At 36.5% G+C, this 1,095,578-nt stretch overlaps 5 protein-coding genes, 1 non-coding gene and 3 pseudogenes across 6 annotated transcripts; 3 read left to right on the top strand and 6 right to left on the bottom strand.

Annotated features, from left to right (window-relative positions):
* Positions 1–8,915: 8,915 nt before the first annotated feature.
* On the bottom strand, positions 8,916–34,890 carry RMDN1 (regulator of microtubule dynamics 1). Its single transcript, XM_043975395.1, has 10 exons — positions 34,589–34,890; positions 26,755–26,872; positions 20,714–20,801; positions 19,081–19,240; positions 18,442–18,531; positions 14,586–14,641; positions 12,985–13,072; positions 11,760–11,790; positions 10,247–10,380; positions 8,916–9,502 (listed from the first exon to the last, which is right to left on the bottom strand). The coding sequence occupies exons 1-10, from the start codon at positions 34,715–34,717 to the stop codon at positions 9,452–9,454; spliced, it is 945 nt and encodes a 314-aa protein (XP_043831330.1). The 5' UTR covers positions 34,718–34,890; the 3' UTR covers positions 8,916–9,451.
* A 15,244-nt stretch (positions 34,891–50,134) lies between these two features.
* CPNE3 (copine 3) lies at positions 50,135–120,167 on the top strand. The gene is made up of 16 exons (XM_043974791.1): positions 50,135–50,268; positions 76,868–77,007; positions 77,448–77,627; positions 83,079–83,153; positions 86,240–86,311; positions 88,896–88,979; positions 90,554–90,643; positions 95,810–95,908; positions 104,639–104,725; positions 105,894–105,953; positions 106,736–106,869; positions 107,966–108,020; positions 108,117–108,168; positions 110,754–110,887; positions 115,087–115,323; positions 116,745–120,167. Exons 2-16 carry the CDS (start codon positions 76,876–76,878, stop codon positions 116,853–116,855), a joined length of 1,602 nt encoding a protein of 533 aa, XP_043830726.1. The 5' UTR covers positions 50,135–50,268; positions 76,868–76,875; the 3' UTR covers positions 116,856–120,167.
* On the bottom strand, positions 108,379–108,856 carry LOC122734107 (60S ribosomal protein L35-like). Its single transcript, XM_043974804.1, has one exon. It carries the CDS (start codon positions 108,816–108,818, stop codon positions 108,447–108,449), a length of 372 nt encoding a protein of 123 aa, XP_043830739.1. The 5' UTR covers positions 108,819–108,856; the 3' UTR covers positions 108,379–108,446.
* Positions 120,168–139,923: 19,756 nt separating the features above from the next.
* CNGB3 (cyclic nucleotide gated channel subunit beta 3) lies at positions 139,924–320,950 on the bottom strand. Its single transcript, XM_043976245.1, has 18 exons — positions 320,843–320,950; positions 307,906–307,987; positions 270,836–270,971; positions 222,958–223,112; positions 221,164–221,319; positions 218,079–218,287; positions 213,996–214,046; positions 210,111–210,197; positions 200,887–200,951; positions 200,023–200,145; positions 194,244–194,385; positions 190,934–191,093; positions 185,829–185,926; positions 176,793–176,876; positions 166,962–167,080; positions 143,776–143,922; positions 143,035–143,209; positions 139,924–140,202 (listed from the first exon to the last, which is right to left on the bottom strand). The coding sequence occupies exons 1-18, from the start codon at positions 320,948–320,950 to the stop codon at positions 139,924–139,926; spliced, it is 2,376 nt and encodes a 791-aa protein (XP_043832180.1).
* LOC122735010 lies at positions 181,107–181,496 on the bottom strand (annotated as a pseudogene).
* A 12,032-nt stretch (positions 320,951–332,982) lies between the features above and the next one.
* On the bottom strand, positions 332,983–333,592 carry LOC122735978 (annotated as a pseudogene).
* A 105,823-nt stretch (positions 333,593–439,415) lies between these two features.
* Positions 439,416–1,037,120, top strand: CNBD1 (cyclic nucleotide binding domain containing 1). The gene is given in 17 exon segments (XM_043992600.1): positions 439,416–439,494; positions 465,491–465,563; positions 491,569–491,682; positions 535,957–536,109; positions 770,874–771,019; positions 786,035–786,231; positions 856,953–857,090; positions 864,430–864,562; positions 924,988–925,097; positions 929,005–929,155; positions 995,390–995,475; positions 997,068–997,171; positions 997,474–997,522; positions 997,524–997,613; positions 1,026,329–1,026,388; positions 1,035,394–1,035,543; positions 1,037,007–1,037,120. Coding segments are annotated over 17 exon segments (1,947 nt in total).
* On the bottom strand, positions 739,347–739,453 carry LOC122737478. The gene has a single exon (XR_006354311.1). It is a non-coding gene; the product is annotated as a U6 spliceosomal RNA (small nuclear RNA).
* LOC122736858 lies at positions 864,959–865,649 on the top strand (annotated as a pseudogene).
* Positions 1,037,121–1,095,578: the final 58,458 nt, after the last annotated feature.

Genomic DNA, 1,095,578 nt, shown 5'->3' with positions numbered 1-1,095,578 from the left:
TATAATCTCAAGATATCTTATGCACTATGGTTGCTGCCCCTTTTGATGGCTTCTAAAGCATGTCTGAGTTTCCAGCCAGCCACTTTGGGCCTTTTTTTTTTTTTTTTTTCACTTTGGGCCTTTCTAATGGTAGCTTCCAACTCTTGATACCTTCTGAAATGGAGAGCTGTGAGCTACACATGTCGCTGACCTATCTCAGGGTGTGCAGGGAGGATGCTAGATTATTTGCCTGTGCTGGCCCTAGCTTTGTCATCGGCCCCCTTTCATATTGCTCAGGAACTTTAGACTTACTTTTGTGGAGTTCTATAGTAGAAAAAATTATTTTAATGTTTCATTGAATTTCTTTAACATTATTTGTCCTGGGGCAATTTTTAGCTTTTTATGAAGTAGGTATGGGGGCTATGACCCACCTGTTTAGGCAACTATCTTGGCTAGGATTCTTCTACTCAGTAAACTGCAATAGCACCTTTTGTCTAGGATCAGATAGAAGCTCTTTTATTCCCAGTATACCTTTCCAACCTCATCACACATTTCTATGCTTCTCAAATGCTATGGTTCAGCCAAACTGGTTTCCTTGATGTTCCTCACAGAAGACACTACATCTCCTATTTCCACACATTTTTACTAGCTGTCTCCCATGCCTGGATTGCAATATCACTTCAACTCCAATGCTTAGAATGCTTTCAAAACTCTGTTCAAGCAATACTTTCTTTCTTTCTTTTTTTTTTTTAGTGAGGCAATTGGGGTTAAGTGACTTGCCCAGGCTCACACAGCTAGTAAGTGTGTAAAGTGTCTGAGGCCAGATTTGAACTCAAGTACTCCTGACTCTAGGGCTGGTGCTCTATCCACTGCGCCACCTAGCTGCCCCCAAGCAATACTTTCTAAATAAAGCCTTTTCTGATGTCTCTAGCTTTTAATGTCCTACCCTTACCCCCCAAAAATTACTTTTTATTTATTTTACATAAATTTTGCATAGGTTCAATAGTTGTCATGGTAGATAGTGTTAGACTTGGATTTAAGAAGACCTGAGTGCAAATCTTGTGTTAGACATTTAATGACTGTGTTGCGACACGGGGCAAGTCATTTAACCTTAGTCTACCTCAGTTTCCCCATCAGTAAAGTGGGGATAATAATAATGCCTACCTTGCACAGCCATTATGAAGATCAAATAAGAACATGAAAAGCACTTTGCAAACCTTATGTAGTATGTAAATACTATTATTATTTATGTAACTATTGTCTCCCAATAGTGTAAATTCCTTGATGACAGGGACAATTTCATTTTTTACTTTGAATCCCCAAAGCTGTCATGGCATTTAGCATATGGTAAGCACTTAATAAGTGCTTGTTGATTGATTTAAAAGCCACCAAAGTAGAGGGGGTAACTCTTTAGAAAGTATCTTATCTTATTGGGATTGGTTGTTGTTTTTCCTTCTCAAAGAGGACCAAAATGACATCACTAATTTAGGGACAAGGTGCAGTGTGGCCAACTGGCTGATCAGACCAGTATGAGCTTGGAAGGCTATATACCATAGGGCAGACACAAAGAGTCCATATGAACATTTGGAGTGGTGATGGCTCTAAATTTCTGCATCTCGTTCTTTTTGAGCTACTGCAATCTTGTTTTGCTTATAGAGCACAGCACCTTCTTTGATGTGGGCACACCATGATAGGCAGTCCTGTGCCAGTGACTCCCATGCCTCAAAATTGATTCCAAAGTTCTTCTGAGAGACCTTGAGAGTCTGCTTGTATTGTTTCTTCTGACTTTCATGTGAGCACTTGCCTTGTGTGAGTTCTCAGTATGATTTCATCGATAGTGGTACTCCCTCCACTAGTGCAGCTCAAAAATCTTTCTATAACAAGAGTTCTTAGTCTTTTTTTTTTCATGATAATAACTAGATTTCAATATGATAGGATTCCTTGGTAATCCTATATTTTTTTTTAATTTTAGGCAGTTAAAGTCATCTTTCTAAGAAGGGGTCTGTGGTCTTCACTAGACTGTCAAAGAAGTCCATGACACAAATGGAGGTTAATCTTTCTTAAATTTGGTGGTCTTCAAGAATTGCCATGGCAGAAAAACTGGTACTCAGCAGCCTACTAGGTAATATAGGACTCTTCAAGTTCTTGCTGAATTAAATTACATTGAATGTAGCTAAGCAGGTCCTTCAATATGAAAACATACAACTTCATCATCACTGGGCCCCCACTTTTCCCGCCTTGAACAAAACCTGCTGTTCTATGCATTCCACTGGCATGATAGCCTTTGAGGGCAATAAATTGTGCATACCCTTTGACCCAGAAATACCACCACTAGGATTGTATCCAAAGGAGATCATTAAAAAAAGGAAAAGGACCCACATATACAAAAATTTCTAGCAACTTTGTGGTGGCAAGGAATTGGAAATTGAGGGGATGCCTATCAGTTGGGGAATGGCTGAACAAGTTGGGGTATATGAATGTGATGGAATACTGTTGTGCTATGAGAAAGCATGAGACAGAAGAGTTCAGAAAAATCTGGAAAGACTTACATGAAGTGAGCAGAACCAGGAGAACATTGTACACAGTAACAGCAACATTGTGTGATGATCAAGTGTGAAAGATTTAGCTCTTCTCAACAATACAGTGATCCAAGACAATATCCAAGACAATTCCAAAAGATTCATCTCATTCATCTTCATATCAGTGCTAAACCCCTATCATGGTGTTCTGCAATCAGTCAGTTCTTTAGTAAGCATTTGTTAAATGCATGGTCTGATTATCTATGTGCTTTGCCTTGAAAGATGAGGTGGCATTATTATTTGTGTGTGCATGTGAGTGTTCTTCTGAAAGGGGAGAACAGTATAGAAAATTAATATATCACCACCTCTCCAATAATTAGTCCAGTTGCCCTGTTTTCAAGGTACCTTTTCATTTAAAAAAAAAAGTCCTTTACAATAAATGAAGGAATGGAGGAAAATCATATTTATCTCTTACTTTGTGTGAATACTTGCTCTGTAGTCAAAGATCCTCTGATACTTGCTTTCTATGTAATTTTAGGTAGATAATTTATATTTTCCTTTGACTCATTTTCCTCATACGTTTAATGCTGGTGTTGTACTAAGTAACTTCTGATCTATGATCCTTGAGTATGGCTTATTCCTTTGTATTGTCCTTGTCTGTCTTAATGCAGCATAAAACCCCTTTTCCTCAAAAACCATAATACACATTTAAATTAATGAAATATAATTATAATGGCCAAGCTTGGCCTTGAAGAGAAGAGAAAATGAACCTTCCTTTCCTTTGCAAAGAGTACAGATATGGAACATTGCATATATTGTCAGATTATGTTGTATTGGTATGGTTTTGCTGAACTGCTTTTTTCCTTTTTTTTTTTCAAGTTAGGAGATGACTGATTAGGAAAGGAGAGGGATACATTTAGAAATGATGGTGATATAAAAAACAAAAGATATCAAAAAAAATTTAAGAAAATAATATAAACAAATTAAAAAAAAAAAACTGGAGATGATCCTAACAGGTTGGGGGATTAGGAAAGGCCTTACTTAGAAGGTGGCATTTGAGCTGAACTTTAAAGGAAGTTAAAGGTTCCAAGAGGCAAAGGTGGTGAATAGGGAAAATATTCCAGACAGTCTGTACAAAGATTTGGAGACGGGGCATGGTTCACCAAGTACCAGAAGGTCAGTTTTGCTGGAACATGGAATGTGTTGAAGGAAAATAATGTAAAATAAGCCTGAAAAGATATGAAGACAGATAGTGAAGGACATTAAATAGCAAACAGAAACATTTGTATTTTATCCTAAAGGCAAGGGGGCCACTGTGGAGTGACATGGTTAGAATTATGTTTTAGGAATGTCACTTTGGTAGATGGGAAGAATATTTTGGATTGAACCCAAGTATACCCTGTGGAAATTCATGCTGGAGACAACACAACTATGAAGATATTTGGGGATCAATTCTCAAGGTATCTGAAAGTAGATGACAGCAGTAGCTTAGAAATAAACCCCTTGCATCTTATCCCTCACCAAAGGGAGATGCTGCTGCCAAAGATGATAGCTAGCAGTGACACAGAATCTTAAGGTTTGCAAAGTGCTTTACCTGCATTAGCTCATTATATCCTCACAACTCTGGGAGGAAGGTACCATTGTGTTCATTTTATGGAGAGGCTGTTACTTGTCCAGGGTGATGCAGCTAGTGACATAGGAAGGATCTGAATTCATCTTCCTGACTCCAAGTTCAGCACTCTATCTACTGTAGCACCCAAGATGGCATAAAACAAGGAGAGAGATGCTCATTATAATGGAGCATTCCTGGTAAAGAGTTCAAGTCGGAGAATTCTTTTGAAATTATGAGTTCCTCCAAACATTCCTGTTTGGGTATGACATTGTATTCATTTCATCAAGCCCCAGAACTTTGTAGAGCCTCCTAAATGAGATTTAAAAAAAAAAAAAAACAAGCTGTTAAAGAATGCTGTCATCTCGGGGGCAGCTAGGTAGCACAGTGGCCCTGGTTTCAGAAGACTTGAGTTCAAATCCAACCTTAGATACTTGACATTTACTAGCTGTGTGACCCTGGATTGCCTTTGGGAAGCTTCAACTACTCACTGAAACAAAGGTCTGACTTTTAAATACCAATATTCTTCCTGTGACACTGTAAGACTAGGAGTCATGAAATATGGTAATCTTCAAGGAATTCAAATTGCAGTTAACCCAAAAGAAGCATGTGATGGATGGGCTTGAGTAGGCTGGAACATATTAACAAAGAATTGAACAGGAGAAATGCTTTGGTGTAGAAATCAGAGAGAAATGGATTACTGTTCTTGCATACTGCTTAGAAAACCACAAATTACCATTATTTATGTTGCATTTTTATTTATCAAATATTTCCAAATTACACTCTTGGTGTAAATAATGCCAGCAATGCTGTGTGATCAGAAAAGGGGGCCACTGGGGAAGCTAGGTGGTGACATGGATACAGCACTGGCTCTGGAGTCAGGTGGACCTTAGTTTAAATCTGGCTTTATATATTTACTACCTGTGTGACTCTGGGTAAGTCACTTTTACCAGATTGCCTCAAAAAGAAAGGGGAGGGGGGCAGGAAAGAAAAAGAGGGAGAAAGAGAAAAAGGGGCTATTCATGGGACAAAAACAAAGGAAAAGCAATGGAAAGCCTATGTGTTTCACTAGTATCTGTGCAATGGCAGAGGGTGTCAAGGAGGGGCTCCCATGGATCAGGCGGTCCCCTTTGGAAAATTTAAGAGAAGTCATCAACAAGAATAACAGGATGAGAAGGTATGGATGGGCTGTGCTCTTCTCTGATACAGGGAGTGCCTATATCTATATCACAGATCCACTGAAAGAACTCAGCCTTTCTAGTTACCATCAGTCAAGCAATGGAAGTTAATCCTACTAGATATGGTCAACAGCCAAGTAGGGAAAATCAGAAACAAAGGCTTTCAGTGTAAAACATTTTCTATACAAAATCTCATTGCCCTTATTTTCTCATAGATTTAACATGTGACTCTCAAGGTAAGTTGTAGCCAAAAGAAATACAATGCTTACAGCATTGTCCAGGGGCGTGTTATTAGATCTTAATGTGACCAACAGAGATTGTAGGGATTGTCTGCATAGGTAGCCACTCTTATGCAATTAGGATTTTTTAGGATACCTGCCTGACTTTTTCTGTAACTGTGTAAATTGCAGGCTTGGTAGTGGTATCTTCACATCTCTTCCAGAGGACCATGGTTACCCTCTCTTCAGTAATTCCCTAGGGCTTCTTGTGGTAGTTGAAGTGAGGAAAGATGAAAAATCTCTAGATAAAAGGAATCCTGCAATGTTCACAATTTTGGATAGGACTTGGGAATTTTTCAAGAGCTCCAACATGTATTCTATCATGAGCCAATGTGATGACTGAGAGGAAAGGAAACGAATTGATTTGGTGTTTAATTACTATGATTTTGGACAAGTCTCAACCTCTCTGGGTCTGTTCTCGTATGTAAATGAGAGGAGTGAACTGGATGATACAATCATAGAACTAGAAGGAACCTCAGAATTAATGCAGACACCCCCTTGTTTTATATGTAGACAGAATTAATAAATTTGCTGAAGTTCACACAAGTAGTAAATGGCAGATCTGGGATTTGAACCTCTATCCTCTCACTCCAAATCTAGTGCTTCTGCTAGACTATATCCCTTTAAGCTCTAAAACTGAATGTAAACCAACATTTCAGACCTCTTCCCAGGTTCCTCAAAAACAGCAATTTTGGAAAAGTAAAAATAGGAAGCAAAGACATGATGAAGACAATATAACTTTATTAGCAAAATGTACTTTAAGGACCACATGTGGTTTAAAATATTTTACAATATTTATCAAAATAAATCATAATGTTGTATAAAATGGCTACTTGATAAAATTTTTTTTTTGCAAGGCAATGAGGGTTAAGTGACTTGCCCAGGGTCACAAAGCTAGTAAGTGTCAAATGTCTGAGGCCGGATTTGAACTCAGGTCCTCCTGAATCCAGGGCCAGTGCTTTATCCACTGTGCCACCTAGCTGCCACCTACCTGCCCCCTGGAAATACTTTTAAGTAAGAACCTTCCACATATCTTCCCAGCAGGGATTAATAGAACATATAACTACCCTAGTCTTGGTCTTACCTTCTGACTCTTCTCTTTCCATTACCTCCCAGACTCAGTCTTGTTAAGGGCTAAAATTCTAGCTATTCTAAAATCTCTAATGAGTGGTCACCAATAAATTATAAGCTTTAGCAAGAGTTAGACTTTTAAGCATTTATTAAGGAGAATAAGAATTTGGTAAAGAGAGAGAAAGGCCTACATTCATCTATCTATTAAAGGGAGAGCACATTTCTAGCTCCACTCTCCACCAGAATCCCCAGGAAAGAGAGGGAGACGGAGCGCCAGCCTCTTCCTTCTTCCTCCCACTACAACGTCTACAGTAAGTCTCCAGCAGGTGGCGTCATTCCAATCATTACAGTTTGCATATCCAGTTGTTTCCCTATCTACAATTTCTCTCTCTCTCTCACACACACACACACACACACACACACACACACACACACACACACACACACACACACACACCCCTCTCTTAATTCTCTTAATTCCTCCATCCACTGCAGACCATTGTCATAACTGGTCTGGGCTACTGTGGTAGTTTCAAGTCTTCCTGACTCCACACTCTTGCCCCTTCAAATCTTTCCTTTTTATAGCTGTCAAAACAATATTTTGTCACAGAGCTGGTCAGATCTATTTGAGTCTTTCATGGCTCTTTACTGCCTCAAGTTAAGACAGGGGTAGCAAGGTGACACAATAGAGTGCTGGCCCTGGAGTCAGGAGGACCAAAGTTCAAGTCCAGTCCCAGGCATTTACTAGCTATGTGATCCTAGGCAAGGCATTTAACCCTCATTGCCCCACAAAACAAAAAAAATAGAAGAAAGCCCCAAATGGGTCACAAACAGTGGTACACTACAAATTTATCCAAAAACGTTATGACTCTTCACATTCAAATGCCTTCATAATCTGTTGTCACCCCAAATTTCCAGTCTTCTTTTTTTATCCTCCTCCACTTAGTGCTCTAGCCAAACTATAATATTTCCCCATTATTTCCTGGGCCTGTTGTTTTGCATAAGCACCAATCCATGCCTAGAATGTTTTGTCTTCTGTATTCTTGCCTATCCTTTGGCAGGTGGGGCAGGGAAACACCCACCTTCCCATACCCTTCTCTGATCCTCCATTTAATAACTATCCCTCTAGGCCCTCACATATCACTGTTCTGTAGTTCTCGAATGCACTTATCTAATAAGTATTCTACCTGTGCGTGGTGCTCGTCACACTACTCAAGTGTTAGCTCTACGAGGGGAGCCTCTGTGTTTCTCCTAGTTCCTACACAATCTTTTGCACATAGTAGTACTTGTTGAATAAACCTATTTCCATCCCCATGCCTTTGCTTATGCTCCTTCCACTATGAGAAAGCCCTATTTTTGCTTCCTTTGTCTCCACTTCTAATCTTTTCCCCTCTTGATCTCATTTAACATTGTTTTCTGCTTCTCCAAGGCATGCATGTGGGCAGCTAGGTGGCACAGTGAATAAAATGCTGGACCTGGAGTGAGGAAGACTCATCTTCCTGAGCTCAAATCTGACCTCATATGTTCAAATCTGGTTTCAAATGCTGTGTAACCCTGGGCAAGTAACTTAACCATGTTTGCCTCAGTTTCTTCAGCTGTAAAATGACCTGGAGAAGGAAATGGCAAACAGCTCCAGTATTTTTGCCAGTAAGAGCCCAAATGGGGTCACAAAGAGGTGGACACGACTGAAAATGACTACAACAAAGGCATGTATGTAGTCATGTGTATTACAATTAGCAAAGGATGAAGGTATATGTGTACCCAACAACCTACAGTTATCCCTTCCCCATTTAATCTCTTATGCTGACCCGTGATATATCAGAACTGAGATAGGGACAGTCTCAACGTGGAAGGGATAACTGTATATGAGGACAGTACCACTGCTTACCTTTTTATTTATCCTAGTACTAACTAGAGTAGTGTGCACATAGTAGGTTCCTAATAACTGTTGAAGTGGTTAAAAGATCACTAAGCTACTGGAGAATTAAGAGCTCTGGTTTCTAGTCATGATTACCAGTGATCCATATTTCATAAAAAGAAGGGGCAGCTATGTTGTGAAGCTTCAAAATATCAAAAGATAATTGGCCAAGATGCCTGTCTGGAATTTGACAAAGCAGTTCAGGTTTATACCAAGTTTAATTATCTTTCCCCTTCCTCCACCTAGGGCAGTAACTAAAGTCTTTTAATCTCTCCTGTAGTTTGCACAGGAAAAGAACAGCAACTGAATTAAAATATAATTCTAGTCAATGCTTAACAAGAATTCAATCTTAGCCAATGAAACTTGATTTATTAATGAACAATATTTAATAGTTACACAATTAAGATTATATACTTAAAATGGAAGACAACTAGAATTGTCAGCACTAGTTAGTATTTGTTGACAAAAGTCTTGTGAATCAAAAGCACCACTTTAGCTGCAATCAGTGCTTAGCACAGTGCCTGGCATGCAGTAGGCATTTAATAAATGATTATTGATGATTATTTTCCAGATCTTTTTTGGTTAACTGATTGTATCTCAAGTTGTTTCTTATATAGCACTTCTCACACGTGCCCCTAAATGATTATGGATGGAATTTCCACTGAAAAACCATTACTTGGACAGTAAGCACTTCTATTCTGTCTCAGTACCATTCCATACAGGTTACCTTTCCCGTTATCAAGGGTTGATTTTCTTGTCAAGACTGAAGCTGAAATGCCTAACACCTGCCTTGCTCATCAGTTACTGATAGTTAGCTGGGCTGGATGTGAGACAATTAATTCAATTAAAAGACATTTATTAGAAATCTTCCATGTGCTGCTTTATTCAGAGTCAAGTTCTCAATTCTTCTCACCAACAGATTTAAGCAGCTGGGCAGCTTCTTTTTGTACCTAAAACGAGGAACAGCAATACAACTCAATGTTCTGAGCCCAACACTGTTCTTTCACAAATATATCAAGTACCTATGATTCCTTCGTAGGGGAGCTCCTTATACCAAAACAGATTACAACTGGTTTGTGCTGGATTTTCTTGGACTCAGAAAGACTGTCTACAGTCCCACAACTAATGTGTGAACCTCAATCTTCACTTTAAATTCAAATCCATCCACTCTATTATGCCCTGCCTCTTTTAACTCTTTCACAAATAACTGGTAAAAAATAATTAAATTTACAACAATGGTCAGTATATTCCAAAAGTTTCCATGCTAACAGAATCTATTTTTTAAATTCTGTTTCCTGGCAATGATTAAATACAACTTCTTCAAAAAACTTTAAATTTTATATGGTAGTACATGACTACAACACCTCATTTACACTATTAGCTATTCCCTTAGTTTAGTACAGTAGCATGCTAAATAGTAAAATTATCCTATACTATATTAAGTAATGCTTTTTTTGTTAAGATATGTTCAATCATAACAACTAAGGATTTTTCAGACAGAAACCAGTGTAAAAGGCCATTAAATATAATTTGTGAAATGACTACTGCTGGCACTTAACCAGATTTATGATTTTAAGAAAGGACAAGACTCTGTTCTAATTAAGTTTCTTAATACCCGATGTGTAATTAGGGCTAACCTATTATTCATGTTCTACATTTTTCCTTCTTCCAAAATCAGCTCTTTAGCTTTTTACCTGCTTGTCCTCCTCTGTGTGAGCTGGGTAGTCCTTGGCTTTCAATAACCAGAAGGCAGCAAGCTTTTTGTTTTTTAACTTCAGATAAGTCTTTCCCAAGAAAAGCAAATTTTTGCTGTAAAAGTTTGGATGCACTGAACACAGAAGAAAGAAGACAGTCATCTCAGTTTGGTAGCAGTTACACTGTTTTGATTTGTAAAGGCTGTGATTTTCTGTCTAAATTTCATGAACAGGTTAATGACTTTCGTGTGCAAGGAGCATACTACTGTAGTTTTTTTTTTAATTGTTCACATCAAATGCATTTCTGGGAAAATTCCGAAACATCCACATCAGTTGTGTTAGAAATGTTGTGACCAAATGAGACAATACAATATGAAACACACCAAACTAACTCTAAGCTCCTCCTAGTCCTCCGATGACCACTACTGAAACCCAAGTGGTTCTGAGTGTGACCAGAGAGGAATTTTATTACTTCACGCTCTCTCATTTTTCTGTTGTGAACTGAATGTCTTTTCAGGGTAAATGTTACAGACATCATTTTAGTTGCTGAAGTGGTCAGAAAGGAAAGATTATATAAGTTCAAAGAAGCAGAAACTAGGCAACAAAAGCGTTAGGAGGTTAAGTGATGGGTTTAAGGATGCAGACGGCCAGTTTGTGACAAAGCTGAAGCTAGAACAAGGTTTACTGGTTCTCAGGCCATTGTCCTTCCCAGTAGCTAACACTAGCTGTGATGTACATCAGCTGCCTACTCTTGTTAACTTTATTATTTCTTGACTTGGAACTCATGCTGAAGGTCCTAAGGCTACTCACTGGAACCCTGAGTTCTTTTTCACATATACAATTTACTAATTTCAACCTCTGTGCTGCCATATAATCCTCTTAACAATGAGTCCCTCCTTTAAACTAGACTCATGAGGATAATGCCTAGGTTGAAGTCTGTCATAATTTTACAGCTAATTCTCTTCATTCTTTTTACAGTATAACATAATCTCCTTGAGGGTAGAGACTGTTTAATAACTAACATAATGTCTTGATGACAGTAGGCTTTTAATAAATACTTAGGTTTTTTAAAATAAAGTTTTTTAATACTTGTCTTTCAAAAAGAAATTAGCATTGTTTGAGTGGGAAAAGCAACAGCCAGGATGCCAGAAGACCTGGTTCTGGTATCAACTCAGTATCTGACTTACATAAGGAAGGACATTTGCACCTTTGTTTCCTCATTTGTAAAATGAAAAATTAGAAGTGATGATGTTTAAAGTACCTTCCAGCTTCAAAATTCTTGGCTGTTAATTCAACAGAAGCATGTTTTCTGTTCAGGCTATTCTCTAAGTTTAACTTTGAAACCATAAAACATTTTGAATGAAAAAAAAATTAGTGAAATGAATCAAATATGGTGAATGAATTTTTAAGGAAATCACCACATATAATTTTGCATATTTTCATAATTTTAAAAATGTATTAAGTACTAACATATGTACATGTGTGTATACATATATTTGACCAAAAATGTTACCTTGTTCTGCCATTTGAAAGTATTTTAGAGCCTGTTAGAGGAAAAAAATATGTTTAAGGAGAAAAATATTTTAAATAAAGTTTTTTTTTAAGTAACTCTTCATTAAAAATCTGTCTCTATTCTTACAGCAGTCTTATAGTCCAACTTTTCTTTTTAGAATGGACTTCTCCATATTTTTATTTTCAGTTCCAAATTCTCTTTTCTTCCTCTCTCCTGTCCCTCTTTCACCCATTGAGAAGACAAGAAATATGACACCATTATAATATGAAGTCATACAAAATATATTTCTGCAATAACCATGTTTGGAAGTGGGGAGATATGAAAAATAAAGAAAGGGAAAATTGCTTCAATTTGCAGTCTGAGAACATCAGTTCTTTGTCTGGAAGTGATAACATTTTATATCATATAATACTGTTGCTGTGGTAGATCTGGTTTATTCTCTCTTCATAATTTTCTTGCATTGCTCTCATTTCTTTTGCCATTTTCCCTCTAGCACTCTTTTACTTGATTTAAAAAGATTTTTTTTTCTTTTAAAAAAAAAATCTTGCCTAAACATAACTAGGAATTCTTGTTGGGCTTATGTCCAGTCTGCATTTTTCTTGGAGTTGCTTGTAAATGTTTGCAAGTCATTGTCTTCTTCCAAGTTTGCATTTTGAGCCTCCCTGTTGCTACAGTAGTTTTTTATGATCATGTTATTTTTTTAGTTATTTGCTCATTTTTCTAGCCTATTTCTTAATTTTGGACTTTATGTTAGAGTTGGGCTCTGCTCATCTCAGGAGTGGGAGGATGTCTGGCCTGATCTTCTAATTTTTATGTCCAGCTACTTTCACAATTAAGTCTGAGGGTCTGTAAGTTTTCAGTGCTTCCAAGGTAGTGTCATCTAGGGAGAGTTCTTGTCACTGCCCTCCTACTCTATGCTCTTGGCCCTTAACCAGGTAGGGCCTCTGCTCCCTTAAAAATGCAACCATTCCTCTCCACCCTGGAACAACAACCTAGAACTATGTAATGAGCAATGGAGCTGCCAAATGGTGCCTGATCCTGTAGCTACCTCTACCTGTATCTGAGTATGGTGTAGTGAGAATCCTTTTTCAGGTATGACTAACTAGGTGGTCTCTGATGCCCCTTCCAATGAGACTTTATGATTCTGTGATCTGTGTTTACTTTAGAATAACGATACAGCTAAGAATTCCATAATAAATCAACTGAACAAAAGACATTACATCACCTCTTCATATGTGGAAGTGGGAGGAGTTGCAAACAATACTTTAGCAATATTTCTTTGATACCAAGGCAATTCAGCAAACGAGTAACACCTAGAGGGGAAAAAATAACATCAAAAAGTAACCAAACTGGGGCAGCTAGGTGGAACAATGGATAAAGCACCCACCCTGGATTCAGGAGGGCCTGAGTTCAAATCCGGCCTCAGACACTTGACACTTACTAACTGTGTGATTCCAGGCAAGTCACTTAACCCCAACTGCCTCACCAAAAAAAAAAAAAAAAGTAACCAAACTACTCTGACCCAAAATCGAATGTATCTTAAAGGTTGTATGGTATAAACTCACATTTTTTCCCCCTCAATCATTAAGTGATTTGTAAGCATCTTTTATTATTTTTCACACACACCTGCTAAGTTAACACTGATGCTGATGGCAAAAGTTATCAAGCAAATTCAGCAATGGACCAAAATACACCTATGTGGTCCTTCTGCTCTTTCATCATAAGAAATAAAGGATGGTGTCCAGTCTTTACCCTTTTTGTGAATTGTGGGAGAAGGATATGAAATCTTTAGAAGAAAATACTAAAAATTAACCAAGTGGTGAAGTTGGAAACAACTTTGTAGAGATGATGATGATCATCCCTGTTTTTGCAAGGAAATAGATAAGATAAACAATAATGTTGTCGACAAAAGATTGACATATAGAAAATCATTAGATATGTTGTGTGAGTGAGAGTAAGGGGTCGAAGATAACATGGAGGTGATGAGTATGAGGGACTGGAAAGATGATGGTATACCCTTAACATAAATGTTCAGATGGCAGTGTGGGGCTAAGTTCAGGATGGATATGGAAGTTGGGTGTATAAATCTGAGAATAATTTGCACAGAGCTAAGTAAACCCATGCAAACCGATGAGGTTACCAGGTGAGAGTGTAGAGAGAAAAGGGAGCTCAGAACTGTGCTTTGGGAAAACATTCACAGTAAAGGAGCATGAAATAGATGATGAAGCAGCAAAAGAGACTGAGAAATTGGTGGTCAACCAGGTAGTAGAACCAAAGAGATCAATGTCACAAAAATCCAGAGGAGATGGTATCCAGGAAGAGAGGTCAAGAAGTATGAGAAGTGAGAAAAATGTCATCAGATTTGGCAATTCAGAGATGAACAAGGTCAGAAAACAGACTGCCAAGGGCTGAGAAGTGAGTAAGAAACCAAATGAAGGCAACAAATGAAGACAAATATTTTTGGAGTTTGGCTGTGAAAAAGATGAGAATGCTTAAAGAGAATGGGAGGCTATATTGAGGATTTCTTAAGGTTAGGGAGAATCAAGCCTTGCTTATAGGGAAGGAACCAGTGGAAAGGAAGAAACCCAAGATTAGAGAAGAGGAAGAATGACTGTGGAGCCAATTTGCTGGAGAAGACAGGAAGAAACCACATGATTTTTTAACCAAGCTTAGTATTTCTTAATGATATTTCTCTAGGAAGTAACCTGAATATACTGTATCATTTTTATAAAAAGCATTTTCAAATTATGCTCGATGTGCTTCAGAATAGGGAATCTGCTTACAAAATATACACAAAAAAAAGTTTCTTTAAATAAAAAAACTTACCAAACACCAATAAGGTGAATTGAAGTGGCATCTTTAGGATTCAGTTCAATTGCTCTCTAGGAAGAAACAAGAATAATATCAATCAAAATTTATTTCCAAATACCTGTTATTTTTATTTATAAATTTTGTCTAGTAAGCCAGAAAAAGTACATAATTAAAAACTATCAAAAAAAGAACTTATAATTCAGTTCCTTTTTGAGAAGTGAAACTTTCCCTCATTGATAATTCAAATTGAATTGACAATATCCATTTAAATGTATACCTGAAATAGTGACTACAACTACCATTCGAGGATGCCTTCATACTTGAAGCTCAGAAACTGATGGCTGAGGCTAGCCAGGTAAAATAATAAACACAAGCAGTCTAGTAGATGAAGCTTCTATGTCTTTAGCTGTCACTCTTTGCCTGTAATCACCTTTTCTGCTGTTAGAATGTAAGAACACAAGAAAACCTTTTGAAGTGCAAAGTAATTTTTTTAACTCATAGATTAATTTATAGAGATATCAGGCAGCATGCTATAGGTGAAAGAGCACACTGGAAAGAGTCAGAATTCTGCTTGAATACCATTTCTGTAACTTAGCTGTGTGACAATTCAAGCTGAATCAACAAACAATTATTAAGCACCTGTTTATGTGCAAGGTACTGTGCTAGGTGCCAGAGATAAAGAAGAAAAGATGAAACAATAAACGAGTATTTATCTGTGCCAGGCACTGTACTAGTTGATGGGGTTACAAAGAGAAAGATGACATAATTCCTACTTGAAAAGAGCTTACAGTTTTTTTTTTATGGGGCAATGGGGGTTAAGTGACTTGTCCAAGGTCACACAGCTAGTAAGTGTCAAGTGTCTGAGGGTGGATTTGAACTCAGGTACTCCTGAATCCAGGGCCGGTGCTTTATCCACTGCGCCACCTACCTGCCCCAAGAGCTTACATTTAATAAAGGAAACAAGCACGCTCACACATATTTCATTTTATATTATATCACACATTCTATAATATATAATGTATATATTATGCTGCTATTCAGTTACTTCTCAGTTGTGTCCAACTCTTTGTGACTCCATTTGGGGTTTTCTTGGCAAAGATTTGGCAGTGGTTTGCCATTTCCTTCTCCAGCTCATTTTATAGATAAGGAAACTGAGGCAAATGGGGTTAAGTGACTTGCTAGTGTCTGAGGCCAGATTTGACCTCATGAAGATGAGTCTTCCTCATTCCAAGCCCAGTGCTCTATCTACTACACTACCAAACAGCTCCAATGTATATTATATATACACACATCTACTATGTAGTATATATTATACTATACATTTGTGTGTGCATATGTAGTAATATATACATAACATTCATAATATGATAAATGTAAAGTGAATAAAGAAACATATCTATATATGTTTTATCAGCACACTAGCTTACCTCAAAAACTAAGCTAAATTAGAAGACCTGTTTTAATAAATGGTTAAGAAAAATTAATATATTGAAAACTTAGGCAAAGTAACTGGCAATTAAACTATTTACAATAACTATTTTTAAAACACTTATAGTATGTCTGTTCTATTAAGAAGGTAAATATTCTCTTCATAATCTTGTTTATATAATTCATTTGCTCAAGACCACTTTTAAAAGGACAAATTTAGCCATAGCCCTAGATCAGGGCCTTATCACCTTTCTTTAACTTCAACAGGCTCCCGATTGGTTTCTTTGTCTCATACCTCTTCCTACTCTAATCCATTTTATGAATTAGAAAACTGGGTCTTAGAGAAAACATATTCTAATAATATTTAGATATACAGGGCCCAAGAGAATAGTAGAGAATACTTTTTGAAGTGGGAAATATATGTATAAATATGCACATGTGTACATCTATTTATATGCACTCATATATGTATATATGCAAACATGTTTGTGTGTACACACACATATATAGGCATGTATTTATTATCTGAGTCCATTCCTTTTCCACATACATGCATATAGGCATATACATACAAATGTGCATATGTATATAATGTGAGTATGAGTTCCTCATCTCCCAAAGTAAGACTTATATGTGTATACATACTCTAATGGTACTTTAATAGAGCCAGACTTTTGTTTGGCACTCCCTCTTCTAGTTATACTGAAACCCATTGATACTTCCTTCTCATTTTTATGAATTTAATTTTTTACCCATTATAGGTAAAGTTTTGTTCAAGGTCCTATGGAGGGATATAAGATGAATAAAACATGGACCTTTTCCCCAAGGTCCTTGGCTCCAGTAAAGAAAACGAGATGTGCAAAATAATACAACAATAGAAGTCAATTTAAGATTAAGAGGTAAATCACTGGTACTTTCATGCCTTCTTGTTCCAATTGATCTATGATGTTCCTAATGTAATTATTCCCCCCAATGATGTAGACTGTAATCCTTTCACACCTTACCATCCTGTGTGGCTGTTGAACTCATTCACCCATAAATTCACTAAAGGGAGTCCAGTCCATTCAATGCACCAGGGTCAGGGTAGGGGGTGAGGTTTTCTTCTCTCTACTCTGACATTTTGGGGAACACAAGCTATCCATGGTTGTCCTACACTCTTGCAATGTAGTCTTTTTTTGTCCATTTCTCAGATAAAATCTTTCTAATTACTTCTGTATAATTTTTCATTTGCTGTGTTTTACACCCTGCCCGTACCCTTATCACTGCCCCTCTGGATGAGCCACAAGATCAGGGTTTTTTGTGGACTGTAGTGTTCCATGACTTGCAGTCATACAGTAACACAAAGAAGAAAACTGGAGTTAATAAGATTGACATGGGGCAGCTAGGTGGTGCAGTGGATAGAGCACTGGCCCTGGTGTCAGGAGGACCTGAGTTCAAATCTGGCCTCAGACACTTAACACTCACTAGCTGTGTGACCCTAGGCAAGTCACTTAACCCCAATTGCCTCACCAAAAAAAAAAAAAAAAAAGATTGACCAGTGTTTAAAGGAGAAGTATGGGATCATTAAAAGCACTGAGCAATTTCACAAAAGTAATCCAGCCTGCTCTCTTTCTCCTATTTAATTATGAGTGTAGCTTACTATCCATTTTTAAAGTCTGTCTAAGATGTGTGTGTATGTGTGTGTACACTGATGAATGAGCTCTACAAGCTGTCCATCGAATTGCATCTCAAAGTCTAGAAAAGAAGCATGCTATGTCCATTAGTTTTTCCTGTGGAAATAGTTATCCCAAACTGTTTTTAGACATTATGATTATTACTTAGGAAGCTCTGAAATGTTCCAAGGCTTAATGCAATGAATACAATGTCATCCACCAGCAGGAGTGTCTGGAGGAACTCATTTAACTATAGGAATGTCTCTTTGACTTGTACTGTGTTAGACCTCATCCAGAAAGGTCAAACATCAAAGACCTCCTTATTTCACGCTTTGCTTGATATTAATGACTGGAGAATAACAATAGATTTCTATGTCTGTTGTTACATCTTTCAGGGTGTCTTGGATGATTCTGCCATATAGACCTTGTTAGAGAAGAGCCTCTAAAATAGCATTTTTGTTTCAATACAACAAATGCTTTTTAAAAAAATCAACTAACAAGCACTGTGTGAGGCTTTGTGAGGGTGTACGAACAACCTGGGGGTGTAGTCAGGAAATATGTGCGTATATGTTATATTACCCAGACAGAGGTAAATTGGGTTTTGTGGCTTCATATTCCAAAGCTGGCAGTTCACGAGTACTTAACAAGAACATCACACTGGACTCCAGCCCAGTCTACAGTCATATGGCTCATGACATTATATGGACCAGAGGTAGCAATGCAATTATTAAATGAAGAAAAGAAATCCAATGAATTTTTTATATTAACAAACAATTAAAATTCACCAATACCTCAAAATGTTCCTTGATAAGGAAGGCATTTCCAATTTTAACCTTGATGCCCTCATAATCCCCAACATCGCTGATACAGATGGCATACCACTACAAAGAAAAAGAGAAAAAAACAAGTGTTAAGTATAGCTTTAGAAATATTATGTTTGACAGAATGGCTCAAATTTAGTCCTCAAAAAACACTGAGCTTCAAGGACAGAGTCCTTCCCAGATTGAATCCTTTCTTCTCTGGTCATTTCTAGAACTACGTGCTTTGATAACATCACAGCAGCCCATCCCCGGCTGTGGTTAGTTAGGAGTTACTTTCTTAGATTTTGCTCTGAATAAAAGGACTTTGGATGAAGTTATCTTTTGGTTTCATAGAATTTAGCCCCTCATTAGACTATGTCCACCTCTCATGATAATATTCATTCTTTCATTGTTAACCCTTCAGACTTGATTTCCTCCTGTCAGGAACTCGCACTCTTGTAAGAGGCATATAAGAACTGAGAGGCCTCCATGATTCCTCTGGTTTATGACAGAAAACCAAATGACCATCCTTTTTATTAATTATTCACTAGTCATGATTAATAAAATTGTTAATTACCCAGAAACTTTCTCTCAAATTTTTCACACATTATAATATTCTAAGTATCTTACCTTGTGAGCTGCAAAACTTGATTCATTTTTTTCAAGTGCTTTTTTTGCATAGGCAAAAGCTTCATATACCAGCCGTTTCTTATCTTCCGCAGAGGTAGTGCTAAGTTGAGATATATCTCGGGATGCCCGTGCCAGACGCCATAGCAACTCTGCATCCTCACTGGGTTTGAAATATATTATGGAACCTCACTTATATTCATTTATCTTCTATGATTAGAGTTCATTATCATAAATCAATTCTTTGTCTCTCTGCTCAGTGACTGAAGCAGTATAATAACATGCAACAACTGTTATAAAACTGTTTTGAAGAATGTTGTAAGAGCTGCATTCACAAAGCACTTCCTTAAGTAATTTGTCCTTTAAATTTACATCTTTGGAAAACATTTCATTAAACTTGTGATTCCAATCAATAGTCTACAAAAAGTTAACCCAATAAAATCTACCATAAACCTAATCACGAAATAGTCTATATTTGACTTAACCTAGTGCTTAATTTCTAGGGGCAATATATTAGGTAAAATATTACTTTTTATTATGGAATGACTATAAATTCATAAACTGAAAACTGTAAGTGAAAGAACTTGAGAAAATGAAGGATAATTTTAGATTCTTGAAAAGAATCTTATTAGTTCAATACTTTATAAGATTAATATTTATTTAAAAATATTTTACATTAGTTGTAGTATTTGTATAATTCAAGAACTCTGGCATAAACTTCTTATACCAGTATTGGTCAGACATTATTATTATTGAGGAAAATAATCTAATTAATCAGGATACTACTATTTGTTGATGATGACGAAACCTTCCAGAAGGAACAATAACTTTATTTAAAGTAAATATTAATTACTTTTAAGGGAATAATAGCTTCATGTCAAGCAAATGCAAATTAGACTTACTTTTAAAGAAAAGGAACCAGAAACATATTCTTCTATTTGTTTTCCTAAATATACTGTACAACACTGTACTCCTTACACTTGTGAAATTAATTTGTATGATGAATAAGAAAAATGATATTTCACCTTACAAGCAGAGATAACAGAATACTAACCTTCTGAAAACTAGAGATAACTGTTTCAAAGATAACCTCTATTTGAGAACATGCCTATACCATCCATGCTCACTTTAAACTTGAACTAGCCTATTACTTCCTAAATGACCTCTCTACCTCTGTCCAGTATGGCAACACCCTCACCTCAGTGGTCTCTTCCTCTGGTGATTAGCTTGCCAACCTCCACATGAGTAAGCACTCTCACCATCCATGCTCACTTCAAACCCGAAGCAGTTCAAGACTCCCTTGATGATTTCCTCATACAAACTCTCCTTTTCAGACCCTTTTTAGGTATATTCCCTTATTAGAATAAAGTAAACTCCCTGCAGGCAAGGACTTGTTTTCTTTTTTGCTTTTATTTGTATTCCCATCACTTAGCATGCTTTTTCTACCTACGTAAGATAGAGATACTACACTGTGAATTAAGCTTCCAAACACATTTTTTAAAACGCTGATTTGAAATACAAGATACAATAGTCATTAAGAAACTCTCCAAAAGACAAGGTATTACGTTTTAAAAGGCAAGCAGTGGAAAAAGATACAAATCAGTCAAAAAAACTTGGGCTAGTATATATTGCATACCTTTGTTTATATTGAGCTAACAAGTGATAAAGCTTTTCTATTTCTCCACTGCCATATAGGTAGTCTGCTTTTTCAAGGATTTCTTGAACTTCAGAGCATGTGAGGGAAGAGAGAGAAACAATAGAATTTTAGTCAAATTAAAGACACCAACAATCCTATCTAATTAGAATGCAAACATACACATACATATATGTATATATCCATATATCTGTATCTATATATAGATCTCCACATATATATCCACACAGAGATATCCATATCCATATCTGTATAGATAGGCATATGCAGATATAGAGATACAGAGGTATATAAAACAACCCCAAAACTTAATAAACTTGATTATTATATATGGTTGTAATCTAAAAATAATCACAATGAGTATCAGTAACAATAATGAAAACTAACCCACACTACCTTCGAACTTTCCTATTTCTTATAATTACCATGTTGTTGATGACTCACTGTTATAAAATGCAGAATGATACCAGAATAATAGTGATTTCCAACATCATGTTAACATGACTAATATCCAAAAAAAGAAAACGACTGAGAAATGAAAACAGTCCTGACCTATGACATAAAATGACCTATGTAATAAAAAAAGTTAGTATGTAATGAAAAATTCAGCTGGTATGTGAGAGAGAAAACCAAGGCAGGGAATTTTAGAAAAGGGCAAAAGCAGACACACATAAAGAATTGACAAAATAAACTGAATATAAAAACCATGGGAATGTAAAGAATTTGGAATTATATATATATTTTTAAATATTTTATTTAAGCCACATTAGGTCCTTGAGTCTTTTTTTTTTTCTTTTTTTGGCAGAGCAATGAAGATTAAATGACTTGCCCAGGGTCACACAGCTAGTGTCAAGTGTCTGAGGCAGGATTTGAACTCAGGTCCTCCTGAATCCAGGGCCAGTGCTTAATCCTATAAAAATACAGCATGGGCTCAGGCTACTTGTCTTACATATCTAGTGTTGAGCTATATTTTAATGGTCTAATATTACATAGAAACAGTGTTTATATAGAAACTTTACCATTTTCATTTAAGCTAAATGAAGCTAAAAATAAGCCATATGCACAAGAAAAATGAAAGTTCACCTATAAAGATTTTGAGATGGTTTTTTAAAACAGTATTATCATCCTTTACAGGCTAAGATGACACTGATCTACAATTACTAAGATATATGTTTGAAGTTGTTTTTCTAGCAGTCAAGATGGTAAATTTCTAAACCATTCAAACCATACTATATCATCCAATTCCATTATGATCAAAAGAAACACTTTAAAAAGCTGTTAAAGCCAAGTAACTGAACGAAGCTAATTAAACCTATTAAATTAAAAAAACAGGTATTAAGTGTCTACTGTATGCAAAGAGAACAGTTGCCTTCAGATATTTCAAAAATTGTCTGGTAGATGATTAATTAGGTACATTCTATAATGGAAGCAGGTGTCCATTTAAAGAACTGCATAATAATTAAATCTATTTAATAAATGGAAAGCAAAGTACTAAGTTTCCTATCACTATAAATGTTCAAGCGGAGGCTACATAACTTGTTAGAGCTGCTGTGCAGATTCGGGCACAGGGTGGGAAGTTGTGAGAATCACTGTTAATTTTTGGCACCACCTAGTGGCAAAAATCACCCAGTGACTAATTTAAATTGAGCTTTATTCCTAAACAACTGGATTCACATTTAATCTTTTTTTTTTTTTTTTTGCTGGGCAATGGGGGTTAAGTGACTTGCCCAGGGTCACAGGGCTAGTAAGTCAAGTGTCTAAGGCCGGATTTGAACTCAGGTACTCCTGAATCCAAGGCCGGTGCTTTATCCACTGAGCCACCTAGCCACCCCCACATTTAATCTTAAATGTTAAACACTTTAAATTGATGTAAGCAAGCATAAAAAAGAGATAGTGAAAGAAATTGCCTTTTATAAGGAATTGCTTGCAGATTATTATGAAGTAAGATGCTAATTACCAAAAGATATTAAGATTAGGAATTATAAAGTGAACGTGTTAGAGTAAATTACTTTAGAATGACTATAGGGAGCAATGTAAAATTAGTAAATATTAACAATGTGAAATTTCATAGAATTATTTTGTTTTGAAAAATAATTAAGATAATCCACAATTACCAATTTTAGCTTCTATCTTTAACAATCAAAATTGATGGTTAGTATTATCTCATAGAAAGTTAGATGTGGATGATTAAACTTTTTGTTAAAGAAAATTAAGATAATTAAATAATAATTAGTATCCTAAACTCTCAGAATCATTTCCAAAACATTCAAGATATGCTTAAGGAGACTGGAGTAAAATATCAAGTGATTTTCAAAATGCTGTAGAATATATAAAATTAAAATCTATAAATAAATGATACTGCAACTCACTTTATGAAATAACAAAGTATTTAGAAATATTACAATAAAATATTTCAAAATCTCTTAAAGATATAAAAATCTTTATGCTTGTCATTAGGGAAGCTTCTTTTTAAAAATATCATATTCATTAAAAAATATATTAACCTTCCATTTAAATTTTTTTGGAGGGGGTGGTGAGGCAATTGGAGTTAAGTGACTTGCCCAGGGTCACACAGGTTGTAAGTATTAAGTGTCTGAGGCCAAATTTGAACTCAGGTCCTCCTGAATCCAGGGCCAGTGCTCTATCCACTACGCTATCTAGCTGCCCCCCATTTAATTTTCAATATGGTTTATTTGGTTATCTAGCCATTCATTTTGTCAATACAATTATTTCCAGTCTGAGAAGGATAGAGTCACAAAGACAAAAAATTAATGTAGTAATTGTAAAAATAAAACTAGTTTTTCTATTAACCATATAAAGAACTAGTTGAACCTTTTAACCTCCTTAGGTTTCAATTTCCTCTTCTGTAAAAATGAACATAAAATTCTTATCTCAGCTACTTCCCAGGATTGCTATGAAATTTAAAGAAGATAGTATGATAGAGTGGAAAAGGCACAGCTTTTAGAGTCCAAGGACCTGAGTTCAAATACAAAACTCTGATATTAATTTACATATGTGCCCAAAGGCAAGTCATTTAACTTCTGGGGCCCTAGTTTCCTAATTTATGAAAAGGAAGGGATTTGAGTTAATGATCTCTAAATGATGATATTTTTGATGCAGCTTCTCTTTCAGTTTATTATATTTTCTGTCTCCCAGGAAAACTGGCATTCCTGATCTTTCTCCACTCATGACATAACAACTATCCCCATGTACTGCTCCCCCTCCTCATGTCCACCTTAGAATCTCTGGCTTCTTTTAAAGCTCAACTAGTGTCCCTTTCTACGTCAGGGTGGTCAAACTCAAACAGAAACAGGCCATTAATTCATACATAAGGATCCCTAGGAACAACATAATGACTTAGTTTTAAAGTATAACATTACTTATGTTTTGTTGTATTTTTATTTATTTTGTTAAATATTTCCCAATTTCATTTTAATCTGGTGTTGGCCTCACTCAGGTATGCTGTAGGCCACATGTGGCCCATGGGTCGTGTCTGACATGTCTTTCCTATATGAAACTTTTATTTATACCCTCAGATGTTACCACTTTCCCTCCCAAGTTATTCTGTATCTGTTATGTGCATGTGAGTGTCTACATTCTCCTTAAAAGAATTTAAGTTCCTTGAGGTCAGGGACTTTCATTTCGGTCTATCCCTAGCACCGAGCACAATCCCTGCCACAAAACACATATCTGATTGCCTGATTGGTCTCTAAGGACCCTTACAACTCTAATGCCTATATCTTATGACAGTGTCGTATACTTTTTTCTTTTCTTTTTTTGGCTGGGCAATGAGGGTTAAGTGACTTGCCTAGGAAGTGTTAAGTGTCTGAGGCCGGATTTGAGCTCAGGTCCTCCTGAATCCAGGGCCAGTGCTTTATCCACTGCGCCACCTGGCTGCCCATCATATACTTTTTTTTTTTTTAGTGAGGCAATTGGGGTTAAGTGACTTGCCCAGGGTTGCACAGCTAGTAAGTGTTAAGTGTCTGAGGCCGGATTTGAACTCAGGTCCTTCTGAATCCAGGCCACCTAGCTGCCCCCGTCATATACTTTTTAAACAGCATCAAGTACTATAGAAATGTATTATAATTATTTTTAAATATTTGCCAAAGATTCCAGATTGATTTGATGGTGTAGCCAAGACTGTTCTGGTACTTCAGTGGATCTTTATGCAAGCAGCAACAAAGAACCCCAATCAGATCTGTGCTTTAGGAATATCAACTAATCAACAAGCATTTAAGCACCTACTTCACACTAGACACTGCAAAATATCACTTTGTCAGTTGTGTGGAAGACAAACTAAAGGGGAGAAACTGAAAAGAGGAAGACCAATGGGGAGGTAGGGGTCTTATGCAATAGTCTAGCCAAGAGCTAAGACATGCCTCATTTGGGGTAGTGTAAGTAGAAAGGGGGATGGATGGGAGAAGGAGGCAGTACAGAGAAAGAAGCATGGCTTTTTAAATTTTTTCTTTATTTCTTTTTTTTGGCAGGACAATGAGGGTTAAGTGACTTGCCCAAGGTCAGACAGCTAAGTGTCAAGTGTCTGAGGCCAAATTTGAACTCAGATCCCCCTGAATCCAGTGCTGGTGCTTTATCCACTGTGCCACCTAGCTGCCCCTTGAATCTGAGGATCCAAGTTTAAATCCCTGTGATGCTTACTCTACTTGTATAGTCTTGGCCCAATCTCTTCACTTTTCTGGGCCTCAGTTTTCTTACTTGTAAAATGAAGTTCAGTTATATGGTCTGTCTTACATCTCAATATCTATGACTCTATTACCCCTTTTTTCCCACTGACAAGTCTTAGCAACTGAGTGTTTGAGTGGCATGGCAGAAGCAGAAGGAAGAGTTGAGGATGACTAAGGTTAAAAACCTAGGTGACTAAAAGGGTGGTGGTAGCCTAAAAAGAAAGAAGCAGGTCAGCAGAAGTGAGTTTAGGTGGAGAACTGTGAGTTCTGTTTTGGACACACTGAATTTGAGGTCTGTGGGACAACCAGCTGGAAATGAACAACAGCTTCTTGGTAATATAAGAGTTGGCCTCAGGAGAAAGATAAATGTTGTCTATGTATACATGGGAGTTATATGCATGGAGATAATAGCTGAACCCATGGGAGCTGAGAGATCTTCAAGGGAGAGGATACACAGAAGAGGGCTCAAGGTTACAGTCACACAAGGGGATGGGTCAAAGATGGTAATCCAGCAAGAGACTCTGAATTCAAAGATAATCATTTTGGCTAGCATCCTCAAATTCCTTAACTACCACAACTTTTAACAGGATTACGTTGCAAAACTAATAGATTAGCGGAAAATTCATTCTTCCTTTCTCTACCCTGTGGTAGTGGGTTTCATGAATGACAAAAAGTAAGGGGAATGAATAATAAATCATAAGATACATTAATATATGAAATTTGATTATGGCTATGTCTAAATATATATTGGCTCTGATTTGTTTGTACATTGGTTATTTTGCATCAAAACATGAAAACCTATTTGATTTTTTTAAACTTTTTAATTACTTTTGTTTGTTATAATTCAATAAACATTTATATAGGTTGCCTATAATTGTTACCCTCTGTTCAAAGCCCACGTTATCATACTTCTTTTTCTTCCTTCTTGAGTAGATCAAAAAGACAAAAATATGGGGCAACTAGGTGGCACAGTGGATAGAGCACAGGCCCTGGAGTCAGGAGTACCTGAGTTCAAATCCAGCCTCAGACACTTAACACTTACTAGCTGTGTGACCCTGGGCAAGTCACTTAACCCCAATTGCCTCACCAAAAAAAAAAAAAAAAAAGAAAAGAAAAAAATATATAAAGTTGGTAATATGGACTCTATATCACCGTAGGCATAGGCATGTAACTGCCTGAAATGCCTAACTTATTATTAAAGGCAGCTCAAATTTTGACAGAAATGTTTGTTCAGTGTCTATTATACTTGTTCTACTACATATTATTTGGCAAAATATATATATGTGCATATATTTTTAAAAACACAATAATACACTTTTAAGATATTGAACTAACACTTACCATTGACTTCAGCATGAACCACAGCAGATTGAGAAATTAGTTGATAAGTTTCAAAGCCCACATAAGATAATGCTGAGATTATAAGGCCCCTGTGGAAAACTACAGCATTTCCAAGAATCTAAGGAAACAAATGTTGTCAGTTATCAAACTGCTACAAAATGTGACTTGATATCCTTGACAAAAATGACATCATTTTTCTCCTGTCTCCTTCCATCCCCCCTAAATAACACATCTTAAGGATAATGGGTGGGGCAATGAGGGTTAAGTGACTTGCCCAGGGTCACACAGCTAGGAAGTGTCAAGTGTCTGAGGCCGGATTTGAACTCAGGTCCTCCTGAATCCAGGGCTGGTGCTTTATCCACTGTGCCACCTAGCTGCCCCAGTAATTACTTATTTTGACAAATTCTTTAGTAAGTCAAATTTCATAGCAATGTAACATTTATAATCAAGATGTTCTTCACTTCTTGGAGACAGCAAGATTTAATGTACTCTAGTGAATATGTCTACCTGCTGTGGGTAATCTTGTATGAGATCAATTCATAAAGTTATTTTCTAAGATAAACAGAAATTGTGATCTGTGGAAATAGTATTCACAAGTAAAAAAAATAGCATGATCACAGAATTATAAATTTGGAACTGAAAGACAACTCAGATACTAAGTCTATTTTATGGATGGACTATAGGGCATCATATAGAGGAGGAAATTGAAATCTAGGGAGGATAAGTGACTTGCCCAAGGTCATACAGTATAAGTGAATAAACATCAGAAGTGGAATTTGAACCCAAGTTCTCTGACTCTAGAGCCACTACCCTTTCTGCCACTCCGTGCTGCAAATATTTATAGAATAATAAAGAAACAAACAAACAAATAATTATGTGGTTATACACTTAGGGGTAGCCAGATATCTAAAAATTTTTTGTTTAAAAAAAAAAATCCAATATTTAGTTAACTGGTTTAAACAAGTTTACCATATCTCTGATGGGAAGAGGAAGGGTACTACATACTTTGCTTTACTATAGTATTAACTGCCATGATTCAAAATAAATGATAAGGCAAAGGCATTTGAATAACTTATATCAGAAAAACCCAACTAATCCAGAATTTTTCAAATTGGTGCCTCTTCCATAAGCAAGATGGTATTCAGATTAATGTTTATATTTTGTCTTCTACTGTATATAGGGTTCAAGTCCACACTTTTCCATGTTGTAGCTATGAGTTATAGCAGTACTTCCCCAACCCCAATTACACAAACAAACACACACACACACACACACACACATACACACACACACACACACAGACTTGAAATAACTTCCTCATAATACAAAGCTATTAAATGTCAGAGTAAGGATTAAAATTCATGTTCTTAGCTCCCAAGTCCATTATTCTTTCCATTATGATGAACATGTGCACATGTGTGTGTGTGCGTGTGTAGGTGTATATGTATGTGGGTATAGGTATGTATATATGTATATACATGGTTGCTGGGTGGTGTAGTAGATAGAGCGCTGGGCTGTAAGTTAGGAAGACTCATCTTCAGTTTAAAATCTGGCCTCGGACATTAGCTGTGTGCCTCGTGACAAGTCACTTAACCCTGTTTGCTTCAGTTTCCTCAGGCATAAAATGAGCTGGAGAAGGAAATGGCTAAAACACAAAACAAACAAAAAAACACCCAAATCGGGTCACAAAGAATTAGGCATGACTGAAACAAGTGAACAGCAACATATAAAACATATTTATCCTTTCCACATCGCAGGGGTTAGTGGTACAGCACTCCCTTGTTTTGTCTTTCTTTTTTTGGGTGTTTACAGTACCTTACTGTAAAATTTGGGTTGATATTATATAATACTATACATATATTTTATGCATTTCTGAGTTTCTAAACGTTCTGTGTTATCTGTTGGCCTTTGTGTATCATGTGTGGCCTCCACAAAATGCCCCCAAAATTCCCATTCCTTATGCTGACACCATGATCAAAACCTATATCAAAACACAACAAGGAAAGTTGTGATGTGGAAGGGATAACTGCATACTAATTGTACTCATATAATAAAAACATATTTATCATAATTATGTAATAATAATGATATAAACACACATTATTTAAACAACACATTATATATCTATGTTATATAATTGAGCTGTAGTGGAAAGAATACTGGACTTAGGAGCTAGGAAAATTAATTTTAATCCTTACTCTGACACTTAATAGGTTTGTTCCACGGGCAAGTCATTTACATTCTCTTAAGTCTCAGTTTTCTCATCTGTAAAAAGGAGAGATTAACACTGGCACTCCTTACCTTATATCGGATTGAGCCTTTAAGTCATAGAAAATATGAGGACACCACTGGGTAAACCTTAAGGTGCTATATAAATGTAAGTTAGTAAAAATAGCAGTTGTATATGTTCTCCACTTAAGATTTAATCAATGGGCATTTACCAAGCACCTACTATGTGCCAGACACTGTGCTGAGCACTGGGAACAGAGATATAACAGATAATCCCTTTCCTTAAGGAGCTGACATTCTGCTGAATGTGACCCTGGTTTCAATAAGCTACGCTAGCAGAGAACAAGGTGTGGAAGGTCCTAACACTTTACAAGGTGTTAGCATACAGGCCTCAAACAGGCCTCAATCAATTTAGACTAATCATGAAGAAGTTGATCAACAGGTGATGAGTTTTTCTTCATGACAAGAATTCATGAAGACCATCTACTAAAGTATAAAGGAGTTGTGATTTATATTAAGAAAAAATAACTACACCTATCAAAACCATAGATCTGAAAATATCCTAATAAACATAAATAATCATGTATGAATATACATTCACATAAAACTTGGTATTTCATTTTTTTTTTTGGTTTGGCAATTGCGGTTAAGTGACTTGCCCAGGGTCACACAGCTAATGTGTCAAGTGTCTGAGGCCAGATTTGAACTCAGGTCCTTCCGAATCTAGGGCCAGTGCTCTATCCACTGCACCACCTAGCTGTCCCTATTTCATTTATTTTCATAATGGTTTACCAGTAATAAATAAATACTTGGTGCTTGGAGTACAAACATGAGAAAATTTCACTGGTATCAATCATGCAAAATGGTAGCTATATTACAAGAAGAAGTATACCACTGGGCAGTCACTTAACTTCCTTAGACTTCAGTAAAAAGTATAAAGAATTGTTCACAATTGTAATGTTTAGTAGCAGTATGAAAAACATCTTGGAATTGAATAATGAAAATAATTCATTGTTTTGTAAGCATTAAATTTTGCATGTTGGCAAATATAGAGGTTTTCAATTAACACAGTGAATTGTCATTTGATCACTATTGTGGTTATCAAAAATTGAGTGACAGTGTCAAGTTAGTAAAGAAACTATTATTCCAAAGGAGATATACACATATTTCTAGTAAGAGTATGAAAATGCAAGTAATTGGACTCAGAAAGCTCAAGATATCATTGAGATTATCATGGATGATCCAATTTAGAACAGAAGATATAAACAAATAACTATGTTACAGGTCCAGGAAAAAGGTATATATAAGAAATTTGAGGATGGAGAGCATGCTTTGAACTATTCATGGAGACACCAAACGCCTTGGTAAACTTCAAACACTCCAGACATTGGGTGGAAGGAGAGATGATATGGCTTAAACAAAGGCACAGAGACAGAATAGGACAAGATGAAAACAGGTGACAATGAGTAATTGGTAGAAGGGGAATAATATGAAATATGATGGAAAAGGCCTGAGCTAGGTAGGAAGATTACTTGGGCAGCACTGTGAAGACTGGATTAGAGGGATAGACGGGAGATAGGAAGACCAGTTAGGAAACTACTATAGTAGTTTGCAGAAGACAAAAGGTGGCTGTTAGAATAAATTGTAAGGAATCATTACAAAATCAATAGGACTGGCAACTATTTGGACAAGTGGTAGAGGTGGGTGGTGTTTGCAAACATTTAACAGTACATATAACTAGACACTTTAATAAATATCTGCTGAGGAGGCAGCTAGGTGGTGCAGTGGATAAAGCACCAGCCCTGGATTGAAGAGGACCTGAATTCAAATGTGGCCTCAGACACTTGACACTTACTAGCTATGTGACCCTGGGCAAGTCACTTAACCCTCATTGCCCCACCATCCATGAATGAATGAATGAATGAATGGATGGATAGATGAATAGATAAGTAAACAAACAAATAAACAACAAATAAATATCTACTGAACTGAATAGAGTGGGACTGGGACTGTGTTGTGTTACCTAGCACAAAAAGGAGTTTCAAAGGGAAATAGATGAAACAGATGACTATATACTGATTGCTGAGAACTGCATGCTTTTGATAAGTTTGATTACAAGGGCACTATAGAGAAGAAATGAACCTGGACCAAAACCAACTGGGAATATGAAATAAGATGAAAGATGGAAAAGCAACTGTACAAGAACAACAGAAGAGGAATGGGGGGGGGGGGGTGTTGGGTGCAGAAAACCCAAGATGAACCTTCTACCCATGAAATTTCTATGTCAAAGGTGAACAAATACATGAATAGGCAATTACACAAGCAGAGAGGGAGAAATGTTATGTAATATTAACATGAGGGTAATAACTAATGACATAAATGTCCCTTCTAGTCAGTCAGAAAACAAGACTTTATTAGAACCTATTATGTGCTGGGCACTGTACTAACCAGTAAGTATAACAAGAAAGGTAAAAGAGTCCCTACTTTCCCCTCAGTCTAATGAGGGAGACAACATACATACAACCATGTACAAACAAGACAGGTTCGGAGCAGCTAGGTGGCACAGTGGATAGAGCACCGGCCCTGGAGTCAGGAGTATCTGAGTTCAAATCACTTACTAGCTGTGTGACCCTGGGCAAGTCACTTAACCCCAATTGCCTCACTAAAAAAAAAAAAAAGACAGGTTCATGATAAATTTCGTGCTACAATTAGAGGGACTCAGAAAAGGCTTCCTGTAGAAGGTGGGATTTTAGCTGGGACTTGAAGAAAGCCAGGGAGGCCAAGAGGCAGAGAGGGAGAGAATTCCAGGCAAGGATGTCAGGAAATGGCATATCTTGGGGAGGAACAGCTAAGAGGCCAGTGTCACTTGATCAAGTGTGAAGGGGAGTAAGGTGTAAGAAGACTGTAAAGGTAGAAGGGGACTGGATTATCCATGATTCTGAATGCCAAAAGAGTCTATATTTGATCTTGGAGATGTCAGGGAGTTTACTAAGTAGATGAGGTGACATGGTCAAACAGGCACTTATGAACACTTTGTTTTGTTTTGGTTTTGTGTGGCAATGGGGGATAAGTGACTTGCCCAGGGTCACACAATTAGTGCTTATGATCACTTTGACCACTGAACAGAGGATGAACTGAAGTGGAGAGGGATCTGTGGCAGGCTGACACACCAGCAACGGTTCAGGTTAAAGGTCATAAGGGCCTAGGCCCAGGTGGTAGCACTATCAAAGGAAAGATAGAGGTGTATACAAGAGACTTCATGAAGGCCATGGCAATGAACTGGATATGAGGAGGTGAGAGCATGAAGAGTCCAGAATGACTCTAGGTTGTAAGCCTCAGTGACTGGGAGGATGGTGGTACCCTTAATAGTGAAAGTCAGGAAGAGGGGAAGATAACATAGGAAAGATAGTGAATTCCATTTTGGACATGTTGAATTTAAGATGTCAATGGGACATCCAGTTTAAGATTAAGAGATTGGAAGTAAGCAGGAAGGGTAGGGCTGGATGAATCAATTTGAGAATCATCAGCACAACTGAACCATGATAACTTGGTGATCTCATTAGTGAAATCACCAAGTGAACTAGCAGAGTGGGAGAAGAGTCCTGAGCTCAAGAGAGAAGCTACAGGGCTTGACACCTGACTGGATATGGGGCTTGTGAGAGTTAGGAGTTGAGAATGACCAGCAAAACTGAACTAGGTTTGCAGGACACAGTGGGACATTCTCTCCTTAGTTGTACTGAGTAATGAATAAAAATGGAATTAAATACTAAAGACTATATAATAAGACTAAAACCTCATATGTATAGAACACAGAACATTCCAGGAGGCAGCTGGAAGTACAGTTATTAGCACTCTTGGGAGATTTGAGGTTGGAAACTGATGCGAGAGTCACAGGAATAGAGATGATAACTGAAGCCAGACGTAGGAATAGATGAGATTGTCAAGGGCAGAACTGTGGAGAAAGAAATGAACTGTCCAAGGACAGAAGCTTGCTGGATGTCCATGTCTAAGAGGTCAAAAGATGAGAAGCCAGCCAGTAAAATATAAAAATAAACGATCCAAGTTAAAAGGGAAATAAGAAGGGGGAGCTAGATGGTGCAGTGGATAGAGCACCGGCCCTGGAGTCAGGAGTACCTGAGTTCAAATCCAGCCTCAGACACTTAACACTTACTAGCTGTGTGACCCTGGGCAAGTCACTTAACCCCAATTGCCTTACAAAAAGAAAAAGGGGGAAATAAGAGCATGAAGAAGCCACGGTAGGAGAAATTTTAAAATAATAATTAAAAAAAGAGGTTGGCCAATAGTGTCAAAGTCTGCCAAGGGAACACTGGATTTGGTGATAAGGTCATTAGTGACTTTAGAAAGAACAGCTGCATGATAGTAGTGGGCAATGGAAGCCAGGTTACAAGGGGTCAGAAAGTGAATAGCCAGTAAGAAAAGTAATATATAATAAATATATTACACATAAATCATAATGTATATAATTTATAATATATAAAAAAGAGAGGGGTATATAACATATAACTGAGGATCACAGAATGGTAGCATTGTGAGGAAGAGACCTTAAAGAATAAAGACCTGAGAGTCCTCATTTCCAACACAAAGGCTGTAACAACTTGAAAGTTATTAGTGCCCAAGACACGGAAATGTGATATGATAGGAAAAGAAATGGACATGAGACAGAGGACCCAGGTTTGAATCCTAGTTCCAATACTGTGACCTTGGGCAAATCAGGTAAACTCAGTTTCCTCATTTGTAAAATAAGAGGTTTGGACTAAGTGAATACTATTTTTTTAAAGTATGGCAATTAAAGAGAAGAGACAAGCTAATGGTTTTTTGTTTAAGAAAATGGGAGACTGAGACTTTATTTTACAGGTGAAGAAACCTCAGCCCAAGGTGGTTAAGTGACTTGCCTAAAGTCACAGAGGCAGTAAGGAAGAGCCAGGGTCAGATTTCAAGCTCAGGGCCTCTAATTCCCATTCCAGGGCAGCATATCCTGCTATCCTACCTGAGCTAACTGAGTCACCTGGGCAAGTTTAGTGGCAGAGCTGGGCCAGGAAACCTCATGGTGACCCAAAGCTGATGATGCAAGCAGAGTCAACAAGACCTGTTTTCTGTTCTTTGGCTTCATCTCTCAAACAAACCGACAAACCCTACTCAAAACTCTGGGAAAACGAGTTGGGGCCCCAAAGACTGAGAGTGCATCGGGCAGCTCTGAAAGTGAAAATAGCCCAGCATTTAATGACAGTCGGAAAGCACTCGAGCTCTTCGGGTTTGGAAAGCGGAGGACGCCCACGAGCTCCCTGGGCTCTCTGGGGCCCGAAACCGAACCCTCTGATATCGAGCTTTGAGGTTTGCAAAGTTATCTCATGTGATCCTCACAACAGCCTTTGGTGCTGTTACTATGAGGCCGACAGAGGCTAAGTGACTTGTCCCCCTGGGTCACACGGCTCGTCGGAGTCCGGGGCGGAACTTGAACCCGGGTCCTCCAGACCGCCCCCGCCCCCCACCCGCACCCCGTCCCTGCCTGTTACCCAGCACCCGATACACCGAGCCACCCCCGCCGGCACCTCGGACACCCACCCCGGGGAGGCGGCGGAAATACCTCGCTGCCACCTAGCCAAAAGCGGGGACTGCCCCGCCGCCCGCAGCCCGCGGCCTCGGCTCTCGCCGTGGCCGGGAGCCCCATGCGAATGGAGGGGAGAAGTCCGCGCAGTCGCACCGCTAACGCCATCGCTGTGACCGAGCCGAGAGAGCGAGCAGAGAACTAATCAGTCCAGGCCTTGGCCCCGCCCCTCAGTGGGACGAAGGAAAGTGAACTGGGGGAAGGCTCCCGCCTCGGAAGTGCCGGGAGAGGAAACAGCGATCGGGCTCTGGACGTTCCGCCCAAACCACCGAGAGAAGTCGGCCAGACCTTCCCGGGAAGACCCCGACCCCTCCCCCCCTGCCCCCCCCCCCCCCGCTCGTTAGCGCTCGGCGCATGCGCTTTGGGCGGCACGTGGTCTTTTGGGGGTGGTTGCTTGCCTTGCGAACAGGGACTATTTTATTATTATGATTATTATGTTGGGTGGTTTTTAGTTTTAGTTTTAGTTTTTGGGGATTTTTTTTGCTTTTCTTTGCATTCCCGGCGCTTAGAAGACTTCATGGAACATAGCAGGCGTTTAATAAATGCCGATTGACTCCCTAACTGATTCCGTTCCAGGTCGTGCAAGAATTTCCTCTTGCCACATAACCAGTCTTTTAGGGGAAGCATAACAGGTGTACAAAATTCTACAATGCGGTACCTTTAGAATCAAGCGCTCTGATAATGACCATAGATATAGCGCTTTAAAGGTTGCAAAGTGCAGTACCTCCCCTGGGGCAAGAGTATTTAGCCTTTTTTGTTTTTGTCGTGGATACTTCTGATAGCTTAGTGGTACCTGTATAAGGACCCTTTCACAATCAATCAATAAACATTGATTAAGTGCCAACTGGGAAGCTAGGTGGTGAAGTGAATAGAACGTTGGACTTGGAGTCAAGAAGACATGAATTCAAATTCTGCCTCAGAGACTTAATAGCTGTGTGACCCTGGACAAATCACTTAACCATGTTTGCCTCCGTTTCTTCATCAGTAAAATGAGATGGAGAAGGAAATGGTAAATCACTACAGTATCTTTGCCCAGAAAATTCCAAATAGGCTCATAAAGAGTCAGACGGAACTCAACAAGTGTCTACCAGTGCCAGTCCCTGACCTCAAGAAGCTTATAATATAATTGGGGAGACAACATGCAAACATATACAAAGCAAGCTCAAGATAAATAATTAACTGAGGGAAGGCACTTCACAAAATAGTGTTTTAAGTACATAAAATTCAATTCAGAGGATTATACAGGAAACCAGTTGTATTGAAATAAAGTAGTTTTTTTTCTCATAAGAGGTACCCAAAATATATCCAGGGACCCCTATATCCTAGGTTAAGATCTCCAGTCTTAGAGGATAAGAGCTGGACCTGTGATTGGTATAGGGAGGGAACTCTTGGTGAGAAAACACCTTCTGTTAATACAGGTTAGCACCTTGCAATTTATAACTTAAGTATTTCCTAAGGTGTTGGGAGGCTAAGATACTATGTGTCAGAGAAGGGACTTGAACCCAAGTCTTTCTGACTCTGAGGCCTGCTCTCCACATTCTGACTAGATGACTGGAATATATTATCTCCTTTAAATTTCGCAAAAATACTGAGTTGGTACCAGGAGGATTGTTATCTTCATTTTACAAATGAGGAGATTGAGATAGAGTTTACAGGGTTCCATAGCTAGTATTAGAAGAGAATTTGAACCCAGATTATTTGTGCTACATAAATTAGTTATTATTTTTACTATTATCCTTTATCCATGATAATAATGTTGCAAATTATAAAACTGAAAGTTGATTTTAATTCTATTTTTAAGACTTAGTCAAGTCTTGAACCTGGCATAGGTTAATACTCTCCCATGCCCTGTGAGTCTAAACTCCTTACCCTTGTAACTTCACCCTTCACCTACATTCTAGAGAAGCTTTCCTGAAGGCCAAGTTTTTGTCTAGTAACTATCTCCAGCCTTCACTCAGGAAGCTTCTGGTCATTTGAATCTTGGTTCTGTTATTTTAGCTTGTATCTCTACCTTGGTATTGTCCACCTTTGTATGGACATTCAGCAAAGACTAGCACCTCTGGTTTGAGGACTTGCCAAATCCTTTTCAGGGCTGCTCATCCACCTTTGGTGTCCACTTTTCACCCAATTCTCACCTGTGGGTCCAAAAAGCTGTAGCATGTGCAGTGGCCACACCCAGGTAAAACCACTTCTGCAGAAGGTCTGGATCAGGTTAAGGGTAACCAACAGGCCTCAAACCCATCCATGAGTTAGGGGAGTGTCTCCCCCAAGCACGGGAAGACTTCCCTGGGCAGAATGGGCAGATGAGAACAATTTGTTCCAACAGCCATGAGAGCACTGCAGCGGGTGCTGTGGAGTGCTTAGAACTTGGTTAGACACCCAATACTGGAATCTGGTTCAAAGTATGTGAACGTTTTAGTCACTTTATTTGTATAATTCCAAATTGCTTTGAAAAGAAATCTCAGCACTGTTTTGATTTGCATTTTTCTTAATATTAGTGATTTGAAGCATTCTTTCATGTGGTTGTAAATACTTTGCAATTCTTCTTTTGAGAACTATTTGTTTATATTGTTGAAAATTAAATATAGGGCAGCTAGGTGGCTCAGTGGATAAAGCATCAGCCCTTGATTCAGGAGTACCTGAGTTCAAATCCGGCCTCAGACACTTGACACTGACTAGCTGTGTGACCCTGGGCAAGCCACTTAATCCTCATTGCCCCACCAAAAAAAAAAAAAAGAAAGAAAAGAAAATTAAATATAGTTTAATTCTGCCTGTCTCCTACAAAAAAAGCTCCATTAGGACAATTTAATTTGTCATTCTCTTTAATCAGTTCTAATCATTTTTTAAAACAATATTTGTTCACATCAAAAATGTTTCTTAACCATTTTCAATGCAACAGATCTATAAGGGGACTTGGCCAGATTAGATAATTTGAAATTTATATGTCCCACCTGAGGAATTCCTACCTTTTGGAAATAGCTTGTGATGGCTATCCTCTATTGAGTGCTTCAGAGTCTCTTCATGGGACAAGAACTCAAACTAATAGTGAGAGTTCGAGGTTTGAGTTGGAAACTGGAAAGGAATGTTCACCTTACAAGTCAGAGTCAGAAGCTTATTCAGGAGAAAACCTCCTGGAGGATGCCTTGCCACAACCTGTGTTGGAGGGTGAATTCCATTTCCAATTTTCGATCAAATCCAAGTCACAAGGCACCATTTTACTGTTGAAAATTAAATATAGTTTAATCTGCCTGTCTCCTACAGAAACATATTAATAATAATCAGAGACATGTCTTCCACAGAACAAAACCAGATCAGAGAACATAATGTCTCCTACGGGATAAACCAGATCAGAGACAGACAGAAAAAACATCATACCAATTTATTTTGTACCAAGAAGAAAGAACCATGATTAGGTGGAGACACCCTCCTAAAAGGAAACTCAGAGACTCCCTCTTTCTGAGGGTATATAAGGTGTTTTTGTTTTGGGTTTTTTTTTGTCCACTGATTACAGGGTGTTGTCAGTTACAGATCAACCCAAATGCAAATACTGTAACAAGAATGAATGTAACAAGTATGGAGGAAATACAGAAGCATCATGATACTATTACAAGTCCAAAAAAGGGTTTGGCAAGGATGAAGACACCCTGATGTCCCCATAAGATAGGGGCTTAATATCCTGAGGGAAAAGAAGTCACCAGGTAGGGACTAATCTGCTATCCATCTGGGTTCAGTTTGGAGTTCAATTGAAGGGCATTTTCCAGGGTCTCATAAAATCCATTTAGATAATAAGGCAGCTTCATCAAATCCAGGTGATTCATACATTCATATTAACAATATCTACTGACCACTTATCTATTGGAGAATGGCCATTACTCTTACATATATCTATTAATTGTTTATATATAGGATAACAAACCCTTATCAGAGAAATTTAAAACAAAGACTTTTCCCCATTTGGCCCCTTTCCTTCATATCCTAGAATCATTAATTTTGTCTGTGCAGAAGTTTTTCAGTTAAATGTAATCAGTTATTTATTTGAGCTTTTATAATTGCCTCTAATCCTTGTTTGGTTAAGAATACATCTCTTGGGGCGGCTAGGTGGCGCAGTGGATAGAGCACCGGCCCTGGATTCAGGAGTACCTGAGTTCAGGTCCGGCCTCAGACACTTGACACTTACCAGCCGTGTGACCCTGGGCAAGTCATGTAACCCCCATTGCCCCGCAAAAAAAAAAAAAAAAAAAAAATACATCTCTTACTAATAGATGTGAGAGGTATATGATCTATTTCTCTTCTAATTTTTTCATAGTCTGATCATTAATGTTAAGGTTCAGTATCCATTTAGAATATATGAAGGAATACATTCCTTATGTTGGTGTTGGTCTGAGCCCAATTTCTGCTAGACTGCTTTCTAGCTTCCCCAGCAGTTTTTACCAAATGAGATTTTTCCTAGGTAATTTAAATCTTTGACTTTATCAAACACTGGGTTATTGAGATGCATTGTTTCTCAATCTCTTTTGTCTAGACTTTTGTCATCTTGACTCGACTTGTCACTGAACTCCTGTGACTCTGGAGGAGAGAGTGAGGCTCATGATGTCATTGGTCCTCTTCAAGACTGAAGGAGGAACAACAACAACCAACCATCCATTGATCTACCTTTCTATTTTTTAACCAATACCAGGTACTTTTTATGACTCATGCTATAGTTTGACATCCATTTTTCTTTTCATCATTTCCCTTGTTCTTCCAAAGGAATTTTATTATTATTCTACCAAGTTCTATAATGTATCCTTCTTATTGGCATAGTTTTATTATTTTTTTTTAATTTTTGGAGGCAATCAGGGTTGTCACTTGCCTAGGGTCACACAGCTAGTGTCTGAGGTTGGATTTGAATTCAAGTCCTCTTGACTCCAAGGCTCTATCCATTTTGTCACCTAGCAGCCCCCATTGGCATAATTTTAAAAGTGTAAGTTAACTTTGGAAGTATTATCATTTTTATTATATTGGCATTGTCACTAAATAGGCTCATTGGCATGAGCACTAAATATTCATCCAGATGTTTAAATTGCTTTTCCTTTTTAAGGCCATTTAAAATTTTAAGTAAGGGGCAGCTAGGTGGTACAGTGGATAAAGCACCAGCCCTGGATTCAGGAGTACCTGAATTCAAATCCGGCCTCAGACACTTGACACTTACTAGCTGTGTGACCCTGGGCAAGTCACTTAACCCCTATTGTCCCACGCCAAAAAAAAAAAATTAAGTAGCATTTTGTAGCTGTATCTATCAGTCTTTTGTATGCTGACCCACAGATGTTTTATGTATTTTGTGGTTATTTGGAGTGTTTTTTCTCTTTCTATTTTTTGCTTCTAGGATTTTGTTTTCATTATATAGAAATGCTGTTGATTTTTGAGGGTTTATTATGTAGCCTGCAATTTGCTGAAACTACTTATTGTCTCAATTAGTATTTTTGGTAATTTCCTAGCGTTTTTCAAATATACCATCTTATCATCATCAAATAGGAATAATTTTTTCTCTTCTTTGCCTGTCTTTATGTCTTTAACTTCTTTCTCTTGTCCTTTGCTGTTGCTAGCATTTCCAGAACTATATCAAATAATAGTGGGGAGAGTTGGAATCCTTGTTTTATTCCTGTATTTATTCGAAAAGATTCTAATATATTTCCATTGCACAAGATGCTTGCTTTTGGTTTTAGATAGATGCTTATTACAACTTTTTTTAAAGTTCCTCTATGTATATTCTTTGTAAGGTTTTTAGCATAAAAGAGTAAATTTTTTTTTCTCCATCTGAGATGATGATATGTTTTTGGATATTTTCATTTTTAATATGATTAATTGTATTGATTGTTTTCCTAATGTTGAACCATATTTGCATTCCTGGTATAAATCTCATTTGGTTATGACAGATGATTTCTTGGATGAATTACTGTAACATTTTAGACAGTATTTTGTATTAAAATTTTGAGTCAATATTTAATAATGACATTGGCCTATAATTTTCTTTCTGTGTTTTATCATTCCCTGGTTTATGTATTAGGAATATATTTGTTTCATAAATGGATTCTGGTAGGCTACTTTCTCAATTTTTGAGAATAATTTATAAAGTATTGGTACCACTCATTGTTTAAGAGTTTTAGGGGGCAGCTAGGTGGCACAGTAGATAAAGCACCATCCCTGGATTCAGGAAGACCTGAGTTCAAATTCGGCTTGAGACACTTGACACTTACTAGCTATGTAACCCTGGGCAAGTCATTTAACCCTCACTGCCATGCAAAAAAAGAAAGAAAGATCTGCATGTGTGTTTGTGAGTTTTCTGGGCTTGTTTTTTGTGTTCGTGGTCCCTGAACCATGACTATTTTTGTTGCATTATGGTCTGTAAGGGATGTTTGTATTTATTATTTCTACCTTTTACATTTGTTTGCAATATCTCTTTGCCCTAAGATGTGATCAAATTTTGTAAAAATTCCATGTGGTGCTGAGAAATATATTCTTTTCTAGTCTCATTTAGAAAATGTCTCAAGTGTTTCCCCTGTGGTTTCTCCAGGAATTTGTTTAATTCCATATTTTCTCTTTTGTTTATCTTTTGGTTAGGCTCTTCCAAAACTGAGAGAGGAATATTGAAGTTTCCTTTCACTAGTATGTTGCTATTTGTGATTTCTTATTATTCAACTCATATTTCCTTTATGAATTTGGATGCTAAGGCATCTAGAACATGTAAGTGTATTACTGATATTGATGTTGCCTGTTGTTCCTATAATCATAATATTGTTCTCTTGTTCATTCCTTTTAATTTTTGAATGTTTGTTTTTACTTTGACAGATGGCATGATTTAAACTTCTGCTTTTTTGGATGCATTTGATGCAGTGAGTATTTTTCTATTTTCCTTTTATTTCGTGTGTTTTTTAAATTTGTGTTTCTTCTAAACAACAGAGAGGTTTGTTTTTTCCTTATCCAGCCTGTCACTATTTTTTGTTGTTTTATGGCATTGTTTGATCCATTCATATTTAAAGATATAAGAATTATGTTTATATTGTTCTCCATTTGTCTCCAATATTGTTTTTAGAGTTATGATTATTTTTTTACTTTTCAGCTGTAAATACAGTACCATCTTCCTTCAGGTACTTTTGCTTATTCTTTGTTACACATCCCTATTCCCAATGTCTCTATTCCTCTCACCCTGGATCTCTTCCCCCTAGTTACCTCTTTCTTTCTGGTGTTTTGCTTATTAGTTTCTTTTACCTAATTATTTAATCCCTTCCCACTTTTTCCATCTCAGTCAAATAGATTCCTCCCTCCTCTCCCCCTGCCCCCTTCAACTAATCCTTTTGATTAGTTCTTCAAATTTATTTTTGTGTCCCTTTCTAGAGAAGATTTATCACACTCTAATCATTATCCATCCTTTCTATTTCCTCTAGATCCTCATTCTCTGGGTTATTACCCCTACAGTTATTTAGTCCTGTTCTCTTCTCCATATTCCTCATGGAATCAAAACTTCCTATTCATTCTGTGTTCTCCTCTCTGTTACTGCCTTGTAGAATTTGCCCTTTGGATTCCTGTTTTCCATGGTGCCTTGCTTTCAGAATAAAGCCAATTCCTGCAGGTGACAGAGAAGATACCACCCCATGAAAGCATCCCCTCATCACATCTCTAATTATTCAGTCTACCACTAATCTATATCCTCCCCCTGGTTATCTTTTTTTCTCCATTTGCCTCAAAATCTCTTCCCTGGGTCCATGCCCTCCTACTCTATCAGGTGCCAGTTGCCCCAAGGAGTTCCAGCTCTCCCCTTCAAGATAGGACAACAAATCCCTTAGACCACAGTATATAAGGTCCTTATCTCCTTTCACAGAATCTCTCTCTTTACCCATATAAGTATTCATTATCGGAATCCTCTCTCACTACCAGCCCTTTTCAAACCCCTCCCTATCTTCTTTTCATCCACTGCCCTGTAGGTTCTTCTCTTCCAGAGGTCACTGGATTCACTTTCCCCTCATTGCTAACCCTTGATTTAACTCATGTACATCACACACTCACTTTTATCCCTTTCTCTCTTCCCTCTCTTTTATTCATTCTCTCATTATTATAATGTAATCCCATAAAATTACTGATTCATTGTTTGGCATGGTGTCACTAGGCTTTGTTCATAATGCCACTGTTACCTCCAACTGACTTTTGCCTTCACCCCTATCTTGTTATCATGTGTTCATTTAGAAAGAAGTCTTGTATTGGTATTTCTGCTGTCATTCTGTTACTATTTCTGTCCTTGGCTGCTACATTCATTCATACCTTCTGCATTACTATTGTCTGGGCATTCAAGAAGCAAATAATCTTGTTAGGTCTGGTTTTCTTTTTAAGGATGTTTCAAATTTCTCTATTATTGAATATCCATCTTTTAAAAATTTATGGTTAAGATCAGATTTGCGGGTAGTTCACCCTGGGCTGTATCCTGCACTAAAATGTTCTTTGAAGAGAGTATGGAATCATTTATCTGTCAGATTTATGGGCAGAGGAAGAATCTAGGACCAAAGAAGATATAGAAAGTAAAACAAAATGTAAAATAGATAATTTAGATTATATAAAATTATAAAGCTTTTGCACAAACAAAACTAATGTAACCAAGATTACAAGGGAAGTAGAAAACTGGGAATTTTTGAAACAAATATCTCTGATAAAGGCCTTATTTCTCAAATATATAGAGAACTGAGTCAAATTTATAAAAATACAAGTCATTCTCCAGTTGATAAATGGTCAAAGGATATGAACAGGCAGTTTTCAGACAAAGAAATCAAAACTATCTATAATCATATGAAAAAATGCTCTAGATCACTATCTTTTTTTTTTTTTCAGGGCAATGGGAGTTAAGTGACTTGCCCAGGGTCACACAGCTAGTAAGTGTCAAGTGTCTGAGGCCGGATTTGAACTCAGGTATCCTGAATCCAGGGCCGGTGCTTTATTCACTGCACCACCTATCTGCCCCCTCTAGATCACTATTGATCAGAGAAATGCAAATTAAAACAACTCTGAGGTATCAACTCATACCTTTCAGAGTGGCAAATATAACAGAATTAGAAAATATTGGATGTTGGAGGGGATGTGAGAAAACTGAGATGTTAATCCACTGTTGGTGGAGTTGTGAAAAGATCCAACCATTCTGGAAAGCAATTTGGAACTATGCCCAAGGGGCTATGGAACTGTACATACCCTTTGATCCAGCAATGCCACTGCTAGGTTTATATCCCAAAGACATCCCTAAAAAGAGAAAAAGACCTATTTGTACAAAAATATTTATAGCAGCTCTTTTTGTGGTTGTTAAGAATTGGAAATCAAAGAAATACCCATCAAGTGGGGAATGGCTAAACAAACTGTGGTATATGATGGTGATGGAATATTATTGTGCTATAAGAAATCGCAAGCAGAATAATTTCAGAAAGGCCTGGAAAGACTTGTATGAACTGATGTATACTGAAGTGGGCAAAACCAAGAGAACATTGTGCACAGAGACAGCAATATTGTTTGATGAAGAACTGTGAATGTCAACAATCCAATGACCCAATACAATCCCAAAGGACTATTTTATGTGATTGGGGGGGGGGGGAGGCAATGAGGGTTAAGCGACTTGCCCAAAGTCACACAGCTAGTGTCAAGTGTCGGAGATCACATTTGAACTCAGGTCCTCCTGAATCCAGGGTCAGCGCTTTATCCACTTTGCCACCTAGCTGCCCACCCAAAGGACTATTGATGAAACATACTATCCAACTCCAAAGAAAGAACTGATATTGATGAAACAGACTGAAGCATGATATTTTTTACTTTCATTTGTATCATTTAAAATATTGGAGATTAGCCTTTTTCTGCCTAAATTACTGCGGAACTAGGCTGGGTTTTTCTAAAACATTGCTACTTATAAATTAAAGGCTATTGCACCAGTTTTAGCAATAAGCATTTATTATTAAGATCACATATTACTAAAGTATTGACCACATGTCTGACTGACTTCCCCGTTAGTTACAGGCCTAAGTAATTATATACCCAGTATGGAGTTCCAAGAAAGAGAGAAGAGAACTCCTGGCTCATTCATGCAGGTCCCAGGCCCACAAGAAAGCAAGCCTCTTGCAGTCCGGACACCTTTCTCCTTCCATAGATGCATAGATGCAGCTCTTTACACACTGCTCAAAGATAATTGGCTAGAATCATTTGATCCAACGGGTTGATGTGACCTGAGGGTGGTCCATATTAAAATGTGTTCTACCTTGATGAGTTTAGTGAAAGACAGACTCCCTGAGGGCAAAGGTGATTTCAGCTGTGGTTTTAGTCACTTTACTAAATTATTCTGATCTGTATTGTCTCTGGGCTGGCTTTGAAAGAGATCAGCTAAGGTTCCTGAGCTAAGCCCTCAAGTCTTGGGGGGGTTCCCAAAAACCCCATTATTAATAATTATTTTCTCACATTTTCATTTTTTCTTTTATTCAAGTTTTCTTGTACAAAATGACTAATATGGTAATGTTTTACATAATCATACATGTATAACCCATATCTGATTGCTTGCTGCCTCAGGGAGGGGGGATGGAAGGGAGGGAAGGAGGGATAAAATTTGGAACCCAAAACTATAAATAAAAATGTTTATTACTTTTAAAAAGTATTCATTAGGGGCAGCTAGGTGGCTCAGTGGATAAAGCACTAGCCCTGGATTCAGGAGTACCTGAGTTCAAATCCAGCCTCAGACACTTGACACTTACCAGCTGTGTGTCCCTGGGCAAGTCACTTAACCCCAATTGCCTCACCAAAAAAAAAAAAAAAAGTATTCATTGAGACACATAATTCCATTCTCTCCTGAGTTCTATGATGTGCAGAATAGTCTCGTATTATAAGACTATCCTTTCCTTTGTATTTAAAGGTCTTTCTCCAGAACTTGTTTCTGAATTGAATTATTAAATTTATCCAGTATGTGTCTTGGAGGTTGCAGCCTAGAATTTTTTTTTTCTGGAGGCAAGCTATGGATTCTTTCAATTGCTGCTTTATGTTCTATGTTTAGAACTTCTGGGCAGTTCTCTTGTATTAATTCCTGAATTATAGTTTTGAGGTTTTTTTTGCTATGTTGTGTTCTTCTGGGAGATCTATGATCCTTAGGTTTTCTCTCTGCATCCTATCTTTGAAATTGATGTTTTGCTTGCATAGTGAACGCATTTTCTTTTAATGTTTTTTGCTTCTCTTCTTCTAGATAGATTGCCCTTCATTTCTGTGTATTTGTATTACAAATCTATTGTTCTTTCTTACATTTCTTTGGTGAAAAACCATTGCAGATTATAGTTTTTTCTTTTTTGCTCACTATTTTTTTGTGTAGGCCATTAATTCTTCTCTCATAATTCTTATTTCTTTTTTAAACCAATCTGGTGGGGAAGTTAAGTGGCGCAGTGGATAGAGCAATGGCCCTGGAGTCAGGAGGACCTGAGTTCAAATCCAGCCTCAGACACTTAACACTTACTAGCTGTGTGACCCTGGGCAAGTCATTTAACCCCAATTGCCTCATCACCCCACCTCCAAAAAAAAGCCACAAATAAACCAATCTAGAAAAGTATGTTGTGGTTCCGTGTTCTCCTCAAATTCCATAGGGAATTTCATCAAATGTTGGAACATTTTCTTTGTTTTGCAGGGTAGTCAAACTCCACAAACCCATTAGTATGGTCAGGTTACAGCAGTTTGTATTCATGCATGCCTGAATTCTACTTGATCTGAAGGTCATATTTTTTCCTGCTTAATATTTTCCTCGTTGATTTATCTGCTTATGTTCAAGATCTCTGAGTTTTCTTCTTCCCGAGATCTTTGGTAATTTCAGTCCCCTTCCCCAACCCCTTATTTTCCCGTTTTGTTCCTTGGCTAAATCCCTGCCCTCTGATCATGGTTTCCTTGGAGGCTGGTTCTCAAAGCATCTCAGCCTCTTCCCACACTAGGTAATTCACAATTCACCAGCCTAGATCTCTGCCACAAATTTCTTTTGGAGGGGGACAGAACTGGACCCAAATGGAGGCTGAACAGTTTCCCCTCAGGTTTAATTAAGTCCTGCAATTCCCTCTCCCCTCCCCTTCCCTCCTCCCAGCCCCCCCCCCAAACACAGACACATGATGACCATTCTAGTAGCCCATCCCACTCCATTTGTTTCTCATTTTTTAGTCCGGCAGAGCAGCTTGGAGAGCTTCCACAGTGGTGCTATGTGGTTGATTTCTGTAGACTGGGTTCCAAATACTCTGGGAGGAGGGTGGTGTGGTGTGTTACCTTTTTCTCTTTCCTTCTGTTCGTGGCTCTGCAGCAGAGATCTTTTCTAGTACAGACTGCTGCCCCTCATTTCTCCTTTCCCTTTCCTCCCACTGGCCCTCCTGCCCATCCTCAGCAAGCTTCTGCCCCTGGAGCACTACCAAGGTGCTTGAACCTTCTGAAGCCTGGAGTCCAGGTCTCCATGATCCTGGGGAGATTGTGGTGTGGGGTTGAATTTTGTCGTGAGCCTTTGTGTTGGGTCCTTGGGTTGGATTCTTGGGTTGGCCTAAATGCAGCCTCCTTGCAATTACCATAGAAAGTGGCATCTCCTTGACCTTTCTGCAATCTTTGACAATGTTGAGCACTCTCCTTTGATATACTTTTCTAAAACCAGTTCTGAGTCTAGTAGAACTGACATTTCTGTTTTATTGTTTGCTCTAGTGGTTCTCAAATTTTCTGGTCTCCAAGTCCTTTTCCATTCTTAAACATTATCAAGGACTCCCCCTCCAAAGAGCTTTTGTTTCTGTGGGTTATGAATACTTACTATATTAGAAATTTAAACATATTATAAAAATAGTTTTTACCTTAATTATCCCTTTTTAGGGGAAGAGGGAGGGGTCTTGGCCCCCACTTCAAGAACAGCTGATCTCTAATCCATATCTTTTCTACAAGACTAGTATGAAATACTTAATCAAAAGCTTGGCTAAAATGTAGGCAAACTATAGCCACAGCATTTCCCTCATCTATTAATTTAGTAATCCTGTTCAAAACCAAAACCCAAAATGAGATTACTCTGGCATGACCTGTTCTTTTTTATTTTAATTTATTTTTAGCATTCATCTTTTTAAAATTTTGAGTTCCAAATTCTTTCCCTCCCTTCAAGCCCTCCCACAATTACTGAGAAGGCATGCTATATATCACTTATACATATGAAATCATGCAAAACACATTTCCATATTTGCTATGTTAAAAAAAAACACGAGAAAAATTAAGAAAGTAAAAAAATTATACTTCAATTTACACTCAGAGTTCATCATTTTTCTCTCTCTGGAGGTGTATCGCATTTTTCATCACGAGTCCTTCAGAGTTGCCTTAGACCATTATATTGATCAGAGTAGCTAAGTCTTTCACAGTTGTTCATAGTTACAATATTGTTGTTACTGCATACAATATTCTTCTGGTTCTGTTCATTTCAATTTGCATCAGTTCATATGTCTCCACAGGTTTTTCTGAAACCATCTCTCTTGTCATTTCTTAAAGAATACTATTTCATCACAATCTTGTCCCACAACTTATTCAGCCATTAACCAACTGATGGGTATCCCCTCAATTTCTTTGATCGACAGTATCCATGAGCAAATGTCACTTCCTGATGCCAAGGAACTGACCTTGCAAATCCCATGGCTTGCCCTCAGTCGCCTTCTCCTCATGGCGGAGCTTTCCTACAGTAACTCTCCAGCAGGTGGCGTCACTCCAATTGTTACGGTATTGAGCTGTAGCTTACTTAGAATCACCATTGTTCTTAGAGGAGATGAAGTGTTAATGAGTTATTAATAAGTACCTTCTGAAACACTCAGGGCAACCCCAATGTGAATTGTGATAAAAGTAAAATAAGGTGTGATCCCTTGTAATATGTCTAAGGTAAGGAGAGTAGAAGAGTGGGGTTACCTGTTTACCTTCAGGAACATAAAGACAGGATGACATTTGTACCCTAAATAACTGCATGGGGAAAGGGGGGAAAGAAAGGAATTCTTGTGATAAAGAGGAAATCCAAGCTTTTCTCATTTATCAGTTTATTTTCCTGATTCCTTGTAACCACTTACATTTCTCCAGGTTTCAGTGTTAGTTTTCTGTTCCACCTCTGTCTATAGTGTTCATTAAATAATATCTAGCATTTATATAGTACTTTAAGGTTTGCAAAAAAACATATAAATATGATCTCAATTTATCCTTGAAGCAATCCTGGGAGGTAAGTATTATTATTTCTATTTTATAGATAAGGAAACTGAGGCAACCTGAATTTTTTTTTAAAGTAACTATCTTAGGGTCACAGAGCTAGTAAGAATCTAAAGGTGTGTCCTGACTTCAGGACCAGAGCTCTCTTGGGCCATCTACCTGTAAATAAAATCTATTCTGAATTGCTTTTCTTCAGCCAAAGACCTATTGAATTCAATCCTAGGAAGGTAGTTTGGAAATAAAAAGTAAGTTCACTTTTGTAGTATGTATTTTTTTTCCAGTTTCTTTTCATTCATCTGTTCATTCACCAAGCATTTATTGCTCACTGAGTATCCCCTGCTCTGTTAGGCCCAGTAACAAAAATAAAAAGTATCTGCTTACCTCTGAAGTATTTACATTGTAATTTGGAGAAAATTAATATATACATGTAAAAAGGAACAGGGCCATCTCTCACAGTAGGCATTTAGTAGGTTTGTTGAATTGGATCTCATCAAATAACACATTGTGAAGTACAATCTAAAACCACAAGATCTCTGAATCTTCCTAATGATCGATTTTATTATCCTCTAATATCGCTGGGGCAATATTAGAACTATTACATATTTTAAAATATTTAAAAAAAAAACCCCTCTAAAGCTGCCAAACTCTGCCCCCTGGAAGTTCTGAAATCTGCAACTTAAGTTACTGTCTTCTGGGGTCTAGCATAAAATGCGCAAAGACCAAAAACAAATCCACACTTTAAAAGTGCCTGTATTCAAGGGGGCGGCTAGGTGGCGCAGTGGATAAAGCACCAGAGTTCCTGAGTTCAAATCCGGCCTCAGACACTTGACACTTACTAGTTGTGTGACCCTGGGCAAGACACTTAACCCCCATTGCCCCGCAAAAAAAAAAAAAAAAAAGAAAAAAAAGGAAAGAAAAAAAAAGTGCCTGTATTCAGCTGTACTCGTTCGAGAAATCCATTAGTAAGTCGGTCTGGTTCTCCGTAGTCCAGGTCACTCCGGAATGCACATGAAAGTGACAGAATGGAATCGGCTAAAGGCGAGGAAGCTGGGGAAGGAGGAGGATAAGAGCCTGGCAGGTGATAGCTTCGATCGCTTCATAGACCGCAGTGCAGGGGCTCACGAGGCCAGGACTCCACACAGGAGGAGATGCTACATATACCTCCAGCGGTGGTACAATAACACCTCTGGCCTTGACACTGGAGCAGCGAAGCCTTAGGGACGGGATAGGAGAGGGGGCGGAGAGTCGGGGAGTGGTGGTGGTGGTGGGGTAGGCGGCTAGGGGCAGAGACTAAACGAAGGCGGAGCGCAGTTACAGCTCCGCCTCTCTGGTTTGGCTTTTGGTTCCTGTAAACCCTGGGCCTGGGCTGAGGCTACTACTGGGAGACTTGTTCCTTTGCTGAATTTCTACCTCTTCTACCCCTGGCAGGTACCGGACTTCGGGAGGTGAGTGCGGTGTCTTGGCACCAGGGAGCCCCATATTCTTCTTTCGGGAGGGAGAGGGGGAAGAAGAAGAAAGTAAGTGGATGAGAGGGCAAGACGAGAGAAACCCAGGACTTAAGGGCTCCCTCAGCTCTCTAGCTTTCTTTCCGGGAAGGGCCCGCAATACCAGTTTGCCTCGCCAGGGATGGGACCATTCCTAAGGCCTCTTCCAGTCCTGATGATTCCTCTAGACTTTGCAGGATTGGGTGTTCCCGAAGGGCTTGGTCGCATTTCGGCTGTATGCGTGTGGGTGGCAGCAGCAAACGACTTAGATTGGCTCCCCGTTTGTGGCTTCGCCGCAATTGCAAGGTGGAGCTGGCGATGTGACTGGGGCTGCAAAAGCCTTTGAAGTCCTTAGGACACCTCACCTGGAGAAGAAATCTGCAGTTGACCGCTTTATTTGCTCAGCTCCCTGCCTCTGAAGTCGGGGAGGGGAAGGGCGGAGAGACGAAGCTGCTTCCGACGCTAATGGGCATCGTAGGGTCTAGGAGAGAGGATGGCTATTTATTTACACCCTACTTTGGTGAAGGTGAATTACTGAGAAAAACTTGACCGAACTTAAAAGCCTCGTGAATATTTTGGTATTAATGTACTCAACTAATGTAAGTGGGAAAAGTGCCTTTTCTAAAGGAAGTTGATTTCAGAGTTTACAGGCGTTGAGGAATTGTACATCGACTTCTTTTACTGCCACAGAAAATTCTCACCTGTATTGTTCGCTTCTCCATTGCTCTGACTTGACCCAAAGTTTCATTTAGGTGTTTTGGTCCTGTCTTTGCTCACCAGAAACAGGCAAGGCTGGAGAAGAAATAGAATTGGGTCAATTTTGTAGTTGTAGGCCTTCTAGAGAAAGAGATCGAAATTGTTGGTTAAAGCTGAGTGCCTAGACATGGATTTAGGAAGTCCTAAGTTCAGATCCCGAGTGGGACACTTAATGTTTATGTGCTCCTGGATAAGTCACTAAAAAGCTCTATCTGACCCAGATTTCTACCCTGCCCCCCACAATTTTTTTTGAGGATAAAAGGAGACCATGCTTGTAAAGCACTTTGCAAATGTGCAAACCTTATAATATTATTTTAATGGGAATTTTTACATATTCCTTACTGCAGATAATCAAGAGCAGGTTGTAATTCTGTTAAAACCTATTGTAGTCATATTAGATTAGACATCAGTTCCATTTTAGTTTAGGCCTGAGGTCAGCAATCACTTTAGCTCTTAGTACTTAATGCAAACCTAAACAATATGCTAGTCGTGGCAGGCAGACCAGAAGCATAGGTAGAAGAAAGGAAGAGGAACAAGGCCATAAAGATTCCTCTGTAATTTGACAAAGAGAAAAAAGAAAACTGTGGAATTATAGAGTGACACTGTTGGTGCAAATTTCAATGGCACTAGAACCACAGATTATTAGTTTCAGATTTGTTTTTTAAGTATGGGCAGATAGAGAAAGGCAGTGAAGGAACTGAGAAAGGGAAAAATGACAATTTTTGTCTTTAAGCCTATTTCTGGACTAACAATGAATATAGAAGCCTTTTCTAACTTCCTGCACTGATAAAGTGAGAAATTTTATATAAAATAATTGTTTCTCATCTTCCACACAAATTGATGAAAATCATAAAACATATTCAAAACTGAATTTATCTTAAATTTCTTAGCAAACTGCCACGTTATTCTTTGTGGCATCTGTGCCTGTAAACCACTTTCCCTTAGTTTCTACCTAGTCTCATTTGTGGTAGATATTGGGAAGTACCCCTTGTATTTTTTGTTTTTTCTCACATGGTAATGCCTTCCTGTCCCCCTCCCCTTGCCTCCACTCCTTGCCATTTAAAGATGTTCTGTTTAACCATCATACAGAAAACATTGATGACAGGTTTTGGTTTAGACCTGTGATTTCTTTTTTTTTTTTTTTTAGTGAGGCAATTGGGGTTAAGTGACTTGCCCAGGGTCACACAGCTAGTAAGTGTTAAGTGTCTGAGACTGGATTTGAGCTCAGGTACTCCTGACTCCAAGGCCGGTGCTCTACCCACTGCACCACCTAGCTGCCCCTAGACCTGTGATTTCATCAATGTAGGGAATTCTTATTGTGGAAATGCCTTCCAATAATGAAGATATAAAGTTGTGACTTGTCACATTATGGTGCCTCTCTGTGAGGTTAGTCTTAACATCAAAGACAGCAACAATAACAACAACCATCTATTGTTCAGTCTTTCAGTCATATCTGACTCTTCATGACCCTATTTGTGGTTTTCTTGGCAAAGATACTAGAGTGGTTTGCCATTTCCTTTTCCAGCTCATTTTACAGATGAGGAATTGAGGCTAACAGGGTTCAGTGACTTGCCCAGGGTCACACAGCTGGGAAATGTCTTGAGGCTCAGGAAGATGAGTCTTCCTGAACTACAGGCATGGTGCTCCATCCACTATGCCACCCAGCTGTCCTAACTAACATCTCTATAGTGCTTTTAAGAACCCCTAGAGGTAGGTAGTGCAGTTATTATTATTCTAATATTACAGATGACAAAACTAGATTTGGGAGGTTAAATGATTTCTTGGGGCACAGATAATAAATGACTGAGGTAGGAATTGAACTCAGATGTCCTAACTCCAAGTCCAGAATTTGATTTTTCTACTGTACTTCTTAGTCTGAGTTGGAAAATTGATTAAATGATATTTCACTCTCTTAAACTATATAAAGAGCCATGGCTATTGCAGAGAAGTACTTATTTTCAGATGAGTGACTTAAAGGAAGATCAATAAAGGACTGATGATAATTCCATAGGTGTTGGATAAGATCATTAACCACTTTTGGAAATTCTAACTTTGCCATCTCATTTAATCTGCTTTCCATTAATGCTGCTCCATTTTGTTCTCATGTTTGTTTCTTAGTCATTTCTTTTTCCCCATGTCAACCTGTTTCTCTGCCCTTTCAGCTTGTCCTTACCTTTGTTACTAAAAAGAATAATGTAGTTCATATCTGAATTAATCAATTTTGCTATTTCATAGATTTTGGTTTTTTAAACATTTAATTTTTAAAATTGAGTAGGCTTTGGTGAATGTTGGGAGTGAAGTTTAAACTTCTGGCTAAAATGCAATATTTTATGGATTTTATTTATCCAGATATCCAAGCTTCTGGTTATGTTCACTGAGTCAATTCTATATACAGAGTGTGGAAATATTCTGGTGGTATTAACTGACATTTTGTAATAGGTTATTACACTTCCCTAAAAGTTTGAAGAAAATTACAAAAACATTGGAATTTTTTTTTCTTTGATGTTATCTTATTGTAGCCATAACCCCCCCCCCCCCACAAATTTGTAGCATTTAGAAGACAAACCTGAGGGCAGCTAGGTGGCTCAGTGGATAGAGCATGGGCCCTGGAGTCAGGAGTACCTGAGTTCAAATCCAGCCTCAGACACTTAACACTTACTAGCTGTGTGACCCTGGGCAAGTCACTTAACCCCCATTGCCTGCAAAAAAAAAAAAAAAAAGAAGACAAACCTGAGATGGTCATAGTTTTTTTTAATTCAGTCATTGCCAATTAAAGATGAATGCCAATATTAATTCAGTTTCCCTCATTAGAAAATTGAGAAAAATACATTTAGTCATGCTACTATGTGCATTTTGCAATGTCCTATTGCCCAAAGGGAGAGTGGGAAGTAATGTCCATTTCCTATGAAGTGAACAGAAATCAAATTACAGCAGGTAACTGTCTTTGTATAATAGTCATCCTAACAAATTGTTTACTGCTTTAATTTTCATTACTTTGGTTTGGAATACCACTGTATTTTACTTATTTTTAAAGGGTCATTCAGCAATAAAAACATAAGAAATAGCCAACCATAAATATCTATAAACTGGTAAATTTTGTTGTTTAATCACAAGAATGTTTAAGAAGTACAAATCAGAATAAAGCTATCATTTCAATGTTCTTTCATATTAATAACATTTAACATTTATATGGTGCTTTACAGTAATAAATCACTTTGCATATCTTTTTCATTTAATCCTCACACCAACCCAGTGAGGCAGGTGTTAGAAATATTATTTTCCCAATTTTGTTTTTTAAAAATTTTGATCTTAATAGTATTTTATTTTTTTCTAGTTATGTGTCAAGATAGTTTTCAACATTTGTTTTTTTTTTTATCAGTTTGTCTTTTATAGGTGTAGTTTGTGGCATCCCAAAACAATTACAATAGTAACATCAAAGATCACAGATCACAGATGTAATAATGAAAAAGTTTGAAATATTGTGAAAATTTCCAAAATATGACACAGAGATAGGATGTGAGCACATGCTGTTGGAAAAATGGGTGCAATAGGCTTGCTCAACACAGGGTTGTTATAAACCTTCAATGGGGAGGGGGGCAATATCTGTGAAGCTCAATAAAACAAGATGTGCCTGTATCATACTTTTCAGATTTCCTTTTCAGGAAGATAGCTATTATATATATATTTTTTTCAACATTTGTTTTTATAAGATTTTGTGTTCCAAATTTTTCTCCCTCCTCCCTTTCCTCCCCCTCCATAAGACAGCAACCAATCTGATGTTATATATGTACAATCATGTTAAACATATTTCCACATTAGTCATGTTGTGAAAGAATAATTAGAACAAAAGGGAAAAAACCCCAAGAAAGGAAAAAAACACCCCAAAAGTGAAAATAGTATGCTTTGATCTAAATTCAGATTCCACAGTTTTTTTTTTCCGGATGTGGAGAGCATCTTCCAACATGAGTATTTTGGAATTGTATTGGATCATTGTATTGCTGAGAAGAGCCAAGAGGATCACAGGTGATCATCACACTGTGTTGCTATTACTGTGTACAATGTTCTTCTGTTATGCTCACTTCACTCAGCATCATTTCCCCAGTTTTGTATGTAGCACTCCTTTGGGGAGGTACCACCTCAACTCATATTTACATTGGAGGTTTGACTACTACCTTGGGGTTTAGTTATCCTGTGCACATGCATTCTTTTTTTTTTTTTTTTGGTGAGGCAATTGGGGTTAAGTGACTTGCCCAGGGTCACATAGCAAGTAAGTGTCAAGTGTCTGAGGGATTTCAACTGTGGTTCTCCTGAATCCAAGGCTGATGCTTTATCTACTGTACCACCTAGCTGCCCCCTACATGCATTCTTATCACTATCTCTCACAAACCCCTATCAGTGAACTTATTTATTTATTTTTTTTTTAGTGAGGCAATTGGGGTTAAGTGATTTGCCCAAGGTCACACAGCTAGTAAGTGTTAAGTGTCTGAGGTCAGATTTGAACTCAGGTACTCCTGACTCCAGGGCCAGTGCTCTATCCACTTCGCCACCTAGCTGCCCCGCAGTGAACTTATTTTAAATGTCAATTCAGTAGCCACAATTAGGTCAAAACAACAGCATTTACCAAGATGGCATAGAAGGAACTATAAAATGTTCCTCTCATAAATCTGGGTTTCAGTTTCCCACAAATACATAAAGCATCAGTGGGAAGGGAAGAAGCAGGTTTAGAGTTTCTGGTAGTGAGACACAAATGATGTGAGCACATGTTGCCCTGGCAATGCATATCTGTGATACTGTAGATCTCTGGTATCTTTTCTTAATTAGTGGAATCTTCATACTACACCCCTCTTCTCCTTTCTGCTGTGTGTCACTTAGCTAGGCTCCCTGGGTCTACTTTCCTGCTGATGTCAGCATCCATCTGCCAGAGCTAATTCTTGAAACCACAGTTGGCTCTCTTCTCTATTGCTAGGGGTCACATTCCTTGAAGCTGCTTGACTGCTGCTTCTCTATGTATATATGCCTGGAATGTGTATGTCTCTTCTCCCTTCTGGATGAATCTCAAATCTACCTCTCCAAATTGGAGAAATAGCTGTGCTGCCAAGTGCCATCTCTAGGGACTGGGAGTGGGAGCAGAGAAAGAAATCTTTTCTTTTCTCTCACCCTCCACCTTGAGAGGTGAAGAGCTCTTCCGGATCTGAACTTTTCCTCAAGTGCCGGCTTCTGCCTGGACTGCCTCCACAGCTGGTGAACTCAGCCTTTTTGCATGACTCCATGAGCTAGGCTCAGCTTCTCCAGGCTAGAGCTTGACATAGCTAGGACACATCTTTATACTTATTTTAACACCTCTTTATTCCTTACTTTCTGTGTTTATATCATTTAGCCCGTAGGGAGGGTACCAAATCTCTATTCTTACATCCCGGTTAGGTGACTGAGAAAATGTACTGATTCAAACAAAATCAAAGTGTCATTAAGCCCTTTTGATATATCAGACTACCTGTCATAGATGGTGCTGACAAAATGACCCTAAATAGGGGTAACTAGGTGGTGCAGTGGATAAAGCACTGGCCCTGGATTCAGGAGGACCTGAGTTCAAATGTGCCTCAGACACCTGACACGTACTAACTGTGTGACCCTGGGCAAGTCACTTAACTCTCTTTGCCCCGAAAGAAAAAAAAAATTGACCCTGAATATCCTGTGAAGCTATATATAGTGCTTCCAAGCTGTTTTAAGGAAGTGCCAGAGGGAATTACAGCTAAAATTAAATGGTAACATGTTGGCAGAAAACCTTAAAAATGTGCAGTTTCCACATGGAAAGATTCCTTAAGTGCATAATCCTTATGCTAGGCACTACTTCTTCTTAATATAATCACTGTAGGATAAAACCCGTCATTTTGTTGGTTTTTGAAATTCCCAGGTGAGGAAGCTCCTTCTCCCAATTCAGGTGGGCACCTTCTCAGTATCTTGGTGTTAGATGGTTGCTTAGAGCATTCATTCAGCAATGCAAAACTAGTCTGTCACAGGTGGGTCTTGTACCCAGAGCTTCTTATCTTTAGGGCCATTTCTCTATCTACTCTTCCACTCTGCTTCTCGATATGTAAACTTTTATTTAAAGTACTAAGGGATATAAAGAGAACCTAGGTCAAACAGTGTATAGAGTACTGGGCCTGGAATCAGGAAGACTCATTTTCGTGAGTTCAAATCCCTTTCATCTCTAAAGCTTGAATCCTGTGGATTTCATCCATGAAAATACCTTCTTTCTTAAGTTTAGGATCATAGGGTTGCAGTTCAGTTGCAGACCAACTAAACTGAATACTGCAATTACCCGATAAAAGGAGATTCAATTTGACAAATATTCAATTTAACAAACTTTTATCAAGAGCCTGTTAGTTAACAAACATTTATTAAGTGCCTCTTATGTGCCAGGCACTAGGTGCTGGGATACAAATAAGGGGGGGGGGGGGAAGACAGTCCCTGCCCTCAGGAAACTTACAATCTTAGTGGGGGAGGGGGTTAGGAGAGAAGTGTATTGTCCTTGCAACCCACAAAAGGAAACTGGAAACAGAAGAGGCTCATAACAGGTAGTACCCTTGATCCATGGGGCTGAATCTGTAGCAGAGCTGAAGATGGAAAGTGGAATGGACTGGAAAGTCCAAATCCTGCCCTCTATTATAAATATATAAATTTTCCCTCTTTGTTCCAGGCTCTGAAGAGGTGACCTTTCTATCCAAGGTCAATCCCTCTACTTGGGCCTTTGATCTCCTCCAAGAGCCTCCCTCTTTGGCCAACTCCCTTCCCCCGTAATCAGTTTCTTCATATCTTCTCCTTCCCTCCATGCTGCCCACAAACATGTCTAGGTCTTCTCCATCCTTAAAAACCCTTTTTGATCCTATGATTCCTTCAGACTTTCTGTCTTATATCTTTCCTCCCTTTTGCAGTCAGACTCCTAATAAAAATAGTCTCATTGAATGTACTTTCTCTTCTCTCACTTCTCTACACATCGTAGCCTGTTCTTTTAGCTTTACCCCTCAACTGAAATTGCTCTTTCCAAGTTACTTTTTCATGTGTATCAGTTTAAAAATAAGAATTTATTTAAGATCTTTGTCTTTACACCATAATCCTGTCTGAAGGAAAACAATGGAATCTTCCCTTATAAATGAGAAAAACAGACACTAGCTGTGTGATACTGGTCAATTTACTTAACCTCTATTTGCCTCTGTTTCTTCATCTGTAAAATGGGGGTAATAATAGCACCTACCTCACAGGGTTATAGGGCAGCTAGGTGGTGTAGTGGATAAGAGCCCTGAACACGGAATCAGGAAGTCTTGAGTTCAAATTTTACTAGCAAGTCAATTAAACTTGTTTGCCTCTGTTTCCTTATCTGTAAAATGAGCTGGAGAAGGAAATGGTAATCCCAGTATCTTTACCAAGAACATCCCAAATGGAGTTACGAAGAGTCAGTCACCATTTCAATGACTGAACAACAGTTTGGGGTTGTTGTGAGATAATATTTGTAAAGCACTTAGTACAATGTCTGGCACATAGTAGACACTATATAAGTCATATATTATTATTAATTATTGTTATTGACTATGGGTTGTAGATCGTAAGTCATGGAGAGCAAGGAACATACCAGCCCTTCCTGGTTCCATGCGTGTACACATGTGCCTGTGTGCCTGCATGTGTATATGATTGTATGTATGTGTGTGGGAGAGACAGACAGAAACAGAGAAAAGAAAGAGAATGGGGAAGAGAAAGAGAGGAGGGTAGAAAGAGGAAGAAAGTTGGCGTGAGAATAGTGGCCAGTATTGGAGAGGATGGGAAGAGATATAGTATCTTTTAGGAAAATAACAGGTTCCAGTAATGTCACAAAAATTTCTAAGTTGTAGAGTCAAAGAAATGAAGAAACAAAATCTCCAAGCCATAGAAATAGGTTTATTCAGAGAGGGCCTATCTCACAATAAAGCTGGTCTCAAACAGGTCTGGGACCAGGGAGACCTTGAATCTCAGGATTCAAGGGTATTTATACCCAATAGGCTCCTCCCACCATACAATCCATACAACAAATTCCAATGGTTCTTGTATTAAGTTCAAGTGGTACATGTACATGAGATAAATTTAACAGATGTTCCTAGGACTGTAAATTTTCATTATGATACATATGTTGTAGATCCTCATGTTCCTAGCACACCCAGGAAGTATTGACCTAATATGGGTTTTGCAATAGCTTTAGGTCCATTTGGAACAGTTCTTGTCCCATTCATTCTTTCTCTAATGCCGATTGGTCAGCTCCAGCCAGCCCAGGGGGGTGTTATTTTTAGTATATGACCTTTAAGCTGATTGGTAGATGCCTAACCACAATTGGAATTGAGATGATGGTTCCAGCTATCCACACCAGTTTACAATATTGCATGTACATCACTTCTACCAATATCTGTCTTACTTGCTCCATTATTGTTAACTACTAAAGAATACCTAAACATTTTATTTATTTATTTATTTATTTTTTTGGTGGGGCAATGAAGGTTAAGTGACTTGCCTAGGGTGACACTATACCTAAACATTTTAAATCACAGTTCTTAGTCTATATACTGATTATTACCATAGCTAAATCACTTATATCTAAGGGGTAGGGAAAATCTCACTCACAGTAAGCACCAGAAGGTGGTAGGACATTGAAAAGAAGAATAGATCTAGGATGAGTGCCAATTTCATAGGACACTGTGGAATAGGAGGAGAAAAATGTTTGTGCCAGAAGGGGATAAGAGTTTGAGAGTAGTAGCTGGGAGAAGTTAATATTCAACCCAAGGAAAATTAGTAAGCAGTATGGCCTTCTAAATTACAGGGTTAATATTTAGACAGCTACCTTAAAAATATAAACAGATTGAATGTTACCAAGCGTTAGAAAAATAGCATATAGCTAGAGTATGCCACATTATATTTATGAATACATCCTTTTTTCTTCTTAAATTACTTAAATAACTACTAATTTAAAAAAAACCCTCAAATTGTTCAACCATATAGATTTCAAGATTTGTGATTGTTGGACATTTCAGAGGTTTCTATTCACAGTGTTTACTTTTAGCTCTCAGTATAATTGGCTGGGAGGACAATTCCTTGTTAGAATCTGTTCTTCCTGGCATGCCAGGACAGGTTCAGAGGAATTACATGCTATACTTAATCCTTTCTCACCCTCAACTCCCAAACTTCAAGGAAACCAGATTTTCTGTTTTACAAATCACAACCCACAAATGCAGAGTCTCTAGAATTTCCAGGTAGAGACTGTTTTTTTAAAAGATGGATCTCAAGTCACTTGTGTTTCAATCACTATGCTAAAAAATTAAAACATCATGAAATTGTTACTGAATGTTCCACATATCATTTTGGCCAATTGTATTCATTTTAGCAACTTGATTTTTGTGTTACGAATCATTAAATAACCTCAAAATTTAGAAGCACTTAAAGAGAACAGAGAGGAAAGCTTTCTGGTTCCAGCTATCTTGAAACAATGACATTGTTGAACAGCTAGGTGTTGTAGTAGGTTAGCTAGGTGGTATAGTGGATAGAGTGCTGGCCCTGGAGTTAGGAGGATCCGAGTTCAAATATGACCTCAGACCCTTACTAGCCACGTGACCCTGGGTAAGTCACTTAACCCTGTTTGCCTCAGTTTCCTCATCTGCAAAATGAGGTGGAGAAGGAAATGGCAAATCATTCCAATAGGGCCTTGCATAGCTCAGTGAAACTATGAGCTATGCCTATACAGGGTTATCTCAGACAAATAAGTAATAGTAGAGAGTTCTGACAAAAGGTGACCCACTGGAGAAGGAAATGACAAACTATTCCAGTATCTTTGCTAAGGAAACCCCAATGGACAATATTAAAATAATAAAATATATGACAACAGAAGATGAGCCCCTCAGGTTAGAAGGTGTCCAATATGCTACTGTGGAAGAGTGGAGGGCCAACTAGAAGTAGCTCCAGGAAGAATAAAGCAGTTGGGCCAAAGCTGAAAGGAAGCTCAGCTGTGGATGTGACTGGTAAAGAAAGGAAAGTCCACTGCTGAAAAGATCAGTATTGCACAGGAACCTGGAATGTAAGATCTGTGTAAGCTAGATGTGGTCAAACAGGAGTTGGAAAGATTAAATATCAACATCTTGGGTGTTAGTGAATTTAAATAGATGAGAATGTGTGAATTTAATTCAGATAATCATTACACATACTACTGTGGGCAAGAATCCCTTAGAAGTAGCCCTTATAGTCAATAAAAGGGTGAGAAAAGCAATACTGAATGATATCTGCAGACAGAATGATATCAGTTTGAATCCAAGGCAAACTATTCAACATCATAATACAAGTCCTTGCTCTAACCACTGATGGCAAAGAGACCAAAGCTGATTAGTTCTATGAAGACCTATACCTAGAAATAATACCCCAAAAATGTCACATTTCATCTTAGGAGATTGGCATACAAAACTAGGAAATTAAAAGACTCTTGGGAATAACAGGCAAGTTTGGCCTTGAAATACAAAATGAAGCAGGGCAGAGACTAATAGAGTTTTGTCAAGATAACTCATTGGTCACAGGAAACACTAGTTTTCAACAACTCAAAAGGTGACTCTACAGGTGGACATCACCAGATGGTCAATACAGAAATTAGACTGATTATATACTTTGAAGTCAAAGGTAGAGGAGCTCTATACAGTCAGTTAAAACAAGACCTGAAGCTGACTGTGGCTCAGATCATGAGTTTCTTATTGCAAAATTCAGACTTAAATTGAAGAAAGTAGGGAAAACCATCAGGCTGTATGGGTATAACCTAAATAACATCTCTTATGAATATGAAGTGGAAGTGAAGAATAGATTTAAGGGATTAGATGTGGTAGATAGAATGCCTGAAGAACTATGGACAGAGGCTTGCAATATTATACAGAAAGCAGTGACAAAAACATTCCAAAGAAAGAAGAGCAAAAAAGCAAAATGACTGTCTGATGAGGCTTTACAAATAATTAAGGAAAACATCTAGTTCAAGACTATGCAGTTCAAGAATCAATAGTTAGAACTGAACATGGAACAATTGATTAGTTTAAGATGGAAAAAGGTATACAATAAGGTGAGTATTGTCACTTTATTTAACTTATATGCAGAGTACATCATGCAAAATGGCAGGCTAGACCAATTAAATGCTGGATTAAGGTTACTGGGAGAAATCTCAACAATCTCAGATATCCAGAGGATACCACTCTGATAGCAGAAAATGAAGAAGAATTAAGAAGCCTTTTGATGAGGGTGAAAGAGGAGAGTGTAAAGGCTGACTTGAAGCTTAACATAAAAACAAACAAAAACCAAGATCTTGGCAACTAGTCCCATTACTTCTTGGCAAATAGAAGGAAAAGAAATGGAGGTAGTTTCAGATTTTATTCTTGGGCTCAAAGATCACTGCAGATGGTAACTGCAGCCATGAGATTAAAAGACATTTGCTTCTTGGAAAGAAAGCAAATATGGATAGCATACTAAAGAGCAGAGACATCCCCTTGTCAACAAAGGTCCATCTAGTCAAAGGCGTGGTTTTTCTAGTAGCAGTGTATGGCTATGAGAGTTGGACTATAAAGAAAGTTGAGCAGCTCAGAATCAATACTTTTGAATTGTGGTGTTGGAGAAGAATTCTGAGAGTCCCTTGGACAGCAAAGAGATCAAATCCATCAATATTTAAAGAAATTAATTCAGGCTATTTGATGGAAGGTCAAATACTGAAGCTAAAGCTTACTTTGGTAACATAACGAGAAGACAGGAGTCATTGGAAAACTCCTGATGTTGGAAAAGCTTGAAGGCAAAAGGAAAAGGGGATGGCAGAGGATGAGATGAATCATGGTATCATGGCAGCAAGGAACATGAGCTTGGATGGACTTTGGAAGATAGTGGAGGACAGAAGGGCCTGGCATGTTATAGTCCATGGGGTCACAAAGAGTTAGAAACAGTTCAATGACTGAACAACTAATATTTCAATAGCTATATAGTTCTATCCTTCTAGGAAGTTTTGAGTACTGTCTTATTAGCTCTCTAATCCTTTCAATGGCAAATGACAAATGGTATCATTAACAAACTTAGAACAATTTGCCTGAGGATACTGAAGTTCAGCAGCAGTAGGACTTGATTGAGAATGATGGAGTTGCTTATTATTTTTGTTTTTATATTCTGCAGTAATGTCTCCCTCTTGGTTCAGGATCTATTCTTTTTTTTTTTTTAAGTGAAGCAATTGGGGTTAAGTGACTTGCCCAGGGTCACACAGCTAGTACGTGTTAAGTGTCTGAGGCCGGATTTGAACTCAGGTACTCCTGACTTCAAGGCCGGTGCTCTATCCACTGCGCCACCTAGCTGCCCCTCAGGATCTATTCTTTAGTCTGTATTACCTTTCTTCCATTAAAGGCCTACTCTGCCACCTCATCTTTCTATAGTGACCCTGGGTTCTTGAATGCTATATGTACAGATGGACTATATATTTAGGAACAGACTAGGTAAGTTCAGAAAGACTCATCCCCACATTAGCTGCATGTTAATGAATTTTTTTGGATATGATCAGACAGAGATACTGATTTTCTCTGTCCTTTCTAACCTCATCCCTCCTATCATTGTTACTGGAAATGATTTCAGGGGATGGGCCAAACATAAGGAGAACTTATCTCCCCAATCTGACAACTGAAAGTCAGTGAATACAAGTTCATAAGTGAGAGGCCATGGATCATAGTGGATTGAATACTAGACTTGGAGTAAGGAAGACCAAGGTTCAAATTCCACCTCCAATGCTTACTTCACTATGTAACAAAGGGCAAATTACTTAACTTCTCTGAGTTTGAATTTCATCATTTACAAAATGAAGACAGTACCTGTAGTAACTTATTTCAAAAGACTATTAGGGGTGGCGCAGTGGATAGAGCACGGGTCCTGTAGTCAGGAGTACCTGAGTTCAAATCCGGCCTCAGACACTTAACACTTACTAGCTGTGTGACCCTGGGCAAGTCACTTAACCCCAATTGCCTCACTGAAAAACAAAAAGACTATTAGGGAATTAAAATGAGATAATGAATATAAAGCACTTTCTAAACATCAAGTGCTCTATAAATGTTATCAGTTTTAATTATTATTGCCATTTTTCTTTGTAATTTAACTATAGTAAAGGGCTAGTAGAGAAAAGGCACCTTTCTTCAACAACCTGGAGTTGCCAAGAGTTGCTAATAATTATAATAATAGATTATGTTGTTTTAAGTTTGTAAGGCTCTTTATGTATATTATTTCATTTGATACTCACAGTAATTCTGTGAAGAAAGGGAGGAGCAGAAAAGTGAAGTGACTTGTACAGGATCACTCAGTGAATAATTTCTGAGGAAAGATTTGAATTCAGGTCTTCCTGAATCCAAGTCCAATACTCTATCCACTATACCACTTACATGTAATCAGGATATAGAACTCATGCCTGAATTTCCCCAAATGTGGCTACCAAGGCCTTTTTTTGGGGGGGTGGGGCATGGAGGGTGGTCTATTGGTCACAAGAATGAGTTTATCCAATATTGGATCTAGTTCTTGAGGCTAGTCTCTTAGAAGGTTTTGGGCCACGGTTATGAATCCATATGGGATAGAGTACTGACCCTAGAGTCAGGAAGATCTGAGTTCAAATCCATCCTCAGATATATACTAGCTGTGTGACCCTGGGCAAGTACCTCAAGCCCAGTTGCCTCAAAAACACCCCCAACAAAATATATGTGGAATTTTTAAAGAAATGGGCTTCAAGGATTTCTATAAAATTAGGGCAAAAAATGCCAGGATATATGAGATTGACCTGGGAGTTCCTCCCACTCCCCTTTAGGGTTGTAAGTTAAAAACTAGATGGTCTAGAAGTCATCTGGCCCAAATATTGAAGCCTTGAAAAGACCAGGTAGCAAATGGTGGAGCCAAGATTTGAACCAATACCCTCTTGTTGTTTTTTGTTTGTTTGTTTGTTTTTAGTGAGGCAATTGGGGTTAAGCGACTTACCCAGGGTCACACAGCTAGTAAGTGTTAAGTGTCTGAGGCCAGATTTGAACTCAGGTACTCCTGACTCCAGGACCGGTGCTCTATCCACTGTGCCACCTAGCTGCCTGAACCAATACCCTCTTACTATAAACCAAGTGCATTTTCCACTATGGCTTCACCTTTCCTAATTCACAGAAGCTCATAGCCAAAAGGCACCTCAGAGGCTCTCTATACCTGACCAAGAATACCCTCTACACTGTACTCCCAAAGAGATCCTCCAGCCAGCCTTTGCTTGAATCTGCATTAAGTAACTACTCTGTGCTATCTACTGTTGGCTGCTGCAGCAACCACAAACGTAGCCATTTCCTTGTTAGCTAGTCCTCTTCCTGATCCAGGGCATTGAGTTGAAAATGAAGTTCTTAGATTTCCTGTCCCTTGATAAATGGCCAAGAAAGAAAAAACTTGGTCCATTAAAAGGAATTAAGCAGAAACATGAATTAAGTTCTGCTCCTGTTCTCTAGCAATCTCTTGTTATTTAACATTGAGGAAAACTTCATTGTCTCATTTTCCTTACCTGGAAGGATGGGAATGAGATATTTGCTACCAGTTATTTAAATGTTTCTATCTCCTTATGCTACTACATGTAAATCTTAAATCAGTGTGATGCCATTGCTTAGTTTTGGATTTGCAAAAGTGGAAAGTTAAAGAGAAATTTTTTTTTGTTTTTTGTTTGCTTTTTTTTTTTTGGTGGGGCAATGAGGGTTAAGTGACTTGCCCAGGGTCATACAGATAGTGTCAAGTGTCTGAGGTTGGATTTGAACTCAGGTTCTCCTGAATCCAGGGCCAGTGCTTTATACACTGTGCCATCTAACTGCCCTGAGAAATGTTTCTTAATGAACTTAATCACTTAAAAAATGAGAGGTATCTATAATTTTAACTTTACTTTTTCTCATGCAACACAGTGAACAAATCTGGTGATGCTTTGTCATTTTGTTTTCCAATTCAGATAAACTTGCAAAATTCACTTATGTTTTGGGGGTGTAATTTTTTTCTCTGATCTCCTTACTAAAATGTATAACTCTTGAAATGTGATTACATTTTCTGCTTAGACTTAGTATTGAATAGATCATTACCAAACAGAGATATGTGCAGATAAAAGTTACACCCCAGTGGTGATATATGGGTGGTATACTTTACTTGACAGAATATTTGCATCCCAGGAAAGTTGACTGTCCCTTCTGTCATCCATTATTCTATACACATAACCCATAGCCTCTGTTCTTCCTGAACCTCTGCTTTGCCCTCAAGCTATCATCCTGTGTAATAGTCTCTTATCTATACTTCAAGGTAAACCTCTTGAAAGAGTGTCTTCTAGTGGATACCTCCACTTATTTTCTGACTATGTAGTTATTTCTTTAACCCTTTGCAATCTGGCTTTCAACCTCAGCACTTTACATAAAAGTATTTTTATTCAAATTCTCCTTAATTTTTCTACAGCAATTGACACTTTACTCTCACTTTCTGGATAGGCTCTTTCCTTGGCTTTGTGATGCTTCATTCTTCTCTCCAGGTTCTTTTCCCTGTTAGCAGCATCTTTTTAGCCTCATTTGATAATTTGTCATTTGTTAGGATTATAATTTTGGTTACTTGTGTTTTGTAAGATATTTTAGGGTTTGGGGCACCTAGACAGCACAGTGGATAAAGCATCAGCCCTGGATTCAGGAAGACCTGAGTTCAAATGCGGCTACTTGACACTTACCAGCTGTGTGACCCCGGGCAAGTCACTTAACCCTCATTGCCCCGCCAAAAAAAAAGATATTTTGGAGTTTGGGGGCTAGATTAAAATTATTCATTTGTTTATTTTTTTTTCCAGAAAGCTGAGCCAATTTACTTTTTTGTCTTGTGTAATTTCATTTATGATTTCTTGAAATCTAGCTCTGAAAAAACAAGCTTTGAAAAAAGTCCATTTTGTTTCAAATTGAACTACTTGACTACCCTTTAAACTTAGATCACTCTGGCTTTCATTGAATGATCAATAATAGCACCCCAGCCCATGCCTCAGTGTTTAGGTTTTGTTGGCCTGTTTGTTCTTCATTCTTAAAGAGCACTAAGACATTGGGGTGATGTCAAGAGTTGCAGTCAATTGAATTTAAGTGAGGTAGGGTTGTGCAGTCACCAACTACACCCTCTCCTCCAGAGTCATCTGGGTTCAGGGGCAAGAACAACTGTTTTAAGGTGAGAACTGCAAAATTTACTGCTAACTGATTCCCCACCCAGTCCCCTCTTTCCCAGGCAAATGAATTGCCTGGGGCTGACTGTCTTTGTCATTTCCAGACTCTTGATGGATTTATGGACCTTCCCCTGAGTAATTTATCCCTTCCCCGTGTTCCCCACCTTACTCCCAGGACTTTTTGTTATTATGTAAAAGGGTCCACCTACATTAAGTAGTTTCTATTCAGTCAGTAACTTCGGAGCAGTTCTATTATTTCTTTTGTCAAAGGTTCATTTACATTAAGTAGCTATATGTTACTCTGGGGCAATCTTTTGGTTCCCTTTTGGTTCTGTTACCCCATAAAAACCCTGTTCTCTGTTCCCATCTTTGGGTATTCCTAGCTTCTGAGCTTTGCGATATCACGAGCTACAGTTCCTCTGCTCCGATTAAAGACCTTATTTCTCCTTTATTGATTGTTTCCTTAATTTCCAGGTTAACAAAGGCATTTGAGATTAAGTGATTTGCCCAGGGTCACACAGCTAGTAAGTGTCTGAGGTGACATTTGAACTGCACCACCTAGCTGCTTCTAGATTTTGTTGGTTTAGAATGAGTATAAATAGCAATTATTTGTTCTGGCAGGATAATCTGAGAGTCTTCCCCTATCAGATTGATATTTTTGTGATGGGAAATTGGCCATCTTTTGTCTTAATTCTTTCTTAGCCCTTAGTCATTGAATGGGCATTTTCTCAGACAGAGACCTAAGGAAAGACCTTAATTTAGAAAGGCCAAGGTCACTCACTCCATCCTAGGCCATCACTAGTCATCTTGATTTTTGTCTTGCCACTGTACTTTAAGACTCTGGAGGAGAGATAGAGGCTCTGCCTTACTTAAATTCAATTTACTTGCAAGTCAGCAAGTCAAGACATAATCCTCCTCGTGTTGTTGGAACTTTAGGACAAAGAAGGATGAATAACAACAGCCATAACTTCTTAAGTATTCCCCAAGATGTCTTCTGTTTTCTTCCCTCTTTAAATTCTTTCCTTAAGTCCTCTCATGATCTCATCTATTTCTTTGACTTTAGTGATATCACTTTTATTCAAGTGACTTCTAATTCTGTTTATCCTTCTTTCTTTTCCTTTTTGCTTTGTCTTTCTCTCTCTCTCCTTCCTTCCTCCTTCCCTCCTTTCCTTTTTTCCTTCCTTCCCTCCCTTCTCTTTCTTCCTTCCTTCCTTTTTTTCTCTTCCCTTCCTAGGAGCTTTACTTCCATATCTCCAACTCTTTCTAGGTTGTTTCCACCTGAATATTTCACTAGCATCTTAACTCAAATACATGCAAAACAGAATTTGTCATCTAACTACAACTAGTTGCCAAATTCTTTTGATTCTATCTCTAAGATATTGCTACCCTTAGTCATGCTTCCCAGGTAAATAATTAGTACAAGCTGGGATTCACTACTCTCTAGCCCCCTGCTTAATCTCTGTATTCCTGGGTGAGAGTTCTAAGTCTCTCACTATTTACAATAAGCCAGTTTCTGTAGAGGAGCCTGCTTGACCCAGACAGGCAATGTGTTACAGCAGAAAAGAGCTCTGATTATGGAGTCCCAGGACTTGGATTCAGTTCCTGCCTTTGACACATAACCTGTGTGACTGAAGAAGTAAATGAACCTTTCTGGGTGTCAGTTAACTCAAGCATAATGTGAAGGTTTTGGACTAAATGTTCTTTAAGACATCTTACAATTTGTGGGTTTTTTTTTTTTTTTTTTTTAGTGAGGCAGTTGGGGTTAAGTGACTTGCCCAGGGTCACACAGCTAGTAAATGTTAAGTGTCTGAGGCCGGATTTGAACTCAGGTACTCCTGACTCCAGGACCGGTGCTCTATCCACTGCAACCACCTAGCTGCCCCAGCACCTTCCAATTCTTAACCTATATAACTAGTCAGTGTGTTCTTAGGTAAGTCACAATCTATCTGAGTGTGTTTCCCCATCTGATAATAATATTTATAAAACCTGCCTCACAGGGTTGCTGTGAGGAAAGCACTTTATAACCCTTAAAGCTCTATATAAATGTAGATTCTTATTTTTGTATCTGGTTCTGTCCAGTTTCCTGGAAAGGAACATTTTGGGGTATTGACTCTTTCAGAGCCATCTTGGGTACTACATATCAGGGTAACAATATGTTCTCAGTCATCATATGACCATAGACACATGTGATTCCTGTCAGTAAATCACACCAGAGGGGTCATTTATCTTAATTTACCCACTGTATAACTTCAACATTATGTAGAATAGCTTTTAAATTATGAGTATATGTGGTATAGAAATATTTCCCAATAGTGTGGCCAGTGGTAGGACTTGGTGAGGCAGAATCTTGGGGAAGTTACTATTGCCAATTTCTTGTCTTCCTTGCACTGTTAATGATGGAGATTAGAGATGTCAAATTCTTAGCTGTGAATTCCAGAGTACAACCTGAACTACATTAAACTATAATATAAAATATAATACCAAAATAAATAAAAATACAATAAAACACAGAATGTTAATTTGTGGTTCTCTAAGTTGGTATGATGCCATACTACTGATGTAGGCAATAGGGTCAGGGAAGTGGTGATGAGAAATGCTCCAGATTCATGTCATTTTCCTAAGGATGGAAGAATCCTCAAGTACCTCAGTGGCTAGAGTGCTGGATTTGGAGCCAGGAAGTCCTGAGTTCACATCCTGAGCACTTACTAGCTATGTGACCTGAGCAAGTCACTTTCCCTTTCTTTGCTTCAGTTTCCTCATCTGTAAAAAGAGAAAATAATATTTACCTTACAGGGTTGTTGTGAGGACCAAATCAGATGACATATAAAAAGTATAATATAAACCTTAATGCATTATATAAATGGTTGCTATTATTATAATGATGATAAATATTAAAAGGGGAAGAATAGACACTATGAGAACAGGAGCTTAGAATTTTCATCTAGAACCTACTTTTCTTCTTTTGGCAGGCAAGGGCACACCTCATCCTCTTCATCATCATTTTCTATCTCTGCTTTTATTCCTCTTCCCTTTTTCCCAGAGGGCTAAGAGTGGGGAACCAAGTAAGAAGATTCTATACTGAATTAGAGTAGGCAGATTGAGTGTATCTGGGGTAGACAGAAACATACAGCCTTCTAAACCATTCCTGACACCCCAATTTAGACATTGCTAACCTTAGGCAAGAGTAATCCAAAGGCACAAAAGTTCCCTGGTTCCAAGTTCCCTGGGGCTGAGTTCTCTGCTTGGCATTTTGATTATCTGACAGTAATGTGAGAATTACTCATAAGGTTAACTCTTCTTGAGGATGTAGTCTTAGTCTCCCTCCTACCCCCCAAAGTTTGTTAAGTCATGAATTCCCAGTTGATGGGATAAATGTGAGGAAGAGAAGGAAGGACATATTTTTTTTTTTAGGGGAAGAAACCTATTGCCTGCTTTCAGCACAAGTCTCTTCCTGCATTAATTTAATCCACCAAAGAGCAATATTGGAGCCATTGCTCACTAACATGTAATTATCCTCCATCCCCATCCTCTTGGATTTTTTGAAAGTGGCATTACAGCCCTCAGGCTCCATTAAAAATTATGGTCATGTCTAGAGAAAGAGTGAGGTTGGCACAGTGCATGGTAAATATATTAAACCATTACTCGGCAAATGTGGAAATAGTTGACCTACATCTGTATTCTTCATCTGTTCAAAACTGCCCCTTCTGTAGCTTCAGTAACCTGAGCAACTTCCATGAGAATTACCAACACCCTTTGTCCATCCATCATAAGCTATTGCAATAAGGAATGGTAATGATTACCATTGTTGCTGCTGTTACTACTCTGACTACTTATGAATCCCTAGTGATAATAATCATCAACATCGTAAATAATAACAACTAGCTATTTATATAGCCCTTTAGTATTTTAAAAATGTTATGTAGCTACCTGTGAGGCAAAAGCAGTATTGCAAATTGTACAAACTCCATTTTGCAGATGAACAAAACCCCTGACTCCCAGACTAATGATCTTCCCACTCTTGAGCAGAACTAGAAAAGCTAGAGACATTATCCCTAGCCTGTGGCCTCCTGAGAGGGCAGCCTCAGGCTAGAGTTGTTCAATAACAAGTAAACAAGCATTCATTAACTGTATAGGTACTGTGTGCTAAGCTCTGGGGATACAAAGAAAGACAAAAATAGCCCCTGCCCTCAAAGAGCTCAAGAGACAACTTGCTAACAACTAGATACATTACAAGACAGATACACTGGGGAGAGACTCATTCAGTTGCCATTGAATCCAATCTGTATTATCAATTATCTCTGATTGAAAAAATTTCCTCTTTAGCCTATGAACTACAATGTTTCCTCCAGTAGTAGTAGCCTATTCCACTTTTGGATAGGTCTAATTGTTAGGAAGTTTTCCTGAATTTTATTTTATTTTTATTTTTTTAGTGAGGCAATTGGGGTTAAGTGACTTGCCCAGGGCCACGAAGCTAGTGTTAGGTGTCTGAGGCCGGATTTGAACTCAGGTACTCCTGACTTCCAGGGCCAGTGCTCTATCCACTGCGCCACCTAGCTGCCCTTGAATTTTATTTTCTTCTTTGCAACTTCTGCTCATTTTTCTTAGTTCTGCTTTCTGGAGCCAAGTAGAACAAAATTAGGAGAGCCTTCAACTACTCAAAGATAGTTTTTTTTTTTTTATCCTTACTAAGTCTTATGTTCTTAGGACAAGAATCTCTAGTTCCTTTGATGTCATTGCCCTCACCTGAATACTGTTCAGCTTATCAGTGTCCTTCCTAAAAATTGATTGTTTTCCTTCTGGTTCCTGGTCAGAATAATTGAAGCTACTGTAAAAATCTTGTACTTCCTAATTATACAAAATGGAAAATAAAAGTTGCTGTTAAGAAGATTCCAGGCTTTAGGTCTTGCATATTTTTTTTTTTTTACAACTGACATTTAGATGCAATAGGCTGCTGGAGTTGAAGCTATTTGGAAAAAACAAAATAAGGATGTTAATAGAGGAAATTAGTTAACTGGTAGTGATTCATTTTCATGACCATCACTAATTGTCCAAATAATTAGGTGTATCTGCTTGCTTTGATTAGAATAGGGAGGAGGATATTCCATGTGAAGAAAATAGCATAAGCAAAGACATAGAGCATAATCCATTGGAGGACAATAGTTTGGGTTGAGATTGAATTGTAATCATCACTGTTAGAGGAAGAAGAAAACCCTTCTCAAATAATTAATTCCTTTGGAAATGAGAGACATTCCTACATTGATGTCCTGCTGTGATATCCATGGAGAAGACTCTCATGTTTCAGAGATGATGCTTATGGTGTCCAAAGTCTGGCAGCTCTGAGCAAGCAGTAAAGGCTTCAAGAATCAGGTTGGTGGGGTGGCTAGATGGTGCAGTGGATAAAGCACCGGCCCTGGATTCAGGAGTACCTGAGTTCAAATCTGGCCTCAGACACTTAACACTTACTAGCTGTGTGACTCTGGGCAAGTCACTTAACCCCAATTGCCTCACCAAAAAAAAAAAAAAGAATCAGGTTGGTAAGGAATTTCATATGTGCCTTCTGGGGTCTGCCCAAAATAAGCCAGAACAAGCTCATGACAGTTAATTGTAGGGTGATGATTATTTTGGTAACAACACCTCTGAGATACAAACCCCTGTTTTTGTTAGTTTGCTTTTTATTTCCCACCAGCTCTATTGCTTTTGGATGTCTTTGGACTTTTCCATTATGCCTTCCTTCTCCAGGAAACTCATCATTGAGAAATCTCATTATCTTGCTAGATTGAATCTGCCTGGTACTCACATCTCATGAGTACCCTCAGCCCCTCTGATCAGCCCCTCTGGCTGGAGGGCAGAACCACGGGTTCCAGAAACTATTTAAGAAAGAGGCTTAGAATAGTCTTCTCTCCATTTCCCAACAGTTCCATGCCTTTTGAATTTCCTGTATGGGAATCAGTAACAACTGCTCTAACTGTCCACTTCCTTCTTTGCTTATGTTGGAAGAATTAGTTAGGTTTGCTTCAATAGTTTGTCATTTCTTTGTATTGGTATTTATTTTCTACTGTTCTTTGTGTTTCAGTGAAGTTGAATCTATTTCATTATGGACTTGAGTGACCCTTGAAACCCTTGACTTCTCTGCCTGTTGTGATATCTCTGATAATCATTGAAGTGTACTCTTTAAGAACAACAGCTGCTGCACAGTTCCTTGGAGTAACTATGACGTCAAAAGCATAACAAAAAGCACAATGAAATGCATGTGTATGGCAGGAAATTCAGCACTTACCTGACTGAGAACTAAGTAAATGTGAGGAAACCAGCTCAGTATGACTTCATCTGGCCCAAATGAGACATTTTGATTTGGTGCAAGCAAACATGCATGTTTATTATAGTTATAAAATGGAACCATATCCAAATGATTGTTTTTTCCAAGCAGTTTACACCACTGTACTTATCTTTTCTTCCTTATAGGGCCACGAAGCACTTTATAATAATTCATATCCTATAATGATATTAATTTTTATCATTCTCCTTTATTCATATAAATCCAGTCAATTCTGTAAATTCCAGATTGTCTCAAATGTTCCATGTAGCTGCTCCAATCACATGTCGAGTCCAGATCTCTTCTTTCTTTGCACTCATTGCATTTGTAGGGAATGCTTTAGAGTTTAGCCTTCAGTTGCTCTTTCATCACTTGCATAGATCTTTGGCTCTTCAACTAAGTTGTACATAAGGTAGACCATGTTTCAACCTTGTTTTATAGCTCCTCTAGGGGTGGCTAGGTAGAATGGTGTCTAGAGCACTAGACTTGGAATCAGGAAGACTCATCTTCATGAGTTCAAATTTGACCTCAGACACTTAGTAGCTGAATGGTCATGGGCAAGTCACTTAATGCTGTTTGCCTCGGTTCTTATCTATACAATGATCTGGAGAAGGAAATGGTAAACCCCTCCAGTATCTTTGCCAGGAAAACTCCAGAATGGGGTCATGGCGAGTCAAATATGACTGAAACAACTCAACAAAACTAGCTCTCCCATACATCTTGCACAGTGAAAATTGCTCAGTAAATCCTTAATGTTTCGTTGATCTTGGAGAATTTAATATCTGACTTTAATTTTGAAAGGTTATAGGGATAGCTATTAAACATAAAATTAAATTCCTATCTTTAGGCTGAAAAATACCAACTCTACAAATACCATGTGAGGGAGAAGTTATTAGATCGCATTCATGAAAAAAATCCTAGAAGTTTTAATGATTCTCTAAGTTTCTAGCTTAATGTCTGTTAATATGTATGATGTGGCAATGAAAAATTCTAATGTGATTTTAGGCTGCTTTAATGAAAGCATTTTGAAACCAAAATGAAGGAGTGGTGGGCCCTCTGTATTCAGCTTCGGTCATATGACATCAGGATATATTTCATTCACTAGAAGTTTCTAGCCATAGTTGAATGTCTACTTGTCAACTGTGTTGCAGTAGGGATTCCTATTGGAATGTGTTGGACTAACTGGTCTCTGAGGGTCCTTTTAACTTTGAAATTCTGTGAATATTGAGTATACTTTTGGGCATCACCTTCATAAGCTGGAGCATGTTCAGGGGAAAGTGAACGGAACCATATAATGACCAGAGACTATGTCATAGAAAAAAATGGTTGAAAAAATGAAGACTTTAGTATGAGAAAGGGACGACATGGTGGAGATGTGGTTGCTGGGTTCAAATATTGAAAGGACTGTCATTAGGAAGAGAGATTAGACTTTGCTCCAGGTGGGCAAAACTATGATTAACAGGCATGAATTATAGAGGGAACATTTCAGCTCAGTATTAGTAAACCTTTTTTTGAAAATTGGAACTTCTCTAAAATGGGAGTCGATTTGAGTGGTAATGAGTCCCGGAAGCTCTTCAAGTGGAGGTTGCATGACCATTTGTCAAGCTGTAATAGAAGGGCTTCGTTCTTCAGTTGTGCATTGGATTGAATTAAGACCTCTTCCAGTTTTAGGATTCTGTTTTTTTCATGAACATTCGTTTCACTTCAACATTCATTTATTAACTGCCTACTTTGTGCAAAGCACTGTGCTAGGTGTTTGGGATATAAAAATACAAAAGAAAAAGCTCCCTACCTCAACAAGCTTTCATGTGGTAGAGAGGAGGGGAACATGCCTTGTTGGGGGAAGTAGGAAGTGAATCAAGGTTTCATGACTTGCTATGATCACTGAAGAATAATTCTCACAACAGGTTAATACGTATAAATAAATGTGTCCTTAGGTGTTAGAATCAGCAAAACTATCCATTAAAAAAAATGTTCTTTAGATGTTTTTGATTTCTGGTATACTTCCCATTAGGTGGTCTGGTCCCCCCCCCCCACACACATTGAGGGTTAAGTGACTTGCCCAAGGTCACACAGCTAGTGTCAAGTGCCTGAGGCTGGATTTGAACTCAGGTCCTTCTGAATCCAGGGCTGGTGTTTTATCTACTGTGCCACCTAGCTGCATCTTTTTTTTCTTTTTTTAATTTTTAAAAGTTTATTTATACAATGACCCTTGCTTTCATAAGATTTTTAGTTTCAAATTTTTCTCCTGCCCTTCCTTCCCTCTCCCCTCCCCAAGACAGAAAGCAATCTGATATAGGTTATATATGTACAATCACATTAAACATATTTCTGCATTACTCATGTTCTGAAAGAAGAATCAGAACAAATGGGAAAAACCTCAAAAAAGAAAAAACAAAAACAAAAGTAGAAATAGTGGTTCATTCTGCATTCAGAATCCACAGTTCTTTTTTCTGTATGTGGAGAACATTTTCCATCATGAGTTCTTTTCCCATTTGTTTTAATTTAGTTGAGAATAGTAAATTGTTTTAAAGAATGTAAAAAGACAGAGATTTCATTACAAAATATGATTTGTGTTTGGTATTAAAAAAAAAGGTTGTATTCGTAGAAATTTGTGTTTGTGATGGCCAGATTAGTCATTTTGATTGGCACATCAATCCCATCCAAAGTGGAGTATCAACTTTAAGCCAGATTAAAAGTGAAATTGAATTGTGGAAATTCTTTTTTTTTTTTTTTTGTAACAAGTTTATTGTCATCTTTCAAGTGAATTCACTTTCAAGTGAAAATATGATTTGACTTCCAAATCTCCCAATTAAGCAATTTATGGTAAGGTATAGGCATCTCTCTTATGCTGTATTAAAATATTTATTTTACAGTAATATGGGGAGATAAGTTTCATCTCAGAAGGGCTTAGTGAAATAATATGATTGGAATGGGCTAATATATCATTGGACTCCCAAATAGCATTTATGATACCTGAGTGTCTGGAAACTTTGTGAAATTGTCCTATTCTTATGATATGTTGAAGAGCAATGGAGTTTAATAATAACCCAACCATTTCCTTTTTTTTTTTCTTTTTTTTTTTAAAGTGAGGCAATTGGGGTTAAGTGACTTGCCCAGGGTCACACAGCTAGTAGTGTTAAGTGTCTGAGGCCGGATTTGAACTCAGGTACTCCAGGGCCGGTGCTCTATCCACTGCGCCACCTAGCTGCCCCCCCAACCATTTCCTTTTAGAATTAACATTTTTTTTTCTCATCCCCCAGCTTAACAGATGGCTGCACAATGTGTGACAAAGGTGGAGCTAAGTGTGTCCTGTGAAAATCTTTTGGATAAAGATATAGGGTCAAAGTCAGACCCTTTATGTGTATTGTTATTGAATACCAGTGGACAGCAGTGGTATGAGGTAAAACAATGGATTTTTTAATCCATTTGAAGGGAAGGGTGGTCTGTACTTTTGATAATGGAAAGTGGTGTCTGGGTGTTTTTTTTTTTTTTGAGGGGCAATGAGGGTTAAGTGACTTGCCTAGTGTCACACAGCTAGTAAGTGTCAAATGTTTGAGGCAGGATTTGAACTCATATCCACTGCACTACCTAGCTGCCCCTGGAAAGAGGTTTTTAACAGTAATGACCTACCAATCTAAAATGGATCCAGTTTATAATAAAGCAAATACATTTAGTCTGTTCTTTGTCATTCACTAAGTAAATTTTCTAGATACAGAAATTCTCATTAGGCATTAGGAATATTAGTCACATTTATTCAGTAAAAGTGAAAGTTGAAATATTGAACTTCAAAATACATGTCTATGATCCAGTGACCATACCAATACCTTATTCTCTTCACAGGTTGAACGTACAGAAAGGATTAAAAATTGTTTGAATCCCTCATTTACCAAAAAATTTATAATTGATTACTATTTTGAAGTTGTTCAGAGGCTGAAGTTTGGGATTTATGATATTGATAATAAAACCATTGATTTGAGTGACGATGATTTCTTGGGAGAATTTGAAGGTACTTTGGGACAAGTAAGTATGACTTACTGTGTTATTTAATAATTTCATTTTTTTATGGCAATATTCATATGCACTTAAAAATTTACAAAGAAGTTCATTTAATTTTTTTTCTAGCTTTTTTATTGTTTAGTCATTTTTAAGTTATGTCTGACTCTTAATGACACCTTTTGGGATTTTCTTGGCAAAGATATTGGAGTGGTTTGTCATTTTCTTCTCCAGCTTATTTTACAGATAAGGAAACTGAGGCAAACAGGGTTAAGTGATTTGCCCAGGGTCACACAGCTAGTAAATGTCTGAAGCCCAATTTGAACTCAGGTCTTTCTGATTCCATGCCTGGTGCTTTTATCCACTAGGTCACCTAATTGCCCCACTTTTAATAATACTCTTTTCTCTTATAGCCTTCATTTCCATCTGTGTCCCACTCTTCAGGAAGCCATTCCCTAAAACAAAGATTTAAAAAAAAGGGGGGGGAGTGCAATTTATCAAAACCAACCAATTCATTAATATATTCTAATTTGTACATACAACATTCTATATCCATTGTTTTCCAGCTCTGTAAAGAAAAGGAGACACAATTTTTTTTAGCTCTTCTCTAGTTTCAGCCTTGGTTAGTACAATTAATCAGCATTAAAAGTTATTTTTGCTCTTTCCATTGAAAATATTGTTGTAGTTATATATATTGTTTTTCTGCTTCTATTTGCTTCACTCCGCATCTGTTCCTATAAGCCTTCACATGCTTCTCTGAATTCTTTATATTTGTTGTTTCATATATACAATAATATTAAATTATATTTATGTACCACAACTTTTTTAAGCCATTCCACAATTGATGGGAATCTATTTTGTTTTTAATTCTTAACTACCACAAAAGGGCTGCTATGAATATTCTGCTATGTCTTTGACCTCTGAGGCAACCAGATGGCATAGTGAATAGAGTTCTGGAAATGGAGTCATGAAGACCTGAATGTGAATCCTACCTCAGTAACTTATTAGCTATATTACCTATAGCAAATCACTAAATCTTTCAGCCTTAGTTTTCTTATCTGTAAGATGAATATAATACCACTTATTCACAGAATTATTGTGAGAATCAAATGGGAAAACATCTAAAGCAACTTACAAATCTTAAATTGTTTGATAATTGCTATTATTATTATTATTATATGATAGTTTAATGTACACTTATAAGAAAGAGTTTATTAGTGTAAGAATTAGGTTTAAAACATGAAATCTCCAAAACCCCTAGTATTTCTTCATAGCTAAGTCTTTGGCATGATGAGGTTTTTCTTGCTGAGACTATAAGTCTTATGAAGTCTGGGATTATATAAAGTGTGCCCAAATTTAACTGAGGAATATTTTTTAAAAATTTGATTCTGAGGGGGCAGCTAGGTGGCGCAATGGATAAGGCACTAGCCTTTGATTCAGGAGGACCTGAGTTCAAACCCAGCCTCAGACACTTACTAGCTGTGTGACCCTGGGCAAGTCACTTAAACCCCATTGCCCTGCAAAAAAAACAAAAAACCAAAAATTTGATTCTGAAATTTCCAAGTTTGATCTGTTATTTGATCCCATAATAGTACAGTTACAAGATTCTCACAAAGTTCTTAAGGTTGGAATGGTTGGAACATGTTCTTGAAGTCCAATCCACACTTGAATAGGTCTTCCCTGTAGTATCTTAGACAAACTCAGGCACTGTCCTGAGACACATCCTGCTTCTGGACAAACTAATTCTTGGCACATTTTTCTTATTATTGAACTCCAAACTGCTGACTATGCATACCTAGGAATAGGAGATCTTTGCTCCATCCTAACATAGACTGAGGTGCCTCTATGGAGAGAAATGAATTTGTGGTAATAGCTGACGTTTTCTATAGCTCAAATAGACTTTCCTATTACTATTCTCACAGAAGCTGCAGAAGGGAGATATATAAAGTTGTATTATCCCCCTTTTTGTAACTGAAGAAATGAAATTCCAGGGGGTAACTTGTCTAAGACCACAGAGCTAGTTTGTGGCAGATTTGGAATCCAGTTGTGTAAAGGGGATTTCTGTTCAGTTGTAGGTTGGAAGAGATGATGTATAAGGTCCCTTTTTAGTCTATTATAATTTAATTCTGAATCCTTAAGTTTAGATCTATACAATTTTGTCATAATGTTCTCCTATGAAGTTTTAGTACATCTTGTTATGACTCATGTTCCTTGAAGATTATGCACAAGTTCAGGCAGGTGCTACCAAGCTGGAAAGGCCTGGTAGACAACTGTGTTGTCAAGATAGCCTAGTTAATTTCAGCAAGGCCAGAAGGTTGGCCACCAAATAATAGTTTTTAAATTTAAATTTTTCTATGAGCAAACATTTATTTTCTCTTTGTCCCATCTCTCCCATTGAAAACAACAAAAAACAAAATCCTCATGACAAATATGCATAGTTAACAAAGCAAATTATAGCATTGTCCAAAAGAATACATCTCATTCTGCATGGTGAGTCCATCTCTTCTCCATCAGGGTATGGTAGCATCTTTCCTTTTGGTCCTCAGGGATCATGGTTTCTTATTGCATTGATCAGAATTCTTAAGTCTTTGAAAGTTATTTTTCTTTATAATGTTATTTTTATATAAGTTGTTCCAATCCTGCTCCCTTTATTCTTTACTCTGTTCATATACATCTTCCCAGTTTTCCTGAAAACCATTCATTTTGTTATTTCTAATGGGGCAGTACTGTTCAATTTGTATTCATATTCCATAATTTATTTAGCCATTCTCAGTAGGTGGGAGCTCCCTGGTAACAGAATTTTCAAGACGACTCTAGGTGAGGAAGAGTTACAATATGCACGAGTTGAGGGAGTATCCACATAAGGAAATCACTGATCATGCCATCATGTATTTAGAACAGACAGGGACTTTGGAGTTCACCTATTCCAATCTACTCATTGTATAGATAAGGAAACTAAGGCCCTGGGGATTTTAAGTGATTTGCACAACTTAAAACAGATATCATATGGCAGAGCCAGGCTTTGAACTCAAGTCCTCAACTTTCAAATCCAGTGCTGTTTCCACTTTATTATGTGGTGTTTGATTTTTTTTTTGACTAACTCAAATGCACCTATAATCTACCATTGTAGATAATAATCCCTATTGTGATGCAGATCTTGAGCCATGTATGCCTGTCTATCTTGGGTGGCTTATATGCTGCCCTTTCATAAGTTTGCCATAGAGAATCCACCCATTGTATTGGAGGCCTTCCTCATTTTCTCTTGATAGTATAGGAGTATTAGTGGAACATAGATTATTTGGCCTTCCTCATTCATTATCTTTTTTTTTTTTTTTGGTGAGGCAATTGGGGTTAAGTGACTTGCCCAGGGTCATACAACTAGTGTCAAGTGTCTGAAACCAGATTTGAACTCAGGTCCTCCTGACTCCAGGGCTGGTACTCTATCCACTGTGCCACCTAGCTGCCCCTCATTATCTTTTTCTATTATATAATTCCTTGTTGACATCTTTTACTCCTGTTCTTTCTTAATTTTCCTCATTGTTATCTAGTGTATCTTGCTCAGACCCACCATGTACCTCTTCATCTCCCTCCTTGTGATACTCATTTGTAGTTCATTGGAGCCAGTTGTATTCCATGCTTTGCTACCATATGTAATATTAGTAGAATGTTAATGTTGAAAAAATCTTTGGAAGTATTAATTCTTTGACTGCACTTAGAACTTTCACTGTTTAATTAAGAGCTTCGAAAAGTAGGTTAATCATCAATAATGTATTGATATTAATCTGAAAGTTTATTATAAGTAAAAAATAACGAGTAATAATTATCCTGATAGGGTACAAGCAAGATACTTTGTTATTAATTCATTCAGACCAAGAATGAGTTTCATTATATTTGATGTTTAATGAATGACATTCTATAGTAGGTTACCTTAGTGAATGTCAGACTTGGAGTGTGTGGTCAGCATAGCCAATGATAAAAGAATAATAATAATAGATTTATTTAGTATTACTGTTATCTATTTGCTGAAATGAATGGAGCAGGTATCCTAATTTATTGCGCAGTAGTCTATGTTCAGAGCAACAACAGATGATTTTGAATCACCAAAGTAAACCTTAGTTAAGGCACCCTTTTAAAAAACTTATTTGGGCATTTCTATATTAATTGAAGTAATATTACTCATACTTCACTGCCTCACTTTGGTGATGTAGAAATGGCATTAAATTTCACTGAATTTCATTCAAATACATTTTATTTTAAATTATACTCATTTATTTGCATATTTTAATCCTATTAGAATCCTTTCCATATAGTAATGTAACAATTGGAATGACGCCACCTGCTGGAGATTTACTGTAGAAGAGTTCCACCCATGAAGTGAAGGTCTTTGAGGGCAAGACCAGGAGTCTTTTCTTTGGAAAAGGAAGTGACGCGGGCTAGTGGGAGGAGGAAGGAAGAGACTGGCGCTTGGTCTCGGGCTCTTTCCTTTGGACTCTGGTGGAGAGTGGAGCTAGAAGTGTGCTCTCCCTTTAATAGATAGGAATCTAGGCCTTTCTTTCTCTCTTTACCAAGTTCTTATTCTCCTTAATAAACGCTTAAAAGTCTAACTCTTGCTAAAGCTTATAATTTATTGGCGACCACTCATTAGATATTTTAGACAGACTAGCTAGAATTTTAGCCCTTAACAGTAAGATAAGGTAGTTTATAAGGGATGGAGATTATTTTATATAATATTTATTTTTAGTCAGTGAAAAATGTCTTTCCCCTCTAATTTGCCCTTGTGAAACTTTTATTCCTCAGGGGTGGATTATTTTTTAAGACACAGTTGATAGTATTAGTGTCTTATACCTTGGGGAAAATACTGTTTGATTCCAATAGCTCTGTAGTATACATCTTTTTTGAACTAGTTCTGATAGTATCACATCTCGCAGTTAAACTGAGCATTAGGTTTTTGAAAATAATATGTTTCTTTGCAGCTTAGAAACATAATTCTGCTAAGGATTAGATTTGTGGGCAAAGATCGAGCCAAGATGATAAACCAATGAAATAGGCTGTATATTATTTTGTCAAAAAAGCATTTTCGAGGGATTAAATGTTGATGTTGTTTAAAAGTTGAAAAGCTGAAGTTGCCTTAGATGCCATTGTCAAATCTTTTGACCTGGAGGGGACTTGAATGTGATTTGAATCTGAGATGAGAATCTTTCCCTCTTTTTTCATTAAAAGTCAGAAGTTGTAAAACCTTGGTCTAAAGCTATTAGCTGGTGTGGTTTAGGAGATGCTATCTATTTGGGTAACCACTGAAAATTTCTAATAAATGCTGTATGATATCCCCATTTTAAAATGTTTTTATAATTTTCAAATCCACAAGGAAAGCATTTAATGTTTCCATTTCTCATGACTGTAAAAATCTCCATTTCAAAGCTTGTTTAATGAAGCGAAATAGATTTTCATTATAGTTTTTTATTTTGGTTGTTCTAACAGATTGTCTCTAGTAAGAGGTTAACTCGACCATTGGTCCTCAAAAATGGAAAACCTGCAGGGAAAGGGAGTATTACGGTAAGACTAGCTTTTTGCTTTTGTTAAAGTATTTAGAAGAAAGAGATAACATTACGGCAAGATATAGAAGAGGTAGTATGGTGAAGTGATTAGAGAGTTGGCCTCAGTGTCACAAATACCTGGATTCAAGTTCTGCACTGACACATACTGGCTGGGCCAGCTTGGGTAAATCCCTTAATCTCTCAGTGCTTTCAGCAACTCTGAGATTCTTCAATTTACAGGGAAGGTGCTGATCTGTATGAGAGGACGTTTCTTACCAGGAGCTGCTTAGATTAATGAAATCACAAGTGTTTAGAAAAAAAACAACAAATGAACCACCAAACAATCAAACCAACCACGAAAGAGCTGTTTTTCAGTAATGTTCTATTATTTTCTCCTGAACAAATGAAAACTTTTTTTTTTGGCCAAATAGTAAGGTAGAGTTGGGCTCCAAGTATTTCGGGGAAAAAAAGGCTATTTTTGCTATTTAGAGATTCCTTGATCTCTTAGAACTCTGCTCTGGAAATCTCTTCTTCTAGTTATTGGAAGTTTCTTCTGGATGCCCAAGAAACAGGCGTTCAGCTGCACTGAAAATTTGTGTGTTTGCCATGTGCGACCTGTGCTAACTATCTCCACATGTTCTTTCTTTCCTGTCTTTCCAGCGCCAGTGGAAATAGCATTTCCTGCATAGCCTCAGTCCTCTAACATGACTAGCTAAGTGGCACATTTTGTCTCTTTAATTTGAGCATACTTCCTCAAAACCAACAGAGAGACTATATAATTATTTGAAAAGAACATCTCTGAAATATTTTGGGTAGTGTCTTGAGATGTAGCTATTCTATTCTCTCTCCTCTTCCTATCCTAAATGCCCATTGTGTGGAGACATGTAACATAAGGTCACACACATTCCTAGGCTATCCGACTTTTACTTCTATTCTTAGGTATTAAAACATAATCCTCTTTTCAGCTTTGTCTCTGTCATTTACTTCTCTTTTGTTACCATGCATCTTGTCCAAGAATGGAGATGCTATATAATGTAGCAGCCATTTAAACACCTTCCATGTTCAAGGGTACTGGGAATACAAAAAAACCCCCATAGTTTCTGCCCTCATGAAGTGTACATTACAGCAAACAGACTTCTAATTTTGTGTGTGTTTTTTTCAAATACCAAAATAGGCCTCTCTTTTTTGAATTATTGGATTATTGGATCTTATAGTTTTTGGCAACCTCCTTGTGATTCTTGCAGACCTTTATATTAAGAACATTGTAAATCCCACTGGGGAAAACCATATTACAGTTCGCTTTATTGCTCTGAGACCCTGACCTACTGGAATTCCAAGTTAATGATAGGATTGATATTTTCAAGTTCATGAAATTAAAAATACCTATCTAATAGCTCTATTTTAAGAAGATTTTTTCTGAGAACTATTCTTAATAGTTAGAGAACCTTGTAGATAATGATGTAATATCAAACCTTTACTGTTTGCCTCTCTTCTTCTGGCCACTAGTACCTAGAGATATATATTTTTTTGGGGGTGGAGGTATTGTTATTTTTGATAGATGTCTTTTGTTGTTATATCGCATTGATATGCATTCATCCATCCATCCATCCATCCATCTATTCATCTAATTTATCCATCCATCCATCATCAATATATCAATCAATCTATCTATCGATTTATCTGTCTATCTATCTATCTTCTATTCCCTACACAGTAAGGAATTCCTTATAACAAAGGTTAAAAAATAAATAAGGGTCACATATGTGACTTTAATACCAACCTAAACGAAGTAAAAATAGTTCTGGTTTAGGAAAATTCATTCCATCTTCAGCGGAAGCTTTTCCAGTTGAGATTCAACCCAACTACCCTTTTCAATGAAGAGTTATTAACCGAATATTAAAAAATTTCTTCTTATATCTGTAGAGCTTTGGCATTTTTTTGTTCTGTGCTATACATAGGTATTTCAGAATAAAATCTGGTCTTATGGCTAGGGCCTCCTCCCCCCCTTTTAAACATGTGTTAATTCTTATAAGAACAAATTGTCGAAGCTAAGATTTTCATAAGATTAAACTTTTATTAAGATCAAATTTATTTCTTGCAATGATATAAGTTGCCAAATAATTTGAGATTATTTTACAATGATGTATTCATATTCTTATGTTTTATAATCTAAAATTTGCATTCTGTGCATAGTTTTTTTGACTCATTTAAGGTGGTTATTTCTGTCGTTTTGCATGGTTTCTTACTGGGATTGTATATATAAATTATAAAATGTTTCTCAAATAAATAAATAAGGAGGGGGAAGCAATTTAGTAAAGCCAATAAATACATTAATGGTTTCTGACAGTGTGTTCCTCCACCTCAGGTAAAAAGGGAGGGAAGTGTATTTTATCAGCGGTTCTCCAGGGCAAAACTTGATCATTTTAATTTTACAAATTAAGTTTGTCTTACTGTTCTTTTTGTTTATAATATTGTAGTCATAATGTATATCATATTTCTGGTTCTTCTTACTTTACTCTGTATCACCTTCGAATTCTTCATAGTTGTCATTTCTTATATACATACTTGTATTCTACTACATTTATATGCCACAATTTGTTTGACTATTCATTTTTTGTGTGTGTGTGTGTGGGGCAGTGGGGGTTAAGTGACTTGCCCAGGGTCACACAGCTGGTAAGTGTCAAGTGTCTGAGGCTGGATTTGAACTCAGGTACTCCTGAATTCAGGGCCAGTGCTTTATCCACTTCGCCACCTAGCCACCCCCTTGACTATTCATTAATTGGTGGGGACAGCCAGCTTGAAAAAAGAATATTGGATGAATTTCCTTTTTGTAGAACATTTGAAAATAGTAGAGTTTGTGCATAAAGAGCAATTATTTGATGTTTCAGTCTTTTTTTTTTTCATTTATCATGGAACATCTTTCTTAAACATTTATATTCTCTCATCTGTGTATTCAACACTAGTATAATTTTATTATTAAATGTTCTAAAATCCAGCTGAAACTAGGATAGAATATTATTATACACAAGATATATCAGCACTAGAAAAATAGATCAAGTTCTGATGTAGATTCTATTTTTTCTTATTTAACTTATCTATCATTAGATTTCAGCAGAAGAAGTAAAGGATAACAGAGTGGTCTTACTTGAAATTGAAGCAAGAAAACTGGATAACAAGGTTGGTAGAATGTAAAGGTTTCAGTAATGTAATGACACTCAAATAAATCACGTTAGTTCCTTTTTGGAGGGAGACTTAGTTTGGAACAAAGCCTAGTAATGTTCCTCTTGAACAGAAGGGAGCAGAAGGGAGAAGGGCTCTGGAATATTGTGATTTGTATACATGGAGTAGTGATTCAGTAGTTATTTACATCAAATTCTATTACATCTGATGTCAACTCCCTATTTTTTATCTGAACCCATAATCTCTGAGACTTTACTTGCTCCACTTTTATAATTTAGCATATTCACTTTTCTTCCCCCAAAAAAGATTTGTGTGGAAGTATTAGTGTCAGTTTAAAAATCTTTAATGGTAATTCACTTCTTAATATTCGTTTAAAAAAACTTAATTTTTTTTGTTTGCTTTATATTTGAAGATGACTATGATCTATCTAATTTGGGCAGATATCCTTGGTTTGGAATTAGGAAATCCTAGTTCTGGTTTTGGCTCAGTTATTGTCAGGATGTGTGACATTTGACAATAAACTGTACCTCAGTATTTCCCCCCAACAAAATGAAATATATTATATTTTCCCTAGCTCACAAACTTGTTTACAACCAATCTTAATGAACATTTTAAGCACTTATTATGTGCCAGGCACTGTGCTAAATGCTGTGGGGACAAAAAAAAAAAGTGAATACGGTACCTGTCTTCAAGGAGCTTACATCCTAATGAAAGACATAACATATACATAAATATCAAGGTATATACAGAATAGATACAAGGTAATGTTAAAGGACAAGGCACTAGCAGTTGGTGTTAGTGAGGATATAATAAAATAATACTTTTTAAAGACTTTGGAAAATCAAGAGCAATAAAAAATGCAACGTATTAGTATTAAAACATGGAATGCAGAGAAATTAACTATGTTTTTCCAAGGCAGAAGTGAGGTTACAATTGAAAGACACAGAGCACACTTAGGCATTCTCAGTCCACACTTCTTTTTAGAAAGTGTTTACTCTGGTAATAAGACCAAGATTCCTTTGAGGCATGCTGAGGAAGGAAATTACATTTTCTAATACAGCTGTCAAAATCAAGGTGTTTAATTCAATATTAGGCACTTGCACGTAGAGTTGTGGGGCCAGATGTCCTGGCACTAGTTTACATTTTACCTATTGGTGAATCAGATAATTTGTTGAATGGCGCCTCTGTATGAGATACTGAGGGGAGTTACAAAGGAAATGGAAGATGAGGTCTCGCTGGTCATGAATTTCTAATGTAATTGGAGGATTCTTCTGTTGCTTCTAGGAAGCAGAGAGGACCATGTGTATAAAAAAGTGTGTTTGGTTCTCCTCCTCTGAGACCTAAAACCCAGAACATGTTTGTATCACAGGTCCTCTGTGTTAATAGAGAGCAAAAGAGATTTAGGGAATAGGACAGGAAATGGGGTAAACTGAAGGAGGAAAAGCAGCCAGGAAATGAAAAGTTAGGTGCCAGTCATAAAGTATTAAATATAATTTTCAAGCCAAGTATAAATGTAGAGTTTGTGTTTATTTTAGCTGATCAGTTAAGTCACTTCTGAACTCCTGAATTATTTATGTAACTTGTTAGCTTTATTTGTTTAAAACAAATAGCCGACAGAGCGGTTAGACAAGTTAGCTTTTCTTTCTTTGTCCATATTGTGAGCCCCTATCCATGTTGGCCAAATGGCTATCATATGCATTAGTCCTAAGGAGGAATATGTGATCAATGCAAATCTATCACGTCTACTAGAAAAAAAAAATTCAAAATTCATGCTGAATCCATGGTCAAAGTTGCTATTTTTATATTAAAAAAACCAGATTTTCCCCTCCCAAGTTTGAGGCCAGATTCTTTTTTTTTTTTTTTTAAGTGAGGCAATTTGGGGTTAAGTGACTTGCCCAGGGTCACACAGCTAGCAAGTGTCAAGTGTCTGAGGCTGGATTTGAACTCAGGTACTCCTGACTCCAGGGCCGGTGCTCTATCCACTGTGCCACCTAGCTGCCCCTTGAGGCCAGATTCTTTTTTTTTTTTTTTTTTGCAGGGCAATGAGGGTTAAGTGACTTGCCCAGGGTCAAAAAGCTAGTTAAGTGTCAAGTGTCTGAGGCTGGATTTGAACTCAGGTCCTCCTGAATCCAAGGTCAGTGCTTTATCCACTGCGCCACCTAGCTGTCCCCTAGGCCAGATTCTTAATGACATCTGCTCTCTACAATATAACTGAAAAAAGATGTCTAAGTTTGCATGTTTTCTAGCACATTAGTCCCCAGATCTGGGCAGTTGGGGAAGTAGATAGATAGTTGTATTTTTTTTTCTTTTTCTTTTCTTTTCTTTTTTTTGTGGGGGCCATGAGGGTTAAGTGACTTGCCCAGGGTCACACAACTAGTAAATGTCAAGTGTCTGAGGCTGGATTTGAACTCAGGTCCTCCAGACTCCAGGGCTTGTATTTTATCCACTGTGCCACCTAGCTGCTCTCTGTTCGTTTTTTCTAATTTAATTAACACCAACGTATATCTGAACTGATACTAACTTCATGTAGTTCAACACATGTACACTAAAGTTGCAGATGGTTTCACTGCTTTGTTTTTAGGATTTATTTGGAAAATCTGATCCCTACTTGGAATTTCACAAGCAGACATCAGATGGACAGTGGCTGATGGTACACAGAACAGAGGTAAGTTAGTGGAGTATAAGGATGAAAAGCATGTTTTAGAAGGAAGTTGATTTAAGTTGAGTAACAGCATTCTGGATTTTTTTTTTCTTTTTCTTTTAATTGATACATTTTGTCTGGATACATCTAAGACTATCTAAACAAACAAACTGTCCATCAATTATATTCCCTGAAATCAGTTAAGCAAAATCACCAACAGGGGCTATAATTGAGTAGAACTTGCTGCTTTTTACTGTTGTAGCTTAACTGATTGATACCCAAAAGGAAGGTTGTGCAATTTAACTTTAAGATCCAAAACCAACATTTTTGTATTTGACTGGCGTTTTGTTGCTAGTTAAGATTCTCTTCATTTATGTCATTGTTATCATTGAGTATCTTGTCCTTTTGCCCCTTCGCTCTTGAATTCATTGCCCATCTTAGAAAAATAGCCATCAAAGTCCAGACTTGTGAACGCTGAGCTACACAAATTATTCATTATATATCCTCCTCAAAAAAAAAAAAAATATATATATATGTTAAAAAAGAGGGTATTACAGGATTGAGTGCATTGTCCTATGAGTTGGTTTTTTTTTTTAGTGAGGCAATTGGGGTTAAGTGACCTGCCCAGGGTCACACAGCTAGTAAGTGTCAAGTGTCTGAGGCCGGATTTGAACTCAGGTACTCCTGACTCCAGGGCTGGTGCTCTATCCACTGCACCACCTAGCTGTCTGTCCTATGAGTTTTTACAAGAATACTAGGGTATATTACAGTCATCTCACAATGATGCCAACCTGTTATTTGATTGGTTCAGATATATGCAGGCTACTGTTAAATATAGACCATCTTCTTAAAGTGAGAGCTCTCACAAATGACAGTCAAGTACATAGTTATATATTGGAAAAAATAACACAGATTATAGGCTGTGATTAGATTTTATGCAATTCAGATTTAGGCAAAAAAGTGGTCTTCTTTTTTGTTTCCCAGCAAGCAAGGAACCAGAATGCAGATATAATTTAGTTGGGACTAGATGTAGTGGTATCTCATGTTGTCAGTTTACATTTCTTTTTTAACTCATTTTTTTAAACATGTAACTGATAACATATCTTCTGACTGCCATCTTTGTTACCCTTAGAAATTTTTTAATAGGTGAACATATTGCCCCAATAATATTTTTTTTCTTCATATCACTACCAGATGGTGTCTTTTATGTATGGTTTTTATAGAAGTAGAAAAATAGGTCCTACTTTGGATTTTCTTTGAGAAAAGCTTGAAAAGTTTGGCAAGTAAAAAAGGGAGGACTGATAGTTGCTTGAAAATCAGTAGTCAGTCAATCAACAAACATTTATGAAGTGTTTATCATGTATCACTGTAATAAATGCTGGAGATACAAAGAAAGGCAAAAATCAATCTTGTCTTCCCCCAACTTCTTCCCTCCCCCACCAAGGGGGAGATAACATATAAATAACTAGATGCATATAAGACACAGAGAGTAGATGGAAGACAATTTGAAAGGAGGTAGCACTAGTAAAGCCAATTTGATTTAATTAGGGATTGTTTCTAGTCTATCATTTTATATTCTTTTATGTTCCTTTTCATAGGTCATTAAAAACAACTTGAATCCTGTTTGGAGGCCCTTTAAAGTTTCTCTTAACTCTCTGTGCTATGGAGATATGGACAAAACTATTAAGGTAACATGAATATTATCTATGGATTTTTTTGAAATGTGAAGCAATATAAGAAGGAGTGGCACATATGGTATAGCAGATATCTATGGTGTTGTATTTATATTGATATCTAGAGAATTCCAGAGTAGGAAGTCTGTCTCCAGGGCAGTGAATCAGAGTTTGAAATAATGTAGTATAGCCTTTTTTTCCTTATCTCTACCAATTCAGTGTCATAAACACTATTTTTTAATTTCACACCATATTTCTTTTTCTTTTTTTTTAGTGAGGCAATTGGGGTTAAGTGACTTGCCCAGGGCCACACAGCTAGTAAGTGTTAAGTGTCTGAGGCTGGATTTGAACTCAGGTACTCCTGACTCCAGGGCCGGTGCTCTATCCACTGCGCCACCTAGCTGCCCCACACCATATTTCTTAATGCAAAATCCTGCCTTTTTGTTAGTCTTTATGTTTAATTAGAATTCTCTTCCTTTGAGTCAAGGAATCTTTTAAGTGTATATATTCTGGGGTTTTTTTTTTTTTTTTTTTGCAGGCAATGGGGGTTACGTGACTTGCCCAGGGTCACACAGCTAGAAAGTGTCAAGTGTCTGAGGCCGGATTTGAACTCAGGTCCTCCTGAATCCAGGGCCGGTGCTTTAACCACTGCGCCATCTAGCTGTCCCCTTATACTCTGTTTTAACCAAGGTGAAACCCACACCCCAGTACTCAAGAAATGAGGGAGGTCTTGATATTCCATTCCTCACTTTTCAGCAGAAAGTGGGAAGGTCTCATTTGTTAAGAATTTTAAATCTAGAATTTTAGAGCAGCATCTTGTGGCTACAGAACAATCCAAAAGGAAATGATTGACTGATGTCTGTCATCCATGCTGTATAAACTCTTATTAAAACTGAATGACGCAAAAAAGGAAATTAAGTTTAGAGTTTTCTCCATGTGTTTCCAAGGATAGTTTTCCCCCTGATTCAAAAACGTCTACAAAGCAGTTCCATTGTAATTAATTTGGATAAAGCAGGAATCCATAGATTTGGAAGCTACTGTGTAAAATTATGGTCTCTCTTGGATTCATAAAATTTTGTCTTACAGGGAATATATTTGATTTCTAAAGTACTTTAGCAACCAGTATTAGTATTAACCTAGAAATAAAAGAAAATCCATAAACAGCTTAATATGCCTCTATGCAGCATTATATCTATTGAGTTTTTACTTTTTCCTCTAATAACCTGGGGCTCCATCCACAGGACCAGAGCAGGCAGAGAATGTTGGAGCTGCCTGAATTATGACACTTCTTTTTCATTTCTAATGGTATATTAAAGATTAAATAATGCTTTTAAACTTTTCTGCTCACAGTGGCATGCTTAATGGGCTATTTTATTATAGTAAGTAAACTGGTTTTCTGAGCTTTTTTTATTGAATGCCTCTCCTCATTTCAAAATTCCTCAGTTTGTGCATTCATAAAAAAAATACACAAACTGACTGCCTACATCGTCAGTTACATTTCTTCTAAACTTGTGTGTTTGTGTGTGTTTGCAGTGAGTCTCAGAAAATTTTTGTATATCTGTGAGTCTTTCTGCTTTGAGGACTAACAGAAATGAATAGTTGAGGGATTGGGGAGAAGATGCTGCAGTGAAAATCAGCAGTGATTTCTGTTACTCTATGAAATTGCCGGTGTTGGACTTTTAGCATGTATCATTTCCATAACATCAAGTAGACAGGAAGACAAATAATCATGCATGCTTGCCACCTTGCTGAGAATGTGAATGCATCAGTATTATGTTGTGGAGCTGTGTAGTGTGGGAGCTTTTAAATATATATATGTCTGTTTTCATGTATGTGTATGTGTGTATACTGTGCATGTGTTTAAATGTTAAACTTTAGATTTTACAAGCATTACTTCTGATTGGTTGGTTGGTTGGTGTCCTTCGTTCTTGAAGAGGACCAAAATGACTTCACCATGTTAGAATCAAGTTATAGTGTGTTCAACTGTGACTGATCAGACCAATAAAAGCTTGGAATGCTCTACCATGGGTCAGGCACAAGTAGTCCATATGACCTTTTGGGTTGGATTCTCTAAATTTGCACATCTGGAGTTTCTTTGGGCTACCTCAATTGTACTTTGCTCATAGAGCACAGCACCTCCTTTGATGATGTGGAACGGAGACGGTTTGTCTTGTTGACCCTATTGGTTGGATGATGAAATAAGATAATGAATATAAAAGTGCTTTGGAATGAGAACATGCTAGGCAAACATAAAGCTAAAGCATTGACTGGGGAGAGAAATCAGAATGTGCCACATGCACAGTCTATAGCAAGTAATCACAAACTTCAGTTAAAAAAAAATTTTTTTTTGAGAGAAATTAAGCTCTAGGGGAAACTAAATATATGAGCAATTACTAAACTTTTACAACATTTTTCTTAAGTTCTTTTTTTCCCCAAAGCTTGTGTGTGAAATAGCATTTGTATGTTACATTAACAAATGTGAAATTTTGTTGTATGCAATTCTAAAAGTTCCCACTATTGGAAAAGAATGAAAAACTTGTTAAGGTTTTTTAAAAATTAAGATTGTGTTCTATTCTGTATTTCTTTTTTTATTTTTAGGACAAGCAGGAAGTTTGAATTAAAGTCATTAATTTTCCTTCCACTTTAGACTTTTAAGAAAAAAAGTAGAGATTTGGAGGTTGGAAATAGGTGGAGCAGAGCAGGCAAAATGTTGGAAATATTTGGTTTCCAAAGTGTTGGAAGCATCTTTCTAACTGTAATGCGCTGCTTCCCATTTTGTTTTCTGTGTTTTCTTAGTCTCCTACAAGGAGGTTACATTTAGGAATGAAAGACTTCCTGGTAAGATACATGGCCATAATTAAAAGGAAAAGAAAAAAAATTACTTAATGACACTTGTAAAGCAGAGGTCACAGAAATGTTGGGGTAAAACTGGATTGCTTTTTAAAGGTATTAAGAGTGTGGCAAATCTTTTGACAGCCAATGACAAGCTATCCTTCTAATTCCATCAGAGAGAACTTCTTGGCATTTCCTAAGAGATTATAACCACTAGACATATTTTTGCACTTTTTTTTAACACATTAATATCCCTCTGTTATCTTCCTCTTACTTTAGGTGATTATATCAATTGTACTGGAAATGAAACCAATTCCCCCATACACATACTACATATACAATTTTTCTGTTATAGATTCTTGGAATCAAGAGGAAATTGTACTAAATAGACTAGGATTATTTGATTCTATGATTTTTATGGAAAAGAATGGAATTCGGTATTTGTCTACTGATGTTTTTAAAGTGTCTTCACATCTTCCACAGGATAGAGGTCTGACTAGTTTAGCATTCTAACAAGCCGAAAAAAAGTAAGGAAGGAAGTATTCCCAAGAGCAGAAATTGTGGGGATTCTTGAGTTTAAACAAATAACTGCATCTGTGGAATGACATTTGAATATCAGCTATCATTTACTATTCTTTTTTTGTTTGTTTTTTTTTTTTTTGGCGGGGCAATGGGGGTTAAGTGACTTGCCCAAGGTCACACAGCTAATAAGTGTCTGAGGCCGGATTTGAACTCAGGTACTCCTGAATCCAGGGCCGGTGCTTTACCACTGCGCCATCTAGCTGTCCCATATCATTTACTATTTATTTACATATTACTAGGTGGGACAGTGAACCATTATCCCAATATGCTGTTGGTTGTTTTCTTTCTTTCTTTCTTTCTTTTTTTGGTGAGGCAGTTGGGGTTGTCACACAGCTAGTAAGTGTCAAGGAGGATCTGAGGCTGGATTTGAACTCAGGTCACACAGAGTCACACAGCTAGTAAGTGTCAAGGAGGATCTGAGGCTGGATTTGAACTCAGGTCCTTCTGAATCCAGGGCCAGTGCTCTAAAGGGCAGTATTTTATAGATTACAGGACATACAATAAATAACTAGTATAGGAGAGAGCTTAATGATCATCTAGGCCAGCTTTCTCATCCTTGCGTTTATTAATGCCTAGGGGTGAAAATGTTGTGTTAAGATTATGTTCTAAAGCGGGGGGGGGGGGGGGGGGGGGGGGTTGCTTTTTCTTTTTTTTTCTTTTCTTTTTTGGAGGCAATCAATGTTAAGTGACTTGCCCAGGGTCAGTCAGGTAGTAAATGTCTGAGGCCAGATTTGAACTCAGGTCTTCCTTAACTCCAGAGCTGGTGCTTTGTGCGATTTGCCACCTAGCTGCCTCTGCCTCTACTTTTATAGAGCAGTTCTTTCTGTTGCCAGGATGGGCCCTCTCATCATTTCCTCCTACTCTGAATTTAGTGAGGCAAAGAAGGAAGAACTCTGAGTAAATCTATAAACTTGGAGTTATATTTAATGCAAAATAAGCAGACTTGCTTATATTCAGAAGAAGTAGAAAACGGATACCCTTGGCTATTGGAGCCTGGCAGATAATGAAAGCCAAAGCTAAGGCACAGTATCTTCCCTGTCAAAAATTTTACAAGCCTGTGCTGCATAGATGAAAAACAAATGACAACTGACTGAGATACCTCATTCAGTGATTTCAGTGTTGGTTCTCTGACTTTTTTCCTTTTCCTCTTCACAGTTTGGATTCTCAGTGTGACACTAGTCAGGCATTATCCAGTCTAAATGATATCAGACAAGTCTCACTAGGGGAAAGCCAGCGAAGTTGAATGGTTCATTACTCAGGGTCTAGTAGTATAGTCTATGTAAATACCCGAGCACTGTGGCTTTGACCCTGCCTTCCTTGGAGGTAATGGCTTTTTAGTTGCTGCCACAAGAGAATTTAGGAAACAATGGGAAAGAAGATAAAAATCAGCTCATTTTGCTACTTGTTCAAGTCTTCGAAAAGATTTTTAATGGGAGAGGGCAGTGATAATATGTTTCCAAAAAGTGATCCAAGTATTTTACTTATTTATACTCTCTTTCTCCTTGTATCTTGGATGCTTGAGATAGGTGAGTATTCAGATGCCTTTTCCATGGAGACTCTATCCCACTAGTTGAGGCTGTGTGTCAATAATTTGGCAGGGAGTCTATTCTAAACCTTTTGATTTTGTAAGTTTTTCTAATGTCTAAATGAAAAGTTTTTGGCATCCTAAGAGGTAAAAGGTAGGTGTTATCAGATCCTTTTTATTCCCATATGCCCTTGTTAATCAGAGAGATGTTGATTTTTATTTTTAATTATGTTTAATTACAGGTAGAGTGTTATGATTATGATAGTGATGGGTCACATGATCTCATTGGAACTTTTCAAACCACTATGACAAAACTAAAAGAAGCCTCCCGAAATTCTCCTGTGAGTATCTTTTTGAATTTTCATAGAGCTCTTGTATTTTGGTTTTTCATTTGTAAGGTTTTTTCTTTAGGATTTTCTGTCAGTGTGATAACCCAGCATATACCTTCCTTACTTAAGTCTAGTAAAAGGACATGAGGTGTGAGTTGGCTTTCTTGCTTTATTTTAAATTTTAGAGGTCATTCTTAGTCAGCTACTAATTGTTCTTATGGCCTAGTAGAATTTTTGTTGTTGTTGTTTTAGCTCAATGCCATTTTCTATATAATGCACTAGAATCTGACTTTTGAGATAGACTTTATATCTTCTGTTTGGCTTTTCTCTCCGTCTTTTCCTTCTCAGGAGAAAGATGGAATCAATGCTCTTTGTGGATTCTAAAATGAAGCATTTGCTCAGGGAGAGGCCTTGTTAGGAGAGACATCTGGTTCAACTAATTCCATTAAAAGCATTTGGGTACCTTTACTCCACTCTGATTATTTCCATTGAGGTCATTTCACTCTGTGGTAACTCAGCATAATTTTTTATAAAGCTGTTCCTGAAACAAATGTGTATTTGATCCAACACAGCTCCTAATACTTTCTAAATAAAGTGGGTTGTGCTTCCTTGGTAGAACATAATGCAGCATTGATTCTCTCACTAACCTATTGCTTACTTTTCTGATTTGAATGGGATAAACGTGAAGGGCAAGTTACCTTTCTAGTCCCCTGATCTATTCTGTGAATATTTATATTAGATGCCTGCTACCATACAGTAACTGTGTTAGGCACTGAGGATCCACAGACAAAAAGAGAATAATGCTTGCCTTTGAGGAGTTTAGATTTTATTGGGGGAAACAGTAGGTCCGCAGATAAGACAATGCAAACTATATTCAAGATAATAGACACTAGTTATTAATTAATTAAGGGTAATAAGAAAAGGCCTTGGTAAGAGCTAATACCTGAAACGAGCTTTGAAGGAAGCTAGAAATTCTAACAGTGGAAAGTGATGAATAGTATTCTGCTTAGGAATCTGTATATAATCTGTATATAATTTCTGCATTTGAAATAGGCTCCTAAAACAATGACTATAATAATATAGAAGTTCCTTTGGCTTATATATTACATGGTAACACATAATATATGTTATATATCAATACATACAATACAGTATATTAATAGACAATATATGTATACACAATAAATTATATATTATATGTTATATAATATGTAAACAGACATACATTTATATACTAAAGTACATCATGGCATATTATAAAATTATATACAACAGACGTAATTTATAAATACAATCTATAAATAATATAGTCTATATTAGTATAATAAAGTAGTATGTTATTATATATTAGTACAATGTAATAGAAGTTCCAGGCTATTTAGTGTATCCTGCTTTATGACTGAGTGGTGACTTTTAGGTAACTTTTGACAGGGCAAACCTTTTCACACAAAAGCACTTTTTAGTGCTTCCCCTATGTAATTGGGGAAATGAGTTTTATAGCATATCGAGGTTAGATTTTCCCAATATGAAATCTTCTCTGGCAGGGCTGTGAATGACAGAATGAGTGTTTTGGTTTTAAAAGTCAAATTCTGGTGTCAGTTTCTTCCCTTTGATCTTGAGTCACTTTATCTGAGGCTCAGACACCAGTAACCAAGGCAGAAGTACTTTCAAAAGAGGAAAAAGATCATTTGGAACCAGTCAGGCTTTATGTGATACCATTTACTTGGTGGCCAGTGATGGAGAGTATTGGTTCTTTGCCAGTCCAGTGTTTGTGATCATTCGCAAGTGATCCTGGTAGAATGCATTAGACTGAAAGGCATAGGGTCTTTTTTGTCACATCACCATATGCTTTTAATCAGTTGTTGCATATTTGCGAATTCGAGCTTTTCAAACAGTTTCTTTCATATAAAACTGCTTCCAGCAATACCACAGAAATCTTTTGAGAATTTTTATCATCAGTGAGAAATCATCAGATCTGAGGTAATGTTGTATATCTGTAAATAATTGGTTGTTTGATATTACAACAATTAGCAGTTATATTTCCTGCTGAATGTCCAAGGCCAGTATTTTGCTGTTTCATTTATAACCTTTGGATTTTTAAAAAACTAGGATCAAACAAAAAAAGTCTTAAAAGAGACACATGTTCAGATCTATATTCACTCTCCATTCCCCCCACACTCCACCAAACCCCAAAACATGAATCTCAAGAGCCTACCTTAGTAGATAGGAGAATTCTCAGGACAAAGATAGTTGGTTTTTTTTAATTGACATTTTTAAAAAATTAATAAAGTATTTTATTTTTTTTCCGTTACATGTAAAGATAGTTCTCATCTTTTGTTTATACAAGATTTACAATTTCAGATTTGTCTCCCTCCCTCCCCTCCCTTCCCTCTCCCCTAGACAGTAGGTAATCTGATATAGGTTATATATATATATACATATATACACACATATATATATATATACATATATATATATATATATATACATATATACACCTAATAACATTAATCCTATTTCTGCATTAGTCATGTTATAAGAGAAAAAATCAGAGCACTGATGAAAAACCTCAAAATAGAAAAAAACAACAGCACCAAAAACAAAAGAAATAGTATGGTTCATTCAGCATCTATACTCCGCAATTCTTTTTTTTTTTTTCTTGGATTTGGAGATCCTCTTCCATCATGAGTTCCCTGGAACTCTTCTGTACCATTGCATCGGTGAGAAGAATATAGTCCATCACAGTAGATCAACACTCAATGTTGATGATACTGTGTACAATGTTCTTCTGGTTCTGCTCATCTCACTCATCATCAGCTCACACAAGACCCTCCAGGTTTCTTTGAACTCCTCCTGCTCATCATTTCTTACAGCACAATAGTATTCCATTGTATTCGTATACCACAACTTGTCCAGCCATTCCCCAGTTGATGGGCACTCCCTCAATTTCCAATTCCTTGCCACCACGTAAAGAGCAGCTATAAATATTTTTGTACATGTGGGTCCCTTTCCCCCTTCCATGATTTCTTTGGGAAAAAGACCCCAAAGTGGTATTGCTGGGTCAAAGGGTATGCACAGCTTTATCGCCCTTTGGGCATAATTCCAAATTGCTCTCCAGAATGGTTGGATCAGTTCACAGCTCCACCAACAATGCATTAGTGTTCCAATTTTCCCACAGCTTCTCCAACATTTATTATTTTCCCTTTTTGTCATTTTAGCCAATCTGATAGGTGTCGGATGGTACCTCAGAGTTGTTTTAATTTGCATCTCTCTAATCATTAGAAATTTAGAGCGTTTTTTCATATGGGAATAGGTAGCTTTGGTTTCTTCATCAGAAAACTGCCTGTTCATGACAAAAATAGTTTTGATTTAATGAGACTTTATTAGTACTAAAAATAAAAAACCACTGATTATTGAAAGATCAAGAAATTTCAGAAAGTAGTGATGGATTGGAAAACAAGTGAGAATGTCTGAATTTAACTTGGAAATCCAAAGAAATCTTGTCAAATTAAGGAGTTAAATTCATATGTATTACCAAGAACATGGCCATTTACTCTGGCTTATTATGTATATCTTGGAGAATTAGGACATGACCTGGTTTTGGAAAACAGGTCGTCTGTGACAAAATGTTCAGTTTTATCCAGTTTTGGCAGCTTATGTTTTCTAATACAGTAAAACTCCAGTTTAATCCAGCATTTTATTGTGACCAGAACTCTATTAGAGACACTTCTGGAATTTACCCTCTAGTGGTAATTGCTGTTTATAATGATGATCCTGAGGTAAAATCAAAATGCTGAAGTGCCTTTTAGACCATGAAGGCAAGATGAAATTTCCTTTGCCATCATCTGAATGTTTAGTGTATTTCGTTATATTCTGAAAGTCTGGAAAATGGTAATCTTCTTATATATAATTCTCAATTAACCAAAGTCAGCTTTCTGACCAAACTAATGGTACTGCCATTCTTTAGTCCCCCAGCTTAGAAATTTTAGTGCCATCTTTTATATTCAGGTTTGAAATTTTAGTACCATCTTTTATGCCTTCTTTATTATCACCCATATTGAGTTGCAAAATCTTTAAGACTACCTGTAGATTGTCACTTGACATTCTTGTTACGGCTCCAGTACCTCCCTCAGGGTAGCTAGATGGCACAGTGGATAAAATTCTGGGCCAGAAGTCAGGAAGACTCATCTTCCAGACTTAAAATCTGGCTTCAAACACATACTAACTGTGTGATTCTGGGCAAGTCACTTAATCCTGTTGACCTCAGTTTCCTCATCTGTAAAATGAACTAGAGAAGAAAATGGCAAACCATTCCATTATCCTTGCCAAGAAAATATCAAATGGGGTCATGAAGAGTTGGACAAGATTGAACAGCATAACCTCCTTTAGACATTGTTACATTCTCACTCATCTTTCTTCCTCTATACTGTTACCTCTTTAGTTCATCCTACATATGTCTAAACCTTGTTTTAACTATCTTCTCTATGCAGATGACTTAAAAAATATGAGCTTATTGTGAGACAGGATTGTATTATTCTTTATTCTTGTATTTCAAGCATCTAGTTCATTGCCACATAGTAGGTGCTTATCAATGTTTGTAGATTGATTATTATTAGATCAATTAGTTCAATCCTACACTACAGCTCTAGTCCTTCCACTTCCCTGCTTAGAGCCATGACCTGTTTCCCATTGCATATCTAATAAAACCTAAAGTCTTCAGCCTGGGAGTTTGGACTTAATTTATATTCAGGATCCTTGACAACCTGGTCTCCTCCCACTTATTTTTGTTTGTTTGTTTTATCAAGGGATGCAGTTTTGTTCACTAGGTATATTTGAGTAAGTAAATGGGGTCCTATGTAGAAAAAAAAAGGCTAGGGAGATTTTAAAAAATCACACTACAAAAAGAGAAGATATGAGGCTGAGGAAGTAGAACAGGATTTCTCTGATCCAGAAGTTGGGGAGATTCTTGGAAGAATACAAGTTGGACAGAAGTGGGAATTTACTGCAGAAGAGGACCCTAAAGTGGACCATGAGGAAGATAAGGGAAGGAATACCATGAAGGAAAGGCAGCTTTAGTAGTCATAGAGTCGCCACCTTTTCCAGCTTCATTTCCTATGACTGTTTTCCATATAGACTATTTTTGTCCTTGTTCCCAGAGGGCAGCTAGGTAGTACAGTGATTAAAGTGTTGGGCCTGGAGTCAGGAAGACTCATTGTAATGAGTTCAAATTTGGCCTTAGACACTTACTAGCTGTGTGACCCTGGGCAAGTCACTTAATCCTCTTTGTCTCAGTTTCCTCATGTGTAAAATGAACTGGAGAAAGAAATGGCAAACCGCTCCAGTATATTTGCCAAGAAAATCCCAAATAAGGTCATAAAGCATTGGACATGACAGAACATAATTTTTAAAAAAAGAACATAATTTAAAAAATTATTAAATACTTACCAATTATGTAATTTTTCAACTATTATTATTATTATTATTATTTAGGCAATGGGGGTTAACTGACTTGCTCATGGTCACACAGCTAGTAAGTGTCAAGTGTCTGAGGCCAGATTTGAACTCAGGTACTCCTGAATCCAGGGCTGGTGCTTTATCCACTGCGCCATCTAGCTGCCCTCAACAATTATTTTTTAAAATTTTGAGTTCGAAATTCCCTCCCTCTTGCTCCTCTCTCCATCTTGAGAAGTCAAGCACTTTGATTATACATATGAAGTCATACAAAACATCTTTCCATATTAGCCATGTTGCAAAAAGAAATACAAACAAAGTAAAACAAGATAAAGAACTTTTTAAAGAAATATCCTTCAATTTGCACTCAGTTCATCAGTTCTCTCTCTCTGGTGATAGTGTTTTTTCATTGCAGATCCTTTGGAATTGTCTTGGATCATTATCTTGATCAGAGTAGCTAAGTCATTCACAGCTGATTATCCTACAATATTGCTATTATTGTGTACAATGTCCTCCTGGTTCTGCTTATTTACACTTTGCTTCAGTTCATATAAATCTTCCCGGGTTTTTCTGAAATCATCCTGCTCATTATTTCTTTTTTGTTTGTTTGTTTGTTTTTAGTGAGGCAATTGGGGTTAAGTGACTTGCCCAGGGTCACACAGCTAGTAAGTGTTAAGTGTCTGAGGTCAGATTTGAACTCAGGTACTCCTGACTCCAGGGCCGGTGCTTTATCCACTGCGCCACCTAGCCGCCCCCTGCTCATTATTTCTTATAGCACAATAGTATTCCATCACAATCTTATTCCACAACTTATCCAGCCATTCCCCAACTGATGGACATCACTTCAATTTCCATTTCTTTGCCACCACAAAAAGAGCTGCCATAAATATTTTGTGTACAAATAGGTCCTTTTCCCATTTCTTTAATCTCTTTGGGATACAGCCCTAGTAGTGGTATTGATGGGTCAAAAGGTATGCACAGTTTTATATCCCTTTGGGCATATTTCCAAATTGTTCTCCAGAATGGTGGGAACCATTCACAACTCTACTGCCAGTGTGTCAGTGTTCCAGTTTACCTTCATCCCATTCAACATTTGTCATTTTCCTTTTTTTTCATGTTAGCCAATCTGATAGGTATAAAGGGGTATCTCAGAATTGTTTTAATTTGCATTTTTTTAATCAGTAGTGATTTAGAGCATTTTTTAATGTGACTATAGTTAAATTTGATTTCTTCTTCTGAAAACTGCCTATTCATTAGCTCTCCTTAACAATGCAATGATCCAAGACAATTCCAAAAGACTCATGATGGAAATCTATCCACATTCAGAGAAAGAGCTGATGGAGTCTGAATGCATATTGAAGCATATTATTTTCACTTTCTTTTTTCTTTTCATGTTTTTTCCTTTTGTTCTGTTTTTTCTTTCACAACATAACTAATGTGTAAATGTTTTTACATGATTACACATGAATAACTTATATCAGATTACTTGCTGTCTTGGGGAGTAGGGAGGAAAGGAGAGAGAGAGAGAAAAATTTGGAACTCAATCTTATAAAAATGAATGTTGAAAATTGTCTTTTTGTGTAATTAAAAAAATACTATTTAAAAATAAAAAGTTTAAAAAATCCCAAACAAAAAGCTACCTGTTCATATCCTTTGACCTCCACATACAGTGTTTATCAGCTAAACTAGACTATTCTGTTTCCTGAACTTGACATGCACATCCTGCTTCTATACCTTTGTTTATTCTGTTCTCTCTATCTAGTACTTCTTATTCATAATCTCTAAATGTCAACATCTTATCCATTCCAAATGTAATTTCCCTTAAGAAGTCTTACCTCATTATCCAAAGGGTGTGGTATCTTCTGCGTCTTACCCACTTTATCCCTATAGTTCTTTCATGGTACTTATCATAAACAGTTTCATTATTTTTGTTCATTTCTTAGCCTTCTGATTATAGCTAGATCTTCATTAGTGCAGAGAAGAAATCTGAAGGAGTCATGTTACTCAAATCTCGATGGATATTTCCACTGACCTATAATCAGTTATCACATTTTATATAAAACTCCTAGTGGGAAGAGACTCTTTTACTTATTTTCTTTGGCTAGAATAATGCTTTGAATTTAGTTGTGCTCACAATGGGAACAGTGAGCAGAAGCAAAAGACGTAGTCTCTGACCTTAAGTAATTTATAGTTTAGTTGGAAAGATAAGATTAACCCAGATCAATCAAACATTTAATTAATTAAATAATTAACTGATCAATTAATTAATTGATTGATTGATTAATTAATTAATTATTTCATTCCTTCAATAAGTATTTATTTGGCAGCAACTATGTCATAGGCATTACATCAAGTGCCAAGTACACAGAGACAAAAGTGAAAATTCTTACTTTCAAGGAGTTTATGTTTTACTAATGGGCATGTAAGGTGGGGATGAGATAAGAATCATTCAGCATCGCATGTAATTAAGCTCTAAATTGTATGATATAGAGGCTTGAAGACTAAATCCAGCCAACTGCTTACTTTCATAAGGCCTTTAAGTTAAAAAAAGTTTTAAATTTTAAATGTCTTTTTAAAAATATATTTTACAAGTTTTATTGTATTTTAAAATACAAAAATCATTCTTGGCTTGAGTAGTCCAAAAAGCAGACTGAGGCTGGATTTGTCCTTTGGCAATAGTTTGCTGATCCTTGACAGGGACTCTAAATGCTATGGGATTTCAGAGGGTTGGATCACAAAGGAAAGACTACAGATGAGGTAAGTCTTGATGGATAGAAAGGACTTTTGACAGATGGACAGAGGAAGTCTGTCTAAAGAGAGAATACAAAAGTAGAATGTAGGATAACAGAATTATCAGGTTATAGATGACATGTAATATACCCTTATATGATAGAAAGATTTGCTCTATTTGTAATGAAAGCATTTGGTAATTTACAAAAAAAGGTCTTGAAGGAAGTTGTGCTATTTGGTAGAGGTAGTTTTAGTGTTCCTTAGTTCTCTAATAGTCACATGTTTCTTTTTCTAAGTAACTCATCTTGTTCTTTGCCTGGAAGAGTAAGGATTATCCTGTTCTAAGGTAAAGCCAATATTAGGCCTGTGCCAATTATAGGAAAATTAACTGTTAGTGATATTTTGCATACTTAACGAATAAATAAATCTATTTTGGGCTTAGGAGATTTTGGTATAGGAATAACAGAGATGATGTTGAGGGAGGGAATATATCAATACCAGGACTTCTGATGGGATAATGGAATTTTTTTGTAGTTTACATTTATCTTCCAATTCCTCTAGGTTGAATTTGAATGCATAAATGAAAAGAAGAGGCTGAAGAAGAAAAGCTACAAAAATTCTGGTATTGTCAGTGTGAAACATTGTGAGGTCAGTGCTGGTTGGTCTAATTGCTTTAATTTGAAATCAATTTGCAGGGTTGTCCCTATTTCCTGAGCCAACATGCTCAGGAAATACCTAAATCTTTGACTTCCAGACATTCCAGAAATTTAACTTTGTGTTTTGAGATCTTCAGGGAGCAGAGAGGAATAGGGAATAGTGAGTTGCAACAAAATCTTTTAAATGGCATGTTTACTTCAAAGGTCAAAACATCTCAGAAAGCATTGGGGCATTTTCCTAGATGCCTGTGGGATACATTTATGAATTTGGTACTTTTCCATCAGAAGGGAGACAAAAGCTATGCCCTACCATCCCTACACACAATGCCTGATGACCTGGCATTTTCCAAGCTTGTTGGAGTGTAAATAGCCTGACCCAGTTTTGTCCATCCTGTTAATTTTTCCAAGATGAGAAGACTTAATAATGGTTATAATATGAGGAGGGAAAATACTTTTTTTTTCAGGCTATGTGTTTCTGAGACTTCTTATTATATAAAAGAATTGTTTCCTGATTGATATGGATGTAAAAACTACAAAGAAAGCTTTGTTACCTTACATACTGTTAAATTCCTAAAATTAATTCTTGACTTTTCCCCATTTTTGGTTGAGGTGACATTCCTGTCCTGACAGTTGGTGATGCCTCTTTAAGTAAGATTATTACATTAAAAGTAGAATGTAACCATTACATGTAATCCCACCTAGAATATCCTTGGGATATTGAGCTAAGGTGCCAGCCACCATTAGTGTTAGACAGTCTTTCAGTGGAATAAGAAATGCTTGAGGGACTGATAAGCAGAGGACTGACTTTGTGTGCTAAAATCCAACTAGAATGGCGTAAGTTGGTGTGGTGTTAAATTTTGTGTTTTACTGGGGAGTTGGCAAAGAAAGTAAGGTGAAATGGATTAGCTTTTCAAATACTGTAACATGAGTCTTTATTCCCATGTATTTGAAAGGAGGTGTAAATTAAGGGATAGAGGAACTAGTGAAGCAGAGGCATTTTAGACTAGAATTTAGCACTAATTTGCATCTATTTACATTTTACCTTTATTCATTTTGGCTCAGCAAGATTAATTTATGTCCTCTTCAAAACATAAGTGAATGGAACTCCTTGTTCTGTATTTTACAAAGGGAGGGTTTTAACTTTAACTCTCTGTGTTTAGATTACAGTGGAATGCACATTCCTTGACTACATCATGGGAGGATGTCAGCTGAATTTTACCGTACGTGAAATAAATTTCAATGTATATTGAGCCAGGCTTTATAGGGTAGACTGTGATACAAGGACTTTACTGCCTATCTTACAACTGTTTTTGTTTGTTTGCAACTGAATGTGTGACCAGATTTTCTATAAATTCATTAAATGTGCTCTGCCCAGACCCAATTTCTGAGCTTGTCAAAAGCTTTCTGTTTTATGAAGAAGAAAATCTGTCATTCCCGAGAACTAGCAGACATGTATAGCATCTGCACTCATGCTGTAATAAACAGAGTAATTCAGAGGACTGTTAACTGAAAAGGGCAACCGTCACAGCAAATCCACAAAGTTAAGGCTTGAATGCAATGGAAATTTGTTATTTAAGGTTTCTGGAATAACAGGAACAGCAGCTATCTATTTCATGCAAACAATTTCAGAGATAGTTTCATGACAAGGCCAAGAAATTCTCTTCTTTTTTTTTTTTGAGGGACAATGGGGGTTAAGTGACTTGCCCAGGGTCACACAGCTAGTAAGTGTCAAGTGTCTGAGGCTGGATTTGAACTCAGGTCCTCCTGAATCCAGGGCCAGTGCTTTATCCACTGCGCCACCTTGCTGCCCCCAAGAAATGCTCTCTTTAAACATTTATTTAATTGTCCACAGAAATGCCAAGGTGCATACCTGCTATTAGGACACTATTAGTAATAGACTTGGGGAAGAATGGGTTTGGTGCAGGAAAATTTTCCAGGGGTCAAGCACCAGATGTCTGTGCCTTCCACACTTGGTTAAGTGTTACATTATTGTTTATTACAGGTGGGAGTAGACTTTACTGGCTCAAATGGTGATCCTCGATCTCCTGACTCTCTACATTATATCAGCCCCAATGGAGTTAATGAATATTTGACTGCTATCTGGTCTGTTGGGATGGTCATTCAGGATTATGATGCGTAAGTCTCAACTAAAATCCCATCTTTTACAGGAAGCCTTTCCCATCCCCTCTTAATTCTGGTGTCTTCTCTCTGTTAATTATTTCCTATTTGTCCTGTATATGGTTTGTCTGTATTTATTTGCATGTTGTTTTCCCTGTTAAACTGTAAGCTCCTTGAGGGAAGGGACTGTCTTTTGCCTCTATTGTATCCTCAGTACAGTGCCTGGGTCATAGTAAAGATTTGTGGATTGATTTTAGAAAAATCCTGGCACATAGAATGTGCTTCATAAATGCTTATTGATTGACCCATTTTAGAAAAATAATGTGGGGCAGCTAGGTGGTGCAGTGGATAGAGCACCGGCCCTGGAGTCAGGAGGAACTGAGTTCAAATCTGGCCTCAGACACTTAACACTTATTAGCTGTGTGACCCTGGGCAAGTCATTTAACCCCAATTGCCTCGCCAAAAAAAAAAAAAGAAAAAGAATGATACTAATTTTTATATCTGCCCAGAAAAAAAACCATTGGCTTTTGTTTACTTCATTCACTTAAAAAAGTATGTATAGTACCTGCTTTATGCATTAGGGATGCAAAGTAAAAAATCAGAAGCAAAAATTCACTCTAGTAAATTCAGATTCTTCTTTAGATGTTTATTTGTTGTGTGACCCTGGGCAATCCACTTAATCTCAGTTTCATTATTTGTAAAATGAGAGTGTTGGATTCAGTTCCCTCTAAGGTCCCTTTCAACTGTAAATATTATTTTATAAAGTAGTTTCTGCCCTCCAGGAGTTTTTATTTTATCTCCTTTGGAATAGAGACTATTTAATTTTTATCTTTGTACCTATAGGGCCTTGAATGGTGTCTGGCTCTTAGTAGGCCACTCAATAATTGTTTGTTTTTTTTAAATAGTTTCTCTTTTTAGATTTGGTGAGTATCAGAAAGAGTTCTGTGTTACTAATTTCTTCCTATATATCTATTAGCTTTAATGTAAATGTAAATGTACATTTATTTTTTTCTATTGGCTCTTGTTGTATTTTCAAAACTGATGAAAATATTCATTAATCTGCCTGATATTTAAAGAGAGTAAAATATTTTATGTTGTTAAACTATATTTTTAGTGATAAGATGTTTCCAGCCTTTGGATTTGGGGCCCAGATACCTCCTCAGTGGCAGGTAAGAAGGTCTTTTACCTCCCCCTCCCCCCACCCCTAGCACCTTATTTACTGAAACATGCAGAAAACCTTTTTTCTGTCATTTGTGTGTTGACAGGTATCCCATGAATTTCCCCTAAACTTTAACTCAGCAAATCCCTTCTGTAATGGTAAGTTTTCACAGTTAACATGAAGATGTCTACTTGAAAGTATCAGTGGCACTGATTTTTTTTCATCACTTGAAACCCATCTCTTTTTCTTTGAAAATTTTACATTTGGTTGTAGCAAAAAAAAAAAAAAAAGCTGAGGAGTAATAATTTCTATGAAATTTTAAACACTAAATCTTTCTTGTTATGATTTTGGGCCAGATAATGAAAAGATTTGTTTTTTTATTTTTATTTTTTATTTTTTTATAACAATTTGTCTTTTTATTTAGCACTTCTACAAATTATGCCTTAACAGCAAATTTCTGAAGAGGGTACAGGCGTTCCTTCCTCTGCTGTTTTTTGGTCTTCAGGCTTTCCTCATGCTTATTAAGCCTGCGGCGCATGGCACGGGTCTTCTTGGGCCGAAGGTCCAGGGGCTTGTATTTCTTGTCCTTACAGAATTTCCTGAGGTTCTCTTTCTGTGTCTGGTTGATGACAGTCAGGACTTGGGCAATAGATTTTTGGACAACTCGGATCTTAGATAGCTTGGATGCAGCTCCTCCATTGACCTTAGCCACTCTCAATTGGGAAAGTTCCACCTTTAAATCATCTAACTGTTTAAGTAGCTCCTCCTTCTTCTTCCCAGGAAGATCCCTGGCCTTGATTTTTGCCATGATCAAAGATTCGACAGTCCACCACCGGATCCGAGGAGAAAGAGATGAAAAGATTTATAATATTGAAAACTTTATCCAAATCATGGCAATAACTTTTTTTTTGGTGAGGCAGTTGGGGTTAAGTGACTTACCTAGGGTCACACAGCTAGTAAGTGTTCACCTAGCTGCCCCTTGGCAATAAATATTTATGGGTCATATATGGGTTGTTTTTTTTCCCACTTAATAGTATTTTCTTTTTTTCCCAATTACATATAAAGATAGTTTTCAACATTATTTTTGTAAGATTTTTAAGTTCCGAATTCTTCTTCCTCCCTTTTTTCCCTCCCCCCTTCCTAAGACAGCAAGCAATCTGATATAGGTTATACAGTACAAACATGTTAAACATATTTCCACATTAGTCATGTTGCAGAAGAAGAGTCAGAACAAAAGGGAAAAACCACGAGAAAGAAAAAAAAAATGTGAAAATAGTATTCCTCCATCTGCATTCATACTCCATAGTTCTTTTTCTGGATGTGGATAGAATTTTCCATCACAAGTCTTTTGGGATTGTCTTGGATCATTGTATTGCTGAGGAGAGCTATCTGTCATAGTTGATCACATATTTTTGTTGTTAATATCATTTTATATTGGTATTTCATTTTTGACTTTTTAAAGTTCTTGAATGTACATGCTATTTCAATTAGGTATAACAAAAACTCTGATGAATAGAGAGACTGGTCCTGTGATTTTACTGGTTTAGGGAACTCTAGGATGAGGAAACTCCCTGTACCAATGTAGGTGGGCACCTCCTCTGCAATGATAGCCTTAGGGAGTTGCCTGTAGCTCTGAGAAGGTAAATTCCTTATCCAGGTTCACACAGCCAGTATGTATCAGAGGTAGGACCGGACCCTAGGCCTTCCTACTGTCAAGAACAGCTCATCAAGGGGGCAGCTAGGTGGCGCAGTGGATAAAGCACCAGCCCTGGATTCAGGAAGACCTGAGTTCAAATCCGGCCTCAGACACTTGACACTTACTAGCTGTGTGACCTTGGGCAAGTCACTTACCCCCCACTGCCCAGCCAAAAAAAAAAAAAAAAAAGAACAGCTCATCAGTCACTATACCATGATGCCTCTCAGTTATAAATAATCTAATTTAATGAATGTTTTCAAAAATGTGTTTCTGCATAATGTTCTTTCTCTAAAGAAAAAATATTTGTGTGGTATGTATCTTTACTCCTGAGAAATACTTTGGGGTTCCAGAGGTGTAGAGATCTTCAAGCCCTTTATTGGAGATAAGGAAATTTCTTCTCTTATTTTAATTTGATATTGAATCTAAATTTCATAGAAACCTGTTTCATTGACAATTTTTGTCCCCAAAAAGAAGGTTGTGATTTGATGAAATTGTAAGCTGACAACTAGAGGCAGTTACTGCTTTGTTTCAAAAGGTGGCATTCCCTTCATGACTCTTAATTAATAGGGTCTGCATTAATTAACAAGGTCTGCATTGAAATGCTAGCCTAGCTGACATACTGGATAACTTTTTTTTTTTTTAGTGAGGCAATTGGGGTTAAGTGACTTGCCCAGGGTCACACAGCTAGTAAGTGTTAAGTGTCTGAGGCTGGATTTGAACTCAGGTCCTCCTGACTCCAGGGCTGGTGCTCTATCCACTGCGCCACCTAGCTGCCCCTTGCCACCTAGCTGCCCCTCTGGATAGCTTTTTTTTTTTTTTTAGTGAGGCAATTGGGGTTAAGTGACTTGCCCAGGGTCACACAGCTAGTTAAGTATTAAGTGTCTGAGGCCGGATTTGAACTCAGGTACTCCTGACTCCAGGGCCGGTGCTCTATCCACTGCACCATCTAGCTGCCCCTCTGGATAACTTTTTAAAAAAATATGGCGTAACTTTGTTTTATGGGACATGAAAAGTAACAGTGTTATTAATCATGCTTTTGTTCTCTAGGAATCCAAGGCATCATTGATGCTTATAGGACCTGCCTTCCTCAGATAAAACTTTATGGACCAACTAACTTTTCTCCGATAATCAATCATGTGGCCAGGTTTGCTGCTGCAGCCACACAGCAGCAGACGGCATCAGTAAGTGGGATGTTGTGGGTCAGAGGGCATTATCTTCCCCTTTTGTCTTGACTTTTATGATGTGGAAACAGTGGAAAGAATGCTGGATTTGGGGTCATGTAGAAATATTTTTGATTACTAGGCTAATTCTGGGGGGCCTAATCTGGGGACTTTTGACTATTTGGCTATCTGACTGCTATTAACTTAGTATGGGCCGTTTATAAAGTTCCACCACACTGCTCCCAAATTGATAAGCTAAAGATTAAGAAGCCTCTTAATTAAATAATCAAAGCAGAGTTTATTTATGAGATACTATTTAAAATTAAGAATACAGGGAAATAAAATGTACAACCTGACTGCTTTCCGGTTCTTCCTTTCACCTGCTGAGCCTGTAACCTTTTTAATACAATAAGGGCCTTAGCCACCTCTCGAAGCAGGGTATGTTGTACTTTCCCTGCTCAGCTACTTTCTTCTAACTCCTCTTAATCTTCACTTTCTCCAACCTGTACCCTGTGCTGACCGCTTCTGTGCTCTCTGCTGCCTCCTGGTCAGTCTGTCTGTCTGTCTGTCTGCCCTGTCAGTCTGCCCTCTGCCGCCTTTGCCGCCCCTCTAATCTTGTCTGCCTCTCTTAATCTTGTCTGCTGGCCATTCCTCCTTGCTCCTAGTCCTGTGTTACTGTTCATCTCGTCCCCCCCTCTAATCTAACTCCCAGGTCTATATTTACTTTTTTTATCTCCACTCAAATCTCGGGGCTTCCTGTGCCCCTACAGACCAAGCTAATCCGCTAGCCAGGGCTGTGGCTGGTGGTGGGGGCGGGGGTGCGCTCCGGCCTCACGTGCCCAGAGCCCGGCCTGGGTGAGGCCAGGATCTCTCGGATAGCTCCGCTCAGGTCAGAGGGAGCTGGGGACTTTTTCCCCCCAGCTGTCTGACCTGGCGTCTTGTACAGCCCGTGGGGCTTTTTGGCTCAGCTGAAGCAGAGGGGGAGGGGCACCAGCACCTCCCACACAGAAGAGACCCTGAGGGCCTAAGGCTTTCTGATCTCAGCCTAAAGGTAGGGTCCCCAAATCAAAGTAAATTTCCACAGTCAGAACGCTTGAGCTTGAAACCTAGCTCTGCCACATACTACATGTGGGACTCAGGGCAAGTCATTTAACTTTTCTGGGCCTCAGTTTTCTCCACTTTAAAAAAAGGAGTTCACTTAGATGACCTACCCCTAAGGTCCTGTCAAGTTCTAAAGTTATGATAGAATCTGTTTGTTAACTATGAATGTTTGGTTTGAAGGTTTTTTTTTTTAATCAATGTGAGGGGAAATGTGAAAGAAGAAGGGAGCTGGGGATAGAGTTGCCAAAAAAACCTCCAAAAAACAAAAAAGGGGAAGGAAGGAAAGGACCCTGGGTTTTAGCCATCTCCACAATAGGATGGTCTGTCTCAATGATGACAATCTCTGGCTTGTAACTGTCGTGATGAAATTCCTCTTTATAAAGGAAGGAGGAAATGTACTAGTGGGAGAAGGGGAGAGTATAGTGGAAATATATTCCAGTGTCAAGACACAGGGATGGTTGGTCGTTCTAGGGTGAGGAGGCCACAGGCACTGTGGGAAGTTCCAGGATGAGATAGCAGCAAAGTAGGGTTTTGAAGCCCAGAAAATGAGAAAGAGGGCAAGGAGCAGAATGTATAACTATTCCTGGTTCATGGTGATTTTGGTGAAACTCTTCTTTTAAAAAAAATATTTTATTTATTTTATTTTTAATTTATGAAATAAAAAAGCATTTCTATAACAGTATAATAAAAAAAAGATGATGGCACATGAAACTGCAAATCTATTACGTACAACTTGCTGTTCTTTTTAAGTTCATAATAGTTATCATGTAAATTTCTTTTTTTTTCTTTGCCCTCTGTCTCCTACCCTATAGATGGCTACCATTAGACACAGATATGCATATATATGTAAAATCATTCTGTATGTACTTCTGCTTATCAGTTCTTTTTCCGTATGCAGATAGCTTCTTTTTTCATATGTCCTTTGGGTATTTATAATAGTCATAATGACAGTTGCTCAAGGTTGTTCTTAAAATTATATTGCTGTTACTGTATACAATGTTCTCTTGTTCTTAATGAGAAGTCAGCAACCTTCCAAGAGCTATTCCCCTATAGAAAAATGGTCAAAGAATGTGAACAAGTAGTTCTCAAAGAGATTGTAAACAATTAATAATCATGTCTAGTGCTTGACCCTTAATAAAATGCTTGTTAAATTAAATACTAATGACTATTCCAAATCACAAGTAATGAGGGAGGTTGAACAAGCATTTATAAGTCATTTCTCTATGGCACGCACTGTGCTAAGTGCTTTACAAATATTATCTTCTTTGATTCTTATGACAACTCTTGGGAGGTAGATACTATTATTATCTCCTTACAGCTGAGAAAACTCAGTCAGACAGAGATTAAGTAACTTGCTCAGGGTCACACAACTAATAAGTGTCTGAAGCCAGATTTAAACTCTGGTGTTACTGACTCTATGCTCTGTCCATTGTACCACCTAGAAATGTGGGTTAAAAACAACTCTGGAGTTTTGATTCAAATTCATACCCAGTATAATGGCAAAGATGACAAAGGACAGAAGTAGCCATTGTTGGAAGGCCTGCAGGAAGACAGGAACACTGATAGACTGTTGGTGCACTTGTGAATTGGTCTCACTATTTTGGAAAACAGCTTGGAAGTGTGTCAAAAATTGACCCAGAGATTCCATTGCTAGTTAGGATATCAAAGAGAGGAAGACCCATATATACAAAGATATTCAGGCAGAATCTTTTTTCTTTTTTGGTAGTAAAGAACTATAAATAAAATGGATATCCATTATTGGTATTTAGATAAAATGAAATATCAAGGTTTTAGAGATAACCAGTATGAGAAATATAGAGAAAAATGTATTAACTGACGTGGAGTCAAGCATGGAGTGAAGTGGCTGCTTCTTGGCACAGTAGGAGTGTTGGACTTGGAGCCAAGAAGACCTGAGTTCAAATCCTATCTCAGACACTTACTAACTGTGTGACTCTGGGCAAGTCAGTTAACCCTGTTTGCCTCAGTTCCTTATCTGTAAGATGAATTGGATGAGGAAATGGCAAATCACAAATGACTTTATCACATTCATATCCAATTAATTTGTAAAGCAGAAGTCATCTTACTGCCACTTTCTAACCCAGTATCTTTGTGAAGAAAACCCCAAATGAGGCCATGAATAGTTGGACACAACTGAAACTACTGAACAATAACAACAAAAGTTCACAACTTCCCCTTGAGTCATTACACGGTACTGTTGGTATATTTAGTTCTTACTAGGAAGGTGATTTTTTTTCTTTCTTTGTAGAAATAGTAGGGGTTTTTTTGCCCTTTCTGGCAATGAGAGAGCAAGGTGGAATACTGTCAGTGCTTAAGGTATGGGAGCCTCTACTCTATTTTATAGACTATTATTATGGGTCTTTAAAAAAAAACCATGCTGGGGCAGCTAGGTGGCACAGTGGATAGAGCACCAGCCCTGGATTCAGGAGGACCTGAGTTCAAATCCAACTTCAGACACTTAACACTTATTAGCTGTGTGACCCTGGGCAAGTCACTTGACCTCAATTGCCTCACCAAAAAAACCCCATGCCACTTTAGTTCAAATAGCCTTTCTCTTGCTTTCTGTACCAAGCCAATCTGTTGTCTGAGGATTTTCATAGATTTTGTTCCAGGGTTGTTGCAACAGTTGGGAAACAGCGGGAAAGAGATGAAGTGACTTTAGTAGCATGATAAAGCAGCAGAGGAATTAGTGATAACTTTTTGTTTTCTTTGTGTTGGCTTCTGCCTGCTAAATGGATACTACTTCTTTCTATCCCTTTTGTTTATTATTATTATTATTATTATTATTATTAGCTGGTATTTATTTAATGCTTTAAGGTTTGGAAAGTGCTTTACAAATATAATCTAATTTTATCCTCACAAGAATCCTGGGAGTTAGGTGTTATTATTATCTCCATTTCTGATAAGGAAATTAAGGCAGACAAAGGTTAAGTAACTTGCCCAGGGTCACACAGCTAGCAAGTATCTGGGACAGGATTGGAACTCAGATCTTCCTGACTCCAGATCCAGCACTCTATCCACTGCACCATCTAGCTGCCTAGCTTGTCCTTGTTGACAAACCATTTGATTATGAAGGTAACAAATCTTGTCTTATTTAATAGCAATATTTTGTGCTCCTGATCATCACTGATGGTGTGATCACAGACCTCGATCAAACCAGGCAAGCCATAGTGAATGCTGCCAAATTGCCTATGTCCATCATCATTGTTGGTGTCGGAGGTGCAGACTTCAGTGCAATGGAGTTTCTTGATGGCGATGGTGGAGCACTCAGGTCCCCAACTGGCGAGACTGCTATCAGAGACATTGTTCAGTTTGTTCCTTTCAGACAATTCCAGAATGTGAGTATTGTCATTCTACATTCTTTTCCCCTTCCCCCCACCCCCATCTGTGGAACTGAGTGTCCTGACCAAAGGGTGTTGTTCCACAGTCAGTCAATTGAATGGATGGCCATGCTCAGGTGGGGTACTAGTCATATTCTTTAGCAAGGGTGAGCACTTCCTTTTCCTCATACAGTCCTTGAATTTCTATGTTTATACCCATCTACATTACTTTTGTGTAGAAAGACTCATGCATCCTTCATGTTTTGGAAGTCTCTGTCAGTATTTTGCTATTCAGAGACTCCTTTGATACATTTCAACAACCATAGCCTTATTACCCTAAGACCAAGAGGGAGGTGGTCTAGTAGGTCACCCGAATTTTTCTGCGTCATTGCAGATATAGAAGATAAACTCCGTTTTTCTAATCACTAGAACAGAGATTAGTAAGCTTTATTTCCCCATCATGGACCCTTTTGGCTGTCCAGTGGAACCTTTCTTCTTAGCAGAGCATTTTTAAATGCACGGAATAAAATATATGGGATTTAAAAGAAAGCCAAAGATGAGTGAAAATAAAGATGTAGTTGTCTTCCCATGCAAGTTCTTCGACTCTAGGTTTAAACAGATTTCCAAGGGGTCCTAGGACCTTAAGTTAAGAATCCCCATCCTAGAAAATTTACCAATTTCTTCCCAGGTTTGTATGCCATTTGCTTACGTTTCCTAGTATAAAGATATGATTTCACTCTTTCTGTGTGAATTTTTTGATACTTATTTTTTTTTCTTTACCTTCCATACTGTGGTAGTTCTAATATTCTAGCTGAAAATCCCATTTTCTTATTGGAATTCAGCTTGCTAGGAGTAACTGAGGAAAATGCTTAATTTGCTTTCTTATAACGATCGGTTTTATATGGAAATGTATTTTACATGATTGCACATATATAACCTATATCCGATTGCTTACTATTTTAGGGAGGGGAAGATGAAGGAGGGAGAAAATTTGGAACTCAAAATTAAAAAAAAATGAATGTTAAGAATTGTTTTTACATGTAATTGGGAAAAATAAAATACTATTAAAAAACAGCCAAGAATCAGCTTTCTTTCAGGTTTGTTGTTCATTCTGTGTGTAGGTCTTCAGTTACCTCTAATGAAAACAAGTCTTTTGAGTGTTGTTTTTCCAGTCCCATCACAAATGATGGCATGAAAAAAGAATGCATAGTGTTTTGTTTTTTAAAAAAAGTCAATGAGGCCTGTAATTTATCCTGCTCCTTATCTTGATAATGCCAAGATAAGAAATGGGCCTCGAGCCATAGAGGGAGAAAATGGAATTTGTTTAGTGTCAAATAATCTTGTCTTAAGTTAAGGTGCCTAATATGTTGTTTAATGTATGGTTGCTAACAAAGACACTTGTTTCTTTTCTTTTTCTTTCTTTCTTTCTTTTTAACAAGTCTCCAAAGGAAGCCCTTGCTCAGTGTGTCCTGGCAGAGGTTCCCCAACAAGTGGTGGGTTACTTTAACACATATAAACTCCTCCCTCCGAAGAATCCTGCTACAAAGTAATGGAAAGAGCCCAGGAGAATTCTTTTGTGTCAGGTGGAGCCGTGGGTGCATTATCTCACCCCCAGATGCATTCACCAGTGTTGTTTCTTGTGGTCCCTTATGGCCTCCCTGTGTTTTTTTGATGTGGAGCCATATTTGTTTAAATGCATTTCTTTTGGAATACCATTTTTGTACATGCTTGTGAATTTCTTTTTTTTTTAAACGTGAAAAGTGAATCTCTGTGTAATCAATTCAATGACTGGTAATTGGTAGGAACTGACTGAGTCGTGTTTGGGTTAGAAAGTGGCAGTAGGATGACTTTTGCTTTACATTAATTGGATATGAATGTGATAAAGTCATTTGTGAGTGATGATGTCACTTTGCTGGAACAGATGTTACATATGAGCTGCTAAGCTTTGCTGTTGTCCCAATCAATATATATTCCACAAGCAAACCGCCACTCTTGATCAAGATAAAGCTGTTTAGCTGAGATGATTTGGGAATGCTTTCACTGGTCCTTCTTTGACCACATTATTGCCTGTAGAAGCCAACTTTTTCTACTTGCCTCTACATAGTACTGTAGTCCCTAAACCACACTTATGTAAATTAATGCTTTTACCTTGAGGGGAAGGCACAGACTTAGTTTCTTATTAAACAATCACTGAACATATACCTGTTATAGGCGAACAATTCTCTGTTGCCTTTTTGACTCTTTAAAAATGATTTTTTTCATTATGGATGATTCTGAAGATGATCAGGTTGAAAGTGATTCTTGTTCTTAAACTGCTTCAGACAAAACGGAAAATTCTTTAGAAATGAAAGACCTAGCTTTTGTTGTTATTATAGTGGTTGCAGATCTGCTCAGTTGGTAAGGAGCTGAGCTCATCATGTTAGGGTGGGTTGTGAGTCTAAGTATTTGAAGTTGATAAATGAAGTGGTCTGATGAGAAGGAGGGCTTGTTGCTCCAGAGAGTGTCTCAGACCACAATGCACTTAGGAACAACTTATTAACCTGACTATAATGGAAGCCAGATAACCTTTACTTCTTCCTGTAGCTCACTTCTCTACACTTTTCTTACACACCACATGTTAATCAGTGCCAGGGCATCACTTTTGCCTCATTATACAATCTTTTTAAAGATAGATTTTTTTTTTCTTGAAGGATAATAGTGATTTCCTACCAATTAATCTGTCATTTGATAAGTATATTATTTTTTAGTCACAGAATGTGTCCTATATTCAAGCATAAAATTTTTGGAATTAAAAAAAAAATTTTGAGTCATCAACCCCATTTGGGAAGTAATTTTTAATGCTTTGTTTGTTTGTTTAACAGCCTTTGAAGGCTTTGTGGTAATGGACAGAAAACCAATCTTAGAGCTAAAGATACCTGGGTTTGATTCTCACTTTGGAAACATACTGGATTTGTGACAAATTGCTTTAGCTTCCAGTGCTCTGGCTAACTCTTTCATACTGTATGGTTTAGAGAAAGAGTTAACCTGCACTGGTAAATGGAGTTTCCTTTAACGACCAAATCATAGCTCTGGTCTCTATCTCGATGTTTTTACTCAAAGTATAATCCTCTTCATTCTGAAGTCTCTTTCTCCAGAATACACTGTGTTAAAGCATATTTTCTTTTCATGAATTGCTTTGAAAAAATACTCAACACCAAAACTCTGAACATATCTAATACCATCAATATATGTATCTATATATAAACAGCATTAAATCCACTAACATACATGTATTTATATGCCCATTAACATGTATTTATATGTATTAAAAGTCCAACACTGAAAACCAGTACATATTTTACATAAAGTGTGGATGTGTATGTGTATGTGTGTGTATGTATGTATGTTTTAATGGTTTTTAGTGTTGGTCTAAATATACATGTATAAATAAGGATATATATCCTTTAGTCTAACTTTTTAGTCTTGTTGAAAAATCTCTAGCACTTAAGTCTAGTTTTATACTTTTGCAGTGTGGAAGAGAGGACTAGGGCTTAACACACTCTGGCTTCTTTAAAATGACTGGACTATACAATCTGAAGTGGAGCTTACTTGCTGCCATGTTGTGTTTGCCTGAGTAGACTAGCTGATGTGGTTTGACATGATTGGCCTTGTAGAACTCCCTATAAGTCTTTGGGATTGGGCAAACCACTATTAACCGATACTCACCTACTAGCATCTTACTTCTTGTGGCCTTATATCTTATTGGCAATCCTTCCTTTAGACTCTGTCCCTGCTGTAGAGTAGATAATTGGTCATTCTTTTACTGGATTAGGGCTTGAATTATGTGGAAAATAGCCTTAAATTTTTCTACTTCATTTAATCAGTACACAATCAATTAACATTTATTAAGTATTTACTATGTGCCAGATACTGTGCTAAGAATTGGAGATGCAAAAAAAGTGAATGTAACATTGGCAGAATAGAAATGAAGCACAGTACGTTTAAATCATCCAAGGCCACAAAGGCCAATGACATCATGGATAAATCAGATTTAGAGTGTTCCTGTTTTTACACCATTCCTTTACTTGAAATGCTCCTCTCAAACAATCCAATGCCATTGAGTTCATGGTTAGATGCTACTGAGGCAGAATAAGTTGCTTCAAGGTAAATACTTGCCTCTTATATGTGTTGAATTAAAAGCATTTACATTTATATTTTCATCACTTTGTGAAAAACATGCCATTTCAATAACTCAACCCTCATTTCTTTTTTTTTTTTTTTTGCTGGGCAATTAGGGTTAAGTGACTTGCCCAGGGTCACACAGCTAGTAAGTGTTAAGTGTCTGAGGCCCGATTTGAACCCAGGTACTCCTGACTCCAAGGCCGGTGCTCTATCCACTGCGCCATCTAGCTGCCCTCAACCCTCATTTCTTGTGCCACATTTGGACTGAGTTTTGTATTTTAAATAATCTCTCCCTTTTTGCATTCAAGTTTTTAAAGAAGATATTGTGGGATTGGTTATACGGTGTCGAGACCAAATCGATCATGTCATCTTAACAGCTATTCAAGTATCCAGATGAGAAACTTTTGTTCCTAGAGCTGTCTTCAGACCAAGGTTTTTGTTTTGAGAAAATTGTACACAAACTAGCTTAGCTGGTTTGTGCCACCTTGTGGTAAAATTTGAAAAATGAAATCTTCTTATAAACTTGGGAAATGTTAACTCTAAGACCAGCAATTCTCAGACTTTTAGTTTCATGATCCCCCAACTTCTGTTTTTTTTTTTTTTGGATAGGGCAATGAGGGTCACACAGCTAGTAAGTGTCAAGTGTCTGAGGCCGGGTTTGAATTCAGGTCCTCCTGAATCCAGGACTGGTGCTTCATCCACTGCATCACCTAGCTGACCCCACCCCTCCCAACTTTTTTTTTTTTTTTTAGTGAGTCAATTGGGGTTAAGTGACTTGCCCAGGGTCACACAGCTAGTAAGTGTTAAGTGTCTGAGGCCGGATTTGAACTCAGGTACTCCTGACTCCAGGGCCGGTGCTCTATCCACTGCGCCACCTAGCTGCCCCCGCAACTTATTTTTAAAGTAAACTTGATACCCTTACCTTCTTATGCTGTATTTTTGACACGCTTTTCATATCTCTTCCTTTACTTATTTGGAAATTCATTTTCTTAAAATAATAACAACAAAAAGAACAACAAAAAATACCCCCCCCCCCAAACACTCTTGCTATTATTTTTTGCAAAATTTCTTGCAAAATTCATGATCTGCCAGGGTAATTATATGGCAGGGTAACCTAATGCTTCGATTGAGAATCAGATCTAGACTATTCATGTGCTTTTATAAAACTTGTATTTGCTAATATATGTATATGTATAATAGTCTCTAATATATGGCCACAAGTTTTAAATGTATCTTCCCCTTGATTGATGATAAATTTGATTCTGGATGTAATCAGTATGGTGTCTTGGTTCATTATGGTCCTGATTGAATCTCTTGTTCCTCTCTGCATGATGCCCAAACAACCAAAGGAAAAGTAAAAAATTTAATGAAACACTATTTTCACAGTGTTTGGGGTTTGTCATTTTATTGAATTCAGCCAAACTGGATCCTTTTTCTTTCATTCATTTAACAAATATTTAATAAATGACTATTACTGTAAAAGATACTGTACCAGGTAATAAGATATGGTTCTTTCCCTTAAGAAGCTAATAGTCTAACTAAGCTAAGGTAATAGAGAAAAGATAATTGTTAAGGGCCACATGAGTGGTAGCACTTAATTTCTTGAATTAAATGGTGTGTGTGTAGACACAGCATGGTATGACAGTTTAAGAGAAGGAAATGGTAAAGTACTCCAGTATCTTTGCCATGAAACCCTCAAAATGAGGTTATGAAGAGTTGAACATGATGGAAATGACTGAACAACAGGGAAAGATATACTATGTCCTGACCATAGCCACATTTGTACTGATATGATCTTTCCACCATTACACTTCTGTTTAAATGTTGAATTGGCCCATTCTGAAACTGGGGGCTATAACATCAATCGTTATACAAAGGCAGATGGAATGAAACTCCACTTTTGTGTCTTGTGCTTCAGACGTGATAACTACATTTATTTTTGTCAGTATATATGGAAGCCCTAATGTCCATAATGGGCATAAAAAAATCACTGATGTACAACTTCCTCGCATGATCCAGTCTTAGATATTAATTTTCATTGCTTTATCCTGGTAATGAAAGGGAAGCAGGGTGTTGGTCATTCTATGGGACACCTGTTATAGAAAGCCTTTTTGAGATGGAAAGATTAAGTGAGGATTTGGGGGGAAAGGGGAGATGTTGGTATGTTTTTAGGCACTTTGGAGTGATGCCAAGGAGAGCAAGCCTTCCTTTTGAGTTTTCCATTGGTTTCTACACAGTTACTCAAAAGATTTTATTGAGTTGAATTCTGCAATAAACTCAAATGAGCAGAATTATTGACTCAGGTTTTTTCACCCCATCACCGTATGTGAAGATTGCTTTCCCCCCTCCACTTCCCCCGCAGACCTCTTCAGATAGGTGAGACATAAAGACTCCTGAAAAGTACACCTTAGCTTTATTTTAAATACTAAGGAAAATTCAAAAAAGAAATATTCCTTGCTAGCACAACTCATATTCTCAACAATTTATACTCCCTTTCCAACCTATCTAACCACTCTTCCATGTCCTTTGCTGGATCCTCTTCTGAATCATGCCCTCTAACTGTAGATGTCCCTCAGGGTTTAATCCTGGACCCTTTTCTCCCTCTATTGTACTTCACTTGGTGATCTCATTAGCTCCCATGGATTTAATAATCAGCACTAAGCTCATGAGTTTCAGATCTACCTATCCTGCCCTAAACTTTTTGCTGACCTCCAATCCCACATCTCCTACTGCCTGTCAGACATCTCCAACTGGATGTCCGTTAGACATCTTAAACTCAACATGTCCAAAACGGAACTCATTGTCTTATTCCCAAACCCTACCCACCTCCTACCTTCTCTATGACTTCAAGACAACACCATCCTCCTAGTTCCTCAAGTTCACAACCTAGGCATCATCCTGGACTCTTCCCTATCTCTCATCCCCCATATCCAAACTATTGCCAAGGCCTGTTGATTTCACCTTTCCAACATCTCTTGAATATGCTCCTTCCTCTCCTCTGACACCACTTTAGTTCAAGCCCTCATCTCCTCATGCCTAGACTATTGCAATAGCCTGCTGTTGGGTCTGCCTGCCTCAAGCCCCTCTCCACTCCAGTCCATCCTCTGTTCAACCACTAAAGTAATATTCCTAAAACACAAGTCTGATCAATTAACCACCCCCACCCAATAAACTCCAGTGGCTTCCTATTGCCTTAAGGATCAAATACAAAATCCTCTGTTTGGCATTCAAAGCCCTTCCCAACCTAGCCCCTTCCTACAGTTCCAGTCTTTTTGTGTCTTACTCCCAGAACGTATTCTTCAATTCAGTGACTGTCTTCCTGGCGCTTTCACAAACAAGACACTCCATTTCTTGGTTCTGTGAATTCTTTCTAGCTGTTCCTCATGCCTGCAATGCTCTCTCTCCTTATCTCAGACAACTGATCTTCCTGGCTTCCTTTACTTTTATTTTTTTAAATAAACATTTTTATTTAAAGTTTTGAATTATAAATTCTAATTATCCCTTGTCCCTCCCCTGAGACAGTAAGCAATCAGATATAGGTTATACATGTACAATTATATAAAATATTTCCATATTAGTCATTTGGTATATGACTGAATAAAAGAAAAAGAATGAAAGAAAGTGAAAAATAGCATGTTTCCATCTGTATTCAATCAATATCAGTTCTTTCTCTGAAGGTGGAGAGTATGTTTCAGAATTAGTCCTTTGGGGTTTCCTTGGATTATTGTATTGCTGAGAATAGTTTAAGTCACAATGCACAATGTTCTTCTGGTTGTGTTCACTATACATCAGTTCATGTAAGTCTTTCCAGGTTTTTCTGAAATCATCTTGGCTTCCTTTAAATCCCACCTAAGATCCCACTTTCTACAGGAAGCCTTCCCCAAACCTTCTTAAATTCTAGTGCCTTCCATCTTTTAATTACTTCTTATTCATCCTTGTATATAGCTTATTCCCTACCTTTCCCTTCATGAAGCTGGTATTTGAACTGGGTCTTGAAGGATGGCTTTTGATAGGTGAGGGTTAGAAGTAAGGGTTGGAAGTTCTAATCCAATCCAATAAACATTTCAGGGGAAAGTATTCTAATAGAGGAAATGATATGACCATGGGCAGGAGATGAGGGATAGAACATAATCATGCAATGACTAATGTTTTGTTTGTTCGGGACATAGAGTAGAAGGGTGCATTGTAAATTATAAGTGAAGTTGCTTTATCTGGTTATACACTTTCCAAGTATGCATTCCCTTCTTTCCTTCCTTCCTTCCTTCCTTCCTTCCTTCCTTCCTTCCTTCCTTCCTTCCTTCCTTCCTTCCTTCCTTCCTTCCTTCCTTCCTTCCTTCCTCCCTCCCATCATCCCCTCTTCACCCCACCCCCCAGATATTTATTGGTTGCCCATAAGATGCTAGGCATTGTGAATGGCATGTGTATGTTGTATACACAAATGAATAAGATAATATTTGCCCTCAAGGAGTTTACAATTTATTTTTTTCACACATAACTAGAATCCTGCACCAGGTCTCTAAAATTCTCATCTTAACAAACTGACTTCTGAGGAAATAAAGATTTCCAGACTGGTGGAGAGAGGTATGGATAGATTAGGATTACATATGCCAGAAATTTTTGGTTCAATTTAAGCACTTGGGGGCAGCTAGATGGCACAGTGGATAAAGCACCAGCTCTGCATTCAGGAGGACCTGAGTTCAAATCCGGCCTCAGACACTTGACACTTACTAGCTGTGCGACCTTGGGCAAGTCACGTAACCCTCCTTGCCCCGCCCCCCCCAAAGTGTTAATCATCTATCTCTTCAATTTAAGCACCTGTCATCAGGCCCATCTATTTTCAGCATGTCATGTAACATGTGACCATTGGTGGATGCTTTTGCAGCAATCGTTGACCATGTCAGACTCATTCGCTTTCTTTCTGCAACTTACAGAAAAGCAAGTGCTCACTTAACCTATAAATAAATTATCTAGCAAGGCAGTATAACATACAGTTTTACCATGAAGAGGAATTATTCTCAAGCCACCAACCACAACGCCTCAGGCAATTTCGGTAGCCATGAACATGCTTTCCAGAAGGCCGCAGTATTCTAAATGGTCACCAGAGGGCACTTTCCTACAAACTTTCAGACCTCTTACTGATAGAAGAGTTAACTTGGAGTTTCGGATCAGCAGCTATCCCTAGATTCAGTACTGATACAGGGATACGGAAAAAGAAAATGGAAAATTGCTCTGAAATATTAAAATCACGGAAATCTCCAATTAACCCCCCACCCCACCCCCTCCCCACCCCGCCATAGTCTTTAGAAAATCTCCTGCTTTCAATCGACTAACCTCATTCATAAGATCCAGGCAAATGATTTTTTAAAAAAAGCAGCCACATGGCTTCTTTAAACACAGTAAAAGAACCATAACCTAAAACTGTAAAGAATTGTTTTCTTGAGTCCCCTCCTTGATCCCTGTTTCTGGGACCCTGGAATTAGGGGAAAGAGCTGTGTGTAAAGAGCCTGCCAAGATCAACTCTGTAAACAGTTGGAGAAATGGGGGAAGGTGGGGAGGGGAGCTGAGATTAGATTTCCTCTATGATAATGCTAGTCAGTACCCTGGGGTCCTATCTCTACTCTGGGTGTCCCCCATTCCAACTCTCCAGAGGCTGTTGTGGTATGTCTTTTACAGCAGATCAACAGCTAAATGAACAGGGGTGGCAGCAGCCGCAGCCCCAGTGGACTGCAATCACCTGTCCCCAGTAAGAATTCACAGCTTGATGGAAACTATTGCTTGAAAAAATATTAGGGCTTAGGGGCAGCTACGTGGCGCAGTGGATAGAGCCGGCCCTGGAGTCAGGAGGACCCGAGTTCAAATGCGACCTCAGACATTTAATACTAGCTGTGTGACCCTGGGCAAGTCACTTAACCCCCAACTGCCTTACCAAAATATATATATTAGGGCTCATAGGAAAAAGGACCCTCGTGTTTGTTTAGGGTACATAGGTTCATACACTTTTTTCTTCTCCAGTTCTGAGGAGGGATGATACCATTAGAAATGGAAACACTTTACTTTTTGGTGTAACATTGACCTATCAAAACCCCTTTAAAATTTAACTTCCTTGCCCATGTGAACAGGTGAGCTCTCGAAGTTCAGTCCATCAGTGGGCATGGTCAGTTATAACGCTTTTTCCATGTCGCCTTTATTTTCCACTCTCTGAATAGACTTTAAAATCTGAACTGTCTTATCAGAGTGCTATCTAGGGTTTAGAACACTGATGCATTTCTAATGTGGCTCACTCAACTATCCAAGAGCTCCTGGGAAATATAACTTCTCACCTGGAAATTTCTTTTTTAAGGTGGTAATAGTTTCAGAAAGCAGGTTGGGGGGATCAAGTTCCAGTGACTCACCTTTTCTTTACTAAACTTTTAGGGACAAAGCCACTGCAAATTCTTACCAGGGTTATTTTTTGAGTTTTTTATATTATTCCTTGGTTTTCCATCTTCCCTGAAATCTATACACTGTTTTCTTAGATTTTCCTTCCAAGACTTCTTGCTTTCTCAAGGAAAGGTATTCTTTATACTCTTGATATTGGGAGGATTGCTTATTGTTATCTGACCACTAGACTATGGGACATGAGACAAGCCCTTTTGGCCTCCTGACATCACTTCACTAGGATAACCTATTTTAAACAAACAAACAAAAAATTAGGGGGGGCCCTAATTTGGTTATGGGTATATGTTATTCTTTATTGATCATTTGACTATTTCGACATTGTTACTCCTATATGCTGAAAGCTACTTTTTTACTAGAGTCCACTTTAAGAAACCACGTAGAGCATTTTGGAAATACAGTATTTGTTCTCAAGTTCTTAGAGAATTTTGGAACTAGAGGGGAGTTTAGAAATGATCTAATCTAACCTCTTCATTTCACAGATGAGGACATAAGCCCAAGGCAATGTATGGAGTGATCTCCCAAAACTACATAGCTCATGTCTCCCAATTCCAGCCCAGGGCTCTTCACATTACACAAAGCTATCTTCGAATAGAAGTTATTATATCATACAAATCAAGATGCGGGTTGTGTGACTTTGACATTGTTCTTCTATGTCACAATTTATACCCTCCTAGTTTATTTATAAAGAGGGTAGATGACCTTTCATATATAATTTTATTTTATTTTTTGCCCTAAGATATAACAGCTTTTATGACACACATCTACTTGACCTTATTATTATAATTTCTATTCAAACAGGTCATGATAGTAAAATACATTCACTCATAAACCCACAAATGGCATGAATGCTGTGTAGGCCTGCAATACTTGGGAATATTAATTCTAAGTGACTTTGGGATGTTGAGGTAATTAAACCCAGTTCAAAACAATGAAAAACATCTCCCAAAGATTTCTGAAATTCTTACAGAGAAGAAGACGACTTAGGAAACAGGCCTAAATTTTATATGAAATACATACCGAGTCTGAAAACAGACTTGAGTTTGGTTGAACGTCTATGTAGTCATTTTACAACTAATGCCTGCAATTGAAATAAAGCAGATGCTCAGAGGCAAGGTTTTAAGAGTATCCATTACTATTATTTATTACTATACATTTATTAAATGCCCAGTGTTAAATACACACACATTTTTATATCCCTTTTGGGGCGATGCAAAAAAAAGTTTTCCCCAGAGGCTACTTTACTTATACTATGTAGCCTGTTTTAATACCAAAAGTTTGGTATAGCTGTACATTTTTACAAATAATTCCTAGCTTAAGGTTTTTTTTTCTTAATAAAGGAACTAAGTTTTTGTTTCTTTAAATACTCTGTGACATTGATATAAAGCAGGGTGGGCAATTTGACTAGAGGTTCACTTTATGAGTCGTGCTGAGTTTTGAGGGCCACACACAAGTATAATATATAGAGGTAATCATGTAACAAGCACAGTGTTAATAACTCTTGGGGATGGCCTCAGTGGACCAGAGGGAATCATTCATTGGCTCAGATGTGGCCCACACACCAGGCTTTATTTACCGCCTTAAAGAGCCTATGCTTTGGATTCCTGGATATTTTAAGGTCTGGTTAATGATACTGGATTATGGTATCACATCTAGAGCTGGAAGGAACCTCATAGGACATCTAGCCCAACCCCCACTTTTTAATAAGGAGGAAACTGAGGCCCAGGGAGGTTGCAGTATTTTTGTGCGATGTCTAAGTGGTTGCCTTTAAAAAATATGTCTGGGAATCTTTTCAAGCTCTTCTAAGAGCTTCATTTGGAGCCATCTTGAGATGTCCAAAGGGGGAAGAGGTCAATTAATCAATCAACAGGAATTTATTAACCACTAACTAAGTGACTGGGGGAGGGAGATTACCTTTTATTGGAGGAGACAACATATTTGTATATAAGGGGGAAAAAACAAAATAAAAAATACAAGATAGTTTAAGGAAGGAGGATGACAGGGGGTATGCTGGTAGTGTTTTAAAACAGACTTTCTCTGGGGTGGGGGAAGTATGCTGGATACTTATTTAAGTTGACATTTTACCCCCATAAGTTTCTTTTTTTCTTTTTCTTTTTTTGGTGAGGCAATTGGGGTTAAGTGACTTGCCAGAGTCACATAGCTAGGAAGTGTTAAGTGTCTGAGGCCAAATTTGAACTCCGGTCCTCCTGAATCCAGGGCCGGTGCTCTATTCACTGCACCACTAGCTGCTCCCCCCCCCCCCCCCCCCCCGCCCATAAGTTTCTTAAATCTGGACAACCAACAAAATGATAAATCATGTCCTTATTTTTAGCCTTTGCTGAGGTGTAAATTTGCTGAGGCGTAAATGCTCATGCTGAAAATTTAACAATCAACTCTGGGGAGTTGGTAGGAGATCAGTGGAGACTGGGGTAGTTGGGGTATAGCATGGAAGTATAGAAACTTCTGAAAAATAGGAAGGCATCATGGTGTAATAGAAGGAGCCTGGGTTCTAGAGTCAGTGATCCTAGGATCAAATTCTGACTCTGCTGTTAACCGTTGATGAGAGCTTGGGCAAGGCTCTTTCCAGCTTCTGGGACTTAGTTTCCAGGGTAGAACTAATCTCCAAGGTACTAACTTTCAATTCTAAATATATACTTGAGGAAGCAACTGTAAAATTTTAAAGCCCGGTGGAAAGGATATTTGGGGGTCAGAGAAAAATGCCCTCTTTATTGTGGTCACGAAGGGTGTTCACAAAACAGAAATGCAGTGCTTTCTAGAAAACTAGTTGAGAAAGCAGGTACTGAGAGATTTTCACAAGACTTGGAAGTGGTGCCAACTCAAGTCTAGCTTTGTTTGGAATTTTGAATATTTTTGTTTTTAGCATTCTGAACAGTTAAAAAATGTGTACCCAGCAAAGGTTTACCTTATTTGTATCTACGTCCAGTTTGCTTTAAACCTTTTTAATTTTTTCATTTTTTAGAATTATAGGATCATACAGATTACCTGCTGTCTGGGGCGGGGAGGGAGGGTAGTGAGGGAGAAAAATTTGAAATTGGAAATCTTATATAAACAAATGTTGAGAACTATTTCTACATGTAACTGGAAAATAATAAAATATATTTTTTTAATAGCTAGCATTTATTTTGTTTGTTGTTTTTTTATTTTGCAGGGCAATGGGAGTTAAGTGACTTGCCCAGGGTCACACAGCTAGTAAGTGTGTCTGAGCCCGGATTTGAACTCAGGTACTCCTGAATCCAGGGCTGGTGCTCTATCTGCTGCGCCACCTAGCTGCCCCCAATAAAATATTTTTGTTAAAAAAAATTATAGGATCATAGTGGAAGGAACTTTAGAGGTTATTGAGTCTAATGCCCTCATTTGAAGAGATGAAATGATTCACCCAAGTTCCCACAAATAGTAAGGCACAGAGATAGGAGCTGAACCCAGGTCTTTTCATAACATTCAGTGTTCTTTTCACTGTACTGTCTGAAAGCTCTTTAAAAGAGATAATATAAAGTGCTTTTCCAATCTTAAATTTTGACATAAATGTGAGTTATTACTGAGCTTAAAAATGTTTCTTAAATGATGTAAGCATCAAGAACACAGCAGTTCAATTTTTACTGCTTTGTTTTATTTGCTCTAGTTGCTTTAGTAAAGTCACTCCCCCCTTAAACCAAAGTCACTCCCCCCTTAAACCACTTGTGTGTCCTTAAACCTGGATTCTAATCTGTCCCAGAGCAGAATTTTCTTTCTAAATCACTACCACAGAGAGACTGAAATGTCAGCTCTGGAGCCATGGGAGATTAGATTGAGAGCACAAGGGAATCCAGGGCTAGGGCCAAGTGGACAATTCGTATCTGGGCCTTGTAGGTCCAACCTCATTTTTTCAGGGGGGAGGATGACTAATATTTGTGACTATATCTGGTTTCTGCTGACATCTTCTGAAAGAGCTACATGACTAACTAGGAATCAAGCCAAATTTACAAAATGATTAATAATGCAAAGAAAGATATTTTCTACTATTTTAGCAGTTGTGAAATAGGATATTATTTTTTAAATTGCTACTCTGTTGCCAGTATTGTCGCTGCCTGATATCATCAGTATTATGAATGTCAGTATGGGACAGCTTATTTAGTTAATCCCTGGTGACTGATGATTAATTGACTGAATGATTACAATGCGGGTTAACTTTCCTGTGGCAGTCGTGCATGGTAACAGTTTGATTGTTGGATACCATTTACCTGTTTCTCTTAAATAAATACCATTAAAAAAAGTTTATTGATGCCTTTTGTTTTTATACCAAAATAATTTCCAGAAATTTCCCAGAAATACACCGTTTCTTTTAATTGGGATCTCCTTCATAGCAACTAACTCAGGTTCCTCCAGGCATGTTTTAAGCAAGCCTAGTTTGCCCAACATGGAGTTCATTGTCTGCTAGGGAACATCTTTGATTGGCTGCCTGAATCTTTAAAAGTGGGAAAACTGAGGTGTTAGCTCTCTTTTCTGCCATCTTTTAGCTGCATTCTTTTTAAAAAATTTTTTTTTATTTTTAAATTTTTAAATTTTTTTAATTTTTAGTGAGGTAATTGGGGTTAAGTGACTTGCCCAAGGTCACACAGCTAGTAAGTGTTAAGTGTCTGAGACCAGATTTGAACTCAGGTATTCCTGATTCCAGGGCTGGTGCTCTATCCACTGAACCACCTAGCTACCCCAGCTGCATTCTTTTTAGGGACTTATATCTACTCGGCCCATTGTGGATGTCATGAACTGAAACCAGTGAAAGGGGAAGGACTTGTCTTTCTTTGCTTACTTCTCTTCTACTCTAGTTTGGAGCAATGGGTTTGGTGGTGTTTGTTTCTGTCCTGTGTTGTTTGTCATCAGTTTCATGTGACAGAAGTGATCATCATGGTCTTTGGAGTCTGAACCATGGTAACCTTGTAGCCAGTATTTCAGGCAAGGTGGTGCAGCCAGCCAGGCTGTCATGGAAGCCCTGAGAAGCCAGGGTGCCTGGGACTTGAGTCTCACAGTGGGGTTTTTTTTTGTAAATTTTTTTTTTGGGGCAATGAGGGTTGAGTGACTTGCTCAGGGTCATACAGCTAGTAAGTGTCAAGTATCTGAGGCCAGATTTGAAGACAGGTCCTCCTGAATCCAGGGCCAATGCTCTATCCATTGTGCTACCTAGCTGTCCCCGTAAAATTTTTTTTTTTTGGTAAATATTTCTTTGTGAAAGGTCTAGTGTAATTTTCTTTTTAAGATTTTCTTTTTATTTGTGATATATAATTATATTTTATACATATATGAAACATAGATATAATATATATACACACATATATAATATACATTTTCTACATTGTTACATTTAGATATACCTAGATATATTCTAATACATATAACTTATTATTTAAAATCTTTAAATAACTGTTTTATAAATAATGTATACATATAAATTTATATAAATAATATATATGACAAATTTTTAAAAATATAATTATGCACAACATATATATGTGTGTGTGTGTGTGTGTGTGTGTGTCCCTCCTACACTCTTTCCAGCACACCCCTCCTACACCTTTCAAAAATATTTTTTTTCCACATTAAACATTTTGATTTTGATTTTTCTGTTCCAATCTCTCTCCCTCCTTCCCTCCTCCCTCCCCAAGGCAGCAAACAATCTGATATGGGTTATACATATATGATCATGCAAAACGTTATCATATTTGTCACTTAATGAATGAATGTGAAAAATAGCCTGCTTCAGTCTATTCCATCAATATCAGTTCTTTCTTTGGAGGTGGATAGTATGTTTCATCAATATCCTTTTGGGATTGTCTTGGATTAATATATTGTTGAGAATAGTCAAGTCATTCACAGTTCTTCAGTGAACAATATTGTTGTCTCTGTTAGTGTTCTCTTGGTTCTGCTCACTTCCAAATACATCATTTTATACATGTCTTTCCAGGCTTTTTTGAAGTATAATTTAATTGAGCAAAATAAGCTGACACAGTAATGGTGTTGGACAGAATATGCAACATTTTGTGCCCTCTTTCTAACAGAAGAGAAAAAAGTGTATTTTATCTTCTGTTTGATAGGACCAAAATTATGATTGCTAACATTTTGGCTCCATTTTAGTATTCTTTATAGTTACATTATTGTAGTCATCAGGTATGCTGTTCTCCTTATTTTGCTTACTCAACTACATCATTTCGCTTACGTCTTTTAAATGGATACCATTACATTAAAAAACATTTTTTTGAGCAAAGAGGGATAACACTGATAGCTCTGAGCAGGCTCCTGCTAGTAAATGTTTAACAAATGGGTCTCTGAAAAAAAATGTACACACAACACATTTCTTTTAAAAAAAAATTTAATATTAAAAATAGTAAACATTTTTATTTACAGTTTTGAGTTCCAATTTTTATCCTTCCTTCCCTCCCTTCTCTACCCCCTCCCTGATCGGTAAGCTGTCAGATATTGGTTATACATGTGCAATTATGTAAAACATGACCACATTAGTCATTTTTGTACAAAAAAACTTGAATAAAAAAAATGAAAAGTGAAAAATAGCATGCTTCAGACTGTGTTCAGTCAATATCAGTTCTTTCTCTATAGGTGGATAGTGTGTTTCATCAATAGTCCTTTGGGATTGTCTTGGATCATTGTATTGCTGAGAAAAGTTATTCACAGTTCTTCAAATAATATTGCTGTCTTTGTGCACAATATTCTCTTGGTTCTGCTCACTTCATGATGCATCAGTTCATACAAGTCTTTCCAGGCCTTTCTGAAATCATCCTGCTTGTCATTCCTTATAGCACAATAATCATCATATACCACATATATATAATATATATACCACATATACCATCACCATCATATACCACAGCTTGTTTAGCCATTCCCCAGTTGATGGGCATCCCTTTGATTTCCAATTCTTGGCTACTACAAAAAGAACTGCTATAAATATTTTTGTACAAATAGGTCTTTTTCTCTATTTGGGGATGTCTTTGGGATATAAACCTAGCAGTGGTATTGCTGGATCAAAGGGTATGCACAGTTCTATAGCCCTTGGGCATAGTTCAAAATTGCTCTGCAGAATGGCACAACATACTTCTAAGTTTAATCTGTATTATTAACATTTTCTCTACCACCCTTTAAAGTCTAAACAATCAGCAGCACAATAAATCAAGCCCGGATTTGTACTGATGCTCACACCAAAAATTTAGCAATTGGCTTTGGGGGCTGGTTCAAGTTGGCTGCAGCATCCTCCTGATCTCTCAAGCAACCTCACCACAACCAATGGAAAACATTAAATTCAATAAACATTTATTAAGTGACTGACACCATGCTAACTAAGCACTAGGGAAACAAGAATCGACAAAAGATAGTGCCTGCCCTCAAGGAGCTTACAATGTACTAGGGGAGAAACATGCAAAAGAATATATACAAAGCAAGCCATATACAGGAAAGATAGGAAATAATTAACAGAGGGGTTGGGGAAGGCTGAGATTTTAGTTGAGATTTAAAAGGAGTTGGGGAGGTCAGTAGTTGAAATGGAGGAGTGTGAGTATGCCAGGCATTGGGGACTATCAAAGATAATGCCTAGAGTAGATAGATGGTGTATCTTGTTTGTGGAACAGCCAAGAGGCCAGTGTTGCTAGACTTTATGGAAGAAAAAACTGAGGCCCAGAGAAATGAAGTGATTTTCTTAGGTCACACAATTAGTAGCAAAGCCATGATAAGATCCAAAATCCAGATGTGCTACCTATTAGTTGAGATTTTTAGTTCAGCACTCATCCAATACACCATCTTGCCTCATAGTCATTCAGCAATTATTGATTGATGCCTCCTATATGCTAGTGTACAGCCCTGTTAATTATCTGTATCCCTCCTTCTATAGGAAGCTTTTTCTAATCCCCCCCCCTTTTTTTTAGTGAGGCAATTGGGGTTAAGTGACTTGCCCAGGGTCACACAGCTAGTAAGTGTTAAGTGTCTGAGGCCGGATTTGAACTCAGGTCCTCCTGACTCCAGGGCCGGTGCTCTATCCACTGTGCCACCTAGCTGCCCCAAAACTATATATTTTAGCTGCTTTGGAGATATGCATTGGTGGGAGAAAGTACACCAGAAAATCACAGATCTAGATTCCTCCTCCCTCCCCCACCCCAAACCTCTGGCACTGGGCTAGTGTCTATTGGGAGACAGAAGACAATTATTTGATAAAGTACAAGTTTTTCTCGTGGTTGCTGGGATTAGCATAGTTAATATCTACAAAGAATTACACATTTAAAAGAGGGTACCTAATTTGAAAACTTATATGACAAGTAAAGAGTATGTAAATAGTGTTGGATTTGGACTCAGGAAGACCTGAGCTTAAATATGACCTCAGACATTTACTAGCTGTGTTATTTATCCTCTGCCTCAGTTTCTTTAACTGTAAAATGGAAATGATAATAACCCCTACCTCACATGATTTTTGTAAGGATTACATGACATCATGTGTGTAAAAGTATTTTGCAAACTTTAAAGGACTTTGTAAATGTTAGCTATTATTAGTATTAATGATATTCTTCCTAGGTAATGAAAGTATCTGTCCACCTTTATTGATGATATTCTTTTTGCAGGGCAGTGAGGGTTAAGTGACTTGTCCAGGGTCACATAGCTAATAAGTGTCAAGCGTCTGAGGCCGGATTTGAACTCAGGTCCTCCTGAATCTAGGGCTGGTGTTTTATCCACTGTGCCACCTAGCTGCCCCCTATTGATGATATTCTTAACAAAATAGCTCATGTACATGTTGTATTGATTAAATTATTGTGAGACTACACTGGGGTTTCTAAAGTATTGGGGGCCAGACTGGCTTTTTCTAAAATATTGCTACTTATAAATTAATGGCTATTGCATAAGTTTGGCAGTAAGCATTTATTATTAGTTAATATCACGTATTAATAAAGTATTGACCAGCTGTCTCCCTGACTTCCCCATTAGTCACAGACTTACAGGCCTAAACAATTACATACCCAGCTTGGAGAGTAAGAGTCCCAGGAAGAAGAGCCAAGAGAAAGAGAGAAAGAGGGTGCCTGGCAAGCTTGAATGTCCTGGGGAAAAAGAGAGTAACTAACCCTCGAGGTCCAGCCCCCTTCCTCCTTTGATAAAGGTGAGGCAGCTCCTTATCCACTGATCAAACCCAATTGATCAGTGTCATTCAATTCCATTGGGTGGTCCATATTAAAATGAGCTCTAGCGTGATGACATCAAAGTCTAGTGGGATCAGCTAAGGTTTCCAAGAAGGATACTTTCTGAAGTTGGGGGTGAAGAGAGAAAACTGACTGGGTCCTTGTGTCCCCCAAGAAATCCATTATTTAGAATTATTTTCTCACAATGTTAAGGTTTGTAACCAGGCCTCCCCCAGTGCTGAGGTGAAGGAGTTGAAGACTTGTGCCACTCTCAGATGATTGGGGTCACAGAGTTAGGCCCTAATCAGCTGATGGAGTGGGAATTCTCTTCTGCAAGTGCTATATTTTGGCATAGGAGCTGGAGAGGCTGGGAAATATAGCCTGTAGCCTGAGGCTCTCTCAGTTCTGTTGTGCAGGCTTGTCAACCAACGCAAACTTCCCCTGGCTCACTAGCACCTGACAAATGCAATTTTCAAGCCTTCTTCTGGACTATACATTAAGTGACCTCTTCTTATTGATTTTTGTGTTAGAAAGTCTTGTCAAAAGGAAGGTGATGACTTTAACGGCTGTTTCTTGGCCTACTTCACCCTTCTCTTTTATTTTAGGTTTTTATAAGGAGAAGCATATTTTTTGAAAGCTTGATAGAATATCAGAATGGTTTCAGAGAGCTTAGCTTATATAGTTGAGCTAGTAGCAGCCTTTGCTAGGTAGAGAGGCTTATTAACCATTTCACTATCCTGTGGGTGGAGAGGACTAAGAGAGATGGTTATCAGAACACCTGAGGCAGTGGTGCCTTGCTAACTTGAGGACTGTGATAATATCCCATTGCAGGTGAGAAACAAAACCTGGTGGAGAGTGGTGGCTAGGAAGAGTTCAATAGAGCTTCCAATGGTTGAAGATGGGAGTTGTCTCTATGTTGTAAACTCTTCACTCATATTCCTTGTATGTAGCTCTCCAATGTATAGAACTGTTATATTCTGAAAGTATTTATTTTTTTAAAATTTTATTGATGCTTTTTGTTTTTACATTTTAGTCATTTCTTGATACATTTTCTATCCCTTCCTAAACATTGATCTTCTACATACAGTAAAGAAAAACAGGCAAATAAAACTAAGACAGTTACTTCTTCTGAAAGTATATGTTTTATTTTTTCAATTAACAAGTTTTTATTTTTTTCCCTCTTCCCTTGCCCCTCACTGGAAAAAAAAAAGTCCTTGTAACAAATATTCATAGTCAAGCAAATCCCTAAATTTACCATATCTAAAAATATATGCCTCATTCTTTATCTTGAGTCTATAACCTCTTTATCAGGAGGTGGGTAGCATACTTTTTCATCAGTCCTCTGGAATCTAGGTTGGTAAACACATTGATCAGAGTTCTTAAGTCTTTCAAAGTTGTTTGTCTTTACAATGTTATTGTTATTATGTAAAAATTGTCCTCCTGGTTCTGCTTATTTCATTCTGCATCAGTTCATATAAATCCTCCCAAATATCTCTGAAGCTATTTCCTTGGTCATTTCTTATAGTACAATAACATTTCATTACATTCATATGTTCAGCTATTCCCCAACTGATAGACATCCCCTTATTTTCTGATTATTTGCCATTCCAAAAATAGCCATTCTAAATTTTTTTTCTATGTGTTGTTCTTTTTCCTCTCTCTTTGATTCTGAGTGGTATAAAACTAATAATGTTATTATAACTGGGTCAAATGACATGTACAGTTTAGAGACTCCAGGGGCATAGTTTCAAATTGCTTTCCAGTATAGCTGGAATTCACAGCCCTATCAACAATACGGGCAGCTAGGTAGCATAGTGGATGGAATGCTGGGCCTGGGCCTGGAATCAGGAAGAATTGTCTTCCTGGGTTCAAATCTGGCCCCAGATACTTACTAGCTGTGTGGCCCCCAGCAGGACATTTAACCCTGTTTGCCTTAGTTTCTTCAAATGTGGAATGACCTGGAGAAGGAAATTGCAAATCACTTCAGTATCTTTGCTGAGAATATGATTGAAAATGACTGAATGACAAATCAACAGTATGCCCATTTTCCTGAAGCCTCTCCAACATGTCTCTTTACCTTTTTGTCATATTTGCCATAAGTATGAGGAAAAACATCAAAATTGCTTTAATTTGCACTTCACTAATAGTGATTTGGAGTATATCATCCTGTTTGTATCCTTTGGTCAGTTGTCAACTGGGGAATGGTCTGAAATGCTAACAAAACATTCTCTATCTCTAGTTCACCTTCTCTCTAATGAAAAGGAGATGTATTTCTTGATCTTTTCCCCCACCTAAATTGGTCATTACAATTACACAACATTTAGCTTCATTTTAGTGTTTTTTTGTCAACCACATTATTGTCAAGTCATTGTTTTTTGGTTCTTCTTACTTCATTGTATCATTTCATAAAAGTCTTCCCATTTCTTTGAATTTCCAATTTTTGTTTTTTCTTGCAATGCTGTAATATCCCAGTGTATTCATATGGTACAACTTGTTTGGCTTTCTCCTAATTGGTAAACATCCATTTTATTTCTAGTGTTATGCTACCACAAAAAGTGTTGTTTTAAACATTTCAGTATGTATGAGATCCTTCTTTCTCTGTTTGATCTCCTGGAATACCATTCAGCTGTGGGATCCCTGGGTCAAAGGCTATATAAACAATTAAAAGACTTTTATTGCATAATTTCAAGTTGTTCTCCATAACAGTTGGGCAGCTTCACTGCTTCCTCTATGGTATATTAGTGTGTTTGTCCCTCTACAGCTTTTCTAGCATTGACTATTTCTACCTTCTTTCATCTTTGAAAATTTGTTCAGTGTGGGGTGAAGCCTGTTTTGGCTTTTATTTTTCCTTGTAATTAATGATTTGAAACTTTAATATAACTGTTCATAGTTTGCAAGTCTTCTTTCAAATATTGTTTGTTCATATTCTGTTAGATGATGCTTCTTGATCTTAGATAATTTTTAAACTTCCATATGTATACCACATATCAGACTTTTATCACCAATATTTGATGCCAAGATTATTTTTCCCCTCCCTTCAATTTATAGTTTTCCTTTTTATCTTAGCTGCGTTTATTTATTTTTATTTTTTATTTTTTTTGGTGAGGTGATGGGGTTAAGTGACTTGCCCAGGGTCACACAGCTAGTAAATGTTGAGTGTCTGAGGTCAGATTTGAACTCAGGTCCTCCTGAATCCAGGGCTGGTGCTCTATCCAGTGTGCCCCCTAGCTGCCTGTATTAGCTGCATTTACTTTGTTCATGAAAAAGCTCCTAAACTTTAAGAATTCAAAACTTTTTCTTTTATTATTGCCTCAATTCTTTGGTTAAGTGAACTTATTTATTAAAATGGAAGCCTACATGTTCTCTAATTTCTAATGAGTCTCTTCCAGCTTTTAAGATTCTGATGATTCTTCTGTGAAGAAACTGTCACTATTTGCTTCCTAACGACATCAGATTTTGTTAGTTTAATTGATGCTAATTAAGTCATCAAGACAGCATTCTAAAATGTGTTTAATTAAGAGGTTTTTTTTTTTCCCAGCATGTTTTTAAGTGCACATCAATTGGACACATGGATGTAGCCTGTCTCCCTAATCCTGAAACCTTTCTTAAAGCTTAAACTGATCAGTGTCTTAGGTCTACTGTCCTTTGGGGTAAGACCTTAAAGAAATGGTGGAGAAATGTACCTGCAATTTATATGAAGGCCTGGGAGATTTGATTCCTTTTAAAAATAAATAAACAAACAAACAAAAACAAGCCCCAACTGTCTAACAACAGTAAAAAACCCTTTTACAGGCTTCACTGAATCACAGATTTTCAGAGTTGTAAGAGGCCTCTGTTGCTACATAGTCCAATACTGTCTACAACATACTCAGCAGGGCATTGGACCTTCATTTGAGGTCTTTTAGTGACCCATTATCTTTCAAACCTCTCCATTCCATTTTAGAAAACTTCAATGGTTATTTTGAGCCAAAATTTTCCTCTTTCCTTATTCTTCTCTTTTATGTAGTTTAGTTCAAATTATTTGATTGGATTGTTGTTTCGCACGTTATATAGGAAGATTGGTACAAAGATGAAATTTGTTTCCTTAGAAAATAGTGTAAAAGTTATGTTCTCACTTTTTCCATTATATTACTCTAAACTACTAATGAAACTTTAGGTTTGGCTAGTTGCAAAGCCCCTCAGTATGTATGTTGTGTTTAGACTTCTGTATGGGGACATTTTTCATCTGAAATGCATATTAGCCTCACAGCAGTCCTGTTTGCTTTCAGGTGAGTGACCTATGCTTATTTGGTCTTGTGAACACCACTAATGTGTATGCTAATGTAAAGGACCATTAATTTTTGAACAGAAGTCATCAGAGTTTTGATGGTAATTAAACTCACATTAGTTATCAAGGTAAAGTAGACAGAGGGGAAAGAAAAGAGAAAAAGAGGCATAATACATAGAGTCACACCAGAAAGGACTACAAGATGGGGTATCCAGAAAAAAATGATAGGAATGGATCAAGAGCCACTTCAAAATCAAGGTACAATGAAGAGGATAGGAAGAAGCAATGACCAAATGGAGAACAGAAGAAGAAAAAAAATGGAACTAGGAAAAAGAAATGAGGAATGAGTATAAGTATAAAGTTAATAACAAATATGAATCTGAGTAATTATTAATAATCTCCTTGCTTAATATAATGTTCTACATAAAGGAGAACTTTCAAATCAAGTCCAAGAGATAGTAAGCAAATGATTTGCTTGTGAGGCATTTCAGGAGTAGAAGAAACAAAACCTTTCTTCTTTCATTCATTTAAGCTACACCCCTGGGTACTATGCCCTTAGGAAAATGCCTAGACTTGTTTGAAATCAAGCATTTATTACTGTGCCTTCTCTTTGATTTCGACTGTAAGAATTTCTTCTTCTGCATTAGAGGAAGGGGTCATGGTGATGATAAGTGAATCTTTAGTGTTTCCCCTGGGTAGGAGAGCCTTTGGGATAGGCTGGGGTACTTCTTCTGTAACAGGTCTGGATTTACATTTGAGCCTGTTCACTTGTTTTTCAGCTTCATTTCCCAATTTACTTTGGGCCCCATCCAGGTTTTTTTCTGCTGCTTCATTTCCTTGGTCTTCTAGTCCCTCAACTTTTTTATCTTTTTCCTGGGGGGAAAAAAAGTATTGACACAGAATTAGCCCTGAGATCACAACCAAGAATCTCAACTTCATTTGGCTTGTGGTTACCTTGATGCTCAAGGTTATATCTTAGAAAAGGAATCCCTGTATTATTCTTCTCAGGGGAAGAGAGTCTCTATGTAGTCTCTAAATGTCAAGTGAAATGTTGACATAGAACTGCTGAGTCACAAGGAAGGGTGAAATTGGGCCTATGCATTTCTACATTTGCCAAAGGATTCTCCACCTAACTGTATGCATGTGATTGTTTAGATAGCAGAAGTATCAGGTTCAAAGTACTTATGAGTATCTTTTTCTTTCTTTCTTTTTTTTTTTTGCAGGGTAATGGGGGTTAAGTGACTTGCCCAGGGTCACACAGCTAGTAAGTGTCAAGTGTCTGAGGCCAGATTTGAACTCAGGTATTCCTGAATCCAGGGCTGGTGCTTTATCCACTGTGCCACCTAGCTACCCCTATGAGTATCTTTTTCTAAAGGTAAAATCTATGGAGGAAGAATGAAATAGAAATAGGCATATCTCTCTGAGGAGATTCCCTTTTATTTGTCACAGGTGTGCTTGGATGGAGACCACTGTATGCTCTAGATCTAGAAGAAGGGTTTTTTACCTAGGGGTGATGAACTTGTTTTAAAAAAATTTTTTGATAATTGATTTTATTTTGTAATCCTAATGCAGTTAGTAGGGTGGTGCAATGAAGTCAGGACAACAAGAGCCCAAATCCAGCCTCAGAAACTTACTAGATGTATAAGTCTGGGAAATTCACTTAGCCTCTGTCTGTCTCAGTTTCCTTATCTGTAAAATGATGATAATAATACCTACTTCTCAGAGTTTTTGTGAGGGTCAAATGAGATAATATTAATAAAGCAGTTTGTAAACCATAAAGTACTATATAAATAATGTTAGTTACTATTTTTTGTTTTTTTTGGTGGGGCAATGGGGGTTAAGTGACTTGCCCAGAGTCATACAGCTAGTAAGTGTCAAGTGTCTGAGACTGGATTTGAACTCGGGTCCTCCCAAATCCAGGGCCGGTGCTTTATCCACTGCGCCACCTAGCTGCCCAGTCACTATTTAAAAAAAATTTTTTTTTGCGGTTGTTAAAGAACACTATTCTGAGAAACGGTCTGTAGGCTTCACCAGATTGCCCAAGGGGTCCACGACATAAAAAGGTTGAGCTCTCATTCTCTAGTAGTGATCTGTTTTTGATGTTAGGCAGATTATTTTGTCCCTAACCTCTCCAGGCCTTAGTGTCAGCCTTTACAAAATGAGTGGGTTGGACACATTGGGCTCCCAAAGTTCTTTTTTGTTCTAAATCTATGATCCTTTTTATTTCACCATACCTCTGGTGCCTCATTTAGGAATAATTTGGACTAGGTATAAATGCTTATGAGAGGCAGAGAGTGAATAAAAGGACAAATCTATGATTTCATTGGTGCAGAGAATGAGGGAATGAAAGAAAAACAATTAAACACTTATTATGGGCCATGTGCTGTGCTAACTGAACACCGAAGGCCAAAGTCAGACAGCCCTCTCCCTCTAGGAGCCTCCGTTTTAATAGGAGGAGACAACCCGTATGGCTAGAGATTAGCATTTGCCTTGGAGTCAATCAGATATGAATGACTCACCACACTTGCTATGGAATTCTGGCCAAGTCTCTTTGTATCCTGAGCAACTCTCTGAGATTGTAGGTTGAAAAACAGATTCTGATCTGCATTGGTAGAACTTTATTTGAATTTTTTTGGGGGAGAAATTCTCTGCACTAATAAAATAATAAAATAATAGATTTGTCCTTTCCTTCCCCTCCAAATGCACACACACACATTTTTTGGAAGGGGGATATTGATTTTTTTATTTCATTGGTATAGGGAATTCCCAGCATAGACTGTCCCTCCCATGATTCATTAGTAACTCAATATTTTAGAGAATTGCCCAGGGCATTGAGAGCTTAAGTGATTTGTTCAGGGTCACATAGCTACTACCTTGTTTATGCATGTATAAGAGGCTGTATTTGAACTCAGGTCTTCAGGCTCTAAAGCTGATCCTCTGTCTACTATCTAGTATAGCATGTTGCCATGATGTACATTCACCACCACATACCTGTCCATATACTTATATGTACATATATGCACATATTTATACATGCTTGCATATATGTGTATATCTATATCTCCATCTCCATCTACTTCACCCGCAAATCTAATTCATTGTCTCTAGTTCTCTCTCTTTTTTTCTAGTTCTCTCCGTACATATGTATAATATAACCTGACCCTGTCCTACCTTTCCAGTCTTCTTATACCTTACTCCCTTTTGAGTACTCTTTGATTCAGTGAGACACTGGCCTCCTTGCTGCTCCTCCCACAAGATACTTTATGTCCTGCCCTGTACATGTCCCCTGTACCTAGAATTCCATCTCATTATTGTTACTTCCTGACTTCCATCAGCCCTACCTTCTATAAGGAACCTCTTCCTACCCTCCTTAATTCTAATGCCTTCCCTTGTCTGATTATTGTCTGTTTATCTTGAATATATCTTTGAATATCTAGATCCCCCTCATTAGAATGTGAGCTCCTTGATAGCACAGACTTTTTTGGGGGGGAAGGGACTTTGTATCACTAGACAGCATAGTACTTGGTAGTAGGTATTTAATCAATGCTTGTTGACATCACTTCTCTCAGCCCATCTGTAAAATGGGGTTAATGCAAGGTTTTTGCAAGGTTGTTGTGAGGATCAATTCTAAAGTATATGAAGCTTTCCACCTTCCCCTCTCAGGCCTCCTGGGAAATTATATTTTTTTTACCACTCATTCATTACCTGAGCTGCTATTTCTTTCTTCAGTCTGAGTAATCTTGCAAGACTTGTTTTACCTGAGCCACCCAGCAAAGCTTTAAGCATTTTGGGTGTCTTTGCTTTGGTTGGGACTAGAAGGGCAAAACCTTTCACTGGAGGTGGGGCCTCTGTGGGCTTAGCCTTCTGCTTCAGAAGTAATCTGCAAACAGATAAGACATCATTAAGTAGCTCTGTGAAAGTTTGGTCAAAATCTCACTTCCCTATAAAATGTTATCTACTTGCCCCAAACTAAGTTATATAAAAAACTTGGAGAAAGCCCCAAATAAGCCAACATACTGTCTTCTGTGGTCATTCTTCTTCCTTTTGTAGTGCCTGTATACACATACACATGCACATCTACCCACCATTCACCTTGTCTTTAAAAAAAAAAATGGGACATCACCCAGCAATTATTATACCTTAGCAGTTCAGGGACACCCTTCCTGACTTTTGGGGTTCCCCAAAACACTAATTCTGTGAGCATAAGTGATTTATATATGTATACATAAGTTATATATATACATATATATATGATTTATGGTTTGACATATATCAGTTGGATGATGTTTTTTGTTGTCAACAGAACCCAGTGTTCCCCTTACGAAGTCTCTCGATACATATCCCAGGAAATCCTGTCTGATGTTCCCTCCCTCTTTTGATGCATCTACTTCTCAGTTTTTTTCATAAATTAAAATGCTCTCTCTATGGATTTTCTTAAGGACATACTTGGCTTTCTGCATGAGGAGCTTTTCAGAGTCTGGGTAGTACACTAAGATTTCATTCAGTGTCTTTTTGTCAAGGATAAAGAGATTGGCAAATCCATGGGCCACCACATTAGCTGTCCGACGGTTCCCTCCACTTCTTGCCAGAAGGCTGTAAGATAGAAAATGATCATTTTACCTTTTGCGATCTCTCTCTCTCTCTTTCTCTCTCTCTCTTTTCTTCCTCTGAACCTTTCTCCAGAAATCCCTATCGTGTCCAAAATTTGGTAATGGTACCACTTAAAAGATGCTTCGCCACAGTCAAGTGAGCAGGTACGTTTCCTGAGGAGATCAGGGATGTTATGGGGACAGAACTTATTTCAGCTAAAGTATATGTAGGGCTTTATGGCTGTAAAGGACTTTCCTATACAGCTGATCTCATTTGCTCCTTAGATGCTACCCTGTGAGGTAATAATAAGAATTGTGACTCACATTTCTGTAGCAATGAAGATAGGGCAAGTGTTGCTCTCCATTTTACAATTGAGTAAAAATACTCAGGGAGATTTAGTTACTTGTCTAGGATCTATAAGCAAGCAGCAGATTCTAATATTGGAACCCAGTTCTGACTCCAAGTCCAGGGATCTTTCCAGTAGATCTCAGGGACCAGAGGTAGTTGCAGTTTCTTATCTCTCCTTCCTCTCTGCCTATTGACAATGTGCCCCCCAACACTTTTATCTCAGAACCTATATTTCAAGAAGTTGACCCTCCTTCAAGACGAAGGTCAGCTCCAATGCCCAACCTTGATCCTATAGCTCTGGGGTGCCTAACGTGGGAAATATGCATACCATTTCCTGGTATTTATGGATAGATTTAAGGGAGTCCATGAATTTGGGTGGAAAAAGTAGCATCTTTATTTTCAGCTTCTATGTGAAATGTAGCATTTCCTTCATTTGTGAATATAGGAGAGAAATATTATTCTGAGAAGGGTTTCTGGGCTTTCCCAGACTGTCAAAGGGGTCTATGACACAAAAGTTAACAACATTTATTGTAACTGAAAGTGGTCTCTTTGTTTTCTAAATTCCCATTGTTTGTACCAGTTGTATGACAAATCAAATGGTGTTTTTCCTTATATTATTCATATGCATGTCACATATCTCCCAACTAGAGTGGCACGATTTTTTTAAGAGCAGGGATCATTCCTTTGGTTCAGTAGAAAGTGCTTGATTCTGAGTCAGAAGACTGGGGTTGTAAATTTTACTACTATATGACCATGAGCAGCCTCTATGACCCTCAGTTTCTTCCTCCATACATAAGGAGGTTATGAAGTCCCAGCTAGTTTTAAATTTATCAATTAACCACAAGTATTTTATTAAATGTTTACTATATGCCAGATACTTAGGCAACTAGGTGACATGGTGGATGGAGTGCTGGGTCCAGAGTCAGGAAGGCTCATCTTCCTGAGTTCAAATCTAGCCCCAGATACTTACTAGCTGTATAGTCCTGGTCAAGTCACTTAACTCTGCCTCCCTTTCCTCATCTGTTAAAGAACTGGAAAAGGACATGGCCAACCACTCTGGCATCTTTGCCAAGAAACCCCCAAGTTGGGTCACAAAGAGGTAGACGTGACTGAAACCAATTGAACTTTGCTAAAGTGCTAGAGACATATGGGTAAACAATGAAACATTTTCTAATGAGGTAGGTGACATATAGGAGTCTGTACATAATAGATATGAAATGAAAGCAAGGTAGTTTTGGGAGCAAGCTAGTTTAAAAGCAGCTAGGGGAATCAGGAAAAGTTGTTTGTTGTTTTGTGAGCTGATTTTTTTGAAGAAAACCAGGGATTCTAAGAGGGAGAGATGAGGATGCAATGCATTCCAAGAATGGGGGACCACTAGTATGAAAGCATATAGCTGAGGGATTGAATGTTTTATTTGCAGAACAGCAAGAAGGCTGATATGGTTCCATGGAAGAATGCACGGAGGGCAAGAGTATGTAAGAAGAATGGAAGGAAAGAAGGAATCAGGGTGTAAAGAAATCTAAATGTTAAACAGAGGGGTTTACATTTTATCCTAGAGATGATAGGGAGCCACTAGAGTTCATTGATCCTCCTAATAAGTTTAGTATTAGGGGGAGGAGGAAGAGTATAACATGATCAGACCTGAACTTTAGGACAATCTCTTTGTCAGATGAGTAGAAGAGAAATTGTAGTGAAGAAATGGGGAGTGAAGGGAAGTATTCATCAAAAATACAATAGCTAAGAGATGAAAAGGATAAAGAAAAATCCTTGGAAACAGTGATGTCTAGACTCTTGTGACACTACTTTGGAATGACAGTTTGGATAAAACTAGAAGCAGACAGCTTTCGCCTTCCATGGCAGTGACATGCTGAATAGACCCTAGGAATACTGATCACGCACATGCCCAATTATTTGTGTTGTCCCATAACATGAGAGTGTTTCATAGAGAATACAATGCTGATCTTAAGGTAAGGAAGACCTAAGTTCAAATCTTGTCTCAAATACTTTCTACCCGTGTGACTTTTGGCAAGTCACTTATTCCCTATGTGCTTCAGTTTTCTCATCTGTAAAATGAATTGGACCCATTGATCTCTAAAGTTCCTTCCAGCTTGTAACGATTGGAGTGATGCCACCTGCTGGAGAGTTACTGTAGGAAAGCTCTGCCATGAGGAGAAGGCATCTGAGGGCAAGCCATATGGCTTTTCTTTGGTGTCAGGAAGTGACATTTGCTCGTGGGTACTGTCAATCAAAGCTACCAGCCAATTAGCTTGGAGCAGCGTGTGCGTGTAGACAGGATGTTCCCAGTTTCACAGGAGGCTTGTGGGATGAAGAAGGTGTGGTTTTCTTTCTTTCATGAGGACTCTCTTGGAGAGTGGAGCTAAAATGCTGGTTCCCTGAGATAGATAGATATAGGCATCTAGGCCTTGTTCTCTCTCTGCACCAAATTCTTATTCTCCTTAATAAATGCTTAAAAGTCTAAACTCTTGTTAAAGCTTATAATTTATTGGTGACCACTCATTAGATATTTTAGATAGACTAGCTAGAATTTTAGCCCCTTACAAGCTCCAAATCTGTGTTTTTGTAGTCTATGGCAAAGAAAGTGATCCATAATCCCATTAGTTAATACTGGACTTCATTGGTTTAAAGGACCCCCCCCCCCATCCCCCCCCCCCCATGCCTCAAATCTCACTCTTTTCCCTTTCCACCTAAGAACAACATTCAACTCCTTCCTCTTAAATCCACCTATAAAGGTACTTTGGTGAGATCTAGGCTAGTTTTAAACTTGTCTCCAAAATTAAATATCTCCACTAACACTTAGAAAAGGCCTATTGAATCTATAGTAGTTGAATGCATTAATACCTTTTTTTTGGTTTTGTTTTTTTGTTTTTTGTATCCCCAGTAGCTGAAGGGTGCAGTACCTGGCACATAAACATTTAATAAATACCTGTTGATTGATTTTCCCCCTGTTGGTCTTTACTATTCTTTTTGTTAACTATCTCTTAACCCAGAAAGCAGAGGAAATATTCTAAGTTCCACTTTTCCACATTCTCTAGGCAAAAGGAAAAAAAAAAGATATGTGTGATATGTTACCTAAAACAATACCCTTGCTTAGTTTTTGTAGAAGTGAAATGAGTAATAGAATTTGATCATCAGTGTCTAACTGGACCCCAACACAGGATTACCCACTTGAAAAGTTAGTCAGTTACTAAGCATTTGATTGCTGAAGATGGATAAAGGCAGGCCTGAAAGCTGTCCAGTTTTGATCTGTGAGTGAGACTTGAGTGTTTATGCATGGCTGCCAGACTGTGAGAGCAGAACAGAAATAGAATATTTAAATGTCAGGTTATTTTGAGATTTCTCAAGCTTTAATTAAACTTGCCTATAGGTCACAGGTTGAGAGATCTTGATGAGCTTTTGAAGGAGAGTAATAGTCTGTCTGCCAGATGGATTTTACCCAAACTTTCTCAGCAATGTTTAAAATAGCTTCTTTTCTCTCTTATCCACAGAGTATTTTTCCAGCTCTCTGGCACAGGAAGGCTTTGCTCATCTAATCACACAGTTGAGCTTCAGTGTGGCATGGTGGATAGAAAGATAGTTTAGGCATCAGGAAGATGTGGGACAAATTTTGGTTGTGATTCTGGACAAGTGTCTTAACCTTTTAGGAATTAGGACTAAGTTTCAGAGAAGATGCTTATCTATATTGGTAGAAGTTCATCATTTGGGAAGCTCCCTGTACTGAGGATATCAGAAATCAGTTAAAAAATCACCCAATAAAAAGTCTTATAGGGAGATTCTTTAATGTTAGTCAAAGGGAAAGATAAACATGTAACACTTTGGGGTTCTGGCCAGCTGTTCCCAGGGAACATAAAATACTGGGCAGAATAATGAATTGGTAATCCAGGGATGAAGCCAAGATCCACCACTAATTTTCCAGGCAACCTTGGATAGTTGTCTGAGATATCCTCATGACCTTCATATAAAATCAGTTAATGAGTATTCGTGGGATTTATTAACTGACTGTTCTCACCAGAAAATTGTCTACCAACTGGTGATTTCCTTTGGTATAGCACCTCTTAAAACTTTTTACTATGACATGGAGGCATTGGGATATGAGTCAAGGAAGAATGAATGTCCACACGGAGAACTCCTGAGTCTTTTGGTGTTTCGAATGCCTACTATGCGCTCAATGAATCAGCAAACCATTGTTAGATGCCCATTGTGAGCCAGGTTATGGTCATACAAAGACAAATATGGAAACAGTCCTTGCTCTCAGGGAACTTAAATTCTACTAGATTGTACATGTACGTATAGAATCAATACAAATATACAAAGAAATACAAAACAAATACTAGACAGTTAGGGAGGGCACTAAATGTTTGGTGAATCAGAAAAGGCTTCACAGATACAATGATGTTTAAGCTGAGTCTTGAAGAAGTGAGAGATTCTGTGGGACTCAGGTAAGGAGGAAAAATATTCCGGGTGGAGGAGAAGATTTCTGCTAAGTCTTAGGGATGGGAGATGGGCTCCTGTATATGAGAAGGCCAGTTTGACTGGACCATAGAAGGCAGTGAGAGGAAAACCAATGCCAGCCATTTTAGGAGAAATATGGAAATATGATTGTTAAGGAGCTGACTCTAGGTGGGGAAAGGAGACTAAATACAGAGACTAATACAGAAATGACAATGAGATAACAGCCTTAACATTTAGGTGTCATTCAAATCTGATGCAGTAGGAAATAGGGAGTCACTGAATGTTTTTGAGCAGGAGTGCTCAGATAAAATGAATATTTTCATCCCTTTTTCAATCTGTGATGCCTGTAAAATTGAGATTATGCATTCATCCTTTCCAGAGCTATTTCATGAATATGGCTATCTGTCTGTCTTCACCTTTGACCTCTATATCACTCATCACTATATACACTCTCAATTTATTTTCCTTCCTCTGTCTAACGCTGGATCTAGTCCTTTATGTCAAATAGTGGCAAAGAGAAATGAAGAAGTAACCAAGAAGAAGGAAACAAATATTTTATTACGTACCTACTATATGCCAAGCACTATACTAAACACTTTGTAAATATTATCTCATGTGATCCTCACAAAAACTTTGTGAGGTAGGTGGTATTATGATCCCCATTGTACAGTTGAGGAAACTGAGGCAGAGATTGTGTGTTGTCTAGAGTCAACATAGCTAGTGTCTGGGATTAGATTTGAACTCATGTTTTTCTCACTCCAAGCCTAGAGTTTATCCATTTCACCACCTGCTTGCCTCTAATAAGGGCTTTGTATAGCACCCTCTGCTGGTGACTAGATTTCTGCCAAAAGTCTTGAGCATTACAGGCGTTCTGAGGCTCATTGGGTGGTATAGAGGAAGTGGGGAATAAAGTTCTGTCTTGCTGGGGCTTACATTCAACTCTTAGGACATAATTAGATAAATCACGCGGTGGGGAGCTATGGTTATTTACTGGCAAATGAAAATTGGTCATCGAGGATTGTGGATCTAGAGTTGGCATCAGAGGCTATTCCAACCCCTTCATTTTGCATATGAAGAAACTGAGGCTCAAGGAGACTAAGTGATTTGTTCTTGGCCATGCCAGAGCATTTTGTAACTTTCTGGAGTGCTCGAGGAACATTGAATCTGGAACCTTAAAACCCGTGTGGGAATTGATGCAGCGTATAAAGCACCAGGCCTGGAGTTAGGGAAAGTCATCCTCATGAGTTCAAACCTGGGCTCAGACTATTATTAGATATATTATTATTATACTAGCTGTGTAATACTCGGCAGGTTACATAACCCTGTTTGCCACAGGTTCCTTATTTGTACAATGAGCTGGAGAAGAAAATGATGAACCACTCTAGTATCTTTGCCAAGAAAACCCCAGATGGGGTCATGAAGAGTCTGATATGACTGAAAAATGATTAAACAACAGCACTTACTAACTACATGACCATGGGCAAGTTAACCCATTCAATTCTGCTTCACCTTTCTGGGTCTCAGTTTCTTCATCTGTAAAATGAAAACCTTGAATTAGATGACCACTAAAGTCTCCTCTAGCTCTAAATACATGATTCCTTATTAGAGTGACTATACATTTTATCTCCCTTCCTTGACTCTATGAGGAAGGGAAGGAAGAAAACAAGCATTTATATAGCAGCATGTGCCAGGTATTATGCTGAGCACTTTACAAATACCATCTCATTTAATCCTCATAACAACCCCTATTATCATCCCCATTTTATAGTTTGGGAAACTGAGGCAGACAAAAGTTAAAAGATGTGCCCTGATTCACACAACTGGTAAGTATCTGAGGTCAGATTTGAACTCAAGGCTAATATTCGTTGCACTATGCCCCCTTTGCTGTCATATTCACAAAATGTTTTCCTTGCAATAGTCTTGTAAAAGAAATGGTGCCAATATTGTTGTCTTCATTTTGGTGGTGAGGAAACTGAGACTTAGAGAAGCTAACTGATTTATCCACAGCCACACAGCTGATATGGAGGCAAGATATGATATCAGGTTGTCTACATGTTCAGTTTTCTTTTTACTACATATACTGCCAGGGACGTATGGGGAACAAAAAGTAAATAATTGGGGGAAAAATGGATATTTGTGGTAAAAGGAAACCTGTGAAACTTCTTATTAAATTAGAGCTAATTCTATGCTGACAGCATTCACTGTCACTTGAGATTATTTTTTATAGGAGAAACAAAGCAAAGTCTAGTGCTCTCTATCTAGAGGTCACTATATCAAACATTGAGTGAGATGAAAACTTTAAGCATTTTTAGCATTAAACACACATTTCCAACTGGGGTCACAATTTGTGGGGAGGAAGGTCAAGTCTTTGCTTTCTAGGCCTCTTTGGGGAAAAATTTGCATCTAGGTCAAAGTTATTGAAAAAAAATCTGCTGCTAGGGATTTTCAACAACTTTTTAATAATAAATCTGAATAAAATTTTCTGTCTCTGTCTCTATCTCTTTCTCTCATCTTCCCCATACTTTCTTTTTTTTCCTTCCCAAACTTCCTAATAAAAATTAATAAATCTAAATAAAACTCCGTCTATGTGTGTGCATTATGCAAATTTCAGGAGACATTTTAGTATCTTCCTTGCTCTGGTCTCTTTCTCCCCATATCAATGCTTTGATATTCACAGACATGAAGGTGGCAAATATATGTGGAAGCTCAGAATTTTTTTTTTTTAAAGAAAAACATTTTGATGAGAATCTGCATCCATAGATTTTTTTGTAGTATTTCTAGAGAATTCAGAGTCTGCAGAGAACAAAACTCAGAGCCTCTTTTCATAATGTTTTGATTCTGAAATTGATTCTAGGTCATTGAATGAAAGGTAGGGGACCAACTAAAAACTGGGGGAGGAGTAAAGAGAAGAAAAAAAACAAAGAGAGAAATAGAGATAGAACAGGCTAGAGAGAAAGGTCAACTTCACTTCTTCCCATTCTTGTTTATTTGTTATTTTTTATTTTTTCAAGAGGCAGCACAATAGAGGGGAAGGAACATGAGGCTTCAGGTCAAAAGATTAGGCTGGAAGCCTGGCTTTACTGGCCTTAAGTCACTTGACTTCTTGGAATTTCAGGCTTTTGGGGAAATTGAAGGTGATAAATGTAAAATGGAAGGTTGGTGTGAGGAGGAAATGAGATAATAATGTATGTAAAGCACTTTGCAAAATGTCAGCTTTTGTTATTATGATGTATGTAAAGTGCTTAGCAAAGATTAAATTGCTATGCAGTTGACTTGGGCTATTTTTTTTCACCTAATAGTTTTTTAAAAATTTTTTTCTCATTTACATGTAAAGATAATTTTCAACATTCAGTTCTGTAAGATTTTGAGTTCCAAATTTTTCTTCTTCCTTCCCTACTCTCCCCCTTCCCCAAGACAGCAAGCAATCTGATATAGGTTATACAGTACAGAGCTATTATTTTTTTTTCTTTTTGTTTTTTTTTTAGTGAGGCAATGGGGGTTAAGTGACTTGCCCAGGGTCACACAGCTAGTAAGTGTTAAGTGTCTGAGGCCAGATTTGAACTCAGGTACTCCTGACTCCAGGGCTGGTGCTCTATCCACTGCGCCATCTAGCTGCCCCCAGAGCTATTATTTTTAATTTAAAAAGTTTTAAATTCAACTTTATTTTCAATTCTCTCCCTCTTCCCTCAGTGAGAAAGCAAGGAAAAAACCAACCCTCAATCTTGTTACAAACATGTATACTCAAGCAAAATTCTGTGTTACCTTTGTCCAAATCGGTACTCTATGGCTTCTTTGTCTGCAGGTGGGTAGCTTACCCTCTGGAATTGTGGTGGGTTATTGTGTTGGTCAGAGTTCTTAAGTCTTTCAAAGTTGGGTTTTTTACAATAATTTTGTTATTGCATAAATTATTCTCTTGGTTCTGCTCATTCACTCTGTATCAGTTTACATAAGTGATTCCAGGTTTCTCTGAAACCATCCCCTTCATCAGTTCTTACAGTACAATAGTATTCCACCATATTCATCTACTATAACTTAGCCAGTTGTTTCCCAGTAGGCATCTTCTCAGTTTCTGGTTCTTTGCTGTGAGCTATTCTTTTCATCTGTCCATATTCACAATCTCACAAATGCATTTGCCTTCAATTGAGTACATAAACTGACTCTAGATAGAATGAGGAGGTCTTCCCTAGAGTACACTAATGACAAGGCCAGCTCAAGTTCTTTGTGTCAAAACTACCAGAAAATAAATGGACAATATGATATAGATGGCCATACTACTCACCCATGGCACCTTTGGCACTTGATATTTCAATTGTGAAAATAACTAGAATGGTTAGATCAACTGTACCTGGGTTTGGTTGCCACATATCAATAATGTCCACCATCAGATTCATTGTATTTGCACAGAAAATTTCAAAACATTGTCAAGAGCTTTGAATTTCTTGGAGTTAGATACTTGGGTAATATCAGGTGCTATCAACAATGATATTCTCCTACTTTCCTTTAATAGACTATTGAGAGAATTAGTGATACGAGGTCTGGAAAACATTTGGAATTCTCTGGAGGAAAGGTGTCACATCAGTGCAAAGTATTATCACTTCTGAGAATGACACCAGTCATCCTATTCAAGGGAATGTTCATAGTAACAAAAAGTTGTCCAGCTTTGTCTCTGTTGCTCTATCTGTCTCTCCTTTTTTTCCTGCTCACAGAGCAGTCATGGGTTTGAAGTAGGGAAAAAGGAATCTAGGATGGTATGTGCCTCCGATGATGCCATCATGAAGCCTGGCATCTGACTTGGAACACTGATAAAGTACAGGATTGTTTTGTTAATCATATTCCCCAGAGGTGAAGGTCCTAGTGGCAGTGGGATTGGTCAACATGTATTAGGTGAGGGTTGCTGTTCCTCAGAGTTGGGGATTGGTGATAAGTCCTTTGTTAGTGGATCCATTGGTGGGTCTGTGTGGTGATCTGTGATGAATTTCAGCTGACAGGCTCCTGTTTTGTAGCAGTGATCTGAGGATTTCCCATTGAGAGTAGATAATGCTTTACAGTGACTGGCACACAGTAAGCACTTAATAAATGCTCAGTATATCTGCCTGCCTGTTTATCTGTTTGTCTCACTCCTTCTCTCCCTATGTACTTACTTACCTATCTAGGTAGAAGTAGAATGGAAACTCCAACTAACAACGATGGCAGTTTCCAACTTATTTTAAGAACCCTTTCTTTCTTTCTTTCTTTCTTTCTTTCTTTCTTTCTTTCTTTCTTTCTTTCTTTCTTTCTTTCTTTCTTTCTTTCTTTCTTTCTTTCTTTCTTTCTTTCTTTCTTTCTTTCTTTCTTTCTTTCTTTCTTTCTTTCTTTCTTTCTTTCTTCCTTCCTTCCTTCCTTCCTTCCTTCCTCCCTCCCTCCCTCCCTCCCTCCCTCCCTTCCTTCCTTTCTTTCCTTCTTTCTTTCTTTTCAGGGCAATGAGGGTTAAGTGACTTGCCCAGAGTCACATGGCTAGTAAGTACCAAGTGTCTGAAGTTGGATTTGAATTCAGGTCCTCCTGAATCAAGGGCTGGTGCTTTATCCATTGCACCACCTAGCTGCCCCCATCCCCTCACTTTTTTTTTTTTTTTGAGGGGCAATGGGGGTTAAGTGACTTGCCCAGGGTCACACAGCTAGTACGTGTCAAGTGTCTGAGGCCGGATTTGAACTCAGGTACTCCTGAATCCAGGGCCAGTGCTTTATCCACTGCGCCACCTAGCTGCCCCTCCTCACTTTCAATCATACTCCTTTAATATACTCAGGGACAGCTAGGTGACACAGTGAATAGAGCACTGGGCCTGGAGTCAAAAAGATATAAGTTCAAATCTGACCTCAGACGCTTCGTAGCTGTGTGAGCCTAGGCAAATTCAGTTAACAGTTTGCCTCAGTTTCCTTATTTGTAAAATGTGTCAGAGAAGGAAATGACAAACCACTCCAGTATCTTTGCCAAGAAAACTCCAAATATGGTCATGAAGAGTGGAACACAACTGAACAGTAACAACAACTACAACAAAATTTTATCCTATGGAGAATCAACCTTGGAAGGTCTAGCATTGTCAGACCTTTGTTTAGGAAGACTTTTGGCAGATTTGCAGAGGATGGATTGGAGAGGGGAGAGCAGAGGAAGAAGAAGACAATTAGGAGGCTTTTATAGTAGTCCAGGTGAGAGGTGATGAAGACCTTGAACCAAGGCAGTAGGAGTAAAGGTAGACAGAGGGTGATGGATTTGAGAGAGATGGTAGAGGTAGAATTGACAAAAAAATTGGTAACTGATCAAGGGATGATGGAAAGGAAAGAATCAAGGATGATTTTCAGGTAATTGACCGAGGTTATTGGAAGAATGGTGTTTCCTTCCATAGTTTGCAAACAAGAAAAATAGTTGGCAAATAATCACATGGAAATGAAGTATTGCTGTCTATTAAATAAATGTACATTAAAACAATTTTAAAGAAAAATCATTAAATATAGCAAATGTCCATTGGTACAGGTATGGACAAATAGGTATGGTGCTCCTGTGTATTTATTTATTGTTTTGAAAGAACATTTTGACAACATGTAACAAATTCAACAAAAATGTGCAAATGATTTAAATCTGGAAATTTGCCTTATAGGAATATACACTGAGGAAATGACCCAAAGGAAAAGAAAGTTTCATAAGTGTATGCATAGCAGCAGCACCATCACTTACAAAAGCAACACATGGAAATAACCCAAATGATCCAGAATAGGGGAAAGATTTAGCTACATATTCTTTTTTTTTTTTTTTTGGTGAGGCAATTGGGGTTAAGTGACTTGCCCAGGGTCACACAGCTAGTAAGTGTTAAGTGTCTGAGGCTGGATTTGAACTCAGGTCCTCCTGAATCCAGGGCCGGTGCTCTATCCACTGTGCCACCTAGCTGCCCTCCTTAGCTACATATTCTAACATTAGCATTGTGGAATCCTTTAGAACTTTAAAAATTTTTAGTGATAATGAATTGTCATTACATAGAGTGTCTATGAAATACTGATGCCAAAAAAGCAGCATACTAGATAGTTATAATCAACATGTCAGGCTATGAAAAAAATTGTATAGGTTCATGAACAAAGAAGAATTTGATAGAATATAAGTAGTTGAGAGTTTGATGCTCAGTGGACTGAGATTTTTCCTCTTTCAAGTTGCTGGAGTTACTAGTTCATAAAAACGGTTTACTTAAGATATGGTTACAAATGAATTTCCCAGGGGGGATCCCAGCCAAAACCTGGCCTCAGACACAAGACAGTCACCCACTGTACGACCCCAGGTATGTCCCCCAGCTCCAATTTTTTTTATGGTTCACTAAGGTCTTGTATTTGAAAGTCAAATTTGCCATTCAGTTCAGGTCTTTTCATCACAAATATCTGAAAGTCTTCTTTTTCATTAAAGTCCCATTTTTTCCGCTGAAAGATAATGCTGAGTTTTGCTGGGTAGGCGATTCTTGGTTGTAATCCCATTTCCTTTGCCCTTTGGGATATCATATTCCATGCCCTCCGGTCCTTTAATGTAGAAGCTGCTAGATCTTGTGCTATCCTGACTGGGGCTCCACAGTACTTGAATTCTTTCTTTTTGGCATCTTACAATATTTTCTTCTTGACCTGAGAGCTCTGGAATTTGGCTATAATATTCCTAGGAGTTTTCCTTTTGGGATCTCTTTCTGGAGGTGATATGAGGATTCTTTCAATTTCTATTTTAGTTTCTTCTTCTAGAATTTCAGGGCAATTTTCCCTGAGAATATCTTGGAAGATGGTGTCTAAGCTCTTTCCTTGATCATGGTTTTCAGGTAGACCAATAATTTTCAAATTATCTCTCCTGGACCTATTTTCCAGGTCGGCAGTTTTTCCCAGAAGATATTTCATGTTGCCCTCTATTTTTTTATTCATTTGGATTTGCTCTATTGTGTCTTGGTTTCTCATAAAGTCACTGGCTTCCATTTGTTCAATCCTAATTCTTAGGCAATTATTTTCATCAGAGAGCTTTTGTACTTCCTTTTCCATTTGGCCAATTTGACTTTTCAAGCTGTTGACTTTTTTCTCATGTCTTTCCATTTTTTCCTCTACCTCTCTAACTTTATCTTCAAAGTCCTTTTTGAGCACCTCTATGGCCTGAGACCAATTCATATTTTTCTTGAAGCTCTAGATATAGGGGCCCTGTTGCTGACATCTTCCTCTGAGGGTGCCCCTTGGTCTTCCTTGTTACTGAAGAAACTTTCTATGGTCCTCACCTTTCTCTGTTGGCTCATTTTGCCTTCTTTTACTAGACTTTTAGCTCCTTAAAGTGGGGCACTATTTCCAGGCTGCAGTATCCCAAGCTTAAGAAGTGCCAGGTGGTATGATTTAAGGAGAATCAGGTTCTTCACTCACCTGGCCTGTTCCCTGGTCCTTAGATGACCCCAGACCAACTTGCTAATCAACCAGCTTTGTGTGTTGTGGTTGTTAGCTCTGATGAGCCTGTGCCCCTCCCCCACCTGGGCCACTGCTACTCAAGCTTACCTGCTGGTTCTCAGCAGGGGTGTAAAATCCAAGTTCTACCTTAGCACCAGCATAGACCCCTGTAGTCTCCCTCCTGCCCAGGGCTCAGCCCACTCCCCAGATTGTGAGATTAGTTTCAGACAACACTGGTGCTTCAGCTGATTCAGAGGCTCTGGGGGTCTGCTTCTCTGGTGAAGCCTTCCTGGGACTGGATCTGTGTTAGGGTGACTGTGGGGTTGGGCTCAACTCCTGTATCAGCACAGCAGCTCCCTCCTTCTGACCTTCTAAGCTGTTCTTGGTTAGAAGATGATTTCAGCACATTCTTCTGTGAGTTTTGCTTCCCCTGATTGACTATTAAAGGTAAATATACAGGTAGGGGCTTGTGAGTTATTGGTGGTAGAGATCTATATAGTACCTTTGAACTTTGAAGCTTAGAATAGTAGATGTCCACTGGGGTACCTATCCCATGAATTCGAGCACAACTATGAATTGGAAGAAAGCCCCAAAGGAAGTGCTATGCCCATTTATGCTTTTCCCCCCAGTTAGGTTGTAAGATTGTCAAAGATGAGGACTATTTCAGTTTTGGTTTTGAATCTCTGATGCCCGAGACAGTGCTTGTTGATTTACTGATTGACATCAGCACAGTTTATTTCCCAAATTAGTAGAAAGTAGATTAGGAGTATGTGGGAATGGTACACAAAATGGTAACTTTTGAGAAAGAGAAAGGTAGGTATTTTAGTCTGAGGAGAGGCTAATTACATGTAATATTTCTAGGGAGGACGGGTCCGTAATTAAAGGTGATTCTGGACAGTGAGTGGGCAGAGGGAGGAAGAAAGAGTATTTGGCACTTGGTTGGTGGGAGAATAGGATTGAGAAAAGAGGAGAATTGTGAGAGATGGTGGGGAAGTTGAACAGGGACCAGAGAGGAACAGAAGAAAAATGATCTGTTTCATATTTTTCCTTTCATAGTTCAGTCAACAGCAGAGAGCATGTCCATCATTCATAGCCCTATTACTAATAATACACCCAATGTTTACAAAAGCTCTTTATTGATATTTAATGCTAACTATATGGATTATCATTAACTTTAGTGCAAAGATTATTATGCTAATTTTGCAGAAGCTGAGGCTGAGATGTCATGACTTGCCCAAGATGGCAAATAGAATGGGTCAGAGTTTGGATTTGAAATCGAGTGTTCTGATACCAAGTCGAGTGTTGTTTTTTTCTCTACTAGAGACTGGCAAACTATGGTCTGTAGGCCAAATACAAATTTTAAAATGTAAAAACCATTCTTAGCTCATGGGCTATACAAAAACAGGTTGCAGATTGGATGTGGCCCGCGGGCCAACTCTTGCTCTGTGCCTTGCTTCCTTTCCTCCTGAATTTTAAAGATAGAGACTGATTTATTATGAATGATAGCAATAAATAATAAAGAAACAGGCCTTCAGATGCTTATCATTTTGTTACTGCTTCACCTAAAGAGGAGGAAAGATAATTCCAATGAATGAACAAGAAATTTATGTAGAAAATTGTTAAATAGAATACTTGAACCAAAACTTTGTTTAACCCAACATTCTGGGAGAATGGGAAAGCTGGCCGATTTCTCCAAAACATTTGTAGACTTTAGGTTTCTTGTTTAAGATTGGGTGACTTGATTTTTTCAAAGTGCAATTATGATTAAAATGTGAAGATGTGGTATGCAGTTTGTGGACCACTATGAATCCTTATTTTAGTTTGTCTTTTTTTCTCCCTTACATCAATTTGTGCTATCTCTGAAAACCTACAATTCCTCCCCCCCTTTTTTTTGAAAAAAGAGAAGAACCTTATTTCCAAACCCATATGATTCTGCTTAATTGAGCTCTTTTTAACAAAGGTCATAGAATTTTTTAATAGTAAATGCCTGAGCTCAATTTTTCCAGGATTTACATGTTTGGCAGATATTTGAATGGCACCTTTGAAATAAAAAATCCCTGGGCTTTGTGCGCAAGTAAAAGCTGTGGGAAAGGGATGTGGCTTGGGACCATCAGGTAGTTGAGAAAAAGAAAGTGACATCCCACTTTCTCTCTAGAAAAGCATTGAGTAAGGATGAGGCAATTACATAGTCTATTCCAGCAAAATACTACCATTTGCTTGAATCATTCAGATAATTGAGTGTGTTTGTGGCCTGACAGATCTACTAGTTCCCCTTTGGCTGAGCTAACCTCATTGGTAACAGGAGATTTTACACAAGCAGCTGCTATCAGGAATGAAGGATTTCATTCATTTGTGACTGAGCAGCACCTGGATTATATTCCTAGGGCTATTTCCTCCTGTGATAATAGCAACAGGCAACAATTACAATATTTTTTATTTACAAAAGTACCTTTCTCTTGGGAGCTTTCAATCCTTTATAGATGTCAGTTAATTAATTTTCACAACATTTCAGAGGGAATAGAGGGTAATGTTTTAAGATTCCAATTATTATAGCTATTATTATCTAAGTCACAGAAAGGTTAAATTACTTTTACAAGGTCTCACAGCAAGCAAAGGATAGAATTAGGAAGAACCCAGTTGTCTGACTTCATGTGCAGTGATCCCATCTCTTGCCTTTAAGAATTCTCTAAAAAGAAGTGAATGAATGTAGTTTCAAGTGGTCAGTGAGTCAAAAGGAAAAAAAAAATTAACGTTTCCTGAATAGCCAGAGAACAGAAAAATATACTTGGAATTGTTGTTGGAGGCCCCAAATATTTCAGAATACAAGCCGAGTCACAGAAATTCAGAGTAAGGAGAGACCTTAGAGACCTTGGATTTGCCCAAGAATCTACTTTATTGTTGAGCATCCTTAACAAGTGATCATCTAGCCTTTGCTAGAAATCTCAAGGATGATACAGGCCTTTGCTTCCTAAGGCAGCCTATTACACTTTTTAGACAGGTAAGAAATTTTTCTTTACATCAAGAGTAGCTCTACCTCTCTTTAACTTCCATTCACTCATTGCTCCTACTTCTAACTTCTGAGGATATGCAGAAGACTGGTAGGCAATCTAATAGAAATATCTAACATAAAAGCCATTTCTTTTCTTTTCTTTTTCTTTTTTTTTTTTTTAGTGAGGCAATTGGGGTTAAGTGACTTGCCCAGGGCCACACAGCTAGGAAGTATTAAGTGTCTGAGGCTGGATTTGAACAACTCAGGTACTCCTGACTCCAGGGCCAGTGCTCTATCCACTGTGCCACCTAACCGCCCCAAAAGTCATTTATTTTAAAATTCATGAGACCTGAGTTTCTGGAGAATGAAAAATTTGGGGTTACCAAGAAGACAATACAAAGACACATAGTGCTTCTATGAACTCTTGACTATAGCATATTACTGATAATGATTCTTGGGCAGACAAGTAGCATAAAATGTATACATGTGTGGGAAATGTATGACTGGAAAAGGATATGGACAAGTCTGTTAACGAGAACAAGGTATTATTAATTTAATAGGCATTTATTAAGCACCTGTTATGTGGCAAGCACTATGCTAATCACTTTATAAATATAATCTCATTTGAACCTTACAACAATCCTGGGAGGTAGATAAAATTATTATTCTCATTTTACAGTTGAGGAAACTGAGGCAAATAGTTTATGTGACTTGCCCAGGATCACATAGTTAGTAGGTGTCTGAGACAGGGTTTGAACTCAGGATTTCCTGACTCTAGGCTCAATACTCTATCCACTTGTACCATCCAGCTGCTGATGGTATGACAAATACATAGTTGGAATACTGCAGAGGTACCTACAGAATTCTAAAAGACAAGAAGAAGACCTTTAGCACACCGGATTTTCTGCTCTAGAGAACAAAAGAGAGGAGAAGGACAAAGATCCTGTAGGATAAGAAGAATGAATGGATTGTGATCTGTAACTCAGTGGACAGTACACACACCAATGTGATTGTGACTTCAATGAAAGATTGAAGATGTCAAGTATCATGTTTGATTTTGCTTTGGCACTAACATATTCAGGCTCATAATCATTCTTCATTCATTATAAGTTCCTTCTGAGTTAGAGAGCTTCATTAGGCTTGCTATGGTAGAGTAATAATAATAATAATAATAATAATAATAATAATAATAATAATAATAATAATAATAATAATAATAATAATAACAGCAAATGAACTCTGTTTTCTTCTAACTCTCTGATTCTATTATTCTCTGATTTTTCAATCAGTCAACAAATATAAGCGTTTGCTCTATACAAGACATAATTATAATTCTTAACTTGATCTTGTCATACTTTGACCATTCAGAAGACTTATATAAGAGTTATGATCTGTCTCGGCAGAGAGGAGAAGTAGACAAGACAAACAAACAAATCTGAAAGTACTTAACCCATTTGAATGTTAGTAACAGTTCAGAAAGGCTGAGATTAGAAAGCCTTAGGCCCTCAGCGTCTCTTCTGTGTGGGAGGTGCTGGTGCCCCTCCCCCTCTGCTTCAGCTGAGCCAAAAAGCCCCATGGGTTGTATGAGACAGCTGGGGGGAAAAAGCCCCTAGCTCCCTCCGATCTGAGCAGATCTATCCCAGAGATCCTGGGCTTGTCCAGGCCGGGCTCTGGTGTAGCCTGTGCTGAGGCATGTGATGCTCAAGCATCCCCCCAGCCCCAGCCCCAGCTCTGGCTGGCGGATTAGCTTGGTTTGTGGGGGCACAAAAAAAAAGCCCTGAGATTTGAGTGGAGAAAAGGAAAATATATATAGACCTGGGAATTAGACTCAGGGAGGCTGAAGGACAAGATAGGGGGCGGCGGACAAGATTAAGAGAGGCTGACAAGATTAGAGGGGGGGCAAAGGCAGCAGAGGACAGACTGACGGAGCAGACAGACAGATAGACAGACAGACCAGGAGGCAGTGGAGAGCACAGAAGTGGTCAGCACAGGGTACAGGTTGGAGAAAGTGAAGATTAAGAGAGCAGAAAGACTGGAGCACTGGGAGAATGGAAGGAGAGGTCGGTGAGAGAGAAACACAGGGGTTCAACAGTTCAGTAAGGAGAGGAAAGTTAGAAGCAGAGGGATTTACAAAGTGAAAGGGGCTCGGAGTTAGAAAGAAAGTAGTTGAGGATGGAAAGTGGAACATACTCTAAGGCAAGAGGCAGCTAAGGCCCTTATTGTATTAAAAAAAGGTTCTAGGCCCAGCAGGTGGAAAGAGACGCCCAGAACGCAGTCAGGTTGTACATTTTATTTCCCTGTATTCTTACTTTTAAATTGTATCTCATAAATAAACTCTGCTTTGATTATTTAGTTAAGAGGCTTCTTAATATTTTGCTTATCAATTTGGGAGCAGTGTGGTGGAACTTTATAAATGGCCCATATTAAATTAATAGCAGTCAGATAGCCAAACAGTCAACAGTCCCAGATTAAGTCCCCCAGTCATATTAAGTCACTCAGTCAGATTAGTCCTCCCAAAATAGGCCAGTAAGTAAATATATTTCTACATGACTCATGTGACTTGGTCTCAGAGAAGATGGAAGAGAGGATGAAGATGGAAATGTGTCTATCAGCTTGGGGTGGGTAATGGAATGGAGAAAACATTTGAATACTGCCTTCTTCCTCAATACCTTTTCCTTTTACTTGGTGAAATGGGAAGAAGAATAAAAGGATAATGGCCAGGAAGTAACAAAAATCCTACTTCACTTAGTCACTCATGAATTATTTATTTATTTTGCATAAATAAAAGATAGAAAGTTTGGTTTCTAAAAAATAAGATAAAAGACAAGGGAATATTGTTTTACATAAATGGTGATAATTGTATTAACTAGTAGAATAAAGTATGTATGGACACACACATATATACATATGTACATATATACATACATATACACATTCACACACACCCATGCCCACCTAGCCATACACACATGTATGATCTATCTATATCTACCTATCTATCTATCAGCTTATAGATTTAAAGTTGGAAGTACCATCAGAAGTCATCTAGGACTACCTCTCATTTTATATGTAAGAAAACTGAGGCCTAGGAAGTTAAACGACTTGCCCATGGTCATACAGGTAGTAAATTGCAAAGCTGGGATTTGAACCCAGATCCTTTAGCTTCAAATTCATCATCTTTTACATTATGCATTATGCTGCTTCCATGTATTGAAGTCACAGGTATCAGCAACCACAGCTATTTTCTCTGCTCACAGGCTCTCACAAGAGTTCTCCCTCAGGAAAGATGCCAGCCAGTCTGTTCCCTAAGCCTTCCTCCCACTCTTAAATGTCTGCAAATAGTCATCACCACTCTTATCCATTGCATAAGAAGAGGGAGTAGAATCTTGGCATCTGGATGAAAAGGGCTGTTGACTTTTAGTATGGTCTTGAAGGGGAAGTTTGGACCTAAGATTTCATAGGTGTAAGGAATTTCCAGTAAAAAAATTCCTTTACCAATTCAGGTTGATAACAATTCCTAGAATCTTAGCTTCCTGCAGGGGCTGGGGGTGGGGGTATTAAGAGATTGTGATGCACAAGTATTTGTCAAAAGTAGGATTTGAACTACAGTCTTTCTTACTCTAAGACCAGCTTTCTAACAAATCTAGATCTTCTTGATACCAAGGCCAACTATCTACTGTGCTTGGCTGCTTCTCTTTTTAGCTTCCAGCAACTTGCATACCCAGGCAATCTCCCATCCAAGTACTAACTAGCCCTCACCAGGCTTATCTTTCTAGATTAGACAAGGTTGGGTACACCCACAAGCCAATAAACCAATTATATGCTGGCAGTGGTTAGGATTATTCAGTGTCCAAGACAGCTGTCTGGGTTATGAGGGGTTATGTGTTCTACACAAGGCAAAGTATGATTGGGGACTGGTCACCATACAGTCAGGGAGTGGAGGAATTTTGCATAGACACCATGTAGTCCTTGGTTCCAGAATCTGAGGCAGTGTCCTGTTTTGTAGTAGCCCTACTTCCTGATTTTTATTGTCAACAAACACTCATATAACAGGAGAGTTTTCTGGAGTGTGTGCTCAAAACCAGTCCAGTAGATGCCAGAGAGTTGATGCTGCCTTTTAAACTAGAACAACTTAGACCTATTTTCAGTCCTCTCTGACTTAACATCACCTTTCTTTCTATAGGGTCATTATTTGTTTCTGATCAGATTTCCTCATTATTACCGTTGTTTGTTTGAAGCACTTTTTCATGAAAATCTAGGGGAAATGCTGTCTTCTTCAGAGGCTAAATTCGGGACCTTAGTGCTAAGACACTTTTAAAAAAATCATATTTTTATAGATAGAGCTATATAAGGGATATAAATGAATATCAACATTTTTTTTTTTACCTGGGAAACACCAGCCTTAAACCCTTGGAAAATGGAAATTAGGTGACTATTTTTTTTTTACGAAAATACATTTTTATTTTATTGTTTTTCATCATGTATATCCTATGCTAACTTTAATTGCTTCCAGTTTGACAATAAGAAGGGTTGTTCAATTTTTTTTCCTTGTTTTTTTTTTTTTTGGTAGGGCAATGAGGGTTAAGTGACTTGCCCAAGGTCACACAGCTAGTAAGTGTCAAGTGTCTGAGGCTGGATTTGAACTCAGGTCCTCCTGAATCCAAGGCCAGTGCTTTATCCACTGCGCCACCTAGCTGCCCTGGTTGTTCAATTTTAAGATAAGTTAAGTATGTCTAATGAAAATCAACCATCTGGACCAAGATTCACTGCAAATTTATTTAATCTCAACTAGGTTTTCATTTTTGCACATCAATCCTTTTGTTCTTTCCTAATTGACTCTACCAAATTCTAAACAGCAAATATTCCAAACCTTTTCTTCTTCCCTCAAAATTTGCAAACCAACTCCTTTCTTTTCTCTTGCAGGCCAGGGCCTTGACTCTTACTTTGTGGAGAAAATGGAGACAATCTTTATTGAGCTTCCTCTTCTCTACTCCATACCTTAAAACTCCTCTTCATATTCCTCATTCTCTTGTTTGCTCTATTCTCTGTTCAAGAGGTAGCCCTCCTCCTTGTCAAGGGGCAACCCTCTATTGTGTTCTTAATCTTATCCCTCGCTGTCTCCTTTACGAGCTTGCCTCCTGGCTTGTTCCTTCTCTTTCTCTTATCTTCAGTCTACATACATTTTAAGGTTTTCTTATTCTTAAAGACCTTCACTTGACCCTATGCTCCCCCTTTTATTGCCTTATATACCTTCTCTTTTTCGTAGCCAAACCCTTAGAGACCATTACCTACTCTCATTGCCTCCATTTCTTCAGCCCCGTCTCAGCCCCTTGCAATTGGGCTACCAACATGACCACTTGACTAGAACTGTTCCCTCCCAAGGTTACCAACAATCTCTTTTATATCCAATCTATATCTATTTTATATCCAATGACATTTTCTCAGTCCTCATTCTACTTGACCTCTCTGTAGGTTTTGACACTGTTGACTGACCCCTCATCTTGGATATTCTTTTCACCATAGGCTTTGCTAATGTTGCTAAGTATTGTTTTTCCTCTTGTATGACCATTTTTTAAAACTTTTACTGCATTTTCATCCTCCCATCCACTAAGTATTATTGTTCTCAAAGGCTTTGTCTTGGGTCTTTTTCTAGGCTCTTCTTATACTTTCTTACTTGGTGATCTCATTGGATCTTATAGATTCAATTAAATTTCTATGCAAATGACTCCCAAGTATATATATATATATATATATATATATGTGTGTGTGTGTGTGTGTGTGTATATATGTATATATATGTATATGTATGTATATGTATATATATATTATATATACACACACACACACACACACACACACACTCTCTTTTTGTGTGTTCAAGGCAATTGGGGTTAAGTGACTTGCCCAGGGTCACACAGCTAGTAAATGTTAAGTGTCTGAGGCCAGATTTGAACTCAGGTCCTCCTGACTCCAGGGCCGGTACTCTATCCACTGAGCCACCTAGCTGCCCCCCATATATATAGTCTTGATAGCTCTCTTGAACTTCAGTCCTACATCACCAGCTGTCTAATAGAAATTTATGTTGAGCATACAGCCCAAACTCAAATTTCTCTCCAAATGCATTCTTCCTCCAAATTGGCCTATTTTGATGAAGAGAACCACCATCCTTCTAGTCATCCAAGTTCACAACCTTGGAGTCATCCTTGACTTTCCATCCTTGACTTTTTCATTTCTTTCATCTCCTATATCCAAAGAGCTTCCAAGTCACATTGTTTTTGCCTTTGGAGCATTTTATTTACATATATAGGTATGTTTTGTCTCCTCCCAGCATAATGCAAGTTCCCTGAGGACAAAGACTGTTTTTTATTTTGTTATTGTATCTCCAGAGCCTAGAAAATCCATCTTGTACATAGTGATGCTAAATATATATATATTTATTGAATTGTAAATAAATTTAATAGTCATAGATTTTACTATCTATTTTTCATTAGTTTTTTAAAATGAGGATTTTTTTGGATAAAATTATGAGTGTATCTATTATAGGCAAAATTTTTATCAACTGTTTGGCCCAGTAGAAAAATTATCAAACAATAAATAATCATTTAAGTGTCTGTTAAGTGGTAGGTTTTGGGGAAACAACTATAAAAGTATGATAGCTTTTGTTCTCAAGAATCATATATTGTATAAGATACAGAGATATCTTTGAAAGCATGGCACTGGTGAATATGGGCAATGCCAATGAAAATTTTATGGGAGGAGAAACATTTTTTTTCTGGCTGAATAATTTAAAAACAGCCTCATAGTGTCTATAAGATACCTGATCTCTCCAAAGACAGCTCCAGCTTTGAGAGTAACCAGAACTTTATTGCCATCAGGACCTCCAAGAACTTGAACTTCTCCTTGTTTAATGATATACATCTCTCTGCCGATTTCTCCCTGGAAGTAATAAGGAAGAAGCAATAGTCCATTTTAAAGATTATTTGGTGTATTCACAGAATAAAAAAATTTGACAGTTAGAAAGAGTGGCCATCAGGGACAGCTAGGTGGCACAGTGGATAAAGCACCGGCCCTGGATTCAGGAGGACCTTAGTTCAAATCCAACCTCAGACACTTGACATTTATTAGCTATGTGACCCTGGGCATGTAACTTAACCCCCATTGCCCTGCAAAATAAATAAATAAATAAATAAAATAAAAGAGTGGCCATCTAGTCCAACCCTTATTCCAAAGTAGGGCTTCTGAATCCTTTTTTGTTCATCATGGACTCTTGGTAGTGTTGCAAAGCCAATATTCTCCTACAAATATTTGTCATTGATATTCATTATTGAAGGAAATTCTATGTTTTAGTTAGAAGTTAGTGAAAAATAAAGAAATAATATTTTTTCCTATTCAAGTTCACAGACTCACTGAAATCTATCCATGGACCCTTTTGGGGGTCTATGGATGTCAGGTTAAGAACCTTTGCCCTAAAGGAATTCCCCCCATAACATGTTTGAGAAATAGTTGTCTAGCTTCAACCTGAAGGGGGCGCTTATCACTTCTCAAGGCTTTTTGAAGAATAGCATTATTACAAATAACTATAATAAAACTCCTCTAATATGGAAATATGTGCCTCTAAAGGAGTGAAAGCAAGCATGAGGCACAAGAATCTTCAAAGAAAAGCTATTTGTCATAGAATCTAGGTTTTATTATAGACACTAATTAGATATGTTTTGAAAGTCTAAATTAACTATGATCATGACATTTTTAACTTCAGAACCTGTCTATGGAATGAAAGCCAAAGTGTGAAATGAGGTCATTTCAAGGGGTCCATGGCTTCAAAGGGTGGTCATTGCTTTGTCACACCAATTTTTGGGAAGGCTAGCTGTGTTAGGGTCCAACAGCCCTTTTAAAGTTACCACTACTGTTAAGTTTTAAAGGAGTTAAATGGGTCATCACTTCTCCAATAGCATGAAGTAGTACTTAGCTACCAAGCTGCACTCACACCTAATGGAATTTTACTTCAGGGTCAAGAATTGGGGAAACCTTATATTATTGAATATATTAGCACATTTCCATCTATTACTATTTGACAAAAGAATAAGGGACTCTTACAAGTTTACTTAAATGGCACATGTATCAAAAAAAGTTGTTAGACCACCTAGTTACCTGATATATCACCAGGAAGTTCTCAACCCATTATAGGTAAAGATTGCTACAGTGAGTTGAGAACCATCTGAGCCCCCCAGGCTCCATAAGAATAGAATATATATTATCAGGGGCAGCTAGATGGCTCAGTGGATAAAGCACCGGCCCTGGATTCAGGAGGACCTGAGTTCAAATCCGGCCTCAGACACTTGACACTTATTAGGTGTGTGACCCTGGGCAAGTCACTTAACCTCCATTGCTCTGCAATATATATAAAATCTGATAAGATTAAGGCACGTTTGGCTTAATCAAATGTTCTGGCTTATAGTTCTTTCATTTAGGTCAAATTCTGCTTCCTCATTGTTGTGTGGATGTGACCTTGGGTTCCCAAAGACTATGTCAGTGGAGTGCAAAGTCTGTGAGGTACTACTGGAAAGAGCACAGGTCTTGTAGTGAGAGTAGCTGAGCTCAGGGCTTGACTGATGCATTTTTTAGATTGATAATTTTCAGCAAGTTACTTAACTTTTCTGAGCCTTAGTACTCTCATCTGTAATAGGATAATAATAATAATAACAATGATACTAGTAATACTCATTCTTGCACTATGGACTTTACAGGATTATTGTGAGTAAAGAGCTTTGCAAACTTTAAAGCTCTTTAGAAATGTGAGTTAATACTTTTATTAAGCTGCAAAGGCTTTGAGAATGGGCCTAATGATAGACTGTCATCTAAGGATGGCAGATGATAAACATTTAGCAGGGAAGATATAGTTACAATAAAAAGATATAAATCCTATCAGGTAGAGATATTCTTTTTTTTTTTTTTTTAAGGCAATGGGGGTTAAGTGACTTGCCCAGGGTCACACAACTAGTAAGTGTCAAGTGTCTGAGGCCAGATTTGAACTCAGGTACTCCTGAATCCAGGGCCGGGGCTTTAACCACTGCGCCACCTAGCTGCCCCAGGTAGAGATATTCTAATGTGAAATGGGCTTCCTTGGTAGGTAGTGAGTTCCTTTCCCCCTGAGGTTACTTATGGTCTTTAAAGAAGACTGGATGACTATTTGTTGGGCATCTTGTTGGGTATGTTGTAATGGGGATTCTTGGTCCAGTATAGGTTGGACTAAGTCACAGACTATTGAAAGTTGGAAGGAATCAGAAGAGGTTAACTAGTAAAATGTGTACTTGAACGAGAATTCCTTCTACAACATATACAAGAAAGCAGCTAGGTGGTACAGTGGATAAAGGATATCTGTCATAGAATCCAAGTTTTATTAGACACTAAGTCGATATATTTTGAAACTCTAGACCTGAATCAGGGCCTGTTAAACCTGAGGTCAGGAAGACTTAAGTTCAAATCCAGTCTTTGACACTTATTAGCTGTGTGAACCTGGAAAAGTCACTTAACTTCTGTTGGCCTCAGTTTCTGCATCTGTAAAATGGTAATAATAATAGTACATACTTCCCAGGGTTATTGTGTGGATCAAATGAGATAATATTTATAAAGCACTTTGCAAATAATAACATACTATATAAATGTTAGTTATTATTATCTAGCCTTGCAGAGCCTACTGCCTACTGATATAACCCTTTCCACTTTTGGATGGCTTTCATTACTGAAAAAGTCTTTTCTGACAACAAGCCTAAATTTTTCTCTTTGAAACTTTTACTCATTGCTCCTAGTTTTGCCATCTTGGGCCAGTCAGATCAAATTGAATCCCTCATCTTTAAGATAGCCCCTTAAATACAAAAAGACAGCTATTAGGGGCAGCTAGGTGGCGCAGTGGATAGAGCACCAGCCTTGGAGTCAGGAGTACCTGAGTTCAAATCTGGCCTCAGACACTTAACATTTACTAGCTGTGTGACCCTGGGCAAGTCACTTAACCCCAATTGCCTCACTAAAACAAAACAAAACAAAAAACAAAAAGACAGCTATTGTATCTGTCCTTCACTCTTCTCTTCTTCTTGTTCAATATTTTAAATTGCCCCAATCTATGATCATATGATATGACCCCTTATCATCCTGGTTGCTCTCTTCAGTATGTCTATGATGATTAATGTCCTTTCTCCAACACGAAACCTAATGTGAATATAATATTTCAGGTGGAGTTTCACCAGGGGAGGGAACAGTGGGGACTTAAACCTCCATAGTCCTAGATATGTCTCTCATTGTAGTTGCCATTTCATTCTCTTGTCTTAGCCAGAGATTTCAGTCCACTGGTTTGACCTTTGAGATCCTCTCAACATGAATGCTCCAGGAACCCATATTCACTTTAGATACATTCAGAAAAAAATAATCACCAGAGGGTTGGAACCCAGGTTCTGAATTTCTTCTTGGCCACAACCCTGCATGAAACAGGAACAGGGGGTTTGTCATTTCCACTGATGGAAGAATACTAACCCAGAAGAAGTCATGGACCTTTTGAAATATTGAAGTAACAGAGAGTTATCATATAGTACATACTGTACTTGGTGTACCAAGCTTCAGGTAAATGGAATATGAAAAAGAACTTGACACTAAAAGTAGAGGGAATATATTTTAATTTTTCTTTCATGGTTCAGTCGGTCAATAAGGATTTCTTAATCACCTAGTACATGCCAGGCATTGTGTAAGCACTGGGGACATAAAAAGAAGCAAAAGACAATTCCTGTCCCTGACAAGCTCACAATCTAATGGTTCCAGTATCTAGACAATACATGATCTAATGGGGAAGACAACAAGCAAGCAAAATATGCTCAAACAAGCTAAATACAGGATACATAAGATATCATCAACAGAGGGAAGACATTAGAATTAAGGAAGATTGGGAAAGACTTTCTGTAGAAGAAGCGATTTTAGTTGGAACTCCAAGGAAGCCAGGAGGAAGAAATGAAGATGGAGTACATGCCAAGGAACAGAGGACAGCCAGAGAAAATGGTGAGAGATGGAATGTCTTGTTCATGGGACAGCAAAGAGGCCAGTATCACAGGATTGAAGAAGATGGGTAAGGAATCAGGCATGAGAATACTGGTAGAAAGGTGGAGGTGAGGATTTGAAGGAGGCTAGGATATGAAGGAAAGGCTTTGAACACCAAACAGAGGATTTTGGATTCAATGGTTGCAGGGTACTTTAGAAACCTGTCATTCCTCAGGGTCAACATCATGAACTTAAATTGTCACTGTAAACATGGGGAAATGCTGGTTATTGGGATTTCCTATTGCAAGAATACCAAAGAAACAAACTTTTACACAGCATTCATAAAGTTTTTAATTTTTAATGAACTTCCTATATTTTCTCTCATATTATATTAATACAATTGTCATCTTCACCTTCATTTGATAGATGAGGAAAAGAGGGATGTAGTCATTTAAATGGCCTGCTCAAAATCATGCTTTAGTAGTAGAACTAGGGCTGGAACCCAGGCCTCTTTCGGGTTGGAGAATTCGTTTCAAGTTTGCATTGTGTAAAGCTTTAAGCATATATTTGCACTGAATGAGGTTTGATTATTTTATGGCATAACTAGCATCAGGATAAAAACATTGCTAATGATAAACTAAACATACAAGACAAATGTGATTTTTAAGTGCATTGGCAGGCAAAATCACTTTTTTTCTCAACATAAAATTATGTGTGTTTGATAAGGAATATGGAAAGAGTCTGTAAACTATAGTTGTTCAAGAAACACTGCAGGAGGTCACGATTAGAAGAGTGTCACATTTCTTCTCCCTGACATGAATCAACTTGAAAGGACCTGGAATGATTTTTTGAAACTTCCCTTGACTGGGGGGAAGAAGTACATAATGGGTTCTTAAATGTAATTCAACATTTTAAATTATTTTTTAATGATGTTTCCATAATTTTCTAAGGAGATTACAAATAATTAACCAGGCCAAGTATTCACTGTTCCTTGCATATTGCTAAGCTAATTTAAACTTTTGTTGGATGTTACCTTAGCATTCAAAGGAAGGAGACATTCCCCGGAGTAAAGAATTCCATGATAAAGTCAAATCAAGTCAGATTCTTTTGGGGTTGACATCCATGTGAATTTGAGATGGTTAGAGAAATAACTGAAATAAGAAATAAAATCCAAACCCAGTCCTAGGCAATGCCTACCCAGAAGGGCTCAGTCAATTTCCATGATGCTTTTGTGGAGACTGAATTCCAGGGATGGTTCTTCTCTCTTCCCTGTTCCCTAAAATGCAGGCTACTCCACAGCACACTAGTGAAAGCCCCAGTAACTCCCTGAGCTCGTCTATGCTGTCCTAAGCAAAATTCCAGGCTGGCAATTGTCCAGTGGAGATGACCAGTCCAGATAAATCAGACCTCAAATGTAACCATTTAACACACAACAAATAAAAACCTTAAAAAAGTTTTCTGGACCTAACTATACCTGACTAAAATCTTGACAATTCAAAGTCTTTAAGTCTCACCAATATAAATGATAACTTTTTTTTTTTTTTAGTGAGGCAATTGGGGTTAAGTGACTTGCCCAGGGTCACACAGCTAGTAAGTGTTAAGTATCTGAGGTCGGATTTGAACTCAGGTACTCCTGACTCCAGGGCTGGTGCTCTATCCACTGTGCCACCTACCTGCCCCCTATAAATGATAACTTAAAAAAAAATCAACCAAAAATTCAAACTCACATTTGTGAGTTTAAAATTTTAGTGTGGGAGGGTGGCACTTTAAAGGAGGGATCAGAATTCAGCAAGGAAAGAGGTTGAAGTGCTCCTAAGCACAGTCTTATGCTGGGTGCTATTTGGATGAGTAAAATGGATCCAGTCCCTTAGGAGACGCAGTTATGATACATTTCAAAGTTTGCCAAGCAATTAGAGCTACTTAGGGATAAGGCTATTTATAAGCTCAAAATAGGAATAATCATCAGTTCCAGATTCTGATGCCATTGGGATGATTTGGAATGCTTTCTTGATGTGCCCACATGAGAGCCTCCAAATATAGGGTTGTAACATCAGTGTCGTGAAGGTAGAATGGAAGCAGTAGGGTTGTTCCAGCGTATATTTTCCATTTTTGGCACAAGGATTCCTTAACACCAGCCTTGTGTTAACTGGTACTGACTTCTTTGGGACTCTGGAGTTAGTGGGGATTCATTAATTGATTTGGTTGTTGAGAATCGACTATGTACAACTCTCTCTAGCTAATATGAGATCCCTGGCCAAATGAATAAATGTACAGCCAAGTAACCTTGGACTGGAGATGAGACTAGTGATTTTTGCCCCTGGGGCAAAGGACACAAAACATGCCCAGGGAAGTATGTGAAGTGTGAATGATTTCCATTGAGGACTGGGGAGGGAGGGAGTAGAGAAACTGATCCTGGGATGTCACTGGGCCGAGTGGGTGGAAGTGGGACAGGTCAGGCCAGAGAGGAGTTGACCTGGGATGAGGCTGCCAGCAGAGCTGGAGAGATTTACATGCCACTTAGTAGCCTCCTGATTTTACTAATTATTCTTGCTCATAGGTGCTAAGCTTATTAGTTTCTGCTCTGTTGAAGGACTACAGGTGCTTTCAATACCTTTAAAATTTTAGGCTTTTCAAAGGTTCAAAGCTCTGGCCTGGAGAAAACATTTCATCTTTTTGGGTCTTAAAGAGCCCCCTGGCATAGGACTGTAGATTTAAAGTTGGAAGAGACCTTGGACAATATAATTTCCAACCTCTTCATTTACTATCGAGAAAACCAAAGCACAGAGAAATTAAATAACTTGCCCACAGGGTCTGAGGCAGGATTTGAACCAAGTTTATCCTAACTTGCAGTCCAGTGCCTTAACCACAACACCATGCTGCCTTTCCACCTAAAATATTATATTAGAATAAATGGTCTCAGGTTCCTTTTGGTTAAAAAATTTTAAGTTTTTGGATTCTAACTTCTCATTCTTGATCATCCACATTCTTTTGATTTTTAGGAGTGACCTTTCCCCAGATAGCAGAACAGCTAGGTGGTACAGGGGATAGAGTGCTAGACCTGGAGTCAGGAGGACCTAAGTTAAAATCTGACCTCAGACATTTAATAGTGGTGTGACCCTGGGCAATTCACTTTTTTTTTTTTTTTTTTGGCGGGGCAATGGGGGTTAAGTGACTTGCTCAGGGTCACACAGCTAGTAAGTGTCAAGTGTCTGAGGCCGGATTTGAACTCAGGTACTCCTGAATCCAGGGCCGGTGCTCTATCCACTGCGCCACCTAGCTGCCCTGCAATTCACTTTTATCTGTAAAATGAGTTGGAGAAGGAAATGGCAAATGACTCCAATATCTCTGCCAAGAAAACCCCATGACATCAGAAAGAATGAGACACAACTGAAATGATTGAACAACAAATTCTCCAAATAATTCAATTCAGTTTGGTTCAGCAAAGATGTGTTAAATATCTTCTACTGTGTACAGTACAGGGGCAGAAAAGACAAAACCAAGCTGTGCTGTCCTCAAATAGCTTATATTCTATTGGAGGTGAGGTGAGATAGGACCTTAGCCATGCACAGACAGTAATCAGAGTATGTCAGCACACTCTCTGCCAATATCTGTGATGTACAAAGGTAAGTAAATGAAATATAATTTGAGGAGGGAGAGAACACATATACCCTAGGGGCTTAGGGAAGATTTAATAGAAGAGACAATACTATATTGAGTCTTTGTTTTTGTTTTTGTTGTTTTCGTGAGGTAATTGGGGTTAAGTGACTTGCCCAGGGTCACACAGCTAGGAAGTATCAAGTGTCTGAGGCCAGATTTGAACTCAGGTCCTCCTGACTCCAGGGCCGTGTTCTATCTACTACGCCACCTAGTTGCCCCACTATATTGAGTCTTTAAGGAAGATGGATTTTGATGAAGGGAACTAGAAAAGGAATGAATTCCAGATACACGGGATAGTGTGTATGAATGTGGGAGGGAGCAGGAGATGGAATTATCTGAGATCTGGGAACAGATAATTATCTAGTTTGGAGGAAACCTGGTTAATGAAGGGAAACAATATGAAAGAATGTTGTAAAGGTCTGGTGGAGCTCAATTGTGGAGGGCCTTAAATGTTGGACTAAGCAGTCTGTATTTTTTCCTAGAGGGAATAAAGAATAGATAATCCAAAATAATTTGTATTTAGCTTTGAAATAAACTTTGTTTTGAAGGTGTCTGTATGTATGCACACATGCACAAGTCTGTGCATGGGAGTATGAGGGAAGAAAGATGGAGAATTTATTATTATTGTTGTTCAGTCATTTCTTAGTCATGTTTGGCTCTTCGTGACCACACTTGGGGTTTTCTTGGCAATGATACTGGAGCAGTTTGCCATTTCTTTCTCTAGCTCATTTTACAGATGAGGAAACTAAGGCAAAAAGGGTTAAGTGACTTGCCCAGGGTTACACAGCTAGTAAGTGTCTGAGGCCAGATTTCAACTCAGGAAGATGTCTTCCTGAGCCTGGTCCCAGCAATCTATCCACTTTGCCATGGGAAAATCTGCAAGCACTTACTGTATGCAGAGCACTGTATTAAGTATTGGGGAGATAAATACAAGCAAGCAAAACAGCCCCTGTCCTCAAGAAACTTGCATTCTAAAGGAAGAAGGGGTTTGGGAAGGAAGTAAGCATTTAATAAGTGTGTCCTAAGATAATGTTTATAAATATTATCTCACTTGATCTTTACAACAATATTGGAAAGTAGATGATATTGTTATCCCCATTTCCCAGTTGAGGAAACTGAGACAGATCGGAGTTAAGTGATTTGTCCAGGGTCACTTAGCTAGTAAGTATCTGAGGCCAAATTTGAACTTGGATCTTCCTAACTTAGTCATTTCAGGCCCATTGTTCTATCTACTGTGTCATGTAGCTACCTCTAGGCAGGAAAGAGGGGGTGCAATAGGCCAGAGATGGCAGGGAAATAAAATGAAGGCTTAGAACTAGAAAACATAAGGCAAAAGCTGGCCTATCTAAGTCTAAGGTGTTTCAAAGGGTAGAAACCAGGTTTTCAGAGGTAAAGAGTTGGGGATGATGGCTGGAGGAGAGAAAAGGGGTCTGGGGATGGGTGGAAGAAATTCAGCAGAGAATTTTCCATCTCATTCCTTAGGATTGTACCTCATAGTAATGGTGGGAAGATGGGGTCCTATCACCTTTATGGGGTTGCAGGAAGAAGACATATTGTTTCAGAAATGGCTCCTAGATAATCTCCAAAGTGGATAATCACACAACAGTAATTGCTGGTAGTTTATTATACATTTTAAAAAAGCAGAGTAACTCCAACTTCTGTAACTTTTTCTCTCTCTTTAAATATTTTGAATTAATAACCTGTGACTATAATTTACACTGATATAAAGCAGTTTTTCAGACTACCTAAATTCTATATTCTGTCATGTCAGTAATGGAAACCATATTGTCTTGTACATCTTGATGTCTGGGAGCCCATTATTATTATTATCCAGTGCTGTATATCATAATTATCTCTCTACCATGGAATTCACTCAGGACAAATTTTGTTTAAAGCACACTCTTGGCCTATATCTGAAATCCACTTTGAATCTACTGATTATTCCTGCATTTGAAAAATAGAGTTCACTCACCTTTTTGCAGACAAAGTCACCAGGTAAATAAACACTGGATTTCAATTTCAGCAATATGTCATAAATCATCTGTGTATCACACCCCTATGGTAAATGAAAAAACACGCTTTTTTTAGATTTAAGTATATCTTTGTTACTTCTTTAAAAAATTAACCCCAATGGTGTTTTATAGCAGAGCAGAAATAATAGGTATTGTAAAATGTTTAGCGAAGCATCTGGCAAATGGTGAATCCAAGCCCTGGATTCAGATCCTGACTTTCTTACTTCTATGCTATACTTCTATGCATTTGTAAAATGAGAGGATTGGACAAGAGGCTCCTGAGATCCCCTTCAGCTCTTGATTGTTGATCCTATGATATGTCACTGATAACCTGGGTATGAATCTGTCAATGTGTCACCTTTCTGAAGAATATTAGGCATTTTCCATCAAGGATCCAAATGTTCCTTCAAAAGATAGAGTGACTTGCTGCAATTATTTGAAATAACTTAAAAAAGAAATTTAAATTTCCCTTTAGAACTATGTCTATATGAAAGTAATCAAATATGTTACTAATGACCTAATGTGAAGTGTTCTTTTAAGGTGGAAGCAGTCTCTACTATTTCACAGGATGAAATGCATTGACAGTGGCAAGCTTGTGACTAGAGAAGAATACTTTTATCTACAGTTTTGGGTAGTAAGTCAGTCCTAGCGAAGGAAATGAGTATAATCATAGGCACTTAATAAATACTTGTTGAATTGAATTAAATCTATATGTCCTATGTCCCCAACTAGATTATAATCTTCTTGCGGGCAGGGTCATCTCTGGGCTTCAATTTGCTTAATTTCTCTCTCCATCGCTTCACATCTATGTATTTACACAGAGCAGGCACCCAATCCATCTTTGTTCTTGATGATACATTTACTTCTGTATCTTTAAACCCTCTTCACAAGGCAGATCAGTTTCTGAGCTTTGTTATGTGTCCCTGAATTGAAATTTAATCTGTTCTTTACTGCAATGCTGTTGTTTTTTTTGGGTGTCAGCCCTTTTCCTGGGCTTTGATGGTAGGCTTATTCTACCAATTTTCCTTTCCCTTTGTAATCTTACCACTATTATAGGACTACTTAGATGGAGATATTGGATATATCAACTGGGAGAAAATTAGGAAGTACATACACAGATAGTAAAGGTGCCGATCACCTAGTTTTATGATTAGTTATTTTGATTGGTCAAACAGTAATCAACCATTTTTATTTGGCAAAGTGAGAATGAGGCCAAGATTATGGATTTTCCAGTTGACCAGTTGATTTTTGTTCTGCTCCATGACTGTAGACTGGGGCTTTTAGGATTAGTTTATTGCCTTGCAAATGTATTTTTCTATTTACAAAGAGTGTGGGGAGGCAGATCTGTACAAATTTATCACCACTTAGGGAGAAGCATTTTACAGAGTGAGTCCTGCTGCCAGTGGGCTGAAGTCAAGTTTGTGCCAAATCATAGCAATATCACTTTGTGGCTTCAACCATCCATCCATTCCAAAGCAACAAGTGCTTAATAAGTTCACACACACACACACACACACACACACACACACACACACACAAAGTGAAAAAGTATCTATCCTAAAGGAACTTTCATTCTACTTTGGGGAGGTGGACAAAACATGAAAATATGTAAATGTGTACATGATTATTATAGGAGAGAAGTGGCAGTAAGACATGATGGATAGAAGGCAGGAATTGGAGTCAGGGAAATCTGGGTCCAAGTTCTGCCTTTGAGACATAGTAACTCAGTGGCTGTAGGCAAAATCTATGAACCTCTCAGTGTTCCAAGCATCTTTCTGAGACATCAAAGTGCAGAGAAGTTGCTGATTTGTGTTGGTGGAAGGTATTCCATACAGGGAGTTCCCCACACTAATAAAACCATAGGGTTGGACAAAAAAAATTGAGGAAGGAGAGGACACTAAGAACTTTGGAGATCAGTAAAGGTTTTCTGTTGGAGAAGTCACCTGAGCTAAACCTTGATGAAAGACAGGGATTCAAAAGGGTGGAATTGAGGAGGGATTCAATTCCCAACAAGGGGCACAGCTTATACAAAAGCATGGAGGTAGGAGATGGCCCCTTTGTTTGGGAAGTAAGAAGTAGATTAGTTTAGTAGTATGTAGAACATAATAAACCTGGAATGGTAGGCTGAAGTGAGATGATGAATGCCTTTAAATGCCAAACTGAGGAGATTGTACAGTTTGTCCTTCTGCACTGATGGCCTCAATTGAATTGACAATGCTAAATTAATTGCCATTTTCCCACTTAAATTAGTATAGACACAGCTCTTATTTTTCCTGAGCCATTGAAACTTTGACTCCCCATTTTTTTTTTTGGTTGGGAACCTTACAAAGTTGTTTTAGCATCTTTATTCAGAATTTGTTTTCTTTATGCCATTTGATACTGACAAATCTTTTTTCCAAAACAAATTCCAGAGAGCTAATATTGTGATTTTATTTGAAGAGTCACTTTTCAAGACCTAGTTTTCAGAGGCAACTCTCAAAATAAATTATCCTCTGGGCAGAAACTTCTTATTTGTTTCTCAGTTGAGGAGGGATTTATTTTTAGAGGGAAAGGCATTACAATCACTCAGAAGGTTTTTTTTCCTTCAAAGCACCTTCAAATTGGACACAAGCTCTCTCCCTTTATGGTCAGTAGAGCCTTTGATGTTGCTGAAGAAAATGCATTAGATATGTACTTGGTGGTGCCTAAGCATACACATGTGAAGTATTTCTTATTGAGATAGAGTTAACTTTCATTTATCCACACTAATGCAAGGGGCTTAGGAAAGTGATTAAAAAATAGCAGATGGGAATGAAAAATAAAACCATTTTTAGTTGTCTTTAAAATAAATAATATGATTTTTTTGGGCCTCGGCTTTATAATGCTAATTATATTTTGATTAGGTCAAATTAAATTTATTTGACCATATACCAACTGAGGGGATGCTGATCAACAAAAAACACCACTATTGTCAAATTGTATCAATAGGAATAATTAATTATGTAACTGTATTTCCCTTGGATAACAAGAGGTAAGACCAAGTCCATCTAATCTGGATTTGTTCCAATGAAATTCATTTTCTATTTAATTCTTTATATTCTGTTGTGTATATCAGTGCTTGACCTTGGCTCAGAAGATCTGAATTCAAATCCAGTCTCAGAAACTTACTATAGTTGTGTGATACTGTTATTCACTTAATCGCTGTCTGCCTCAGTTTCTTCATCTGTAAAATGGGATAATAATAGCACTCACCTCCTAGGGTTCATGTGAGGATAAAACAAGATAATTGTAAAATACTTTATAACCTTAAAGTGCTTTATTAATGCCAGTTATTATTAAAATTACTATTTTCTTTCAATTTAATCCAATTAAGTGTTTATTAAGTACCCATTATGTGACAATACTTGGTGTTGAGGATACAAAGACAAAAATGAAAATGGTCTTAGTCCTAAAGTCTGCATTCTGTAGAGGGAAATAACAATTGTACAGTGACATGAATTAAAAATATATGCCAAGTAATTTTGGGGTGAGAGATATTAACATTGTTGTTGTTCAGTTGTACACTTGTGTCTCACTCTATGTGACCCCATGGGCTTTTGTTCATTGTACTGGTTTGCCATTTCCTTCTTTAGTTCACTTTACAGATGAGGAAATTGAGGTAAACAGGGTTAAGGGACTTGCCTAGGGTCACATAGCTAGTAAGTGTCTGAGGGTGAATTTGAACTCAGATCTTTTTGACTCAAGGCATGGTGCTCTATCCACTGTACCACCTAGCTGCCTCCTAATATTAATTATTAATTAATATTAATAATTGGGGAATCATAAGATCATTGCTTTAGAGCTAGAATAGACCTCAGAGACCACCTAATGTAATCCCCTCATTTTACAGATAAGGAAATTGAGGTCTAGGGAGTTTAATTGACTTGTCCAGTCATGCAGGCAATAAACATATGTTTGGGTTTTTTTTGTTGTTGTTTGGTTTTTTTGTTTGTTTGTTTGTTTGTTTTTGTAGGGCAATGAGGGTTAAGTGACTTGCCCAGGGTCACACAGGTAGTTAAGTGTCTGAAGCTACGTGTAACACATTACCTGGTCAATTTCCCAAAATAAAGTTTCAGAACAATGACAGTAAGATGAAGGAAAGAGAAGGAAAGAGAGACCAGGAGGAATGATGTATGAATTGCCATACATGCATATTTCTTTGATGGTAGCAAGAGGAGGCCTTTTATAGATAAGTAACAGAGGAAAGGCAAATAAAAAATTTTGTAACTGAAATGCAGTATATTCTGGACAATGCTTCACTTTGCTGTCATGATTTGGACAAACTCATAGTTGACTTGCCCATCACCATTGGTATCTGCTTCCCCAATCATTTTTTCAACCGCTTCCTCTGTTAATTTCTCTCCAAAGTTTGTCATCTTATGACAAAGTTCTGCTGTACTAATTGAACCATCACTATTCTCAGCAAACACATGAAGTGCTTCTGTAATTTCTTCTTCACAGTTTGTCTTTAATTTTCATGCCATTGTCAGCAGAAATTCTGTAAAGTCAACTGTGCCATTCCTATCAGTATCTAATTCATTAATCATATCTTGTAATTCCTCTGGGGGTGGGGAGGGTTGCTTAAGTGACCTCATTACACTAATTCCTTTGTCTCCATCCTAATCAAATAGGGAAAAGATTTCTTTGAATTTTCCAGTCAGCTCACCTGTCAGCCAATCAGCTGTGTTGCAAGTGTTGCTTGAGCCCAAATTCCTATCAGAGAACTCCCATGCTCTGTAGCTGTGCTCAGAATCCACAGGCAGGATTTGAAACCAAGTGTGACTTCTCTGACTCCAGGGTCAGCACACTTTCCACAGCTGATGGCACATGAGCTTATCATTAGGTCATGGACATGAGGAGGAAGAGTGTTCTAGGCAAAGGGGGATAGCCCATGTAAAGGTGCTGCAAGGTGGGAGATAGAGTGTCATCCACGGGGTCAGAAAGAGGCCAGTTTGGCTGGAATATAATGTAAGGAAAAGCAAGATGAAACAATTTGGGAAAGAAAGGTTTGAGCAGATTTTGAAAGATTTTAATGATCAAACAGAGAAGTTTGTACTTTATGTGAGAGACAACAGGAAGCCAGTGAGATTCTTGTAGCCATGGAGTGACATGGTCAGAACTTGTGTAGAGGATGAATTGGAGAAGGAAGAGATTGAAGGCAGAGAGGCCAAATGGGAGACTATTACTGGAATTCAGAGAGAGATGATTTATTTATTTCAATGTGGTAGCTCAAAAGAAACATGATATGCACAAATTCAAAGAATCTATCCCAAATTTCCATGTGGACTATTTGCACCTGATTTGTGGTAGAGCCTTCCAAACTTGTATTGGTCTGATCAGCCACAGTTGGACACACTGTACCTTGACTCTAACATAGTGGTGTCATTTTTGTCCTCTTCAAGAATGAAGGACAACCATGCTTGACACAACAATTGGGATGTAGTCTATTTTTTTGTTTTTAGGGAAATGAGGGTTAAGTGACTTCCCCAGAGTCACACAGCTGGTAAGTGTCAAGTGTCTGAGGCCAGATTTGAACTCAGGTCTTCCTGAATCCAGGGCCAGTGCTTTATCCACTGAGCCACCTAGCTGCCCCCAGATGTAGTCTATTTTTGTAGACACCTCTTAAGACTGAGCACTTTTGTATGGCTGTTAGTTGAATAGTTTTTCTCTGTAAGAATATTTTTGATGACTCGGGCTAATTTTGGGGGCTAAAGCTGACTGGAGGACTAATCTGGGGACTTTTGACTATTTGGCTATCTGACTGCTATTAATTTAATGTGGGCCGTTTATAAAGTTCCACCACTCTGATCCACTCCCAAATTGATAAACTAAAGATTAAGAAGCCTCTTAACTAAATAATCAAAGCAGAGTTTATTTATGAGATACTATTTAAAATTAAGGATATAGGGAAATAAAATGTACAACCTGACTGCATTGCAGTGCATCTCTTTCCACTGCGTCTCTTTTCCACCTGCTGGTCCTGGAACTTCTTTAATACAATAAGGGCCTTAGCCGCCACTTGCCTTAGGGCACTCAGGTCCTTTATTCTAACTCTGAGCCCCTTTCACTTTGTAAATCCCCCTGCTTCTAACTTTCCTCTCTTTACTGCCATCACTGAACCCTTATATTTCTCTCTCACTGACCTGTCTGTCTGCTCTGTCAGTCTGCTCTTTGGCCTCTCTTTTGCTGCCCCTCTAATCTTGTCAGCCAGCCTCCAGTCCTCTTCTCAGCCTCCTAGTCCTTTAGCCTTCTCCTGTTTCCTCATAGCCCTGTCTGTCTTCTCCAACCTTTCTAATCTCGTCCGCTCTCCCCCTGAGTCTAACTCCCAGGTCTATATATACCTTTTCTTCTCTCCACTCAAATCTCGGGGCTTCTTGCGCCCCCACAGACCAAGCTAATCTGCCAGCCAGGGCTGCGGCTAGGGCTGGGGGGATGCTCGAGCATCCTGTGCCTCAGCATAGGCTATCCCAGATCTTTCGGATAGCTCCGCTCAGGTTGGAGGGAGCTGGGGGCTTTTTTTCCCCCAGCTGTCTGACCTGGCATTGTGTACAGCCCATGGGGCTTTTCGGCTCAGCTGAAGCAGAGGGGGAGGGGCACCAGCACCTCCCACACAGAAGAGACCCTGAGGGCCTAAGGCTTTCTGATCTAAAGGTAGGGTCCCCAAATCAAAATAAATTTCCACATCTCTTTAGCCAGTCCCTTTTCAACATCTGGCAATCGCTCCTAGGAGAATGTTCCCCACAACTACTAAACTATACAATATAGTGGATAAAAGTTTCAACATAGGAAGAAAATTAGCAGTGGACAAGCTTAGTGATTCAAAGAAGACATTATCTATGAAGAGAGGCAGTGGTAATAAATATTGAGTGACTAAGTCGGGATCCCAAAAGTCAAGCTTAGTCAACTAAGCTTCTTCCATGTATCAGGCACTGTGCTAAGCCTGTTCTCCAGGAACTCACAGTCTGATTGAGGAAACACTATACAAAGACCTATGTACAAACAAGTTATATACAGAATAAATTGGAGGTAATCTCAGAGGGAAGGCATTAAGATTAAGGATGACTGTAAAAGGCTTCTTGCAGAATGTAAGACTTTAACTGAGACTTGAAGAATCAGAGATCCTAGGAAGCAGAAATGAGAAAGAAGAGAGTTCCAGGCTTGGGGGACAACTTGTGAAAATTCCTGCAGTAAACCAGCCCTGGAGTCAGGAGGAGCTGAGTTCAAATCCGGCCTCAGACACTTGACACTTACTAGCTGTGTGACCTTAGGCAAATCACTTAACCCCAATTGCCTCACTTAAAAAAAAAAAGAAAAAAAAGAAAATTCCTACAGTAGAGAGATGAAGTGTCTCGGGCAAGGAATAGTCAGGAGGCCAATGTCACATATCACAATGTATGTAGAAGGGAATAATGCGTAAGAAGACTGGAAAGATAAGAAGGGCATAAATTATAATAGAACTTAAAAGCCAAATAAAGGATTTTTGATTTGACCCTGGAGGTAGGAGGGAGCCACTGGAGTTTATTAGGGAAGGGGTGATATGGTTAGACTTGCTCTTTAGGAAGATCAGCTTGACATTTGAGTAGAGGAAAGACTGGAGTTGGGAGAGTTGAGACAAGGAGTCCAGTCAGTTGGCTATTGCAATAGTTCAGGCTAAGATCTCGATAGGCTAAGATCATAAGTCCAAATTTGATATGATGAAATATGAGAGTGAGAAATTTGAAGTCCTACATTTGTATGAAAAAATTCACTTCAAGAAAACAATATGGGGCAATTGTGAAGAACAATAGTTCATCTGCAGAAGACCTCAGGGTTTTAGTGGACTTTAAGCTCAATTGTACAGCTAGGTGTATTCAGAATTGATTGAATGACTCACTTCAAAGAACAATGATTAATTGATTTATGAACCTGGAGAAAGGTTTCTGGCAGAGTACCCTAGATATGTCTATTCTTGGTCCTATGCTGTTCAACATTTTGATAAACTGCTTGGATAAAGAAATAGATGGCACGTATAAATTTAGAGATAACACAAAACTAGAAGGCGTAATATAGTATATGTCAAAGATTTAATCCCCAAAGATCCCACCATGCTAGAGTCACTTAACCTCTGTTTGCCTCTGTTCCTTCATCTGTAAAATGTGATAATAATAGCACCTACCTCCCCAGGTAGTTGTGGGGATTTAATGAGGTAATTTTTATGAAGGATTTTGCAAACCTTAAGGTGTCATCTACATGCTAGTTACTATATTGTTATGATGATGATGATGATGAATTTTATATATTTAAAGTATACATACATATACATTATATAATGAAAAGTAATTTCATGGAGGAAGATACTAATAGTCGGGAAAACCACAAAAAGCTTTTTGAAGAAGATAAGATTTGAACTGAGTCTTGAAGGAAGACAGGGAAATTAAGAAGCGGAGTCTTCAAGGCTAGCTCACTCTCAATTTACTATTCTTTACTTAAAGTTGTATAGTAAATTGAACAAGAATTTAATGACTTTAAATCTCTATAAATGTGTAAAAAAGTATATTTCTACAAAAACTACAAAGAAAACCCCCTGAAACACTTAGAGGTTCAGATCCCAAAGCCTTCAGAAAGGGAGACATGATTAAGCTTGATAACCAGATCTTTGAGTCAATCTGGACCTAACAAGGGTCTGGCTTGATAGACATGGTTAAGGCACATTCAGAAACCAGATGACTCCACACATGCACCATAGAGTGTAATTATATTTACATTAATGTAAATAAAATTAACAATCTGAAGAAATCAGGAGATAGAGGCAAGTAGACAAAGGGGAACAAATGAAAGCTTTGCTGGGAAAAAAAAACTAGAAAGTTATTTTCTTAAACACCCTTAATTTTTGAGTTTATTACAGCTTATGGTAAAAGTTATTTCTCTAAAAGTGATCATGGTTCATATTCTACAGACCCAAGGAGTGGTGTATGACCCCTTATTGCATAAGCACTTGCTTTGAACAAGTCGATCTTATTCACGATGTTGAAGTTCACATCAATGGCAATGGCCAATTGCATCTTGATTGGCAGGTGTTCCAGGAATTCTGATTCATCTTCAAAAAGGAAAAAAAAAAAGAGATGTGGACATATTCACCAAAATGGGAAGGTTCATTACATAATAAACAGGAATAGATAAAATAGATGTGATGAAGGAAATCGAGCAATTAAAATTAGTGTATTATTTTTTGTTGACATTATAATTAGTGCACATCTACAGAAACAATATTCAATAAATGGGAAGAGCCAAGTCAATAAGCATTTGTTAAGTGCTTGCTATGTGCCAGCAGAAAAAATTGCTGGAATGGAAACCAAGAGACCCATATTCTAGATTGGGCTCTGCTGGTGAACTTAACTATAAAATGGTGATAATGCTAACTTTTTTTTTCTGCATCCGTGAAATGGTTAATGAGAGCCTATATATGAAAATTCTTTTTTTTAAAAAACTTTTAGAATGGAAGATGCAATGCAAAGTATTATTTAATTATAATCATTATTGTCAATATGATCATTTTCTCAAAAAGGTGACTTTTGCCAGACTTCTTTTTCTATAGAGGAGTACAAATAAGACACAAAATATTCAGGCAAATAAAATATATGATAAATGACATAGCTTAATGCTAGGTGCTAACATCACATCAATTTTTATGTTACTAATTTTGAAATTCCAGGTGTTTTATTGAGAATTATAGAAAAGGAAAAATTGCAGTTATGTTCCGATCACTGATTTTAAGTCTGAAAAATTTTAATGGAATTAGTGTATTAATCCATTGTTTTGCTTCAGGGGCTAATAGTCACAGGGTATTGGGGGAGTATTATTAGGAAAGAGGGAAGAATCTTGATTATTTGAATTCTATCCTGCTTTACCTGCTTTCAGGATAGCTCTAGGAGCTCCTTTAAGATATGTACTCCCCTCTTTCCCCCGCCATTCTAATGGAGATGATGGCCAGAGAGATAGCTAAAAATGACAGGAGGGGAAACAGAGGGTGGTAGCCTCCTTCACTAGTGAGAAAGTGCCAGAGGTTAGTTTTTAGTCTTTAAACCAAATGGTTCCCAGAGGCACTAAAAGTCTGCTTTATTCTTTTTTAAGTGAACTTTTTAGGGCATTGAGTTTGGCTCTAAGGATACCATTTATCAGCAGCAAGCACTGCAAAATGTCCTGGGGGACACAGCAACTTTGTGGCCACCCAGTGGCATTAATTCTTTAAGGTCACCAAGACACCAGTTAACATACTAAAGCATCCACTTAGTTGCTTGAAAGAATTATGATCTCTCTGCACATACTTATCGAACTCCCTGGAGGTGGGAGGATAACATAGCCTTGGAAAATCTGGTTGGCTATTTAAGAAAAAAAATACCCATCTAGCAAATTCCTTATATAAAAACTGTGTATATTTAAAGACATCCAAATCATTCAATTATTTGGTTTTGAGACTACCTTTTCTCAAATCCAACTAGCCTCAGTTTCTACCACAAAGAAGAAAGAAAAGGCTATGTTTTGAATAATAATAACTCTGGCTTATATTTGTTGAGTGCTTTCAATTCAATATAGTTCAATATAATAAGCATTTAGTGAATGCCTACTATGTAAAAGGCACTGTGCCAGGTGGTTGTTGTCATTTATGCTTGAAGAGGACCAAAATAACATCACTATGTTGGGGTCAAGGTAAAGTGTGTTGCACTGTGGCTGATCAGACCAATATGAACTCTGAGGGCTCCACCACAGGTTGAGCACAAATAGTTCACATGAACATTTGGAGTATAGATGTCTCTAAATTTGCACATCTCTTGTTTCTTTTGAGCTATTGCAATTCTGCTTTGCTCATAGATAACAGCACCTTTGATTCAGGCATGCCATGCTGGGTGGTCCTTTGCAACTCTCTCACATGTCGTAAAAGTGATTCTAAAGTTTTTCAGAGAGACCTTGAGAATGTCATATCTCTTCTGACTTTTGTGTGAGCACTTGACTTGTGTGAGTTCTCCATAAAATAGTCTTTTAGGTAAATGTACATTTGGCATTCAAACAACATGGTCAGCCTATTGGAGTTGTGCTCTCTGCAGTAGTTTGAATACTTGGCAATTTAGCTCGAGAAGGGACCTCAGTGTCCAGTACCTTATCTTGCCAGGTGATCTTCAGAATCTTCCTAAGATAATTCAAATGGAAACAATTCAGTTTCCTGGCATGGCACTGGCATGTTGTCCAGGTTTCACAGCATATAACAGTGAGGTCAGCATAATGGCTCTATAGACCTTCAGCTTGGTAGGCAGCCCAATACCTTTTCTCTCTCTCTCTTTTATAGAGATGAACAATGGGAGCATCCTTGACCTCCTGGGGGATAACCTACTCTTGTCATATAACTCAGAAAATTTTAGTGTGTTTGTATGAGCAATGGATCCCCTGCCTTATAAATCTCAGTTGGAATAGAACCAACACCAGGAGCTTTGCCACATGAGAAGTGCCTGACAGCATTCAAAGTCTCTTCTTTGGTTGGAAGCATGGCTATAGCAAGATTGATTTCCACTTGAGATATATGGTCAGTGACTTCAGCATTGATTGATGATGATTGAGAACACTATGGAACTGTTTAGTCTATGTCTCCAGGATCATGTCCTTATCACTAATCAATGTGACTCCATCAACAATGAGTAGTTGAGATGCACCATAGGTCTTTGGTTCATAAATAGTCTTCAGGGAATCATAAAAGCACTTTGTATTGTTACTATCAGTGTAAAACTGAATTTATCTGCCTTCTTATTTTACCAAGAATCCCATATCTTTCTAAGCTTCACTTGTACTTTACTTTTTTTTTTTTTTTTAGTGAGGCAGTTGGGGTTAAGTGACTTGCCCAGGGTCACACAGCTAGTAAGTGTTAAGTATCTGAGGCCGGATTTGAACTCAGGTACTCCCGACTCCAAGGCCAGTGCTCTATCCACTGCGCCATCTAGCTGCCCCTGTACTTTACTTTTAATGGAGTTAAATGCTGCCTTCTTAGGGACATGAACTATCCTGTTGATAAACCCTGTAGAGTTCTTATTTTTTGTTTATTAGCTTCTGAATTTCCCCGTTATTTTTGTCAAACGAATCTTGATGTTTGTGAGTATTCTGGCCCAGATGAGTAAATAAGGTTCTGTACACCAAATCTCTGAAAGCTGCCTACTCCTTTACTGCTCCATTGTTGCCAATCGTTTGTTGGCTCAGATTTCCCTCTAAGTCAGCAAGAAATGGTTCATGCTCTAATCTGTTGACATTAAATCTACTGGTAGTCATCTTGTCTTAGGGTCACCAGTTTTATTGATTGTGAATATTTAGCTTGGAGAGGATATGTCTATGATCAGTCCAGCACTCTGTGCCACACATTGCCTTCATCACTTCACATTCTTTCTGTCTCTTTTCCTTATAATGATATAGTATATTAAATATAATGTTTACTAAGAGGGTGTACCTATGAAGTTTTTTTTTCATTTAGGTAAACAGAAGACAGTTTTATTGATGAAAAGGTCATGAGATGCATAAATCTTCAGTAATAAATGACCATTGCTGTTGCTGTTTTTGGTTCCATTCCTTCCAAGGATTACTTGTCATGTCTGGTAGTCTGTACCTACTAGTACATCAAAGTCACCCAGAATTATAAACTTGTCCTCTTTTGGGACCTTGATGCTGAGGGTCTCCAGGTCTTCATCCAGTTTGATTTTGGTAAGTTGGACTTCATCTGCCAGCCTTGTTTCACTCAGGGATGCTATTTAGATGTGATTTATCTTACAATAAGAGATGTTTGTCTTTCAGTTCTACTGGATTTCATGTTAGGTGAGCAGTGTGGTCCTTTAAAAGGTTGCTCAGAGGGGCAGCTAGGTGGCACAGTGGATAGAGCACCGGCCCTGGAGTCAGGAGGACCTGAGTTCAAATCTGACCTCAGACACTTAACGCTTACTAGCTGTGTGGCCCTGGGCAAGTCACTTAACCCCAATTGCCTCACTAAAAAAAAAAAAAAAAGTTGCTCAGACACCCAAGGGCTGTTAAATCCCACCTGCTGCTTTAATCCAGTGAGAAGACAACCCTACGCCCTGGGTCACTTGTGTATGGGGTTGTGACTACAGCTCCCAGTGTATCTGTGCCTGCTGTTTCATTACTTGCCTGTCACCAGAGGGCTTTGAAATAAATAAAAATGGTTACAACAGGTATGAGTCTTTTGACTTGCACATAAGTTGGATTTAAGTGAGAAACAGTTGTGTGAAGATGTCAGCCTCATTCTCTCTTCCAGAGTTACCAGAGTCCAAGCACCAAGAAAAAAGTCAAGATGACTGGTGATGCTAATGGTTGCAAGTGGATGATCTTAGCATCTTTGATGTCTAGCCAAGCTCTAAGTGCTTCACTGCTCCTACTTCAGCTGCCTTCATGGTCATTGGAACAAAATGTTTGCATCTGCCCATTCTACCAGTGGCAGTCTTCACATGCTTTGGGCAGACATCCCCCTAACTCACCTATAGGTTTGAAGCCAGTCAGTTACCCTCAACCTGGTTTAGCCCTTGAAATGACTTATCAAGGTGTGGCCACCATGTGTATTATAGCTTCTTGGGGCCACAGGTGAGAGTTGGGTGACAGGTGGGCACCAAAGGTGGATGAGCAACCCTGAAAAGGACTTGGTAGCCCTCATAATAGAGGTACTAGTTTTTTTTGAACACCCATACACCCCAAGCAAGTAATGGGAATATGAAGATAAAGAGAAAACTGTCGCTGACCTCAAGGAATTTTCCTTCTTTCATCAACAAGATGCTTTTAGGTACTTTCCTCCAATAAGTTTAATATAGAAATTCACACTTAATCTGCTGTTTTAGGGTTTATAGAGTACTTATCTTACACTATGAGGTATATAGTGAAGCTGTTATTTATTACACCTGTTTTAGAGGTGAGGGAATGCAGGTTAAAATACATTTTAAGTGATTTGTCTAAAGACAAACAAATGATATGATGCAGAGCTCAACCTTATCCTCAAGTCTTTGCATTTCAGTTCTAACCCTCATAGCACTACTTTTCAAGGACAGAGTGAGTAGTTAGGCACACCTACCCAACATTCTTTGAGAAGTCCAAGTATATTCATACCAAGTCCGAACACGGTTCTGCACTATTTTGGGTATTGAATACATATTCATATAAGAGATGGTATTGTCCATGCAGACACGGAAGTGGTTCTGATTGGCAGTAGCTGCTCCAATGACATCTCTCATCTGAAAACATAAATTTCATCATTTCTGTTGTTTTTCATATGTTTCTATAAATGGTGGTAGAAGATAAAGTAAAAAAAAAAGTAAAGTTGCATGCAATTAGTCTTTTGATTTGATAACATTCTTACTCCTTACTGATTTATGGGCCATTCATTTTCGAAAATGCCATAGGCTGTGATTACATTGGTGCTGGGGAAGAGAGAGTGATCAAGAACTTATAAGCACCTACTATGTGCTAGGCCCTGAATTAAGTATTTTACAAATATGATCTCATTTGATACCAGAATGAAGTGGAAGATTAGTAACTTCTTGGCAGAATAGCTATGCAATCCAGATGTCAGGAGTCAAAGTTGAATAATGTACATGGATTATGAAGGTTGACTGTCTTAATAATCCTGATTCACTGGATAAATGATAACTCCCAATTTCATTTTGTACTATTTATATGATGTTAAATAAGTCTTTGCTTGGAGGATAGTATACATCCAAATTTAAAATATGCTGAGATTATTTGACTATCCTCAGCAGCTATGGTGGTAATGAAGGAATGATTACATTTCAATTCATGAATGCTGATAGCTGAGATATAAAAATTCATTCTAAATTAAGCCTCATCTTTAAGGTCTTAGTCCAGAAACAGATGTATAATTTAATTCTTTGTATTCATCTTCCACTTCTCTCCTAAACCAGGAAACAAGTGGTTGAAATTTGTTTTGTGTATTTAAAATGGGGGTGGGAATCAATGACCTTTTCATCCAGGAGAGGTGAAACTACGTGGTATCTTTTTTTCTTTGTCTTGCCCAGTACATGTGCTATAAAAGATACATGAGTGGATTAAAGCCAAATAATGTGTATTATTATTCAGTCATAGTGTGTTAGAGTCAGGTCCCCATTGGTGAGAATCATAAATCCTGTGAAGTGGTCACATGTATTCAAATTTGAACTATTCAAAGTTATAATTATATAAAATATGGTAATAGTTCTAGTCCAATAGAAATATGCAGTGCAAAAAATGTTACTGCTTCACAGGACTCATGATTTGAACTAATCAAGACTTATATGTAGAGTGGAAATAGTACTGGCCTTGGAATCAGGAATGGCCTAGTTTCAAATAGTAACTCTCAAATTTATGCACTATGTGATCATGTGCAAGTCACTAAATTTCTCTAGGTCTGTCTCATTATCTGTATAATGGGAATGGTAATGTACCTATGTCATAGGTTTGTTGTAAGGATTAAATGAGATAGTGTATATAAAGTGCTTAGTAAAACATTAATAGTCTTCAAGTAGTCTCAGAATATTGTCTACAGTGCTATTTAAAATGAAATTCACCAATATACCATCACAGACTCAAAACGGAATATAACCTGCATATTAAATGCCATACCATTAAAAATAGAAGAGAATGAGCTCAAGTACTCTTCATAGCACTGGCTAAGGGAAAAGTTCTTAACCAATAAGGGACAGTAATAAATACAAAAGAAAACATACTCAAAATTGAAAAGCTTTTGCATGAACAAAATTAGTACAACTAGGATAAGAGAGAAAGTTGTTAATTGGGGGAAACTGTATCAAAATCCCTGACAAGGCTCTAATAACCAAGAACTATAGGGCACTAACACCAATATATAAGACAAAGAATTATTATGCAATGGATAAGTTGTCAAAGGATAATGAAGACACATCTTTTAAGAATTGCAAATTTTAACCATAAGATTGCTCCAAATGACTACTAAGAGAAATGTAGATCAAAACTCACACCTAGAAATGGACAAATATTGACAAAATATAAGAATAGGCTAGCTGAAGGGATAGTAAAAACATTGGCTTACTAATATGCTGTCAGTAGAACTGTGAAATGGCCCAATCATTCTGGAAAACAATGTGGAATTATGATAAGAAAGTGACTAAGGCCATACCCTTTGATCCAGTGATCTAATTGTTAGACATATACCTCAAGGATATCAGAGGCAGAAAAGGCCTATAAAAACCGAAATATTTATAATAACACTTTTTATATTAACAAAGAACTAGAAACAAAGAATTATAAAGTAGATGCCCATTGATTGGGGAATGGCTGAACTAATAGTGATACATGAATAACGGCATATTGCTATGCTATAAAGTGATGATAATGAAGAATTCAGAAAAACATGGGAAGATTTATATGAGCTCATACAAAATGAAAAGCAAAATAGATAATAAAATGTACATAGTGCTTTAAGGTTTACTAAGCCCTCTTACATGTGTTACTTTTCAGGGTTGTGGATTCTATTATTATTTCCATTTTATGTTTAAGAAACTGAGACTGAGGGGCAGCTAGGTGGCGCAGTGGATAAAGCACTGGCCTTGGATTCAGGAGGACCTGAGTTCAAATCCAGCCTCAGACACTTGACACTTAACTAGCTGTGTGACCCTGGGCAAGTCACTTAACCTTTATTGCCCTGCAAAAAACAAACAAACAAACAAAAAGAAACTGAGACTGAGAGAGGTTAAGTGACTTGCTTGGGGTCACACAGCTAGTAAATATCTGAGAAGGGATTTAAACTTAAATCTTCTTGCTGACATACCCAGCATTCTTAAGCTCTGTACCTATGTACTAACATACACAATTATTAAACTAATATAAATGCAAAGAAAAAAATAAACTGAGCACTATTTAATTATAATGATCAAACTTTGTCCTGAAGAAGAGAGAAGAAAATGCACAACCCTCTCTTCATTAGAAAGGTGGAGGACTGGGGGAAGGTAGCTAGGTGGCACAGTGGATAGAGCACCAGCCCTGGATTCAGGAGGACCTGAATTGAAATCTGACCTCAGACACTTAACACTCACTATCTGTGTGACCCTGGGCAAGTCACTTAACTCCAATTGCCTCCCCCCCCCCCAAAAAAAAGAATAAAAAAAAAAGAAAGGTGGAGGACTATATGGTGTGTGGAACACTATATATACTGTTAGACTTAGTTAATGTGTTGGTTGGTTTTAAAAACTTTTATTACCTTTATCTCTGTCTTTTTTATTTTTTGTTGTAAGGGATGCTTTTAGATAGGGGAGAAAGGGAGAGATATTTAGAAATGAAGTTGGTTTAAAAATAAGAATATAAATAAAAAATGAATGTAACATATATCTAGAAATTAATTTATTTAACTTTACCTGTCCAATTAGGCTGGAGAACACAAAAACCCCAGAGAAAAAATTCAAGAGTTGGAAGGTAATCTCAAATGTGTTTTGTGGTTCTGGAAGACCACCAATGGTAATTAAACTTCGAACTGCCCAGTAGTAACATCTCAGATATCTGTGAATAGAAAGAATTTTCATTTAGGTTTTTAATCTGACATTAGTCACTAATATTGAAGGATCATGATGCCTACTTATAAGCTCTTCTCTCAACTTACCTATAAACATTATAGTAACTTCAATATAGAAATATATACATAATTTCCAAATATATCATGTTGTTCTGGTAATGGCCCATAGACAAACATATCAGAGCTACTACGTATTATCTTATTTTATTTTATTTTTTTTTGTGAGGCAATTGGGGTTAAGTGACTTGCCTAGGGTCACACAGCTAGTAAGTATTAAGTGTCTGAGGCTGGATTCAAACTCAGGTCCTCCTGAATCCAGGGCTGGTGCCCTATCCACTGCGCCACCTAGCTGCCCCTACTATGTCTTAATTATTATCTTAATTCAGAAAACAAGGAGGAACACCATATATGCTAGCATATTAGCTGAATGGAAATAGGGAAATAGGGAAAATGCTATTAGAAAAATTAGAATTTGGCCAATGATAACAACTCTCCACATCTTGTCAGAGAGAAATACTGTAAAACCTTCAGTGTCTTGAGATGGTCAAAACATTTGGTTTGAAAAGAAAAAAAACCCCTCTATTAACAAATTGTAGTTTGGTATAATGCTCAGAATTTCCTTTTCAGTGGAGAAAAATGATTCATTTTGGAATTCATTTGGACAGAGCTAGGGCAAAATGCTTGAGATACCTTGCTTATTGCCCATGGCTCACTCCCTCTAGGCACATCATGGGACCTGGGAAGAACCTCTGGGAAAAGAGCTATGGGAGCTGTGTGGAGATTAAAATTTGGAGATCTTTAGAAACTAGACATTCATTCATTCAATCAATCAATCAATCAATCAATCAACAAATATTTAAGAAGTTCTGGCTATGTGTGAGAACTGAGGATACCATATAAAGAATGAAATAGTCGCTAGGAGTTTATGTTCAAATGGGACACTTACTAGCTGTGTGACCCTGGGCAAGTCACTTAACCCCAATTACCTCACCGAAAAAAAGAACAAAAGAGAACAATTGAACAACCATATGTAAAGCACTGTGTTAGAAACCAAGGATAGAAAATAGATATGACAGACACCCTGCTCTTAAGAATCTTATCATCTAAGGGGCAGCTAGGTGGTGCAGTGGATAGAACACTGGCCCTGGATTCAGGAGGACCTGAGTTCAAATCTGGACTCAGACACTTGACACTTACTAGCTGTGTGACTCTGGACAAGTCACTTAACCCCAATTGCTTCACCAAAAAAAAAAAATGACAGCTTTTGTATCTTTTATATAAATGTATATTTTCATCTTTGAATAAGATTCCACAGTGCTCTGCACTCATTTAAAAAAAATTACTGAACATACTTCTTGATTATACTCCATATTAGAAACCACAGAATTTCTATACTGGAAGCTTTTATTTCCTTTAAAAATATATTTTTGGGGCAGCTAGGATGGTGCAGTGGATAAAGCACTGGCCCTGGATTCAGGAGGACCTGAGTTCAAATCCAGCCTCAGACACTTGACACTAGCTGTGTGACCTCAGGCAAGTCACTTAATCCCCATTGCCCCTTGGTAACAAAACAAAACAAAACAAAACAAAATTTTATTTATTTTGTTATATATTCCCCAATTATATGTACATTTAAAATATTCATTAAAAATTTAGTTCCAAATTTTCTCTCTCCTTCTGGTCCCTTCCCCTTCTTTGAGAAGACAAGCAATTTGATATTGATTATACTGTGAAGTTATATAAAACACATTTCCACATTAGCCATGTCACAAAAGAAAATACAGACAAAAAATTAAAAAAAGAAAAATAAGGAAAGTTTAAAAAAAGTATGTTTCAATCTAATTCAGAGTTCATTAGTTGTCTATCTGGAGGTGGAGCATTTTTCATTACAGGTCCTTTGGAATTGTCTTAGATCATTGTCTTGATCAGAGTAGCTAATCTTTCACAGTTGATCATTATTATAATATTGTTGTTACTGTGTACAACATTCTCTTGGTCCTACTCACTTCACTTTGCAGCAGTTCTTATAAGTCTTCTAAGGTTTTTACAGAATCATACTGCTCATCATTTCTCATAGCACAATTATAAACCATGACATGTTCACTCATTTCCCAATTGATGGCCATGCCCTCAATTTTCAAATTTTTGTCACCACAAAAAGAGCTGCTATAAATATTTTTGTGTAAATTGGTCCTTTTCCCTTTTCTTTGATCTCTTTGGGATACAGATCTAGTAATGGTCTTTCTGGGTCAAAGGGTACACACAGTTTTATACTGTTTTTAGGTATAGTTCTAAATTATTTTCCAGAATGGTTGGATCAGCTCACATCTCCACCAACAGGACATTAGTGTCCCAATTTTTCCACATCACTTCGAAAATTTTTCATTTTCTTTTTTGTCATGTTAGCCAATGTATCGAGTGTGAGGTAATATCTCAGAGTTGCTTTTTAAAATTTGAATTCCTGTAATCAGTAGTGATTTAGAGCATTTTTATGTGACTTTTGATAGTTTTGATTTCTTTCTCTGAAAACTGCCTGTTCATATCCCTTGACCATTTATCAAATGGGGAATGGCTCTTATTTTTATAAGTTTGGCTCAACTTTCTATATATTTGAGAAATAAAGCCTTTATCAGAGAAACCTGCTGTAAAGCAAAGTTAGGTATAAAGTAGATAATTTTGATTACGTTAAATTAAAAAGGTTTTGTACAAATAAAACAAATGTAGCCAAGATCAGAAGGAAATAGAAAATTGGGAAAACTTGTTTTTTTGGGTGTTTTTGAGGGGCAGTTAGGGTTAAGTGACTTGCCCAGGGTCACACAGCTAGTAAGAGTCAAGTGTCTGAGGCCAGATTTGAACTCAGGTCCTCCTGAATCCAGGGCCAGTGCTTTATCCACTTTGCCACCTAGCTGCCCCTGGAAAAAAACCTTTTAATAGACAGTTTATCAAATAAAGGTCTCATATAACAAAATAAAGATGTTTGTCAAATCTATAAGATTATAAGTTGATTGATAATTGAGAATTTATAATAATAACCCAATTGATCAAATGATCAAAGGATATGAACAGGCAGTTCTACAATGAAGAAATCAAAACAATCTACAGTCATATTTAGTTCAGACTACTTGGAAGAGATAACAAAGGCTTTTCAGTCTTAGCCATCCATGAATAAAGATACTCTCTACTTTATACCAGATAAGAAGTCCTGCAGCTTTTTCTAGGGACTCTCAGATGAGGGGCCTACCACCTCCTGAGGCAGCCCACTCCATTTTTATATAGCTACAATTTTTATGAAGTTTACTTCTCAACCTAAACTTCCTTCTTTATGATTTATAATTTCTACCCATTGCTTCTAGTTCTTTCCTCTGGAGCTAAGCAGAACAAATCATTTAAGCCCTTGGGGTTACTTTAAGACAGTCACAATGCTGCCATTTTCACTTCTCCAGGCTAAATAACTCCAGTTACTTCTTCCAAAACTCGTACTGTATAGCATGGATTAGAGGACTTTGACTATCATCTTCATGGCCATCCTCTGAATACTCTCTAGCTTATCAATGTTATGTCTAAGTTGTGGAGACCAGAAGGGAACACAGTACTTCAAATGAAAACAAGAGGACTCACACCTCACAAGTTCTTGGTCTTATAGCTTATCATCACCAACAAAGATTGCATTTAGCTTCCCCAGCTGCCATATTGTAATAACAATAGCTAACATTTATATAATGCTTACTATGTGCCAGACACCATGTTAAGCTCTTTACAAATATGATCTCATTAGATCCTCACAATAACCCTGGAAGGTAGATGCTACTATCATCCACATTTTGCAGTTGAGGAAACTGAGGCAGACAGAGGTTAAGCATTGTGAACAGGGTTGTACAACTAGTAAGTATTTGAAGCTGGATTTAAATTCCATTCTTTCTGACTCCAGGACTAACACTTTATCTACTGTGTCACTTAGCTGTCCCTCAGTGGGGGAAACAACATGCAACCAGCTATATACAAATGGGATAGATACATGATGAATTGGAGATAATCAATGGGAAGAAGGCACTGATCATCAGGAGGATCAGGACAGGCTTCTTGTAGAAAGCAGAATTTTTTAACTGGGACTTGAAGGAATCCAGGAAAACCAGGTGCATAGAAGAAGAAGGAGAGTATTCCAGGGATAGTGGGGACAGTAAGTGAAAATGCATGAATGGGAGATGGAGCATCTTCTGCTAGGAACAGCAAGCAGCTCATTGTTACTGGATTGTCTGGTATGTGAGTGTGAGTAGGGGATCATATGTATTTTTATGAAGTATGGATGATTTTAAACCACTTAAGAGACCATTCTTATAAAATTCACTTTAATAAAGGGAACAGAATTGCTTCTTTTGTGCTTTACTCACAGTTTAGTTCAGATTCTTGGTGAAATGATGCTCACATTTTTTGGCTCTTAAGCCAGAATGGCCATGACTAGTTTCTGACACTGTACTGTAAATACAGGCAGATTATTTTCCAGTGTGAAAAGAGTAGTTACAATACAATGCTATTGCCCGAGTCTCCCAATATTCAGATACATGCCTATCCCTATTCCTACTTCTCACTAATTTAAACTGTAAACTCCTTGGGTCTGTGTCCTTTCTTTCTGTGTATTTGCAGTGCTGGACTTAGCACATTGCATCATGCTTAATTTATATTTGTTGAATTGAATCATCTCAGAAAAAAGTTATGACTGAGTAAACTGATCTCATTGCTTGAATACATTGACATTTATACTCACATGTTTTCTATTAGTGTACTTTATAAGCAGCTTAATTTTCTATCCTAATTAGTCATTTGGTTTGAGGGGAAAAAACCCAGGCAATTCTATTTACATTAGTTCATTTTCCAAAGGAAGGAACTTACAGGATTAGTTACAAGCCTTTCCAACAAACCATTACCTGGTTTTTATGCCTGTCAGTAGGCCTCTATGATTTTAAATTCATTAAAACCAGGTATGGGAAAAAAAGTCCAAATACTTTTCTACCACCCTTTATCCACTCCAGGTACTATATAATTCTGTCTAGTGTTTCCACTCTCTTTCCTTTATCCTATAATTGCCATCCTCCCCCAGCTGCTATGAGTTGCCCTTGATACTACATACTAATACCTGCTACTTTCCAGCAAGGACATTGCTTTACAATATGCCCATATGCGATTTTCACTGGAGCAGAAAACTAGTGAGGCCTCTTTCAAGCCCAAGGCCTTTGTCCCTTTGGAAAGGAAACTTCACTATTAAATAAGCCAGTGACATCTCACTGTAAACTACATCCTGATTCTACTCCACTAATCTTTTCAAATGATCTCTTATGCCTTGAACACTTGCATGCCTAATCGGTAAGTTTAATTTACGGCCCTTGTTACTTTCTAAATGTTTAATTGAGTTAGTGGTTATAGCTGACTCATAAACCCATAAAACCCCTCAGTGGTAAACTAATTATTCACTGCACCTGCCCACCAAATAATTAGCATCATTCATTACTAACAATCAGCAGTGGGGTTGTTGAAAAGATAGTTATCTAAACAGTTGTAAAAAAAAAAAAAGACATACCTTGAAATAGAAGCCGAGAAAAATAAATGTTTCTCTCAAAATTAGCACTTACCTATTTCCTTTCCCATCATATACCCATTTAGTGCTACCAATTCCTTCATAGTTTGAAGCCCAGTAATAAATGCATGCATTAATATGTAGGATGAACAGCAGGTATCCAGTGGTTCGAATGACTCTGTCAGGAATAACATATGCCAAGCAAGGATTAATGTTTTTACTGGAATATGGCCTATTCTTTTCCCCTGAAGTTCCCCCCAGACTCTCTTGCTTTCACTTCTAGTACTGTTAACTCTCATTAAGAATCCTGAAGTGATGGTGCCATGGCCTGTTTTCTGGCTCCAGCATATTGACTGGGTCTGACAAAGTGAGAAAAAAGGATCTTGTTTTCTCCATTCACACATGGTATGAATCAGCTCCATGAAAGACTTGGCCTCCAGGGTCATCTCTGTGCTTGGAGCCTCTTAAAGCACAACATGCTGATTTAACTGGATATCTCAGAAAGACTCATGGGATTCCATCCTAGAATTCAATATGACTGAAAGACTCTTTGCAAGAGGGTTAGAAGAACAAAAAGAATGTATTTCAGATGAGGTCTGAGGTGTGGTGACAGAGACATAAGCAGGACTTGCAAAAGAGCATGTCTGTCTAGACTAATTCCAATTGAAGCTGTTAATAGTCTTTTTTTCCCTCTCAGAACTAAAATCGTCTAAGATCATAAAGTAATCCTTATAATTACTTCTCATTTTAAAATGTGCCCATCAGATCAGCCTTGGGATGAACCCCTATGTTTCTGTTCTAGAAAATGTCTTCCCTTTGCTGAAGAGGGAGGTCACAACTTAATTCCACCCACATGTCTGTCTGGTTGGTTGGACCAATTAATCTCTTCCCTTTTCCAAGAACTTGAATTATACTCTACCTGTAGATGTATGCTTTGTCCATTCTCGACTCCAGGCGGTCGTTAAACTCAGAGAATGTGGTGTACTTCATAGAAGGCAAGTGAAATAAATCAAGCAACATGTTAATCTTGTAGACACCTACTTTAAATGTAGCTGCTCCTAATGGGATTAGCCATTATATTCTGTGTGCTTCTGAAAATGATATATTGATTGATTTTAATTTATAAATCTTCCCCCCTCCAAATCAGCTTCATTTTCTCATGGGAATTTCCTCTGAGCACCATTTTGGACACATTTTCCTGTTATTATAGTTCTATCATCAAATTACAGACTTGTTGTCTAATTAAAACTGGAATAAAAGCAACGATATATTTAAAAAAAGACTATGTAGGAAAGCAAATAACATAAGGAAAAGCAGTTGCCTTGGAATGAGGCATACTGGGTTCAAATCCAACTTCTGACATATACTAGCTTTATGATCCTGGGCAAGTCATTGAATGTTCAGTGCCCTAGATAACTCACTAAGACTGTTAGTCTTACCTGTATAGGTAGAGGGAGATTCCTCACTGGGAGTTCTTTATACCAATAAAATCACAGTTATGATTTAAACCAAATACTCTTATAATATGAACGTTACTTCTGTCCATATTATGGGGTGTGTGTGTGTGTGTGTGTGTGTGTGTGTGTGTGTGTGTGCACACACATGTGTATGTTTGGGCAACATCTAGGTGGTATGTGCATAGATGACTGGACTTAGAGTCCTGCCTTGGATAATTATTATCTGTGTGAACCTGGGTAAGTCACTTAACCTCTTCATGCCTTAGTCTCCTCATCTATAAAATGGGGATAATGATAGTCCCTACTTCCTGGGGTTGTTGTGAGGATCAAATGAGATCGCATATGTAAAGTGCTTTCTACATTTAAAGTTCTGTAAAATGTTATCTATTTTTTAGGAAGGAAAGGAAAGAAATAAGCATTTATAAAACATCCACTATGTGCCAGGCACTGTGCTAAGCACTTTACAATTATTATCTCTTATGGTCCTCACAACAACCCTGGGAGAGAGATGCTATTTTCATATCCATTTTACAATTGAGGAAACTAAGGCAAACAGGGTAAATGACTGGCCCACTTGCATAGCTAGTAAGTGTCTGAGGTCAGGTTTGAACTTGAGTCTTTCTGACTCCAGGCCCAGTGCTCTATCCACTGCTCCACCTACTATTTCAGTTAAATTCAACCATTAGCTAATCTTTGCTTTTGTTCACTAATTTCAGTTGTATTTGACTCTTAGTGACCCCATTTGGGGTTTTCTTGGCAGAAATGCTGGAGTGGTTTGCCATTTCCTTCTCCAGATCATTTTACAGATAAGGAAACTGAGGCAAAGAAGGTTAAGTGACTTGTCCAGGGTCACACATCTAGTAAGTGCCTGAGGCCAGATTTGAACTCAGGAAAATGAGTCTTTCTGACTCCAGGCCTGGTATTCTATCCACTGTGCCACCTACCTGTCCCTAATCTCAACACTGGTCATGATAATGCACCTGCATAAAATACATATACTCTTTAGGAGCTTGCTTTGGTGGTTTTTATGCTTTGGAATATGACAGCTACTTTTTCCTTCAAGTCATTATTTTGCTTACTTACAGCCTCATAACTATATTACAAATGATTGAAATTGCTAAAAGTCATACCTCCGGATAAATAGGGTATTATATTCTTTAAAATATCTGAAATTATGCTGCAACATAGAGCAGATGAAGTTGTTCAAATCCATCAATAATAGAAAAAATTGTTTAGGTTAACATTTGGAAAAGTTGTTCACATTTTGAAAACAAATTGTGCCTCTATTTATCAAAGATATAGATGTATTTTGATGCTGATTTTTGCTCAGATTGTTTGTGGGCATAATGACCCAATATGTCTCCTCAGCCACAGGTCACACAAACAACTGTACATCATTGATGTGGGCAACAGAACCCAAACAGAGACCAAGATCAACTCATGTATGTCTGTGCTTAGAACATTACTTAATTTTAGTTCTTGTACCTAAAGAAGGTAGAAAAAGTACAGATAATGTTAACTCAGAAAACAGATTTTAAATGATTCATTAGGATGGGTGCAGAGTAGGTAAGCTGTGATTTCACCAAGTCTTGAGATTATCAGGAAACCCTTGTAGCTGTAAAGATTTCTTTCTTTTTTTTTTAGTCTTGCAAAAATTTCCACATTAGCCAGGTTGTGAAAGAAAACAGACAAAAACCAAACTTCAGATAAAGGAACTAACAAACAAAAAAAATTATGCTCCAATCTGTATTCAGACACCATCAGCTCTCTGTAGATGGACTGCATTTTTCATAGGACTTTCAGAGTTGTCTTGGTTCATTGCATTACTGAAAATAAGGAAGTCATTCACAGCAGATCATCTTACAGTATTGCTGTTACAAATGTACTATATACAGTACATTTCATGTTGGATCAGCTCATGTAGGTCTTTCCTGGTTTTTCTGATAGCATCCTGCTCATAATTTTTTATAATAAACTACATTTATATAGTACTTTAAAGAGAGATTTACTTACAATAAACCCATGAGGTTGATTCTTGAAACAACAATAATAGATAACATTTATATAGTACCCCATACCTGACAAAGAATTTTGTTCAAAATAGCCCAGTAAAGTAAGTACCATACATTTTATCATCATCATTAAACAATTCTCATCATCATTCTCATCATCGATCCATCCTCATTGCCATCAATCAATCCCCATCTTCATCCAATCATCAATCAATAAATCACCCTCACTTCATCATCTTACATTACATTTTCCTCTGCTTCAAAATTTTTTCACAGTTACTATTGTTAACTGTTTCCCTCCATCCTATTCCCTTCCCCATGACTTTCCTTTTGTTTTAAACAAAGTACTACTTTATATATCTAAAGTCTGTGATTACATTCGTGAAACAACAGTTTGTATTATGCATGTCACAACTCATAATTTTAGAGCATTGCTTAAGGTTCAAAGAGGTTTGAAAACTTGTCTTGTCACATAGTTAGTCAAGTGCCATAGGTAGCATTGGAACCCAGGACTTCTTGTCTCTAAGTCTAACACTCTAGCCACCATAACTTGCTCTTCTTAATATTTTATATGCTAATAGAGCTCATTTATCTATTCAACAAGCATTTTCTAATTGCTTCCTATGTTCCTTCCTACTATGCTAGGTAGTGGGGATGTAATGACAAACACAAAATATTCCTTAGCCCCAAGGAGCATATGTTTTATTGGGAAACAACATTTCTACAATTATGTAAAGTAAATACAAAATACTATTTTTGAAAGAGCATCAGGGAAAAGCCTTATGTGGCAGGTGGCAAATGATCTTAATCTTAGAATTCTCCAAGGCAAAGGTAAGGAAGGCGTCTGCTTTGGGCATGAAGGACAGCTTGCACGTAAGCATGTTAATGGGAGATGAAATGTCATGTCTGAAAAACATCAAGAAATCCAGTGTGGCTGGAGGGAAGTGTGAGTGAAGGGAAATAATGTATAATAATCCTGGAAAAGTGGGCCAGGGTCAGATTGGGAAGAGCTTTTAAATGCCAAGTATATTTGTTTTTGATCACAGAGGTAATGAGAGTTTCTTGAGAAGGGAAGCAGCATGTCACTACTTTACTGTACTTTAGTAACATCAGTTTGACAGCTATGAGAGGATGGACTGGAGAGGGGAAAGACTGGAGGCAGGGAGATCAAATAGGAGAAGGATAATCTAGGGTGATGGCTGTGTTTATGGAATAGACAGAGGAGATGTTGTCAAGGAGGACAAATTGCTAAGCCTTGGCAACCCACTGAATGTGGTTGGGAAGGAGAGTAAAGAGCTGAAGATTACTCCAAGGATGTATACCTGAGTGACTGGAAAGATGGTGGTACGCTCCATAAAAACAGGACAGTTAGGATGAGAGATTGGTTTTGGGGAAAAGATAAGGAGTTCTATTTTGGACATTGTAAATTTGAGAGACTTTCAGGAAGACATACTGGAAATGTCCAATAGGTAGTTGGTGGTGGACTCAAAACAATAGACTTGAGAACTATTTGCATAAATTAATGAATGAAGGATCTTTGACTAATTTATTTTAATAATAATAATTGATATTTATTTAGTACTTTATGGATATCAACTCATTTGATCCTTACACAAGAACTTTGTAAGATAAATGGTATAGGTATTGTTCTCTCTCTTTTTTTTTTTGTGGGGCAATGGGGGGGTTAAGTGACTTGCCCAGGGTCACACAGCTAGTAAGTGTCAAGTGTCTGAGGCTGGATTTGAACTCAGGTACTCCTGAATCCAGGGCTGGTGCTTTATCCACTGCGCCACCTAGCTGCCCCTATAGGTATTGTTAAGACTAAAATTCTAGCTAGTCTGTCTAAAATATCTAATGAGTGGTTGCCAATAAATTATAAGCTTTAGCAAGAGTTAGACTTTTAAGCATTTATTAAGGAGAATAAGAATTTGGTAAAGAGAGAGAGAAAGGCCTACATTCATCTATCTATTAAAGGGAGAGTGCATTTCTAGCTCCCTTTTCCACCGGAGTCCTCAGGAAAGAGGGCGAGTCAGAGCGCCAGCCTCTCCCTTCTTCCTCCCACAAGCAAACGTCACTTCCTGATGCCAAAGAAAAGATGCATGGTCTTGCCCTCAGAGACCTTCACCTCATGGTGGAGCTTTTCTACAGTAAGTCTCCAGCAGGTGGCGTCATTCCAATCGTTACAGTATTATTGCTTTATGTTACAGATGAAAAAACCAGAGAAGTTGACATGGCTTGCTATTATCACACAATTTTTAAGAGGTAGAATTTGTACCCAGGTCTTCTTGACTCTTGGTCCAAAATAATTTACTACACCACATGCTACCTTTCTTATGGCATATTCCTGAACTTTTGAGATTAAATTAATAGAAGACTTTCCATAAATAACCTTTGGTGGATAGACTATTGGTCTGACCCAGTATACCATTTATTGTACTTTTATTCTTACCTAATTCATTTTTATCCTTTCTAGCTAATCATCAGACTTAGGAGTTTGAGATAGAATATATATGTATGCATACACGCATATTCTTATGATGTGCTTTTCTGTAGGTAGTGTTTCTTTAGAAAAAAACAACATTCACAATATGACTAATGTAGAAATATGTTTAACATGATTGAACTGTATAACATATACCAGATTGCTTGCTGTCTTAGGAAGGGGGGAGGGAAGGGAGGGAGGCAGAAAAATTTGGAACTCAAAATCTGAATGCTGAAAACTATATTTACATGTAATTGTAAAAAAAAATACTATTAAGTTAAAAAAGAAAACAACCAAAAGCATATTAGGATAATGGTTCATTGTCCTACTTAGTAACATGTAAATAAATAGTAAATGATATCTGATATTAAAATGTCATTCCAGAGATACAGTTATTTGTTTAAACTCAAGAACCCCCACTTTTTCTCCTCTTGGAAATTCTTTACTTCCTTCCCTCCCTCCCTCCCTCCCTCCCTCCCTTCCCTCCTTCCTCCCTCCCCTCTTCCCCTCTCCCCTCCTCTCCTTTCCTTTCCTTTCCTTCCTCCCTCTTGTTAGTATGCTAAACTAGTCAGACCTCTATTCTGTAGATGTGAAGACACTTTACAAACATCTGTAGACAAATACCAAATTCCATTTTCCATTAAATTATAGAATCAAATAATCCTGTCTATCCAGTTCAATTTCCTCTTCATTCCAAGTATCTATATAATAGAAAAATTGTATGTCTATGGAGGAATTGGTTTCCTTTCCAGTCTAGTTGATATAATCACTTAAAGAGGCAGATAATAGAGAGATGTTAATGTGTTAAAGAAAGTGCTAAAATATGTCCAGGTCATTGTTATCTCTTTATGAAGTGTCAAGAAGTTTTCTGTGATGGAATTAGAAGGGCAGCTTGTCATTGGCTGTCAAAAGATTTGCCACATTCTTATGGCTTTTAAAAAGCTAAGATTGCTACCTTGCCTCTACTGGAGGGCAAGCGGTGAGGGAAGGGATGTCTCTCCTCACTTTTTCCCATTGCCATGGTTTGCAGAAAAGCTATTTGCCCAGTAATAGACATTGAATCTATGAACCTGACAGTAGTTGTGGCCCCTAGGGGACTCAACTGCAACCTGGGAGTACCTAATACACACACACAGACACACAGACACACACACCCCTATATGTATATCAAAAGAAAAAATGTAATAGCTTTTTTTTTTTTTTTTTGGCAGAGCAGTGAGGATTAAGTGACCAGCCCAGGGTCACACAGCTAGTAAGTGTCATGTTTCTGAGGTCAGATTTGAACTCAGGTCCTCCTGAATCCAGGGCTGGTGCTCTATCCACTGCACCACCTAGCTGCCCCCAATGCAATTGCTTTTTAGCAGATTGGGAATCTACATACATAACTCGTTTCTTCTTTAAAATTTCTTAATGGACAAAAACAATCAAACCATCACAACACAACAACCAAAAGTATGACAGATCTCAAATAGTATTTAAAATATTTTGACATGGAAATGGTATCTTTCTAGAAATGTGTTAGACATTTGTGAAAACAGTCATATTAAGCACTAGACATTTTGGGAGAGTAATAAGAAACTCATTTGAAGCAAAAACCACTAAACATTTAGCACAGTGACTTGTTCTGCAACTCTCTAGTTATTGATCTTGACCTGTACATTTAATTGATTTGTAGTGTGGGGCTGGTAGAATGAAGTCTGAAAAGTAGAATGTAAACTCTTTGAGTCCAGGGTCCATGCCATTTCTTTTTAATTTTTGTGTTATATCCTCAGCACTTTTCCACAATGCTTTGAACATTGTAGGTACTTAATAAATATTTGTTGAATTTAATTTAATTTCCTTTAAAGAAGTCCATACTTGAGATGCATACTTCCAAATTTTTTGCTTTCCTGTCCTTTTCACAGTAAATTGTTGCTGACACTTTAATCACTTTGCTCATTTATAATTCAGAGACAAACATTTGATAAAAACTCTCTCCTATGGATTGGCATATCAAAATGACACCCTTGTAAGGACACTGAAATGACCTATGGTTTGGTAATTACTGAAGTCAAAAGTGGCACTATTAGTACAGACTGATATACTAGAAAACCCTATGGTAAAATACACAACACAACAGTTGTCTCAATTATTAAAAGACACATTATTTTGGGGTAGCTAGGTGGCACAGTGGATAAAGCACTGGCCCTGGATTCAGGAGGACCTGAGTTCAAATCTGACCTCAGAAACGTGACACTTACTAGCTGTGTGACCCTGGACAAGTCACTTAACCCCCACTGCCCTGCAAAACAAAACAAAACAAAACAACAAAACCCAAAACAACAAAAGACACATTATTTGTACTTAATTTCTGTTATTCTTTTTGTTGTTGGTTATAGTGGTAGGCTAGAGGGAATGAGGGAATTGAGGAGCATTTGAAGGACACTATACATCTTTTTTTTTGGACTGGACCTGTGATTTTATCTATGTAGTCAATCAGTCAATAAACATTTATTAAATGACTACTATATGCCAAGCACTTTGCTAAGTTCTGGGAATTCAAAGAAAAAAAACAATCCTTCCTCTCAAGGAACTCCCGGTCTAATGGGAAAAGGCAATGTTCAAACAAGTGTATATAAGCAAGAGTTAGGGCAAATTGAGGATTATTTTAGAGGGAAAATATTAAAGGGGGGGGACAGGAAAACCTTCATATAGAAGGTGGGATTTCAGCTGGGACTTGAAAGAAGCCAGGGAAACCAGTAAGTGAAGATGAGGAAGGAGAACATTCTAGGTATGGGGGACAAGCCAGAGAAGATGCCTGGAACCAGGAGGTGGAATATCTTGTTTGAGGAACAGCCAGGAGGCCGGTGTCATTGGCTCACAGATTAAGTGGGTTCAGTGAGAACTCTTAGTGAGAGACTTCCTCTACCTGTGCAGCTCTGTGCTTTCTCTGCAAGATACAGTCTTAGAAAGTTGCTTAGGTCACATTATACAATAATTTGCTTATTTATGGTCGTTCAGTTGGTATGTGTTATCTACAGGACTTACATTCAGGTCTTCTTGCCTTTGAGTTCAGCCTTCTATTCTACTACTATACACTGCTCTATGTCTATGTCTATAGCTATAGCTAGCTATATTTATATCTATCTCTATGTGTATGTATATATATATATATATATATATATATATATATATATATATGAAAATACATGTATAAATACCCATGCACACTATTTTTTGGGTCTGATTTGTAATATTATTTATTTGGGAAATTCCAAATGTGGAGATTCCTTTAACTGATGCAAATTATCAAACCATTGGTCATTTAATAATTTTTAAAAAATGAGTCAGTGAGTTGGCAGCTAGGTGGCAAAGTGGGATAGTATAGGCCTGGAGTCAGGAAGACCCTAGTTAAAATCTGGCAAATCACTAAACTTCTATCTGCCTCAGTTTCCTTAACTGTAAAATGATGATCATAATAGCACCTACTTCCAGGGTTATTGTGAGTATCAAGTGAGATAATATTTGTAAGGCACTTAGCACAGTTCCTGGAACATAGTAGGTACTTAATAAATGTTTCCTTCCTTCCTTCCTTCCTTCCTTCCTTCCTTCCTTCCTTCCTTCCTTCCTTCCTTCCTTCCTTCCTTCCTTCCTTCCTTCCTTCCTTCCTTCCTTCCTTCCTTCCTTCCTTCCTTCCTTCCTTCCTTCCTTCCTTCCTTCCTTCCTTCTTTCCTTTCTTCCTTTTTAAGTAACTTGCCCATTGTCACAGCTAGTATATGTCAGAAGCAGGACTTCAATCCAGGTCTTTCTGGTTCCAAATCCAGCACCCCATCCATGTGCTGCAAAGGATAGAGCATGGAGTCAGGAAGACCTTCAAATCATTCTCAGACACCTACTAGTTGTATGACCCTGGGCCAGTCACTTAACCCCTGTTTGCTTCAGTTTCCTCATCTGTAGAATGAGGGTAATTATACCACTTACCTCCCAGGGTTATTGTGAGCCTCTAGTGAGATGATAATTGTAAAACACTTAGTGCAGTACCTGGCACATAGTAAGCACTATAGAAATGTTAGCTATGATGATGATGATGACATATGGACTCTGTGGGAATTTAAAAACACTTAAAGCCAGTAAACATCTGTTGAACAGACTAACTTTAAGTGACTTAAATTTTCATTCTTTCAGAAAGAAGAATGAATTATTGGTAACTCACCTTTAGTGTTCTATTTGTTCTAAATATTGGATTAAAACCAAAAATGAAGTAAAGTGCATCAAATGGTATTATTGACATGAGATCCAGCTGTTGAAAGAATACAGTTGACAATTATGATGTGTTTACATCCCTTTATGAACATGGCTAGATTCAACATTTATTGTGTAGAAAAGATGATCTGTGACCAAGAATTGATTATAGCCCTCTCTTTGAAGAAGTTTTCCAGAGCACTCTTTAGAATTTTTGGAAAGCCACATTATTACCACACACACACACACACACACACACACACACACACACACACACACACACACACACACACATACACACAGAGAACTCTATTATATTGCATAAATGCTGTCCACTTTAAATTTATTGTGGATTAACAACCATGAACCTTATCCTTTCTTAGTTATTGAATCCTGTGGGAGATCCTCCCCACCATTATACAGAACAGGTTTAAGTTATCACATATATTTAATTTATGGCATAGCTGCTGATGCTTAAATACATTATAATAGTATTTTAGAAATACTGCTGGGAAGCAGCCTCTTGGCCTGAAAATCAAACCTAGCCTTGGCTTTATTTGAAACCACTGAACATTCATTGCCTCCAATGTATTTTTATGTTGCAGCCAAATTCTTCAGTATTCTGACTCATTATGTAGCTTGTGGATTATGGAGGCCCTTTGTTCCATTCTCTCGCTGTCTACCTTTGGATTGATAATTTACTGCTTTGGGTAGCACATTTAGCAGAGCCCATGAAAAGGAAGGAAGAAGAGATAAAACTCAAATCAGTCTCCCTTGTAAGTCTTCAGCAGTTCTGAAGGGAGTAGCTGCTGAATAGTTATGGGATCATCTTGGATTTTTGTTTTGGTCACTATTTGTATGGTACTTTATGGTTATTCAAAGCCTGTTATGTACATTATATCGCTTATTCATCATAACAGCCCTTTGGGGTAGGTTATAAAATTATGACCACCCTGGTTTTAAAGATGGGGAAACATAATCAGAGATATTAAGTCACTTGGGCAAAGTTCCATAACTAGTTAGTAATAAAGAGTCAAAGCTAGGTTTCTGTAATCACAAAGCACTGCTCTTTCCATTATGCCTTTTGGAGTATCTGTTGGCTCTAATTATTTCTCTCCTTCCATGGATAATTGTAAAGTGATTATACAACACTTGTATACTATCTTGGTGGCAATGCCTTACCTTGGACCTTTCAACCTCCCCCTAGCAACTCTATTATCAGAGACACTCTCCCTACTTACCTTCCTTTTGTCTCCTCTTTTGAGCCTCTTGCGGCCTAGATGCCATGGGGTGATCTGGCGGCAAGCCCTTCCACCGGGAGTACCCTCTCCTCATTGTCTTTCCTTTGCTTTCTTTCCTGACCCCATAGAGGTGCCTGAGTAGACTACCACAGAGGTGCCTCCTCCACCCTTGCCTTTTCTTTACCCATCCACTATTCAGTTTACATCGACACAGCCAATGGGAAAGACATGAATGTTCACATGGTTTGGATGAGATTAGATCCACCAACTCTAACAGAGAACCCTCACCACATCTTTATCATCTACCTTGCCATTGCATCTTTAGGTGCTCTGGGTCTTACTATCTGTCCTGATTCTACATCCTCCAGATTCCCAGAACTGTCATCTACTGTCATATTACTATTGTATCCTAAGTACCTCTGGGTTTTGCCATCCACCTGGCCCCTGTACCTTTATGATTTCCAGGTTTTACCATGTGCCATACAGCTGACTTCTCTTATATGCATTGTCTACCCCAAATAGATTGTGAGCTTCTTGAGAAGAGGGGCTCTTTGTATCTGTGGGACTTAGCACAGGGCTTGTTACTTAGTAAGTACTTCATGTTTTTTTTTTTATTCATTTCAAGTGAGATTACAGCATGGTACAATGAAAATTGCATTGGACTGGGAACTCAGGAGACCAGCATCTAGTTCCATCTCTGTTACTAACTAGCTGTGTGACTTTAGGCAAGTCATTTAATCTCTTTGGCTCTCAATTTGATCTATATAAAACAAGGGCATTGAACTATATGAGACCTCTAAAGTCTTGTACAACTCTTTCAGTGAATAAATGAAAAAAGTATTCATCAAGAGCTTACTGTGTGTCATGCACTGTGCTAAGTACCATGTGTACAAATACAAAATAAAGATATCTCTTCTCAAAAAGCTTACATTCTGCAAGGGTTAGACAATACCTACAGGGGAGTGGTAGCCCAAGAAAGGTGATTTGGACTAGGAATGATATGAGCACTAATCCTCATATAACTTTGTTATAGGGTATGTATATATTTTATAGACATCTTAGAAAAAGTAAAACTGAGTTACAGAACAATTAAGGGTTTTGTTCAAGGTCACAAATATGAAATAGGAGATTGACAATTATCTGGGGAACTGCAACTTTGGAATAAAAATTGAACTTTTGGTCTGAATTAACCAGACCATTTGTTATTTATTAACATGAGTTACTGATATACTAATTGAGTAATATAATCAGACTCCTTATTTTGCCCCTTAATAGCATTTCCACAGATATTATCTGTTCCTATAAGAATTTTGAGAAGTATGGTGGGACAGCCTCAGGTGCATTTTGCAAATGAAGGGACTATGATCTTCAACTATGAATTAACTTATTTGAGGTCATCCTGTAGACCTAATGGAGGAATCCAGAATTCTTGACTGAGTCTAAAGTTCTTTCCACTGCCCCTCCAGGTTTTAGTTCCCCATTTATATTGATGTGTGTAGACTCAGTGATAAAGTAGGATTAGTGTCTACACATGTTGCCATAAGTAAAAGTTGGCCACAGACAGACTTGAACTTTTTACTCCTTGTCGAATTACTGTCCAATGTTTCACACTGGATAGGAATATGTTTTATTAAGTAGAACAAATAAACTAAGTGCTTTCATTTGTATTTAGATTAAAATAATTGAAAAAGCATTGGGAATAAATTTTGTGACATTCATAGAGAATATTCATCTCCGATGGAAGGAAGGAAACAAGCATTTATTAAGTGCCTACTATGTGCCACACACTGTGCTAAGCACTTTACAAATATAATCTCATTTGATCCTCCCAATAACCCTATGAGGTAGGTAACAGATGTGATGGATATAATAGATATACTGAGGCTGACTAGGAAATAGAAACTAAAGAAATAATTAAGGGATTTCAACCAATGTCAGTTAACTACTGGTTGAGGATAATGAGGATCTTACATCCAGCTTTCAAAGGGTCATAGACCTAGAGCTGGGAAGGATCACAGAGTTCATGTAGTCTAACTCCTTCCTACAGATATGGACACTGAAATTCAGGGAAATTAAGTCACTTGACCAAGTTTACACAAGTAGTAAGTGATATCGCTGGGATTTGAACCCAGGTTCTCCGAATCCAAATTTACCACTCTTTCCACTGAAACTACATACTTAAAACTTTTTTTTTTCCTGAGGGATTGTGGGAAGAACTACATTATCTGTTTCTTTTTTTTCCTTCTGGTTAGGTAAACAAATTCTATGAAGAAGCTAGGAGTAGAAACTAAATTTATCTGACTTTTATATCCATGAATTAGACAAAGTACACTGCATAGTAGGCACTAATGGATGCTTCGAACTTTCATTTTTGATTCTAGATTTAAATATAGGCACAAAGTAACTTTGCTTAGTATATATTAACTCATGTAATAAAATATGGTGCAATTGGTAAGGAGCAAACATTTTACGTCCATCTATGACCAATCCATTTACAATTACACGATGCATTTCGTAAAAGAGTATAATTAATTCTTAGAGTGAAGGGCTTTTGTTTTAAGAAACTTAACATGAAAGGACTGCCTGGATTTTTAAAGACTATGCAGGATACTAACCTTAAATTTTGCAGAAGTCCGGTAGTACTCTTTCATCTCCTTTGGTTCTATCTAAAATATACATGTAAATGCAATATTAAGAATATAGGAATTCATGTTTCAAACTATACTGCCTTAAATGATTAATTTTAATATTGTGCTCCATTTGGTCCTCAGCTTTCTTGGGATGGCTTTTTCTGGGTGAGAGCTGTTTCCTAACTCCCATTTTTTCCTAGTGGGCTGAAACAGTCAATGTAACTTCAAGAGGAGAGAGTAGAATCCCTCCTCCTGATGATTTCCTGGACTCTCCAAGGTTCTCGGGTTCGTGTCTCTGCTGTAGTAAGATAAACAGTCTTCTCTGTGCTGGTTTTCAGCCTGTCTTCTGCAGACAAGTCAAGAAATGCTAAGGCAAAGAGTACTCTTTAGCTCTGCCCTCCTTTTTGCTGATGTATGATGTATGATGTAGATGATGATGTAGATGTATTCCTAACCCGGTCCAGATCTCCAGAGTAGTTTCAATCATTTGAAGGATAACTTGCATTTACTTATAAAACAGCTGGTAGGTTACAAAGGCCTTCAAATACATACTGCCTTCTATCCTCACAACCATCCTATGAGGTAGGCAGTGCAAAACTATCACCTCCACTTTGCATATGAGGAAACTGAGGATGAGAGGTTAAGGGACTTGCCCAAAGTCACACAGCTAATAAATGTCATAGCTAAGGTCTGAACCCAGGTCTACTGACTCCTATTAATCTAAAGGTAGACGTATCAGATTTGTAATTTGATTTAGAAATCATAGATGAAAATCTGCTGGTGGTTTCTAGTGCCTTGCTTAATTTAAAATAATTGGGAAGAGTACTTTGTATACTTTTTGTCTTTGTATCTACAGGTCCTAGAAAAGTATTTTCTATATAGGTGTTTAATATTTGTTGAATTGAACTCAATGTTGTACAAAAATGTAGACAGTTATCAGTGAATCTGGTAAACTGGATCACAAATGGAAAACTAATTGCTAATGGCATAAACCATTTCTACTTTGGGGAATTTATTAGTTATTATTTTATAATATTATTATATGATCATATATATCTAAACATATCTATATGTGTTTATATAAACACAAACATAAAGGTATAGATTTTAAAGTACTTTTGAAAGTAAATAGACTAATTTTACATCATAAAAATGTTAGGAACATTACATTACACCCATTTTAAGGTAGCAGACACCATTGTTTTTTCTTTAGGACATTTAGCTACATAGCCTTTATCCAATCTCCAAATTTAATTGAAATTTGTCAAAAAGTCATACTTCTGACTGAATCACAAATCAGACTTAAAGTGTATCTTTGTACCCTTCAGTAGTGTGCCAAATAAAAAAAAATCATTTATCCCTGTGGAAAGTTATTATGAACAGACACATGGGAAGTGCTGAGTGGAGAAGTTAAAACAAAGAGCTCACTCTCTGGGGTCAATAACAGCATATTCAGCAAATTGTTTCCTTGACTTTGATTCACACTGTTGTCTGTGACCATAAGATTGGATATATGGGTTAAATTCAGTCGAAAACATCCCTTGTGAAATTGTATGTTATATACTATTTGAGACTAAAATTCAGTATTGTTATGAGTGTGAACTGACAAAGTTATGAAAGTAAACTGGCAAAAATGGTTATTTTCTTTAGAACATCATTTGGTGTCACTATTTACTGACTATATAAACCTATCCAAATCACTTTAACTTTTTTGGTCCTTAGTTGTTGTTGTTGTTTTATCCTTAAAATGGAAGCAATATCTACCTCAGGAGAAAGTTGTAAAAAAGCCCTTGTAAATTGTTAAGAACAATAGAAATTGCAATTATTGGCTGTGTAACCCCTGGCAAGTCATTTAACCTTTCAATGCCCCACTTCTCTAAGAAGATAAAATGTGGAGCAGTTGCCAGTCTGCATTAGCAGAGGGTGTTTTCTCACTGGGAGGCCAATGAAATCACAGATCCTGCCCAATTCCCTCCCTTTCCTTCAAATAAATAAACAATACTAATAGCTGGAAAGATAATAATAGATCAAGTTTAGTACTTGTGTAGCAATCTAAATAAAGTGGACCCTAGATCCAACAATAATAGCTCATATTCATATATAACCCATAATTGTATAATATTTTGTGTTTTTAAAAGCATGTAACATGTATTACCTCATTTAATCTTCATATTACCCTATAATGTAGGTAACCTAAGTATTATCATCCCCATTTTCCAGATTAGGAAAGGAAAGGAAAACTCCCCTAAACTATTGTCACCACCATCAAGGTGTTAGGGAATTGTTTCCCCTGGTAGCACTAATTTTGACAGGGACTAACCCAGCACTGAGTATTTTATGTACCTTACCTGGGAATAATCTAGTTCAAATATCTACATCCAAACTAATTCCAACCCTGCTTCTGTTGTCTTGAAAGTAGATCATTAAATCAAAGACTCTTTAAAAGTGTTGTTTTGGACTAAGTCACTTTAATCTGTTTGCCTCAATTTCTTCATCTGTTAAAATGAAGATAACAATAGCACCTACTTCCCAGCGTCGTTGTGAGGATGAAATGAAATGACTATTAAAGGGCTTGGCACAGTGCTTTGCACATAATAAACTCTATATAAATGTTAGCTATTATTATTTTATTGTTAGTAATTTTCTTTGACTTCAAGAAGGAGAAAAGTTTTGCAAAATCTTGCCTCTTGTACACCTGGCCAGTTTGGTAGCATGTAACCCTGCACCTAAGGACTATATGGGTCTCTAAATGATGATAGAAGTTTAGGTTGTGCCCAAGCTCTAAATGGTATTACCATAATACTAACAATATTTCTAGTAGTCAAGCACAGAATCCAAGCTTTGTAACTTAATGCTTGTGTGACCTTGGACAAGTTATTTAACCACTCAGGACAAATATTCTTAACCCTTTTTGTGTTGTACACCCTTTTGTTCCACACAAAGCCTGGTGAAGCCTAGGAACTTCTTTTCAGATGTTTTTAAATGAATAAAAGAAAACACATGGGATTACAAAGGAAACCAATGATACTTTATGAATTTTTTTTAAGTTCATAGACTTCAGATTAAGAACTCCCATTTTAGGGTCTCAGTTTCTTCCTCTTGTAATAGAAGTGAATTGAAATATGTGACTTATGAAATTCAGTCCATTTCTAACCCCTATGATCTTGTTCTCCTTTAAACTATTTTAAATGAAAGAAAGGCATTACGCTTCTTGTGACACAAAGTAGTTTCTACCATGTATTAGTCACCCATGATAATGCATTTTAAATAGATCCTGCAGAGTGTGTTTTTATAGGTTATTTTTCTTGGCTCTAACTTTCCATTGTGTGCAAAGGCCTCTTAGAAAATTGAAAATAAAAGCCTTTCCTTACTGATTTTGTCATTTTCCATTTGTCAAACATTGATTCCCCCCCCCCCCCTGTGTATCTAATGGAGGTTGAAATTAGCATTCTTTTTTGTTTGTTTTTGTTTATTCCTTATTTGTACACTCTCATCATCATTCTTCAAGCTGTCACTGAGCTCTGGGGATATCTTTGGCTAGTTAACTAATGCTCTGGAGCCAGCAGGAGAAATGCATTGGATAGATTCTACCTCAGTGTTGACTTGTTATGCCACATTGCCTATTGTTGAGTAAATATGGCCCTAAAATTATAAGATTTCAATTATAAGATTGCCCCTCTCCACTTAATATGAAAATTCTGTTACATGGTATTGGGTTCAGAGAGACTAGATTGACCTTAACAGGTGCTTTTTAGCTTTTGGCAAATACCTCACATACAAATAGAATGCTCACATAATCAAGTAAGATTTATGATAAAAATAGATTCTTTCATGATCTAAGACAGGGATGGGAAAACTACAGCCATGGGGCCAAATTCTTCCCATGGATCAAATCTTGAAAGCAGCCTGTTTTTGTATAGTGAGCAAAGAAAACAGGTTTTGCATTTTAAATAAAGTTTTATTTGTACAGGCATACACAAATAGGCAGGGCCAAATCTGGACCTTAGGCTATAGTTTGTCAACGCGTCAGCCCAATCTGTGGGAATTGTCCTACCATTTTCTACTTACTATTTTTTCTCCTCCTCTTAAAAATTCCAGTCTGGGCTGGATTATCAGCATGTCACTTAGGTATATGATATCACAGATGATGTCAGTTATAAGCCAGTATCTCATGTTGTTTGGTGTTTGATAGGGAAAAGCTAGGCGCATTGGAATAAACCAGCAGTTCCAGTTATAAGCAATAGTGACTAACAAGAGCCACAAGACATAGGAGGCATCTAGGGAAAAAAAAACCAAAATGAATAATACAATTGGCATACAATAAACATTCTTATTATTATCTTTGGGGAGGGGTTGGAATAGGAGATTTTCACCCCAGAAATACAAGGCAATTGATATTATAAATATAAATTAGCTTTTTAGCTCAATTCTTCATATATGTATGTATTCTTATGTATACATAATATATAATGTAATATAAACATTCTATAAAGATGTATATGCACATGTATATACAATATTTAGATCTTTTTTTTTAAGACTTCACAAAATGGCCTTATTTTCCCTTCAAATGTGGGAGCGCATCCCTTCTATTTCCTACCACCTCTTCAGAAGTGACCATACTATCTACCATGGCAAGACCAAGGAAAATCCAGTGGTGGATCGTGGAGAAGCCACTAATTGATATAACTGCATCCATTTCCTTGTTTGGTCATTAGACTGTAAGACAGCTCTGTGCAGACAAGGGTATGGACTATCTGAAGGGGAGACCAATACTGGGGAAAAAGAAGTCCATTAACACTTCCTATATCTCTTCAGTTCATTGACCTTACCTTATCTGTTTAAAGAAGGAAAAACAAAGTGGTTTATTTTTAAGAAACCACTGTTAATGCTAAAGAAGCAGCAAAATATAGGTGAAAGAACATTAGTTTTGTTGCCAAAAGATTTGAGATTTAAGTCTTGGTACTCACTTTCTGTCTCTGGTTCCTGTGTGACTTTCTGTAGGTCAATTTCTGTCTCTAGTTCCCAATTTCCTTAGCTGTCATATGAGGAGACTAGAATAAATAATCTTTAAGAGGGCTTTTCTAAATTTTTCTCTTTCTCTCTCTCTCTCTTTCTTTTTTACCTAGACTTACAACCTCAGTATTATCCTAGACTCCTCACTCTTCCTTATGTCACATAGTTGCCAGATCTTGTCATTGTAGCCTCTGCACATCTTTTATATTATTTTTCTTTTCTCTATTCACAAGGCTCCTGCTCTATTGCAGGCCCTCATCATGTGTCACCTAGACCATTGCTGATTGGTCTCCCCTTTCCACATCTTCCACATAGCTGCCAAAGTGATTTTCCTAAAGTGCAGGTGTATCCATGACACTCACCTACTCATTAAGCACTAAAAGCTTCTTATAGCCTCTGGCATCAAATCCTCCATTTGCCTTTTACAATCCTTCACAACCTGACCCCAGCCTACATTTTCAATCTTATTATATAGAACTCCCCTTCCTATACTCTACTGTCCAACTGTTGACTACTGTCAACATGCTGTTGTTCTTGCTACTCTTCAAACATCTTATCAAATCTCCCAGCTCCATACCTTTGCACTTACTACTCTCCATTTCTTAGAATGTACTCTTTTTTTTGGTGAGGCAATTGGGGTTAAGTGACTTGCCCAGGGTCACACAGCTAGTAAGTGTTAAGTGTCTGAGGCCGGATTTGAACTCAGGTACTCCTGAATCTAGGGCCAGTGCTGCCCCTAGAATGTACTCTTAATGTACTCTTTCTTTTTCTTTCTTTCTTTCTTTCTTTCTTTCTTTCTTTCTTTCTTTCTTTCCTTCCTTCCTTCCTTCCTTCCTTCCTTCCTTCCTTCCTTCCTTCCTTCCTTCCTTCCTTCCTTCCTTCCTTCCTTCCTTCCTTCCTTCCTTCCTTCCTTCCTTCCTTCTTTCTTTCTTTCTTTCTTTCTTTCTTTCTTTCTTTCTTTCTTTCTTTCTTTCTTTCTTTCTTTCTTTCTTTCTTTCTTTCTTTCTTTCTTTCTTTCTTTCTTTTTCCCTTCCTTCCTTCTTCCTTTCTTTTTTTTGGAGAGAGAGAGAGAAGTCTTAACTAGTGATTTATTTAGTTGGGGGAATTCCTATATAGTAACTCACTACACCCTTAACTATAGTCTTTTTTTTTTGTAGGGCAATGAGGGTTAAATGACTTTTCCAGGGTCACACAGCTAGTAAGTGTCAAGTGTCAGAGGCCAGATTTGAAGTCAGGTACTCCTGAATCCAGGGCTGGTGCTTTATCCACTGTGCCACCTAGCTGCCCCCAACTATAGTCTTAAGAGAGTTGATTGGGTGTATTATGTAGTTAAGTGACTAGAAAGTCACTTAAGTGACAGTCACTCAGCTACTAAGTCAGAGTCAGAACTTGAATCCAGATCTTTTTGACTCCAAGGCTAATTCTGTATCCTTTATACCATGTTGCCCCTATAATGAGATCATAGGATCCTAGATTTAAAGCTGAAAGATTGTTTATCAGTCATTTAGTCCAGTCCTTTCATTTGATAGATGAGGAAAGTAGGTGAGTTTTCTATTTGAAGCAATTAAGGTGACTGCACCTAGATTACTACTTGCAAGCCATTATGAGTACAGTACACGTTCTCTCATGGGTCTATGAGTAGGATAAACAATCCTTTACTCTATATGAAATTTAAATGTTGCTTCCTAGAGAAGGATAAACTCTTGTATTAGGGCAGGTCAAAAACAAAAAGTCCTCAAGGAATCATGCTGTATCTTCGCCTCTTAATGAGGAATTTCCTAATTCCCCCCTTCCCTCTATTTTTATTACCTTCCCCACCACCACCCAATTACATTGTATATCCCTTTGCATATATACCAAATATATGTATATGTGCATGAATTATTACCCTTCATAGTCCATAAGCATTTATTAACCATCTAAGACTAGAGGTACAAAGAAAGACAAATGACAGCCCTTGTCCTTGAGGAGCTGCTCACAGTCTAATGATAGAATGCAAGCTCTGTAAGAGCAAAGACTGTTTCATTTTTCTCTTTGGGACCTCAGTGCCTAATGTAGTGCCTGGCATCTAATAAATGTTTGCTAAGTGATTACTTCCTGACAGTCAGCCTTCAGTGAGGATAGTGGCCCGATTTACCTGTTTGTGAATCTATACTGGTTGGCAGTTTCATCTTCTTCAGGGACTCTTTCAATGGAACCTTCCTGAATTTGCAACACAGCATGTTGCAGTAGTGCTCCTCTTCTCCCTCAGCTTCAACATCTACTGCTTGGGGAGGAGGAACTTCAGGTGCAGCTTAATGTGCCATGAAAGAAGAAAAACCTTTCTTAAGGCTGAGATATGATTAATCTTTCCTCTTGCCAATCTACCCTTCCCATAGCTGCCAAATTACTATTCTTAAAGCACAGATCTAGCTGTGATAACCGCTTACCCTCCATCACCAATCTTCAATAGCTCCCTATTGGCTCCAAGGTAAAATACAAACTTCTCATTAGGGCATTCAAAGTCTTTTACTATGTGGGTTCCACCTACCTTCTTAGCATTCTTTTTTTACTCTTTTTTTTTTTTTTAGTCAGGCAATTGGGGTTAAGTGACTTGCCCAGGGTCACACAGCTAGTAAGTGTTAAGTGTCTGAGGCCGGATTTGAACTCAGGTACTTCTGACTCCAGGGCTGGTGCTCTATCCACTGTGCCACCTAGCTGCCCCTAGCATTCTTTTTTAAAAAAATAATTATTTTATTTTTGATAGATAATTATATTTTATACATATATCAAACATAGATATAATATACAGAGACACATATATGACAATTTTTTATCTGTTTAAGTTTTAATATATAGAATAAAACAATCACTTCCATAAAATAGTATAATAAAAAGATGATTGGACATGAAAGTTCAAAACTATTATGTACAAGTTGCTATTCCTTTTTTTTTTTTTTTTTTGGTGAGGCAATTGGTGTTAAGTGACTTGCCCAGGATCACACAGCTAGTAAGTGTCAAGCGTCTGAGGTCAAATTTGAATTCAGGTCCTCTTGACTCCAGGGCCTGTGCTCTATCTACTGTGCCACCTAGCTGCTCCTATTTCTTTTAAATATATAATAAATTCATCATGTAAATTTTCTTTTTTTCCTTTTTTTCCTTCTCTCCCCCACCCCCACCCCTGGATAGTTTCCATTAGATAGAAATATGTATCTGTATGTAAAATCATTCTAATTATACTTCTATTTATTAGTTCTTCCTTTGGATGTAGATAGCATCTTCCTTCAATGTGCCCTTTGTAGTTAATTTGTGTATTTATAGTAGTCAAAATGACTTAATCACTCAGAGTTGTTCACACCTCTTCACAATTTGTTCCAGTCAAACTGTTCTGTTAACTGTATATGACATTCTACCTTCTACCATCTCCCTCTTTACCTTTGAAATTGAGTGTTTACACTTATTGGGAATGGCTTCCTCCTCACTGAGATAGTGTAGAATCTTTAGCTTCCTTCAAGGAACAGTGCAAGGGCATTTCCTGATTCTTTGGTTATTAGCACTATCTCTGTTTTGAAATAATTCATATTATTTTGCATATCCTTTGTCTTTACTTGTATTTCTACCCTCTTCCCCCCAGTGGAATAGAATCTCCTGAGGTAAGGGACTTTTATTTTTGTCTTAGTGTAATCAGTATTCATTGACTAGGACTGAATTGAGCATGTATTGTTTGTTATTATAAGAATTCAACTCTACAAATATTTATTGAGGGCATATGACATGTGTAGCACCATGCCAAGAACTGAGGGTGGAGGTGGGTGGAAAGGGTGGAGAATATTTAGAGAGAATGATTTCTACTCTTAGGGATCACAGATTCTAATTATAGCCTGTCTCTAAAACATTTCTACATCCGGTCCCAGCTTTTCATTGCCATTGTCCTTTGATGAAAAATACTTACCAGTTTTGGGACTGGCTTCAGGGGAAGACCAATCACCTTCTTCCAACTTTTTCTTATAGTGGGCTGTCCTTTGACGCACCCTCTTGGCAAAATCTTGGAGCTGAGTGTCAACATATTTACTTGCAATGGGGTTTGGATGTGGCCTGTTTTCTGGGCTAATTCAGCAAAAGAGAAAAGGCATTTAGAAATGGGCCAGTGAAAGAGTACATTGAGAGAAAAACACATTCTCTCAATAGGCTGTGTCTTCCTTAAATATTCCAGGTTCTTCTTAATTTACCCTCACTGTTATTGAAAAGTCCTGTTCTAATGGCGTCTGCCTGAAACACTGCTGGACCAGTACACATATGCCATTAAGAAACTAACATCGTGAAGTGAACAACAGTTAGGTTAGAACTACAGAATTCTAGAGCTGACAGGAACCTCAGATTCCACTGCATCCAGATTCCTTCTTTTGCAGGCAAAGAAATTGAAACCTAAGGAGGGTAAATAACCTGTCACATGGCACAGGTCGGGGCTAGTTGGAGTGTGACAGCTAGGACTAAAACCCAAGACTTATGATTGCCATTCCAGTGTTCTTTTCCCTGCAGTGCCCTGCATTCCTTGTGGTCCTGGGGTAACCATGTCCCTATGCAAATTGCCTTATAATTGTGTAGAAGTGAAAATAATGAATTCCATGAATTATAGCCAGCGTTCCTTCTTAGACTTTCCTTTGGAAAGAGGGGATACATTAACAATGGGCTAATTAGTATAGGATTTCTCCATAAAGCATAATTTTGTAAAAATTATAAACTTCATGATTAATTATCTGTGTCTCCCTCAGCACCTAGCATGGTGCTTTGCACATAGTGGATACTTAAATAAGAAATGAATGAATGAATGAGTGGATGAAAGATCCTCCTTCATTCCTTCGTTCCTTCCTTTGTTCCTTCATTCCTTCCTTTGTTCCTTCGTTCCTTCCTCCTTCATTCTTTCCTTCTATCTTTCCTTCCTTCCTTCCTCCTTCCTTCCTTCCTTATTCTTACTGTTGCTTTACTTTTTTTTTTTTGTGGGGCAATGGGGGTTAAGTGACTTGCCCAGGGTCACACAGCTAGTAACTGTCAAGTGTCTGAGGCCAGATTTGAACTCAGGTACTCCTGAATCCAGGGCTGGTGCTTTATCCACTGCTCCACCTAGCTGCCCCTGTTGCTTTACTTTTACCTAATCTTACCCAAGGATTAGTATAGCCATTTACATTCTCTCCACGTTAATCTATGACTTTATCTTTGTTATTTCCAGTTCAGGCCAGCTAAGGGCTTTCCCAGGACTCAGCAACACTAGTAACAACAACAAAACAGTTATGACATGACTATTCCTATGCTAGGTATGGAATGAGAAACTAAATCTAGAGTCATCACCTTCCCTCTTAGAGCTTATAGTGTAGCAGGAGAATATGGGACAGGAAGAATATAACAGAGTCTGTCAGTCAACCAGTATTTATTAAGCATCTACAAGCACTGTGATAAACTCTAGGTATACAAAGAAAGGTTAGAAAAAACCCAAAATAGTCCATGCTCTTAAGTAAGCTCACAGTCTAATGGGGGAGATAACATGCAAAACTATGTACAGAATGAGATGAATGCAGGATAAATTGTGGATTGTCTCAGGTTGGGGCACTATAATTAAGGAGCAAAAGGATGGGAAAGGCTTCTTGCAGGAGGTGGGACTTTAGCTAAGACCTAAAGGAAGCCAGGGAAACTAGAAGGTAGAGATGAAGAGGAAGAGAGTTCCAGGCATGAGGGAGAGCCAGTGAAACACTCAGAGTAGGGAGATGGGGTGTCTTGAGCAAGGAGCAACAAGGCCAGTGTTGCTGGATTTCAGAGTATGAGGAATGGAGTAAGGTATAAGGATATTATAAAGGCAAGAAGAGGCCAGATTATGAAGAGCCAAATAGAAGTTTTTATATTTAATCCTATAGGTCATAGGAGGTCAGAGATATAATACAAAATAATATATGATTACAAAACAGAGGTTCAAGCAAATTGCTAATTGAAGTCTAAATAGGTAAAGATCCTCGCCTACTAGAGAAATCAAAGAAGACATTATGGAGTAAGTGAAAGATGAATTGGGCTTCAGAGGATGGTTATCAACTCTATAAGTGGAGAGGAAGAGGAGAGCATTTCAAGGCTAGAGAGTGGCATGAACAGATGTGCCAAAATGAGGAAGTGTTCAGTGTATGGCAAGTGCCCAGTTAGTCATGGCCTTAGAGAGTATGTAAAGGAGAACAGTGAGATAAGAATGTAGCAGGGTGACCTTAGGTTATAGAAGGGCATGAATGTCAGGCAAAGAAATGGGAACTTTTTCTGGAAGAGTTTTGAGCAGAGGGATGACATGACCAGATCAATATATAAGAAGGATAAGTTTGGCAGCTGTGTGAAGGATGAATTAAAAGAGGAGAGTAGAAAATAGGAGGCTATTGTGATAGTCTAGAAGGATTTGTATTAGGGTTGTGGCTGTCATTAAATACAGGTCATACTGAGGTTAGCCTCATTTTCTACTTTTTCTTTTGGACAGGATTACTAAACTAATAGATTAAGGGAGTATTGTATATATAGCTTAATCAGCTAAGTGTTTGACAATTTTTTTTCATAATAGTCTTGTGGAAAAGATAGATGAGGGTAAGTTGAGTACAGTTAGATGGATTTGGAATTTAGTGAATAAACAGAACTAATGACTAGTCATAAATGGCTAATGTTAATTGCCATTATTTCTAAATGATTTAATGAAAGGGGTTGACTGCAAATAAGATTCCAATCAGCCTTAGAGAAGATGTTTTGTCTATGAGGGAACACTCAAATGTGTGGGTGCAAAGTATGTGTGTGTGAGAGAGAGAGGTGGGGGGGCAGAGTCCTTGTGCACTGGCAGAGTATCTTTTATTTTCTTATACTTTTAGCATATAGTAGATCAAAAAGCAAAAGCAATTTAAAAAGAGACATTAATGTTTTGCTTTAAAAGCCAGTCTTTGGAATGAAGGAGGCCTTCAATGCAGTGTCCCATGGATCTATGCTTGGCCCTATGTAGTAGCATTTTTGTCAGTAACTTGGCTAAAGTCGAGGATAATCTATTTATCAAATCTGTAGGAGATTGTAGCATATTAGGTATAGCCATCTAGCTGAACTCTCCCAACATTCCCCTCTAAATAATTTTAAAATAACATCTCAAATCAAATTTTAGAGCAGTAGACCCCCACAAAACTTTGGGATGAGACAGTTTCCTGTACTAAGAAAATTTAAAGAGGTTGGCAGGAGAAGTCTGTGACACAGGGGTGGATACACCAGCAGCTGCTTTGGGAGGTCTCAGCCCATATATGGTAAGGGGATCAAACAACTGATTGGAAAGAGATTACAGGAGACCTTTTGTTGGCGCTGTGTATAGCTGGCACTGATTGATAATTCTATTGCCCATAAGTAGTTTTGTGTTGCAGGTCCAGAGAGGTGAGGAGGGTTGGTGGTCGGTCAGAAGGGAACACAGTCCCTGATCAAAGTTCCTAGTGCTAATAATTGTGGCTGCAGGGCCACAAGCCCAAGGCCCTTCCTGGGTAAAGACCAGAGTGCAGCCCAGGAGAGCAGTGATCATATCTCTCCCAGGATCACACTCCCTTGGAAGTACCAAAAACTTGTAGGCTTCCAGAACTAACTCCAAAAACAGCAACACAAAAAGCTTGAAGTTTGGGCCAATCCCTTCCTAGCCCTAGGTGATTGAGATCCAACTTACACATAAAGTTCAAAGTAAAAATATAAGTTGGAAAACTGACCAAAGAACAAACAAAGAATCTGACCATTAAAAAACTACTAGGTAGCAGGGAAGACCAAGACATAAACTTGAAAGAAGACAACAATATTAAAATAGCTAAAAGTGCTAATTGGACCCAAACCCAATAAAAATTCCTAGAAGAGTTAAAGAAAGAGATAAAAATAGTAGAGGATATATTGGGAAAAGAAATGAGAGTGATGCAAGAAAATTATGAAAATAAAGTTAACAGCTTGCTAAAAGAGACACCAAAATATTGAAGAAAATATGTTAAGAAGCAGAATTAGCCAAATGGTAAAAGAGATACAAAATTCCACTGAAGAGAAGAATTCCTTAAAAAAGTAGAATTGACTAAATGGAAAAGGAGGTACAAAAATTCACTAGAGAAAAGAACTTCTTAAAAAGCAGATTTGGAAAAAGAAGTACAAAAGCTCACTGAAGAAAGCAATTCCTTAAAAATTAGAATTGGGCAAGTGGAAGCTAATGACTTTATAAGACAGCAAGAAACATTAAAATGAAGTCAAAAGCATAAAAAATAGAAGAAAATGTGAAAAATCTCATTGGAAAAACAACTGACCTAGAAAATAGATCGAGGAGAAATAATTTAAGAATTATTGGCCTACCTGAAAGCCATTATCAAAGAAGGAGCCTAGACATGATCTTTTGAGAAATTATCAAGGAAAATTACCCTGATATCTTAGATCCAGAGAGTAAAATAAAAATAAAAAGAATCTACCAATCACCTCCTGAAAGGGAACCTCAAATGAAAACTCCTAGGAATATTATAGCCCTATTCCAGAGCTCCCAGATAAAAAAGAAAATACTTCAAATAGCCAGATAGAAACAATTCAACTATCATGGAGGAACAGTCAGGATCACATAAGATTTAGTGTCTTCCACATTAAAGGAGTATAGGGCTTAAATGATGATATTCCAGAAGCCAAAGGAAGCAGGATTATAACCAAGAATAGCCTACCCAGCAAAACTGAGTATAATCCTGTAGGGGAGAAAGTAGATATTTCCTGAAATAGAAGACTTTCAAGCATTCCCAATGAAAAGATCAGAGCTAAATAGAAAATTTGACATTCAAACAGAATACTCAAGAGAAGCATAAAAATGTAAACACGAGGAACTCAATAAGGTTAAACTGTTTAATTCCTATATGGAAAGATGATATCTGTAATGCCCAAGAACTTTATTGTTATTAGAGCAGTTGTGAGTCAATTACGTTGGAATGATCTCCAAAAAAAAAATGAAGAAATGAGAGAAGAATGCACTGGGAGAGGAGGGAAGGGAGAGATAGAATGGGAAAAAAATTCTCACATAAAAGTGCAGAAGGAAGAGCTTTTACAATGGAGGGGAAAATGTGGGGTGGGGTCAGTGCTCTTGAACCTCTCTCATCAGAATTGGTTTAAAGAGGGAAGAGTACATACTCAATTGTGTATAGAAATGCAACTTACCCAATAGGGAAATAGGAGGGAAAGGGGTTAAAAGAGAGGGAAGAAGATGATAGAAAGGAAGGTGGATTAAGAGAGGCAGTGGCTAGAAGCAAAAACAGACTTTTGAGGAGGAATGGGAGAGAGAGAGAGAGAGAGAGAGAGAGAGAGAGAGAGAGAGAGAAACAGAAAAAAATGTGATAAAGGGAAACAAATATTTAGTAATCAAAACTGTGAATATAAATGAATGAGCTCACCCATAAAACAGAAGGAGATAGCAGAACAGTTTAGAAACTAGAATCAACTATATGTTGTCTACAAGAGACACACTTGAAACAGAAAGACACACAAAGAGTTAAAATAAAGGACTGGGGCAGAATTTAATATATATATATTTTAGCTAAAGTGAAAAAGGCAGGGGGTAGTAATGATCTCAGAGAAAGCAAAAGCAAAAATAGATCTAATTAAAAGAGACAATCAGGGAAACTATATTATGCTAAAAGGTATTATAAATAATGAGGTAATAGAAAACATTCTTACAGCAATCTTCTCTGATAAAAGCCTCCTTTCTCAAATGTATAATGAATATAGAACTGAGTAAAATTTATAAAAATAAGAGTCTTTTCTCAATTGATAAATGGTCAAAGGAGATAGGCAGTTTTCAGAAGAAATCAATGCTATCTATTGTCATATGAAAAAATGCTCTGGATCACTATTGATTAGAGGAGTGTAAATTAAAACAACTCTGAACTACCACCTCATGCACGTTAGAAATAACAAATGCTGGAGAGGATGAGGAAAAAATAGGTATATTAATGAACTGCTGGTGGAATAGTGCACTGGTTCAACCAACTGTGCCCAAAGGATTATAAAACTGTTCATACTCTTTGACATAGCAACACTAGTACTAGGTCTGTATCTCAAAGAGAGCAAAGAAAAAGGAGAAGTACCTCTATGTACAAAATTTCAAAAGAAAAGAATATTTAAAACAAAGAAATAATAAATTAAAATATTCAAAACCCAAGTCTATAGATTTAAAAAGTGGGAAGGAAAAAAGCTAACATTACTATAATAGGATTCAAAGACTGTCAAAAGTTAGAATGGGAGCAGCTAGGTGGCACAGTGGATAGAGCCCTGGATTCAGGAGGACCTGAGTTCAAATCCGGCCACAGACACATGACACTTACTAGCTGTGTGACCCTGGGCAAGTCACTTAACCCCCACTGCCCGGCAAAAAAAAAAAAAAAAGTTAGAATGATGGTTGAAATCTACTTAGATGAAATTGAATAAGGTTAAATGTAAAGTCCTTCATTTGGGTTCCAAAATCAACTTCATGAGTACAGAACGCTGGAAACATGGAGAGTAGACAATAAGAGTTCAAATAAGAAAAAGTCTGAAGGTCTTTGATAGGGGACTTCAAACCCCATATGAAGCAGTATTGTTGTGGTCAAAAAGCTAATACGATTGTCAGCTGAATTAAGCGAAGCATAATGTCCAGAATAAGAGAGGAGATAGTCTCAGTATTCTATTCTAGTCAGGCCACAAAGAGTATTATGATTAATTCTGGATGTATTCAGGAAGGCCATTTGGTGTCTGTCCAAAGAAAGGTGAGCAGGATACTTGGGTTTGAGCAAGTAGCTCCAGGAGGCAGAAAAATAGGGAAAGAACAGTTAGAGGCTTTTGATAGAAAGGGAAACTGGAGTCACTTCCCTAACTCTCTCCTGGCTCTCTCTCTTCCTGGCCTAGAACTGGTTCACTCACTCCCTCCTGCAGATTGAGGTGGTTTCTCAGAGAGGGTGACAACTACATGCTGTTGAAACTCAACGTCAGGGTCCTAGGTGTAACCTTAGTGTGGGAAAAATGCATGTCTAATAAAAGGTAACATTTAGATAGCATCTACTATGTGGCAGACACTGTGCTAAGTGCTTTACAAATATGACTGCATTTGATCTTCAGAATAACCCTGGAAGGTAGATGCCATTTTACAGTTGAGGAAACTGAGGCAGGAGTTAAATGCTTTGTCTAGGATCACACAGCTAGTGTCAGCATTTGAACCTAGGTCTTCTTGACTGCACACCTATTTCTCTATCCACTGTACTATTTAGCTGCCTATCTACCTTCATGATTCCCAGCATTAAGGCTTTCCTGAAATCAGATTAGCTCTCCATATCAGCTGCAGATCCTGGTTGCTTTGTCAGCTTCTGTGCTCTGTCTTCAGTAAGTAGCTTCTTTACAGGCTTCTCTGAATCTTTTCAGTTGGCCTGCACCATGATTTCCAATCCCCTTACCCTTTAATTCTCTTCCCAGGCTATTATTCTGGCATTATCCACTTTCTCTTCTTCCTCATCTCAACCTCTTGGTGAAATAATTCAACTCTCCACTGTCTTCTTCTCTTGAGCCCTTGGTCCCCTTATCATGTGATTGATCGTGCCCTGCCAAGCCTTAGCCTCTCTCATCTCTCCTACCATTCACTGCCTTTGCTCCTATGAATGTGCTGCTGAATGAAGATGGAGAAAATCAATCAACTATTTTGACTGGGTCCACTACAAATTATTGTTACACCATCTCACCTGGTCCTTCACTTCTTCTAGGTAATCTTATACTTCCCTTATCAACTCACTATGCTAATCTCCACAAGGACTCTTCCAAACCTTTTCATTTTATTTGTTCTGCCCCAAGTTCTCTGCTGACCTCCAATCATGTGTCTCCTACGGCCTTTCAGACATCTCAAAATGGTTGTCTAGCAGACATCTTAAAGTCAACACACCTAAAACAAAATTCATTATCTTTCTCCTTAAACCCTCTTCCCACTCCAAATTTCCCTGTTACTCTCAAGGGCTCCACCACCCTCCCAGTCCTCCAGACTCACAACTGTAGAAGGCAACACCATTTTTCCAGACCCTCAGGTTCAAAACCTAGGACTCTTTCTTGACGCTTTACTTTCTCTCACCTCCCATATCCAATATTGAACATGCCCCTTTCTCTCCTCTGGTATAGGTCCTCATCATCCTATGCTTGGTCTATTGTAATAGTCTGCTAGTTGGTCTGTCTGCCTTTAGCCTCTCTCCACTCCCATTCATCCTCCATTTAGCAGTTAAAGTGGTTTTCCTAAAGCACAGGTCTGACTATGTTCCTCTATGTCACCAAACCTTCACCAACAAACTCTAGTGGCAACCCATCACTTCTAGGATCAAATACAAATTTTGTTGGCCATTCAAAGTCCTGCAGAAACTGTTCCCGCACCCCCAGCTCCCTACACTCTTTACCCAATGACATTGGCATCCTTTCTGTTCTGCTACGAAGACACTCAATCTCTTGACTCTGGGCATTTTCTCTGGCTGTCCCCCAGGCTTGGAATGTTTTCCCTCCTCATCATTGCTTCCTGGCTTTTCTGGCTTTCTTCAAGTATCAACTAAAATCCTTTCCTCTATAGGAAGCTTTTCCCAACCTGTCTTAATCCTAGCCCCTTCTCTCCATTAATTATTTCTGATTTATCCTCTGTATAGCTTTTGTATACATTCCTTTCCTCCTCCTTTCTCTCCCCATTAGATCGTACACTACTTGAGGATAGTGACTGTCTTTTGCTTCTTTTCGTTTCCTCAGTGCTTAGCACAGTTCCTGGCACATAGTAGGCTCTTATTAAATGCTTGCCAGACTAACTGGCTTCTCAACCAACCTCAGATAAGGGCCTGGTATTATATGGCAACATTTCTTAGATTGAGAAACTTCAGGCCCACATTTTTGCTAGATATGACACAGATGTGGTCCCAGAGTCCCAAATTATTAATTTTTTTTTAGTGAGGCAATTGGGGTTAAGTGACTTGCCCAGGGTCACACAGCTAGTAAGTGTTATGTGTCTGAGGCCGGATTTGAACTCAGGTCCTCCTGACTCCAGGGCCGGTGCTCTATCCACTGCACCACCTAGCTGCCCCCCAAAATATTTTTTTAAATTCTGAGTTTTTCAGCAATAAGCTTCCAAAGCCTAAAAAATCTAATACAAGTTAGGTCCTAGGAAACAAGTCATTGAAGCCATCAGTCAGTGCTTTTGCCTCAGAGAGAGACTCCTTTCTCTTAGGTACTCTTTGGGATAATATTATCTGTTAAGAGGGGCTATTTTATCTTAGATACTCAGAGCTGCTTATTTCTTCATAAGCTGCTTTTCTCTAGGTTTCTCATATGGATGTCCTTTTTCTGCCCCTTTCAGTAAATAAAATACCCATATAAGTTAGGGTCAGTATTTACATATAGATTTGGGAGTCCTCTGGAGAAAAGTGAAAGTTGCAGGCATGGGAATGGATGGATTACTAAAGTAGAAGTGAGGAGTGAGGCAAAGGGATGGCCAAGAATAGCCACTTCAATGGTTCAGGTAATGGACAAGTGAAGGAAATAAAGGAGCAGATAGAGATGTAGGAGGAGAATCAGGACACTATGATATCTTTAAGGTGGAGGAAAGAAGAGAGTTTCTGTAGGAAGGAGATAACCAGAAGTTTCAAGTACTATGGATAAGTCAGGAAGGATGAGAATTAAAAAAAGCCATATTATTTGGGTTTTAGAAGATTAGTGGTGGCCTTGGAGATAGGAGTTTCAGTAGAGTGGTAAGGATGGAAGGTAGATTGCAAGGGATATGAGAGAGTAGGCTATGAAGAAGTGGGGGCCATTAGGCATAGATAATTTTGTTTTGTTTTGTTTAGTAAGGCAATGGGGGTTAAGTGACTTGCCCAGGGTCACACAGCTAGTAAGTGTCAAGTGTCCGAGGCCAGATTTGAACTCAGGTCCTCCTGAATCCAGGGCCAGTGCTCTATCCACTGCGCCATCTAGCTGCCCCGATAATTTTTTTTAAAAGAATATGGCTTGGGGGCAGCTAGGTGGCACAGTGGATAGAGCACTGGCCCTGGATTCAGGAGGACCTGAGTTCAAATCTGGCCTCGGACACTTGACACTTACTAGCTGTGTGACCCTGGGCAAGTCACTTAACCCCCATTGCCCCACAGCTAAAAAACTATGGCTTAAAGGAGGAGCAACAGAAAGAAGGGACAGTAATTGGATGGGTTAGATGGAACAAGGAAAGGACTTTTTAGTAAAGGGGAACCTGAGCATGTTTTGAGACAAATGGAAAGAAGACTATAGGAAGGAGATACTGAAGGTCCATGAGAATGAGGGGGGAAGATAGCAGGAACAAGTCTCTAGAGGAAGTGTGTGTGTGTGTGTGTGTGTGTGAAGGAGGATGGGAATGGGAGAAAGGGTACATGATTAGGTTTGGTATAAATAGGAATAGCTCTGCTGACATAGGAGAGGAAGAGGAAAGAGTGGATTATGAAGCTGAGAAGTTTTGTGCATGGAGGAGTCAGGGGCCATGTTGGCATATAAAATAGAAAGATCACTGGATCTGAAGGCAGAGAACCTGGGTTCAAATCTCATTTCTAATCCTTACTGTCTTTGTAACCGCAGGCAAGTTGCAACTTCTCTGAGCCTTGTTTTCCTCAACTCTAAAAAATCAAGTTGGACTAACCGGTCTCTGAGGTCCATACAAGCTCCAGATTTGTGACCAAGTAGCCTCACTCCTTTTAGTGGGATAGGAGGTTAATCATCATCTCTTAAGTATAGTGGATGAAAATATTGTTAGAGACTTGAGAGGGAGGGAAAAAGTTCATAGTAGTCACTTTGGGGAATGAGATAGTGGGCGAGAACTGAGCTATTATTGTTTCTTGGTTGTACACCCATTTTTCTTTTTCTGTCCTCTCTCTTCCCTCTTTATTATCATCATTCCTGACCCAAGAACAGAGTTTCATCATTGGGTGTGGGATCCTTCCTAGGTGTGTCATTGAGAAATTTGAAGTGTGCCAAGGAATAATGAAGGCTAATGTGCAGTCTAGCAGCATTCAATCTATCTTAACATAGAAATGCCTGCAGTTACACCCTTATCCAAGGAAACAAATTACATGATAAAGAAATCCCTATTCCCCCATCTATTATGCCAGTGATCCCATTTAAAAATTTTTACTTAGTATGCCTGAAAGTTCAGCATTCACTTGAAATTGAACAACCTTTCAAATGAATAACAAATAACTCTTTACTACAATAACATCTGTGCTGAATCTATCATCAAGGGATTATTGGGAACATTTTTAAAAGGAACCTACAACCACCAATATGAAATATAATATTCTCTTCCCGCTCAAAATAAAGTATCATAATTTGAGGCACATTCATCAAGTCTCCTCTGCTAACACCCACCCTGTTCGTCTTTTAAAAAAATTTTTTAACAGAAACATCTGTTTAGCCAACTCATTTTTACTTTTTTACCCTTTTCCTCTACAACATTACTTAAAAAAAAGAAAATGCAGATTAATAGTATGAGCATATGCTGGGGGTGAGAGTGAGGTGGGAGCAAGTTTTCATGTAGAAAAAAAGACCGCCATGTCAGCAGGTAGCTAATGGGGGAAGAAGGAAAAATTGTAGCAGCCATGGAGACTTTGGGCTCTTGGAATGAAATAGATGGAATGGTGGAATGCTTTTTCTTAACAGGGTTAGTACCAATGAACCCAGGTAGATCTGTACAGTGCAAATTGATGTAGAGGGTTGGCAGGTTTCTGGCCAATTAGAGATCAGCAGATAATCCAAGGGGAAAAGCCAATAATATCGGCACTTAGGCTATCTAGATTGGCTGCCAATGTAGTCTGAATTTATTGGGTAATGGCCAAGCTGCCACTCCACTTTGTGATCTCTGTAGACCTGCACTGATTTCCTTAGAGCATCTGCATGCTTTAAATAAAAAATGACCAAGAAGGTAAAAATATAAAGGAAGAGTAAGGAGTTGGGTAGGGAAATGTGAATGGTTATTTATTTTGACTAATTTCTTATTTTTTTTCAACTGATGTTAACAGCAGTTTCACATGACAGGGACTTAGAATGTGTCTATATTCCTCAAATAGTGTTTTGGACAGCTATTCATTTCTGGATGTGTTCCTCAAGTCCATTTTCAGAAATAGTTATTTTCTCCCAATAATTCTTTCCTACTGGAGACCAGGTTTCTGCAAAATGCCTTTTGTCAGATTGATGTAAACTTTGCTGATTGATGTATGTAGCCATTTGCTTCATCCTTCTCCAATTCCAAATGTCCAAATTCCCCCAATATGTGCTTAATTCTTTTTTGTCTGTTCATTTAAATACTACATGAGGATGGAGCAGAAAAATATTCTGTCGCTAATCTCTTTTGTTTCTTTTGTTTGCAAATTTTTCTTTTTTCTCTTTCTTTCTTTCTTTTTTTAAATGGTGTCAGGACTTATGTACTTTCTTCAATCACTCAGGCAATAACTGATAGTTCAGAAGTTGACTGACAAGCAGAGATCATTTATTGGAACTCAATCTAATTCTAGAAAAAGCCTGTACTTGTCTTTTAAAATCATTGATTTTTTTGTTGTTGTTGATTTTCCCGGCCTCTTGATTAAGTTCAAGTATAAAGTTCAAAAATAACATAGAGGCCTGACTCTTAAGAAAGAGCAGAGTCACGACTAGGAATTTTAGAACCTAGCCAAGCAGCAAAAAGCAAGTTTTCATGATGGGGAAGCAGGGAGGAGGATGAAGCAGGGCAGGGGAGGAGAGAACCAACCATCTGGTAACTTACTATTAATACTAGTTACTCTGGAACCTAGATGCTAATCTTAGTTGTTTATAGCAGCCAAAGGACTCTCTGAGTCCTCTAAATTCATGCCCTGGAGCAAATCCCCAGTCACCTTACCCTAGTTATAGCTTTGGGAAAAAGCAATGTAGATACAGTATAAAACTTAGAAGTTTAGGCAGTGACACATAACCCAACTCATCCCCTTCCCCCTGTTCACCTCTAAAAACTGCAGACATTTTGAGTTGTTTATCACATTTGATTTTTTGCATATGGTTATGTTTCTACACATTCATTTGTACATATGGTTATGTGCATATGGATGAAGATGCATAATTTCCTAAATGAAATTATTCCTGATCCTTGTAAAATAAGTTACAGTGTAATTATGCCTCCAGAGACTGTTACTCTGGTGTTAGCCCTATTTCACGAGTCTTTTCTTCTTCTATTCCATATGTGTTGGGGGTTGTGTCCTTGGTGTTTATTTCTGTTGTGAGTGAATCAGATTCAAGTGGCTCACAAATCCAGAGGTGTTTCTTGTCACCCAAGAGTTATAGCTGTAAGGCAGGGAAATCAAGATACCATCAGTAACAGAAATAGATAGGATGCCTGTATCTGTGAGACACCCTAACATTTACTGGATGAATTAATGTATATAGATTACTTGTAAAGTCTCTACTTATGGAATGTGAGTTCTAAGGGCAGGTACCATGTTTTTTGCCTTTCTTTGTGTTCCCAGAACTTAGCACAATGCCTGGCATAAAATTTTTGTGGTTTAGTTGATATTTAATCATGGCCCCATTTGGGATTTTCTTGGTATAAATACTGGATTGATTTTCATTTCCTTCTCCAGTTCATTTTATAGATAAGGAAACTGTGGCAAAGAGGGTGAAATGACCTGTCCAGATTCACACAGCTAGCAAGTGTCTGAAGTCAGATTTGAATTTAGGAAAAAGTCTTCTTGACTTCAGGCCTGGCTCTCTATCCTCTGAGCCACCTACCTGCCCAGAATAGGCATAGAGTAAGCATTTAATAAGTGTTTGTTGACTGACTCACTGATGTATATGCTAACATATAGTATGCAATAGTATATAATATATAGTATATATAGGGTGGTGTAGGGCAAGGTGTCAAACACACCAGGTGGCTTGCAGTCTATAGTAACCTGGCAACACTCCTTAGTGCAGCAGGAACTAGATTAAAATTAAATGGGGGGGGGCAGCTAGGTGACACAGTGAATAAAGCACCAGTCCTGGATTTAGGAGGACCTGAGTTCAAATCTGGCCTCAGTCACTTGACATTTACTAGCTGTGTGACCCTGGGCAAGTCACTTAACCCTTATTGCCCTGCAAAAACAAATAAACAAACAAAACACAACAAAACAAAAGAAACAAAAAAATGAAATTGGGAAATAATTAACAAAATAAATAAAAAATAATAGAAAATAAATAATGATAATTTGTGGTTTTCTCAGTCAATATGTGGCCTGCAAGAATTGTTATGACCTCCATTTCTATTTGGTTTTGAGACCAGAGCCTTGGCCTCAAGAAGACTAAAATTCCTTTTCCTTACTTGGAATAGCTCAGTGATTCTGGAAAAGTCAACCAAGCTCTTACCACCCAAGACAAGTCTCAATTTATAGTTTCAAGATTATTCACAATCTTGAGATTTTTCATAATCTTGATTTTACAAATTGTAGAGCAGATGTTAAACTGCATTGGCAAAAGAAGTTTTCTTATCAGGAGTTCCAAATGCAGTGAAATTGCAGTTCTGGTCTAAAAAAAAAATCCATGTAGGTAACCCTCTACTAATAATAGCTAGTATGGATATAGCACTTGAAGATTTTCAAACTGCTTTGCAAATATTATTTCAGTCTGACTGATTGATTATTTATTCTTTCAGTAACTCTGGGAGGTAGGTACTATTATTATGCCCATTTTACAGATGAGGAAACTGAGATAAGATAGAGGTTCCAGGGTCACACAGCTAGTAAGTATCTGAGGCTGGACTTAAATATCTCATGTCTTTATGACTTGATGTCTAGTGCTCTATCCACTGTGCTACCCAGTTTCCTAAAATCCTTTTCTGAAGCCTCAACAGGGCATGGAAGTGACTCTGTGCTCTTGAGGACTATGCCAGTGGGATATTTAGAATCAAAAAGCAAAATTCAAATGAAAACATCTGTGTTAGACCCACAAATTGTCAAAGATGAAAAAAGCTGGAAATAGAAAATGTTACACCATTGGTGGTGAGTTCGTGCATGACGTCTTGGAATTGCTCTAGAAAAGTGACTGTGTGGTTAAAACTCTTTGAATTAGTGATCTTTCAACTGGGTATATACCTTCAAAAGGTCAAAGATAAAAAGAAAGGTATAGGATGATAGATTCGGAGCTGGAAGGAACCCAAGAGGTCAACATGATCTTTACATCTGTGGAAATGAAAACACAGAGAAGTCAAATATTTTGCTCAATGTCACAGAGGTTATTGGGATTTGAACCCAGGTCCTCTGACTCCACATCCAGTATTTTCCCCATAGCACTTTTTATGTTAGCCAAAAAGCTACAACCAAACTGAATATCTGTCAATTGGGATACTAGTGGAACGTGGTGTGGTATATGAATGTGATGGAATGTTATTTTTATCATAAGAAATAATTCATATGAAGAATTTTTAGAAGACTTGAGTGAACAGACAGCATGAAGTAAGTAGAACCAAGAGAAGAGTTATAAAATCACAACAACAATGTAAAGGAAAATAGTGCTAAAAGACATCAGAAGTCACAGCAATGAAATGATCAATCTTGACTCTAGAGAATTGATGGCATATGCCTTTTTCATCTCAGTAAAGAGCTGTAGGAACAGAATTACTGTAGGTATAAAACAATAACAGCTAGCATTTACATGGGGTAGGTAGATGTCTCAGAAGATAGAGTGCCAGACCTGAAGTGAGGAAGATTCATTTTTCTGAGTTCAAATCCAGCCTCAGACACTTACTAACTGTGTGACCCTGGACAAGTTATTTAACCCTTTTAACCTTAGTTCCTCATCTGTAAAATGAGTTGGAGAAGGAAAGGACAACCCCTTCCAATATCTTTTCCAAGAAAACCCCAAATGGGTCATAAAGAATGGAATATAACTGAAAAATGACTGAACAACATATTCTGGGCACTGTGCTAAGCAGTGGGGATACAAAAATAGGCAAAAGAAAGCCCTCAAGGAGCTTACAATCTAGTGGAGGAGACAACATGCAAACAAATATATATAAAAAGCAAGCTACATAGAGGATAAATAGGATACAATTAAAAGAGGGAAGGTACTAGAATTAAAGAGGGTCTGGGGAAGGCTTCCTGTAAAAGGTAGGATTCTAGATGGGACTTAAAGGAAATCAGGGAAATCAGTAGTTGGAGTAGAGGAAGAAGAGCATCCTAGGCATGGGGGACAGCTGTAGAAAATGCTCAGAGATGAGATGGGAGAGTCTTATTCATGGAAGCCAGAAGGCCTGTGTCATTGGTTTGAAGAGTATGTGTTGGAAAGTTGAAAAATGGACACCATCATGAGGTTGTCCATTCCACTTTGGGATAGTTCTAATTGTCTACTATTCTAACTGTTTAGTTAGTTACTACTCCGATTGTCTAATTATTTCATATAATTGTATCGTCAGTCTATAGAATGGGGATCTTAACCTTTTTTTGTCTCAGATCCCTTTGACAGTCTAATGAAGCCTCTCAGATTATGGTTTTTAAATGCATAAAATAAAATACAAAGGAAACCAATTTTATTGCAACAGTTATCCAAATAAAATGAAACTAAATAGCTTGCACACCCCAGGTTCTATCTGTAACTGTATCTGAGACAGATGGTACAAATGGTACAAGTGATTTAAGTTTAGAGTTAACTATAAGTAGGGGAGAGGACTGGAATGCTTTAAGGGAACAGGAAAGTTCCTTTAATGATTCCAACCATGTCCCAGAAAAAAAAACCCACCTTTTTAGCACCAGTGTTTTTGTGTGGCTAAGACTTGGAACACAACAGTCTCCAAAGAATTGATAATGAGGATCATGCAGAGGACAATCCAGAGGTGCACAGTGGGTGTGAACAGACTTTAATACATAACCAACGAGAAACTTAAAAGAATAACAACTGTGTGACCCTGGGCAAGTCACTTAACTCCAATTGCCTCACCAAAAAAAAAAAAAAGAATAACAGGAATAAAAGATGTTATTACTGAAATGTATGATAAGAAAAGAAGATGGGCTGATCATGTGACTAGGACAAGGGATGACAGGTTGACAGCCCATGTGCTCCACTGACTACCTTGTCATGTCAGGAGAAAATGAAGGTGTCGAATCCTGTGTTGAACATATGGAAGGACACTGGCAGAGTAGCCCAAGATAGGCTGACATGGGTGGCTTATGATTGGCATCATTGAAGGGAACATCCCAATGGCTGAGGTCAGAGATCCATTTGAATTTTGGGGAATTTTAAGAATGTGAGTTCCTTGAGGGTAACAGTTGGTTTTATTATTATTATTTTTTAATCTCCAACACTTAGCAAGGTTACTGGCTTAGAGTGCTAAGTGAATGCTGTTGAATTGAATTAAATTTTAATCAGTCTCTTTACTTGTTTTCACTTCTTTTCCCCCTCTGCTTTTCATCTCCCCTCCTTAGTGTCCAAAGATTATAAACTACTGAGGAAAATTAATTTTAATGCTGTATCTTTTGATTATTAATATTAATTTGTAACATTTCTTTCTCTGTTTAAAATCTCTACTTCTTAGTTTTATAGCTCACACAGGAAAAAAACATTTCCAGAAACTAGCTGAGGAACATGGTTACATATCAGCCTCTTCCAAGGGCCTGGTCTGGAACTTTCTGTTTATCTCACAAACCAAAGCTAACCTGAGCTGTTTTAAAAAGCTGAATTCCCAGGGGCAGCTAGATGGTGCAGTGGATAGAGCACTGGCCCTGGAGTCAGGAGTACCTGAGTTCAAATCCGGCCTCAGACACTTAATACTTAACTAGCTGTGTGACCCTAGGAAAGTCACTTAACCCCAATTGCCTCACTAAAAAAAAAAAAAAGCTGAATTCCCTATCAAGAGTTACTAAGAGTCATTCCTGTGACCTTGGTCCCTTTAGTAGAGTTTGGAGTGGCCTGGCTCATGAAGGAGAAATAAAATCAGAGAGAACCTTATCATATTGCCCAGATTTCTAGGGCCCAAAATTCATGACCAAGCCACATTTCTCAGTTGACATCCCCTCCTTCCCCTATTGCCCAGATTTCTAGGGCCCAAAATTCATGACCAAGCCACATTTCTCAGTTGACATCCCCATCTCCTCATTTAATATTCACTAGTCAGGAGTTGCTTTTCTCTCTCTCTCTCTGTCTCTCTCTCTCTTTTTTTTTTTGTGGGGCAATTGGGGTTAAGTGACTTGCCCAGGGTCACACAGCTAGTAAGTGTTAAGTGTCTGAGGTTGGATTTGAACTCAGGTCCTCCTGAATCCAAGGCCAGTGCTCTATCCACTGCGCCATCTAGCTGCCCCAGGATTGCTTTTCTCTTGTCAGGGGAGTTCCTAATGATTAGCTGTCAAGAAAAGAGACCTGCATTTATACTGGTGTGGGACTCTCCCTTAGTATCTTTGATTACTGAGAGAAATCACTGACCATCAATTTATTGATGATTGGCCAGCCTAATTAATACATTGATTTTTTTCTTTCTTTTCTTTTTGGAGAGGCAACGGGGGTTAAGTGACTTGCCCAGGGTCACACAGCTAGTAAGTGTCAAGTGTCTAAGGCCAGATTTGAACTCAGGTCCTCCTGACTCCAGAGCTGGTGCTCTATCCACTGTGCTACCTAGCTGCCCCAATACATTGATTTTTAATATCTGGAAACTTTATTTTTCAAAATTTTATTTGTGACACTACTTGAGGGTAGAGATTCTGTCTGTTCTTTAATACAGCGGAGTCAAACTCAGATAGAAATGGGGGCCATTATTCTTTAGAGGAGGATCTCTATGGGTTTATACCTTGACTTAGTTTAAAAATGCAATATTACCTATATTACCTATGTTCTATTGTGTTGTTTGTTCATGTTATTAAATATTTTCTGGTTACATGTTAAGCTGGTTCACGCTAAACTGGGGAATGTTGTGGGCTGCATGTAGCCTGCAGGGACCTGTTTGATGCTTTTGCTCCAAAATATATCCCATCCTTGAGGCATACTACTCTGCTATGTATCTAATAAACCTTGACGATAGATTATTACATTTTTTTGTTTTTGTTTTAAAAGCTCCTTCATCTACTTTCTGATTTCTTAGAATTAGATATTATTGACAGAGGTGGATGTTCTCTGACTAAATCCTTATATTCTTTCTCTCTCTGTCTCTGTCTCTCTTGAATCCAGGACTGGTGCTTTATCCACTCTGCCACACGGCTGCCTCCCAAGACTTATACTTCTGACAGTGGAGGGACAATGATATCCTCTTGTGATGGCATCATGCTGATATTTCTCTTGGGTATCACTCTTCTGGCCTTGTGATCATTACTCAGTTTGTAGTCTGATGGGCATTGTTCTGATGATCTTGTGGTCACTGCTGGGCATTTTAGAACTTATTTCTATGAAAAGCTTCTGTGCCTTTCTTCTTCCTATCTGCTGATCATCTGGATTATTTTCTATTAAGGTACAATGGTTAGAAAAACTTTCCTTGATAAAAACAGGCTGACAGTTCTTTTAGTCCATAGCCCTTAAATTCAGCAATGTGCCACCACGCCTAATAAATGGTGTAGGACAAACATTCTGGCTAAAATTAAGTCTGCCTTTTGACCTATCTCCTGCTAACAGGATCTACATCAATGTCTCAAGCCTCTATCTGATTTAAGGTAAGAAAGTCCTTATAATTCCTTTTAAACTTTTTATAGAACTCCTGTGCCCCTCAAACTCCTTTCAAGTTGGTTCTGCTAAGGAAATCCCATAGGAACTTGGTGAATCTTGAGGCACTACTGCTTTTCCTGAGTTGCCTAATAATTTGTGCCTCCCATGAAAATTAATAGGTAAAAAGAAGGAAGAACAACAAAAACTGGGAAGATTTATTGCCTTTCACATGAAAGTATGCTCAGTGACAGACCTCTCAGGCTTTGAACCATTCTGCAAGTAAGACAAAGTCCCTTCTAACTAATAGGGAAGATAATGCAAGCAAAAATAAATAAATAAATGAAATTTTGTATACACACACACACACACACAATACAATGGAGGTGTGATACGTGACATAAAAGACTTATGAAGGAAGTTCAGTGGAAGGAGAAATTACTTCTGTGGGGGTGGTTCAAGGAAGGATTCATGAAAGAGGGCACATTTAATAAAGAGGGTGAGCCCTGGTCCTGGAGTCAGGAAGATCTGAGTTAAAATCTAGCCTCAGACCCTTACTAGCTGTGTGACTCTGGGCAAGTCTCTTAACCTCTATTTGCCTGCATTTTCTTATTTGAAAAATGGGGATAATAAAGCACCTCCCTCCCAGGGTTGTTGTGAGGATCAAATGAGATAATAATTGTAAAGCACTTAGCCAGGCACATAGTAAGCACTATATAAATGTTAGCCATTATTATTTGATCTGGGCTTTGAGGGACTGAAAGGATTATCACAGGCAGAAGGAGGAGGTAATATAATGAAGATGAGTATTAACATGATTATTAATATTTTAATAGTTCCGTGGCTCTGATTAAAGAAATAAGCAAGAGATTAGGGTTTACGAATGACAGGATGCTCCTTGACTGTGTCTTAGGTGTACAGCCCTTCACTGCAATTGAAGAAAGTGCCAAACACAGTGGGTGGGCCTCCTGGTACTAGAAGGAAACCAGTAGTCATCCCAAAGCTCGGAATACAAATAGTATCGTTTGCTCTCATGGCTTCTGACACTGAAGCAAGATGAAAATGAGGGGGAGCAATTTTGGGGAAAATAGTTAAGCAGCCACAGAAACGTCCATTGTCTCTAAGCTAAAGCGAACTTGTATAGAAGTTCCAATTCCAAACCCATCATCTGGCTTGTATTAGATCCCCTTTGCTAAGTTCAAAGGTTTGTCACGCTTGTTGCTTTGACAATCCTCTTAATCTTCCAATCACAACAGGTGGTGAATCCTCTAATCTTCCTTCTCAGCCTTGCTAAAATGACTGTCAGTCAGGGGCAAGGATAGAGTTCTTAGATTTAGGGAGGGATTAGATGAAAATTTGAATTTTGTTTTCTCCTGAACCAGATTTGAGAACTGTAGCTGAGGATGGGGGGCTTCAAAGGGCTAGCTAATTTGTTTAATTTCTCAGCTGAATAATACAAAGAGAGTTGATTGCATTGGATTTTTTACTGCTGCTTAAAAAATCAAAACCAAAAGCAGAGGCTTGAACCTTTCTAAAACTAATTACCACAGAGGGAAGATGGTCTATGAGATGCAGCATTTTATAGTATAATCTCACTTAACATAGTCACACATCTGGAACCCTGGAGCCATGGGGTTTGCCTACTTGCAGTGATTAACTCTGTTCTATCTCGGGCATCTTTACAATTTATCTCAGGAATTATTGAAGTACACTGCTTGCCATTTTCAAGCACTTATAAACTCAACATGATTTACTTAAACGCTAGGTAATTTATACCTAGGGAATTTCCCTGAATGTTATTTTTAACCATTTTTTTCTCCCATAACTACAGCTTTTGGTAAGAAGAAATAAAAGTTTTTCTAAGAGTTGGATTTTTTTCTGCATGCATATATGTATGTATGTATGTATGTATGTACCTATCTAGGTATCTATGTATCTATTTAGGTATGTATGTATGTATCTATCCAGCCATCCATCTACCAAACTATAATCCTTCTATCCCTGTCTGTCTGTCTGTCTGTCTGTCAAGCTGTACTGAGTTTTCTAGGGTAATCAGTTAGAGGTAGCACGGACAACCAAAAGTCATAGATTTCAAATATACATTCCCAAACTTTATTCTGGTTTTTTGTTTGTTTGTTTGTTTTTGCAGGGCAATGAGGGTTAAGTGAACTTGCCCAGGGTCACACAGCTAGTGTCAAGTGTCTGAGGCTGGATTTGCCCAAACTTTATTCTAATTAGTAGTTTCATCTTCTTTGCCACCAAACCTTTCTCTTAGAGCTGCTAGCAATGAATAAGACTAACTGCTCTAAATTCTCTCTTTTTATTTCTCAGACCCCATCTCCAAGCCTGATCCTTCTCACCACCCTTAGGTGGAATTGCTGAGTGTCCACAGTTTGGCTCAATAGGAAGCTGTGGCCTGGGTAATATACAAATTGGACAATTATCCCCTGGATAATCACTGTTCTATTCAGTGTAATGGGAAAATATAGACTATTAAAAGAAACGTGATATACATACATTAAATTTTAGCTTCTGCCAGCAGTTTCTTCTTGAAAATTGGGAAATGCTTGTTTGTTCATATTTTTCTGGTGGGTGGTCGGTGAAACTGGATTTCATTTTCATCATTCTTGTAGTTCTGATCTCCAGATTTCCCAAATCCAGATCTGATTTTAGAATTGCAGTTCACCATTTTTTTCTTTTAGATTTAGCTGTTTATTGGCAGTAAGGAGATTCTCATTTAACAATTTAACAAACTTGGAGAGGTGGCTAAGGACCTGGAACTTTCTATCTTCTCTCAGAAGGATTAAGAAGAAAAATCCTTAAAACTGGAAATATGAAAGACTTATGAAGTCAATAGATTCCATTTCGGTGTGGTATAGTGGAAAGATCACTGACTTTGGAGTTAAAATCCTATCTGTGACACTTATTTTTGTGTGAGCTTGGGGAAGTTGTATAGTCTCCTTAGGCATAAATTTGTTGTTATTTAGTCATTTCAGTTATGTCCTACTCTTTGTGATTCTGCTTGGGTTTTCTTGACAAAGATATTGGAGTGGTTTGCCATTTCCTTCTCCAGCTCATTTTACATATGAGGAACTTAGGCAAACAGGGTTAACTTACCCAAGGTCCCACAGCTAGTATGTGTCTGAGACCAGATTTGAATTTAGGAAGATGAATCTTCCTGACTCTAGCTGCCCCAAACCTAGGTTTACTATTTAGTAAAAGAAGGGAATTTTGTATTAGATGGCCTCTGAGCTCCCTTCTAATTCTATTTCTATATTTTTTCAGTGTTTTATTTTTAATTAAATTTTTATCAATATATTTGACTGAATATTCAATAAATGTTCTCCTTATCTCTCAGTGTTGTTATGAGGATCAAATGAGATATTAATTGTAAAGTGTCTGCTACATAATAAGTGCTATACAAATATTGGCTAACATAGATTTTATATTTCTATAAAGTATTATTTATTACACATTATTATTTGTATATGTAGGTGCATACATACACACATTTTGTCTATTGCATTAGAATATGAACTCCTTCAGGGCAGGGATTGTTTTTTGCCTTGGAATTTAGCATAGTGCCTGGCATAACAAGTGTTTAATAAATGTTTGTTGATTGACTGATAAGAAGCTTTTAGAAAGACTCAATCTATTTTATTTATTTTTTTCCCATTTCCAGTAAGTGCCTGGATATGTTCAATGCCCTTGCAATCTTACATAGTAGTACATTTTCCCTAGAACTCTATTTCCTAATGCAATACATTTTTCTCTAAGTGGTATTTTCACCTTCACATTTTAACCTAAGGTTTGTTTTTTAAATGCCTCCTCTAATTACATTCCAAAGCTACTTAATCCTTACAACTTGCAGTATAAACAGTTTGGGCCCCCTTCTTGGTGTTTGCTTTGTTTTCAGAGATTCTCCTTCCCACCCACCCCACCATATGTAGAGACTTATCAGATGAGTAAAGAGCGTGTGTGGGGGGTGCCAGAGGGCTCTCATACTTTTTATTTGTGGAAGATAATGCATTGGGTGCACGTGACTTATTTCTTCTCTACTGAGCCTTTTCTTCCCCTTTGTCGTGCCTCTTCTCTGATAGTCTGTTAATTTGCCAATAGCATTCAGAAGGGTGCTGATGTGGTACTGTCCTGTTTAACAGCAGAGGGCACTGTGAGTATATTTTCTATGGTTCCTAAAATGAGCAGAGCTGGGGGAAGGAGCAAATGTGTAGTTCTGTATAGTGCTCTGTCTTTGTTGAGACTGACTGCTCCTCAAAACATCCCCTTTCTTTCTTAATGCCATCCATGTTTTTGTTTAGCAGAAATGTGGAATGGGACAAAATGTTTCCTATCCCACATACCTAAGCATAGACCTAATAGGTACAGGATATGCTGGGAGTGCACAAGCACACTTTAAAGTCTCAAAAAAAAAATGTTTCTGGGTAGTTTATGCTTCATTTCTTTGGTTTTTAATTTTAAAAATTCATTTTAATGAAGTTTTAGTCTCTTTAGTTTGATGAATAAAAATACTTCTTTTATGATTGAGTATTCAATAAATGTTCTCCTTAAAAATATTCTCAGGGCATACACCCCAAGGAGATTTGCTATGTGTTCTTAATACTTTATGCCATCCATTCATCCACCAGCAAGCCTTCATTAAGTGACTACTACATGCCAGGACACCCAGGCACTTGAATTAAAAAAAATAAAGTCTCTGACCTGAAGGAACTTATGTTCTATTGCCATGATAGTGATTTTTCTTTACTTGAGTATCATAGATTTTACACACATTGAGGGTCAGCATTGTCTGCTTCTTTGAGCATAGTATGAGGAAAATATGGATCTGGAGGGCAGTTGTGAACCTTGAAATTCTGGGTCCCCTAGTCCAAATTTTGGGATAGGTTGCATCCCTTGGTAACTGAGATTATAGGAAGAGTATTAATTTATTTAAATTCTTATACATGTGAAAGATGGCTATTAGGAATGGTTATTCAGGAATTCTTCTGTCCCCACTTTCTGCACTTGGAATTTCTCTCCCTCCCTCCTCATTCCCCCTATTTTTGCACACCCTACTACTGCTTGGGACCACCCCTGTTCTCCCAATCCCAGTTGCCTCCATGCAATGATATGGAGTATCTTCACTATGAGGGCTAGCTAGAGGTTGTGATCTAACTCAAATGCAACTCAAGCTTAACTCAATTGCATTCCATTTTGAAACACATGTTGCTGAAGTGAAAGGGGAATACTCATTGATTTATAAAATACCTTCTGCTTCTCATTAAAGAATAACATGAGTAAATATATTGCTCATTATATTAGAGAAATTGCAGTCCCACGATCCATTTAGGTAAAAGTGTAACAGCAATAACTTCCTTAGGAATGCTTTTATGTGACCAGTTTGTTTGCTTCTTGATGTTGGCTCAGAGCGATAACTTTCTACAATGATCCTTTTCCAGAATAGGATGCGAACCTTATGGAACTTTTGTCATATGGACCAATGCCCAGTCAAGTCTAGACTGAAATCATCATTTTTGTTTCATTTGTTTCTTAGGTCATGTCCAGGACATCAGAGATGAAAAGTCAGCTCACCACAGAATTCCCTCCAAACCTGGATATTGCATAAGTCATTAGAATAATTATAGTTGAAAGTAACAATTGCAGAAAGGGAATGTAAGAGTGTGCTTGCCTTGCTGGAAACGCTTTTGTTTTATATAAAGGAATGAGGGTTCAACTTTACATCTGAACCTGCTTAGGTTAGAAACATATTGAAATTGACATTGGGGGCAGCTATGTGGTGCAGTAGATAAAGCACTGGCTCAGGATTAAGGAGGCCCTGAGTTCAAATCCGACCTCAGACACTTGACACTTACCAGCTGTGTGACCCTGTGCAAGTCACTTAACCCTCATTGCCTCACAAAAAAAGAAAGAAATCCACATTTGTGGAGCCCCAGAGATATATGGTATGATAAAGTATGCTGTGCAGTAAGGAATGGGGCTCAGTTAACAGTAATGGTTAAAGGCCTATAGGCATTCCTCACTTAGAAATTCAGTTGATAAGATTTTGAACTCAAACAATGAATTTCCTTAGCAACAGTTTCTCTCTTACAAGCAGTAACTCCACTAAAAAAGCAAACAAAGAACTTAAAGAATTTTGGAATCCTGTGCCACTGTCAATGCGTTTGTTATGTTGCCCCTTCTGCTGTCCTTCCTGTTCTGCTGTAGTGCACAGTTCCTGAGACTGTTAGTTAATGTCTGACTGTGATCAACAGTTTGTCAGACTCAGTAAACACTGTGTAGGTGTATTAGCAGCCCCTTAGTGAGAACGTCAGCCATAAATTAAATAAACCATTTGGTGGTGAGTGGAATAGTCAAAATAGGCATAATCTATAAAATCAGTCAACAGCTAACAAGTCTGAACAGACGTGGGGTTAGATTTTACTAACCAGATCTTGAATATTTCAGATTCTATTATCTCCTTTCAATCAGGGATAGAAAAACATAATGAATTGCAGAGGTAAAAATTTGCAGAGAGAATACAGAAAAGTATTGAAAAAAATGCAACAATAAGTAAATTAATTATGTAAAGTAACAAGTGTTAAATCATGGAAAAGAAGAATTAAGCTTATTATTCTTGGAACTAGAGGGAAAAGCCTGGGCAATGCATAGAGGTTGAAAAAAAATGAAGTTTAAGCTTGATGTAAGGGTGGAGGGTTGGGGATGGGGGAACTTCCTAAGAATTAAACCTGCATTAAAGTGGATTGAGATGCCTTTTGTCCCAGTCCAAGTTTCACTTCGGGTGCAATGGATGATTCAGAGACTGAAGATTCAAGCAAACAATCTTTCTCCTGAAAACGTATCCCAAGGCTCTTAGCTAAAAGCAATTCCCAAGGTGGCTAGAAGCAGTTCAGAAAGATTAAAACAGATAAAACCCCCAGTAAGAAGGTTAAAAGAAGTCAGCAAAAAGATGCCCTGGGATTTTAGGAGTTCTTACTATAGTAAAAATATGTCTTTTATATTATTCTTTCCCAAAGGGCCTAAACCTGAGTTCCTGGTCTATCTATTGGAGGGCAAAGATAGACCAAACTCCCCTAGGTCTAAAATCAAACTTCCTTGCTCACAACAGTTCTGGCTGGTGTTGTTGGAGTGTTTCTGTAGTATCCTGACCTGTGACGCTTCTCCCCCTGACACCTGGCCACCAGTTACAGGGGTGGCTAATGTCGCAAATGTCAGCTTAATAGTGTAAGAACTCACCCCCTTATCCTTTTAGCAAAGTCAAGAGGGCATCATCAAAACAGCCAAAAGGGTCCACCTGGTCCTTCCCCTCTTTTTGGTTAGGATTCATGCTATTTCCAGTCTTCCCTGCTGGATAAGGTCTGCCTACACCTGGTTGGGACTGCCAGGGATACCTTGTGGCTTTCTTGGCATATATATACAGTCTACTTGTTTTTCCCACATGTGCCCCATGACTGCTTCCATCACATGTCTACTGATTTAAGTTTTTAGAGTTGTTTTGAGACTGTTTTAATGGTTAAAGGTCCCTGAGAATTTTGTTGGGACCCTGACACCAACAGATGGGTTGTAGTGGGAACTTAGGCCATTGCAACTATTATAGCCATAGCATGCCCCTTGCTCCACTCCTTGGCTTAGCCCTACTTGGTGCTTTGCAGACCTGGTTTTTTGAATTAAAGTATTGGCCCTGGAATTGGAAGGGGGTCGGAGGAATTTAAAATTTCTCTAGGTTTGTGTGAGTGGAAAGAAGTATTTGAAAGATGTTGTAGAAGAGCAATTTAGGCCTAGTCCACAATACTTGTTCCTATTCACACAAAAGTTCATATATATATATATACACACATACACACACATATACACATATATACATTCTCTCTATATTTATATATATTGTAACGATTGGAATGATGCCACCTGCTGGAGACTTACTGTAGGAAAGCTCCACCATGAGGAGAAGGCCTCTGAGGGCAGGGCCATGAGGCTTTTCTTTGGCGTCAAGAAGAGATGTTTGCTTGTGGGAGGAAGAGGGGGTGAGGGTGACGCTCTGGCTCTCTCACATTCTCTCTATATATTTATATATATGTACATTCTCTATATATTTACACACACATACACATACACTCTATCTATCTATCTATCTATCTATCTATCTATCTATCTATCTATCTATCTATCTATATTCCATCCTTTCTACTCACATACAACTCTGATTTAGCCTCTCATGTAATCTTTTACCTGCATTATTACAATAGTCATAATAGCATTTATATAGTACTTCAGGTTTGTAAAGTTCTTTCCAAGTATTGATCCTCATAACAACCCTGGGAGGTAGGTGCTTTTATTATCATCTATATTTTACAGATAAGGGAACTGCAGAGACTATGAGACTTGTTCAGGGTCACAAAGCTAGAAAATGTATTAGGTAGAATTTAAACTCAGCTCTTCTCTCCAGGTCCAACATTTATCCACTGTTTCACATAGCTTCCTATGGGAGTCAAGAGCTTTCTAGTTGGTGTCACTGGCTTAAACTAATCCTCAATCCAGTCCATCTTCCATATCGCCATCAAAGTGATTTTCCTATCTCCCTACTCACTAAACTCCTGTCAAGAACAGATCATGTTAAAATTTTTCCTAATTTTTTTTTTTTTTTGAAAAGAGTGACTAAACTGGTAGATCATGGAAATGTTTTATACACATACATATACACACATACATACATATATATACATACACACAAATAAATAGATGAATGAATGAATATATGCGTACATAGCTATACATAGCTTTTAGTAAGGCATTTGATAAAGCATCTCATACTATTTTGGTGGAAGGAGATGGAAAGATGTGCAGGAGACAACAATACATCTGGAAGGATTCAGAACTCTCTGAATGATTTTTCAGTTATCATTTGTGATTCTATGTTACTTTGGAAGGAGGTCTCCAGTGGAATGCCCCAAGGTTCTGTGCTTCACTCTGTGTTGTTTATATATAAAAAGCTAGAAGAAAGGTATAGGAAGCAGCTTTATCATCAGATTTTCAGATGGTACAAACCTGGAGGGATAGTTTACACAATGGATGACAGAATCAGTATCTAAAAGGATTTTTACAGTCTAGAAATTTGGATTGAATTGAATAAGATGAAGTATAATAGGAATAAATAAGAAACTTTAAACTTGATTTCAAAAATCAATACTGCAAGTATAAGATGGAGAAGGTATGATTAGATAGCAGTTTATCAGCAAGGGATCTAAGGGTTTTGGTGGATTTCACTTGCAATGTAGATCTACAGCATACCATGCTGACCAAAAAAAAAAAAAGCCAATAGGATCTTGGACTACATTAAGAGAGGCATAGCTGACAGAGATAAGAAAGTGACAGTCCCATTGTACTTTACTCTGGTTAGAATACTTTCTGGTCATTTCCAAATTATGCTGTCTGTACTCTGGCCATAATCCTCATGATTCCCTTCTTACTGGAACCTTGGTTTGTTTCTTGGGATCCTGAATTCTGGTACATGAGCTTTTACCTAATATCTGAAATCATGTCTCTGCATAATTTCCCAGCCATTTCCAAACCATGCTGCCATGATTATATCCTCCTTTCTCTTCTTAGTTCTCCTTTATGTCTTATTTCCCCTCTTTAGAATGTAAGCTTCTTGAGGGCAGGGTCCGTCTGTCTTGCTTATACTAAGCAAGATAAAATATTGATTGATAAAATGTTATCTTCAATACTTGGTACAGTCCCTGGCTTATTGTAAGCACTTGATTAATGCTTTATCATTAATTCATTCAGCCTATCTGGAATATTGTGTTCACTTTTGGACACTATATTTTGGAAAGGGCATATATTAAAGGAAAAATGTACTCAGGGAGACAACCAAAATGTTGTAGGGCCATTGATACTTGCCGTGGCTGAAGTAATTGGAGATCTTAACACAGAGAAGACTAAGGGAATATATGAAAGCTATCTTCAAGTATTTACAGAATTGTTAAGTGGAAGAGAAATTATTAGACTTGTTCTTTTTGGCCCTAAAAGACAGAAATTGTAAAAATAGATGATCACTATTAAAAAAGGCAAGTTTAGGTTTGATCTAAGGAAAAACATCCTGACAACTAGAGTTATCACAAGTGAGATGTGTTCATTTGGGAGATGGTGGGCTCTCACTGGAGGTCTTCAAGTGAAGTCTAGATGATTCCTTTTGGGGCATGTTATAGAAGGGATTTTTTTAAACCTGGGTTGATCTAAGTGCCTACCAATGTACCATCCAACTCTGAATTTCTATGATTCTGTATGTCCCTGTTATTTAGGCATTAATGGAGTTATCCCAATACTACAATTGCTGTCCTTCCTAAATGTTTTAGTAGAAAGTATTTCCTTTCCTTCAGCTTTATGACTTTAAGAGGTTTATGGCACACACAGGTAGGGTTTTATTATATCTATAAGCCAAATTTGGAAGAGAGTGGAAAAATGAAATTCACTTTTTTGCAAACTTGGCTGGAATTTCACTCCCCTTCATACTTTTTCTTTCTTTCTTTCTTTTTTTTTTTACATTTATGTCATTTCCCCTTTAGATGATAAGATTTTTAGAGTGTTTTGTTTTTTTTTTTTTTGGTGAGGCAATTGGGGTTAAGTGACTTGCCCAGGGTCACACAGCTAGTAAGTGTTAAGTGTCTGAGGTCAGATGTGAACTCAGGTCCTCCTGAATCCAGGGCCGGTGTTCTATCCACTGCACCACCTATCTGCTCCTTAGATGATAAGATTCTTAAGAGCAGGGTGTCTGTCATATCTATTTTCTATCCTCGGTTTCTAACACAGTGTGACCCCATTTCAGGGGTCACAAATACTGGAATGGTTTGTCATTTTCACCTCCAGCTCATTTTACAGATGAGGAAATTTAGGCAAACTGGGTTAAGTGACTTGTTCAGGATCACACATCTAATAAGTGTCTGAGGCCAGTTTTGAACTTGGGAGAAAGAGTCTTTCATTCTATGCCTGGCACTCTATGCATTGTAGCACCTAGCTGCCCATTTACATATAATAGGTACTTAATAAATGTCAGCTTGACTTGTTGAATGATCTATTTTGTTAAGGAATAATAGCATTCTCTTTCTTTTTGTAAGGGTCGCACATAATTTGAAAGTAAAGAACCAAATAAGTTAAGTTTCAATGTCGAATCCTTCAGGTAACAGCTAAGATAAAGGAAATAATAAATGTAGGACAATCATCTTTTTAGATGACATAAAAAAGTTGGTGAGAAATAGTTTGGTTATTTACTTTCCATTCTTTTATGTCAAAAGGAAGCACAAGAAGGAAGTTTCATCTGTCTGGGCTGATTGTTTGAAATACAGACAACTGATGTGTCTCTCCTTCTTGATAGATAAATTGTCAGTGCTAAATCAGGACCACAAACTGAGCCTGTAGGCGGCCTCTCTCTCTGGGCCACTACACATCTTGAGGGAGTTTTTTTCCCTTGGCATGTATTTGTAGACTCATTTCTTAGTCATCTACTTTAGCACTCTTGCTGTTTCCAATACAGGCCTGTCATCCTAGTATAAGGATTTAATTCATGTCGTGTCTCTAATAACTTGAAAACACTAGCAGGTAATTCTCTGCTGAGAAATCTCCTCTTCTATCATTAGGATGAACCTAGAGCCTGAATACTGCATTTGGAGTCAGGATTTATGTTTCTAGGATTACCAATGACATGCTGAATTCCTTTAGGCCAGTGATCAAAAGGCACTGTGCTTCTTCTCAACCTTGGAAATGAACAAATGGGAATAGTGGTAGTAATCTAAATCGCTCAAACGAATCTATGATCACATGGAGTTGAAGATTTCCTTCAGTACTGCAGATTGCAAGCCATGCATACCTGCCCATGTCATGTTACTTTTGTCCATGTTTCCCCATAAGTTTGACAGAGAAGGTTCACCCCATATGCAGAGGTCTTCATTTTCTTTTGATGGCTCAAAGGTACCAGTGGGGGTACTCTGGCTGAATATCTGTCATCCATTGACCTCAACACGCAACTAACCCATCTTCTCTCCTTGCCATTCAATTCTTTGATGACATCTTTTTCTTTTGTTGTTTTTCAGAGTTTCTTAGTTTAATGTTGCATTCTGCTTGCAACCACAATGTGCTTCTTCATTGCCCTCTGTGAGATAATCATTTGTAATAAATTCTTTAGTTGCAGTGATATTTTACCTCTCACTGCCCAAAGATATCAAAATTATTAGATCTTTAATGATTTTTGAGTGTTTGCCATCTAAAATGGAATATAAATACTATTACTTCAATGACTTGATCCTCCTAATGGAGTAGATTCCAACTCACCCCTTCATCTCATACCATCCTTATTTATGTCTCCCTCTAAATCTTCCATAGAGGATCTACACAATATATTAGAAGACTTCCTCAAGTTGTTCTAATACTTTGTGAGTGTGGGAACAACACATGGGTTGATGTGTTATTCCTTGCTTACACTGCATAATACAGCACCTCCTTTTCTAATCATATACTACATCTCCTAGAAATTCCTTATTCTGCTTCTTATGTGCAAGTCACTTTTGGTAATATGCCACAGTCTACTTATCCCAACATCTCTCCATTGTCCTGTGCTTGGACTTCAATGTTGTTTCTTTGGAAATTATGGCTTTAGAGCATCACTGGAAGAATGCTCAAATGGGTCTGATTTTACTAATTGGATCCACTGCATTGACTCTAATGACACAGATTTCAAAACATCCATGCCTAGCCATGCTTTGCGGCTATTGGCTACTTCCATCAGTATATATTCACCACATGATAGAGGCCTTTATTGGTTTTTATTTTTGTTTTTGATATACCAATAGACTGCACAGGCTAGCCAACAGTTGTCCCTCAGTCTCCCCACATGAGGAGACTATCTTTTTTATAATCATAAGTTTGTTTGATGACATTATTTACTCCATTTCTCTTTCTAAATCTCTTGTTTATAATACATTGCAGTCTGCTTACACCCCCGTTGCACCTCTCCATTGCCCTTTGGGTGATTTTCATTGTCAATTCTTCTGAGGCTGAAGGGTTGCTTGATTTATAGCTATAAATCATTATTGTGAAAAAGATAGATTTTGATGTCAGGGAGAAAATTGAGATCATTGAAATTGCTATATGATTTCCCCAATACAAGCCACCCTGCTCTCTCTTTCATATTTAGGTTTGGGCCCATTCATTGCCTATCTGTAGTACCTGTTCAAAATATGCATATTCATACATAAAATCAATGGATTATATATCCGGCTGCCTGACACAATCTTGGCAATAGGCATTATTATCTAATATCAAGTGAGGCATAAAATGGAGAGATGCTAGCTCATCAAAAGTGATTATCATTGTTATGAAGAATGCCCTATGCAGGGTCCAAGGAGAGGGGAGTCTCTCCAGATTCTCATTTTTGCAGACAACAGGGAACTGATTGTCTCAAACCCTAGAACTGCTTGCTTCTGTTCATATTAGTAACATATATGCAAAAATATGGAATTAGCCAGGTAAGGCCAAATTCTCTCAGCCATGATCTTTTTTTTTCCTCTCAAAAACTTTCAGAGTGACCTAAAGTCATTAGAAATCATTATGAATGTGTTAAGTACTGCCTAAAACTTTTAACAAACTTAACCTTCTTAGTTTATATATGATAGCTAATAGTTAAATATTACTTCAAAATCTGTCAAATGTTTTGTGCATATTATTTCATCTGATCCTCACATTAACCCTATTTTTAGATGATCTACATTTTATAAAAAAGGAAACTGAAGCTCAGAGAAAGTAAATTACTTGTCCAGGGTCTCCTAGCTAACAAGTGTCTTAGGCAGAATTCAAACTCGGGTCTTCCTGACTCCATGCATTACTCACTCTGCTAAGTTGTCTCTCTTTGTTACATGATCCCTACCTAATAAAAAATAATTTATATTTGTACAGACTGAGCTTTAATGTTCTTCACAAAACACTTTTTCTAAAATATTCCCATGAGGTAGGCAATGTAAGTAATTGACATCTCTATTTCACAGATGAAGGAATTTTAATCATATTTTCTTGTATTTTGCCGAGAATCAAAGTGGAATAGTACTCTGACCTATAGTTTGCAGATCTTACCCTGTTCCCTTTTTAAATAGAAAAGACAACATTCGCCTTTTCCCAGCCATAAGATACTTCTTCCATTTGCCAAGATCTTTTAGAAATCAGACAGAGACTCAAAGGTCCCTTCTTCCTGTTCTTTTAGTACCGTAGGCTATAGTTCATCTGAGCCTGATGTCTTGAATTTTTATTTTTTGAGACATCAAAGTGCCTTTTTACCATCTTCTTACTTATCTTGGATTTCAACTCCTTGTTAACCATTCTTTTTCTTTTTCAGTTAAAAGATCATTTTCCTTGGTAGGAAAAAGAAATAAACAAAAACCAGAAGCAAAATAATAGTTGAGTAGTTCTGCCTTCTCTCCATAATCCATCTTTGTTGTCTCATTCAATGAAAGGCATGGTCTTTATCCCTATTTGGACCTTCCCTTTTGGTGAAACCCTTAATTTACTTGATCGTAGCTCCACCTCTCCTTTTATACACACTATGTGGTCTAACATATGTACATATGAAAACATGAATTTAAATATACACATATAAATGTGTGTATGTGCATAACAGAGGTCAAGTCATGGAACATGGAAGCACTCTGAAGGGGGCTTGCCTGAGTACCCCAGATCTCCTAGGAGGCACTCTTTGTTCTGAACTACATGGGTGAATATAGCCTCCTTTGATTGACTGTGTAACTGGAACAGGCTTCATCTTTAAAACTGGTGAGACTGAGTCAGTGGTGCCCTTTCTGCTATTTTTTTTTTGGATCTCACTTTTTCTTTCCTGCATTTCTTTCCTGTGGGTCCAGAGGGTGAAGATTGCATAGTTTACTCACAGCAGGGATGCCCTGAACAGAACTGTTTCCAGTTCATTTCATGGCTACAGAAGGAAGGAGCATGCAGAAAAGAGAGATCCAGAAAGAATGGTATATATAAATGCATACATGTATATTAATATAATACATAACACACATATATGCATGCAAATCTTACCTTGTCAACTTAATTATAGGCCCCTTGAGCTGAAGGATCAATTACCAAGTATTTATTAAGAGCCTACTATGTATCAGACACTGTGCTAAGACATGCAGATACAAAGATAGAAACAAAACAGTCTCTGCTCTCAAAGAGCTTACCTTCTGTCATGCTTAGCTAGAGCCTGCAGATGCTCAGTTTGAGCTTTTTTGGTAATGATGAAATGACTGATGGATCATTGAGCTTTAGGGCCAATAGATGGGACTGATTAATTCTGCTTGTGGGTGGCATAGATGCAAATCTATTACTCAGGAAGTAAAAGAAGACCTCAAACTCGCTTCAATAATGAAAGATAGATTATCATATGCCTATAAGGAAAATAATATTTATAAAACACTTTGGGCTGGTAGATGGTGCATTGAATAGAGCATTGGGTCTGGAATTAGGAAGACCTGAATTCAAATCCAGCCTCAGACACTTACACCTCAGTTCAAATTCAGGCACAAACACCTACTAGCTGTGTCATGCTGGGCAGGTCACAACTTGGTTTGTCTCAGTTTCCTCATCTGTAAAATGAGCTGGAGAAGGAAATAGAAAACCACTCCAGTATCTTTGCCAAGAAAACCCCAAATGGGGTCATGAAGAATTGGACATGAATGAACAACAAATAAAACACTTACTATGTGCCAGGCACCGTGCTAAGTATTTTACAATTATTGAATCATTTGATCCTTACGACAACCCTGTGAGGTTCTGTGTAGTCATTTTTCAGTCATGTCAAACTCTTGTGACCCCTTTTGGGGATTTCTTGGCAGAGACACTGGAGTGGTTTGGCATTTCCTTCTCCAGCACATTTTACAGATAATGAAACTGAGGCAAGCAGTGTTAAGTGACTTGCCCAGGGTAACACAGCTAGTAGGTGTTTGTGGCCGAATTTGAATTGAGGTCCTCCTTACTCCAGGCCCAATGCTCTATTTATTATACCATTTAGCAGCCAGGAATCAGTTTCAGAGCTAACTTTTCCTCAGTTGAACTCAGCAGGAATTGGGTGTGCGAAAAATTTAAATCACAATACCTTGTTTTATGTTTAAGTTTAATGCTTATCAAATTGTGATTAGTAGGACTTTTATTGTGGTTAAAAATCTTTGTATACTAAAATGTTTGTATTTGTAGATGACAAGTTCAGAATAATAATGAAAAATTAAAAAAAAAAGTAACTATGGAAATATTCTCTTACCAATGAAGAAAATTTAAAATTTCAAGATAATTTTTTTTTGTAACACATACACAGTAACGTAGAGATAGCAAAAACTACAAAGGATATTTTTTTTACATTTATATATGACTGATGTTAAAAAAATCCCTATATTTTATTTTTACTAACTTGATAGAATCTATTCCTTTTCTAGTCCTGACTATGACATCACAACATTATTACTCCTTTGGTTTTTGCTTTCCTGGCTATAACATAATATAAACTTTAGTGTCTTCCAAATGCTGATAAGATTCTGATTCCATTCTCTTCTCATTGTTCCTGCTGTGAAGTGATTGCATATTTTAAAACCACCAAAATAGAGACTGATTGCTATTGTGGAGAAAGAATCACAGAATCACAGCATCCCAGAATACCGGAACAATCTATTCATAGCCATAACCTTGCTTCCTGACATTATGGTTAGGGATGAATATGTGCTGAACTAGAAAAGTCAGCTTTCCTCTTCCCATCCCCCACCCTCCCCTGCCTGAGGGTAGTCACGGAGCACTTCCTTTCATTGCTTGTTCATCCTTTGGCTACTGGGTTCATCAGCCATTCAAGTGTGTGTTCTATATAGAACCACTTTAACGTTTCCAGGCAAAACACATCTCCTTGTGCTGGCTATTTATTAATGTCCATCAGATTGTATGTTTTATATTTAAAAATGAGAATGTGCTGAGATGGAATGCCAGAAATAGGTCATTTTTCTTGGTAATGGGCAAACAGCATCAGTGGGACTTTTCAGGGGGTGAACTCTGTGTCTGTCAGGAGCTAAGTGATTTGTCTGACAAGGTAATGAATTGGTTTCTTCTCTCAGAAAAGATTTGCAAAGAATATTTTTTCCCCCTTAGGACAGGAAATTTAGGAAATGTTGTGATAGGAGTAAAAAGCTACCTTAATGCAGATGGATTCCAATCAGAGATGTAGACAGGTATCCTGGAAATATCTTGAAAAATCCCCTGCTGGGTTGACATGTGGCTGTTTGAGATACATTGCATTACCGTAGCAGTGAAATTAGGGATAGACTCTATCCTATTTAGATTCTTATCAAAAGGGAAGATGCAAAATCACAGAAAAGGTATGCCAGCCTTCTGAAAAAAACCCTCAATTTTAATAGAAATAATACATCGCATTTATCTAGAAGCTTTCAAGAAGTTGGTGGGATAACATATGTTTAAATGCAGCCAATTTATATTTTTCCAGATAGGATTTGGGGGGGGGGGAGGGGAAGAGGTTTAGGATTTGTGATTTCATTGGCAGAGAAAGTTCTCAGTGATGAAAGTCCTTCTGCCAATGCAGATGCAACCATTCCACAGCCTCAGTTTCCTGGGTTCACTGAGAAGTTAAGTCATATTGCCCGGATATGTCAAAGAGAGGATTTGAACCCAGGTCTTCCTGACTCTGAGGCAAGCCCTCTGTTTAGTCTAAAATACTGCATTTCAGCATGGTATAGTAGAAGGGTCACTGGCTCAAAAGTCAGAAGACCTGGGTTCAAATTCTACCTCTGGTACCACTTGACTTCAGTTTCACTAGATAGAATCTAAGATAATTCTAGGTGATCTCTAAGATCCCTTGCAGTTCTAGGATAGATATATAATTTTGCTATTTATTTCTCCTGGGTTCCTTCAAGTACCAGCAAAAATCTTAACTTTTATAGGAAGACTTTTCTGATTTCCTTTCATTCTTGTGTCTTCTCTCTACTGAGTATCTATAATTTATCCTTCCTGTATCTTGTTTGTACAAAGTTGTTCACATGTTGTCTCCCTCATTAGAGTGGTAGCTCCTTGAGAGAGCAGGGACTGGGTTTTTTTCCTTTCTTTTAATCTTTCTTTCTTTCTTTCTTTCTTTTTGGTGGCACAGTGAGGGTTGTGACTTGCCCAGGGTCACACAGCTAGTAAGTGTCAAGATTTGAACTCAGGTCCTCCTGACTCCAGGGCTGCCACTCTATCCACTGCACCACCTAGCTGCTCCAACAAATGTTTATTAATAGACTGCCCAATAGCATCCTAACAGGAAAAAGGGATGCCTTCCCCATTTCACAAACTGGATAAAGAAGTTCCACTTTGTTGCCTCACTAGGTATTATTAGTACTTTTCTGGTACTTAGGTAAAGAGTATTTTTTTTTTATTTATCCAGTATTTGATTGGCAAGTTCTCCATAGATATGCACATACCTGGACCTTTAGGTTAGATGCTACAGAATCAGAGAATTTTAGAGCTCTTATTCTGTCATCTAGTACAACTACCACATTTTACAGGTGAGGGAATTGGGTACCTGAGAAATTAAGTGACTTCCTGAAGGTCAAGTAAGTAAAGTATTCCTGAAGCACAGATCTGATTATGTTACTCACCTGCTTCATAAACTCCAGTGGCTCCTTATTACCTCTAGGATCAAGTACAAATAATCTGTTTAGCATTTAAGACTCTTCACAACCTATCTCCGAACCATGTTATTAGGTACTTCTAGAGTTCAACCAAACTGATACTCCTGGTGTTCCTGACACATGACACTATCTCTACCATCACTGGGCCTTTGCACTGGCTGCACCTCATACCTGACATGCAATTCCTCTTCACTTCCACTTCTTACAACTCCTGGATATTTTTAGTTTCAGCTCAAATATCACCTTCCATATGAGGCCTTTCTTGACCCCTCCAGCTGTTAGTGCTTCCCTTTGAAATTACTTCATAATAAATTTTATACTTATATGTGTCCCTGTTGTTTCCACTAATAGAATATAAACTGTTTGAGGGCAGGCTGTTTCACTTTTGTTTTTGTATCCTTAGCATCTAGCACTGTTCCTGGTATAGAGTGAGCACTTAATAAATGCTTAATGATTCATAGTGAACACTTAATAAATGCTCGCTGATTCATTTCATTGATCAAAGTAAAAATATTATAAAAAGGGACAGTTGGATAGAAGAGGAAAAACAGAGGATGGAAGGGCACTTAAAATGCTGTCTGCTTCAAAATTTGGCCAGCACAGGAGAGGGATGGTGGCTAAGAATGAAAGTGGCAAATTAGGAGGAGGGAGAAACTTCAAAATAGTTTTTACTGGCCATTGTCATCCCCCTGAAAAGTGTCTGCTGATGATATTGCTTAATTAATAATAATAATAATAGCTAGCAATATATAGTATTTTAAGGTTTGCAAAGTGCATTACAATTATTTCTCACTTCATCCTCATAATTCTAGCAAGTAGGTGCTATTATTATCTCCATTTTACAGATGAAGAAACTGAGGCAGGCAGAAGTTAAGTGACTTTCCCAGTCACACATGTGTGAGGCTGGATTTGAACTTAGTTCTTCCTGACTCCAAGATCAGCTCTCTAGTCTCTGCTTTACCTACCTGCATTTCCATGTGGCATCCAGAGCAGTAAGTAGGGAATTTCATGACTAGAAATTTCAGTTGGAAGTTGAGGCAGTAGTGCAGGCAGGCCTTGGGAGGGGCAATTTACCTGCTGGTGCTGAATGTGGGGAGAAGAGGCAATTTGTCCTCTCCCTTTTCCTTCTGTGATTATTTGCAGGTCTTTGACCTGCCTATCTTTCTTCTTTTTCTCCCAGGATCTCCTTCTTCTTCCTTCCTTTAACCCTTGAAATGGCAGGGATTGAGGACCATGAGGCACAAGAACAGTATTCTCTGCATCCTTTTATTTATTTATTTATTTATTTATTTATTTGGTGAGGCAATTAGGGTTAAGTGACTTGCCCCGGGTCACACAGCTAGTAAGTGTTAAGTGTCTGAGGCCGGATTTGAACTCAGGTCCTCCTGACTCCAGGGCCGGTGCTCTATCCACTGCACCACCTAGCTGCCCCTCTCTGCATCCTTTTATGAAGAAAGTTGGGAAAAACCCTAGTTGTTCCACCCTACTCTTCCCCTCAGGATCCTGAGGCCATAACTTGATGGAACTATTGTTGTTGAAAGTCCCCCATGAATTTGGGAGCATCAAAGAGGTATACAGGCTTTCTATTTCTTTCCTCCAGCTCCTATCTGACTACTAAGGGTAACATGAATCAAGAATCTTGGATGAGGAACTTCTTTCTCCTGATCAGCTTTTGGAGCAAGCAAAGATTTAGCAATTCTATAGCTCTGGATCCATGTATGTAAAGTGGAGTAGAAACTGGGAAATCTCAGGTGATTACCCATAAAAACTAGGAGTAGTTGGACACTGGATTTATTAGCAGAACAATGGGAAAATCACCATATGACTCCATCCATCAGCTACTCTGAGGACCTAATGGTTCTGACATTCCAAATGCTCTGTGCAGTCTGGGCTGCCTGAGGCCCTCTCAATGTTCATTGGATCTTTGACCATTTGCAGCATCTTCTATAGAAATTATCACCACTGGTGTAGCCATGTGAATTCAGGGGGAAAAGTAAGGACAAAAGCCCCATTTGCAAAAGGAGTAAATTTTCAGGCAGAAGAGCATATGGCATTATCATAACCATATTCTCTATGAAAATGTTTGGCTCTATGTAACAGAACTCTCCAGTGGACAAGAAGGTATTCCCCACTTCCCAAATCCTTATAGTAATGAAAGTTAACATTAATAAACTACTGGAGGGGCAGCTAGGTGGTGCAGTGGATAAAGCACCGGCCCTGGAGTCAGGAGTACCTGGGTTCAAATCCGGCTTCAGACACTTGACACTTACTAGCTGTGTGACCCTGGGCAAGTCACTTAGCCCCCATTGCCCTTCCCCCCCAAAACCAAAAAAACCAAAAAACCAAACAAAAAAATAAAACCTACTGAATGCCTCCTGGCTAATTCACAACTCAAAGTACTTAGCCCTAAAGTATTCTCTGACTATTTGTGTTGTCTATTATTGTCTAAAGTACATTTCCCCATTCATCCCTTTCATGGATCTGAATAAAGCTATAGGCCCCCCTGTAAGTTGTCTGGTGAAGCTGCAGCTGGTCCAATAACTTAGAGATCAGGGGTGTAGAATGCATGCTGTGATAGCACAGAGGGCCTGATAATTGTGCCTGAGCTTCTGCTCCCCATTCTTGCCCTTTCTGAAAAATATCAGGGCCCTAAGGAGAGAGGTGGAAAGATGGATGAACCCACTATTCATATTCTTTCTCCAGAAATCCTAGCATGTTTCTTCCAGGTTCTGGTCAATAAAGAGCCATGACTCCAGGAAATGGAAATACTGGTAATAAAATGAGTCATGCAGTCTGTTGTTCTGTTTAAGAGCAATGTTTCCACCTGGATGCCTCTTAACTCATCCTGGAGCTCCTGTTAACAGCAGCAGTAGAGTTCTTTCTGACTCAGGAGACCATATGCTCACCTCCCCTGAAATTCAGGTAGCAGTTTTCAGAGCAGGAAAGAATTGACTTCCCCTGAGGTCCACATAATAGCTGGGTGATGCTAAACCAAACATCTAGTCTGAAGAATGATTACAGATGTGAGAAATCAAGTGATAGTGGGTGGAGGTAGTCACCATTTTGGTAAAGGGACCAGACCAGTCATCCTTCATTCTCTGAACTTTGCCACTATGCCCCTACAGGAGTACCTATTCCTCTTAATTTTCTATTCCTTTTTTTGTATTGTTTTCCCCCATTGTAATATAAACTCCTTGATGGTAGGTAGGGTCTATCTTTTTCTAACAGTTCACTTGTTCTTGTATTCCCACCATCTAACACAGTGCCTGGCAGATAGTAAGCATTTAATGAATGCTTGTTGATTTTTCAACTTGGCCATGTTTCCCCAATTCTGTGCCCCACAATGAGTCACTATTCCTAGGGAACTTGTCCATTGACCAACCAACCAACCAGTCAGTCATAAACATTTGTTAAGCTTATATGACTGAAATTTCTAGGACCTCAAGTTTTGACTACCTTCTGACTTTCTGCTTTCTATTCTTTTTTTTAATTTAGAGTTTTGAGTTCCAAATTCTATCCCTCTCTCATTCCCTCCCTCCCTACTCTCCCCCCTCCCTGAGGTGGTATCTGCTTTTTTTTCTTGAAGACAAGTCAGAGACTAGGTCCTGAGAAAGGATGTTTGTAGCCTGGCAACAGTTACCTCATGGTTAATTATGAATTCCTGAATTAGAGAGTTCCTGAGTTTGACAGTTGGGCATTAGTTATACAGACAAAGATGCCCTCGGCAGTGACTAAGAGTAGAAGAGGACCACCACCAAGAGGACTATCTAGTCGTTGAAGCATTAAAGCAATACCAAGATGGGCAAGAGATCTGAATTTTGCCAAATCTTCATGATAGTTGCTATGGGTTTCCTGAACAGAACTTCAGGTCTGAGGTGAATAGCAAATATCCAGTCCCACAGAGGGTTTTTACCTTGTGGGGAAATATATTGACTGTGATGGGATTCTTGAGTGTTTTATATTTCTGCATGTGTTCACAGATTCCCGGACATTATATGCATCTTATGCAGTTTCTGTAGATGAGGAAACAAAGAGCTGTATTTTCAGTCACTGCCCAGTCCCGCCTAGCTCCTGATGAATTGTAGGTCTGTTATTCTGTTACATCCTAGCACCTGCCAGTTGTCTCTTGGCTTGGCAAGAGAGACTAAACTGGAGTGCTGCTCCTCCTAGCTTTGCCCCAGGAGATGTCATGGACTTCGTCTGAGGACCTTCCATGGGGCAGATTGAAGACTACTGAGATGGACGATAAAAAAAAAGGCCCAGAGGATCATAGATTTGAAGCTGAAAGGGAACTTACAGCAAATAAAATCTCCTAATTTTAAAAATCAGGAAGCTGAGGCCTAGAGATATTGAATACCTTGCTCAGGGTTACATAACTAGTAAGTGTTTGAGGCTACATGGTCCCTAGGCTATAGGGAGTAGTTGAACTAAGTGGAATCTGTCCATAAAAGTACTTAATTCTAGGAATGGAGTGGGAGTATCACTGACCAGACTGCCCCATATAGAGTGATAAAGTAAAGCTGTGGTGAAGAGTGAGTGGCATCATTTAGATGGAGTGACCAGCTCAGTATTGGTGCCCAAGTTTTGTCCTCTTATGTCGTCACAGTAGTGAGAGGTGGGCATTTCATGGGTATCTACATTAATCTGGGGCCCTCGATCTCCCTACTCCATAGCCCATGGATGATAAACACCAGGTTTGAACTAGTAAATGATAAGTGAATTTCATATCCAGGGAAGTTCCAATTAACTGAAGGGCACTTCTATATTTGGAACAGCTATATGGCCCAGAGTCAGGAAGACCTGAGTTCAAACCCGGTCTCAGTCACTTATTAGCTGTGTGACCCTGGGCAACTCACTTAACCCTGTTTGCCTAAGTTCTTCATATATAAAACGAGCTGAAGAAGAAAATGGCAAACCACTCCAGTATCTTTGCCAAGATGACTCCATATGGGGCCAATGGAGAGTGGGATATGACTAAAACAACTCAACAACAACAAAAATTCCTAATCTTATTTCCCAGTAGTGGGTATTGGGACTCTGACTGGTAGAGAGGTGATGATGATGATGATGATGATAAATTTATATAGCCTGTTAAGATTTGCAAAGTACTTTTCATGTTATCTCATTTGATTCAAGAATACAGGATTATATTTATCCACTACTTCTTTTATGGATTTATGGTTTTGAATCTCTGTGCTCAAATATTTACTGCCAGTACTTGACCAAGTTGAGTAGAACCAGGGCTACTAGGAGGAGCTGAGTTGGCTTGGTTGAGAGTTGCTTCTCTCCCTAACATAACCAGTCTCACCAAAGGTTCTGACCTATACTCCCATCATCCCCATCTCCTGGCTTCAGTCCTGGAAAGGAACAATGGAAGTACCATCCTCATATTCTTGTGTGCCATAAAGTTGTGCCAGGATGAAGTGGGGCCCACAAGATCACAGACAAGATGATATAGCCTTTATCCCTCTCCAAACTACCCTTTGCCTGACTTCATCCCTAACTACTGCCATTTAAACCTTGTTTATTGCATAAAATCAAGGGATCGAATATCATAAATAAATAAAACAGGCAGTTTGGTTCAGAGCATAAGTTTAAAAAAGGGACATCCTTGGGGTTATGTGGGTGGAGAAGGACCAGTGTAGGAATTCAGGGGCTAATCCTGCCTGTGCTGACTGGGTTACTATGGACAAGCTAATTAACCTCTCTGTGTCTCAGCTCCTTATCTACAAAGTGAGGGTTATGACAAGACTACAGATCATACTACATACTTGGCAAACATGAAGATAGCAGGTTTATATCACAAAGACATCCCCAAAAGGAGAAAAAATACCTATGTGTACAAAAATATTTATAGCAGCTCTTTTTCTGGTGGCTAAGAATTGGAAATCAAATGAATGCCCATCAATTGGGGAATGGCTAAACAAGCTGTGGTATATGATGGTAATGGAATATTATTATGCTATAGGAAATAACAAACAGGATGACTTTAGAAAAGCTTGGAATGATGTATTGGGAAATGAACAGAACTCTGTACACAGAGACGGCAATGTTGTTCGATGAAGAACTGTGAAGGCCTTGACTATTCTCAACAATACAATGATCCAAGACAATCCCAAAGGACTGAAACATACTATTCACCTCCAAAGAAAGAACTGATATTGATGGAACAGACTGAAGCAGGCTATTTTTCACTTTCTTACATTTTTTTTTATGATGTTAGTTTGCTTGTGTGACAAATATGGTGATGTCTTATATGATCATACATGTATGACCCATATCAGATCGTTTGCCGCCTTGGGGAGGGGGGAGGGGAGAGATTATTCTCTAATACTATTCAACTGTATTATGGAAATGTTTGTTTCATTTAAGTTCAGAATAAAATAAATACTTTAAAAAAAGAAGCTTCTCTTACCACACCAAAAAAAAAAAAAAGATCGCAAAACCTTCTGTAAACATTATTAATAATGCCTGGTCCCAATTGGAAGACTTCAAACCTTACCAAAGAATTTGATCACCCTCCATGTTTCTCTACCTAAAGACAGTCACATTACACCTTTTGTCCAACGGCATTTTTTTCAGTGCCAGCCTATCTTTATTTCTGTATATGCACAGATTTATGTTTGCCCCAAAAGGTACTCTCTGTTTTTGAAGCCTCTGGTCCCATAGCTATATACTGGATCCTAGATATTCGGTCTCACACATATTGACAAGCACCCATTATAGCAAATTAGAGCAGCTGCTGGAAGAGGAGAGGAGGAAAGAAGGTATTTTTAACTTCTCCTTTTCAGACTGACAACTTTTCTTGCCTGTTGAGTGAGACATGTACGCCTTTATTGTCCCATAAGCATATTGCAATTATATTAACCATGGTTAAGCAATTCAAAATTGGATCAGCAGGCACATAATGACACGCCAAGAAGTAGCACAATGAAGGAGCTCTTAGTTGGGCTTTATTGTGGATTTGCTGATTCACATTTAAATTGCCAAGTCTTTTGTGACATTTCCAGTAATTCTAGTGGGAGGTATTTATATAACTGTATTCCTTTGGTGGTGTAAAGATTACCAGTTCCCTTCATTATTCCTGGTCATTATGCCATAGCTTCTTTAGAAGAGGAAAAGAAATAATACACAATCTTATTTAATAATAAAATATTTACAGGATTGGAAAAGCCATTGCTTTGAGATTTTGGAAGAGATTCATGCAGTATTTTCCTTGACTTCTTTTTTTTTTCCCTTTATTTATTTTTTTGGGTGCGGCAATGAGGGTTAAGTGACTTGCCCAGGGTCACACAGCTAGTAAGTGTCAAGTGTCTGAGGCCTGATTTAAAATCAGGTCTTCCTGAATCCAGGGCCAGTGTTTTTCCCACTGTACCACCTAGCTGCCCCCCCCCCCGCCCTTTAAAAAAATGTTATTTAATTTTTTTTGCAGGGCAATGAGGGTTAAGTGACTTGCCCAGGGTCACACAGCTAATAAGTGTCTTGACTTATTTTTTTAAAAAATTAATGCCTCATAAAGATATAGGTTATGTATACATGAAGATCCTATTGATCTAGCTCTAAACTGAATAGTTTGGCTTGTTTGATTTGATAACAATCTCAGTCTTTGAAGACCAAATACACTATGCAGCCCAGTTCACTTGGCTCTTCTCTGTAGACAAACTACATTCCATTCAAACTGGACAACTAGCTCTTCCCTGAACTCTTTGTTCCATCTCCAATTTCTGCATTCACAGAAGCCATTGCCACGGGCCTACAACATATGCTTTCCTCATCTGCTTTTCATAATGCTTGCTATCCTTAAAAACCCAGTTAAGAGTTTTCCTCCTCTAGGAAGCCTTCTGTCATTCCTCTAGTTGTCAGTGCTTTCTCTTTCTCTCCAACTTACCTTTTATTATTCTTACTTGTGCCTATAGCATAGGCTCTTGGTCTACTCTTCCAACCCCCATTTGCACTAACCGGTTGGATGGCCCAGAGCAAAGCTAGCTTTGATTTCATCTTTTTGGTTATAGGGATATCCCTGAGGTATTTAGGGGTAGCTTCTAATGCTATAGCATATGAACTTATATAGTGTATGATCCCCGCCCCCACCCCATTGATTATTAGTCAACATCAATTAAGTGTTAGATCTACTTAGTTTTTGAATTAGGTGCATTATATATGGTATTAAAAAACCCCACCAACAATTGGTACAAAACATTTCTTCTTTTCCCAACCCCCCATTTCAAAAGCCTTTGACTCATTCTTTCACAAGTACATAAAAGAACTCAAAGAAAGGTGGGACCAAGCTAAGAGAGCATATATATAGCAAAGGAGTAACTCCCAGCTTTTGGTTACTCGGAGTCATTTTATCTCCTTTGTGGGATATTCATGAAGCTCTTTAGGCATAGTATAGTTTTTCTACTGGGGTCCTTGCAGAATATTGAAGCTATTTTCCTCAATGTGTCTAGTTTGTTCTTGGCTCTTGATACAGCACTACCCTGGCTATTCTGGGAACACCAATATGACTAGATTTCTGATGAGAAGTTAACATCCCCTGACCCTCTGAAATTCACAGGACCTCCTTTGGACAAGGGGGTGGGGGGAAAGAGACCATGGCCCAAGGCGAGGATGGGGTATTTTTCTTCTCCATTCCCAAGCTAGTCCCTTTAAAGGACTTGGCTGGAAGCTTCATCCCAAGATGTTAGTCCTGATCTCCAATTCCAAATTAGGTTCCTGGTTTTTATCCCAAGCCCACAGGTGTGACTAAGTCCCTCAAACAATCTAAACATTTGTTGTTACATCTAGTTGAAATGCCTTTGATTTGATTAATTCAATTATTCTAGGGTATGGGTCTTATTCTTATTTACTTTATCCTTTCATTGATTAAATCTAGATGTATAGAAATGTATTTCCATCCAATAAAAGTTATCAGGGCTAAGTATGGTAGGGTAATTGATTGACTCAACTTCTACCATTATAAGTACAGGTTATGCTCATATAGGTACGTATTGCATGCCCTACTAGAATATAAGTTTATCAAGGGCAGGTATTGTTTCACTTTTGTCTTTGTATTCTTGGTGTGTATCTTAGTATCAATATATAGTAAGCACATAATAAATGCATTATTGATTGCTTGATTTATGTTGAAATCCCTAGGAAAATGTTATTTCCTTGAGAGCTGACACTTAATTTTTGCCTTTGTGTCACCAGTACCTTTAACATAGTAGGGGTTTACTTACTAAGGTTTTTTTTTTTTTTAAATTGAGATGACTAGACAAAGAATAGTGAATAGGACTGAATCAGTGGTTCAGTCTTGGATCACTTCCCTTGCAGTGGAATAGATATGTTGATAGCTGTACTATCAGCCTCTAAAGCAAAGAACAAAAGAAAAAGGTCTGTGAGGAGTAGGTGTTTGAGTTTCTCAGTGCAAGCTAAAACATTTTATAACATGCATTATATGTTTCAGAAAATTCTCACTTGACAGCTTCTTTTTTCCAATTATTCGTTTCCATCTGTATTGGTGCCATTCTGATTGGTTCTTCTGGATTTTGAGGATGTGCGGAGTCAGGATTTAAGTTTAAGCCTGTGGGGGAATTCTCCCCTGGAATTACATCTAGAAGTGGGGAAAGGACAGATATAAGAATAATGTAATAATAGTACACTCTTGGCAAAATGACACCTGAAATTCAAACTATGAAGATTCCACTTGCTTTTTTCTAAGACACATATTGTGGTAATTCTTAGGCAAAACTGTTCCCTCTGGTGATTGCTTCAAATCATAGAGGCTCTCCAATAAGAGAGAAATATAGCAAAACCCTTATAGGCCAAGTACTGTGGTATTTCAATGTAGATGTAATAATACCATATTTCACAGATTATTTCTTTGTGACTCCTGCACAGCCTTGGGTAGTCTGACTTGACTTTAACTTAATAAATGCTCAATATTTAAAAGACAAGGAAGGAGAACAAGTTTTCATTAAGCACCTACTATGTGCCAGGCATTGTGTTAAATACTTTACAAATATTATCTCATTTGATCTTCAAAACAAAGGGTGACATAGCACTTGTTTAGTTGTTTCTGTTGTTTCAGTCCTGTTTGATTCTTCATGACCTCATTTGGGGTTTTCTTGGCAAAGATATTAGAGTGGTTCACCATTTCCTTCTCCAGCTCATTTTATAGTTAAGGAAACTGAGGCAGACAGGGGCTAAATGACTTGTTGGGGCTCATACAGCTAGTAAGTTTCTAAGACTGGATTTGAAGGCATGTTATCTTGACTCCAGGCCCAATACTACCTAGGGGCAAAACATTCATTTTTTCATCTGAATACCAGCTTCCAGAAAAGTCTTCTTCCCTAATCTACCTTTCCTTTCTTTTTTCCCTTTTTTATTCCCCTAGTGATGCCTCATTATAATGTGCAGGAGTGGACAGATATTTTATTTTTTGTCTTTGTAACTCCAGTGTTCAGCACAGTGAGTATGTGTGCTTAATTAGTGCTTGTCGATTGATTGTTTCTTAAAGGCTGTTTGAGCCCATTGTGAATTCTGGCAAGTCTAACGAAGTGAGGAAGATTTTTAGTATGGGCATGGCAATGGATAGTTATCTGTCATCTGGGGACCAGCCTAGCTAAATTCTGAGAGAGGCTCATCAGCATAGGATTGCTTAGTGAGCGATGAAATTTTTGGCCACCGCAGCTTATGAAACTAAGTGGTGTGGGTGGAAATGTTCTAATTTGCTTCAGTGGAGGAAGGGCTCATGTGAATGAAATCAGAAAGGTTTAAAAATATCGAAGTTATCAATCAGCCAATCATCATTTACTGAGCACCATGTCCCAAGCATGGTAACAGGAGATTGAGATACAAATGGTACAAATGAAACAATCCCCACCCCAAGGAGTCTACATTATGTCAGGGCAGATCACAAACACACACACACACACACACACACACACACACAAATGTATTTACAAACCTCATGCCAAATAAATACAAAGTAATTTTTGTTGAGGAGGGGTGAGGGGTGTGGGGAAGCAATTCTGGAAGAAGTTTCAGAAGCCGTGGGGATTAGAAAAGGCATGATGTGAGAGAGGGGTTTCATTCAGCTCAGGATCAGAGTAAGACAACAAAGACGGAAAATATAAAAGAGATACTTGAATTCATTGATACTCCTTTTAACTCTGAGTTCTATCTCTTATGAAACTAAACTTTTAAAGGCTGTAGGTCAGTTTTCAACTACTGCCTAGGACAGAAAGGAACAAAATCAATAATAATGAATAATAATAATAAAAATTTAAAAATCCCCATTTGATTACATGAAAACAGAGGAGGAAAAAAAGTAGCCAAAAAGTCCCACTATGTCAGGAGCAATTTGGTGATGATTGAATCATCCACAAGAAAGTCCCATAACATTTATATCAATCCCTCAATTCTAGTGCTTTCCTTCCATTAATTATTGCCTATTTATTCCTTTACATAACCATTTGAACATATTTGTTTGCTTGTTGTCTCCCGCATCAGATTATAAGTTCCTTGAGGGCAGAGTCTGTCTTTTGCCTATTTGTGTTCCCAGAATTTTTACTTTAGTGCCTGGTACATAGTAGGTGCTTAATAGTTAATAATTGACTGACTTATTGACATCACCTTTATTGATTATTACAAAACTTTTGACTTGTTTCTGGACTTATGGCTTAGTCATAGATTGTATATAAACAAAATTAATCTAAACAGAGTTAGAATTCAAGAATATTTGATGTCCATGTGGAAAACTTATTTAAAATATACCATCGCAAAATAATGCCAAGGATAGTTGATAACAAATGTGGTATCTTCTAATCAGCCAACAAGCATTTATAGTGTCTACTATGTACCAGGCAACATAGTATGTGCTGGGATAAAAGCACAAAGAATCAAATATGTACGAGCATAGGGCAGCTAAGTGTCACAGTGAATAGAGAGAGCCCTGGACTTGGAATCCGCTAAGACCTGACTTCAAATCTGGCCTCAAACATTGACTAGCTTTGTGACCTTGGACAAGTCATGCAACCCTGTTTGCCTCAGTTTCCTCAGCTGTAAAATGAACTGGAGAAAGAAATGGCAAACCACTCTAGTATCTTTGCTAAGAAAACCCCAAATGGGGCCTGAAGAGGTCAAACACATCTCAACACAACAACAACAGCTGTGCTAGCCTTTCATGATATAAAGACAAAAAGTGAAATGGTCCCTGCCCTCAAGGAACTTACATTCTAATATGGAAGGCAAAAATGTACTTTGTGATTATAAAAAAAAAATGAATAAAATTAATTTTGGATTGGAATGCACTTGCAACTGAGGTTATTAGGAAGAATTCGAGTAGAAGGGGGACACTAGGGATTGAAAGAGGCAAAGATAGATAAATGATGTATTCCAGCCAGTACAAAAGCATAGTGTCAGGAGATCAAGGATTGCGTATGAGGAACAAGTCAATCAGTATGGCAGGAACACAGACCATGTGGAGAGAAATAAAGGGATACTGGTAACAGTGAAGAATACTAGGAAGCTAGGAAAGAGACAGGTTGCAAAGAACTTTAAACACTAAAAAAAACTTATATTTGATCTAAAAAGTAAGGAGGATGGGGCAGCTAGGTGGCACAGTGGATAGAGTACCGGCCCTGGATTCAGGAGGACCTGAGGTCAAATCTGACCTCAGACACTTAACACTTACTAGCTGTGTGACTCTGGGCAAGTCACTTAACCCCAATTGCCTCACCAAAAAAAAAAAAAAAGAAAAGAAAAGAAAGTAAGGAGGAACCATTGGAATTAATGGAGTAGGGGGCTGACATGACCAGTGCCTTAGGAAATCACACCAATATCTGGAGGGTGAATTGGAGTAGGAAAAAGTTTGAGGTAGGGTGACCAAATAAGTACCTATTGCAATAGTCCAGATGAAATCTAATAAAGGTGGTGACTCTGTGAGTGGAGAAGTGACATGTGGGAGAGATGTTGTGGAGAGAGAAACAAGGTTTGCTAACTATGTGGGATGAGATTGGATGAGTCTGGATTGAAGATGATACCAAGGTTGAAAATCTGAATGATTAGAAGGATAGTGGTGCCCTCACAGTAATAGGGAAGATCAAAAGAGGATTGGGTTTTCGGGGAGAGATAATAAATTCAATTTTTGCTCAGTCAAGTTTAAGATGCTTAAGGCCCTTCTGGGTCAAAATGCCCAACAGGCAGGTCTGAAGTTCAGAAGAGAATACTTAGTATAATCAGGCATAGTCTCCTTTCAGGTGGACATATCACTAAATGTTGCAAAAGCTTTGCATCTAACCAGGTACCTAGAAAGACATAACTAGATAACTAGAATTAAACCACAGAAGCTTACTGTCTTTTACAAACAGATGAAAAATCCTGTCAGTACAAATACAAACCCCAAAGCATCCTTGAGAATTCATCAAATAAATGGAACCTGGGGCATTAATTACAGATAAAACTGTTGCTTACATCTGTATGAACATTACATTGATCCATAAAAAATTAAGAACAATATTTTAAAAGATATTTTCATCTTGAATACTCATAATCTCCAACAAAATAGAATGTATAGGTCTTAATCTATAGAAATCTCATGGAAGAACTGAAAACAATCAGGGAACAGAATAAAATACATGTCAGCCCTTCTATCTTGTTTGCTATTGTACTTGTACTGAAGGTGCTTTCAGTGAGCCTGGAGATGAGCTTACATCCCAATGTTTTTATTCAGTTTCAAAAATAGTCATTTTATCTACCTGTGCAATAGTCAACAAAACATTTATTATATATGAATACTAGCTGGAAAGTGACTTGCCCTTCAGCTATTTGTTTCTGAAACCTATCAAAAAGATAAAAAGAATGAGATAACAGTGACAATACTAATATATTATTATAGGCATACCAGGTAATAAATTGTATAAGTTAAGTAACACACTGGCTGTGTGATCCTGGACAAGTCATAAGTCATTTTAGTGTTGTAGTCAATTCTCTGAGACTCTAAGTTGAAGAGAAGGCACTAAAATGAATTGGTGGAAGAAGTTTCCTCACTCAGGAATTTTCTATACAAAGGAAATCATAAATCCAGTTCCTGTCCCTAATAATAACCATGTATCTATCTATCTATCTATCTATCTATCTATCTATCTATCTATCTATCTATCTATCTATCTATCTATCTATCTATCTATCTATCTATCATCTGTCAGTCTATCATCTATCTATAAAGATATGTGATAAAACAATGGAATTTGGCAGATGCTCAGGGGCCCCACCTCATTGACTTAGTATTGTTTGAATTGGGTAAGAATGAGAAACTAAGTACCTACCTGGGGATGATTGGATGGAGGCCACACCTGGCCAGCCCTGAGTGACGTGTTGGTACACTGCTGACATCATTAGGGGACAACTCTTAGCCAACCAGCTTGAAGGACCTCCCTTTTGGAGGAGGGAGAGAGAAACTAGGAAGGGGATGCTTGCTCATAGTGAGCTTCAGAGCGTACTGGAGAGGGACTGCACAGCTGATTCTCATTGAAACTATGGACCCTAGGTGGTGAGTTTGTGGAAGCTTGGCCAGCTCTTTGAGCTAGCTGAGCTGGAAGCAAGTTTGAGGTTTGAGTCAGTCTTTGCTAGAGCCAGGGAGCTTATCTGTTTTTCTCTTCCCTACTCGCTTGTCCCTGGCTTAATTAACTTCACCTTTGTTGTAAATTTTGTTTCCATTTATAAAACCTGGTTTGTTTGTGGAAAAGAGGCTGTTAATCTCCTTTCTTATTAGTCTGGGAGAAATAACTAAAAAAAGGCAGTTTGGAAGGGAGTAAACTTTGCACCTAGAGGTCTCTCATTATTTTCTGAACCCCAATATTATGGCAAGTCACCCAATTAGCTCTCCCCATAATAAATTTGGCCCTTACACACACACACACACACACACACACACACACACACACACACACATAATGCTTTAATATACCATCCTTGCAATAGCACATTAAATGATCTTGCTTTGTGTTTAGTCTGTGAAACTCTTTCCCTCAAATTGTACCTATAGAGCAGTCCATTAATAAGGATTAATTTAAGCGATGCCCCTGGAAAATTCATGGGTAAGCAGTGGAATTGCTGCAAAGTTTTAATGAAAGAAAATTACTTTAATGTAGAGAGAAAATATAGAATAGGAATAAGAGGAATGATACTAGAATCATATAAAGTATATTCATGGTCTCTAGTTAGTAATTTGTTTTTAATTGGATGCAGTCTACTTAAGAAATTATAATTGCCCTGGGAAAACTTTCCTTGTTTAGTTTTCTGAATTTCATTTTGATACTTTAAACAAACACTATATATGAAAATCTGTATTTATGAAACTGGGAAATTTGAGGGTGACCATCCATTTAATTCTACAATTGTCTTTTAAACTACAAACTCCCCATACACATTAAAAATGTGATTTGGTTTGCCCAAGTTGATTTTTTTCATGTAACTATGCAAGAAATACACCAAATGAATGAAGTGAGACACATGTACCCTGCATAAAATTGGATAATTAGTCATGTTTTTAAATTGAGAAGAGAAAGTTTCATACTATAAGATGTTTTGGGTTATTATACCTCTTCTACCTAGATTCATTTTAGAGTGGGAATATAATTTTGGCCTGAAGGTAGCAAATATAAAAATCAAAAAAGTCTTAGTTCATTTTAAACTCCAGTTCCCAAAGCTGCAACAGACCCCCTGACTCTATCAATATGCAAACACCCAGCAGCCTCACTCTAATGCTGTCCTGTAGGTCTAGGCAGCAGGAACATGTTTTAGGTAAAACATTGCTATCTGTATAATGAGGTCCTGCTGTTATTCCAGTAATAAAGCCAAGGGTTTATTCCAAGGGAACTACCAGCAGGACCTCATTATATGTATAGCAGACATTGGAAAGGGGCCATCCTTTTACCAAATTCCACACTAGAAGGTCATGATATGGCAAGATATAGGATTTACAGAGAAAATCCAGCATTTGCAGAATAAATCACTTCCCACTATGAGGGCTTTGAGAATAACAAGATGTATTGTATCTCTCACTCTTTTACATGCTGGGTTGGGGCAGCATTTTTCACACATACAAACAAAAATGGATCCACTCTCAAATTTATGAGGTCACTATTGCATGTTAAAGGCAACCTAATAATCTGTCTAAGCTCATAAATAACATCAATTTTGGGTCAACTACAGAAAAAATAAATTTATATATATTCAGGCCTCCCCCCTGCCCTGCCCCCACCAAAATTAGCTGCCCTGAATGTTGGCATGGGGGAAAACTTAGATGAGATATTTAGTATAAAAGATGAGTATAATGATTGGTTGTAAAATCCGAATGCCTAGCATGAAATGGCTACACAGTTGAGGGTTTAGAATCATAGAACACGAAACCTGGAACAGGCCTTAGGTATCATTTAGCTCAATCCCTGCATTTAGTAGATAAGGAAACAGACCCAGAAAAATGAATGCCTTGGACCATGGTCATGTAGCTTCCCAGTGCCACAGCCAGGACTCAGGCTTAGGTCTTTGGACTCCATGTCCAGAGTTTCTCTTTCCATTCTTAAAAAGGATTCCACGGGGCAGCTAGGTGGTGCAGTGCATAAAGCACCAGCCTTGGATTCAGGAGGACCTGAGTTCAAATCTAGCCTCAGATACTTGACACTTACTAGCTGTGTGACCCTGGGCAAGACACTTAACCTTCATTGTCCTGCAAAAAAAAGAAAGGAAAAAAAAGGATTTCATGAGACTCTGTTTTTGTTTTTGTTTTTTTTTGGCGGGGCAATGGGGATTAAGTGACTTGCCCAAGGTCACACAGCTAGTAAGTGTCAAGTGTCTGAGGCTGGCTTTGAACTCAGGTCTTTCTGAATCCAGGGCCAGTGCTTTATCCACTGCGCCACCTAGCTGCCCCGAGACTCTGTTTTTAAAGCTTTGTGAATGTGCACACTATTATTTATAATATGGAGGTGACTTGGTTTAGTGAAAAAAAAAAAAAAAAACAAAAACCCGACACAGGACTTGGAGTTAGAAGACCTGACCTTAACTTCTGGCTCTACCACTATTTTGTCTCTGGACCAGTGTGGCTTTGGGCTAATTTATCAACCTCTCTGAGCTTCAGCTGTCCTTCCTAGAAAAGTACTGCTATTAAGACTTGCTGTTCCTGCCAACCTCATAGAGTTGGGATAAAATGAAAGTATGTATGTGATACATTTATGAAATAGTTGATATTTATATAATTCTTATGTAAGGTTTGCAACCCCTTACCCCCCCAAAAACCAAACCCAAAACCTTTTCATAGATTTCTGTTCTATCTTCAATAACCTAGTGAATGAAGCAGGTACCATTATTATCCTAATTTTTCTAATAGGATAATTGACAACTAGGGAAGTTGTCACCTGCCTGGAGTCACATAGTTATAGCTGAGGCAGGATTTGAACTCAGCTTTTCCTGATTCCTATCCAATGCACGATCCACTACCCCCATGCTATCTCAATAGATATATGCTTTTATTTTATTTCCCTTTGTTTCATGGATTATTGCCATGGCCAACAATCTTATTGCCTAGTGGGTAGACCTGCATGAATCAAGGTAAAGGTTATTAATGGAAGAGGCAGTGGGAGAATCGTGAGTGAAAGAGATAATGGTTAGCCCCCATGCTGCACTGGTATCCATGTGATGTCAAGTTATCAAGAGGAATATGCCTAGTGTGTTGGGAGGACTCCTAGTGGGAGGATTTGGCAGAGTATATGTGCAAGAGTCACAAAGGATGAGAAAGCATGGATGGGTCATGATTCATAATATTGGAGAGAGCACCCACACAGATGACATGATGGACCCATGGTAACTTTATAGTAGAATATCCCAATTCCTTACAAATTTCAAACTATAGCTCCCTGAATGTCTAAGCTTTATCAAGGGAATGGTATTTGCAATGTCCACCGCCCCCCATTATTACTCAAACATGACTGTCCTATAGTTCTCTCCCACTCTGATCATTTTATTAATGATCATTCACATTTTCTGGCTGCAGCATTTGGCTTAAATTAAGCCAAAGCAGATCTCAGCTTCCTGCCAGGGCTTTTCTTGTTCTCTGAAGTCATGAAGACCTTGTAAAATGACACCACCTCTTTTATAACAGGAATAGTAGAAGTAGCACTTGCTCGACAGTATGTTTTTCTTCCTGGAAATAACCACTCAGTTGCCAGGTAAAGCCTGGGAGAATGGCATGTTGATGAAGACCAAGGAACTTACAGATAAGTTATTGCACATTCTTGGACCCACAGCCAAACCACTATCTGAGAAAAAATGTCTTGGAGACTCTCAACAAAGGGGCCCCAGGAGACTAGTTTAGGGTGGGTGTTTCTTTCTTTGTACAGAATATGACTTTTTTTTTGAGGAGCAGATGGTCAGATTGATTGCATCATTTTCGACATGAAACAGGAATCCAAAATACATGACACATTTTGTTTTGGCATCTGGGTGAGGTTGTGCCAGCCATGCGTTGTATTTCATCCCAGACTTCACATAGGGACAGCAGGATTCCTTTCTGGGGCCATGCAAAGTAACAGTGTAAATCTTGCTGCTTGCCAACCGTGCTTTTTATATTGCCCTTCACATTTGCCAACTTCTATCAATGCACATAGTCAAATTATGCCCTGGGATGCACCCACATAGCTCCCCATGAGATCCAGGCTCAGCATGCTTAGGGATAGGTTGGTTTTATCAAATGAGGAAGGATGACTAAAGCACAGTTAGCCTTGCACACAGCTGATGCTGACGATCTGTTTGACTGTATCCCACTCTGGGTGACTATACTACACTTCCAGCCTGCTGTGTCCTGTGCTGTAGCAGGGCACATCGAAGACCCTCGCAGGTGTGAGACATCTGTTCCCTCTTCCAGTGATGAAATCATGATGCAGAAAGCATTAACCTTTAGCAATTAATCAATGGCCCTTAGTCATTGCTTTAAAGGAGTTCTATGGAAGGGACTAATATAGGAATTAATCTTATAAAGCACCCAGAGTCTAAATTAAACAACTTCTCAGTTTTGAGTGATAGGATCACACTTTTTTTTAAAGGTCACAGAAAGAAGACCTTGGCTATTGAGATTTAGCTAGTCTAATCAACAGGCAAAAATATGTTGTTGTTGTTGTTGTTTTTTAACATTTCCAAACAATTATTTAGAGGAAGCATGGAATAGCAGATAAAGTACAGGGCTCAAAGTTAGTAGGAAAATCCAGTTTCGCTTTTAACACTAGCTGATCCTAGGCAAATCTTTTAACCTTCTTGTGCCTTGGGCAACTACCTAGGTTTTATCTAAGTCATGGATGGGTTATAATGATCTGATAGCCTCTATTGGAGGAGAGAGTTTCCACACAGGAAATTCTTTTTTCTGGCCAGATCACTGATCCTTTCTTTATTTGTGTATCCCAACAATGAAATATATGAACAGAACTGTCCTATCTCAATAATAAAATATATTGACCAGTTGGGATTTGTACTAGTAATACAGAGCTGGCTCAATATTAGGAAAACTATCAGCATAACTGACCATATCACTAACAAAACCAACAGAAATCATATAATTATCTCAATAGACATAGAAAGGGTTTTTGACAAAATACAGTACCTACTCCCAGTAAAAACACTAGAGAGCATAGGAATAAAAGCTTACCTTAAAATGATAAGTAATATTTATCTAAAACCATCAGCAAACATTATCTGTAATGGGAATAAGCTAGAAGCCTTCCCAATACTATCAGGGGTGAAGCAAGGATGTCCATTCTCTTCCTCTATTTAATATTGTACTAGAAATGTTCACTTTAGCAATAAGAGAAGAAAAAGAACTTAAAGGAATGGGAATAGGTAATGAGGAAACAAAAAAACTTTCACTATTTGAAGATGATTCTAGAGAATCAACTAAAAAGCTACTTGAAATTATTAACAACTTTAGCAAAGTTGCAGGATTCAAAATAAACCCACATAAATCATCAGCATTTCTATATATTACCAACAAAGTCCAGCAACAACAGATAGAGAAATTCCATGTAAAATAACTGTGGCCAATATAAAATACTTGGGAGTCTACTTGTCAAGACAAACCAAGGAACTATATAATCAGAACTACAAAGCACGTTTCACACAAATAATAAAATATATTTGTAGAATATAAACCTCTCAATGACAGGGAATGTTTCATGTTTTCTTTTCTTTTTTATCCCCTAGCATGGTGCCTGGTTACTTAGGAAGCAATTCATTAGTGATTATTGAATTAACTTGAATAACAACTGAAGTTCCCTAAGTAGCTGAATGTTAAGGAATTCATGATTATATAGTGATATTTTGATTGAATACATCAGTGTAAAACATATCTATTTGTTGTTATGAATAAGCATTTGGGACTTAAAGGGGTATTTAAAATATAATAATAAATTAATTTCTGACTTGTCTAAATTTTTAATGACTTTTCCTGAATTGCTCATGATCTGTAATTAGAGAGAGCATATATGAAGAAAATCCTTTTATATTATTTACTATTATTTAGCTGCTAGAATGCATGGATCCCTAGAATAATTTTAATTATACTGTTATGATCACTTTTGATATTATGCTTTTAGACAAATGATTTAAGAGAACATAGGCAAAATATAGTTACAAGGAAGAAGATTTTTGGTTTAAAATAAGAAGGCTTGGGGCTGCTAAGTGGTGCAGTGGATAAAAAGAACCGGCCCTGGATTCAGGAGGACTTGAGTTCAAATCTGGCCTCAGACACTTGACACTTAACTAGCTGTGTGACCCTGGGCAAGTCACTTAACCCTCATTTCTCTGGGAAAAATTAAATTAAATAAGAAGGCTCTTTGACACAAATAGAAGAGTGAAATGGTAGACTTGGAGGTCTTGAAATCAGAATGAATAATCGAGCTTTGGAAGTGCCTCTTGTACGGTAGAAAGTTAAACTACATCAGGGTTTCTTAAACTTTTTGCACTTGTGACCCCTTTTAGCCCAAGAAATTTTCATGCAACCCCAGGTATATAGGTATATAAAATAGGTATACATAACCTTTTACTGTTGCCAAATTTTTCACAACCTCCACGTTTGGTTATGTGACTTCATATAGAGTCTCAACCCGCAGTCTAAGGACCTTTGGATTAGATGATATCTTAAGCTCCCTTCCAATTTAGAAATCCCATAATTCTAACATTTCATATTATGTGGAGGTAGATCAAAACTTTAGGGTGTATCACCACAATTTACAAATGTGAATGTGTCAACAATATGTAGATGTCATGAAAGGTAGAGATTTTTCAATTTGGAATAATTTTGGTATGATCTTACCTAAGGGTAGAAGGATGGATTAACTGTTTGGCCAAGGTCACATCTGTAGTACCTTGAATTAATAAGAAATTAGACATTTTATAATAGGATTTTTTTCATATCTTTGGCATTGTTGTTGTTCATTTGGTCAGTTGTATTTGACTCTTCATGACCTCGTGGATCATAGCACTCCAATACTGTTCATGCTGTTTTCTTGGCAAAGATGCTGGAGTGGTTTGCCACTTCTTTCTTCAGAAGTTTAAGGCAAGCAGAGGTTACGTGACTTGCCCAGGGTCACACAGTTAGTATCTGAGGCCAGATTTAGACTTTCTGACTCTAGGCCCAGTGCTCTATCCAACGTTTGTTTTTGTAAGATTTCTAGTTCCAAATTTTTCTTCCTCCCTCCTTTCCCTCCCCACTCTCCAAGGCAGCAAGCAATCTGATACAGGTTATATATGTACACTCACATTAAACATATTTCTGCATTAGTCATCCAGTGCTCTATCCATTGAATTATCTAGCTGCCTCTTGTATGCCTAGCTTTGGCATACAATTATTAGTAAATAGAACAGGCATTAAGAAATACTGGTCCATCCTTATGATGCACCATCCTTAATTCTCTGTGTGAATATAAGGAAGTCACTTTCTGAACCAATTTCTTCAATAAAATGAGAAATACTTATGCCATGGAGATTTCTGTAAAAATTAGGTAAAGGCTCCGTTTGGAGAAAGATACCACAGAAAAACATAGGGTCTATTCTACCAGGGAGGGAAGGGAGTATAAAATGCATTTTATTTTGGAGATACATTAACTCCTTCAAAGAACGATGACACAGTATGACGGGTGTTGAAGCTGCCATTTATGAAAAAGGAACCCCAGTGGCCTAAAAGACATAATGCAGCTTCCCAATGAGAGGCAATTGCCTTCCTTAAACTCTTCAGGGAGAGACTCATGGTCTCCAACGGAGAGACTTGCTATTTTTTTTCTGTTGAAATACTAAAGTGTCGTTAATAGATGTGAACTACAAATTCAGGCTAAGACATTTTCTCAGAAAAAGGAAACAATGATTTACTTTGCCTCAACTATCTTCTAGTTTTACTACATTTTTTTTCAGTTCATAAAAGAAGACATTTAGAAATAGATTGCTTTCAGAGAGAACTGAGGAGAGTGGTCAGGAAGGTTTCGTATCTATTGCAGTAATAAGATATTTTCTTATTTTTATATTTTATTTACATATTTTCTCATATAATATATATTCATATTTTTGACACCTTATACATCAACTACCTCCAACTTCTAATTTATTTTGATTGTTCATGATATTTTCAGTTATGTTTAAATAAAAAAAATTGGTTGAAAAAATTCCATGAAACTAACTGATTACTATCTGAGACAGGCCATTTTTGGACAAAGTGAAATGTAATCATATTGAAGTTGAAGAATACTGAAGCAAGTTAACTGAACAGAAATAGTTCTAGATCTGGAATCTTGAGGCCTGCATTCAAATTTAAAATCTTCGACTTACCACTTGTATTACCTTTGGCAAGTCATTTGATATCTTTGGTCTTTAGTTTCTTTATCTATAAAATAAGGGAGTTGGATTAGAACAGGGATTCTTAACCTTTGCCTTGTGTGATGGGCCATTTTGGAAATCTAGTGAAACCTATGAACCCCTTGGAATAATGTTTTTCAATACATAAAATAAAACATGGTTACAATGGAAACTATGGTGAAAATCAAGATGTATTTTTTCCCCATTCAAATGCACAGACTCTTCAAAATCTATCCACAAATCCCTAAAGGGAGTTAAGAATTCTTGTGGAGTAGGTGATCTCTAAGGACTTCTTCAGCTGTAAATCAATGAACCAAGCATTGATGGCTTGACTTCATATATTCCCCATCTCCTTGTTTTTATGCTTTTCTTTTTCTGGGCCAGGAGGTCAAATTGACCAACTTTTGTAGGGGGTCACCCATATCTCTAACCCTTGTAGGGCCATATTATCAATTAAGCTTGTTGTTCTAATATTGCTGTGTATTGAATAGTTCTTACAAAAGAAATGTCAATGAACTTTTTGGTGTTGCCCATCTTTCATACCACAGTCATATTGAGTCATAATGAATGGATGACTAGATGCTAATAGTGTTTCTCTATCCAGTTAAAAAATGGATGATTTTTTTAATGGAAAAATGGTAGCAGTAGAATCCGTTCTCATTTTGATAACAAATAATTTGTGATTATATGTAGCACTTTTCAGTTTGTGAATATTTTTCTCACAACAAGTCTAGGAGTAGGTGTGAAATGATCTAAGTAATGTCTGAATGAAAAACCACTCAATTCCAAACCTCTCTATGTACCTTAAGTTTTCAATCATGCTTGAAATGTCATTATTAAAGATTCACTAAAATCAGTGATTTATTATAGTGGATAAAATCTCAGAAAGTCTATTACCAAAAAAAAAGTTATCTGAGAAGACATAAGTAACTATTGATTCAGATGCCTACTTTTTTCATCTCTTAAAATGTTTTGAGAAGTGTGTATATATATATATATATGTATATATATATATATATATAACATGAGGAAAAAGTCACTTTTAATTCTCATTAAAGTGAATGCCATGCTCTTTTAATTTTAATGTATGTATTATATTATGCAATTAGTGACAAATTACATAATAAAGTTGTAGAAATGTTTACAAAGTCCACATTTACTCAAAACATATGTCCCTATTATAGCAGTACTGCATTACCTGACTACTATTCTAGAAAATTCTTTTACCTCTAAAAGCAGCTACTACAGGCATTCCTAGCAGAATATAATGTTCTCAATTTTTACTGTATATACTTTACTGAAATAGCAAAATAAGCCTATAGCTTTACATTTTAATTTAATTGTATGATACTCTCCTTAATTTTAAAAATATGGATTGATTTGTTAATATAAAAAGAGGAGCAGACAAATTATAATGAATATGCTACTATTTATGCAAACATCATAAACTCAATTTATAACTTACGTTAAGATAATGCTGCCACAAGCTTGGTGCATGCAATAAAACAAATAATGGCCAATTGAAACAGACTCTATTTCTTAGTTTGGTTTAGTATAATTCTTATTCAAAGTTATCAAACATTCCATTTGATAAACTGATCTGTGATGGTACATGCAGTTCATCAATCCTCTCTTTTTCTAATTTGGTAATGTATGTTTCAGGGATATCATTTTTCAACTGTGAGATAAAAAGATAAATATTAGATCATAAATCTCCCCTACTTAACCTTTCCCTTAATTTATCTCCCAGACTAGTAAATGGAAGAAGCTTCTGGTTTTCTAAATAGAGCCTTTATTGTATGGTAGTCACAAGGTGATGTTGATTAGAAGGATAGGAAAGTAGAAATACAATACAAATCATCTTAAGTCTAGGCTTAGTCTATATTCTGTATAAAACTCACCAAAACCCAAGGCCACTTTTGGGGAGAGAGACCGAGTCAAGCACGTGCTGTTAACCGAGAGCCGGGCCGAGTCAAACTCCAGTCTGCGTCTCTGTGCAGCGCAGCCAGGAGACCCGCGGAGCAGGAAAAAGCTCCACTTCCATTCTCTCCTTGACTTTTCAGCTTGCACCCCGGAAGTCGAGTGCATAGCAGGCAGTCTGACATGCGCAGCAGGGCAGGCGCACTGGCGTGCGTAGCTCATGCCATTGGTCTCCTCCCCAAAAGGGTGGTCCTTAAAGAAAAACTGGCATCTTTCAGTTATCCTAACCAACTGTTAAAAAACTTACATATTTTTTTACCACATTTCCCCCCTTTGCTTCCTCAAGAAACGGAATGTTTCCTTGATGGAACAGTAAAAAGAATATAATAACTATTGCTAACTAATAATATGTGAACAACAGTAGATAGAGAAAAAAAAAACAAACAAGCAAACAAAAAAAAAACTTTCATATTTTTTTACCACACCTCTAAAGACTATTTTAGTTGCAGAAATTTTGATATGTGAGTCAACACTATCTTTTTCTTTTACATAATTATCATTTCTATGTTTTCTTTTTGGGTCCACTCATTATTTAGAATTTCTACTTTAAGTCTCTATGGTGTATGTTTTTTGTTTGTACTTCCTGAATTGATCACTATGTTTATTACATTATTGTCTTGGAAGGATGTGTCTGCCTTTTTACATGTATTTACATTTCTATATATCCTAATATATGACCCATTTTAATCAAAGCTCCATATAGTGCTGAGGATATGTACATTCTTTAGTGGTCCCATTCATAAGACATCATCAGTCTTTTAACTTTAAATCATTTAACAGTTTATTCAAGTCTATCTTCCCATTTGTTTATCTTTCTGTTAGATTTGTCTAACTCAGAGAGAGGGACATTGAAGTCTTCTATTATTATCAATGTAATTTATATGATGTGCCATTTGAAACATATAAGTTTGATATTTATATTGGTTCACTGTTTATGGTTCCTATAAGCATAATGTAAATTGTTTATCTTGGTTTATATTGTGAATTTTTATTTTTGCTTGGTCTGGGGTATTTAACAAAAAATATTAGAATACCACTACCTTTTATCTAGAAGTTTTTCTTAACCTAGATTGAGCATGTTTTCCATAAGTAAAATAGGTAATAAAATTATTTTCAGCATGAATGTTATTAAAAACATAGGTAGCTAGAATACAACTTATTAAATAATGTAGTATTTGGCTTTGATGCTGTTTCTTCTCTAATGATGCAGCAAATGAAGGTTATATTGAGCCAGACTTTATTGATAAGAAATTCAGAAATTGGAATGGGTCTGACAGATGCTTTGAAAAACTGCTATCTGTCAAAATATCATGTGTTGTTCAAATTTTTTATGAAGGGAAACCTATTCTTAAATTGTTGGATAAGGGCAATCAGGTTTATTTGTCTAAATAAAGATGGTGTTATAAGCAATATTTAATGGAGTGATTGAATGACATAGTTTTGTATTTAGAAAAAGATAGGATACCTTTGAAAAGTCACTTTGAAAAAAAAGTTTACAGTTTTGAGGAAGGTTTATTTCTCAAAATTGTTAATATGACCCACATATATGATCCTCAAAATGTTTTAAATAATTTATAATAATCTCTTTAAAATTTATGTATCTGGATAATTGGCTCCAAAATAGTTTGATTATGTCTTTATAAAAATATTGTGAAACAAAAGATTATTTCTTCATTAAGTAAAGGAATGATGTCAATTGCCAATGACACCACTGACTATAGATACCCACATCATCATATTATCTATCATCATATTGTCTTGACAATGAAAAAAATTCCAGTTGAATTTTTGTGTCTGTTAAGAGACTATCGGGGGCAGCTAGGTGGTGCAGTGGATAAAGCATTGACCCTGGAGTCAGGAGGACCTGAGTTCAAATCTGGCCTCAGACACTTGACCCTTACTAGCTATGTGACCCTGGGCAAGTCACTTAACCCTCATTGCCCCACAAAAAAAAAAAAAAAGAGAGAGACTATCAAGTGATGCTCAATCCATTTTTGGCCAGTGTAGATGTCCTAAATATTCTTTTTATTTTTTATTTTTTTGTGAGGCAACTGGGGTTAAGTGACTTGCTCAGGGTTACACAGCTAGTAAGTGTTAAGTGTTTGAGGCCGGATTTGAACTCAGGTCCTCCTGACTCCAGGGCCGGTACTCTATTCATTGTGCCACCTAGCTGCCCCTATCCTAATTATTCTTAAAGCTGATCATCCGTGATGTCTGTTGTAATGATTGGAATGACACCACCTGCTGGAGAGCTACTGTAGGAAAGCTCCGCCATGAGGAGAAGGTGTCTGAGGGCAAGCCATGTGGTCAAGGTCCTTAGCATCAGGAAATAATGGTTGCTCGTGGGTACTGTCAATCAAGGCTACCAGCCAATCAACTTGAGGAGCCTCCCATTTCTGGGAGGAGGACACGAAGTAGGAAGCAGACACTAGTAGAGGGGTTCTTTCTCTTTTGGTTCCTGACCTCACCATGGTGGGTCGGATGATGGGTTTCTTAGAAATAGATTTTTACCTTTCTCTCTGATCCTAATGCTCTTTAATAAATACTTAAATACTCTTGCTAAAGCTTATAATTTATTGGTGACCACTCGTTAGATTTTAGATATTATAAGAATTTTAGCCCCTTACACTGTTTATTTTGATGATGCAACTACGATAACAGACTGTACTGTGGGAATTCATATGAAATATAAAGAAACAGTGAAATACACTCTGTAAATTGCTATGCATATTATTTGAAATCCATCCCAGTAGAAACATTCATATAAAGCAAAAATAAAACTATTTTCGATTTTGGGTGTGTCATTTAGACTATTTATTCCTTTAGACCTTTGTATCAATGATCTCTTAATTACCAAACCAATGGTCTATTATTAATTCTTTTTCTCCTTGACTTCTCGTCAGCCTTTGATGTTGTTAATTACCTTTTTCTCTTAGATATTCTCTTTTCTCTAGCTTTTCATGGCACTACTCTCTCCTAGGTCTCTTTACCTTTATGAGCATTTGTCCCCTCCCCCCTTCCCAGTTTCCTTTGCTAGATCTTTATCCACATCACACCAGCTAAGTTAATGGTGGATGTCACTCATGACTTTGTCCTGGGTTCTCTTCTCTTCTTTCTCTATATTATTTCACTTGTGATTGCCTCAACTCCCATGGATTCAATTATCTCTTTGCTCATGGATTTTCAAATCTGCTTATCAAACCCTAACCTCTCCCCTGGCCACCAGAATTAAATCTCCAACTGCTTATTAGATATCTCAAAGTGTATGTCCCATAGATATCTTGAATTCGTCACGTTCAAAACTGAACTCATTATCTTTTCCCCAAACACTCTCCTCTTCCTGATTTTCTTTTACTTTACCACCTGCCTTCCACTCACCCAGGTTCACAACTTGTGTGTCATCCTTGACTTCTCCCTCTTTATCTGCTCCCATATTCAATCTGTTGCCAAGGTCTATTGATTTCATCTTTATAACATCTCTTGTATATGTCCCTTCTCTTTCAGGAAACTTTTTTTTTTTTTTTTTTGCAGGGCAACAAGGATTAAATGACTTGCCCAAGGCCACACAGCTAGTAAATTTCAAGTGTCTGAGGCTGGATTTGAACTCAGGTCCTCCTGAATCCAGGATCAGCGCTTTATCCAGTGCATCACTTCGCTGTCCCCAATGTCCCTTCTCTTTAATGACACTACTGTCACCCTGGTACAGGCCCTCGTATCTATAGAATTATAATTCCATTCTGCTTAATCTACCTGCCTTAAGTGTCTTTCCTTTCCAGTTGTATCTCCAACTCAGCTGTCAAAATGATCTTCCTAAAGTAGACAATTGACCATATGAACCTTTTATTCAGTAAATTCTAGTGGCTCCCTATCATCTCCAGGATGAAATATAAAATCCTCTATTTTGCATTCAAAGCTCTTTAAAACTCATCCCCACCTCTTCAATCTTTTTTATCTCTTACTCCCAAATACTCTGTGATCTAATAACACTCACCTCCTCGTTATTTCTCACACAAACAATTCATTTCCTGATTTTGGGCATTTCCATAGCTCTCCTCCATATCTGGAATTCTCTTCCTCTTCCTCATCACCTTCTGGCTTCCCTGGCTTCCTCCAAGTTGGACATAAAACCCCTCCTTTTATGAGAAGTCTTTCCCAATTAACCTTAATCCTAGTGTCTTCCATATGCGGATTATCTCCAATTATCCTGTATATATATTGTTTGTACATAGTAGTTTACATGTTATAATCCCCTTTTTCTATTCAATAGACTTACTCCTTTAGGCAAAGTACTGTTTTTCCTCTATCTTTGTATCTCCAGCACTTAATATAGTGGCTGTCACAGGGTAGGCACTTAAAATGCTTATTTGCTGACTGACTGGTTCATGAAGGAATTCCTACATAAGATGGGGGAAATATCATGAGAAAAGGATCCCATTTGAAGACTTTGAAGTCATTAAACACAAGATGGGCATGTAAAGCAGAATCAGTGACTACCCTAAAAATAAAACCATTCTATCATTTTTCAGGTTTTATAAAAGATTACAGCTAGGTGGGGGATGGTATGGCTATAACACTGGGCTTGGAATGAGGAAGACTCATCTTCCTGAGTTCAAACATAGTCTTAGACATTTATTGACTTGCCCAGGGTCACACGGCTAGTAAGTGTTAAGTGTCTGAGGCCGGATTTGAACTCAGGTACTCCTGAATCCAGGGCCGGTGCTCTATCCACTGCGCCACCTAGCTGCCCCTTACTCCATCACTTTCAGCACACACCTATGCCCTCTGTCTATGTATAAGCCTTCTAACTTCTCCAAAAACGAGAAAGTTTTTAGGAGCTATAAGTAATATATTCCCATACAGGAATGCAAACAGTTTAACATTATTGAATAACTTATGAATTCTCTTTCTCTTGAGTCATATCTGAGAATCAAATTTTCTGTTCAGTTATGATCTTTTCATCAGGAATTTTATTAAATGTCCATTTCCCCTTGAAGTGGGAAGGTGACTCTTGGTTGTAATCCTAACTCCTTTGTCCTCCAGAATGACATTCTAAGCCCTCTTATCCTTTAATGTAGAAACTGCTAAATGTTGACCGTATCCTGAGTGTAACTCTACATATTTGAATTGTTTCTTACTGGCTGCTTGCAACATTTTCTCCTTGACCTGAGAGCTCTGTAATTTGGCTATAATATTCCTAGGATTTTCATTTTGGGATCTCCTTCGGGAAGTAAATGATGGATTCTTTCAGTTTTTATTTTATCTTATAGTTTTCAGTTATCAGAGTAATTTTCCTTGATAATTTCTTGAAAGATGATGTCTAGGTTCTTTTTTTGATCATGGCTTTAAGGTAGTCCAATAATTCTTAAATTATCTTTCCTCAATTATTTTACAGGTTAGTTGTTTTTCCAATGAAAAATTTCACATTTTCTTCTGTTCTTTCATTCTTTTGATTTTGTTTGTTTCTTAAATATCTTATGGAGGGGCAGCTAGATGGCGCAGTGGATAGAGCACCGGCCCTGGAGTCAGGAGTACCTGAGTTCAAATCCGGTCTCAGACACTTAACACTTACTAGCTGTGTGACTCTGGGCAAGTCACTTAACCCCAGTTGCCTCACTAAAAAAAAAAAAAAAAAAAAAAAATCTTATGGAGTCATTATCTCTTTCTTGCCCAATTTTAATTTTTAAGAAGCTGTTTTCTTTAATGAGCTTTTGTACTTCTTTTTCACTTTGGCCAATTCTACATTTTAAGGAAGTCTTTTCTTCAGTGAATTTTTGTATATATTTTTCCATGTGGCCAATTCTGCATTTTAAGTTCTTCTCTTCATTGGATTTTTGTGCTTCTTTTATCATTTGGTCTATTCTATTTTATAAGGTGTTATTTTCTTTAGTATATTTTTGTGTGTCTCCTTAACCAAGCTGTTGAATTTCTTTTCATAATTTTCTTGTATCACTGTCATTTTTTTCCCATTTTAAAAATCTACCTCTATTATTTGATTTTAAAAATTCTTTAAAAAATCTCTTCCAGGAATTATTTTTGATTCTGAGATCAATTCATATTTTCCTTTGAGGCTTTGGATGTAGCAGGTTTGAGTTTATCTTATCCTGAATTTGTGTCTTGATCTTTTCTGTTATCATAGTAACTTCCTATGATCAGATTCTTCTTCTTCTTCTTCTTCTTCTTCTTCTTCTTCTTCTTCTTCTTCTTCTTCTTCTCTGTTCTCTAATTTTTCCATTCTATTTCTCTTTACTTTTAAGCTGATCTTAAATTGGGGTTTGCTCCCAGGATAAAAGAGGCACCTTGTCAAGCTTCAGTATTTTTGTTCGGGGTGTCTATAAATTTTTAGTTCTTCTAAGGTGGTACTACTCCCCTGGCATGTGCTCTGGGCTGTGAATGACCACAAGCAATCTTTTCTGCTTTGGAACTATGATTGGGATCCTTGCTCCCTTGTGGCTACAAATTCTGGTGTGCAAATGGTCCTCTTTGATGGTGACCTGGATCTATGTATGGGCAATGAAACAGAATCCTATACCAAGTAATAGCAAATGGAACCCTGTAATCTTTTGACCAGTTGTTCAACCACCTTACCATCTGTGGGCTTGCTCTAAAGTTTCTGTTGCCACCACTGAATAAGTTGCCTCCAAGGCCTTCTGCTGCTTTTCTGGAGCCCAACCTGTGCTGGTGCAGCCTGTTCTGGACTGTGCTCCCCTTTCACCCTGGTGTGACAGACCTTTCCTATCAATCTTCTAAGTTGTCTTAGACTGGAAAATTGTTTCACCTTGTTCTTTCGTGGGTTTTGTCACTTCAGAATTCATTTTGAGGCATTGTTTAAAATAGTTTGGAATGGAATTTGGAAAAACTCAGGCAAGTCCCTACCTTTTCCCCCTTGTCTTGGCTCTGCCCCCAATAAACTCAAATTATTTATATGGCACCAATTGCGATGGACGGAGCATTAGCTTTTGAGTCAATGGACCTATATTCAAATAACCTACTATTTGTTTAGTTTGTGAACTTCACTTCCCTGGGATTCAGTTTCCTCATATGTGAAATGAAAACATTGGTCACTGTGACCATTAAGGCCTTTTCTGGCTCCAGATCTACAAACCAAGAAATATAAGTGTGAGCAATGAGCTGGTTCACAAACCAAATAGGAGTGTGGAGGTGGGCCACATTAGCAAATAATAGAACACTCCCAAGGATCCCAAGAAGTTCCCTGCCATAAAAGCATATCTTTTAAAACCTAAATTCTCCTAATGTTGCTACATGGCCATGACTATGAAATGTCACACTCTCAGAGGATCAAAATTTCAGGTAAGCTAAAAGACAATGAAAAGATGCAAGGTGAGTGTAAATAACTTGTTGCATTTTACCATAAATTCCTTGCTTTGGAAAAGTGGTATGAAAGACATCATCAAGAAGGATCAAAGAAAGAGAGGTTGTCGAATGAGGTGGGGAAAATGAAGGAGAACCAATGGAAAGCTTGGATGCTGATATCTATGAAATATTTAAATAACTAGGAGAGTCTCCATCATATTAAATATATCATCTATGTAATATATAAGGAAAGAAAATGCTCAGGATGAAAAGGCATGGATGGGTGATGACCTGAATTGAGAGAATGGATATCCAAATTAATAGGATCACAGATTCATAGAGATAATCAGGAATCTAGGTTCTTTCTTTTTGTATTAAGTTGGTCGTTTATTAAAATTGCACAATTTCTGAAGGTACCTTTATTGTAAATAGGTTTACCAGAATACCTTCCAAATACTATTTATTTAAGAAAGAAGGGAACTGGAGATAAGTAAAGGAGTGGAGAGAACACTGGCATGGTAGTTGGAAGATCTGGGTTCAAGTGTCAACCTTCCCATTTGCTAATGGGGTGACCATGGAAAATAATTTTTCTGAGCTTCAGTTTCTTCTATATGAAATGAAAATTGGGATAGATGAATAGGGATTTCTCAGGTACCTTCCCAGTCTACAATTCTCTGACTATTGCAAGGGAAAAGGGATAGATCCAGGCTATAGGAGAATGTCAGATAATCATGGAATCTTTTAGAGTTTGAAGGGACCCTAATGATCACCTAATTCAACTCAAACCAAATGCATGAATTTCTTCTACAGTGCCCTTTCTAGTAATAATTCATCCTTTACTTGAACACCTTTAGTTATGGGAAAACTTACTACTTCAAAAACATTAGCTAGCATTGCTGAACGGTTCTAATCAGTAAGTATTTTTTATACTGAATCCAAATCTACTTCTATGTAACTTCTGTCCATCGAATCCTTGTTCACAGGATCTTCAGAGAGCCAGAGCTTGAAAGGCTACCTCAGAAGTCAATCTAGTCAAACTCTATCATTTTACAAATGAGTAAACTGAAGCTTGAGCTTGCCAACATCACATGGATGGAAGGTGGTGGATTGGAAAGAATATTGGACAGAGTCAGGAAGACCTGAGTTTAAATCCAGCCTCAGACACTTCCTAGTTGTGTAACCCTGGACAAAGCACTTAGCCTCTGTTTACCTCAGTTTCCTCATCTGTAAAATGGGAATGATAATGGCACCTATTTCTCAGGGTTGTTTTTAATATTAAATGACATGAAAATTATAAACTATTTAGGACAGTACGCAGTAGGCAATATATAAATATTAGCTGCTTCTTCTTGTTCTTCTCATTCTCCTATTTCTTCTCCTTGTCTTTGTCATTCTCCTCTTTTTCTTTCTTATTTTCTTCCACTTCCTCTTCCTCCTTCTTTCTCCTCCTCTTCCTCCTCATTCCTCTTTCTCTTCCTCTTTTGGGGCAGGATGCCCACAGAAGTCTAATCTCTCTTGCATAATATTTGAAGCGAGTTGTCATGTCCTACCTGGGAGGTTACCTGGTGAGATGTCACATAGGAGGACACTGAACAGTCAATGTGACAATTTGAGGACCATGTGTATGTGGGGGGTGGCTACCATAAATAATGAGAGGACCGTTAAAGAAGGAAGGTAACAATGTGACCCCCAAAACCTTGGACTTCAATTTTCTTATCTATATAATAAGACTGTTTATCTAGATGATAGCTAAAGTACTTCCTGGCTTTTACCTCCTACTATGAAAACTTTAGCTATATCTTAATTTTCCTTAGGGTTAGTAATTTCAGTAGTCTTTAATTTCTTCTTTTAGAAATATCAAGTCAACAAGTACTTATTAAGGACTTAGTATGTGCCAGGTGGCGCGTTAAGCAGTAGGGATAGAAATACAAGTCAAAGATAACTTCTGCCCTTGAGGAGCTTGTTACAGAAAACAAATAAAAGTCTGCTGAAAAGATGGGGTAAGTCAGGACAAGCAATGGTCCTGGAACCAGCTCCACCTGGCTTTTGTGAATTGATTGTTACATTTTCAGTCTGAGCATTTGTACCTTGGAAATTGGCAAATGCCACAATTCAGTGCTTTATTTATTGTTTTGTTGATTATCTTGCTCTAAGAAAGTGATGAAAAAATATTAATAATAAAGATTAAATTTTAAAGTGTTTTTGGGCACTTTTTTCTTCCCTTGGAGAGCTAGCACACCCCGTATCGGAACACAGCAAAGTCTAGAGAGTGAGAAGCAGAACAAAGAGGAGAATGTGGGATGGCTGACCTGGACCCTTCTTAAAAATATAAATTCTTGATGATGAGTGAGATGAGCAGAACCAGAAGAACATTGTGCACAGTATCATCAACATTGTGTGTTGCTCAACTGTGATGGACTATATTCTTCTCACCAATGCAATGGTACAGGAGAGTCCCAGGGGACTCATGATGGAAGGGAATCTCCAAATCCAGAAAAAAAAAAAGAACCGTGGAGTGTAGATGCTGATTGAACCATACTATTTCTTTTGTTTTTGGTGCTTTTGTTTTTCTATGTTGAGGTTTTTCCTCATTGCTCTGATTCTTCTCTTATAACACGACTAATGCATAAATATGTTTAATGTTTTATATATATGAAATCTATATCAGATTACCTGCTGTCTAGGGGAGGGGGAAGGGAGGGGAGGGAGGGAGAAAAATCTGAAATTGGAAAGCTTGTATAAACAAATATTGAGAACTGTCTTTACATATAACTGGAAAAAAATAAAATACTTTTATCAGAAAAAAATATAAGTTCTTGGGGGAGCTCACCAATGGGAGAAAGGGGGACGCAGGGGCCAAGGGATGTTCCTGGTTGAGATGATAGCTGAAACATGGTTGTGAAGCCTGGAGTGTCAGAAGCAGAGATGAGAGAGGAATTCAGGAGAAGTGGCCTATAATGCTTCACCTAGACCTTCACTACCTTTAGATGGATCTGAATGAATGATGTTCACATTGTCATTTATCTTGAAACAATGCCTCATATAGGGTATGACTCCTGTATCACTATGTTAGGCATTTAACTCACTTATGATCACAACATTAGCTTTCAGGAGTCCCTGAATAGTTTCAAATACCACCATTGGTTATATTAAAACTAATTTGAGAAAGCATTCCATATACTTTGGATAGGGGAGTGGAGAGAGATAGGGATCATACCTGTGATTGCATTGATATAGGGAATTTCTAATGAGCAAACTCTTTCTATCAATGTAGGTTAAAATCTCTGTATCTTATATTTTTAGAGCATTGCCCAGAGAATGGAGAGATAAAACACTCCATCTCTCTGCTCCTAGCACTGTGTCCCATTCCTGGAATGTTCTCTCTCCTTCACTCTGACTACTGACCTCCCTGGCTCCCTTTAAGTCCCAGCTAAAATCCCACCTCCTACAGGGAGCCTTCTCCAAGTCCTTTTATTTACAGTGCTTTCCCTTTGTTAACTATTTTCTATCTATGCTGTATATAGCTTGCTTTGTATATATTTGCTTGCATGTTGTTTCCCCTATTAGATTGTAAGTCTGTTGAAGGTGGGTACTGGTTTTTGCCTCTTTTTGTATCCTTAGCACTTAGCACAGCACTTTGTACATAGTGCTTAATAAATGTTAATTGAATTGAATTAAATTGAGAGGTTAAATAATTTGTCAAGAGTTATAAACTGGTATATGTCAGAGGTGATACAAGTGAAATGAGAAAAATATAGAAAAAGCCCTTTTTAAGTAGTTCTCATATAAATAAAATGTGTTGCATTGTCTGCATTATATAGGATAAAAATGACATGGGTGGGAGAGCATGATACCTGTCTTTAAGTATTTGAAGGGCTGTTGTGTTGAAAAAAGAATCAGAACCAGACACATACCCAAAAGAAATCAAAGAAAGAGGAAAAAGGTTCATCCATGTAGAAATATTTACAGTAGTTGTTTTCCTTTTTTGGTACTGAAGACTGAAAAAAGAGAAAATGCTTAAATTGAGGAATGTCTGAAAAATTATGTTATATCAATGTAATGGCATATTACTGTGCTAAAAGATATGACAAAAGGGATGGTTTTAGAGAATCCTAGGAAGACTCATATGAATTGAACTGAAGTGGTGTGAGCAGACACAGGAGAAAAATTTACATAGTAACCAAAAGGGTGTTAAGAAAGACATTTAAAGAAGTAAGGACTCTGATGAATGGAATAGCTATGGAGGACTGATGAAGAACCATGCAACCCATCTCCTGACAGAGGAGTGAGGGACTCAAGGTGCAGAAAAAGACATGACATTTTTGAACAAAGCATATGTGTATGTTTGTTTTACTTGAAAATATTTATTATAGGGATTGGGTTTTTCTTTTCTATTTTTTGGGCAGGGAGGTGCTTGGTGCAAAGAATGGAACCAGTAATAGAGTTGCCAAAAAAAAAAAGAAAAGTGGAGCATTAAATGCACAGAAGTCAAGAGGATCAAGAAGAAACAGACAAGAAGGATAGTTCTGAAAGTAACATGCTGAATATATTATATACTTTAAAAAGCAAGTTATGTTAATAGAAATTCACATTCTCATACCCAATCCTCTCATTCTGTTCTACTTTGTATATGTAAATGTTATTATTATTGTTGTTGTTGTTATTATTTTGGTGATGGTTAAATTCCAAATGGGAAAAATAGTGATTAGATTTGTCCTGCTTTGTCATAGAGAGGAAAACCTGGAGCAATGCAATGAGTAGAAAGTACAGAGAGGATGAATTTGAATCCTTGTAAGGAAAAAAATTTCTAACATTTAGAGCTCTCCAAAAGTAGAATGAACTACCTCATGCACGAGACAACGGAGTCCCTCCTCACTAGGGGATCTTCAGGAAAAGTCTGGATGAACCCTTATTGGGGGTGGAGAGAGGATTCTTGTTCAGGTATGTATGGGTCAGGTTAGATAGGCTCTGAGGTCCCTTCTAATTCAGCAATTCTGAGATTCTAGGATGTAAGTCCTTTCCTTCCCTAGCAGATAGAATTTAGACTGAGCTCTATAACATAGTCCTATAATCAGAAACCAACATCTGCGGATGTTGTGACATTGCACCTGCATGTTTTGAAGTGAGGAAAATGAAAATTCCCAGCACATATAAGAGGCTATCTTTAAACACTAATAATTTTGTTTTTTCAAGACCAGATAGCATTTATAGAACTCTTATTCCTATTAAGGAATGTAAGTACATGCCACGTCTGCAATTTTAAATGAAATCATCTTTTCTCCCACTCTCATATAAGTCAGAAATAGTTTTTATCTTTTCAATGAAACTTCCACAAAAGAAATCACCCTTCCCTGTAGATTAGCAATGAAAAATATAAGCTTACAAGCAAATTCTTTGGTGGAAGGATGACTAGGATATGAATAAAGCTGTCTGTCATCACATTTGAAATGCAGTCAGTCCTGTAGTGGTCTGTAATCTTTGACTACATAGGTCACTGGAGCATAATCTGCCTTCTACATGTGGGCTGTCTCCATATATAAAGAATGAGAGAATTTAGGGAATTACCAGAGTCAGATAATTCCAGCATAAGCGGATATCTGGTCTGAATTATCTGGGTAATTTTCTGTTTTTTTTCTTTCTACTTTAATTGGTTTTTGAAGATCTGGCCTATATTTTAGGGTGATAGTTTATTATTTTCCATATGAATATTACATGATGTAGTGCAGAAGGAAGATTACCATTTAGTATAGGAAATTCAAAAAGGTAATTAAATGGTAAAGTCATTAGAATGTTGGATCTTGAGTCAGGAAAACCCGAGTTCAGATCTTGCTTCAAATATTTACTATCTGTAACCTGGTGAAGTCATTTAGCCTTTGTCTGCCTCAATTTCATCATTTGTAAAATGGGGAAAATCATAGCTCCTGTCTCCTACAAATTAAGTATTCATATTCTTTAACCATTTATCCCATGGAGAATATTCCTGGCACAAAGCAAACAGTTAATAAATGCTTGTTGATTGATTGGCTGAGGAATGCTGTAACTTTCCCTTTCAGGGGAGAGGCTTAACAAGCATAGCACTCCCAAGGGAATGGTGGAGGTACTGAAAAAGCTGACTGTCAGAATTATTACCTTTTCCAATAGGGGAGAGCTTACTAACTAAAACATTGCTTAGTTGGATGCTGGAGAAGGGTATTCAGTGACCTTGGAGGTGGTTACATAACTGAAATGTAATACCTGGTAGGAAACAGGGTGAACAGAAGGCAATATCATAACATCACTTGTAGAAAATGGATACTTTTAAGTATTGGGAATGTGAGATACCCCTTGATGCATGTGTCCTGTCCAAATTTGTATGCCCCCATGTGATTCCTATGCATATCCTTTTTCTTTATTATTGGTGTATATATTTGTTGACAAGTGAGCTCCAAGTTTTGAGAGGAGCATTCTGGTATTACTTTCATTATTTTACAATTACATTTAATACCTTTTCTATGAACTGTGTGCTCTTTACCTAATTAGTAAACACAGACACATTGGTAGGGACTCATGTGACATTTACGATTTGGATTCTGACCTACAAAGTACCTAGAACTTATGGTAGCTTTCTGAGGCTTATGGGTGAGGGGAGTCCTGGGTGCTACATTATAAGACTATGAATTTTGAAGTGCCACAATTTCTAAAGGATCAGAATTGTGGAAAATAAAAGACAATGTAGGGGCAGCTAGGTGGCACAGTGGATAGAGCACCAGCCCTGGATTCAGGAGGACCTGAGTTCAAATCCAGCCTCAGACACTTAACACTTACTAGCTGTGTGACTCTGGGCAAGTCACTTAACCCCAAATGCCCCCCCCCCAAGACACTGTAGTTATAGATCATATTTCTCCCTTAAAAAGATACAAAAATAACATTTTTATCCTCTGTATTGGGCATTGAATATTTTAAGAATAAATGCATCAGGGGCAGCTAGGTGGTGCAGTGGATATAGCACCGCCCTGGAGTCAGGAAGACCTGAGTTCAAATCCGGCCTCAGACACTTAATACCTTACTAGCTGTGTGACCCTGGGCAAGTCACTAACCCCAATTGCCTCACTTACAAAAAAAAAACGAATAACGCTATCTATTTGAAATACATCCTTGTTAAAGGCTTATATAATTTAGTAATAATAATAACATAACATCTAATGTTTATACAGTGCTTTATATATTATCTCATTTTATCGTCCCAACAACTCTTAGAGATGGATGTTATTATTATCCTACTTTACAGGTCAGGAAACTGAGGCAGACAGATTAAATGACTTGCTTGAGGTCTCACAGCTAGTAAAATCCACGTTTTAGATTTAGCTCTAGATGAGATTTTACATATACATATACACACGTACACATACACAGATATACAGACACACATACATACAAACACACACACATATGTATATATATATATATATATATATATATATATATACTTTTATCTTTACAAAAACCCTGGAAGGTTATTTGTATTATTGTACCAATGGAAATTAATCGATGAAGCTTCAAAACCCAATTTTTAAAAGTGGAGAATGTTAAGAATGAACAGAAAATCAATGTTTTCTTCATTAATCTTCATGGGGCTGTTGCCACTGTATTATCTCTTAGTCAGATAGCCTTGAGAGGAGAAGTGGTCAAGATGAACTGGGAGCTAGGGCACTTTTAATAGTATCTTTAACACTGAATGTTCATTTCAGTAGGAATTTTATTTTTATCCTGTCTAAATCTTTGAAGTCATCTAAATTTACCTTTTTTTTAGGACCTTCAGAAGGGTAAAACTATATGGGGGTATTTAGTTATAGCATTTATTCAGTGGAGGGAAGAGGCAGATTCTTATGAGGATTAAATTAGGCACTATCTCGAAGGTCTTCATAAACCCTAAAAACCCATATAAATATTAGTAATCATTATAGTCTTTAAATTTCTTTACTTTATCCCTTCATCTCTTTTTTTCAGTTGTAATTGATAAGTTTTCTCTTGCCAAAAGAGTACCTTGCATCATATTGGCACCAGAGAGGAAAGAAAGGTAGGTGATGGTTGGGTAATATCTACATGAATTCAGGGTTAGAATAGCCCCATCATGCAGAAGTCTCTGCTTCAATCACCAACAGGTGGCAGTCTGAGCTCAAGTTGCTCCAGCTCCCAGGCCTTTTTCCATTCCTATATACATGTTCAAATGTGATTTGTTTGGGTTCCCCCATGGCTTACTGCTAGTACCTTGCCCAAGCTTTCTGACTAGGGAATGAAAATCCTAACTTATTTGGTCTGTTTGCCTTCATTCTCATTAAGATTCATATCTACTTTCCAATTTCACCTGACCCCAAAAGGACTGTAGTTACTGCATGGAATTGAAATTAAAAAGATACAACATTAAAACTCCCAAGTGGCTGAGCTCAGCTGCTCTCAGAAAAAGGTCTGAAATTTCAATTTCTCAGTGGCTGCAGTCACTTCCCTTAAGGCCTAGGAATAGTGGCAGACTGTAGGATGAATAGGGAAAAGGAAAAATCCAGGAGACTAAGAAGACCAATTAGAAGGTGAGGTATTCTAAGTATGTAGAAGGCAGTAGTCTAGGTAGGGCATAATAATAATAAGGGCTTGGACTGAATCGGAGACAGAAAGAATGAGACAGATATGAGCATTATTTTCAAGGAATAATAGAGGCATGTTTGAGTGCATATGGGATATGTTGAAAATGGAGCACCATAGATGACTGTTTTTTGGAATACTAGAAATTAATTTCCACTAATGGAAATACAGAGGTTAAGCTGGGAAATTGTTTTTGGGGGATAGAGGCATGTGATGCATTGAAAAGAGCTTTGGATTTTGAATTAGATGATCCAGGTTCAAATCCTGTTTCTGCTATTTATTCTGTGTCAATTTAAGCAAGTTACTTTTCCTCTGTAGGCCTTATTCACCTATAAAATGAATAGGTTGGATTATGGGTATACGAGAGTGCTACACTGAAAAATTTAACAGTTAACCCGTAGCGGGTTATTGGTATGAGCTGCCTCCAGCAAAGCACTACTTTCAACTCTAAATCTTATGATCCTATGATGAGGTCAATCTTAGACATGCCAGTTTTAGGTGACAGTAGGAGATACAAGTGGAAGTATACAGCTAGGAGTCATACCTGGAACTTGGTCTCTTTTGGGCTGGAGTTATAGATTTGGGAGTCACATACAGAGAGGTGATAGTTAAAGCTATGAGTGTGAATAAGATTACTAAGAGTCAGAGTAAAGAGAGAAGAATGTGGAATCAACTGAATTTTTTTGTACAAGTTTGATTTTTTAGATATTCACATTTCTTTAAAAATTTTTTGTATATTTTGGTTGATTTTTGTCCTTTGTTCTTGAAAAGGACCAAAATGACATCAGTATGTTGGGAGTCAAGGTACAGTGTTTCTGACTGTGGCTTATCAGATCAATATGAGCTTGGATGGCTCTACCACAGATTGGGCACAAATAGTCCATATGAACATTTGGACTGGAGATGTCTCTAAATTTGTGTAGCTCATGTTTCTTTTGAGCTACTGCAATCTTGCTTTGCTCAAAAAGCACAGCACCTTCTTTGATGGGGGCATGCCATCCTGGGCAGTTCTTTGCTGGTATCTTCTATGTCATGCAATTTATTCCAAAGTTTTTCAGAGAGATCTTAAAGAGTGTTCTCTTATCACTTCTGACTTCCACGTGAGTGCTTGCCTTGTGTGAATTCTGTAGTAGAATTTGATTGCTTGGCAGTTTAGCTCAACAAAGGACCTCACTATCTGGTACCTTATCTTTCCAAGTGGTCTTCAGAATTTCCCAAGACAATTCAAATGGAAGTGATTCAGTTTCCTTGAATAGTGCTAGTATATTGTCCAGGTTTCACAGACATATAACGATGAAGTCAGCATCATGCCTCTGTAGACTTTTGGTTTGGTAGGCAGTCTAGTACCTTTTCTCTTCCACACTTTCCTTCAGAGCCTCCCGCCCACTGAGTTAGCTCTGACAATGCATTCATCAGCCTCATAATCTATGTATTTAACCCCAGAAAAGTGTATTGCAAAGTTAAGTGAACTTATCCACAGCATTCAGTATTTCTCCATTTGCTGTTCCACATATGGATGGTGTGATGCTAGCTGATGGAGAACCTGTGTTTTCTTGGTGTTAATTGGTTTTTTTTTTATGTATAAGGTATTTTATTTTTTCCGTTACATGTAAAGATAGTTCTCAACTTTTGTTTATACAAGCTTTACAATTTCAGATTTTTCTCCCTCCCTCCCCTCCCTCCCCCCTCCCCTAGACAGCAGGTAATCTGATATAGGTTATATCTATATATCTCTATACATATAGATATAGATATATATACACACACATATATACATATAATAACATTAATCCTATTTCTGCATTAATCCTGTTACAAGAGAAAAAATCAGAGCAGTGATGCAAAACCTCAAAATAGAAAAAAAAAACCAACAGCACCCAAAACAAAAGAAATAATATGTTTCAATCAGCGTCTATACTCCACAGTTCTTTCTTTCTTTTTTTTTTCTTGGATTTGGAGATCCTCTTCTATCATGAGTTCCCTGGAACTCTTCTGTACCATTGCATTGGTGAGAAGAATATAGTCCATCACAGTAGGTCAACACTCAATGTTGATGATACTGTGCACAATGTTCTCCTGGTTCTGCTCATCTCACTCATCATCAGCTCACGCAAGACCCTCCAGGTTTCTCTGAACTCCTCCTGCTCATCATTTCTTACAGCACAATAGTATTCCATTGTATTCATATACCACAACTTGTCCAGCCATTCCCCAATTGATGGGCACCCCCTCAACTTCCAATTCCTTGCTACCACGTAAAGAGCAGCTATAAATATTTTTGTACATGTGGGTCCCTTTCCCCCTTCCATGATTTCTTTGGGCAAAAGACCTAAAAATGGAATTGCTGGGTCAAAGGGTATGCACAGCTTTATCGCCCTTTGGGCATAATTCCAAATTGCTCTCCAGAATGGTTGGATCAGCTCACAGCTCCATCTTGGTGTTAATTGTTAAGCCCAAATTAGTATAAACTGCAGAGAACTGATCCATATTTTGCTTCATCTTGGCATCAGAGGGAATATTGACTGCATAATCATTTGTGAACAAAAAGGCATGCACCAACTCTGCTTCCACTTTAGTCTTGGCTTGTAGCCTTTTCAAGTTACATAATTTTCTATTAGTGTGGTAGCTGATTTTGGTGCTGTTTTCATGTTGAAAGCATCTGACAACATTGATGAACCATTATGCTTAAAAGACGGGAGCAAGCACGCAGCCTGCTCAAGAGCATTGCCCATATCAGAACCGTGAAAGCATGCCATCATGAAACTGAAGTACAATACTGATGCAACTTTGGGCAATAAAATTTTGCCATTATCTTCCACAAATCCTTATGACTGACAGTATCAAAGGCCTTCATTAGATCAACAGATGTGTACAGATCTCTGTTCTGCTCCTATAATTTCTCCTGGAGTTGTCAGGCAGCAAACACTATACAAACCATTCCTCCACCCTTTCTGAAAGCACACTGACTCTTAGGTAGATGACCATCTTCCAAGTGAAGGATAAGTATATTATGGAGGACTATGGCAAGAATCTTGCCAGTAATGACTAAGAGAGAGATCTCCCTGTGATTGTCACAGGACAATTTGTTTACCTTTATAGAGATGGACAACCGAAGCATCCTTGACCTCCTGGGGGATAAGCTCCTCTTGCCATATAACACAGAAAATGTGAGTCAGTGTTTATATGAGCAATGGATTCCCTGCCTTGTAAATCTCAGCTGGAGTAGAATAAGTACCAGGAACTTTGCCACAACATTCAAAAGCTCTTCTTCAGTTGGAAGTTTGACTAGAGGGAGACTAATTTCAAGCTAAGGTATATGATCAGTGACTTCAGCATTGATTGATGATGGTCTGTTGAGAACATTATGGAAATGTCTAGCCCATTACTCAAGGATCATGCCCTTATTATTAATCAATGTGACTCCATCAGCACTGCCTAGTTAAGATCCACCACAAGTCTTTGGCCCATAAATAGCCTTTAGGACATCATAAAACCTTTTGGATTGTTACTATCATAACAACCAAATTTCATCTACCTTCTTACTGAGGTGAGAATCCTGTATCTCTCTAAGTTTCCCTTGCATTTTACTTTTGATGGAGTTAAATGCTGCCTTCTTAGAGACATGAACTATCCTGCTGATAAACCCTGTAGAGTTCTTGTCTTTTGTTTATCAGCTTCTGAATTTCCCTATTATTTTTGTCAAACCAATCTTGATGTAGTGAGTGTTCCGGCCCAGATGAGTAAGTTCAATGTTCTACACCAAATCTCTGAAAGCTGCCCAACTCCTTTTCTGCTCCTCTTTTGCCACCCATGTATGGGCTTGGCTTTCCCTCCAACTTAGCAACAAACTGTTCCCATTTAGAGAAGCACCTTCATCTGTTACAGTAAGTCTTCTGGTAGTCATCTTGCCTTTGGGCCATTGCTTTTGTTGAATGTGAATATTTAGCTTGGAGAGGATATGTCTGTGATCAGTTCAGCACTGTACTCCACACATTGCCTTCATCACTCTCACATCCTGTCTGTTGCTCCACCTTACAATTACAGTCTATTAAATACCAATGTTTGCTGTGAGGGTGCATCCATCAAGTTTTATTGCATTTAGGTATATGGAAGACAGTGTTGGTGATGATGTCATGAGATGCATAAATCTTCAGTAGTAAGTGATCTTTGCTGTTGTTTCTGTTTCTGATTCCATTCCTTCTAAGAATTCCCTGATAGTTTGAGCCTATGCTAGCATTAAAGTCACCCAGAATTATAAGCTTGTCCTCTTTTGGCACATTGATGCTAAGGGTCTCCAGGTCTTCATAACATTTTTCTTTGATCTCAGAGTTCATCATGGTGGGAGCCTAGGCACTAATGATGGTGGTGTGGTGCTTTCCCTCAAGTAGTAGTTGCATTGTCATGAGCCCGTCTTTCACTCTGTTGGGAAGGCATATGAACTTGTTGTCCAGATAGTTTGGATTACAAACCCATGCCAGCTTTACAATGCTCCCTTTCACTGTGGACATTCCAAAAATGGCTATTAAGTTGTTACTTTTGCCAGGTGACCTTCATTTGCCGGCCTTATTTCACTCAGGGCTGCTATTTGGATGTGATATCTGCTGATTTTTCTCACAACAAAAGCTGTTTGTCTTTCAGGTCTACTGGATTTTTGTGTTGTCTGTAAGTGTGCACACATTCCATGTACTGATGGGGAGTGGAATAATCTTTGCAGAAGTTTTTGTACATTTTTTTGCATTTCCTGCAGGGTGGGATGCCCACCTGCCATGGTAAGCAGACCAGGGTTGAGTGAAGCAGACAATTTTTAGGGTACCTTTTCTATCCCTTTCCTCAGGCTAGGAGGTGAGCAGTGTGATCTTTAAAAGTCTGCTCATCCATCTTGGGGGTTGCTGAATTCCACTACTGCTTCAGTCCAGTCAGAATACAACCCTAAGGCCTGGGTTGCCTTTGTGCAGGGTTGTGAACATAGCTCCCAGTGTATTTGCATCTGCTGTTTCATCACTTGCCTGTTGCCCCAGGACTTTGAGGTAGTTAAACATGGGAAAATGGTATGGGTGATGCCTTTTGATTTGCACATAAATTGGATTTAAGTGAGGCAGAGTTGATCAAAGTTGCCAGCCTCATTCTCTCTTCCAGAGTCAACAAAGTCCAGTGACAAGACAAAAGTCAAGATGACTGGTGATGACTCAGGATGCAGGGGATGACCTTGGCATCTTCAATGTCGAACCAAGCTCTAAGTGCTCCACAGAGGCTGCTCCAGCTGCCTTCCTGGCTGTTGGAACAAATTATCCTCATCTGCCCATTCATTCAGGGGAAGTCTTCACATACTTTGGGGAGTCACCTTGCTAACTCACTGAAGGCTTTGTGACCCCTTGGTTACCCTCAACCTGGTTTAGCTTGTTTGCCAAAATGGTGTACCAGGATGTGCATTTTACAGCTTTTTGGAACCACAGGAGAGAGTTGGGTAGTAGGTAGACACCATAGAGGAATGAGGAGCCCTCATATCAGAGGTATTATTTCTCCCTGAACTCACCCTACACTTAGAAGAGTGACCTTTTTTGTTATACACACATACAGGCATGTATGTGTGTATAAACATGTATATATATACAATTTGTATATATCTGCATGTAAATATGTATGTATGTATGTAAATATAGATATTTTTCCACAAAGAAGGAAATTAAAAAAAATTGACTCAATATTTTTCTATAACAGCAAAAAATTTCTGGTTCATACAACTTACTGACCTTTTCTTTGGGGCAGTGATGGTTCATCTGAGCCAGAAGATATCTTGACTTTGGGAGGCTCCTTTTCAGATTGACATTCTCTCTTAAGGAAACAAAATAGGTACAGGATACATCAAAATATGAAATTGAATATTTGTCAAACATCAGTGCCTAGTGCAGTGTCTAAAATAGTAAATGTTAAAAAAAACTTTCATTCATTCATGTTTTTCTTTTTTCTGTTTGTAATGCACTTGGAAAACAATACCTTATATCTGTATATTCAGTCTTCACTTTTTTTTTTTTGGTCAGACAATTGGGGTTAAGTGATTTGACCAGGGTCACACAGCTAGTAAGTGTCAAGTGTCTGAGGCCGGATTTGAACTCAGGTACTCTTGACTCCATGGCCGGTGATCTATCCCCTGGACCACCTAGCTTCCCCCAGTCTTCACTTTCCTTAAGCCAAATTTAAAAATAACCTTTACCTGGTTGGTGATCCTTACCTTATGGTCAGTCAGCTAGGATGGTCATAGGAATGCTACCCTTGAGCCCAATCATTATTATTTGAGATTTCCCTCTCTTTCCTTCTATCTCTTTTCCTTGTCCCATCCCTCTTTTCCTCCTTTCCCTTTCCTCTTTCCTTCCCTCTTCTCCTTCCTTGTTTCCCTTCCTTAACTCTTTGCTTCCTTCCTTCCCTTTCCAACACTCTTCCCTGTCTTGCTCTTATTCTACTGCACACTCAACCTTCCAACACTGGTTTCTGCTTCTGACACCACCCAGTGTTAGTATAGATAGGATGGAGTCTGAGAGGTAAACAATTGGGGGTAGGTAAGTTACCCAAACTCATCAGCTGGGATGAAATATCCAGGAACCTCACTGAGTCTGAAATAACTGATAAATTTAACTTTAGTCCTTTCTATACCAAAGACAAACCAAGGAGAAGGGAAGGGAACAAACATTTATGTGTCTACTATGTTCCGGGCAGTGTGCTAAGTGACCTGTGTCTTTCCTTTGGGGAATGAAGAAAATTGAAGGGGGAAGCTACAGAAGATTCTCAAGATCAGAGTGCAAAAAAGATGCTAGGCCAGAGATGAAGATTTGGGAATCACTTGTATAGAGATAATAGGAGCCAGAGTTAAAAAAAAAAATCATGCTCCTATTGTTGCTGGTAGTAAAACCTTTGGGCAGAGGTCAAAAAGGCTGTGTGCTTATTTTTAGAGACAGAAAAGGAATGAAAATTCTCTGAGACTACATCATTTTTCTCTGGGCCAGTAGAGGAGAGAAACCCTTGGCAGAAGCAGTAGGTGGAATTGGTGGAAATGGAAACTGGCAGATTGACTCTTTGGAAGAAAAAAAAAAGGATGGGATTATGGGTATTTTGTCAGCAGGAAATCTTGGACCATATTCCTCCTCTTTGACTCACTGGGGCCCACTATGCTCTTCTCCTAGTCTTTCACTTGAATGGAACTCCTGTCCATGTAAGCTTAATGTAGCCACTGGAAATTGGGGCAGGGTAGGTAGGTAGACAGGGGTTGAAAAGAGGGGGTTCTTTAATCATGATTCTGGAGTTAAATTAGAAGGTAATGTGTTTCTGACATCCCAAATTGGAACCTCCGCCCTCCAAGCTCCTTTGGGATTGTTGATGGTCAGGTTCCAATATTATTAGTATTGAAGAGCAGAAGCATCAAACACATAGCTTGGAGGCCTCCTATAGCACTTCCAAATAATAATCCAACCCCCCTACATAGATGTTAATTTGTGGTTTTCTATGTTGATATGTGTGTGGCCTGCAGGGAACCTCACATATGGTTTAATGGCCTCTGTTTCTATTTGCATTTGATGCCACTGTTGAAAAAATATTGTTCTTCAGGCACATTATAGGTTTCTGTGAACTGGCTTGAAAAATGTAATTACCACTTCTAGTATTGTTTCTATGGGAAAATGCATTCTGAGTTCTAAACAGTTGGCTACTTACAAATAGATTCTTCCATTCATTGATTTGTGGGATTACCTGTTTCGAGCTTTAGAGATTACAAAGTACTTTTACACATATTATTTAATTGTTTGTGTTAAGTCTGCAAGGTATGCAGGTAAGGTATTATTATGCTTATGGTCCAGATGAGGAAGTCAATCAGTAAGCATTTATTAAATGATTTTTATACAGCAGGAGCTGAGCTAGGCATTAGGGATAAAAAGGCAGAAATGAGCCAGCCTCTCTGCTCATGGAGTTTAAATTCTTTTTTAATTCTTTACTAATGAATTTAAGTTTACTCCTTTGTAGCTAAGTGGTGCAGTGGATGGAGTGCAGGGCCTGGAGTCAGGAGGGCTAATCTTGGTGAGTTCAAATTTGGCCTCAGACACTTATTAGCTCTGTGACCCTGGAAAAGTCACTTTAACTCTGTTTATCTCAGTTTCTCATCTGTAAAAATGAGCTGGGAGATGTAAATGGAAAACTATCCCAGCATCTTTGTCAAGAAATCCCCAAATTCAGACATGACTGAAAAACAACTTTACAACCACAAAAACCAAGGGCCAACCAAAGGCCAACCAAGGGGAAGGGAACAGAACAAGCATCTATTAAAGTGCCTACTATGTTCCAGGCACTCTTTTAAATGGCCTTTGTTTTTCTTCTGGGGTCTAAGAAAAAAAATTGAAGGGAGAAAGATACAAAAGATACTCTAGACAAGAATGCAGAAGAGGTACTGACCCAGTTTCTTTCAGTGAAACCAAAGCTGAGAAAAGTTAAATGATGCTCCAGGAAACATGACTATTCAGCAGTATTGCTGCTTCTAGAACAACTATTTTCTGACTTCTAGTATAGGGTCCTCACCATTACTATATGTTGCCTTCGGTACATATCTCTATCCTATTGTCTACTTGTACTTATAATAATGTGGACTTCTTCCAGGATTGTAACATCTTGGGGGTAAATAAGAATAAAAATTGTCTTTGGGGGTAAAATCAACAAATTCAGTGCCTTTTTTTTTTTTGCCAAGCACTGTATTGGATATTTTATTGACATTAAAGAACAGACTTTGAAGGGCCTGTCATGCTGTGGTCCATGGGGTCATGGAGAGTCCAACCCAAATGAACAACAAACAACAACAAGAGATCCTGTTTTCCAGACATCAAAGCATATGTGTAATTGAATTACTACTTTAAATATTTTCATTCAATTCATCTACCATTACTGAGCACCTTCTATGCTAGTTAGCATTTATATAGCCCTTTTGAGTTTTGCAAAGCACTTTATATATGCTATCTCATTTGATCCTCACAACAGCTCTTCAAGAAAGAGTTATTACCAAAAAGTATAATTATAAAAAATTATTATGCTCACTTTAGAAATGTGGAGACTGAGGCTAAGATCAGTCAAATGACTAGCTCAGGGTCATTCAGCCAGTAAGTATTAGAGACAGGATTTGAATTAAGGTTTTTCTGATTCCAAGTCCAGCATTTTCTAGGTGATTTAAAAATTGTGATTTTTTTTTCCTTTTACATGTTATATTTTAAAAGTTTATTATGAGAAAAGAAATGCAGTTAATTTATTGTTGGGTTTTTTTTTTTTTTTAGTGAGGCAATTGGGGTTAAGTGACTTGCCCAGGGTCACACAGCTAGTAAGTGTTAAGTGTCTGAGGTCGGATTTGAACTCAGGACCTCCTGAATCCAGGGCCGGTGCTCTATCCACTGTGCCATCTAGCTGCCCCAGAAATGCAGTTAATTTAAATGAGCCAATCTTTAAAAGGATTGAGCTGTAACTAGCATTATGAAGGTAATGCAGCATGCTAGTAGATGTATGAATTCATTTATGTTGGAATTTTCAATGCATATTGCACCCCATCTATGATCAAACAGAATCCTAGAATGTCTCTTTCAAGGACTACCTAGAAAGCCACAAGAAAGTTGCTGAAGAGGACATTTCTTCTGCTAGAGACATTTGGAAAGTTATCTTTCTAAATGAGAAAGATTAAATAGTCATGAGTCTTTTCTACATTCAGTACAAATAGTTATATGCAGTTACTTTTTGTCAGAAACTAAAAGAAGTTTGTATGTGAAACTGGCCTGAAGTCTTGGAGTCATGGAGAAAACGTCCATGGGTCTAGTTTCAGGAGAATATTCAGACTTATTTGGGAAAAAAATATAAACAAGTCTGGGAATAAGACCCCTGTGTTATTCAAAAAGGGGTGGTTTTTCAATCAACTTGATGAGATTATAAGATGTGTGAACCTTCCTTTGGAAGCATCTCAGGGATTCCCCAGGGACTTTGAACATGCCCACTTAATGAGGGGGAAGCAGTATTCTAAGATTCTGGCCTACTCAGGCTGGTCTTGTTTTTCCTTAAAAGGTTTTGAAACCATCTTGGGGAATTAAAGGACTAACTCATTGGGCCATTGATAGACCTCTGGAGCCCCAGGTACAGGTTATGAATAAATCAGGTCATGAATAATAACTGGGCTTCTGAATGACTGACCAGCTGCATTCTCTACACTGGCACGGGAAAGCTGTGTTCAGCTTAGTCAACACTGTTTTCTTGATGGATATCTTTCCCTTACTATAGCTAAGTAAACATCCCTTTAAAAAACCTGTTTAATGGATTACAACTGTCTCATTTTATCTCAAATGCAAGGCACCAGACCTAGGTCAGGCCTACTCTGCTACCTCACTGTTGCTCTATTGATGGGATTTCAGAGACTGGGTTACCCTTTAATGATTGGCTGAGAATCAGCTGTAGCTCTTCTGCCAATCATTTCCCCCTACTCTTACTCTCCCTCTTTGGAAGAGCATTGGGAGTACAGCAAGGTGGGCCTACATTTTGATCTGTAAGCTTGTACCCATGGGTAGTTTCTTCCCCCCAGAAGGGGTTCATGGTGAAGCATATGTGTTTGTGAGGGTGACTTTGGGCAAATTTGAGGATCTGAAGTTCCTGTGTATCTCAGGTTGCAGTACATATATCAGAAGACAAAAAAAGAATCCTCTATGAAATGAAAAATCTCTATTTCAGAGAGGGAAAGGGGATAAACTGATTATAAGCATCATATATGAAAAAAGAAGAAGAAAAAAATCTTCAGCTAAATGGTAGATACAGATAAACCCCACATTTCTATACATTTCTTCTCCCTTAAATTGAAAGAGGTGTCATTTAAAATATCAACTACACATACACACACACACACACACAGTCATTAACTAACCCAGATATTCACAAAACCTATAGAAAGATAATAAAACTTTTTTTGTTGTTTTGTTTTGTTTTGTTTTTTGTAGGGCAATGAGGGTTAAGTGATTTGCCCAGGGTCACACAGTTAGTAAGTGTCAAGTGTCTGAGGCCGGATTTGAACTCAGGTCCTCTTGAATCCAGGGCCAGTGCTTTATCCACTGAGCCACCTAGGTGCCCCCATAAAGCTATTTTTTAGCAATAAAGAGGAAATTAACTCAATATTTGTCGCTAGGTCAAGCCAATATAGCATAATTCCACCATCATTAAGATTTAGTGGTATGGGGGCAACTAGGTGGCGCAGTGGATAAAGCACCGGCCCTGGATTTAGGAGGACCTGATTTCAAATCTGGCCTCAGACACTTGATACTTACTAGCTATGTGACCCTGGGCAAGTCACTTAACCCTCATTGCCCCACCAAAAAAAAAGATTTAGTGGCACTCTGAAATACAGCCCTGTGATGGTTGGTTCATGTAGGGAGATATGACTGTTGATTGTGAAAAACTTCCAAGAGGCAAGGTATGGAATTTGAATGGTGAATGGGGGACCCTTGGAACCCCAGGAATGTAGGGGAAATCTTGCACCCCAACATGTCCATTGATTCTCAGAGCCTACCACCCTAGAGCTTCTTCATGGACTATTCAGGTGAAATTGTTCTTCCCCTGGTTGAACTGAAATTTCATGTTAATTCTGCACAGAGCCTCCTGGTTCTTGTGTTTTCTGTCACCTAAACTGATCTGTGAAATTTCCCTGCTTCTCTGTTCTGAGAATTCTCTCTTCTACTGATTAGGAATTATGTCTTTTAGACAGAATCTGTCATTTAGATAGAATCGTAGGACTGTCCTTCAGGGGACTGACAAATTTACCTGGGGGTGGGGGTGGGGATGGGGTCGGAATGTAGATGTAAAGACAGCTACAATATTCAAAACAATCTATAGATTTAATGTAACATCAAAATATAATGGGAAACATAAGAAATCGATAAAACAAGAAGAAAATTTACATGGAAAAGGCAATAAAGAATTTAAAGGGAAAGTATAAAAATAGAAGAAAAACTTTTATTGCCAGATAGATCTCAAAATATATTACAAATCCATCAACATCAAGGTAATTTGGTTAGGTTTTAAAATAGAAATACAGATCAATTAAATAGATTTAGCAACTAAGAGAAGGAAACAAAGGGGGAAAAGTGTTTGATAAATCCAAGATCGCAATATACAAGGGTAGGAACTTATTTAATGGAAACTATTGGGAAAATTGGATAGGATTAGGTGAAAATGGTATATTACACACTATATACTACAATAAATCCTCAGTAAATCTATGATCTTTCAAAAACATTTTAAAATTAGAAGATAATGGAATGTTATCTATTACAATTAAATTCTTAGCCTTTCAACAAATAGAAGAAATTGCTAGAAACAGAAGAGATAAATTTGATTTATAAAAATAAGGTGATCTTGTAGGAAGAAAAGGCATCACATACAGAATAGAAATAAACAGATTAGGGGAAAATCATTGCAATTTCTGATAAATGGCTGACAGTTAAAATTTGAATGGAATTAGAACAAATTTATGAGTAATATCCATTTTCTAAAGGATCATCGTGAAAGGATATGACCAGGCAGTTTTCAGGAGGAAAAACACAAATAATTGATAGCCACATGATAAGTATTCAAACTCTCTAATAATCAGATAACATGAAAATTAAATGACTCTGAGACACTACCTTTTGCTCACTAATTTAGCAAAAATAATTTACAGCAATAATATTCAGTGCTTACATGGCTTGAAGAAACAGGCATACAGTTACAATGTTGGTGGAGTTGTGAATTGGTGTGATCTTTTTGGAATATAAAATGAAGTTACATAATAAGAAATACAAAAATGTTCATTATCTTTTGATCCTAGGATCCCACTATTATTATAAGGATGTTATCGACAGAAGGAAAATATCTATTTGTGGGAAAAATATTCCTGAAACATAATATATGAACAGAAGAAAATATAATTACTGAACAAATTATTGTGCTATGTGAATTTAATGGAATAACATTGTATATCATAATGATAAATGAAAAAAATACCAAGAAATATAGGAAGACACAGGAAGTGATGCAGACTAAAGAAAGCAGAATAAAAATAATATTCACACTGATTAAAACTGTATAAACAGGGGCAGCTAGGTGGCACAGTGGATAGAGCACCAGCCCTGGAGTCAGGAGTACCTGAGTTCAAATCCGGCCTCAGACACTTAACACTTACTAGCTGTGTGACCCTGGGCAAGTCACTTAACTCCAATTGCCTCACTAAAAAAACCAAAAACCCCAAACCAAACAACAACAACAACAACAACAAACTGTATAAACAACAATAATAGGAACAAACTCTAGAAAAATAAATAGAAAGTAAAACAATTTCATAAGGTGATATGGAAAGAAACAATAATTTTGCTACTACCTTGTTTAAAAAACAAATATATTTTTATAAATTATAAATTACTTATGTTAATCTATATGTGTTTTTGGTTTTGTGTGTTTTAGTGTTTGTGTTCATTGGTGGTTATTACATTTCTAATTTTTTTCAAAGTTTAATACCATTTTATTGGCAACCTTTTTTTTTTTTTTTTGCATTCAATTGATTTCTTTTTTTGGGCGTGGGCAACGAGGGTTAAGTGACTTGCCCAAGGTCACACAGCTAGTAAGTGTCAAGTATCTGAGGCTGGATCTGAACTCAGGTCCTCCTGAATCCAGGGCTGGTACTTTATCCCCTGTACCACCTAGCTGCCCCCTATTCAATTGATTTCTAAATGTTTTCCTCCCCTTCCTCTATTCAATGAGCTACCCCTTGTAACAAATATATTTTTAAAGAGGGGGGAAAAGCAGTTCAGCCAAAGAAATCTACATGTATCATAACTGGCAAAATATGTAATATTCTATATCCATAGTCACACAACTCTGCAATTAAGGGAGAGGGTGAATTTTCTTAACTGTTCTCCAGGATCAGTTTATTTTTTTCATTCTTTCTGTTTACATCATTTCAGTCACTGTATTTTCATGATTCTTTATTTTTCTCTGTATCAGTTTATGTAAGCCTTCCCATGTTTCTTTGAATTCTTCCTATTTGTTCCTTCTTATAGCAGTATAGAGACAGATTGATGAAGGGCTCAGATATACAAGTCATTCTAGAATTTAGTGACTTTAATTTGTACATCTGGTGTTAGGTTTGTTCCCAAAGAGATTCTTCCCTGATAGACCAGTGTGTTAAATATTAATTTACTCATTATATTTGCACATCACAGTCCACAAGGTAAATTTTAAGGCACTGACATATTTAGAAATGGGCAAATCTAATTACTTTCAAAGATAAAGAAGTAAGTGAAGGACATGAAGTTCACTTTAAGAAAAAAGAGTGGTCTTATGATTTTGGATAAAATGAACTTAGATTATAGCAAAAACAAAACCCCTAAAAACATAAATGATTTAAAAAATTGGCTCTGGAAAAATTGACTTTCTGTTTTACAATAATGACTTTAAAATTTTTGGTCTTTGATCTTTATTTGCTCATTCACTCCAGCCTTTTTCTTTTTCAAGGCCAACCCCTTTCCATGGACTTTTTTTTTTTTTTGGCAGGGCAATGAGGGTTAAGTGACTTGCCCAGGGTCACACAGCTAGTTGTGTCAAGTGTCTGAGGCTGGATTTGAACTCAGGTACTCCTGAATCCAGGGCCGATGCTTTATCTACTGCGCCACTTAGCTGCCCCTCCATGAACTCTTGATGCCATTGCCTCTTGATTTTTCCAGAAAATTATACCAAATAATATCCCCCTCCCATCTTGTTCCCTCCACTCTCTCATTTTTCATCTTTCCCTGTCTAATGACTTTCTTGCTGCCTACAAACATATCTAAGTTTCCCCCTTTCCTTAAAAAAAATCCTCATTTGATCTGAACATGCCCCAAAGCATCATCCTCCCCTTCTCAGCAAAACTCCCCTAGAAATCTAGTTAAAATTGATGCCTCCACTTCGCGTACATTTAATCTTTTCTAAACCTGTTGCAATCTGGTTTCCAACATCATCATTCACCTGAATGCTGCCTTATCCAAAGTTATGAGTGATCTTGTAATTGCTAAATCTCATGGGCTTTTCTCAATTCTGATCCTCGTTGACCTCTCAGGCAGTTAGTCAACAAGCATTTATTAAGTACTTGCCATGTGTCATGTACTAAGCATTGGGGATACAAAGAAAGGCAAAACACAGTCCCAGACCTCAAAGAGTTCATATTCCAAAGGGGGAGGCAGCATGCAAACTATGGACATAGAAGATAATTATATTGTCAACCACAGAGGTAAAGCAGTAACAGCAGGAGAGACTGAGAAAGACCTCCTGTAGAAGGAAGAATTTGAGCTGAGTCCTGAAGGAAGCCAGGTAAGTCAGGAGGAGGAAGTGAGGGAGAACATTTTGGGAACTGGAGATATCCAGTGAAAACGTAGTCAGGAGATGCATTGTCCTCTGTAGGAAACAGGAAAAAGATGAAAGTTGCTGGATCATAGAGTTTATGGAGGTATATAGAATGTAAGAAGACTGGGGAAGGTAGGCAGGTAGGGGGAGAGAGGTAGGAACAGGCCAATGTAGAAGGGAAGAGATCCATGGGAAGGGTGGGGTTTACATAGATTAAGATGAGGGAGCATAGAATGGTAGTAGAGGAGGTGAGTTTTCCTCTGGGTACTTAAAACTAAATCATAGGGACTCTGAATGAAGGACATAGCCATAGGACAGTGAACTGTCCCACCATTTGCAATGGTGGGTGTGCTTATGACTTTAGCTCAGAGTTGATTTATCACCCCTTGAGCAGAAGGGTAGGAGGATTGTCTATTCCTAGGAATGACCTGTTGGTCCCATGTTGTGATGGTGAAGGATAGAAGAAATACCTTGCCCCTTTGACCATTCTTTCTCGATTCCTAAGTGTCCATTTCTCCCTATCTGTTGGCTCCATACTTTTGTCTACAAACATGGCCAGACCATCCTTTTTCTTAAAAAAAATACCCCACAAAAGCCATATCTAAAATTGACTCTATTTTCTTCTATTATATCTCTCTTTTAGAGTCACACTATCATGGGGGAAAAAACCTGTTTATACATTTTGCCTCCACTTTTGTATCTTCCACTCATTTCTCATCATCTTGTGGTCTGGCTTCTGACCACACTATTTGATTAAAACAACTTTCTTCAAGGTCATCCAAAAATCTTTTAATCACTAAACCCAAGGATTTTCTCTCATCATCTTTCTTGACCTCTCTGCATTATTTGACACCATTGACCAGCCTCTCCACATCAATACTCTCTCCTGCCTGGGTGGTTTTTTTTAATATTGTTTTTTCCTGGTTCTCCTCTACCTGACTGCTCCTTCTCAGTCTTCCTAATAGGATAATTTTTCCTTGTTTCACCCACCCCCTATCTTTGAATGTACGTCAGGGAGAGCCCTGGGCCTTTTCACTGTCTCTACTGCTGGCCTCACCAATTACCATAGATTTTAATATCTTCTCCATGAAGATGACTCTCAAACCTATACAGGCAGTCCTCATTTTTCTCCTGAAGCAAGTCCCTTATCATTGTCTTCATCCTGGACATCTCTATCTGGGTGTTCCATTGGCATTTCAAATTCAATTTTTTTTTTGCGGGGCAATGAGGGTTAAATGGTTTGCCTAGGGTCACACAGTTAGTGTCAAGTGTCTGAGACTGGATTTGAACTCAGGTCCTTTTGAATCCAGGGCCAGTGCTTTATCCATTGTGCCACCTAGCTGCCTCCTAAAACCCAATTATTTTTTGCCCTAAATTCTCCTCCCCTTCTAACTTCCCTTTTCTATTGAGACTCTATGTTATTTCAAACACCCAGTTTACAGATTTTGTGGTCATCCTTGACTCTTCCCATTCCCTTAGTCAATCAGTAACAAATATTTATTTGGAACCTAGTATGTGTCAAATATTGTGTTAGGTGCTTGGGATACAATACCCCAAAATAAAGTAGTTCCTGCCCTCAAGGAACTTACATTTTATCACTCATCTACCATATTAATTTCCTAACTAAGTCTTATCAGTTCCAACTCTACATCTCCTTCTCTACACTTCTGCTCAGGCTCTCATTAACTTTTTCCGGACAATTTCAATAGTCTCATAACTGGTCTTTCTGCCTCCAGTCCCTCTCCTCTCCAATCTTTCCTCTGCTCAGCTGCTAAATTGATATTCTTTATTTTTAACATATATTTTATTCCCCCCAATTTCGTTAAAACAATTTAAAAACATTTAAAAAAAATTTTAGTTCCAAATTCTATCATTCCCTCCCTCCTTCCCCTTTTCCCTCCCTGAGATGGTAAGCAATCGGATATAGTTTATACATGTGCAAATTTGATATTCTTTTTTTTTTGGTAGGACAATGAGGGTTAAATGACTTGCCCAGGGTCACACAGCTAGTAAGTATCAAATGTCTGAGGTCAAATTTGAACTCAGGTCCTCCTGAATCCAGGGCTGGTGCTTTATCTACTGTGCCACCTAGCTGCTCCCAGTTTGATAGTCTTTACAAAACAAGTCTGACCACAGACCCTCTATCACCTGCAGAATAAGAGATTCCTCTGCTCAGCATTTAAAGCCTTTTACAAGCTGGCTTCAACCCAGCTTTCCAGACTGATTTCATATTACTCTCCTTCACACTTTATTTTCCAGCCATATTGGCTTTTCTAGTTATTAAAACATTCCATGTTCCATCACCATGCCTTCTTACAGGCTCTCTCCCAAGTCTGGAATGCTTTCTGTTTCTAGGTATCTCTTGGAATTCATCATTTCCTTCAAAGTTCAGCTCAGGAGCCTCCTCCTCCAAGAGGCAGTTTCTGATTTCCTCAGTTGTTAGTGTTTCCTCTTGATGCCATTTTTTCCTTTATTTTGTATTTAATTATCTCTGTATGTGTTATCCCTGATCAGAAGATGACAGTTTCATTTATATCTTTGCATCCACAGGGCCTGCCTCATCTGACTACACATAGGTGAAAGCCTGAAACACAGTTGTCCTAGGTCATATAAGTTCACTGCCTTGAAATCTTCTGACATATGTGTTCAGCTAAGAAACCAGTGGTCATTGCAAATTAATATTCTTATAATATATGTGGATGGCACATCTTGAGGATTCTTTTTAGCCATCCTGCCTTTTTTCCCTCACCCCCAATCCAAAAACGTTTACTTTTCCTTTCTATTTCAATAATGCTGAATGTTATAATAACTTAAGCATAACTTGTGAAAAAGACATGTTTTCATTGAATAAAAAATTTTATGACACAGTGTTGTTTACTAACGTGGCCCTCATTCCCTGTCCCACTTTCTTCCTTCCTCAGCCAGGTGAGCTGATAAGATAACAGAAACTCTTGGAAACAAAAACATTACAGCCTCTTAAAGAACTGGGACAGCTTTCTTTTAAAGTGATATCACATATTAAAAGCTACACTTAAAACTTTTACTTTCTCTTTCTGACATGGGATACACCTTCCCAGTCCTTCATCACATACACGTAAAATACAGGTAAGTGGACAGAGGTGGAAAACAAACTATAAAAGAACAAGAGACATTTTGAACAGATGGTGCTGGACAGTCTTACCTAGGGAAGCCTTGAGCATTCTTCCACATTACTGCTCTCCTTTCCATTAACCATTTCAAACACACAGCTGTTACACATGATTGAATTCAACATTGTATATACAATACCTGGCCCATGGATGGCTGAGCTGGAATGTCTGGCTTAATAGTTTCTTCATTCTTATTTTCTTCTTTAGGCTTCACCTTGTTGAATTTCACTTTCAGTGGCTTAAACATCTTCCCTTCCAGATCAGGAAGCCCTTGTTGCTCTGCCTGTGTCAGCCTGTAGAGTTGTGAACTTTGTTTTTCTTTTTCCACCACTAGATAAGCCAATTAGATGCTTAATCAGGATTTTGTTCTGGTTAATTCCTAGAAGCCACTCCCTAGAGAAGCAGGCTTTTCTAAGACATGCTTTGTCAAAGGCCTTGATTTTAAGAGCAAGGTATTTTTGCTTTGATAGCTGTGTTTGGATTGTAAAATTTCAAATTCTGTTTTTTGGAAATTTGTGTGAAGGAAGCATTGAGAGGCTTAGATATTTAGTTGGAACTAAATTACCCAAGCTAGTAACATTGCCCCACATTACTTTTGAATATGAATGAACAATTATACTTTCAGATTTAATCTTTTAGTTAAAAAGACAAAGGTATAATGGGGAACTAGTTAAAGAGTATAATTGATGCATAATAATTTGGGCATGCCATCTTCTAAGGAGGTATATTTTCCCAAATGGAATTTCTTTGATTCCAATGCACTTGCACAACCTTTATTATATAATGCTATATAAATTTTAAGACTTTGTTCATTTAAGTTGTGTTGGATTTCCATTTTGACAGTATCCATAAATACAGCATAGGGCAGCTAGGTGGTGCAGTGGATAGAGCACTGGCCCTGGATTCAGGAGTACCTGAGTTCAAATCTGGCCTCAGACTCTTGACACTTACTAGCTGTGTGACCTTGGGCAAGTCACTTAACCCCCATTGCCCCACAAAAACAAAAACATAAATACAGCATAGATTTAATTCAAGTGGAAATACCAAGAGAAGATGGAAAAAATCATCCTAAATGAAACTTTACCCAATATTGCTTTTTGCTGAGGTGACATAAGACTTGGACTTGGGACTGGGGAACCAAATCCTGTTTCCCAAGAACCTCATGATGCTGTTTACCTTTTGAGACACATGGTCTAGGACCTAGTTCACTGGTATTCTCTACTGGGTGTTCAGTACTGCCATTTCCTTTCATAATCTTCCTTGACAGTTCCAAAGCTATCTGGTTTCAGGTATTGTACCTCTCTCATTCCCTTATGTAAATATATAGATATATCTAGATGGGAAATTTGGCAAAGGGGATTTGGATTCGGAGTCAGAAAGAACTAGGTTCAGATCTCAGCTTTTATGCTATTCGTTTAGGAGAAAAATTCCATGCTCTATATTTTAGCCAGTGTCTACCAGAGATAATTTATCAATTTACAAGCATTCCTGCTTAGATACAAACAAGCTAAGTTTCCTGTGCCAATTTAAATTCTCTACAAATGAACTAATGCCTTTTTACATTGTCTGGCAATAATGAAACAAAAAACAAAATCCCACAGCAAGATTAAACAGAGTAGAAAGTTTAGATTTAGTTTTCTTTTGTTTTTGTTTTTGTTTTTTGCAGGGCAATGAGGGTTAAGTGACTTACCCAGGGTCACACAGCTAGTACATGTCAAGTGTCTGAGACCAGATTTGAACTCAGGTCCTCCTGAATCCAGGGCTGGTGCTCTATCCACTGCGCCACCTAGCTGCTTCCTATTTAGAGTTTTTTGATTTACTAATGAGGACTTAGATAATAGTAATGGTGGAGGTGCCACCCTTAGAGATGGATCCTTTTTTTGGTCAAGCCTAGGGTCGCCTCCCTGGAGTTGGTTTATGATTAACTAATGACCATTTCCTTTGGTTAACCAATCAACCAAGAGACAACTATTTATTAAATACCTATTGAATTAGGTCAACAAACAGTTTTTAAACATTTACTATGTACTAGGTACTGTACTAAGCACTGAAGATACAAAGAAAGGCAAAACGGTCCCTGCCCTCAGAGTGCTCACAGTCTAATGGGGGAGACAATATATAAACAACTATGTACATACATACAAGATATATACATATATAGGCACACACACGCAAACATATATATATATATACATATATAATAAATGGGAAGTAATCTCAGAGGGAAGGCACTAGCAGTGGGAAGGAATTGAGAAAGATCTATTATAGAAAGTAGGATTTGAGCTGAGTTTTGAAAGCAATCAAGGAATCTAAGAGGTAGAAGTGAGGAAGGAGAGTATTCCAGGCATGGGGGGCAGACAGTGAAAAGTCATGGAACTTTGAGAGGGTGTGTCAAGTGCAAGGAAAAACAAGAAGGTTAATGTTGTTGGATTGTATAATACATGAAGGAGAGTAAAGCGTAAGAATACGGGAAAGGTAGGAAGGGGCCATTCTTTGAAGAGCTTTAAAACCCAAGCAGAAGATTTTATATTTGATCCTAGACATAAAAGACATAACTGGTGTTTATTGAGTAGTAAGGGGTGATGAGGTTATGTGGTCAGACCTGTGCTTTAAAAAGATCCCTTGAAAAAAAGATGGAGAATGGACTGGAGTTGGAGCAGAGAGACCAACAAGGAGATTATTATAATATTTCAAGTGTGAAGTAATGAGGGCTGGCACCAGGGTGGTGGCTGTGTAAGTGTGTAAGAGAAGGGGATGTATATACCAAGATGCTGTAAAGGTAGAAACAGGGCTTGGCAACAGGTTGAACATATGGGGTGAATGGGAATATAAAGAATGAAACAATCCCTGTCCTCAAGAGGCTTATATTCTGAGAAGAAAATACATATTTAAATATCTATCTATCTATCTATCTATCTCTATCTACCATCTATCATATATCCATCCATCTATCTATCTATCATCTATCCATCCATGTATCTATCTATCTATCTACATACATACATACATACATATTGTGAATAGGAAGAAAATAGATACAATTAAATGTAAAGTAGTTAAATATCAGGTTGTTTGAGAAAAAGGTAAACAACAGTCGAAGGGATCAAGAAAGTTTTCACAGTGGAGTTGGTCCTTTAGCTGCATTGTGAATGAACAGAGGGATCCATGAGTGATAATTTGAGAGGGAGTTCATTGCAGGCGTGGGAGACATCCTATGCAAAGGCACAGGGAAAGAAAATGGAGTGTTGCGTGTGAAGAATGGAGAGCAGACCAACTTGTCTGGATCACAGAGTAGAGGAAGGGAAATGAAGAAGGAAAGATAAGGATAAGGCTTTTAATGACTTTAAAAGGTAAACAAAAGAGTTTATATTTGGTTCCAGAGGAAATGGGAAGCCACTGAAGTTTATTGCATAGGGTAGTGGCATGATCAGATCTGTGCTTAAGAATAATTATTTTCGCAGCAATGTGGAAGATGATCCGAAGTAGAGAAAGACTTGTAGTAGGCAGACCAATTAAGAGGCTGTTGCAATAATCTAGGCAGGAGGTGATCTAAGGTGATAGCTGAATGAGCAGAGGGAAGGTGTCAGATGTGAGAAATGTGAAGGTAGAAGCCATAAGATTTCATAATTGATTGGGGAAAATGGGGTATGGGAAAATGAGGTGTCAAAGATAATGCTAAAGTTGTGAACCTGGGAGAATGGAAGACTCATAGTACCTTTGACAGCCAGGGAAGTTTGGAAGAGGGGTAGGTTTGAGGAGAAAGATAATGAGGTCAGTTTTCAACAGGTTGAGTTTGAGATGTCTCTAGGACATTCAATTTGAAATGTCCAATAGGCAATTAGTGATGCAGTCTTGGGGGGAGAGAGAGAGAGAGAGAGAGAGAGAGAGAGAGCGCTCAAGCGAGGGCCTAGGCGTGAATGTATAGCATGAAGAGTTATCAGTATAAAGATGCTAATTAAACTAGTGAAATCTGAAGATCAAGTGAGAGAGTATAGAGAGAGAATTCTTGGGAGACACAATTAGGGGGAACAATCTGGATTACAGAACAGTAAAGGGGACTGAAAAAGAGTGGGCAGATGGGTAGGAGAAGAATGAGGAGGAAGTTGTGTCATGAAAACCTCTCCAGAGGAGAGTAAATCCAGGAGAGGCTGAAAAATAGTGTCAAATGCAGATGATAAGGAAATAAAAATGAGGACTAAAAAGAGACAACCAAATTTTATAATTAAAAGTTCATTGGGGGCAGCTAGGTGGCACAGTGGATAAAGCACCAACCCTGGATTCAGGAGGACCTGAGTTCAAATCTGGCCTCAGACACTTGACACTTACTAGCTGTGTGACCCTGGGCAAGTCACTTAACCCTCATTGCCCCACAGTAAACAAACAAACAAACAAACAAATAAATGAATAAATAAATAATAAGTGAATGAATGAATGAATAAACAAACAAAAATTAAATAAATAAATCATTAGTAACTTTGGATAGAACAGTTTCAGTTGAATGATGAGGTAGGAAATCACATTGTAAAGATTGAGGAGTACTGAGATTGAGAGATTGAAGATCTCAGTGATGATGAATGATGGTTTTAGGGGAAGTGAGGAATAGGGAGAGTTGGAACTATAGGAGGTAATGGTCAGATAGAGTTAGGTCAAGTTTTGATTCTTAAAACATAACTTGTACTTTAATGATATATACTTCTGCACTATCTGTGTGCACTCTGGGCAAATCAATTAAACTCTGTTTAATTGAAGTTTTCTCATTAGTAAAATGTGGGGTTTCATTCAATGACTTCTATCTTCCCTTCCAGCTTGAAATCTGATTCTGTTATCCAATGACTAGATGACCTCAAAGGTCAGTTCAAATTCTTAAACTATAATCTTAAGAATTTATGACTCTCCAAAGTTGCTCTTTCTTTCTGTTCAGGTCATATACTGCTTTATGATGAGGTACATTCCACTCTAGTATATGTTGAGGTAAATTCTGACAACTGGATTTTTCTAGTAAACTCTTTCCTTCATAGTGAATTTGCCTCATCCATCTGGCTATCATATAACATGCAAGTCTTTCTCCACAAGGTTGCCACACTGCGCACAAATGGCAGCTTTCCTCCCTCAACTAAATTTCTTTCATTCTGGACCTATATCCTCTGGTGGGGTCTGCTTCTAGCTTTCCATTCATTGGCTAAACCAAATTACCGTAATGGTTACTTTGGTATCAGTTACTGGCTCCAGCCATTGCCATTTCCGTACCTCATAATGAGTCTTATAGTATTTTGTTTTATAAGTTATGGCTCTTTTTTGCTGTCATATTGTTTTTTAATGGTAACAACAATATTGGGTTGTGTTTTTTTTTTTTATTGCTGACATATAAGGTATTTTATTTTTTCCGTTACATGTAAAGATAGTTCTCAACTTTTGTTTATACAAGCTTTACAATTTCAGATTTTTCTCCCTCCCTCCCCTAGACAGCAGGTAATCTGATATAGGTTATATCTATATATCTATACATATACATATATATATATACACACATATATATCCATAATAACATTAATCCTATTTCTGCATTAATCCTGTTATAAGAGAAAAAATCAGGGCAGTAATGCAAAACCTCAAAATAGAAAAAAACAACAACAGCACCCAAAACAAAAGAAATATTATGGTTCAATCAGCATCTATACTCCACAGTTCTTTTTTTTTTTCTTGGACTTGGAGATCCTCTTCTATCATGAGTTCCCTGGAACTCTTCTGTACCATTGCATTGGTGAGAAGAATCTAGTCCATCACAGTAGGTCAACACTCAATGTTGATGATACTGTGCACAATGTTCTTCTGGTTCTGCTCATCTCACTCATCATCAGCTCACGCAAGACCCTCCAGGTTTCTCTGAACTCCTCCTGCTCATCATTTCTTACAGCACAATAGTATTCCATTGTATTCATATACCACAACTTGTCCAGCCATTCCCCAATTGATGGGCACCCCCTCAACTTCCAATTCCTTGCTACCACATAAAGAGCAGCTATAAATATTTTTGTACATGTGGGTCCCTTTCCCCCTTCCATGATTTCTTTGGGCAAAAGACCTAAAAGTGGAATTGCTGGGTCAAAGGGTATGCACAGGGGCAGCTAGGTGGCGCAGTGGATGGAGCACCGGCCCTGGAGTCAGGAGTACCTGAGTTCAAATCCGGCCTCAGACACCTAACACTTACTAGCTGTGTGACCCTGGGCAAGTCACTTAACCCCAATTGCCTCACTAAAAAAAAAAAAAAAAAAAAAAAAGGGTATGCACAGCTTTATCGCCCTTTGGGCATAATTCCAAATTGCTCTCCAGAATGGTTGGATCAGTTCACATTTTGCTGTCATATTTTAAACAGGAATTGAAATATAAATATTTATCATTATAATTAGCAAATGTCCTTGAACTACATTCTCTATACTGGTAACTTCACAGACTGCAGTGAAAACATGCTCCCTAACCCCACAGCATATTTTTAGAGCTAGGACGTATCAACCAACAAAATCACATCCATATTTGAGAAGTAATAGAGATTCTAATTCTAATATTTTAGAACTGAAAAATTGTTTAAAACAATCTTAGTTGGTAAATCCAGTGTTGGTAAATTCAGCTATTAAAAGTTAATTATAAAGAAATATTAGTTCCATTATCACTATCTCTGTGTTAATCCTCTCACCTTCCTCAAATCATCTTATATTTTCTTTCGAGCATCACCACCAGTTTAGAGCTACAGGGGACATCAGAGGCTGTGTCCATATTTTAATCCCAAGGTTGACTATAAGATCCTGGAGTGGACACACTGTTTTATTGTGTCTCAGCACTTAGTAGAATGAGCTGACCAAAGTAGGCATATAATAAATGTTTGTTGAATTTAAATGGAATTGAATGAAATGCTTTTCATTCTGTTCTTATAGATCAGTTCTCAAAGCATAGTTAAATTTCCTCCAATTAGGCTGCCTTGAAATATTTACATGTAACTATATGGTCCAATGAGAATACATGTGTGTATGTGTGTGTGTATATATATATATATATATACACACACACACACATACACACACGCACATATATGCATAACCATTTTAGTCTATATATAGTAACATCTATAACATGCACATGTGTTATACACACGTGCATATTTATAGGAGTACATATATAGATACATATGATATGTCCAGGATTGGGATTTCATTAGCATAGGGAGCTACTGGCTAGAAAAACCCTGCTACCAATACAGATGAGATGTTCTGCAACTTCTCATTTTAGAGTTGCCTGGGGCAGGGAGAGAGGTTAAGTGACTTTCACAGTCACACAGCCAGTATTTGAGTAGCTACTTACTGGCAAGGAGGTAGATGTGATATATAGTGTTTCATGGCTAGAGAAAATGATTGAAGAATCATGGATGGCAGAAGTCTGGAGGGACAGGGAATCTGGGAAAATTTGCTCTCCATGGAGAAGAGAATGAATGGGTTAGGGAAGTCACACCTGTGTGCCACCAACAGTGTGCTCATGGTAAGGAAGGGCTATGCAACCCCAAACTAAATATAATCATGAGCAGTTGGAGCCTTGTCTAGCTCACTGACCTGCTCAAGGAGTGATCTACCTTCACAGAATTGGCTGTTTGTCTGGATATACCTGTTTGCAATAATGTGGGACAAGTTGAAGCTCTCTCCTTTCCACTTCTCTTCCTAGCCTGATTGCTGTTCCAGTTTGCATCACTTACCCTGAAGCATTTCCTGCTCTATTTAAACCTTATTCATTTGCTGCTTATACTTTTACAAAAGGTTTGATTTACAGAGAAGTATGATTTTGTCACATTTTGAACAAGTGTTTCTATAAAGGATTGTACTGTACAAGGGAGGGAACAAAAGGAACCAACAAAATGACCACGTCTGATAGTGTATGTGACATTTCACATTATCTCTCCAAAGAAAAGAAGGCAGTGTATTTCCTCATCTTTTTCCTGGGGCCAGGTTTGGTCATTGCAGTTACTTAGTATTACCTCTTCTTATTTGTCTTCATTTGTTTATCTTCTGAAATTGTATTATTTTCTTCCACTTTCTCCCTGTGTTCACGACGAATACAGTCAGAGATTGGGGATGCTATGAATTTCCTTTGGTTTAAGCTCTGATAGTTTGGGTGTAGTTCTTTCTTTAAAGAAAATATAGAGAATGGGGTCAAAACAAAAGACATTGTGGATTAGATGACTGCTAAAATACCTTCAGGCTTTAATATTCTTTCATACTATCATTCTATGATTCAGTACACTTGAAATGAATGATTAGTTTACCATTAACTGAACCTAAGATGCTCAGGATTCTGGATTAATGAAAACTAAACTAAATAAAGGTTAAGCAGGGTTTGTGGGGTTTTTTTTTTTGGATATACTTTCTTTAGAGAAAGAAATAATTCACATGAAAACAAACTGATGATGATCTTAAGGCCCTGTAATATCTTGGTATCATTGAAGAAAAAGGCCATTATGTTAATTTACTATCCCTACTAAGGCAGGAATGCATATTAGTACATTTTACAAAGATTTGCAATGTTAAGGGTTGGAATAACACGTAATTTTCTGATAAGCCTCTGAGTTAGTCAGAAAATGTCACTAAATAAAATACACAGTTTTTTCTGAATATCTGGTTAATCAAGTTTTGGGAAATGGTAAAAATAAATATAAAACATAGAAGATATCATCGTTACATTAAATTACAATCTAGACTACATCATTGTCACCGTTGTCTGGACCTGTGATTTCTTTGTTACAAGGAACTCTCTGGTAAGAAAACTCCTTCTACTAATGCAGATCTGCAATTCTCCTCTAATTTATAGTTTTAGTTGTTAGAGAGCTTTGAAAGGTTAAATAACTTTCCTTTGGTTACCCAAATAGTAAGTGTCAGGGGAAAGTCTTTCTGATTACAAGGTCTCTATAGCCACTCTGTCCTGCTGCCTTTAAATCATAATTTTTAATGTTGATTTTGAATCTTTCAAATTTTAAATATTCAATATTGATTATGTGAAAAAATAAGGTGCATAAAATGAATTGCTAAGGAAAAATTCAGAATATATTACTTTTTCTTGAGTTCAGTAATTTGAATGCTTAATTAATTTATAAAAATTGCTACTTTTCTCATCATGGAATATGTAAAATTCTGTTTAGAAATATTTACCTGTATGATTTTGTGGATTACAAATTTAGAACTATTTAAGTTTTTTTTAGTTACTTGCAGGTGTAATGATAATGAGATATTGCATTTTTTCAGGTGACTCAGCTGATGTGAAGTTCTATAACTAATGTGCTTTTTAATATGATATTTCAATAAGAAATGATTTCAGTTTCTTTGATTATAATATTTGCATTGCTTTTAATTTATAATTAAAATGCATGAACAGTGTAACAGATATTAAGGATGAAAATGCCTTCAGGAAATTGCTAATAACTATTGGCATCTGTGACTAATGAATGCTATATTGGTTTAGGCTGTGACTAATGGAATAAATGTTTTTTTTTTTTCAAAAAACTCTTGTATGTTATTATTTTATAAACAGCAATCAGGCCATGATGGAGTTGTTATGTGAATTAAAGTGGGATAACCATTTGACCTTTACTCATTCTTTTACCTTTGCCACTCCATAAGTTGATTATCCTGTTTCCTTATTTGATTCCTTTTATGTACAATGTCTCTTTGCTTTTAAAAAAATCGTTCATTGAACACTCCAAAAGCAGTTCCATTAGTTGGAAATCATGATCAACTGTTAAGTAAGAAGATTAATAGTGCGGCTGGCAAAGAAGATAGTCTATAACCAATTAGTTTCTTAGTTAAGGTACATTTAATCACCGTGCTTAAAAAAACAACTATATGCTAACTTTGTCAACAGTAAACAAAAAACCAAGTGGTTTGTAGAGTTATTCCATTTTTTTCTTAGGTATAACAAATACACATTAACTGAGAAAACTGAGTTCCTGGTAAAGTATATAGCTGTAAATTATTCTTATTAACTATTAATTTAATGCTAGAAAGCTACATACCCCAAATTTTCATTTCTCTGTCTTTGGAAAGATGAAGTTATTATTAAGGCAAGTCACAATTTTTTCACCTGCTTTGCTTTTGGTGGAGAAAGAGAACCAGCAGATTTTGGATAACTATATGCTCACATTCCCATGACATTGCATTTTCATGACATGTTCAAGATCTATATTCTTATCTAATTCCTTCTTCTGTCCTGGTGGTCATTAGTATAAAATTACTTTTAATTTTGATCTCTTTTGATTCTCACCCAAGTGTTTTTCTCTATGTTTATTGCTCTCAGGTTACTGGAGTTCCTAAAGCATAAAGCATTTTAAGGGAAGTGAGGAGGAGCTACTGTACTTGTGGCATAGAATAAATAAAGGAAACTTGCATGACATATGGCTGGAAAGGTGGTATGATAGTTACATTATCTTGTTAGATAAATTTGAATGGGATAACTGTTTGATCTTTATTCATTCTTTTACCTTCCCTACTCTACAAGTTAATTAATCTGCTCTCTTATTTGATTGTCTGTGTACAATTACTCTTTGTTTTTAGAAAATCATCCACTGAACATTCTAAAAGCAATTCCATTATATGGACATTGTGAACAACTGGTAAGTAAGAAGAGTAATTGTGTGGCTATTTTGTAGACAGAATCACAGCATTCCAAAGTTGGGAGGGATCTCAATGACCACCTGGTCCCCCAAATAATTCATACTACAATTTATTGTGTGGTCATCAAGCCTCCATTTACAGACCTTTAGTGAGGGGAACCCCATTCACTACTTTATGAAACAATTAATTTCACTTTGGACAGTTCTAAAATTTGCCTTGATATTAATCCTAAATTTGTCTCTTTACAGATTCCATCCATTACTCTGGATTCTATCCTCTGGGGTCACACAGAACAAGTCTAATCTGTCTTTAACAGGACTTTGTTTCAAATATTTGTTTTCCCTTTTTTTTTTTTTTAGTGAGGCAATTGGGGTTAAGTGACTTGCCCAGGGTCACACAGCTAGTAAGTGTTAAGTGTCTGAGGCCAAATTTGAACTCAGGTACTCTTGACTCCAGGGCCATTGCTCTATCCACTGCGCCACCTAGCTGCCCCCAAATATTTGAAGACAGCTTTCATGTTCTCTCTGAGTTTTTTCCTCTTCAGGCTAAACACCTCTAGTTTTTTCAAATGCTACTTCTCTATAATAGACTTAAGACTTTTCACCACTCCTGTTTCCCTTCTCTTAAAATTGTCTCGCTTGACAATGTCCTTTAGAAACTTCAGTGCCCAACACTGAACACAATACTACAAATGTTCCCTGACCATGGCAGATTACAAAAGGACTATATATAACACCTTCTTGTTCTTCTGGAAGCAATGTCTAACACAGCTTAAGACTGCATGGACATTTTTTGGTTGCCTTATTAGACTACTGATTGATCTTTCAGTTTGCCCAAACCTTTATGTCTTTTTCAAATTGTTGTTTACTCATACCTCCCCCATCTCACACCTAGGAATCTGATTTTGTGAACTCAACTACATAATATTTTACATTTATCCCTTTTATATGTTGTATTAATATTCTACCCTGTCAAGAACTTTTGTCTTTCTCACTCATCTTCTAAATGTCTTCTGTTTCATGTCCTTTGAAAATTTGACAAACACACCAACTATGACTTTTTCTAAGGCATTTAAAAAAGGTTAAATAATACAGGGCCCAGGTCCTCAGGACATTCCACTGTAAACCAAGTTGCCATAGAACCATTTTTAATTAGTTCATTCAATCAGTCCCTAATTCATCTAATTGTAATATTATCTAACCTGCATACTCTATAGCATGAGAGACTTTATCAAATGCTTTGCTAAAATCGATATCAATAGAATTATTCTTATCTATCAATTTAGAAATTTTGCCAAGAAAGGACTTGACAATTCCGGCCTGTCTTTGTGGAAACCATATTTGTAATGACAAGTTCCTTTTCTAGCTATTCAATGGACATCTCTTTATTTCTTTTCTTTTCTTTTTTTTTTTTTTAGTGAGGCAATTGGGGTTAAGTGACTTGCCCAGGGTCACACAGCTAGTAAGTGTCAAGTGTCTGAGGCCAGATTTAAACTCAGGTCCTCCTGAATCCAGGGCCAGTGCTCTATCCACTGCGCCACCTAGCTGCCCCTTCTTTTCTTTTTTTATATCCAGCTTTTTTATTGAAAAACCTAGAGGGAAAGGTGAGAGGCAGTAAAAGCAAACAAGGCCACTTCTCAGAAAAGCTGCTTCTCATATGAATAGAGTCCATGGACACCACCTTCCACCTAAGCGGATGATGTCCTCTTCTCAAATTTCAGCTCTCCTGAGTACATCATGGCTCTGACTTGTGTTAGACTCTTGGCACCAATATCTTGGCAGGAGTTCTGGATGCCAGCAATCAAGTAGGGAACAAATTTGTGGATGGACCGTTTGTCCTGCATGCCCAGGACACCCCTTGAGCCTCCTTGATTTTGTCTGCTTCACTGAAATGGTTCTGGCTGCCGAGGTTCTTGTCCTTGGCATCAAGGGAGCCCATCTCCCAGTATTTCTTTAGCTGGATCCCATCAGAGAAGTAGTATTCCCTGGGGCCTCTGTGGTGGCCGCTAGCAGAGAGCCCATCATCACTGTGGAAGGTCCAAGGGCAAGTACTTTGGCAATGACGGGGATACCAACGCACCTTGCATATTCTGAGACCTTGTAGACAGCTGTCACCTGAGGCCACTCGCATGCCAGAACTTCCTGTGTAATGCAGATGGAGCCACAGCCCATGCCAACCCTCAAGGCGTCCATTCCAGCATCAATGAGATTTTTCGCCGGTGCAGCTGTCACCACATTGCCACCCATAACCTAGTCATGATCTTACCCAGAAAATGGTCATGTTCCTCTTCCTTAAGAAAGTTGATGTCACAAGAGGAGATGATACCCACCAGGCAGCTGCCCATCTTGCCATTATCTGTGATTGGGATTCCACCGAAGCCATGCCTTTCCTTGGCTTCAAATGAATCTCTGACTCGATCTTTAGGGCTCAGGACCACAGGGTCAGTGATGAAGCCCTGCTCATATTTCTTTACTTTGCGTACTTCGTTGGCCTCGAATTCTGGGATGTGGTTGTGTTTTCCAGAATGACTGTACCACTAACAGTCAGTAAATGAGCCTGTTTTCCCATAGCCTCTTCAAAATTTATGATTTTTACTTTTTTGTCATCTTTGCCATTCCAATGAGCATGTGGTGGAATTTCAGATTTGATTTACTTGCATTTCTATAATTTTAATGGTTTGGATTTTTTTTTATGTGGCCATAGATAATGTGGGTTTCTTCCTCGAGTAGTACCTTTTCTTATTCTTAGACCATTTATGAATTGGAGAATGATTTTTATTCTTATACATTTGAATCAATTCCTTATATATCTTAGAAATGAAATCCTTATCAGAGTAACTTCTAAAAAGATCTCCCCCCAGTTGTTTCCCTTTTAATCTTAGCTTTACTGGATTTATTTGTGCAAAAACATTTTAATTTTATGTAATCAAAATTAGCCATTTTATCTTCTGTGATTTTCTTTTCCCTTTGATTAGTTACTTTTCTCCCTTTCCATAGATATGATAGAAAAATTTCCCCCTTATCCCCTTAATTTGTTTATCATGTGATCTTTTGTCTAGGTCATGTACTCATTTAGTGCTTATCTTGAAGAAAGTGTGAGGTGTTGATCTATATTTAATTTCTTCTATACTTATTTTCAATTTTTTCCCAGTAATTTTTGTCAGCTAGCAAGTGCTTATTCCAATAGTGGGGTTCTTTGTGCTTATCAAATACTAGATACTAGATACATTTGCTTCCATATGCTGTGTACTTAATATTTTATACTTTTTGATTTCTTTATTTTTAAAACAGTATCACATTGTTTTAAGAATTATAGAGGGGGCAGCTAGATGATGCAGTGGATAGAACACCGGCCCTGGAGTCAGGAGTACCTGAGTTCAAGTCTGGCCTCAGACACTTAACACTTGCTGGCTTTGTGACCCTGGGCAAGTCACTTAACCTCAATTGCCTCACCAAAAAAAAAAAAAAGAATTATAGAGGTGGTATACTTTGTAGTATAATTTGACATCGAGCATCTTGGCCCACTTCATTCCCATTTCTTTTTATTGTTTCACTTGAGTTTTTTTTAAGAATTTTTATTTTCTCAAATTACATATAAAAACAAATTTTAATACCAAATTAAAAAAAATCTTCGTGTTTCAAATTCTCTTCCTTCCTCCCTCCCCTCCCCCTGCAAGAACTCAAGAAATTCAATATAAGCTATACATGAGTAGTCATGCAAAACATTTCCATATTAGCCAGGTTGTGAAAGAAAAAAGACAAAAACAAAACTTCAGATAAAGGAACTAACAAAAAATTGTGCTTCAATCTGTATTCAGATACCATCAGTTTTTTCTCTGTGGATGGATTGCATTTTTCATAAGTACTTCAGAGTTGTCTTTGAGCATTGCATTGCTGAAAATAACCAAGTCATTCACAGCAGATCATCTTACAATATTTCTGTTACTTTGTGTACAGTACATTTCACTCAGCATCAGATCATGTAGGCCTTTCCGGGTTTTTCTGATAGCATCCCGCTCATCAGTTTTTTTTTATAGTAAACTACATTTATATAGTATTTTAAAGAGAGATTTTCTTATAATAAACCCGTGAGGTTGATAATTGCAATAACAGTAATAGATAACATTTATATAGTACTTTATACCTGACAAAGAATTTTCTTCACAATAGCCCAGCAAAGTAAGTACTACATGTTTTATCATCATCATCAATCAATCACCATCAATCAAGCCTCATCTTAATCCAGTCATCAATCAATCAATCATCATCATTTTACATTGCTCTTGCCTCTGCTTCAAATTTTTTTCAGTTACTATTGCTAACTCTGTTTTCCTCCATCCTATTCCCTCCCCACGATATTTACGCTATTTTCTATCTTCTTTCACTCTATGCATCCTCAAAAGTGTTTTGCTTCTGACTACCCCCTCCCCAATCTGCCCTCCCTTCTTTCACCCTTCCTCCTGTGATGTTTAAAATATAATGTGTGATTGCCTTATCTGCCTCTCTCTCTCTCTCTCTCTCTCCCCTGCCCCGTGTGTGTGTGTGGAAACTAGCTAAGTTTACTGATAAATTTGGCAACAGTTTAGGCTTTTAAGTATTTGTTAAAGTGTATTTAGAAGTTAGTGAAGAGAGCGAGAGTGAACACAGGACTCTGAAAGAATGGAAAAAAATACCTAGCTCAGATCTATGCAGGATAGACAGAGAGAAAACCTGCCTTCACCTAGCAGCTCAAGCTTCCCAAAAGAGCATGTCCTAGCCGCTTCTCCTGGAAGCCCCCTGTGGAACAGGAAGCAGGGCAGTCCCCATACACAGCTCCAAGCTCATTGGCTGGTCCATTGATTGACATGAGTTACAGGCAGTCTATGAATAAAGTTAACTTCTGGGCACCAGGCAGCTTCTGGACCCTAGTCACATGCTTTCTCATTGGGGAATGTTTGCCCTGGTTCTTACAATGTCTTTCTCAGCAGGAGGTGCACCCTGATTCTCACACTCACCCCTGTGTTTCATGAAGAAACAATCGTTTCCTTACATGAAGCAATAACATTACAGATACTTATGTTTGTTTGTTTGGTTTTTTTTTGCAGGGCAATGAGGGTTAAGTGACTTGCCCAGGGTCACACAGCTAGTTGTGTCAAGTGTCTGAGGCTGGATTTGAACTCAGGTACTCCTGAATCCAGGGCCGGTGCTTTATCCACTGCGCCACCTAGCTGCCCTTACAGATGCTTATGACTAACAAAGTAAAGGAAATGAAAAGAGAGAAAAGAAATTGAGCAATGCATTAACAGAGGCTAAAGGGGGCACTCCACTTTAGCAGGTGGACATTACAAACAGAGAAACTAAAGGGGGCACTCCCCTTTAGTAAGTGGACATTATAAACAGTGGGGAAAAGGAAAACAGGAAAATGTCCATTTAAGTCTTTGGAAGTCTTTTCTCAGATGATTCTTGGGATGTCCTCTGGGTGTAGTTGTGGAATGAAAGTTTTTCAGGTGTGGATGCTTATGATCAACTAACAAGCCTCAGCTGTAGAGTTTTGGGTGTGATTATAAAGTCTCTCAGGTGTTTCAAGACACTGGTAATCAGATAGAAAGTTTCCTATAAAATTGATCTTAACACAACTTTAAATAGCTTTGCCAATAACCAAATTAAACAATGAGACTTCTCAAAAACATGGCTAAGGAAATTCAGAATCTTTTAGAGATTTTACAATTATTGTCCAGTTGTTACACATAAAACAAAAAATTGAAACATTCTCTAAAATTTAATATTACTATACTCTCCCCTGTGGAGAATAAATTGAGAAAACAACTGTGATATTAATTTAGAAAATGTTTTATCTTTGTTTCATCACTTTTTGCATCATCTGCCTGATTATCCTCATGCTATTATGAGAAATTAAAGGATCTAATATAATCGATAGTAGATGTCAAGACCAAATCCAACATTGTATTTATCATGACACCTGAGATAATTATGGGGGTTGTGAGAATCAGGGTGCCACCCCCTGCTGAGAAAGACATTGTGAGAAACAGGGCAAACATCCCCCTGATGAGAAAGCATGTGACCCAGATCTGTACTCCACTCTCACCATGGTATAGCAGATCTTTCCTGCAGACCTTCCAAGTCATCTTTGGCTGGAAAATGATCTCACTCCATCCTTTTGAGGGTTCTTCTGCTCCAAGAATTATCTTATGGCATTATTTGAAGGGATTTGAAAAGATTTGGGGGAGAGCTCCAAGCAGTCACTGCCTGTCCTCTGCCATGTTGACTCTACCCTGGAAGGCTTCACTTGAGATTCTTGATGTTTTTTCTTCCATATGAATTTAATTATTTTTCTATGTCTTTAACATAATTCTTTGGAAATTTCCTTGATATGGTACTGAATAAATAAATGAATGTAGGTAATATTGTCATTTTTACCTCTCCACAGATCCTACCCAGCAGACCATCCCTTGAAACAAAGAATAAATTGGAAAAAAATGCACGTTGGCAGAACTAACTAAACACATCAAAAAAAGATTTGTAGTGTATACAGTGTACATACCTGCTCTCCCACCTCTGTGAAAAAAGGAGGTGGGAGCATTTTTTTTTTTATTTCTTCCTGGGGGCCAAGCTTTAGCCATCACTCTAGTAATATTAGAATCTTGGTGGGGGGGAATTCACACATTTGCTCTTTTTTCAGTCTATGGTTCATCTCTCAGTCTCTATCATTTTTCAGATATTACTGAGAGTGATTTAGTAATCAAATATATCAATTCTTTTACAACTGAAGGATACAGTTCATCTGCAACAGGTGATCTGAAGGCATCAGCAGGGTGGTCAAAGTATTTCTTACTACTTTCTTCCTTATCAAATCCCTGTTGGCCATTTTGTTCTGTCCTTCCCACTATGAAAGTTAGTCTCTTTGGAAGAAACCAGAAGGAAAATAAAAATTCAGTTTCTTGGCCTTTTTCTTGTTATCAGTTACCATCACCCCATCTATGAGGAGTAGCTAGTCCAGTCCTTTTTTAATCATCTATGTGCCCCATTTACCAAAAACAGCTCCCTTTGTTGTTTTTAGGTTTCTTTCTTTCTTTTTTTTGTCAGCTTTAGAACATTCTGAGCTTTAACACTTTTGATACTATTTTTATGGTACCATGCAATACAGGATTGTATTAATCCTATCTTACCTGCCCTTGCTTCAATCTTCCATAAAAAGCTTTTTTTTTTTTTTAAAGCTAAGTTGGTTAGTGACTTATCTGTATACATATATTGTTCTCTAAAGGCACTTCCAACCTCGATCAACATTTAGATCTGGCCCTCTAGGCCTGGACCTCTGCATAGTAGACCTCTACAATTCATGCCCCTAATTCTTGGGAAAGTTAACTCATTCATCTGTGTAGCCCTAACCACCAGATAATACCACCACAATCCTTTTGTTCAGGGGACAAAACACAGGATTGAGGATACTCCAGAATCAGAACTCCTTACTAAGTTTGACCAAAGCCATGATAATAGTAGTAAAGGTCCATATTCCTAGGATGAGGCTTACTTGGATACACTGACCATCAGCTTGAGAATGCATTAGGATCAGGGCAACAGATCTATCTGGTCCTGAGACTGAACTGGAAGCCTAATCTATCCAAAACTCTGATAACCTGGTCAAAGGAAATGTGTGAATCAACCTTAATATAGCATTGGGAAATGAATGGACCACTTGGAAATGTCAAAGAGATGATAACCCACTGTGTGGTAAAAAGTATACCAAACTAATCTGTCCTGTAAGTTATGCAAAAGAAAATGCCATTAAGTAAAGATGAAAATTGGTTTTAAAAAGGTCAAGTTAATAGAGGAACTTTAATATGAGTGTAAGGATTATATATTTCATTTCACAGGCAATGGGGCACTGGAATGCTAGGCAGGTGAATGGTAAGTCCTTGGCAGTAGGAAGATTAATTTGGTAATATTGTGAAGGATGAGTTAGAGAAATGAGAAAGAAGAGATAGGGAGACCAGTTAGGAATTTTTAGTCAATAATAAACAATGAGGTCTAGAACTAGAGTGAGAGCATTAGGAGTAGAAGACAGAAAGTGGAAGCAAGAGAAATTTTGGAGATTGAAGGAGACTCAGAGGCACCTTTGACTAAAACCTATGATTCAGGGTAATCTGGTGGAACAAAAGTTAAGATTACTGAGAAAGGTACCAAATTGTAACTTCTGGAAAAACAATGATGCTAAAATAATATTAGCTTTAAAAAAAAAACCGTGAAAACAGCTGTTCAATGTTAATAAATTTAACTGTTTAAATTGTTATATTTTTGGTAGGATGAAAAATTGGTGAAAAATTATTTTAAAATAATGTAGCTTTAAAATTCTTGCTGCCATTTCTTCTGAGTCTAAAAATATACCAAAATATTGGAAAATGTTTTTTAACTTTGAAACATTGTAAAATAATGAACCAAATGGTCATTTCATGACTATGGTCTACCTGATGCTATACAAAACTTCACTGAATTACACTAAAACAAGTTGTTGCTAAGATATTCATAACATAGCAGTTTGAAAAAATTCTTGACTAGGGGGGAAGTAGAAATTTTTTGGGGGGCAGTTATTTAAGAGAAATAGAACTTTAATGACAGATATGGAAATAAATGTGTTTCTCCTCAAGCCCCTTTTACCTTTGCCACAACTCATAATCTAAAGGCCATCAAGTATGCACCTCGATCAACTGTAAGGGGCTAAACTGACATGCTGATAGTCAGTTTTTAAAAACAATCTAGAAAAATAGATTCAACACAATTCGACCTGCAATCTTATTTTATTGTTAGTCTGCTTCATTTCACCATAGCTTCCTGTTCTACAATAAAGATTGAAAATTACAACTTTCTGCTCGAATAGTTTCACTATCTCTAGATTTATTTTATGCTGCTAGACTCCCATAACTCTTTGTAGGTATATAGCTTGGGCATTTTATGACATATAACAACAAAATTAAGCCACTTTCTCAAATGGGGAGAAATTTTGAGTCTTTATTGTGTTTATTTTGATCACCCTTTTATGACAATGGATGGAAGAATTTGGAAAAGGGAAAGGGATTATTATCAGATACACAGGAATAAGGTGAAGGTACGTTATTGAAGGCCTATGACATGCCCTCAGTCTGTCTTTTGGTGAATGAAATCACTGTGGTTGAACCATCCTCACAATATGATCAAAGAAAAAGAAAAGAATAACATTCATATAATAGGAATTATTTGTATGACTGTACAAAGTTTTTTGCAGTGATTGTTAAAGATTTTGGTGTTTTAGAGAGTTCATGGTCATATTAGAGAGATCCAGAGAGAAAGAGATAGAGAAAGACAAACCCAGTGAAAAAGTGAGAGCAGTGTGTTACATGAATAACTACTGGATTTGGAGTCAGAAGAAACGTAGAGTGCCAACACCAACTCCAAGACTTAATATTTGTGTGACCATAGGGAAGTCTCTTCACATTTCTGACCACCTGTTTCTTCAACTGTATATCACTACCAGATACCATTGATAGCTACTTGCTGGGAACTTCCACACTTAACTTGGGCATTTTTTCCTGCCCTGCTGGATAGAAGTTCTTTGCTCACTATAGGCCTTGGAGTGTCAGTGACCATCTGTCCCTCAGTTCTGGCCCTTTCTATGGGTCACTTTTTCATGTATCATTGGAGGAGATAACCTCTTCCTTACATACTAGATAAAAATAGATCTGTTAATGCTATAAATTATGAGTTTGTGTGTATGTGTATGTATGTATGTATATATGTATGTATGTAGTGTGTCCATGAAAGTGTGATTATGTGAGGTCTTTCTCTGGTTGAAGGTAGGAGCAGTGGGATGACCTATGGATATAGATAGTGGGGCAAGAAAAACTGAGATGAATAGAGGAAGCTTCTGAGACTCCTGTTGTAGTCTGTATGGGGCCAATTATGTCTGTTCTGGATGTAACGTTTTCCTCAAAATCCATTAATGCACAAGCAACTAAAGGCTTTCTTACATTAAGCAATTAATCAACAGATATTTATTAGGTATTTATTATGTTCTAGACACTGTCCTCAGTGTTGTAGATGGGAAGACAAAGGCAAAAACAAAGCAGTCTCTGCTTTCATAGAGCTTGTTGTTTGTTCTTCATTCTTGAAGATGACCATGATATTGGGGTGATATCATGACTTTGCAGTGAATTGGATTTAAGTGAGGGAAGGCTGTGCAAGGTCACCAACCTCATTCTCTCCTCCAGAGCCATCTGGGCCCAGTGGCAAGATATATATCAGGACAACTGGAGATGGCCCCAGCTGGTTAAGGCAATTGGGGTTAAGTGACTTGCCCAGGGTCACACAGCTAGTAAGTGTCTGAGGTGAGATTTGAACTCAGGTCCTCCCAATTTCAGGGCCAGTGCTCTATCTACTGTGCCACTTTTTTTTCAAGGAACTTAATGGGGGAATAACACACACACACACACACACACACAGTAAGTGCAAGGTAATTCAATGGTGGGGAGAGACACTAGCATCTGGAAGTGGACAGGAAAGATCTCATGTAAGAGGTGATACTTGAGCTGAGTCTTGAAGGAAGCTAGGAATTCTAACAGGCAGAGATGAGATAGGGCTGCATTCAGGTATAGGTGACAACTTATGCCAAGGGATGACATTGGAAGAAGGAAGAGTACTGAGTAGACCAGTTTGGAGAGATTGTAGATTTGGGTATGAAGGTAAATCTGGTAGTATATCTGGAAAGTTAGGTTAGATGCAGATTGTGAAGGATTTTGGTGGTAAACAAGGAATTGGTATTTTATTCTAAAAATAGAAGAGAGTCACTGGACCATCTGGATTGGGGAATGACTTGGTCAAACCTGGGCTTTAGAGATAGCACTTTGGCAACTGTGTGCAGGATGGAGTAAAGAAGATAGGAGAGAGGAGAGAGGAGAGGCCATTTAGTAGTCTAGGAAAGGGATGATAGTGGCCTGAACTAGGGTGGTCATCATGAAAGTGATGAAAGGGGAGAGATGCAAGAGATGCCAAGGTGGAATTGACGGAACTTAATGACTGGATATATGAGTTGAGGCAGAGTGAGGAATCAATCAATCAATAAAGCATTTACTAAGCACTTACTACAGGCTAGGCACTGGAGATAAAAATACTATAGTCGCTGCTTTCAAAGAGTTTACATTATGGAGACAAAATACATACAAGGTGATTTTGAGGAGCAGCACACTAGCAACTAGCAAAGCAGTGTGGAGGGCCAGAGTGCATTAGAAAGACCTCCTGTCCTCACATGGAAGATAGCATGTGTGATGATTTTTGAAGTAAACACAATTCTAATAGGCAAAAGAGAGAATATACTAGACAGAGGGACAACGAGTGTAAAAGCAAGAAATAGCAGAGTGCCACAGAGGAAGACCACCAGGGTTAGTTTGGCTTGATTGCAGAAATGTAAGATGGGAACTAGGGTTCGACAAGGTTGGAAAGGTGGGTTTTAGCCCAATTGTGAAGAGCTTTAAAAGACAAAAAAAAAAAAAAAAGAATTTATACTTGATCCTGGAAGCAATAGAGAGCCATTGGAGCTTGTTAATGAGGACGTAACATGATCAGACTTGTGTTATGGAAAATCTCCTGAGCAGTTGTGTGGAGAATGAATTAGAGTGGGGGAGAAACTTGATGCTAGGAGATCAATTAGGATGCTATTGTGATAGATCAGGTGAGAGGTGATAAGTGCCTTAACTAGGGTGCAGGCTTCATAAGTAGAGAGAAGAGGACAGGTGAGAGTGTGAGATTTGTTGTGGAGCTAGTCTTTGGCAACCACCCTCTTCTCCTTGGCATTCTCTTCTTTTGAGGTTCTCTTCCTACCTGCATCCAGGTCAAGCTTGTCAACCATGGGAATCTAGGTTCTGTGCTGGGATCTCTTCACCTTCTGTACTCTTTTGCTTAGTGGTCTCATTACCTTCTATGGATTAAATTATCTTTCCTTTCTATGCTGATGATACTCCAATCTATTTGTCCAGCCCTAATCTCTGGGTTGACCTCCACTCTCCCCTCCCCCACTGCTTATTGGACTTCCCAGAGTCGATGATACCTTAAATTCAGCATATTCAAAACTGAACTGATTATCTCTTCTTCCAAACTCATCCCTCTTCCTAATTTCTCTATTATTCTGGAAGGTACCATGGTCCTCCCAGGCACCCAGGTGCCTAGGTGTCATTCTGAATTCCTCACTCTCACTCCCATATCCAGTTAGTTGCCAAGGCCCATCATTTCCATCTTCACAGAATCTCTCAAATGTACCCTTTCTCTCCTCTGACACTACGATAACCTTGATCAAAGTTTTCATCACCTCACACCTAAACATAGTTGTTTCCTTCATTATTAGATGAAAAGCTCCTTGAAAGCAAGGGATGTCTTTTACTTTTCCTTGTATCTCCAGTGATCAGCTAAATGCCTGGCATATAAAAAGCACTTAACAAATGATTTTTGTCTGACAAAGGTAGAGACATTTGCCAACTGATTGGATGTGTGGGGTAACTCAGAGTGAGGAGCTAAGGATAACACTTAGATTGTAAAACTGTGATGCAAAAGATGATCTGCTATTAACAGATATAGGGAAGTATGGAAGAGGGTTAATGTTTTTGGAAAAAAGATAATGAGTTTTATTTTGGACATGTTGAGTTTGAGATGTCTATAAGCCATTCAATTTGACATGTCTAGTAGACAATTGAAGGTATACAAATGAACTTCAGGGGAGAGACTAAGGATGACTATGTAGATTTGGGAGTAATGTATATGGGTGATAGTCAAGCTCATGGAAACTGATAGATCCACAAGTTAGGGAGTATAGAGGGAGAGGGCCTAAGACAAAGACTATACCTCCACAGTAAAGGGCATGATATAGATACTGAATCCACAAAAGGACTGAAAAGGAGCAATCACATAGCCAGGAGGGGAGTCAGGGAAATTAGGGTCATTAAAACAGAGAAAAGTAAATAGTTGGGAAGAGAAGGTGATCACTCCTGTAAAATGTAGCAGAGGTCAAAGAGGATGAGGATTGAGAAGAAGCTATTATATTTGGGAATTGAGATCCTTGGCAAGTTTGTAGCCAATAATTTCAGTTAAGTGATGTGGTAGGAAACTATTTTAGAGAATTGTGAAGAGAGTGAAAAGGGAAGGCAGTGGATGCAATGAATGTAGATGGCTTTCTTCCTAGGCATTTGGTTAAGAAATGGAGGAAAGACATAGGATGGTAACTTGGGGGAGAGAGTATTCATGAGTTCTAATGTAGATTTTTTTAACATGAGAGAAACATGAGTGTATTGGTAGTCAGTATAGGAAGAAGCAGCAGATTGGCATTAAAGATTAGAGATAGATGAGATGATTATGTGGACAATTTTCTAGAGAAGACAGAACAGGTGAAATTAAGGCTATATGTAGAGATTTCTTGCCTTCTCAATAGGTGGGAGAAGAAAGAAAATTTGTAATTGAAAATAAGAATAAAATAAGAGATATGTATCCATATCTATTTATATACACACATATAGAGATAGAGAGAGAAAGAGAAGGAAAGATAAATTTTATTTTGGAGATGTTGAATTTGAGATGCTTATAGGACATCTGGTTGAAAATGTCCAACTGACATTTGGTGATGTGTGATTAGAGCTCAGAAGAAAACTAGGGTAGGTGATATATATTTGAGAATCATCTGTAGAGTGTGAGATTTAAAATTGGATACAAGAGCATTAAACTCCCCTTTAACCTTTCCCTTATTTATCTCCCAGACCAGTAAGTGGAAGAAGCCTCTGATCTTTAGTTAGAGCTTTTATTGTTTGGAAATTACAAGGTGATGTTGAGTAGAGAGATAGGAAAGTAGAAATACAAATAAGTAGTCTTAGATCTAAGCTTATTCTATATTCCGTATAGAACTCACCAAAAACTGAAGGCCACCTCTGAGGCTGAGAGCCGCGTCAAGCATGTGCTGTTACAGAGTCGAACCTGAGTCAGCATCTGTGTGTGCAGCACAACCAGCGGACAAGGAGAGTGGCAAAAAGACCTCACTTCCATTCTCTCCTTGCCTTTTAAGCTCACACCCTGGAAGTGGAGTGCCTAGAGATGGAGGTGGAGTGCTTAGCAGATGCACAGCCGTTCATCATGGTCTCCTCCCCGAAAGGGTGGTCCTTCAGTTTTCGCTAACCCACAGTTAAAAAACTTTCACTTTTTTTTACCACAATAGGAATGTTAATTTAACTCTAGGTAACTGATTAAAACACCAACTGAGAGAGGATGGATAAAGAAGATAAGAAAGCCTAGGACAGATCCTTGGTTATAGCCACAGGTAGAGTATGGGACATGGATAAAGACATAAGAAAGGAAAATGAGGAGTGGCCATACCGGTAGGATAATAAAGAGAGGACAGTGTCCCAAGAATCTATAGCAGAGAGAATATATAGAAGGAAAGGATTCTAAATAAGGCTAAATGTTGCAGAAAGGACAAGAAAGTTGAGTTCTGAGGGAAGACCACTGGCTTTCACAATTAAAGGGTAATTTTGGAGAAAGAAAATTAGTTTGAATTATGAATTTAAGAAGCCAGGGTTGAGAAGTGAGTAAAAAGAGAGGAAGTATAGACATTAAAAATAGAACTTTTTCTAAGAGTTGGACTCTGAAAGGTTTGAGGGATATAGGACAGCAGCTTGTAGGCTCAAGTGAGAGTGTTTTGAGGAAGGGGAATAGGTGGATATGTTTGTAACTTAAAGGGAGAGATTGAAGATTATATATAGAAGGGATGATGTGTTAGAGAGGGTAAGAGAGAATGATATCAAGGGCATATATAGAGTAATTGGCCTTAGTGAGGAGAAGGGCCACCTTTTCATGAAAGACTGAAGGAAAGAATGGAGGGCGGATGTTAAAGATTTTTGAGATATAAAGAAGGAGAGGTCATGCTAATAATGGTGTTTGTCAAAGTGGCCCTAGATCTCCAGGTTCAGAATGGACTCGGGATTACATACTGAGAACTGCATGCTGGATTTATGCAGCTCAATTCAAATACTCAAATAGATCTGTGAGTTCATTGAGGAGTTCCTTTCAAAAATGTCAGTCCATCCATAGCTATCCAATGTGTGCGACTTTCATCTATATTCTCCCAAAAGTTTGCCACCCCTAGGGGATCCACCTAATGATTCGTCAGTTTCTCCTGACATTAATGGGGTACTAGTAGAGCCCTCTGGCTGTTTATGTCAATCCTTGTTTTGGTCATGTGACTAACTCTTCTTTCCTTCATTATTATCCAATTCCTTGATGCAATCTTTTACTTACACTCTTCCTCAGAGTTCCTTGTTGGTTATATGTTATGCAATTTCAAATTCTATTTACAATGAAATGCCCAAGGTTCTAATTTTACATTGGAATTATCACTGAGTCAAAATAGTTCCAGTTCTTGCCAAGATGGTGGGGTAGCCATAGCTGAGGGCTGAAGCAAAAAGGGAAGGGAGGAATAAAATTTGTACAATGGAGTTAGCATAGATTCAGTTAAGTCAGGAATTATTGAATCACTGACTGCCCTCTTTCATTTTCAAAGCATTTGGGGATTTTTGTGCAGACAGCCTCAGAGAGGTCAGGCAATGGTTACAGGGAGATCCTAGGGGATCCAAATGAAAGCTTCCAAATTGTTATTGCTTCTAAATTTGATCTTCAAAGAGTGATTTTATTTTTCTATTTCACCTTAAGCTAATTGATGGTCTAATTCACTATCAGGCACATTTCTGTGTAAATCTGACCTTCAGGTCATAAACTAATTAGGAATCTGTCCACTTGAATTTAAGTGCCTCTTTCAGAATGTCCAGTCTCACCTTTACCCGAGTGGCAGCTTGTGTAAATTCTTCCAGATTTATTCATGATGACAGAAACTCAAAAAATAACCCTTGGTTATTTGTTTCTTTGAATATTTGGGGGTTTCTTGAGTAAGTAATCCCAGGGGGAGAAAACTCCATTCATTTTGTAGACAATTACATTTCTGTAATTCTCAGGACTTCCTTCACACATCAAAGAATGTGAAGGAAAGTGTTTTGCTTTCAGTAGGCAGGGGAAAAAAGAGAATCGGTCACTTGAGGCTATCTTTAGTAACCTAAAACTCTTCAGGAAACTGAAATGTGTTATGATATCAAAGAAAAAGCCTCAAAGAGGTAATGCACTTCTTCTAGCCCTCATGTTGTGTTGTCTGCACTTTCCTGATCCATCATCCCGAGAGTAACTTCCTGCTGCATTGACACAGAGACTTCATGTTCTTTTATCATGAATATTTAAAGCATGTCGCTGTAGAAACCAGCTTATTGAGTTCATAGCATAACCTGAAAATCTTGCTCTCTGGTAAAATGAGAGCAATTAGTAAAGGGAGAGTTTTTCCTTCCCCCCCTTTCCTCAACCCCCCACCTCCACTCCCCCCCCCAACAAAACAAAACAACCAACAACCCAAACCCTGATGGTCATCTTGCACAAAATTGTTTTTTTTTCCTTAAGTCCTGTATCTGATATGGCTATGACTTTTGCTGGGCAGGGGTAAATTTTTAGTACCCCAGAGAAATCTCTAGGACTGTAAAAATAGTTACTGATCTTCATTGGTGGAGCAAATTTAGTTTCTCTAAATTAGTGAAATTACAGATATGGCCAGAATTTTTATTTTCAGTCTCATACATTGGTATTAAATTGGGTTTTTCCTGATTTAACAACTCTTTAAGAAGCCCTGGCTCCTGGCTTTACAATATGGCTTTAAATGGGACCTTAGTTAAAAGGACAACCTGTCACTTTGTACAAAAGAAAGGTCATGTTCACATATTCTCTATCTATTGCTGTACATAAGATTTTTATGCTATTACCTATGATTTACATAATAAGTTAGGGGATCAAGAGGATGTGGGGAAGCTGATGAAGGTTAATAGAAACTACATGGCAGAACAATGAATGTCAGCAATAGATAGAGAAAATGTGAACATGATCCTTCTTTTGTAATATGCATATATTACATATTTATGTATACACACATATGGATGATAGAGATAGAAAGATGATGGATAGATAGATAGATGATAGATAGATAGATAGATAGATAGATAGATAGATAGATAGATAGATAGATAGATAAATAGATAAGAAGCCGATCCAGAGGGCTACGATTCATAAGTGAAGGCATTAAATTCACAACTTGGCTTTGACCAGTGACTGCTTTGTGGTTTAAACTCTTTGTATAATTTTTCTTCCTGGGTATATAAGATTAATATTAGATGCAAATTGTATGCCCTAACTACCTCATCCTGAAACTTCATCCTTATTGAGATTAGCACTACTCTTCACCAGGCCAGCTCCAAACTCTCTCATAGTCCATTACACTACGTGCTTTGAAATGTCTGCTTTGTTCTTAAATTTCTTAAACTTTTCTTCTCCTCAACACACTTTTCACTTCTTCACCTTTATTGAAATCTGACTTTCTACCGAGTTATTTCTATCTGAGATTCCTGCTTTAGACTTGATCATTCACAGAGGAGGAGAAGGGCTTAATCTGCAGTATTTCTTGTTTGTTGGTGTGGTTTCCAGGCCATGTTGTTGGTGTGGTTTCTGCCATGATGCTTCAATAACTTTTCTGTCTTTAAAGTACATGAATTCCAATTGTTTCAATCCCAGGTCTCAGTTTGAATGGATAACACATTAAGGGATTAGATTAGATGACCTTGAAGGTCCTTACAACTCTAAAACTCTGGAATTTGCTTATTCTTGTAACTTTCCTGACTTCTATGATTTTAGCTCTTGTTTTTTTCAATCTTGCCACATTATTCATTGCTATGGACTCTCAGTCCACTGGATTTGAGGTAAGGCAGTGAGTCTTACTTCAGATACACATAAACTATGAGAAGCTGAGAAAATCACTTAACAGCTATGAACCTCAGTTTTCCCATCTGTAAAAAGGGAGCAATACTAGCACCTTCCTTGTAGAGTTATTGTGAGGATCAATGCAGTATGTTTTTCCTGCAGTGTTTTTCAAACCTTAAAAGACTATATAGGGGCAACTAGGTAGTGCAGTGGATATAGCACTGACCCTGGATTTAGGAGACCTGAATTCAAATCTTACCTCAGATACTTGACACGTACTAGCTGTGTGACCCTGGGCTGGTCACTTAACCCTAATTGCCTCACCAAAAAGAAAAGGTTAAAAAAACCCCACTATATAAATATTATCTATTATGATCCTCCTTGCTGTGCCCCAATGTCCCTTGATGTCTTCTTACTCTCTTAGTCTAGGAGCCTTTTAGGATTAACCATAACTCTAATGAGCACTCCCTTTTGTTATTAGTGACAGAATTATGTGCAGGGTTTTTTTTTAATAATAAGGCTGAATATTACTAAATGCCTGATTAAGGGAGTTTATGGGCCAGATTATGCGAGAGAAAATTTGCATAGTATTTGATTTTCCTCCAGGGCCAGGTTATCAAAGTAGGTTATAAATTGTTTTCATTCTGAGGCAATGATGGAAAATATATTGATACCTAATCTATTTGGATGAGAGAATATGCATAAAATGCTTTGCAAACCTTAATTGTCATATCTGTATCTATATAAATTTTTCCCATATAGTTAAGCTGGAAAGGGAGAGGTAAAAGAAACCAGTCTGCTTAAATGAACACTGCAAGATGATACAAATTGAGAAATAGACCCAAAGCTCATTTTGCAAAGACTATAAATATGAATTTTAGGAATCTTATTTACAATAAATGTATACTTCAGGAGATAGAAGAATTTTTTGGGTAGTAAGCATTTTCTTTTTCAAAAATTACTCTTTGGCTTCTATTAGAAAAAATGTTTTAAGGATCAGCTGTGCTTTTCTTTGTGAAACAGATTTACCTCTGCAAAACTCTTTGGGTTCTCTGGGCTCAAGCCTTGCCTCAGGCAATTCTGAAGTATGGTTTAGAGAGTAAAATTTCCTCATGGATGCAGAGTATAAGGGAATGCAAACGATAAGACAGAAGGCCATGTTGGAACAACACTGAAGATGCACAGATATGTCACATGACCACAGAATATTCATTCTGGAAGTGACCTTAGAAGCCATATCATTAGCTCTATGACTGCCATTCCACATTGTTAATTCATATTAAGCATTTACTTCCCTAAATCCCCAGATCTCTCTCTTCCCCCCTTCGAGAAATATTAGCTAACAGTACCCTAGTTTGTATTTGTGAGCTGATTCACTCCAAAGATGTTTCACCTAGTTCCTTTCTCTCCCTTAATTAAGAGAGCTCTGTGTTTTGTTTGTCCATGGGGTAGTCTTGTGCCTTGCTTTTTTTTTTTTTTTTTGGGTGGGGCAATGAGGGTTAAGTGACTTGCCCAGGGTCACACAGCTAGTAAGTGTCAAGTGTCTGAGGCCGAATTTGAACTCAGGTCCTCCTGAATCCAGGGCCGGTGCTTTATCCACTGTGCCATCTAGCTGCCCCCCTTGTGCCTTGCTTTGCAAGAGTAGCCTAATGTGCCAGCATACCAGTCTGAATAAAGAAAGCTTGCCTCCAAACTTTTATATTATTGAAAGGCTCTTGGTGAGAAAGAAAATGCTGGTGTTCTTTTAAACATTATTATTAGTGTCAGTGGCTGCCTTTTGACCTTTACAGCGCAGCTACCTTAACTTAAAAAAAAATGTGCATTCATTGATATCTTTTGTTTTTACATCCCTTTGATGCTTCCCTGTATCACTTCCCTTCTTCTCCCAGAGAGCCATCCCTTATAGCAATGAATTTTTTAAAAAAGAAAAAAGAGCACAATGAGAAAAAAGTTATGTAAAACTGAAACAATTTGACATTAGATGAAATGTGCCATACCCACTGATGCAAAGGAGTAAGAGGAGGTATCTTCTTAGATCTCTTCCCTGGGGCCAAATTTATTCTTTATAATTTTGCAATATTTCATTTTTGATTGTTCTGTGGTAGAGGTGTTTCGTTAACTTTGTTCTAGTCATCCTGTCTTTTTTTCCCCTGGAAACTACTCTAACTTTTAAATGGTTGCAGTAAAACTGCAATTAGATATTGAAATATTTATTTATTTTGATGTAGTGTGATAGTCAAATGCCATCAAACTACAAAAAATATATATGTGTGTGTATATATATATACACACATACACACATATCTATATATCTATATCTTTCTCACTGTATACTCACTATACTCAATTGCCACAAAGTCCTACTCAGATGTCTCATCATGATATGGTGCCAGTGGAGCTTAAACTCCAATAAATTCTATCGTGTTGAAAAGGCTGCAAGTATGATCTTGGTCACAGAATGAGTCTCCTGTTTGAGGGCCAATTTAGGTAAAGACAGACAGGTTCTACGTTTTTTCATCATAGCACCCTATGAAATAAAGTTTTAAAAAATCACCCTTAATTCTGTGTGGTTTTCTTTTTCTGTTGTGATAGAGGAAGAAAATGACACAAAGGGTTCTACGAAAGAGTTTGTTGATTATTTATTTTAATCATTCTTTAAAAAAATTTATGAGTTCCAAATTCTCTCATTCTCTCTCACCCCTTCCGCACCCACTGAGGAGAAAAGTAATATGATATAAATTATACAAGTGAAATCATACAAAAGATATTTCTATGTTAGCCACATTTTAAAAGAAACCATTAAAAATGAAGTGAGAAAATTATACTTCAATTTGCACTCAGAATTAATTCCTTCTCTCTGAAGGTAGGTAGCATTGTTTTTCACCATGAGTCCTTTGGAATTGTCTTGGATCATTGAATTGATCATAGTAGCTAAGCCTTTACCAGTTGATGATCATTACAAAATTGCTGTTACTGTGTACAATGACCTAGTTCTCACTTCAATTCACATCAGTTCATAGAGGTTTTCCCAGGTTTTTCTGAAACCATCCCTCTTGTCATTTCTTATAGCACAATTGTATTCCATCACAATCATACCACAATTTGTTTAGTCACTCTTCAATTAATAGATGTCCCCTCAATTTCCAATTCTTTGCCACAATAAAAAGAATTGCTATTAATATTTTTGTACAGATAGGCCATTTTCATTTTTTCTTTGATCTCTTTGTGATACAGGTGAAGTAATACAGTAATTATATTACTGAGTCAAAGGGTATGTACAGTTTTATAGCTTTTTGAGCATAGTTCCAAACTGTTCTCCTGAATGGTTGGACTAGTTCACAACTCCACCAACCATTCATTAATGTCTCTATTTTCTACATCCCCTCCAGTATTTGTCATTTTTGATGGGTGTGAAGTAATACCTCAGAGTTATTTTAATGTGCATTTCTCTAATCAATAGTAATTTAGAGCATTTTTTCATATGATTCTAGGTAACTGATTTCATCTTCTAAAAGTTGCCTGTTCATATCCATTAACTATTTATTAATTGGTTAATGACTCTTATTTTTATAAATTTAACTGAATTTCCTATATATTTGAAAAACAAGTCCTTTATCAAAGAAACTTGCCGTAATTGTTTATGTGACCATTGTCTATAGTATCTTTAATCAAAATGTAGTTTCCCTGATTATCACTTCTAATTAGGTCTATTTTGATTTTGCTTTGGCTGAAATCATGATTGCTACCTTTGCCTTTTAAATTTTAGCTGAAATGTAATATATTTCTGATTCAGCCCCTTATTTTAATCCTGCATGTGTCTTTTTTGTTTCAAGTGTATCTCTTGTAAACAACATAGTGTTGGATTCTAGTTTCTAATGCTTTCTGCTAACTGCTTCTGTTTTTTGAGTGAGTTAATCTCATTCACATTCTCAGTTATGATTACTATGTATTTCCCTCCATCTCATTTTCTTTGTTTATCACTTTCTATCTCTTTTTACCCTGCCCCTCTTCAAAAAGTCACTTTTGCTTCTGACCACTATTGTTCAATGGCATAATGTTGATATAATGTTGGAAGAACTGACCTACATAAAAACATATTCTTAAGAACGATTGAAACCAGAAGACAAAAGGAAGTTTTAGTCAAATTAAAGGATGTTGTATAGTTTTCCTTCATGGGGCAAATAAAAGACTTGGTGAAATTAGTCTTATTAGACAACAAAGTGTTATGGGGAGAATTGGTGGGTGGTTTGGGGTAGGGGTATTAGGGTTCTTAGGAATTCCTCTTTAAAGAATTACACCCTTTTGCACACAAATGCAATTAGAATAAAATAATATTTTATTTGGGAGCTAGAGAAAGGGAACCAAGAGAGAAATCCTTGGACTTCTCATGGGGAGATACCTATTTCCTCGAGCAGGAGAAAGGCAAATAATTTTATAGAGGACCAATGGTGGAGATGATCATCTGACTGTGGAAAGTTCCCTTGCTGGGGTGATCACCTGAGTGAGGACCATCCCTCACTGGTGGTAGCTGGGAGAAGCTGGGCAAGAGGCAACTCTGATCTCTGTCCCCCTGGTGCCACAAAGGTAGCAGCCATGCCTAATCTTATCTCCCTAAGGGATGGGGGAAACTGGAATGGAGGGTGGTGGTCTTGGAGCTAACTCAGTCCCGATCAGGTACCACTTATCTCTTTAGGTTAATCTGTTCCTTGGTTTAGCTTCTCAAGGACACAGTTCCTTTATGTCCTTCAGAAAACTTCTGAGGTAGTCCCAGGTCCATAACAAAAGGCAAGTAGAACAATAATTTCAGGAGCTACTTGCAGCTTTCATGGATATCTCTCAACATTCACAATGAGACATCTACAAAAATAATTGTAGGTTATATATCAGTATCTATTGTAGATCAAGGTGTAAAGAAATTTTAGCATGACTTTGACATATGAAGTTGACAAAATCCTTTAAAATAAGCCAACATATACTTTTATTTCTCAGGGGATTTAATGCAATGGTGGTCACTGGGGAGAATGTCAGAAAACATGTTGAAAAATATGGTTCAATTTTGAGAAATGAAAGAAGCCAAAAAGGGTCATAAATTACTTGGAAACTTCATATCTATATATTATGGATATTTGCTTCCAGAAGAGAGTTGGAAAGTGCCAGACATGGTGAGTACCACACAATAACAAAAGAAATAAATTTGTTTCTTAACAGAGAGGAAACAACTGGTTATTAATATGAGAGTCATACCAGAATCATCTTTCTATGTATAGTCATACCATCTGTTGGTCAGATGAAGGGTCAAAATTTACATAAAATTAGAAAGAAGTCTAAAGATGAGAACAAGATACCTGGAATAATTATGACTATTTCAATGTGCCATTAATATGAGCCATCAATATTTAAAAATGGAAAAAAAGGAAAGGCAAAATATTGAACTTGATTATTATTTCCTTCAGAAGTTTGTTGTTATAAAGCAGTTGTCATAATTTGGTGAACAAAAGAATTTAGAAAAAATTATCATAGCTAGCAAATCCTTGATCTCCTTTGTGATGTTTAAAATCTTAATTGTGGTCGCCAAAAATTAAAAGGCTTCAGTACCAGTCTTTGGGCATTAAACATTTATTAGAACATACAGATATTTACAAAGAGTTCGGAAGGTTATGAAAAAGAAGTCCTACCTAGCCTAGAGTTCCAGCTTGGTTGGGTTCTTCTTGAAGTCCTCCTCCACAAGCCTGCTTTAATCAGGAACTCCTTCACCAGCCTGTTTTAATCAGCATTCCTTAGCAAGCTGTTTGTGGAAGCTTTTTTATAGATCTGGAACAGAGGTGGTCCTTACACACTGCTTCAAGGTGATTGGTTGGCATCATCCAAATCCATTGTCTTTGAAGGTGTTCTCAAGTTGAGTTCACAGTCTAGTTTCTGAGAACAATACCTTCTTAAGGGATAGCCAGGTGTGATTACAATCCAATTAACTTGAAGTAGGCTTAATCAGCAGTCAATTACTCTCACTTGATTCAATCAGTCTTGATTAATCTCCAGGTGGGTCTTTGAGTATCTGCTAAATCCCATTATTTCATCACACCTTGCAAAGAAAAGAGAAAGACAATTAAATATAATGTCAATTTAAACTAGGTGGAACGGTGGATAGAATGCTGGGCCTAGAGTTAGGAAGATTACTCTTTTTTAGTCCAAATGTGGTCTCAGACACTTACTAGCTTTGTAGCCCTGGGCAAGTCACTTAGTTTCATCTGCCTCAGTTTCCTTTTCTGTAAAATTAGCTGGAGGAGGAAATAGTAAACTCCAGTATCTTTGCCTGGGAAACTCCAAATGGGGTCATGAGGAGTCAAACATGACTGGAAAACAACAACAACAAAAACTCAATTCTAAGACATTACAGAGAGGAATGATTGAGGATTATGAGTATATTTCAGTGGAGATAAATATCAAGAGAAAGCTTGGCATGAGACAACTAAGCTGCTGTGAGAACATTATAGATGAAACTGATAGGAGGATAGCAAGTAGAAAATGGAACATATTTTCTTATATTTCTATAATGATTTAGTTTTGTGATAAGTGTCAATGGAAACACCATGAATGGATCCTAACACCTGAGTTCCCATGGCACTATATGAGGAATTTGAAATGGTACTTAAGAAGATAAAATGAAGAAGAGTGGTAGGAGCAGACCAAATACACATGAAATAATCTCAAAAGTATTGAGTCACCATTTTACAAACTTTATCAGGGAATGGAAAATTTCAAGGAAATAAAAAAAATAGCAGAGGATTTTATTACTCCAAGAAAACAATTGAGAAAATATCAATAACTAGTAACCCAGTGCCTTTAAAAGACAGGGTGATCAGGGTTTTGAAGTGACATCTGCAGGAGTGGATGGATATATTTCCTCCCTACAGTTGTCCTATAGCCTAAAGGCTACATGTGGTTTGACTGTCCTTGTTCTTTTACCTAGCCCTAGCTGCTATCTTTCAATTTCTTTCTTTCTTTCTTTCTTTCTTTTTTTAACCTTTTGTTTCTAGAATATCAGGGCAACTTTCCCTGACAGTTTCTTGGAAGATGATGTCTAAGGTCTTTTTTTATGATGGTTTTCAGGTAGTTCAATAATTTTCATATTATCTCTCCTGGATCTATTTTTCAGGTCAGCTGTTTTTCCAAGAAGATAGTTCACATTGCCCTCTTTTTTCTGATTCATTTAGATTTGCTTTATTGTGTCTTGATTTCTCATAAAGTTATTAGCTTCCATTTGCTCAATCCTAATTTTTAAGGAATTGTTTTCTTCAGAGAGCTTTTCTATCTCTTTTTCCATTTGGCTTTTCAAGCTGTTGACTTTTTTCCCATGACCCTCCTGCATCACTCTCATTTCTCTTTCCATTTTTAACTCTATCTCTCTTACTTTATCTTCAAAGTCCTTTTTGAGTGCTTCTATGGCCTGAGACCAATTCATATTTTTCTTGGAAGCTTTGTATGTAGGAGCTTTGACTTTATTATCTTCTTTTGAGAGTGTATTTTGATCTTCCTTGTCACCAAAAAAACTTTCTAGGGTCAGCATCTTTTTCTGTCTGCTCATTTTGCCAGCCTATTTCTTGACTTTTATCTTCTTGAAATGGGGCACTGTTTCCAGGGCACACTGTCCCAAGCTTCAGGGGGTCCTACATGATACAATTTAAGGAGAGGCATGTTCTTCACTACCCTGGCCTGTGCTCTGGTCTGTAAGTGACTATAGGTCTTCTTGCTTTTCAATCTGGGAACAGATTTATGTTTCACTATAGTTGCAAGCTTGGGCATGCCTGTGCCCCTCCCCAAACTGGGCCACTACTCAAGACTGCTTCTTGGTTCTGAGCATGTACAACCCAATAGGGTTCCTCCTTAGCACCAGTAAAGAGCCCTGCAATCTCCCCTGGCCAACTGCTCAACTCCCTCACCAGACTGTGAGCTGAGTTCAAGAAGTAGCTGCAGCTGATTCTGAGGCTTCCTCTGGTACAGCCTACTTGGGGCTGGATATGTGTGGCACAGCCTGGGTCTGGGCTCCACTCTCACCCTGGTACAACATACCTTTCCTGCTGACCTTCTAAGCCATCTTTGGCTGGAAAATGATATCACTCCATCCTTTTGTAGGTTCTGCTGCCCCAAGAATTGTCTTATGGCATCATTTGGAGCTATTTGGGGGGATTTGGGGGAGTCTATAAAGTTACTGCTTTTTCTTCGCCATCTTGGCTCCTTCCCCAGCTGCTATCTTTAGCATCTCTCCTGGGATCCATCTTCCCCAACTTTAGTCCTTCTACTTCTTCCTGGGAACTGCAGACCATTGATTAAATTATAGGATTGGGGGAAAGACTCTCTGTGGACTGACTGCCTTTCTTCCTGACATGCCTATTTTGGAGCTAGTTGATCCTCTGTGAAACTCGCTTCCACCCTACCTCCATCTCTTTCCAAATGAATTTGCTCTCAGTGCAAGAATTACTCATTATTGCCCTGTAGTGACCCATATACTTACCTTTTCATCTTTATACAATCTTTTGTAGAATGATTTATTCACACATCAAGGGCATCCTTCATGAAAATAGGAGAAAGGGAGGCAGGGTTTCACAAATCATTTTCCATAACAGACTACAGCTTTACAGTCACACATTAAAATGAAAGGGGCAAAGTATATTAGATTCCACTGTTCATTGTTTATTGTTTTCTTGATTACAAAAAAAGTACATTTGATTCAGTTAGAACAATGACAGCCTTCAAAGTGTTCTTCCAATAAGGAATTTCTCTGGCACATATTAAGATCATATAAGATTCCTAGCTTAATACAACTATATAATTTTGTCAATGATATAGCAACCTACATATATGTGTGTGTGTGTATTAGCATCAAGTTAAGCATAAAATGCGGAAGATATGGGGCAGCTAGGTGGCACAGCGTCAGCCCTGGATTCATGAAGACCTGAGTTCAAATCTGGCCTCAGACACTTAACACTTACTAGCTGTGTGACCCTGGGCAAGTCATTTGACCCCAATTGCCTCACCAAAATAAAACAAAAACAAAAAACAAAACGAGGAAGATATTTGTTATTCAACGATGTTTGCCAATGGAATAGGGAAATAGCAAATAAATACTGTCTGAACAATCTTGGTTTCAAAGTCATATTGGATATTTTTCCCCTATTCTGTCCTTTCAAGGCCAAAGATCATTCTTCTTGGTGGAGAAATGAGGACATGAATAAGTGAAAGAAGTAGAACTTCAGGAATTCACTTCAACAAACACTTAGATAATTCAATAAAAACAGCTGGTTGGTCTGGAAATGACTTGCTTTAGGAAAGAAGTGGAATGAGCAGACTAAGGAAGTGTGGGGTAGTTATGCACGAGGTAAACAAAAGAAACAAATTAGAATAAGAATGAGGATGAATATTAGGGTATCCTTGGAAAAACTTTGAAGTATGGATTTAGTCTCGTGGGGGTGAAACATGGTATAACGGCAAGAATGCTAGATTTGGAGTTGGACTGGATTCAAATCTAGGCTTTACCACTTCCTGTGTGAATATGTGAAAGTCATTTAACCTCTCTTGGGCTCAGTTTCCTAATGTAAAATGAAGAGTTTGCACTAGATGATGACTGAGGTTCCTTCTAGCTCTGAATATATTGTCCTAGAATCCTATCAGGCGGGCAGTTCTGCTCTCTCTCCATCATCTGTTATAATTTCTTCCACCACCACAAGTAGGGACCCTATCCTTTCCTTGAGATTTCTGTTTTCTATACCATGTCTAGACAAATAAAAAAACCCAAACAACAATGTCCTTTTGTTGTCTGTAACCTTCCTTCCTAGTTTCAGCTCAGTTTGCTCTTTAGTTCTCATATTATTCCCTAAGGATCATTCCATGATTTGTATTAATTTTTCTTTTCTAGGATTTGCTTTCATTTTCAATAACTATCTCTATAAAAATCTATATTGGTTGTTCTATTCCCTATTCATCGATCTCTCTAGACATTCCTTCATCATTAGAATTTTTTTTTGGTGCCTTTAGAATTTTATTCTTTCTTTCTTTTTTTTTTTTTAGTGAGGCAATTGGGGTTAAGTGACTTGCCCAGGGTCACACAGCTAGTAAGTGTTAAGTGTCTGAGGCCGGATTTGAACTCAGGTACTCCTGACTCCAGGGCCAGTGCTCTATCCACTGTGCCATCTAGCTGCCCCTAGAATTTTATTCTTAACCTTACCATCCTTCCACTATTGATTCCTTATGTAGAATTTTTGGCCATGAAATCTTGCCTACTGTTTCTCTGAACTCTTTGAAATCTGTTTTTACCAAAACAGGGGTTTCATTTCAGACTATGGGTTCCATTTTAGACTATGCCGAGCTTTTATCTCTTTCTGAATCATAAATGCCACTATAGAGAGGTCATTTTTTTGGTGTTGCCATCATTTCTAATTAAAAAGCATTTCCTTCCTGTGAAAATCAGGTCCAGAATAACAGGTCTATTTACTACCCACTTTAAAGGGTGAAATCACTGCTAAGAAAATATGCTAAGTAATTAGTTGCTTTGTTTTTGGCAGAGAGAGAGAGAGAGAGAGAGAGAGAGAGAGAGAGAGAGAGAGAGAGAGAGAGAGAGAGAGAGAGACCTCTAGCAGATGTCTGGATGATTGAAGTCAATCATAATGAGTGATAATAATAAATTATATTTACAAAGCACTGTTGGCAAAGCACTTTACAAATAGTAACTCATGTGAGACTCAAAAGTCCTCTCAGGTTGGTATTACAGGGATTATTATCATCTTCATTTTGCAGTTGAGGAAAGGAAAGTTCAGAGATGTTAAGTGGTTTGTACATAATCCCAAAGCTAAAATTGTCAAAGGGGGGAGTCCTTCAGACTTTGAGCCCAGTTCTATTCATTATCCAATGCTTTCTCTCCACTACTGAAATATACCTTTGTGTAATAGAATTTGTTTCTAGAACAATGCTTCACCTATATCCAGGGATGTATTAGTAAATGTTTAACACCTGGCTCTCCAACAACAAAAAAATATGCCCTTGACAAACTTTAAAATTTAATCTGCATTATTAACATTTTCTCTATTCTTAAGTCTAGACAGTCAGCAAAGCAATAAATGAAGCCCTGATTTGTAGTTTTTGCTGATTCCTGAGGTGTAAATGATCACACTGAAAATTTAACAATTGGCTTTCCTTAGCCAGGATAAGCAAGCTCCAGCACATTCCTGAATCCTCTCTGTCCAGTTACTGTGTAGTGTACTCCAACTAGAGTTGTTCTGGAATCAGTTCATACAGCTTATACATGAGAGCTGATGGTTGTGTTCAGTGTGAGCACTGATATTTCAGAAATAGGTAAATTCTAAAAATCAGGCCTTGATTTGTTGTTTTGTTGACTTCTAGACTTAAGAAAGTGATAGAAGGGGCAGCTAGGTGGTGTGGTAGATAGAGCACTAACCCTGGATTCAGGAGGACCTGAGTTCAAATTCCACCTCAGGCACTCGACACTTAATAGCTGTGTGATCCTGGGCAAGTCACTTAACCCTCATTGCCGTGCAAAAAAAAAAAAAAGAAGAGAGAAAGTGATGGAGAAGTCAGTCAATAAATACACATCATGTGGCTCCTCTATTTCAGGCACTGTCCTAAGCATTGAGGATAAAAAGAAAGGCAAAAGACAGTCCCTGATTTCAGGGAGCTGACAATCTAATGGAAACAGACAATACATCAAAAGAAACTTAAAAGAAAAAGGTTTGAAGAGAGGTTGTGCATGGTGGGGGCATGATGATCTCTGGAGCAGTAGCCTGATGGGAAATGAAGATATGGCTGCCCTGGGCTCTCTCTTTAAATAGCAGATCTTGGAGGAGCTCTCCATTATCTGCCCTTCACCATCTCTAATCCAAATGAAGGCAGAGGGTACTTGATGAAGTGTGAATTTCAGGGCTGATATAATTGCATTTATGACAAAAAGCCCATCATCATTCCTACATTCTAAACCACATTTGGATAATCCAAGTCCCAGACATCATTTTCTCAACCAACCCTTCACTTTCCATATACTAATATGAAGTTTACTTCTCTGGAGAGTAAATCCTTCACTCTGAGAATAGTGCTTCAAAACCAGAAAGAAATGCTGAGTGTGGCTGTTTTAGCCACTGTTGCACACTTGGCTGTCAAAATCATCAGATGCTTTGAAAATGAAATGTTACAAAGCAGGAGGATTACTTCTTGGTTCTTTTCAGGCTACCTTCCTGTTTTATGTTTCTGCTTTTTGGTGTTGAGATAGTTCAGATGTTTTAGAGTCTTTGTATTTTATAACTATGGTCAAGTATAGGATGTACCTATAAGCAAACAGGTTCAATTTGGTAATACCTTTGTCAATTATAAGTGAGTAACCAACCCTAAAACTCCAGATAGTATCAGAGATTAAATAAAAGAGCAATAAATATGATCAGAACTGAAGATTGGGTTTTGGAAAGTCCCTTCACACCTGGGGTGTATTGTCTATATTTAGACTGCAATCTGACTAAAATTTTAGCAGGTGTGGGTATAATATATACATATATGCATGGATGTAGCATGGTATAGTCATAGTGAGGAAATTGCAAAAATTAGGCATCTTTTAATTTTATCACTCAAAGAAATTGCTTGTTCTTCTACTACTTAGCTTTTTTCGGAGTAGAATGATACTTTTTCCCCCTCCTTTGTAGTCTCTTGCCTAGTTTAAGAAAAAAACACACTTTTTTCTGAAGAATTGCTGTGATTTCATAGGGGAAGGGAAAAAAAAATGCCTGAAGTAAAAAACAAGTACATATCTTCTTCAATATAATGGGAGTGATTACTGCTGCCTACTGAGTTACTTAAATATTCACAAGGAAAACATCTCTAAGAACCAATATTTTGTAAATGGAAAAATAAGAAAATATGTTTTTAAAAAAATAATTTTATACAAATATGGTAACCTAATTTTTCCTTCACTGTGGGATTCCTGGTAAATTGGAAGCATTGTCGCCGTTGCTTTGACTTGCCCACAAAACGAATGTTTTTCTACCCCTGAGTTTAATGTCATAGCTCTGTACACAGCCATCTTGCATTATATTCCTACAGCTATGACAAAGGCACCGTGGGAGCTGCACACAATTAAAAGTATTTCATCGTTATACCTCCAAGGGCAAGTTTGTAAAAGTCAACAGGTTGCCCCCAAGATTTTTTTCCTCTTGTGGTGTTCCCTCCTCATCCACCTCAGGACTGCTCTGTGGTTATGCTAATTTTCCAACGTTTCTTCCCACTTCTATCAACTATTAAAATCTGTTTTCAGGACATGCTTTGATATCAATTTTTTGCTCTTCCATGTGAATTTAAGTGACTATGTATGTTACTTATTTTGCATATTCTGAGCCTTATTTGCAATCGATGAGTTTGTAATTTGCTGAATGTAAATGCTTATGTTGGATTTGGAACCTGGTGACTTGGATTCAAATTCTGACCTTGTTACTTACTCCCTGTATAACCTTGGGTAAATCACTCACCCTTTTCATATATCAGTTTCCTTATCTATAAAATCTAGGTTGGAGAGGGTGGGGCATGAGGAGGTTTGACTAAATAATTCCTAAGGTTCCTTCCAGCTATAAATCTATGATCTTATTCTTTTTTTTCTTTTTCTTTTTTTTTCTTTTGTGGGGCAATGAGGGTTAAGTGACTTGCCCAGGGTCACACAGCTAGTAAGTGTCAAGTGTCTGAGGCTGCATTTGAACTCAGGTCCTCCTGAATCCAGGGCCAGTGCTTTATCCACTGCACCACCTAGCTGCCCCCAATCTATGATCTTATGATCTCTCATTGGTCACCATCCTTTGGTATGTTGGTGTTGTGTCCTTAATTAGATCGACTATAAGCAGGGCAGGAACCATATCTTACCCTTTTCCTGTATCCTTTCCTATAGCTGAGACAATACTTGGCTTATAGTGTGCACGAATTCAAAATGTGTTTTTCACTGGCTTGTTCAATCACTGTAGCAAGCCCAAGGCAAAATCACCATAGGCAGCTTCAGCCCATGATTTACTTACTGTACTCTTTTCACAAAGCTACAAATGCCTTACACCCGCTCACGTTCTTGCTCATGATATCTGCCAAAAAGCCAGATGCCTTTGATAGAAAATTGTAATCGATTGGCAAGCTTGGTCCTTTACTTGATAGCAGGATGCTGTTTGTACTTTCTTCCACCCTTTCTGGGAGCTTCTATTAAATTTGTTTAGCTCCTTTTGGGGATTCTTTCTTTATTCTTTCAAAACTGGGATTCGGGAATGTCCTTCTTATATGTGCCATACAGTTTTAGTGTGGTTGAGAAGAATAATTGATGTGGGAAACTGAGAGTGTGGGGACCTCAATTCAAGTTCTGGTTAGTCATTTAATCTCTCTGGACCTCAGTTTCCTCACTTTAAAAATGTGAGGGTTGGACTAGATGTTCTCAAAGGTCCTTTCCCAATTTAGATCTTATAAATAGTTTGTGAAATAAGCTTTCTCCAGAATGCACTCATAGGCACTAGTAGGTTCTAGATATATACATTTTTTATGTTCTCCATTGTTTGGACCCTCAGTAAAATTTTCAAATATGAAAATGGTTTGGATCCATTGTATGACAGAAACTTACCTTGGGGAGATATTTGGGTTTCAGAGATTTTTATTTTTGAAAGGAAAGCAAGAGGAATGCAAATAATTCTTTCAAACCCATTTGCCTCTAGGAGAGGCTATAACTCTCTAAAACTACAGCTTTGAAATATTTTTTTGGTCATTTACAGGTATATGATTTTTCTTTGCTTGTACCAATGACAGTTATTTAAATACAACACATGGTTCAAAACCCTTTTCAGTAATGAGTAAAAACCTGCTGACATTTAATGAAAAACTGAAAAATAGATCTTATTGTAGAAATAATGCTCTTTTCCTACCTGAAGTCATTATCCTCTTTTACAATTATGTAATAATTTCCATGGAAACATATTCTAATGCTATAAACAGATGAAAGTTAAGTAGATTCTTTTTGCTGGAGAAATATTATTTTCCTAATGTATTTGGGAAGGGATCTGTGGAAAGAATTATATACAATATACACAGAAAATATTATTTATAGGAAAAGGTAATGTATCTTCATGACAAATAAGACCTTTTCTTCCTTTGTTTCTTGGAGGAGAAAAGTGTAATGAATATTAGAAGAAGAAAAGTAGACTTTGGGGTGGGGGGGGCGGCGGGCAATGAGGGTTAAGTGATTTACCCAGCGTCACACAGCTAGTAAGTGTCAAGTGTCTGAGGCCGGATTTGAACTCAGGAACAATAACTAAGGTGGGGCAAGCTTTGCCCTAGATTGGGCTTTGAGAATCCTTCTAACTATAGAGAACAACAGAGCTTAGCTCCTAGATAGCAAGAATTGTTGAAAGAAAGAACAGCTACCAGATGAGGGGCTGAAATGAGCTCATCTCCCATTTTCCTTACTTTCCTCTCTTTCAATTTAAATTCTGTTTCATACTGCTTGCTCCAAGTAGAATTTTTGGGACTTGTCCTGAGCACAAAAATTCCTAGCTACATCTTTGAGAAGAACATTTAGGTTTGAGTCCTAGCTCTGCTATTGATTTGCTGGGTGATCTTGAGTAAGACAAGTTCCTTTCTTTGGGACTCAGTTTCCTGTTCTGAAAAAGGAAGAGATGGGGTAAGAGGAACTCTACAACCCCTTCTAGTTCTAACATTTTATAATTCTATGCACCTTCCTATACTGTAGAAGGAAATTTTTTTTTCCTGTCGCTATCCTAAATTAACCTTTTTTTTTCCTAAAGGCAAAAAAAAAAATTAATTTTTTATTTATGAATTAAAACAAGCATTTCCATAACATAGTAGAATAAACAAAGATGATTGCACATGAAATTGCAAATATATTATGTACAACTTGCTCTTACTTTTCAATATATAATGAAGTTATTATGTAAGTTTCTCTTTTTCCTCTTTTTTCTTCTTTCCTTCACCCTTCCCTCTGCCCAAGAGATGGCTACCATTAGACACAAATATCTATATATGTAGAATCATTCTATGCATACTTCTATTTATCAGTTCTTTGCATGCAGATAGTGTCTTCTTCTATAGGTGTTTAAAAAATTTTTTTGGGGGGGGCAAGGGCAATGAGGGTTAGTGACTTGCCCAGGGTCACACAGCTAGCAAGTGTCAAGTGTCTGAGGCCGGATTTGAACTCAGGTACTCCTGAATCCAAGGCCAGTGCTTTATCCACTGTGTCACCTAGCTGCCCCCTCCATAGGTATTTTATAGTTTATTTTAGTATTTATAATAGTCAAAAGGACTTAGTCACTCAAAATTGTTCTTAAAACAATATTGCACTTAATATATAAGATGTTCTCTTGAATTTCTTTAAAATTCAAGTTGCAAACATCCTGAAGTAAAGTGGTGAGATGACCAAAGAGTAAATATAAGAAATTACATCCATGAAGATGTCAATAATAACTCATAGTTACATAGCACTTTAAGGTTTTTTTATAAAGAGCTTTTTTTCAAAGTAACCCAATGAGGTAATTATATAATATAAATATATTTTTTCTCCATTCTACGGAGGATAAAAGTTAAGACTAGAGAAGTTAAAGGATTTTCCCAAGGTCATTTGCCCAGTAAGTATCAGAGTCAGGCTTAAGTGTTCTGACTCCAAGTCATTGCCTCTTAGTTACCAGTGTAACTCCACATTCCTTGGCCCACAGAGCCTGTGGGAGAGAATGGGTATAGTGGAAAGTGCGCTGGGTTTGGGAATCTGAAGACTTGGATTCAAATCTTGCTCTGAGTTTACTGCCTGTGTTACTTTGGCCAACTCCCTTACTATACTTGGGCTTCAGTTTCCTCATCTATAGAAGGAAAGGGTTTGACTAAATGACTTTCCAAGGCCCATTCCAGTTCTAAGTCCTCTGATTTAATTTTTTTTTTTTTTGCAGGCAATGAGGGTTAAGTGACTTGACCAGGGTCACATAGCTAGTAAGGTGTCTAGTATCTAAGCGATATTTAAACTCAGGTCCTCCTGAATCCAGGCCAGTGCTTTATCCACTGCGCCACCACGTAGCTGCCCCTACCTTTAATTCTTTGACTGAAGATTGGGTTTAATTCCTGCAGGGTCACTGAGAAATTTTCCAGGGCTGTGTAAATCTACAATGGCTCCCTTACCCTCCTGTGATAGGATAGGCCCCAATCAATATATGAAGCTGCATGATCTTTTGCTAACACAGGAACATATGACTTCAGCTCTTTCTTGGTAACAAGAACAAATAACTTCAACACAATGGCCTTGAGCCTAAGTTCCCCCATGCAAAAGGAGGTTATTGATAATGCTTAACTTACTAACTGGAACTTCATAGGTGAAAAATATCCATCCTTTGGCTTAATAGTACAAATATTCAACCTCCTGAGTGTCTCTGGTTTGGGTTGAAAATCATTCTTTTATAGTGGGTGGCCATCAGAATCTGGTCCAACAATAATCTACTGAGTTTTCAAAGTTGTTTATGATGTTCTTGGAGTTCATGATCAGAGGCTACATCTGTGTGACCAGGACACAAACGTCTGGGCATGCGTATGTTACCAATTCCAGCCATGTACCCCAATAGGATTTTTGTTTCTCTTTTGTGCAGAAGCATTATGAATAACTGGAGTAAGGGGAGACAACATTTATTTTTCCCATCCCACAAATCCATAAGGCAAACTAAAGTCTCCACTGACAAGATGGGATAATTGAGTTCAACATCATAATGTGTATATAAATATATGTATCTAAAAATACCATATAAATAAGTAATTAGTTGACAACATTTCTATAGCTTGGATTGTCTAGAGAGCACGCTTCAGACCCAGTTCCTTACTTGCTATGCTACCCTGCAGAGTTCTCATGGACTTCAAAGACAGCTCTTCACTTAAATCAGCTTCGTTGGAGTATAGAATTAGATAAACTGGGGTCTTTCAGCTGTGAAGCTTGAATTTCTTTTAATTCACTTTCTCTCAAGATATGTTACTCATGGAATATTCATTTATTTTATTATTTAAAATGTGGTTTATGACAGAAAAACAGAGCGTACCAACTTTATTTTTAAGTGGGTATAAAAATTCAAGACCTTCCTTTCTGCCTTCTTTGCCCCATATAATGAACTAAAACTGTCCTAAAATGAACATAACCCTTGCTGTACAATACAGATGTCTTTTCCTCTGATTTTTTCCTCTATCTTTGTCCCAGAGAATATGGAGCCTCCAGAATTCTATGGAAAGGGCATGTGCAAAAGGTGAGCCTATTGCTATAACTTTTTTGGGGGGGGGCAGGGCAATGAAGGTTAAGTGACTTGCCCTGGGTCACTCAGCTAGTGTCAAGTGTCTGAGGCTGGATTTTGAACTCAGGGGTCCCTTCTGAATCCAGGGCCAGTGCTTTATATCCACTGTGCCACCTAGCTGCCCCTTGCTAGTAATCTTTTAAAAGGGAAGATTTTGCTCCTCCTGGCTTCCTTGAACACAGAGACTTGTAGCTACAAACTAGGACAGGGCCCAAAAAATTTTTACACAAATTCATATAGGTATATAAAATAGGTATACACAATCTTTTACTGTTGCCATTTTTGTGATCCCCACATTCAGTTGCATGACCCTATATGAGGTTGCAACCCACAGTTTAAGAAGCTAGGCACTAGGAGACACTACATTTGAGTGGTAGCAGAAATAGGGAAGTAATTTCTCAGGGTTTGTCTGTGGAAATTCCCAGTGGCTGCCTTGTTTTAAGGTTTCTGGATGCATTGATGATAAACTGACACTGAAAGGAAATGGGAAGAAAAGATCTGAGCTCCCTAAATTGTGCTGCAAGTTTTGTATGAATGTTGGCTAGAAGAAAATGATCAATGCTACTAATATCTGAAGGAGATGAGGCAGGTGGTGTAACGCATAGAGTGTTGGACTTGTTGCCGGGAAAACTTGAACTCACAATCCTGCCTCAGATGCTGGTTATGTGAACCTTGGGCGAGTTACTTAATCTCTTTGAATCTCAGGGTCCTTATCTACAAATTAGGGATAATAACATAGAGTTTATAGGTTTGTTGTGAGGATCAAATGAGATAATCTATGTAAAGCCCTTTGTAAAGAATGATGCTTACTATTAATATTATTATAGTCAGAGTATGGTGAGGTGGGTTTTCCTTTTCCTCATGACCTTGTGGCTAAGAATGCTTGGTAGGACTTCTTTTCTCTTCCCTTTCTCTCTCCTTTCCTCACGATGTTTAGGCCTAGTAATCTACATTGGAAAAACAACATAGAAAAGAAGCACCAGATTATGATTTTGTTGTTCAGTTGTTTCAGGCATGTCAGACACTCCGTGACCCTATTTTGGGTTTTCTTGGCAAAGATACTGGAATGGTTTGCAATTTCCTTCTCCAGCTCATTTTACAGATGAGGAAACTGAGGGAAACAGGGTTACCTGACTTGCCCAGGATCACATTGTTAATGTGTCAGATTTTAACTGGGGAAGATGAGTCTTTCTAATTCCAGGCCCATCTCTCTATCTACTGTGTCACCTAGCTGCCCCACCAGATTATGATAGATCATTGGATATGCAGCTCTTTTAGTTAGTCCATCAGTACCTGTATCTTGGACAGAAAGTACAGATAGACAGCATCCTAATATTATAAAAGAGAACAAGAACGGGGGTCGGAGGGCGACTGAATTTGGTTACTTGTAGAAGCTTTTCATTATTAAAAGTTCAACTTTTTTTTTTAATGCTAGCATTCTTTGAGTGATTCTATATAAATGCAAGAGATCAGTCAATTCACAAACATTTATTAAATGCCCAGTATGAGCCAAGCAGGATTTTAGGCACTTGGGGCACTAAGACAAATGAAATCATTGAAACATCTACAAATTCGTACATTGAACAAGATTAAAAACACTTTATCTATACATGTATTCTTTACTCTCTTGCTGTATATCTGTACATCCATGATAGCAAACATGATGGCTGAAGGTCTAACTACACAAAGCAATGGCTAAATCTGTTTATGGTTCTTGTGACCATGGCCTACTCAACTTCTTTCCCCATCCTTTTCAGCTCACCCTCTCTAAGACAGAGATGGAGGGGGAGGGGGCTCAGAAATAGCATTTTACATAACACTGAAGCCAGGTACTTTGCCTCTAAAGCTACTGACCCAAGGCTGAATTTCTGGTGGGATGAGATGCTTTGGCCACAATAAGGGTTATTTTGGTTTCTCTCTTCATCCACTGCCATATCCAGTGCTTCAGGGGCAGTTTATCATAATTTCACTATGTTATAATCATGGTGTGGGAGGATGGAATGAATAATGGATGTTCCAGGCATTTTCACCCTTAAAGATCCTTCCATTCACAGGGCCCTCTCCTCTGATTGGTGAGTTCCTTCCAGAAATTAGAGGAAATGCTCTGGCCAGACAAGCTTGCTTCTTTACCCCTTTCCTGACACCACCCTTGACTCTTCAAATTCTCCCCTTCCTCTCTTATTTTCAGCTGCCTTAGGTCTGTTTTTCATTCACTTTTAAAGTCTGTCAAAAATTAAAAGTTGTGTATTAGTATATAGTATGAGAGATTTTCAGTTACCAAACATGCTCTTCCTATTAATTACACACCCAATATTCTCTTTTTGACTGAATTTTATTGAAGAATCAAAGATGAAAAAAGCAGTAATCTCCTGCATCTTCTCCCTTAGAAACAGTAGAGAAAATTGGGATATAAATCCTCACCCCAAGGCTGATTTCTGTTATATTGTGCTAGAAATCCATGAGCTCAGAAACGAGAGCTTGGAGTTATTAATAAATGATGCCCCCTACATTCAATGGACTCCATTTGTTAAGGCAGACACATAGACAATGAGATTTTCACTATGTAGAGTTACTTATGCCCTATTGCCCAAGGCTTAAACATACCATAGACAATGTTAAACTAAAATTTAAGGCATTATATGGAAGCATACCTGGCACTTTGAGTTAGAATTAATTAGATCATGTTTCTTTGATTATTTTCTAGCACTATAAGCTTGACATTGGGGCTTAAGGAAGGATCCCAGGATCACATACTTGGAGCTGGAAGCCACCTCATAGATCATCTAGTCTAATATCCTCATTTTACAATTGAGGAGCCTGAGGCTGAGGGAGGGAGGTTAAGTAACTTGGCCAAGTTTGCACAACTTGTATCACAGGCAGGATTTGAACTCAGGTAAAGAGATTCCAGGGCCAGTTCCCTGGGCTTATCATTCAACATTCAGGACAAATAGGCAATAAACAGATAATGATAATATGTAGCAGTTTAAGGTTTGTGACACACACACTATATATATATATATATATATATATATATATATATATAAATTTGGTCTTCAGATGAGGAAACTGAGCCTGAGAGGTCACGTGACTTGCTCAAGGTCACACAGCTAGTAAATGTACGAAGCAGAAATAAAGCTCTCTAGCTCTCTTACTGGCTCCAAGTCCATCACTCTATCCACTGTACCACCTAACTACCATCTTTTGCACTTCATTAGTCTAACCATTACCACCCCAGATTTGTAGTTTATAGAAGGGCTTGAGAAGTGAAAAGTACGTGGTCTGTTACTGGGTAGTACAATTTCTGCAAATAGTATAAGATTTGGTTAATCAAGCCTTATGGCTATCTCAAATTCCTACTGTCCTCCTCTCCATCAAAGGTGATGTTTTGTGTCTTAAAGAACCCAGGCCTTCTTTTTCTAGAAAAGGCAATTTCTGTTAGCTCTTAGGTGGTTTTCTGGATAGGACTACCATCTTCCAACATTTTTCTCATGTCTGAAGGTAGATTTGGAATTCTTTTTTTGTTTTTTTTTTTGGCAGGCAATGGGGGTTAAGTGACTTGCCCAGGGTCACACAGCTAGTAAGGGTCAAGTGTCTGAGGCCGGATTTGAACTTGGGTACTCCTGAATCCAGGGCCAGTGCTTTAACCACTGCACCATCTAGCTGCCCCTGATTTGGAATTCTTAAACCAGAAAATACTCTCTATCTCATATGAGGTAAGTATGCAGTTCCTTTAACATTATCTATTTGCATCCTTTTAGCTCGAGACTTTTCAGTTTGCCCCCATCTCAAACCGAAACATGCTCAGGAGATATTGAATTGACCTGTTTGACTGGAACCAAAATTGTACATGGGAAGTTTGACAAAGTACTATGTTTTACCATTTTGTTACAGAATCATAGGGTCAAGACAGTGAGAGCAAGAAGGAACTTTAAAAATCAAAATAGTTAATAATAATAATAGCTAATATTTACATAGCCCTTTAAAGTTTGCCAAATGCCATCTCATTTGATCTTCACAATAACCTTCTGAGATGAATGCTATTATTATTCCAATTTTACAAATGAGGAACCTGAAGTTAGGTAAAGTTAAAAGCCTTGCCTACAGACACTTAACTAGTCATTCTGAGGCAGGATTTGAATGTAGATCTTTCTGATTCCAAATCCAGCCTACTATTTACTACTCTCTTAAGTGCCATTCCATCAGCTTATCCAAGTGCCCTCAAAAGAATTCCACTGACTCTGCAGAAAATCTTCACAAAATACATTTGCATATGTATTTTGTATATGAGCATTTGCATACGGTACATTTATGATTTTGCAACAAATTAAGGTAAAGGAGCATTCCAAAACCTTTGTTTGGAGGTTTAAAATTCTGGAATTTAAATTTAGACCCCCCCCCCAGGGTATTGATTCAAATTAGACCTATGATTGGTGGAGTAGGGAACTCCCAATGAAGAAATTCCCTCCATCAATGCAACTACTCTGTAATTTAAAATCTTAGAGAGTTGCCTAGTGAATTGGAAGATTAACTGAATCACCCAGGGTCATAATGCTAGTTTGCATGCCATGTTGGTCTGGAACCCCAATCTTTTTGACTCTGAGTTTCTTTAGCCAAAATTTCATGTTGTTTTTTTAACTATGAGATTAGTGTTTAAATTTGAGAATACTGACTGGTGACAGGACTTAAAACTAGTATTTTTTTGGGGTGGGGGCAGGGCAATGAGGGTTAAGTGACTTGCCCAAGGTCACACAGCTAGTAAGTGTCAAGTGTCTGAGGCCAGATTTGAACTCAGGTCCTCCTGAATCCAGGGCCAGTGCTTTATCCACTGCGCCACCTAGCTGCCCCCAGGACTTAAAACTAAACAAAAGACAATAACCAACCAACGGATATGAGATCATCAGGTGAAGGAAACAGTTATCTTTTAGCCTAGACAAGAGAAAACTCTGGAGGGGACATGATAAATAAATTAAAATGAAATTAAAATTTATATATTTGACCAGTTCGAAGAAGTGCTAAACTTTTTCTGCTTGATCCCAGAGAGCACATTTAGGACCAATTGATGGAAGGCAAGGGAAGTCAATTTAAACTCAGTATAGGGAAGAACTTCCTAACAATTAGAGCTAGCCAAGACATCTAGAATGGTGTATGCTATAGCCTTTTTCACAGAATACTATACTGAGGAGGGCAAGGAGCTGTGATTTTTATCAATGTGTGTGTGGGGGGGTGGGGTTGGGGGTGGGGGGAGGAATTAGTAGATGAGTAATAGGGAGTCTCCCAAGTCAGTCATTCAATTGATCATTCAACTAACATTTATAAATGCTTATTATTTGTCAAGCTCTGTGCTGTGTTGAGGGTACAAAGAAAGGCAAAACATTTTCTGCCTTCAGAGAGTATACATGCTTAAGGTGGACACTATTTAAATAACTGGATTCACACAAGATACACACAGAATAGGTGGATGGTAACCTTAGAGGGGAAAGCTCTAGCAGTTGGGGAGGCTTCCTGCACAAGATGAAATTTGAGCTGTATCTTAAAGGAAGTCAAGAATTCTAGGGTGGTATTTGTCCTTCATTGTGTAAAGGCACAGAGAAGGAAGGAAGGAAAGAAGGAAGGAAGGAAAGAAGGAAGGAAGAAAAGACATAAGCATTTATTAAGGGCCTACTATGTGCCAGGCACTATGCTAAGAGCTTTACAAATATCTCATTTGATCCTCACAATAACCCTGTGTAACGACTGGAGTGATGCTACCTGCTGGAGAGTTACTGTAGGAAAGCTCCGCCATGAGGAGAAGGCGTCTGAGAACAAGCCATGTGGCTTTTCCTTGGCATCAGGAAGTGACGTTTGCTTGTGGGTACTGTCAATCAGCCAATTAGCTTGGAGCTGTGTGTGCATGTGGTTGGGATGTTCCCGGTTCCACAGGAGGCTTGTGGGATGAAGAAGGGGTGGTTCTCTCTCTTTTGTCAGGACTCTTGTGGAGAGCAGAGCAGGAGACGCTGGCTCCCCGAGATAGACAGCTGAATCTAGGCCTTTCTCTCTCTCTTCACCAAATTCTTATTCTCCTTAATAAATGCTTAAAAGTCTAAACTCTTGCTAAAGCTTATATTATTGGTGACCACTCATTAGATATTTTAGACAGTATAGTTAGAATTTTAGCCCCGAGGCAAACAGATTAAGAGATTTGGCCAGTATTATACAGAAAGGAGGTATATGAGGCCACATTTGAATTCAGTTCTTCCTGATTCTAGGCCCAGAATTCTATCCATTGTGCCACCCAATGGCCTTGAGACAAGTTGTCTTATTTGAGGAGTAGCAAATGGGCCAGTTTAGCTGAAATGTAGAGTGTGTGAAGGAGAGCCACATGTAAGACTGAAAGATAGGAAGGTGCTGGGTTGTGAATAGTTTTGAATGCCAAATAAAAGACTTTATACAGTTTATCACATTCATATGTAGTCTGGGCATGGAATTAAAATGGCAACCATGTGCCCTTTTTTCTCTCTGGGCTGGCTTACTTCCAAAACAGAGAAACTGATTATATATAGGAGAATGTGTACCAGACAATACAGAATGAAGTAATTCTCCCATTGGGAGTGAAGTAACTCAGCTCAACCAAAAGGGAGCATCCTGGATCTTACCCAAGGGGAAGTTCCCCAAAATCAAGTGTAGCAAACTTCATGAACATAGGGATATGGAAGAGACAGTCGGCTCCTCTTGTAATTGCTTCTTCTAAGAGTCTTATTTTTCCTTCAATAACCTGAAGTAGACTTGGCATTCTCCATTTTCTCTCTCTCAAAGCTAGAAGCCAGAAGTGCATGAAGCTTGAAAAGACTGAAAAGGCCTGAAGAGACTTGAGCTCAAGGCCGAGTGAACCTCTATTCTCTCCTGTTCTCACCAACTCTGACCCATCCCTTAAGAAGGCACAGGGAGGGGCAGCTAGGTGGCGCAGTGGATAAAGCATTGGCCTTGGATTCAGGAGGCCCTGAGTTCAAATCCAGCCTCAGACATGTGACACTTAACTAGCTGTGTGACCCTGGGCAAGTCACTTAACCCTCATTGCCCTGCAAAAAACAAAACAAAACAAAACAAAACAAAAAACAAACAAAAAAAGAAGGCACAGGGAGACTCAGATTACAATAACATTCTAAAAACTAACAGCTTTGAAAGTCTTTCCCCCCCCAAAAAATTTATTTGATTTTTAATTTATGGAATAAAAGAAGAAATTTCATAACAATGTAACAAAAACATAATTGCACATGAAACTGCAAATCTATTATGTACAACTTTCTATTTCTTTTAAATATACAATGAAGTTATCATATACATGTCTTTTTTTCTTTTCCTTTTTTTCTTCCCTTCTCCCCTCCCCATCCCTGTCCCACCCTAGAGATGACTACCATTGGACACAAATATGTATGTGCACGTGTATATGTACACGTATATGTAAATGTATGCATATAAAATTATTCTAGACATACTTCCATTTATCAGTTTTTCTCTGGATGCTGATAGTGTCTTCATAAGTCCTTTGTTTTTAATTTATATTTATAACAGTCTTTTATGAAAGTCTTTTTAACTCTGATCAACACAATGATCAACCATGTTTCCAGAGGCTGATGATAAAGAATGTTTGGGATTGAGGGAGATGATGGCACGAATTTGCAGAATGAGAGGTGTACTTTTGGACACAGCCCATGTGAGATTTTGTTTTGCTTGGATGTTTATTGTAAGGATTTTCTCCCCAATGGTGGGGGGAGGTGGGAGGGAAGAAAATAAATAAATAAAATAAATAATTGACAAAACAAACAAAAAAAGATATTGGGGTTTTGTAGTGTTGGAGGTATGAGTTGTCTGGGCCATATGTAATGCATTCCTTGACTGTGTGCTTCTCTACTATTGTACTCTACCTGGGTGTCAACCCTTCACATTGATGCTGTATATGTGGGATAGTGTGCCTCAGGTTTGGGGTGGGGGGGATGTTTTGTCATTATTGATGCTATGCCTTTCAATAAATGCCTTTGATTTAAGCTAAGTAAATTGGATGGCTATTAATGGGGAATACACCAGTGAGTGAAGTGAGCTATAGTTTTAGAAGTGAGAACTCACTGAGTATCTTGAACCTGGGTTTGTCATCCCTTGGGGAACCTAACCTGTGAGCAAGAGTTGGGGAAGTAACTCTCAGGGGATACTACATTGACCCATAAGATCACAGAATCAGAACAGTCCTCAAATGCCACCTAGTTCAACTCCTAACCAGCATACGTATTTCTGTGAGCTCAGTCTTGTATTCAATTGTACTTAAGAGAAGCTTTTTTGTGGATAACATTGGATTATATTGGTACGTACGAGATGCCAAAATCCCACATCTACATCTACATCAGCAAAATGAAGCAGGAAATTGAAGAGATTATTTAAAATAATTCAGCCCTAAATTCCCCTTTGAGAAAAAAAAATGCTATTTGGGGATTTAAATTATGTAAATTGGCTGTCTCTACTGATCAAATTCATCTCCTTCCTTGTTCATGATGTCATTTAACTTTGCCTTTGTAAACCTAGACAGTGTAAATATGTGATTTCTATTATTTTCCTCATGCTTTCTTTATATTTGATATCTCAAAAGCAATATGAGTAAAATATGAAAGTATTAGCTCCTCATGAGCTTTGGTAATGGGTAGTTTTGAAAGGCAGAAATAATCCCTGGAGTCTGTTGTTCAAAGGCTACCTTATAAGACATGTTTTCTTATTTTGATATAAATCTATTTGTAATGTGTAAAGTCTGTTCTAAGCCTTTTTTTCATTACCTGTTTTGCCTGTGGAAATGTTTATTTGTCTCCCTGTTTTCTGGTGTTTCAAGTTCAGTTACCTGACAGTTTCTGCAATTACCAACATTTGGTGCATTACAACAGACTGGTGCCCTGTAGATACCTTAGGCATATATTTATAGGAACTTGCAGAGATATTGTAGAACATTTTTGTTTGTTTGTTTCAAGAGAGAAACTTTTTTTTTGTTGGGAAAAGAACCTAGTAACTACTCAAATCATTTCAAATAATTAAAATCAGCTCAGTGCCCTGGTTTTTCCTCTATATTCTTCACATGTAATCATAACTCTTGAGTCAGCATATTCATTGAAATAATTAGTTTGCATTTAACAATCCCTGTCATATTTAATTCACCCTTGAAAAATTTGGCTGCCTTTAAGCAAGATTATACAACTGAATTCTCAATCTAAGAAAAATCAATTTTTGTTCTGTGCTGTTTTAGATAATTCATGCATCCAACCCTTATTCCAACCTTTTTGTGTGCATAGCACTGTCATGGGAGGGACATAATTTATCCCCTACAATTTCAGCTTAGGTGATGCCAGTATCCCTGAACTGGGCAAGAAGGAAATGTTTACGACTTTTGATTTGCCACAATTCATCAACAGTAATCTGTTGACCTGGCTACATGTGATCTTAGAAATGGGGATCAGCTAGGTCAAATGTTTTGGTTCTGGTTATATTTAGTTATGGTCTTATAAATAAAACTTTAGGTAACTAACACTTCCTAAGAAAAATAATCCTTTATACATATTACTTAAATAATTAAAGAAATAAAACATTAAAACCCCCCCCAAATTTCCTTCCTCTATTAGGTCCATAGCCCAAGTAGATCAAAGAAAGAGGAAAAGGACCCATTTTTACAAAAATGTTTCTAGCAGCTCTTTTTGTGGTGGCAAAGAACAGGAAACTAAAGGAATGTCCATCAATTGAGAAATCACTGAACAAATCATGGTATATGATTTGGATGAAACATGTTTGTGCTATAAGAAATGATGGAAAGAGTTTTAGACAAACCTGGGAAAATTTGTATGAACTGATGTAGAATGAGGTGAGCAGAACCAAAAGAACAACTTGTACAACAACATTATAAAGACAACATTGAAAGATTTTCATCACTACAAGACAAGGTCCAATCATGATCCCAGAAGACTTAGATGACACATACACCCCGAGAGAGAGGTGACAAACTCAGGGTGCAGATGGAGTCATAATTTTTTTTGGATATAAACAATGTGGGAATTTGTTTATTTAACTATGTATAATTTAACAATTATAGGGGTTTTGTTTTTCTTTTTCAAGGTAGAGGTAGGTGTTGAGAAGGTGGGAGGGAGAAAATATGCATTATTTTAAATTGAAAATTAAAAAAAAATAGCAACAACTTTAAGTGGCCTGCTAAACCATGGCTGGGAGTTAATGACTTTGAACTCATTCCAAAAGTAAGGGAAATAGTCACTTAGTCATAGTATCATAATAACCAAAGAACACAAAAGATTCTAAGTTCTTTTAAACTCTATGACTAGAATTACTATGAGTGCAAAGAACTCTGTGGTGTCAAAAGAAAAAAAAGGAAGTATTTTTTTATCAGAGGAAAAAGAATAAAATGTCTTCTTTTTCATATTTTGTGTGTGTGTATGTGTGTGTGTGTGTATGTGTTCAGAGTTAATAGTCCAAACCTCTCTTCCCTATCTGGCCTTACCCTTCAAATCCTAAATCAACTATAATAAAGTTCATGAAAAGTAAGATGTTAATTTAGAAATAAAAACACTATAGAACTATGTATTAAATCACAATGATGAACTCTGGTTATAATGGAATAACCATTATAAGACCTCCATTTATTAACATGCTTTTTTCTGATAAAAACTACTTCTAAGAGTGATTTATACCATATGCTCCAAGTAAATATGAAATCTTTGCCAATTCTGCCATATAAATCCTAACCATCTTATGTATTTATCAGATATAATAAAAGAAATGGATGAGAGAAGAATGTTTCATATATTGGATGAAGATACAGGCAATAGATGCATTTCTGAATTCTTCAGATTTTATCTATCATTTACATACAAGATAGGGAAAATTATAACTGAATATTATAAAGTACCAAAGAATACTTGTTAGAAAAAATATATGTGAAGCAAAATATAGATCTAATATTATCAATCTATTTTCCCCCTTTTCTTCTACAATCAAGGAAAATCAGCCAGGCCTGGATGTGCATTCTGTAACATTAATAAGTGGGGTATAGCTTTTTATGATGCAATAAGGCAGAATACGGAAAGGAATATTATAAGCAATTAAATCTGTAAGAGAAGGTAATATATGAAAAATTCTAGTAATCCTTGTTCACTCTTCCCCTCCCTACCTCCTCCATAACATGAACAAAGAAGACTTTCAGAAAAACAGGCTAAAGGAACAAAAATTAAGAGTTAGCATTTATCTAGCACTTTAAAGTTTGCAAAATGCTTTACAAATATGATCTCATTTTATCTTCACAACAACCCTGAGAGGTAATTGCTATTATTATCACCATTTTACATATGAGGAAACTGAGACAGTCAAAAAATAAGTGACTTACCCAGGATCACATAGCTACTAAGTGTCCAAGGTAGAATTTAAACTTGTTTCTCCTGCCCAAAATTATAACAAATGTTTGTATATGCTTTAATTCTAAATTGGTATGTTTCCATTCATAATGACATATATGTGTACCTACCCTAAATACTTGGAAGTCACTTAACCTCCCTAGATCTTTTTTTCCAGGATTGGACTGAGATTTCTTCCAGCTTTTAAATTCTATGGTATCCCATGGTACTCTTTTGGAATGTTGGTTCCCATTGTTTCAAGGGCCATGGAAGTATTTTCTGAATTGTCATAAAGGACCAAAGAACTGAAGAATCGAACAATTGTCTAGTGAATTGGAACTGTGTAGCCAGTCTTTTAGAGAGTGGAATCTTCTCAGTATCTTTTTGGGTGGTTTTGGGACTAGACCTGTGATTTTTTTTTTCTATTGGTGTAAGGAACTCGTGATAAGAAATTCTTTCTACAAATGCATATCAACAACTGTTCAGCAACCTGAAGCTTTAGAGAGTGCCTCAGGGCACTGAGAGGCTAATAGATTTATTCAGAGTCACCCAACCAACTAAGTCAGAAGGAGGATTTGGACCCAGGTATTCTAGCTTCTTAGGCCGGCTGTCTCCACCGTGTTATATTGCCTCTCAATATCTATAATTCTTTAAAGAAATTTTTAAATACAAATGAGTGGGATGACTGCCTCAACTTACCACTTTGTTCATCTTTGCAAACAGCCTGAAGAGAGAAAACTTTCAAAGGTAATCCATGTTGTTCTAGCTATATTCAATTTAACAAAGTCATACGGTTTAAAGTCAATATAGACAGTTATTGCTTTATGTAAGTGGACTGTTTGGCAGACCTCTATGTAAATTTTTATGTAATGTGAATTTGTCGCTACCCACCCACTTCACTTAGCCTTTATAACAAAGTCATACACAAAATAATAGTACAGGCATGTTAAATACTGTACTATGATGAGAAACAATTATAAAATAAAGTGTAAAGTTACTGATAAAATATGCACAATACTGTACAGTAAAGTTAACATAGGCGTGCAGTATATTGCCCTTTCCCCACACACTACCTTTAATCACTGGTGTTTGATTGCCTAATCTGTTTTATGAGATTGATATTTTGATTGATTGATTTTGATCAATGGTATTAAGAGATGTTAGCACAGTGGCTCTCTTCCTTGTATAGTATTATTATTATTATTCTCAATATTATCCTCAGTCTTTAAATTTTTAAAAACCTTACGGTATTTGGATCTATCTTTTTAATACAAGAAAAAAATTCACTCGAACGATGAAATGTTTTTTGCCTTCTGTTTCATTGTGAACTTTTGGGTTTGACCTTGGGTTCCTAAACTTCCCTTTCTTTTTTTTCAATTTTTATATCTAGAAGCTCATTCAGATTCTCATTGAACAGTTCTTTTCCATGAGATTCAATTAACTTCTCCACATCATTCTCATCCACTTATAGCTCCAATTCTTCTGCTAATTTTATAATCTTGTTAGTCCTTCAACCATTTCATCTTTGTCAAATCCACAAAGATTGGGAACAAACCGAGGGCATATTTTTCTCTCCAAACTCTTTTAATGCATGTTTCTGTTACATCTTCCCATGTTTAGCAACATTCCAGATTGTATAATAAATATTAAAGAACTTCCAGAAATCTCTCTATGTCAAGTCCTTGTCTGCATCCAGAGCTGCATTTTCTGGGCAAAAGTAGCTTATAAATATTAGCAGTCACTCCCTAATCCTTAAGATGTAACAATGTGGTCATTGTTGCTTGTCCCTTGTTCTGGAAGATGATGTTGATATCTGGAGGTGATGTCATGACTTGCAGTGAATTAGAATTATGTGAGGCCTCACTTCTCCAGAGCCATCTGGGTCCAGTGGCAAGATATACATCAGGACAACTGGAGATGTTTGAGACAATCCAGGGTTAAGTGACTTGCCCAGGATCACACAGCTAGTACTGTCAAGTGTCTGAGGCCAGATTTGAACTCGGGTCCTCCATACTCTATGGCTGGTGCTCTATACACTATAACACCTAGATAATCCTAACAAAGTAACAGTGAGGTAGTGTTAGGGGGAATGTAGACCACTTTTACATTTTCATTAAAATCATCTAGATAGGGGGCAGCTAGGTGGCACAGTGGATAAAGCACCAGCCCTGGATTTAGGAGGACCTGAGTTCAAATCCGGCCTCAAACACTTGACACTTAATATCTGTGTGACCCTGGCAAGTCACTTAACCCTCATTGCCTAGACAAAAAACAAAAACAAAACAAAAAAACCCCCAAACCATCCAGATGGAGATGGTGACTTGGGGCATTATTTAAAATAAGTAGAATATTGAAAGGAGTGCCATTAACAATACAAAACTTCTAGATAAGAATGAAGCAGTGCATAAACCATTGTTCAAAGCTATTGAGGGTTTTCCATGCCTTGGGTTAGTGAAATAATGCCCTTTTAGGGTTCTGGTATTTTCTGAGTGGTGTAAAAGAATAGGCTTTAATTTATAAGTCCCAAATACATTCCTTCCAAGCAGAAGAGCAACTCTATTTTTTGAAGCTTTGTGCCTTGGCATAGTTTTTTCCTCCACTGAGATGTAGGTTTGAGATTGGAATGCAGATTTCTTTCAGAATTCCAAGTCAAATTTGTGTCATGCAAATGTACGTAAAGTGAGAATCAGCTGTACTTTTTTTCTGTGGGGAAAGGTTGGAGAGGTGGGAGAAGAAAATAAAAGACTGACAATTGAAAAATAATTTCTAAAAGACAAAATGTTCCTGTCATTGGCCATCAATAAATTAGATTCCCCATCCTCTTTTTCTTTTCCACCTTCTTTATTTCCATGTAGAAACAGAAAGGAGAGACCAAACCCCATTTGGGACCAAATGTTTGGAAATGATTGACTCTCATATCTTTAGGTTAAGAAGCTATCGCTCTAAAACTGATGAATTAGTATATTCCTACCAACACTTTCTTTTATTAATGTGGAGATAAGGCAAAAGTTTGTTTTTATATCAAGTCTTGTCTCAATGATCAAATATCCCAAACAAATGGATGTTTACAATGTGGTAGGCCAAGTAAACATTTCATTTAGAGCCATTAAGATAATTATTTGCAAAATACATTCACTTAATAATTTCAGTGAGTTAGTGGGCACCCTTTAATAGAACACTAGTCAACTGGGACTGTCTCATGTTTTTAGGCTCCATGGAAATAATGGGGTGTTAAGTTATGCCTTCTTGTCCTCTATGAAATTTATAAGGTGTGGGTGTAGTAATGTGTTGGTTTTTGGATCACTGTCTCTTAATATAGATGCTATTTATGATAGTGTTTTAAGGTTTATAAGGTGTTTTACATATATTAATTCAGAGGCTGAGGGCCAAGACATATTTTCTTCCCTAAAAGATTGTTAGCTCTTCAAGAACAATGATCATGTCTTATACTTTATATTCAGCATCAATCCTAGCATAGTGTTATATACATGGTAGAAGAAGACCCATAAATATTTGTTGGATAAATTATAAATTTACTTATGTTAAAAAATAAAATTCCTTCTACTAGGGTATCTCTCTGGCTCAGAAAACTTAACCTTGTAGGATCCCATTGGTGGAATACCTTCATCAGTTTGGGGCCACAAAGAGATCTTTGTCTTTTTTCTTTGGTACAGATATTTCCACCATGTCCCATTACATACCACTTTAACCCACCAAGTCTTTGAAACACCATCTACTTATGGGAATTGAGAAGTTCCTTCACTTAGAATTTCTCCTTCCTTTCTCCCAATGCTGGGTTGGCATTATGATGTTATAGCATTCTGACATTATGAGTAGTGGCCATTAGAATTCAGGATGATGTTTTAAGAACAATGGCATTTCTAGTCTGGAGGCTTCTGGGTATACCAGTTGGAAAGTCAATCCTATCTCTCCACCTACCATCTATTTAAGGGCTTCTCAGTACTATCTTGTCTCTTATTTGCAAAGATTCCCATGTGTAATCAAGCCCCATTCTCATGGGCCATTTTTTTTGTGGTGAGGCAATTGGGGTTAAGTGACTTGCCCAGGGTCACACAGCTAGTGTCAAGTGTCTGAGGCCAGATTTGAACTCAGGTCCTCCTGAATCCAGGGCCGGTGCTTTATCCACTGCGCCACCTAGCTGCCCCTCTCATGGGCATTTTTGTTTTCATGTAGTAGATCTTGTAGGTAGGCTTGTGCCATCTCCAATTCCCTCCACTTTGTCCCAGAGGGCTGTCACTGGGAGTGGGGAGTTAAATACAGAAAAAGAACCAATGGTGAATTCTATAGTTTCAGTGGAAAGGGATCAGTGTGGAGGAGTGAATGAAAATGGTTTAGCATAACTCTGGTGGACAGAAGGCCTTCTAGTCAGCTGTCTCTATCCATATTAACTTCCATGGGAAATATGTGGGTTCTGGGCTCATTTCCTTCCTTCTTAATTTGAATGCTCCCCACTTTCATGGTGTCCATGGAGTTCATGTAACAGTGGAAAGTCTAAGTGATAAATCAATGACTGATAGCCTTGAGAAAAACCTAAACTTTAAAATTACCCAAAAGCTTTTTGGATTTATGTGCTACCTCCCATGTTTACTGTTCCGTCTTTCTCCTTGAAACCTCTTGGTTTACTTGTTTATGGTTTCTTCTCTATAAAAAAGTCTTCTATAGTCTCTTAATACCATTCATTCACATATAAAGTGTGCAACATGCTATACTTTTGTTTTGTTTCTTGACAACCTCCGTGACTCAGGGTGGGAAAGTTAAAGTGGAAAGCTGAGTATTTTGTTTGTAAGGCAGAGACTAACTTTAAATATATTTAAGCAGGCCTATTTTTTTATCCAAGTTACTTCTTATCTGTATTCCTGTTGAATGTGATTGTGATTCTAATCCAATTCAGCACACATTTATTAGGTACCTTCTCTGGGCTAGGGAAACAGAAAGGGGGAAAGAGAACAAGTATCTATTAAGTTCTTACTGTGTGACAGGTTCCATCCTAAATATTTTACAAATACAATCTCATCTTATCCTCACAACAGCCCTTGGAGATAGGTGCTATTATTATCCCCATTTTGCAGTTGAGGAAACTGAGGCAGACAGAAGTTAAGTGACTTTCCAGGGTCATACAGCTAGAAATTGTTTGAAGCTAGATTTGAATTCAAGTCTTCTTGATTCCAGGCCCAGTGCTCTTTCTACTGTGCCACCTGGATGACACAGATGAAAATGAAATAGTCTCTGACCTCAAGGACCACCATGGTTTACAAGGCTGATAAAATAAGTACACATATGTATCATTTGGCTAAATGCCAAGTGACACCTCTGGACATCAAGGAAATTTTTGGAGTCTCTTAAAAAGGAATATTTACATTAGAAGCCTAGTAAAATATAAATTAACAATTTAGTTTGAGTCAATGAACATTTATTAAGTGCTCATTGCGTTGGGGGGGACTTGCAACCTGGATTGGTGGACTAGCTCACCCAAAGAATTGGAGGTTCATCATGAATCTTGTAAAATAAAAAGAGATTTATTAGGAGAGAAGAATATATGGTTTGTGTGTGTGGCAAAATTTAATGGGAAGTTGATGGGTTCAGTTTTGTACATAGAGGTTGAGGTTGATTGAACATCCAGTTGTAGGAAACTGGCAGGCAGTTGGAAAAATGAGACTGGCACTCCAGAGAAACTGAAAATGAAGATATAGGATTGTCAATCACCAGCACAAAGGTGATTATCAAAATCATGAAAGTAGATAGGATCAACAAAGAAGACCAAGTAGAGAGAGAAGGGGGACTCAGACAGAATCTTGCATTATGCTCATATTTAAGTGATGGCAAGAGCATAGAGAACCTCCAAAAGAGACCCAAAGATGATACAATCATACAAGTAAGAAAACCCTAGGGGACAGTGTCAGGGGAGCTAAAGGAGAAAGCATATAAAGGAGTGAAGAAGTCACAGTACTGCATGGCACAGACAGACCAAAGAGAAAGAATATAACAAAACTTAATAGACAGTGACATCGGAGGGATGAGTAGAGTAGTAGTTAAAGAAGCCCAACTTTAAGTTTTGAAGACTGTAGTGATGATGAAGTAGGCGAAATTTATATTTTACCTCAGATGGGAGGAGAGAGACAGGATAACCTTTATGGGTTCCTAAGAAAGCCTTTAAGACCAACCACAAATACCATTACATCCAGATCACATCTGTAGACCCTTGCTTAATCTTGTTTAGTCTGTTCCTGCACTGGAGATAATTGACAGGTGGTGGTTACATTTTATTTTTTGGATATGCTATGCTTGTTAAAGGTACAAATAACATGTGACAATATGAAGAGGCAAGGGAGAAGTCTGTAATCAAAGAAAGAAAACAAATTAAATGAAGGCTTCTCATTTTGTAGAGCAGCTTCCTAATTGCAAGAGAAGGTACATTGAAAGTTGTCATATTATTGCATTTGTAAATCTAATTTTTTAAAAACAACTTTACTTCCTTTAAAATTGCTAACATGCAAGAACAGTGCAAAATGTAAACTAGAAGTAATCAAAATCAAGTCTTAATTTGAGATTTTGAAGAAATGAAGTTGAATGCTAATTTGACATCAACTATGTTGTAACATTAAAAAAAAGATGCTCAAGCAATTCAAATCATTCAAAGTTTCACTTGATTTGCTAATGCTCTAGAGGAAAAAAAAACTAACAAAGGAGAATTCAGATCAGGAATGGTAGGAAAAGTCCCCTGATTGAGAATGTCCATGAGAAGACATTTAAGTTTTATAAATATATGGTATTCTACAATAAAAGTTATCTTTAACACTTCTGCCTGTTTTCAAGTGCAATCATAATGCTCACATTGACTTCAACCTCCAGTACAAATTCCAAATTCCCAAGCCTGGTTTGCAAGCCTGAGCCCAGAGTGCAACAAGTAGACAAGACAAACAGGCACTTTACCCACAAGAACTAGCAAATAGTTTGGCAGAGGCCTGAGAGCTGTTCTTCCAACTAGTATGGAGGCATTTGGAATTTTAAAGTGATTTGCAGAAACTGTGGTATATATCTCTGTCTTCTAGGCACAAGCAATGCAGAAAGTCCAAATTATTTTCTCCCTCCTAGAAGAGGTGAAATCAGTTAGAATCAGGCCCCTCTATTGACTACCTTTCAGGGAGAATGAAGCGTCTCCAGAAAGACTAAAAGAAGGAAGGAGAGAAGCCTTTATTAAGCTACTCTGTGCCAAGGCTTTTATTTTACCTGTTAAAAACAAATGTATCCCTGAGTTCAAATTCGGCCTTAGACACATAACACTTACGAGCTGTGTGACCCTGGGCAAGTCACTTAATCCCATTTGCCTCACTAAAAAAAAAAAATGAATGTATCGACCTACTCCAGGTAATTCAGATGATGCAAAATAGTATCCCTCAAAGGGATCACAGAAACCACTGCTAGGAATCGGCAGATGTGGGAAGGGGTAGTTAGTTAAGATGATAACGTTTGAAAACATGATCTGGATTTCTGGATTGAAACAATGTAAAAATATGACCAGCTCTTGACCAAAGATAGAATACAAGTACCAAGGGTACTTAGCCAAAAGCTAAGATTTAACACATCAACACTTTGCTTTAATAACAGTTTCATTCTTACTCTGGACCTAGTCCTGAACAACAAGGAGGGGGTGGTTACTAAATTAGAAGTACTAATGCCATCTTAGAATTAATAATAAAGAAGCAGGGGCAGCTAGGTGGCTCAGTGGATAGAGCACCGGCCCTGGAGTCAGGAGTACCTGAGTTCAAATCCGGCCTCAGACACTTAACACTTACTAGCTGTGTGACCCTGGGCAAGTCACTTAACCCCAATTGCCTCACTAAAAAAAAAATAAAGAAAATAAAGAAGCAGATGAAATCCAGCCATAATCTGACATCTACCAAAGATACATTAGAGCTGATCTCAAAGGGTTGAGATTAAGAATAGGGGCGGGGGGGGGGGTGTCTCATAGCTTAATATTCTGTAGTAGAATTCACTTTCAGAGGGTTGGTGAGCCTTTGAGAATTAAATTCCAACAAACACAAGCAATTCAAATGAGGTATTAGATAGAGGAATTTGGTAGAATTCCTCATTTCTTTAAATGGGGGCTGTCTGAAGAGACCTGACTACCTAGGAATACAAGAAGCCCATTGACCAATTTGAATTTTTAAAATATAGAATATGAAGTGATAGGCCATAGATAGGAAAACAAGTCTTAGAAAACAAGAAGACCTGAGTTTAAGTCCTCCATCTGATTCATAGTATTTTTGTGTCCCTGGGAAAGTCATTTCACCTCTTAGTACACTAGGCAGTTTTCTAAAATTCTTAAGTCACTAACAGGGTGCTGACCTGCATTGGTAATGGGAATTCTCCATGGTAATGAAAGCACAGGTCCATTCCCCATTTCCTCTCCCCATAGAAAATAGAAACAAGGGCAAAAATCAGGATAGTAGCAGGGTATGTTAAGAATGGTTTCATATTATAAAGTTCAGAATAAGCTGAAGATAATGATCCATTCTAAAGACCAAAAAAGGCTTTTAAAGCTATTATGAAGGGCTAGAGAAAAATCAGAGTTGTTGAGGTGATGATAATGATTCATGAAGAGAAGGCAGAAGTACTTAGATTTTATATTCCATGCCTTTTTTCTTAGCAGCAGAAAGCACTGATCAGAAATGGTTAATGGTGAACTAAGCCCTGTCTAAATAAAGAGAAAATAAGAGAGCACCCCTTTACTTTCAGTAAGTTCAAGTCTATATGTAGATGAATTTCATAATTGTATAAAGAAATAGCTGAGGTTATAACAGATATTGTCAGTAATTCTTCAAAAATCTCTGAGAAGGCAAGACATTCCACAGGACTGGAGAAGAACAAATGTGGTAGTTTTCAAGAGGGTTCTACAAATCCTAGGCAGGTGAGCTTGACACTTATTCCTGGAAAAATTATAGAATGTATTATTTAAGTGAATGGTCTTTCAGGATTTAGAAAGGAAAGCAGGGATCTCTAAAGCCTAGATTTAAAAGACTTTGTGTGAAAGGATTGGACTTGTTTTGTTTGGTCCCAAAGTATAGAATAGAAATGATGGGTAGGAGGTTGTTGTTGCTGTTTTAAATTGGAATTGTGATTTCAATGGCATAAGGTAATCCCAGTAAGAATCTCTTCCCCAGTGCAGATTGGCAATCATTATATAAATTTAATATAGAGAGTTGCCTTGGGGCATGGAGCGGTTAAGTGACATCTAAAGTTACATAGTCAGTATATGTCCTAAGCAAAACTTGAATCTGGGAATTTCTTACTTCAAGACCAGTGCTGCTTTTCACTTCTGCCCTGCCCTCTTCCAAGCATTAGAAGTTAGAAAGCCTTGCTGTCAGGAAAACAAAAACAAAACAAAGAAAGAAACAAAAAATTAGATCTGTCAAAAAAGCAGAATGGGCTGCCATTGGAGGTAGTGGGTTGTCTTTCATTGGTGATTGTCACTTTATTTTTTTTCCCACTGGTGATTTTCAAGCCAAGACTGTATAACCATTTGTTGGGCATATTGTAGAGACAATTCTTGTTCAGCTACTGGGTGGAGCAGATGGTTACCAAAGACCTTTTTAACAATGAAATTCCTAGATCCCATGATTCCAAACTCAACATGAGTTGATGATAGATTTGATTAAGAGAGATACAGTGTCCATTATGAAGTCAGGGATAATCCTGCTGTTTGATTACATCTATAGAATTGTATTTAATTTCAGATTTTTAGGAAGGACTTTAACAAACTAGTGCGAGAGCAGTGTGGTGCAATGTTGGATTTGGAGCGAGAGGATTTGGGCATTTTCAGGCTGCTGGATGGCATAGTGGATAGAAGGCTGGACCTGGAGTTAGAAAGATCTGAGTTTGAATTCTGCTCAGACATTTACTAGTAATGCAACTCTGAGAAGTCACTAAACTTTTTTCCACCTCAGTTTCCTTATCTTATCTGTAAAATCAGAATAATAATAGTACCATGTAAACCTTCAAATGCTAAATTACTACTTCTACAAACTACTACTAATATTATTACTACTGCTACTACTACTACTACTGCTACTACTGTTGCTGCTCTTACCATTACTGCTACTCCTCCTACTAGTGTTACTACCACAGCTGCTGCTACTACTACTATTATTACTATTACTGGTACTACTACCATTACTACAATTATTACCACCAGCACCACCACTGACTATGACTATGACTACTATTATTTCTATGTGACCTTGGGCAAGTTTCTGGGTTTCAGCTTTCTTATTTGTAAAACAGGAGGATTTGACTAGATCTGAGCTTCTTAAACTGTGGGTTGAGATCCTGTATAGGGTTGCATAACTGAATGTTGGGGGGTAGGGTTACAAAAAATTTGGCAATAGTAAAAGGTCTTGGGCAAAAAGGGGTTGTTAGTGGACAAAGCCCTAGACTAGATGATCTCTAAAGTTCCTGGTAGCTCTAAGTCTTTGATCCATTTTCTTTTTTTCTTTTTTCTTTTTTTTGATCCATTTTCTTGAGGAGAATTAATAACATAGTACCGGACTTTGAGGCCATTTGGGAATCTATTGAAGAAACTGGGGAAGTTTTCTTTGGAAGGAGATGGTAAAGATGGAATATAATAACAGTCTTTAAGCATTTGAAGTACTGTCATGTGGAAAGGGGATTGTGCTTATCTTACTGAATGCATGCAAGAACTAGTAACAATAGAGAGAAGTTTCAAAAAGGCATTTTTAGTCTTAACATGGGGCGGGGGGAACCTTCTAATATTTAGTGTCCATTCGAAAGGAAGAAAAAAAGGGGGTAGGAATGGTTATCAGGTTTATACCAGCAGAGCACTCACTGTCCTACATAAAAAAATTCTATATTTTTATAAAACTCAATTATATTTGAAACTTTAAAGTTGTCAGAAATATATTAGGGAAATTTGTGTGATTCACTTGGCATCTGCAGTACTTTCAGATTTTTTTGCCTGGCATGTTTTGGCATCTCTGTTTTCTGTAGAGTTGTTACCAGCCTTGCTAGCATTGGTCTTCCTCTCTTTTTTGGGGGGGTAACTTCTCTTCCTTTCAGCCGTTTTGGGGTTTGGATTCTGGCTGCCAATCCCATCTGTGGTTCATCCTTAACCTTGTACTCACCCCCCCCCTTTAACATCTCCTTTGGTCTTTCTTTTGGGCATGGTAGTGATGGTAGCAATAGTCACATGTATCAAGCTAGAATGGCTTCAAGTAAGTGCCCAAAGATGGATATTTATTGTCTGGAGACTAGTCTAATTAAGTACAGAGAGTTTTACCACCAGGTTGACCACAGGGTGTTGATTTTTTTCTTTCTTTCTTCTTTTTTTTTTTTTGTTTTTGTGTGAGGCAATTGGGGTTAAGTGACTTGCCCAGGGTCACACAGCTAGTAAGTGTCAAGTGTCTGAGGCCGGATTTGAACTCAAGTCCTCCTGAATCCAGGGCTGGTAATCTATCCACTGTGCCACCTAGCTGCCTGATGAATTTTTAATCTATAGCAAGATTCCGAGACCATCTACCAAATTATAAAACTATTGCCGGGGCAGCTAGGTGGCACAGTGGATAGATTACCAGCCCTGGATTCAGGAGGACTTGAGTTCAAATCCGGCCTCAGACACTTTACACACTTACTAGCTGTGTGACCCTGGGCAAGTCACTTAACCCCAATTGCCTTACCAAAAAACCAAAAACAAAAACAAACAAACAAAAATAAGACTATTGCCATCTGCGCTGGTGAAATTACCAGTCCTTAAAGTATTCATGTAGGGTAAAATATAGCAAACCAAAGGGATTGGTACCTGTCAGAAAGGCCTTGCTTCTAAGGACAAAGGTTCATTCCATTGTTACTCTTATTATTCTGTAACTCATCTCTCTCTCCATGTGCTCTCCAGGAAGCAAGGGACATTCCTTTCTACTTTCCAGATTTATATTTACAGGAACTAGACTCATTCAGGACTCATTTTGTGGCTGGCCCACACTTTTGGAACTTTTTCTCTGTCCTGATTTGGTGGATTCCCACTGTCTTTAATTCTGGGACATGGAGAAAATAACTTTTCCCTCTAGCATTATGTCTTGGATAATTACAATTCTGTTCCTACTTTGGGGCCTAGTTTCATGGATTTAAAACACACACATATTTTATATATATATATATATATATATATATATATATATATATATATATATATATTATTTTAAATGTATTCTGACTCTTTCAATGGACATCTAAAAACATGTAAATAAATAATGGTTTCTTCTTCAATTTCTTCTTGGAAACCAGATGCCACATTAAAATTAAAAAAAAAATCTAAGTCCTAGTTTTAATGACTTATTTTATTATAATGTTTCAGGATTCAGGACTTTAGCTTTGTTTTGCCTGTTGATATTTTGCATAAGAGTATGTGATCTAATTTGATTAAGAAAGAAATTCATGCCTTCTGCTGAGTTTAAAGATATTTGCCCTTTCACCTTTTATATTCAGGAGATTGTTTCATTTGTGTATTCTTAGTTTGTTCTGGAGGTCAGGCTCCTAAATTATCCCACTCTCTTTTACTCCAACTCAATAAAGATAATATTTTCCAATGAATATCACATAGGTTGGTGGGGTGCAATCTGTACCAGAGGAGAGAATACAAATGGATGATGTCATGTATCCACAGGAGTGTTGAAGCATTAAAACTTTAATAGTGGGTTTATTATAGCCTTTAATATATTTCTTGAATGTGCACTTGTTATTTCTAAAACTGTCCCCAATGTCTGTTTTTCCTTTAAAAATAAGTTTTATTGTGGCCTTTTGTTTTTATACCACCATCATTTCCCTTAAGTCTCAACCCTAATGAACCTTTCCTTGTAACACAAACCTTTTAAGCAAAGCCAATGGATACACAGAAACTACATCTTCTGGTGCATACCACTCCCCAAGTGCCTCTTCATACTCACAGATGCAGAAACTCAAGACTGCTCAGGAAAATTGTCATGCTCCATTGAGTAAAAACTTGCTTTGATAAGGTTCTTAAAACCATATATGTGTCTTTATGACACTCTGATGGCATATTACATTTTTTCTTGTAAAAATGTTTTTAAAATACTTTATGTAATCATATGAGAACAGTACTGTTTCTCTTGACCCACTCTAAGAAAAATCTGGGGCATGGGGCTGAATACTTTCCAGCCTGGGAAATGAAAAACCCCAATTCACACAGGGAGATGACTGAAAGGTGGGTAGGGTAGAGCCACAGTTGGTGCCTCTAGAGTTGAGGGCTCTGTTGCGGGGCAGCAGAGGTGGAAAGTGGAGTTCAGTTCAGAAGCAGGAATGGGAGCAAAGGTTAAATATAATATATGGGCAGCTAGGTGGCTCAGTACATAGAGTGCTGGACCTAGAGTCAGGAAGACCTTGAGTTCAAATCCAGTCTCAGATACGTACTCGGTGTGTGACCCTGGGCAAGTCTCTTCACTTCTGTTTTCCTTACTTTCCTCATCTGTAAAATGGGGATAATAATAGCACCTACCTTCCAGGGTTGTTGTCCGGATCAAATGAGATACTAATTTTAAAGCACAGTGCTTGGCAAATAGTGAGTGCTATATAAATGTTAGTTAGTAGAATCTGAGTCAGACTGAATGGCTTGATCCTGGGATAACAGGGAAGGTCTGAGTTTTAAAGAGGATCTGTCAGTTTGCTGCCCTCATTTTTCTGATGGTCCTTGTGAATTGGAGATTTTTCTGTAGGCCACCTGAGGTTGACTCCACTTCCCAGGTTTCTTTTTATTAGCCATGGTTGATGGCTATTGAAGACTGGTTCTAAGTTGCAGCAGAAAATATTGAATAATGCTATTTGTTTCCAAAGCCTGGTAATCAATCGTTAGCTTTAAAATGTCTTTAAAATGAGTATATTTTTCTAAATGCATATTTTCAAAGCCAACAATGGCTTCAGAGAACCCATAGCCATCAAATATTGAGGTATCTTTTAGAAACTACGCCAAGTTAGAAGTCTATAGGATTAATCATACAAATATATCTTCTCTTTTATGATTTTTAATATGCATAAGATTTGTGTGTGCTGTCCAGATATGTAAAAATAGTTTGGCTCATGTGTATCATGGGGAAAATATCTGAACTGAAAGCTGGGTTTCTCCATCTCCAAGGAAGACTGTTATTGTCTCATTTGTAGATATTAAGAGAGACATAGGTGTATGGACGGTCCTTCAGCAAGGTTAGGGCAGGCAGGATCCATGACTGTCACAACTGAATGATTTCTCCTTTAGTCTCCTATCCCCAAGACAGGTATTAGACTAGAATTAGAATCTATCTCCTACACATCACATGTCTGTAAGTCTATGGGATACAATATTGGGGTCCAGCATGAACTCCATCTTCCTTGATTGCTTTCAAGAGGAGAATAATAGCTTAGTATTCCCACCTTAGTTCTCTCCCAATAAACAGCGACTACACAAAAGACCTTCATGAGTAACAAATAATGAGTAAACCCATTTAGCCAAGAAAAAATAACAAATAGATATCATAGAAATTATTCAGATTAGAATAAACAAAAATAATATAAAATAGTAAAGAAGCTCTTCATTTATCCAGGCATGAGATAAAACACTTTAACAGCCAAGGAAAGAGAATTATCTCACCAAAGGAAGCCTGCCTAGAGTTGCAAGCACAGGTAGTCAAGGGACATGATGAGAAGCTAGCCTCCCCTCCAAAGAGATCTCTCTAGCCTGCTATTCAAAAGTCTGTGCTTTGGGGGCAGCTAGGTAGCACAGTGGATAGAGCACCAGCCCTGGAGTCAGGAGTACCTGGGTTCAAATCTGGCCTCAGACACTTAACACTTAATAGCTGTGTGACCCTGGGCAAGTCACTTAACCCCAATTGCCTCACTAAAAAAAAAAAAAGTCTGTGCTTTGTCTTTTGTGACATATCTCTGTGAAACTGCTTTTCAGAAGTGTTGGCCAACAATTTCCCTCACACATATACATAGCATCATGCTCAGCATTCTCTTAGCCAGCCAGGAATCACATCTATCTCTGAAAATACAAAATGCAATACAAGGGACCCTTTGGGAAAACTTCCCAATTTGGGTAGAAATGGATGTTATAGATGTCTTTTCAATTAATTTTGAACTAAAATATATTTGAATCATATTAAATAATGCTTTGATTCTACATAAGTAAGCAATAAAATGAAGATTTATGTACAAAGGTAATGATGCAGAGAGTTGAAAAATTGTTGGTGATTAACAAATGTGGGTAGCCAACATATAATTTTGTTTTCTTCAGCATGGATTCTCCTTCTCTTCCCTTGTGTTAGAGCTTATTCTAATCCCTAGTAATGGCCTACTGGTCCAGCTTAGATGTAATACATCCTAATTTATAAAGTACTAGAAAAAAAGCTTTGTGTCAATGTTTTAATCACTTTACTTATAGTATGCTTTAGATTCCAGATTCCGACTGAGGAGTATTGTGTTAATGAGAAATTCAGACCATCAACTAATTTAATGGAACATTTATTCTTTGTTTTTGTGTGAAGGCCCCCATGAGCCAATGGTCACTTTTGCAGAGGAGTGAGAACCTGTGTTCTGGTAAAGTTTCTCAGAGTCCAATCAATGACACAAGAACAGGCCTTTTATCTCTATTAGCACAGACCCAATAAATTTCAAAGTTAGCAAAGAGCAGACTATCTCTACCCTCCCATTTCTCCACTCTTTGCACCTTTGCCAGTTACAATGTTCAAAGCTCCCAAATATAGCTCTGGGAGTTCAGATAATAGATAAAAATCTTTCCTATATATTATTACTTTATGACAACTGGAAAGCCAAGAAAATTGGTGAAATATCCCTGCTAGAGATTATATAAAAAATGGAATATAGGAAACCATCTTTGGTTGCAGCCTTGCCTCCTTCTCAGCTCCTTATCTAACCATAAAACTAAACTCATGACAGATAGTTAGCTCCTCAGACTGATAGTGAAAGCCTCCTGTCTTGAGATATAAACGTGAGAATGACAAGAGTGTCCCTTCTCCAGTTTTCTTAAGATCTCAGTTGGTTGTAAAGATCATACTTCACCAAATTTCATTTGGATACATACAATTTGTGCATAAACTCTCTGCCCTTTGTATGGATGATGTTTTACCACACACACACACACACACACACACACACACACACACACACACACAAATCACTCTTTTGGAGAGGCATTCTATTAGCTATTAGGCTAATTTACTCCTGGCCTAAAGCAACCAGATTTTTGAATTAGTTTTCTGTTTCATTGTTGTCGTTGTTGTTTTTTGCCATGCCCACAGTGAATGAATTAAAACAGAGAATTGCAAATGACTCCATAGTGTGATTAATAATGTGTTGGAAGCAGAATGGAGACCTGGGTGGTGTGCTAGGCTTGGAGTTATGAGGACCTGACACTTTATTAGATTTTTCATTATTTAATTTCATGTCTCAGTCCACTCCCTTGGATTTATGCATTTAGAACACAGCTAGGTTAACAAGTTGTCAATCTTTGCTGGTGAAGGGGATAATTGCCAAATTCTTACTTCACAATGGTCCGAGTAGTGGGAACTTACAAATTAACCCTAAAATTTCATCCATATTTATTCCAAGATTCTTCTAATGGGCTTCCAGACTTTCTAGCACTGCTACAACTAGCTCAAAAGTGTGTGTGAAACAACTTCAGTAAAATGACATTTTACAAAGTATCACTTCTATATTATTATTATTTTTTGCTACTTTTGTCTAAAGTCAAAACCTTAATTAATCATTTATATATCACATAGACTAATAGTGTCAAATTTAGGAGTGTGAACCACTGTGTTCAAACTCATTTTTTCAACCTGAGAACAGTTTCACAAGAATTGTTATCAGTTGCAATTTAAAAAACAAAACAAAACAAAACAAAAAGGTTTTTTGAACTTATGTTGGCAGGAAACCTGTCTCTGTAAGAAAAGTTTTATTCTGAAGTTTTTGTGCTTGTAGAAAAATCACACAAAAATAATCAGAGACAAAAATCGTGTTAGGATTGGTGGAGGGTGGGGAGGCTGATATTTAACTTTTTACTGGATGTGAAGTGTTCATTACTTTAATAGGGATGGGATGGGGAAAAGGTCAGAAAATTAAAAAGCCTGCCCTTCATTTCTATTCTCAGGGGTCTGCAAGAAAGAAATAATTTCTAGTCACATAATACACAAGCATCCCTCCCATTGCCAGTGCCTTCACTCTAAGACTACTTTCCATCTTCTTTGTATATGTGATGTGCACATCATGTTGTCTCCTATATTAGAGAGGGCAGGCTCTGAGGTCAAATCTCACTTCAGACACTTACTAGCTGTGTGACTTTGGCAAGTCACTTAATCCTAATTGCTTTAAACATCCTGATTTATATCTTGCTACTGGACCCAGATGGCTCTGGAGGAGAGAGTGAGGTGGGTGACTTTTCACAGCTCTCCCTCACTTAAAACCAATTCACTACAAGTAATCACATCACCTCAATGTCACAGTCCTCTTTGAGAACAAAGGGCATATAACCTACATTAGATATGAACTCTTTGGGGGTATGGGACATGCTTTTGCTTTTATTTGCATCTCCAGAATTTAGCCCAGTGCCTGGCACATAGTACGTGTTTAATAAACCCTTCTTGACTGACTAATGGAGGTACTCATGAATTTTCAAAGGCTATGCCAGTGGAGTACAAATTCTGGTCAGTCCTACCAAGCTGGAAAGGCTTCACATATAGGACTGGTGACACCTGCCATCTGGGAACCAGACTAGCTAAATTGAGAGAGGCTCATTAACAAAGTTGGTCACAAGATGATGAATTGTTTTGGCTACAACAATTTGTAAACTTGTCTACTAAGGCATGGAGGGGTTGTCATCTGTGTTGGTAGAAAGAATACTCACACCAATGAAATCCTAGATCTTTGAGGTATTGAAGAGTAGATGTGCAAAGGAGTGGAGTTTGATCTGAAGTGTCCTTTGACCAAAGGCAATAAAATCTGACTCAAATAAAAGACTGTGCAATTCCCAAACTTGAATTTGAGAAATTGGTCTACTGGCCTTTTGCTCCACAAAGCTCTAATGAATCATCTTTTCTGGTGGCTGGTGCATTAGATTTAGAACCAATTAGGATCATGGAGCTGGAAGGTACCTTAGAGACCATTTATCTGAACTCTCTAATTCGATAAATAATGGGATTAAGGTCCAGGGAGGAGAAGTTACTTGCTCACATAGAGATAATAAGTTGTAATCAGAACTGGGATTTGAAATAAAATCTGACTTCAAAGCCAATATTCTTCTCCTTGTACCACAGTCTCCCATATTATATTAGATTGCCCTAATTATGTCACTGTCTTTGCTTTGCTAAATTGAAATTAAGGGATATTTAATTCAACCTAAAAAAATAAGGTGCAAACACAGTTCTGAATTTTGGAGGTGAGAAATGTAGAGACATCTATCTCTTTAACCTCTTGGGAAATTAAATCTCTCAGGCTTGTGTGGTAAGATTATTGGAATTTGGCTGACTGATTGGGATGGGCCACACCTGGCCTGCCCTGAGTGAAGTGTGCTGCTGGTGTCAGCAGGTGAAACCACTCTCCACAGGCAGTTTTGAAGGACCTCCCCTTTTGGGGGAGGAAAAGTAAACACTCGCTGAGGGGAGGCTCAGTCTCTTCCAGAGTGATTCTCTCTTCTGGTGGTGTGTGGTGCAAGCAGCAGGAGCAGATGCCCCAGGTGGTGCGTTAACATATGAGCCCTGCTCTTTTGAATTAGCTGAACTGGAAGCTAGTTTGGGGACTGTATGTTAGAATTAGGAGGATTATCTGTATTTCTTTTTCCCTATTACCTTGTCTTTGATTTTATTAATTTTACCTTTGTTGTTTATTTCATTCCCATTAATAAAACCTGATTCATTTGTGGAAAAGAGGCTGTTAGGCTCCTTTCTTATTGGCCTCGGAGAAATATCTAAAAAGGCATTTTGGAGGGGAGGGAGCTTTGGACCTAGAGGTCCCTCATTATTTCTGGGTCCCCAATATTATGGCAAGCCACTCAATTAACTCTCCATATATTAAATTTGGCCCTCACACTTGATAGGTAGTAAGCATCAGAAGTTCGATTTGAATCCAAATCTTCTCACTCCAGAGCATTCCCAGTGTCCCATACTGCCTCTCATATTATAATAGGTTGCCCTAATAATTATATTTGCTTTGCTTTATTGAATTAAAGAAATTTTAATGCAGCTCATAAAAATAAGGTGCAAAGATATGCTTGTGAATTTTCAGAAGCAGTGTGGGCAACTGTGAAAACAACCTTAAAGGCACTTATTTACCTAACCCTCTGGAAACTTAAAACCTCCAGGCCTAGAGCTATTTACCAATAGGCACTAGGGTGCTGAAACTTTCTTTGGTAGTCAGCCTTCCCTCCCTTCCCCACTATGGTGGTGTATAAATTCTTATTCCACAGTAGAACATGGAGCCTGGGAGAAAAATGGAATTTCCTGCCCAGGCTCCACATTCCATTGTGGAAGATATTGACTTCCCACAGTGATTGCTGAAAACAGTGAGTTCAGAAGTTTGTTGCATTGCTTTGATTGGCTAGACAGGATACAGACAGGAGTGAATGCTGAGAAAGTTCCCTTTGAGCATCAGAGAGGAGTCTTCTATTATCAGCCTTTGTGAGCTACTTACTGGAGTTTGCAATGTTCTTAGCTGCTGTGATGTCACTCAAAGCTAATCTGCCAGGTGGTAGAGTGGGTTATTAGGGAAGAAGAGACTCTGGCACTGCATAGTTCATCAAGAAAAACTTATAAAGATACTCAGAGATTAAAAACTTTGGTCTCTTGAAAATAATAGTATATTGTATATCTTAACAGATTGTAGCGGCAGATGGGAATGTGACATTCACTCCAGTAATTTACATTAACATGCTATGAGACAGATTCACTTGCTCAAAAAACCAAAAAAACACTCAAACCTCTTCAAAGATTCAGGAATAGTTTTTCATCAGTTAATTTCATCTTAATGAAAATTGATGTGATTCAGTCAATTTTGAAAAAAAAAAAGACATGCTATAAATAAGCATCAGGTCCAATGGTAAATTGCTGAGATCTCCTTTCAAGTTTTTAGTCTTTTAAGAGTTTGGGTTTGTAAAAAGATGATCTCTTGTTGTCAAATGTGTCTTTTGTTATGAATATGTTTTATGTTCACCAAAATAGAATAGTGAATGATATATTGCATCTGCTAGGAAGAGACAAAGTAGCACTAAAACATCTGCCCCTCATTTTCCCATATGCTTATACCTGTACTGAGGCTCCCCACTATCCCTCTTTGTGTCTTCTCCTTAATTGGGTGAACATGTGTTGGTCTAGGTTTTCTCAGCCAATGCAAAATCTGGCTTGTCTGGATTGTTGACTTGACACCAAACATATAGCTTTTTTTTCAGGCTTTTTCATGAAAAAATGTTCAATTAGAAATTGAATATTTAGTTGAATTCAAGTTGTTGTTCTGATACATTATAAAGATGCCCTCAATTTTTTACACTTTCTTTGAATAGCAAGCATTGGGAGAAAGTAGGATAATGTTAAAGAAGTACAGATCCTGATGATGTCGTTCAAAAATTTATATAACTTGTAACTAGGGCTCGGTCTTGAGAGCCCATTGAGATATCTGCCTGGTTAAACAAAACCAATTGGTTGTGTTATTAAAAGGATTAGATGGCATAGTGAATAGAGTGCTAGCTCTGAAATCAGCAAGATTCAACTTCTTGCCTCAGATACTATGACCTTAGGCAAGTCCCTTAAGCCTGTTAGCCTCAGTTTCCTCATCTGTAAAATGAACCGGAGAAGGAAATGGCAAACTATTTCAGTATCTTTGCCAAGAAAACTCCAAATGGGATCATGGGGAGTCAAACATAACTCAATAAACAACTGAACAATAGCATTAAGAGGGTTTAAAACAACTCGAATGATGCCTTACTCTTATAGAATGCTTTAAATTTATCCAATGCTTCCTTCCCAACTGCAAAATGTAGTACAAGCATTCTCTCTAAATTGCAATGGAGGAAAGTGAGTCACAGAGGAATTAAGTGGATTGTTGTGGGTCCCATAGTGAAGAAACATCAGAGCATAGGGCCAAACTCAGATTTTTTTGGGGGTGGGGTGGGGCAATGAGGGTTAAGTGACTTGCCCAGGGTCACACAGCTAGTAAGTGTCAAGTGTCTGACACTTTTGATTTGAGCTCAGGTCCTCCTGAATCCAGGGCTGCTGTTATATCCACTGTGCCACCCAGCTGCCCAAACTCAGATTTTCTTATGGTAAGACCTGTGTTCTTGCCTCTTAAACACAAAACAAGTATTGATAATAACAGCTGCCATTTATATGGTGCTTGGAGTCTCAAACAGTCCTGGGAGATAATCGACTTTATTGTTTGCACCATTTTACAGATTAGGCAATGGAGGATTAGTGTGGTTTGGTGATTGGCCTAGAGTTAAATAACAAGACCCTGTGGTGGGGTTTGAACCAATGACTTCCTAACCTGAGGTCCAGTACCTTGTATGCTACATCATACTTATTCTCAGCATTCAGCTCTTGATACAAATAGTGCTAATCAAGTGCAAATATTTGGCCCAAGGTTTTAAAAGTGTAAGTGAGTTTTCCTTTCTTGAATTCAAGTTGAAAAGATATATTGATGTAGAGTGCCCTCAGAGCCACGTGGCTTTGTCATGGGGTAGTGTAAATTCTTATTCCACGGTAGTCTTGTTTTAATTCATACCCACAATGAGTTGTTTGGAATTTATTAAGCTGAAACATATGAGAGTCTGTTTGCAATAGTTTGCAGCCATGAAAATTTGCATACTTCATACACATGTTCTCCCAACCACCACTTTAATACATGTTCATTTCTCATTCCATCACTAGAGCCTTGAACGTGAATCATCTTCTCTCTAACAAAGCAGGATTTATGAACTCTGACGCAAACAATGACGTGTGGGTGAGTCAGAGGAAGGCTAAGTAAATTAGTGTGTGCAAGTCAGCTCACATATGGTATAGACTCTCAGGAGGCTGGGCACCAGTTGGCAGGAGGGTGCCCAAGAGGACTGTGGCTGATGAGAGGAAGGTATTAATTAGCACCAGCTATAAGGAAATGATTTCATGAAAAGGAGAATTTGTATGGGACAGGGTGACTGTAAGCTTTCCACAAGACTTGTAGCTCAAAGAAATACTGAAGGCACATTTTTATTCAGGAAATGTGGTTATATCCTGGATCATTTTTCAGGAGGAAATCTCATTCAGTTCATTTCTGCTTAATATGCCATTTTTTTTAAATGAGGGGGAAAAGAGACATGCCCCATCATTACAGTTTCAGCAGGAACATTGGCATCTACAAAACCTGAAAGTCCTAAAACAGAATATTAAAGGATGTTTCTTATTGTTAAGAAGCCATCTTTTGGTGCACATGCTTTCCGAATGTGAGAAAGGAAATGAATAACTAACCACCTACAGCCTTGGATAAGGCTCTCTGGGAATGGAGAGAAGGAAATTTGATGCATAAGCTTTGGAGGGAAATTCCAGGCCCTCATTGTACCAACTTATAGAGGATCTGTATGAAGAAGGGGCAGATTTTGAAGAGAGGGAAGCAACAGGATTGTGAAAGCTCATGTTCAGTAGTGTGTATTGGTTGTGGTAGGTGATGATGGTAGTGGTAGTTTTGGGGAAATGAGTGATAACCATTCTTATCCCTTTTCATTATTGGCTCAGGTACAGAGCTGAGACAGAAATTAATATCTATAATACTTTTGTTGCCTGACTGTATATTGCTATGTGACCCTACTTGAAAGATTTTTTTTTGTTGTTGTTGTTGGTTGGTATTGAGACTGGCTATCCCTATCTTACCCAGGCTGCAAGTTCAGAGACATTCACTGCCTGTAGGCAGAGGGGCTTTGACCTGCTCCATTTCAGACCTATGGATGACCTTTTTGCCCCTCCTTGAGCAACCTGATAACTCCCAGGGCTCATCATATTGGTGCTAGACTTGGAGAGGATACCCAATAAGCTTTAGCCCTACTATAGTTCAGAACCCCCAAATCCAAGAAATTGACCAACTTTACCTTCCACTGTTACCATGGATTATAGAAGTGCACAGCTATGCCTAGATGATTTTTTATTAATATCTATTTACATGAAGGACATGCAAAAGTTTCTTTCTGGTCAAATGTTTAATATTTTTTTCTTCCACAGTAAAGTTGAATTTGAGGCAAGTGGTACTTTTCTTATTTTTCATGGATGCTATAGCTGGTATTAGGAGAGAAATGCTTTACCCAAAGCTGGGCTTGAGTTGCTTGACTAGGAATAATTTCCAGCTAGCAACTAAATACAGTTTGATTTTTATGGACTTCTTTTGAATGACTGAGAACGAATCCTGTCTTGGCACTAACCACTGGTTAGCATCTGCTCAATGGATATTAATTCTATCTGTAAGAACTATTTCTTCTCTATCATAAATTTAAACTATTCAGATTATTTCTCCAAAGTTGCTGACCCAATATTAAGAAGATATTAGTAGCATGTTGGGGCAGCTGGGTTGTGTAGTGGATAGAACACTGGGCTTGGAATCAGGAAGACTCATCTTTATGAGTTCAAATCTAGACTCAGACACTTACTAGGTGTGTGAGTCCCTTAACCCTGTTTGCCCCAGTTTCCTCATCTGTAAAATGAGCTGGAGAAGGAGATGGCAAACCACTCTAGTATCTTTGCTAAGAAAACCCCAAATGGGGTCACAGAGTCAGACACAACTGAAACAACTAAACAACAACAAAGTAGCATGACATAGGTGGTAAAATGGGTGGCATTTTATAAAGGTTATAAAGCATTTTACAGATGTTAACTCATTTGATCCTAATGTCAACAATATGAGGTAGCTGCTATGATTACATGCATTTTAAGGATGAAGAAATTAGAACAGAGAATCTTGGTCTTCTTACAAGACAGTTTAAAGAATGGTGTGGGCCTGCACTTGATGATAGAGTCTTCATAAATAGAGCCTTGGCTATGTTACTAACATCTTGGGAATCCATGCAAGTCCCTAAATTCCTTTGAGCTTCAGCATTTCCTCATCTGGAAAAGAAGGGCATAGCATATAAGATCTTCAGGGTCCCTTCACAGTCCTAAATCCTTTCATTCTCTATGATTCTATGTCCAAAAACCCTAAGATGTCCCCTGTTATTTACTGCCTATGTGACTTTGGGCAAATCACTTCAGTTCCCCAGGGCCTCAGTCAGATCTGTAGAATTAAGGTTTGGACCAGAGGACCTCTGGGGTCCCTTTTAGCCCCACATGATTATTATATTATGACAATATCTTATTGTTTTGTGACAACTGTGATGGCTAAAATCTAATGTGTGTCCTAATCTGCCTCCTCCCCCCAAGTTTTGGGCAGGGGGGGTGGGAAGCTGGCTAAAATCACTGATAAATTCAGCAAGAGTTTAGGCTTTTAAGGATTTATTAAAGTTAGTGAAGAGAGAATGGAAAATCCTAGTTTAGATCTATTCATTATAGCCAGAGAGAAACCTTTGCTTTTCCTAGCAGTCCATGTGAAGTCCCCCACCATGCCAAAGTCCAGGAGGGGGGGGGGGTCCTGTTCTCTGTCTCTGCTGCCACCAAGCCAGTTCCGGATGAAAAAGAGGAAGATCCAGCAAGCCAGTCTCATCTTCCTACTTCCTGTCTCCCTCCCTTAAAGGGGAGGTCGTTGAGAGTGGTCTCTTGCTGATGTCAGTAGTATACCACCTCTGAGAACAACATCCCACTCAGGGCCAGCCAGGTGTGGTCTCGATTTTGATGGTCTTCAGGTGGGGTTCTTGGGCATCTGCCAAATCCCATTATTTTATCACACTACAAATCATAGATTCCCAAATTGGTGCCATTTTAGCTCTAGTTTTGCCATCTTCTCCATTCTTTGATATATTTCAAGGACATAATACATAAATTCCTCTTCTTGACCAAGCTAGATGTCTTGGCATTTTCTGTGTCATGGGCTGTTATAGCTGGTTCTTGTACTTTAATTTGCCTGGTTGAATTCTTTCCATTGAGCTAAGGAGGCTGCAGTGAGTTGCCCATGAGGTGATGATGGAAGATATCCATTCTGTGTATTTACAAGGTGTTTTAGTTTTTTCCAAAATTTTTTTTAGTATACATTTGCTTATTTCATCCATACAATGTCAATTTATGTTGGGCTCTACAAGATTTTATTTTATACATCAAGGAACCTACAACCCAGAAAGATTAAGTGAATAGCATAAGTCACGTGGTTGCTGAGTCCTGAGAATTAACTGAATGTAAAATCAATGAAAGGATCATAGATTTGGAGCTGGAAGGGCCTTTGGTGGTCATCTTGTCTAATCCCCTCATTTTACAGATGAGGAAACTGAGGCACATTGAGATTAAGAGATTGCCTAGGATAAAATATGTAGTAATTGGTAGTTCCAGGATTTGAATTTAGGTCCCCAGACTCCTGATCCAGCATCCTTCCCTTTGTATCATGCCTCCTTTCCAAGAAAAGGTATGTTAAGTGCTTTGCAGACCTTAAAGTTCTATATAAATGTCAGCTGTTATTACTATGATTTTATGCTGTTTCCTTCCACCTTCTCCCCTTGCCCCTCCATTCTCCCACTAAAAATCAAGATTTGTGCTTAACTCCTGGGCACAATGAAGAGCTCTGTCAGGACACCAATAGGGTGATTTTGTTTCAGTACCTCAAAGCTGGAGAGCACTCTGCTATTTTTTTATTCAGGTGGCAGGATGGTGACTGGAATGTATTTATTGGTTTTGCCTGTGATGTGCTCAATCAGGCTCCATTTCTGAGTTGGGTGTTCAGATATTTGCATGACTGGAGTGGCTGCTGGAGATGAATAAGCATGGTGCTTTCCAGTTCTAAATGCATGGAAAAATTTAATGTAATTTAAAATTCTGTTAAGTATGTACAGTATGTCTGACACTTGGCTGGAATGTGGAGTGGAATCAATTAAAAAGCACCTCATCTAGACCTTGATCTCAAGGAGATTCCAATCTAGACTGATTGAACACTAAAACCATAGAATTCTAGAGTCAGAAAGGACATTAGAGATCAAATCCAACTCCTTTACTTTACAAATGAGGAAATAGAGACCCATTGAGGGGAAGTGAAGTAATATGATAAACTAGTGAGAGAGCAATGATTTGAACCAGGGTCTCCAGGTTGGGGAAAAAAGACATGAAGCAGCTGGAGAACAACACAAAACACAATACACTTAATTGCCAAAATTTATGAAAAAAGTGCTCTGGGAAAATCTTCTTTGAGATTTGCCATGGACCCCTGATTTTCCATCTCTATTCACTACCATTGAGAGGTTGAGCTTTGTCCTTTGTAATAAATTCCTTTAAATTAGAAATATAGGCACTTATGAAGAATATGAAACAGAAAAGTTAAACATTGATCAATACTTCAATGAAATTCAATTAAAAAGTACATTTGACTAATATTACCCTTGTGTGTGTGTGTGTGTGTGTGTGTTTGTAATCATGTTGCAGTGGGTAGAATAAAGAATAAAGGTAGTCTCAGGATGACCTGGATTCAAGTTCTGTCTCTGGCATATACTGGCTATGTGAATATGGACAAGCTCCTTAAACCTCTTGGTGCCCCAAGCAACTTACTAAGGCTCTACACTGCAGAAAATTTGTGGATCTATATTAGTTAGGAGGCGTATCCTTAGTAGTAGTTCCCTAGATTAGTGAAATTGTAGATTTGGAGGAGATGTTTTTTATTTATGTTGCTATCTATAGGTCCTAGAGGGCAGCTGGGTTGTACATTGGACAGTGACAGGCCTGGAGTAAGGAAGTTCTGAGTTCAAATCAGGCCTCAGACACTAACTATGTGAGCATAGGCAGGTCAATTTACTCTGTGTCAGTTTCCTCATCTGTAAAATGAGCTGGGGAAGGAAATAACAAACTACTCCAGTGTCTCTGCTGTTGTTTGGTTTTTGTGAGGCAATGAGGGTTAAGTGACTTGCCCAGGGTCTCACAGCTAGTGTCAAGTATCTGAGATTAGATTTGAACTCAGGTCCTTCTGAATCCAGGGCCGGTGTGTTATCCACTGTACCACTTAGCTGCCCCTCTGCTGTGTTTTTAAAATGTAAAATTTTAAAATTATTTTGCTAAATTGTATTTTCTAAGATTATTGCTACTTATATATTAATTGCTATTGCACCCATTTTGGCAGTAAGCATTTATTATTATTTTTGTTATTGTTTGTTTGTTTGTTTTGTGGGGCAGTGAGGGTTAAGTGATTTGCCCAGGGTCACACAGCTAGTGTCAAGTATCTGAGGTCGAATTTGAACTCATGTCCTCCTGAATCCAGGGCCAGTGCCTTATCCACTGTGCCACCTAGCTGCCTCCGTAAGCATTTATTATTAATCAATATCATATATATCAGTAAAGAATTGACTGCGTGATAGTTAGTACAAGATGGAGAAAAAGCCCCAGAAGACCCATGCTCTCTCTCAAGGAGAGTTCAGAAGCCCTACAATGCCTACACTGTCCTAAGAAGGAGAATGCACACCTAGCAATAGCATTCTGGGCCAAGAGAGGGGCAAAGCAGGAGTCAAGATAGAACCAAGATGGCGACCCTCCCATGGTCAAGGCTTTTTATCCTCTTTTGATAGAGGCTGGTCATTATACATTGATCAAAGCTAATTGGTTAGCATCATTCAATTCCATTAGTTGACGGGACCTGAGGGTGGTCCAAATTAAAATGAGTTCTACAGATGACATGAGGGGGAAGTGTGCAAAAGACCATCCCTGAAGGGCAAAGGTGTGGTTTAATTCCCTCAATTCATTTAGCTAAACAAAAGAAGCAATCTCTATCTCTATTGTACCCTTAGACTCACCCCAAAGATTAGAACTTTCTCAAGCATTGAACTTTCTGTGCTGAGGGGGAGAAAGCAACCAAAAACTAATCTGGGTCCCCCCAAGAAATTCTTTGTCAACAATTATTTTCTCACACTGCCAAGAACACCTCAAATGGGGATCTCAAAGTGTCAAATATGACTGAAAATGACTCAACAACAAATGGTCTCCAGGAAGGTTATTTTATATAAATGACAGCACCAAGGAAGAGGAGTTAATTTTGTCCAGACCATAAGCCTACACATCAAACCAGCAAGTCTAATACAGAAATGAACTGACAGCATCTGTCTTATCTTCATATACAAATTCTCCTATGGTATTCTAGAGCCTTATATAGCTCATTTAAATCCTTTTTACAGTACCCCTCAATGCTAGTGTGGTCCCTCTGAGATTACCTCCAACTTACCCTGTCTATATCTTGCATGCATGTAATTGTTTGCATGCCATCTCCCCTGTTAGACTATGCACCCCTTGAGAGCAGAGACTGTATTTTGTCTTTCTTTGTATTTCATTGCTTAGCACAGTGCCTGGCATGTAGTAGATACTTAATAAATGTTTGTTGACTTGAGGACAAATATATTGATTCTTACCTCTATTTCTCCTCAAAAGTATGTGGTAGTTTGTTTCTAGTATTGCAAGAAATCTTTATTGCTTTTTTTCTCTTTTAAAACCAACCTTAGACTTGAGAGAAATAATAATTAAAAAAAGAACTACTCTTAGGATCCTTTTCTTTCACAGGCAATACTTGATTGAATTTGAAATGATCACAATGTCCTGAACCTCAGGGATCAGGGCATTAGTGAGTTTGAGGGTTCTTGGGGGTGAAAGATATACAGACCACACATGGTGAGAATGAAAATAGATTTATTGTAGGGATACTTGGGGCAATTCAGATGCTCATCATGTCTCAGAGCTGTTAGGAGGAAATCCATCATCAGCCTTACTAGTGTAGTCACTCATGGAATCCCATTTCCTTTCCTTGAGGATATTCAGAAATCTAGATGCCCAGCTAGAAAGTGGAGAAAATAACTGAATGTGCTTCTTGTACTTTGAGTTACTTTGTATTCTCTATGGCTGAAGAGTTTTTCCCCCATCAGGAGGCTGGGATAGAAAACTATCAAAATAGTTGAGCAGCATCATGACCTAGTACTTAGGGTACTTGGACTTGGAGATGGGAAGTTCTGGGTTCAAATCCTACCCCAGAACTTAATTGACTATGTGACCATGAGAAAGTATCTTTGTGTGTGTGTGTGTGTGGGGAACAATGAGGGTTAAGTGACTTGCCCAAGGTCACACAGCTAGTAAGTGTCAAGTGTCTGAGGCTGAATTTGAACTCAGGTCCTCCTGAATCCAGGGCTGGTGCTGCCACCCAGCTGCCCCCAAGAAAGTATCTTAACTTTTCTGTGCCTTAGTTTTTTCATCTGTAAAATGAAGGAGATAGACTTGATGTTCTCTAAGGTCTCATCCAGATCTAAGTCTGTGATTCCTCAGGACCTGAGTAGGTGATTTCTTTCTGCCTTTTCTACAAGGACAACTTTATGCAAGGCAAAGAGGGGAGCTGGACTTCAGGCTTGAAATCTTATCTCTGGGAGCTACAGGAATCCAGGATGAGAGAGATGTGGCTGTCACCCTGGTGTTTTGGAGGTAGTATCAACTACTGTCCAAACAATGAATCAGAAAACCTTCATGTGGCATCAAGATGGCTCTTGATATGCTTCCCACACTAGGTCAAAATGATTTTTATTTATTAAAAGAAATGAAAACATGCGACAAGATTAGGATCATATAGCAAATATTTCAGTCTTTATCTGGAAATGTCTTGCGGTCTATCAGTTGAAGGCAACTATTCATCTGCTTAACTAGTATGGAATTATGGAAAAGTATTTTGGGGATATTGAAAGATTCCAAAGAGACCAAAGTTCATGAAAAGGTGCCAGATTCAAGTGTTGCTTACAAATATTTTCTGCTTTGTTATGCAAAACATTACCCTAAGAATTAATGGAGAAAACAGAACCTAATAAAATTGCTAAGGGAAAACAGAACCTATTAAGTCAATTGATCATGTACTGTTGGCCATAGCATCAAGAAAACCATGAATACCCTGGCCCCAACCTTGTCCCCTCCTCCTCTTCCATTCTAATTTAGGCATACTTCATAATGTATTTGTATACTCTGGAAAGAAAGTACATCTTCTTTTAGAGGCTACAACTATGTTTCTTCTGTGATATAAAACCAAAAGTTAGACATGAAGAAGATGCTTGAGTGTATCAATGCAGGAACAGTTTAATGACCAATTAATTAGCACCCAGTACATAGTATATAATACAGTTAGTTCCTAATAAATGCTTTTTTTTTTAGTTAGGCAATTGGGGTTAAGTGACTTGCCCAGGGTCACACAGCTAGTAAGTGTTTAGTGTCTGAGGCCAGATTTGAACTCAGGTACTCCTGACTCTAGGGCTGGTGCTCTATCCACTGCACCACCTAGCTGCCCCCTAATAAATGCTTTTTAATTGATCAGATCTCTTTATTTTTACTCATCCTTTCTTCTTCCTCTCTTGTTTCAGAGGTAACACTGTTCCTCTAATTATCACAGAGACTGTCCTCTTGTCCACTACTCTCTCTTCTCTCCTCCCTAATAACTCACATTCATAAAGTATATTTGGGTTTTCTCACAACAATCCTGTGAGGTAGGCATTGCAAATAGTATTATCCCCATTTTGCAGATGAGGAAATGGAGACCCAGATAAATTATGTGCCTGGCCCAAGGTCACCCAATGAGTACCTGCCAGAGATTCAAACCCCTAGATCTTTCCTGATTCTAGGTCCAGTACTCTTTCCACTAATCCAAGTTGCCTTTCTGTCAATTAATCCTTTTTGTTCCCAAATCATCTGCAATCTCTCTACTCCATTGGTTCCTTCTCTTCTGTGTACAAACATTTTCAGCTCTCCTTAAGCCTAGAAAAAGAATTTTTTGTCTGTCTTGCTCTTCCTTTAAGTTCATATCCTACCATTTCTCCTCTTTATTCACCTAACTTCAATACTTTCTCATCAATCATTCATACCTCAATCCCTGGTAACCTGACTCCCATCTCTGCCAAAAACTACCCTCTTTAATAATACCATTGATCTAATTACCAAATTTAATGCCCTTTGCATAGTTTTCATCCTGGCTAAATTCTGTACCATCTTTGACATTGTCAAATGCCCCATTATAAAAACTCTCCCTTCCATTCATTAAGGTAATTATTAATTTTTAAAATCCTGTTATTAATTAAAAAGAATTTTAAAGGTATCTTTTATTAACTGCTCATTATGTGTAAGGCACTATTCTAGGTGATAAAGATACAAAGACAAAAACTAAACAGTACATCCCTTAAATTTATATTCCACTGGGGTGCAAATACTTGAATATAAGTTATATACCAAGTAATTATTATTTTTTTCTTGGTGGGGAGAGAACTAATAATCAAAGGCATTAGAAAAGGCTTTGTGTAGAAAGCAGAACCTGGTTTGGACCTTGAAAGGAGGGAGGGTTTGCAGGAGTGAGGAAGTGAGGAGAGAGAACATTCCAGACATGGGCCTGTGTAAACATAGTGGCAGCTAGGTGGAACAGTGGATAGATAGCTGGGCCTGGAGGCAGGAAGACTCATCTTGAAGAGTTCAAACCTGAATGTTATTTTGGTGGTTGTTTAGAACAGGCCTTAAACTTTTTCCACTCATGACCCCTTTTGCCCAAGAAATTTTTATGCAACCCTAGGTATATAGGCATATAAAATAGGTATACATATCAAACCTTTATGGACAAATTTTTTGTGACCGCCCCTCCCCCCCCCCATTTAGTTATATGACTCCATGTGGGTTCTTGACCCATAGTTTAAGAAACTTTGGTTTAGAGGATGAATTAGAAAGGGGAAACATTGGAAGCAGTTAGGACTGGACTATTTCAAGAGTCCAGGTGAAAGTTGAGAAGGGCCCTGAATTAAGATGGTTGCTATGCGAGTGGAGGGAGAGAGATAGATGCGAGAAAGATGATGGAGGTAGAATTGACAAGACTTGGCAACCGATCAGATGTGTGGTGTGAGAGAAAGGGAAGAGTTGAGTATAGCTCCAATGCTGCCAACCTAGGTGACTTGAAAGCTGATGGTGCACTTGAAAGAAATAGGGAAGTGAAAATGATGGGTGGGTTTAGAAAGAAACATACTTTAGACATGTGGAGTTCAGTTTTGATAATGATGAGGTTGAAATGCCTGTGTTCTTTCTCAGTAGAAATATGGAACAGATATAACCCATGATGTGAGACTGGAGTTCAAGAGAGATAAACAGTTCAGAGTCATCTACATAAAGATGATAATTGAACCCATGATGATATCATTAAAAGAGAGAATGGAGAGAGAGGAGGGTCTGGGATAGGGCATGGGGATATACCTGTGCACTGTAGAAGCACACAGATGGTGATCTAGCAAAGGAAACTCAGAAAGAATGGTCAGAAAAGTAGGAGGAAAGCCATGGTGATGGAGCAGTATCATGAAAACACAGGGAGGGAACACTTAGAAGTTTGTAATGAATATTAGAAGAAGAAAAGTAGACTTTGGGGGGGGCGGGGCAATGAGGGTTAAGTGACTTGCCCAGGGTCACACAGCTAGTAAGTGTCAAGTGTCTGAGGCCAGATTTGAACTCAGGTCCTACTGAATCCAGGGCCGGTGCATTATCCACAGTGCCACCTAGCTGCCCCCCAGAAAAGTAGACTTTCTAAGGAAATCAGTAAAGAAAAATCAAGGGCAAGCTTTGATATAATATCACTATTATTATTATTATTAATGAATTAAAATATTTTACTATAAATGTGATACACTAAACACCAATAAACATACAATGGAACCAAAAATGAGTTAAATCTCTAATACCAAACCCCAAATTTGAAAAAAAATTTTTGGTTCAGTTGTTTCAGTCATGTCTGACTCTTCATGACCCCATTTGGGGTTTTCTTGGTAAAGATACTGAAATGGTTTGCCATTTCTTTCTCCAGCTAGTATAATAGATGAGGAACTGAAGCAAATAGGGTTAAATGACTTGCCCTGGGTTACACAGCAAATATGTGTCATTTTGATATAGTAGGAAGAATTTTTTTACACATAATTTAAACAAAAATTAAAACAAATAAATGATTTAAGTAGCCTTACTGGGACTTAGAGGGAATGACTGGACCCAAAAATCCCACTTGAGACACCTATATGAGCCTAGACAAGTCACATTTAGTTTTTTTCATCTATAAAATGCAGATAATAATAGCACCTACCTCACAGGGTTGAAGTGAGGATAAATGAGATAATATATGCAAAGTGCTTTGCAAACCTTAAAGCTCTATATAAATATTAGCGAACATTATTATTAAAATTTTTATGACATCGTATGCATTGAAATTCATCTGTTTAACCATAAATAGCCATAAAGCAGATTTAATTGGCTCTGTGGATATTAAACAGTAATGTTATAACAATCATTTTCAAAGGTTAAAAATCAAATACAATTCACAAAAAAATACATTTGCTCTGTGTCCTCTTCGAAATCTATGTATACTTGTAAAAAAACACCCCACAAAAAAACCCAAACTAAAACATTGTAATCTTTGGCTTTGTTTCATCAAGGACAGTCATGAAAGTAAAAGAAATTGCCAAAGGGCAGACAGAAGGTCCTGGTTTGTGGAAGGTGGGGGCAGGGTAATCTCTGGTACATGACTGGGATTCTAAAGTCAATCCATGAGATGCTTTCAGTGAGATTGGCATGCTAATGTCAAGTCTTTGGTGGCAGGTGCTGAGGTAGGACTGGGAAGACATTTTAGGATGATAAGACATAATGACCTATGCAAATGGATGTTTGTTCACTGATCCCTTTGTTTGCTTCCTTGTAATGCTACAGAATAAAAATGATATGCAAACCTACCCAGGAACTTTTTCCAGTTGGATTGTGATTTAGACTAGTTAAACTATCTAGGATATTGTTATCTTAAGAAGATTCTATTTAAAAAAGAAAAATAGAAAGAATGAATACTGGAGCAAGAAAATTGGAAAGTACTTTTTAAAAATCAAAAGATAAGAAAATCTCAAATAGCATACTCAAAGCATTATGGGGGATGGATTTCATTTATATAGACAATCCTTTCACAGGTACAGATTGACAACTTATATAAAACTTCTAGGCTCAGACACGTGTTTGGATTGCAAGGGTTTCCCCATGGTCACATAATCAGCCTATGTTATAAGTAGGACTTGAACCCAGCATGGTACAGTGGAAAGGGCACTAGATTTGGAGTTGGAAGATGGGGGCTGAAAAGTTTGACTCTGTCACTTGTTACCTGTATGACTTTGGCGAAGTACTTAATCTTTTTGGGTCTCAGTTTTGTCACATGAAAAATGAACCAGTTGAAGTAAAAAATCTTTAAGATCCCTTCTAGTTTAGCTAATACCTCTCTCACTAAAAGGAAGTGATTTAACATTTAAAAAGTAATATTTTGGGGCAGCTGGGAGGCTCAGTGGATAAAGCACTGGCCCTGGATTTAGGAGGACCTGAGTTCAAATCTGACCTCAGTCATTTGATACTTATTAGCTATGTGACCCTGTGCAGGTCACTTAAACCTCATTGCCCCATAAAAAAAAAAAGAAAAGAAAAAGAAATAATATTTTTAGTATGACAGAGAATGCACAGATAGTTGCTGCCTGATTCCAGTTAGGGGCCTGCTTCTGGTTCAGTTCAGCAATTCTGGAGCATCTTTCATTGCCAGCCCTTCAGTCACACCTAGCTGGAAATAATTCAAATTATATTAAATTTCCAGGGAAGGCATTTTTAGTTAATAAGGCATACGATTCCCATTATCCTCATTCAGTTTACTCCTTACTAGTAAATTAGATGTACTGAGAAGCTCCTTTCCATTCCATTCAAAACGTCTTTTTAATGCACATACTTTGTGGCAGTCACTGTACCAGGCTAGAGATACAAACAAACAAACAAAAAATTGAAAAGAGACTCTTGTCCTCAAGAAGCTTACTTCATAATGGGGTGATACAACCTGCACACAAATTTGTTCTTCAGTTGTTCTTCAGTTATATATATATATATGTGTGTGTGTGTGTGTGTGTATATATATATATATATATATGTATATGTATATGTGTGTGTGTGTGTGTGTGTGTGTATGTGTGTGCATGACCACATTTGGGATTTTCTTAGCAGAGATACTGCAGTGGTTTGCCATTTCCTTCTCCCACTCATTTTGCAGATGAAGAAATGGAGGCAAAAAGGGTTAAGTGACTTGCCTGAAATTACAGCTAGTAACTGTCTGAGGCTGTATTTGAACTCAGGAATATGAGTCTTCCTGACTCTAGGTCTTGTACTGTATTCACTGTCCCTCCTTGCTGCCCAAATACAAATAAGGAGGGAGAACACAGATGAGAGAGAACCCAAGTTGAACTTTGAAGGAAGACAAGAATACATGGGTTCTGAAAGATAAAACTGAAGAGGCAATTTATTCCTCTACAATTTGCTCCATTCCTATTTTTTTTTTCAGTTTGCTTACCCTTAACCTCTCCTCTTAGTCTGATCCAGCCACACTAGTCTACTTGCTCTACACTCCACCTCCCAACCCATGTCTTTGCATCGTCTTTTCCCCTTGCCTGGCTTTTCACATCTCAACCTCACTGGGAGTGTCTTTCCTTTGAGATTACCTTTCAACAACTAATCCTCTATATGTGTAGTATACATGTAGTTGTTTGTGTGTTGTTTTTCCCATTAGAATATGAGCTTCTTGAGAGAAGGGAATGTTTCTTTCATTGGATTCCCAGCTCTTAGCACACTGCCTGTCAATTAAGTGTTTAATGAATGCTTGCTGATTTACTGGCATTCCAGCCACGAAGGAGGGCTTGTTGGAATCAACAATTTTAAATGTGCCTTAGTAGCCTGACAATGCTATAAAGCTTTCAAATCTTCTCTTACTCTTCAAGTATTTCTTGTGCACAGGGAAAGCCTAGCTTGGGGTTCAGTAGCCTAGGGTATCTGTACCAAAGTTATCTGCCAAGCCTTTTCTTTGCTCTAAAACCTGATGGCTGTTGTCACATCGCCCCACATTTCTGCCACTTGTGAGAGTCTGTTGATTGCCAATGGTTTGCAGAAACTGCTGCTACCTGCCTTGTGAAAGCTGGCCCACTGTCACCCCTTCCATTCCTTGCCTTGGGAGTATATGCTAATAACCTCTTCCCCTGAGTTGGCATAGCAACCACCCTTATCCCAGCAATACCAGAACACAGAGGCATGAACCTTGGCACACCACTTTTGAAAGGTTGCTGACCCCCAATTTAGCTCAATAGCTGTTATTTTGGATTCTTATTTTCTTCTATTTTCAGCTACATTATTGTCTAGAAATTGTTTTGTTTCCTACTTAGTATTCTGGATAAATCATTCTAACTTGAGCATCTAGCACATTTAAAAAATAATTATCTCAGAATTCTTTCCAACTGTTCAACTAGTAGCCATAGAAGATTTTTCTCATGACCCATTTAAGAAAACTGTTTTATTGATGCCTTCTTTATCGTCATAGTGATCAAAAGTGCTTGTGTGAATATGTTGGTTTATAAAGAGCCCTCTCCTCTGTCTTTGACATAGTGGGTATATATATATATATATATATATATATATATGTATATATGTATATATATATGTATATATGTATGTGTGTGTGCATGTGTATATATTTAAAATACTACATGTAATATATACCATATAATACTATATTATATATTAGTATTATTAGGTCAAAGGGAATAAACAACTTAGTAATTTTTCTTGAATATTTAAAATTATTTTCCAATACTGTTGGACCAATTCCCAGCTTACCAATAGTGGCCATCCTCCCACAGCACCTCCAGCATTATCTATTTCTTATCACTCTTGGCAATTTGGTGTTTGTAAAGTGAAACCTCATAGTTGTTTTATTTGGCATTTCTTTTGTTAGTAGTAATTCCGAGCATTTTCCCCCTGTAGTTATTGATTATATTCATATCTTCTTTTAAAACCTTCTTGTTCATATTCTTTACCTACTTCTCTTTGGGGAAAACGGTTTAATTTTCATCACTATAGTAGTCTTCTATTTTAAAAATTGTGTTTAATATAAAGCCCTGGATGTATACTCATCTTAATATTCCCAGTCTTTATGAAAAAAAAAATCCATTCTCTGGTTATCAACTCTAGCTACATTTCTATTGTCTAATTGCAGTTCTATTATTTAAATGATATGAATAGATAGCTCATTGGAAAATACTAATTATAAAGTCAACATTCATTTAATTCAATAAACATTTATATATTTATATGAAAGGCAGCATGGTGTAGTGAATAGACAGCTTGCCTTACAGTGAGGAATACCTGAGTTCAAGTATGGGCTCTCCTATTTAATGGTTGTGACCTTAAGCAAAAATCACTCAGTCTCCTCATCTGTAAAATGATGTGTTTGAGCCGTATGGCTTCTGAGATATCTCCCAGCTTGAAATACATGATGCTATGATCAGTGCTATAGTCAATTTTCTAAGACTCTAAATGATAGAGGTGGTGTTCACCTGTATTGGTGGAAGGAATTTCCTCATTTGGGAATTCCCTATAGCAATGAAATCACAGCCCTATTCCCCCTTCCCTTCTCTCCTTACTTTTCTGTCTCTTGCTATACATATATGTATATATGTGAAAACGGATAAACTATTTGGCTTTTACGATGTATCAGTTTAATTGCATTAACTTGTTTACAAATTTCTTTACAATATAGCCAAGGAGTGTAGAACTAACTACAAAATTCCTATGATTCCAGCCAAGCTAGTAGGCAGTATTTCTAGAAATAACAGGTTGCAAATGAAGTACAGAAAATGCTGATAATCTAACAAACTGTGAGGCAAATGCTTGATTTTCTCCTGGGGTGAGCTGATCTCCAAGACAAGTCACAATGGGATGGGCTGATCCTTACCTATTTTTCAGAATCACCTTCGGAAATCTTGCTCTGGTTTCCGTCAGTTGCTTTCAGGACCTTTTTCTGGGATCTGGCAAGGGAAGAAAGTTGGAATGAAACTCAAATTAGTTAAGCCTAAAGGTTGTCAGCAGTTAATGAAAAAGGTCAGTGAGCAGCAAATAAGCTATTTTGTATAAGCTAGGATTTCAAGTGCCGATTCAGCAACATAGACTCATTCATTCATCATTTCATACATTCCCATGGACACATGAACATATCCAGTCTTTACTGAATATCTAACTATGGAAGCTGCATTGCTTTGGGTCCTAAGGGACATGGGGGGAAAAAGCTTATGAAAGAGCTTCCCTGAGAGAGCTAACACAAACAGAGAACATGAACTATGAAAATATATAGAGAGAATGTAATTAGATGCCAAAATGTATGATGCAGGCCACAGGTGCCACAGGAGTTCAGAGGAAGAAGAAAACAGTGGGTGTTAGAGAAGATGGTAAAGGCATTGTGAAGGTTCCCTTAGAATGTCAGAGCTAAAAGGGACATTGGAGATCATGTAGTCAAACCTTTTTGATTTGCAATTGAGAAACCAGAAAAGAGAGAGAGAAGTTAAATGTTTCAGCTAGTGATGGTCAATAAGCATTGTATTAAGTATCTATTATGGGCAAGGCACCGTGCTAAGTTCCAGGGGTACAAAGAGGGGGAAAAGACGGTCCCTGATTTAAAGTTTAAAATGGGAAAGATGACCTATAAACAACTCTGTGCATACAAGCTACAAGCAAGATCCATTTGGATATAGTCAAGAGAGAGAAGCCACTAGAATTAAAGAGGATTGGGTAAACTGGGATTTTAGCTGGGGCTTGAGGGAAGGCAGGAGGTGGAGGTTAGAGTATTCTAGGTAAATACACAACTAGTTAATAATAGGTCATGGACTAGAACCCGAGTCTCACCTCCCAGTGCAGTGCTAGGAACCATGCCTTAAAGAATGGCTAGAATTTGAACAGGAGCAGGATAGGAAGGATAAGGTTGAACATTCAAGGCAAGAGATATAGAATGAGTAAATAGAGAATAATGAGGGGCATGGGCCCAGCCTATGAAAAGGACAATGAAGCTTGTCCAGTGAAAAGGGTTAAGTTGTGCTACTAAAATGCAGGAGTGAGGCTTTCACACTAAATTGTTATAAGATGGGGTAGAAAGAAAACTGAATTGTGCATGTTGTAAATCTTTTTCCACAAAACCCTTCAATTTAGTCTGAAAGTAAGATTTAGACAGTTCTTCCCTATTCATTCACCACCATCTCCATGCATCATTTTCACTGCTGTCTATTTTCATGACATTCAGAAACCTGAAGAGAGGGAATCCAGGATCATAAATTTAGTTTCCTTTCCAGGCAAAATATTTTTTAAAAAATTCACTTCTCCACAATTGTCTTCATTCTATCATTTGTAACTGCCTTCTGTTGTTTTTTGTCAAATGGTCATGTATATAGTATGAAAGCAGAAAACCGAGCAGAGGTGACAAGGAACACTTATGTAATGTGGCCTTTCAAACACACACGGGCACTTATTTGACCTTTCTGTCATTTGTTTACCTAGAAGAAATTTTCAGTCTCACATTTTATTTAGTTATCAAAGATATTCTTTTCATCTTCTCTTCCTTCTTTCCCTCCCTCTCTTTCTCCCTCTTTCTCACTGTTTCTGTCTATCTCTATTTCTGTGTCTCTGCCTCTCTCTTTGCTGTATCTCTGTATCTCTGTTTTTGTCTCTCTGTCTCTATTAGGATCTTCAGTGTTTCATGGCCTGATGCAACCAGTACAAAATCATTTATCAAAAAGAAAAACTAAAGAATCTCACCACTTGCCTTTGTTCTGTTGTGTCCAATTCTTCATGACCCCATATGTGGTTTTCTTAGCAAATATACTGGCATGGTTTACATCTTCCTCCTCTAACTCATTTTACAGATGAGGAAAGTGAGGCAGCAAACAGGGTTAAATGATTTGCCCAGGGTCACATAATTAGTAAGTTCCTAATGCCGTATTTGAACTCAAGGCTTCCTGACTCCAAGCATGGCCCTCTATTCATTGAGCCACTTAGCTGTCACTATCTATAGGGAATGTCTTTGATGTGGACTCTAAGATGGATACCTTTGATGACAGTGACAAATACTTTTGGGGATCATTCATTCATTCTTTGTTTTATATCTTGCTTCATATTAATCATCATAAATAAAAAAATTTGTTTACCTCTTTTAAGAAATAATATATAATAATAACTAATAGCTAGTTTTGATATTGCACCTTAAGGTTTGCAAAGTATTACAAATATTATCTCATTTTGACCTCACAACAACCTGGGAGATAGGTGTTATCATTATCTTCATTTTACATTTGAGGGCAGATAGAGGTGAAGCAATTTGTCCAATGCCACACAGCCAGGAATCATCTAAGGTTAGATCTGAATAATTTTTTTTCTGCCTGTAGGTCCAGCACTTTATACATGTATTGCACCACCTAGCTGTGAGACACTTTTATGGAAATTTGTCCTACTTGCTTCCATAGAAATTGTCTGAATTTGTTTAAATGCAATGTAGATGTAATCTAGTCAAATTTTCCCATTATATGGATGAGGAAAATATAAAAGTGTGTTTCTTTACTTATGGGCAGCTAGGTGGTATAAATGGACAGAGTGCTAGCTTTGGAATCAGTTTCCGCATCTGTAACAGGAGCTGGAGAAGGAAATGGCGAACCACCCCAGTATCGTACCAAGAAAACCCCCAATGGGGTCATGAAGAGTTGGACAGGACTGAAAAACAAATGAACAATAATGATTATTATGACTGCTTTCTTCCCATAGCTAGTGCCTGATAAGTCATAATAGATTTGTCTCCTATGAAGAATCAAACAGTTTTCTATTTAAGTACCTTTCCACTAGATGTTCAATCTCATGTTAGTCATCCATTCCTTGAGTGTTATCTTTTCTGATAACACTGCATGGCTGAAGAAGAAATTTTGACCCTTCCACTGACTCATTATCAGTTTGGCCATAAGCAGAAGTGACTCAAAGTCTAGTTCTAAAATCTTCACTTTCATAAAGTGCTTTCTCTTTAACCCAAACCTGAGTATTATTTGCCTTCTTAGTTATTTCTGGTGTTTTTTTTTTCAAAGCATGAGGCCTCTTCTAAAATTCTCTGTTATTGTAGAGCCTGCAATGCTCATAACACAGCATGGGTACATCCATTTAGAAAAAAAAGCGGGGGAAGCCACCCTTCTTCTTCTGTCTGTAGCTCTCCAATGAGAGTACAGGAGAATCTCAAAAAGAGCAATATTTTTGCTTTTCATGAATAGACAGCTATCACTGAAACCTAACAGAAGTGCTAGTCAGAATGGACAATTTACCAGCAGATAGCAGAGTGGCTTTGATCCTTCTGAAAATGTGACTAAGAATAGATACCTCTGTGAGGGTCATCATCAGACCACTGTTCAGCCTAACAGTCCTTTTAAACATTCAGGATTGGCAGAATAGGATTTTTTTTAGGGGGAGGGGGTAAACGATGGGGATGAGGTAGAATTTAGAAGTAAATGTGCTCCAGAACACTTGCTTTTTTTTTTTTCCATTTAAAATTTTGTTATTTCAAGTTACATTTAGGTACTGTTGGCTTTGCCAAAGAAAATATTTTTGCAGACTTGATTTCATTTAAATCACTATTATTTATTGCATAATCAGGGATTATAAGATTTTAAAATGATTTCAGTTAAGATACAATGTGGCAGTCTTAAATACTATTGGATCTGAATTCAATTCCTCCCATTCTTCACTCACTACTGTGTGACCTTGGGCAAATAAGCAGCTTACTCTTTTTGGGCCTCAGTTTCCTTATCTGTAGAATGAGGAGGGGAGGACTAGACGGCGTTTAAGGTTCATTCCAGCTCTAAATCTATGATCTGATGTTCTTATAATTCTAATAGCTGTGACTTGTGATTTGATATGCGGCTAAATTAATTCTCAGCGCAATCAGTCAAGCGAATTGACATACAGCGGTGAGAGTCAGGGCCAAGGTTCAAGCTAGAGTCAGGGGGAGTAGAACATAGATTGCAAGGGCTTTTAAAGATCATCCAGTTCAGGTCCTACTTTTTTAGATGAAAAAACTGAGACCAAGAAACTTCTTAAGTAACTTCCCTAAGGTTACTACAGAGGTAAAAGTAGCCAAGGTAGAGATTTTAACTCGCATCCTCTGACTCCAAATATAGCTCCTTTTCCACTGTACCATGTTGTATCACTGTAACAAGCCAAGAAATTTAACCCAAAACAGGAATTTGGAGGTGAAAGTTAGACTCATATCTAAGAATCAAGGGGGACTTGGAGTAGGGTCCTGGGTCAAAATGAGCCAAAGGTGATCAAGAAATATAAGGGAAAAATTAAATCAGCCAGGAATAACAAGTCAATGGCTGAATGATAGTTTTTGATCCTGAGAACATGTCCTGGTGGACTCTGCTTTCTGAGTAGGCCACATGCCCTCTGCTTCTAAAAGGGGTAATACTGTTAGCATCTAGGAATCACATAGAAGAATATTGTGATACTACTGCTTCCTACCACATTGCAAGGTGTTAAGGGCTAAAATTCTAGCTAAACTGTCTAAAATATCTAATGAGTGGTCGCCAATAAATTATAAGCTTTAGCAAGAGTTAGACTTTTAAGCATTTATTAAGGAGAATAAGAATTTGGTAAAGAGAGAGAGAAAGGCCTAGATTTCTATCTATTAAAGGGAGAGCACATTTTTAGCTCCCTTCTCCACCAGAGTCCAGAGGAAAGAGCCCCAGACTGAGCGCCAGTCTCTTCCTTCCTCCTCCCACTAGTCCGCGTCACTTCCTGACTCCTGGTCTTGCCCTCAAAGACCTTCCCTTCATGGGCAGAACTCTTCTACAGTAAGTATACAGCAGGTGGCATTATTCCAATCGTTACAGTCCCCCCTGTTGTTCCTCAAGAAACAAAATGTTTCCTTGACGGAACAGTAAAAAGAATATAATAACTATTGCTAACTAATAATATGTGAACAACAATATAGAAAAGGAAGAGAGGAAAGTTTTGTCCAGAGGGGTGATTTTTTGTCCTCATGAACCGACGCTTTGACATTGGTCTTGCAAAGGGAGGGCCTCTGCAGAGAATACATATTACAGATGGTGTATATTATAACAGAAAGAGAAAAAAACAACAAAAACAACAAATCAAAACTGTTCATTTAAAGTCTCTGAAAGTCTTTTCTCAGATGTCCTCTAGGTGTAGTCATGGAATGGAAGTCTTTTCAGGGGTTGATGTGTGGATGCTGGTAATCAGCCAGGAAAATTTCCTACAAAATTGAGCTTAACACAACTTTAAAATAGCTTTGTCAATAATCAAATCAAACAATGAAAGTTCTCAAAAACATGTCTAAGGGAATTCAGAATCTTAGTTGTTACACATGAAACATATAATAAAACAAAAATTGAACCATTCTTTAAAATTATAATATTACTATAGTCCCCCCTTATGGAGGGTATTTGAGAAGACAATTGCTGCGATATTAATTTTTAAAAATAATTTTTATCTTTGTTTCATCACTTTTTGCATCATCTGCCTAATTATCCTCATGCCATTATGAGAAATTAGAAAATCTAATATAATTGGTAACAGGTGTCAAGGCCAAATTCAACACTGTTATTTATCATGACACCTGAGATAATTATGGGGGTTACCATAAAAGAACAGAGAAATGATGGGATATGAGCATTCCCACACTTGAGCAATATGTACTGCCCATACAGTATGCCAGGCTTAAAATAGGTGGATGGAATATATGTCCATGCCACCGAACATATTGGAGGAAACTGAGTCAGACTTAATCAGATACATGGGATTGAGATGTCCATGGCATCAGGCATATAGGAGGGAGCATAGAAGCCAGGTGTAGAAATGAGATGGGTGGGATGAATACTTCCAGCCATCTGTACAATATTGTGGGGAAAAATAAAATAAAATGTTAAACCAAGAGAATCCAACCTCAACATTTGTCAAAAGCCGTTCCCTCGGCCATACCTTGACTTCATGCATGTCTCCCCTCATGTGACAGTTCAGTGTCTGCTCTTGCATGTATTCCTCTTGTGATTGGATGGCATCTTGGCCAACTGGCATCTGATAACTCAGAATAAAGGCAATTAATGTCTTAAATGATAAGTTTCCATAATCCAAGTCTCATATGGATTTAAAAATTGAGGATAATAAATGATTGCAAAAAATGTGAATACATCTTGACTCAGAACACAATATATAATTATGCAACAATTTCAAATAATACCTCTTTTTACTTAGTATACAATTACTTTTGTGAAAAATCTGAACATACTTAAATACAAGTTAAAGCACAACAGAATCTCAAAGAACTTTTTTTTTTTGAAAATAGAAAACTTTTACAAATGTTCCCCTCTTTTTTTTTTTTTTTGGAATATGCTTATCAAAAATAATACTTCTAGAATCAATTTATACTTGCCATGGCAACCAATTTGCCAGGGAAATGCTTTAAAGAGTTTGATCAAATAATCAGTTGAGAAAAAATAACAAAAACAAACAACTCAGAATATGGGAGCACAATACTCCTAGAATTAACATTGTATTATGAAATCAAAACCATGTTTCAAAATTAGATAGATGAATGAATAGAAGAAAATACACGTGGAATAATAAGACAATGAAATTCAAACTAGGGAAATCTAAATGAATATGAACTTAATATTAATAAGAGTATTATAAAATATAAACCTGATCACATGACTATAAAAAGCTTTTACAAATATTCTCCTTGTTTTAAAACTAAGTATAAAACACAATCTCAAAAGCAGGAAAATCTCTACGAAAATAAACCCATACCATTAATTTCAAAATGTATATGTAATAGCATAGAAATCCTATGTAACCTCTGAACTGACATTAATACTCTGAATGAATTCAGAACACTTTTGATTCCGGTATCTAAAATCCCCAATACTCATATCAATACCTTGCTGCTTACTTCTACATTTCTGTAAAATATATACCCTTCCATGGCAAAAGAAGCGGAGTCTTGAACTATGTTGATGATTGTCATTCTTATTCGGCTTAAGTTTTTCTTCTTGAACCCCTCTATATTGTCTGTCAGTCTTTTCGCCATACAAATGCTTTATAAGATTACTAATTAAAGACAAAAGCAGGTTAGCAAAATTATGAACAAAACAAGCATATCTGGAATTTAAAGGGTTTTCTAAGGTTGCCTCAGAAGCACAGCCAGGCTGGGAAAGGGCTGAGCCTGAAGCTGCAAATGTAGTTAGAGAAAGTTGAGCATGCGCATCAGTTCTCTGGACTTCCCAGGCAGGGGAAGCAATGGGCTTGGCCATGGGAGGAGTAGAGGGTGGGGTCTGGAGAAGAGGGGAGGGACCAGCGCAATTTGAATCAGACTTGATTTTGAACTCAGGCCTGGATTCCTCTTCCCCCACTTTGCCTCCAAGTGCTAGGGGATTAAAAGCTTCAAGAGGGTGGGTCATTGCCTCTAGGCATGCAAAATTAGAGCAACAATTAGTGTTGGAACTGGGAAAAGCTGCAGGAATCTCTTCAGGTTTCTCTGAAAAAGCATGGTTGGGAGAGGGAGAGATATTTCCTTGTGTGAGTAAGTTGCTGGCTCTTTTAACAAAAATAAAAAGAAAAATAGAAAATCCACAAAAACAAAGCATTAACATGATCTTATCTCCCATTTGTCTGGTTAAACAGACTAAAATCAAAAAATAGGGTAATTAGGGAGTTTAAAAGGTCCATTTGAAAAAACTTAAAGGGAAAACACAGACAGTGCGCCAGTACTTAGCAGTTTAAAGGGTAGGAGAAATTTCTTACCCAACCGGAAGATCAGAAGTGAGGTTCAGCTTTCCTCTTCGTGGTCAGCCATCTGTTAAGGGCTAAAATTCTAGCTAAACTGTCTAAAATATCTAATGAGTGGTCGCCAATAAATTATAAGCTTTAGCAAGAGTTAGACTTTTAAGCATTTATTAAGGAGAATAAGAATTTGGTAAAGAGAGAGAGAAAGGCCTAGATTTCTATCTATTAAAGGGAGAGCACATTTTTAGCTCCCTTCTCCACCAGAGTCCAGAGGAAAGAGCCCCAGACTGAGCGCCAGTCTCTTCCTTCCTCCTCCCACTAGTCCGCGTCACTTCCTGACTCCTGGTCTTGCCCTCAAAGACCTTCCCTTCATGGGCAGAACTCTTCTACAGTAAGTATACAGCAGGTGGCATTATTCCAATCGTTACAAAGGGCTACTAGGTGGTGCAGTGGATAGAATGCTGGGCCTGGAGTCAGGAAGACTCATCTTCCTGAGTTCAAATCTAGCCTCAGACACTTATTGGCAAATCACTTAATCCTGTTTGCCTCAGTTTCCTTTTCTGTAAAATGAGCTGGAGAAGGAAATGGCAAACTACTCCGGTATCTCTGCCAAGAAGATCCCAAATGGGGTCATGAAGATTTGGACATGACTGAAAGACCACACTGCAATAAAGCTATGTCTTTACCTCCCTTGTCTCATAAAATATCAACACAGTGAAGAGTATGCTGGATTGCATTTATAGGAATGATACAGATGCCAGCTCTGTCATTTGCTTTGCAATCTTAAGGGCTCACCTCTTGGGGCCTCAGTTTCCTTATCTGTAAAATGAGGAAGTTGGCCTAGATTGCCTTTAAGCTGCCTTCTGGTTCTAATCCCTTGCTCCTGTGACCCTAATTGCATGCTTCTGTGATCAGAACTTTTAAAATCAAGTTAAACAGACATAATCCTTCCTTAGGCAGAGCTTACAAAGACAGACTCCAGAGGAGGCAGTGCTATAGGGACCCAAGGCACAAATACAAGCAACAAAGGGTCCAAGCTTTGCAGAAATGCTAGGAGCCCTTTTTTCAATTCCACATTAGAGCTACAAGGCAAAATAGTAGGCAGGAAGAATCTTGCTGACTTCATTTTAATTCCCTTCGATAGAGTTCCATTGAGGGTTAAGGAAAGATTCTATAATCTTAGCCCCTGGCTGAAAAAGATATAATAGGAAAGACTATTAAAAATTGTCATTTAAATCAACTGAATTTACTTGGGAGTAGGAAGAATGACACTGAGGTCCAAATGTGATGAAATCCCTTTTAATTTAGCTACTTAATTAAGTCAAAACTAAAAATAATCCTCATTGAACATGAGAACAATAAATTTACATAAACTTCTGAGTGGTAACAAAAATTCATTAATAATGAAAACTCTTTTCTAGAATAAATGAGACCCAATAAAATGTGTGACAGAAGTTCTCTAAGAACTTTAGAAAAACACAATGCATAATGTATTCAGAACATAGAAAAATAACAGTGCTCTGAAATAAAAGCAGGGCTCTGTGGACAAAATGAAGGAGAGGATTATGGTGATTTCCAAATGTAGGCAAGTCCCCTACCCTACCACTGTAGGAATTATAGAAAAGACAGTCTCTGGTAGTCAGTCATTTATGAAGGAAAGGTTATTTTCAGTCTAAATATTCCTATTCTTCATTGGAAGCCCTGGCCAATGTTTATTCAAACACTAAGACAGTGATACACTCTTATCTGAAGGTTACTTACCCAGCAATCTCAGCTATTAGAACCATGGCCAAGAATCAGGAAATTCAAACAAAACAAACAAAACCCAAACTTTTCCAAAGCATCTCAGGCTCTTAAGCCTTTGGTCAGGGCCTATTTCCTCCAGAAAGAGAGAGGTGAGAGTCCTGTTCTGCTCTGTCTTGGTCAGGCTACATCTGGAGAATTCTGTTCAGTCCCTCTCATTGCATTTTTTTTTTCTTTTTGGTGAGGCATTTGGGGTTAAGTGACTTGCCCAGGGTCACACAGCTAGTAAGCGTTAAGTGTCTGAGGCCAGATTTGAACTCAGGTCCTCCTGAATCCAGGGCTGGTGCTCTATCCACTGTACCACCTAGCTGCCCCTCTTTCATTGCATTTTAGCAGGAATACTGATGGGCTGGAGAATATCCAAAGATGGGAGCAATCAGGATTTGAAGAGATTCATAGTTCTTTATGATCAATGGAGTTTCCTGATCAACTTGAGCCAATTAAGGTGAAGAATCTTTGCTTGAAACTTTGTATTTCATTGAACAAGATTAATAGATTGGCTTGGGTTATTGCATCTTAAGTGCTTAGGAATTGGTTGGTTTGGATTGTTTTGGGTCAGTAATATACTTCCATGCAGGCCTCTAAAAACAATGCAGTTGGAAATAAATATCAATCTTGTTGATTTTTGCTGGGCAATGAGGGTTAAGTGACTTGCCCGGGGTCACACAGCTAGTAAGTGTCAAGTGTCTGAGACTAGATTTGAACTCAGGTCCTCCTGAATCCAGGGCCGGTGCTCTATCCACTGTGCCACCTAGCTGCCCCCGGCATCAATCTTTCTGTCACTTTTGACCAGGGAGCAGCAGGACTACAAGTACTTCTGGCTCCTTGAAGATATGGGACAGAGAGATATGTACAGAGCCTCTGTTCTCCACCTACTCACCAAGAACCAGTAATGGCTACCTTGGGGCAGTCACATGGAAGTTGTGTGTACTCACCCAAATGTCCAGAAAAGAAAGATCCTTATCATCAAGTAATAGAATGCAGCCTTGGAGATAGAGCAGGTTGGGAGGTGGTAGTGGTGGTGTTCCTTAGGAAACTGAGTCCCAACCTCATGGGGAACAGAAAATGGTACATATCTCTTTTATCTTCATCCTGAAACTTTTATCTAGAGGAACAGAAAGAGATTAAAGCTACAATATGGGGGATCAAAAAACCCTTAATCTTCACCTGAAAGAATGAGTTATTCAGATGATATAGGTCTCTCAAAGCCCTAATTTTGTTTTCCTTATCAAGGGAGTACAAACCACAGAGATAATCTCTGGCTTGAGGGAAAGAAGAGATTCTTCTGAAAGGGAAGAGGATTATATTGATTGTTAAAGGGTTCCTCTAAACACATTGTCTTTTCTATATTTTTTGTATTTTTCATGGGCTGTAGTAAAGGTTATAGACAGTCATTAGGTGTTGTTACTTTTTGCTTTTACTAAATATGGGCATCCTTTGCTCACAATTGTGGAGACCTAGACAGGGACTATTTTCAAGATCCATTCACAGTAGGGACTCTGTTGGAACAAAGTGAAATGCCTTAAAGGCTCTTCCCCAATTTGAACCTGGTCTGGGTAATGCATATGTGTGTATGCATAAATACATATGTACATACACACATATGTACATGTGGATTGGTTAAAGACATTAAAGATGTGTACTTTGAAAAAGAGATGATGTAGGGGAGACATCATTAAATAATTGAAAAACAGGCATGTGAGAGAAATTTGAATCATTCTGCTTGGTCCCAGAAAACAGAACCAGGAGCAATGGGTAGAAGTCACACAGATTTTGACTAGATATGGGGAGAAACCTCCTAAGAATTAGGGGCAGCCCAATTTGGAGTGTGATCTCTCAGATGATGGGCGAAATCCCTTTCACTGGAGGTCTTACAACTTTTGCTTGAAGACTGCTTCACAGAGGAGGGGGCAGCTAGGTGGCACAGAGCACTGGCCCTGAAGTCGGGAGGACCTGAGTTCAAATCTCCCCTCAGACACGTACTAGCTGTGTGACCTTGGGCAAGTCACTTAACCCCAATTGCCTTAGACATCTAGGGCCATTTCCAGTTGTCCTGATGTATCATTTGCCCCTGGACCCAGATGGTTCTGGAGAAGAGAGTGAAGTTGGCGCCCTGCCTCTCTTAAATCCAATTCACTGCAAGTCATGACATCACCCTAATGTTATGGTCCTCTTTGAGAATGAAGGACAAACAACAACTTCACAGAAGGATAGAATTTCAGAATTGGAACAGACCTCAGAGGCCATTTAATCCAACTCATTTTCAAAAAATGAGTCCTACAGTGTACCTAAGGCATGGACAGCCAGCTTTTTACCTCCAATGAAGGTACTTTTTTTTGGTGGGGCAATCAGGGTTAAGTGACTTGCCCAGGGTCACATAGCTAGTATGTGTCAAGTGTCTGAGGCTGGATTTGAACTCAGGTCCTCCTGAATCCAGGGCCTGTGCTTTATCCACTGCGCCACCTAGCTGCCCCAAGAAGGCACATTTTCAAGCATACATTTCACTTTTGAATAGGAAGTTTACAAGATTTTCCTTAAATCAAACCTAAATGTGTCTATTTTGCAACTGTTTCCTCCTAATTACCACTACTTCTTCCCTCTGGGGCTAAACAGAACAATTCTAGTTTTTCCTCCATATGCTAGCGCTCTAGTGTTCAAATGCCCCAGTTCTTGTAGGAGCCTCTCTTCTTTAGGCCTACCTTGCCCATTTCTTTGAATCAAAGACTCATGTAACATGAACAGAGGCCTTTCCCTATCCTGTTTGCCCTCCTCTTCTGGATCATCTCCATTTTCCCAGTCTCTCTCTCTCTTACTTTTATACTTATGAATACCATGTTATATTTCACCCAATGTTTTGTACTATCTAGATCTTTTTGGATTCTGACTTTTGTCATACTGCATATTTCTCCTCCAACTTGGTGAAATCAACATAATTGATAAGGATGCTATTTATTTTCATTTTATAGATAAGTCATTGATTAAAATTTTAAAATGGTGCAGGGCCAAGCACTGATCCCTGAGGTACTTTATTGGAGACTTCCTTCCAAGCTATCAAACCATTTGGTTGATTCCAAATCCATCCTATCACCTTATAATCTAGCCCATATTTTTGCTACAAGAAAAGAATGGGAGACTTTATTAAATCCTTTGTAAATCTATATAAACTATAACTATGGCATTTCCCAGATTTACCACCTTTATCATCTTTTTTTTTTTTTTTGTGGGGCAATGGGGGTTAAAGTGGCTTGCCCAGGTTCACACAGCTAGTAAGTGTCAAGTGTCTGAGACCGGATTTGAACTCAGGTCCTCCTGAATCCATGGCCGGTGCTTATCTACTGCACCACCTAGCTGCCCCCTATAATCTTTTTAAAAAAGAAAATAAGGGGGCAGCTAGGTGGCGCAGTGGATAAAGCACCGGCCCTGGATTCAGGAGTACCTGAGTTCAAATCCGGTCTCAGACACTTGACACTTACTAGCTGTGTGACCCTGGGCAAGTCACTTAACCCCAATTGCCCCGCAAAAAACAAAACAAAACAAAACAAAAAAGAAAATAAGGTTAGTTTAATCCAACTTGTGCTTGCTGAAGCCCCATTGGTTCTCATGATTACTGTTTCCTTTTCTAGATATTTACTGACTATTCTTTTATTGACATAGGAATCAAAGTCAAGCTCATTGGCCTATATTTTACAAGTTTCCTTCTCTAATTTTTGGAGAATATTTTACGGAAAATTGGCCCAACATTTTCCTCTTTCCAATCCTGAAGTACCTTTCCCGTTCCCCATAGTCAAATCTCTTTCTCCCTCTCCACATACATACACACACATACATGTGTATATAATATATGTATATATGTGTTTATACATATTTATATATACATATATAAATACACACATATTTATGTCAGTGGCCAGTGATCACAACAGCTAGTGTTTTTTACTGCCTAAGAAGCAGTTCACATAAGTCTGGTGACTTCAACATTCTACATTTGTTTTGTCCTTCTGTGTCCAAAGGCACAGTCTCATTGGCAAAGAAAATAAGTACAAAATAAAAACCGAGCAGTTCTGCCTTCTTTTGCTCATCAATGACCATCTATCCTGCTTTGATTATCCTTTTTCCCATAATGTAGATTTTTAAAAAAGTCCTTCTTGGGCAGCCAGTTGGCGCAGGGGATAGAGCACCAGCCCTGAAGTCAGGAGTACCTGAGTTCAAATCCGGCCTCAGACACTTAACACTTACTAGCTGTGTGACCCTAGGCAAGTCACTTAACCCCAATTGCCGCACCAAAAAAAAAAAAAGTCCTTCTTGCCCTTTTCACTTTCTTGTCAGTTATCTTACACTGTTCTTGAGGACTGAACCACACTTTTGTGCTTACCTCCTATTACTTATCTTTGGAATCTTTTGCATACATCCTTTAAAAAATTTAAGGAGTTAGTAAATTCCCAGCACTTCTGCATCAGTTTCTTCAAACAACAATTGCTCCTTTCCTCCTCATCAGAATTGTTTCCTCTTCATTTTCAAAATGTCATTTTTTAAAGTTTCTCCTTCTTCCTGATCTGTCTTTCTTTGTAAAGACTAAGGCAAAAAGAGGTTAAGTGACTTAACGCAGGTTAACACAGCTTATAAGTGTCTGAGATGGGATTTATATACATGTATTCCTGACTCCAAATCCAGTGTTCTTATATACTCTGCCACCATATTCTTTTCTGTTATTGTATACTTTCTTCTGGGGTGTTATCTCTGAACCTCACTTTTCTATAATTTCTTTGAGATTTTTAGGGTTTAATTCATGAGGATTTGTTAACATCTATACAATGCTTCAAATGCCATCTCTGACACTTATTAGCTGTGTGACCATCAGTAAATCACTTACTCTTCATGTGACTCAGGCAACTACCAGAATTTTTCAGCAAAATCATGCCTTCATTTGTTCATTAAAGAACTTATCAAGCATCAAATATGGTCCAGGCACTAGGGATACAAAGACAAGGAAAAACAAAGCAAAAAAGCCAAAACAGTCCCTGCCCTCAAAGAGCTCAGTTGAAATTTGTATGGTAGAGGAAGTTCTCATACCAACATTTCCTCAAGTTGATGACATCACAGCTCCTTCTCATATTGTACATATATGCAGACACAGTACATGATTATATATGCATCCTATATGTGAGCTATTATGTACACAAAGAGTAACTTTAAACAAGAACAAAGACAGGCAAAAGCATATTAGTATAGATTCTCTTCCTAAGCAATAGAACACAACTAACTGTTCTCTGGTGAAAAAGCATAGGGGGCAGTTAGGTGGCGCAGTGGATAAAGCACCGGCCCTGGATTCAGGAGTACATGAGTTCAAATCCGGCCTCAAACACTTGACACTAGCTGTGTGACCCTGGGCAAGTCACTTAACCCTCATTGCCCCGCAAAAAAAAAAAAAAAGAAAAAAGAAAAAAAGAAAAAGCATGATATGATGCATATTCACTCAAGTTACATTTTATGCCAACACAATATTATGATTTTCTGGATTATGGACCATTTTAGAAACTTATTGCTACTCCACGGTACCTTGCAAAGACAATGTATTCTGTAGTGTCAATCATGGTGATTTCTTGAAGGACAGAGAGGAAGACTTGCAATGCAGCAAAGAAACATGTTCTTCATTGAATCTGTGGTGGGGTAGAGGGAGAGCAACACCACTGATTGCTGAGGGATGGGGGAGGTCAGGCAGCTCAGAGAAGTTGAGAGTATATAGGAGATTCAGCCCTGGACATGTCAAATCACTAAGATAATGGGATTACATTAGAAAGAAAATCAATATGACAAGTGGCTCATTTGATGATGTAAACTTCACATTCATGAAATTCATCTATGCTATAATAAACTGAAAGGGATTGCAAATTCTCCAGAGAAGGGAAGAATGACATGTACTGGTTAAATAGCTGAGCCAGAAAACTAAAGAGGAGACAGTCTAGTCATTCAAAGGAATGCCAGACTTAGACTCAGGTGATAGGGACTTCAAAATTAACTCACAAATTGAGTGCGTGAACTTCAGAAATAATTTTATCTAGAACTTTAATTCAATTCAACAAAATTATTATTTATGAATTTTAAGTGCCTTTTATGTAAAAGACATTATGCTATATCCTAGGGGCTACAAAAAAACACAACACCACAAAAAACAAAGCACTCCCTGCTGTGTAAGTGTTTCTATTCTACCAGAGCAGGTAAGGGTAGAAACGCAACTCATTCACAGAGAGATACCCCATTTTTGAAGGAGAGAGCAAGTGAGTATGAACAACTGGAAAGATCAGGAAAGTGCTTAGAGGACTTTAGAGGACTTCTTACAGAGGAAGTGACACCTAAACTGAGCCTTTAAGAAAGATAAAGATTCTGAAGGGAATGTGTCCCAGGCATGGGTTTGTGCAAATATGGAGAGGCAGGAGATGAGATGGATATGCTATATCAATCAGTCAAACAACAAACATTTTCACTAGGCTCTGGGTATGCAAAGACAAAAACGTGAGACTGTCTCTTTCCTCAAAGATCTTATATTCTATTGGGGGAACAATTTGTATACATAAAAGGATATACAAAGTATGTAAAAAAAGTACATGCAAGGTAATTTTTAGGGGGGAGGTGCTGTCAAGCTGTGGTGAATCAGGAAATGTAGGAGAGAAGGAGCCAATGTGTTACCAACAATATTTTTTTAAAAATTACTAAACTTGGGGCAGCTAGGTGGTGCAGTAGATAAAATACTAGCCCTGGATTCAGGAGGACCTGAGTTCAAATCCGACCTCAGACACTTGACACTTATTAGCTGTGTGACCCTGGGCAAGTCACTCAACCCCCATTGCCCAGCCAAAAAAAAAAAATGGTCTTTCCTTAGTGTTCACCCTTCTTGACTTTTCTGCAGCTTTTGATAATACAGTACCTGCTCTTTGGGAAGAACTACTTCTCCCTGGTTCCCTCCTACCTGTATAACCACTCTTAAGGCTTTGTTGAATCATCATTCATCCTTTATGGATGAATGGATTTATCCCAAATGCTCTGCCCTAGGCTCTCTCCTCATTTTCTACTTCTTCTTTGTGACCTCATAAGTCCCATGGGTTCAATCATTATTTCTTTGAAGATAAGCCTCAAACCTAATGGTTTAGCCCTCATTGTAGTCCACTGTCACCAATTGCCTACTAGACACCCTTTCCTGGATGTTTCATAAACATCTAACGGTCATCATGAACCAAAAAAATTCTTTACTTTCCCTCCTAAACCCATCTTTTCCCCAAGGGAACCACTGTCCTGGTCACCTAAGTTCACAACTTTCCAGTTATCTTTAACTTCTCATTCTCCCTTCACTCTTATTTATCATCAGTTGCAGCCTTGTCAATTCTGCCTCCTCTTGCACTCTTTACTCACACTATTACCACCCTATGTGGACTATTTCAACAGCCTACTGAATGGTCTCCTTATGTCAAGTCTTTTTAAAAAGCACATGGCTGATTCTGAACAGATAACCCTCATGGATTTAGATGAGTCCAGAGCAGGGAAGAAAAAAGCCAGGAATGGGATGAGATCAAGGCTGGAAACATGGATCTCTGTTCTCTGTTGTTATATTTAAGAAGTTTTTCAAGCTGCTGTAGCTGTCTGAATAGCTGGATGGTTCTTTGGGGTTATCTAGTCCAACATTAAAAAAAGACAGAGAATATGGGGCCAGTGAACTGGGGGAGGGCTAAACAAGTTGAAATACATGAACAAGTTAGAATATTATTGTTCAACAAGAAGTGACAAACATGAATGACTCACATATGAGAAGACTTACAGGCAGGTAGGTGATATAGGGAATAGTGTGCTGAATCTGAAGTCAGGAAGACCTAAGTTCAAATCTGCTGTCAGAAAATTTTAGCTGTGTGATCTTGGGCAAGTCTTTTCTGCCTCAGTTTCCTCATATGTAAAATGGGGAAAATAATAGTACCTACCTCACAAGGCTGCTGTGAAGTTCAAATGAGACAATAAAACCATAAAGCACTACAAAAATGTTGGTCATTATTATTACTTATATAAAGCAATGCAGAATGAATCAGAATCAGAAATATACATATGTATATATATGTATATATAGATATAAATACTGATTTTAGTGACTAAAAAAGTTTACTGTAAAAAACCCAAATATCAAAAAAAACCTGAAAAAATGCAGACAGATGAAAAAGAGATTAGAAGAAGGGAAAGAAGCAAACAGGATGTGTTTGTTGTAATTTTCTTAAAGCTAACACAGACATCCTTCCCCAATTTGTTTTACTGATTGCAACTGGGCATTCTTCTTGTGCAGCTTTCCATGTAGTTCCTTTTACTTATGGTGACTAGTTTGCCTTTCTCTGAGTTGGCAAAGTGCCAAAAACTTAAAAGGAAATTTCTGGAAGAGATGGAGGGCTGGGTTGTATAGTGGGGAAAAGACTAGACTGAGAATTAGGAAAATATACAATTTAACAAATTATCAATAATAGATTTATTAGTTTTATATGTGATAATTATGGCTCTGTTCTTTGCTGTTTACTTACTGTGTTACCACGGAAGACTGATGTAACCTTTCTGGGCCTTTTGTTTCTGCACCTGTAAAATGTAGGGGTTGGAATAGATAATTTTTAAGGTTCCTTGCACTCTGATTCCTAGGATTTTATTTTTAAAATATTTTTCATTTGAATGTTTTTGTTGATTTTACTGGCTATCAGAAAATTTTAAAAAGGTGAGAAAAATAGAAGAGGGAGATTTTTGTTCACGTTACATACCAGTGAAATATGGTTAATGTCCTTCTGACCCTGAAAGGTAGAATTCAATTCTGATTTTATAGGAGTTTTGGATTCCTAGGGAGGAAGTTATTAGAAATTCAAACTAATGTATCTGAAACATAAACAAACACAAAATATCTGAAAATATATAAGCAAATGAAATATTCTCCCTCCCTCCCTTGCCCTCTCCTTCCCTCCCCTCCTGTTGCTCCCCCCCACCCCTTTCCTCTCCTCTCCCTGCCTCGATAGAGGTTTTGGGGAGAACAAAGAAAGAAACAAAGGAAAGGTGGTAGTCTTCTCACGGCCACAGCACAATCATGGCATCAACTCATTTCTGCTGCATCTGCAGATTGAGAGATGACTTCTAAATGGATGAGCTGGGATGTTTGTGACTGGGGGCTTTCATCCAGTGCAGGAGTGCTGAAACAAGTTGGCCCTACTCCAACCTTACTTCCAGTTAATTGTTTGCAAACATTTATTCTGTCAAAGATTACATTTGCTGGATTTAATATCATTTCTTATAAACACTGGTGGTTGAACTTGTACTTATATTGCATTGCTGGGTGTCCCTTTGTTTGTGGCATGAGGTTGTAAGGAGGGTCATGCAGGAGAGGGACCTTTCCTTGCATATGGCTGGGAGCTCAACCCCTGGGCCATTGGTAGAGAGTTTTGCCCTGTAACTGTGGCTATGCTGGACTTCTAAGTGCAGAATTACTTATGAATGAAATTATATGAATGAACATATGCAAATACGAATGCCTCCTAGACATGAGCCACTGTCTCTGTCTCTGTCTCAATCTAAGAGTGGACTGGAAATAATATTCACAGCTGGGAAGAAGAGTTGACAAATAAGAGATGTGGTACTAGAAGGGTGCTTTGAGATTATATAGTCCAAGTCCCTCATTTTATAGATGAAGAGTAACTCTGACCTATTGTTGTCTGATCCCATCTGACTCTTTGTGGCCCCCTTTTGCACCACCTAGCTGCCCTCCTAGAAAGGTTAATTAACTTGACATCACTTGAATTCACTTGTAAGGACTTGTTGTTGTGGTTATTTGTCCTTGGTTCTCCAAAATGACCATGACATAGGGAAGTGATGTCGTGACTCGCAGTGAATTGAAGTGAAGGAGGGTTGTGCAAAGTCACCTAATAGGAAGAGATTTGATCCTAGATCTTCTAGATAGTACAGTGGATAGAGTGCTGAGCCAGGAGTCTGGAAGACAACTTTTTGAGTTCAAATCCAGGCTCAGATGCTTACTAGCTAGGTGACCGTAGGCAAGTCACTTAACCCTGTTTGCCTCAGTTTCCTCATCTGTAAAAGGAACTGGAGAAGGAAACGACAAATCGCTCCAGTATCTTTGCCAAAAACCCAGCCTCCCCCACAAAAAAAGGGTCACGAAGAATCAGACATGACTGAACAACAACCCCTAACTCCAAATCCAGTGCTTTTGTTTTTGAACCACTGGGCTATATGTTACTACACCTGCATATTTGTTTAAGTAAGGCCTTCTGTCTGGAGCATGATTCTTGGAGAAAATGCTATTGGTCAAATTGTGAAAGATAAATGTATTTCACTCCAATCAATTCAATAGCTGTTCTTTAAATAATTAGTTTCATGCATAGAAACCTGAGCAGAAATATTGCAAACGAATATAATAATACCCTCACTGCGGACTTAAGTTGGAACATGCCTGCTGTCCATGATTTATCTGATAGGAAGCAAAGCCTAAACCAGACTTGTGGCTTCAGAGATAATGCTGAGCAGGTAATCAAATACTGAAAAAGGTCTTGACCCTGTCTATTTGAATGAATTGTTTAATATCCTGGCCTGGCTTAAACATTTTGGTAATGTAAATGTTGTGTGTCCTTTCTTTATTGTAATGGAAAAACAAAAGAAAACAAAACGAATGAGGGCATACCGAGAAAGTAATTTTATGGCAAATAAAAGTTGTTTTTTCAGGGTTGCAGCTCACTGAGTGTGCTTTGTGCAGATTTCTGTGAAGATAAGTAATTGCTAATGTCATCTATAAAATAGAATGGGAACATCTGAGGCCAGTTTCTCATCTCAGCCATGTTTTTCAAAAAGATGCAAGTCATTGTCGTGTCTTTTATTAGTCCCAAGGACGGTTGATTTCATTTAAGATGTTGTTTGTCTGCTGCAATCATCAACAGCTGATAACATCTCGCTCATTTTAAAAGCCATCCCCTAGTATTAATGTGCTCTGCACCATCCCGTTGAATATTTATATTCCATCAGAAGACATTGACATGCAGGTTTCTCTTTATCCTGTTGCCTGGGATGTGTTAAGAAGTTATTTTCTATACCTTTCATATAAGAATCTATCTGATTCTAATTATACTCTTTGATAAATGTCCTTGGTTCATTTGATTCATTTTTATTGGAGTTCCTTCCTATGGAACTTTCCAAAAAGAGTGGTGGATTTTGAAAGATTACTGGGTTCCATCATAGCTCTGCTTCTTCTTATTAATGCAAGCCATTCATCTCTCTTGGCCTCAGTTTCCTCACTTGCAAAATGAGATGATTAGATTAAGTGGATTGTAAAGTTTCTTTGTAGTTAGGTATTTATAATCCTTTGGTCCCCTTATCAGTAAGTCAATGAATGAATAAAGGAGTTGGTATTTTTTTAGGTACTATGTGCCAAGCTCTATATGGAGCACTGGGGATATATGTGAAGTATGCTACATAAGAGCAAAGGTAGTACCTGTCCTTAAGAAGCTCACATTCCATTGGGGGTAGACAATACGAAAATAATAAGATAAATACAAGATCTATCAAAAGGAGATGGAAGGTATTTGTAAATGACTGATTTTATTTAGTTCCAGAGCTCAAAACTTCCTGGAATAGGCAGAAATTGCAAAGAGGCACATTTACACTTGCCCTAAGGAAGACTTTCTAACCATCAGAGCTGATTAAAACTGGAATGAGTTGTTTTTATACTAGAGGTAGTGGGATGTCCCATAAGCAGAGGGTGGATGGCTAGTCATCATTGGGTATGTGGTGGATTAAATGCCTACCAAAGTCCCTTCTAATTTTAAGTTCTGTTTTGGTGACTGTGTGTGCAATAACAATGATTCAACATCATTATAAGAAGGTTTATGAAAGAGAGGAGAACAACGCAGGATAGTAGAAAAGCAGGGACAGAAATTTGCGATATCTGGATTCAGGTCCCAGCTCTGCCATTAGCCTCATTGGACAAATCACACCATTTTACTGAGCTCATTTCCCTTACTTACGAAATGAGGTTTAGACTGGTTCCTTCCAGTTATGAAATTCTTTGATTCTAGTATAGTTGCTTTGACACAGTGAAAAAACTATTTTTTTTTTTTAAGGAAAAGGAAAGGAACAGATAGAGATGTGATGGGTTAGAGTAGAATGAGCTTTCTGTTAAATTGTTCTGTTAAATTGTTAAATTGTGACATTTTTCTTTGGTATTCCTCACATCCTCTCTATGTCCCCTATTCTTCCTTTCAGTATCTCTTCTGTGCCCTAGGGACTTTGTGTTCTCACATCTCTTATAATTCACAGAATAAATCAATATGTAAATCATTCACAAAATAAATTAATTTACACTAAAATTTTAGTGACATATTTCCTGAAAATATGTGCATTTTTAAAGACTGCAGGGAAAGGGTGATGTTCAGTACAAAGAAATAAATCTCAAATGGTAGAATTTCATGCATGGGGAAGATACTTTTTGTGTGCCTCTGAAATGATAACACAGGTTGTGGCTACTTATTCCACTTATGCATGGGACTCGCCTTACTGTTTAAGTTATTCATCAGACCTTCATGATCTCTGTCCTATATTTCACTTTTCTTCTTCTCAAAACATGAATAACTTGGTATACAGTTAGACTGGACAGTGAAAATAATGCTTCCTGAACCATTTTTTATTCTCCCAAGTGCTGCTCAGTCAGTAAGATAAGAAAAATGTAGTGCCAAGGCTCAACCTATCAGAAGCCACTTTGAAAATTCTGACTTATGATGTCACCAATAAAAGTGATATCCCTTTGACTTTGAGACTCAAGACTGTTTGGCAAGACAAGAAATTCTCAGAGATCAAGATGCCGCTCTACTCAATTTCAGAGACTATTCTGACTCTTATGGAAGGTATCCCTCCTGCTCCACCCCAAGGTGTACCAAGTGAGTGGAGAATATTTTGGTGGCCTCCTTCATTTCTTACTTATTTTAATGCTTCTCTCACTGGGCTTACAAATCAGATAACTCCTACAACTATAGAGCTAGAAAAAGCTATATATAGACTACCTAATCCAACCCTATCATTTCATAAGGGGAAATTAAGCGCAGACTAGATATGAAATGCTTAAATGTATCAAGTTATTGGTAGGTCTCAACAACCATTCCAGTGTTTCCCTTTGCTGTATCACATGGTTTGGTAACTAATTTTCATTTCTAAATTTCAGGTTTCACATTTGTAGAGACAAGTTGTTTTTTTTTTTCTTCTTCAATTTTTAAGACCCTCAATAAGGGAGAGTCAGAAAGCTGATTCCACCTTTGGATAGTTCTGATTTTTGTGAAGATTTTTTTCTTACATTAAACTTGAATCTGAGTTTCTATCATTGCCACACATTGCTCCTAGTTCTTCCCTCTGTCACTAAGTAGAGCAATTTTTACCCCTCTTCTAGGTAACAGTCCTTCAGATATTTAAACATTCCTAAGGTGTCCCAATCTACCTTCTCTCTTTCACCATAAACATTCCCACTTTCTTCAAGAGCTCCCAAATTGACATGGTTAAAACAGTCTGAGTATGCTACTTGTGAATTCAACAAACTTCAGTGGCTCTCTACTGTCTCAAGGTGAAAATAAAAACTAGTCCTTTTGACACTGAATTCTTTCTTAATCTGACTGCAGTCGATCTTTTCAAGTTGATTACATTTAATGATAATTAAAAAAAATAATTGTTTATTTAGCAAGCATTTTTTTGGTGGGGCAATGAGGGTTAAGTGACTTGCCCAGGGTCACATAGCTAGTAAGTTTCAAGTGTCTGAGGTCATATTTGAACTCAGGTCCTTCTGTATCCAGGGCTGGTGCTTTATCCATTGCCACCTAGCTGCCCCTTTACTGATACTTTCTATTCCAGTTCAACTATCCTACTGCTGTTGCCTGATCATGAGATACCATCTCCTGTCCCCATTTTTCCACAGGCTGTCTATTCTTGTAGAGAAGCCTCCTTTAAGGCTCAGTTAATGCCACCGCCTATAGGAGATCTTTCCCAATTTTGAAATATTTAGTCCTTTCCCTTCTCCAACAGCTTTGAATGTATTTCCTACTTACTTATTCGTGTACACATTGCTTCCTTCGGTTAGAAGGTAAGCTCCTTGGAGGCAGATACCTTTTGTGGTCGTGGTTGTTGCTGCATTTGTATCCCTAGCAATGCACTCGGTACCTGACAACCTAGTAGAGATTGAAAAAATACTTGTTGAATTGGAATTAGTCACTTCTCCCATGGCATGATTTTGGGGCCCTAGATACTAGTGCCTAAATCTCCAAATTGCTTTATTCACTTTTATGGAGTGATTATATATTCATATGTGGAGTCATGTTTTACTAGGAAGAATGAGTGCTCCATAAGGGTAGGATTGTTTCATTCTTGTTCTTGTATAAATGCCTTGCATGTAGTAGGCTCTTAAATGATGGATTGATGGCTGATATCATACTTGTCACACTCCAGAAGCTCTTCAACCTTTTAGTGCCTTTTCCAGAATGTAGCTTCCTGGACTGAATATAATATCTTAGATGTGGTCTGAACAGGGCAGAAAACTCTGGGATTTATTGCTTCCTTTATGTTGGATGCTATGTGTCTCTTAAGGCTGTCTAAGATTGAGTTAACATTTTTCGAAAGCTATATCCAACTATTGATTTCTATTGAGCTTGTAGTTCATAAAATCCCTAGGATTTTTTTCAGATGAACTATTGTTTAATACCTCCTCTATATTATACTTATGATGTGGATTTTTTAAAAAATTGAAATAGAAAATTTTACATTAATTATCCATGTTAAATTTCATTTATGAACCCTGGAAGTACAGAGATATAAATTCCATCATGTTAGATTCACTTGAACAATTTATTTTAGTATTTCAAGATCTTTTGGGGTGCCAAGTGTCAGCCAACATTTTAGTTAATCGTCCCAAGTTTGAATCATTTGCATATTTGCAAAGTTTGCTATTTATGCCTTTCATTCAAGTCATGAGAAATTTTTAAATAGCTCATATGTCAGCACAGGAGCGTGGGATACTTTACTAGGCACTTTCTTCCAAGGTGATTTCAAAATGTTATAGAATACTCTTTGGGTTCAACTATTCAGTGAATTCCTAATCCTCCTAACTATAATATTGTCTGGCCTACGTTTCTCCATTTCATCCACAAGATTAGGGTAAGAAACTGGTGAATGCTTTGCTTGGAATTCCTCCGTCGCTGCCCCCTCCTCCCCCATCTACTAGTCTAGTAAACCTGGAAGAAAACAAGAAATATATGCCTTCTCCAATCCAGTGAGTCCTTTCCCATTCTCTATGATCTTTGAGGTTCCTAATAGTGACTCATTAATCTACTAGTGCTTTCAGTAGTACCCTGTCATGAAATTTATCGGAACTTGAAATTCTTATGAATAACTAGGTGCTCTCTTCTTATCTCCCATCTTATCTTGGGGGGGCCATGCTTCTAGAATTTCAAAGATCATTGTCAAAAGGATCATCTTCTGAAGCAGAGAAGCAATATGAGTTAAATAGTCCTAAGGGGGGGGAGTTGGGGGGGGTCAGTTATCATTATCTAATCCTCTCTTAGCATTGGTTCCATCTTTTCTCTGGTCATCTTTTCCCCATACAGCTTTGCCCCCCACCCCCACCCCACACACACCTTCTCTTTTTTTGTTGCACTTGACATTATTCACAGTCTTTTTTAGGGTTTTAGGGGTTTAAGGATATTGCTACAAGGTCCTGTGGATTCATCCTTTATTACTTTTTTTTCTTCATACTGATATACAGACAGGTCAGCTATGCTGTGCAGTAGATAAAGTGCAGGGTCTGGAGTCAGGAAGTCACAAGTTCAAATTTAGCCTTAGATAAGTATCTAAGACACTAGCTGTGTGACCCTGGGCAAGTCACTTAACTTGTTAGTTTCCTCATCTGTAAAATGTAATAATAATACCACCTATCTATTAGGGTTGTTGTGGGAATCAAATGAAATACTAATTGTAAAGTGTTTAGAACAGTATGTGATTGGGTGCAGCTAGGTGGCACAGTGGATAAAGCACCAGCCCTGGATTCAGGAGGACCTGAGTTCAAATCCTTTCTCAGACATTTGACACTTACTAGCTGGGTAACCTTGGGCACTGAGCCACCTAGCTGTCCCCCTGATACATTTTTAACAACTATCTGAGAAAAAAAAATACTCTTGACACTTTTGCATTGTTAGCAGTGTCTTAAGTCTAGACACTCAAAAAAACAATAAATCAAGCCCTGATATATAATTTGCCAATTTCCATGGTATAAATAATCACACTGAAAATTTAGCAATCAACTCTTCAGATGGTTGAGTTGGCTTCAGCACAGCTCTGTCAATAACCATTTCCTTATTGTTGGTCAAGGAAAATTAATTGTGAAAATGGAAAGCGAATTCTCTTAAATATCTAAATGGTGGTTCCAAATACTCTTAAGGACTACCAGATTAAGAGATATAACAATTTCTCACAGCAAATATTCTACTTGATATATGTAAAATTGAAAACAAAAGTATGAGAAATTTCTGAAAGTTTTGTTTTATTTATGCCTTAAGATGTATTAGATAAAGTCCTTTGCCAAATGAGCCCCTGCATGTTCTAGTTTAAAATTTATTTTTATCATTACTATGGAAATTTACTCTGGATATAATTTAAATATATTGTATTTTCCCCACACAACCACACTTATCAAATAACAGATTTTGGTTAGACTAGCTGGGTTTAACCACCTTGTATTTTAAGTACAATTATAAGAAGATCACAATAAAATTATTTTTTAGCCACCCAGAAGTGTCTATAGTTCAATGTAGGTAAACTATGAAAAATCATATTAATTTGGAATTGGGAATGTTCAGTAATGCACCACTCCCTTTTTCAACATTTATCAGGATTGTTTTAAAAATGAGAAAAAACCCCCACAAAACCAATAACTTAAAACTCACGCTTATATTAGTACCCCATGAAGAACAGGGGTACATATTTCCTAGCTTCTCTTCAGAAACCTTTCTTGCTGTCTCTTTTCTGAACTTCTCCTTAGAGATGTGCCCTGGTTGCTCAATAGCTATGTTTTTGTGCTAACTCCAATAAAACCAACAGCTTCCTTTCCTACTCCTGGGTAGGTATAGTCCTATAAAAATCTAGGCAAGAGAACCCAGCAAACTCTGACAGAGTCAGAGATGAGACAGTGATCACCAATAAATCTTGAATAAACAAGTCAAGCTCCTATATGACTAAGCCTGATTTCTAAAAAAAGACTGCCATGGAAGGAGCTAAGGTGTAGTCAACAGAAGTCAGAAGGATGTTTGGAAGAGATAAGGAAAACAAAACAGCATAAATATCCTTGTCTGTTTAGCACTGGGAATTGCCTTGATAGCTTGTTTGTCTTCTAAACATTAAAAGGCAAACAAAACAAAACAGAACAGAGTCCTTTTCTTCACTTGAAATACTTAGGCATTTTACATTTTAAGTGGTAGAGATCCCTAGGGCTTTTTGCAAGATGTCATTTTGGGTGGCTCTATTGTTTTCTGTGATGAGAGAGGGGAACAGCTGAACACATCATACCTCTCCAAAGGCCCAGCTAGTGCTGCCTCATTACCCATATACTTCATGCTCAGAGGCATTCCAAGTAGTTAAGCAGCTGTGCCAATTTAGGGCTTAAAAACTTGTCTTCTAATCCTTTAAATTCTGCCTCTGGTGGTCTCCCTTTCCCTCCCCCCCCAGAATCTTTGCAGCCTGGCAGACCTTGGGCAAAACGTTTTTTTTTTTCCCCTTGTGCGGTGTGAAATACCCCGCCATCCCATCTCCTTTGCCCTGGAAGTGAAATGGTTAAATACGCAGTTGCTAACACAGCCCGAGGTCCACCTGGGTCAAGTAGCGCCTGAGTCAGGTACATACATGCCTCACTGGTTATTGTTGGCTGATTCCCGGTCTAGGGAGAGAGAAGAAGCAGCTGGAGAAGGACTTTTATTTTCTCCCTTTTCTTTGGAGGCTGTAGAAAGTTCTACCTGGAACATTAGGAATGGAGTGGTGGAAACCACTTTCAGCTCTCTGATTCGGGTGGAGATCTTTCTTTAAGTAATCTTAATATTTCCAAATGCAGAGAGGTATCTGCTTTGCCTGAGGTACATCCTTTACTTGAGACCTTGAACAGAAACATAAAGGAGCTAACATTAGATCTGGAGTTTCTTGATGCCTGATTAGACTTATCCTTCAAGGAAAACTAACATTTGTCTGTGTTTTGCATTCTGACCATTGGTTGCGTGGGGAAGAAGGGAGAATGCTAATGATCTTCCCTGGATGATACAGAGCTCAGGGGCATCACTAGATGCACTGTGGTGGTTCTCAACTGTCAGAGAGACCGGGAAAGCATCAATCGAAGGCAGGAACCCCATTGCACAGGGATGTAGACTAGAGATAAATCCCTTTTCCCTGTATTTTTATCTTGTGGTCTCTGGGATCCTGGTTCATTTTAGCCAAGAGGAAATTTTTTTCCAAGTTCTAATGCTTTGAGGGTTCATAGAGAAGTAGTAAGAGCTCTGGATTTGTCACCAGAAGGCCTCAGTTCAAATCCTGTCTCTGGTTCTTATCATCTGCATGACTTTGAGTGAGTTATATCAGTTGGTTCACCTGTAAAATTGGGAATGGGTGTTTGGGAGAGGGGATGAGATGGTTGATTTTCTAAGTTCTTTCTAACTCTAGGTCCTGTGAATTCTAAGAATATTACTTTTTTCCTTCAGGGATTATGTTCCTGGAAAAGTCTTCTATTTTTCAATGGTGTAAAGAGTTGCAAATATGAAATGTATCAACAGTTGGTTTGGTGTGAATGGAAATATAGGACCATGTCGGTTTAATGAACCATTGAATAACTTGGATGTGTGTGTGCGTGTGTGTGTGTGTGTGTGTGTGTGTGTGTGTGTGTGTGTTGGGGGGTGATGTAAAGGAAAAAAATAAAAACATGAGCAAAGGAGAAAAGAAACCAAAAGTGGAAAAGAAGCTAAGTAATATAAATTTTTAAAAAATCCAAAAGTGAACAGGGGAAAAAGAGAAAAGAAGGTCAAATTTGGGAGGAGATACATTTTTGGAAAAGGTTCCCTCTACTCCATGAGTCTTCAAAGCTCATACAAGTTTTTCCAGGATTCTGGGTTGTTATTTCTCAGCACTAATAAACTTTAATTTTTTATAGATCTCTCTGGAAAGGGTTGTGAGCTAATTTAGATGAGGAGAGAAAGCTGTAGGGGGTGGGAGAATTTGATTTTTGACCTTTTGACATATGTGGTAACACACTCACCAGAGAATCTTAGAAGTCATATAGTTTACTTCTCTACCATTGGTTCTCAAAATCTTTTTGGTCTCAGGACCTCTTTACCCTCTGAATGAGGACTCCCCAAAGAACTTTTGTTTTTGTGCATTCTACTTATCAATATTTACTGTATTAAAAATGAAAACAATTTTTACTTCATGGACCCCCTGAAAGGGTCTTGTGGAGCCCCAGGAATCCTTGGAACATACTTTGAGAACCACTGCTCTCCCACATTTGGAAAACCTCTTTACAAAATTCCCAAGTGGCCTTTGCTCAGAAACTTTCTTAGGAGGTGACCCATTAAAAGCTCTTAATTATTAGAAAATTCTTTCTTCTATTGAGTGAAAACCTGCTTCTCTGTAACTTTCATCCATGGTTCCTAGCTCTGTCCTCCGAAGATAGTAACTGATATTCACATAAAACTTTTAAAGTTTCACAAAATATATGATCTAAATCATAGATTTAGAGTTGGGCTGGACCTTAAAGGGCATTTAGTACATCTGAATTTTAGAGATGAATAAAAAGAACAGAGAGGTTAAGTGAATTGTTCTAGACCATATAGCTAATAAATGTTAGAGATGAGTTTGAATCCAAGTCTTTCTGACTCTATATCCAGAATTCTTCCCCTTGTATCATTTTCTACCCCTCTCATTTAAGCTTTGTAATAATTTTATTGGGTATGTATTATGATACTTATTTTACAGATAGGGGAACAGGCTCACAAAGGATAAATTTCCCGTGATAACACACCTTGTGTCAAGAAGGGGAATAACCCAGATCTGTCTGACTCGAACTCCATCACTCTATCCACTAAGAAATGTTGCCTCACAAAAGAAACATACTTATCATTATGCTTTATCTGATGTTCCATTACAGCTCTGAATCTATTATTCTATGATCTTCAGACCAATCATCTAAATATTTGAGGAGGGTTCTTTTGCTTCCTTTGATCCTGGTTAAACATACCCAGTTCCTTTAACCATTCCTCATATGATTATAAATCCCTCTCACTATTCCAGTTAGTCTCCAATGGACTTGCTCAATGGTCTAATTGATGTACTTAAAATCTAGCATTAAAGCATTACTGGGCAGTGTACTTCTATTCATGCAGCCTATTATTTTGTTAACTTTAGGGCCAGCCATTTCGCAGTGAGGATTTATCCTATTTGCATGCACATAAAACAATTAAGCCTTTTTCACATAAACTGACAATATATTTGTCCCCCTTCCTGTTCATGTCCAGTTGATATTTTTATTTTTTGAATGCAGGACTATAGATTTATCCCTATGAAAATTTTTTAAGCCCATGACTCCTCCTTCCCTCCACCCCCAACCCTTGAAAAATCTTTTTGGATTATCATTGTCAGGTGATGAATTAGCTTGTCTTTCCAAGCATTCATGTTCCTCCCTAATGTTGTTCAGTCGTGTCCAGCTCTTTGTGACTGCATTTGGGGTTTTCTTGGCAAAGATCCTGAAGTAGTTCTCCATTTACTTCTCCAGCTCATTTTGTAGATGAGGAAACTGAAGCAAAGGATTAGGTGATTTCCCAAGGTCACACATCTAGTAAGTGTCTGAGGCCAGATTTGAACTGAGGGAGATGTCTTCCTAACTCTAGGCCTCACACTCTATCCACCATGCTTTAATTTAGCTGCCCTAATGCTTACAAACCTACTATTCAGTGATTCATTCTAGATCTTTGCTCTGGATAACCATCAAGCTTACTGATGTATGCAGTTTGTAGCCTCGGTCTTTGCCATTTTGAAAACCGGGATAGTTGCTTGCCTCTTGTCCTTTGGAGTATCTCTTTATTCTTGATGATTCCTTAAAATCACCAAGATTCATATAACCTGTGTGATGATTTGTGTCCTATAAAATTTTTAAAAGTATGCTAGCTATGAATTTATCCAAATCATTAGAGAAAATGTTGACCAAGAGAGTGTCAAGGCCTCTCCAAGCTCTGGGCCCGCTACCGGCAACATGGCTAAACGCACCAAGAAGGTCTGAATTGTTGGTAAATATGGAACATGTTATGGTGCATCCCTCAGAAAAACGGTGAAGAAAATTGAAATTATCCAGCATGCCAAGGATACCTGCTTCTTCTGTGGCAAGACCAAAATGAAGAGATGGGCTGTGAGTATCTGGCATTGTGGATTCTGTATGAAAACAGTAGCTGGTGATGCATGGACCTACAATACCACCTCTGCAGTCAAAGTCAAATCTGCCATCAGAAGACTGAAGGAATTGAAAGACCAGTAAAATCTTCTCCCCATCAAATATCTGTAGCCCATAGTTGAACAATAAATGGGTTAATTTATGGAATTTTTTTTAAAAAAAGAGAGTGTCAAGGACAAAAGTTTTACCATGCATTGCTAGAAGCCTTCTTCCTGGTATACCCTGAGCAACTAATATGTATACACTTATTCAACCAATTCAATCTGCCCACTGTACTGCTGACTAGTCTACACTTTTGCATATTTTCCAGGATAATACATTATTGAATAGGGAGATTGGATTTCATAGGTATAGAATACTCCCTCTACTAAGGTTCCACCTAATGCAACTTCTGTGGAACTTATAATCTTAGAACATTTTATGGGAGCTCTGAGAAGTTAGGGGGATGAGACAATTTGCTTAAATACATATTGTGGTGGTTTTTTTTTTTTTTTTGATGAGGCAATTGGGGTTAAGTGACTTGCCCAGGGTCACACAGCTAGTAAGTGTCAAGTGTCTGAGGTCAGATTTGAACTCAGGTCTTCCTGAATTCAGGGCTGGTGCTTTATCCACTGCGCCACTAGCTGCCCCCTAAATACATATTGTTTTAAATACACACGGCCAGTATAGCTCAGAGGGAGGATTTGAGATCAGGTATTCCTGGTTTTAAGGCCAGTTTTCTATCCACTATAACAGACTATCTCTTATTAAATGCTGTTCTAAACGGCAAGTTCACTTTCTCTCTTGCATTCCCTTGATCTGGTAAATTTGGGAACTTTGTCAAAAAGGAAACGGAGTCACTTTGACATGACTCAATTTTATTGAATTGGTTCTAGGGGTAGTTATCATCACTTTCCTTCTGAATGCTTATAAACCTACCATTCAGTGATTCCTTCTAGATCTTTGCTCTGGATAATCATTAAGCTTACTGATATATAGTTTGTAGCCTAGGCCTTCTTCAATATTTTGAAAATTGGGCTGTTTGCCAACTTCCCAGTTCTCTGGAGGACCTCTTTATTCTCCATGATTCCTGAAAATCACAGAGAGTCATACAACCTGCAATTTACAACATGAAACCTACACTCACACCTTCAAATTCCTTCAGTATAAGGGCACTGAATTCATTTAGAGTAGCTAGGGGCTCTCTTTCTATCTCCAGTTACAATTCTCTCTTAAGGGTGCCTATTCTACCCTTTCCAGTGTGAAGTTATGGTATGATAAACATTTACTAAATGTTTACTACATGTCAGGCACTGTGCTAAGTGCTATGGATACAAATAAGAAAAAGAAGATCCCTGCCCTCAATGAGCTTAGAGTTTAACAGGGGAGGACAGCATATAAAAGGAAGCTAAAAATTGGGGTAGGGGGAGTGCCAGAGGGAATCAGTGCAAAGGGGTATGATGAAGACAATGGTGAAGTTAAAACCAAGCAGAGAAGCTGATGGCAAATGAATAGCCTTGAGCCCTTTATAGAGCAAGGGTATAGTGGAAGTTTTTGGTTCTGTACTCCAATCAGAGAGGCAAAAGCCCTTGAGGGTACTGATGAGGTATGAGTAGCACTCACTGCTGAAGCATCTCCAATGTAAAGAATTAATTGTTATTTGAGGTTTTTATGGTGCGCACTGTCCTGGAGCTCCGCAAACTGCACAGTGCTCCACCCACTGGTTGTTGCCGTTGCCATGGCGCTGGCACCTCATGTCATCACCACTCCCCAACGCCTACATGGGCCTGGCAAAACTATAATGATTGGAAGCCTAGTGTGGTCAGTCATGTGACTGTCAGAGTGGCCATCCCATTGGCTGGGGACTGTGTGGGGGTGCTGGGAGAAGGGAGTTTTTTTTGTCTGGCATTCTAGCTGGAAGCTGGAAGGTGCTGGAAGAGGCTGCGATGTATTCTCAGCTGATTCCTGGTCAGTGGTATTTTTTCAGGTTGTATAATTTCCCTTTCCCCATTTTATTTCCTTTCCCTTGATCCTACTGATCCTGTTTTTTTTTTTTTTTAAGTTCGTTCTTGTTAAAATAAATCCTGTTCTGCTTTGAGGGAGGCTGCCGGTCTCCTTCCTTGCCCCAATATTGTTGCGAGCCGCTTAGCTAACATTCCCCAATTAAAAATTGGTCCCCACACCATGATGATATTTCCAGGTGATGAGTTTATCCTGGGGATGGCATGGATGATGAGAATGATATGATGGAGGTGAAACCAGGCAGAGAAGCTGATGATAAATGAAACTCACTGTAATAACACTACAGTAATTGGAACTTCCCTCTCCCCTTTTAAAAACAATGCTTTAAGATTTATAAAGCACTTTGTATTTATTTGACAGAAATTTTAAAAAGTAGTACTTCTACTTCTTTCTCTCTCATCTGCTGATATTATGTGATCTTTCCTTAAGTAGTAAACCTACCCTTTGTTGTCATTCTTGTCCTGAATAGAGATTATAAAGCCCTTGGTCATGAAGGAAGAGGAAATCAGGTTGCTTTGCTTGACCCCCAAGAGCAGAAAGAGTTGTGGTGAATGAAGCTACAGAGACACATGCTAAAAAGAAAGACTTCTTGACAATTAGAGCTGTCCACAAGAAAAATAAGAAGCCGCCTCATGAAGTAGTAACTTCTTCCTCACTGCTTTAAGCAGAAGCCAGATAATTACATCTTAGAGATACTGTAAAAGCCATTTCTTTATGGAATATATTTGGATGGCCTCTGAGTTTCCTTCTGATTCAGAAATTCTATGATTCCTAAAACAAAAAATAAAGAAGGGACCCTTTTAGTAGAGGCTGCATTTATATTCCTTTTCTTTTTATCGTTAGTTAGCCTTCCAGTCATGATACTCTTTTTTTGCCCTAAACAATGTTCCATGTTTTTTGCATAGTTATTGTTAAGAACCAGAATATCTTAATCAAACAGCTTCATAAAGGAATGAATCCTGGGCTCTTGTAGAGGCTTATTCATAGGAAATGTTTCAATCTAATTGCAATACAAATCATATGTCTCCACTAGAGGTCACACTTTACTCTATTAACATTATATGGTAGACTAATGGCTAATAAAGAAAGCACAGTAGAATAATAATGATGAAAACTTGATTTTTTTCTCATACCTCCAAAGATACTTTAGTTAAGCTATAACATAGTGCCAGCTACATCATTGGGAGTGGAGTGGGTTTCTTTCTGTAGCTTTTTCTTCACTTTGACACTGCCATTGTAGAGCTAAGAGAAGGGGCAGAATGGTATTCTTGCTCCCCAATATGTAAATTGCTTTACTGTCACGTTTTCTTTGTAACTAATACAATTGTATTTTTACTTCCATGCTTTTATAGTATTAGCTATTTTTTCCTCCTATAGGCAATCTGGGGGCAGCTAGGTGGCACAGTGGATAGAGCACTGGCCCTGGAGTCAGGAGTACCTGAGTTCAAATCCGGCCTCAGGCACTTAACACTTACTAGCTGTGTGACCTTGGGCAAGTCACTTAACCTCAATTGCCTCACTTAAAAAAAACCAAAAAAACCAAAAAAAACTATAGGCAATCTGAAGGTTACGATGAACACATATTAGGTTTGTTTAACAATAAAAAAAAAACAACAACCCAGTGCTTTCCTATTTTACTATTTATTCTATACACAGAGGAAATTCATATACCACATAAGTATAATAAAACTGGCCCATTTGGGGACATGGTTTAACTCACAATATAATAATACACAAATGAGCACCTATGTACAACACTGATAGATTTGGCGTTGGGTACTGGGTTTTAGTTTCTTCAGCCACATTAAACATTTAGCCAGCCTTATCTCAGCTTTGTAATGATCACACCGTTGCCAAGTGCTGGCTTATTCTAGTAATTACTCTCCAGTTATTCCATCACAGTGGCAACCACTTCCTTTAGCCCAGCTTTAACTAAAGTGAATGATAGAAGAAATTCTTTAAGAGAAAAAATTAAGAAGAAATGGACTTTGATTGGGCAGAAAGAAATCTTACTGGGGTTAAGAGGTTAAAATGTCATGGGACAGGGCAGCTAGGTGGTGCAGTGGATAGAGCACCAGCCCTGGATTCAGGAGGACCTGAGTTCAAATCCAGCCTCAGACACTTAACTGTGTGACCCTAGGCAAGACACTTAACCCCAATTGCCTCACCAAAAAAACCAAAAAAAATAGCTTTTAGCTCTAGAGCTAAAAGCAATTAAAGCCTTTGGAAGGGAGGGGAGATCCTGAGTCATTGGGTTTTATCTAGATGGGACCTTAGAAATCTAGTCTAATACTCACTTTAAAAAAGGAGGAAATGGAGACCTAGAGAGGTCATGTGATTTACCCAAGGTCAGACAAGATACCCTGGGCAATAGAATGCTAGGATTTAAATGCAGTTTATTTTTTAAAAAATTATAATCCAAACTGTTTCCCTGACCCATTCTTCTTAATAGACTTTCCTCCAAACCATTCTAGTAGTAAACAGATACTTAAAAAGATGGAATTGGTGATTAGAATCTGGATTTTTGAACTGTGGCATGATGCAGAAATCTCTTTGCCAGGTAGTGAGTACATCTAATAAGGGCCAGCAAGAATATGTTGGTTAAGAGACTTGTGGACCTGCTCAAAGGGGTTTTAAACTGAAAATAGAGATAGAGGAGGGATGAGGGAAGATTCAATTCAATTTGCATTTGTTAAGCACTTAGGTGGGGCCCCAGCACTGGAGGATACAAAGACAAAAAAAAAAATGACTTTAAATTGAAATCAAATAATTTATGTTCTCCTGGGGGAATATGCAATCAAAAAAGGAATAACAAAATATATAAAACATAAATGCAAAGTATTTTTTTTGTAACATAAAAGGAGATATTAACTAGGTTAAATAGGACAGGACTCATGTAGGAGATGGCACTTAAACTGAACCTTGAAGGAAGCTGGTATTTTCTGAGGTGAAATTGAGGAAGGAGTAAATTCCAGGCATGGGGCACAATTTATGCAAAGGTATGGAATTCAGAGATAGGATGCTGCACGTAGGATTGTTTAGAATATAGATTTTGTAAGGGGTGTGGCAGGATAATGTGACCTGAGCCCAGAAAGATGGCTTGAAAGCCACTTCTTGAAGGATTTTACAATTATCCCTTCCACATTGTAACTTTACCCATTGTTGTTTCCATATAGGCGGATTGGAATAAAAAATTAAATGGGAATTTGGGGAGTTTTGCAGAGGCTACAGATGACACAGAAGAAGTTTAGAAACTTAGAAATGCATAAAATATATGGATAGTATCATATACTATAAACATATTTTATCTTTTAAGGTCATAATAATTCAGACTTCTCTGGTAGGAAGAGATGGCTAAACATTTTTACATAGATTTTCCAGATCTAGCGGGTACCATGTGCCTCACTCCTGTGATGTGGAAGGGACAATGATACATGCTAAACAAAAGGTTTTGTATTTTATCCTAGAGGCAAGAAGGAGCCACTGGAGCTTCTTGGGGAGGGGATTGACATAATCATATCTCTGCTTTAGGAAAATCAATTTGACATATTTTAGGAAGAGCATTTACAAACTTGACTTCTATTCCTGGAGAAATTCTAGAATGTATTATTAAAAGGATGGCTTGGGAGAACTTAGAAAGGGAATCAGTGATCAATAAGAAACAGCATTTGCTCCCCAATTACAAATCATGTCACACTAACCTCATATTCTTTCTTGACTAGATTATTAGACTGGTAGCTCAGGGGAGTGTTGTAGATAGAATAAAAATTATAACTGACATTTATACAGTGCTTTAAAGTGTGCAAAGAAGTGTGCATGCATGATCTCATTTGAGATTTCTGCAAAGCATTTGATCAAGTCTTTGGTGCTATCCCTGTTGACAAAATGGTAAAATGTGGATTAAATGATGCTGTACAATTAGATAAATTTGGAACTTTTTGATGATGATACCCAAAGACTAGGTGTTAATAGGCTGTTGTCAACTTGGAGGAAGTCCACAAGTAGGCTAGTGAATGTTTTTATTTTATTTTATATTAATTTATTCTTCTATCTATCACCTATCTACCTAGCTATCTATTTATATCTATCTATTTATTTATTCATTTATTTATTTGTTTTTAGTAATAACATGCCCATTGAATTCATAGAAGACATAAAGCTGCTAGGAATAGCTAGCTTGTGAATGACTGCTAGCATCTAAAATCATTGATCTGAACGGGATAGCAAGATGGATTAAATCTATTATGATGACATGAAATAGGGATAAATGTAAAGTCCTGTATTTAGATTTAAAGCTCTACTTCATAAGGACATTATCTTATATATGTACAGAATGTGAGAGACATGGCCATATAACAGAATGAAAATAAACCTGGGGGTTCTGGGGGCCTAAAAGGTCAGTGTTAGATAGCGATGTTACAGGGTCCCTGAAAAATTGAATACTGACTTAAGCTGTTTTGAGAGGTACAGTAAAAGAGCAGGGGAGGTCATAGATTTGCTGTATCCTGCTCTAATGCAAAACAGATCTAGCGTACTGGATTACGTTCTATGTAGTACAATTTAAAAATCATGTTACTGGATTGGAGAGCATCCACAGGAGAGAGACCGGGATGGCAAGATTAGTGGAGATTGGTTGAAGGAACTAGGGATGTTAAACCTAAAAAGAGAAGACCACTGGGAGAAGGGCTCGGTATGATAGATATCTCTAAGTATTTTAAGGGCTGCTATGTGGGGGTAAAAAAAAAAAAAAAAAAGATGAGACTTGTTTTGTTTGGTCTCAGAGAGCACAACTAAAACCAATGGGTGGAAGTCAGTGAGAGGAAAATTCTCATTCAATGTAAAGAATAATTTAAAATTAAAAGAGAACAGTAGATTAGATTTAATTCAAGAAACTCTTTTGAAATATATTCTGTGTGCCAGGCTGGGGTAGCTAGGCAATATAGTAGATGGAGTACTCGGCCTAGAGTCAGGGAGACTCATCTTTCTGAGTTCAAATTTGGCTTCAGACTTAGCTGTGTGATGCTGGGCAAGTCACTTAACCCTATTTGCCTTAGGTCCTTGTCTGTAAAATGAGCTGGAGAAAGAGATGGCAAAGCACTCCAATATCTTTGCCAGGAAAACCCCAAAGGGGGTCATGAAAAATTGGATAGGACTTGGAGTCCCACAAGATTTCACCTCATTTCACTAATCATGCTTAGGCCTGGATATAGTTATTGCTACTCTCATGTTGTTGCAATAAATTAGCTAGAAATAAAAATGTATTAAGCTTTCCAAAAATCACTCAGCATAGTTTCCTTTTGCTCATTCCACTTCTCCAGCTAAAATAAAAGTGTGCCAGGCACTGGTCTAGGTGCTAGGGATTCAAAGACAAAAAATAAATAGTTCCTGACCTCCAGAAGCTACATTCTCCTCTGTACAATTCATACGTGAATCAGTAAATACAAATGCTCTCTAGGTCCTAAGTGATCTCAAAAATCCCTTTAAATTTCATCCAATAAAGTACCAGTTCTGGATTTAGGAGGACCTGAGTTCAAATCCTGCCTTAGAAACTTGACACTTACTAGCTGTGTGACCCTGGGAAAGTCACTTAACCCTTATTGCCCTAAAAAAAAAGAAAGACTTATGGGGCAGCTAGGTGGTCCAGTGGATAAAGCACCAGCCCTGGATTCAGGAGGACCTGAGGTCAAATCTGGCCTCAGACACTTGACACTTACTAGCTGTGTGACCCTGGGCAAGTCACTTGGCCCTCATTGCCCCACAAAAAAAAAGAGAGAGAGAGAGTAAACTTCATTCAGTAGATGATTATTAAGCATCTATTAAGTGTCCTCTACGTATATGCTTCTATGCACCCAAGAGAATCCAGAAGTGACCTCCACAGGGCTAGGATATTATGCAGTGAAAAGAATTATTGGTTCAGCTACAAATTGGATTGGATTTTCTCCTGGGCCCTTTCCAGCTCTAGGAGTCTCTGATTCTAGGATTGTAATGTTCTTCGGTAGCTTCTCCAAATTCTGTTTTCCTGATTTCTTGCCACCCCCAACCTTCTCAACTGATGCCAGCTCATGAATGGCCCTAAATTACATGATAGTTTTTTCCCCTTTAAAGCCATGCAGAAAGGAAGGCAATACAATCATTAGCTTCATTTGGTAGATAAGGAAACAGACACAAGGGAGTTGAGATATTTAAATGGTCATGTAGGCTCTATGAAAAAAATCAATAATCAAATTCTTGGGGGACGCAGGGATCAGTCCTTTCTCTCTGACACGCCTGAAAAGTTCTCCTTGCAAATCTTATCTGGGACGAACCCAAGGGAACAAAAGGAATGGAGATAGATTCTTTTGTGGAGATTGCTGAAGGACCAATGGAATTAAACAACACCTAGATAATGGATTTTGCTTTGAGCAGTCATGTCAACCAATAGAGTTGAATGATGCTAACCAATTAAATTTGTTTGATGTATAATGACCCATTTAGCTTTGATGAATATATAGTGACTAACCTCTGGGAGATGCCACAGGAGGGCTTCTGGGTCCTCTTCTGGTGTCTTGGGGCTTTTTCCCTGCTCACACTAACTGGCATGCTGAAGCTCTCTCTGTGCCTTTTCTACCTCGTGGCCTGAGACCTTGAGAAATTAGGCAGACACGTGGTCAATTCTTTAATGGTATAATTTTGATAAATTAATAGATGCTTACCCCAAACTGGAATCCATCATGATTATTTAAACGTCTCACCTCTAATGGAAGACCTGGAACTTGAATCTATATCTTCCAATTCCAAGGCTAGCTATTGTTTCCTTATATACTACACTGCCACTTTAGCATCCTGAGCCATAGACCAGTCAAATCTCTAAGACATCTGACTTGGCTCCTGCTTCCACTCCTTTCTAGTGGTCAGCTAAAGGGAGAAATCATTCTTTTCTAATTCTCCAAGTCTAAGAGGTCAATAGGTTACATGATTATGGTCTGTTGCTCAGATCACTGTGCAATATATTATAGAAAAATTATCACAGTAAAAGTATTGTTGGTACCTGTATTATAAACTTTGATCATTTATAGTCTTAGTCCATGTGAAGCTAAGGAATCTGACATCTTTGCTTCTATACACTGTATTTCCTTTGTATAGGTAAAAGGTGACTTAATTATGAATCAGTCTTTTAAAATGTATTAAAATTAAACCAGTATAAATTATGTGTATAGTAATCAGTTTTCATTATAAACTTTCACACATTTCAATTTCATATTTAGAAAGTGGCATCTGTCATTGCTGATTAATTTCTAGACCACTAAGGATTCATATAAAGTCAAATTTCATCCTTCAGAAACCTGAATTTAAAACAGTATTAATTTGGGCATGTCAACTTCTAATTCTTTATTATTAGAATCCAGTCATTGAGTAAACTTCTAAAAGTTTTAGAAATGCATAATGAACTAATTCATCACTCCTTCTTTAGGGCAAAGGAAACTGGCACATGAGACAGTATTAAGTGATTATGTGCCATGCACTGAGCTAAACCCTGAGGATCCAAGAAAGGCAAAGAGACAGTCCTTGCCCTCAAAGAGCTCATATTCTTTTTCTTTTTTAAATTAACATTTTTTATTTATGGTTTTGGGTTCCAATTTGTATCCCTCTTTCCCTCCCTCCCCTCCCCTTCCCTGAGGCAGCAAACAATCATATATGGGTTATACATGTATGATTATGTAAAACATTACCATATTTGTCATTTTGTACAAGAAAACTTGATTAAAAGAAAAAAAATGAAAGAGTGAAAAATAGCATTCTTCAGTCTGTTCCATCAATTTCAGTTCTTTCTTTGGAGGTGGAGAGTATATTTCATCACTAGTCCTTTGGTATTGTCGTGGATCATTGTATTGTTGTGAATAGTCAAAGTCATTCACAGTTCTTCATCAAATGATATTGATGTCTCTGTGTACAATGTTCTCTTGGTTCTGCTCACTCCACTATACATCATTTCATATATGTCTTTCTGGGCCTTTCTGAAATCATCCTGCTTGTCATTTCTTATAGCATAATAATATTCCATCACCATCATATACCACAGTTTGTTTAGCCATTCGCCAATTGATGGGCATTCCTTGGATTTCTAATTCTTAGCCACCACAAAAAAGAGCTGCTATAAATATTTTTGTACAAATAGGTCTTTTTCTCTTTTTGGGGTTGTCTTTGGGATATCAACCTAGCAGTGGTATTGAAGAGCTCACATTCTAAAGGGTGAGACAACATGAAAAAAATAATTGCATGTACAAGATTTATACAGTATAATTGGAAAGTGACCTCAGAGGGGAGGGGAGGCATGAACAGATAGATAGTAGGGCACTGGGAAGAGACACTTGCAGAAGGTGAGATTTGAGAATCCAGGAAATGGGGGTGAGTAGGGGAAGCATTCCAGACACAGGGAAGAGTCAGTGCTAAGGCAATGAAGTGTTAGGAGATGGAGAGTTGTGAGGAGTAGCAAGGAAGCCACTGTCCCAAGATCATAAGAGTATATGAGGGAATAAATGACTTCTTTCAATAGGCCTTTATTAAGTTCCTTCTATGTGTCCAATCTTATTCTACAGATTAGAGGGAATACAAAGATAAATAAGACATAGTCTCTACTCTCAGAGTGCATGCAGTTTTGTAACACATTACAATATGTATACGGATAACCTATAATACAAAATAAAGATGTATAAACTTCTTGAACATGAGATTTTTTTCTATTTTTGTCTATATCTTTTCATTTTGTCTTTGTATAATGTCTTTTGTCTTTGCAGTGCCTTATATCATATCTTGCATATACTAGGCACTTTAATAAATAGTTGTTTAATTGAACTGAATTGATTGCAATAGAAAATACTATTCAAAGTAAAAAGGAAGAAAATACTTTTTGATTGAGAGGAATCATGAGAAGCTTCATATATAAATGGCATTTGAGTTGAAAATTGAAGGATAACAGAGATGATTTCATTTTTGTCTTGTATCATCAACACCTAGTTAAATGAAGTCAACAAACAGTTATTAAGCACCTACTATGAGCCCTCCTGTGCAAAACCCTCCAGGAGCTTATGGTCCAATGGGGGAGACAATATGAGTACCAAATATGTACAAACAAGACATATCCAAGATAAATTGAGGATAGTCTCAGGGAGAAGGCACTAAGATTAGGGACGACTGGGAAAGGCTTCTTGCAGAAGGTGAGATTTTAGCTGAGACTTGAAGGAAGCTGGGAACTCTAAACATAACCCTTAGCACAGCCCCTGGCTCATAGTAGGTAGGTGCTTAATAAATCTTAACTGATTTGTTAATTGATAAGAAGTATTTCAGCAGGTGGAGATAGGGGAAAGTTTTGTGTCAGTCAGCAAAAAGCAACAACAACAACAACCACTACCACCACCACACCAAAAAAACAACCATAAAACAAAACAAAAACAAAAAACAAAAAAGAAACTCATCTGGGAATTAGAGACATAGGATCTAGTCTTAACCTTACCACTGTCTTATCCTGGAACCTTGAATAAGATCACTTGTTATCTGCTGTCTGAATTTTTTCATCTCCTGTTTCTATTCATGATAGAAATAGTAAATGTGAAGTCCCTTTGAGTTTTTCAGAGGAAACTGCCTCATAAATCTTGGTATAAATCCAGATTACCAAAGGGACAACCTGGAATATTGTACTTTGCCTGTGGTAGGTATAGACAAACTTTTAGATGTTAACAAATGAATCAATACTTAACTATTTACATAATTCCTTTATTCAGTTAAGATGTTTTCAGCCACAGCTTGGCATAGTTTAGAGAAAGGGAAAGGAGCAGCATATAAGAACAAGGAACTCTACTCTTGGTCAGAGCACCTATAGGGAGTTCCCATATATGGGTCTTTTTCATGACTTGTGGCTTATATAAAACCTGAATATGGCATGTGATCATATTCTCTATGTGATGGCGTGTGTAGTATATAGGCACTTTTTCTTTCAAAGAGATCTCACCAGAGGGTTACAGCCTTTTTCAGGGATATAGTGCTTCCACATAGAGTACATAATGCAAAATCAGTAAGCTACTTCTAGGGATTAGGCTTGTCGGTGAAGTTGTGCAGAAGCACAATGTGGAAATACTCCTTGGGGTGCTGTGTAGCAATGGAAGTGGTCTTGACTATGCCAACCCAGCTGAGAAGCTGTGTGCTAGCAAAGATTTCCAGGTCCTAATTTTACCGTGGGAAGTGTGTGTGTGTGTGTGTGTGTGTGTGTGTGTGTGTGTGTGTGTGTGTGTGTGTGTGTGTGTGTGTAACATCTAGAGGTGGTATACCATGCTGTGTATCCTAAAGAGAGTGGGTAAATTAAAGTAGAAGTATTTTTGAAAGGTTTTATACTTCTTTTTATTTTATTATTTTCCAGTTACATGCAAAGATAGTTTTCAACATTTGTTTTCATAAGATTTTTATTTCCAAATTTTCCCCCTCTCTCTCTTCCCTCCTTCCTCTCCAAGACAGAAAGCAATCTGAAATAGATTATATATGTGCAATCACATTAAACATATTTCTGCATTAGTCATGTTGTGAAAGAAGAATCAGAACACAACAGAAAATCCTCAAAAAAGAAAAAAACCCACCAACAACCAAAAAGTAGAAACAGTATGGTTCAATCTGCATTCAGAATTCACAGTTCTTTTTTCTGGATATAGAGAACATTTTCCATCATGAGTTCCTTGGAATTGTCTTGAATCGTTGCACTGCTGAGAAGAGCCAAGTCTATCACAGTAGATCATCACACAATGTTGCTATTACTGTGTACAATGTTCTCCTGGTTTTGCTCATTTCACTCAGCATCAATCCACTAAAGTCTTTCCAGGTTTTTCTGAAATCTGCTAGCTCATCATTTCTTACAGCATAATAGTATTCCATTACATTCATATACCCCAACTTGTTCAACCATTCCCCAATTGATGGGCATTACCTTGATTTCCAATTCTTTGCCACCACAAAGAGAGCTGCTGCAAATATTTTTGTACATATAGGTCCCGTTCCCTTTTTTATGATCTCTTTGGGATACAGACTTAGTAGTGGTATTACTGGGTCAAAGGGTATGCAGAGTCCCACAGCCCTTTGGGCATAGTTCCAAATTGAAGAGTGGAAGTATTACCAGGCTATAGGAGTGGCTGATGGTGGCCATGTTAGTGTGAGCTGCCACCCAGCCTAGCAATTACCTAACGTAACATTTCATAGGTGTTTTCTCTCTCCTTAACATGATATGAAGTGTCTAATAGAGTTGCCCTCTGTAATATAATGAGAATTGAGTGGTCACTGAAAAAGGGAGAATTGTAGAGGAAAATGTTAGGTGTCTCTTAAGTACTGACTTGTAGGACCTTTGTGGTGAACCACAGATCAGGTTTTTCCCCCCCCTGTAACACACAGACCACCATTGAACTGAACTGCTTTACTCTGGCACTGTTGAAAAATATAATAACTCTGAAAGTGCTTATAAATTCATGCTTTCTCTTCTGTCTTGTATTTTATCTATCCACTGGACTTGGAATTAGGAAACCCTGAGTTCAAATCCTACTTCAGGCACTTAACATCTGGGAGAATTGTTGAACCTCTTGGCCTACGTTTCCTCTTTAAAATGGGAGGCTTAACTTGATGGTCTGTAAATCATAGGATCATATGATTCTGTGATAAAGATCCACCAGTTTGAACTTAGAAATAGAATACCTCACTTTGATACGTAGACTGAAAATTGATTTTGTGACCTGGCTCTCTCAAATTATCGGAATATTTGTAGCTATATTTGGAAGGTTCTCAGATTGTCTGCTCAGGAGCTGAGCTTCTGGAGAGACATTGAAATCAGAACTAGAGATTTATAAAATTAGAGATTCATCAAGACCAGATCAGATGTCTTTGGACTCCAGGAGGAGGAATACTCAGTTGATACGCTCTTCTTTGAATCCTCAAAGCTAGAGTCCAGCCATCAATCCAGATTCCAAAAGGTGAGGGATGAGGGCTCTCACATGCTTGGTTGGTATACCAGTGATCTTATGCTAACCTATGGGGCATCTGTTTCAGCATTTTTTAGTGGAATGAAAAATGTCCAGGTAAGTCTTTTCTCAAAGTCACCAGGCTGGTAGCCTGAGAATAAGATGGGTCAATGGTTACCTCAGTTTCTAGCCAACAGCCCTGAATTGAAGATGCAACTCATTTTTATAAGCATAGAACAAAGAATAGTATAGAGGAGGTGACATCATGGGGTTGAGCACTATGTGATTGGTTACATAGCTGAGGTGAGGGGAACATGATTGGTTGGAAGTTTGGTAATGAGGGGCTACCAATAGGTCTCCCCCTTCACCCCTGAAACTAAGAAATATTCATTATTTAAGTCCAGCTGCAAGGTCTAGAGATAATGGACCAGACATTTAGGACAGCAAACCAGATATCCTGGAAGGCTAGTTTGGTGGTGTAAAGATATTAAGATTCAACCCTCTTATGGCAAGCCACATCCACCAAGGTTAACTAAATTCTTTGAATAAAGAATAGAATGGTGATTAGCAAGAGAACTGGATTTCTAAATGTAACCCATTACAGGCCAGCTGAATTCTGAACTACGTTCAGAGACAAATCACCCCAACTTAGGTGGTTACAGGAAAAATTAATTAATTATAAGGAGGATCAATAAAAAAGTGATATAGTATCAATTTAAAATTTTCAGAAGGAAAGCTATGATAAACCTGGATGGCATAATAAAAAGCATGGACATCACTTTGCTGGCAAGGGTCCATATAGTCAAAGCTATGTTTTTTTTCCAGTAGTAATGTATGGCAGTGTGAGTTGGATTATAAAGAAATATGAGTCCTGCAGAATTGACACTTTTATGTTGTGGTGTTGGAGAATACCTTTGAAAGTCCCTTGGACAACAAGGAGATCAATTCAGTCAATACTTAAGAGAAATTAATTCAAATTACTCATTGGAAGGTCAAAAATCTGAAACTGAAGCTTAAATATTTTCACCACATAATGAGAAGATTGGACTCATTGGAAAAGACCTTGGTGTTGGGAAATATTGAAAGTAAAAGGAGAAGGATCAGTAAAGAATGAGATGGATAGATAATGTCATGGAAGCAACAAAAATGGGCTTTAGGAGATGGGGGAAATAGAAAGGCCAGGAGTGCTATGGTCTATGGGGTCACGAAGAGTCAGACATGACTGAACAAATGAACAATAGAGAACTATTTGTGTTGACTGAGTAGGGAAGTTGACATACTTGCATTATAGGAAAATTAATTTTGTAGCAGTGTGGATATTGGACTGGAGTGGGGAGGGAACAGAGGCTATGAGACCAATTAGGAGGCTATTGTAAACATCCAGGCAAGATGTGAGGAGGGCAAGAATTAGGGTGGCTATTGTGTGACTAGCAAGAAAGGGAATGATTCCAGAAGTATTATGGAAGTAGAAATGGCAAGATTTGAGTAGGGAAATCTGTAAGAGAACTGGGGAAAATGAATAAGTTCCATCTTGCACATTCCATTCAGAATGACAGTTTGTGCTGTTGGGACTATTCACAGATATGATAATTTAACCTATGGGAGTTGTTGAAATAACCAAGTGACAGAGTATACAGAGTGAAGAGAAGGTCCAGGCCAGAGCCTTTGGGAATATTCCTAGGTAGAGGGTGTGATATAAGTGATGTCCCAGCAAAGGAGACTGAGGTGGAGTTGTGACACAGGTAGGAGGAGTTAAAGGGGGAACAATAATACAGAAAAAGAAAGTGTCCAGGAGAACAGGGTGGATAACAGTGCTAAATGCTGCAGAGGCCAAGAAGGATTAATGTTGATAAAGATGATCAGATTTGACCATTAAGACAGAAGTGGTACTTTGAAGAAAGGAATTTCAATTGAGTAGGAAGCCAATTATGGTTGAGAACCTGGGAGAATGAAAAGATAGCAGTACCTTCTGTTGAAATAGTAATGCTTGGAAGAGACATAGATCTGGGGGAAACATCATTTAATTCAAACCCAGGATGGTTGAGAATGCTTCGTTATTCTGTGCTATTTATAATTTCCAAATAAAAGATGGAGGGGGGCGAGAAGGAGGGAGGGAGGTACAGAGAGAGAGAGAGAGAGAGAGAGAGAGAGAGAGAGAGAGAGGCAGGGTGGGGGTGAGGGGTCGGGGGTGGAGAGGGGAGAGCAGAGAGGAACAATGAATGTTGTTATTGGTAAGGGCTTACTCATTAACCTTTGCCCCAAAGTCAGAAGCAGGTGCTGTGGTGATGGGAGACAGGGTGTGGGAATGATTGGGCCTAGGATCGATAAATAGTTTGCCATGGGTAACTAGATAGAGAGGGGTTATATGCTGCTTGTCCTGAGGGATTGTCCCAGTCAGCCACCAGGCCAGTTGTGGATGTAATTATATTACATGATTCACTGGGGAGTGAGAGAAGGGAGGTGGAATTCAGTCCATCTTTCTCCCTTCTGATTGACTGATCACCCACCACTTGCGGTTGAGCTAGAATCCCCTTGTGGGATACACCATGGCCTCCCCTTTGGAGATCACTGAAATAGAGAACAAGGTAAGAAGATAGTGTACAATTAAATGCAAGTATTGAATAGCTCACTTATCCTTTCCTTCTCCAACAACCAGTAGACATCTACTATCTTCAGTTTCCGATAACTCTTTATCATCCCATGGAAAGGCTCCTGTTTTAGAAAATGTTCCTTACCTTTGGCATCCCAAATTTTAAGTTCTGAGAGACACATCTGGATGTAATGTCCTTAATGAACCACTTACACGCTAAGTTCAAATGTTATCTCCTATATAAGGCTTTTCCTGATTTTCCCCAACTGTTAGGCTTATGGTTTCCCCTCCTCCTCTCCCTCCAATTTCTTTGTATTTATTTTGCAAAAATATATAATTATATATAATAGTAATATTATTAATCACATATAATATAGAATACATTTATATTATATACAATATAATAGAATCTAATATTAATATAGTAACAGAAATGATATATGATAACAAAGAAGATATAAATAATAATCATAATATATAATTAAAATAATATATAACATCAAACCGTATATAATACACCAAAAATAATATATACTATATATTACATATACAATATATTATATAATAACAAAGGTAATGCACAAATAATAATTATATGTGATTAATGAATATATAATCATATAATATATAATAAATATATAAATAAATATATCTGTAGACATGGCAGATTATACATTCCTGGCATGAGTGCTTTTTCAATGAATGAGTGGACCAACATTTTACCTACCTACTTGCCTAATTCAAAGCTACTCATACCAGATTAATGCTACTAATATTTCACTTCAATAGTCACTAAATTTTCTATATTAAAATTCATTTTACACATTTACTTCAGTTTTCTTTTCTTTCTTTCTTTTTTTTTTTTTTTGCAGAGTTAAAGCCTTCCAAACGAATTGATTATGAACAACTTGAAAAATTGTGTGAAATCAAAGGACTTAAATCTGGGTAAGAGTAAAATGCTGACTTTTAAAATTACATAGCTCAAGTAAATAGTAGGGTATGTAATTTGGGGAGATCGTATAGAAATAAAACAATTGTTGATTCTCAACCCGTTTCTCTAGAATAAATGCCATGCTTTAAGGAAACAATGTAGTAGGAAATATAAGTTATTATGGGCTTGCTACTTCTAACATTCAGCGTATATTGAGGTAGTATGGCACAGTAAAAATAGGTCTGGCTTTGGGATAAAAAAGACCTAGGTTTGAGTCTTTGACTTGGATTCATAATAACTATATGACCATGGGTAAGTCACTTCATTCTCAATGCTTGAGGCTATTCTCTAGTACTATAATTTGGAGATAGTTGTTGCTCTGCATCCACAGGGAGTCATCTACATCAATGAGATTCCAAGTCTGGGCCTAAAACATATATTTGTATTGTAGAAGGCATTAGTATATGGTCAAAAGAACACCCTCAAGCAAATAAGCATGTTATCATTGCTGGAATATAAAATGGTGTCCTTCTTTGAATTATAATGTCCACCTTCTCACCAGAGCAGCCTGCATTTATAATTTCATAGATTTAGACTTGGAGGGGACTTTATAGGAGAATATATTAAAAACCTTTTGAAGTATGCTAATGTTTTGATGGTTTGTTTTCCTTTCAGACTGAAAACAGCATGCTATTTACTTGTATTTCTTAGGATTCCTAAGAAGCTTGAAAAATGTTTGCCTAGAACTGCTAGTCAAGAGAAAAAGAGAATTATGCCATAACTAGAGATTTGGGCTAATATACCTAACTGGCCTCATTAGATCCTCAAATCTCAATAAATAGGCTCATTTTAATGATTGCTTTTGGTAAAGAAAATCCTCCTACATCTGGGATGATTAGAAACAAGTTAGGGCAAATGCATATTTATGGTGTGATTTGTCTTATTATCTGGAGAACTAATAATTTATTTAACATGATTTAAAAATAGGAACTGATTGCTTGCTTGTATTCCAATCTTTTCTTGGACAATATCTTTCAGATTTAACTTTATAAGTGTTCTGAATCTTTTCCCCAGTTGTCACAACATTTTATATACATAGTATAGACATTTTTCCTGTTTTGTCATGTAATTAATAATAACAATAATTTATATTCCTAGAACCTTTATTGACTTTAATGAAGTGGTTTTTTTGTTTTTGTTTTTATGAATAGAGGGATACACCCCTTTGCAGGTGGTTCTTTTCTTTGCAATTTAAAGTTTTAGTTGTCTGGTGGTATTGAGAGGTTTAAGTGAACTGCCCAGGGTATTTGCCAGAAGCAGGACTTCAACCCATGTTTTCCTGACTCTGTGGCTATCTATCAATTACACCAAACTGCCACTTTATTTACCTATATTTTTGGTATGGGCATCATAGGAACACATCGTAACTCATCTCTTTTTCACTGTACTTTATTTTTGTTCAAGTTTTCTCATAGATAATTTGCAGAAAAGCCATGAAAGCCTACTTCTAGGTCTTTTAATTTAATTAATTAATTATTTTTTACATTTCGTGGATATGAGTGGATCACTATGGTGGCTATTTATTTATTACTTCTCACTCCTCCCCCATTACTAGCTTCCTTTCACTTTTCCTCCACTACATCCATGATGCTACTTTTGAGCCATATGATGTGGCTTACTTATATCTACCATATGCAGTTCTCTATTGCTCTTTGGGTCACTCACAAATTTGATACCTTGGCAATTGTTGCATTATAAGACTAGTAATCATACAAAATTCCTGAGAGAACATTTATGTTAAAAATGATGTCTTTGTTCTGGAGCACTTTGGAGCCGATAAATGAACTGCATAATTTCTCAGTGTAATCCAACTTGCTTTCTTCCTCCTATATAATTCTAGGCCCAACTTATTATCTCTCTCCAGTGCTTTTCCAAAATAATATGTACTTGTACTCTAACTCAATAGCAAGCCTGTCCAGCTGAATGCCATAGTCTAGACAACAGGCATTTTTCATTCATTTAGTTTTTTTTTTCTTTTTGAATTCCTACACCAATCTCTTTTGATTATTCATGGATCTCATCAAGGAGGCCCTGCAATGTTCTGGGGCTTGATGTAATTAACAAAACATCATTGGTAAATAGAAGCATCTGGAAGACTTTTCCTTCTTTAGGGAATTCCCTCTTCCACTTGGACTTTGTATAAGATATTATCCTCAGTATTGAAAAACACCTTTTTGAATGATACATTTTTCTTTCTTATACCTTATGTGGCCATTAATAACAAGAGGGCTGTTCATTTTCTATGGTTATGCTGATCAAAATATCTTAACATATGTATGGATGACTCCTTGTTGAAGAGCCTTTCCAAATTGTATTTTGCTTTGTTAACATTTGATAATAATAAGACAGCAACAATTATTTTTAAGTTTATTTTTTGAGCATAGCATTGTGCTAGCTGTTGAGAGAAATGCAAAATTTAGCTATGTTGGAGCTTAAATCTGTTGTCTCATTTTATCTTCCTACCATCCATGAAGTAGGCAGTACAAGTAGAATCACTCCAATTTTAAGATGAAAAAACTGAGAATTAGGGAGATTAAAAAGTGGTTTTTTTAAGGTCACATGGATAATCAATGATAGAGCTGATAATCAAAATCAGGTTTTCTAGAAAGAAAGTGTTTCTTTCACTACACTATCCTGACATGAAGAAAAAGAGTTTGTCACATAATAAATTTCCTGTATTCCCAAGAATCAACTATTTAAGAATTAGATCTCATCTTTATAACAGTATTTTTACTTGTCACTACCAACTAACAAAAAAATATATTTCCTGGTTGGCACAATTAAAAGATGAAAACAGATCATCAAGGTTTTTCTAAAACACAGAATATAAAACTAAAGTGGTAACATGTGGAAATTCTGAGAAAATAAGTTTATGCAAACATATTCACTCAGGAAAAATTATTAATATTATTATGTATAAATCATCAACAAATAGGAAATTTTGACAAATTAGCACATATCAAAAAGAAGTCAGGAAATTGAAAAACTCTTCTGAGGAGCCCAAACTTCTGAAACTGGCTCATTTAAAAAATACCAATATTCTGTTGGCATTGTATGGTATTGAATCAAAGAGTACACTGAGAAATTAGAAATGAATAACATTGAGTGCCATGAGAGGACAATGAAGAGTTGCAGGGCAGATGTGAGTAGGCTACAACATATAACAAATAAGGAACTTCAAAAAAGAAACAGAATAAAAGATTCCCCTGAAGAAACACATGATTAAAAAGGTGGAATGTTCATATGGTGAGGTTGATGGATGACTAGTGTACAGTATAAGAACTGGACTGGTATTTTTGAGATATCTAGAAAAAGCAAGGAATATATCTAGAATTTTGGGTAACATCTGAGACAAACTTATGGGAAATCATGAACAAGAACTATACAGAGTGGGTTTATATCTCTGGAGGTAACTAAATTGAAGAGCTTACAAATCCACTTGAGTACTTCACAAGTATGTGTAATAGACCTGAATACCTGAGACACAGAGGCAAAAAAAAAAAATGGCAGTACATATCCTCAAGGAACTTGCCATCTAGGAAGGTAAGATGAGATACACACACATATACATATATACGCATATATGTATATACATACTCATATGTATACATCTGTACATATAATATACTAAAAAGTACAATACAGTTAACATGTGAGTAGAATGAAAGATAAATAATTCTTAGGGCAATCATGGGTTTCATGGTAGAGGTGGAAGTTTAGCTAGACCTTTGAAGATTCATAGGTTGTCAGTAACAAAGGGAAGTACATCATATAGGAGCAGGGAAGAATATGATCAAAAGTATTGAGTAGGGGGGCAGATAGATGGCGCAGTGGTTAAAGCACCGGCCCTGGATTCAGGAGTACCTGAGTTCAAATCCGGCCTCAGACACTTGACACTTACTAGCTGTGTGACCCTGGGCAAGTCACTTAACCCCCATTGACTGCAAAAAAAACCAAAAAATAAAAAACAAAACCCAAAAAAGTATTGAGTAAGCAAAGGATTAAGGAATATTTAGGGTCTGTAGATAATCCATTTTGTTTGGATCATATAGTATGTGAAGGGGAGTAGTGTGAGATAAAGATGAAATGGTAGATGGGGAGAGCCCTGGATTCTAAGTTAGGGAGTTCAGCTTTTATTTGGTAAGTAATATTGTTCTTGAGTCATTTTTCAGCCATGTCTGACTCTTTGTGATCCCATTTGGAGTTTTCTTGGCAAGGATACTAGAGTGGTTTGCTATTTCTTTCTCTAGCTCATTTTACAAATGAGGAAACTGAGGCAAACAGGGTTAAGTGACTTACCCAGGGTCACACAACTAGTAAATATCTTGAGTCCACATCTGAACCCAGGGAAATGTCTTCCTGACTCACCCCACCTGGCCACTTAGCTGCCTCCAGACATCCTAGTCCAGAGTTTGGATAGGGATGTTGGTTGAAGAATTGTTTATATAGAGTTTTGAGAAAGCTGTGAAAAGAAATGAAATTACTAAGAGAGATGATATAGAACAAAAGGGCCAGTGCCAGAATTTGAATATTTACTTTAAATGTTTGGGAAGAGGAAATAAAGACAGGGAAAGGAGTAGTTAGGTAAGAAGAGGTTCATATTTTTTCCTATTGAACAAGTGGGAAAACTTATTCAAGGGAAAAAGGGAGAACATCAAAAGTGCAAAATTTCTCATCAGAGAGTGGTGTTATTAACCAGGTGTTAATGGCCAGAGATAGTGGATCCCAGGCATAAAATAAATGATGGTCCAAGGGAGGAAGAAGTTCATTGTGACAAACTAACAAGGTGCCAAAAAATTTGTACCTTCTATAGTGTTCTCTCAATTTTACTATGTATAGAATCAGAAAGTGTTATTAGTTTGTGAGAATTTGAGAAATACCATGCAAAATTATAAAATAGAAGAGTAATTAAGCATGCTTTGCTTGACCCTAAAAAGTAGGACTAAGAGCAAGCACTGGGAAACACAGGGTTGTATATTTGGGCTCTATAAAAGGAAAACACCTTACAATAACTAGAACTATTTACAAATGGAATGGATTGCCTGGTTTGAAAATGGCTTCCCAGGACTGAAGGTCTTCAAATAGACCATAAATATCTACTTAGGAGGATGTTTTGGAAGGATTCATGTTTTATGGGATGATATTACTATATCTTTGTGGTCTCTTCAGGATCTTATATTCAACAAATCTAGGAGTGATTACCAATCAATCTCAAAATCAAACAGTTCTTATGAGGAAATTTTTAAAATGTTGTATTGTATTTTTATTTATTTTGTTAAACATTTCCCAATTTCATTAAAGTTTTTTAAAACCACAAACTTAAATTATTATTTTTAAAAAATTCCAAGTTCTCTCCTTTCCCATTCCCCTCCCCCTTTCTCATCCAATGAGAAAGCAGGAAAAACAAAACCTATTACAAATATGTAGAATAATGCAAAATAAATTTCTACATTAACCACCTCTCCCATCCATGAGAAAAATAAAGAGAAAAAAAATCTGCTTCAATCTGCAGTCTTCATTCATTAGTTATCTATCTAGAGGTGGATAGTTTATTTTATTATGTGTCCTTTGGAATTGTAGTTGGTCGTTTTGTTGATCACAATTGCTGTCTTTCAAAATTGCTTGTCTTTATAATATTGTTACTTTATACATTGTTCTCCTGGTTCTACTCACTTCATTTTGTGTCAGTTCATATAGGTGTTCCCAGGTTTTTCTGAAACTAGATCCTTCATCATTTCTTACAGTACAACAGTTTTAAACTATCACATTCATATAACATAACTTGTTCAGCCATTTCCCACTTAATGAGCATCCACTCAGTTTCCAATTCTTTCCAGCATTAAAAGAACAGTTATAAATATTTTTGCACAAATGGTTCCTTTTCCTTTTCCTTTGATCTCTTTGAGCTATAACCCTAGTAGCAATATTGCTGGGTCAAGGAGTATGAACAGTGCAATTTTCTAACATTTGCTAGCCTTTTTCATTTTCCTTTTTTTGGTTATTTAGCCAATTTGTGGGGTGAAAGGTGGTACCTCCGGGTTTTTAAAATGTGCATTTCTCTAATTAGTGTTTCAGAGCATTTTTCATATGGCTACTGCTAGCCTTGATTTCTTCCTCTAAAAACTCTATTCATATCATTGGACCACTTATCAACTGGGGAATTGCTCTTATTTTTGTAAATTTGATTTACTCCCCTATATATGAGTCCTTTATCAGAGAAATATGCTCTGCTGCAAAGGTTTTCCCATTTTCCTGATATTTTCTAAATTTAGCTGCATTAATTTTGTGCAAAACCTTTTTAATTTTATATAATCAAAATTGTTCATTTCTTCTTCTCTGAACCTTACTACCTTTTGTTAGGTAATGGACTCTTCTTCTATCCATAGATCTGGCAGGTAATTTCTTTCCTGTTCCACTAATTTGCTTACAATATCACCCTGTATGTCTAAATCATATGTACCTTTTGAGCTTATTTTGGCATAAAATATGAGATGTTGGTCTATGCCTAGTATCTGTTAGACTACTTTCCAGTTTTACCAATGGTTATTGTCAGATGGAAAGTTCTTGCCATAATAGCTCAGATCAGGGTTTATTTGCTTCTTGATACTGTGTACATAATCTGTTCCACTGGTACCCTAGTACCAAATATTTTGTAGTATATTTTGAGATATGGTACTGTTAGGCCTCATTCCTTCTCATTTTTTCCCTTGAATTTCCTTGATATCCTTGAACTTTTTTCCTCTGGATGAATTTTGTCATCATTTTTTTTTTCTAGCTCTTTAAAGTAAATCTTTGGTTCTTGATTTGGCACTGAATGAGTAAATTAATTTAGGTAGTATTGTCATTTTTATTATACTGTCTCAGTCCACCTGCGAACAAATAATATTTCTCCAATTCTTTTAGATCTGATTATTTGTGTGAAAAATGTTTCAGACTGTGTTCATATAGTTACTGTGTATGTTTTGACAGATAGATTCCCAAGTATTCTATATTGTCTACAGTTATTTTAAATGGGATTTCTTCTTCTCTCTCTTCCTATTGGATTTTGTTGGCAATGTCCAGAAATGCTAATGATTTATGTGGGTTCATTTTATGTTTTGCAGATTTGCTGAAGTTATCTAAAAAAATTTTAGTTGGTTATCTAAGTACACCATCATATCATCTGTAAAAAGCAATAGTTTTGTTTTCTCATTGCTTACATTTATTCCTTCAATTTCTTTTTCCTGTATTATTGCTATAGCTAATATTTTTGTGAGATTTAAAATTGGATATTAGATCATAAATCTCCCCTCTTTAACCTTTCCCTTAATTTATCTCCCAGACTAGTAAATGGAAGAAGCTTCTGGTTTTCTAGTTAGAGCTTTTATTGTGTGGTCGTTACCAGGTTATATTGATTAGAGGGATAGGAAAGTAGAAATACAAAACAAATAGGCTTAAGTCTAAGCTTAGTCTATATTCCGTATAAAACTCACCAAAATCCCAAGGCCACCTTTGGGGAGAGAGAGAGACCAAGTCAAGTGCATGCTGCTAACCGCGAGCTGGGCCGAGTCGAACTCCAGTCAGTGTCTGTCTGTGCAGCGCAGCCAGGGGACCAACAGAGCAGGAAAAAGATCCCACTTCCATTCTCTCCTTTCCTTTTAAGCTCGCATCCCGGAAGTCGAGTGCTCAGCAGGCGATCTGGCGTGCGTAGCAGGTGGACTGGTGTGCGTAGCTCATGCCGTTGGTCTCCTCCCCGAAAGGGTGGTCCTTAAAAAAAAACTGGCATCTCTTCATTATCGCTAACCGACTGTTAAAACTTTTTACCACATTCCCCCCTTTTGTTCCTCAAGAAACAAAATGTTTCCTTGATGGAACAGTAAAACAGCTAGTTAGTGTCAAGTGTCTGAGGCCGGATTTGAACTCAGGTACTCCTGAATCCAGGGCCGGTGCTCTTGCCTAAAAAACGAATTTCAAATTTCTGGGCCCTAGTATTCTAGGTACTCTATGATTGGGCACCACTCTACCTTTATGTTAGAAGAATTCCATGTTCTAGCCACATTGACTTATGATTGTTGATATTCCAAGTACTACTCCTTGTATATTCTCACTTCCATACCTTTACTCATACTATTCAAGTTCATGGCTAGACCATTGTGAAAACCTTGTAATTGATCTCCCAGACATCCCTTTATTCTCTTTGTGGGTTCATTCCTAGTCATCTTTTTGAATGGAGTCCTCCCTGATTTCTTTATAGGAAAGACCTCAGACCTGATATAGTTCTTTGATATGCACTTCTCTAATGCGCATCCTAGTTATGTTTTCTGTATGTTTTTGTTTTTGTTTTTTTTTGGTGAGGCAATTGGGGTAAATGACTTGCCCAGGGTCACACAGCTAGTAAGTGTTAAGTGTCTGAGGTCGGATTTGAACTCAGGTCTTCCTGACTCCAGGGCTGGTATTCTATCCATCGTGCCACCTAGCTGCCCCTGTGTTTGGGTTTTAAAGCCCTATGAATCTATAAACACCATGAAGGCAAAAGACCTTCTCTTTTTTTCCCCCACATTTTTTATTTAAAGTTTTGAGTTCTAAATTCTTTCTCTCTCCCTCCCTCCCTACTCTCCCTTCTCCCTGAGACAGTAAGCAATCAGGTATACATTATACATGTGCAATTATGTAAAATATTTCCATATTAGTAATTTTGTATAAGATGATTTACATAAAACAAAAAAAATGAAAGAAAGTAAAAATAGTGTGTTTCAGTATGTATTAAAACAATATCAGTTCTTTCTTGGGAGGCAGATAGTATACTTCATCAGTCCTTTGGGATTGTTTTGGATCATTGAATTGCTGAGAATAGCGAAGTCATTCACATTTCTTCATCGAACAATCTTTCAGTTCACTTTACTATACATCAGTTCATATAAGTCTTTCAAGTTTTTCTGAAATCATTCTGCTTAGAATGAGTTTCTAGTTCATCCTTATTACAGATAATGCTTGCTCTTGGTTTTAGATAGGTAATACTTTTCACTTTAAATCCCTGTACTTTCTAATTGTTTTTTAAAACAGAAATGGATGTTATGTTTGTCAAAAAATTTTTCTTCATCAATTAAAATAGTTATGTGATTTTTGTGTTTCTTAAAAATTCATATGGTCATTCACGCTAATGTTTTTTGTAATATTAAGCCAACCCTGAATTCCTGGCATAAATTCAACATAGTCATAATAGATGATCTTTGGAATTTATTACTGTAATCTCTTGGCTAATATTTTATTTTAAAAATCTCACAACAATTTAATTAAGGAAATTGGCCTACAGTTTTAAAAATAGATTTTGAACCTCACTGGTTTAGATATCAAGATCATATTTTGTTATAAAAGAAATTTGGTAGGACTTCTTTATCTAATTTTTCAAGCAATTTATGCAGTATTGGAATTAATTGTCCCTAAATATATGGTAGAATTCACTTTTAAATCTATCTAATTTGGGGAGTTTTTTTTCTTAGGGAGATAATTGATGGTTAGTTAAATTCTTTTTTTGAGATAGGGTTATTTAAGTATTCTATTTCCTGTTCTGCTAATATGGCCAATTATTATTTTTGTAACTATTCGTCTATTTTATTTAGTGTCACTTTTACTGGTATATAGTTGGGCAAAACAACTTCCAATTCTTTCTTTTATTACTTATTAATTTGTTGTAAATTCACCTTTCTAATTTTTGATACTGGTTAATTTGGTTTTCTTCTTTCTTAATAATCAGATTAGGTAATTATCAACCAATTTTATTGTTTTTCAAAAATTATTTAATTAAAACCACTTTCAATTTTGTTAATCTCTTCTTTGATTTTTAGGTTTTCTATTTTGGTGTTTAATTGGTATTTTAAAATTTGTTTGTTATTTTTCTATATTTTTTTGTTGCATGTCAAGTTTATTGATCTGCTCTTTCCTTATTTATTGATATAAGCTTTAGAGATATATTTCACCCCAGTACTTCTTTGGCTGCATCCCTCAAATTCTGGTGTGTTATCTCATTCTTGTCACTATCTTTAGTGAAATTATTGTTTCTATGATTTATTCTTTGACCTACTCATCTTTAGGATTAGATTATTTAGTTTCCAATTAACTTTTAATCTATACTTCAAAGGCCTTTTATTGAATGCAATTTTTATTTCATTATGGTCAGAAAAATAAACATTAAATATTTTTACTTTTCTACATTTGTTTGTAACATTTTTATGCCTGCATATTTGGTCATTTTTGGGAGCAGGTGTCATGCACAGCTGAGAAAGTTATCCTTTCTATTCCCTTTCAATAGTTTCCTGAGGTCTATTATGTCTAACTTTTGTAAAATTTTACTAATATTCTTACCTTTTTTCTTGATTATTTTATAATTATATTGAACTAGGTATGGAAGGTGGGGTAAATTCAGGTCCCCAAGTAGCATAGTTTTATTTTCTATTTTTCTCGTAACTTAACTTTTCCTTCAAGAATTTGGATGCTATTCCATTTGGTGCATGTATGTTCAATATTAATAATAATTCATTTTCTATGGCAACTTTAATAAAATATCTTTTGATTAATTATATTCTTGCTTTTGCTTTGTCTGAGATTGATTGCCATCTCTTTTATGTACTTCACCTGAAGCATAATAAATTCTGCTTATTTTTCTATTTCAAGTGTCTTTCTTATAAACATCTTGTTGATTTTTTTTTCTAATCCATTCTGCTATCTACTTCCATTTTATTGGTTAAGTTAATCTCATTCACAGTCATAGTATATGATTGCTAACTATATTTCTATTCTCTCTCATATATGTGTGTGTGTGTGTGTGTGTGTGTGTGTGTGTGTGTGTGTGTGAATATGAATATGAATATGAGACCCCCTTAAGGGTCTGTTTTGCTTCTGTCTACTGCCTTCCTTAATCAATCCTCCCTCTTAGTCACCTCCTCTCCACTATCTCTTAACTCCTTTCCCTCCTACTTCTATGTTGAATAAGGTGAATTTCTGTATCCAACTGTTTGTATGTTTAATCTTCCTTCCTTGAAATTTCACCCCCATTAAATGGCCCCGTCCCTTGAATAAACTCTTCCTTGCATGCTTCGTTTATGTAATTTTTTGCTATTGTTCTCCTTTTCCCCTCTCCCCTTCTCTTAATGTGTCATTTCCCCCTACCATTCCATTTTTATTTTAAGATTATTTCAACATAATAAAACCACACCCAGGGCCTCTGTCTAATTAAATTCCTTTTAAGAGTCTTAGTAATGATAAAGTCCGAGGGGTTATATATATCCTTTCCACACATAAGACAATAAACAGTTTAACCTTGTTAAGTCCATTATAATTTTCCCTCATGTTAGCATTTTTATGCTTCTTTTTAGTCTTGTGTTTGAATGTAAATTTTTTTATTCAGCTCTAGTCTTTTCATTAGGAAGGCTTGAACATCTTCTATTTCATTAAATGCCTATTTTTTTCTCCCATAGAATTATAATGAGTTTTCCTGGATACAGGTTATATTTGGCTGTAATCCTCTATCCTTTTTCTTCCAGAATATCTTATTGTAAGCCCTCCTTTATAATGGTGGATGTTATATTTTGTGTGATCTTGATTCTGGTTCTATAATACTAGAATTCTGTCTTTCTTGCTAATTGCATTATTTTGTACTTGACCAGGGAGTTCTACATTTTGTCTGTAACATTCCTGGGAGTTTTCATTTTGGGATTTCTATCAGGAAATGACCAATGAATTCTTTTGATTCCTTTGTCCCCTGCTTTTAAGATATCTAGGCAGTTTTCCATTATAATCTCTTGTAATTTGATGTCCATGCTCTGTTTTAGTTCATGCCTTTTGAGTGGTCCAATAATTCTTCAATTATCTCACCTCAATCTGTTTTTCAGATCAGTTGTTTTTCCTATTAGTTATTTCACATTTTCTTTATTTTTTTCAGTCTTTTAAATATTTCTTGATGTCTCCTGGAGTCATTAGCTTCCACTTGACCAATTCTAATTTTTAGAGTCATTTTCTTCAGTGAATCTTTGTACCTCTTTTACTAGTTGACCAATTCTAATTTTAAGGAGTCATTTTTCATAAATGTTTTGTCCATTTCTTTTTACAAAACTGTTAATTCTCTTTTCATAACCTTTTTTGCATAACCTTCATTTCCCCAGCTTTTACTTTACTGCTCTTATTTAGTGTTTATTATATATATATAGGTTTTGTTCTCCAATTTGAATTTTCCTTTTTTTTTTTTTTTGCTTGTAGATGTTTTCAATTGCCTTCTTCTGAGTTTGTTTCTTGAGTTTCCTCATCACCATGATAGGTTTTTGTAGTCTTGATTTTTGTTGTTGTTGTTTGCTCATTCTTCCAGCTTACTTCTTGACTTTGGACTTTATTTTAAGTGTTGGGCTCTGCTCCTTTCTGGAGAGGAGGTCTGTCCAGAGCTTCTGTCATTCTATGTTTTCTATTTTTACAGCTTAGTCTTGGTGGGACCCTACAAATTTTCAGTGTTTCCAAGGTTGTGTGATCTGGGGAAGAGGTTTGTTCACTGAAATCTTTGCCTGAACTCTTCAAGTTTCTGACCTTAATTGAATTTCAGTAGACTGCTGCTCCCCTTGGTTACTGTTAGCCCAATATGAGGTTCTGAATGTTCCAAGTTACCAAACTGCTTTACTCCCCTTTGTTTTCACTTTCCTGCCATGGTTATTCCACTGCAGGTTTATGTGCAGAGCTAAAGGTTAGAATTAAATCCTCCCCTCTACCCCAGGCAGCTCTTGGCTCAAAGCCATGCAGCTAAGTTTTGAAACCTTATTCCTTGCTTTGTATGCAGCTAGTGATGTGGGCTGGAATTTGGGGTCAAATTGATTGTGATTCATCCCAAAAGAATTACAAGACACAGTGAATCAGTTTCCTAAGTTTTATTGCAATACTGTGGGTGACCACAGGGAGAGAACCAGAATATTGGAAAGGTATCTCTCAAATAAGGAAAGGAAAGACAGTTATATTTATAGTATGGATAAATTGATTATCAGTCTCATTATTATAATCTCCACCTAGGGGTGTTACAAGGGGAGGGCTTATCCTAATCTGGAGTTCCTGGGGTCCTAAACCAACCCCCAAGGTGGGTACCTTTGTCAGTGGAGGTGTACTTTTGGGGTTTACACATCATAAGGTGAATCTGGGGACAAATTTGGCCTCTTCTGCGCATGTCTCTTTCTGATTCCCATGGCTAGTTTCAAAACATCTCCATTTTTCATTAGAATTTCTATAGGTTGTCTTTTTCCTTTATTGTTATTTTGACCTGACCCATTTTGGTCCGTTATGGATGTTGATCACTAGGGGTATGAGAACCTAACATAAGTTATCCATTAACTGGGATCTGACTCCCTTTTAGAGCTAATATCTGTACCAGAGCTTGGGTCTTAGATTTTTCTATTAACCCTTTTTTGCCTCCTACGTCACTAAGGCTTCTTTCAACTTGACCAAGACCACTTTTCTCCACCATGAATTGTGAAGTGTAACTGAATAATTAATTACAGAGGTTCCAGCTGGTGTTCATTTCTGTTTCCAACATTAATTCAGGGGGCCCTTGGGATCTCTTTCTGCCCTGGTGCCACCACTGCTTCTGATGCTGTACTGTGTACCTGGCCTGTCTCTGTTCCAATGTCTACAGTTTTCTTTATCTTCCAAAGCGGCCCTGGCCTGTAAAAGTGACTCACTGTGAATTCTTCATGGCTTTCCTCATCAGAATTCAATCCAGACATTTTCCAGGTTATTGTGGAAGTGTATTGGGTTAACTGGGAAAAACTGCCAACTTTCTGCCGTCATTACTCTTCCTTTGAGAAAATCTTTTCTGAAATGGATTCTATTTTATCTTTTTTATAACTAATAGTGGCTATTTTGAACTCTACTTGATGTTAATAATTTATAAATGATCAAGTTTCTAGTTTTTGTTTTCATTAATAGATGCTCTTTTATTTGTTTTCTTAGAATTGCAACATAGCTATTGCTACGCATTGAGGTACATAAATTAAATTTTGATGTAAAAAAAGATACCAATAATTCCTTGAAGAAAAAATTAACTATATACCCTTGCCTCCTTGACTTTGCCCATGTCTTTTTTTTTTTTTTTGTAAAATAAAAAGATTTTTATTAGGTGAGGAATATATGGCTGGGGAACAGATCACCTTGGTGACTGTCCCACTGGAGTAAGAGAAGTTTTGTCTTTTGTATTTTTACTAGACAAAAAGGATGGAAGGGCATTACAAAGAACTGTGAGGGAAATGTAACAACAGGGAGGGGATTTTGGAATAATGGGGCATCAGTAAGATATGTAGCACTCATGCATATCTTGTATATCACTGTACTTGGCAACACCCATTCCTAAGGTGGGAGGCAGAGCTGCCCCTCCCCTGGGAGTTGGGATCTTTAGGTTTCTTGGGGTCCCACTGCATTCCCATAACATTCCCCCCTCTATTTTGGGGGAGAAAGGTGCAAAGGTCCATCTTCTATAGCTTCTTCAAGACTGAAAAATGGGGTGTAGAAATGTCCCTGTCAATTAAAACCCAAGGGTCTCAGGGACATCACTGTGGCTTCAGTGAAAGCTTTAATTCTAGAAGTGACTAAAGAAGTGACATATTACAAATATAAAGTCCATACAGAAAGATGCATGCAATTTTCAAAATTCTAGGTATGAAAACAATCATGAAGTCTAGGATGGAGAGCTGGAAAACAATTGGCTGTCAGTGTCTGCCATGATATACATACAGCACAAAGTATATTACTCTACCTTTAGCTGCAAGTAAATAGTCTTCGGCTATTCTATTGTCCATTACTACATAAACCAAAGAATCTAGGGACTCTTGAAGGTCCTCAAGGCCTAAAGCAGTTTCATTAGAAATCTTTTCCATTGCTAAAGTCAGATTAGTTAGGATTGCCTCATGTTCTAGGCACCCCACCAAAGGAAGGGCAAGGGCCACAGTTTTACAGATCTACCACAGGAAATTATCTCAAGACCTCCCTTTTGCCCCATGCCTTTCCTCAGGAGGAAGAGGGCTCAGAGGGTTCTAATATATAGGGATTCATTAGGATCTATAAAATCCAAGGTACACTGATAATAATTGATGTAGAGGCTGAGGCAAGTAGTGGTTAGGACCATGGACATAAAAACTTTCTCAGGAGACCATCCTAGCAAAGAATGGTGTCTCTGCCTGAGATGCCAGGGGTGTTGTATATGGACCACAAATAAATCTGTATCCTGGAGGAACACACATAGAATCCTTGGTTGACCTAAACAATCGAGTAACATTAGTCCCCCATTCAGAAGAATTGCTGCAGGAGACAGGCATACCACGTCTGAGGCCTGTCTAAGATAGCGCCTTTCCTTGAAACTGCGGGGATATGTCCTGGAAGCATTAAGGCCATGAGCTAAGGAGCCCTGAGAGTTCTTTTCTGCTTGGTGGTCAATTACATACCCAGCAGTCAAAAGGGTCTGCCTTAGTTACTGCTTCTCCTAATTGAATCAGGACATTATCACTCCAGGTAGCAGAGAGTGCAAAATTCAAAAGTAAAAGGAACCTACCCATGTCTTTTTTTTTTTTTTTTTTTTTTTTGGTGAGGCAATTGGGGTTAAGTGACTTGCCCAGGATCACACAGCTAGTAAGTGTTAAGTGTCTGAGGTTGACCTCAGGTCCTCCTGAATCCATGGCCGGTACTCTATCCAGTGTGCCACCTAGCTGCCCCCTAGGGCATTTAAAAAATGTCTTTTTAAAAATTACTTTTATTCAGAACCTAAATAGCAAATGACTATTTTCATATATGTATTAGGACAGAAAAAGAATTGTACTAGAAACTTCAAGTCTCTAGTATACGTAGCTTGTTTCCTTTAAAAGTATTTTAAAAATTAATCATGTCATTTTCAAGCAGTCTTGCTTACATGTTATTCCTTCTATTCTCTTCTATTCCTTTAAAAACTGCTCCAGTGATCTTTTTTTTTTTTGTTTTATTTTATGGGCAACTCAATTCCTACTCCATTTGCACCATTCCCAAATTTAAAATAAGAAATCCAAAACTCTTTAAAAATATGCAAAGGCAAGAAAAACATTTTACATTGTCTATATCCTCAAAATGTATGCTTTATTCTACATCTTGAGTCCATCATCGCTTTGGAAGGCGACTTTCACTAATTTTTCAATTTCTTGTAATCTGACTGACCTTCACTCAAATGAAACTGTTCTCTCTAAAGTTAAAAACAGAGTTTCATTACAGTTTCCTCCAGTACCACTCCTGTTTTTTCTTTCAGAGAAGCATTCTATATAACAAGTAGTGTTTTTTGAAGAAAAAGAAAAGGAAAAATAATCACACAACTAATTAATACATCAAAAAATCTAAAAGTATATGCATCATGCAACAGTTGTAGACATCCCACCTCTGCAAAGGGGTGGGGTTATATGTGGTCTCATAGCTCTTCTTCTGAGCCATTCTTTATAATTTTACAAAGTTCACTTATGCTTTTGTGTGTGTGTGTGTGTGTGATTATTCTTTCCGTTTACATTGTTATAGTCATTGCATATATTTCCTTGGCTCTGTTTACTTCACTCTGCATCAATTTCTCTATATCTACATCTATCTATCTATATCTTGGTTTTTTTTGTTTTGTTTTGTTTTGTTTTTGTTTTTTATTTGGAGGGCAATGAGGGTTAAGTGACTTGCCCAGGGTCACACAGCTAGTAAGTGTCAAGTGTCTGAGGCCAGATTTGAACCCAGGTCCTCCTGAATCCAGGGCCAGTGCTTTATCCACTGTGCCACCTATCTGCCCCCCATATATATATATATATACATACACACACACACACACATATATATATATATATCTTTCCATGCTTCTCTATATTCATTGCATTCATCATCTCTTATAGCATGGTAATATCAATTGCATTCATATACCACAGTTTGTTTAGATATTCCTTAATTGATGGTTACCTACTTTGTTTCCAATTATTTGTTATCACACAAAATTGCTGCTATAAATAATTTGGCATATATGGGGACTTTCTTCTTATCAATGGCATCCTTGGGGTATAAACCTAGTAACATAATCTCTGGTTCAAAGAGTGTGGAAATCTTATTCACCTTATTTGAATGTCCAAATCATTTTTCAAAATAGTTATACTGATTCACAGATCTGCCAAAAGTGCATAAATATGTCTATCTTCCCACAACCCCTTTAATACCAACTATTCCCTTCTTTTGTCATCTTTGCCAATATGCAAGGAATGAGGCAAAATGTCAAGGTTGTTTTGATTTTCATTTCTCTTATTATCAGTGGTTTGGAGCATTCTTTAAAGTAGTTAATAGTTTGAAATTTTTCTTCTGATAACTGTTTTTTAAAAAAATATCAGCACTTTCTGTTGGGGAATGAATTTTGGATATATGCATGTACATGTATGTGTATATACACATCTATAGTATATATTTGTACACATACATATACGTGTTGTTTGTATATCTTGTACACCAAGTCCCATCAGAGAAATTTGATGGAAATTTTTTTCCCCCTATTGTACTGCTTTCCTTCTTCTCATAGGTCCATTGGTTTTGTTTGTTCATAGTTTTTTAAAGTTTCACATAATCAGGGTTATCTATTTTATATTTTGTTATTGTCTTTGCCCTTTGTTAGGTTAAGAACATATCTCCTACACATATCTGTAAGAGGTATTTGATTTTCTTATCTACTAATTTGTATAATATGATCTTTAATATTTTATATATCCATTTAGAATGTTATATGGAATATGGTATGAAATATAATCTAAGCTTAATTTTTGCCAGACAAATTTCCAGTTTACTCAGTAGTTTTTAATCAGATAGGGAATTCTTTCCTAAATAATGTTTTGATTTATTGACACTAAGTTATTCAATTCAGTTGCTTCTGATTCTCTTCTGTCTAGTCTGTTCCATTGATCTCTCTACTTTTTTTTACCAGTACTACATAGTTTTAATGACTGCTCCTTTATTATATAGCTTGAGGTCTAATAATGATTGCTTGATAGTCACATTTGATGCTTGTTTTTCCAACTTTATCCTTCTTGACCTTTCAGTATCATTGGACACTGGTGGCTACCCTTTTTCCTGGATACCCTCTCTTATCTGAGTTGCCATGACAATTCTCTCCTTCCAAATTCTCATCCTAACTCTCTGACTCTTCAGTCTCTTTTGCTTAATCATCATTTATATGCCATCCTCTATATAGGCATCCATAGGCAATTTGTCCAAGAACCTCTTCTCTGTCTATCCTCTCTTAGTTATCTTATATGCTCTGAGTTCATTTATCTTCTTTATGATTCCCAGGGCTATAAATCAAGACAGTCTCTCTCTTGAGCTCCAGTTCCATATCACCAGCTTCTTATAGGTCATTTCCAACTGGACATCCTACAGGTATCTCAAAGAGGAATTATTTTAAAAAGAACTTATCTCTCTCTCCCTACACCTAACTTCCTCTCTTCCTAATTTCCCCATTTTTGTCAAGGGTGCCACCAATCATTCACCCAGGTTCACAATTTCAAAACGATCCCCAATTCTTCTTTTTCCCTTTCCCTCATACAATCAGTTGCCGAGACTTGATTCTATCTTCATAATTTCTCTTGTATGTTCCATTTTTAATCACCATCCTAATCAAAATAGTTGTACTCATGGCTTTGTCATCATCACCCCTAGTCTGAATTACTGTTATAGTCTCCAGATTTTCCCCTTAAAAAAACTATTATCCATACAGCTGTTACTTTGATATTTCCAAAGTATTGTTCTGGCTTCAGCTTGCTTTCCCCTCATCCCTATAAATTACCGCCTTCCAACCATTCTATTTTCTGGCCAACCTTGCCTACTTGTTAACTCACACATGATTTTCCAGCTGTCATATCCATATGTTTTCACATATCGTCCTCCATGTCTGGAATGTACTTCTTCACCTTCATTTTTTTGAATTCCTAGCTCCCTTCAAACACAACCCAAGTGTTATCATTTATATGAGACCTTTCTTGACTACTTCCCTTCAACTCCATTGCTAGTGTTTTCCTGAACTTGGTATATGTTTCACATATTTAATATTTACTTATGTGTGTGTGTGTGTGTGTGAATTTCCTCTAACAGAATATAAGATCTTTGAGGGCAGAGACTTTTTCTTTTTATATCCCAGCACCTAGTTTTATGCTTTGCACATATTAGCTGCTTAATAAATGCTTCTTACATTGAATATAATTAAACAAAAATAGCAAATTAGGGTTGATTTATAGACAAACCCTATTGTCAACTGAATCCTCTCTTTCCCACTAGCAGCATCAATGAATAGCAGTGGGATAGGGGTGGAATTAGGAACTTGGGAATGGAGTGATTACAGACATCATGAATATAATGATGACTAAAGTAATACTGTAGTCAGAACATCTGGGTTAGGGTTGTCGTTCTGTCACTCAATAATTTTGTGACCCCGAGTAGGTCACCTGTAAACCTTAGATTCCTCATTGATTAAGTGGGGGTAATGACTTACCCTTTCTATAGAACTTTGATTAGGAATTCCTTCATCTGGTACTGACTTAATTGGGGTGAAAGGGTAAGAGAAAAAAGATGTTGGAGTCTAATCCACTTCTTTGAATGGTTGAAGTAGAATGGAGACACAGAGGTCATGGAAATTGAGCAGTCTTAGAGTCAGGGGTGCTCAAAAGTGACAGGGATTGAAGTGGAGAGGATCATTCTGAGCCAGGCACCGCCTTTATTGAAACAGGACAATGACCCTTAGGTTCAAAGATGATAGTAAACAAGGCTGTGAATCAACTGTAGTCAATTTGAAGACTCAAAAGGTGGTTTCTGAGTGAGGGTGAGAAGAGGGTCTGAAGTTGTCAATGTGAAGCAAGGAATATTCCAACTCAATTAATTATCATGTATTTATTAAGAACCTACTATGCTTCAGGTGCTGTCCTAGTTACCGGGGTATATAAGCAAAAAACCCCAAAAACCAATCCCTGCTCACAGGATACTTATGAAAGAGAAGGAGGATCCTTGGAAGAGTATGCCAAGAGATGAGGCATCTCCAGAAGCAAGATAGATTTTATTAACCCCCAGAAGAAAAGAAGATAAGAATAAAAGCTCTAGGATCAGAGGATGAAAGATTGAGACTTGGAAGGAGGTTATGAAGTCTAACCCTATCCTTTTAGAGATAAGGAAATTGAGACTTAGAGAGGTTAAATGACTTGCCTAAGATCATATAGCTGGTAAGTGACTGAGGTCAAATTTGAATTTAGTTCTTCTGACTCTAAATCCAGCTATCTTCATACTACACCATAATATACAAGGGGTCCAGATGGTTCAGAAGAAACAGAGGGCAGAGGAGGATTAGGGCTGGGTTTGCTGTGGAAGTGTGAGGGGAGAGAGGGATTTATGTAGCCAATGTGATTAGTGGGAGCTCTCTTTCCAACTGCTTTCCACAGTTTCCCACATAGGTAGGATCATGAGGCCAGATGATGCATGAGGCAGACTACTTGTCTACTTTCTCCTGGTATGAAGGCAGACTGGAGAGTGGTGTCATAACCACAGGTTCTTGGTGTGTGGTAGCCTTTGTGTGTATAAAGGAACTGTGGAGAGAACAGACCCAATGGGCAACCTGTACGTAGGGTTAAGTGGGGAAGGTAAAGCAGGAGTCAGAATTTTATTCCCTTAAATACTGGCTTACTCTGCATTCCATCTTCCATTTTTCTGTCTTTGTACTAGCTGTGCCCTATGCCAAGAATACATGTTTTCCTCACATTGGACTCATAGACTCCTCTTTCTTCAAGCTCCATCCCCACCTTCTACATGAAACCTTTTCTGATCCCACCAACTGCTAGTGCCCTCCCTCTCAATTTACCGTTACTACCTTGTACTTACATGTATTTCTCTTGCATATACTGATGGCTTTATGTCCTTGTTGTTGCATTTATTATAATATAAATCCTTTGAAAATAGGGATTGTTTCATTTATTTTATTCAAATCTTCAGTGCTTAGAATAGCACACAATAGGTGCTTAATTTGTTTGTTGACTGATTAATTGATGTGTTAGAGCATGGTTGACCCATACTAGTCCTAACTTTGCCATACTACTTAACAGGATGATTTTGAGAAAAGCAAGCACTAACTGAACTGAAAAATCCTATATAAACACAACTGCTAGTTATTACTAGTGACTAAAAATTAGCAACAAGTCAAAGGGGCTCCACAGCATAAAAATATTCCAAAACAGAGTTAGAATGACTTGGTTCTCAAGTATGAATTATAATTGAAGCTATTGTGTATCAAAAAGCTATCGACAACAAAAAAATCAGTTCAGTGTCAGTGATAGATTCAGATTGGTTCTCCTACATTTTTATGATTTCGTTGTTGTGGGAAACTTCTGTTGTGGAATCACTTTCTAATGAATTGTAGATAGATTACAAATAGATGCATGAGGTGAATAGAGGTTAAGTGAAAATCCCATGGTTACACAGCTGATAAATGTGAGAGGTGAGATTTGAAACCATGTCTTAATAATATTTAACCCAGCTTTTTGCCTGTAAAACCATGCTGGCTTTTAAAAGGCTGATTTAGAGTCATATAAATTCAGTCATGAAATTTCTGTTAATTTGGCAAACAATATGAGAACTAATAAGAAATGCTTGTTAGTTTAGGATGTCAGGGTCACATTTATCTGGAACATAAACAGTCATCTATTATTTTTAACATTAAGATTTAGTCTTAAAGCTTTGAATTTACAGTATAATACTGTGGAAGAAATAATCTTTGTTTCTGGGAAACACTCAGAAGTGAAAATTAGAGGTTTGATGTCAATAAATTAATTGAATTAGGATTTTGAACTTCTTTGGGAGTGAGCATTTTTAAAGCTGTGAAATCGCAGGATAACAACCATGAGAGAAACTTGAAGCCATAAATATCTTGATAGAAAAAGGCCAATGAAATCTGTGAAAGAGTCTAATCTCTTCAAATAAGATATACAGAATGAATTTAGTAGAACTTATAGAATGGAGTGTTAATGTTGAAGGGTCTGAAATAGCTTCTAGTGGTATACCTTTTTCATTTGGGTCAAGGGCATATTAAAATGCATTAGTGTGATCAGAGGGTAATTTTTTCAAGACACTATAATAAAAGTATGAGATAAAAGTATGGATATAGTTAGAGGTATGAGAAATTAGCTTAATTCATACAAAATTGCACTTGTTCCCTTCTAAATGTGGAAGATAAACATTCACTTTTTGTTAGATTCTCATTAAATAGGATATGTAAATGGAGTTTTGGCTTGTCTGATAAACCCAAGAGGACACATAATCTATGGAAAATGCAATGAACATAGATATGGTTTTCTGACCTGTTTCACACTAATTGGTTTTATGGTCATATATAAATGAGAAAATAAATTCACCATCTTAATTTGCCTCTCTTACCAAAATGTATTTTGCTTCTCTATGTCCTCCAAATAGCTTAAATAGATGAGTGGCAATAGAATCTACCAAATGGTTATTAAAAAATTTATGGTGGGGCAGCTAGATGGCACAATGGATAGAGCACTGGCCCTGGAGTCAGGAGGACCTGAGTTCAAATCCGGCCTCAGACACTTAATACTTGCTGGCCGTGTGACCCTAGGCAAGTCACTTAACCCCAACTGCCTTACCAAAAAAAATTATGATGCATTAAAAAAGATATTCCCTGTGGTTTTGGTAATAGGATTGATACTTCTGCCAAACCAATTCCATGTCATGTATATATTAAGTGTCTTCAAAGTGTAAGACACTGTGAGAGGACATAGGGATCCCCAAATGAAAAAAGACATAGTCGTTACCTTCAAGGAGATTACTGGGGGAAGGGTGGGAGAGGAAGTTACATATATATATATACACACATATAATATATATATATATGTATATATATATATATATATACATACATACACACACACATACAGAGAAAAATATAATACAAGGAAAGGGATGATGGAAACAAAGTAGAGTTTCAAAATTAGAGGAATGAGAGACTACCAATTGGAGCAATCATAGAAAGTTCCTCAGCATGAGCTGAGCCTTGAAGGAAGAAGTAATTTTTTTCCTTAATAGTATTTTATTATTCTCCAGTTACATGTAAAGATATTTTTCAATATTAATTTTTATAAAGTTTTGAGTTACAAAATTTTCTCCCTCCCTTCTTTGCCTCCCCCCTCCCCAAGACAGCAAGCAATCTGATATAGGTTATATATGTACAATCACATTAAACTTATTTCCACATTAGTCATGTTGTGAAAGAAGAATAAGAACAAAAGGTGAAAACTTAAAGAAAGAAAAACAAAAGAAAAAGTAAAAATAGCATGGCTCAATCTGCATTCAGACTCCACAGTTCTTTTTCTGGATGTGGAGAGCATTTTTTATCATAAGTCCTTTGGAAATGTCTTGGATCATTGTATAGCTGAGAAAAGCAAAGTCTATTACAGTTGATCATCATACAATGTTGCTTTTACTGTGTACAGTGTTCTTCTGGTTCTGATCACTTCACTCATCATCAGTCTTCTTAAGTCTTTCAAGTTTTTTTTTTTTCTGAAATCTGACTGCTCATCATTTCTTATAGCACAATAGTATTCCATTACATTCATATTCCACAACTTGTTCAGCCATTCCCCAGTTGATGGGGATCCCCTCAATTTCCAATTCTTTGCCACTGCAAAGAGAGCTGCATAAATATTTTTGCATATTTGAGTCATTTTCCCTTTTTTATGATCTCTTTGGGATATAGACCTAGTAGTGATATTATTGGGTCAAAGGGTATGCAAGTTTTATAGCCTTTTGGGCATGGTTCTAAATTGCTCTCTAGAATGGTTAGATCAGTTCACAACTCCACAAACAGTGGGTTAGTATCCCAGTTTTCCCACATCCCTTCTAATATCCAACATTTTCCTTTTTTTTAAAAAAAAATTGCCAGTCTGATACGTGTGAGGTGGTACCTCAGAGTCGTTTTAATTTACATTTCTCTAATCAATAGTGATTTAGAACATTTTTTTCATACAGCCATAGATAGATTTGATTTCTTCATGTGAAAACAGAGGCAGTCTTTTTAAGTGTGTTCTAGTCACTGGGGAATGTAGATGTAAAAGATACCAAGTCAAGTTTAGGGAATAGAAAGGCATAGTTTTTTAATTTTTTTCCCTAGAGTGGATAGTATGTGAAAGGGAGTATGTGAAGTAGATTTAGAAAATTAGATTTGGAACCAGGAGGAACTTGAATACCAGCCTAAAGAGCTTGCATGTTTATCCCAGAAAAAAGAAAACTGAAGGGCAGCCTGAGGTGTGAGTGGGTGGAGGGGATCCCCATTTCATAGTACCCACTAATAGTCTTGGGATGGTTTATAGTCTGGTTTCATGAAAGTAGAACCTACCTTCCTTCATTCCTTCATTCCTTTGTTCCTTCCTTCCTTCCTTCCCTCCTTCTTTCCTTCCCTCCCTCCCTATTTCCCTCCCTCCCTATTTCCCTCCCTCCCTCCCTCCCTTCCTCCCTCCCTTCCTCCCTTCCTTCCTTCCTTCCTTCCTTCCTTCCTTCCTTCCTTCCTTCCTTCCTTCCTTCCTTCCTTCCTTCCTTCCTTCCTTCCTTCCTTCCTTCCTTCCTTTCTTCCTTCCATATTTCTTTAATGGCTTTACTGTTTCTTCTGTTTATCTCTAGTTTAATTATCTCTAGTTTTGATTTTTGAATTGGAGGGCTCGTGCTTGGGTCTAACTCTGCTTCTGCCCATACTCTTAGATGTTGTGCACAGGATCTGCTTGGTCCTGGATGTAGTACCTAAGACTAGATCATACTTTTCAGGAATTTTCTGACATTATGCCCTTGTGTTCAGGCTTGGTTTGCCCTCTATATTGGATTGGGCGTGATCTATCTGTATGCTGGTTTGGCCCTGTCTCCTGCTAAATCCGGGGCTCTGATGTGGCCCTGAACTTGTTACTGATCTGATCCTATTTCTAGCTGCAGCTGGAGCTCTGAAGTAACCCGCCATATTTGGTGAGGCAGTGTGTTTAATAGAATTTTCCCAGTACAACATGTTTATTGTTGTAATTTGCCCTCTCTTAAGAAGTAAGTTCAGTATGATGCTGTTCTATGACTAAATATCTCATCTTGGAAGAGAAGAGGAGGAAAATCATAAGAAGTTACAATCTTCATTTTTAGAAAGTTGCCCTTGCAAGGCACTGAGAGGTAAAGAGATTTCTTTATTGTTGTACAGGTAGCATGTGTGAAAGGTAGTCCTTGAAACCAGGTCTTCCTCATTTTCACTATGCCACACTACCACTTTTAAATTTGTGCAAGTTAATGTAACTTAATAGACTACATAATAAATTTTTTTCTAGAAGGTTCACATTACTGAACATGGATGTGACCTAGGAACTGGAGGGAGAGGCCTCAGGTGCTTCTAGAGCCTTCTTCCATTAGCTCAATGAGTTTAGGCGGTTAGCTTACTATTACTTTGGAAGGCCATGGCATGAATGAATTGAGATGTGACAAAACTAAAAAGTGGAGGTAGAGTAAGGGAAATGTGACAAGAACAGATGCTAGGCTAATTTGTTTCAGGCAGGGTAATGGTGGGAGTGGAGGACAACGTTGTCAAAGAGGGGGTACAATAAGGATGGGGGCCCAAATGAAGTACTTCAGTAGGGAGAGGTACTGTGAATAACTAGGAGAAGGCTCCACTGGTCTAATGATTCAGTATTTTATTATATCAAAAGTTTATGCCTTAATGAGACATGTCAATACATAGCTCCAGATTTGTTTGCTTATTTTTAGCTGAAAGAGCCACATGTATGTTTAAAACGCTGCAAAGAGGTCAGGAACCTCTGAATGCAATGATTTCCTTGTCCTCCCCTTTAGCTGTAACTCTAATGATTCTATAGCATGAATTTGAATTGTATATAATGAAGATGTCTTTTCTACCCTTTCATTCTTTAGAAAAGGTTCTCATAGCACCAAAGACGCACATGAAACCTTCATGAAACAATATAAAAAAATATTTCAGAAAGAAAAGAGGATCTTGCCCTATATCCCAACACCTCCAGCCAAAATGTAAGTAGTAAGACCTCTAAAAGAGATCACTTTATATACGTGTGCACAAGGTTGAAAGTAATAGGCAAGTTCTCCCCACTGTGTGCCTGCTGACAAAGATTGGTAACTAGTGGTAACTTCATTTTCAGCTTGTTCAGAATCATCTGTTTGTTGCCCAGTAATGCATTGGCCTGATCTTTTTGCAAAATGATTATTTTCACTTACTGGCATTTTGTGATGTACACAGGAACAGAAGGTTATTAAAGCAATCTGGAGGGTTCATCTCCACTCACCATACCAGTATTACTACTAGTGGCAATGATGGTTTTTATTGGTGGAAAATATTTTGAAATGCATAAGTTATATGAGGGTGTATCACTGAATCAGAGGAGAGGTAAAAGATTTGGAGAGGTAATCTCACTCAATTCACGCATCCAGGCAGAAAATCTACAAAGGTGAATCTGTTCTGTTTTGAAAGTTGAAAAGCATAAGTTAAACTGAATTAAACTGAATAAAAGTTAAAAAAAGCCATAAAGAACCAGCATATTTTGGCAGTAGGAAACCTAGAATTCTGTTCATGGGGGATCTAGAATTTTTTCTTGGCTGGTCTCCTAACTCAGTGTGACCTTGGCTAAGTCACATTTTCTTCCCCCTGTCTTTTTTAATATGTAAAAGTTGTTGTTCAGTTGTTTTTCAGTTATGACTGACTCTTTCCAACCCTACTTGGGGGTTTCTTAACACAGATACTGCAGTGGTTTGCCAACTCCTTCTCCAGCTCATTTTATAGATGAGGAAACAGGCAAACAGGTACCCAGGGTCACATAGCTAATAAGTGTCTGAAGCCCGATTCGAACTCAGGAAGATGAGTCTCCAGGCCTGGCACCCTATCCACTGTGCCGTCTAGCTGCCCAAATCTGTAAAAGGCAGGACGTCAAAGATAGAGAGCCAGTCTAGGAGTCAGAAAGATCTAATTTCAAATTCTCTTTCTGACACATACTAGCTGAGTAACCATGAGCACATCACTTAAGCTCTCAGTTCCTCAGACAACTCTATAAGTCTATGAGAGACTATGTAGTTCAATAGATAGAGTTCACAATGTGGAGACTGGAAGAATTAATTTCAAATCTTTTGGCTGAGCAAATCCTTACCCTCTCTGAGTCTTAGTTTCCTCATCTATAAAATGAGATAGTTGGCCCTGATGACCTCTAAGGGAACTTTTAATTGTAAACCTTTGAGCTCCTGATCCTAAGTTAAAGATGAGTTCCTGACCTACCTTAGTGAAGAGAGTTTCCACATAGGACATTGGGAACAAAAACCAAACATGAATGTGATATCCTGGATAATGTCGAAGATTGCTTTTAGCTTCAAAATTCAATAGTTCTTTAGTTCATAATTTTTCTTGATGTGTTATTATACTGTAACCCGAACTTTATACAATAAAGTGACAATGATGAGATAGGAAAAAGAGAAGCTTATTTTTGTTCCTGACAATGAGGTTCAAATGAATCTGATTTGGGCAAGATATTAATTCTTTTAGTAGTAGCAATATAGGAAATGGTACCTTAATGCTATGAAGAAGCCAAAGGATTTGGAAGAAGTTAATGAACTATTTATTCTATGTTGGTTGCCATGAGTAGACCCATTCATTTTTAATGAATAAAATTTTAATACCCTGAATTGTATTTTAGCTCTATCATGTCTTCTAGGATCAGCTTTCCTTTCTCAAAGAGCACATAATTGAGATAACCTATCAACAATTATTTATTAAGTGCCTACTATGTGCCAAGCACAGTGCTTGGATAAAAGATAAAGATAAAAAAGAAAATCTATGTCTTCAAGGGAGGGAGGAAAAGTGTGTCTACTATGTGCCAGAGATTGTGCTAAGCCCATTATGTTCTATCAGAGGAGAAAACATGTACATATACATATATACATATATATATATATACATACATACATACATACACATAAGTATTAGATCATTATTTTAAAAGATTGGGGGAGGGTAGCACTGGAATCATGGAAGTATCAAAGGCCTTATTTAAAAACTGGACTACATCCACTGTGTCCACTCCATCAGCCAGTCAATACACATTTATTAAGGCACTGTGCTAAGCACTGGGGATAGAAAAAGAGGCAAAAGACAGTTCCTTCCCTCAAGGAGCTTACAATCTAGTGGGGGAGACAACAATACAAACAAATATATACAACACAAGCTATATACAGGATAAATAGGAAATAATGAACTGAGGGAAGGAACTAGAATTGAGAGATTGGGATTTACTGTAGAAACTGGGATTTTAGTTGGAATTTAAATGAAGCCAGATTAATCAGTAATCATATCAGAGAAGGGAGAGTGTTCTAGTCATGGGGGACAATCAGAGAGAATGCCAGAAGCCAAGAGATGATGTGTCTTGTTCATGGAAGACCCAGTAGGCCAGTGTCACTGGACTGAAGAGTAAGTGTTGGGGAGTAAGATCTAAGAAGATTGGAAAAGTAGAAAGGGGCTAGATTAGAGCATGTTGTATCTGCTCTTAGAGGGAAGAGAAAGCCATTGGAGTTTATTGAGGGGAGTGGAGTGACATGGTAAGATTTGTGTAATAGGAAAAGCACTTTAGTGGCTGAATGGAGAATGGATTGAAGTGGGGAGAGACTTGAAGGAGGCAGATTCATTGTAATAATCCAGGCATGAGATAATGAGGACCTATACTGGAGTGGTGGCAGTGTCAGAAGAGAGAAGGAGAATTTTAGGAGAGATATTGCAAAAGTGAAATTGACAGGCCTTGGCAATAGCTTGCATATGGGGGGTGAGAGATAGTGAAGAATTTAGCATGACTCATAGCTTGGGAGTCTGAAAGACTGAGAGGATGGTGCTACCCTCCACAGTAGTAGAAAAGGTAGTGGTGGTGTTGGGGAGAGTTTAGGAGGAAAGACAATGAGTTCTGCTTTGGACATATTGAGTTTAAGATATTTAATGGAGGGCAGCTAGGTGGTGCAGTGGATAGAGCACTGGCCCTGGAATCAGGAGGACCTGAGTTCAAATCTGGCCTCAGACACTTGACACTTACTAGCTGTGTGACCTTGGGCAAGTCACTTAACCCTCATTGCCCTGCAAAAAAAAAAAAAGAAATCTAATGGACATCCAGTTGGAGATGTCTAAAAGGCATTTGGAGATTGAAGATTGGAGGGCAGCAGAGAGACTAGATAGGTATGTTTAAAAATCATCAGCATAGAGATGATAATTAAATCCAATGGTAGCTGATGAGGTCACTAAGTGAAGTAGTATAGAGGGAGAAGAGAAAATGGCCCGGAACAGAACTCTAAAGGATAGCTATGATTAGAAGGCATGGTCTGGAAGAGGATTCAGCCAAGGAGACAAAAAAGGAATGGCCAGATAGGTAGGAGGAAAGAAACAAGAAGTGACCAAGGCCCCACTGATCCTGGCCTTTGGCCTATAACACCTCCCTACCCTTCTAAGAGATTACAGCCACTACTATTCCTATAGTTTAGTAAACTCCCACCACATTCTAGTGTCCTTATACCAGTATTCTTTAATCATGGACAACCTGAGTAAACTGTCACTAAACTCTACTTTCACTCTTTCATTCCATCCTCCTTAACCCCACCCCAACCAAGTCTTCCTGTTAAGCTCATTTTATTAATAAGGAAATAATATGTATTTACCTGCATTAAATAATTAGTAGAAGTAAGAGCTAGGTAACATTGATGATTTCAGATCAGGTAACCCTAAGGCCATTTTTTTACACTATGCCATGTTGTCTTCTATGAAAACCATGGAAACAGATACAATTGTGAAAGGAGAGAATATAAAAAAGAAGAAAATGGATGCTCTAGAATAGGGCTGTGGAGGACAATAAGAGTGGATGAGAATAAAATTTTTTAAAAGTTACCAAAAAAGGCATACAATGTTTGTTCAGAAAGGTATCTGATGAGTCAGATTAGGACAGTGTTAGAGAAACTAAGGAATGAGGAAGTATCCAGAAGAAGTGGGTGGCCAGTATTGTCATCTTATAGAAGATCATGTTAAGAAGGACAATGACTGACAAAAGTAATCAAGTCACCAAGTATTTTATCAAGTACCTACTATGAGCCAGGCACTGTGCTAAGTAGTAAGGACATAAAGAAAGGCAAAAACACCCCTTCTCTCAAGGAATTTCCTTTGTGGCAGAGAAAACATGCGAACAACTCCATATAAATAAGATGTATGCGAGATATTTTGGAGTTGATTTCAGAAAGAAGACACAAAGATTAAAATGGATTGGGAAAGACTTCTTGTAGAAAGTGGGACTTTAGCTGAGAGTTTAAAAAAAAGCCAGGTAAGATATAGGATAGAGATAAAGAAGAGAGTTACAGGAATGGGGTACAACCAGTAAAAATGCCTGTGATTCAGGAGATGGACTGCTGGATGCAAAGAATACTAAGAAGGCCAGTGTCATTGGATGGCAGAGTGCATGGAGAGGGAATAAGGTACAAAAAGACTGGAGAGATAGGAAAGGACCAAGTAATGAAGGTCTTTATAAGCCAAAAAGACATCATTGAATTCATGTATTAAAATGTTATTGGAGGGCAGCTAGGTGGCACAGTGGATAAAGCACCAGCTGGAGTCAGGAGTACCTGAGTTCAAATCCGGCCTCAGACACTTAACACTTACTAACTGTGTGACCCTGGGCAAGTCATTTAACCCCAATTGCCTTACCCCCCAAAAATGTTATTGGAAATCTTGGAAAGTAGAATTTCAGTAAGTATTGGGGAAAGAAGCTACTTGATGGGATAGTATAGTCAAGATAATTTTTTGTTTGTGTGTTTGAGAATAGGGGGACCTGAGCTTGTTTGTAAGGAATAAATAGGAGCTGTTAGGGAGGGAAAAATTGAAAGAGAGGGAGAAGAAATCACTACCACACACAAAGATTCATCAGCTTGGAGAAAAGGAATGTGAGTGAAGAGAAACCTTCAAGCCTATTATATTCCCCCATCTGTTTCACATTGTATTCAAAGTACTCAATTGACTGAGGTTGGCATCAGCCAGGTAGGATCAACAGTGATGATGGTGGGTGTATGGAGCTTTATTTCCTGTAGACAGGAATGTGGATAGACAGAAGCATATTCACTAGGATAAAATTCCATCAAAGTGTTTATGCCATAGGGGGTAAACTATATTTTGATATTTGATCTATATGTAAACACCTAAGCCATTCTGCCTTTTGATATGAGATGGGGTTTCATTGGTAGGGGACTCCCTGGTAAGGTTAACTCACTCTATCAAGGTTAACATCTTTTCTACAACTTAATGTCTTAGGTGTCTAGAGCATTGAGAGGTTACAGGACTTGCCCAGGGCATATGTCAGACATAGGGTTTGAATCCAGGTCTTCCTTTCTTTGAGGCTAGCTCTTTGTCCCCTATGTCTAACTACTCCACTTTGATCTTAAAATGTGTTAAAATAGTTTGCGGGTTTCTTTGTTGTTATCTGAGTCTCAAAAAAAGGAGTTTCTATTTTTACATTGATATATTCCATTTGCTGATTAATGAACTTTAAGTCCTTCAGGGAATATTGCAAAACTAGATAATTTCCCTAGGTGTGCAGTCTTGTTGGATTGTTTTTTTTTTTCCCCTAAAAGAAAATGGGAAAAGGGAAGCTAAAAGAACTTTATTTGATTCATATTGGAACAGCTAGATTTTGAAAGTTAATTTGTAATTTTACCTATACTTCAGTATCTAAACCGGCAAAACTAATTTCTACTCCACTCCAATATCATCATCTTCTTCATCATCATGTGGGGACCAGTTTTCAATTGGGGAGTGCTAGCTAAACGGCTCGGCCGCAATATTGGGGCAAGGAAGGAGACCGGCAGCCTCCCTCAAAACAGAACAAGATTTATTTTAACAAGAACGAACTTAAAAAAAAACAACACAAACAGGATCAGTAGGATCAAGGAAAAGGAAATAAAAATGGGGAAAGGGAAATTATAATACCTGAAAAATACCACCGCCCAGGAATCAGCTGAAAATACACAGCAGACTGCATGTCGCTTTCCAGCTTCCACCTAGAATGCCTAATTCTCCTCCCCCAAACCTAGAAACACCCCACACAGTCCCAGCCAATGGGATGGCCACTCTGATAGTCACATGACTGCCCTCACTAGGCTTCCATTCATTATAATTTTGCCAGGCCCCTGTAGAGGTCAGCGAGTGGTGATGACGTGAGGTGCCAGAGCCCTGGCAACCGCTACAACCAGTGGGTGGAGCACCGTGCGGTTTGGAGCCCCAGGTCAGTGCTCCCCGAGGCATAAAAACTTCAAATAACAATTCTTTACAGTCATCATCACTATAGCTGGCATTTATGTAGCACTTTAAGCTTCTATACATATTCTATCTCATTCAGTCCTCACAGAAGAGTCCTTTAAGGCATATGCTATTATTACCCCCATCTTGTAGATACAGAAAACTGAGGCTGGGATCAGTTTTAGTGATTTTCCTAGGGTCATACAGATGATAAATGCAGGATTTGATAAATGTCTTAGGTCTTCCTGATTCCCAACCCAATACTCTTTGTCATTTAGCTATTACATTTCCTTTTATTTATTTATTTATTTATTTATTTTTGGTGAGGCAATTGGGGTTAAGTGACTTGTCCAGGGTCACACAGCTAATAAGTGTTAAGTATCTGAGGCTGGATTTGGACTCAGGTCCTCCTGAATCCAGGGCTGGTGCTCTATCCACTGCGCCACCTAGCTGCCCCAGGATGACTGTTCTTTACAAAATTATGCAGCAAGGACCACAAGTGCTGAAAGACTAGTCTGAGAAGGTAGTGGTCATAGTGTCACACCTAGCTTCTACCAGGGGTGGGACTGGTTATACCTGAAATGGCTGGGGTCTTGGAGACTAAATCCATCTACAGGGATGAGTGGACAACCAGGAGAAGTGATTTATTTCATCAGCAGTCAATAAGAGGAAGTTCAAGAGGGTATAATATAATTGAAAAGAATGCTATATTTGGAGTCAAAGGCCACACTGGTTCAAATACTCTCTGCTTATTTGGTGGTCTTCAACTCTTTCAGCCTCAGTTTCCTCATCTATAAAATGAAGAATTTGGATTAGACACTCTCTAAGGTTCTAAATGTTTTAAGGCTCTAAGGTTCAAAGTATGATTTCCTAGGGAAAATGGCAGGTTGACAGATGAAGAGTGTCATGGCTGTATCTACAGTCTGTAGAACTAGAGATCAGGAAGAGGATTCAGTTCCACAGAATGGTTTTGAAGTAGAGGTGTCCATAGAAAACCTCAGTCTCAGAAGAAGGGCGGGTTCTCAGTAAGGAACCAAGGTAAGGACCTGGGGCATAAGACAGCAATCTGATTATTTGACTTTGGGTACAAGATCAGTGATTGGTCACAAGGGACAAAGCAAGAGTCCACTTACTAGAAGTGAGACAGAGGGAAAGGGTTATTAGCCAAGATACCTTGAGGATGCCTCACTGACCTTGGTCTATTTAAATTCCTTTTGTTTGGAGCAGGAGCAGGAGCAGTATCAGGGATGACTCTATAGGTGAGGATTAAAATGTTCTGGCTTTCAAATTTAGGACCAAAGAATGAAATAAAGAAAAGAGTTTATGTTGCCTCAATCAGTTGAGAATTGTTTTTTAAATATCTACTGTGTGTCAGGTACTATGGAGAGAAAAACGAAAAATGAAATGTTTCCTGCCCTCAAGAAGCTCATATTCTACCTAAGCTTTCTAACTTAGAAGATTGGAGGAATGGCATTATCACTGATAGAAATATACTAGATTGTTGAGGGAAGGTGATGAGTTTTGTTTGCTTATTTTGAGTTTAAAGAGACTGTGGGATATCTAAATGAAGCTGTATGCAGATCAAAGTATAGGACAAAAAATACTAAATAAAAAATAGGTGTCATAGCCTCAAATCCTAACTTTTCTATTTTGTTTTGTGTTATAGGAAAAATAATTTAGCACATCTGGGTAAATGCACTTTCTCAATATAGTGATGCTTTGTACCAGAAGAATGAAAGGAAAACTGAATTTCATATATTTTATTAATTGGTGACTTGCTGAGTTTCTCTCAGAGGGCCAAAGATCGGTCAGGGGGGACAAAAGTCATGAGCTGGTAAATGTATTGAACTATATGCAAGGATGATTGAAAGTCACTACAATTTTTTTTTGTTTACTTGTAAAATGTGAAGAATTCTCACCTATTCCTAAACTGTTTTGAGCTCCTTAGAGAGTCTAAAATCTTATTAAAAACAATAAATCATCTTATAAGACACTAAGGAACTTGTGCCAATCCTTTGATTTAGCTATGCTGGCCACCTTACAGATTAAGTCTGAAAACTGGAGAATGCTATTCATGTTAGGAGGCATATACTTCCCAATACCCTTAGAGAGCTGCTTAAAAGTCAGTGTGACCTAAGGAAAGTTGATGGCCATAAGTAGAGGGTTTTGGTTATCAGAGGGAACTAGAAACTGCCATCTTTATGGGAATTTTTTTTCCTACCCTCTATCTTTTTCTCTATTAAGATATTTAAAAAGAAAAGGGAAAGTGTCTTTATTTTATGACCCCCATAGTGTTTTTTGTAACACAAGAGGCATCTCTGAATTCAAAGGACTAGAATGAGGTCATGTTTTATCAGGTCATGTTTCCTGGGTGGTCTTTTCCACTTTATATTTTTAGTTTTATAATGTTGTATTTCTCAGATATCGGTTACTCATGTGCTGCCAGTTCTGTGAGGGTGGGGGAAGTTAAAAATGAATTTACCTAGGGGCGGCTAGGTGGCGCAGTGGATAAAGCACCGGCCCTGGATTCAGGAGTTCCTGAGTTCAAATCTGGCGTCAGAAACTTGACACTTACTATCTGTGTGACCCTGGGCAAGTCACTTAACCCCACTGCCCCATAAAAAAAAATGAATTTACCTAGACCACTGTGCTTTAGAACCTTATATGTCAGGGTTCCCTGATGCAAAATGACTATCACCAAGTTCCATAGCACCTCAAAGATGCCTTACATTTTGCCCTTTGTACCAAATGATGACTTACTGAACTTAGTATTTCTGCCATCATACACACTATTCGTTTTCGCTGTAAAAGACCAAAGAGGAAAGAGAGAACATAATTTTGTTCAACATGGCCATGATGAGGTTTGAACTCATGAGCAGGAGAAACATTTGAAGCCATGAACATATTTAGCTGAGGTGAAAACTTCAGTATTAAAATGACCAGTGTTAAATTTAAGTTTTTTTTTTACCCAAAACAAATGTTGAGGGATATCCAGGTATTAATATACAAACAACTGAATTCCAGTTATTATCATCTTTGGATTTGATAACAATACGATCAGTTTCTGACAGTTTTGATTGTAAAATAGATTCATTAGCATAGAAACATTAGGGGTTGTTTGAAAATTGGACAAGTATAGATCAGCTCTGGGAAATATATTTTTCAACTTTCAATATGAGAAAGGTTAAAACTGAGTAGAGAGTAAACAAAAGTCATTTGGGTATTGAACCGTGAGTAAATATTTTTTTTCTTCCAATGACAATCTTTTTTTTTTTTTTGGTGAGGCAATTGGGGTTAAGTGACTTGCCCAGGGTCACACAGCTAGTAAAGGTCAAGTGTCTGAGGCTGGATTTGAACTCAGGTCCTTCTGACTCCAGGGCTGGTACTCTGTCCACTGTGCTACCTAGCTGCCCCACTCCAATGACAATCTTGAGGAAGATTACTAAAACAGAAATTCTTGGACAAGCCAAGTAAATAATTACTTCTGATATTGTCATTAAAAAATCATGTGATTTAGCAACCCTACCATTAAAAACAATGAAAACTGAAACTTGTCAATTTGTTATCCCTTATCAGTCATAGTTAAGGTACCCTATGAAGGAAGCTATTTTTAAAGAGCTGAAATGACTATAAAAGATAAACATAATAAGCTCAAACTGATTTCTACACTTCTTAAAATTCTCTACTTCATAAAGTTAGCACTATTTCACCTTAGGTGAGTAAGTGAAGGAGAAAAAAGAACAAGGAAAGAGATCAGCTTGTAACACTTAAAGGCACATTAAACATGATACTAAATGAGAGAATTATTCGATCCAAATCTGCACACATGGAAGTCAATGGGAAGTTACTAATAATGTTGTGGACATAAATAATTAAGATCAACATCAAGTCCTGAGATGGATGAACAATGCTTGCACAATTGTGGAAAATATCAGGAAGTAGAAAATGTTTTGACATTTTCTGCTACAACAAACCTTCCGACACTATCAATTTTTTGTCTCTGTCTCTGCCTTTGTTTCTGTATCAGTGAGATTCAGATATGAAAAATGTTAAAACTAAATCTCCACAAAAAATGAATACATTCTTGTCAGAGTAATCAGACCTATATATAATATTGTGGAAATACGAAAATGTAGTCTATATGAAATACATTTTCCCCAATTCTTACATATTGGCAGTAAAGCCACTGGGATATTAGATTATTAGGTATTGGATATTAGGATATTAGGTCATACCTACCATTGTAAGAACACAAACTTGAAGGTAACTGGACACAGATACCTGTTTACAGCCTGGAATTGAAGCCTTGAGTTGAAAGCAGATAACTAACACCAACTACATTGTTGAGTTGGAATGCAATATTGAAACAAGGCTTCCCCTTAAACAGGAAGTTTATGATTCTTATAGGATAAAGTTGTGTCACATGAAATATCTAGTATTCAAGGAATCTCACAGCTGAAGGGTTTACATAGAACATTCATTATGAATTCTCCACAAGCAGTTGGACAATTTTGTCAGGTTTTTTTTTTTTTTACAAAGAGTAAAGACTTGGTGGGAGATGATTGCATGACAGTATGACCTCTCCTTTGTGGGAATTGAATTCATTAAAAAATTTTTATTCTAGTCAGGGTGTACAGAGGTAGGGCTTCTTGGCTGTAAGAGACAGAAAGTCAATCTCTTTGCTTTCATGGATCCCTTCAACAAATCACAGACACTAAGTACAGTCTGTATTTTTTTCTTTCACAAAGGAAGAGAACATTAAACCATCTAAGTAGCATGTCTCCTGTTTTCAAATTGAAAGATGTGACCTATTCTTCCATTTAAAAAATACTGATATCTGACTTTATTTGAATTGATGACTATTCAGATGTGTGTCCCTGGATTGAATTTACTGATTTTGTTAAATTAAGTAGCATTATGATAGACCATGCATAACAGGGAATTAACATATTACTTTGTCAAAATGTCATATATAAACTACAACAGAGTTCCAACCAATGATTTTATCTTAGAAAACTTGATTTTAATTAGACACAGAATAAGATAAAGAGAGAAGATGCTTGAGAGCGAGTGATTAAATTCTCTGGTTCATAACCTCATCATCTAAGATCACAGTTTTGTGAAATAACCTTCTCTTTATTTTAACACCAAGTCATGCATGAGTGAAGTATTAGTCTGACAAATGCAAATGGATCTTGGAAAAATAGATGTATGTGATCACCTTGTCACAGTCCCTAGAATCTCAGTGGAAGAGTCTTCCCAAGTACAGAATACAGCATGTTAGGGACATATTTCTTAAGTCTGGCAGTCAATAAGATATGTGTGGTTAGGAGCCCATCTCAGAAGACAAGATGAAGTAGTAAAAATCTATTCTATTTAAAGAATTTACATGTTTAAATTTGAGCACTGAAATGAAGCCTGATAAGGCTTCCTTTAGAAATACTCTAGTTTGTTAATGGCCTTCCTAAAATATGTCCCAAATGAATATAATACTACTGATGTGGTCTACCAAGGGAAGAGCACAAGAAGATGATCGTTTTCTTCATTCTGGATGCTCTGCTCCATCCTTGATACAGCCTTATTAGCTCTGTGCCAGTCTTGTCACACTGTTAACTCATTAGCCCCAGATATCTTTTGCATACAAACTGTTATCTAATCATTTTTCAGCTATTCTGACTTTGTATAGCTGATTTTAAATAATCTAATTGTAGGACTTTTTACTCATCTGTATTAAATTTTATTATATTAAATTCAGGCAATTGTTCTCACCCAAAAGATTTTGTTGATTTCTGATTATCATCCATTGTATTAGCCATTCTTCTCAGTTTCATGTCATCTGCATATTTGATAAGAATGGCATTTATAGCTCTAGCCACTGATAAAAATGTGGCCAAATACACATCATTATGGTACTCTACTAGAGACTTTTCTCTAAGTTGAAAAAAAAGACCCTATTAATGTCTTTCCCTTAGGTTTAGTCACTAATTTCTGGCTCTGTCCAATAATTTATCTCATATTTTTTAATCTTATTCAAAAAGATAACATTAAAGAATATTAACTGAATTGCTAAAACCCCAATACTCATTGCTGATTTCATTCCCTAAATGTATCAATTTAGTAATCATGTCTAATGAAAAGAAACCAAAAATAGCAACAATAATAACATACTTAATAGGTGCCACCCTACCAAATACTCAAAATCTCTCTTACGTGTAACTAAAGCTTTCAAAATTAGAAACATAGAAGAAATACAAGTCATATGGTGATAGGCTGAAGTATGTATTATCTTCTTTGTCTCTTCTGCTCCTGGAGTTCTAAACATACTCAATATGCCCTCAGTTGGCATGTAAAATGTGAATGCAAAACCCTAATAGTTTATTCAATTACAAAAATAGTATTTATTTTTTTTTCTATCTGGGCAATATTAACATCTCCAGAGTACTACATATTAAAAGAAAAAAATAGTAACAGGACCATTTCTATCTGACCATTTCAATGCCATTAAAAAATATGAGAATGATGACGATGATGAGAATGATGATGATTGTAACACCCTGTTAAAATAATTATTTTAAGCCCAGGGTTGGACTTTAGTTTCCAAATTCTACACTCTGAAATCTCAGGGCCCTGTAGTGAGCTCACAATGGCAGCATAGGATATTTAACATTTTCATGGGGTATTTTAAATTTCCGTGGGAAATTCAGCTGGAACTCCTTACTTGTGGTAGTTCAAGGTTGCATTACTGGATCAATAGTATTCTGCTACATTCCTTTTGATTGTATTCTTAAATGCTTGTTATACGTACACACATATATTTTTACTTGCTTTTTTGGAGGTTGTTTTGATGAAAAGCAAATAGTATATATAAATTAATATGGAACAGGAAATGAAAGTAGCCATTTCCAATCTGATTCCTAAGTTTGAGAAATGTATGTGATACATAACAGGTGCAAACATACTTTTAGTAATTGTAGTTATTTAAGAATGAAATAAACATTTTTTCTTTCAATTCATGTGTATTTTTTTAATTATTGAATTGTTAGGATATAAATATTTATGTATTGTTTGGACCTATATACTTAATAAAGGAACTATTAGGTATTTTTTTTTGGGGGGGCCTTAGGGTACTGTGAAAAAATTCCTGATTCACTAAGGGTGACATGGACCAAGAAAGTTTGGGAACCTCCAGAGGGAATAATAAAATACACTTAGTTTTTTCTTCCTTCCTTTCTTTCTTTGACTTTGGGGAGTTTATTTTAGATGGCAAGTTCCAAGTTCAGTTACAATTGCTCTGAGCTCTCAGTTAGGAAAACGTCTAATACTTAGAGATAAATTCCCTGCTTAACATTACATTTATATTGATTTCTAGTTAATCATTTACTTCTTAGTGGTTGAAGCAAAATTCAGTTTACTTAAAATATTTGGGCAATGCAATGGTGGATTATATTATAATTGGGAAAGTTTGAGGGGAAAGGTGACTTTTTCTTGGGGCTTCTTTTGGACACAATGCTCCTTTTGGAGACACCTATAGAGCCAATAACCATCCTTGACATCTCCATTCTCTTCAGCAGCTCAGTCTACCCTTTGCCCTGTGCTTGCTCCAATTTCTCCAGACCAGATGCTCTGATTCTCTTTCCTCCCAAATTCTGAGATAATGTCTTCTTTTTGTACCAATTTTTAGAGCACCATGTTTTTGATTGACTCAGGGAGGTGTCAGGCCCTATTCATATTCAGTTCTGATCATTTGATTCAATCCAAAAATGTTTTTTCCTAGTGAAGCACCAAAACCAAATAGGGTGATTTCAACCTCACCCTTAAACAACAACAACAATAACACATAAAAATGATGTGTTAGCTAAGGGACAAAAAGGGCATGCCAAAAAGGTAAAAAGAACAACTTATTGTTGATTTAGTAATTGTTGAACAAGCTGACAAAAATACTTTTCTTATCTGATTATCAAAGAGCCTTTGACTCAGTTCCACACTCAGAGCTTACTCACATATGATAAATATATGACATCTCTCTCTCTGTATATATATATTTAGATATGTATCTAGATGTATACATATAGTTGGGTGTATAATGAGAATGCTAGAGTCTTTGTTGGCTACATGGAAAATAATTTCTACTTAAAACTGGCCACTAACACAATAATGTCAAAAGAAATGAATAGAAAACATGGTTTTTTTCAGGCAGATAGTTAAAGTTCATTATAGTTTTGCCTAGCCTTACATTGGTTATCAGCTTTCCTAAATAGGAAAAGGATAACTTACAAAATTAAAGGAGTTAAACAGAATTATCTTTTTAACCCTATGATTTACACAAATGGAATCAAGCTATGTAACTCCACTGAAAAAAATACATTAAACAGCTCCTTCATCTCATGGAATCTTTATAGTTACATCAAATTTTCATTCATACTAGAAAAATAGAAAATTCATAATGTATACTAAGGAAAGATAGTTGGAATGCTTTGAGCTTGAATCCAGGGGTCATATTGAACCAGTAAATGAAAGTGATGACGCTTGTGGAATGATCTGTTTGGTCTACTCTAGACAAGACACAACAAGCATGACAATGAAAAGAAAAAAGCTGTAGCTGATTATGTTAAGAGGATTACTAGCACTCTGAAATCAAAGCTTAATGTTAAGAAAGTATTGAAAGAAATTAGCACCTAGGCAATAGCAATTTATTTTAATGTAAAGTCTTGGAATTGTAAAATGGACCAAAACATGGCACATAGCACTATAATTCTTCTTGTCCTCCATATTTACTAGAACTTAGAAGTTCTGTTTCCTTTGCAATGCCTGGCCCCCTTTTTCTTTCTCTCCCCACCCTGCACTCACAATACAAGGTTGAGACACCTGACTAATTAGAAGTTTGTCTATAAAGCATCCATGGGATTTAGTGGAGTGCAAGAGTAGAATGAGTTAAGGATATGATATGCAATTAAAACAACTAATTCAAATTTAGGTTTATTTTTAAAAAGCATGGAACAAAGGACTATCTCAGGTAATAGTCGCATTGGGCTCTGCCCAGGTGGAGCATTGTGCTCAGTACAGGATGACATATGTTTGGAAATATGTCAAGTTAACAAGTTAGAATACATCTAGGGGAAGTAAAAAGGATACTAAAGATACTTAAAGATTATACCATATGAAGATCAGTTAAAGGAAATGAGCGTTTTTTTTCTATTATTAATTCATTTTGAAATTTAATTTTTATTTTTAGTTCCAATTCTCTTCTTCCATATAGTTCTTCTGCCACCAAGTAGAGGTCAATGATTATATCCATTATACACATGAAGTAATACAAAACATATTTCTACATTAGTCATTTTCTGAAAAAAAAACAAGTAAAATAAAGAAAGGAAAAACTATGCTTAAATCTGAGTCCATCTGTTCTCTTCCTAGAGATGGATAGAATTTTACATCATGAATCTTTTGGAATTGTGGAAGATCATTGTTTTGATCAGAGCTACTAAATCTTTCACAGTTGGTTATCTTTATGATATTGCTATTAAAGATTGTTTTCTTGGTCCTGTTCACTTCACTTTGCATCAGTTTATATAACTCTTCCCAGTTTTTTCCTGAAACTATCCATTTCACCATTTCCTTTTTGTTGGGCAGCTAGGTGGTACAGTAGAAAGAGTACTGGGCCTGGAGTTAGGAAGACCTCAGTTCTAATCTGGCCTCAGGCACTAATAAACTATGTGACCTTGGGCAAGTCAGTTAACTTGTCCCCAGTTTCTTCATCAGTTAAATCAGCTGGAAAAGGTAATGGCAATTCACTCTACGAGCTTTGCCAGGAAAACCCCAAATAGGGTCACAAAGAGTTGGATACAACTGAAATGACTAAACAACAGCAAATTATTACTAGTTTGAAGATTTTTTTCCTATGCCTATTGATAACTTTAATTTCTTTCTCTGAAAAGTACTTTTCATATGCTTTGAACATTTATCCATTGGGAAATGGCTCTTATCAATTTGACTCAATTCTCTATATGTACTATTTGAGAAATGAAGCTTTTATCAAAGAAACTTGATAAAAATTTTATTTCCCAGAACTGGGAGATTTTGGCCTGGTAATAACCTGATAGTTGTCTTTACATTTTGTAAAGGATGTTTTGTGTAAAGGTGATTAAATTTATTTGTCTTCTTGTCCCCAGAGGACAGTTAGAAATAGTGGGTCAACATTGCAGAAAGGAAGATCTTAGCTTAGGATAGGGAAATATTTTATAAGAATCAGAGGGATCCAAAAGTGAACAGTATAGCCTCATTAGAGGCCTTCAGGGAAAAACAGGATATATAAGTAGTAAAGGGGATTATCACAAAAAAATGGGTTGAACCATGTAGCCACTGAGGTGTCTTGACACTCTGACATTCTTTATAATTATGCCACTTTTAATTGTGCCAATATGCCAATTCATTCCCACTTTAAGCTCTCTCTCTCCTAGAGGCCCTTCTAGTATGCTCAGGTGTTAGAGATTAGTAATTAACATTAGCATGCTAATTTCTTCTGCCTGGGCTCCTTAAGCAATCACTAGACAAGACCAGCAAACACATTGAAACCCTGACCAGAATATTCAAACAACTTTCATTCACCACTTCCATCTCTCCTGTTTAATAAGTTTGTCATCAATGCCTGGATCCCAAACAAAGGAAGCCATTTAAAAGGTCTGGAGGGAGGCTAATTGTTGGAACAAACTTTCATAGGGGAAAAGAATGGATTGGAGAATACAGGTAAAGAGATGTCAAGGAGGAGGACTGTTTTCTTTCCCTGAGATTGAAAAGGTTGAAGATGGGTAGAAGGACCAGAACTATTTTGATTTATAGATGAGGTAAGTAGGAGAGCTCATCATGCCTAATACCCTAGTGTTGGAGACATTTGCTAAAAGTAAGGAATCATGGTGGGAGGAGGGGGGGAATTGTAGTTTTACAGGTGAAAGTATAATAGTCCACCCCTTTATTTTTTATTTTTTAAAATTTTATTTGTGATATATAATTAAATTTTAAAGATATATCAAACAGATATAATATACACATACACACATATGTCATGGGGGAAAATGGGGTAGGGGGTTTGGGGTCCTTAGGAATTCCTCTTTAAAGAATTACACCCTCTTGCACACAAAAGTAGTTAGAATAATACAGTAATTTATTTAGGGGAAGGGGGAGGGGGAGGGAAGGGAAACCAAGAGAAATCCTTGGACTTCTCTTGGGGAGAGAGGCATAGCACAAAGCATGTGACTTTGAGATACCAATCTCCTTGAGCAGGAGACTGGCAGGTACTTTTATAGAGGACTGATGGGGGGAGGTGACCATCTGACTGTGGAAAGTTCCTTTAGTGAGGGAGGACCATCCCCCACTTGTGGTAGCTGGGGGAATTGGGTGAGGGGTGGCTATAGGTCTCTCAAGCCATCTCTCTCTTCAGAACACAAAGGCAGCAGCCACACCCAAATTTATCTCACCAGGGGTAAGGGAGACCAGAATGAAGGGTGGAGGTCCCAAAGCTTATCGCTTATCTCTCTGGGCGTATCTGTCCTTTGGTTTAGTTTCTCATGGAGAAGATTTCCTTGATGTGCCCTAGAGAACTTCTGGGGTGCTCTGCGCCCACAACATTCCAGGACCACCACCCCACATTCCAGTCCTACTGAGCACCTGGATGAGGTGAGATTGGGAGAGACTACACCAGGAGAAGACCACCTGGAACTGTCCACCAGCAGACTGCTTGGACCCATCAGGACAGAGTTAATGCCCATCACCAGATTGCTCACGAGTTATCTCTCCTACCCTAGCGAAACTCCAGAGAACCCCCAGCCCCTCACTCAATAAGGGACACTCTTACCCACACCATCTAAACCCTATAAAAGGGCGCTCCCTGAGCTAGTGGAGGAGGAAAGTGTTTTGTTTCTCCAAAACCTTCCTCCCTGCCAGTTTCTCTTGTACCCCAATAAACCTGTTCTTTTATTCCTAATTAGGTCTTGCTCGAGAGTGTAATTCTTTACAGAGGAATCCTAAGGACCCACATGCTTTCTTCCCATATCACATATATGATATATATTATGTATATTTTCTATGTTATTACATTTAGATATACTTAGATATTTTGTAGCACATATAACTTTGTATTTTAAATCCTTCCTCTTCCTTTTTTTTTTATCAACAGGCAGTTTTCTTTCTTTTTTATACAAGTAAATAATTGTTTTATAAATAACATATACATATCAATTTATATAAATAATATGTGACAAATTTGTTTAAATATAATTACTATAAATAAGACCTAGATAACACATACATACGCAACATATATATTTTTGTGTGTGTGTGTGTGTATATATATATATATATATACATACATATATATATTTGTGTGTGTGTGTGTGTGTGTGTGTGTGTGTATATATATATATACACACACACACACACACACACACACACACACACAAATATATATATGTATGTATCCTGTACTCTTTTCAGCATATCCCCCCTCCCACCTTCTTTTTTTTTTTCAGGTCAAACATTTTTATTTATATTTTTCTGTTCCAATCTCTATCCATCCTTTCCTCTGTTCCCTCCTTTCTTCCCAAGGTGGCAAAAAATCTGACATGGGTTATATATAGATGATCATGCAAAACATCATCATATTTGTCACAATGAAAATGTGAAAAATAGCCTGCTTCAGTGTTCCATCAATATCAGTTCTTTCTTTGGAGGTGGATAGTATGTTTTATCAATATTCTTTTGGCATAGATCATTCACAGTTCTTCATCCAACTATTTCTATCTCTGTGTACAATGTTCTCCTGGTTCTGTTCACTTCCCAATACATCATTTCATACATGTCTTTCCAAGCTTTTTTGAAGTCATTCTGTTTATCATTTCTTACTGCACAGTAATATTCCATTACCATCATTTACCACAGTTTGTTTAGCTATTCCCCAATTGATGGGCGTTCATTTGATTTCCAATTTTTAGCCACCACAAAAAGAGCTGCTGTAAATATTTTTATACGAAAAGGGTATGCACCATTCTATAGCCCTTTGGGCAGTTCCAAATTACTCTCTTGAGCCATCTTGGCTCTGGAATCCTTTTATTTTTTTAAAGAAGAGGATATCACCCTATATGTGTAAATCATGTGCTCATTTTGACCTTATTTTAGTATATGATGTGAGATCTAGTTTCCACCATCCTGTTTTCCAGTTTTCTAGCAGTTTTTGTCAAATAATGAGTTTTTGTTCTAAAAGCTTGGATCTTTGGGTTTATCATATGCTAGATTACTATAGACATTTACTATAGTATGATTCATACCTAGTCTATCTCAGTGATCCACCACTCTATTTCTTATCCAGTCCTAGACTATTTTGATAAGTACTGCTTTATAATACAGTTTGAAATCTGGTATGGGTAGAATACCTTCTTTTGCATTTTTTTCATTGATTCCCCTGATATCCTTGATCTTTTGTTCTTCCAGTTAAATTTGTTATTATTTTTTCTAGCTCTATACAATAATTTTTTCATAGTTTGTTTGGTATGGCACTAAATAAATAGATCAATTTAGGTAGGATTGTCATTTTTTATTATATTAGCTTGGTCTACCCATGAGCAATTAATACTTTTTCAATTGTTTATATCTGACTTTATTTATGTGAGAAGTGTTTCATAGTTGTGTTGATATAGTTCCTAGGTTTGTCTTGGCAGGTAGACTCCCAAATATTTTATATTGTCTTCAGTTATTTTAAATGGAATTTCCCTTTCTATCTTGTTGCTAGACTTTGTTGGTATATATAGAAATGCTGATGATTTATGTGGGTTTATTTTATATCATGCAACTTTGCTAAAATTGTTTACAATTTCAAGTGGTTTTTTAGTTGATTCTCTAGGATTTTCTAAGTATAACATCATATCATCTTCAAAGAATGAGAGTTTTGTTTCCTTATTACCCTAATTTCTTTAATTTCTTTTTCTCATTGCTATAACTAACATTTCTTATATAATAATGAATAATAGAGGTGATAATGGGTATCCTTGTTTCTCTCCTGATTGTATCAGTAAGGCTTCTAGCTTATTCCCATTACTGATAATACTCGCTAATGATTTTAGATAAATATCGATTATCATTTTAAAATAAGCTCCATTTATTTCTATGCTCTGTAGTGTTTTTAATGGGAATGGGTGCCGTATTTTGTCAAAGGCCTTTTCTGCATATATTGAGATAATCATATGGTTTCTGTTGGTTTTGTTATTGATGTGGTCAATTATGTTGGTAGCTTTCCTAATATTGAGCCAGCCCTGTTTTCCTGGTATCAATCCCACCTCATTATAGTGTATGATCCTTGTGATAAATTGCTGTAATCTTTTTGCTAGAATTTTATTTAAATTTTTTGCATCAATGTTCATTAGGGAAATTGGTCTATAATTTTCTTTCTCTGTTTTGGCTCTTCTTTTTTGGGTATCAGCACCATATTTGTCTCATAAAAGGAATTTTGTAGGACTCCTTCTTCACCTATTTTCCAATTAGTTTATATGGTATTGAGATTAATTGTTCTTTAAATGTTTGATAAAATTCATTTGTGAATTCATCTGGTCCTGGTGATTTTTTTCTTAGGAAATAAATTGATGGCTTGTTCAGTTTCTTATTCTAAAATTGGGTCGTTTATTTTATTTCTTCTGTTAATCTATGTGAATTATATTTTTGTAGATATTTATCTATTTAATTTAGATTGTCAAATTTTTTGGCACATAATTGGGCAAAATAGCTCCTAAATTTTTTTCTTAATTTCCTCTTCATTGGTGGTGAATTCACCCCTTTTGTTTTTCATACTAGTAATTTGTTTTTCTTCTTTCCTTTTTTAAAATCAAATCAACCAATGCTTTATTTTTATTATTATTATTATTATTTTTAGTGAGGCAATTGGGGTTAAGTGACTTGCCCAGGGTCACACAGCTAGTGTTAAGTGTCTGAGGCCGGATTTGAACTCAGGTACTCCTGACTCCAGGGCCGGTGCTCTATCCACTGTGCCACCTAGGTGTCCCCAATGCTTTATTAAAAAAAAAAAACAGCTTCTAGTTTTATTAGTTCAATGATTTTCTTAATTTTAATTTTCTTAATTTCTCCTTTGATTTTCAGGGTTTCCAATTTGGTGTTTAATTAGGATTTTTTTATTTGTTCATTTTCTATTTTTTTTTAGTTGCATGCCCAATTTGTTGATCTGATCTTTTTTTTTTTTTTTTGATGTAAGCAGTTAGAGATAAAATTTGTTCCCTAAATACTGCTTTGGCTGCATCCCATAAATTTTGACATGTTTTCTCATTGTTGTCATTTTCTTTAATGAAATTAATTAATGATTGTTTCTATGATTTGTTTTGGACCTACTTATTTTTTTAGGAGTAGATTATTTAACTTTTCATTAATTTTTTATCTTTTTCCATTGTCCATTATTGAATATAATTTTTACTGCATTATAATCTGAAAAATGATGTTTACTATTTCTGCTTTTCTGCATTTAGTCATGTGATGTTTAAAATCTAATGTGAGATTGCCTTATCTGCCTCCCCCCCCTCCCCAAGTGTGTGTGGGGTAGAACTAGCTAAGTTTACTGATAAATTCAGCAACAATTTAGGCTTTTAAACATTTATTAAAGTATATTAGGGATTAGCAAAGAGAGAGAAAGCTACCTTCACCTAGCTATCCACATTTCCAAAGAGAGCATGTGAAATTCTTCCACAACACACCAGTTCCTGAACAAAAAGGGCTGATCCTCTGTGTGTTCCAGTAGAAGCTTCCTGCGGGAACCAGTCCTGACACACAGCTCCAAGCTAATTGGCTGGTCCATTGATTGACATGACTTACAGGCGGTCTATGAATAGATGTAACTTCCAGATGCTAGGCAGCTTCCAGATGCTAGTCACATGCTTTCTTTTCAGGGGGGTGTTGCCCTGGTTTTCACAATCTCTCTCTCTCTCTCTCTCTCTCTCTCTCTCTCTCTCTCTCTCTCAGCAGGGGGTGGCAGCCTGATTCTCACAGTCATGAGGTTTTTATGTCCTAATATATGGTCAATTTTTGAGTAGGTGCAATGTACTGCTGAGAAAAGGTATATTGTTTTCTTTTTTTTTTTTTTTTTTTTTAGTGAGGCAATTGGGGTTAAGTGACTTGCCCAGGGTCACACAGCTAGTAAGTGTTAAGTGTCTGAGACCGGATTTGAACCCAGGTACTCCTGAATCCAGGGCCGGTGCTCTATCCACTGAGCCACCTAGCTGCCCCAGGTATATTGTTTTCAATTACCATTTAATTTTCTCTAGATGTCTATCATGTCTAACTTTTCCAGAATTTTCTCATGTCCTTAACTTGTCTCTTGTTTATTTTTTGGTTAGATTTATCCAGTTCTGAGAGGAAAAGGTTAAGGTCCTCCACTAGTGTAGTTTTATTAACTATTTCCTTCTGTAACTCATTCAACTTTTTAAAAAATTCAGATGCTTTAGGTGCATATATGCATTTGGTGCATATATTGATATGACTTCATTGCCTATGTCAGGGCTTCTTAAATGTTTTCTACTCACTACCCCTTTTCACCTGAGAAATTTTTATGTGACCTCAGGTATATAAAATACGTGTATATAACCTTTTATTGTTACCAAACTTTTGGCAACCCCTACATTCAATTATGCAGCTCCATATGGGGTCACAACCCACAGTTTAAGACACTGGGGTCTATAGTACCTTTCAGCAAGATAAAATTTCTTCATCTCTTTTAATTACATCTATTTTTGCTTTTGCCTTGTCTGAAATTGTGATTGCTACCCTTGCTTTCTTTGCTTCAGCTGAAGCATAATAGATTCTGTTCTAGCCCCTTACCTTTACACTGTATGTATCTCTGTTTCAAATGTGTTTCTTTTAAACAACATATTGTAGGATTTTGGCTTTTAATACATTCTGCTATCTGCTATTATTTAATGTTGAGTGCTTTCTTATAGGGTAAGATAGACTTCTAAATCCAACTGAGTGCATATGTTATTCACTCTTTGAGCCAATTTTGATGAAAGTAAGATTTAAACTTTGCCCTGCCCCCATCTTCCCCTTCATTATAATAGTTCTTTCATGCCTCTTTTATGGGATAATTTATCCCATTCAATTTCCCTCCTCCTCCTTCCAGTGTGATTTCTTTTTCTTTTCTTTACTTTGTCCCTTGGTGTATCATCCCAACAATGTCACCTTATATCCACACCCTCTGTCTCCATATACTCCTTTTAAGTGCTCTTAAAAGTAATAAACTTAAGACTTACAAATATTATCTAGCCATATAGAAATATAAACAGTCTAGCCTTATTGAATTTCTTACATTTTTTTATTATTTCCTTTTTACCTTTTTATATTTGCCTTGAATCTTCTATTTGGTGGTCACATTTGTTATTCAGCTCTGGTCTGTTAATCAGAAATGTTTGAAAGTCCTCTGTTTTTTTAAATGTCCATTCCCCACCCTGAAAGATTATATTCAGTTTTGCTGGGTAGCTGATTCTTGGTTGTAAACCTAACTCCTTTGCCTTCTTGTATATCAAATTCCAAGCCCTCCAGTTCTTAATGTGGAAGCTGCCAAACCCTGTTTAATCCTGACTATAGCTGCATAATATTTGAATTGTTTCTTTTTGGATGTTTGCAATATGTTTTCCTTGATCTATGAGCTCTGAAATTTGGCTATGATGCTTCTGGGAATTTTCATTTTGGGGTCTCTTTCAGGTGATTGGTGGATTCTTTCCATTTCTATTTTTCCCTCTGGTTCTAATATATCAGGGCAGTTTCTTTTGATAATTTCTTTTTTTTAGTCATAAAAATATTTTATTATTTTCTAGTTACATGTAGAAATAGTTTTCAACATTTGTTTTCATAAAATTTCTAGTTTAAAATTTCTCTCCTTTCTTCCCCGCTCCCGCCTCCCCAAGACAGCAAGCAATCTGATATAGGTTACATATTTTTCACTCATATTAAACATATTTCTGCATTAGTCATGCTGTGAAAGAAGAATCAGAGCAAAAGGGAAAAATGTCAAAAAGGAATGATAATTTCTTTAAAGAGTTATCCAGGCTTTAAAAAAAAAAATCATGGCTTTCAGGTAGTCCAGTAATTCTTATATTATCTCTCCTGGATGTATTGTCTAAGTCAGTTTTTTTCCAATGAGAAATTTCACATTTTCTTCTTTTTACTTTTTTGATTTTGTTTTATAATATCTTAATGTCTCATAGAGTCATTAGTTTCTATTTGTTCAATTCTAATTTTATGGAATTATTTTCTTCAGTGACCTTTTGTACTTCCTTTTCCATTTGGCTACTTCAGTTTTTTAGGGAATTATTTTCCTTGATAAATTTGTGTATATCTTTTCCCATGCTATTGACTTTTTTCATGATTCTCTTGCATTACTCATTTCTTTTCCAAGTTTTTCTTCTACTTCTCTTATTTGCTTTTTAAAGTTTGTTTTAAGCTCTTCTAGGAATTCTTTTTGGGCATGAGACCAAATTACATTTTTCTTTGAAATTTTACTTGGAATCATTTTGATACTATTGTTCTCCTCCAAGTTTATGCCTTGATTTTCTCTGTCATCATAGTAACTTTTTATAGTCAAGCTTTTCTTTTTCTTTTTTGCTCATTTTTATGCCTTTTTTGTGGCTTGGTGTTTTTATGAGAGAGTTGTGCTCTAGCTCTTCACTGTGTCTAGTTCTTTGCTTGTGCTTCTGGATCTTCTCACTGATGGCTTTCACTGGACTTCAGGGGTTAGCCATTGGGTAGATGTTTTCTCTGTAGGGTAAGCTTACCTTCTGGCTTGTATTTGGGGAGGGGGGTTGATCCTTTCTGTTGGTCTTCCCTGGGTGTTCAGGTTGAGCTGTTGGCTCACTCTGGGAGTGGGGCCTTGCTGCTGAGTTGCTATAGTAATAGAGTCTTTGTGGCGGCTGACCCTAAAGGAAGGATCTTGTTGCTGGTCTGCCTTAGAGGTAGTGTACTACTGCTGGGTTGCTATGGTAATAGGGCCTCTCAGCTGGTATACCGCAGGGGCAGGATCTTACTGTTGGCCAGCCTCAGGGTGGGGCCTGCTACTGGTCAGCAGTGGGGTCAAGGCCTCTCTGGGTGCTTGTGCCTGGGCATGGGGTTGCTGGGGTTGGGACTTGCTGTGTAGCTCAAGACTGCTCACTTGCCTAGGGGGCGGCCAGTGTATAGGAGGGTGGGGGCCTCTCTGATGGACTGTTCCAGGCTTAAAGCTTTGCTGCAAGCCCCTTGATGTGGGGCAGGGTGCTGCTGTTGTTGCTGGGATCTTGTTCCCCTCCCACCAAGGTAAGACAGACCTTTCCTGATAGACAGATAAGCTGCTTCCCTGTTCTTGGAACAATTCTGAGGCAGTTTTCTAGTTGTTTGGAGGGCAAATGTAGGAGGGATTCAGAGGGTTCCTTTCTCACTCGTCCATCTTGGCACTGGAAGTTAACCGTTAGGAGACTTTAGAGAGTAACAATATACATACACATATACACATGTACGTATACATACACACATGTGTAGGTAAATATACATGCATATATATTTGTGTATGCATATACATAATACACATATAAACACATACATGTATACACACATACAATGCAATCCCCAAGTGTGAGGCCTGGGGTTGAATTGGAGAGAAAGCCTGTGCACCAGGCATTGAACTCATTGAGGAAAGAAGGTCCTGCTTTCCCCTCATTCATCAATATGACATTATAGAACATGAATTTGTCTCTTCAACCTCATCATGCTTTTTGAAAATCAGAAGACTATTTCTTTGCAGCGCAGGGGGAGTCATTCAGCAGAAATGGGTAATACTGCTTACTTTTTTCTAACTTTGAAATATTCTTTTTGTTTTTTTTGCGTGTGTAACACAAGATGTGACAGAATTCCAATGTCTGTCAAGAATTTATAGCAGAGTTTGCCTTCAACTCACTTTCAACTTTTAATCTCTTTGGCAAAGCTTGATACTAGTTCAGCAGTATTTAGCTCTGTACATGCCAAAGCCAAGATACCAGTGAATGTCCTGGGGGGAGAAATTGCCCCAAGGTTCACTTCCTTTGTTTAGCCCTGGAGATAATTAAGCTCAGCAATTCAGTCTTTGATGGTGTCAGTTACATTAGCTGACTTAAAGAAAATGGATTTAATTTGCTTTCTTACTAGTTACAGAGAAGATTTCAATTTCCATAGGGTAGCTTCAAAAATGAGTAGGCCCATGGCCTCTTTAGAGACTGACCACATGGGAAAGCATCTTCAGGTTTCTTCAGAAGGGCTGTCATATTCAAGGAGGGGTGGACTTGTTCTGCTTAGCTCCAGTATTCATAGTTCAGACCAGAGGGTAGAAGTTGTGAGAGGCAGATTTAGGGTTGATGAGACACCACCTAACAATTTGAGTTGCCCCAAAGTGGAATGCATTGCCTTGGTAGGTAGTGGTTTTCTTCTTTTTTGAGTGTTTGGGCAAAGGCTAGATAACAATTTCTCGCATTGTAAAATCACAGAAATAGGTTATCTAAAATCCAAATCTCAAAGGCTATCTGAAGTCCTTTCATTTTACCAGTGATCAAAGTGTGGCCCAAGGAGGTTGAATGACCTTGCTAAGATCACAAAAGTAATAAGCAGCATAGACAGGATTTGAATCCAGGTCTTTTTGACTCTAGAACCAGTCCCTCCCTCCCTCCCTCCCTCCCTCCCTCCCTCCCTCCCTCCCTCCCTTCCTTCCTTCCTTCCTTCCTTCCTTCCTTCCTTCCTTCCTTCCTTCCTTCCTTCCTTCCTTCCTCCCTCCCTCCCTCCCTCCCTCCCTCCCTCTGTCTCTCTCTCCACAATACCTTTGGTATATTGTAACAAGGATTGTTCTTCAGATATTGGTGGGACTGGATTGCCCCTGGAGGGTCTTTTGATTCTGAAATGCTATAGTTCTTCATAAAGTATCAAAGATACTTATCTGGTTCCAGGAGACACCTCGTAGAGTTAACAGAAAGTAGAGGTTGACAACAGAGACACATCTTTGAGTAATCCTTCCATTCTTTTATTTTCATGAAATAATAACAACAATAGCAACAACAACAAAAATCTTGGCATAAATATTGCCTATACTTTACAATTATACCTTATCTGTACTTTATACTGTAACAATCTCTACTGTAAGACTTTCAATAGGACATTTGATCATTTGATCTTAGGGTTTGGGAAATAATTCATGTCTATTCCACTTTAAGCTTTTCATAGTAGTTTCCTTACAAAGATAATGTAAGATAGGTAGAAAATTAAAAACAGATGCAAGGACATCACTAGGCTAAAGAAACTTTCAGTCATGTTTGAGGTTTCTCTAGAGAATGATAAGAAGAGGAGGAAAAGCCAAATTGCTAGGCTGAATAATCATACAAATACTGCATTTGAAAAATTTTATGTTTCCCTCCGAAGATTACATTTTTGAAGAACAAAGGAGGGGCATGATCATCTGCTTTAGTAGTTTGCAAGCTTTCCACAATGTTTTGAACTAAAAATACGGTGCTCCCAGTTGCCACCATCTGTCCTTTGTGTATAAAGATAATATGAATGATTCACCATGATTTGGGCATACACTCTGATTTTTTTTTGTATTAGAAGTGATGGGCTGCTCTTAGGCTATCCACCTTTTCTTGCTCTGTCTTATGACCAGTGGTCAGAACTAGGGATACAGAAAGTAGTCTGTAGCCAAGAAAAAATTCTTTTTTTTTTCCTTAGAGAGTTAATGTGCCTAAAGATGATTGATTCTACTAGCTTGGCATTGTATCCCCAGTTCTATAATTAAATGAACTAACTAGGCAAGATTTCTGCTAAGTAAGAGAATATGATGACTCTCACAATTACTTTTGGCACTTTAGCAGAAAGTATACAAGCACAGTTACCCAACCAGTATGTTTCATGTGCATTTGACCCTGGGCTTCAGGAATCTTCCCATAGTTTTGCAGTTCTTTTCTCATCAGTGTATATCTGGATCCTGGTATTTGCATCTTGGCTATACTCCTCACATCCTCCATTTTTCGTTTTTGTTTTTTGTTTTTTGAGGCCCAAAGGGCCTTTTCCTGGGGATCATTCAAGTAAATTAACTTTTGTAAATGGTTATTATGTTAGGGAAAGGGAAAGTTATAGGTACGAGACCTTTTATTTCATTGATACAGGGAACTCCTTTTATTGGTGTGGGGACTTATTGAATCAAACTATTTTATTTATATGTTATATATACATACATTTAATGTTTATATATGATGTTTTATATGTAATATTTCAAATTATATATTTTATATTGTGTATGAATACATAATTTATGGCATATTAAATAAGCTATTTTTTGTTTTTTCTGGAAAAAGGTGGGAATTAGACTTCAAACTGTGAGGGCCAAAATTTGATATACTGAGCATTATTTAGGTGACTCGCCTTAATATTGAGGTACCGGAAACATGAGGGACCTTTAAGGTTTAACCCTCCCCTCTGAATAGCCCTTTTCTAGATATTTCTCCCAGGCCAATAAGAAAGGAGCCTCTAAGCTTTAGTTCACAAAAGGGTCGGATTTTATTACTTGGGAATTAATTAAACCACAAAGGTGAAACTAATATAAAATCAAGGATAAGGAAATAGGAAAATAGAAATACAGATAGATATTCTTAACTCTAAACTTAGCCTATGCAATCCCAGACCATTTCCAGTTAATGTAGTTCAAAGGAATTTAGGGTTTTCCATAAGTAACTACAGTCAGTCTAAAGTTGCTCGAGCAGAGAGAGCAGTCTCCCGAGACAGAGCAACACACACTCTGCACACCACCATCACCACACGGGGCTAAGCAGAAAGAAAGAAGCCAGCTTGCATACTGGAGGTAGCCCGCCTCCCTTCTAGGAGCATTCAATGTCCCCTCCCCCAAAAGGCGAGGTCCTTCAAAAAGCTGCCTTTGTAACCTCAGGGTGGGCCAGGTGTGGCCCTTCCCAAATGAGTTAGCTAAAAACGGGAATATTAATCTTTACCACAAATAATTTTTACCACATAAGGAATTCAGTAGTCCCTCCTTGGCCTAATAATGAAGAAGCTCTGGAAAACTGAAAAACTCCTGAGTTAGGATATCAGAATAAAAGCAGTAATAATGGTCAAAAAACATTTTTCCAGTGGCCAGGTGTTTGAATGTCAACTAGCCTTCATTCTTCTAGTTTCAGTTCTCCCAACTCACCCCTACTTCTCCATATAAGAATAAATCACCACCAGTTCTCAAGTCTAGGCTCTTCTTTTCCCTCTCCTCAATGCCTGGTTCTTCTTAATCAAGATAATATTTTTTTGGTTCTCAGTACCACTTGGGGCCCCAGTGGGATGCCCTTTTCCACTAGTTCCCAGCAGAGACAACCTGTTTTCATCTGCCCTGACTTCTCTTGATTGTGAGTATATCTCCTCAATAAAGCTGGTTTGCTTTATTTTTTTCTGTTTTGGGTACTCTGTGTTTTCTTTTACTGAACTTTTTTTTAATCTCAAAATTTACTGAATCTGTAATAAAACAAGAACTCTGGTCAATAATTTTGCCCTTTGGGGCAGCTAGGTGGTACAGTGGATAAAGCAGCAGCCCTGGATTCAGGAGGACCTGAGTTCAAATCTGACCTCTGACACTTGACATTTACTAGCTGTGTGACCTTGGGCAAGTCACTTAACCCTCATTGCTCTGCCTTAAAAAATTTTTTTAAATAATAATTTTGTGCTTTATTATGATAGTCTTTGAATGGGAAAATGTGATTCAACTTAAATTGTCTCTACTTAAGTTCCTTTTCTAGGGAAAGAAAGATAGCATGAGGGATGTATGTGTGTGTGTGATGGACTCAGAGTCAATAAAATCTGTGTTCAAGTCCTAATTCTGACACATATTGGTTGTGTAACTCTGGTTCAGTCACCACTTGTAAGTTCCCCATGACAAGTATCTAAGACCATAGACTGGAGAGTAATGAGTTATCTGTATTGATAAAGCATCATAGGAAACTCCTAGTATAAATGAAATTATATATATGATTCTAAAAAATGTTAGAAAAAATGTTTGAGAACTATCTTGATGTTGTTTGTCCTTCATTTTCAAAGAGGAGCATGACATTGGTTATGACATGTTATGACTTGCACTGAGTTGGATTTTTAAGTGAGGAAGGGCTGTGCAAGGTCATCAACCTTACTCTCTCCTCTAGAGCCATCTGTGTCCAGTGGCAAGATATATATCAGGATGACTGGAGATGGCTAAGACTAACTGTAAACTGGGAAGGCAGCAGCTGCCATTGTAACTTGAGTCTTTGGGCCACTCTGGGATACACAGAGAGGCATTGGGCCAGACCCATTGTCAAGAACAATTGAATTCAATTTGATTCAATGAGTATTTATTGATCTCACACTGCATGTAAGGTAGTATATTAGGCACTAGGGAATATGAAGAATTTTAAGCCATGGACCACTCATTTAAAGGGTTTATAATAAAGAGGGTGAGATAGGAACATTATAATTTATATTTCTAAGTAGTGTTTTCACATAGGTTCTCATTTGATCTATACAGTGGCCTTTTATAGCACCTAGTACCATTTCCCCTCTCACATGTGGGTCCTTCCAGATAAGCTGTTATCTGCGTAAAAACAAATGATAGCTCACAAATTCCCACCAATAGGTTTACCTTTATTAGAGCACATGGTTCATGAAAGAAAGAATGAAAAATCATTTATTAAGTTCCTTTTCTATCTCGGGTACAGAGGGTACAACTACAGAATTGGGAGGGTCCCTAGGAACAGGAGCCAGCATGACAAAATGGAAAAAGTACTGGTTCTGAAGCCAGAGAACCTGGGTTCAAATCCCACCTCTGATCACACCTATATGACCGAGGGCAAATTATTCAATATCCTTAGATCTCTGTTTCCTTATGTATAAAATGAAATGTTGGAAATAAATGGCCTCTGAGATTGGTCCCAATTTTAGATCTGAGCTCCAAGGAACTTATATTCTAATAGAGGAAGACAGTGCATAAAAGGCAGGGATAGTTAGGGAATGAGGTTTGGGATTGGAGAATTACATAACATGTGAGTGGGGCTCCAGGGCAGCTCAGTCGTTAAGCTCTTTCTAGTAGCAGTGGTTGGCATTAATTTGACTACTATTTGCATAGTGAGAGTTGGAAAATAGAGGAATGGGGAGTATGTGAATGGCAGCAGGGCAGATGGCAAGATAGCTCTGTAGGCTGTGATTTCCTTGTAAATGGCTGGATGTGATGTGAAACATGGTTTGGAGTATGCCAGATATAGTTGCTTAAATGACTTTTATTTACTTACCAATCAGGATAACTACATTCCAGGGAAGAGCTCCAAAGCTGAATGGATTTACTTCTTGGAGGTTGTTGTTTGTCCTTCATTCTGGTTGGAGAATGATCTGTGGAGGTCAGGCCTGGAGGGCGACTATTTCAATAAGGGAGAAGTAGGACAATAGTTCAGGTAGGCCCTGCTTTCCTGGAAGATGGTTATGTATGATTTAGTGGAACTTAATTTAAGGCATTAATAAAAATATTAAAGGCATTTAACAAAACAATAACAAAATGATTAAGAAGAGTAGCAATGGAATATTCCTCCCATGAACCTGGGGTACTCTCTCTCTCACAGATACAAACACCACGAATGAGAGAAGTGCACACAAATCATAAACACAAATGAAGAGGCACACATTATAAACATATGTGGCTAAGGCACATGAGCAGAGGGGGTATTCAATTAGGGAATACTTAAGACTGAGGAATTCTTGTGGTCAGGATGCTTTTGTCAGAAGGCATATGTAGGGAATACATGTGGCCTGGCCACCTTTGTAAAGGGAGAGTTTATTTGTCTAGTAGGGTCTCTGATTGTCTTTTTTTTTTTTTTTCAGGGCAATGAGGGTTAAGTGACTTGCCCAGGGTCACACAGTTATAAGTGTCAAGTGTCTGATGCTGGATTTGAACTCAGGTCCTCCTGAATCCAAGGCCAGTGCTTCATTCACTGTGCCACCTAGCTGCCCCCTCTGATGTCTTCTGGTGATATCATCATGTTGCTCCTTCTGGGTCTGTTTCCTCCTGGACTTTCATGCAGTAAATCGCTATCATAGGAGTTGAATGTAGTCTCTGCTAGACAGGGTTTGTTGCTGGTTTCCCAAGGCAGCTGCTATTTAACATTGTTTCCCTGATAGATATAACATTAATTAAGCACTTTTTGTCAAGTGCAGAACAAAGATCTGGGGATACAGATGTAATAAAAGGTACCTAGGTAGTGCAGTGGATGGTGTTGGGCCTGGAGTCACTTAATTCTTTTTGCTTCAGTTTTCTTATATGCAAAATGTGCCAAGAAAACCCCAAAAGGTGTCACAGAGATGGATATGACTGAAATGATTCAACAATCACCACAACAGCAGTGCCTTCCCTCAAGGAGCTTTCATTCTAACATGAGGAGACAATGCACAAAGGAGATCTAGAAATCCATAGGGTGGCTAAAATGAGCTAGAAGGTAGAGGGATGACTTAGGGGAGGCAAGGTCCTTGAAGGGAAAGGCAAAAACTGACCTGTCAAAGTTGAGTCACCCAAGGATAAAGTCCAGTTTACTGGTGAGGAGGTGGAAGTAGAAAAGTACAGGTGATAGATAATACTAGTACTTGCCTGTGGATGAATCAGAATTCCCAACATGGAAGAAAATTCAGAATCATCGAGTCTAAACCACACTCAGAAGGAATCCTCACTATAATACACCCGACAAACCTCTCCTTGAAGATATCCAATGATAACCTATTTTATCCTGAGGCAGCCCATCCCGCTTTCAGACAGTTGTAATTGAGAGGAAGCTCTTCCTTGACACCAAGACTGCTTTCAATTGCAACTCCATGTCCCTACTTCCAGTCTTTTGGGTCAAACAAAATGAATCTAATCTCTTTTTTCACACGACAGTGCTCCGAATATTTGACTATGACAATTATATCTTCCCCCTCTCCAATCCTCCCTCTGCCTCTGTAGTCTTCCCCTTTTTCCCTCTAGATTAGATTTACTGGTGCACCATTCTGATTGTTCTCTCTTCTGCATAGTCTAGAGCAGCAGTTCTCAAAATGTGACCTGGTGACTCATAGGGGTTCCTAAGACCATTTTAGGAGGTCTGCAAGGTTAAAACTATTTTTCTAATAATACTAAGATATTTTAATTTCTAATATGGTAAATATTTATAGATGGAACCCACATAAACCAAAGCTCTTTGAGGTTCTTAATTTTTAAGAATGCAAAGAGAGCCCATAAGGTCAGGGGTGAAGCTTATTCCTTCCAAGAAAATTCCTTCTTGAAATGTAGTGCCCAAAGCCAAACACAATCTATTAAATGTGGTGTGACCAGGGGAGAAAGATCGTTACCTCCTTGTCCTTAAAGTTATATCTTTCTTTGTGTAGCATGCGTGCATTTTTTTTTTTTTACTTCCATACCGTACTGGTGATTCAAATTGAACTTGATGTGTACTTAAACCCCCTGATCTTTTTTTTTCTTCTGAGAAACTACTATCTGATTATGCTTCTCTCATCTTGTATCTATGGAGCTGATTCTTTGAACCCAAGTGTGAAAATTGATATCTATCCCTATTGCTTTAATCTTATTAAATTTCACCCAGTTCCCTAATTGGCATCCAGTCTTTTCAAATCTAGAATCATTTTGATCTACTATGCAAATGAATGGGAAAGAAAAAAGCAGAGGGATAGAAACCTCTAGGAAGCATGCATTAGAGGATTGTCCTTCAATCCTTTTCAAATTGATGCTTTTCTATGTAACTATTGTTTTTGTTCAGCCATGTTCAACTCTTCATGACCCTATTTTTTGGGTTTTTTTGGAAAAGATACTGGAGTGGTTTGCCATTTCCTTCTCAAGTTCATTTTACAGATGAGGAAACTGAGGCAAATGGGGTTAAGTGACTTGTCCAGGATCACTCAGCTAGTAAGTGTCTAAAGCTGAATTTGAACTCAGGTCTTCCTGACCCCAGGTCCAGTGTTCTATCCATTGTGCCACAGCTAATTTGCACTATATGCTATAACTTTAAAGAACACAGTGCAAATGTTATCACTGTATTTTTATTCATCTTATCTTTTTTTTCTCATGGATTTCAGATAGAAATGTATTGAAGGCAAATCATCATTCTGCTATGGTACTTTTATAGAATGCTGGACTTGGTATCAAGAAGAATTGAGTTCAAATTCTGCCTCAGAAATCCACTAGCTATGTGACTGAGCAAGTTGCTTAGCCTATCTCAGATTCAGTTTCTTTTTCTGTAAAATGGGGGTGATAATAGTAAGTATCTCAATTAGTTGTGAGGATCAAATGAGACAATGTATGTGAAAGATGTTTTGCAAACCCTAAAGCACTATGGAAATATTTCTTCTTAGTATCATTATATTTAATATTCTGTAGATTATTGTACAAGTTGATAAAATAACTACTCTGTATAATCAAAGTATTGGAATGTAATATCTCTCTCTGTAGACTCATTTAAAGGATCTTCAAGATATCCCTAGTAGAAAATCAGATGGCAAATATTATGCATACCTTATCCTGTTACCTGATGGTTTTAATGTCTTCTGTTAAGTTTCTATATTTTAAAAGTTTTTTTTATTACATGTAGTTTGAAGATTGTGAATATTTTATATGGCAACATCTATTAAAAGGGTTAAATTTTTATTGACCAGTGTTTATACCTGGGTAGTTACGGTCAACAGCCTTGTGATAATGCTCTGGTTTCAGTACAGTTTATTGATTTTATTCTCAAGGATATTTTGAGGTTTATTTTTGTTTCATGGGGATTTGTCATCTTTTAGTTTATACATGCTTCTGATGTATGATTTTAGCCTCTGGGTCATGTCTCACTGGGTATTCTGTAGGTACTATATTTTAGCAACCTGTGGTGATGGGTTGTATCATTTCTATCATTTCCTTGCAAAATCTCTATTGACTTTTGGCTTCCTTAAGCATAAACCTTCATTAATTTTTGGTGGTGATAATCTGATTCTAAATTGCTATTGCAAACCCTGAATTTCAGATGAGGAAATAGAGAATCAAAGAGGTTTACCGAATTGTCCTAGTTCAGGCAGCTGATGTGATGCTAGTACTAAATGCTATGTGCTAAATGCTAAATTAATGATATTAAATAATGAGAATTGCAGGAGTTTGATGGTGAAAGGAAATTAAAGGTGATTTTATAGCATTTAAAGAAGGCTTCATGGAAGAAAATATTCATCATGGAAATGCAAGTAAATTAGAAAAACTATGAGAACATTTTTTTTTCAGAGTTTGTGGATTTATTAGGAAGTAAAAATATTTGGGTGAGATTTTTGAATGTTTGGAACAAAGTATGATTAGATAAAGTATGAGAGCTGATATTTTGTAGTGTATAAGGAAAAGATTGATGGGAAAAGAGAGGCATTAGATAGGAAGCAGTAAGTGCATATCAGAAAAATGAGCAATCAATAAAAAGGAAACCATTGTAACTGACATGGTTCTGTGGAGGGGGCGTGCTCCTTTCTCCCTAAATCTGCTTTGCTTCTTTCTGTAGGAGAAGGCATCATATGTATATGCATATGCACATGCACAACACACACACACACATATACAGGTATGTAATATATGTGTATATCTAGTATGTTTATATACATATATAGACACATTTCTATGTGTAGACTATATTAATTGTGTACTATGTTATTATGCAATAATGACTGTCATATATATATCACTTTAATGTTTTATAAGTGCATCACATAAAAGATCATGTGACTGGCCTCAGTTCAAAGAGTTTATATGCTAGCTAAAAGATGCTGTAGGTACAAGTTTCTTTTTGATTCAATTTTGCTGTGCACATTGCCAAAATTCAAGATGTTGTTCATGGAAGTTTCAGCTGCAGAATCTTTTTGAAGACTTCACATAAGAATGTCATGTCGGTATTAATTTTGAACAACAAAGCATATGTATTCTCAAAATACAAACTCAGGTTAATTTGAGATGTAACAGGCAATTGCCCCAGATAATAGCAACTAATCTCCAATTAAGATTAGCATCATAAGAGATGAAGTCTCTCCTAGGAAATAAAAATGGTATTGGTTCATAAGAAGATACACTTTAAAATTACAAGGAAAATGACTAAATGTCAATATTAAAACAGAGTGGACAAAGCAAAAACCACTATTTTAGGTTTCAAGCTGCTGTCGTTGTTATTTGTACTTTGTTCTCGAAGAAGACCATGACATCAGGGACTAGCCCGGAATTGGATTTAAGTGAGGGAGGGCTGTGCAAAGTCACTAACCTCACTCCTCCAGAGCCATCTGGGACCAGTGGCAAGATATAGATTAGGATTACGAGAGATGGCTTCCTTCAAGCTGTTCAATAGTTTATTTTTAAATTTTATTTCTTCAATAGTTTATTAAATGATAAAATTAGTATCCTGAATTTAAAAAATATTACCATTTCAGAAAAAGAAGGGACAGTCACTTGAGAAGGCAGAGATGAATGGTGGTTGTGGCTAAATTAAATTTAATTCAATAAATATTTATTAAGCATTTACTATGTGTAAGGACTTGCAGTAGGCTGGGAGAAGATAAAATTTTAAAAAATATTGTAGCTTCTGTCCTCAGGGAGCTTACTTTCTGCTGGAATGGTTAAGAAGCATTTACTATGATTGAAAAAATAATTTTCTTGAAGGGAAGGTCCTGTCTGAATAGGATACCTGACTATTGCCATGTAATAAGCAACATGAAGATTAGAAATAATTAAACCAATTAATCACTGTTGACAAGCATTTACTGAATGCCTACTATGTGTCAGGTACTCTGCTAGTCAAGAGGTATAGCCACAAGTACTATAAAGATAATAAATACCTGGACTAATGGAAATTTTTTTAGAATCATAAGCATTCCCTGTATAATGAAACCCACTTTCGCTTGACTTAGACTAGAGAGGGCAATTGACGTGAATAATAGTTTCATGGAAATAGCTATATGACTTTTCATCAGATACTTTTGTGAAGAGCAATGGGGAAATTTTAATTTCAAGTGGTCTCTACATCAGGGAGTCAGTATAGTTGATTACAGCTGAAGTGTGGAGGTTAAGATTAAGGTGAGTCACTCCACTGCAGTATAGAATTAGAACTCTGATATTTATTCAAGAACTCTTAAGGCCATAAATGGACAAAGATATGAAACAAGGTTTTCAGTTGACATTAAATAAAGATTTGTTGGATGAATGAATGACTTAAGTAGTGATTGTTAAATAATATGGTGAGACCTTAACTTTAGACCCCATTTTATCAGTAACATTTTTACTTGGACTATAGAAATAGGCCTATAGACTTCAATTCCAGAAAGGAACCAGTGAAATTCAGAATATTAGTAAGTGGAACATTTACTCTAATTTGCCAAGAAAATCAATAAAATATTACAACATCAAGCAATTTCAAAAAGGTGAACTCAAATCAAGGAACTTTTAAAGGTTGTCACCCTTTTCTTTAACCTCTATGGAACATTTTGAGGATTGAAAATCTCATAAAATATTCTTTTTTTTTTTTTTTTTTTTTTTTTTTTTTTTTTTTTAGTGAGGCAATTGGGGTTAAGTTACTTGCCCATGGTCACACAGCTAGTAAGTGTTAAGTGTCTGAGGCCGGATTGGATTTGAACTCAGGTACTCCTGACTCCAGGGCCGGTGCTCTATCCACTGTGCCATCTAGCTGCCCCTCCTAAAAGATTCTAAGAGAAAAATACTTAAACATCCTCCATCCTTGATCTTTTCAACCAATTTTCCATTATTCTGTTCACTCTGAGGATATCACATACCTTAGAGCCTTCTTCAATAGAGGCCAATCCTTCCACTCACTGAGACTCTTAAGGGTGAGTGAGGGTGGAGATAGTTGGTATATTCTTGTTCCTTGCCTTGGTTTCTAGATCATTTCTTAACTGTTATCCTTTAATCATTTCTTCTCTTTTGAATTTCATGAAATCTACCAATTGTACCCTACCTTCTTTCCATGTCTGTTACTCTGATATATGGTTCTTCCACTAACTTTCTCCATGATTTCAATAGTTAGTTCACAATTTCCCTCTGTAGCCCTTGAGGGTGATAACAGTTCTAAGAGATGGTGAGGTTTAACCAAGTATATGATTGATGTAGGGTATAGAAGAAAATCACTAGCATATAGAAGTTAGTAGCTTAGAGATTTGTTTGGAGGCAATGAGAACCTTTAATAATCAGACACCAGCCTACCTTTCCAGGGTAATCTTAAAATACTTCCCTCCATTTATCCCCTGCTCTGGAGAATTTATATGACTGTTCTCTGTCACCTATGTCAAATGTGTACTCTTACTTTTGCTGGCATAATATCCAATGGCTGAAATACCCTTTACCCCATTTTAGCCTTTTCAATTCCTAGCTATCATTTAAAGTCTTCTATAAAATACTGTCTCTTCCATATTGGCTCTCTTCATCTATTTCTTCTGTCTCCTTACCACAAAGTTGGCAATAATTTTTCACTTATGACACAGATTTCCAGTTCTTAATAAAGGTTTATTGAATTGAATAGTGGACATAATAATGTATTACATCATCTTAAATAGACTGTAAATTTTAGGAGACTAGGGATCTTATCTAGATTTTGTATTTTATTCATAACTAAAACATCTGAGCAGAATAGGTGCATGTCAAAAGATTTTTTAATGATGGACTAACTGACTGAATGAATGAAAAGGAAAAACACAACAAAATAAAATAAAGGTAGGTAATAGTTTTTTTTTTTTAGTGAGGCAATTGGAGTTAAGTGACTTGCCCAGGGTCACACAGCTAGTAAGTGTCAAGTGTCTGAGGTCAGATTTGAACTCAGGTCCTCCTGACTCCAGGGCCGGTGCTCTATCCACTGTGCCACCTAGCTGCCCCTAGGTAATAGTTTTGAAGTTAAAAATGATTAAATACTCTTACTTCATCAGTGAGGGTAGCTTATATATGGACATTGAATTATCCAGAGCTGAAGGTCTACATGATGGTGAGCTCCTCTGGTGATTGGCAGAAGGAGAAAGGGGATGGTGATTGGGGGATAGGGGACAAGAAATAATTAAGAAGAGGAAGATATAATTATTCAAAGGTCCCTTGTGATAATTTTTTTCCAAATTAGAATTTGTTCCTGCTTCCTCTGTAAACATAGTACTTTGTCTCTTCATTTGTTTTAACTTAATCTATTTGAATGCAAACCTATTCCCACTGGCTCTCTTCCTCTCACAATTAATAGTCGACCCTTCTTCTATTTGTTACCTCTTTCCCAAGTTTCAGAATTTTATTTAACTTAGTAGTTCCTTTTTCTTTCTTTCATTTATCTACTTATCTACTTTTTTACCTTCCCCCCCTCATTTAAGTAGTCCTTATCCTTCAACTTGTTTCATTAATTAGTTTTTAAAATTCCATTTTCTGCTCTTTTTCTAAATAGGATTTATTTTTTTTGGTGAGGCAATTGGGGTTAAGTGACTTGCCTAGGGTCACACAGCTAGTAAGTGTTAAGTGTCGGAGGTCAGATTTGAACTCAGGTATTCCTGACTCCGGGCCGGTACTTTATCCACTGCACCACCTAGCTGCCCCAAATTCTTTTTAATTTTTAAAAAAAGGATTTCTTTTGCTTATTCTCTTCATTTTTTATCTTCCACTTCTGTCCTTCTAGACTTTTTTCTTTGATTCATATCCCTTCTATTTACTTAGTCCCTTAATCTCTGTATTTCTCATGGAATTAAGGCTTCCTTAAGTAAAGGTAAAGGTGCTTTAGTGATTATTATAGGTTTCCTCTTCTAAACAATTTATGGATCTTTTAGATACTTGTAGATCTTATCCCTTGGCTCCCTTTTATCTGTTGTACCTCAGACTTAGAAATGCCAGTTTTTGCAGGTGATCAGTGTCCTATAATAGGAATTTTCTTATGTTCCTGATAGTATAGTTCTCAAGGTCATTTTTCCCCAAGCAGCATTCTTCCTAGGTCCATACCTTTCCTTGATTCTAGGTTTCAGTTTCTTCAGGAGCTATTTCCTTTCTCTTGGGGGCAGGTGGAATGGTCTATATATAAATCCCCATCTCCTTTTATAGAATATCTCTGTTTCTCTATGGTAGCATTCATCAGTGGTAGCCTTTTCAACATTGAAACAAGGTTTCCTCCTGTATTTCCCCTTGGTTCAAACACTTCTTTTGCCTCTTCACTCATTCTCCTGTAGGATCTCATCTTCCTGAGAGACTAAAATTGTTGTTTTCCTTCATTGTTAACCTTTCGCTTAGGACACATCACATATTTCTCTACATCTTTCCTCCCTTCTTTCTTTCTATGCCTATCTATAGTTAATTTTCTACAGTTTAGTTCCTTCTTATAGTTTAGTTCCACAAAAACATTTATTTACTTGTAAGGGGAGTCTTTGAGTTTAGTTCATGATGTTTCAGGCTTGTTCCCTCACCATGACTTCTATTTGTCTTCTGCTTTCACTCTTTTTTTTTTTTTTTTTTTTTTTTGCACGGGGCAATGGGGGTTAAGTGACTTGCCCAGGGTCACACAGCTGGTAATTGTCAAGTGTCTGAGGCTGGATTTGAATTCAGGTACTTCTGACTCCAGGGCCAGTGCTTTATCCAGTGTGCCACCTAGCTGCCCCCGCTGCTTTCACTCTTGTCTACTTGAATATTTACAAAAAGAAATATCTTAATGATCTCTTTAGTTATCTTGTTGTCAAATGTCTTTGGTAGCTGTTTGTTTATTATGCTTCTTGAATTTCTTTTGTCAGATATTTGAAAAGCAAATAATTTTGTCAGGTCTGGCTTTCTTCCTAGAAATGCTCTGAATCCTTCTTTCTTATTAAGAATGTCTTTTTTTTTTTTCTTTCTCATTCAGGGTAGGCTACCTTAAGTTGCATCTTGAGCTCCTTTACTCTTCAGAACATGTTATTCCACTCCCTCTTGTGATTTCTGATGGGTGCAGAACAGCATTGTGATATTTGGGTTTCTATTCCTTTCTATTTGAAGGATTTCTCCTGGTAGCTTCCAGAATTTGTTGTTTTTTAGTGGAATTTTTAAATTTAAGTACTACATGTCCTAATGTTTATAGCATAGAGGGTTTTTTTTTTGTTGTTGTTTTTGGAAGTGATCAGTGAATTATTTCTATTAACCCTTTGTTTCCTGTGTTCAGAATTCTGAGCATTTTCCTTGCATTATTTCTGTCTTGTATTATGCTGTCCAGGTTTTTTTTTTTTTTGACTTGCTATATTCTTTTGGAAGACCTATAAACCTTAATTTGTCTCTACATATCCTGTATTTCAGATCAATCTGTTTTGCTTTTATGGAGACCATGTTTTCTTAAAATATTATTCCTGGGGCGGGGGGGGGGGGCAGCTAGGTGGTGCAATGGATAAAGTGCTGGTCCTGGATTCAGGAGTACCTGAGTTCAAATCTGGCCTCAGACACTTTACACTTACTAACTGTGAGACCCTGGGCAAGTCACTTAACCCTCATTGCCCTGCAAACAAACAAACAAACAAACCCAAAAAACAAAATATTATTCCTTTCTGCTTTTTTTTTTCCAGATCATCTTTCATTTCTGTATATTTACATTCCTAATCACTTAGTCTCTTTTGTTTCTTTGGTGAGAATTGCCACCATGAATTTAGATTTGTCTATCTTGCCAATTATTTCTGCTGTGCAGGCCATAAAATCTGCTTTCATAATTCTTATTTCTCTTTTAAACCATTCAGGAACATTCTGCTTTATTTCCATTCTCTTTGGAGGATCCACAGGGTCCTCTGACTCATCAGGTATTGATTCATTTTCCTTTGTCTTGCAATATTTATTCAGAGATGCTAGGAGTCTTAGCTAATCTGGAAGCTATATCCCCTTCTATTATTAACATCTTCCCTGTCGATTTATCTGCTTATGCTTAAGGTCTTCAGCTGGGTTTTCTTCTGCCTGAGATCACTGATAATTTCAATCTTTCCTCTTTACTTTATTATAGTTTACTTTATTATTCCTTCTCCTTCATTTCAGGTTCCCTGTGGGCTTGACCTGAAATCAGTCTTGGTCTCCTCCCAGCCTAAGAAATTTATGTTTTGCCACTCTCAGTTCCTGACTTCTCAGGGGACAGTGGTGCCTCCCTCTGGATGCTAGGGCTTAGTGGAGTATCACCCAGCCACACATTGTCTCCTGACCCAAATGTTCTGTTCCTCAGGTCTCTGGCTAAGACCTGTTATAGCACAGAGTAGTGCCATACTGCATCCCCAGTCAAAGCAAGCTATTATGCCTTTTGTTTTCCTGACCTTGGAAGGAGGGAGGGGCAGAGTTGTGTTCTGTTGCAAGCCCATGGATCAGTTTTTGAAACCCTGCTTATATGGTGGGAAATGAGGGAAGGATTTCTGAGTGAAAAAGTTAGGGGGTATTAGTTCATTGAATTGTTACTTCAGTAGGGTTCTTGATGTGCTGGCCCATGGAGAGAGCTGAAATCACTTTACCTTTTGTGTATAATTCCTGTTTTGGAGGGGTTTAAGAGGTCATGAAGATTAGGAAAACAAAATTTAGTTCTATATCTTGTTGATTACAGGCCCTGGAAACCTAAGATAATTCATTTTTATTGACTGTGTGCTTCAGATAACTGAAGTTTTACTGTAATTATTTTCTTAGCTACTGAAGTTAAAATGGCAATTCTATAATTGTTGAGTTTATATTTTTCTCCCAGGTTTAAAGACAGGTAGAAACATGTTATAGAGGAAACAACAGTTGGATATGAAATCTTTAGACCTGAGTTCAAGTCACCCCTCTGACAATTACTGTTGTGTGTTTATAGTTAAATGGCATTCCATTTCTCTGAGGCACAGTTTCTTCAACAATAAAATGCTATTCGTATCACACAGGGTTGTCCTAACTAAAGTGCTTTGTAAATTTTAATGTAAATTACTATTTTTATTCCTCTATGAGCTTTTTTTGGGGTGTGTGTGTTGGGGGGGGGCGATGAGGGTTAAGTGACTTGCCCAAGGTCACACAGCTAATAAGTGTCAAGTGTCTGAGGCCAGATTTGAACTCAGGTCTTCCTGAATCCAGGGCCCATGCTTTATTCACTGTGCCACCTACCTGCCCCTCTATGAGCTTTTAATTGGGAAGACAATCCCAAGGGAATTGGATGACTATTCCTCCAACATATGTTTTAAAATTATTTAAAGGAAGTTGAAATGGTTTAGTCTTATTATAGCCTCCTCTCTATTTAAGTTTATATTCAATATATATTCAAATATATTTAATATTTCAAAATATTGTAGATTATTGACATTAAACTATAAAAATTTAGATACTATGGGAGTCTTATTAATGATTTCTCAACTGCTTCTAAACCATTGAAAAAAAAGAAACCATTATTTAAGTGCCAGTGCTTCTAAGAAAGAGCCTCACATAGCAAGTTGACCACCAAATTTTATGGTTGGGAACAAAAAAAAAAGGTATTTTATACACACACACACACACACACACACACACACACACACACACACACACACACACACACAGAAAGAGAGAGGGAAATACTGGACCTAGAGTCATGAAGACCTGAGTTCAAATCTAGTATCAGATACTTACTGGCTGTGTGATCCTGGGAAGTCGCTTAATCCTGTTCACCTCAGTTCCTCATCTGTAAAATGAGCTAAAGAAGGAAATGGCAAAGAACTCCAGTATTTTTGCTAAGAAAATCCCAAATGGGTCATGGAGAGTCTGGTATGACTAAAATGATTCAATAGCAACAACATATATAGAGTGTCTCAAAAGTACAGTTTACATATGTAAGCTTTAATGTACATATTTAATATATGTACAAAATATGTACATTAAATGTTATCCATGTGTACATACATATAACTTATTCCTGCCTATAAAAGTATTGTTATTATTATTATCTGAATAGGACTTGATAATACTTTGTTTTCTTGTTTAGAGCATCCCTTGTCGGTTCTACAGTCAGTTCCATAAATGACAATCTTCACAATATTGGCATTTATGTTAGAGACATTCATGGCCAAACATCTGTGGAGCTTGCACTGCAGTTCAAGGACAAGTTGGAAGAATTCATTACTGTCTTGAAGAAGTTGTAAGTGTGAACATTTTCTTTTATTTGAGGATGATGTCTCTTTATTGGATATTCCAGGGTGGCATTGATAACCTTCTTGCATAACCTGGCAGTGCCAATGATTTCTGATGGACTGGGAATAGTAATGATTCAATTTTTTTCATGCATAGAATTTATGTGCGTAGAGTTTAGGAGGGGGAGAATATACAAGAAAAAAGAAATGAAGAGCCTACTATTTAAAACAATGTGTGTGCGTGTGTATACACATGCATACATACATGTATCTCTATCATCTATATCTACTTCAGGAGTTCAGAAGCGTGTATGAATTACTCTAATATGCTATCCATTTTTAAAAAATCCAAATCATAATCGCTTCTTGAGAATGAATGATTACTATATAACTAACCTCGAAATCTTAAGAGATAAAGGATGAGGGGTGCCCATTGCTTTCCTTATTGACCCCATACATTATTCCTAAATCTTTTAAATCTATTATTTCTTTACATTTAATTTATATAAAGTAATTTGGGCTAGGATTAGAGCAAAGAGGGTTCATTGGAAGAGTTGTGGGCACAAGTGGGCAGAGTCCAGTTGCAAAATTTGTACTGTGAATGAAACAAGGTTTTGGGAGAAAGGCCCAAAGTGGAAAAATAGTTAGGTCAGGCCTGAGAATTGGGCCAAAGGAAAAGGGTGATCTTAGAATTGAGGGTGGGTCTGGACCTGAAAATATAAGCAAGAATGAGAGTGAGAGGAGTATTTCCACTGAGACTGGAATTGTGGCCAAAGGGAGAATTGTGGTTGAATGTGCTATTAGAAGTATTATGGAGTTTTAGGATATTATATATAAATTGATATAATTTATTTTCAAAAGATATTCTAACAATATATTCTATTCAAAATCCTATGATGGAATTTAAATTTTTATGGAATCTCTCAAGAGTGTGGTAATTGTATTCAAAATGAGAAAAAAAGGAAAATGTTTTTCTACAAAACTAAAACTTGTAAATTTCTCAAAAAGAAATGATAAGACCCAGGGATGAATTAGAGACTACACATGTTTATTTATTATTTGCCCAGTACAGAAGTGGAGAAAAACATATCGTGGAACTAGGGAAAAGAGTAGGAAGACAAGAGAAGTCTAGAGAAAGAAATCTTTTCCACTTTTTGTATGACAAGTCACTAAGAAGGTACAGTTAGTTACCTTTGTGAGACCACCAAAAAGGATTGTGAGATTTATTGCTGAAAGAATCTTTGATATTATCTATTCTAGACCAATACTCTTCTTTGAGAGATTAGGCAATTATTGGCCAGAGAGTTGAAGGAACTTACCCAAGGTCACACAATAACTTAGTGGAAGAACTAGAACTAGATCTTTGGTATCTGGTTCAATGGAATCCACCTCTTACTATGCATTTGGTTTGGAAATTGTGATGCAGCTAGGTGGTATAGTTGACAGAACACTAAACTTGGAGTCAGGAGGATCCAAATTTAAATCCTGCCCCAGCCACTTACTAATGTTGTGATTCCCATGTAAATCAATTGACCATTCTCAGTCTTTGTCTCCTCTTCTGCAAAATAGAAATAATAATCGGACTTTCCTTACAAAGTTGTTGTGAGGGTTCAAATGAGATAATATATGTAAAGTGTTTTGCATACCTTAAATCACCAGAGCAATGTTTAACTATTAATCTTAATCTAAACTTAGATAAATAGCAACCTAAGAAGAAAAGATTTCAAAGTAGGGGAAGGAAGGAGAGATTATTTTAGACCATCATGTACTTCAGAAGGTGGAGCTAGATGACTTTTGGGGTTTGTTGCACTTTGAAGTGTGAAGTCAATCTTTATGGGTTCCTGAAATGGAGTTGTCTAGGATAGAGCGAGAGTCAGTGGAGAGGGGAAGCAGGAGATATTAGAGAATCAAAGAAAGATAATAAGCATCTGCAAAAAACAATTATTTTTCCTATACCAGGCCCTGAAAGGAATATGTGTTAGGTACAATTCTGGTTTTCTATGATTTACTATTTTCATATCAAAATGCTTTTGATTGGTTTTATATTTTTACACATATGGGTCATGTTCTGCTTTGGGAATTCATATTTGGCATCTAGTATTATGTTTTAAAAATATTTTAAGGGAATATTGGGGTAAAATAGTAAGCCTGGGGGCAAGAGAAAAAGTTCTATTTTTACCTTATTTGATCTCTGACTTGATTCAAAGTCCTAGACAAATAATTTCATTTTGCAGCCTTGTTTTTTATCTTTGTGACAACTGGATAAAATTAAACCAACTTTTGAAGATATATCAGGCAGCTTTGGCAGAATTTTTTTAAACAGTTGGAATATTTTCTTTAAAAGTGATATTGAGGTATATGGGGTGGAGTATCGATAGGGTGGGCAGGAGAGATGACCTAAGAAATGAGCTAAGGAAATTCTCAGTTTGAGCTGTCAGCTCCAAATGCTGTGATACGTTTCCTTGCCTTCCTCATCTGCCAGTTTCACATCCTTTGAGAAAATTGGCAAGGATTTTATTTATTTTTTTCTCTCCTCAATTAAAGATTTTCCCTTCAAGGGGACAATGCATCTGAAGATCATTATGTTTCAGTAGAGCAATCATGCAGAGCCTCTTCCTAGGACAGAGTTAAAAGAATTGCTCCCTGGAAGAACATCAGGAATTTTGTCATTTAGGCTTGTGCTGTTTGAAATCCCAGAGTGTTATGCCTTTTGCACCACTTTGCTCTGGTGAAATTCTGTTTAAGGAGGAAATTACAGGTTCAAACCAACAGAAAAGAAGATTATGATTTGAATAGGAGGTCTCTATTTTGTTCCTGACTGTAGAAACAATGATCTCATGTAGATGTTGTGTTATTTTAGCTGTGTCTGATTCTTCGTGACCCCATTTGAGGGATACTGGAGTGATTTGCCATTTCCTTCTCCAGCTCATTTTATAGATGAAGAAACTGAGGCAAACAGGGTGAAGTGACTTTCCCACAGTCACACAGCTAATAAGTATCTGAGCCTTCCTGATTCCAAACTCAGTGCTTTATCCAGTGTGGCACCTAGCTTCCCCCTTATATAGCTATAGCTGTAAAATAAAGTGCCTTGTCTTCTAACAGAGAATGGACAGAAGTACCTTTTCTATATGCCAGAATTAACATAGGTTAATTAATATATAATGATGTTCTAGCTGATACTTATGTATGTGAGAGTGGAGAATAAGACAATATTGTATGAGTGCCTAAATATGATAAGTTGATGATAAAGGGAATAATTCTTAGGTTTGCTAGTGATGCAATTAGGGCAAGCACCATTCTCTGTGAATAGGAATTTGGAAAATGTACAGGGTCCATAGTTTGGGTAAATAGCACTAGAGTATGCAACAGACTCCAATGGCTTCCTATTGCCTCCAGGAGCAAATAGAAAAATACTGTTTGGTCCTTCATAATCAAGGCTCCTCTTATCTTTCCAGTCTTCTTACACCTTGCTCCACAACACATACTCTTTTTTTTTTTTTAGTGAGGCAATTGGGGTTAAGTGACTTGCCCAGGGTCACACATCTAGTAAGTGTTAAGTGTGTGAGGCCGGATTTGAACTCAGGTACTCCTGATTCCAGGGCCGGTGCTTTATCCACTGCGCCACTTAGCTGCCCCGTGCGCCACCTAGCTGCCCCAACACATACTCTTTGATCCAGTGACACAGAGCTTCTGGCTTTTCCACAAACAAGACATACCATCTCTCAGGATTTTCTTTTTCATTTTTCTTTTTAAAATTTTTTTAAATCATGAAAGTATTTTACTTTCCAGTTACATGTAAAGATCTTTTCAACAATTGTTTTCATAAGATTTTTAGTTCCAAATGTTTCTCCCTCCCTCCTTTCCTTCCCTCCTCCCCAAGACAGAAAGCAATCCGATATAGGTTATATATGTACAATCATATCAAACATATTTCTGCATTAGTCATGTTGTGAAAGAAGAATCAGAACAAAAGGGAAAAACCTCCAAAAAGAAAAACAAAAAAACAAAAACAGAAGTAGAAACAATATGGTTCAATCTGCATTCAGAATCCACAGTTCTTTTTTTCTGGATGTGGAGAACATTTCCCATCATGAGTTCTTTGGAATTGTCTTGTATTATTGCACTGCTGAGAAGAGCTAAGTCTATCACAGTTAATCATCACACAATGTTGCTGTTACTCTGTACAATGTTCTCCTGGTTCTACTCACTTCACTCAGCATCCATCCACTTAAGTCTTTCCAGGTTTTTCTGAAATCTGCCTGCTCATCCATCATTTCTTATAGCACAATAGTATTCCATTACATTCATATACCACAACTTGTTCAGCCATTCTCCAATTTATGGGTATTCCATTGATTTCCAATTCTTTCCTACCACAAAGAGAGCTGCTATAAATATTTTTGTACATGTGTATCCTTTTCCCTTTTTTATGATCTCTTTGGGATACAGACCTAGTAGTGGTATTACTGGGTCAAAGTCCCATAGCCCTTTGGGCATAATTCCAAATTGTTCTCCAGAATGGTTGGGTCAACTCCGCCAACAATGTATTAGTGTTCCAGTTTTTCCACATCTTCTCCAACATTTATTATTTTCCTTTTTTGTCAGATTAGCCAATGTGATAGATGTGAGGTGGTACCTCAGAGTTTTTTTAATTTGCATTTCTCTAATCAATAGTGATTTAGAGCATTCTTTTTCTTTTTCTTTCTTTTTTTGGACTGGGCAATGAGGGTCACACAGCTAGTGTCAAGTGTCTGAGGCCAGATTTGAACTCAGGTCCTCCTGAATCCAGGGCCGGTGCTTTATCCACTGCACCACCTAGCTGACTCCTAGAGCATTTTTTTTTTCGTATGGCAATAGATAATTTTGATTTCGTCATCTGAAAACTACCTGTTCATATCCTTTGACCATTTCTTAATTGGGCAATGACTTGGATTCTTATAAATTTGATTTGGTTCCCTACATATTTTAAAGATGAGGCCTGTATCAGAAACATTGGCTGTAAAAAATATTTCTCAGCTTTTTGCTTCCCTTTTAATTTCAGCTGCATTGCTTCTGTTTGTACAAAAACTTCTCAGCATTTTCTCTTGCCATCTCCCATTCCTAGAATACTTACCCTGCTCTGCTTTCCTCTAAGTCCCAACTAAAATCCTACCTTTTACAGGAAGCTTTCCCCATCACCTCTTAACTCCAGTGCCTTCGTTCTGTTAATTACTTTCTATTTATCCTCTATATTGTTTGCTTTGTATATATTTGTTTGCATGTTGTCTTCCCCCATTAGATTGTAAGCTCTTTAAGGGCAGGAACTATCTTTTGTCCCTTTTTGTATCCCCAGCACTTAGCACAGTGCATGGAACAACAGAGTAGGCACTTAAATAAATAAACTAGACTCCATATTAATTCATCGTCATTACTTATTCCCTACAAATGTAGATAAAGGGATGCTAATGGTCACATTGGTCACCCAGACACAAATCCATGTGAACACCATGAATTCAAATAAAATGAACTAATATTTATTAAGCACCCATTCAGTCAATAAACATTCATTAGATACTTATTATGTGTCAGGCAGTGTGTTGAGTGCTAGGGATACAAAAAAAGTCAAGACAGTCTCTGCTTTCAAGGGAACTCACAGTCTAATGAAGAAGACAGCATGCAAACAACTATTACAAATAAGCTATTTATGGGATCAATTGGGAAAAATTGACAGAGGGAAGGCCCTAGAATTAAGGCGTGTTGGGAAAGGCTTCCTGTAATAGGTAGGATTTCAGCTGGTATTTGAAAAAGGGTAAGGGAGCCAATAGGTGGAGATTAGGAAGGAGAGGACAGCCAGAGAAAATGCCTGGAGTCCAGAGATGGAGTATCTTGTTCAAGGAAGAGCGAAGAAACCTATATCACTGAACTGAAAAATGTTTGGAAGTGTGGGAAGATATGAACTTTAGGAAGATCACTTTTAGAGCTGAGTGGAGGATAGGCAACCATGGGGAGAGTATGAAATAACAGTTCAGGTATGAGGTGTTGAAAGCCAGCCTCACTAAGTGAAAGCCACAGTGGAAGGCAGTGGGGATAAAAAGACAAAAGCAAAAGAGTTGCTGTCCTCATGAAGCTTACATTCTATGAGAAGGATATAACATGTAGACATAGACAGAAATACAAGGTATTAGGAGGAGGTCAAAAGCACTAAAATCATGATAGTGGGGGAAGAGGAAATCTTTATGGGGGAAATGGCACCTGAACTGAATCTTGTAGGAAGATAAGAATTGGGAAAGGTAGAGATGAGGAAAATGATTTCATTCCACATGAGGTCTTGTTATAAATGAACAAAGGCAAGAAATTGAATTTCAAATGGAGGCTGAAACATAAAACATATGAGGGGATTCATTTGAAGTAAAACTTTAAAAGGAGATTGTGTCTAGATTGTGGAGGTTTTTAAGTGCTAAAACAAAGGAGTTTGGATTTTATCACAGAGGCTATAGGGAACCAGAACCACTAAAGTACAAATTAGAGAAAGGAGAAACTAAAAGCAGAGATGCTCTGATCAAATTGTACACATCCCCATTCCCCACCCCCTATTAAATTAATGCCTATAGTTCTTTAATATAGTTATGTGGTCCAGTAAATAGAGTGCTGGACTTGGAGTCAGGAAGACTCATCTTCCTGAATTCAAATCTGGCCTCAGACACTTACTAGCTATGGGACCCTAGGCAAGTCACGTAACCCTGTTTACCTCAGTTTCCTCATCTGTAAAAATAGCTAGAGAAGGAAATGGCAAATCATTCTTTTATCTTTGCCATGAAAACCCCAAATGAGGTCACAAAGAGTTGGACACAACTGAAAAAAACTAAACAGTAATAACAACAAAGTTCCCTAGTACTGTTAGAACATAAAATATATACTACAGGCATTTAAAACTCTCATAACCTGGACCCTGCCCATATTTCTGGGCTTCTTAAGCATTATTTTGTTCCATAACCTTTCCTTCCTTCCAAGAAGCAAAATGTAGTTCCCTGTTTGTTCAAGACAAGATGAATGAAGACAAAATGATAGTTGACCACTTGTTATCAAACTCATGATTCAATAGAATACAAATCATGCATGATATTTGCAAACTACAGCTTTGTCACTGAGTAAATGACAGCACTAAAAAAGTGAGTATATTTTTACATTTTGTTATTTACATTTTTATAAACAAGCCTGGAATTTTTTTTTAACTTGCACAAAACATGAGCTACAGATACCTAAGACTTCTATAACAGATTATTTATATTATAGAATTATTTCATGAACAATTATATTATGGAATTATCAAAGAAGCAGACTTCATGCTATGAGATATCTAAATGTTACAAAAGGATGGAAGTATTCATTAAATGTTGTATGTATTCCAATTTTCATGACACAATGAAACAAAAAACATCTTTAAAATGTATTTCCACAATAGTATATATTAAAGTGGACACCAAAAGATACTACAGAAATAAAAATTTGTTTCATCCTAGAAAAGGTTCATTGCTTACCTTTATGATTATATTTTTTCCATGTATAGATCATTAAAGATATTTGGAGGGGGGAATCAATAAGAGCTGCCATTGGGACTAATATTAAGATGTTCTTTTTGAAAGTAATCATCACACATTAAATGAATCTTACTTATGATACTTTATAAGCTATGGTTGTGTTACTTCAGATGGAAGTACATTGTGAATGATTAGGGACATCAGACTTAACCTCAGACCACTTGAGATGGAGGGACCTGGGAAAATGTGGTTGTTTCTAGATTGTGAATGGGGGGTCAATTTCAGTTGGTAACTTTCTGGGATCTTCCTAGATTAGATAATAAAATATTAGGCAAATTCTACAAAACCGGAAAATGTTTTTATGCTTCCCACAAATTTTGTTTAACTGGTCATCAATTGCTGTCTACATTATGCTAGTGACAGAGCTGCTAATCAGGAGAAGTTTGAGTTAAGAGACAAATGTGTTCTTGGCAGTCCTTTCCATGGTACATGTATCTGCCCTTTTGCTTTCTAGCCAAGGAAACTGCTTGCAATCATGATTTGAGATCTGGCCTTTTGACTTTTCAGCCTACATGGTGCTTAGGCTCCAAATGAGCCCTTCCATCTGGGCTTGCTGTGCAGTGAGTTGATGTATCAGTATGTGGCTCAATGTTTTTAGTTTCTCTATTTTTTTTCTTCCTTTGGCCTTTATCAGCAGCTTCATGACCTACAGGCTATAATTGGACACAATTTCTTTTCTACAGTCTTTCTTTCCCTAATCCTGTAGTTTAGGTGTGCAGGTATGTTCCTATTGGGAAATCCTGTGGGACCAACAAAGAGAGAAACAGAGAGAGAGAGAGAGAGAGAGAGAGAGAGAGAGAGAGAGAGAGGAGAAAAGAAGGAAGGAAATAAAGCAAGGAAGGAAGAAAGAAAAGTAGAAAAAAGGAAGATAAAGTCAAATGAAAGAGAGTTTTAAAAATGTTGTCTAAAACCTCTCATTCTAGAGAATTTTTTCTTGTTGTTTTTTTTATTTTTTTTTTCTTGCAAGGCAATGAGGGTTAAGTAACTTGCCCAGTGTCACACAGCTAGTAAGTGTCAGGTGTCTGAGGTTGGATTTGAACTCATATACTCCTGAATCCAGGGCCAGTGCTTTATCCACTATGCCACCTAGCTGGCCCTAGAGATTTTTTCTAAAGGAAATTTAATATGAGTTTTTTATATTCAAGCCTCAGGGCACACTAATATAGATGAAATAATAAGGAAATTGTTTTGTGAATAATATTTGTCTCTTATTTAACTGTTTAGCAATCATAGGACCATAAGATTTTAAGTTATAAGAGGCCTTAAGGATCATCTGCTCTAAACCACTCATCTTACAGATGAGGAAATTGAGGCCCCCAAAGTCACAAGGATTTACTCAAAGCATCCCAAAAGGTAGTAAGTAAGAACCTAGGCTTTTTGACTTAAAATCCAGTGTCTTGGGGCAGCTAGGTGGCACAGTGGATAGAGAACTAGCCCTGGATTCAGGAGGACCTGAGTTCAAATCTGGCCTCAGACATTTGACACTTACTAGCTGTGTGTGACCCTGGACAAGTCACTTAACCCCAATTGCCTCATCAAAAAAAAAATAATAATAAAATCGAGTGTCTTTTCCACCATACCATAACATATTTTGAAAGGGTGATTAAGATAGACTTGTATCAGCAAGGTGCCTACTGCACATTTTATGTAACCGTGAATGATGTAATTGTATCCTACCTATTTGGAGTAGTCCTCATGGGAAGCAGATTGAACCAGAGGCCTCAGGGAGCAGGTACTCTAACTAGTTTCTCTTTATATTGCAAAATAAATGGCTCTTTATAGATTAAATGGCAGGATTTAGCTGATATCTGCTAGTTTTGTCCTGTTATCTGATGATAATGTCCTGAAAAAGGGGTATGAACCACAGGTCTGGCACAAAAGCACAGATTCCATTTCCACTCTAAACTCAAAAATGTGGTAGAAGGCAACACAAGGAAGGAAGGATAAGTCATGGTGAAAAGGAAAAAGGCACTTTGCTTTCCCTTCCCTGATAGTGGCATCATAAGATAATGGATGGCATTGATCTTTGAGCAAAGATACAACATTTGACGAAATGGAGATTCAAGGCCAAAAACTTACGGAAGGGGACATTACCTTTTCTGTTTGGCAAGGGTATTTGTGACCTTTTACTATTCTAAAAATCATTGGAAAGACTGAAAAAGGAATTAACATTATGGAAGAGATGTGTTCTCTATATCTCTGGGGCAGCAGCCTTGAGAATTGGTGGATTTTAATTCAGAGGTCACTTCTTTGAAAGGAGGACCACTTTCTTGGACCCATGTGGATAATTTTCTAGAACACTGGGGTGAAACTTATTTTTAGGCTTTAAATCAATGAACAAGCATTTCTTTAGTTCCCAGATTTGGACTAAGAACTGGGAATACAAATGTAAAAGTGTGACAGTTCATGCTTTCTAGTATCCTTTGTCCTTTCTTTTAGGAGGTAACTTATGTTTCAAGATAAATGGATATCAGATATATGCATGTGAACATGTGTGTGTGCATTGTGTGAGCATATATATATATACATATATATATACACACACATATACATATATATACATATACATATATATACACACACACATATACATACATATATACATATACATATATATATATATACATATACATATATATATATATATGCATGCACACACATTTACTCAGTCAAGACAGTCTTGAAGAATGTGAAACTTGAGCTCCATCTTGAAGGGAACTATGGCTTCCAATATGTCTCTTTTCTCATGACAATTTCAAGCTATAGCTCTTCCTATATTTCTATTTTACTGAGACTCTTGGGCTGTATGACTTGTTTGGGACCTGGGACTTCTCTAGATATCTGACTAGACATTCAAGAAGCCCATCAGGATTCTGAAAAACTGGGCTTACCTTCTGTCCTTTTGGTATGCTTAGTACATTGTGTGTGTGTGTGTGTGTGTGTGTGTGTGTGTGTGTGTGTGTTAGCCCTTTGATTTCTTCATTGTAGGAACTTCTCAGGGAGGAACTTCCTCTTTTACTTTACATTCACCTTCTCTACAACTTATAGTCTTAGAGAGCTAGTTGAAGAACTGAAAGGTTAAGTCATTTGACCATAGTCACACAGCCAATATGTGTTAGAGACAAAATCGGAACCCATCTGGCTCTGAGGCCGGTCTCCCCATCCATTAGGCAATTCTTTTTCTTTATATAACTACATAGTTACCAATTTTATATTAAAAGTCAAGTTTTAAAAACGAGAAATTATTTTGCAGATTATTTTGTTTTTGAGTTAAGACTCCTCCCTCACTGATAATCTTCATGAACTGCCAATTTGTATTTTCATCTTGTGTCTTTGATAAATTATTAATCCTGTTTCAAACAGCAATGTGTATGCTTAAAATTTAAAGGAGATGAAATGGCCCTGTCTTTTCTGATAAATCCTAACCTGCTGAGACTTGTCATAGTCAGCACTTAAAAGATCCCTGAGTTTAAAGATGTGTCCTACTGGAAAATCTGGGGAAATCCCTGGCAGAAAAGGAACAACATTCACTGGAATTGTCATCGTAAAATGTATTGGTTATTATGCTTTTAAAATGATTTTCATTTAATTCAGTTGTGTGATTATTTTTTTACCATAATGTGTTTGATCACTAGGTAACTATGTAAAATTATGGTCTTACCAAGTAAGCTATGTTCGAAAATGTACAATATTTTTGTAGCATTTCTTCTCCTTTACCTTCCATATCTAAACAGTTTACATCAATTCCCCCCTTTGCTGTATTATCATTATCATCATATTTGATAAACATGTTAAAAAATTTAGAAAAATGCTTTTAGAACAAATACCTATCAATTCAATGAACCACAGCAAAGGCTGATGATAATAAGTATTTGCTTTAGATTTGTCAAATGTAACTGAAAGTTATTTACCTTTGGAGGATAAGATCCTAGAGTGGAAACAAAACAAAAGGCCCTCCCGTGGGAGATGACCACATGAAGCCAATCAACAATATGTTGACACTGAAACATTGAACAAATGGCTGAATCATGTTGAGTTGCTTATAGGAATGAGGGGACAGAATAGACTTTATGATGGCAATTCAAGCTCAGATCAAAACAAATGACTGATCAATTAAGATTATAAAAGGAAATGCTAGACACATGGCCATAAAAATTTAGGACCTCCTGAATGCTTTGTAATACATGATCTGATGACTGGATGATACATAATAAGTTTACTTTCTTTTGGAAATCAACTCATGACAAGTCCTGTATGTCAAACAGACTTCAAAACATCCATGGCAATTGATTCAACAAATTGCACTGAACTGGAGCATTATCATAGACCAAACTATTGTTCACATTCTTCCAGACATAACATGGATCCATAAAAATTAAAGAACAATCTTATTTAACAAATGTTGCAATGTCACATGTTAATTATATCCAAGATATGTGGAGTAAAAAGCTTTTAAAATAGAGAACTAGAAGAAGAAATCAAATCTAGTAGGGGAAAATGGATGAAATACATGTCTTATCTGTCATTCTGTCCACTACTGGAGTTGCCCTGAATGTGCTTCCAGGGAGCTAAAGCATATGAGTTTACATCTTAGTTCTATTCAATTACAAAATAAAAAGATATTTTGTCTTCCTGTTTAGTAGAGTGTCTAACATCAAATATGAAAGAAGAATCTCAGGGTGGTGATTAATCCCAGATGTTTCTGCCTCAATTTTATTGAACATGATGAAAATGATAATAACAATGACAACAATGTTGAAAAATAGATCTACATACAGAAAACACCATATTCTGTGGCTGTTGCAAGGGTAGTGACTATAGAAGGAAAGGTGGAGCCATCAAGAAATAATCTTAAGAAACAGCATAAAATACTACTGTGGTAGAAGTGGCTTGGGAAATTTATTCAGGATTTAGAGAAAAACATTAGACTGGTGCATATGTAAGAAAATTTGAACATATTACCCCCATTAAAGGCAACAAGAATGAAACCTTCAGAGTGGCTTTGGGAAAATAAAAAGTATGTTCAAAATTCTCAATACATGTGATCAAGTATTAAAAATCAAAGCCAAGAGGTCAAGGTAATTTGGGGAGTCAGAGCACCACAAAGCACAAAATAAATAATTTAACACTGCTCAAATACTACACCTTAAGGGCTTAAAAAGCAAATGCTTTGTTATGTTTTGTTGTTTTTAAGACTAAGTCTTCCTTCTATGTGCAGGAGGCTATCTATCCATAGCTCTGTAACACTTTGACCAGCACAGATGTTAGGACCTTTGTTTCCAACCTGGACCTCTTTTCCTCTTCTTATACATCTTGTTATCTTCCCTTGTACCCCAACTCTTTGGGGCTCATCATATTAATACTTAGTATGGATGTCAGATCAGCTTAGCCTATTGTAGCTCAGAACTCCAGAACTCCAAAGATCCACCACGAGGGCAGCTAGGTGGTGCAGTGGATAGAGCACTGGCCCTGGATTCAGGAGTACCTGAGTTCAAATCCGGCCTCAGATACTTGACACTTAATAGTTGTGTGACCCTGGGCAAGTCACTTAACCCCCATTGCCCTGCCAAAAAAAAAAAAAAAAAGATCCACCAGCATCAACTGTCCCAGAAGCAGAGATTACAGATATGTAACACTAAGACTAGTAAAAAGAAAAGAAATTAGACAATCCTTGAAGAAGGTTCATGTGGTAACTGTTAAGGGCTAAAATTCTAGCTAGTCTGTCTAAAATATCTAATGAGTGGTCACCAATAAATTATAAGCTTTAGAAAGAGTTAGGCTTTTAAGCATTTAGTAAGGAGAATAAGAATTTGGTAAAGAGAGAGAGAAAGACCTACATTCATCTATCTATTAAAGGGAGAGCACATTTCTAGCTCTCCACCAGAGTCCACAGGAAAGAGCCCGTGTCCGAACGTCAGGCTCCCCCTTCTTCCTCCCACAAGCAAATGTCACTTCCTGATGCCAAAGAAAAGATGCATGGTCTTGCCCTCAGAGACGTTCACCTCATAGTGGAGCTTTTCTACAGTAAGTCTCCAGCAGGTGGCGGCATTCCAATTGTTACATAACTTTTTGGTCATCTCTATGGTCAAAAAAGTCCAATGTAACAAAATCACAGGGTAGGCCAAATGTGAAATAGAAAGTTTGTATACTGTTAATATAATGAACAAGAGAAGAATACATCAAGAGGTATGACTGAAACTGTCTTTTCTGCAAAACTGGAAAGTCATTTTCCACCATTGTGTATAAATTATTAGCAAGGAATTTCAATTGCTTCCTCTCAGTTGTAAGCCTAATTCCATATTTTGTTTTTTTATAAATGAATTTATATTGGTATCTTTTTGCTTTTATGTCACACATTCTTCCCACTACATGGTACTGTGAAATATGAAATCTATCTATTTCAGTAGGTCAATACTAAATGATATTTGTGTTGCTCTGGAGGTTATTGATGCTTGGCCGGTACTATCAATACTCATCACCAACCTCTCTACCCTTTTTGTCTATGGAAATTTGATCATCCACGTGTTATACAAATTGCTGGATGATCAAATTTCCTCAATTTCTTCATCTCTAAAATGGGGATAATAATAAAACCTACCTCCCATGATTGTTGTGAGGCTTAAATGAGATAATTGTAAAGTGCTAAACATGGCAACTGGCATATAGTAGGCTCTTTCTTAATAAATGCTTATTTCCTTCTTTCCTTGTCTGTTGCCACTGTGCCACCTATTCTTTACAATTTAGCTTCTAAAGTCTTAAATCTTGGGTTGGGTAGAAGGTTGTCTTCCATTGTTGCTGCTGGTCAGTTCTTGAGGTCCCCATTTCTCTCCCACAGTGTGTCTTGTGGATTCTGTCCTCTTCTGCCTTCTGGCTCTAAGATCTCTATAGTTGCAAAGTGCTCTTGGGACCGAGAGAAGAATGCTTGTCCCTCTTAACTACAAATCCCAGAATGCTAATCAGTTCTCAAACCTTTATTACACAACGAATCTTTAAAAACAATAACAAAAAAACAACAAAAAAGCCCCTGGGAGTGACCCTAGACATTATTTTGTCTAACCCTTCTTTTCATAGATGAGGAAGTATGAGGCTCACAGAAATTAAATGGCATCTGCATAATAACATAGGTATTAAGCAGAAGACCTGGGACTTGAACTTCTTAGAGTCCAAGTCAAATGGAAAAGAAACCTCCCCAAAATGCATCAACTTCTTTAGGAGATTACAGAGCAAAATATTTTTTGTCTTCCATTTGTATACAAATTGAAAATATTCTTCATTTCCTGGGTAAATTGCTTAAGGGGATGGGTTCTCTCTATATTAAAATAATATATAATGTATCTAGATCAGCTTTGTATTTTTTGGTCTACAAAACCAGAAAGACCTGCTTCATAATACTCTTTTTTTTTTTTTTTGGTGGGGCAGTTGGGGTTAAGTGACTTGCCTGGGGTCACACAAATAGTAAGTGTCAAGTGTCTGAGGCGGGATTTGAACTCAGGTCCTTCTGAATCCAGGTCCGGTGTTCTATACCCTGTGCCACCTAGGTGCCCCCTAGTGATACTCTTTGGCTGATCATTTTAGCTTTCTTTTTCTTTACTGTGTTTGTTGTTATTACTAAATAATGTTTTATTATTCAATGATAATTAGTCACACTTAAATCTAGTCACTCTTATGTGTTAAAATAAATTGGGTTCTGAATCACTCTGGGAATTCTTTATTTACTAGTTCAAAGTATGTGCATCAGTATCACTGAGCTCACAGATCCACATCTCATAGTTCCTTTGAATTCAGATGAAGATCATGACTTTGTTTTCCCTTGTGATCTTTCTTATTCCTGTTGTTCCTTGTAGAGCAGTGGGTTTCATCAGCCTTCTGGTTTTTTGTTTGTTTGTTTGTTTGTTTGGTTTTTTTTGGGGGGAGGCAATTGAGGTTAAGTGACTTGCCCAGGGTCACACAGCTAGTAAGTGTTAAGTGTCTGAGGCCGGATTTGAACTCAGGTACTCCTGAATCCAGGGCCTATCCCCTATATCCACTGCTTTATCCACTGTGCCACCTAGCTGCACCCAGCCTTCTGTTTTTGAGTTGTGGTTTGTCATCTTCCTTGATATGGAAAGGAAATATAAAAAATGGAAAATGCATTTTAAGAAATAACAGGGAGTGATCCAGAATTGTTTTATAGCTTGGGTAAGAATTCCTCTACCAACATTTCTGCCACTTTCAGGGAAGTTATAATTTCAATAAACAAAGTCAAGTGCTACAATAAGTTGGTTTCATAAGGAAAAACTGACAGGTCCCTCAGCTCTTTAGATGCTTTAGATGCTATACACCAATGGCTTCAAATATAGGTTATGAACATAATCTCAGTAGCAACATGGCTCACATTTTATCTGATTCAAGAGCCCTTTTTTTTTTTTGAGAGTAAAAGAGCCTTGAGACCAAGAAGTTTGAGAGCTGCTGCTCTAGGTACTTTCTTGAGTTGTTTTTCATTTGTGCTCATTCTATCTTCCCAATCAAAATTTCAGTTTTTTAAGGTCAGACATAGGGACCTTTTATATATATATATATATATATATATATATATATATATATGTGTGTGTGTGTGTGTGTGTGTGTGTGTGTGTGTGTATGTGTGTGTGTGTATGTATATATGTATATATGTGTGTGTATATATATATACATACACACACACACACACACACACACACTCCCTATAAATAAAGGGAAGGGAGGCAGCTTTGTGCAGAATACATAGAATTGCTCAATAAATTGTTAATTGAGTAGAAGAAAAAAGCAATTGGTTAATAAATTAGATGAATTATTGCATAAATGTTTTCATAATAAAATTAATGTGTTAAAACATATAGCAGCATATAGAACCCATATAAAGCAGTACACATTCTGTTTTTAATTTGTTAAACTAAAGGGGAAATTTTTTCCCCATACTTTTAATACAGACAACAATGTTTGACTAAATTCAGTAATTACAGGATTATATTAAGAGAGGTGTGGCTCTGGCAACAATACCAATAGATTCTTAGGTTTTTTTTTTAATAGTCTGTCGTAACTCCACTTTAATCCTATTCAAAGTCTAGGAGATTTTGACACAAACCATGGACAATTATGTGTTTTCTTCTCTCAATGACCTTATGTACTAAAGTAAGAAATAACTCATGGTTCCTGTAGAAAGTTTCACTGCTTGCCTATTAGGTGCTTAGTGCTTTACTAGGACTTTAAATGGAGAACATATTTAAATTAGGTCAGGATAGTTTCTCATTTTTTTGTTTATTTTTTTAATTAATTAAAGTATTGTATTATTTTCCAGTTACATATAAGGATATTTTTCAACATTTGTTTTCATAGGATTTTTAGTTCCAAATTTTTCTACCACCCTCCCTTCCCCAAGACAGAAAGCAATCTGATATAGGTTATATATGTGCCACCACATTAAACATATTTCTGCGTTAGTCATATTGTGAAAGAAGAGTTGGAGCACAAGGAAAAAACCTCAAAAAAGGAAGGAAAAAAACCCCAGCCAAAAGTAGAAACAGTATCGTTCAATCTGCTTTCATAATCCACAGTTCTTTTTTCTGGATTTTGAGAACATTTTCTATCATGAAGTTCTTTGAAATTGTTTTGGATTCTTGCACTGCTAAAAAGAGTCAAGTCTATCACCATTGTTCATCACACAATGTTGCTGTTACTGTGTATAATGTTATTCTGGTTCTGGTCCTTTCAGTCAGCATCAGTTCATGTAAGTCCTTCATGATTTCTTGGAACTCCTCCTGCTCATAATTTCCTTTCACATTGATTTTTTAAAAATTTGTGTTCTAAATTTTCTTCCTCCCTCCCTCCTCAACCCTTCCTATGAAATCAAGACATTCAATATGTCATAAATATGCAGTTATGCAAAACATCTTCACATTAGTCAGGTTGTGAAAGAAAATAGACAAAATAACTTTAGAAAGAGGAGCTAACAAATAAAATTTTACTTCAGTCTGTATTCAGATACCATCAGTTCTTCCTCTGTTGATGGTTTGCATTTTTCATACATCCTTCTGATATCATCCTACTCATCATTTCCTTCACAGTTACTATTGCTGTGTTACCTTCCATCTTATTCTCTCCCCTTGATATTTACTCTATTTTCTATCTTCTTTCACCCTATCCCTCTTCAAAAGTGTTTTGCTTTTTACTACCCCTTCCCCAACCTACCCTTTATTCCTTCCCCTTCCTCCCACCCATTTCCTTCCCCTCCCACTTTCCCTAAGGGCAAAATATATTACTATACCCACTTGAGTCTGTATGGTTTCCCCTCTTTGAGCCAATTCTGATGAGAGTAAGGTTCACTCACTGCCCTGCTCTTTCCCCATCTTCCCCTCCACTCCATAAGTTTTTTCTTGTTTATTTTATGTGAGCTACTTTTCTCCAGTCCACCTCTCCCTCTCCCTTTCTTCCAGTACATTCCTCTTACCCCTTAACTTTATTTTAAAGATGTCATCTTGGGTCAGCTAGGTGACACAGTGGACAAAGCTCCAGCCTTGGCCCCCAGAGGCCCCAAGTCCAAATCTGGCCCCAGACATACACCACCCCACCGCTGCCTGCCCCACAAAAAACAAGGATAAACAAAAAATAAATTCTTTGCAGATATCATCCCTTCATATTCAGTTCAAACCTGTGCCCTTTAAGTGTATTCCTTTCAGTGCCCCAATACTGAGAAAGTTCTTATGAGTTAGAAGTAATATATTCCCATGTAAGAATGTAAAAAGTTTAATATTTTAATATCCCTCATCATTTCTTTTTCCTGTTTACCTTTTTATGATTTTCTAGGGTCTTGTATTTGAAAGTCAAATTTTCTATGAAGTACCATTTTTTCCTCTGAAACTTTATATTCAGTTTTGCTGGATAGGTGATTTTTGGCTGTAATCCCAGTTCCTTTGCCCTCTGGAATATCATATTCCATGTCCTATGGTCCTTTAATGTAGATGCTGCTAGATCTTGTGTTATCCTTATTGTAGCTCCACAGTATTTGAATTCCTTTTTTCTAGCTGCTTGCAATATTTTCTCCTTGACCTGGGATCTCAGGAATTTGGCTATAATTTTCCTGGAAGTTTTCCTTTTGGGATCTCTTTTAGGAGGTGATTGGTGGATTCTTTCAAGGTGATTGGTGGATTCTTTCTATTTCTATTTTATCTTCTGCTTCTAGAATATCAGGATAATTTTTCCCTGACAATTTCTTGAAAGATGGTGTCTAAACTCTTATTTTGGTGATGGTTTTCAGGTAGTTCAATGATTTTCAAATTATCTCTCCTAGAACTGTTTTCTAGGTCAGCTGTTTTTTAAAGGAGATATTTCATATTGCCTCCTATTTTTTATTCATTTGGATTTGCTTTATTGTGTCTTGGTTTTTCATAAAGTCATTAGCTTCCATTTGTTCAATCCTAATTCTTAGCCAATTTTTTTCTTCAGAGAGCTTTTGTATCTCCTTTTCCATTTGGCTTTTCAAGGTGTTGTCTTTTTTCTCATGACTCTCCTGCATCACTCTCATTTCCTTTTCCATTATTTCCTCCACCTCACTAAATCTTCCTTCTATCTCTCCTACTTTCTCTTCAAAGTCCTTTTTGAGTGCTTCCATGGCCTGAGACCAATTCATATTTTTCTTGGAAGCTTTGGATGTTGGAGCTTTGACTTTGTTACTATCTTCTTTTCCCCCCCTTTTTTCTTTTTTTTCTTTTTCTTTTTTTTTTTTGCAGGGCAATGAGGGTTAAGTGACTTGCCCAGGGTCACACAGCTAGTAAGTGTCAAGTGTCTGAGGTGGGATTTGAACTCAGGTCCTCCTGAATCCAGGGCTGGTGCTTTATCCACTGTACCACCTAGCTGGCCCCATTTTCTATCTTTTGAGGGTGTATTCTGATCTATCTTGCCCCCAAAGAAGCTGTTTATTGCCCACTGTTTTCTTTGCCTACTCATCTCAACCCGGAAGCAGATGTGTGATTGAAATCTGATTCTCTATGGTTGGAAGCTTGGTGTGCCTGTGCCCCTCCCCCACTGGGCCACCACCACTCAATTTGGCCCACTGGTTCAGAACCAGGGCGCTTTGCCCCAACTCCAGCAGAGACCACAGCCATTTCACCTTGGCCAACCACTGAACACCCTCACTGGTCTGTGAGCCAAGCATCAGAAGAAGCCACTGGCACCAAAGACTCTGAGGTCCTGGAGGTGGAGTCTGTTCCAGGCTGGGTCCTGCAGGCTGAGCTCCTCTCTTAGTCCAAACAGCAGGCAATCCCAGTTGCTGTCTTTGGCTGGAAAATAGTCTCACCCGTGAGTTAGGCTGCAGCTTGGGGAAGTCACAGCCTTTTCTCCACCATCTTGGAGCCCAACCGTTCCTCATCTTTCTAACTAAAGCCACTGATATACCAGAAGAAAACAATTAGATGTTTAGACACACAGTAAAAACAAGAGACAAAACATCTTAATTAAGAGTTTGTTTTCTGCAATGACAACACATTTATAGATAATGTTAAGTTTTTCAGGATATTTTATGTAGTACAAATGTCATAATCTCTATTTCACAGGTGAAGAAACTGCGACATCTTGTTTACTTATAGTGGCTCATAAGCAAATAATCTGTGTCATAGTCATGATTTGTACCTATGTCTCATGACTCAAAATCTAGCATTTTTTTCACCTTGGTTAGGTCTTAAAAATTCTCTGGGGCTTACTTTCTTAACTTCAAAATGGGAATAATGGTACCCAAATCATGGCATTATTGTGAAACACAAATAAAACAATATGTGTAAAGCTCTTTGAAAATATTAAAGTTCTTTATAATTCTGTTATTGATATTAACTTATTTTTATCTGTTAAATTCATATAGAAGTGGTCTTGGGATAAGTGAGGATACTGCTTTTGTTATATGTAATATTCTGTTGACAGTTAACATAGGTTTCTGAGCATGGTGGCACTTACATATAATTCTTGCTACTGAAAAGGTCGAGGATGTGGATTTTTTTAGTTTGGGAGTTCTGAGTTACAGTAGAGCTAAAGTCCATGGATATCTGTGCTAAATATGACATCAATATGGTGACCCCTGGGAACAAAGGCCCCCAGGCTGCCTAAAGAGAGATGAACTAGTCCAGGTTAGAAGTGGAGAAGATCAAAGCTTCTGTGCCCATGATTAGCAGCGTGGTTGGTACACGAGTTACTATTGTATCTCCAGCTTGGGCAAGATAGGTACACCCAGACAAAAACAACAACAACAACAATTATAAACACATAGTTGCACAAGTTAACAAAATAAGTGTTCTTCATAATTGAATAAAAGTAGCCATTCAAGCTTATATTCTGTAAACTTACTTGAAGGATCTTTAGGACAACTCTACTAACAAATAGAATAACGGGATGATATGAATCTCATTCTTTTCCCACATTCTTTTGATTTCTTCTTTTAACTCTACATTTTGAAAGCTTTTTATATTATTTAGATTGACAATTACAAATATTTGTTTGATATGGTGTTGAAAATATTGTTCACAAGTATTTTAGTTTTAATGCTACATCTGGGTATTTGTGGGTAAAATTTCTGTCTGTGATAATGGTCTAGTTCTAATACAATTTATCTGTTGAATTCTCAAGGATACTTGGAATTCAATAGCATTAATATGGGAATTTCACATATGTAGTTTTTGAAAGTTAATTGCAATTATAGTAATTTTTGTTGTTCAGTTGTTTTAGTTGCATTCAACTCTTCATTTGTTTTTTTTTTTTTTGGCAAAGATACTAGAGGAGTTTGCCATTTCATTCTCCAACGTATTTTACAGATGAAGAAATGAAGGATAAAGTGACTTGCCCAGGATCATACATAGCTAATAAGTGTCTGAAGTCAGATTTGAATTCATGAAGATGAATGAGTCTTCTTCCTGATTCTAAGCCCAGCACTTTATCCACTGCATCAACTAGTTGCCCTTATATAGTAATAACTAGTATATAAGATAATGGGCTTCTTATGTATAATCCTAGCTAGTAGGTAATGACTGGAAAGCTAGGTTTTCAATAGCTAACAATTTTTGTGGCCTGCCATGAGATTTTCCAAATTTCTAATATCTCCTTCCACAATCTACAATAATAAGTGTTTAACTCTTTAAAGACACTCCATCTCTACTATGTGATGTTGATGATCTTGAATTGCCATGATAAACCCATTTGTTTTTATTATTAAATCCATAGTTTGCTGCCATTTTCAGTGCTTTTAAAAATTAACATATTGCTAGTTGAATTCATGTGGATATTTCCCATAAAGGGCTTTGGATTCTACTCTTGGATCTCAGCTATTTCATAGACACCATCTTGATGTAAACACTTTTGACAATTCCAGAAGCACAGACTTATTATCAGCTTTTACAATTGATTAGTAGAGTGATGTCTGTCTCTGACAACAATATTTTTTGCAAGTTTTAAATGGTTTTTCATGGTCTCTGAGGTGATGATGATACTCCATTGTTTTTCACAGAGAAAAATAGAAATGATTTAAATTTATTCATATTAAAATAAGAGTTGAATACATAAATATTTATTAGTAATATACTCAACCCTCTCTCACTTAAATCCAATCTACTACAAATCATGAGATCACCTCCTGATGTCATGGTCTTCTTCGAGAACAAAGGACAAACAACACTATGCTAAATTCTCAAATATATATATACAAACATAGATGTATATATACACATATATGTATATACATACACATGCATATATACTTAAATTTTATATTATATCCTATTATAGAAAAGAAGCAGAATTAAATGAAGGCAGGAAATTGAGAGAGGCTTATTTTCTGGCCTATTGATTTATCTGAGAATATCTCTTCTTACACTACTTGTTATCAATTAGTTGAGATCAAACTGAGGACCAGGTCCTTTCTGTTCCCCATTCCTGGATTACACATTGGCCTTGACTCTAAACAGATTACAGTATGTTCACAGATAAATACTTTAGTATTTCAAGGGTCTATGATTTCAACATTGTAGGTATGTCCTCCACCAACAGCAAAGAGGGTAACTCCTATTTTTCATAGTAAATGGACCAAAAGGGGAAAGAATCACTCCCCATTCCCCACCATTGATTAACATTTTTTATTGATGTTAAGCTTCCTTGAAATGAGATAGTTTGGTCTTTGTCTCTCTTGCTTAATAGGAAGGATCTGCCAGAGTTTATATTCCCTAAGCCAGAGTAGAGGCATTAAGAATCTGTATTTATGCTCATATCATGGTGGGGCATTAGAATAGAATCTGAGAAGAGATAAATACGTAAAGAAAAACATAAGATAATATTTGAAAGTGGGGATGAATAGGACATTGTGGGAATGGATAGCCTAAATTAGAGAAATTGTCTAGGGGTATATTTAGAACTAAAATTTAATGAAAGATTGGACAAGGATGAAGAGAAACAAAGGATATTAATGGAGCTCATGTTACCAACATAATCTAGAAAACTACCTTTTTTCTTGAAAGATGATATTTATGCCTGAAGGAAAAAAAAATAACTCACTGCCATGGTCCTAATAAAAGCATTTTCCTGTCAGTTTGCTATTATTCAGAATCCACACTTTAAGTGCTCACTATGTGCTAAGTATTAAACTAGACACTGGAATTATAGTATAATGCTTTAAAACTTTGGGCATCTAAAAAGACTATTGATTCATTTTGGCTATTTTATATTCATGATCTTAATTAAAAAACATGGAAAAAAGATTCCTTCATAAAATAAGGCAAAAAGAATGAGAAAAACCACCACATAGAAAAAGGGAGTGACATCTATGTGATAGTGTTATTTCCTCAGAACCATTCTTTTTCACAAACAAAATCAACACTAAGAATTAGTAATAAGGAGACAATCTTCATGATTTCTACAGGGATTTTAAATGTTTAAGTATGAATCCATGGAGTCTCTGTTCATTACTGTATGGTGTTACCATTTTATAATTTAATCCAAGATCTAATTATGATACATAGGAGGTCATTAAAATATGTATTAGCTTATTAAACTTAACTAGCATGACTCCTGCTGGACCAAATTTAATAGAAAATCTTCATTTCCCTGCAGGGCCTTTCAGCCTTTACTTTGGGCACTCAGTAGTTTTGAATGTGGGTTATTATTATTTATATTTCACAAAGAACAGGGACTGGGTCAAGAAGTTTCCCTGGGAGCTTGCAAATTAACTGGACAAGTGGTGCCCAGAGGGCAAACATCAGCAGTGGAGGAGACACAGTTTGTTGGAGTTAGAAGGCTTAGTGGAAGAAAGTTTGCAGTTAGTTATTTCCCCACCTTGAAAATGGGAAGACCAAGGTTTGATCACTATTTTGAATCATTTCATAAAATAAGGCGAAGAGAAATACAAATGTTGAAAGAAATATAAGATTTATTAAAATCAACATTGAGAGAAATATAAATCAGGAGAATAGCCTATGGAATGGAGAAAATATTCAGGCATAAAAGCATGCTTGAGGAATGATATGGAAAGTGGAAGGTTATTAGCTTTTGATAAGAGAATAAAAATTCCACCACTTTATCCAAGACATTGGAGATAGAATTCAATTCAATATACATTTATTAAGCACTGACTATGTGTACTCACCCTTCTTGCCTCAGGGAGCATACAGTACTTTTTTTAGAACCCAAGGAATAACAAGTCTATTTTAATCTGAGATTCATATCAATAGAATTATAGAATATCAGAATTAAAAGGGACTGCATAGGCCATGTAGTCCAATTCACTCTTGAGCAAGAATCCTTGTTATAGCATACCAGATAATTGATGATATGGCTTCCATTAGAAGACCATCAGTAATTGGGAACATATTACTTCTCCAAGTAGCACATTTTATTTTTATTTTTTTGGTAAGGCAATTGGGGTTAAGTGACTTGCCCAGGGTCACACAGCCAGTAAGTGTTAATTGTCTGAGGTCGGATTTGAACTCGGATCCTCCTGACTCCAGGACTGGTGCTCTATCCACTGCACCATCTAGCTGCCCTGAGCACATTTTACTTCTGAACAGCTCAATGTATTGGGGAAGATTTCTTTTCCCTTTATATTGAGTTAGAATTTGCCATGCTGCCTTTTTTATCCATTGATCTTAATTCTGTTCATCTAGTTTATTCTACAATATACATGGCCTGATTGGGGCATTTAACAATGGGACTATCAATTTCTCATACTGGGACTATTCTCTTAGGATGGTTAAATATCATATTAGCTTTTGTGGATGTCAGTTCACACTTTTGATTCATAATGAGCTTGTAGTCCATCAAAACTCCATAGTTACATAGACTAATTGTCTTGACATATTTTTGTCATCTTGTAATTATGCAATTAATTTTTGAACTCATGATCCACTTTACCTTTACATATAATATCATTTTATTAAAATGGTTCCAATATCCTAGACTTTTAAGATTTTTTTTGGATCCCTATTCTGTCCTCATTCCTCCCAGCTTCACATCACTTGAAATTTTGATAAGCATACCATCTGTGTTTTATGTCAAATTGTCAATAATATTGAACTAGATTGGCATAAAGATATCTGCTGTACTTTACTGGACACCTCCATATTGGTGGTCATTAATCAGCACTTTGTGAATCAAATTCAAAATCATAAATCTCTAATTGTGCAAACCTGGGTAGGTTTTTATACTTGTGATAAGCAGAAGGGAATTTTTCTACTTATTTATTTATCTATTTTTCTATCTATCTATCTATCTATCTATCTATCTATCTATCTATCATCTATCTATTCATTCATCTATTTATTTATTCATTCATTTATCTATCTATTTATTTGTTTGTTTATTTAGTTAGTGGGGCATTGAGGGTTAAGTGACTTGCTTAGGGTCACACAGCTAATAAGTGTCAAGTATCTGAGGCTGGATTTGAACTCAGGTCCTCCTGATTCTAAGGCCTGTGCTTTATCCACTGCACCAACTAGCTGCCCACATTTTTCTACTTATTGTAAGAAAATCCTCACTTAACTTTCAGTGAGCCGCAAATACTTAAAATCCATGGTGATCCTTAGCTGTGTGAGAATATTATTACCAGGGACCCCCCTGCTGAGAAAGCATGGGTTGACCTTTATTCTCAGTTATTAGATCAGAGCAGCCAAGATGCCAGCCAGCCATGAGAGGAATACATACAAGAGCAGATATTGAACTGTCATAGAAGGGGAGACACACACAAAGTCCAGGTACTGCACTGCCTTGGGAAAGGCCAAGAGAACAGCCATTGGCAAGAGTTGAGGTTGGATTCTCTTGGTTTAATTCCCCCCCCACCCCCAACATAGCACCAGATAGCCAGGCTATGCCATCTCATTCTACATCTGACTTTGATTCCCCCTCCTATATGCCTGATGCCATGGATATCTCAATCCTATGCATCCGATTAAGCCTGACTCAGTTTTTCCTCAACATTCTTATACTCCTCTGTTCTTTTATGGTAACCCCATAATTATCTCAGGTGTCATGATAAACACAATGTTGGATTTTCTTCAATTTCTCATAATGGCATGAGGATAATTAGGCAGATGATGCAAAAAAGTGATGAAATAAAGATGAACATTCTTTTCTTCAGTGATATCACAATTGTCTCAGCCCTGTATTAAAAAAGCATATACAAGCATAACTTATGGACTCTCTTACAAGTAACTTTAGGAGACGTCCACTTTTGTTAGAAGTTACATCTTCTCAATTTATTCTTCACAGGGGGGTTTTACATTAATGTTAAGTTTCAATTTTTTTTATAATATCTATTTCATGTGTAAAATCTCTAAAAGATTCTGAATTTCCTCAGACATATGTTTTTGAGAACTCCTTGTTTGATTTGGCTATTGGCAAAGCTACTTAAAGTTGTGTTAAGATCAATTTTGTAGGAAATTTTCCAGCTGAGGAGACTTTCTAGCCGATCATCAGTATCTGAAACACCTGAGAGACTTTTTTTTGACAACCACACCTGAGACCATGCCCAGGATCCAGAGCCAGAATCCAGAGCTATACACAGATGACATCCCAAGAACCATCTGAGATAAGACTTCCAAAAACTTAAATGGACTTTTTCCTGTTTTCCTTTTCCCCATTGCATATGCTATTTGTAATATTCACCTCCTAAAGGGGAGTGCACCCTTTAGTTTTTGTCAATGCATCGCTCAATTTCTTTTCTCTCTTTCATTCCCTTTACATTGTTAGTCATAATATCTGTAATGTTCTTGCTTCATTTAAGGAAATCCTGTTTCTTAATGAAACACGGGGGGAGTGTGAGAATATTATTACCAGGGCCCCTCAGCCCCCCCCCCAGCCCCGAGAAAACATGGGTTAACCTTTCTAAGGTCAAGCCAGCATCCAGAAGTTACCTCACAATTCATGGACTGCCTTCAAGTCATGTCAATCAATGGACTTGAATGCTACAAGCCAATTAGCTTGGAGCTATGTGTGGGGACCACCTCTCTTTTTGTCCCGCAGGGAGCTTCTGCTTGAGGAGACTCAGGATCTCTCTCTTGGTAGCATGAGTTGGCTAGGTGGAAGCAGCTTCTTCTTCTCTCTCTCCCATGTAGATCTTAGCTAGACTTTCCTATTCTTTCAGAGACACATGTTCTCTCTTTGCTAACCTCTAATATACTTTAATAAATGCTTAATGCCTAAACTGTTGCTAAAGCTTTTAATTTATAAGTAAATCCTAGCTAGCTCCCCCCACACTGGGTACAGGTAAGGTAACCATACATATTTAGTTTTACCCATCACAGCCAGTACAGTTTCCACAAGGAACTGGCCTATGTTCTTGTTCTGGCCTCTCTGTAGAAGAATTATTTCTCCAATTCTGGATGTTCAATTATAGCACTATTGCAGGCAAATTTCTTCTTGAATGCTTTCACTAGTTTCTTTTTTTCATAATCATTAGTGATCCTCTGGACAGTAGTGAGGGTCTTCTAGTTGGTTTTTTTTCTAGCTGTTGAATTCTTTTATGATATAATTCTTAGTGCCAACAGGAAGCAACCTTTACTTACATTGGCAAAGGGGTTGAAAAAGTGGATGTTCTGGATAATGGACATAAGAGAAAATTCCTTTTCCTTGGTGGAAATGGCTTACCAAAGGTGGTGGCAGAAGAAGGTGGGTAGTGGGAGGAAGCATCAGGAAGCCAAGAGTCTCAAAGGGGTAGGCTACAGACTCAATGACTGGGCATATGTAGCCTGTTTTACCTACCTCTCTCCATTTTCCATATAAAACCTTTCTCCTCCCTTTTTTAATCATAAAAGAATTTTATTATTTTCTAGTTACATGTAGAGATAGTTTTCAACATTTTTTTGTGGGGCAATGAGAATTAAATGACTTGCCCAGGGTCACACAGCTAGTAAGTATCAAGTGTCTGAGGCTGGATTTGAACTCAGATCCTCCTGAATCCAGGGCCAATGCTTTATCTATTGCACCATGTAGCTGCCCCCTCAATGTTTGTTGTTACAAGATTTCTAGTTCCAAATTTTTTTCCTTCCCTTCCTTTCCTTCCCCTCCCCAAGGCAGCATGCAATATGATATAGGTTATATACAATATACAATCACATTAAATGTATTTCTGCACTAGTCATGTTTTGAAAGAAGAATCAGAGCAAAAGGGAAAAACCTCAAAAAAGAAAACAGAAAGAAAAAAGTAGAAACAGTATGGTTTAATTTATATCCAGATTCCACAGTTCTTTTTTCTGGATGTGGAGAGCATTTTCCATCATGAATCCTTTGCTATTGCTGAGAAGAGGTAAGTTTATCACAGTTAATCATCACACATTGTTGTTGATACTGCCTACAATGTTCTCCTGGTTCTCCTTATTTCACTCAGCATCAATTCATTTAGGTCTTTCCAGGTTTCTGAAATCTGCCTGCTCATCATTTCTTAGTATCCCATTACATTCATATACTACAACTTGTTTAGTCATTCCCCAATTGATGGACATCCCCTCCATTTCTAATTTTTTGCCATCATAAAAAGAGCAGCTATAAATATTTTTGTACATATGGGACCTTTTCCCTTTTTTATGATCTTCATTTAAAACTTTCTTGATCAGATTCAAGAGGTGTAGCTAAAACTGGCAGCCTGATACTTATGAGAATGTCATGCTTTGTGGACTTTAGGCTCTGAGTATTATCATTATTTGAGGCTTTGCCAAAGATATCGTGTGATATCTTCACCCTGAAAGCCATATTATTTTTAAGTGCTGCACACTATTTTATTTGTGTGATGTCATTATGCCTCAGAAATCCATTATCAGGTTTGTGTTATTTAGCTGCAAATTATTCCCATATCATATATTGTTTCCTAAAGTTTGCCTGTTTATCAATTTAGCTCGTATCATGGTGGCTATTATGGAAAATGTCATTCATCCATTTCCAATATATTTCCTACCTGCAATACATTTCCTTTCTTGCAAAACTGTGTTTTATCTTTTATGCTACCTTGTATAAGCCATATATTATACTATATCTTCATTATTCATTTAAATCAGTAATTGGTAATAAAGTTTAATTATTTTGAACCTAAAGTGGAAATGAGGTTTGGCATTTTTTGGATATTTGGATAACCACATAGGACTAATTCAATATTGTAGTACATGAGGAAAAGTATGTGTGGGGAGGTGTCCTTTATTGTATTTATTTGATACTACTCTATATTATTTTCCACAAAAGTCCTAATCCAACATCTCCTTTCATTATAGTGTATAGATAGATGATCATACAATATCCCATCACATCCTGGAATGAACATTACCACTTGCCCTTTTATTGGGTGCTGAAAATAGGGATAGTGCACTGGACATCAGATGATGTGGGTTCAAATCTCAGTCCTTCTACTTACTACATGCATGACCATGGGCATGTATCTTTGGGTCTCGGTTTCTTCTTTTTTTTTGGGGGGGGGAGGCAATTGGGGTTAAGTGACTTGCCCAGGGTCACACAGCTAGTAAGTGTTAAGTGTCTGAGGCCGGATTTGAACTCAGGTACTCCTGACTCCAGGGCCGGTGCTCTATCCACTGCGCCACCTAGCCGCCCCTCGGTTTCTTCTTTTATAAAATGAAAGTGCTGGACTGGATGACCCATAATGTTCCTTCCATCTCTAAAGACATCTCTACTGGATCATCCCCTGAAGGAAATAGGGAGGGCAAATCACATTGTCTGCCCCAAGATATGACAGAACAACCGTTCATTTTCTATTTATGTCTCTGATATGAAGGTGACCCTAGCTTCCTTTAGGGGTATGCCAAGAGTACAATTTTTGGAAGGTGCTAAAAACTTGGAAAATCTTACATGCATGGAAATAGATTACTATGGCATGTGGGAGTTTGGAGAGACTCATCACCAGAAAGTTGGTCACCAAAATATTTGGCCTCAGTATTTAATGAAAACTGTTTAGTAAGGTGCAAATAGGATGCAATGTCTGCTTGAGTTGTTGGAGAGAGTGAGTACTCATATAAATGAAATGGGTCCTTCAGGTATTGAGTAGAAAACAGCAAAAACATAATGGAATGGTGAGAATTTGAGAATGCTAGTAGATATAGAAATTTATTTTTAAATTTATTTTGTCATTATATAATGCTCATTCCCTGTTCTCCTTTAGGATGAGGAAATATAATTAACACCAAAAAATCCAAACATTGGATTTAAAAAAAAAATTTCAGAATGGATTTTAGGACTTTCACCATATTTCTTCATATCTTTATAATGCAGCTCTAACTAATAAAAGAGATTAAGCTTTTGAGTGCTCTCCTTTTCTGATGTTTGTTCCCTGTCTCCTTTTGCTTATTTTTCAGGAAGTGCATTGCATAAGTAGCTTCCCCAAGATGATGCTTTTAGTTGCCTAGCAATTATTTTCCTATTACCTGATCATGTGAAAACAAATGTCCAAAGCATGTTTTCACTATTAATTTCTGAAAAGATTGTATCTTAGTACACCTTAATGTGGAGAAAAATAATATTTTTTCTTCTTGTCTATCCATATAACCCATTCTTAAATGGTATTTGAAGCTGAGGCAGTTTTGGACTTATGATGACACCACTATGCCTAGGTTTTCAAAGTTGGAACTGACCAACTAGTTGTGTGGGCTCTCATCATTGCAATGAAGCTAAAGAACAAATATTCTATTTGAATATTAGTTACCAGAACAGAGTATTATTAGAGTATAAAGAGTAGCAAGATGTAGGGAGGGTGGGTCCATGAACATTTTTGTTTTTGATTTTTTTTTTTAAGTGAGGCAATTGGGGTTAAGTGACTTGCCCAGGGTCATACAGCTAGTAAGTGTTAAGTGTCTGAGGCCAGATCTGAACCCAGGTACTCCCGACTCCAGGGCTGGTGCTCTATCCACTGCGCCACCTAGCTGCCCCAAGGTCCATGAACATTTAAAAAAAATTATGACTGTATTTCAATATAATTGATTTTCTTTATAATCTTCTGTATTTTATCTTATGCATTAAAAACTATCCTGAGAAGGCATCTTTTACCAGACTATCAGAGAGATAGATTCATGACAAGGTTGAAAAACCTCTGGTGTACATAAAGAGAACTGGATTTGGCATCAGAGGACCTGGGTCTTCTACTTACATGCAGAATAACATGCAAATCATTTTATCTCACTGAGCCCCAGTTTCTTCATGTATTAAATGAGTGTTGGACTAGATGACTTGTAAGATTCCTTCTTCCTCTAAATATATGATCATATGAAAGCACTATGAGAAATGGGAGGAAGAAAAGATAATTTCTGGCTTGGATAATAACAGAAGACTTCATGGAGAGTGTGAACTTGAGCTGAGTCTTAAAGGAAGAATAGGCTATCAACATGTATAAATAAGAAGTTGGCAGCTAGGTGGTACAGTGGATAGAGAGAGAACTGGGCCCTGGAGTCAGGAAGACCCCTATTCCTGAATTCAAATGTGGCCTCAGACGCTTACTATCCGTGTGACCCTGGGAAAGTCATGTCACTTTGCCTCAGTTCCTCATCTGTAAAATGAACCAGAGAAGGAAATGACTAACCATTCCAGTATCTTTGCCAAAGAACACATCAAATGGGGTCACAAAGAGTTGGATATGGCTGAAACTGAACAATGAATGAGGAATACGGTGTTTAAGGTATAGGGAAAGCAAAAGTAAAGGTGGAAAAACAGAAAAAAAGGTCATATTTAAGGACTGTGAGGCTATTCATGACAAGGGGTATGATAAAGTAAATCTAAAATGGTAAGGTGCTTCCAGAAAGATAGGTAGGTGACCTTGAATGTCAACAAAGACATTTGTTATTCAGAAGTCAATTGGAAATCATCCAGGAGTTTTGGAGAGAATAACAGTCACCTATATCTATAAGAAAGAGGGATTTGGAAATAGTATGAAACATTCAATGTGGAGGGTATATGTGTGTGTGTGTGTGTGTGTGTGTGTGTGTGTACAGGAAAAACTGGAAGGCTTTGATCTAGGCTGGGAGATTGAACTGGATTATAACTGAAAATGAGAGAAAGGAAAAGTAAGAATGAAGCATCAGATTCAGGTAGGGAGATTGGTGTGTACAAATGCATAGAGATTGGAGTTGGAATATTCCACCTGGGGAATTGCTAATAATTTATTTTTGATTTAAACATAAAAGGCTATAATACAAAATAAGGCTGAAAAGTTAGATGGAAACCATATTGTGAAGGGTCTTGGATATCAGTCTAAAGAGACTACCTCATAGGCCTGGAGGCGTCAATAAAAATTTAACCCATCTAAACTCCGATTTTCCTTCTTCTCCTAGTTGATTACTTTTAAGGGATGTTTTGGAAAGTCACATTAGTTCAAATTTCTGGACGTCTATCCTTTTTTAAACTCATTTGATAATTTCTCACTGATCTCTGAGCATGGGCAAGTTTCTTTAGCCTGTCTGAACACTATTCTTGAACAACATCATTTTATTTCTTGGGCAGGATCATTCTAGGAGGGCAGTTAAGTGGCTCATTGGATAGAGTGCTGGGCCTCTATCTGGGCCTGAAGTCAGGAAGACTCATCTTCCTGTTTCAATCTGTCCTCAGACACTACTTACTAGATGTGTAGCCCTGGACAAGTCACTCAACCCTGTTTGCCTCAGTTTCCTCATCTCTAAAATGATCTGGAGAAGGAAATGGCAAACCACTGCAGTATCTTTGCCAAGAAAACCCCAAATGGGTTTACAAAGAATAGGACCAAACTGAAACGACTGAACAACAGCAACAAAAAAATCATTCTAGGAAGGCCTTTTAGCACTGAGTTTAAGGCTTATGGGAGATTGATTGAAACATGATTTCAATGGAGTGTTGGTGGTTTTGACCCCACCTTTACAAAACTTTTTGAGCAAAGGAATGGCATAGTCACAGATCATATCTTCATTTTTGGCATCATAGAACATTTAAACTGGAAATGACTTAAGACACCTTTAAATTCCAAGCTCCTCAGTATAGAGAAGAAAACAGAGGCCCAAAGAGGGGAAGAGGCTTGCTTCTCCAAGGAGACATCATGCATTGATGGCAAAGCTAAGAATTAGAACTGAGGTCATCAAAATTCTTGTAAGAAAATCTTGTTGGTTAAAATGACCCCCCCCAGGGGGCAGCTAGATGGCGCAGTGGATAGCTCACCGGCCCTGGAGTCAGGAGGACCTGAGTTCAAATTCGGCCTCAGACACTTAACACTTACTAGCTGTGTGACCCTGGGCAAGTCACTTAACCCCAATTGCCTCACTAATTAAAAAAAAAATGACCCCCCCCCAAATCCTACTTTTAAAGTTTACAAGGTACTTTCTCCACAATAACCCTGTGAAATATGAGTGCAAGAGTAATTGTTCACATTTTGCAGATGAGGAAACCGATCCTCTGAGAGCTAAAGTGATTGATGAAAGTCAGAAAGTAAGTGGTAAAGCAAGGAATCAAGCTCAGGTGTCCAGACTTCTATCTGGTTCACTTTCCATAGTTACATGCTGCCTAGATAAAAATGCCTGGATGTAGCTTTGAATAACAAATCAATGATCATTTATTGCCCCTGTGGTTGTTTCTATTGATCTTTTCGTTCAAGTATAGCAAGGGGATCTGTGGAGAAAGGATTAGGCTCCTGACCCCTCTACTGCTTCTTCTACACCTCATTTTATGGCCAGTAAATCAGAGTCTGGGACCTGGTCCACATGTAAGGTAAATTGAAAACATATCTATCATTTTCTCCAGTTTAAAAGATGAAAACATTTAAATCTCAGAGTATTGATTGTAGAAAGAAAACCCCAGATATGTTTAAAATTGTCCTGCAGTGTTACCAAGTGAAAACACCAACTAAAGAGACGTAGCACCTCTCTGTTGTATCCCTCCTGAATGTGATTAATATCGTTTGTCATACAAAATTCAATGCATCTAACTCATTTATTTAAAAAGTGTAAATAAGCATAGTAATATAATATCTTCCTTCTCATCATTATCGTCCTTTATTGAATACAAAATAGAGAGCATTATGCTAGGCACTGGGTGTGCAAAGAAATGCACGATAAAGGCTTACAAAGTAGTTGAAGAGATGGGACACATTTTAAAAACTAAATGTAATAAAATCATATAATCTTAAGAGTTAGATGATGCTTCAGGGGTCATTGATTCCAACTTCCTCTCCTTACCTGCCGTAAAAGATTCCCTCTGTATAATAACAGTCATTTTAGAAGGTCACAACAATACTTAAATTCAGGTTACAGAAATGCATGTTTTGTGCCTAATTTAAATCTAAGCTCTCATTAATATCAATTGAGCAAAATCTTTTTAGCAGCACTAGGAAAGCCCACTTGAACTTTCATGTGGCCCAACTGATTAATTCTGATTATTCTTGATTTCTTAGAACTTAGTTTCTTGATTCAGTCCTGTCTTTTTTTTTTTTTAACAAAGGATAACCCAAGAATGAATGAATGAATGAAAATGCTAAGGGCTTACAATGTGACAAGAGAAGGATAAGATAGATATATAGGGATATTTGCCCTAACTTTTCCCATGTGAGAGTTAGCACTGGACCTGGTATTAATCTAGCAACTACTTCAGGAGGCCACATAAACCATAATTTTTCATTTTGAGTCAAATCAATGTGTGCACGTGACCTTTTCTCTTATGTGGCTCCATTACTCATTACTTCTGCAGCAATGATCATGCTTTTATATATACTGGAAAGTAGGGATTTCATTAGCATGTCATTGCCTATTTATATTTATTATATTTGAATTATCTGAATCTTCTACTTGATACTTTTAGTCCAGGTTGCAAGAGTGGAAGTCCCAACTTTGCCCTCTCTTTAGGTGGTGAATTTTCCTTTTTCTTCCACATATCAGAATCATTGTTGCCACCTTCCCTTGGTGATTGATGACATTGCAGCATGTGAAGAAAATCTGCTTTTAACTTTACATTCCTTGTCCTTGTGAAGGAAAGATTTCATTACCTGTTGCTGTACTTCAATTAAATGAATAATCCATGAAATCGCTCCTTACACCATTTCTTTTGGTTGTTTCCTCAAAGATATTTTCCCTTGAGTAGTCAGAAAACTCCTTGGAAGATAGAGAAAAACGGAGTGTCTACACATCAAAGGAAACAATGTAAAGAAAGCTCTTTGTCAACTATATCATGCTTTCTGAATGTAAGGGATTATTATTATCATGAAAAATGACTGTACCTGTTCATTTTTTAATCTCTTCACATTATAGGGGGAAAAGCCACCTGGTTCACTTATTAAAATGGCCAACATTATAAGAGTTAGTGATATCATTCTACCCTTTTTGTTTATTAAGGAAATCTATCATGGGGGCAGCTAGGTGGCGCAGTGGATAGAGCACTGGCCCTGGAGTCGGGAGTACCTGAGTTCAAATCCGGCTTCAGACACTTAACATTTACTAGCTGTGTGACCCTGAGCAAGTCACTTAACCCTCAATTGCCTCACTAAAAAAAAAAAAAATCTATCATGAATAATCACTTAGGGGCAGCTAGGTGGCACAGTGGATAGAGCAGTGGCCCTGGATTCAGGAGGACCTGAGTTCAAAGCCAGCCTAAGACCCTTGACACTTTCTAGCTGTGTGACCCTGTGCAAGTCACCTAACCCCAATTGCCTCACCAAAAAATAAAATAAATAAATATAATAATCACTTAGCTGGAGTAAGGTGGCTGATATATGCATGTGTGTGTATATGAGATGACACATATGTATATATATATATATATACACATACATTTATATGAAGCACAAGGCATGCAATTGAGAAGAAAGTAGCTTCATATGTCAAATAATTTGACTATATTCTCAGGTTGCTTAAATTTAAATGATTTAAAAAAAAAAACATTCCAGTTTGACTTCTCACATTAAACTTAGCATTACAGATCAAGTTCACTGTAATTCTAATATTCTACAAAATGGAGGGAGACTGTTCTATTTTACCACCTACTGGTTTGAAATTCACATCATTTGTTTCAAATTTTTTTTTAAATGTAAATTCAGGGCTAATATAATGGATTGTTATGAGTCCTGGATTAGCTCTCAGGTTAATTGTCACAAAGTGTCTTTTGTTACATTCATTTGAATATATTTACATATCTTGATTTACATATTGCTTGATCTCTTTCTCTTTTGGCTATTCTACCTTCTGTTCTTTCATTTATAAACTGTCATTTGGTATTCAAAAAGTCTTTAATGCAGACACCTGGAGGTGAATGTCACTATGTTGGTGTTTCTCAGATGTTTTGCACAGTAATTGTTTTTTTTTTCTTCATCATGAACTCTTTAATATTTTCTTATGTCTTAGAAATCATTCCTGCAGTATTTATTCAGGATTATTTTGCTTTCTGCTATGGGGATAGGGGGTGGGGGGAGTTGTTGTGTGTGCTCAGTGTTGACAAGTCAAATGTTTCCCAGTATCAAAGTTCCTGCAGAGCTAAATGCTTTGCCAGAATTAAAAAGTCTGGGAGGAATAGCAAGGCTCATCAGGGAGTTAGCCTGATGCATGAAAGACCCACAGGAAATAAAATTGTACTAAAGGGAAAAAAATTGAGAGTAGGAGCAATTAAGAAGGACTGTGCCGGCACATGTGGCACAATTAGCTTATGTGGGGCATCAGCAATTTCTCTGACTAGTTTGGCAAGTAGATGGCAATTGAAAAAAATCCAAATAAATGAAATGTTCCTTTTATCTTGTAAAAAACCTAGGTGCTTTTTTTAATTAAAAGAAAAGACTTTAATTCAGATAATTAGATTTCTTTTGTTCTATGAAATAATTTAAAAACATTTTTTCCTTGGGTCTTCTTTTGAAAAAATAAAAACACTTCAAACCAAATAATCTTTAGGGTCTTAAAAAACCTTTGTGTCTCTTCTTACCCTCCCTGCCAACCCCTGAAAAAAAAAAGATTCTCAAATTCTCATAGAATTTTAAAATATCTAGTTCACCATTTGGGTTAAGCTGTTTAATCCAAAGTATAATATTAGAATGTATTCTCCTAAAGGATAAAGTCTTAATGTTCTGTATACCATCTGTTATAATATGGGTCCTTGAAGTACTAATTATCATTCTGATTGATCTGTATCATTGAAAAGCACTTGTATTAATGACCCATGTTTGATATGATATTAGACTCTGTACAAGATGAATTAATAATTCCTAACATCTGTGAGCTTATATTCTATTGTGATGGCAAATTAAATTTCAATTAGTTTATCTCCTTTGTTTTTTATGATAGTGATAAAGGCTCACAGTTATAGAGTGTTTTATGATTTACTAAGTACTTTCCTCCCAAATGCCTTGTGAGGTAAGAATTGTGAAGAGAGCTGGAAAGTACCTTAGAAATCATCTTGTCCAATAGACTCATTTTACAAATGAGGAAACTGAGGATCTGAAAAGTTAAGTCCCATGCCCATTGTTATACAATTATGCCAGGACTGGAACCTGATCTTATGACTCTTAAATTCTTTTTCTGTGTTTTTTTCCATAAATATTCCTACCCTTCAAGATCTAACTTTCATCCCACCTTCTTTAATATTTTCTCTCCCTGAAGGCACATAACTCCATTCTACAATTATCAGTGCATACATTTTGGGCTTGTTAATTTCTTTCAAATTATATGATATCTTTATCTCATCTTTCTGTTGAGCTTGTAAGTTAATTGAAGAAAGGGACCATGATTTCACTTGTCATGTTTGGCATATAGATAGACAGACAGACAGAAGATAGATAGATAGATAGATAGATAGATAGATAGATAGACAGACAGAGAGACAGATTATATTATATTTTTAGCATTTTTCAAGGAAGCATGGTAAGGTAGCCGTTCTCTTCAAAATAATAGGTAGATAGGGGGCAGCTAGGTGGCACAGTAGATAAAGCAGCAACCCTAGATTTAGGAGGACCTGAGTTCAAATTTGACCTCAGACACTTGACACTAGCTGTGTGACCCTGGGCAAGTTGCTTAACCCTCATTGTCCCACAAAAAAAAATTACAACAACAAAATAATAGGTAGGTAATAGAGCGAACGAGTGAGCGAGCGAGAGAGAGAGAGAGAGAGAGAGATATCTTTTATGGGCCTGGGGTACCTCAGAAGTTTTCTGGGAGAACTCAGGGAACCTTCTCTTGAGAAGCTAAATCAAATGACAGACACAGACACACCTAAAGAAATGTCTTCCCCCACCCTTCAGGGAGATAATTCCATTAGGCAAGGTTATGACCTGAGTGGCATCAAGGGGACAGAGAAAACTCCAGAAGTGCTCTCATTCAAACATTCATTCAAACTTTCCCCACCTCCAAAGGGAATTTTCCATTGTCAAGTGGTGATCAGTCTTCTTCATCTGACTTCTTGGAGCCCCACCCCAATAAGGGGTCAGGTGATCACCCCATGTATGATCTATAAAACCTATGGCTTTTCTCCTGCTCAAGGAGATTGGTATCTCAGAGAATCACATCTCTGTGCCATGCCATCTCCCCATGAGAAAAGTTCAAGGACTTTTCTCCTGGTTTCCTTTCTCTAGCATCTAAATAAAATATTATTTTATTCTAATTGTATTTGTGTGAGAAAGGGTATATTTGTTTAAAGAGGAATTCCTAAGGACCCCCACACCAACTATTTCCCCCATAACAGACATATCTATCTATCTATGTATCTATCTGTCTATCTATTATTGAAAATTAAATAGTTTTTATCTGCCTGACTCCTACAAAAATATAATAATAAACAGATAAGAGAAATTAATTTTATAATATCTCCTACAAAATTTTAAAATAATAAACAGAGACATGTCTCCCATAGAACAAAACCAGATCAGAGAACATAATGTCTCCTACAGGATAAACCAGATCAGAGATAGACAGGAAAACATAATACCAATTTGTCTCAAGAAGAAATATAACATGATCATGTTGGAGACTCCTTTCCAAAGGAGCTCAGAGACTTCCTCTTCCTGAGGCTATATAAGGTGGGTTTTTTTGTCCACTGGTTACAGGGCATTGTTAGTTTCAATAGTATGATACAAAAATCAACCCAGAAGCAAAAGCAGTTTAACAATTTCAGTTATAACAAGTATGAAGGAAATACAGAAGCATCATGATAAGATTACAGGTATTCCAAAAAAGGGTTTGGCTAGGATGAGGATGCCCAGATGTCCCCATAAGATACAGACTTACTATCCTGAGGGAAAAGAAATCACCAGGTGGAAACTTTTATATGCTAACTGGGTTCAGTTTAGAGTTCAGTTGGAGGACATTTTGCTCCTATTAACCCAGGGTTTCAGAAAAACACTTGTGGATAATAAGGCACCTCCATCAAATCCAGGTGATCCATACATGCGTATTAACTCTATCTATCTATCTATCTATCTATCTATCTATCTATCTATCTATCTATCATCTATGTACCTATATATCTATCATCATCTGTTTGTCTGTCTGTCTCTCTATATATCTATCAATCATCTATCTATCTATCTTTTTTTGGAGAGGACATCTACCTTACCATGCTGCCTTGAAAAATGCTGATAACATATGGTCATAAAGACCTGCCTGAGTTTGTATTTCAGGAACAGAGACTTTGAAAACCTTTGTACCATAAAGAGGCATCAGAAAAAAGGATTTGGTGGAGGTAAAACAATGATATTGACAAGTATTGCACATGTATTCAATTCAGTTGTATTGAACACACTTATTGAGTATATGGTTAGCACTGTGCTAGGCACAAATTTATGCTTGTTCATAGCAGTATACATTTCTAGCATTTTACTATCATTTGGTCTACCACAAGATGCCAATGTTTTTAGATGATTTAATGATGCCAGTAAATCTATCTCTATAGATTAAACTTTGATATACTTCTGGCAGATTATTCTGTTGAAAAATTTGTCATTATGAAAGCAACTTGCATAAGTGCAACATAATAGCTTACATTTCTGTGGTGTTTTATATAATCATACTTGGTACAACTAAACATGACAGGTAATGAAGTCCCCATTTGGTAAATTAAATGATTAAAACTCAGAGGCATTGACTTGAATAAAGCCATGCAGCTATTAAGTGGTGGAAACAGGACTTGAACCTCTATCCTCTAACTCTCGTGGGGCTGAAAGTGAAGCTGAAATAGGAGAGATATACCTAATATTGTTATTTGATTTTTGGTTACTATGCTTTGTTTCTGATTTCATTTACCATATTGAAAATTCTAGTATTCTGTGAGAACATAATTATTAATAATGAATTTCTTGGGGAGAGACCCAGAAATCAGTTTGTCCTTTCTCCCTCACCCCCGCACCCCAAACACACACACACACACACACACACACACACACACACACACACACACACACACACATATCCCTACTCCAGAAAGTTCAAATCTTGTCTTGGAACAAGCCCAGGGGAACAAAAGAAATGGAGATTGATTTTTTTTGTCTAACTCAGTAAACTGATGGGATTAAACCACACCTAGATACTGGACATCACCTTTGCCCTTCAGCAAGAGTCTCTTCCATTATGTCATGGGTAGAGTTAATTTTAATTTGGACCACCCTCAAGTTATGTCAACCAATGGAATTGAATGATGCTAAGCAATTAACTTTGATCAATGTATAATGATGACCCACCTCTAGCAAAAGAGGATAAAACCCTTGATCATGCCAGGGTTAGGAGCTCTCTTGGTGCGTGCTCTTCTTCTTAGGACAGGGTAGGTTTTGTAGGTCTTCTGAACCATGTTCTATCTCTCTGAGAGACAACATGACTCTAGGTCTTTTCTCCTGCTTGTGCTAGCTGCCACATAGTTAGTTCTTTACTGGTATATATGATAATTATTAATAATAAATGCTTACTGTCCAAATGGATGCAATAGCCATTAATATATAAATAACAATTAATTTATAAAATACAGTACTAGTAAATAATTAAAAAAAACAATCCCAACTCATATTCAGGAATCTAAATAACTTCAAGGCTATGCAATTGTTCATACCATTTGTATGCCCGTGTGCACACAAGTGCATGGTGAATATCATTTGTGTAAGGACAGAGGTTTTATATCTGTGTTTTCATCAGTCAGTCAATATATTAAACGTTTACTGTATACCAGGCACTATGCTAATGGATACAAAGAAAGGCAAAAGCACATTTCTTGCTGTGAAAGGACTCCCATTGTAATGGAGGAGACAAACAACTGTATGAACAAGACATCTACAGGGCAAATTGGAGGTAATTGTAGAGGGAAGGCACTAGCATTAGAGGGGACCAGGACAGACTTCTTAAAGAAGGTAGATAACTGGGGTTTGAAAGAAGCCAGGGAAGCCCAGAGATGAAGGTGAGGAGGGACAGAATTCTAGATATGGGTAACTATTGTAAAACTTCATAAATTAGAGTGGCATCATGTTCTATATGGGTAACAGCAAAGAGGCGAATACTACTGGATAATAGAGTATATAGAAGGGGGTAAAGTGTAAGAAGATTAGAAAGGTAGGAAAGGGCCAGTGTTGGTAACTCCTACTTTGGGGACCCTCTGCACTCATCTTATTCTACAATTTTTTAGAGATAAAATACTAGATCTTGCCAGTTTGTTTCAGGACACAAATTGAAGAGTCAGTCTTGGAATCAGGAAGACCTTGTTGGTTCAAGCTCTGCTTTTGATATTTATAAGTTCTATGATCCTGGGCAAGTCACTTGATTCTCACTGCTCCCCAGAAACTCTTAAAGAAAACAGTATGCATCAAGTTAATAATATTCTATGTTATACCATATGATAATCTAATTTTAACTCAGACTGTGGTTTTGCTCTTAATTTTAAGGTGAAGAGATTGAAATTTAATGTATATCATGATTGAATAAGACTATTTTTGGGGGGCATTTTAAATATTTCAGTCAGATAAAGGGAAAAGATAGTCTTACATAACTTCATATACTTAGACCTGGGCCTGGAAGGATTAATAAAAAAATGAAAATACTGATAATTCAGAACATTATTTATGGACTCCTCCCCTGAATAGGAGAGGGCCCAAAGATGACCATGCAGAGTAGAAGATATTCTTCTTTGTAAACTGACACCTGGGATTGCTTTCATATACAGATGAACACTGTCAATGGGGAGAGCCAGGGACCTCCTTAAATTGTGTAGTTCACATAGGATATTGTCAGATAAGCCTACAATCTGGAGACAGAGGGTCCTGAAGTGATATCATGCCTTGTTTTCCTCCTGTGCTCTGATTTCTTTTTAGAAAACAATATCCCATTTGTTCACATTAGAACTATCATATAACTATGTCAACATACTATTTTTCATTTAGAACATTTTAGTAGTACTTGACCTTGAACCATTCACTTTATCTCTCTCAAGTTCAGTTTTCTTACCTATACTATGAAAAGGTTTGAGTAGGGAATTTCTAAGGGCTCTTCCAGCCCTGAAATTCTATAGCTCTTACTCCAAATGAATTAAAAGTTCATCTCTGCTTTGTGTAACAAGACAGGGACAAGACAAATTTTTTGTTTGGGAAAAAAAAAACAGAAGATAAAATAAAACATTTCAAGAGTGCTACATCATCTAATTTTCTGATTTTTTTTGTGTTGTTTTTAGACAAAAAATACTAGCTCTTGCCAGTTTGTTTTAGGACACTAATTTAAGGAATAAACATGAGCTATGAACTGTTTTCACATAAGACTAATTGAAACTGCAGAGCAGATAAACAATGTTAGAGGAATAGCTCAGATAATTGACACCAAAAATAAATGTTCATGGGATAATTTTGGCTTAAAGAAGAACAAGAATTAATTGGAGTAAAGGACAGCTAACATCTGGCCACTTTGCTTTGTAATTATGTATGACTCTGTGTGTGTGTGTGTGTGTGTGTGTGTGTGTGTATGACCAAGTCATGCCAGAACATAAAGGAAGCCTGCAAAACTGAGGGCACAGTCAAGTCTGCCATTTGACAAAGTTCATTGCTGTTTGGGATTATGAGTTGTAGAGAGCAATGACTGAGCACACCATTACTAAAAATCACTAAGTGGGCCTTGAGAAATTTCCTCTTTCAATTGCAAAGTGATGAAAGCCAGAAATATGTTATGTAGGTTGATAGAAGAAAACATTAGTTATAGCAGTGCCAGCAGATTTTTTCTTTTAAATATTATGATTGCTGTTAAAAGGAAACTTGAGGGATAGTCCTCATTTCAGCCCTATCCAATTCTGAGAACTTGCAATTGCCCTTTCTCTCAAAACACTTTTAGAAATGTTTACCTTCCACTTTGTGATAAGGGACAAGTGCTTTTATTTCTCTTACACTTGAACATATTGTTTGGATGGCATGGAACTAAGATATACAAGAAGATATTTTTAACCATTAAATGGAAATGGCATTTCCTTTGTGTTTCAGCGTACAAGAAGTTTTTGTTTGCATCCTTCTTCCTTGTTATTCATATGAATTTTAGCCAATGGCAGAGGTTTTCACAGAATTGCAGAAACTCATGGTTGGAAGGGACCTCAGAGAACATTTTGAGCCATCCATGTCTAACCAGGAGTCTACTCTATAATCTATCTCACAAGAGATCATTCAACCTTCATTTAAAGACCTTCAGTATTGGGGAATTCACTACCAACTATAACAGATCCTTCAAATTACACAAATATAAAAATAAGGATAATTTTTTTTTATTACTCTACTAAACATGCATAAAGATTTCCTCATTTTATGTTCCTACTCTTAGGAAACCAGTTATTTCCCATTAGAAAAATACATGGGTATCTAAGTATACAAATAATTTTTTTTTACACTTATCATTTTTGTGTTTCAGTGGTACGTATATTGGCTTTGTGGGCTTTTTTAATGGAATATAAATAAAAAAGATGTTATTTGACTTACAAAATATTCATGAACCTATTTAATTAGTATTATTTTTGAAGGATATGAAATTGAAAGGACAATGCTTTTAGGATAAATCCATTTTGGTGGTTAAAGGGACAATAAAGGAGGAAAGCTGAAGGAAGAGGGAACACAGGAATGGGGTTGTTGAAAATAGAGGGCAATTAAATCCAGTGCCTACCATGTCCAAAGCAACTGATAGAGGCCCAGTGACAGTTGCTCCTATTAAGGAGTTTTACTATCTAGTGGATTCTATCTGGGTCTTGGTAATTTACTTCCATGAAGAAAAGATATTTCCTGAAGGCTTGACTAAGATACAAATTTTCAAGGACTTGCTCAAGTTTAAGGTGGCCTTCATTTACTGTCACCCTTACTGGTGTAGGGGCCAAATTTAATATGGGAAGAGTTAATTGGGTGGCTTGCCGTAATATTGGGGTTCAAAAAATAATGAGGGATCTCTAGGTCCAAAGCTTCCTCCCCTCTGAACTGCCTTTTTTAGTTATTTCTCCCAGGCCAATAAGAAAGGAGCTTAATAGCCTCTTTCCCACAAACAAATCAGGTTTTTATTAAAAGTCAAGGACAAGGGAATAGAGAAAGAGGAAAATGGATACTCTCCTTGGCTCTAGCAAAGGCTGTCTCAAAAACCAAACTCACTTTCAGCTCAGCTAATTCAAAGAGCTGGATTTTATTAACTCATCACCAGGGGTCTGTAATTTCTATGGGAGTCAGCTGTTCAGACCCCTCTGATGGCTCCTCCAAGGCCAAAGAAAGAGAGTGATAGAGCCACTTCCTGTTGGGGTCCCCTTTTCTATCTTTTTCTCCTTCTCCCAAAGGGGAGGTCCTTCAAGTTATGGGGGATAGGGAATATTTTGTATTCTGTCTGTATATTCTTAAGACTCAGAACAGAAATAATATTTAATATTTAATAGACATATAATAAACATTTGTTGAAATTAATTGATTTGAATGATGAAAACTCCATGTATACAAGGTTGAAAAATTATGGTCCAAATTTAGTTCTTTTCATAAGACCCTAAATCCTGGAATCTAGTATTGCTGCTAAACATCTATTTAATCCAACAGATATTTGTTGAGAGCCAATCATAATTTAAGGCACTGTATTAGGTTCTAGGGCTATAAAGACAGAACTAAGGACAGTGTCTATTTATAAAATATCTATATTCTGTTGGAGGAAATGTAGGTCAATAAACATTTTAAAAAACAACAACATTTTTCTTCAAAGTTTTGAGTTCCAAATTCTATTCCTTCTTCACTCCCTATCCTCTCCCCTCCCTGAGATGGTAAGCAATCAGATATAGGTTATGCATGTGCAATTATGTAAAACATTACCATATTAGTCATTTTATATAAGAAAACTCAAATAAAAGAAAAAAATGAAAGCGAAAAAGTAGCATGGTTCAGTCTGTGTTCAATCAATATCAGTTCTTTCTTTAGAGGTGGATAGTATGCTTCATCATTAGCCCTTTGGGATTGCTTTGTATTGTTTTATTGCTGAGAATAGTTAAGTCATTCATAGTTCTTCATCAAATAATATTTTAATAAGCATTTATTAAGAACTACTATATGCCAGCCACTGTGCTAAGTGCTTGATGCAACATGTAAACAGAGTACCTAGGGTTAAAGTTTGGATCATTTGCATCATCAAGAGTCATTAATTATTCTTGTCAGTGGAAAGAATTATAACTTGACCCTGAATGACTGTGTAAGAAATGAAGTTTATATGAGAGCTTTGGAGAAGAGAGACCTTCTTGCTTCTTGTGTTGAGAGAGAACAAGTGATTCTAGACTTTCTTTGGGAAGAAATCTGGAGAAAAAAAGAATAGACTTTTTGAAGACAGATATATGTGGGAAAGCCCAGCATATTCCTAATGTCCAGCTTTCTTTATGCTTTGGGGAATTTCCCCATGGGAGAGATCAGGGATTCTTTGTCTTGGTTGAGCTGAGATATTTCTTTCCATTGGGAAAGTTTATTTACTCTGTGCATTGTCTGGAAAATTCTAATCTGTATCACTTTGATTTCTGTTTTCTATATGTCAGATAAATGGATTTATTAGCCACTCATTCCTTGTGTTGGTCTTTTTGTCTAGCTGGCATTTGGTGGAAAGGAATGAACCTTTCATTATAAACTATACCTTTGCCCAAAACATATGTAAAGGGAATGTATAATTATAACAATTTATAGGCTATTTCACATAAATGTTTCCTATTGGTTTTAGGAGGATTTTAGTATCTTAATAGTGAGTGCCACGTGTCAAAATACCATTTTACATGTTGACTTCTTATTTTAACTCTATGTTATTAGGTACTCTTACAGCTCCTTATTTATGCAAATATACTAATCAGAAAACACATTTTGTTAGTCAGATTTGGATTCAAGAATTGAATTACCATTTTAACTTTCTTCCTTGCACTCATGAATAACAAGCAGACTTAATCATACAGTAAATTTGAATTCCTATCTACTTTATTAATGAGTTACAATGTTTTGTTAATGGAACCGTATGTCTTAGACTTCTCAGGAAAATTGGATGCCATCATTTTACCTCAAATATTTCAGGGTAATATTTGTCTAGGACTTATATTTACAGCTATATGTTTTGATTAAAAAATATTAAGGGGGCAACTAGGTGGTGCAGTGGATAAAACAACAGCCCTGGATTCAGGAGGACCTGAGTTCAAATCCAGTCTCAGACACTTGACACTTACTAGCTATGTGACCCTGGGCAAATCACTTAACCCTCATTGCCCTGCTAAAAAAATATTAAGTGTCAGCTACCTAATTTTGGAAAGAAGCCACTTAACTTATTTGAATATCATTTTCCTTATTTTTAAGGTCACATTCTATGGGATCATAAAGAATAACTAGGAAAGAGCATTAGACTGTCAGGAGACCTGAGTTTGAATCGTGATTCTTGTATGTCCTAGTTGGCCAATCCTAGAAAAATGTTCTTAAATTGTTTGAGGCTCAGTTTTCTCATCTTTAAAATAGGGGCAATAAGACATGCTACCTATCTCTTGGATTGTTGTGAAGATAATGCTTTGTAAGCCTTAAAGCTCTGTGCAAATTTGAATTATTGCTTTGATTGCTTAGCTCACAGGGTTGGGGTGAGGAAATTGCTTTGTAAAGTATAAAATGTGACATGATAATCATGTAATGATTGTTTTATATAAATCATAATTTTGTTTTGGTGGGGCAATGAGGGTTAAGTGACTTGCCCAGGGTCACACAGCTAGTAAGTGTCAGGGTCTGAGGCCGAATTTGAACTCAGGTCCTCCTGAATCCAGGGCCAGTGCTCTATCCACTGCGCCACCTAGCTGCCCCTAAATCATAATTTTGCTAAAAACTGTCAATTAAAACAAATGACTTTTCCTTTATTAATTCATGAGAAATGTCCAACTGCAAGAAAAGATTGCCAACTAGAGGCTCTAATATAAGAATAAAGGTAACAAGATCGTTCAGGAAATATTCAAATGGACAGGGTATGAATAGCTCTTTGAGAAATACTAATGATGATGAAATGTAGTATTTTAATGCTTTTATTTTCTATTTGTCTATATTTCATCATGAATAAAGATATTGATGGGGTTGATTCTACTATCAATGCAAACATACCCTTCTCCCTTAGTATTGTTCCAAAGTCGTTAATACATCATGTCTAATTACGAGATGGTTATAAGCATCTTCCTACAGAAGTAATTGACTCCTGTGACATCATTTTGCTGAATTTCATTTCTTTGAGGAGCTAATGAATCATTTTAGATGGTGAAAAGCCACATTCTTCTCAATTTACAGATGAGGAAAATGAAGCTTAGAATTCAAGTGACCTGTCCAAGGACCTATAGTAAGTAGGTGTCCATCATTGGGCATTGAAATTGATATCAACTTGGGAAATGCTCTAGGGATGATTGATAGAACAAAAAGTTCTTTTGGGAAACTTTCTTTAGTTTGTTTCCTGGAGTTGTCCAGTTCTTAAACAGTGCTCAATGAAACAGATTTGATTACCAACTCCTTACACATGCACCCAAAATATTATAGATGGTGAATCAGATGCCCTTGTTATAGCTAAAGTTTACATAGAAACAGCATTACTTAGAGTTGGGAAAGAAATTGAAACTATTGCCCAAAATGTACAAGTAAAAGTGCTGCCTTTATTACTTTTAATTAATTAATTAGCAGTTACTTCATATGTATTCTAGCATAAGCATTTCATGGGCTATTTGGCTATCTGAAATTATACCATATGTACCAAAATATTTTGAAAAGAATGAAAAGAGAATAGAGAATTTTTATTAAGATCTTTATGACGCTCTCTCAATTCTCTTTCTCTCTTTCACATATCTATTTTCTGAAGCCAAAGTAAGAAGTCATACTAATTTAAAGACAAATATTTAGCTTATAAGGCAAATTAATTCTCTCATTCTATATCTGAACATTATTTTCTTTTCAAAACAAATGCCGTGTGAATTGGAACCAAGGATCAAATTCTACCTTCATAATTCCTGTTGTCAGTAAAAGCCACAGGAAATGGAGTTAAAAACTCATTTTTAAAAAAATATTTTGGTGAGGCAATTGGGGTTAAGTGACTTGCCCAGGGTCACACAGCTAGTCAGTGTTAAGTGTCTGAGGTCAGATTTGAACTCAGGTCCTCTTGAATCCAGGGCTGGTGCTCTCTCCACTGCACCACCTAGCTGCCCTGAAAACTCATTTTTTTTTTTAAACATTGCTTTGACTACAGAACATTATAAAGTTTCAAGATAAGAATATTTTTTCTAGTCCAACTCATTCATTTTGTTTTATTTTTATTAATACCTTTTGATTAAGACAGCAGACACTTCTTAAATATTTGAACAAGCCTCCACACAAATTTCATAAAAAGAATAAAGTAAAATTGCCTGATGAAGTGAATGCAATTGAGAATACTTGTCGCTTTCTGCTTTTACCCATCATCAACAGAAAGGAATCATTATGTTTTAATTTGAGTATTTTGGACCAAGTTTGGTTTTGCTCTTGTTTTGTTCTTTACTCTGCATCCTTGTATACAAGTCAGTATATGTTTCTCTTTATTCTTCATATTTGTTCTTTTTGAAGGTAGGGCGCAGATCCTTTATTGTAAATGAAGAAGATATTCATTAGGTGCAATTCCCTATACTGATGCGGTAATAGTGTCAAAACTTGATTGTGGATCTTCCCATCTCTAAAACTCACTTCTATCCACTTTGTAATACTGCCTTCTCCTTCCTTACAGTACAGTAATATTCCATTAAATTAATAAACCACAATTTATTCCCTAGCATTTTCTAAGTAAACTATGTTTCTATAAATAGGAAGTATGTAGAAGTTCCATTTCCTATGTTGCTTCCATTAATTTCTTTTTTTATTACTATAACTCGAATTTCTAATATTGACAAAAACAGTAAAGAGAAGTCATCCTTGTTTCACCTCCAATTTTACTGAGAAAACTTTCAGTACTTTTCAAAATTAAAAATAATGTTGGGGGGCAGCTAGGTGGCGCAGTTGATAAAGCACCGGCCCTGGATTCAGGAGTACCTGAGTTCAAATCCGGCCTCAGACACTTAACACTTACTAGCTGTGTGACCCTGGGCAAGTCACTTAACCCCAATTGCCTCACTAAAAAAAAAAAAATAATGTTGGCTCTTGGTTTTTGAAAAATGCTCTTGAGAGTATTAAGGAAAGATCTTTCTACTCCTATGGTTTTTTTGTGAATTTTTAGAAGATGAATATTGCATTTTGTTGAAGGCTTTTTCTGAATCTGTTGATATAATTATGTGATTTTGTAATTGATATGATCAATTTTAGTAATTTTTCCAATGTTGATCCGTCCTTGTACTCCTGGCATTGATACAACTTAGTCATAATTAATACCTATTTTTAGATATAGTGTACTTTTCTAACATTCAACCTAATATTTTTACAACAATATTCCTCAGTGATATTGATTGATAGCTCACTTTTGCTGCCATATCCCTCTTAGTTTGAATATCAAGACCTTATCTTGTATTAGATGTTTTCCTCTATCTTGAGAAAACTTTATATTAAAAGGGATTTAAAAAAAATGTTTAAATTTGTTGGTAAATATGTGACCTAGATTCATTTTTTCCCTTTAGTATCAATCAGTCCATAAACATTAAGCTTCAACTATGTGCCAGGCACTGTGCTAAGTGCCAGGACACAAACAGGTAAAAGATAGTCTGCTCTTAAGGAACTTACAATCTAATGTAGTTAAATTTGTTTAATTTTTTGTTTCCTATGGCTGTTTAGATACTTTACTTCCTATTTTGCTAATTTCAGAATGTAATAGGGAGGCATTATACAGTCTATGCTTTTTATGTTTTTGGCCTAGATGAGCATATGGTAGGAGTAATACTAGTCATTTTATCTGATACATTTATTTCCTTCTGCATTTATTTTCAGTTTCTCCTTTTCATCAAAAATATCCTTGCATTTTAGTTTCCCTTGTTTTTTAAATTGCTGAAATTAATCGGGGATTTATGTGTTTTACAATCTTATCATTATGAATTTAGAGTTGTAATAGAGCTGAGAAATCATCTAGTCAATCATTCTTATTACATAGTTGAGAAAAATAGAAGTTTAGGTCTTTTAAGTAAGTTTTCTGTTGTTTTATAGCTGCTACTTGGTAGCAGAATGGAATTTTAGTAGTCTTTTGTTTAAAGCTCACTATTCTATTTATTTCAGTGGTATTTATTTTCTATTGGGTTTAATCTTTCCTTTAGAACTTAATTTTTTCTTCATTTGTGCTTTAAGACATTTTAAGCAGCACATTTAATTTACTTGAACTCTCATTTCCCTTCTGTTAATATATACATTAAGTGATAGGAAGTTTCATCTAGGGACTGCTTATATTCTGTCTTCAGCATTTGCCATATTATCTCATTGTTCTGTAGGGGCCAAATTTGTTATGGAAGAGTTAATTGGGTAGCTCACCATAATATTGGGGTTCACAAAATAATGAGGGACCTTTAGGTCCAAAATTTCCTCCCTTTCAAACTGCCTTTTTTAGTTATTTCTCCCAGGCCAATAAGAAATGAGATTAACCTCTTCTCCACAAACAAATCAGGTTTTATTAATGGGAATAAACTATACAACAAAGGTGAAATTAATAAAGCCAGTGACAAGGGAATAGGGGAAGAGAAAAGTGGATAAGCTCCCTGGCTCCAGCCAAGACTGACTCAATCCCCAAACTTGCTTCCAGCTCAGCTAATTCGAAGAGCTGGCCTCATTTCTATTAACTTACCACCTGGGGTCTGTAGTTTCTATGGGAGTCAGCTGTGCAGCCTCTCTCCAGTGCGCTCTTGGAAGCTCACCAACAGGAAGGAGAAAGCTCCCAGCCTCAGCATTCTCTTTTCTACCTTTTCTCTTCCTCCCCCAAAAGGGAGGTCCTTCAATTTGCATGGCTGAGAGTGGTACCCCCTGCTTACATCAGCAGTATACATCACTCAGGGAAGGCAGGGTGTGGCCTATATCTAATCATCCCAAGTAAGTGGTTAGTTGGTTTCTCAAACAATACTAAATCAATCAGGTGGGACCCCTGGGTGTCTGCCAAATTTCATTATTTTATCACAGTTCTCTTTACTATATTTATTGTTTTCATGAATTAATTTTTTGGGGAGTGGGGTGGGGCAAAGAGGGGTAAGTGACTCACCCAGGGTCACACAGCTAGTAAGTGTCAAGTGTCTGAGGTCGGATTTGAACTCATGTCCTCCTGAATCCCGGGTCAGTGTTTTTTCTACTGTGCCAACTAGCTGCCTCCTATGAATCACTTTTTTTTTTTTGCAGTTCAATGGGGGTTATGTGACTTGCCCACAGTCACACAGCTAGTAAGTGTCACCTAGCTGCTCCCCTATGAATTACTTTTAACTAATGTTTAGGATATCTTTACTTAATTTCAATTTAACTTAGCATCTTTGCTTTATATTTCCTTTAAAAAAGTACTATTTAATTGTTATGTTATATAAAATAGATGATTCATATCTCTGCCTTTCTGCATGTATGAAATCTTTGCATCTCATCAAATGATCATATGATTTGATATTGTATGAAGATTAAAAAGTACCCCAAACTACAGCCTTTAAGATTCCCATTCAAAATCTTTCAGATCCAGCAGTCTGTTCAGATTCATAGTTTCTTTAATATTTAGAGTATTCTGAAAGACACACATTAAAATTACCTGCTATCTGGGGCAGCTAGATGGCGCAGTGGATAAAGCACTGGCCCTGGATTCAGGAGTACCTGAGTTCAAATCCGGCCTCAGACACTGAACACTTACTAGCTGTGTGACCCTGGGCAAGTCATTTAACCCCAATTGCCTCCCCAAAAACATAAAAAAAAAAATTACCTGCTATCAAAAAAAAAATTACCTGCATTCTTATGCTCTAGGTCTTAGTGAATTTCAACTTGCCTTTTAAGTACTTCGATCCTATACTGTTCTGTGCATATAAATATTTAACATCAATATTATTTCATTTTCTGTACTGCCTTTCATCATTTTATGGTTGTTCTATTTCCCCATTTTTCTACATATAAATTAGACCAAGAGCTATATAAATTATATCTATGTATTCTTATCAGAAATCATGATTGCAACTTCTAGTTTTTAGGATTCACAGAATCACAACATCAAAGGATATAATAGTTGCAAGGCATTTTAGATGTCATCTAGTTTAACCCACATATAAACATGAATTTCCTCTATAACTTATGTAAGTCATGTGAGCATACACAACATTTATTCATGCCTTAACTTTTTAACTTTGTGTGTCTTTATATTTTGTTTCCTGGAGGCACAAAATTGTTAGGTGCTTAAAAAAGACAAAATATTCTTCAGCTTCCTTTCCTTTAATGAATATGTGCAATCCTTTAACTTTCAATATTATGATTGTCAAGATTGTTTTTCTTTCCATAAAATCCTAATGTATATTTTTAAACAATAATAGGCACTTGCAACTTGCTTTGCTTGTAGTGATTTTCTCTCTCTGCCTACACACACACACACACACACACACACACACACAAACACACACACACACATACACACATACACACACACACACACACACACACACACACACACACACACACACACACACACACACATTCTTTGAGAGCATCCCTGTGCTCAGCTCAACCTCACCTCAGGCCTCTTATTGTTGTAATCTTTTTTTTTTTTTTTTTTTTTTTTTTTTTTTTAGTGAGGCAACTGGGGTTAAGTGACTTGCCCAGGGTCACACAGCTGGTAAGTGTCAAGTGTCTGAGGCCGGATTTGAACTCAGGTACTCCTGACTCTAGGGCCGGTGCTTTATCCACTGCGCCACCTAGCTGCCCTGTTGTAATCTTTTTTAGACTTCTCTTTTCTAGCTCAGATAAGAGTTTTTTCCCTTTCCCCCTCAGTTCTTTGTATGAATTACTCTTGCTTCCTCTGCCCTGATTCAATTTTTTTTAAAGAAACAAACCAAAAAACAATGAATATACTTCTTCCCCTTCCATTTTTTTTTAAAGAATATTTTTAGAATATAGCTATTTCCCCTATGTTACTAGCTCACAGATATTCTCTGTTTTTCCTCATTGATATCTAGAAAGGGTAGGACTTCTAGAGGTCAATAGTCTTATCTCTTCCTTGAAGAATATATATATATATTATATATATAATTATATAAATATATAATATAAATATATAAATAATATATAGATATATATTCAGTATATATATATATATATATATATACTGAATTATCACTTAGTCTTTTCATGCCATATATGTTAAATTTCTTTTGTCTGCTAGTTTGTATTTCAAAGAGACTGATCATCTCTTGTATTCTTTGGAGGAAAGATGAAAAGTCTGATATCCTGTTGAAGATCCAACTTTTAAAATTTAGAATATGTGTAGTTTTGCAAATGGTTATTTTGAGATAAAAACAGATTTCCCCCTCCTTTTCAGTTTGTTATATTTTAGCTGCTTCCTTAATTTTTCTTGATCAATCAGTAATCCTGTGTGATTTATGCTTGTGTTCCCTGATAGTTGAATTGCTTCATATTGACTGCTTGTACTCCTCTCTTTCTCTATTAAATCTATTGATATTTCTGACCATTTAGTATTTGTAAACTGATATTTTATATTTGTGAGTTAAACTTGGGGGCCTGCTTTGATATCATATCATGGATTCTATTAATTTTTACTTTGCCTAATTTTCTTATGTTTCTGGGAAATTTTCTTCCACAATTTCATGACATATGACATTCAGGAGCTTTGTTTTTTCATGCTTTTCTGGGATCTTTGTAATTCTCAGATTATGTCTCTGAGCTGTCTTTAAAGTCAGTTGCTTTAGTTTTTAGGCACCTTAAACATTCTCAGCAGCTAAGGAGCACAGTGGATATATTGCTGGGCCTGGAATCAGGAAGAAACTCATCTTCATGAGTTTGAGTTCAGCCTCAGAGGCTTACTAGCTGTGTGACCCTGGTCAAGCCACTTAACCTTTTTTCCTCAGTTCCTCATCTGTAAAATGAGGTGAAGGAAATGAAAAAATAAAAGCTAGTCCAGTATCTTTGCCAAGAAAACCTGAGTTATTTTTTTTTTCCTAATTGGTGTTTCAACTCTTCATTTTTGTGTTTTTTTCTGCAATTGTCTTTGTCCGAGCATCTACGTAATTAACATTTTCCACTATCTGTTCTAAGCTGGAAACTCATTGGTCTTTTCCAATATTTTTATAAGGGCTTGAATTTTCCTACTTACGTAGTCTGTGACTTCTTTTGTTCTCAAAATCAGTCTAAGGATTATTAAAATTGTTGCATTTCATTTCTTTAGGTCTGGTTATTGTTAATACAGTACTATTCCTTTTTTTTTCTGAAGATTTTTCCTCACTATCTTTTATCATTCTTCCCCTAATATTTGTTCTTTATGGTAAGGCCTTTTTTGGGTTCATTTCTTGCTTTCTCATTTTCTTTGATCTCTCTAACTGTTCATCTGTGATGTTTTCCTTTTGTGGATTACTTTTCCATTTTCTTTTGTGATGTTCTTTTACTTGGTACTTTTCATGCTGTTTTCAGGTGACAAAGGATTGCTGAGCTTTGACATGGTCAATTACCTAGCTATGTTGCTGGAATTCTGGAAGCATAGTATATTGGAGGAGAAATGTGATTCATTTCCCTCTTTAAAAATGTATATATGTTGAGGGCAGCTAGGTGGCACAGTGGATAAACCACCAGTCCTGGATTCAGTAGGCTCTGAGTTCAAATGTGGCCTCAAACACTTGACACTTACTGGCTGTGTGACCCTGGGCAAATCACTTAACCTTCATTGCCCCGCAAAAAAAAAAAAAAAAAAAAGTACATGTGTCAAGAAAATGGTGTTTTGGGGGTAAATATGTATGTGCCATTTTTACATTTGAAAATTTGACTCTCAGACCAAAATCTGGAACCTCTAGAGAATGCCTGGTTTTTATGGGATTCTTGACAACAATAATCACTCCTGATTTTGAAGCAACACTTCAGAATATTATTTGACGCGAATTAACTGCTTGACACTATACTCAGGTTCTCTTTTTCTTGTCAGCCAGACAGGAAAGAATATTTTAAAAAGAGAAAGACAGCCAGATTTGCAAAGCGGAAAAAAGGAGACACATTGCTATTCCAGAAGGATATTTCAGGACAAACAAATGCTTAATTTGTTTTCAAACCAACTTCTATCTGTGACTAAATGTTTTGCTTATGTTTTAAGTTAGGATAAAGAGATGTTTCCTAACAATTGCTTAAAGAAATGTCTGATTTGTTGCTACCAAAGTCATTTGATGAGAACTGTTATGTAGTGGTGTAATTCTATTGACTTCAGAGGTCTGTAATTGTCTCCTCTCTCCTGTGAAGCTGGTGATTATAAGAATTATTCTTTGGCCATTTTTTGTTTGGTAGGTGAAGAAGAGCATTCAGAAATCCTGACTTTTAAGTATCCAAATTCTTGAAGTATCTCACAATCCTTGAGCACAACCAATCTACAAGTCTTCTTGGAATTCTATCCATATCAATAGTGAATGCTACCATTTCTATTTGAAATATTTAGCTCTTCTTCTAGATTATTATCACCAATTTTTGTTTATAATTTTCAAAAACATATATTTGGGAAATATATTTATATCTCTTTTGAGGATTGCAAATACCATATACAAATGTTTATTTCTCTCTCTCTCTCTCTCTGTTATCAAAGTATCAGAGAGCTAGAAAGTACTTTAAGAACTATGTAATCGGGGGCAGCTAGATGGTGCAGTGGTAAAGCACCAGCCCTTGATTCAGGAGTACCTGAGTTCAAATCCAGCCTCAGACACTTGACACTTACTGGCTGTGTAACCCTGGGCAAGTCACTTAACTCTCATTGCCCTGCAAAAAAAAAAAAAAAAGAACTATGTAATCAAATTGTCTCATATTAAAAGTGAAAAAAACTAAATCTGAGAGAGGTGTAAGGTATTGCCCAAGGTCACAGTGAGTATCAGAACTGGGATTTGGGGCTCCTGACTGCCAGTTCATTGTTCATTATACTACAACACATATAGTGTTTTGAGGGACCAAGCCTTATACTTTGTTAAAATCTCCCAATAACTGCAAAATAGTAAATGTCCAATAAATATTTATAGACTTAGTTTGAGAGAGGAAATGAGTGATATTTCCATTTTCAAATATTATCTGTGGGTCCTTAATATTCCTAGCATAAAATACTAGCATTCCTTACCCTGGATAAATAACACGATGATCTTTCTCTGACTTAATGTTCTGATCTTTATTTCATGTTTACCTTCTCATATTCTATATCCTAGACAAAACAGACTACTTACTGATGCCCTAATTTGACATGCCATTTCTGCCTATCAGTGTTTGTACATGTCATTCCTCAAGCCTGGAACATTTTCCATCTAGTCTCTTTGGGAATCCTTATCTTCTTTCATGGATCTGCTCATGACTCATCTCCTTGAAGCTTTCTCTGGTTTCCTCCCTGCTTCCCCCCTTAAGCTATGAATACTCTCTCTAGTCTCAAATATTCTTGGAGCTAATTATCTTTTATCTATTCTGCCCCACCCCTTAATTCCCTACCCTATATTAGAATTATTAGTCTTTAATTGCATGACACCAACAGAATGTCAATTTCTTGATGCCAGGGAATGTTTCATTGTCATTTTTGTATTCCCAGAGCTAGCAGAATTTGTTACACACAGTTGGTAGTAGTACTTAATAAATATTTATTGAATTTGGATTTCATTTTTTTTTAAAAGTGAAGAAGGTAGCTTTTAGAAATCATAGGCTAGAGTGTTTGAAGCAGATTTTTGCAAAAAAAATGTTAGGAAATGATCTGTTTGAGAGGATTTGGACAGCATGACATCATTAAGAAAAAAGTGATACTAGATTTATGTCCTTTTTGGACAAAGTCACTGGACAGGTAAATCAAGCAAATACTTTAGACAAAACATTTTGTCTATTTTCCCCCAATATTTTAAAATTTTTATTTAAAGTTTTGAATTCCAAATTCTATCCCTCTTTCATTTCCTCTTCTACCCTCTCCAAGACAGGAAATATATATATATATATATATATATATATATATATATATATATATATATATATATATATATAGTTTATACATGTGCAATTATGTAAAACATCACCATATTAGTCATTTTGTACAAGAACACTCAACTGAAAGAAAAAAAAGGAAAGAAAAAAAGTGAAAAATAACATGCTTGAGTCTGTATTCAATCAATATCAGTTTGTTTACTGGAGGCAGATAGTATGCTTCATTAGTCCTTTGGGATTGTCCTGGATCATTGTATTGCTAAGAATAGCTAAGCCATTCACAGTTCTTCATCAAACAATATTGCTACGTACTATGTTCTCCTGGTTCTCCTCACTTCACTATGCATCAGTTCATGTAAGTCATTCCAGGTTTATCTGAAATCATTCTGCTTGTCATTTTTTATAGCATAATAATATTCCATTATAATCATATACCACAGCTTGTTTAGCCATTCCCCAATTGATGGACATCCCCTTGATTTCCAATTCTTAGACACCACAAAAAGAGCTTCTGTAAATATTTTTGTACAAACAGGACTTTTTCTCTTTTTTGGATATATTTGGGATATAAACCTAGCAGTAGTATTGCTGGATCAAAGGGTATGCAGTTTTATAGCCCTTTGGGTATAGTTTCAAATTGCTCTTTAGGGCAAATCATTTTAAAGTGATCTATCAATAGAAAGGACAGTAATGGTCATGTAGTCTAACTCTATTATTTTACATATAAAGAAAATTAGACCCAGAGAGCTGAAGAGACTTGCCCAAGGTCATAAAAAGATATGGTAAAAGAGGAAAATACAGTAATGACAATAGCTAACACTTACATAGCAGTTACTATGTACCAGGGACTCTGGGAGGTAGCTGCTAGTATTATTCCCTTTTTACATATGAGGAAACTGAAGCAAATAGAGATTAGATGACTTGCCCAAGGTCCCATAGCTAGTAGCTTTCTTAGGCCATATTTGAACTCAGGTCTTTCCTGATTCCAGGACTAATGGTATATCCTCTGGACCACCTATCTGCCTTCAGTGTTCATGTTTATAATGCATTGAATGATCAAACTTAAAGTTGGCTTTTGAAGGAACTAAAGGATTTTTAACATTTATAAATGTGTAGGAAGTGAATTCCTTTCATGAGATATATAGATTGAGCAAGTTCATGGAAATATGATAAAAGAGGATAAGAGGATGGATTAGTATGGAGAAAGATTAGGAAAGAAACCAGTTAGGAAGCTATAGAGCTCTGGCCTTAGCTGATGTGGGCTTCAGCTCAGGTACTCATAGTGTTAGTGGAAAGAAGCATATCAGTGTTAGAGATGGTGTAGATTTCACATTGATAGTATTTTGGCACTTGATTGGATGGAAATATGTATGATAGAGAAGGAAGGATCTAAGGTGACTAAATTTAGGACCTATATAACTGGGAGGATGTTGGTGCTATCAGGATTAGGGTAAGGTTTAGAGGGGAAAAGATGATAGTAGAGTTGAGTTTTAAGTTCTAGGATCTATATAATATAGTGGAAAGAATGCTGGTTTTGGAATCAGAGGTCTTGGGTTCAAATCCCCTTTATACTACCTGTATGACCTTGGGCAAGTCATTCAACCTCCTTTTTCTTTAGTTTCATATTTAAATTGAAAGTTCTTGTATTGATGACTTTTAAAGTCCCTTCTTGCTCTAGATGTATGATCTCATGGTAGACAAGTGAAGAAGGAAATGTAGGACTTTGTCTCCCATGTATTTTTATCTTTATTATTCTAGGTGTTTCTAGCTTCTCGGGCCATAAAACTAAGTATAATTAGTGATTCTTCTACCTGACACCCATTCAAATATTTAAAGGAACAACTTATGTTTCCTTTAGTCTTTTCCTTACACCATACTCTTATAACCCAATCACCATACTATTTGCCCTCCTCTGGGTTTGCTCTCCTAAAACCAGTCACCATAATAATAACTGGCATTTATATTGTCTCTTGAAGACAATGAAGTTCTATAAATGCGTATACAATTTCATTTGAGATTTCCTATATTAATCTTCTTTGAACCATATGACATACCCTTTGAGGAAGAGGCTCCATGTATATTTATCTTCATTTTACAGATGAAGGGACTGAATATCAGAGAGGATAAGAAAGCAAATGATTTGCCTATGGTACTACCATTAATATGTGGAAGAGAGGTGGCTTTGGTACCCAGGTCTTTTCACATTTAGGGGACACTCTGTCAACTATACCATGCTACCTTTGACATATTCCCTTATACATTTGTACATTGTCAAAAATAAATTTTGTTTCATTTATTTTTTGGGGGGGACGGAGTTTGCTGTCTATATCTCCTCTACTGAATCATATAGGGAGATGGTTTCACTTTTCTAGTCCCTTTTCACGCATGACTGTTTTCTCCTCATTCAGGATGGACTAGCTATCAAGGAACAAATCCACCTCTACTTTTTGTATGTCTCCTAGCTAGACCTCTGAATACTAGATTGGGACTGCTTAGATTCAAATAGACTCAGTTACTATCTTGGCAACTAGCTTAGTAAGGCTTATATCTGGATACTAGACCAAACATTGTCAGTCAAACTGACTTTTTGCTGTTAACTTTTTCAACTCCATACTTCATTTTACTCCAACATTTTACAAGCTTTATACACCCCCCCCTCCAAACTCTGTACTTTTAGAAACACTGAATTCCTTTTTTGTTGTACTTTTAAACAGCTAACCAATATGACCAAATAAGGAACAATATGACCAAAATATTTCCAGCAGCACTGTTTCCCACATATTTATTCTTGGATTGTGATGAGAAGAGAATTTAAAGGAATATGTGTACTAATTTGAATAGCCCTTTTAAGAATGTCAGCATTTAATTTTGCACAATTTAATATGTTTTAATTGATAGTTATAGTAGGGGGCAACTAGGCGGTGCAGTGGATAAAGCACTGGCCTTGGATTCAGGAGGACCTGAGTTCAAGTCCAGCCTCAGACACATGACACTTAACTAGCTGTGTGACCCTGGGCAAGTCACTTAACCCTCATTGCCCTGCCCCCCCCAATAAACAACAAAAATAAAGTTATAGTAGATGGCAACAAAATAATCTCACTCCAGAGTATTTCAAAGATACCTGATTTTATTGATGTTGATATTCTACCAATGAAGTTGTTACAAACTCTATGAATGATGAACATATATTAAACACCTACTGTGTATCAGTTACTATGATAGAGATAGAAATACAAAAGTAAGAACAGTTTTTGCCCTCAAAGAAGTGGCATTGTAATGGGGGGGGGAGAGGGAAAGAAAGTGTATATGTGAAGGTTCACCATGAAAGAGTGATTTAGTCCTGGGAGTCACAGAAACAGTGAGTAAAGTCATAGGATATCATCATACCCTTTATTGAAGAAACGGTAATATTGACTTGAGTAATTTATTTTGAGGACAAATGGCAGGATATCTAAGGGAAATGGATATGAAGTATGGTCAATAAGTATTTATTAAGTGCTTATTATGTGCTAGGCACTATACCAAGCAGTGAGACTAGAAATATATGCAGAGAAAGAGAGAGAGAGAGAAGTGAGGGAGGAAGAGGGAGAGGGAGAGGGAGTCTGCCTTCAGGAAGCTTACAATTCTAATGGTGAAAGAATATAAACAAAGGAAGCTGAAAAATCTGGGCTCAGGGAAGTAGGGAATGAAGATATCTGGTACTAAGGCATATGAGAGAAGTCCAGAGTACAGTATGGTGAAAAATGAAGACAAGGTCAGCCTGAACATTTTCTATTTAAAAAAATTAATTCCTTTAATTACATGTGAAATTACTTTTTTTTATATTTTAAAAATGTTAATAAATATTTTAATTTAAAGTTTTAAGTTCCAAATTCTATTCCTTTCCTCCCTTATAGCTGAGATGGTAAGCAATCAGATATAGGTTATACATGTGCAATTATATAAAACATTACCATATTAGTCACTTTGTATAAGAAGATTCAAATAAAAGAAAAAAATGAAAGAAAGTGAAAAATAGCATGTTTCAGTCTGCGTTCAATCAATATCAATTCTTCCTTTGGAAGTGGATAGTATGTTTAATCATTAGTCCTTTGGGATTGTCTTAGATCCTTGTATTGCTGAAGTCAGTCACAAATCTTCATTGAACAATATTGCTGTTACTGTGTATGATGTTCTCCTGGTTCTGTTCATTTCACTTTGCATCACTTCATGGAAGTCTCTCCAGGTTTATTTGAAATCATCCTGCTTGTTATTTCTTATAGCACAATAATATTCCATTACAACCATACAACACAGCTTTTTTTAGCCATTCCCCAATTGATGAACATCCCTTTGATTTCCAATTCTTAGCCACCACACACACACACACACACACACACACACACACACACACACACACACACACAAAGCTGCTGTAAATTTTATTGTACAAATAGGCCCTTTCCCCCTTTTTTGAGTTCCTTGGTATATAGACCTAGCAGTGATATTGCTGGATCAAAGGGTATGTGCAGTTATTGACCCTTTGGGTATAGTTGCAAACTGTTGAGCATTCTCTTTAAGTGAAGGTTCTTTGTGGAGCCATTCAGTCAAAGGGAGAAGATTCAGGTGAGAAGGTTATTTCCAAAGTGTGCATTCCAGGGCTGGAGTCATTTTCCAGGAAGAAGAAGTTTCTAAGGTGTTATAGAGAAGTTCAGAGTTTAATCTTTTGAGTGTAGCTAAATATGGTGGGTTAGAAGAGTTTCTACTCTCATCTTTCCCTGTCCCCCCCGCCCAACTGCCTCCCCCCATTCTGGATAAAACAGAATGTTCCCCAAGACTGACTTACTCTATGACTTAGTAAATGGTTTCTGTAAGTTGCTATGCTTGAAAACATTCATCACTTGCCAAATAAACTTTGTTATGATAAGCCTCTTTAAAGTTAGCAAAGCTGATCTTCAGACAAACAATCGTCAAGGGTCCCATTCTTGAACCCCTTCCATTTTTGTAAGGCTTGCCATAGCTTGCCCTCCACCAGGCTAGCTTATCAAAGGTCACCTTCATGCCCAAGGAAGTATAAGGAAGGAACAGCTAGCTAATCACCAGCAGATTAATAAAACTATATTACTGGAATGGCTTCACAGAAAACCAGAAATACCAATAATTCACAATTCTATTGCAGTTTGTTTTTATTTGCAATCTTCCTCTAAGAGTTGATCTGAATTCTTAATAATGAAATGTAAAAATCTAGATGAAAAGAAATTTTACATTGACCCTATAAATTACATTTTCATAGGGACAACCTGGTCTATTGTAAAGCACATTTCACTGGGGTTCAGGAGAACTAATTATAATAGCAACCGTTTACATATTATGTTAAGGTTTGCAGAAAACTTCTATTCTTATTATTCACTAGTGATGTTAAATTGAGTATGTCATTCATCTCATTGGAGTTCAATTACCTCCTTCATATAAAATGAGGGAGTGTACTAGATAATCTCTATGATAGATTTTTGAAACATATACCATTCTAAGTTGGCACTGGTCTGAACTCCACTTGCCTTAGAATCTTTTTCAGTTAAATTGGCTATTTTAAGTTCTTAGTAGCCTGTCCTAATGTCGATATGCCAAGAGCCTATACTTTTTTTTTTCTTGTCTATCTCTGTTGGCTATATTATGACTACAAAAGCTTATATGGTTTGCAAATGTCTGAATTTAAGCCATCTTTTTGACTATAATTCCCAAACTCTATACATTATACTACACTGCCTTTCTACATTATACTGTACTGCTTTTCTCTTCTTCAAATAGTCACAATTCTTCAATATCAGCATTTTTAGTTTGTGCCCAGTATGTATATGACATTGCTTATAATACAGGGCAAAATGAAAATTACTATGAAACTTGATTAATACTGAAAAAATGAATTCTCCTTAAATTTAATTGCTTGACTAATTAAGGGTTAAATAAGAATTTCTTTTTCATTAAACCTGGCAATTTTTTCCCTAAAATAAACAAGTCCACTCTCTTTAGGTAAGTATAGTTCAAAGCATTGCCAACTCAGAATGAGATGTGTTCCAACAGTTGATTTAGAAGTCAGTTTGGAATTCTGAGTGGATTTTCCTATAGGAACAGTCTTACAACTGGTAGTTATGCTATCAGGCCAAACCCTAAAAGTCCATTTATCCCATGGCATAGCTGCATTTCAGTACTGGTAGTTCTAGAATAATGAAGATAATTTTTCAAAATTTAAGTGGATCCAGCATCACATGGATGTAGCTATTTCCTTCACTAATAAATCTATCCATGATGAATCTATCTAACCTATCTGTGACTTTATAGGATAATAGATCTCAGGAGCTCCTTCATTTTACAAATGGGGAAACTGAGGTGGCTTAGGGAAGTGGTGTCTTGCCCAAGCTAAATAGGCAGCAACAATCAGAGGTGGAATTTGAACCTTAGTCAAAACTTCAAAGTCATTGTTCTTTCCATTGCACCTAAACATGGAAAAGCAGGCTCACATAGATCAAAAATTTATCCAATGTTTCAAAGATCTTTTTCTAGGACTTCTTAAGTTCGATGAGTATCAGTGGAGTACTTTAGTTGTAGCTCTGTTTACCTATTCTGGTTTATATGACCAGACTATCTCTGCTTACATTTTCCTGATTGGTTTTTAGACCATTCCTTGTGTACAAGGCATTTTTGCTAACAGAATGTAATCTACTCACAACCGTCATGTTTTTTGACATTGTCTTTTGGATCATTTGCAATTTTAATTCTTTGGAGATTGTGGTAGTCTGTGATTTGTAACAATAGTAATAATACTATGTAATACTTGGCATTTGAGTAATTTTCAAAATACTTTTACATGTATCATAGAAGAACCTAGTTAGTATCTATTTGCAAGAATAATAATAATTAAAAAACAAAACAAAACTTTAAGTCAGTCCTCCCTGCCACCGCCTCCAACACCACCCTTATATCCCTACCCTCTCCCTTTACTCTGGGTGTTTTGAATTGCAGGACCAAAAGACATTTCCTCTAGAGTGGATGGACATTGAAAAGAGTTCCAGTCATCAAAATCTGCTGCCTGTTTGTATTATTATGTTGTTTCTAAATGCAGAGATTGCCTTCCTTGTGAAAATAACTGAATCTTTGTTTGAATGAGGCTCTTTAGTGGCTCTAGTTCATTATTCATAACAATTCTCACAAAATAATAATGTGGCTAGAGAATTTCATCAGTAAAACGTATTTAAAATGTCTACGATGTCTCTTGTCCCCCCTTTAACATCCCATTATTCTATATACTTTTAAATGTTTAGGCAATCAGACAAAGTGCAGGAAATCTAGAAGTTGTTGATTTAAAAAAAAGAAAACCTTGCTATTAATTCAATAGAACTAATATACATTTTTTTTTTTGGTGACGCAATTGGGATTAAGTGATTTGCCCAGGGTCAAAACAGCTAGTGTCAAGGATCTGAGGCCAGATTTGAACTCAGGTCCTCCTGAATCCAGGGCCGATGCTCTATCCACTGCACCACCTAGTTAGTTGCACCCTAATATGCATTTATTAATTGCTTACTATTGGTAAGCTTACTATTGCTTACTATTGGTAATTCCATTACTATTGGTGTAAGTCAGGTTCTAGAGATCCAAAGACAAAAGTGAAACAGACCCTGCCCTTAACAAGCTTACATTAAAGGAGAGGGGAGCAGGTATATAAAATATATACACAAATCAGTAAATCCAAAATAATTTCAGATGCAAGAAGATAGGTTCTTATTATTCTCTTCATTTACAATTAGAGGGCTAAGAAGAAATACCAGATATTTTAGACTTTTGGTGTAATTTAGATTTTTTACTGTACATTGAAATGAGGTCATTTTGCCTGGTTAGGGAGTAATGTGTTTCAATTAAAATTTGACAAAAAGAGAGAAGGCAAAATTCTAGTGTGAGTTATTTTGTTTGGTCACAATTCTGGTTGTATAGAAGAGGTGGCATGATTTACCACAGTGGGTGGAGGTCTCTGTGGCTTTCTCCCTGACATATCTCCATTTCGGTATCCTCATATTAATCAATCAATCTATCTATCTATCTATCTATCTATCTATCTATCTATCTATCTATCTATCTATCTATCTATCATCTATCTATCTGTTTATTTATTCATTTATCTATCTATCTATCTACCTATCTATCTATCTATCTGTTTATTTATTCATCTATCTATCTATCTATTTATTTATTTATTTATTTATTTTTGTGGGGTAATGAAGGTTAAGTGACTTGCTCAGGGTTACACAGCTAGTAAGTGTTAAATGTCTGAGGTCGAATTTGAACTCAGGTCCTCCTGAATCCAGGGCTGGTGCTTTATTCACTGTACCACCTAGCTTTCCCCTGTTTCCTCATATTTAAAATAATAATAATAATATATATGCTATCTTCCTTACAGGGTTATTGTGAGGATGAAATAAAATAATGTATTCAAAGTATTACATTAGCATTAAATGGCATATGAATGTTGAATGTTATTCTACCAAGTTGTCAATTTGAACAGTCAGCATTTTCCTCTCTAAGTACCTAACTTTCCACAAGTACTATGTTAACTGTATTATTTAACAGTTACAAGAACAACAAAGTTAGATCTGGGTATTTTGAACTTAGCAAAGAGGTGCAACTCTGATGTACATATGTGAGCCTTTTGGAAAAGAACATCTCTTTGAATTTATGAAGGGCCACCTATGCCTAGGAATTTTAATCTATACAAATTCTGTTAAGTACATAAGAAAGAAGAGAATCTTAATCTTTTTTTGTCTTTTTTTTTTTTTTGGGTGAGGCAATTGGGGTTAAGTGACTTGCCCAGGGTCACACAGCTAGTAAGTGTCAAGTGTCTGAGGCTAGATTTGAACTCAGGTCCTCCTGACTCCAGGGTTGGTGCTCTATCCACTGCACCACCTAGCTGTCCCTGAGAGTCTTAATCTTTAGAGGTAGTTTCAGAAAGGTTCAGATAATAATGTGACGTGTTCATTTAAAATAAAAAAAAAAGATATATTAGGAACCATAGGGAGAAAATGTTCTATAGGAGATAAAGTTATTTAAAATTCAGTAATATTTTTATGCTTATTGTTTATTTGTAAAGTGACCTGAGAAAATATTGTATACAGTTTCATTTTTAAAGAGATTGTCACTATGTAGCAGAAATATCCTCGAATTACAAAGTCTAGACCTTTATCAGTAATACAACTGTACTCTATGTGAATGCACATTTTTGTCTATCCCACACTCATCTGATATTTAATATGGCAACAGAGCTATAAGTGTCCTGTAGATCATTTAGAATTTGAAGAGACATATAAAATAACCCAAGAATTCAAGTGAAACAAATTTGAATCTGCTTTCTAACCAAATACAGTACTTTATTCGTTGAAATTTCACACAACTATTGAACTTTTAGATTGTTATTTGTTAAAAAACAGAAATGATTATTAGTTAAGATAACAATTTCTCAAAAAAGTTATGAGAGGAATAATTTTTTTCTTAAGGTAGATTATTAAATATCTCAGGACTGTGGGGTTAAATGAAGCAACCGATGGCAACAGCATTCCTTTGTTGTTGAATGATATTTAAAACCCCAAGTTAACACAACAGAAAAGAAATTAGCAGCTACTAAAAAATACATTTGCTTACAATTTTAATTTTTAGTAGCTCTAGGAGTTTGAGGGCCAAAGGTGCTCCTTTCCACCCTATGACCCAGAATTAGGTATAGGCAGTGGAGTTGCTAAACAATTGTTTCCCAGGGCTCCCATTCCTTCTGGACAGAAAATGCTTTTCTCTGCCCTTGTATAAGCCATTATTGATCTCCCTAAGAAAAAATTCCCAGGATCAGATAGATTCACAAGTGAATTCTACCAAATATTTGAGAAACAATTAATCTTAATACTATATAAACTATTCAAAAATAAATAAGTAAAGAAGTAGTCCTACCAAATTACTTTTATAACACAAATATCTTTTGCCTCAATTATTACGTAGCCTTTAATCACTGAATGGGTGTTGCCTCAGACAAGCTGAGACCTGGAAAAGCCATGAGCTTAAAAAGGCCAAAGTCTCCCACTGCATCTGGGGCCATTGCCAATTGTCCTGACTTGTCTTCTCACTGGCCTCTGATGACTCTGGAGAAGAGAGTGAGGCTGATGACTTTGCACAACCCTGCCTCACTTAAATCCAATTCAATTGCAAGTCAAGACTTCACCCTCCTGATGTCATTGATCCTTTTTGGGAATGAAGGATGAATAATAGCAATCTCTCTATTTTTGATTCCTGTCAGGGAGAGCAAAAACAGAGAAAAAATATAGACCAATTTCCTTAATTAATATTGACACAAAAATTTTAATTAAAATACTAGCAAGAAGATTACAACAATATATAAAAAAGATTATACACTCTAACCAGGTGGGATTTATATAAGGAATGCAGGACTTTTTCCATATTAGAAAAATTATCAGCATAATTGAATATATCAATAACAAAAACAACAAAAATCACATATTATATCAATAGATGCAGAAAAAAAACCCTTTGAAAAAATACAACACCTGTTCCTATTAATTACACTGGACGGTATAGGAATCAATGCGGCCTTTCTTAACATGATAAGTAGTATCTATCTAAAACCAAGAGCAAGCATTATCTGTAATGGGAATAATCTTGAAGTGACCATTGTAAGATCAAGAATGAAGGAAGGACATCCATTATCACCACTAGTATTCAATATTATACCAGAAATGCTAGCTTTAGCAATAAGGCAAGAAAAAGAAATTAAAGGGATAAAAATAGACAATGAGGAAACAAAACTCTTGTTCTTTGCAGATGACATGATGGTATGCTTAGAGAACCCTAGAGAATCAACTAAAAAAACTAGTTGAAACAACTTGAGCAAAGTTTCAGGATAAAAAGTAAACTCACATAAATCACTGGCATTTCTATATATTACTAACAAAACCCAGCAGGAAGAGATAGAAAGAGAAATTAGATTTGAAATAACTGCATACAGTATGAAATACTTTTGAGTCTACCTGCCAAGAGAAACCCAGGGATTATAATAACAAAATTACAAAACACTTTCCACACAAATAAAGGCACAAATCTAAACAACTAGAGAAATATTTGCTCATAGGTAGTCTGAGCCAATATAATAAAATATAATGACAGTTCTAAGTTAATTTACTTATTTATTGCCATGCCAATAAAACTAACAAATAATTATTTTATAGAGATAGAAAAAATGCTAACAGAATTCACTCAAAAGAACAAATGGTCAAATTATCAAGGGAATCAGTGAAAAAATGTAAAGGAAGGCTGCCTAGCCATTTCACATTTCAAAGTATATTAGAAAGTGTTAGTCATCAAAAGGTGATCCACTAGAGAAAGAAATGGTAAACCACTCCAATATCTTTGCCTTGAAAACCCCATGCATGGTACTAAAATGATAAAAGAGATGACACCATCAAATTCTGACCCTTAGGTCAGAAGATGTCCAACATGCTACTGGGGAAGAACAGAAGGTGACTACAAGTAGCTCAGGAAGAACAAAGAGGTGGGGGGATGAAAGCTGAAAAGGAAGCTCAGTTATATACATATCTGGTGAAAAAGGAAAGTCTGATGCTGTATTAATATTGCATAGAAACCTGGAATGTAAGATCTATGAATCAAGGAGAGTTGGATGTGGTCAGACAGAAGATGGAAAGATTAAACATCAAGATCTTGGATCTTAGTGAACTTAAATGGATGGGAATGGGTGAATTTAATTTAGGTGATCATTATATATGCTACTTTGGTCAAGAATCCCTTAGAAGAAATGAAGTTGCCCTCAGTCAATAAAAAGGTGGGAAAGGCAGTACTTGGATATAATCTCAAAAATGGACAAATGATATCTATCTGAATCCAAGGCAAACCATTCAACATCACAGTAATACTAATCTGTGCTCCAACAACTGATGCCAAAGAGGCAAAAGTTGATCATTTCTAGGAAGATCTACAAGAACTTCTAGAAATAACACCAAAAAAAAAGTCACATTCATTTTAGGGGATTGGAATCCTAAAAGTAGGAAATCAAAAGATAATTAGAATAATGGGGAAGTTTGGCCTTGGAGTACTAAATAAAATGGGGCAGAGATTACTAGAGTTTTGTCAAGATAACTCACTGGTCATGATGCTCTTTTTCAACAACCTAAAAGGCAACTCTACACATGGTCAACAGATGCTCAATATAGAAAAAGGATTGATTATATACTTTGAAGCCAAAGGTGAGAAGTTCTATACAGTCAGTTAAAACAAGATATGGAGTTGACTGTGGATCAGATCATGAGCTTCTTATTGTAAAATTCAGACTTAAATTGAAGAAAGTGGGGAAAACCATCAGACCATAAATATATTACCTAAATAAATCCCTTATGAATATTAAATGGAAGTGACAAATAGAGTTAAAGAATTAGATCTGATAGATAGAATGCCTGAAGAACTGTGGATGTAGGTTCACAATATTATACAGAAGGCAGCAACAACAACAACAAATATTCCAAAGGAAAAGGGGAGCTAGAAAGCAAAATGGCTATTTGATCAGACTTTACAAATAGCTGATGAAAAAAGACTGATGAAAAAAGGAAAGGGAAAGGGAAAGGAAAAAGGGAAAGACATACCCAATTGAATGTAGAATTCCAGAAAATAGGAAGGAGAGGTTAGAAGGTTTTTTAAATGAACAGTGCAAAGAAATAGAAGAAAATAATAGAATGGGAAGGAGAGATCTTTTAAAAAATGAGAGCTATCAAGGGAAAGTTTCATGAAAAATAGACATGATAAAAGACAAAAATGGTAGGGATTTAACAGAAGCAGAAGAGATTAAAAAGAGGTGGCAAGAATGCACAAAAGAACTGTACAAGAAAGATCTTATCATTACCAATGACCATGATAGTGTAGTTGCTGATCTAGATCCAGACATCCTGGAGAATGAAGTCAAGTAAGCTTTGCTAACAGTGAGGTTAATGGACATGATAGAATTCCAGATGAGCTATTTAAAACCCTAAAAGATGATGTTGTTAAAGTGCTACACTCAATATGCCAGCAAATTTGGAAAACACAACAGTGGCCACTGGATTAGAAAAGATCAGTTTTTACATCCTAATCCTAAAGAAGGGCAATGCCAAGGAATGAACAAATGAGCTCCTTTCACATACCAACTAAGTTATACCTAAGATTCTGCAATCTACATTTCAGCAATATGTGAACTGAGAATTACCTGAAGAGTTGGTTATTGAAGAGACAGAGGGACTAGAGACAAAATCATCAACATTCACTGGATTATGAAGAAAGCAAGGGAGTTCAAGAAAAAAAATCTACTTCTATTTCATTGGCTATAATAAAGCCTTTGTCTGTGGGGGTCACAACAAAAATAGACAAGTACTCAAAGAGATGAAAGCTTAAGTTCATCTTACTTGTCTCCTGAGGAACCTGTATGCAGGCCAAGAAGCAACAGTTAGAACTGAACATGGAGTAACTGATTGGTTTAAGATTGAAAAAGGACTATGAGAGTGTTGTATATTGTTATCTTACTTATTTAACTTATATGCAGAGTACATCATGTGAAATGCTAGGTTAAATGAAGCCAAAGATGGAATCAAGGTTGCTAGGAGAAATATCAACACTCGAAGAAGTACAGATGGCAGAAGGTAAGAGTTATTAAGTAGCCTCTTGATGAGGTTGAAAAGAAGAGAGTGTAAAAGCTGGTTTGAGGCTTAACGTCAACAAAACAAAATAAGACAACTAAGGTCTTGGTAACTAGTCTCATCACTCCCTGGCAAGAAATGGAAGATTTTATATTATTATGTTCAGATTTATATTCTTACATTCAGATTTTATATTCTTAGGCTCAAAGATCACTGTAGACAGTGGCTACAGCCATGAAATTAAAAGATGACCAATCCTTGGAAGGAAAGGTATGGCAAATCCTGACAGCATACTAAAAAGCAGAGATATCACCTTGTTGACAATAGTTTTAAAGTCACTAGCAATGTATGGCTGTGAGAATTGGACTATAAGGAAAGCTGAGTACTGCCGAATCAATGCTTTTGAATTGTGGTGCTAGAGAAGACTTTTGAGAGTCTTTTGGACAATAAGGTGGTCAGATCATTCAATACTTAAAGAAATTAATTGAGACTATTCACTGGAAGGTCAAATACCAAAGATGAAATTTAAATACTCTGGCCACATAATAAGAAGATGGGACTCACTGGAAAAGACCCTGACTTTGGGAAAAATTAATGGCAAAAGGAAAAGCAGATAGCAGATGAGATGGATAGAAAGTATCATGGAAACAATGAAGATGAACCTGGATAGACTTTTTTTTTTTTTTTTTTTTAGTGAGGCAATTGGTGTTAAGTGACTTGCCCAGGGTCACACAGCTAGTAAGTGTTAAGTGTCTGAGGCCGGATTTGAACTCAGGTACTCCTGACTCCAGGGCCGGTGCTCTATCCACTGTGCCATCTAGCTGCCCCAAGCACTTTTTTTTTTTTCAGGGCAATGGGGGTTAAGTGACTTGCCGAGGGTCACACAGCTAGTAAGTGTCTGAGGCTGGATTTGAACTCAGGTACTCCTGAATCCAGGGCCAGTGCTTTATCTACTGCGTCACCTAGCTGCCCCCTGGACAGACTTTTGAGAGATAATGGAGAATAGAAGGGCCTGGCATGCTATGGTCCCTGGGGTCACTATGAGTCAGACATGACTGAACAAGCACATGAATAACAATTATCAAAAGAATTTGGTAGTGGCTAAAAATAGAATAGTATATTAGTCAAGTAGATTAGGTTCACGTTACATAGTAATAAGTGACCATAGTAATCTAGTGTTTGATAACCCCAAAGATCTAATCTTTGGGGGTAAGAACTCACCATTTGATAAATGTTCCTGGGAAAACTTGAAAGCAATTTGGCAGAAACTAGGCATAGATGAACACATCATAAACCATGTTAAGATCAAAATGGATAAATGATTTAGACATAAAGGGTTATATATGTAACTTAGGGGAGCATGGGAAAAGGTACCTGTCAGATCTATGGAAAAGGGAAGAGTATATGACCAAACAAGAGATGGGGTTGTTTTAGTGAAGTAAAATAGATGTTTTTGATTAAATTAAATAAAAACCCACAAAAAATCCCTTTGCACAAACAAAATAAATGCAGCCTAAAAACAGAAAATTGGGAAACATATAGTAAGTAAGTAAGATACATAGGGAAATGACCTGAATTTATAAAAAATGAGTCATTCTCTAGGTGATAAATGGTCAAAGAATATGAATAGGAAGTTTTCAGAAGAAAAAAAAATCAAAGCTATCAATAGTCATATGAAAAACATTCCCAAACACTCTAGATTAGAGAAATGAAAATTAAAACTATTCTTATATACCACCTGATAGCTATCAGATTGACAACCATGACAGAAAAAATGACAAATGCTGGAAGGGATATAGAAATATTGGGATACTAATGCACTGTTGGTAGAGTTTTGAACTAGTCTAACCATTATGGAGAACAATTTGGGACTACTCCCAAAGGGCTATAAAACTGTGCATACCCAGTACTAGATCTCTATCCCAAAGAGATCAAAGAAAAGGAAAAAGGACTCACATGTATAAAAATATTTATAGCAACTCTTTTTGTGGTGGCAAAGAATTGGAAATTGAGAGTATGGCTATCAATTGTATAATGGCTGAATAAATCGTGGCATAGGATTGTGATGGTGTACTACTGTTTGTAAGAAATATGAACAAGATGATTTCAAAAAAATCTTGGAAGACTTGTATAAATTCATGCAAAGGGAAGTGATGGAACCAGGTTAAACTCTGTACATAATAACAGCAATATTATAAGAATGATCAACTGTGAAAGACCTAGCTACTTTGATTAAGACAATGACCCAAAACAATTTGAAAGGGCCCATGATGAAAAATGCCATCCACCTTCAGAAAGACAACTGATGAGTTCTGAATGCAGACTGAAGCCTCCTTTAAAAAATCTTGATCTTTATAGTTTAATTTTGCTTTTGTTTTCTTTTGCAGTATGGCTAATATGGAAATATGCTTTTCATGACCTTCTAGGTATAATCAAAATCAAATTGCTTGCCTTCTCAGAAAGGAGGAGAGGCTAGAGGGAAAGAATTTGGAATTCCAAGTTAAAAAAAATTGTTAAAATTTTTTATGTGTAATTGAAAAATCTTTAACAAAATAAATTAAAACTAATTAAAGAATTAATGAGTGGAGATAGTTGGTGTTTTTGTTTTAAATGGGTCCTGTTGTGATTCAGATTCAACTTGACAGGGACTCAAAAATGTCCTTAGTGTAACATGGGAAAGAAATTCAAGTGTAAGGGTTGTGTAGGGAAGAAAGAGTAGAAACTGCAGCAGATATTTTCAGAGGAAAAAAAATAAGGATTGACAGTCATTCCTGATCAGGAGAGGAGAAAAGACTGGAGTACTTTTTGGTTAATATAAAGAAACTGACTGTGGAACATGAAAGCAGGTAGTGTTTCCTATACAAATTCAATGGAGGGATGTACAAGGTATATCATGGTGCCAAAATAAGTCTTTGGCAGACATAGTTTGGCAATTACTGCTCTATCTAGATGGTGTTTAGTGAATGAAAATATTGTACCTGTAATTGCTGCCATGTCTCCCTAAACAGCCAGACCAGTCAGTAAATATTGCTGAACCAACTTATTTATGGAAAGTCGACTGATGGAAATAAATTTATTTATGCTGCACTTAAGGACTATTGTACAGAACACACAGTTTCCTACTTTCTTGTGACTATGTAACAGATGTTTTAGTTTTGTAATTTATTCCTCTGAGAGACAGTACTGCGAAGCTCCGAGTTTTCTACCTTCTATTTTATTACCCCTTAGCCTGCATTCTTTAGTGTAGCTCAGCAAATAAAACATAAAACTTTTCCAAGTAGCTTAAAAATATTTTAGTCTCTTTGCAAGCAATTGTATTCTGGGTTCTCTTTCTGAGAATGAAGCGGGGAAAGAAAGAAATAGGAATCTAAAGAATCTAAATAAGAGGAAAGGTTTAATTACACCTACAGAACAGTGCAGGCAGATGCCCATGATATCAGCACCATGAAATCATGGGACTAGATGGGACTCTAGAGGTCATCAATTCTCTCATTTTTCAGATAAAGGGATTTAGGCTAAGACAGGTTAAGTGACTCATCCAGGTCAGATCATAAGGTAATTTCTAGGGGGGATAGTGAGGCAGCTAGATGGCTCAGTGGACAAAGTACTAGGCCTGGAGTCAGGAAAATATGAGTTTGAATTCATCCTCAGACACTTACTTAGCTTTGTGATCCAGGGCAAGTCACTTGACCTCTGTGTGCCTTAATTCACTAGAGAAGGAAATGGCAAATACTTTGCCAAGAAAAGTTCGTAAGAAAAAGGTTCACAAAAAGCTGGACGCGGATGAACAACTGAACAACAACGAGAGATAGATCATAGAGATCTGTACCTCATTCTTTCCCTGGGAGGGACAAAAGGTATCCTGAAAAGTAGATCAGTGGTATTTTCAATTAAAATCTAAATCATCTTGTGGCATACATCCTCAAGAAATCTGGAATCATCCCATTATTCTGGTTTATAGGCTATAGAAACATAGGTGATTTCTTGCACGCTTATCAGGTCACCTGGAGCAGCTAGGTGGTGCAGAGGATAGAGCATTGGCCATAGAATCAGGAGGACCAGAGTTGAAATGTGACCTCAGACACTAGCTGTGTGACCCTGAGTAAGTCACTTAAGCCAATTGACTCAAACATCTGGGGCCATCTCCAGTCATTCTGATGTGTCTCTTGCAATGAAACCCAGATGGCTCTGGAGGAGAGAGTGAGACTGGTGACTTTGCAATAGCACTCCTTCCCCTTGCAATTCACTGCAAGTCATGATTTCTATCACCTCCTGATATCATGGTCCTCTTTGAGAATGAAGGACAAACAATCACAACAACATCAGGTCACCTAGTGCCTTCCTACTCTCTTTGTGAGACCTGAACTATTGCAAAAATAGGTAGTATGGTCAGTGTCAGAGGGGAACATCCAAGTGATCAGTTGTGTTTCTTTCCCATGGTCTTTGAAAGTAATTTTTATCATCATATTATTATCATTATTTAAAATGCAATCACAGCATTATAAACAGGGAGCTTGCCTTGGAGTCAGAAAGCCCTCTGATCTATTCCCATCTCTGATATTGGCTGGGTAATTCCAGACAAGTCATTTAACCTGTCTGTGCTCCAGGCAACTTTTTTAGACTACAAATGGAAGGTTGGGTGTCAATCTGCATTGGTAGGCTAAGTTTCCTTATTGGGAGTTTCCAATACCATTAAAAGATAGGTCTAATAAATTATTATTATTATTATTATTTTTATTAGGCTTATGCTTTCATTGGCAAAAGAATTTTAGCTACATATGAGCACATCCGGTTAAAACCATATGTAAATTAAAATTAAATTAATTGGTTTTCAATTAAAGTATTTAGTATTTAATTAAATAATAATCACCTTTTACTAGATTTATTATTTCATGGTATAGTGGATTCCCAGTGAGGAAACTTATTCTACCAATGAAGATGGACACTCAATCTTCAATTTATGGTCTTATAGAGTTGTCTGTGGCACAGAGCATGCCCTGGATCATTAATCAAATAAGCAATAAGATTATTAATTATCTGATAATTATTCTTATAACATTATACTAGAAGTAGTTTTTAAATGACTGATAACAAAGAAAAAATATAAAGTTCTAAGATCATAAAATGGTAAAACTGATAGGAACTTCTTTTCATTCTCAATCCATTTTCTGAGAGAGCATATAAATGGATACCCCCCCCCCCATTAAGCCTTTACTATAGTCAAGCCCTACACTAAACTCTGAGGATACAGGTAGAAATATGAAGACAGTCCCCCCTCCCCCCATCCTGCCTCAAGGATCTGGATTTCTATTAGGAAAAGATAAAGCATATGGGGAGCGATGGTTAGGGAGAGATCTTTGGCTTGGAAAATTATAAGGCTAGTGAATGGAGCCATAGGGGAGAATGCAGGCACAGCCTTTCTGGGAGTTGATTTGATCATATATCAAAAACGGGAAAGGGAAACAGGTGTGCAGCAGAATGAATGGCAGCTGGTGAGATTTCACAGAAAAAGGTAAATTATGTCTGGAACTGGTCCTAAATATTATTAGTGTGTGTCACTGAGGTGACCATTATTCAAAACAGCAGCTTTGTGGAGGATAGTTTGGAGTGAGGAGCGAATTGAACCTGAGAGGCCAATTATAGAAGGTTATTGCAATAATCAATGGGAGTGGAGATGAAATCTTGAAGTAGGGTAGTGGCTGTTTGAGTTGAGACAAAAAGATATATATGACAGAGAGAAGAAAAAGAAATGAGAAGATTTTCTGATTGGATATGTGAAATAACTAAGAATAAAGAATTGAAGATGACTCCAAGAAATTTGGTTACTAGAAAGTTAATCGTGCCTTCAACGGTAATAGGGAAGTTAAGGATTGGGGTAAAGATAATGAGTTCTGTTTGGTCATTTCAATTTGACATTGCTTTGGGAAATTCAGTTTCAAATATCCAATACAGGTAGTTGGTATTGTGGCACTGGAGCTCAAGTGAGAGCGTAGGACTGGATATATAGATCTTGGAATCATCAACACAGAAATGATTACTGAACTCATGGAAACTTCTTGTTGTTCAGTCATTTCAGTTGTGTTTGACTCTTTGTGACCCCATTTGGGGTTTTCTTGGCAGAGATGCTGGACTGGTTTGTCATTTCCTTCTCTAGTTCATTTTATAGATAAGGAAATGGAAGTAAAAGGGTTGTGTCCAAGGTCATATAGCTAGTAAGTATCTGAGAATGGATTTGAACTCAGGAAGAGGGATCTTCCTGACTCCAGGCCTAGTGTTTTATCCATTATATCATCTATCTGCCCTAGATCACTAAGGAAGAGAATATAGAATGAAAAGAGAAGAAAACCCAGGTGGAGACACTCACTTTTAACGGGCGTGACATGGATGAAAGTCTAACAAAGGAGGCTTAGAAGGAATAGTCAGGAAGGTAGGAGGTGAATCAAGAGAGAAAATATCCAAGAAAATCTAGAAAGAGAACATTCAAAAGGATAAGTTAATCATCAGTGTCAAATGTAGCAGAGAGGTCAAGAAAGATGTGGACAGGGAAAAGGATATTACAAGGTCTTTGAGAAATCATTGGTAACTTTGGAGAGGAGAGTTTCAGTTGAATGAAGAGATCAGTTGTAGTGGTGGGTTTGGTAGACAGGGAGAAGAGAGGAAACAGGTACTGAGTATAGATATCTTTTTCTAGGAGTTTAGATGAGAAAGGGAGGAGAGATACAGGAATATAAATAGTGGGCATTCATGATAAGATATAGTTAGGAGGGATTTTTTTATAGCATTAAAACAGATTTGTATTGATATCTTTTGCTTTTAGGTAATTTTGATTTTCCTCTTCATCCTTCCTTTCCACAAATTAACTGATTCTAGTGGAAAATCCAGTTAGATTGCCTAGGCAGTGCTATGCTGATAACAAGTATCCTATGGAAAGTGAGGGGCTAGGACTTGTGACTTCTGGGCATTCTCCCTCTAAATACTTTGATCCCATGATTTTAAGCTGTAAAACAGCAATGGAACAGTTAGATCATCAAGACGCTTGGCAGCTAAGAGCACTATTCCCTCCCCCTCAACCTTTACTCCTCCATCTGTTATTATTCAGACAGCCCTGACCATATTTTCCTCAGTATTGTTTTCCTAATCACTCCAACTTTGGTTTACTTATCTTTCTGCAAGCCTTGTTCTCATCCTGAACTACAGATTTTTACGGGCATATGCTATGCCCAACTTCAGTGTGTTTGCCCACTGGAATGTTTGATTAGTGATGTGTGTGCACACCTGACAACATTTCAAAATAGGTGTTCATTTTCTGCAAGTTTGAAATGCTTTAAACATGTTTTATTTAATTTAATTTTTTTATTTTAAGGAAAACAAAATACTTCTGAGAGGAAACCTTGAGGCACACTTTGCCCAGTTCAGCTTTTTTTTTTTAAAGCTACTGAGTCATAAAAGGACTGTATCAGAAGCACCAGGCAACCTTAATAATGGCATCTCATCAGGGAGCTCTATAATTATTGTACCTGTGGTGAGGACTGCCAGCCACTACTATGTTTGACAGAGGAAATGAGATGATCAATGTTATCCAGTCTCTTTCGTTAGCTGAACAAAGATGGCTCAACTCAGTCAATTGTTCACTGCTAAAAGCGGGCCATTAGTAATGTTAAGGCTCTAGCACTTGGAATGAGATGGTGCTGAATCGATATAGCCCCTACAACCCAACCTCAGCTAACTGACAACAACGTATTCATATACACACAGACACACACATACAATTAGTAACCTCCAGACAGTCAGAGTGACAGCTATGATTTATAGTAATTATTATACAGCCTGATATTTTGTCAGTTAATGGGTCTAAATGAGATTTTAAATTCCTAAAATATTGGCAGAGACAGCTTTTCCTGCACTATGATTTCAGCCTTGAAAATAATTATTCCAATAATTATTTTATTGGCAATATGGCTTTGCAGAAAGAGCCGCCTGAAGATGCGAGCTCTATCTTTTACCCTTCATTGTGGGCTCCATTCAATCCTTCTTCTTTTTCAGGCCATTATACTTCTTCTGACTTCACTTGCCTCCTTTTTCAATTTCAGTCCTGTAGTTAGTACATTAAAATCCAAACTGCCTGCTGGTCCAAAATCCAAACTGCCCGCTGGTCTCATATCCCTTGCCCCCTTGTATCTCCAGCACTCATCCCTTGTCAAGCCTTGGCCATGGACAACTCCCTTCATTCACCCTCTCTACTCCTACTCATTCTAATGAAAGGATCTAGAAGTCATCACACAACCCCTTTCTGATTGCAGATATTATAAATGTATTCTGGGGCAGCTAGGTGGCGCAATGGATAAAGCACCGGCCCTGGATTCAGGAGGACCTGAGTTCAAATCCAGCCTCAGACACTTGACACTTACTAGCTGTGTGACCCTGGGCAAGTCACTTAACCCCCCATTGCCCCACACAAATAAAAATATAAATAAATGAATGAATGAATGAATGCATTCTGCTAGGCCCTTACAACAGCATGGCAATCCTTACATCCTTTATTCCATCACCTCTTGTCTTCTCCAGCAAATTATATCTTCTGTACTCCCCCCTCTCTCTATTCTCCAGTCTCTCCTTATCTACTGGTTCCTTCCCTACTGCTATCAAATGTTCCTAAGTGTCCCCTGTCCCTATAAAAAAAATCCTTTGCTTTCACTGCCAATCCACACAGCTGTCATCTTAGATATTTCTTCCTGTTCTTGGTAAAACATCTAGGAAAAAAGCCAGTCAGGTACATACCTGACACGTTGTAGGTGCTATATAGATGATGTTGTTGTTGTTATTATTATATCTTGCATATAGTATTTTGTGTTGTCTCTTCCAGTATACTATGAAGTGCTTGAAAGTAGGGATATTATACCTTTCTTTGTATGCCCAATGCTTAGTACAGTGCCTGGAACATGGTAGGGCCTTAACAAATACTTGTTGACTGACTAATAAACCTGTTAATTTTTTTTCTCCCTAGGAGGAATCAGAATAAAGAAATTCACTGCCATAACTTCTCTGTTCAGATATTGCTTCTTCTAGGAGTCTCTATAAAGCTGTTATATCATTTTTAGAATAATACTTGTTGCTTTCATCTTTCATATACATTCTTATATATGTATGTATGTATATATATATATATATGATTTTTAAAGGCATCATTGCTATTAAATATTGCCAAATTTGTGCTTTCCTATTATATCAGTCACCAAATATTCATTCAGCACCTGCTATCTGTCAGGCACTGGGAATACAAAGAATGAAATAAAGAGCTTATTTTCCAATAGAGAAGAAAACAAGTACATATAAAAATGTATACAGCATAAGTCTAAAGAGAATATATAAAATATGTATGTATATGTATATATGCACACACAAAATAGTTAAATATATCCAAGGTAGATTGGAGAGGAGGGAACAGTACTAGTATATGGGGAGACTAGGGAAGTCTCCATGCCAAAAAGCATATTTGAGTTGTATCTTAAAGGAATAGAAGGATTGTATGAGGCATAGGTGAGGAGGGAGTCCATTCTGGGCATGTGGGGTGGCAAGTACAAAAACAGAGATTGATGATGGAATTCCACATCTGAGGAACAAAGAGAATTGCCTGGATCAGAGAGTGCAGGAGGGGAAGGTGGTATATAATGAGGCTGGAAATTTGACAAATTAACATCAGCTTGTGAAGGGTTTTACAAGCTCAACAGAGGAGATTATATTTGATCCTAAAAGCAAGAGACAGCCATTGGAGTTGATTAGGGGAGTCACACAGCTAGATTTTCAGTAATGGAAAATAATGTTTAAAATGGACCAGGGTGGTGAGGGACCTGAGGCAGGGAGACCAACTGGGAGGCTATTGTATAATCTAGGCAAGATGTGGTAATAGCCTTATCTAAGGTGGTGCCTATGTGAGTGGAGGAAAAGGTTCATAGGTGAGGAATGGGAAGGTAGAAGGAGCAACAGGTGGGGACTGATTGGGTATGTGAAACAAAGAAGAGTGAGGAGTCCAGGAAAACATGGAGGTTATAAACCCAGAAGACTGGAAGGATGATGATTCTTTTGGCAGAGATAGAAAAGTTTGGAAGAGGACAGGATTTAGAGAGAAAAGATAAGTTCATTTTTGGACTTGTTGATTTTAAGGGGACATCTGGTTTGAAATGTCAAATAGGCAGTTAGTGATTTTGGACTTAATCACAATGAAGAAACAAGAGTTGGATATATACAATACTCTGGAAACTTGATGAAGTAATAAAGAGAAAATAGGGAAGAAGGCCCAGGTCAGAACCTTAGGGAATACCACAGGTAAAGGGTGAAATGTGGATGATGAACTAGCAAAGGAGATTGAGAAAGAGAGGTCAGACATGTAGGGGAGAGAATGCCCAGAAAAAGGTCATCTTATTATCAGTGACTGAAGGAAGAGAATGTGGGTGATGGTATCAAAGATTTTTGAGATTAAAAGAACAGGGGGCAGCTAGGTGGCACAGTGGATAGAGCACTGGCCCTGGAGTCAGGAGGACCTGAGTTCAAATCCAGCCTCAGACGCTTAACACTTACTAGCTGTGTGACCCCTGGGCAAGTCACTTAACCCCAATTGCCTCACCAAAAAAAAAAAAAAAAAGAATAGGAGAAGAGGAAGCTCATATTAAATGGTCTCAAGTGTTTGAAGCAAAATTTGAACTCAGGTCTTCCCAACTACAGGCTGTGAGATTTAAAATTGGATATACGAGCATTAAACTCCCCCTTTTAACTTTTCCCTTATATATCTCCCAGACCACTAAGAAAAAGAAGCCTCTGAGCTTTAATCAGTGAGGGATTAGTTTTTATTGTTTGGGAATTAATTAGACAACAAAAGGTGATACCAATTAGGGAAATAGGAAAGTAGAAATCCAAATGAATAATCTTAGATATAAGCTTAGTCTATATTCCTTTAGAAAACTCACTGAATCCCAAACTGCCTGCCAGGCCGAGAACTAGCACCGAACACCAAACGCGCGTGCTATCGTGGCTAAGCTGAAAAGCTAGAGAGACTGAACTTCTATTCCACCCTCAGTTTTAAGTTGGCATGCTGGAAGTTCGTCACGAACTCCACCCCAAAAGGGATGTCCTTCAAAAGCCGCTTCTGTAGCATGTGCTCAACTCTCAAATGAATCAGCTAAAACTTCCATTTTTTTTTACCACATTCCCCCCTTTGTTTCATTTGAAAAATGAATGAGTTTGCTCAATGAAACAAGGCCCAGTGTTCAATCTCCTGTACCACTTAGCTGCCTCAGCTATAGTAAATGTTTATAACAGGTACATTCCACTGGGTTTGTCAAATGGAAGAAAGTATCTTATAACCAAGTTTAGACCATGAACTAGCCAAGATCCAAGGACCAAAAGGACTTCCAAGAGTGACACCCACATGAGCTCAGCAAATACTTTGTCGAGACAGAAGCATCAAATAAACGTCTGAGTCATGCAGATCCCTTTGTTGAAACTGAGGAGTTTATGTTCAGAAAACCCAGAGAAGGGAGAGGGTTCATTAGGATAGGGTGAAAAAGTGTCAGATGCATCAGAAAGGCCACAAAGCATGATAACTGAGAAAAGACGATCAAATTTGGCAATTAAGATATCATTGGTAATGATGGAGAGAGCAGCTTCAGTTAAGTGACAAGGTCAGAAGCAAGGTTGCAGTGTTAAGGACTGAATGAAAGGAGAGGAAATGGAAACAAAGTTGTAGATGGATTTTTCAAGGAGTCTGAGTGATGAAGGGAGAAGGGATATAGGATGATAACTTAGTTCTAGTGAGGGTTTTTTCTTGTTTTTTCTTTTGTGTTTGTTTTTAAGGGCAGAGAAATGGGCAAATTTGCAGTAGGGTAAGAACCATAGGGCATGGGATCAAGCTAATCTGTTGAGAGGTTTATCTTGGCAAGGAGGCAGGTCACCTCATTATCAGTGACTGAAGGAAAAGGAGAATGTGGGTGAGGATGTCAAAGACCTTTGAGATGAAGAGAACAGGAGAAGTGAAAGCTTCTATTAAATGGTCTATTTTCTCAGTAAAGTAGGCATCTGAGAGAAGGGTGAAGAGAGGTGATGTTTGAGGCATAAGGTACAAAGAGAAGGTTTGGAATAGCTTCTGCGGGAAGTGAGAGGGGGATCAATTATCAGTAGGAATAATATACCAAATAGTTAGAACTCACATGCAAAATCATGGTATGGTTCTGAAATAGTTAACATTTAGACCACGCCTCTAATCCTGAATCTTGTCATATATTAGCTGTCTGACCTCAGGCAGTAAATTTGGCCTATCTTTGGTTCAAGTTCCTTGTTTCTAAAATGAAAGGAATGGGCTAGACAGTCTATCTCTCAGGTCCCATTGAGCTCTGAAATTCAATGATTTTATTCCATTCCACATTTTAAAAATGTAACATACTGTTGGCTGCACTTTCAATCTAGGTAAAATACACTCATGCACTGGCATTAGTCAGAGATCTGCATTATTTAATCTTAGATTAATATGCTTTGCAGCTTCACATCTTCTATATAATGAAACTATCAGATGAGCTCATTTGCTTAGAGATAGAATATTAAACATTTCTTCATCTGGTGCTCATATGTGAAGAGAAAGCCCTAAAAAATTATTGGCCATCATCTACCTTACCCCCACTGAATAGTTTTGGAAATAGATAATAGCATATTTAAGTCAGGGCAGGGAGTTAGCAGTTAGTCAAAGGTTTCCCTCAAAGGATATATCCTGATAAATATAGATGCTCAAGAGAGGCAGCTTGACATTGTGGAAAAGGGTTAATGGAGTCAAAAGCTTTGGGTTCAAGTCCTGACTGATCATGGGCAAGATACTTAACTTCATAGTATCCCAGGTAACTACATTTTGAGGTCAAAGATGAATTGTTGATCCATCTTGAGGGAGGGAGTTCCACATTCAGAATTCCTTATATCAATGAAGTCACCAGTCTGGAATATAGTGGCCTGATGCTGGGATTTCCTGGGTATAGAGAACTCTCAAGGAGGATCAGTATGTGCTTTGCGACTAAAAGTATAATAGAGTAGCCTGGGGCACTCAAGGATAATAAGTGATTTGCCCAAGGTCACATGGCTGGTATGTGTCAGCCATGAAGTTTGTGTTCAATTCTTTTTTAACTTTGAGCACACACACACACACACACACACACACACACACACACACCCCACTTTTATAAATGGTAAAATAATGGCCACTATAATAATCTCATCCAGTACTTTTCTGTATTGTAACTGAAAATCATGACATTTCCTCTGGCCAGGTTCATGAGTACCTATGTCTTCTATTTGGTAACAGCTGGAGAATTGTCATTCATTACACAAGCCCTAGAGCATGTTGTCTTTCATTTTCAATGACAATATCTATGACAAATAATAATCCTGTGTACTTTTTAATATTTGAAAACTTTGTGTCAAGCACATATGGAAGAGGTAGAAGTGCAGAAGCTTTTAAGCTAAAAGCTTGTTGTCTCTCCCCCTCTCCACCATAAATCATTCAATCTTCTCTCCTTTTTCTAGGATTCATGTGCTCCTTCCTACAGGGAGGTTTCTGAGTGTTTGTTTCTTCTTTTTGGGCTTTATCAAATGAAGATTGCTGGTATTAGTGTTTTTAAAGAGTCTGTCTGTTTTCATTGAATACTTTATCCAAAGCTTTATATTAAAAATTCATTTTCTCTCCATTAAGGAACATGGTGTCTCTCTTTGTAATTTGTTTCATACCTGAAGATATGTTGAGTAGTTACTTTCATACCAGAGGACTTATACATCTTCCTTAAAATGCAAGTTCATTATCAATAAATTTCTTTTCTTTTGCATTAAAAAGAACAAGATCAAATTGGAAGACAGAGTTGACCTAAAGGTAGTTAATGACAGCTTTTAATTTTTCCTTTCTTGGAATTAATTTTCTACCAAATACTGAGAAATTATGATATTTTAAAGATATGCAAAAAAAAGAAAAACAAACCTTTGCCCTATCACTCCAATAAATTACACTCCATAGTTAAGTTCAGCATTCTGGGGTGTGGACCAGCAATCATATGTTCTTTCAGCTTTTAATTGCTTTTTAAATTGCATTTGTGATTTTGGCCTATGACACTCACCAAGCATGCATAATTAGGTTATCAGTATGGTAGTAGTAATAATATATGTTATCTCCCTATTCACAGTTTAGCAATGCTTTTGTCTGATCTGCAAATAGTAAATCTTTCTATCAGCAGTCTCTAAATTGTTGAGGTTGAGTGCTCACATTAATATTGAACAAACTTTTCACATTTATACTTTATTTTGAAAGTTGGCAAATGTAGCTGTGCTTGTAGATTGTTTATTTCTATATGTACATAGGGACTCAGACTATGAGAAAATTAAGTTGCTTAATTGCTGACAAACTTGGAATGTATTTTCAAGTAATGTGAAATCATAGCATGTAGCAGACATTGGAAAGATGGTCACAGATCTGGAGCTCTAAGTTACTGGAGCAGCAAGTTTGTCTCCTTGTATTTATTTATCATATACTTATTTGCATACATTATTTCCCTCAGTAGAATGGAAGCTCCTTGAGAGAAGGGATGGTTTAATTTTTGTCCTTTTATCTGTACACATACACACATCTATAGTAGGTGTTTGGATAGACAAAGCATTCATTAACCACTTATTATGTGCCATACACTGTGGTAAGCACTAAGGATAAAAATTCAAGAGAACCAGACAATGGGTGTCTTCAAGGAGCTTGCTTTCTAAGAATGTTATGGGGGAGGTGGTGGGGCAAAATGTAAAAAAGGGCTGCTAAACCACAGAATGTATACATGGGGAGGGGGTGAGCGGTATTTGTCTGTGGTATGTGATGAGATGAATATCTGGGATGTGACATAGTGGCCTTCCTCCTGGAAAGAGAAGGTTAAATACTCACTTCAATAATGCTTGTTTGATCTGACCCAACCACCAAGTTTTCCATGAGTAATCTGAGTCCGAGAAAGATTAAATAATTTATCCACAATCTCCCAAGGAGAAAGGAGGCAGATCTGGGATTTGAAATCAGGTCCTTTGACTCCAAAGGGGTCAGCTAGGGAGCTCATAGATAGAGTACTGGGCTTGCTCTGAGTCAGGAAGACGATTCTTCCTGAATTCAAATCTGGCCTCAGACACAAGATATGTGACCCTGGGCAAGTCACTTAACCCTGTCATCTGTAAAGTGAGCTGGAAAAGGAAATGGTAAACCACTAAGTATCTTTTCTAAGAAAACCCAAATGGAATCACAAAGTTGTATATGACTGAATCCACTGTACAACAACTACCTTTGACTCCAAACCCATTATTCTTTCTTCTGCTCCAGGCTAAAGGGTTCTCACAAGTTCTGTACCAACCTAGTGATTTTCCTTCTTATTAGTGAACACGTGGAAAGTATTTACAGAATAAAACTAGCTAGTAAAGGATTGAAAAGCTTCTACTGATTGTCTGCTTTCAGAACTAAAACTTCAAAAAGAGGCAGTATGGTGTAGTAAAAAGAATGCTGGATTTGTACTCAGGAGAGACCTAGGTTTTGTTGAATATTAAAATATAGTTTTGTATCTGCTTGTCTCCTACAAACAGATCAGAGAAATAATGTTTAATTTCTCCTACAAATTAAAAAACAGATCAGAGATATTATATAAGATCTCCCACAATTTGTTCCCATACATGTCCTCCTACAAAATATAATAACAGATCAGAGAACATGGTTAAGAAGCAGATCATAGAATTTAATATCTCCTTTGAGAAAAAACCAGATCAGACAGACAGAAAAACATAATATCAATTTAATATTTTGTTGTCCCAAGAAGAAAGAAATAACACATGTGTGGAATCTCCCTTCCCAAGAGAGCCTGAGGACACCCTCTTTCTGAGGGCATATAAGGTTTTCTTTGCTCAGGGGTTACAGGGTGATGTCAGTTTTATTAGCATGATACAAATTAACCTAAAGCAAATACTATAACATGCAGCTTAAAGACACAGTAAGGATTTACCAAGGAGAAGGATATCTAGATATTTGCTTAATTTACTCTTTGGGGGAAAGAAGATAGTGAATGGGGAATCATTAGTTGAAGTTTAGTTAAAAGGGGCATTTTGATTTGTTTACTTTCTTGGGTAGAGAGGTTAGTAAATAGGCACTTATCTACTAGCTATCTAGGTTCAGCCTGAAGTTTTAGCCAAAGGGCATTTTCCAGGGTCTCATAAAATCTATTTGGATAATAAGGTACCTCCATCAAATCCAGGTGATCCATATATTTGTTTTAACAGTTTGAATCTCATCTCTGGCCCTCACTTGCTATGTAACTGAAGGGCAAGTCATTTAAGTAGTGTGGAAAATGAGGATCACAATGGCTGCAATACCTATTTTACAGGGTTATGGTGAGGATCAAATGAGATAACTAACATATATAAAGTGTTATGCAAGTGTTAAAGGTCCTACATAAATTGTCATTTGTTATTTATGAAAGACTGCATTTTCCAAAGTTGGGTGAATGCACTACGTTTTCTAGTGTTGAAGTTTTGTACTGCCTGATAGATTTATTATTCAGGACAAAATTTCTATTTGTGTGGCTGTATGGAAAATTTTATCATCTTGCCACCAAAAATATTGTTTGTGAAACAGCCAGATATGAAAAAAAACTTGCATGAAAATTTTTAAAAAAGCTTTTATTATGGAAACCAGATTTTGTAGCAAAAACTGCTTCTGAAGCCTATGAACACTGTCTTCAACTTTAAGCAAAAAAAATTTGGAAAGCCTTTCTAAAGGTCATTATTATGGACCCTGCAAAATATGAACCCAATAAAGTATTGTGTTGGCGTTAGGTGCCATTCTATCTTGCCTTTTTCCTTCTTTAACCAGTTTGGAGGCCTTTGAATGCAAGGTGTGTGAACTAATGGGTACCCCTTTTTTGTGATTTTCAACCAATAGTTTTATTCCACTCCATCACTGTCACAGTGATCTGCCAGCTCCTTTGTGCTTTCTTTGCACCTGTTTTTGATTGTGAGCCTGGGGCTTGGATGAAACACTGCATTTCTTTTGAAGGGTAATGGAAAACTTCATTCCTAGTCACAAATGTGACTTTTTTTTTGAAAGCTTCTGCTTGGCGTGGAAAGACTTGCTGAAGATGGGAAATTTGCATTGTTTCCCAGATTGAAAAGGTCAGTATGATATTTATGGGGTGTTTATGAGTCTTTGGGGCTAGAATACAGTGACGGTACTTGTTGGCATTATGATCTTTGACATTTTAGTCTGGAACATAGAGTCTGACACCATTAAAGTCTATATGAAGAAGTGAGTAAAGTAGAAATATAAGCTTTTTTTTAAGTTGGAGAAAAATAAATATACGTGTTAGAATTATTGGAGTCATGTATATTTTATAATATTCCTCAATATCACTGATATCTACTAGGATTATGACCAGTGACTTCCTGAATATTTGCATTTTATCTAATTCATCAAACAAGTATTTCTATTAATGCCTGATGTGGGCAAGGCAACTCTTCTAGACACTAGGGGAAATATTAAAATAAATAAAACATGGCATTTCTCTTCATTCCAGCAGAGAAATTAACATGAATAACTATAATGAAAAATAGAATGTAATAGGCATTGAAGAGAAGTATGAATAAAGTACTATGAGAGTTGAGAGAGAAATCATGTCTGATTAGAGGAATTGGGAAAGGCTTCAAGGGGGACTTCATTTTTGAGATAGACATTGAAAGTTGGCTAGACTCATACCTAACAGGTGGATGGGTGGTGGTAGAAGGAATGCATTGGAGGGGTAAGGATGAGCAAAGATGCAGTGTCCAGAAATTATGGGATATTTTGTAGGAACCACAGATAATTTATCCAGCTGGTAACTATCAGAGGAAGGATGTGAATCTAGGTCTTCCTGATCCTAAGGTCAACCCATTAATCACTATGCCACACTATTCCTCACCAATACCTCTCTTTCTTTCAAATGATTATTGTGGGGAACTCACTGTGTACAATTTAAATTGCTATAAAATATGAGGCATCATTAGTAATAAGAGCAATAATAATATGGAGCATTTTATAATATGTGGTATCTGGGGATTGCTATTTTCATTTGGTTGTTTTTCAGTCATGTCTCATTCTTCATGACCACATATTAGAGTGGTTTATCATTTCCTTCTCCAGCTCATTTTACAGATAAAGAAACTGAGATAAACAGGGATAAGTGACTTGATCAGGGTCACAGCTAGTAAATATCTGAGGCTGGATTTGAACTCAGGAAGATGAGTCTTTCTGACTGCAGCCCTGGTGCTCTATGTACTGTGCCACCTTACTGCCTGGGGATTGCTATATTTTTGTTAATCATTCCTTCCAGATGTACACTTGACATATTGTTGCCTCTCTTCATTTCCTAGATTGAAATATTTGTCAACCACAGGAAAATAAATTTAGTTGGGATGCTCAAATAGTAGAAAAAAGGCTTGTGTATTTCAGTAATCTCTGAATGAATAAATGAATTAATGAAAATTCAATTATTAAGTGCTTATTATATGCTAATCATTGTTATTAGTGCCTAGGCTCCAAATACCAAGGAGAGACAATCTTGGCATTTTCCCCCTTTATTTTATTTCTATATTAGCCATATTGTAAAAGACACAGCTTGCTCCTTGCCCCCATGAAAAAAAATAAAATGAAAAATAGTATGCTTTGATGTGCATTCAGACTCCAGCACTGGAGGTGGATAAAATTTTTTTTATAATGATTCCTTTGGAATTGTTTTGGATCATTGTATTGCTGAGAATAGCTAAGTCATTCACAGTTGATCATTGTACAGTATTGCTCTTACTGTGTACAAGTGTTCTCCTGGTTCTGCTTATTTCAATTTGTATTAGTTTATGTAAGTCTTTCCAGGTTTTCCTGGAATGATCATGCTCATCGTTTTTTATAGAATAACAGTATTCCATTATAATCATATACTATGACTTGCTTAGTCATTCCCCAATTGATGGGCATCCCCTCAATTTCCAATTCTTTGCTTCCATAAAAAGAGATGCTGTAAATAATTTTGTACAAATAGGTCCTTTTCCCTTTTTTCTTTTTGATCTGGGATACAGACTAGTAGTGGTATTGCTAGATCAGAGTATGCCCAGTTTTATAGCCCTTTGGGCTTAGTTCCAAATTAATCTCTAGAATGGTTGGATTAATTTACAACTTCAACAAGAGTGTATTAGTAGGGGCAACTAAGTGGCACAGTGGATAGAGCACCAGCCCTGGAGTCAGGAGTACCTGAGTTCAAATCCGGCCTCAGACACTTAACACTTACTAGCTGTGTGACCCTGGGCAAGTCACTTAACCCCAATTGCCTCACTTAAAAAAAAAAGAGTGTATTAGTGTCCCAATTTTCCCACATCCCCTCCAACATTTATTTCTTTTCTGTCATATTAGTCAATCTGATAGGTTTAAGTTGGTACCTCAGAATTGTTTTAATTTACATTTCTCTAATTAATAGTGATTTAGAGCATTTTTTATAACTACAGATAGCATTAATTTATATTTGTAAGAAATGAAGTCTTAATCAGAGATACTTGCTGTAAAAATTATTTCCCAGCTTTGGTGCAAAACCTTTTTAACTTCATGTAATCAAAACTATTCATTTTATATTTTGTAATAAGCTCTATCTCTTATTTGGTCATAAATTCTTCCCTTCTCCATAGATCTGCCAGGTAAGCTATTCCTTGTTGTTCTAATGTTTTTATGGTAGCACCTTTTATGTCTAAATCATGTACCCATTTTGACCTTATCTGGGTTCATGGTATAAGATATGGTTTATTATCTAGTTTCTGTCATGATAGTTCCTGTCTTTAAGGAGTTTATGTAACTATAGGGGGAGAAAATACATATAGAAAAGTGGTAGTCAGGGAAGGTTATTTTGGTCTCAAAAGTCACAAAGATGTGGGGCAGCTAGGTTTCACAGTGTATACAGTACTAGCCCTGGATTCAGGAAGACCTGAGTTCAAATCCAGCCTCAGACACTTGACACTTACTATCTGTGTGACTCTGGGCAAGTCACATAACCCCAATTGCCTCACCAAAAAAAAAAGTCACAAAGATGTGAGTGGAGCCACAGTGAAAGCATATTTTGATAATTATTTGGGTCAGGTAAATTTATGGCTTATTTAAATATTTTCTTTCTGCTTTCAGTATGAATGGGCCTGGTTTGTTAAATTGCCATAGCTCAGGCTAGAGAGAAAGTCATCATTATGGACAAACATGGGCCTTGAACCCAAACATACAGTTTTTTGGCCAATGTTTGATATTTTCAGGATGAAGTTTTAATTCAGCATATCTTTAAATAAATATTGGTGAGTTGCATTTCAATGTCAGACTATGCATGGAAATAATGTTTACAGGCTTCATTAAGATCCATAGGGATGACCTCCCCTCTCCCTTCTCACTCACCCAAGAGCTATTATTAATCTTTGCTTTTAGCTCTTAGTTCAGTCCTTCAGGCAACAGAACAATCTTGGTCCTCTCTAGCTGGTGAGCTTTATTATTAGCAATCATTAAAAATATTATTTCAAGGTTGCGATGGACAGATGAAACAAGTTGAATACAGCAAATGCCCTTTGTAGTTTCTCCCCAAATGTTAAGTTCTTCCTGCTAGATGATGTGTACCTTAGGAATTTGATCTTCTTTCCTTGGGCCATGAAGATAATATAAATTGGAGAAACTGAAATTGCCAGCCAAAAGCATTGCTAAAGATTTTGTTAGGCGTCCTAGGCAACTTCTTATTTTTCTTTATGTGAATTATTTATACAGCGATTATGTTTTCTGTTAAGAAATATTGCAGGAATAAGAAATAACCGAAGCTGTTGTGTTACTTGTTAAAATATTTGGACATTGTTCAAAAAAGATACACCACTTCCTATGAAGTTAATTTCACCAAAGTTTAAGTTAATGAACAAATTGACAGAAAGTATTCCAAAGTAATGGTTTTCCTTGTGATCTTAGCCATCCAAGAATTTGATTGGGTGCCTAGTTTTATATGATTTGGAGTATGCCCCAAATAAGCATTTTTGATTTGTTGTTATTAATGAGAGTAATTCATATTTACAGTGCTATTGTGTCTATAAAATAGTTTCCTCCCAAAGTTCTGGGAAGTAGGTCATAGAAGTTACTTGTGTGCAGATGAGGAAACTGAGGCAGACAATTAACATTCACATCACTGGATTCATAATTTCATTGATGCAGGTGTGCCCTGTCAGAAAGCTTGAGCTCATATGGAGCTAAATATAATTTCCATCTGACTTCCACCACTGGTATTCTCTCTACCAGTCAGTAAGCATTGATTAAGTACTTACTATGTGCCTTGCACTATGCTAAAAACTGGCTGAAGATCTGGAAATAGAAAGGCAAGAATTCTTGTCTTCTTGTCCTTTAAGTGTTCATTTTTTAATGAAAGAGAGAGAGAGACAGAGAGACAGAAAGAAACAGAGAGACAGAGAGCATTTCATCTCTCTTTGAATGCACAGCTTTTAAAATATTCGAAGACAGGTTTATGTTTCCTGCTGTCATCCTTTCTATCAGCCAGGCATTCCCAATTTCTTCAAATGAACTATATGTGGGGTAATTTGGAGTCCTTTCACTTTCCAGTTTTCTTCCTTTTAAAACCCTCGAGTTTGTTATTATCTCTCCTGAATTCTGGTCATAGAGTTGGATGTTTCTTGACTAGTTCTGAACAAAATGGTATGGTTACTTTCCTTATTCCTGGATGCCATACTTATATTGCTTCTAGTAATATATAATATATTTTACTCTGAATGCAATGTTTGTATTAAAACTAATTATATATATATGTATATTAATAATAGGACCTAAGATAATTTTTTTGTAGTTAACTTAAATTGAGGTTGCAATGAAATATAACATTCAGATATTTTTCACATGAATTGTTATTAAGCAAATTCTCCTTAGTCTTTCACTTTTGCAGATGATTTATTTGTAGAATTTTGCATTAAATCTGTAGTGGAAGGTGGACTGGATTCAGCCACGCCAAGTCAACAAACATTTATTAAGCATTTACTATGTGTCAGGCACTGAGCTAAGCAGGAGCTAGAAATACAAATAAAAGCAGAAGGAAAGTTTTAATGGTGAAAGATACTACACAAAAGGAAGCTGAAAAGAGGGATGTGGAAGAGATGAAAATATCCTGTGGTCGGGGATGGTGATACAGGAAGTGACAGGCTAAGTCCAGAAAGTGAAGAGTAATTTTTTTTTTTTGGCAGGGCAATGAGGGTTAAGTGACTTGTCTAGGGTCACACAGCTAGTAAGTGTCAATTGTCTGAGGCTGGATTTGACCTCAGGTCCTCCTGAATCCAGGGCTGATGCTTTATCCACTGTGCTACCAGCTGTCCCCAAAGAGTAATTTTCAAAACCAGTCTTTACCATTTAACTAGTTATATCATCATGGGCAAATCACTTGATTTTTATGAACCTAAGGTTCTTCATCTGTAAGATGGGGTTAATTTTTTTGCACTCCTTTCATTTGTATCTAAAATTTTCCAAAGAGGAAAGCATCCCTGAGGCTGTTGTACTTTACCAGTGAGGAAAGTTAAACTCAGGGAAGATGTGACTTGCCTGTGGTCTTACAGGTAGTAAGCATCAAACAGAGTTTTTGTGGGGAAAGTGCTTTGCGAATCTAAAAAGACTACATCAATACTCCTTGTAACAAAAGGTCCCACTCAACTTGCTACCTTGAATTCAGTGTGAGTTGTTTGAGATAATGATAATCATGTGGTGTAGAGCTCGAGTCCCTGTTTCAGACCAGAACTAAATAAACAAACAAACAAAAACAACAACCAGAACATAGCAAACTACTTAATTGAGACTGAATATGGATGGGGACATAACACAATAAATAAAGAAGGACATATAGTTGAGTAAAAGTATCATAGATATTTGGTTGGAAGGGACCTAAGAAGTCAGCAACTCACCTTCCCATTTTATAGATGAGGACACTGGGGCCTCAAGAGAAATGATTTTTCCCAAAACACATAAATAGTAAATGGAAAAGCCAAAATCCCACACCCGGTACTTCAACCCCAAATACAGCATCCTTTTTACTATACCCACTCCCTTAGTCACTCATATATAATTGGGTTCAACTGCTTACAAGTTCCTAATTTATTACAATTTAATCCCTTCCTAGTACCACTGTGTATGGAGGAAAGAAACAATCATCTCAGAAACTCACGTGCTGGAGAGTTAAAATACAGGTTTCTGAATTGGGTGCTGTCTTCTTTCTGGAAATTTGAAGAAGTCATAGAGCTAGCCACTGACATGTGGCTTCTGTGAACTAGGAGTTTAGGGAGACTTTTCATGTGTGAGCATTGACCTTGGTTACACGTTATTCAGGACTTTTCTAAGATGTCAGCCATGATCATTCACTCATAAAATAAATTTGTTAATGGGATAAAGATAATAAAACTCACTTGATATGGTACAGAAGAATTTAAGAATAAAATGTAATGGTAGTATGTCATCTTAATTTTGTCTCTGGAAAGCTTTCTGTGTCTATTTTTTTTCCAAAATAATTTAGGGCAGGAGAAGGACCCGCCTCATTGTCCTCAGTGAGAACTTCACATTTTTTCCCTTTGGCTTTTATTCTTTGTCTGCTTGCTACATTGTTCAGTGATTTATTTGTAACATTCAACATTGGAGAGTTTATATTTTAAATCTCACCCCATCTGCCACACATTGGAGATTTTCAGCAAAGATCACATTTAATTAAATTTATGCCTAGAAAACATGGATTTAATACTGTAATGCCTTTGGTTTCCTTTTTCTTAGATGCTGGAGAATGTCTTGATGTATTTAATACCTGACTTCTGAGATACATGAGAATAGTGTTGCTATATCACTTTCTCTGATGTGTTCAGGGATGGTAGATGCCTGGCCCAAATCACAAAGCACATCAATTGCTGAGTAGAAATACAATACATGGAACATAGTTCTTTATTGTTGTGGACTAGACTATCCACATGAGATAACAATAAATGGTAAAACAATGTGTAAGAATATGGAACTATCACTGTAAAACAAAATTCCATAGACTTGTTTGCTCAACTGAAGAAGAATCAAGAAGAAAGATTATACGCTCTTTTCCTTATTGCTTAATTCTATTTCACATTATATTGAATGACCATAATAGTTTATTTTTCTGTTTTATTCTATAATAAGAGAGAATGATTTGTATTCAGCCTTTTAACCTAAACTTTTAAGATGCTTTGAGACAAAAGTCTTTAAATGTATTTCAAAGGTTAAATGTTACATTTAAACTTTTGAAGAAAAAATATAAGGAAATAATTGGTATTTTGGAATTGGCTGCCCCTGGGGTACCAATTAATAAAGTATGACAACCAAACAGATCAGTCTATTGTACTGGACTCACTTTTCCAATGATAAAAGATAGGTTTGGTTTATGTTTCTGTTCTTTAGATGATGAGCAAGGTAAAATAACTGTTGTGTCAGAAAAGCAGCATTTCAAGCAGGATAACAGCTCAGATGTAAATATGTACTTTATTATATATATATATATAATATCACCTCATTTGTCCTGTTGTATATACATATACATACATGCACATGTACATATGTATATGTACATGCAACTCTTAAATAAAGGTTGTCATCAAGAACATAGTACAAATATATTAAGTGAGAAAGAAAATAAATTGGTCAGTTTGTGAGAGTGAAGATATCTATTAGGCATCTCAGCTGTTCTACTGGTAACCATGCAGAGTCAGGATGAAACAAGGAATACCCTCAGCATACTGGACATAACACTTGTGGCAAACTTGTGGGGAGACTTGGATTAGGGAAAGCACAAATGGCTTGTGATCTGAATTGCTGGAGGCAACATCCGAATTGATAAACTCATAGATTCACTTAACTATTGATATATAAATATAGATTGATATATACAAATAGAGAACAGGAACTAGGCCTCTGATTTCATTGGTATAGGGTATTATCAGGTGAGGAAGCTGCCTCTAGTGGGTCACTATATGTCAGCACCTTCTCAGCAACTCCCACTTTAAGAATTCCACAGAGTTCTGAAAATTTAAGAGATTTACTCAGGGCCACACAGCTAGTGGGTGGAAGAGATGGGACTTGAACTCAGGCTTTTCTGCCTTCCAGACTTTCTCTCTTTCCACACTCTCCTTCTCTCTCTTCTTCTCTCCCTCCCTCCTTTTTTAGGATTTCCTAACATGACTAATTTTAAATAGGATTCGTTTGACAATATTACAAAATTATTATTGTAATTTTGAAAAAAAAAGTAAAATATCTTCAATGAGGTCATAAGAAAAGGAAAGACTATTCATGTTTTAAGAGAGTCTTCATTCCACCCCTTTCCCCCTCCCCAACCCCAAGATGAGATAAAGAAACAATGCAGGAACAAAAATATGATTCTTGATTTCTTTTGGCCAATAGAGATTTGTTTATTAAGTGATTTTTAAAAAGTTGGCTCATTAGGACCTTTATGATTTTTATCATTGTCAGCCTATACTTAATGAGAATACATTATGGATAAAGCATGACAGTAGTTACTATGTGAATTTACTAAGTATGGAGATAATATCGTACTTAATCTTAATTATTTATGTATCTTTTGAAAGAGAAAATCCTCCATGAAAGGGCCTTCATTTAAGAACATTAACTGCAAAATCAGACAATAAATCAATCAATAAACATTTACTTAGCCCTTACTATGTTCCAGGCATTGTACTAAGTTCTGGGGATACAAAAGACAAAAGCTTACAGTCTAATGGGGGAGACAACATGCAAACAAATATAGTCATAACAAGCTATATAAGATAAATAGGAAATAATAGAGATGAAGGGGGCTGGGGAAGGCTTCTAGTAAAAGATAGGGTTTTACTTTGGATATAAAACAATCCAGGGAAGTCGGTAGGTAGAGTGGAGGAAGGGCATTCCAGGCATGGAGGACAACCATATAAAATGCCCAGAGATGAGAGATGGAATGTCTTCTTTATGGGACAGCAAGGATGTAGGTGTCACTGGTTGGAAAAATAAAAGTTGGACAATAAGTTCTCAAATGACTGGAAAAGTAGAAGGGGGCTAGGTTATGAAGGGCTTTGAAAGCCAAGAAGCATTTTCTCTTTTATCTTGGAGGAGACTGGGAGCCACTGCAGTTTATTGAAAAGGTAGGGGTAGCGTGGAGGGTAGATTGGAGTGGAAAGAGATTTAAGGTAGGCAGACCCACCAGCAGGCTATTATTAATAATAATAATAATAATATTATATATTATTATAGTAATACAGGTGTGACCTGAGGAGGGCTTGCACTAGAGTGGTGGCAGTATCAGAGAAGGGTCCATATCTAAGACATATTACAAAGGTGGAATTAACAAGTCTTAGCAACAGCTTATATATAATGGGGTGTGAGAGACCGTGAAGAGTCCAGGATGATTTATAAATAAATGGATGAATGAAAAAGCATTTATTAAGCATGTTGTGTTAATTTGGGGGCACACAAGTAAAAAAATGAAGACATTCCCAGCACTCAGTGATCTACAATTCTAGTAATGTCTTAACAGCTCAAATTTCTAATAATGATAAAGAGCATTTTCCTTACCATAATTGCCATGTTTGAAGCATATTAATCATCTTTTTTTAGACCAAGGTAATACACCCATTAAATGGGAGAAGAAAGACTCTAGTCCAGCTTCTTCAGACTTCAAAGCCAGTTATCTTTCCACCAAGCTGCTCTGCCTCAGTTCACTTGTATCTGATAGAAGTATCAAGTTTTATCAGTAGATGATAATTGGAGATCACCTATTGTAGTTAAAACCCATTCTTTAACAAATAAAGGAAAAGAATACAAAGATGTTAAATGACTTGCCCAAAGTCCTAAGGCTGGTTAGTTGGTAGTGTTGAGACTAGAACTTATGGAACCCTGTTCGTGACTCAGTTCTCTTTTCACTTCACTGTAAGGATTTCTCTTGATTATAATTTTGTGGACTTGAGCACCCATAGTAATTTCCAAATCTATTAATCACCTTTTTAAAATTATTGTGGGTTTTTTTTTTTGGTGTATTCTAACTTTCCTTATAAAATCCAGTCTGCATTTGTGCCTGGTTGTAAATGGAACTTTCAGATAGAAGGATAAAATTGCAAGCAGTCTTCTTTTTTTCCTCTTTTCAAAGACATTTTTCAAATGTTTCACCTTTGCTACTGCCACCTACCAACAATTATGAATATTAAATAGTGTTATAGGTTAATGGACTACTAATCACAGGCTGTTGTAACTCGATTGGCCTTTCATGGCATTAAATGTCCAATAAAAATGTTCTTTGTTTTTTCAAGGTTATGGTGATCTTTATTGAAGATGTAGGGAATTTGGTGATTTATAGATCCACACACACAGTTTGTACTCTATGTATCTCATCAGAAGAATATTTATAGCTTCTATGACTGAATGGTGACTAAATTAACATACTCACCTTGAAATTACTTGGAATAAATGGCAAAGTAATATGTAAATGTTTTATTGTTATTTTTATTTAAGAAAATTTCCTGTATAGACACAGACTAATAATTTAAAATTATTTTTCCCATTTAAGTGTTATTTGATTTTTCTTCAAGGAGTGAATGGTTTCTATATAACCTGAAACCATAGACTCCCTTGTGTTAAATATTCTATAAGACACATTAAAATAATATTTGAGGGAAATAGTTCCTACCCCTTTGCTTTATTATTTGTAGAATTAACATGGTCAGGAAGAAAATTTATGTGGATCCTGGAGTCATTAATTTATATTCTTCCTTTAAAAAAACTTATCTTCAAGCTTATAGTTTTTATTACAATGGCAAATAAGCATCTTTTTGAGTAAAATATAGGCTAGCAGAATAAATAGAGGTTTCTAAGTTATAATTTATAATTATAGAAAGCTCTAATTTGTTTTAGACCTGGACAACAAGAAAATAAGCTTGTAGCTAATAGGATCCCGTTTCTTCTTCTTCTTCTTCTTCTTCTTCTTCTTCTTCTTCTTCTTCTTCTTCTTCTTCTTCTTCTTCTTCTTCTTCTTCCTCCTCCTCCTCCTCCTCCTCCTCCTCCTCCTCCTCCTCCTCCTCCTCCTCCTCCTCCTCCTCCTCCTCCTCCTCCTCCTAGCTGACACGTATATGGAATATAATGTAAAAAGTTAGAAAATCAAATTTGCTCTTCCTTTCAATGTAACATTTTTTGTTTTTCTAGTGTTTCTATTTTATTTTTAAATTTTTATTTAGTATTTTATTTTTCCCCCAATTAAATGCAAAAACTATTTTTAAACATTCATTTTAAAAACTTTGAGGACCAACTTCTCTCACTTCCTCCCTTCCCATTTCCAACAACAGCAACAGGAAGACATTCTTTTTCAATGTGGGTAATCAAGTCTGCAAAGAGTAGCTTTTGGTGAGGAAGGTAAAGTTGGAGTTTCTTTCTCTGTCTCTCATGTATCCTCCCCATGTACCTATTTTTCTTGCTACTTACTGAAAATCAAAATAAGAAATCTATTTTTATGCCAGTTTAGTTTCTGACAGCAAGGCATTTTCTGGCAACCCTTTTGAGAGAGTGCAACATTTCTATCTTTTTGCTGCTTCTTAATTAGTATGGAACTTGTGTGTAATTCATTTGAGATGAACAAGATGTATTGTCCCTCTATGTATGCTAGGCAATGATTTGAAAATATGCAGGACATAGTATGCTTTGTAAAGATAGTTTCAAATGAGATGATTTCTTATGTCCCCATTCTCTAATGTGCCCTTTATGGAGAATGCTAATTTCTCCTAAAAGACTACCTGGTATGCATTCTTAATTTTATTTTATTTCAGCACCACCTGACTTGGTGACTGGAAGTTTCATGTAGCTTTCATCAGCAGCCTGTAGAGATAAGGGCTAGGTTCTCTGAGTCTAAATATGCCATGGTGATCAGTTTCTAAGGTCACTTCATCCTGATTTAATAACTAATACTCTTGATAGGCACTTAATAAATGCCTCTTGATTGATTTGATAGCATGTTTACAGTTTGATGGAGCTGGGGTGCAAATCACTCACAAAGGAAACTTAATTTTGTTTATTGTTAAAATGAGTTTTAACACAGAGCTTCCTAGTATTGTAAAATCTTTGTCTATGGAAAAGTCATTGTGAATATATTCAGTTAATACCCAGACTTATTGAATATAGGCCTTGTAATTTTTTTCAAAGAAATAAAGTTTTCTTTTCTATCCTATATACTCAGGGCTTAGATATAACTTGTATATGTCTTGCCAAAGAGGTTAAATAGAAGCATTGCCTTCAAATGCTTACTAAAATTAAAATTTTATTATTTGGGGAAGATAAAGTGTTTTGATTTTGCTTCACAGCAACGATCCATTAAGTTGTAAATTCCTCTATTAGATTATAAGACTCTTAAGGACAGGTACTGTCTTTTTCCTCTTTAATAAGATAGGAATATCAGGTCTGGTTTATATTCAGCTAAATGCTTATTTTCTTCAGGGAAGTTCTTCCTAACAAATGATTTTCATTTTTCTACCCCTCTCTGGTTCTTATATAACCTAGAGCCATGAGTCCCAATCAGAAAATATTTTTCTTGTTCCATATAACTAGTAGTCCAGGTAATGCCAGGGAGATTAAGATGTTTGGTGAGGCGGGGAAGGCAGTAGGTGGCTCAGTGGATAAAGCACTGGCCCTGGATTCAGGAGGACCCGAGTTTAAATCTGCCCTCAGACACTTGACACTTACTAGCTACGTGACCCTGGATAAGTCACTTAACCCTCATTGCCTCCCTCCCCCAAAGATGTTTCTAGGGCTCATTTGCAGGTTGAGAGCTGCTGGGATATACCTGGGGTGAATCTAGGGACTTCAGGCTGAAGGTCCCATATTGCAGCATAGGCCAATCATTGAGTACTCTTAATAACAGTAGGGGAAAGTCTATAAGAACTTAAACAAGAAGAAAGAGGGAGTTTTGGTTGATTCTAACCTTATATATCTAATTTTCTTACACCCTTCTTTTATACCACCATTTTCTGAACTGAATCAAATAATGCAAGTAACAGAAGGAAAGGAAAATTGGGTTAAAGGGGTATAGAATGAGAGATGAAGAACTGAGGCACCAAATTAAAGAGTAATGAAGAAAATATGGCAGGCATAACATTTAGGTCTAAATATGGGGCAATTTGAATTCCTCCCATCATTCCCTTCTAGTTCTCATTCCCCCATACCTTCACTTTTCTCTCCCAGAGGCAATTAGCTGGCGCAGTGGATAGATCCCTGAGCTTGGAGTCACGGAGAGCTGATTTCAGATGTGGCCTCACACACACTCCCTGTGTGACTCTGGACATGTCATTTAACGTATGTCTTTCTCAGGTTCTCAATTTATATCATGGGGATAACAATAGCACTTACATGTGAGGATCAAGTGAGATATTTGTTGAAGTGTTTAGCACAGTGCTTGGAACATAGTAAGTATGTAATAAAAGCCTTCCCTTCCTGGCTCTCCTGATCCCCTCCCCCTCCCCTTAATAACTGGGGATTTTTCTTTGGATTAAGTAGAAATGTTTTCACTGTCAGCAATCCAAGACCTAAGGGGCAGGGTGGAATTTTCTGGGCTCTACTCTGAACAATAACAACTAAAACTTGATTCCCTAATCTTGCTACCTTAATTTATCTCTCTTCCTTTTCCAGCACAGACCCCTTTTCAAGTGAACACAAGACAAACAGCTAAGATATTTTACTTAACAAATACTAGCACTGCTGTTTACAAACCATTAGAAATAATTATCATCTTCTCTCGTAGGGCAGAGAGCAGCGGGCTTCTTTGATGTAGTGTCTTAGAGGGAAGAATCACACTTTAACCCGCAATTTAGACTTTTTGTTTCCATTTTATAACATGCTCAGCTTTACATTCTACTGCTACTTATCTCTACCACCTTCTTTGGAGCTAAAGTCACTCCAAACACAAATTTTATTAGTTTGCATTTGATGCCATTTCAACTCCCCATATCTATGTCACTACTGGAACTTTCTCTCCTGTCCTTGTGCCCTCCCCCACCTCCCTATCATTCTCAGAACCTTCATGGCTTCAGATAATGGTTTGGAAGACAATTTCTTAGTAACTATAAAAGTTTGCACTCCACAATATCATAGGATTTCAGAGTTGGGAGGAACCTCCAAAATTATCTAAGCCCAACTTTTACCTGACACAGAATCTTTTCTGCCTTTTAGTCTTTGTCCAAAGTGAAGAAGGAAACACCAAAGGAAAAATCCCGATATTGTTTTGGAGAACTCAAATGATTATGAACTTCATCTTTATGTACCCTGCACGAGGGGACTATAGATTCCCCACAGCCCAAATTCAAGGTGATCTGCTTTGGATCATTTTTTCCGTACTCGTGGGGAATCTTTCCTCTGAGATCCAGCTGTTTGCAAGTTGCTTAAACCTCATACTGTAGCGAAGCAAAACAGTTTAATTGAATTAAGAACAGCTTGATGGTATGAAGTAGCAGCAGGCACTGATAGACTAAAGTGAATCAAACTCAGGTATCTTTAGAAGGCATCATATTATCGATCAAAGGAAATAATACTTGTAAAGCCCTTTGTAAACCTTAAAGTGCTATATTAAATGCTAGTTGTCATCATCATCGTTATCATTATTATTATCATTATTGTCATCATAATGATATCAAAAAGCACTTGTCCCCTTGGTCCTGGGCAGCTAACATATAGGGCATCTTTGAATTTTCACACTACATAAAATGGCCTGATGCTTGTACTATGTGCTTCCTAGATCTCTGAATAAGATCTAGATTTACTTCAGGTCACCAACCAGATATTGGTGAGATATGGATTTAGAAGCTGCTGCCACTTGAAAAGGGGAAAGGAGGGCAGCTAGGTGGCGCAGTGGATAGAGCACCGGCCCTGGAGTCAGGAGGACCTGAGTTCAAATCCGGCCTCAGACACTTAACATTTACTAGCTGTGTGACCATGGGCAAGTCACTTAACCCCAATTGCCTCACTAAAAAAAAAAAAAAAGAAAAGGGGAAAGGAAAGGTTCCCCTCAAGGTGATCAAGAAAAGGCATAGCCAGGATACATCTTTTAGCTCTACGTGACCATTAACTTCCTTCTTAGCTCTGTATCTTCCTATACATTATTAGCCTCAAGCAAGAGGAAAAAAGAGTATCTTGGTTGCTTTTGATTTTTACTCATTTTTCTTATACTTTTTGTTAGCTTCATCTGGCCTTTAACTGTTTTCTCACTTTATCTTTCCATTGTTCATTTCAAAAATCCTACAACTATATGCTTATCCATTCAGAGTCTCTCTCTTCCACATGCTAGGTAACCTAGGAAAAAAGGGCAAATGAATCTATAGAAAAGCATCATAATACTAGAAAGGTATCAGAATGCTCCTCTTTATACTAATATTGAATCCAAATTTGATTCTCTGAAATTTGAAGCCATTGCTCCTAGCTCTGCACTCTGGACTCAAGTAGAACAAATCTAATCCAGGGTTTTTTTTTTGTTGTTGTTGTTTTTTTTTTTTTTTTTTTTTTACAAAAAAACCCTTTCATTCTCTACCCCCTTCTACCCTGAATGGTCTTCTTTCCTTCAGGCTAAGCACTCCAAGTTTCATCAAGTGGAGTTTGTGGGAGGACTAGGCCTTGAGAGCTAGGCCCTTCTACATTCTGGTCACTCTCCTCTAAAAGCTTTTCAATTTATCAATATCCTTTCTAAAATGTGGTGCCCTGAACTGGACAGAATGTTCCTGATGTAGTCTAATCAGAGTACACTTTAGCAGGAATTCTGCTCTTGACTTTGTAACAGGTAATTTGTCTTGTGGCTTGGCAGTCTAACCCACTTGTCACCATAATATCGTCTTTGTTGTGACATGGACTCCTTATAAAGAGTCTGAAATATTTACATAATTTAAAAGTAAAGATATTTAAAAGTAAAGATTGTGTGATGCTATGCACAGAAAGGCAGTATGGTATAGTAGAAAGAGGATTGGACTTGAAGTCAAGGAATACACATTCAAATCTTGCTCTGCTCCTTACTACCTGTGTAATTTCAGGCAAGTCAGTTGACTTCTAAAGTTTCCTTTTTTTAAATAAAATGAGGTTTTCTTTTTTTGTTTGTTTGTTTGTTTGTTTTTGCAGGGCAAAGAGGTTGAGTGACTTGTCCAGGGTTGCACAGCTCATAAGTATCAAGTCTCTGAGGCTGGATTTGAACTCAGGTCTTCCTGAATCCAGGGCCAGTGCTTTATCCACTGTGCCACCCAGCTGCCCCCTAAAATGAGGTTTTTAAAAATACTTTTTATATTTTATATTGTAGTGTGTGCATATGTGTGTGTTTCCCTTTAAAGTCCCAACTAAAATCCTGGCTTCTGCAAGAAGCCCACCTTGATCCCTCTAATTGCTAGTGCCTTCCCTCACTGATTGTCTCCAATTTGCCATGTTTATATCTTGTTTGTATATAGTTGTATGCATGTTGTCTCTTCCACTAGATTGTGAGCTCCTTAACAGTATGAACTTTTTTTTTTTTGACCTTTGTTTCCTCTAAGCTTAGTATAGCATCAGGCACATAGTGATTAATACATTCCTGTTGACTAACTGTAGTAGTACAGATACATATAGTTAGTTTACCATAGAATCTCAGAGTTGTAATGGACCTCAAAGATAATCTAGTTCATACCTTACTTATATAAGAATCGCCTCTACAACATGCTTAACAAGTGGTTAAACCATTTCCTCTCTGTGTTTCTGTGTCTGTCTATCTGTCTGTCTCTTTGTCTCTCTATCTCTTTGTCTCGGTCTCTCTAGGATATCCTCTTTTTTCTTCATTTTGAAGTTAAATACAAAAAGCAAAACAAAGAACATTTCCATGTACTCAGCACTTCATAAAACCATGAATTTCCATATCACAGTGTTTGCTTTTTTCTTTTCTTTTCTTTTTTTTTTGTGCAGGGCAATGAGGGTTAAATGACTTGCCCAGGGTCACATAGCTAGTAAGTGTCAAGTGTCTGAGGCCACTTTTGAACTCTGGTCCTACTGAATCCAGGGCCAGTTCTTTATCCACTGTGCCACCTAACTACCTCCTGTTTGCTTTTTTGAAAAAATAAAAACAAAAACCCCTATATAATAAATACCAGACATTTTCTTTTTCTTTTCTTTTTTTTTTTTAAGAATCAAGGAATTTCTCTCCAACTCTTTATTCTTTTTTTTTGGCGAGGCAATTGGGGTTAAGTGACTTGCCCAAGGTCACACAGCTAGTAAGTGTTAAGTATCTGAGGCTAGATTTGAACTCAGGTCCTCCTGACTCCAGAGCCAGTGCTCTATCCACTGTGCCACCTAGCTGCCCCCCCAGACATTATTTTCAAAGCTACACTGCTTTTCTGTGCTTCCTTCTAAGTTTTCTTTTGTTTTCTTCTTTGCACTTTTTATTTTTCCCTCTCCCCCTCCCCCATTCTTGAGATGGATAAAATTAGAAACACATATGTATATAGATGTAAAACCGTACTATACATACTTCTATTTTTCAGTTCTTTCTTTGGAGGTAGATTGCATCTTCTTTCATAGGTCCTTTGTAGTTGATTTGAGTATACTCAAAATGACTTAGTTATTCAATACTGTTCTTAGAACAACATTGCTATAACTGTGTACAAAATTCTCTTGGTTCTTTTCATTTCACTCTTTATTATTTCATGCAAGTCATTCTCCCTTTTTTTCTTAATCCTTTTCCTCTTGAAGAATTCCAGGAATGAGGAACCCACTACTTCCTTGTTTGTTAGTTGTGAAATGGGGCACCACCTGGGCCTGTGATTTTATAATTATAGGCAACTCTCCAGGTGAGGACATTTTTTATGAATGCAAATCAGGATCATCTCCATAATTTCTAGTCTCAGAGAGCTGCCTGGAGTGATCACAGGTTCAGACAGTTGGGATGCATCTTCACCACAGGCTAGCTTCAAGGTCAGCCCTATCCCATATTACCTTTCAATAGTGAAATAAGCCAGTGTAACGATTGGAATGATGCCACCTGCTGGGGAGTTACTGTAGGAAAGCTCCGCCAGGAGGAAAAGACATCTGAGGGCAAGTCATGCAGTCAGGTCCTTGGAGGCAGGAAGTGACGTTTGCTCATGGGTACTGTCAATCAAGGCTACTAACCAATTAATTAGCTTAGAGATGTGTGTGTGCATGTGGATGGGATGTGGTGAGTTTCCCAGGAGGCTTGTTGGATGAAGGAGGTGTGGCTCACTCTCTTTCATCTGGACTCTTGTGGAGAGCCGAGCAGGACAACTGTAGCTCCCCAAGATAGATAGCTGAATCTAGGTCTCTTTCTCTCTTCACCAAATTCTTATTCTCCTTAATAAATGCTTAAAAGTCTAACTCTTTCTAAAGCTTATAATTTATTGGCAACCACTCATTAGATATTTTAGACAGAGTAGCTGGAATTTTAGCCCCTTACACTAGGTTAATGTGAGAAGACTCTCACAATTAATCACCTGTAAAAGAAAAAAAAATGTGTTATAGAAAGGAAAATTACAATTAAAATTTCCAAATGGGGAGATTACATAATGCATGGTTCTTTCTTGCCCTCATTATCTGTGGCCTATGTGTGCTCTATATGTGCATTATTGCAACTGATCAATATGGGGAATATTTTCCCTCTCCTCTACCCTTTAACAGGGGAAATGTCAAGTAGATACTTTAAGCTTAAAGCAGGAAGTGGAAACTCCTAGAGAATGACTGTAATCCTAAGAAATATTCTACATTATTCATTTATATTATAGGATAATTCTTAGTTATCTAATTTTATTTGTTTATATCATTTTAATTTTTTTACTATTTCCTCTTTTATTTATTTTTTAAAATATTAAACATTTTTATTTAAAGTTTTGAATTCCAAATGTTATCCCTCTTCCCACCCCCATACCCCTGAGGCAGCAAGCAATCAGTTATAGTTTATACATGTGCAATTATGTAAATTAGTTATCTAATATAAATGAAGTCAAGCCAGATTAAAATCTATTAAAAACCTAGGAATCTTTACCCTACATAAGAAAAGATTTGGACAGAATATGGTAGCTGCCTTCAAGAATTTGAAGGGCAACCTGGTAGAAGAGAGATTAGACTTATTTTATTCTTTGTTCTTTACAACAAAACTAAGAATATTAGGTTAAAGTTGCAGGAAGATAGATTTCAGCTTGATGTAAGGGTAAACTTCCTAATAATTGGAGCTATCCAAAAGTTCAATATGCTGCCTCAGGAAATTGTAAGTTCCTCTTCCCTGGAACTCTTCAAGAAAACTCTCAATGAACATCTGTCAGATAAATTGTAAAGGGGATACCTATTTAGGTGCCTATAGGACAAAATGGCCCAAGAGACTCATGGTGTAACTTTTGTGCCAAGAGAGACACATGATGTAACTTCTGTGCCAATTCCTAAGGCAAAGGGCCCATTTCTCTTCCTATCTCATCTTCCTTCATATTCTAAAGACAACATTCTAAAAAATAAGTCATTCTGAACGTCAAACTAGCTACCTTCCACCACTGGCCTCTCTTCTTTTTAACACTAGGCCAGAATACACAAAATACCCCTTCTTGGTCCAGTTTTTAGCCCTTAGCCGTTATATCAATAAGATATGAAAAGACGAATTGTGCTTGAATAAGAGAAGAGTTGAAATGACTTTTAAAAATGTCTCTGTTCAGTTTTCTGTTTTCTACTTTGGGCATAATGGTAAATTAATATTTCACTTTCTGAATGAAAATGTTTTTAATTTTTCAAGGAATTATTTTTTAAGAAAGCACTATTTCTGGGGGCAGCTAGGTGGCGCCGTGGATAAAGCACCAGCTCTGGATTCAGGAGGACCTGAGTTCAAATCCGGCCTCAGACACTTGACACTTACTAGTTGTGTGGCCCTGGGCAAGTCACTTAACTCCAATTGCCTCACCAAAAAAAAAAGAAAGCACTATTTCCAAAGTTTTTTTTCTTTGAGGTCTGTTGTACTTCAAACTATGTTTTGCCATTTTGAAGAGATTGTAATATTTTTGAGGTACTTATGGAAGAAAAAATTGAATGACATCTGAAGTTAAAATGATAAATTTTAAGTGATTAAAGAAAAACTTTTTTCATTAGCTCTAAAATCATAGATTTGAATTTTACAGGAAGTCAGAGGCTGTTTTTAAAGGTAAAATTTGAAGGAAATACTGAGTCATATCCAAATCATTCTAGAGAAGAAACAGAGGTATAGAGAGGGAAGAAATTGTTTACCTAAGATTCAGTGTTCTTTCTGCTCCATAACACAAATAAAGTTGATTAGCTTTTACATATTCACTCCTTTTTTTGGTAAAGATTAAAAACAAATTGAAAAAAAAATTCTTGCCAACTACACACTTTATTGACAATAGAAACAAAAAATGATTTTAAACACATGGCTCAATTTTTCTAAAAATTAAAGAATGCCAAAGACAAAAACAACAACTTTCAAGTACATCATTCAATTTGGTCCATAATGCTTGGAAAACAGATTGAAATTTATTTTGATCCATCTACCCAAACTGCCAGACAGACTGAAATTTATTTTGATTTATTGTGTCAGTCTCCACAAAAATCATATACCCATACCCCAGCATTGTATGGAAGTGACATTTTTGTTGGCAGGTACTTTCATGATGTAAAGGCTTAGCATATGTCTTTAACTCCAGTTAATGGTTTAACTCCAGTAGGGTGAGCACCTAATAATTAAATGTTTTTGGACATACAGCTTATAAAAGAAAGAACAATACAAAAGAAATTAATCGGTCTCTACATATTCCCCTTCTACTATTGCAATGGTAGTAGCTGAATGATGGGAAAAGTGGCAGAGGGTGCTAATAATTGTATCATTTTTAGATTGTCAAAAATCTTTAATTTGAATTGTGCTATGCTAAATGCGAGATCTTTATCTAATGACCAATGACTGGACATATTGGTGGAGAAGCTGAATCATATTGATCTTGACATTCTTGTGATAAATAAAACCAGAAGACAGAAGGAAGTATTTTGGAGAAACAAAGAAATTAATTGGTAGGGTAAGTTTTATCATATGTTCCAAAGCTACAAGAAACTAATATTACTCCATGAGACATTTGGCTATCACACAATATAGTATTAATGATAAATTTTTTGCAAAACAGGTCATTGTGGAAAAAATTGCAGCTTATGCAGCAACATCAGTTTCTGAAATCAATGTGCTACAGAAATTCTATGAAAAACTTAATAAGAGGGACAGTTAGGTGGATAAAGCATTGGCCCTGGATTCAGGAGGACCTGAGTTAAAATCTGGCCTCAGACACTTGATACTTACTAGCTGTGTGACCCTGGGCAAGTCACTTAACCCTCATTGCTCTGCAACCCCCCCCCACCCCAAATAAAAACCTTTATAAGACTCTCCCATTCAAATAAACATATTCTTATACTTGGTGGGTTTAACATAGAAACAGAAAGAGGTGAGGGCTGTGATTTTATACATATGTATATATACACACATACACATATATACACACAAAGAGACACATGCACATATAGGTATACACAGTATACACATATGTATACAGACACATACAAGTATATACACACATGCATACATGTATATGTATATGCATACATATGTACATATATGAGAAAGGATGGTTCGAATAAAGAAATGAAATAATTCAAAGACCAATAGATTATTCAGAAACCTCATTCCTCTAGCTCATGGACACTTTAGAAAGAAGAATTGTTAGGTGCTTGAAATAGTAAGCCTCAAATAATTTCACAAAGAAGAAAATTAGTTGAATTTTAACAGACAGGAAAATATTTATTATAGATGTGAGAGTTATACATGAGTCAGCTGTCTAAACTCAGTCAGACCATCCACTTGTCAGAGATTAGTTCAGAATTTATAATAAACAAGATGAAAAGTAATGAGAAAAAATGTTACAATTAAGAAGATTTAACCATGGATGATTTAAACACACTTTTAAAGGAAAGAATGGGGAACAGAAAATGGAAATAATATCAGTAATATTATAATAACTTTATCTAGTAGTTAAACTAAATTAATTGCTGCAACAATGTGGGCAAAAGAGCCCAGAAAGTGCCAAAGTCAGCAAACATTTGACTTACTTGCCAAAAGGGGAGAGATAGCTGCCAACATTGGGTTAACACTTGGTTAGAATATATAACATTAGTAAAATCTTATGAAAATGGATGATGGACAACGATGGGTAGCATTATTTCATAATGAAGAGAGAATCAAGGGAGGACAAAAGCAATCTAAGAAAAACTTAGTAATATAAACTAAGGAAAGTCATCCTAAGGGCATGGAAGAAAGGAAGGAAAGAAACAGACATTTATCAAGCATTTATCCTGCGCCAGGAACTGTGCTTAGAACTTTACAAATGTTATTTCATAGGGGGCAGCTGGGTGGCGCGGTGGATAGAGCACTGGCCCTGGATTCAGGAGGACCTGAGTTCAAATCTGGCCTCAGACACTTGACACTCACTAGCTGTGTGACCCCGGGCAAGTCACTTAACCCTCATTGCCTCGAAGAGGAGGGGGGGGACGTTATTTCATTTGATCCTCACAACAACCATGTGAGTTGGGAACTATTATTATCCCCGTTTTATAGCTGAGCAAACTGAGGCAGAAAGAAGCTAACTGACTTGTCCAGATTAAATATCTGAGGCTAGATTTGAACTCATATCTTCCTTTCTCTAGGCTGTGTTCTATCCACTCTACAACCCAGCTGCCTTTAAAGTAAAGAAGACTACAAATAGAAAAAAAAATTGAAAACATTTGCAAAAATTATTACAAGAAAATTTTTTCTCCTTCAAGGATAGTGGAACCATTATACTTGGAACCTATTATCACAATCAAGAGCCTTATTCATTTTATTGATACACATATATGTATATCTTTGTAGAATCTTAACACTAGTATTCTGTGTAGTATGCCAGCTAGCTGCCTCAGGAATTATACACATTTTGATTTTGTCAAAGTTTCCAACCTATGTCTTCATTTTTCCATCCCCCAATATCCATTTGCTAAGTTATGGTGGCTCAGTAGGCCACATATGCAGACTTTTTGACTCTGTGACTTTGGGCAAATCAGTTCATCTCTGTTTGCCTCACTTTCCTCAACTATAAAATAGGATTGTTGTTATAATCAAATGCCAATATTTGTAAAAAGTGCTTAGTACAATGCCTGGCATATAGTAGGCACTATATAATTATTCCCTCTCTCCTCTCTCTCATTCGACACACACAGCACGTCTTAAAGCTATCCTCATCTCTTCAGTAATATAACCTCTGCTCTCATTTTGAACCTCATCATCTTTTGCCTTAACTATTATAATAACTTTCTAATAGGTTCCCATGCTTCCAGTCTCTCAGTTCTCTAATTTATTCTTCATATAGTAGGCAAATTGATTTTTCAAAAGTGCAGATCTAACCATATCAATCCTCTGACCAAGAAGCCTCAGTAGATCCCTATTGCTGTTTTGGGGCACTTAAAATAAAGCCTTTCACATGCTGGCTTCATCCACTTTCCAGACTTAATTCACTTTACTTCCCTTCACACACTATATATATTACAGGTGAATTGACTTACACTGTTTTTTCCTGCACACAGCAGTCTATCTTCCACTTCTATACCTTTACAAATATTGTCTACCTTGACTGAAATAACCTTCCTCTTCACTTTGACTTCTTGAAATTTCTAGATCATTTGAAAGCTTATCGTAGGTGCCCCCTACTTACTCACATTATCCCTCTGTTAATCTTCTCAAGCATACCTCCTGAAATTATTTTGGTTTTACTTGTTTATATTTATTAATCTCCCCCACCAGAATGTAAGTTTCTTGAGGGCAGGAAGAATTTAGTCATTGTTATTGTATCCCCAGTGCCTTGTATATAGTAGGTCCTTAAGAAATGCTTGTTGACTGACTGAATGAATGTTATAACTAAATAAGATGATGTGGAGGACTTTATTCTCAGGGGATTTTGATTCTGTTTGAACTTTGCACAGATTATCTTCTTTGACATTTAACATATGTCTTTTGATGTCAAAGCTCAGCAGGTTATTTAACAAAATTTTCCTCACAGTAACATTTATCCCAGGGTTTAAACAATTTTAATATATTTATGGGAGATACCTTGTTTAAGGAGAGCCTTTAAAGATGTATGTTGGGTTTTTTTTTTTCGGGGCAGTAAGGGTTAAGTGACTTGTCCAGCTAGTAAGTGTCAAGTGTCTGAGGTCAGATTTGAACTCAGGTCCCCCTGAATTCAGGGCCTGTGCTTTATCCACTGCACCACCTAGCTGCCCAGATGTATGTTGTTCTAACAAAGGCTTTTCTAGTCAATTTAAAAAATTCAATAAATAATATACACAGTAAGAATCATACCTCCTCTCTCTATATTTTTAGTTGTGACTCTGAAGATGTGATCTGATATAGAATATTTTCTGCAAATGCCTGCCTTTTCCAATCTCATGTTTTCATCAAGGATACCCTAGCTTATTTTAATAAAGATTATATAAATAGAAGAAAACAGCTTGATGGATTAGAACTTGGCTGATGTCTTCTCTGTCTCCTTTTTTAGATAAAAACACCACTTGAGGCTTACTTGAAGAATTTTCCCTTCTGAGATGTCTTAGAAATAATTTCCTTACTGTCTTAAAACTAGTCCATCTCGAACCTGAATTTCCTTCAGTCCAGCCCTGATCTCTTACTTCCTTTAGGTGTCTTTGTCACATTCTCAAACAGTGAATTGCATTCTAACTAAGGAGATAAGAGCCCAGTGATAGAACATTGTGAAAATTTTCTCACATTTGTCCTAGTTTCCTCCTGTTTTTTGGTCTCTTGGCTTTGTTTACAAATGTTGTTGCAATGACCTGACCCAGTTGGATCTCTTGACAATCACACCACAGGCTTGTTTTTTCAACTACTTGTCACCATTATGTGAGGCAGTGGTGCTCATAGTTTTTTGTATTCCTGTAAAATAGATAAATAACTGTGCAGATAACTTTAAAAATGAAAACTCAGGAAATAGAAAGTTTCCCTCATATTATAAAATCAATTATCAAACACTTGATTATTGAACATTTATATTGATAAAAACCATAATTAAACAATTACTGCTTTACTTTGAGTTTTCTAATGTAGGATATTTGTCTAATATTTCTTTTGTTATTTGTATTACTACTGCTTTTTAAGCTTATTTTTCAAAATATGCTACTATTCCAGTGTGCTGAAAATACAATTTTCAATCTGATTACAAAATAATATATTGATGTCTCATATTATGGGAGTGTATATGTGTGTGTGTGAGTTTATATATTTGTGTGTCCTGTTACTCCTTAATATTTTGTCCATTCCCTGACATCGTGACTATGTTCTGTTGAGGGGAAGTAAAGGGAACAATGATTTATTCAAATACATATTATGTACCAGGCACTGTGCTGAGCAATTTAAAAACATTATTTTCTCAGCAGAAATGTACAGTGATGTCCAATTACCTAAACTATTATTTAAGTTTTTGTGTGTGACAAAATTGCCATGAATTGGAATAAAACTTCTTATCCTCAGTGGCTCCTCTTTGTCTTTTCTTTCAGTTTTTCCTTTTACCCTATCTCTCACACTCTCCCTCTCTCCTTTCTTGCCCTCTTTTTTCTTCCCCTTCTCTTTCAAAATTTATACATAAGGGATTAAAAAAAAAGTTAAGAGTTTTAAGGGGCAGCTAGGTGGTGCAGTGGATAAAGCACTTGCCCTGGATTCAGGAGGACCTGAGTTCAAATTTGACCTCAGACACTTGACACTTACTAGCTGTGTGACCCTGGGCAAGTTACTTAACCCTCATTGCTCTACCCCCCCCCCCAAATAAATAAAAGTTAAGGGTTTCATATGCATTTCAAGGGCTCCTGGTAGCTTATTTCAATGTACTTTTATTTTTTCCATAAGCTCTTCTGTTTTCTATTGTAATTCTTTATATCAGTTTTTTTCCCTATGGAAGGCTTGGGGGCTGAAAATTCTTTCCTATCCATCCTTGAATTTTGGAAATGGGAGGACGAAAAAAGATAAGATGCCAGGTCATAATAATTAATCCCACCAAAATGCTCAGTATTTCATGGAGTATTTTCTTATGAATCATCATTACAAAGTTGAAATTATTCATTAAGGTACCTTTATATGGGATTGGAAGGAATTCAAAGTTGTAGTGAAGCCATGACATATTTTAAAAATATAAAATGTTGGAAAGAACTCACTTTAGTCTAAGAAATAATATGCTCAATCATGTAAATACTTCATAGCTCTCTCTCTTCTTACTGCACCCTTGCATACCTGTTGTGTTGAATAGTAGTAATCAACTGGAAAATAATAGGCTTTCCACAAGAAATTTTATTGCTCCAAAACTCCTTTGGGCTAACCTCACTCTAAAATTGTTATCCCATTTAACTACAGAAATTCAAAAATCACAGAAACCCTTTTACTAAACTATATCTTTGACTTGATAATACCCTTCCTTCCATAGCTGACATAACCTTGAAAACAGGAAGGGGGTGATCCTTTTGCAAGATCATCCCTGTGTTATATATACTAGTGGGTATAAAATGCCAATTTACTCTAATTCAGATATTTTGGTACAAATCATCATTGCCACCTCCTATGGGAAGTCCATCCTGATCCTACTCTTCATTTTTGTTTGTGCATTTGGAAGTTTATTTGTATATTTTGTATTTAATTTCCTACATTCCTATTGTTTCCTCCTAAAAGAATGCAAGATCCTTGTATGTTTCCTTAGTTCTGAGTACATGGTAAGCACTTGACAAATCTTTGTTGAATTAATTGAATTGAATTGAATTTTTTTATGCTACAACTCAGATGAGTCTTTGTGTGAGAGGTACAGCAGGAAAAATAAATGCAAGATGACTAGATACTTCTGATTATAGTTTTGTAACGTTACTCTGGAGAGTTAGTGGCTAATTAAGATTGTGATGTCACGTTTAACTAATATCTACTGTGGACTTGGCATGATATAAATGTCATAAACCATGTGAAATCAATTACAGTGACAATAATCCATCTTAGTTTAGCTCTAAAACACTTGCACAAGATTGAATTTTTTGGCTAAAAAATGATCAAAGAGTAGATATATTCATAAAAAGCAACAAGAATATAACCTTGATTATTTTATAAGTGCTCAGATGAGTATAAATGTTGATTGTTGAGGAAAATAATCATTGCAATTACTAATATATTGTTGTAAATGCAGCAATATGAACATAATCAAAATTAATGAGAATATTAAGAATGACAGGATTTTAACCATAGGGGAAAAATCCTTCTTTACAACTACAAGCTATAGATATAGTAAACATTACTATCCTTATTTAATAGATGAGTAAACTCAATTTATAGCAGGTCTAAAGATTTGCTTACAATTACATGGATATAGCTGATGGTAAAACTAGAAGTTACAACAAGGTATATGTTGTGTGAGAAAATAATTATTAATAATGAATTTCTTGGGGGAGGGGACACTCAGAGATCAGTTTCAGTCCTCTTTCCCCCCCACTCCAGAAAGTTCAGTTCTTGAGGAACTTCAGCAAATCTTCAGCAAGGAAACAAAAGAAATGGAAATTCTTTTGTCTAGCTTAGTGAACAGATGGGATCAAACCACACCTAGATACTGGACTTTGCCTTTGCCCTTCAGCAAAGGTCTCTTCCTTTATGTCATCAGTAGAGGCCATTTTAATTCAAACCACCCTCAAGTTATGAATGATGCTAACCAATTAGCTTTCATCAATGTATAATGGCCCCCCTGTATCAAAAGAGGATAAAACCCTTGGCCACTCAAGGTTCTCTCTCTTGGCCCTCTCTTTACCTGCTCGCTTGCCTCAGAATGCTTTCTTCTGGTGCTCGCTTTTCCTCTTAGGACTATAGAGGTATGAAGGCTGGAGACTATGAGAAGTTAGGGAGACACACAGTCAATATTTTACTGATATATAGTATTCATTAAAAATAAATTCTTACTATCAAAAGTGGTATAATATCCATTAATATATAAATATCAATTAATTTATAAAGTACAGAGTAGCAAATAATTTTATACAACACAGTTGGACTAGAAGAATTTGTTATCCTACTGAACTCAAAGATTACAATTCACTGACTCTAATACTTGTGTTCATCTTACAGTGACTTTCTATAGTGATTTCTGAAGGCTACCCTTTTAACATGTGAGGATTTCAAAGTCTGGTTCAAGCCAACTTTTCCATATGTTTCTTTTTTTTTTTTCCTTTTTTTTTTTTTTTTTTTTTTTTTTTAGTGAGGCAATGGGGGTTAAGTGACTTTCCCAGGGTCACACAGCTAGTAAATGTCAAGTGTCTGAGGCCAGATTTGAACTCAGGTACTCCTGACTCCAGGGCTGGTGCTCTATCCACTGTGCCACCTAGCTGCCCCTCCATATGTTTCTAATTCCTAGTCTTCATGAACTCTGTATTCCAGCCAAAAGGGGCTATTTGCTATTCTTCTACCTTAGGACCCCATTTCCTACCTCTCTACCTTTGTCTGGGCTAACTCTCATGTCCAGAATTTATTCCTTCTTTACTTTTACCACTTATTATGAGATGTTTAGCCTCCTTCAAATATCAGCTCAAGGCATATCTCTGACTCATGGCACAAGAGCATTAATGATTAGGAGGATCAGGAGTAGAATGTAGACTTATTTGTTTACATGTTACATTATTCTTTAAAATGTAAGCACCTTGAGTGAAGAGACGCTTTTCATTTTTATCTTTAGTGACTTCCCAGTAAGTATTTAATAAATGTTGTTGAAACTAAATTGAATTGTTGATGCAGAGAGAGTGATATGTTGAGTAAGGGGAAACCTAACACATCTTGTTGGCCAGTGTCTAGGAGTCAACTTGCTAGCAACTTTAGCTATCAGTATCATTCTTTTAGTCCCACCATTGAGTTAGTACAGTAACTAACTATTAATGGCAGTTTGGATAAGTATTTTGTTAACAAATTCCTTACACTCAACTGAAATAAAAGTTAATTTCTTGTTAGAAATGAGAATATCACACACTCAAAAAAGAAATGAGAATATCAAGCAAACCATTTTTTAAAACATAACTAAGACAAACCTGTATTTATTACAGCAAAGGCATGAGAAGGAGCTAGAGCAGTCTGAACCATTTTGAGGTGATTTCCACAATTAAGAAATTATTTACTTGTAATGATTCCCTTTTGAAATAAATATAGACTTTTTTTTTTTAGTGAGGCAATTGGGGTTAAGTGACTTGCCCAGGGTCAAACAGCTAGTAAGTGTCAAGTGTCTGAGGCTGGATTTGAACTCAGGTACTCCTGAATCCAGGGCTGGTGCTCTATCCACTGCGCCACCTAGCTGCCCCTCCCCCATAGACTCTTGATAAGAACTTTTTGAATACTTCTCTTAGAATTGTAGGTATATTTGTGTAGTAAATAGCCAAACATATACAATACTTGTCACATTCCCTTCAGTATCAGAGACAATTCCTGACCATGAGACATAGGTATCAACTATTACATGTCTTTGCACAGAATTAAGATTTTCTTTGAGGCAGCTAGGTGACATAGTGCATAGAGCCCTGGCCCTGAATTCAAATCTCACCTCAAACACTTACTAGCTGTGTGACTCTATGCAAGTCACTTAATCCCAATTACCTTAAACATCCAGGGCCATGTTCAATTGTCCTGATATATATTTTGCCACTGGACACAGATGGCTCAGGAGGAAAGAGTGAGGTTGGTCACTTTACACAGCCCTCCCTCAAATCCAATTCAATGTAAGTCATGACATCACACCAATGTCATGGTCTTCTTTGAAATCGAAGGACAAACAAGAAGATTTTCTTTGTACAGTAAGAGCAAAACCCCTTTCCGAATGACAAAATAGTTGTCTGGATTTATCACTATTGAATAATTCCCTTTAATTATAGCGGTGGCAAGGGAAGGGGATTGATTCTCTAGTAGTTGTATTTCAATGATAAATAAGATTCCTTGAGGGGGTAATGGCCTAAGATAGACCCACTTATTTCCCCATGAGAAAATTAGAAAGATGAACAGCTTATATTTGAGTCAATATCCAAGACAAAAAGGTACCTGAGGAGAAAAGTTTTCTATCATTTTTTCAGACCTTTTAAGTTTTTATCTGTTTGTGCTCTTCCTTCCAGTTTTATCCTTAAATACTTTGATTATGCCTTTGCTTAGTTTGTCTCTTGCTAAGATTTCCTTAAGCTTATTTTTTACCTTTTAACTTTTATGAAATGATATTTCTCATAGTCACCCATGGTAATCTTCCACAATATCTTAAAAACAGAGTTTATATTCTAAAACATTGTTCATTTTGGCTGCTGTAAATCTTTGCTTGGCAAGAGAACAAGTGCGTCTAACTGAGCTGGTTTCTAGCCTCTCTTAGTCTTTTCATTATGATGATTTATCTACATCATTTAAACTTCCTTAGTAACTGGTAATAATCTTGTTGATGTATTTTACTTTATTCATATCTCTTTTTTTGGCATCAGCTACTTATTTAGATTGGATTGGAGTTTCCTCTAGGGCAAGTAATAGCTTGAATTTCATTTTTATTCTTCTAGTTTGATATCAACTTTTATCTTTGCTCTTAGAAATTGTGGTTTAGCCATATGAGATATCTGGTATGGAAATGACTCCTCCATCTTCAGTCAGTAATTTCCTGTCTATTAAAACACAATCAATTTTATTGTTAATGATGCTATTTGATATTTACCATGTCCAACTTGTCTCAACTTGTACTATGTCTCAACTTTCTTCTTCAAGAAATATTTATTATAATATATGAGCCTTCCATTATGGTCTAGAAAGTCTTCAGCTGTCTAGAGTCTTACTCCTGAACCATATTTCACAATATGTTTTCACTTTCTCACCCACTTAGGTTTTTACTTTTAAAATGATGTCACCAATCTTTAAGTATATTTTAACATAATTTACAGAATATTTCTGATCAAATTCTTCATAAAATTTGTCTAATTCTTCATCTCCTAAGAGGAAAGCTGGCAGATAATTTTCTAATTATTTTCATGGTGGTCTTTTTGCAAACAGGAGCATTTCAATATGACATAAACAAATGTCCCATGAAATAATCTTTCTTGTTGCATTTGATCACATGATAAATCCATTTCTTCCAATTTTTAATTGGTCTCTCCACATAGACCCTCTTTTTTTTTTTTTTTTTTGGTGGGGCAGTGGGGGTTAAGTGACTTGCCCAGGGTCACACAGCTAGTAAGTGTCAAGTGTCTGAGGCCTGATTTGAACTCAGGCACTCCTGAATCCAGGGCCGGTGCTTATCCATTGCGCCACCTAGCCGCTCCCCACATAGACCCTCTTAATAACTATCTCATTTAGCTGTGACTTTCTTGTGACTTCTGGTTCCATTTATATTGCGAATTCCAAGTTTGATATGATTCAGTTCTTGTAACAGTAGATCTGCTTGCTGGTCACTGGACAAAGATCTCACATTTATGGTATCAATTAAAGTAAATAAATAATCTAAAAACTCAGTCATATTGCCCTCTTTACCTTTTCCACTGCTCTGTTCTAGTCATTTCTGATGTGGAAAAAAGCCACTGGGAGTTGATAGTCATTTTGTAAATCTTTCTTTCTCTCTCTCTCTCTCTCTTTCTCTCTCTCTTTCTTCCTTCCTTCCTTGGCTAAAGAACTCATCATCAAGTAGGTAGACTATTGATAATTAGTATTTTAGCACTTAGCTAGTCTGGCCAAAAGAAATAAGGTATAGTTTATTGCTTGGGTTATAAACAAAGTTTTACAGGATGGTAGAACCTTCCTCAACCATTGAGAAGAACAATCTTTATGAAGAAAGGGCCCACCATCCCTACCACTAATACCAACTACTGATCAGGTCCCAGTAATGGGGGAAACAAGTCAGCCTAACTGTATCTGATGGAGAGAGAGGAGATGGTGAATTGTGCCAGGGTGTTCAAACCATTCTGACCACTTCCTTTTCTCAAATCCAGTAAAGGTAGCCCAGGATCCTGATTACATGAACCCTGGAAACAGCAGTACTTCTTAGACAGTGGTTTCTTTTTCCAGCTTGGCTCTTACAACCATAATTCAGGGATGTAATCCCTATAGAGGAGGGGCCCATTACCCATCCTGTGCCTATACACCAACACCAATCACTGAACAACTGCTACTAATGGGGAGGAAAGCCCAAGAGCCCTGGGAATAGCAACAGTATTCTCATCTCTTCCCAGATCAACTAGTCTTACTTCTAGCTTGATTCCTGAAACTATAACCCAAGAAAGTAATCCTTATGGAGATGTGACCTAGTAACTTCCTTTTCAGTGTTGGAACCCTTCACTTCCTCAGCAGTCAGAACTACTGAACTATATCCAGAAAGGGAAGTTCTCATACATAAGTCCTTGATACCATCAACTGGTTCAATATTAGAAAACAACGTGATTTTATTAATGTAAATTATATTAAAGACACTGAACTATCATTCGCTTTTCTGCTATACCTTACAGATCATGGAGCCTTTCCATCTGATTTACAATGAGAACTTTTAATAATGATGTTTACTATTATTACACTATGAACTCAAGAGAAGGGAATTCTTGTTTTTCTGTTTCTGTCCCTAGAACTTATAATGCATGGAAAATAAATACAATTTCCCCTAAGTTCATTCATTTATTTCCTCCCTTCAAAAATCCCAGGTCACCTCCATGTCATATTGAGGCTGAGTAAGACGTTTTGGCAGAGAAAACAGAAGAAAAATCAAAGTTCTGTGGCTCAGACTTCTCCCTGTCATCCAATATAGTTCTTACTTCCTTTTTGAATCATGTTCCTGTCCTTTCTTTGATTCTCCTTTTCCCAATATATATTTTAAAAAATCTCCTTTTGTTGCCTTTAGCCAGCCTCTAATTATTCTGAGCCTTCACAACCATCGTGCAATGATTATAGGATTATACTATACTTTTAATGTTATCTGCCATTACTTTTTCTTTCTTCCATCTTATCCATATTTTAAAATATAAATATATTGATGAGCTTCTAAAATAACCACATCAGTTTATTTAGATAGCTTTCTCCTTTTTACTCCTCATCAAAACTGAGTCTTCAGAATTTTATTTTTGAGAGTTCTCTATCTTTCTGACTAAAATTTTAGCCAATGGGATACTATCTTTCTACTCAATGAATGTTTGGAAAACCCATTATTAAAAATATAGCATACATACCAGATTATGCCTAATTTTCCTCTCTTCTAAGTTCTAAGTTTGTATGGTCATCATTCCCTTCCCACATATTCTGCATTGTTTTCATCATTGTCACTCCTGCAACTAGTTCCTCCTTATGGGCAAAAACCAGTTCCAGAATAGAAGTTCTCTTTACTGGTTCCTTCAACTTTTGAAAGCTAAACATTATAATTAAAGCAAATTAATAAAATATTAACTGCGCTCCTTTTTTAGAAGGATATATTATATATACATAAATATATATATATATATATATAGAGAGAGAGAGAGAGAGAGAGACAGACAGACAGACAGACAGAAGGAAAAGAAAGAAGAAAGGAAGGAAGGAAGGAAGGAAGAAAGAAAGAAAGAAAGAAAGAAAGAAAGAAAGAAAGAAAGAAAGAAAGAAAGAAAGAAAGAAAGAAAGAAAGAAAGAAGGAAAAGTGGATAAAGAGAAGGAGTAACATTAGCAGTCCCCTAGATAATTGAAGTAGCCCATCAGTACTATATGAGCTTGATTACAGGTCTGTTGTTTATTTCTTGAACTCCTTATCTACCTTTTATTTCTCTTTAGATGTTTTATAGTTTACTCCGATGACTATTTCTATCTGTCTCTACTTATTTTATCATCTTTACAAATGATCTCTACCATATTCTCCCCTTGTTTATGAAGCAATATGATTTCTTAATAAATAAAATTATACCCACATTCACCTATCATATTCTTTTTGAATAAAGTACATACTTTTCAGCAACATTTTATAGTCATGAGCTCTATTCCATCAAGTCTTAGTGATTCCTCTGATATAAAATTTCTTTCCTTGAATTAGGATATATAGTTTATCTTGCTTGTTCTCAAGTATGAATGTGGGAGAGAAAGCCTAGATTTGCCTAAAGAACCTTTCCCCTACAACTTTTGGGCCAGTACCTCAACCTGATTATGATAATGTCCAAGGCAATGAAGTCCAGGAACTTGGGTCAATGGCTGTGAATATTATTGAAAGAAAATAGGACCTTCATTTGTGATATCATCTGTCTCTTTGATCTCAGGACTATGAAGAAGAACTCTTACCATTCTTTTGGATGGGTCCAGGCACTAGAACATCTTGATGTTGAACTAAGAAAAGAGAAAAGCACATCTGGATAATTCTCAGATGTGTCAACCTAAATTTAGGAAGACGACTTAGGATCTTGCCTTAAGTACTTACTAGCTATATAATCGTGGGCAAGTCACTTACTCTCATTCTCAGCTTCATCACCTTTAAAATGGAGATGATAATTACACCAACTTCTAGTTTTATGAGGATCAATTGAAATAACACATATAAAGTATTGTACAAATTATAAAGCACTAATAAATATTAGCCATCACCACCACTGCCATGATCATCATCTTCTATGTGAAAGAAACTGTGGTAATTTTCTGGGAACAACAACAATGAATAGAATACTTTCATACCCTGAAGGAGTTTATATTTTACTGTAACATGTACAACAACATAACAAGTATAAGAAATAGACTGAGGGAGTACTAATAACTGGGGGTTCAGAAAAGGCTTCATAGAAAAGGTAGGGCCTTGAAAGAGGAAAAATATTCTCAGAAGGTGCCTGTGATCTATAAAATAGTGATAATATATATGGCCTTTTCCAGACAATTCAGAATCACAGAAACTCAGAGTTGAAAGTGATCCTAGGAATCATCTGTTCAAAACCATGCCTGGAAAAGAATTTCCTTTGTTGCATAATCAGTAGTGATGGGGGCAGCTAGCTGGCACAGTAGATAGAGTACTGACCCTGGAGTTAAGAGTATCTGAGTTCAAATCTCCTCAGACACATACTAGCTGTGTGACCCTAGGTAAGTCATTTAACCACAATTGACTTAAACAACTTGTGTCATAGCTGTTCTGACATATATCTTGCCACTGGACCTAGATGTCTCTGGAGGAGAGAGTGAGGTTGGTGACCTCGAACAGCCCTCCTTTGCTTAAATCCAATTTAGTATGTCATGACATCATCCTGATGTGTCATGTTCCTCTTCGAGAATAAAGGACAAACAGCAATCAGTAGTAGTCATCCAACCTCTGGGTCGAAACCTCCAATGAAAGGGAACACACTCCCTTTTGAGTTGGCCCATTTAATTTTTGATAGCTCCAGTTATTAGGGGAATTTTCTTGGCATTAAGATGAGACTTTGCAACTTCTTTGCAACTTAACCCACAGCTCCTAACTGTGCCCTCTAGGGCCGATCAGAGCAAGTTCAATCTTTCTTCCTTGAGATTCTTCTTCAGATACTTGACCACTTTCATGTCATTGAAAATCTCCTTTTCTCTAGGGTAGGTATTCCCAGTTTCATCATCAGACCCTATAATGCATTATAGTAAGAACCGAGATACAAAGATAAAAATGAAACTGTTAAAGAGTTAATAATCTATTGGAAGGATACCTCATATATTTGTATAATTAATATGAAGAGAGGAAAGTATTAGTATCTAGGTGTATTTAGGAAGATTTTGTGGAAGAAATGAATCCTGTGGGTTTGAAGGAAGATAAGGTTTCTGAATGGTGAAGATGAGAAGAAAATGCAATCCTGCTATGCAGAATAGTTCTTATGAGTACATAGAAATGGTAGCTGGAATGCTTACCTTGGAGAATAACCATTAAGCCAATTGGGTTGGAGTATTGAGTCTTTAAGAAGGGAATAATGTGATAAAGACTGGAAAAGTAGTTTGAATCCATATTGTTGAAGTCCTTCCTTTAATACCATGCTGAAGAGTGGGTATTTTATCCTGGAAACAATGGAGATATGGGAAACAGGAAGACCATCTCATTTGCAAGATTATTTTAATAGTTTAGGCAAGAGGTGATAAGATCTCAAATATGAGTGAAGAAAAAAAAGAAAAAAAAGATGTGAATGTAGAATCCTCAGAACCTTGCAAATGTTTTGCATGTGAAGGAAGGAGGAGAAAATAGAATATGGGATGACTCTAAAGTTACAAAGGTGGGTGACTGGCCAGTTTAGTTGGAGGAGGGATACAATTAAAGGAAAAGATAATCAATTGCATCTTGAACATGTTGGGTTTGAGATGTCAAATTGACTTCCAGGTGATGTCCTGTATGCAGTTGGGGATATATAAATGCAGTTAATTACTTTTTCCAGTTACTACCAGGTTCCCTTTGAGTCTTTCTTTCTGACATTTGTGGAGATATTGAATCTTGTGTCTGCTCCATAAGTTATAGTTGACATCTGTGTAGGTTCAGAGGAACTTGGATTTGGAACTGGAAATGAACTCAGGATCCATCTAATAATCCATTTCTTTCTTTTTGATATATGGGGTTTAGTGATTTGTCCAAGGTCATATAAGTAGTGGGAAGACGAGCTGAGATTTGAATCCAGATGTTTTTTCTCTAAATCAAATATCTTTTCTTTGCATTGCTTTACCTGACTTTCAGTGTTTTGCCTATTTTGTCTCCTTTTATCTTTATAGAAATTGTTTGAGGTAGAGCATCTGAGCATTATCATCCTGATTCTATAAAAGAGGAAACTGACTTTCAGAGTGATTAAATAAATAACAGCAAAGTAATAGAGCTAGTAAGTAGAAGAACCAGGAATTGAAACCCAGATTTTGTGTGTTCATTGTTTTTGTCCCATGGCCTACGAAAGTCATCCTAGGAGTATCCCAGGGGTTCCTGGGCTTTTGGCTGATGAGCTTTTCACCTTATATTGCATTGAACCAAGTCTACTTCATTACTTCCTGATCTTCTTTATCCTGTGCAACCTGTATGTTAGCCCTTCTTCTCTTGCCCTCTATTTCCCCTTTGGATCTTGGCAATCACAACTCCATGAAACTTATATGAAAACTATATTAATATACAATATATAAGATAAATGAGGGGCAGCTAGGTGGCGCAGTGGATAGAGCACTGGCCCTGGATTCAGGAGGACCTGAGTTCAAATCCGGCCTCAGACACTTAACACTTACTGACTGTGTGACCCTGGGCAAGTCACTTAACCCCAATTTCCTCACAAAAAAGATAAATGAACATGCATATGGAACCCAGAGTTCACAATCCATACAGAAGTTTACATTTTTATAACAGCAGGACAAAGGAAGGAAGAGATATTGGAAATGTCCACCTAAAAGGGTGTGGCACAGTCAGGGAAAGGTATAGTAAAGCTGGGAAAAGGACAAAATCCCTCCTGAAAGGGGCAGCTAGGTGGCACAGTAGATAGAGCACCAGCCCTGAAGTCAGGAGGACCTGAATTCAAATCTGGCCTCAGACACTTAACACTTACTAGCTGTGTGACCCTGGGCAAATTACTTAACCCCAATTGCCTCACCAAAAAAACAAAAACAAAAACCAAAAACAAACCAAAACAAAAAAAACCAAAACCTCCTGAAGGAGAGGAGCAAGGGGATGGGAAAAGTCACATTCTTTTCCCCTTTTCCCTCAGGAACTATTAGACTATGAAGATAGGATGTTCTGCTTTTGTTTACAAGGGTCTCAGATGCACAAGCAATTTCCCAGTGTAGTGAAGACTGACTGGTGCCTATCTTGACTTGCAAGAACACACAGGTAGTCCAGTTTGGGATGCAAAAACTAAATTATGTCAGTTATGTGGGCTGGGGCTGGGGGTAGGAGTTTATCCTTGATGTATTTATAGTCTCCTGCATACCCTGGGACGAGTGAAAGTATGGCAACTCAAGAAGACAAGTTCAGGGGAGCCCTTACTAGTCCTAATGACCCCTTTCTAACTCTAGCTCTGAGAACAGTAACTAAATCAACACTTTTATTCCTATAAAGTATATGTTAACCAATTGCCCAATAATTCAATTTATTCTGACTTCCCTGTCCAAAAAAACTATTCCTAGCCTTACTCTTTCTTTTTCTGTGTTTGTCTTTCTGTATCTTTGGCTCTGTCTTTCTCCATACATATACACATACATATATGGGTGTATACATCCACATCCACACATATATACACATCCATATAAAGACATGTATACCTATCTATATCTATCTCTCTATTTAATCTACATATACATTTGGGTGGGCATGGGTATACATATACACACATGTATATACACATATTGAGATGTGTGTATATATAGGTGTACATATACATATGCATACACATGTGAATGTATATGTGTGTGTACCCACCTTTTGTTAAAGAAAGGCAGCTAGGTAGTACAATGGATAGAGTGTTGACTGTGGAGTCAGGAAGACTCATCTTCCTGAGCATAAATCTGGCCTCAGACACTTAATAGCTGTGTGACCTGGGATAAGTGATTTAGCCCTGTTTGCCTCAGTTTCTCTATCTGTAAAATCAGAAGAGAAGGAAATGGCAAACCACTCTAGTTTTTTTTTTTTTGCCAAGAAAACCTCAAATAGGGTGACAAAGAGTTGAACATCATTGAAAATGACTGAACAACAACAAAAAGCTTGGATTGCATTGCATGGAATTTAATTAATTAATTAAATGGAATATATTGCTTGTTTGTATTTGTATCCCCAGTATGGAATGGTTACTGGAACATAGTATGTCTTTAATAAATGTTTTTTCAATCATTCATTCATTATTCCATCATGATGTTTTGTACCTCTTCCCAATTCTTCTTTTTTTCTTTTCAGTCACATAAGTTCTGACTGCCTTGGTTTCCTCAACTGTAAAATGGGGATAATAATAGCATCTACCTTGCAGGGTTCTTCTAAGGATCAAATGAGATGATATTGGTGAAAACTCTTAGAATAATGCCTGGCATAGAACAGGTACTATATAAATACTTCTTCCCTTCCTTCTTCCTTCCTTCCCCCCTCACATGTATACTTTTTACAGATTGCTTCTCCTATTTGAATGAGTTCCTTGAGCATGGGAACTTTTTTTCTTTTTTTCTATCTCTAGCACTTAGCACAGTGCCTGGCATAAAATAAGCTTGTTGACTGACATCAAACCTTGTTTCTTTAGTGTAAATGGAATATGGGGGGGCAGCTAGGTGGTGCAGTGGATTAAGCACCAGCCCTGGATTCAGGAGGACCTGAGGTCAAATCCGACTTCAGACACTTGACACTTACTAGCTGCGTGACCCTGGGCAAGTCGTTTAATTCCCATTACCTTGCAAAAAATAGAGTAAATGGAATTCTCAAGAAGTAGTACATTTACTTGCCTAAAATCCCGTTTTATAAGATTTATGATTCCATGCATATGGTCCTTCACTGTATTGTGCTTGTGATGCTGTTCTTAGCTGATCTGTTTACGAGTTCATGTATTGTTCCAGAAGAGAGTTCCAGTGTGGAATCAAGACCATAATTTCATGCAGTTGATTTTTAAAATTTGTGAGAAAATCAGACAGGTGAACATTCAATCTGAAAAACGACCCTCTCTAGAACTTTGGGGAAATCAGATGATATTGATTCTTGTTGAGATGGATGCAAAAAATCTATTGACTTAAGAAGTAAATATAGGCTGAAACATATTCAGCCTTGGTGATTGCCCCATTGCCTGGGAGATCTGTGTCCCTAGAATTTGCTATGTAGTAACAGAAGGTCACCTTTGACTTCAGTGGCCATGCCCTGGAGACCAGTATATTATGGATGGGAATCTTGATATGCAAGTGGATAGGGAACAAAGGTCCTGTACATTTTCTGATAAATGCCTAGAAACAAAATATTCGATAACAAGAACATTCAATGTTTTACCTACTGGTTGTCAGTAAAACGTGGGGATTTTGTGTTTTATTGATTTCCCAGGAAAATAATGTCAAAACAAGTGTGTCAATTGGCTGATGACCCCTCTCTTCAGAGTTTTGAATTAATGCTGTGGTGAACTTAGAGTTACAAAATCTGAGTTGTGATCCTGTGCAAGTCAACTTCTATCTGATGCCCAGTTTCCTCATTTGTAAAATGAGGAGGTTGCAGTAGATGGCCTCTAAGCTCTTCTCCAGCTCTACCATTGATCAATTAACTTGAGGTGTGGTCAACTTGCATTGGAAAGAGATGGCATGATCCCTGTCCTAAATGACATTATCAATATAATTATAAACAGAAACAGAAATGTAAATAGAGAAGGCAAAGTGTTGGAACCTGTCAATATATAAGGATATTATACAATTTCTTCTTGATTAAAATGGGGGAAAGGAATAGGCAGGTTTTCTTTAACAAGTAATTTTCTAAAGCAGATAACAACTTCCCAGTTACACAACTGACTAAAAGGAACAGAGAGTCCAAGAATGAATTGCATTTATTGTTATTTTTAAAAAATTGACAGAAAACCATACACTGAAATTGAAAAGGGCTTCAAATACAATATCCTTTTTTTGAAGGTTAGGAAACAGAGGCCCCACAGAGGTTAATGATTTGCCCAGTCATATAGGTACTAAATAGCAGAGTCAGGACTTGAACACAGCACCTGTTTTCAAGTCCAGTGCTTGTTTTGCTGAACAACATTGACTTGGTAGGGAAAAAAGGCAGCCTGAATGGCTATCTACCACAAACAAGGTGGATTAAGAGCCCATAAAATTCCTTGATAAAACCAATCCACCAAGCATTTTATGAAGAACATACTGTATGCAAGTCAGTATGCCAAGAATATAAACAAAAAGAAAAAAGCCATTTTTTTTCCCTCAAGGACTTATAACCATATAAGTATGTATGTGACAATTTGAGTAAGGAATGAAAAGAAACCAGATTAAGAAAGACTGACATTAGCAATGAACCTTGAAGCAAGCTAGGGATTCTAGAAGGTAAATTGGGGAAAGATTGTATTCCATTGTTAGAAAATAGCCTGTGAAAATCATAGGGTCAGAAAATGTAGCACTAGTGGAAGGACTAGCAAATAAAAGGCAGCATGGGATTGTAAAATCAGGAACAATTGAGTTTGAGAGCTGACCTAGATACTTGCAAGCTGTACATCCCTTGACAAATCAGAATCCTCAGCTATAAAATGGGATAATAACAGAATCACCTCACAGTAGTATTGTGAGAATTACAGAAATTAATGCAAAGTACTTTGTAAACTTTATAAAGTTAATTATCATTATTGCTATATAGCTGCTTGTTTGGGTCATTGTTTAATATTGATGATCAGGGAACCATTTAATGCAATTTTATCTATGGTCCTAAGTGCTAGTCTGGCATCACCAACTTCCTGTTGGGTGTTACCGCCAGAGAGCACAGCAAGCATATCAAACTCTATATGTCCAATACAAAACTCATCCTTTACCCAAATATATCCTTCCTCCAAATTTCCTGGTTTCTATTGAAAACACCATTACTTTTTAAGTCACCAAGGTGTACAGTCTAAAAGTGCTTACAATCGTCATTGTGAATGTCTTTCCCAGAGTACAAATAGAAAATAGATAGCCTATGTGTGGCATAGTACCTCTAATATGTGAATTTTTTTTCCTTTTTTTAGGGCAATGAGGGTTAAGAGACTTGTACAGGGTCACACAGCTTGTAAGTGTCAAGTGTCTGAGGCTGGATTTGAACTCAGGTCCTTCTGAATTTAGGGCCAGTGCTTTATTCACTGAACCACTTAGCTACCCCCTAATATGCAAATTTTCAAAGGATGTTGTGCTATTTACTAGCACCAATTTCCCACCATTACTATGTGACCTTTTCAATGAGATTCACAATTATTTAAAAATACTTGATTTAAAATATGCAAGGGGGAAAACTATTGAAAAATGTTTGCTGCTCGATTACTGACATGCAATTGGACCAACAGTCTATTGAGGTTGTCAATCGTATGTGATATTCCATATATATGGAGTAGACCGAAGATAAATAATGAATTGGCTTCTGAACTGAACGGGAGGAACCAAACAGGTGGGATTACATTTGGAATTAAAAAAAAATTTTTTTCAATAACCCTGAGATTCTCCTTGACATGGAAACAGGCTTTTAAACTGCATTATTCTCCAGGTGTTTCTGTGTGGCTGAATTGTCTTGGAACACTATAATCTCTGAAGAATCAAAATTATGGATGACCTAAAGGGTAATGGAGAGACACATGGTGGGCATAATTAGGCTGCCACCCATGAATAGCAATGACTTGGACACAAAAAGCTGGATAAAAATAAGTCAGGAAATGTATGATCAGAAATGGAGGCGGGCCTGTCATCTAGTGAGAGAAAGGTCTAAGAGATAGACAATGAAATGCTACTTGTTACCCATATAATGTGAGAAGACTTAAAACAGGTGTTCTTAAACCTTTCTGTGTCATGGGCTCTTTTGCCAGTCTGAGAAACCTGTGGTGTTTACTGTGGAAACTCTTCTCAGAATAATGTTTTTACAGGCATAAAACCCCCAAACAAGATTACCAAAAAACCCTACAAAACCCAAAAAACTCGGTTATATTGAAATTCAGTTATTAAAAATATTGTTAAAGCAACCAAGTTTATCAATCTTAGGCTGAGAACTCATCTCAAGGAAGGCCACCTGCATTTTGGGGGATCTTCTGTAGATAGTTAACTACAGACAATAAGCACAAAAGATTATGAAGACATGCATGGGTTAAATCTAGCATGAGCATGATCTTGGATTTAATGACATGTTAATAACATCTAGTCAGTTTTTTTACCTGATACCTCACAGTGACTCAGAGGTGACACTTTGTTCCTGAAGACTATTACCCAAGGAGCAAAGTATATCATTTGTTTTGCTTATAAAAATTTCATTATGCAAGCTATAGAGGTAAATTATGGTTACTGGGTTTAGTGACAGAATCACACTTGCCATGGGTTAAAACCCAAGTTGAGATTTTCATTTTTAGCCCATTTTATGCCTCAGTTCTCTAGACTGCTTTCATTGAACTCAGTAGTTGTGAACTACAGATACAGTCTGGGTGGACTCCAGGTACAGAGCCACTAGTTGAAATAAAATTTACTCTCCAACAGCAGTGTACTAGGAAAACAAACAAACAAACAAAGAAACAACATCAACAACAACAATGGATCTGGAGTTTAAAGACCATAATTTGAAGCCTGCATCTACTACTTATTGTGTGGCCACGACACATATTCTCTGGGCTTTACAATGTCCTCATCTGGACATTGTGGAGAGTGGACTAGATAACCTTTGAGCCCATTCTACTTCTAGGTCCTATGATTTTGAGATGCGGACTTTTGACTCTTTCAGATCTGTGACCAGACCATTTGTCTTTAGAGTCAGATCCCAACTTAGGAGAAAACCCCCTAGGCTTGTGTTGCTCCCTTTTATTGATCTATTCTCCTACCTTCTCATTTCTTCATTGTTTTCTGTACTCTCTTTATAAGCTATTTTTTTCTGAAGTAGATTCATACTTCCTGCTTTGACTGTCTCTTCTCTGTTATATTCAATTTTCTTCTATTCTACCTCTCTTTATAGTTGCAAACAAATGCACCTTCATTAAAATGGCTCCTGTTCCAGCCAAAAAGATATATATTTGTGTGGTATACACATGTAATTTTGGAAATGGAAGAAAGGGGTAGTAGGCAAGTAGATTTCCCATATAATATTATTTTTTGATCTCCTTCAAGTCATAGGGTATTTTAAATCTCTAACCATTATTTATATTCTGATAAGGAGAATAAATTTTATTTATTTGGGGGACTTTGACCTATTGCTACTTTTCTGATTTTCATAGATTTGCATGCTGGCAAATCAGGAGAATTCAGACTGTACTCCTCTGCATGCTCCTCACACCCATTTCTATCATGATATTTATACATGAAATGTGGGTCATTTTCATAAACTGGGCACATCAAGCTATGGATTCATTTTTTATTAATATATATACTGATTTGGCAGTAGACAAATTAGCTGCCCTAAAAAATAGTTAGCAATGGTGTCAAATGAGTAGAAAATGTTTCTTCTCCCTCAGCATCCATAGATAACTATATTTAATATTTGATAAGGCTAGTATTCTCTAACTTTCACTCTAACCTGGCCTTACAATACAGTGAACTATCAATTCTCCATTATAATTGCTAGTATAATCCAACTCTGTAAGTTACATCCATAAATAATACATATTTGGTCAGTAGGAAACTTTTGAAGGCCTCTATTTATTTATGATTTTGTCTCAACCAGAGACATATTTTAGCGTTGAAAGACAGACATTTGGAACATAAAGCATATTGCATGATAATCAGCCAAGCTTCATTTAAATTAGTAACACAGAGATGGATCGACAGATTACAGCAGTTACTTATAACAAAAGAGTTATTGTAGGCAAGACAGAACACAATTCTTTCTCCATTTTTTCTGAAGCTATTAGGTGTTTCTGGAGATATTAGGGAGGCCTGAAAAGACAAATAGAAAGACACTTTTCAGTCATTTGCCTACTCTCTGCATTTCAGACTAGTTTTAAACCATACCTTGTAAAATTTTATTCTCTCTCTCTCTCTCTCTCTCTCTCTCTCTCTCTCTCTCTCTCTCTCCCTCTCTCTCTCTCTCTCTCTCTCTATATATATATATATATATATATATATATATATGTGTGTGTGTGTGTGTGTGTGTGTGTGTGTGTGTATGTATTTTTTTCCCCCAGGGAAATGAGGGTTAAGTGACATGCTCAGGGTCACACAGTCGGTAAGTGTCAAGTGCCTGAGGCTGGATTTGAACTCAGGTCCTTCTGGATCCAGGGCCAGCGCTTTATCCACTGTACCACCTAGCTGCCCTCCCTAATCTTGTTCTTAATGAAAGCCCAAATGTAATTCCAATTTATTATTAGGAGAAAAAATACCTTTCTTATGTGATTCTAATTTCAAAAAAAACCCCACACACATTGTAAGATTGCTTGGAAGGGAGAATGATGGGTGGAATGTCTGCTGGATACAAACTTAGGAGAAAACCCCCTAGGCATATGAGAATGTGAAAGAGCTAGGGTGCCACCTAAGAGTTGTATATCAAGAATGTAGTGGATGAGATGGAAGGGTTTATCAGCATTATCCATAGTGCAGAAGAGAGGGAATAGAAACTCCTTTACGTCAGGAATAATTTTATTTATGCCTTTGTATCCCTAGTGTCTGACACACAGAAAACACTTTTTGAAGGAATGGACTGTTGTTTTTTCTCATATCAACATCAATCTCATGATGGTGAGAACTTTCCTTAGTTTTCTATTATACGCAGCAACTGCATCTATGTATAATTTGGTGTAATCGATAGAATACAAACTCTGATTTTCACTTTGTGTATCTCTAGTGCTTAACACATAACTTTGCACATAATAAATACTTAATAACCTTTATTGCACGTCTAGTATGTACCATTTTGACATATACAAAATATATTAATATATAAGTATATAAATCATTGTTATGGTTTCTGGAGAAAGGGTGAATATACCTGGAAGACCTTGTATTCTTCTATGACTGGCTGATTTGGAGTGAAATCTTGGATCAGAGAAACTTATAAACCAACTTGGATGACCCAGATGATGCCAGTCTTTTTTTTAGTGAGGCAATTGAGGTTAAGTGACCTTCCCAGGGTCACACAGCTAGTAAGTGTTAAGTGTCTGAGGCCAGATTTGAACTCAGATACTCCTGACTCCAGGGCCAGTGCTCTATCCACTGAGCCACCTAGCTGCCCCTTTGCCAGTCTCTTTTACTCTCTGAACCCTTATTCTCTATATCCCCATGATGTGCTTGTTGCTTCTTAGCTAAGGTGATCAAAGACCATAGGTCACCTTGAGTTTCTCTCTTAAATAATGAGATGATCACTTAGCATCTGGACACATTTGAACTCAACTCATAAGTTGGTTCATGAATGTAGACCTTGAGAAGAGCTCTTCTAGAATTGATGTAATATTTTAATACTGTATTTCTCAAAGCTTAGTGATGTCGTCTTAGTGCTTTTGATTTTATGGAGGTGGCTTCAGGGAGCTAGTCATAAGGCTAACCATCTATGAGGGATAGTTACCTTTGTTTGAAAAGTTTATTTACCCTTTGCTATAAAAATTAGGATTACATTTTCTCTTCCCTCACAAGATAGGGAATTGTCATGGTTCCTGGTTTCTTTTCTGAGGCAGTATGTTATAACAGAGAGTGCTGGACTAGGAAAAAGGAGGCCTGGATTTGAATCCTTTCTCTGTTGGATGCACTCTGTGTGACCATTGAGAAATCACAACCTCTCTGAGACTCAGTTTCTTCATTTATATAGACAAGGTAGTTTCTCTGCACTACCTATTTTATAGAAGAAAATGGTTTAACCTATGGGAATCTAAGGAACTGGCTACTGCTCCTGTGCCTAGGAATTCTCTGACTAGAAGGCTTGTCATTAGAATCCCAGGTCACCTTGCTCTGAGGATTCAGAACTTTGTATCTCCTCTCTCAGAATTTAGTACTCTGCTGTGCACATATTAGGTATTTAAATGTTCATTGAATATTCAATGAAATGGAACTAACTATAATCATGAGTTTATTCTCTTTGGCTGAGGCCATTCTTAAATAACTAATGAGGAAACCAAATTTTTAGACGCTTGCTTACATTCAAAATTATGAGACTTGTCACATAATGTGTGGTTATATATTCATTAATATTATAAAACTAAGATATTAATAAACCAGGAAGGCATGTGATATTAAATATCAAATGTGCACTAAGAGATTTAATGGCTGTCTGGGCAAGGTAAGGAAGCAGATGTCATGTATGAAAGGACATGAAAAAATTAATTCTCTACAGAGGAGTCATCCATTTTGGTTTGGTGAGCCTTAGAAATTCATGAAAGTCAATATTGGGTTGTTTTTACTCCAATTGTTTATCATGTAATTTTTTAGTCTTTTATTGGGACCATACTTGGAAATTCTTGAGGAAGGGAACAGATATGCTTAGTTCTTGACAATGCCTTGCTCTGTAGTTCTTTGTGCTACTACATTGGCATCAAAGCAGCATCTTCAAGAACTACACACCATCTGTTCCTCCCCATTGCCTTACCTTTCAGGCCTTCTGTATCCTGTGGAGATCCACAGAACTGAGAGTTCTCTTCTGAGAAAGGGCATGGTTTGGGGCAGCATGCAATGTAAAGATGTGATAACTAGGAATTGCAAAACTGTGAATTTGGAGAGATCTTTGGCAGCCAGGTAATGCAGTGAGGACAGTTGGAGCGGGAGTCAGGAAGAACCGAGTTTGAATAGTGTTTCAGTTACTAAACTGTGTAAAACTGGAAAAGTCACTTCTCTCAGTTTCAATTTCTTCATTAATCAGTCATTAAGCACTTACTGCATGCCAGATACTGTGCTAAACACTGGGGATGCAAAGGAAAAATACTTTCTGTCTTCAAGGACCTTACCCTTCAATGAGGGAAGGCAACATATTAACAACAGAACATATAAGAGAAATATGGAGCAGATGGTCTCTTGGGAAACATGGTACTAGCAGCTGGGAGGAGATGACCCTTCCTGGAGGAGATGACCCTTGAACTGGAAAGTTTTAAAAGAAGCTGGAAATTTTTAGAGTCTGGAGGTTGAGAGGGAGAGCCTTTTTAAGCATGGAGTACAGTATCTAGTACCAAGACACTGAGACAGGAAATGGAATGTTGTGTGCAAATAACAGTGAATGCAAGTAACATGTTTGTATCTTAGATTATGTGGAAGGGAGTAGAATATGAGGACTAGAAGATAAAAAAAGTCTAGGTTGTAAAGAGCTTTAAATGCCTAACAACTTCATAGGATTTTATGTTTGATGCTGAAGGCAATAGAGTGCTTTTGAAGTTAATTAACACTTAAGGAAAATCACTTTGGTAGTTGAGTAGAATAGAATGTGGATTGGAGTTGAGAGAAACTTGAGGCAGGGAGAAGAGTAGGTCATTAAAACAGTCCCAATGAGAGGTGAAGGGGACCTGAACTAGAGTGGTGTCTCTGTGAATGCAGAAATTTGGATTTTGTTGTTGTTGTTCAGTTCTGTCTGACTCTTTGTGACTTTATTTGAGGTTTTCTTGGCAGAGATACTGGAGTGGTTTTCAAATTTCTTCTCCAGATCATTTTATATATGAAGAAACTGAGGGAAATAGTATTAAATAATTTTTTCAGGGCTGGATTTGAACTCAGGAAGGTGAATCTTCTCAACTTCAGGCCTGGCACTCTATACAATGCACCACCTAGCCGCCCATGTTGTGGAGAAAAATGAATTGGCTGAGGATGACACTGAAGTTTCAAGGTTGGAGAATCATGGTCCCGTCAATAATAATATGAAATTACAGGAAAGACATAGTTTTTTGTGGAAAGTTTATGAGTTCTTCTGTCTTCATATTGAGCTGCCTACAGGATATCCACTTTTAGATGTTCAATAGAAAGTTGCTGACACAGAACCATAGCTCAAGAGAGGAACTAGGGTTTGATTTATAGATTTAGTTGTCTGCATAAAGATGATTGTTGAATCCATGGGGACTAATGAAATCGCTAATAAGAGAAGTGAATTCTAGAATAGAACCTTTGAAGGAGATGCATAGTTAGTGAGCATGATAGGGATAAAAATCTAGCCAAAAAAAAAAAAAAAAAGACTGAGAAGAATGTGTCAGAGTTAGGAAGGAAACCAGGAGAGAGTAGTTACACACACACACACACACACACACACACACACACACACACACACAAATACATACACAATCTAGAGAATAGAGAAGTAATTAAGAGGGAAGTGTGGTCAACAGTGTCAAACATAGCAAAGTAGTCAAGACAGATGAGGATCAAGATGGAGCCATTAGAGCTGGCAATTAAGAAATCATTGGAAACTTTGGTAAGGGCATTTTCAATTGGGCAATGAACATAGAAGACAGATTACAGAGTTAAGAAGAAAATGATAGGAAAGTGGAGTCACTGGATGTGTAAAGATTTCTCAAATTTAGCTGAGGAAAAAAGATAGAACTGGTGGGCAGGGTCAGATCTAGTGAAGGTATTGTTTTTTTTAAAGGTTGTGAGAACCTTGAATTTGTTTGTAGGTAGAAGTGAAAGCCAAGAAGGAAGATGTTGAAAATTAAGGATAGAAGAGTAGGCATATGAGGGTGAGTTCAATCTGCTAGAAAAGACAGGAGAAATTGGATCAAGGGTACATGTAGATGGTGGTGACTTTGGCAAATACAAGGGTCAGCTCCTCATTAGAAACTAGAGTGACAGATGAGTTAGTGGAGGATGATATCAGAGGGATTTGAGATGAAGAGGGGAGAAAAAAGTCCTCATTTTTTGTTGGAAAAATGTTGAGAAATTCTCAACAGAAAAAGTATGTAAGGAAGTTCCGAGGCTTAAAGAGAGAAGAAAAGATTTGAAACAGCTGTGGTGAATGGATAGGCAAACAATTGGGGAAATTGTGGTTTTCCTTGTTATAGTGGAAGCTCAATTGAGTTAGAATAAATTTATAGCATAAATTTAAAGCTTTGTCAAATCACTTAAATGAAAAAATGGTGGTAATAATGATAATGATAATGATTAATAATAATAATAAGGTTGTTTTGAGGATCAAATGAGATAATATAGGTAAATGTTCTGTGAATACTGAAGTGATAGATGCTAGTTGTCCATCACATTATTACTATTGGTTATTGTTATTTTTATTAATCTCCCACAATATCAATTTCTCCTTTGAGGCCAATTTTTTGGTTCTTGATTTGTCTTTATTTCTTTATCTTTAGTCTATTCCTTTATTTCTCTCACTCTTTTTTCCCAATCTTCCTAATATGTCTCACCTTACATCTTCCCATCCATTCTCTTTTGATTTTTATTTTTGGGATTCCTTTTAGTAATTACTTCTTGGCTGCTTATTTCCAGGATGGTGCTTTCATTGTGTAGTGAACACAGAATGTCTTCAGATAGTGACACAAACATTTATCTCTGAAACTTCAATCAGAGTTACTCTAGAAGATAATGGTTTATGATAGTAATTTCATCTGGGGAATATGAAGTATTGGGGTAATCAGATTTATTTCTAAGTATATATAATCTGTTAATAACTTCTTATAGAATTTTGTAGAATTAGTACAATGGTGTAGAATAAGGGGACTATCAGAAGTAACCTGCAATATAATGTTTTCACACATGTGCTTGTGGGGATTCATTTATTTTTTATTAGTTCTCAGTTTGGTGAATCTTATTGTATTGATATGTGATATACAGGGGTCAATAATATTGAATATGACAGTTTTATCTGTTAACATTTGCCTTCAACTACCTCACCTTTTCAACATTGGCAAGTTTTTTAATACCCTGGGGCAGGGAGGAAAGCAATAGTGAAATCATCCATGGTACTTAATGCATGGTCACAGAAAGTTTTATTTGACAATCTCTAAATCCATTTGGAACAATATGCATTCTAATACAAATATTTTTGAATAAATTCATTTAACTGAGCTATCTAAGCTTATCATTACTAGTTCATATTGCCTAAAGCATGGACACTTATTATAAGTTTTCTTTATTTATGAATTATTCTTATTAATATCAATGGTGGCCAATTGGGCATAGAAAGTGCCTAATTGAACTAATGATTACTAACTTGTTTTTGGACATATTCCTTCTAAATGAATAGAGGAAACAAGGTTCCCTGAGATATCTTTCCACTATTAAAAATGAGATGACTTTGGGGAACCACTTAACCTATCAAAGGCTTTGTATTTATCAGTAAAATAAAACCATAGGACTGTTTGTTCTTTAAGTTTCTTTCCAATTCCAAATCTCGTGAAGCTTTCAAAACTGGAACAATTCAAACAGAGTAAACAAAGGACAAAGTTCCAACTACTAGATCATTGAACGCGTATGTTCTTTCATAAGGTATCTGTGTCTGGTAATGAGCTTCTCTAGTTCTTTGTTCACACCTCTCTTGAATGCTTTATAGGTATTATTTTGCATTATATTTATTTGTATATATCCCATTTCATTTTGGATAATCTAGTTGTTAGGAAATAGTGTTCTTTAACAATTCAAAATCTGCCTTTTTGCAAATTTCTAGTTCTGCCTTCTGGGACAAGTCTAATTACTCTTTAACATGACAACCTTCACATACAGCTGTCTTCCCTTCCCCTATTCTTCTTATTTGAGTCCTTTATTATTTCACAAGAGACCATACGTATTAGAGATGCCTAGTCCTAGGCACCTGGAGCCTGAGAAACAAGGTACTGCATTACTAGGAACAGTCATCACTGCAAAGTTCCATATATACTTACTTATTCTAAAGTCAGGGCCCTTCACCTTTGTTGTGTCATGGGAACCCAATGACTGTCCAATGAAGTCTATGGACTCCTTCACAGAATAATACTTTCAAATACATAAAGTAAAACTTGAAATTAAAAGGGAATCCAATTATATAGAAATGAAGTTACATATGTATACATATACATATACACATTTAATTTTATACTCACCTGGTTAAGAGCCCATGCCCTAGATCATAAATTCAGCTTTCTGTCTCCCATCCATTATCATCAAATTTCACATTCCCCTACTATTTTCTTCTCCTTTAGCCCCCACACCCAACTTGGTCCTTAGCCCAGAATATTTTAATTCCCTTTGGCTATTTAAGCTAGATATTAGCAAATTTTCTTTTTATAATTCAGCTGAGACATGTATGGGATTTAGAAGCTTTATTTAGAAACTGATGAAAAAAGTAAAAAAAAATAGTTAGGGATTGAACTATGGTACCATTAAGTTTATAGAACTACAAAAATAATTTTCACTTTAACTCTATCTGGACCAATGTGGCAAGCTAACCCTGAATTCTCTTCCTTCTTTAATTCCTCATTTGCTCCTATTTGCTCCTATTCATTAGTTAGTAGAGTTACTCTCATCTGTCTCCTCATGAGAAGAAAAGAGACACATATTGAAAATTACTTTTATATATTGACAAGACATTTTGCCTTCCAAACTTTCCTCTCTAGGAAGAAGGAGAAAAGAGGAAAAGAAAAAAAAGAAAATACATTTCCTTATAGATATTACACAATTTGGATCCACTATTTGCAACATCAGCTAAAATTGACATTCTAAGAAGGACTTCTCACCACCAGACCTTTACCCCCTTTTCTTTTCATCATCGGAATATTGACTCTGGAATATCCCTTGTTGACTCTCCCTCATTTAAGGAAATGGTCCAACTTTCCCAAGAACTTGAAAAGGAGGAAGAAATGATGATGATATTGCTAATATATGAGGGAAAAGAGCATCAATGCTCAACCAAGAAATGACGTTGAAGCTCCAGGAACTCCATGATAGGAATTTAATTCAGCGACAGTAGCCCTTAAGAGTGACTCAGTCTTCATCTTTCCCTCTGGGAAAGAGTACAATCCAAGGAAAGTGTGATTAAGTCTCAGAGCTGAGACTCAAGCACACATGGTATTCCAGGTGTTCTGCTAAAATATTGGAAATCTAGTTGCTATGTGAGAATGTTGAAGTACTTCTTATTGGTATTTAGATTTCTTTAGGTGATCACGTACATTAGGTGCTGTGAAGATAAAAGGAAAAGTAAGGTAGACTTCCAATATGATATGCTCTCAGTGCTATTGTTATTCAGTTTATTTTCAGTCATGTCCAACTCTTCATGATCCCTTTTGGGGTTTTTGTGCAAAGATGCTGGAGTGGTTTGCTATTTCCTTTTCCAGCTTATTTTTATAGATGAGAAACTGAGGCAAATAGGATTAAGTGACTTGCCCAGTGTCACAAAGTAAGTATTTGAGGATAGGATTTGAACTCAGGAGATGAGTCATCCTGACTCCAGGCGAGACTCTAGCACTGTGCCACCTAGGTGTTCTTCAAGGGCCTTTAAATCTACATGGTGAGTCTAGGCTGTGTAATTACAACTTACATGTATATGGCTCTTTAAAAAGAGCTTTTCTCTTACTACCTCTTTTGTTCCTCATAAGTGGAAGGTAGTACAACTATTACTTTATGTTTTACACCTGATGAAACAGGTTCATATACTTGGGGTGGTTCACCCAAAATCACATCGCTGGTTAGGCCTTGAATTCTGGTCCTATTGACTTCAAATTTGCTCTACTTTTCATTATAAGACCCTGTTTCACCTAAAACATATACCAGAAGCAACTGGCAAACAGCCTGTGATGGTCAATGGCAATATGCTTAACTGTATGTTATACAGGCTATAAATGTCGCAGGAATTTAGAGAAGGGCAAGATCAATGTGGATTTGAGTTTCAAAGAGTATCCAAACTGAATGAAACTGCAGATGCTATATAATCAAGTCCTAGCTAACTAACAATCCTTTCAGCAGTATCCCCAAGAAGTGGTCATATACCTTCAGGGGCATGTTGGTAGATGTTTAATGACTTTATCTCAGGAAAAAAATGTATACCAGATACACATTTGAGTTTAATTGCATTATTAATATTTTCTCCATCACTTTTTCAAGTCCAGGCAATTAGCAAAATAATAAATAAAGTTCTGGTTTGTAGCATTTGCTTATTTTTGAAGTGTAAATGCTCACACCAAAAATTTAACAAGTGGCTCTTGTGAAGTAGTACGGCCTATTTCCAGCATACTTCTATAATACCTTCCAGTTGTATATGTCCAGTAATGGGTCAGGTATTACCTATGGAAGCAGTCCGTTCTACTTTTGGCCAGCTCTTGATCGTTGGAAAGGGAAAGGAGGGGAAGGAACGAAAAAGACATTTATTAAGCATGCACTATGTTATGTGCTTTGCAAATTATCTCTCATTTGATTTTCATTCACATCAATCCTGTGAGGTAAGTGCTATTATTATCCTCATTTGACAGTTACGGAAAGTGAGGCAGACATTAGGTGACTTGCTCAGGGTCACACAACCAGGTGTGATGTTTAAAATCTAATGTGTGATTGCCTTATCTGCCCGTGTGTGTGTGGTAGAACTAGCTAAGTTTACTGATAAATTCGGCAACAATTTAGGCTTTTAAGCACTTATTAAAGTATATTAGGGGTTAGCAGAGAGAGAGAGAAAACTGCTTTCACCTAGCTATCCATGCTTCCAAAGAGAACACGTGAAGTTCTGAAAGTTAGGACATCTGTCTACTCCCTGCCCCTGCCACCACATGTTTGTTGCCAAAGGAAAGAGAGCAATCCTCAGTCCGTTCCAGTGGAAGCTTCCTGTGAGACCTGAAGAGGGGCAGTCCTCACAGCTCCAAGCTAATTGGCTGGTCCATTGATTGACATGACTTATAGGAGGTCTATGAATAGATGTAATTTCTGGATGCCAGGCAGCTTCCGGATGTTAGTCACATGCTTTCTTCTCAGGGGGGCGTTACCCTGGTTCTCACAATGTTTTTCTCAGCAGGAGGTGGCACCCTGATTCTCACACTCCCTCTTGTGCTTATTGAAGAAACATTGTTTCCTTACATGAAGTAATTGCCACCCTTATTCTCACACAGGGTTGCACAGTTTCCAGTCTGAGATTAGATTTGAATTTAGGGCTTCCTGAAACCACTCCCAGTGTTCTATCCATTGTGTCACCTGGCTGCCAAGGAAGGTTTTCTTTACATCAAGCCTAAATCAGTACCATCTTCCTCCTCCTCATAATAATAGCTCACATTTATACAGTGCTTACTATGTGCCAAGCACTGTGCTAAGTGCTTTACAATTATTATCTCATTTGATACTCATAATAGCCCTTGGAGGTGGGTGCTGTTATAAAAAATAAAGCAAAACAAAAACAAAACAACAAAAACAAGCCAAAAAAAACCCAAACCAAAAAAAAAAAAAAGACAACCCCACAGGCAAACAGAGCTTAAGTGATTTGCCAAGGATCATATAGCCAATAAGTATATGAGGCCAGATTTGAACACAGGTCTTCCTGACTCCTGGCCTAGCTCTCTTTCCATTGTACTACTGCTCCAAGTTGTGCCCTAGGCCAAGGACAGCAGCTCCCATCCCCCTTTCATATGACAGCCCTTCATGTATTTAAAGGCAGTTATATTCTTCCTAATTTCATTCTAATTTGAGCTGGTTAAACATTCTTAATTCCTTCAATTGCTTCTAGTATGTCATGGTCTGTGCTGTTTTTAGTGTGGTTGAAATAGAATATGGTTGTACTTCTTTAGATAGATTCCACTTTGACAGCATCCTCCCTCAAATGAAGTGCTGAGATCTAAACACATTATCCCATATGTGATCTAACCAGGAGAGTCCTGTGGGACTGTCAACTGTCTACTCTTAGAGTAGCTTCTCTCTCTCTCTCTGTGTATATATCTATATGTGTATATGCATGTATGTATATATGTGTACACATATGTACATGAGTATATATACATGTGTGAGATATAAAAATATAACAAACATGCATATATAGCCCACTCCTCTGTGTGTGCATATATATATATATACACATATATGCATGTATAACTATGTATATATATACACATATATGCATATATCTATATATCTATATCTATCCATTCATCTATCTATATCTATTTACCTACCTACCTACTTATCTATCTATTTATCTATCTATCTAATATAATCTAAGTTGATCCTCAGATTCTATTGTGGGATATTTTTTGGGGGGAGAAGGGGTTCTGTATCACCTTCTTGACTTATTACACATGTGGTCCAATAAAACTGTCAGAATTCCTTTTGTTTTTTGCATTTTTTGTCAAGTCATGCCTCCCTATCCTATACTTATACAGTACATTTTTTTTCAAACTCAAGTCTAACACTTTCCATTTATTTTTATAGTGTATAAAGAGGCTTCATATTCCCTAAATCTTTGGGATGAGAGAAATCTTTCCTCACTACATATCCCAGAAGATTATTCGAAAGACTTATATCCCAGCAATGTCACCCTGGAATATTCTCATTATGAAGGATCAATTCTAGCCTCAGCAGCTTGAAAGAGGTTTAGAAAGTCTTTTGGGTTTTAACAAGATATTAGTTGAAATAGTTGATTGGTATAGGTATTGGGGGAGGGAGAGAAAGGCAGAGAAAAATGATTACTGCATGAGTACAGGTTTCTAGAACCAGGCTAAATAAAGGATAGATATAATAGTTATAGAGAGAGACAGGAGGAGGTACACACCTGGTCCAAGTGCCCTGGAGCTCTTGTTGTCAAGAGGTTAATCTTATTTTCCATTGTGCCAGCAGGAAAAAGGAAGTGATTAAGCAGAGAGATTGTCTTAGATGCAGATTTCTGACACTGTGTCTAGAGTTTTAACTTGTATTCTCCTATATATTGAGAAGAATAAGGAATTACTTTGGGGATGATTAAATTCCTTGTCATTTACTTTGCATTGGGATTCAAATGCATTTTGGTCTGATTTTTTATGTATTATGTTGCTAGTTCTAGCAAAGAAGTTATTGGGTGAGAGCTTGGAACTATACTCTACTTGTTCTTCCCTTACCTGTCTGCATACGCTTCATTTACCTTTACTGTATCTTCATCCAGGTTGTACCTGTTAATTGTGAATGTCTCCCAAGGCTCTGTCCCCCTCCCCATCTTATGTTCTCCCTCAATACTCTTTCCTTCCTTCCTTCCTTTCCTTTCTTTCCTTTCCTTTCCTTTCCTTTCCTTTCCTTTCCTTTCCTTTCCTTTCCTTTCCTTTCCTTTCCTTTCCTTTCCTTTCCTTTCCTTTCCTTTCCTTTCCTTTCCTTTCCTTTCCTTTCCTTTCCTTTCCTTTCCTTTCCTTTCCTTTCCTTTCCTTTCCTTTCCTTTCCTTTCCTTTCCTTTCCTTTCCTTTCCTTTCCTTTCCTTTCCTTTCCTTTCCTTTCCTTTCTTTCTTTCTTTTTTCTTTCTTTCTTTCTTTCTTTCTTTCTTTTTTCTTTCTTTCTTTCTTTCTTTCTTTCTTTCTTTCTTTCTTTCTTTCTTTCTTTCTTTCTTTCTTTCTTTTTGCTTTCTTCTTTCTTTGCAGGGCAATGAGGGTTAAGTGACTTGCCCAGGGTCACACAGCTAGTAAGTGTCAAGTGTCTGAGGTCAGACCACCCCCCCAATACTATTTCACTTGATGATCTCATCAGCTCCTATGGAATCCTTGTTAATTTAATTATCATCTATGGTTCTTGGATCTATTTGCTTAACTGTTAACTTCTTCCTGAATAATGTCTACTTTCATATCTCTAATTGCCTATTGCACATCTCTAACTGGATGTCCCACAAACATCTTAAGGTCAACATGTCCAAAACAAAATTCACTATTCCCCAACCCCTTTTCTTTCCCTAAATTCCCTCTTGCTGTCAAGGGTACCATCATCCTCCCAGGTGACTCAGTCAAGTAATCTGTCATCCTTGACTCCCTACTCTTTCTCAACCCTCATATCCAATTAGTTATCAAGTCCTAATCATTCTACTCCTTTGTAATATCTCTTGTATATTCTCCCCTTCTTTCCATATCATACTAAGACTATTTCAATAGCTTGGTGATTAATCTTTCTGCCTTAAGTCTCTCTCCACTTTAGTTTATTCTTCACTTAGCTGTCAAATTGTCCTTCCTTAGATGCAGGTTTGACTTTGCTACAGACACCTCTCCCTATCCCTACTACTGTATGCAATCAACTCCACTGACTCCTTCTAAGATGGAGCCTAGATATTATCTCCAGGATAAAATATAAAATCCTATTGGGCTTTTAAAGCCCTTTGTAATCTCACCTCCTCCTATTTTTTATAATTTTCTTACACCTTACTCCCCTCTACTACTCTGTGACCCAATAATACTGGCTTCCAGGCTGTTCCTTTCATCCAACACTACAACTCACAACTCTATGATTCCCTTATTTCTCATGCCTGAAATGCTTTTCTTTCACATCCTGCCTTTCCTGGATTCCTTTAAGTCTTAGATAAATCCTTACCTTCTCCAAGAAGCCTTTCCTTCTCTCTGAGATTATCACCAATTTTTCCTCAATATATCTTATCTTTCCCATTAGATTATGAGTTCCTTAAAAGCAAGGGCTAGGGTTTTGTTTGGTTTTGTTTTTATTTTTGGTCTGTCTTTGTATCCTCAGAGCTTAATATAGTATCTGAAACATAATTGATATTTAATAAATTCTTATTGACTTGACTCATTGACTTAGAGCTATAGATTTGAATACACACACACACACACACACACACACACACACACACACACACACACAGATATTCACCCAAAGCACCAAATGTAACTTGCGGAATAATGCGGAGCCATAGAATTATGTAAGGACTAATAGAAGCTAATGTTTCATACCCATTAACTTTTATCTTAGTAGTCCAACATTAAGCCTGTGGAGATTTGGGGATCTTTCCTATGTCACCTCTTTCAGCTTCATGCCATCAGAAAATCTAATAAGTGTGCCACCTACGACCACATCAAAGTCATTGTTAACTTGTTGAACAACAAGCTAAATCCTTGGGATCTTCTACTAGATATCATCTTATGTCTAGGCATTAATTGATTAATTACTACTTTTTTGGATGTGGTCATTCACAAAGGCTTAATTCCACCTGCATGTATTATTATCTGATCTCTACTAATTCCCTTTACCTATTCCATGTGGATAATATGAGAAACTTGTGTGAAATGGAATGAAGTACATTGCATTCTCTCCATATACCAATCTAGTAACCATATTTAAAAAGGAAATGAGGTTAGATTGTATTTGACTTTTTTATATAAAACCATGGTGACTCTTATTAAATGGTACTTCCTCTTATATATCATGTGGCTTGTTCAAGCAAAGTGAGATTACAGAGGTGATACCTTTCACTTTCTAAATTTTACCAGCAATTGAAATTAAGCTTCTTGGCAGATAATTCCAAAACTTCATGCTTTTCTTCTTTTATTTTCTCATAACTAACATATTTATCTTTACTCTAGTCTTGTGGCACCTCTCCAGATTCCCCATGAATTTTGAAAGATTACTGTCATGAACTCAGCAATTATATTTATAGTTTTAAGAATGCTGGAATGTAACTTGTCGGGAACTAAATGGCAAACTCATTGAAAGCAGTTAGAGGTTCACACTTATATTCAGTAGACAGGGAAGGCTTCATGGAGAGAGGGAACTTTGGACTCTAGATGATTAATGAACATATAAATCAGATATAATTCCAAATAAGAAGATAGAACCCTACCTTTAAAGTGACCTCATATTATATTTACCTGCCACTTTCCTATCTAAAGATATTTTGGAATCTATTAGACTAAAATTCATTTCAAGGATCAAATACAGAAAGAAATTTGAAAAGCAGATGCTTATATATTGTGGTGTCTTAAAAATGTCCAAATGTTAACTGTTTTGGTACCCTTATTGTATACTGACAATATTCTCTCTGACCCTGTATGACAAACATATTACCTCCTTTCCCTTAAGAATTTACTAAAGGCCCATTTCTTCTATTAAACCTTCCCTAATTCTAAGAATGTGAAATATAAATATTTCTCTATTTTGTTCAGTTACTTCCAAGAATTATTTTATTCTTCATATTTCAAATTACAGAGAGATAGCATTGGGAAGATAAGAATTCTAGCTCTGCCTCTGACATCTTGGCTTTGAGACCCTAGACAAGTTATTTAATGTTTCAGTGCCTAAGACAAACCTCTAAGACTCACAATTTTTGAGAACGCGTTGATCTGCATTGTTAGTTGAAGTTCTTCACTGGGACCACCCTATGTTGATGAAATTGCAAGTTCAGCAAAACATAAAACAATAGAAAACAAAAACCCATCTGCTATACAATAATTATAAAATATATAAATATTAAACTTTCTCTTTCCATTGATTTGCCTTTATGTAATAATTACCTATTAAATATCCTATGTGTATTTCAGTGTCTAAAAGTTGGAGATCATATTCATATTGTAATATTTAAGTCAAACATATAGTAATGCTTCTATTAAGGAGAATTTTTCAACAATATGATTAGAAATAGAAATAATTTAAGAAGTAAGTCTATGATATAGACATACTTTTCAGAAAAAGAGAAATGGAAGTTAAATGGGAACATAATTTATACATTGCAATTAATCTTTTGATCCCATCAGCTTCCATGCTCTCTTCACCAATTGCAATTTATCCATGCCTTTGTATCCCTTGGAATTATTGCATCTTTCCTTAAATCCTCCAAAGATGATTCATTGAACACACTGGAAGGCCTTTCTTTGATTTTTTTTGGTAGATAACAGTATCTAATCTTGGTCCTCACTCTTGGTCCGTGACTGGTTCCTTCCAGTTTATGTCAAAAATGTTCTTGACATGCAGTATTTTACATGACTTCAAATATATAAACACCTCTTAGTTTCATGCTATAATTTAATTTAAAGCTTTTTAAAATCTCTGTATCTAGATCTATCTCTTTAGGGGCACTGAGAGGGAAGTGACTGCCCATATGTCTTTCCATTGCCTTTTTGACCACTTGAAATTATTTTTTTGAGTTTACTGTGTTTCAGGTTCGAAAATTTAAAGAAAAAATGTTAAAAATAGTGTTAATAAATAAAGATTTTTGTAGAAGTGTGTAGTGAGAGAATTAAACATTTTTTTTCAAATGTAATCTACTTTTGTTTCCTCCTCCCATATAATTTGGGCTATATTCATCATCCAGCATACCATTTGTGGGCCCCAGCTTAAGAGGGCTCACAACAGCTGGTAGACTTCTTTTCCTCTAGAGAGGAATAGGTAAAACATTTTCTTGAATGAGGCCAATGGTCACATATATAGTGAGAAGGCAGTACTGGAATTCAGATCCATGTCTTTTGCCTTCACGTCCAGCATTTCAATAGCAATACTAATCACATGGTTCTTCATATTGACTACAATACAATGAAGCATCAAACTAGGACTTCACTTCAATGAAGGCTTCATTTACCACTTCCACCAAAAGTTAGACACAATTTAAAGCATATAAATTAGGAATATTCAGTCTTCTCAGGCAAAGAGCAACATGAAGGTCTTCTAGCAATATATCAATATATTAACCATGAGAGAATTCTTGAAATGTATTTACTGAGATGTGTGATCCCACACCTCAGAAATCAATAGCACCTATTTGCTTTGAGCTCTAATAACAACCCATGGGAGTGACAATTAGAAGTAATATCCTGAATGCTGAAAAATAAGGGGAACTTATTTCTTCAAAAATTATGTATATACATCTCAAATATTTTTTCTAGAAGGAGGAAAACCCCTTAAAAAACCCTACAAAACTCTATTTCCTTGTCATAAGTACCCTTATTTAACTCACACATGGCTTGGATTTGTTCTGCTACTCATGAGTTATGAGATTTTCTTAACTTGTCAAAATATTTCCCACATCACACAGACACAATAATGGAGAGACTGCACTGAATCTTTCTGGCTGTGTAATGGCTTCTGATGTTAATATGGATCATGTTAAAAGTTAAAGCCATTATCCCAATCAATAACACTACTTAATCAGATTTCTTTGAGCCACTGCTGCTTTTTATTCAAAGACCATGAGATCTATATATGTCTGTTCATTGCAGGATGTATTTGTAACAGGTTGTTGTCAGGACCTTAAGAATGGAAAGATTCAGATCTTTCCATTGTTTTTTCTGACAGACCTAAATATATGCATGTATTTATATGTAGTATATACATGTAAAGACTTTGGAGCAGAAAATGACATATGTGAGTATGTATATATATATGTATGTCTACAACATGCACATATAAACATGTGTTTAGTGCTATGGAGATGAATTAATTCATAACTATAGTTCATATATATATATATGACTACATATATGTATGCTACTCTATTATAAGACACTACCATTCTATACATACATAGACATATATAGAATGGTATTGTGATTCAGTAGACAGAAAATTAAACTTGGAGTCAAGAAGACCTGGATTCAAGTATTGTCTTTGACTTGTACTACCTGTGAGAGTCATTTAATTTCACAATGCCTCAGAGAGCTCTTTCAGAATATATGTAGGGAGCAGCTAGGTGGCACAGGGAATAGAGCACTGGTTGTGGAGTCAGGAGGACCTGAGTTCAAATGTGGCCTCAGAGACTTGACACTTACTAGCTGTGTGACCTTGTGCAAGTCACTTAACCCCAATTGCCTCACCAAAAAAACCCCACAAAAAAAACAAAAAAGCATATGTCAGTGGGGCAGCTAGGTGGCACAGTGGATAAAACACCAGCCCTGGATTCAGGAGGACCTGAGTTCAAATCTAGCCTCAGACATTTGACACTTAGTAGCTGTGTGACCCTGGGCATGTCACTTTTCCCTCATTGCTCTACCCCCCAAAAAGTGTGTATGTAATAGATTCTGGGTACTACCTCATACCTATCGGATTGGATAATAGGACAGCCGAGGAAAATGACAAATGTTGTGGGGGAAATGGGGGAAACGACATTAATATACTCTAGGTAAAGTTGTAAACCGATTCAAATGTTCTTTAGAGTAATTTGGAACTATGGCCAAGGGGCTATTATTAGGTTGGTATCCTAAAAATGATTTTTTAAAAAGTTGAATTTGATATTGAGGGGATGCCCATCCATTGGGGAAAGGGTAAACAAAATGGGGGATGAGATTAGGATGGAACACTATTGTGCTGTAAGAAATGATGAGCAGGATGATATCAGAAGGACTTATGAAAAATGCAATCAGGGCAGCGAGGTGGCAAGTATATAGAGCACCAACCCTGGAGTCAGGAGGACCTGAGTTCAAATCTGACCTCAGAAAGTTGACACTTACTAGCTGTGTGACCCTGGGCAAGTCACTTAACCCCAATTGCCTCGCAAAAAAAGAAAAGAAAAATGTAATCCATCTACAGAGAAAGAACTGATGGTATCTGAGTATAGATTGAAGTATAATTTTTATGTTAGTTCCTCTTTCTAAAGTTTTTTGTCTGTTTTCTTTCACGACATGACTAATGTGGAAATGTTTTGCATGACTGACTGCACATGTATAACATATTGAATTGCTTGAGTTCTTAAGGGGGTGAGGAAGAATGGAGGAAGAGAATTTGAAACACAAAGTTTAAAACATTGATGTGAAAATGTCTTTATACATGTAACTTGGGGAAAATTCTAAATAAAACAAGAATATATGTAATAGATAAGCTACTGATGTGCATCAATAAAGGGAGTTATCATGTGGGGACGTGCTTCCATTGAAGAAATCCAATCCAGTGAACAATTCATTAAGTACCTACTTTTGGTTATTGCACAAGGTGATAAGGGCTTACATGAGAGTGGGGGGAGTGTTAGAGGAGAGATATCTATGTGTATCAATTAAAATATTTTATTTTATTTTGCATACAAATTTTATAATTACATTTATTTTCAATTAATATGTCAGTCCATCAAGAAGCTATTGTTTCATGGATGTGGGGAATTCTCCCACAGATGGAACTCCTACCTGTTTATAGCCCATGGTCATGGAGAGGTGCCTGAGGCTCAGAGAGATTAAGTGATCCATTCACAGTCCTATAAACAAGTATCAGAGACAAACTCTTAGGTCTTTAGTGCTCTCAGTATAGAAATTTATCTACTATGCAGTACTGTTTCTCTAATACTTATACACTCATGTCTATAGCATCTCTCTGCACGTATATATGTGTATGTATATGTACATGTACACACATTCCTAGGTATTGAACATGCATACTTGTATATGCATATGCATATGTGATTGAGGGAATATATATGCGTTATTCTTGTAAGACTTAGGATTTCTTCTTTAATTTAAAAAATAGCTGGCGATATTTAACTTGAAGGCTATCACATTAAAAGAAGGTGCTATTCACCATCTGTATTATGAGAGAACCAAGAAAAGTTAAACAGTATTAGGGATTAGCACAAGAATTGTCACAAAGAATGATGTTCTGTTATGAGGAAATTTGACTAATTTACTGTCATCTCCAAATTTGATCATTAATGCACAGTAAATAGACCACTTTAAATGCAAACCTTGCTACAATATTGTGTAATCTTAGATAACACACTTCATGTAACAGGTTCCTAAAAGTATAAACTTGGTTTTGGAGCAAAGAAGTATTGTGAATTCAGAGTAACAAGAGAGAGTTTGAATGAATAGAGAAGTCTTTATTGGAGACCAGGACCTTGAAATTGGCCTCAAAGGATACCTAAGATTTGGATGATAGAAATGGAAGAGGTGAGCATTCCAACTAGGAAGATTATGCAAGGGAAGAAATGGAGAAAAGAAAGTGTGTGTTTCAGGAATATTGAGTTTGGTTAAATAGGGGGTTCATTTAAGGTATTAGTGGTTAAGGATATGCTATAGGAAATGAAGAAACATTTAAAGGTCTACACTGTATAGAAAAGTGACATGATGAAAGTAGTACATTAGAAAGATACATATAGAAGCAAGGTGTAGGGTGAATTAGGAGGACCTGGAGTCAGGGAGGCTATATTGTTAGCTCAGTAATGAGATGGTATCGTGGTAAAGGTCTGAAGTAGGGTGGTAGACCTGGGTAGCTTTATGTCAAAATGGATAGAGTGCTGGGGCTGTAGTTGGGAAGACTCATCTTCCTGAGTTCAAATCTGGCCTCAGACATTTACTAGCTATATGACCCTGGGCAAGTTACTTAATCCTGTTTGCCTCAATTTCTCACCTTTAAAATGAGTTAGAGAAGGAAATGGCAAACCATTCCAGAATCTTTGCCAAGAAAACCCCAAATGGGGTTATGAAGAGTTGGGCATAACTGAACAATGACTGAATACTTTCTTTGTATAATTTCAAATTGCTTCCCAAAAGGGGTGTACGAATTTATAGCTCCACCAACCATGCATTAATATGCCTATGTTTCCACAACACCATTCCTACCAACAATTTGATTATTCATATTTAAAAAAAACTTTGCTAATTTGAAATCTCAAGATTGCTTTGATTTGAATTTCTCTTATTATTAGATGAGAAACATTCTGTCATATGGTTGCAATTTTTCTTTTGAGGTTAAAGCTTGTTTTTTGAGAACAATTTATTTATATCCTTGGACTATTTATGATCCTCTAAGGAATAGCTTAACAGCTTTTGGTTCTGATAGTTTTATTCTTTTCATTTTTATTATTATAGTTCTTATGTATATTGTTTAGGTGGAGCTTTTTTGGTTCACTTTGAATCAGAGGCTCTTATAAATTATATCATGCATCCCTGTATTTTTATAATCATTGTTGGTTATAGCACAATGATTTTCCATTGCATTCATCGATGACAGATTTTTAGCCATTTCTCAATTGGTGATCATCTACTTTATCTACAATACCTTGATATTACAAAAAATATTGCTATAAGTATTTTTTGTTTGTTTTTGACTTGTTTTGTTTTGTTATTGCCTTCCTTGGGGTTAAATGCCAAAGGATATGAAATTTTAGTCACTTTCTTAGCCAAATTCCAAATTGGCTTCCAGAAGGGTTGGACCCGTTCAAAACTCCATAGCATGCCTCTCATTCCTCAATCATTCTTATCTTTTGTCATCAGTGCCATTCAGTCATTTCAGTTGTGTACGACTCTTTGTGACCCCATTTGAGGTTTTCTTGGCAAAAATTCTGGAATGGTATGCTATTTCTTTCTCCAGATCATTTACAGATAAGGAGCTGAGGCAAACAGGGTCAAATGACTTGTTCAGGGTCACACAGCTCATAAGTTTCAGATGCCAAATTAGAACTCAAGTCTTCTTGACTGTAGTCCCAGTTCTCTAGCCACCAAGCCACCTACCTGTCCTATTTTTTGTCATCACAAAAAATACATTAAGAAAATAAAGTATTCTGCTGGGGAGATTTTGTAATCATTAAGTTTTTTTAAAAATAATAAACATTTTTATTTATAGTTTTGGCTTCCAATATTTATCCCTCTTTCCCTCCCTCCCCTATCCCTTCCCTGAGGCTGCAAACAATCAGATATAGGCTATACATATATGATTATGTAGAACATTATCATATTTGTCATTTTGCACAAGAAAACTTGATTAAAAGGAAAAAATGATAGAAAGTGAAAAATAGCATGCTTCAGTCTGTTCCATCAATATCAGTTCTTTCTTTGGAGGTGGATAGTATGTTTCGTCACTAGTCCTTTGATATTGTCTTGGATCATTGTATTGTTGTGAGTAGTCAAGTCATTTACAGTTCTTTATCAAACAATATTGCTGTCTCTGTGTACAATGTTCTCTTGGTTCTGCTCACTTCACAATATATCATTTTATACATGTCTTTCCATGCCTTTCTGAAGTCATTCTGCTTGTCATTTCTTATAGGACAATAATATTCCATAACCATCATATACCACAGTTTGTTTTGCCATTCTACAATCGATGGGCATTCTTTTAATTTCCAATTCTTAGCCACCACAAAAAGAGCTGCTATAAATATTTTTGTACAAATAGGTCTTTTTCTCTTTTGGGGGATGTTTCTGGGATATAAACCTAGCAGTGGTATTGCTGGATCAAAGGTGTGAGGTGATACCTCAGACTTGATTTCATTTGCATTTCTACAATCAATAATGATCTAGAACATTTTTTCATGTGATTATAGATAGCTTTGAATTCTTTGTCTGAAAACTGCCTGTTAATATCCTTTGACCATTTATCAATTGGGGAATGAATTATATCTCTATAAGTTTGATGCTGTTCTTTATATATTTGAGAAAAGATCTCTTTATCAGAGATATTTGTTTCAAAAATTCTTTCCCAGTTTTCTACTTCCCTTGCAATCTTGGTCACATTAGTTTTGTTTGTGCAAAAGCTTTTGAATTTTAGGGGGCAGCTAGGTGGCTCAGTGGACAAAGCACTAGCCTTGTATTCAGAAGGACCTGAGTTCAAATCTAGCCTCAGACACTTGACACTTACTAGCTGGGCAAATCACTTATCCCTCATTGCCCTGAAAAAAAAAAAGGCTTTGAATTTTATATAATAAAAATTATATATTTTATGTTTAATTTTATTCTCTATATCTTCTTTGGTCCTAAATTGTTCCCCTGACCATAAATCTGACAGATAAATGATTCCATACTCCCATAATTTGCTTATGGTATCATCCTTTATGTGTAAATCATGTACCCATTTTGACCTTATTTTAGTATATGGTGTGAGATGTTGGTCTATACCTAGTTTCTGCCATACTGTTTTCCAGTTTTTCCAGCAAATTTTGCCAAATAATGAGTTTTTTTTTTCCAAAAGCTTGGATCTTTGGGTTTATCATATATTAGATTACTATAGTGATTTGCTGTAGTGTAATTTCTATCTATTCTATCCCACTAATCTACCTCTCTATATCTTAGCCAGTACCAGATTGTTTTGGTAATTATTGCTTTATAATACAGTTTGATATCTGGTACTGCTAGACCACTTTCTTTTGTATTTTTTCCATTGATTTCCATGATATCTTTGAACTTTTATTTTTCCAGATGAATTTTGTTATTATTTGTTCTAGCTCTATCAAATCTTTTTTGTGTAATCATTAAGTTGAATGGAATTTACCCTTCATAAGACCTAGTAAATTCCTGCATTATTAATCAACTCATATTCCTTATCTAGGCCACAATAGTTGCATTGCAAATCAAATTGAGGGCTAAAAATAGGAACCTATGATGCAGGAAAAGGATTGAAGTCAGTATGTGATAATGTCTTAGAAAAAAAACTTCCTAATTTTATGAGATTGTAGCAATAAAAACAAATAAGAATGGTAAATTAGGTATATCATCTTTCAGTGGCTTAACTTTAAAATGTAATTTAAAGGGGGCAGCTAGATGGCGCAGTGGATAGAGTACCGGGCCTGGATTCAGGAGTACCTGAGTTCAAATCTGGCCTCAGACACTTAACACTAACTAGCTGTGTGACCCTGGGCAAGTCACTTAACCCCAATTGCCCCGCAAAAAAAAATGTAATTTAAAAAATATTTCCTTATGAGTTGTAATTAATAATTTGTCAGTAGAAGGTCAAGCCTTATGAACTGTGGGACTTTTATTACATATGTATGTATATATGTGTTTTATATACATACATATATGTATAAATGTACTTCATATAATTGAACTGATAATAATTATTAGTATGAATTTTAATGCTTGGATTGATGACATAATCAAACTGTTTATCATGTAGAAATGAAATATTCTTTCGTTTCTCACTGAAATAGAAAAGTTAAGTAAGGGACATGGTCACAATATTTTTTGCCACCTTTGGTGCTATCATTAAGGATTCTTAGTAGTCTTGATAATTTAAAATCTTTATTGCAATTCTTTGAAACATTTCAAAGAAGCTTTAAAATGCAAGATACTGATTAAATTTGAACCAGCACCTTTAATGTGCTTACTAAAATCCAAATTCCAAAGCAGGAAACTATATGTTAAAGAAAATCAGAGCAAAATATTTATTTAATGGGTCAATTAGAATGGCATCTTTAAAAAATTATGTTTATTGGAACATTTTGTTTAAAATGTTTAAAATTCACATGGAATTATTAAGGAAAAGAACACATAAAGAAACAACTTTTTATGTTTACAAAAATATTCTGTTAAAAACAGCTACAGAGAAAATACTTTTCATAATTTGAACACTGCTGTAAACACTTTCTGTAAAATTAAAACCATGGAGGTCGTTTTGTAACAGATCTCAAAAAGATCTCTTTCCTGTTTCCTTTAATAAGTTTCATTATATAAGTACCTAATTGCGTATTCAGCATACTCTGGCTCACTTGGATTTTGTTGTATTTCGTTGTTCTTTAATGGAAGGTCAAATATCAAAGAACTTGCTCCAAACAAGCTAAGCCCTATATGTAGTTTCCGAAAATTGTTAAGTACAATTTTAGTCTACAGAGTTTACATTGATCCAGACCTTAATTTTACACCTCTTAGCTCATTCCAAGTCCTATTATTTCTCCTGTTTCTTACTCCAGTGGAATAAAACAGGGCTCTTCAATCATTTCCAGACAGCATTGTCATGTCCTAGAACTCTTAACAGCATAGTATGCATAGAAGATGGGGTGATTACTAGGGCAAGTCAATGATATTATTTCCTTGTTCTATTCTTCATTCAGGGTGGCTAGGTGGTGCAGTGAGTAGAACACTGGGCCTGGAGTCAGGAAGACCTGAGTTCAGATTTAACTTCCGACACTTTCTAGTTCAGTGAACCTAGGCAAATTACTTAACTTCTGCCTGCCTCGATTTCCTTATCTGTAAGATGGGAATAATTATAGTTCCTATCTCTGAGGGTTGTTGTTAGGATGAAATGTTAGTAAATTATGTTGTAAACAAAGTGCCATATAAATGCTACTCTTTAGCATTATTAGTAGTAGTAGATAAGGTTAGATTAGTGGCTAAATAGTATATCTCAGAAAGCAATCAAGAAAGTAGCTAGAACCAACTTTGATTCTAGTCTATGGATCTCCTGTTGACTGATTAACATAGAGTTAAGCTGGGGTAGCTAGGTGGTACAGTGGATAAAGCCTTGGCTCTGGATTCAGGAGGACCTGAGTTCAAATCTGGCTTCAGAGACATGACACAAGCTGTGTGACCCTGGGCAAGTCATTTAACCCCCATTGCCCTGTAAAAAACAACAACAACAAAAAAATCCCAAAAAACAAAATAAAACAAAAACATAGAATTAAACCTTAATTCTCTTTTTCCCCTCACTGCCTCCATTTGTGCATGGAGACTCATTGGAATCCAGCCCTCCAGGACACACACAAAACACACCACACTAACTCTTCATGGCAGCTACATAAGACTATGGGCTGGATGTATACTATACAGCTTTACAATAAAATGACCCAACTGCTTTTGTAGTTCTTCAGTCATTCAGTCATGTTGGACTCTGCATGACTCTATGGACCATAGTGTGCCAACATTGTCCATGGAATTTTCTTGGTAAAGATGCTGGTGTGCTTTGCCATTCCCTTCTCTAGTGAATTAAGTCAAACAGAGGTTGAGTGACTTGCCCAGGGACACATAGCTAGTAAGTGTCTAAAGCCAAATTTGAACCCAGGTCTTCCTGACTCTAGCTAGACACAGACCCCACCATTGTGCCACCTAGCCGTTATTATATTGGATTTAATCAAATGCTCTATTTGTAGAAATGTTTTATAGTCACAGCACTAAAGTGGAAAGTCTCTGAAGCAATTTTCATTACTTAAAAGAAATGAGAAAGGGTTTGTATATGATAACAAGCAAGGAGAGGGATTTCTCTGCTGTTTTTTTTTTATTATTTTTAAAAACCTTTTTTTAATGAAGAAATAATTCCATTCCAAAATATAGACACACAATTAAATAGTTTAATCACTTCAAAATATAACATGTCCCCAGTAGGTTCCAACACACACACACAAAACAATACTTAACACTCTGCTGGTTTTTATAGCCATTGTCTAAGTAGCGCACAACAACAACAACATGGCTGCTAATACACTGTGATGGTACCTGAATAACAGAGATTCTGAGAGGTCTTAGATGCTGAAGGCTTGACTAGGACAACTTTTTTTTTTCTACCATCCTGCTCCTTGTCTTGACTTTGCAGATGGGAAGAAAGGCTGCATTTGGGGATTTTGACACTGCTTCCACTGAACATGAGGGAATGGTGTTGAGAGCATATCACCCAGAAATCACAGAGAGTAGGGATAGTCAGAGGTTGGCTTTTAGGATTTACTGATCAACAAATCAACAAATCAACAAATTAATGAGCATTTATTAAGCACTTAGTATGTACCAGTCACTGCTTAGGAGTCATGGGCTAAGAAGGGTTATGATTGGGGCAGCTAGGTGGCACAGTGGATAGAGTACTGGCCCTGGATTCAGGAGGACCTGAGTTCAAATCCAGCCCCATACCCTTGACACTTACTAGCTGTGTGACCCTGGGCAAGTCACTTAACCCCAATTACCTCACCAAAAAAAAAAGGGTTATAATTAAAAACATCACCCAAAATGATAAATTGATTGTGGTAGATTATTTCTTGCTGAAGCCCGCATTCACTGTGAGATTCTGTGACTTTTAGGCCTGCATCTGATCCTTAGTGGCAGAGTGGCTTTGCATTTGCCAAGCATCTGGAGTGACAAGCATTCTCCATGGTTCTTGTAGTCAGGAAGACCTATATTTCTGATGCTTAGTTGTATAAGCATGGGTAAATAATTAATTTCTCTAAGCATCAATTGCCTCATTGGTAAAATGCAAATAATAATGTTTGTATTACCTACCAATATATTTAAGGTTCTTTACTAAAATTGGAACCCTCTATACATTTTCTCTGTTATTATTTTATTTTAATTTCCTTTTTGCCTTTTGCAAATAGGACAGTACTTATTTTCATAGCTCAGTTATAGCATAGTGAATTAAGATATTTGGAACATTATGATAATTTAATCATGAAGGTAAATCACTTGTATGCTATAGCCAATCTCTGGTGTTAGAGTTCATTTACATTTGGCAGTCACAGATGTTATTTTGAATTATACATGCAATCAGTGTTAACATGTAATTAATGGGGTTGACACTGCATTCTTTTAGGCTACATTTCTGTGCTTGGAAAATAATGATAAGGTGTAGACCTTTTAAAGCAAGAAGGATCCTGTATTCATTTTAGCAACTTCACTTTCTGATTTTTAAAGAAAACAGAGTATAACAAAACACTGAAATCTATTTTGAGGGAGTGAAAGAATATAATACATTGTTTTTCATCTAATCCAAAGACAATTGATGAGGTTAAAAAGAAACTCCTTAGAATAGTAATAAAAGATATATAAGAATCCCTGACCCTGGACATTTTAAGTACTAGGAGAAAAACTGCTTAATGTTTTAGTTGGTTTGGGTTCATTTTTTTCCCAAAGACAGAAAGGTCACAGTAGGCATACAGGCTTCCTTTTATCCTTATGCTTTTCTGGTACCAATTGGTTGCCTTTGAAAATTCCCTTCCATTCTCTTCCAGGTTTTCCTTTTAAAACAAACACATAAACATATAAACAAATAAGGCCTTACAAATCCAGGAAAAGGGTAAGGGGAAAGTGAGTAAATTTTACCTTCAGCTCAAGTTCTTGCTGGATCGTCATAGTTGGAACAACCAAGTAAACAGAGTCGGAAGACTTGTTGCAGATGCAAACTTCGCAAATCTGTTTTTCCTCATGACTTTTGATAAGATAATGGAAAGAGTTGTTACAATGGGCCTTTTTTCTTCCATTCATTCTTAGGCTTGTAGAAAAAAAACATTAGAGTTGGATGGAAATTTGTAGAGTCTATTAATTCGAATAGTGCCTACTGTGTATCCAGCACTGTAGAAGATGCTTAAAAGACACACACACACAAATTAGAAATTATTTTACCTGCCACTGAGGTACATATCATCTAGGGGGCTAAAGAATAGTTGAGTTTATGAGAAAATTGGAGAACAATTCAAATGCAAAACATAAGCCAGTATAATGTGGGCTTTGTAAGTAAATATAAGGATATAAATATAGGATGTAAAAATAACAATTCTTGTGGGTTAAGGTTTATTTAAAGCCTTCGTTAAAATTTTGGAGTTGAGTTAAATCTGGAAAGGAGAAAGTAAAGTTTGAATCAACCCTACAAGAAAGAGGAGGGGACTGATTGGACTTCTCTTTGGAAGTAGGAGTTCTCTTAACCTCACTTGTTTACCATTATTATTTCCTAGTGATAGAATCAACATGGGTATATTATACTCTCTCCTGCAAACTGAAATCAAGCTTTGTATTTCTACTCAAAAAAGAATAAATTGTTTACTTCTGAAGAAACACTTTAACACTTTTAGGTAATTTGAGACACTATTTGGCGCTGGAAGTGACAATTTGCAAAGTGTATCATCCTGCCCTGCATGAATTGATATATCCCTGAAGGTGACTTGGCACCTGCAGATGAATGTATAACCAGTAGCAAATAATTGTAAAAACTTTTATCTCATAGATGTACATCCTGTAAGTCATTAAATATACAAGAAAGCCCATAGGTTTTAGATGAGCAAGCTAATTTGTTAATATTTAGGATGTAGGATGATGTATTGAAATATTGATAAGATTGAAGTAGTGGTATGGAATGAGAAAGCCTAGCAGAGATGTGGGGATTTTTATCTGGGGAAAGCAGGCATCTCTTATTAAAAATGTTCACATCCAATTTTTCAAAATTACAGTAATATATCAAGTTTCCTGTTTGAAGTATTATAAAATGCAAGGATTCAGCCAATTCATCTGTCAGGATACACATGGCATGAAGTAACGGAACCTTTCACAGGGAGAAAAAAGAAATTAACAAGATGAAATGGCAAGAAGCTCTACTGTTAACATAACTCATGGAAATATGGGAGGTAGACAGAGCTATGATCAAGAAAGAGACAATATTCATCCATAGGAGAAGACTCTGAGTCTAGCATTTCTCTTCCCATCATTTAAATGGTATTAAGTTATGCTTGGAACTTGTCTAAATCTTATGCTACTTTTCTCAAATATTGGAAGAATTTTTTTTTATCATACCAATAAAAATGTCACTTTTTCAAACCTTAGATTTCAGAAACCATAGCAGACTTTTTGTAGATATTAGGGAAAATGCCTTACCTCCCTGAGTATCAGTTTCATCATATATAAAATAAGGGAATTGGACTAGTTGATTTCTAATGTCTTTTCTAATTCTAACCCTGATGAATTATGAACATGTTTGGCTTTATACTGTTCTATAATTACATCCCCCATGAATATTAAAAAAGGTGAAATAAAATATAGTGAGGTCATTTAATGAAATTGATTTTTTTACATGTCAGTAATAGTTAAGGTCATGTGGCACTGGCTTCCTAAATGAAGGTCATTTCTACTTAGTTAATTGACTAAGTCAATCCCATACTATATGGTATAGTACTGTATACCCTGTAGGTGTCCAAAAAAGCCAATTAATAATGCTAAGGGATCAAAAGGCATTTGTGCATATATGTATAGATCTACAAATATATATATATATATTCATATAGCAAATATAAATGTATACATGCATACAATGCATATGTATATATATAAATGCACACAATGCGTATATAAATATATGGATACACATTTATAGAATTATATATAATATTTACACATAGCCACATGTAAATGTGTATATATATATATATGATATATTATTTCAAGGTGACTAATAAGATGTTTTAAAACACCTATAGTTTACACAACACTACAGAATATAACATGGGAAATTAGGTAGTCATTTGCTAAAGAAATAAGACCTTGATTCTTCAGGAAGCAATTGGTGGATTTCTCTTGTGCCCCATGACTATAAATATTTGATTGACATATAAAATGGATTATTTAATTGAAAGATCTGACCCTAGTATATTTGAACACATTTTTATGTTTCTACTGTACAATATCTTTTCAGTATTATTGATCAATGGATTGAGAACTGTGAGGAATATTCAAGATCATCCAGTAAAATTCTCTCATATTACAGATAAGAAAACTGAAACACTCCAAAAAGTGATTTTCTTAAGGCCATATACCTAGTAAGTATATGAGTTGGGATGCGATTCTAGCTTTTCTACATCCAAGGATATTTTTTCCCCTCAGTTCACCATGCTGCCTCTTTAGGAGCATAAAACTTAGTTGTATTTGTTAATCAATATTTAGAACCTTTGGTGCAGGATGGAGTTCAATGTAAAAACAAACATTCATCTCTTTGAATTAAAAAAAATTAATTGAAAGATTATTTTGATTTCTCAGTTTGCTGAGAAGTGAAAATTATCTTGATAGTTTTAAAAATTTAAACAAGAAAATTAGATGGTAGGTTAATATCTAAACCAGCAAGCACCAGTATTATCTTACCATTTTAAATTATCTCATGTGATAGAAGTTACTCAACTTTTATTTGCACATTATACTTACTGCCTGCCATCACTACTCTTCTATCATCCCCTTTGCCCTATAGAAGTCTAGTATACACTGCTTTAATGGATTATTTTCTGTTGATATGATGGTCCCTGGATTTCTAATATGTGAATATAAAAATTTCAAAAATTAAATATTTAAATTTTGTATTAATAAATTCCTGAAGATTGTGAAGGACATGAATAGAATGTATAGTAATTATTGGTATTGATAATAATGACCCACATTTAAAGAGCATTTGAAGGTTTTTTTGTACTTTGATATAACAACCCTATGAGGTAGGTAGAGAAAGTCTTATTATTCATTTTATGCATGAAGATATGGAGGCTCTGAGGGGTTAAATGATAACATTGCCAGAAAGTTCCTAAGGTCAGATTTGAGCCCAGGACTACTATGTCTCAGTTTGGTAGTATATTTAATTATACCAACCTGCCTTTTATGGAAGATTGACATAAAAATATTACACTACACATTTTATTCATATAGTTCTTTAATCCGACCTTATGTAGAGAAATCAAGTTAACATTTTTTATGTCAAAGCAATGAAAATAATCTTAAGGTTTTTCAGTGGTCATCAAGATCCTCACACATCTTAATGTTAGCTCTATGCATAATTAGAAGGGAATATTTTCATTAAACATGAGCAGATCCATTTATCTGTGGTCTTTCCAATAGACATTGGCCCCTACTGATATAAAAATTGAGTTGAGAGTATACAGTGATGCATAGAAACATATCTTTAAATGTGAAAACTGGTACAAGCACCCATGTTCTACTTTCTCATTACTGACATTTTAATATTAGTTCAAATCCATGAGAAACTTTGCTATAGAAGATTTTGACACTTAAATATATCCGCATAATAAAAATTTCACCCATCCTAATTTAGTTATTCATAAACCTTGGCTCTCTAATCCATTGAAGTCGCCAAAAGAGGTATTAACATAAGTCTGCACTTTATCCATAAGAAAGAATTTTTTTTTTTTGTAGAGCAAAGAGGGTTAAGTGGCTTGACCAAGGTCACACAGCTAATGTCAAGTGTCTGAGGCTGGATTTGAACTCAGCTCCTCCTGAATCCAAGGCCAGTGCTTTGTGCACTGTGCTACCTAGCCGACCCCAAGAATTTTTTTTTAAAAATAGGTTTATTGGTACTTAAAAAAAATTACTGTCACTTATCAATGAAATCCACCTTCCTTATACAACTCCCTTCTTTCAACACCCATCCTTCCAAAAAGCTTTTATGACCATTTTTGTATATAAAGTACCTTTCCCTCTGTCTTTGACTTTCTTTGGAATAAATGACCAATAATGGTATTATTGAGTTGAAGGGTGTAGATAGATAATTGATTGATTTCTCTAGCACATTTCTAAATTAATTTTCACAACCACCAGACCAATTCACAGTTATGCAAACACCAGTGTGACTGGATTAACATGGCCTTAAACTTATACAATTTTCATTTTTTGTTATCTTTGCCAATCTGAAGGATATGAAGTGAACCTCAGAGTTGTTTTAATGTAACTTTCTGAAATTTTGTTAGTTGTCTTGTTACTAGTTATTTGTAGCATGCTAACATGGTTTCGGCAGCTTGTATTCTTTTTTTAAAAAAAACTCCTTGTTGGGGGCGGCTAGATGGCACAGTGGATAGAGCACCGGCCCTGGAGTCAGGAGTACCTGAGTTCAAATCCGGCCTCAGACACTTACTAGCTGTGTGTGACCCTGGGCAAGTCACTTAACCCCAATTGCCTCACTAAAAAAAAATTAAAAAAAAAATAAAATAAAAAACTCCTTGTTAATATCTCTTTTTAAATTAAATTCAATCATCAATCACTAATACATCTACAATGTGCCCTATACTCTAATAGGCATGGGGGATGTAAAACCATATATCAGATTATGAGGAATCCATTGAAATTGGTCCCTGGTTTTAATGTGAGTGAAGGAAAGGAGAAGAAAGAAAAAATATTGTGGAGTAGAATAGATAAGACTTGAAGAATGATTATACATAGTGGGTGAGAAACAGAATCAAGTGCTACTGGATTCCTAGAAAATAGCGTTGAAAGCTAAAAGATGACAAGAAGAAGAGTGGGAATCTTAGGAGAGACTATTAATAATTGCCTGCTGTACATCTTCACCCAAATGTATGCATCTCCAACTCAACAATTCCAAAATGGAACTAATAATAATGCAGAAATTTCACAAATCTACATAGCCAGTTATCACCTTTCTTTTCAGCTCATCAACCTCAAAGTGACAGGAAAACTGAGGAATAACAAAGTTTGTGAGGGGAAAATGTTTTAACATTTACAGTGTAGAAAATTTACAGAGGTCAGTAGACTGATGTCCAAGTAAAGAACATTGGAATTAACATTTATGAAATGATTAGTGACCTTGGCGAGAGCATTGTCAGTAGACTGTAGGATTAGAAACCAGACTGTACAACCAAAAGGTGAGTGGAAAGGGAAGAAAAGGAAACACTGATTATAGATGACTTTTTTGAGGAGTTCGCCTGTGAAAGGGCACTATAGCTTAAGGAGATTTCAGGGTCAAATAAATATTTTTCAAAGTATTTTTTTTTAAGATTCATCCAATTCTTTATTTTTAATCTACATTTCTTTTTGTTTTTAATTTTGTTGCAATTACCTGTAAAGATATATTTTGAGTTCCAAATTTTTCTCTCACCCTCACTTTGCTTCCCCCTCATGAGTACAGCAAGCAATTTGATATATGTTCTATATTACAATAATGTTAAACATATTTCCACATTAGTCCTGTTGTAAGAAAAGAATCAGAATGAAAGGGGAAAAAGTCAAGGAATAATAAATAAGAACAATAACAAAAAGCAACAACAAAAGTGAAAATAGTATGCTTCAATTTAGTACTATGCCCAAAGGGATATGGAACTGTGCATACCCTTTGACCCAGTAATACCACTACTAAGTCTGTATCCCAAAGAGATCATAAAAAAGGGAAAAGGACCTATATGTACAAAAATATTTATAGAAGCTCTCTTTTTGAAGGCAAAGAGTTGGAAATCAGGGGGATGTCCATCAATTGGGGAATGGCTAAACAATTTGTAGTATATGAATGTAATGGAATACTACTCTGTTATAAGAAATTATGTGTAGACAGATTTCAGAAAAACCCAGAAAGACTTAAGTGGATTGAAGCTGAGTGAAGTGAGCAGAACCAGGAGAATATTGTACAAAATAACAGCAACATTGTGTGATTATTAATTGTGATAGACTTAACTCTTCACAGCAATACAATGATCTAATATAACTCCAAAGGACTCATGATGGAAAATTTTCTTCACATAAAGAAAAAAGAACTGTGATTCTGAATGAAGATTGAACCATACTGTTCCTAGATTTTTTTTTTAGTTTTTTTCCTTTTGTTGTGATTCTTTCAAACATGACTAATGCAGAAATATGTTTAATGTGATTGTACGTATATATTTATATCAGATTGTTTTCTGTCTTGGGGAGGGAGAGGAAAGGAAGAGAGGGAGAAAAATTCTGAACTAGAAATCTTATGAAAACAAATGTTGAAAACTATCTTTACATGTAACTGGAAAATAATAAAATATTTTTATGATTTAAAAAAAGATTGAAACAGTTACAAAAAGAAGGAAAAAAGGAAAATAGTATACTTCAATCTACATTCAAACTCCATAGTTCTTTTTCTGAATGAGGAGAGATCAAATTTTTTGTTCAGTTCTGGTCTTTTTTGTAGGAAACCTTGTAAGTCCGCTATTTCATTGAATGTCCATCTCTTCCCCTTAAAGAGAATGAATAGTTTTGCTGGATAGTTGATTATTGGTTGTAATCACAAGCTCCTTTGCCTTCCAGGATATCATGTTCCAAGCCCTCCGATCCTTTAATGTTGAAGCTGCTAGGTCCTGTGCAATCCCGACCATGGCTCCATGATATTTAAATTACTTCTTTCTGGCTGCTTAGAGTATTTTCTCCTTCAACTGATAATTCTGGAATTTGACTACAATATTCCATGAAGCCAACTTCAGGAGGTGATCAGTGGGTTCTTTCAGTGATGGTTTTATCCTCTGATTCTATGATATCAGGGCAGTTCTCCTTAATAATTTGCTGGAATATGGCGTCTAGACTTGTTTTATGATCATGACTATCAGGTAGTCCAATAATTCTCAGATTATCTCTTCTGGATCTATTTTTCAGATCAGTTGTCTTTCCAATGAGGTATTTCACATTTTCTTCTAATTTTTTCAGTCTTTTGATTCTATTTGACAGATTCTTGATGTCTCATGGAGTCACTAGCTTCCATTTGCCCAATTAAAATTTTTAAGGCATTATTTTCCTCACTAAGCTTTTGCACCTCTTTTTCCATTTGGCTAGTTGTATTTTTTAAGGAATTGTTTTCTTCAGTCAATTTTTGGGCTTCTTTTCCCAGAGTAACTCTCAATTTCTCTTATTTCTTTTTCCAATTTTTCTTCTACTTCTCTGATTTTTTTTTTTGGTGGGGCAATGAGGGTTAAGTGACTTGCCCAGGGTCACACAGCTAGTAAGTGTCAAGTGTCTGAGGCTGGATTTGAACTCAGGTACTCCTGAATCCAGGGCCAGTGCTTTATCCACTGTGCCACCTAGCTGCCCCTCTGATTTGTTTTTTAAACGACTTTTTGAACTCTTCAAAGAAGGATTTTTGGTCTTTATATAAGATCATCTTCCCACTTGAGTCTTCACTTGTAGGCATTTTAACAAACTCATCTGAGTTTTAATTTTGTTCTTCCCTTTCACTATAGAAACTGTCAATGGTAAAGGTCCTTTGTTGTTTCTTACTCATATTATAGCCTATTTTTAAACTTATAAAGATGAAGTTGGCTCCTGTGGCACAGGGGTCACTCTTGCAAGCTTTTTACCACTCTCAGCTGCCTCATTCTGAGCATTGTTGAGCCATAGCTGTGTTGAGCTGCTGGCAAATTGGCCACCCTCCCCTTTTGCCCAGGTGAGACAGAACTTTCCTGAAGTCTTCTAAATTATCTCAGGTAGGAGGATTGTGTATCTCTGTCTTTTTGTAGGGTCTGTAGTTCCAGAATCTGTTTAGAGGCTTGATTTAATTTCGTTTTTGAGGGAAACACAGGAAAGCTCAGGCGGCTTCCTAGTTTCTCTCCACCATCTTGGCTCTGCCCTCAATTCTGATTCTTATTCTTAAGGAATCATTTTCCCCAGTCAGCTTTTGAACCTCCTTTTCCAATTTTCCAATTGTATTTTTTAAGGCATTTTCTTTTTTGAAGCTATTGACCCTTTCTTGCATAACTCTCATTTCTTTTAATTTTTAAGGGTATTGTCATTTATTTTATTCATTCATTCATTCATTCATTTATTAATCTATTTATCTGTCTATCTATCCATCTATCCATATATTCATTCATTCGTTCATGTGTTCATTCATTCATTCATTTATTTGGGTTATTTTCCCCATCAAAACAAGTTGTAACATGGATTTTTAAAACTTTGTGTTCCAAATTCTCATACTTACTTTCTATTCCCCCCTTAAGAATTCAAGCAATTCAATATAAGCTGTACATTTTCAGTCATGCAAAACGTAGCAGACAAAATAAAATGAGAAAAAGGAACTAATGACAACAACAAAATATACTTTCTTCTGTATTCAGGTACCATCAGTTCTTTCTCTGTAGATGGATTGCATTTTTCATAAGTCCTTCAGAGTTGTCTTGGATCATTGCATTGCTGAAAATAACTAAGTTATTCACAGCAGATTATCTTGCAATATTGCTGTTATTTTGTATACAGTATGTTTCACTTTGCATCAGCTCATGTAAGTATTTCCCGGTTCTTCTGGTAGCATCCTGCTCATCTTTTTTTTAGTAAACTACATTTGTATAGTACTTTAAAGGGGGATTTCCTTGCAAAACACCCATGAGGTTGATTATTGCAACAACAATAATAGCTAACATTTATATAGTACCTTATACCTGACAAAGAATTTTCTTCACAATAGCCCAACAAAATAACTATCATCATCATCATTCCCATTTTCTTTCTTTTTTTCTTTTTAAAGTCTTTGAGCTAATTCTGTGTTCTAAATTTTTCTTCCTCCCTCCCTCCTCAACCCTCCCTATGAAATCAAGCAATTCAATATGTCATACTTGTGCAGTTATGCAGAACATATTCACCTTCCTCAAAAGTATTTTGCTTTTGACTTCCCTCTCCTCCAATCTGCCCTCCTCTCTTTCCCCTCCTCTCCCCCCCACTTATCTCCTTCCCCTCCCACTTTACCTCAGGGCAAAAATACATTACTATACCCACTTGAATATGTATGTTATTTCACCCTTGAGCCAATTCTGATGATATTAAGGTTCACTCACTCCCCCACTCCTTCCCATCTTCCCCTCCCCTCTATAAGCTTTTTTCTTGTTTCCTTCATGTGAACTACCTCTTCCCAGATCATCTCTCCCCTTCCCCCTCCCCCAATCTATTCCTCCTACCCCTCAACCCTATTTTAAAGATGTCATTATGGGTTAGTTAGGTGGCACAGTGGACAAAGCACCAGCCCTGGACCCAGGAGTCCCCAAGCCCAAATCCGACTCCAGACATAAGACACCCCACTCTGTTTGCCCCATAAAGAACAAAACATAAATGCTTTATAAATATCATCCCTTAATATTCAGTTCAGACCAGTGTCTTCTGTGAATTCCTTACTGAGAAAGTTCTTATGAATTGGAAATATTATCTTATCTTCTCATGTAAGAATGTAAATAGTTTGATCTTTTAATATCCCTCATGAAGTCTTTTTCCTGTTTAACTTTTTATGCTTCTCCAAGGTCTTGTATTTGGAAATCAAATTTTCTATTTAGTTCAGGTCTTTTCATCACAAATGCCTGAAAGTGCTCAGCTGCTGATCGGTGCTATGACTTTTGCTGGCTTTTTGCTGGCTTGCCCAGACACTCTGCATTGAGTTGTGTTTCCGTTTTACCCAGATGAAACAGACCTGAAAATCTTCTAGGTTATCTTATGTTGGAAGATTGCTTCACTCCATTTTTTTCAAGTTTTGCAGTTCCAGAATCTGTTGAGAGGCTTAATTTAATGTTGTTTCTGTCGGAAATTTGTGAGAGCTCAGGCGGCTTCTTGGTTTTACTCTACCATCTTGGCTCCACCTCCAGAACCCATTTTTCAAAGTATTGACATTTTTTCAAAGATATTGACATGCTTGAAGCCAGCATAGAAGGAATCATTGGTTAAAGAGAGAATGAAAATTAGAAGAAGAGGAAATGACTGAAAGCAAAATTCCTGGGGCTACTAGGTGGCACAGAGGATAGAGCACTAGTCCTGGAGTCAAGAACCTGAGTTTCAAATCTTACCTCAGACACTTTCTAGCTGTGGCCCTGGGCAAGTCATCTAATCTCAATTGCCTCCCCGCAAAAAGCAAACCAAAACAAACAAAAAGCAAAACTCCTGCAGTAGATAGGATATAACATGTTGTCAAGGGTATAAGTAGTTTGTTGGCTTTAGGAAAGAGAATCACCACCTCTGAGAGATTAAAACAGAAGAAAATAGGGGATGATGTTGAGGGAAATTGAGGCATTAGAGAAATAAATTCATTTTATTGGTAAAGTATGAGGTGATATTTTTGTTGAATATGAGGAGTATAGTAAAGATGGCTTGAAGTGAAAAGAGAAGGTAGGAGGAGTGTGGTAGTCAAACATGGAGGAATAGAAGGATTACTATTCATCAGTGAATGCCCATTTGAGATTATATAACAGATGTATGTAGTGAACCTCATCAATGTTGTTGGGTGACTTTCTCCTTGTTTTATGAATACAAGAATCATTGAACCACTTGTCTGACTAAAGAGAGATTTTCAGATCTAAACCCAGAACCTAATTGCACTAATTTTTATACCATTCTAAGAGGCTTTTTAAATATACTTTCCAAATCCATAAAAAGGCAGAAGTAGGCAAAAAGTCTCCCAAAAGGATTCTGTCCAAAATGACTAATACAGATGTGTGTCTTGATTAAAGGGGCAAACCTTCATATGTTGGGAAATTTGACTATCTAGAATGATTTTATTCTGTCTGTACATTATGAATATGTAATTCAAGAAGACTTAAGGCTCTGGATATGGTGAGCATTAAATAACACTAAAAAATGAGATTAATTTTATTTGAGCAGACAGGAAATAACCTGAAACACATGCAGAAATCATTTGAAAATAATAAACAGTCTGCAATTAGTCAGATAATCCAGTAGATGGATTTAGATGAGTCAATTAGATAGTATAGAGTTCATAGAGGAGTGGACATAGAATTAGGAAAACTTGAGATCAAATCTAGCCTCAAACATTTACTAGCTACATGATCCTGAACAAGTCACATGCTCTGCCTCAGTTTCCTCATCTGTAAGTTTAGGATAATAGTACAACTTACTTACCAGAGTAGTTGTGAAGATAAAATGACGTAATATTTGTAAAGTGTTGCAAACTTTGAAGTACTAAATGAATATTAGAATAAATTATGAAGGGGCAGCTAGGCAGTGCAGTGGATAAAGCACTGGCCCTGGATTCAGGAGGACCTGAGTTCAAATCTGGCCTCAGACACTTGACACTTACTAGCTGTATGACCTTGGGCAAGTCACTTAATCCTCATTACCCCACAGAAAAATAAAAGAAAAAAAAGAGTAAATTATGAAATACCAAATTAGAAGAAATGATTAGCAGATTCAATTTGACATATTTAAACAGGGTGCTGACTTCTCCAGATGGGAAATGTACAAAACTTACTCTTTATTAGAGAAGTTATAACTTTGAAAATAGTGTCCAAAAAGTTTATCAACTGTACCAATCAGAAAATTAATTTCCTTGTCAAATGAAGAGATGTTAGTAAGAAATTTATTTGCAAAATGTTAAGAGAGAAAGGACAACTACATGAGCAGATCTCCAAATAGTTCAAAGTAGTTGAGGAGAAAGTAAATATGCCTATAGTAAGTAGGGGATCCATCCATCCAAGAATATCTCCAAAATATTTTAGATGAAATCGAAAGGGGCATAAAACAGACATATCTCCTGATATTTTTATAGAAGTCTATCTTAATCATCACAATGACAATAACAGAAGCATCACATTATTGTGACCTTGGGAGCATCATTTAATGTCTTACTACTTCAATCTATTCTCTGAGTGTTATTGAATAGTTGCTCATTTGCATTGGTAGAGGTTGCCTTGCCAGAGGTTCCCTACAACAATAAATTTTCACATCTATCCTGAAACAAAACACAATGGCTCAGAAAGTTACTATCACTTACTATCTATTTCCTGAATCAGGGGAAGAGGAAGAGGAGAGATTGGATTAAATCCTGCTTCTGGATGCATTGAGGCCACTAAGAAATGAGAAATTTAAGTTCAAGCTCTTAATACTTCCTATCTCTGATGCCTTTCTATGGGGTATTTCATCAAATTGAGGCTTAAACCAGATGGAATCCTGCAGCATCTCAGTTTCAAGAACTTAAATAGACTTGTACTTTTATTTATTAGAGTTGGAAATGCTAGGATCAATAGGGACAGACATCAGTATTTTTGGTTTCTTTTTCTTTTGTCCATTTAATCCCTGATATCAGTATGTTATTCATCTTGCCAAGGCTTACTAAATATAGCCATTTGTTATGTTAAATCAAATGGTCTTTCCAAACAGTAGTTTTCTATAAGAATACATTTTTGCTTTTCACTTCATTTCTTGCAAGTTTGAGATAATTATATTTTTTCCAATTAGCATAATTTTAGTTTATATCTAAGACCCTTCAAGGACTAGTGCCTGTAGAATATTTGCTATTCAGTTACATCTGTTAGTATCAAGATATATTTTTTCTTATCCATGAATTACCCATAGACTTTTTCTCTTCAATCTACCATCTAAAACTTATTGCAAAAATCTTTTCTTGATGTACCTTTAACTTTAACTCCATTTAGTGAAGGTTTTGCCCAATATTGAAACTTAAAGGATCACAGGATTTAGATAATGTAAAGGGTCTTAGAAATAATTTATTTCAATCTCTTTTATTTGTTACCTCTACCAGTTTTCCTCCCTCAGTTCAATCTCCTTGTAAATGTTTAGAAATAAATTTCTTATTGGTTTCTCTGTTGTCACTTCGTTGTTGTTACTGTACTTGCAAGCTGATATTAAACAGATAAACCACAGTCAGACACATTGTACCTGACCCAACATTGTGGTGTCATTGGTCCTTTTTTAAGTATGATGGACAAACTACACCATTGCAGATTCAAGTTTTTCTATTTTGTTCATTTTTTTTTCTTTGCAGGAAATAAATTTTGCTCTCATAATTTTAATTTTTCTTTTAAACCACTCAAGAATACTGTGTCATTTGGTTCCATGTTCTCATTGAATATTGGATCATTTTTCTTTCATTTCTACTATTTATTCATAGATACCTGAATTTGTTTACTAGATCTGCAGAACTTATTTCCTACTGTTACTACTGTTTTTCCTTTTAATTTCTTTTTTAATGTTCAAGGTCTTTGATTACTTCATGAAATCTTTGGTAATTTTAGTCTATTTTCACTCTATTATCCTTAGTATTCATTTCCTGACTCCTGCCTTTCTGATTGTGGTTTCCTGGAAGATGATGTCTAAACTCTTTCTTTGATCATTGTTTTCAGGTAGTCCAATAATTTACAAATTATCTCTTCTGCATCTGTTTCCCAGGTCGGCTGTTTTTCCAAGGAGATATTTCACATTGCCTTCTATTTTAAAAATTCATTTGGATTTGCTTTATTTTATATTCATTTCTAATAAAGTCATTAGCTTCTATTTGCTCAATCCTAATTTTTAAGCAATGATTTTCTTGAGAGAGCTTTTGTACCTCCTTTTCTATTTGGCCAATTTGACTTTTCAAGCTGTTAACATTTTTTCATGACCCTCCTGCATCATTCTCATTTCTCTTTCCATTTTTTCCTCTACCTCTCTTACTTTATCTTCAAAGTCCTTTTTAAGCACCTCTATGCCCTGAGACCAATTCATATTTTTCTTGGAAGATTTGGATGTAGGAGCCCTGATGTTGCTATCCTCTATCGATCTTCCTTATCACTAAAGAAACTTTCTATGGTCTACACTTTGTCTGCTCATCTTGCTTGTCTTTTACTTGACTTTTAACTCCTTCTTAAAGTGGGGCACTGTTTTCAGGCTGCATTGTCCCAAGCTTCAGGAGGTCCCAGGTGGTACGATTTATGGAGGGGCAGGTTCTTCACTCACCTGGCCTATTCTCCGGTCCATAGATAACCCCAGCCCAACTTGCTAATTAAACAGGAAGCAAAACTTTGTGTGCTGTGGTTGTTAGCTCCGACGAGCCTGTGCCCCTCCCCATCTGGGCCATTGCCACTTAAGCCTACTTCCTGCTTCCCAGCAGGGGTGAAACACCCAAGTTCTGCCTCAGAACCCACAGAAATCCCTGTAACCACCCCCTGGCCAAACACTCAGCCCTCTCACTAGGCTGTGAGCTTAGTTCCAGATGACACTTGTGCTGCAGCTGATTCAGAGGCTCTGGGGGTCTCTTTCTCTGATGAGGCCTGCCTGGGACTGGATCTGTGTCAGCGTGACCTCGGGGTTGGGCTCCACTCCAACCCAGGCACAGTGGTCCTTTCCTGCTGACCTTCTAAACTGTTTTTGGCTAGAAAATTATCTCAGTCCATTGTTTTGTGGATTCTGCTGCTCCAGGAATTGTCCTATGGAATTATTTGGAGTTTTTTTTGGAGTGATCATGTCATGAGTCCCAAGAGCTTACTAACAGCATCTTTTAATGAAATCTTTATCTATGACTGATGAATCTGTTCCTCAATTATTTGGAACATCTTGCTTCAACTGCAGGTCTCAGTTCTCAGCTTCTTCATTTCTTACTCTTCATTTATTTGCTCTTACTATTTTAGTAACACTTTCATTAAATAAACTTCCAAAATTTATTACCAGCAAGGTTAGAAACCATGTTATTTTTTGGTGCCAAAGAGTCTTTAAAAAAATCTAATTTCAATATTAATGCACTTGTCCAAAATTAAAAAAAAAAAAGTAATTGAGTAGATATTTAATAGTTCACTCTGAAGTTTCCTCCCCTAAAAAGTAATTCTGTTCACAGAAGAAGCATCACGTGGTGGATAGGAAAAAATGTAACTGAAGGCCAAATCCTCAAAAGGACTTTTCATTCCTCTCTAGTACTATATATATATATATATATGTGTGTGTGTGTGTGTGTATATGTGTATATATATGTGTGTGTGTGTGTGTGTGTATATATGTGTGTATATATATATATATATATATATATATATATATATTTGGTGAGGCAATTGGGGTTAAGTGACTTGCCCAGGGTCACACAGCTAGTGAGTGTCAGGTGTCTGAGGCCAGATTTGAACTCAGGCTCTCCTGACTCCAGGGCCGGTGCTATATCAACTGTACCACCTAGCTGCCCCTAGTACTATATTTTTACCTCAAGTTGTCATTCATAGGTGATTAGTAATGCCTAGTCAGGGCAGCATAGGCTCAGTTGTTAGATTTCAGTGATAGGAAATTCAGGGGTAAAAACTCAATATATCCTGTTGTTTTTAATTTACATTTTTATAGTACAGAATATTATTTTAATTTTTGAATATATAATGTGAATATATAGAATGGAATAATAGGAAATATTGAAAGATCTTCTAAAAACTATGTTACTTCATTATTTGAATTCCAGTGATACTGGCTTCTTTGCTTTTACTTAGAAAAGACACTTCATCTTCCAACTGTGTACATCTTCACTGGCTGCCCCCTTCGCCTGGGATTCTATTTTAAGTATTATAAATATCTTATTTAAACATGCATTTGTGAACTTTACACTTTCCAGGATGCTCTAGGTGATCTTCTTAGTTTATAGGTATCTATGTCAGCTTCTGTTTCGTTGTACCTTAACTAGAAATGTCAATTATATACTTCATACATCTTCATTGCTTACTAAGAGCAGGGAATTTCTACAATAAACTTCTGAATCTTTTCTATCCCCATACACATTCTTCAGTAGTTCTATGCTGCCATTTAAGTATATGTGTGAAACAGCACTGTCCCAGCTTTTTCTAGCTCACCAATCAAGGTCACCTTTTTCTAGGCTAAACTCCTTGAGTCATTCCATTTTCTTAACTCTTGCTCTCTTCTTAACTTTGCGTAGTTTTCTAACTTCATCATTCACCTGAAAATGATCTCTTCAAATTTAGCCGTGATTGCTTAATTACCAAATCTAATGGTCTTTTCTAAATCATCATCATTGTTATCTCTCTGAAGTCTTTGACACTGTTGATCAAAGTCTTCTTGCTACCACCTTCCCTATAGGATTTTGTGGCACTACTGTCACCTGGTTCTTCTCCTATTTATATAACTGCTCATTCAAAAATTTCCTTCCCTGGAATGGTATAACTAGGTCTAGGAACCAGGTCTTTTATTTCTCAAGAAAATGTTCATTCTACTGGAAAATTTGATAGTTAAAGTAAATTAAGAATTAGTAATGTAAAATATTATGTATACTTTTAGTCTCAATTATTTTCTGAATTTTATTTATCTTTTTTTCTAAGGATATATAGTATATCAAATAGTATTTAAAATCCCAAAGTTAGCCTTAGGAAGTATACAGAAAACAAAAGCAAACTAAATCTCTTTATCATACTTAAGTGTATGTTCATAAACTCTAACTAAAAAACTAAAATATCAGTTACAATAAACAAATTATTATATTGTTAAAAGCAAAGCCCCTAATGGGTTCAGCATAAAACTTTTCTCATCATTATTGGGTAATAACTAGTTAATAACATTTTGCTTATATAAATGACATTTTGATACATTAACTGTGACAGTAGAAAATGGATAAGATTTGGAATCTGCCTCATACTAACTGTGTGACGTTACTTGATGGTGCTATGGTTTCCTCACAGGTAAAATATGTAACAAGATTTTCATGAAGATAAAATGCTATAATATGTGTAAAGCACTTTGTAAATTGTAAAGCATTACATAAATGTGAGCAATTATTAAATGGATTCACCAAGGAAGTATAATTTGAATTGTGATTTTTCAATTTAAGATGTGTAATGTTTTTAAAGCTATTTACCTTCATTGGGTTTCAGTCTCATTTGTCAAATATCAGATTTCAATTAATTGATTTCAAAGGCCTATCCCCAGTTTTAGAACTCATAGACCTATTGTATATATTTTAATGACTAATTTGTTTGTGATAAGAATAATGGCAGACTATCATAGCATATATGATTATGTGTTTTACAAAAACAAAATTCAGAATGTTTATCATTTGTTACTAATTATTTTTGAATAGTTCTAGTTTAGCCACACATGTATGGAATTCTATATGGCCTCTGCTTGCTTTGCATTGTAATTATTGTCAGTAGAAAGTATATTACTGAGCATGGTGTTGAATCAATAGGCCAAGACCATTGATTATGTATAAGCAAAGTGGACAAATTTTACTCCTTTCCCCACCACTACTTAAGAAATGATTGTCCATTGATGAGGAGGATCAGCATTGATTACAAAACAAAAGTTTTCTTGAAGTTTTCTTCCTTTGAGATCTGAGTGTGAATATATCTTGCAGCACATGGTTTGTTGGGATCTCAGCATCTAAAGTATTGTGTGGCTAGTTCCTAAATTCCTTGAATTGTGAATATATCCAGTCCCTAGTCAGGATTCTAAGTTTACAAATAGTTTGTCCAATCCTTTTTTTTTTTTTTTTTTTTTGCGGGGCAATGGGGGTTAAGTGACTTGCCCAGGGTCACACAGCTAGTAAGTGTCTGAGGCCAGATTTGAACTCAGGTACTCCTGAATCCAGGGCCGGTGCTTTATCCATTACACCACCTAGCCACCCCCTGTCCAATCCTTTTAATTTCTATGAGGGTGGGTTCAACTATATACCCTCACCTAGATGAAGAAATCTTGCAGAAGCTAGATAGAAAAAGTTGGGGATGCAGTATGATGTATTTTATGTTCTTTTCAAAAGGCATTTCACGATTAATGGAGAATGGAATAGAGAGAAATGACTTAGAAGGTTTTTTTTCACCTTTAGGTTTTCTGAAAGGGGAGAGAGATGAGGATATTTGTTTGGGCCTGATTGATTTACTGGCAAGCTGTTGGGCTAATCTAATATTTGATCCAAAATCCAGTCCTGCCCTGCCTTGCTCCCTTAGATTCCTGACTGAGGAGGCTAAGTGGTATGTTGGATTGAATGCTGGACTTGGAGTCAGGAAGAATTCAGTTCAAGACTGGTCACAGACACTTAATAGTTTTGTGACTCTTGGCAAGCCTCTTTACTTCTGCTTCCTTCAGTTTCCTTAACTACAAAATGTGGATAATAATGGTACCCACAGAATTGTTGTGAGGATCAATATATGCTTAACACAGTGCTTGGTATATAGTAGACAGTCAATAAATGCCTATTCCCTCCTTCTTTTGTTCCTTTTTCTTTCTTTCCTTCCTTCCTCTCTTCCTTCCTTATTTTCCTTCTTCCTTCCTTTTTTCCTTCCTTTCATCATTCTAATTTTCCCTTCATTAATCTGTAGAAAGAAGCATTTTGGCAAATCATGTAACCACTATGAATTCCCATTTTCCATATATGAAGTAAGAAAATTAGAGATATGTCTTCTTTTCCTTCTAATATTTTATAACATTACAGTGGTTCTCAATGTTTTGAATATGAGTCCTTATTAACAGAAAAAAAAAGCTTGACCTCATGGTAGTGGTTATATTATTCATTTCCATTGATTGAGAAAATATTTAATGAAGTAAAGGTACTATGAATTAAAAATGTTTTTAGCTGTAACAGTATGAACAGTTGAAAAATAGTAATACATGTAAAATTGAGCAATATTATATATTCAATAAGAACATGTGCTTATTGATTATGTTGTCATTCTGCAAACTCATGTTACACTGCAATCACTGCAGGTTCTAGGTGTTTGATTTTGAAATAATATCTCCAATATCTTTGAGAGGTTCTATGGTGGTAGAGTTAGATTGCTGGACTTGGAATCTGAAAGACCTGAGTTTGAACCCTTTAAAATATATTTTAAAGCCATATGACCTTGTGTACATAATTTATATATCTGAGCCTAACTTTCCTCATATGTGCAGTGAGGATAAGTAAAAGGCCTACTCCTAAACAATTGGTGTGAAAATTAAAAGAAAAAGTATAGAGAACATTTTGTAAACCCTAATACAATGTATAATATAATATAAAAGTCACCTTTTGTTATTGGTTTTTGTCAATCTCATCATCACTACTGTTTCATTCTTATATAAAAGACGCTCTGGGGACAAGTTAGTCTCCTTTTAATATTATTTTATATTTAATGTACTGAGGACTATTACATAGGTAGATAAAATAATGTGGATTTTTTGGTAATTGAATGTAAGTGTAGGATGAAGTTTGTCTTCTGCAAATACATGGAAAGCATCTTCAGGATAACTCCAGGAGCAGACAATATAACAAGGATAGCATATATATATATATATATATATATATATATATATATATATATATATATATATATATATTCTTGTTCTTACTTATGCATGGTTCTTATTTATTCTTCTGGATGTTTCTATTTTGAAAGTTTCTAATTCCACATAGTTCGGAGACTACACACATTTAGTATGATGACATCGATTTAAAATTTTTTCATTGAAATTTTAATATATAATTTTGACCAGTAGAAAACATTTCTAGGTATCTGATAGATTCTAACTCAATGTATAATCTGCAGTGACTTATACATTCAAGCTCCTTAGGGATATCTGTTTTGCATATTCTATTGGGAGTGACCTGATTCTAATTCATAAACTCATTCCATTTCTATAAATGAATCTGCCTTAGCCATTTGTTTGATGCTTTTTCATTGCCCTATTGTTGGTTGAGTTTAAGTGGGTGTCACCCATGGAGAGCCTTTGGATCTCTTTGATTTTTTCTTTGATTTTAGTTATTTCATTGCTCCATCCAGAAATAAACCAATTTACATTCTATTTGAGAAATCTAGTAGTGATTTCCCATTATGAATTTTTACTACTGATTTGTAAAGTAAACAAAAAAAAGTTCCAAAAATATTTCTGTAGAATTGTATCAAGCACTTTAAGAACATTTTCATTTACTAATCCTCACATTGGCAATACATTCAGTTTTCCAATGCTGCTTTGAATCAATTTATGTTGCTTCATAATAAGTTATGAATGTATCCTTTTAAATGACTATTTCATTGATAAGCCTTTAAATGAATATATAGTTATCAGTATAATGTAATTACTATGTTAAAATGACATGTTACTAAAACTTGTTGCATGACCTTAGGCAAATCACTTAAATTCCCTGAGTTTTATAATTTTTATAAATTTTATAGAATGAGAGTTTTGACTTGAATGACTTTGCAAGGTCCCTTATCAATCCTAGTCCTCTGATCCCATAATCCCCTCATCATACAACAGTATGTATTATTATATTAATACCTACATTTGTTAATGGCACTAACACTTAAAGTCTGAAAAGTCATTGAAACAGAATTCTGATTAATTAATATCTGAAAATTGATGAAACCTCTTTTGAATAACAACTTTTTTTTGGGGGGGGCAATGAGGGTTAGGTAACTTGCCCAGGGTCACACAGCTACTAAGTTTCAAGTGTCTGGGGTCCAGATTTGAACTCAGGTTCTCCTGAATCCAGGGTCAGTGCTTTATCTACTGCATCCCCTAGCTGCCCCTGAATAATAATTTTTTAAACCTCTTTCAGTGTAATTTAAGTAGACATTCACTAACATAATTCCTAGGATATGAAACTGTGAATGTAATCCAATGTCATAAATTTAAATTCTGGGGTTCCCCAGGCAAAAAGAAAGTCTTTTACTTTTTGTTAATTATAAAATAAATGGATATTTAGCAGGGATGACTCAGCAGGATGTCATGGGTCCCACTGAAATGCTGTAGGTTACTGAACAACATTTCTGTCTATGATGCCAATATTTTTCAAGGAAAACTTTCTTTTTCACTCTTTGACATTCTTCTTGATGTTTTGGGAGTGGTTCCTCTTGTTATTCTTCTTTTAAGTGCAAATTTTCTCTCTATTTTTTATGCAAAAAAAAGCTTTTCTCAAAGTGTTCCCTCTGGCATTTCTAGACATTTTTAGTCTTTGCCATGTTCAATTGGTTTTTTGAAATTTAACTTTCCATTGAGGGAGATACACAGAATCATGCACTAAACTTTCATCTATATGCAGATGATGGTCAGATTTATTGTTGTGTAAATACTGGAGATATGGTTTCCACTTATAAATCTGAAGCATATATTTACAATTGTACATTCATATAAATGGCCCAGGTTTTTTACATTTAAACTGCCTGTGACTAAACTACGTTTTTTTTTTTTTTTTCTGGTTAGGTGTCATGCATGCAATGTCAAATTTCAGCTCCCCTTTCCTTCTACCCATGTTAGAATGTGTCATTTTGTCACAAGTGGTGGGTTAAAAGCCCTGTACTTTGTTGCTAATAGTAGGACAAGGTGTTTAATATAAAAACCCATAAATGCTACAGTTATGCTTTTGTTTAGTCATGTATGACTCTGTGACCCTATTTGGGGTTTTCTTGTCAAAGATACTGGAGTGTTTTGTTGTTTCTTTTTTTAGTTTGTTTTCAGATGAGGAAACTGAGACAAAAATGGGTAAATGACTTGCCAAGGTTATGCAGCTAATAAGTATCTGAGGCCAAATCTGAATTTAGGAAGGTAAGTCTTCTGACTCCAGGTCTAGCACTCCATTCATGGTGCCAACTCGCTGCCCCATAGTTCTATCTTGTATTGTGGGATAAGAGGCAACAAGGGGCAGTGAATAGAGCCAGCCTTAGAGTTAGAATGACCTAAGTTCACATCCTATTTCTGACACATACTGGCTTTGTGACACTGGATAAAAGTGACTTGACTTCTCAGTGTTCCCAGACAACCTTCTAAGAAAAATTGGCCAAGCAATTGCTTATTTGCTTTAGTTGAGAAAATTTCATCATCAGGAATTTTCAAACTTGTGGCTGTTGGCTTGCAAATTCCCATGAGGTCTCAACCAGATTGGAATGTAATTGGGTAATGTTTAAGAAAAAAAATGCAGTGTAACAAAACAATGGTAATTTGTGGTTCCTAAGTCTATGTGCTATTTAACTCAGCCTTATATACTTAACAGCTACCCACCTACCTCAGCCTCCTCTCTGCTCTGATTAGAAGGCTGGAGGGTAGAACACTAAATTCCTCTCAAAGCTTTCTTTTATAGAGGATAGGGACCTGAACTTTCCAGATCATGTTTGTTTGGAACTCCATATAATTGTTCAAGAAGTCCTGTTGTCCCAGTACCTTCATTTTCAAACATCCTTTTGTCTGTTGTCTTTCCCCATTAGATTGTAGGCTTCTTGAGGGCAAGGACTGTCTTTTTTTTCTTATTTGAATCCCTAGGAATTAGAATAGTGCCTGGAACATAGTAGGTGCTTAATAAATGTTTATTGAATTAAATGAAGTGAAATATATAGCCAGTAGGAATCTGTTTCTATTAGAGTTTGACACTACTACTCTATACCAATGAAATCACAGATTTGGACCAAAATCATCACTTTATTCATTTGCTTTAAATGTTTATGCTGCCATTTGAGATCTGGAAGTCAATGAAAATTTAATCTCTGCTTATGGCTGTTGAATATAAACTTGTAGGTTTCTATGCATTCAAAAACATTTTTCTGAGAAATGGCCCATAGACTTCACTAAACTGCCAAAGATGTCGGTGACCTTACTTGGAAAAAAGAAAAAGAAGAAGCCAACAACCCCAGGTCTTTCAGTAAGATGTATGGTTTGGGGGCAGCTAGATGGCACAGTGGATAGAGCACCAGCCCTGGAGTCAGGAGTATCTGAGTTCAAATTCGGCCTCAGACACTTAACATTTACTAGCTGTGTGACCCTGGGCAAGTGACATAGCCCCAATTGCCTCACTAAAAAAAAAAAAAGGTATGGTTTGGTTTGGTCTCCAACCTCATCATCCTCATTGTATTTCAAAGTCCCTCTTAATATGTGATACCCAAACTGTACATGTAACCTTTTTGGGTGCCACATGACCTATTGCAGTTATTAGAATTTCTCTTTTTGAATAATAAAACAATGTTTATCTCAAATCTTGTCCTACAATGCCTGTCCTATTCTCCACAGCTACTTAGAGATTATCTTCTAATAATTAGCAATATCATATATAGATACTTTTAGTATTCTGGGATACAACTAATTTAAGCATCATCATTCAAATCTGCTGAGGTTGGCTAGGCATATCTCTTACCTCACTTCCTCAAATACTACAAGCTCTAAAATGGCATGTTCATTGGTTCCTAACATTCTCATTTTACCAATGTTCGTATTGATGAACATCAGATCCAAATTAATAGTTGTTCTGCCTACTTCCTAGATTTTCTGAAAGATGAAATTTCCAAGAAGAGGAAAAAACCCACACACATATACACACATATACATATATGTTTATATATGCAAACATGCATATATGTATATGTATGCGTATATCCATTCATGGATGGATTGGCCTGGCTAATGGATTTTGTGCCTGTTGTCTCAGAACAGTTTAACTACATGTACAAGGATGCATCACTAGTGGTTTGGCCACTAAGTAATTAGTACTTTGGTCATAACAATTCAGAAAACTTGGATAGTATCTGCTTTTATTCACAGATTATCTACACTGTGTAATGGGAATTTCTCATCCTGCTTCCAAGGTAAAGTTCAATGCATGGCACTTTTGATCTTTCCCCTTTGAACTTTGTAATCCTACAGATTGCCAATTTAACTCTATTTTTCTTTTTTCTTCCTTCCTTCCTCTTTCTTTCTTTCTTTCTTTCTTTCTTTCTTTCTTTCTTTCTTTCTTTCTTTCTTTCTTTCTTTCTTTCTTTCTTTCTTTCTTTCTTTCTTTCTTTCTTTCTTTCTTTCTTTCTTTCTTTCTTTCTTCCTTCCTTCCTTCCTTCCTTCCTTCCTTCCTTCCTTCCTTCCTTCCTTCCTTCCTTCCTTCCTTCCTTCCTTCCTTCCTTTCTTTCTTTTTGTGAGGCAATTGGGGTTAAGTGACTTGCCCAGGGTCACACAGCTAGTAAGTGTAAAGTGTCTGAGGCTGGATTTGAACTCAGGTCCTCCTGAATCCAGGGCCAGTGCTTTATCCACTGTGCCACCTAGCTGCCCCTTAACTCTACTTTTCAAGCTGCAAAGCAACTCTCACAAAAGTTTTGGCACTTTGTACCACATTTGAGATTGAATACAAGATAAGAGCTGTCACTTGTTGGAACTATAAGTACTGAATGCACACATGAGACAATAATCCTTTTTCTAAGCAAACAGGCTAATGAAATTTGAATTGCAAATATAGGTCTCTGCATTCCAAGAAAACTAGACTATCTGTTCCTCCTCAGACTTCACACTCCATCTTTCTCCTCTTTGCCTTTGCAAGTCTTACCTCCATGCATTAAATGCATTTGTTCCTCATCTGACCTTCTTTATCCCTTGCTTTCTTCCCTTTATCCCTTGCTTTCTTCAAATTTCAGCTCATGTGTATATAGAGAGAAGTAACATGAAATAAGGCTAAAAAGAAGATTGGAACCCAGATTTTTGAGGGTCTTCAGTATAAGGCCAAGAAGTGTTGATTCCCTGATAGAGACAATAGGAAGCACTTGAATATTTTTGAGTGTGGAAGCAATGTGGTTAGACAATGCCATAGGAAAATTATTTTGTAGTTACATAGTAGATGAAATGGAAAGGTACTCATGTGATATCTCTTACAGGAATTCTCCCCTAATCCCCTTAGTCATCAGTGTTCTCTCTCTTCCTCAATGTATATGTATATTATTATTTATTTACATATCATTTCCACTTTACTCCTTTGCCCATAGAAGAATGTAAGCTCTTTGAGGGCAAGAACTGATTTTTATTTTCTCTTGCTTTTGTATAATGAATACTTATTACAGCACCTTGTACATAATTGACATATTAATACTTGTTGGATTTGTCTGGGTTAAACAGATGAAACAGGACATTGCTGGGCACTAGGATTCCCAAAGTACCCACAAATGCAAGTGAGATATCCTTTCTTCTTCTTACACATTTCCTCCTGGGAATAGTAGTCACATGTTTAGGATCTTTTCCCTGGATTAGACAATGAAAGAAGGTTACTTTGTCTTCAGAAGGATATTAAAACGCGTACAATGTCTGAGCAGGGAGATCAGATATTGAGAATAGGTGATTCTTTTGTATTCTGCTAGTCTCCTATAAACTAGAATTTGTTTAGTAGTTTGCAAATTGTTATCTTCTGCGTTTTGGAGTGCAGAAAGCCCAAGGAGATGACATAAACCCTGGATATGGTTCAATTTTTAGTGCACCCTGGAAAACATTATATTAAGTTCTAGGTATGCTGGGATCAGTTTTTTAGGCACTGTGGGCAGGGGGGAATAGATTTCAATGAAAGATAACTTTACTTAGGGCAGATGCCTTAGAGGTAGGAAAAGACACTCAAAACAAGTGTCACACACTTTATGATTTCAAATAGGATGACATCCATCTAATAATGAAAATGATTCTTTTTCCTGGTTAAAGAGAAAAATCTCAGAGAATAAGGTGGAACTTCAAAGGAATTTTTAAAGCTTCATATTCATTGCAACATTAATAAATATAACTCACCAATAATGTTCTTGCATTTTTTTTTTAAATTCACAACCTGGAAATTGTAGTTTGTTCAAGTTTCACCTTCTTTAAGGCTTTTCACTCTGACAAAAATTCCTCAAATATCAATGTCAATAGTTTCCTATAAAGAAACACTTCATAGAAAAAAAAGAGAATTACATTAACTCAGGGCCTATAACCTTTGTCATTCGGATGATACTTTACAACATTTATGACAGCTGCTGCTTTTGAGCATTCAGGGTGGACCATTGCACCATCACCTTTCCATACTTTATATTTGACTGGTTAGCTATTTTACCCTTCTTCTTGTTGATGGCCTCCATAATCAGAGAGAAAAGGTGTAGTTACTCACTAAAACATAAAATATTGAAAGGTGAAGGCAGGAAAGCACTTTACCAGTCTCATGGGGAAGAAAATTGCTTATTTGTAATTGTTTTGCTCTCTGAAGAAATACATCAGACAGCCATTTCCAAATGATTTTCCTGGATGCAGTATGACCCAATATTTTAATGTCAAGTGAAACAAAGCCCTTGTTAGAGTTTCCAAGCCTTTTGTATGCTCTAGTTAGCCTAAGGGACCTTTCAGCCATAATTTGTACCAAAGGATGCTGGCACACTGTTGAGGTTGGAGGGATTGATTTGAAAATAATGCTCTAACACAAGCAGTGACAAATTGTGGACAGATTCACTTGAGATAAAGAACGAAGTAAAAGTAAAAAATATACCAATGGCCCTCCTGAAACTCAGGGAGCATACTTAGAGAAATGACTAAATCAGTGCCATAAAAATGTAGGTGAATCCCAGGACCTGAAGGCTAGGTCAGAAGCAAAATTTTGACTAAATATATTTAAGAGGCCTTTATAGGCAGTTTAGATCAGAATGATGTTTCACTAAAACTGTTCTGAAGAGATTAGTATGAATCCTCTTCCTAAAGGTTTCCAGATCAAACCTCATTTAGCACAAATTCTTTTAGCATAAATTTGCTTTAATGGGATAATGAGGCCTATCTTTCAGTTGCCTTTAGTTGAAGGATGATATTTCTTTAAAAATTTTGCTGAGTAATATTCTTTTAATGAGCTCTTAGTTGTGGGTAACTATGTGTATATGTCAGTACATGTGTGTATTTATATACATATTCCTATAGCTGTATATGTATGAATGTGTTTATATATGTATGTAATAATAATTAGTAGTAATAGCTAGCATGTATATAGTGCTGTAAGATTTCAAAGTATTTTATATAAGTTTATAACATAACTTATTTGATTTAACTATTTTAACTCAGCAAAGGGAATTATGTTCGCCTGGAGTGACATTCTTTATTAACCATTCTTTTTTTCAGCTATAACAATAACTTACATGTATTTATCTCCTGAAATTTTACAAAGTACTTTATATAAGTTAACCCCATTTGATACTCACAATATAGTGATCCAAGAACAGATATTATCTCTAATTTGCAGATGAGGGAATACATTCCAAAAGATTGCCCATAATCACACAGCTAGTAAGCATAAGAGGCAGGACATGAAACCAAGTCTTTCTGATTTTTATGAATTATTCTTGATAAAACTTTGGGATCACCACTTGCTTTTCCAAATATTCACTAACCTTCCCTTTAATAGTATGTGCTAGAATTTTGTCAGTAATCAAAGTCAAGATCATTGACCTAGATTTGTAGACTCCTCTCTTCAATTTTTAGTAAATCAGTATAGCATTAATGTGGAAATGTATTACATGACTACTCATGTATAGCTTATATTGAATTGCTTGAGTTCTTGGTGGGGGGATGAGGAAGGAGGGAGGAAAAGAATTTTGAACATGAAGTTAGTTTTTTAAAAATTGATGTCAAAATTTGTATTTTACATGTAATTTTGGAAAATAAAATTCTAAATATAAAAAAGAGAAAAACAAACAATCAAAAAAAAAATCCTGGGATACTTCTTTTGTTCTCTACAATCTTTCAAAAACAATTGACAGTGACTTGGTAATCAAATCTGCCAGTTCTTTCATATCATCTTGAGATGTTGTTCATCTTTACCTGATAACTTGAACTTATCAAAGACAGGTTCTTTATTACTAGCTTCTTACTTGCCCAGAATACCTTGTTATTATCCATTTGTATTTTGCACTTTCCAGTCCAGAGATTATTATTCTTGATAGGAAAGAAACCCAGAAACTAAACAAAATAAGCATCTTTGCCTTCTTTTTGGCATCTATTTTCTTCTACCCTGAGTAGTTGTTCCATCCTTTCTTAGCTGCTTCTCTTTTCCCCTCTTTTCTCATTCTCAGATTTCTTTGCTAGGCTTAGGCCATTCTGAGCTTTGGTACTGCATACACTATTGTCATATCACTGTACCATGCTTGCATATATAGCTTTTTGTATTTACTCCACTTCCAGTTCTGTATATCATAAAAAAGAATCCAAAACAAATATAATAATATAATACAAATTGGAAGATGTTTCTTATATATCCACATCAATTTCTTTTCAGCAATTTCCCATTTTCCTTCACATATGAATTATTTTTCTTCATTTCTTTAAAATTTCATTTTTGACAGTTTTCTATTCCACCCTTCCTAAATTAACTCCCCCTTATCTATTGGCTCTTACCTAGCCTTTTGCTGAATCCTTTCAAATCTGTTCTCTTCAAATCCTATGGTATCTGTTAGTCTATTCCAAGCATTCTACCCATCTTTGTCACAAACTCTATAATGGAATTGTCATTTCCCCACAAAATTATCATCATTTCATCCTCAGTGATCAGATACTCCTTATTGGTGAAAAATAAGTCCAGAACAGCAATTCAGTGTTATTTTCTCCCACCTTCTGAGGATGAAATTGTTATTGAAACAAGTCAAGTATTTATTAGCTGATTTGCTTATATGAGTTCTGTATAAAGAAAGGGGCTTGCTCAAAATCCAAAGTAGGTTAGTTGAAGACTTGGCTATGCAATGTAGGTCTCCTGACTTTGTATCCAGTTTTTTTTATACTTTCTGATTTTTCATAGGGTAATATTAAGGGTAAATAAGATTCTTGATTAAGTGTGCTTTGCAGGGTGGTGAAGTGAAGAAAGCAAAAATTTGTAACAGAACACTCTTTTCTAGTGAGGACTTTCATGACTGTATATCTCAAAAAAATCTAATCCTTTACATGTCTAATTTCCCAAGCCATGTAATATACCCTGTCAGTTATTATTTGGCAGTCTTGAGACATAAATCTGTTTTTGTCACAGTCTAAGAAAGGATTGTAGCATTTATTTTTTTATTTTCATTTTTCTGGTTTATAGTAATCTTTTTTTCTTTTGTTGTTAATGAGCTGCCAAACCCTCCATTTTTATAGGGGAATCTGAGGCTATCATTTTCTTTGTCCCATTTCAGATCATAAAAGGCCATTATTGACTTTCAAAACAGTACATAATCAGGTTCCATTAGTGCCAGCTATGAGCCTTGCTGGTGTATAATCCTTCAGTCTATATCCTATAAATACCAGCTTAGCCTGTGGCCTTTGGTGATTTACAGGGAACAGATAAGCATTATTTTGGGTACATGCTCTATAATTGTACAATTCATATCATTTCTAGGAATTTTTGCATGGTGTGCAGAAAAATATGTTTCAAGTCAAAATAGCAAGAATCATTCCACTTGCAGCTATAAGGATTATAATTAAAATACTTACTAGGAGACAAATGGTGAATTTTTAAATGGCATTTTATTACTTGCATTCATAAATCATTACTTGTAGTAGTGCAGGAAGTATGTTTTTAGCATATTTTAATGGTTAGTAGAATCCCTTCTGGAGATAGGATGTCCATCCTCTTCCTATACTATAACATCTTCTGTTACAGCCACAATGCTTTGGTTAAGGAGTGCATTTTATTTATTTATTTATTTTTTAGGCAATGGGGGTTAAGTGACTTGCCCAGGCTCACACAGCTAGTAAGTGTCAAGTGTCTAAGGTCGGATTTGAACTCAAGTTCTCCTGAATCCAGGGCTGGTGCTTTAACCACTGTGTCATCTAGCTGCCCCAAGGAGTGCATTTTATTGATGCCTTATGAACCAACATCAGTAAAGTCACCTTAAAACAAACAAGCAAGCAAATAATTTTTGACCTTTTTTGGAATGACTACTTAATAAAAAGCAATGTATTTTTTCTATGTTTAGGTAAAATATCAGATAAAGTAGATAGATAGTGCTTAGAGAATAGAATTTTGAGCTCAGAGCTCTTAAGACTTAAGTTTACTATATCAGATTGCTTGCTTTCTTGGGGAGAGGGGATAGAAAGGAGGGAGGGAGAAAAATTTGGAACTCAAAATCTTATAAAAATTAATGTCCAAAACTATCTTTACAAGTAATTGGAAAAAATAAAATACTATTTACAAATCAGACAGGTTGAAGTCCCACCTTAGACACCTACTACTCCTATCTTGATGAGCAAGTCCCTTAAACTATAGCAGCTATGTGCCTCAAGGAAAGAAGGAAATAAACATTTATCACATGCCTACTGTGTGCCAGGCATTCTGCCAAGTGCTTAACAAATATCTCTGAACCTTATAACAAACCTGGAAGGTAGGTACTATTATCCTCATTTTAAAGCTGAGGAACATAAGGCAGACAGAGGCTAAATGATTTATCCAGGGTCACACAGTGTGGATAGATTTGAACTCAAATTTGCCCAACCCCAGGCCCAAGGATTTAGCCACTTCATTACCTAGTTTCCTCCTTATGACTTATCCACTAAATCACAATTGGATTGCCATTTGCATTGGTCTGGGGAGTTCTTGGAAAGGAAGTTCTCTAGACTGCTTTATTCCCAGGTCTTTCATGTGTTCACATATATTGTATTAGAAAGCATGACTTGCTGTGCTGGTTTTTGAGTCATCATTTAAACATCTTCCCCAGACTTTGTATTTCAATAAATGTAACTAAATCACTTGAGAAAGACCCAGATTTGTCTCACACAAACTTTCTTTTGATATCCTTTTCCAAAATTTAGCAGTTCTTACTAGCAGGAATTTCATATTTCGCCTTAACTTTATTCTTAAATTCAAGCCTATTTCTTCTTTGCCGGTCCTCAGAGAAGGTCACCTTTCTCTTTGTGATAATCTTTCATGTAATTGAAACCCATGATTAAGTTACTCTTCAGCTGTTCTTCCCCCTATTATAAAATATTAATTCATTTAGCCTTTTCACAGTCTTATTTTCTAACATTTTAATTGTCTTCGTGATTCTTCCTTGATCCCTTGCCATGCTACCTTAATGCTTTTTCAGCTGCAGTGCAGAGAACTTCTGTGATTGTGTTTATAACCTGCTAACTAGGTTATGAACCATCAGTCATAGTTCATAAGCTTGAGGTCTACCTTGTGTATCCTAGTGGATTTATTTTAATATTGTCCTTACTTTCCAACAGCAATGTTTCATTGCTGCCTCATACTGTTTATCCCTAAATCTTATTTACCTACCCCCCATTATTACTACACAACTTCATTATTTTCCATTTTAGTAATAAAAGGAAATTTACATATCTGGCAATATTAAAGAATAAAGGACTGCCAAGGGATTGTTTTTCTGGATAACTGAAGCTTAACTCTTAACACTTGACATTAAAAAACATTTTAATCCATTGGGAAATCTTTCTGAAATGGGTTACATACTACTTTGCCTTCTTATACAGAGAAATCATGATTTAACCTTTTTATTACTCAAAATTAGAAATATATATGATGTGATAAACTAAGGGACAAAAAACCCAAGAAATTTTCAGGGGAATATTTTTCCATAAAAATGTATTATTTGCCTTATAGATTTTTTCTTTCTAGGATAAAGAACACAATATTTAAGATGTAGACCTCATTTATTGTTATTTCATCTCAAACAAATTCTAAAAACTTTGCATTAGGAAGATGTTTATGTAAAACTATTTATTAGATCAGATCATTACAATTCCTGTATCACCAGGAAGAATAGTATACTATAACAATCAAATTCAAGGATAAAAAAACTCCAGGAGACATTGTTATTCCTACAGTGTAGAAAGATTCTGGGCCTTCTTTGCTTTCGTGTGAATTTTGTCTTATTGAATTTTGCTATTCAAGGTCAGTGGATATGTTCCTAGTCTTTGAACTATCCTTCACAGCACTGGGAGGACAAAAAGGAGAAGGGTTTAAATATACCCTAATTCAAACTATCAGACTCTATTTTCACTAAATTTATCCATTTGCATAGCTAATCTATGCAGAATTCCAGTCTGACAAATCCAGAGTTTCACAGCAAAATGATTTGCCCACCTTTAGCAATGACGTAAGGTTTTAGGGTTAGCAGTTCTTTTTGGTTGATGCTGAGGAGATGCTGTTATTACATTTGAACATTCTATAGCTTCATGTTAATATTCAACCTAGTGATTAAGCCTCATTTCTCTTTTTTTCTCCTACCAGAAAAGTTGGGAGGTTAGTATTTAGCATTTAAAAAACATTTCCAACCTGCAAATTATTCAGAGGGGAGAAATGTGATTTGGAAATGGTATCGTCAAGTGGAATATACATTTCCAAATACTACCAGTATAACTAGACAGTTTCTCATATGAAAGATGTATCTATCAGGCACTTTTAAAAGTCCATCATGGGCATAAGTACAGTAATACCATTATGATGGATGTAAAAATAGCTGTGAATAGCATTTTCAAAACTAAAATCATCCTCTTTCTTTCATCAGCATTGTTCAAGCTATGTTCTCTAGTAGTTAAATATTGGGAATAGTTGCTGTAGTTATAATGTAGATAGTACTTTTGCAATAGAATAGAACTGAATGAAACCTGGTAGAAGATAACACGATATAATGATCAGATGCTTGTGTGATATGATAAGATAGGGATAGTGATTAAACATATGATTTCATTGAACTCCCCAAAGAAATTCCCTCTGCTAATGTTAGTTGACACATTTTCTGCAATAATCTTAGAAAGTCACTTAGAAAAATAAGAGGTTAAATAGCTTGCCCAGGATCACATTGACAGTATTTATCTGGCTTTTGGACAGTTAGGTGGTGCAATAGATAGAACACAAGGTTTGGAGTAAGGAAGACCTGAATTCAAATGTGGCCTCACACACTTACTAGCTGTATGACCCTGGGCAAGTTGGTTAACTCTGTTTGCCTTAATTTCCTCATCCAAAAAATGAGCTGTAGAAAGAAATGGTAAACCACTCCAATATTTTTTGCCAAGGAAACCCCAAATGGGGTCATGAAGGGTCAGACATGACTGAACAACAACTTTCCTGGCTTTAATCCCGTTTCTCTATCCACTAGACCACAATGCATCTATTCTAACCTATTCAATTTATATTCTATCATATCCGATCCTATCCTACCCTACCCAATCCTGCCTTACCCTACCTACCCTATCTAATCCTACCTTATCCTACCCTATTTAAACCCTATCATATCCTATCCCATTCCACTCATCCTGTTCCAGTCCATTCACCATTACAATATAATAAGAACAAAGATTAATAATAATGATCTAGGTAAGAACTGTACTTCTCTTATGAAGGTTTTCCTCACTCTATCATAAACCTTATCTTCCAGATTTATTGCCCAAGTTCTTACAAAAGCAATGTAATGTTTTGACAATCCCTGTCAATATAAGAAAACACACACTGGCAGGAAAGTTTCTAAATTTGGCCACCATGATGTTTATAGCATATATGTCCTCTTTGAAAATCAGAAATGGTCAATAGCACCTATATGAGGAAGAATTAGTCTTGGTAGAATTTATAGATGGATAAACAAATGTGCAGGGAAGAGTCCTCAGTCATTGTTTTTTTCTTGAAGAAGTACTGGCACAGGGGGGACTAGACAGAACATAGCATACCAATAGTGAAATATGTGAAGGCACAAGGAAGGGAGGGATTTGTGAAGCTTTGCTTTGCCACCTGAACGGCAAATAATGTGACAATAGCATGAGGGATCATAAGGGTAAATAACCACATAATTACGCACTATGATGTCTGTTCTCTCACTTAGACTTATTTTTCATTGGTATGGAGAATTTGGAATTCTCTATGAACATTATGTAAGTTCCAAAGAAGATATAAATACTGTATAATGTGTTCACATTGTAGTTCCATCATATAAAAAAAAGCAAGAAAAGGCAAATGTACCTATGCAAAAGGTGGTCTTGAGACTCTTCAGTCAGTCTGGGGGGGTGGAAGTGTGATGTCTATTGGGAATCCACCCAAAGCAAAGATGATTTATGAGGCAGCCATAGCTGAAAGTACCCAGAAGGAGAAGGAACACTTGTCTTTGATGAGATATCTTCTGGATTCAACTGCAGAACTCCCTGAAGATTTTAAAACCAATTTCCTCTGCAATCACTTCTTATAAATCAGATAGGATGTTTTGACCAGACATTCTCCAGCAAATGTTCTGGAGAATGGAGATGAATCTCTGCTCACCAGTACAAAAGAACATAAAAAGTGAATAGCTTTATTAAGAACCAGAAAGAATTTGGTTTCCAGCCACTTCATGTGACTGCAAATCCCTCTGATATGAGATTCAAAGGTAGAAATGGAAGTTATAATAAGATAACCACTATTTTTGATGATAAAACAAGAAACATACTTAAGACGTGTTGAGAAAGTACTTTCAAGAGTTGTTAAATGAGCTCATCATGTCTGTGTGGTCCTGAAAAGTAAGCAGGGAGTCTGTCAAAAATACTCTTTTGGCCTCATGGTGTTAAAGCTTCTGGATGACATAGTTTCTGAATCCTCTAAGTCAGAGTATTCCTCATCTGCTTTAGATTTCTCTATCTTCTGCAGCAATATACTCGAACTTGTCCTCGGTTTTCAAGTTCACCACAAAAACTTGTCTAGTTAACAGAATATTTGGGAGGATCAAATAAGGCAATGTACATGTATAATGTGTTTTGCAAACAGGAAAACTATAAGGCCATCTACTATTACTACTTTTATTATCATTATCGTTATTGGTAGATAGAAGTAAGTAGATAGCATAGTAGATAGAAGGAGAGGTTCAGATTTGTAAAGGCCTGAGTTCACATCCCATCCTAACATATACTGGCTGTCTGACTCTGGAGAAAATAACAAACTCTCAATAGATGGCCTAGACAACTCTTCAAGATTATAGGGCATACCAGAAAAATGGAGGGAGTTCAAACAAGTGTTTGTGTGTTCACGTGCTTATGTGAACATACGTGTATGTAGTATGTATATATATATGTATGTACGCATGTATTGTTAAATTAAAGACCCCTGTACACTGTTAAAATGGAAGAAACCCCAGTTCCAAAAAGGAGGACCTGGAATGAGCCAGTCTGATCACAGTTTACAAAGATTATAATTGCCTGAGATGAACCTTGCAAGCTGGAACAGTGAGAATAGTCCACATCTGTTTGAAGGGGAGCGGGAAAGAATGAGGTATTTATATTTTTCAAATGAAGGAAGACCTAGAAAGGAATGAGACAGGGAGCCCCATTCCCAAGTGGTGGGGGAGATCGAGGAATTCCAGGTGTCAGATCTATGGCCCTTTGATACACAAATCAGAAGACATTCCTGGTGATAAGCAGGAGTTCAAGACTTAAACACAAACATTCCAAAATCCATAAAACAGGATGTATCCAAGATCCCTATAACCAATAGTTAGGGGAGACTCTGAAGATAAGGATGTCTCTGGAAGGTCCATAAACCACCAAATTGTTCAGGGTCTTCTTCAAAGCTGGCATAAGTTTAATTGGCTTCAGTTGCTGATTTTCTCATTTAAAGACTAGGTTAAAGCAGCCTCTGAAGGACAGGATTATTGATTACATTGGGTTAACATTCTCCTGAATCTTGGTCCATTATTCAACTATAAAAGTGGTCTTCGTGGAGGTAAATCCCTTTGCCTAGATTGCCTGAGGTGGGTGTTGTCTGGGTGGAGAAGAGTCTCTTCATCAGAGTCAGTCCCTGAGCCCCTCATTAGAATAAACCTACTTTTCATTAAAATATTCATTCTTTCATTTATTGTTAACCAGTCAGAGTTGATTTCTACCTATCAAGAACATTCACTTTTCCAAGCATATTTAAACATTAGTGGCCCCCCCAAGGTTTGTCTATGGTTTTCTGAGGGAACCAATGACCTCAATCTATTAATTATTTGCTAGTCATAATTAATAAATTAATTATTAATTACCCAGACACTATGTCTTTCAGACTTTTCATTCATCACACTATCTATCAGTGTAGTGGCAGATAGGAATCTGACCTCAGAGTCAGAAAGCCCTAGCTTCAGTCTTGCCTCTGACACATAAAAATCTCCATCTGCATTGGTAAAGCTAATTCTTCACTGGGAGCTCCCTACACAGATGAAACACAGTTCTAATACAAAAGGAAATTACTCACACACATACATTTCAACATATGGATATCTATTTGTTTACATATGTATATACACATATATAAAATATATAATGAAATAGCATCCAAAAGGATAGAACAAATTGTCTCAATTTTATAAACTTTTTATAAAAATAAATTTAGAAAATAAAGCTTTAGTTTTTTATGTCCAAAGGTGTTTTATGTGTGCTTAAGAATTTCTAACATAGAGTAGGTACTTAAAAAGGTTTACTGATTGACTGATAACCTCTCCTCACTGCCTTTTTTCCTGGGCCTTTTTATTTTAAGAAAAGAGGTACTATTTTTTTTTAGTAGTTTTCCAATTTAAGAACAATAAAAATAATGACTTTGTTTTACTCCAGTGTTAATAGCTTCCTATGTTCTCAAGTTTGCCACTTGGAAAAAGACCATCTTTTTGATATAGTATAACCCACGTTAGTGCTGATACTTTGAATTACTTTTCTAAAGGTCAGGCTATTCATTCACCGAAAATGTTACTGCTGCTGATTCTTGGATAGTTGTGGAGAAAAACAACCACCATCACCAGAACAAATCCCTCATCATTTTAGCACACAAGTCTTTTCTTTTGTTTAAAATGTTGCATTTTTACCCCAAAATAAAATAAACTTGTACATATTTTAATCTTTACAGGAATAAAGAAACATTCCAAATATATAGCAGGGCTCTTTAAGGCCTCAAAAAGTTAGAAACACAATAAGTGCCCATTAAACAGGGGGATGGTTAAACAAAATGACGTAAAAGAGTGTGTCGAATGTTACAGTGATTCAAACATTGATGACTATGAAGAAATCAGAGAAATTTAAGAAAACTGCTATGAACTGCTGCATAGCAAAGTAAGCAGAAACAAGAGCACAGTATTGGAAATGGCTGCAATAATGTAAAGGGAAACATCACTAAAAGACACCAGCACTCAGTTCAATGTAGTAGTCAATCATGATTCTAGAGGACTGAGAGCAACACATGCCACTTCTCTTAGTAGAAAGCTAACATACTACAGATGTGAAATGATACATATATTGTCAGACATAATGTACCATTTTATTTTGTTTAACTGTAGTTCTTTGTTATGAAGAAAGATCTTTGGAGGTTTTGCTATTAAATGACAATAATGATTTAAAAAAGCATTAAGAAGACATTTTAAACAAGCATGATTGACTGTAGCTAAATCATTTTCCCCATCTGACATTTTAAAATTTCTGTTAATGGTAATATCCATTACAAAAGTTTAAAAGATCAAAAGATCCAGGACTTTTAGTGTGCTATAGCCTCAATATGATTGAAAACTGTCATATGGTAACCAAGAAGTCTGTGAAATCTTAAGACTGCACTGAAAGTGTCATTGTGGCCAACGATAAGGAAGGAAAGGGTCCCATAGTACTTGCCTCTTGTCAGACTACATTTGAGGTAATGTGTCCAGTTTTCAGTGTTACAATTGTTTTAGACTTTATCAAAGTTGGAGACTCTCCAGGAAAGGTAAAATTAGGATAGTAAAGGGTCTCAACTTCATGACCAGTTAAAGGAACTAGGGACGTTTAGCCTGAAGAAGAAGATACTTAGGAGACCACTAGCTGTTTCCAATAATTGTCATGTGGAAGAGGAGTTATAGGTAATCTTTTCTCCTCTAGAAGGCAGAATCAGGACCAATGGGTGGAAGCTACAAAAATTTTGTTTGAAGCTTGCTATAAGAAAAGAACTACTTAATTTGAATTCTATAACTGGCATGGGTTGTCTTAAGAAGTAGTGGGTTTTACTTAATCAAAGGACTTCAAGCAATGGATGGAGGATAATCATTTGTTGGGCATATTGTGGTGGTGAAACTTTTTCTTGAATAAGTTAAACTAGCTGACACTGGGGGATTCTCCAAATCTGAAATTTCATTAATCTTCCCAGTTCCTATCCTATTCTCTCTCAACATTCTCCTTCTTGGTAATCTCATTCCCTGCCCTGGATTTTATGCCATTAAAATCTATATGTTAGCTCTAACTACCCTTCTGAACTATGATCTTACCTCCTCAACTATCTGTTGGATGTCTCTAGCTGGATTTCTCCTTAGGATTCAAACTTAAGATCTCCATAACTGATCTCATCAATTTATCTCCTAACCCAGATTCCTCCAAATATCCCTATCTTTGTCGATTACACTAGTATCATCCCAGTTACCCAGGTTCATATTAAGGTCATTCTGATTCTTCCTCATTTTTTAAAGCCCATTAGAAATCAGTTGCCAAGTCCTTCTTTTTCTTTTTTTCTTTCTTTTTTTTGGGGGGTCAGGGCAATGAGGGTTAAGTGACTTGCCCAGGGTCACACAGCTAGTTAAGTGTCAAGTGTCTGAGGCCGGATTTGAATTCAGGTACTCCTGAATCCAGGGCCGGTGCTTTACCACTGCGCCATCTAGCTGCCTGCCAAGTCCTTCTAATGCTACATAAAGGGTCTGGACTAAGTGGTAGGTAAGGTTACTTCTAGTTCTAAACCAATTATCCCATGATCTCATAAGATTATATCAGAACAGAAGTTCTAGAAGGACCAAGCAGGCCAGGGAAGCTTGGAATTTAGGCCCAGAGATGGCTTGAATTTGGAAATAATAATCACAAATTGGTGAATTTTTTTAACTTCAAAAATGTAAAAAGAGAGGCAGCCAGGTGGCACAGTGGATAGATAGAGCACCGGTCCTGGAGTCAGGAGGACCTGAGTTCAAATCCGGCCTCAGACACTTTACATACTTACTAGCTGTGTGACCCTGGGCAAGTCATTTAATCCCAATTGCCTCAAAAAAAAAAGAAATTTAAAAAGATCAAATATTAAGACATGGGTGAGCTGTTATCTGTGTCATCGAAAGAAGTGTCTATGTATGTCTACACTGATTAAATCATAGATTTCCAAAGTATGGACATTTTGTTGCTATTTGTCCCCATATGGTACATTATTATATTTTAAACATAAATTTAAAGCAAATATAATCTAAAGAAAATTTCAAATGGACAAATCACTATGTCTGTGTCAGTTTCTTCATCTATAAAATGGAGGATAATAGCAGTAACTGCCACCAAAGATTGTTTTGATGATAAAATATAAAGTGCTTTCCAAACCTTAAAGGACTACACAAATACTAGCTATAATTATCATCATCGTCTTTGTCCTCTTCATTGTCATTGTCATCATCATTGTCATTGTTGTTGGTAGTAGCAATGGTGGTGGTGATGTTAATGTCATACAAACTCCCCACCCCCAACAATTAGTTACCCAAAAGGGAAATGGCCTGTCTTAGAAGGTGGTAGATTCCTTGCCATTGGAGGTCTTCAAAGAAAGACTGTATCACCAAAGAGAATAGGATTCCAGGTCAGGAACTAGTTGAACTAGATTGTCTCCAAGGTCCCTTTTAAATCAAATCCTGTTGGGCTGTGACTACTCAAATCACATCTCTTTAAAGCTTTCTGTGACTACTCAGCTATGAAATGATTTCTCTCTACTCTCAACTCCTGTAGTAATTATTGTCAGTACAATTTACTGGCAATTAATCATGTTCTAATGTGGGACATCTCTTCTATCTTTGTTCTTGACCTGTTATTTAAAACTTTTTCTTACTTTTTTTTCTTACCACTTTATCCCTTATCTCCCCATCTAAATGATAACCTCTGCAAGGGCATGGATTACAATTTATCCTTAATTTTATCTTCCATAATAACCAGGAATTGTACTGAATATAAATAATAGAAATCTAGTAAATATTACTGATTGATTGAATTAAACAATATTCTCTGTGTGGAGTACTATGTCAAGTACAAGGGGAAATGGAAAACTGAGATAAGACACTGCTGCTGTCCTTTTAAAGCTTATTAATGTATCAATAATGTATCACAAGTACACAAGAAACATTCCTTTATTTTTTATTATTTTCATTGCTTTATTCAATCAATGAATATTTATTAAATACTATGTGTCAGGTCTTTAGGAACCAAAGACAAAAATGATGTGATATCTACCCTTTAGGAACTGATGCTTTCCCGAGAGTGGGGGAGGGGAGAAATGAGCACAGACATTTATATAAAATAGATACATAAAAATAAATACAAAGTAATCTCTGAGGGGAGTTGATTAGCACCTGAGAGGTTCAGACTAGGTCTTTTGTTAGCAGCAGCCCTTGACTTGAACTTTGAAGGAAATCTGTGATTTTAGGTAGAATCACCTAGCTATCCTTATAATGCTTTCCATTCTCAGCTCTACTTCCTGGCTTCTTTGGCTTTCTTCAAGTCTCAGCTTTGAAACCTCACCTCTGGGGGCAGCTAGGTGGTGCAATGGATAAAGCCCTGGAAGTGGATTTAGGAGGACCTGAGTTCAAATCCATATTCAGACACTTGCCACTTACTAGCTATGTGACCCTGGGAAAGTCACTTAACTCTTATTGCCCCGCAAAACAAAACAACACAAATGACAGCAACAACAACACACACACACAAAACCAAAAAAAAAAAAAACCCCAAAAAACAATACAACCCTCACCTTCCTCTAAAAGGTATCTTGAAACCCCACCCTAATTCTAGCAGTTTCCTTTCTATGATTATTTCCAATTTGTCCTATATCTTGTTCCTACAAAATTGCTTACTTGCCTTTTCTCTCCATAATTCTTTTTTTTTTTTTGGTTAGGCAATTGGGGTTAAGTGACTTCCCCAGGGTCATACAGCTAGTAAGTGTCAAGTGTCTGAGGCCAGATTTGAACTCAGGTCCTGCTCAATCCACTGCACCACCTAGCTGTCCCCTTCTCTCCCTAATTCTTATTAGACTACGAGTTTCTTGAGAACAAGGACTTCCCCCCCTCCCTTCTTCTCTTCCTCCTTCCCTCCCCTCTCCCTCCTTCCCACTCTCACTCAATCATTTTGCTTGCTTTCTTTTTTGCTATTCCTTTTATCATGGGCACTTAATATGGTACCTAGAACATAGGAGGCACTTAGTAAATATCTACTGACCGATGGAATTGATATGTGGGATGATGAAAGAGTAAAAGGTTGAGAATACTTTGGGGGTTGTAAAAATGTATAACTAAGACAATGGCCATTCCTTCAACAATAATAGTGAAATTAGGAAGAGAAGTGGGTTGGGTTGTGGGGTTAGAGGCTCTATTTGGGACATGTTGAATTTGAAAGACCCACAGAACATCCAGTTAGAAACATGTAATTGACAGCTGCCAATGTGGAGATAGAACGCTGGATGTATAGGTCTAGGAGTTATCTACACAGAGAGTATAACTGAGAAGTGTACAGGTGGTTGAAATCACCAAAAGAGCAATAAAGCAAAGAAGGCCTAGAATAGGGGCTCAGGATGCAACCATATGGCTCATAGGTGATCATTCACCAAAGAGAATAAGGAATAGCCAGAAATGTAGAAAGATCTTTAATATATATATATTTAAGACTTTACTTGTAGGTAGGTAATAGCAGTATGAAAGGAAAGCCAATGCAAGGAAAGATTTGAAAAGGAGATGGAGAAATTGCTTTTTCTCTTTCCATTTCTAGTAGGAAAAGCATCAGAGTGTATGGAGTAGCATTTGACACTTCCAAGATGGTGCCCTGTCTAACTGGACCAAGTTTTCTCAGCAACTCCTTAGAAATCTGTATCTATGAATGTGTGTATCTGTGTGTGTTTACACACAGAAACATTACATTGGATAGTTTTAATTGACTATTTGGATTTTTTTAAACTTTGAAAATATAGTTAAGTGGTTTCATTTATATTTAGTTTGAGTCCAAGGAAACTGTTCTTTATATCTGGTTCAGCCTCAGAACATTTAAGTACTGTGTTATGTATCTCTTTGATATGCATTAAATGCATAAGCTTACCTTACCTTATATTAACTACAGAGGGCAGCTGATTCTATAGGAATAGAGCTGAAAAGAACTCAGCTCACATTTCATTTTTCATCTGCAGCTCTGCTTGGTTTGAACTCCACAAGCAGATACCCACTGATGTTCTTACCCTCCACTCCTTTTCATCTTCCTTTTGTATGTTGTTTTCCTCCATTAGACTGTAAGATCCTTGAGGGTAGGGACTGTCTTTCATGTTTGTTTTCCCAGTGCTCAGCACAGTGAGTGGCAAATCATAGGTGCTTAATGAATATTTACTGAATTGGATTAAAGTAGGATAAACTTGGACCTGGCTGATCTGAAGGGCAATTTGAGCAGAGGAGGGATATGAAGAAGGCAATGAGTTGGGCTAGTTTGTGACTTAATTAAACTTTAGCACACACTGTGCCATTTTCCTACTAACAAACCTCCAGTTTGATGCCTAAAAATTAAAAAAAAATGTTAGATGGAATTTAAGACTCTTCAAAGATTACCTCTAACATATATTTCTGTTATTTCACATTGAAACTTTTTGTACTTTCTATATTCCAGCTAAAACTGCACAACTAGCTTTTATCTTTCTTGTCTCTTTGCATTGCTGGAGAATAGCCTTCATGCCAAAAAGGTGTTAATTAAGTCTCAGCTCACATGGTACCTAATCAATAAAAGCTTCCTTGACACCCATAAATGAAAATATTCTTCCCCTTTCAAGTTTTCTTATGATGCTTTGCTTAGATATCTCCTTGTATCATACAGATCTCTATATTTTTCTATCTTTATAGCAAAGCATTATACCCTGTTTGCTGTGTTGCTTAATATTGAATTGAGATTCATTAAGTTTTAATTAATGCAACATTTGTTTATAATGTCTTAATGTTACTATGCTATTTTTTCTGTGAGGGATTAGTTTTTTAAAAATATGGAACATTTCACGAATTTGCATGTCATCCTTTTTCAGGGGCCATGCTAATCTTCTCTGTATCATTCCAATTTTAGTATATATGCTGCCGAAGCGAGCACACTATGCTATTGTTAAGTGATTGACACTGGGTACATGGATTATTGTCTAAACTCATTTGGTTAAGATGGTATGGATTCCTACTAAAATTCATGTTTTAAGATAATAATCCTCTTCTATAATTTTGTGGAATTGTTAATTTAATAAAATTTCGAGAACAAATGTCTTAGAAAATTACCATTTGGACTTGTAGTAATGATATAACTTATCATTTGCTTGGGATTTATCCATATTATCAGTGAATTTAAATAAATGATAATTTTCAACTCCCCTAAATTTGATATAACAGTATTAGATCTGAGATTCTCATGATATATTCCTTCATTGCCCTAGAGTAGCTATTTTATTAATTTATCCATACATCTAATCATTTATACATGTATCCATCTTTCCATCCATCCATCCAACAAGTATCTCCAGATCACCTGTTATATTTACTATACTTGATTTTTGGGATACAGGGCTATAAAAAAATTTATGTGTTTTCAGAGAGTTCACAATGTATTAGGTAGGAAAATGGGTACCAACATGCATGCATATATATATGTATATGTATATATATAAATATACATGTATACACTTGAATATTCAAATGAATCTGTGATCTCCTTGATTTGGAATACCCCTACAATAATCTCCATCTTGGGACATTTGTCCATGTCATGCTGTGTATTTACTATAGAAGGTCTAACCAAAATGTTAGAGGCATATATATGCAACAATATATATACATATAGGTATATAGATATATACACACATACACATACATATACACAATGTATATAATATGCTATAATCTTGTGTATACATATATATATATTTACAGATATGTCAATATGTCTACATAACTAGATTATTACATGCTACCTTTGAATGATATAATCCCAGTGTTACAACCATATAGAAGAAGAATGTCTCTCTTTTGGGGGGGGACATTATTTTGTACAAATTTTTATTGATAATAAAAAATAACTTGTTGACTGATTGACTGACTGCCTGATTGGCCTAATGTACTATACAGGAAGATGGTGGTGTCACTCCTAAGGATGCATTTTAAAAAATCATAACATTATTGATCTTTTATTTGTGGAGAAAAGGAATTAAGTTTTTTCTTTAATGCAAAAAGCATTTACTAAGTACCTACTATATGAAAGGTTCTGTGGTAGTGAGTGAACTTGCCCTGTGCCAAAAGAAAATTTCTATGCCTGACTTTCAGCATGGGTGGGTATAAGATCATGTGTCTCACACAGAGTAGACCTGATGGTTTTTTTCCAGTGCCCTGGTTGTAATTTTGACTGCCTGGTATGCATATGAGCTTAATGCAACTACTGCAATATCATGCAATGCCACAGTGACCTACACGAGGAAATGTCCTTTGCAGAGTGCCTGATTGAAGGGTTACTTTGGCTCCTGTTAAAATCAAGCTCAACTGATCCGTAATACATCTATGTAGTTTTATTTTGCTGAAAGGAAGGTACTTTATTTTGCCAAAGTTTCAAGAGTTTCTGTTTAACTGAGAATGGGGCTATTTGTCCTCTGATGTGACCTCTTTCCATAGTTTTTCTTGCTAAAGGAACTGTATAATGAGAAATGTTTCCTCAAGGCTACATTGATGAAAGCATTATTAAATAGAAGTGCTTTGCAATATTTCAATTCTAAACAGCCTTTCTCCCCTCTATGATGAAAGACTAAAGCATATGTGGCTCTCAGCCATTATAAGCAGCTGGTTGTTTTGGAGATACTAAAGCCATCATCTACTACAGTCATTAGAGCAGCTATCAAGTTTTCAACCAGTGTGTCTTTCAATGTCCTGAGACTAATTTATAAAGAAATCTGAACATAAAATGATTGGCATTCTTTAAGGTAAACAGGGAACCTTCCTCATGTAAAGATGGGTTCATGGATGTTCCTGATGATAGCACAACTGACACTAATGATGAAGTCTGGGAATACTAACAGAAAGTGATAAATTGGCTTGTTGCCTAACTTCTTCAAAACTCAGAGCCTCAATGAAAACTCTGGCCATGGGTTGTTCTGTGGGAAATGCAAAGTCTTAGAGAAAATCCTCAGAGGAAACTTATTAAGAGTTTGTCCACATAAAATAAAGTCAATTTAAAGACTGAATGTAAATCCTTTTCAGTGTATAAAGAACGGTGCCAAATCTCAGTGGTTTTAAGTCAATGTTAATTTGCACTATTGTTTTCATGGAAAAAATGTCCAATTTGTTCTGAAGATTATAGTTGGCACCTTTGCAAACATTATGCCAGGCTAATCATAGATTATGCTCCTCTTTATGTGCTGTTTATGTACACATGAAATAAGGGGATACTGTATAAATTGTGTGGGATATAGAGTAAGGAAAGAACTGGACTCAAATTCTCCTTTTGATTCCTCAGTTTTTCTTCTCTAAAATGGGGAGGGGGTATTATAGGATTGATGTGTGGATCCAATGAAATTAATCAAGTGCAAATATTTCATAAACCTTAAAGTGCCATAAAAATATTAAGTATAGTTACCAGTGTATACAATACTAATGAAAGACAAGGGAAGAACAAAACCTCAAATGAAAGACCTTTTTGATTGCAAAAGAGTTGGGATAGAACTCTGTGCAAGAAATCACCACAATATATACTAAAGGGATCTCAAAAAGAATTGAGAGCATTGACAACATTAACATGTATGTAGTAACTGTTCAATAATAGAGCTGGAAAGGCTATTAGAAATAATGTAGTCCAATCCTCTTATTTTACAAATGTAGAAACTGAGGGCCAGATACACTATGGTAAGTGACTGGCCCACACTCACACAAATAGTAGATAGCAAAGACAGTTCCCAAAAGCAGCTCTTCTGACACCAAATTCACCTGTAAAGCCATACTTATAAGCTTGGAATGCCTTTCATTCCTTCCTTTATAGTATTTCAATATCATAATTAATTTTACATCACATAAAATTTTGAGCCAATGCCTTCAAATGGACAATTATGGAATTTACTATGTGTAGTGCTTTCAGCATGAGTACTACCACTTAGAATGACGATTTAACTTTCTCATAAATGATGGTCTACATGGATAAATAACTCATTTTGGTGACTTGTAGGAGGTTTAAATTTAAGAGGAAGAATCTCTCTGTTAGGAACCCTGTCCATACCTAATTCCAGACACAGGGTGATATCTATTTTCAGAAAGTTAATGTTTAATATTAAGAGGTGAGTAAAAGATTACCTCAGACATCAAAACTTGAATGGAAATGACACAGATAATCTCAGTTCCATAATTATATGTATATACATATATATGTATATATATAGATATAGATATATATATATAGATAGATAGATAGATATGCGCGCATCAGTATTTAGTATTACTCTTCAAGTCTTGGAGAGAACTGTATGATCCAAAGTAGTGAATAAAATATTTTAGTGCTATAAATGTGTTGACATAAATAAGAGGAGTATTTTTACTTCAGAAAAAAGCCCACAGAAAATCTGTCATTAATACAAATTTTAAATTCATAGCCACAGAAGCAGTTATTTAACATCTCAAATCTATTAAAGTTTTCTATGTTGATTTATATGATCATTCCATTCAAATATAATGTTGATCTGAGTAGAAGACAATTGATGTTTCATTGTAGTTAAACACAATTTTAACACCATTGGGATTAGTGGTATGAAGTAATGAAGTATTCATAGTTTGTGTTGTAGCATAGGTATAGAAGTGAATTACATGTTTGGGAATATCTCATTATTCTGATAAATGACTCTGAATGGGATCTCTTAAGTACTTAAGCTGTCCAGTGTAAATTCACGAGATTTTTATTTTGTGCTGAGATTCCATCTCTTAATTTTGGGAGTTCAGCTTCATTCACCTGAGATTTAATTCATCACACCTTTCTTTTGAGGTTCTGAGTTTGGAAAAGTTAGCAGAAAACAGTTACACCATCTTGATGGTCACATATCACTAATAGAGGATTCAGGAAATGCAAGAAAATACATTAATGGGAAAGAAGTATATATTTAACAAAAATTTCTGGGAACACTGGAAATTTGTTTGGCAAAAATGGAATTTAGACAAGCAGGTTACACCACATAATATAATAATCTTAAGAGAAATGCATGCCATAAATATTAACAGTGGTAACAACAACAAAAGAAGAGAACCAAATTATTTATTTTTCACAGCTATAACTAGGAAGAGTATGCTTAACTCATTAAGAAAAAAAGTTGATTATAAAACACATAAAACACAATTTTTATTTCATGAAGTTGAAAAAATTTCACAGGAAAGAATCCAGCTAGGATAAGAAGGGAATCTATCAGGGGAAACAAAATCTTTAACAGTTATATCTGATATAGGTTTAAGGTCCAAAATTCATCAAGAAATAGTGCAAATAGATAAAACCAAAAGCCATTCCCCAATGGATAAGTGCTCAAAGGATATGACCAAACATTTTCCAAAGGAAGAATTGCAAATTATCTTTAACCATTTAAAATACTGCTCCTCCTAATAAGAAGAATCAAAGGAACCCTAAAATTTCACCTTAAACCTAGGAAATTGGCAAAGACAACAAAATATGGAAATTGAAAATACTGATGTGGCTATGAGAGACAAGCACAGTCAGCCACTGCTATTAAAACTGTGAATTGGTCCAATTATGCTGGAAAACAATTTGGAATAATGCTGAAAAATGACTAACGTGCTTAAACCATTTGATCCAGAGATCTCACTCCCAGGAGTCCAAACTAGAAAGTGGTCCAAGATAGGACTAAAGGTCCCATGTATATCAAAATGTTCATGTTAGTATGTTTTTATAATAAAAAAAGAATTGGAAACAGAATAGATGCCCATCAAATAGAAAATGGCTTAAAAATTAATAGAAGCATGTGGAGACATTGAACTGATAAAGAATAAAGTAAGCAAATTGCAGAAAATTAATATTCCTAATGACTACAACTATGTAACTAGAAAGAATATCTTCAAAAATGAAAATGAACTCATTAGTTAGTATGGCCAAGGTTGGCCCAGAAGAAAAGATGAGAAAAAACAGTTCTTTCCTTTCTTTGCAGAAGTATGGAACATTGCATGTACTGTCAGACTTGATTTTATGTTTTGCTACGCTTTTTATATCTGATATGATGATCTGACAATCTATGCTACCTTTATTCTTAATTTTCCCCTCATTTTCCTCTTGAAATTCTGGACTTTTTTGGTCTTCTAAATTGATTTTAAAATTGTAGAATTCCTAAAAATATCCGCTTGGTTATTGGTATGGAGAGCACTAAATGTTTAAATTAATTTAAGTAGTTTTGTTATTTTCATTAGATGGCCATGGTCCAACCATTACCAGTGGATCTCTCCCCAATAATTTGTGTTCCTTTATTTTTGATAAACATTATTTTATAGCTGGATTTACATATATCATCTATTCATCTTAGTGTGTTAGCTTCTTGATGATTTATCCATTTTTGTAGTTCTTTTAAATGGAACTTCTTTTAATTATATTTTTCTGGTACTTAGTATTGTTAATAGGAGTTACTAAGTTGTTATTCTGTTAGTATATAGACATGCTAAAGCTGTAGGAACTTCTTTTTTATCAGGTATTGCTGTAGCTATCAATCATCTCATTTAGTTTTTCAGTGATTTCTATCTCCATCGCTATCTCTACCTCTCTTCCTTTGAGGTTCATGCTGTCTATATCCAGAGCCCAATAAACATTCTGGTAGCTGTTGTCCACAGACTCCTACATTTCCCTCCTGCTCAATAAACTCAGTACATGAATCATAGTTTTCCTCTCATTCTCAACTCCTGTCCTTTTACTACTAAGGGACTTCAACAAACATACATACACACACACACACACACACACACACACACACATATATATATACATATATATGTATATATAATATAATGTATATATAATCAAATCCCATTTTTTCTCATATATATATATGAGACTTAAGGCAGGTATATGAGAAAATAATGGTATTTGGCAGATATTCAAAGTCCCCACCTGGAGATTAATCTAAACTGATTTAATTAAGTGAGAGTGACTGATTGACTTTGCTGATTAGCCCACTTAAAGTTAATTAGATTGTAACTACACCTGGCCAGCCCTTAAAGACCGTATTGTTCTCAGAAGCTAAGGACTTTGAACTCAACAGGAGACCACCTTCAAGTCCAGTGAAGCAATGGATTTGGATGACACTAACCAATCAGCTTGAAGCAGTGTGTAAGGACTGCCTCTGCTCCAGGACCTATAAAAAGCTTCCGCACTCAGTTTGCTGGAGCAGTTCATGATTGAAACAGGTTTGTGGTGGAGGACTTGAGGAAGAACCAAACCAGGCTGGAACTCTAGGCCAGAAAGGCCTTTTCTTAACTTTCTGAACTCCACATGAATACCTGGCATGCTTTAATAAATGCTTAATGCCCAAAGACTGGTGCTAAATCTTCTAATTTAAGGTAACCACACATTAGATTTTTTAGACAATAAATTTAGATTTTAAACAACACAGTCAATCAGTTTAGATTAATCTCCAGGTGGGACCTCTGAGTATCTGCCAAATACCAGTATTCTCTCTCTCTCTCTCTCTCTCTCTCTCTCTCTCTCTCACACACACACACTCTTCCTCAAATACCCTAACCACTTAGTTTCTCAATTTAGTCATTTCCCATGACTATTCTTCCACCATAGGTCAGCTGCATACAAAGATGGTCATAACCTTGATCTTGTCATCACTCACAAATGTTACCACTTCCATGTTCAAGAATTCCAAAAGCCCCATACTAACTGTAATATGACATCTTAATTTAAACTTTTCAAAAAAAGAATTCATTATGTTTCCCCCTAAACACTTCCCACATGCCCTGCTACCTTCCCTATTACTATAGAGGGCAACACCATTCTCCTATTCCCTCAGGCTTGCAACCAGCAGTCATCTTTGATTCCTCAGTATCTGTTACCTGCCATATCCAAGCTATTTCCAAGGACTACAGATTTCACTTTTGCAACGTATCTCAAATACACAACATTCTCCCCTGTGACACTGCCATCACTGTAGTGCAGAGACTCATCAACTCATACTTAAACTATTGAAATATCCTTTTGATGAGTCTACCTGCCTTAAGTCTCTTCCCATTCCATTCTGTCCTCAATTCAGAAACCAGAATATGAAGCTCAGATCTGGCCATGCACTCCCCTACTCAGTAAACTACAGGGGCTCTCTATCCCCTCTATAATCAAATCCAAATGCTTTGTTTGGCCTTCAAAGACCTTCATAACCTAGCCCCCTTCTACCTATGCAGTCTTCTAATACCTTCCTCCCTCACACATACTCTTTGATCCAGTGACACTGGCCTGGCTATTCCACGAACAAGACACTCCCATTTCTGGGAATTTTCTTTTACTGTTCCCCATGCTTAGAATGCTTTCCCTTCTCAACACCACCTATTAACTTTACTTGTTTCCTTTTTTTTTTTTTTTTTTTTTTTTGCGGGGCAATGGGGGTTAAGTGACTTGCCCAGAGTCACACAGCTAGTAAGTGTTAAGTGTCTGAGGCTGGATTTGAACTCAGGTACTCCTGAATCCAGGGCCAGTGCTTTAACCACTGCACCATCTAGCTGCCCCCTGTTTCCTTTAAACAACAACTGAAATCCCATTTTTAATAAGATGGGATTCCCTTCTTTTTTGTATCCCCAGGACTTGGCGCAGGGCCTGGCACATAGTAGATACTTAATAAATGTTGATTGATTGCAATTTTAGAACCAGTGTCTCCAATTATTCATAGTAATAGAGATTATGAGACTTTTTCCTTTCATCACTCCATAAGTGGCAGAGTATTGACAGCATTGGCTGATTGTTTTCTGGAGCCAGTTATATTTTGTTGTAATGATCCATTTGGGACTTCAATATCTTACTTATAAAATTGGGACAAGGAGGATAAAGGAAAGGAATACGCATTTATATAACATCTGCTATGTACCAGGCACTGTGCTAAGTGCTTTACAAATGTTATCTCATTCAATAAAATATTAACAATGCCCTCAGTGCCCACCTCCTAGGGTTGTTGTGAGGATCAAATGACATGATACCTATAAAATATTTTGTAAGCCTTGAAATGGTATGTAAAAGTTAGCTATCATTGTAATTAGAAAACTGTCACCTGTCAGGGTTTATCTTCTGTCACCTGTCAGTAATGAGTTTATCCAGCTCTGATCTCCCTAAGCATTTCTCTCACTTCTCTTTTAGCTAAAGGGCTCAGTGGCCAAAATTACTTTTGAGTTCTACCATTTCTAGGACAATATGGGTAATGGTAGAAAGTAGTTAGTGGATCCCAGACTATTAACAATAATATAAACATTATTATTAATTATTATAGTTAATAGTTATATATAATTATTTTATAATCATATTGCAAAGAATTATGTTATTATTAATTTGGTTTGGACATGTAATTTTCTAAATTAGTATAAGGAACTTCAATGTAGAAATTGATGATCAGCAATGCATTGGTAACTTAGAGTTTTAGAGAGTTACCTAGGGATATGAGGCATAATGACTTGTTCATGGTCACGCCTGGGTCACAGATGGGTCTTGTGCAAGTCTTCTTGATGCCAAGTCTGCTCCTCTGACCACCACATCATGTTTCTTTCCTTAAATCATTAAGGAGGTAAAAATGTTTACCAGAATTTCTTATTAGAATGTTTTTTTATCTTTCTTGCCTTGAGTATGATTAAATAATAAACGTTCTCTCTTCCTCTCCTCTCCTCTTTTCTTTTTCCTTCTTTACAAATTATAAACTGTTTGATATGCTTCAATTAGAATATATTTTGTTTTTATGTTGACCAGTGTGGAATGTAAACTGCAGTGACGGGCTTTCTTTTTCCAGGTTTTTTTGTAAATGTGCCCAGAGACTAATAATAAAAGAAGTCCATCCAATACATATTTAGACAGAATAATTATTCATTTTTATTATATCTTATGTAATTTAATTATTCTCAGTTTCCTAGTTTGTTCAACATATGACTACATTAATATAGATTTTAGGTTGGCACATAATCAGAGTACTGGCTGGATTTTCTTTGTTTATAAGTTATCTATTCAAAAAAAGCCAGGATAAATTTCTTTTATCCAGATTCTTATCCTGCCTCTTTTCCTGTGTGTTAGCTCTTAGGCTAAGCTCTGCAATCCAAGATATCAACAGTCATGCATTATTTCTTCATGATTTTTTTTTGTTTGTTTTTGTGGGGCAATGGAGGTTAAGTGACTTGCCCAGGGTCACACAACTAGCAAGTGTCAAGTGTCTGAGGCTGAATTTGAACTCAGGTCCCCCTGAATCCAGGGCTGGTGCTTTATACATTGTGCCACCTAGCTGCCCCCTCTTCATGATTATTATAAGGATAAAATCCCTTCTCTGTCTCTGTCTCTCTGTCTCTGTCTCTCTCTGTCTCTTTTTTGGGGGGAGGTGGGGCAATGAGGGTTAAGTGATTTGCCCAGGGTCATATAGCTAGTAAGTGTCAGGTGTTTGAGGCTGGATTTGAACTCCTTTTGAATTCAGGGCCAGTGCTTTACCCACTGTGACACCCAGCTGTCCTGATAAAGTCCCTTCTCAAGAAAGCCTTATCACTAAAAATAAAAAAAAAGTTCAAATATATAATGAGACATGTTGCCAGAATTTTTAAAGGATTATTTTTAGTTCTTTTGAAGAACGTATTTTTTCTTTGTTCCCTTTTTTATTCTTTGTTCCCTTGGGGGATTAAAAAATAAAACAGATTAGAGAGTAGGTGTAAATGAATTGGAGAGAAAGTAACATGAGAACAAATTTAGAGAAAAGCTGAGAAAGAGAAACTTTTCTGGGGAAAGAATCATACAGGACTGGAGAAGTATCTGGTTTGCTATCTAAATCAATAGCTTTAGGGGCCCTGGGAGAAATGGGCTCAGATAAGAGGAGAAAGTTTGAATTAATAAAGAGGTGTGGTTTGACTGAGATGAGGCTTTTAAATTGAGAACAAGTGGTTTAGGGAAAGTACAGAGTCAGAGAAGGTAATAATGGGAAGTAAAGAAAAGTTCACTTGACTGAATCCAAGTGAAAGAATAGGAAAAGGTAATAGCTGGTAAAAGTAAAGTACAATTTACCATTAAATTATTGAATACTTTTTTTTTCTGAAAAAGAAAAGGATCTTAGAGAAATTTAATAAGATATCAAAGTCAATAAAGAGATCCCTTCACCAGTGCAGATTATAATTCACCTAAAATTTAGCAGATAAGCTTTAGGGCATTCTCTAAGGCCTAAAGTGGTTGTCTGACAGTAAAATAGTTGGGCAGCTCCTAGTGTGAATTTTAGCATTTTCTGTCAAGAGAGAAGAAGTTTGGGTGTGGTTAACAGAATGTAGGATTTAGAGTCAGAAAGTCTTATATTGAAGTTTTTTTCTTTGATTCAAACAAGCTGGGAGAATCACTAATCCTCTCATTTCCACACTATAAACTACAGAAGAACTGTGTATTGGTATCAGTGGAGAGCATTTCTACATAGGCATTTCTCCACATTGATGAAATTACAGATCCATGGAGGTTGAAGGGGCAGGAATAAATAAAGACATGTGATCAGAAACTAAGACATTAATGAAGACCAGATTACATTTGTTGTTCAGTCTTTTTTAGTCATGTCCTACACTTTGTGACCCCATTTGGGGTTTTCTTGGCAAAGATACTGGAGTGGTTTGCTATTTCCTTCTCTAGTTAATTTTAACAGATGAGGAAACTGAGGCAAATAAGGATAAGTGACTTGCCTAGGGTCACACAACTGGGAAGTGTGTGAGGACAGATTTATACTCAAGAAGATGAGTCTTCTTGACTCATATTGGAACTCAAAAAGATGAGTCTTCCTGGTTCTGGGCACAGCACTCTATCCACTACACCAACTAGCTTACACAGATATGACTTATTACACAGATATGACTTATTCAACCTGTTTATGCTGTGCTTTCACTGGACAGAATAAAAAACAAGTAAGACATCATACTTGCTTTTCAGGGTACAGTTTTTTAGGATACATACAACCAATAACTATAGTGCAAAATGTAACTTGGTAAGAGATATAAACAAAATACTTTAGAGTTCATAGAAGAGAGTACTATGCGCTGATGGGATAAGAGATAATTTCGTGGGGAAAACAATGGCATCTAAAGTAAGAAGTGAAGAAGAGAGGATTTCAAGAGGATTACATGAACACAGACATTTCAGGAGCAAGGAATCGGTGTGAATAAGAACAGGGAGATGGGAAATTATAAGACACTGATGGATTATAAGAATATTCTAGAATATATGGACTAGCTAGGATAAAGCTTTTGACTGGCCAGGTGAGGAAGAAAAGACAATTTAGAGGAGTACCATGCTACAAGATGGAACTATATTTTTTGGCTTTATATATTATAATATGACGGAATCAAAAGCAGTTCTCTCTTTTTGAACCCAGAAAAGAGGAAAATGTGAATATATATATATATAATATATATATGTATATATATATATATATATATATTTTACAAAAAGGAAGAATGTCAGAAAATATATACGAACTCATCTTTTTGCTATGTTGAATTTGGAGTGGTAATAAAACATTCAGACAGATGATTCAGCAAAACAGTTTAAAATGCACAAAGAGCAATATTAGAGGTGGAGACCTAGATCTCAGAGTCATTCATGTGCAGAGCAGTAAAAGCATAGCTGAGATTGCCCAGAAAATGAGTATGGAAAGCACCAGTAAGGTCCTCAGGATACTACTCAATCATTGGAAAGGGTGAAGGAGAAGAATCTCTGAATAAGGATGCAAAGGTTGAATTTTAAACATGAATGTATTCATTTCCAGTGAAAATCAATGTGTCCTTTAGAAAAAGCACTTATTGCTATTTTAAACACAAAGTACTCCCTCTTTTAAGTGTCCTATGATTATAACATAGTTATATTTTTGCATCAATACTGAGCATATTCTTTCTTTCAAAAGTAAAATATTTAAAAAGCAAAATATTTGACTATTGTGTATTATCTCTTTTAATTATGAATTCCTTGGGTATATTTTTAGTATACATATGTATACATATATATGTATAAATAAATATATTTACATTAGACAATTAAGCAGCAGTGTTCACTTGCATCAAGAAATTCCATAGATTATATACTTACCTGCCACGAAGATATTAAAATATAGAATTATCAAACTTTTCATGTAAAGTGATATGAATTTTAAGGTTACCATACATCTTATTATATTTTATACTCAAACTACTCAATCCTTTCTCTTTTTTTTGCCCTGCCATTATGAACAGATGATCTCACTTCCTACTTTTTACTGAGTTTTAACTGTCTTCCAACATGTGCTCTCTTAATTTCCTTCCTCCATGTTCCAAAATGCTTTACCTATTTCCTCCTCCTATTCTTTTAGTTTATCCTTGTTCCATTACCTTGATGTCAGCTCCTCTATCAGTTGTTCTCTGTCTGAATCTCTAAATTCTCTGTCTCCTCCAGCTCCCTCCATTTTGACAACTAACATGGTTTCAAGCATTGCTTCCAAAAGGATGTTGTCCTGACAAACAGCATAGGTCTAGCACAACAGAGCCAATGGAAATTTTAAGCAGCTACTTAATTTTAATTTTTTTTTCACAATGCAGTGCTGGTATCTGTTGTTTTTGTTCTTGTTGTGTTGTTATTATTATTGTTTTTGTGGAGTGGCAGACCTGTTATTATATTGGTTTAGGAGACTCCTGGTAAGGAAAATATCTTTACCAATACAAATTGGCAATTATTCTACAACTTCTCATTGGAACATGACACTGAAAACTTAAGGTAACTTGCTCAGGGTCACAAAACTAGTGTGTATCAAGAGATCACACTTGGACTCAAGATTACTTGATTCTTAAACCTAGGTTTCTATTTACTATGCCACACTGCTACTGTGGTATTAGTATTATAAATCATTTCAAATATGTGAAAATTAATGAAGCCCAAATGTCATGTAACTTAATGTGGGGGTGCTAAATATTTTTGTCTCCTCATAAGGTCATGGAGCTATTTAAAGGTGTTGGGCAGGAAAAAGCCTGAGCATGAGTATTTTGGCCTGTTGGTTTTCTCTAGTGAGAGTAACACAAAACTGACTAGATGCATTGTCAAAGGATATGGACAGGCAGTTTTCAGAAGAGCAAATCAAAGCTATCAATAGTCACATAAAATGCTCTAAATCAGGGCTTTTTAAACTTTTCTACTCACAACTTTTTTACCTGAGAAATTTTTGCATAAGCCTGCATATATAGGTATATAAAATAGGTACATATAACCTTTTACTATTGCCAAATTTTTCATGACTCCCCACATTAAGTTGCATGACTCCAAGTGGGGTTCTAACAAACAGTTTAAGAAGCTATATTCTAAATTATTAATAACTAGATAAATGCAAATTAACACAACTTTGAGGAACCACTTCACACCAATAATTTGGCTAAATTGACAAAAAAGAAAAATGACAAATGCTGGAAGGGATTTGGAAAAATAGGGACACTGGGACACTGATATGCTATTGGTGGAGTCGTGAACTGGTCCAATCCTTCTAGAGAAGAACTTAGAACTATGTCAAAAAAGGCTGTAAAACTGTGCATACCCTTTGACCCAGAAAATACTGTATTCTAACGAGATCAAAGAAAAAGGAAAAGGACCTATATGTACAAAATATATAGAGACACTATTTTTTGTGGTGGCAAGGAATTGGAAATTGCAGGATGTCCATCAGTTGTGAAATGGCTGAACAAATTGTGGTGTATGCTTGTGATGAAACACTATCATACTATAAGAAATGACTAGGAAGATGGCCTCAGAAAAATCTTGGAAGACTTATATAAACTGGTGCAAAAAGGAAGTAAGCAGATCCAGAAGAACATTGTACACAGTAGCAGCAATATTGCAATGATGATCAAATGTGAAAGATTTAACTACTTTCATCAAGATAATGATCAAGATAATTCCAAAGGACCCATGATGAAAAATGCTATTCATGTCCAGGGAGAGAACTGATGAACCATGAGTAGAGACAGAAGCATTTTTTTTTACTTTATTTTTCTTTCTTTTTAAATTTTGCAACACAGCTAATAGAGAAATATGTTTTACATGACTTCACATGTTTAATGAATATTATATTGCTTGCCTTCTCAGTGTTTGGGTGAGAGATTAGCGAGAGGAGAAGAAATTGTAACTGAAAATTAAAAAAAAAAAGAATGTTAAAAAACTAACTGGATGAAAGGCAAGTAAATTAATTACTTCTGCCACTCTAATTTACCCCCAACACATGTTTTTTCCCAGGATGGGTTGAGAAAATAGAATCTTCTAGCTGCCCTATCTACCTTTCAATGACCTTGTATATTTTCACAGGTTTATAAAGGAAAATGATCAGAATTTAAGAGACAAATTTCCTTAACCTTGAGACAACAATGGAGTTGGGAAAATGCATCGCTCCCACATCTAACTGAACTGGTGCATAAGGTTTCTAAGTAGTGTAAAACAGGTACAGAGGCTATGTATCTCATATATATATATACACACACACACATGTATATATACACATATATGTATATATACACATACATATATGTGTATGCTTACACACACACACACATATATATATACATATATATATATATATATATATATATACAGAGAGAGAGAGAGAGAGATTAGTTTGTATATATTTGTTTGCTGTCTCCCTCCCCCACCCACTAGATTGAAAAGTCCTTGAGGTGAATGACAGATTTTTGTCTCTTTTTTGTATCCCTAGAACTTAGGCCAGTGCCTGGCACATAGACAATTAATAAATATTGGTTGCTTGAGAGTAAAGGAATAAGATCTGTACTCAATAACCATAATATAAATGAAAGAATGCATACAAAAAGGAGACATACAAAAAGCAATGAGCCCTGAGACAGATATAAGAATCATAATTTTATAATAAGATGGGTTAAATTAATATTCAAAATTTCTCATACATTTTGTCAAGATAGAGATATATGATATGTTAAGGGCTAAAATTCTAGCTAAACTGTCTAAAATATCTAATGAGTGGTCGCCAATAAATTATAAGCTTTAGCAAGAGTTAGACTTTTAAGCATTTATTAAGGAGAATAAGAATTTGGTAAAGAGAGAGAGAAAGGCCTAGATTCCTATCTATTAAAGGGAGAGAGCATTTCTAGCTCCCTTCTCCGCCAGAGTCCAGAGGAAAGAGCCCGAGACTGAGCGCCAGTCTCTTCCTTCCTCCTCCCACTAGCCCGCGTCACTTCCTGACTCCTGGTCTTGCCCTCAAAGACCTTCCCTTCATGGGCAGAACTCCTCTACAGTAAGTATCCAGCAGGTGGCGTCATTCCAATCGTTACAGTCCCCCCTGTTGTTCCTCAAGAAACAAAATGTTTCCTTGACGGAACAGTAAAAACAATATAATAACTATTGCTAACTAATAATATGTGAACAACAATATAGAAAAGGAAGAGAGGAAAGTTTTGTCCAGAGGGGCGATTTTTTGTCCTCATGAACCGACGCTTTGACATTAGTCTTGCAAAGGGAGGGCCTCTGCAGAGAATACATGTTACAGATGGTGTATATTATAACAGAAAGAGAAAAAAAACCAACAAAAACAAATCAAAACTGTTCATTTAAAGTCTCTGAAAGTCTTTTCTCAGATGTCCTCTAGGTGTAGTCATGGAATGGAAGTCTTTTCAGGGGTTGATGTGTGGATGCTGGTAATCAGCCAGGAAAATTTCCTACAAAATTGAGCTTAACACAACTTTAAAATAGCTTTGTCAATAATCAAATCAAACACTGAAAGTTCTCAAAAACATGTCTAAGGGAATTCAGAATCTTAGTTGTTACACATGAAACATATAATAAAACAAAAATTGAACCATTCTTTAAAATTATAATATTACTATAGTCCCCCCCTTATGGAGGGTAATTGAGAAGACAATTGCTGCGATATTAATTATTAAAAATAATTTTTATCTGTTTCATCACTTTTTGCATCATCTGCCTAATTATCCTCATGCCATTATGAGAAATTTTAAAATCTAATATAATTGGTAATAGATGTCAAGGCCAAATTCAACACTGTATTTATCATGACACCTGAGATAATTATGGGGGTTACCATAAAAGAACAGAGAAATGATGGGATATGAGCATTCCCACACTTGAGCAATATGTACTGCCCATACAGTATGCCAGGCTTAAAATAGGTGGATGGAATATATGTTCATGCCACCGAACATATTGGAAGAAACTGAGTCAGACTTAATCAGATGCATGGGATTGAGATGTCCATGGCATCAGGCATATAGGAGGGAGCATAGAAGCCAGGTGTAAAAGTGAGATGGGTGGGATCAATGCTTCCAGCCATCTGTACAATATTGTGGGGAAAAATAAAATAAAATATTAAACCAAGAGAATCCAACCTCAACAATAGTCAAAAGCCGTTCTCTCAGCCATACCTTGACTTCATGCATGTCTCCCCTCATGTGACAGTTCAGTGTCTGCTCTTGCATGTATTCCTCTTGTGATTGGATGGCACCTTGGCCAACTGGCATCTGATAACTCAGAATAAAGGCAATTAATGTCTTAAATGATAAGTTCCCATAATCCAAGTCTCATATGGATTTAAAAATTGAGGATAATAAATGATTGCAAAAAATGTGAATACATCTTGACTCAGAACACAATATATAATTATGCAACAATTTCAAATAATACCCCTTTTTTAAAAACTTAGTATACAATTACTTTTGTGAAAAATCTGAATATATTTAAATACAAGTTAAAGCATAACAGAATCTCAAAGAACTTTTTTTTTTTTGAAAAAAGAAAACTTTTACAAATGTTCCCCTCTTTTTTTTTTTTTGGGAATATGCTTATCAAAAATAATACTTCTAGAATCAATTTACACTTGCCATGGCAACCAATTTGCCAGGGAAATGCTTTAAAGAGTTTGATCAAATAATCAGTTGAGGAAAAAAAATAGCAAAAACAAATAACTCAGAATATGGGAGCACAATACTCCTAGAATTAACATTGTATTATGAAATCAAAACCATGTTTCAAAATTAGATAGATGAATGAATAGAAGAAAATACACGTGGAATAATAAAAGACAATGAAATTCAAACTAGGGAAATCTAAATGAATATGAACTTAATATTAATAAGAGTATTACAAAATATAAACTTGATCGCATGACTATAAAAAGCTTTTACAAATATTCTCCTTGTTTTAGAAACTAAGTATAAGACACAATCTCAAAAGCATTAAAATCTCTATGAAAATAAACCTATACCATTAATTCCAAAATGTATATGTAATAGCATAGAAATCCTATGTAACCTCTGAACTGACATTAATAATCTGAGTGAATTCAGAACACTCTTGATTCCGATATCTAAAATCCCCAATACTCATATCAATACCTTGCTGCTTACTTCTACATTTCTGTAAAATATATACCCTTCCATGGCAAAAGAAGCAGAGTCTTGAACTATGTTGATTGTCATTCTTATTCAGCTTAAGTTTTTCTTCTTTAACCCCTTTATATTGTCTGTCAGTCTTTTCACCATACAAATGCTTTATAAGATTACTAATTAAAGACAAAAGCAAGTTAGCAAAATTATGAACAAAACGAGCATATCTGGAATTTAAAGAGTTTTCTAAGATTGTCTCAAAAGCACAGCCAGGCCGGGGAAGGGCTGAGCCTGAAGCTGCAAATGCAGGTAGAAAAAGTTGAGCATGCGCATCACATCTCTGGACTTCCCAGGCAGGGGAAGCAATGGGCTTGGCCATGTGAGGAGTAGAGGGTGGGGTCTGGAGAGGAGGGGAGGGACCAGAGCAATTTGAATCAGACTTGATTTTGAACTCAGGCCTGGATTCCTCTTCCCCCACTTTGCCTCCAGGTGCTAGGGGATTAAAAGCTTCTAGAGGGTGGGTCATTGCCTCCAGGCATGCAAAATTAAAGCAACAATTACTGTTAGAACTGGGAAAAGCTGCAGGAATCTCTTCAGGCTTCTCTGAAAAAGCATGGTTGGGAGAGGGAGAGATATTTCCTTGTGTGAGTAAGTTGCTGGCTCTTTTAACAAAAATAAAAAGAAAAATAGAAAATCCACAAAAACAAAGCATTAACATGATCTTATCTCCCATTTGTCTGGTTAAACAGACTAAAATCAAAAATAGGATAATTAGGGAGTTTAAAAGGTCCATTTGAAAAAATTTAAAGGAAAAACGCAGCCAGTGTGCCAGTACTTAGCAGTTAAAGGGAGAGGGAGGGGAAATTTCTTACCCAACCAGAAGATCAGAAGACTGAGGGTTAGCTTTCCTCTTCGTGGTCAGCCATCTGTTAAGGGCTAAAATTCTAGCTAAACTGTCTAAAATATCTAATGAGTGGTCGCCAATAAATTATAAGCTTTAGCAAGAGTTAGACTTTTAAGCATTTATTAAGGAGAATAAGAATTTGGTAAAGAGAGAGAGAAAGGCCTAGATTCCTATCTATTAAAGGGAGAGAGCATTTCTAGCTCCCTTCTCCGCCAGAGTCCAGAGGAAAGAGCCCGAGACTGAGCGCCAGTCTCTTCCTTCCTCCTCCCACTAGCCCGCGTCACTTCCTGACTCCTGGTCTTGCCCTCAAAGACCTTCCCTTCATGGGCAGAACTCCTCTACAGTAAGTATCCAGCAGGTGGCGTCATTCCAATCGTTACAGATAACATAATTATCACATCTATATTCATAGCTGATTGAATAACTTTATTCAGATTCCATCTCCTGCCTTCATAACTTTGCATTGACTTCCCTCATACTTGGAATGCTTTCTTTCCCTCTTTGGCTCCACCTCTTAGAATAACTGACTTCCTTCAAGATACAATTCAAGTGCTAACTTCTATAGAATTATTTTCCTGGTTTCCTCCCCACCTATTAGAGTTTTGGGTATATATCTCTAAGGTTACTCTTTGTCTATTCTTTTAAATATGAAGTATGTGGGGTGTTTCAGGAATGCTAGCTTCTCTAATGTTAGGGGTTGCTGAGCACTTTTTAGGACAGCTCATCCACATTTTTTTTTGTGAGGCAATTGGGGTTAAGTGACTTGCCCAGGGTCACACAGCTACTAAGTGTCAAGTGTCTGAGCTCGGATTTGAACTCAGGTCCTCCTGAATCCAGGGCCAGTGCTCTATCCACTGCACCTCCTAGCTGCCCCAGCTCATCCACTTTTGATGTCCACCTTTCACCTAACTCTCACCCATGGTTCCAAGAAGCTGTAGTGTACACAGTAGCCATACCCCTGTAAACTATCTCAGCAGATGAGTTAAACCAGATTGAGGGTAACTGATAAGCCTCAAACCCAGTGGAATAGATGGGTGAGAACAACTTGCTCCAATGGTTATGAAGACAGCTGAAACTGACACTGTGGAGAACTTAGAGCTTGATTAGACATTGAAGATGTTACTGTATCCTGAGCCATTGCCCATCATTTTGACTTTTGTCTTTCCACTAGAATGTGATATCTCTCGAAGACAGAGTGAGGATGATGACTTTATGTAATTCTGCCTTACTTAAATAAAATTCACCCATATGTCAAGACATCACTCATGATATCATAAGTCCTCTTTGAAACAAAGGACAAACAACAAATTTTTTATAGGCCACCATTGCCTCCACCATTAGAACGTAAGCTCCTTGAGGACAAAGATTGTTTTTTACTTTTTTCTTTTTAATTTCTGACACTTAGTATATCCATGGCATCTGGAATGTAGTAATTAATTAATATAAATGCATACAGATTGTTTGATGAATGGCTAAGTGTCAATGAGAAATGTGTAACAGAATGGTGCAGGGCCCTGTTATTGGTATTATTGTTTTCATTGTTTTAGTCCATGATTTGCATGAAAATGCAGATGGCTTTATATATGCCACTAAAATGAGAAAACTCATTAAAAGAACCTAAAAGATCTGAAGCTAAAACAATGGAGAAATATTCCTTAAAAGTAGTTCATTAAAAACAAAAAGTTTAGGGGTTACAATTGACTGTAATCTTCATATAAATAAGGTGATGTGACTTCTAAGAAAATGAATACGGATTCATTGAATGGAAGTGTACTAATAGTTTAAGCTTGTTATCATGTATGGTTCATGAAAGGTAAAGAAGACCAGGATTTAAGAGTACTTATGACATATACTGGCTGTGTGATCCTAGGTAAGTCACTTAACCACTCCCTTAGACCATACATTGCAGAGCAGAGGTTGATTTGAATTGGTAGAGAAAGCTTACTCATCCTATGTTCTTTATAATAATAAAGTCACAGGTATAATTTTAAAAATAGCATGCAGATAAAAGCAAGTAACATTCCCATCATTCTCTGCAGGGGTCAGACTGAATCTATAGCATCATGTTCCGTTCTTTTTGCCATAATGTAAGAGGAACATCACTTATGATATCATCAGTCCCCTTTGAAACAAAGGACAAACAACAAATTTTTTATAGTTCACCATTGCCTCCACCATTAGAACATAAGCTCATTGAGGACAAAGATTGTTTTTTACTTTTTTCTTTTTAATTTCTGACATTTAGTATGTCCATGGCATCTGGAATGTAGTAATTAAGTAATATAAATGCTTACAGATTGTTTTCAGAAGAGGGGACTAAGAATGGTGAATGGCCTGCAAATTATTATCACACGAGGAATCATTTAAGGGAATGATATATATTCATCATAGAGAAAATAAATAATAGGGGGTTAGAATAAAACATGATAAATATTTTCAAATATTCATAACTATCATGTAGAATATGATTTACATTTTCCCCTTTTTCTTTGATATTTTATTTTTACTCAATTACATGTAAAAACAATTTTTAGCTTTCATTTTTCAAAATTTCCAGTTCCAAATTCTTTCCTTCCCTCCCTCCCATTCCCCTCATAGAGAGGGCAAGCAATTTGATGTAGGTTATACATTCACAATTATGTAAAACATATTTCCATATTAGTCATATTGTGGGGAAAAAAAGACCAGAAAAAAACACCAAAAAAAAGTAAAGTAAAAAAAAGAAAGTATGCCTTGATCTGCATTCAGAGTCTATCAATTTTTTCTCTGTAGGTAAATAGCATTTTTCATCACGAGTCCTTCAGAATTGACTTGGATAATTGTATTGTTGAGAATAGCTAAGTCATTCACAGTTGATCATTATACATTATTGCTATTACTATGTATAATCACTTCATTCTGCTTATTTCACTTTGCATCAGTTCATATAATTATTTTCAGGTATTTTTGGGAGCATCCTGTTTATCATTTCTTATATTAAAATAGTATTCCCCCACAACCATATACCACAATTTATTCAGCCATTTACCAGTTGATGGGAAGCCTCTCAATTTCTAATATTTTGCCACCAAAAAAAGAACTTCTATAAATATTATAGGGCCTTTTCCTTTTTGTTTATTATCTCTTTGTGATATAGACAAACTAGTGGCCTTGCAAGGTTAAAGGATATGCATGATTTTATAGCCTTTTCATCATACTTTCAAATTGCTCTCCGGAATAGTTGAATCATTTCACAACTCCACCAACAGTGCATTAGTGTTTCAATTTCCCCATATCCCATCCAATATTTGTTATTTTCCTTTTCTTTTATATTAGACAATTTCAAAGGTGTGGAATGGTAACAGAGTTATTTTAACTTTTATTTCTCTTATCAGTAGTGATTTAGAGCTTTTTTAAAAAGATGAATATGGCTTTGATTATTTTGTCTAAAAACTACCTGTACATATTCTTTGGTATCACTTACCAATTGAGGAATGGTTCTTTTTTTTGGTATATATTTGGTATATATTTGACTATATTTTCTATACAGAGAAACTTGCTGTAATTTTATTTCTCAGTTATGATCACTGTGTATTTCCCTCTATTATGTTTTCCCCATTTATCATTTCTGTCTCCTTTCACTCTGTCTATCCTCAAAAGTATTTTGCTTCTGATTACTGCTTCCCCTAATCCGTCTTCCCTTCTGTCAGCCCCCTACATTGATCTCCTTCCCCTCCTATATTCTCATAGGGTAAGATAGATTTTGGTATATTTGTACCTCCTTTACCATGTTTTTTACTCTTTTTTCATGATTTTTCTTGCACCATTCTTTTTTCTTTACCTCTCTTATTTGGTTTTAAAAATTACTTTTTAATTCTTCCAGGAACTCTTTTTGTGCATGAGACAAATTCACACTATTCTTTGAGGCTTTGGATATAGTAGTATTGACTTTGTTGTCTTCTTCTGAGTTTGTGTTTTGAACTTTCCTGTCACAATAATAACTTTCTATGGCCAGGTTCTTTTTTTTTATCATTTCCCCAGCCTATTTCTTGACTTTTACTTTTTTTGTTAAAGTGGTGTCCTACTCCTGGTGTAGAGGGAGCATCATCCCAATCTTCAGGCTTTTCTTGTTGCTGCTCTCAGAGCTAGTTCTTAGGGATTTTAGTTTTCAGTTCTTCCAAGGTGGTATGACCTAAGGAGAGGTGTGGTCACTGCTCTCCTGAGCTGTGCTCTGGCCTATGAGTGACCACAAGAACTCTTTTCTACCCTGGAACTGTGAGCAGGGTTCCCACTCCTTTGAGGCTACAAACTCTGCTGTGTGAGTACTCCTCTTCATCCTGGGACTGCTACCCAGTACTATAGTCTGGATCCATGTATGAATAATGCAAGAAATTCTTGTACCCAATGTCAACAAAAGGATTCTTGTAATTTTGTTCTGTCCAATTATTTAACCCCTTTACCATCTTTGGTCTGAGAGCTCCAGAAACTGGTGCTACAACTGCTGATTCAGTCAACCCCAAATCCCGTTTACTGTTTTTCTGGGGCCAGGCCTACATTCTGCTGGACTTGTTCTACTCTCACTTCACTGCTACAATCATTTCCTATTGACCTTCTAAGTTGTTTTTGGCTGGAAGATTGTCTCGCCCCATACTTTTGTGGATTCTGCTGCTCTAGAATTCATTTTGAGGAATTATGTAAATTTGTTTGAGGGGAATTTGGGAGATCTCCGCAAGTCTCTGACTTTTCTATGTCATCCTGGCTCCATTCCCCCCCCCTTATGTTTTTCCCATGTTATTATAGAAAAAAGAAAAGTCAAATTCCTACTCAATAAAATAACAGAAAGATATGTTCTCTTTGATTAGCTGTACTAAAAGTGAATGGATGGCCATTCAATTGTATTTTTTTTTTTTAGTGAGGCAATTGGGGTTAAGTGACTTGCCCAGGGTCACACAGCTAGTAAGTGTTAAGTGTCTGAGGCCAGATTTGAACTCAGGTATTCCTGACTGCAGGGCCGGTGCTCTATCCACTGCACCATCTAGCTGCCCCTAATTGTATTTTTTTAAAGCATAAGGTTGGATGGCATGACACACATGGTTCCTTACAACTTTAATGTGTTATGACCTATAAAATGTGTATGATGAGTCTTTTTCTATGAAGTGACAGGGACGGACTTGATGGTTTCTCAAGATTCCTTCCAACTTTGAGATCTGTGATTCTGTGAAGGCTTCTACAGAGCCCTTTTGTTCACTTACAAGGCAGGGATTTCCTATGACTAGAATATATGAAGGGGAATTCCAGTGTGGAGGCATAAGGAGCAAGACTTTTAAGTTTCCTTTAGAAGTTTCCTTAACCCTCATAAGTACAAGAGATCTTATCGTATTAAAGCTGAACTCAAATCAAATAAACTGACAGAAGTATGTCAAGAGGGGGTTAAAAAACCAACAATAAATAAAAAAGTCTTCTTATCTAATAAAAATAATTTGTTGTCAAATCTACTTGTGTTCTTGTTTTTATTGACTTGTATAGATAATTCCCAGCAGTGGAGTAGAAAGAGTACTGGAATTGGAGTTAGATCATGTAGGTTTAAATCTGGGCTTTGTCACTTACTACCTTTGTGACCCTGGGCAAGTTATGGAACCTCTCCAATCCTCAACTTGCTCACCCATAAAATGAGAAGGCTGGACTACCTCTAAGGTCTTTTCAAGCTCTAAATCCATAACTTTTAATTTGGATGAAATGCTTGTCTAGGAAGGAAGTAAAAGCTCAAGAATAAAATTAAGTTTGGAGGATAACTTCTGATATTATCTGTCTCTGCTCCTCCTGTTACTCCTTAGTAAAAAAAAAAAGTTGAGCTAAAATATTTTTAAAGGTACTTTGTAACTTTTTCTTTGTCTTGATATTTGCATGTGTATGTATTTGTGTATGTGTGTGACCCTCTTGTTTATAGTTAAAGCCCCCTATCTTGATCTTGGATTTGGAGGACATAGGTGAAACACTTACTCAGGTGTGACCTTGGGTTTACCTATTTGAGCCTAATTTCTTCATCAGTCAACTGGAGATGATTCCATTTGCAAGACAACTCAAAGGACTGCTTTTAAGCAAAGAGCTTTGCAAACTTTGAAACTCTATAGTATAAATGTAAATAGTTAGTGAAGAGGTAATGTGGTATAAAGAACCTAACTTCTCCTAGAAACTGGAAAGGCCTGTCTCTAACTCCCCCTTCTTTTACATCTCAGCACTGTTCACCTAGACAAGTCACTTCTCTGTGCTTGAGGCAATTCCCTAAGATTTTAAGTTGTAAAGAAGGCACCAAACTTCCCTGGTAAAAGGAATTTCTCCTTATGGGAATTTAGTGTATGAATGAAACCACGAGTCCAGTCCCTGTCTTCTCAGATATTAATAGTAACAATCACTTGTTCTGTGGTGCTAGGTTCCTTTGAATGAGAAACCTTAAAATTCTAAAGTGAAATGCAGCTTGGATGTCAAGAATTGAAAATTCATGCAAATGTTAAAAATATGTAATTTTCATAATTCATATGAATTTCAGGGAGGATTTCCATCTCCTTATAAAAATTATGCCAAGAGGAGCACATTTACTCTCTTGTCATGAGATGTGTTGAAATGTACTATCTATCTTTTTTCCTCCAGATGCCATTGAGGTTTCTGAGTTGTAAGTTTTTCCCCCTGGAATAAATAGACAGGTACCAGGATATAGGAAGATAGTTTATGGGACTTGAAAACTCTTTCTTTCCAGGAATGGAGGAATCATTGTTCAGAAAGAACAGCTCATTACTATTAGCTTGGATAGGTGGGGGAAATGGTACTCTCCCAGCTCTGTTAGATCTCAGATGTATGTAAACATAGCAATAAGCTCACCAGACAGGTACATTGTGCCTCTGACAGCTGTCTATTCCCTGAATGACCAAACCTACTTTCTGGAATACTGAATAGCAGCCAGCATTTGTTACCTGAATTGGGATGATCAAATAAGGCTGGATTTTTATTCAGTTCACTCATCCCTAAATGATTAGACGGTACAAATGAGAGGACAGATAGAGGATGATGTGCATATTGATGGTTAAGGAGACACTGATTAGTGAGTAAGCTCATCATGGCTTCCTGCAGTAGAATTTGATGGTGCACTACGTGGAAATTGAGGGCACCAACTTAATTGAAAAATTAGTTAGCATTAATGCCTTTTTTTCAATACATTTTCAGATTTCTGAATGGATGAAATTTTAAAGCTTAGCTTCTGATATTAAGTACTTTGTGTGTGCTCTGGCCTTTAAGGAAGAAGCATTCATGAAAAAGCAAGGTTGTATCTGTGATACCCTTTTGGCCTGTACCATCTAGGACAAGATGATTTTATCTAGGTTACTTTAAGTGATACTTTTTCTTAAATGTGCATAATTATCAATGCATCCTCCATTTATATGAGACACAAAATATATACTAAAATATTATGTTTAAAGGAGAGTAAGATTCTAAACAAATAATTCTGAAAAACTTTCTTATATACTTATGTGGTACTAGGAGCCCACCACATTCCAAGGGATATCCCTTAACACCCCAATGATCCTTTCTTTTCTTTCACAAGGATATCCCTTCACAAGGATTTCCTGAAATGATTTCTTACTGCCTTATCTCTTCTTGTACTGAATTCTTGACTATTTATTTTGCTTTCAGAAATATATAGGATATTTTTTTAAAGATAGAGGATAGATTTTTAAATTTACTTTGCTTATAATTTTATTTTTCACAATGTAAATGAAGTGGGATATTAGCCTTTTTCTGTCACAAAAAGAACTAGAAACAGATTAGATTCCTGTTTAGTGGGCAATGGCTAAAGAATCATGACATGTAAATAAAAGGAACAACTACCAAAAAGTCAAACTGAAGTGTATTGACTGAGATTTTCCTTTGAGAAGAGATGAAAAAATGCAGCTTCCTCCTTTCTTTTCAGAGTTGGGTATAATCAGTGTACAACATTATATATTCTGTCAAACTCCACTAATATGTCATTTGGTTATATTCTACTGCTTTGTTCTTACTCCAATTTCCTTTTCATTCTTTATAAGTGATATCTAACATGGAGCTCTGAGTAGGTAAGGTAGGAGGGTTAAATTTGGAAATTAGATTGATAATTAAAACAATATACATTTAAATAGTTTCAGGAATGCTAAAACCCCAAAGAAGACAATGCTTTAAAAAGACTATGAAACTAAGAAAAATGGTAAGTGCTTAAAAAAAAAGTTAAACAGATAAAAAAGAATAGATAGCTCCACTCTTTGGGACAGTATGGTACAACAACTTTTGGAAGAGAAATCAGAATTACTCAACCCCTATTTGCTTCTTTTTTCTTTAGTAAGGATAATAATGATATTCATATTGGAAAAGGTCATATAAATAAGATTAGCAGGGATTGAAAATCAAGATAAATGAGGAGAAGTAAGGGAGCAATTAACTACTCTAAATGAGTTCAAGCCACCTGGCCCAGATAAATTACACATCCTAGTGTACTAAGAGAACTTGTAGATATGGCAGATGAAATACTGTCAAAGGGTTTTAGGAATTATGGCAAATATTAGAAGTGGAGGAGTGGAGGCAGGCTAATATACTGGCTTTTAAGAAGGCAATCAATACTTACAAACTACAGGCTAATTAGCTTGAATTTGATTCTAGGTAAAATTCTAGGAAGAATTATTAAAATGATTTATTTAAGTCTCAGAAGTACTGATCACTATGAGCTCTTATGGTTTAATTATGAACAAGTCATTTAGCCTGCTGGTTAGTCTGCTTGCCACGAGTCTTTCCCCACTCCATTTCATCCTCCACTTAGCTATCAAATTCATCTTCCAAAAGGACACAGCTGACCAAGTCCCTCCCCTATTTAGTAAATTCCAGTATTTCCATATCACCTACAGAATGAAATATAAAATTATCTGGAGCCCACCTCTACTCATATCTGCTTTCTGTCTTCCCTGGTTTTCTTCAGATTTCACTAAAATCTCACCTCCTAAAGGAAGCCTTTACTGGACTGCTTTCATTCTAGTGCCTTTCCTTGGCTAATCATTTCTAATTTATCCAGTATAAAGCTATCTATGATAGATAGCTCCAGGATGTAACTGTTTGCTTGCTGTTGCCCTTATTAAATCATGCACTTCTTGAAAAGAGGGACTCTTTTTAATTTCTTTTATCTCCAGTGATTAGTACAGTCCCTGGCATATGGTAGCACTTAATAAATGCTTATTGACTAAATGACTATCCTCATTTCATTTTTGAATAGTATTACTAAACATGTAGATGTAATAAATTTCGTAGACATATTCAGATTTCAGTTAAATATCTGATAAAACTTCTCACAACAGATACCCTTCTGGAATACATATACTGAAGGACAATCAGAATAGTGAGGTAATTTGATATCACCCTAAGCAAACAGTCATAGAAACAATATGCTTTACCTCAAGAGGAAGATGTTTATTGGAAAAATTATTCCTGTTTTCTAATTCTTAAAGAGCTGTGTTTTAGAAAAAAGTTTAACTCTTTTTTTAATGGCTCCAGGAGAAAGAACCAAGACTAACAACTAGAAATCATGGGGAGACAATTTGACTGATTATAAGAAGAGATTCCCTAAAAATTAGAGTTTTCTCCAAGTGGAACTGGATATTTTGGAAAATAATGAGTTTTGCTATCATTGACCATCTTCAAGAATTTTCTGGAAATTCACATTTTTGGATGTTTCAGAGGAGATTTAACTAGATGATCCACATAGTCTCCTAGTTCTTAAAGTTCTGTGATTCTAGAAGTTTAATAAAGGTTTGTCGAAATGAATTATATAGCATTGAATTCTGCTGCCCCTACATCAAGACCAAGTGATATTCTGTTTGATACTTGTTACCAAGAACAGGGTGGGCCAAAAGACACGATGTTTTAAAAATTTTTGAAAATTTTTTTTTTCCTGGGGAAGCTAGGTGGTACAGTGGATAAAGCACTGGCTCTGGATTCAGGAGGACCTGAGTTCAAATTCGACATCAAACACTTGACACTTACCAGCTATGTGACCCTGGGCAAGTCACTTAACCCTCATTGCCCTGCCCCCAAAATATATATATATATATATTTCTTTATGTTTTGCCATTTATGAGATTTAATTTTTCATACATAATGTAAATTCATATATACATATATAATATGTGATGCTATGGTTATTAAATATTGAAACTCCTTCATGTCTTTTAGCCCACTCTGTAGTATATGATTGACTATTTCCTTTTAAAAATTTTACCCAATAATCATAGTTCTTCACCTGACGACTTGCAATTCTTCTTCAGTTGTCTTTCCTTAAGAATGGTTAGTGATAGGGGGCAGCTAGGTGGCACAGTGGATAAAGCACTGGCCCTGGATTTGGTAGGACCTGAGTTCAAATCTAGCATCAGACATGGGACACTTTCTAGCTGTATGACTTTTGGCAAGTTACTTAACCCTCATTTCCCCACACAAAAAACAAACAAACAAACAAGAATGGTTCATGATTCCTTCTTCTGTAATCATTTGATTCCAAATCGGTAGGTATCATCCTCCCCATTTAACTCACCACCATTCAGAGAAGGAAAGCACTTCTCCCAGATAAGCCACTTTTTCTTACAAAATATTCCATATCCATAATTAGTCACAAGTACCCTGAGCAATTCACGAAATTTTTTTCAGATGTCATCACACTGGATAAAACCATACTGATGTTTATATATAATTTCCTAATTTTATAAGCATTATTTCATACGGGAGAACATTGTAATTACCCAGTAGAATTAAATGAGATTAGGAAAATTGTGGCTCTACCTGCTGGGATCATAGGATCCCAGAATTTTAGTAATGTATCAGTGGCTATCCAGTCTAATCCTAACCAAAATAAGGATAACAGGTATTACCCTAGGTACAAAAAATGCCTCACTTGTGACATCATAAGACCTTAATAAAGGTCTATAGGTGATTTTTATACTAGTGCATTTAAAGAGATTATTAAATTTCAGAAATTTGGAGCATTCTTACAACAAAGTATCTAAAATCAGATGTCTCACTGAAGAATCAAACTGAGTTTAATATCTATTTTTAATCAAGATCTTATTCCATTAATATAAGGAACTCAGTGAGTTTCAATGAAAATTATCAGTGATTTTTTAACTTTTAGATTTAGTGAGGTGTCTCTGTCCCTGAGAGGTTGTGATTCATCCAAGGTCACATAGCCAGTACCTATTAGCATGAGGACTTGAACTCAAGCCTCTCTATCTCTGAAACTGGCCCTTTAGACACTCCACCATACTATTTTTCTTAATGAACTTCCTAAGTGTCAACATTTTAAATAGAAAAAAAATTAGGCAGTGGAACTAATGAAGATATAACTACTACAATCATCTTTGGAAAAGAATGTATAATCAATTCATACATTCTTCATAAATGTTATGTAGGATTATTTTTTTTCTAGATGATCAATTTTTCTCTGAGAAGTTATGAGTCTATTATATGGTTAGGCTGTGTTTCCTGAATAGCATTTTTATTACACTTACACTTTTTTCTTCGGGATCTTTTCCCATAGTTCTAAAATGTTAGCTTAGAGCATGTGTGCTATGCTTATTATTTTAAAGGTAGGAACAATATGGCTCATTAGCATTTTTCCTGAAGCTTGATTATGGTTAAGATTAAGAAATACCAAAATACTCTATTTTGTGTAATTACATCAGGCTTATTAAAACACACACACACACACACACACACACACAAAGTATTATTTGATTTCCTTTAGTTTCAAGTAACCACCAATATTATTTTGCAACTTAATGGTGGTGATTAGAGTACTGAGCCTTAAGTCAGGAAGAACTGGGTTCAAATTATGCCTCTAGTAGTTTTTGACTATGGACAAGTCAATTAATTTTATGTTGCTTTGTTGTTTTCAGTTGTGTCCAACTCTTTGTAACCGCTTTTGGAGTGTTCTTAGCAAAGATACTGCAGCAGTTTGTCATTTCCTTCTCCAGCGCATTTTGCAGTTGAGGAAACTGAGTCAAACAGAGTTAAGTGACTTGCTCAGGGTCATACAGCTAGTTAGTATCAGAGGTTGGATTTGAACTTAAGTCTTCCTGACACCTGGCCCAGCACTCAATGCACGGTATTGCTTAGCTGCCCTAAAAATTTTATAAGTATCAGTCAATTCCTTGAGCCTTAAGCTAAGTCATCCATGGATTGTGGTATGCCTGGGTGGAAAAAAGATTTTAGCAGTAAGGAACTCACTGATCTTTCCTTTACATTCATGCCTATTTTGTTTCCTTTAATTTTTTTAGCATGCAGTTTTACTTATGTGGTTCTGTGATCTCATTGAATTGCCTGTTCTTTCCATCAATGCCAATTTAAGACCATTAATGTTTGTCTAGAACATATAGTGATCATCCATGTGTTCCCATTAGTTTGCCAGAGCAGTTCACCTAATATTCTCATGGCTTTCCTCAATTTCTCCTGACATCAAAAGGATACTAGTGGAGCCCTCAGACACTTCACTTTTGATCCCTCGATGTCACTAGGCAACCAGTCAGTTTTCCTTTTCTCTAATACATTGGCTTGGTGAGACCCCTTATTTCAGTTCTTACTTCAAGGTCATCAATTCTTATATATGCATATATGCTGTAGCTTGCTTACATCTCTCTATTACCTGCTATGTGATAGATACTCAATTACAATTTATTCATGGCCATACAATACCAGTAAGATATTGATATTAAAAAGTTGGGCCTTTGTTCCTCTGTATGTGAAGGAAAACATATATAAATATAATTTTATAGTGTCTGCAGGGTGTTATTTTTGATGTTACTATGGTTTTTGCTTCATTACATTTTTCTTGTGATTGTTTTGGGGTTTTTATTTTTTAATCTATATGTTTTTATTGTATTGACGTTCTTGGGTTGCTGTTTTCATGGAAGTTCACCAGTACTTTTTCTAAATTAATCACAACAAAGAAGTTGTAAAATTCTCTACATCTGAACTATCTTTTTTTTTTTTTTTTTTACAGCCCCATTCACAGGAGTCATGCAGAACGTCGCTTTGTATATAAGATGATGAAAACCATGCCTGATTTATCTTCTCAGTTGACACATGAAGACTTCAAGGCACTTAGTCGAAATATCACTGCTGAAACCTGGGTGAAAGGCACCACAGGTAATGGCATTAAGTGTGTGGAAATACTTTTCTTGGTTTGACTTCTATGGAGTTATAAAACTTCAGTATTTCAAGTAGCTTAATGCCTAAAGTTCCTCCTACTCTTATTCATATATTAGGATTAGTTAATGGTATAAATTGGATAAAATAACCCATTCCCTGTTTTTAGCACTTCCAATATGAATTTTTTTTTTTTTTTTTTGGTGAGGCAATTGGGGTTAAGTGACTTGCCCAGGGTCACGTGGCTGGTGGGTGTTGGGTGTCTGAGGCCAGATTTGGGCTCGGGTGCTTCTGGTTCCAGGGCCAGTGCTCTGTCCAATATGAATTTAATGAGTAATACACTTCACAACCACTTGGTGTCAGCTTGTATAGCTAATAGGTAGGAAACAGAACTAGAGAGATTGTTTGATTGGCCCAGTGTTAAATGCTTAGAGTGGAGGATTTCTTAGTCTTACACCTAGTCCACTGGATCCCTTTATTAAGGGCAGAGTTTAGTGACACCAGTTTCTATTTTTTTGCTTAGGTAAATAAAAAATTTATCACCCACAATGTTCTTTGTACCTACTGAGTATGTACATCATATAAAAATTATTCATTTTTAGAAATTTTTACCTATTTCTATATCTTTGTCTTTAAAGTTAGATCTTTATTTGGTGTTTTCTTTCGTTCTTCTTCTACCCCACTTCCATTTTCAAAATTAGAATTGTAGAATCAGATTTAGAGTTAGAATGAAATTTGGAGGTCATCTACTCCAGCCCCCTCATTTTATAGATGAGGAAACTGAGGACAGAGGTGAATGACATGCCTGAGTTCACACAACCAACAAGTAAGAGAGACAGGTTGTGAACCCATTTCCCCTAACTCCATCTCTAGTGTTTTCTATCCCACTATAATTAGTTTCATTTGACCTGAGTACAAGCAGTAACACACAATCATAAATATCTTTAGGGAAAATAAGAAAAATAATCCAATAAAAAGAATATTTATATTTAACATTGCTTTGATGTCAGGTTGAATAGATTTTTAAAATTAGATGAATTATTTCTGTCATTTAATGACTATTTAGAAGGAAAAATCCTTTCTCACCTTTAAATGAAGTCAGAGCAACTCATATAATAAGAATTACCACTCTGATTTATATGTGGATATAATAAAAATGATCAAATTGACATAGTTTGAATACATATAGCCTTTGATTAAATCTATATGAATTTAATAAAATTTATTAAGCAATAAAAAATCCAAATTTGGATTTCACAAGAACATGCATGCAGACATTCAAACAATATTAACTATCTTTACTCAGAAGCCTCAAGGCTTACACCTGTCTATGTTGAAATATTTCTCTCAAGCTCCTCTGTACCTTAGTCTTATAGCTACATTAGGATACACTTTTTTATCAAAGCATTGAGCTCATTAAGTACTTAACTTTTTAAAGTTTCTTTTTTATTTAAGTGAAAACACAAGAAGCCCCCCCAAATATTTGTATCACCCCTTTTCTTTATTTGTGTTTGAAGCTCTACTCACTCAAGCAGGCTTCCTTAGAGCTATCTTTCAACCTGCTACTGAATCAGTTGGTAACTCTAGTGCAATTCCAGACAGCTGTGTGTTCCTTCTTGTTTATTTTCTGGCCAGCAGTTTTTAGACTCATTCTTTTCAGGAAACTTTCAAGTTCCTTTGTTTCTCAGCACCTCTGTTTCATTGTGATCAAAGGGGTTTCACAGAATTTTCTTGCAGTAGTAAAGGTACCTAGTGAAAATGGGGAAACCCAGTGTCATTCAGTACATTAAAATATTTCCCCAAGTTCACAAAGTTACCAGAAGGTTTGGAACTAGAGCTCATCTGCATTGTAAAGAGGCAGACAGATGGTGCAGTGGGTAGAAAGAGGGACCTGGAATCAGAAAGATATGGCAGAATACTACCTTAGATTTCTCATAGCTGTATGACCTCAGGCTTACACTCCGTCAGCATTGGTTACTCCATCTGTAAAATGGTGATAATACAAGGTGGGCCAAAAGTCAGGAAGGGGGTTCAATATTTAATAATGCCATTATTTCTTTGTTTTTAATTTATAATTTGATATATAGGAAATGAATTTACATTATGTATGAAAATCAAATCTTGTAAATGGTGAAAAATAAAGAAAAAATAATTTTCAAAAAGTGATTCAAACATTGTGACTTTTGGTCCACCCTCTAGGAGCCTCTACTTCACAAGATTGATATGAAGATAGAGCTCTGGACCTGGAATCAGGAAGACCTGATTTCAAATTTGGCCTCAGATATTTACTAGTTATGTGCTCCTTGGCAAATCACTTAACCTCTGTTTCCTTGACTATAAAATGGGATTAATAATAGCACCTACTTCCCAGGGTTGTTATGAGGATAAAATAGGGTAATATTTGTAAAGTGTTTTGCAGATTTTAAAATATTATAGAAATTCTGTTACTATTAGAGAACATTTGTAAAGCTTTTGCACATCTCAATATACTATATGATATATATATATACATATAAATACATATACATATACACATATATATTACACATACTCATACACACACTTAACTATTATTAACTTCCTTCCCTAAAATAGTGCCTTGTACATTGTTGGGGATAGGAAAATGAGGTGGTCCAAACTTATGATTTCATCTCTGTAAGGATCTCTTAATATGAAGAATTTCCACCAACTCATCCACAACACTTAGTATTTGATTGTTACTTGGAGAACTGAGAGGCGATATATCCATGATGACAGGGCTACCATATGCTGGAGGCCCAGTTTCATCCTATGTCTTGTTAAGGGCTAAAATTCTAGCTAAACTGTCTAAAATATTTAATGAGTGGTCACCAATAAATTATAAGCTTTAGCAAGAGTTAGACTTTTAAGCATTTATTAAGAAGAATAAGAATTTGGTAAAGAGAGAGAGAAAGGCCTAGATCCCTATCTATTAAAGGGAGAGCACATTTCTAGCTCCACTCTCCACCAGCGTCCTCAGGAAAAAGAGCGAGACTGAGCCTGAGCGCCAGTCTCTTCCTTCCTCCTCCCACTCGCCCGCGTCACTTCCTCCCACCAAAGAAAAGACTCCTGGTCTTGCCCTCAAAGACCTTCACTTCATGGGTGGAACTCTTCTATAGTAAGTCTCCAGCAGGTGGCGTCATTCCAATCGCTACAGTTCCCCGCTTTGTTTCCTCAAGAAACGGGATGTTTCCTTGATGAAACAGTCAAAAATAACAGAATATAATAACCTATGCTAACTAACAATATAGAAAAGGAAGAGAGGAAAGTTTTTGTCCAGAGGGGCGATTTTTTGTCCTCATGAACCGACGCTTTGACATTGGTCTTGCAAAGGGAGGGCCTCTGCAGAGAGTACATGTTACAGATGGTGTATATAATAACAGAAAGAGAAAAAGGAAAAAACAACAAAAACAAAACTTTTCATTTAAATTCTCTGAAAGTCTTTTTTCAGATGTCCTCTAGGTGTAGTCGTGGAATGGAAGTCTTTTCAGGGGTTGATGTGTGGATGCTGGTAATAAGCCAGGAAAATTTCCTACAAAATTGAGCTTAACACAACTTTAAAATAGCTTTGTCAATAATCAAATCAAACAATGAAAGTTCTCAAAAACATGTCTAAGGGAATTCAGAATCTTGGTTGTTCCACATGAAACATATAATAAAACAAAAATTGAAACATTCTTTAAAATTATAATATTACTATAGTCCCCCCCTTATGGAGGGTAATTGAGAAGACAATTGCTGTGATATTAATTTTTAAAAATAATTTTTATCTTTGTTTCATCACTTTTTGCATCATCTGCCTAATCATCCTCATGCCATTATGAGAAATTTTAAAAATCTAATATAATTGGTAACAGGTGTCAAGGCCAAATTCAACAGTGTATTTATCATGACACCTGAGATAATTATGGGGTTTACCATAAAAGAACAGAGAAATGATGGGATATGAGCATTCCCACACTTGAGCAATATGTACTGCCCATACAGTATGCCAGGCTTAAAATAGGTGCATGGAATACATGTCCATGCCACCGAACATATTGGAGGAAACTGAGTCAGACTTAATCAGATGCATGGGATTGAGATGTCCATGGCATCAGGCATATAGGAGGGAACATAGAAGCCAGGTGTAGAATGAGATGGGTGGGATGAATACTTCCAGCCATCTGTACAATCTTGTGGGGAAAAAGAGAATAAAATATTAAACCAAGAGAATCCAACCTCAACATTTGTCAAAAGCCGTTCCCTCGGCCATACCTTGACTTCATGCATGTCTCCCCTCATGTGACAGTTCAGTGTCTGCTCTTGCATGTATTCCTCTTGTGATTGGATGGCATCTTGGCCAACTGGCATCTGATAACTCAGAATAAAGGCAATTAATGTCTTAAATGATAAATTCCCATAATCCAAGTCTCATGTGGATTTAAAAATTGAGGATAATAAATGATTGCAAAAAATGTGAATACATCTTGACTCAGAATATAATATATAATTATGCAACAATTTCAAATAATACCCTTTTTTTTACTTAGTAAACAATTTCTTTTTTTGAAAAATCATAACATTTAAATACAAGTTAAATCACAACACAATCTCAAAGAAAGCTTTTTTGAAAAAAGAAAACTTTTACAAACGTTCCCCTCTTTTTTTTTTTTTGGAATATGCTTATCAAAAATAATACTTCTAGAATCAGTTTACACTTGCCATGGCAACCAATTTGCCAGGGAAATGCTTTAAAGAGTTTGATCAAATAATTAGTTGAGAAAAAATAACAAAAACAAACAACTCAGAATATGGGAGCACAATACTCCTAGAATTTACATTGTATAATAAAATCAAAACCATCTTGCAATGTTTCAAAATTAGATAGACAAATGAATAGAAGAAAATACACATGGAACAATAAAAGACAGTGAAATTCAAACTAAGGAATTCTAAATTAATATGAACTTAATATTAATAAGAGTATTATAAAATATAAACTTGATCACATGACTATAAAAATCTTTTACAAATATTCTCCTTGTTTTAAAAACTAAGTATAAAACACAATCTCAAAATCATGAAAATCTCTATGAAAATAAACCCATACCATTAATTTCAAAATGTATATGTAATAGCATAGAAATCCTATGTAACCTCTGAACTGACATTAATACTCTGAGTAAAGTTAGAACACTTTTGATTCCAATATCTAAAATCCCCAATACTCATATCAATACCTTGCTGCTTACTTCTACATTTCTGTAAAATATATACCCTTCCATGGCAAAAGAAGTGGAGTCTTGAACTATGTTGATGATTGTCATTCTTATTTAGCTTAAATTTTTCTTCTTTAACCCCTCTATATTGTCTGTCAGTCTTTTCACCGTACAAATGCTTTAGAAGATTACTAATTAAAGACAAAAGCAGGTTAACAAAATTATGAACAAAACGAGCATATCTGGAATTTAAAGGGTTTTCTAAGGTTGTCTCAGAAGCACAGCCAGGCTGGGGAAGGGCTGAGCCTGAAGCTGCAAATGTAGTTAGAGAAAGTTGCGCATGAGCATTAGATCTCTGGACTTCCTAGGCAGGGGAAGCAATGGAGGGTGGGGTTTGGAGAGGAGAGGAGGGACCAGCACAATTAGAATCAGACTTGATTTTGAACTCAGGTCTGGATTCCTCTTCCCCCACTTTGCCTCCAGGCGGTAGGGGATTAAAAGCTTCTAGAGGGTGGGTCGTTCCCTCCAGGCATGCAAAATTAGAGCAACAATTAGTGTTAGAACTGGGAAAAGCTGCAGGAATCTCTTCAGGTTTCTCTGAAAAAGCATGGTTGGGAGAGGGAGAGATATTTCCTGGTGTGAATAAGTTGCTGGCTCTTCTAACAAAAATAAAAAGAAAAATAGAAAATCCACAAAAACAAAGCATTAACATGATCTTATCTCCCATTTGTCTGGTTAAACAGACTAAAATAAAAAATAGGGTAATTAGGGAGTTTAAAAGGTCCATTCGAAAAAATTTAAAGGGAAAACACAGCCAGTACGCCAGTACTGAGCAGTTAAAGGGAGAGGGTAGGGGAAATTTCTTACCCAACCAGAAGATCAGAAGACTGAGGTTTAGCTTTCCTCTTCGTGGTCAGCCATCTGTTAAGGGCTAAAATTCTAGCTAAACTGTCTAAAATATTTAATGAGTGGTCGCCAATAAATTATAAGCTTTAGCAAGAGTTAGACTTTTAAGCATTAAGGAGAATAAGAATTTGGTAAAGAGAGAGAGAAAGGCCTAGATCCCTATCTATTAAAGGGAGAGCACATTTCTAGCTCCACTCTCCACCAGAGTCCTCAGGAAAAAGAGCGAGACTGAGCGCCAGTCTCTTCCTTCCTCCTCCCACTCGCCCGCGTCACTTCCTCCCACCAAAGAAAAGACCCCTGGTCTTGCTCTCAAAGACCTTCACTTCATGGGTGGAACTCTTCTACAGTAAGTCTCCAGCAGGTGGCATCATTCCAATCGTTACAGTCTTCCTGAGTCCAAAGCCCTTGTACTGCACTATACTTTCTCTTGCTCTGTAGGTAACAAACACTTATTAAGTGTTAAATATTCTTATGTCAGTGAACTTTTCCTTATTCTAAAACTACTTCTCTTGCTTTGCTACCTATATACCCTATAAATGTATGTCCATGGCCAGAGTAGACTATAATATCTTTGGTAGCCAGAACCAGGCCTGGGGACTTCTCTAAGGATACCTTCTAGCATGATATCAGAAATTCTACGAGGTACTTAGGATAGGTTTCATTATTACCTAAAATGTCTTGATAACTAGGAGCAAAATTTATGCCATTTCTGAACTTTGGACTTTAAAAAAAAATCATCTTTGAAAGATGATTACACTGATCACTTTAACAAAATGATACTAAGAAGCAAACTTCTTTTCTGAGCATTCTGGCCAGTGCTCAGAATGGCAACCAGATACTGGCTTGGAATGGGTCAGTTTCAAGAAGTATATTTGGACTACTTGAGAATGCATTAGTGGCTACTAAAAAGAAAAAGTAGAGAAATGTTTTTACCTATTTTTAGAAGAAAGTGTTACTGAACTCACAAAGGTAGGAAAAGAGAAGAAAATAACCTGTATTAGAAGTTATATAAAACTTCAAATAAATACTACCTTAAATACTTTCCTTAAAACAAAAATTTTAAAAGGAAGTTAATTAAAATCAATGAAATATGATGATCATCCTGGGCTAGGATGGAGCCCACTCTCACTGAAGGATGTATCCAAAAAAGGAAATAGAAATGAGACTATTTTTATTTTAGATCATTTTGGTTTTCTCTTTTATTATTTTTCTTAAAAGTATTATCTTCTTCTCTGTTCCATTTTTCTATTGTTTCATGCATTTTCATGCATTCTAGAGCACCCACTTTTAAGAATATATCATCAGATATTCTATATTTTTATGAAGCTGAAATTACAAAAAAAAATTTGTAGTAATCAAAAAAGTTTCCATTTCCTAAAGCCTAAATAAACTATATTTAAATCAACAACTTAAATCTCAACCATGGTTTGCCAATTTTCATTAACATACAGTGAAATTGATTTATTTATAATTGGGAAAATCAACATTTTTAGTTCAAGACAATAATTTACTATTTTTTTGCAGGGCGATGAGGGTTAAGTGACTTGCCCAGGGTCAAATAGCTAGTAAGTGTCAAGTGTCTGAGGCCAGATTTGAATCCAGGGCCAGTGCTTTATCTACTGCAACACCTAGCTGCCCCCAATAATTTACTTTTTTGTTGTTGTTGTTTTAGAGGGCAATGAGGGTTAAGTGACTTGCTCAGGGTCACACAGCTAGTAACTGTCAAGTGTCTGAGGCTGGATTTGAACTCAGGTACTCTTGAATCCAAGGCTAGTGCTTCATCCACTGTGCCACCTAGCTGCCCCCTAATAATTTACTTTTAATAATAGAAACAGACAGAAGTAAAATTCTTTTACTACTTTGGTTAGCACAAATTTAATGCAGGTCAGGTTTCCCCAGACAAGTATATTTTTATTTACCAACTGAACATAAATCTTTACCTAAGTTAAAGATGGCTCACACTGACAGTCCACTACCCTTCTCTAGTAGCTTCTGGAGATTCCCATTGGGAGAGGAGCCTGGCCCTTTTCTTCAACAATTTAACAAAGAAACAGGTTTTTAGGGGCTATGTAGACTTAACTATACCTAAACTAGAAGCTTTTCTGCTGCATTCCAGTGAAGCTGTCTTCCAATATTTGCTTAAAGACCAACAAGGATGGAAAGTCACCTATCTCTTATGTCTGCCCATTCCACTTTTAGAATGTACAGTCACTGTCTTCCACCCCACCCCTGGATAATCATAAGATTTCATAGAAGTTTTTCTAACATGTTATTTTCTTTTTCTGCTTTTCCACCTTTTGGAGATAAGTAACACTTTTTTCTCAGCATAGGCAAGAAATATGTCCAATTTTCCTTTCTAGAAGTCACCAATACGTCCTTAAATAGTCCAAGTATGCCTCTTGAAACTGACCTGTGACTAATCCTGTAACTGGATGCCATTGGACTATAGTATTCACAAGGAAGTTTGTTTCTTAATATCATTTTGGTAAAGTGAACAGTCTGAGAATTTTTAACTGCTTCCCGAGTTTTTATCTTGAAGTTCACATTTCAGAGAAGGAATGGATTACCTTTCTAGTTATCAAGTCATCCTAAGTAGTAAGAAAACCTATTCTAAGTATCTGGTAGAATTTTTGATAGGATACTAGATGTTCTAGATAGAGAAGTATTGCTCATAGCCCTGGTTCAGGCTACCAAAGGTAATCCAGTTTGGCCATGGACATACATCTATAGGGAATACAACTAGCAAAACAGTAACAACAACAAAAATGATTAACCCAGTGTCTGGATAATGAGTTGGATACTTACCTGTTAACCCTCTATTCAATATCTGGAATGAGGTTCCTTGACTCAAAGAAATTCAATTTAAGAAATATTTATTAAGCACCTACTACATGTAAAGCACTGAGCTGGACATTGGGGATACAAAGATGTAAACAAACAATCGGTGCTAATAAGAAGCATGTGTGATGAATGAAAAATTCCCTTGAGACAGAGTTTCTGAGTAATTAATAATCAATGTATTCATTAGGCTAGCTAATAATCAATAAATTGATGTCTTTGGTTTCTTTTGGAAAACCAAAGACAGAAACATGGAGAGCCTGACAGCCTTAACTGCTTTTTGAAAGAAAATACTCCTGACAAGTGCAACTCAACTCTTATTGGTGGACATTTAATGAAGAACTGGGCTAGAAGTCTTTAGCTCCTCCTGTTGATAACATGGCTTGTTCATAAGACTCAGTTGCCTCCAGTCATCTGGATAGGGGAATCCATCTCCATCCAGACCACTTTGGTTGTTTTTCTCCTTTATGACCTGGGTCATCCTAAAGTCTGATGGAGGGGTATAAGGACAGGGGATATTCTCCTTGGGGTAAGGACTTGTCCAGACTGGATTCTGTTTGCACTCTCAACAGAAGTAAGTTCTCCTCATTGGGTGGAGTCAGGCCCAAAATGGAAAAGCAGGTTCCCCAAGGGTTAAGGCAATCTCTTCAATCAATTGTGTCTTTGAGAAACTGACTTTTTATATGAGGAAATGTGAGAAGAAAAGCCTGGATCCTAATTTAATAATTGTTATTAATGTAATAGCAAAATAATTTCTCTCATATGTATGTAATAATTTTTTTCTAAGCAAAAAGATAGTTTTCTATCAGCCACACTAAACTTGTGCAATACTGAATTACCAAGGAAACACTTCTTTTTGATGCACATCATCAGAAAGCCATCTCGAAGATGATGTATAATGTTAAGTGCCATTCTTCTTGTGATGGATAACCCAAAGTGTCATTGCTCAGATGATGGATAATAGAAAGCAACCACAGCTTTTATGATCTATTCTAGTGTTGGAACAGCTCTGCTGTAAAATACATGATTAGAGTAAGTCTCCCTCTGTTATCTGTCAACAGGCTAGTAGTTCTGAGTGTTATATAGCCTCACTATGGTGCTGACCCGACAATATGTAATGTAAATTTTAATCTTTTAACTGCTGTAGAAAATTGTATCTATTTTATAAAAGTGGAGGGGATTAAGAAAAGTTCATTTTATAAAGATAAAGGGAAAGGTATAACTATTTTAAAACTAGGGAGTGCTAATCCTTTTATTTAGGTCTAGGATAGACAGGAGAAATTCATTTTGCTATGTGCATTTATAAGGTCACACAATTTATCCTTTTCACGGAATATGCATTCATCCAATAAACATTCACTAAATGCCCATTATTTGTAAGAAAGAAAGAATATTGATACATATATATATGTATATATATGTATATATACACACACACACATATATGTATATATACACATATACATATGTCTCATGTATGCTATATATAATTGTATTGTGACATGAAATGTTCAAGAGACATAATTTCTGGGTAATCAATCATTTTATTAATTATAGCCAAAGGATAGTTAATAAAAGGATGGTCATTTGGCTTTTTTTCATAAACCAAAAGACCCCTCATGGAGACTTTTTGATGCTTGACCCTTAGAAAAGTGAGTAGTGTTCCTAACAGGTGAGAATCAACTCTGATTGGTTAACAATGAGAGAATGAATATAATGAGAAGGGGGCCTATTCTAATGAGGGGCTGTATACAAGACTCTGATCATGTCACTCATGGACAGAGGCTCACCTCAAGCCTGACTACTGAAAGTCTTAAATATTTTTTGAAAGAAAATGCCCCAACAAGTGGAAATCAACCCTAAATGGTGGACATTTAAGGATCCTTGTCACAATAAGGACCAGATTCACCTTGGTGATTATAAGTTCTTGTTAATACTAGACAGAGCTCCAGAAAAATGCAAAGCTCCCTTTGCTCTCCAGAGATTTGACAATCTCTGCTTCTTTCTTCTCAAGCATTAGAGGTGTGGTCAGTGGGAATATATCAAATCAAAATCACACCATCACACCAGGAAAACTTCTCTGCCTCCCAGGCTGGCTGTGAGTTGGGTGTCATGAAGTGCAATACATAGACTGAAGTATATTCTTTTTAATTTATGGGCATGAAATTTACAAATGGGAATGGAATCACAGTAACTCTATTGCTATCCTTTTAGTCTCTTTCAAATGGAAGTTACCTACAACCAATATAGGCTTGCTTGGAACTCAACAAAGTTAGGAAAGTCATGTTTTAACTTTTTGGTCACTGATCCTACTTCTTCTTATCCTAGGAATTAGGAAAGAAGGTCCATCCCATAAAACTTTATACCCAACTGCTGTTTTATTCTTTTTCTTTCCTTTCTTTTTTAATTTTCTGAGGCAATCAGGGTTAAGTGACTTGTCCAGGGTCACCAGCTAGTACCTGAAGCTGTATCTGAACTGAGGTCCTTCTGACTTCAGGGCCAGTGCTCTATCCATTGATACCTAATTGCTCCTGTTATTATATTCTTTCAGAAGAGTCATAATCCCATTCACTGAGGGGCTCAGCCATTTGTGCCATTACTCAGCTTCTCTTTGCAGTGTCAAAGAAGCAGACTTAAAGGAAGGGCACTCAAAATTGGTTTTTCCTCACTCCTAGCTGCCTTGTTCTGGTACATTCTACTATTTTTGCCTTTATATTCATCTCATGAACCATGTCCTGCCCACCACCCCAAACCCCTATCCCCCAAACAAAAGGATCTTTACTGTAGTAATAGGTAGTTGTTAACCTAGGGTCTGTGAAATTTTAAAAAATTATTTCAACATAATTATTTGCCTCTGTAATCCCATGTATTATATGGGTCACTTGGTCAACAAATAGGACCGATCCTTCTCTATACTGACTTACATCACAAATTGATCATATGTTATTACATGGTAATAAATCATACATCATGTATGACATATATACTATAGTAATGTTATATTAAACATATGCATGCATACATACATATGTACATATGAATGAAGGGAAAGGGAATAAGCATTTATATAGCACCTAGTATGTTCCAGGCACAATAATAAGCACTTTAGAATAATCTCATTTTATCTTCACAACAACCCTGCAAGGTAAGTGCTGTTTTTACTGCTACTTTATTGTTGAGAAAACTAAGGCAGGGGTTAAGTGACTTACCCAGGATCACAGGTAGTATCTTCCTCACTTCATGCCTAGTTCTTTATCCACTGCGTCACATACACATATAACAGATTATATTACATTGTAATGTATATAGATTATATGTGCCATTTATATACGTACATATAGATTATGTTACAGATTATATATACACAAATACATATTATATCACCATATAACATGTACAAAAAAGTTATAAATTGATATTTTATTGAAAAAACTATAAAGATGTATATATTACAATAACATCATGTAGTAGGTTGTTTTTCACTTAAAGTATAAAATCTTTAAGCTTGCTTATTCAGTGCATAGTTTCAAAGTGTATACAAATTTTCAAACTATTAACCATTTAAATGGAAAAAACTTCTGAAATACATTATTCAAGATCATATATTAAGATGCTTTTTTAGTGGTAAATTTTAATTAGAATAAGAAACACTTTTAAAGCCAGAAAGGTGGGGAAGAATAACCTTAAAAATCATGTAGTTCAAACCCTTCAATTTACACATGAAGATGCTAAGTGCTCGAGGAGTTAACTAATTTTCCCAAGACCACAGATAATAGCAGAGTCACTTCCAATTCTCTTTGCTCAATGGATCTTCCTTTTAAATGAAAAACTTTCTAAATGAAAAACAAACGACCCCCTCTAAGTATAACCTTCAAATTGTACTATTTATGTATTTTATCCATCTCTGAATGAGTTTCCTATCTGAAATTCACACAATATCACCTTTGCATGATCATACAAAGAAAGTCCTGAGTCAGAGTTGTCTCTGTCCAGTTTGGTGTTTCAGACTAGGTACTGGAATGAAAAGAGACACTCATAGACCATATAACGTTTAATAAAAGAAATTCTCTTACCAGTGGAATGGAGAGGATATTTACTAAAGATACAGCATTGATTCATTTGGAAACATCTGCCCTAACCTCTTTATTTGCCATGGTTGTGAGCTTTGTTAGAAGTATGTGGTGACTACAGAGCAGTAGGAAATCCATAAAGTATAAGTAGCCTCCATTCCATGAGGGCTGGTGGGGTTTTTAAATTAAAAAATTTTTTTTTTATTAAGGCAACTGGAAAACTCCTTCAATAGTTTAGACTTAGTGCCTGGAGCTAATTAATTAAGTCTCTAGGATGTTTTCCTTATCTCTGTAGAGAGAAGCTGCCCTGGTCTATATGGAATAAATGTTGCTCTTATCACAGAGGGCTAGTATTCTATAGAGATAAATTAAGCAAAAAACCTGTGTGGTAAAATTTGATTTTTTAAAAAAAAGTAATACAAGGTATAAATTGAAGGACTAAGAAAAAAGAAAAACAGTGACCAAAATATTTTTGCTAATGTCCCAAAATTTTCATCACTAACTTTATTTCTTAAAGACTTTCTAGGGGGAATCTAGGTGGCACAGTGGACCAAGAACCGGCCCTGGATTTAGGAAGACCTGAGTTCAAATCTGGTCTCAGACACTTGACACTAGCTGTGTTACCCTGGGCAAGTCACTTAACCCTCGTTGCCCTGAAAAAAAAGACTTTCTTAAGGAGAAGGAAATTTTTCCTGATTATTTGGTTTAGGGAGAGGGTTAATGTTAATGATACAGGAGATAATATAGATTATTTTATTTGATTAATTCATTGTCACTAAACTGAGAGCAGAGTTTGGAAGGAATGGTACAGCTTAAGCTGCATTCATCATTCAGAGATAGAAGCTCACAACTGGGAGCTCAGAGACCATATAGTCCAAATGGTACTTGATTGAGAATCCTCTTTATAACATAGCTACCAGTGTGAACCTACCATCCTCTGTGTCTCTGTGCCTACATTATTAAACTTATACTCAGTTCCACATCTTTAAATGATTTCATCTGACATTTATTACGTGTTTACTAAATGCAGTGTCCTATGAAATAATGCCAATTCACCTTTGAAGAATAATATAAGGTTGGCAAAATAGTTCTTACAGCAATCCTGTGAGATAACTAGTGAAATGATTATCTCTATTACTTAGATAAAGAGAATGAGAAAGAAGTAGCTTATCTGTGGTCATATAGCTAGTGACTACTAGACCTAGGCTTTGAACTTATTCTCTTGATACAAAGCTGGCATTCTGTCCCCTGTACCATAGATTTCTTTCAACCACTGGTAGTCAACAATGTTCTTGCCTTCAAGGAGTTTATAATCTCACAGCAAGATAAGAAATGTCCATGTCTCCAATGTGAGAGAATGAGACTGTTCACACACACACACATGTATAGGCAAAAGTAGGCATATGAGATTTGTAGAAGGAAAATCACTTATTACTAACTTGTAGTGGGGACATTGGAAAAGGCTTTGCATAGGAAGGAGCATCTGAATCTGGCCTGGAAAGGAAGGTAGAATGTTGAAGTGATTCTGTTACAAGTATTGGAAATAGGATGTACAGATGCACAGAGGTAGAAGACAGCAGGATAAGGTCAGCTAACAGCTAGTAGTGCAGCTTGGCTAAATACTTAATTGTTCTCTGATGGTTTCATTGTGGGCCCTTGGCACCAGTGTTCTAGACAATGGCCTCTGATTAATTATTATAATCCTTTAAATTATACTAAACTGCTTTTCCTGCACAGTGCTGGGCACACTATAAGTGCTTAATAAATACTTTATCAGTGTATCTAGCTCTTTATCTCGTGTACAATTTTGTGTTAAGAGTTGAGATTAAATATTGAGAATGATTACTCTTAGAGGGCCATTGATATTGTACATCATGAAATAAATGAATTAAAACAAAAGACAAATCAGAAATGGTATTCACATTCACGGAGGAGGTCTAGGAAATTAAAGTTTAACTTCTTTTTCTTTAATTTTCTTCCAGTAATTGCAAATGAAGGTTTTTATATCATATTGAAAGGAGCTGTCCGACCAAGGAGCAAAGTATACAAGAAAATGATTGAATTGTCATCTGCAGATTTTTTCAGTGACCCATCCTCAGTACATTCATCTGAAGAAGAATTTTTCCAGGAGAATCCACTTACAAAATATCGTTCTTTCATCAGTCCACACTGCATAATAGTAAGTACTTCATCCATTTATTGTTATGAAATAGTTTGAACTTGTTCTGATATACAACTCCACATCTCCTTGATTAGGTAATTATAATCTTGGGAGAACTGTTATTAATTTATTTTCTTTTCTAAAACTACAGGTTCTCAAATGATAACTGAATTTGAAATTTGGTTATTACATTTATATGTCTGATACTATCCATGTTGGAATTTTTTTTTACTTATTGTTCATTCCTCTTCTTATAATTTCTTATATTTGAATTTAAACATTTGTTAAGTAATGTTTTCATTGCCCAGTTTGCTCTTAAACTACTTTTGTGTCCTGATAGGACTTAAAAATGCACTTGTCCATCCATTGCTGGATAGTGCTGTTTTGCTTGTATCCATTTGGTTCAATTCTCTCACTTTACCGACATGGAAACTGAGGCTCAAAAAAGTCAAGAACTGGGAACATTAGCCTGAGAAAGGAAGATTTCAGTGTTTTATGATGGCTGTCTTCAATGTTTATCATGTGTAAGATTGGTTAGACATATTACACACAGCTACATAAGACACAATTAGTATTAAGATGTGGAAACTGCATAGGCAGATTTACAATTGATGTCATGAAAAAGCTTTCTAACGTTTAGAGCTGTCCAACTGTCTCTGGAGGTAGTTTCCCTTCACAGGAGGTATTTAAGCAAAGGCTGGATGATCAGTAGATAGATATGCTTTAGAATGGGGGAACTTAATGAAGAGTTTGTGAAATTGTTATAGTTTAATAACTATATTTGAATAAATTTGGTTTATTTTTATAATCCTACATTTTTTTGCATTTAAAAACATATTTTGAGGAGGAATCCATAAGCTTCACCTCTGTGAAAAAAAGAAATGAACAACTCCCTATTTTAGAAGAATTTTCTGATTATGAGTGTGTTGACCTAGATGACTGTTAAAGTTCCTTCAAATTATAAGATTTTATGATTCATGGTGTCAGGTTTAGTAAAGATGGTGATCTGGAAGCATATTTTAGGGCCATTAAAATAAATGGGAAAACCAAAAAGAAATACAAGTTAGGGAAAGAAATGAACTAAATTTTGTGCAGATTGAGCTGAACATACATGGTTTAGACTCACAGAATTTGAGTTTAAAAGAACAGAGTTATCCAGGCTAATCCATTCCTCAATAAGACTCTTTTCCTATACAACATCAATCAATCCCCTACATTTATTAAGGACCTACTATATTCTAGACACTGTAGTAAGTTCTGTGGACACACATCAAAAGTGAGATCCTCTGCTGTCAAGAAGGTATAGGTCAATTGGGTGGACCATATGCACATATATAAGTATATATACACGCTGTATATTTATGTGTGTATATATAAACATGTTTGCATGTATATATACATACATACACATGCTGTGTGTACATAAATGCAAGGGATATTTTAGAAAGAAATCACTAAAAGCTAGAGTTGGGGGAACAGATCAGAAAAGGCTCCTTGTGGGTAGCTAGGTGGCACAGTGGATTAAAGCACCAGCCCTTGATTCAGGAGTACCTGAGTTCAAATCCAGCCTCAGACACTGGACACTTACTAGCTGTGTGACCCTGGGCAAGTCACTTAACCCTTATTGTCCTGTCAAAAAGTAAAGGTTCCTTGTAAAGATGGGCTTGAGTTGCAACTTGAAAGAAACCAGATATTCTAAGGCAAAATTGATAAGGGAATACATTCCAGACTTGAAAAATGGGAAATGCAAAAGCACAGAGGCAGGAAATGGAGTGAGTGTGAGGAACAGCAAGGAGGTCAATATGACTAGAAACAGATTGTGAAAGGGAGTGATGACAATCTTGAAATAAGACAAAGCCAGATTTTGGAAAAATTGAAACACCAAATCAAAGTAATTTATAATTGATCTGAGAGGGAATTGGAAGCCACTGTATTTTATGGAGTAGGAATAACATGATCAGACATATGCTCTAGGAAAATCACCTGAGCTTCTAGATGGAAGATGGGTTGAAGAGGGGAGAGATTTTAGGGAAGAAAACTAATTACGAGGTTATTGCAAAAGTTCAGGCAAGAAAAAATAAGGATCATTGTTAACAGATGAGGGGGATATATAAGAAATACGTTGTGAAACAATGTGATTTAGTAAATAATTGAACATGTGGAGTGAGAGTCAGTAATTGAGGATGAGATAGAAGTTGTGAATCTGGGTGAATGGAAAGGTGATGGTGCCTCCAACAGTATTAGGGAAGTTAAAACAACAGAGACATTAGGGAAGTTAAAACAACAGAGACATAACCAACAAGGAATTATTTGGAATTTCTTTGAAGGGCTCTAGTGAGGGGGAATCAGTTGCCTTCTATGGCAGCCCACTAGATAATAGCATGATATTTTTTTTAGAAAGATTTGTCCTTATAGTGAGCCTAAATCTGCCTCTTTGCCCATACTTGTTGGGAATCTAAGAGCAGTGTCTAGGAAGCTGGATATTTAAGTTTGGTGCTCAGGGAAGGTATTATGGCTAAGGATAAATAAACATTTGGAAGCCATCTGCATACAGATGGAAGTTGAACGTTATGGAAACGAAACCCCTTAGGCAGAGAGTATACTTGCTGAGTTAAAGACAGGAATGGTTTAGAATAACAATTTCTGTGATGACATCATAGGACATGATAGCAAAAACATCATAAATAATACTTTATTTTGTCTCACTTTTAAAACAGATTTATTTATATGATAAAATTCTAAATAAAATGTCAGTAACTATATTAAAAGACTTACAACTTATATAATTTTATATTAATGTCCAAAATCATTAGACAACTTCTAAGCCTCACTAACATCAATTAACATATATTTCCCTAAAATTCCATTGAATTTTTTCTTCATTTTCATCTTTGTCAGTTTGATGAGTCTTACTTCAGTGTGCTTTTCATTTATATTTCATTGATAAATTTTGAAAACTTTTACATATTTTAAAAATTAAGTAAAACCTATTTGTTTATAGTCTTAGATAAATGATTAACCAAAGAATGGCTATAAGTCTTAAAATGTGACACAATATTTTTCATATATTAGACTTTTATCAAAGTTAATTGATAAAATATTTTGACTGTATTTTTTCTTTTAATTCTAGTAGCATTGATTTATTTAAGTAAAAATTCAAAATATTTTTTCATATAATCAACATAATCTATTTAAAAATAATTTCCTTTAGATGCTAGTTGATTAGGACTCCTCCCTATCCCCCTACTCCCATCTGCAGTTTTGAAAGGTATTGCTCTGCTTCAAACATTCTAATCTTCCTATCCAATCCATTTAGGTACTTTCCAGTGCTGTAGATTATAATACATCTCCTAAGTGACTACCATGCTTATATCTTCACACGAATTTGCCACCAGATATCCACCTAAAATACCAGGAGCCATATTCAAATTCTCTTGACATTACAAGGAAACCAATGAATGATACAGGCCATCCATTAGTTATGTTTCAGTCCTGATATGGTCAAATGACAAGAAAATCTTTTATTTTTGATCATATAATTCTCTGAAGACATCTCTTATACTGTCTTATTTTTATAATTTCTTATTTGCAAGTCAGTATTTTGGCATTTATTAAGCAATTACCTTATGTTAAGCACTGTGATAAGTATTCGGGATACAAAGAATGACCACAAATGGCCTCTGAATTCAAGAAGCCTAAGTTATTATAGATAGATAGCATGGAATCAGCTAAGTATGTGCAAAATACATACAGAGTAGGAAGAATCCAAAAAAGATGACAATAGAAGCTGGGGGTGGGTGGGTGGGGGACAGGGTGAAACTGAGTATGGAAAAGGGGATTTGAAATGTATCTTGAAGGAATCCAAGAGAATCTGGGAGAAGCCGTGGATGATCAGGGTCTTTTCATACGGACTTTGGCGTGGTGGCAGGACTTCACGTGGGCTGCTAGGAAAGGAATGTTTCTCTCTCTGGCTATGCCGAATAGATTTAAGCTAGGATTTTCCATGCTATAATGATTCTGTTCTCAATCTCTCTCTCTCTCTCTCTCTTCACTAACTTCTTTTTTTTTTTCTTTTCTTTTCTTATTTTTTTTTTATTAGTGAGGCAATTTGGGGTTAAGTGACTTGCCCAGGGTCACACAGCTAGTAAGTGTTAAGTGTCTGAGGCCGGATTTGAACTCAGGTATGCCTGACTCCAGGGCCAGTGCTCTATCTACTGTGCTATCTAGCTGCCCCCTCTTCACTAATTTCTAATATACTTTAATAAATAAAAGCTGCATGGGCAACAGCTTGTTTTCCATATTGATCTGCCCAGGCCAGTGCCCTGGAGAGGACACTCCAGCTATTCCTCATGGGGTAGATATAACACGGGATGCGGCAGTTACCGGTTATGTCACTCAGGAGCTGAGGCTCCCGTATCGGACTGCACAGCCACACTGTGGCCTGTGGCTCTTCAAGGTGCTGATCCATGGTCATCCTCGACTGGTGGAGGCCTACTACTACTACTACTACTACTACTACTACTACTACTACTACTACTACTACTACTATAATAAATACTTAAAAGCCTAAACTCTTGCTAAATTGATCAGTAAATCTTAGCTAATTTCTCCCCCACACTGGGGTCAGGTCAGGCGACTACACATTAGATTTTAAACATCACAGCTAGAATTTTAGGCTATACAATATTAAAACACCAGTGACCTGGGCCCAGAATTGAATAGGGGGAAGAGCTTAAGATGCATCTCTTGGATATTGTGTTCAGTATATAGATGGTCTAATGGAATTATTTAAGAGGTGGTGTGTAACCTCTCCCTGCTATTTACAAATCTTACACTTTTTAAAGTATGTTTGTTGCTTGCTGTTTCTTACATTCAAAGCTTGTTGGAGATCTAGAAGTCATGCTGATTTCATTATTGCATTTTGAGTTGAACAAGGATGGTATACTTTAAAATCTAAAACATATTCTAATCATCAAATATAAATTTGCTTTTCTAAGAACAAACAAAATTGACTTGGGAGACTTTTTGCACATCTATACATTTTTATGTTGGAAAGAAAAAATTATTCTGAATTCATTTCTCAGGTGCATGGCAAAATAGTCACTTAAGCAATGTTTATTGACTGATTGAATAATACCTGGTTTGACAAAGGATAGTCCTTTAGCAAAACCTAGCTAAAATACATATTCAATTCTTGAAAACAAAGGACTGTCTCTTTTGGATACCATAATTATTGCAGATTTGTGAAATGGAAAATTATCACTACTCCACTTTCTTCATCAAAATATCTTTAAAATAATCTTTTGGCTGGGGCAATGAAGGTTAAGTGAGTTGCTCAGGGTCACACAGCTAGTGTCAGGTGTCTGAGGCCGTATTTGAACTCAGGTCATTCTGAATCCAGGACTGGTGCTTCATTCACTACACCACCTAGCTGTCCTCAAGAATAAAATTAATGAAAAAATGACACTGTTGTGAAAAGGGGCCCAGAATAAAGTGAGATCCTTTATTTAGCCAGTGGACAATTCTTCCTATTCACTAACCCAGCCTGCTTGGTTATTTGCCTAGCCTAGATGCCACCTGGTATGAAGGGGGACAACTTGCTCCCTTCTTCTTTTTACAATCTTCATATTCTTTACTCCCCTCCATATACATGTTATCCAATCCAGCTACATTGTCTTGCTTGCTGCCCCTTGCATAGGACACTTCATCTCCCAATGCCCTCCTCCATACTGTGCTTTCCACTACAATCACAACTTTCCTGCCATCACAGGGATTCTCTGTTTCCTCCTTCATAGAAACGGGGTAAGAAGAACAGAATCCAGCCAGGATGGGGAAAGTGTCTTACAATCTGTCCTGCCCATAGCTATAGCCATCTTACTCACCAATGTCAGCTAAGAATCCCTGTTATTTGTCATTTTCCTAGAGGAACAATCTTGGGACATCTGTCTTAATATCTTCCCTTCTCTATATGTCACCTCACCCATTAGAATGTGAGCCCATGAGAGGAAGGACTGTATTTTTAGATTTGTATCCCTAGTGCTTTCCATATAGGGAATAAGGATGGGACCTGGGATTTCACTGATATAGTGAACCCCCCCCCCCATAGATTAACTTATTTTCTATAATTTACAGTCTTAGAAAAGTGCTTCTAGCACCCAGAGGTTAAGCGATTTGCCCAAGATTGCACAGTTATTATATTGAACCCATATCTTCTTTGCTTCCAGGATGGATCATTAACCACTATACCAACTTGCCATTCTTGATGGTGTTTAACAAATTTTTTTTTTAATTCATTCATCCTTGTGGAGTGGATAGATTTTTGCAAGCCTCTGTTTTCTGCGAGAATGATGGCTACTTTATATGACACAGAAGTGAAATATCACGATTATATCTCTAATTCATTAAACTGGCTTAAGGTAACTGTAATGCTAGTCAGAATGTGAGACATGGTGAGACTAGATAGCCTAATTTCTGCACATATTTTAGATTTAGAATACTAAATACTTGATAGCATACTCCCCCTCCAAAAAAGCTTCTTCCTTATAAAAATCAAATTCTCTGTTCTTAGTGAATTATGGGAATGTCAGTTTCTGTTAGAGATTTACTTGAATCCATCCATACTGAAGGTATAAACAAAAAATGCCAGAACTATTTCTAAATCTGTATGCTGTTCTATGCCCAGTATCAATCAATTGTTCAACTCACAAGTATTTATTAAGTGATTGTCACGTGCCAAGCATTGTGCTAAGTTCTGAAATAACCAAGAGAAAATAACCAGAGAAATCTAAGCTACCAATTTTTGTTCCAATTATGGAGATAACATGTATAAATCTGTACATACAAAAGAAATGCAGAGAAGATGAAAGGTAATGTCAAAGGATGGGTGGAGTTGGGGACTGGGAAAGGCTTCCTGGAAGAGGTGGCGCTTGAGTTATTATCTTTAAAGTTCCTTGAGGACAAGGCCCATATTTTGTCTCTTTTGGTATCCACAGGGCTTAGTCCAGTGCCTAATGATGGGAGACCTTAAATATTAATTATATATTAAATATTAATTAAATATTGATTGAGCTAAATTTGAAAGTAATCCAGAGATTCTAAGACTCTAAATTTGTTAGGGAGAGAATTGTAGTTGTGGGGGAAAGTCAGTGAAAAAGTATGGAAAGAGAAAAAGTAGTATTGTATGTGAAAAAACACAAGTAGGATAATGTGTTCGAATTGTGTAGTATGGGAAGAGCAGTAAAATTTCAGAAAACTAGAAACTTGCATAGCTCTCTATTAGCTCCAGGAGTAATATAAAATTCTGTTTAACCTTTAAAGCCCTTGCCTGCTTTTTACCTTTCCAGTCCTCTGATTCTTCACTCACCTCCACAAATTTTATAATCCAGCCATACTGGTCTAGCTGCTGTTCCTTGTATAGTCCATTTCTGTCCCTCATACTGCTGGTACCTTCCCACTGAAGTTGTCTTTCATTTATACTGTATGCGATATCCTCCATTAGAATATGAGCTCTTTGGGGCAGCTAGGTGGCACAGCGGATAAAGCACCGGCCCTGGATTCAGGAGGACCTGAGTTTGAATCTGGCCTCACACACTTGACACTTACTAGCTGTGTGACCCTGGACAAGTCACTTAACCCTCATTGCCCCACAAAACAAAAACAAAAAACAACAATCAAACAAACAAACAAACAAAAGAATGTGAGCTCTTTGAGGTTAGGGACCTTGTTTTTTGTCTTTCTTTGTATCCTCAATGTTTATAGTGCTGTGTCTGACATATAGTAATCATTTAATAAATGCTTGTTGACTGTCTAACTAACTAATAGGGAGCATCTGGAGCTAATTGAACAGAACTGTTCAATTCACTTTGCATCTTTTGCTCTGCCTGGTTTCAACTTCACAGAGCAAGATGCCCCTCTCAGGATAAGATCATTTCCTTTAATCTTATTACTCTGCTGATAACAGCCATGATTCATACCACTTCCCTCCTCTCAGATTAGAAGGCTGGAGGATAGAGTACCAACTCCTCCCAATGCCTTCCTGTATTGAGTATAGAAACCCAACTCTCAGTATTTGATTCTCTTCCTGGTTTCCAATCAGTGGAACAAAATTTTTTCATGCCAGTACCCCCTAGTGTCCCCTTCTTCATACCACTTGCTTTCCTGCCTTCTTTTGCATGTTCTCTCCCCCAATTAGATTATAAGCTCTTTGAGAGCTGAGACTTTCTTTTTCTTAATTGTATCCCATTGCATGGCACATAGTAGGCACTTTGTTGTTGTTCAGTCATTTTAATTGTGTTCGACTATTACCCTATTTCAGGTTTTCTTGGCAAAGTTCCTGGAGTGGTTTGCCGTTTCCTTCTGCAGTTCTTTTTACAAAAGAGGAAACTGAGGCAAGCAAGGTTAAGGGACTTGCCCAGGATCACACAGCTAAGTAACTATCTGAAGCTGGATTTGAACTCTTCCTGATTGCAAGCCTAGTGCTCTATCCACTGAAGCACCTAGTTGCCTCAGTAGGTACTTAAGTAGGCACTTAATGAATGTTTGTTGGATTAGAAGTGATCAGATCTGTGTTTTAGGAAAATCACTCTGGCTGTTAAATGGAGGATGGATGGATTGGCTTTAAGGTAAGGGCTATAGTCCAGGCAAGAGAATAGGAATTGAACTAGGTTTACTGTATGAAAAGAGAGAGATGTTTTAGGGAAATTACAAGGTTTGGTACTGATTAGATATGAGGGATGAACATGAGAGAGGAATCAAAGGTGATGTTCAAAAATGATGAAATAAGGAATTGGTTAGCCTATTGAGAAATATTCACATCTTCAATTTCAATTTAATTAGCTGTCAGATCAAATTTAAAGTATTCTTAGGTTACTGGATTATTGAAGACATTATTGTACTGAGAAGTTTCTTATTTTCATTATATATGAATGAAAAAGCATTTGTTATGTACAATATATGTAAATGTATATATGTGTTTGAATATATATATATATGTGTGTGTGTGTGTGTGAATACACACATACACAAAGAAGCTAGATATGCAAATAAAGAAGCAAATATAATCCTTGCCTTCAAGGAACTTGCATTCTAATGGAGTATCTAAGGAGGAAGTCCTTTATCTAGAAAATTACTAGGGCTGTGAAAATAGCCATTGAGGAGGAGGTTAACACATTACAACCAGTAACCATACGAGAGGTAATTTGACCCTGGTTCATGGTTTTGGAGCTGGAAAATGGGGAAAGGAGTGTGTGGAAAAGGGCAAGGAAACAAAGGATATTGTTGAGGAAGTGGCCAGAGAGGAGGAATTAAGTGGAGCATGGCTAAGCCTTTCCAGAAACAGTGGACCTGAAAAAGCAGCCATCAATCAGGAAAATAAAGCTGCACTGGATAAAGTTGCTCTAGGGCCTAGTCTCTGGAGTGGGTAGAGAGATGTTTGATTAGGAGGTTGTGGAGCTCGGCTTTCTGGTGCACTGATGTAATTTTTACCTTCTCAAAGCTTCCTCCATCTGGGCAAAAACAGAGTTCTTAACAAATAGAAGAAATGCAAGGGAACAGAATGCTGAGGGGAGGGGGAGGAGCATGGTATCTTAGGGCAGGTTAGTGACATGACTCATGATATTCTTAAGATATAGAACAGATAAAGCCATCTTTTGTATGATTGAGAAAACAAATGAAAATATATTAGAATTATGTTTGAATCACAGAATAATTATTCTACCACATAGCTATTCCTTTTTTTAAAAGATCAGGTCTTCTCTATAAAAATCATAACCCTCCCTTTGGCTAAAAATATTATTAGGAAATATATTCTATAATATATGAATAATATTTGTGGAAAATGTAAAAATATCTTGAAATGTAAGTTTTCATCATTTGTAAATTTTTGTATGTGCATTTTTGTTAGAAATATAACATGCATCAATAAATACAAATATCCTAATACACAAAGAAGAAAAAACAGGATTACATATGAAACCGTGAACTCCTACTGAATAGTTATGATGATATACTTGAAAAATATCAAAGACTCAACTAAAAATTAGTTGAAACAATACTTTTGGCATACAATAAAGATACAAAATAAATCCACACAAATCATCAGCATTCCTATATCACACACACACACACACACACACACACACACACACACACACACCCCAAAACAAAACAAAAATAACTGTAAGATAGTAAGAGATACCCATTTAAAATAACTCTAGACAGTATAAAATACCTGGGAGTACAGCTGCTAAAAGCTAGGAACTATATAAACAAAATTATTTTTAAAAAACAACTCTATTTTTAAAAAAAATGTAAATTATTGGAAGAACATAAATAGTTCTGGGGTAGGCAGGGCCAAATAATAAAAATAACAATTTTACCTAAATTATTTTACATATTCAATGCCATCTGAATTAAATTTAAAAATATTTTACTGAATTAGAAAAGATAATAACAAAATTCATGTAGAAGAACAAAAAGTAAAAACCATCAAAATAACTAATGAAAAAATGTAAAGGAAGGAGGTATGGTAGTACCAGATCTTAAATTATATTATTAGGCAGGAATTATCAAAGCTGTCTGGTACTGGCTAAGAAATAGGTAAATCAATGTAACAAAGTAGACATACAATTTATGGTAGCAATTCTTATATTTGACAAGTGTAAAGGCTTAAGTTTTGGGATAAGAATTCATTAATTTGTAAAAAAATTGTTGGAAAAACTGGAAAGCAGTAAGGCAGAAATTGGGTAGAGACCAATATCATACACCATTTACCAAGGTAAGTTCGAAATGGATATATCACTTAGATACAGAGATATTATGAGAAAAAAAATGAACATGGAATGTATTACTTAGACTGGTAGATAGGCAAAGAATTTATAAATAAGCAAGATAGAGAGTAGAATAAGGTATAAAAGAGATAATTTTGATTACATTAAATTAAAAAGATTTTGTACAAATAAAACAAATATAGTCAAGATCAGAAGGAAAGCCAAAAATGGGGGGGGGCAACATAGTTTCTCAGATAAAGGTCCCATATTTCAAATGCATAAAGAACATTGTAAAGCCTATAATATATCATTCCCCATTAATAAATGGCCAAAAGATAAACAGGAAATTCTTTACATAAAGAAATCAAAACATTTTATAGCCATATGAAAAATTACTATAAATCAGTAGGAAATGCAAATTAAAGCAACCTTGAGATATCATTTCACACCTATCAGATTGTCTAAAATGACTGAAGGGGAATGCAATAAATGTTGGAGGGCATGTGGAAAATTCATTGTTGGTAGAAGTGTGAACTGATGCAACCATTTTGGAGAATAATATGGAATTATGCCCAAAGAATTATTAAACTGCCTGTGTCCTCTGACCTTGCAACACCACTACTAAATATATTTCTAAAACTTATTAGGGGAAAAGGAAAATAACCTGTAAGTTCAATAATGCTTATATTGTGATGGCAAAGAACTGGAAATTTTGGGGGTGCCCACAAATTGGGGGACGGCTGAACAAGTTTTATTCATGATGAATACTACTCTGTTTTAAAAAATGGTGAGCTTGATGATCTTAGAAAAACATGGATTGACTTACGTGAAATAATGAAGAGTTAAATGAGCAGGATCAAGAGAACATTGTATACAATTAACAGCAAATTTTTTTTAAAGAATAACTTTGAGTGATGTCATCTTGACTAATATAAATAACCAAATTAACTTTAAAGGACATATGAAGGAAGATGCTATCTCCATCCAGAGAAAGAACTACTAAATAAAAGTATAAATGAAATAATTTTTACATATATACATACATTCATACATATTTTTTCTAATGGTAGACATCTTTAGTGAAGGGGGACAGGGAGGGAAAAAAGATGAAATTTACATGATAACTCTATTATACATTTAAAAATAATAGCAAGTTGTATATAAAACATGTACAGTTTCATGTGTAATCATCTTTTTATAAAAAATTTACCATGTTATGGAAATACTTGTTTTGTTCCATAAATCAAAAATAAAATCAATTCATATAAGTCTTTCCAGGCCTTTCTGAAATCATCCTGCTTGTCATTTCTTATAGCACAATAATATTCCATCATAATCATATACCACAGCTTGTTTAGCCATTCTCCAATTGATGGGTATTCCTTTGATTTCCAATTCTTAACCACCACAAAAAAGAACTGCTATAAATATTTTTGTATAAATAGGTCTTTTTCTCTTTTTTGAGATGTCTTTGGGATATAAACCTAGCAGTAGTATTGCTGGATCAAAGAGTATGCACTGTTTTATAGCCCTTTGGGCATAGTTCCAAACTCTGCATGTATTTCTGTTAGCACATATACACACACTTCTCTTATATGACTTATATTTCCTTCTAAACTTGGTTTTGTTTTCTTCTCTATATTTGATATATTATTTTCAACATAAGTGAATCTTTATTATTTAAAAAGGAAAGTACTAGGACCTGGAAATATAAAAAGTACGTGTGTGTGTGTGCGTGTGTGTGTGTGTGTTGACAATGAAGAAACAAAAAATTCAGAGGAGGATATAAAGTTATATAATACACAGCATATACACACAAATACATAAAATGTTTTATTTATTCACAATATTTTGCTCTTTTTTGCGTCTTTCACATTTCTCTTAAATTTTCCTGCTCATTTTCCCAAACCCAAATAGAAATTTTTTCCTTGTAAGAAATAAGATTAACCAAGCAAAACAATTTAGCCCATTTACTATGTCTAAAAATGCATCCATTGGTACTTTAGTTCATCATCTCTCTGCCAAGAGGTGATAGTCATGCTTCCTCAACAATCCTCTGAAGTCATAATTGGTCGCTGCATCAACTAACATTCTGAAGTCTTTCAATGTTGTTTTCCTTTACATTATTGTGACCATCATTTAAATTGCTCTGGTTCTGCTCATTTTATTCAGTATCAGCTCATACAAGTCCTACTAAGTTTCATTGAAATATTCTTATCACTTTTTACAGCATAATGTTTTTTTCAGTATCCCAATTGATGGTTCCCAACTTTGTCTCCAATCTTTTACTACTATTACAACAAAAAATGCTTTTATAAATATTCCTATATAGATGGGGCATTTTCTATTATCTTTGTTTTTTTATGTATGCCTAAGAAGTATAATTATGGGTTAAGGGGTATGTATAGTTTATTGACTTTTGGGAGTATATTTACAAATTATTTTGTAGAATGGTTAATTTAACACACCACCAATAAAAAACGGTTTTGTATGACTGTCCTCCAAATAAAACATTTTCCATTTTTATCTTTGATCATCTTTACTCAAAGGTATGAATTAAAAATTCAAAATTATCTTAACTTGCCCTAAAAGAAAAGGAGTGATATTGCCATCATCCATAAGTGAATTTCCAAATTCTTTTATTTTACATAATAATTTATCAATCCATCTTCCCATATACCTTATGACCCTTAACCTTATATTTAATTCTTAAAGTGGCCTCTATTCTTTCCAACCCCTCAATTCTTTCCCACTCCATTACTCCTTACCTAGCTATACTCTTCTTCTTCTTCCATTATCTCCATTCCTCAACTTTGGATGTTTTCTTTGATTTTCAAAATTTCTACTTTTGTTTTTATTAGGGTTTTTTGATTTGTTGATCTTAGGTGGTTCTATTTTTGCTTGTTTTTTATCTGTCTGACCCTGATTAATGCAGATAAAAATTAATCACTTCACAGAGACATAGATTTTCCAGTAAGATCTGTTTTAGTTACAATCCGAAAGTTTAAGGTGCCATCCTATTTTTCTCATTTTATTTGAAATTTTTTTTTTGTTACTTTGTCCATGCATTCTTTTGGATGATATTACTTAGTAAAAAACCATCTAGCATGATTTTAAGTCTCCATACTTTCCTGGTCAACCTCCTTTGGACATCCTTTTTTGATCATACTCCTCAGCCATGGCTGCTAAAAATGAATAAAGTTCTCCAGATATGTGCTGTTCAGGAGAGAGTCTGGCAATACTAAAAGCTTCCTTTTTCTGGATACTTCTTACTATCAATGCAGTTCAAGATCACATTAACTTAATTGGCTGATACTTCATCCAAATAATTCACCTTGAGCATGCCATCTTCTAAAATACAAAGGTCTTTTAAAAATATGCATTGTTGTTTAGCCATATCTCTTCCTTGCTGTCCCTTTCTATGCAATTTTCATGTTTCTTAAGTCTAGGATTTTATAATCATTCTTATTACATTTCATATTCCTAGATTTCACGCATATTTCATGAAATAAAGTATTAGGAGAAATGTTCTTAACAACTATTATTTACACATTTTAAACTGTTGTTAAAATGAATTAGTATTACTTTTCACCATCTTTTGAGAATTTTTAGATTTGATTTATATCAGAAAAATATATAAACAAAATTGGTTTACCAAGTATTTAAGATAAGGTAAGGAGGAGAGGATAACTAATATAGGGGTGATGGAGTGGTAAAGAATTGAGGATTGGAGGGCATTTTAAAAAGGAAGTATATGGCGGCAGCTAAGTGGTGCAGTGGATAGAGCACCGGCCCTGGATTCAGGAGGACTTGAGTTCAAATTCGACCTCAGACACTTAACACTTACTAGCTGTGTGACTTTGGGCAAATCACTTAACCCCAATTGCCTCACACAAAGAAAAAATAAAGGAAGGACATGGTTACAGGTTATAAGGTATAGGGAAAGATGGCTTCAAAAAAGATTATGGATGTTCTACCATTCAATGTGACGACCATCTCTCCTATTTAGTAATCTCTTCCTCTTCTGTATAATCTATTATTATGATGCCAACCACCCCATATTGTGGTTCTGTATAATTTTCAATCTTTTTGTTTTCCCAACATTAGTGAAAACGTTTTAGCATTTTGTGCAATTGTGATACAGTGGAAGGTTTCCAGGGGAATCACAATCAATTCAATCCCTTAATTCACTTGATGAAATTCTAGGGTTTCAGATTATAATTAGCCACATATGGAATTTGTAAGGGAATAGAGTTTAAACAAAACAAAACAAAATTCTCCAGCTGGACAAAGTCAATTCTCTTCTACTCTGAGGCCATTGAGAAGCCAAGATGGCAGAGGAACGGCAGGGAGCTGTTGAACTCATGGCATGATTGCTCCATAAAACATCCAAATAATGCCATAGAACAATTCCTAGAACAGCAAAATCCACAGAAGAATGTGCTGGGATCATTTTCCAATGAAGGAAGGCTTAGAAGGTCAGAAGTAGGGAGCTGCTGTGCTAATACAGGAGTGGAGCCCAACCCCACAGTCACTCTGGCACAGATCCAGTCCCAGGAATGCTTTGCCAGAGAAAGAGATCCCCAGAGCCTCTGAATCAGCTGCAGTGCCAGTGTCATCTGGAACTAAGTGCATAGTCTGGTGAGAGGGCTGAGCCCATGGCAGGGGGGAGATTGCAGAGGTCTCTGCTGGTGCTGAGGCAGAACATGGATTTTTCACTCCTGTTGGGAACTAGGAAGAAGACTTGAGTAGCAGTGGCCCAAGTAGGGGAGGGGCACAGGCTCGTCAGAGCTGATAACCACAACCCACAAAGCTGCTTGATTAGCAAGTTGATCCGGGGTCATCTATGGACCAGGGAACAGGCTAGGTGAGTGAAGAACCTGCTCCTCCTTAAGTCATACCACCTGGGACTTCCTGAAGCTTGGGATGGTGCAACCTGGAAACAGTGTCCCACTTTAAAGAGCTAAAAGTCAAGTAAATGAAAGGCAAGATGAGCAGACAGAGAAAGGTGAGAACTATTGAAAGTTTCTTTAGTGATAGGGAAGATCAAGACGCACCCTCAGAGGAAGATGTCAACATCAGAGCCCCTAGAGCTAAAGCTTCCATGAAAAATATGAATTGGTCTCAGGCCATAGAGGCACTCAAAAAGGACCTTGAAGGTAAAGTTAGAGAGGTAGAGAAAAAAATGGAAATAGAAATGAAGGTGATGCAGGAAAGACATGAGAAAAAAAGTCAACAGCTTGAAAAGCCAAATGGAAAAGCTCTTTGACAAAAATAATTGCCTAAGAATTAGGATTGAACAAATGGAAGCTAGTGACTTTATGAGAAACTGAGACACAATAAAGCAAATCCAAGTGAATTTTTAAAATACAGGGCAATGTGAAATATCTTCTTGGAAAAAAACTGAATTGGAACATAGATCATGCCCCATGATGACATCTTTAGGGAAAAATTGAAGGGTGAGAGGAATGTACTGGGGGAGGGGGAAGGGCAGAGGTAGCATGGGATGAAACTCCACATGAAAGAAACAGGAAAGGGCTTATGTATCAGGGCAGTAAATGAACTTTACACTCATCAGAATAGGCTCAAAGACCTTGATCTCATCATAATTGGCTCAAGAAGGAAATAACATACACGTTCAATTGGGTGGAGTAATCTATCTAACCCTGTAGGAAAATAGGAGGGGAAGGGGATAAAGAGAGAGGGACAAAAGAAGAGAGGGCAGATTGGGGGAGGGGATAGACAGAAGAAAATCCCTTTCAAAGAGGGATAGAGTGAAAGAAGATAGATAATAGAGTAAATATCAAGGGGAAGGGAATAGGATGGAAGGAAACAGTTAACGATAGTAATTGTGAAAAAGAGAAAAGGGGGAAAATTGTACAAAAATATTTATAGCAACTCTGTTGTGGCTAAGAATTGGGAATCAAGGGAATATCCATCAATTGAGGGATGACTGAAGAAGCTGTGTATGGTATTGTGCTATAGGAAATGACAAACAGGATGATCCCAGAAAAACCTGGAAAGACTCATATGAACTGATGTATAGTGAAGTGAGCAGAATGGGGAGGACATTGTGCATAGTGACAACGGTTTTGTTCGATGAGCAATTGTGAATGACTTAACTACTCTTAGCAATACAAGGCTACAAGCCAATCCCTAGGGATTAATGATGAAGCATACTATCTACTCCCATAGAAATAACTGATAAAAAGAGCACTTGTGGATTGTACATATATAACCTATATCAGATTGGTTGTTGTCTTGTGGAGGGGGGAGGAAAGGGAGGGAGGGAGAAAAATTTGGAACTCTAAATCTTATGAAAATGAATATTGAAAACTATCCTTACATGTAACTGGAAAAAATAAAATAAATGTTTGTTGCATTGAAAGAAAAAGTGGCAAGCTCTTTTTTCTGTGATTTCCCCAAGCAGGGTCCTGAGAAAGCAGTTCACTCTTTCAGTGACAAGTTGTTTCCTTAAGCTAAAGAACTGTGAAGTCCTTCTCATTTGTTCTGGGACTTTAAGGAGTGTATTCCTCTAAAGGCCATTCAGGTTTTCCCCACCTACCTCCTCAATTAGAGAGGGATTGCGCTGGTTCCCTAAGTTCCTGGAAAGGCATTACTCTTCTCACAACAAAGTGTATACAAAACTTGTCATCTCCCTTCTTGTTTCTCCTCAAATCAGGGGAAATTGGTAAAGTCCAATACATACAAAATCAAAACAAAACAAACCCCAAAAGCAACAACAACAACAACAACAATAAAAAAAAATCAGCTGTGGATCCTACTTCTAGCTTTGATCAACTCTTGTTAGGTCTTATATTCTTTCTACTATAAGCATCACATATAGTCACCTCCTGTGCCTTCTGGCTATGACTATTAGTATTCTTCACTTTCTCTACTTCTTCTATATTCATCTTGTTCTCTACACCTCCTGTCCTTCTTTTGGCTTCTTTTGCCTCAAATCAGGACCTCTCCATAAGCAGTGTTGTTTAATTCTTTCAGTAGTATCTCTTTGTGACCCCATTTTGTGTTTTCTTGGCAAACATACTAGAGTGGTTTTGCCATTTCCTTCTCCAGCTCATTTTATAGATGAGGAAACTGAGACAAACAGGGTTAAGTGACTTCCTCGGGGTCTCACAACTAGTATGTGTCTGAGGTGAGATTTAAACTAAGGAAGATGAGTCTTCCTGACTCTAGTCCTGGCACTCTATCCACTACACCACCTAACTGCCTCTCATAATCATAGACCTATCTCTAAAATGATACAAAAGTAAAAAAAGAAATCTACTTCTTTCTCTGGTATGATTCCAATCATCATTATATCATCTTCCCATAGTCTCCAAACTATTACTTGATTTAAAATTTATTAGATATGTCTTTCATAATTCTGAAAATAGTCACTTGAAAATGAATTGATTTTCCACAATTCTGTGCTGTTATTCGTTATCTCAGTCAGTCTGCTTTCAAACAAGACCTCAGTGAATTTATCTAAGGTACTCAGATCTTCAGAACATTCTATAGTTCTTATCAATATTTATTTGACAGACTATATTTCTTCTCAAAATAATTGTAATCAATCTTTTTACATGCATGTTTTAACCACCACCTTCCCACTTTCCCCTTTTAGGAACCAAAATGTACACATATGAAAGGGCCAGTACCTTAAATGATACTCATCGAATGCTTTAAGGTTTGTCAATAAATTTTCATACATTATCTAATTTGAACCTCAGGACAATTCCAGGAAGCATCAAAATAATTATTATTCCTCTTGTCACAAATAGATAAAATGAGGTTTAGAGCAATTATTTTACTTGATCATTGTCACACAGTAAATATTTGAGGCAGGTATCAAACCAAGGTCTTCCTGATTCTAAGTTTAGAATTCATCATGCTATACCATAGTATCTTTAGGAAATGAGAGGGCATTTTAACAGAATTTGGATGGAAAAATGTAATTATTCTAGTACAGAACAATTGCTCTACTAGTACAATGATAATGATGGCAATGACAAATACAAAGACGATGATGGTAATGACAACAGCTAACACTATTACTATGATCTTTCTAGTAGTAGTTTAGGAACATTTCATTAAATGTACTTTTTAACAAATACATTTGTACTCATTCATCAATGATGGTACTTTATAATTTACTTTCAACGAGGTTTCCTCTAAATTGTACTGATATCCAGAAAGTCACAACTACTTAGCGTTTTCTTTTGTCACATCCTGTGGTGTTCTCATTTTTCTTCCTTTCTTTAAAAAGCAAAATAAGACATAAATTTAGGAAATTTACTGAGAGCACATACTCTAAGTACATTTTCTTAGACTTCCTGAGCAAAATACCCACTGCATTAATTTCTCAATGTAAATATCTCTGCTTGAAGTTTACTTGAAAGAGGATTATAAACAGGAGAGTGTGCATGGTATTTTTTAAACTCAAATTATTCTTGTTAAATGTACACCTTAATATATTGCTATATATGTCAATAAATTTAAGTTTTCAAGTTATAATCTGTGCTTCATGGCTGAGTTGACATCACTTTCAGAGTCTTAATTCTGGAATGTTCAAGCCTATAGAATAAGAGAATTAAACTATGTTAGGGCTGAACTATAAATAACTCATGTTCATTATAGTTGTAAGACTCAAATTAGATAGTCAATGCAAAGCACCTTCCAAAATTTAAAATACTTTATAAATGTCAAGTAATACTAGTGGTACTACTAGTAGTACTAGTACCAGTAATAGCAGTAGCAATAGTGGTTGTGGTAGTAGTAGCAGCAGCAGTAGCAACAGTAGTAGAACAGATTAAGTACTACAAAGCACGTTTCTGTCAGTAACCCTGTGGAGTAAGCAGTTAAAATATTATTATACCTATAATACCTAGAGAAACAGGCTTTGAAAGAGGCTCAGTGATTTGATCAGTGGCTTTGAGGTAAGAATAGAACACTGATATCCTGACTTCTAGTCCAGCGCCCTGTCTCCCTGAAGTAGCCTTTATGTGTTAGATATGAGGAAATTAAGTCAAATAAAGATGAAGGGACCTGCTAGTTTCTGACCTAGTTACTGGTAGAACTACAATTAGAACCCAGTTCTTCTTGACCCAGTTTTCTGCTCCTCCTATAATGCCAAGTTATTTGCTTGTTTGTTATACATATTAAAAATAACTTACTTTTCAGGGGCAGTAGGTGGCACAGTGGGTAAAGCACCAGCCCTGGATTCAGGAGTACCTGAGTTCAAATCCAGCCTCAGACACTTGACACTTACTAGCTGTGTAACCCGGGGCAAGTCACTTAACCCCCATTACCCCTCAAAAAAACCTAAAACAAAAAACAAAAAACTTACTTTTACAATTTAATAGGCAAAAACACACAGCTATTTTAAAAATCAAATTGCTAAATTATCTGCTGATGAAAAGATGACAGCCTCTCAAGTAATTCAGAATGATAGTGTGCTTTTTATTATAGCAGTTGGTGGACTATTAGTTTTCATATTAATGAAGAATTATGCATTTTTAATGGTGAATTCATTTAATCAGCCTTTCCAATAGAAATATTTTATATACACTTTTTAAATGAGGGTCACTAGAGAGCTCTCCATAATGAACTGTGAAGGAATTGGCATTTTTACCATTTCCTGAGGTGTGGAAGCATAGGAAGGAAGGAAATGTTTATTAAGTACCTATTATGTATCAGATACTATTTTAAGAGCTTTAAAAATGTTATCTCATTTTATCCTCAAAACAATCTGTAGGGGAAGATATTATTATCCCCATTTTACAGATCAGGAAACTGAGACTGGCAGCAGGTAAGTGACTTCCTTAGGGTCACACAGTTGGTAAGTTTCTGATGTTAGATTTCAACTTTAGTCTTTCTGGCTCCAGGCCCAGAGCTCTATTCACTGTGCCACCTAGCTAATTCTAGGGGGTAAATGATATGGCCTATTGTCTCCAGAAATGCCCAGTGTGTTTAAGGAACTGCAGAAGTCTTATAAATTTGACCCTAAACAAAACAAGCCAGTCAATTCCTCAAATATTATGTAATTTTACTGAAGATTATTGCTAATGGAGAGTTTTAGTGTCGAATTTGTATGGAGGAAAAAAGTATGTACAATAAGTGTAAAAGGAGAATATGAAATATTATAAAGTAATATATATATATATATTGTTTACTTTGTAATATAATATTAGATGAAGTTGCCAACAATATTTGGCTAAAGCTGGCCTGCATTTTACTTTATACATTGTCAGGAAAATTTCTAAGTCCGATGGAGGAACAGAAACAGCAAAGTCTCCAAGCCATAGAACATAAGTTTATTGAGAGAGGGTCTATCTCACAATAAAGCCGGTCAGTCAGGGGTTGGACCTGGAAGACCCTGAGTTACAAAATCAATGGGTTTTTATACCCCTCCAGAGCTTGAATGCTTCTGTACAATACTAATTAAAAGTATCTAAAATTAAAGCATCTTCTTAGGAAACATTGAAACTGCTACATGACAAACGTCAGCATTTTCCCCTACTCATATTATCCTTCTTGTGGCAACAGGGTCATAATTCTGCTGCATGACTCCTTCTAATCAAGTATATCATTAGTGAGCTGCATGACCCCCTTGGGTCAAGAATTACACTGGTGGTTTCTAAAATATAGTATTGCTGACTATTGTATCTTGTGATATTATTTAATGCTTGACATTGGAAAGTATCATCTGACATTAAGTAGTAAGAAGAGAGACTTAAACTACTAATACAATTAAAATAAGATATCTAAATATAATAAATCACATTTTTAGTTAATATGCTTATTTTTATCATAATCAAATCACTTGTAACTGTATTAAATCTCTTATAACTAAGGGGTAGGGAAAATCTCACTCACAACATCTGGAAAGATCATCATCTCCAACAGCTGACAATGAAGAAACGAATTCCCAAAGGCTAACAAAGATTATAATCTGGTATTTTTTGGATAAGATTATTATTATGGTTGAATTGAAAGACTTAAAGATGGAGGGTTAATAAAATGATGTTTATTAATACACACACACACTCCCATTCCCTTGCATGACAGTGGGGTTAAGACCATCAAAAATGTAAAATCAATAGTTACCGATTGCTTATTATGGGAAAGATCTTGCCCTTCATGCTAAGGCAACTGTTAAAGAATATATGACACTTTATGTAATAATGGACCTTGCAATCTAGTTGGAGAGATAAAATGTAGATACTTCAAGTGATTTGTGATCTCACTGATGTAGTTTCTTCTTCCTTGGATGCAGATGATATTACTGAATGGCTTTTCATCTTGAATGATTACTATCCATCATGTCTTTCCACAAATACTCCATGGAGGATCCAACCAATATATTGCCATTCTTCTTCTTCTTTTTTTTGCATGTCATAAGAGTATAAGTGCAATATTTGGAATAATCCCATTTCTTTTTTTTAAATGATGCCTTTTGTTTTCACACATTAATAATTTCCTGATATTCACCTCTACCTCTGCCCCAAATTTAGCCTTAATTTGTGGGGAAAAAGGCATTCAAGGAAACCCATTTCTCTGAATTATTCATATTTTTAAAAATTTTGCAATAATATTAGATTATGTTTAGACACCACATTTTGCTCAGACATACTTTCTCTACTTAATGGGCACTAATTTTGTTTCTATGTTTTCTTTTTCCTATTATACACAGTATTGAGGTGAATACTTTGGATTATGTGGTATAATTATTTTTCCTTTGTTAACCATCGGATATGCATTGGAGTGGAATCTCTGGATCAAACAATGAATAATAGTTTGGGGAATTTTCTTGTATAATTCCAAAGTGTTTTCCAGAATGTTTGTATCTATTCACCGCTCTATTAAAAAGTACATTAGTAAATGTCAAATGTACCCAGTATTTTATCATCTTTACCACATTATTAATTTAGGTAGTATTATCAATTTTATTATATTAGTGTGGCCAAACAGCCAATATAGTCAATATACTTTGAATTATGCATCTAGTTTATTTACTATACATGTTACTATATTTTTGAGTTTAGAATTTACTTTAGAATTAGCTTTGAAAATACCTTACCTTTATAATTTACCCAGATATTTCATGTGCTTTGTATTTTTTTTGAATTAGATATCTCTGTATTCATTTCCCTCCTGTTTTCTCTTTAATTATGGAAATGCAGATGCCTTTAGTGAATTTATGAGTATATTCTCTCTTACGATTTTACTAAAATTCATTGCATTAATTACTTTGCTGATTTTCTACATTTTTCAAAGTAAATAAACATATTGTATGCAAATAGTGATAATTTAATATTACTCTCCCCAATATGTATGCCTTTCATTTTGGGGGGGATATTACTACTATTGGTAGAATTTTTGGAAATGTTAAATGATAGCAAGTAGATGGGGTACTTTATGTCACGTATATTTATTGTAAAAGTTCCTAGTTTTTCTAAAACATGAAGAATTCTAGCTTTTGTTTTAAGATGGGTTGCATACTTTTTGGGGCTACTTCCCCAATTCCCAGTCACATTGGCAGGTTGGGTCCTTGGAGTGATACAAGGTTTTATTGCTCAATAAAGGATCAATGAATTTAGAGAAATGTTGTTCCTGATCCCTTGTATAGGGTACTCTCTATTATTTATCACCCAGAGTTAATTTGCTTTAAAAAAGAGAATTACCTCATGTCTCCTGGTTATTGGGCATCACTTTTTTTTTTTCCCCTTTGTGACTTTCCATGAAATTTACCTTAGGTGTAGCTCTTGGATGGCCTTTATGGGTCTGTGCCCTTATAGAGTCTTGAAGTTGTCTTTATTCAGTGTATGGAGTTTATCCTCAATTATGGAGATTCTGCTACTAGATCAAGGAGACACTATTAATAATGTTACAATGATAGGAACTCCAGATATTACAAATATTAGAAATTCCCAAGTTAACATCTGCTAAATGGGGTAGGATAAGGGAGAGGAGAGAAAATCTCTTTTCCAAGGACTTTCGAGAGTCTTTTGCTTTAGGTTGTTTCACTGTTCAACTGGCTTGCAGTAGAAAAGCTCAATTTGAAATGACTTTTTATGTTATTGATAGATGTAAAGGTGTATCCGATACTTTTAGTTCATGCAAGATATTTACTGTGTGGCCTCATCTTTCTTTATCCAATGAGCAAAGCACTTCATTCCTCCCCCATTGATTAAGGAATTGTTTGCATATAGATCACACATTTAATTGAGTCATAGCTAAAACTGATAAATGATCTAAATAATAAAAATTATATCATGAAAAATAGAAGAGAACTATATCAGTTAGGTTTCACAACTCTGGCTAAAGAATGATTTATTTTTTAAAAATATTTTTTGTTGTTATCTTTTGTTTTTAGATCGCCCAAATTTTCTTCATAGCAATCCCCTAATTCTCCTTACAGAGGAGTTCATATGACAAAGATGATTTTTAAAAGGAAAAAAAAAGAAAAGGAAGAGAACAAATTATTACCAAAATCAGTCAATACATCAAAATATATGAAAATATATGCAAAGTCCCAAAACAAGGGACCTCCCACCTCTTCAGGGGAATGAAGTGACTTTGCATATATATGTTTTGTTTGGGGCTATGCTTGTTCTTTGTAATTTTACAACATTTACTTTTGATCCTTTTGTATGTATTGATCCTTCTGTTTACATTTCTGTAGATATCATGCACATTAGTTTCTTGACTGCATCAAATCATGATTGTCTTTCCTTGCTTCACTTTATTAATCGTATTTATCATTTCCTATGATGTCATAATATTACATTATATTTTTATACCATAATTCCTTTAGCCACAGATTTAGTCAGCAATGGACAATTGTTGTAGTCTTTTGCTATCACAAAAGTGCTGCTATAAATATTTTTGTGTATTATGTGGAGACCTTCTTTCTAAGTTTATGCTTCCTTGGGGTATATGCCTAGCAAACAAATCTTTGGGTTAATTGGCATGGTCAGTTTATTTACTTTATTTGCATAATTCCAAAATGGTTGGACTTATTCACAGTTTTATAAACAACCCACAACTGTGCGTATTTCCTGACATTTTTTCCAACATTGGATTTTTCCATCTTTTGTCATCTTTGCTAATTTTCTCAAGTTGGATGAATTGTTTTGATTTATATTTCTCTTAGTATTAGTGATTTGGAATGTTCACATGATTATAACTGGTTTGCACTTCTTTTGAGAACTGTTCATATCCTTTAACCATTTATCTAGTAGGGATAAAAATTGATATAATTAAAAGTATAAATTTTGCCTAATAGCTTTTAATTTTTTTTTTAAAGAAATCTCTCTGAGGTATGAGCTCTTCTTGATTTAAAAAAATTGATAGTTTTATTTTCTTTGTCTTTGTTTTTATCAGGTTGTTTTTTAATCATTTTTCAGTCATGTCTGACTCTGTGACCCCATGTGGGTTTTCTTGGCAAAGATACTGGAGTGGTTTGTCATTTCCTACTCCAGCTCACTTTACAGATGAGATCACTGAGGTAAACAGGGTTAGATGACTTGTCCATGGTCAGCTAGTAAATGAGACCAAATTTGTATTCAGGAAGATGCCTTCCTGACTCCAGGTACATCATGCTATGCACTCTATCCGGTTTGCTCCCTAACTGCCCTTTTATTAGGTTAACTAGTTTTGTAGATTTTATTAGTCTTGGAAAACAGGTTTTCTCCCCTTTCATATATTACTTTTTAAAATTTTATCTATTTTTCCTACTTTTCAAGATTTTGTCATTTTCCTTATTTGGGATTTATTAATTTATTGACTTTAACTTTTTAAAAGTACTTGCTCATTGATACTTACTATCTGTGTGACCTTGGGCAAGTCACTTAACCCTCATTGCCCTGTAAAAAGTTTTTTTAAAAAAGTACTTGCTCAATTAATTATGTTATTTTTACAAAATTGAACTTTTTCTCTATCCATATATATTCATGTACATATATACACACATATGCATACACATACACACACACATATATATATATATACACATGTCTAAATCTCAGTTCTTCCTTCTATTTATTTTATCTTGTTCATTTGTTTTATGTTTGTTTATGGGATTTTCTGCTATGCATCATTCATAGAAAAATAATTTATTTTGGAAGCAACATGATAAATAGAAGTTGCTCTACATCACAGGTTGTGAGGTTTGATTCCATCTCTTTGTCATTACCTTGACTGCCCAACCTTTGTAAAGACAATATATCCAGGGGCAGCTAGATGGCGCAGTGGATAGAGCACCGGCCCTGGAGTCAGGAGTACCTGAGTTCAAATCCGGCCTCAGACACTTAACACTTACTAGCTGTGTGACCCTGGGCAAGTCACTTAACCCCAATTGCCTTACTAAAAAAAAAAAAAGACAATATATCCAAACATTAAAATTCTTGAATGCTTATTACCATGTACTTTGAACTTCTCATTCTCTTGGTTTGTTATGTAATCCTGGGAAACACAACTTTTGCTCAGGTGGTCTCCTTAAGTAATTTTTCCATTCAGAAAAATCCCTCTAGTTAAGTGTGTCCCTATAGGGAAGGGGGATGAAGGTTGTGGATCACTTGTAGGTCAAGTATTGGGCCCATGGAATGCTTGATAATAGCAATTAGATGTTCCTACTAAGTCTGGCACCAATCTGATAAGTCTCAGGGACTGCGTCAAAATATCTGTGCTAATAAGTAATGAAATTAGGCTGTTAGCAACTAGTGCACATCTATCCTGGTTAAACAGGGAGACCCAGTCTCAAAATACCAACAGCAAGAAAACCCCTAAAGAAAAACCAAACCAACTAACCAGACAAAAAAAAAAAACCAACAAAATCCCTTTATAATACCTGATCTCTTCTCATTCCAATTAGAACATATTTAAATGATAACCTTTCAATTACCCTTCTTGCCTGAGATCAATATCCTATTGCCTCACCACAGTCTCCCTTAATTCTCTCTTCTTTCCCTACTTTTCTGTCATCTCTAAAATTTATTTAGAGATCAGAGGGTTTACTATTCTTTTTTTCATTTACTTAGAATTTTATTTTACCCCAATTACATGTAAAAACAATTTTAATGTCCACTTTAAAAACCTTGTGTTCCAAATTCTCTTTCTCCCTCCCCAATTCAGTATAAGTTATTCATGTGTAGTCATGCAAAACATTTCCATATTATTCAGATTATAAAAGAAAACAGACTAAAATATGCTTCAATGTGTATTCAGACACCATCAGTTCTTTTTCTGGAGATGGATTGCATTTTTCATAAGTCCTTCAGGGTTGTCTTGGATCACTTCACTGCTGAGAATAGCTAATTCATTCACAGCTAATCATCTTACAGTATTGCTGTTACTTTGTATACAGTACATCTCACTTTGCATCAGCTCATGTAAATCTTCCCAGGTTTTTCTGAGAGCATTCTACTCATCATGTCTTACACCACAACAGTGTTTCATAATAATCTCATCCCACAATTTGTTCTTCAGCTATTCTGGAATTGTTGGGCATTTCCCCAATTTCAAATTCTTTGGACCAGAAAAGGGCTGGCAGAAATATTTTTGTACATGTAGGTCCTTTAACTTTTTGTTCTTTATCTCTTTTGGGATACTTACCTAGTAGTGGTATTAGTCAGCCAAAGAGCATGCATGGTTTTATAACCCTTTGGCCATAGTTCCAAATCACTATAAAATGTTTAAATCAGTTTACAACTCCACCAACAGTGCATCAATGTCTCATTTTTCCCTATCCCCTACAACATTTGTCATTTTCCTCTGCTGTCCTATTATCCAAATCCAATAGGTATGAGGTAGTACCCCAGAACTGTTTTGACTTGCATCTTTCAAATCAATAGTGAGTTAGAGCATTTTTATATGACTATGGATAGCTTTGATTATTTTATCTAAAAACTGTTTATATCTTTTGATCATTTACCAATTGGGGAATGGCTCTTATTTTAACAATCTAGACTCAGTTCTCTATGTGTTTGAGAAATGAGGCCTTTATCAGACAAACTTGCTTCAAAATTTTTTCACAGTTACTATTGATAACTGAATTTTCCTCCATCCTATTTCCTCCCCATGACATTTGGTCTATTCTCTATTTCATCTCACCCTGTCTCTCCTCAAAAGTGTTTTCATTCTGACTTCCCCCTCTCCCAATCTGACCTCCCTTCTATTACCTCCCCCACCCCTTATCACCTTCCCCTCCTACTTTCCTGCAGGTTAAGATACTCTACCCAACTGAGTGTGTTTGTTATTCTTTCTTTGAGCCAATTCTGATGAGAGTAAGGTTCACTCACTGACCAACACCTCTCCCTATCTTCCCTTCCCTTCTATAAACTTTTTCTTGCTTCTTTTATGTGAGATACATTACCCCATTCTGCCTCTCCCTTTCCCTTTATCCCAGTGCATTCCTCTCTCACCCCTTAATTTTATTTTTTTAAAAGATATTATTTCTTCATATTCAATTCCATCCACCTGCCCTAATAATGAGAACATTCTTATGAGTTACAAGTATCATCTTCCCATGTAGGAATGTAAATAGTTTAACCTTTTAATATCCCTTATGATTTCTTTTTCATGTTTACCTTTTTATGCTTCTCTAGGGTCTTGTATTTGAAAGTTGAATTTTCTATTCAGCTCAGATCTTTTCAACAAGAATGCCGAAAATTCTCACTTTCATTAAATTCCCATTTTTCCCCCTGAAGGATTATCTGCAGTTTTTCCAGGTAGGTGAATCTTGGTTATAATTCCACTTCCTTTGTGCTCTGGAATATCATATTCCAAGCCCTCCAATCCTTTAATGTAGAACATGCTAAATCTTGTGTTATCCGGACTGTGGCTCCACAATACTAGAATTGTTTATATCTGGCCACTTGCAGTTTTTTCTCCTTGACCTGGGAGCTATAGAATTTTGCTATAGCATTCCTGGAAGTTTTCATTTTGGGATCTCTTTCAGGAGATGATCAGTGGATACTTTCATATTTTACTTTACCTTCTGGTTCTAGAATATCAGGGCAATTTTCCCTGATAATTTCTTGGAAGATGATGCCTAGGCTCTTTTTTTTTTAACATGAATTTCAGGTAGTGCAATAATTTTCAAATTTTCTCTACTGGATCTATTTTCCAAATATTGTTTCTTGATTTTTCATAAAGTCATTAGCTTCTATTTGCTCAGTCTTAGTTTTTTTAAATAATTAATTAATTTATTTAAAATTTTCCCTACCTTACATGTAAAAACAAATTGTAACATTGATTTTTAAAATTTTGTTTTCCAAATTCTCTTCCTCCTTCCCTACCCCACCTTAAGAACTCAAGCAATTCAAAATAAGTTATATATATAAAGTCATGCAAAACATAGCAGATAAAAAAAACCCACAACACTTTCTCAATCCTAATTTTTAAGGAATTATTTTCTTCAAAGACCTTTTTTAACCTCCTTTTTTCCATTTGGCCAATTCAGCTTTTCAAGCTGTTTTTTTCCCCATTATTTTCTTGCTTCACTCTCTTTCCATTTCTTACTCTACCTCTCTTACTTTATTATTATTTTTTTTTTAGTGCGGCAATTGGGGTTAAGTGACTTGCCCAGGGTCACACAGCTAGTATGTGTTAAGTGTCTGAGGTCGGATTTGAACTAAGGTACTCCTGACTCCAGGGCTGGTGCTCTATCCACTGCGCCACCTAGCTGCCCCCTTACTTTATTTTCAAAGTATTTTTTGAGCCTTTCTGTGGCATGAGACCAATTCTTACTTTTCTTGGAAGCTTAGGATGTAGGACCTTTGACTTTGTTATCTTCTTCTGAGGGTGTCTTTTGATCTTCCTTATCATCATAGAAACTTTCTAGGGTTAGCATTTTTTTCTATTCCCTTATTTTCCCAGCCTATTTCTTGACTTTTCATTCTTTGTGAAGGTGGGATATTGCTTCCAGGGTGGAGGGCGCACTTTCCCAAACTTCAGGGGATTTAGGCAGCTGTTTTCAGAGATACTTCTAGGAATTTGTAAATGTTCACTTCTTCCAAGGTGGTATGATTTAAGAAGAGGTATGTTTACTACTCTCCTGGTTTGTGCTCTGGTCTGCAAGCAAGCACAGGCCTGCTTTTCTGCCCTGGAACTATGAACAAAATCCTGCTCCACTCTGCCTGCAAGCTCTTATGTGCTTGTGCTCCTCCCTGACCTGGGACCACCACCCTAGATTGTGACCTGTATCTGAGTATGGGCAAAACAACAGAGTCCTGACTCAATGCTAGGAAAGAGATCTCTGTGATCTGCTTTTGGCCAGTTGTTGGACCCCCTTACTTTCTCTGAGCTGAGTTCCAGAAGCAGTTGTTGTTACTGCCTATTCAGAGTCCCCACAAGCTCTGCTCCTGGTTTGCTGTGGCTGTGGCTGTGTCTGTGGCTGTGCTGGGGCTGGATCTGTGTTGGCATGGCCTGAGCTTGGCTGTGCTCCACTCTCACACTGGTACAACAAACTTTTCCTGCCAACCTTCTAAGTTGTCTTTGACTGGAAAATAATTTCACCCTGACCTTTCGGGGGTTCTCATGCTCCAGAAGTTGTCCCATGGTGTTATTTGGAGATATTTGGAGGGGTCTTGGGTTGAACTCAGGCAAGTCACTGACTTTCCTTCACCATCTTAATTCTGCCTCACTCCCCCATTACTATTATTTTCTCTATTCACATATATGCTTGGTGAGAATGAATCCCTAGCTCCTCTCTCTTTGTTTTTCTATTCCCTATTCAAATAGTTATTTGTTATTCCCAAAACAAAAAATATTCACTTTTGAGGGATTGAGATGTATTCCCTGGAAATTATTGGTCCTTTACTTTGTTTCTTCTTTTTTTAATTTTTTTGTGTGCGTGTGTGTGTGGGGGGTGAAGGGCAATGAGGATTAAGTGAATTGCCTTGGGTCACACAACTAGTAAATGTGAAGTGTCTGAGCCCTGATTTGAACTCAGGTCCTTCCGAATCCAGGGCTGGTGCTTTATCCACTGTACCACCTAGCTGCCCCTATTGATCAATTTTTTTATACTTTTCTTGAATCTTTGAGTTCCTTTTAAAGCCTTAAACCTGTAGAGCCTGTCATTGCCAGATGATGCCTTATTTTCTTTTAAACTGCAGATTCATTTTCTTTAAGCAAGAAACATGTTAAATATTTGATTTCATCATTTACTCTTTTTTATAATAATACTTTTTTTAAACCTTTCTTTGGTTTCTCTTTTCTGAATTGTTTTATTTCTAATGTAAATCCTCCATTCATCTCTGGTATCTTTTACTTGAACATCTATATTGAAGTCTTTTATTGAAGGTCCATATTTTTTATTTTAACATTTTTCCTTTTTTATTATTATTAACTTGAAAAATACAGTACCAATAAGCATAAACATAAACTTCAAGAACAGAAAATTGGACTTCTATATGAAATCATGGATGTTTACCATGCACAGATAATTCTGTATGTCATTTTTCAAGTGTATTTAAAACTTAACATTGGAGTTCCAACACTACCTCCAGCCCTGACTCTTTCTCTTTCTGCACCTTTTTTTTGCTTGTTTTTAATTATTCATTTATGTTCTTTCTTTTCTTATTTTCAATATTGTCATCTCTATTTTATACATATCCTAATTCACCTTGTTCCCATTCCATTAAAAGTGCTTCCTTGTAAGAAATAAAGTAATGCAAAACAAGCCCACACATTTATCATATCTGAGAACATTCATCTCATGAAGGGCTATATTTTTTCATTGATAATTACATTTAACTTTCCAGGATACATCACTTTGGGTTTTATCTTAAGCCCTGTTAGTTTGGGGAATAATCATATTCCATTTTTCTCTAATGTCTCATGATTGTAGAATTACACAGAGTAATTTGAATTGATGTTCTTTCATAATTTGAGGTTTTTCTCCTGTCTGCTTATGAAATTTGTTGTTTTTCATAGAAATTTCTAAATTTAACCACTCTATGCCTTGAAGTATAGGAAAGCAGACTTTTTCTCTGGTTTCTAAGCTGTGAATTACCTGTCCTATACTCAACATTATTTACTTTAGTGTTTGATTTATTTATTTATGCATTAAGAGCTCTGGTTTCTGTCTCAATTTCCAACTTAATAACTTCTTTAAAAAGTTTTGTTTCTTTTTTTTTTTTTGGACCATTCTGGAGTTTCTTGCTGTCATTCCATGATGTTAGGCAAATCTGCACAATTTATCTATGTGTTCCCTTTTGGGGTGGGGGGATTTTTGATTCATTTCCTTTCAAGAATAACATTATTTCATTATGATGTGCTATATATTTTTCTTTTGCCTTTAAGATTTTCACTATAGTTATATATAATTAGGCACTAGGCTTTTCCTGAGCCTTTTCTTTCTTGGACCTTTTGTCTTTTGCCAGTGCTAATCCCTTGGACATTTTATCTTTGACCATTTTTGTTATATTCTGAGGAACTTTTTCTGGCTCCCCCCACCCCCACTCAGAGTTTGACCTCTCTCCCTCATACTACTATGGGGGTCATATTATCATAAACACACACACACACACACACACACACACACATCTATCTCAGCTGGGTGGTATCAGGACCTTTGAAGTGGAAGAGAAACTATTTGGATACCTGCTGTGATCAGACCATATCAGCAAAGGCATGACCATAACTAGGTTCCAAGTTCTCTTCCCCTGGAACCTAGAAGCCCCTCCCCCTCAAGCTGACTCTGCACTATTGCTTTCTCTGTCCTGCCCTCATGGTGGCAATAACTGCTTTATATAACATGGCTAATCATGATCAATATTTTCTTTTTTTCCCTTGGTACTATTTTATTTTATTTTCAACTACATATAAAGATTGTTTTCAACATTAATTTTTTTTTTTTTGCGGCTCAATGAGGGTTAAGTGTCTTGCCCAAGGTCACACAGCTAGTAAGTGTCAAGTGTTTGAGGCTGGATTTGAACTCAGTTCCTCCTGAATCCAGGGCCAATGCTTTATCCACTGTGCCACCTAGCTGCCCTTCAACATTCATTTTTGTAAGATTCTGAGTTCCAAATTTTTCTCCCTTATTCCCTTCCCTTTTCCCTCCCCAAGACAGAAAGCAATCAGATATAGGAGTGGCCTTGTAGTAAATTGGGTAAAGCAACAGCAATAGGCATTTAGTAAGGACTTACTAGGCCAGGCCCTTTCACTGTGTTGGGGATAGAAATAAAAGCAAAAACAAGTAAATGTCATGCCTTCCAGGAGATTATTTTCTAATAACACATAAAAGACTGCTAACAAGGTGGTGGTGGAGGATGTACCCATGTAGAGGCATTGTGGCAATGTCCTGAAAATGAATTAGAGCCATTCTGGGCTTGTCCCCCAAATGAAGTCCTAAGTAGGAACTCCCCATGGGACAATGGGTCCAGCATGGTGGAGGGATGTTCTAGAATAAGAAGGTACCAGACATGGATTATAGTTATAGGGTGAGAAGGAAATTGAACCATAGTGGCTACATCCATTGTTGGGTAAGGGGGAACTTTAAGTATTTCAGTTATAAATTGTATTTCAAATATTTTAAATTGTTCAGTTTTGTTGATTAGGTATGGGATTCATATTTTTTCTTGTTTTGAATTTGTTAGTTTGGATGAGTCATGATGAAAATAACTACTCGATAAACTTAACAATCATATGGCTTTTCCTTTCATTCTTGTTCCATGACTGACTAACTTCTATTTTCCATCCATGCATGTACTTAGTGGTATAATTCTTTAGGTAGAGATGGATATTTAATGAAATAGAGAACTTTAAAGCATTCCTTCTAAAAAGCCCAGAGCTGAATAGAAAATTTGACTTTCAAATGTGAGACTCAAGGGAAGCATAAAAAAAAGTAAATATGAAAGAGAACCATAAGGCACTCAATAAGGTTAAACTATTTACATTCATATATGGGAGGATGATACATGCAACTTCCTTTTTTTTTTTTTTGTGGGGCAATGGGGTGTTAAGTGACTTGCCCAGGGTCACACAGCTAGTAAGTGTCAAGTGTCTGAGGCCAGATTTGAACTCAGGTACTCCTGAATCCAGGGCTGGTGCTTTATCCACTGTGCCACCTAGCTGCCCCTACATGCAACTTCTAATAACTTTATTATTACTAAGGAGTTAGAAGGATTGTACATAGAAAGAAGGTACTTTGAGGGCCAAAATTTGATATATGGAGTGTTAATTGGGTGACTTGCCTTAATATTGGGGTCCCAGAAATATGGGGGAACTTTTAGGTTCACCCTCCCCTCTGAACTGCCCTTTTTAGATATTTCTCCCAGGCCAATAAGAAAGGAGCCTTACAGCTTTAATTCACAGAAGGATCAGATTTTATTACTTCAGAATTAATTAAATAACAAAGGTGAAACTAATAAAATCAAAGATAAGGAAATAGAAAAAGAAATACAGATATAAATACTCTTACCTCTAAACTTAGCCTATGCAATCCCCAGATCGTTTCCAAATAAGCTAATTCAAAGGAATTTAGGGTTTTCCATAATTAACTCACCAAAACCTGGACAGTCTACAGTTGCTTGTGCCACCAGAGAAACAGTCACCAGAGAGAGAGAGAGAGAGAGAGAGAGAGAGAGAGAGAGAGAGAGAGAGAGAGAGTTCCAGAAGAACCTCTTCCTCCCCTCATGTAGCGTTCAATCTTCCTCCCCAAAAAGGGGAGGTCCTTCAAAAACTGCCTAGGGAGAGCTCTTCTTCTGACCTCAGTAGTATACATAACTTCAGGGTGGGCCAGGTGTGGCTCCTCCCAAATGAATCAGCTAAAACTCCAATAATAATTTTATCACAAATAATTTTTACCACAGTACAAAAAGAAGTCAGTTATGTTGGGTTGATTTAAAAATAAATGGATGGGGTGGGGCAGCCAGGTGGTGCAGTGGACAGAGTACCAGCCCTGGATTCAGGAGGACCTGAGTTCAAATTTGGCCTCAGACACTTGACACTTACTAGCTGTGTGACCCTGGGCAAGTCACTTAACCCTCATTGCCCTGAAAATAAGTAAATACATAAATAAATGAATGAATGAATGAATGAATGAATAGATGGATGGATGGATGGATGGATGGATGGATGGATGGATGGATGGATGGATGGATGGATGGGTGTGCAATAAGACTAAAAAGTTAGAGTAAGGCCAGATTGTGAAGGGCTTTTATAGCCAAATGGAGAAAATTCAATCAATCAACAAGTATTTATTAATTTCCTACTATATTCCAAGTGCTGTGCTATTGAAAGAATGTAACAATATTGTGTTTAACCCTGGAGGAAAGAAGAAGCCACTGGAGTTTCAGAGTAGAGTAGTGACATGGTCAGACTAGTGCTTTAGTAATATACATTTGGCATATGAATGGAGGATAAATTAGAGAAGAAATTTGAGACAAGAAGACCAATCAGGAGACTTCTGAGATAGTTCAGGTGAGAGGAGATGAAATAAGTTGGTGATTATGTGAGTGGAGAAAAAAGGTATAACTTTGAGATGATATGGCAGAGGTAGAATTAACAAGAACTTGCAACTTATTGGTTTTGATGGGAGAGAGAGAGGGAATAATTAAGGATGACTCTGGGGGGCGGAGCCAAGATGGCGGAGGAGAGGCTGTGACTCCCACAAGCTCCAGATAAACCCGTCCATTCACGCCCAAATAATGCGGTAAAAATCAAAACCCAGAACAGCCTAATGCACATAAGAACAGAGTGAGACTGTTTCTCCGCAAAAGAGGGCAATTCTGATCACCTACTGATCAGGCTGAACAGCTCAGCGCGGTCCGGACCCAGCCAGGGACAGTGCCTCCAACACGTCAGAGTCTTCAGCACCAGCAGCTTCTGAGGCTCCGATCACGGACTGGTGAGGGGGTTCGGAGGTAGGCTGGGGTGAAGTGGAGGCAGTATCTGCTGGAGTTGGGGCAAAGCGCCCTGGGTCTGAACCAGTGGGCTGAATCGAGTGGTGGTGGCCCAGTGGGGGAGGGGTAAAAGCACGCCAAGCTTCCGACCATAGAGAATCAGAGTTCAATCAGACTTCTGTTTCCGGGTCAAAGAGAAAGCAGCTGTGATTACTCACAAGCCAGGCAGGCTGAGAAGAAGCCCAATCACCCCCTGGGCCACGCTGTAGCACGAACAGTGTGTCCGGGAAGCAGTGCTACACTTTAAGGAGTAAAAAGCCAAGAAACAGTAAGCCAGGATGAGTAGGCAGAGAAAGCAGAAGACCATCGAAAACTTCTTTGGGGGAAAGGTAGACCACAATACATCCTCAGAAGAAGAAGATAATAATAGGGTCAAAGCTCCAACATCCAAAGCTTCCAAGAAAAATACGAACTGGTCTCAGGCCATGGAAGCTCTCAAAAGGGACTTTGAAGAGAAAGTAGGAGAGATAGAACGAAGATGTAGAGAAAGAGAGGAAGGAATGGAAAGAGAAATGAGAGCAATGCAGGAGAGTCATGAGAAAAAAGTCAACAGTTTGAAAAGCCAAATGGAAAAGGAGATTAAAAAACTGTCTGCTGAAAATAATTGCCTAAGAATTAGGATTGAACAAATGGAAGCTAGTGAGCTTATGAGAAACCAAGACACAGTAAAGCAAATCCAATTGAATGAAAAAATAGAAGGCAATGTGAAATATCTCCTTGGAAAAACAGCTGACCTAGAAAATAAATCTAGGAGAGATAATTTGAAAATCATTGGACTACCTGAAAACCATGACCAAAACAAGAGTTTAGACACCATCCTCCAAGAGATTGTGAGGGAAAATTGCCCTGATATTCTAGAAGCAGAAGCTAAAATAGAAATTGAAAGAATCCACCGATCACCTCCTGAAAGAGATCCCAAAAGGAAAACCTCCAGGAATATTATAGCCAAATTCCAGAACTCCCAGGTCAAGGAGAAAATATTGCAAGCAGCTAGAAAAAAGGAATTTAAATACTGTGGAGCTCCAATAAGGATAAAGCAAGATCTAGCAGCTTCTACATTAAAGGACCGGAGGGCATGGAATATGATATTCCAGAGGGCAAAGGAACTGGGACTACAGCCAAAAATCACATACCCAGCAAAACTAAGCATCATCTTTCAGAGGCAAACATGGAACTTCAAGGAGAAAGAAGACTTTCAGGCATTTGTTATGAAAAGACCTGAACTGAATAGAAAATTTGACTTTCAAATACAACACCCTGGAGAAGCATAAAAAGATAAACAGGAAAAAGACTTCATGAGGGATATTAAAAGATCAAACTGTTAACATTCCTATATGGGAAGATAATACAGAGGACACAGGTCTGAACTGAATACGAAGGGAAGTTATGTTTTGTTCTTTGTGGGGTGTCTTATGTATGGGGCCGGATTTGGGCTTGGGGCCTCCTGGGTCCAGGGCTGGTGCATTGTCCACTGTGCCATCTAACTAACCCATAATGACATCCTTAAAATAGGGTTGAGGTGTAGGAGAAATAGACTGGGGGAGGGGGAAGGGGAACGATTGTCTGGGGAGAGGTTGTTCATATGAAGGAAACAAGAAAAAAGCTTATGGAGGGGAGGGGAAGAGGGGGAAGGAATTGGGGAGTGTTTGAACCTTAATATCATCAGAATTGACTCAAAGAAGGACTAACATACATACTCAAGTGGGTATAGTAATATATTTTGCCCTGAGGGAGGGGAGGGAGATAAGGGGGGGAGGGGAAGGAGGGAAGGGCAGATTCTGGGAGAGAGTAGTAAAAAGCAAAATACTTTCAAGGAAGGTGAAGATGTTCTGCATAACGGCACAAGTATGAAATATTGAATTGCTTGATTTCATAGGGAGGGTTGAGGAGAGAGGGAGGAAGAAAATTTGGAACACAGAATTAGCTCAAAGACCTTAAACTCATCAGAGTTGACTCATGGAGGGAATAACATTCACACCCAGTTGGGAGGAGTAATCTATTTAACCTTACAGGAAAGTATGAGGGGAAGAGGATAAGGAAGGAAGGGTGAAAAAAAAGGGAGTGCAGAGTAGGGGAGGGGACAGTCAGAAGTAAAATACTTTTGAGGAGGAATAGTTTAAAAGAAGATGGAAAATAGAGTAAATATCATGGGAAGGGAATAGGATGGAGGGAAATAGTTATGATGACTTTGCTGGGCTAATATGAAGAAAATTCTTTGTCAAGTTTAAGGTACATTATTTAGGGTATGATGAACAGGATACTATTAGAAAAACCTGGAAAGACCTACATGAACTGAAGCAGAGTGAAATGCACTGTATACAAAATAACAGCAATAGTGTAAAATTATCTGCTGGGAAGCATGTGGTTATTTTCAGCAAGGCAATGGTCCAATATAACCCTGAAGGACTATGAAAATGGCAACCCATCTACAGAGAAAGAAGTGATAGTATCTGAAATAGATGGAAACACATTTTTTTTCTTTTCTTTTTTTTTTTTTTCTTTTTTGGTGAGGCAATTGGGGGTGGGTGGCTTGCCCGGGATCATGTGGCTGGTGGGTGTTGGGTGTGTGGGGCCGGATTTGGGCTCGGTGCTCCTGTTTCCAGAGCCGGTGCTCTGTCTGCTGCACCACCTAGCTGCCCCTGGAAACACATTTTTTTAAAAAAATGTTTTTTCTCTTTGACAATTCCTTAGTCTGAAGTTTTGGGAGTTTTTTGACTGTTTTTTTCTCACAACCTAGCTAATGTGGGAATGTTTTCCATGACTACTCATGTATAATTTATTTTGAAATGCTTGAGTTCTAGTGGGTGGGGGAGGGAATAGAGGAGGAAGAGAAGTTGGAACAATTTTTTTTTAATTGATGTTAAAATAAATCTGTTTTTACATATAAAAAAAATAAAATAAAATAAAATAAAATAAAGTAACAGTAGATAATATAAAATAACAAAAAAAAAAAAAAAAAAGGATGACTCTGAAATTATGAACTCTGGGTATTGGATGTATAGGGATAACCTCAACAAAAATTGAGAAGTTAGGAAGTAGGGAGGGGTTGGGAGGAAGAATGTGATCTGAGCTAGGAATGTGGAATTTGTCCTGCTTAAAAGGCATCTAGTTAGAAATGTCTGGAAGGCATTTGGTAATACAGGACTAGTCATTATCTACAGTGACTGGAAGGTCTTGTTTCTAAATGAGATGATTTGTTTTTCCTAACTAAATTCTCATGTGTTAAAATTAAAAATATAGTAATTAATTATTCTTCCACATTTAAATGTATTTTAGGTGCATTTAAATTTTTTTAAATTGTATGAGGAAGCAAAGTAGAGTGGATTGAGTACTTTGCTTGAGTTTAGGAACACCTTGGTTCAAATTCTATCTCTGCTACTTTCTAATTGTGTTACCTTGGACACAATACTTAACCCTCTGATCCTCAATTTCAACTTCAGTAAAATGGTCAACGTAAAACCTATGGCAACTATATCACACAATAGTGAGGGTTGCAAGAGATGACGTATCTATAAAGTACTTTACAAATTTTAGAGTGTTATACAGGTATTCAGTAATTACTATGCTTGTTAAAGAAAGGATTGATTTTTTTTTTTTTGCAGGGCAATGAGGGTTAAATGACTTGCCCAGGGTCACACAGCTAGTAAGTGTCAAGTGTCTGAGGCTGGATTTGAACTCAGGTACTCCTGAATCCAGGGCCGGTGCTTTACCACTGCGCCATCTAGCTGCCCCCGAAAGGATTGATTTTTATTAATGTTGAAACCTGATTTCTAATTATCACAATGTCTGATGGAAATCGTTTAAACAATTAAGAAGGTAGCCATGGGTTTCCAAATATAATATAATTTCTTCTTTTGTTCATCATCCAAGAGATATAGCATCATTTCTCCAAGGCATTAAGGAGATGTATCTGGAAGTAAGCATGAGGTCATAGAATATTTACTACGATTTGAAAATAAATTAGGAAAGGGAGAGTGAGAACTTTTCTATGCTATGTATATAAAATCTTTTTTTACTGTTATCCCATTATAAAAGTAATAAAAGAGAGATGTTTATTGTCATACATTAAATCTGTTTTCTGATGCTCTTTTATTAAAACTATAAAAGTAAGAGAACCATATATAAACATTAAATCAGTTTAATTCCTATTTTAGGAACAAGTATACAATAGAATTCAAATTCAAAATAATATTTTGTATCCTAAATTATGGAATTTCTTCATGGAATGTTACAATAGGAAAGGACCTTACAAATCATCCATTTAAAACACCTCGTTTGAAAGGTGAAAAATCTGAGACTTCAGGAGATGGACTTGTCTAAGATCTCACAGAATGTAGTATACCTAGGACCAGAACCAGTAGAATAAAAGATTTTCAGTGTTTTAAGGCAGAGGCATCAAATATGGCCTGCTGACCATGTGTGGCCTGAAAAACTCCTACTTGTGGCCCACCAATTTAAAATGTAATTTGTTAATATTTAACAAAATAAATTAAAATGCAATAAAAGAGATAATATTACATTTTAAAACAGCCAATATGCAATCCACAGGAGTCCTTATGTATGGATTGGTATTTGATATTTGAGTTTGATACCATTGTCATAAGGGATCTCATAATCCTTCTTGTCCATTTGCATCTGAACAATAAACAACAAATAATCACCCATGTTTTGTTTGAAGATCTCCTTTGAATGGGGACTTATTACCTTCCAAGGCATCCAATTCTGCTTTGGGATAGCTTTTATCATTAGGAACCTTTGTTCTTCATTAATCTGCCTCTGCTTTCTGTGTACATCCCAGTTCTGTCCACTAAAATGTAGCAGGATGAAACTAATCATTCTTCTCCATTAATTCTTTGAAGACATCTTGCCATATCTTCCCAAGTTGTCTGAAGGGGAAACCCCCAGTTTCTCTAACCCATCCTCATAAAGAGTGGTTTTGAGGGGCAGCTAGGTGGTACAGTGGATTAAGCACCGGCCCTGGATTCAGGAGTACCTGAGTTCAAATCCGGCCTTAGACACTTGACACTTACTAGCTGTGTGACCCTGGGCAAGTCACTTAACCCTCATTGCCCTGCCCAAAAAAAAAAAAAAAAAAGAGTGGTCTTGAAACCTTTCATTACTGATCTCCCTCTTTTGGACATCCTCAGGTATGTGGGTCATTCCCAAAATATGATACCTTCATCTGAAGAAAGTATTCCAGATATGATCTAATCACAATGGGACATGGCATGACTAGCATCTCACCATGCCTGGAAACTATAACTTTCCCAATACATAAGCATTTTATTTTGTCTTGTTTTGTTTTTTGACTCACTTATCAAAATGTTGATTCAAATTAAGCTTGTAGTCTATTACCCATAAATGTATTTCAGCCCAACTGTGTTCTAGCCATATGTGCTTAATCTTGTGCTCACAAAGCCTATTTTTTCAATCTTAAGCGTAAGATTTTGTATTTATTTCTATTTAATTTCATTATGATACTTTTAGTTCAGAGCCTAAGAGATCCTTCTGAATTTTACCTCTCATTTGGAAGTTTAGTTCGGCCTCCCTACTGTGTCATCTGAAAATTTGATAAACATGCCATCATTTAATATGTGTGATCTCATTTGGACTAGCTAGTGGGTTTTCTTCTATCCAGACCCCATCCAAATACTGCCAGACCTAGTAGAGCTGGGACTTCAGTCTTTCTAACAATCCCTCTCCCTTTCCTATTCCTACTCCTGAAGTAGGTAATAAAATCTCTCTCTACACATATTCTGATACCCACTTCATAATGGTATTAGGCTAGTCCCCTACACTGCAGATGGGATATCTTGTTCACACCACTTAGTTGAGTTAGAGTCAACAGCTATAAATACTTCATTGAGAGTCACAATTACTGGGTGTTGCCATCTGCCCTGCTATTATGTATTAAAATCCATCAATTCTTATATTATACCATACCATGCTCTCCAGGTTTCTGGGTACTACCTTATGCCATATGGCTTTTCTCATCCACTGGGCAGCTAAAACTTCCTTAGTGTGTTGGGGAGATCACCCACTTGGAATGTGAGCTCTTTGAGAGCAAGAGCTTTCTCGCTTTTCTATTTCTATACTGAACACATAGTACTTGGGTCATAATAAGGGTATAATAATTTTTTAAAACATTCATTCATACATTTCTCATCAAGGAGAGGTATTATAGTAAAAGAGAAAAAAAAGAACTGATGCATCAGAGGTTTCTTTGAAATCATTCCTTTTATCATTTCTTACAGCACAATAATATTCCATCATATTTATATACTAGAACTTTTTCAGACATTCTACAACTAATGGGCAAAACTTCAAAATATAATTCTTTGCCACCTCAGAAAGATCTACAAACATTTTTTGGTATAGTAAATTCTTAGAATTTTTTTTTTAGGGAATCTCTTCTTTAATCTACCTTACCCCTAATTCACTTTCCCCCCATTCCCTCTTGTTTCTATTTTACCTTCCCTCCCATTTCCCTGTTAAATGGAATATATTTCTGTACTCAACTGTATATTCACACACACATATACACACTCAATAACATATATATACATGCATATATGTATATGCATGTGTATGTATATGTATATGCATATGTATATATGTATTCTTCCCTCCTTTAATCAGTTCAGATGAGAATGGGTTAGCTGCATCAGCAATCCTTCTTCATTGTTTGGCCTGACCAGATTTCTTTCCCAGTGTCCACAGACCTCTCTACATGTCCATTTTTATTAGCCTAGGCTGGAAATATGACTCACTGTAACCTTTCCATAGATTTCCCAATTGGGATTATGTCAGGTCAGTTTTCTAGATCTGTTTGGAGGAGTTTCGTTTTTGTTTTTTGCAGTAGAAGAAGGTGTTGGTGGTGACAATTCTCTATACTTCTTCCTGTTTTTCGGCCATCTTTGTTTCACCCCTAATGAACTGTATAGCTAGAGCATACTACAAAGTAGATCTGAGTTTCAGCTCCACTTTAGACACTTACTATCTGTGTGATTGTGGGCAAGTCACTTAATCCCTTAGCAACCCAGGCACTATTTCTTCATTTGTAAAATACAAATAATAATAGTCCCTACCTTTCAGGATTATTGTTTAAAAGCCAATTCTTTGTCTCCTAAGTGACACTGTCTCTATTATTAGCTACCATGACCCCCCCTCCCCCATCACAACAACAAAAAAATAAAATAAAATGAGATTCATTTGGCATGACCTACTTTTAAATCCATGCCCATCTTTTCTGATAATTATGTTTTTTTCTACATATGTTTACTGATCATTCCTTTGGTATTGCATTCTATATTTTTTTTCAGAAATCAAAGTTAAGATCACACTGGTTTATAGTTCATAAAACATATTCTTTATCTCCCCCATTTTTTTAAGTCAGAAGATTTGTTTTTCAATTCTGTAGCATCTTTTCTATTTTCCATGATCTTTCAAAGATTTAAATCTTTGATGCTTTTCTTTAATTCTTTATCTTATTTCTTCCTTTTGCCTATTTTTTTGTTGTTGTTGATTTTTTAGGTGGGTGTAATTACCTCAGCATTAACATAGTAGCTATTTCTGGGTATGTTGATCTTTTCACAAATTATTTCTTCTTTGCTTCATGTTTTTTCTTCTTGTGTTTCCCCACATCAGCATATATTTGCTTAATATGTATGTAATGCTGCTATGTTCTCTCTTTTTATTGATTTTATTTATTTCAATATTTACAAATTTTATGTAAATATTTTAACAATCTTTTAAAAAACTTTCAGTTCCAAATTCTTTTTTTCCCCTCCTCAATTACTTCTGTGATAAGGTAAATAATTTGATATTAATTATCTATGTGAAGTCATGCAAAATGTAGTTCCATATTAGTCATGTTATAAAAGAAAACCCAGAAAAAAGCAAAACAAGAAAAATAAAAAGTTTTTAAAAATATGCTTTGACCTGAATTAGAAATTTATTAATTTTTCTCTGGAGGTGGACAATATTTTTCATCATGGGTCATTTTGAATTGTCTTGGATCATTGTATTGATCAGAGTAGTTAAGTCTTACACACTTACATCCATACTATATTGCTATTATGTATAATTTCTTCTGGTTCTGCTCATTTTATTTTGCATGAGTTCTTCCCACAATTTTCTGGATGCATCCTGCTCATCATTTCTTACATTGTAATAGTATTCCATCACAACCATATACCAAAACTTGTTTTTACTTGTCACTGATTGTTTCATCTAGTCTTGTTAGATGATTCTTTAGTGTTCTCTAAGTATAGCATCATATCAGCTTATTTTACAGATGAGAAAACTAAGGCAAACAGGGTTAAGTTGCTTGTCCAGAGTTACACAGCTAGTAAGTGTTTGAGGCCAGATCTGAACTCAGGAATATGTCTTCCTGACTCCAGGACTGATATTCTACCCGCTGTGCCACCTAGCTGCCCTGGATAATGATGGTTGTTTTCCTAATAATGAACCAGCCATGCATTCCAGGTATAAATCCAACCTGGTCATAATGTATGAAATTTGTCATATATTGCTGTCATCTTCTTACTAATATTTTATTAAACATTTTGGGAAAAAATATTCATTAAGGAAATTGGTCTATTGTTTTCTTTTTCTGTTTTTGTTCTCTTTGTTATAGGTATCAAAATCATTGTTGTGTCATAAAAGGAATTTGGTAGGATTCCTTCACCTATCTTTTCAGGTAGTTTATATAGTATTAATTGTTAAGTGTTCACAATAAATCACTTGTGAATTCATATGATCCTTTGGCTTTCTTCTTCAGCTCATTGATGGCCTGTTCGATTTTTCTTTCTAAGACAGAATTATTTAAATATTCTATTTCCTCTTTTCTTTTCTTTTGACAGGGAAATGAGGGTTAAGTGACTTGCCCAGGGTCACACAGCTAGTAAGTGTCAAGTGTCTAAGGCCTCATTTGAACTCAGGTCCTCCTGAATCCAGGGCCAGTGCTCTATCCACTGTGCCACCTAGCTGCCCCTCTATTTCCTCTTCTTTTAATCTGAAGAGTTTATATTTTTGTAAATAGTCATTCATTTCATTTAGATTCTCAGATTTAATGCATATAATTGGACAAAATAACTCCTAGCAATTGTTTTAATTTCACCTTCCTTGGTAGTGCATTCACCCTTTTTATTTTTGATATTCGTAACTAACCAATGGTTTATCTATTTTATTGATTTTTTTTTCATAAAAACAAATTTCTAGTTTTACTTTAGTTCAATAGGTGTTTTACTTTAATCTCACATTTGATTTTCAGGATTTTCATTTTGGTATTTAATTGGGGATTTAAAATTTGTTCTTTTTCTAGGGTTTTTTCCCTATTTTTCTTTTTTATTGATGTGTGCATTTAGAAGTATAAATTTTTTATAAGTACTGCTTTGGCTTTATCCTACATATTTTGGCATGTTGTCTTGTTGTTATTCTCTTTAATGACATTATTGAGTAGTTTCATGGGGGAAATAGGTGGTGGGGATCCTTAGGTATTCCTCTTTAAAGAATTACACCCTCACACACAGGGTCACACTTCTCAGGTGTGTCCATCATTTAGTTTTGCTTCTCAAGGAGAAAACTTCTTATGAGTTAACCCAGTGTTCTAATTTATCCTCCTATCCTAATTTAGCCCCATCTCAATTGGTATTTATGATTTATTCTTTGACCCACTCATTCTTTTGGAATTTATTATTTAGTTTCCAATTAATTTTAATCTATGCTTTCACATCTCTTTATTGAACACAATTTTAATTGCATTATGGTCAGAAAGGTATGCATTTAATATTTCTGCTTTTCTTCATTTGTTTATGAAGTTGTTATGCCCTAATACATGGTTCGTTTTTATGAAATGCCATGTACAGCTGAAAAAAAAGGTACACTCCTTTCTTTTCCCATTCAGTTTTCTCCAAAGGTCTATTATATTTAATTTTCTAAAATTCTATTCATCACCTTAACTTTTTAAAAAATTATTTTATAATTAGATTTATCTACCTTTGAGAGGGGAAAGTTGGTGTCCCCACTAGTATAGTTTTACTGTCTATTTCTTCCTATAATTCATTTAACTTTTCCTATAAGAATTTGGATAGTTTGCCATCTAGTGTATATATGTTTAGTATTGATATTGCTTCATTGTTTACGGTGTCTTTTATCAAGATGTAGTTTTTCTGCTGTCCCTCTCAATTAGGTCTCTTTTTTATTTTACTTTGTTTATGCTTGGTACCCCTGTTTGTTCGCTTTTTAAATGTCAGCTGAATCATAATAGATTCTACTCCAGTACTCTGTTAGTCTCCCTGTTTCCAGTGTGTTTCTTGTAAACAACATATTATTCTGTTCTGGGTTCTAATCCATTCTGCTGTCTGCTTCTGTTCTATAGGTAAGTTCATCCCATGCACATTCACAATTATAATTAACTGTTCTTCCTTCTATCTTATAGTCTTCTATTTATCCTTCTCTCTTTATCTGGTCTCTCCTCTAAAATCTGTTTTGCTTCTGACTGTTGACTTCTTTTATCTGCCTTCCCTTTTATCACCCCCATCCCCTGTTGCTATAATCCTCTTCTCTTCTTACTCCCATGTTGGTTCCTAGTTGAGTGTGCATATATATTTTTCCCTCTTTGAACTAATTTAGATGTAAATGAGGTTCGAGTATTGCGGTAACCTGAACTGTTTCCCCTCCCACTGTAATAGTTCTTCTTTGCATGCCTTTTTAAATGAGATAATTTTCTTCTTTCTCTTCCTTTCCCCCCTCTCCCAGGACATCCCTCTTTCTCACCTAGCTGTTTCAACATTCCAACATATTGATTAACTCCCACACCCTCTTTCTATATAAAATCTAACTTCCCTAATAATGACTCTTGGAATTTACATGTATATTTTCCCATATAGAAAGGTAAAGAGTTTAACCTTAACTGCTTTATTATTTCTTTTTCCCATTTTTTAAAATGCTTCTCCTGACTTCCATATTTGAAAGTTTTCTTGTGCTAAGAGAATGTCTGATCTTTTGTTGACTCTGCCACTTTAAAATTTGTTTTTAGGCATTAACGTGTTTTAAAGTTACTTGGAGGAGACTATTAGGAAAGCTCAGCTGAGTGTTTTTTCTACCTTGGCATCTTGGCTTCATTCAAAGAAGTCCCTAACCTATATCATTTTTAAAATGTACTAGTAACTTTTCTGGAGGTTCTATCCCACCAATTCTTAGTATTCTTTAACAAGTCAGATCGCTCTTTGTTAGGTACTTTAGTTCACCATGATTGTTATTCATAGTTTGCATACTTGTGAGTGGACATCTGAAGCTCTTCCCTTTATCATCACTTTATTTTGGAATATTGTCTCCTGTTAATTTCTCTTTTTTTAATAGTAAATATTTTTACTTATAGTTTTGGTTTCCAAATTTTATATCTCCTTCCTTCCCTCCCCTCCCCCTTCCCTGAGGCAGTAAGCAATCAGATATGTGTTATACGTGTACAATTATGTAAATCATTATCTCCTGTTAATTTCTTGGTTTCCCTATTATTATTCATCTTCTTTCATTATAGCTACTTGGTATTATGTTTAGCTTTGTAGATTTACACAGTGTTTTATCTTCTCATTCCTTTACCTTTTTTTCTCTTTTTAAAGTAATTGAAAGACACTGTTAGTACAATTTGAAAAGCCCATCTTAGTTGAAAAAACATGTAAAACAGTCTCAGATACTATCTTTTTTAGCCAACTGTTTATATTCTCAAAATCTACCTTTTCTTCTAAAGTCCTTAGCTTTGAATAGATAACAGCAATGAAAGAGCACTATGTACTCACTAAATAGGACTTCAATTTCTTACTGAAGACACCAACATCCTTAGTAGTGTGATTCTGCATTCCTCTATACAGTATTATTTGTGTCATGTGAATCACTATGAGTGGGCAGTAATCATTGAATTTGCCAGTTCTTACATCTTATATTGAATATATGCACAGGGAAGATGACTGATCTTACTATAACACAGGTCCCTTGACTACTTATTTCAGTGCTTGCTTCTTTGCTTTAGGATTTTTTCTCATTTTTTTTACTCTATTTGAATTATTTTGGTATTACAAAACACATAAGAAATTACCTCATTATCATTATTGTACTGATTTAAATCACAATTCAATTTTATTCCAATAAGATACCACAACTCTTACATTGTACAGAATATATATGTTGGTTTTCAATGCTTATTTATAAGTTTACCAACTTGGCTTTTTCCTCTTTAATATAATTCCATGAAATTGTTGGTAACTTTACATTGAATTATTTTAAAATTGGCAGAAGAAAATGTAAATGATTTATTATCTTTTTAAATCTATTAATGCTTAGATTTTTAATGAGTATAATGGATTTGATAAGTGAAATCATTCAAATTAATTACTATTTTCCTCAAAGATACAATAAACTCCAAAACATAATTATTTGTATACCCCACCATAAATTTCATTATAATTAGAGAAACAATTGAATTTTTCCTGAAAATAGAATCAGGAGGGTGAGATGACTAAAGAAGCAAAATCTATTTGTTTATATAATTAAAAAATATTTATTAGCTACTTGCTTTGGCCATCAAATAGTGGGGGATACTCAATAATCCATGAGTTGGTTCTTTTTTATTTTTTGTGGGACAATGGGGGTTAAGTGACTTGCACAGGGTCACACAGCTAGTAAGTTTCAAGTGTCTGAGGCCGGATTTGAACTCAGGTCCTCCTGACTCCAGGGCTGGTGCTTTATCCACTGTGCCACCTCGCTGCCCCCATGAGTTGGTTCTTGCCTCAATGAATTTTTTTATCTAATTGGAGAAGAAACATATTTAAATACAAGAAGTTAAATATCAAATTGTAGCAACACATGATTAAATCCTAAATAAATGGTCGGTGGAATAAGTGTTATAGAATCTAATTTCGATTAGATAAATCACTTTCTCGGAACTTCAGTTAATTAAAATGGTAGTTGCGGGGAGGGGTCAGGTAGGCTAAGATGATCTCTATTAGCCATAAAACCTTTGATTCTATGAAATTTCAAGTCTCTCTTTTAAAGGTGACTTTCTAAAAGACTATTTCTACTGTTCATTAAAGAAGGATTGTGAAGATACATGATAAGAGACTTAGATCATGAGAGGGATTTGGGAGAGGAAGAGCTGTCATTAAGTCCTATGGCAGCAATACTCTGGCAATATGAATTATGAATGTGCCTTCCAGTGAAACAGGAAGAGTTTCAAAATCCACAAAATATAACATAACACTTCATTGGCTACTTTGAATTAACCACTGAGGACCTTATCATCAAAGACTAAAAGACTTATTCTTAGCTAATTGAAAGATATTGAGAATAGATACATCTTATGAAATTCCCAGGGAGAAGAGCCTTTTGGGGATACACAGTAGCAGATCCCATCTTAAGAGTTTCTTAGGGATCACAGCAACATAACTATGTCCTTGAATAAATCACAGAAACTTATATGAATGAGTCCATATCAGCTACTCTCTAAGAGCTGGTAGAGAGTGGGAAAAGTGTCCACTTTGTCCTTTAATATCAGTTCTGAAACATATAGTCCTCTGCCCTCATTTCGGTCCGGGGTTTGGACACAGAATGTCTGAGAACAAAGGGTATATTGCAGGTACTAACTTGAGATAGCCATAATCTCTTTGACTGGAAATTGAGTGTCCACTATCAAACACGTGACTAATGGTATTCTAACACTTTCCCTCTTCTGATAACAGACATACAGAAAGAAGGAAACATTTATGTCATTTTCTAAATATGTGCATATTTTAAAAGAAAAATATATAAGATTAATTTAAGAATTGATGTCATATAACACGCAAATGAGAGCAATAATCAAACAATCAAATCACTTAAGGTAATTTAAGCTTTGCAACCAGGGTAGTTTAAAGAGTGTGTGATTGAAAGTTATGTGTCTGAAAATGTGTAGAGGAATCACGAATTTAAGAAAGTTTTTCCCCATTAATTTTCCATTGAATTCCAATACATTGATTTTAGTAATTTTTGTGATTATGTAAAATAAGTATTCACTTACTTCTTATAATGAATACATTTTAAAGTCTATTCCACCTTCGTAAGATGTTATAATTTTAGTAATTTGTATTAATTTATGGTAATTAAGATCCTTTCTGAAAATTAACTATTGCAATTTACCATTTCAACAATATTCAAGAATTAGAGGGCAGTTTTGCTAATGACATCTTGACATTTAGGATTAGTCACTTTGCCTTACTGATTAGGTTATTGTTAAAGTCCAAATCTTAGTTAGGAATGTATTGATTTTTCCTGTGTAATAGAAAAATAATTTTAAATCATACTTTTATGAAAAGCAACTTCAAATGACCTGCAAGGAACAAAACATGTACATTGAGCCCACATACAGTATAGCAAAGAAATTTGTTTCTTTTTTTAATTAGATTTTTTTGTTGTTTTTTAGAGATCCTTGCAGCCAGGCAAATGCCAAGCAGATAGCTATACATTAGACAAAAAAGAAATGAGGTAGATCATTGGATATACTTTTTTTTTTTGGTGAGACAATTGGGTTTAAGTGACTTGCCCAGGGTCACACAGCTAGTAAGTGTCAAGCATCTGAGGCTGGATTTGAACTCAGGTCCTCCTGACTCCAGGGCTGGTGCTCTATCCACTGTGCCACCTAGCTGCCCAGATATACTTTTTGGTTTTGGTTTTGCCGGGCAGTGAGGGTTAAGTGACTTGCCCAGGATCACAAAGCTAGTTAAGTGTCAAGTGTCTGAGCCTGGATTTGAACTTAAGTCCTCCTGAATCCAAGGCCAGTGCTTTATCCACTGTGCCACCTAGCTGCCCCCCAATATACTTTTTATAACTAGATCTTGCCTTATGGAAATAGCTTCTATTTTCAAGACAATAACATTTTAAATGTGAAAAGGTATGACTGCCATAGTTGAATTAAGGCTCTTGCAGGAGCTCCCAGTGACTGAGGTCCCAGTGCAGTGATTAGTTGGCACTGATAGGCATGTTATCACTGTAGTTAGCCACACAGTTTAGCCCAAAGAATAACAAAAGCAAATTCAATGAAGCTCTTAATTTCTTGCTTCAAGCAAATTTCAAGGACAAGTACAATTCTGTACCTACCTATAAAGAGTATACATTGTCTGTGTCTCTCCCAAGACTCATATATAAATAGTGAATACATGGATACCATAAAGAAAGTAAGTTTGTTTCCATCATAGAAGGGAAAGTGAAAGGCTTTTATGAATACATCTTCACTCTCCAAATGATCAGGTAGAATAAAGCTTTCCTTTAATGAATGGAAAATTTGCTTTAAAGATAAAATACAAAAGAAAAGTATGCTGTATAGAGATGACGGAAAGTATTTAACTTTTGACAGAGATTAGAAAAAGGGGCATGAAAAATACAGAGAAGAATAAGGTGAATGAAAAATAAGGCAATGAAAATGTGCTGATCTTTAATACAAGATGATCTTTAAGTCTTACCAAAGTTATAAGCTATTAAAGTTTAGAACTTTTAAACTATTAAAGTTAAAAACTACACTAAGACTTATGCAACACTCTATAAAATAAGAATGAAGCTCTTTATGTAGGGGTTTGGAGTTGAACCATATCTGGAGGGTGAAACTTCTTATACTTGAAAGAGTGATGATGCATATCCATAGGCTTTATGTGGTACAAGGTCATCTAGTCATGGTGAGAGGGAGAAAATATATTAATGGTCTTTCTTGACTCTTTACTGAAGCTTAAAAGGTGATTTGTTGCTGTTGTTGATCTGATACAAACAATATTAAAGTCTGCTCTCTTTCTTTCTTTCTTTTTTTTTTTGTGGGGCAATAAGGGTTAAATGACTTGCCCAGGGTCACACAGCTAGTAAGTATCAAGTGTCTGAGGCTGGATTTGAACTCAGGTACTCCTGAATCCAGGGCCGGTGTTTTATCCACTGCACCACCTAGCTGCCCCTCCTTGCTCTCTTTTAATATATTCCTGGGAATAAAAAGTTTCCTAACAATTAGAGCTAATCCAGCGTAGAGGGAGCTGTCTCAAAAGGCTTTATCTCCATTGTAGGTCTACAAGAAAAAGTTGGATTACCTTTTGTTGGGGAGGCAATAGAGGGAATTCTTGATTAAGTACATGTTGAACTATATAATTTCAGAAGCATATTCCAGTGCTGTGGTTTTGTGATTCTATCTGGACTGTGATGGGGAGTCTTACCAGATTTGCCAAAATTGATAAGAATGTACTATTTTTAAAAAATGTAGTGTCAATAGGAGTTGTAAACTGATTCAAACATTCTGTAGAATAATTTGGAACTATGGCCAAAGGATGCATACCCTTTGACCTAGTAATACCACTGCTACGTCAGTATCCAAAAAGAGATAAAAAACAAAAAGTTAAAGGACCTGCGTGTACAAAAATATTTATGGCAACCCTTTTCTGGTGCAAAGAATTTGAAATTGAGGAGATGCCCATCAATTGGGGAATTGATGAACAAATTGTGGGACGAGATTATGATGAAATACTATTGTGCTATAAGAAATGATGAGCAGGATGCTCTCAGAAAAACCTAAGACTTACATGAGTGGATGCAGAGTGAAATGTATTGTACACAAAGTAACAGCAATATTGTAAAATGATCAGCTGTGAATGATTGAGGTACTCTCAGCAATACAATGATCCAAGACAATTGAAGGACTTATGATGAAAAATGCAATCCATTTCCAGAGAAAGAACTATACAGATTAAAGCATATTTTTAGTATATTTTCCTTGAGTTTTTTTGTCTGTTTTCTTTTATAATCTGACTCATACTAAAATGTTTTGCATAACTATACATGTATAACATATTGAATTGCTTGTATTCATAAGGGTTGGAGTGGTGGGGAGAGAGGGAAGAAGACAATTTGGAGCACAAAGTTTTAAAAATGGACATGAAAAAATGTTTAGATGTAATTGGGGAAAAATAAAATTCTAAAGAAATGAAAAAACAAAACAAACAAAAATGTGCTGTCAATAAATGGTATTACTAGAATAAACAAAGTACAGCTAGGGATAACAAAGTCCTATAGAAGGAAAAAAATATATGATCTTACCTGTATAGGTTATAGTTTCATTAGTGCTATTGTTTAAAAGTAATGGATTCAGAAAAGAAAAGTAGATTTGAGAAGTGAAAAGTTGGCTAATAAAAGTTTCAGAAAATGGGCTTTGGAGTTGTGTCATATCTGACTATGCCCTCATTTTGGATTTTCTTGGCAAAGACACTGGAGTGGTTTGCCATTTCCTTCTCCAGCTCATTTTCCAGATGAAGAAACTAAGGAAAAAAGAGTTAAGTGACTTGCCCCAGGGTCACAAAGTGTCTGAGGCCAGGTTCGAACTTAGGAAAATGAGTCTTAATGACAGCAGGCCTGGTGCTCTATCCACTGTGCCACCTCGATGCCCCTGGATTTCTGGTTGAGTCATTATTTTAGCAGTAGTTTCTGACTCTTTGTGACTTTTTTTTTTTTGCAAAGATACCAGTGTGGTTTGCCATTTCCTTTCCCAGCTTATTTCACATTTGAAGAAACTGAGGACAACAGAGTTAAGTGACTTGTTCAGGGTCACACAACTAGTAAGTGTCTGAGGCCTGATTTGAACTCAGGAAGATGAGTTTTCCTGGCTTCAGGCCCAGTGCCCTATCCACTATACCACTTAGCAGCCCAACTGGATTTCTGGACCACAGCTAGGAATGACAAATACAATGATGATGAACTCTTGGCTATAGAGTAACTGTATTGAACTAGTATTGATAAAACCCAGTTTGTCTATACTCTTCCAAATCTGATCAAGAGGTTTTTAATTTGAAAAGGACAAGAGAGAAATAAAATTTTTCACATTTATTGGTCAATCTTGATGCCAGAAAGCAGTTGTGTACCTCCAGTTAGTTAAGAAAAAAAGAAAAATGTTGATCATTCATCCTAAACATAAGCTTATTTACTTATTTATAATTATAAATGCATATAAATGTGCTAATAGTATGAACATTATAAAATGTACCCAGAAATATTCATTAAAAAAGCATCAAACCTGAGCTTTAGTAAAATTACTTTGGCATCTATATGAAGGATGAATTGGAGAAGGAAGAAATTAGACCAGGAGACCAATTAGGATTCTGTTGCAATAAAGTAATGATGAAGTAGCTGCCAAAATAAGTAATTGATTATCCTAGATTATTTTAAAATGCCCTATTAATGACTTTTTACTTATATTACAGTAATTTCCAGATAAAAGAATTTCCTCATCTACCATCCAGTTTAAACCCTTCCTTATAATGAAAAAACAAGTTAAGCAAAAACATCTGATACAATGGCCACATATGATTAGTACACATTCTCCCCTAGTAATATCCCATCTTTCTGTAATAAATAAGAAATGTGTTTCATATTCTGTTCTGCTGAACCATCCATTGATTTTTTGATTACTCAAATTTGAGCTTCTTTCTACTAACCTTTTAAAAACTGATGTTCAATAGTTATTATTATGCAATAATGATCCATTACATTAATATACTATAGGTTTGGTTTTTGTCAATTCTCTAATTGACAAATAGCCAACTTATTTCCAGTACTGTGCAAAAGTTCTGTTTTGTCTATTTTAGTATATATTGGACCTTTTCTTCTGACTTTTATTATTTTCAGGACATATTACCAGTAGTTTAATTGATGAGTTAGAGAGTTTGAAGGATTTAAACACTTATTTTACATAATTCCAAACTGATATATAGAATATTTAGAATAATCCATATTTCTTTCAACATTAACTACTTTTATGTTTGTCACATTTGCCAGTGTTGAATATATGTTAAAACTTGAATTATTTTAATTTGCATTTCTCTTATAATTAGTGATTTGTAAAGTTTATAAAGGATAGTTTATATCTTGTTGTGGTTTTTTTTTTTAACTTTTCATATCAGTTGAAAACATGTATTAAGGAATGGCTCTTGGAGTTATATATTTGGATCCATTCTTTATTTTTCATAGCAGATTTTCATTGGTGGTATTTGATATTGTTTTGACCTTTCATATATCTATTTTGAAATTAGTTTATATAGATTGTGAGACATTAGTTTAAAAGAAATTTTTTCCAAAAAGCTTTCTAATTTTCTCACAAGGTCCTCTCAAAGAATCCTCCCTCCAGCAATTTATATTCTTGAGCTTATCAAACAATAAGCTACTGCTTTCAGTTGCTTCTATTTCTTGCTTATCTAATTTATTCCACTCAGCTACTCCTCAACATTTTAACTAGTACCAAATAGTTCTGATGTATAGTGCTTTATAATATAGTTTGAGATCTGATCCTGTCATGTTGCCTTAATTTGTACTTTTTCTCATAAATTTGATCAAGGTTCTAGACCTTTTGTTCCTTCAAATGAATTTTATTATTCTTTTGTGTAGTTGGGGGGGCAGCTAGGTGGCACAGTGGATAGAGCACTGACCCTGGAGTCAGGAGTACCTGAGTTCAAATTCGGCCTCAGACATTTAACACTTACTAGCTGTGTGACCCTGGGCAAGTCACTTAACCCCAATTGCCTCACCAAAAAAAAAAATAGTGGTTTTGGTTCAGAATTAAATTACTAGATGCACTTCCTCCATTGATCTAGATTGCAATCTACTCACAACTTTTTAAATTCTTTCTCATGTCATCTCATTTATCTCATCAAAAACATGTATCTGGGTACATTAAAGTCCTTTTTCTAGATCTTTGAACTTTTCCCAAGTATTAACACATAACTTAGCTTGTCTATAATTTGTTATCATTTTACTACATAATTGCCTACCTCTTTTTTGGATCATAAATTTCTTCATTATTCTTTATACCACTTATTATGCATAGCCATTATACATAATATGCTAAGACACACATCTATTGTGAATCTTTCCATTCCTTCTTGATGACCTGAAGTTTTGATTCTTTGAATAGTATGTTTTTATTATAATTCATGGTTGCAAAGTATTGGATTATTATATCAATCATTGTTTATAATACTTTGAATTTTTCCTCTTACTTAATTCTGAGTCAAACTCATTATCCATATATAATGCTTGCTCAATGGCTGCCTATCCAACTGTATACCAAAATCTGTTCAAAAGGCATTTGTTGTAAACTTTTTTTTTCCCTGTATGGGATGCTAGACAGTTCTCTTGTGAGTTCTTCTGGGCAAATTATAATTTCACCCATGACCTCACACATACCTTCTCATCTCAGTATACTGACAGGAATTCCTCCTTTCAGCTTTTCCCAAATGCTACTAAACAGGTCTCTCAGATGTCCCACTTCTGTTATTATTATAAAAATGACATATATTGGAATATGCTTGCCCATTCCCAGGGCAAACTTTGGGGTACAGAGTCCTCTAGCATCGGGGCAAAAGTCTTACCATATTTGTTTGTTGGTTGCCTTCAAGCTATCTTGAGGAGTCCCAATAATTTGGAATCCCTGTCTCTGACACCTAGGAGGAACTTAATGAAAAGTTTTTGACTGGCTGTCTGTGGTCTTCTGGAGCAGTGATGTCAAACTTTAATAAAAAAGGACCACTAAACTGTACACAAAGATCCCCTGGGTACAAAATGACTTAGAAAATCACATTTTGACATTATCTGTGATCTCGTTTATTTTATTTGTTTTGTGAAATATTTCCCAATTACATGTAAATCTGTTTTGGAGCACTTCAGAGTGTTCCAGATTGCATGTTTGACACAACTGTTCTAGATCATCTCACCCATTCTTTACTAGTTTATGTATTGGCTCCAAGGAATCTTTCTGTACAATACTGTACCTTTTAAGATAACTTTTTAAAAAATAATGATAATAATACTGGATAGTTCCAAAAATGAAGTTCTAAGCTGCCCAAGGTAACATTATAAAACTATATCATGAAGGCTTTGAAGGTTTGAGTCATCTGCCTTTTCTTCATTGGTTGATTTTTCTTGATTTCTAACTTCCCCTTCTTTTTTTGTGGGTAAAATGTGTGACTAATATAACAATTACTGCCCTACTCAATTACAACAACCTCTTAAGAGATCTTCCCATGCCCACTACTTTCCCATTTCAATTTATTATTCATAGCCATTGAATATTTCTTAAGCATTCATTCTGGTAATGATATCATCAGCAGCTAAAACTTCCTTTTTCTTCCCCAAGATCAAAATCCTTTGTCTGGATTCCAAGCCCTTTTTAGTTTGGTAACACTTTAGTATTCCTTCTTTATATTGTATTTCTCATTCATGTTTCTCTCCCATTTAGACAAATTAAACCTCTTCCCCAGAATGTGCTCCGCGCCTTCCTCCATCTATGCTTTTTCTCATATTTCCATCTATGTTTGGGTTCCCTACTTTCTTCCTCCCTGCTGTCTATTGAATTCCCCTTTGTTCTTTAAGGACTTACTCAAAGTCACCTCATTAGTGAAACCCTCCCCCATGACTAGGTTAGTAACAAACTTCTTCAGTCCTAACATAGCACTTTAAAAAAAAGACAGGCAGTTAGGTGGTGCAGTGGATAAAGCACTGGCCTTGGATTCAGGAAGACCTGAGTTCAAATCTAGCCTCAGACACTTGACACTTACTAGCTGTGTGACCTTGGGCAAGTCACTTAACTCTCACTGCCTCACACACAAAAAAGACTACTCTCAAATGAACTTATGTAATCTATATTATACATTACATTTGGTTTTATCATTCTAATATATGAAAAATTCCATTACAAGGACAATTTTTATCTAAACATTATATTCTCCTCAGTACCTAGAAGATTTCTTTGTACACAGTAGAAATTATGATAAAATAATGGAATTTGGCAGACACTCAGGGGCCCCACCTGATTGATTTAGTATTGTTTGAATTAGGTGAGAATGAGAAACTGACTAAGTACCTACTTAAGGATGATTGGATGGAGGCCACACCTGGTCGGCCCTGAGTGACATGTTGATGTACTACTGACATCAGCAAGAGACCACTTTCAACCAATCATCTTGAAGGACCTCCCCTTTGGGGGAGGGAGAGAGGGACTAGGAAGGGAAAAGACATTCATTTCATTCTAGCGTGAAGGAGAAGGAGAGATGGGACGTAGGTGTTTGCTCTGGAACTGCTGAGTCTGGGAGGTGGTATGATTGCAGATCTTATAATTTTCCTTCTCCTATTCCTTTTTTCTTGGTGCCTATTTTATTAACCTTACTTGTGTTTTTTGTTTTGTTTTGTTTTGTTTTTAGTGAGGCAGTTGGGGTTAAGTGACTTGCCCCGGGTCACACAGCTAGTAAGTGTTAAGTGTCTGAGGTCGGATTTGAACTCAGGTACTCCTGACTCCAGGGCTGGTGCTCTATCCACTGCGCCACCTAGCTGCCCCAACCTTACTTGTGTTTTAAATTTGTTCCTATCAATAAATCCTGTTTTGTTTTTTCTGAAAGAGGCTGTTAATCTCCTTCCTTACCCCAATATTACAACTAGCTGCTCAATTAGTTCCCCCATATTAAATTTGGCCCTTACAAAACTTATAAAATATTTGTTTAATGAATGAAAGTTTTGTAGTTGGTATGCTCTATGGCCCCCTCAGGCTTCCCACTTTGGCTGTTTTTTTTTTTCCTTACAGAAATGGAAAATGAATTAGGACCAGAGTCAAAAGATAGGAGCATTTGTTACATCACCTTCAGGAAATTATAGAACATTGTCAATAATCTCAAATTGTTTATTGATGCAAAACATATTTTCAAACCAATATTCTTTCAGTATAAAGATAACACGGCCAAGTGATGAGAGATCTGGTGTCTGAGCCAAGTAGACCTAAGTTTAAGCCCTTCCTCTAACGTGTAAACTCTGTGATATTGGGCAAAACACTTAATCTCTGGGTGATCTTTGCAATTTCTAGGAACACACATTCCAGAGAAGGTGCTTACCTGCATTGGTATAGGGAATATCCTCACCAGGGAGTTCAGTATAATAAAAATTTTAAAATCAAAGTTCTATATTTCCTTTCCTTATTTTTCCATTGATTTATGGATTATCAAAAAACACCAGGAAGTATATGACCAATGATAACTCAGATGTAAGGGAAAAGAATAAAAGACAGCAATAGCATGTGTGACTGTAGAGGTGGCATGGTTTAAGGGAAAGAAAAATGGATTTGGTGTCAGAGGTTTTGAATGAGTATTTTTTCTTACAACCTGAAATAAAATAATATATGGTAGTAATAGCTTACATTTATGTAGTATTTATAATGTGCCAGGCACTAGGCTGAACACTTTAGAATTATTGTCTCATTTGATCTTCACAACAACCTTAGGAGGTGGGTGCTGTTATCTCCATTTTAAAGATGAGGAAACTGAGGCAAACAGGTTAAATGACTTGTCCAGGGTTACACAGCTAGTAAGTAGCTGAAGCCAGACTTAAACTCAGTTCTTCCTGACTCCAGAACCAATACTCTACTCAGTGTACTTGGAAAACATTGAAGTGGTATTTAAATATCAGTTGTTTTTGATGTTGTAACCATCTGTGTCTTGGTTTCTTCATCTGTAAAAACAGAGAGTTGGTTTATTTGGGAGAGACAGAATGGCATACTGGATAAAAGAGATAGTCTTTGATATATAAAGATCTGAGTTCTGTCCTAACTGATACATATTGGCTATGTGATTGGGACCAAGTCATATAATTTCTTAGTACTCTGAGCAACATTAAAATTATGTTTCAGACAAGTGCTGATTTACATTGATAGAGTTTCCTTGCCTATGAGTTGTATATATCCATGCTATGTCAGTCCTATTCCATATCTTCTTTTTCATATTCTCTTTCCTCTAGGTTTTCATGACGCTGTTCTCTCCTGGTTCTCCTAACAATCTGACTTCCCCATCTCAGTCTCGGTTGCTAGATCTTCATTCAGGTTTCATGCATTTAACCTGTGTTTACTTCAAGGAGCTGCCTCTTCTTTCTTCTCTCCCTCTTCTCTTTCTACTCTATCTTATTTCTCATGGTGACCCCTTCAGATTATCATCTTTTTGAAGATGACTCTCAGACCTATTTGTCCATGCAGTGAGTGAAAAACCCTGAGAGACAGAGTTTTTCAGAGATTTTTCTCCCTGTCTCAAATCTCTCCCCATTCCAGGCCATTCTCCACTCAGCTGTCAAATCCATCTGCCTAAAGTGCATTTCTGATGATGTCCCACCTTTGCCCCATTCAATATACTTTAATGGCTTACTATTCCTTCTAAGATCAAACATAAAATCCTCTTTTGGGCTTTTAAAGCTCTTCATATCCTGGGACTTTACTACCTTTTCAGTCTTTTTATACCTTATTTCCCTCCATTTACTCTGAAATCCAGTGACACTGACCCTCTGCTGTTCATTGCACATGTCATTCCATCTCTTAAATTCATGCATTTTTATTTGTTCGGCTCCCACTCCTAAAACTATCCCTTTCCTCATCTCCATCTCCTGGGACTTTTAGTCACAGAGTCTTAACTTCTACAAGGAGCTTTCCTGCTCTTTTTTAACCTTAGCACCTTTCCTCTGAGATTACTTTCAATGTATACTTTATACATCTTGTTAGTACATAGTAGTTTCCACACTGACTTACCTATTATGCTGTGAGCTTGAAAGTAGGGACTTTTTCTTGTCTTTCTTTTTTATCTCCATTGCTTAGAACAATGGCACAGTGCTTGTCACAGAATAGGCACTTAATAAAAGTTTGTTGACTTCTTGACTCAGCTATTCCTGGCTTAGATTAAATGATTCATGAGGTTACTTCTAGCTCTACATTCAATGATCCCAAGCAAAATTCTCCTAGTAAAACCATATGTTTGCAAAACATGGATCACCAGGATGTCAAAATGATCAAATTGTATGTGATCCAAAGTACAAAAGAAAGGCTTATGGCAAGGGTAATTAATTAATAGGATTTAGGGGGAAAGATAATAAATTAAGTTTTGGACATGTTGATATAATACATAACAGGTGTAATTAGACTGAATCTTATTACCAGTGATGTTATATGTGAGAAGGCTCTATTGATGGAAAAAGTAGATGGGCTAAAGTGGTAGAAGCAATATCCAAATGCCTCCCTGCCCCATACAAGCAGGGTATTTTTTTTCTTAGAAGCTATTGGGAAATCCTCCATTCTTGATAGCTCAGGCAACTAAAAGTTCAGGTCTTTTATTTCCCTTTTTGGTCCCTGAACAAGCAAAGACTCTCAATATCTTTTAATGATAAATTAATCCCTTTAGAGGAAGAGGTTAGGATATTGCATAGCTATTCACTCAGTGAGAATGAGGGTAAACAAATTTGATAGGGCCAGTAGATGGAAGCACTATCATAATGAAATATTAAATGACACAGAGGAAGAAGCCTCTAGCACATTGGACAGGACTAAGTAGAAGACAGAAAGAAATAGACAAGAGTTATATAGGAGAATGATAATTGTGATAAGTCATTGGAGCTGCCCTTATTTTAACTCTTTAAGGTTTGTGAATCTCTTTATACACATTATCTCATTTGATCTTCATTGCTCTGTGAGGTAATTGATACAAGTATTATTGTCAGAGGATTATAGGTTTAGCTTGGAGATCATCTAGCCAAATCCCCTCATTTTATAGTTGAGAAACTGAAAGTTATTTGCCTATGGTCATGCTGCCAGTGTCTGAGGCAGAACTGTAACTGGCTGGCAGAACTTCCTCGTTTCAAGTGTATTTACAATCTTTCCTGGTGGCATGAGGACCTATGCTGATGAGATCATAGAGATACTGAAGTTTTCAAATATTATTTTTTACTTTGGATCAAAAGACAAAACTTTGATACCTCTATTGTATTCTTTTCTGAATAACTTTGTCAAGGTGATTGAAAGCTAGATAATTGGTAGGGTGATAGGTGATAGTGTCTAATGCTTATCTCTTTGTTTCTTCTCCATATAATTATGTGGAATCTTGAAAGAGTTGTCCTAGTTTGTGCACCATTCTCACAATCTAGGTCTTGGTAATCTTAGTGATCTTCATGACATGAAGCCACTATGGCTTAGGTGGTCTTCTACCTTGGAGAATTCTACATGTCTTTGAAACTTTACTACTGCTAAAATCATTATCACTCAAAGGGGAAGAAGAGGATATGATAAAGGAATAGAGGTTTGACATCTACAAATACATGAAGATAGGAGGGACAAAAAGTAGAACAGCCTGGCTGAAGTGGAAGGGTAAAATTCATTCTTATGGTGGCCTTTCTTATAGTCCTAGGAATGTATCTAGGAAAACCTGAAGGTGAAAATGTTTGAAGAAGTAGAAATTCTCCTGAGACTCCTATGGGCAGCTGAGACATTGTTAGGGGAATTTGGTGCAGCCTTCCTTGTATAAGCCAAGGATCTTCACTGGAGTTAATCTCTAACAGTGCCCAGATCCCTGGTGAACAGGCTGTATTTATGGGTTGTGATCAAGTCTATATCTATTTTCTTGGTGTGCTCCCCTCTGAAAGTTATCAGATGTTATATCTACAAATGCCACTAAGATGGAAATCCTGGGGGATATTAAATGAAACCTCTCTGGAAAAGAGACTTTGTGTAGCTGAATGTGAATAATGTTATCTCCAAAAAACATGTCCTTCATTATGGAGAACAAGGCCTTTTCTTGGTTTAAAAACAGCAGCTCTAATCTTAGCTACTGAATTTGCTTCGAGCACAGAAGCCTGGAAGCCAAAGGCAGTGAGAAGAATGAAAACAGAATAATCAGAAGAACTGTTTAAAGTGCCTTCCTTTTTTTAGAATTTCTTTTAACATGATGGTTTGCACAATGTCATTGTCTCTCTGTTGCTCTCTTCATCTACCCCCTTCCTTTCACATACATACATATCTGCTAATTTGTAATGAGGACATTAAAATTTATGGACAAACAGAATTTCAGAAGTTTAAAGCACCTAAAAGCCATCTAATCCAACTGATTTTCCTTATGACAGCCTTAGCAAAAAATGTTCATTTTTCTACTTGAATATCTCTACTGATGAAAAATTTACTACCTACCATGGCAGACCATTCAAATTTTGTGTTGCTCTAATTTTTTTTCAAGATTGAACAAAGAATGAAATTGCTTTATTAGTGATGTTTATGATGTTTCCATAACACCCTCCTCAAAACCCTTCGTTATGGTAATTATTTTAAAAATTATTTTTATTTATTTCCTTAAATACACATTAATAACATGTAAGTAGTTTTTAAAAAAATCATTTTTTAGAAATTTTGAGTTTCAGATTCTTTTCCTCCCTCCATTCCTCTCACCCCTCCTTGAGAAGGCAAGCACTTTGATTTCAATTATACATGTAAAGTCATGAAAAACATATTTCCATATTGTTGCTCTAATTTTTTTAAGGAAAAATGTCCTTATATTAATCCAAACATGTTGTTTTGTAATTTCATAGGATGCAGAGACTTAGAGAGTAACCATTTTAGAGTGGAAAGAACTTTTAAGATCACCTATTTTAACTCTGACTCCAAATCCGGTGGCCTTTGCATTATTCCACTAATATAACATTAGTCTTTAAAAAATCATAAACTTTATAATTATGTTTTTTCCATAAAAATATTTTATTATTTTCCAGTTACATGTAGAGAAAGTTTTCAACATTTGTTTTTATAAGATTTCTAGTTTCAAATTTTTCTCCCTCCCTCCCCTCCTTCCCCCCTCCCCAAGACAGCAAGTAATATGATATAGCTTATATTTGTATAAAATTATGTCTCCCTCCCACTGTTCAAAATTAAACAATGAAAAGAAGGGCTTGTTGAGGCCTTTTCAGGGCTGCTCAACCAACTATGGTGTCCAGCTATCACCCAACTCTTCTTTGTGACTCCAAGAAGCCATATCCTGATAAAATTGTCTTAGCAGATGGGCTAAACTAGATTGATGATAATCAACAAGTCTCAAACACATCCATCAGTTAGGGGGATATTTGCTTCAAGCCTGTGAAGTCTTCCCCTGGCAAAGTGGGCAGATGAGAACAATTTATTCCAATGGCCATGAAGCTGAAGGATACATAGAGCTTGGTCAGTCATCAAAGATGCTAAGATCATTCCATGCATCCTGGTCTATCACCAGCTGTCTTCACTTTTGTCTTGCCTTTGAACTTTGATGCCTCTAGAAGAGTGAGAAGGGCTGATGACTTTGGGCAATTCTGCTTCACAAATCCAATTCACCTGCAAGTCAAGACATCACCCCATGATGTCACTGGTCCTCTTTGAAAAGAAGATGAACAACAACAAATTGTACTGCAAGGAATTGTCCTAAACTCTAGCATGGGTCTCTTTTTGAAAGGAGCTACTATTAACAACAAAATAATTTGAGGAGGAAAAATAGTATTAATGACTAGGGGATTCAAGAAAGGGGTTCTAAAGAGATAAGGAGGGAGAACATTTTAGCCAGTGTGCATGCAAGGATTGGTAAAAGATGCAATTCTGAGGCTGAAGAACAAGAATGTAAATTGTTTTGGCTACAATATTGGGTGTATGAATTCGAATAATATGAAAGGCAAGGGAAGGAAGATGGAGATAGACTGAATTTCTTTTAATGCATACTTTGGAATTTCTCTTTCATATTCGAGACAATTGGGAGCTACCAAAGATTTTTGAGGGAAAGGATGATGCTTTTTATCTTGTCAATGTCCTACCTAAACTATGGTTCCCAGCAATTAGCACAGACTCCTTAATATGGTCAATCCCTGCCAGAATATATAGCAGGACTATCATCTCCATTTTTGAACACTAACCTGATTTTAAAGAAGCCTATAATTATGTAAGTTTTGTTGTGTTTTACATGATAATTTTGCGTCATCTTGAGCTTGCAACTCAACAGAAGCCTGTAGGGTTTTTTTTCCACACAGAGAATGCCTAGAAATGAGACTTCATCACACCTAACATAGCAAATCTTACTCTATGATGTTTGACATGCAACATCTATTTCCCAACTCTATTCCGTGAAATGTCTTCCTTACCTCCACCTCTTAGAAACCATGATCAACCTCTACCTTCTGGTACCTTGCAACTCATTCATCTCAATTTACCATCTATTTATTTTGTATTTATGCACATTTTTTATTCCTTGATAGTAAGTCCTTTTGGGGCAGGAACTATTTCATTTTTATCTTTTACATCCTTGATGTTTAGCACAATGCCTAGAATATATTAGGTGCTTAATAAATTCTTACTGTTTGATAGCTTCTCTATCTTGTACTTGTCATGTTATATATTTAATCCATTGTTCCTGACTGATAAGAAAATTTTAATGACAATTTCACTATCCAGTTTCTATAACTATCTTGATTTTAATATAATTAAAAAATATGGTAAACATATTTTCAATGACATCATACAAACCAATAATAAAACTGTCAGAGCCAGGGCCAATAAGGGAACCTCAGGATACTCATTAAGAACCTCCTTTAGCATCATTTCATTCATTCATCACTGAAACTTGGGTATAATAATTAAATTTACTATGAGAGTGCTAGACTCAGAGTCTGGAAAACCTGAGTTCAAATCCAGCCACAGCCCAAACCCCCCCCCCCCCAAAACCAAATCCAGCCAGAGACCCTCTCTAGCTATACAATCCTGGGCAAGTTACTTAACATCAATCAGCCACAATTTCCTTATCTAATAAACGGGTATAATAATAATTTCTACCTCCCATGGTTGTTGTAAGGATAGAGTACCATAATATTTGTGAAAGCATTTTGCAAACAATAAATCATTATATAAATGTTAGCAATTAATGTGATATTATTAATATGCTAATATGGATATCTATTAACAATCATCTAAATTTTATCTCCTTTGTCCACAATAATATCATGTGAAACTTGATCAGTTATATTAGTGAAATCTAGATATGCTACATCTACAGCATTCCTTTTATCAAATAGTTCAACAACCTTATTTTTTAAAAAAGAAATTAGGTTACTCTGCTATGCATTTAAAAAAAATTAACCTAAGTTGCCTTTTAGCACTTGTTACTTCCTTTCCAGGTGCTTCTCAAAACATATAACTGAAAACCTTATTTTAAAGGACCTAGGAAAACTAAAAACTTTTCATAAGAATAATATAAAATGTCAAATAAGATTATCTTTAATAAGAACTTAAGGTATTTGGAATATTAATATAATAGATAAGTTAATTTATCACCATATTTGCATTTAAGGAAGTTGCTAATGTATTATATGTTATCAGAAGGTGTAGAATTAGAAATTACACACTTATAGCTAGAATGGACCCCAAAGGCAATCTAGTCCAATCTCATTTTAAAGATTAAGATATGGAGACCCAGAAAAGGATGGGAGGGAACTTATAGGGCTTTTACTCCAACTCTTCTTGACCATCTCTGCTGGCTACAAATATGCTCAGGTATTCCTAGTCATTCGATACAACCACAGAACAATGACAAAAACCTTGCTTTTAACATTCCCATCCACCTATATATCTTTCTTCTTTCTTTCTTTCATTTCACTGTTAAACTTGAAGAAAAGGTAATTTATACCAGCTTCCTCCAGTTACTGAAATTTGAATTCCATGTTTAATGATCTGTTGAAACTACTTTTGCCAAAGTCACATGTGAGAAAATAATTATCAATAATGGAATTCTTGGGGGATGCAGAGGTCAGTTTCTCAGTGCTTTCACCCTCCAACCCTCAGAAAGTCCTATCTTCCTTGATCTTGGACAAACCCAAGGGAATAAAAGAAATGGAGATAGACTCTTTTGTCTAGCTCAATGAAGGATCAATGGGATCAAACCACACTTAGGTAATGGACTCATTCTCCTCCTTGATGTCATCTGTAAAGTTCATTTTAATGTATATCACCCTCAAGTCATGTTGCCCAGTGGAATTAAATGATGCTGACCCATTAACTTTGATCAATGTATAATGACCTGCCTCTATCAAAATAGGATTAAAAAAATTCTCAGAAAAGGCCATGAGCTCTCTCTGGATATGGTCAAGGTTTTGCTCTCTTAGGATAGAGTAGGTTTTGTAGGTCTTCTGAACTCTCCTTGAGACCACATGCTGTCTCTCTGGGAGACAATGCGTGTTTTGGGGGGCTTTTCTCAGAGATAACAGCCATGCTGAAGCTCTTTCCCTGCTTTCTCTACCATGTAGCCTGAGACCATGGTTAAGGAGACTCATGGTCAATTCTTTACTTCTATATAATATTAATAAATAAAAATTTGCTTAACCAAAACTAATATCTGTAGTAATAGCAATTAATTTATAAAACACAGTTTTAGCTTTTTTTGGTGGGGCAATGGAGGGTTAAGTGACTTGCCCAAGGTCACACAGCTTGTAAGTGTCAAGTGTCTGAGGACAGGTTTGAACTCAGGTCCTCCTGAATCCAGGGCTGGTACTTTATCCATTGTTGTGCCACCTAGCTGTCCCCGTTAGCTTATTTTTAAAAACACACACAACTACCTTTTCAGCCTAGTGAACCTAAAAAAAAAAATCAAGAATCCTTCCTCTTACCTGTTTTGTGTTATCTGACTTTAGTGACTAGCCCCAGTTTAATATATTTTCCCACCTTGGACTCTGTGTTTCTTCTTTTACTTGGATCTCTTCCTATCTAAATGATTGGTGCTTCTTGATTCATCACCATCCTAACAACTCCTGAGTATATGTTTCTCCCAAGGCTCTTTCCTCAGCCTGCTTCTTCTCTATATAGTTTCTTCTTTGGCAAACTTTTCCAATGACTTCATTATCCCCTCTATGAAAATGACTGCTAAGTCTATCTATCTGTGAGGAAATGGGTAATGGTCTCCTCTCAATAAGGATATAACCATCACCATTCAAATTACACTGCTCCAGACCTGTTTGAGGACAAAGGTCTCAGTCCCCCTTCTCTCCCCTCCAGCAAACAGATCACATGGTTAAAGTAGCCCTGAGCTGGTCTCCATGAGGTCTCCTTCTGGACTGTCCATATAAGGGAAGATTGAAGAAATGTCCCTGCATCACCTCCCCCATTGGCTGAGAACCCAAAGAATAATTATGGAAATTAGGGTTAAGGATACTGCATTTGGTTAGCTAGCTAGGTAGATTGTAACCCTTGAGTAATCCTGCCAGTGATGAAAAAGGGGAAGGTCAATTTTGCATTAGGGACTAGGGATTAAAAAGGGGTCTGTGAGCCCTCACTTCCTGGCAAGTGCAAGTGCCATTCTCGTGAGAATGAGAATAAATGAGCATTTGACATATCATCACCTCTGAGTTCCCAAGAATTATTGAGCAGGAGTCATTTTCCTCTCACTATCCATGATCTTACCTTCAGTCCATCAGTAAGAAAACTTTTAAGTACTTACTATGTATTATACATGCTTATGTGGGCCCCAGGAGCACAAAGACATAGGAAAATAGTTCCTGCCTCCAGGGAGCTTATAACGCTAGGTAGAATATATAACAATATATAATCATTAATAATAATAATAATAATAACAATAATAAACAACCAGCCTTTATATAGAGTTTTAAGATTTTATAGAGCTTTGAACATGCCATCTAATTTTATGTCCACCACAACCCTGGGAGAAAGGCATTATTATTTTCCCCATTTTACAGTTGAAAAATCTGAGGTACAGTCATTCAGTTAGTGATTATCTGAGAACAGAATTGAAGTAATCTTCTTGATTTCATGTCCAGAGTTCTGTTTACTCCATTGCTTTTCCACCTAAATAATCTACAAAATCTCCTGGATCTGTTACTACCTATATGAAGTTAGATAAATAATTTCATGTCTTTGGACCTCAGTTCATTCATTTACAAAATAAAGGAGTTGGACTTAGATGATTTTCAGGATCATTTCTTGCCCCAAAACTTATGGTCTTCTGTGATACAATGTGGAATATTGAATCAACCATCTTCCCTCTAAACCTCTCCCTCTTCCTAATTTCCCTATTTGTGTTCCTGGCATTTCCATTGGACTCCTCAATGAGTCCTGTAATCATCATTTTTTTAAAACACATTTTTATTTCTAGGTATTTATTTAGCTTTCACATCGCCTAAATTCCATCCTATATCATCTCTTCCAGAGAGCCATCCTACATGACAAATCTCATATTTCTTTTTTGGAACCATGTTTGTTCTTTGTAATTCTGAAACATTCATTTTCTATTGTTCTGTCATTCTTCTTTTCATTTGCTACATTGTGATCATTATGTATATTATTTCTTGGCTTTGCTTACTTTATTTTGCATCAGTACATGTAATTTTTTTGATTATTTTCTGTATTCTTCATATTTATAATTTTTTAACCACAGTATATTCCATTAAATTCATGTACCACACTTTGCCTACTTGCTAATCAATAGGCATCTACTATGTTTTTACTTCTTTGCTATCACCAAATTGCTGCTATAAATATTTAGTTGTATTTGGAAACCTCTATTTTGATTAATGACATCCTTGATGTATATGTCTAATAGTAGAATCTCTGGATAAAAGGTTGTGGACATTTTAGTCACTTTATTTGCATAATTGAAATTGCTCTCCAGAATGGTTGTAGTAATTTATAGCTCTACTAACAATGCATTAGTGTACATGGATTCATTTTAAAGTCCTCTCACCTCTTCCCTGAATCATTTTAATGTCTAATAAGTCCTACCTTAATGTTACCTCACATATCCATTTCCTTTTCCCCATACACATGATCACTTGGTCTGACCATGTCACTCTTTGCTCAACAGCCTTCAGAGGTTTGCTATTGTTTCAAAGATTTAAAAAAAAAAGGAAAAAAACCCACCCACTTTCTGACTATATTTAAGACCCTCCATAATATAGGTGTAGCCTAACTTTCCTACCTTTTGTTTCTCCCCTTCATGCAAGGTTTTTCCAAATAAGTTGAATCACTAACTTTTGTTTTTTTCTCCTGATTTCATCCTGTATTTTCTCACCTAAAGTAAATTGTCCCCCCATGCCTGAAATGTACTTTCTACTAATTTCTGTCTTTTGAAATCCCCTTCAGATTTTTTTTTGAGGGGCAATGAGGGTTAAGTGACTTGCCCAAGGTCACACAGCTAGTAAGTGTCAAGTGTCTGAGGCCGGATTTGAACTCAGATCCTCCTGACTCCAGCGCCCTTGCTCTATCCACTGTGCCACCTAGCTGCACCCAGATTGTTTTTTAATCTCCTTCTTTCAGCCTTCTCTGATCTCCCAACAGATGGAAGAGATCTTTTTCTTTTTAAATTTTCTTAGCTTGTTCTAATCTTCCATTTATACCATCACATTTTACCTTGTATCATGCTTATTTTGTATGTGTGCATGTCTGTGTGTATATGTGTATAGACACATACATATACATACATCGCTATATGTAAATATAGACATATATACATACACACATACATGTCTGCCCATATGTATATGTTGTTATTCAGTCATTTGAGTTGTGCCTGATTTTCCATGACCCCCATTTGGAATTTTCTTGGAAAAGATATTGGAATGGGTTACCATTTTCTTCTCCAGCCCAGGGTCACTTAGCAAGTAAGGGTCTGAGTTTGGATTTGAACTGAGGTCTTCCTAATTCCAGGCCCAGTGCTGCACTATCTAGCTACCTTTCTGTCTATCTCTGTCTTTCTCTCCATCTCTGTCTCTATCTTTGTCTCTCTCTCCTTATGTATATGCACATACATTTTAACAAGAAATCATGTATGAATGTATGTTTGTATGTATGCATGTACTGTGTGTATATGTGTGTAAGATAGATAGATAGATAGATAGCTCTATCTTGTCCATCTACCCTACTATGAGATTGTAAATTTATTGAGGGAAAGGATCATATAACTTAAAACCTTCATATTCTCAGTGACTAACACAGATTGTCCATAATTGTAATTAACATGTTTCAGAAACTAAGTTGAATTTAAGTAGTATAAAACAGTCTATTTCGGTACAATGTGGAGTCTGACCCTTCAGTTAGTAGCATTGCAGTTAAGATACAGGTTGCTTTGTCTTATCTCCCCCTCTCCAGTCCCACCGCTACCTCTTCTAAGTATTATTATCATGTAAATTCTATAATAAATTAATTTTGCTTTTGTTTTCTTTACAGCTTGGTCCCTGGAATGGGTTTGGCACACTTATAGAGTTGCCTGAACCTAAGCTGGGTTCAAACTTGTACTCTCTTATCATGGAAGATGATTGTGAACTTCTTAAAATCAATGCAAAGGAGTATGCCAAGGTTAAAGAGGTATGGTGAACATATTACCTGGCATAATAATATAGAAAATATAATAGCATTACAAATCACATAATTATATTACGTATAATATTATATAAGATAATGTAATACATCATATATTAGCTTATATGTCTATATCTGCACATATAGACATATATATTTTAAGGACTTAAAATTCTAGCTATGATGTCTAAAATTTAATGAGTAGTTGCATTAAATTAGAAGCTTTAGTAAGAGTTAAGACTTTTAAGTATTAAAGTGCATCAGAAGTTGGTGAGGGGAGAGAGAGAGAGAGAGAGAGAGAGAGAGAGAGAGAGAGAGAGAGAGAGAGAGAGAGAGAGGTAAAAGTAAAACTTCATCTAACTATCTCTAAGAGAGCCCAGCATCTGACTCCACCAAGCTGAGGTCAGGAACTGAAAAGACTGCTCCTATGAGGCTTCTCCCAGATCCTCCTGTCAAACAGGAACCTGGGCCGTCCTTGCACACAGCTCCAAGTTAATTGGCTTCTTAACTTCACTTGATAGGATCCATGGGGCAGCAAATATCACTTCCTGATGCCAAGAAACCCCAAAAAAGGTCAATTCCTGATGCTAAAGTCACATGCTTTCTTTTCATAGCCAGAACTCACAATGTCCCTCCTAGCAGGGGGTGTCATTTTATTTCTCACAATAGTTATATACATATTTTATAGTCATGTATACTTGTATATAATATATAATATAGCCTTCAATTGAATTAATTGTATAATATAATATAATATATAACATATTGCATGTATCTCATATCACATTATTAAAGTATAATATTGTTTATTATCTTATGTATAGACATATAAACACATATACTAATATATAACTTTTCTATTTATACATGCTTATCATATAATATATTATACTATATTATATCTCATAAAATATTTTATTGTATTATATCTTATTTTATATGATGTAAAATGATATATAAAATGCAACATAATATATGAAAATATGTAAGTAAATATAAATATATAAGTAAATACATATATACACACATAGGTGTATGTGCATAAATACTGTGTATAGATATATACTTATACACATGCATACATCTCTGTCTCTGTCTCTGTCTCTATCTCTCTCTCTCTTATGACATGGCTGTGTTTAGTGTGATAGGGAGTCCTGTACTGTATCTGTCATAGTACACTCAGATCCAATGGGACTCAGTTTTATTTTTGTCCAATTCAAATTCAATGAGAATTTACTAAATGTCTCTGTGCTAAAAGCAGCAGGATACAGTGAGAAGAATCATTACTGTCAATAGTGTAGGGTTGTTAGCAGTTCCTTCTTTCGAGACCTCAAGTCTCCTCAGATTTCTTATTGTCAGCATTAGAGTTCAGTGAAGTTTTACAATTCTTTTCTGCAGAGAGAGTTGGTAGTAGTAATATCCTCCAAAGTACAGAAAGTCCTGAGGCTTGTGTCATTGCATAAGCAATTAAAAACAAACAAATATAGGTTCCCCTCTGATTCATATAAAGGAGTCTAAATGCTTGCAGGGGCTCAGGTGTATTTCTGGACTTGATCATCAAAGGATGCAGTCTCATCAGAGAAAAAGCAGAGGATTAGTGGAAATATGCTTTTCAACAGTTATGACTCTCAATACCCTCTTATGACATTTATTTTCCTGCTACACCAAAGACTTTGCAGTAGTTTTAAAATAATGACACCTGTGATTTGTTAAACAGGGGTTTGATCACACAGATGGTAAAATATTATGATCCTGTTTCCTCTACCCCATGAACTTCCTGGAGTACACATAGTCCATACAGGGTATAGCCCAATTCATCTGCTAATATTGCCTTGCAGAGTGTAGAAAGTGAACTTTGGATAAGGAAGAAGTTGCTTCTGGGGTATATTGTTGTACCCTGCTGTGAATTTTAAGTGGACTCCTAGAAGGTAAAATGCCCTGGAAACCACCTCCCCCACTCCCATAATGACCTTACCAGATATTGTTTCCATTGTTTTGATATTTTCTGTTACTTTATATAAGTTTTCTTTTGTTGTGGGACAATTATAATAATAATCTAAGTTTATATATATAGGGCCTTCTTCACATTGATCCAAGGGAGTTGGGAGTACAAATGTTTGCCTCCACTTTACAGAAGAGAAAGCAGGCTCAATGACAGTGAGTGAGTTAAATAAAGATGGCTTCATAGCTATTGAAGACATAACTTGAAACCATATCTCCTGAGCATAAATTCATTGCTCTTTCTATTTCAACAAATGTTTTCTCCATTACAAGGTTTAAAAAGGAAGGAAAGAAACAAGCATTTATTAAGAACCTACTTTGTGCCAAGAATTGTGCTAAGTCCTTTAAAATAAATACAGAAGATGCTATTATTAGCCTCATTTTTCAGTTAAAGAAAATAAGGCAGATAGAGATGTAGTGACCTATATAGGGTCTCACAGCTAGTAAATGTTTGAAGCTGGATTTCAACCCAGGTCTTCCTGACTCTAGGCCCAATACAATATCCGATGAGATATTGTAAAGCCCTTGGTAGTGCATATCATGTAATGAGTGCTATATAAATCCTTATTCCTACTCCTTCCCTCTATCCATTGTGCCATATAGTGGCTATTCACAAAGCAACAATCCCATTTTTTATGAACCCTGGAGACTCATGCTGCCTTTGATTACTTCTGCCTCCCTCTCTTTACTTCTATTAGTATATCTTGGCATAACAGAATCCTTCCTCCATGGAACAGATACTTTTGACTTATTAAGTGGTTATATCCTGTCGCTATGATGTAACCTGAATTGGTTACTCACCTCACTGCCACAAGTCTCTCCTCACTTCACTCCATCCACCACTCAATTCTCAAACTGATTTTCAAAAACACAAATCTGATCATGTTACCCTCTGCTTCTCCTCTGCTATTCAATCAAATTCAGTTCCTCCTTATTGCCCCAGTAACTATATGTATAAAATGTATGTATATGTATATGTGTGTGTTTTTACACATACACACACACACACACACACACACACTTATTTTTTAAATCCTTAGACCCTTCAGAATCTGGCCTCTTCCTACCTTTCTTGTTCACTTATACTTTACGTTCCCCATGCACTTTGTGGTCCAGAGATGCTGGATTCCTCACTATTCCTTGTACACAACACTCCTTTTACTGGCTGCTAACATTTTCATTGGCTGTCTCTCATTCTTAAAGGACATGTCCCTCCTCATATACAACACTCTATCTCTACTCCCTCATCTCTGTCTCTTGGCTTTCTTGGCTTCTTTCAAGTTTCAGCTAAGAAGACTTTCCTTATCCTCTTTAATCTTCATGCCTCAGGGGCAGAGCCAAGATGGAGGAAGAAAGCTGTGATTCCCCCAAGTTCCTGAAAACCCCATTCACACACTCCAAAAATAATGCCATAAGTCCACTCCTGCAGCAGCCTAACCCACATAAGAACAGAGTGAGACTATTTTCTAGCCAAAGATGGCAACTGGGATCACCTGCTGCTTGGACTGATAGAGGAGCTCAGAATGTGGTGTGGACCCAGCCTGGGACAGATAGCACCTCTAGGGACTCAGAGTCTTTGGCACCAGTGGCTTCTTCTAAAGCTTGGCCCGCAGACCAGTGAGGGGGTTTGGCAGTTGGCCAGGGTAAAGTGACTATGGTCTCTGCTGGAGTTGAGGCAAAGCGCCCTTGTTCTGAACCAGTGGGCTGACTTGAATGGTGGGGGCCCAGTGGAGGAGGGGAACAGGCATGCCAATCTTCCAATCACAGATAATCAGATTTCAATCAGACATCTGTTTTCTGGTTGAGATGAGTAGGCAAAGAAAACAGCGGACCATAGAGAGCTTCTTTAGGGGAAAGTTAGACCAGAATACACCCTGAAAAGAAGATAATGACAAAGTCAAAACTCCAAAATCCAAAGCTTCCAAGAAAAATATGATTTTGTCTCAAGCCATGGAAGTGCTCAAAAGGGACTTTGAAGAGAAAGTAGGAGAGATAGAAGGAAGATTTAGAGAGGTGGAGGAAAGAATGGAAAGAGAAATGAGAGTGATGCAGGAGAGTCATGAGAAAAAAGTCAACAACTTGAAAAGCCAAATGGGAAAGGAAATACAAAAGATCTCTGAAGAAAATAATTGCCTAAGAACTAGGATTGAACAAATGGTAGCTGGTCACTTTATGAGAAAGCAAGACATGGTAAAGCAAATCTAAATGAATAAAAAAAAATAGAGGGCAATATGAAATATCTCCTTGGAAAAATAGCTGACCTGGAAAATAGATCCAGGAGAGATAATTTGAAAATCATTGGACTAACTGAAAACCACGATCAAAATAAGAGTTTAGACGGAATCTTCCAAGAAATTGTCAGGGAAAATTGCCCTGATATTCTAGAAGCAGAAGGTAAAATAGAAATTGAAAGAGTCCACTGATCACCAACTGAAAGAAATCACAAAAGGAAAACTTCCGTATTATTATTGCCAAATTCCAAAGATCCCAGGTTAAGGAGCAAATATTGCAAGCAGCTATAAAGAAGATTTTAAATACTGTGGAGTTATAGTCAGGATAACACAAGATCTAGCAGCACCTGCATTAAAGGATCGTAGGGCATGGAATATGATATTCTGGAGGGCAAAGGAACTGGGACTTCAGTCAAATCTTATTGCCTCTCCTCTAAGATCATCTCCAATTTACCGTGCATATATTCTATTTGCACATCACTGTTTATGTTTTGTCTCCCTAATTCAACTATGAGCACCTTGAGAGTAGTATGTGTCTTTTGATTTTCTTTGTATTTCCAACACATTGTCTGACACAGTATATATTATATACTTAATAAATAGTTGACTGACTGTCTCTAAGCCTATAATTTTATTTTGACCAAGTGACCTTAGTGAATCAAAACTCTAATACCTAGGGCTATAGTGCTCAAAGTTAGAGCTCTATTTGTTGAGCGTCAGAAACAAATGACAATTTTTTTTCCTTTTAAAATGTCTTCTTTAAAGTTTACTTAAATAGACGAATGAATGAATTAATAATTTAGTACATATTCTGGAATAAAAAAATGCAAAACATTGTCCCTGTTCTCCAGAAGCTTATAACATAATTAAGGAGACAGACCACAAATACATATGTGCACACATGCACAATGATAATTAGCATTGTAGCATATATTAAGTGCCAAATATAGAAGCCAGTAAGTATAGCATTTCAGAATTGGGAGAGAACACCATGGAAAAAGGTAATCAGGGAAGGTTCTATGAAGTTGGGATTTAAGCTGGACTTTGAAAGAAGTCTTTAAGGAGTTGTGTGTGTATAGGATGACTGGCAATAAGCATTCTAGATATCCAGAAAAGCAGGAGCAAAAAGATGGAAGATGGGAATGCCCAGATATTTAAAGATTTCTTATAGATCAGCATGGCTCAAGTCGAGGGCTATTTTTTATGGGAATCATAGCATCGTATGATCACTAATTTAGAGTTAGAGAGTATCTAATTAAACCACCTCATTTAATGTATGTGGAAATTGATAACCAGAATGATGAAAAGACTTGACTTTGGTCACACAGCTAGTAAGTGGAGGAGCTTAGATGGGAGCCTAGGCCATCTGACACTTTCCTTTACATCATGCTGAATTGTTATAGTTTTCAGTAATAAATCATGGGTTTCTTAGGAAATCCTGATTTTATGCTTTCTAAGAAGATTCTTACAAAAGGATATCTATCTAGAGCTTTGGTTCAGGGAGTATTATCCAGGTAGAAACAGTGGAACAGTGGATTATATGGTAGGTTGTATTAAGATTATGGAGGATCTTAGAGCTGATTGAGAGAAATTAAAGCTTTTGATTATGAGAATAACATGAAAACAACCTCTTAAGAAAATTGATATGGTAAGCATTATTAATGCATTGTGCTGGACTGTGAGGGGCAGAGTAGCAGGGACCTTTACCTCCATTTATACTGAAACTACACTTGGCCGTCTTTATTTTCTTCCATTTCATTTATTGCCTCTGATTTGGGGCTCTCTTTTCTCTAAACCTGTTTGAGTACTCCTAACGAAACTAATCTTTCTATAATACGTTGATCAAAATGTCAAATAAATAGTAGGCAGTTAATAAAGACTTTTGTTGCTTGATCTATAGTATATAAAGAGTTAGGGTACACTTATTTTACTTTCAATTTAATTCAATTTGATTTCTATTTGCTTGCTAATCAACCCACAAGCATTTGTTAAATTCTTACCATTCCTCAGGCATTGTATTTATAGTGCCTTAACCCTCTAATCCCCACCTACTTCCAGAATATATTTGAGGAAGCAATATCCCCCTAAATAGTTTTCAAGGGTCTGTGGCCATAGTATGTTCCTCAAGATCAGAAAGGAGAGATCATTTCGTTTTTCCTATCATCCACAACCTATAACAGGATTTCTTAATCTTTTTCCACTTGTGATTCTTTTTCACCCAAGAAATTTTTACATGACCCCAGGTATATAGGTATATAAAATAAGTATACATAAGCTTTTACTGTTGCCAATTTTTTTGCCACCCTCCCAATCAGGTATGCAATCCCATATAGGGTTGCAACTCACAGTTTAAGAAGCTTTTCCCTATAACACAGGGTTTCCTGCCTAGTTAGCATTCCTTGAATGCTTAATGAATGAGTGCAACTGGAGAGTTAAGTCAACAGAAGATACTACTGCTTGGGAAGCTGGAATATTTACCTGAAGAATTGACAAATTTTGTGTCAGAGGAAAGAAGCATGGTGTGAATTGGACAGTGGAATTATTAATCTTGAAGTTGAAATCTACTTCTTAGGAAAATTGTTTTGATTTCCAGAGTGGCAGCTTTTTATTTCAAAGGATTGCTATTTTGGTTTTGAGCCCTAGAAGATGAACTTTTGAGTTTGATCTGATAGGGTGATAGGATTATTAAAAACAAACAATGAAGCTTTCTTCAAATGCTTCAAAAAAAAGAAATGCCATATAAAAGAATTTGTGGGCCTGTGAAAAGTGAGAAAAGAGGGAAATAGAATTTAATAAGCATGCCTATGTTTATAATTCTTAAAAGGTAGCAACATGTTCACCTCTCTATGGACATAAAAGTGATGCTTCTGCAGTGAATGTTATTCATTCAGCATGTGCTTGATCCTACTGAATTCTAACCAGGGAAATACTGCTTTTGTTTTTGTTTTCTTTACCAGCTTCCATGTTTGTGCTACTTTCTTTTTGAAGGTTTTCTTCTTGCTATCCTCTTCTTCTTCTTCTTCTTCTTCTTCTTTCTTCTTTCTTCTTTCTTCTTTCTTCTTCTTCTTTTGTTAACCTGGTAATGAATATTCCCAACATTCACTCTCTTTCAGGAGCAAGCTAAAATGGAAAAACTTACAAGGGAGCAGCTAATCCATAAGTGCCCCTATTATAGAAATTGGCCTAAACTTTCTGTAGATGAGTTAACTGTCCACATCAAATGGAGGCGATACCCTCCAGGACATGGTAAGTTCCATTCTATAATTTGTTCATTACCATTCCAAGATAGTGTCAGTGTAAAACATTAAAAAAAGAAAAAAGTAATAGATGAGATACACTTTGGAAGCATTTTAAAAATTGATCATTTCCTTGAATAAGTTTCCATTAGTCCAGGGCATTCAATGTGGTAGATGGTCAATAAATATTTGTTGAATAAATTGATAATTTACATAAAAGTTTTAACTGTTATAGAAATTGTTGTTGTTCGTTTTACTATAATGTCAATTCAAAACATTTACTAAGCACATACTATGTGACACAGTTAGAGATGCTAGAGATACAAAGATTAAAAAAAAATAGTCCCTGTCCTCAAGGCTCTTATACTCTTTGTGTATAAATGACATAATATGTATATACGAGTAAATGCATAGCAAAGTCAGAATAGAGAGCTATAATAATTGGGATTGGGTGTTAGGAATATTATGGATGGTATCTGAGGAGGAAGTATCACTTGAGCTGAGCTGATAATTGAAGTGAGGGGCGGATTCTAAAACAAAGAAGTGCATCCTGGGGGAGGAGGCGGGCATGGCAGCAGCTTCAGCTCTGGAGGTGGGGTGGAGCCTGGCAGCCCTGGGAGCCCCTGGACCATGCCCGAGAACCCTGTACTTCTGCGGGAGCTTCCAAAGCTGGAGGCAGAGGCAGGACTGGGCCCTCCAAAGTGCTGCACTTTGGGGCGGTGCTCACTGAGCATGTGGGGGCCATGAGCCGGGCTCCCACAGGGAAGAAGCAGCAGGGGGTGACATACTCAATCATGAACGAGACCTGGCTTGGCTGCAGCAGGCAGATGTGGTTGGTGGCTGAAGTGACCCAGCCTTCCCTGGGTGTTGGCTATGAGCTGGGCCGGGCTGTGGCTCTCAACAAGAGAATTCTGTGCCTGTTTCGCCCTCAGTCTGGGCGAGTGCTCTCAGCCATGATCCGGGGTGCAGCTGATTGGACACGATTCCAGGTATGGGACTACGAAGAGAACGAGGTGGAGATGCTGCTGGACCAGTACTTTGAGACTGATCCTCCTGAGCCCAGAGCTGCCTCCCCATCTGCAACTCTTACTTCTTGACCCAACTTTGATACCTAAATTTCTACTCCAAAACTTGCTTGATTCCACTTCTGTCTTCCATTCTTGGCCCCTATCCCCAATCCTGAATTAAAAGGTGTGTTCAAGTTGAAAAAAAAAGTTCATCCTGCATGTGAGGTGGGTCTAGGTAAATATAAAAAGATGGGGGGGTGTAGTGTTGAGTTCATAGAAAAGCTAACAATATTGTTTGGCTAGGAAAGAGTTCTATTCAGAAGAAATCTGGATTATAATGATATGATGATAATTCATGTCTTTTTAAAGCAATTTAAATTTACAGATTTTTATAGTTTTGCAAATTCTCATGAGAATCCTGTGGAGGTAGGTAATGTGAATGTAATTATTTTGTCATTGTCTTGCATAAGACACAAAAGGACCTGGCATGTGTAGAGCAGGGTGTGGGGTGTAATATTTCCCTTTTCTGGCTTTGTTCATACTCTGATAATCTGAGAATTTCACTAACACCACTCAGTGTTTTGTGATCAGCTCTTCTTGGATGCACACTCTTCACAAAATTAAAAAAAAATGGTGGGGCAGGTGGAGGAAAGGAAAGCAAGAAGTTTATTTATAGGTCAGGAAAAATAAGATACAATTTTATGTTAGAACCCATAGAAATGCCCATCAGTACACAACCATTCTCCAGAGACTGACTTAGTCATGGATTGCCATTGAATAGGCAGAGCTCCTACCAACAACTTTCTAGCGTGACTCCTTAGAACATGTTTCCTCCTGAGACTCCTTGGAAGATAGCCCTGGCTGTCTGTTCTGTGTTCCTCATCTCTCCTCCACATTAGTCTACCTGAAATTCTCTTCCTCTTTCATCTGATATCATGAGTCTTTGTTCACTCTCCTGTCCAGTATCCTGTAGAGTATGTCATACTTCCTGCAGCTCTTTGTAACCCAAAGCAGACTTTGACCTGCAACTTTCCTTGGCCACTCTCTAATGCCTGTGCCTCAATCAGAGGCCTTTTCTAAAGTTTTGTTGGTTTCTTAGCTCTTCCTCTTATTAGCCCCTATTTACCCATTTATATAACATTGCCAAACAATGGAAACCACTCCAGATTTCTCCCTTTAATTACAGTAACTTAACCTTGGCCTCATGGGATACATTACCACTTATTTCTAATGCCTGGGTCCCTCTGGGACTCACTGGGTATGGTTATACAAATTATCTAGGGATATTTCCCTCAACCTCCAGACTAGGAGAGTAGGACTGGATGGATGGATAGGATGACCAGAGTATTCCAAGTTCCAAGAACTAATCTTAATTACATTAGAAAGAGACAATTTTATGGTATTCTTTACAAAATGTCCAAAACTCTATTTGCAGATAGGTTGAAATAAAAAGAGATTAAATAATTTCCATTTCTATTTTCAACTTCACATTTGCTTAAATGTCTAATTGTATTATACTTCCAATAGAATGTAAACACTTTGAATCCAGGGGCTGTAATTTTTTTTTTGAATTCCCATGTCCTAGCCCATATACATAGTGTGAGATTAAAACTGACTGTTAAAACTTTTTACCACAATAGTGACTAATAAGTGTTTGTTGAATTAAATTGGAAATGAGAGACAGATTTGATAAAAAAAATTATTATCCCACTTAATACTGTGTGTGAGAGAGATACAGAATACATTTATCACATTTTGTAGCTGTATGTGGTCAGATTCAGTAGCATTAAATAATACGGGCTGTTAAAAGAATGTCAACTAAATTCCATATGTTATCTGAAAGAATCTCTCAATAATCTCTTTATTCCTCTCCATTTGATTTATGTAATTACTGGGCTGATCTGACAGAGATAATAATTTAGAAAGACTTACATTAACTCAGAAACACATGATTATAAAAATAAACTACCCTTATTTCAGTTCAGAAGATAAAATTCTATTCAATTGATTGAGATAACTAGTTGAGTATTCATGACATGTTTGACCTGATGTAGCATGTTTCTATTTATTGTTTATGATATTATGTGAAAAAATAAAATGAAATCATGTTGTGAAACTGGTGCAAATACACTTTTGTGAAGGCAGAGGGACCTTTAATAATGAATAGAATTCCATCCTGTAAATCAGAAAATGTTGGTAGTAGCTTTAATTTTGCCAATGACTCCCTCTTTGGTGGCTTAAGTATCAGATTGTTGCATAAGCTTCCATTTCCAGATCTGTCAAATAGAATTTAACTGAAAGTCAGTGTGTCAAATAGAATTTTATCTGAAAGTCAGTGTAACAGTGGGAAGATGAGAACATAGGACTGGTATCTCGGGAAAACTGAGATATTTCAGACATGAAATGTCTGTATGGCACGGAATGAAATCCGTAATGTGTTTTTTGTGTATTTCTTTCATATGATGCAAAGGATCCTGGTACATTTTTTTTCTTCTAGTTAAATCTTGCCCCTTTCTCCTCCTCTTCTTTATAATCTAAATGTTCAATTATCTGACACCACCCATGAGTTCTTGACTAATCTCTTAGCAGGCACCCAATTCACAAACTCAAAGAAGGAAAAAAAACTTATATGTCCACAAAAAAATTATATATATATATGTATATATATGTGTGTGTGTGTGTGTGTGTGTGTGTGTATATATATATATATATATATATAAATCCCCATTTCAGCCCATAAAACTGACAATACATATAATTTAATCAGTCAGATCTACTTACTAATTATATGATTAGGCAATTCAGTAGCCCTTTGAGTTGTTTCCTCACATATAAAATAAGGTTAATATTTCCTATCTGATCTACCTTTTAGAATGCTTGTGAGGAGCAAGTGAGATAATGTACATGAAAAAGTTCTGAAACTATAAAAACACTTTATGGATTTAAAGTGGAATGATTTCAATGGTCTGCCAAGCATATCAATCAACAATATTGATGATCTTGTGGTATTCCATATTACTTGGAATAAATCAAGTTCTTTTAAAATTGTATTAGTCTAGAGAGAAAATTAAGAATGTGTGGGAAGAAACATTTTTAAAGATAATTGATCAGTGATGGTGATTGTTAAATATTTATCAATCTGAAATATTAGTATTAGTGATCAAAGAATATACTATTAGCCACATTTAGAAAACCATTAAAAATTTTTAATTGACGAAATCAATTTCATCTCTTTCCCTCACAATTCTAAGGAAAGAAAAGAAAGGTCTTTTAAATAAAAATGCATCATAAAGCAAAAAAAAAATTATGTATTGGCTATGTTTTATATGTACATGTATATATACATATATAGACATTCATGTTTATGTGTATATTGTATATATGTATGTATATGTATATATATGTGTGTGTATATATATATATATATATATGTTTATGTTTATGTTGGGTTTTCTGGAATCATAGTCATTGTGTTCCTTAGAGGTCTAAGTCTTTCAAAGTTTTTCACTTTTGCAATCTTGGTTGCATTTCTGGTTCTATTCTATTCTCTCTGCATAATATCATATGAATATTCTCAGGTCACTCTGAAAACATGCTCTTCATCCTTTCTTATAGTACAACAGTATTCTATTAAATTCATATACCACAATTTGTTCAGCCTTTCCTTAGTTGATGGATATCATTTACTCTCTTTTTAACTGCCACCACAAAAAGCTGCTGTAAATATTTTTTGTATATACAAATACTTTTCTTCTTTAATTGCTTTGGAAGATAGAAGCACCTAATCATGGTATCACTTGGTCAAAGGATAAGCTATTTATTAACTTTTGGGGCATAATTTAAAATTACTTTCCATAATGGTAGGACCAGTCCAAAATTCTTCTAATAGTGCATTTGTGAGAAATGATTATTAATAATCAATATGTTAAGGAGATCCAGAGTTTCCTCTTTCTTCCAAAGTCCTTCAGGTTTTTCTGAAATACATTGATGAGATTGCATTAACTCTCCTAGATCTTGGTCAGACCTCACCCAACCAAGCAAGGAATTTAATCTAGGGCACAGAAGCTCATAGTCTTCTCAGTTTTGGGTGGAGACAAATCCTTTTGTTTATATAACCAAGGCTTCTCTTTGGTGGTAGTTATAGGAAGGGATTGAAGAGGAAATACATTCTTTGAATTGATAGCCCAAGACAAGGGATGATCTGAGTAGAGATAATGTCTCTGTGCAGGAGTCCGCTCTCTGTCCCATTGAACACCTACTGTTTCAAGGATGTAAAAATTGAGTCTTACAATGATTATCTTTGGTTTGAGAGAGACAACCAAATGACTATCCTTTTATTAATAATCTGCTGGCCTTATTAATAGAATAATTAAATTACCCATCAACTATGTCTCTCAACTTTTTTTGGGGGTGGGGGTAGGGCAATGAGGGTTAAGTGATTTGCCCAGGGTCACACAGCTTAGTAAATGTAATCTCATTTTCCCATAGTCATTCCTACACTTGTCATTGTTTTCTTTCCCTTTTTTTGTTCAGTTTTGTTAATTTGGTGAATGTATAGTAGACCCTTGATTGCTTTAATTTGTATTTTTCTAAGTATAAGGTATTTAGAAGATTTTTTTCCCTTATGGCTATTGATATTGTAGAATTCTTTTATGAGAAAACTGTCTACCCAATTCTTATAAATTTGAGCCAATTTTTTCTTTATCTTAGAATAATTCTACAAAGATTTTTGGAAAATCTTTTTGTAACCTTGCCTTGTAAACTAATGGTAAACCCAAAGGTAATTTTGTTTTTGTTTTGCCTTGGTAAACATCTCAGAAAACAATGGCAAGTTATATAATTTTGTCTTATTCTTCTATGATTATGGAAAATTCACTCAAGCTATGTTACTTCCATACCTTCTATGTAACTCATTTCCATATTTTCTTGTGAATCTTCCACAGTAGAATTTATCTAATGTCACAAATGCTTTTCTCTAAGTGTTGTAATGTTTCAAAGGTACTAGTACAGAGCCATTTTGTCTATTGGTTAACCCTTGATCTTGTTATATGACTGATCCATTTCATTTTCTAGTTGTACGGATCAGTGATGATATATTTTACACTATATTTTATACTTATACATACTTCTTCCCAGATGATATGATAACCATGTTTATTTGCTCTTTGCATTGAATTCCTCAGAGATTACAATATTTTGTAAATGGTATCTTTACAGTATCACCAGAAGAACATTGGTATTAAAAAAGGGGCCTTCATTTCTGGAAAGAAATTGAGATTATATTTTTATTAAATAGATACATATTTGAATAAAAGCTTACTTCCAAAGAACATTTCCCATTATTTGGAGGTCATTGGGCTAAAGAAGTACTATAGGAATTTTTGGAAACAAGTTCTATAGGAATATTTTTTATCACTGTAAATAATAGAATAGAGAGTATATAGGTCCGAATTGAGTAAGAATTATATATGAGGCAAAGTTTGTGTGGAAATTTCTCCATTCTCACTTGATACCTTTAAATGATGCCATAATTTCCCCTCCTAGATTTCTGATACCTCCTAAGCATGTCATCTGCCCATATGGTTGTGCTCTCCCTGATTATTGAGCTATGCTCCTACTCCTATCTTGGTCACTGCTCCCCATTCATCTTCTCTGTCCTAAAATATCAAGACTTTTCTCTGCTAGGTGACAGACAGCTAATTTGAGAAATTGATCAATTTCATCATCCTGGATTAATATTTTTAAAGGCACTTTTTTTTTCTTCTTTATTGTATTGTTTTTTATTATAACCTTATGCAAAATATTCATTTCAATTTCTGCCTTTTGGATTCAGCTGAAGCATATACATTTTGTAGCTGCTCATTTTAATTTTGTATGAGTTTTCATGTCATAAATGCATTTCTAGTATGTAGCAAATGCTTGGTTTCTGTTTTCTGAAGTTTCTTGCAGCTTTCATTGCTTAGCTTCTTCCCAATCAATCACCTGTTTTCCCCTTATCAATGAACTTTTCCAGTCATATATTTACAGATAATACATAGAAAGTTGGGGCAGCTAGGTGGCATAGTGGAGAGAGCACTAGGCCTTGAGTCAGGAAGACATGAGTTCAAATGTAGCCTCAGACACTTATTAGCTATGTGACCCTGGGCAAGTCCATCCAACCCTGTTTGCCTCAGTTTCCTTATCTATAAAGTAATCTGGAGAAGGAAATTGCAAATCACTCCAGTATTTTTGTCAAGAAAACCCCAAATGGGGTCAATCTCATCCAACAATTAGTATAAAACAGGACTGAGAGTAAATACCTGTGGTCCATAACTTATTTAACTTCCTAAACTGGATCCTGCCTGTGTACTTACACCTATGGTATCTTCATGACCATTCCTGCTTTCACTTTCTCTTCTGGACATTGTTTGATCTTTGATAATACTTAGACCACTCCTTCCTTCCTTGGCTCGTGGTTCTAATATTTCCTGACTGCCACCATATATCCATGTATAACAATTTTATTAGAACTAAACACTGACATTTTATACATAGTTATTACTGGATACTTTGTTGACTGATATCTGTGTTAAATGAGATATAAGGAAGAGATATTTGTTTTTAACTTAAGGTGATACAAGAACTCGAACATTCAGATCCAAGAAGTAAGAATATAGATAAATTTCATTAGTAAAATGTGGAGTTAATACTTATTTGACTGGCAACTCATATTGAAATGGAGGTAGGAAAAAAGCCTTGCAGTATTGTAAGGATTTCTGGGAGAACTATATAAACGCAAAATATTTGGTTCAAAGACAAAGGATTTTAATGATTTGTCCATGTATCTTTTTCTGGGGGGGGGGAGAGGCTGGGGAGTGAGGTTAAGTGACTTGCCCAGGATCACACAGCTAGTAAGCGTCAGTTGTCTGAGGCCTGACCTGAACTGAATCCAGGGCCGATGTTCTATCCACTGTGCCACCCAGCTGCTCCCTTGTCCATGTATCTTAAAAGAGCTGACAATATTTTGCCCCAAAACATTGAGAGGTAAGGAAGAGGATATACTGCTCCTCTGTGGTATAAATTATTGTAGGATTTTTCTTTTAGCATCACTAAAATGGAAACAGGTTAAAACATTTTCAAGTAGTTTCACATTACTGAAGAAAATAATCAAATTCATTGGAGTCTCATTGCTCTTTTCTTTTATGATGGTTAGTAGATCTAATTAATGAAGCTTTCCCCTCACCATATTTCTCTCACTCTGTCTCTGCTCTGTCTCTCTCATTCCATCTCATTACTTGTTTTCTTTTTCATCATAAAGTTATTTTATTATTTTCTAGTTACATGTAGAGATAATTTTCAACATTTGTTTTTATAAGATTTCTAGTTTCAAATTGTTTTCCCTCCTCTCCCTTATCCTTCCCCAAGACAGTAAGCAATCTGATATAGGTTATATATGTACAATCACATTAAATATGTTTCTGCATTAGTCATGCTGTGAAAGAAGAATCAGAGAAAAATGGAAAAAAGCTAAAAAAAGTAAAAAAAGATATGTATAAATAGTATGGTTCAATCTGCATCTAGATCCCAGAGTTCTTTTTTTCTGGATTTGGAGAGCATTTTCCATCATGAGTCCTTTGGAACTATCTTGGACCATTGATACTGTGTACCATGTTCTACTGGTTCTGCTCATCTCACTGAGCATCATTTCATGTAAGTCCTTCCAGGTTTCTCTGAAATATGTCTGTTTGTCGTTTCATAGAACACAATAGTATTCCATTACATTCATATACTACAACTTGTTCAGCCATTCCCCGCATCCCCTCAATTTACAATTCCTTGCCACCACAAAAAGAGCAGCTATAAATATTTTTGTACATGTAGGTCCTTTTCCCTTCTTTATGATATCTTTGGTAAAAAGACCTAATAGTGGTATTGCTGGGTCAAAGGGTGTGCACAGCTTTATAACCCTTTGGGCATAGTTCCAAAGTGCTCTTCAGAATGGCTGAATCAGTTCACAGCTCCATCAACAATGCATTAGTGTTTCAATTTTTTCACAGCTTCTCTAACATTTATTATTTTCCTTTTTTTCATATTAGCCAATTTGATAGGTGTGAGGTGGTAACTCAGAGTTGTTTTAATTTTCATTTCTCTAATCTATAGTGATTTAGAGCATTTTTTCATATGGCAATAGATAGCTTTGATTTCTTCATCTAAAGGCACTTAATTTTAAAAACAAATGCTTATACTTGGTTGATCTTTGGAAACTTGAGGAAAAAATTCTGTTAAACTAAAAGAACAGACTATACCTGTAATGTTGGGGAAGGAGACTCTCCTTTTGAAGAAGGTTCTTTATCCAAACTCCAACATATACCAGGAGGATATGAAAAGACATAACTTAAAGACATAAATAAGTACATGGCCACTTTGTTGTGGTGCTCAGTTACTGGATGGATACAATAATTAGTATTGGTAAAATGAAACCAATTAGTAAATCAATCAAAATTCAATAAGCATTTCTTAATTGTCTAATATATATGCCAGAAAAGAATTATATAGTCACAGCTCTTAAGAACCTTAAATTATAATTAGGAAACTATATATACACATACATATATAGGTATGTTCAGGATTATTATTAAATTGGTATCCAAATCAGAGATCTGTCTCCCCAAAATTCTTGAATGTATCACTTCTTCATTCACAGAACCAGGACTTTAGTTCAGTCCCTCATCCCTTCTCATCTGAAGTACGATAATAGTCTCCATTTTGGTTTCCTTACTTCAAGCTTTTCCCCATTCCAGTCCATCCTTTAGGTGCCAAAGTGATTTTTTAAAAAATGCTGATTATGTAAACTTCTTCCTATACAAACTCCAATGGTTCCTAATTGCCTCTAAGATCACATATAAACTCTTTTGTTTAAAATTTTACTTTCTGCACAACTTAGCCCTTTCATGTATTTCTACAAATTACTCCCCTCTTTGCATTCTGTGTTAAAGGCTTAATTTGCCACACTCTGTGTTACATATACGATGCTCCATCTTTTAAATCAGTACCTTTACATTGGCTTTCTCCGACATATAGAATGCATTCTCTCTTCATTTATGTCTCTTAGAATATCTGCTTTCTATTAAGACTAAGCTTAAGTACCGTCTTTTTTGAAAAACTCTTTTTTGGTATCCCCTGCTGCTAGAAAAAAAAGCAAAAACCTAAAAAACAACTTTCTTAAAACTACCTTAAACCCATAGACTTCAGTTTCTGGGATAAGAATTCACTATTTAACAAAACCTGCTGGGAAAACTGGAAAATAGTATGGCAGAAATTAGGCATAGACCAACTTTTTTTTTGAGTCAATTGGGGTTAAGTGACTTGCCTAGGGTCACACAGCTAGTAAGTGTTAAGTGTCTGAGGCTGGATTTGAACTCAGGTCCTCCTGACTCCAGGGCCGGTGCTCTGTCCACTGTGCTACCTAGCTTCCCCTATAGACCAACATTTTACTATTTTACTATGTACAAAAATAAAGTCAAAATGGGTACATGATTTAGACATAAAGGGTGATACCACAGGCAAATTAGGAGGGGGAAGAATAGTTTAGGGGGGCAGAGCCAAGATGGCAGAGGAAAGGCTGTGACTCTCTGAACTCCTGACAAATCTGTCCACATATCTCCAAAAAAAAATGCCATAAGAGGGAGTAGAATGGAGGGTAATACAGTTAGCAATAGTGATTGTGGAAAAAAATGATGAGCACGATGCTATCAGAAGGATGTGTGGACAATGCAAACCATCAACAGAGAAAGAACTGATGGTATATGAATACAGATTGAAGTATAATTTTATTTGTTAGTTCCTCTTTCTAAAGTTATTTTGTCTGTTTTCTTTCACAACCTGACTAATGTGAAGATGTTTTGCATCACTGCACATGTATAACTTATATTGAATTGCTTGATGTCTTAGGGAGAAGTGAGGAAGGAGGGAGGAAGAAAATTTGGAACATAAGTTTTAAAAAATCAATGGGGGGGGCAGCTAGATGGCACAGTGGATAGAGCACCGGCCCTGGAGTCAGGAGTACCTGAGGTCGAATCCGGCCTCAGACACTTAACACTTGCTAGCTGTGTGACCCTGGGCAAGTCACTTAACCCCAATTGCCTCACTAAAAAAAAAAAAAGAAAAAAGAAAAAAAATCAATGGGAAAAATTGGTGTTTTTTACATATAACTTGGGGAAAATTCTAAATAAATACATAAAATTAAATTTAAAAACAAAAACAAACAGAAAACAAACAATAGAGATCCAAATGAAAGCCAGGTTCACTAACCACAATTCTTCACATTCCAAGTTAGATCAGGCCAACAGGTGGTCAATAACAACATTTTTGCCTAAAAAATTTAATTAAAATATAATAAAAATAGTTTACCTGTGAGGTCTATAGAAAGGGACAGTATTTATAACCAAAAAAGAGGTAGTGAACATTATGAAATGCAAAATAGATTATTTTGATTACACTAAATTAAAAAGGTTTTTGCACAGACAAAACCAATGCAAACAACATTAGAAGGAAATCATAAATCTGAGAAGCAATTTTTACAGCCAATGTTTCTTATAAAGGCACATTTCTCAGATATACAGAGAATTAATAAAATATATAAAGATACAAGTCATTCTCCAATTGAGAAATGGTCAAAGTATATGAATAGGCAGTTTTCTGGTGAAGAAATAACAGCTATCTACAGTCATATAAAAATGTTCTAAATCACTATTAATTAGAGAACTACAAATTAAAACAGCTCTGAGGTACCACCTGACACCTATCATATTGGCTAGTATGGCAGAAAAGAAACATGATTAATGTTGGAGTATATGTAAAAAAATTGGAACACTGATGCATTGTTGGTGGAATTGTGAACTGATTCATTCTAGACAGCAATTTGGAACTTATATAAATTTGGAATTTATACCCCAAAGGACTATAAAACTGCACATATCCTCTGACCAAGCAATACTACTACTAGGTCTGTATCCCAAGGAGATCATAAAAAAGGGAAAAAGATGCACATTAATGGAAATATTTGTAGGTGCTCTTTTTGTGGGGGCAAAGAATTGGAAGTTGGGGGAATGCCTATGAACTGGGGAATGGCTGAACAAGTTGTGGTGTATGAACATTATGGAATACTATTGTGTTATAAGAAAGAATGTGCAGGCTGATTTTAGAAAAATGTGAAAAAAGTTACATGAACTGATGCTGAGTGAAGTGAGCAGAACCAGGAGAACATTGTATACAATAACAGCAACATTGTGTGATGATCCAATATGATAGACTTAGCTCTTCTCAGCTATGCAATTATCCCAGGTAATTACAGAAGACTCGTGAAAGAAAATCATCTACAAATTTAGAAAAAGAGCTATAGATTCTGACTGCAAATCAAAGCATACCATTTTAACTTTATTTGTTGTCTTTTTTCTCTTGTGATTTTCCCCTTTTCTTTACAGCATGACTAATATGGAAATATGTTTAACCTGATTGTGCAGATATAACCTATATCATATTTCTTGATGTCTTGAGGAGGAGGCAGGAAGGGAGGGGAGACTGGAAGAAAAAATTGGAACTCAAAATCTTACAGAAATGAATTTTGAAAACATCTTTACATGTAATTGGAAAAAAATGCTATTAAGGAAAAAAAAAAAGAAAAGAAAGTACCTTAAACTCATTACGTATCTATTCAGTATACTCACATGTGTACTGTATATGTTGTTTCTACTATTATAATGTAAGATCCTTGAGGGCAGGTACAGTTTTACTTATTTCTTTGTATCTTAGAAGCTTAGCCCAGTGTCTTTCACTGGGCTAGAATTTGGTGTGGTTAGGCTATCTCAAATTTTCTTTTTACTTAATGTGGTTATATTCAAGCAAAAATTTCATTTTATAACAACAAAGATTTTTTTATGTTCTTTAATTTTCTGTGATCTAAATGAGGAAACCTTTTATGTCTGGATGAGGGATGTATAAGGAAAGACTAAGGGTATGAGGGTCAGGAGATTATAACTTAGTAAGGAAAATACATCCAGATTTAGATTTTCAAACAACCATGGTCATGGATGGGGGTTCTGACATCATTGTGTATTTCCTTTTAATTTGAATTTTACCTCTTTTAATACTTTGATCAATGGGCGCTTTCATAAGTATGGCTACTTCATCTATCAGTACATATTAATCACCCATCCATGCCTTCTCATCCTGTAAAATTAATGTCTATTGCCTTCCATAAATCCTCAAAAGAAAATCTATAAAATACCTAGTATTGCTGTGTATGGAGTGTTGAATTTGAAGGCAGAAAGACCTGAGGTAAAATTTCATCTCTCACATTTACTAATTGTATAACCCTGGACTATAAAATTTGAAAAATAATAACACTTGTCTCTTGGGGTTGTTATATGTAAAGTTAATGTATATAAAGCATTCCACAACCTTTCAAGCTGTATATAAGTGCTAGATATTAAATTTTCCCATAGGACATTAATATTTCTTAAAGAATCACAGAATATCATGGTTATAAGGGAACTTAGACTACTTAGTTCAATGTGTACCTATCATGAATTATCTCTAAAAGCTTCAAGAATATGAAGTGTCATCTTCCCTTTTATATTAGATAAAGGACAAGAGAGATTACAAGTTATTTTAGACAAAAAGGATTTGGATGAATATTAGAAAAATTTTTGACTGTGTATGTGTGTGTGTGTGTGTGTATATATATATATATATATATATATATATATATATATATATTTATATATTTATTTATATATTTATTTATTTATTTATAGGTTTCTGAACATTTAGAATGTGTGTCAGATGAAGTCCAGATTTCCTTTTTGTTTCTGTCACAAACTCTATGGTGGGTCTCTTCCCTTGCCCCTAAAATTCTTCTAATTTTTTATTTCAGCAACAAGTTTCTCATTTTTTTGGTAAGAATCAGGTATAGAATATGATTACTCTTGTAATTTTCCCCACTTTTTAAAGTATGAATTTATCATTAAAATTAGGTCATTGATTACTTCTTTGTTCTGATGTTGGCAAAGAGAGTTCCAAGATATATGTAGATCACTGAAATCATCCATTGCTATAGAATCTCACCTCACTGTCAAGCTTGTGATCTCTTTTCTAAATACCTCATCTAATTCCTTCAGTCTCATTTGTCAATAACACACCCTCAACTCAATATTGCTTCTATTTTTTCTTTCATTGATTGTTACCCAAATGCTTTCTCTTGTGTGTTTCCTCTTGGATAACTGAATTTGCTCATGTGAATATAACTTCTTCATATCCTATATTGCTACATGTTCCATTTTATCTTATTTTTACCTGAGGTCAATGTGTTGTCACTTTTTCTTAATTGCTTTAATGTAATATAAGAGAGCTCTCACAGGGTGAGGCTAATATGTAAAAAAGGAAATGGGAAGGGAATAAGTATTTATTAAGCACTGTGTGTCAAGTACTATGCTAAGTGCTTTATAAATATTATCTCACTTGATTCTCACATTACTATGAGGTAGATGCTATTATTATCATCTTTATGTTACAGTTTAAGACACAGAGTCAGAGAGAGGTTAAGTGACTTGCCCAGGGTCACATAGTTAATAAGTGTCTGAGGCTGGATTTGAACTCAGGTCTCCCTACCTAATTCAATCTAGTACTCTATCCACTGTAACACTTTGCTTTTGTAATATAAAAAATGTGTATATATACATATATATAATATATATACATATATATAATATATATACATATATATATACGATTCAAAAAAGTAAGGTATGCCATTTTAAAGCCAATATTTTTAGTCATGAATCCCATTCTTAAAAATAAAATCAGTTAATATCTCTAGCATCCAAGGTGTACTTACCTAGACTGGTTCAAAGACCACCCCCATCCCTACTCCTATCCCCCATCCCTGGACTCATACTTTAAGCTGCAAAAATAAGTCTCTGAGCTTGTCAGAAAATAGCATAGCCTTCAATAATGTAATATGTCATGTGAAAAAGTGAGACTCTAGGGGAATATAATATTAATGATGATTTCAAAAATTTTGGATTCATACTAGATCAACTCTAGCATTATCTTAGGACCAATAATATTTTGCTATGCTCCTTGAAAATATTTTCTTATTATTGGAAATTTCTGTATCCAGAATCCAATCAATCTACCCGGTTATCACTTTCATTTAGGTGATACTTAAGGTGAAAGTTATTCATTTAGCGTGGTATATTAAAATAACACTGTAAATCTACCTCTGCTACCTACTAACTGTGTGACTCTAAACAGCAAAAATTGCTCTGTTTTTGTTTTCTCCATTCTAATATAGAGATAATAGTCTACCACCATAACCCTGGTCAGAATAGACATTTTATGTATTATAATAATGCAATTTCTACAGACTCCTTTATCATTTTCATCCCAGTTGTGACTATATTCTTGTGTGAGTTCTCTGATATTGAATAGGTGAGTATTCTCATAAAATGTTTCCCATTCATTACCCTTTAGACCAGAAAGGGTTCCATGAACATTCCAGGAAACACTTAGGGTCCAGAGATCTAGATTAGTGGTTTAATTTGTACAATCACTAAGTTTCCAAGATTTGACTCATTCTTTTATAGGACATGGCTGTAGGTCAGGTGATACTAATTTATTCTCTTCCCATGGAATGATGTAACATGATAGATTCTTACTAGTCCAGTGGTTTTGATGTCTCTCTTTTTGCAAACAAAATATTGCATAGGAAACTTGAGAAATATTCTAAGAATGATTACAAAAATTAAAATCTGGTAAATAGTTCCTAGGAGGAAAATAAAAATGAACCAAGCTTATGAAGCTTAGAAAAGAGATAGCTTCAAGAATGTGACATGAGATATATTTTCTTCAAATTACACTGCATATAGAGGGATTTTGAGTTTAATTTGAACAATAGGGAATTAGGTTGAACATTATTAGAATATACTAGTTGGCCTTTATAGACTTTACCCATGTGACCTTTTTCTGGTGGAATCTAGGAAAAGTCTAGGTGGTATTTATTGGAGAGGTTTAACTGAAATGTAATCTTGTTCAAAAGTGAATAGATAGATTGAGATAGATCCTGAGGTTCCTTCAAGCTCTATAATTCTTAAAATATGTGTATATTTTTGATAATATCATAATATATTTGAAATTAGGGACATTCACATGTGTATATATGTATAAATTTATCATTTGATACTTCAGTGAACTGTGATTTTGTTGGTGAGAGTTCTTCTCTTACCAAAACCTATCACCCCTCCACTCTGACTTAATGAAAAACCTTTGACAATTTCAGTGGCCAAGAAAATCTCATCACCTTTTGGCCAAAATGGTAATATGTTTTTCTGAACTCAACTAGTCTGGTCCTTGGGTAGCAGAATTTAAGTTCTTGGAGAGTTTATTTTTAATATTTTGTTCCCAAAACAAACATCAGTTCTTGGCACATACTATATGCATAATAAATACCTCTTGATTGTTTGACTATCCCATTGAGATCGTAGAGCTTCTTTTCACATTTGAAAGACCTTCTGAAGTTTGGAATAGGCTTTGTGGACCCAGGAACAATCTTTATGCCACAATCATGTATCAGAGGCCTTTAAAAGTCCTGTAGTGCAGGACATACATTTATAGATAAGCATACATATATAGAGAAAATACTCAATATATTTGCATAATATTCCATGTTCATATACATTACACATTGACACAATTTTGATATTCCTCTTAAATTTCCTACCAAATTTCCAAAGAGGTAATAATTTTAGTTCTACTGCCAAAGAGGCATTGCCTTTAAATCATTGCTTCTAAATTTTCTTTCTTTAGTTTCTATACGTCAGAACAGTGTGTGTGCAGAAATGCTAATTAATGCTATTGCTTTATTCTGCTGTGCCTATCTGACATTCGTTTCCTACCCCCTTCTCCTCCTTCTAGCACTCACTTCAGATAATTTTGCTTTTGATTCACTCCTTGAATTTGCTGAGATAATCTCCAAGGAGATACTCATATCATGAGCCTCTGGGCTGCATGTCTCCTATTGCCAGTTTTTTTTGGTGGGGGAAGGGAAATCCCCAAAGCATAACATGTTAATTTGGCTGACTCCCAGGTTCCTTGAAGCCTGCTCTTTCTGCTGTGTCTCTTGATAAGAGAATAATTTATTAGTTAAAGGTCCTCAGCCAAATTTGGAGAGAAATTTGTTATTATAACCAACTCACCATTAGGAATATGTAGAGATCATATCTTTTGAGATTTGTGTTAGAGAAGAGTTAGTGAAAATTTGTATTTGAGTTGATATTAGGAAGATAAGGCATAGTTTTATATTAGCAATAAATATAATAGTAATAAAGAGAGGGGGGTGTTTTTGACAGGTTATTTGGCAGTTGAACATGAGACACTGGAGGTTAGTCCATCTTTTCCTTTAGACATGTTAAACTTGATATTTCCCAAACTGAGTTAATTATCTTTCCCCAGCCCCCACCCTAGCCTCCCTCTTCCTTACTTTTCTATTCTAGTTGAAGATACCATCAACTTTGCAGTCACTCAGGCTTACAATCTAGATGTCAGCCTCATTCTCTTTCACCCCCATATCCAATCTGTTGCCAATGCCCATGGATTTCTCTTTTGTAAAATCACTTAATTATTTCCCCTTCTCTCTTCTGACACTACCAGCTTGTACCCTTGTATGGTCTTAGTCTATATTCTCCATATTCCTGCTGCTATGTTCTTCAGTCTTTGAATACTGTGTTCTTCAGAGAACATAAGAATGGTTCAGGCCTGGAGGATTCACACCTTCCGTAATCCCTAAATTGTTTCATCAGTGATATGGTCTATTTGCTGATTTACTTGACTTTCTTAGTTCTAGATTCTAGTTTGGTTTGGGGCAACACAATTGCAGTCTTATCTCTGGGTGGGTCTCCAATAGACAGTTGCTGGATTCAGCCCCAGTCTTCAAGTTGGAACACTCTGCAGGTTTAGAGTAACAGAGCTATAGGCCAAAAATTTATCCTTTAGCACCTACCCTGGTCTCTCACCTGAGTTGAGATCTAGATCCTATTCCTGGGTCAATGGGATGGAGCTTCCTGCCTGCCTCTGGTTTGTACCCAACCATAGAATACACAGTTCTTCTCTGGGGTCAAAGTAACAGAGTTTCTAATTTACCCAATTCCATAATTCCTGCCCTTGAATGTAACTTGAGTAGGCCAAATTTGTGATTTTAGGTAGAAAAAAAATACCCATTTTGGCTTCTCCTTAGATTTCCATATCACTTCCAGGTCTACCATTTTTCTTTTCTTTTTGGAGTTGTTGTAGTAACAATACATTTTATCTTCTTACCCTATTCATGATTTTTATTGTATCTTTTATATGAGTCTATACTTGATGTTCTTTATTACCCTCCTCTCCCTTTAAACTCTTTTTCCACCTCCAATTATTTTCTTTGGTAACCTCATTTGATCCTAGAGATTCAACTATCAACACCCTAAATCTGTTTCATCACTCCTGAGTTTTCTTCTGAGCTGTAGATATCTACAGTCTATATCTACTTGAATATTTAATCAGCATTTCAAACTCAACATTTCCCAAAATGAGATTATTATTTACTCTAAACACACTCCTCCTTTTGAATTAAACATTTCTATTTATGAGGTGATCATTCATTTAGTTTTCCATTTACTTTGCCCTTTATACCCAATCAGAAACAAAGTCCTATGGAATCCACCTCTGCAACATCTCTTGCACCTGTGTCCTCTTCTCTGTTCTCAGTTCTGGCCTTAACCACAAAGTCAGTCTGTTTTTTACTTGTAATTCTTCAATGGACTCCTAATGGGGTTCTACCTTTATTTTCTTCCTCCCCCTATATATCCTTCAATATACTGCTAGGATACAGTTTCCTCTTGATATATCCAGTGACATCAGATCTCTCTCGTCTTCTTTCATATTACTCTTTCCATGTACTGTAATCTGACTAAACTGAGCTACCTACTATCTTCCTACTTCTAATATATTTGCTTATGAATTTCCCCTTCCATGAGATATATTTTTTAACTCTTTTCATTTATTGAGTTTCTTTGTTGTTGTTCAGTCATTTTGGTCATGTCTGACTCTTTGTGATTCCATTTTGGGTTTTCTTTCTGGAATGGTCTGCCATTTCCTTTGCCTTCTCCATCTCATTTTACAGATGAAGAAATTGAGTCAAACAGGGTTAAGTGACTTACCCAGGGACACACAGATAATATGTGTCTGAGGCCAGATTCGAAATCAGGGAGAGTAGTCCTCCTGACTCAAGGCCCAGCATTTTATCATCTCCACTACTTAGCTGCCACATCTTAATAAAGCCCCAATAAAAAGCCATTTCTTCCATAAAGTTTTTCATGTACCCTGAGATTAAGAGACCATAGTGTTCAGAGTTTGAAAGCATTAGTTGAACTCCTTTATTTTACAAATATGGAAACCAATTCCCTTAAGAAATTAAATGCCCAAGGTAATACAGGTATGTAGTAGCAGAACCAAATTTGGAAAACAAATATTCTGACTCCAAATCTGTTGTTCTTTGTAGCCATTTCTGTACTTTATCCCTAGTACCTTACATATAACTTTGCTTTCTTTAATTGTACATTATGTATATATGTGCTTCATTTTCTTATTAGAATGTAAACTTCACAAATGCAGGACCCAAGTTTTAGAGAAATTTTGGATTATCATTATACTGTCGTATACATATCCTTGACATAGTATATTTTTAGAATATTGAATGAAAATGGTTTTAAAAAAATCTTGACTACAGATGGTAAATGATTAGGTTCTAAAAGATATCCAGTATTTATAAAAATGCTACTTTGGTGGGGTAAGAAGGTTGAAATATTTTCAGTATGGGGATTATTATGGGAAAACTTTAGTTGGCATGTAAAAAGATTTTAAGGGACAGTTTCAAGAATAGCTATGTATAGAAATTTTTGGAAGTAATGGTAGATAATGTTGAAAAGCTAACTTAGGATGAATTTGTTGAATTTTAAAAATACCTGCCACAGTAATTTGTCTTTATCCATCAGGAAGTAATGACCATGAAGGTTTTTAAGCAGAGGAAGAATAGGATACATTTCTGTGATAATGAAGTTAATCTGTCATTGAGAAAACAGTGGATAGAGGACCAAATTTAGAGTCAGAAAATTCTGGATTCAAATTCTGACCCTGGAACATAGTAGCAATGTGATTGTAGGCAACTCACAACTTTTTTTTATCATAAAAGTATTTTATTATTTTGCAGTTAACTGTAAATATAGTTTTCACTATTTTTTATGAGATTTTGAGTTCCAAAATTTTTCTCCATTCCTCTCTTCCTTACCCCCTTCCCAGGAGAGAAAGCTATCTGATATAGGTTATATAGAACTATCACATTAAACATATTTTCACTTCAGTCATGTTGAGTCACTTAGCTTCTTTGTTGTCTCACATAATAGTCTCTAAGATCACAAGTTACTAATGAGTTTTTGACCAGCATCAATGAAGAGAGTTTTCACAAAGTGAATTCTCTAAGCTGAGGAAATTGTAGGTCTAGATTTTGCTTCCCCTAGTCTTAAAAAATCTATCACTACTGTTCAAGACATTAAGACTGTCTTGCTTTGCACGAAGGGGTAAAGATCAGAGGATAAAAAATCTGTTGGTAGGCCATTATTTTCTAGGCATTGGGCAATATTTAAATACTTTGAGGGAAGGTACTGTTTTCTTTTTCTCCTTAAATCTCCAGTGCCCAGCACAATGTCAGCTGCAGAGGAGACACTAACTGTTGAGTTTAATTAAATTTATCAAAAACTTGAGTAAGTGTGATGTCAGTGGCATTCTTTCACCTATTGAAAGAAGCCCCAAAATGAAACTCCCCCTGGGGATATACCATTGCCAAAAATCTAGAACTTGTAGACAAAAATAATTTAATACACTGCAACTAGCCAGAAAGAAAGAATTCAAGTATTAAAAAACCACAGTCAAGATCAAGCAAGATTTATTTACTAGGATGCTAAAGGAGTACAGTATGAATGAGATATTCCAAAAGGAAAAATACAGAGGTCTACAACGAAGAATAACTTGCCCAGAGAAACTGAAGAGGGGAAAATAGACATAAAAAAAAAGAAATTCCCAATATCCCTAGTGAAAAATCCAGAGTTGAAATTGAACTTTGATACATAAAAAAGGAAGTCAAAATAAAAATGGAAAAGTAATTACAAGTGAATAATCTGAAGGGACTTCATAATTATATCAATAAATATAAAATCTTTTTGACAAAATACAATTTTAAAACAAAAAGCACTTAAAATAAATGGAAATATCTTTAAAATGATACATAGAATATATCTAAAACCAAGAGCTGCTATTATTTGCATTTGGAATACTCTAGAATCCTTTCCAATGAATTCAGGGGTGAATCATAGCTATTCACTGTCATTTCTTCTGACTGACATAGTATAAGAAGTGATCACTATAAGCAATAAGACAAGAAAAATAAGTTGAGGAAATAATCAAAGGCAAATAAAAATAAAATGATTAATTTTTTTCATATGATATGATGATATGCTTCCAGGATATTAAAGAGTTAGCTAAGGTTAATTAAAACACCAAATTTAGAAAATTTACAGTATATTAAAAAATCCATAATAATCAACAAAGGAAACCAACATGAAGAGATAGAAAGAAAAATTCCATTAACATTACTACAAATTTTCTAAAATACTTGGAAAAGTATCTTTGAAGGTATATCTAAGAAGTATAGAAATACAGCTCTAAAGAACTCTTTCCAAAAATACAGATCTGAATAATTAGGATTTTTTTTTGCTTGTCAGCCAATATAATCAAAATTGCAATATTGCCAAATTAATTTTCTCATTCAATGGCATAACTGTCAAACTACCAAAGTATTACTTTATAGTAATAAAAAGTAATAAGAAAATTTATATGGGTTTTTAAAAAATGTTGAGACTCTCACAAGAAATGAAAAGAAATGGAAATAAGGGGTTTGAGCTAGCAGTGAGTGCTAGGTTTCAAACTATATTAAAAATCAATTTTTATTAAAATAATTTTGTAATATTTAATAGATTAATCAGGAATAGATCAGGTACACAACATACAAAAATAAATTTATCTAACATTCAATACATACAAACACAAGAAACACAATATCTAATATTCAATAAACATAAGCACTCCAGCCATTGTGATAAGGACTCATTATTTGATGAAATCTAGTAGGAAAACTTAACTATCAGTATGGGGAAAAATAGATTTGCAACAATATTTTACAACTTAAACAAAGATAAATTCCAAATGGGTATGCAATCTGGATATAAAAGGTGACACAGTAAATAAACATGGAAAAATATCAGATTTGTGAATAAGAAAAAAGTTCATGACCTAACAAGTAATAGAAATAATTATAAAAGAAAAAATGTATAATTTTGAATACATTTTAAAAAATAGATGTGCACAAACAAGTCTAATACAGCTTAGAGAAGCAATTAACTGGGAAAAAATAACAACTTCATAAAAAATTTCTCTGACAAAGCCCTCATTTCCAAGATATATAAGAAAATTAAACATTCCCCAATCAATAACTGATCTAAGGGTATAACAGAAAGCACAAGTAAGAACCCAAGGCTCTTTATAGCCATATGATAAAATAGTTCAAATTGAAACTAATTAATGCAATGCAAATTAAGCAATTAATTCTGAGATCCCATGTCATGCTCATAAGTGTTACAAATACAATAAAAGAAGAGAAGATAATAAATATTAAAGAGACGGTGGGAAAACAGGCACATTGATTACTCTTCAACCTATAAATGAATACAAAAATTCCTGAAAGTAATTTGGAATTATTTATACCCTTTAGCACAATCCACTGATTGGTTTATATCTAAAAGAGGTCAAAGAAATTAGAAAAGGTCCTACATGTAACACACAGATATGTACCACCATAAAAAGAATGTCGACATTCATGTAGATATTGTGTGTAAATACACATATGTATATTATTTTTACTGTGGCAAAGGAACTGGAATGCAAGAGGATATCTAAAAATTGAAGAATGAATGAATAAGTTGTGACATATGAATATGATATATGGGGTATTATCATACTGTAAGAAATGAAGAAATCAATGATTTTAAAAAGACATGGAAAGATTTACAGGAAGTGTTACAGAGCAAAATGAGCAGAACCTGAAGAATAATTATTATAACATCAATGTTATAAAAAAATGAACAGTACTGAGGACTTTTACAAACTAATGAGGAATTAAATGAGTAAAACCAAGAGAAACATTTATATGGCAAAAACAGTAAATATAAACAAATATGAAAATAGTAAGAACTGTAATTAATACAATGACCATTCATGATTCTAAAGTACTAAAAATGAAATATTTATCCATGACAGAGAGGTAATAAATCCAGAATGAAGAATTACACACACACATATATGCATGTATAAAATGCATATGCATAATAAAACCCCAAATTCCCTTAATGGCTGTTTTAAATATATGTGTGTATGTTTGTATGTATGTGCATGTGTATATTACTATATATACTACATACAGCTCGACATATACTATACAATAGTACTATAAATTCCATATGTGTGTATATGTATAATATATAATTATATAATATGTTTACACATATAATCTGCATATACCTATATAAAGAGACATGCATGTAATATATATGTATATATAATATATTTCACATGCATAATTAAAAATCCCATTTCCCCTAATGTCTGTGATATATGTGTATTATAACCTATACATACACGAACACACACATACATACGTGATACATACATGCACACACACATATATAGAGACAGATAGATGAAAGATTATAGATTATAGAGTTAGAAATAGAGATGAGATACAGTACAGCTGTTGTGGGGAATTTGAGTTTTTTATTATGCATATTTCTACAACAGAGGTACAAGCAGTTTTTCAATTTGAACCCCTCCACTAAAGTGTGAATTTTCCCTAAGCAGCATTATTTGTTTAGAGGATTGTTAGCTAGCTCTCTTGACCTATTACCTAAAGAAACAGAATAATAAACATCCTTCAAAGCATAGCTTTATTTACAACCTCCAGACTATCTTCTCTTTGTTCTCAATTATTACTTTACTAAATTTAAAATTCCAATATATTTTTTAGAGAGAAAGTGGAGGCATATTCATTATAGAAGTAATGGAACAGTGTATGTTCCTTTGTCTTGACAGTATTACAGAAGAATCAACGAGGATACTTAGAATCAAAGTACAATTAAACCAAGATGATGTCATTGTCCAAGTTTTGTTTATTATAATTCTTGCACTCAGTATGACATCTTTCATAGAAATTGACAAACACAATCTACATTTTTCTCCCATAGAGTCGTCTTTGTATTGTATGTTCAGAGACAGAGGACTTGGGCCTAATAATAGGTACTAACTTAGGCAGAATAATCTGACATTGAAAGACACTTAAGATATTATCAAATTCATTTTGCCTAATAATTTTTGTTTGAATTGAGACTATATGTAGACAATGAATTGGGCCTAGAATTGAAGAGGAGTAAGAAAGCTGACTTAGTTGCATCTAGGGAATTGTGCTGTACTTTTTTTTTCTTTTCTTTTTTTTGGTGGGGCAGTGGGGGTTAAGTGACTTGCCCAGGGTCACACACTTGAACTCACGTACTCCTGAATCCAGGGCTGGTGCTTTATCCACTGTACCACCTAGCCGCCCCTGTGCTGTACTTTTAATGGCCTCATGTTTCTCCCAATCAGTAGTCCACCTTTTTTTAACAAAGTGCCTTTCTGTTGAAAGTCTTTGACTGTGTGGAAGTCTTTGAAGAAATAAATGTGAAGATCACCCCTAGGGCAATGGACAAGTATGTAGTGGATATGAACAGGCAGCAGTACCTTGAAAAAAACAGAAATACCTAAGAGATGTAGCATAAAGGATTTCAAAAGAGATGGATGCCTGAAAACCAATGTTAACGAGATTGTCATAGAGTGAGTAAGGAATGACTCCTAGACAATGTGCTCCAATGGTATCCACACGATGATAAACGTTCCAACAGGTCTTCTTAACCTGTGGTCTATGATATAAACAAACAAATATATGTGTGTCTGTGTATATTTATCTACACATACACAGACATGTGTTTTAGTAAACACATGTTTGTTTCCTTTGTAAGAAGTATTTTATTTATTACAATAAAATAAATTAATTTCAATTAATTTATTATATATTGAAATTATTAATTTTTAAAATGTTAATTTAAAAATGTTATTCTAAGAAGGGGTCCACAGGCTTATTCAGATTATTTATGAAAGGGTCTATGGCACAAAAAAGTTTAAGAATTTCAGTTTTAGAGCATTTCAGTGGAAGGAAGATGTAGATAAGAGTCAAGCAGGATGGGCAGTCATGGAGGCATTTTCAACTTCATCATTTACCAAGATTGGTAAAGTCAAAGTTTTATTTTAGGTACTGAATCTTATTTATGGTAAAAAGAAAAAAAATATTGGGTAGATAGAAACAAGAATTATGACCAGAAGTACACACATTTTGTTAGGCAAGTTGTTTTTCTAGGACAAACAAAATAATAATTATAACCATCTAAAAATAAACATTTTTAATTCATAATAATCATCTTTTTGTCAAGTTTTATTTAGATCATTTGCAATAGATAGTTTCACATGGTTCTTTAGCATTAAAACTCTTGCCATAAGCTCAATCTTTTTCCTTTCCCCATGAAATTTATTTCTTTGTCTTTTCTTGATAATATAATAGGCCACATTGTTGCTATAGTAATGATTAGTAATGACAATACATGGCCTTTAGGGGAAAATTACTAATAGAGTTTACATTTTATAGAAATTGTTTCTTCTATTATTCTTATAGAAATTCTCATAATTTATCTCTGAAATTTTATGGATGAATCTTTGTTAAAATATAATGTTTTCATTAAGATTGTGCTAGGTATATTTTTCCCCTTGCTTTATTTCATTATTAACTATTTGACTATGAATACAATATACAGATCTCGGTGCTATGAGTTTATAGTTTATAAATCTGAGTGTGTGCTGGAACAAGATCTTTAACACTACATCTTAATTTTACCAGTAATTGTATCCAAAGAAAACTCAGAAAATGTTGTGATCAATTTCAAGCAAATTGCATTGTTATTAAGTCATATACATGCTTATCTCTTGGGAAGACTAAGCTTCTGAATAGGATAAGATTTTAATTTGGCATGTACACAAGGTCATGCTTGACCAAATAATGACATGGAAAACAGAGTTGCCAGGTACAGGTTAATAAACTGTAATGAGATAAATGTTGTTTTCTTAAGCTATTTTCTTTAATATTAATTTTCCTCTTAATTTCTTCCATAATTAGAGAAAGGGGCTTATCCATCTAGATATTAAAAAAAAGATTCAAGCTTTATATGAAGAAACTAGTGGGAACATTTCTAAGTATACTAAAAAATTCCAAAGATTGCTGGTACAAATCTGATAAAACAATAGAATTTAATCAATTGTTAGACATAAAAGAACAACTTAAATCAATAACTACTTGTTAATTCATGGTTCATTTATAATTCATTTTGATACAATACTTTAAATTTTCAAAGCTCTTTACACATAACAGTCTTGTGATGTAGAAGTAAAACTATCCTCATTTTACAGATGAAAAGCTTGATTATCAGAAAAGTTAAATTACTTAACCATTATCATATAGTCAGTAAATCTCAGAATTAATTTTACTGTATTGTGGTTCTTGTGCCAAGATACAACTTCCCAAGAACATTTCATTTAGGTGGCCATTCATTTAGGTGTCTATTCTTTGCCATTAATTCAGTTTTTATATTACTATTTTATTTGATACATACAATTATGAGTGCTCATTCCTTTCTTTATTGTGTTGGTTTTCATCTTATTACATATATTGTTTTTAAGTTTTGCAAAACTCCATAAATTAGTTTACTGGATCCTGACATCAACTGTGTGAAGTGAATGCTATTGTTATCATTCCCATTTTACAGATGGACAAATGAAGCTTAGGGTCGAATTCAAACTCAGGTCTTTGTGATTCCAAGTCCACCAAGTACTATTCCTTGTGCCTCCTAGCTGCCTGTTATATAGTAAGCCCATGATTTCTTCTATAAACTGGTCTTCTTGATTTAATAGTCAACAATTCCCTGCCCCTATACGTTTTGCTATGCAAATGGCATAATTTTCTTTCTGCTAGAAAAGTACCTTGTTTTGTGAAAAAAGCTAAATTTTTAAAAATTAAAGCTGCAGATATTTCCTACCTTTCAAAAAAGATGCTTAACCTTACAAAATGATTCATAGTACCATTCCTTCAAATGTTAAGTACTCTTGTGTATTTAAAATAGAATTTGCTTTATAAAAATCTAGTTTGTGTGATTTTGGAAACATGTCTATGGAATAAAATATAGTATATATATTTTTTCACTAAAGCTATTCAATCCCATTCTGAGCAGCAGAGCCAAAATGGTGGAGTAGAGGGAGCCTTCTAGCTAAATTCTCCCAACATTGTCCTTGAAACAACTTTAAAATATCATATCAAACTGAATTATGGAGCAGTATAACCAATAAAAGGTGGGGGTAAAACAGTTTTCCAGCCCAGCATTCCATAGAGGGTTAGAGAGGTCTTTAGAACTGGGATGAGGGTGGCTGGCAGAATAGAGCTGCAGCAACACAAGCTTTGGGCCATGAGGGCAATGGTAGTGTTAACAACAGCAGTGGTATTACTAGGATCTCTCACCACACAGAGATAGTAAGTAAATTGGTCACCTGGTCAGAAAGAGATTACAAGAAACTCTTTACTTGCATGGGGCACAGAACTGGGAACTATTTGGGAACTCCATTCCCTATTACCCAGTTCCAAGTGCCAATTACAGGGCAGATAGGAAACAAGAATCCTACTTCCTGGTACAGTTCCAGGAAGAAGAGGAAAACTAGTGCTTGCAATTTCAATTGCAAGGGAAGAAGGACAATTCCTGGGCAAGGACCAAAACCAGACAAGAAGAATGAAGAGTAGTAACCATCCTTCTCCCCGTAACATACAACCTTGGAAACAAGGAAGACATAAATATGCTCAGAACAAGCAGTAAACATAGCAGATCAAAAAAGCCTGACCCTTGGGATAATGATCAGCTAACTCCTTCCCATATACATACATACACAGAGGTGAGTAGACCCCATTTTAACAAAGTTCAAAGTCAAGAAATAGGCTAGAAAAATGAGAAAAAAATGAAAAAGCACCCAACCATAAAAAAGGTACTGCCATAACAGGGAAGCAGAAGAAATAAACTCACAAGATGACAACTAAAATAAAAATATCTACAAACAAAACCTCAAAGTAAAAAAAAAAATGCAGATTAGAAACAAACCCACCAAGGATTCTGAGAAAAACAGAATGAATTAAAAAGAACAAAAATAAAAATAAAATAACAGCAGTAGAAGAAAAATGGGGAAAGGAAGGAGAACAATGGAAGAAAATTATGAAAAGAGAATTAACAGCTTGCTAAAATGAGCTCAAAAATACTGAAAAAAAAACACCCCACAACTCTTTAAAAAGCAGAATTGGCCAAAGGGGGGGGGGAGTACAAGAACTCACTTGAAAATTAGAATTGAGCAGATGGAATCTAATGACTCCATGACACATCAAAAAACAATAAAACACATTCAAAACAATGAAAAAAATGGAAGAAACTGTGAAATATCTCCTCAAAAAACTTATCTGGAAAACATATTGAAAAGAGATCATTTAAGAATTATTGGACTAACTGAAATCCATGATCACAAAGAGAACCTAGAAAAATATTCAAGAAATTATAAAGGATATCATATCTAGAGGGTTAAAAAAATGAAAGAATCCACTGATCACTGCAAAGAATATTATAGCGAAAATCCAGAGTCCAGGTCAAGGAGAAATTGTTTTAAGCATCCAGTAAGAAACCACTATAAATACTGTTAAAGAAACTATTTATTTAAATACCATGGAGCCATAGTCAGGATCACATAACTTTTAGCAGCTACCATAAGCATGCATCTATTCTGTTGGAATGGTTTCAAAAGAAAAATTGATAACTAATAAAGAAGTTATACTGGGAGAAGGGAAAAGGGAGAGGAAGAATGGGGAGAAATAGTTCCACATAAAAAAAGTGCATAAGAAACACTTCTTTTTTTATAATGGAGGAGAAAAAAAGGGAGAACAAGCAATGCTTGAACTTAACTTGAATTGGTTCAAAGAGGGAATACACACACACACACATAAATAATACATACATCCATGCACACATACATACACACATATATGCATACATGAATGCATGCACACACAAACACACACTTATTTGAGTATAGAAATGCACCTTAACTAACAGGGAAGTAAGAGAAGAAAGGGCTCAGATAGAAGAAAGAAGGTTGATCAGAGGGAAAGAGGACTATGGGAGGCAGTGTCAGAAGCAAAAGAGTCTTATGAGGAGGAAAAAGTTTTCAAAAAGGATAACTAATTAGAAGAGAGCAGGATGGAGGGAAATACATAGCTAGCCTGTGTAGGAATATGAATGAGATGAACTCACCTATAAAATGGAAACGTATAGTAGAATGAATTAGAAACCAGAATCTAACAATAAGTTCTTTACAAGAAACACAAGTGAAACAGAGAGGCACATATAGACTTAAAATGCGGAGCTAGAGCAAAATATATTATGCCTTATCTGAAGTAAAAAAGCAGGGCTAGCAACAATGAGCTAAAATAAAAGCAAAATAAAAGACCTAATTAAAACAGATAATTTACGAAAATTATATCTCACTTAAAGATACCATAGACAGGGGCGGCTAGGTGGTGCAGTGGATAAAGCACCGGCCCTGGATTCAGGAATACCTGAGTTCAAATCCGGCCTCAGACACTTGACACTTACTAGCTGTGTGACCCTGGGCAAGTCACTTAACCCCCATTGCCCCGCAAAAAAAAAAAAAAAAAAAAAAAAGGATACCATAGACAAGGAAGAAATATCAGTTTTTAATAATGTTCAAGAAATCATAAAAGAAATATAAAGAAATTCTAATAATTTCAATAATTACACAAACACATGTGCAAAAACGGCATAGTATCCAAATTCTTAAAGGAAAAGTTAAATGAATTACAGGAAGAAACAAAGCTATATTAGTGGAGGGACCTCAATTTAACTCTCTCAGAAATAGACAAATCTAACAATAAAATAATTAAGAAAGAATTTAAAAAGGGTGAATTTAATTTTAGAAAATTAGATATGTTAGATCTTAGGAAAATATTCACTGGAAAGAGAAAGGCATATACCTTCTTTCTCAGCTGCGTGTGGCACCTTAACGAAAACTGATCATGTATTAGGGAATAAAAAATTCACAAATGCAGAAAAGGAAAAAATATAAAATGCACCTTTTCCAGACCATAATATAAAACAAAAATTACATTCAAAAAAGGGCCTTGGAAGCATATACTAAAAACTATTTAGAAACTACATAATTGGGGAAGCTAAGTGACACAGTAAATAGAGCACCAGCCATGAAGTCAGCAGGACCTAAGTTCAAATCTGGTTTCAGATACTTGACACTAGCTATATGACCCTGGCCAAGTCTATTAACCCTTACCAATTCCTTGACAAAAGGAAGGAAGGAAGGAAAGAAAGAAAGAAAAGAAAGAATTCAAATAATCTAAACCTAAAGGATGAGTGGGTCAAAGAATAAATCATAGAAGCAAAAATTTCATTAAAGATAATGAAGGGACAATGTACCAAAATTTGTAGGATGAGGCCAAAGCAGTATTTAGTGGAAAATTTATATCTTTAAATGCTTACATCATCAAATAAAAGAGCAGAATTGGATGGGTAACTAAAAAAACCTACAGAAAGAATAACTTAAAAATCCCCAATTAAACACATAAATGGAAATCCAAAAAAATCAAAGGAGAGATTAATCAAATTGGAAGTTTAAAAAAATGAACTAATAAATGAAACTAGAGGGTGGTCTTATGGGAAAAATTGGCTACTTTGGTTAAAAAGAAGAAAACCAAATTACCAGCATCAAAAATTTAAAAGGTGAATACACCACAAATAAAGATGAAATTAAAGCAATTATTAGGGAGTTTTTCCCAAATATATGACAATATAATTGCTAATCTAAATGAAATAGAATAAGCCATAAATGAGATATCTAAGAATAATCCCTAAGAGCATATGGGTTTAAAAGTGAATCTTTCAGAATATATAAAGAGCAATTAATACCAATTGCATATATAAACTATTTGAAAAAAAATCCTACCAAATTCCTTCTATGATACTAATATGGTTTTGACAGTTAAGCCAAGTTGATCAAAGACCAAGAAATAAAACTCTAAGCCAATTTCCTAAATGAACATTTATGCAAATATTTTAAATAAAATACTAACAAGGAAATTACAGCAATATATCACAAAAATCAGACACTATAGGCAGATGATTTTTTTTCCAGGAACACAGAGCTAGTTCAATTTTATGAAAACTATAAGCATAATTGACCATATATATAATAAAACCACCAAAACCATATGACTATATCAATAGATAAAAGAAAAAATATTTTGACAAATTATACCTATTCTTTAAAAAATACTAGAAAATTTTTCTTTAAATGATAAGTATTATCTATCTAAAATTAAGACCAAGCATTTTTTGTAATGGGGATAAGTGGTAAATCTAGGATATCCATTACCACCATTTTCTCCAATATTGTACTATAAATGTTAGCTATAGAAATGGCAAGAAAAAGAAACGAATAGGCAATGTAGAAACAAAACTATCACCCTGAAGGTGATATGATAGCATTTCTAGAGAATCAAGTAAAAAACTAGTTGAAACAAATTTAAAACTTCATCAAAGTTGCATGATATAAATAAACCTACACAAATCAACATTATTTCCATATACAATCAACAAAACTCAGCAGCAAGAGATAGAAAAATAAATTCCATAACTCTAAACAATATAACATACTTGGGAGTCTACCTTCCAAGATACACACAATAACTATATGAATACAATTACAAAACACTTTTTACCCAAATGAATACAGATCTAAACAATTAGAAAAATATTCCTCATGTGTATGTAGGCTGAGCAAATGCAATAAAATGATCATTTTACTTAAGTTAATTTACTGGTTCAGTGCCATCTCAATCATCTTCAAAACATATATTATAGAGCTAAATAATAACAAAATTCATCTGGAAAAACAAAAATTAAAGATTATCAAAGGAATCAATCTTTAAAAAAAAACCAAAACAGTGAAGTTAGTCTATCAGTACCAGACTTCAAAATATATTTTAAATAATGAAAATATCAAACCAACATGTTACTGGATAAGAAATAGAGTGCTTGATCAGTTGGATTTTTTAGGTGCACAATATATGAAAATAAATGACCGGGGCAGCTAGGTGGCGCAGTGGATAGAGCACCGGCCCTGGAGTCAGGAGTACCTGAGTTCAAATCCAGCCTCAGACACTTAACACTTACTAGCTGTGTGACCCTAGGCAAGTCACTTAACCCCAATTGCCTCACTAAAAAAAAAAAAAAGAAAGAAAGAAAATAAATGACCATAGTAATCTAATGTTTAATAAAGCCAAATATCCAAATTTCTGGTGCAAGAACTCACTATTTGACCAAAAAAACCCCCAAAAAACCAAAACCCCAAAAACCTCAAAACAAAAAAATAAAAAACAACCTATTGGGGAAACTGTAAAGCAGAAAACTAAGCATAGATCAACATTTCATACCATAGACCAAGATAAGGTGAAAATAGTTATATGACTTAGACATAATGGATGATATTATAAGTAAACTAGGGAAACCTGGAGTAAATGAACCTGTCTTATTTGTGGATAAGGAAAGCTTTTGTGGTCAAACAAAATTTACAGAAAATCACAAGAAGTAAAATGGATGATTTTGATTACATAAAATTTAAGTTTTTGTACACACAAAAGAAATGCAGTCAAAATTAGAAGGAATTCAGGAAACTGGGAAAATTTTTACAGTAAGTTTCTCTGAGAAAGGCCTCATTTTCTAATTATATAGGGAACTGAGCCAAATTTAACTTTAAAAAGCCATTCCCCAATTGATAAATTATCAAAGGATATGAACAAGATGTTTTCAGAAGAAGAAATCAAAGTTATCACATATCAAAAAGTTATAAATCACTAATGATTACAGATTAATTCACTAATAATGCAAACTAAAACAACTGTGCAAATTAACACAACTTCACACTTAACACATTGGCTAATGTAACAGAAAAAGGAAGTTAATGAATTGTTGGTAGCATTGTGAACTGATCCAATTCTGAGGAATAAATAGACCTATGCCAAAAAAGGGTATAAAACTGTGAATACTCTTTGATACAGCAAGACCACTATGAGATCTGTATTCCAGTGGAATCAAAGAAAAAGTAAAAGGACCTATATGCAGAAAAAATAGCAAGTCTGTGTGTGTGTGTGTGTGTATGGTGTTAAAGGGTGGAAAACTGAGATGTCTGTCAACTGGAGAATGGCTGAACTAGTTATGATGTATAATAGTGATGGAATACTATCAAGTTATAAGAAATGATGAAGTAGATAGTTTCAGGATCACAAATCACAACAATAACAACAACAAACCTTGAACTGATACAAAGTGAAATGAGAGGAACCAGAAGAATAAAATACACAATAATAGCAATATTGTAATGATAATCAACTGCAACTCACCTACACTGATCATTATGATCCATGACAAATACCAAAGGATTCATGATGAAAAATGCTAGCCACTTCCAAAAAAGAAAATTAATAAATTCTGAGGTTTAAGAACTTTTCTTGATTTTTTTTCACAATGTGGCTAATATGAAATGTTTTGCATGACCTCACATGAGTATCAAATTGCTTGCTTTCTCAGTGAGTGGGGAATAGGATGTTGGGATGGAGAGAATTTGGAACTCAAAAATTTTTAAATGTTAAAAATAAATAAAAATTAGTAAATCATTTAAAATATCAACACAATTTATCTCCTGATTAAATATAGTATAATTACTTGACTTTGTTTTTGTTCTATTACAACTTATCCTAACTGGGAGGGACCTTAGAAATCACCCAATCTAGTGGTGTCAAACTTAAAAAGAAGTAGAAATCTTGACTGCATTTGGATTTAGAAAACCACAAATTAACATGTTATTTTACAGTTTTTTGTCATTAAAAATTTCCCAATTACATTTACATGTATATTCTTTATTCATTTTAAACTTAAATACAAAATGAGAAAAGAAAAAAGGAGAACACTCCCATGTACACGGTAGAGTACAAACAAGGATTCAGTATAAAACAAGAAATTTCCATTTCATGACCTATGTAATGAATACTACACATTGTTTTCAAAGCTACCCAGCTTTTTTCCCCCTTTCCTCCTAGGTTTTCTTTTGTTCTCTGCTGTTCACTTTTAACTTTATTTTGTTTCCTCCCTCTTCCTCTTCCCATTCCCCAAGAAGACTACCATTAAATATGGATACACAATATACATATACGTATATGTATACATGCATGTGCAGGTACATGTACACACATGTACACATATACATGTGTATAAGCAGATACCTATACACATACACATATACACATGCACACAAATGCATGTATTTGTGTGTATGTATGTATACTTATACCCCAATCACATTTTAATCTGGTTTAGGGTCACTCAGAAGTTTTGCCAGCAGTAGGTTTGAATCCTCTAGTAATACAACTAATTAATTTTTTAGATGAGAAAAATGATATCCAAAGAACTTCAGTGACTTACCCAATGAGTAGGTAAGAAATAGTAGTAGTAGCAGCAGCAGTAGCAGCAGTAGTAGTAGCAGCAATGGTGGTAGTCGTGGTGGTGGTGGTGGTGGTAGCAGCAGCAGCAGCAGCAGCAGCAGCAGTAATAGCAGCAGTAGGTAACATTTATTTAGAGCTTTCTATGTGCCAAGCACTGTGCTGTAATTATTATCTCATTTGATCATCCTCACAACAACCCTAAGAGGTCTATGCTATTGTTATTCCTGTTTTACGAATAATGAAACTGTGGCAAACAAAGGAACAACTAGAACTCAGGTCTCTAGATTCTAGATTTCTGGTCCAGAGTTCTTTTTATTCTACCTTACTTCCTCCTTATAGAAATAACCATAGACTTCTTTACATTCATTCTGCCTTTTTTAGTTGACCTCAGCTTCCCCCCCACCCCCACCCCAGGGCAATGAGGGTGAAGTGACTTGCCCAGAGTCACACAGCTAGTAAGTCTCAAGTGTCTGAGGCTGGATTTTAACTCAGGTCCTCCTGAATCCAGGGCCAGTGCTTTATCCACTGTACCATCTAGCTTCCCCCACCTCAGATATTTTTGAGTACTTATTGTGTATCTACCACTGTCCAAGGGGGATTGGGTAAGGGCTGTATCTGTTTTGGTTCTGCTACAGTGCTCAGCTGTGAATGTTCAGATTCACACTCTCCAGTAATGAATCTAAAACTTTTCTTTGCCCTCCCTTTCTGTGCAATTTTTGCTTAAGGCCTCACATAAATGGGGAGTCACTATCTGTACCACATCTCCAAAGTATTTTTTTCCACTGGATGACACCCTTATTTAATACTTTAGATAAATACATTCCTAGAAGTTGATCAGGGCAGTACATGGTCCCACAGATTGCATTGTTCCTAGATGCACTGTGTCATGGCAGGTTGGTGTTATGGCCTCAGAATCAGAAGATACACCAATGTTCAAGTCCCTGTTCCACCACTTATGGGAGTCCTTAGGCAAATAAGTCACTTAAGCTTTTTGGGCCTTACTTTCTTCATCTATAAAATGGGAATTATAGTTATGAGATAGGTACTTTGTATCTTTCAATTTATTATTTTGAATGACATAAATCTAGGTCATTCCAGTTTTCTCTTTGTTATCATAAAATAGAAAAATAGGCAATAATGTGACTTAGTAAGTTTACAAGACTGGATTTATAAAATTGCTGTCAGGAATGATGAACAATGTTATTGTTTTGGTTCAAGGTCTTATGAATCAATTTAATAATTGCTTTTATAGTGTGCACCATGGTTAAGCAGAGCATACTACTATGTCATTACAATTTTAGTTTTCCTTAACTGACATATGGCTAACCCCTCTCCCTGTAGTCAAACATTTACTAATATCTTTTATGCATGTTGTAGTATTAACATTACAAAAATCAATATATCTTGGTATGTATTGCTTATTTCCAAACATATAAACTATTAAATATAGACTTAGAAGTAAATTTTGATTATGAATATTATAATTGTCATAAACATAATTATAGTTCACTATATGAAATAGTTACATTCCTGATTTTCATTAATTCAATCAAATTTCAAATGCATTATAGAATTTAACATTTGGAAAAATTCTGTAGTGAATGTTTTTCTAAAGCATACAATTAGCTGCCAATTTTACCTAAGTTTGTAACTCTTCATTTCCATATGTTCAGGTTGTTTGAGAAGTGAACCTAAGTTAAGTTATTCTTTCTTTCTTCTGCCCCTAAAAATGTTAGTTCTTTAAAATTGAATACAAGTTAAAAAAACCAAATAAACCAACACAAAACCTTGGTTGTTTAGAACATGGAAAACTGTTCCCATAAAAATCATGTCTGACTGGATGAATAAGTTCCTAGGCCAGCCTTTAAAAGCCTACTTAACGCTTATTAAAGTACCTGAAGTTTAGTATGAGGTTGTTGCAATTTTAGAGCAGGACATGATTTTAGAGGTCTAATTGTTTAATCTCCTCACTTTAGAATCGTAGGAAAAAAGGCTTAGAGTTGGAATGAACCTTGAGGTCAAGTAGGCCAACTCCATAATTTGATAAATGAGGAAACTGAGGCTCAGGGAGGTGAAGTGACTTGTATACAATCACACGGATAGTGAACTCCAAAGGAAACTGAATCTCAGGGAGGTTAACTAGCTATCCATGGTCACTGAGATCATAAACCTCAGAGGTAAGAAATGAAATCAAGTCTTACTTCAGAAATAATGGTCTTTCCACTGTACCATGTCTATCTTTAACAACATAACTACCACAAATAACATTGTTTCTATGAAGAATATGTATTTAGAGTTCTGATTTGGGATTTGAGGAATACATTTCTCTACCTTCCCAACCCTAGCCAATTATGACTACAAAATTCCTCCCCTCCATATCTACCTCTGTGCACGACTATCTGAGTGGGCCTTACTCTCTCCAGCTCCCATTCATTAAGGGTAGTTAAACATCACTAACAGAAGGTACCTAAGTGAGCAGTGTAGGTGCTAGAAAGAATGAATAGGGACAAGTTTGAAACGGTTATAATATCATTATGTATTTCTCTTTGGCGAAGTCTGTGTTCGCTTCTCGTCTACGTATGAAAATACAATGAAATTTCCCGACATTGCAACCTCATAGTTAACCTATTCTTATTCTTCCCTTTGGTTTTTGACTTTTTCTATAGGGACTAAAGCCCCATAGGTAAATTAGCTTCCTTCAAATTGAATACTGGTGCTTCCTCAGACTGCTTGAGGATTATCTAAATAAGTGAGACTTATAAGGACAACGCTTTAGACGTCTTGAGATATCTCTTATAAACATTCTATAAAAACTTTTTTGAATTAATTAATCAAATGAGATCATTTATGTGAGGTATTTTGGAAACCTTAACCTAATACTCATGGTAACTATGTCACAGAAGTTTTTGAAGAACCCATAAGGTAATACATTGAAAGTACGTGGCAAAACTTAAAGTTCTTTGAAAATGTCAAATATACGTATTGAGAACATGGTGGTGGTGGTGATGATGGTGTTCTTGATAACTTTTACCAATACACAGTCCTATAGTAAAATCTCTGATTGGTTCTCTTGGGCTTCTGGCCCGCTCAAGAGCTTTTTAGGTGGTAGATTCACCTAACATTTATATACGTTTTTGTTATTTCATTGGTACAAGGAACTTCTATTGTTGTTTTGGGGTTTTTGGTGGGGCAATGGGGGTTAAGTGACTTGCCCAAGGTCACATAGCTAGTAAGTGCCAAGTGCCTGAGGCTGGATTTGAACTCAGGTACTCCTGAATCCAGGGCCAGTGCTTTATCCACTGCGCCACCTAGCTGCCCCTACAAGGAACTTCCATTAAAGAAACTGATGAAGATTGGGGATTACTTTTTACTTTTAAGTCTTTGTTGTCTGGAACACTGGGACGTCAAGTGGGTTGCTGAGGGTAATAAAGATAGTGCCACTCTGATGCTATCTTTTCACTATGCCATGTTTCCTCTCATGATCAGGGAAAATGTTGGCTTTGCTACAATTCCCTACTTAAATGTCAAAATAGTTCTTATGTTTGGTAATCTAGAAGAAGTAAGTAACTAACTACACTTTTTTGTTTCTATTTTTGAGTTATTTTCATAACTGGATTTTTGGCTAAGTTCGTAACAGTGATGCAATTTGCTGTCATTCATTTGAATGTTAGTACTTTCTTCACTAAGACAACCTGACTCAACTAGGCCCATCCTACTTTCTTACATTATTGCAGACATTCTGATATGCCAAACTTCAGTCATAGAAAGGACCCAGAATTTCATATCCATTAACTCCTTCCTTGCATCTAATACATATAGTCACACAACCTCACTTATATTTGGCTTGTAATATATTATTGGAACTTATTTAGAGACTTCGAACATTGGCCCTGTAACATAGAAATCAAAATTGAGTTATTGTCCAAAGAATAAACTATGTGTATAAGGAAAAATTGGTCACAGTTGATCAGATTTTCTATCTAAAATGGTGCTTGTCTACGTGCTCATTTTGTTACTGGTAATTTTAGCTTTCGTTTTTCCTTCTTCCATGTTGCTTTCATATGTGTTCATTAGTTTCCCAATACTTTAAGGCTTAGTTTGAAGAGGTAGAATATATTACCCAGTATGTTATTTAATCCTCCTGGTGAAAAGAAAGCATACCTTACATTTTGTATAGGCATCATTTCTCCTATTCCACAAGACTATCATTTAACAAACCGCCTTTTCTAGGGTGATAAATGGTACCCATGGGGCCCAAAAGAGAGAGTGCATTTCCAAAAAGTGAGTAATTCTCTTTTCACCACAGAGATTATGCTTTGTTCTTAAATTCTGGACACAAGTTTAAAGGATAAAAAAAATCCTTCATAAATTGAACCTGAGATGATGTGGAAGTCTCTGATTGAAGTTGAGTGTATAACTAGGCCCCCTTTTAGTCACTTTTCTGACATAACTGCACTTTTGGAAAAATGTCAGTGATAGAAATTACTTGAGGCATAGTTCGCTAGGGGACTAAAGTTGTCTATCCTTAAAAATTGCTACAATTTTCTAGTTTTCATTTGCTACTCTATTTTTTCCTCTTAGAAGTTGGAGTTATTTCTGTCAGTGATAACTGTCTGTGGCATACTTTCCAGGATTTCAGGAGGGAACATTGCCACAGAGGAAAAGCACATTGTAAAACAATTATATTGATATCCTAATGTGCCTCAAAAATTGGGTGACATATAGCAACATTTTCTATCCTTGTAACTTCCTTCCTCTCAGAAAAAATGCTTTGCAGCAACCTGAGGCCAAGTAGAGATTTGTACATATTTTGAATTGGAGAAATGCTATAAAAATTGAAAGCCAGAAGTGGTGCTGGGAATGCTGGTTAAGTTCAGTGGAGAGCTTCTAAATGGTACACTGGGTATGGAAAGGTTGAGAGATTTAGCTCTAGAATCTGGTGAAGAGGGAGTCCTGAAATAAATGTCAAGGAAAAGAACCCAGTCATGCTATTGTGTCTCCTTTAGGATATAAGCATCATTTGACTGATAAATCCTCCCAAATACTCCAAGTATGAGAAACCATGTTGCACATCATTTATGCATTAAGAAATATTATAAGAGGATGGTACTTTTATCTAAAGTTTGGAGGGTCATTTGTGTCCTACCTCAGACTTGTCTAATGATCTTCCCAAGGTAGTGAAATGGCCATATTTCTTATCCTGTTCAGTAACCTCCATTGGCTGTCCATTTTCTCTAGGAGAAATACAAATTCCTTCAAATGAATGCAAAAGGCAATATAAAAGTTTTTCTCAAATGTATATTGTTGGCAAAAGATAGATCAGGGAAAGCTAAACAACTCAATTCAGCGAGGATGATAGCAAGTGATGAAAAAAGAGCAAAAATACTTAACTCTTTTGCTTCTGTTTTATATGACAAGAACAATGAGTAGAATAAACATTTAAAGAGAGATTTAAATTTAACTACAGAGATGGGAGAAAAAACAAACCTACTTTTCATTGATGAAGTGAAATCAACAGGATGAGATTAAGTAAAACACAGATTATTGACAATGCTTACTAAATGTGATATTTTGAGTTGTTGGTGTTGATTCTTTTAAAAAAAAAAAGAATGATGAATGGAATGAGATGTAGCAAACGCTCTTCTAATTTTCAAATCCAGGGAAAGGGTATAAGCTTCAAACTATAAACAGTTATGGCTGATTTGGTTTACTTGAAAAATTCTTGGATACACAATTAAATTAAACTCCCCATGGAGAATTTTGAGGAATAAGTGGAGAAATTCATATGCATTGAGAAGGCATGAGTGGGTCAAGGCTACAATATTACAGAGAGTTGCTGCATTGATGAGATCACAGATCCATTGAAATATTATGAAGGGAATGATATTTATCATGGATTCATAAAGAACAAGTCATATCAGATTAGCTTCATTTCCCTTTTTTAAAAGCATAAGATAATGCAAATAGATGAAGATAAATGTCTATCCTGAACTATCCTATGTCTTCCATAGGATACATATATTTCAGTAAGAAATGAAGATGAAGAAATATGAAGTAGATGCTCATATGGTTTGGTAGATTTGCAGCTGGTAGAATGACAAACCCAATGAATAGTAATTAATGGATCAATATCAACCTTGGAGGAGGGCTCTAATACTTCAGCATTCTGTCCTTGGCTCTGACTGTTTAACATTTTGATCAGAAGCTTGGATTAAGACATGGATGGCATGTATGTCAATTTACTATTTACATGGAGTTGGGAAGGATAGCCAACACATTGGATGACAAAATCAGGATCCAAAAAGAGGTTGACAGTTTAGAACAATTGGCTAAATCTAATAAAGTCCAATAAGAGTAAATTCATGTAAAGGATTATACATATTTAAAAACAATTAAAAAATAGAGGATGTGGAGGTGTGGTTAGACAGTAGTTCAAGTGAAAATAAGATATTTTTGTGTATTTTAGGCTTAATATTTATCAACAACGAGACATCCTCATAAAATACACATACATCAAAACAAAACAAAATAAGCATCCTAATTTGCTCTTAGACTGTATTTATAATTATGATAGCTTTCACTTATATAGCATTGTAAAGTTTGCAAAAAAAAATCTTCCCATAAATTCTTTCCTTTAATCTTAATAAAATCCCTGTATAGTAACTGATATCATTACCCAGATTGTATAAGTGAAGAAACTGAAGTTCAGAGAAGATTCCTTTGGTCCACATTCTAACTCATGTTTTATGACTCCAAGTTTAGCTGTTAGAAACCAGACCTATGAAGATGGGTAGTCAATCTAACAGCTACTAGAGGCTACAAATATGACTGGGGTTGGAGTGGAGTATGTGGCATTGTCTGGCATCTGGTTTGAATCAGAAGCTGGAGAAAAGGGGTGGAAATGGAAGGGGGAAGCCCAGTTCTTGTGACTTTTAGAGGTTAGTCTAAATTAAGATGAAGGAAAGTATAGGAATTGACTCACACCAATGGCTTGACATCTGGGCCACAGAGGTAGAGGCCTGCACCAGCTACAGAAGTGAGGGGACTCTGGCTATAGATATTTAGGTCCTGGGATGGTGAGGTAAGGTAATGACACAGTTATGGGGGTTGTAGAACAGCCTTCATTTGGTTATAGAATGATAGGAAGTGGACAATTGGCCTATCCTCATCTTTGGACATGGAATCAATGTACAAATGGTTAGATGTTTTAGCGATCGGCTTTACAAACAGTCAGTAGAGACTAGTGAGGCCTATCCAGGTTTCCCTTTCACTGGAGGTCTTCAAGAAAAGGCTAAGTGATAATTTGTGAGATATAATTAGGATACTTTTTCAGTAAAAATTAGCCTCTCCGGTCACTTCCAGCTCTTAAATTCAATCAATAACCATTTACTAAGTGCCTGGAACATGCCAGACACTATGCTAAGAATAGGGCATATAAAAATACAGTCCCTGCCCTCCAAGAGCTCACAATCTAATGAGGGAGGGAACAAACAAATATACAATCTACATATAGAATTAATAGAAAATAACTAAAAAATGAAGGCACTAGGATTAAGAGAGAAAAGGAAAAGTTTTCTGTAAAAGATGGAATTTTTGTTGGAAGTTAAAGGAAATCAGGGAAGGCATTCTTGGTCATTGTCCTTCATTTTTGGAGAGGACCAAAATTAAAACACTATGTTGGAATCAAGGTCCAAGGTGAATACATCATTTAAATACCTGATGGCAGGTTCATGATTGGGTATTGAGGCAGTGAGGTCAGAACAGGAATGTAACTGGGGAAATTAGGAGGAATTAAAGGACCTAGTGATGCAAGCAAAGAGTAGATTTAGTGGATTGATTTGTTGGTTGTTGTCCTTCCTCCTCAAAAGGGACCAAAATGACTTCATTATGTCATGGTACAATGAGTCTGACTGGCAACGTGGCTGATCAGAACAATACTAATTTGAAAACCTCTGCCACAGGTTGGGCTCAAATAGTTCATAGGAACATTTGGAGTAGAAATGTCTCTAAATGTGTTTATCTCATGTTTCTTTTGAGCTACTTTAATTCTGCTATACTCATAGAGCACAGCACCTTCTTTAATATATGTCATGCCATGCTGGGTAGTCCTTTGCCAATTTCTTCCATGTCATGCAATTGATTCCAAAGTTCTTCAGAGAGACCTTGAGAATGTCCTTATATAGATTCTTCTGACCTCTATGTAAGCACTTGCCTTGTATGAGTTTTCCATATATGTGTGTGTGTGTGTGTGTGTGTGTGTGTGTATGGAAACATATATAGTAGGTCTCCACCAGTCACGGATGACTATGGATCAGCACCTTGAAGAGCCATAGGCCACAGTGTGGCTGTACAGTCCGATATAATACAGGACCTGCAGCTTATAACTGGTAACTGCCGCATCCTGTGTTGTATCTACCCCATGAGGAGTAACTGGAGTGTCCTCTCCAGGTCGCTGGCCTGGGCAGATCAATATGGAAAACAAGCTGTTGCCCATGCAGCAGGCTTTCCCTCTCTATGACATCGGTGGATCCAAAGGAGAGGCAGAGCCAATACAGCTTGGCAGGAGGTGTCAGAGGGATGTGATGTCCAACGTCCAACTGCCTAAGGGACTCCGACTACTGATTTTTCCTCGGGGTTAACTCCCGAAGCCTTTCCCATATATGGATATAGCCGCAAGGCAGCTGAGGTTTAAAATCAGGGTTTCCTTCCCCTAGGTAAGTTGTCTGCCAAGGCTAATGAGCCCCACCTGCCCGAAGTGACTGGTTTTAAGGCGCCAGTGACCCACCTTTGCCCCTTCTCCTGTTAGTGAAAACAGTTCTGCCACGAGAAGGCCAGGAGTTGGGCTTTGGTTGTCAGAGGCTATTTGAGACACATGCCATTGGAGCATTTTATAGAGAGTAGGAACTTATCCCCACTCCCACTCCGACATGACGAACCTTTGGAACCATGGAAACATATATATATATATATATATGTTTGTCATTCAAACAACCATGTCTAGCCCATTGGAGTTGCAGTCTATGTAGTAAAAATTGAATGCTTGGCAGTTTAGCTTGAGAAAGGACCTCAGTGCTCAGTATCTTATCTAATAGAAACTTTTCAGTTCCCTGGAATGGTGCTGGTATATTATCTAGTTTCTCAGGTATACAAAAATGAGGTCAGTACAACGGCTCTTTAGACCATCAGTTTGGTAGGCAGTCTAATACCTCTTCTCTCCCACACTTTCTTTTGGAGTGTCCCAAACATAGTTAGCTCTGACAATACTTGTATCAGCTTCATCATCTCTGTATACATACATGGAAAGTATCCTGCCAAGGTAAGTGAGCTTATCCACAGAATTCAAAATTTCTCCAATTGCTACAACCAATGGTGGCACATATGGATCATGCGGTGCTCATTGGTGGAGAATCCTAGGATAAGCAATAGAGATTCAATCGATTCTTCATTGTATCTCAGCTTCAGAGACTACATTGAGTGCACAATCATCTGCCAAAAAAAGAGAAACACAAAAACAAACAAACAAGCAAACATCTCTCCCATTTCCTTGGTCTTGGCTTGTAGCCTTTTCAATTTAAATAATTTACCATCAGTGTGGTAGCTGACTTTGATGCCATTTTCATTCTCATTGAAGGCATCTAACAGCATTGATGAAAAGAATGTGCTAAAAAGCAGGGGAGCGAGCATATAACCCTGCTTCACTCCATTGGTGGCTGAAAAAGCATGAGAGCATTGTCCATTTTCCAGAAGCCATGCAAGCATGGTGTCATGAAACTGACATACAAAACTGATCAACTTCTCTGGGCAACAAAATGTCGATACAATTTTCCATAAGCCCTCATGAGTGACAGTATTAAAATCTTGGTAAGATCAACAAATACTGTGTACAAAAAATATCAACTATTCCTCTGTCCTTTCTAAATTCACACTGACTATCAGATGACCATCTTCCAGTTGAAGGATAAACCTATTCAGGAGTACTCTGGAAAGAATCTTGCCACTAATGACTAAAAGAGAGACCTCACATACATCCTATGATTGTCACAGGACAATCCATTTCCTTTACCTTTATAGAGACGGACAGTGGAAAAATTCTTGAACTCCTGGGGGATAACCTCCTCTTACCATATAAACTGAAAAAAAATATTGTCAGCTTTTGAATGAACTGTGGACCCCCTTGCCTTGTAAATCTTTGCCACAGGAGGGGAGCCTAATGGCATTCAAAACCTCTTCTTTAGTTGGAAGTTTGGCAAGAGAGGGATTGACTTTTATCTGTAGTATATGACCAGTGGCTTCAGCTTTGGTTGATGACAGTATGTTGAGAACACTGTGGAAATGTTTGGCACACCTCTCCAGGATTATGTCCTTATCACTAATCAATGTAGCTTCACTACCACTGAGCAGTTGAGAATAACATAGGTCCTTGGCCCATAAATGGCCTTCACAGCATGATAAAAGTGTTTCTGATTATTACTCTGCATAAAATTGAATATCATCTGCTTTATTACTGAGCCAAGAATCTTGCATCTCTTTAAGCTTCTCTTGCACTTTACTTTTGGTGAAGTTAAATACTTCCTTAGAAAAAAAGATGAACTATCCTGATGGTAAACCCTGTGGAGTTCTTGTTTTTTGTTTATCAGTTTCTGGATTTCCCCAAAATTTTCATCAAACCAATCTTGATGTTTCCAAGTGTTTTGAACCAGATGAGTAAATGCGGTGCTGACACCAAATCTCTGAAAGCTGCCCACTGTTTTTCTGCTCCACTGTTGCCAATTCTGCATTAGCTCAGCTTTCCCTCTAAGTCAGCAACAAACTGTTCATGCATGGAGAAGTGTTCTAATCTGTTGACATTGTCTTCTTGTACTCATCTTTCCTTGGGACTGCTGCCTTTGTGGAATTAAGTCTATGTTCAATCCAGCACTCTGTGCCACACATTGCTTTTATCACTTTCACATCCTGTATGTCTCTTCTCCTTACAATGAAATATGTCTGTTAAATGCCAATGTTTGATGTGAGTGTGCATGCAAAAAGTTTTATTGCATTTAGGTAAATGGAAGAGTGTTGGTGAATGGAAGATGGTTTGGAGAGGGAAGAGACTTGAAGCAGTCAGACTCACTAGTAACCTATTGTAATAGTCCAGGTGTGAGGTAATGAGAGCCTGAATTAGTGTGATAGTGGCCTCAGAGGAGAGAAAGGAAACTATTTGAGAGATGTTATATAGGTGAAATTGACATACCTTGAAAACAGATTGAACATGGGGAGTGAGATAGTAAGGAGTCAAATATCACACTGAACCTGAGGTACTGGGAGGATGGTGCTGCCCTCTATAGTAATAGGGAAGGTAGGATGAATGATGTGAGTTTAGGGGGAAAGATAATAGGTTTCATTTTGTATGTGGTTAATTTAAGATATCTACTAGCCATTCAGTACAAGATGTCTGAAAGGCAATTGGAGATGCAATATTGGAGATCAGCAGAGAGGTTGGGGCAGGAGGGCTAGTTATGAGAATTCAGTGATGAGGCAAAACTTTCAAAGATTGACCTTGTTTCCCCAGTCAGCTCCTAGAAGCTAATGGTCTTCCTTCATATTTGTTTGCATTAGCTTTCAGTAAAAATGATTTTTCTACCTTAGGTAGTCAGCCCTTAGATTGGCTTCTCTTAAGAGCCAATTCTTAGTCAATGGAACAAAGTGTCACCAAAACCTTTATAAGCGCTCCTTCTATAAATAATCTGCCTGCCTAAAATGTTTTCAGGGCTTTTCTCAGTGGCCTATGCAAACTCTTCTCATATGATTTCCATTCTGAGGTTTCTGACAAGGGCAGATTACTTTGTCAAGGATCTAGAAGTACTTGGCACCTCCTTCAGTCCTGTGATTGATGTAGAATAGTTCAACAAGACTTCAAGCAATTCAAGAAATTGCCTTTTGCTTCACAGGAGAGATACATGCTTATTTTATTTTATTTTATTTTTTCTTACAACAGTGTCTGCAGATAAACAGGAAGGCTATGAAAGGAGAAATTAATTTAAAATAGATCTTAGAGGTCAAACCTGAAAACAAATCCATTCAAATGCAAATCTCTTAGTCTATCTCTATCCACTACCAGTTAGTGAATCACTTGTTATTTAAGGTTGTTTTTAAAGAATGCCAGGAATGAAACATCTTAATGTTCTTATTCATGTAAGAAATGCAGGGTGCTGAAAGTTCGAATCATCAGAAAGTCCCTATGACAGGACCATCAGGATAAATGTCATTAAGGATTTAATCAGAGTTGACAGGTGCTTAGTAGCAAATGAGCCAAAGGAAAATACTGAAATGTCATATCCTGCCTCCAACTGTATATAGACAAGGTACCAACAGACCAAAAGAGCACTTTGTGCCTTCCATCTCCTGGTGGGCACAGCCTCAGGGTGTCCCCTGTGGTAAGGCTGCCAGGGGCAAGGCCACATATTTTCCAGCTGTCTGGAAAATCTGTCTGTGCAGGGGGTTACCACTTCCTGCTGTCACCTTATAGCCATCTTCCTCAGGTGAGAAGATGCTGAAATGCCTCATAGGGTATGATTTCCATCTCCTGATGGTATGTTGTATTTCCAAAGGGAAGGCTACAAAGGGCCAGGACTGGAGTCTTCCAAATACCCTAAAGCAATGACTTTCACCTGTGCCAATCCAAAGTAACCTCCACATCCTGATGCCAGCCCCATTTTCCAACTGAAATGTTGAGTGTCTCTCAGTCTTTCTGGTACAAAGAAGAGCAGCCTACACTTCAGGGATTTCATCTCTGACTACATTTGTCCTTTGAAAGAAATGAAAGAGGAAATATGGGAACAGGACTCCTTGCACTTCTTGGGTAGTCTCAACTTCAATCTCCACCTGTGCCTTTTCCTGCCTAATCTCTAGCTTTTAGAGGGAAGAAAACTTGTGAAGGATGACCTACTGTCTGACCTTCTGACTACTGGGAAGAGGAGTGGTGCCCGCCACTCAATGATGAAAATTCTCAAATTTAGTCATACCTTTCACCACCACCACCAACACCTCCTCCTTCTTCTCTCAGTCATGGCTAAGGAAACATGACCCCATTTGGGGTTTTCTTGGCAAAGACACTGGAATGATTTGCCATTTTCTTCTGCAGCTCATCTTAGATATGAAGAAACTGAAGCAAACAGGTTTAACAGTCCCACAGGTAGTAAGTGTCTGTCTGAGGCTAGAGTTGAACTCAGGTCTTCCTGACTCCAAACCCAGCACCCTATCTACTGCACCACCTAACTGCCCAAAGTCCTGTAGATTATAGGGACCCATTTTTAATTGGGGAATATTAACTAGGCGGCTCGCCGCAATATTGGGGCAAAGAAGGAGACTGACAGACTCCCTCAAATCAGAGCAGGATTTATTTAACAAGAACGAACTTTAAAAAACACAAACAGGATCAGTAGGATTAAGGGAAAGGAAATAAAATGGGGAAAGGGAAATTATACAACCTGAACAATACCACTGCCCAGGAATCAGCTGAGAACACACAGCAGCGTCCTGTCACCCTCCAGCTTCAAGTTAGAATGGCGTAAAAAACTCCCTTCTTCCCAGCAGACCCCAGGCTGACCACACACAGCCCCCAGCCAATTGGCTGACCGCTCTAACAGTCACATGACTGCCCTCACTAGGCTTCCAATCATTATAATTTTGCCAGGCCCATGTAGGCGTCCACAAGTGGTGATGAAGTGAGGTGCCAGCGCCATGGCGATGGCCACAACCAGTGGGTGGAGCACCGTGCAATTTGTGGAGCCCCAGGCTGGTGCCCCTGCCGAGGTTTTTTTTTTTTAATTCTAGCCAAAAGATGGGGTCATAGAAACCTCAAATAACAATTAATTCTTTACAAGATCATCATCCAAACGCCATTCCCCAACCCCACCACCTGATTCACCATAACCCTCCACCTCAACCCTTCTACTGTAAAGTTTTGACCATACACCAAGCAACCCTCCCAATTTGCCCTCTGGAATGCCTGTTTCATAGGCAACAAACTTCCCTACATCTTAAATCTTAAATATTTTCATCTCTAACTCCTTTCATCTACTAGTTATTACTGAAACTTGACTTCTCCTTGATGACACAGCCTTATTGGCTGCTATTTCAAGTACTGGCTTCAGCTTCACTCTTTCTCCTTGGCTGACTGGTTGAGTAGGAAAGTTGGAATATTCCTTGCTCCTCATTGCCACTTTCAGATTGTCTTTTTACCTACATCACTAAATAACCCCTTTTCCTTTGAGGTTCATGTGAGTCACATCTGTTGCCCAATCAAAATCATGGTGGTTATGGTTTTACTCCCATCCTTTTTAAAATGATTTTGATACCCAGCTAACAATGTTTCTCTCCTCCCCAACTCCTATCTTCATATAGGAGACTTCAACATACATAATAGCTCTCTCTGAAATGCAGAAACAACTTAATTAATCAATCTATTCATTTCTCATGACTTACTCTTTTATATCACATTAGCCACAATTATCGTCTTGATCTTGCCAACACCAGCAAATGCAATACTATACATCAAAAATTCTGAAATTCCCCTATGTGACCATAATCTTTTGGCTTTTTATATATCCCTTTGCCTTCTCTTACAAAATTCTGTTCTTCATCCATACAGTGACCTTTAATCCTATCACCTCTCAATTCTCTTCTAGGCCATTTCCCTTACATTAACTACTCTCTCCTCTTTTCACAATTGTGACCTCTTGGTCATAACTAATGCAACTATATACTTTTCTTTCTTAAATCCCTAACCCCTTTTCATATTTCTGATTATGGCCAGCTAAACCTCAGCCTTGAATCACTCTCACTATTTGCTGCCTTCACTCCTATACATGCACTGCTGAATGAAGATGGAGAAAATCATGAAACTGTTCTAACTGGGTCTACTACAAATTTATGTAATGCAAATTCCTTGGACCCTCCCTAATGGATACTAGTCCATACTGTTACATAGCTCCCTTATCAACTCTTTTTGTATTTTGGGGGTTTTTTTGGTGATTTTTTTTTTTTTTTTGGTGAGGCAATTGGGGTTAAGTGACTTGCCCAAAGTCACACAGCTAGTAAGTGTCAAGTGTCGGAGGCCAGATTTGAACTCAGGTCCTCCTGAATTCAGGGCTGGTGCTTTATCCACTGCACCACCTAGCTGCCCCCCCCCTGCCAATCAACTCATTATCACACTTTTCACATTGGATTTTCAAAACTTTTTCATCTCTCCTCAAATCTTCCATAGTTCCCTCACCACCACCACTCTCTCAGTTTAGAACTTAGTCTCATATTTTACAGAAAAATTGAGGTCATTCAACATAAGCTCCTGCTCCCCTCTTTCTCATCACATATCACTCAGATGCTTTTTATGACCATCTCTTCCTTTGTCCCTGTCTCACTTGATGAAGTAGCCTTAGTACTTACCAAGACTAACCTGTCTACTCATTCAAATGATCTCATTTATCCTGTCTACACCAACAGATTGTCTCCTCTAATTCCCTTCTGTCTCCAATATGCCATTGTTGTAGGGGCAACAAACCCTCACTTAATCATCCTCACTATCATTCTATATCTCTTTTGTCTTTTATAGATAAACTTATTGAAAAGGCTATCTACAATAAGTACATCCACTCTTTCTCCTCCAACTCTCTTCTTTACCCCTTACCTTTACCCAGCTGCTGACCTTATCATTTTACTGAAACTGCTTTATCCAAAGTTCCTCATTATCTCTCTCTCTTTTTTTTTTTTTTTTTTAGTGAGGCGATTGGGGTTAAGTGACTTGCCCAGGGTCACACAGCTAGTAAGTGTTAAGTGTCTGAGGCCGGATTTGAACTCAGGTACTCCTGACTCCAGGGCCGGTGCTCTATCCACTGCGCCACCTAGCTGCCCCCCTCATTATCTCTTGAAGTCACCATTTCCAAGGGACTTTTTTTTCTGTCCTCATTCTCCTTGACCTCTCTTCAGTCTTTGACATTGCTGATCACTTTCTCTCCTCTAGGTTTTCAGAACACCATTCTCTCTTTGTTCACATCCTACCTATCTGATTGCTCCTTCTCTGTTTCCATTGCTGTATCATCTTCTAGATCATAGCCTCTAACCACAGGTTTCCCTCAGGATTCTGTCTTAGGCCCTCTTCTTTTCTCCCTAATCCCTCACTACTTCACTTAGTAATCTCATCTGTTCTCATGAATGTAATTACCATCTCTATGTTGATGACTCGAAACTCTACCTTTTCTACTCTGTCCCTCTGCTGACCTCCAATCTTACATCTCTAACAGTGTTTCAGACATCTCAAACTGGACATCCAATATGCATATTAAATTCACCATGTCCGAAAAAGCAACTCATTATCTTTTCCCTTAAGCCTTCCCTCATCCTACCCTCCTTACTACTCTAAAGGGCAAAATCATCCACCTAGTACCTAGTTTTACAACCTAGTAATCATCCTGGACTCTTCACTATCTCTAACCCTCGATTTTCCAAAATGTTGCCAAGACCTATTTGCAACATTTCTTGAAGATGAACCCTTATCTCCTCTGACACTGCTACCATTGCAGTGTAGGCTATCATCACCTCATACCTGGACTTTTGTCATGGTTTTTTTGGTGCTTTTGCCTGCCTCAAGTCTCTATCCACTCTAATCTATTCTCAATTCCACCACTAAAATGATTTTCATAAAGCATAGATTGTACTATGCTACCTCTTCTACTCAATAAATTCCAATGGCTCACTGTTGCCCCCAGGACCAAATACAAAATCTTCTGTTTGGCATTTAAAGGTCTTCATAGCACAGTTCCTTCCTACCTTACTGGTCTTAGACCTTATTCTTCCCCATAAACTCTTTGATCCAGTGATATTGGTTTCCTGTTTGTTCTACCACCAATACTCCATCTCTGGGCTCTGGGCATTTTCTCTGGCTGATCCCCATGCCTGGAATACTTCCTCTCTTCTATTCTACCTACTGAACTTCTTAGCTTCCTTTAAGTCCCAACTAAATCTCTTCTTTTATTGGAAGCCTTTCCTTACACCTTAATTTCAATGCCTTTCCTCTGTTAATTAATTTCTATTTATCTTGTATGTAGCTTGCTTTGTATATATTTATTTGAATGCTTTCTTCCCCACCACCCCCCATTTGTAAGTTTCTTGAGGTCAAGGACTGTCTTTTGCCTTTTTGTGTCTTCATAGCTTAGCACAGTGTGCAGAATATAAATAGGAACTTAATAAATGTTTATCTGTTGATTGATTATAAGATGTCAGTATTCTTAGATAGGCCCAAATGGAATTTTCTCCTGAATAAAAAGAGAGTAGATTGCAATCTGCTCATCTTGCCTTATTTGAACCTCCCTAGTACATATTGCTTTATTCAAATTGGGGAACAAAATTAGGCATCACATATGCTGGAGAAAATGGTTGCATGGAAATACACATGATCACAGCTGGAAGAGACATTAGATACCATCAAATTCAGCCTTCTTTATTCAGAGGGTGAAACTGAGGTACAGATCATTTAATTTAGGGTCAGCTACCTGGTACCATAAAGGGAGGGCTGCTTCCAGTGTCATGAAAATCTGAATTCAAATACTGCCTCAGCAGGTAACTAGCTATGTGACCCTGGGCAACTTATTTAAACTTTGTCTGCCTCAGTTTCCTCATCTTTTTTTTTTGCAGGGCAATGAGGGTTAAGTGACTTGCCCAGGGTGACACAGCTAGTAAGTGTCAAGTGTCTGAGGCTGGATTTGAACTCAAGTCCTCCTGAATCCAGGGCTGGTGCTTTCTCCACTGAGCCACCTAGCTGCCCCAGTTTCCTCATCTTTAAAATGGGAATAATGGAAGTACCCTCCTTACATAGTTGTTGTAATGAAAAAAAATGTTGTGAAGCTAATTGTAAGGTTTTTGTAAGCCTTAAATCAATACATAAAAGCTAACTATTTAGCCCATTTGCCCAATACCATGCAACTAAGAAGTAGTAGAGCTAGAAATAGAACCAAGATCTTGATTCTTTGCCCATTCTACTCTTTTGGGCTAACTTACAGGCATGTTTTTGTACTTAGTTCAGTTTTTGCTTTTTCTTCTGTAGGAAACTTCAGAGAGTTAAATGAGGTCATTGGATGTAGGTAAAATGTATAGGACTTGGGCAGCTAGGTCGCGCAGTGGATAGAGTACCAGCACTAGATTCAGAAGTACTTGAGTTCAAATGTGACCATGTCATATACCTGACACTAGCTGTGTAACCCTGGGCAAGTCACTTAACCCCAATTGCTTCCCCCCCCCCAAAAAAAAGATAAATAAAAAAATGTATAGGACAAAGTGACTTACTGATATTCCTTCATTATAGGAAAAAAATCTAATGTAATTTATATTGTTATTAATAGAAATATGCACAGTTTTTACATAAACACTAATGAGTTAAAATTGATATTTTCCTATACAAATATACCAGGAAAGATTTTGAGAATTCATAAAAATAGACTTTATTCTCATAAACATTTTCAGAAGACCAAATCCTCAAATTCAACCCCTTCATCAAGGTTTCACAGCTGGTATTCCTCAGATACAGGTCTTGAACACAGAACTTTCAGACCACATATTCAGTCCTCTGTGCATTATTCTATTCTGCCTTTCCCATTCCTTGTTGTTTTCATAGATTTTGGATTAACCTAAAAATGCTTTTATAAACTTCCTTAGAATTTAATATTGTTATTAGTTAAATCAAGTGCTATTTTCATAAACAATAAAACCTTAAATTTATATAGAGTTCTGTAGTTTAAAAAGAATTCTCTTGCGACAACCTTCTGAGTTAGAAGGAATAGGAATCATTTTCACTAAATTAAAGACAGAGGAATGATATGTGGTGGTGATAGCAAACAACTTTTACATGCCAAATAGATTATTCTGTTTCTTTACTTTCCATATTCAATATTTGTTATCTCTCTCCTTAGCAATTGTGCTTATGATTCACAGTCTAAATATTCACCATAAAGTTCCCCATTGGTGGCAAAGAACTGGAAATTGAGGGTGTGCCCATTGGTTAGGGAATGGATAAACCAATGGCAGTCTATGAATTTAATGGAATACTATTGTGCTATAGGATGTGGTAAAGGGAAGGGTTTCAGGGAAACTTGGGAAGATTTGCATTAACTGATAAAGACTGAAGTATGTAGAACTGGGAGAAGAATTTATATAACAGCAACAATTATACAAACAATTGTGAAAGGCTTAAAATGCTTATCAAGGGGCAGCTAGGTGGCACAGTGGATAAAGCACTGGCCCTGGAATCAGGAGGACCTGTGTTCAAACCCAGCCTCAGACACTTGACACTTACTAGCTGTATGACTCTGGGTAAGTCACTTAACCCCAATTGCCTCACCAAAAAAATGCTTATCAATATAATGTAGAAATATAATTGCAGAGTGCCCATGATGAAATATGTTATCCCCCTCTTGATAGAGAGTTAATGGATTCATAGTGCCAATTGAGACATTTTTTTGGGGGGGGGGAATTGGTCAATGAAGGAATTATTTTTCTTTCTTTCTTTCTTTCTTTCTTTCTTTCTTTCTTTCTTTCTTTCTTTTTAGTGAGGCAATTGGGGTTAAGTGACTTGCCCAGGGTCACACAGCTAGTAAGTGTTAAGTGTCTGAGGCCGGATTTTTGTTTTTTTTTTTGTTTGTTTGTTTGTTTGTTTTTTAGTGAGGCAATTGGGGTTAAGTGACTTGCCCAGGGTCACACAGCTAGTAAGTGAGTAAGTGTTAAGTGTCTGAGGCCGGATTTGAACTCAGGTACTCCTGACTCCAGGGCCGGTGCTCTATCCACTGCGCCACCTAGCTGCCCCCATCTGAGGCCAGATTTGAACTCAGGTACTCCTGACTCCAGGACCAGTGCTCTATCTACCGCGCCACCTAGCTGCCCCTAGGAATTATTTTTCTTAACTATGTATATTTAATAACAGTATTTTCCTTTTCTTCCTTCCCTTCCCTCCCCTCCCCTCTCCTCCATATATTTAGCTATTCAGCAACTGTTTTCCACAGGTACTCATATGCCTGCTTCTGGATTTTTTTCCTTATAATTCAGAATCTTTGGTAAATCTTCACTTATTTTAGGTTATTTACATTTATTCTGTTAATTTTGTATTTAGTCACCTAACTTAAATTTATCATTCATAAGCTATCATAATGATTCCTTAGTGTACACACCTTGCTTGTGTTTTGTCCAATAAAACCATCCAGTTCTATGTCAGTGAGAAAAGCCAACTGCTCCATTACTTTGGGGTTCTTTTTAATTGTATTGAATTAATTCTATAATTCTCTCAAATAATCAAATCACAGACATTTAGTATTAACATGGAAGATATTGTTGGCTTTGGTTGGGATTTAATGATAACCTGCTCTGTCAATCTCATCAAAAATATGCTGCCCTCTATTTCATATTTTACATGGTTATTTATTATTATAGCAGCTTTACACTGTGCTTCTTAGCTAGTAAAATTTATAATAATTTTCACCTCTATTGGATATAAATTTTTTTCTAAGTGTATTTCTGTGTTACTGGCACATGACTGGTCATTTTTTAGTTTATCTTTGACTTATACTATTCTGAAGATTCTATAAAGGGGTCCATAATTTCTTTAAGGTTTCTTTTTGTATACTCTGTATTTACATTCATTAATGCATGCAAATTTGGGATATTAGAACTTTTAAAGATGCTAATTAGGTGTTAAATTGAGGGTTTCCCCAAGGTTTTGAAGTAAGTGTTCAACGTAGTCCTGTGATGCTTCCTCTAAAGCAAAGTAATCAATTTATTAAGCATTCAGTACATGCCAGGAACTATGGTAAGTGTTGGGGATACAAATAAAAACAAAAATAGTCCCTGAGTGTAAGGAGCTTGAAATCTAATGAGGGAAGACAACACACAAAAATAAGGTGACAACTAGAAGGGCAGGGGGGATAATATTCAATAATACTGAATTTAATATAATATTGATTTTGTTGTATTTGTCTTATTTCACTCTGTTGGTGGGTTGAATGTGTCATATGGAATTCTACCATTGTACTAAACTAATCCATTCCACAAAATCATGGCATCATTCAATTATATACGTAGGCAAAGTTTTTGCCTATATGTTGTGATTTAAAGATTTAAAAAACCCTTATATGTTCCCAATATCTCACCTACCGGGTTGAATAAAATTCTGACTTTAGTGAGAAATTAAATTACCTGCAGAAAGTCCATGCTAATATGAAAATGTGTTGTCTGAGAAATAATGCATTTGCCTATTAGCAACAATTGTCACATTGGCATCTGAAAATGTAATAATCTAGACTGGCAATTGTAGTGCTAGAAAGATCAAGAGTGCAATACGCCGGGCCTAGGGAATATGGTAAGAAGGGTTAGCATCTGAATATAAAAAGCTGGGAAACATCAAATTTATTTTTATTTAACATTTTTCTATGTTATGCTGCATTTAAAGAAAAAATAGTTTCAGTTCCAAATTCTTTTCCTCTCTTCAGCACTCCCACTCCCACCAATGGCAAGCAATATGAAGATAAACCTTTGTTTACTTCAGTTTTTCCAAAGCTAGCATCTGGCTTCAATATTACCCTGTAGACTTTCAGCTTCTGCATATGGTCATACTTTGTAAATTCTTTTGTCACAGGCAACGTTTTTAATCCCTCATTGTCCTCATAGAATCAGTTTTCATACTTTTGTGCTTTCAACACATTTATTAAGTACTACTCTCAAAGCCCTATTTGCCAACTGATGTGCGTGATAAAGAATAGACACAGTAAACATGATGGCTTTGAAAATGACTCATTTTCTATGCATTGCTCATGATCATTCAGATGGCTCAATTGACCCTTTGAGATCTTTTCAATATTAGCAGATATGGGGAGACTCTGTGTTATATGTGACAAAGTTCATGTTTCTCAAATCCTGAAAAAATTAAATGGTAAATATAACTTAAACAAATAGCACATAAGACTGTTGGCTCAGAAAACTTTGAGTATTTTCCAGGCAAAATGAACAATGTTCAGAGTTATCTGACAAAATAATGTTAATATTGTTTGCAATATTGGTAAATGATTACTTTTTATATATTAGCTTAGGACATTTAAAACACAACAACAACTTCATTCAATTGAAAGCAGGGTGGTCTTTGGCCAGTTGGCACTTCACTGTATTATTTTTATCTGAAGAAGTGCATTTTCCACACCAAGTCAGTAAACAAGCACTAATTGTCTACTGTGTTACAGGTATTGTGTTAAACACGAGGAATACAAAGAAAGGCAAAAGACAGTGTCTTTCCCCAAAAAGTTCAGAATCTAAGGAGGAAGACAATATGAAACAACAATTTACAAACAAGATACATACAAGATAAATTTGAGAGAGTAAATTAAGGACAGTTACTAACATTAAGGAGGATCAGGGAAGATTATATTATTATAGAAAATGGGATTTTACCTGGGACTTAAAGGAATCCAGGGAATTCAGTGAGCAGAGAATAGTATGAGGGTTGTGAGTATTCCAGTATGGGGGGAGAGCAAATGAGGGAAAAGTAAAACACGGAGTGAGGAGATGGAGTGTCTTGTGTGAGGGATAGCAAGGTGGCCAGTGTCACTGTATTATAAAGTAGATATAGGAGAGTAAGATGTAAAAAAAGACTGGAAGGAAGAACAGGGCCAGGTTTTTTAATTATTTGAGGTTATTGAGTTGATCTATAATTGTCTAGTGCTGCCGTTCCATCATTTTAATCTCATTTTCATAAGAAGGCCCTCATTGCCTGTCAAGCTAATGAACTGGGACATACAATACACACAGACAGTAAACTTAGTCCTGCTTTGAATAGGAGAGAGCTAGCAGGATAGATTGTATTGGAAAAAGTGCAAAGGTCTTTTACTGACTCATGTTTTCAGTAGAAGTGAACGTCCACCTTTTCAATAACACACTGCTGATATTGCTACATGGCAGTTATAGATAGGCCACAACTGCTTCCAAAGAACTAAAAATGAATGCCACACAGAGAAAAATGAAGGAATGTGGGTAATATATAACTAGTAGGAAACACTGAAGAAGAACAGAACTAGTTTGCCCTCAAGGAATTGTTTGATAAGAAGAGAAGATGAGTTAGTCATGTGTCAAGAGCAAGATATGAAAGGTAGACAGAGTGCTCTACTGATACCCTTTCAGTGTCCAAAGAAAGTAAGGAAGGCTCTAACAAGTTAGATTTCATTGAATGAACTTTTGGGAGTATACACACAAAAGGCATACATAGAATAGATAGGCATGGATGAATTGTAATCTCTATTACTTAAGGAAATTCTTAATTTGTTAATATCAGAAATCCATTTGGAAATATTTTATAAATTATATATGTGTGTATGTATGTATATATGTATATTGTGTATATATATATACACAAAACACATGTATACACATACACCCACTTGTGTGTATAAATGTATACACAAACACACATGTATACACACACTCACACTTGTGTGTATACATATATACACAAACACACATGTATACACATAAACGTGTGTGTGTGTGTGTATCCAAATGGGAAGAGAGGAGAGAGACAGAGACAGAGAGCATGCAAGAGAGAGTGATCCCACTTCTGGGAATTCTCCCCTTTCCCCCAACCCAATCAATATGAATTCCCAGCAAATTCTTTGACTGTTCACTTCTTAATTAATTGACTAAAACGTCAAAGTCAGTACTTCTTCTCATAGCTTTTCATAGAAAAGACTCTCTCACTTCAGATATAAATATGTATATGTATATCAGTGTAGATACATATTTTATATACATATGAAATACATGTGTATATATATGTACATATATGTACCTCTGACTATATTTCAAAACTATTCTGGGAACTTAAAAAAATTATAGTGTACATGAGTAGAGAGGTAAGCATCAGAAAAAAAAATCTTTACCAAATCTCTATAATCATATGATACATTTATGAACTATCATAACTAAAATAATGAAATATTATTCATATTGCATAAGCTAGCAAGATATGAGAAAAATACATTAGTTGAAATGTAATAGGGATTTTTGAAATAAAAAAAGATCTATGAAAGCTGAAAATTATAGAAAAAGTACCAATTGGCAACTACATTTAAAAATGTATTAATGGCAACGGAAGTTTCATTTATTATTATTTTTTAATTATTTATTTATTTTAGTTTTCAACATTTGTTTAGATAAGATTTCCAGTTTCAAATTTTTCTCCCTCTCCCCCGCCAGAAGCAGGTAATCTGATATAGGATATATATATATATATATACACACACACACACACACACACACACACACACACATATACATATACATGTGTATAAAACATTAAACATATTTCTGCATTAGTCATGCTATACGAGAAGAATCAAAGCAAAAAGGAAAAAGCTCAAAAAAGAAAAAACAATAGCACCAAAAACAAAAGAAATAGTATGGTCCAATCAGCATCCATATTCCACAGTTCCTTTTTTTTTTTTTCCTGGATTTGGTGAGCCTTTTCCACATTTGATTTATTTTTTTAAAGAATTTCTTCTTATTCATTATGAGTAATTACTCTGATTGGTAGTATAAAAATCTGAGGTTGTAACTATTGTTACCTTGGTCTTTTTATTCTTCTATCTATAATTGTTCTAGTTTTGTTTGAATACTTATCCTATTCCCTAGCTTTTTTGTTATTTCATTTACATTAATAATTACTTTCCTACTGGTGTTCCTTTTTACATTTTGAAATAAAGAGATCTTTGGCACACAAACACACACACACACACACACACACACACACACTTAGACCTTTCATTACTCTTCTAAAATTGTTCTCAACCAAGTTATGGGAAACTCTCCAGGGGAATAAAATGAATATACCTTTGATTCTTAAGAGAAAAAAAAGCCTATAACTTGAAATTGACTTTATTGCTTTTTTATTTGTCCAGGTTTTGTGACTATAGTCATAGTCTTTGAATCCCTCCTACCTAGCACAGTCCATATATAGTGAGTGTTTTTAAAAAAATCAATTTTTGGATTGAATTGGCCACTTTTGAAATGAGAGGAGAAAAAAGACATCACTTTACAGATTTCTCTTGTTCTTTACATTTTCTACATTGGTCAAATGGTTTAAATATTTTAGTGCCTTAAATAGTAGTGATAATTATAATCTGAGAAACTATTCCATAAATATTTTTACTATATCCCTTGGAAGTAACTTTATGAATGAATAAATCATGGAATACTGTTGTCACAAAACCTGGACAAATAAAAGAGCAATGAAGTCAATTTCACTGATAGCTTCTTAGATATATTCATCAGAAATGAATTAATATATCCAAAAGACATATCTTCTTCAGACACATTGAAATTTTAAAAGTGATATGCATCTAGAGACTGAGAAATAGCATACATTAAATGAAATTGGTAAGCTTTTGAGAGATAAAATATATTAATTAAAATAATTTATCATACAGATAAGTCCATATATTATATCTTTTGCAGTATTGGTGAAAGATGGAGAGATCATTTCATTTGTGGCTTACATCCAATCTGGCTTTTGTAAAGTTTATAGAGAAGTTATTGGGCTTATGAAATATCGACTTCGGAAAATGGTAAGTTATTTTAACCTTTAAAAATGGATCTGTGATTTAATTGGTAATAGGAACTCCTAATGAGGAAATTTCCTCTTTGAATGCATTTAATTGAATGACCTTCAACTTTTAGGTTACCTGGGAGAATTGAGAGATTGTATTCAATTGGTTGCCCAGATTTCTACTGAGGGAAAAACATTCTCTCTCAAGGTAGCCCATTCCCTCTGAACAGCTATAATCATTAGGTAATATCTCCCTTGACTATTGTTAAACTTGCCTATTGGTAACTTTCACTCTTGCTCCTAGTTTTGCCTTCTGTGGCCAAGCAGAAAAAGCCTTATCACTCTTTCACATGATAGTCCTCCAAAAGCTTGAAGATAGCTATCATGTCCCTTCACATCTTCTCTTCTCCAGGCTAAACATCTCTGGATGCTTTCAGTAATCTTCATAACATGAACTAAAGACCCTTCACAATTCTGATTATCCTCTTCTGAGTGACTTCCATCTCACTGATGTCATTCCTAAAATGAAATAGCCATGGGGCAGCTAGGTATTGCAGTGGATAAAGTACTGGCCCTGGATTCAGGAGGACCTGAGTTCAAATCCGGCCTCAGACAATTACTAACTGTGTCACCCTGGCAAGTCACTTAACCCTCATTGCCCTGCCAAAAACCCAAAAAGCAAAACAAAAAAAATGAAATAGCCATATCTGAACACAATATTACAAAGATTGTTTGACCAAGAGAGAATACAATGGGACCGTCATTAACCTAGCTTCTCTTAATGAACTGGGATAACATTAGTTTTTCTTTCAGTAGTGTCAATTTGTTGATCTAAATTAAACTGAATCTACTAAAATCTTTAGATATTTGTCAGATGAACTGCTTACTGTGTAGCTATACCTCTTCCTTTCTGTAAATATGAGGTTGGTTTTTGAACTTAAGACTTTTCATTTATTTCTATTTTCATCTCATGAGATTCATCTCAATGTTCTAGCCTATCCAGATATTTTCTTATTCCTACTCTTCATCCAATATGATACTCACCCCCTTCATTTTTCATTGTCAACATATTTACTGAGCATGATATCCATGCCTTTATCCAAAGTATGAATAAAAATGTTAAATAATATTAGAGCAAATCATAGATCTCTGGAATACTCCCATCTTTGAAAACCTCCTTCAAGGCTTAAATCAAACCAGTAATGAATACTCCTTATTATGGCTGGCCATTCAACTAATTCTGAATGCTTCTAATTGTACTGTCATCTAGTTTTCTCCTTCCTACATCATTTTCACATTAAGAAATTAATGTTAATGCCAAGTTAAAAAATTATTAGCTGGGGGCAGCTAGGTGGCACAGTGGATAAAGCACTGGCCTTGGATTCAGGAGAACCTGAGTTCAAATCCAGCCTCAAACACTTTATACTTAACTAGCTGTGTGACCCTCAGCAAGTCACTTAACCCCAATTGCCTTGCTAAAAAAAAAAAAATTATTAGCTACCTTGCTTTTGGCAGAAGGGGTTCTAACAAATGTACAAATAGTTAACATGTCCCCCACAAACTTTATCCTATTCTTTGTTAGATTCTTGATCTGTTTTCCTAATTCTTCATCCATGTGCTTTTTCTGTCCATGTTGTCCAAAATGTACCCTGCCGTCACTGATCTCTGCTCAAATATTTTCACCACGCCCCCACATCTTATTCTCTGATTTTTCTCAGTACATTTAAAATAAACAATACTACTGTGTTCCCTACCTTTACCAATCTTATTCCATAGAGTTTCAAATTTGCCACCTTGCATTAGTTCTTTCTTTGCTTTGTATAGTTTGTGCATGTATGTTTAACATCTGAGGACATGAGGTCTATTGTAGCCTCCTTCCTTCTATCCTGCAACCTCCTGAAACAGGTCATGATTACTTTCTGCCTTTCATTTCCTTTTTCTTCTTCCTTTTTTAAATTATGAAATGCTTTCTTCCATTTTTTTATAAGGAATACTTCCCTTTCTCTGATAAATTAGAAAAGAATTCTTGATCCTCTCTCACTTTTTCTTCCATGAGAGATACAACTTACACTTTGAACATGAGTAAACATCTTTTGTTTTTGTCTTGGCAGAACTATCAACATCACATAAAGAACAGTAGGCTCACTGCAAATTTATCTCTGCTCTTCATATTTTCTGGGAGATGAGTAAGACTCTCAGTCATTTATCATTTTTGAGAGTAGGTCCCTTGGAGAATGTCTTTGGCAAACTACTTGTCTGGGTCTTCAAATCTGGAGTTTTCATCTTCTTTCTTACTCAGATACCATTTTCTCACTTTTGTAGCACATGGAAAGTAATTCCGAACTTCTTTTCCTTTGTAAAAAAGCTTCGTAACTTCTTTTGCTTATCTTGTTTTACTAACATACTTTTTTCTTATTCTTCTTTCCTTTTCTTTTATTTATTCCTTTATTTTCCTTTTTACCATCAGCATATGTCCTTATTTTTCTCCTTCAACTCCTCTTCAAGTCTCTCCAAATTTCCTTTCCCAAAAATAAGTGCTTGGACTTCCCAAAAGCCTTTAAATAACCTTTCCAACTCCCACAGAGAAATGCTGTCAGATGCCAAATGCATAGACTTATGCAAGTAAATATTTAGATATAGAAGGGGCATTGATACAAATAAAGAAATTGAGATGCAGAGAAGTTAATGACTTGTCAAAGGTATTTGGAAATAGAGCTAGGATTAGAGCTTGAATCTCTTGATTGACAACCTAACGCTTTTCTTAAAACATCACTTTATCCCTGATTAGGGTTCACTTTAGTGGATGTTTCAATTAGCATGTACAAAGATGAATGTTACATACATTATACACACATACATATACACACACATACATACATACATACATACATACACACACACACACATACATACATACATACATACATATGCTGTTTTGTATAGAGGAAAGAACCTTGGCTTAGGAATCAGAAGATGGTAATTCAAATCACACTTCTGATGTTTACTATGTTTGTCAGTTTGGGCAGTTTATTTAACCTTACAAGGATCCATTTTCTTCATCATAATATAAGGAATTTGAACTAGAGAGCCCCTGAAACCCCTTTCAACTTTTGATCTATAATCTAATTACATACACACACATATACAAACACACACACGCAAAGATTATTATATTGTAGTATAGTATATGTAATATCTATATTGAACCACATATAGTATCATATGATATATAATATATATGCATTGTATATATTTGAACTAATTCTGAATTAATTTTAAAAGTCAAGTAAACAATGGACAGCTAGGTGACTCAGTGGATAAAGCACTGACCCTGGACTCAGGAAGACCTGAATTCAAATCCAGCTTCAGACACTTGACACTTACCAGCTGTGTGACCCTGGTCAAGTCATTTAACCCTCATTGACCTGCAAAAAAAAAATCCAAGTAAACAGATCATCAGAAATAATTTCATGGATTTATTTTAATGTTATCACTATTATAGATCATATCTATATCTATGTATGCACACATATACTTGCATGCATACATATTCATATATACATACACACACACACTCTCTCTCTCTCTCTCTCTCTCTCTCCTTGTTGGAAAGCAAAAAAGACAGATATATAACTAAATAGGTGACACAATCCTGGACCTGGAATCAAGAAGATCTGAGCTTGAATCCAGTTCCAGACACTTATTAGCTGTGTGAACTTAAATAAAGTACTTAATATTTTTCAGCCTCAGTTTCTTCATCAGCAAAATGGTACCTACAGGGTTGGTGTGAGGATTGAATATATTAACATAGGTGAATTGCTTTGCAAACATTAAATCCCTATATACATACTAGTTGTTATTCTAAGTGGATGAGTACAATTGAATTATTTTACAAAAAATATAAATGTCCTGTTTCTTTTAAACAGAAAAAAAAGTGTAGGCGCGTTTTTATGGGGAAACTTCAGGAGAAGGAATCCTTTGGTGAGATCAGTGTACTACTTCAGATACCTTTCACATGCACAATCATTACTGGATCTGAAGTTGAACTGGGAATCATCGATGCTGAGGATATGCTAGGTAAATGCAAAGAAATACTTTGCTTAATATCTACTTCATTTATTTCAGCTTTGTGATAAACATACTTCCAACTTTGGGATGAGCATCTTTTAATTTGGAGGATGATATTTAATCTATTAGTAGAGAACTTTAGTAATTTATTAGGTAACGTATTAAATACAATATTCAATACATTCAAAGTATAACCAATACATATCCTCTTCCCAACCACATCTACTAGCTTAAATAATTAATAAATAAAATGTTTAAAATTACCTTAGGAAAAGAAAACTGACTAGTAATCACTTACTCTTCTTTTTCAGGCATCAGACTTCACAAGCATTTGCTGCTTCTTAGGGGCCCATATCTTATTTATATGAAAGTATATAATTTAGAGTTCTTAAGGTCAATATGATAGCATCCAGAATTGGCTTTCCCACTGGAGCTTCAAGAGCACATTAAAAAAAGCCTAAACTTTGTGTTCTACTTCCATAATAGCAATGGGATCATGACCTGGGGTTCAAAGAGAGAGATAAAGTGGAGATACAGTGACAAAGATAAAATGATGGTATAATCAGAAATCCCACATATGCTTGACCTTGGAACATGTCTTTCTCTTTCTAAATTGTACAAATAGTCAAAGAAGGAAAAAAAAAGGAACAGGAGTCAGAAAAATAAGACTGGAGGGTCACAGGTCAGAGCCCAAATGTATAAAAGCACTAATGGAAACCCCACTTGAGATAAAAATATTCAAAGTTGGATAAAGTGAAAAAGAACTGTTGATAGAAGTTAACCTATTTAAGGGGTTTGATTATGAAAAAATCTAATAATTCAGTTAGAAATATCTAATGATAATTAAATTTTGAAATAACATAATAATATAATACAAATATTTCAGGTTCAATATAGCTGCTCAATGCCCTTCTGATACTTAATCTGTGTGTGACCCTAGGCAAGGTACTTAGCATCTATGTGGTTCACCTAACTCCATAGAATTTTTTTTTACTAATTATTAGGAGGGTTTCAGTGGGGAAAATTACTTATATTGATGAAATCATGAAATGTGTGAGTTGACTAAATTCATCCATATTGAATTGCAACTATATTATTGCTCTTTTTAAGGAATATGTTCAACATTCCTGCTTAGTTCTGATTAGTCATGCAAAAACCAGCTGAATAATCACATAATCTCTGCAATTAAAACAAACAAAAAAACCCTATGGTTTCTAATGTTGCCTTTATTATTCTGTGACATTCAAACATTTAGAAAAATAAACACCCTCAAGGTAAGTAATCTTTAAAGAGGGATTGGTGATATTTTACTAGGGCAATGTTCTCTCTTGACATGATGCATTAATTTCCCCCCCTGTGCTAATTATGTTAACTGATGCAAGACACATTGGACTGTTTTCTATAAATCAATATTTCACACATGAAAGTACTTCTTCCAAGTATGTATTAAAATCGTCTTTGCCATCTGGCAGACTGAAATCCAAATAGAAGATATACTGTTTAGAGGATGGGGGGGTATAGTGGGGTAGGGAGGGGTAAGATTATCCAGATTTTAAATTTCATTCTGTGTAAAATTCACTTGAGGTCTCTTGTATAAAGAAGCTGAATTTGTGTGCACCTAATTAGCTAAACCTTTTCTGGACAGGAATGAGGTTTAGGATGAGTTTCTCCATCACTTTTGTATGATATGGGAGTGAAAAATGATGTTGAATCTATTGATTTGCTCCTGTTTCACAAGTTACATTATTTTGTGCTGATATTACAAGCAAGGGTGGAGGAAAAAAAGAAAGCTAAACAATGATAATTAAATAATAATCAGGCCTTAATGGGAAATTAGACAATGAGGAGCATCTTCAAACATGAAGGACAATCCTCCTTCATGGGCATTCCTGTGGTAATCTATTTTCATCTCCATCTATTCATTTTCTCTTACTGTCATCAGCAAATATAAACCCCTGAAAATTAACATAGAACAAGGCTGCAAATAAATGAGATGAGGAAATTAGACTGCAGGTGAGTAAAAATTAAAATGAAAAACCGCAACCCAAGCCACTGTGCCTCTGTGCCACTATTCACATTATGGATCATCACTAGGATCAAATGTATTCTGTCAGTGGCATTAGGAAGATCTGGTGAAAATGATTTGGAATATTGATATGTATAAACACATATTCATATACACACATAAATATGTATACTTGCTTATATGCGCATGTGATTATATAAGATGGAATATATATGCAGGCAGTATATACATACAATACATATGTAGAGACATATATTCTATTTGTTAGATGGAATGCATGTCTGCACTTATAAACAGATACACACATGTTATATCTGTATATATGCTTGTTAGGAAGAGGTTCTCAGGAAGCCATAAATCACTGTACAATATACAATTATTAACATTAAACACCTAAATTTTCACAATTGATCATCAAGCTGGAGATTCTGAGAACTGCATAAAAACCAAGTATAATTTAAATTGCTATGTCTTATTTAGATCCGAAACATGTTTGTGTATGTCCACATGCACACATAAGTAAAGAAATATTAATAATTGCTTTTAATTTTAAAGCTATTTTTAAAAAAATAGATCAACACAGCTCATGCAGTACATAGCTCATAAAATCCAGTAAGAGAATAACTGCATGTCTCTTTTATTTGCGTATTTAATAGATACTATGTTGAGTGTCATAATTAAAATGAAAAAACACATTAAGTATTAAAAATACTGGATTACAAATATGCCTATTCACTTAAAAATCACTTCCTGATGATAACAAGGATTCCTCTCCGCAGCTCTGGTGCAGTGAGAATAACAATCTGGAATTGGGAGTAAGAAGACCTAGGTTCAAATCTCTACCACTTGAATTGTTTGACTTTGAAAGAGTCATTTAATAGCTCTAATCCTCAATTTCTCACCTTTGAAATAAGGCAGTTTGCGAAGAGGACCTCTAGCATCCCTTCTATTTTGAAATCTAGGCTACTATGTTCTATGATTTTCCTAGTCATATAAATTTTATTTTTAACTTTAATGACCATTGATTGGTTATTCTTTGTGGGAACGCCTTTTTGTTGTTAAATATCGATAATTATACCTAATTTCAAAAGGGTAATAACAACAGAAAGAAACAGAGATCCAACTGTAACTTAATTGTATTCTGATCTGAAATCATATCTTTGTATTTAAAATGAATTCTGTGCTTTTGTTGTGGCAAAGAATAGCTTTTTCTAGCATAAGTGATATCACTGTTATTCATTAAACCTGACTGAAAAAGAGTGAATTACAAAAAAAGGGATAAGTATGAGTGTAAATTGCCTCTCCAGAAAGGAAAACTGCAAGGTGACATTTGGTACAATTTGTTAAGCTTTTCAATGGAGAGAATTTTTTCAACCCTTTATCTCTGATCATGAATCCCAAGGACAAAAACAGTATACTAGGTTTCTCAGTAGAACGGAGGAAACTGTGAGAAGTTACAGAGAAATTGTGTACAGTCTTATCAATAGGATCAGTTTCTATATAGAGCCAATCTTTCTCCTTTGAACTGAGAGAAGGTAATGTACCTAGAGTTTTTTTTTTCTTTTTCTCTCTTTTTAAAAACTTTTCTACAGATTGCTATAGTAAAGATGTCCTTTTTTAAAAATTTGTAATGGAAATATTGATCTACCAAGTCATTTCTATTTTAAGCACATATGTTCCAATAACCTTTTCCAATTTCTAAGGTTTTAAAAATATTATATACAGATATTTAAGTAGGAAAAATGAATCTCTTTCAAATACAGGTTATTGTTGTTCAGGCATTCATCACCTTATTTGGGTTTTTCTTTTGCAAAAATACTAGAGTGGTTTGCTATTTCCTTCTCCAGCTCATTTTACAGATGAGGTAATGGGGTGAATGAGGTGAATGAGGTGAATGAGATTAAGTGATTTGCCCAGGTTCACACAGTTAGTAAGTGTCTGAGACCACATCTAAACTCAGTAAAATGAGTGTTCCTGACTCCAAGCCCAGCACTCTATCCACTGCACTACCTAGTTGCCTGAAAGTTGTTTGGATATTTTTTTTTATGGGAGGAAACAACATTTATATAGTCTTTTTGCCTTTGAATGCATATTGTATTTTTATGCTGACTATTATCTTAGAAATACTTGAAAATCTTTGGTTAAAGAAAGAAACTTGTAAAGAATTGTATGCATTATCTAGTTTGTTGACATTTTAAAAGTAAGCATTAAATACCCCCAATTAAAAGCTTTTTAGCATATGACGTCCATAAGTTTTTTGTCAGTAAAGGAAAATATAGAGTAAGCCAGAAAACAATATCGTGCCCAATATTCAAATCAGTTTTAAATAATTATTAAGCACATACTAAAGAAAGACTTGAAAATATACAGATTTTATTTTCAATATATGCTGTTAACCATCTAAAACATCCCCAAAGGCCTTTAGAAGCATTAGCCGATAATTCAAACATGTTACATTAACTGTAAATCTCTTACACAGTTATTAACATCATCAAGGTCATTGTCATTACCATGTCCCTAGGTAAATAGTTATAACACATTTAAATGACAATTCTTTAAGCTATCTTTCCCCCCTCTTTTTAAAAGTAGGACTAATTGATTTTAAGTGCTATAAAAATAACACCTTGAAAGGCTATTTTGAACTTTCATTTGCTTTTTTTCCCTTTGTAGTGAAAAACTAGATTTATAAATTGGGATAAAGTTTCCAAAGTGAGCATCAGACAGAGAGAGAGGTAAATGTCTGAAGAAACAAATGGGGATGAAGTACTGTCCCTGGATTCAGGAGAACTTGAGTTCAAATATGGCCTCAGACACTGACACTTACTAGCTGTGTCACCCTGGGAAAGTCACTTAACCCTCACTTCCCCACCAAAATATACATATATATACATATATTATATATATATATGTATACACACACATATATAGTGGAAAGGTGGCAGAGTATTCTTTGCTTTTGCTTTGCATTTATGCATCTTTTCTTTGTTCTAAATGCTTAAATAAGGAAATACTACTGGCTACTTTAAAAGATGAATAAATGGCGGGGGTGCAGCTAGGTGGTATACTGGATAAAGCACCAGCCCTGGATTCAGGAGGACCTGAGTTCAAATCTGGCCTCAGACACTTGATACTTACTAGCTGTGTGACCCTGGGCAAGTCACTTAACCCTAATTGACCCACAGAAAAAGAATGAATGAATGAATGAGAAAAATATTTGCTAAGTGTCTAATGTGTATCAAAAATTTCTAGGCACTGAGGATACAAATACAAAAGGGAGGTAGTGACTGATCTTGAGGGGCTTACTCATTCCAATGGATTGAGAAAATATATATAGGAGACTATTGGCCAGAGAAGGGGCATTTAGTCTGGGTAGTTATAGGGATAGTGAATGGAGCCATGGGAGTGGAAAAAAGGAAGAGACATTTATTAAGTATCTACTATGAGCCAGGCAATGCGCTAAAAATACTTTAAATTTATTATTTCATTATAAATCAGTCCTTACAACAACCTTGGGAAGTAAAGTGCTATTATTATCCCAATTTTATAATTGATGAAACTGAAGCAGACAGAAGTTATGTGACTTGCCCAGAGTCACAAAAGTGACTTGCCAAAGGTAATAGAGGTTTAAGTATCTTAGACTGGATTTGAATTCAGGTCTTCCTGACTCCAGGCTCAGCATTCCATCCTCTGCTTCCAAGTCCTGATATAGTTACTATTCCCAGAATAGGAGGCAGAAAGAGCACTAGAGTCAAAGAAGGAATTAAATATACAAAATGGCAAAATGACTGGGATGGATAGAATTTGAAACTTGTTCTGGGGCCTATTAGGTTTAATGAGTAAAGTAACTTCATTCACTCACAATTTATGACAGTTCTGGCCCAGGGAAGACTTCCAAGGATGAGTGGATTAACTCCTCCTCAAGAGAGAGGCATGGTCTCTGGAGGCATTGTCGTAAGGGTGATATTCCAGATGAGAAGGTGGGAGTGGGCAGCAGTGAAAGGACAGATGGCAAGCTGTCTGGCATGGATGGATGGAAGGTATATATCAACATATTTATTTAGACCAAATTTTTTTATATAACATTTAATACCTTACTGATTCAAAGGGGATTATTCTGTTTCAAATAGGACTATCCAAAATATTTGATACATTTTTCTTTTTAAACTCAGTACCTAGACAGTAATTAGCTTATTCAAATGCCCAACTTTGATTAACTCCAACCTTTTGTTCTTAGACTTCCTAGAAGTAGAAAACTTCTGCAATAAACCTATATGCAATGTGTGTCTGTATAATGAAATATAAATTTATATTCTTGAACATCAGAGTGTACTCACAGCTTCAAGGAAATCCTTTTATTAATTCTTAATTGATATGATTCTGTATTCTTTAGAATGACTTTTCTGTATGTTTCTAGCCTTAAACCTTATATCCTACCCGATCCACTTCGGCTGATGATTTTGACTCATAGGTTACTGAAAAAATAGAAAGTCATTCTTTTATGAGCTCTTTTTCCTCTACTCTATGTGTCGGAATCCTCTGTTACTCCTGTCTATTTCTTCTTTCTTTATTCCAGTCTTTGATGGACCTTTCTGCTCACCAAAGCCCAGCTCCTTAAGTATACCCTTGATCCTATCCCTTTTCATCTCCTGTAACAGAGTGATCTTCCAATAATTATGGCTCTTTAATCCTCAAAGGTTATTCTGTATTCTATTTCCTTCCTTGTTGTCAACAAATATGTCCATGTGGTACCCTACTTATAGAAAACAAAAACAAAATAACTAGAAAAAAGAATTTTAATTTGGGCCTACCATTCCCTTAAGAATTCCATTAAGCTCTTATTCCATATCTTTCCTCCTGTTGAAAAGGCTACCTATCCTCATTGCTTCCAATATCTCTACTCTCATTTGCTTCTCAATTGAAACTACTTTCTTCAAAGTTACCAATGGTGTCTTCATTGACGCATTCTTATTGCTCATCTTTTTAAACTCTCTGTAGAATTTGCATCTTTTTTTCTTCTGGGTACTCATGACACTTCTCGTTCAGTTTTCCTCCTACATGTCTGACCTGCCCTTAATCTTTTTTGTTTGATCGTTAGCTACGCCCTGCTGCCTAACTATGTATATATCCCAAGTCTCTGTTCTGATCTCATTCCCTTCTTTCTTTATGTTCTCTGCTTTGGTGATCTCATCAACTTTTCAGGGTTTGATTGTCATGATTGTCTGAATGACAAATGTGTATTTCCCCAGCTCTAGTCTTTCTATTGAGTTCCAGTCATTTATTGCCAGCTGCCAATTAATTAGACACCCACCAATGGACATTAAATAAATGTCTAAACATGTTTAAAATAGAACTTTCTCCCTGAATCCACCACTCTTCCTAAGTTTCCTCTTTCTGTCAAGGGCACTACTAAGCTTCTATTAACCCATGTTTTCAATTTATGTTCATCCTTGATTCTTAAAAAACTTGGAACTTCACAAACATCAATTATAATGAGCACTTCCATATGCAGAGTAGAACAGAGAGGGTGAACCTCTATTACCAGTATCTTCCTTTTTCTTTTTAACAGCAAAGAAGCTTTTACTAAGAACCTATAATCCAGGCACTAAACTAAACTGTGCGGGTAAAGAGAACCGCACCTCCAAAAAAATATCCCTACTGTCAAAGAGCTTACAGTCTAATAGGGAAAACAGCATGCATATAACCCTGCACAAAAATTATATAGAAGACAAATAGGAGACCTTCCTTTTTTCCTTCTTTCCCTCCTCCCTCCCTCCTTCTCTCCTTCCCTTGCTTCTTGCCTTTCTTTTTTTTCTCTCTTTCCCCCTCTCCTCCTGCCACTTTTCATTCTTTACTGGTTTCAAAGCTAAAGTGCTGTCTCCTATATAAGACTTTTCTCTGATTTATTCATCCAGTAGAACCCCACCTCACTTGCAAATTACCTTTTACTTCCATGTGCTTTCATTTACATGAATATATATATATATATATATATACACACACACACATACATATATGCCTGTATGTGTGTGTGGCCTGGGTACACATTACTCAAAATGATGAATTCCCATTAGTCCCATTGTTCAGAATTGGCCTGCTATTTCCATTGAGCTAGAACTAATTACCATATTTTACATAATTATGCCTTCTAATACTGCCATTTTGAATATAAGCTACCACTTTAGTGAGAATCATTAGTCACACTAATGTGGTCCTTGATGCCAATTCAATGTATGCTCCCTGTGGGAAGGAGACATTTCATTTTTCTTTGTATTCCCAAGACCAGCCCAAAGCCTGACATGTAGTGTATACTTAATGACGTATTGTCTTTTGAATAAATTATTTTATCACGTTTTTCAGAACTGCTGTTTTGAACCATGTCTTTTCTCTTTAAACAAATAATTCCCACCCTCTCATTCTTGGTAAATAACCTATCTACCTCACAGAGTTGTTGTAAGGATCAAAGAAAATTATGTATATAAACTATTTAGTAATCATTAAGCATTACATAACTGTAAAAGTAATAATTATCATTGTTGTTCTTATTAACAAAAGTCAGTTTTCCATGTGGTGTGTTCTCTACATATTTGGGTCAATTTAGAAGTAATATTTAAATTTAATGATGCCTACTAGGGGTGAATAAAACTAGACAATTTTACTCTAAACAAATGGCTATATTGAACCTAGTACTTGCACATTGAACAGAGAATGATCAGTGACTTTTTTTTTTGGTGAGGCAGTTGGGGTTAAGTAACTTTCCCAGGGTCACACAGCTAGTAAGTGTTAAGTGTCTGAGGCTGGATTTGAACTCAGGTCCTCCTGAATCTAGGGTCAGGTCTCTATCCACTGTGCCACCTAGCTGCACCGATCAGTGACTTTTTAGTCTTTTAATTTTCTTATTGCTATTTTTCAAATAATTTAACAGTATACAACTATAGATCAAAAATCAGCATGGGATTATAGGAAAATACGTATTTGTATTTTAAAAGAACACTAGTATTTAGTTTTTGTTCTGTGGTAAAATCACTCACATTGATATATAAAGTTAACTTTTCAGCAAAGATTTACTAAAAGGCAATTCTTGAGACACTTGTGTTTTAGTCCAATTCATGTAAATATGTTCCTATCAGTTAATTTCTGTGTATTTTTAATTTAAGGGCAGTGATACTTAATTGAATCATCTAAAAATGACCATAAAATCATTTCAAGCCATAATTAAGAAGCGATTTTCTCTTTTCTTCACTTTCTTTTCCTTCCTTTCCTTCTTTCCTCTTTCTGCCTTCCCTCCTTTCTTTGTTCATTTGTTCCTTCCTTCCCTTCCTCCTTCCTTCTTTCTTCTTTCCCTTCTTCCTTCTTTTCCTTTCTTCCTTTCTTGAGCCTTTCTTAAATGTTAGGCACTATACTACCTGCTATTTAGAATGATAAAAAATGAAGCAAGGTCTGCCCTAAGAGTCCTTATATTCTATTTTTGGGAATAAAGCACAAATCACAGGTAAGTAAATACAAAGCATATATATATATATGTATATGTATATATACACTCATAGATATACATACACACATACATGCACATATATAATACATACATACATATACACATATATCTAAAGATGCATGTGTGCACACACATACAGAATTGGGACTGGACCTGTTATCACAACTTCACCAATATCTCTCTCTCTAGAAGTATAAATGGGCACATTTTCTTTCTGCAGCTTATACTTAGTTGCCTGGGGCACTCAAATCTTAAATAACATGCCCAGAGACCTATAGTCAGAACACCAGTATATATGAGAGACAGAACTGGAATACAAGCCTTGGCTTTGAGGTCATATCTTAAGGCACCATGTCAAGTTGGCGTGTGTGTGTGTGTGTGTGTGTGTGTGTGTGTGTGTGTGTGTGTGTGTGAGAGAGAGAGAGAGAGAGAGAGAGAGAGAGAGAGAAATGGAAAGGGACAGTAAAATGGCCCCATAGAGGAGAAAGGTACTTGACCTGATAGGTGAATCAGTGGATAGAGTGCTGGCCTTAAAGTCAGGAGGACCCGAGTTCAAATGCCATCTCAGACACTTACTATCTGTGTGACCTTAAGCAAGTCATTTAACCCCAATTGCCTTAAACATCAGGGGTCATCTCCAATCAACCTGATCTATATCTTGTTTGGGTTTTTTTGGTGAGGCAATTGGGGTTAAGTGACTTGCCCAGGGTCACACAGCTAGTAAGTGTTAAGTGTCTGAGGCCAGATTTGAACTCAGGTACTCCTGAATCCAGGGCCAGTGCTTTATCCACTGCACCACCTAGCTGCCCCAACCTGATCTATATCTTGCTAATGGACCCAGATGGCTGTGGAGAAGAGAGAATTTGGAGTCCTTGCACAGCCACCCTCACTTAAATCCAATTCAGTATAAGTCATGACATTATCACCATGATGTCATGGTCCTCTTTGAGATTCAAGGACAACTACAACAACTTGACCTACTCTATAATTATTCTAGTCACAGAATTGTAAAATCTTGCCCATAACAACCCTTTGCAGATTGGGGATAATCAGTGAGGTAGCCTGGAGCAAAATCACTAGAGCTGTAGCCCTCTGTTTTTGCCAGAATCAGCTATTTTCTTAACCCAGCCCTTCTCCAGAATGTCTGAACAAAGAATCCAACAAAGGGCCATTCCATTGCCAAAAGTTTGGGGTGGTGGGATAATCTCCCCTAAGTCCATAAAAATTCCTAAATCAAAATCTATGGAGAATTTACAACATTTCACTTTTCTGCTCTAGTGGAGCACAACATTAGATTCATTATTGTTGGTTTGGGGTCTATAAAATGATTTTCTTTTGTTTCAAAGTTTGTGTGATAGAAAGAGAGGTAGGGAAAAACAGAGTTCAGTGAAATTACCCAATCAATATACCATACTCCAAGATGACAGTTTAATTGTGCACCTATACAATATAAAACAAAAATGCTTTATTTTTTTTCCTAAAATTTCCCATTATATTCAGTTAAGTGATTGTTTATGGTACATATTTTACAAAACCAATTTTAATTTATAATTATAACTGACAAATTTTCAAGTGTCTAGTTTTTTTAATGGATCTGTACTTTTATCATTGTGAGGAGCTCCCACTGAGAAATTCTCTATTAATCTAGATCCACAGCTACTCTGCAACTTAAAAGAGAGGAGATTTGACTGGGCAGGAAGCAGTTAAGTGGCTTTCCCAGAGTCCCTCAGTTAGCATGTCAGTGTTATGTCTTGACTTCAGTTCTTTCTAACTCCAAATCCACTTCTTTGTCCACTACCTTAACCTACTAAATACCTACTTATTAAATATTTCTTTAATTGTATGACAAAGGACATAAAATACTAGACCAAGTTACATGTCATGTGATCATGAAGGCACTGTTTCCCTCCTTTATAAATGATTATTTTTTTTACTATTTGTTAATAATAATCGCTTTATGCCTATTTCTGTCATATTTACCATAGTTATATAAATAATAACTTCATTTCCTTTATTTTTAATTTTACATTTTCAATAATGCAGTTGAATCAGGATTTCTAAATGCCATGTTTTGTTTTTTTGAAAACTTGTGTATTTAGGCAGCCCGACAGTAATGTTCTCTGATGTCCCAAAGTACACCTATGCTTGTAGTGGGATAGGCATAGCATGATTTCACTGTTATGACTCAGGCAATCCCTGGGTCAAGACACTCTCTTTGCCAAAATTTTCTATAAAAGTTTTTCTTTGACACCTCATTGTGTGGTGGAGGTGACCTTGTTTTACCAAAGGCTACACCAAATGACTTAAGCTCTGGCACAACTGCCAAGTTGGAAAGATTTCAAGTATAGGCTAGATGATGAACTTCATGTCCAATATCTGAAGACCAGCTGAGCTAGATTTAAAGAATTCATCATGAAAAGCTAAGCAAACTTAGGAATTACAAACCAGTCATTTCCTTATCCCAGATATCCTGCAGAAATGGATGAGCAAAACTTCCAACAAAGGGTCATTTCATTTTTTTAAAAAAGGCAGGGTCTGTGTATGGGCTACCCATACCAGAACATCATGGGGTTGTGGACTTATTGATATATTCACCACTGTATGTTAACTGTCCAGTAGAAATAATATAATTTTGATGTTATATGCAATCTATTCTTAATTGTTTATAATAAAATAGGGTCCTGGGATCAATAATTTCATGGAGTTCAACAAAATTTTTATTATATGCAGATCTAAGGACTGTCATAGATTCAGTATGAATAAGACAGAACCCCTGCCCTCAAGGAGCTTACAATCAAGTGTTGGGGGGTAGATACCCAGAATATAAGTGCCTATGGAGAGGTATAAGCAAGGAGCTATGGTATAAACAAAAATTCATATTAAAATACTATTAAATTTTATTAGTAACAATTTTTTCAATTTCACTTTACTGTTTAAAAAGTATTTTCCTTACTGTGAGTGAGGTGTGTAAATATTATTGATCTCATCTTACACAGCAAAACTAAGTCTCAAAGCATTGGGTGACTTGCTAAATCCATGATAGAGGTCCAGTAATTGATAAAGCTGGGACTTGAATTTGGATCTTCTGACTCCCTCCCTAGTGTTCTTCCTCCTACTCCATAATCATGAGTAGGTATTAAATTCTATAGAAAACATAGAGAAAAATACATTTAAATAGCCAATAATCCCCCATTATAAAATAGAAAACTATGCTTAACAACATAACTGTGATGGAAGCATGAGGTATGCATGTAGTCAAGGTGGCAGTGTGATTGTATGTATGTATGTATGTATGTATGTTGTTTGTCCTTTTTTCTCAGAGAGGACTGTGATAGATGTCACAACTTGCACTAAGTTGAATTTAAGTGAGGAAGGGTTGTGCAAAGTCAACAGCCTCACTTTCTTCTTTAGAGCCATCTGGGTCCAGTAGCAAGATATGTTATCAAGACAATGGAGATGCCCCTGATATAATCTTGTCTGATTCTTTATGATTCCATTTGGGTTCTTTGAGTAGATCATAAGATAAATGATATATCTTAGATTTCAAATGAACAACTTGGACCACCAGAATGTGGTTGACCATAAAGAAAATAAAAATAACTGGATTTATTGTGCTAAAGCTAAGTTAGGGGTTAGAGAAAATATTTTTCATAGTTTCTCATGAATGCCATTGAGAGACATTGACCTGTGGTGAAGAGGCTAATATTTAATTTCTATCAAGAGTTGTAGGGTAGGCTTCAGATTTCCCTGAAAATTTAAAATTTTAATCCAAACCTTCTGACATTCCAAACTTGGTATATCACAGTATAGGGTAGGTAGGGTCCATAAATCAGTAAAGGGGATGACCAAGGAACCAAAACTGGCACCTAAAAATTCAATACAGCACTTACTAAAAATGTTCCTTCATCCTTGGCCTAAACAATTTTAAAATATATTGCCCATTTCCTAATTCTCTTAGAAGTCCTAATTTTCAACATCCTTTGCCACTGAATAGTTTCCAAGTTCTCCTATTTTGCTGGGAGCTCCCATTTGCTGCTCAATTCACCCATTGGGCGAACAATATTAACTGCTTTCTACAATGCCTTCATCAGAGTCTTCGGAAGCAAGAATGCTTCCATGATAAATGAAGGTAGTATCATGTCGTGGTCAGAAATGCCAGTTTTGAATTCCAGCTCTGATTCATACTAAGGATGTGACCTTGGGCAAATCATTTAACTTTTCTGGTACTCAGTTACTCAGTCTCATCATTTGGAAATGAGGACACTGGAAAATAAGGACATATGTGTTTATATATATATATACAGAGAGAGAGAGAGAGAGAGAGAGAGAGAGATCTATATAGATGGATAAATAGGTAGATAGATGGTAGATATAGATTTAGGCAGATAGATAAATACTTATGCATACATAGCATATATATACATACATCGATTACATGTGTAATTCTATAAATATAAGTTTAATATTAGCATTAACAATATTCATGGACCCATGGGCACATTTTAAAATTTAATTTTATATTTTTTCTGTAAGGGAAGCAGTAGGCAATTCTGAATAGTAGCTTTATCTGAAGACAGTGACTAACAATGCTTAATAGTTTTACTGGCTCAGAATTATAAAGTTGCTGCTCAAAGCGGGTAGGTGCAGCCAGAAAATACACAGCTGATGATTAAATAAATTGTTAATGTTAACTACAAGTGACATGATGGGAAATGTGGCAAGATTTTTTTTTCTCTTCAGTCATTATCATGCATTGATTATGTGAACCATGTCATATGCTCCTAAGAATGAAAAATTTTGAGAATTCAAAACTTTAGCAGTATTATTATATTGGGGATCACAGGAACCCCTGCTAAGATGCTAAGCATGTACTCTGGTTCCTTGCTCAGGTGCATGAGCTTGCTGGAATGGCAAAGCAAATTAGTCCTTTGCCTTTGCGACTTGGGGAGGTCATTGAGAGAGGTAGAAACCATACAGTTTACTTTTTTTTTTTTGAGAATGTCTCTTTTCAGATATATCCAGAGGGGGCAGCTAGGTGTCTCGGTGGATAGAGCACTGGCCTTGGATTCAGGAGGGCCTGAGTTCAAATCTGGCCTCAGACACTTGACTCTTACTAGCTGTGTGACCCTGGGCAAGTCACTTAACCCTCATTGCCATGCCCCCCCCCAAAGTCAGACATATCCAGAGATTTATCTCCTTTAAGCACATGGCATGTACTTACCTATATGACACTTAATCTGGGATTTAAGGCCCTGAATACCTTTTCTGCTTTCTGTTATGAGAAGTGGATGTTTCTAGGGTTGGAAGCCATCTTATAAGTTTGAACTTTCCTTGGTCTATGAGTCAGGTGTCACCTGCTCATTGGGAGGTGATTTCCATAGAAGCATCTTTTTCAGAAAAGAATATAACCAATTACACAAAACCATGAGGACTAAAGAATCATCCTTGGCTGGTCACAAGTTTCTCACCTTAGGAGTTTCTCTGATAATACATGGGAATGCAAATATCTCTCTATCTCTATCTCTATCTCTATCTCTCTCTCTCTCTCTCTCTCTCTCTCTCTCTATCTCTCTCTATCTCTATCTCTATAGATAGAGATAAGATGTCACAAAGGGCATTTACTTCCTGAGACAATTGTGAGTGTGATGACATTTTCACCTTACATTTTTCAATATTTGCTATTGAAAGCTTTTAATGTCACTTGTATTTTAAGTATTTTCTGTTGTGGAGGAAATAAGCAGATGTCCTTTACCTTTATTGATATCTGAGTTGATCCTTGAAGAAATGGAGGGACTTACAGAAAAGAGGAAGGCATGAGACTCTCCTTTAAACATTAGACACAGCATGGGCCAATGCATAGAAATAGGAGACAGCACAATGAGAATGGGGGATTTATAGAAGTATATTTTACATATAGAAGGGGAGCAGTTTGAAATAAGATGGGCAAATTGGAGGCAGTTTGAAATCAGACTTCAAGGTTAAGAGTTTAATTATTTTTATAAGCAATGGAATGTTACTCATTTGTGACATTCTGCATCTCTACCCAAGGAAAACACATGGGCAGCAATGGGTAGGATAGGCTAGAAAAACAACAGACTAGAAACAGGAAAGTATTTAGGAATCTTATAAAATATAAGAGAAATCCCTCAGTAAAAGCATGGACTGGTATGTAGAATCATTAGTGAAATTGGAGAACCAGGCCTTTGAAAGGTATAAAGTCAAGCTTGGATAAGATGTGGGAAATGAAGGAAGTGGAAGAGTCAAATATGGTTCTAAGCATAGAGAGAAGGGAGGGATGAGGGGAAAGGGAAGGGATCAAGAGCTTATTAAGTGCTTGGTGTTATTCACTTTACAACTATTATCTCATTTGATGTTCACTACACTGTCAGGTAAGTACTATTATGATCTCCATTTTACAGTTGAGAAAACTGAGACAATCAGAGGTTAAGTGATATTCTCTCTCATACGTGGACACACACACACACACACACACACACACACATATCTGTGACCAGATTTGAATTCAAGTTCTCCTAACTCCAGGTCTAGTGCTCTATCCACAGTCACCTTGGTGCCTAGGTGTGTACAGAATGTCTTCTGGGTATACTGGCTAGCACACCCAGGAGAAACATTACTTAATTTGCCCATGGTCTAAAAAGAAAGGGAAGGAATGATTGCTCTCTTAGAACGTGCCAGCACACTTGCTCACGTATGATTCCAAGTTTAGGAGCCAGGGTGAATAAAAGGATGGTGATGCTATTAATAGTAGTAAAAAGCTAGGGTAAGGATGGGGAACTCATAAAGGAGTGATGTTTTTCCAATATAGCTTTGAATGTACAACCATTTGTCCAGTTCTTTACTTCAAGAATTTCTGCGTGTGTGTGTGTGTGTGTGTGTGTGTGTGTGTGTGGTTTAAGTTGAACAGTGTGGGGATTTTTAATATTCAGTCTAAACATACTGAGATGATTCCTCAAACCCACAGCATAAGATTATGAAAGACAGGCTTATTTGAATGTTCATTTTTGTTATTATTTTTAAATTGCAGCACACTGTTCGTGTTGACAAATGTTTGACAGAATGCAGCAAGGGAAAGTTCAGTAGGTTTTCTAAGAGTCTGGAGGCGGTGGGATACTGGATTTTTTGACACCACCAATAATGGCATAATTTCATGTATTTCCTAGTAATTCCATATCATATAAAGCAAAAAAGAAGCATAAAGTATTGTCAGTATGTAAAACAAAGCTATAATATAGTTCTAATAGAACCACTAATGAAAGAAATGTGGAGTTATTCCATGCAGGTGTGTGTGTGTGTCTGTGTCTGTGTGTTTGTTTGTGTGTGTGTGTGTGTGTGTGTGTGTGTGTGTGTGTGTATGTGAGAGAGACAGAAAGACAGAGAGAGAAATAGAAATATCAAAATGCAGAGGAACAGGATGGATGTAGTGTAGCCTTTTTGGTACAGATAAATCTGCTCTAAGCAAACCAAATATGTATTTTTTTACAAATATTAAAGATTGAATATCTGCTTTGTAAAAGTTGTAATGCCTTGAGGGTTTGGAGGAGGTTTCACATCCTTTCTCATCTACACATCAATCTCTTTAGATTCCCACTGATGGTGAGTAAGGTTTAGCCCAGGCAAAGAATGACAAAAATCAGTGCTAATATTCATAAGTATAAAGAGTAGAATTTTTTTATCTAATATAAAGTTGAGAATAAATGTCCTTAGACCTATATTTGGTATTTCATCAAGGTAGGTGTTTTTAATGCCTGATTTCCATTTTTTTTTGGTGGGGCAATGAGGGTTAAGTGACTTGCCCAGGGTCACACAACTAGTAAGTGTCAAAGTGTCTGAGGCTGGATTTGAACTCAGTTCCTCCTGAATCCAGGGCTGGTGCTTTATCCCCTGTGCTACCTAGCTGCCCTTGATTTCCATTTTTTAAAAGTGCTTCTTTATTTCATCGTATTGTATCATATATCTTGATTTGTGGCTATATGTATAAATTTGCATATATGTGTCCACACTCACACACATGCATTTGTGTATATGTATTTGTACACATGTATGCATACCATACATGCATACATTTGTAGATATGTATTTATTGTATACATGCTTAAATACAGGTACATTTCTATTTATATATTTATATATACCTGTGTTTATACACATGCATACATATGCACACACGCATATGTACATGAATATCTTCTTTACAAAAACCCTACTACATGCTTATCATGGCATGGAGATAATCATGGATTCTTAAAAACTATCATAGAGGAACATAAATTCTGCTAGGTGATTATAAACTGAAAGCGATTTGCATAAGGGGCTGATGATGAGCTGGTGTATGATCCCAAGAGCCATCATACCTCAGTTAAGAAAGAAGTCCTTTCCCAGTCTGGCAGCACGAAGATGGATTTTGGCCACCTTTATAACATAATAGATAAGTTGTGAACTGCAAGCAGCAGAGAGAATATCCACACTGATAAAATCCAAGGTTGTTGAAATATTACACCCAAAAAGAAGCTAGAGAAAAGAAACAACATAGAAAAGTATATGGAGAACTGGTCTCACAGAAGAACCTAGGTTCAAGTCCCACCTTTGACCTATACAGTCTGTGACTCAGCATGTCACTTAACCTCTCCAAGTCCCTCAGACAACTCTCTAAGACTATAAACTGCAAAACAATTGATGATCTGTATTTGAAGAGGGAGGTTCCTCTGTTGGGAATTCCTTAAAAATAATGAAAGTATAGGGCTAGTTTTAAAAAAGTGTATATTATTGTTGTTATCAACTGAACATTTAAAATAATATAATGTTGAATTTATAAAATATGTGGAAATGGAAGAAAAAGCTGCAGTAGCTTCTGAGCATATTCCATTTAAAAATAATCTATTTTAAATATTTACCTTGATATTTTTACAACATATTTATTATGTATTTTAATTTTGATATAAAGCAAGAAAAGAATTCTGAATTGGACCCTGGTACCAGTTAACACAGAGACAGAGATGAAACACATTTTAATACATTTCAAAGAAAAAAAGCAAATTTCAACAATTCAATAATAAAAATTAGCCCTAGTAGACTGTACCTGATAAATGTTCACTAAGCATTAATAGAAAGTGATCTAGAAACATTTTTGGACAAGGTTATCAGTAAATCTACTGAAAATAGCTTTCTATGATTTGCTTTCATAAGACATAATATCCATTATCAGTTAATCTTTGTATTCCTTAGACATATAACTAGCCCTTAAGCTGATGCTCTTTTCTTCACCCTCTTCCATACCTCTTTCCTTCCTCAATATTACGTTTTTAGGAATAAATGAAGACTTTTAAATTGGGTCCTTGGGTTATAAAACACAAAAAAATCCTGAAAGAAAAGAATTAAGTCCATTGACCTATCTCAGATCAAAACCTTTCAGACTTTATTTTTTTGTCTTTACAACCTACCTTCCAATCCTTTATTCTCTTTCATACATTATATGTACACTTATGCTGGATTGGACTAGTAGTGATTCACTGAATTCAGTGTCCTGCCTCCTTTGTCCTTATACTTTTTTTCTGTTTTGAGTTTTATTTTTCCAAATTACAAGGAAAAACAAATTTTGACATCAATTTTTTAAAACTTTGTGTTCCAACTTCTCTTCCTCCTTTCCTTTCCACCCCCCACCCCAAGAACTCAGGCAATTCTATATAAGTTATACATGAGTAGTCATGTAAAACATCTCCACATTAGCCAGGTTGTGAGAGAAAACAGGCAAAAAACAAAATTTCAGATTAAGGAATTGTCAACAAAAAATGTGTTTCCATCTGTTTTCAGATACCACCAGTTCTTTCTCTGTAGATGGATTGCAATTTTCATAAGTCCTTCAGAGTTATACTGGATTATTGCATTGCTGAGAATAACCATGTGCTTCCCAGCAGATAATCTTACACTATTGCTGTTATTTTGTATACAATACATTTCACTCTGCTTCAGTTCATGTAGGTCTTTCTAGATATTTCTGATAGCATACTGTTTGTTCATCATAACCTTTATATAGTACCTTAAACTTGAGAAAGAATTTTCTTTACAATAGCTCAGCAAAGTAGGTACCATACATTTTGCCATTATAATCAATCATCATAACTATTTACCTCCATCCTATTCCCTTCCCATGATATTTACTCTATTTTCTATCTTCTTTTACCCTATTCCTCCTCAAAAGTGTTTTGCTTCTGACTGCCCCCTCCCCCACTCTGCCCTCCCTTCTTTTACCCTTCTCTCTTTATCCTCTTCCCCCCCTACTTTCCTGTAGGGTTAGATAGATTACTCCTCTCAACTGGATATGAGTGTTATTCTCTCTTTGAGCCCACTGATGAGATTCCGGTCTTTGAGCTAATTCTGTGTTCTAAATTTTTCTTCCTCCCTCCCTCCTCAACCCTCCATATGAAATCAAGCAATTCAATATGTCATATATGTGTAGTTAGTTATGCAGAAGATCTTCACCTTCCTCAAAAGTATTTTGCTTTTTACTGCTCCCTCCCCCAATCTGTCCTTCCTTCCTTCCCCTCTCCCCACCATCTCCTTCCCCTCCCACTTTCCCTCAGGGAAAAATATATTACTATACCCACTTGAGTATGTGTGTTATTCCCTCTTTGAGCCAATTTTCATTCACTCCCCCACTCCTTCCCCCTCTTCCCCTTCCCTCCATAAGCTTTTTCTTGTTTCTTTTATGTGAGCTACTTTTCCCCAGTCTTTCTCTCCCTTTCCCTTTCTTCCAGTGAATTCCTTGTACTCCTTAACTTTTTTTTTTAAAGATTTTATCATGGCTTAGCTAGGTGGTACATTAGACAAAGCACCAGCTCTGGACCCAGGGAGGGCCTGAGCCCAAATCCAACCCCACACATAAGCCACCTCCCTGCCTGCCCCCCAAAAAACAAGGATAAACAAAAAACAAATGCTTTATAGATATCATATCTTCATATTCAGTTCAGACCTGTGTCCTCTGTCTAAGTGTATTCCTTTCAGTTGCCCTAATACTTTGAAAGTTCTTATGAGTTAGAAGTATTATCTTCACATGTAGGAATGTAAACAGTTTAATCTTTTAATGTCCCTGATGATTTGTTTTTCCTGTTTACCTTTTTATGCTTCTCTAGGGTCTTTTATTTGAAAGTAAAATTTTCTATTTTGTTCATGTATTTTCATTACAAATACCTGAAAGTCCTCTTTTTCATTGAAGTCCCATTTTTCCCCTGAAAAATTATACACAGTTTTGCTGGGTACGTGATACTTGGCTGTAGTCCCAGTTCCTTTGCCCTCTGGAATATCATGTCCCATGCCTTCTAGTCCTTTAATGTAAATACTGCTAGATTTTGGGTTTTTTCCATACTGTAGCTCCACAGTATTTGAATTCTTTTTTGTCTAGCTGCTTGCAATATTTTCTCCTTGACCTGGGATCTCTGGAATTTTTCTATGCTATTACTGGAAGTTTTCCTCTTGGGATCTCTTTCAGGAGGTGATTGGTGGATTCTTTCAATTTTCTATTTTACCTTCTGCTTCTAGAATAACAGGGAAATTTTCCCTGACAATTTCTTGGAAGATTCCGTCTAAACTCTTATTTTGGTCATGTATTTCAGGTAGTCCAATGATTTTCAAATTATCTCTCCTTGATCTATTTTCCAGATCAGCTGTTTTTCCAAGGAGATATTTCATATTTCCCTCTATTTTTTTTTATTCAATTGGATTTGCTTCACTGTGTCTTGGTTTCTCATAAAGTCACTAGCCTCCATTTGTTCAATCCTAATTCTTAGGCAATAATTTTCTTCTGTGGGCTTTTGTATCTCCTTTTCCATTTGGCTTTTCAAGCTATTGACTTTTTCCTCATGACTCTCCTGCATCACTCTAATTTCTCTTACCATTCTTTCCTCCACCTCTCTAAATCATCCTACTATCTCTGCTACTTTCTCTTCAAAGTCCCTTTTAAGCACTTCCATGGCCTGAGACCAATTCATATTTTTATTGGAAGCTTTGGATGTAAGGGCCCTGAGGTTGTTATCCTCTTCTGAGGGTGCACCTCAATCTTCCTTGGCACTAAAGAAACTTTCTATTGTTCTCAACTTTCTTTGCTTGCTCATCTTGCCATCATTTACTTGACTTTTAACTCCCTCTTACAGTGGGGCCCTACTTCTAAGCTATACTGTTACATGTTTCAGAGGGTCCCAGGTATTTCAGTTTGAGGAAGAGCAGGTTTTTTCTCTTTCCTGGCCTGTTCTCTGGTCTGAAGATAACCTCAAGCTAACTTTATAATTAACCAGCCAGCAAAACTTTGTGTGCTGTGGTTGTTAGATCTGATAAACCTATTCCCCTCCCCCACCTGGGCCTCCTTTCCCTCAAGATTTCTTCCTGGTTCCCCATGGCCAGGATAGCCAAGTTTCTCCTTATGTCCTGTTGACACCCCTTTACTTACACTCCCCCTTCTGTCCAGTCATTCAGCCTTCTCCCCCAGCTGTAGTCTTAGTTCCAGAAGACGCTGGTGCTGCAGCTTATTCAGAAGCTCAGGGGTAAGTTTCTGTGGCACAGCCTGCCTTGGGACTGTGTCAGTGCAATCACAGGGTTGGATTCTTCTTGCAGCCCAGCACTCCCCCCTGTAAGCTGTTTTGGGCTGGAAAATAATCTCAGCCCATCTTTTTTTGGGTTTTGCTGCTCCAGGGGTTGTTTTGGTGGGGTAATTGTGTCAGGAGCTCTATGCATTTAATGTCTTTCCTTGGCTCCACCTCTCCTTATGCTTTTCACAAGTTGTCCCAATGTTCCTAGAAAGGACTAACTCCTCTTCTCTGCCCCTAAGTCTCCATCTCTGACTCTCAAAGTCCAACTCAAAGACAATCTCATATGTGAAGGATTCTCTACTCTTCTTCCCTCCTCCATTTGTTAGCATTCTCTCCCTTGTCAAATTCCTTCTCTTTTATACCTTAATTAATTATTTCTCTTCAGTAGACAGTAACATCTTTGAGAGCATGACCAGTTTCATTTTGTCTTTGTATTCTCAGTGTCCTGAAAGCAGTAGAGATTTAGTATATCTTGACTTGGAATATATTAACTTCACTTTACTTTGCCTATTAGTATTCACACACAATGAAAACTTTAAAATTAATTTGAAGGTAAATTTTGAAAAGAATAATTTGTGCTAAATTTTCATAATTTTTATAAAAAGTTATATATGGCATTGGATTTTAATAAAATTACTAAGTATGATCTCTAAAATTTCCTTGATAATCTCATTAGACTACAAACAAAACTAGCATAAAATTAAATGGAATTATGGTCCCATGAATTGAAAAAAAAATTCAGCCTTTACTCTTGAATCTTCTTTAAAAGGTGGTAAGGCATATGTAAATATGTGAATCTTGGAGAAGAAAAACAATTTAGTGCACAAATTAAATATTCTTCTTTCTATTAAATTGTCAAAATCACTCCTCTTATGTTGGGATGACAGTGTAATAGATGAACTTATCTAATTAGATTGTCCAGGATTGAACAGTAGAGACTATCTGAAACTGAGGTTTGTAGGGACAGGCCTTTTCTTCCTTCCCACTTACCACCTCTCCATCACAACCTCATCCCTCATTTCACCTCTTATTCCTTTCTAGAGGATCTGAATTTGCCCATGGAGAATTTTACTTGTTAGTGACATTGATAGAAACATTGTAATGGGGGACATCTAGGTGGCACAGTGGATAAAAACCAACCCTGGAATCACGATGGATTAAAATCTATCCTCAGACACAGTCACTGTGTGACCCTGGGCAAGTCACTTAATTTGATTGCCTCCTTAAAAAAATATATTGTAATGGGATTTGGGGGCAGGGAATTCTTAATTTACTGCCCCCTCCATTAATAAAATCCTATTTAATTTGTCCTGATCACCTGCCTTCCAAATCCTTATCATCTAGTTATACTGTCCCAGTACAACTTCGGTCTACTTTCTTCATCCCTATATAATTATCTTTTATAATATATCCTTTGGAAGAGTCATTGTTTCCTAAACAAGCTCTTCTATCCCCTTTAATTTCTCCTCAAACACTTATTCTATGTCCTTGAATTAACTGAAGCTTGGATTTTCCCTGAAATATGGATACCACATTTCTTTCAATACTCTCCAGGAAGGGCGATTACTTCTTCAATATCATCTCTCTCATAGAAGCAGAAGAGGTAGCACACACTTTGTTTCCCACTGGCAGTTCCATATCATGATTCTACCACCAACTTTCAACAACCTCTCTTACAATTATGCTTTTGTTATCAGATTATATTAACTTTTAATCTTGAGGCTTTTCTCCAATTGAAGGTTTCTCCCAGAATTTCCATTTAAGGAGAGTACCCAAGGAGGCAGTTAGGTGGCATAGTGGATAAAGCATGAGCCCTGGATTCAGGAGGACCTGAGTTCAAATCTAGCCTCAGACACTTGACACTTACTAGCTGTGTGATCCTGGGCAAGTCACTTAACCCTCATTGCCATGCAAAAAAAAAACCCAAACCAAAACCACAACCAAAACCAAACAAAAACAAAACACACCCCCCCCCAAAACAAAACAAAACAAAAACAAAAACAAAAAAAAACAAACCAAACAAACAAGGGAAAATACCCAGCCTAGGTCTCATTCCTTTCCAGGATACACTCAGACTTCCCCTAACATGTCCTTTCACCCAACATTTGTCTCTTTTCCCAGTTACCTGCTTTTCAGCTCAATTTTATGTGATATTTTACTCCATTAGAATATAATCTATTGGGGCAGCTAGATGGCGCAGTGGTTAAAGCACCAGCCCTAGATTCAGGAGTACCTGAGTTCAAATCCGGTCTCAGACACTTGACACTTACTAGCTGTGTGACCGTGGGCAAGTCACTTAACCCCCATTGCCTAAAAAAAAAAAAAAAAAAAAAAAAAAATATAATCTATCATGAAGTCAGGGATTGTTTGCATTTGTATTCTCAACTCTTGTATTTGTACTCTCTGCTTTTATATGCATTTTCAACTCAGCACTGTGTCTAACACTTAGTGGGCACTTGGTAAATGCTTGTTGACTGCCTGCCTGAGTTTTGAAACTCCCAAGATCCACTGTCCATAAGGAATTGAAAGATTAACTTACCTTTTGCTAGCAAATATTGACCACAAACCAAGTCCTTTAAAAATCTCAGTTTGCCAGACCTAAGGACAGTTAAGGTACAGTTGAAACAAGGAGCTTTGTGGACTGTCACCTCTCCTCTACAAAGGGTAGAAAGGGGAAGCGTGAGCAGATTTCTCTCTTCCTCTGACCCTCTGACCATAGGTACTTGGAACAGAACTACTCCAGTAGTAGAAGTGTGTCTAGGTCTGGATTTTAAGTAAGAAAAATATAGTCAATGAATCAGTTTTAGTCAAAGGTATATGATCCCTGGATGAAGAAAAGAAAGTTTTCATTTTACTAAGAAACAAAGATAAAAATTCAAGGATATGTAATGGAACTTGAAAAGAAAAGTATACCATAATCATATAAAATAATGTTAATAGTGCTAATGCTTGGAATGATGAGATCAAGGTAAGTTAAAAACAACAGAAAAAAAGTTTTTTTTGTTATACTGGGGAAAATGATGGCATATAATTGTTGCTTAGGTTTAATAGAATATGATAAGGGGCAGCTAGGTGGCGCAGTGGATAGAGCACCAGCCCTGGAGTCAGGAGTACCTGAGTTCAAATCTGGCCTCAGACACTTAACACTTACTAGCTGTGTGACCCTGGGCAAGTCACTTAACCTCAATTGCGTCACTAAATAATAATAATAATAATAATAATAATAATAATAATAGAATATTATAATTTCTGTATTTAATTTCATGACTCAAATCACCAGGCCCAGAATACTATATACCATATATATTTAATGGACCATTATTAATGATCTTTGGAAGATTGCAAAGAATGGGAGAGGTACTATAGATTTGTAAATAAGTAAATATACCAATTTATGCAAACACACACACCGCACCACCACCACCCTCACCACCACCACCAAAAAAAAAAAAAGTTGGGGAGGAAGAGAATAGAATCAATAAAGTTTAAGAGAGTGGTCTTGACTTTGGTTTCCAATAAAATAAAATTGTACTAATTTCATTATTACATGATTAGGGAATATATAGTAAAAGGAAACAGTAGTCAAAATAATGTAGTCTATGAAATGCCTATTACCACTTTAAACTATACCTTATTTACTCTTTGAATAGAATTACTAGATTTATAGATGAGGAAAATACTACAAATATGGTTTACTAGGTTTTTACCAACACGTCTAACAACTTCTCCTGATAGTGTTTTGGATAAAATTGAGAGATTTGGTTTCAACAGTAGTACAGTTAGGCAGATTCAGAATTGATTGAAGGGCTTGACAGAAAGAATAAAACTTAATAGGCATATGTAAACTTAGGAAGAGGTCATAAATGGAGAGCCAAACGGATCAGCATTTGGCTTCATACTCGTATACACACAGAGTCGGTATGTTTGCATAATGTAGCTTGATCGATATTTGTGTATATATACATACTTTATATATATAATATATAATATACACTCTATTTCTATCTTTCCATTTGAATCTACATATCTATTTTTATCTATATATTTAAATATATGTGTGTGCATAGATAGACACCTAGATTTGTAACTGGATCTGGTTCTATATAGATAATGATATAGATAGATATAAATGATTTATATAATTATAAAATCCTATAAAAAGTCAGGATCTGGGGCAGCTAGGTGGTGCAGTAAATAGAGCACCAGCCCTGGATTCAGGAGGACCTGAGTTCAAATCTGCCTCAGACACTTAACAATTACTAGCTGTGTGACCCTAGACAAGTCACTTAGCCCCAATTGCCTCACCCCCCCCATAAAAAATTAGGAACCTAAATGACCCAACATGCCAAAATATTGGGCCTAATCCATTATGATAAAAGTTTGTTCACATTAGTATAATGCTTTGGGGTTCAATAAATCCACTTTACAAATTCAACATGAATAGTTAGTAGTTCATTTGAAAAGCCTATGAATATATATCAGTATATACCATGTTTTCAATATCATTCAAGCATATGATATGGTAGCATAGAAAGTTATTGTGAGGGGCAGCTAGGTGGCGCAGTGGATAGAGCACCGGCCCTGGAGTCAGGAGTACCTGAGTTCAAATCTGGCCTCAGACACTTAACAATTACTAGCTGTGTGACCCTGGGCAAGTCACTTAACCCCAATTGCCTCACGAAAGAAAGAAAGAAAGAAAGAAAGAAAGAAAGAAAGAAAGAAAGAAAGAAAGAAAGAAAGAAAGAAAGAAAGAAAGAAAGAAAAAGAAAGAAAGAAAGAAAGAAAGAAAGTTATTGTGATATTGGTCTATATTAGGAGAAGTATACTGTTCCCTTCTAATATCACCTGTAAAGTATGGTTTTAAATTCTGGGCACTATATTTTAAAAAAGGACATTGATAAGCTGGAGAGTATTAATAGGAATATTGGCATGATGGTAAAAGGCCTTAAGTTTGTACTATATGAGAACTGGTTAAAGAATTAAGGATACCTATACTTAGAGAAGAGGGCTCTATGGAGGAGGGGTTATGGCCGTCTCCATATTTTGGAAGGGTCGTTAATTCTGGGAAGGATGAGACTTAGCCTGCTTAGCTTAAGAGTGAAGAACTAGAAGCAATGCTTAAAAGTTACAAAGAAGCAAAATTAAGCACAGTGTAAGGAAATAATTCCAACAATTTGGGCTCTACTGAAATAGAATAAGCTCCTTAGAGAGGTAGTTAGTTCTCCTTCACAGGAACCTAGAGGTAGCTAAGTGGGAGAGTAGATAGAGCACTAGTCCTAGAGTTAGGAAGACCTGAGATCAAATTCAACTTCAGACACTTACTAGCTGTGTGACCTTGGGAAAGTCACTTCACCTCTGTCTGCCTCAGTTTACTCAACTGTAAAATGAGGATCTTAACAGCACCCATAACATTTGGATATTGCGAGAATCAAATGAGAAAATACTTGCAAGTGGCTTAGCACAGAGCTTGGCACATACAAGATGTTTAATCAGTATTTTGTTCCTTTCCTCTCCTTTATCATGAGGTCTTAAAACAAAGGCTTTATGTACTTGTCAGGTATTGTGGAGGGAATTCTTATTCTCATATGGATTGGACCAAATGCCCTCTTATGTCCCTTCTACCACTGAGATTCAGGATTCTTTGGTGTGATTAGATAGGGATGAATAACAGTTAACCCATCTAAAAATTAAATTAACTTCCAAATGCATGATTCATAAATTATCACAAATATTTTCATATATAAGGAAAAATTGCTATTTTAGGTAGAACCTTTCATTTGACTAATAGTTCTGTTTATCATTCTACAAATACTTCAATATTATTTCATAAATCCCAGGAACATACACTTATGTTTTCCTATCATTTTTCACCACCCAAAGCATTAATATATCATCCTCTACACATTCTAAGAGCTTCCAAATCCAAGTTATTTCCTTTGAGTGGCAGTGCCTAGGTATAAAATATCCTGTCCTTAGATTTCTGTGTCACCTTCCTCCAGAGTAATACTAAATGCTTTACAAACATTAACTTGTGGCAAGTTGTATTAGCTTTGCTTTAAGGACAGAAAATCTAAGGCTAGAAAAGATAAATGACTTGTCCAAAGACACATGACAAATCAATGGTGGAGTTAAAAATAAAATGGCAAAACAATTGAATTCCTTTCTGTTTCCTAGTCCATCATAGAATTCCAGGGCTGGAAAATAGCTTAGATAATCTGGATTTTAGAGCGTAATCTTTCCTGTAAGTCTCTATGCAGTTTTTCTCCTTAAGTCCCAAGAATATGCATTATTAAAACTATTTTCATATTAACTTTCAAGTCTTATTTGTCCCCTTCACATATGCTATTTTTCAGCCAAACTGATAGTTATCTGTTTATCTCAACCAGCCCTCTCTTTCCTTCATGTGTTCATTTCTGCCAGTTTTCCTCTCCATCCATATCTATACCCATTGGAATACTTCTCTTTCTTCAAGGTCTAACTTAGTTGCCACCTTCTTTAAGTAAATCAGTGAAGCAGTATGACACAGTGGATAGAAAGAATGTTAGATGAGAGCAGAAATTGTATTCAGTCTTTTATAGTTGTGTCCAACTCTTCATGACCCCACTTGGGGTTTTCTTGGCAAAGCTAGTAGGGTAGTTTGTCATTTCCTTTTCCAGCTCATTTTACAGATGAGGAAATGAGACAAGGTTAAGTGACTTGCTCAAGGTCACACAGTTAGTAAGTACTTGAGGCTAGGAAGATGACTCTGACTCCTGGCCCAGCACTCTATCTACTGTAACACCTAGTTGCCTGAAACCAGAAAGACAGGTTCAAATTTTGCTGCTGACACTTTTTAGCTGTATTACCTCTCTGAGCCTTGTTTCTTCCCCTGTAAAATGAAAGAGTACTGAGAACTGGCCACTAAGTTGGCCATTTCTAGGGTAATCAATAAGCTTTCCTAAACCTTTCTAGCTGAAAGTGATCTTTCTCCTCAAATTTCTTTTTGTATTTTGCCTTGTGAGTATTTGACAAAATGCTCATTTGTTGAACCAAAATCTAATTAAATCTAATCCAATTGTATCATCTTAAAAAATGGAGAAACTCCTGCCTAGGCAGGTAAAGTGATTTGCCCAAGGTCACAGTTAATGGAATGATAAGGACTAAGTTTTCTAATTCCCAGGCCAGAACTCTTTCTATCCTACCGTTCTGTCTTATACATCTCAATGACATATCATTTTAGAATGTGGTATTATATCTATCTGAATGCCTGGCATCACTTGTACTGTATATGAAACAGAAGCCATTAAGTCCATCCCACTGACATTTCTTGCTCGGTGAAGCCGTGGCTCATGAGTGTAACATTTCTTGATGTTAATAACAGTCATCAAAGATACCTGACTGACTAAGTGTTAGGGAAAACAAAATGGCAAAGTGGGCACAGTTTGGCAGGTAACAGTAGTGAGCAGTCATATAAAATGATCTTCCCCTCCTCTTCCTGGTCAGAAGCTTAAATTTCATCAGTAGGGGGAATTCCTAGTGTAGAAACTCCCTCATTCAATACAGATGGGCAATTTAGCAAATCATTCACAAAAACTAGTCTTAGAGCGTTGTGTTACCACACTCAGAAGTTAAATGATTTGTCTATAGTCAGATAGCCAATATGGTCAGAAGTAGGACCTGAACTCAGGTCTTTTTGTTTCTGACATTAATCCTCTATCCCATGCCATATATCTACAATTTTTCATCATGGTATAAATCAAGCATTGTTTGTTTCATTTTCGGGCAGCGTTGTTTTTTTTTGTTTTGTTTTGTTTTTTGGTGGGGCAGGGGGGAGGTCATTTGTTGTTGTTGTAGTCCCTATGTGCTAGGCTTGCATTAAATTATATACAAGACTTACTTTATAGGGTACAGCTAATGTTTCTATCATCTCTGTTTCTTTAGTTAATACATAATTTTGTATGCAACCCTAGAAGTGATTTCTGCTAATCTATTTAAGGGACAGAATGGGTCATATTAATTCTATCCTATGAGAGATCTTCAGTAGTGAGCAGAAGTCACTACTGCATTAAATATGTTGTGCCTATTTTCCTTCTTATATTAAATTCTACTCTATTAATATTTCTTGAGTATCTAAGTACATTTAACCCTGTTAAGTGCTAGATAGAAAGGTAGAAATGTACAAGCATATACAAGAATATCATGATCTCCTTATGGAAAAAAATAAAAATGTGATTGAAACCAAGTCTTAAACTTGTTTGTGTTTCTTATAAATTCTAATGATGCTTTATCCATAACAGCTACTCAATAAATATTCGCTGAATGGATGGCTGAATGTGAAAAGCAATTTGGGTATGGGACACTCATTCTAAGAGATGTCACTAGAAACCATTACATTGGGAGTCGTAAGTAATTGATACAGATAATAGTAGCTGAATTTAAGGGGAAACATCACTTTCAGCTGGAAAAGTCAGGGAAGTCATCATAAAGGAGGCCATGAAATGGATTTTTTAGACTAAGATATGTAGACTTTCTATAGGAAGAAGAAACAATGAAACATATACTGTGTGAGAGAGAGAGAGTATTAACAAAGGTTTGAAGATTGTAATAAACATTGCCTACTCAGAGGATAAGTAGTTTATCATTCTAGTTAGATTAGAGGTTTCCACCATGGACAAATACTAGTTTAAAGAGAAAATGAATAAAATTTATGATATCATCAAAGAATGATTATATATTTGTCAGTTATTTGTATATAGTCAAAGATCATGATTTTATCAATGTGGACAAATTCATACTTTGCTATATCTGTTATCCCAATGATGTTGGCACTATCCTCAAACATGTAGGTCACAACCAATTTATTCCTTCTCATTCTGTGTGAACTTGGCTTATGCTATTTCATATATTATCCAAAAGTAGTACATCTAACATGTCAAGGAGATGTTGGTCTAAATACTTTGACATTGTGTGGAATTCAATAGACTCTAACAGCTGTTCCTTGGTTACCCCATCATTCTACACGATCAGCCCAACTTCTTTACCGAGTATATATCACACTGATGACTTTTATACACTACTTATTGTGCAGTTCTAAATCAATAATATTCACCAGCATGTTTACTCCCAGCATGAATCTCTAAACTACCCTGTGAGTTACTTGAATACTTCAGAGATTTCAGTATTCCCATGCCCTGTAGCTTTATGAGACAATAGGAAGAGGAACAGAAATAAAAAGATGGATTTTGGGCTCAGAAAGAAATTTGGAGATTAAAATTCTGTCCTTGTGCATTTATTCAGATGAAGATATTTGATATTACCACAATAGGAGCAGAAAATGCAAGGTATTTTTTTTTACAGGGATTAAAAGGTTCAGTTGTTTTACAAAAGAGCACAGCACCAGAAGAATCAAACTGAACTTAACAAGGAAAAAGAAAGAAATTACATGAAATAAATATTCTTACTTGTTGTTCACTTGTTTTCAGTCATGTCCACCTCTTCATGAACTCATTTGGGGTTTTCTTGGCAGAGATACTGGAGTGATTTGCCATTTCCTTCTCTAGTTCATTTTACAGATGAAGAAACTGAGGCAAACAGGGTTAAATGACATGTCCAGTGTCACAAGCTAGTAAATGTTTGAGGTCAGATTTGAACTCAGGAAGATGAGTCTTCCTAATCCCAGGCCCAGCACTGTATCCACTGTGCCGCCAGCTTCCCTAAGCATTCTTGTAGTTTTCTTATGATGCTGAATTAAACCAATTGTTAAGTTTAGAGAGGTCATGTGGATCTAGATTACCATGGAAGGAATCCTGGCTCTGATATTTACTAGCTGTGTCTCCCTGATCAAGTTTCTAAGTTTCTTTTTATTCTTCTTACGTAATAAACATTTTATTTATAGTTTTTAGTTCCAAATTTTATCCTTCTTCCCTCCCTGCCCCTCTCTCCTCCCTGAGTTGGCAAACAATCAGATATGGGTTATACACGTGCAATTATGTAAAACATTACCATATTAGTAATTTTGTACAAGAATACGTGAATAAAATTTTTAAAAATGACATAAAGTGAAAAATAAAGTTTCTAAGTTTCTTAGCCTCCTTTCCTCACCTGTAAAATATGAGAACAATACTTATTCTAATTACTTCAGAGGGCTCTGGTAAAGAAAGTTCACTGTAATTCTTTAACTATTGCATAAATATGAGATAATGAATACAGCTGTTCAGATATTAAAAGTGAAGTAAACAATCCTTAGTTTGGGGCAGAGGGGAAGAGAATAACAATTTGCAGACCAGCTACTATATGCCAGGTACTGCACTAAGTATTTTTTACAAATCTCTCATTTCATCTGTTTTGAGCTAATTCATTATTTGCTATTTTGACAGAAAATGTTTTATGTAGTTTTCAGATTATATTGTTTCTTTGGTTAGTTTCTGATTTCTGATTTTTAGATAGTTTTCTAGTTGTTCTACAAGATCATGTACATATATATATGCATGTGTCTATAATGTATTTCATAGTTGATATATAATTTAAAAGATCATGATGGGGCAGCTAGGTGGTATAGTGGATAGAGCACCAGCCATGGAGTCAGGAGTACCTTAACACTTAACACTTAACACTTACCAGCTGTGTGACCCTGGGCAAGTCACTTAACCCCAATTGCCTCACTAAAAAAAATTATCATGATGATCACTTACAACACTACCAGATGGATCTGGTAGATTGACCTACCTATGTGTCTGTCTGTCTGTCTATCTCATCATTCAATTAATCAAGTGATTATCATAGTTGTTTTCATTTCTATGGGGAGAATTTCTCCACAACACTCCCAAAGTTAGGTATTTTCCCCATTTTCACTGAAAAATTTCTAAAGCACTGAAGACAATATTTGAATTCAAATAAGGTATTTGTTTCTATATTAACCTCATCTGTTTTTGTGGAATATTGCTAAAGATGTCCTTATGTGAGTTTGCCTTACCTCCAAAATGATGAGATCCAATTTCTGTTTGAAATTCTCAAGGTAAAATTGCTATTGAGATTTGAGCCACCACAGTGAAGTCAGATATTGATAATCTGGAGAGTATCCAAATAAGAGGAACCCTATTAGCAAAGGCGCTCTAGCTAATGGCATATATGTCAAACCTGAAGGGACAGGGGATATTTATTTTGGAACAGAGACCCTTCAGGGAGCTATGCCAGAGCCACCTTTCAAGTACAAGAAGGGCTTTTGTCTGGAAGCATCTTTAGCCTCCTTCATATTGTCTTTAGATTATAGTTAGAGAAAATGGGTATAAGTTTCATGGCAACAAATTTGGACTGATTAATTAAAGATCTTCAAAAAGTGGAATAGGTTGCCTGGGGAGGGAGTGGGTCCCTCCTTATTAGAGGTTTGTAAACAAAGGTTGGATGACCACCCGAGGTCTCTTGTAGAAAATAGTCTTTTTTCAGGTAAGAAAAATTAGGAATACAGTTGTGGAACTAGAAGCAATCTTATCATTCATCTCATTTTAAATTTGAGGAAACTGGGGCTGAGAGGTTGACTTCTTCCATGTCATATATTTAGTATGTGTCTGTGGCAAGATTTGAATTCAGTTCTAGAATATAGATTTGCTTTTGTCCCCTTGAACTCTCCAAGTCTGTGAATCCATTACCTTACTTGGTCATTGATTAATATATCCAGTGATTTTTGTATAAGGCAAGGAAAATAGCAATTGATTTAAACAGGAAACAGAATGAAATGATAATCCTGACTGCATAAGTTCTGTGTTGAAGGAAACCACTAACCTTAAGCAATATGGGGCAGAAGAAACGTGAAAGGGAACAAGAATTTATTAAATGCCTGCTATGTACTAGGTATACAAGTATTATCTCATTTGCTTCTTAGAGCCACTCCTGGGAGGCTAGAGCTATTATTATCTCTATTTAGAATTGAGGAAATGAAGCAAACAGGTTAATTCCTGGCCCAGGGGGTCATAAAAATAGGAAAACAGGATTTGAACTTAGGTACTCTTGATGTTAAGTCTAGGGCCTAACACTATGCCACCTAGATATCATTTCCTTTGTTTTTCTTTTTCCATCACAGACCTTGCAAAAGGTCGGAGTGTGTGGGTAATATGGGGGAGGATGTCTTTTAATTCCAGGCATCAGAAGGTAGGGCTACATCTATACAAACCACCATAACTCTCATGAAAAACATGGTATTACTGGCTATGACAGAACTTGGAGCTGTTCCAATTTTCTTAAAGGTTGTGGTCCTTTCCTCAGCCTGTGTCCTGTGAATCGGAAAGCAGAGTGGGTGCCATATCTAGCATCCCTTTCTCTATATAGAGTCCATTAATTTGGTCTGAATAGGGGATGATAGCAGCATTGTTTGGAATGATGTATAAGAATTGTAAAGGTGACTTCCAACCTTAGGTGGCATATAATAAGGGGAGCAACCTCTTTCTATTTGTAAATTTTGATCAGATCAGAAGAATCATTGTATAAAAGCATTTGGGCATTCAAAGTTTAACTATTTGCCAAGAACACATTTCTTTCTTTTTCTTTTTCTTTTCTTTTTTCTTTTTTGCTGGGCAATGAGGGTTAAGTGACTTGCCCAGGTTCATACAGCTAGTAAGTGTCAAGTGTCTGAGGTCAGATTTGAACTCAGGTCTTTCTGAATCCAGGGCTGGTGCTTTATCCACTAAGGACACATTTATTAAAGACCACTTCAGAATTTCAGGGATTAGTATGCTTCCCTGAATTCTCTAGTTAAATGCAATTTTCCTGTTTGGGACTCAATTGAAAAAATTTGAAAAATAATAAGCATCAACTATCAAAGAGCTTCTTTTCATGTTCTATTTCTACCTTTAGTCTATCTCTCAGTTAAGCCTGAAGGATTGCAACAGATATTTAATTTTTTTCTCTGTAACTTTCTTAGCCTTAAAAAATCCTCAACAGGTGGCTGATAGAATTGTCAACAATTCAAAAACTAATCTTCAGCTTCTCACCCTGCTGCCAGAAATTGGGCGGATCTGGGCAGCAAAAGCAGGGACTTCATCATAAATAATTCCTTATATAGTAATAAATGGTTCTACTTTTTCAAAGAATGTTTATATTTCCTCTCATTTGAGTGAACTAGAAAAGATTTTTCTTTCTCTATTTGATAAATAGAGAAACAACCAATGAAAGATTATGTTTGGGTATGTAATAATCACACAATTTTACACCTGGATGGGCACTCAGCAGCCAACTAGTTAAAAATGTGCCTAGAAAAAAACTTCAGGTACGATGCACTCACCATATGGTAACATTCTACTTCAACCTTTGCTAAAAGCCTTCCAATGAAGCCAAACCCACTACCTCCCAAGTCATTTCATTCCATTTTTTGGATAGCTCTACTAGTCAGTATTTTCCTGAATTAAACATAAATTTTCCTTCTTATAACTTTCATCAGTTGCTCCTAGATTTGTCTTACAGGGTTAGGTCAGATAACCATAAATCCCTCCTCCCTATGACAGCCTTGCAGATACTTGAAAACAGCTATCATGTTCCTCCTGAGTCTTCTCGTTTCCAAGCTAAACCTGGCAAATTAGTCATTATGGAGTATGATCTCTGGGCTTTTCATCATTCTTGTTGCCCTCCTTCAGTACTGTCTAAATTATTAATGTTCTCCCTATGGTATTGCGTAAACAGTTAAATACAATAAACTAGATGTGTTTCGACTAGGACAGAGTGTGGCAGAGTTATTACTCCTGTAGTCTTAAGCATTTTGCCTCTCATGCCCCAGGCTAAAATTGCATTAGTTCTTTGGTCTCCTATATTACACTGTTAACTTATATTAACTTGCAGTTCACTAAAAACCCTAGGTATTTTAAGATTGACTTGCTGTCTAGATATGCATTCCCCATCTTATTCTGTAAAGTGGATATTTTTTAACCAAAACACAAGACTTTATATTTATCCCCATTAAAGTTCATGTTATTCACTTTATCACAGAATTTTATTCTGCCAAGACCTTTTGAAATCTTGGCTTTGTCATCCACTTTGTTAGCTATCCCTCCTAACTGTATGTCTTATTCAAATCTGATAAACATCTGTACCCTTATACGAGTCATTAATATAAAGGGCCTAGAAAAGTCTTATGGAAGACTTCCATAGCTACTCTTAGAGAGTAATATTTCAAACAGTTCTGAATCCAGCTAATTTCATTTCTGTTTACCCCATATCATTATGTATTTTCCACAAGAGTACCATGAGAGACTTTATCCATCTTAGTTATATTAAACACACACACACACACACACACACACACACACACAAACAGCACTATTTAAATAACATTTCATTTAATTCTATAGGGGAAGCTAGGTGGCACAGTAGCTAGAGCACTGGTCCTGGAGTTAGGAGGACTGAGTTCAAATCTCACTTCAGCCACTTAGTAGTTGTTTGACCCCGGGCAAGTCACTTAACTCCATTCGCCTTAAGCATCTGGGCCATCTCCAGTAATCCTGATGTATATCTTGCCATTGGACCAGATGGCTGTGGGGAAGAGAGTGAGGTTGTTGACCTTGCACAGCCCTCCCTCACTTAAATCTAATTCACTATTAAGTCATGACATCACCCCAATGTCATGGTCCTCTTTGAGAATGAAGGACAAACAAAAACAATTTAATTCTGTATAGATGAAGCCTTTTTTTCCTTCAATCATAACTCATCCAATTTAGTATCAATAACCAAATCCACAAATTCCAACTGCAATATCATGATAAGTGAAAAAGGTGTATGTGTGTGTGTGTGGTAACTTTTTTTCCAAAACCCAAGTCAACAGTATCTAAGCACCGATAAAATAAAATATACACATTATGAGAAAGGCTAGATTCTTTCCAAATTTTCACCACTTCTTAAAACTCTACTTTCCTCCACCATTCTACTAAGACTACTTTCATTTGGTCAAAAACTTTAAAAACCTTACAAAATGGAATCATTTCATCTTCAGATCCTTGCCAAGGACAATTGCTTTTCGATAATAAGACCCATCTGGACCATCACTCACTTGATCTTTACATACCCCAACTGACACACTGCTCCTAGGTCCTTATTCACCAAAGATTCTCAATTCAGTCCTAGCTCATAATAAGAATGAGTTTGTTTTTCTTGTCTTTCTGATATCCTGATAGACTTTATTCATAATTTAACAGGAACCAATCCTGATTCTTTGAACTGTGGTACTCTGTCCTCATGATGAATAATCTTATTTTCTTTTAGACACTGATAGGATATAATGGTGGTTCATGACCTTGTGCTGGTCTATCACATTGCAAAGATTAAAACACTACCCGCAATTCATTAACAGTTCCCCATTTAATCCCTATATTCTGCCTACCAGTAACTGAATGGCCACTCCCTCATATTTGAAATCTTAACTTTTGACTTACATTCACATGTATTATCTGCTGACTTTTTTAAGGTCTCCCAATTAGTTTCTCAAGGGTTCAACCTCTTCCCCCACCAAAAAGAAAAAGAAAATCAAACCAGGAGGTATGTTTAAAGACTCTGATATAGGGTTCAGAACTAAGAACAGTATGCAGGGAATCTATATTAGTGGTAATGAGCATGTTCCTGGAAATTTGTACCCCTAAATTTTCCTGTTAATCCCTGATGACTTCACAAACATAACAAATATCATAACATAGCATATCATAGTAGAGCATAGCATAATATAACATAGCATAAAATGTAATAGCATAGTATAGCATCGTCATAACCTACCCTAATCTTACCCAACTGTTATGTTACCATACCATACCACAATATATCATGTACCCTTGTAATCTTTATTATATCCAACCCTTTTTATTCTATAGTTAGAGATACTTTCATAAGGCTTAAAGCCTTGGTTTGTCCTTAATTAATCCAAGATGAGTGTTTAAGACCCTTCCTTTTCCCCAGTACCCAATATTTTTTTCAATCAGTTTAAAGTAAACTTGATGTTCAGATAAAATAATTATAGTGCTCAGAGTGAGCAAGATGATAATACCATTATCCTCTGGTCTTCTGAGACCACATCCAGACCACACTTCAGGGTCAAAAGTGTGATGCTTCAGGGAAAAAACTGACAAGATGGAGTTCTTCCAGAAGAACAGAGGCATAGTGGTGAGATGGCTGAAGACCTTGCCATATGAAGTTCAAGTGAAGAATATATGTCCTAAAATGGAAAAAGATCAAAGGAAGTCATGATAACCAAGTTCCATAGAGTCCCAGAGGGCCAAAGGAGAAGCAATGGGTAGAATCTAAAGAAATCCAACTAACAAAAAGTTTTCCAAAAATGTGATTAGATGCATCAGTAGATGGAAAATCCTTCCTTGATGGTAGATCTCCTCATGAATGATGGAGGATTGCTCACTATGAATGACATAGATATCATTTTATTTCTCGACTGAGAATTTTTCCAAATATCAGAACCCATGACTTTATGAGGAAACAAAATAATTGAAATCTTGACTAAAGGATAAGAAACTCATAAGACCGTTTCCTGGGATCAGGATTTGATGTAGACTAATATGGAAATGAAATCACTGAGGAGAGAACATCCCTCAAAGACGGTAGTGTCAATGGCAAACTTTGCCATTTCCTAAAGTCTCTAGAACACTGAGTATACAAAATGGAGCAGTGTGAATTGGAGCTCCAGAAATAGACACCAGTCTACCTTGAATTTCCGGACATCAATTTATGCTTCATTCAGCAAGTCAATGGGGGCATTAAAGCTTTTTAAGTAGATGAGTGATATTTCCAGAAAAAACAAATATACTTGGAACATCTTACAAGAATCAGGACGAAAGATGTTTTTTATGTTGTTGCTATTTTTGTTTGTTTGTTTTAGTGAAGCAAGAACCTGGAGGCAAGGAGATGCGTTAGGAGGCTACAATAGAAGACTATGTTAAAGATATGATCAGTGAAGTGTTATGGTTGTAGAGGCAGCTTGGTGGAATAGTGAAGAGAGTGCTGGGTTTGGAATTGGAAAGTCTCGAGTTTGAATCTTGCCTTAGACCCTTATTTCCTGTGTGACCCTGGGCAAATCATTTAATCCCTCTCAGTCTCATTTTGTTCATCTATAAAATCAGGATAATAACATTGACCTCACAAGGTTTTAATGAGGGTCAAATGAGATCCAATTACAATAGCTAATACTGGTAAGGTTTGTGAATAGCTTTGACTTATTTGATCTTACCAAAAACTGTATGGGGTAGATGCTATTATTATCCCCATTTTATAGATGAAGAAACTGGAGAGAGATTAAATGTCTTGCCCAGGGTCACAAAGCTGTTAAGCATCTGAGTCACTAGTTGAACTTAGGTCCACTGACCCCAAGTATTTTGTATTCTATTCACTGTGCCATCTATTTGCCCAAAATGTGTAAATATTATATCCATATGTGGAAGACATATGTATGTATGCCTAAGTGGCATATTTACATTACATACTTATTTGTGTATACATTTTTTTATATCTTTGCAAACTTTAAAGCACTATACTGTGTTGGGGCAGCTAGGTAGTACTGTGGATAAAGCACCGGCCCTGGATTCAGAAGGACCCGAGTTCAAATTTGACCTCAGACACTTGACACTTATTAGCTGTGTGATCCTGGGCAAGTCACTTAATCCTCATTGGCCTGCAAAAAATAGTGCACTATACTGTGTATACCAAAGGTTTTCATGGAGTTCTGAGTGACTAAATTTACTAAAGCTTAAAACTACACTGACTTTTGGTACACACTATATAAATGTTAAATATTATTATTAGGGGTTAGGGTAATCATGATTCAGAACCATCTCTATAGAGGTAATTGTTGAACCCCTAAAAATAGGTATTCTCTCCAAAGCAAACAATCCAGATAGATACTATAAAGGATAGATACAGGTCAAGGACAGGGCCTTGGTGGGCCAAAATAACATTTTTGGAGTGGAACCATGAAAACTCAGGGAAAGGGAAGGAGGAGAACCAAGAAAGTGTGATGTGAAAACCAAGTGAGGAGTATACATAAAAAAGGAAGTTGGACAGAGTTTAATGTTTCAGAATGGCCAAGAAGAATGAGACTGAGAAATAATCAAATTTCAAAGTAAGGATATCATTAAGAAATCTAGGAAAAAAGTTGTTTTGAACCTTTTGGGAAAGAAAGGAAGAGTTTAAAAGGTTTTACGGTGAATGTATGGCAAAAACATTCTAGGAAAGAGAATATATTACACTTCTTAGAATTTTAAGCCATAGAGGGGGGAGGTCAGAGAAGATAAAATTATAGAATTATTTATTTATGTGTCTATGTGTGTCTGTGTGTTTGTAGGGTAAAGGACCTTAGGATCAACCAGATATTAGCTCCTCCAACCATCATAATAAAATATTTGGGAAGAGTAAGGTAGTGGGCGAGGTTATAGGCCAGGACATTGTGATTAAAATGGCAAATTACAAACTTACTATCTCAGAGGTGGAGTGATAGTAAATGCTAAGGTAGAGCCATTTCAATGTGTGACTCCAAAGAATTGGAGAAGTTCAAGTAACAGTGAGAAAAGGATTTTTATCAAAGGGGAGACTAAAGTGTTTGGGGATAATAGTAGAGAACAGACCAGGGAGGAAGACTGCAAGGCAGGTGCAGAAGTCAGTAAAAAGGTGGGAAAAGGTCCTGAATACTTCCATCATTTCCAATTGAACCATCTGTGTTTAGGGGCAAACTGGTGGGAGTTTACTATATATCTGATGAAAGCACACAGCTCCTCAAAGAAATATATGAGCAGTTTGACATTCATATTTTGAAAAAAAAAAGAATGACTTTGAAATGTAGACTGATGATGAAATTCACTTACTATTCATCAGAAGAGTACCGACAAGAGCATCCATTTGTTTTGACTAAGTTGAGTGTTTAGTAAAAAGGATCAAAGTTCTTTCCCTATAGTGCAGCAGAAAAAGATGAAAAGAAGCTAAAGGACTTACAGTCTGAACCACAAATTTTCTTTTAGCTATACTAAGAAGAAAGTGAATGACCTTTTTAAGAAAGTATCTATGGACTATCATGATGTATGGAAATGATAGCGAACAGACTATAGTGTCAGCAGAAAAGGTTGGGAAATGTTTGATGGCATCTGATTGTGGTATTACCTCAGTAACTACAAGTTTGAAAGGCATTTTTCCTGATCTTATTGGTTAAGAGGAATTAGGGAGGGATATATTGTGAGAGCTAGGAAAAGGCTTTTTTATTCCTCTTGAATTATTTTGCAAAGAAAAAAGGCATAAATAGAGAAATATTGCATCTTTCATTCTGAAATTTGAAAGATTTTCATTTTTCATATATGAAGAAGGTCAGGTCCAATCACATTCAATTCAACTCTTTTCAAGTTCAACAAGCATTTATTAAGCTCCTACCCTGTGTGGAGAGGGATACAGAGATGAAAAATAGTATAATTCTTGCCCTTGAGGAGTTTATAGGCTATTTTAAGACCCTTTACATCCAGGTACCACTTCACTTTTTCTGACCCTTCTCCTATTACTTTCCTAAGCACCCTAGTCTGTCATTTTCTGTTTCCTAAGCATAATCTGCAATATTATTCTGCTTGTGAAAGCCTATTGAGGTCCTATTAGCTTTGAGGGCTTCCACCCAGCACTTCCTCTATCACCTAGTTATGGACACGTCTCATAGTGCTTTGCTTTTCACCTCTTCTAGACACTTTTCTGGGGATTTTGTGCACTGAAAATTAAATTCATTGAACAAGCATTTTACAATACCTACTCAGTTTTAGTCATACTGTTAACTACTAGAAATACAAGTTCAAATTCAAAATCATTTATGCTACAGAAAATTTACACTCTGCTTGTGAAGTGGTGGGATACCCAAGCAATCAGATAAGAAAGCACAAAGTAATTTGAGCAGGGAAGTGTACTAGCAATATGAAGAAAGAAAGTACCTCAGTGGTTGGGGGAAGGAGGTTATACTAGAAATGTGGGGAATCAAAGAAAGCTTAATATTATGGTGGCTTAGCTGACTCTTTTTTATTTATAGTTTGGGGTTCCAATTTTTATCCCTCCTTCCCTCCTCCCTGAGTTGGTAAGCAATAAGATATAGGTTATACATGTATGATTATGTAAAACATTACCATATTAGTCATTTTGTATATGAAAACTTGAATAAAAGAAAAAATGAAAGTGAAAAATAGCATGCTTCAGTATGCGTTCCATCAATATCAGTTCTTTCTTTGGAGGTGGATAATATGTTTCATCAGTAGTCCTTTGGGATTGTCTTGGATCATTGTATTGTTGAGAATAGTTAAGTCTTTCACAGTTCTTTATCAAACAATATTGTTGTCTCTGTGCACAATGTTCTCTTGGTTCTGCTTTCTTCACTATACATCAGTTCATACGAGTCTCTCCAGGCCTTTCTGAAGTTATCCTGCTTAGCTGACTCTTAAAGAAAAGATTATGAAAGTTAATGATCAAGGCAATTTAGGCATAGTGGATTGATTACCAATGCAGAGAGGCTAGAGATAGAATGTCAAATTGAGATGATAGATAGTCCAATTTGTCATGAAAGGCAATAATATGAAATTAATTTTAAAAGGGTGGTAGAAAGCCCCTGAAAATATATGGGTCACATCTCTAATTTAGGAAGATTATTTGAAAAGCATTTGACACTTAATAGTTTGGAACGGACTACCATCATGTTTTATTTGTGTGTCTTATCTTTCCAATGAATAAAGAGCCTGGGACCAAAGATTCCATTTCTTTTTGTATCTATTCCCACTCATCCAGCACTTAGCATAGTGCTAAAGAACTGAATTGACTATTTCCTTTCTTAGAGATTTCATTATCTTGCTCTTCTAGAAAAATTTAGACAGTTAATAGGAGCATCCTAAGGAGAGCTACCTCACATACAACAACATATTGTTCTCATTTTAAAAGGAAAAAATGTTGACCTGACAAATAGGTGCAGCCTTGTATTTCAAAGGTTACTTTGGATTGTCACTGACAGTCACCACTCAGCTCTGTTTCTTTTGCTTCCTTCAAGTCCCAACTAAAGCCCCACCATTTATAAGAAGCTTTTATTGATCTACCCCCCACTTTATCCTTAATGCCTTCCTTCTATTGATTATCTCCAATTTATCTTGTGAATATATTTGTGCACAGTTATTTGCATACAATCTCATTAGTCCCTGCTCTTAGCTCTTTTTTTTTTTTTTGGCTGGTCAATGAGGGTTAAGTGACTTGCCCAAGGTTACATAGCTAGTAAGTGTCAAATGTCTGAGGTTGGATTTGAATTCAGGTTCTCCTGAAACCAGTTTTGTTTCTTCATCCACTGTGCCAACTAGCTGCCCCAAGTGCCTTAGCTCTTAAAGCAAAACTACACAAAATCCAATGCCCATCCCCACCATTTTCTATTCTTCCATTTTTACCCTAGTCTCACATAGAATCACATTTAGAATTTTGCATTCAGAAGGGACCTCAGTGACAATGTGGTACCACGAAGAAGACAATCACCTCTTTGACATACCTGAAGGAGGTTGTCCAACCTATGTTCAGCACAATGCCTGGCACATAGTGAGCACTTTGTAAATGCTTTATCTAATGTAATATTTGTTTGAAAATTGAATACATCCAGGGTGAGAATAGCTCTAATTTTTAAGAAGTATTTTTTCTTCCTCAAAGCAAACCTAAACTTGTCTCCATGCAAGTTATACTCATTGAGTCTAGTTCTACTCTTTAGACCAATCCCTCTTTCACATGACATCATTTCAAGGTCTTGAATAAAGTTATCGTGTTAACCCTATATCTTCTATTCTTCCCAAAATGCCTTTTTTCACTTTGCTCATGATAGTGGATACCTCAATCTCTCCCTTTTCTCTATGTCCATCACCCATTGTCGGGCTTCACTCAGCTTCCTTAATGATCTTGACCCTAGGTTCAGCATTGGAATAACATTCTCTTTTTTGCATTTCTTTCTGTCTCTTTACCTTTTTTCCTGTGGGGAGTCACAAAATCTGGCTTGCTAGGTTCAGAACAAATTTATTCTATTCAACCTCAGCTAGGCCTTCACAGTTGTGTGACAATTCTTTTTTATCATCTCTTATTGACTTCCTCTAACCCTTCTCACAGAGGTTAGTTCTAAATCTCTTCTCTCTCTTCAAGCCTCTGGTCTACTCTTTCTTTCAATAAATGACCTCTGTCTCCTACTTTTCTTTTCACAACAGTGAGGCCCTCCATCATAGTCATTTCATGAGAGGCATTGCCATATCAAGGGCAGGGAGCTGGACCTAGAGTCAGAAAACTGCGGTTTGAATTCCATTTATTAGATGTATTACCTTGGGCAAGTCACAACCTCACTGCGGTTCATTTTCCTCATCTTTAAAATGAAGTGGTCAGAGTTCTGGTCTATTCCAGCTCCAAATCAATTTTCTCCTCCCTTTCACCCCTTAAAAATTCTCTTTCTATTCATCCAGCTTTGCCCTCCTTCTAATCTTAGGTACGCAGGCTAAGCTTCACTAGTGTTCTCAGTGACTTCCTCTTCTGTCTATATAGATTTGTTTTACTGAACATCTCCTACATCTTTCATCTCTCCTTTTATAAGTCTCCTTCTATCTACAAACTTATTTAGGTCTTTCCAATGCTCAGAAAAGCCTTCCTTGATCTCGCTATCTCTTTTTGTTGGGGGGGGGGTGCAGGGCAATGAGGGTTAAGTGACTTGCCCAGGGTCACACAGCTAGTAAGTGTCAAGTGTCTGAGGCTGGATTTGAATTCAGGTCCTCCTGAAATCAGGGCTGGTGCTTTATCCACTGTGCCACCTAGATGTCCCAATCTTGCTATTTCTTAAAGCTGTCATTCTACTTTTTCTACCCTTCACTGACAAGTTTCTAGAAAAAAAATAATTTACAGTTGTCTTCTTCTATTTTCTTACTACCCTATCATTCCTTAAGCTCTTGTATTCTGGTTCTTTTTTATACTATTCAAATAATAATAAAAATAGTAGTTGACATTTATATTCCATATATATTCAGGCTGCTGCCAAAACAATTTAGTCTAACATACAAATCTAGTCTAATCACTCTCCTGCAACACTCCCCCCCCCCTCCAAAAAAAAAAAAAAACGAACCTTTCAAGAGTTCTTGTTTTTTAGGCAATTAATGTCAAAATGGATGGGGTGCCAGACTTGGAGTATGAGAGACAAAGTTCAAATCTTGCCTTATATACTTACTAGTTGTGTGACCTTGGGCAAATCACTTAACTGGGTCTGGACCTCAGCTTTTTAATCTGTAAAATGGGGGTGATAATACCTCCCACAGTCATTATGAGGATAAAATGAGATCACTCATGTCAAGCATTTTACAAACTTTAAAACACCACATGAATGCTAGCAACTGATATCATTATTAACTGAATGGAAATGTTTTGCTTTGACCTTCAAATATCTTTATAGTATTGCTCAAATCTACCTTTCTAGACTTCTCTTTTTTGTACTCTGAACTCCTTCTAACTGGAATTGACTGCACTCTTTTCAAATTCTAACTCATTAGGATAGACAGGGAATCATTTTTTATATGGTGCTTCCTATGTTCCAGGAACTGTGCTAAGCATTCTACAAATATCTCATTTGTCCCCCAAAACAACCTTGTTAAGTAGGTTTCCATGGTTATCTCCCTTTTATGGTTGAGTAAATCGAGGCAGACAAGTGAGTTTCTCAGAGTCATAGAGCTATTGAGTGTCTGAATCTACTTGAACTCAGGTCTCCTGACTCCAGGCCTGGTTTTCTATCCATTGTACAACCTAGCTCCCTCATTCAGGGTCTACTTTTACATTAAGGTCTTTCCATATTTCCAGGGCTTTAAGAGATTCCTTTTTCCCTTCCTAGTCTCCTTGTTTGATCTTTCTGTAATGATTGAAATGATGCCACCTGCTGGAGACTTACTGTGGGAAAACTCCACCATGAGGAGAAGGTCTCTGAGGGCAAGACCATGTATCTTTTCTTTGGTATCAGGAAGTGACATTTGCTTGTGGGAGGAAGAAGGGGGAGGCTGGCGCGCTGACTCTCTCTTTTTCACGTGAACTCTGGCAGAGAGCGGAGCTAGGAATGCTCTCTCCCTTTAATAGATGAATCTGGGCCTTTCTCTTTCTCTTCACCAAATTCTTATTCTACTTAATAAATGCTTAAAAGTCTAACTCTTGCTAAAGCTTATAATTTATTGGTGACCATTCATTAGATATTCTAGACAGACTACCTAGAATTTTAGCCCCTTTCTTTTCTAATGTCCTTCATATATTCTAACTTTAATATTTGTTTACATTTCATCTTCCTACTAAATTATAATTCCTTGAAGTCAAGGATTTTCTTATTTTCATTGTTCCATTTATTATTATCACCTAACATGACACCTTACACATTTTTGGAGGGGAGGTAGACTTGTGATTTCATTGTTGTAGAGAGCTCCCCAACTTGTAAACCCCCTCTACCAATGCAGATTAGAACTTTATTTGCAGTCTATTTTCTCGGAAAGTAGCCTAGTGGGGCAACTAGGTGATGCAGTGGATAAAGCAATGGCCCTGGATTCAGGAGGACTTGAGTTCAAATCTGACCTCAGACACTTTACACTTACTAGCTGTGTGACCCTGGGCAAGTCACTGAACCCTCATTCCCTCCCCCCGCCCCCACAAAGTGTCCCAGAGACAAAGACTGCATTGGTGGTGAAAGTTCAACCCTACACTGATGAAGTTATATGTGTATGTGTGTGTGTGTGTGTGTGTATATACACACACACACAAACATATATGTATGTATATGGATGGATGGATGTATTGTGAGAATCAGAGATAATCAATAGAATGCCAGCTGAGGAAACTCCTTCCACAAATTCAGATTGCCGTGCAAGTTAAAGTATTAGAAAATTACCTGGGGACACTGAGAGGTTTTAAATGACTGGTGTAGGGTCACATAGCCTAGATAGATAGATAATTATCAGAGGTAGAACTTAAATACAGGTCTTCACTTTTCTAAGCCCAGCTCTTTATCTTCCTCAGCATTCTACTTCATATTGTCTTGACCATAGTTGTTGTTGTTTGTCCTTTGTTCTCAAAGAGGAAAATGACAATGGGGTGATGTCATGACTTATCCTGAATTGGATTTAAGTGAGGGAAGACTGGGTGAGGTCACTAGCCTCCGTCTCCTCTCCAGAGCCATCTGGGTCCTTTAGCAAGATCTAGATCAGAATGACTGGAGATGGCTTAGATGTTTAGGGAAATTGGGGTTAAGTGATCACCCAGATTCACACAGCTAGTAAGTGTCTGAGATGAGATTTGATCTCAGGTCCTCCTGACGTCAGTACCAGTGCTCTATTTACAGTGCTACCTAGCTGCCCCCTTGGCTATAGTAGGGATTTAATAAGTGTTTAGTAAATTGAATTGCGTTGCCCAACCAATGTCTTGCCAAGGATGCCTGAGATCTGGCCATATACGTCTATCTCATTTCCCGGGGATTCCTATTCCAAGCCAATACAATAGGTGCTGCCAGACCAACATGACCTCAAAAGATTTAATTATTGAATTAGAAACAACCTCTAGGAATTGGAAAGGGCAGGAGTGGGTTGAAATGATGAACAGAAGATAACAATCTTTCATATACGTGGGCCATTTGAAGTCAATGACAACCTTTATAATGTTATAAGACAACACATCATTTTGTAGAATTGCGGTATCTAAGGCCATTAACCACTGTAATGGGAAAGGGCTCTATTATCCCTACAAGCTACTCTTGGGAAGACTTAGATATCAGATGATGTTGTCTACCCATAAATACCCACATCTTACCTTTTTGTTAGCTCTTGAAAATGGTTGGGAACAATGCAGAATTCTGCCCTTTTCTTGTATAACATTTCTATTGTCCAACTCATTTTGCGGGACAGTTATTTTCCCAGTCATATTTCCCTTGGAACTAATGCATAAAATCCATACTGGCCTTGAATTTTTTTTTACAGAAACAAATGTCCCATGCATTTCTTATGAACATAATTCTAGGCTAGGGTCATACATATGCCCTTTTGGGAAAATTGCGTCCACAATCCATCAATCTGTGTTTGTGTTTACTTGTCAGCAGAGTAAGTTGAAAAGTAGAAATGATGATGCCATTGTTCCTGAGTGGGAGTCCTCAAAAGCAATTGTCTGTCATTAGATTTAACATCTCTATCCTTTTTTTTGTCTCCAAGAGCTCATCCTTCTTATTCCACCCATTTTTGTAGGAATTAGTATTTGGTATTTTTCTCCCTACTTCCACCTGAAATGTCATTGAGTTCTATTGTGTAAATGACAACTTTTATTCATCCCAGTACATGAATTTGGCAAGGACTCTACCTGCCCTCATTTGAAAATTGCTCTGAACACACTATGCTTGAGTTATGTCTTGGAGAAAGCAAGGAGGAATTTTCAACTCATAAAATTGCTATTCCACAGATTGGTGTTGGGTGGGAGGAAAATAAGTAATTTTTGCTCATTGTTTAGAAAGAAAACAAATGAGACTGTCAAAAGCTGTAGCTGAAAATCTGAATATACTCAACCATCATTACAAAATGAAAGGGAAAATATAGATAAGAAAATCATATACCAGGAGAAATGGGATTACTGTGAAATTACCCAGGCCAAACTTCAGTTTTATTATAAAAATCACCAGGATTGGTATACATGCCTAATCACAGGCTTAATAAACAGTAAAAAGTCAATTATTGTGAAAGACGAGGTGAGCATTTTTGTTAGCTTTTGATTCTACCCAATGAGGAAGTTAAAAATAAATTTAAAAAAAGACTAAGAGGGAAAAATTAGCATGTGGGATGAAGCAATGAAAACCTTGTAACCATTACTCATATTTAAACAGATAAAACATCTCTCCTTGAAATTTGAGGATATCTTTGGTAGAAAACATGATTTTTAATGAGGAGAGCAGAAAAAAGCAAATATCCATAATAATGTCTTCACATTCAGGCATGTATTCTACTGACATTGGAATATTCTCTCTCTCTCTCTCTCTGTCTCTCTGTCTCTCTCTCTCTCTCTCTGCCTCTGCTTCTCTGACCTCATTATCTCTATTTCTCTGTCTTTATTTGTTTCTGTACCTCTTTCCTTCTGTGTATATATGAATATCATGGAAATGAAAGATTTTTTTTTCTTTTTTTAAAAAAATATTTATTTATAATTTTTCCCAAGTACATGTATAAAGAAATTTTCACATTGATTTTTAAAACTTTGTGTTCCAAATTCTCTTCCCTGTCTCTCCCCCCTTAAGAACTCAAGCAATTCAATACAAGTTATATATGTGCAATCATGAAAATTATTTCCACATTTGTCAAATTATGAAAGAAAACAAACAAAAAAACCTACTGCAATCTGTATTCAGCTACCATCGATTCTTTCTCTGTAGATGGACTGCATTTTTCATAAGTCCTTCTGATAGCATCCTGCTCCTCATTTCTTATAGCAAAATAGTGGTCCTTCCTAATGTCATCCCACAATTTCTTTAGCCTTTCTCCAAGTGATGGGCATCACCCCAATTTCAAATTCAACTTTTAAAAAAAAATCTCTTTTAGGATACCAACCTAGTAATGATATTGGTAGGTTGAAGAGTATTCATGGTTTTATAGCCCCTTGGCCATAGTTCCAAATTGCTCTACAGAATGTTTGAATCAATTTACAACTATACCAAGAGTGTATTAATATCTTGTTTTCCCATATCTCCTACAACATTTGTCATTTTCCTCTGCTGTCCTATTATCCAATCCAATAGGTATGAGGTAGTACCCAGAATTGTTTTGACCTTCATGTCTCCAATCAATAGTGAGTTAGAGCATTTTTTTCATATGGCTATAGGTGGCTTTGATCATTTCATCTGAAAACTTCATGTTTTTTTGATCATCAATCAGTTGAGGAATGGCTCTCACTTTAACAAATTTGACTCAGTTTTCTACGTTTGAGAACTGAGGCTGATCAGGCAAATTTGATTCAAGTTTTTTTTTTTTTTTCACAGTTACTATTGCTAACTGTATTACTTTCTACCCTATTCCCTCCCCTTGGTATTTACTCTATTTTCTAGCTTCTATCACCCTATCCCTCCTTGCTTCTGACTGCTTCCTTCCCCAATCTGCCCTCCCTTCCTTCAGTCCTCCCTGCTTATGCCCTTTCCCTCCCACTTTCCCAAGGGTCAAGATATATTACTATACCCAAATTGAGTGTGTATGTTATTCCCTCTTTGAGCCAATTCTCCCATCTTCCCTTCCACTCATAAGCTTTTACTTTCTTCTTTTATGGGAGATACTTTATCCTATTCCACCTCTCCCTTTCCCTTTCACCCAGTGCATTCCTCTCCGCCCTGAATTTTATTAATTTAATGATATCAACATGCGGCAGTTAGGTGGTGCAGTGGACAAAGAACCATCCTTGGAAGCAGGAGGGCCCAAGCCCAAATCTGGCCTCAGACACCCGACACTCAGCATCTACATGACCCTAGGCAAGCCACCCAACACTGACTGCCTCACAAAAAAAAAAATAATAAAATAAAATTATTTAAAGATATCCCTTCATATTCAGTTCACACCTGTGCCCTCTGTCTATGTATACTCCATTCATCTGCACTAATAATGAGAAAGTTCTTATGAGTTGAAAGCATCATCTTCCCATATAGAAAAGGAAACAGTCTAATCTTTTAATATCCTTCATGATTTATTGTTCCTGTTTACCTTTTTATGCTCCTCTAGGGTCTTGTCTTTGAAAGTCAAATTTTCTCTTCAGTTCAGGTCTTATCATCACAAATGCCTGAAAGTCCTGTCTTTCATTGAATGCCCATTTTTCCTCCTGAAAGATAATACACAGTTTTGCTGGATAGGTGATTTTTGCTTGTAATCCAAGTTCCTTTGTCAATGAGAATGTCATATTTCAAGCCCTCCAACCCTTTAATGTAGAAGATGCTAGATCTTGTGTTATCCTGACTGTTGCTCTACTGTACTTGAATTGTTTCTTTCTGGCTGCTTGCGATATTTTCTCCTTGACCTGGGGGCTCTGGAATTTGGCTATAATATTTCTGGAGGTTTTCCTTTTGGGATCTCCTTCAGGAGGTGAGGTATACTATTCCAAGCTTCAGGGGGTCCCACATGGTACAATTTAAGGAGAGACACGTTACACATTCCCCTGGCCTGTGCTCTAGTCTGTAAATAGCCACAGGTCTGTTTCACTGTGGTTGCAAGCTTGGGCATGCCTGCGCCCCTCCCCAACCTGGGCCACCACTCAAAACTGCTTCCTGGTTCTGAGCATGGGCAACACAACAGAGTTCTCCTTCAGTGCCAGCAGAGACCCCTGAAATCTCCCCCAGGCCAAAATCTTGACCCCCTCACTGGACTGTGAGATGAGTTCCAGAAGGAGCAACGACTGCCTCTAGTTTGGCCTACCTAGGGCTGGATCTGTGTTGGCACACCCTGGCTCTGGACTCCACTCTCAGCCTGGTACAATATACCTTTCTTGATGACCTTCTTAGCCATCTTTGGCTAGAAAATGATCTCTTACCCTGTCCTTTTGTGGGTTCTGGTGCTCCAGGAATTGTCTTATGGCAGTATTTCAAGCTATTTGGAGGTATTATGGGAAGACGTTTGGAAAGTTACTGCCTTTCCTTTCCTCCAACATCTTCAAAAAGTTTTTCTGGTCATTTTTTTCCTAGAGAGAATTTGATCCCAAGGGAATATTTGTTGTTTTAATTTAATTTTAAACTTCAGAAGTTGATATCCTTGGGAGAGTGTATTCACTAATAGGGGTTAATACAGTGCTATCACTTGAATTCTGTGCTTTCTGTTTTAGCTCTTTAAAATGACCTCAACTTCAACCCTGAAAGTAGCAGAAGACTTCTTAAATTACAGTGGTTGTCTGGATTATATTTTTAAACTAGGCAGTTATGAAACTGGATGGGCTCTCAGGAGCCCACTCAGTCTTGCTCCTATTTCTAAGAAGAATGTCTAAACCATCTAAGATAGCTGAATGATTGTTTCATTTATTTTTTTTTAATCTAAAAAGCTGGTTTCCATATTTTTAAAAATTCCCCAAACAATTATACATTATAGAGTCTTACTACTCAAAACCATCTCTGATTCCATCAGAGTAGATGCTCCCTTTAATTGATGTTGATCTAAACCATATACCCCTTTGCTAACACTCTTAATTAATTTCCATTGCAGCAGCTGGTGGCAAATTTCCTAGTAATAAATCTATCCAAGGCTCATACTCAAAGGATCTATACATGGTTTGTCTCCAGGGTCAGAGCCTCTCCATCTTGGTTGAACTTTTCTGATATTATACTTTACTGACTGCCTTCAAAAATTTGATATAACCTCAATGCTACAATACAGTATTAGAGGATTAATTTGATAGAGAAGTCAGTGGAAAAGTCAGTATAGACCAGAAGTTCTTAAATAAAGGGATACTTGTACTTGAATGGGAATACATTTATTTGGATTTTATTTCCTTTAAAATCCTACATATTTTATGCATTTAAAATATTATTCTAAGAAAATGTTCATAGGCCTCAGCAAACTCTCAAAATGGATAAGGTCAATAGTCAATAAACATTTATGTAATAGTCAATAAATATTTACTAAGCACTTACTATGTTTCAGGTACTGTACTAAGTAATGTAAATACAAAAAAAAAAAAAAGGCAACAGATAGTCCCTACCCTCAAGAGCTCACAATTTGTTGAGGGTGATTATAAGCAAATAAATTTATACAAACAAGCTATAAACAGGATAAATAGGAAAATAATTGGGAGAAGGAAAGCACTAGAATTAAGAGGGATTGGGAAAGTCTTTCTGTAGAATACATAATTTAAGTTGGGACTCAAAAGAAGCCAGAGAAATCTGTAGATGGAAATGAGGTAGGAGAACATTCCAGGCATGGTAAGCAGCCAGAAAAAATGTTCAGAGCTGAAAGATATAATGTCTCGAGAATGGAACAGCAAGGAAATGAATGTCATGGGATCTAAGGCTATATAGAAGTGGAGATTAAGGTATAAAATGACTGGAAAATTAGGGAAAGTCTAGGTAATGAAGGGCTTTGAAAACAGTGGAGAATGATATTTGAGGCCATCAGACCTACCAGAAGGCTATCACTATAGACCAGGATGAGGTGAAGAGGACTTATACTAAAGTGGTGGTAGTTTCAGAAGGCAGAAAGGGACATATTCAAATGAACAGGTGAATCAACAGGTCTTAGAAACAGATTGGTTACAGGGGATGAGAGATAGTGAGGGTGGAAGATGAAAAGTAGGTTGTGAGCTTGAGATAATGGAAAGATGACCTCTATAGTAATGGAGAAAGTGGAGTGGGGCTGGGAGGAAGGTAATGAGTTCCATTTTGCACATGTTAAGCTTAAAAATGTTTCCTGAACATCCAGTTTGAAATGTATGAAAGGCAGTTTGAGATATAAGATTGGAGGTCAGAAGAAAAATTGGGGCAGGAAAGGTAGGTTTGAGAATCAACAGCATAGAGATAGTACTTAAATCCAGGAGACCTGATGTAATCATCAACTGAAGTAATATAAAGTGAGAAGAGAAGAGGGCCAAAGAAGGGACCATGGGGTTAGACCCTGTGGTTAAAAGATGTGATCTGGTTGAGGATCCAGCAAAGGAGACTGAAAAACTGTGGTCAGATAGGTAGGAGGAGAACCAGACGAGAATGGTGTCCTGAAAATCTAAAGAGAAGAGAGCATCAAAGATAAGAGAGAGTTATCAACAGTGTCAAAAGCTGGAGAGGTCAAAGAAATGAGGACTGAGAAAAGACCCCTGGATTAGGTAATTAAATGATGTATAATATTGTTGGAGAGAACAATTTCAGTGGCATCAAAAGGTCGAAAAGTGGAGTATATAGTGTATGAGAGAGTGAGAAGAGAGGAAGTGGAGTTAGCTATTATAGAAGGCCTTTTCTTTTTTTTAATTAATAAAGTATTTTATTTTTTCCCATTACATGTAAAGATAATTCTCAATTTTTGTTTATACAGGCTTTCCAATTTCAGATTTTTCTCTCTCCCTCCCCTCCCTCCCCCCTCCCCTAGACAGCAGGTAATCTGATATAGGTTATATATATACACATAATAACATTAATCCTATTTCTGCATTAGTCATGTTATAAGAGAAAAATCAGAGCAATGATGAAAAACCTCAAAATAGAAAAAACAACAGCACTCAAAACAAAAGAAATAGTATGGTTCATTCAGCATCTATACTCCACAGTTCTTTTTTTTTTTTTTTTGGATTTGGAGATCCTCTTCTATCGTGAGTTCCCTGGAACTCTTCTGTACCATTGCATTGGTGAGAAGAATATAGTCCATCACAGTAGATCAATACTCAGTGTTGATGATACTGTGTATTCTTCTGGTTCTGCTCATCTCACTCATCATCAGCCCACGCATGACCCTCCAGGTTTCTCTGAACTCCTCCTGTTCATCGTTTCTTACAGCACAATAGTATTCCATTGTATTCATATACTACAACTTGTCCAGCCATTCCCCAATTGATGGGCATCCCCTCAACGTCCAATTCCTTGCTACCACGTAAAGAGCAGCTATAAATATTTTTGTACATGTGAGTCCCTTTCCCCTTTCCATGATTTCTTTGGGAAAAAGACCCAAAAGTGGTATTGCTGGGTCAAAGGGTATGGACAGCTTTATCACCCTTTGGGCATAATTCCAAATTGCTCTCCAGAATGGTTGGATCAGTTCACAGCTCCACCAACAATGCATTAGTGTTCCAATTTTTCCACAGCTTCTCCAACATTTATTATTTTCCTTTTTTTGTCATTTTAGCCAATCTGATAGGTGTCAGGTGGTACCTCAGAGTTGTTTTAGTTTGCATCTCTCTAATCATTAGAGATTTAGAGCATTTTTTCATATGGGAATAGATAGCTTTGATTTCTTCATCAGAAAACTGCCTGTTCATATCCTTTGACCATTTCTCAACTAGGGAATGACTTGGATTCTTATAAATTTGATTTAGTTCCCTATATATTTTAGAGATGAGACCCTTATCAGAAGTACTGGCCACAAAAATTGTTTTCCAGCTTTCTGCCTCCCTTCTAATTTTGGATGTATTGCATCTGTTTGTACAAAAATTTTTTAATTTAATGTAATCGAAATCATCCATTTTGCATTTTATAATATACTCTATCTCTTGTTTGGTCATAAACTGTTTTCCTTTCCAAAGATCTGATAGGTAGACTATTCCTTTCTCTCCTAATTTACCTATGGTATCACCTCTGATGTCTAAATCGTGTATCCATTTTGAAGGCCTTTTCAAGGAGTTTAGTCACAAAGGGCATAAGAGATATAGTATGATAGTTAATCGGGATAGAAGGATGAAGTAACAATTTTTTTGAGGATTGAGAAGACATAAGCATTTTTGTTGGCTTTAGGGAAAGAACTATCAGGCAAGAAGAAACTTAAAATAAGTGATAGAGTAAGGATAACAGAGGGAGTAATTCTGATGGAGAAAGATGGATTAGAATAGGCTCACTTCCGGAGGAGTTAGCTTTGGTAAGGATTAAGGCCACTTCTTCAATAGTGAAGGATAAGATACTGGCAGAAGGCTCATACGTGATAAAAGAAGAGGGAAAAAGGAGTAAAGGGAGTTTGGAGAAGGAGTGGCCATTGACTTCATTCATGGCAAATAATCTCACTTTTTTTTTTTAAACATGAGGTTCTCAGCAAAGGATTTGGAGGAGGAAATTAATGAGAGATTTGATCAGGGATGAAAAAGTTTGAAGAGATGCTGTGGAGAGAAGAATATTGAGTTGATTAGGGAGGTATAGCAGGATTACAAAACAGGAGGGAGGGCCTAGTTGAGGTTGTATAACATAAATTTATTGCATGCCACATTAGAACAATCATGTGATTTTTTTTCCATCTTCATTCAGCCCTACATGTGCAGGAGAGAAAACAAAGTATTGGGTATGATCCAAAATGGAAGCTTGGCAGGGTGAAATAATAGATATGATAAGGGAGTTATGGACTCAGGAAAAGAGGACCATGAAGAGCAACTGATTCGCCAATGGTTCAAGATAGGGAAAAGAGGAGAGAGTTGCTAATGCGAGGATTATACCCTGAGAGAGAATTGAAAAGTTGAATCACTGAAGGTAATGAGGGTGTATGAACAGTAGGATTTAGTGGGGAGGGGAGGCAGGCATAGAGGTAGAAAGCCCATAAATTATGGTCAGATAAGAGGATTGTGAAATTCTTGAACATGGAGTTGGTGCATTTCTGAATGATAGCAAAGCCAAGGGTATGACCATCTTTGTGTGTGTCTGAAGTGAGGTGTAGAAGTAAGGCATGGGAAGTGAGTAAATTGAGGAACTGGGTGGGTATAGTGCTTGAGAGAGTCAGTATGTATGTTGAAGTGTCTAAGTATGAGAGAAGGAATTGAGGAGAAAATTGTGAACCAGGAGTTACATTCATTAAAGAAGGAATGAGAGTGACATGGAGTTCTTTATATAGCAGTTACCGAAATTTTGATTGAGTGATAGATATAAATTGCATGTACCTAACAAGAGTAGAGAGACCTCAGTTCATCAATGGGTGGATAGAAGGTGCTATTCCTCTTCTCATAGGAGGATCCAGAGTGGGCTAGAGACAAGTATAGCATGAGGGGGAAAGTATATGATCAAATGAAAAGCCTTGCTTTACTGCTCTCCCCTTTGAAGACTGGATGTTATATAGGAGATAGAACAGCAAAAGATGGAAGTACTCTTCTCTATCACCTTTCCTCTTCCTCCCTACTCCCTACCCCCACTTAAGTGATAGGCATAGCAGGAGATGGAATCCCTTGAGGTGTAAGGAAGGTCATTCCTCTTTGCACTAAAAGGTTTTCATATCATGGTTAAATCAGACTGTCAGCAAGTGATGGAAGTTACTTTGTATTGGCACAGATGGAAATCATTCTGTCAGCTTCCAGCAGCCTTCCCTAAGGGGACAAATGCAACAGTAAATGGAAGGTCTATAATCAGAGGAAGATCTGACTCTTCTCCTTCTCACCTGAGGCTTGATATCATGTGGGTGCAGCAGGAAGTGGAAGTCTCCAGGAACTGGTGCAAGGACAGAAAAAGATCTTTTTAAAAAGACATTAAGAGACAGGAGACAATAAGCCCATCTCACTTTAATTTTAATTGACAAGTCCTTTATTAAGTTATAACATTGAATGTTTCAATCAAACACGTGAACTAGGTATAAACAAAGTTTGGGCCCTTCCTGAGTGTAAGAGGAAGGATCGTTTGAGGGACTTTAGTCCATTAGAAGCTATTTTGCGTTTATAAAAGCAGAAATCTAATGTGAATTTGAATTATTCAAGAATTTAGCAGTTTATAGTTAGATACTTCCCTCTCTGTGCCTAGGATGAAACTGCTTGGGAAGAGAGCAGAGAGTTTTTTGGGAATCTTCAAGATGTATGGTATAGTTTTTCTGGTGGGCCTTTTGTAGACTTTGAATCTGTCTTTATCACTTTTAGTCCATCCTCAACAACACATGAAACTACCAGGTTGATGATGAAAAATCCTAATCTGATCCTCTAAAGTTCGCTAGATCAAAGGATATACGCAGCTTAATAACTCTCCTCTTTTTGGGTATTGTGGAATGGTGGGAAGATGGAGACATAGTTGTTTTATAACATTCCCATGTCCTTCAATCTGAACAGGAATCTTATGTCACCTAGGGAGATGTTCAGGCTTTGTCCACATTTGGTTCATTAAAGGTATGTTTTCACTTCATGAGGTATCAAGGTATAGCATCTTTGTCACATTAAGAAGAGTAGAATACTTGTCTAGGTTGTCCCCTCACCTTTACACATGGATTTACAAAAGGTTTTTAGCATTACTAATTTAATAGTTTTTCTAATGTTGATCAAGAGTTCTGTTTCATAACTGCCAAATTTTATTTCAAACTTCAGTTTCTTTGTTATATTACTGCTTAACTATTTTAATTTTCCCCTCATTATTCATATTTTCCTTCTTGCTTTTCAAACTATAAATCATTACTTGTGGCCCTTCATGCTTTTTTTTACATTTGGCATTCTTAGCATCTTAAAGGGTCTTTCACCCTATGGTATTCATCATTTATGCTTCCTCATTTTTGTCTCATTTCATAAGGAAATATATTTTTCTTTCTATGTATAATTTGTTTATTCTTGTATTTCCCATACTCTTAGCCAACTGGCTCCAAAGTAATTTTGCAATTTTGCATTTGGAAATCAGATGCCTCTGTGTCTCCTCCTCACCACACCCTTCTCTTAGGCAAACATTTTCCTAACTTTTAAATTTCATGTTGATTTGACTATAAATTGTTATACAACATTACATCTTTGCCTTTAGCCATTTTTTATTTTATGCAACTGTATAAAATTATTTTATGTTATTCAAGTCTTTCCATTTTTATGCCCTTGTAATGTATCAGTGCATCATTGTCTTACTTTTCTCTTTTATTTTAAGTAATTTAGAAAGCTCTACTTGACATTCTTTACTTTGCTATCATTTCATAATATCATCATATACTTTTTAAAAAAAGCCTTTCCAGTTTCTAAAGGGTGCTTCCTTCTTACCAGTTTTTAACCAAGATAGCTGTAGATTCTCTTCCTCCGCCTATGTTCCTGTCCTGGACTCTATCTGACACATTCTTGGGGAAGAGGAAAAAGGCTGATACCTATTTGACCTGACCAACATTTAGATGAGAAATTGAGTGTCATAGGTGGAGAAGAGAAGGAAGGCCAGTTGGGCTGCATCTCATAATAATGGGAGTGGGAAAGAATAATAATCAGTGAGGCAGAAAAAATAGATTGGGACCAGGTTGTGAAGGACTTTGAAAGGTAAACATGGAAGTGGATATTTTACCCAAGAGGCAATAGGGTGGCACAGGAGTTGATTGAGTTTGATTGAATACACAAATGATTTTGGTCAGATTTTTGCTTAAGGAAAATTACTTTGGCAGATTTATGAAGAATAGACTGAAGTGGAGAGACACTTAAGGCAAGTAGACTAATCAGGATGCTGTTATAATTATTTAGGCAAGCTGTGCTGAGGACCTAAATTAAGGTGGTGGCTATGTAAGTAGGGAAGGGATCATAAGTGAGAGAAGTTGTTCAAGTAAAAATGACAAGATTTGGGAACTAATTAGATATGAAGGCAAATACCAAGGTTATGATCTTAGGAAAGTGGAAGAAAAGTTGAATAATGGCTGGTACATAGTAGTCACTTAATAAATGCTTATTTACTGATTGACTCAGAGTGATTCAATAGAAATAGGAAAGCTTGGAAGAAATTTGTGTTTGGTGGGGTTAGAAAGGAAGATAATGAGTTCTGTTTCGGACATGTTGAGTTTGAGTTGGTTCTAGGATATCCAGTTAAAATATTCAATGTACAATTGTTGATGTAGGATTGAAACTCAAGAAGAAGACTGGAGCTGGCGGGGGAACAACTAGGTGGCACAGTGGATAAAGCACTGACCCTGGGTTCAGGAGGACCTTAGTTCATATCCAACCTCAGACACTTGACACTTACTAGCCGTGTGACCTTGGGCAAGTCACTAATCCCTCATTGCCCAGCCCCCATCCTCCCCCCCCCCCAAAAAAAAAGACTGGAGCGGGATATATAGATATTGGAGTAATTTACCTAACTGATAATAATTAAATTCACTGTAGCTGGTAAAACCACTGAGAGTAGAAATGGAATAATTAAAACAGAATCCTGGGGAATAGTTACAGTTACAGTCAGTGATATATATGATAAGCTAACAGAGAAGAATGTAAAGGAACAGTTGCAAAAGTAAAAGACTAACCAAGAGAGAACAGTGTCCTCAAAACCCAGTGAGTAGGGGAAGCTAGGTGGTACAGTAGATAGAGCACCAGCCCTGGATTCAGGAGGACCTGAGTTCAAATCCAACCTCAGATACTTAATACTTAATAGCTGTGTGACCCTGGGCAAGTCACTTAACCCCAACTGCTTCACTCCAAAAAACAAAAACAAAAAAACAAACAAAAAGACAGTGAGTAGAGCATCCAGGAGAGGTTGGTTAACAGTGTCAAATACAACAGATAGGTGGAGGATGAAGACCAAGAAAAGACTATCAAATCTAGTTATTGAAAGGTCATTGACAACTTTAGAGAGAGCAGTTTTCAGTTGTGAGATGAGGTCAGAAGTCATATTGCAAAGAGTTGAAAAATGAGGGAGAGGACAAAAAATAGAGGCACTGATTGTACATTTCTTAATGTGAGTTTGCCTGCAAAAGAGAAAAGAAATATAAGATCAACTTGAGGTTTCTAAGTTTAATTTTCTTAAACTCATTATTTCTTTGTATTTCAAAATGAAATATAAAAATGTCATAGGATCAGAGATCTAGCATTGGAAGGAAGCTCAGAAGTCAATTCAGCTACATTAATTTAAAAAAGAAGAATGGGGCAGCTAGGTGGTGCAGTGGATAAAACAGGATTTAGGAGGACCTGCATTCAAATACACTCTCAGACACTTGACAGTTATTAGCTGTGTGACCCTGGGCAAGTCACTTAACCCTCATCACCCTGCAAATGAATGAATAAACAAACAAACGAATGAATGAATGGATTAATAAATAAATAGATAAATAAATGAGTAAATGAGTGGTTAAATAAATAAATAAATTGAAATAAAAAATAAAGAATAACCTGAGGCCAAGAGAGGTTACATAACTTGATTTGCCCCAAATGCCATTAATAGCAAAGAGAGGCTTCAAACACAGGTTGTCTGATTCCATATTCAGGAATTTTTATGATGCTGAGCCTCAAAATGCCTTATTATAATGTGTAATAATGATGATGGGAGGGGGCAGCTAGGTGGCACAGTAGATAAAGCACCAGCCCTGGATTTAGGAGGACCTGTGTTCAAACCTGGCCTCAAATACTTGACACTAGCTGTGTGACCTTAGGCAAGTCACTTAACCCTCATTGCCCTGCAAAAAACAAAAAACAAGCAAACAAAAATGATGATGATCATGATGACAACAATAATAATAAATTGGATTTATATGACAAAACCATTTACAAAGGTCTTCTTATAACTTGAAAGATCCTGGTACTTAAAAAGGTTGAATGATTTGTCCCTTGTCAACCAGCTAGTATCAAAGATAGGATTTGTATAGCAGAAAGGTTACCTACTTCTATTCCGTATACTCTGCTAATACATTCCTTTTGTACTATATCACCAAAGCTTGCTCTGTTAATGATTCAGAAATACTTTCTTTTCATTCTTGTTTTATATTTGTTCTTAGCCAGTACTTAATAACATGGGTGTGAGTATGTGTTGTCTTTTCCATGTATAAATGATTTATACACACATATAAGTACATATATATAGCATATATTTTCTACATGTCAATATTTCATAACATATATATTTAAAAATTTGTTTTGAAAAATTATAATTCCTCTACTTTCAACTTCAATTCAATTCAATAAGCATATATTAAGTACCTCCTTTTTGATCATCACTGGGCTAGACAATGGGGATTTTAAAACATTTCTTGACCTTAATAAGTTTACTTTAGACTAGGTGAAAAGAGTATGTACATATATAAGTAAATTCTTTTTTAATGGATGGTACTAACAATTAGAGGCATACTGGCAAATTTCCCAAACTATTTATTGCAGGCTTGGTGCTGATAATAAGAGATGTTAATATATTCTTTTTTTTTGTGAGGCAATTGGGGTTAAGTGACTTGCCCAGGGTCACACAGCTAGTAAGTGTTAAGTGTCTGAGGCCAGATTTGAACTCAGGTACTCCTGACTCCAGGGCCAGTGCTCTATCCACTGCACCACCTAGCTGCCCCTGAGATGTCAATATATTCTTGATGAATCATCCAGAGAGGAAGTATTCAAAGTAGTATTCAAAATCATTCAAAGAGAATTTTAAGTTATCTAAGTAAATATCATGATAAAACAAAAAGCATTGATTTTTGGAAAAAATAAGAAAAACTCTCTGAAAGATCCATTAACATTTTCCCCCTCAAAACAGTGATTTCTACAAAAAATGGACTTCTTGTTTTGTGGGGGTTTCAATTGTGATATCATATTACATAGACATATTACATTTACATAGCACTGCCTTTACTCCTCAGTGCTGACCACAGGACTCTTCAGGATCTCAGATTTCCAAATTCTTGTTTAAAACAAATGAAAAAAAATGACTGGCCAATTTGTCCACCAGATTGTCACTTATCTTATGAAAGCTCTAAGTGATATAATCCACTGTGTGATTTTAGATACATTTTTCCCTGCTGAATATTTAAAGTCTTATGAAGTGACATCTGTGTTCAAACCCAGATATGAAATTAACAAAAACACAGAACTGGTAATATAATATATCACTTTGGCTTACACAATATGGGGAAAATTCTGCCTTTCAAGTGTTGGGCCAAAAGGAGGAAACATAAATATGTCCAAAGAGTAATATTGATTTCATGGGACTCATTAATATCCCCCCTGTACCCTATTAATAACACTTTTCTGTATTTGTACAAAACCAATTAAAGAACTTGGCTAGGGCTATAGAAATTGAATACAATAATGTGGTATTGAATGCAACAACTGGTTACAACAACTGTCTTATTCCAAAGTGTATCTAAGAATGATGAAATATAATCTTCTAGGGTATTGATATCATATATTAAAAATTAGGTTTTTTTATTCATAGGATTATGTCAACATTATTACAAATATGTTCTAAAATTTAAAATTTGGAAAAATACCCACTTTTTTGATCATACATTTTTTGAGGATGTCTTTTATATCATATCTTATGTGCCTTTACTGATAACATGCTGCACACTATTTAAATTCAAGTATCTTTTATTCACTCTTTGGAAAATACCTTGGTGTTCCATAATTTTCAGCTATATAATTTCACCAGGACAATGTTGGCAGGAGAGATAGACAGACAGAAAAAGAGAGAAAGAGAGGCATTTGTTCTCTTCCAAGAAGCTTGGTATTACTGAAGCTTCCTCAAATGTCATTCAGTACAATAATCTAATCAGTTCTGGGACCAGCCTATTGTCCAACATCAAGAAAATGTGTCTGTGTAGACACACACACACACACACACACACACACACAAATAAGCTCATGTACTAACTCAATGGGCTATGTATCTATTAATAAGTAGTTATCTGGATAATTGTACTTATCACTTATTTTGTTTCCCATTTGTTTATGGTTAGGACAATCTTTTTTGAATAAATTGATTTAATTGACAAAGCTCTTCTAATTTTTAATATAATTAGAGAAAAGCCAATCATAAATAAGTGAATTTATGAAGTTTTATCATTAATAGAAAATCCTTTATTTGATTTCTATATAAGACATTCTCCATGATACTGGTGAACTTTGTTGGTAGGCATGTTTCCCTGTTTTATGGCTCTATTAACATCAATACTCAGAAGATTGTTGAAGAAAGTCAAATGCACAGCTATATCTTTCTTAGACCCTTTTATTATTTAAATATTTGCATGGCGGACACTTGGTTTGAGGAAAGCTTTTAAAACCACATTTTATCATTTGAAGTCAGATAATTTACATCCATATAGCATCTTGGGATAATATAGATTTTATTTATTTTACTTTAATTTTTTAATTTTTTAATCGGGGCAGTGGAGGTTAAGTGACTTGCCCAGGATCACACAGCTGGTAAGTATCAAGTGTCTGAGGCCAAATTTGAACTCAGGTACTCCTGAGTCCAGGGCCAGTGCTTTATCCACTGCACCACCTAGCTACCCCCTAGATTTTATTTTTAATAAAAATATAATAAAGCAGAATATTATTTGTTTATTATCTTAGCTATATTACTTTGAAAATGTTCTTTTCTAGGCAATTAACTATGAATATCTGTCAGGTTTTTTCTCATTTTTTCATCTAGAATGCCTGTGATTCCTATACTGACCATGTAATAAAAGATTTCATGACATAGTGGATCAGGGATAGAAAGTCTAAGCATGATGATTCAAGTATTGGTGCTTATCAGAATAGATTCCAATAGAAGTAACAGCAAATTGGTTCAACTATATGCATCTTTGTTATCTTTTTGGTTTGTTCCTTAACTTTTCTCTTAATGATCTGGCTTAAATGGGTCACATTGTGCTCTTTGTAGGCTTATTTTTCCATTAGCTTCTTTTCATTATTTTGAGGGGTATTACTGCTTCTTATCCTATATCATCTTCCATAATATTTTGCAAGTGTTCATTTTACTCTTGATTGCTATATATCTCTGCTTTGAATGAAGATCAATTGTATTCTGGCTGTAACTTATCCAAGATCACAAAGTGCCAGAACCAAGACTCATACCCAAGTTCTTTGTCTCCAAATACAATGCCATCTCAGATGTACCACTGTCTATCAATGTTGTCTTTAGTATCAATATTATCACTAGAAATATTATTTTTATTTTATTTTTGTATTTTTCTTTTTTTTAAATGTATAAGGTATTTTATTTTTTCCGTTACATGTAAAGATAGTTCTCAACTTTTGTTTATACAAGCTTTACAATTTCAGATTTTTCTCCCTCCCTCCCCTCCCTTCCCCCTCCCCTAGACAGCAGGTAATCTGATATAGGTTATGTCTATATATCTCTATACATATACATATAGATATATACACACACACATATATATATACATATAATAACATTAATCCTATTTCTTCATTAATCCTGTTACAAGAGAAAAAATCAGAGCAGTGATACAAAACCTCAAAATAGAAAAAAACAAAAAAACAACAGCACCCAAAACAAAAGAAATAATATGGTTCAATCAGCATCTATACTCCACAGTTCTTTTTTTCTTTTTTTTTTCTTGGATTTGGAGATCCTCTTCTATCATGAGTTCCCTGGAACTCTTCTGTACCATTGCATTGGTGAGAAGAATATAGTCCATCACAGTAGGTCAACACTCAATGTTGATGATACTGTGTACAATGTTCTTCTGGTTCTGCTCATCTCACTCATCATCAGCTCACATAAGACCCTCCAGGTTTCTCTGAACTCTTCCTGCTCACCATTTCTTACAGCACAATAGTATTCCATTGTATTAATATACCACAACTTGTCCAGCCATTCCCCAATTGATGGGCACCCCTTCAACTTCCAATTCCTTGCTACCACGTAAAGAGCAGCTATAAATATTTTTGTACATGTGGGTCCCTTTCCCCCTTCCATGATTTCTTTGGGCAAAAGACCTAAAAGTGGAATTGCTGGGTCAAAGGGTATGCACAGCTTTATTGCCCTTTGGGAATAATTCCGAATTGCTCTCCAGAATGGTTGGATCAGCTCACAGCTCCACCAACAATGCATTAGTGTTCCAATTTTCCCACAGCCTCTCCAACATTTATTATCTTCCTTTTTTGTCATTTTATCCAATCTGATAGGTGTCAGGTGGTACCTCAGAGTTGTTTTAATTTGCATCTCTCTAATCATTAGAGATTTAGAGCATTTTTTCATATAGGAATAGATAGCTTTGGTTTCTTCATCAGAAAACTGCCTGTTCATATCCTTTGACCATTTCTCAATTGGGGAATGACTTGGATTCTTATAAATTTGATTTAATTCCCTATATATTTTAGAGATGAGGCCTTTATCACTAGAAATATTATTAAGAGTGTATGTATTTGTAATGTTTGTTTTATTTTTTAACTAATGTTGATGCATTTTTGTCTACTCATCTACATTCTATGAGTTATTCACTGTCTTAGGAGGAAAGCTATTTGTCTATGGGACAATAGAAAATTTAGTAGGCCAGCAAGAAGAAACAAACTTTGGATTCAGCTTATTATTACTGTCCCAACCACTGTGGGTAAGGAGATAGCAAACTGTTTTTTTGCTGTAGTTCACTGTGATAAATTTATGGCTTGTAGAAAAAAACAAAGCTCACTCTGAGATAGCTGCATGTGAAACAATTTGGATTATTATTTTAGCATGACATTTAGATATAAATTAATAATTAGTCATATGGCTTGATACAGAACTCAGATATTTCTGACAATTGCTACTTGATCAACCTTTTTATTTTATTTTTTGACTTACCAATAGTTTCTTTCAGTCTATGTTAAAATTGTTGAAATCTTCATTTCTTTTCCTCCCTCTCTAGAATTAGACTGGGTGACTCGGAAGCTGGTACTTCAGACAGCTGAGCAAACTTTTGGCTATCTCACAGATGTAAGTAAAATGTTTCAGGTTTATTTGAGATAAAGCACCATAGGAAATTAGACACAGAAGACTTAAACTTGCATTGTTATTAAACCTTATATTACTTGAGAAAAAATCCTATGTACCACATAGAGTATGATATAAGAATTAATCTTTTTTCAAGAGGGAGATAGAATTAAAGAAAAAAAATGAATGAAAGATGTTTTGTCAATTCATCCACCTACATATGTGTGTTCATTTGGTTATGGAAGAATTTTTGACAGATAACATGAGAATCTCCAGTAGTCTACATAAATTGTCATATTCTAGTCACAACAAAAATACACAAAAAGGAGCGCTTTTTAAAAAGCTCATTTTAATCCTTTCAAAACATAGCATGAGCTTTCAGAACTGCTATTTCTAAAGCCTCACCATTCTATTTTTAATATTCCCTGCTTGCAACATGAATGAAATATCATTTTGTAGTTATAAAATAGCATTATTATGCTGATATTCACAAATTAATATTTATAAGACACCTGTAGGATACATGGCATTATTCTAATTGCAACATCAAGGACTATATATCCTCTTGAAGAAAAGTGGTCTTCCGCATTAGCAAGCTGACAGCTTTTTGCAGACAAATTTCTGTATTCTTGGCTCCCCCAGGGCAGACATATTTGGCACTCATTATTTTGCACTTGTTGAAATGTAGCTTGGTAATTGTTCTTAGGTTTCTTCATAATTTGTTTCTGAAAATGGCCTCTACACCTATCAGGTATGCAATACAACCTGGTTAACTGATTATTTCTGATATAATTAAATAAACTGTCCTGCCATATTTGTACATATTTAAACAACTTTTTATGAGTTTTAGACATGCTAAAGATTGGATTTATTGGGTAATGCATGGGACTCTATGAGTTCTAGTGTACCTTCTAGCTTCATGATTCTTTGAAAACAACATATATTCTAATTCCTAGGGCCCCAAAGGGGCAGCTAGATGGTAAAGTGGATAAAGGGACAGGCCTGAAGTCAAGAAGATGAATCTTCCTGAGTTCAGATCTGGCCTCAGACACTTAGAGCTGTATAGCCCTAGGCAAGTCAATTACTCTTTTTTGCCTCTGTTTCTTCATCTGCAAAATGAGCTGGAAATGAACATGGCAAACCACTCCATTATCTTTGCCAAGAAATTCCCAAAATGGGGTCACGGAATCAGACACAACTATAATGGCTACACAACAACAATAAAGGGCCCAAAAGGATAGAAAGAAACAAAACAACAGGCAATATAATAAAAATTGGAAAAATAATCCACAGAATAAGTGTGTTAATATAAATTTTATATTAATAAGTTTATATTAATACATTAATACATTTTAGTACTCAGTCATAATATACAACAAATTAATGACAAAAGGATGTTAAGAATTCTAGGTTAAAAAAAAGAATTCTAGGATGGAAGGACTGACCTGGTATGGCTTAGACCTAGAGTGGCTAAGGAATTCCCTAAAACATTCCATGGATGTAGAATTACTCATTTCATAGTGTACATGGAGACAAGGAGTCTGTAATGACTAATTCCCGTTTACTTGATGGCAGCTGTCTATTATTAGCAGCACTTTTAATATTTTTTTCAGAAATGGTCTGACACTAGATTTCTCTGCAAAATTGAGATGATGACAATGATTATTATTATAACAATGATGATGATAGTGGTGACTATTTAATTTTTTTTTAGAATGTTATTTTCCAGATTATATGTAAAAGCAAATTTTGACATCAATTTTTTTAAAACTTTGTGTTCCAACTTCTCTTCCTCCCTCCCTTCCCACCCCCACCCCAAGAACTAAAGCAATTCAATATAAATTACATGTGAGTAGTCATGGAAAACATCTCTACATTAGCTAGGTTATAAGAGAAAACAGAGAAAAACAAAACTTCAGATTAAGGAATTGTCAAAAAAAAATGTGTTTCAGTCTGTTTTTAGATACCATCAGTTCTTTTTTCTGTAGATGGATTCCAATTTTCATAAGTTCTTCAGAGGATGGCGGTGACTATTCATATCTGTCTAGCACTTTATGGTTTAAAAATGTTTTTCCTCCCAACAATTTTGTGAAGGAAGAAACAGTTCAAGTATCATATTTCATATTTTAGATCACAAAACTGAGTCTTCAAGGAGAAAAGTGACTTGCCAGAGATCATAGAATGAGTAAATAGCAGATTTATACTTGAACCCAGCTCTGAGTCTAATGCCTGCGGTTTTTTTTTTGGAATGAATGGAAGTCGGCTTTATTTAAGTGAAGTATGAGTCTATACCTTATTCTGCATGGAAGGGGAAAGCTTCATGAAATGTTTTAAAGCAGAGAAAGTTCATGCTTTGGTAAACAAAAAGACAGAGGATCTAGTTGCAAAGCAAGTTTGAAGTGAGAAATAACATATACAAAAGCAGGCAGTCAGTCAATATGCATTTATTAAGTATCTACTATGTTCCAGTCACTGTGCTGAGCCCTGAGGGTACTGTTCTCAAGGAATTCACTGTCTAAAGGTTGGCCTCAGATTCAGGGTGACCTCGGTTCAAGACATGTTTCCAACACTGACTTTCTGACCTTGAGGAAGTCACTTAACCTCTCAGGGTCAAAGAAACTCTTTAATATGATAAGTTTAAGGAAAGTTGTCAATTGACATTGGTAAAGGGGTCTTTCTTATTCAGAGTTCCTTATACCAGGTTTGAACACAATTAGACAATAAGCAGATTTTAAGAACTTAATATGTACAAGGTACTTTACTAAGCAAGGGGAAAAGAAGAAAGGAAACATAGACACACACAGAGTCACTGACTTCAAGCTCACATTCTGATGAGGGTGATAATACACAAAAAAATAGTGCATATTCAAAACATGTGCCTAATAGATCACAGGTTATCTTAGAGAAAAAACAATAGCAGTGAGGGTGGAGAAACAAGGGGATGGGAAAAGCCTCTTGCAGAAAGTGGGACCTGAACAGAGTCTTGGAGGAAGTTGGGGATCTCATGAGATAGGGCCATGGGGGCAACCAGTGAAGACAGGGAGGTAGGAGATGGAGTATCACAAGGGAGGAATAGCCAAGCAGACTAGTATAGCTGAACACACACACACACACACACACACACATACACACACACACACACACACACACACACACACACACACACACACAGAGTATTGTGGGGGTGGAGGTGGGGATTATAATTAAATTCCAGGACATGAGGGCATAAGTCTAAAGGTTACTTTAGAATAATAGTGACTTGGGTATGCTTGCACATAGAGAGGAAGGATCAGAGAGAGAGGCAAAGTGATTTGAAATGACATGAATCAAGTTAAATATTAGACTAAGTTAATAAAGACCTGGTTTTTTACCCTCAGGAAATCCTGTTAAATTCAGTGCAATATATTAGGAGGAATCAAGTTAGTTATTTCTCCTATAGAAGAGTACAGCTGGTGACACCAGTGAGAGCCCATAGTCTGATTACTACTAGGGGAAGGAAGGATTGTGATAGAGGAAAGCAATTAGCTGCAGTTCCTCAGGACATAAATCTAAACTTTTCACATGGGAAGATTGTTTCCAAGTTAAGTGAAAAGCTACTGGGAAAATTAAAAGCAAGTTCATTTTGATTCTGGTCTTCTTTACCACCTTTGTTATCCTTAAGAAGATTTTCTTTTCTTCACTATAGGTTATCTTCCATTAGATTGTAAGCTCCTTGAGAGAAGGAACTGTATTCTGCTTTTTATCATGTTCCCAGCTCTTAGCATAGTTTCTGGTACATAATGGCACTTCATGTTAATTGACTGATTAATTGCAATTTTCATGGGAAGAAACATGGTTTCAAGAAAAAACAAAACAATTACACTACTACTGTCACTCATTCAGCAACATTCAACAGAAATTTATTAAGTGCCTACTGTGTGCAAGCCCTTGTATTAGGCTTTGAAGATCTAAAGACAGAAAGGGCAGGTTCTGCCTTCAAAGAGCTCACAATGTCAGCATAATGAATATTTATTAATAGCTAACATTTATGTTTTATTTTGTTTTTTGTTTTTTTTTTGTGGGGCAGTGAGGGTTAATTGACTTCCCCAAGGTCACACAGCTAGTAAGTGTCAACTGTCTGAGGCCGGATTTGAACTCAGGTCCTCCTGATTCCAGGGCCTGTGCTTTTATCCATTGTGCCACCTAACTGCCCCCAATAAGAACTTTGTTATATAAAGTACTTCATAAATATAATCTCATCTGATATTCACCACCACCTTGGGTGATTGGTAGGTGCCATTATGATCCCCATTTTACAGATGAGGAAACTGAGGCAGACAGCTATTTAAGTGACTTTATCAGAGTTCAAGTTCAGATTCACATTGTTATTCAGCCTCATATCTACTTACTGTGTTATATATCTATCAATATATTTATTTTTGTTTACTTATGTGTCTCTATACAAATATAGACATGCAATGATACACATGGATGGTTATACACATATGTGATAGTGCAATATGTAGGTATACCTATGTATAACCTCAAATATGTGCACACACATGTTTCTATAGAGAAAGGCAGGCATAAATGTATGTGTATATATATTAGACACAATGCATGCACATATACACAAACCCACACCCACCACTTAGTGATTTTGTTATCTCCTACTTTTTTGCTTTTCTCTTGAAGGTAGAATTCTGAATAATGAATATAAGTTAACACAGACACATTTAGTCTTAACAGAAAGAAACATTTCCCAACAGTTGCATCTATCCCAAAGCAAAGTGGAATGAGCTATTCTAGAGGTCTTTTGTTTCCCCTTCCTAGACAGAGCTCTTTTTAAAAAAGTGCTTGAGGATCATGTGTCTGATATGTTATGGAAAAATATGATATGTTAACTCTGATTTAAACTAGATGACCACCAGTTTCCCTTTCAAGTATGACTAAGATTCTGCCTTTTGTATTGAAAATTTCAAAATTAATAAAATGTGATTTTTTTTCTAATTGGATATAGAACTAAAAAATGTGGTAACTTGATTTAAAATTAAATAATGTCCACTTCATTGGCTTAATGATACAAAAACACAAAAGGCATATCAGATTTCAGTTCACTTCAAAATTTTAATTCCAAATTTAAATAAATATATAATGGTATAAACACTTGCTTTTCTGTTACTTGTGGTCAGAAGTTTACCAAATTGATCAAACTGGGAATAACAAATTAATCCTTCCCATGAATCATAATTTATAGAAAATAATTTAAAGATTAATTTAATTTAGTTGACACTGACAAAAATTGTGGTTTTCATGGAAGGAATTGTTTCTATGAAATAATGGCAGTTAGAGTCAACAGATGAGTTGAGAAACTTTCTAGCAACTTAATTACTTCAAATTTCAGCTTAATTCATTAAGTTAAAAAACAACTAAATGTTAAGTCACAACATGAAAAGTGAAATGATTCTAAGTTTATAAAGCATTTTGGTTCCCTAAATAATATTGCTTTTGATTAAAAATTTTTGTAATATTTATTTTTAGGAATAAAACATATTAGATATGTAGCTATAGAATGGTCAGTGATTATCTTGGGGATAATGATATAATTTCTAGAATTCTAGGATTTGAATACTTCATATTTTGTGAGTTCATCAATATACATATTTACTCCACTGGTGAAATTTACAACCTACTTATGACCCATGTCTTCTCATCCTAACCAAATTTTGACCATATTCTTTATTTGAACTTCACAAAGGATCCACACATTATGTTGAAGGCTTTCCTTTAGGTTTATGCTTCCTTCCTTCCCTTCCTCCTTTCTTCCCTCCCTTCCTTCCGTTCTCTCTTCCTCCTTCCTTCCTTCCTTCCTTCCTTCCTTCCTTCCTTCCTTCCTTCCTTCCTTCCTTCCTTCCTTCCTTCCTTCCTTCCTTCCTTCCTTCCTTCCTTCCTTCCTTCCTTTTTTCCCTTCCATAGACAACAATGCTGTGCTCAGACATCTACTCTTTATTATACCTTACTGCCTCCATATGACCAACCCACCTCTTTCTCCTATTATACTTTTAATAATCATGATTATGATGAAGATGATGAAATAGAATATATATCTAGCATATTAAAATTTACAAAGTGCTTTAAGTGCATTGTTTTATTTGATTCTCACAACCCTTTGAAGTAAGTGGCATAGGTTTTATTATCCCCATTTTGCAGATGAAGAAATTAACATTTGTGTCTGGTTAAAGGGTTTCATTGCAATTCCAGGTACTGCCTCTTGAGCCTAGCTTATCAGTGCTAGAAAAATGAATGAGATCCCAAGAAAATACTAGGTACAAAGCCCATTTTTTTTCAACACAATACTTTCCTTATGGTCCATTCTTTAAAAATATATGAACTATATAATATGTATTATTATTTTAGGGTAGGTGGAAGTGGGAATGGGACCATATGATCATGGATTTAGAGTTGAGGATTATGTCTTTCTCTTTTCTTTAATTCATTCAATTCCTGGGAAATTATGTGCAGGTGGATGAATTCTATTTACTTAAGCCATGTATTATTTATATTTCAATCTTCCACTAACACTTATCACAGTGCTTTATACAGTGCAGGTGTTTAAAGAACAACAGTGTTCATGATATTTGATGTGTTTCAACTTTCAGGAAACATGGTGTATTTGGTAAAAGCTCAGAGTTTGAAATCAGAACATCTGAGTTTGAGTCACAGAACTAGATAATTGCTACTTATGGAACTTAGAGATATTAGCTTAACTTTCTCAGAATTTTCGTTTTCTCATCTGTAAAATGGGAATAATATTTGCACTGCCTACTTTCATAGGGCTAATATACAGGTCAGATGAGACAAAGTATATTGTCCTTTGTAAACATAATATTCCATTTAAGTTATAAATATTCTTTATTAGCTCTAATTCAAATATGCTTGGTATACTTTTTTGTATATTTAAAAGTCAATATGTTAACAAGCATTTATTAAAAGCTGCCTATGTGCCAGACAATGTTATTAAGTACTGGTGAAACAAAGAAAAACAAATAAACAAAAAAATAGTTCCTGGTCTCAAGAAACACATTCTAATGGAAAATGCATCCCTACTATTTAGTCAGTATCTCATCTTTCAAATGATTGTTTCAAAAACAATTATCCAATTGTAACAACTAAATAATAAACTTCAAGGAGAGCTACGTTTTTTTTTGAATGCCATAGCCATAATGAATATTGATTCAACAGGCATAGGAATCATTCTGGAAGGTTGTATAGGTTGGAATTAAGACAAAGATTAGGTAAATTCCTTTATTTGTTTATTCTTTATTAAATGATTTAATCTTTTTTAATCTTTCTGCTTATGTGGTACTGATCTGCCAATGAACATTAGCAGATGCCAACAAGAAACTTAGAGACATACTAATAGTTCTAAATCCCAAAGGTTAAGGTCTACCAGAGAGGCTGTGCTAATACCCCTAAGGCATTTAGGCTATTGCCCTCTGTTTTTCTCATGACCTGACAAAGCTTCCCTTCACTGAACTTCTGGGCACAGAGCAAGGGACATCTGTTTAGCTCAGCATTTTTTAATTGATATCTTAATTAAAGATGACTTTTCTGTTTGAAATATTGGGTTTATTTTGTGCCATACATTTGCCCAGTGGCATTTCACAAAGACTGTTGTGTTATACATCCTATGCATAAATAAAACAGACCTAAGTGTATTTCATTATTGCTTCTGGACAAGTTATGTATCATGTAAACTCAATTGCTTTTTTTCTACCTTTGGCTTACCATAAGGCTCTGGGATTTCCTCCAGGATAAAGATTATCTCACTGGGATTCATGCATCTGTCACATCTGGGCTATTTCAATGTATTCTACCCAGTATGTACAGAGGCCACATGAAGGATGCAGATTTCATAGAACGTGGCAACCTGCTTGTACTTGGGAGCCAAAAAATACAAACCCATTACTCATTTGTATGCTTTCTAATCTAAGCTTCTGATACATCACATTTGTTAGTAGCATCAGCCACATAATAGTGACAAACTAAAGCACAACTAGACGTCATTCAATATAACTGAGGAATTCTGGAAAACAATAGCTGAACAGAGAACAGTTTGTCTGTAGCCTTCAGAGAAAGAATAACTATTCTGGAAAAAGGCAAAGAGGCACAGGTATAAACACTGACAAAGCAGAGAATCAAAATCCAAAAGAGAGCTTTCCCATCTATGCAGATTAACTGATTTGAATTTCATTTCCATTTTCCCCCTTGCCAGTCCCCAGTGGGAGTGTTTGACTATAAAAATCTCCAACAGATGGGTAGGAGGATATGGATATGAATCCTAGACTCTTAAAAAGGAAAACTGGAAATGTTAGAAAATTTCAGGAAGTTACGTGTACAAGGCAGGACCCTCCCTCTAAAATCCTATAATACAAAGTGACAAATTAAAGAAAGGATTACAAGGCTAATGAACATTAAAATGTAACATGAGCACTGATTCATAGAATCATAGAATCCAAGGATAGAAAGAGGTCTCTGCTACAACCATCTAGTCCCACTCATTCATAAAAGGAATTCTCACTATAACATACCAGTCTCTACTTGAAGACCACTAAGGATGGGAGAACCCAGCATTCCTCAAAGTAGCCCATTCTACTTTTGGACAGCTCCCATAAGGAGTTTTCTCCTGAGATCAAGCCTAAATACACCTCTGTGCAACTTCTATGATTTCTGCCCTATGAAGCTAATCTGAAAGTCTAATGGCCTCCTCAAGGTTTCTCTTCAAACACTTAAAGACAATTGTAATGCTTTGTACATTTTCCTTCACATGCTCCCACCCCTCCCCCCAGTCTCTTCTAGTAGAACATGTTTAATTCTTTCAACTAATCCTCACAGGACTTGGACTCAAGACCTTTCAGTATCCTGGTTCCCCTCTAGACCTTCTACAGCCTATTAATTGTGCTTTGTAAATTATGACTCCTAGAACTGAGCATAAGACTTCAGATGAGGTCTGACAAGGGCAAAGGAGAGTGGAACTAGCACTTCCTTATTCCTGGACATATGCCTTTCTTAATATAGTCCAAGATTTCAATAGTTTTTTTTTTTACTCCTACATCATACTGCTGACTCCTCTTGACCATGTAGTTGTCTAACAGTGACATCTTTTTCAGAATAACTTCTATCTTAACATGACTTTGTCATCTTGTATTTGTGATGTTGAATTTTTGTGCCCAAGTGTGAGATTTTGCATTTATTCCTATTGAATTTCATTTTAATATGTAATTAAGCAATCTATGACCTCAAGGAGCATGCATTTTCAGGGTTTGGGAGAGATACAACTTAAACATAGGTAAATAAATATAAAGTGTGTAAAAATTAATTCGACATTGAGAGGAAACATGGCATAGTAGGCAGAAGACTGACTTGGAGTCAGAAAGACTTTGGCTTCCTATATAGTTTCTGACAATTACTAGCTCTATGACCTTGGGCAAGTCGCTTGATCTAAGTGTGCCTAAGAAAGCTCCATAGAACTCATCTCTACTAAGCTGCAGACAGGGGACCTTGGTTGCTGGAGGAAATTATTTTTACTAACAAAATTACAAATACTAGATGAATGAATGAATGAACAAATGAGTGAATGAAGCAGTTTTTAAGTGCTTATTTTGTTTCAGGAATGGTGTTAAACACCAGGGATACCAAAGATAGGAGAGAAAGCTACTTTCTTCAAGATGCTTACATTTTAATAGGAGTTGCTGTTCAATTCTTTTCAGTCATGCCTGACTCTTTGTAACCCTATTTGGGATTTTTTGGCAAATATCCTGGAGTGGTTTGTCATGTCCTTCTCCAGTTCATCTTACAGATGCGGAAACTGAGGCAAACAAGGTTAATTTACTTACCCAGAGTCACACAGAAAGTGAAAGTCTGAGGTCAGATTTGAATTAAGGAAGATGAGTCTTCCTGACTCTGGGCCAGGCACTCTATCCACTAAGCCACCCAGTTGCCCTTTAATAGGGGTAGACAATGAATAAAGGAGAGCTAAAAATGAAAGTAGAATATAGGGGGAATTGGAAGCTTTGAGTGGGGAAACATGACTTGGGGAAAGCTGAGAAGCATGTGGTAGAACAGGGATAGTGCTAGATTTAGTGAAAACTCATTAGGAAGATGCAGGAATTTGTGTTCCACTGAAGGAAGAGATCAGATTAAAGACAGCATGGCTTGGAGATAGCTGGATATTTGAGCAACTGAATGATCACTGATGTATTGAGATTGTTCCCAAAATGTCTGTGGTCATTTAATGCAGTGAAACTATTAAACTTCTATGATGTTGGTTCTCCAGGTATTTTCCCTCCTGTGTATTTTGTTTATCTTTTTAGAATCTAGTCCTGTCCAGTGGCAAAGTTGTCAAAGGGACAAACAGATCACACAGGTCTATTAACTTATCAGGAACTTTTTATCAGGAACAAAATGCACAGGCCAGAACTAGACTAGCAGGTGAGGATGCCCTTTCAATAAAATATATATTTGACAACAGGTGTTCATATTAGGACAGGGACACCCTTAAGGAAGCAGACAAGTAAAGTAAGGGGCTATAAGCAGGAAAAGGGTCACATGGGGAAAGGTTATCCTTGGAGTCATGTTAAAGTAGCCATAATTACAGGACTCTGTTTTGATTCAACCTTAAGTGAGTATTATCTTTCCCAAATCTAGGAGGGCACAGAAACTTCCTCCAAGTTTCTGCCCAGATATATTCACCTTCATAAAAACAAATATCTATATAGCAAACACTGAGGATGATAGGGACAAATGGAATACACACAAAGTCTCCAAGTACAAGGAATGAGAGGAACGTTTTTTTTAAATTGTCATTGTTATTTGTTTTAAGCAAGGAGGGTAAGAATGCAATCCCTACTGTGCCATGGATGTGGTTGGCCAAATCTCCTAACTGGATAGTTTGCCAGGCTATTGTTCAATTGATACATTGAATGATATATCAAGAGAAGATGACAATATGGACCCCTGAATTTACTGCCAAGGATTTAAGATTATGATCTGTAACTAATGCCTATATCCCTTGTTCTCATATCATCTTGGAACAATTAGAATCACCAGAATTTATTTAAATAACGTTGATAATTTCCTCTATATCAGAGTCTGGGATAAATGGAAAATAGTCTTTTTGTAAATAATATGGAAACAAGTTGTGTTCTTTGGGTTTTCCCACATATGCTCTAAATAATTAAACTTCTTACAGACCCTCCTGAACAATGCAAGATTACATTCTTGACAGTTTTATTTTATCACACCTTTTTGTGACCATACAGTCTCCATGTAGGAAGAGACAATGTAAAGGCCCAATTATGGTTTATACTTCCAACCAGGAAAATGATTTTTCTTCTAGAGTTAAGTGACATTTTGGGGCTCATGCTAGGACCAGATTGCCTACAAAAGGATTTGGCTTATTTACAGATAAGCCACCACTCTCACCACTCAGTTTTGTTTCTGTCAGTTTTTACTGCCAGGATGCTTGTTGTTGATGGGACCCTTTATCTAGCAACTAGAGAAGGGTGGAGGAGTGTCACTTGGGATGAACTAGAGCCATAAAGAAACTCAGATGTTATCTACTACAGTCCTTTCATTTTACAGATGAGAAAATCAAAGTCTAGAAATTTTAAATCACTTGGTCAATGTTGCAAAATGATTTTAGATCAGAAATGATCTTTGAACCAGGGTCTACTCCAAATCCAGTACCCTTTTCACCATCTCCTGTTGTTCATTTATATGTGCAGAATTACAAAGGACATCTTCTTGCCCAACAGGGGCATTTTGGCATGCCTATTGAAACAGCTAGACCCTGGTTGGCAATTCTTCGTAGAGACATCTTCAGAGCAGAAATAAAAGTTACTCTTAAGAAGAGCTTGTCATAAAGTAACCAAAGCCTTAAATTCTAAACCTTCAAGTGGCCTACTATTTGTTCCAATTAATTTTACTGAGATGAACTATAAAATAATGGTTCAAGAGTTGCTAATTATTGTCAACTGGAAACCTGGCAAAACCACTTGTACAGGTCACAGGATACAATTATGATCTTAATGGAGCATAATACCCTGACTTAAATAGGCTTATATTTTATAAGAATATTAAGCATCATAGGTTCTTCTGTTCTCTCTTTTTTTCTTCCTCCATGAAACATGTCATATTGATGTTATGGATCACCTAAGAACAAAGGAGAAGTTTATGGTAGACAGCATGTGAACACCTTGTAAATGAGGAATTATACAGATGAATTTGTGTGCAGAATGTTGTCAAATAAATGGCCTAATAACATGACAAGAATGAGAGATGTACAATGGCCAAACCAAATACACCACAGAATTACAAGAAAATATGAGAAAGGCATTGAGGACAAAAGATAGAATTGCTGTGGCAAATTTATGAGGAAACATAGAGGAGATTCAAGCAGGATAGAAAGCCATGAATGGGTTTCAATATTCGTTATTGAAGGGAATTAATCACATTGATGAGATCATAGTTCTATTGGAGTATTATATATAGACATATATACACATGTATATGTGGGTTGTATATGTATATATTGTTTTGCATATGTGTTACATGTATATGTATTATACATATAGGTATATGTTTATACACATAGATACATACATGTATGCAATAAGTATGTAATAAGGGAGTGTTGAATACTGAGTTTTGAAACTGTCTTATGTGAAAAAATTTGTTAGATTTTTTTCTAATACATTTACTACTACCCTTCTCCATTTTGGGGGTTAATTCATATTTTCCCTTTTCATGGTTATAATTATATATTTTTCTCTACTTCAAATACCATTACAAGCTTTCTTCCTTCATAGTATGTAAGTTCAATTTCTAATGCCTTTTTAGAAGACCCAACCACAGACTTCCTATATTTTCGTTTCCTCAGTAGTTCTTAGATGAGGTGAGACTTTTTTTTAATACTTTCAGCATGTCAGAATTAAGTTATCACTTACCCTTTCCAGCTACTCTAGTTTACTCATTTTTCTTTATCTTTAAAAAAAATTCCCATTGAACACTGTATTTTTATTTAAAGTATCTTGTCCTATTCAGATTTTTGAAATTTTAAAATGAATGCTGCAAAGTTATTAATTATATTAAGATCTTTTTTTTCTTTATAGGAAGTATTCCTTATACAGATTTGCTGGATATTAGATTCAAATCATTTCACCTTGTTTTTCAGTGTTTCAGACCTCAACTATTTTTTTCATTAATGTTGTATGGATTTGGGTAATTCTGACTGGAGTTCTTTTTGTATGTGACAACTACTCTGTATGCTTGTAGAATATATATATATATATATATATATGTGTGTGTGTGTGTGTGTGTGTGTGACATATATTATATAAAACATATATACATATGTGTGTGTTTAACTTAGGAAGTCTAGATGATAACAATCATCTTACTGGGTATGTTATATTTGGGGTTTTTCTCTGATAAAACCTAGGGTTTATATAATCCCTAAACTTTCTAAATATTTTAAAAATTTATTTCTAGAAATGAGATTATTTTTGAAAGCTTCATATTATTACAATAACCAGTTTAGCTTTGCCAATGTTCCATGTAATTTAAAATATTTATTTTTGCTATCTCATATATTTTTTGAATCTTTCTCTCCTTTGGCTTTGTCGTAGTTATTTGGGGGGGGTATATTTTTGAATTTTTGAGTTCTAGTTCTTCACACGTTAAGGGTGCTCATTAATTTGTAGTGGTTTTCTAATATCTTTGCTGTAGTTGGTATTCACTTTGATTTCCCCAATAAGCTCTAATGGCATTCCTTATTTCTTCCTTCAATTTTTATTATGATTTCCAACTGTTGGAATTTTTATGAATTTATATCTATATATCTATTTATAATTTCTTGCTCAGCCTTCTCTCCAGTCTTAACTTAATTTTTAAACATCCTCATTATTTGGGTGGGCATAGTTTAAAGCTTAAATATACCAAACTTTAATCCCAGATCCCTTTAAAATGAAGTCATCAAAAAATAATAATGTTGTAATTTCCTCAAATGGACCTGTTAAATTCATTGTGAAACACCGCCCCAGTTAATATTCACTCACTACATTCATAACTATTGCCTGTTATGAAATTCAACAACTCAACCAACTAATAAAATTTGACAGTGTGATCATGACAGCTTAGACTTCACAACTCCTTACAACTCCTTCCTGATTTGGGGGGAGGGGTGTGTTAAATTTTAGCATCCCTTGCCAAAATGAATCAACAAATGCTTTCAAGACTTAGTCCACCTTAAAATTAAACTTCACGTGAAATAATTTGAAGATTTACTTTACATTGCCATAACTGTTCCCTGCCTTCTCCAACACTTTTAGTTTTGTAGAAGTCATTCTCTCTTCTTCATGGGGGAAATCATAAAGTTCTCATTAGGCATAGTGTGCTTCTATAGTCACTTTGTAGAGTCTTGGAGCTGTCTTTTCCCAGTGTGACTGTTTTTTTCTGCAACCTTTGAGTACTATACCATTTACCTCAGGCACTACTACACTAGAGACAGTTAATAGATGCTGGTGAAATACTCCAAATCCTCTGACCCTCTAAAATCTACAATGCCATCATCTAGTCAAGTGCAAGGGGGGAAATCAAAGCTTATGTCTAAGGCAACATTTTTTTATTCTTAGTGATTTAATCTAAAGGGTTTGGGATCATATTTTCCATCCCTAAAGTGTGATATGCTCAAGTGATGGATTTCAAACTAGCTTTTTTGTTTTATACAAGGGTTATAGAACATGATAAAATATCTCAACTATTGCAAATATCCTTCCTGTGCATCATCACTCCCTTTCACCCAATAGCATTAAAGGACTTCGAAAATGACTGATGACTATGTCTAACTAGTATCAAGCCTTTGAATTATTGATTCAGAAGAGGTATCTAGCCCTTGTTCATACTTTGCTCCTAACTCTGATTGAATCAAGTAGAAAAGTCAGGCTTTCTATCATTATTGTGGTATATTCATAGGACAATTTGTCTTACATATTATTTTTTATACCTGTGCTAAGATATAGGTGGATCACAGATAGAAAGATAGATAGATGATAGATAAAAAGATAGATACCCACATATATATCCACATATATATTTATATGTATATGTGCATATATATATATACAAATATATTTTCTTGAGGTCATGCTACATCCTGTCAGCCAATTCTTTGAAAAATAAATAGATGCTTTACATATGCAAACTTTAATATTGGGTCTTGCTGTTATTGTATCTAAACCCTTCATTATTCTCTAAATAAGTTGTTTTCTAAAACTTGTAACATATCATTTACATAATTTAAACATTATTCAAAGGATTTCAAATACCTCTCAACCCAGGAGGTTGGTCTACTTTTCTTCAAATTGGATGATTTGTATATGAATCAAATTCTCCCTTGAGTGATTCTACTAACTATTTGTTGGAACTGAACAAAAGAATATGAGCATTGTGGTGCTAGTAGCTTTTATATATAGAACTATTCTTAGAGCAGTGAGGTGGTGCAGTGAGTAGAATTCTGGGCTTGGCATCAGAAAGACCTGAGTCCAAACCCCAGTCGCTTACTAGCTCTGTGACTCTGATAAAATCACTTAACCACTGTTTGCCTCGTTTTCCTCATCTGTAAAAGGAAGATGAGGATAATAGCACCTACCTGCTAGAGTTGTTGTGAAGATCAAATGAGATAATATTTGAAAAGCACTTCTGGGCTTATAATACTTAATAAATGCTTGTTTCCTTCTTTCCTTCTATAACCAAATTTAAAACTTTTTGCTTCATACACCCCTTTGAAAATTTGGTGAAGTATATGGGACCCTTTTAGGGTAATGTTTTTAAATACATGAAATAAAATACATATGGTTACAAAGGAAAGCAATTATATCAAAAGTTATCGAACAATTAAGTTCATAGTCTCTTGAATAAGAATCCCTATCCTACAAGTAGTATCTTTGGGAAGTTTGAGATAGATGACTGGAATATTTTAGAAAAGGGAAAAGAATAAGGTGTGTTGATTATGAATTAGTCCCTGATGGCAGAATGAAAGACCTATGAAGAGTTCAACTATAGTTCAGCTCATCTATCCTAAAGTCACAGAATTACAGAACTTTCCAAAGGGATATCATACTTTAGAAATCATGTCATGCAAACCCCTCATTTTATAGATATGTAACTCAAGTTGTAGATTTAAATGAATTGCCTCAGTGACAGTCAAGACTAAACCTCAAGTCTCTAGACTCTCGATCAAGTTTTGTTTTCACTATAATACAATGCTTTTCCTCTCCAACTTCTCACCTTTAGTTACAACAGCACATAGTCAAATCCTTTCTGAATAGTCAAAATGGATAGAAATATGAGGAGTTTGTTGTATAGGTGTATTCATTATAAGGGAATTCCTTATAATCTGATCAACACTACACTCTTATGCCTTTTCCAGAAATCGTAGTAGCCTTGCTATACAGGAAGGGCCCTTCTGGGTAGTAAGAGTCACTGAAATGAAATTTCTTAGTAATTTTGTTTCTCAAGGATTGAAATACACTCTTTATTAAAACATTCCATTATTTGACATTCCACTTTGTTCTTAAATGTTACCCAGTTATCTGAGTATTGGTGTCTGATCAACAATGTAGTTGACAGATACTCAGAAATATTCCTCCAATTATGCTGTTTTGGAGATAGCCCAGGGATAGTTAGGGCTGAAATATATAGAGGTCCTCAATAAGGTCATTAAAAAATACTTGTCCTTGTACTTGGCACTTTAAAATGAAACTTAAATGTGCATAGATCCTGTCCCCTAGGAGCTTACAGTCTCATATTGAATCTAATATTTATGTGACCAAATAAACAAAGGGCTAGGTAACAGCACAAGAAAATGCATAATAGGATATTATCAGATATTTTTCAGGAATAGACAACACAAGTAATAAAGAAATGGAAAATAAATTTCAGAAGCATATTTCATCACATTCGTTTCAGAAAGTTTGCATGGCTTAGTGACTTGCAAATTTGTGGTAGCATCATTTACATAGAAAGATGCTAATCAAAGGACCCAAATAATCTCAATACTAAATGACCTGATTAATGTAGTGTAACAGCACTGAAACCTCTCATAAGTTGCCTAAACCCTCCAAGTGATTTGATCTGGGAAATCTGAATTCAAGTCCCTCCCTGATGTTACCATGTTGTGCTCTCTGGGCCACTCATCAAATTCTATGTTGTCCTGTTCTATAAAATGACAATTTGAGGGTGAAAGTGAGGGAGAAAGAAGCAAATAGAATGAGGAGAAAGAGAATAAAGGGGAAGAAATTTTTTAAGTTTTATAAAAACAGAAACTGTCATGTTGGATTCTAATACTTATCTGATATGATTATATCAGTCAAATATTGAAAATATGTTCTCACTTAATATAGCATATAACCCAACATCTTAGGAAAAAATCAAGATGAGATATACTATAGCTATGAAGGGCTGAACTGATCCAACTGAATCTTTACAAATCCTGGGGACTAATTTTGACCTAGTAGTGCATTGTTTACAAAGGTCAAGTAGAGGATTCTTCTTCTCTTTAGTATAGGCTTATTTTTTGTCTTGTGGTCAATTCTCAGGATTTTATAACAAATCAAGTTATTTTCCTTCTCTGTACAGCTGTGAGAACTGGCTCCATTAATGGTTCTTTTAGTGATTTCATTTCTTGTTTGCCTCCACATTAAGAATGTATACTTTCTAACAAACCTGGTCTGTTTTGATGGAGACTACTATTTTCCAAATGTAAAATGTTTATTGATCTGCCAAGAATGGCCTCATTTGTAAGGCTGGGAAGACATTCTGAAAAAAAGGACCAAAGAATTCACACTACATTTGGAATAAATATAAAGCAAGAATTGTTTTCTGGATTTTCACTGGCCATATTTATTTCCGGGATGATTTTTATATGAGTCACAATAAACATAAAAAGAAAAGATTAGCTTTCTAATTATAAATTCATCATTACATGTCAGCTTCATTTAAGCTTGTTAATTGCAACTTTTTAGCATCATAATAATGAAGTGGATACATTCCTTTAAAACCAATGTGATAGAGAAGGGAAAGATAAGAAGGTAAGGTGCCAATGAACTTATAGAAAGCAGAGTTTCAGGGAATTTACCATTTTGATTTAACTTGATACAAATATCATATTTAGAAGTTGTTTCTTGATATGAAATCCAAAGTAAAATGCCTATTGCTACTATGCATAATGTTCTTTAATTAGGTATTCACTTATATTTTCAAATTTTTTTAAATCACAGAAAAATGGAGTGTCAAGAGTTGAAAGGAATTTCAAAAACATTAAATACAACCCATTCCTATAAAAAGAAATTATCCATCCATCCATTCAGCCATCGATCGATCTATCTATCTATCTATCTATCTATCTATCTATCTATCTATCTATCTATCTATCTATCTATCTATCTATCTATCTATCTATCATATATCTAAGAACCACATAGCCTCTGGCTGAAGACTTTTTCTACTAGGGAAGAAGCCACTATCCCTTGATGCAGTCTATTTTATTTCCAGATATCTGAGAGTTGTTTTTTTCTTATCTCATATTTGAGTTTACCTTTTTATAGTTTCTACCTGCTGAAAAATCCTGTGAGGTAGATAGGGGAAGTATCATTGCATTTTATGTGCATTTTATAATTGGGGAAATCTAGGTTCTGAAAGTTGAAGCAATTTACCAGAATTACAAAGATACTAAGTATCAGAGGTAGATTTAAAACCAAGGTCCAGTATTCTGACTCCAAGTCCAGCACTCTACTCACTATCCTAGGCTGACTTCAAAATCAAAAGTTATTTCACTCCTAAAAGAAAAGTCTCTTGTAAATGATAATCTAATAACATTAGCCTTCTATGAAACATGGATTTTCTGATGCAGTGACTTCCGTCTTTTCTACCTCAACATATTCGCAAAAAAAGTAGATGTAACAAATGTAATTTTCTATTTATCTATTGTATTCCATATGTCTCTATCTATCTATCTATCTATCTATCTATCTATCTATCTATCTATCTATCTATTTATCTATCATCTATCTATCTTATAACCTAATGTACTAAGCTCTGATCTAGAATGTGGAGATGCAAAGACAAAATGAAAAAAAATAGTCCCTATACTCAATTAGCATATGTCCTTTAGAGGGATATAATATATAATCAGATAAGTATATTAGTGATAATTTAAGTATAAGGGAGAAAACACTAAAAATTATGGGAAACAGGAAAAATTTAAGGGAGACATGGTGCATAAGGAAGAAAGGAAACATTTAGAAAGTGCCTTCTATTTGTTATGAATTGTACTAAGCTCTCTGCAAATATTATTTCATGTGATCCTCACAGCAACTCTGGGACATAGGTGCTATTATTATCTCCATTTAAAATTTAGTAAACAAATATATTAATTGACTTGTCCAAGGAGACAGAACTAGTAAGTGCCTCTTCTGGATTTGAACTCAGATCTTCCTGATTCCAGGCACTGTGCCACCTACCTGCCTTATAAACTGAAACTTAAAGAAAGAAAACAAGTCCAACAGGCAGAAGTGAATTTGGAACATGTACTAGATATAGGGGATAGCCCGTGTAAACATATGGAGATAGGAGATAGAATTCTGCATTTAGAAAATAATAAGCAGGGTATTTTAACTGGCACATAATGTGTGTGAAGGGGTTTAATGTGAAATAAATGTATACAGGAACATGGTAAAACATGCTCTTGGAAAATTACTTTGGGCAACATTCTAAAAGATAGATTGGACAAGGGAGACATTGAAATCACAGAATTGAATTAGGAATCTACTACCATCATTCAGGCAAGAAAGAGAGGGCCTGAACGAGGGAGAGAATCTGGGTCTAAAGTTTATAAAATATATTCTAATATTCTTTGGAAAATGCCTTTGTCTCTTGGATCTTCTTTTTTCTGTTCTACTTACCAGGTTTTGGATACTATGCTTCTAGAGTGATAATTTGTTCAATCCCCTGACTGAATGAACTCAAATTTGCTCTTGCACCTCCTTGGCTAAAGAGAAGGCCCACAGAGCTGTAGATGAAAAAAGATTAGTGTAGGTGGCTCTGCCCATGAGTACAAAAGTAATGTTTACCCATTCACTTCAGGGCAGAGACTATACAAAGCAACTGATGGGTCCCACCCATTGATTCTGTATATAGCTATTATAATTCACAATGGCTGGTGAGTATTCTGCAAATTAGTATCATGCAATTAAATGTCTGACAGGACCAGGGACCTTAACTTACCTCTATTGCCTTTTATGTAGGAGTTTCATGTGCCATGTCCAAAATTGGCATTGGTTACTGACTTAGAACAGGATTTTATTGTCATTTGGATTCTGGATAGTATTCCTTATCTCAGATTCTGAAACTAAACTCCCCTTATTTCTTGTTACTCTCTCTTGACAATCAATTTCAAGAAGCTTTAGGGAAGGGTAATACAACTAGAAAATTACCAAGGTGTATCCTAGTGCTCGTTATACCATAATGCTTCTCATGGTCTAACTCCAAGGTTAGACTTTTCTAAATCTGTGACTACTCACTGCTTCCCCCCACCCCTGCCATACCCAATCTGTTTCAGCCATCAAAGTGATTATTCTAAAATGCAACTCCAAGCATGTCACCCCCATCCCAATACATTCAGTAAACAGCAATAACTCCCTGTCACTTTCAGGATCAAATACAAAATCCTGTGTTGGGCATAAAAAAGTTTTTCCTAATCTAGCCCCCTCCTACGTTTCCGGTTTTCTTACACCTTACTACTCAACATGTGCAATTCCGTCTAGTGACACTGTTCTCTTGGCTGATCCACAAACAAGAAACTTCATATCTTGGGTCTGGGCCTTTTTCTTGGCTGTCTCCCAAGACTGTAATGTTCTCCCTCTTCATCTCTACCTACTGGCTTCCTTTAAATGCCAAGTAAAATTCTATCTTTTACAAGAAAACTTTTCCAGTCCCTTTTAATTCCAGCATCTTCCCTCTTAAGTATTTCCTATTTATCTTGTATATAGCTTGATTGTACATATTTGTTTGTTTATTGTCTCCCCCATTAGATTGTGAGATCCTTGAGGGCAGGAACTGTCCTTTTTCCCTTTTCTTTCTTTTTTTTAAATTCCCAATGTTTAGCAAAGTCCCTGGCACATACTAGGAATTTAATAAGTATTTATTGATTGGGTTATCTAAATCTACAAATTGTTAGAGATGGAAGGTATTTTAGGGATCATCTGGTCCAAGTGATTAATTTTATAATGAAAATATAGATAGTTGAAGTGACTTCATTTACATTATAGAGCTGATTCCTAGTCAAGTTGAGACTAGAAGCTGGTTGTTTTGAGTCTCAATAGTACATATGCTCTGTATAGCACACTGCTGCTCAACACTACTCTTTGTGTTTGAGCATGTCAACTGATGGATTAGTTTCTTTTTTTTTTTCTTTTTTTTTTTTTGGTGAGGCAATTGGGGTTAAGTGACTTGCCCAGGGTCACACAGCCAGTAAGTGTTAAGTGTCTGAGGTTGGATTTGAACTCAGGTCCTCCTGAATCCAAGGCCGGTGCTCTGTCCACTGAGCCACCTAGCTGCCCCTGGATTAGTTTCTTAAACACAAGGCAATTATGACTCATGCTATACAGCAAGAATTCTTTCAATACTGCCTGATGTAATAAGTCTCTGAATTGGTACACTGTTTAAATTTGCCAATGGGAACCTCAGGCTTCAGGCTTTAGTAAAACTTTTAATTAAAACTGTTTTAGAGCATTAGAAGGAAACTCCTGATCACTTTACCAAATGCAGCGATATGGCAGACAAGGGCAATACCTGTGTAGTATATATGCCTGTTTATGAGATGTTACACAGGAGTATGGTGGAAGATTAAATCAGTATCTCATAAAACAGCAAGAAACAGTGGAGAGAAAATCAAGTTCATAGAAAACTTGGCAAAAGACCGAAATGGATAAAAAGAGAAAATATCTATAAAGATTTATATACCAAACTCTTTTCTTTGTCAATTTCAATGAAGCCATAACATTTGGACTTCAACATCACAGTCTCAGATGTACAACATGAAGAAATAGAAATAATACTCATGGAAAACAATATGGAAAAAAACAGCTGGATTGGACCTGCTGAAAGAAGAAATCTGTATCAGTGAAATTGAGGGATCAGTTCTCAACATATTTGAAATAGGTTAGGATACCAAAAGCTTGTGGAAAAACCTTGAACCATTCTTGCCAATCAAAGGGAGTAGAGAGAATATTAATAGCTAGTTATATATATATATATATATAAATTTCCTTGTCTAAAATTTCATTAAAAATAAGATAGAAACGCGTTGAAGGAATCCTAGTTGATGGAATGGGAATAATCAGGAAATATACTCTAGTAGAATACATCTTTACTATCACATTGTTTTAGGGTGTGGCCAAGATTGGTGGAGTAAAGGCAGGGGCTACCCTGAGCTTTTTCCAATTCCCCTCAAAACAACTTTAAAATAGCACTTAAAATGAATTCTAAAGTGGCAGAGGTCAAAAACACTTTGAAAATCAGATAGGAGAGGTAGAGGAAAAATTGGGAAAAGAAATGAGAATGATGGAAGGAAGTCATGAAAAAAAAGAGTCAACAGCTTGGTAATGGAGGCAAAAAATATTGAAGAAAAACCCTTAAAAAAATAATTGGGGAGGGGGCAGCTATGTAGCACAGTGGATAAAACACTGGTCCTGGATTCTGGAGTACTTGAGTTCAAATCCTGCCTCAGACACTTGACACTTACTAATTGTGTGACCCTGGGCAAGTCACTTAATCCTCATTGCCCCACAAAACAATCAAACAAACAAACAAAAAATACCCAGAACAGGCCAAATGGAAAGAGGCACAGAAATCCTCTGAAGACAACTCTTTAAAAAGCAGAATTGGAAAATGGAGAAAGATGTACTATGACATTGATTAATATGTCTAAACATCTTCAAGTCATAGAGTATCCAGTGGAAAAAAAAATTAAATTTAAAGGCACCCACAGAGCAATTAGAAAGTGCATGGTGGGGGGGACAAATATGTAGAGACATATTACCAAATAAGACTTGTACAAACAAATTTGCATAAAGATTGCCATCAGAGAGATGAAAGATTGAAAAAGAAAGTGGGACAGCAATGTGTCAGGAGTGAAGGATAGTTTATGGACAGTTCTATTTCTATTCTTGCAATGCCAAGAAATCTAGAGAAAGGCTAATGGCACATTAGATAGGCCTCTACAAAGACTGTATGGGAAGACACTAAAAGGGGTTACACTGGCATAAAGGGCATTGTTGTACCATAACCTACATAATCTGTGGGATTACCCACGTGGATGAAAATCACAAATTCATCAGAGTACTGAAGAAAAGACCTGATTGAGTGAATAGATCTTCATAAATGCCTAACACTATTACATAGAAGGGTATATAAGAAGTATACAAACGTAAATATAAATGTAAGGTATAAATGGCTACACATATCAGTACTAAAGTTGCTAATAGTTGTGTAGGCTCAGTAGCAGTTTAGAGTATGCACATGTAAAACTTGGAAAGGCTTTAGAGAATAATGGGTATCAAGTTCCCTAGTAGTTCCAGTTGGCATATATAGGCTTAATTCCCATAATCCATGAACTTTTTAAACCCTTATTTCAGGTCCCTCTGGAATCTCACACCTGCATCTTTTACAAATATTGTATTTACTTGAACATTGTGTTTCTATCATAGAGTGTATAAAAATAGATCATCTAACTGATTAAGACTTTAAAAGCTTAATTGGTCATCTCTCATTTTTTGGACAAAATTCTACCCTTTGCAAAATGCAATGATGCAATTAGGAAACCCTGCACTGTCTGGTCAGCATTTCTCTTACACATGTGGGAAGATCGAGAAATTCCACACCCTGCATATGTTTACTGTTTCAAAAGGGACATCTGCTAGCTTTGAACATCTGTTTTTGTTTTCACTGAAAGATGCCTCACTTTTGGCTGCCAGAAAAAGAATGGGGTCATTAGTTATTTTCCAACCTGAAGTTACCCAAGGCTCATCTTGGTGGGAAATAATAATGTACAAATCACATTTGAGTTTGGGAAGGAAAGCCACAGTCACAACAAATAATCCTTAGGACTATGGAGAACTTATATTATTAAAGATTTTTTTTCCAAAGGGATGGCTATTCAAATAGCACACAAATTTGATATGATAAATCTGTTGGGATTAGCTGATGTTCTGCCAGATTCTCTACTTCCTATTTTTTCCCTCCCTCCCTCTCTTTCTCTCTCTCTCTCTCCCTCCCTCCCCCCATCTCTCTCTCTCTCTCCCTCCCTTCCTCCCTCTCTTTCTCTCTATTGCATATTCTCTCCCTCATTAGATTGTAAACTCCTTGACAGTGGGGAGTACCTTTTGCCTTCTTGTATCCCCAGCACCTTGCGCATGCTAGGACCTTAATAATTGTCTATTGATTAATTAATTAATTATTGGAAGTTTGGTGAGCTAGAAATGCTTATCTTGGAGTCAGAAGGCTTTTCACAAGGTCATGGATCTTGGTCCTACTGTCTCATTTTACAGTTGAGGAAACCAAGGCGTAGGAAGGTTTTTCTAATGGTCACAAAGGCTGTAAGAAGGATCAGAAGCAAGATTTATATCCAGGTCCTCTGACTATAAGTCAAGTACTTTTCCCACTCAACACTATCTCCTGGATTTTCAAGACACTTACTCTATGACCTTGGGCAAATCTCTTAAATATTTATGAACTTCAGTTTCTTTATCTATGAAATGGTAATGTGACCTTTGTCACAGGATTTTTGAAAGGAATGTAGTGGGTAATTTCTGAAGCACTCTACAAATATGTGAAGTGGATAGAGCTGTTGACTTGAGGTCAGGCCAGTTGTGGTACAAAGCCTATTTCAGATCATCTTTAGCTGGAGAGGCTTACCCTCTCCTACATTCAGTTTTTAGTACAATAGAGATAATTATATCCACAGTACTTATGTTATAGGTTGTTGTAAAGAAATAATAAGATAATATCTGTAAAACATTTTGCACACCTTCTACCATTAAGTAAATGTCAGTTATTGATATTTCCAGTAATTTATAATGCAATGAAAAAGGGATGATCTTAAACCATATTAAGATTCCTGGAAGTACCTACCAAATCATCCAAAAAAGATAACATTAGGTATTGTTAGAATATTAAATGTATGTCAATGTCCATGATCTAGGTGGCAGCAGCATGCATAGCCTGACAGAGCCATAGGATCATAGACCTCTGAAGTCTTTAATTATAACCCCCTCATTTTAGAGATGGCAAAAGGCCCAGAAGGGGTTAGTGACTTGTCCAAGGTCACTTAGCTAGTAAGAGTCTGAGGAAGATTTTGAGCTCAATTCTCCAACTGCAGAATTCTATCCACCACAGCTACATGACAAACACTGCCACAACTGAAGTTGGAATCAGAAAACCATGAGTTTGAATCTTACCTTAGATACTTACTAGTGAAACTCCAGGCAAGTCACTTAGCTATTCTCAGCCTCAGTTTCCTCATTTGTGAAATGAGGATAACCTTAGCACCTACCTCTGAAGGTTGTTATGAGCATCAAATGAAATAATATGTGTTAAAAAAAATGAAAGAATTCTTACTTTGAGGCTCTTACCTTTTAATGATATATATATATGTGTGTGTGTATACATGTATATATGTGTGTTAATGTATACATATATGTACACATATGTGCATATACCTATATACACATATGTGTGTGCATAATGAACAGATACAAATATATACAAAGTTGTTGAATACAAGGTAGTTTGGAAGGGAGTGAACTCACAAGTGAGAGGGTCAAGAAAGGCTTTATGCAGATGATGGCGCTTGAGATGCATCTTAAAGGAAGAGAAAGGTGTCTGTAAGGTGGACATAAGAAGGTGTGCTAATGAGGGGGATCAGCCACTGTTGTAAGGAACAGATAAAAAGTCAGTTTAGCTGGATCAAAGAGTACCAGAGCAGGATGATGTCCAATGGGACTGGAAAGACATTAAGGAGAGGTTTTGGAGTATGTAGCATGAACTAGATTGGTGAGAAGCCTGAGGGATGGAGACCAATTAGGAAGCTGTTGCAATAATCTAGGTGAGGAGTGATGAGGTCCTGAGCTAAGGAGGTAGCTATGTGATTGGAGAGAATGGATCAGATACAAAATATACTGTATTTGTAGAAACAGAAAGTTTTGTCAATTGAGGGGAGAAGGGAGAAAAAAGAATAAGATATAGTATAGATACAATACATATATGTGTATATGCATTCACACATATACATATGTATGAATACATAGACATATGTCAGATATTACACTAAGTACTTTACAAATATCTCATTTGATCCTCACAACAACCTGTGAGATAGGTGCTGTAATTACTTTCTATAGATGGGGAAACTGAGGTATACAGATGTTAAGTGACTTGCCCAGAGTCACACAGCAAGTAAGTGTCTGAGGCCATTTTTTTTTTTTGGTGAGGCAATTGGGGTTAAGTGACTTTCCCAGGGTCACACAGCTAGTAAGTGTTAAGTGTCTGAAGACTGATTTGAACTCAGGTCCTCCTATCTACCGTGCCATTTAGCTGCCCCGGAGGCCAGATTTTAACTCATATCTATCCTGATTCCAGATCTAGCACTCAATACCTAGCTGCTTCAAGTGTATGTAACTGATTGACTATCTAGGGTGAGGAAGAGTGAGGAGTTGAGGTTATGAATTATTCCAGGGTTATGAATCTAGGAGACTGGAAGATGGCAGTGCCTTTAAAAGAAATGAGGAAGCTTGGGACAAGGTCTGGGGAAAAGATAAGTTCTGTTTTGGACATATTAAATTTGAGACATCTCTTGTGAAATAAATAGCTCCATTGAAAGATGTCATGGCTGATTGGGGTGAAACAGAGTAGGAGAATGATCCCCCCCCCCCCCCCGCTTTTCTTAGGCTGTCTTCTATTAAAGGCAAAATGGGAAGGGCAAGGAATGATCTCCTCTTCTGAACCTTCCATAGATGGTTTTTCTCTAGGTTGCCAGGAGCCACATTTTGAAACTATTTCCTGCTTAAATTGTCTCCAAAGCTGGTAAGCTGGCATAAATATCATATATAAATAAATACATGTATATATATACACATATACATACATACATAAACACATATATGCATGCATATATCTGTGTGTGCACATATATTTATATATCTTTGTTTTTACATTGAGATATCCCCTTTATTTTCCCTCTCTCCAAGAGCCATCACTAACATAAACTTTTTTTTTAAAGAATAGAAAGAAAAAGATGTAATAGAATTTTTGAAAAGAGGAAGAGGAAATAAAATGAGCAAAACTAATCAATGTCTACAAAAGTTATCTGACATTATACATTATATTCCATACTCATAGATTCTCCTTCCCCTTCATCTTGAGCAAAATAATAGGGAGAGGTGTCTTCTCATAGCTAGCTTTTTAAAGGTTACCAGAGGCGTGGATAATCTTTGGTTAGCCAATGGCAAGCTGACCTCCAATTTCATCAGGGAAAATTTCACAATATGTAAAGTGGTAACAGAGTATAGACATGTTTTTGTGTTTCCTTTAACAGATGAATACTTTGACCTTTACCTTTGTGATTTCATCACCAGAGTTGGGGTGGGTGATAAATTGATCAGGAGAGTCCTGACCAACTGGCTTTCTCCCTCTCAAAATAAAATAATGCTTTCTGATCCCTCCACCCCTACTCTGTTGTAGTCCAAGATGCTCTATTAGGTTCTTTTTTGTTTTTGTTTTTGTTTTTTTTTCAGGGCTATGGGGGTTAAGTGACTTACCCAGGGTCACACAGCTAGTAAGTGTTAAGTGTCTGAGGCCCAATCTGAACTCAGGTACTCCTGAATCCAGGGCCAGTGCTCTATCCACTGTGCCATCTAGCTGCCCCCTCTATTAGGTTCTTGAGAGAAACACATCACCAGTGAGGTTTGAAATCTGAATCATTTTTAACTCTTCCCTCTTCTTTATCATCTCTGTAAAAATTAGTTGTCAATTCTGTTTCTAGAACATCACCCACATCTGTCTCTTTTTTTCCATTCATATTGCTATTGCTTTTTTTCAGTTCTTCATCATCTCTCACTTGACTTTTGTGATAGACTCCTTCCCTCTAGCCTTTGTTCTCCACAATCCATTTTACACACTCACTTGCCAAACTGATATTCCTAAAGGCCAGTTCTGATGATGCCACTCCCCTAAGGCAGTGGATGGAGTGCTAGAACTGGAGCCAGGAAGACCCATGTTCAAATCCAGCCTCAGAAACTTACTATCTGTATGATCCTGGGCAAGACACAACCTCTGTCAGCCTCAGTTTCCTCAACTGTAAAACTAGGATATAAAATATAATAGCACCTACCTTCTAGGGTTGCTATGGGAACCAAATGAGATAATATTTACAAAGTGTTTAGCACAGTACCTAGAACCTAGTAAGCACTTAATAAATATTTATTCCCTTCCCACCCTGTTCTTTACTCAGAAATTTCAGTGGCTTTCTGTTTGTTGCCTCTAGGATAAAACACAAACTTCTTTGTTTGGTGCATAAAGCTCTTTACAAGTTTGCTACAAACTATCTTTCTGAACTGATTTCACATTACTCATCTGCATATACTCTGGCCTACTTGACGCTCCTCACACAAAACATTCCATCTTCCACATCCCTGCTTTTGCAATGCTTAATGCTCCCTTGCCTCATTTTATAATACCAGCTCCCTCTGTGGTTCATATCAAGTGCTACCTCCAAAGCATGGCCTTTCCTGATTTGTTTATAAAGCATGTTGCTTTATAAATACTTGTCCAGTTAAATTGAGTGACACATTCATTTTGAAATTTAAGTAAATTTGGTTTGTTTTTAGATGACTTCAGAATCTTTTTACACATAATCTCTAAATATCTTTGGGACAAATTATTATCACCGTTGTTACTGGTAGTGGTGATACTATATGCATAATATAGGTCTGTGTTGGATATAAAATATGAACGTACTCACATAAATTTAAATGTAATATGCATACAGCAATATATAGAAAGAAGGTGCCATTCTTCAGAAAAAGAAAAAAAAAAGATTGTATGCTACAGATTTCAAGACTGAAGTGTTGCTGATTTAGTTCTGGTGGCCACTTAAAGTTGAAGTTATTTCCTGGATTTAGAATCAGGAAAAAGTAGGTTCAAATCCCACCCCAGATATTTACTAGTTCTGAGTCTATAGGCTAGCTATTTAACCTGGGCTACCATTTTTTCATCTGTAAAATGAGCATCTCAAATGAGATATTCTTTGAAGTAACTTCCACACTAATTTGCAGGAGTTATCAGCTGTACACAAGATAAGTCCTTATAGAAGCCTATTCTTATTTTAAGGGAAAGTATGCCTACAAAGACTGATGGAGCACTAGCTTGTCTTTTCCATTTCTTATAAGAGTGAAAACCTACCAGTTTCTTATATAAAAATGAGTTTTTGCCAGAACCTATCATTCCTCCATGTTCTACCTCTTTTTCTTCATTATAATAACTTATATTTATATAGCTCTTACTACGTTGTGCTAAGAGCTTGACAAATATTATCTCATTTGATCCTCACAACAACCCTGGGAGCTGGATGCTATTATTATTCCTGTTGTATAGATGAGGAAAACAGATGTGAAATCATATGTCTAAGGTCACGCAGATAGTGAGTATCTGAGGCTGGATTTGAACTCAGGACTCCTGACTCCAAACCCAACACTACATCAACTCTTCCACTTAGCTGCCTGATACCTTTGTTCAAATAAATCTTCCTATTAGCCACAAGAACCAAACTCTTGGTTTACAGAATCTATGGATTGGAAAATACTTTGGTGGCCACAGAGTGCAACTCATTTATGAAAGCAATTCCTATTGCAAAATACCTGATAAGTGGTCATCCAGAATGTTCTTGAAGACCTACAGGGATCAGGGGACTCTCCAGATGTCCACGCAGCCCATTCTTCTTTGGGATGACCTTCTGGCTGCTATTGTTTACTTGCCTTCAGTCATTCCACACTAACATCTATTCATATTGTGCTTTCTCGGAGTCTCCTAGCATTCATTCCTCTTCTATCTTGATGCCTCCTTTTAGTTCACCATATGATAGCTGACACACAAATATAGGCTTCCATTCCCTCAGGCTGCTGCTCAGTTGCCTTTCTTTTAACTGGTACAAAGTAAGTACTTAAATGTTTGATGACTTAGAACTGATACACACCACAGAAAGTATTGCTTCTAAAGCACTTTCACACAAGACTACTCAAGCACCAAAGTTCTTCCTCAGTAACCTTTACATAATTTTGAACAAGTTGTTGAGATGTTTGTTGCAGTTGATACATTTACCAACTATTTCCTGAGAGACATTATTATCAATATTTAAAGAAAGAATATTACCATATTTGAGAAAGCCAGAAAATAATATTTACTACTATTGATTTCACTCCTTTAAAAGAATATACAGGGACAGCTAGGTGGCGCAGTGGACAAAGCACTGGCCCTGGATTCAGGAGTGTACCTGAGTTCAAATCCGGCCTCAGACACTTGACACTTACTAGCTGTGTGACCCTGGGCAAGTCACTTAACCCCCATTTCCCCAGCCAAAAAAAAAAAAGAATATGCAAGGTGTAGGAGTATATGATACAAATCTGGTCATAAATCTTGAAGGGGTTATAAAACCAAGTTGAAATTTGGCCACAGAACATCTTAAATAATTGATTTAACTAATCATTATGGTTTTATTTTCATGCAGGAGGATGTCAAAAATGAATACATAACACGACAACGACATAAGGAATGGAAAAAGTTTAAGGTACTATATTTTGTGTAATAAAATATGTAGGATTAACTGAGTATCCTTGCCATTTTGGCAAAAAAACAATTAAATTAGTGATGACTTCATATTAGAAAGAAAAAAATAAGGAAAATTAAATAAGTGATGTAATTATCATACTAAAGGAGGAATTTTACTGAAATTAACCATAACTTTTATTCCCCATTTAGTCTAGCAGTATCTTGCAAGTGACATGCAAAAGAAGACAGCATAGCCTTCATTTTCCATTTTTATTTATTTTAAAATGAGTTGCAAAGTTAGAGGGAGTGATGGTAGAGGTAAATGAAGAGACAAGGCAATTTATTTATTTCTAAGGAAAATTCTATGGTAGAGGGAAGAGAAGCACTTCTGAATGTAGTGCTTTCCTCACCATCACAAAGGTTTTTCCTGGAAACTGCTGTCAGTTTGAAAAAATAGCTACTAATATCATTAGATTGCTGGGAAGAAAATGAGATGGGGGCAAAGGGGAAGGTGGATGGGACTTAATTCTAGGTGTTCACAACCATATTCTCTCAGGACCAATGAAGGGAAGAGAAAATACCATCGTCATGTCCAAGGCAATAGCCATTATTTCAGTAACCATTATTCATTTCTATTTCAACTGTGTAATGTATGGCATAGTCATGTCATATAAGGCAAATTAGGGATCACAACTCTCTATGATTGCCAGAAGAGGAGAAAGTGAAAAGGGCAGTCAGAAATTGGGGATGATACATTTCATTTTCCTTGCATCGAACAACTTAGGGAGACTAAGTACTCTTGAGTCAGATGACATGTGATTATTGCAATGATTTAAAGACCTCGATTCTTTGACTTGAAGTCTGAGTCTCCATGAGGTAAGAGCTTGTCAAACTGTATTGACTCTTTAGCCCAATTGTTTCCCTCCCTCCCCTACTCTCTCCCCTGCATCATGGTAGTCTATATAGACTTTAAAATGTTATGAAAGATAGGAAAGGGTGGGAGCATGATCTACTGACAATCATGGTTGTGTATGAAAAACATTCCCCTCAAGAGAAATAACAACACTACTGTACCACAGGGATAGAAACAATTTCCACATTCAAACAGTGCTTATAGCTCAGAAGAATGCTTTTCTCTTGCCTCAGGAACTAAGTAACTGTGGCTTGTTTTTGTTATTGTTGTTTTGTTTTGAACAACTGACTTAGAAGTATTTTAACGCAGAGTATGACTATTGTCACCAAATAATTCTGGAATGTCTTCAAGCACCAAGTACTTTCCAGCTATCATTCAACCTTCTTATTGAGTTAGCTGCAATATATTCCTGTGCTCTCCCAGTAGTTTATGTAAAATTCTAGTTCGATACAATGTATAAAAGGGCTATGTCGATGCTGACATTAGGGAATGGGAATAGAAAGGGCCTTTTGTAGAAGGTGGGATTTAAGCTGAATCTTGAAGGAAACCGGGGAAGTCAGAGGTTGGGATGAAGGATAGGCATAAAGGACAATGAGCGCATAATCACAGAGATGGAAATGTTGTAGTTGTAGTCAAGGAATTGCACTTGGTAAATTTTAAAGCACATGATATTGACTAATAAAAAAACCATGGCTGATCAGTCAAAAAAAAAAACAGACAAGAAAGAAGGCTATGTGATCATTCTATTGTGGTAGACTAGGTATCTTGTGGGAGTATGTGTTCAGGCTTGGAAAACCTACAAGGGAAAACTTTATATGTCTCAGCTGGGTTCCTGAAACTCATTGTTAGCCTCAGCTGCTTGTTGTAACGCAAATCTGAATTACCTACTGAACATGCTCAGTGTGAGTGATTAGTCCTCAGAACAGTTTTTGTTTTCCATGTAGGACAAACATCAGTTTGATTTAGCAAATATATACAAAGACATTTATTTTTATATTGTGAGGGAGACATCCCTTAGGGAACCCACAATTTTAGCAGGGAACAATTGATAGAAACACATTTAATTTTACTACCAAGTTTGGTCAGTTCATAGGACAGATACAAAATACTAGGAGAAATCTAGAGAGGCATAGATTACTTCTAGCAGAAGACAATCTGGTAAAGAAATCAAGCAAGGCTTCATGATAGAGATGACACTGGGAAATTGGAAAGCTCTTAAGAGTCAAAGATTAGAGATAAAGTTGGAAAAGTAATGTTGGAAAAATTAGGGGTTGATCCTGGAAAGGGGGATGGAGGGAAGAAGGAAAGCACAGGACAAGATGAACAAGGAGAACCCTGCCTCTGATTTAGCAGTTTTGTGACCTTAGCCATGTCACAATCTCTTTGAGCCTTAGTTTTGTTTTCTGTAACAGAGTTGCTAATACTCATGTGACCTAATTTGTAGGGGTTTTGTGAGGCAATTACTTGTGGTGTAGTATAAACCAACAAGAATAGGTTGTGGCTTAAGGTGTGAACCTTAAAATTGTACTCACATGTGAATTATTATTTTATGAACATGCACAACAAACACATAGGTCGTGATGTAGATGAGTATGACGAATATTGGTGATGAAATTGTCAATCTTTCAGCTGAACTTCTACCAGCTACAAAAGGGATTTTTTGATTCCTCCAGTTGCTGGTATGCTTGGCTTTCTCTGATTATTTTGTATTTATTTAAATATATTCTGCATTTACTTATCTGGGTATGAATTAAACCTACCCACCCCTCTTCTCTAAAATATCAGCTCCATGATATAAGGTAAGTTTCATTTTTGATTTTGTATCCCAAAGATTTAGCACTTGCTAGGTGCTAAGTAAATGTAAGTTGTATCAAAATAGGGTGCAACCATAAGGGGCAAAGGTGGGGGGGGGACTTTTATTGTGGGGCAATTAAGGTTAAGTGACTTGCCCAGGGTCACACAGCTAGTAAGTGTCAAGTGTGTGAGGTCAGATTTGAATTCAGATCCTCTTGAATCCAGGACCTGTACTTTATCCACTGTGCCACTTAGTTGCCCCTGGGACTTTACTTTAAAAAAAAATCAAGGAGGTCATGGTGGTTTCTGTTACTCTCTATTCCTTCTTGCAATCCATTTAGTTCCTAGCTTAAATGAAGATAAAATTGTGGTATCACAATCTTTTTCTTGAAGTCTTCTCATAATGTTCCTCTCAGCAGAATTCCTTCCTTATTCTGAATATTTGGTGGTTTTGCCTGCCCACTAAAACTAGATCAAATGTATGCCTGCCTGATAAACAAGGGTTGAAAGTCCAACTTTGTGATTCCCACAGTGCTAAATAATTACTTGATTAATTAGAACTCATAAAAACTACCCTTTGTCCTTGAAAAGGGTCTGGGACCTGGGCAATTATATATTCTTATGCCAACATTTTTAGTGCCATAAACAGTAGGATTAATTGGCATCACCATATTGCTATTGAAAAAGTGGGGAGGAGAAACATCAATTTAAAAGAACAGGGAAGTGTTTTTGGAATTTCCAAGGCAACCATTACTAGTTATCCCTATCTTAGAGATTCACATTCTGAAATAATTATTCAGACAAATTAATAAGAATAAAATGGAAAATATAATCCACAGCTCTTGTTCTATCTTGTTTACATGGTTGACACTTCTTTTAACTAGGCATCCATAACATTATTTGATGCTTTGAAATATATTATCTGTACAATATCCCCTTATGGTCAAGGACTCTGAAACTAAAAATTCCCCCCAACCTTTTCTTCTCCAGGATAAATCTCACCAATTCTTTAGCTTCCCTCATAAATCCTATTTTCCTATCCTTTAATCATTCTATTCCTATCTCCTGAACCCACAAAGATTAACAGGAGGCCACTAAACTAATTTTCACTTGTTATGCTTGGATCTCTGTGTATCAAGTTACTATATTAATTAATCAGGTGCCTCAGGCTAGTCTCCCAGAATAAAATAGAATATGTTATCTAGAAGTGAAAATTATTATAATGGTAAGTAACACCAAATCTAAGATGCTCCCCTTTTGATCATAGCATTCAGATCATTACTTTTTTCAATAGGTTGAACAAAAGTATTCCATATTAATCACATATGGGCATTGTTTTTATCTATAGAGTCAAGTGGTAAACTGAAGAATTATCTGACAATTCAGCCATAAAATCACTTTCTCCCGAAATATGCATAAGAATTGATGTGAAAGTTCCTTTTTGTCTTGAACTATTTGAATAATCTTATTAATTTTTTGCTCACACAAGTCAACAGATACTTATTAAAAGCAGTGCACTATGTGCTAGGAATGGAAAGAGTTGGAAGTTCTGGGTTCAAATGTGACCTCTGACATTTACTACTTACATGACCTTGGGCAAAGTCACTTAATGTCCATGAGTTTCAGCTTACCTATTTGTAAAGTGAATGCTTTGACCAGATAACCTCTGAAGTGTTTTCCAGCTTTAAATCTAAGATCCTCTCAACCTTCCCTTCACTCAAGGTGACTATATTCTACCAGGAAGATATAACATCTGAACAGAAAAGTATAATATAATTTGAGAAGGGGGAAGCACTGAGAACTGATAGGATGGGGAATGTCTTTGCTTGGGAGAAACCATGTGAGATGGCCTTTGAAGGAAATTAAGGATGTTTTTTGAACCTAAGTCTCTAATTGCTTCAGTTTCTTTTAAAAGTTTTTTTTTTGCTTGTTTGTATACTCACTATTTGTCATATTTATTAGACTTTGCCTGAAACATAGCTCCTAGCTTATCTAGGCCCTAAGAATTCCAGGGAGTATTTGACCACTTGTTGTTTTACTATGAGTCATGAAACAGGACAGACTCTAAAGAACTGAAATTGCCAAAAGGCAATGAGAGGCCTGTGGAGAAGCTATAACACATTACAAACAAGGAAAAGTAGTATAGAGGATTCAGCAAAGACATATGAAAGTGGAAAATATGATGTACTATTCATATGGTAAGAGTAAAGAATAATTGATAAGCAACTCCATTTGTATCTTTGAAATATGGAGAAAAAATAAAGCAGACATTTTGCACACTGGATGGATTCCTCTGAGGTGAACCTATGGGAAGGCATAGATTGGAGCTAATCAGGATGTGTAGGCATCCATAGACTGTCATTCACATCCTTGGAAAGATCAACTTAAAAGAGACTACACATTTATTTGATTATGCAAGTAGGTAACCATATTTTATTCAGGAGTTATAAGATAATGTGTCCCTTCTTCCATTGTTTTACAATCATATCTCTCAAAAGTTAATTCCTTAATATTTCCTTAGTCTTCAAACTAATTCTTTCCTCCTAGCTCTGGTAAATGAATTGACTCATAGAAATATTCCCTTCTACTCTTAGCAGCCTCCTTGCTATTCTGAAGCACTTATCATGAGAAAATTTCCCTCCAGTATTTCCTCAGACAAGCTCAATGCATTATTTATCACAGGCTCTTCATTTGACAGGCATTTTCATACATCTGCTCTATACTAAGGGTATAGGGATGAGAGCAGAAGGATAAAAAAGAGATGATAGAAGGGACAGTCTTCAACATTAGGGAACTTATAATTTTTTTTTGGAGGGAGAAGGGAGAGAAAAATACTTACTAAACTAGGGAACAATTCCATGGTATTATATAAGCAAAAGTGAAATGTTGTGTAATAGACTACATGGGCAAGTTGGTGGCTGCTTCTTACCCTCAAAGGGTAGGGTGGGAATAACTCTGAATATTGAAGCAAAAGACAGTAGTTCAGAATCTGAGCCCTGATATTCATGTGACATTAGGCAAGACACAACCTGTTTTAGCTTTGTTTTTACTTCTTCATCTGTAAAAATTATGGGATTGGACTAAATGACCTCCAAGATTGCTTATGGTTTTAAATCTATTACTGGTTTAATTATCCTGGCATAAAGCTCTCTGTCACTATCATTTTTTCTAATTTCTTCTGAGTTTTATTTTTTAATATTGATATTGGTTTGTTTTCTATAGTTTTTAATAGTATTTTATTATTTTCTAGTTACATGTGGAGATAGTTTTCAACAGTTGTTTCTATAAGATTTCTAGTTTCAAGTCTTTTTTCCCTCCCTCACCTCCCTCCCCCTTCCCAAGACAGCAAGCAATCTGATATAGGTTATATATGTACAATCACATTAAACATATTTCTATATTAGTCATTCTGTGAAAAAAGAATCAGAGCAAAAGGGAAAAACTTCATAAACAGAAAACAAAAAAGTAGAAATAGTATGGTGCAATCTGCATATAGATTCCACATTTCTTTTTTTTCTGGATGTGGAGAGCATTTTCCCTCATGATTCCTTTGAAACTATCTTGGACCATTGTCTTAAAGAAAAGAATCAAGTCTATCACAGTTGATCAACACACAATTTTGTTGATACTGTGTACAATGTTCTCCTAGTTCTGCTCATCTCAGCATCAATTCATGTAAGTCCTTCCGGGTTTCTCTGAAATCCACCTGATCATCATTTCTTCACATTGATTTTTTTTAAACTTTGTGTTCTAAAATTTTCTTCCTCCCTCCCTCCTCAATCCTCCCTATGGAATCAAACAATTCAATATGTCATTCATGTGCAATTATGCCAAGCATCTTCACATTACTCAAGTTGTGAAAGAAAATAGATAGAATAACTTTAGCAAGAGAAACTAACAGATAAAATTATACTTCAATCTGTATTCAAATACCTTCAGTTCTTCCTCTGTTGATGGTTTGCATTTTTCATACATCCTTCTAATATCATCCTGCTCATCATTTCTTTCACAGTTACTATTGCTAACAGTATTACCCTCCATCCTATTCCCTCCCCTTGATATTTACTCCATTTTCTATCTTCTTTCACCCTATCCCTCCTCAAAAGTGTTTTGCTTTTTACTGCCCCCTCCCCCAATCTGCCCTCCTTTCCTTCACCCCTTCTCCCTTATCCTCTTTCCCTCCCACTTTTCATCAGGGCAAGATATATTACTATACCCATTTGAGTGTTTATGTTATTCCCAGTTTGAGCCAATTCTGATGAAAGTAAGACTCACTCACTCCCCCGCTCATTCCCCATTTTCCCCTCCACCCTATAAGATTTTTCTTGTTTCTTTTATTTGAGTTACTTTACACCCTTCCACCTCTCCCTTTCCCTTTCTTCCAGGGCATTCCTCTTACCTCTTAACTTTATTTTGAAGATGTCATAATGGATCAGCTAGGTGACACAGTGGACAAAGCTCTAGCCCTTGACCCATGAGGCCCGGAGTCCAAATCTGGCCCCAAACACAGGCCACTCTACCCTGCCTGCCCTACAAAAAAATAAGCGTAAAAGCTTTACATATAGCATCCCTTCATATTCAATTCACACCTGTGTCCTCTGTCTAAGTACATTCCTTTAAGCTGCCCTAATACGGAGAAAGTTCTTATGAGTTGGAAGTATTATTTTCTCCTGTATGATTGTAAACAGTTTATCCTTTTAATGTCCCTGTTAAGGCTAAAATTCTAGCTAGTCTGTCTAAAATATCTAATGAGTGGTCGCCAATAAATTATAAGCTTTAGCAAGAGTTAGGCTTTTAAGCATTTATTAAGGAGAATAAGAATTTGGTAAAGAGAGAGAGAAAGGCCTATATTCATCCATCTATTAAAGGGAGCAAGCATTCCTAGCTCTGCTCTCTGCCAGAGTCCACACGAAAGAGCGAGTCAGAGCGCCAGGCTCCCCCTTCTTCCTCCCACAAGCAAACGTCACTTCCTGATGCCAAAGAAAAGACTCATGGTCTTGCCCTCAAAGACCTTAACCTCATGGCGGAGCTTTTCTACAGTAAGTCTCCAGCAGGTGGCATCATTCCAATCGTTACAGTCCCTCATGAATCTTTTTCCTGCTTACCTTTTTATGCTTCTCTAGGGTCTTGTATATGAAAGTCAAATTTTCTATTTAGTTCGGGTCTTTCACCACAGGTGCCTGAAAATCCTCTTTTTCATTGAAGTCCAATTTTTCCCCTGAAAGATTATATTCAGTTTTGCTGGGTAAGTGATTTTAGGTTTTAGTCCCAGTTCCTTTTCCCTCTGTAATATCATGTTCCATTCCCTCTAGTCCTTTAATGTAAATACTGCTGGATCTTGTGTTATCCTGACTGTGGCTCCACAGTGTTTGAATTCCTTCTTTATATCTGCTTTTGCAATATTTTCTCCTTGACCTGGGATCTCTGGAATCTGGCTATAATATTTCTGGAAGTTTTCCTTTTGGGATCTCTTTCTGGAAGTGATAGGTGAATTCTTTCACTTTCTATTTTACCTTCTGCCTCTAGAATATCAGGGTAATTTTCCCTGACAATATTTTGGAAGATAAGCTCTTATTTTGGGCATGATTTTCAGGTAGTCCAGTGATTTTTGAATTATCTCTCCTGGATCTATTTTCCAGGTCAGATGTTTTTCCAAGGAGATATTTCATATTGCCCTCTATTTTTTTATGCATTTAGATTTGATTTACTGTATCATGGTTTCTCATAAAGTCACTAGCTTCCATTTGTTCAATCCTAATTCTTAGGCAATTATTTTCTTCAGAGAGCTTTTTAATCTCCTTTTCCATTTGACTTTTCAAGCTGTTGACTTTTTTCTCATGAGTTTTCTGTATCGCTTTCATTTCTCTTTCCATTCTTTCTTCCACCTTTCTAAATCTTCCTTCTAACTCTCCTACTTTCTCTTCAAAGTACCTTTTGAGCGCTTCCAAGGCCTGACACCAATTCATATTTTTTGGGAACCTTTGGATGCAGGAGCTTTAACTTTGTTAATATCTTCTTCTTAGAATGTATTTTGATCTAGCTTATACCCAAAGCAGCTTTCAATGGTCTGCTTTTTTACTGCTTACTCATCTTGATCCTCTATTTCTTGGCTTTTAACTCCTTAAAGTGTAGTGTTGCTTCCAGGACACACTGTTCTGAGCTACAGCTTGGCTCAGGGCATGATTGGGCTTTTTCTCAGTTTGCCTGGCCTGTGTGTAACCAAGATCCACTTTCTCTTTGACTGGGAAACAGAAGTCTGATTGAAATCTGATTCTCTATGGTCAGAAGTTGGGTGTTCCTGCGCCCCTCCCTGACAGGGTGGCTGTCCTTCAGCTTTGCTTGCTGGTTCAGAATGTGGGCTCCCTACCCCAACTTCCAGCAGAGATGGTTTTGAGGCTTTAGTTGGAGGCGCTGCCTCCTCGAGGCTGTTCCTGCTCTGTGTGCTGCTCTCTCAGCCTGAATATCAGGTGATCCTAGTCACCTAATTAAGCCATCTTTGGCTGGAAAAGAGTCTCACTCTGTTTTTATGTGGGTTATGCTGCTCCATGAGTGTCTTATAACATTATTTTTGGAGGTATGTAGACAGGTTTTCTGGAGCTGGAAGAGTCACAGCCTTTCTTCTGCCATATTGGCTCCCCCCCATCCCTTCCTCCCATTTTTAATGTCAACCTTTACCAGCCTAGTAACTGCTCTCTTCTGTCTTATCTCTTCCCCTTCTAGTCCATCCTGCACTCTACTGTGAAAGTAATTTTCCTGAAGTCCAGATTTGCCCTTGTGACCCTCCTGGTCAATGTCCATGTACCTCTATGGACCTTAGAATAAAGTATAAACTCCTCTTTTTTAATTTTTAAAGCCCTTTACAATATGTACCCAACTTAACTTGCATTGACCTCATTTAACTTCACTTATCCCTCCAATACTCTGCTATCCATCCAAACTGGCCTTCTCATTTCTTCATACATCGCATACCATCTGCAATATCCATGTATTTGCACTGTTGGTTCCCTATGCCTGGAATGCACCCCATTCTTACGACAGCTTAAACTCAAATCAATTCAATTAATATTTATTGAGCACCCACTATGTACCACACACACACACACACACACACACACACACACACACACACACACACACACACAAAAAGATTTACCTCAATCATGAAGCTGTCCTGGATGCTCCTAACTCTTCATAATCTCCTCCCAAACTACCTTGTATTTTGTTACTTTTAATGTATTTGTATTTATTCATTTTATATGTATTCATGTTACATGTGCTTATAAATACATTGCTCTCCTGTATTAGAATGTAAAGTCCTTAGGAATAGTGATTATTTTTTTTGGCGGGGGGGACTTTTTGTACTTGTACTTGTACCTTTTAATAAAGATTACTTATATTTATATCCATAGTTCTTAGCACTAGCACAATGTTTAATTGATTAATGAATAAGTACTTAATACGTTCTTACAAATTGATTATCAATAGACACTCTGATTTTTTTTTGTCCTCACCTCGTCATGTTAAAGGTGCTAGCAAACTTAAGCTAGAATAATTCATTTTGGTTGAGGGAATTGTCTACAGACAACTTCCCAAATACTTTATACCCATTTTGTTTATATAATCAGAGTTGGAAAATTATAGTAAATGGGGAATTGTAGCTCAACAACAGTCCTTGGTCTAAAGGTATTTTAAAAATTCAATGCATAAACATTGTCACTGACTGCTCTCACTTTCTTCTTCACCCCCATTATCTCCATTGGGAAACTTTAAAGATGAAAGCTCATATTTAGTTACTTAGAACCCATATTTTCTACTGTTCTCCTTGACATCTATTCTTTTTGCATATTGGACATGTACTCTTACTATTATAAAATATTATTAAAAGTTCAAAATAATAAAGTTAATGGCTTTAATAATAATTCTGTTCCAGGATAAGATAGTCCAGTCATCTTTGGATTGCCGAGGAATTATACCTGGAACTGGAAGGTGGCACCACTGCTGGACGAGAAAAGAGAACTATAAGAAATCATTTGCTGATACCTAACTGACTATTACTTAAAGGAAACCAGTTCCCGAGAAACTTGGAACTACCAATGTAGGTCATGAGATACTTTGCTCTTCTCTGTCTTTCTCTTGATTCTTTTTCAATCCCCATCAAAATCAATCCTTACTTACCTTTCTTCCTGCAAACCTCTCTTATTTATATTAGGCAAATTTAGGTTTCCATTCCCTCCTGCTTCCCGCACTCTGACCCTATTACATAATTTTATATTCACAGGTATAGATGTATTTAAAAAATTAAAATAATTGTTTGGCTTTCAAATGGAATTTAGTATTTTTTTTCCTTATTGAAATAGTGTATTTGCCTGAATAAAGATCATTCTGCTTCTTGTGTTCTCTGAAATATGATGTATCTCACTATCATTTATAATTAATTGAGAAGCAGAGCCATGACACATTATAAAATAACATTATAAAATGTAAGAAAACACAATTTCTGGCCAAAAGGGTACTTAGAAAAGTTCTATTTCATAAACTGGATACTGTGAATGCTTCTCAACAGTATCTTCAGATGACAAAGTGGGAGAAATTTTCTCTGAAGATTCTTTTTCTTTTTTTCATTCTTCCTCATCTGAGCTCTAATGGAGATTCAGTCTCCGAAAAATGCATACACCTTAATGGTTTAATACCTTAGGCTTTAATTTCAATCACTGAAGTCAAAACAGTATTCTAACCATATAATGTCTCAGATGTTCTTGGAGAGTTGTTTCAACAGAAAAAAAAATGCAGCTTAATGTATTCACTAATGCCATATGCAAACATATTGGCATATAAGAAGACTGGTTTTCCTTTGAATCCTCAACACTTAGCACATTCCCAGTCAAATAATAGGAACTTAATAAATGTTTGTTGACAAACTGACTCATCAGAGGATGACTGATATAGTATGGATACTTCTGAAGAATCCTCATTCTTCAGTCAGAAGGAAAGAATCCACAAATTCATGAAGAACAAGTTCTGGGGGGCAGCTAGGTGATGCAGTGGATAAAACACTGTCCATGGATTCAGGAGGACCTGAATTCAAATCCAGCCTCAGACACTTGACACTTACTAGCTGTGTGACCCTGGGCAAGTCACTTAACCCTCATTGTCCCGCAAAAATAAATAAATAAACAAATATTAGTTCTGAAAGGTATCTGCAATTATCTCTAGTGTGTTATGAATATTCACAGAATATTTCATGTTTATTCACTCTTCTTGGAAGAGACTACAAAATGAAACAAACAATGGGGTAACTGAAAATCATTGCTATAATGTGTATTGAACTATTCAAGAGGAAAACAAATATGTACTTTATGTGTAGCCCATGGCAGAGCTTACTTTCTTCCCCCCAAATTCTGAGCACATACAGACATCATGTCATCTTTGGAAATAACTTAAAGGGTTATTCTCTTTTAGGCTAATTGACTCCATCTGGAGTTACTCTAAGAAAATATCAAAGTGTAGCTTATATATAGGTCATGTCTAGTTTTCAATATGTGACTCAGGAGGGTCCTCCACTCTCTAGATTAAAAAATGCATTTTGAGTAGAGGGTAGAATTTATTACATCCCGCAGAAAAATTCAGAAGATATAAAAGACTTAGGGCAGCTAGGAGGAACAGTGGATAGAGCACCAGCCCTGGATTCAGAAGGACCTGAGTTCAAATGTGACCTCAGACACTTGACATTTACTAGCTGTGTGACCCTGTGCAAGTCAGTTAACCCTCATTGCGACACCAAAAAAAAAAAGACTCAAAGGATCTTCCAAATAAAGAATGAATTAAACAATTAATCAATTGATCAACAAGTCTTTATTAAGGGATTGCTATGCAGCAGGTCACTGGGATACAAAGAAAAAACAAGACCACCCCTGTCTGCAGGAAGCTTATATTCTAATTAATGGTGGAGTCAACATATCTAAATCAAAACATAAAAAATAAAAATGAGAAGGAAGGCAACCTTAGAGGACATGGTGCTAGCAGCTGGATTGATGTGGGGGCCAGGAAAGGTCTGCTAGCTAGAGGAAGTATTGCTTGTGCTCAGACTTAAATGAAGCCAGAAAAACACACAAAGAACTCAGCATTCAACAAGGCCACAGAAAGCCAAAATAAAGCATTCAGACATTCTTCTCAGAAGAAACCAAATTCATTATTACCATAAGGGCATTATTCCTACATTGCAGTGAATACCTAACTTTTTCTTAGGGTCCTACACAGTCCATCCCAAACTTAAAGGGCTTGTTGTGATTTCTATTCCACTCACAAACTCCAGAAAGGAAACACACTTTAGAGCTGCTAGATGAGACAGCCCATTCCTATTGGAACAGCACTATCTTAATGTCACAATGATTGAGGCCAGGGAGGGGGTGGGGGTGGGTGGTTGGGAGAGAAGATTCAGATGTTGACCCTCCAGCTGCAGTGGTCACTTGGATGATCTTTTTATTCTAAGGAACACATCTTGCAGTGCTTTTCACATAGCAGACACATAATAAACATTTTGTCATTGAATTAAAATGAATCTAATTACACATACTTTTATATAAAAATGCATTTTCTGTAAAAATAAAAGCATCACAATAGTTTAAATCACCATATTTGCACATATAATGAATGTATCCCTATATGAGATTTCCATGAAAGAAATAAAATACATGATTTTTGCTAAAATAAATGGATAAATTAAGAGCTTTTTTTTTTGGAAAAAGGTTTTACTTCCATTTTTGCCATTACTATTCTACTCATCTTCACTGCTTTCATTTTTATTCTTTTCTTTAGAATATTCCCATAATATATGATCCATCTTTTGCAGCTGAAAGTATGATTTGATATAGTTTTGTTTATTTCAGTATTTCATTAAATATTTTCCAATGATATATAAGAATTAACACTAATTTTTAAAATTGAGTTCCAAATTATCTTCCTCCCTCCTGCTGCTGCCCTATCCTTGACAAGGCAAGCAATATGATGTTGATTATACATATGAAGTCATGCAAAACGTATTTTCATATTAGCCATGTTGCAAAAATCACACAGAATAAGAAAAAATATGTTTAAAAAAGGTATGCTTTAATCTGCCCTTAGAGTTTATCAATTCTTTCTCTGGAGGTAAATAGCATGGGTACTTTGGTTTTGTCTTGGATCACTGTCTTGATCAAAGTAGCCAAGTCTTTCAAAGTTGAACGTCCTTACAATATTACTGTTACACTATGCAGTGTTCTCCTGGTTCTCCTCACTTCACTTTATATCATTCACGTTAATCTTTCCAGGTTTTTCTGAAACCATCCTGCTTATCATTATAGCACAAACTATATATTGCATCACAATCATATACTACAACTTGTTTAGACATTCCCTAATTGATGGACATCCCCTCAATTTCCAATTCTTTGCCACCAAACAAGAGTTGCTATAAATATTTTTGTATAAATAGGTCTTTTCCACTTTGTTTTGATGTTTTGGGATACAGACTAGTAATGGTATTACTAATTCAAAGGGTTCAAAGGATATGAAGAATAGTCCTTTGGGCATAGTTCAAAATTCCTCTCTGGAATAGATGGACTAGTATACTACAGTGTGTAAGCAACCCATTTCTCCACATCTTCTACAACAGTTGTTACTTTCTTTTTTTGTCATATTAGTCAATCTGATAAGCACGAAATGGTATCTCAGAGTTGTTTTAATTTACATTTTTCTAATTAACAGTGATTTAGAGCATTTTTGTGTGTGTGAGGAAATTGGGGTTAAGTGACTTGCCTAGGGTCACACAGCTAGTAAGTGTTAAGTGTCTGAGGCCAAATTTGAACCTGGGTCCTCCTGAATCCAGGGCCAGTGCTCTATCCACTGCACCACCTAGCTGCCCCTAGAGCATTTTTTCATGTGACTATGGATAGCTTTTATTTCTTCGTCTGAAAACTGCTTGTTTATATCCTTTAATCATTTATCAATTGAGGAATGGCTCATATTTTTAAAATTCGAGTAAGATATATATATATATATATGTGTGTGTATATATATATATAAATATATATATATAAATATATATACACACACACACACATATATATATATATACACACATATATATATAAGAAACAAGGCCTTTTTTATATTCCCCCAGCTTGCTTTCCTGCTTTTTTTTTTTTTTGGTGAGGCAATTGGGGTTAAATGACTTGCCTAAGGTCACACAGCTAGTAATTGTTAAAGTGTCTGAGGTCGGATTTGAACTCAGCTCCTCCTGAATCCAGGGCCAGTGCTCTATCCACTGTGCCACCTAGCTGCCCCCTTTCCTGCTTTCTTTTTAATTTTGATGGCTTTAGTTTTTTTTGTGAAATAACTTTTTAATTTCATATAATCAAAATCATCCATTTTACTTCCCGTGATCCTCTTTATCTCTTGTTTGGTTATAAATTTTCTTTATCCATAGAGCTAACAGGTACATTTTTCCATGCTCTCCTAATTTATCATCCTTACTGTCTCTCTACATCATTAATTCATTTTGACCTTATCTTGGAATATGGTTTGAAATATTGGTCTATGCCTCATTTCTTAAAAACTGCTCTCTAATTTTCCAGCCATTTTTGTCAAACGGTGAGTTCTTACCACAAAAGTTTGGATTTTTGGTTTTATCAAACACTAGATTACTATGGTCGTTCACTCCTGTGTATTTTGTATCAAATCTATTTCACTGATCCACCACCTCTTAGCCAGTATTACCACTTTGTAATATAGTTTAAAATCTGGTACTGCTAGGCTACCCTGCTTCACATATTTATTTCTTTATTTTATTCCCCTTATGTTCTGGACCTTTTGTTCTTAAAGATGAATTTCATCATTTTTTTCTAATTCTATCAAATAATTCTTTGATAGTTTGATTGCTACAGTACTAAATAAGTTAATTGGGTAAAATTTTAATTTTTATTATGCTGTACTGGCATATCCATGTGCAACTAATATTTTCCCAGTTGTTTAGATCTGTATTTGTGTAAAACGTATTTTGTAATAGTGTTTCTATAGTTCCTGGGCTTGTCTTAGCAGGTAGACTTCCACATATTGAATATTGTCTGTAGTTATTTTGGATGGAATTTCTCTATCTATTCTTCTTGGTTACTTTTTAAAAATATAGAAACTTACAATTATTTTAATATAGAAATGTTGATGACTTATATGGGTATATTTTATATCTTGCCACTTTGCCAATGTTGTTAATCATTTCAACTAATTTTTAGTTCATCCTCTAGGGTTCCCTAAGTATATTATATCATTTACAAAATGATATTTTCCCCTTGTTGCCTATTTTTATTCCTTTAATTTCTTTTTTATTGTATTAGTGCTATTGTTGACATTTTTCTTTTTTATAATAAGCATTTTATTTAAAGTTTTTAGTTCCAAATTCTATTCCTCCTTCCCTCCCTCCCTCTCCTCTCCCCTCCCTGAGGTGGCAAGCATATATAGGGTATACATGTATAATTATGTAAAACATTACCATATTAGTCCTTTTCTACAAGAAAACAAATTTAAAAATGAAAGTGAAAAATAGCATGCCTCAGTCTGTGTGTTCAAGCAACGTTAGTTCTTTTTTTTTTTTTTTGGAGGGGGATAATAAGCTTCATTAGTTCTCTGGAATTATCTTGGATGTGTGTATTGCTGAGAATAGTTAAGTCATTCACAGTTCTTCATCAAATAATATTGCTGTCACTGTGCACTTCACTATGCATCAGTTCATATAAGTCATTCCAGGCCTCTCTGAAGTAATTTTGCTTGTCATTTCTTATATCACAATACTATTTTATTACAATCATATAACACAGCTTATTTAGCCACTCCCAATTTATGGACATTCCTTTGATTTCTACTTCTTAGCCACCTCAAAAAGAGCTGCCATAAATATTTTTGTACAAATAGGTCATTTTCTCTTCTGGGGGATGTATTTGGGATATAAACCAAGCATTGATATTGCTGGGTCAAAGGGTATGCACAGTTTTATAGTCTTTGGGCATAGTTTCAAATTGTTCTCCAAAATGGTTCGATCTGTTGTCGACAACTGTTCAAAATGTATGCTCTTTCTGATATGTTGCTGGAATCTCTTTGGCAATATTTTACTTAATATTTTTGCATTGATATTAAGAAAATCTGTCTATAGTTTTCTTTCCCTGGTTTAAATATCAAAACCAGATATATGTCACAAAAGGAATTTGGTAGGACTTCTTTTTTCACCTATTTTTCGAATAATTTCTATAGTATTAGGATTAATTATTCCTTAAATGTTTGGTAGAATTCACTCATGCATCTATCTGGTTCTGGGACGTTTTTCTTAGAGACATCATTTATAGTTTGTTCAATTTCTTTTTCTAAGACAAGGTTAGTTAAGTAGTCCATTTCCTCTTCTGTTAAGCTTGACATTTTACATTTTTGTAATTATTCATCTGTTTCATTTGTTAGTTTTACTGTCATGTAGTTAGGTAAAATAATTCCTAATAAATGCATTCATTTCATCTTCATTGGTGGTACATTCACCCTTTTCACTTTTCATAAGATAATTTGCATTTTGTTGATCACCTCCTACCCAGTTCATACTGACTTATTAACAAGTTTTCATTGGATTTGGCCATTCAACCAGTTCCATATCATTGTATTGTTGTCTAATTAATGTATTTCCAACTTTTCCATAAAAAATTGAGATACTTCCTTAAATAGTTTGCTAATATATAAGTAAGCTCTATCTGAAGAATTCTCCTAATCTATCAACTTAATTATCCTATAATGAAAGGATATATAGGTGAGACTGGTACTACTCATTCTTTATTAAGCTACATTGGTTCCTTATAATCACAGTTTCTTTTGTTCAGTCTCTAGATATTCCATAGCATCACTTCAATTGAAAAATAGAATTTTCCCAGAAATCAAAGTCTCACTATCCTATTGTTTGTAAACTTGATTTCATATTTGTATACATATTTGGATTTAGTGTGTATGTATATATTCATATATTATATGTGTATACATATTTATCTGTATATATGGTTCAATTATGCATGAATAAATTCTATAGTGTGCATGTCTGTATGGATATTTAGTATATGTCTATATCATTATCATATATGTAGACATCTCAGATTTAGTATATATGTACTTTTGTATATAGTATATAAATATGCACACACCTTTACCATATGTGTATTTTTGTTGTTGTTCAGTTGTTTTTCAGTTGTGTCCAACTTTCTGTGACCCCAGTTAGGGTTTTCTTGGCAAAGATACTGGAGTTATTTGCCATTTTTTCTCCAGCTCATTTTATAGAGGAAGAAACTGAGGCAAACGGTGTTAAATGACTTGCCCAAGGTCCATAATTAGAAGTCAGATTTGAATTCAGGAAGATGAGTCTTCCTGACTCCAGGCCTAGCACTCTATCTGCACCACCTAGCTGCTCTATCAAATATATATACTTAGCTATATGTATACCTATACCTATTTATTTCATATATGTATGCATATATGGCTATAGCATATATTCATATATGAATATGTATACATGTCCTTACATATATATATATACTTACCTTTATAGGTATATGCTTACATATATATGCTTATATGCTTACATATACACATACATGCAATATGTATATATAGATGTGTATATAATTCATGTGATTGTATATATGATTCAGTGCTTATGCATATATTATATATGCATATTCATATATCTTTCTCATTTCTTCATAAATAAATGTATGTATGAATGTATTTCATATATGTATATACATGGCTATAACATGTATGTATGTGCGTGTATATATACACTTAGTGTCACATCATTTATAAGTGGTAGTTCCAGGATTTGAAGTAAGATGTTAGGGCATTAGAATTATAAGACTACAGATTTAGAACTGGAAGAAACTTATTATGCCATACAATCTAATCCCTTGAGGAAATTGAGGCCCCAAAAAGTCAAGTGACTTAATCAAAGTCACATAATGAAAGGACTAAGATTTGAACTGAGTGCCTCTGAATTCAAATCAAATCCAAATCTTTTGATTATACTACAATACCTCAGTTGTCTAAAAGCAAGTGGCTCTAAAGGTGCCCTCTACTTCTATTATTTCATAATTCCATGGTAATTTGAAGATCTTGAAAAAGTCAATCAATAGTCTTCATTTATGTGAACACAGTGAACCACTCCTGTTTTCGATTCCATCTATAATACAAGATCTTGAAAAGAATTTTCAGAAAGTAATTTGTACATGATCTGATGAATTTTAATGGTTCTTGGGCATGAAAGATTTAAAAGCACCATACATAGTATTGCATTATTTATAAAGGGTAGGGAAAGTATGAAGCTGCGTGTTATAGAACAAATTGAAATGTAAATATGGTAGAACCTCCAGAAGAAACTATTCTTTTTAGCATCATTTCAAAAGAAAGATAGGTCCAAAGTGTTGTCCAACCAGATGATAATTTTTTTTTAACACAAACAACTCAGAAGGAATTTCTTCTATTGTCCTGGGAAGTTGTGATTATCATTATCATAGGAAATAATCACATTGATAAAATCACCATCAATAGGTTTTCATGACAAGTCTTTATTCTAAACTTACTTGCAAGGGAGAAATGTGGTAGACTTTCCTTATTGGACAGTGCCCTACAGTATGAAGTCTTCCTAAAGCCGGTGACTGTGGTCTGGGCCCCTGGGTAGAGATGCTTGTATATTTTGGGGGGAGAGGGGGAAGTATTTTTTCTCCCTGGCTTACATCTCCACAAACTGGTACCAACAGTCAAGAAAAGTTGGATAAGGAGGACTCTATCTTCCATGAGCTCATTATTATAATGACTTCAAAGAATCTCCCTTTAAAATACAGATAGCCCTAGGAGTTTTCCTAACTGATTTAGCTGATAAGTACTAGATTTATGATTTCATTGGCACTACGAATTCTCAGATTAGGCATTCCTAGTTATGCAGGTAGGACTATTCCCTTATATAGGATGTAGAGAATTGCCTAAGAAAATTGAGAGATCAAGTCACTTGCTTCCAGTAACAAATACATTTTATGTCAGAAGTAGGACTAGAACCTAGTCTTTTTGGTTTCCATGTTAACTCTTTATCTACTAAGATATTTTCTATAGAGAATTATCCAAAACAAATTTAGAGAAAGCATGAGAAATAAATAGACCCATTACGTGAAAATTCCAGCAAAATATTTTTAAATGGGGCTGTGTGTGGTGGGAAGGAGGGTGTCAAAGACAAACTTTGGTTATGTGAAGCAATTACATAATTTTGCCTTTTTTTTTTACTCCTTGTTATTTTGAATTTAACAAAAACCAAATAAAATGAACATCTCTATATACAAAACTCAACAGGAAAAAAAGTTGTATGTCAAAATGTAAATCTCTACATATTCTCTTATTCTTCCTTTTAGGTATATGATAAATTAAATATGTAAAATCTGTCCTGCTTGTTTGTATGTCCTTCGTGTCTTCTGTTCTCTTTTGTGAATTTAAAAAATGCTTCAATAATTCTCTTTTTCTCTTTTTTTTGGAAACTCTCTCCAGTGGAAAAACAAAAATGAAACCAAATTATGAAAAAAATATGCATCATCAAGCAAAATTGTTTCCCACATTAATAGTATCCAAAAACCTAGGTTGCATTCTCTACCTTAAGTTCAACACCATGGGTCAAGAGATGGGAAGCATGTTTCATTATTTGTTACCTGTGTTCACAGCTGGTCATTGCATTGATCAGAATTGCTAAGTCTTTTAAAGCCCTGAATAACTTGTTAGGGTTTTTTTTTTCTTTTCTCTAATTTTTTGTTTTAATGATTGAAAAAAAAGGTTAGTTTTATTATAAAAAAGATATTGCCAGATAATTTTAAAAGATATTCTGGTGGTAACATTATAGAGATCACAGGGCTTAGGAATTTTTTAATTGCATGAAAATACCTGTCCCTGTTAAAGAAAGAAAAAGCCTGAACAATAAGAAGTGAGCAAGGAAAATAATGTTTCAAATGAGATTGTCACAGAAAATAATCTGATCTGGTTGTGAAGGTAAACCCCAAGAACTATCTTTGACTTGAGAACAAGCTACATAAATATACCAAGAAAATTGGTGGTAATCTGAGAGGGAAGGCACTAACATTGAGGAGAACCAGAAAAAGGCTTCTTTCAACAAGGTGTCATTTTAGCTAAGATTTGAAGAAAGTCCAGGGAAGTCAAGAGGTGAAGAATTCTGGGGCAGCTAGGGGGCTCAGTGGATAGAACACCGGCCCTGGATTCAGGAGGACTGAGTTCAAATTCATACTCAGACACTTGACACTTACTAGCTGTGTGACTCTGGGCAAGTCACTTAACCCCAATTGCCCCACAAAAACAAAAACAAACAAACAAAAAAAAACTAGGAATGGGGGAAACACAGTGAAAACGCATAAAGTCAGCAGATGTCTTCTGTTTGAGGAATAGTAAGGAAATTGGTGTTGCTGAATCATAGAGTACATAAAAAGGAGTAATGTGTAACAAAACCAGAAGTTTAAGAAGTGGTCAGGTTATGGAGGGCTTTAAAAGCCAAACAGACAATTTAATTTTTTAATTTTAATTTTAATTTTTTTTTTTGGTGAGGCAATTGGGGTTAAGTGACTTGCCCAGGGTTACGTAGCTAGTAAGTGTTAACTGTCTGAAGCTGCATTTGAATTCAGGTCCTCCTGAATCCAGGGCTGGTGCTCTATCCACTGTGCCACCTAGCTGCCCCAACAACTTAATATTTGATCCTGGAGATAATAGTGAGCCATTGGTATTTCCTGCTTTGGTAGTGACAAGGTCAGACCTGCACTTTAAAAGGCAGATCAGTTTGAGAGCTTGTTGTTCAGTTCTAGCTGACTCTTTATGTCCCTGTTTGGGGTTTTCTTGGCAAAGCTACAGGAGTGGTTTGCCATTTTCTTATTCACGTCATTTTATAGATGAGAAAACTGAGGCAAACAGGATTAAGTGACTTGCCTTGAGTCACATAGTAAATGTCTGAGGCTGAATTTTAAATCAGATCTTCCTGACTCTAGACCCAGTGATCTATCCACTGCACTATGTAGCTATTTGAGAGCTTAGTGAAGAATAAATAAGAGTTAGGAAATACTTGAGGCAGGGAGACCAATCTGAAGGTTGTTGCAATAGCCAGTGATTGTAATTTCTAAAGAGAAAAGTAGTATATGAGGAATGATATGAAGGTAGCATCCACAGAACTTGGAACCTGGCAATAGATTATATATGGGGATGCGAGAGTGAGTTTAGTGAGTGATACCTAGGTTGTATGTCTGGTTGACTCTGAATATGGTGGTACCCTCAACAGCAATAGAGAATTTGGGGAAAATGGTAGAATTTGCAGGAACGAAAATAAGTTCAGTTTTGGATATGTTGAATTTAAGATATCTAAGAGATATCATTTTTGAGAGCCCTAAGAAGCAGTTGGATATATGACATGACTGCAGATAAAAAGACAAGTTAAGGCTGACTGAAGGGGTTATGGCTTCCTAAGAAACTAAAGGGTGGAGGTTGTAGTGATGATGAAGAACAAGGTGAGGGTTCTTGATGTGGTGGGAAAATTTGAATGATAAAAGATAATCAGAGGGGTAGCTAGGTGGTGCAGTAGATAAAGCACTGGCCTTGGATTTAGGAGGACATGAGTTCAAATCTGGGCCCAGACACTTGACACTTACTAGCTGTGTGTGACCCTGGGCAGGTCATTTAACCCTCATTGCCCCCCCCAAAAAAACCCCCAAAACCAAACCAAAACAAAAAAGAATTGCTGTATTTAAATTTTAGGGGCAGCTAGATGGCGCAGTGGTTAAAGCACCAGCCCTGGATTCAGGAGGACCTGAGTTCAAATCCAGCCTCAGACACTTGACACTTACTAGCTGTGTGACCCTGGGCAAGTCACTTAACCCCCATTGCCTGCAAAAAAAACCCCAAAACAACAATAACAAAAAAAGATAATCAGACAAAGTAATTTCTGAATTCATAGAAATGGAAGTGGAACACTCTTGGTTGAAGGAAAGATTAAGGTTATGATCATCTCTGTGAACAGGTTAGATTGGGTAAAGGAAGAGTGGGTGGGAAATGAATTATTTGATGAACTAGGAAGTAACCTGTCCCCTAGTATGAGGGTCAGAGTTGAGAGAAAATGGGATCTACTCATCCAACCCTATTCTCTTTTTGCCCTCTAATCACTCATCTTCTACTACTTTTTAGACATTTCAAACTGAAATCATCTTTGCCCCAAATCCTCCCCTCTTTCCAACTCCTCTGCTACTATTGAGGGTACCACCATCAGAGGCAGTCACTCAGGCTTGCAAGCTACATGACATCCTCTTCTCTTCACTCTCTCACCCTGCCCAAGTCCAATCAGTGCTCCAGTACAGTTATTTCTACCTCACACCTGACTCTCCATCTCCCCACTCTGATTGTTTTCACAGGCTCAAACCATTGCTTTTACAGTTGCATACTGTCTACCTCATTAGACTATGAACTACTTGAAAACAGGAACTGTTTGTTTATTTTCCTTTTCCTGGTACACCCAGTGCTTTGCACAATGTCTGCAACACAGTAGATAAGATACTTTGTTGTTGTTCAGTCATGTCCAACTCTTCATGACCCCATTTGGGGATTTCTTGGTAGAGATACTGGAGTGGTTTGTCATTCCCTTCACCAGATCATTTTATAGATGAGGAAACTGAGGCAAAAAGGGTTACGTATCTTGCCAAGGGTCACACAGCAAATGTCTGGGACTGTATTTGAACTCGGGTCTTCCTGACTCCAGGCTCAGTGCTCCATCCACAGTGCCACCTAGCTGTGGTCCAAATAGATTACTTAATAAATGCTAATTGACTGTATGACTGATTTGGCACTGAACTCTTTGAGGAAGAAAGAAGATTGTTGCAGGTTGGGGGATGTCTCTGTGTAAGTTACTGGAATGATATGGATTGAATCAACCTCAGAGGAAAAGAGGTAACAATATATTTATCAGGCCAGGCTATAACCTGGAAATAATTTGGCCATTAATAATTTAAAAAAAATTCTGAGCCTCATGTTTCCCCATTTATTTTTTCCAAACTTAAGGTTCTTAATTTGGGTCTGTACAAACAATTGGTTGGAGAAAAGGTGCAGAAGCAATCTTTACTTTGGGGGATAAGGTTAAAGTCTCTCTTGGCTTTTTCATATGCAGATGAATTGCTTGCCTTTTTGTTTTGTTGTTTGCTCTGTGTGTGTGTGTGTGTGTGTGTGTGTGTGTGTGTATGTCAAATGGGAAATGAAGAGCTATCTGAGGAGATCTCTCTTGTCCCCCCACCCCCTGCCCCTTTAAATGGAGCTTGAAACTTTCCTATCTGGCTCTACCCTCTAATCAGAGGAGCAGAGGGAACTGATGAGGTATGAGTACCAAGATGATTAGACTTCCCAATGATGAGTTTACTGGGATCATGGTAGAAAAGTCAAGGAAGTCCAAAAAAAGAGTGTTGCCAGAAAAGTCACAGAAGGTTTTTAAAAGAAGACAATTATACATATTTATGCCAAGAGAAAAGATGGAGTATTCAAGTGATTATAATTACTATCCAGACATCTATACTGAGTGTTATATACTGCTGATTCTCTAATAATAAACTATCTTAGTATTTAGATTTTTTATTTGTAGATTATTATTTAGTACAATTATGTGATCTCCCTGATATAGAATTCCTTCCTTAGTTGAAGATTGTACTCATCCATACTTTCCCATCCTGTGAAATATTTATTCATTTTTTTGGTATTAAAACTCCTTTAAATGCTTTAAGTCACTACTGATTAGAGGAATGCATATCAACACAACTCTGAATTACTCCTGTAACCTATCAGATTGGCTAATATGGCAGAAAAGGAAAATGATAAATGCTGGAAAAGATGTGGGGAAATTGGAACACTAATGCATTGTTGGTAGAGTTGTGAACTGCTTCCACCATTCTGAAGAACAATTCAGAACTATGCCCAAAGGGCTATAAAACTGCATGCCTTTGATCCAGTAAAATCACTATGTTTATAACCCAAAGAGATCATAAAAAAGGGAAGAGGACCCACATGTACAAAAATATTTATTTCAGCTTGTATGATATGATTATGGATTTGAGTCAGATTAAACTCTGAGGATGGGGTCTGGAAGGTACCCAGCCCTGCCCCAGTATAGTTAGTTTAGAAGTTTATTGCTTGTCAAATTCTCACTGTCTCCTTTAAGTTTTATTGCCAATTAACAGTATTTTTACTTCTGCTCAGTCTCCCCACTTGTCAGCTACATATTAGTTTTGTCTGCAATCCATCATGTGTCAGAACCCCAGTCAGTGGGTCAGGGAGTTTGCCCACCAATTCAATACTCGGGACTCAAGAAGAAAGGACGGGGCTTGGCACAGGATGCAGCAATTGAGTTGAGACCAGATGTTAAGTGACATGTCTCTTTTTCTCAGAGCAGAATCCCCTTGACCCTAGGGTCCCAACAATGTGTTATTCTTTTATTCTTTATTCTATTTCTTTGACTTCCCAACATAGCCGAAGATAAATTTTAACCCTGTCATCCTTCTAGAATTAACACAACTACAAAACAATGCTAAAGCACCTGAGCGACTCTTCCTGTTATTCAGGTTGAATATCTTTAGAGACAGGGGCCGGGAGAGGGGAGTCAGTGGGAACTGTGAGATCTGAAACATCTTACTGTCACTCCCCTGTTTCCTCTTCCTTTGGTTTGACCTTGTTCCCCCTCCCCTTTTCCCCCTTGTTCCTAGAACATGTATGCATGTCTCCATACATTGATCACAAGCTGAACACGCACCCTGGGTGAGACAGGATTGGATGTTAGATTGTGAGCTTGACCTAGTGTGCGTGGGGACTTCCCCTCTGACCAACATTCCTATATAAGGTCAAGGCGTGTATTAGCTGGCGCAGCTCGGGCATTGAGCTTGCCCATTCCTATGGGAATGTAATAAATCTGTCTCTGCTTGACTTGGTGGTCTCCTCGAGTTATTTGGGTAAACTGAGACAGTTTGTTCCATACAAGCTCTTTCTGTGGTGGCAAAGAATTAGAAATTGAGGGGATGTCCTTCAACTGGGAAGTAGCTAAACAAGTTGTAGTATATGAATTTAGTGGAATTCTATTGATGAGCAGTTATATTTCAGAAAAATTTGGAAAGACTTGCATGATGTTGAGTGAAGTGAGCAGAACCAGGAAAACATTGTACTTGGTAACAGCAACATTTTGTGATGATCAACTATTACAGACTTAGCTTTTCTCAGCAATACAATGATCAAAAACAATTCTAAAAGACTCATGATGGAAAATGCTATTTACATCCAGAGAAAGAACTAACCATACTCTGAATGCAGATCAAGGCATATTATTTTCATTTTTTTTTCTTTCTCATGGTTTTTCACTTTTAATTTGATTCTTCTTTCACAACATGACTAATGATTGTACATGTATAACCTATATTAGATTGTTTGCTATCTTGGAGAAGGGAGAGAGGGAGGAAGAAAAATCTGGAACTCAAAATTTTACAAAAATGAATGCTGGAAACTATCTTTGTATGTAATTGGAAAAAAAACCCTAAATACTATATAGTAAAATATATATATATAATAAAGTTAAAGAAAAACACTCCATTAAAGGTCTACCTGACACTTCAGGAGCCTTTACTCTGCTTTTTAAATTGTGGAAGCCAGCACAACCCTCAGGCTATTTATCTGTTATCCACCCCGTCCCCCAGATTCTCATTACATTAATAGCCCACTTTCTTTTCCTACTATACATTTCTTTAATGCTATGCTTTATTATATATACTCTTTAGTATAAGACAGTAGTGATAATATGATGAGATAAAGAACAAGAAATAATGCAAATAATATTGAAGGCTTTGTGGGAGAAATATACAAGTTCATTTGAAAAGATGAGGTAGTGTCATTAGAAAAAGCTGTAGATACTTGAGTGACACATTTTAAAAAATACTCACTGTAACAAACTGAATTAAAGCACAGTAGTGTAATTGGTTCTTTTTTTCCTATTTCCCACTGCACTCTACTTAATTTACTTACTGCTTGGAGAAATCTGTCCTTTTTTTCTAGAATGCCTAGCACTTTCTGCATAATTTATTTTCTTCAAGATGTTTTACATCCAATCCCAAATCTTTTCTTCTCTTCTCATTTCCCCTGGTTCTCATTCTTTTTATCCCATACATTGTTATTTTTCTCCTTTACAAGAGGAAATACATTAGCCTTTTGTGTTCTTGTGCTATCACCTTTCTCCCTCTGGTCTCCTTTACCCAATTCCTTTTTAATGTCTATTTTCCTTGTTTCCTCTTGAACACTCAGTACACAGACTGTAGGAGCATAGATCTTAAACTGAAAGGATCTTCAATGCCCATTTAATCTAATATGCCCTTGGTCCCAAGTGACAAAATTAGGATTTGAAGCCATGTTCTTTGAATGCAATTTCTACCGTCCAATGCTCTTTTTGTCAGTTCCCTAAGATAATCTTTCCCCCTCTCACACTCACTCATCTTTCAAAAAATGTTCAAATCAGAAGATGTTCTATCCTACTTGTATGACATCAGAAATAGTCCTTCTTTTGCTATATGAAAGAAGCCAGGGAAATAAATTAGGTGTAAGTGACCATATTTCCATTAACAGGTATCTCTAATAGCTTTAATCCTACAAAACCCCAGAAAATCCAAAGTAAGTCATGCATTCATTTGTTCCATATATGGGCTTATTTTCTTGTTAAAAGATTTTAATATGAAATATTTACAAAGGTGGACTAAATTAGCTTTCCTTTGAACTTATTAAAGGTTGAAGTCATTTCACAGAATACCTTTGAAATCCATTATCAAATCTTTTACCTAAGAAGGGACTAAATTGAACTTAATATTCAGGAAAATATTGGCATTTATTGTCAAAACTTTGGAACCTTTAAAGGGTAGACTTTGAAGTTTAACTATATTTCTGGAAGCAAACAAAGGTCAGATTTCTCCATTCTAGACCAGTTCTCTCCAAACAAAATAGCACAATAAGTGTGCTAGAGCATCAGGAACATGATGCTAAATTTCTCTGTAAAGTTCTCTCTCATTGAAATGTATATGTAACTACATCTATATGAATGCAACCCCAGGATCAAGCCCATTAGTGTAAGACTCTCTTGCATGAGGGGTGGGCTACAGTTAGTGTGAATGGGAGAGGGAAAAACTCTTCATTTTTCTTTGTAGCTTTTTTGAGTCACTGAGGCACTTCAATCTTCTTTGAATCACTCAGGCTCTTAGCTTTCAGAAAGAAAGTGGAAGAAGCCGACCCCACTTCAGGTTGCTGAAGAAGATGACTCTGGGATCATGTCTCCATAAAAGGAGCTGGCAGTAGCCATTATGTCCTTATCTCCAGGTTGCTACACAAGAGACTTTGGGGAATTTTTTCTTTCTAGAGAACTGGGGCCTCTATCTCCTGGTAGAGCTGAGTTACTTTGCTCCCAATGGGAAAATTCCTTCACTTTGTATTGCCTTGTAAACATTCTTATATGATATTTTCATTGATTTTTGTTTTGACAAAGATTTGGATAAATGTGTTGTGTGGTGAAGTGCTATGCTGTGTTCTTTTTGGAACTAATTTTTGATGGGAAAGAGGTCAATTTTGGTTATAAAACTTCAGTTCCTGTTTCCAATAATGAAACAGTGATCAGAAGGTAGCCATGAAGATACAGAAAGCATTACAAAATGTAAAATAGAAAAATTTGATTATATGAATTAAAAGTTTTGCACAAACAAAACCAATGCAACCAAAATTATAAGGAAAGCAGGAAATTGGGGGAAATTTTTGCGATAGGTATCTCTGATAAAGGCCTCCTTTCTCAGATATATAGAGAATTGAGACAAGTTTATACAAATGCAAATCATTGCCCAATTGATAAATAGTCAAAGGATATGAACAGGCAATTTTCTTTTTTTTTTTTCAGGGCAATTGGGGTTAAGTGACTTGCCCAGGGTCACACAGCTAGTGTTATACTAGGGAATTCATGTATAAGATGATGTGGTTTACTTGCTAAAAGAAGATTATGTAATAATGTCTAAAAGAAGATTATGTAATAATGTTTAATATAATCAGCTATTTACATTCGTTTATTATTTATATGTCATTATACTCTGGGTATGGTTTGGAATTATTGTATATATCACTAATATATTCTCAGTTATGCAGCATAGCACGAATTTTTACCATCATACTGTCTTTGGTGAAATTAATGAGATTTCAGAAGTATGGAAACTTATCATTTCAGAGACTAACTTGCTGTGAACTCTGATGCAGGCCCTGGAGAGAATATATGTGCAACAAAAGGAGAGACAGGTATACGTAAGTCCATGGTTTGCTCATGATGGTGACTATGTAGAGCACAATTACTAGGCACAGTCCAGTATTCATCCTCTCTCCCTCCTAATTTAACCTAATTTAACTGAACTTACTTATCTTTTTATCTCACTCAGTTGAACTCACCTGTGGCCTAGCACAATCACTGGCCGTCTCAGAACCATGAGATATGGTATGATAACCTTTCCATAACATTTTCAGGTGTCATGAACACATACTAAATTTGGCTTTGATCCAGACACATGGTGGTAAAAAGTGTTACAGATTGCATAACTACCTCAACCCTCTATTAGAAGTCTAAGGATATAAAGGAGGGAATGTAATGGAATTTATTAATTTGATCATTGACAATGCTATGCTATGGTTTAGTAAAAAATACAGCAATTCAAACAGTTAAAGAAGATAATCCAGCTTTCCAGACCAGAGTCCAGAATCCAGTTTTCCAGACCAGAATCCAGTTTCCTCCTGATGACATCTTACCACTTCAAGAAGACAAGAGAACTCAGAGACTTTATATGAACTGTTTTGCTTTATTAGTTTTTACATATACTCGCTGCAGAGGCTCTCCCTTTGCAAGACTAATGTCAAAGCATCGGTTCATGAGGACAAAAAAAAAAATTGCCCCTCTGGAAAAAACTTTCCTCTCTTCCTTTTCTATATTGTTGTTCTCATATTATTAGTTAGCAATAGTTATTATATTCTTTTTACTGTTCCATCAAGGAAACATTCTGTTTCTTGAGGAAGCAAAGGGGGGAAATGTGGTAAAAAAAAATATGAAAGTTTTTTAACAGTCGGTTAGGATAACTGAAAGACGCCAGTTTTTTTTTTTTAAGGACCACCCTTTCGGGGAGGAGACCAATGGCATGAGCTACGCACGCCAGTCTGCCTGCTTCGCATGTCAGACTGCCTGCTATCACTCCACTTCCTGGGTGCGAGCTTAAAAGGCAAGGAGAGAATGGAAGTGGGAGTTTTTTCCTGCTCTGCTGGTCTCCTGACTGCACTGCACAGGCTGATGCACTGGGCCTGGCTCGCGGTTAGCAGCAGCACGCGCTTGACACGGTCTCTCTCTCCCCAAAGGTGGCCTTCGGCTTTTGGTGAGTTTTATACGGAATATAGACTAAGCTTAGACTTAAGACGATTTGTATTGTGTTTCTACTTTCCTATCCTTCTAATCAACATCACCTTGTGACTACCATACAATAAAAGCTCTAACTAGAAAACCAGAAGCTTCTTCCATTTACTAGTCTGGGAGATAAATTAAGGGAAAGGTTAAAGAGGGGAGATTTATGATCTAATATCCAATTTTAAATCTCACACTAGTAAGTGTTAAGTGTCTGGGCCAGGTTTGAACGCAGGTCCTCCTGAATCTAGGGCCAGTGCTCTATCCACTGCACCACCTAGCTGCCCCCCGTGAACAGGTAATTTTCAAAGAAATTGAAGCTATCTATAGTCATATGAAAAAATGTTCTACATCACTATTGATTAGAGAAATGAAAATTAAAACAACTCTGAGGTATCACCTCACACCTATCAGAGTGAAGGAAAATGTTGGATATTGGAGGGGATGTGGAAAAACTGGGACACTTAAGTGAGCTGATCTAACCCTTCTGGAAAACAATTTGGAACTGTGCACAAAGTGGTACAGAACTATACATACCCTTTGATCCAACAGTACCCCTGCTAGGTCTATCCCAGAAACATCAAAAAAAAAAGGGACAAACATCTATTTGTACAAAAATATTTATGCTGTGCAGAGTGACAGCAATATTGTTCAATGAAGAATTGTGAATGACTTAGCTACTCTCAGCCAAACAATGATCCAAGGCAATCCCAAAGAACTAAGCATGACGTATGCTATCTGCCTCCAGAGAAAGAACTGATATTGATTGAACACAGACTGAAGCGTGCTATTTTCATTTTCTTTCTTTTTTATTTTAGTCTTCTTGTACAAAATGACTAATATGGAAACGTTTTACATAATTAAACATCTATAGCCTATATCTAATTGCTTACTGCCTTAGGGAGGGAGCAGGGGAAGGAGGGAGGGAGGAAATTCAGAATTCTAAAATTTAAATAAAAATGTTAAAAGAAAAAAGTTAGCCAGAAAATCACATTCCCTAGGCCAACAATATTTAAGGAAGCAGATGTTGTTCTAGTCCAATACTCCCTCTCTCTAAGTAGAGCAAAGGGGCCCACCACTGTCCTCCACTTCCTGCTTCCCCTCCTGGTAGGAATTAATGTATCCCCTATAGATCTATCCTGCCTCCCTTTGATTCACTCAATGACACCCCATGCCCTTTGTAGGAGACAGACCTCACTATATGGCTATAGATGTACATATATAGCAATGCATCATGGGAAAAATATATAGAGAGAGAGTAGGAAGACTATATATAGTGAAGGATACATATGTGTCTATGTGTCTTTATATATATACATACATGCATACATATATGTATATGTGTGTATACTTTTACCTTTTATTATTTCCCCACTTTTTCTTACATGCTTCTTTTCTTCCTTAGGTAAAACCAACCTGTCTCTTCAATTTCCATTCAGTTTGACTCAATACCAACAATAGTTACTGCCAATTATATTCTGGCCACCAGAAATGTGAGCTGACATGTACCTGTGGTCAAAGAAAGAGATTTTAAGAAGTGTATGCGCACTAAAAATGCATAAGGGAAAAAAAAACCTGGTGAGGATATAGGGCCCATATTACATGAGTAATAATGAGAGGCAGTTGGAGGGAATATCAACATCGGTGAAATAACAGATGCATTTGAGTATTACTAGATGGCACAATGGAGATAGCACTGGACATGAAATCAGGAAGACCAGAGTAGCTGTGTATCTATAGACTAGTGCCCTAACACTGGCTGCTTCAGTTTCAGTAAAGATAACCTATCTCCCAGAGATGTTTGGGCGATAAAATAAGGTAATGCATATGAAGTGTTGTGCAAACCTTAAAGCACTATATAAATGCAGGCTAGACATCAAAAAATATTCTCCTTCCGAAATTATCCTGATGTCATTGGAATATGCAATCCAATGATGAATCTGTGTTTGATAAAGTGTCAGAAAAAAAGCCCAGATAGAAAAGGTGGTATTACTTGATTAGATAATAGTCTATCCTTATTATTCTGACCAAAGTCTTTTCTAGGACTAACATTAGAGTAATCTTTTTTTTTTTTTTTTTTGGTGGGGCAATGAGGGTTAAGTGACTTGCCCAGGGTCACACAACTCGTAAGTGTCAAGAGTCTGAGAAAAGATTTGAACTTAGGTCCTCCTGAATCCAGGGCTGGTGCTTTATCCACTGTGCCCCTAGCTGCCCCCCACATTAGAGTAGTCTTAAAGAAGTTGATAGGATTTACAAAGTGAATAAAGAGCATTTGGAATATATATGTATATGTATGTATATATATATATACACACACACATGTATACATGTACATATATGTGCATTGTACACATATGTATTTATGTGTAGAAATGTGTGTGTGTAATGGATATAAGTTCAAATTGTGGCTTTTCCAACTTCCTACTAGTTTAATTCAAGGTAAGCCGCTTAACTGTTGTGAATCTCAGTTTCTCTAAATGTGATCTCAAAGGTTTCTATAATGTCTTATTACTTTTTTTCCTTTCAAAAAAGGAGTAAACATTAAGGTAAACTCATGAAAATCAGAATGCTATAGTCGATAGTGGGCTGACCTACCATTCATCTAGACCTGGGTTCACATACTGACATTAACTTTGTGACTATAAGCAAATCATTTAATCTTTTTTTGTCCTAAGTAACTTTGTAGGACTGTAAATTAAAGGTTACTTACCATTTTGCATTGGTGGAAGGAGTTTTCATAAATAGCTCTCTACAATAATGAAATCCAAAAAGCAAAACAAAGCACAGTGAAATTGAACGTGAAGTTACTGAAACCCTAACACAACTCTTGTAAAGGGTACATTTTTTTAACTGAAAAATCAAATTAGCACCATAAAATACAAGTGATAGTCCCTTTTTCTGGGCCTCTCAGTTCCAAAGAAGAAGGCAATTTGTCATTCCTATGAAACTTTTTGTCATATTAACAGTTAAAATAGAAGAAAAAATAATTAGTTTTACTTCAGTTTTTTTTTTATTAGCCAGTCCCACCCAAATCCATATGTACCATGACAGTGGTATCTTTTAGGCATGAATTTCAGGCATTTAATAAATCCATTTCCAACAATTGGCTCCATATTGCTAATAAAATTCCTATTTGGCACAAACCAGAGAACATGCTGTTTTACTGTGCTAAACATTTGCCTGGGATATGAAGAACTATCAAACCATTTACTACCTACTCACTTCAAGTTATTTGTTTAGAGATAAATTATAGATACTATAAGGACAGACCTAGAAAGTCTATTGAGAAATTATGGAGTCCTACCTAGGTAACTTCAACACTTATAACACAGATTACAGTTTTATTTCTTTTTTGACTTGAAGTTGGGATCTTCAGTTAATTAGAATTGAATAAATATTTATTAAATGTTTAATATATAGGATGCATTATAAAAGGCACTATGAATGTAAATACAAAAATTAAGCAGTTGCTGCCTTCAAGATACTCTTTTACTGGGGTCATACACAAATAAAGAAATATATATAATATCTACAATGTAATTTCAAGAAGGAGAAAGTATTAATAAGTGGTGGGAGTAGTCAAGAAAGGTCTATGTAGAAGGTATCACTTGAGCTGTTCTTTGAAGAAATCCAGAGTTTCTAAAATGTGGATATGAGGAGACAGCGCATTTTAGACATGAGGATTACAAAGGCATGGAGGAAGAATGTGGAATGCTTGGTCTGGGGAATAGCTAGTAGATCAATTTGATTGTCAGGGAGAATCTTTAAAGGGTATTAGTAGGAAATGGCTGGCAAAGTGGGTGAGATCTTTACTGTGGAAGGGTTTCAGAAATGAAAAGGCATGGGAAGTGAACAAATGGCTATGAGAATATGTCTAAAATTAACATTTTTCTCTTGATACCTCTAAAAATAGAGAGAAATGGAGAGAAAGTACCTGTATAGGACTAGGTCTAGATGCCATGTAGAATATTAGGTATGAGATAAAAAGGAGAATAAAAGTAGAGAACAAAAAATATCTGGAAGACATATTGGGAAAATACTTAAGGCCAAAGATAGCTTCTAAACAAAAGGAACATGATATTTTAATATGAGGATAAAACTAGTTGTATGTTTTGCTCAGGAAGCAGACTCATTCCTTTCATAGGGATAGAAAAAATAAGCACTCAATGTCAAAAAATATTTCTGAGTGAAAATCTATCAAACTAAGGAGTAGGCATTAAAGAACATATGGATAAGCATAAAGTAATTAAAAATAAAATAAACAATATTGTTATATGGAATATAACATAGACTTATCATTTAGAGAGAAGAGCTTAAGTTCCTCTTCTAGGTCTCTGAGTTTCTAGAGACAAGAAATCATAAATAGTTACTGAGCATTTCAACTACTCAAACATTTGTTCTAAGTCCCCTTCTATTAAAAATAGATCATCTTGAAAGTATTCTTTTTTCCTTGTAGACATTTTTACCTATTTAAAAGCTGAAGAAATGGTCAGGGAATTGTCATATGTGCATTAGTTCTTACCTGCATGGGGCAGCTAGGTGGCACAGTGGATAAAGCACTGGCCTTGGATTCAGGAGTACCTGAGTTCAAATCTGGCCTCAGACACTTGACACTTACCCTGGGCAAGTCACTTAACCCCCATTGCCCTGCCAAAAAAAAAAAAAATTCTTACCTGCAAAGAAGAGTTGGGTGAAGCAGAAGCAATAGAAACCTTGGGATAGAGTAAGTAGAGCATTTTAGAGTTAGTCAGACTTGAGAATGGAAACTCTGGGAAGAAATCCCATGTGCCCTAAATTTTAGGAAAAATATGTTAAAAATCATAGGAGAGAGGGCAGCTAGGTGGTGCAGTGGATAAAGCACCAGCCCTGTATTCAGGAAGACCTGAGTTCAAATCCAGCCTTAGACACTTAACATGTACTAGCTGTGTGACCCTGGGCAAGTCACTTAACCCTCACTGCCCCTCCAAAAAAAAAAATCATAGGAGAGGTAGATGGAATCTCAAGGAAAAAAGGGAGAGGATTTTTAAAGCTATTGATATGGATTCAAAGAGAGTTCTCTGGGAAGCATGGATTTTGAAAGGATTTGTAAAAATAATAATTAATAAAGAATTGAAAGGTAAGTATATGTATAAAATTTAATTTCTACTTCATAAGAAATTATGTATTTTTGTTAGTCCACAAAATATGTGATAAAACTCAAATGGTTCATCAAGTTCCTTTATTTTCACTCAAAACTAATGTTTCCATTCTAAACACAGTGGGAGAGAATTGACCTGATACTAGTACAGATTTACCAGTAAGTAATTAGATATATAATATTCAGTTTATGAATTTGGGTAACTCATTTAGTTGTTTTGAGTCTCAATTTCAATATCAACAAAATGAGAAGCTTGGTACCATATGATCTCTACATTTTCTTCCATTTCTAATTTTCTATGATCCATTGGAGCTATTTTGTAGTTTCCCCTTCTCCTGACCCCACTGTTTTTTTTTAATGATGTTATATTACACAGATTGCTCAACTGATATCTGGACCTCATATGCTGTTAACACCATGATAAATAGGTACACATCCAAGAGTTATTTTACATTCTGTTATCTACTAAGAGATAGAAATTGCATGAGATATTTTTTTATGCTAGACATTTACTAATTCTCTCTATATTTCCTTTTCTCCTCATATGACTAGCAGCAAAAACCCTGCCAAAATAATGGATTTCTGTTGACCAGATGTTGGTGAGCATCAGCTTCTTGCTATGTTGAGTTGCCATTATTTCTGATCCAAATATTCTATACACCCACTGAACCTTTGATAATTCCTTGAACTTCTACCAGTGCAAGATTTGAATAGAAACAAAGACTGTAGAACTCAGTGCTCTGACTTGGCCCTTAAGGTCCAGATTTCTCATGTAGCCTATAGCCAACCTGTTATTAGAACAACATGTCTAACTCAAGAGATTCCAATCCAGCCATTCAACTTATCCAAGTCTTTGAAAAGTCTAAGAGCAATCACAAATTCTAGATTTTCCTCATGCTCTGAAGGTTGAGTATTTCTTTGTACATGATATATCACGCAGAAGAAAATGCTGTCTACTAATTGCTTATTTCAAAACTCACTGGGAAAGAAATACAGGTCAAACATGTTGTCACAGACAAGGGAGTTTCTGGGTCGCTTTACAAATAGGAATTACTCCAGCCCAGGCACTCAAGCTCCCGTAGGGTAGGGACATCTATTATTTCTGATTTTCTATTCAGCAACTCATAATTTGATGCACTGAAATAGAGGTGTTTGGGACTTTGGGATTGCACTTTCAGGCATTGTATTTTAAGAGAAAAGACTGTGGTGATGAATCATTAACTTGGAGCTATTAGACATTTCAAATTTGGGTTGTATTTTACATGCATTCAGTTCATCAACTTTTCCCAGAGCTATGGAGAGGTTAAAATACATTGCCAGGTTCAGACACCTTGATAAATGGTTTATAGTTTAATTTACTACCTACAAAATATTTTGGTCCAAGTCCATATTTCATATCTAGGTGATTGTAGGAACCAACTTTTTTTACTCATCATTTTTTAAGCATCTTTTTTTGTAACTATGCCATTAAATGCACCATAATCTATCTAAGCAATGACTCAATAGCTTTTAAATCATTGCTCTTTTGGAGGAGTAAACTATTTCAAAAGCAAACACCTTTCAAAAGCAAAATATGTCATGAAAATTTGCTTGGAAATTTTAATGGAAAAATTTCTCATGGAAATAAAGACCTATACTCTTATTGATAAATGATCCTCTATTGAATAGGAATACCTCTAGCAAGCCCATCTATTTTTACACCAGAGAGCATAATGGAAGCATAATGGATAGTCTTTTTTAAAATCATCATATGGTAAAACAATTTCACATGATGACATATTTGGCAATCACAAAATCCCAGTGCAATGTAGATTTAAGTGGAATTAGCACGTTTATTCAATTTACATTTGCAGTAATGATCAACCTCAACTATGCTACAAAAACCATGTGTGTTTTAAATAAGTACAACAAATCTAGTGCCAATACATAGTTTCCAGCAAATATGTGTTTGTCCAATGAGTGTTTCTTGACAATTTCCCCAAAGTATGCTATTTCCAATCATCTCCCAGCCAGAATTTGTTACTATCATTGTTATCATCATCGACATCACCACCACCACCATCATCAATAATGCTAACAAATTTCTATGGTATTTTAAAGTATAAAGTTTTGCTAAAAGTTTTAGTATAAAATATACATATAATTGCCCTTACTCTGCAAAAGACTTGGTTAAGAGTAAATAAAAAAATATTCTTATTGTCATTTCATAGATTAGAAAAATGTGGCTCAGAGTTAAAGGGACTTGTTCGTGGCCACATAGGAAGTGCTAAAGGCAACATTCAACCCTGTGTTTCATACCTCAGATACGATGTTCTGTCTACCCCACTGAAAAGTGCTTTCTTGCTTTTGAAAATCCTAGGGAAGATTCTCCAACTTTTAATGCTAATTTGGGTTTCCAGAGGTAAAGGTCAGGACTCCTAACAACTTACCTCCCCTGATTACTTTGAGAATATGTCAAACCACTTCATTCTGCTAACTCTCAGTGTTTTCACCTGCAAAATTAGAATAATTCCCAACCTACTTCAAATGAGAGTGCTTTGTTGTGATCAAATGAGATTATCCTACATGCATTCTGAGCATCATATCCAAAAGGAGATAAGCAAGGAAAGAATCAGGCAACATAGGGAACATTTTGGTAGCTTAAGCAGACATATCAAGTGGTTCAAAGGGACAGACAATGAGTACATGTTGTTAATATATGCCACGTAAGAAAATACAGAGAACGAAAAAAAAACTGCAAAGAGGAGTACTAGGAGAAGCAGAACTATGGCAGTTTGGTTATGCTGGGTACATTTTTTTTTCATCCTGCTTCAATGGTGAGTGATAACAGATAGCAGTAACTGAGAAAATGAAAGAATGAAAAAAGAGAAGAGTTGAAGAAGAGGGATAGCATGGAAGAGAGGAAAAACAAAGAATAAGAAAAAGGAAAGAAAGCAGTCGGTGTACATTTCTTCCTAATATCTTCATAAAAGCTTGAAGGAAGCAAAGAAAGAAGGGAGAAGAAAACAATGTGGAGTTTCCGTGGGATTAGCATCATGAGGGAGGCAGCCCACACCTAATCCCGAAAAGATCATATGAGGGTTCTAATGGGCTGTAAGATGAATATAATTTATTGAAATGCATCATCAACAGTAAGGCAAAAGTACTGTTCTCTTCCTCTTTGCTCAGAACTCATCAGGAGTGTCTTATTCTATTCCTAGTGTCACATTTCTGGAAAGGCATTCTTAAGGTGGAGAACTTAAGGAGTGCAATCAGTATGGTGATGCACCTTGATTTCATGCCATGCCATTCAGTAAATCAATTTCTATGAAGTTGGCTAAATCACTCCCTCTCTCTGGCTTGAGTTTCCCAATTTAAAAAAAAAAAATGAGGTGGTTGAGCTAGGTTACCTGTAATTTTCCTTCTGCCTCTATTGAAGAAAGAAAAGAAGATGTGGGGAATATATAGAGGAAATAATGGATCTAAAGACTAAAGCAAAAGGAGAGGAATAGGCCTAGTAGAGATGGAACACCTCTCTCAGAAGGAGGAGAACCTGCAGTAACTCACAAATAGGCAGCTCTAGGTAAGTGGAAGTAGGAAACGAAAATAAGGCAAAAGAAAAAAAGAAGTTCACATGAAAGCTTGAAAACTAACAAAACTCATACAAATTTTGTTAAGAATATTTGCTTTTCAGTGTTTTCTACTCCCAATTTTATATCATAATCTTTCATTTTGGGGGAGTGGAGCTAAATGGGCTTTTGTTCTAAGTTGGCTTTACCTTTAGTTGCCTAAGGATCTTTACCGGCCAAAGATATTAAGGTTTTGCTGAATAAAATAGTTTTTAAGGTAGATAAAAAAATATAAAAGAACATTTATCAAATAGCATGAGAGCATAGAAGTCTAGAGATGCAAAGCATGGGATGCTGAAAGGAAAAAAAAAACTATTTTAAAAACCAAACAAACAAGGGTTGAAATGGAGAATAGATTTATTGTGCTTGAAGTGAAGCAGATTTGGGATTTTGAATTCTTTATATTGGCCAGTGAGGGAAGGACATCAGATTAATGAAGTTTTTGTTCAGCACATATAATAATAGCAATGTCTGATATGTGGTTTATGGATTAAATGGTTTCCCTTGGAGAAGGAAGTATCTGGGTTCAATCCTTCTTCTGATACATATTGTTCGGGTGATCCTGGACAAGTCATTTAACCTTTCAGTGCCTCTTACCAACTCTATATTCAGTAACTTCCAAAGCATGTTCTGATATACATTGGTAGGGAGAATTTCATATCCATGAACTACAAATACTGATGAAATCACAGATGAAAAATTGTACATAACTCACTTATGACTTCTCATCTTTAAAATTCTTATCCCTGTATTCCCATAAATACTCCATAGATATAGTAGCTAGAGCAGTAGATTTGGAGTCAGGAATCTTGAGTTCAAACCCTGTCTCAGACACTGATTAACTCCTGTGATAATGGACAAGTCAGTTACCCTCTGTCTGCCCCACTTTCCTTACTTGTAAAATAAGGATAACAATACTTGTACTCTTTTCCTTGCAGATCTATTTGAGGAATGGGTTTTCAAATTCTAAAACACCATATAAAAGTGAACATTGTTATGAGTTATGAGTTCAAATCTTGCCTTAGACACTGTGTAACCCTGGGCAATTCATTTAACATCTCTCTGCCTCAGTTTCCTTATCTATAAAATGGGGGAAATAATATTTACCTCCCAATGTTGTTGTGATACTCAAATAAGATATTTGTAAAGCTTCATAAGTTTTATAAACCTTAAACAGATATAAATGCTAGTTACTATTTTTAAGAAATCTAACCAATGCATTACTTTTGTTTCAGACTTACCTCTATGTGACCCAGGTTGTCTATCTTTTGTCTCTCATTCTTTATATCTCCATATCTACTTTTCCAGTTATATCCTCCAGAATATTTTGTAAACTATGTTTTATATGTAAACCATAAATGGTAACAAATTGCTGCCTAGGTTTTCTCATTACGTGTCTTTCCATTGCCCTTTGGGTTGTCATTTTAATTCTTCTATAATCATGGTCCTTTTCCATGATTTGCAGCTATTAGGAAAGACCAGGCATATATTTCTGTTAAAGAGATTTTTTTAGAGGCAATAATTTGGCATCATAGAAACCTCTGTGTAATTTCCTAAAGGCATTTTTGCAAAATTTACTACTTCCATTCAATTCCATCGTTCAACACATTTATCACGATGGTCCAATTTGTTACAAAGATAGTCATCTGATGTATCTCAGAGTCACCCCATTTGAGCAAAATCTTCAAGGTCTCATTTTGTACTTCCAAGCAAATACTTCCATGAAATAATAAGGAAAATAAATATCTGAGCTGAAAGTTGTTACTTTGTTAGTTTAAGAAAGATATCAAATATTTTTATGATTTTCTTTTTCTTTTTTTTTTTGAGATATCATCCCACTGTCTTTGGACATCTTAAGAAATGATCACTGAATTCTTTTAAATATTCTTTATTTCATGCAGCATGGAGTTCTTCTGAACATAGCTTTTCAGGTCTGGGTGTTTCTCACAATTTAATTTCCTTAAATTCGATTACCTCTTTAATCACTATATCATATACATAAGTGATTAAGTCCAAATATTATGGTTCCACTATTTCTGTTGATTAAGAAGAAGAAGAAGAAGAAGAAGAAGAAGAAGAAGAAGAAGAAGAAGAGAGAGAGAGAGAGAGAGAGAGAGAGAGAGAGAGAGAGAAAGTTCACTATAAAATGCTAGCAGATTGATTTCATTTCCTTTTCGTTTTGTCTACAACTATTCTTCAGAGGCTTAGTTAGATCTCAAGCCAAACTTCTCTACAACTATTTTACATTTTCTGAAGTGATTTTGATTGTAATGTTCTTTTGTCAATTTCCTCTTTAGTGTTTTATATTTAGGCCTGCCCTCTAGCTTAGCTGACATGTCTTTCTTCTTGAAAAGGAGATTAACCTCTTGCCAGTTAAAACATTTGAGTTTTCCTATGCTCTTTGTTGTTGTGGTGGATTTTCATTATTTAAAGCATTTAAGGAACTAGTAATAGTAAAAATATGTCTTAAATTCAATTCCTATTTTATTTGAATATACAGTTTATGTATTTGGGTGTTTATAATTATGTGCAATATTTTATCACTTCCCACGTAAATAATTTTTTTCTTTTAAACAGGTGCTTACTTGGAATTTTATTTAATAAGCTGATATACTACTATAGTGATAGAGAGAGAACTGATTCTAAAGTGATTTCCATCTTGGTAATCTGTTTGTTTACTATTCATCAAAATGTTGACAAATTTAACTTTTTTTTTTGACAATTTAACTTTCTAAATTGTCCACACATCCAGTGATTTTAGTTTGCTTTCTTCCTGAAAAACATTCATGGTATGCTGCTGTTATTGATTTATGATCCTCTGGATAATTCTGTTCATGAGCTCATACCATCTTTTTCAATATAGTTTTCATCCCCCTCTCCAGTGTCCACATTGTGTCACTGAAGTTGTTCAATATGAATAGGCCAATGCATAGACAGGCTTAAGTCTCTATCCTTAAAAAGCCCTCATTTGATCAATGCATACCTACAAGTAATCTTCTTGTATATCTCCTCCCTTTTGTGGCTAAACCCATTTAGGAGGTCATTTACAATGTGTGCCTCCCTTTCCTTCACTCTTACTCTCTCCTTAACTCTTTGCACTCTGGCTTCTAACTTCATCATACTTTGTGTTCAGTTATCAATGACCTTTTCATTGTCAAATACATCTCAGTCCTTATGCTTTCTGAAGTCTTTGAAAATGTTGATCATTTTTCTCCTTGATATTCTTCTAAGTTTATGTGACATTATTTTCTCAAATTTCTCCTGCTTTTCTGACCACTCCTTCCCAGTCTCCTTTGTCTTATTTTCATCCATACCATGGCCTGTAACAGTGAGGGGACAGGGGTCTCCAAGGTTCTGTCCTGAGCATTCTTCTTTTCTATAGTATTTCTCTGGGTAATTTCATTAGCTCCCATGGATTCAATTATGATCTCCATGTAGATGCTCTCAGATATACTTGTCTAGACATAGCCTCTATTCCAAACTCCAGACTCAAATTTCTAACTTCCTTTTAGAAATCTAAAACTGTATATTCTTGAGACATCTAAACTTAACATGTCCAGAACTGAACTCATTATTGTTCACTAAAAACCGTTCTCTTTTCTGAACTCTGCTCTTGTTGTGAAGGGTACTAGCATCCTCATGGTCACTCAGGCTCACAATTTGGGTGTCATTCTTGACTCCTTATTCTCTCTTAATACTCATATACCATTATGGGCAAGTTGATTTATTATTTTGTTGATTGTCTAGATTAAGAAAGTGATGAAGAAAATGTTGCCAATACAGTTTAAACTAAAAAGTATGTGTATTTTTAAAAAACATTTACCCAGTACACTTCTGTCTATGATCTAATGACACTGACTTCTTTGTTATTCCTTAAAAATGACACTGTAGGAAGAACCAGAGTCAAGATGGCAGAGAGAAGTCAGGAAGTTGCCTAAGCTCTCCTTTGGTTCCCTCAAAAAGGACATTAAATCTGAAGCCTCTAAATGGATTCTGAAACTACAGGACCTACAAAAAAGACAGAGAGACATAATCTACCAACCTGAGATAATTTAGAAGACTTCAGGAAAGGTCGGTCTCACTCGGGCAAAAGGGCGATGCAGCACAGCACGGCACAGCATGGTGGGAGTCAGGGCAAGTCAGCTAACCTTAACCCTAATTTCCCCATAAAAGTATTTTATTATTTTCCAGTTACATGTAGGGATAGTTTGAAACATTTGTTTTTATAAGATTTCTATTTTCAATTTTTTCTACCTCCTTCCCCTCTCTGCCCCCTCACCAATATAACAAGCAATCTGATATAGGTTATATAAGTACAGTCACATTAAACATATTTCTGCATTAGATATGCTATGCAAGAAGAATCAGAGCAAAAAGGAAAACCAACCCTCAAAAAAGAAAAAAAAATAGAGATAGTATGGTTCAATCCGCATCCAGATTAAAAAGGTTTTTTTTTTTTTTTTTTTTTCTGGATTTGAAGAGCATTTTCCATCATGAGTCCTTTGGAACTATCTTGGACCATTGTATTGCTGAGAAGAGTCAAGTCCATCACAGTTGATCAACATACAATGTAGTTGATACTCTGTACAATGTTCACCTGGTTCTGCTCACTTCAATCATCATCAGTTCATGCAAGTCCTTCCAGGTTTCTCTGAACTCCTCCTGCTCATTTTTTCTTATGGCACAATAGTATTCCATTACATTCATATACCACAACTTCTTCAGTCATTCCCCAATTGATGGGTGTCCCCCAAATTTCCAGTTCCTTGCCACCACAAAAAGAGCAGCTATAAATATTTTTTGTACATGTGGGTCCTTTTCCCTGTTTTATGATCTCTTTGGGAAAAAGACCTAGTAGTGGTATTGCTGGGTCAAAGGGTATGCACAGCTTTATAGCCCTTTGGGCATAGTTCCAAATTCCTCTCCAGAATGGTCGGATCAGTTCACAGCTCCAGCAACAATGCATTAGTGTTCCAATTTTTCCACAGCTTCTACAACATTTATTATTTTCCCTTTTTGTCATATTAGCTAATCTGATAGGTGTCAGGTGGTACCTCAGAGTTGTTTTAATTTGCATTTCCCTAATCAATAGTGATTTAGAGCATTTTTCATATGACAATACATAACTTGTATATCTTTATCAGAAAACTGACTGTACATATCCTTTGACCATTTCTCAATTGGAGAAAGAATTGGATTCTTATAAATTTTATATAGTTCCTGATATATTTTTCAAACGAGGCCTTTGTCAGAAATACTGCCTATAAAAATTATTTCCCAGTTTTCTGCCTCCTTTCTAATTTTGAATTCATTGCTTCTGTTTGTACAAAACTTTTGAACTTAATGTAATCAAAATGATTCATTTTGCATTTTATAATATTCTCTATCTCTTGTTTGGTCATAAACTGTTCTCCTTTCTATAAATCTGAGAGGTAAATCCTTCCTCTCCTAATTTACCTATGGTATCACCTCTTATGTCTAAATCATATAACCATTTTGACCTTATTTTAGGATAAGATGTAAGATGTTGGTCTATGCCTAGTTTCTGCCATACAATCCTCCAGTTTTCCCAGAAGTTTTTGTCGAATATTGAGTTCCTATCTCAGAAGCTGGACTCTTTGGGTTTATCAAACAGTACATTACTAAAGTCATTTACTACTGTGTCTCCTGTGTCTAACCTATTACATTGATCCACCACTCTATTTCTTAATCAGTACCAAATAGTTTTGATGACTGCCATTTTATAGTAAAGCTTCAGATTTGGTACAGCTAGCCCACCTTCCTGTGCATTTTTTTTCATTAGTTCCCTTAATATTCTTGACTTTTTGTTTTTCCAGATGAATTTTGTTATTATTTTTTCTAAGTCTACAAAATAATTTTTAGGTAGTCTGATTGGTATGGCACTGAATAAGTAAATTCATTTAGGTAGAATTGTCATTTTTATTATATTAGCTTGGCCTATACATGAGCAATTGATATTCTTCTAATTATTTAGATCTGATTTGATTTTTGTGTAACGTGTTTTGTAATTATGTTCATAGAGTTCCTGGGTTTGTCTTGGCAAGTAGACTCCAAGTATTTTATATTGTCTACTGTTACTTTAAATGGAATTTCTCTTTCTATCTCTCCTTGATGGACTTTGTTGATCATGTATAGAAATGCTAATGATTTTTGTGGATTTATTTTATATCCTGCAACTTTGCTAAAGTTGTTAATTGTTTCAAGCAGTTTTGTAGTTGATTCTTTAGGATTCTCTAAGTATACCATCATATCATCTGCAAAGAGTGATAGTTTTGTTTCCTCCTTGCCTATTCTAATTCCTTTAATGCCTTTTTCTTCTCTTATTGCTAAAGCTAACATTTTTAGTACAATATTAAATAATAGAGGTGATAATGGACATCCCTTTTTCACCCCTGATCTTATTGGGAAGACCTCCAATTTATCTCCATTACATATAATGTTTGCTGATGGTTTTAGGTAGATACTACTTATTATTTTAAGGAAAGCTCCACCTATTCCTAAGCTCTCTAGTGTTTTTTATTAGGAATTAGTGCTGTATTTTGTCAAAAGCTTTCTCTGCACCTCTAGAGATAATTGTAAAATTTTAGTTACTTTTCTTATTGATGTGGTTCATTATGTTGATAGTTTTCCTAATGTTGAATCAGCCCTACATTCCTGGTATAAATCCCACCTGGTCATAGTGTATTATCCTGGCAATCACATGCTATAATCTCCTTGCTAATATCTTAAGATTTTTGCATCAATATTCATTAGGGAAATTGGTCTATAATTTTCTTTCTCTGTTTTTGCTTTGCCTGGTTTTGGTTTTGCACCATATTTGTGTCATAAAAAAAAATTTGGTAGAACTCCTTCACCTTTTTTCCCAAATAATTTGTATAGTATTAGAATTAATTGTTCTTTAAATGTTTGGTAGCATTCACTTATAAACCCATCTCGCCCTGGAGATTTTTTCTTAGGGAGTTCATTAATGTCTTGTTCAATTTCCTTTTCTAATATGGGCTTATTTAAGGATTTTATTTCCTCTTCAGCTAACCTGGGCAATTTGTATTTTTGTAAATATTCATCCATTTCATTTAGATTGTAAAATTTATAGACATACGGTTCAGCAAAATAGTTCATAATTATTGCTTTAATTTCCACTTCATTAGTGGTGAAATCAACCCTTTCATTTTTGTTACTGGCAATTTTGTTTTCTTCTTTCTTTTTTAAAATCAAATTAACCAAAGATTTATCTATTTTATTGTTTTTTTTTCATAAAACCAGCTCTTAGTTTTATTGATTAATTCTATAGTTTTCTTGCTTTCAATTTTATTAATTTATCCTTTGATTTTTCAGGATTTCCAATTTAGTATTTAATTGGGGATTTAAAATTTGTTCTTTTTCTAGCTTTTTAAGTTTCATGCCAAATTCACTGATCTCCTCTTTCTCTTTTTTTTTCATGTAATCATTTAGAGATATAAAATTACCCCTTAGCACTTCTTTGGCTGCATCCCATAAGTTTTGGTATGTTGTCTCATTATTTTCATTTTCATGGATGAAGTTATTGATTGTTTCTATGATTTGTTGTTTGACCAACTCATTCCTTAGAATGAGATTATTTAGTTTCCAATTAATTTTCAGTATACCTTTCCATGGCTCTTTATCGCATATAATCTTTACTGCATCATGATCTGAGGAGGATGCTTTTACTATTTCTGCCTTTCTACATTTAACCATGAGGATTTTGTGCCCTAATACATGGTCAATTTTTGAATATGTGCCATATACCTCTGAGAAAAAGGTATATTCCTTTCTATTCCCATTCAATTTTCTCCAGGCATCTATCATATCTACCTTTTCTAACATTCTATTCACCTCTTTAACTTCTTTCTTATGTATTTTGTGGCTGGATTTATATAATTCTGAGAGGGGAAGTTTCTGATCCCCCACCATTATAGTTGTGCTATTTCCTCTAGTAGCTCATTTAACTTCTCTAAGAATTTGGATGCTATACCACTTGGTGCATACATGTTTATTATTGATATTACTTCATTATCTATGGTACCTTTTAGCAAGATGTAGTTTCCTTCCTTATCTCTTTTAATTACATCTATGTTTGCATTTGCTTTGTTTGAGATGAAGATTGCTACCCCTGCTTTTTTGATTTCAGCTGAAGCATAATATATTCTACTCTAACCTTTTACCTTTGATCTGTGTGTATCTCTCTGCTTCAAATGTGTTTCTTGTAAATAACATATTGCAGGATTCTGTTTTTTAATCCACTCTGCAATTCGCTTCTATTTTATGGCAGAGTTCATCCCATTCACATTCACGTTCACTGTTATTATTATTGTCTATTTCCCTCTATCCTATTTACCCCCTTTGTACTTTTCCCCCTTCTTTTCACCCTATTCCTCCTCACCAACATTTTGCTTCTTACCCCTGCCTCTCCAATCTACCCTCCTTTTTATCAGTCCCCTTCACTTTTCTTTACCCTTTTCTCCTCTGCTTCTGCCCTCCCATCTATCAACCCCAACTTTTCACCTTACCGTTTAACTTCCCTAAAGAATAAGCTAAATTTCTTTATCCAAATGAACATATATGTTATTCCCTCATTGAATCTAATCTAATGAGAGTAAGGTTGAAATAATGTTCACCCCTCCCTTCTTTCCCTTTATTGTAATAGGTTTTTTTCTACTTCTTTATATGATGTAATTAACCCCATTCCACCTCCCCTTTCCCTTATCCCCATAAACTCCTCTTTTAACCCCTTAATTTTCTTTATATCATCACATCAATGACAATTTATATTTATACCCTCTGTCTATAATCCTTCTGCCTACACAAATACATATACAGTTCTCAAGAGTTATAAGTATTATTTTCCCATGTAGGAATGTAAACAGTTTAACCTTATTGAATCGTTTTTCCCCATTTACCTTTATAAACTTCTCTTGAGTCTTGTATGTTAAGATCATATTTTCTATTCAATTCTGGTCTTTTCATCAGGAAACTTTGAAAGTCCCCTATTTCATTGAATGTCCATCTTTTCCCCTGAAAGAGAATGGTCAGTTTTGCTGGGTAATATATTCTTGGCTGCAATCTAAGCTGCTTTGCCTTCCAGAATATTGTATTCCAAGCCTTGCAATCCTTTAATGTTGAAGCTAGCAGGTCCTGTGCAATCCTGACTGTGGCTCCATGGAGTATTTTCTCTTTCACTTGATAATTCTGGAATTTGGCTACTATATTCCTTGGAGTTTTCCTTTTAGGGTCTCTTTCAGGAGGTGATCATTGGATTCTTTCAATGAAGATTTTATCCTCTGATTCTATAATATCAGGGCAGTTCTCCTTGATAATTTCCTGGAATATGGTGTCTAGACTCTTTTTCTGATCATGATTTTCAGGAAGTCCAATAATTCTCAAATTGTCTCTCCTGGATCTGTTGTCCAAGTTGGTTGTCTTTCCAATGAGGTATTACACATTTTCTTCTATTTTTTCATTCTTTTGATTCTGTTTGACTGATTCCTGATGTCTCATAGAGTCTTTAGCTTCCAACTGTCCAATTCGAATTTTTAAGGCATTGCTTTCTTCAGTGAGATTATGCACCTCCTTTTACATTTGGGAAAATGATTTTTTTAAGGAATTGTTTTCTTCAGTCAATCTTTGTGTTTCCTTTTCCAAGCTGCTGATTCTTTTTTCATAATTTTCTTGTGTTGCTTTCATTTCTCTCCCCATTTTTTCTTCTGCCTCTTTCAGTTGTTTTTTAAAATCCTTTTTGAGCTCTTCCAAGAAGGCTTTTTGGTCTTGAGACCAATTCATCTTCCCTCTTGAGACTTCACATATAGACAATTTGAGTGTATTGTCCTCACCTGAGTTTGTGTTTAGCTCTTCCCTATTGACAGTCAACACAGAAGCTCTCAATGGTAAGAGCTCTTTTTTGTTTCTTACTCATATTTCAGCTTATTTTTTTAAAGTTGAGGTCTCTTCCTGAGGCCCCAGGATCATTGTTTCAAGCTTCTTGTGCTGGGGGATAGGGGATATGTCACTGGCTTTATACTCTGAAGCCTCTATGGCTTATGGATTGCTCACCGCTCTGGGCTTATTCTTTGTGCTTGCCCTGGCAGGCTGGCACATCCAGGCTTGGTCATGCCTGTCCCATGGGTGAGCCTCTATTTGGCAGCCTGCCCTCTCATCTGGTGCTGGTGGATCTCACCACTGACCTGCTGTGCCACCTGTGTGCTAAGTCAGGATCAAGGGGCCTCAGTTCTGCCCCAACACCCCTGCCTCTTCACTTCCCTGGGTGCCATTAAGTCTCAGCCAAAATTTCATCTTCTAAAAGAAATCTTTCTCATTCTTCCTCAAAAATAATGGCTTCCTTCTGGAGTCAGTTCTTTATCCTATATATGTCTTGTTGGCATTTTGGTTATATTAGACTGTGAGCTACTTGAGAGCAGGAACTGTTTTTCCCATTTATTTCTACCCCCAGTGTTTAGCACAGTGCCTGTCACACTGTAGGATTTAATAAATGATGTTTAATTAACTGGGTAGAAGGTCATCATTGAATTTCTCTATTTCTTCATGCCTTTCATCAGGTGTGGATGAATTAGTTGCAATTATAATAAATAATATATAACTAATATGTAATATATGGTTACTATATTATACATAATATATTATAATAATTATATATAATGATAATTATATATAAAGATATAACATTTATGTGGTGTTTAAAACTGCAAAATATCCTGTGATTATCTCATTTTATTCTTACAAAAACCCTGGGACTAAGTGCCAATATTACCCCTACTTAACAATTGGGAAAATGAGACATACGGAATTTAAATAACTTACTGAGAGTCTTATATCTATTAAGTATCTGAGTCTAGAATTTACCTCTGGTCTTGTTGAATCCAAACCCAATTATTTGTCCATGGCACCACAATCTCTATTATTGAAAGGTAAAATGACCAAATATTTAAGTCAATTATATTTCTTGTTTCCATTGGGTATGTAGTAGAAAAAATCTTGTTTACTCCATTATTCATCTCTCCAAGAAGATGATGCAAAGTCTCTTTCCATATAATTGTGATTTATTTGCATCATTTCAAGCCATTCACAGCAAGTGTCATATGAATACAGTTTAATACTTCTTGTTTAGTGTGCCTGCTAATATTAGTCATGGAATAGAGATCACACACATTAAAAGAACCAAAAGTTAAATGAATGTTCATAGTCAGTCTAAAAATTTTGATTTTTAGCACTATCTTCTTCTTTTCCCACATCTTGGCTACTATTATTTGTCAAATGGAAGGGATTCACATAGTACTTTAAAAATACTGTACCTTAATCTATTTAATGGATCTCCAAGGGCAAAAGACCCTCCAAATCATAACCCTAAAGTCCAACTTTTCATGATGAATCTCTGCAGTTAGCTTGATTGGTCCTCAGACAGTGGGTATCATTTAGTGATTGAAAGTCACCACTTTATCCTTTCCCTCTAGTAGACTAACTTTAACTAGACCCATATTTATCTTTCCAATCCAATATAACCTGTAAGATCATTTGCAATGTATTAACATTGCCTTCAATAAGCCAGGCTCCCATATTATAAGCACGCATTAGAACAAAATTTTGTGAAGTGTAAAATATCCTCTTCCCTACCCCCACATTGAAGTTCAATAATAGTATTGCTAAAATATATATGTAATCAAAAATAGAGATTGTAAAATTCAAAGTGAAGAATTTTGGCTTTTAGAAAATAATGCTGTAGTAAAAGCTGAAATTAATTCCACCAAATTTGGAAAATTTGTCAGAGATATGTGGAAGAGAAACAAGTATTCCTATTAGAATGGAAAAAATAAAATGCAATAGATGGAATTAGCAAAGGGTGAGAAGCTCTATCCTCTTTTCAAGAAGTCAGAGAATGGAAAAATGCATTTTAAAATGGCATGAGGAACATACCAAGGAAGAGAGTAGAGCCAAAGATTTCAAAGAACAAAGTACACATTTCCAGCTGTAGAACTGTTTAATGGAGTGAAAAGTTTCAGGGGGACCCTAAAAACAAAAATGGGGGGGATAGAGAAGGAATACAGGAAAATTTTTAAAAATAGATAACCATGATTTGCATAGGAGAAGCAAGTTAATCAGAAATAAACATCCCTCCATACAGACACATTTTCCAAGAATTTCAGATCTGAAAAATATTTTAGGGAATTTTAGTCTGTTATCCTCTTTTTACAAATTATGAAATTAAGTCTCAGAGAGATGAAGTGATTTACCCAAACCACAGAAATCAAAATGCAGAAGAGATATGTGATAGTTCTGATAATACTAAAGGAGAGGAAATGCCCATGGGAGCTCACACAATATATGGTGGAGAAGAAAATGGTGTAAAAAGAAACTGGAAACTAAAAATCAGAGAAGGAACAAAAAAGAAAATAGAAATAGAGTAGAGTTTGGAAGTTACCATTAGGGAGAAAAAAGAGTCAACGTTGTATAGTGAATGGAGAGCCAACCTCAAAGCCAAAGAAGCCAGAATGACATTGTATAGTATTAAGTCCTGCCTCTGACATTATCATGTCAATGAGCAAGCTACTTCTCATTGTCTCATTGTCTCATTGTCTCATTGCTCTAGGAAGCTAATAAGTTGCAGAGAGGGTGCATACCTGCATTAGCAGACAGTTTACTTACCTGGGAGATACTTATACCAATGAAGTCTTATACCAGTTGTAAGTCTAGGCCATATCCATATTATTAGAAAATTGATGAAGTCTGATGATCTAATTTCCAGTACCACTTTCCTCATATATCTCATAAATAGGATAAATAAAACAGATGGGGGCTATTTTATTGTCATTTGAAATAAGAGGATGAGCTTATTCAGAGGAGATCTAAGTTGTCTGCCATTGAAGGAAGTTCCCTAAGCATGATTAATTTATAGAGTTTTGGGGGTTTTCCTATAATTTTAGGGGCATATATCTTAATCTTAAAATGACAGAAAGCAATAACAATTGTGATGGGACAGACTTCAAATTCTACCTTACCTGCCAATGAAGAAACACTGCTTGTGAACAAGAAGTACTGCTAAAGAGAAAAAAAAAAGTTTCAAAACCAAAATAGATTATGGAGAATCATAACTTTAGATCTGGAAGGGGCCTTAGAGGTCACATAGTTCAATACCCTCATTTTGCAAATAAGAAAATTTAAGTGATTTATCTGAGGTCACTCATACAAGTAAGTAACAGATCTGTAAATTACAATGAATATGCTTTGGAAGCAAATCCAATACAGTTTTTACTACACCCTATTTCATCGTTAGGATGGTATCATTAATTTACAATAAACATAGAGAACTTAAGAAGGAAAATGAAAGGATAGCCACAAAATGTAAATTGCATGATTTGTAAGTTAATGTGGGAAAAAAGCAACTGTATTCAGAGTTAGGGGTTCTGGGGTTTCAATTCTAGTTCACTTTACTATTTGTAACTTTTAACATACTATGCCTCCTTTGATCTTAGTTTCTCCATCCATAAAAGTAAGAACTTGTGTTCAATGCCTTTAGCATCTGAGCCTATTGCTAGGATGAAAATAGTGAAAAGACCTCTAATGGGCTTCATATAATAGAATGAAGCTTCTTAAACTGTGGATCACAACCTTATATGGGGTCACATAGCTGAATGTGGGGATTGTGAAAAATATGGCAACAGTAAAAGGTTATGTATATCTATTTTATATACCTTTATACCTAGGGTTGATTAAAAATCTCTCAGGTGAAAATGGGTCACAAGTGGAAAAAGTTTAAGAAGCCCTGGAATAGAAGAAGAATAAAAAAGGAAACCAGCTTCCTAAGAAACTGTCAGAACTAAAGCAAGGTCCTAGAATAGGAATGAAGGATCACAAGTTTCAAGCTAAATGGGACCTTGGAGCTCACCAATACCAACTACATCATTATACAGGTTAAGAAATTGAGGCTCAGACAAGATGTGACTTTTCCAAGGTCACACAGATAATATCTGGGGGAAAGAATAGCATTCAAATCTTGATTTTAGACTGACTAAATTCAGGATATTTTCCATTCTACCACTCGACCTTGTAGATAACACTGACATGCTTAGTGGGTCAACATTTCATAGCAGAACCAAACCAAAACAAACAAACAAAACTGAAATCAGTGTTCCAAGACTGAGGGTGAGAGTTACAAGTAATGAGAGTTTATGAGGTCTTATTAAAAAAATAAAGGAAGAACAGAGGAAGAGTAAACGAGTTTTATTGAGAAAACATTTATCAAGTACTTGCTTAATGGGATAATGATTATATGCTACAGTTGAGTGAACACTACATTTACAGTCAGAGGACCTTGCCTGGGTTCAAATTTCTTCTCTGACACTTAACTATCTATATAACCTTAGACAAGTCACTATGGGCCTTGGTTTTCCCATATGTAAAATGAAGGCATTGAATTAGGTGATAATTTTTAGGTCCATTCAAGGTTCTAAATCCATGATACTATGTTCAGAAAGGGCTTATAATATACCTGGCAATATAGTGATGAAATAGGACATAGACTCTGCCCTTAATCAACTTATAAGAGATGGTGTGTAAAAAAGATAACTAGGATACAAGTCAGTATATGATAAATGCAAAAATGTCATCCATTTCATTTGTAAGGAAGGACTGGAGGACTTGATGGAGGAATATGTGTGTGTGTGTGTGTGTGTGTGTGTGTGTGTGTGTGCATGTGTATTATTCTTTGAAGTAAGGGACATCTTAAGCAAATGTCTTGGGCTTTAGAAGGAAACTGACCTTTCAAAGAGAAAACACAGGCTTGAGTTTTAACTTTAGGGTTTTAATTCAATCAAAAAACATTTATTAAGAACATACTATGTGCCTGGCACTATGCTAAGTGCTGGTCAGTAGCTGTGTGACTATTAGTAGTTTAATCTCTGTGCCTCAGTTTCCTTCTCTGTAAAATCACGAGCACATAGTTTTATAAAACCATAAAGCAATATCATATCATTGTTGGCATGATGACATCAGTAGTACATTCCCCAGCATGAAAGATGTTCAACAAGTGTTTGAAGAATGACTCATCAGGAATCCTATATAGGGAATTAAGGCAGTCATGCTTTAGGTTGACTAAGTAACCTCTAAGATCCCTTCCAGAACTAAGATTCTCTAATTCTAAAGTGATTTTTTTTTTGGTGTGAGGCAATTGGGGTTAAGTGACTTGCCCAGGGTCACATAACTAGTAAGTGTTGTGTCTGAGGCCAGATTTGAACTCAGGTCCTCCTGACTCCAGGGCCGATGTTCTATCCACTGCACCACCTAGCTACCCCCTAAAGTGATGTTTTTAAAAGCCTCTAATGGTTCTCTTTTATGTGATTTGTTTAAGGTTTATTCCAAATTTAGACTGAGTGAAGCATTGAATAGATATTGCTACATAATGGGATATGTTATTACCATTTAGTGTTTCACTCTTCTTGAACTAGTTTCCAAACCCAGAGTCAGCCCTTATATCTGAAGTGGTTTGAGTGAGTGATTAAACTATGAGTTTGTGAAGCACTCCAACATATGTTAATATGTAATTTCCCTAATTCATGAATTGGGAAACATTGTTGCTCATTCCATCATCAAATTCTTCAGCATCAGGAAGTCTTACTTTCAAATAACTATCACATTTATTCTTGCTAAGTGACAATGATTTGTAATTTGGTTTCTGTTGCTGATAGAGTAACACTAGGGACAGGGAGAAGACCTACAATTTCACTGGAACAAGAAAACCTGATGAAGATATTCCTGCTGTCAGTGCAGGTTATCAACTTCTCTGTCATTTATAGTCTTGGAAAGTTACCTACAGCACCAAAAAAAAAAAAATTAAATTACTTTCCCAGGATCACTTACTCTACAAGTAGATAGCAGCCACTGGATTTGAAGTCAGGTCTTCTTTGATCCAAAGTCAGCCTTCTCTATGCCATGCTGATTGTCTTCTATCCTGCATCACAAAGAGTCATTGGTTTCTACCTCTGTCAATCCTCTGTTCCTCAAATTTTGATTCTAGATGAAGATTTGTTCTCCATTTAAATTCTACTCAACCTTCTTTTGTCTACTTTTCTCCATTTTAATAAATAGAATCTTATAGCCAAATTATAATGAATGAGGCATAACCACAAGGACACAAGATTCCAGCTCTGCCACTCAAAAGCAAATCACTTCACCAGCATGGGCATCAGATTCCTCTTCTGTAAAATGAAGGAATTAGACTAGTGGAATTATATGGTTCATGCAGGCTCTAAATCTATCATCCTATGAAATCCAATTATCAAATGAATGTAGCTTGTTTTACTTTATTGGTACTCTCCAGAACTTTTCTTCTGTTTTCCTGGATGCTAGGCTTTCTCAACCTATTTTATTTACTGCTCAGCAAATTCTTGAACCTGTTTAAGTACAATATTTTCACTCTTATACACGTGCAATACTTAAATCTATTCTCAGATTTCTAGTAGGTGACAAAACACTTTGAAAATGATTAGCAAGTTTAATTTTCTGCTAGGAGTATGATGACCCAGAAATATCAAGTTTTTAAGCAGTATTAGGTTATAGTTCTTCATTAAAAATGGAATGTGTGCCCCAAAACTTTTGCATAACACTTTGCAAATATTTCAATAGGCTAGTCCACAAAGTCTTAGGAAACTGAGAATGGCCCAAAGTCTTTGAGCATCAGTGTGGAAACTCACTGACTGTAAGTCAACAACAACAAAGAACACTTCTACACATTCCACTTTGAATAGTTTTGTTGTTTATGTATCCAAATTTCCAGGAATACTATAAGATTACACTACCATCATCACATAATAACAACAACAAACAACAACAACAACATTTACATAGTCCTTTAAGTTTTGCAAAGTTGATTTATATATGTTATCTTCTTTGATCTTAAGAATAATCCTGTGAGATGGGTGCTAGTATGATCTCCATTTCACACATAAAATAACTGAGATCATCAAGGTGGTAACCTTTTGAATGAACTGTATTGAGGGGGAGTAGAGCAGAGTCAAGATGGCAGAGTGAAGTGAGCATTTTTTGTCTAACTCTCCCAAAACAATACCCTAAGCAACTTTTTTTCTTTTGTTTTTCTAAGCAACTTTTAAAAAATTTGTCAAACCGAATCGTGAGCAGAATAACATACACTAATGGAGTCATTTTACAGCCCAGAAACCTGAGGAAGAAAGAAAGAGAAGCCTTCAGACAGTAGAATGGGGGCTAAATGGGAGCATGGGCAGATTTAGCACCAGTTGTTGGCCTTGGAGGTGTCATCAGCATCATCAGTGGAAATAAGTAAGCCCAAAGAATTTAAAATTGAGGGGATGCCTATCGATTGAGGAATGGCTGAAAAATTTCAGTATGTGGTTATGATGAAATAGTGTTGTGCTATTGCTTGCTTTCTCAATGGGTAGGTGGAGGAAGGGAGAGAATTTGGAACTCAAAGTTTTAAAAATGAATGCTAAAAATTGTTTTTACATGTAATTGGAGAAAAATAAAATGCTAACCTTTTTAAAAGTAAGAAATAAACATGCCCAGTGCACAGATATGGTAAGGGTAATGAACAGCTGGTCAGAAAATGATTCTAGAGGATTGGGTATCATTTGGCAGTTCCTTCATCCACACCAGTTCTGGGTTACAATTCCAGGAGTATAGAAGAGTTATTGTAGTTACAAAGGAACAGGGGCCCTTTCTAGGAAAGAGATAGAAAGAGAAAAGAACCAGAGCACAGATCAGGAGGGCAGGGACAAGACATCTCCCTGGATCACAGCACCTTGGAAGCACTGAAAATTTTAATGGCTCTAGGAACTAGTTGTGAAAGCAGCAGGGCATAAAAGTAAAAAAAAAATCATACCCTACTCCATCTGCAGAACTGAGCAGATCCTAACTCTAATATAAAGCCTAAAGTCAAGAAACAGGCTTATATCTATAGCCATATGGAAAAAAAAAACTTGATTTAACTCACTATTGATTGGAGAGATGCAGGTCAAAACAATTCTGGGGTACCACTCATACCTATTGGATTGGATAATAAGACAGCAGAGGAAAATAACAAATGTTGTAGGGGATATGGGGGAAATGAGACATTAATATATTTTTGGTAAAGTTGTAAACTGATTCAGACATTCTGTGGAACAATTTGGAACTATGGCCAAAGGGCTATAAAACCATGCATACTCTTTGATCTAGTGATACCACAACTAGGTTGGTATCCAAAAAGAGATTACAAAACAAAAACAAAAGCAAAAAATTGAATTTGAAATTGAGGAGATGTCCATCAATTGGGGAATGGCTGAACAAATTGTGGGATGAGATTATGATGGAACACTGTTGTACATAAGAAATGATGAATAGGATGCTCTCAGAAAAAACCTGGAAAGACTTACATAAGCTGATGCAAAGTGAAATGTACCATATACAAAATAACAGCAATACTGTAAGATGATTTTCTGTGAATGACTTAGTTATTATCAGCAATACAATGATCCAAGACAATTCTGAAGAACTTATGAAAAATGCAATCCATCTCCAGAGAAAGAACTGATGGTATCTGAATACAGATTGAAGCATAATTTTTTAGTTCCCTTTTCTAAATTTTTTGTCTGTTTTCTTTCACAACCTGACTAATGTGGAAATGTTTTGCGTGACTACATAGATATAACTTATATTGAATTCCTTGAGTTCTTAAGGGAGGGTGTGGGGAAGGAGGGAGGAAGAGAATTTGGAACACAAAGTTTTAAAAATCAATGTTAAAATTTGTTTTTACATGTAATTTGGGAAAAAATAAAATTCTAAGTAAGTGGAAAAAAAGAAACAGGCTTAAAATGAACAAATAATGAAAACTTGGCCATAAAAGAGCTACTATGGCAAAAGGGAAGCATTAGACACAAACTCAGAAAAAAGACCACAACTTGAAGAAAAAAATCTGCCAGCAAAAACATCAAAGAAAAATGCTGAAAAATAACAAGCCCACTAAAAATTCCTAGAAGATAGGTGTATGTGAAAAATTAAAAATCAAATGAGAGTAAAGGAAAAAATGAGGAAAGAAATTAGAATAATATAAAAAGATATAAAAGAGAATTAACAGCTTGATTTAAAAAAAAGAATGAAACATACGAAGGAAAATAACTCCTTAAAAATGAGAAATTAGAATTGGACAAATGGAAGCTAATGATTTCATGAGATATCAAAAACAATAAAGTAGTCAAAATAATGAAAAATAGAAGAAAACCTGAAGTATCTCAAATGAAAAAATAAAAGGAATATAGATCAAGGACAGGTAATTTAAGATCACTGGACTACCAGAAAGCCATGATCAAAATAGAAGCTTAGACAGCATATTTCAAGAAATAATAAAAGAAAACAGATCTTAGAACCAGAAAAAAAAATCAGAAATTAAAGTATCCACAAATCACCTCCTAAACAAAATCACAAAATGAAACTTTCAGGAATATCATAGCCAAATTCCAGAGCTCTCAGGTCAAAGAGAAGAATACTGAAAGTATCCAGAAAGAAAAATTAAAATACAATGTAGGCACAATCAGAATCACACAAGATTAGTAGTTCCCATATTAAAGGAGCATAGGATAAGGAATATGATATTCTGGAAGGCAAAGGAGATAGATTATAACCTTAATAATCTATGTGGCAAAAATAGTATAATCCTATAGGGGGAAATGGATATTTAATGAAATAGAAGACTTTTAAACATTCCTGATTTAAAAAATCAGAATGAAATAGAAAATTTTATATTAAAAAAGAAGACAAGATGAAAGATAAAAAGGCAAGCATAAGTGAAAAATAATAAGTAACTTAGTAAGGTTGAACTATTTACATTCCCATATGTAAAGATGATACAAGTAACCGCTAAGAACTTTGTCATCATGAGGGCATTTAGAAGGAGTCTATTTAGATAGAGGGCATGGGTGGGAGTCTATAACATTGGGATGAGATGTAAAGGAGAATGGAAGGGTGAGAAAGAGTGAATTACTAGGAGAAGGGGAAAGGAAGAGGAAAATGGGGAAAATTATGTCACATGAAAGAGGCAAGCATGGAAGAGTTTTTCAAGGTAAGAGTGTGTGTGTGTGTGTGTGTGTGTGTGAGAGAGAGAGAGAGAGAGAGAGAGAGAGAGAGAGAGAGAGAGAGAGAGAGAGAGAGAGAGAGAGAGAGGGAGTGCAGGAAATATTTTAATTTGACTCTCATCTGAACTGATCCATTGAGGGAAACAGAGGGAAGCATGCATGTGCTGTATATATGTATGTGTGTATGGATATAAAGATTAGATATAATGGATAGATTAGATTACATAGAGATGGATAGATTAGATTACATATAAATAAATATACACACATACATACAATACAATTATATATAATATTCAAAATTAGTACATATATATGTAAGATATAATATATTCACACACATATACATATTTAATTGGGTATAGAAATTCACTTTAAAAACAGAAATAGGAGAAGAGGCAAGAGAAATGAGAGAGAGATAAGAGGGATATTAGATTAAAGGAGGCAGTGATCAGAAGCAAATAGATTTTGAGCAGGGAAGCAGGATAAAAAAAGAAGGATAAGTAGACTAGAATGAAGAGAAATAAATGAATGATTATCATAATTGTTAAGAAGAATGTGATGAAGTCACCAATAAAATGGAAGATGATAGCCAAATGAATTAGAAACCAGCATCCAACAATATGTTTATAAGAAACACTTGAAACAGAAAGACTCACACAATTAAAATAAAGGACTGAAGAAGAATCTATTATGCTTCAGCTTAACTAAAAAAGGCAGAGATGGGAATCATGTTATCAGACAAAGCAAAAGCAAAAAATATATCTAATTATGAAAGATAATCAGGGATGCTACATTTTGCTCAGTTACCATAGATAATAAACTAATGTCAATACTGAACAAATAAACATCAAATGATATGGCATTCAAATTCTTGAAGGGAAAGTTAAATAAGCGAAAAGAGGAAATAGTAAAACTATACTAATTGGGGATTTTCATTTGCTTCTTTGAGACTTAGATAAATCTAACCATAAAATAAACAAGAAATAATTTAAAGAGATGAATAAAATTTTAGAAAGCTTAAACATTATGGGCCTCTGGAGAATATTGAATGGGAATAGAAAGGACATTTCTAGGCTATACATGGCATGGTGACAAAAACTAAACCTGTACTAGGGCATGTAAACTTCAGAAACAAATGCAGAAAAGCAGAAATATAAAATATATGCTTTTGGGACCACAATACAAGAAAAAATTATATTCAGTAAATGACTTTTGAAGCATAGATTAAAAATTAATTTGAAACTAATCTAATCCTAAAGAATTAATGATTCAAAGAACAAATTATAGAAACAATAATTTCATTAATGATAATGAAAACAATGAGACAACAAACCAAAATTCAAAGGATGCAGGGAAAGTAGTAATTAAAGGAAAATTGGGATCACCAAATGCTCACATTAGTAAAAGAGAGAAAGAGTGGATCAAAAAATTGAGCTTGCAACTAAAATGCTAGAAAAAGAACAAATTAAAAATTCCCAATTAAACACAAAAATAGAAAACTTGAAAGTCAGAAGAATGGTGAATAGAATTAAAAGGTTTTTTTTAAATGAACTTGTAAAGAAATCTAGGAACCAGTTTTATGGAAAAACAGCAACATTTCTATAAACCATTGATTAATTTGTTTTTAAAAAGAAGAAAACCAAATTACCATTGTCAAAAATTAAGAGTTAATATACAGCCAATGAAAATGAAATTAAAGCAATTGTTAAGAGCTATTTTGCCAACAATATGCCAATAAAGCTGACTAAATGAAATGGATGAATATTTATAAAAGAAAAAAAACTAGTCAGATAAACAGAAAAGGAAAAAGAATATTTAAATAATACTGTCTCAGAAAAAGAATTTGAACAAGCCATAAATGAGCACTCTAGTATAAAATACAGAACATCAGATGGATTTACTAAAAAAATCAGAGGTAGCAATCATGATCTCAGACAAAGCAAAAGCAAAAAAAAAAAAGATCTAATTAAAAGAGATAATCAGGAAATCTATAGGAAGTATAGTGAATACTATCAAACATTTAAAGAATAATTAGTTCAAATATTACATAAAAGTAAATAAGGGTCCTACCAAATTTCTTCTCTGACATAAACATGGTTTTGGTACTTAAACCAGGGAGAAAAAAATAGAGAAAGAAAGCTATAGGTAAATTTCCCTACTGAATATTGAGGCAAAAGTTATAAATAAAATACTAACAAGGAAATTATAGCAATGTATCATGAAGAGCATACAGCAGGCTGAATTTATACCAGGAATGCAAAGTTAGTTCAATTATAAGAAAATAAGCATATTGAATATACCAATAAAACAACAAAAATTATATGATTATATCAATAGATGCAGAGAAATCTTTTCACAAAATGCAGTACCCACAACCATTGAAAACACGAGAAGGCATAGAAACACATGGAGCTTTTCTTAAAATGATGACTAGTATTTATCTAAAAACAAAAACATAATTTGCAATGGGGATAAACTAAAAAAATTTCCATTAAGATCAGGGGTGAAAAAATAAAATAATTTTATCAGAAAAAAAATCAGGAGTGAACCAAGGATTTCAGTTATCACCATTATTATTCAATACTGAACTAAAAATGCTAACTATGGTAATGACAAGAAAAATAGCTTGAAGAAATAAGTATACGTAATAAGGAAACAAAATCATCACTTTTGCAGATGATATGATAGTATACTTAGAAAACCCTAGAGAATCAAGTAAAAAATTAGTTGAAACAACTGACAACTTTAGCAAAGTTAAAGGATATAAAGTAAATCCACACAAATCATCAACTATTCTAGATATTACAGCAAGAAGAAACAGAAAGATAATTTCAATTTAAAATAACTGTAGACAGTATAAAATGCTTGGGAATCTACCTGCCAAGACCCACATAGGGACTATGTGAATATAATTACAAAATATTCTTTATACAAATAAAGACAGCTCTAAATAATTGGAGAAATAGTAATTCCTTATGGGTAAGCTGGGCCAACATGCTAAAAACAACACTACTAGCTAAACTAATTTTCTTATTTCGTGCTGTACCAATTAAACTACCAAAAATTACTTTATAGAGCTAGAAAAAAAAAAGTAATAAAAGTCATCTGGAGGAACAAAAGTTCAAGGCTATCAAGGGAATCAATGAAAAAAAAAACTGTTAAGGAAGGGGTCCTAGCATACCAAAACTCAAACCATAGTACCAGGTGTTAATCATCAAAATAATTTCATACTGGCTAAGAAACAGAATGGTTGATCACTGGCATAGATTGATCACACAATATATATATATATATATATATATATATATATATATATATATATATATACATACATATACACACATACATACATATATATATATATGTAATGAGCACATAGTCTAGTGTTTGATAAACACAAAGATCCTACTGTTGAGGGCAAGAACTTGCTATTTGACAGAAATCTTCTTAGAAAACTGTAGGCTGGCAGAAACTAGGTATAGACCAACATCTCATGCCATACATTAAGATAAGCTTAAAATGCATAACATAAAAGTTTATATAAGCAAATTATGGGGATCTAGCAGAAATTACTTGTCAGATATATGGATAGGGGGAAAGTTCATGATGAAAAAATAAAAAAGAGGCTTACAGAGGTAAAAATGGATTATTTTTGCATAAATAAAACCATTCCAGAAGAAAATCAGGAAACTGGGAAAGGATTTTTGTGGAATTTCTCTAATACAGATAAAATTTCCCCAAAATACTGAGAACTGAGCCAAAGTTTTTAAAAAAAGGAGTCAGGCCTCAATTGATAGGTCATCAAAGCATATGAACAGGAAGTTTAATAAGAAGAAATCAAAGTTATCAATAGTCATATAAAAGTGCTCTGAATCACTAATAGAGAAAAACAACTTAAAATAATTCTGAGATACCACTTTATAGTCCTCAGATTGACCAACATGACAGAAAAAAAAAGACAAATGCTGGAGGGGGATGTGGGAAAATAGGTACACTAATACAATGTTGGTAGAATAGTGAACTAGTCTAACCATTCTGAAGAACAATTTGGAACTAGAGCCAAATAACTGTAAAACTGTGTGTACCTTTTGAAGTAGCAATACTGCTATGAGGGGGTCAGCTAGGTCTCCCAGTGAATAGAACACTGGCCCTGAAGTTGGGAGGATGTGAGTTCAAATCTCAGCTCAGACACTTAATAGCTGTATGACCTTGGGCATGTCACAACTCTAATTGGCTTAAAACATCTGGGACCATCTCAGTTCATTCTGATATATATCTTGCCACTGGACACAGATGGCTCAGGAGGAATGAAGTTGTGGACCTTGCACAACCCTCCATCACTTAAATCCAATTTAGTGCAAGTCATGACATAACCCCAATGTCATGGTACTCTTTGAGAACAAAGAAAAGACAATAAAAACAACTGCTACTAAGTCTATACCCAAGGAGATCATTTTTTTTAAAGGACCCATATGAGCTACTAGGTAGAGCAGTGGATAAAGCACCACTCCTGGATTCAGGAGGACCTGAGTCCAAATTCAGCCTCAGACATTTTCAAGCTGTGTGACCTTGGGCAAGTCACTTAACCCTCATTGTGCCACAAAAAAGGACCCATATGACCAAGAATAATAGCTCAACAAATTATGATATATGAATTTGGAAAAAAATTATTGTATTTTAAAAATTATGAAGGGGGTGATTTTAGAAATACCTAGGAAGATATTTATCATCTTATGCAAAGTAAAATGAGCAGAACCAAGAGAAGACCACTCAGTAACAAGAATATTGTAAAGATAATCAATTGTGAAAGACCAAATTTAAAAAAGGAAAGACAAATATAAAAAGAAAATAAGAACTACTTAATAGAAGCTGTGACAATTAACAGTGCACTTTTTTTTCCATAAGGCAAAGAAAATAGAGATTGTTGGATTATTTTTCATTTAAAAGTTAAAAAAGTAAAATCATACTATTTTCTTATAATTTTTGCTTTTAAAGTACATTAGCCTAAATAGGAGAAATTATAATAAATTATAAAACATTTTAAGACACAAAAAATTAATTGACTATGAATATGATCATTTATCAAATGATGAAATCATAATGCTGAACATCCCCTTTCCAGTTGAAGAGAGAGTAATGAGGGTAAATTACTCGTGGTTTCAGAGAAATCCAGTTCAAGAAATTCAGAAGATTTACAGAATCCTTTAGAAACTTAGCTTAACAAAATTAGAGTTTAAAAATATAACACCAAATTTTAGGGGCAGACTAGAAAAACAAAAAGGTGATTAGCAAATGCTTTACACTTCACCTTACCTCATGACACTCATTACTTTGTTAGCAAATGTAGATGTAATAAACTGGAGGGAAAGTTATCTAAATGTAGGGCGTAAATACTTGCAAAGTTTCATAAATCTACTCTTAAGTCAGGGGAGTCTGTAATCATTCATTCCATGAACATATTAATGGTATACTCTGTAAAAAAAAAAAAACATTGTGGTACACACCGATGATACAAACACAGATATTATAGACCCAGATCTTATGAATTTTACTGACTTATGGGGAAGGGTAGAGAGGAGAAATACACAATAGCCTTAGTACAAGGGAGTCTGAGATTCTTATTTAAAAACAAATAGTAGGGGCAGCTAGGTGGCGCAGTGGATAAAGCACCAGCCCTGGATTCAGGAGTTCCTGAGTTCAAATCTGGCCTCAGACGCTTGACACTTACTAGCTGTGTGACCTTGGGCAAGTCACTTAACCCCCATTGCCCCAGAAAAACGAAACAAAAAATAAAAATAAAAACAAATAGTAGGGGCAGCTAGGTAGTGCAGTGGATACAGCACTGGCCCTGGATTCAGGAAGACCTGAGTTCAAATCCAGCATCAGACACTTAATACTTACTAGCTATGTGACCCTGGGTCACTTAACGCCAATTGCCTCACCAAAAAAAAAAAAATAGTAGAGTGTTATAACAAATTTGATAAAGGAGAGACAACTTTCATGTGGTTTAGGGACAGGGATGGTTGTCAGAGAAGGCTTCTTGGATGGCATGTCTCCTGTGAGAGTTGGAATAAAGCCCCCTGCTGGGAGGAACATTTTTGTGTGATCTGATTCTAAAGACTGGTCGAAATCTGTTTCTGAACTCAGGTCATCTCTAAAACAGGGAGCTATCCTAGTTTCTCTCTGAACACATGGCCTACTATGATCACACTCTTTCCAGCATTTTATAAGAAAATGCCACTTCACAATAATGATAACAGAATAAAATTTGTAGTCACTAGAGCTATGATTATACTGCCATAGCAAGTTTCAAATTTAGTTACAATGCTTCCAGTAATATTAGACATGTGCTCAGTTTGGAAAACAGGTTCTCTCATCCCATTATTCCAAAAATGTCTTATTGTGTGGATAAGGAGTAATCCTGCAAAACTATCATGAAACACTGAATAAGTCACTTGCGTAAGCCTAGACATTATACTGTCCCAAAATATTCCAGTGAGAAAAAACAAGGGGAAAGCAAAATATTCAATCATGGTATAGTATGCCCAGACACAATCCACTTCAACTTCTGAAAATTTGGTTTAGAACACTTGTTTGAAGAATATTCAGTATTCACTTTGCTACAAGTTCCTGCCAGAAGGTCAGATCTCTGTCATTTATCTTGGAATGTTTCTGAAGACATTCTACTCCTTCTGTCAATTCTATAAATTTCTGTGCTTGAATCTCCAGTGCAATCATAGACAAAGCAAATACTGCCCCCCCCCCGTGCTTCAGGTGGAGAAATATGGTTTCCTCATATGAAGCAATAACATTACAGATGTTTATGACTAAGTAAAGGGAATGAAAAGAGAGAAAAATAAATTGAGCAATGCATTGATAAAGGCTAAAGGGGTCACTACCCTATTAGCAAGTGGACATCACAAACAGAAAAAACTAAAGGGGGCACTCCCCTTTAGTAAGTGGACATTATAAACTGTGTATACAATGTGGAAAAGGAAAACAGGAAAATGTCCATTTAAGACTTTGGAAGTCTTTTCTCAGATGATTCTTGGGATGTCCTCTGGGTGTAGTTGTGGAATGGAAGTCTTTTCAGGTGTTGATGTGTGGAAGCTGGTAATCAGCCAGGAAAATTTCCTACAAAATTGAGCTTAACATGACTTTAAATAGCTTTACTTGCTGTTTACTTCTACATTTCTGCAAAATATGTCCCCCACCATGGCAAAAGAAGACAAATCTTGAAATATGTTGATGATTGTCTGGTAAATTTTTATTCAGCTTAAATTTCTCTTCTTTGTCTTTAACCCCTTTATTTTCTCTGTCAGTCCTTTCATAATACAAATGCTTTATAAGGTTACCAACCTAAAATCACAGAAGAATGTGCTGAAATCATCTTCTAACCAAGAATGGCTTGGAAGGTCAGAAGGAGGGAACTGCTGTCCTGAGACAGGAGTGGAGCCCAAACCCAGTCACCCTGATACAGATCCAGTCCCAGGAAGTCCTCACCAGAGATGGAGACCCCCAGAGCCTCTGAATCAGCTGAAGTGCCAGTGTCATCTGGAACTAAGCTCACAGTCTGGTGAGTGGGCTGAGCCCTGGGCAGGGGGAGACTACAGGGGTCTATGCTGGTGCTGAGGCAGAACTTGGGTTTTTCACCCCTGCTGGGAACCAGGAGGTAGGCCTGAGTAGCTGGCCCAGGCGGGGGAGGGGCACAGGCTCATCAGAGCTAACAGCCACAACACACAAAGCTGGCTGATTAGCAAGTTGGTCTGGGGTCATCTACAGAGCAGGGAATAGGCCAGGCGAGTGAAAAACCTGATCCTTCTTAAATCATACCATCTGGGAATTCTTAAGCTTGGGATACTGCAGCCTGAAAACAGTGCCCCACTTTAAGGAGCTAAAAGTCAAGTTAAAGAAAGGCAAGATGATCAGACAGAGAAAGGTGAGGACCATAGAAAGTTTCTTCAGTAACAAGGAAGACCGAGGTGCACCCTCAGAGGAAGATGTCAACATCAGGGCCCCTATAACTAAAGCTTCCAAGAAAAATATGAATTGGTCTCAGGCCATAGAGGCACTCAAAAAGGACTTTGAAGATAAAGTTATAGACGTAGAGGAAAAATGGAAAGAGAAATGAGGGTGATGCAAGAAAGACATGAGAAAAAAGTCAACAGCTTGAAAAGCCAAATGGAAAAGCTCTTTCATGAAAATAATTGCCTAAGAATGAGAATTGAACAAATAGAAGCCACTGGCTTTATGAGAAACCAAGACACAATAAAGCAAATCCAAATGAATAAAAAAAATAGAGGGCAATGTGAAATATCTTCTGGGAAAAACTGCCGACCTGGAAAATAGGTCCAGGAGAGATAATTTGAAAATGATTGGTCTACCTGAAAACCATGATCAAGGAAAGAGCTTAGACATCATCTTCCAAGATATTCTCAGGGAAAATTGCCCTGAAATTCTAGAAGAAGAAGCTAAAATAGAAATTGAAAGAATTCATCAGTCACCTCCAGAAAGATATCCCCAAAAGAAAACTCCTAGAAATATTATAGCCAAATTCCAGAGCTGTCAGGTAAAGGAGAAAATATTGCAAGCTGCCAAAAAGAAAGAATTCAAGTACTGTGGAGCCCCAGTCAGGATAGCACAAGATCTAGCAGCTTCTACATTAAAGGACCAGAGGGCATGGAATATGATATTCCAGAGGGCAAAGGAATTGGGATTGCAACCAAAAATAACCTACCCAGCAAAACTCATCATGATCTTTCAGAGGAAAAAGTGGGACTTTAATGAAAAAGATGACATTCAGGTATTCGTGATGAAAAGACCTAAACTGAATGGTAAATTTAACTTTCAAATACAAGACCCTAGAGAACTATAAAAAATTGGAGTTGGGGGACATACTTGGGGTCATATAGTGGGTGACTGTCTTGTGTCTGAGGCTGGGTTTTGGCTGGGATCCCACTAGGTCCAGGAGTGATGCTTTGTCCACTGTGTCACCTAGCTGCCCCATGATGACATCCTTAGGGTTAAATTCAGGGGTGAGGGGAATGCACTGGGAGAGGGGGAAGGGCAGAGGTGAAATCTGACATGAAAGAAACAGGAAAAGACTTATGGAGTGGGGGAAGAGATGGGAGAGGAACAGGGCAGTAAATGAATTTTACCCTCATCAGAAAAAGGCTTAAAGACCTTAAACTCATCAGAGTTGGCTCAAGGAAGGACTAACCCCCCCCCCCCCCCACACACACACACACAACTGGGTGGAGTAATCTATTTAATCTGGGCAGTAAATGAGCCTAATACTCATCAGAATTGGCTCAAAGACCTCAATCTCATCAGAATTGGCTCAAGGAGGGAATAACATACACACCCAATTTGGTGGAGTAATCTCTCTAACCCTGCAGGAAAATAGGAGGGGAAGGGGATAAAGAGAGAGGGGCAAAAGAAGGAAGGGCAGAGTGGGGGAGGGGACAGACAGAAGCAAATCCCTTTTGAAGATAGGATGAAAGAAGATGGATAATAGAATAAATATCATGGGGAAGGGAATAGGATGGAAGGGAAAGAGTTAACAATAGTAATCATGAAAAAGAGAAAAGGGGTGAAATTGTACAAACAATATTTTAGCAACTCTTGGTGGAGGCTAAGAATTGGGAATCAAGGGAATGTCCATCAATTGAGGAATGATGGAAGAAGCTGTGCTATATGATTGTGGTGGGATGGTCTTGTGCTATAGGAAATGATAAACAGGATGATCCCAGAAAAACCTGGAAAGACTAATGAACATCTATGGATAGTGAAGTGAGCAGAGATAGGAGGACATTGTGCATAGTGACAGCAGTATTGTTCAAAGAGCAATTGTGAATGATTTAACTACTCTCAGGAATGCAATGATCCAAGACAATCCCAAGGAATTAATGAGGAAGCTTACTTCCAACCCCATAGAAAGAACTGATAAAAAGAACACTTGTGGATTGTACATATATAACCTGGTTGCAATCTTGTGGAGGGGGGGGGGGGAAGAGAGAGAGGGAGGGAGAAAAATTTGGAAATATAAATATTATGAAAATGAATGTTGAAAACTACT

This window comes from Dromiciops gliroides, chromosome 1, assembly GCF_019393635.1.
Source record: "Dromiciops gliroides isolate mDroGli1 chromosome 1, mDroGli1.pri, whole genome shotgun sequence".
Lineage (NCBI taxonomy): Eukaryota > Metazoa > Chordata > Mammalia > Microbiotheria > Microbiotheriidae > Dromiciops > Dromiciops gliroides.
Note: the sequence above shows the minus strand (reverse complement) of the source record. Positions and strands in the feature narration are given on the sequence as shown.

What these genes read in the sequence shown, in the direction of transcription:
- RMDN1 (XM_043975395.1), bottom strand. Translation starts at nt 34,717, where the DNA reads ATGGCGTTAGCGGTGCGACTGCGCGGACTTCTCCCCTCCATTCGCATG. An exon ending in TTATCAAGGAACATTTTGAG is followed by an intron (nt 14,642 to 18,441) that starts GTATTGGTGAAT and finishes GTTTCTTCCTAG; the next exon opens with AGAGCAATTGAACTGAATCC. An exon ending in ACACAGAGGAGGACAAGCAG is followed by an intron (nt 9,503 to 10,246) that starts GTAAAAAGCTAA and finishes TCCTCGTTTTAG; the next exon opens with GTACAAAAAGAAGCTGCCCA.
- CPNE3 (XM_043974791.1), top strand. Translation starts at nt 76,876, where the DNA reads ATGGCTGCACAATGTGTGACAAAGGTGGAGCTAAGTGTGTCCTGTGAA. An exon ending in AGATACCTCCTCAGTGGCAG is followed by an intron (nt 108,021 to 108,116) that starts GTAAGAAGGTCT and finishes GTGTGTTGACAG; the next exon opens with GTATCCCATGAATTTCCCCT. An exon ending in AGCAAATCCCTTCTGTAATG is followed by an intron (nt 108,169 to 110,753) that starts GTAAGTTTTCAC and finishes TTTGTTCTCTAG; the next exon opens with GAATCCAAGGCATCATTGAT.
- LOC122734107 (XM_043974804.1), bottom strand. Translation starts at nt 108,818, where the DNA reads ATGGCAAAAATCAAGGCCAGGGATCTTCCTGGGAAGAAGAAGGAGGAG.
- CNGB3 (XM_043976245.1), bottom strand. Translation starts at nt 320,950, where the DNA reads ATGTTTAAGCCACTGAAAGTGAAATTCAACAAGGTGAAGCCTAAAGAA. An exon ending in TCTCCAGCCTAATTGGACAG is followed by an intron (nt 191,094 to 194,243) that starts GTAAAGTTAAAT and finishes TTATGTTTTCAG; the next exon opens with ATGAGAGATGTCATTGGAGC. An exon ending in ATAAGATCGACTTGTTCAAA is followed by an intron (nt 176,877 to 185,828) that starts GCAAGTGCTTAT and finishes CATTTACCATAG; the next exon opens with GGGTGTGATACACAGATGAT.